Consider the following 920,898-nt stretch of genomic DNA (forward strand, 5'->3'; position numbering starts at 1 on the left):
GAGACAATTTGTTGTCTGCTTTCCCAAGCACAGGCAGGAGCTTAGCTGGGTTGCAGTGTCTAATTTAGAATATAAAGATGTCTTCCCAGCTCTCAGCATCCTCTTTCTCATGAAACTGTGTGGGCGCTCTGGAGGGAGTGTCAGCCTTGAAAGGAGCGGCGCCAGTCTGCTGTCCAAGATGGATTAAAAACACAACTTCTGGCTGTGACTTACTGGCAGCCATGCAGATTTTATTAAGTGCCTGCAGGGAGGTTTGGTGGAAAGGATGCCTTAAAGTCAGAATTACCAAGGAGCGCTCCCAAAACCCCAGAGAATGTTTGCCTCCAGCACTCATAGCAACCTCCCCTATTTCGTTAAGTGTCAGGGTTCTTGCATCCTATATGTTCGCCGTATAACCTGCCTGGCCAGTCACACGTATTCAATCATTATGATCACGTTTGCAGAGGATTGTGTAAACAAACCTCCGTGCACTTATTTTGACGTGCACTCACACACGACACTTTGGGCCCGATGTAGGTAGCAAAATACCAGTCGGTAACGTCCGAAAATCGGTGAATTTCCCGTTACCGACCGGTATTTAGCCTTTTTCAATGAAGGAGGGTGTAAATAAGGATTCGGTAATTTACTGATTCGTTATTTTAAGGAATTGGTAAAATACTGAATCCTTATTTTCAGGAATCGGTAAATTACCGAATCCTTAAAACCTATGTAGGTAGCACTTAAGTGAGTGCATTTTTGCTTTAAGGGTTCGTTATTTACCACCAACTACAAGTTGGTGGTAAATACCGACTACCTTTAAAAAAGCAGTTATTTGCTTTTTTCAAAGTGCCATGTGGCAGACATACATGCGCGCCACAAGTGCACACATGCACGATTCAGGGGTGACACCCTGCCACCCTTGAATATGCTCCCGCTATTACCGATTCGGTAATACCGAATCAGTAATAGTGAATGGCCTCAGGCCCATAGGAATGAATGGGAAGGTATTCCTGATTACCGAATCTGTATTACCAAATCGGTAATAAGGAATATTACAGAATCGGTACATTTTAGAGATTTTTTTACCTACATCATAATTACCGATTCCTAAATACCGAATCTGTAAAATTCAGTATTTAAGAATGGGTAAATTGAGATTACCTACACCTAGCCCTTTGTGTTTAAGGAGCGAGATTAATTTTTTATTTTTTTACATCTGTTTGTAAGAGGGTGACATTTCACATGCCATGCACATTCTATTGGGTGGGGGGCACAGCTCATTTGTATGGCCATAAAGACCCCGTAAAAAAGCCCTGCGCACCCTTCTCGTGGCCCGCTGTGACTCCCATGGGAGATGCCTACTAGTGATAACTAATTGGTGGACGGTGGTGGGCCGGGCTGCTGGCAGGGGCCCCTTCATTGTGCCTTGCAGGGCGGCCCCCTCAAGTTTCGTTACGCCACTGAGAAGCAGGGCTTACGTAACAGTGTGCTCATAGCTGTTCCTCTACCGGCTAATAGCCCATGAGGAAATTCACGGGCAAAAAAAATACCATCAGAAATGCTTCCATTGCATGCCAGGATTCTGCCATCAATATATCTAGTTACTTCCAAATGACTTTTAAAATATTTCTGCTTCCTGCTAGTAGTGTCGGGTGATCTCAAATATCCTAGGCTGTTTCTAATCTGATATTCTACTGGCTAGCATGCCAAGAATAACTCTCCAGGAAAGTGATAAACTAGGCGAGGAAATCAAACCTGGTTTATTGTTGATTAATTAAAATCTTACAATATAAAATCATTAAACAGGCATATTATACAATCAAGAATAATAAAATACTCGGCCCTCACTTTATACGATTAGATAAAAGAATTCAGAATTGCAGTTTAAAACCAGTTTTTTTTATTCCTAAAATACCAGCAGCTCTCAGGGTTTCCACATTTAGCAAACGGGTTCTCGCTAGTCCTTTTGATATACCTTTCAGAGTTGCAGTTTAAAACCAGTTTTTTTATTTTTAAATTCCTAAAATACCAGCAGATCTCAGGGTTTCCACAATTAACAGACAGGTGCACACTAGTTCTCTTTTGTTATACCAGCTAAACCGCGCCTCATATCCAAGTCTTAATAACTAAAACAAAGTGCAAAATAAGCATCTCATTAGTACGAATATTAGCAACTCATTTAAAAAGTTCACCAAATCTGTGAATGTACAATAAAATACCGTAAATCTGTAATATTATACTACAAGTTAAATAAAATTCAGTAACTAAAGAAATCAAACTAGAATGGCATCATGAGTTGCCAGTTTTCTACCCACAAGGTTCAGGAACTTTGTCAAAATACAGTTTAACGATGTATCGGAAAGTTTAAAACATGCCACAACTGCCTCCCTTCACGTACAAATTTCCTGCTTGTTAAAAGCTATCCTTAACAGCACCCTTCTTTATTCCAGTTGAGCAGGATAGAGACGGGTTAAGTGAATGATGTTTTCCTCTCCATTCTTGCACAATCTGCAATATGTGTTTTTTGTTATCCGCAGCCAAGGCATTGCCTGGGTGAGGCCTGGGAGACGGCCAAATCAAGCTCTAAAAAAATCATGTTCAAGGCATATGAGCTGCAGATCACACACTTTGCATTAGATCGCCATCTGGTGTTGGGCTCGGATGGTTGCACATTGTTGTTATCTTGGAAGAAGTATTTGTAGTCACGAGATAGGTGACTCCTCCCTTGGATGATAGTGTGCATGGGCATCGACTCCATCCGTAGATAGTTTTTGTCCGCCATTGAATTCGGATGCAACTTTTGAACACCGGTTCGAAACTTCATTTTCAAACTGTTTCGACGTGCAAAACTTTCTCTAACTCTTCGAATTGACTTCAAACATCCAAATCTTCGACACGCCTTTCATCGGCTCGATTCCGGTCGTCGAAGCGGGCCGCTGAGACTATCAACGCCGCTAAGGCCTACGGCTCATGGAAAGGACGCCGTCCAAAAAATGCCCCCAGTGTGGAGCGAAGTTCCCACACAGTGACCATCATAAGGTCTGTAACCTGTGCCTCTCGCCAGAACACGACGAGTCCAGCTGCCAAGTCTGCGCCTCTTTTCGATCGAAAAAGACTATCCAAGATCATCGGGCTCGACGACACATCATGGCGCAGAGATCAGCTCCTGAACCAGTGAACATCTTCGACGAAGGCCCAGATGTCCCAGACGAAGATTCCGAAGATCTGGAAATCGGGTCAGAGGCAGAAGACTCAGACTACCCCATCACTCCTGGCCAACGAGTGAGTACTACTGTCCCTACCCCAACCCCACCACCAAAACAGAAGGCACTGGTCAAGACTTTGCCTGTTGGCCCCAGTCGCGACCGAAAGCACACTTCTCCGAAGAAGAAATACAAGCCTTCCGGTAGCTCAGGACCGAGCAAACCACATGTAATAGTCCCACCGGGTGCTTCAGGCACCGAAGCCAAAAGAGCCATCTGCTCCGAAATCGGTTCCGACTCCTTCCACCCCAAAAGAGAAACCGGCCCCGAACACCTCGGGCCGATGGATAAAACGGCTTCGAACACTTCCAAGCCTAAAGATCATGCTTCGGCTCCGAAACCCAAGCCTTCGGAACCGAAAAACATCCAAAGGATTCTACCACGCCTCCTAAGGCAAAAGAGCACAAAACTCAATTTCACTCGGAACCGAGAAAAAAACGGCGCCGAAAGCGGTTATCGAGGAAGAGGATCTTTTTCATCCGCATCCTGTCGATCCCAAACAGAAAAACATTTACATTAATCCCAAAACAGGACTTGTCAAGCTGTGCCATCCAACAAGAGGAACTCAGACACAGCACACACCCCTCCAGTGCCTGTCAAGAAGGACTGTACCACTTCACCTATGCCTCCTTCTTCTCCTGTCCTTCCTTCCAATCCCCTTCCTCTACCTAAACCTGTTACACCACCTCAACCTGTAACTTCTCCAACGCATACACCACCACAAGATGATGATAATGATGACTTAGGGGGAGGGGGACAACCTAATGACCCGTTCATGGATCCAGACTATATACCACAAAACGATTGGGATTACAATGACCCAATAGATCCAACAGACTTCCCACGCCCCCAGCCATACCCAACAAAACCATCTCCTCCAGACGAAAATATTGGTTTTGGTCAACTCATTAATAGGGCTGCTGTTTATCACGGTGTGCACATGCACTCAGACACAACAGAGGAGGATTTCCTTTTAGATACATTTGAACAGTCCCAAAAAACTATACAAATATTACCAGTGATCAAAGGGGTCTTTAAACATGTCCCTGACATATTCAAAGATCCTGTACAAGCCAGGATTCTTAATCCCAGAATCAATAAAAAATATAGACCTGCCTCTGACGATCCTGTGTATATCAAAGGACAGCTGCCTTTGGATTCACTAGAATTTTCCAGCGCTAGGAAGTGCGCCAATTCACAAACCTCCAGGGATGCACCACCCCCCAATAAAGAATCCAAATTACTAGATGCATCTGGCAAAAGGGTAGCTGCGCAGGCGACCAATCACTGGCGCATAGCCAACACTCAAGCACTGGCTATATATGATAGGGCCCACTATGACCAGCTGGAGACCCTATTACAGCATTTGCCGAACCAATAAAAACTCTAGCAAATGACCTGATTCAAGAGGGAAAATTGATAACAAACGCCTCAATTAAATGAGCCCTTGATGCAGCAGACACTGCCTCTAGGTCCATTAATACTAGTGTACTGTTCAGACGACATGCCTGGCTACGCATTTCAAGCTTTAAGCAAGAGGTCCAGACAACCATTCTAAATCAGCCGTTCAATCAAGAACAACTTTTTGGACCAGCTGTGGACACTGCTCTTGAACAGATGAAGAAAGCCACAGAGACTGCGAAGTCCATGGGAGCACTGCAGTCTCCACACACCTTTCGTCGCTCCTTTTATGGAAGAGCCTCCAAAAACATAGGTACAGATACCTCATCTTCATTTACAAACACAACCCAAACATCCCCCAACAGAGGATATTTTAGAGGAGGATACAGAGGGAATAACAACAAAGGGAGAGGCCGCGGTAACAATAACACTCGCACCTCCCCTGCCACTAAACAGTGACTTCCCTCCACTCCCCCCCCCCCCCCCGGCCATTCCACTCCGGTCGGGGTAGTTCCTACCTGTCTGGAACTCCTTCACAACAGACAAGTGGGTAATACAAATTATCCAATATGGTTAATGCCTGGAACCTACAGCTCCCCCCCAAACATACCACCCAAGCAGCGTCCAATGTCCACAGAACATCTTACACTTTTAAAACAAGAAGTTCTCTCACTGCTTCAAAAGCAAGCCATAGAGCCAGTAACCTTACTACATCAGGAGACAGGAGTTTACTCCCTGTATCTCCTAATCTCCAAAAAGGACGGGACCCTAAGGCCAATACTCGACCTCAGACCCCTCAATCTGTATATACACTCGGATCACTTTCACATGATCACTCTCCAACAAGTGCTTCCACTGCTCCAACAAGGAGACTTCCTTGCCACACTAGATCTGAAGGACGCCTACTTCCACATTCCCATACATCCTTCTCACAGGAAGTATCTAAGGTTCGTAGTGGACAAACAACACTATCCGTTCAAAGTCCTTCCATTCGGGGTCACCACCGCACCCAGAGTGTTTACCAAGTGCCTTGCAGTGGTAGCAGCACACCTACGAAGACAACAAATCCATGTCTTCCCATATCTGGACGACTGGCTAATAAAAGCCAAGTCATTCAACCAATGTGTTCAACACACTCATCATTCACAATCAACTATACCAAGTCGCATCTCCAGCCCTCTCATGTACATCAATATCTAGGGGCCACAACACTTCCACAGCTCTAGCGTATCCCAGTCCAGCCACGATAGCCAGTATACAAGCTCTCATTACCAAATTTCAAACCCATCACTCTCTCCCAGCCAGAGTGTTCATGCAGCTCATAGGCATGTTGGCATCTTGCATATTTATTGTACCTTATGCAGGACTTCAAATGCGTCCCTTACAAGAATGTCTAGCACATTAGTGGAATCAGGCTCAAGGACAACTTACAGATCTGGTGTTGGTGGACAGCCGCGCACATCACTCTCTGCAGTGGTGGAACACAACAAACTAATCCAAGGGGCAGTCGATCCTTGGGCCAGTTCCACAGATAGTTCTAACAGATGCATCACTCACAGGATGGGGAGCTCATCTCCTCAATCACACGACTCAAGGCAAATGCACCACTCAACAGAAAGTGCTCCATATCAATCATCTGGAACTACTAGCAATATTCCTAACACTAAAATCATTCCAGCTCCATGTACAAAACAAGGCTGTCCTCATCCAAACGGACAACATGACAGCCATGTATTACATACAAAAACAAGGAGGCACACATTCTCTGCAGCTGTCCCAGCTCGCACAGAACATTTGGAGGTGGGCCATTCCACAAAACATATAGCTGCTTGCAGAACACCTTCCAGGAGTTCACAATCAGATAGTCGACAGACGCAACAGATTCACAAATGGGAACTACATCCACAAGTTCTACCATTTTTCCAAATGTGGGGCCAACCAGACATAGATCTGTTTGCACACACACAAAAACGCAAAATGCCCAACCTTCATCGCCAGGTTTCCACACCCGCTGTCCAAGGGCAATGCGATATGGAAGAACTGGTCATGCAGATTTGCGTACGCTTTTCCGACACTCCCACTGATTCCACTAGTGGTACGCAAGCTCTGACAACAGTCTCTAAAATTGATCCTAGTGGCTCCCACATGGGCACGTCAACCGTGGTTCACAACACTGTTGGAACTTTCACCAGTCCCACACCAAAAATACGCCTCTCCCCATCACTACTAACACAGAACCATGGAGAGATAAGGCACCTCGATCCAACTCAGCTGAATCTGGCTCCTGAAGTCCTAGAGTTCGGTTACCTTAACCTTCCACCGGACAGAATGACCATCATTAAAGAAGCCAGGTGCCCTACCACCAGAGTTTGCTATGCGGCAAAATGGAAGACATTTGCCAGTTACTGCACTAACAATGATATCGATCCACTGGATGCTTCCATCCAGAACATCATTTGCTACTTACTACATTTGCAAAGATGTAATTTAGAATACTCATCCATATGTCTACATCTTGCAGCACTTGCCGCTTACTTACAAAAAAGACAGCACTTGTCCATTTTTAGGGTCCCAGCAATTAAAGCCTTTATGGAGGGCCTTAAAAGAATCATTCCTCCCAGATTACCACCCTCTCTGGTGTGAAATCTCAACATTGTACTTACTAGGCTCATGGGACCCCCATTTGAACCTTTACATAAATGTGAACTTCAGTTCCTTACATGAAAAGTAGCTTTCTTATTGCAATCACCTCTCTCAGAAGAGTAAGTGAGGTCCAGGCTTTAACCATACAAGAACCCTTCTTACAAATACATCATAACAAGGTGGTTCTCAGAACAAATCCAAAATTCCTTCCTAAAGTCATCTGTGCATTTCATCTTAACCAATCGGTAGAGTTACAGGTGTTTTTTCAAAACCCAGACTCCATAGCAGAGAAAGCTCTTCACACACTAGACGTCAAAAGAGCTCTACTTTATTACATTGACAGGACTAAATCCTTTTAAAAAACAAAACAATTGTTTGTAGCTTTCTCCCCACCGCACAAAGGTAATCCCATCTCTAAGGCTGGGATTGTAAGGTGGATTGTTAAATGTATCCAAATATGCTACCAAAAAGCCAAACACACATTGACAATTCCCCCTAGAGCGCATTCAACATGCAAACTAGGGGCTTCCATGGCATTCTTAGGGAACATCCCCCTAGAAGACATTTGTAAGGCAGCGACATGGTCTACAACACACCTTCACTAAACACTATAGTGTTGACATACAGGCCAAGCAACAAGCTTCTGTGGGCCACTCTTTCAAACTACTGCAACAGATACAGGTGACCACCTCTAGGGGAGATACTGCTGTACAGTCTATGCAAAGTGTGTGATCTGCAGCTCATATGCCTCGAACGGAAAATGCTACTTACCAGTATGCATCTGTTCTTGGCATGTAGAGCTGCAGATCCACACACGCCCACCCACCTCCCCGGGACCTGTATCTATTCCAGTACTATCTTACTTAGATATACACACATGGACATCTTTTTCTTTTCTACTAACTCCATCATTTCCCATCATGGCGAAAAACAATCTAAGGATGGAGTCGATGCCCATGTGCACTATCGTCCAAGGGAGGAGTCACCTATCTCGTGACTACAAAGACTTCTTCCAAGACAACAACAAGGTGTAACCATCCGAGCCCAACACCAGATGGCGATCTAATGCAAAGTGTGTGAATCTGCAGCTCTACATGCCAAGAACAGATGCATACTGGTAAGTAGCATTTTCCTTTTTAGCTGTGATGACCAACTAGTCTCTGTGATTTAGGAATTTTATACTCCTTCAATATCATCTAGACATGTGATCTTTGTGCAAGGGATTTTTTATCTTCCAACATTGAGATTGTTTTCATTAATCTGTTGATGACTTATATACAGGGCTCTGGGGGTAAAGACATTTCCCATAGAGTGCAAGCTGACAACTCATATATCACCGCCTCCAGATACTTCCAAGATGGAGAGTTTACATGTGTTTGGACTTCTTGCCAAAGAGTTTCACACAGTTGGTTTGACGTGTTTTGAGGTGTTTTATTTTGTTCTCTTCCAAATTTTAATATAGGCTCCTTTCCTTGCGATGGTTTGATTTATTAATCCAAATCCAAGGCATTGCAGGGGAGATGGAAAAGTGTTCTAAATGTTTTCACAATGATTGTGTTTAAAGTTACAGAGTCTCTTCCACACAGTGCCTTGCTTCCATAGGAGATACTAGGTAATCATTTTGCAGTTATTACTTTTAACAGTGGGAGATAGCATTCGACCACCCAATGACCTCTGTAAAGTGCAGAATGCTTTCCTTTGCAAGTCCGTCTTATGCTGCTGAAAGGAACCCTTATCGGCATCTATATGTTTTAACCTGCTCCAGTTGGCGGCCTTGTAACTACCACGTATATTTTTTCTGTATCCTGTTACTTACTTCCATAACTTTTGTCATTTTCTCATTTATAACCACCACTAGCTAATGAATAATTTTATATTGGATTGATAGCCATTGCAAACAAATCTTAGTTTGACCTAACAAGATCACATAGTCGGCGTATAAAATGTTTGACATATGCTTGTCTCCCAACTTGGGGGGAATATGCATTTACTTGATCCAGTGCTTGTGGTAAATCAGACAAAAATAGGTTAAATAGGTATGGAGCAAAAACGCACCCTTGATTCAGTCCCTGGGAGGTTTCAATTTTCTTGGATAGATAAGAACGTAGCTTAGTGTCCAAGACTTGATTAAAATGTTTTGTTGAAAAACAACCAAGCTGTTTTCTGTTAAGGTAGACATTATAATTGCCATTGGGCCCTATCCAAGCTGTTAATCATCTTTCAAAAGTCTCTTGAGTTTTTCTTTTTACTATTAAATTGCGCTTTTGCCGAAAGGGTTTCTTTTGTTGTTAAGTTTCTCCTCCCACATTATTCTCAAAAGTCGCTATTCATAATCTTTATTTTAATTTGGAGCTCTTGATTCCATGGCCACTTTCCTACTTGCCTCAGGATTCTATTACGGTTCCTCTTCAGAATACGGTATGAGGCCGATGCTCTGATCCTATTTAGATTTTGTAATCGGCCTTTGAATTGCCTAATAGTTGTATTACTTTCCGATAGCTACATTTCCATTAGTTTTTCAGAGAAGAGAGCCTTTTGTGCCCATGCTATAAGGGAAATCAACACAAAAACAATGCTTGACCAGATTGAAGCAGTTGACCTAATTGAATCTATTGTTCCTACTGACCAATGCAATCTCCTATAATTTGTTGTTACTAATTCACCCGGGAGAGAATTTGCCTTTTGATGTGATGTACATTGGACCTGGATCTTAATGATTTGTTGCCCATGGCCACTTTTGTATGTTTTCCTGATCTGAAATGAAGATATTACTCAAAATAAGGGGTAGAATTATTGCTGTAAAGTGAATTCTAGAATGGAAGCCTGCTGCCTGATAAGTCCAAGGAGGTGGTGAGTCTTGTTGATACCTCCCATTCAACACCCTTAAACCAAGGATTCAAGATGTTTACCTAGACCCACTCTCCTAGTATCTCTAGGCCCGATGCTCTCAGGGGTGATGGACTGCTTGGGGATAGCCCGTAGATGATCTTGCGGTGTTCTATTTACCGCTCTGGTAAATGGCCGCAACAAATTCATATTGAAATCTCCTGAGATTATAATTTCCGAGTGTGTTGCATCTTGTGATAGGTTTAGTAAAATATTTATTATTTATTGAACATTGACTTCCTTGTCTTTCAATCCAGATATATGTAAATATTTATTATTTAAAAGAAAGGTTGTGGTATTTGTGTACAAGTACCTCAGCGTTACTATTAGGATGTTATTGTCATCTATGACCACCTGTTTGCTTTCCATCTTTAGACTGATTGCTATACAGGTTGCCAGGCCCCATCTTGGGCGTCCATGTCTCAATTTTATCAGCCGGAATAAAGTAGCCAATAAATCCATCCAGCACAAATGGCTGAGTTGCCCATCTTTCTTTGTAGTAGAACAATATGAATTTTTCTGGTGAAGGTATTCAAGTAAGTATTCTGAATTTTGGCGTGCACACCATTTATGTTCCATGAACATAACTTTATGGTTTCCTTTGGATGTTCAGGCAAAATATGCTGAGAGTCTTGTGTTTTTAACTGTCAGGCTTGAGATCCATTGTGTAAGGCTGCTTTTAACCAGCCTAGATTGGGTTGGATTAACTTCTGTGTTCCTAGCTTAGAATGTAAGGGGTGGTGATAACAAACCATTTTGCCAATGGAACTTTTAAGAATAGAATATACAATGTGATTATCATCTTTACTTTGTGGCCAAGAAAACTACTGATCTTAATTCCCTATTTTGAAAAGGACTCTCTTACTTGAAAGACTTTCTTGGCTAGAGGAGTAGAGGCCCAAGTCACGAAAAGTGGATTCTTGTCTCTTACCCTCTTTATTGGATAAAAATGCGATAGATTCAATATCTTCCATTGTAATTTTATCAAGCAATGGAACTGCCATTACAAGTTTTAACATGAACCCATGATTCAGAATAGTGTTTTCCTCTAGAGTAATATTCTGGTGTAAAAATAGTTTGACTGCCTAATTCAGTAGAAGCATGAGAAGTGATTGTCTTGCCTGATCCAAAATTAGCGAGACCATTTTTAGGTAGTTGTTGGCCCAAAGCAGGTCTTCTGGTTCTATCACTTGATCTAGTTCCATTGGATTAAGAGCTTGGTTTTTTAACCTCTCATTAGTCATGACTTCTCAATTTCTTTGTGTGAGTGGAGGATGAGCCGTGACTACCGTTGATTTAGAGCTATCTGTATTGTTAACCACTGGCTCTTGATGCAACCAGGCATCATCCTTTGATGTTGTTTCAAGATAGATACTTGGTGGTGTTGACAACCTCTGCTACAATATCCTCTTGAGATGCGAAAAAGCTGTGGTGACTGCTGCAAAGATTGCGAGGGGTTTCTCTAGCTGTAAGCAGCCTCACGAGTACCCTCTGAGCTTCCAGTATTCCTGGAGGAACTGTTGCGGTAGAGAGGTCAGACCTGAGTGTGCTGTAGCACAGGTGTCCTTGAAGCATTCCAATGCAGAATCAGCGCTGTCATCTAAGCCAAATGACATGTCCGTCAGGAATGTCTGTGACTCCTGTGGCACTCGAGTAGTGACTTTATTTCGATTCAAAGAACCATAAAAGTTCACAGTGCTAAAATATACAATTCATTAAAAAAATAAGTTCAACAAACATAATGATATTCCATACAGATATATTTTTTTTCTCCAGTTTTCCTGTGGCACTCATCCATGCATGATGCCGGATCACCACAGTGGTGCCCATGGCACATCCTTGGTTGGAAGTCCAGCTATGTCTCAGGCGAAGTGTCCATTGGAATTTGCAGAAGTAGGTAAAGGCAAGCATCAGTACAGTGAGGAGGGAGAGTATGTTATCCACTTCCTTACCAAAACTAAGCCACAGGATGACAATGCCCATGCAAAGCATGTTGTATGAATATTGCACACAATCTGAAATTACAGTCAAATGTTTCTTGGAATTTCTTATCTGCGTAGGTAGTCTAGAATGGTGTCAAGGTCCTCCATGCACTCTAAAAGAGAAATGACGGGTTTCATTGCAAACCAGTTCTCCAGGCCTTTAGTCACAAGATGGCCGCACTAAGCCTCCTTGTCTCTTAAAGTAGATGTGGATGAGCAGTGAGAGTGCAGTTTAAGGGATCAGGTGTAGGGCGAATCTAGGTACAGTGTTAACCACTATCAAAGTTACACTAAAGATGCCAGTCCTCATGAAATAACAAAGGCGTGGAACATACACAATCCACAGTAAACATGGTAGTGCAATAATAATGCAGCAAACTAAGGCCCGTGACGATTCAACTGTTTAATGGTCCTAGAAAGATCACGGCACCCCCAAAATCAACAGTCAGTGTACAAATAAACTATTTTCAGAAATTGGCAATGTTTGTGAACTGTAGTATTCGCAATCAAGATGTAGTACCTAAGGAGGCTACCACCCTCCAACTAAAACAAGTCACTTTGACCGTTAATGTTCGTCTTTAAAACAGCACAGAAACCAGTAAAAGCAACTGCAGTCAAATTACAATGTATCTTGTAACCTGCATGGAAAGGATGCAGAGTCTCAGAATCTGTGTTTACTGGGTTAAGGAAGACACACAGAACGCCTGGTTTCAAGTTAATAGTGTCTGTTGCCGGAAAAAAAGGATAGCTCACTGGCTTTCCCCCGTAGGCCGGTATAGAAAGAAAGGGTCCCAGACAATACACAACAAATTACACAATTCAAGGTTTGATGCGTTGAATTATTTCACAAAAGATCGAATCAAGGTGCAAAGTGTTTTAATTTTCACCACACCTGTGCTAAACATTCATTAGATCATTACTCAAAACATGAATATACACACATTAAACACAATTTCAATAAGCCCAAAGGGGGGAGGGGAAAGTGCAGGGGAGAGAAATATGCATTTCTTGATAGTTCAACAACACTATTCAAAAATTTCAATTGCGTGTGACCATATTTAAGAATCACAGGAGAAAATTACACAGATCCCCAGGCGTGGGGTCAACAGCAGTGTTTGAAAATCAACATCATATTTTTGTACAGAATCTCCTATTTAGCTATATACATTAAACTGTTCTGTAGGAGTTCAAATTAGTAGAGAAAGTCTACGTTTCGACCATTAGAATGTAGGACAGTATATCCTTACTACGCGGGTCTTCGTCAGGACGTGAGGGAAGGGAAGGAATGTGGGGCTGTTCCTAAGGGTAAAACAATGAGAAGAGACTTTAAAAAGGTCTCCGAACGGAGTCCCTACACGATAAGTCCAAACAGAAAAAAATAATAAAGACAGAAAATTCATAGAACTAGTGATTGACAAGGAGGTATGTAAACTATGTTACCTGCTCAGGAGTCAGAAAAAGGCCTGGTAACACATAGTTCTGGCCGTAGTCGAGCGGAATAGTAGAATTAGCTGTACCTGGGGGCCAATTAGTGAAAAGGCTAATCAATGAATGTGCTCACCACACACGTTTGTATTAAAAATAAGGAAACACTTAACCAATATTCCTACCTCTACAGCGGTGCTGTGTAGGATCATGGAAAGGGTGTCAATGCAGTTGGTAAATTAGATCCAAACGCGTCAAAGTTCATCAGTGAATCTGTGTTTTTTTTTAGGGAGCCAGCCAGGTTAGTATTAGCGTCATAGCAAGTCTGGAAAAACGGGTTCTTATTACTATTCTGTTGCCTGTACCACAGGCGTCTAAACACAAATGGCACTTAATTATCAACTCACCCGGGGTGAAATTGTAGAGATAAACAGCGTGCCGGCGTCTGTCACGGTCAAAGGCACAGTCACAATGTGCTGATAGAGAGGTGTAGAGGTGCAGTATCTAAGGACCAAATAATGGAAGCATTCAAAGGGACATTTAGCCCGATATCGTACCTCTGCTTAGGTAGGAATCCTTCAGCACGCTGTCAATGCGGTCGGACGGTTTTTTAAAAAGTTAAATGGGTCCATGCTCCACCATTTGATCTGTGGATTAATATAGACCAGATTTAGTGAAAGCGTTACACTAACGCGAGAGATGAGGCAGTCATAAAACGCTGCTCGATTTAAAAACAAACGCCGCGCAAAGCTGGACTCACCCGAAGTATTTTCTGTAGGCGCGCGTACGAGGCAGCGTCTAGTCCAAGCCTGGAAAAATCAGGAAGTGCTGCCTTGGAAACGGAGGCCAATTTGTAACCTCGCAAAGAGCGAGACTGGTGTTACCAGGGTAACCCAGGACGCCAGCAATCGTCAAGATTGGAGCATGGACCCATTTAACTTTTTAAAAGACCGTCCGACCGCATTGACAGCGTGCTGAAGGATTCCTACCTAAGCAGAGGTACGATATCGGGCTAAATGTCCCTTTGATGTACAAACGGTATGTCTGGCGCTCTTATCCACTGATTGCCGCTTCCATTATTTGGTCCTTAGATACTGCACCTCTACACCTCTCTATCAGCACATTGTGACTGTGCCTTTGACCGTGACAGACGCCGGCACGCTGTTTATCTCTACAATTTCACCCCGGGTGAGTTGATAATTAAGTGCCATTTGTGTTTAGACGCCTGTGGTACAGGCAACAGAATAGTAATAAGAACCCGTTTTTCCAGACTTGCTATGACGCTAATACTAACCTGGCTCCCTAAAAAAAAAACTGTTGCCGCGGCGGCTACCCAGGCAACAGAAAGGCACCCTTACCGGGCGGACCCTCGAGACAACGACCAATGGGACGCCCGCGTGTAGAGACGCCTACGTGACGTCTTACCACGCCACCAGGCCACGCCCACCCGGAAGTATTCGCCGCCCTGCCTCGCTGCATTAAAAACAACATACGGAACCCACTCATTCATCGTCGGGGTCCGGTAGAAGGGCGACGTAGGTACACTACGGGTGCCGAGCGTCGAGGGCGTAAGTAGGAACAACTTGCCTGCAATGAGCTAAGTATTGATCGCGCACGGCCAACCATTTGAGACAATCATGATTCCAATGCCGGTTTTTGTTTTTCTTGTGTTATGTCATGATATAGGGTGTGCCAAATACGCTCCCACCCCCCTCCTGAGACCTATGGTGTTTATTCTTAACACCTCAAAAGTGAGACCATTTTAACTTGATGATCATGTGTACATATTTTAATTTGATCGCAAAAATGTCGATCTTTTTTGGAAGATCTTCACTTGTTTTTATCCCTTAGTCACTACTAGCTCGTACCACAAATAGTACACAACACCTCTTATAGCCCTTGCGAACCCGTGGCTACTAGGCGGTGTTAAACATAGCGCTATTTTTCCACAGCTAGAGTGTCTTTCACGTTTGGAGCACCAATTTCACCATAAACCATTGTTGGCAACAAGGAGTAATTCTAAATGTTTGTCCTGTCCTATCTGTGTCTCTGTCCCTTACCTTTCAGGTGCAGAAACGATCAGTTGAAGCCTCCTAAACCAGGAGTAAATTAGGAATTAATCCTTTATTCCTAATTTGTTTGCACTTTTTCACATTTTTTATAATTTTCACATCTCACGTCCCTAGGTAAGGGTGGGCCTTAGAGTGCCCATACCGCCAGGGTTTATCACACCCAGTCCTGAAGAATTGCCGGGTAAATTGACACCGTTTCGATGGCAAGAAACATGTTGACTACTCTTTAGGATCCCACCATTCAATTAAAAGTGGACTGGATCCTTTAATACATTTTAAATTTTCTGTCTTTAGTGATCATTAATAAAAATTGCTTCAGATACACTACTGACAATTTTTTAAATACCCTCATCACTCACTAATTTTTTCATTTTCACTCAACACGCCCTATATTCACCATCCAGCTCCGCAGTAATCCTGGCGTTGCAGCACACCAAAGAGACACTCGGTCTCTTTGGTGGGGCCCGATGATGAAGCATGTCATCACTAGGTGGTGAGTGAGGGCCTTCTAAAACATCCTAGTGTGGTTGTTACTGAGCTCCAAGCGTAGTTCTTCTTCCCTATTCTCTCCCAGACACTCTTCTTTTTGTTTATTGATTATTGACCGGGGAACAAGAGTGTCAGATATTCTCCCTACCTCTCTTTTTGATATTTCATACTTAGCAGCGCAGAGCTGTGAGAGTTGATTTTACTGAGCACCCTGTTGGCTCTTTTATTTTTTCTCACTGTCTGGTCTCAACCGTTAACACCTCAAGCCTATCATGGCAAACCTCGGATTGACATTCTCCGAATCTGAAATAGCTAGTATCCTTTCTGACTCTGACCAATTTGCTGACCCTGTCATTTCCCAGGTAATAGCCCACACCACTGAGTGGGACAAACTCACAGAAATCAAAAGAGATAGAATACGCACCATCCTACACGGGACTATACTCAAACAATATCTGCTCAAAAACATAGCTCCGCGCGGACTACTTGTCACGAACGCCCCACGAATCTTTCTGAATGATGCCACATTCAGAAAAGAATGGGCAATGATCGCGTGGCATTGCACCCGCGACTGGCTTGCTTTGATTATTAAAACAGCCCTGCGACTCTCAGAGACCCTCCAAATTGAAATACAAGAAACTGAGTCCAAATTTAAAGCCACAATAACGGGTTACAAAAAGAAACTCGATGAAATAAATAAGGAGCTAAATGAGTACAAGGATAATTTAACCCAAGCAAAAGTGAATAAATTTCAAAAAGATTTGAAAAAATTCGAATACGAAAAAGTGTATCCGTACTCAGTTCCAACATTTACACCATCTTCCAGTAACCCTTCTAATGATGACATGTCCGATGACAATTCATCTAACAGCAGTGGATCTAGTTCTGGATCATTCAAGCAAGGAAGAAGACGAGGCAACCGAGGCAACAGAAACAATCGTGGCCAACAAGGCTACCACAACCAACCACCCCGGTGGCCAGGACCACCCCAAATGCCTACCATGGATCACCAATTCCCATTTCATCAACCACCATACCCAATGATGGGCTGGAACCCAGGTTTCTTTCCACCTCCCAACTTCCAACCTCATTATCGCCAGCCTTTTTTAGAACAGGGCCGGAGAGGAAGGGGAAAGAGAAGAGGTGCGGGTCAACCAACGAACCATGTATCGTGGGAGACCGACGACGCGGTGAGCAATCACACCCGCAACAGGGATCAACAACCGGGGTCGAGCGGAATCTAAGTCTGATAAATAACTTGTCTGACAAAGTGCTGACCACGACAGAGACTGCCGTCCTCGAAAAAGGTCTAGGCTTTGTGCCAACAGCCCGCCCAGACAAGTTTAAACAATATTGTGAGCTCTCAGCTTTCTTTAGAAAACTGAAGCTGAAAGCATTCTTTGAGGGTAAGGAAGACCCAAATGAAGCGCAACGTAAAGGTGACACTGGACTAAGGCTGAACTCCACCTTCAATCCCCCAATTCAAACAATACCGGCTGCCATCACAGCCTTTGAACAGGCAGTATTCTTGGATCTTGAGACCTACCAGGCTGCTCCAACCTATTGCAATTTCAGTACAGAGGAGTACCAAGCACTAAAATCTCTACAAAGTGATCCCAAAATCACGATAAAACCGGCGGACAAAGGTGGGGGTCTGGTAATTCAAAACACCACTGATTATGAAAAGGCCTGTGAAGTCCTTCTAGCAGATAGGCGGAATTACACCCCCCTAACAAAAGACCCTACCCCAGAGCTTAGAGCACGGATCACCACTCTAGTAAAAAGAGCAGAAGAAAACGGAGAAATCTCCAAGAATGAGGCTGACTTCCTGAGCACTAATGAAAGTGTAGTACCATATTTTTACACTCTCCCGAAGACACACAAAAACCGGCTACCACCACCTGGGAGACCGATTGTGTCAGGCATTGGGTCTCTTTTAGAGCCCCTTTCGCGGTTCTGTGACCACTACTTGAAACCTCTAGTTCAAAATACTCCAACCTACCTCAAGGACACAAAAAGTCTTCTGCAACTACTCCAGAACATAGACTTCCCAGAAAACACAGTCACCCTGGTGACACTGGATATTGAAAGTCTATATACCAGTATCCCCCAGGACGACACCATCAAGGTCCTGGGTATGGCTTTGGATTCTGAAAACTGGGATTACCAAACCTCCAAGGCCTTCATCCTAGACTGTGCCACTATAGCTCTCAAAGAAAATTTCTTTGCCTACGGAAACAAGCTCTACCTTCAAACAACGGGGACTTCAATGGGCAGTACATTTGCCCCCAGCGTAGCGGGGTTATATGTCGCCGATTTTGAAGCTAGACACATTACACATCCAAACTGCCCCTGGACGGCCTCTATAAAAATATGGAGGCGGTACATTGATGATGTCCTAATGATATGGACAGGCAGTGATGAGCTACTACAAACCTTTCTGGGTTGGATAAATACACTAGACACCAACCTCAAATTCACCTCTGAACAAAGCAAAAATGAGATCACCTTCCTGGACGTCAAGATCCAGGTTTTTGGCACCAAACTATTAACAAAAACTTACCAAAAACCGACTGCTCGTAACAACCTTCTCGAATTCACAAGCTTCCACCCGAGGCCCCTAAAAGAAAACCTCCCATATGGACAATATTTGCGAATCAGACGCAACTGTTCAGAACTCCAAGACTTCAGAACCCAGTCGGCAGAACTAACAGAAAAGCTAAAATATCGAGGGTACCCTATCCAGATACTAAATAAAGGGTACAAGAGGGCACGTAATCAACCACGTGAGTCCCTCCTGGAAGATAATATCATCAGCAATGAAACCATACCACTGACCTGCGTAACGACATACAATGCCATGTCCAACTACATGAAGAAATCAATTAACAGAAACTGGCGCATTGTATCCAGCATCAAAACTGACTGGGAGAAACCATTGTTCTCTTTCAGAAAAGGGCGCAGTCTGAGGGACAGCCTTGTACATACGCGACCCAGGATTGAAACACCAACCTCGGTAAGATCTGTCACAGAAACATGGGGTCTACCGAAAATCACTGGACACTTCCCTTGTGCCAACTGCAGTGTGTGCCACCTTACGACACACACAAAAACCCTAGAACTAGAACCAGGGAAAACGTGGACCCAAAGATGTCAGACCAACTGTAACACGGATAATGTTATCTATCTAATCACGTGTTCCTGCGACCTACGTTATGTAGGAATGACCACCCGCAAAGTCAAGCAAAGAATAGGAGAACACCGTTCCAATATCAGGTGTAAAAAACTAACAACAAAACTGAGTCGCCATTTCCTGGATAAAAACCACACCCCCAACGACATGCGGTGGACCATTATTGAGCATGTAAGGGGCACAAAAAACATCACAAACCTTCTTTTTGAAAAAGAACAGAGATGGGTCTACCGATTGGGCACCCATCTTCTTGGTTTAAATGATGATATTCCTTGGAATACAGTAATCAAATGAATCAGAGTCCTGTGATATTAGTGTTTCATTCATTGATTTGTCTGAGCCTCTTTTCATTCATTGATTTGTCTGAGCCTCTGAATATAAAAATAACTCCCCTGACCCTCATGTGAAGGTCATTATTTATCAGCTATACCTCCCTCTTTTTACCTCAACACAACCAGTCAGGCTTAATAACCATGACGGTAATACGTCTGTATCTCTAGGAGCACTGTTATCCCGGTAATACGTCTGTATCTCTAGGAGCACTGTTACCCTGGTAACCACAGACGCCTTTCCTCGGACGAGGAGAGCTTTACAGCACGTTACCGCAAAACCAATGGACTATTGCCGCCTAGCGACGCCTCCATGATGAGGTTACGTGACCACACCCACCCGGAAGCGTCCTTTCACTGTTGCCGCGGCGGCTACCCAGGCAACAGAAAGGCACCCTTACCGGGCGGACCCACGAGACAACGACCAATGGGACGCCCGCGTGTAGAGACGCCTACGTGACGTCTTACCACGCCACGCCCACCCGGAAGTATTCGCCGCCCTGCCTCGCTGCATTAAAAACAACATACGGAACCCACTCATTCATCGTCGGGGTCCGGTAGAAGGGCGACGTAGGTACACTACGGGTGCCGAGCGTCGAGGGCGTAAGTAGGAACAACTTGCCTGCAATGAGCTAAGTATTGATCGCGATTGATTTGAGACAATCATGATTCCAATGCCGGTTTTTGTTTTTCTTGTGTTATGTCATGATATAGGGTGTGCCAAATACGCTCCCACCCCCCTCCTGAGACCTATGGTGTTTATTCTTAACACCTCAAAAGTGAGACCATTTTAACTTGATGATCATGTGTACATATTTTAATTTGATCGCAAAAATGTCGATCTTTTTTGGAAGATCTTCACTTGTTTTTATCCCTTAGTCACTACTAGCTCGTACCACAAATAGTACACAACACCTCTTATAGCCCTTGCGAACCCGTGGCTACTAGGCGGTGTTAAACATAGCGCTATTTTTCCACAGCTAGAGTGTCTTTCACGTTTGGAGCACCAATTTCACCATAAACCATTGTTGGCAACAAGGAGTAATTCTAAATGTTTGTCCTGTCCTATCTGTGTCTCTGTCCCTTACCTTTCAGGTGCAGAAACGATCAGTTGAAGCCTCCTAAACCAGGAGTAAATTAGGAATTAATCCTTTATTCCTAATTTTTTTGCACTTTTTCACATTTTTTATAATTTTCACATCTCACGTCCCTAGGTAAGGGTGGGCCTTAGAGTGCCCATACCGCCAGGGTTTATCACACCCAGTCCTGAAGAATTGCCGGGTAAATTGACACCGTTTCGATGGCAAGAAACATGTTGACTACTCTTTAGGATCCCACCATTCAATTAAAAGTGGACTGGATCCTTTAATACATTTTAAATTTTCTGTCTTTAGTGATCATTAATAAAAATTGCTTCAGATACACTACTGACAATTTTTTAAATACCCTCATCACTCACTAATTTTTTCATTTTCACTCAACACGCCCTATATTCACCATCCAGCTCCGCAGTAATCATGGCGTTGCAGCACACCAAAGAGACACTCGGTCTCTTTGGTGGGGCCCGATGATGAAGCATGTCATCACTAGGTGGTGAGTGAGGGCCTTCTAAAACATCCTAGTGTGGTTGTTACTGAGCTCCAAGCGTAGTTCTTCTTCCCTATTCTCTCCCAGACACTCTTCTTTTTGTTTATTCCCTAAAAAAAACCACAGATTCACTGATGAACTTTGACGCGTTTGGATCTAATTTACCAACTGCATTGACACCCTTTCCATGATCCTACACAGCACCGCTGTAGAGGTAGGAATATTGGTTAAGTGTTTCCTTATTTTTAATACAAACGTGTGTGGTGAGCACATTCATTGATTGGCCTTTTCACTAATTGGCCCCCAGGTACAGCTAATTCTACTATTCCGCTCGACTACGGCCAGAACTATGTGTTACCAGGCCTTTTTCTGACTCCTGAGCAGGTAACATAGTTTACATACCTCCTTGTCAATCACTAGTTCTATGAATTTTCTGTCTTTATTATTTTTTTCTGTTTGGACTTATCGTGTAGGGACTCCGTTCGGAGACCTTTTTAAAGTCTCTTCTCATTGTTTTACCCTTAGGAACAGCCCCACATTCCTTCCCTTCCCTCACGTCCTGACGAAGACCCGCGTAGTAAGGATATACTGTCCTACATTCTATGGGTCGAAACGTAGACTTTCTCTACTAATTTGAACTCCTACAGAACAGTTTAATGTATATAGCTAAATAGGAGATTCTGTACAAAAATATGATGTTGATTTTCAAACACTGCTGTTGACCCCACGCCTGGGGATCTGTGTAATTTTCTCCTGTGATTCTTAAATATGGTCACACGCAATTGAAATTTTTGAATAGTGTTGTTGAACTATCAAGAAATGCATATTTCTCTCCCCTGCACTTTCCCCTCCCCCCTTTGGGCTTATTGAAATTGTGTTTAATGTGTGTATATTCATGTTTTGAGTAATGATCTAATGAATGTTTAGCACAGGTGTGGTGAAAATTAAAACACTTTGCACCTTGATTCGATCTTTTGTGAAATAATTCAACGCATCAAACCTTGAATTGTGTAATTTGTTGTGTATTGTCTGGGACCCTTTCTTTCTATACCGAGCAATTACCCAGGTCCTACTGACTATATGGGTTCAACCCCAAAATTTACAATATACAATATTCCCCCGTAGGCCATCAGCTCTTCACACCAGGTGGAACAACATCGATGTCAAAGAGGGAGAACAAGAGGCCCGACCGCAGAAATCGCAGGTTTCTTGGTCAAACTCGTTTATCAATACAACAATGACCCAGACCAAGGGCATTCAATTTATTTTGTACGACTTGGGTACCTCATGTCATATTCTTTTAACAATAACCACCCATTTCATGCTGTGTAGGGTTGGGGGTACACCAGTCAATAGCCCATCTTAAAAAAAGCCTGTCTCCTTCTATACAACAGTCCTACCACCCACACCATAATGTGTAGAAAAAATGTGTGAAAAACGTGATAACACCTCACGGGCGCACCACCAATGGGACCCCTGGCTGGTACTCACCAGGATGGCCCTGTTATCATCATCGGTGTTATCACGCTGAACGGAAACGTGTCCAACCAAACAAATGTTAATAGTGATGAGTGCAGTGGAACAAACAGACAACACACACATATAGTGAAACAATACCACATATATAAAACCCGCAAAAAGCATGAACAGACAACTTTATTCTTGTTCTAATATGCTTGATGCTCTCAAGTTAAAAAGGTGAAAATGGCTACTCCCTATAGAGCCACTATCAACTTGCCGACATGTTTCATTGCCTTAATGATTTTAGGCAATTTCTTCAGGGCATATCTTTAGTCGCCACTGCTTAGGACACCAGGGTTGTAGATACTGTTGTAAAGACAAACCACAGAAAAGTGTCTCACTCATATGTCCTTTACGTGTGCAATTCTATTGACACACCGCACCACACACACAATCATCTATCATATTTACCCTCGATCAGCCAATGTGTCTCCTACCAGCCAAGAGGTCTTTTTAAAACAAACTCCAATCGTGAGTTCACGAGGTTTCTCCTTGCGCGATGAATCACTGTAAAAACATCGCAGTCATGTTCAAATATGCCTTAAACAATTCATTGTTACAGACCTGTATTTCTCCAGCTCTTCCCTACGTTTGTTTCAAGGAAAAATTACCGCTATACGGAGAGTCGCCGGCTTTCTCTCATCCCTCGAGCAACTTTCTGGTTGTTCCTTCCCTGTTTACATATTACGCTCTCTGATAGGTTCCCATGGTCTCGCGATAGTACGCGGCCATATTGGTTTGGGGCAGTTCCCATTGTTTGTTATACCAAAGGATGTAACTCCCGTCTACTCACGCGAGATGACGGAGTCCGTTTCCTTGGTTACGTGGATACTATTTCGGATTGCTATCACCTTGTTTACAGATTGAGCAAGCCGACCTGCATATCATAAATGCACTAATGCAATCGGAGCCCCGATTGCTGGTTATTAGATGTTTGACTGAAATTTATGCTGCCATGTGTCTGATCTCATGATACTGGACAATGCAGCCATAGCTCCATTATTTTTTCAATTGTTTCAAAATCAAATTGGGTTTACATAATCAAATCGTCATCACCCAGAGTTTTACCATAGATAGGCGATAATAATTTTCGTGTGTTGGATGATTCTATGTATCCCTCCCTTGTTTTCTGTATTTGTTTTTATATTTTTTATAATAAAAAATAATAAAAAATAAATAATAAAGATTGTAAAGGATCGTGTAGTTTTATCCCTGTAGTTGTGTCTAGTATGTCCAGATGTGCACCATACACTAGGGGCAGCATTCTTTTACCATTATAATCATTTACAGTACTGACGGATGGACATGCACATAAGAACATGCTGCTTGATATATTGTGCGTGCAAAACCCTCACAAGACGCAGAGCACCACAGGGGAGATTAACGTAGTTTATTCCATTCGAGGAGTTCATTCAGCCCTCTTTCTTCACTTTTCTCCTTGTAAATCCATCTTGCTTCTTTTGTTGTAAGTAATCTTTCGATTGTTTGTGGATCTCCTTTCACTTTCTCCAATACCACCCATGTAAAAGTGTGTTTGTTTCTGTGGCAATGTTGGACAAGTTTTGTCGTTAATCTGCCCGTTCTAATTGTGCTCAGATGCTCCTGTATTCGCAGTTTTATTTTTCTTGTGGTAAGGCCAATGTATTGCAGGCCACATTCACATTGAAGTCTATATACCACGTTAGTGGTATTACAATTGCTGAATTGCCCCAACCACCATGTTTTGCCAGATTGAAGTGTTATACTCAATGTTTTTTCAGTCAAGGCACATACAGAACACGTTCCGCATGGATAGTGGCCCTTGGGGATGTTGCTTTCATTTCCTTCAGTGTGTTGTTTTTCCCTAGTGTGTACCAGTTTGTCTTTCAAGTTGCAGGCTCTTTTAAAGGAAAAGCGTGGAGGAGGCATCTTAAAGTCATTGTTCGACAATAGTGCCCAGTGTTTCCTGATCGATTGGCGCACTTTAGTCGCAAGAGGGTCAAATGTCATAATGACCGGAATACACTCTTCTCTTTCCCTCTTATTGGACTCCAACAGCACACTCCTTGGTGTGTTAAGGGCTCTTTTTCTCGCCTGCTTAATCACTCTCGATGGATAGTCTCTAGCTTTCAATTTTTCACTCAGAGTCATAGATAGTTCATTGTAGTCTGCAGTGGATGAACAGTTTCTACGGTATCTAAGAAACTGTCCCACCGGAAGATTATCCCTCAAAGCCCTTGGGTGGTATGACTTGTATGATAGTAGGGAATTTCTGTCGGTGGGTTTTTGATGTACGCGGGTTTCCAAGATGTTATCTATAGCTTCAATATCTAAATCCAGATACACAGCTGTACTATTGCTGTACGTCCAGGTGAACCGCAGGCTCTGATCTTGGGTGTTAAGCCAATTTAGAAACTCAAGCAGGGCTCTTTCATCACCAGTCCAGATGCAGAGCACGTCATCGATATATCTCTTCCAAAGGCGGATGTGGCCATTGAAAGGATTGATGTTAGAATCGATGACGTGCTCTTCAAACTGGCCCACATAGATGCAGGCCAGACTTGGCGCCATGGTTGCGCCCATAGAGGTGCCAGTCGTTTGAAGGAACAAATCTTCTTTATAACAGAAAAAATTCCTGGTTAATGCCAGTTCTATGCATTGGAGAACAAATGTTTGGGGGGCATCGTAAAACCATTCTTGTTTAGCCAATGCTCGTGCAGCAGCCACAAGGGCGGCATCTTGAGGGATGCACGAGTATAAAGACTCGATATCGATAGTCACTAACATTTCTGTTAGTGGATCAAACGTCATATTATCCAGTACGTTGAGGATGTCCGTCGTATCTTTAACAAAAGATCTCTGTGTAATAACAGACTCCCGGAGAAAATAGTCGGCATATTGAGACAGTGGTTCTAATACCGATTGTATTCCTGAAACAATTGGCCGACCCGGCGGTGGTCGGGTCGGCTTGTGTATTTTCGGTAAAATGTAGAAGGCAGGAGTCCTGGGGTTGGTATTCACAAGAAACTCCGCCTCCTTAGATGTTATCCATTTTTGTTCTTTGGCTTTACTGACTAGATCTTTAATTATATCCAGTAATTCTGGAGTTGGGTCTCTTCTAAGTGGTTGGTAATTGGCACGTACATTTAGTAGTCGGAGCACTTCAATTTCGTAGTCAAACTCGCCAAAAGGGTGCTGGACCACTGCAATGGGCAGGTTAAAAAAAAGAGGAAAATAAAATGACAAAAGGCAGAGCAGCTGGGAAGTGTATTTGAGGCACCAATGAAGCTCCCCTGTAATTTGTAGCAGTTGATTTCTTGGGCAGTCCTATTGTCTGTGGTGAGAGGTAGACGGGGCTTCTTGGACAAGGTGCCAAGCTTCTACTCAGGCACCTTAGGCAAGCAGCATGGTCTTAAGGCTTGTTCCACGCCAAGGGAAGTTGCAGCACTCAACTTCACACTTTGGAATCACCACAAGCAGAAGGGACCACACAGGCCTGGGTCCAAAATGACAAGTTACTTACCTTTGTTAATGCCTTATCTGGTAGAGGCGTGATCTAGCGGCAGATTCCTTACCTGTGAATGTCCAGGTATCAGACTGGATCTGGAAGATTTTTCTTAGCAGTAGCTCTGCGTGCCGGTAGGTGGCGTCGGTCAACTTCATGTGACATCGAGTTAATCATTGTGATGTCCGCCTCTACACAGGCGCCACCTCGGCACGCTGACGTCAGTACATTTCACGACTTTCCACGCCAGAAGCGCAGAGCCATGAAGTTAACTGACAGTGGTGTGTTTAAACAACTAGGGCCCTGTAGGGAACATCCTGACATGAACAACTGATCCACAGTGCGGGAAGGATGGATGGGTGGGTCAGTAAAGAATCAATGGATAGATCATGTCTCTACCAGTTAAGGCGTTACCGAAGGTATGTAACTTGCCCCTCTGCTAGAGAGACCTAGCTGCAGATTCCTTGCCTGTGAACAGATACCAAACAATACCTTCCGCTGGAGGTGGAACAGCAGAAAAGTTTAAATCAGAAGGTTCTGTAGGACTGAACGGCCAAACAGGCCCTCCCTAAGGACCTGATTGTCCAGGCAATAATTATTGGCAAACTTGTGCAGGGATGCCCATGTAGCCACCTGGCAGATGTCAAGAACACAGACAACACGCGGAAGAGCCATGGTGGCTGCCTTAGCTGTGCTGGAATGAGCTCTGAGGCCTTCAGGAGGCTGTTTCTTTGCCAGAGTGTAAAAAATCTTAATGCAGAGGATAACCCATCATGAGATTGTCCTCTTCTGTACAGCATGTCCCTTCTTTGCTCCAACGTACCCCACAAAGAGTTGGTCATCCACCCAGAACTCTCTAGTGCTGTCAAGGTAGAACGAGGACACTCTTTTTGAGTCCAGACGATGGAGACATTCTTCTTCCTTAGAAGGATGCAGAGGAGCATAGAAGGTGGGCAAGGTGACATATTGCCCTAGGTGAATAGATCTTACAACTTTAGGTAAAAAAACGAAGCCCTAGTGCAAAAAGATGGTCAGGTAAGGAGGCTGATAGGAGAGCGCATGCAGCTCGCTACCCTCTATCAATCAATCAATCAATCATGGCATTTATATAGCGCACTACTCACCCGGAGGGTCTCAAGGCGCTGGGGGGGGGGGTCCGCTACTGCTCGAACAGCCAGGTCTTGAGCTGCTTCCTGAAGGCGAGGTGGTCCTGGGTCAGGCGGAGGTGGGTCGGAAGGGAGTTCCAAGTCTTGGCAGCCAGGTAGGAGAAGGACCTTCCTCCTGTGGTGGCTCTTCGGATGCGGGGGATGGTGGCGAGGGCGTGGCTGGTCAATCGAAGCTGGCGTTTGGGAGCGTAGAAGTTGAGGCGGCTGTTGAGGTATCCTGGTCCTTGGTTTTGTAGGGCTTTGTGTGCGTGGGTGAGGAGCCGGAAGGTGATTCTCTTGTTGACCGGGAGCCAGTGCAGGTCTCTCAGGTGTCCGGAGATGTGGCTGCGGCGGGGGATGTCCAGGATGAGTCGTGCTGAGGTGTTCTGGATCCGCTGGAGTCTTTTCTGGAGTTTGGCGGTGGTTCCAGCGTAGAGGGAGTTGCCGTAGTCCAGACAGCTGGTGACGAGGGCCTGGGTGACCGTCTTCCTGGTCTCGGTGGGGATCCATCGGAAGATCTTTCGTAGCATGCGCAGGATGTTGAAGCATGACGAGGAGACGGCGTTGACTTGTCTGGTCATGGAGAGGGAGGAGTCCAGGATGAAGCCCAGGTTGCGTGCGTGGTCTGTTGGTTTGGGTGCGCTGCCCAGGGCGGGGGGCCACCAGGAGTCATCCCAGGCGGAGGGTGAGGATCCCAGGATGAGGACTTCCGTCTTGTCCGAGTTCAGTTTCAGGCGGCTTTCCGACATCCATTTGGCTACGTCTGTCATCCCTTCGTGCAGGTTGGCTCTGGCGGTGGCGGGGTCGTTAGTGAGGGAGAGGATCAGCTGGGTGTCGTCGGCGTAGGAGATGATGTTCAGGTTGTGTTGGCGTGCGATGGCTGCGAGGGGGCTCATGTAGACGTTGAAGAGTGTTGGGCTGAGCGAGGAGCCTTGAGGGACGCCGCAGATGACTTCGGTGGCTTCCGATCTGAACGGGGGGAGGCGGACTCTCTGTGTCCTTCCGGCGAGGAAGGAGGTGATCCACTCCAGTGCCTTCTCCTGGATTCCGACGTTACCGAGGCGCTGTACTAGGGTGCGGTGGCAGACAGTGTCGAAGGCCGCGGAGAGGTCCAGGAGGATGAGGGCCGCTGTTTCTCCGTTGTCGAGCAGGGCTCGGATGTCATCGGTGGAAGGCGGCCAGTTGCTTGTTGACGGTCTTCTCGATGACTTTGGCTGGAAACGGGAGCAGCGAGATGGGGCGGTAGTTCTTGAGGTCGGTTGGGTCTGCTGATGGTTTCTTGAGTAGAGCGCTGAGTTCGGCGTGCTTCCAGCTTTCCGGGAAGGTGGCGGTGTCGAAGGAGGTGTTGATGATGTCCCGCAGGTGGGGTGCGATGACAGCGTCGGCCTTGTTGAAGACGTGGTGAGGGCAGGGGTCTGTCGGAGATCCGGAGTGGATGGAGTTCATCGTGCGGATGGTGTCTTCGGTGCTGATCGGGGTCCAGGCGCGGAGGGTGGTGGTGGGGGGCGGTGGTTTGGTCGTGGCGTGCGTCGGTTGGGTGCTGAAGCTGTTGTGTATATCTGCGATCTTGTTGTGGAAGTAGGAGGCGAGGGAGTTGCAGAGGTCTTGCGAAGGGGTGATGTCGTTGTTTCCGGCGTTGGGGTTGGAGAGCTCTTTCACGATGTTGAAGAGTTCCTTGCTGTTGTGTGCGTTGTTGTCCAGTCGTTCCTTGAATGCGGTTTTCTTGGTGGCGTGGATCAGCTGGTGGTGTTTTCGGGTGGCGAGCTTGAGGGCAGTCATGTTGTCCGGTGTTGGGTCTCTGCGCCAGGTTTTCTCGAGTGCTCTGCAGTTCTTCTTGGAGCTCTTGAGGTCGTCGTTAAACCATGGGGCTTTCTTGCTGCCGGGTCTGCTCGGCGGGGTCTTCAGCGGGGCGAGGTCGTCTGCGCAGTCGCTGATCCATTTCGTGAGGTTGGTGGCTGCTTGGCTGGGGTTCGTTGTGCTGGTGGGAGGGTTCTTGTTCAGGGAAGTGGCGAGCTGGTCCACAGTGATCTTGTTCCAGCTTCTGCGGGGAGACTGTTGCTGGTGGACCTTGGTCCTTCTGAAGCTGAAGTGGACGCAGCTGTGGTCCGTCCAGTGGAGCCCCGTGGCGTGGCTGAAGGCGATGTCCTTGCTGGAGGAGAAAATCGGGTTGAGAGTGTGTCCGGCGTAGTGGGTGGGGGTGGTCACCAGTTGCTTGAGTCCGAGGTTGGCGAGGTTGTCCAGCAGGGTGGTGGTGTTGCGGTCGTTGTTGTTCTCCAGGTGGAAGTTGAGGTCCCCGAGGAGGATGTAGTCGGCGGAGGGGAGGGCGTGTGGGCTGATGAAGTCGGCGATGTCCTCGCTGAATTGTGTGCGTTGTCCCGGGGGTCTGTAGATGAGGGTGCCTCTGAGGGTGGTCTTGGGGTTGACGTGGATCTGGAAGTGCAGGTGTTCGGCGGGTGCGAGGGTGTCGTCAGCGTCGTCAGCGTTGGTCGTGATGCGGATGGTGTTCCTGTGGATGATGGCGATGCCTCCTCCTGTTTGGTTGACGCGGTCCCTCCGGATGATCTTGTATCCGTCTGGAATGGCGATGGCGATGTCGGGCGCTGAGGAGTCGTTCATCCAGGTTTCCGTGAGGAAGGCGACATCTGGGGCTGTGGTGTCGAGCAGGTTCCAGAGCTCGACGGCGTGTCTGTGGACGGATCGGGTGTTGAGCAGGATGCACTTCAGGTGGGTGCTGCTGGAGGTCGGCTTGGTGGGTGCTGGTGTGGCGTGGGTCCGGTTGCAGGTGAACTTGCAGGTGTGGCAGCTGAAGGGTCCGTGGGTGCGTCTCGGTGTGGCTCGGTAGCAGCCCGGGGTTCGGCCGGTGTTGAGTGCGTTGAGCTCGGTGGCGTCGTAGGTCTGTCGGGTCGGTTTCCGTCGGTGGGGGCCAGGGGTCCTGGCACTGGGCGCGGGCCAGGCGCGGACGGGCGCAGACGGGATTACCTTTGGCGCACCTTCGGCGCTCATTCGGTGCTCCCGCTGCGCGCGTCCGCTGCGTGGTCGCTCTGAGGGCGTCATAAGTAAGGAGCCGGGTGGGCGGGTCAGCTGGGTGGCGGGAGCGGGGCGGCCAATGGGCTGGATGTGGGCGGGGCCGCAGGGAGGCAGCGGCGGGAACCTCTGGGCGTCCGGCGGCGGCTCTGAGTCCCTGGGTCCAGCGAGGTGGGCAGGGGGAGATCCGGGCGGCCCAGCGGCGGCTGGGGCGTTCAGCAGCGGAGAAGCAGGAGGCAGGCAGCGGCAGCGGCAGGAAGCATGGGGGTGACCCGGCCTAGTTAAAGGCGCAGTGGTCACTCTAGGCAGAAGTTATTGCCAAAACAAAAGGCAGTCTTGATGGTGAGCAGCTGGACGGGGCAGTTATGCAGCAGGTCGAATGGTGCACACATTAGATAAGTGAGGACCAAGTTAAGGTCTCAGTGGGGCACGATGAAAGGTGAAGAGAGGAACAAATGAATAAGCCCCTTCAGAAATCTTTGTGCAATAGGGGACTTGAATAGTGATGGTAGATCTGGCAACCATAGAAGAGCAGAAAGGGCCGAAAGATAGCCCTTCAGAGTGCCCAGAGCAGAGCCCTGCTGGGCAAGAGACAGTAGGAAAAGTAGATAGTCAGAAAGGAAGTTAGAGAAAGGGTCAATAGACTGCTCTATACAGTATTTACAATTTGTTTGCCATCAGCAGGCCTATATCGACTTAGTGGAGGGAGACCTGGCTGCCAGAATAACATTGCAAACTTTGGGAGGAAGGTCGAATGCTATCAACTGTCGGCGCTCCATCTCCACGCAAGGAGGGTTGACAGGTTCGGGCAGAGGACCCTTCTCTGCTGCTGCGACAGAAGATCCTACCCAAGGGGCAACCTGAACGGAGGATGAACCCTTAGGGTATAGCAGTTCATGCATAATAAATGAGTTCTCGGAGAAATCAATAATCCAAGCAAGGAATGTCCCAATGGCTTAAGGGTCTGGTTTCTAAGAACTTGTTGTGACGTGGGATGGACGGATGTAGGTGACCATGCCTGTATTTGGATTGCATGGCCAATGCCTAAATAGGGGCAATGCGAATTATGCCTATATAAGGACATGATTCAGTAAACCTATGTACAGGTATCTAAATCGACACACAATACTAACATCCAGTTTCCTGGGCCCAGGGCAGACAGCACCTAAGCAAGAGTGAGCATCTTGAACTTCTCTTTTTTGAGGAAGTAGTTGAGCGCTCGGAGGTCGAGAATAGGACTAAGGTTTCCGTCCTTGGGGACCACAGAATAGCAGGAATACCAATCACAGCCAATTTCTGGCCCGTGAACCCTCGCTACAGCTCTTTCGGCCAAGAGAGTCTTGACTTCCTCTCGAAGCAATGCAATGTGATCCTCCGCCAGCTGATAATTTGTTGGGGGCATGGAGTGAGGGATAGTCTTGAAGGGGAGGGAGTAACCCTGCTACACTTTTTGCAAAACCCAACTGTCTGAGGTGATGTCTCGCCAATGGTGGAGGTGATGGCGTATCCTGCCACCAAATGGACGCCCATGATCTGGGATGATCGGACTATTAAGGTTTGGAGGCGGAGGGGGGAGAGGAGATTGAGGCCTGACCTGACTTCTGGTCGCCCAACCCATGGGGTCGGGGTGAACCGCGCAGAGGTTGGGGAACATGCAGGTCCTTTGGCTAGGGTTGGGCTGGCGCGGTGGGAAGCCCCTTCTGTAGCCACGAAAGGAGCGAAAGCCAGACACAGGACTGGATGAGACTGAGAGGCCCAAGGACCTGGCCGTAGCCCGTGACTCCTTGAAGTGCTCTAGTGCTGCGTCCGCCCGGTCTCAGAAGAGATGAGACATCAAAGGGCATGTCCATTAGGTTTGTTTGGACATCCCTGAGCATCCAGACGTTCTCAGCCAGGCGTGGCGTCCAACTGCCACCGTTGAGGAAATTGCTCTGCCCAGCGAGTCTGTAGTGTCAAGGCCACAGCGGATAGTAAACTTTGCTGCATCCCTCCCATCTACAACAGCTTGGGAAGAGGACTGCCTGGGCCTCCTCCAGGACTTGCATCAGTACTTGGGCAACAGTCCCCCACAGGGAATGGGAGTAACGGCCCAATAGGCATGCAGTGTTTACTGGCCGTAATGCTAGGTTGAGGAAAGAAAAAATGTCATCCCAAAGCTATCCAGCCTCCCGGATTCCCTATCCAAAGGTGCGGAAGGTAACGCCCCACAGGAAGTAGAGGCTTGGACCACCAAGCTCTCGGGGTTGGGTGAGAGGTGAGGAAAGCTGCGTCGCTCGGTGCAGGGCGGTGATGGTGCGCGATTGTTCTATTCACAGGAGCCCCTGTGCTGGGCTTGGACCATGTACCCAGAAGAACATCAGTTAAGGCCTCATTAAATTGCAGCAAAGGTTCGGTGGTGGAAACACCAAGCTGCAGGACCTGTCAAGACTTTGGTCTTGACTGCCACAGGTGGAAGCTGCAGGTTCAAGATCTCCGCAGCCCTACGCAACACCATGGCGAGGGAAGCTCCCTCCTCTGTAGCCAGGTTAGGAGGGGAAAGCATGCCAGGCTCTGGAGAGGTATCCAAACCACTGGCATCACCCAGTTCCTATACCAGTCCATTTCTTGTTCTGTAAGGCGGGACTTCTTAGAAGTCCTGCTTCCCCTCCCAATCTTCCTCCAATGCTAGCCCTTCGGAATAAGGCTGAGGATACCACAAAGAGCCCTTAGGCTCCGTCGGCGCCGGTCTCAGCATCAGTGGACGCCTGACCGGCCTTGTCGTCTGGGATAGGAATGGGGCTGGCACGCAGCCAATTAGTGTTACCACATCAGATGCAGCGTCTGGGGAAGTTTGAATGGGTGCAACTGCTGCCGGTCCAGATTCATGAGGAGCCTTGGGCGCCAAGGCGGGAGCCGCCGGTGCGGAAACCCAGAGGAGCTCCTTCAGCTGAGCCTGCGGGGCTGAAGGCACACCAGCAGGGTCAGGCTGCCCAAATATGGCACACATGGTGTCCTAAAATTCTTTTAACTGAGAGGGGGTCACCCGCAGCCCCGGAAAGGAAGGGAAACGCGGCACGTACCCAGGCACCCGCTCCGTGGAGCGGGCCTCAAACGCCTAGATTCTTCCAACTCATTGGGTGACGAACGGGGCGAAGCAGTCGGAGCAATACTTCGGGTCGTGGCCATGCTCCTGGCACCAAAGGCACACGAGGTAGGGGTCCGTAACCTACATGGCACGGAGACAGGGGCCACCCGGTTTGAACCCAAGGTCTGTTTGACATCCTACACACCGGAATTATTTTTTTTTAAAGTCGAAAAAAGTGTCAAAAAAATAACAGGGGGTAGATCTCGTCGACAGATCTGTGCTGGTTGGCGCGGAAAGAAAAAAAACTGACACCAGCATGCCGAGGTGGGGCCTATATAGATGGCTAAGACGTCACAACGACGAACTCAACGTCACGTGAAGTCGATAGATGTTAGTCAGTGCACTAGCACAATTTGGGAATATAGACTGGGCACAGTTTTCTCCTGAGAGAGATGTCTGGGAAGGTCGGCTAAGAATGCAATTCTGAGGTCTCTTCCTCAAATCAGAAACCCAGGTAAATATGCTTGGGGCTGTTCTGGTCACAAACCTTGTTTATTCAGTTCAGATATCCCAGGAAACAAAGGGATAGCACAGTAAGAATTGGCACTCTGGGATGCCCTCTGTAGGCAGCATTCAACCTTCATCTTGCAACCATTAGTCTTACAAAATATAAATGCTGGAGACCGGCTCCAGGAACCCCAATGACAAGTTTATCTATAGAGTTTGTATGAGGTAAGGGGTTCACAAACTTTGTCAAAAAGCAAAAATTTTAGAGAACTTTTTGGAAAAAAGTGGAAGGAGTGACATCGCTTCTGGACTTCAGTCCTTATAAGCAGCAGTTGATGTGTGTAGTTTTTTAGGAAATTTTTGGGCTAGGGTTTATATTTGTAATAGTGGGCAATGCGTCCTCTTGTGCCTCCATTAATAAAATATATTGTGAGACGCAAGGCATCCTTGGGGAACAATTAGTCATCCAAATTTTGTCTTTTAGCTTGCCTGGGCTCTTGGGTGTCTTTATCCACCAGAATTTCAGAGACCCCTGGTCCCTGCATGCCAGGTACTGGACAGACTTGTTTTTTTCTAGATTTCCTTATTTATGCCCATTTAGAACTTATATTACGCACCCTTATACGTCTCCAGGACTTGACCAAATTATAAAACCCTTCTTTGAACACATGCACAGTTGCTTTTCCCATACTTGTAGTTGGCCCATTCTGTCTGGCACTTATTTCCCTTACTTCAAAACATCAGTTACCGACGGGTTGACTTTTCTTTCTGTCCTCCCCTCCTTTTCCAACAATCTAAGAGAGTGAATATGCTACTTACCAGTATGCATCTGTTCTTGGCATGTAGGGCTGCTAACATTCATATCTGTAGCATAGATCGCCGCCTAGTGTTGGGTCCGGATGATTGCACATTGTTGTCCTGGAAGAGTCTTCGAAGTATCACGAGATAGGTGGCTCCTCCCCTGGACTACAGTGCGCATGGGCATCGACTCCATCCCCAGATTGTTTTTAGCCATTGTGGCAAAGATGGAGTTTAACAGTGAAAGTGATTGCCATGCTAGAGATTAAATGCAAGAAAAGTCTGCAGCCGCTACGGGCGCCGGGGAGGAGGGCCGGCGATATGAATGTTAGCAGCCCCACATGCCAAGAACAGAGGCATACTGGTAAGTAGCATATTCAGTTCGAGGCATGTGGGCTGCTAAATTCATATCTGTAGCATAGCAGTCCCTCCATTAACGGCGGCCGCCCGTGCCAGCTGCAGAAGTCTGAAAAAGTGTTTTAAGAACAGCCTGTCTTACAGCTGCCTGCTGTTTGGAATGCACATCTACACAGTAATGTTTGGTAAACGTATGTGGTGTAGACCATGTGGCTGCCCTACAAATGTCTTCCAAAGGAATGTTACCCAGGAATGCCATGGAGGCCCCCAACTTGCGTGTGGAGTGTGCTCTGGGGAGGACCGTTAAAGTGCGCTTAGCCTTCTGATAGCAAATCTGAATACACTTAACGATCCACCTGGCTATTCCTGCTTTGGAAATGGGGTTGCCTTTATGCTGGGCTGCGAAGGCAACAAAGAGTTGCTGTGTCTTTCTAAAAGGTTGTGTTCTGTCAATGTAGTACATAAGCGCCCTTTTGACATCAAGCGTATGGAGCATCCTTTCTGCTACCGTTTCCGGGTTGGGAAAGAATGCGGGCAGTTCTATTGTTTGATTGACATGAAACTGCGACACCACCTTAGGGAGAAATTTGGGGTTAGTGCGCAGGACCACCCTGTTTGAATGAATTTGTATAAACGGCTCTTGAATGGTGAGCGCCTGCAGCTCACTAACACGTCTTAGAGACGCTATGGCAATGAGAAAAGCCACTTTCCATGTGAGGAACTGAAGCTCACATGAATGCAGAGGTTCAAATGGGGGACCCATCAATCTGGTGAGCACCACATTGAGGTTCCACACAGGAGCTGGCGGGGTCCTGGGAGGGATGACCCGCTTCAGCCCTTCCAGGAATGCTTTAAAGGCAGGCACCCTGAAGACAGAGAGATGCTGCCTGTTTTGGAGATAAGCCGCTATGGCGGATAAGTGTATCCGAATGGAAGCGTATGCTAGATTGCATTTGTAAAGATGCAACAGATAGCAGATGATATTAGGAATGGATGCATCGAGCGGGTTGATAGCGTGCTCGGTACAGTAGATGACAAACCGCTTCCATTTTGCTGCATAGCAAGCTCTGGTAGTGGGCTTCCTTGCCTCCCGGATGATGTCCATGCATTCAGGGGGCAAATCAAGGTAGCCAAACTCTAAGACCTCAGGAGCCAGATCGCCAGATTGAGCTGCTGCGGATCCGGGTGCTGAATGTCGCCACGGTTCTGCGTTAAGAGCCGGGGTGTGAGGTGCAGTCTTTGATGCGGTACCACGGAGAGTTCGAGGAACGTGGTGTACCACGGTTGTCGTGCCCACGTTGGAGCAACTAGAATGAGCGTCAGCGAGTGTTGCTTTAGCTTTCTTGCCACCAGCGGAATGAGAGGCGCTGGGGGAAAAGCGTATGTAAATCTGCCTGACCAGTTCATCCATATCGCATTGCCCTGCGATAGCGGGTGAGGGAACCTGGCGGCAAAGCTTTGGCATTTTACGTTTTCCTCCGTGGCAAACAGGTCTATCTCTGGATGACCCCACTGCTGGAAGTACGGGCGGAGTACTGATGGATGTAACTCCCACTCGTGCATCTGGTGGCTGTACCTGCTGAGCAGATCCGCCACCCGATTGTCCGTGCCCGGGAGGTGTTCCGCCATGAGGAAGATGTTCCTCTGAATGGCCCACTTCCACATGCTCTGAGCCAGATGAGACAACTGTGGAGAGTGCGTACCTCCCTGCTTTTGAATGTAGTACATGGCTGTCATGTTGTCCGTCCGGATCAACACGACTTTGTTGCACAGATGTACTTTGAAGGACTTGAGTGCCATGAAGATTGCCATCAGCTCCAAGTAGTTGATGTGCATCTTCCTTTGTTGCGTTGTCCATAGTCCCTGCACCGTATAGTGGAGCACATGAGCCCCCCATCCCTGGAGAGATGCGTCCGTTGTTAGTGTAATCTGTGGCACAGGCTCCTGGAACGGTCGGCCCTGGCAAAGGTTGTGTGGATTCCACCAATGCAGAGAGCTGTATGCCCGACCCGTCACCAACACTAGGTTGTTTAGCTGTCCTTGAGCCTGAGTCCACTGATGCGCTAAGCATTCTTGGAGCGGACGCATATGGAGTCTCGCGTGCGGGACTATGAAGATGCAGGAGGCCATCATGCCTATCAACTGCATGAACACTCTCGCTGGGAGTGAGTGTTGCAGTCTGAACTTTTGGATCAGCGCTTGGATGTTGTCGATCCTCGCTGGGTTTGGATGAGCTGTGGCAGCCAGAGTATTGATCGTCGCGCCCAAATACTGCCGCACATGGGCCGGCTGAAGGTGTGACTTCGGGTAGTTCAGTGTAAATCCTAGACTGTGAAGGAGGTGAATGGTGTGGGACATGTCTGCGGCGCACTGCTGGGCTGACTTTGCCTGCACGAGCCAGTCGTCCAGATAAGGGTAGACATGTATACCCCGTCTCCGGAGGTGCGCCGCCACTGTCGCCAGACATTTTGTGAACACTCTGGGAGCAGTGGTCACTCCGAAGGGGAGTACATTGAACTGGTAATGCCTGTTTTGGATGGTGAACCTGAGGTACTTTCTGTGGGATGGGTGGAGTGGTATGTGAAAGTAAGCATCCTTGAGGTCCAAGGTTGCGAGGAAGTCTCCCTGTTGTAACAAGGGAAGAACCTGCTGCAGTGTCAACATGTGGAAGTGTTCTGAAAGAATGTACTGGTTCAAGGGGCGTAGGTCTAGAGTCGGTCTGAGTGAGCCGTCCTTTTTTGGGATTAAGAAGTACAGGGAATAAACCCCTGTGCCTTCTTCCTCCACTGGCACGAGCTCTATTGCGCCTTTTTGCAGCATCACCAGAACCTCCTGCTGCAATAAGTGCAAGTGCTCTGCTGACATAGGACGGTGTTTTGGGGGCATGGGTGGTGGGGTGGATGTCAGTTCTAAACAATAGCCGAACTGGATAAGTTTCCTGACCCACCTGTCTGTGGTGATGGACTTCCAGACGGGCAGTAACTGTTGGAGTCTCCCCCCGACAGGTGTTGGATGGTCGGGGGGCAGTGACAGGGAGTCACTGTTTGTTGGCGGCAGAGGAACGGGAACTGTTGTTGCCTCTGCCTCTACCCTTGGCACTGTTTCCCCTGTATCCACCTCTGCCCTGCTTGCTGTAGGAGGATTGCGCATCACTTTTATTGAATGGCGTCTGCTGCGACATGTGCCCTCTGTTAACACCTCGATTGCCTGAGCGACGAAAAGTGTTCCCTCTAAATTGTTGTGACTGGAGAGCTCCCATGGACTTGGCAGTCTCAGTATCTTTTTTGATCTTCTCCAGGGTGGTGTCCACCTCTGGGCCAAACAACCTGTCTGGATTAACGGGCTGGTTAAGGATAGTAGTTTGTATTTCTGGCTTGAATCCCGAGATGCGGAGCCATGCCTGACGCCTCAACATCACACTAGTGTTGATCGCTCTCGCTGCCGTGTCCGCAACATCTAGCGCACACTTTATAGCAACGTTGGAGATGAGCTTCCCCTCCTGGATAAGCATTTCAGCTCCCTCTTTAAACTGGTCTGGGAGGTGTTGTAACAGCTGCTCTAGGGTGTCGTAGTGTGCCCTATCGTATCTGGCCAACAGAGCCTGCGTGTTTGAGATGCGCCATATGTTGGCCGCCTGAGCTGCCACCCTCTTCCCAGATGCCTCCAGCACTTTTGACTCCTTGTCTGGGGGAGGAGCTTCACCCGTGGTTTGGGAGTTTGCCCTCTTGCGGGCAATAGAGACCACCAAGGAGTCCAAAGGCAACTGGCCCCTGATGTAGGTCGGGTCTCCAGGTGCCGGTCTGTACTTCTTCTCAATGCGTGGGTTGACAACCCGTGATCTTGTGGGTTCCTTGAAAATGTCTGCCGCATGCTTAAGGACCCCTTTCAACATTGGGAGTCTTGACAGTTTTTTCAGCAGTAGAGAAAGTGTCAAAAAGGAAGTCCACCTCCACGGGGTCAGCATGCATTTCCACTTTATGGTTTGTAGCTGCCCTTTCAATTAAGGCATTAAATGCCGAAGAGTCCTCAGTGGGAGACGGCTTCACGTTATAAACCTGGGGATCCTGGACCGTCTGCTGGTCCCCTTGATCACCAGTGTCCATCCATGAGTCCTGCTGCTCATCAGGCTCTGTATGAGCAGGAAAATTGTACTCCTCATCTTGCTCCCCTCCATCCCCATCAGAGTATGTGGGTGAAGGTGTTGCACTCCGCCCATGCTGAGGAAGAATCTGCTCCATCAGAACTGGTGTTTCTGCTGCAGGCTTTTTACGTTTCAGAGGAATGGTAAAGGACTGCAAAGGTTGTGAAGTAATCTTCCTCTTGTATAGCGTGAGTTTCCCGGTGTCAGCATCGATGAAATGCTCCGACCGTTCTTCAACCAAAGGGCGTCGATGACCCACAGTCCCAGCCGGTGAAGTTGACGTCGACACAGTGTCCTTGGGCACCGACCGCGGTGCAAAGGCCTTCGGCGCCACCTTAGGCGGCAACGTGTAGAGGAGCAGTGCCGACGTGGTCTTCGGTGCGTCTGCCGGCCTCGGTGCGGAAGGAGTCTTCGGTTCCGATGCCAAAGCCTTGTCCTTAAGGCGCTTGAGGGAGTCCGAGACCTGCTTCGTAAAGGAAGCGGACGGTTTCGTCGATCCGACCGATGTCCTTGGTCCGCCCCCCGGGGAAGACCCGAGCGTGGCTGACTTGTGTTTGTCCGGTCGAGGCGCAGGAGCACTCTTGACTGGTGCGCTTCGATCACTGTCCACTGCCGCAGACGTCGATGCCGATTGCTTCGGATCGATAGGTTTTCCTTTAGGAGTCACGGCCCCAGACCTTGGCTCTGCGCCCTTCACCGACTTCGCGTCAACGGGCCCCATGGTCTTCGGCGCGACAGACTGTCCCGATGTAGGCTCGACAGTCTTCTTGGGCGTCGGCTTGTCTACCTTGGTGGACACCGGCCCGACGGGCTTCTTCGAGCTTGGCTCCTTAACAACCTTCGGCACCTTAGCCTGGTCGGCAGCTTGCATCTGTTTGGGGGCCCCCGAAGACGTCGGCACCGGAGCAGACGTCGATACCGAGGGTTTCGGTTTCGATTTCAGTAATGGCGGCTCCGCGGAGGTGTCCGTAGCCGGGCCGGAAGGCGGGGCCGTGGATCGAGGTGTAAGGTCTTGGGTAAGGCCGCGTGGCGATCCCATGACCTGAGCCTTTGTAAGAGTACGAACGGGGCATAGCTCTTCCTCCGAGCTATCTTCCATGGCCCCATATGCTTCGTCGTCGTCCCCTACCTTCTCGACGATTTCTTCAATGTCGGGACTGTGGACGTCTGCTCCGTCGTCGGACTCGACCTCCACCGGGGTAGGGGAAATCTGCAGGTGACGCACTTGCTAGTCTTCCGCGGGGTCGTCAAAGATGTCCACCGGTGCCGGAGCCGATCGCTGGGCCTCAAGGCGCGCCACGCGCCGAAGCTTGATCGTCTTCTTCGATCGAAATCTGGAACAGGCCATACAGTTGGCCTCGTCGTGGTCCGGCGACAGGCACTTGTTGCACACAGGATGGACGTCGATGTGTGGGTACTTGGATCCACACACGGGACATTTCTTGAATGGACTCCGCTCCATGCCGTCAAAGTCTTGCTGCGTCGACTAGGCCCCGATCACCGAAGAGTCTCACGACCCCCCGGATATCCGACTCTACGAGCTGGAAGATAGACGGGACCGAACGCGAACAATACCGACGGTGCAAAGAAGGCCTTTTGGCCTTGAAAAAGTTCTATCACGATTCCGAACAGGAGATGTCGAAATCACATCCGAACCCAATGGCGGAAAAAAACAATCTGGGGATGGAGTCGATGCCCATGCGCACTGTAGTCCAGGGGAGGAGCCACCTATCTCGTGATACTTCGAAGACTCTTCCAGGACAACAATGTGCAATCATCCGGACCCAACACTAGGCGGCGATCTATGCTACAGATATGAATTTAGCAGCCCACATGCCTCGAACACTAATCTTTCCAAGGACCACTGAGAATCTCACCTAGAATTTGGATTCCACAAAATGTCTCCAACTTCATTAATGGTGGGGACCACACCAGTCTCTTCTATACCCTCATCCTCCTAGTCCTCCCAGCTGCTTTTGACTCAACAATATAATTCTAATAAATATGTGCAGGTTTTTCTTCAGCAGTACCCCTGCACGTCAGTAGGGTGCGTCTGTCGGCTCCACGTTTGTTGTTGGCGTCGTGATCACTGGAATGACCTTGCGGTATCTACTTGGACGCCGCCCCGCATGCTAATGTCAGTTCTTTACACAACATTCCACGCCAAAAGCGCAGAGCCATGCACGACACTGACCACTGTGCGAAAAACTAGGGCCCTGAAAGGGAGTCCCTTACTCTAGAAATCAGTTCGCAGAACGGGGACGATGGGTGGGGCGGTAAGGAATCCATAACTAATATATGTCCCTTACCGAAGGTAAGTAACTTGTTCATCTGAAACAGACTATTAGTTATGGATTCCTTACCTTAGAATAGATACCTCAGCAATACCACACCAGGAAGTCCTAAAGAACAGAGCGGCCAAAGACGCCATCTCTCCGGATTTGGCTAACTAGGCAGTAATGTTTAGTTAACATGTGCAATGAAGCCCACATGGCTGCCTGGCAGATGTCATGAAGGGGGACTCCACATCCCAAAGCAGTAGTGGCTGCCATTGCCCTGGTGGAATGGGCACTCAAACCTACTGGAGGTTCCTTTTTTCGCCAAAGAATAACACATTTTAATGCAAAGAACGACCCATCGAGAGATGGTTAGTTTTTGCACGGCCCAACCTTTCCTTGGCGCTCACATAGCCAACAAAGAGCTGATCTTCCACCCCAAATTGTTTTGTGCGATCCAGATAAAATGAAAGTGCACGTTTTGGATCCAGACAGTCTCCTCCTCTTTAGAAGGATGCAGGGCGGGAAGAAGGTGGGCAAAGTGATGGTCTGTCCTATGTGGAAAGAGGTAACCACTTTGGGAAGAAAAGATGGTTGAATTCGAAGGACAACCTTGTTCGGATGAACAGCCAGGAAAGGAGGCTTAGAAGAAAGAGCCTGAAGCTCAATCACTCTGCAAGCAGAGGTGATGGCAACCAGAAAAGCAGTCTTTAAGGTCAAGTGTCTGAGAGGACAATAATGTAGCGACCCGAAGGGAGCGCACATAAGTTAAGTCCAAACAAGGTTCAAGTCCCACTGGGACAATACGAAAGGAATAGGAAGAAACAGTAATTCCCTTAAGGAAGCGATTTAAAATAGAGGACTTGAAAAGAGAAGGTTGATCAGGAAGGTGAAGAAAGGCCAAAATGGCCAAAAGATAGCCCCTGAGGGTGCCCAGAGCGGAGTCCTGTTGGGCCAAAGAAAGCAGGAAGAGGAGAACGTCAGAAAGGGGGGCAGGAAGGGGATCCACAGCCTTTGCTGCGCACCATGCCACAAATTTATTCCATCTACAGGCATATACTGTTTTGGTAGAGGGACGCCTGGCTGCCAAGATAACATTACAGACTTCAGGAGGAAGGTCGAAGGCTAACAACTGTCGCAGCTCAATCTCCACGCAAGGAGGTGGAAGCTGGACAGGTTCAGGTGGATGAACGTTCCCTGCTGCTGCGACAGAAGATGCTCCCGAAGGGGGCAGTCTGATTGGAGGATCGATGGCCATGTTCAAGAGCTCGGGATACCAGACACTTCGGGCACAGTCCTGAGCCATAAGAATTACTTGAGCCCGGTCGCACTTGATCTTCTTCAGCACTCTGGGCAGAAGTGGTACAGGCGGAAAGGTGTATAGAAGACCGCAACTCCACTTGCAACGAAAAGTGTCACGAGCGAGTACCGCCTTGGAAATTCCAACACGCAGAAGTACTGACATTGCACGTTCTCTTCGGTGGCGAATAGATCTAACCAAGGCTCTCCCCACTGCTGAAAGAGAGCTTGCACCACCTCGGAGTGCAGACACCATTCGTGATCCATCAAGCACCAGTGGCTGAGTTCATCCGTCCTGGCATTCAGGGAACCTGCAGGTGTTGAACCACCAAGGACATGCCCTGATGTTCCAGCCACTTCCAGAGACGAAGGGCCTCCAGACAGAGGGTCCATGACCCCACTCCGCCCTGTTTGTTGCAATACGGTGCATGGCGGAAGTGTTGTCTGTGAACACCTGCACTACTCTTCCTTTGACAGAAGGAAGGAATGCATTCAGTGCTAGACGAATCACCCGAAGCTCCAGAAGGTTGATGTGGAGCCCAGACTCCGCCGGAGACCAGAGGCCTCTGATCTCCGCATCTGTCACCACTGTGAAATCTGGTTGGAGAAGGGAGGGGGATCTGCCGTTCACCCAATCCTGGTTCATGAGCCACCACTGCAACTGGTGTGCAGTCCCCACCGAGAACTGGATGACATCTGACAGATTCCCCTGATGCTGCGCTCACTGGAACGTTAGGTCCCACTGCAGAGCCTGCATATGCCACCTGGCATGATCCACCAGCAGGATGCAGGAGGGCATGAGGCCCAGAGCCTCAGGGCCATTCTCACCGAAATCCGGGATAGTCTGGAACATCAGTATCATAGCCCGAATATCCTGGACTTGCTGTGTGGGAGGATAGGCCCAGAACGGCGCTGTGTCAACAACCTCTCAGATGAAAAGGTGGCCCTGAGAAGGGTTCAGGTGCTACTTTGGTACGTTGACTGTGAATCCCAGTGAATGCAGGATGTCCGCCGTAGTCTGGAGGTGGGCGACGACAGCCTGGGGCGAGCTCGCCTTCAACAACCAGTCATCAAGATAGGGGAAGACCTGAAACTCTGATCTGCGCAGATGAGCTGCGACCACCGCCATCACTTTCGTGAACACGAGGGGGGCTGGTAAGGGCAAAGGGGTGCACTGTAAACTGAAAATGCTCGTGGCCTACCAGGAACCGTAGGTAATGCCAGTGGGCCGGCAGGACGGGGATGTGGAAATAAGCGTCCTGCAAGTCCAACCTCACCGTCCAGTCTCCAGGGTCGCGGGCTGACAGGATCTGAGCCAATGTCAACATTTTGAACTTCTCCTTCTGGAGAAAGCGGTTGACGTCCCTGAGGTCCACGACAGGACGCAGGCCTATGTCCTTCTTGGGCAACAGGAAGTAGCTGCCACAACCTACTTCTGGCACAGGGACTTGCTCGAGGGCTCCCTTGGACAAGAGAGCCGCAACTTCTTGACAGAGAAGGGCCAGGTGAACCTCTGATATGCGATGAAATGCAGGTGGCATGGAGGGAGGGGAAGTCTCGAAGCGGGGGGAGGAGCCCCTTCGGACTATCTGCAAAACCCAGCTGCCCAACGTGATGTTGTGTCAGTGGGGGAGGCGATGGCGGATCCTGCCACTCACTGGCAACTTGTGGCCCTGAAAGGTTGGACTAGAAAGGTTTGGAGGCTGCTACAGAGGGGGCACTGATGAACTGGCCCGCCCGCTGACCTCAGACCCACGGCGGTGGGTCTGACGTCCCCCTGCAGAGGCTGGACAGCCTGTGTGGGCCTGTGGCTCTGGGCAGAACGTGGTGGGCACACCTCCCGTAGCCATGAAAGGGGCGAAAAGCAGACTGCACAGGGTGAGAAGTGGTAACGAGGCCCTGTTGTATAGCGACGTAGGACCCTAGTGTAATTCTCCCGATTCATGCCCTTATATAGGTATAAAGTACTGTTTCCTTATAGAGGCATAGAAATCATAACCATATTAAGACATAGCTCAAGTAGTCCTAATACGGCTTGGCTACTTCCACTAGTTCCGAAAATCTACAACGATTTCTTGGAAAAACCCGCCTTCAGCAGTCAGGGACTTCCCCTGCATAAATATTAAGTTATCCAAGAACTCATGGAGTTTTCAGAGAATTAAGTCTCTAATGATGTTATTATGTCCAATCTTGCGGCAAACACGGCAATTTCAAGGTATAAATATGCCCACACTTGTCCAAACGAACACACAGTGGTTTGGAGTAGTTCGACTATCTACTTGCCCGACGCGCCCTGCTGCAGCAAGTGCCAAAGGAAGCCGACCCTCCAGCTGACACACTGAGAGACGCTGTACTTTCTCCTGCCGAGAAATCCAGCTCTGGTGTTTCCAGGCTACCCTTGCGGGTTGCTGGGAAATCGAGTCCTGAGAGAGAGATACAAGACCTCCTTCATTCTAAACCAAGGTACGGAGCTGATTAGACCCTAAGAGAATTCTTGGAATAGATTCTTGGCAAAGAATACTAAAACTAGGCTACACCTTACTTACTTCTTCCCTTGTACTAGACCTAGGTTAGGTACACCGGGGTAGGCATACTTTAGAAGCACCAGTTGAGTACTTTTAGTCATTATTTATCACTGTATGTATTTTATGCATTTTAGGTATTTTATGGCTTAGAAACCATATCATGCTTTACAATATTATTTTATAATACTCTTCGAACTGTACGCTTCGTACTTTACCACAAGTATTACGATTGCAGCAGTTCATTTCTTATGCTTAAGAAAGAAGACTGTTCAATAAATACCTTTTATTGAAAACGGCCGCCTCTCTATTTCTCTGCACTTCTGGTGAAGCGAAGCATGCACGATTGACTGAGTGAAATAGCTATCTATTGTTTCCGCGGCTCTAGAGATATATTTCTTATTCTTGGGAAACAAAGTTGTCATGTTTTAAGCGATTGTCAGAAACTAATCCCTTCTTGTTCATTCGAGAAAGTTTCTAGTAACCTCTGAGCTAGCTGGCACACACACAATTAAGTCTAGTATATTCGGTAGAGAACTAGTCGACTTCAGTCCTATGTCTAAACTACAGGATACACAATTCCAATGCGCAGAGCCTATTGGGAATATAGGAACTACACTCCAGCCCAAGATTCTGACCGTAGCCCTAGAGTCCTTGAAGCGCTCACGCACATTGTCTGCCTTGTCGCCAAACAAGCGACGGCCATCAAAGGGCATGTCCAAAATAGTTGATTGGACATCGCTCGAGAAGCCAGTGGACCTCAGCCAGGAGTAGCGTCTTAGGGCTACCGACGATGAAATCGTCCTTCCTACAGCAAATGGCAAACTTTGCTGCATCCCTCGCTTCAGCGACCGCACGGGAAAGTACTGCCCAGGCCTCCGCCAGGCACTGAGGCAGTACCTGTGCAACTGCGTCTCTCACAGAGTGCGTGTAACGGCCAAAGAGACATGCAGTGTTCACCGACCACAGTCCCAAGCAGGTGGAAGAAAACATCTTCTTCCCAAAATGATCTAGCTTCTTGGATTCCCTATTTGGGGGAGCAGTAGGGAACGCGCCTTTGGATGCTGAGGCTTGGACCACCAAGCTTCAGGGGTAGGGTGTTGGGTGAGGAAAATGGGGTTGCCCAGGGCCCCGTGGTGGCGGCGGCGGCGGGTAATCATCCTATGGACAGGAGCCCCTGTGCTGGGCTTGGACCAGGTGCCCAGAAGGATGTCTGTGAGGGCCTCCGAAGAGACTGCTACTGGTTGAAGCACCTCAGTCAGGAGATTAGTCCTGACTGCCACCGTAGGTAGCTCAAGGCCCAACGTCTCAGCCGTTCTACGCAACACCACAGTATAGGAGGCTCCCTCCTCCATAGCCATGGTAGGGGGAGAAAGCATACCAAGGTCTGGGGATCTATCCAGACCACTGGCCTCACCCAGTTCCTCTCTCAAGTTGGTCTGCTAGAGGGTCAATAGACGCTTTCGAGTCCTCCTCACCCTCCTCTAGCTGCCACTCATGGCGATAAGGAACACCAGGATAGAAAAGAGGTACAAAAGTACTAGTCAACTCCGGTCTGGCTCCGTGTCCATGTCGAGGGGGAGGCCGGGGTCAGCGCCGGCTGTGGCGCTGCAGCCGAAGCCACCAGGCAACAAAGGCCTAGAACCCCAGCCAATTTCGCGGGGCCCGAAGGCACGCCAGTGGAGTCGGGCTGCCCAAAGATGGAGTGGAGGGCTTCGTAAAAGCTAAGAAGTTGGGCAGGGGTCGCCCCAGCTCCTGGGAAGGGAGGAAGTTCGGACCGACCCAACAGGCTCTGCGGAAGGAGCCGGACAACTACCTTTCGCATTGCGTTGGCTGACGGACGGGGAGAAGGCTAAGAGCGACGGTGCTTCTTTGCCTTCTTGTTGTGCATCGATTCACCCGAAGACGAAGACTTCGAAGAGGAGTGATGGTGGTGATTCCGCGACTGATCCTGCGACCTCCCTCTCGACCGGGACCTCGAGCGGCACGGAGCTCATTACCGGGTCTCAAGAAGCTTTCGGGACCACTCCCACAAAGACTCCAGGTTCATGTCCCGGAAGTTGGAGCACGACTTCGGGTCGTAGTTGTGCTCCAAGCACCAGAAGCGGTCCGTGACCGACATCAACTTGTGTCAGGAGTCACAAGGTTTGATGCCGGTCCATCAATATGACATCCCTTACACCAGGAGTCGAACGAGTCACAAAGACTTTTGTCAAAACAGACTAAGGGTACCTTTCTCTCCAGATCTGCACTGGCTGGCGCTGAAAAAGAAAGAACTGACGTCAGCACGCAAGGGCAATGTCTAAGTAGATACCGCTACGTCATTCCGGCGTTCACGACAACAACGCGGAGTCGACGACACACCTACCGATGCACAGGGGTACTGCTAAAGAAAAATTCTACGGATGCAGTCTGACACCTGGGGGTAATTCGAAGGTAAGGAATTCTAAGGAAAAAAATCCATACCTAATAGTCTCTTTCAGATTTGGCAACATATCTAGGCAACCTTAACAGCTTAAAGAATTGTCGAAAAATTACCTGTTTGCCAGCGTATTACAAAATATTCTCTCTTACCTCAAGAGAAATTCCTCTCTGTGTTCCAAGAAACAGTAATCAACATTAAATTCAGTGAGAAGTGAATTAAACAAAAAAACACTATACAGCAATTATGATTGCACCATAACCGGGTTTCACTATCATGAGGTAGTTACTAGAGTTTTATTTATTTATTTAAAAAAATATCCAGTTGTGTGACAACTTGGACAAAAAAGTTACTTGTAATGTTTGTGGATTCTGTATGCCACCCTATCTACCACTGGTGTGGCCTAGTAATTCTTGGCAGGCCCGGTGACTTTCCAACATGGTCCTCGAGTTTTCCTTGCAGACCAGTTACTGATTAGGCTTGTGAACATGTGTTAGAGTCTGTTTCTTGGTAAGGACGTTCTGTTGGATGGTATGTAAGGAGTACAGCCTAATGTGTCCCATTGGGTGTTAGTATGTGGAGTATCACGGTGAGGAGGGCTGCTGAGAGCAATGAGAGACACAAGTAAGACCTCATTAAAAGAGGCCTTAACAGGTCTGGAAATTCCGCTATGGAGAGATATTGTTACTGGATGGTATGAAGTCTCTGGGGGGCTGCAAAAATGGGCTCCTCCCGGGATGGACCCTGTGGCTTCATCTACGAAAGGAGAATGACCAATGTTATTCATCATTCTGGACACATTTGCGTCTGGATATTTGAGCTGTTTTGAGAAACCGGTGTCCCCCGGGAAACTAAACAAGTCTGCATTACTCTTATCCTCCATGGGCTGTTCACTCAGGTTACCTGGTACATCAAAATTAAGAGTTACTTGCAATGTGGAGCCACAAGGACATGAATGGTCGAACCACGGCATGGGGGGAGGGAATTGGGCAGTGAGGGAAACGTCTCGGGCTGCCACCTGGGATGTCGGGAAGTACTTTGTTACTAGTCCATAGTACACCCTCCATCTGTCCCATATTGTCATATAGCTACTGTATATCTTTATAATGTGTTAAGTTAGCATAGGCTCATTAAATGTTTAAACGCCATTTTTCCTTTTGCTGCTTCTGCACATGACACTTAATTGTTGATTTAGCTTTCAACCTAGTAGTTCGTTGTGGTTTACATGAGAATAATATGTTATTACTCTGATATCAGCTTTGCTTAATAAACTATGTCTGTACAGAGAGTGCTGAAGCTTCAGGAACAACACGATACAGAATTGTTATGAGGTCTGATCTTCGCGCCTTCATAGACATAACATAAGTGCAGCTTCTGCCAACTTTGGGCTTGAGGCGGGTTTTTATATTGCTTTGCTTGAGGCACAAAAACACACTTGATGCTGTTCGCATGCAGAGAGAGCTGGTGTATGCTGATGTGATCCCTTCATTCTAGGACACTGAGGTATGGGCCCGCCCTAATTCAACCCAAAGAGACCTTCTTAGCTATTAATATAATATGCGAGTTAGGGAGGGTGAGAAATAAGTGTTGTTAACCCTTATTAATTTACAGCATGGTAACATGCTGTCACCGTTCGCTTTCTATGGACTAGTCACTATGCTTGTAGCTTTGTTGTTGATAATATGTTTACTTGTATTATCTAAGATACTGCGCCTGAGAAGACGGCATTAGTAAATAAACATTTCAAATGCTCACGTGTTCTTCTTTACTCCATGTTCTGGTTTGTAATGATTGTATAACGAAAGAGTGCTCATGTGTTCCACGTAACCTGAGGTTGGTGAGTTCATGTTCTGCTTTGTCTAAACATTGGGAGTTTGTTATGACCAATGAGACACTGTAGCTAGCTCGGTAAGGGGTTTGTTGGGTACTAAGGTGAGTTTTGGGTCACCCTAATTCGCTGAGGTTCCAATCTTCTGTGCACAGTTCTGTGGGAGAACAGAAACCCTGCTACATGGCGCCCATACGTTGGTGGTCTTATATCATGGCACTCGAGTAGTATATCGTTCAAACCTTAACCCCTTCACTGTCGTTTCCGGAAAACGGTGGTGTCGGTGAAACCTACCTGTTTTTTTAAATAGGTCTTTATTCAAGCTTGATTCTTTCTAAACGGTTTCCTTGAATTACTACCCAGTTGTGCTACAAAGTTCCCTTTGTTTTTCAGTAGTTCCGGTGGAATCATGGCTGTAGCCATTGCGCAGCATAGTCGCATTGCGGTGCGCAACCATTTACAAACTTACCAAGTCCCTTTGGAAGGCATGGCTGTGATTTTGGTGGTGTGTGCGGATCCGGCGTACCCTTTCGAGCTCTTTTACTCGTGGGTCACATTTCCGGAGGTGGACGCGAATTCTCAAGTGTTCCTCCACTACACACCCTCCCCTGTACCGGCTGAATATACACCGTACAGGGCACTGGAAATACCTATTGATCATTGGCAGCATCGCGTTTGGTTTGATGGCGCCCTCCCCCACTCTTTGTCAGCTGCGAGGTTAGGTCCACTTTCCATTCCAGGTACAAATTGGCCTGCTTTGGGTGGATTCACCCCGCACCCGAATCACGGCGCTTGTCCCCTTGCTGATATTCGCAGACTACATGTTGTCTCGATTGCTGTGATTCGTGCATTAGTGCAATACATAGGTCGTCATCTCCCGGGTGGCCGTTCAAATGGTATATTCGGTTTTTGGTCAACGCCCTGATAATAAAGATGATTTTCCTTTTTGGCTGGCCGAGAAATTTGACCAACTGGAAGCCGTGTTTCCAAATTCTACTCCTGCTGATAAACATAGAATGTTGACGATTACTTTACCTAAGGATATCACTCCCGAACTCGTTGACTGTGAAAGTTGGGGTAAAACTTTTGCGGCTGTTTATGCGAGGTGTTTCGGCACCCCATCTATGGCTGTACTGCCTACGATCATAAAACGTGTTCAGGATGATCACGGTCCAGAGGCAGCGGTTGAATTGGGTATGCGCCTGTGTGGTTCTTTTGAGATTGTAAGTGATCTCATACTCTCCAACATCAAGGGAGATGCTGTGAACTTCCAGGTTTTTAATGCATTGGCGGCGTTACCCGATGCCGAAAAGTCCCGCCAGTTGGCGAAGATTGTGGTGGCCGCTTATAAAACTATCGGTCGCACAAGTAAGGGTTTGAAGTACTTCGCGGTTAAGGAGAAGAAACAACCACAAGTGCAATCTGCTGCGGCAGATGTACAACCAAAGTCCAAAAAACAGAATTGGCCTCAGAAACAGAAACAGGGGAAGCAACAACAGCAGACTCAGGAATCATATCCTGCGTCACAGGTCCCTGCGCCGGCTGAGAAAGTTTATGATTTGCGCGATCGCGCGATGATTAAATCACCTGATCGATTTCAGGTTTCTGATCAACGCTCTCCTCGTTCCTTTCAGGACTCATCGGCCCCGAAGACCGGTGGAGGAGGAGGCGGACGGGGACGTGGTGGCCAACAAGGACGTGGCCAGCCCCGCCAGACAGAAGGCGCTTGGAAGCAGGAGGATTCTACGCCAAAGAGACCGCAGTTTGCGAAAAAGAAAGTCGCAGCCTTAACAGCGCATCGATATGCCACAGATAGTGAGAACGCGGCTTCGGAATCTGACGTGGGCTCTGACCTTGCTGGACAGCGCGGCGGAGATAACCATAGTCAGAGAGACGCTGCGTCCACTACTGAGGGTGACAGCGACTGATGTCTACGTTGTAATAGAAACAGCAGATACGAGACTTGCTCCCCCTGAAAGACTTTATGAAATTGTCCTGTTAATTGAAGGTGACATACAGCGTACCGTAAAAGGGGTATTTTGGGAAAATCTGTCTTCTACGTATGATATTTTGCTTTCGGAGGCTGACTGGCCCCCACCTTTTGTGCTCGCGGCGCCGCGAGGGGAGGAGGTAATCCTCCCCAGTTTTGCAAACACTGTCTCGAAAGAGCATGCGCAGCATTTTGCAGAAGAGTGGGCTCGGGCTCTCGCACCGGCTCTGTACCGTAACCAATGTGGTTGGGATAAATTGTCGCCTTGCCACGAAATTCCGTTGCGGTCTCAGCCGCAGCCTCAACCTCAATATCCCATTAGGCGTGAAGCCAAAGCTTCCGTCGCGGAAATCCTTGAACAATTAGAATATCAGGGAGTTATTGAAACTTGTGTGTCACCGATGAATAATCCTCTTTTTACTGTGACCAAGCCTGACGGATCATATCGTTTGGTATTGGATTACCGGCATTTGAACTCGCATTGCCGTAACTGCGCAGTACAGAATACTCACGGCTCTGCCCTTGTGGATAGTCTCGTGCGTAAGCGTTTTACGACAACGCTTGACATATCCAACGGTTTCTATGCCCACAGATTGGACAGCTTTAGCTCCCAATGGACCAGTTTTACGTGCGCTGGGGTCCAAAAACAATTCCGTCGTCTCCCAATGGGCTATAAGAATAGTCCTGGTATATTTACCGCTCGCATTGTCTCTATTCTGGAGGCACTCGACCCAGATGCTTGTTCGTATGTGGATGACATATCTCACAGACGACGAGATTTGGGAGCATCTGTGTCGTGTAAATTCTGTTATTTGTAACTTTGCAGACATGGGTTACAAATTTATCTTTGCAAAATCGCACATTGCTGAGCACACAGTGTTGTTTTTGGGCTATGAGCTCAACAATGAAGGTAGAGGTTTGGCTCCTCACTTCTTGGAGAAGTGCGCACAGTTGCGCGCTCCTACTACACTGAAAAAATTACAGTCTTTGCTGGGTTTTTTAAATTTCGGGAGGACAGACATTCCGGAATATGCCCAGCGTATCAAGCCTTTGTATGCTTTGATACAACCAAATTTTTCGAAATCATGCTGGCTGCCTGAGCATTCAGCCATTTTGCAATCCTTGCAGGCTGATTTGCTCGCTTCTAAGTTCTTACTGACTCGTGACAACCATACCAACCTGGTGATAAGAATAATACCAGGGACAGTGGGTTTCACGTACCTCACTTTTAATGAAGGAGACACAGTACCTATTGCTTACAAGTCACACTTGTACACTTCGGCTGAGATGCGGTTTCCCACTGTGGAAAAGGTTTTAACAGCTGTACAGATGGCTATTCTTAAAGAACGGGCTCTGTCACAAGGGAAACGCATGTTGGTTGTAACACCCTGTCCTCATTTGGAGGCAGTCACGAATTCAGTGTACCAAATTCAAAAGCTTTGCACCCTCGGTGGATTCAGTGGGCTGCGTCCTTGACGTCCACGGATGTCACGTTTATTTTTGACGCCTCGTTGCGGTCGCAGGAGTACTTGCAGTATGAGTTTGCTCACCCTGCTCCTCTAGCTATGCGACCTTTGGAGGACTTCCATTGCATCATTTACACTGATGGTTCGGCGCAGGTTGCGCATGGCTCTAAACATGCCTACGTTTCCGCATGCGCCATTGTGGTAGGTGCTATGTTGAACGATGATTTCATATCCAGGGAAGTGCACACGTTGCCGCTTGGAGATTGCACCGCACAATTGGCAGAGCTTCGTGCGCTCTTACTTGCGTTGGAGTACGCAGATCCTAGTGTTACTACTCTTATTGTAAGTGATTCTTTCTACTGTGTCCAGTCTTACAATGAAATCAGCAGTGTCTACATACTTAGTTGCAGCAGTTACACGGTCCAAAAGTAAGATTGATAGTGACATCTTGGCAGCTGTTGCTGCCACTGAGAAGGGAGGTAAACATCCTTCGGGGTTCCCTTCGAAGTACACATACCACTTAAGTCCCGAAAAGGTTCCTTTTGTGAAAATACCTGATGTTGGTGAACGTTTGATTCCCAACGCGGATCGCAGGGCAGACTTGATTACTGCGGCTCATGAAGGTGTGGCGTCTGCGCATGCGGGCGTCTCAGCCACTGTAACTCAATTACAACAACGTTTCTGGTGGCGGGGACTGTACAAACAGACGCGTGATTATGTCCTTCTTTGTGAGATATATCAGCAGATTAAACCTTCGACTGCTGCGCGTCCGCCACAGACTCAGTTGTACATTTCTAATACACCACTAGGTTGTGTTTATTTAGATCACTGCGGTCCTTTTTCCTCTGATACTGCGTATAAGTACATCTTAGTTGCAGTGGATTCATGCACACGCTTTGTGTGGGTCTGGCCCCATCGCAGCGCTGATTCACGGACTGTCATTAGAGATTTGCGCATCTTTGTAGGGATTTTTGCCTGTGGTACCTTCCATTCGGATCAGGGTCCGGCTTTCGCCTCTAAGGCGTATAAGGATGCCATGCATTCGATGGGGGTCCAAGTCAAGTTTTCGTCTCCCTACAGACCTGAGGGTAACAGTGTAGTGGAGCGAATGAACCGTGATTTAAAGCAATCTTTGACAGCTCGAGTTATAGGCACTGGCAGAAACTGGCTAGCCCACCTCTATGGCGTGCAGCGTGCTCTTAATAATCTCCCTAGAAGGTCTCTGGGTGGGCGGACCCCATACGAAATGCTCTTTGGCATCAAGATGTACGTCCCTGACCTTGACGGTCTAGACTGTGTGGTTCGCGCCACTTCCTTTGACGCAGATGAACATTGCAATGTTTTACAGAATCTACAAAAGACCAGAGACGGTCTTGCAAAGGAACATTTGCCCTCCACGTCGGATGTTGCATTGCAGATCCCGGTAGTCGGCTGGCTACCCCAAGTTGGAGAACTGGTTCGTGAGAAGATCGATAACAAAAAAGAATTTGGTCCGTCCTATCGAGCTCCAGTTCCAGTCCTTGGAGTGAAGGGCACGAGAACAGTCATTTTGCCACCGCTTCCTGGTCGTAAGGAAAACAGGTTTATTTCAATTGACAATGTCAAGATACACAGAGTGGCCGATTCTTCTTAGTATGACACCAGCAGTTTCCTGTCCTTCCGTTGTGAGAAATTCGGTTGTGCCCACTGCTTTTTTTTTTTTTTGTAAAAATGCCCACTGCTTTTAATCATGAATCAGAAGTGGCCATTGAATTACCTGCAATTTCCAGTCCTTTATTGAGTACTTTGCCAGGTGCTGATCAAAATGAAATAGACTATACATATCCCACTGATTTGTCCATGCCTGACCTGCAAGCACGTTTAGCCACGGAATCCAGATTTTCATTTGACTCTGTTTCCCTTGCCTCGAAGAAACCCTCTCGTTTTGCAGTTTATGCTACCTTATTCAAAAAACATTTTTTGATTCCCCCTTGGACATATATCTGGCTGGTGCTTTTTTCGATATATCTTTTTATGTCAATTGGTTTTGTGTTTTATTTTTTCCGGTTGGTAAATGGACACTATGTCGAGGAAAGAACATGCATTCGCCATCTCAATGGAACTTTGGCTCCCCTTTCCTCATCACATTCTGCACATAGACTGAGAAGAGACTTAACATTTGTTAACATCACTGCTTGGCCTGTCCTGATGGGATCGTGTGGGATGCCGTTCGATTTCAAATTCATGGCCCTACGGAAGTTGTTAATGTCCCTAACGTGCTTAGAGTTAATATGGGGGATGTGGTGAAACAAAACATACGTTCTGATGATTGGGATGTTCAGGCCGTAGAGTCTTTATTTTCTGATTTGAAATACTATGCTGCCTTTGATGCTGAAGATTTATATTTAGAATCTGCTAATTATGGTGATTTATTTTGCTTTCAACATTTTGTCAATCACTTCTTACATAAAACGACATCCAGAAGGAATTCTGTGAATTATGCACAATTGGAGCATTGCGCAGCTCCTATACAAGGCAGTTCTAGTACTTTTTTGAAAAAGTACACTTATTTTACTGACTTCATTCAGTCTAATCCCGAGTCCTTTTATTTTAAAATGACACAGAAGCCTATGTCCAAGGTTAGACTTACCAATACCAAACTATTGTATTCGACGTCCTTTCTAGATCAGCTGGCTATTGGCGGTTATGAAGTATGGAAGGAAATAATTGACCTAAAATCAGTTTGGGGTTCTAAGGACTGGCAGGTACAAGGCGCTGAGGCTTTGCACCGTGCATGTCTCATCCCTAATCAGATTTTGTTTTTGAATTCTACTATTTCACAAACGACATGCTTTGGATTGGCTACTGCTAAAAACTAAATTTTCCTTCTATCCCCGAGTTAGAGGAATATTCAGGCTGGAGTAATCATACTCAATTTTCGATTAGAGATTTACAGACCCTGTTGTTGAATTCTTCCTTTAACATATCCAGTATAGACCCTAAAGGTTGGCTAGTATGGCACAAGAGTGCTGATTCGTGCCAGCGCCGTTTTCTGGGTTTGTCTGACGGCTTTGCTCAGGTTAAACCAGATTCACGTTTTGAAACTGGGCATTCTGTCACAACTTACTCTGTGGGTAAATTATGTCAAACTTGGCTGAAGCATTCTAAGTTATCTGCAGTTAAGTTACATCTTGCAAAACTGAATGATGATGTAGATTTAAATGATTTCATAAAAGGCCCGGCTAGTGGTAGGTCGAAAAGATGGATATATGCTGTGTCCAATGAAATTTGGAAAACATCGCAGATTGAGGCTGCAACACGACTTAGGGCTATAGATCAGGCAAATCTAGAGAAAGTCCTTGCAGTGGTAGACAATAGTATTAACATGCTTTCTTCACGCATTTACACTTTAGATAACATTGTGTCTTCTGTAGTGGATATTGTGCATGATGAGGTATCTGTTTTGTACCATGGTCAGAATCAATTACGTTCTATCATGCAATTTGCATGGACCCTGCAAACGCTCAAATCTGGCAAGGTGCCATGGGGCTACATGAACGTGTCCTCTCTCTTTGCACCCTTTAATTTGACTGACAAACAACGCTTGCTTTCTATGCGAGATGCTTCTTTTTCTATGTTACATATTGAGAAATTGGAATCCTTGCCTTTTTCTGTGGCAGAAGCCTCAGCTGCAACGTGGCTTATCCACGGTCTGTTAACATTACCTTTTGCTTTGTATAAATTTACTAACTGTATGAAATATGTTGCCATAGGTCGCTATGAGCCTTTGGGTAGTGGTTTTCTCCATGAAGTATGGTCCCTTCCTTTCACTTATAGATGTTTGAGGGACGGCCAAGAAGTTTATCTAAATGGGGAGGAATGTACAGAAACTCCAGATCATTCGTTAATGTGTAGACACATACAATTACACGGTTCTTGCAATCAGGACCGACCAAACTTGGCCTGTGTTTTAAAAGGCACTCCTGTACCGGCAATTACCCCGACTTTTACCTTGTTGGGGAATGGAAGTTATTTACTTTTGAATAATGAAGATTGTTGCGGGTTAATTAAAGGTGTAGCTTATGTGGTAACAGTAAGTGAACGTGTCGTTTGCTGCAGAAATGTCTTGTACCCACCCACACATGAAAATAGGGAGGTTTCCATTTGGCCATGCATACCAACCTTGAAGTCAGAGTTCAACGGCATGACTAGACTGAGGGCTCTATTGTCCCAGAAAGAAGTGGCCTTGAGTTCGGCTCGGGAAACTTTCGTGCTTCACATAGCTAACACCCGGACCGAGGTTCAGGCCCTTTTAAATACTGATTTACCGTTGCATTTTGGCGAAATGATACATTCTATCTTTAACGCGTCCTCGACATCTGGGCTAGCGCATTTTTTTAAAGCAGTTAGCAGCGGACTTGTGACTTCATTTGAAAAAATATTTGGAGTAATCCCTAGTTTTTTTCATTCCATTTTCTCGAGTCTGTTTGGTGGATTCCCGGTTTTACTAGCACTAGCGGCAGGCGTCCTAGTTGTTCTCTGCTTCCTTAAATATGGATGCCCCACATGTGGAAGAAGCGGCCCAGCCTCTGCTGCCGCTGTTTCGCAACCGAATGCTTGAATATTTTGGCACGCTGCCGCTTGCGATTTTAAGCATGGCATATGGATTATCGTTTCGATTTTCCTACTTCACCTGTGTCCAGCCTGTGTTTCACTGCCAGAGCTGTGATTTTGATTGGGCCATTGATTTGTGTCTCTGCGGGCCGGTTTCTCCTGGCGTCGATTTTAATCAGCTGATGAGTCCTAGCACTACTCACGAGTTGGTTTGTTCTGACGAGAGGATTATGGCAATAGCAGCGGTGCATGGACTAATGGGTCCCTGGGATATATTCACGGCAGCGCAGGATTTCTTGGAACTGAGCTTTCTGGAGAACCCACCGAGTTGTCCTCTGATGGTAATAGAGGCTCCGATACTTGGGGAACACGTATGTTCTTTTCCACTTTTGAATTGGATGGCTGAACTGTTTTCTGATGAAGACGGTGATTTCATGCTAGAGGCTGTTGCTGCATATTTTGCTTATACGGTCTTGTCCTAAAAACTTTTCCATGATTTCTTTCCGGACATTTGACTTTCAGCTTGAATATTTTGCGATTTTTCGTACATTGATCAATTTCCCAGACCTATTGACTTGAGCAAAATATTTAAATTTTTTTACAGTTCATTCATGGCTCACAGTTCTTGAACTCTGCTTTCATGAAGTTGCCCTTATCTTATCTTATCCGTCCTCGGATCATGGGGGGGGGGGGGAGTGTCATATAGCTACTGTATATCTTTATAATGTGTTAAGTTAGCATAGGCTCATTAAATGTTTAAACGCCATTTTTCCTTTTGCTGCTTCTGCACACGACACTTAATTGTTGATTTAGCTTTCAACCTAGTAGTTCGTTGTGGTTTACATGAGAATAATATGTTATTACTCTGATATCAGCTTTGCTTAATAAACTATGTCTGTACAGAGAGTGCTGAAGCTTCAGGAACAACACGATACAGAATTGTTATGAGGTCTGATCTTCGCGCCTTCATAGACATAACATAAGTGCAGCTTCTGCCAACTTTGGGCTTGAGGCGGGTTTTTATATTGCTTTGCTTGAGGCACAAAAACACACTTGATGCTGTTCGCATGCAGAGAGAGCTGGTGTATGCTGATGTGATCCCTTCATTCTAGGACACTGAGGTATGGGCCCGCCCTAATTCAACCAAAAGAGACCTTCTTAGCTATTAATATAATATGCGAGTTAGGGAGGGTGAGAAATAAGTGTTGTTAACCCTTATTAATTTACAGCATGGTAACATGCTGTCAACGTTCGCTTTCTATGGACTAGTCACTATGCTTGTAGCTTTGTTGTTGATAATATGTTTACTTGTATTATCTAAGATACTGCGCCTGAGAAGACGGCATTAGTAAATAAACATTTCAAATGCTCACGTGTTCTTCTTTACTCCATGTTCTGGTTTGTAATGATTGTATAACGAAAGAGTGCTCATGTGTTCCACGTAACCTGAGGTTGGTGAGTTCATGTTCTGGTTTGTCTAAACATTGGGAGTTTGTTATGACCAATGAGACACTGTAGCTAGCTCGGTAAGGGGTTTGTTGGGTACTAAGGTGAGTTTTGGGTCACCCTAATTCGCTGAGGTTCCAATCCTCTGTGCACAGTTCTGTGGGAGAACAGAAACCCTGCTACAATATCTCAGTGAATTTTTGAGGATAGCACATAACAGTGTACACCCCTTTTTCAGCCTCCATGCACATGTCTATCCCTGCTAACTATCTGGCTTTTGTGGGCAGCACCCCCACCTCCCCCCAAACCTGTGCTATATCTCTTTCAGCCGCAAGGCCCAGGGGAAAAAAACACAATTTTTTGCAGGGTAAATCTACATCTACCGGGACCCTCATAAGTATGAAATGAGGTGTAAGAGGAATCTCCTCTTCCAATATGTTGCCCCACTCCCTTAGTATATCCTCCCAGTAGGTGCGTATTTCAGGGAACCCCCAGATTGTGTGAAAATAGGTCCCTTCGTGGGCCAAACATCGTAAGCAGTACTGTCTGGGGATTTTCACCATTTTATGCAGTCTATCTCTGGCTATATATACTCTTTGACTGAATTAAGCGGCATAGTGTTCTTACGGCCACCTCACGGGGATGCATTAAAGCCCCCTCCCAATCCACCTCCTTCATGTCATCCACAAAATCAGTCTTGACCCTGCTCCAATAGGAGCCATCCAGCCCGAACTGCCAGGCCAGGTTGTCTCCGAACACAAACACAATATACCCTGAACAAGTTTTGCCCTGATTGAGCATCTTCAGTTGGGTACAGCTTGGGCTCAGTGACACAATGAGCTACAGACCAACATTCCACATCTGGGCATACCACTGTCCACTTAGGGCGGCACATCAAACACACAAAAAGTGATGAATGGATGCTTGCACTAAGTAATAACTTGGGGGAGAATTCCAACCCATCGTCATTATGCCCACCATGTCATCTCAAATTAGACCTAGCCATATGCAAGCCAGTCGTGACCCTGCTCCAACAGAAGCAGTACAGCCTGTAATGCCAAGCCAGGTCCTTTCCGAACTGGAACACAAGCAACTCAAGTCCTGTTTTGCCCTGATTGGGGCTCTTCAGTCGGGTGTAGCTTGTTTACAATGGCACAGTGAGCAAGGGACCCACGGATTAAGGAGGACGTGGCCTGGCAGTTCGGGCTGGACTGTTCCCATTGGAGCAGGGTCAAAACTGATTTGCATATGCCAGGGTCTAAACTGAGGTGACATGGTGTGCAAAATAACAATGGACTGGGATGTGGTTGAGATTAATTTAAGCCTTCCATTCATAACTTTTTTGTATACTCTACTGTGTCGCCCTGAATGGAAAGCGTATACACAGACGGAGGGTCCCATTCAAACTGTCACTGGAATCAAGCTATACTTGACTGATGAGCCTTACCCAGGGCGAAACCGGTTCAGGATTGACTGTTCCCACTGGAGGAAGGTCCAGACTGATTTGAATATATGCTTGGTGAGCAAAATAATGATGGACTGGGATATGGCCCGAGTAATTACCTGTGAATGTTATTAATTCAAGCATTCCATTCATCACATTTTTGCGTACTTGAAAGGTAGATCATAGAAAAGGTATAAATGAGCAACACTGGATGAACATGATTTTTCTGTCTAATGTGTCCTCTTGAACGTCTTGTAGAATACACAGCACAACATATTATTATGGTAAAACAAAAGTGAATACAAATTAATTGCAAAAAACTAATATTTTATTAAGCACAAGCATTTTCTTAAGATCTTTCTAATGCTATTAAATGTGAGTTATATATGCAGGGAACTTGAATTATGACATCACATGCTCCAAGACTCCCTGTCTGATCAGTTGTTCACATTTTCCTCTCGGTAGAAAATGCTGCGGGAGAAAAAGAAAAAGAAAAAATATTTAGAAAAAAAATTGTTTCCTTATAAACCTAACTCTGACATGAAAACATATTGTGACATTCTTTACTTGCTTTTGTTTGTGACTTGTTTGCCAAATGCATATGCTTTGGAATTCTTAGGCTCACACTTACTGAAGTTTACATGGGCACCTGATCAATGCAATTTAGCTCTGCACAGGTGAACACTGGCAGTAAATTATTATACCATCCTTTGCGTCGCGCAATAGTAAAACTTTAGCATATGTGATCCAAAATGCTTTAAAAGCTGAAAATGATATTAAATAAAGAAAACGTTACTTACCTTCAGTAACGCCTTATCTGATAGAGACTATCTAGCCACAGATTCCTTACCTTAGAAGTGTCCCAGATGTCAGACTGGATCCGGAAATTCTTCATCACAAGTACCCCTGCACGCCGTTAGATGGGGTCATTTGGCTCTGCGTGGCATCGTCTGCGCTGGAAATGATGTCTGCAGTGTCTATATAGGCACCACGCACTTTTTGCAACTTTTCACCCCAGAAGCGAAGAGCTACGAAGTACACTGACCACTGGTGTGGAAAATAAGGGCCCTGAAAGGGGAAAGCCCTGTCCCTAGAAATCTGTTCGCAGAGTGGGAAGGATGAGTGGGTCGGTAAGGAATCTGTGGCTAGATAGACGTGTTACAGAAGGAAGTAACTTATTCATCTGATAGAGACTTCTAGCTGCAGATTCCTTACTTTAGAATAGATATCCAAGCAATACCTACCCCGAGTTGGGTCAGCGAACCAATTTCCCAGGACGAAGTACTGCAGGCCGAATGGGCAAAGTGCCTATCCTGGTGGACCTTTCTGTTCAGGCAGTAGTGTTTGGTAAATGTGTGCATTGAAGCCCACGTTGTGGGCTGGCAGATGTCGAGTACCGGACCTCTGTGAGTTAATGCAGTTGTGGCAGTTTAAGCTCTGGTGGAATGAGCACGAAAATCCTCAGGGGATTGCTTCTTAACCAAAGTGTTGCAGATTTTGATATAGAGAACGATCCATTGTGAGACGGTCCTCTTCTGAGCAGACCGTCCTTTCTTCGCTCCGACACACCCCATGAAGAGTTGGTCATCCACCCAGAACCCTGGTCTGTGGTCAAGGTAGAACGATAACGCTCTTTTTGGGTCTAGACGGTGAAGTCATTTTTCTTCCTTTGAGGGATGAGGCGGAGCGTAAAAAGTAGCTAGAATGATGGTTTGGACTACGTAAAATGGAGTGACCACTTTCGGAAGAAAGGAAGCTCTCGTACAAAGCACCAGTTTTTCTGGGTAGATGTTAAGATAAGGAGGCTTGGCTAACAAGACCTGAAGCTCACTTACCCTCAGGGCAGATGTTATTGCTACCAGGTAGGCGGTCTTGATGGTAGGGAGCCTGAGAAGACAGTTATGTAAAGGCTCAAACGGAGAGCACATCAGGAACCTCAGGACCAGATTAAAGTCCCACTGTGGCATAATGTAAGGAGAGTAAGGAAACATATGTTGCAAACCATTCAAAAACCTATGTACAATAGGGGATTGGAAAAGGGAAGGTTGGCCAGGCAACTAAAAAGCAGAGATTGCAGAAATATATCCCTTAACAGTGCCCAGACCAGAGCTCTGCTGGGCAAGAGAAAGAACGAACAGGAGAACCTGAGAAAGGGGGAAAAGGGAATCAGTTTGAGTTGCCCTACACCATGCCACACATTTTGCCCAATAGCTGGCGTAAACCATCCTGGCGAGGGAACACCTGGCTGCCAAGATAAGCATAATAGACTTCAGGCGGAAGGTCTAGAGCTGTCAACTGTCGTCGCTTAATATTCACACAGGAAGGGGGAGCGTTGACAGTTTCAGGTGGAGTACACTGCACTGCTGCTGCGACAGAAGACCCTCCCGAAGGGACAGCTGATCGGAGAACCTATAGCCATGCTCAACTGCTCGGGATACTAAACTCTCTGCACCCAATCAGGAGCCACAAGGATGACTTGCGCCTGGTCATTCCTAATCTTCTTGAAAACTCTGTGCAGGAGTGTTATGGACGGAAAGGCGTACAGAAGGCTTGAGCTCCACTCAAGAAAAAAGGGGGCTGGGGGATCGAGGGAATGAAAAAAAGAAATAAACAAAAAAATCAACATAACTGGATCGGCCAGTCGCACCTCTCCTTCATCCTCTTCTGTCTTCCTATCTCTGGTCCCAGCCGACAGCAGGAAGCACCCGGACACACAGCTCCCCATTGCCAATCACAACACTGTAATGCAGAGTTGTGATCGGTCATGAGCACTTAGGGAGCGCAAACCACTTCTTCCCCTGCTCTGGCCAGCCCTGCCCACCACTGACTGTAATAGGAAAAATAAAATGATAATAACGTTATGTTATTATCAGCTTATTTTTCCTTTTGAGCATTGGAACGACACTCCTCCGCCTTAGCGGAGGAGCCGTCCCTGCATGTTGGCTTTCTTTGCCTTTTTACGTTTGCCTGAGCAACCTTCTTTATCCCCCGTTGGGCACAAATTTCCCTACAGCCGATTCTGGGCTACAGAACAACAGCCAGGTGTCCTAGTTCGGACCTAGCTTTGGGAAAGTAAAGCAACATGGACTGTTCTGGCAACACCCGTTTCTCAGAGCTGGGCTTCAAATGTCCTTCTGACTTCAAAGTGAATACAAGGAACTTTTTTTAAAAGGCCAATACTGAGGAGCACTGTCTATAGAACTATTCCACCTTCAGAAATAACTTTGTCCTGTCCGTGCTGGGTAAACTTTATATGGCAGTTCCAAGAAGGAGGTGGCAGGTATCACATGGCTTTGGAATGTTCTTTGAAAAACATTCCAAAATGGCCTTGGGGGGCTTTCATCTATCTTCAGGCAACAAAAAGCTGAAAGTCACAGATGGTTTTGGGAGAAATGTATTAAACCCCCTACAACAGACATCCTTAGCTATACCCTAGCAGATCTGAAAGACTATTTTCCCAGGTGTTGTAGGTCAGGCTTCTATTCAGGCAGTGCTCTGGCCTGGATGTTGACTGTCTACAGAAAACAGACAAGAGTGAACCTACTTGAGCCTCCCAAGTGGTTGCTCCAAGGAAAGGGAGCAAAAATGTCCCTCATCCTGGATTGCCATGAAGTGCGTTCCTGCAAATTACACCATTCATGCCTTCATCTTCATGAACAAATCACACAATGATATATATATTTGCAGCGTGCCCTGCCATCTGTTGTGTTAAGAAGAGTTTTTTCTTCAACTAAGTCCTTTCAGTTTCAAGATGCTGCGTTATTTCTCCTCAGAAACCCATAATTCACCTCAGTCATTTTTATGTTCCAAATTCCCCCAGTGTGCTCTGTAATTAGGCAAACATTTCACGAAAATTACGTAAAATTACATGAAATCCAAATCCATCATACAGAGCTATATTTTATCGTGAAATGCGTCCATGTGTAAATTTTTGCCATGTGGACAAATTTAGCGCAAAAACTGCACAATACACACAATTTCCACAACCAACAGTTTGCACATTTTGTTTGGGTTGTGCCCACATCATTTTGTCACGAACTGAAGCGTAATTCAGCAATATGGTGTAATTTCAGGAATTTCGTATACCAGGCGTAAAAACTAAATTCCCAAAATTAAATTGAATTAAATTGGTGTACTTTAAATTTTGCCTGGGCCTAGTTTTCATCTGCCATTAGGTTTGTATGAATTTTGAGCGCTCCATTAAAGCAGTGCATCATGAGAAATTTTAAAACCAGAGGACAGGGGAACCAAAGACATCCACCATGGCACCGAGCACCCCATTCAGCTCCCATTGAGTTGGAATCACGCTTAAGACCCAGGACAGGTCGTATGAAAATAACTAGTGTTGGGAAGGTTATGGAAAACATTCCATTTAAATTATGTCTCAGTTGCATGAGCAATTCCAGCATCATGTCTGTAACTGTTGTTAACAGAGGGACGACAAAAAAGCGCCTGTTCAAAGTGGACACCTTTAGTTCCAAAAAGACTAACTATCTAGCACTGAAGAGAGATTAGGTGGTCATGCAGTTCCAAGATTCTGCTGAGTCTGCACTTTATGTGAGCAGTAAAGATGTTAAACGAATCTAATTTAGCAAACACTTTTGGGAAGTTGGGAAGTTGGTAAGTAGCGGTGTATGGAAGCTTGACAGGAACAGTGTCTGATAACTCTCTCTCCTTAGGACTTTGACTCCAGAGACCAAGGTTGTCCCCCCTGTTCCTGCGAAGCAAGCACCCAGAACTAAGATCACATTGTAAATGCAGGAATTGACTGACGGACAGACAGATACAAGAGTCCCAAACTTGAAAGGAAACTGTCCGCATAATGCAGAGAACTATCCCTGTGGGCATCAGGCTGAAAAGAAATACCTGAAGTGTTAGATTTGGGGTCTCTAGTTGGCACAGGTAGGTACGTGTGACAAATAGGGACCCTCTCCTCTAGTCAGGACAAGGGGATTACACTCCTAAAATAACCCCTGCTCACCCCCTTGGTAGCTTGGCACGAGCAGAAGGGCTTTACTTCAGAGGCGTTGTAAGTTAAGCAGTTGTGACCACATACAGAAACCCAGTGACAAATGGACACCACACAGGTTTTATATAAAAAATAAGTAGACTTTATATAGTTACCACAAGACCATAAACGACAAAAATACACACTATAATTACTTTAAAATGGTAGATTTAAGCTTAGTTCAGTTCAGTTCTTAGATGCGACACTCTGCATCAATGTACTTTAGGTTGCGTTGCGCTTCACGACAAGCAATGTCGCAGCGAGGGAAATGCGGAAAAGTTCAGGTGCAAAGAAATAAAGACGTGAAGATCTTCCAAATGCTGCACGCTTCTCGAGGATGCGAGAAGTCCTCGGTTCGATGCGTGGACTGCAGCGGCAACACCCTTACGATGCAACGGCAGCAGATCTAGCGGCGACGCTCTTCTCCCACGATGCGTGAAGCATCCGCTCGATGTGACAACTACAGCGGCGACATCCAAGATGTGGAGGCAGCAGCTCCGACGGCGGCGCGCTTCTCGGGGATGCGAGGTGCTCTTGGTCGATGCGGTGCAATGCGACCGTTCCAGCGTCGACACCCTCCTTTGGAGTTGCGACGGCAGGCACAGCGACGGCGACAAGGTCCGACCTCGTTGTGAGATTCTTCTCCTGATGCGGTGCAGTGCCACAACTACAGTGGCGACACCCTCCTTCGGAGTTGCGACGGCAGCAGGAGCGACGGCGACATGGTTCCTCTTGGTTGCAACACGCTTCTCTCAGATGCGGTGCAGTGCGACAGTTCCAGCGGCGACACCCTCCTTCGGAGTTGCGACGGCAGGCACATCGATGGTGACACACTTCTTCTTTAGTCGCGCTTCCATATCCTCAGAATGCCCAAAACAGCAGCAGGCCCTCCCAAAGAACTCTGGGGAGCTGGGGGGGTGAAGTATGTTGTCCCTGAGACTTCAGCAGGAGGCAAGCTCTTTTCCAAGCCCTTGGAGATCCTTCGCAAGTTGAAAGCAAAGTACACAAAGTTCCTTTCTCCTTCCTTTGGCAGTAAGGCAACCACTGCAGGCCAATCCCCCAAGCAGCACTTCAGCTTGGGAATAGTCTCTCCTCAGTTTCTTCAGGTTCCTCTCCTCCGTAAAGGTTTTTTCTTGTAGTCCAAAAGTGATCTAATTTCATAGGATCAGTGTCCCAATATTTATACCCCAAAATCCTTTGTTCTCTGAGGGAGAGGGGCCTTTGCCCAGTCCAAACCAGTTCTGAAGCACTCGGTTTACCAGACTTCTCCTTTCCTTTCACAGTGCAGGGCATGCACATCAGACGCCCCACAGGAGGTGGAGCCAGCATTGTGGAAGGCAAGTACAGTCCTGGAGCACTTTGTTTACGGGACTCCTCTTCTTTCAGTGTGCAGGGCAGAGACATCAGCCGCTCCCCAGGGGGTGGAGCCAGCATTGTGGAAGGCAGGCACAGCCCTATTCAAGGTTCAGGTGCAACTCCTCCCTCCCATCTAGATGCAGATCTCTCTATTCACCACTCAGCCTGTCTCCTGGAATTCCCCAGCCCTGTCACTCACAAAACCAGACATAGGAATACACAACCTAGCAGAAGCAGGTTTGAATGGTTAGACAAGCAAGTACCTACTTTCTAAAAGTGGTATTTTCAAACACAAAATATTAAAATAAACTTTCCTAAAGATGTATTTTATTATTCTGTCCAGGCATACTAAACTCAAATTTCAACCATGTTCTCTGAGACAGTTAGGATTATAAAATGTAATAACTCTAACAGTCCATTCTGGCCTAGGGAGAACAGGTAGCCTTGCAATAGTGAAAAACGAAAATGGCTGTAATTCACTATTAGGACATGCCACACACACCAGGGCTTGTCCTACCTTATACTCACAATGCACCCTGCCCTTTGGGCGTACCATAGGGGTGATTGATATGAATAAAAGGGAAGGTTTAGGGACTGGCACGTGGGTGCACTTGCCCAGTCAGCATGACAGTACCAGACTGCACGTAGGCTCTGCAATGTCAGACCTTAAACACATTGTACAAGGCTGCTTCTGTGGGTGGCACAACCAGTGCTGTAGGCCCACCAGCAGCATTTGGATTTACACACCCTAGGCACACGCAGTGCACTAGACTAAGGTCTGACAAGTAAACCAAATAGCCAAACATGGAACCACTGATTAATACATCAATTTACAATAGGGAGCACTTGCACTGTGGCACTGGATAGCAGTGGCACAGTGCCCAAAGCATCTAACACCAGCAAAAATACATGAGGCAATAGCAAAAATGGAAGGAAGACCCACGCCAATGGTGCCAGGTCTAACATGAAGTAACTATCTTCCAGGTGAATACTCGATCAACCTGCAAATTCCTTACCTATAGAACAACTCCAGACATCAGACTGAATCGTAAAGCTTCAAAGCCCTCATGTCACCGGTAGAGGTGCTGACTTCGTTAGGACGCTGGAAGTGGTTTCACATTAGATCACTGAAGCCATATAGCACCCGCCCAATCTGTTGTTCCAAACCTTTGAGGGGAGTGGACGGGTTAACATCGATAAAGTATTGCAGTATCAAAATATAAACTGGGATCTTATTAACTTTACCTCTAAAACATTCATCAAAAGGGGAGGTGGTTCAGGTAAATAGAGTATGCACTAGAATGACCGTTACTGCAGGCATGTGACTTTTTCTTCTGATGAATACTTCTGTTCTACAGGTGAGGAATCTGCAGATAGGTCCCAGAGCAGTACCCAGAACCTGGAGGAGGTTTGATGTATGGTTAGACGAGAAAATCCTACAAGACAGATCTAGCCAAGTGGCCACCTTACACACTATGGAATCCAGGCAATAATGTTTGGAGAAGGTGCATAGGGACACCCATGTCGCTGCCCTGCACATCTCTACAATGGGAACAAATCTTGTTAGGGCAGACGTGGTGACTTGAGCCATGGTATAAAGTGCTCTGATCCCTTCCAGAGGTTCCTTCATGGCCAAAGCGTACCAGGACTTGATGCAGAGGATAATCCATCTTGAAAAGGTTTGTGTCTGCAATGCTTTGCCTTTTGTGGCACCACAGTATCTGACGAAGAGCTATGTTTTATGTTTCTGGTTGGGCCCACTTAGTAATTGACCACCAGCTAGGATACAACCGTTGTAACAGCTCCTCCTCCTCAGTGTGGTTGGAGGGGGTATGTAGTTGGATGGGTGATGGACTGACCCAGATGGAAAGGGTTCATCACTTTTGGCAGGAACGCAGCTCTGGTTTGTAACACCAATTTGTCTGGGTGAAAAGGTAACTAAGAGCCTGCAACTGGCTCACTTGTATGGCTTGTTGTGTAGCTCCTATAAAACCTATACAGGATCGGCGCCCTCGGACAGCATACACTGTAGGATTGGTGTCAGACTGATTCTGAACACCCCCACCGGGTATGTTAGCCTTTTGTACCAGCTAGCATCTCCTCTTACCAAGGGAGAGAATAGTTCTTGGCAACCAACGAACATGACAACCCTGATCCCTCAGTACCATGGAAACAATATACTACTTTTCACTCAGTCACTCGTGATTACTTAGTTGTCTCCGAGAGATACACAGAATAAACAGTCTGGGCGTTTTCAATAATTATTTATTGAACATTTGTTATTCTGGTGTAAAATAGATGAGCTGCAAAAACTGTTAGATAATAACATATATGTAGGATTAGAAGCACGTATATAAAATATGTGATAATAAAAAGATGCGTACTCCTACAATGCCCCCTAACTAGATGTACCCGAGTGTACCTAGCATGTGTGTAGGTGTTCCGCCAAGAATCCCTCTAGGATAAAGTCAACCCCATTACCTGAAGTGAGAGACTGTGGCACCCCGTCCTAGTCTCGAGTTGGACACCCTGCGAGGTATGTGTTTAGACCACAGCGAGCTGGAATGTCTGCAGGCAGGAACATCAGCATCTCTGGTCACTGTGTCGGCCGAGAAGTCCTGGTCTCCTCTCTCTCTATCTTGGCAAGATGTGATGTATATATACCCATAGGTCTCCCCAGGGGTCCTACCTCACTGTATTACTGTGTTGTACTAAGGATGACGTCGGGCATGAACTTTATACACATATTATACAGGAGATGGTAGTCCTGCTGTGCTTCCAAGAATCCTCATGCATAATGTATGAGATTTCGAACTAGGGAAAACCCGCATTCTGAATGCAGTGTCGTATCTAGGTAAAAGGTCAGTCCCTGTGAAGCGTTAGAAGTGCAATGTAGGGAATAATATAGGTGAAGGGTTATGAAGTTACCTGGGCCCATATCAGGGTACTATATGGAATATAACACCCATGCCTCTTCCGAATGGACAACATAGTTAAATTCTAAACATACTACTAGGCTGACTAGATACTGGTATGCTAATAGCTACAAAAACATTAGTTTTCGCTTGAAAATTATGAAAAGTTCTAAAAAATCTTTTAAAAGTTTAAAAACAAAATTGTCACTCAAGCCATAGCTATAATGTGTCTGTAGGTATCGTTCAAACTACTACAAGCATTTGAAGGCTATGCATGCCCAAAAAGAATGTTAATTTTGTTTTGGAGTTCTCATTTTTGTTTGTTTTTGAAAAAAGTTGAATTTCTCCCAGCACACAATGGGCCAAATTAGTCAAATGTTTGTGTGTCCTGGCTGGTAGACGCAACATTATCATTGCCTGCCTCCGCAGACCACCGTCCCTGTAGCACCTCGCAGATTATGTCAATTGAGCACAGATGATCTTCCGTACTGTCCACAGCCATTGCTGGGGCAGCCTGTGCACCATCCAAGGCCTAGGTGTCAGAGGAGGAGCCAATGTCCATACCAACAGGAGCCGATCCTACCAGTGGTGGCTCTAGGAATGCCACTATCAACATTGGAATACATTGGGGACACTGCAGAACATGGCCTGTTATCGGATCCAGTAAAGCATCAATGTCCGGTTGTGCACATGATGGGAGTGTCAGACAGAGATCCAACACGCATTCTTCTCCGCAAAACAGTCATCGGAAGACAGATAAGATGCAGTCCATCCAGACTGGTCTAAATGACAGGAACCAAGACACACTTAGTTCTCTCAGACGTGGTGTGCCTAGATGTTGTACCATGTGATCACGGTATTTACGCTCCAGGAGTGCCTTTTCCATCTCCTTGGTGATTGGGATGTCCATTGCGTAGCAGAAAAATAACAAACAGGATACCTGGTATTAGAAACGGGATCAACAGCAGTCCTCCAAAAATGCTTCCCAATACGGAGTGTATAAAGTTTGGTATAACTCCAAGGGCCGTCTGAAAGGTGCTTAATAAACCAGAAGCTATGGTCTTAAATAGGTGGACAATGCCTGTTGTATCAGACATATTAAAGATGCAATTTACCATTTCTGCGAAAAGGAAGTGGCAGTTTGTACGTATGAGCGCCTGTATCTCTGCTGAAGACCGTGCAATCTGGAGATCAAAAGTCTCTCGAGCGGAGGCTAAGAGCACGGACTTCTGTAAAAGCATGGCTTTCATTCTGATTAAAGCATCAAACCGTATTAATGAAACGTTTAGTGAAGACCATAACGACGCTGCCCTAACTGTATGTGTCGGTGAAAACAATACTTGCATACAGCAAGTAACCCTGGAACTGACTGTTACCAGATATGCGATGCCCGGAAGCACCCCACAGCAACCTTGATTGTTCAGCATCAAGTAACTCCCATCCGAAAGTAGCCTGAACACTGGGGTGATCACGGCAGCTGGGGCACCCCTCAAGTGACAAGATAAGTTTACTACTGAACCGTTACAGGCACCATGCAGCATTGTATCCTGACATATGAGTGATCCACTTAAAGTGTTCTCACTGTATGTACCACTCAAAAACAATTCTCTATCTCCAGTCTGGCATCGAAATCTGTACGTAATTCCCAAGATTCCTTGATGAATTCCCTACCCATTTCTTCATATCTGCCTTCCTGCTTTTGTTCAAGGCAATATTGAAATTGGAAGGTGGAGTTATGTGGCCATGGATTAACCATTCTGTGGACAGTGATTCTGCCACTATAAAGGATAATCTATCCAGTATATTTTGCTCCCCTTTGTGGCATTCCTATCTGTTTTTCTGTATGAAGAAAACAGATATACTGTTGCTGAAACGCCAAGGCACATAGCCTGCATGCAAAAAATTGCAGCGTCCAGCTTAACAACTTAATAGAACGCAATTGTGATTGCCCGTGCTGTAATAGGGACAAATCCTGTTCTAATATATCTATTGCAGAAGTTACAATGTTGCCCAGTGAATATATCCTGGAGGTTAGTGCAGTTAAACCATGATCAACCACGGCTAGAGCTTTCTCTAGGTTTATACGATCTATTTCACATAATCTCTCTGTGGCCTCTTGTTGTGATATTTTCCAGATTTCAATATAGACAGCATAATAGAAACATTTGTGACATGGCTTTCTATGACCTAATAAAAATCCTGTAGATCCACATCCTTTGTAAGTAAGGATAAGTGTTGTTTCACCTATGACAGTGACGAGGTTTTTAGCTAATTGAGGCATAACTTCCCAACACTATATGATGTCACTACCCCTGGATGTTCTTCCTGTACACAGCGTGGATCTGGCCTGTGGATATTAAAGCCTATGGTTTTACCCATGAATCTTTTCTGACATCGTTTGGGGTCTGTAGACCAAATCAACCATCCCTTCCAATCGGGGTCTGATCTATTGTATTGCATGATCTCATCTAACGTAATCCCTTCTTGTGATGTTAGGTTACCCTCGGTGAGTGATGGTGTGGGCATCCGAGGTGTATTCAATTCTTTGTTCTTGGCTATTGCATGACAGGACGTTTATTGCACCGTGTCATTCAAAAACATGATTTGCTGAGGAATGAGGCATGCTCTAAATAGCGCCTCTGTTCCCTGGGCCTGCCAGTCTTTAGTACCCCAGACAGATTTTAAGTCTATAGTGTCTTTCCATAAGTCAAAACCTTGTTCAGACAACTGGGCAATAAAGGAATCAGAATAAATCTGTTTGGTGTTTGTCAACATATGTTTCTGTGCTAGCGTTTGTGCAACTGTATAATAATATGAGGCTGGGTCCGACGTTTTAAACCCTGAAAAAATACGGAAATTTCTGTGCGAATGTCCTTGAACTGCTTTTCGGCGGTGTTGGGCAATGTTTCCATTGGTGGAATGTGAAAACATTTCTGGGATTAGCAGACTTTTGCAGAACATGAGGACCATAATGTTGATAGCAATACATTGTTTACAAATCTGACATTTCCTCTAACATTGCACTATTAGAAAACGCAGCAGATTTTTCGAAATCAGACAACATAATCATTCACAGTTTCACAATCCCAATCATCGGAAAATGTACTGGAGGTAATTATATCACTCAATGATATCTTAAATAAATGTGGAATTTTTAAAAGTTCTTTCGGACCATATATATCATAATCAATCTTGTCCCACACTATACCATCAGGTATAGGGACTGCTGTAATGTTCACTGATAAGTCTCTTTGTTCTCGATTTGATGATAGGTGAGGTTTCAGAATCAGATTCACTTTTTGAGCTGCAGAGCTTTGTCGAAGGTAAGTTTAATTCACAAGCATGTTAAAAACAGTTACTAAGCCTATCCAGAAAAGAAAGAAAAGTATCCCGTTAATTACCCAGAGTTCTATCCAAGTCTTGTTCAGAAAGTCTTTAATTTGCTGGTTGCATGATTCTTGGGCTGGCATCGTTTCAGGTTCATTTGGATCCAATGAAAAGGTATGAAAGTCGATGAAATAGCCAGATCAATTTTCGGTATTTTCGCAGGTCTTGTTGAAACTGTAGCTTGCTCTTGTTGAGGCATGTTGATATAGACATCTGTGTTCAGTCAGATAGAAATTTGTCTTCCATTTTGGTGTTGATTCTGATTATGAACTTCAGTTTCAAGAGGAACGAGTTCCATGGAATTATTGCATAGTCCATCATTTATGCAGGGAACTCTTCAAACGTGATGAGTCTTTCTGTTAGAACTTCTTGTGTAGTAGCGAGGGGAGGGTGTTGGCTACTCAGGAGTCCATGAGGCCTACTATTCAGTATCTGCCACATAGTCTGGGTTGATTAGGTCGAGTGAGACAAATCTTTACTCCTTTTTCCCGGCAAGAGGCGGCAGAAGTACAGTTCTTGTTACTTCAACGGCCAGGACAGGTACAGGCTTTCTGTATGATGGCCCAAATTCTTTTTTACCTGCTATTTTCTCTCTGACAAGATTTACGACTTTAGGGACCCAGATAGGTCTTGCCGTGACTGTCTTGACTTCCCAAGTGGCGGTCCACTTTACTTGGATATTGCTTTGTAGTGCCCTGGATTCATTTAGAGCCTGTAAAACAGCCAAACGTTTATGGATGTCAAAAAGATTTTCATCCGCCACTGTGCCTTCACAATCAAGATCAGGCACCCACATTCTTGTCCCAAATAGACCTCATAAGGAGTGACACCCCCTAGAAAGCTTCTTGTCATATTATTTAAGGCTTTTTGAACTCCATACATATGTTTTACCTACCTTCCTTCTGAGCCTAATACTCTAACTGTTAAATATTGCTTTAAGTCCTGTTTTTTCCTTTCCACTACCAAATTTCCATCAGGATGGTACGGAGAGGAGTACCGCAATGCTACACCCAAACCTCCCATGGCTTCCATGTAAGCCCGCGAGCTAAACGCGGGGCCACGGTCAGAATGTAATGTGCCAATTGCGTATGTCCCTATAAAGACTTGCAAATCTTTTATAACAGTTTGAGCATCAGCAGAGCGCTGGTGCCACACCCAAAGGAATCTAGAGGAGGAATCCACTGCAACCATGATATACCTGTAAGCCCCATCTGTTGGTAAGGAGTCGCAGTGGTCCAAATAAACACACGCGAGTGGCTTGTCTGATATCAATAATGGTGTCTGCGCTGGACGTGTTATGGTGGAGCCTTTCATCTGCTGGTAGATGTCGCATTTCAATACATAGTCCTTAGTCTGCTTTGTTAGTCCTGGCCCAGAAAAGGGGGTGGTGATGAACAGAGTGCCTGAATTAAACAGACCACTCTTACCCAGTCCAAAGATCAGGGCTTGATCCATCACCGTTTTTTAGCTCACTGCACCATCCCAGCTCAGAACTTGGCTATATGCAAATTAGTATGTTCCTGTCCCAGTGCATGATGGGAACAGGGCAAACCAAACTACCAAGCCAATTCTTGTACTGGGAAGGAAACAAGCTTCCGGGTACCGGTTTCTGCCATTTCAGGCGTCGTCGGCCCGGCTTGCTTGAATCCTGATGGTGCAATGAGCAAGGGACTCACATCTGAGTATACCCTTCCACGCTTATGGTGGACAAAATGATTCAGAAAAGGGGGTGGTGATGAACAGAGTGCCTGAATTAAACAGACCACTCTTACCCAGTCCAAAGATCAGGGCTTGATCCATCACCGTTTTTTAGCTCACTGCACCATCCCAGCTCAGAACTTGGCTATATGCAAATTAGTATGTTCCTGTCCCAGTGCATGATGGGAACAGGGCAAACCAAACTACCAAGCCAATTCTTGTACTGGGTAGGAAACAAGCTTCCGGGGACCGGTTTCTGCCATTTCAGGCGTCGTCGGCCCGGCTTGCTTGAATCCTGATGGTGCAATGAGCAAGGGACTCACATCTGAGTATACCCTTCCACGCTTATGGTGGACAAAATGATTCAGAAAAGGGGGGTGGTGATGAACAGAGTGCCTGAATTAAACAGACCACTCTTACCCAGTCCAAAGATCAGGGCTTGATCCATCACCGTTTTTTAGCTCACTGCACCATCCCAGCTCAGAACTTGGCTATATGCAAATTAGTATGTTCCTGTCCCAGTGCATGATGGGAACAGGTCAAACCAAACTACCAAGCCAATTCTTGTACTGGGAAGGAAACAAGCTTCCGGGGACCGGTTTCTGCCATTTCAGGCGTCGTCGGCCCGGCTTGCTTGAATCCTGATGGTGCAATGAGCAAGGGACTCACATCTGAGTATACCCTTCCACGCTTATGGTGGACAAAATGATTCAGAAAAGGGGGTGGTGATGAACAGAGTGCCTGAATTAAACAGACCACTCTTACCCAGTCCAAAGATCAGGGCTTGATCCATCACCGTTTTTTAGCTCACTGCACCATCCCAGCTCAGAACTTGGCTATATGCAAATTAGTATGTTCCTGTCCCAGTGCATGATGGGAACAGGGCAAACCAAACTACCAAGCCAATTCTTGTACTGGGAAGGAAACAAGCTTCCGGGGACCGGTTTCTGCCATTTCAGGCGTCGTCGGCCCGGCTTGCTTGAATCCTGATGGTGCAATGAGCAAGGGACTCACATCTGAGTATACCCTTCCACGCTTATGGTGGACAAAATGATTCAGAAAAGGGGGTGGTGATGAACAGAGTGCCTGAATTAAACAGACCACTCTTACCCAGTCCAAAGATCAGGGCTTGAAATGCCAGAAACCGGTCCCCGGTAGCTTGTCTCCTTTCTGGTTAAGAATTGGCTTGGTAGTTTGGTCTGCCCTGTTCCCATGATGCACTGGGCCAGGGACAGACTAATTTGCATATAGCCAGGTTCTGAGCTGGGATGGGGCAGTGAGCTAAATAACGGTGATGGATCAAGCCCTGATCTTTGGACTGGGTAAGAGTGGTCTGCTTAATTCAGACACTCTGTTCATCACCACCCCTTTTCTGAATCGTTTTTGGCCACTATAGGTATGGCAGGGTATACTCAGACATGAGTCCCTTGCTCACTGCTCCATCAGGATTCAAGCAAGCCGGGCCGACGAGGCTGAAATGCCAGAAACCGGTCCCCGGTAGCTTGTCTCCTTTCTGGTGAAGAATTGGCTTGGTAGTGTGGTCTGCCCTGTTCCCATGATGCACTGGGCCAGGGACAGACTAATTTGCATATAGCCAGGTTCTGAGCTGGGATGGGGCAGTGAGCTAAATAACGGTGATGGATCAAGCCCTGATCTTTGGACTGGGTAAGAGAGGTCTGCTTAATTCAGACACTCTGTTCATCACCACCCCTTTTCTGAATCGTTTTTGGCCACTATAGGTGTGGCAGGGTATACTCAGACATGAGTCCCTTGCTCACTGCTCCATCAGGATTCAAGCAAGCCGGGCCGACAAGGCTGAAATGCCAGAAACCGGTCCCCGGTAGCTTGTCTCCTTTCTGTTGAAGAATGGGCTTGGTAGTTTGGTCTGCCCTGTTCCCATGATGCACTGGGCCAGGGACAGACTAATTTGCATATAGCCAGGTTCTGAGCTGGGATGGGGCAGTGAGCTAAATAACGGTGATGGATCAAGCCCTGATCTTTGGACTGGGTAAGAGTGGTCTGCTTAATTCAGACACTCTGTTCATCACCACCCCTTTTCTGAATCGTTTTTGGCCACTATAGGTGTGGCAGGGTATACTCAGACATGAGTCCCTTGCTCACTGCTCCATCAGGATTCAAGCAAGCCGGGCCGACGAGGCTGAAATGCCAGAAACCGGTCCCCGGTAGCTTGTCTCCTTTCTGTTGAAGAATGGGCTTGGTAGTTTGGTCTGCCCTGTTCCCATGATGCACTGGGCCAGGGACAGACTAATTTGCATATAGCCAGGTTCTGAGCTGGGATGGGGCAGTGAGCTGAATAACGGTGATGGATCAAGCCCTGATCTTTGGACTGGGTAAGAGTGGTCTGCTTAATTCAGACACTCTGTTCATCACCACCCCTTTTCTGAATCGTTTTTGGCCACTATAGGTGTGGCAGGGTATACTCAGACATGAGTCCCTTGCTCACTGCTCCATCAGGATTCAAGCAAGCCGGGCCGACGAGGCTGAAATGCCAGAAACCGGTCCCCGGTAGCTTGTCTCCTTTCTGGTGAAGAATTGGCTTGGTAGTTTGGTCTGCCCTGTTCCCATGATGCACTGGGCCAGGGACAGACTAATTTGCATATAGCCAGGTTCTGAGCTGGGATGGGGCAGTGAGCTGAATAACGGTGATGGATCAAGCCCTGATCTTTGGACTGGGTAAGAGTGGTCTGCTTAATTCAGACACTCTGTTCATCACCACCCCTTTTCTGAATCGTTTTTGGCCACTATAGGTGTGGCAGGGTATACTCAGACATGAGTCCCTTGCTCACTGCTCCATCAGGATTCAAGCAAGCCGGGCCGACGAGGCTGAAATGCCAGAAACCGGTCCCCGGTAGCTTGTCTCCTTTCTGGTGAAGAATTGGCTTGGTAGTTTGGTCTGCCCTGTTCCCATGATGCACTGGGCCAGGGACAGACTAATTTGCATATAGCCAGGTTCTGAGCTGGGATGGGGCAGTGAGCTAAATAACGGTGATGGATCAAGCCCTGATCTTTGGACTGGGTAAGAGTGGTCTGCTTAATTCAGACACTCTGTTCATCACCACCCCTTTTCTGAATCGTTTTTGGCCACTATAGGTGTGGCAGGGTATACTCAGACATGAGTCCCTTGCTCACTGCTCCATCAGGATTCAAGCAAGCCGGGCCGACGAGGCTGAAATGCCAGAAACCGGTCCCCGGTAGCTTGTCTCCTTTCTGGTGAAGAATTGGCTTGGTAGTTTGGTCTGCCCTGTTCCCATGATGCACTAGGCCAGGGACAGACTCATTTGCATATAGCCAGGTTCTGAGCTGGGATGGGGCAGTGAGCTAAATAACGGTGATGGATCAAGCCCTGATCTTTGGACTGGGTAAGAGTGGTCTGCTTAATTCAGACACTCTGTTCATCACCACCCCTTTTCTGAATCGTTTTTGGCCACTATAGGTGTGGCAGGGTATACTCAGACATGAGTCCCTTGCTCACTGCTCCATCAGGATTCAAGCAAGCCGGGCCGACGAGGCTGAAATGCCAGAAACCGGTCCCCGGTAGCTTGTCTCCTTTCTGGTGAAGAATTGGCTTGGTAGTTTGGTCTGCCCTGTTCCCATGATGCACTGGGCCAGGGACAGACTAATTTGCATATAGCCAGGTTCTGAGCTGGGATGGGGCAGTGAGCTAAATAACGGTGATGGATCAAGCCCTGATCTTTGGACTGGGTAAGAGTGGTCTGCTTAATTCAGACACTCTGTTCATCACCACCCCTTTTCTGAATTGTTAATCCTGGCCAGCAGTAGTGTTGTTTCAGTAAGGAAACAGTCGCCGCAACTCCTGCGTGTGCAGAACCTATACCCTGGTGTGGTGCTAGAATTAAACAAAACCTGCGATCCATATTTGGTATTAATCTATCCCCCACTCCAGAAATCTGAGCAAGCGCAACGTTATTTGCATCTCACTTGTAGGAGTACTTGAGTGGAAATCTTGTCGGTAGTGCCAATTTGTTGCATGTAGCAATAATTGCAACCATAATCTCACCGTCTATTCTTGTTTTTGAACGAGTGATTGCAGCTACTGAAGCCATGCATACAGCCCCCTTTGCGGCCTCGTCAGCCACTGAAATCCCTTCAACGTGAACGCCATCACGTTGATGACTCAGTGTGTGTATATGACATGAGCCCTTGGTAGTTCGTTTTTCAACTTCCCTACCTGTTCCCATAGCGTTTTATGCTTAATTGTGCCACCTTTCGTATCTTTGAACCCATTTTGTCCCCAGTGGTGTAAGATTTCATTGTATGACTGTACAAAGTAAGAGGAATCACACACGATTACTGTGGGGAATTCTCAATACGTATTTACCAGTGTCAGTAACAGAGCTTTTAATTCTGCGCCGTGCAGTCTCCTAGAGACTGGGTATTTGTACAACTCGAATGAAAATTTCAATCCTGCAAGCATCCTTTAACGATTGCGCAAGCGGCGCTGTATTGCTGTTTACTCCCAATGCCCGGCTGAGCAGATCTGTCAGTGTAAATTATATATTCATACTGATCTAGAGGCAATATTTCATTAGGAAGACAATATTCTTATTTGTATTGCAGGAATGCTTGTGTTTTTAGGCTTGGGTCGTACCTGTATTCTACATCTGTTGCAGTGAGAGAATTAGCCCATAGTGTCAATCTCAGATGTAAGGCTTTAGCTTTAGGAACGCTAGAGTTTGTAGCAGGCTCTAAGGCCGGTACCGGGGTTACGACAATTATTAGTTTCCCCTGAGCCAGTGCTCTCTCTCTCACTACAGCAGTCTGTACCGCAGAAAGAATCTTTTCTGTAGATGCAAAGCGCATCTCAGCATTCGTGTACAAAGGTGATTTGTATGCTATTGGTACTGTTTCACCTTCATTATATGTTAGGTAGGTGTATCCTGATTGACCCGCAACTACACCAATCACCAGGTTACGTACGTTTACGCGTGTCTGTAAGTACTTTAAAGCGATCATGTCAGCTGGTAGGGAACAAAGAATATCTGTGTGTTCCTGTGTCCATTTTCTTACTGAAAAATCAAGTTTTATCATATCGTAGAAAGTTTTAACCCTTTCTGCGTAATCCAAAATGTATGTTCTGCCAAAGTTCAGGAATTCCAGTATTGATTGTAAATTTTTTAATGATTGCGGAGGTTGCAGCAGTGCACACTTTTCTAAAAAGTTAGCTGTTAGGCTTTTCCCTTCACTTGAAAGCTCATATCCAAGAAAAAGGACATTGAGGTGGGCTATCTTTGATTTTTTTAAATTAAATTTGTATCCCTCAGAGGCAAATCCCAATTTTCTGGTATTTACTCTGTGCAAGTGTTCCTCCAGGTCATCATCCGTTAGATAAATATCCTCCTCGTAGGACAATGCCCCTTCATCCAGATTTTGAAGTAATTCAGTTACACTGAAAATAACCCTGGGCTGTTCTTATACCCCCGGGGAGTCTACAAAATTGCTGCTGGGAGCCTAATGTGGAAAATGCGGTCAATACCTGCTTTCAGGCGCTATATTTTGGCAAAAAAAATCTATTTGAGATATCGAGTGTCGTTTTGTATTTTTTCCGCACAATGATATTCATTAGTGCGGCATTGTGTGCATTTTGTACTGCAAATGTCTTTGTGCAAGTGTTTAAATGTCTGTAATCTAAAACTAGATGATGAGTTGTCCGGTTTCATCACAGGAAAAAAAGGATTATTCAATTGAGAGGTGCAAGTTTCAATCACCCCTTGGTATTCAAGTTGATCTAAGATCTCCCTGACCTGTTTTTTAGCTTCTTTCTTTTTTTGCTACTGCCTCTGTGGAGTCGGAGTATTTTTTAATGGAATGATGTGGTGGGTTGAATCCTCATCCCATCCAACATGGTTTTTATATAATGCTGGGGCTAGGGCTACCGCCCACTCCCGTGCATATGTGTGTTTTAGATATTTGGCAATAGGGTTAGAAAAGGCAGGTAAAATTACTGTTTCTCCCCTAGGGCAGTCCATGACAAATGCTGGTGGACAATCTTGTTCAGCTAATCGAATGTTATAACCAAAACGTCAGGTTCTCCCAAAAGAGACCTCTAACTTTCCTGGGCTTGTCCCCCTCCATTTGGAGTGTTATTTTATACAATTTATGTGGGATACTTACTCTAGTATCAGGTGTTTCCACCGCAATATAATCATTCAAGTCCGCTGTCACCAGAAATTCCATCAGATTCTGGCGAGCTATTGTTACTTCTGCCGCACTGTCTAGCATCATCAGAGTCCATTCCCCGTTTATTAGTTGAGTCCTCAAAATTCTGGGCATTTCTGATCTTTAGACCTGCAACCTTCTTCTTTTTAAACTGAGGTTTTGGTTTGGTTTGGTTTCATCTTCTTTTTTGAAAGTATAGTCTTGAGCGTGCAGCTTGTCTCTGGACTTTGTACGCTCTTCTTGTCTGTCTGACCGTCCTTCCTTCTCTGAGTTTTTTGTTGAACCCTGAAAGGAACGAGAGGAACGTATATCAGTCTCCCGATACCGGTCAGGTTTCCCAATTTTGTCCCTATTCCTAAGGTTGTACCTCCTTTCGGAGGGCTCCTTCTGGATTGAGATCCGTTTTCTTTATTTTGCTGTTTTTTTGTTATTGTCCCACTTCTTCTTAGAAGAAGCAGGTGCCGGGCTTAAAGGTGTCCTTCTCAGGACTACTCATCAGTTGTGGTTATAATGCTTTCTCATCCACATTGTCTCTGCCTAACTAATGCTGGTGGACAATCTTGTTCAGCTAATCGAATGTTATAACCAAAACGTCAGGTTCTCCCAAAAGAGACCTCTAACTTTCCTGGGCTTGTCCCCCTCCATTTGGAGTGTTATTTTATACAATTTATGTGGGATACTTACTCTAGTATCAGGTGTTTCCACCGCAATATAATCATTCAAGTCCGCTGTCACCAGAAATTCCATCAGATTCTGGGGAGCTATTGTTACTTCTGCCGCACTGTCTAGCATCATCAGAGTCCATTCCCCGTTTATTAGTGGAGTCCTCAAAATTCTGGGCATTTCTGATCTTTAGACCTGCAACCTTCTTCTTTTTAAACTGAGGTTTTGGTTTGGTTTGGTTTCATCTTCTTTTTTGAAAGTATAGTCTTGAGCGTGCAGCTTGTCTCTGGACTTTGTACGCTCTTCTTGTCTGTCTGACCGTCCTTCCTTCTCTGAGTTTTTTGTTGAACCCTGAAAGGAACGCGAGGAACGTATATCAGTCTCCTGATACCGGTCAGGGTTCCCAATTTTGTCCCTATTCCTAAGGTTGTACCTCCTTTCGGAGGGCTCCTTCTGGATTGAGATCCGTTTTCTTTATTTTTCTGTTTTTTTGTTATTGTCCCACTTCTTCTTAGAAGAAGCAGGTGCCGGGCTTAAAGGTGTCCTTCTCAGGACTACTCATCAGTTGTGGTTATAATGCTTTCTCATCCACATTGTCTCTGCCTAACTCTGCATACGCAGTCTCAATTCTTGAAGGTAATCCATGCTCCTGGTGTAAAGGACCCAACTCCCTTAGTCATTGATGGATTGCCACTGATGCTGCTTCCCCTTTAATATTTGCTAATATTATAGCTGATACCTGGGCATAATTACCTAGTAATTTCATCCCTAAGTTCAGAGCGGGTTCTGCTCCATACTCATTTTGTATTTGTCTTAATACATCTGATATTACTGCAATTGACAGGATACCATGTGTTCTGGTATATATGGCAGCAAACACTGTACCCTAAGAGGTACAATCCTCTATCTGTGGTTGTTATCTCCATGGGCAAGCAGATTGTCAGCATTCTGTGTTTTTCATAAGGGCTAGTATGTGGAATACTGCTTCTAGCTGTGTTCCTTTTTGAGCTATCTAGAATGGCATTTGTTCACGTGTTGCGGGCTTTTTACCCGTTACTGCGTGTAAAGTTTGTGGTGTGATTTTAGTTGCTGTATTTTGAACTGTATTTGTGTTTGTTGCAGCCGTTGCTGGCTGGACTGTAAGTGTCCTCATGACGAACTGTGTCATGTTTCTGTAAAGTTTTATCAGTTCTTTGTGAAGTATAAGTAAGTCTCCTCGTGGCATTGTTTCAATGTCAGTATGTGGTGTGTAGGCCGCTAATACTGGCCATTATCGTTCCTTCTCTTCCGAGCGGACTGAGTCTTACTTTATTTCTTGTAAGGGGGAGGGCGCCTTTAAACCAGTATAAATGTTCCTGGTAAGTTAGTGGAACTTCAATGTCCTCATAGGGACAATATTCGCCTGGTATTCCACTTTCTGTGTAGAAATGAGATGGTTTTGTTTTTGCATTTGCAACTGGGAATGAGACTAATGAATAGACTACCTCTGTTCTATATGATTTGTATGCCTCAATCACGAAAGCTACCATTCCACCCCTGGATGTTAGACCGTTTGCACCTAGTTTTATGGTAACGGCATTCCTAACATTTTCTGCAATGTGAATTGCATCTGCATCTTCTTCGTCATCTTAGAGGTGCAGATTTTGCACAACTCTATCCACATTTTCTGTTTCTTCAGTCATTGGTTTAGAGAAGAAGAGCTTTTCAAGGGAACTAAAATAAGGTGTTTGGCACAGTAAAGGAACAAAGTGTCCTTCAAGCTTAATTAACCAACAGCCAATAAATAGGAATTTTGCCTACTCAGCCGTGGCGGAGTTTGTACCTACCCACTCCAGACGTCTCTGGGAATTGTGAGAAGGGGCTCCTGAGACTAGCATGACTGAACTACTAAGATTGGCAGTACCATGTTGTGTAGTTCCTATAAAACCTATATGGATCTGCACGTTCGGATAGCATACACTGTAGGATTGGTGTCAGACTGATTATGAACACCCCCACCGGATATGTTGGCCTTTTTGTACCAGCTAGCTTACAATGTCACTAGAATCTCATCTTACCAAGGAGAGAATAGTTCTTGGCAACCATCGAACATGACAACCCTGATCCCTCAGGACCGTGGAAACAACATGCTACTTTTCACTCAGTCACTCGTGCTTACTTAGTCTCCGAGAGATATACAGAAATAAACAGTCTGGGTGTTTTCAATAAGTATTTATTGAACAGTTGTTATTCTGGTGAAAAATAGATAAGCTGCAACAACCGTTAGACAATAACATATATATAGGATTAGAAGCACTATTAAAGTAAACGGATGGTAAAGTTCTACCATCTTGCAGCAATCATGAATACATACAAGTATATAAAATATATGATATTAAAAAGATGCGTACTCCTACGATGCCTCCCTAACTAGATGTACCCGAGTGTACCCAGCATGTGTGTAGGTGTTACGCCAAGAATCCCTCTGGGATAATGTCATTCCCATTACCTGAAGTGAGAGACTATGGGACCCCGTCCAGGTCTCGAGTTGGACACACTGCAAAGGATGTGTTTAGACCACTGCAAGCTGGAGTGTCTGCATGAAGGAACCTCAGAGTCTATGGTCAGTGTGTCGGCTGGGAAGTCCTGGTCTCCTCTCTTTATCTTAGCAAAATGTGATATATATGTATATACCCATAGGTCTCCCCACAGGTCCTACCTCATTGTATTACTGTGGCGAACTAAGGATGACGGCGGGCATGACCTTTATACAAAGATATTATACAGGAGATGGTAGTCCTGCTGTGCTTACAAGAATCCTCATGCATAATGTATGAGATTTCGAACTAGGGAAAACCCGCGTTCTGAATGCAGTATCGTATCTAGGTAAAAGGTCAGTCCCTTTAAACTGTTATAAGTGTAATGTAGGGAAGAATATAGGTGAAGGGTTATGAAGTTACCTGGGCCTATATCAGGGTACCTATATGGAATATAACAGGCTGAAGTGATAGCCATTAAAAATACAGTTTTTTGAGACAACATCCTTAAGGAACAACTATGAAGGGGATCAACAGGAGTCCCCATAAGAAAAGTCAAAACCAAAATAAGGTCCCACTGGGGTAGAACAAAAGGGGTTGGAGGGCACGTGTTCTTCAACCCCTTCAGAAAATGCATACCAATGGGGGATTAAAAAAAGGATGACTGGTCTGGCTGACCGAGGAATACTAGCAACACAGCTAAATACCTTTTGGCAGTGCCATTCGCAAAACCCCTTTCGGCAAGTAAAAGTACATATTGCAAGACCAGCGACAGCCTGGCCTTCCAGGTGTCCACCTTGCTGTCCGTACACCATGCAATAAAGTTGCTCCATATGCCAAGAGTAAGCAGATTTCATGGAGGGGTGACACACTGACAAGATGACATCTACCACCTCTGGTGGCAACTGAAAAGATGGATTAGTTACTTACCTGTAATCCTAGTTCTCGTCCAGGGGTATCCTCATCAAAGTCATAAGCATTAGAATATTCCCGCCCATGCGCGGGACCCCGGAAACACTATATTATATGTGGCCCACACACATATATATATATATATATAAAACCATATATATATATACATTATATATATATATATATGGTTTTATATCAAAATAAGCTATTGCAGCCTACTAAACACCAGAGCTGAATCATGCTGTAAAGAATTTCCACCATACATGAATAGTATGCATTAGAAACATGAGAAACAACAATAAAGTTTGTTTTGGAACTGTTTTAATGCTCAGAAAGCAGTAGAAATTCTTATAACACACTGAAAGCATAGGAAGCTCCCAGGCTGCATTGCAAACACAGTCTAAAAAGACTGAAAAGCTAACCTGTAGCTGCATTAAATAAACTGACACCGTGCCTTCAAGGCACTCCTGACCCCCAGCTTCCCATCATGCCTCAGGGGTGACAGTTAGGTCAGTTGTTCTTTGCGGAGACTGAAAAAAACATGAAACTAAGAGGTTAACAATATCTCCAACTTAAAATAGTCCTTTGCCCGGGGAGGCGGAAGGGTTGCTTATGACTTTGATGAGGATATCCCTGGAAGAGAACTAGGATTACAGGTAAGTAACTAATCCTTCTCTTCCAGGGGATCCTCATCAATATTCATAAGCATTAGAATAGAATAGCGAGCCTCACCTCATCTTCCTGCGGGCAAAGGAGAACACAGAAACGTGATCACGAAGCTTAGAAAAACCAAGCTAGGATAGAACAAAAAACTATCCAAACAGATTCCTCAAGGAGGCTTGGCCTACTTGAGCATCTCGCTACAGACTTTGCCGTTGTTGTTGTCCCTCGCTGGAGCCCTGAATCACCGCCTAAAGCTACAGGAGTAGCCAACTGACTCACCTGCTGTTGCTGGAGCGGCGGGGACGCCGGAAAACACCGCGTGGCCGCAGAGGAGAGAGAGGCGCCGCCCCCGGGACTGCGAGGACCAGCATGCACCATCTCTAGCTGGTCCTCTTCCCGTGAGAGGCGCGCCCCCTCCCAGTGCCACACCCCCAGCCAAGTCCTTAACATCTCGCGGCACCCGCTTCGCGGGTGCCACTCGCTACAGACTTTGCCGTTGTTGTTGTCCCTCGCTGGAGCCCTGAATCACCGCCTAAAGCTACAGGAGTAGCCAACTGACTCTCACCTGCTGTTGCTGGAGCGGCGGGGACGCCGGAAAACACCGCGTGGCCGCAGAGGAGAGAGAGGCGCCGCCCCTGGGACTGCGAGGACCAGCATGCACCATCTCTAGCTGGTCCTCTTCCCGTGAGAGGCGCGCCCCCTCCCAGTGCCACACCCCCAGCCAAGTCCTTAACATCTCGCGGCACCCGCTTCGCGGGTGCCACTCGCTACAGACTTTGCCGTTGTTGTTGTCCCTCGCTGGAGCCCTGAATCACCGCCTAAAGCTACAGGAGTAGCCAACTGACTCTCACCTGCTGTTGCTGGAGCGGCGGGGACGCCGGAAAACACCGCGTGGCCGCAGAGGAGAGAGAGGCGCCGCCCCCGGGACTGCGAGGACCAGCATGCACCATCTCTAGCTGGTCCTCTTCCCGTGAGAGGCGCGCCCCCTCCCAGTGCCACACCCCCAGCCAAGTCCTTAACATCTCGCGGCACCCGCTTCGCGGGTGCCACTCGCTACAGACTTTGCCGTTGTTGTTGTCCCTCGCTGGAGCCCTGAATCACCGCCTAAAGCTACAGGAGTAGCCAACTGACTCTCACCTGCTGTTGCTGGAGCGGCGGGGACGCCGGAAAACACCGCGTGGCCGCAGAGGAGAGAGAGGCGCCGCCCCCGGGACTGCGAGGACCAGCATGCACCATCTCTAGCTGGTCCTCTTCCCGTGAGAGGCGCGCCCCCTCCCAGTGCCACACCCCCAGCCAAGTCCTTAACATCTCGCGGCACCCGCTACGCGGGTGCCACTCGCTACAGACTTTGCCGTTGTTGTTGTCCCTCGCTGGAGCCCTGAATCACCGCCTAAAGCTACAGGAGTAGCCAACTGACTCTCACCTGCTGTTGCTGGAGCGGCGGGGACGCCGGAAAACAGCGCGTGGCCGCAGAGGAGAGAGAGGCGCCGCCCCCGGGACTGCGAGGACCAGCATGCACCATCTCTAGCTGGTCCTCTTCCCGTGAGAGGCGCGCCCCCTCCCAGTGCCACACCCCCAGCCAAGTCCTTAACATCTCGCGGCACCCGCTTTGCGGGTGCCACTCGCTACAGACTTTGCCGTTGTTGTTGTCCCTCGCTGGAGCCCTGAATCACCGCCTAAAGCTACAGGAGTAGCCAACTGACTCTCACCTGCTGTTGCTGGAGCGGCGGGGACGCCGGAAAACACCGCGTGGCCGCAGAGGAGAGAGAGGCGCCGCCCCCGGGACTGCGAGGACCAGCATGCACCATCTCTAGCTGGTCCTCTTCCCGTGAGAGGCGCGCCCCCTCCCAGTGCCACACCCCCAGCCAAGTCCTTAACATCTCGCGGCACCCGCTTCGCGGGTGCCACTCGCTACAGACTTTGCCGTTGTTGTTGTCCCTCGCTGGAGCCCTGAATCACCGCCTAAAGCTACAGGAGTAGCCAACTGACTCTCACCTGCTGTTGCTGGAGCGGCGGGGACGCCGGAAAACACCGCGTGGCCGCAGAGGAGAGAGAGGCGCCGCCCCCGGGACTGCGAGGACCAGCATGCACCATCTCTAGCTGGTCCTCTTCCCGTGAGAGGCGCGCCCCCTCCCAGTGCCACACCCCCAGCCAAGTCCTTAACATCTCGCGGCACCCGCTACGCGGGTGCCACTCGCTACAGACTTTGCCGTTGTTGTTGTCCCTCGCTGGAGCCCTGAATCACCGCCTAAAGCTACAGGAGTAGCCAACTGACTCTCACCTGCTGTTGCTGGAGCGGCGGGGACGCCGGAAAACAGCGCGTGGCCGCAGAGGAGAGAGAGGCGCCGCCCCCGGGACTGCGAGGACCAGCATGCACCATCTCTAGCTGGTCCTCTTCCCGTGAGAGGCGCGCCCCCTCCCAGTGCCACACCCCCAGCCAAGTCCTTAACATCTCGCGGCACCCGCTTTGCGGGTGCCACTCGCTACAGACTTTGCCGTTGTTGTTGTCCCTCGCTGGAGCCCTGAATCACCGCCTAAAGCTACAGGAGTAGCCAACTGACTCTCACCTGCTGTTGCTGGAGCGGCGGGGACGCCGGAAAACACCGCGTGGCCGCAGAGGAGAGAGAGGCGCCGCCCCCGGGACTGCGAGGACCAGCATGCACCATCTCTAGCTGGTCCTCTTCCCGTGAGAGGCGCGCCCCCTCCCAGTGCCACACCCCCACAACTTCCCACTTCCTATAAAACACCCAGGGAACGCGCGTCGCGGGACGCGCGCGGGACGTAGCCCGGGACGTAGCCCGGGGCGAAGACCGGGCAAAGAGCGGGCCGTTTGAGGCCGTTCGAGTACGAGAGAGTCCGGTCCGGCCCACCCCCCTAACGTTACCTCCACGGCCATCTTCACATAGGCATTTATTACGCTCTGATCCCCCCAAATTCACCCATTGGAAAATGAATACGCGATCTAACAAACAGAAAAAAGCCAAAAAAAATGGGATAGGAGATAAATTGCTTGGTCCTATGGATGATTTCCTCGCCCAAGCAAACACATTCATCGATCAGAGCATAAGCTTAATTGAGGGGAGAGTTTCAACTGAACTCGCTATTGCACGCCGATCCTCAATGGGACTACTAGCTACCGCAAGAACCCCAGATGCCCAGCCAACGCCAACTCCCACGACTGTGTCTGCGAACAGACTCAGTCTCCCAAACAATGTAGACCTTTCTGCCACCCAACTCTCAGTAGCTTTCTCGGACAGTGACCTAGAAAAAACCCCAGACATCTTCCCTGACCCAACCCCTGAAGAAATAAGGCAAACGAGAGGGAGGAGGGAGGGAGCTATTAAAAAAAGAAATGTTAGCAAACAACCAGACCATATCGAAAACATCGAAACGGCTGACCTTATAGTCCTGGTAGGCGACACAAATCCAGTAGTATTTCCCCTTCACTCTGCCCCCCCGCCCAGTAATATAGCAACGATACATCACCTACCACACGATCCTCAAGATTTCCCACTCCCGGAACCTAAAAGCCCACGACATCTAGGAAAAGAAAGAGAATCAGCCAGATTAATCAAGGAGATAGCTTCTCTGCTGAACTCTTATATTCGTCCCTTAGAATCTAGACTCAGTAACATCGAGAGTCTAATTTTAAAAATTTCCAGCCCTCCCAAAACCACACCCCCACAAGTCCCTTTAAAGCCTCCTTCAGATTCCTCGACCATAACTCACCCAAACAAGAAATCGGTAACGTTGCCTCCTCCACAGACCAAAGAACAACCTACAGTAAAGGTCTCAACAGTACCAAATCCTCCCACTGTTCAAAAAACCACTCCCAAGTCCTTGACCATCCCTCTACCACCCGTCCCACTTACCTCACCAATAGTAAATACCCCAAGCATAAATACCCCTTCCTTTAAGACCCCCGCTACGACAAACCCCCCCCCCCCCCATAACCCCTGCCATAACCAATATAAAACAAACAATAACAAAAGGAACCCCGAGAGAGATTACTGACCAAAGACCCCCTGTAAACCTGCCCCCCGCGGCATGTCCATACATAGTGGTCATGACAGGGGTCCCCGAACTTACTGGGGAGGGGGCTGAACCCAACTGGTCACTGAAGAACAAAGTACAGTATTGGCTGAACACTAATCGCCCTGTTCCCCAACACTGGAAAAGCACAATAGCCTCAGTCTCCCGGACCTCGTGGGTGGGACACAGAAAAAAAACCATCCGGGGTGATTGTGTAGTAATCACGTTCGAGGATCCAACCATAGCAGAATATATCTGCTCCCGGGAGTTTAACACCTCTGGGGGAATTGCCACAAGACCCCTGTCATACTTCTACCCAAAACGATATCACAACAATAACTATTCCCGTGATATCGATAGCATTTGGAGGAAACCAATATTACAACCATGGGAGCTAGACGTCGCGGGTCCAAAATTAAGGCCGCGACATAACGAGCTAGACCACCCTTGGTGGCCATCAAACCAAAACCACCAGCAAAGAGAAGCACCATGGCAGATCATGGGCCCACATAATAGATCTAGAAATTGGGAGCAGTGGGAGAGACCACCGCAGAATCCATATGGCACCAGCTACAGAGAGCCCACCAATGGGCAAAACTGGCAAGGGATACCGTTAATGAATCGTTTTAGCGGCCTGGAAATGGTCGATTGACAAAGAAGTAATTCCCCGGAGTCAGTACTAACAACTGTGGACCTGACTAACCCTACAATAGAATTTCCTCAAATGGAAAAACCACCTCTAGACAACGCACTCTCATCGTTATCCATTACCTTCTGGAATGTGGCAGGCCTCCGAAACAAAATAGAGGATGGTTCGGCCGCTGGTTTCTTGAAGGACTCACAAATCATTTGTTTACAAGAGACCTGGACATTGATCCCTTTACATCTTGCGGGCTATAGGACATTTTCATCCCCCGCTCTTCCCAGCATCGCAGGTAGACCGAAAGGGGGTCTGGTAACATACCTGGCTAACACAATTTCTGATTTGAAGATTACTAAGGTAGACTTAACTGCACACTTCCAGATCCTCACACTTACAATTGGGAAAAAACTTTGTTTCACAATAATAAACCTCTATAACAACTTAGAGGATGACATCTTTTTGAATGTTCTTTCATTAATTCAATCAAAAATAACCGATCATTGGCACGCCAAACAGAAAAAGGAAACACCGCAGATAATCTGGGGAGGAGACTTTAATATACACCCTTGTCCCTTGAATGACATATGTGGGATGAAGGACGAAAACGATAACCCATTGGTACACTTTTCCCACTCAGGAGTGGGGGCTGTCATGAACAGAACATTAGCTGATCTGGATCTACAAATTCTGAACCCTATACAACAGCGTCATAGCAAACTAGAACCTACCTATAGGGGAAGGGGCCACGCGACCACCGTAGACTTTGTATTTGTAACAGAAGGCTTAAAAGACCATATCAAAAATTTTAAAATTCTGGAAAATAATCTTAGTGATCATTCTGCCTTAAACCTGACCTTCTATATCTATCAACCAAGGTCACTGATGGCATCGATAGCAAACACGCTGGCCCAGAACAGATTGGAACTGGGGAAAAACAATGGTTATACCATAAAATGGGAAAAGGTGGACCCAAACACAATAACAAAGCGGCTAGTAGAATCCTCCTACAACAGCTTTCTGATCTGCCTTGACCCTTACGCAGAGCCAAAACAAATTCTGGAAAACTTCGGCATAATAATAGAGCAAGTTAAAAAACAGCTGACGAAAACATCCAGTCAAACAAAAACAAATCCCACAGGTTGGTTTAACCGAGACTGCACAAAAGCACAAACCAAATTAAGGAAAGCTCTCGGAAAACCAATTAGAGATGCAACAGAGATCCAAGCCCTCCGACGAGCGTACATCATTTCCAGAAAAGAGAGGAAAAAAGAACTGAAACTATCCCTGTGGAATGCCCTACATAAGAGCGCACTCCTGAAAGACAGTAAGACCTTCTGGAAGATTGTTAAATCACCCGCGCTGGCTGATTCTGCCGGCCCAAAAATAGATGTGGCCATTGACGAGGAGACGTGGGTGAACCATTTCACAGAAATGTTTAAATTGTCACCAAACAGCGAAGAAAATCACTCCAATATCCCTTCAGTCGCCTATCCTATAACCATGGACCTTGATATGCAGGACCTAGCATTGGCACTATCTTCAAGCAAAAGCGGGAAAGCTCCTGGCCCTGACGGGGTTCCAGTCGACTTGTTCAAACATCAGCCGGACTTATGGGTTCCAATACTGACAAGAGTCTGTCTAGCCACAATGGAACTCGGTCTGTTAGAGTCATGGTCCTCTTCAATTATGGTTCCAATTTTTAAGAAGGGGGACCGTCAGGACACAAAGTGCTATCGACCGATTTCGCTTCTAGACTCTCTGGGAAAAGTAGTTGGAAGAGTCCTCCTTGAAAAACTACAGCAATGGGTAGAAGATAAAACCATTCTTTCGGACTTACAGTTCGGGTTTAGGGAGGGCTTTGGGACAGTTGAGCAGGCCCTAAACTTGAGTCTGCTAACTTCAAAATATACCCATGCTAAACCTGGCTCCATCTACATGGTCTACGTGGACTTGTCCTCCGCATTCGACTGCGTATCGCATGCGAAGCTTTGGTCACTGCTGAGCGTAATGGGGGTCGACCCTCCCCTTCTGAACTTTCTGAGGGAACTATACAGTGAAGCCACGGCGAGAGTAAGATACGGAATAAACGGAGAATTGACAGCACCATTCAGGGTAGAGCGGGGAGTAAGGCAAGGGTGTGTCCTTGCTCCCTTTCTCTTTTCACTGTACACAAACGGCCTAGAAGAGTCTATGCTGCGAGGGGCGAGGGACCTCCCCAGTGTAAAAGGTCGCTTGATCCCCGCGCTCCTATATGCGGACGACGCAGTCATTCTAGCCCGCACCCCCAACGAACTGCAGAAATCACTAACTAAATATGCAGACTTCATGGGGGCTTTGGATCTGCGCATCAACATCAAAAAAACGTTCGTTATGGTGGCTGGCGGATCAAGAAAAGCAACCAACTCAACCAAGTCGATCTATCTGAACGGTGAAAAAATTGAAAAGACCTCACAATACCCGTACCTAGGCATCATGATCGATAATACCCTAAATTGGAAAGCGGCGGTTGAGACCAGGAGGCATCTCTTCAAAAGAGCAATCATGGCGCTGATAAAATTCTCGAATAAACTGGGAAAAAGAGCACCAGTAGAATTGCTTCAAATCTACGCCGCAAAATGCCAATCTATTGCATTATATGGAGCAGGGATTTGGGGCCATGTTTCCTCCAGCCCAATACAAAAAGAAGAGAACATTTTCATCAGTTTCCTTCTCTCAATTCCTAGAGGCACCTCCACCTATGCCTCACATTTAGAGCTGGGAATCCCCCACATTGAAGACTTAATAAAAATTCAACCTCTCCTGCTCTGGAGGCGAGCCTGGCTGTCGGAAAAAAACACTCTGACTAAAAGTATCCTACAGGACACTATGGATTTGGACCACTCTCATAAAATCGCATGGCTCTCGTACGTCAGACATTTTTTTACTGATTTGGGCCAACAAAAGTACTTTTACACCCCAGAAACCTTGAGAGAAACTTCCAAAGAAGAACTGAAACGACTTGCGCTGGGTCATTTGGAATCATTGAGACTGACTACGCAGATCACAAAAAAATCTGTTACGCACGCAATCATGACCCAGCAGTCCTTGAGAATTCAGTCATATCTGACCATGGAGCTAACAGTCTACGAGAAAATGCTCATAACAAGATTCAGAATGAATCTTTTTTTCAGGTTAGTGACTTTCCCTGATAAAAACAGCTGGAATGTACAGTTAGACCCATGCCCGTGCGACGACTTTTCCAAACAGTCCACCATACATACAGTACTGTTCTGTAAGTTTTATCATCCCCATCGGAAAATTTGGTCCTTTACTTAAAAAATGGGGCCACAGACAATGTCGTCCAGCCATGCTGGCACTCCAAACCTTGGACTCTGAGTGTACTGTCTATTATGTTTTAAACTTCTTAAAGTGTATTATGAGGCATCGAAACAACTTGTAAAACAGTGGACTAATTTCTATTAATATTTGAAAATGCAACACTTTTTTAAAAAACGTCTATTTTAAATTGTACTTTTTAAACAATTCTAATTATTAATTCTGTATTATGTGATATCTTTTATGGTTTTGCAAATGCTAAAAAACCGAATAAAGATTATTATTATTATTACTTGAGCATCAGCCCTGGAATCAGATTCTAGGCAGTAGTGCCTCGTAAAGGTATGAACTGATTTCCAGGTGGCAGCCTTGCAAATTTCTGACACAGGGACATCATGCAAGAAAGCAACAGTGGCCGCTTTCCCCCTCGTGGAATGTGCCTTGGGAGGTAAAGGTAAGGGCCTTTTTGCTAGCTGGTAAGCTAAGGTAATGCATGAAACAATCCATCTCGAAATGGATCTCTTAGCTGCTGGGAAGCCCGTTCTCATGGCACCATAATTAACAAACAATTGATCTGTCTTCCTTATTTGCTTGGTACTTTGTAAGTAGAACTTAAGCACCCTCTTGAGGTCTAAGGAATGAAGCGACCGCTCAGCTGGGGTCGCTGGATCAGGGAAAAAAGATGGTAGGGAAATGGACTGATTGATGTGAAAATCAGACACCACCTTAGGGAGAAAAGAAGTATGTGTCCTTAACCCCTTCGATGCTCATGACGGAACGGTTCCGTCATGAGCTACGGTTGAGCTGTGCTCATGACGGAACCGTTCCGTCATGACCACGCCCGTTTTTATTAGGGCCCAGCACCGGAGGGGGAATCGCGGTCGCGCTGAAAAGGTTAAGACTACTCTGTTATGGTGGAAAACAGTGTAAGGCTCATTGGTACACAGTGATTGGATCTCGCTCACTCTGCGCGCTGATGTAATTGCTACCAGAAAAGCGGCCTTCCAAGACAAATGCTGCAAGGAAGCTCTGTGGATTGGCTCAAAAGGAGGGCCCATCAACTTTGATAACACCAGGTTCAACTCCCATGGAGGAGAAGGGTTTCGAACAGGGGGATACACTTTCTTTAACCCCTGCAAGAAATCCTTGACCACTTGCATCTGGAAAAAGGAGGACTGGCTAGGCGACTTCCTGTACGCCGTAATGGCAGATAAATGCACCCTGATGGAAGCATACTTCAGACCAGATCTTGCTAGATACAGAAGGTAAGGGAGAATGACATCCTCCTGCCCCTTCTTAGGATCAAAGTGATGTTTCCTACACCAAAGAAAAAACCTCTTCCACTTAAACGCATATGACGTTCTTGTTGAGGGTCTTTTTGCTTCTTTTAAATTATGCATACAATCAGGAGGCAGATTTAAATGTCCGTATTGCAGGACCTCAGGAGCCATGCTGCCAAGTTCAGTGAGGGAAGGTTGGGATGAAGAATCCTCCCTCCCATCTTGGTCAGCAGGTCCTGCCTGCAAGGTAGTCTCCTGTGTGGAAGTACCGACAGATGTAGAAGGTCCGGGTACCACCACTGCCGTAGCCAGTCTGGAGCTATCAGAATCATGGTCATGCTGGATCTGAGTAGCTTGGACACCACCTTCGGGATCAGGGCAGAGGAGGAAAGGCGTAGACAAATGTCTCTGACCAGTCCATCAAAAGAGCATTCCCTCTTGTCCCTGGACGGTGGAATCTGGATGCGAAGGCGTGACATTTTGTGTTTTCGTCGTCCGCAAATAGATCTATTTCCGGACGACCCCAACGATGGAAAAGGTCCGCCACCACCTCGTCGTGTAGCACCCAGTCTGGCTGATCTTCGAAGTGCCTGCTGAGTGCGTCTGCCTTGACATTTAGCTCTCCTGGAAGATGCACCGCCACCACCGAGAGGTTCCGGGCAAGCAGCCAGTGCCAGATCGCTTGTGACTCCAGGGAGAGAGGACGCGACCGAGTTCCACCCTGCTTGTTCAGGTAGAACATGGTCGTCGTGTTGTCGGTCTGGACCAGGACTGAATCGGACTCGATTGCAGGCAGGAAAGCTTTCAGAGCCAGATGGACCGCTCGTAGCTCCAGCATGTTGATGTGGTAGGACTGTTCTTTTGCCGACCACCGTCCCTGAATCTGAAGGCACCCCATGTGTGCCCCCCAGCCTTGCAGAGACGCACAAGTTACTATTTGTGTAATGATATATCTGTAAGAGACATTAGTTAGTATTAGATTCCTTACCTTAGAATATCCCCAGGCGTCAGACTGGATCCGGAAACTTTTGCGTAGCAGTACCCTTGCGCGTCGGTAGGCGTCGTCTGCGGCTCCGCGTCCATCTTCGAGATGACGCCGTCGGAGTATTTAGACGCCGCCTCCGCGTGCTGACGTCAGTTCTTAGACACAGCTTTTCCGCGCCAGAAACGCAGAGCCATGTTAAAAACCAACACTGGTGCCATTGAAACTCGGGCCCTGAAAGGGGGTAACCCTAACCCTAGATATCGGTTCGCAGAACGGGGAGGATGGGTGGGTCGGTAAGGAATCTAAAACTAACTAATGTCTCTTACAGATATATCGTTACACAAGTAGTAACTTGTGCATCTGAAAGAGACACGTTAGTATTAGATTCCTTACCTTAGAATAGATACCCCAGCAATACCAACCCCGGTGGTGGGTCTGCGAACCAATAATCACACCAGAAAGTCCTGGAGGACAGAACGGCCAAAGAAGCCATCCCTCCGGACTTGGCTGTCGAGGCAGTAGTGTCTTGCAAACATGTGCAGCGATGCCCACGTAGCTGCCTGACAGATGTCTTGTAAGGGCACACCCCGGCCCAGGGCAGTTGTAGTCGCCGTGGCGCGGGTAGAATGAGCCCATAATCCAACAGGGGGCTCCTTTTTAGCCAAGGAGTAGCATGCCTGGATACACAAGATGATCCACCGGGAGATGGTCCTCTTGTGCACTGCTTTCCCCTTCTTAGCGCCCACGTAACCAACAAAGAGTTGGTCATCCACCCAGAACTGTCGTGTGCGATCCAAGTAAAATGAGAGCGCACGTTTTGGGTCCAGACGGTGGAGCCGCTCTTCCTCTTTAGAGGGATGCGGTGGCGGGAAGAAGGTTGGCAAAGTGATAGACTGCCCGATGTGGAAGGCCGAGACAACCCTGGGCAGGAAAGATGGCTTAGTACGTAACACCACTTTGTCCGGATGGACAGAAAGGAAAGGCGGAGTACAAGAAAGGGCCTGGAGCTCACTCACTCTCCTGGCAGAGGTGATGGCAACCAGGAAAGCAGTCTTCAGAGTAAGAAGGCGGAGAGGACAGTTGTGAAGTGGCTCAAAAGGAGCGCACACCAGAAACGTAAGAACCAGGTTCAAGTTCCACTGAGGCATCACAAACGGAACAGGAGGGAATGTGTGTGTGATCCCTTTTAGAAATCTATTTACAATAGGGGACTTGAACAAAGAAGGTTGATCAGGCAGCCTCAGAAAGGCTGAAAGGGCAGAAAGGTAGCCCTTGATAGTGCCCAGAGCAGAGCCCTGCTGGGCAAGAGAAAGAAGGAAGAGAAGAACCTCAGAGAGAGGGGCAGCAAGAGGATCCACAGCCTTTGCTGTGCACCATGCCACAAATCTGTTCCACCTGCAGGCGTATACCGACTTTGTGGAGGGACGCCTGGCTGCCAGAATGATGTTACAGACTTCAGGAGGCAAGCCTCAACTGTCGCCGCTCAATCTCCAAGCATGGAGGTGGAGACTGGACAGGTTTGAGTGGAGGACCGTCCCCTGCTGCTGCGACAAAAGGTCCTCCTGAAGAGGCAGAGGAACCGGGGGATCGACTGACATACTGCGTAGCTCTGGATACCAGTACCTTCGTGCCCAGTCCGGAGCCACAAGGATGACTTGGCCCCGGTCGCGCTTGATGTTCTTCAGTACTCTGGGCAGAAGTGGTATAGGCGGAAAGGCGTACAACAGACCGCAACTCCACTCGCGACGAAAAGCGTCTCCGAGCGAGTTCCGCCTTGGAAATTCCAACGCGCAGAAAAGATGACATTGCGCGTTCTCTTCGGTGGCGAATAGATCTAACCAAGGCTCTCCCCATTGATGAAAGAGGCCTTGCGCCACGTCCGAGTTCAGACGACATTCGTGATCCATCATGCACCGACGGCCGAGCTCGTCCGCCCTGGCTTTCAGAGAACCTGCCAGGTGTTGAGCCACCAGGGTCACGCCCTGGCGTTTCAGCCATTGCCAGAGGCGCAGAGCCACCTGGCAAAGGGTCCACGACCCCGCTCCGCCCTGTTTGTTGCAGTACCACATGGCGGTGGTGTTGCCCGTGAACACCTGCACTACACTCCCCCAGACAGAGGGGAGGAATGCCTTCAGTGCTAGACGAATCGCCCGTAACTCCAACAGGTTGATGTGGAGCCGGGCCTCCGCCGGAGACCAGAGGCCTCTGATCTCCGCCTCTCCCATGTGACCTCCCCAGCCCTGGAGGGACGCGTCCGTCACAACTACGTGCTCCGTTTGGGGAAGGGAGAGGGATCTGCTGCTGACCCAATCGCGGTCCGTGAGCCACCACTGCAGCTGTCTCGCAGTGCCCTCCGAGATCAGGACGTGGTCAGACAGGTTGCCCTGATGCTGGGCCCACTGAAACTTCAGGTCCCACTGCAGAGCCCGCATCCGCCACCTGGCGTGATGCACCAGTAGAATGCAGGAGGCCATCAGCCCCAGAAGCCGCAGCGTCAACCTGACCAAGACCCAGGATAACGGCTGAAAGATGGGAATCAGAGCCTGAATATCCCGGACCCACTGTTCGGGTGGATAAACCCGAAACGGTGCCGAGTCGAGAACCGCGCCGATGAAAAGGAGCTTCTGAGAGGGACACAGGTGTGACTTCGGCACATTGATGGAGAACCCCAGCCGGTGCAGGAGATCTGCCGTAGTCTGGAGGTGGCTGACGACTGTCTGGGGCGAGCCCGCCTTCAACAACCAGTCGTCGAGGTAAGGGAAGACTGAAACCCCTAACCTGCGCAGATGAGCTGCGACCACCGCCATCACCTTTGTGAACACCCGTGGGGCGCTGGTAAGGCCGAAGGGGAGCACGGTATACTGAAAGTGCTCGTGGCCAACTGTGAACCGCAGGTAGCGCCGGTGGGCCGGCAGGACGGGGAAATAAGCGTCCTGCAAGTCCAACGCTACCATCCAGTCTCCTGGGTCCAGGGCAGCTAGGACCTGAGCCAGTGTCAGCATTTTGAACTTCTCCTTCCGGAGGAAGCCGTTGACGTTCCTTAGGTCCAAGATAGGGCGTAGGCCCCCTTTGCCCTTCTTGGGTACCAGAAAGTAGTGGGAGTAGCAACCACACCCTACTTCTGGCCCTGGTTCGCGCTCAATGGCCCCCTTGGCCAAGAGGGCCGTAACTTCCTCCTGCAGAAGTCGCAAATGATCCCCCAATACACGGTGGGTCTGCGGTGGCATGGCTGGAGGAGTCGCCTCGAAGGAGGGGGAGTAGCCCCTTCGGACGATTTGCAGCACCCACCTGTCCGAAGTGACAGTGCGCCAGTGGAGGTGGTGATGCGAACCCTGCCCCCCACTGGCGTCACATGGGCCTGAAAGCATGGACTAGGAGGATTTAGAGGCGGATGCTGCGGGGGAAGGTGTGGACTGACCTCGCCGTTGACCCCGACCGCCGGGACGACGGTTCCCACGGCCGCCACCGCGTTGGGTATTACCTTGCGGAGCGTGGCTGGCAGCACGTGTGGGTACACCCCTTCCGTGGCCACGAAAGGAGTGAAAGGCAGCCGATTGCTGGCGCGGGGCCGAGAGGCCCAAGGACTTGGCCGTAGCCCTGGAGACCTTAAAGCGCTCAAGCGCATGGTCTGCCTTGTCGCCAAAGAGGCGACGGCCATCAAACGGCATGTCCAACAGTGTGTTTTGGACATCGGCCGAAAATTTGGCGGACCTCAACCAGGCGTGGCGTCTGACCGCCACCGTCGTTGCCATCGCTCTACCTAGTGAGTCGGTAGTATCCAGCCCACACCGGATAGAATATTTGGCTGCATCTCGGCCCTCCACAAGGGCTTGGCAGTCGGAGCAGGCCTTGTCGTCGTGGTCGACGCCTAGACAAGTTAGGCACAGGTGGTGAGGATCCAGAGAAATGATCAAAAGTGATCCAAAAAGTTAGTCAAAAACTCCGAAGGATACGCTCTTCCCACGCTTGTGTCCAGAACGGAGCCGAGGTAGTGGATGGACTGGGTGGGCTGTTGCACTGACTTTTCCATGTTGACATGCAGCCCGAGGTCGTGCAGCTGTTGCAGACAAAACTGGAAGTCGTGCCTCACTTGCAGTGGGGATGGACCTTTCAGCAGCCAGTCGTCCAAGTATGGATAGACGAAGAGACCTTCTCTGTGAGGAAAAGCTGCCACCACTGACATGCATTTGGTGAAGACTCGCGGAGCGGACTTCAGTCCAAAGGGCAGGACCTTGTACTGATAATGCTTGTGGCCGACCACAAACCGCAAGTACTTCCGATGACGTTTTGCGATGGAAATGTGGAAGTACGCATCTTGGAGGTCCACCGAACACATCCAATCCCCTACTTGCAGATGTGGACATATTTGGTGAAGGGCCAACATGCGAAACTTCTCCTTGATTATGACTTTATTCAGAATTCGAAGGTCGAGGATTGGCCAAAACTTGCCCTCCTGATCGTTTTTGGGGACAAGAAAATATCTGGAGTAAACTCCTCTTCCTCTTTGAGAGGGCGGAACCTCTTCTATAGCCTGCTTCTGGAGAAGAGCTCTCACCTCTTTTCGAAGCAGCTGTAACTGATGAGGACGAGACTTCATTGGTGGAATGTCCTTTGGAAGCGCACGGAAACGTAGCGCATATCCATTGCGTAATATATTCAGCACCCAGCGATCTTCTGTGATGCTGGCCCACTCTGCTAGATGTTGAGAAGCACTTCCTCCCACTGGAGTGGGCAACGGAGGCGGAGGAAGCCACTGTTCATGACTTTCCTCCTCTCGTCGTGGTAGAGGACTGCTGCTGGTGACCACTGTGAGAAGTTGGCCTGATATATGATACTCACTAGCTCTAGTGATCACCTTGTATCAGTCCAAACAACCCTTATGGTGATTGGTTGTAAGTCAACCTTATAGACCAGCTATCCTAATGGTAGCATGGACAAAGCAGTCTTAGGCTAAACTCTTTTGGCATGTGAAGCCAGCTGTTTTACCACAATATACCCCTTGAATACCAGATGAAAGGACACCACACAGGTTGTTATGAAAATAAACAGTATATTTATTAATAACAACACCTCTGAACTCTTTATGAGGTCAGAGGGCTAAGCACATGACAATCTCTTACGAAAAATACTACAAGTTGCACAAAATTACAATGGTGCCCTAGGGGCACGACAAACCATATACTAAGTAAGTGGAATGTGAGAGTCGATAAAAGGAATGGAGCTGTCCAGAGGCTGTAGGATCGATGGGACCACGCTACACTAACCTCAGGTAAGTAATAGGAGGCCCACGGAACGCGTGTGCAGAGTGTGAACTCACACGCGAGATGCGTAACAACGTCTATGGATAGTACAGTTCAAGTAAAAGGTAACTACGGACAATCCTGACTAGGTAGGACAACAACGACTGTGGAATTGGACACTAGGACAGTTAGACTACCCTTGAGCACCGAAATGCTCTCGTTACCTCACCCACGGGCTGCGGGTGCATAGGTGCCAAAGTGTGTCGGGTTCTCGCGTTGAAGTCAATGGAGCCTGAAAGAAAAGATGCTGCAGGCGACCAGGAGGAAGATGTCCGGTGCAATCCAAGGGTGGATTGGTGAAGAAGAGGACCTGAAAGCAGAGGGGACAGTGTTCAAAGTCACTAGCCAGTGACCGGTGTGGAACCAGGAAGGAACCAGGTGCTGTCGTCGCGATCAGGTGAAGAGTGGACGCTTGACTCTGCAGCCACGTGGACCAGGAGGTGTCTTCGACGACCAGGATGGAGGCACGAGCTGTCCCACGCAGGCTCTCGCTGTCGGCGGTGTCGGATCCGGGATTGGACTCAACAGGCCTTGGCAAAGGCAACCCACGCGGTGAAGGGAAAAGACGTCTGGTGCGGACAAGGAGAGTCCGGGGTGCCCCTCTTTTGGAAGGGAGCAAGGGCCAGTCTGGAGCAACTAGACCAGCAGTGAAGATTCAAAGGTTCGTCGTCTAGGAGGCCACTAGCCAGCCGGCAAGTGACCAGACAACGCGTCGAGCAGCAAACAAGCAGAAGGGCCCCACGCAGATCTCATGGAAGCTGGAGGGCTGATCTTCGGTGCAGGGGCTGCTCGGGGCTGGGGCTTCTCAGTCCCCAAAGCACTTGGTCGAGTTTACCTCGGGAGTCGTGCTGGAAGCGAAGTGCAGATTCGTTCAAGATGGCCGGTCCCACGTGTCTCGTCTCACCCACGGGTCTCAGCTTTGCTGCAGATGTGAGTTGAGGTCGGAGAGGTCTGGGAATCCGGGTCTCGTCGGGCTCTGAAGTCTGGATCCTCGAGGGAAGACGACAAAGTGAAGCCACCAGACGCTTGATGGTGCCTGCAGTTGCAGGGTGGACACTCCTTGTCCACAAGGGAGATTCTTCAGTCTTCTGTGGAGCAGAATGTCGAAGGCCAGAGTTTCTTCTTGTTGAATAGTTCAGGATAATCTAATCTGGAATAGGACCAGCTCCTACCTTTATTTTTCTAAAGGGGGCTGCACTACTGACTAGGTCCCTCCCCTGGGTGGGACCAGGAAGGGGGGTGGCTACACCCCCGATCCTTTGTCCGGATTCCCGCCAGAGCTGGGGCAGGGATGCCCCAGCAACTGGTTTGAACCGGTGTATGCACAGGGCACCTTGTGTGTCCCAGGCATGTCTCATTCCTTTCAGGCCTATCCTCCCCAATACACAAAGTCCTGTCTGGGGTGGTGCTAGCATCTCCCAAGGCAGGAAATCCTTTGTCCAAGCCATCCTCGCTGGAAGGACTCCCGGCAGCAGGAGGTCAGACTTGTGTCTGTGGTGGCAGCATCCATTTTGTGATGCTGAGGCTCGAGTTAACTTTAACCGGGGTTTACAGTTACATACATGTCGTGTCCCTCTAGAAGGGTGGAATGCTACCCCCGTCGCCAGAATTGGCGAGGGGGTAGTATTCCAAATCGTATGACACCTTACTCGACATGTTTTGATAATGTTATACCAGAGTTAGCATTTAACCGTGAGGTTGATAATGCACTTAAGAGTATATGGTATAGCGTTATCATGGAACAGCTATTAGGACTTGGTTCCGCAAGCTGCAAACGGGCTCAGCTCATGCCAGAGCACCATCTCACATATTTCCAAGCACTCTGCCTTCAGGATCGATAAGGCCTTCCATAGGAGTGACTGATAGGAATATATGTGTCCATTTTAGGGTTAGATATAGGTATACTATATCTACAGCAAAGGGTGTTTACACCACCTTGCCCCAGCTGTCATGCAGCCAGTTGTGTCAGATTTAGATGGCCAGCCAGGGGTGGCATAATACATGCTTCAGCCCCTGGTAGGCCCTGGGTACACCTATGCCCTGGATACCTAAGGTACACTGTACAGGGACTGATAAGGTGACTCAGTATCTAATTAGATATGTACCTAGGGTACATGGAGTCCATTTTAACAGAGAGCAGGAAGCCTGGGGTCCTGAATAGCAGGATCCCAGGCCAACTAAGTCAAAAACCAGCAAAACACCAGGCAAAAAAGTTGGGGGTAACCATAGTCAGATATCCACCTTCCTACAACCACCTCTACCTCTGTTAGATTTTCCTCCTTGACACTGGGACTTGCCCTGATTCTTGTTTTGGGACCACTGAGGGGGTTGAACCCTCTGTTGAGCCCCCTTGCGCTGGTTGGTTTTGTATCTGCGCTTGAACTCCTTTTTCTTCTCCAAGCCGACCGCTTTGAGAGTGTCCAGCTAGGTTTTCATTCTACTCATCTCATCGTCAGTGTTGGAGCCGAAGAGAGAGGAACCGGAGAATGGAAGGTTTAAGATGCGTTGTTGTGCATCAGGTTTGAGGCCTGTCAAGCGCAACCAAGACGACCTTCTGGCGCATATTCCATGCGCATACAAATGCGCCGAAAGCACTGCGCCGTCCGACGTCGTGTTAATCATCTGGTTAGCCACCAGACAGCCTTCTGTCAGTGTCTCTTCAAAGTCTTTCTGATCTTCTTTTGGCAGTTTGGACTTGAAGCGCTCCATGGAATCCCATAAGGCTCTATCATATCTGCCTAAAAGCGCTGCTGCACTGGAGACCTTCAGAGTAGAAGCGGCATAGTTGCAGACCTTGCGACCCCACGAGTCCTGGGATCTGCTGTCCTTATCTCGAGGAACTGAAGAGGTAGCAGTGACTGCATGTGTCTTACGTGCTGCTGCTACGATCACCGAATCTGAAGGAGGATCAGTCTTAACGAAGACCGGGTCAGAGGTAGCTGGCTTGTATTTCTTTTGGATGCGAGCCGGCACCGCCTTAATGGTCGCTGGAGACAAGAATATGTCCATGACAGGCTCCACAATTCCTGGAACCAATGGAAGCAAGGGGCGAGACCCAGACTTCTGGTGAAGCGTCTCAAAAATCACCGTCGTGGTGACCTGGGGGACAGACATTGCAATGTTGAGCTTCTGAGCTCCCCTCTGCAGGACATCATGGTACATGTTAATGTCATCAATCCGCGAGACCCTAGAGATACAGCTATCCGAAAGCGTGGGGGAGTAGTCCCTCTTTGAATAGTGGGTAGAGGAGGAAGAAGAAGTAGACGGTGGTCTTCTACTCCTGCGATGAGCACTGCGTCTCCTATCTCTTGATCTGCTCGAGCGATGCTCCCTTCTGGGGGAACGAGATCTAGAAGGCCTCCTCACAGGTGATCTCTCAGCTTGGACCCTGTGCCTGGGAGGGCGGCGTCTGTCCGCTTCTTCAACCAGTCTTTGAAGAGGAGACCTGTGCATAGGACTGGCGTACTCCTGCATCCGCCTCGTAGCCCCTGAATCTCGCCAGTGATGTAATGGCAGATTCCAGCTCGGGGACAACCGCACCTCAGTAGGAGAAGGCTCCGTCTGTCGCAAAGGCGACTTGCGTGCAGGGTTTCTGGCCTCTGGAGAGGCTGACCTTGAGGAAGCTCGCCTGGACGAATGCGAGGAGGAGTGGCGGGACGCTGACTTCGTCACCAGAATCACCGATCCGTCTCTGGATCTCTCTGAAGCAGGTCTCGACGTCGGTCGGGAGTCTCTCGACGTCGATCCTGCATGCTTCCGTGATTCTTGTCGCCTCGACGTCGAGTGGTCTTTCGATGTCGAATGCCTCGCCGGCGCGCGATGCCGGCGAGATGCTGGTGAAGATCGGGGATGTCTCGACGTCGAACGGCGATGTGCAGCCGACGACGGAACAGGTCTCTCTCTCGACGCCGAACGTCTCTGGGACGACGGCGGAGCAGCCAATCTCGACGTCGAGGGTCTACGCGACGACGGCGGAGGGGTATTTTGCACCCTCGACGCCGAACCCCGAGGAGACGACGACGGAGATTTCATTCTCGACGCCGATCGACGCCTGGTTGTCAACGGCGGAGGACTCTGGGCTCTCGGCATCGATCGCTGTATCTGCGACGACGGAGGTGAGCCTGTTCTCGACGCCGAACGTCGTGTCGACGACGGCGAAGGTCTGCTCCTCGACTCTGATCGTCGCCGGGTTGACGACGGCGGAGGTGTCACACTTCTCGACGCCGATCGTCGCCTAGTTGAGGACGACGGAGGTGTGATGCTCCTCGACGCCGATCGTCGTCAGGGTGACATCGGCGGAGGGCTCTTGTTCCTCGACGCCGAACGTCGCCGGGTTGACGTCGGCGGAGGGGTCGTAGTCCTTGACGCCGTAGTCCTCGACGCCGATCGTCACCGAGTTGACGACGGTGGAGGGTCTTTAATTCTCGACGTCAACGACGTACCTGAATCTCTTCTCGACGGCGAGCCCGCCGTCGAAGGTCGTTTTTTAGATAAATGACACACCGGTAGATCTTTTTCTCAGCGCCGACGCTGAAGGGCGTGAAGTCTTGTCCTTAGAAGGTGTTCTAGACCTCTTGGAGCCCTTCTTTACCGGAGACCTTCCTCTGGATGACCTATGAGCCAGGCCATATACGCGAATCCTCTCCCTGTCCTTCAGAGTTCTTCCTGACAGGGTTTTGCAGTGAGGACAGGTCCTTGGATCATGTTCTTCAGGCAGACAAAGTATACAGACTTCATGTTTGTCTGTCTTGGCCTTCTTTTTACCACAAGAAGGGCAGGTATAAAAAAGAGAAGGCATTTTAAGGAGAAAATGCCCAAAAAACAGTTGATAAAAGACAGATTCTTACTTGACAAGATGTAAAACGTCGAAGTAAGCCAAAAAAGTTGTGAAAATGAAGTGAATTTCTGACAGAAATCAGAAATGAGTGGAGCTGTGTCACCAGGATCCTTCCTGAAGGAGCCGGAAAGAACAACTGACCTAACTGTCACCCCTGAGGCATGATGGGAAGCTGGGGTCAGGAGTGCCTTAAAGGCACAGTGTCAGTTTATTGCATGCAGCTACAGGTTAGCTTTTCAGTCTTTTTAGACTGTGTATTTGCAATGCAACCTGGAAGCTTCCTATGCTTTCAGTGTTTTATAAGAATTTCTACTGCGTTCTGAGCATTAAAACAGTTCCAAAACAAACTATTGTTGTTTCTCATGTTTCTAATGCATACTATTCTTGTATGGTGGAAATTCTTTACAGCATGATTCAGCTCTGGTGTTTAGTAGGCTGCAATTGGTTATACATATATATATATATATATATATATATATATATATGAACAGTCCCTGCTTACTCTCGCCTGGAGCCCAATCCTGGATACCGCAGCGCAGAAGAAGAGAGGAGACCCAAGTGCAGGTGAACAGTGTATTTTATTTCGTCGGGGAGACGGCACACCTCAGCATGACGTTTCGGCCTTCACAGAGGCCTTGATCACATGACGCATGCTCGGGAGGAGGCAATTTTTAAAGTGCTAGTGCTAGTTTCAGTGTACACCTATTGGTGGAACATGGTCACATGTATAATGACTGATATCATAGACATAGACAACATATCAATGCATAATTCTTCACGGGAAAATCCCGGATACCAGCCTATGTGGAAATGTGCAAACAACATTGAATAAAGTGCTAATGCCATATTTATACTTTTTAGCAATACACTAAAAAAATCCCACTGGATAATCCAAATTTAAAGGATTCAAAGTACAGTGCAAATTTGGCAATGTGCAAAACGTCATTAAAGTGCAAATAGTGTCTTGTAAACAAACGTCATAGTAAAAAATATATCAGTAATACATTCAATCTACAATATCCTGTTAAAATCAGATGTAGAAAAATATATAGACTATGAGTTATTCATATATAAATATATGTATAAAAACACAAATGCACAAGCATATTCACAATAAATATATATACACCAGTTTTACACTGTTTGAACTGGATGAGACCTCAGGTGATCTGGAAACTTAGCTGCATAAATGCATTTTAAGCCTATACACCGAGGTCGCAGCATCCTGACTAAATTCAACGCACTAGCCAATCATGTGTCTATGTATTGCAAGAGGTTTAGTAGGAGAGGAGATGCTAACCAACTGCTAGGTTTGGAGAGCATCGCAGCCTCCCTCCCAAACCACCATTCTTAAACAAGTGACCATGAATTAAATAACACCATTCCAGTGATAAGCATAACAGTGAACAGTGAAGAAAGAAGCTTAAGTGCTCATATTTTTGGGTTTTTATAAAGTTTTCTTATCTAAAGATCTTCTTATTTTTCATACAAACATGCTTTATCATTATCGATGTTATACTTGGCATTTGATACATCATACAGCCTAAGCCTAGGCTGCACTGCACTCTGTAACCTTCCGCAAATCTAGACATGTACTGGTCAATGGATGGAAATTATCAGAAAAACCACTGCCAGTTAGGTAACTAGACAGAAATCCTGGGTAGATGAATTACTACTGGATAGGGTAGAGCTTCAAGTTACACTTCTGTAGATCACTCAAAGACAAGTGTAAAAATCTTCTGTGGAATTTAATCCCCCTGGGGCTCGACTGTCCATTTCCAGTATGTACCTAGTCTCCAATTTTCTAAGGGCACCATCCCTGTCACCTCCTCTTCTTAACGGACCCACACAATCTACAGCATAATAACGTAGAAGGGTGCTATCATTGTTGTGGTGCTCCTTAAAATGGCGGGCCACCGGGTATGCCGGGTCGTTGGTGTTTATGGCCCTTATGTGCTGGAGTATCCTATTGTGCACCTGCAGCTTGGTACTGCCCACATACCGCAGGGCACACGGACACTCCAGCACATAAACCACAAATTCACTCTTGCAAGTCAGCTGTTTTTTGATCTTGCGCGCACTGGGGGTGAATGGTATTGCATATTCGGTTTTGTTTAACCCGTGCTGGCATGCCTTGCAGGCAGAGCACTTCCTGAAGCCTTTACTTTTATCCAGCCAATTCTTCCGTGTCGAGACTTCTGGGCTGGATTTCACTAAGGCATTTTGCATAGAATATGCTCTCCTATAGGTGATTGATGGCGTAGTTGGAATTTTGTCACCTATCACGGGGTCACATTTAATTAGTCCCCAGTGTTTAGAGATGATCTTTATATATATGGTTATATATATCTATATATGTGGGGCACATATAATATAGTGTTTCCGGGGTCCCACGCATGGGCGGGACTATTCTAATGCTTATGACTATTGATGAGTGTAGGAGAGTGGGGTCTGCAATCCTATGGTCACCCCAGATTTTTGCTTTTTGCTTCACTCGTTTACGACTTTCCCTGGCTGTGGGCCTGCTAATCAGACCCACAGCCTAGCTGTTCTCTCTCTAAATTGACAACCATGTACTTTAGGTGCATTTACCAATTGGTACTGGGCCACCTTATCAGTCCCTGTACCCAGGGCATAGGTGTACCCAGGGCCTACCAGGGGCTGAAGCATGTATTATGCCACCCCTGGCTGGCCATCTAAATCTGACACAACTGGCTGCATGACAGCTGGGGCAAGGTGGTGTAAACACCCTTTGCTGTAGATATAGTACACCTATATCTAACCCTAAAATGGACACATATATTCCTATCAGTCACTCCTATGGAAGGCCTTATCAATCCTGAAGGCAGAGTGCTTGGAATTATGTGAGATGGTGCTCTGGCATGAGCTGAGCCCGTTTGCAGCTTGCGGAACCAAGTCCTAACAGCTGTTCCATGATAACGCTATACCATATACTCTTAAGTGCATTATCAACCTCGCGGTTAAATGCTAACTCTGGTATAACATTATCAAAACATGTCGAGTAAGGTGTCATACGATTTGGTATACTACCCCCTCGCCAATTCTGGCTACGGGGGTAGCATTCCACCCTTCTAGAGGGACACGACATGTATGTAACTGTGAACCCTGGTTAAAGTTAACTCGAGCCTCAGCATCACAAAATGGATGCTGCCACCACAGACACAAGTCTGACCTCCTGCTGCTGGGAGTCCTTCCAGCGAGGATGGCTTGGACAAAGGGTTTCCTGCCTTGGGAGGTGCTAGCACCACCCCAGACAGGACGTTGTGTATTGGGGAGGATAGGCCTGAAAGGAATGAGACATGCCTGGGGCACACAAGGTGCCCTGTGCATACACCGGTTCAAACCAGTTGCTGGGGCATCCCAGCCCCAGCTCTGGCGGGAAACCGGACAAAGGATAGGGGGTGTAACCACCCCCCTTCCTGGTCCCACCTAGGGGAGGGACCTAGTCAGTAGTGCAGCCCCCTTTAGGAGAATAGGTAGGAGCTGGTCCCATTCCAAATTAGATTATCCTGAACTATTCAACAAGAAGAAACTCTGGCCTTCGACGTTCTGCTCCACAGAAGACTGAAGAATCTCCCTTGTGGACAAGGAGTGTCCACCCTGCAACTGCAGGCACCATCAAGCGTCCAGCGGCTTCACTTTGTCGTCTTCCCTCGAGGATCCAGACGTCAGAGCCCGACGAGACCCGGATTCCCAGACCTCTCCGACCTCAACTCACATCTGCAGCAAAGCTGAGACCCGTGGGTGCGACGAGACACGTGGGACCGGCCATCTTGAACGAACCTGCACTTCGCTTCCAGCACGACTCCCGAGGTAAACTCGACCAAGTGCTTTGGGGACTGAGAAGCCCCAGCCCCAAGCAGCCCCTGCACCGAAGATCAGCCCTCCAGCATCCACGAGATCTGTGTGGGGCCCTTCTGCTTGTTTGCTGCTCGACGCGTTGTCTGGTCACTTGCCGGCTGGCTAGTGGCCTCCTAGACGACGAACCTTTGAATCTTTGCTGCTGGTCTGGTTGCTCCAGACTGGCCCTTGCTCCCTTCCAAAAGAGGGGCACCCCGGACTCTCCTAGTCCGCACCAGACGTCTTTTCCCTTCACCGCGTGGGTTGCCTTTGCCAAGGCCTGTTGAGTCCAATCCTGGATCCGACACCGCCCACAGCGAGAGCCTGCGTGGGACAGCTCGTGCCTCCATCCTGGTCGTCGAAGACACCTCCTGGTCCACGTGGCTGCAGAGTCCAGCGTCCACTCTTCACCTGATCGCGACGACAGCACCTGGTTCCTTCCTGGTTCCACACCGGTCACTGGCTAGTGACTTTGAACACTGTCCCCTCTGCTTTCAGGTCCTCTTCTTCACCAATCCACCCTTGGATTGCACCGGACATCTTCCTCCGGGTCGCCTGCAGTATCTTTTCTTTCAGGCTCCATTGACTTCAACGCGAGAACCCGACACACTTTGGCACCTATGCACCCGCAGCCCGTGGGTGAGGTAACGAGAGCATTTCGGTGCTCAAGGGTAGTTTAACTGTCCTAGTGTCCAATTCCACAGTCGTTGTTGTCCTAACTAGTCAGGATTGTCCGTACTCACCTTTAACTTGAACTGCACTGTCCATAGACGTTGTTACGCATCTCGCGTGTGAGTTCACACTCTGCACACGCGTTCCGTGGGCCTCCTATTACTTACCTGAAGTTAGTGTAGCGTGGTCCCATCGATCCTACAGCCTCTGGACATCTCCATTCCTTTTATCGACTTTCACATTCCACTTACTTAGTATATGGTTTGTCGTGCCCCTAGGGCACCATTGTAATTTTGTGCAACTTGTAGTATTTTTCGTAAGAGATTGTCATGTGCTTAGCCCTCTGACCTCATAAAGAGTTCAGAGGTGTTGTTATTAATAAATATACTGTTTATTTTCATAACAACCTGTGTGGTGTCCTTTCATCTGGTATTCAAGGGGTTATATTGTGGTAAAACAGCTGGCTTCACATGCCAAAAGAGTTTAGCCTAAGACTGCTTTGTCCATGCTACCATTAGGATAGCTGGTCTATAAGGTTGACTTACAACCAATCACCATAAGGGTTGTTTGGACTGATACAAGGTGATCACTAGAACTAGTGAGCATCATATATCAGGCCAACTTCTCACATTGGTGGCAGCGGTGGGATTTGAGCTTGCTGTTATTTTTACCACATATAATCTTGAAATATCATTTGAAAGATCACATAAGGTACCTAGGTACATATAACAAGCTTAAAAAATTATCTCAGAGTTCTACTGAACCAGCTGTTGTAGTAGAAAGGGCCTAGCACACCCTGACTACAACTCTTAGCAAGGGATCAGTAGGAAACCCCATAGTGTAGGTAAGTGCATCACTTGCACCTCACTAGAAAGCATGTCTACCCATGGAGAGTCTTCAGAGACTCCCCTTGTGGTTAGTGACCCTCCACAGGTCCTTTCCAGATATGCAGCTCTCAGTTTCCAGGAGATGAGACAATTGTGTACCTCCAGGAAATTGAAACAGGGTTCTAACCCTACCACTCCCTTTCTGCTAGGTCTCTTAGAGACATATGATGCTAGAAAGGCTTCTAACACAGATGGGAGCATGCCAGCCTTAGAAGGTACTCTTGGAGATCCAGACCTCCCTGAAACAGAGAATGTAGAAGAGGAGGAGGAAGAAGAAGAACCATCTGGGGATGAGGCAGACAATGGTTCTGTGATAGTCAGCAGACTAACCAGGGCCAACTTAGACCTACATAGGGAAGGATCTGGGGGACCCCCAGTACTGACCCTGAGCAGGCCTAACCTTGGAGCTAGAAGGGATAGGTCTCATTCTAGGGACTCCAATAGATCTGTGCACTCTCATGCCTCTGCTCAGAGGAGAATGACTTCCCCTCAGAGGAGAGAGCATGAAGCAAGGATGAGACAGGCTAATCTGAGGATCCAGAGGGAAGAACTTGCCCTTGCCAAAGAGAAGCTTGCCTTTGCTAGAGAGCAACAGTTGAGTGGGGTAGTCCCCACTGGTGGCAGCACTATCCCTAGGGATGGAGACAGGAGGTTTGATAATAGACACCCGAGTAAAATAGTGCCCTCCTATAAGACAGGAGATGATATCCACAAGTGGATAACTGCTTTGGAGAGAGCCTGCAAAGTACAGCAGGTACCCCAGAGTCAGTGGGCAGCTATATTGTGGCTCTCCTTTGAAGGTAAAGGTAGAGACAAACTCCTCACTGTTAGAGATGAGGATGCTAATGATTACCAAGTCTTGAAAACTGCTCTGATTGATGGGTTTGGCTTAACCACTGAACAGTACAGGTTGATGTTCAGGGATACCCAGAAAACTCAGGCTCAAGATTGGACTGACTTTGTTGATTGTGCCACTAAGGCTCTGGAGGGCTGGCTACTGGGAAGCAAAGTTACTGATTACACAGGATTGTATAATCTAATTATGAGAGAGCAAATCTTAAATAATTGTCAGAACCAGTTGTTGCATCAGCACTGGATTGACTCAGATCTGACCTCTCCCCAAGAATTGGGAAAGAAGGCAGACAGATGGGTCAGGACAAGGGTCAAGCAGCAGAACCAGAACCAGGGTGGTGGCCAGAAGAAAGCAGACCAGAAGGGTAATAATGAGAATAAGCAAAATGACCAGAAGTCTTCAACAGGGCCCCAACAACCTAAGGAGGGTGGGTCCCAAACTTCCCAAAAGAAGAAGAATGATGGTCCTAAGAAACCATGGTGCCAATACTGTAAAAGTAAGACTCACTGGTTTAGTGAGTGCACCAAGAAAGGCCAAACTCCTACCACTACTGTCCCTAAGACACCTGCACCCCCTAGTACAGCTAGTAGTGGTAGTGTACCTCCCAAGGCTATAGTTGGGTTAACCCTGGGTACTGAGGTGGGTTCTGACTTAGTTAGAATTCCTACTCAGGCAGTTCTTGTTTGTACTGGGGACATGGATATGACCCCTACTGTAAGTCCTAGTACTCTGGGCAAATACAGGCAAACGCCTTTAATTAATGGAAAGATGGCTCAGGCCTACAGGGACACATGTGCAACATTTGTGGACCCTGACCAGATCATGCTAGGTTCAGATTACCTAGTGACCAATGCTAGCAATGTCACTACCAATCACAGTATGGTAGTTGTTAATTTCTCCTGGGGAGGGGTAACTGGCCTCAAAAGGGTTGTAGTTAGTTCAGACCTCCCAGTAGATTGTCTTTTGGGCAATGATTTGGAATCCTCACTGTGGTCAGATGTGGAGTACAAGCCTCATGTAGAAATGCTAGGTCTCTCCTCACATGTCCTTGCTGTGACTAGGTCACAGGCCAAGAAATGCCCAGCTGAACAAGTGCTGGATCCTGGAAGAATGGACTAGACACTACCCAAGAGAAGGAATGGTAGGGTTAAGGCAGGGCCTTCCCCCCTGCCTCAGGTTGAGGATCAGCCCTCTCAGGAGGCTGACCCAGAGACCCCAGAAGGAACTGTCCTAGAAGGGCTTGAACCTAATCAGGTTGAGTTTCTTGGGACAGGGGGACCTTCCAGGGCAGACTTGAGGCAGGCCCAATTAGACTGCTCCTCTCTTGAACCTCTCAGACAGCAGGCTGCTGCTGAGGTTGCAGGGAATGCTACAGGTGCCCATAAGGTATATTGGGAAGATGGACTCCTATACTTTGAGGCAAGAGACCCCAAGCCTGGTGCTACCAGGAGGCTGGTCATCCCCTTGTCTCTTAGAGGTTTCCTTCTCACCTTAGCCCATGAGATTCCCCTTGCAGGTCACTTAGGCCAGAACAAGACTTGGGACAGGCTTGCCTCACACTTTCACTGGCCTCATATGTCTGAAGACACTAAAGAGTTTTGTCGCTCATGTGTCACCTGCCAAGCCAGTGGCAAATCAGGTGGCACAACAAAGACCCCCCTTATACCACTACCTGTGGTGGGGGTTCCCTTTGAAAGAGTGGGGATGGACATTGTTGGACCAATGGACCCCCCAACAGCATCTGGGCACAGATTTATACTGGTGGTAGTGGATCATGCCACCAGGTATCCAGAAGCTATTCCCCTTAGGACCACTACAGCTCCTGTGGTGGCCAGGGCCCTACTTGGAGTTTTCTCCAGAGTGGTATTTCCTAAGGAGGTTGTCTCTGACAGAGGTGCAAACTTCATGTCAGGATACTTGACTGCAATGTGGAAGGAATGTGGTGTCAATTATAAATTCACCACACCCTATCACCCACAGTGCAATGGGCTTGTTGAGAGATTCAACAAGACCCTAAAAGGGATGATAAAAGGGTTACCTGAAAAGCTCAGGCGAAGATGGGACATCCTTTTACCCTGCCTCCTGTTTGCTTACAGAGAGGTCCCACAGAAGGGGGTTGGTTACAGCCCTTTTGAGCTTCTGTTTGGGCATCCTGTAAGAGGACCCCTATGTCTGGTGAAGGAAGGATGGGAGTTACCTCTCAAAAAGCCTAAACTTGACATAGTGGACTATGTACTTGGTCTCCGCTCCAGGATGGCAGAGTACATGGAGAAGGCATCTAAAAACCTTGAGGCCAGCCAGGAACTTCAAAAAGCTTGGCATGACCAAAAGGCTGTCCTAACTGTGTATCATACAGGACAGAAGGTGTGGGTGTTGGAGCCAGTGGCCCCAGCAGCTCTCCAAGACAAATGGTCTGGACCCCATACCATCATTGAGCAAAAGGGAGAGGTCACCTACTTGGTGGACATGGGAACTCCCAGGAGCCCCCACAGGGTGCTTCATGTAAACAGGCTCAAAGCATTTGTCAACAGGGAGGACATGGGCTTGCTCATGGCCACAGATGAGGAGCAGGAGGAAGAGAGTGACCCTCTCCCAGACCTGCTCACTCAGAACCCTGATGATGGGTCAGTAGATGGTGTAGTCTTTTCTGACAGCCTCTCTGCTCATCAACAAGAGGATTGTAAACAGGTTCTTCAATCCTTCAGGCAAATGTTTTCACTGACCCCCAGTCAGACAAACTGGTGCACCCATGAGGTGGACACTGGTGACAGTCTGCCTGTCTAGAGTAAAATCTACAGGCAACCTGACCACGTCAGGGACTGCATTAAGAAAGAAGTCCAAAAGATGTTGGAATTGGGAGTCATTGAACCCTCAGAGAGCCCTTGGGCTAGTCCTGTAGTTCTAGTGCCTAAACCTCACACCCAGGATGGTAAGAGAGAGATGAGGTTTTGTGTAGACTACAGGGGTCTCAATGCTGTCACTAAGACAGGTGCCCATCCAATACCTAGGGCAGATGAACTGATAGACAAGTTGGCTTCTGCAACTTTCTTAAGTACATTTGACCTAACAGCTGGTTATTGGCAGATCAGGTTAGCTGAGGATGCCAAGGCCAAAACAGCATTTTCTACCCCAGGAGGTCATTACCAATTTGTGGTGATGCCCTTTGGTTTGAAAAATGCACCTGCCACTTTTCAAAGGTTGGTGAACCAAGTTCTCACTGGGTTGGATGACTTCTGTGCAGCATATCTACATGATATTGCTGTCTTTAGCTCCACCTGGGAGGATCACCTGATCCACCTGAGGAAAGTTTTGGAGGCCCTGCAAAAGGCAGGCCTCACTATCAAGGCTACTAAGTGCCAGATAGGGCAGAGTCAGGTTGTGTACCTGGGCCACCTTGTGGGTGGAGGCCAGGTTCAACCATCGGAGAGCAAGATACAGGCCATAAAGGGCTGGGCTCCTCCAACCACCCAGACACAGGTCAGAGCTTTCTTGGGCCTGTCTGGTTACTATAGGAAGTTTGTCAAAAATGATGGCTCCATTGTGACACCACTTAATGACTTGACAAGCAAGAAAATGCCAAAGAAAGTTCAGTAGACAGTTAGCTGTCAGAAGGCATTTGATGACCTAAAGCAGGCCATGTGTACTGCACCTATTCTCAAGAGTCCTGACTACTCCAAAACCTTCAATGTCCAAACAGATGCATCTGAGTTGGGTGTGGGAGCTGTTCTTTCTCAACTGAATATTGATGGTCATGACCAGCCCATTGCTTTTATAAGCAGAAGGCTGACCCCTAGAGAGAAACGTTGGTCAGCTATAGAGAGGGAGGCCTTTGCTGTGGTTTGGGCCCTGAAGAAGTTGAGGCCATACTTGTTTGGAACTCACTTCAAGATTCAGACCGACCATAAGCCCCTCTTATGGCTAAATCAGATGAAGGGTGAAAACCCCAAACTTCTTAGGTGGTCCATTTCCATACAGGGGATGGACTTTACAGTGGTGCACAGACCAGGGACTGACCATGGCAATGCAGATGGTCTCTCCAGGTATTTCCACTTAGAACAGTAAGACTCACCTGGTCAAGGTTAGTTTAATGTCCCTAAGTTGGGGGGGGGGGTTATGTAGGAGAGTGGGGTCTGCAATCCTATGGTCACCCCAGATTTTTGCTTTTTGCTTCACTGGTTTACGACTTTCCCTGGCTGTAGGCCTGCAAATCCGACCCACAGCCTAGCTGTTCTCTCTCTAAATTAACAACCATGTACTTTAGGTGCATTTACCAATTGGTACTGGGCCACCTTATCAGTCCCTGTACCCAGGGCATAGGTGTACCCAGGGCCTACCAGGGACTGAAGCATGTATTATGCCACCCCTGGCTGGCCATCTAAATCTGACACAACTGGCTGCATGACAGCTGGGGCAAGGTGGTGTAAACACCCTTTGCTGTAGATATAGTACACCTATATCTAACCCTAAAATGGACACATATATTCCTATCAGTCACTCCTATGGAAGGCCTTATCAATCCTGAAGGCAGAGTGCTTGGAATTATGTGAGATGGTGCTCTGGCATGAGCTGAGCCCGTTTGCAGCTTGCGGAACCAAGTCCTAACAGCTGTTCCATGATAACGCTATACCATATACTCTTAAGTGCATTATCAACCTGGCGGTTAAATGCTAACTCTGGTATAACATTATCAAAACATGTCGAGTAAGGTGTCATACGATTTGGAATACTACCCCCCTCGCCAATTCTGGCGACGGGGGTAGCATTCCACCCTTCTAGAGGGACACAACATGTATGTAACTGTGAACCCCGGTTAAAGTTAACTCGAGCCTCAGCATCACAAAATGGATGCTGCCACCACAGACACAAGTCTGACCTCCTGCTGCTGGGAGTCCTTCCAGCGAGGATGGCTTGGACAAAGGGTTTCCTGCCTTGGGAGGTGCTAGCACCACCCCAGACAGGACTTTGTGTATTGGGGAGGATAGGCCTGAAAGGAATGAGACATGCCTGGGGCACACAAGGTGCCCTGTGCATACACCGGTTCAAACCAGTTGCTGGGGCATCCAAGCCCCAGCTCTGGCGGGAAACCGGACAAAGGATAGGGGGTGTAACCACCCCCCTTCCTGGTCCCACCCAGGGGAGGGACCTAGTCAGTAGTGCAGCCCCCTTTAGGAGAATAAAGGTAGGAGTTGGTCCCATTCCAAATTAGATTATCCTGAACTATTCAACAAGAAGAAACTCTGGCCTTCGACGTTCTGCTCCACAGAAGACTGAAGAATCTCCCTTGTGGACAAGGAGTGTCCACCCTGCAACTGCAGGCACCATCAAGCGTCCAGCGGCTTCACTTTGTCGTCTTCCCTCGAGGATCCAGACTTCAGAGCCCGATGAGACCCGGATTCCCAGACCTCTCCGACCTCAACTCACATCTGCAGCAAAGCTGAGACCCGTGGGTGCGACGAGACACGTGGGACCGGCCATCTTGAACGAACCTGCACTTCGCTTCCAGCACGACTCCCGAGGTAAACTCGACCAAGTGCTTTGGGGACTGAGAAGCCCCAGCCCCGAGCAGCCCCTGCACCGAAGATCAGCCCTCCAGCATCCACGAGATCTGCGTGGGGCCCTTCTGCTTGTTTGCTGCTCGACGCGTTGTCTGGTCACTTGCCGGCTGACTAGTGGCCTCCTAGACGACGAACCTTTGAATCTTTGCTGCTGGTCTGGTTGCTCCAGACTGGCCCTTGCTCCCTTCCAAAAGAGGGGCACCCGGACTCTCCTAGTCCGCACCAGACGTCTTTTCCCTTCACCGCATGGGTTGCCTTTGCCAAGGCCTGTTGAGTCCAATCCCGGATCCGACACCGCCGACAGCGAGAGCCTGCGTGGGACATCTCGTGCCTCCATCCTGGTCGTCGAAGACACCTCCTGGTCCACGTGGCTGCAGAGTCAAGCGTCCACTCCACCTGATCGCGACGACAGCACCTGGTTCCTTCCTGGTTCCACACCGGTCACTGGCTAGTGACTTTGAACACTGTCCCCTCTGCTTAAAGGTCCTCTCCTTCACCAATCCACCCTTGGATTGCACCGGACATCTTCCTCCTGGTCGCCTGCAGCATCTTTTCTTTCAGGCTCCATTGACTTCAACGCAAGAACCCGACACACTTTGGCACCTATGCACCCGCAGCCCGTGGGTGAGGTAACGAGAGCATTTCGGTGCTCAAGGGTAGTCTAACTGTCCTAGTGTCCAATTCCACAGTCGTCGTTGTCCTAACTAGTCAGGATTGTCCGTACTCACCTTTAACTTGAACTGTACTGTTCATAGACGTTGTTACGCATCTCGCGTGTGAGTTCACACTCTGCACACGCGTTCCGTGGGCCTCCTATTACTTACCTGAAGTTAGTGTAGCGTGGTTCCATCGATCCTACAGCCTCTGGACAGCTCCATTCCTTTTATCGACTTTCACATTCCACTTACTTAGTATATGGTTTGTCGTGCCCCTAGGGCACCATTGTAATTTTGTGCAACTTGTAGTATTTTTCGTAAGAGATTGTCATGTGCTTAGCCCTCTGACCTCATAAAGAGTTCAGAGGTGTTGTTATTAATAAATATACTGTTTATTTTCATAACAACCTGTGTGGTGTCCTTTCATCTGGTATTCAAGGGGTTATATTGTGGTAAAACAGCTGGCTTCACATGCCAAAAGAGTTTAGCCTAAGACTGCTTTGTCCATGCTACCATTAGGATAGCTGGTCTATAAGGTTGACTTACAACCAATCACCATAAGGGTTGTTTGGACTGATACAAGGTGATCACTAGAACTAGTGAGCATCATATATCAGGCCAACTTCTCACATATGAGGATCCCCTGGAAGAGAATGTAGATGTCCTCGCTAAATCTCCAGGCATGTAGGGGGAGGCCTCTAACACTGAGGTGGCGAAACCGCCCTCACCATCCCCCACCCCTTCTGACTGGGAAAGAAGACCCAGCCTGAATAGAAGTCCCAGCGGGGCACATGTGAAGAAGAGCACAAGATCTCCATACCACACCTCTTGGGCCAATCCATGACGATGAGAATGACCTGGACCCAGATCTTCCTCAGAACTCGAGGAATCGAGGGTATGGGGGAAAAGCTTAATGCAGCAGAAAGTTCCACCACTGAAAAAAAAAACAAGGCTCCCCTAAACGTATACTTGAGGGTGCAGAACTGCTGGCATTGAAGATTTTTAAAGGAGGGGAACAAGTCCACTTGTGGAGTGCCCCACTGGGTGAAGATGTTCTGTACTACCTCCAGTAGAGGTTGCCACTCGTCATAGGCAAGATAAAACCCCTCAGGCTATTGACGCGGACATTCAGAGATCTCTACCAGGTGACTGGCAGTGAGCCAGATCCCTTGGTGGTGAGTCCAAGGCCATAATCTCAACACTTCCAGGCAAATGAAGCGAGTCTCCACTATCCCTTGCTTGTTGACATATTTCATCACTGTTGTTGTGTTTGTCAAGATCTGGCCGTACTGACCTCGGAGAGAGGGGATGAAGACCTTAAGTGCCAGTCGAATCGCCCACAATTCCAACACGTTGATGTGAAGAACCTGGTCTTCCAGAGACCTCTAATCTTCAGATCCTCTAGTTGTGTGCACCATCCTAAGGTGTAGGCATCAGTCACTACTGTAGCAGTGGGTGTGAAGCCCATTCCCCAATTCCGGTTCTCCTCGTTCCTCTACCAAACCACTACCACCATAGTGCTGGTTGAGATCACTATGGAATTCAACAGATCTTCCCCAAACTGTAGTCACGGCCTGTAGAAGTATCACTGTAAGGTTCTCATTTGCCAACGTGTGCGCGTGACTAGGAGAATGCAGGAATCTAGCAGGCCTAAGACTCTTAGGCCCCTTAGGACTGAAACTCGCTCGCCTTGCTGAAAGGATAAGACCATTTCCTGCATGTCCATAATAGAGGTGAGAAAAAGGATGGTGTCTGGTAACGATTTTATGAACTGGATTCGCTGGGAGGGCCGCAGTTGAGATTTAGGCTTGTAGACTGAAAAACCCAGGTCGAACAACAGGGATGTAGTCGACTGCAGATGGCGCACCACCACCTTTTGAGAATGGGCTTTCATTAGCCAGTCATCCTAGTACACGAAAATTGGGAAGCCCGACCTTTTGAGATGGGCTACGTCCACTGCCATCATCTGTGAAGACTAAGGCACCGTTGTCAAGCCAAAAGGAGGTATTGCAAATTGGTAGTGCACAGAACCCACCATAAATCCTCTGCTGCTACCACGCTGCACTCAGTCTTGTCAGGATAGGATCTCCAGTCCCTTCTCTCTACTTGGTCTTACTTACACTCGCTCTCCACCACATTACATTTGGCTTGCTCCTCCTCGTTGCTCTTGCTGTCCTCCTTCCTCTTCCTCCCCATCTTTTGTGTTTGAAGCTCCTTCCTTCTCCAGCTAGAATGAGTCCTTCTTCAGTTTCTCCCCTCCTCTGTGTTTTTGTTATCATCCCCTTTGGTTTGCAATTCACTTGTTTATTTTTTATTTTCAGGTCGCCTCTTTGCTCGGGGAACAGTGTTAAGTGACTGCGGGCATTTTTACTAGATATGTTTTGTTTCACTCCTCCTTGTCGTTCCTCACAAGGACACCACCTTTGGAGTTGGTGGTGCAGATGGAAACTCCATGTCTAGTTTTGGGGAAGTGTCTGGACCGCTAGCTGAAGAAAGGCCTTGAAGCTCATGGCTTTGATCACCATTGTCAAACCCAAGTGGGTAAAAATCCAGTGGAACAGCATCAGTTCCAAACAGGTCATGTATCCTGTTCAAGCATTCCTCCTCCTCGAGTAGTTGTTTGGTATCTGTGTGTGACCTATTCTGTGGCGAAACCTTCAGGGACTGAAGCCAACGGCAGAGTCAGTGGTGGGAACAGTGGGAGTGGAACAATTCAGGGCCTGGTCGGTTGCGGCCTTGTATAGTGAAGAGCCAGGGTAAATGGATGCATGGCCGACAGCGAGTCAGATGGCTACTGCCATAGGGTATTGGAGCCATGGGCAGGAACATATGGAGGACCAATTGCTCTTGCAAAAAGATGCTGTACATCGCATTCAAGAACGCAACAGGATCTGAGCCTGGAGCCAGAAATTCAGGGAAGGCAGGAGACAGAGTCAGAAACTCAGGGTATTATGGCCATGACGCTGAAGGATCCACGAAGGAAGATGATTGAGCAGGAGGAGGTTGATGTGGATCCGGGGCCGGGTCCAGTGAGGACACCGGGACCAGGGCCTCTCGGAGGGCCTACATGCTGTGTTTTGACCAGCTCCAGCTATGAAGATCCTGCGTGAGTCGGAGGTAAAAACATGCCTTTCAAATGTTTCATGTGTTTCTCTTGTTTTCCCCCAAAGAATGTCAGGATGGTGACGTGAGACGTAACTTGACATACTTCTCCTCACTGACCCTGGTCATGAAGAGTTTTGACTCCTGTCCTTTGATGGATTTTGGGTGCATACTCCGGCAGTAGTCGCAGATATGTGGTCTGATCGGAGACACCAAAGACAAGTGGAGTGGGGATCCGTAATGCATATCTGTCCCTCATAGTTCCCACAGTATTTAAACTCTGAATTCTTAGGAGGGAGAGATAATACTTCATGTATAAAGTGATTCTGTGAGGATAAAGTCTCAGCGAGAGAGCGAACTCCGGCTCTGCGTCGAAGGGGCAGAGAAAATAAACTGACATCATTGCACCAGGACAGGAACTATATGGCATCGATGATGTCACCTGATGCCACAAGCCCTGCTGTTGACCGGACTCCACACACTTCACAATTAAACCATAAGAAAAAAGTTTGCATTCAACAGAGCAATTTCAGGGGAAATCACGGCCTTACCTTTCCCTAACAAAAGTTGACAATATTACACCACCAACCGCAAAAGTGTTGCCACCTTGACAATCAAAATACTTAGCGAAAGCTACTGATCCACTACATTTCGACCCAGTAACTGCAAGTCAAGGACAGGATTATTATATGACTGCATGGTGGACACCCCTGCCAACAAACCATCAAAGCCATATCATGTAAATGCTTCTTCAAATGATGACACTTCAACATTCTATGCATTTGTAATACGAGATACACAGCAACAAAAAGTTCTATTGCAGCTGGGAGAGAAGTATTTATCGAAACACTCTCTCATACCTAAACAAATCAGTACTTACATATGCTTAAACTGTGCTTAATGGCTTAGTTGACAACTTCAAAATACCCAAAAGTAATGGCTGTTACACAAAGGGTAGAGAAGACATTCAAACCTACTCTACAAGCTCCTCTTTTTACCCTGGGCTCCCACATCTGGTGGTACACTCAGCCAGAAAAAAACACTTTCATGCAGGTCAAGGGGGACTGATGTATACTTGGGTACACCCCGCTACATTATGCTGAAGAGAAATGCACATTGCACAGGACTCACAGTACACTTGACGTACTGGAAAGAAGCCAGAATTGCTTTCTTGGGCAACATCACATTAGCAGAAATATGTAAAGTTGCTCATTGGTCTTCAAATCACACACTCACCGAGCATTATTTGTGGGGATCTTCAAGCCTACTAGAAAGCGCAATTGAAAGACTATACTTGGGACTTTGTTTTAGGCATCTTCCGTCTCTGTTAGGAGGTCACCCCTTGAGAGGTCAGTGTACTGCATTTGAACCTATAGACAGCCTGTGATCTATAGCAGCACATGCTACAGACACTTTTCCTTACCGGTAACAGTTGGTTTACAGTGTTGTAAATTCATATATGCCATAAGGAGTAGTTTCTTACCTGTAACTCCAGTTCTGTAGTAGGGGTATCTCTGTTATAGTCATAATCTTGTGAATAGTCCCGCCCATGTGCGTGGACCCCGGAGCAATCGAAATAGTCTCTTAAGTTGTCTTCTTCTGCAGTCCTGCTTAGACACTTGAGAGAAAATCAAAGACAAATAATGCAGCCTAAAACTACAAGGCTACATTGGCCAGCACTTCATCTCGAAGTGAAAAAGATAGCCAAATAATATTAAATTTGACATATTTGGAGAAACTCCCCTTCACAAAAATCCTTTGTCATGATAGAGAGGAAGGGTTGTACAGACAAGCCCCATAAGCTGCCATTATGCGTCTAGAAAAGGGATACCGTGCCTTTAAGGAACTTTCCAGAGACCCTCGGTATCCCAGGATGCACAGCCAAAGGTCTTTTATTTTCAGTTCTTTTTGAAGGTGTATAAAGCCAGGCCTGTAGCATTCAGTACATTATCGTTTCATCCACCGGGGAGAAGGGCGGGCGCTTATGACTATAACAGAGATACCCCTACTACAGAACTAGAGTTACAGGTAAGAAACTACTCCTTCTGTAGTAGGGGAGCTCTGTGTATAGTCATAATCTTGTGAATAGAATGGCAAACCCATCCCAACAAACCAAACGAGCGGTGGAGGAAACAGATAAAACCACTACTGTGCAAACAAATTCCTCAAAGAAGCCTGCCCAACCTGAGCATCTACCCTGGCATCAGAATCCAGGCAATAGTGTTTGGCAAAGGTATGGACCGACTTCCACGTGGCAGCCCTACAGATATCTGCAATGGGAACATTACGTAGCAAAGCTGTTGTAGTCGCTTTGCCCCTGGTGGAATGAGCCTTAGGCTTACCCTCTAAGGTCTTGTTAGCCTTTTGGTAACATAACTGGATACAGGACACAATCCACCTAGACATGGACTGTTTTGAGGTGGCAAGACCAGTCCTGATCGATCCGTAATTGACAAACAATTGGTCTGACCTACGAATGTCCTTGGTCTTATCCAAGTAGAACTTCAACACCCTTCTTACATCCAGGGAATGAAGAGACCTCTCCGCCGGAGAAGAAGGATGTTGGAAAAACGTAGGTAAAGTTATCGTCTGATTAATATGGAAATCAGAAATGACTTTAGGATGGAACTTAGGGTAAGTCCTGATGACAACCTTTGAAGCATGAAAAACAGTATATGGCTCTTGGCAACACAAAGCCTGGATTTCACTCACCCTACGGGCCGATGTTATAGCCACAAGGAAGGCCGCCTTCCAAGATAAATGCTGTAGCGCAGCCTAAGGAATAGGCTCAAAAGGCTCCTTCATCAATCTGGACAGCAGCACATTCAGTTCCCATGAAGGCGAAGGACGCCTAACAGCGGGAAATACCTTCTTCAATCCTTCCAAAAAATCATTTATGACAGGAATCTGGAAAAAGGATGTTTGTGAAGGGCATTTCCTATACGCGGTTAATGCTGCGACGTGGACCTTAATAGAATAAAAATTAAGGCCAGATTGAGCCAAATGCAAGAGGTATGGAAGGATGACATCTTCCTTGCAGGAGGTAGGATCAGCGTTCTTGGATGCGCACCAGATGCAGAACCTCTTCCACTTGTAGGCATAGGAAGTCCTTGTGGATGGCCTTTTAGCCTCCTTCAGTATGTCCATACAATCTTCTGGTAGATTCAAATGGCCATATTGCACTATCTCAGGAGCCATGCCACCAAACTCAACTATGAGAGGTTGGGGTGCACCATCTGCCCCCTGAACTTCGTTAGAAGGTCCGACCGACATGGCAGCCGCAGGTGGGGTTGGAGAGACCGGTCGAGCAGGTCTGTGAACCACCACTGTCGAGGCCACTCCGGAGCAAAGAGGATCATTCGTGCTCTGGATTGAGACAGCTTAGTGAGTACTGCCGGAATCAGGGGAATGGGCGGAAAAGCGTACAGAAAGCTGTTCGACCAGCTGATCCATAGCGCATTCCCCAGAGTCCCCGGTTGGTAAAACCTGGAGGCGAAGTCTCGGCATTTTCTGTTTTCGGCAGTGGCGAACAGATCTATTTCTGGAGTTCCCAATCTTTTGAAGATGTTTCCTAGCACCTCGTCGTATAGAACCCACTCGTGGTTTTCCTGGACGAGCCTGCTGAGTGCGTCCGCCTGAGCATTCTGCACACCTGGTAGATGGGTAGCCGTTATCGTCAGTCCTCTGGCTAGCAGCCAGTGCCAGATCGCCTGCGCTTCCTGGGACAGTGTGCGCGATCTCGAGCCCCCCTGCTTGTTGAGATATTACACTGTGGTCGAATTGTCCATCTGTACAAGCAAGGAGTTGGTCTGGAAGGACGGATGAAAGGCTTTCAGCGCCAAATGAACAGCTCTGAGTTCCAGAAAGTTTATGTGGTACGTGGATTCCGTCTGGGACCACGTTCCTTGGATCTGTAGACGGTCTGAATGCGCTCCCCAGCTGTGGAGAGAAGCATCCATCACAATAGTCTGTATGGGAATGTCCTTGTGGAACGGAACCCCCTTGAGGAGATTCTCTGCTGAACACCACCATCTCAGGGACTATTGAGCGTGTAGAGACAGGTGGATCCTGTTGTCCCAGCTCCCTCGTTTCTGGTCCCATTGATCCTCCAGACATTCCTGCAGTGGTCTCATGTGGAGGCGTGTATGTGGTGTGAGGAAGATGCAAGAGGCCATTGACCCCAGAAGAGAAGACACCATCCTAACTGTCGTTGATGGAACGGACATGAGAGCCTGAGCCTTCCGAAGGATCGATAGTATTGATGGAGGCTCCCAAGTACTGCAGGCACTGAACCGGAGTCGGAACGGACTTGGACATGTTGATGTGCAAACCCAGCTGATTCAACAGAACGGCCGTCCTGTTGAAATGCAATTGCGCTTCCTGGAAGGTGAAGGCTTTGATCAACCAGTCGTCCAGGTATGGGTAGACAAATACCTTTCTCTTTCTCAGGTGCGCTGCCACCACTGCCATGCATTTTGAAAAAATCCTGGGTGCAGACTTCAGACCAAACTGTAGTACGGTGTATTGATAGTGGTTGGTGCCGACCAAGAAGCGCAGGAACTTCCGGTGTTTCCGTGCAATGGGCACATGGCAGTACGCATCCTGCAGATCCATCGCACAAAGCCAGTCTCCTCGATGCAGCTGAGGATAGATCTGGTGCAAGGACAGCATGCGAAATTTCCCCCTGCGAATCCATTTGTTTGCTTGTCGCAAATCCAGAATGGGCCTGAACTCGTTTTTGTCCTTTTTGCGTACCAGAAAGAACCTGGTGTATAGACCCTTTCTCCTGTGAGACAGAGGGACGTCTTCTATCGCCCTTTTTCTTAACAGGGTATCAGCCTTTGCTTGAAGTTCGCGCAGCTGGTATTGCGAACGAACCGGTGGAATAGCTGGCGGAGGGCTGACAAAGCGAAGACTCTATCCATTGCAAACAATATTCAGCACCCACTTTTCCTGAGTAATTTTTCTCCACTCTGCCAAGTAATTCTGTATGCTTCCCCCCACCGGAGGGTGTAACGGACGAGGGGGAAGTAACTCCTCAGGGCTTAGACCCGGCCGGGCCCTTATTCGCCGAGGAGGCCTGCAGGCCGTATCTGCCCCTCTGATGCTTCTGGAACGGCTGACGCTGGTATTGTTGTTGTTGCTGCTGCTGTTGGCCAGCCTGGCGACCTTGCCCTTGTTGATATCTCTGGGAAGAGTAACGCCTCTGGAAAGGGCAGAAGGACTTCCGTTGTTCCTTTGGTTTCTCCAAACCAACAGCTTTTAGCGTTTCCACTTCCGCCTTCATGCTGGCCATCTCCTCGTCCGCATGAGTTCCGAAGAGGGTAGATCCAGAAAAGGGCAAGTTAGCAATCCGCTGTTGCGCTTCTGGTCTAAGCGATGTCAGGCGCAACCAGGAGTGGCGTCTCAAGTTTATGCCATGGCAGTAGCCATGAGCAGCCAGGAGAGAGGCGTCTGCCGCCGAACTGATGACCTGATTCGAGACCATCATGCCCTCATTCAATATCTCCTGGAAGTCTTCTCTCTTGTCCCTCGGAAGGAGCTCAATGAACTGCTGCAGGGACTCCCACAAGGAACGGTCATACCGACCCAAAAGCGCTGATGAACTTGCAGCTTTCATCGAGGTGGCAGCTGTACAGCAGACTTTCCTCCCTGCCGAATCCATATGCCGGCTCTCCTTGTCGGGAGGGACCGTAGACAAAGGGGAAGTAAAGTGCTGCTTCTTGGTCGCTGTCACAATGACAGAATCCGGGACAGGATCTGTTCTTCAGAACGCTGGATCCGAATCCGGGGGTCTATACTTCTTCTGAAGTCGAGACGGCGCCGACTTCACCGAGGCCGGCGTCAAAAACAGCTCCATGGCCGGTTCTTCCAGTCCTGGCACCAAAGGCAGCAAAGGGCGAGAGAGGTGCCTGCGTTACAACGTTTCAAAAGTCACAGAGATGGAAGGGGTGGGCACTATCAGTGTGATCCCCAACTTCGCTCCCCCCCGCAGCAGCACATCCTGGAACGTCACAATGTCATCCACTGGCGACACTCTTGTAGGAGGAGAGTCCGACAAAGTGGGAGAATACCTCCTGTCACTAGATGAGTCCGTGTACCTGGACCGCCGACGAGGACGTGACCTCGTAGAAGATCTACGCTCACTGCGAGAGCGATGCCTCCCTCTGGATCTTGACCTTGGCTTTCTGGGCCTTCCAGGAGCCAACAAAGGCCTCGGTTGCGGAGGCCGAGGCGGTGGTGGAGGAGGAGGGGGAGGTGGTTGCGGAAGAGGAGGCGTAGGCGTCCTAGGCCTTGAGGGAGAATAGGTCCGGGAATAATCAGAGTCCGGTGACCTAAGAACTCTCCTCTTCTTACGAGCGAGCCTCTGAGAGGATGCTCTAGAGGTGGATCTCTTTGAGGATGAGCCCCGGGGCCGCCGCAACCAGTGACTCGAGCCGGTTCGACGGGGAACAGATGGTAGTCATACCTCTCGACGCAGACATCAAAGTCATCGACGGGGACCGGTGCCTTTTCTGGGCCTTTTCTTGACTGGGGAGCCCCCCAGAGGCCGATGCACGGGCAGAGGATGATGACAGAGTCCCTCCATGCCCAGAAGTCCCACCTGGCTCTTGATGTCTCCTCTGCTCCAGGCCTTGGAGACGAATCTTCTCCCTGTCACGCAGGGTCCTCCCGGAGAAAGATTGACAGATATCACAGGAGTCAGGGACATGGGTAGAAGGGAGACAGAGTATGCACACTCTGTGGGGTCAGATTTAGCCTTCTTCCTACCACACTCCGGGCACTTGTCGAATAAAGCTGGCATTTCAACAATAAAAAGGTGGCAAAAATGGTCAAAAAAGACAGCAACTGGAAGAGGAAGACCTCAGACGTCGAGTGAAACACTCTGACTGGAAAAGCTCCAAAAATTGAAGAAATACCCAAAAAGGTAGAGCTCAATGCTCCAGGGTCCTGCTAGCAGGAGCCGGAAAAAAGAACTGAAAGTAAAAGGTCTTTGGCTGTGCATCCTGGGATACTGAGGGTCTCTGGAGAGTTCCTCAAAGGCACGGTATCCCTTTTCCAGACACATAATGGCCGCCTATGGGGTTTGTCTGTCCAACCCTTCCTCTCTATCATGACAAAAGATTTTTGTGAAGGGGAGTTTCTCTAGGTGTGAAACTTTACAAAATGTGTAAAATTTAATATTATTTGGCTATCTTTTTCACTTCGAGATGAAGTGCTGGCCAATGTAGCCTTGTAGTTTTAGGCTGCATTATTTGTCTTTGATTTTCTCTTAAGTGTCTATGCAGGACTGCAGAAGAAGACAACTTAAGAGACTATTTTGATTGCTCCGGGGTCCACGCACATGGGCGGGACTATTCACAAGATTATGACTATACACAGAGATCCCCTACTACAGAGGCACATCCCAATATGCAAGCCAAAAGAAAATTACTTATAAGATAACAGTTGTCACACTTACTTCGGCCTGCACAGCATTTCTTTCCCAACACAAGTAATGTGTAATCCTTGCATCTCTGCACTTATACTCGCCCTCAAGAAAAAACACAATCTATTGTAGAATATGTTTCCTGGTGCATTGCGGTTTTGGGAGTAAGAATCATAAGTCACCTGAAAACTGAACCACTACTACGGTGGTTGAAGTGATAGCGAAGACGACATCTTCTTCTCGTTTTGATGATTTTGTTCCAGTATCCCTGGAGGAAACTGCTAAAGTGATTTCAGCCAGCAAATCGGGATCCCCCTTTGATCCCTGTCCCCCTCCGGTGTTGCATCTTTTAATTGAGATGGTGAACCCAATGATCAATCAGATCATCAACTCCTCCTTAGAGACGGCAACTATCCCTAACGATTGGAAACTTGCCGCTGTTAAGCCACTCCAAAAAAAGGCCATTGCCGATCCTACTACTCTTGCCAACCTTAGCCCGATCTCCCTGTTACCCATCTTATCCAAACTGACTGAAAAGTTGGTTAATAGCCAGCTTACCAACTTTTTGGAGAAGAATAACGTTCTCCATCCTAATCAGTCAGGATTTCGGTCAGAACACTCCACCGAATCTGCCCTACTTTTTACTGCAGAAACATTAAGGGCAGCAATGGATCAGGGAAACAAGGCTGTCCTTATCCTATTAGACCTGTCGGCAGCCTTTGATACGGTCTCACATACCATCTTAGTGGACCGTCTGGCTGCCGCAGGGATAGGAGGACAGGTTTTGGCATGGTGTAGGAACTTCCTTACCAACAGACGCCAAACAACAGTGCTAGGCCCATATCAATCGGAGGTAAAAGAAGTCAGGTCAGGGGTTCCTCAGGGCTCTAGCTTGAGCCCGGTTCTTTTCAATCTTTATATGGTGCCCCTGATGAAGCTGATCGCGTCATTCAAGATCAGCTCTATTTCATACGCTGACGATACCCAATTGATATTGGTGTTGGATAGGGAGCGGCCTGGTGCCGAGGAAGATCTCAAGGACTGTCTTACAGCAATCTTTAAGTGGATGACTAATAACCATTTAAAGTGCAACACCGGAAAAACTGAAATCCTTCCTGTAGGCAAGAATAACCTTTTTTCCCCAATTGCATGCTGGCCAGCAGAGGCTGAAGTGCCCCCCAATACAATTACATCTGCTCGTAATTTGGGCATTAAATTTGACCATCAGTTGTCTTTTAAACCCCAGGCCGTGGCAGTAGCAGGTATGTGCTTTCAGATCATCAAAGCACTAAGGAAGTTTTTTGATCTCCTTCCACTACCAGCGAGGAAAACAGTCGCAGTGGCCTTAATTAGTTCTAGGCTAGACTATTGCAATGGACTATATGCTGGAGCAAATAAATCTGTTCTCCACAAACTGCAAATGGTCCAAAATGCGACAGCCCGCTTGGCACTGCGTCTGCCGCGTAGGTCATCTGCCTCGGCAGCCTTAAATACTCTTCACTGGCTGCCAATAGGGAAAAGAATTTTGTTTAAGATTCTCCTAATTACCTTTAGGGCATTTTACCAACGTGACCCAACATATTTATATAATGGGTTTAAAAGTTATCAACCAACTCGCTGTTTGAGATCTGCTCATCAGAACTTACTCACCCCCCCTCACTTTAAGTTGATGACAAAAGGTGGTAAATCCCTTTTTGTTCTAGGAACAAAGGCCTGGAATAAACTTCCTCCTCAGCTGCGATTAATCTCCCAGGAAGCCCCATTCAGAAAAGCACTGAAAACCTGGATCTTCTCCCTGCCTGATGCCACCAGTAGAACTCTAGTGTAATGTGTGTGTAGAACTTAGTGACATCTTTCTCCCTTCTTCACAACTCCTCCATTTGAGTTGTCTGTGCGCCAAGATACTCCTTGGAGTGAAAGCTGCGCGGTAGAAATGTCTCTTACATTACATTACATTACTTTGTAGAAAAACAACTTATAATTTTCCAAACCCAACACAAGCTGGCAGGAGTGTACAACAGCAGTTACATATAAGTAAAATTTACTATTTGTGGAGATGTAAGTTCCACTTATGAAAAAGTGCCCAGATTTGTTGAAAGGTTGAGACACCCCTCCAAGTTTGACAAGACACTCCTTTCTGTAAGTCAACAACTCTTACTTGAAGGTCATCTGCGTAGGATGGATACCAAAGTTCAACCTTAAAGATCATGGCATCTCGCCACTGAAATAAACATTTTGCAGACTTCTGTTTTTAGGTCTCTCCTAGTGTTGAAGCGCACGCGCTGCTCGCTTTGCAAGGCATGCTGTATTAGGGTATTTTTTAGATGTGGTATGGAAGCCCCGCCCAAATTTTTTCATTGGCTGTCGTCATTGTCCATGGTAAAACCTGGCTTCCGATTTATAAGGAGGCTTCTTAGTCCCTTCTCGTTACCGCCCTGTCTCCTTTTGTGACTGCCCATCAGGACTGGGTATTTTACTTGAGGCGTTACACGGTCTCCATAAGTAAGTGAGCACTCTTTTTTTTGTTATTTGCAGCGCGGTCCTCTTTCACTTTAGGGACCGCGCTTGTTTAATTAATTTTCTGCTTATTTAATTAATTTACCACGCAAGCCGCTTTACCTTTTGTGGCTGCGCTTGTTTATTTAATTAATTTGTAGCACGGTTCGCTCACTTTAGCGGCCGCGCTTGGTTTATTTACTTGTTTCCTGCAGTTTATCTCTTGCGGCGGCGTGCTTGTAACTGGCTGAGGTGCATACCCACTCTAATATAGTAGTCACTGCCTGGCAGAGGTAGTCGGCTGCAGAAAAGTGCAAGTAACGTCTCATTGGTAGTGCTGTAACCTTGGAAGCGAGACTGTGACGTAAGGACCCTGCAATGCTACTGCACTGCTGCTGGCAGGGAGTTTCAAAACATCCATGTCGTACAGTCTCCAGCGCCACCCCGGCCGTGCGCATGATGTCCTTGGCGCCTAAATCGAAAGTGGACTCCAGAGCTGTGTTTCCACTCAATAGTGGCCTCGTATTTTTAACATATGATTGAACATATTCATTTTTTCTTTTAACCCCCAAATATCTGTTCAATGTTGGTGCGGGGGTGGATTTACAGATTTCTAGTCGCTCTGCACTACCCCCTCACAGAGCCCCTCCCCGCGGCTACGTTTCCTCACAATTTTCGTATCTTTAGCTCCTCTTCAAAGCCTGAAGCACTGGAGCTAGACATGAGAAGAGGTGGGCACGGGCAGACCGCAGCATCCGCCCTCAGATGCACTGTCGGAAGAGGGCCAAGGAAGCATGGGTCCAGAGGACAGCAGGGGTGCCAGCGTGAGGCCATGCCACGGGCTGCTGCCTAGGCTGCGGCTTGCTCTGTGACCTATTGCTGCAGGCACAGGGTGATAATCCCCAGGAAATTCCTCAACACAGCACACAGCTGGTAAGCTGGCATCAGTGGGCAGGTCGGTACAAACATCATATGGCGTGTCTTCTTTGTCTTGAGTGGAGGGAGGGAGCTGGTCAGAGTAGGAAAGAATCGAACGTCTGGAAGCTACCCTCTAGCCGCACAATAATGAGAGGATGTAGCCTCACGGCTAGAGCGGTTGACTTCGAAGCTGGGGAAACGGGTTCTAGTCTAGGCAACAAAGCTCTACATCTTTTGATTCTGGGCAAATCACTTAATCTCCCCATGCCTAACAAACACAAGCATTTGCAATGTAATAGGTCTCGCATTTAGGCGAGTTTAAGCTATTGGCATTGTAAATGACAATGCCTTTTATTTATGTTATAAAATTGAAAACAAAAATAAAAGGCATTATTTGCAGTGTCAATAGCGCAAACTCGCTTAAATGCGAGACCTATTGCATTGCAAATGCTTGTTATACAAAAGTCAATTCGTGAAAGCTGCCTTCAGCTGAATGTCTAACCAGACGCGGTCTTACTCCGGTCCTACATGAGCAGATGGAAGACAATACATTTTGTCTCCTTTCCATTGAGTCCTCCAAAGTCAAATATCTGGAGACCATCTATATTTCACATCTAGACTTGAGTCTGTTCGATTATTACATTTATGGTCAGGGCTTTTAGACGGCGTTCTTTTTCCACCCGCCTAGAGAGAGAGGTGTAAACACTAAATGAAGGGTGAAATAGCCCCGGTCACTTCTGTAACCGTTAAACTTCGTGAGAATCAATTATCGCCCATCTCAGTAGTGATCTGAAAAATGCAAGTCGCCTCAATTTACAAGTTTACAAACAGGCAAACCGAGATATGCAAACTATTTTTCTAGCTCTCTGAAAAAGTCCTTCCCAAACACAACTGAGCAAACTACTTGTAGAACTAGACACTTGTAGATACTGCAGAAATATTTATTCCATCCCGTCGGTATTTAGGGGACGAAAGGAAATAATGTACCTTTTGACTGTAGACTATAGGTCCCATTCTATGTAACTCGGTGAATAAAGACACTAATGATCGCTATGCATATAGTACATAGCAAAGCTATTTATTTCTTGGCATATAACTGGTGCTAAACACGACTCAAATTAACAGCACCAAATATACTGCTCACAGAAGAATGAACATTTGAATTAGTCATCAGGGATTGAAACGTATGTCCTGTGCATTGCACACAAGATTTGTAGGGTAAGGAACAACCCACAGTGCGCGTTAAACCTAGATCAATGTACCAAAGTAATGAACCCACTGAACTCTCGTGATAGGATTCAAGCCTGTGAGTGCACTGGAGTAGACACATTAACCCCCTAAGCCATGTTATTACATTTAGAAGCTTAGAAATACACACATTTATGGAGTGGACCCCTTAACCACTTTACTATCAATTGGCCAGTGGGTTTAGTTGTTAAGATGGTTGACTGGTTTAATGTTCATACTGAGGAATCTAAGACAACCCGAAGGTCACAGGTACATATCTTGTGACCACGTTAACATATACGTTTTTTATTAGAACAATATGGCCGGCCCCTACTAGACTTGCGTGAAGTGCTCACCGCTCCCCGAGGAACTGCATTCAAGTGCCTTTCGTGCATCAGTCCCTTCATTGGTGCCCTTTCTCAGCGGACTGCCTCTTGGACAACGCCTTCTGAAGTTGTGCATGAAACTCAACAATACCAATAATCAATTCAGAATCTAGCACCAAATCTTTTTGTTAGCACTTTGAGTTTATAAGCTTGCAAAAGAAGCACATACATACATAAACAAATAATGAATAAAACATTACTTAACTGTCTGCAACCAGTCCTACTTCACACCAGTCTTTCAGCAACTGTTACGCATTTCATCTAAATGTTTGTGAAACCATCTGCACTGCAAAAGCACACTTTACATGGTTAACTGTTTGGGATCGAAACTAGGGAAACCCCTGTCGTCTTGAATGAGGTATAGCCATCGTTATTACAACTGCTTTCTGGGCTTTGAAGTGGGATTCCAAAACCATACCTGCAGGGGGCGATCTTATTCAGTGAGATTTAGCAGGTGGGAGTCCTCGGCACTCCTCCAAAGAATAATGGTCCACTGTGCCCGCGCGTGACAGAACGCAGGCCCTAGTACCAGGACTAGGAAGGACTGCCAGGACGAGGGAGGGCAATATTCAAATCATTTCTGAAGTTCTTCCAATGTGGCCAAGAACTGAATGCGATTTGTATAAAATGCTTAGGAAAATGTGGGTGAAAATGAATTGGTGAGCTCAGCCATGACAGGGAAACTGTTAGACATTCTGATAAAAGGCCTAAAATCCAATAAACAAGCTTAGGAGGTCGAGTCATTACAGTGCATAAATTTAAAAAAAAGAAAAAAAGATAGAGGGAGACGGACCACAATTACCCACCTGAAACTATATTTCTAACTGTATATACTAGATTATAATAACCTATAACTTGAGGTTCCGATGTCTTCAATTCATTTTTTGTGTGTGTGTGTGGAGTTGTATATAGCACGAACTTGATCTGAAGATATCTCTCCCCTTCTGAAGGTATCTCTCCCTAATTCTTCTATAGTGGCAAATAGGGTGTAAGAGCGTATGTAGAGTTAATATTTTAGCTGTTTAATGCAATTAATCCTGGTTTTAGCAAGACGAAGGATAGCCATAGTATGGATGAGCAAAAGCTCCTCCTCAGTGGACAATTGGTTAAAGGACGCGCCTGAGTGGTCGCTTGCGGAGGAGGTCCACATGAAAGTGGAAGAGGACATTAGCATGTGGAGAGAAGCATGTAGGGATCTCTTAACCTCAGACACGAATGCGAGGGACCTCAGTGACTCAAATGCTGACGAGCGTGGGTCAGTCAGTGAAGAGAGCGATAGCTCATAATACTGCTATGTATATGCACCCCTAACATATATATGTATATGCAACTGAATGGATATGATTACTGGCATCTGCAGTTTTTTTAATCCCATGTGTCAATGGTTTTTATTAAATCAAGTGTGCGATGAGCGCACTACCACGTTGAAAGAGTAGTTGTATGGCTGTGTCGTGCACCAGGGAATCACTCTCTGAGCTTAAGTGTGGTAAATATCAATCTTGGTGCATCCCCATAAGAGTGGGGTATGCCCCCCAGGTGCTGACGCTAAAGTCCTTACTGCGAATGTTTCTTAATGAATCATTGGCGTAAACATGAAAAAGTTCTTTGTATTCAAGAGTGAAATTTTATTAGAACTGTTGCTTCACAATTCCGTTGAAATTTTTCAAACAATGGTATACTTCATATCCCAGAATGCAATATGTTATTCACATGGGTTTCAGTCATCCCAATGCATTTTGGCAAAGAAGCCTTCGTCTGGGGATAATCTGTGGACGGTAACATACTACAATACTGCTATGTATAAGCCCCCCTAACATATATATATGTATATGTAACTGTATGACTATGATTACTAGTATCTGCAGTTTTTTTAATCCCATGTGTCAATGGTTTTTATGGCATATTTTGCTTGCATTGGTGAGAAGATGCTGCCCGCACATATCCACCCACTGTGTTATCACAAAATGGAAAAATAAAGTATTTAAAAAAGTATATTTTAGCTGTTCCTCTGCTCCACTCTTGAATAGTAGAATAAACTGCCTTTCAACAATTGCAGGATTGATTTTAAGAATTACAGCGACTGGAATTATACACAGAGTGAGAGGCAAAACTGGGAAACATTGAAGGCTCTGTGCACATTCTCTAGTTCCCTCTATACAATCTTGCTTTTACACTCCCCTCCCATTTCCCCAAAACAAAAACAATCAATCTGCTGATCAGGGGAACATTGTTCTCCCCTTGCCTCCAGAAAAAATATATTTTAAGATTATGCTCTTAAGAGGATGCTAAAATATCAAGGTGCAACCAATTCACAGGTCATTATAAACCTATCAAGACTCAAAGATGTCAATCAAAGCTCTCTGTCTGTTTGGGTTTCGGGTGTGGTGAGAGGAGGGCATTTTTGTAAACAATGAATGAAAGGTATATGCCTCTGTGCTTACAGAGCTTCTGCCTAAAGAAACCCAACATAGACACTAGTAAATCTGCCTGCAAGCCCCCAGGCCGAACTACCACCCCGAGAACGTACATACTTGAGGGGCCCTATACACCAGTCCTGCATAGCTGCCACCCCACTAACATAATACCACACAGCAAATTAGCTAGTTGATCAGGCATCACACTGTTTGGCCGCATCCACTCATCAGCAGTAGCACAGAGCATGGTCGAGAAGGCCTCAAGACCTGATAAATCAAATGAAGAGCAGAATACAGACTTGGAAAGGCAAAGGTCAACTAAATGACACGGTCTGTGTGATTCGGCGGCAAAACTTATGAGGAGAGAGCATGAGGGAATAAAATGTCTATGAATGTGAGAGAGTAGGGTGAAAAATGAAGTGAGTGTAGAGAAACCCTCTAGCTTCTGGTAAAACAAAGCCCAGACGCCCACCCATTGCCTCTTTCAACCTAACCTGGGGTCATTTCCCAGTACCGTCCACAAAATGGAGATTTTCTCCCGTTAATTTCAGAGAAGGAATGTGCACGCGTTCCAATCATTTTGGCAGTGACCTACAGACTTAATATGCGTTCACGAAACAGCTATGCAAAATAAACCATAAACATAAACCAATAACTGGATCTTCATTGTCTCTTCAACTAACTTTGATGCGATACAGATTAAGGCGTGATCTGTCACTGCCACATACTTAATTAATATTCAACGTTAATATTCGAGGTTGATGTTTTTTTCTGTACCTGGCTGTTCTTCTTTAGCAGGACGGTGGTACCATCGTCAATCTCAAACTCCCCGTAGTCCCTTAAGCACCGCACCTAAAGGATGAACAGAGAGAAGGGCTATATATTTGAACTCCATACATGCTAAAGGACGGTGAGTAAAAGAAATGATATTACATATTATACATTATATGTATTTAATGTATTCATTTAGGCTTCTAATTCTGCACCTCCTGCCTCTGATGGTGCGTAAGAAGGTCGCAGCCAACAAATGTTAATCACTGGAAAAAACAAAATGGACGCCTCAATGGACTATGATAGTTACAGAACGTCACGACAAGTCATTGTCACCACCACCAGGTCTCACCCTACGAGATAAATTACCTTCCCCAGGCTCAACAACAGACTCACCTGCTCCCAAGTTTGCCCCTCTCAGGAATACCCACACCGCAGCACACAACTCTGGAGTCACTGCAATTTAACTGCACAAAACAACACTGCACAGCCCACAGGCCACTAGAAATAATCCTGACAATAAAGGAAAACAAGCATTGGCATAGCCAATAGGTCTCGCTTTTGGGACCCTGTATGTAAGTATAAGACTTCACGTTTACATTTACTTCGTATTTAGGATGCAGTAAATGTAAACGTGAAGTCTTACACTTCAGTTTTTTTTTTACTTACAAGGTCCCAAAGGCGAGACCTATTGGCTATGCCAATGCTTGTTTCATTTGTTTGGAGAGGTAGGAGGGAAGGGGTTAATTATCAGGGGCGTTTGCTAGTGCTTTATACCTGGGCTGTGAGGAGCTTCTTGCGAGCAGGAATGCAAAATATATTTGTAGTCTGTTGGAAGGTTTTATATAGCGCCCTTGGGGGAAGCTGTAAAGAATGAAAGTAATCCCTGTTGCCCTCCCCGGGAAGGTGGCTGGCATAAACCCACATCATTTTTTTTGTTTTGTTTGATTTTATGATTTAACTTGAAGTATAAACTGCTTTACTATCTGTTTTTGCACGTGTGAGTGGATATTTAATTTCGCTCTGGGTGATCAAGCACTTGGTCAACGAGGTTGGCTCTTGTGTGGCTGACCCCTGGGCTCAGTTCGATACCAACGCAGCCAGTCCTGGACCTAGAGAAACCAAAGAGCCACCTCCTCAGAGGGGCTCATGCAGTAACAGGTGTGAACATCTTAGCAGCAGTTTGGTGATCATGTATGATACTGAAAACATGCGTGAAGGTGAACTACCCGATGACTAAAATTTCTATATTTTGCCTGGTTTAGTAGCTCAACCAAAGGGGATGATGGACGGAGTGTTGAACAATGCATGGACTAACCCCCAGTCAACTGATCTGGGTTTAATCCATCATAATTCTTTAGCTCACTCCGCCACCCCAGTTCAGACATGGCCATATGCAAATCAGTCTGACCCTGTGCCTCATGGGAACAGTCCAGCCCGAAATGCCAAGCCATGTCTTCCCTGGATCGGAAACAAGCATCCAGGGACCGGTTTCTGGCTAATCAGCCATCATCAGCCAGGCTAGCTTGAATCCAGTGGCAAAGTGAACAAGTAACCCACGTCTGGGCATACCCTGCCAACTTTGGGCGAACAAAGCAAAACCAAAGGGGATGATGGACGGAGTGTTGAACATTGCAAGTCATCTGATCTGGGATTAATCCATCATCATTCTTTAGCTCACGGGGGCGTGGCTTGCCGCTTGAAGATGGTGGTCGCAGCTTGAGCGAGCTCCGGCCGGCCCGCTACTTCTCCTGTGATTATCCTGCCTCTGCCCTGCTTTCAGGCGCCCGTTGCCAGTGTACGGGGTCTGGGGCTGCCTGTCGGCGATCCGGTGCCCTGAGCGGAGCTCCCAGAGCCGGGGACGCGACGCGAGCCGACGTGCCATCTGGAGGCCTGCACCAGTGAGGTGGAGCCGGGGACCTAGAGTTTCGCGCCCCCGGACCTGGACACCTACCGGGCGGCCTGGGGTCGCGGACGACAACCGGCGACCGGGACCCGCCGGAGGCGCCCGCTGCCGAGCGCTCACCTGTACCCCTGCCTGGGTTTAGGAGGGCCATCGCTGGCCCCAATTCTGCGGAGAGTGGCGCGCTGACCGAGGAGGCCTTGACACAGCGCCAGCCATTGTGGGCGGCCTGGGCGCCCAGCGGGATCCCCGGCCTCGCGTGTGCGAGCGGCTGACCTGCGGTGCGGGCTGCTCGGCCTCTGCCGCCCGCGCAGGCCGGCTTGGCGGCAAAACCGCAGGGACCTTGTCGGACGGACGCGGTGGTGCAGGGGCGGCGGCAGCTGGTGGGACCCCCCCCCGGAGAACTGATCGGACCAGCGCTGGTGCTGGCGGGGGCTCTCAGATCCGCGGCCTACCCCCAGGAGGGGGCATTTGCTGGTTGGTGACGTTCCCCCCACTCCTCCTGCCTGCCTTACTCGGTAGATGCTCCGGGGCTCCGACACTGGGGGGGGCCACTGAGGTATCTCGACCGGGAACGCTCTGCTGGGAGCTGTAGACCTGGGGGCTGATCTACTGGGGAATCCTCTGCACTGGGAGCCTTAACTCCCGGGACTGGTGCTGGCTGACTATATACTGGGACTGGCCCCCCTTTTGCTTTGCTTTGAGACACGGCTTGCCCGCCTGGAGGGGATACACATGCTTTGATCGCCTGAACCCCTGGCTGAAAAGTGCTGGGCTGCGGTGAGGAACTACCGGGAATCCTTCTGCGCACTCTGTGCCCTCCGGGAGGAGGGGAGTAGTGGGGCCTTGTGAACCATGGGGCGCCCTCGGAAGCCCCCGACGGACGTGGAGGAGGGGGCGGCGAGCAGCCAGAGCTCTGCCGTGAGTGAGGGGCCGCCGTCGGGCCTGCCTCAAGGCCAACTGGAGCAGATTCTACAGGCCATCGCAGACACCAGGGAGGCCCTGCGTCTGGATATCGGCCAAGTGTCCACGGGCCTGGGACTTTTGAGAGCGGACCACGGCAAGCTAGCGGACCGGGTCAAGCAGACTGAAGGCCGTCTGGACGTGCTGGAACCGACGACCAAGGCGAACGAGGTTGCCATAGGGGAGCTGCAGCGCAGGGTACACCTCCTGGAGCGGAGAGCGGAGGACGCGGAAGGGCGCAATCGCCGCAACAACATCCGCGTGGTTGGCCTGCCGGAGAAAATCGAGGGGACTGACATGGTAGGCTACCTGGAGCCCTGGCTGCGCAGCGTGGTGGCGCCGGAGGGCCTGACCCAGTTTTACACGTTGGAGCGCGCCCATCGGGTGCCAGCTCGACCCCCAGCGGAGGGCAGGCCACCACGCCCAGTGGTAGCGCGCTTGTTGCACTTCAGGGACCGTGATCTTATCCTGCAGAGGGCGAGAGCACTGGGGCCCTACCGGGTGGACAACGCTCAGGTCTCTATTTACCCGGATTACTCCCTAGAGGTGCAGAGGCAACGCTCCACATTTCTGGCAGTCAAGAGAGCATTACGGGAGGAGGGCATCCGCTACTCGCTTCTGTTTCCTGCGCGTCTGAGGATTATGATGGATGGTAAATCTTCTTTCTATGACTCTCCAGATGAAGTGTGGGACTGGTTGGAGCTCTATAAAGCTGGGACGGATGGTCCCCCTGCATCTGACGAACAACGGAGGAAGCCGCAACAATCCAGGCGATCCCGGAGACCCAGGAGGAGACCGCCGAAGGCTGGAACACCTTCTGTCTCGCAAACCGAGTTAGAACGCAGGGAGGCCCTTCAGGCGGTTTCAAACATCTCCAAGGCGGTGGCGGTGCTCTCTGCAGCGGAGACGGGCTCCAAAATGGGCTCGGAGGAAGCAGTGTCGGAGGAATCGAGTGTTGGTGATAAGGGACTACCTTCGGTCACGCCTGGGACGGCTGATGATTTATTGGATGAGTGACCTTCGGGACCTGTCCTGCTGGTATCGTATTTGCTGTGGGACAATTGGGTTGGGACTGGGGCGGAGGCACGTGGCTGGGAGTGTTGGGTTGTTACGGGGTGCTGGGGGGATTCCCTCCCGCTGCTGGCGATCTAGACCACTACGGTAGCGGGGATATGGGGCATCGAGGACACGATAGGGAGGGCTGGCCAGGGGACACGATTCGCTCACGCCCTATTGGAGGTAGCGACAAGCCGCCCCTCCTCCTCACACCTATTGTGGGACTCTGGTAGTTACCGGAGACGTTGCAACTGAGGTTATTGACATTTGGATGGGACTCTGCTGTTTAGGGCCTGTTCTGGGGATGGGTGGGTCAGGGGGTTGTTGGGTGATGTTCTGGGGTTGGATTGGGGGTGATGTCAGTGTGTCCAGACTCTGGGTTATCGACGGAGCTACTTTTACTGTTGTGAATGGGGACCATACCTGACCTCAAATGTGTGACCTGGAATGTACGGGGACTGAACTCCATGCTGAAACGCCACAAGGTGCATGCCTATCTTGTCCGTAGGGGGGTACACATAGCCTTTCTGCAAGAGACGCATGTTGACCACTGCGAAGGGCGGGCTTTACAGCGCAGGTGGCGGGGTCAGCTGTTTCACACGAGCTACTCGGCATTTGCGAGAGGGGTCCTGATCTGGGTGCGGGCGGGGGTCCCCTTTCAGCCGCTGCAGACGGTGCTTGACCCTGCGGGGAGGTTCGTGGCTGTACAGGGCCGATTGGACGGGAGGGATGTCACACTCTGTTGTATATACGCCCCCAATGTAGACCAACCTGCCTTTTTTGCGCGTCTTTCAGGGAAGCTGGCGTCTGTATTAGCCAATGCAGTCATATTAGGGGGGGACTTTAATTCGGTCCTTGATGTGGGGATGGACAGGTCTCACCCTCCACTGGCGCAGGCAGCGGCGCACAGGCTAGCGCAGAGTAGGCGAGCATGGCAGAGTGGCTGGGGCCTGGTTGATGCGTGGCGTACCCAACACCCAACGGAGAAAGACTTCTCGTTCTATTCCCCTCCGCACGAGCTTCATGTTCGCCTTGACAGCATTCTCTGCACGCCAGATGTTCAGTGCCTGGTCCGTCATAGTGAGTACCTGGCCAAGACAATTTCTGACCATAACCCTTGTCTGGTAACGTTCCACTGGACGCGGCAACGCCAAGCTATACCGACGTGGCGATTGAACCCGCTGGCGCTTGAGGACCCGGTATTTCGAACAGAAGTAGGTATCGGGGTGGAGGGCTACTTTGGCGATAACGCGGGCACGGCTTCTAGTAGAGCGCTGGAATGGGACGCTTTTAAGGCGGTGGTTCGGGGTCTATGCATATCGGCCACGGCGGGAGTCCGGAAAACTCTCTTGCGGGACCTCACGAAGAGCGAGGATCGCTTGCGTGAGGAGGAGAGGCGCTTCCACGCAGCCCCGGAAGCTCGCGAGGCGGTTTCATCGGCGCGGGAGGCCGTGGCGGCAGTGATGGAAAAGCTGCGCTGCTTTGATTATAAAGAGTTCCTGATTCGAGCTCATGCTGAGCGCGACAAAGTGGGTTCGCTCCTGGCTTGGCTGGCCTCTCCAGGAACTCGTGGCACCCCGATTGTGGCTATCGCTACACCGGAAGGGACTGAGGTTTACTCCCAATCGGAGATTAATGACCAGTTTTTCACATACTACGCGCACCTTTATAAGAGTGCGACACCGTGTATGCTAGAGGACTTGGACGAGTTCCTCCGGGTGGCGCAGCTCCCCCGACTAGACCCTGACCATGTGGCCACACTGGGCGGTGACATCTCTGAAGGTGAGATTCGGGTGGCCATTAAACAGATGGCTCGCCGGAAGACTCCCGGTACAGATGGGATACCGATCGAGTTTTATGCAGCTTATGCTGACGTGTTGGTGCCGCGCTTGCTTGTGGTGTACCGAGAGGCGTGGGACACGGGGACTCTCCCCTCGTCGACCCGGGAAGCTTTGGTGATTCCCTTACTGAAGCGGGACGGCGACGCCACCTCACGCTCGGCCTACAGACCCTTGTCCATGCTCACAACGGACTATAAAATATTGAGCAGGGTTCTTGCGACGCGATTGCTGCCCCACATGCGAGCATTGGTACACCGGGACCAGGCAGGGTTTATCCCCCAGCGCACTACCGCTACCTGTGTGCGACGACTGCTTCGGGTCATGGAGGGCTATGTTGACGGCCTGCCAGGACCCGCTGTTCTGTCAACTGATATTGAGAAAGCATTTGACAGCGTCGAATGGCCGTACTTGCTTCGCGTACTGGAGACCTTCGGCCTGGGTGAGCGATATGTGAAATGGACCTCCTTGCTCTATGCTGCGGCCACAGCCCGAGTCAAGACTGGGGCCACTATTTCGGCCCCTTACAGGGTAGAACGTGGAACTAGACAGGGCTGTTCCTTGTCCCCTCTCCTGTTTGCGTTAGCTATAGAGCCATTGGCAGCTCACGCCCGTCTGGGTCAGGCATATGAGGGCTTACAGCTAAGAGGCGATACGCACTATATCTCCCTTTACGCTGACGATTGCCTACTGTTTCTGGCCGATGCGGACGCCGCCCTACGCGGGGCTAGACGCCTGTTATCAGATTTCGGCCACCTTTCGGGACTAAGGGTCAATTGGAAGAAGTCATGCCTCTTCCCGCTAGGGTCAGGAGCGGACGACTCCCAACCAGAGGATGAGCTGCGGTGGGAATTTCACTGCCTCCCTTATCTGGGTACGCGTATATACCGGTCCCAATTGGACCTCTTGGAGGGTAACATCGAGAGAGCGATCCGGAACCTGCGAGGCTGTATGGGGTTTTGGCGGACGCTACCGCTGGCGATCGCGGGGCGAGTGGCGTTACTCAAAATGGTGGCGCTGCCCCGCCTCTTATATTTGTTTCGCACTCTACCAGTCTGGATCCCGGCTTCCGTGTTCGCCAGATTGCGATCCTTGGTCACCGAGTTCCTTTGGGGTGCGGGCAGGAGGCGAGTAGCGCTGACCACACTGATGCGCCCTAGGTCGGACGGGGGACTAGCCGCCCCTGACTTTGAATGGTACTACTTAGCGGCCCAGCTGCAATGGCTTACTCAGGAAGTGGCTCTTGAATTCAGAGGCCCGGAGGGGGCTGCAGGCGGCTTCCTTCCGAGACATGTCATGTCCTTCGTTATACTGGCCCAGAAGCTGGACCTTTCCCTACTCTCCAGCGAGGAACGGACGATCCGCAATTGCTGGCTGCGATGCCATAGACGAGCCGGCGTCGCTCGCCCATATGCCCCGGAAATCCCACTGGGGATGTGCACTGCCTTCCCGCATGGAGGGGATTGGTCAGCTTTGGCGACCTGGGAGGACCTAGGCCTGCAAATGGTCGGTGATCTGTACAAGGAGGGATCGCTGCTGTCATTCCAGGAGCTGCGTGATGTCTACGACCTCCCGAGGGGGGATTACCTGTTGCACGCCTCGCTCGTGGCTAGCATCCAGCGCCACTGGAGGAAGGGCCTCTCTGAACCGCCCACGTCTGAGAGTTGTCAGTATGTGGTTATGGCGGCTGGTACTTACAAGGCCGTCACCTGTCTATACCGGAGGCTGTCGTCGGCGACGCTGCAGCCCCTGGACGGACTGAGAGCCAAATGGGAAGCGGATATTGGTCGACCGATTCCCGACACGACTTGGCCGCAGCTTTTGCGGCGTGCATGGAAAGGCACGAGGAATGCCAGGTTCCAGATGATCCAATTCTTCTCTCTTCACCGAGCTTACCTGACACCGGTCAAGATCTCGCAGTACTTTGAGGGCGCGCCTTCGCTCTGCCCTAGATGTGGAATGGAGGAGGCGGATTTCGCCCATATGTTCTGGGCGTGTGTGAAGCTGACCGATTACTGGGAGGCGGTGATGGCCTGCCTGAATGCTGTCACGGATCGGAATATTGGAGCAGATATGGGCGTGTGCTTGCTGTTGTGGTTCCCTCATACCCCCCGCACCCGCGTCACCAGCAAATTCATCGATTTGGGCCTGATATTGGCCAAACGGGAAATTACCATGCACTGGAAATCCAGCCAGGGCCCCAGCTACTTGCGCTGGCGATCTACACTGGAGAGGTGGGCTACGGCAGAGGGCGCACTGCAGCTGCGACAGGCCAGGCGACTAGATACTGACAGGGCACTGGACACAGCCAGAGCGTGGGAGGCCCTTGTGGCCGAGCTGCGACTCCCTGAGGGCGACCGGGAGGAGGATAGTGAGGCGCCGACGCCATAGGGGGCTGTAGGGGTGAGGTTCCCTGTTCCGGATACGACACACACCTGCCATGAATAAAGACAAAGTTTGTGAGGGTTCAGGCCCCCCACTGGGAAGCATCATCTACCTCCCCTTCAATTGCCCGGAAGGAGGGAGGGATTGTGGAGCATTAACTGTTGGACGGAGGACACTGGCACACTGACTAGGGGGGTGGGATCCAGGGAGGGACCGGTTGTGGGATTGTTTTTCTAAATGGTATGTTCTCAGAAAAGACTCATCTTCCTACACTCTTCAGTGTGCATGTAAACAATGACCAGTATCTTGAATGTCTTTCTCTGAAACGCCAATAAAAATTGTTTTTGCAAAAAAAAATCATTCTTTAGCTCACTCCGCCACCCCAGTTTGGTGAGCAAAAAAACTATGGATTTAGGCCAAGATCTCTGTACTGGGGTGAATGTATGACATTGTTCTGCATTCTGTCCATCAACTGTTGTTTAGGTCTCGCCTGTCGATGCGCATGCGCATCGAGCTTGCGAGCCTATTGCGGCTTAAACAGTCTTTAACCAAGTTGCAAGGAATCGTGGCGATTCCTTGCAGTGCCCGTGACTTTTAAGCTCAATGCGCATGTGCATTGAGCTTAAAAGCGCGTGCACATCAGTTCCCTCAGCCGCAATCGCCGTCTGTTCCCTCAGCCGCATTCCTCCGACACCTTTTGAAGTGAAGCTTAGCTTCACTTCAAAGGCCCCGGCTTCTTCACACCCACATGCCGCTCTCCCCGCTCCGCCCCCTCCCGCCGTGTCCACTTCACTTTGACGGCCGCAGGCCGTCTCTCGTGTTTCTGCTTGTTTTTTAAACCTCCCATCTGGGATACACACTGACCTCGCACTGAGGGGTGTTGCGCATGCTGGTTTTGAAAACCTTTCCACAGTTAGCAACAGGCCACTTAAATGAGGGGCAACACTGATCTGTCTCGCCAGGAAATACAAGCTTTAAACAAAAACATTTAAAATTATGTTTTGCTGCACAGCGCTCAGAAAATGTGTAACCTCATGGGAAACCACTTCTTTCAACTTGCGCATCTCCCGGCTCCAAAATTCAAATAGATGCGTTATTTTTCCAAAAACATGAACACGTGAACTAAGAATACCGTGCTCTGCAGTCCCCAGGTTCGGCCGGCAGTTATAGCTCCGGTGAATTTCATTCTCCATATTTGGCACGACCCAATAAAATTGCTTCCTCTCCGCTAGCAAATTCGGGATCGAAGTTCCCATATGTTTCCACGTATGTAAATCCAGGTCTGTCTGCCCCAGAGACGGGCTGCCCGGCGTGCTCTATAAAACATGGAAGTAAATAGGCTTTCCTAAAGCCGTGGCTTTAAGCAGATTTGTAAAGCATTAGTACTAAACATTCCAGCCTTGTCATCTGGTTGTTTATGCTTCTTTTCAGCAATCACAGTATGTTAGCTTGGTGAAGATAATGCCTCTTTTTTTATATCTATGGCACACAGATGCAATGGACCTATTGCCGCCTGACACCACTGCAGCTCACCCCTCTCTGACCCTTTCTCATATTCTTTCTATTTGTGTCTGCCGCTCATTCTCTCTATGTCTTGCTGTCTCTATATGTCTCTCCCGCATCACCTCCCTCCCATCTTTCAGGCCGTGCGACAGAACTTTTTAAATTATTTCCAGGCTCCTCACAACTTGTTTATATAGCGCAGACTTTACCCGAAGGTGTCAGAGCGCTTCACAAACCCACTTCACTACCCACTACCCAACCCCTGCCGCCGGACAGCGGCACTCACAGCGGCTAACACGTCACTCACCCCACTGAAAATGTCACACTTAGCAAACCAAAACCTTGGCTGCTATGTGCATTTCTTAAACTGTATTCTCCTTATGTTTGTAACATTAAATTAGTCTGTGTATTGTCGGAATGGTGCCAACCCCGTAACGCACAGATCCGATGTGAGGGACCGCCTACTGGATTATAGTCATCACCCACCCTGTTCTCCTTATCTGGAAAAAATTCCTTCATTTAGATGGCCTCGCCCCCCCATTCACCCTTTAACCAGACCCCTCGCTATCTCTTCTTTAGCTGCCTAAATTACTGCCCACGCTCCCCCTCCCGCTTTTTTGCCTCAGTCTAAACCCAATCAGTTCCCTCTATCCTGCCTTCTGATCCTCCCTCCAAGCGCTCCCCGTGACAACACAGTTCAGCAAACAGAAATTAGCTTCCCTGCATCCCCCATGGGATGCAGGGAAGGTCTCGCCCCCTCCCTTCTCCAACCCCTCCCCACTCTCTCTCCCAGCACAGCACCATCAAAAAACCCCAGCCGACAGTGCAATAGGTCTCGCAGCATTTGAGTTAGAGCTTTTAGAAATGTTTATGGCTTTTTTTATTTGTAATTCTTTAGCATTGGCTACAGGAAACAAAAATGCTAAAGATTTAAAAAAAAACCCCATAAACAATTCTAAAAGCACTAACTCTAATGATGCGAGACCTATTGCATTTCCAATGCTTGTTTTGCATTTGTCACCCCGAGTGGGACGGGGATGCTCAGACGTGAGTCCCATGCTCTCCATGCCACTGGAATCAAGCTATCCTGGCTGATGAGGGCCAAAACCGGTCCTAGGATGCTTGTTTCCAGTCCAGGGAGGACCTGGCTTGGCAGTTCGGGCTGGACTGTTCCCATGGGGCACAGGGTCAAACTGATTTGCATATGGCTGGGTTCAAACTAGAATGGCATGGTGAGCAAAAAAACGATGGATTTAGGCCCAGATCACTGTACTGGGGTGACTGTATGACATTGTTCTGCATTCTGTCCATCAACTGTTGTTTTTGGTTTAGTAGCTCAGCAGATGACCTGGAAAAAGGTACATATGTGCATGCTTTGGTTACAGGGAAACAAGCACTGCCCCTCACCGTAGTGTGACTATGAGCCATGCTTGCAATTCCTAAATGACAGTTTGCAAAGGGTATACTGTCGAAGTAACGTTAAACTAATTATCTCAAGCGGGTGTCTGAACTTGGCTGCTTAGCCCGTTCGTCTTGGTTTTCAAGCAGATTAAGAATTCACATCAAACTTTCTTAGACAGTTGAATACAAAAAAATCTTGCGGACATTATCTAGAAGCAGATAAAATCAGGGGCCGTGTTGCCTGCTGGAAATGTCAAACACAGGTACCTACAGTCGCATTCAATCATATCAGGGTAAAACATTATTATTATTATTATTATAATAATAATAACCTGGATATTGTAGTAGCCCTGCCCCCCAACTTTACTATCTGCAGGAAAGACCAAGAGACTGGCGGGGGTGGTGGTAGGGGGGGGGGGAGTCTATCATCTACAGAGATACATTCCAATGGAAGACTTTTAGCCTACACAAATTCAAGGGAGCAGAAAGTTTGGGTTTTCACTGTACTATAAACGGATCATCTTCACTCTCAGGAATATTAGTTTACCGCCCTCCTGGCAATAGTAATACCTTCCTGGATTCACTAGGGGACACCCTTAGTTAAGCCATACTCAGATATGCAAATCTTACTTTGTTGGGAGATATTAACCTACTTCTTGAATGTAGTAACAACCCGGGTGCAATCACCTTCCTGAAATCAACTACTTCATTGGGCATGAAGTAATTAGTGCAAGGGCCGACACACAGGGCAGGACATACCATAGATGTAGTCTTCTCTAATCTTACCTCGATTCAGGTAGAGGCCCCTATTCCGCAGGCCTGGTCAGATCACTATTAGATTCATCTGCCCATTCCAACGCCTACGTCGGAACATGTAGCCACAAACAGGACTACTGGGCCGCCTGGACGTATATGGCATCTGCTAGCCGCTAATCCCAGTTTACCAACTATTGCCCAAAATAAGATACCTATCCTAACTGGTGAGCCAGTAGAAGATTCTCACCGTTTCCATAACTGGATGACAACCATAAGTGAGTAATTAATTCCATTAAAGCATACCACCAGAAAGGGTCACAGGAAATTACATAATGACCCATGGTTTCCGAAAGAAAGATCTAGCACAGCAACATTTGTACTGCAAACAACTAGAACGAAAATGGAGAAGGGGATATGATGTGGCAAATTTACATATTTTCAAAACATATAGGAAACAATATCATCAGCCAAAAAAAGAGTACTTCGGTAACAGAATAGCCACAGCAAAACAAAAACAAAAAGAGATTTTTGAAATCGTAAAATCTTTTATTGACCCTAAAGCACTACATATAGAAACCCCGCCTCTCAAATTCTTTGCGATGATTTGCTTATTTCAATATTGAGGTTGTCCATTCTGGGGAGTTACGGACCCAAGCCTTGCTTGATCACACTAGTAGTAGAGCGTATTACAGACATGGGCGAAGAGGGAAAGAAGCTGGCCAGGGGCACACTGTCAATGTGCCCCTGATGGCAGTACTCTGGTGGGGGGAAAGGGGGTCCCATGGACCCCCCAGACATCCCCTTGCATGCGGGTGCAGTCACTGACTGCACCCACCTGCTAATGGATCTCTAATCCCCTTTAAAAGTGCAGGCGGGTTGCTACCTGCTATGTGAAAACACAGAGCGGCTTTAAAGCAGCTGCTCCATTTTTCACATGAATGCACTACCCAGGGCAGGGCAAGTACGCGGCTGCCCTGGGGCAGTGCATTCTCCTGAACCTGGCACATTTTCCTGGATTGCGCTGGGCAAACTTTCTGAAAGGTGCGTCCAGCACAAATGCGCCTCTTGTATAATATGGCCCCAGGAGCTATGAAACAACTTGAATAATTGTGATGCGAGTGAAGTCAATGAAATACAATCATCATCACCAAACGTAGTCTCATTTCTTCAACTCACATTGCAATCCAAGACAACATCAACAAAAGTGCCATCCCCATCACTCACAGTTCTCCAGTAATGCTGGATCGTGACCATGCTTCTCTTGTGCTCGAGCAACACCCCCCCTCCAATGTACCCAGCTGTATCACACCTGCCTTGGCTGTTCCTGATCTGACCTCAAACAGTCCCATGTTATGGTCTGTACCAGCAGCCTTCAGATACGTAGCATTCAACCCACTCTGAATCAAGCATTGGCAAAGCCAATAGGTCTGGTTCTATTCATGAGTTATTGGCTTTGCCAATGTGTTTTAGCCATGCTGTACACCTTGGCTGCAGTTCAGTGGTGCAAAAACGAGTGGCGTGGCATGGAGTGGAGTGTCGTAGAGTGGAGCAATGAATAGTGGAGTGGAGTGCCGCAGAGTGGAATAGTTTGGAGTGGTAGAGTGGACTGGAGGAGAATGGCGTACAGTTGAGTGGGGTAGAGTGGAGGGGGTAGAGAGTGATGCAGAGTATCGTAGAGTAGAGTAGCAGAGTGTGTCGTTGAGTGGCATAGAGTTGCGCACAGTGGAGTTGAGTAAAAAGTGGCTTAGAGGGAGTTGTGTAGAGTAGAGTGTGCCGGCATAGAGTGAAGCATTAGAGTAGAGGGGCATAGAGTGGAGTAAAGCGTCAGCTTGGAGTGGTGTATAGTGAAGCAGAGTTGAGTGGAGGAAAGTGGCATAGAGGGAGTTGTGTAGAATGACGTAGAGTGAAGAGTCAGAGTGGTCTAAATTGGAGTATCGCAAAGTGTAGTAGAGTGAAGTACAGTGTCAGAGTTGAGCGGCTTAGAGTGAGGGGACGTGGAGTGTGATAGAGTGGCGTATAGTGGAATAAAGTGTTGTGGAGTGGCGTAGCGTGGAGTGTCAGAGAGTGGAGTAAATTGGAGTGTGGTAGAGTGGAGTGTCACGTGGAAAATCGTAGGGTCGAGTGGCCTACAGTGAAGTGCCATAGTTAGGCATGCAGTAGAGTAGAGTGAAGTGGAGCGGGATAGAGTGGAGAGGGTTAGAATGGAGTGGCGTGAAGTGTTGTGGAGTGGCATACAGTGGAGTGGTATGGCGTAGTAGAGTGGAGTGGCGTAGAGTGAGTGGCGTAGAATGGAGTGGCATAAAGTGGAGTATGCATGGTGTGGTAGCGCACTGCCATTACAGACAACACATTTTCAAATAAAATGACCATTACATTTGCACATACGGTTTTACTGATAAAACTATACCGTGCATACAATGTGGAAATGGCATCACCTAGTGTACTGATTTCTTTTATTGTATTAAAATATTTGTTTCCATCTCACCTCAGAATTACAAAAATGTGCTACAATTGTGCTTTCCTAATTCTGATATATTCTGAAATATTTGCAGTTAATTTCCAGACATTTATTTTTTTGTTTGCTAGAAAAAACTATCCTTTCCCACTCCCAGTATCTAGTAGTAATAGTAAACATTATTTGCAAAGTTAATTAAAACCAGTGCAATACAGCCAGTGGAAAAAGTAATAAAAAAATAGTATAAAAAAGCGTTTTAAAAGATAGACAAGAAGCACAACTGCATAGAAGTTAAAATTATATTGAGCAGAATTTTGCAGTAGCACTAAAAATTGAAGTTGGTCCGTCAGTGAATGAACCTGTATGTGGGCAGAGTCTTGCAGTATACTTAGGCTTTCTTGTTTTCAGTTTCTATTTTTGGTAAATTCTGGTGGGGTTCTTTCAGTTTTTTCAATACCTTAAAAAACAGTGGTTATCAGTGGTTACACATTTTCGCGCCATTAAAAACAACAGAAACAGTGTTTTTCCGGTGTTTATGGAATTTGATTTAATTTTAATTATTGCTTGCTTTCTGCACTGATGAGGTATATGATGTCCAAATACATTTTTACAGCACCAGAATAGACTACAAAGTCAATCTTCATTAACTCTGAAGATTGTAAAGATGCTTTCAGCATACCTTCTAGCAAGTGACAAGGATGTCTTACAGGGAAGCACTTCAGCTCAGGTATCGATTTTGACGGACCATCATACAACTTTTTCACATACGTAGCTGAATTACTGCAAATACGAACAATATCACTCCAATCTTTATTGAACTTGGTAGGAACTTTTTTCAGCAGCATTCCATTTTTACCAAACGTCTGGTGTCATGTTTTCACCACTATCTCAGATGCTTGGTGACAACATTATTTTCACATATACCTGTCACTACATCTTGCATTGAATGTTTAAAGATTGAGGTGTTTGGCAATTCACTTGCAATCAACACTGACTCACTAGAAAAGGGGGCTGATGTATCAAAGGATTTCACCCATTCTCTGTCTGTGGGTTAATGTGACAGTACATATTAGGAAAGATTCTTATGAAACCAGCCATTTTACCTATCAGTGAAATCAAATGTAGCCAAAATATCAAATATGATTTTGATGTTTCCGGATTCTCTACAGTTTATAAAATAACTAAATATGACCTAAAACATGCTGCTAAACACTGCATCTTTAGACCAAAGACCGCAAAACTGAAAAAAGCTGAAGGAAGAAGAGATAATGTTTTTGTGACATCCTTAAACAACAATAACTCAAGCAGAATAATGTTAGCAGTCTTTCATGATGCTATCTTGTATAACAAAGTTACATTGTACTGGGCCCTTCAGGAAGAAATAAAAATGTCACTTTCACTCATCTTTTCCTTTCTTTGAATGGCACTTAGTTTGTGGTTGCAAAGGTGTTTTTTCAGTGTTTATATGTTTACACCGGTGATGGCTATTTTCTTTTCGGTGGGGTTTTATCAGTTATAATAGGTTTAAACCTAAAACCAGATAGCCTAAGTATACTCTTGTAAACCAGGAATACCGATTCACCAGTGTTCTGACTCTTCCTTATGTTATAAACCTAGAAAAGTCTAAAGTGCGGTGCGTCCATAAAATAAGGGGGAATATCCTGTCACTGTGTCCATGGGGAGTTGTGTTTTATGAACCAGAACATGGAGGACAAACTACTGTGCTTAGGAACCAGGTTCAAGGATTGTGGGTTGAAGGCCACTTGCTTCCGTGATGGCTGGGTTGCAGAGGGGACAGACTGGCTCTTGGCACTTTCTTTTCTACCACTGCAAGAAACTTTATGAGCCTGCAGTTAAGCAGCAAATCCTGTGGCTTGAAGCAGGGCAGCACTGCCTGTCTCGGTGTGCGACTCCCTGTGCTTAGGAACCAGGTTCAAGGATTGTGGGTTGAAGGCCACTTGCTTCCGTGATGGCTGGGTTGCAGAGGGGACAGACTGGCTCTTGGCACTTTCTTTTCTACCACTGCAAGAAACTTTATGAGCCTGCAGTTAAGCAGCAAATCCTCTGGCTTGAAGCAGGGCAGCACTGCCTGTCTCGGTGTGCGACTCCCTCTTAAATTCAACTGAGTTTTGAGCAGTGTAGTCCTTTCTTCCTCAGTTCATTGCAGATGCAGAGCAAGTGAGGCAGATCCTCCTTGCCTTAGCCACACAAGTGGCAACAGGTCGAGTTTCGCTCCCTCTGCCAAGGTGGAAGATGCAGTGCAGACAGGAGTATGCACAAATGATGTTTCAAGAATTTTTCTTTCGTGTTCCAAGAGTACCGTAGGCCAAAGTATTTTTGAGAGCAAGTGTGCGATAGCTGTTGATGATCATCCAGGCATGGCTTCGGCATGAAAATGTGGCCATGTCTCCTACCAGTGAGAGACTTTTGATTGATTTCCGAACCAATTTTGTAAAAGCTGCGTGGCTGGTTGGGATGCCCCAGAGCTGGGACAGCCCATTACTTGCAATGGATTCCTGAAGACAACTTCTCATAGGCGATGTATTTCTGTGCTGCAGCTCTTGCCAGAGCAGGTGGTTCAGAGTGTTAGGAACTGCGTTTTTGATCTTGTGCCAGCAGACAATAAATTCTCCTTGCCTTGTCAAGGACTGTTTAGTTAGGCCGAACTCCAACCGGGTTTGTGATGCCGAGGAGTAGTTCGCAACGTTGAACATGATTCTGTAGGCCTTGACTAAAGTGCTGTCCAGGATTTTAGAATCTCTTCCTTTCATGGCTTCGCTTCCGTAAGCGATCGTTAGTATTATTTTAGATTGAGCTACCGGGAGGAGTGGCAGCAGCATCTGGCCTGTCCTTTTCGATTTTTGGTACTGCAGCATCACTGCCAAAGCCAGCCCTTTCCTCCTTATCGATTCTTGCTGTTTGGCGAATTGGCCTCCATTATCAATGATTGTGCCTAGCTTTTTTGTTCCCCAGATGTCAGACTGGGTTTTTTTACTGCCCCAGTTGATGACCATTGTTTTTGTCTTCTGGAGATTTACTTCCAGGCAGTTCTCTGGTGCGTATGCCTGCATTGTGTTGAGAAGTTGTGGCCGGCCCACCTTTGTGTGGCTGACCAGGACCACATCATCGGCATAGAGAATGCTGGATAGTGCTGTGCCCAGTGCCTGGGGTCATGCAAATTGCAGGAATTGAGTATCTGCGTCAGATCCGCCATGTAAAGGTTGAATAGCGTGGGAGCGAACACACACCCGTTTGCACCCTGTGGTAGTTGGAATTCACCTGAAGAGGTGTGTGCCCTCACCCAACTTCACCTGCACCTAGGTGTCTGTGTTGAGTAGGAGTAGCATGTCCAGCAGAGGCTACGAGATTTTCCAGTGGGCCAGTTTCCTCCATAGTCTAGCATGGTCTATGTTATCGAATGCTGCCCTGAAATCTATGAAGCAAATATGGAGACACTTCTTAGAGGAACTCGTCATGTCTATAAGCATTGCCATGGACTAGATGTTGGTTGTTGTACCTGTGGACTTGGAGAATCCGGTTTGGTTGAATGAGATGATTTCATTTGCTGAAGCCCAAGCTTGGCAATCATCCAGCAAAGAGCCTGCAAAGTATTTAGCTACGTTGTCGATCAGAGCGATCAGGCGGTAGTTGTTTGGTGAGTATTCGTCTCCGCTTTTGTGTATTGGAGAGATGACAGCCTTTTCAGGAGGCTGATAGTTCCCCCAGTGATCTAATTTCGCAGAAGAGAGGGTCCAGGGTCTTTTCCCAGTAATCCAGATCTTTGTAGAAAAGGGCTGGTAGGATACCATTGGGTCCTGGGGCCCCTTCTCTCCTGTCTTTAATGATTTGACACTTGATTATGGTTATGTGGGATGGCTTGGGATCGAGCTGGTAATTTGCCAGTTGTTGCGATGGTACCGCTGCACTGTAGATCCTTGATTGGGATACCTTCTGTTGCTGTACTTGCGGGCTGACTCCTAAACCGACGATTGAAGTACGCGCTCAAAGTCTGCCCAGGGCTCTTCAGAGATGAGCGTAGCCACCCCCCATGGTATGGACGCATTATCTTGTTCACAGTGCCCCAGAAGCGGGTGCTGTTTTTTTATTTGATATAGAAGAATAGTTTTGCCCGGAACTAGTCTTGAGTTCTGTTGATGTTCCATTTTCATTTTTTGAGTGTGCTTCTTTGTTGGCTGAGTAGTGGTTGAAGGTAGGAATCCCCTGGATTGTGTCTCAGTGATATCAGCGTGCTGTTTATCATTGTTTTGAGCTGCTTCAGTTGTTTTCGGTGGGCGTTTGGAACCCATCCTGCTTCCGTAGCAGTTTGGTGCGGTCTTGTTTGGACTGGCAAGGAAAAAGCTTGCTAGGTTTCAGGGAATCTTTCCCATCTGTTGGCGAAGCTGCTTGTGGATGTTTATTGTATTTGTAATAAATCCTTTGCCGATTGATACACCTCCTCAGTGATTGCAAGTGTAGTTTCGATTCTCTTGAAATTGATCGTGTCGCTGGAATATGGTACTTCTGCCGAGTGTTTCAATGAAGGTGCAGCTACTAGAAGAGTCTCCTGCGGCCGGGGTCAAGAACATTTATGTCCACCATGATTAAATCCAACTATTTCATAGAGAAGTGTGGTTACTATCACAGGCTGATAAATGGATGTACTGACCCGTACAGGTTTGTGAGGTAAATAAAATCATGAGCGACACGATCCCTGGTTTTCCTCTGGAAGTCCTCCGAATCTCCCTAATACAATACAGGTATCCAGAACAGTAGCGGCTGCTACCGGACGGGGGTGGTGAGGAATGTTAATTAACAAAAACACTTACATTAGAATGGCCTGCGGCCTCTTCCTTCTTCCTGTCGGCAGTCCGGCCGGCAGCAGGAAGCACACAAGCTTCTCTGAGCCAATCACAACGCTGAAATGCAGCGTTGTGATTGGTCTGAGTGCCGTGGATAACGACGAATGGTGCGGAAGTGATTGGAGTGGGGGAGGAACTGCCCCTGGACGTGGTGTGTAGCGGAGGGCCTGGCGAGGCTCTCCTGCCCCAGACTCTGCACGACTGCCCGTAAATGGGGAATTGAAAGTGGACCTGATTGGGGGGCTCCCTGCCCAGGAGACATTGTACTGGGGGACCGGCGGGGGTGGGAACGCAGTGGGCGGTTGTTGTGGCCCCTCTGGGAACAGATACATGGGAGGTGACTTTCCTATTTCTCAGTGAGCCCAGGCTGGGGGGAGAAACCCCGTATTGCTGTTACCCATGGACGCAGACAATAGGACAGACTATGAGGTGAGGGCTTCTCTCAAATGGATACTAGGCCGTGATGGATAGCCCCCAGAGGGAGGCTTGATCAGCATTCTTTGGCTGGTGAGCAACGTGGGCTACAGGAAAGGGGGCACCTGCCTGGGGAATATTGCGGAAGAGCCAGGAACAAGAGGTGCTGTTGTGTGGCTGGACCTGGCGAGAGCGTTGTGGGCTGGATGGTTTCCCTGGGGCGACAAAGTGCAACTGCAGCTGATTCGGATTTGTAGAGAGTTACATCAAGGGAGCTCCTGGGGGCACGCATTGCGCGGGGTGAGTCACCCTGTACCTCGAGGCTGCTTGTGATAGAGCACCGTACTACCCAGCAGGTGGTGCTAGTGGCTGGGAACCTAATGGGACATGGGGAAGCCACGGGGGGCGCCTCCATGGACTCTGAAGATTCAACACAGGACCAGGGGAAGCAGGATGCCACGGAATCTCAGCCTGAGACACTGATGCAACAGCAAGTGGATCAAATATTGAAAGCTATCACAGATACAAGGGCACTGCAACAGGATATTGCCCAGGTGGCATCATGCCTGGGACTCCTCCGGGCGGAGCACGCAAAGCTATCTGATTGGGTGAAACAGACTGAATCAAAACTAGAAGTCATGGAGCCGGCTCAGAGGAAGCTGGAAGCTACGATGGGGGAAGCTGTGGATCGGTTGCTGGCCCTGGAACGGAGAGCCGAGGACGCTGAAGGCCGAAATCGTAGGAACAACATCAGGTTGGTGGGGCTGCCAGAAGGAGCGGAAGGGGCCAAAATGGTGGACTATCTAGAGAATTGGCTGCAAACCGAGGTGGCACCAGAGGGACTATCTTCATTTTACACCTTAGAGAGGGCTCATAGAGTGCCAGCTGGACCATTGGTGCCTGGAAGGCTTCCCAGACCAGTGGTGGGGCGCCTGCTTCACTACAAGGACAGGGATCTATTGTTGCCATTAAGGTGGGTAATGGTAGTGTAACATTGTTCCCATATTACACCTTTGAGGTGCAGCGACGTCGTGCTTCCTTCTCGGGGGTCAAGAAAGCACTGCGAGATGAGGGGCTGCAATATTCATTGATGTTCCCTGCGCGACTGAGGATAATTCTGGATGGGAAAACGCACTTTCGTAATAGCCCAGAGGAGGTGTGGTCCTGGTTGGAGTCTTATCGAGCAGATGCGGGGGAAGCGGGCTAAACCATGAGACCGCCTACTGAGTGACAATGCCCCCGTATCGCAGCGTATCCGGCGGCGCCGTCCAGGTGCATGAGGACCCACGGGGTCCTGGACAGAAACGGAGAGGTCGGCGGCATTGAAGGTTGTTTCCGAAATCTCCCAAGAACAGCTCTCCCAGTCGGTTGTGGACACAGAATCGGAGAAAGGCTCGGAGGGGACTGACTCGGATGGGCAAGGGACAGGAAGTCCTACGATGCCGCACGTTACCCCTGGGACAGCAGATGATCTTGTTGATGCTTAATACTAGGTGCAAATGCTTAGTTGATATTTGAGTAGGCTTGTGGGAAGTTTGTGCCTTGCTCTTTCTTGGAGCAGTTTATAGTTACTGCACAGGGGTGATAGCGGTTGATAGGACCTGGGTATATTAGCTCTATTGTAATGAGGCGGCAATCACTGAGATGCGAATCCCCTGAATATTCAGGGGTATGTAATTGATGGGGTTGGGCGCTAAACAATGACGGCATTGCAAGTCGGGTCCTCTTGGCTCTAGGCCGCCTCCCCAACCTTTTTGGGTAGTGAGTCCTCAGTGGCTACTGAAGGACGCAAGTTGGCGTTTGTAGTTTGGATGGGAACTAGAATCTTAGCACCTATTCTGGTGGGGGGGGGGGGGGGGGGGGTTGGGGGTTTCTGGAGTGAGGATGTTGGGGGATGTTGAGGTTTTTGTTCGGGAACTTTGGACCACCAGTGACTCAAACGGGAGTGAGCAGCTGCGTAAGAGTTCTCACATGCAATATGGGGACGTTACCTGAAGTAAAATGCATAACTTGGAATGTGCGGGGGTTACACACAATGCAGCGACGCCACGAGGTGCATGCCTATTTGGTGTGCAGGGGGACCCAAATTGCGTTCCTCCAGGAAACACACATTAACCGCACTGAAGGCTTGGCGTTGCAGCGCAGATGGCGAGGGCAACTTTTTTATACAACTTACTCAGCTTTTGCTAGGGGGGCATTGATATGGATTAGAGCGTGGGTCCCCTTCCATTCGACAGGTCAGTTGATAGATCCAGAAGGGAGATTTGGGGTAGTGGCTGGGTGCCTTAACGGGAAAGATGTGACTTTATGTAGCGTATATGCTCCCAACGTGGATCAGGCCGCTTATTTTTACCCATATGTCAGAGACGCTGGCATCATATTTGACTGGCCCGGTACTCATGGGGGCGATTTTCACACTTTAGCAGACATTGACCTGGACAGATCTCACCCTCCATTGCCTGATCCACCTATTCATAGGCATTCCGGAACCAGGCGGGATTGGCAGGACAGGTGGGGGCTCATTGACGTATGGCGCGCACAACACCCGGGAGAGCGATATTATTCTTTCTTTTTAAGAATTGTAATTTTCGTTCTCAGGGAATACTTACTAATATAACAAAGAACTTGGCACAGAAGCTGTAATATGAAAAGACATCTTTATTAAACTTTAACATAGTGAGGCCACGTCACACAGAAGCCGTAGCAACTGAATGAGGTGGTCTGAGGAATACAGAGGACAGAGGCTTTTTATATGTTTTAGGGTTACATGACTCAACACATAAGTAAGGGGCAGTCCTAGCTTTTGCAAGCATGCAAAAACAAATCCAACATTCCTTCCTTACAGTTTGACCATTCACATGTTTCCACGACAAAAGCAGGATCATGATGACAAGCCCATTTTTCAGTTTGTCCAGCCCTTAATCAATCATTGGTTAAACTTAACATTTTTCATCAGACAGGTCGATCGGACCCATAATAAAACCGGGCACATCCCCATCGTAAATAGGCCATAAAGAAAGGAGCAGAGACAGGTGTGAGTAAGATAAGACATAGTTGTATGCAATAAAGGTTTATGATGTCCTGTGCCTTGATGCTTAATCTTGATCAGCTACTGGGAAAAGAACTGGCCTAACAGGTTTGGCTTTAGGCAACGGAGTCAGCTTGCCCAGGTCACACAGGAGTCAGCAAAAGGTGTACGTGTCCATGGGCCCGGTCGGCCTTAGTCATCGGCCTATGTGAGGGCAACCACAAAATGGCTGCCGTACACAAAATGGAACCCGAGGGTTCAGAACGGAATCCCTGATTTCATGGTGATCTCGCCACTCAAACATGACGAAAATACTAGCACATCTTACAGTCGTTATTTTCGGTCTGATGTTACCAAAATCGTCATGATACGACGACTTTTATGACACTGTGCAGAATTTCAGTACCACAGACCCTCCTTTTGCCTTTACATAGGCAATAACCTACACTCATGTCAGTCTGAGTCCAGGTCTATACTCATCAGGTCATCAAGATGTTGCTGTAGCATCATCCTATTACTTAGCACGTCTCTTGATACAGGGTTCCTTACACACGATGTAGCATAGAGGCCACATATTTGGCAGGACCAAATAGGGAATACCTCTATCTGTAGTATGTGGCATAAGACCACACCCAACAATTAGTGATGTTCACTACTAACTGGTGTTGATGTAGAAACTGTACAAAAGGAATTATCAGTAAACTCTGACCTCCTAACTAGTCCATGTTCAGGTAAAATATGGAAAGAATGCAAAGAAGTAGCAGTAGGAAGAGACATAGGTTGGGAGGTGGGTACAGTTGCCAATTGAGTAGAAAAAAACAATCCCACCCATAAAAGACGTCATGTTTTTTTTAAAAAAACACACTACAAAACACGTTATTAAGAACATATAGACAACAGGAGAAAGTAGTGACCACTATTACAAACTAAATTATAATTTTTCACAACCTTAGGCAAAAAAGTAAATCCTAAAATTATCTAGTAACATTTCTTTAGGGCTTCCTATGCATTTCAGTAATTTATTGTATGTTCAAGTGAAACAGTGGTGACCCTCATTAATGCTCTGAGGTGAAAAGGGAATACTCTTCCACAGAGAATGGACTTTATTCTGCTTTTACTAAACAGAATAGTACTTTAAAACAATGCCAGCAAAACAATCAAAAGCTCGTCCCCTAACACCTATTATATGCAATCACACGGAAACCACTTGTGAAACCAACTATGCCCAGAGTCCGTTCAAAAAGCCTCTCTGGCAGGCTTCTATTGTCCATCAAATCTTCTTTTGTTGTTGCATGGGCCTCTTCATCCAGGCCTTTCATGATCTGTTGGAGTGCCCTCCTGGCAAGCACTCATAGCTCATTCAAAAGTCTCAATGTCTCAATGCAGTGCACCAGTATCTCTCCTGTGCGGCAGACACTACAGATATTGTGCTCTTCATAGGTCATGGGCACAGATCATCTCGTGCAGACCCAGGACCATTCTCAGGCTCCAACACTCATCATTCAGTGTCAGAGGACGCTCAGGCTGCTCTTTCATGGGCATCAGAATGTAGTGCCTTTTGCCAGTCTTGGATCCTCCGGTGCACTGCACTTCCGTTGGAGCAAAGGAAAGAAAGGGGTGCGTGGCCAAAACTCAGGTCAAGGGGCTCAAGGGACTGCACACTGTCAGAGGTTAACCAGCACATGACAGGTGCTCGGTGCGTGGCCAAAACTCAGGCCAAGGGGCTCAAGGGAATGCACACTGTCAGAGGTTAACCAGCACATGACAGACGCTCTTTTGCACTGAAATTCTGGTTCTGTGGCAAAAACCAGCTCCTCCTTTTCTGATGTTGAACGCCTTCTGATGAAGCAAGTGCGATGCTTTTAAACAGTTCATTGTATAACAAAAGGACTGAAAACAGGTGGCCTGCAATCTTCAAAGGAGTGGCCATACGCCATGGGACAATTGTGGTCTAGAATACACTGTCATTCTCAAAAAGCAATACAAATATAAAGGCAGTAGGCAAAACAGTGTCTCTAGGCTTTTTAATTGGGTTTCCGCGTGAGAGCATATCCTCCATCATATAGTGACATGGGAATTCAATCTGAATGGATGTCCTCACACATAGTGGCATCGTCTAATGGAGCAAACACATTTTATCTCAATGATTACATATAGGTGTTCCTAAATTCCTCATCTAGAACATCTCAAAAGAAAAATCGCATAATGCAGATTATCGGGGAAAACAGTCTGGTTATGCAAAAGGGAATTATACATAAGATGGGGGTCCATGGTACATTACTGCAATCTGAAAGTGTGAACCTGAACAATACACTAATAATAATAAAAGCTGACTGGTGAAAGGAATACGGAAAAGAGAAATGGGACTAGGACACAGCTAAAATCCCCAATAACTAGGCACGATGCGCTTGGGTGATAGTCAGGCATGTGACACAATACCAAGAGTATGGGTGATGCACAAAAAAAATGACAATAGTTTACGAATTTAACTCTACCGCTGGCCGCTACACCATATACGGTAATCTCAGCTAATGTTCCAGTTCCTTCTTCAGGAAAAAAATTAAACCTGGTTTCTTTTATGGTACAACGCCATATACTACTTAGGAAGCAGAATAAAACTGACTAATGTAATATAGAAATTAGGTCACCATGTACAAGAGTCACAGATCTTATAATTTATCCTTGCGTCCAATCAGGATACATAATTTAGGGCTGCCTGTTCCTTACAGGAAAGGGCAGTATCGTGACTACAGGTGACACAATTTGCTGTTTATTTTTCTTTAATACTTATAGCCAAATTTGACATACACTGGTGAAGTGTTGTCTGTCTGGTTCACAATATGAAAAAAATCATACCTGTGAATTTTAGTATCAGCGAAAATTTTACCCAACTGTTGTACAGCGACACGTATCGTCATACATGTCCCCTCACAACAACACAGGTGAACTTGTAATAATTTCTTAAGCAGCAACATAAAACATAAAACATGCAAAAACGCACAAAACGGACGTCAAGCCATCAGATATACTCGCTGTAAAGCAATAGCATATATAAATGAGCGGTGACGCATAATACCGTGTCAGGTTTAAAATCCTTACCCTCCTTTTTGACACAATTAGTGGGTATCTGCTGTCAAATACAACTTTCAGACACACAGATAGAACCAAATACACAAACATGAAAAACGCATGGACATTTCTTTCCAAAGGAGTTGCGCAAAAAAAACCCCATCTCATTTCAACCAACCAAACTCACGTGTCTTGTTAGGCTTAAAATCCCTCAGAGCAATCCATGAATGATCTGTGAGCAGAAGCGAAAAGAAAAAATACACAGCACACAAAAGAGAGACATTTCTCATAATAAACAGACATCAATTATAACTTTTAAGCAGAAGACATGATACACATTAACAAACACAAAAATAAATTTCCATTACTTAACTGTTACCATCTTGTCAGTCACCTTGCAACATGAAGCCCTTTTAACTTTCCAAAAGTACAATTGTTTCACTGACACTCCGTTAGCTTTGTGCCACGATTTTCACTTAGAAAAATACTTCTCAATTGGCAAATCGTTCTTACTTATTCATGTAGGCTTCAAGATTTTAGTAAAAGGCTGCATCTCATTTTTTTTGTCTAAGACTTAATGCAACACTTCGTTTTCTGTCAAATAAAAGCGACTAGCAGACATTATTTTTTAGAGCAGAAATACAAATGTCATGATGTTGGGACTTTTAAAGAAACATTTTTTATATATTTCCCTTTGGAATTAAGTTCTTTAATTTTATTGATGTTCCTATGGAGAAACCAGAAATCCCACCTTTCAGAGGCTGTTTATTTAGCAAGGTCATTCTGCATTTCACAGAGACAAGACTCAAATTTAAAAGGTCACAAATGTCAATATGACAGCTTCCTCCACTGTTTACAGGAAAACTAAAGATAGCATCTTAGCGCAACTTGAGCAGCCTGTTCTCCTAGCCCACAGTTTCTGCTCATTCCGAGGCTGGCAAAGACAGAAGGCCTACTACATTTACTGTGAATGATTCACACATACCAGTTCTTAGAACAAATGTTTGTTGCCACCCTATACAATGGTACTCATTATAGCAACCTAACATGGATGAACGTCTAAATGGGCCCCGCTAAAGTTAGAACCTTCAACCCTGATATTAAACACAAACCTCTGCACCGCGCACATTGGCTCACTGAGCTATGAAAAACAACCTCAATAACAACTCGCAAGTTTGTATTTTACTGAAGCCAGAGACACTTTCAAGCTATGGTAAATGACAAGAATGCTATGTAAAAGATCCATTTAACTCAATTTCGACTTTTATCTTTGGGGCACTTAAAAATAAAAATCCTACAATTATATTACTTATTAATCATCCTCAGAATGTGCTTTACAGATTGCAAAGATTGGACATTAAGCATATCACATCTAATTCCTTTGAAAAAATGATGTTTTACGCCTACGCCAAGTGAAAACCAACATGCAAATTACCTAATTATACAGTAACACATAACCTAAATCAAATTTTAATACTAGGAGGTCATAGTATGAGTATTAAGCTTTATAAATATCAAAAAACGATTTTAAAAAGCACTTATTTTTTTTCAAAATAATTTTTCCATAATTAATAATTTTTCGTTCAATGAAACCAATTATCTGTTTTTATGATAATTCCACATATAAAGGTAAGCTGCATCCCTTGCCTATCATTTTTAGATGCATTCATTTATGCGCCTAAGCACAAAAGCCTAACTTAAAGCATGACATTTTTCGCGCCATTTTTTAAAGGACAATCAGTATTTAGCAACAGAACCAGAAATATACTTTTGAAAAAAATGCTTAAAGAGAGGAAAACCGCAATTGGAATGTCTTCCAGTGATACAAAGTGATGAACCTTATTTTTGTAACCCTCTAAAATACTATTCCGAAATGAAAAAGTCCAACTGTGCTAAATAAACATTCCGATGCCATTCATGGCCTTCGAAAAACAACATCTGCTGCCTTAACGGCAGGAAAGGCAGTGCTGAAACCTGAGCACGCTTTCAGTCTTACTGAAAACAGACATTTCAAGTTTTAAAAATGCGTGTGCAATAAGATGCATTTAAATCTAGCAAAAATTCACTTTAGCTGAAGTGTTTGCCTTTTACATGTACTACAATGCATGTAAGTAAAAAAATGCTATAAATTCGTTTTGCTACAAAACACACAATTATTTTTGAGGCCCTTCATATTCTTAGTGAATGTGGATTTTAACTTTATCTATTTTAAGCATTTAACAGTTTGCACATATGCGTTTTTGCTTAGTCTGTAAATTGAATAGCAACATATATTTGATTTGATTTGATTTGAAAAGAATTTGTTAAGCGCGGCTAACACCATTAGGTTTCTTGGCGCTGTGCTGGGGCGTGGTGAAAATAGATAGAAAGGAAACAAGATCTAAGGATACGAGATAGTAAAGAGGAAAGTTTTGAGAAGTGATCTAAAGCCAGAGTATGAGGGTGCTAGTCTAAGAGAAAGAGGAAGAGAGTTCCAGAAGGATGGGGCTAAAAGAGAGAACCTCAAGCCCCCGTGTTTTTTCCTCTTGAACCTGGGGGTGGATAGCAGGGCCATTTGGGATGAACGTAAGGTGCGGGACGGAGTATAAGAGTGAAGGAGAGAAGAGATAAAGGAGGGACCTGAACCAGAGAGAGACTTATGGATGGTGCAGCCTAGCTTGAATTGGCAGCGGGCAGAAACCGGCAGCCAATGAAGTCTCTTTAAGAGTGGGCGAACGTGCTGATCTCTGGGCTGGTGAAAGATCAGGCGAGCAGCCTGATTTTGTATCAGCTGGAGTCTTCTCTGTTGGTACTCAGGAATACCGACGTATAGCACGTTGGCATAGTCGAGTCGACTGATCACTAATGCCAAGAGTGCCAACGTAAGCGCTTCGGTGGTAAGAAGGCGAGATATTTTCCGGAGTTTCCTGAGTTGGAAGTGGCTGGCGGACACCAGTGCGCTGATCTGGGGGGTCATTGAGAGATCATTGCTGATAATGACACCCAGACTTTTGGCAGAGTGGACTGGAGAGGGAGGGCTACCAAGACTGGCAGGCCAGATGGACGGTTGCCATGGGTTGGAGGCTCCCCGACAAGAATTAGTTCAGTCTTGTCGGGGTTGAGCTTCAGATGATTTAAGCTCATCCAGTCACTGATAAGGCAGATTGTATTTTGAAAAGTGGAAATGGAATCCTCAGAAGAATCAATGTTAAAAATCAGTTGAATATCATCCGCGTAGTTGAACGCAATAACGTTCAACCCGCGGAGGGCACGGAGTAACGGGGCCAAATACAAATTAAAAAGAAGAGGGGATATTGAAGAGCCCTGAGGGACACCATATAGCCATTTTAGCATGTGCCATAGTAAATTGCTGGAGTGTTATTTAATTTCTACTTAATATTAATTAATCTGACATTTTACTTAACAGACTGAAAACATCAAGAAACCCACAAACACACATTGAGCTCATTGCAGACATAAAGAGAAAGAATTCAAACACTCAGGACACACAATACAGCGCTGTAGCTATTGTTTCATAAATTGCGCCATCGCAATTCACATACTGAAGTTACACTACTGAGAAAAACCACATAGACATTGAAACACACATTGAACCCACAAATCAACACTCAGGACGAAAACAAAGGACAGCCCAGAGAGACTGTACCCAAACCAAACCATTTGTAAATACTAGCTGTAAGTCATATTTACAAGAAACACGTCTCAATAGGGTTCCAAAAGACTGCAAAAAACACAGCCCAACAGACTGCTGTATGTGCACAAAGCTACAATACACTTAATTCACTAGCTTTGGTTGGCAGAACACCAAAAATCGTTCTGCATATCTCCATTCATAAAATTGCACAGAACAAAGGATCCTTGTTTTGTATTATGTCATATTTTAATTCCCTGGGGATACAAAATCACCAAGGAAGAAATATGTTTTTAAATCTAAACCTATTTAGATATTCCCTTTAGGGGAAACCGGCTAATCCAAACGTATACAAAGTTGGCCAATACAAAGCTCCAAATTTGCTAAGATCAGGCATCTTATAGCTCACTAATCTAGCTTCAAACTTCAAGGGGCTATCGATACACTCGTAAATATACAAGACCCTCGGTTTTTGAAAATTGCAATTTTCAAATAAAAACTAAGGACAAATCAAACTAAGAACCAAACTAAGGAACCAAAGAACAAAGGACTGGGAGCGACCCACTTATACTTAACTCTTACTTTTACTAATCAAAAGGTTATACAAATTCTAACTGTCAAGTTCTACATGACCTAACGGTCTTTTTAGAATACTCACGCCAAAAAGGTTCTCAGTCAGGAGTGACATCATGTGGAGGATCAAAATCAGGAAGATCAGAAATGTACTGTGCTGCAGAATCAAAGAATCTCCAGAATCCCTGTGCACAGAGTACCTTCTTAGTAGAATCCTGTTCTGTCCTCCTCAGTAGACTTCAGTCTCCTGACAAGATCACTCCCACAGAAAGCCACTTCTCTGATGAGCCCCGCGTTGGCTGCGCCATTTGAAGTATTGTAATTTTCGTTCTCAGGGAATACTTACTAATATAACAAAGAACTTGGCACAGAAGCTGTAATATGAAAAGACATCTTTATTAAACTTAACATAGGGAGGCCACGTCACACAGAAGCCGTAGCAACTGAATGAGGTGGTCTGAGGAATACAGAGGACAGAGGCTTTTTATATGTTTTAGGGTTACATGACTCAACACATAAGTAAGGGGCAGTCCTAGCTTTTGCAAGCATGCAAAAACAAATCCAACATTTCTTCCTTACAGTTTGACCATTCACATGTTTCCACGACAAAAGCAGGATCATGATGACAAGCCCATTTTTCAGTTTGTCCAGCCCTTAATCAATCATTGGTTAAACTTAACATTTTTCATAAAACAGGTCGATCGGACCCATAATAAAACCGGGCACATCCCTATCGTAAATAGGCCATAAAGAAAGGAGCAGAGACAGGCGTGAGTAAGATAAGACATAGTTGTATGCAATAAAAGGTTTATGATGTCCTGTGCCTTGATGCTTAATCTTGATCAGCTACTGGGAAAAGAACTGGCCTAACAGGTTTGGCTTTAGGCAACGGAGTCAGCTTGCCCAGGTCACACAGGAGTCAGCAAAAGGTGTACGTGTCCATGGGCCCGGTCGGCCTTAGTCATCGGCCTATGTGAGGGCAACCACAAAATGGCTGCCGTACACAAAATGGAACCCGAGGGTTCAGAACGGAATCCCTGATTTCATGGTGATCTCGCCACTCAAACATGACGAAAATACTCGCACATCTTACACTCGTTATTTCCGGTCTGATGTTACCAAAATCGTCATGATATGACGACTTTTATGACACTGTGCAGAATTTCAGTACCACACTTTTCTGTGATGCACGAATTGCATGTGCGGTTGGACGTGTTTTTATGCTCCCCGGATATATATCCCATGATAGGTCTTAGTGAATATCTGGCTAGAACCCTTTCAGATCGTAATCCGTTATTGTTGTGGGTGTAGTGGGCGCCGGGGAGACCTGTGATCCCGGCGTGCTGAAGTAGAGACCGGAATCACGCAATATTTTCTTGAGAATGAGGGCACGGCGTCGACTCTGGCAATGGAATGGAATGCTTTTAAGGTGGTGATAAAGGGACTGTGTATAACTAAAATGGTGGGAGTACGGAAGACACTGCTATGGGCTATAGAGGTGGCAGAACAACGCTTACGGTTAGCTGAGGGCCCGTTCTGAGAACCCAGATGAGCAGGAGGAAGTTTTGGGCGCTAGGGAGGCAATGGCAGTACATCTAGAGAGGTTGCGCTATTTTGGCCATAAGAATTATTTAGAGCGAGCACATGCGGAACGCGATGAGGCAAGTACGTTGCTTGCCTGGTTGGCTAACCCGACTCCCAGAGGAAATCCCATATTACACTCGACGTCCCCGGAGGGCACTCTGATATACATGCAACAGGGGATTATTAGGTTGTTCTTAGCCTACTATACTGAGTTATACCGAAGTAAATTAAGGGTTACTGGGGATGATATAGGGAATTTCCTGTCCGACAGTGCGCTCCCACAACTAGAAAAGACTCAAGCGGAATTGCTTGGACAAGAGATTACATTGGGAGAAATTAGGAGCGCAGTTAAGCAGATGGCCTGTAATAAAACACCAGGTACGGACGGGTTGCCCATTGAGTTTTACTCGGCTTATATTGATATCTTGGCACCTAGGTTGTTGGCGGTTTTTAAGGAGGCAAGGGAGACAGGACTACTGCCAGTCTCAACTCGTGAGCGGGTTATTGTCCCGCTGCTTAAACCTGGGAAGGACTCCTCAGATAAGACGGCTTATCGCCCCTTATCCATGCTTACGTCCGTTTACAAAATACTGAGCCGGATACTTGCGACCCGGCTCTTACCATATATGGTACACTTGGTCCATCGGGATCTAGCAGGGTTCATAACTACCAGGAATACGGCCACCAATGTGCGAAGGTTACTTCATGTATTAGGGGAGGATTTTGCTGCGGTTCCAACTGCGGCTGTCCTCTCGGTGGATATCGAAAAGGCGTTTGACAGCCTTGAATGACCCTACCCGTTTCAGGTCATGCAGACATTTGGGCTTGGAGAAGCCTTTGTGGGATGGACTGACATTTTTTATAGGTCTTCAACGGCTCGGGTTCGAACGGGGACTATGATTTTCCCCTTGTGTCCAGTGGGGCGGGGTACGAGGCAGGGATGTCCATTATACCTGTTATACCTGTTCTTGTTTACACTGGCCATTGAGGCTCTAGCATCATACACCAGGTCAGGCGGAATTATCATGGGTTAGAAGTGGGAGGGGCAGTGCAGTATATCTCACTCTATGCCGATGATTTGCTCATGTTTCTGGCTAATATGGACGAGGCCTTGGATGGAGCGACGTTGTTGCTCCGCGACTTGGGCGGGGTCTCAGGACTTGGGGAGAATTGGGCGAAGACTTGCTTGTTTCCGGTGACCCCTCGGCGACTGACCCCACTGTTGTCATGGGCATCCGGTGGGAGTCCAGTTGTTTCCCTTACCTCGGAACCAACATGTATCATGCACCTGACGACCTGTTAGCGGGGAATATAGACAGAGCTGTTCGTGGACTTAAGGGTAACTTGGCATTTTGGAGCACCTTGCCGGTTTCGGTGGCCAGTCCTGTAGCCCTATTGAAGATGGTGGCTCTCCCCCGGTTAGTGTATTATTTTAGGACGTTACCGGTTTGGATACCGGGATCCACCTTTAGGCGATTTCGTTGATCGGGGGATTTATATGGGGGACTGGACGATGGTGGGTGGCGCTGGGTACAATGATGTGCCCGAGGGCTGAGGCGGGATTGGCTGTACCGGACCTTGAGCTCTATTATTTGGCAGCGCAACTGCAGTGGCTCACCCAAGCGCTGGCAGTGGAATTTAGGGGCCCTGGTGACCTAGAGGGACGTTGGATACCGCGCCACGTGTTGTCCTTTATAGTTCTTCATCCGGGGACGCTAACTAATGAGGAGCGGACATTGAGGTTATGTTGGAATCGGAGACAACGCAGGGCTGGGATTGCTCTACCCTATGCTCCAGAGATACCACTGGGAATGTGTACAGCTCTCCCACACGGGGGGACTGGGATGCTTTAGCTGAATGGGAGGCACTGGGAGTTCAGGTGCTGGGTGATTTGTACGAGGATGGAGCCCTGTTGCCCTATCGGGCTCTGCAGGGTATGTATGGTCTCCCCAGGGGGATTATTTATGGCACTCCGCCCTGGTTTCTGCGGTGCAACGCCATTGGAGGGAGGGCCTCTCGGAACCGCGAATTGCCATGGCATGTCAATTTGTGGTGATGGTGGCAGGGACCTTTAAGGCAATCACATGCTTATACAGGCGCATGCTGGTGGAGGGAATGGAGCCTCTGCGGGGCTTGCAGCGGAAATGGGAAGCGGACTTAGCCAAGGAGATCCCTGAGAAGACATGGACTCACATAGTCAGGAAAGCTTGGAAAAGTACTAGAAACGCTAGATTCCAGATGGTCCATTTTTTATACTGCTTAGAGCATATCTTACTTCTGCTAAGATAAATATTTTAAAATTCAGCTCAGTGCCCAAGATGTAATTTAAAGGGTGCGGATTTCACCACATGATGTGGGGTTGCCCACATCTGGGGACATATTGGGAGGAGGTGGTGAGATTGGCTTTGCGAAATCACAGACCGGGGAATTGACTCGGACGTGGGGACTTGTTTATTACACAGGTTTCCTCATACATCCAAAACAAAGGTGACAAGCAAGTTTTTGGACCTGGGATTGTTGTTAGCTAAACGTGATATAGCAGTGCACTGGAAGTCAAAGGGAGGGCCCAATATTGCAAGGTGGAAGGCAGACCTAGTTAAGTGGGCGACGAGCGAGAGTACAGTCCGGCTTCAGAATGCCAAACGAACTACCAACAAAAAGGCACTGGAGACCTTAGTTGAGGCATTGAGGACACCAGTGGTAGGGTCAGACGCAGACTCGGATTTGGAAGCACAAACGGGATCACCCTTAACTATAAGGTTAGTAGGTAACCCCCTAAAACAGATATGCATTACGGATGTATGACGTTACAACGCATACTATTACCACGCATACTTTTACAATGCATTTTTTACAACGCAAATACTATTACAACGCAGTATTTTACAACGAATACTATTACAACGCAATATAATGTATTTATTGAAAAACTACCATTACAACGATATCTTTTAAAACGCATACCATTACAACGCAAATATATAATATTTTTTATCAATTTGTCAAATAAAACCTGGCACGAGATCCAGGGAAAATAGGGGTTTTGGGTGGGGTAGTGTTTTAAAATGTTGTAAAAAACTAAACGTTATATTACGAAATACTACCGATTTATAAAAATTAATACTAGAGTATTAAAATTAATACTCGAGTATTAAAATTAATACTAATATTAGTACAAAATTTACATATTTTACCAAGTCGACGAATAAATAAAAATGTTTTTTACAAATATAACAATATATTTACGATAAAACTAACATTATACAAACACACAGCTGCCATTTTAAACCATTTTAACCTATTCAGTTACTTTATTTGTTCTTCAACTCTTTCCATGAAATCAAACCACAACAATACATTCAAAATGGATGCCAAAACGGAACGAAAGTCATGAAATATCACTAAACAACACTTTTTCACACGAGAAATTAAATTATTAGTTTCCACATTATTAAAAAGATATTTAAAATAGTTTACTAACGAGGTATTTCTTATAAATTAACGATATACCTGTAAAAAACTTAAAAATACAAGCCAGACACCATTTTATATTCAGTTGGTTGACAACTCCCAGAGTAACCAGACGTCAAAAGCTGACCCTCTGACCCTTCAACTTGATAATAGCAGTAGCGTATTTTGGAGCATTTTTCACACATATACAAGTAAGTTTCAAAAACGATTAACCGAAATATTAACTTATTGCTCTTTTAACGGTTAAAATTAAAAATTAACCTTTTAACAAGAAACCTACATATATCAGTAACAATGCCAAAAACATTTTTACCCGTAAAATATTTAATTAAATATTTTTAACGTTTCAATTGAAATCTGAACAATATTTTAAAGCTATTTTCGGTGAGACTCAGTAATTATTTTCTTTTTAAGAATAACTCCTACAAACTCTGTCGATAAAACAACGTCTCCAAATAAAGGATTTTTTAAAATAGCCACACTCCTCTTCAACATTTATTTACAGGTACTTTTATACTTTTTTTGAAAAATAATATAATATTATTTAAACCATGAAAACATGTAATAATGCATAAATTTTGTATCGTATTTATCAACAGATTAAAAGGAGGATTGATGAAACAATTTACTATATTGAAAAACAAACATCTAGTTAAAAACACGGTAAATATTTTTTTGCATTACATAAATAGATACGTAATAAGTGAAACTATTTTTAAAAAATGGTAATCTATTACTGTTCTAACTCCATAATTTTCAGCAGTAAGTAAAGTGTGAAACGATATACAAATATCAGATATAATTCTTACACCAACAAAGTTCACATAACGCAAAACGGTGTAATTTAGTAGATTTTCAAATACTTGCTTCACAAACATTCAAATAAATAATGACTTTACATATTTTTTTTAATATTTTAGCAGCCCTCTGACCAAAACATACATCCAAACAGAGCTGACAACAAAGAAAGCCATCTAAATACCAGAAAATCGTCCTGATTCAATAAAAAACAGAATACATCAACATTAAAAAGGTATTTGAAAGTAATATTATTCCCAATTAGCATACCTCACTAGTCTGCTAGGAAGGTGCATTTGGTTATTAATTACTAGAAAATGTAGAATTCTCATTTAGTATTTCAAAAGCAGAAAATGCATCATTTTTCGAAAAGTATTGGAGAGTTATAGAAATATCAATCACTATATTAAATCCAGGAAAGTGCTGCAATAAGATAAGTGTTGGATAGTGTAGGGGTAACAATTACTAATCTAACTCCAGGTAAGTACTGCATTAGGGAAAGTGCTGGATAGTGTATGGGTATTAATTACTATTTTAACTCCAGGTAAGTGCTGCATTAGGGAAAGTGCTGGATAGTGTAGGGCTATCAATTACTATTCTTACTCCAGGAAAGTGCTGCAGTAGGAAAAGTGCTGGATAGTGTAGGGGTATCAGTTACTATTCTAACTTCTGGAAAGTGCTGTAGTAGTGAACATGTGGGTTGGTGTAAAGGCACAATTTTTGAAACATTAAACTTTTCAACTGAAATGTAGACATTTTCCACTTTTCATAAAACATTTAAATCCAAAATCATACAAAATCATATTTTTTTCTGTTTATAGATTATCAAACAACTCTTCAAATACCAAAAGAAAATCAAATCCAAGGGAATCCAACAACTAAACAAGGAAAACACACCAAAATAAGAAGGTAATTCAAATAAAAAGTACAAGTACAGTGATCAAATTTTTTAATTTTACTCCAGGAAAGTGCTGCAGTAGAGAAAGTGCTGGATAGTGTATGGGTATTAATTACTATTCTAACTCCAGGTAAGTGCTGCATTAGGGAAAGTGCTGGATAGTGTAGGGGTATCAATTACTAATCTAACTCCAGGTAAGTGCTGCATTAGGGAAAGTGCTGGATAGTGTAGGGGTATCAATTACTAATCTAATTCCAGGTAAGTGCTGCATTAGGGAAAGTGCTGGATAGTGTAGGGGTATCAATTACTAATCTAACTCCAGGTAAGTGCTGCATTAGGGAAAGTGCTGGATAGTGTAGGAGTATCAATTACTATTCTAACTCCAGGTAAGTGCTGCATTAGGGAAAGTGCTGGATCGTGTATGGGTATTAATTACTATTTTAACTCCAGGTAAGTGCTGCATTAGGGAAAGTGGTGGATAGTGTAGGGGTATCACTTACTATTCTTACTCCAGGAAAGTGCAGCAGTAGGATAAGTGCTGGATAGTGTGTGGGTATTAATTACTATTTTAACTCCAGGTAAGTGCTTCATTAGGGAAAGTGCTGGATAGTGTAGGGCTATCAATTACTATTCTTACTCCAGGAAAGTGCTGCATTAGGGAAAGTGCTGGATAGTGTAGGGGTATCAATTACTATTCTTACTCCAGGAAAGTGCTGCAGTAGGATAAATGCTGGATAGTGTAGGAAAATGAATTAGTAATGTAAATGCAGAGAGGTTCAAAATTAGTAAATGTGTTGAATTCTTTGTTAAAACTGAAAGTAAACAAAAAACACAAACCTAATCACATTTTTTTTTTACAGATAATGTCTACTCAACCCACAGCAAAGTACATTAAATCCAGAAAAGGAAACAATCTTTTAAATCATATGGGATACATATATTGTAAGGAAAGGATAAGTTTCCCAAGAAATCATTGGAGGTGCGTGCAATACTTCTCAACCCGTTGCAGTGGCAGAGCGGTTACGGTTGATGATATCATTATAAAAACAACTGACCATAACCACTCTGCCTCTGCAATGGAGGTTGATGTGAGAGAAACTGTGAATGACATGAAGGTACTAGCAAGCACCTCCAATGATTCCACAGGGTCCATTTTACGAGAGGTTGCTCAGCATGTCCCTGATCATATATCTAGTAATATGCCAACCATACATAATTTGAGAAGAATTATTCAACGTCAAAAGCAGGCAAGTAATACTCAAACAAATACACCTCATACCTTTTCAGATATAGTTATTCCTCACGAACTCACTATTTCTTTTTCTGATGAACCTTTTCTTCTGCATGATAATGAAAACCCTCAGAAACGTATATTAATTTTTAGTACACCAAGAAACCTTGTTAAACTTGAAACTAGTGAAATTTGGATGATGGATGGGACGTTTAAAAGTACACCCCATCCATTCACCCAAATTTATACTATACACGCAAAAATTAATAATAATGTTATTCCCCTAGAATATAGTTTGCTGCCTGATAAGACTTCTGCAACCTACACTGAACTTTTATCAGTTATAAAATCAACCACAAACCAAAGCCCTAGGAAAATTATCATTGATTTTGAATTGAGCATGATTAATGTAATCACTAAAACGTACACGGATACCCAAATTCACGGGTGTTTTTTTCCATTTTTCCCAGGCATTCTGGCGTAAATTACAAAAAACACCCCTGGTTACAGAATACTCCTCAGACAGCAAACTACAAGTAGAATTAAAAAAACTAACAGCTCTTTGTTTTGGCCCTCCGGAAGTGTAGATGAGTACTACACTGCCACTACAGAGTCTGATTATTACATTGCAAATGAAGAAAAATTGGCACCCATTCTAAATGATATGGAAGACACATGGATTGGACACCTAAGCAGATCGGGTCGCAGGAGGAAGCCACGTTTCCATGTGGAGTGGTGGAACTGTTATTCGACTTGCTTACAGGGAGAGGCGGAAACAAATAATGCCATTGAGGGATGGCATAACTCCTTCAATCATACAATTGGAAAACCCCACCCTAATTTCTACTCTTTTTTGGAAACTTTGAAGAAGGAGCAAAGTTTTCAGGAAATGAGAATTTCACAAACTCTTACAGGTAGTCTAAACCCACGAATAACCCATAGAACAAAGGAAATGTCCGAGTGACTATTGGCACTTTTGCAACAGTTTTCTTTGTGTGTGGCTCTAGATTACCTGGAAAATATAGCTAACATTTTAAGTTTTTAAATAACTTTTTCACATTACTTTCCTGCTTTGCTCAACATTTTTTTACTCTCTCAATTTAATTGGCTTTTTCATTTTTCTAAATTTATACACAAAATTAAAAAATGTCGGGTCTTTTTACCTTTTTGTAAAAATTATTTTTTTAAATTAAATTTTGGTAGTTTCAAAAATCCTTACATCCAAACCAATTCAAAAATTTTAATTTTCTTAATTATTAATTATTTCCCTTTATATAAAAAATTCTTCAACTCTTCCACTGTAATTTTTTCATTTAGAAAAATATAGATAAATGCATTTTTGAAAAATTTAAAAAATAAATGTTTCTACTCTTTTCTTTAAATTGTGAAAAAAAGCTCCTTGAAAACATTAACGATTTTATATTAAAATATTTTCTTTATTGAAAATATATTTACCAAAAGTAAGTGACCCATCATTTTTCTGATTGGTATATTTTAAATTCACCCATCAAAACATATTTTTTGAATTGATAAATATTTTTTATAATATTTCACAATCTATTTCTATTTTCCAGCAAATAATTTCTATTATAAGTAAATTTAAACAGAAGCAGAGAAATAAACAATCACTATTTGGTTTGAAATATTAATTCAAATACACAATACCATATGCATCTTCCTTAATTCGACGACAATGTTATATTGTCAAAAGTATATTTTGAAACACAAACAACAATATTATTAAGTCTTGTTCCAAAATCACCAAAGATAACACTCCAAAATATGTTTCGTAAAATACCAACTCTATTTCTTTGCAAACCATAACGTGAAGAAACCTACAAATCACTTTAAAATCACGTAATCAATTGGAATGTTTAACTACCAGACATCACTCCAAAAAAAATAATTTCCATATCTAACAAACTTTGTAAAACACCTATTTACTTTCATTGAAGCTTTTTTCAACAATTTTCTAACCTCTTTTTCCTCTAAAGTAATGCTAAAACAATCGATATATTCAAAAATGCATTTCTTACATTTCTTTCGTACCGATACAATAAATACAAATTATACACATCTTATGGATATTTCATATTACAAAACAACTTTTATAAAACAAGATAAACAAATCTATATTTTCCCCCCTCCGACCCGACATTGGCATATTCAAGCTATACGATCGGCGACATACTTTTTTACATACTTAACATCATTTACGTATTAAGCAACCTCTCCTTATCCTTTCCTTACAATATATCTATACTTCTTTTTATTTAAGTAATTTTAATAAAGTTTAAATTGTTTCCTACCTGGACGCAGATCAGCTTCCAGCTGCTTCCTCCTTGGATACTCTTCAAAATGGCCGCTTAAGTTCACGTTTACGTCGTTACGTAATTGAAAGCTGCAACAATAAAAAAGGGACTATTTAACTTATTATGATTTAATAAAAGTAATTTGATTTAATTGAAAATGTTTCATGTACATTAAAAATATGTAAAAATATATATTAAATTAAAATAAATGTAATCTTTTTTGGGATATATTTATATTGAAAAATATTTTTTTTTTACAAAGTTATCTGTTTTATTTGATTCAATTTTACATACATTACTTCTAAATAATATTATTTATATGCTTAATTAATTTTTTTATCTCCTTACCTGTTTTCTAATTCCTTTTCCCTTTTTTCAATCTTCTTTCATCTTCTTTTTATCATCCTTTTTATGTACCGCGGGACTCATAGCATCTATCATAAAAATAAAAGAAGGACAACGTTTGCCATTTGATTCAATGTAAAACCGTGGGAACTAAAAGTTTCATTATTTTTTTCTTAATAAATCATAAATTAAAAAACTTATATTTAATTATTTTTTACTTATTTGATCCTAATTCATGTATATATATTTATTTTTCCTAACTAATATTTATATTAATTGTATTAAAATCAAAATAATCAATTTACTTAAAAATAAATGTTATCTAAAAAATATATTATAATAATTAATTACTGTAAAATTAATTTATAATATTTAATTACTATAAAAATAACAATTCTTAATATTAACATTTAATTTGATTTAATTATTATTTATGTAATATAATATATTATTTAATTATTATTTATATAATATAAAATAATTCTTAAAAAATACTTCAATTACATAAATTACCTAATTCTCAATTTTAAAACTACAATAAATAAATATACATTTTTTATTAATAAACATTACTACTATTAAAAATATACAAATACTCTAGTAATAATTTAAATAATTAAATAATAAATTATCAATTTAGCCAAAAAATGATTCTTACTATTAACATTAAATTTTATTTAATTATTATTTATGTAATATAATATATTATTTAATTATTATTTATATAATATATAATTCTTAAATAATACTTCAATTACATAAATGACCTTATTATATTTTATTAAACAACTACAATAAATAAATATGATTTTTTTATTATTAAACATTACTACTATTATTAAAAATAATACAAATAATACTCTAGTAATAATTTAAATAATTAAATAATAAATTATCAATTTAGCCAAAAAATGATTCTTACTATTAACATTAAATTTTATTTAATTATTATTTATGTAATATAATATATTATTTAATTATTATTTAAATATATAATTCTTAAATAATACTTCAATTACATAAATGACCTTATTATATTTTATTAAACAACTACAATAAATAAATATGATTTTTTTATTATTAAACATTACTAATATTATTAAAAATAATACAAATAATACTCTAGTAATAATTTAAATAATTAATTAATATTTTACACAATTATAAAAATGTTTAATAACAAATAATACTCTAGTAATAATTTAAATAATTAATTAATAAATTAGCAAATTAGCAAAAAAAAAATTAAAACAATTAATACTCTAGTATTCTTTTTATACCAAAAACAAAAGTTAAATTATTTCCTTATTTTACATTTAACATACTTATAAATATAATGCGTTGTAAAAATATATGCGTTGTAAAGGTACTTGCGTGGTAAAAGTATGCGTGGTAAAAGTATTTACGTTGTAATAGATGCGTGGTAATGGTATTGCGTGGTAAAAAATGCGTGGTAAAGGTTGTATACCCAGCATTACAGATTTTGTATTGGAATAGTTAGGGATTGAAGATATATTGCATAGATATTATTGTGTCAATCACTGCCATGGGGACAGTTGAACTGGATTCTATAGGCAATAAATAGTTGGGACGCACCAGTGGAAGAGGGTGAGGTGGGAGGGGGGAGCGAGGGAAGTTTGTTTCGGCTGTATTATAATATTCGGATCCTGTGGAATGGGCGCACCTCAAACGCTAGCAAGGAAGGAGCCTCTGTCAGTCTGCTGCATGTCACATAGAGATTAGGCTAGCGGGAGCTGGCCTATTGATTGTTAGCTTAAAAATTCTCCAGATATGGCGATGGGGAGCTTTTTTTGGAGACTCCTTAGTGGGAGGGGGCAGTTAACATGATGACCATTGGGCAGGAATAATGGTGTATTACTTGTCAGTTTTAGTGTGGAAAAATCTATAAAAAAAAACATTAAAAAAATAAAAATGAAGCTACTCTCAGTGCGGATGAAGCTACTCTCCGTGCAGATGAAGTGCCTGTTTTAGAGGAGGACACTGATGTGTCGATAGTGCAGCAAGAGGCATCTGGATTGCAGCCTGGGGCTGCACGGCTTCCCATTGGAAGTGCTGGACTTGGGACTGATCCAAACATGGTGCAGCCGGTGTTGCCTGCCTTTAGTGCTGTTGCAGGGTGTCGATTGAATTGTGAAAACATTTTGCCTATACATTTTTTTCAGTTGTTTATGGACGATGTATTTTTGGCTGAGATTGTTGAGCAGACTAATTTGTTTGCTGAACAGTATTTGAGGGACAACAGTTCGAGACTTAGTCCCCGTTCTAGAGCTACCCGGTGGACGCCCACAAATATGGAAGAGATGAAGACGTTTTTGGGTTTACCTTTTTTGATAGGCTTGATAAAGAAGCCGTCCCTGTCTTTATATTGGTCTACCAGTCCCTTGATGGCAACAACCATATTTCATGCAATTATGAGTCGTGATCAGTATTTACTTTTGCTTCGGATGCTGCAATTTGTTGATAATGCTTCAGCACTGCCACAAGATCACCCTGATTGTGACCGCCTTTTTAAGATTCGGCCTGTCCTTGATCACTTTGTAGATCGATTTTCAGAGATCTATGATCCAGGGAAAGAAATAGCTGCTGATGAGTCTTTGGTCCTGTTCAAGGGTTGTATGGTTTTTAGGCAGTACATTCATAGCAAGAGGGCACATTCTGGAATTGAAATGTAAATGTTGTCTGAGAGTAGGAAAGGATAGGTCTTTAATTTGCTGGTGTACACTGGTAGGGATTCCACTATTGACCACCCTGGTTGTCCGTCCACTTTTGGAGTTGGTGAGAAAGTTGTAGGTGAACTTGGTAGAGGACTTTTTAACAAAGGTCACTATTCGTACCTGGATAACTTCAACACTGCTGTGCAATTGTTTAGGGAGTGGACACTGTTGCTTGTGGGACAATCCGCTCTAACAGGTAAGGTTAGCCAAAAGAGCTTGTTTGCAAAAAACTTGAGGGGACAATGGAGTGTCTCGCGTAGTGATGAACTTCTAGCTGTGAAATTTGTGGACAGGAGGGATGTCTACATGCTAACTGCCACCCATAATGAAAGTACTACACCTGTGATTGTTTGGGGTCAGGCTGCTGAAGTGCGCAAACCTGTGTGAATTTTAGACTACAATAGGCACGTGGGTGGTGTAGATAGAGTAGATCAGAGTTTGGAACCTTATGCTGTCGTTCGTAAGGCTTGCATTTGGAATAAGAAATTGGCCATTCATCTCTTCAACTTAGCAACTTTTAATACTTTTGTTGTGTTCAAGGATTGTTCTTCTGAGTCAAGGATGACTTTTGTTCAGTTTCAGGAGTCTGGGATAGGCAGCTTTGTTGAAGTGGAACAGGCAACTATTCCTAGAGTTGGAGTGGTGGAGGATGTGGCTAGATTGAAAGATTGCCACATTTCTGAATACATTCCTCCAACGCCCCAAAAAAGACAATCCCTGTAAGAAATGTAAAGTCTGTTTGCGGAGAGGTATGTGGAAGGAGAGGCCTATGCACTGCGTTAATTGTCCTTCTCATCCTGGTATGTGTGTGCCCACATGTATATTTAGTTACAAGTGTTAGGTTTGTAGTTATAGTTTTGTATCTACTTCCAATTATTTGGGTTTTCTTTTCTGTTAAAAAAGAATTGTGGTGGCGGCGTGCGTGGACTGACGTTTGGCTGGCGGTTTACATGGACTGGAGTTTGGCTGGCGGTGTGCATTGACTGGCGCTTGGCTAGCAGTGTGCAGGGACTGGCGCTTGGCTGGCAGTGTGCAAGGACTGGCGCTTGGCTGGGAGTGTGCGTGGACTGGGGCTTGGCTGGCGGTTTGCGCGGACTGGGGCTTGGATGGCGGTATGCATGGACTGGGGCTTGGCTCGCAGTGTGCGTGGACTGGGGCTTGTGAAGTAATATTTGTCTTTTCTATCTTTCTCTGTCAGGGTGTACATTGTCTCTCCATTGTCTGCTAATGTGAGTGTTGTAATGTGCTGGGCCTGCGGCTGTCAGTGTGAATGTGTGTGTCAAGTAAGAAAGGTGTGTGAATGGCCTGCAAAGAGTTTGGTACCTTGATGTGGCTTTACAGCTCACAAGCTGTGAGTCATTGGTTCTGGTTTTTAACCTTTAATTATTAACAGTGTATTTCATTTTTGTGAAATCTCTTGTTAATAAAATGTACATATTGAACCTTTCACTCACCCTCGTGCCAAATCCAACCAGTATGTGTGTGTACTTGAGGAACAGATGGATGGGCAGTAATATTTGTATTTTCTGTCTTTCTCTGCCAAGGTGTAGATCTAGGTAAAATCTATCAACTCTAGATATTTCTGTAAACTAAAAACCAAGGCAAGTACTGGGTCTTGTTCCCCTCATGGATCTCAACAAGTTTTCTTCCCACAATGCCATGCAAACCTCAAAATGTGACCATAGTCAAACATTTTCCTTGCATTACTGTGCCATATCTTTCAGAATCAGAAAACAATTTTCCTACCACCAAGCGTTCCCCCAAGTCTCCCAATTAAAATGGTACCTCACTTGTGTGGGCGGGCCATTGACTTGCGATAGGGACGTGCCTAAAATGTATTGTGGAGACATCAGAATATGTCTCCACAATTAACAAATCAGAATCCCAAAACATTGCAGAATACTCTCATAGAATTAATAGAGACCATTATCACATGGGAAGATTTGACATAGTTTTTAGAAGATTAGACAGATCTGACCAATAAGCCTGAAGAGATAAAAAAGAAAAAAAAAAATCAAAGGAAAGTGCAAGTGATTACGAAGTGTTGTTGAAAAACGTTTCGGTTGAGAAGAGTGCGCAGAGGAGCATGTGTGAATGTGTCCTAGTCAAGAACTGATTTCTATACAATTTCTAAGAATTTCTCAAAGCTCAGAGAGGAGCCCAAGCAGTGGTGTACAGAGGTGGAAAGGATTGTAACTATTTCAAAAGTACTTTGGACAGATTTGGCTGCTTTATTATCCTTTGTGGCCTCGAGATTTGTGGATTGAATGTAAGACCATAGTACAGAGGCCATAGCTCCTCACAATAAGCCTTCTCCAGTTGTTATGGAGAACTATAGACAAGTTATTGAGCATTTAAAGGCAAATGTTCCTCAGAAACAAGTAAATTGGTCAAAGATTATGAGAGCGAAACAAGTTCCAGTTTAATCAGTACATGCATATTATGAGAGACTGATGCAGATTTACAGAGTATAGTGGTGTCGAAGATTTATGGAAAAAGGTATTTCTGGATTAATTTCAGCTTTTGTGTTGGAATTACGTCCGGTGCTTAGTTAGCATGTTCTGCAAAGTGTAATGTTTTGACCGGCCAAATCTTTAGATGAGATTCTGGCCTATACAAAGTACTATAGAGACTGTTGTGATATTAAAATGAAAATAATGAAGGAGAAATTCAGCTGGCTTTCAGATGCCTGGATCTACTTTTGGTCCGAGTGTTAGACAGAATGTTAATAATGCACAGATTAGAAATGTCCCATGCCACATTAATGGAAAGACTGGCCACTGGAAACAATTGTAGATTTAATCCAAATAGATGTCAGAATGACTCTCCAATGGTCCTGCAAATGTAGCAAAATACAAATAAAAATGCAACAAAACAAGATACCGTTAGTTTCCCCAGCCCTGCCAAGTTGTGTGCAGAACATACAAAATCCAAGCAGTTCAATGGGAATGTGCCTAAAGCTCAACTTATGCAACAGCCCATGCAAAATTATAAACAGAATTTTTGAAAATCTTTAGTGATTAATTATGATTTAAGTATTTGCAGGTACAGAGTTCCTACAGGACAAAGTTCAGAATATTGACGGGCCTGTGGGGAGAGGAGGATTGCATGAATGGCACACACCTGGAGATAGATCAGAAAGGCCCTTTGTGAAAGAAGAGGTGAATGGCCATCTGTGAGAAGTTGGGCTGATGTATGATGTCCACAGTTCTGTGGGCACCTTGTGTCAGTACAAACAATCCCTTATGGTGGTGGTTGTACGTCAACCTTGTAGACAAGCTATCCTAGGGGTAGCATAGACCTAAGCAGTCTTAGGCTTAACTCAAGAGGGCATGTGAAGCCAGCTGTTTTACCATATCCAATCCTGTAATATCAAATGAAAGGACACCACACAAGTTATATATTATAAAAATATATGGATTTATTACTAGAATAATCCTCTGTACTCTTTATGAGTCCAGAGGCACAAGCGTTTAAACAAAAGCACAGTTAAACATACAAAAGTTGCACAATTATAGATAGGCCCGGTGGCCACTCAAACCATATATTAAATAAGTGGTATAAGAACCGCTTTACGAACAATGGTAAGGCCTAGGGCCTTGGGAATCACTAGGACTACACTGGACTAACAGTAGTTAGGACGGGAGTAGCCCACGGGACTCGGGTGCAGCGTTAAAAGCACAGGCATGCACCAATGCAAAGTCAATGGTGCGTAAAAGTTGCAAAGTTACTGTTTTAGAAATCTTCCGACTGGACTAGAACTTAGCCACTTAAAACTAGGACACTAGAGGTGTTAACCACTACAGGAGCACCGGCGTTCAATTATTCCCTCACCCACAGGAAGCGGGTGCATAGGTGCCAAAGTGTGTCGGGTTTCGTCGTGGAGTTCTATCGAGCCTGGAGATGAAGATGCTGCAGCGGCCAGAAGAGAAGAGTCCGGTTGGATCCAAGGGTGGATCGAAGATGTAGAGTACCTGAAAGCAGAGGGGACATAGTCTGGGTCACTAGGCAGTGACCAGGATGGAACCAGGAAGGAACCAGGCAATGTCGGGCGCAATCAGGTGGTTGTCGAGAAGCTTGTCTCCCCTGCCACGTGGACTCTGGGGCACCGAGGATAACCAGGAGTGAATCACGAGCTGTCCCACGAAGGCTCTCGCTGTCGGCGGTGTCGGCTTCTGGATGGGAGTTAACAGGCCTTGGCAAATGCAACCCCCGCAGGATTTGAAGATCGCTTCTTACTCCGACCAGCAAGGTCAGAGAGGTTGCTCCTTTTCAGGGGAGCGAGGGCCAGTCTGGAGCAACCAGACTAGAAAAGTAGTTTCGTCGTCGTAGTGGCCACTAGCCAACGGGCAAGTGACCGGACAGACGCGTTGACCAGGAAAAGGCAAAAGGGCCCCACGCAGTACTCGGTGAGTGTGGAGGGGTGATCTTCGGTGCACGAACTGCTCAGGGCTGGGGCTTCTCAAACCCCATTGCACAGCTTCGAGGATGCCTCGGGAGCTGCACGGTCAGCACTTCGCAGTCTTTTCAAGATGGCCGGCCCTACGCTTCACGTCGCCTCCACGGGTCTCAGATTTGCTGGGACTGTGGATCGGGCTGTTAGAAGTCAGGGAAGCTGGGTCTTGTCGATCTCTGTCGCTCGAGCTCCGGATGGAGCTGCAACAAAGCAAACCGCTGGGCGCTGGATGGTGCCTGTTTGCACAGGGTGGTCACTCCTTGACCACAAGGGAGATTCTTCAGTCCTCCACGTCGAGTGGGATGTCGAAGGGTTCAGAGTTGTGTATCAAAGTTTCAGTCAGGATTATCTGCCTTCCATGGGCACAGCTTCTACCTTTATTCCAAATCAAGGGGCTGGATATCCTGCTAGGTCCCTCCTATGGGTGGGACCAGGGAAGGGGGTGGTTACACCCCTTTCCCTTTGTCCAGTTTCGCGCCAGAGCTGGGGCTTGAGTGCCCAGAACCGGTTTGACTGGATTTTGCATGGGACACCTTGTGTGCCCCAGGCAGTGTCTAGTTTCATTCAGCCCTCCCTGCCCCAATCCACTATCTCCTGTCTGGGGTGGTGTAACACCTCCCTGTGACAGGAAACCTTTTGTCCAAGCCTCCCCTGCCAAGTTTCGGTCAGCAGCAGGAGGCCAGACTTGGGTCTGTGACAGCAGCATCCATTTGGTGATGCTGAGGCTCTGGTTAGTTTTAACCGCATTTACTGTTACCCACATGTCTTAGCCCTCTAGAAGGGTGGAATGCTAACCCCGTCGCCAGAACTGGCGAGGGGGTAGTATTCCAAAGTGTATGACACCTTACATGACATGTTTTGATAAAGCCAAACCAAAGTTAGCAATAACCGCAAGGATTATAATGCACTTAAGAGTATATGGTATGGCAATATCCCAGAACAACTATAAGGACATGGTTCCGAAAGCTGCAGACAGGCTCAGCTCATGCTAGAGCACCATCTCACATAAAACCAAGCACTCTGCCTCCAGGATTGTTAAGACCTGCCATAGGAGTGACTTATAGGTATATATGTGTCCAGATATAGGTTTAGACATAGGTATACTATATCTAAGCAAGGGGTGATTACACAACCTTGCCCCAGCTGAGTGATCAGCCAGTTGTGTCCGTTTGGATGGCCAGCCAGGGGTGGCAAAAGATATGCTGCAGCCCCTGGTAGGCCTTGGATGCACCTATGCCCTGGGTACCTATAGTACACTGTACAGGGGCTCATAAGGTGACCCAATCCAATTAGTTATGCACCTAGGGTACATGGAGTCCATTTTAAAGATAGAGCAGATAGTCTGGGACCCTGATTAGCAGGATCCCAGGCCAACTAATTCGAAAATCAGCTAAACACAAGGCATAAAAATCTGGGGTAACCATAGTCAGGTATCCACCTTCCTACACCATCCAGTATAGGTTTTGATTGATACAAGTGCTACCCGCTCAACAATTAGACCATAGGACATTCCTAACGTACTACTTGTTGCAGGGTAACTTAAACATGAAGAAAAGACAGAATCCTCCTTGGCAATGTAAAAACAGCTCTTTACTGTCACGACAGGGAAAATGGCAAGTCCCCACCAGTAAACAGTCGGTCTCACTCTGCTTCTTCACAGGTAGCTTCTTATATACAGAGTTAAACAATGGGGGTTACAAAAATTCCGAAAATAGATTACTAGACAGTTACACATTGGTACAAATTGATTATAACAAACATGAGGTCACCTGTGACCCTAGACTTTAATCTATTTCTCTACACATGATTTATTGCAGTTTCTAACAATGTTCAACAAACTAAGCATTCTTCTACTTTTGAATGTGTGTGCATTTTGGGTGGAATGCATGCTTGTTTGTTAGTGTGTTTTACCATTCTGCCCTTACCAGCTCTTATTAGATTTTGTGTGTTCTCGGCTAATTAGCTCTCCTGTTCCTATTGTCTAATCAGTTTCCAATCTATTTGAAAACACAGAATAGAACTGGTATGCTTGTGTGCGGACGCCAGCTTGCTAAACATGAGTTTTCCGTTAACTATGACCTTACAGGTCATGTACGCTGTTCTAAAGTAAACTCTTCACCTTTTTCTCATCAGCACAAGCTTTTGGCCTGCACTGTTTTTTTTTACCACGTATAGCTGGGTGACAGCTCTACTGATGTTTGCTGATGCGCCATGTTTTCACATTACATATAACACACTCTCAAGAAAAAAAAGTCCAAGTTGTAGCAGGCCTCGAGAAATCACTCACTTTGGCGAGTCAGATTTAATCAAGTCAAGCTACTTGTAGGGCTTACTGGCCCTGTGAGCTGGCAAATAACAGGTGTTTTGTTCATTGACAAAATGAATGAGCAATAAAGATGCCTTTAAATCTTGTTTTTATCTTGTGTCATTTTCTGTGTGTTTAAAGACAGGTTAAATGTCAGGCTATGTCTTCTAACAAATCACGGTTTAGTTTATCCCGGAGACTGATGTTTACTTTTATATCTCTGAATATAAAAGTTAGAGGATTTTGTAAAGGGAACAGTCTGACAGTCGTGCTGGGCGCATTACATTTGAATAGCTTGTAACTGAGCAGCAAAAAATGTCTTTAAATACATTTCAGAAGTTACACTTTTTTGTAATTCTAAAGTGAAATTGAAACAAGATCAAAACAAATCAGAATACTTTACTTGGTGATGTGCAAATTATAAATATTTTCTGAAACCAGATTTCCACACACTGTATCCGTAAAACTGCATGGTAGTGGGAAAGTTTGTGACCATTTCATTGGAAATGTCTGTCTGTAAATGGCAGTGCTCTACTGCATCATGCTTTTGTGATATATATATATATTTTTTAAGTTTTTAAATATGAACCGAGAAATATTCCTGCCCTTGCCCGGATGATAATTCTATTAGTGAAAAAAAGCAACTCAGGGGTAATGTGTACCATATATGTGGACTACATTTTTATTATACATGCAGCAGACGGATGACAGACAGTTTTTTGTGCAACACACATGCTAAACTCACATATTTCAAGGTATTCTCGTAGATGGTAATGAAGAAAAAGGTGACTGAAATAAAATATTTGCCAAGGATCACACAATTTGAGACGAGTTTATGGGTGAAGCACATTACGGTTAGGTTGAGTAGATTATTCAAAGTACTGGAGGTAATATTTTTCTGATTTTGTGAGGCCTGTGTAGGCATTTCAAATACACAAGTCACTAAGACGTCATCAGCTAATGTCCACGTAAAAATTGGTCCAATCATGAATCATATCGTCATAAATTCAAAATCAGTAGGAGGAGTTCAGTTAATTTGCTAGGAAGGGACTTACTTTGTGAAATGAATTGTGCAATTTATTTTACACCAGATGGTGTTACATTTTAGACAAAAGATGAAACCTCAGATTTAATAATAAAATCCTGAGAGTCGAGAGTTAAAATGTTCCCAGTTTTTACAGAGGAAAATTTACCTCCAGGTTTAAAACATACTGTAAATAAGGAGGTTTGGGTTTTTCAGGAAAGGAGATTGGGCTGATTAAAAGTGCAGTCCAATATTTGTAACACATCAAGGACCTTTCCTGTTCCTTTGGATGATTCTGAAGAGAACAATGTAGTTAAGTGCAAAGATGTAATGTCATGCTCTTGCTATTAGGTTAAAGGGTAGTATTAACTATGCATACTGAAAGCGTTTCTAGAAGATGTAGTTAATGTATCATGTGTTTATGAAAATCTATTGGTTGTCGTCGTCATAACTTTATTGCACACCATGGCATGAGCGTGTTTTTTACTAACTGAAAACCTATAACGAGTGCTCTTTTGGGACGTGTGCCAGACCATTCATTGATTTCTTTTGGAACGCATACTCTGTCAGTCCTGTTTTGACTTTTAATTCAGAATATTTTGACACATTACTAAGCATGTCCCTATGTTGATCTGTTTTCTGATTGATTTTTTGCATATAACTACTCTTTTTGCTTCCTGCAATGAGTCTAATTTTGAATAAACCGGTGTGGTTTTGACTTTAAATATTGAGTTGTGAAGGTTTGTTTCATTTGCCAGGGGCCGCTGTCCTTTGGGACTCACATGGCCACACTACATCATATAGCCCCTTTGGTAATTTTAGAATTGAAAAGGCTGACTGGGGAGAGTCCTCAAGAACACCTGGGGCCATATTATATATGCAGCGCATTTTCCTGGATTGCACTGGGCGCACCTTTCAAAAGGTGCGCCCAGTGCAATCCAGGAAAATTACCCGCATTATGGTGAATGCACGGCCCAAGGCAGCAGCGAACTCGCGTTGCCTTGGACAGCAAATTCATCTGAACAACGGAGCGGCTGCTTTAAAGCTGCTCCGTGTTTTCACATTGCAGGCAGCAACCTGTCTGCACTTTTAAAAAGGATTAGAGATCCCTTTGCAGGCGGGTGCAGTCACTGACTGCACCCGCCTGAAAGGGGATGTTTCGGGGGTCCTTGGGACCCCCTTGTACCCCTGCAAGAGGGCTGCCATTAGGGGCGCATTGACAGTGCGCCGCCTTTTATGTGGCGTGCTGTCAGTGCGCCCCCTACAGCTTCTTTGCCTCTGCACCTCGTCTGTAATACAGCGCGGGCACAGCGGTAAAGGAATTCCCATGCAAATGAGGGAACACCCCCTGAAGACAGCGCTGGTGCTTTGTGTGTGCCAGCGCTATCGGTATTACAGAAGGGGCCGCACAAGCGTATGCAGCCCCTCCGGGGGTGCGCAACGTGGGCAAAAACGCCAGCTGCACACCGAAGCACCTTGCGTAATACGGTCCCTGATGTTAGAAAGAACGGAGTATTGAAGGGACCAACTACTTCTCCTACCTATAGAACACACTCTTGCAGCTTAAAGAGAGAGAAATTACCCAATAGGTGGGTTTCAAGAAGGATTTCCTATAAAAACGTAGTCATAACACCACACTTGTGGGAAATAGGTGGCAGAAAGGTGCTCTTCTTAAAGGCAAGCAGGGACACTGATAAAAGGAGGAAGGTGTCACGAGTTATATGAGGGGAAGCTTCGGGGGAAGGAGGAAATCTCTAAACCGTAATGCACTTTCTTTAGGGTAAATGGTAGGACCAATGGAAAGACCCTGACACCCCAATTCAGGGTTACTAATACAACTTTCATCTGCAGGAAGGACAGTAAATGTAATGAACTCTAAGAGAAACATCTGTCTAGTAAGAGTTTGTGGACTAGGGTATAAGGAGTAATTGTCTGTAGCTATTCACTAACACAAATCAGTACTGAAAACTCCTCATATTGGGACGGTGTGTGTATGTTTACAAGCATCCTTACCACAGTTGCCAAAACATCCTATCTACAGAGAGCACCACCGGCAGTTTTGTGATATCCTAACTGGGCAACACAAATGCCTCGCTTCGACCTACAAACAGACTCCTTAGACAACTGAAGATAGGTTCAAATATAAAAAAAGACTGCCATAGCTCATGGCTGCCCATGAGAGAGAATATTCACTTTTAAGTTCTCTGCCTGAATTACAAATGAACAATTCTGCAAGAACATCCTGTGTCTCCCACTAAGTTCAGACATCCACAAACTCCTATACATTGCCAGCTGCTGACACACCAGAAACATTTCCACACTCGGCTCTTGGTGCTGAAACAGACTTCGCTAACCTCACTGTTACCTCTACTATTTCACAGAGGACCATACTCAATCCTCTCTCTTCACACAGGGAAACCATGGAGATTCTCCACTTCTCCATGCTCTCACACTAATGTATCTCAGCTCTATTTCTATGCAGCAGTATGCCTGAGCACTATCTGAAACGGCCATGAGATGATTCAGTTTGTAGCATGCTCTATACAAACATTATCAATACATTTATTGCAACAAGAGACTGAGTGTTTGTGCTGAATGAGATTGAAACTGTAAACCCTGAAAGTAAAGTTGGAAAACAGGCCTGGAAGCCTGGTGTGGTTCACTGCTGCACTACAGATTCTGCAAAAAGAGTATGCTCAATAAAGAGGTTACAAGTGGAAATGCTTGAATCCACCTGACTTGCCGATAATTCTAGGCAGCCTTCATCCCTTTACCTAATGCCTGCCATTATACACATGCAAATCAGTTTTGAGTATTTTGTAAAAGGGAAAGGCAAGGTTATGTCACCTCTGAATGGGAAGAGAAGCATCACACAACATGTTTTGACTTTGTTAGGTCTTATCAGCGAAGTGAGAAAAGGTTAAGCCCTGTGATGCAGTGAACCCAAAACCCATACAGAGGCATACCAGTATCGCTTAGGGCTACTCAGACAGCAACACAACGATGGATGAAAGCTACTGGCTACCAGTAACAGCAGGATTCCAATTCCTTTGGAACTGAAATCTGGACATAAATTAATGGAATGGATGTGCATTCCTTAGCACCCCATATCTCCTAAACCGCTCGGTTGCAGTAACCACTGACTAGCCATTTTTGGTGTACCATCTTTCCAAATAATATGCAAAGTTTGTTGCTGAGGTGCTATGTTCATTGATAACAAATGTGATACACCCAAGCTTGAAGTGGCAATACATATTATACAATCAGTGAAGGGTATAGAACAGAGATAACTAATCTTATGGCAAAGACTACACAAATCCATTCCATCATGTATAATTGCTTTAAAAAATGGTACCTCCAAGCAAGAAGAGGGATAGGTGTGAATAGTGCTCCCCGACAACAAAAGGCGATGGGAGGAATGCCTGCAAAAAGGCGATTAGAAATCGCTCGGGCTGGTATTCCAACCCATCGTTGTTTGGTCTATAATGCAACCTCAATTTGGACCCAGCTATATACAAATTAGTCTTGACCCTGCTTGAACAGGAACATTCCAGCCTGAACTGACAGGTCAGGTCCTCCCTGAACTGGAACACAAGCAACTTAAGAATGGGTTCGCCCTAAATGGGGCATGTCTGTCAGGTGTAGATTGGTTCCAGTGCCACAGTGAGCAAGGGACCCACGCCTGGGCATACCCATGCCACGTAGGGCATTACATCAAATGTAGGTCTCGTGCTCACTGTGCCACTGGAACCAAGCTACATACAACTGACGAGCCCCGAACAGACCGAAACATGTCTTTGGGTTCTTGTATTCCGGTTCAAGAAAGACCTGGCAGTTTGTGCTGGACCGTTCCTATTGGAGCAGAGTTAAGACTGAGCTGTGTATGGCGGGACCAAACTGAGGTGGCACAATGGGCAAAACAACAACAGGTGGGAATGCTACCCCGCGTGAGTGCCAGTGATTAGACTTATTGCAAGCATTCCTTCCAACACCTTTTGTGTGTTTAATACAGGTTTAACTCCTTATAGTGTGTGTGTGTGTGTGTGTGTGTGTGTATATATGTGTATGTGTATGTGTATATATATATATATATATATATATATATATATACTTACACACACACCCCAGCCTATCATACCATTATCTTTAAAGACGTGCATACGTAATAACCACATCTAAAGGATGTATCAAAGCTCTATTAAAACTATGGATATAAATATAATGAACGAAAAGACTCAGTCAGAGGCAAATGATGCAAATATTACACATGGCACAACTGCTGGCGGAGTGAGTTATAAGGGTCAGTGAGCTGAACTCCACTGATGAAATCTGTGCGACTGGCATGTCTGAATTATGGTAGTGCGAAATTCCAGTAACTTACATTTGCATAATTACACAAAATTCAACAAAAATTAAGAAACATCACATGAAATGCAAAAATGATATTTAACACTATATTTTAGCGTGAAACGCATCCTCACATTGACTTTGGATGCAAGGATGCATCTTGCACACAAAAAAGTACATAGAACACAAGTGCTGTGAATAATAGATACATATTTTGTGGTCGTTCATGTAGGTCCTGGGCTAAAATTCTGCAGTATAAATACACCATGTGGTGTAATTTCACAACTGTAAAGCGAAATTAAGCCAGTGTAACAGAACCGTTGCCTTTGCCTAATCTGAATCATGGAGTCCAACTCAACTTTTCTTCCTTTCAAGGCTGATATACTTGTCATGTACAGCTCTTTAAAATGGAGAAACCTTAATCGCAAGCAAGCACAACATGAAATAAAGTTCTAACAAATCAACTTTCTGAATTTCTAATGTACATACTTCAATGTAAAGATTCTTTGGAGGTTTCATGTCTTGTGTGATGTCCAGGCCCTCTTCGCCCCCTAATGACCTCATATAGGTAGCAAGTGACTTCTTATATTGGCTGAACCAGTCTGTCTGTTGGAAAAACATTAAAAAAACAAGGGTATTTAACAACATTGTATTACTGATTTCTTTCTTCAGTGTCCACCATAGCAAAGGAATTCATAATGTGGATAATTCAACGAAATTCTATATCACTTTTCATAGGGTGAATATAATTAACTCAACTGAAAAGGACACATTACATAATACAGTTAAAAATGGAATAATTAGTGTATGGCTGATCACACCCACCAAAGGTTGGTAATTATAGATAATACCTCAGCTTCAATGTTGAGCAGAAGTTCGGATCACTGTGCGTTTTGTTTCCGTCTGTTTTGTCTTACCTACTGTAGGACTGATGCAATGGTGAAAATGAATGTGGCCACGTATGGTGACAAGAAACTTGAGACTCCCCAACGCACACACTACGTAGTGGGATGGGAAAGGTTCCTATCAATGTCCTTCAATCTCCCTACCTCAAAAACATCAGCTTGCATCCATCTTTATTTCCCGATAGTAAGTTCTGTAGGTTTTTACATGTTTTTGCCTCAGCAAACAAAACATCACACTTGAGGGTTTTCTGAGACAGGAATGAGACACAGAAATTGACTTTTGGTCTGGAGGGGGCACACCACATGCACCAATCTTTTTAGTTGTGGGACTACCTTCAGCTCACTGGCTGTAAAGGACTAGCAGAGGTGGCAGCCACAGATTATATATGCAGGGGAGGCCTTTGTACCTATTGTCAGAGGAGAAAGATTGCCTTTTGGCCCTCTCCTGTGTTTACATTGGTTTATGAATGCCAAATAACCCCGCTAAGTAATTAACTGAAGTTAATTACCTTTGGTAACATTCTTTATGGTAGACACTATCCAGGCGCAGATTCCTCACCTTATGAATATTCCTCAGGCATCAGACTGGACCCAGAATTTTTTTTAGTAGTACCTCCGCACGCTGGAAGGTGGCGCAGTGCACCTCTGCACTGACTCCCTTCCGCTTCTGAAAGGAAGTGGAAGGAGTATGGAGGCGCTACTCCTGGGCACTGATGTCAGTTGCTTTCGAGACTGCCTGTGCCTCCAAAAGTGGGGCCCGAAAAGCAAGTGGGACAACGGTGTGCAGATTCCTAGATGTGGGATCCTAACCACAGAAACGGGAGGATGAGGGGTTATGCGAGGAATCTGTGGCTAGATAGACTCTCTACCAGAAAGAGCATCACAAAGCAGTACCTAAGGGAGGTGGGCTGTGGATGGACTCAAACCAGAGAGTCCTGCAGGACCGTGCGGGCAAAGTGCCCTTCTCTTTGGACTTAGCTGTCGAAACAATAGTGCTTTGTGGCGGCAAGGAGGGACGCCCAAGCAGCTGCCTGGCAGATGTCCAGGACAGAGATGCTGCAAGCTAACGCAGTGGTAGCAATCGTGTTCTTGGTGGAATGGGCACACAGTCCTTCCGGAGGCTGGCTCTAAGCCAGTGTCTAAGAGATCTTAATGAAGACCACAGTCAAGCAAGAGATGGTATGCTTCTGCACAGCCTTGCCTTTTTTCGATCTGCTGAACCCCACAAAGAGCTAACCTGGTGGTCCTTGGTGCGATCAATGTAGAATCTGAGCACTCTCTTAGGGTCCAAAAGATGAGCTGTCCCTCTTTCTCAGAGAGATGAAGTGGAGCATAGAACGCCAGCAGACTGATGGATTGGCCAATCGGGAGTGGCTTCAAAACATTTGGTTGAAGGGGTGCCCTAGTATGCAGAACCAACTTGTCGGGGAAGAAGGTGGTGTGTGAACACACAATGACTGAAGCTCACTCACACGCAGAGCTGAAGTGATGGTGACTAGGAATTCAGTTTTGATGGTGAGAAGTCATAAAGGATAACTGTGAAGAGGCTTGATTGGAGTGCAAATCAGATACATAAGGACACAATTGAGGTCCCACTGGGGCATCACAAAAGGAGATGGGGAAACCTATGTGGCAGCCATTTCAAAAAACGCATTACAACAGGTGATTTAAATAAAAATGACTGATTAGGCAACTATAAGGCAGAGAGGGACAAAGGATTACCTTTATCTGTGCCGAGAGCAAGGCCTTGGCAGGAAAGAGAAAAAACAAATGATAAAACATCAGACAGTTTGGCCCAGAGAGGGTCAATCTGACAAGCTCTGCACCAAACCTCAAATTTGTCCCAAAGACAGGCACATTCTTTTTCTGCTGATAGACATCTGGCTGCCAAGATGTCATCAACCACCTCTGGAGGAAGGTCGAAGGTGTTTAGCTATCCTGACTCAATCTTCACGCATGTAGGTGGGTATTGTGAAGGCTGGGGTGGAGACCCCGACCATTTATTTGTGACAGCAGATCCTCTCAGAAGGGCAGTCTGGGCAGATGCTTACGCTCAGCAGTTCTGGATACCATACTCTTGGTGCCCAGTCCGGAGCCACTCAGATAACTTGGGCTTCATCTGTGCTGATCTTCTTGAGAACTCAATGCAGGGGTGGTATCAGCAGAGAGGCATACAGAACTTCCACTTGAAGTGGAACGCTTCTCCAAGTGAGAGACGCCTTGGAAACTTCAAGGTGCAGAAGGGCTGACAATGCGTGTTCTTGGAAGTGGGGCAACAGATCGAGCGTTTCCCATTCGCAGAACCGACCTTGTGCCACCTCTGGCTGAAGGTTCCATTCATGATAGACCAGGCGCTGACTGCTGAGTTTGTCCGCCCTGGTATTCAAACAGCCTGCCAGGGGGTTCACAACCAGGAAAATTCCTTGGTGGGCCATCCATTTCCATATCCTGACACAGGATTTGTGACCCCATCCCATCCTATTTGTTGCAGAACCACACGGAGGTGGTGTTGTCCGTGAGAACCTGTACCTGCGTCCCCTTGATGGATAGCAGGAAGGCTTTTAGCACCGAACGGATTGCCCTCCAGGAAGTTGATATGGAAGCGGGACTCAGCAGAGAAGGCTGAAACCTCTGATCTCCATCTCTCCCAGATGGCCGCCCCAATCCAGAGTCCATGCATCGGTCACCACTGCTGGGCCTGGGAGAGAGGTGTGCTGCTGCCCCATTTGTGGTACCTTAGCAACGGCCGCAGATCTTTTGTCGTCTCTTCCGAGAACTGGACGTAGTTGGAAACGTCCATGATATTGGGCCCACTAGGACTTCAGATCCCACTGTAGTGCCCTCTATATATACTACCTAGGATGCTCGATCAGCAGTATGAAGGAGGCCATCAGTCTCAGCAGACTCAAAGTCAGCCTCACTGAAATGCAGGTTTGAGACTGAAAGATCAGGATCATAGCTTGTGTATTTAGGAATGCCATTGGGTCTTGTCTATTCAGACATGAATGTTCAAGTAATTTAATGGCATACGTATTGTTCATACTCAAAAGATTTGGAGGTATCCTAATTCTGGGAAAAGGATGGGTATAGACACTAAAACAAAAAACAAAGTTCCCTTCTCCTTCTATTCTGAAAGCAGGAGGATTGAATCCTCTAACCAGATTGGTTACTTTGATTAGACAAAGGCCATACTCTAATGAAATATTGAGACAAATGTACCAGGTTGCTAAATTTACATATTAATATACAAAATAAGACACAATATAATACATTTCCAATTAGAAATACAGATTCAAAGAAATGTTCTATCAATGAAGTTTTTATTCAGAAAACATGTATTTTGATTGAGGACATCATGGTCATAATATCACAAAAATAGAAGCTATTCACAGAACAAGTGGATTATTTGAGTCATCAGCCAACGCTATCACGGATGTTCAAAATCCTAATATTGAACAAGTTAAATGTTTCCTTGGTTTACATGAGTATTAACAACGATTTGTGAGAATGTTGCACCAGAAAAAACTAAGGGGTTGATTGTTATGACTTCAGCTCTCAAGCCTCATCATGAAGGTAAAATGTGCACTGTCACAGTGGATGCCAGAGCCATTGGAGCGGTTTTAAGCCTAAGAGTTGGCTCAAAGGGGAATATGGTGGCCTTTGCCTAGAGGACATCAGTGCTCAGTTAAGCTACAGCACCACTGAATGTGAAGCACTAGCTTTTCTTTGAGCTATAGAACATTTTGCCACACTTTTTGAGAAATAAGTTTGTCCGAAGCAGGTATATTATTATTAGGTGATGTAACCTACTGCACATACAGTAAAGAAATTTTTGGTGAATACTGTTAGTGTAGAAGGCTACCATAAATTCTTAGACTTCGCATATAGGAGTCCAATTTGTCTTGCATGCGATGATATAATATTTGCTTGGTGTTGGGATTCATCAAATTACTGTTGCATTATACATCCCACAAAGCAATGGTATGGTGGAAAGAGTAAACAGGCTTTTGAAAAGACACTATTCAATTAGCATGTCAAGCTGGAATTGATAAGGAAGTGGTGTTAAGAGGTAGATTCTTAAACGATCATCTAACTCCACACTCTTCTATAGGTGTTAGTCCATCTAAGCTGTTGCGTCCCAAGGAGACAGTCACCAACTGGTTCCTGGGTATGTTCAAGATTGGATTGGGGAGGAACATGCACTTCTGTTGGAAGTCTGTAATAGAGTGAAGGATGTTTAGAAGATCAGTATGACTATTTACAATAAATCCCACCATCATATCAAAGTTGATGATTTAATGATTGGTGATATTGGTGATATGGTCTGTTTTTGCAAACCATTTGAAGTTGCCAAATCTAAATCCAAATGTTTCCATATGACCAGGATCATCAAAACGAGAAATTGTTCTGTTCAGGTTACCAATGGATCAAGTTGGAGCAAACAAAATGAGGCTAAATGTAAAAGTCAATTGTCTTGTAGCAAATCCCCTCATTATAACTGTTTTAATGTGCCATATGGATTATTGGAGAATATTGATTGTCCCTCTGTGAATGTAGACAGTTCCGATTCAAATTGTCATGCTTCTGAATGTGTGGATATGGACACACACAGGTCGTTCAGTAATATTTCCAATGAGAAAATATTCCAAATATTAATTCTGGTTGCAATGAAAGACGAATGGCAGGAGGCTCTGGCCTCTCCTAAAGAAGTGGCAATTTCTTCAAATCTTAGACCGGTGCAACTCAAAATACTAAACTGAATATACCTCTCAGGCCCGGCACTGGTCAAGATGGGCTACACAGTGGATCCTGGGTGTGGGACGCAATGTAGCCAGGAGGGCATGTTTATACACATAATTTGGAAATGTGGCCACATTAGAAGTGCTCAATTGCATGGAAGACACACTCGGAACAACTTGGAACCTGAGGCTAGAAGGGGCCTGCTAAATATTTGGGAACCTACGGATCTGAGTAGTACAGAGAAAACTTGGGCGACTCTGTGTATGATGGTAGCCAAGCACAATATAGCAAGAGCACGGGGGCACAAGAGGCACCAATGGTGAAGGCATGAAAGAAAGACATGGACTGGTGCATGTTAAGGGAAAAAACAGTGTATGAATTTCTGGGCTGCCCTAAGAAATGGACGCAAATATGGGACAAGTGGAACGTATATAAAGGGAATATTTGCTCTTGCGCCTCCCTTCCACCTTTTTGATGAGTGAATGGCACTGGAAGAAACTAGTAGTAGACCAGTGTAGCATGTAACCAAGTGAAGGGATGAAAGAAACGTTCATTGTATTAAAGTTAATCTCTGAATGAAGCAATTACCTGACGTTTGTACTGTATCAACACCGTCAACAATACAAAAGTAATGTTAGAAAAAAAATCTGGTTGCAATGAGGATATTTTTGTAAACAACTTAACAAATATAAAGCCCAAATACAAAAGCATTGTGAACAATTCCGATGACTTCACTGATCGTATTCCGCAGCAGTACCATAATGAAATGATTCCCAATATGATGGATTGTCAACTGGCATTGGCTGATGATCGTTATGTCGCTCTTTAGGCTATTTCACCAGTAACTGTGACCAAGAGATCTAGTAGTATTTTGAAACTTTCATCATATCTAAAGGAGTCTGTCTGTTATTGATCTATTCGTTTTTTGTTTACAATTTCAGTTAATTTGATTGTTTAGTTTTCCGCTGGTGTTACGTTTGTATTGTGTTGCATTCTCGTTTATGTTTATATCTGCAGCCTTCTATTTCTTTTATGGAATGTGGATGATGAGAACAGAATGTTCATCTTGGTTTATGGAACATTCTAAGACAGCTGGAAAAGGCCCCTTGCCTGAGACGGAGCACACACCTATAGCTGGCATTTATGGTTTGAACCTGGAATAAAGACAACACATATTTATAACAGTGGCAGTCGCAACAGTGTAGTTATAGTTAGGTCCATGGGAAGAGTGTTTTTTGCTCCGCTAATAACTTTGGCTAATAACTATGGTTTTAAGAAACAAAGCTATTGTGCTGACAGTTTACCATTTTTTAAAATATCCTGCAGGTTTTGCTCCAATGATCAGGTAGGAGATAATTATGCCTCCCTTAGCACATACACCCCAATAGTTAAAAGAGGATAGGTAGGGAGGTCTAGAAACCCTGAAGAAGGCCAAGTGACCCAGTGGACAGTTTTGAATTCGTCCGAAACATGTTGACATACGAGATATGTAAGAATCACTGGATTTCCATTTTAGCATCCTGTAAAATTGTTTTTCATCATGGTGTGGGACCAGTTGAATTAAGAAATTAAGGGTACTCCCATAAACATGTTTAGCCTGAACTGGACCTCTGTAATAGTCCAGAGAGGTAGGGGCGGTGTGTGTGTTTGTGAGTGTCTATATATATATATCTATATCTCTAACCTATTACAAGATTATATCACCAATGCATGCCACCAGTGGGTTGGTGAGGTGTCTCTTATTATTATCTATAATGATCCTTAAGGGTAGATCTTTTGACACAGACACAATTAGCCCCTCAGTTTTCGTATTTAGTGGTGCAGAGTTTAGATTGAGTTGAAGGGTATGTGGAAGCAAGATAACGGAACCTCGCAAGCTCTCCTTGAGTAAAGAATGAACATGTGCGTGTGCATGGGTGTGTGAGAGTGAAAGTGTGAGAGTCAGTGAAGGAGCGAATCAGAATGAATAAGAATAAATGAAAGTCTGATAATGACAGTGTAACTGAGTGTGAGACTGAGTGACTCAGGGAATGAGTGAGTCAGAGTGAAAACCAGTGAGATTAATTGAGTCAGACTGATTGATATTGAAAAAGTCAGTGAGACTGAATGATTAAGTAAGTCAGCGTGGGAATGATTGAGATTGAATGAGACTGCAGAGAGTGGGACTGAGTGGGTCTTAGTGAAACTGAATGGATCACTGTGGGACTGAGTGGGTCACAGTGGGAAAATGTGGATCATAGTGGGACTGAGCGTGTCACAGTGGGAATGAGTGTGTCACAGTGGGAATGAGTGTGTCACAGTGGGACTGAGTGGGTCACAGAGGGACTGAGTGGGTCACAGAGGGACTGAGTGGGTCACAGTGGGACTGAGTGGGTCACAGTGGGACTGAGTGGGTCACAGTGGGACTGAATGGGGCTGTGTACGTCAGTGGGACTGGGTGGGTCAGAGCGCTACTTAGTGGGTCAGAGTGAGACTGAGTGACTCATTTAGATGTCAGCGGACGGGTTGCTCCGTCACAACGGTGACGAATATCCCTTCATACCGAAATATAAATCCCATAGGATTTAATGGGATTCATATTTCGGTGGACGGGATATCTGTCACCGCTGTAATGGAGTAACCCGTCCGCCGACATCTAAATCAGGCCCTGAGTAAGAAAGTGAAACTGAGTTAGTCAGAGTGGGAATGAGTGAGACCGCACAAGTCAGTGCGACTGAGTGGGTCAGAGTGGGAATGGAAAGACAGCATATGTCAGTAAGACTGAGCAGGTCTGGGTGGATTTGAGTTAGTCAGAGAGGGACTGAGTGAAACTGCGTACATCAGTGGGGCTGAGTGGGTAGGAATGAGTGAGGGTAATTCAGTGACACTGAATGGGTAGGAATGGGAATGAGTATGAATGTGTTGGTCAGAGTGGGAATAAGTGAGACTGCGTAAGCCAATGAGACTGAGAGGGTTATAGTGGGACTGAGTCGATAGAAATGGGAAGGAGTAAGACTGCACAAGTCAGTGAGGCAGTGAGACCCAGTGAACCAGAGTAAGCAAAAGTGAGTGCAAATGTGAATGAAAGTAAATGAATGAGACTAAGTGACAGGGATGTGGAATTCCTATAGCCTGACGCCCAGGACATATTGTTTGGGGTCAAGGGCAACAAGTTTTCATGTGTATTCTGTCCTTGGGACCAGTAGGCCCAACCCCCTGCAGCACAAACCCTTTGGCTTCCAGTTTGCAGTACCACATTATGAATAAGGGAAGGACTATATTTGCAGTTAAGGTAATATGTGTGTCCATGTATTAATGCTGTTCAAACTTGTATTTATGCTTGATTAATGTAAAGCCTTTATTATTAGGGCGTGCACTAAAAGTAAATGTTGTAAGCTCGGCCTGCACTACTGAAGGTGGTTCCAGTATAAATGTGTACACACGTTTTCAAAGTTTAGTAATATGAGGCTATGTATAATGCTCTCAGAATGCTCTCTAATTATATGCAAATATTTGCAGAAGCTTGAAAGCAAGAGTGATCCTTCTTTGCTTTCAAAATAAAACGTTCACTAAAAATGCAAGTAAGAAAAAAAACGTTTTGCTAAACGTCTATGAGTTTAGGTTCCATATCTTTGTAGCATCATTTAGTAACATGTTGACATATGCTTGTATTTTCCAAAAATATTCATAATGGAAAATCAATGTAACAAGTTTAAATAACATTATGGGAAACAAAAATAAACAAGCATTGGGAGAGCCAGTAGGTCTGAAATTGGTAGTCAGCCTTTGGTTTTGTCAATGCGTGACTTGTTTCAGCATGGTTTTTGTAAAACCTTATTGGTGTGGGAGTTGCTCCACCCGCACAATTCTAAGAAGCATTGGCAAAAGCAAAAAAATCTTTTTGGTCTCAAAAAGCACATTGCCACAGTATTTCCTGGCACTGATCAAAACTACATTGTGTTCCAATATGCTCCTTGTAAAAGAGCGGAATTCTCTAAATCACAGTGAAGCCAGATGGTAGACAGACAGTGCGCGAGAGAGAGGCAGAATGTTATTAAATCCGTGAATTCACAAGAATTTACAGAAGTAGGCCAAGAAATAGTACTCCACGAAAATATTTGTGAACTACATTTTAGCATGAGCAAATGTGCATGTGTAGATTTGCTCATGCGAAAATCTGAATGTTTCAAGTTCACTTTTCCTCCAACCACATTTTTCCCAACCCTGGAAAAAGATTTACGCCTTCCACTGTCAAGAATACATTCTAACCTTTTTCAGTATGGGAAAAGATAAGAAAAGACTTGGTTATACCCCCTTAAAACATGCACGTTAATAGGTTTGGACAGACTCAAAAGGGCATTCCAACCCTTGAACTATTGTCAACATGCAACTGACCCGCCACCTCGAGGACAAGAACATCTTAGACCCGTCCCAGTCTGGATTCAGAAAAAAACCACAGCACCGAGACAGCCCTCTTCGCCGCCACAGACGACATCAGGCGTCAACTAGACAACGGCAATACATGAACCCTCATCCTCCTGGACCTATCAGCCGCCTTCGACACGGTCTGCCACGGCACACTAAAGACACGCCTCCAAGAAGCCGGAATCCAAGAGAAGGCCCTCGACTGGACCACGTCCTTCCTCCAGGGCAGAACCCAGAGCGTCCGCCTCCCACCCTTCCGATCCGAAGCCACCAACATCATATGCGCGTACCCCAGGGCTTATCCCTCAGCCCGACGCTGTTCAACGTCTACATGGCCCCCCTCGCACAAGTGGCCCGCCAGCACGACCTCAAGATCATCTCCTACGCCGACGACACCCAGCTCATCCTCTCCCTCACCAAGGGCTCGCATACCACCAAAATCAACCTCCACGTGGGAATGAAGGCCGTCGCCGAATGGATGAGGAGCAGCCGACTGAAACTGAACTCCGATAAGACAGAGGTCATCATCCTCGGACCGACCCCCTCAGCCTGGGACGACTCCTAGTGGCCGACCACGCTGGGAACAGCACCAACACCCACTGACTACGCAGCAACCTCGGGATCATCCTCGACTCCTCCCTCTCCATGACGAAGCAGGTCAACGCCATCTCCTCATTCTGCTACAACACCCTGCGCATGCTACGCAGGATTAACAATTGGATCCCTACCGAAACGAGAAGAATGGTAACACAGGCCCTTGTCAGCAGTAGGCTGGACTACGGCAACGCACTCTACGCAGGAATCCCAGCCAAACACCTGCAACGACTACAACGCATCCAATACGCCTCCGCCCAACTGATCCTCAACGTCCCTCGCCGGAGCCGCAGTCTCCCCACCTGAGAGACCTACACTGGCTCCCCGTAGTCAAGAGGATCACCTTCAAGCTCCTCACCCACGCACACAAGGCACTCCATAACACCGGACCAGCCTACCTGAACAGCAGACTCAACTTCTACACCTCTCCGATCCGCCAGCCTCGCCCTCGCCGATGTCCCCCGCATCCAACGAACGACCTCCGGCGGCAGATCCTTCTCCTTCCTCGCGGCCAAGACCTAGAACACCCTCCCTACCCACCTCCGGCAGACACAAGACCTGCTCACCTTCAGAAGACTCCTCAAGACCTGGCTCTTCGAACAGTAGCAGAACCCCCCCATCTCCCCTCAGCGCCTTGAGACCCACACGGGTAAGTAGTGCGCTTTACAAGTTGCTTGCTTGATTGATTGATTGCTTACCACTACCTTCAGCCCCAGTATGTAGACCTGCTGAAACGTAGCAACAGAAGGGAATTGCTAGTATTCAAACCCTACTATGGTACGAGCCCTGGCATAATTAGAGAGGCTATACCGGAACTCTTATATAATTAGATTGCTGCCGTAATTTATCACCGTATTACATGCCACAAAAGGGGCAAGTGGATTTTGTTACAGGACAAGTAGGTTTATGAAGCAACCTGCCCCATGGACAAGTAGATATTTTATTAAATTCCACACCCCTGAAGTGAGAATGGGTGAGAAAGTAAGACTGAGTGCAAGCGAACCCATCTCCGAGCCCTCTGAGAAGTCATCCACCTTGCTCACTGAAATTCGTGCAGAGGAGTACGCCCCACCACCTTTAAAGGTCACTAACTGATGCAATCATAACAGCATGAAGTGCAAAATACCTTGTTCTCCTGAGGCACTGTCCCGCGTGAATCGAAAGATTCTGAGCAACCTGCCCCACTGAAAACATCAGATGTATGACAAAAACACTAATCTCTAGCCTGAAGCATGACACTTGCATTCCTCTCTCATCAACCAATCGTAAAGCCATCAATGTCACATACAGCAGCCACTCTTATTCTTGTAGCAGCAAACAAATTTGGCACATGAAAGCTGAAAGATCTACTGACATACCTATCCTAAAAAAAATCACTGGTATGTTGCGTTAGAATGACTATATTTGAATGATTTCGCAAAAAATTACATTCAACTGCATACAGCACAGATTTTCACTCTTTTACACCAGTGCTGAAAAACACATAATTCAATGGTCCTCATTTTTAAACTCAATACAACAATAGAGTATCCCACCAAGGGTTACAGGGATAGTAGTGTATAATACACCAGTCACTAACTGGGAGGGGGGATAGGGGAGGGGTGGTTCAACCCTAGTGGATGTGCTGGCTCCGCATGACTAGTGCGGGGAAGGAAAAAAAATCATTTTTTATATATAACCCTCACACACTCTAGCAGTGTCATGCTTCATGATCGGGTTTACCCTGACTCCTAAAGGTCAGGGTGGGCTCGACCATATTTTAGGGAGCACTTAAGGATAGAGGGTGACCAGGGGCTTAACTAGAGAATACAAATCCCTCACATTCTCCTAGGTATCCCTTTATTAGTGGAGAGTGTGGGAAAGGTTAAAATAAGGAAAGGGTAATGGGAACCTTATTTGTTTACCATCAAATTATTATACCACACTGATGTAGTGCAATGCCTATGCAGGGAAAACATCCTGCCCTTTTGAAAACACCACTGCTCCCTATGTACCTAGCGTGCCAAATTTATTTAAATTAAAGATAAAGATTTAGCAGGTTTAACAAAGAAAATGTCCTGTCCTAGTCATATCCTGGGAGAGCCTGTTGAGGAGGCCCAAACGCATGAATAGTGTCTGTGACTGCAGTTTCTTCTCTGGAATCTGGTCTTTCAAGAGTTGAGAGTTTGGGCTTTCTCAAAAAAAAAATCTTGAAGCACAAATATGGTGTTCACCTGTTAAAATATATAGTCAGGTGATACAGGTTCCGTTCTCAAATTCAAAGCAACACAAACCCTTGATGTAGCAACATTATCAAGTAAGATGTAAAATATGTCATAAGCTTGAACTGAACATGCTAGCAGGGCATGGACGGGGAAATGATGCGCAGGTAACTCCGCAGCATTGGGCTAGCACTAGGCCTGGGCAGTAAACTTCGCTCCGTTCGCTAAGTTTTCTGCACTTTGCGGAGTGCAGAAAACTCCGCTTCGCGAGGTGCATCTGAGTTTTTTCCCCACTCGCGAACGGTAAGTTCGCAAGCGTGAGCTGCAGCTCGGGTAGAATTTCTACCCGAGCAGCAGGAGTACCAGCACAAACTGCCGTTTACACTGCACTCCGCCACTCACTGAACTTTGCGAAGTTTTTTTGTAACATCGCGGAGTTCCGCATAGCAAAACTCTGCAAACTTCTCCCAGGCCTGGCTTGTACCAACTGGATTATTACAGTTGTGTTTTCTAAATTCACAAGTGACAGCAAATCACCCTGTGTATTGGCACATTCAGATAGATTTGTCTATTACTCTTTGGTTTCATCTCATAGACTTTAGACAGGATACCTTCATATGTAGCTTGAGGCCCTCCAAGCTGCAGAAGAGGGTGATCCATCCTGGATGCTGCTTTTAGATCCAACTACATGGTCCTAAATTGTGGAACACCATGTTCTTCAAAAGCATCTCTGAGGTGGCCAGGTTGTTGGACTCGTACTTTACCTGGCTTTCCTGCTTGCTGGATCACAAGCAACAGACAAACAGACAATGAAACTGGAAAACTTTCCTTAGTCAGATATCATGTGGAATGCGCCAACAGTCTCCAGTGCCGGAACTTAGGGCCTGATTTAGAATTTGGCAGGCGGGTTAATCCATCACAAACGAGAAGGATACACCGCCCGCTGTATTACAAGTGCAGTATATCCAATGGCATTTGTAATACGGCAAATGGGATATTCATCACATTTGTGACAGAGTAACCCATCTGCCGAACTCTAATTCAGGTCCCTACCCTTTTAAAATTCCTGGTTATCTGCTCAAGCTGATCATTGGTCAACAAGACCTATGATACCGGCTTGAAAATATAAATAGTTGCATCCATGAGTCAGAACACCAGTAACATGATTGGTTACCTCGCTTGACGCAGCCTTTTAATACCTTAAATGCTGAAGTGGCAGAGAACTTTTTTTAAACAAATGATTAAAAAAAACAGAGACATTAAAAGATAAGAACCCCAAATTGTACAAAAGCAATCACAAGTCCACAGATTACATTTTAAATTTGAATGGAATAAAGACATAGCTCCTTGCACTTAGATTAAAAACTGCTTGGCTTGATTCCTTCAGTAATCAGTTTTCGGTCAATGCATTCAAGCAGCATTTGAGTAAGAGTTTGGAGGAGATGTCAGATTCAGGCATCAATCAAGGTTTTGTATACTTATTGTATCGCCCTAAGTGAGAATGGGTATGCCCAGACGTGGGTTCTGTGCACACTGTCACTGGGAACCAGGATGTACACAGCTAGCGAGCCCGTAACTAGGGCAAAACCGGTCCTGGGTTGCATGTGTTCCAGTTCAGGGAGGTCCTGTCTTGACAGTTCAGGCTGGAATGTTCCTATTGGAGCAGGATCAAAATTGATTTGCATATAGCTGGGTCCAAACGGAGGTGGCATAATGTGCAAAAATAACAATGGAGTGGGACCCGGCCTGCGTGATTACCCAGTGGCTGAGATTAATTCAAGCATTCCATCCATCACGGATTTGTATACTTAGGGATTCATGCATGATAAATGTCCAACCGACCTTTTCAATTGTTAGTGTTAGCTCTTTTCATCTTATTGCAGTGTTAGCTGGTCTTTGCATTTATCTGGTGGCATCTTTCCGGGGTATTCTAGGCCTTCGTCATAGGATAACTTCTCCGGAGACAATAACTCATCAATATACATGACCCAGCTTCCAGCCTTCTACATCAGAGCCTTCATCCTGAGCAATATCCATCACTTTATGCCTTTAAGCTGCTGTTGTGTAGGAGAAAATCAGGGCAACCATGGTACAAACTACACAAGGTCACAGTTTAAAAAACTGATACATTCTTTCAACTTAATTTTGACAATCGATAGGCAGACGCGTGGGTTATTACATTGTAAGGTGGCTTTATATGCGCAGTCTCAAAATGTTCTCAATCAACGAGGTACAGAGGAGTCGTTGGATGAGTTGTTATGGGTTTGATCTGTTGGAGGACGCCCTGGGTCCCATCGCGATTGCATAAACAAGCCCTATCACACCCTTTGGAGATGGTGGTGAATTAGTATGAGTATACATCACTGTTGCTAATGCTACGTTGGTGTACTGAAATGTCTTGCGTTCTTCTTTTTATTTGTGCTACTTGTCCTATGTGGAATCACTGTTGCCTTTATAACAATGTAGTCTGTAAAAGTTCTGCACGCCCTGCAATGATTACAGTTTGTTATGATAACTGAAAACAATAAAAGATATTTAAAAAAGGTACTGAAAGTGGCACTTTAAAGTTATTTTAAATTCACCTGTAATATAAACCAAAAAGAGCTCGGATCCACATCTGAACAAAAAAAAGGAGCAGGGGCTCGGAAAAAATCTCTACACCCTAGCGATGATGACCCCAATGTATAAGAGATCTTCCTTATATCTTAAAAAGAAAGATGTTGTCTTGTTCTAGTAATATATGTTGGTGTGCACTTGCACCAATGTCAAGTACATGCTGCCCTTTTGTTGCTAATTAAGGTGACTCCATCGATTCTCCTATAAAGGTTTCCATAATGTACTGGATTTCGACAAAGCGAAAACATAGCAGTGATATAAGAGCCTTAGGGAGCCTTAACACTTCGAATTTTTATTTTCCAATGTATTACTTCTAGATTCTAGGGAAAAAAATGTATATTCAAAATATGGGCAAAATAATTATCGAGAAATTAGGGGAGGAAACATCAAGAAAACTGGAAAAACATGGAAAAAAGAAGAGAGGGAGGAAGACGGAAAATTGGAGAACTGAGTTTCCTCTAGCAAGTAAAAAAATAACTGGGATTGGTATAGTCGTACAAATCTGGCTCGCAAAATTAACATATGACTCTAGACAAAAAGTGATACCAGAGTTGCATGCACTAAAACTGTAAAATCAAACATGATATAACCGGATCACCCGCTACATGACACAGTGCAACCAACAGCAATACACAGCGGGGGGTGCCTCCATGAGAGTGGAGGAGGAGCGTCACCCCTCCGCTGGAGAGCAGAAACATGAAAAATAAAATGGTAATAAAAAAGATTTATTACCATTGTATTTTTCGTGCTGGAAGCAACCACGTCTGGGGGCAGGGCAGCAGGGAGGAATGCTATTTAAAGTGCGCACGTCACTTTGGCCGGCCATCTTGCAATGGCCAGCCTGACATGCGCATTTTAAACACTCCAGGCCAAGTTGTCTCAGACAGCTGGGTGGAGAGCAAGGACAGAACTCCAGTGCTTTAGGGAGCGTCACACCAGGATGCTCCTGCCAATTCTTGTGCTTCTCTCAGGCTGCTGAGAGAGGCATCTGGATTGGTAGAGGGTAGTTGCTTGCAGCTGGAGTCACAGGAGGCCGGTAGCCTGTGCTGCTGAGAAGAGCAGCGAGATCGAGGCAGGAGGTAAGTTAATCTTTTTATTTTTTTCAAAAGTTGTTTGACTTACTGACAGGCTCTGTGAGAAACTCACAGTGCCTTCAGCCTCAACTCCATCACTCTCAATCATGGCCTCTTATAAACACTATTTAAAACGGACCACGATTGAGAGCTTTGGCTTTGAGACTAAGGGCTCTGCTGGTTTTTATTAGTGCCTGTCAGTGGTTATATATTTGCCCATCGCCCCACCTGTTTTACCGGATGCTGGCTGCCACTGGCAGTACACTGAAGCTGTGGCTCTGTACTAGTCTCATTAGCACTGCTGCACAGCAAAAGCAGTCTGCAGACAGACGCTAAAAAGGAAGGAAAAAGAAGAAAAAAAAACCAAAGTAAATGGAGTACTGATAATGTGGATGGTGGTGGTAATGTGTGTAATGGGGTCATCCCAGCCACTACAGGTAATAGTGGTTGGGAGTGGGGTCTGCTGGGAGGGTGGGGGGATATAGAGAGACGACCACAAGGGAAATAAATAATTAATGTTCCTTTGTGGTCGTCTCTCGAAATCCCCCCCCTTTACCTGTAGCGGCCGTGGCTGGTGGGGGTAGCCCAACAGGTGGCGAATAAAAGGAGGAAAAGGCAAAAAAAAATATGGGGGTTACCATGAGAAGGGGAAGAAGACCAAATAAATAGCTGAGGTAAAAAAGTGGCAAAGGAAGAAAAAAGGAAATGTTAAACGAAGTAAACAATTGAAAAGTAAAAAAACCTCAAACTAATACTATTGAGAAGTAAAGATTTTGAATGTATGTGAAATGTTCAAAGTTGGCTTGCATGACAGCAGCAGAAATGTGTTTCAGTTACGATAATTAGATTCCTGCCGGACTGCATTCTTTAAATTCGGGGTTGCATGCTTACGGCAGGCATAAGAGACCTTCTGTGGAGCCTTGTGACTTAAAAAGATAGATAACCTTTACCAGCCAGTCACACGATCGCTCAGTGGTGGCCAGCAGCCAACAAAACAGGTTGGGCGACGGGCAAATATATAACCACTGACAGGCTCTAATAAAAACCAGCAGTGCCCTTACTCTCAAAGACAAAGCTCTCAATCGTGGTCTGTTTTAAATAGTGTTTATAACAGGCCATGATTGGGAGTTCTGGATTTGAAGGCACCGCGAGTTTCTCACAGTGCCCGTCAGAGAGTTAAACAACTTTTGGGGATAGAAAACCCCAAAAGATTGACTTATCTCCTGCTTGCTGCTCGATGCTCTTCTCGGCAGCACAGGCTCCAGCCTCCCGGAACTCCAGCCAGCAACTTCCCTCTACCAATCCAGATGCTTCTTTCGGCAGCATGAGAGAAGCACTAAGATTGGCCGGAGCGTCCTGGTGTGACGCTCCGCTTGCTCTCCACCCAGCTGTCTGAGACCTATACAGATTTCTCTATCACTATTGAGGTGAAGAATCATCATGGATGGGTTACTAAGTATATGTGGTGGACATAGAGGCTTTCATCAACTATTTGCGATTAATCTTTTCCCCACTTACTAAGGCCTGTGTGTAGACTTTTCTATAAATCTCAGTCCTAATCTTTCTTCTAATACACCTTTTCCTATCAGTGGTTGTCTTTTTCTTTTATTCTGCCGCGGATTATCTTAACTTTTAACCATTATAAAGAGAAGACTTTTGTATCAGTTTTTTATAAAAATTAATTTTTCAACTACATATTAATATATGTGTATATATGTAATGTGGTGATTTGTTGTGTTTATATTTTGTATTAGGTTTGTACTATACAGTGTTGTGTCCCTTGTATTTGTGAAGTTTTTAGTTTTGTATAAGGCAGTTTCTTTCAATTATGTTTTATATATTGATTTGGGTTTTGTCTGTCACTTTATAGTGTCTTTTATTTTTTTTCCGTGTTATTTCACAGCCTTGATGAAGTTCCAAGAACTTTTGTGTTTCTTTGTGAAACAGTATTGAATCTGAAATAAAAGACGAAAAGAAAGAAAAAAATGTGGACTCTTTTTCATTATGTTTGGTGCACCTCCATTTGTTTAAATCGTAGGGAAAATCTGTCATCAGAGGCACAAAAAAGGTGACAGGTGCCGGATCATTGTGCACAACCAGCCTGATAAGGCAGCAAAGAAAAAGTGAAGTGCAAACCGATTGGTCCGTCACCTTGTATCTAATAGGCTTATTGTGATCTGGGTAACTGTTGAAGAATCAACTGAGCCATTATATTATATGCCTCAAGTGGTTGAGTAAAATCTGGCTTTCTGATTGCCCCGCATCAAGCCAGTCTCAGTTCCTCTCCTTCGACTGAAACCAGATTGTCAGTCATGGAAAGTGTTGTTTGCGTCTATGAATTCTTGAACATGATCATTCTTCCATTTTTCTGCTGATGAATAGAAGGGGAAGTTGGTAGTTTTCTGGATCAAAGTATTTGTTGATGTTTTTTTAACAAAAGATTGATAATTGTGTACTTTAAGGCATTTATTAACTACTTCTGTGGGGAACAGTCTCATTCGGGGTCTCCCAGGATACCCTCTGTTACTTTGAGCCCTTAACATTCACATGCAGCACATGCCCAGATTTCATCACGATACCACCTCCAATTCCAAAGGCATTTACACAACTTCCAGCTAAATACCTGGGTGAGTATTTCAGAAAAACATAACAAAAAGAACAAAAACATCAGTACATGCCTAAACAGGTAAACTGTTAGTTTACTTATTTATTTGTCCTCATATATAACTATATATGCTCCCATCAATCAGGTAAAGTGTTTTAACAACTGAGATTTTAAAATAAAACGCTGCCAATCTTACATATAACGTCCTACTTATATAAGGGCATTCATCCGAAGATCTATGGTTTCTCATGTACCTTATTAAAGTTGACAAATCCATTTAACAAGTCTCCATGTTTGACAGGATTCAATGACCCATTGACTCAAATGTCATAAACAGGTAACAAACACAAAAAGTACACAATGAGGCGGTGCAGCATCAGACTCGTGATCCTCCTGGATAGGAACATCACAATGCTGCCTACTTTACAGTCAAGAATTATGGAAGCCTGTTCGTGAGATCGGTACAATATAGGTACAACATAGTTAGCATCAACCTACCTAGACACTTCAACCCATAGCATTCTGGACAAGACCTAGTATACAGTCGAGAAGCTTATTTTAATATACATGTTGGAACTAACTCCTCCTGCATGTCTAAATCCTTCAAGTACCAATGTCCAGCATAGTTTTTTTTTTCTTCATTTAGCAGATACCCGAAATGGACCAACTCCTAATCAGGTCTCATATTTTATTATACATTATGAAAACTTAAATATCGCTTAATTACACTGCATTATTCTAGAAGTGACACACGAGTTCCATAGTTTTCTTCTGCAATAGCTCGCTACATTCAAATCCATCTTCCCAGTAGAGTCAGAAGAGTGTTTTGAGGAAATTTTCTTCATATGCATTTGACTGACTGACCTGTGTAATGTGTGATTGGAGCGCTTCATATCTTTGTATTTATATTGCTGGCGATTGCCCACTATATTACTTCAAATCATTTTTGCCTAATTCTGATTAAATGTGTTTGATAAATAGTGAATATTATGTGTTTTCCACCTTCTGTGCCTTAACTTGTGCCACTTTCTTACTTAGCTTTAGGGTGTTTCCCCTGATGCGACTCATCTGTTACGGTTAAATTCTACTTAATTCAATCAGATTTATGCCTTGATTTTGCTGTGCCATATGTACTATGTATCCCATGCATTACCTCTCCTTATGCACCTCCTTTCCATAAAAGAAAAATATAAATATATAGGGGATCATGTCTGTTGGCATTAAAGAACAAGTTACTTGCCTTCGGTAATGATATATCTGTAAGAGACATAGGTTAGTTATAGATTCCTTATCTTGTGAATTACCCCCAGGCGTCAGATTGGATCAGGAGAATTTTTTTGTTAACAGTTTCCCTGCGCGTTGAAAGATGGTGTAGGTCAGCTCCACATTCGTCATCGGCGTCGTTGTCGCCGGAATGACGTCGCAGCAGCTACTTAGACGCCGCCCTCGTGCGCTGACGTCAGTTCTGTACACGACTTTCCACACCAGAAGCGCAGAGCCATGCAAGACACTGACCACTGGGGAGTAAAACTAGGGCCCTGAAATGAAATTCCTAACCCTAGAAGCCAATTCGCATAACGGGGAAGATGGGAGGGGCAGTAAGAAATCTATAACTAATCTATGTCTCGTACAGATATATCGTTACCAAAGGTAAGTAACTTGTTCATCTGAAAGAGACAATTAGTTATAGATTCCTTACCTTGTGAATATATAGCCCAGCAATATCAACCCCGGAGGTGGGTCTGCGAACCAAGTTCACACCATAAAGTCCTGGAGAACAGAACGGCCAAAAAAGCGGTCTCTCCGGACTAGGCTGTCGAGGCAGTAGAGTTTTATGAACGTGTGAAAAGATGCCCATGTAGCTGCCTGACAGATGTCGTTGAGGGAGACTCCCCGTCCCAAAGCAGTGGTAGCTGCCGTCGCCCTGGTGGAATCGGCACGTAGCCCCACAAGAGGCTCCTTCTTTGACAAAGAATTGCAAGCTTTCATACACAAAACAACCTATCTAGAGATGGTCCGTTTGTGTACGGCCCAACCTTTTTTAGAGCCCACGTAGCCAACAAAGAGCTGGTCATCCACCCAGAATTGTTTTGTGCGATCCAAGTAAAAGGAAAGCGCACATTTTAGATCCAGACGGTGGAGCCTCTCTTCCTCTTTAGAAGGATGTGGAGGCGGAAAGAAGGTGGGCAAAGTGATGGTTTGACCAATGTAGAAAGAATTAATCACTTTGGGAAGAAAGGATGGACGAGTTCGAAGGACAACATTGGCAGGATGAACAGCCAGAAAAGGAGGTTTTGAAGAAAGAGCTTGGAGCTCACTCACCCTGCGCGCAGAGGTGATGGCAACCAGAAAAGCAGTCTATAAAGTCAGAAGCCTAAGAGAACAGTTATGTAGTGGCTCAAAGGGTACGCACATACATTAAGTTAGAACTAGGTCAAGTCCCACTGGGGCATTACGAAGGGAACAGGAGGAAAAAGGTGAGTAATCCCCTTAAGAAAGCGGTTTACAACAGGGGACTTGAAAAGATAAGGCTGATCAGGAAGCCTATGGAAGGCTGAAATGGGCGAGAGGTAGCCCTTTAGAGTGCCCAGAGCAGAGCCCTGCTGGGCCAAAGACAGGAGGAACAAAAGAACCACAGAAAGGGGGGCAGAAAGGGGATCCACAGCCTTTGCGGTGCACCATGCAACAAATTTGTTCCATCTGCAGGTGTATACCGTCTTAGTGGAGGGATGCTTGGCTGCCAAGATAACATCACAGACTTCGGGAGGAAGGTTTAAGTCTGTCAACTGTCGCCGCTCAAACTCCACGCAAGGAGGTGGAGACTGGACAGGTTTGGGTGGAGGACCGTCCCCTGCTGCCGTGACAGAAAATCCTCCCGAAGAGGCAGTCAGATCGGAGGTTCGATGGCCATGTATAACAGCTCTGGTTACCAAACTCTTCGTGCCCAATCCGGTGCCAGCAGGATGACTTGGGCCCGGTCGTGCTTAATCTTCTTCAGCACTCTGGGTAGAAGTGGTATAGGCGGAAAGGCGTATAGAAGAACGCAACCCCACTTGCGACGAAAAACGTGGCCTAGCGAATGCCGCTTTGGAAATTCCAACACGCAGAATTGCTGACATTGCGCTTTCTCTTCTGTGGCGAATAGATCTAACTAAGGATCTCCCCACAGCTGAAAGAGACCTTGCACCACCTCCGAGTGAAGACGCCATTCATGATCCATCATGCACCTGCGGCTGAGTTCTCCTGCCCTGGCGATCAGAGGACCTGGTAGGTGTTGAACCAGCAGGGATATGCTCTGATGTTCCAGCCATGTCCAGAGACGGAGAGCCTCTTGATATAGGGTTCACGACCAGGGCCGGACTGGGAACCAAAACTGGCCCTGGCAAAGAGCTCAGCCGGCCCCCCTGGGAGTAGCCGAGTTGTTTGCCAGGACCGTTTTCGGACGATTTTGTTACGATGGCCGATTTTGCTGCAAAAATGGCCCTATAAGAAAAACGGCCCCCAGGGGCCCAAAATCGGCTCCTACCCTAGCGGCCCACCTGGGAAACGCCCGGTGCCCGCTACGGCCAGTCCGGCCCTGTTGCACAAGTTACTACTTGTGTAACGATATACTTGTAAGAGACATTAGTTAGTGATAGATTCCTTACCTTAGAATATCCCCAGGCGTCAGACTGGATCCGGAAATTTTTGCGTAGCAATACCCCTGGGCGTCGGTAGGCGTCGTCCGCGGCTCCGCGTCCGTCGTCGGCGTCGTAAGCGCTGGAATTACGTCGCCGGAGTACTTAGACGCCGCCCTCGCGCGCTGACGTCAGTTCTGTTACACAGCTTGTCCGCGCCAGATACGCAGAGCCATGATAGAACCAACACTGGTGCCATGAAACTAGGGCCCTGAAAGGGGATGACCTTAACCCTAGATATCGGTTCGCAGAACGGGGAGGATGGGTGGGTCGGTAAGGAATCTATCACTAACTAATTTCTCTTACAGATATATGGTTACACAAGTAGTAACTTGTGCATCTGAAAGAGACATGTTAGTGATAGATTCCTTACCTTAGAATAGATACCCCAGCAATACCAACCCCGGTGGAGGGTCTGCGAACAAATAATCACACCAGAAAGTCCTGGAGGACGGAATGGCCAAAGAAGCCATCCCTCCGGACTTGGCTGTCCAGGCAGTAGTGTCTTGCGAACGTGTGCAGCGAGGCCCACGTAGCTGCCTGACAAATGTTCTGCAAGGGGACTCCCCGGCCCAGGGCAGTAGTAGTCGCCGTGGCTCGAGTGGAATGGGCCCTCAGCCCAACAGGAGGTTCCTTTTTAGCCAATGAGTAGCATGCCTGGATGCACAACACGATCCACCGAGAGATGGTCCGCTTGTGCACCGCCCGTCCTTTCTTAGCGCCCACGTAACCAACAAAGAGTTGGTCATCCACCCGGAACTGGCGTGTGCGATCTAGATAGTAAGAGAGCGCACGTTTTAGGTCCAGACGGTGGAGCCTCTCTTCCTCTTTCGAGGGAAGCGGAGGCGGAAAGTAGGTGGGCAAGGTGATGGACTGCCCGATGTGGAAGGCTGTAACTACCTTGGGCAGGAAAGAGGGTCTTGTCCGCAACACAACCTTGTCCGGATGGACCGAAAGGAAAGGAGGTTTGGAAGAAAGAGCCTGGAGCTCACTCACTCTCCTGGCAGAGGTGATGGCAACCAGGAAAGCAGTCTTCAGAGTAAGAAGACGGAGAGGACAGTTATGAAGCGGCTCAAAGGGAGCGCACATCAGAAAAGTAAGAACAAGGTTCAAGTCCCACTGAGGCATCACGAATGGAACAGGAGGGAACATGTGTGTGATGCCCTTCAAAAACCTATTTACAATTGGGACCAATTTTTGACGTTAATCCGCAGTGGGCCTGGTGGAATGAGCAGCCCATTTGCAGGCTTTGCAATTACATACATGAGTCCTGGCTCCACCTGTTATGCTGCTGCCCTTTTTTTGCTTCCAACCGACGCCGCTTACTGATTCCTGTTTTCCGGGAACAGTCACTGAGACATTGCAGGGAAGCATTGGCTTTGTGCTTTAGCAACAATTCAGCCCAGGCCCTAGCAAGAGCTGGGAAGTTTGTTAATATTATTTTAACCGCACTGCATTATGCTCAGAATTAAGAATCTGACCATGATTTTATATATTTTTAAATTTTTATTTTATCATGTATTGCTATGCTTGTATATTACGGTTTTTATTAACTGTACAATAAAGTTAAAATTGGGGACTTGAACAAAGATGGCTGATCAGGTAGCCTTAAGAAGGCGGAAAGGGCAGAAAGGTAGCCCTTGATAGTGCCCAGAGCAGAGCCCTGCTGGGCAAGAGAAAGAAGGAAGAGAAGAACCTCAGAAAGAGGGGCAGAGAGTGGATCCACAGCCTTTGCTGTGCACCATGCCACAAATCTGTTCCACCTGCAGGCGTATACTGACTTTGTGGAGGGACGCCTGGCTGCCAGAATGACATTACAGACTTCAGGAGGCAAGTCAAATGGCCTCAACTATCACCGCTCAATCTCCAAGCTTGTAGGTGGAGACTGGACAGGTTCGGGTGGAGGACCGTCCCCTGCTGCTGCGACAGAAGGTCCTCCTGAAGAGGCAGACGAATCGGGGGACCAACAGACATGCTGAGTAGCTCTGGATACCAATATCTTCGTGCCCAGTCCGGAGCCACAAGGATAACCTGGGCCCGGTCGCGCCTGATCTTCTTCAGTACTCTGGGCAGAAGTGGTATAGGCGGAAAGGCGTACAATAGACCGCAACTCCACTCGCGACAAAAAGCATCTTCGAGCGAGTGCCGCCTTGGAAATTCCAACGCGCAGAACTGATGACATTGCGCGTTCTCTTCTGTGGCGAACCAAGGCTCTCCCCACTGCTGAAAGAGGCCTTGCGCCACGTCCAATTTCAGACGCCATTCGTGATCCATCATGCACCTACGGCTGAGTTCGTCCACCCTGGCGTTCAGAGAACCTGCCAGCTGTTGAACCACCAGGGACACGCCCTGATGTTCCAGCCACTGCCAGAGGCACAGAGCCTCCTGGCAGAGGGTCCACGACCCGACCCCGCCCTGTTTGTTGCAGTACCACATGGTGGTGGTGTTGTCCGTGAACACCTGCACTACACTCCCCCGGACAGAGGGGAGGAATGCCTTCAGTGCAAGTCGGATCGCTCGCCGCTCCAGAATGTTGATGTGGAGCTGGGACTCCGCCGGAGACCAGAGGCCTCTGATCTCCGCTTCTCCCATGTGGCCCCCCCAGCCCTGGAGGGACGCGTCCGTCAAAACTACGTGCTCCGGTTGGGGTAGGGAGAGGGATCTGCCGCTGACCCAATCGCGGTCCGTGAGCCACCACTGCAACTGTCTTGCAGTGCCCTCCGAGATCAAGACATGGTCGGACAAGTTGCCCTGATGCTGGGCCCACTGAAACTTCAGGTCCCACTGCAGAGCCCGCATCCGCCACCGGGCGTGATGCACCAGAAGGATGCAGGAGGCCATCAGCCCCAGAAACCGCAGCGTCAACCTGACCGAGACTCGGGATAAAGGCTGAAAGATTGGAATCCGAGCCTGAATATCCAGAACCCGCTGTTCGGGAGGATGAACCCGAAACTGCGCCGAGTCTAGAACCGTTCTGATGAAGAGGAGCTTCTGAGAGGGACACAGGTGTGACTTCGGGACATTGATGGAGAACCCCAGCAGGTGCAGGAGGTCGGCCGTAGTCTGGAGGTGGCTGACGACTGTCTGGGGCGAGCCCGCCTTCAACAACCAGTCGTCTAGGTAGGGGAAGACTGAAACCCCTAACCTGCGCAGATGAGCTGCGACCACCGCCATCACTTTCATGAACACCCGTGGGGCACTGGTAAGGCCGAAGGGGAGCACGGTAAACTGAAAGTGCTCGTGGCCTACCGTGAACCGCAGGTAACGCCGGTGGGCCGGCAGGACGGCAGGACGGGGATGTGGAAATAGGCGTCCTGCAAGTCCGCTACCATCCAGTCTCCTGGGACTAGGGCAGCTAAGACCTGAGCCAAAGTCAGAATCTTGAACTTCTCCTTCCGGAGGAAGCCGTTGACGCTCCGTAGGTCCAAGATAGGGAGTAGGCCCCCTTTGCCCTTCTTGGGTACCAGAAATTAGTGGGAGTAACAACCACACCCTACTTCTGGCCCAGGAACGCTCTCGATGGCCCCCTTGGCCAAGAGGGCCGTACCTTCCTCTTGCAGAAGTCGCAAGTGATCCCCCGACACGCGGTGGTATTGCGGTGGCATGGCTGGAGGGGTTGTCTCGAAGGGGAGGGAGCAGCCCCTTCGGACGATTTGCAGCACCCACATGTCTGACGTGACAGTGCGCCAGTGGAAGTGGTGATGGCGAACCCTGCCACCCACTGGCGTCACATGGGCCTGAAAGCACGGACTAGGAGGGTTTTGAGGCGGATGCTGCAGGGGGAGGTGTGGAATGGCCTCGCCGTTGTCCCCGACCGCCGCCACAGTGGTTTCCACGGCCGCCACCGCGCTGTGTATTAGTCTGCGGTGCGTGGCTGGCAGCACGTGTGGGGGCGCCCCTTCCTTGGCCACGAAAGGAGCGAAAGGCACCCGTTTGCTGGTGTGGGGCCGAGAGGCCCAAGGACTTGTCCGTAGCCCTGGAGTCTTTAAAACGCTCAAGCGCCTGGTCTGCTTTGTCACCAAAGAGGCGACGGCCATCAAACGGGATGTCCAGAAGGGTGGCCTGGACATCAGCCGAAAAGTTGGTGGTCCTCAACCAGGCGTGGCGTCGCACAGCCACCGTCGTTGCCATCGCTCTGCCCAGTGAGTCCGTGGTATCCAGCCCACACCGGATGGAATAGCGTGCCGCATCTCGACCCTCCGCAAGGGCTTGGGCGAGTTTAGTCCAGGCCTCCTCCGGACATTGTGGCAGCACGTCCGCGACTGTGTCCCACAGAGTGTGGGTGTAGCGGCCCAAGAGGCAAGCGGTATTGACTGACCGCAGTCCCAAACTCAGGGACGAGAACACCTTCTTACCAAATTGTTTGTACCTCTTGGATTCCCGATCGGGCGGAGCCGTTGGGAATGCGGTCTGGGAAGTAGAGGCCGAAATAACCAGGCTCTCGGGGTGTGGTGGGTAGACAAAAAGCAAGGGTCACCTGGAGCAGGGCGGTAGCGTCTGGCCACGTTCCTATCTACAGGCTGACCTGTAGCGGGCTTGGACCAAGTGCCCAAAAGAACGTCACACAAGGCCTCATTAAACAGCAACAGAGGCTCAGTCGAGCTTGCCTGCGGTTTAAGGACCTCAGTGAGGAGGTTAGTCCTCACGGCCGCGACGGGGAGCTCTAGGCCCAATGCCTTGGCCGCCCGCGTCAACACTACACTGTAGGCGGCCCCCTCCTCCGTAGCCACGGTTGGAAGGGAGACAAAACCAGTGTCTGGCGAAGTGTCCAGTCCACTGGCATCCCCAAGCTCATATGTCCAGTCCTGTTGAGACTGGCACTCCTGTGCCAGAGGGTCCACAGACCCCTCCCGATCTCCCTCGTCTCCCATCACCTGAAATTCAGGTTCAACGGATGGGGCCGGTTCGTGTAAGTAAAAATCTGCATATGACGTCGAGAGCGGAGCCGGTAGGTATGGGGCAGGGTGCGACGCCCGCGACTCCGACGGACCCGCGTGGGTGGTGTTACCCGAATCCCCGGCCGCGTCCCGCGAGCGCCGGGGTGAGTCGGAAGAGCGATGACGCCTTTCCGACCTGTCATGCCTCTTACCTGAGGACCGGGATCCTGAAGACCTATGTCGACTGTCGGAGCTACGAGGGCTCCGACCCCGCGACCGGTCCCTCGACCTCCTGTGGGACCGGGACCTTGAACGGCACGGGGCCGATTGCCGGAGCTCAAGCCGCTTGCGGGACCGCTCCCGCCTAGCCTTAGACGTCAGAGCCCGGCAGTCGGAGCAGGTTCGGTCGTCGTGGTCGAGGCCTAGACACTGAAGAGGAGCTTCTGAGAGGGAATCAGGTGTGACTTTGGCACGTTGATAGAAAACCCCAGCAAATGCAGGAGGTCCACAGTAGTCTGGAGGTGGGAGACAACAGCCTGGGGCGAGCCCGTCTTCAACAGCCAGTCGTCGACATAGGGGAAGACTGGAACCCCTGATCTGCCCAGATGAGCAGCGACCACCACCATCCCCTTTGTGAACACACGAGGGGTACTGGTAAGGCAAAAGGGGAGCACGGTAAACTGAAAGTGCTCGTGGCCTACCGTGAACCGCAAGTAGCGCTGGTGGGCCGGCAGGACGGGGATGTGAAAATAGGCGTCCTGCAAGTCCAACGCTACCAACCAGTCTCCAGGGTCAAGGGCATCAAGGACCCGAGCTAGCGTCAACAATTTGAACTTCTCCTTCCAGAGGAAGCGGTTGATGTTCCTGAGATCCAAGATAGGACGCAGGCCTTTGTCCTTCTTGGGCACCAGAAAGTAGTGGGAATAGCAACCACGACCTACTTCTGGGGCAGGAACTTGCTCGATAGCTCACTTGGCCAAGAGAGCTGTAACTTCCTGTTGGAGAAGGGCCAGATGATCCTCCGACATGCGATGGTACTGAGGTGGAATGGCTGGGGGGGGGGGTAGTCTCGAAGGAGAGGAAGTAGCCCCTTTGGACTATTTGAAAAACCCACCTGTCTGACGTGATGGTGCCCCAGTGGGGGAGGTGATGGCGAATCCTGCTGCCCACTGGCGATTGGTGGCCCTGAAAGGTCGTACTAGGAGGGTTTGGAGGCGGCTGCAGAGGGGGCGGTGGTGGACTGGCCCGCTCGCTGGCCCCAGGCCCACGACGGTGCGTCCCACGTCCCCGGCTGCGCAGAGGCTTAACAGCTTGCGCCGGCCTGTGGCTCCGAGTGGTACGTGGCGGGGCACCCTTTCCATAGCCATGTAATGGACGAAAAGCAGACTGCACAGAGCTGGTGGTGGAGAGGCCCAGGGACTTGGCCGTAGCCCAAGAGTCCTTGAAGCGATCTAGCACGCTGTCTGCTTTGTCGCCGAACAGGTGATGGCCATCAAAGGGCATGTCCATAAGGGTAGCTTGGACATCCCCAGAAAAGCCAGCCGACCTCAGCCAGGCGTAGCGTCGAAGGGCTACCGTTGTTGAAATCGCCCTGCCTGGGGAGTCAGCTGTGTCCAGCCCACATCGGATGGTAAACTTGGCTGCGTCTCTCCAATCGGCGACTGCACGGGAGAGCACGGCCTTGGCCTCTTTCGGGTACTGGGGCAGCACATACGCTACTGTATCCCACACAGAGTGGGTGTAACGGCCCAACAGACATGCAGTGTTTACCGACCGCAGTCCCAAGCTGGAGGAAGAAAACCTCTTCTTTTTGGATTCCCTATCAGGTGGTGCATTAGGGAATGCGCCTTTGGACATTGAGGCTTGGACCACCAAGCTCTCAGGGGTGGGGTGTTAGGAGAGGAAAGTAGGGTTGCCCGGGGCCGGGCGGTGGCGTAGGGCAATCATCCTATCCACAGGAGCCCCTATTTTGGGCCTGGACCATGTGCCCAAAAGGATGTCGGTGAGGGCTCCGTTAAACTGCAGCAGGGGCTCCAAAGAGCTCGCTGCCAGCTGAAGCACCTCTGTCAGGAGGTTCGTCCTGACTGCCACCGTAGGTAGGCATCCACACCACTGGCTTCTCCACGCTCCTTTCTCCAGTCGGCTCATACTCCAACTGGTCAGTCAAAGGGTCTCCAGACCCCTTATTTATTTTTTATTTTTTTTTATTTTAATTTCTTATATCGCGCTGGAATCAATCCCATGGGGTATCTCCGCGCTTTGTCTGCCAGCGTGTGTTAGGGGGACAGATGCTTTAGAGGGACTGAAATGCTTCCTGAAAGAGGAATGTTTCCTCACCCTCCTCTGGTTGCCAATCTGGCCTTAAAGATCCAGGGTAGAACAGGGGCACAAAAGTACCTCTCCACGCTGGATCTAGCGTTGGTCCGGCTCCACGTCTACGTCGAGGTGGAGGGGGGGGGTCGACGCCGGCTGAGGACACAACCGGCGTCGGCTGCGGACATGGTGCCTGTCGAATCGGCGCCGGTGGATGTGTTATGAGGTCGACCAGTTCCAATCCGGATCTAGGCCTGGATCCAAGGGGTCCCGCCGAAGCCGCTGGCATCGAAGGCCCAAGGACCCAGTCGAGTCTGCGGGGCCTGAACGCGTGCTGGCGGAGTCAGGCTGCCAAGGATGGCATGCATCGCTTCGTAGAAACTCTGAATCTGAGCAGGGGTCGCTCCGGAACCCGGAAAGGGAGGGAAACTTGCAGTCGACCCTTCAGGCTTCGCATGCGGAGCTGCGGGAGGGGCACCACCTTCATCCTTCGTCGCGTCTGCCGACGGACGGGGAGAAGAGCCACAATGCTTCTTCTACTTCTTCTTGTGATTCGACTTACCTGAGGAGTGCAAAGACTTCGAAGAGGACTGGTGGTGGTGGCTCCGCGACCGGTCCCTCGACCTCCCCCCGACTGGGACCTTGAACTGCCCAGAGCGGACTGTCAGGCCTCGAGAAGCTTTCAGGACCGCTCCCGCAAAGACTTTGGAATCATGGTCCAGCAGTCGGAACACAAGTTGTGGTCGTGTTCCAGTAAAATAGGCACACGCGGCGCGGAACCATCCCCGACATCAACCGTCAGCAGGAGCCGCAAGCCTTGAAACCGGGTATCCCTACGCGCACCAGGAGTCGAGGACTCAAAACGGTGTTGACCAAAGTCAGTCAAAAAGTGACTGGAGGTACCGCTCTCTCTGGATGTGCGCTGGCTGGCGCGGAAAAAGAAAGAACTGACATCAGCATGCGAGGGCGGCATTTAAAATCTGCGGCGAAGTCATACTGGTGACCACGACGACTAACGTGGAGCCAACCAACGCCACCTTTCGAAGCGCAGGGGCACTGCTGACGAATAAATTCTCCTGAGCCAGTCTGACGCCTGGGGGTGATTCACAAGGTAAGGAATCTATAACTAATTGTCTCTTTTCAGATATAAAAAACTGTTAATTACTATAGGACCTATCGCCTATAAAAACAAGCATTTGCAATGCAACAGGTCTCGCATTTGCGAGAATTTGAGCTATTGGCATTGTAAATGATAATGCCATTTATTTATATGTTGGTTTTCAAAACAGATAAAACAGGCATTATCATTAACAATGCCAATAGCTTAAACTTTTGCAAATGCGAGACCTATTGCATTTTCAATGCTTGTTCTAAAAATATCTCTCGCAGAGGAGTGGCAGCTTCACTGCTCTACCTATGCGAGACCTAAAAAGCGGTGTTAGGCAGCGGCGGTGCCATTTGTCACCGGAGTCTTTAAACTTATACTGCGGAGAGACGCAAAGGTGATGATACGGCTTCTAGGCGCCTCGACTGTGCTTGGAAACACCTCGCTCTGCACATTATACTGTAAGAGACGCTAAGGTTGCTTATACTGCGGAAAGATGCTACATAGAAGTGTGAGGGCTTCTAGGCTCTGCACCTTATATTGAGCAAAGATGCTAAGGTGATGATGGGGTTTCTAGGCGCCCGGATTGTGCTTGAAAACACCTCGGCACCTTATACTGCGCAGAGATGCTCAGGAGGAGTGTGGGGGTTTCTAGGCACCCGGGCTGTGACCCGAAATAACTCACTCTGCTCCTTATACTAGGGGAGATGTTAAAGAGGAGTGTAGGGACTTCTAGGCGCTTGTATTGTGATCGGGAACACCTGCTGAGGCAATCTGTCCCTTTGCGGTCATTAAAAGGGAGAGTTCCAAACAGGACATGAAAAACACTTGGAGTGAGCTCTCATTTTTCATTTAATTTTTATGTTTATTTTATTCTATTCTATTTATTTAAAGTGTATTTTGCGTCCTTTTGTACCTAGCACGACCCTAGCGATGGGGCACCATCGCCCCTCACCTCAAAGAGGATGCCTCGGGACAGACTGGGCGATGTCGCAACAAGAACATGGTAACCAGAGACAAACGGCAACTTGGTGGGTGGTGGCCAGGAGGGAACCCCAGGATTATTCATCTGTCAACCTCTGTTTCACGCTAATAATCAATGCATCCGCTGCCGCTGTGCTGTCCGCAGTCTGCCCCCACTTGCTCAGGTCTCGGTCGCCACCGGGGCCACTACACCGGGCTGCAGCTCGCCTCATTGTTGCCTCGTTACATGCCCTAGTCTGGTGGTCACAGGGCTGCTGGGGCGCTTCATTCTTGCTTCTGTAAAATAAATATTAGACGACGCCATCGCTCTGGGGAATTAAAATGTGGAAATGAGCAGCAACGTGTACCCCTTCCCCAGGTCTGTGTCACCTCATTCTGCACCTCAAATAAAAGCCAACGAGGCGGCTTCTGCGGGGGCACGGCGTGCATGCCCAGGAGCACACGTGGCGCAGCAACTGGTAAACCGATGCACATACATGTTTGCACAATCTGTAAACAAATGGACTTTGCACATCTTTAAATGACTTTCTCCACTTTATGATATATCACCACCTTCATCACACATTGACCCTATTCCACGAGCACATCACACGATAGATAAAGGATGCAATTCGCAGTCAGTAGTACAGAGAACGTGTAAAACCAGCACCGCCTCTTCCCTACCTCCTCCACCGCCGAGGAACGCGCAGGAATGCCTGCAAAAATACGGAAGAAAAAAAAAATTTGGCCGGAAACGCGATAATTAATCCCGCCCCTCCTGGACTGGTGACCTGACTCATGTTACCATGGTGAAATTTCAGAGAATACGCTTGCGACACCGTAAGTCACGTCACAGAGTCCTCAAAAGGCGGGATCACAGCCGGACAAATCATCCAAACAGGGGCATTGTCCAATGGCAGGCCTTCATTTCGCGAGGCTGGACAATGGCAGAAGGGGCGTGGTTTCATGCCCCTTCTTGTTTACAAGAACTCTCGCCTGCAGCAGCGCATGCGTTGCAACCCAGGCTTCGACCTAAAAACTGGAGAAGCACTGGAGGAATTAAACTGAAACAAATTTATCATCTATTAAGGATAATGACACTGTGGTGTATTGTGAAGGCTGAATACCTGGGAGCTTCCTGTTTTACATTTTACGGATAAACTAGCAGGAAACACACTATCTTCTTATCAGTACTGAGTACAAATAAATAAAATAAACAATCGAGCAATTACCAAGCTAATGCGCCACGCCCATGAAGCTAATTGGCTTTGCGAATGCTTGTTTAGCCCTAGATGGTCGGGGCAGCTGTGGCCGTCTTTGAATGGCTTTCCTTAAAGCATAAGAACATGTATTCAAAGATGCCTGCAGTACATGCACACACATGCTCCATGAGCAGCAGGCAGCACTTGAGTGCGGGTACAGGTTAAGAGCCGGTACAGGTAAAGAGCGGGCAGGGGAAGATAGAAAGGAAGAGGAAATAGTTCCTCATGCGCACTGCAGTGTAGTGTCTGACGCAAGCCGCGGTAGGATAGATGCCATCCAATCAAAACACCGTAAGACCAAAATAACCTTTGGGTAGGAAAAAACACGATATTAGGGAGGAAAGTCATCAATTAAGGTGCAGGGAAGTAAGATAGACAAGAAAGCTGTCCAATCAAGAGTAAGGACCCCATGCTAATACATATGGAACAGTTCACAGCAGGTCTATGACACAATATAGGTTTGCATGTTTTGGGGCAGATGGGACAGACGAACTCACACTGACAAAAGAGGAACTCATAGTAAAGGTCAAAATAGGCTATGTGATGTAAATCTCCTCATAAGTATTTGTACATGAACATTTTCTTGTAGGAACATTTTGCTTGTCAAAAACGATACTCAATATACAAGTATATAATAAAATCTTCAAGAACAGACAATTATTACACATACATTTCCTCCTTCTAGAACTTTCCATATTTTGCAGATATTGATAAGGCCTGCAAAACGTATAGGGATTGGGGTTACAGGTTTAACGCAGGTACACATATGTTTCTTATAGTTTCAAAACCTATGTGGCCTAAGAAACCCCATCTAAATTCTCCAGGTATGCAAGACCAGGTCTCCGTTTACTCTTTAAAGCTGAAACCAGTTACTTTGCACCAATCAGAGGCATAGCGGATTACACAACGAGCCAACAGCGGTCACCAGCGGAAAAAAGACCCTCACCTCGCCGCACCCGCTCCGCGGGTGCCGCAGCGTCCTGGTGTGTTTTGGAGCGTCTACTGCGGAGGTCCTGCGAGGCGAGGTAGGCGAGAGGCTCGGCGGGGCTGCGAGCGTGCAGGGAACTCCAAGAACCAGGAGTCCCTGCCAGACCGTGTACCAGCATCCGGTCCGCTCTCCCTGCCGGCCCGCCCCTCGCTTCCTCCTGAACATTTAAGGCACTCTCCTACTCCCCTTCTTGGGACACAGTTACTTTGCAGCAATCAGAGGCATAGCGGATTACACAACGAGCCAACAGCGGAAAAAAGACCCTCACCTCGCCGCACCCGCTCCGCGGGTGCCGCAGCGTCCTGGTGTGTTTTGGAGCGTCTACTGCGGAGGTCCTGCGAGGCGAGGTAGGCGAGAGGCTCGGCGGGGCTGCGAGCGTGCAGGGAACTCCAAGAACCAGGAGTCCCTGCCAGACCGTGTACCAGCATCCGGTCCGCTCTCCCTGCCGGCCCGCCCCTCGCTTCCTCCTGAACATTTAAGGCACTCTCCTACTCCCCTTCTTGGGACACAGTTACTTTGCAGCAATCAGAGGCATAGCGGATTACACAATGAGCCAACAGCGGTCACCAGCGGAAAAAAGACCCTCACCTCGCGGCACCCGCTCCGCGGGTGCCGCAGCGTCCTGGTGTGTTTTGGAGCGTCTACTGCGGAGGTCCTGCGAGGCGAAGTAGGCGAGAGGCTCGGCGGAGCTGCGAGCGTGCAGGGAACTCCAAGAACCAGGAGTCCCTGCCAGACCGTGTACCAGCATCCGGTCCGCTCTCCCTGCCGGCCCCGCCCCCCCCGCCTGACCAGCCCCTATATCATAACCTCAAACTCCCGCAGCGCGGGACGCAGCTCGGGGCGAAGACCGGGCTAAGAGCGGGCCGTTTGAGGCCGTTTGAGGACGGAAAGGACTGGACTGGCCCTCCCCATTTACGTCAGGTAGGGACCATATTCAACAACCTAAAGCAGCATTTCTCATTGTACCCCCTTTTCAGCCCTAACTCCAAATATGAGTCACATGGAGACCAGGAGTAAAGTCAACCATGCAGCCATCGCCAATACACCAACTGCCCCAACTCAGGGTACAATTGATAACTATTTCCTGAAAGCTGGCTCCCTCTTAATAGACGATATCCACTTACTAGAACGCCGCATCTCACAGGAGATAGAGTGGGTCAAGCGCTCTTCGATGGGTACTATAGCTATGGCCAAAACCCCTGAAGATAGACGTCTCGGAAATTTCCAACAAGAAGGTTCCCAGGGGGGGGCACAGCAACTTGACGGCTTAGATCTTACTGAGGACACACTAGGGGACTTAGAGGATATGAGTCTTCTGCAACTGCCCTCAAAAGAAACTGCCCAATTGCCTAAGGACATAAATCTGGGGGAGGCTACTGCAGCACCGAATAGGGAGGAATCGAACGTAGCAAGCATTAATCCAATTTTGCCAGGGCCACCTAGTACTAATCGAGGAATACGAGAAGGAGCCATTCAAAAAAGGGCACAGGGGAAACACTCAAACAGGGGTAAAAAATCCAAAAATTCTATACAACAAACAGGGAATACCCCCACTTTACCAACCTTTACCAACAACATTCAGGAGAAACTTTCACCAGTGATAGTAACTGACCATTCCCCGCAGCAGCTACAGTCTAATATCCCAACTGATCATACACCATCTATAGCAGATCATAATCAGGAGTTACCTGAAGAGGATATAACTTTAGCAGACATAGGCCACCTCCTTAAGACAATTATAGGCCCCCTAGAAGCACGCCTAATAAAAATGGAGGCAAGATTAATAAAAATAGAGAAAACTGCCATGCAGATTATGGATTCTTGGAAACCTGGGGCTCTAGGTCTTACTCCAACCATCACTGACACACAACATAACAGTAGCCCGGTTATCCATAATTCTGCAACACCTAATGCAGTCACATCCAATAAGCCAGCAGCCAAATGCAGACAAGCCCAAAATGCTTCCAACCCCACAAACAATGATCTCCCTAACGCCTTCCTCTAATGTCATACCGAATAAGGACAACCACAAAAAGCCAAAGGCACCCAGAACGGTCACTGTAAATCTACCACCTGAGGTTGCCCCGTACACAGTCATCCTAGTTGGGGCACCAGAATTAAAAGCAGATTCGCACGAAACGGAAGAATCTCTGAAAAATAAGGTCATCAACTGGCTGTCGACGCATAGACCACTCCCTCGAGGCATGACCAGCGATATTCGCATGGTCAGAAGGGTCTCCTGGGTAGGCAAGAGTCCCAAAACAATCAGCGGCGATTGCCTACTGGTGAGCTTTGGCGACCCAGGAACAGCCGCCTTTGTCTGCAATCCATCATTGGAAGACGAAGGTAGCAACATCCAGCCTGTCCCCCTATCCTTCTTTTATCCGTCCAATGACCACATGGCTAAGCCTCCTAGTAGAGGATACCAGCAGAACTTTAGGGGGAACTGGCAGGGTAACCAAGAAAGAAGGAGGACACCCTTCATCCAACCACAGATACCCCCTTTCCGCCCAAACATATTTAGTGACTCCTACGGATGGGAAACTGTCCCAAGAAGGAGGATGGGAGGGGGTGGATTTGCAAGAGATGATCCATGGCCCCAAGGAGTCTATCATCCACCACCTCTACCGCTGTACAATCATTACGACTGCCTCGAACTGGTCGATTGACAGCTGGCCTCCACACCCCGAAAGTATGTAGAAGGAATTAACCCCCAGATTCAGTTCATCTCAGTCTGTAACCAGAAGATGGGTACTTCTGGGGCCATAGAAATCTGTGATGTTCAACATCAATTGGACACCATTAGAGATTCCCTGCGGGCAGATGAGAGGGAAACAGCTAGACTTCACTCCCCTGAAAATACAATCTCTATGTCAACGCACCTACCCACCCAAAAATCGCCACAATCTTTAAACATTCTCTCATGGAATGTTGCAGGTCTGGCAAATAAAGTTGACACAGATGAATGGGTGAAACTAACTCAATCAAACAGTGTCTGCCTCTTCCAAGAAACTTGGTCAAGGGAAGAGTCCCACCGTCGGGGCTTCCACATATTCTCAATTCCTGCAGTATGGGGCGGGAAAGGTAGACCATCTGGAGGCTTGGAAACCTGGGTGGCCTCGGATATAGGATGCCGAGCCTCAAGATATCTAGTAGACTCTCCAGATATATTGGCTGTTGTCCTTGAATGGCCAGGCAAATTGAAGTTGATGGTCATTAATATCTATTCAAGGCCTGTCAAAAATGGGTCTACCTCTAAAACTATAGAGCTCCTTTCTGGTACTTTGGAAACTATCCCAAAGAATCTGTCCTATTTAATTGGTGGTGACTTAAACTCTCATTTCGAGCCTTTACCCGGTCTTCTCGATGGACCCTCCCTTGAGGAGGATTCGAGTTGGCAGGTTCCTCGGACGGAAGCACCTCCCCCCAGAGCATGGACAACCCTGGCTGTGCAGATTAATACCCTCAATCTGACACATGGGCTGAGGGCTTGCAATGGTCGTACTCGGTCCGACATCCCCTCACAATGTACTTTTAATAGACAAGGGAGGGAATCTAGGACTGACTACTTCCTTGTACAGTTAAAATCATGGAAATGGGTGGTTGATTTTAAAATATCAACAAGACAGGATAGTGACCATAACACCCTGGAGCTAGAATATATGATCCCTTGCGAGAAAGCGCTTGGCGAGGAGAAACTGACAGGGGGACTCCTTCTAGAGAACAACAGGAGGCGGATAAAATAGGACACTCTCGCCTCCAGTGAAGAAAGGCTCACCTCTCTTTACGCTGGGATCATCCCTTTTCTTGAGGAGGCTTTCGAACTAGGGGGTCTACCGTCCAACATGGAAAGAAATGAGGTCTTAGTCCAGAATCATCTCCATCTGATCCAGAAGCTTGAACTAGCTTTTTTTACCAAGGCACGCCCGAAAACACAAGGGCAGTCTAACAACTCCTGGTACAATCGTTCATGCCGTCTGGCAAAACTAGATCTTATTAAGACCATAAAAGAGGGAGGTAGTGCAGTGCAGATCCAATCCAAAAGGCGTGCCTATAAGTTACTCTTGGACAACGCAAGATTGGAGTGGGATATACACCACTGGGAGAACCTGGCCGAGTCTCTAGCTAGCAGGGATTCTCGTAGATTCTGGAGAATCATTAATCATGGCTGCGCAGACCTTCCATCTGCAAGTGAACCAAACATTGCAGCCAATGCTTGGCAAGATCACTATCAGGGGCTATACGCCCCCGAGGCAGAGGAGCCACAACCACCCGAAGTTAGTTCTTCCAACACACGTAATTCACTCCCCTTCACCTTGAAAGACGTCGAGATGGCCATAGCGGGCTTGTCACCTGGAAAAGCCCCGGGATTAGATGGGATCCCTGGCGATCTCTTTAGGCAGGAACCTGGGATCTGGGCTCCATATTTGATGGTCTTGTTTAATGCAGTCTTGGAGGGTATGAGGCTACCGGATACTTGGCTGGGAGCAGAGGTGGTACCGATATATAAAAAGGGCTTGCCTCTGCTCCCCGCCAACTACCGTCCGATCAGCCTCATCGATGTCAGCCAAAAGCTATTTGGAAGGCTGATTCTGGACAGACTCCAATGCTGGATGGAACAGACTGAGATCCTGAGCCCTCTTCAAGCAGGCTTTAGGAAGGGCGTCTCCACAGTAGACCAAATACTGAGACTAAACATTATATTCTGGAAAACTGCATACGTAGAAGGGGGGTCACTGTATGCAGTCTTTGTGGATCTCCGTGCCGCCTTCGACCTGGTCCCTCGGGCCAGGTTGTGGGCAGTGTTGGAGGACATGGGCGTCCCTGAAGATATCCTACAGATTCTCGTTAGGCTCCACACTAACAACTATGCGCGGGTAAGGTATGGTAAGGGAGGGAGGCTTACAGATAGGTTCCCTGTTCAACGTGGCGTAAGACAGGGGTGTGTGTTGGCGCCGACCCTGTTCTGCCTGTTTACAAATGGGGTGATAGAGCATCTCTGCAAAATCGCTAACATCGACGCGCCACTATTGAACAACAGCAGGGTGCCTGCGATTATGTTTGCAGATGACACCCTGCTGCTGTCAAAAACGCCAATGGGCCTGCAAAGGATCCTGGATGGATTTTTGGACTTTTGCAATAAAAGGGGCTTAGAAATAAATCCAACAAAAACAAAATTCATGATTCTAAGCCGCAAATATAAAAATTGCCCAAATCCACGTCTAGGGCATACACCTCTGGAGCGAGTTAATGTTATTGAGTATCTGGGCATAACACTTAATCACAATTTAACTTGGCTGCCGCATAAAACAAAAGCAACCACTAAACTGATCCAGAGGGCGGGTGCAATCACTAGAATCGCTAAAAAGTCCCCCTTTCGCCCACTGGCCCCCGCAATACAAATCTATAGGGCCCAAGCGCGGGGCGGCATTATCTATGGGGCTGAACTTTGGGGCCACACACCCCTTCATTCCATCCAAGTTGCTGAGAACAATTTTATTAGGCAGCTGACGGCTCTTCCCTTAAGCACACCACTACTCCCGCTGAGAATGGACTTGGCACTATGCCCAATTAGCGAAGAAGTGAGCCTCAAACCGTTGACCTATTGGAGGCGCCTGTGGAGTAGTCAAGATTTGAGCCATTATAGAAGCGAATTGCAAGAGCTTCTTAGATCGATTTCTGTATCCAAAATTCAATGGCTCAAGTACATTAGAGATATGTGTCTGACTCTTGGAGTCCCAGAGCTATGGAATGATCCACAAGCAACATCGCTAAGGCTTCCCAGGAAAGCACTCTCCAAACTCTTCTATGGTTTCATGCTCCAGAGAACTATTACCTCAATTCGAGAGGGTTCGTTAACTGACACATTCATCAAAATAAAGGACATCTACAGTTTTGAATACGTCCTTGATGCAATGTCCCCTGTACATGTTAGGAAAATTTATTTGCAATGGAGATACGGCTCTCTTCCCTTGAGGTCGCTCACTAAAAATTGGGACGAAAAGCAGGCTTCACCCAAATGCCCTGCTTGCAATTATAAACTAGAAAACGATGTTCATGTAGTTTTATTCTGCAAAGCCTACCGCAACATTAGAAAATGTTGGCTCAAGCCACATCTAAGGAACATGGGCTTTCGAAATTATGCCCCAGCCTATAGAGTCCTTAAAACTGATCTTTCATCTCCGACAGTATTTGTAATGGCTAAATTTTTGGCAGCTATGTGGAGAGTACGCGCAAGAATTATAAGTGACTGCATTTTGTTGTGATTAAATTCTCCCTAATATATTTATGAATTAACCTGTAAAATTGGAAACGAATGTGTTTTAAAAATGTACTTTTTCACGCTATGGTTTTTAAACAGATTAATTGTTTCTACAGTTTTAAACATTGTGATGTTGTTTGTTTGTATATCTTTTATGATCGCATAGATCGAAATAAAGATTCTTGAAATGAAACCATCAGTCATTTGCAAGGCAACAGATCTGGCCTTAATGTGCCTGAGTATGTAAACAATGTAAATTCCGGCGTTCCCAGTTGGCGTTTTAATGCACGCACAAATGCATGTATGACATCAAAAACTGACCTCTTGCGAAAATCCACCAAAAATGATTGTTTTCAGCAAACAATGAATGTAGGAGGTTGATTTGAATGAATGAATGAGTGAATGCAACTTTCAGGTGTAAAGCAGTTCCTCCTACATTTTCATGGAAGGATTTAAAATGATAGCCAAGCGCACTGCGCTCCTCTGGGAGAAGCCCTAGCCCACTATACGTACTTTGCAAATAACTGAAACTTATATGTAATGCAGACAGCTGTGCTGCCAAGCCAAACCTAAGAATTGTGTAAAATTACGATGCAGAACGTGCACGAAATGCTTGTATTTTCCTTCAACAGAGTTAAAACGGGTAACTTTGCATAGAAATCAATATATAACCCGGTCCCAGTCCCTTCGCTAACGTCGTCTCAGGAATAAACACCTGAATGGATGGAAAAGCGTGTGTATCTTCGTTTTATTTTGTTTTGTTCTTTGCAGTTTTATATAGCGCGAACTTGACCCGCAACCGAATCGGGTATCAGAGCGCTTTACATAGCACCAGTTACGTTACATGAGGACACACATTCATTTCTGTTAGGCACGGGGAGATTGAGTGATTTGCCCAGAATCACAGGATTTTTAGCGTCGTTACCGAGACTCGAACCCAGTTCCCCAGGTCCGAGGTCGAGCGCCCTAGCCGTTAGGCCAACTCCTAGTAGTTTGATGATGGTTGCCCTACAGATGCTTGTACTTTCCCGTTAGTTGGTGCCGGCTTATGGGAACAAGTCCGAGGCCTGGCTGACTCTCGGCTAACGCTTTCAAGGACTCTCGGCCTCAAGCGTTTGCAATGATTTAATATCGGCAACTGTTACCGATTCCCTGCAACAGCAAACCTTGCACGCTGCAAGGAACATCGAGCGTAGATCTGCTATCATTAGCAGAAATGCGCCAGGAATGTCTTCAAGTTGCACAAACAAACAAACAAACAATAAACAAGTACATCGTGGTTGCTGGTCTCTAGCTGCATGGTGTTTCGCACCTTGGAGTATTTACGCTGACTGTAGTATAATGTAAAATGCTCCTGCATCATGTGCAAATAATATAGAAGGATGTCTTTAACAAACAAACATTGAAAATATTCCGTTGGCTTCAAAACTAAAGTGCATTAAAACAACTTGCGTAGTCTCCATTAGAGATTAAAGTATCAACAAATTCAGTGCTGAGTGAATAAATACCAACCTATGGTGAAAAGGCATTAGAAAGAAAGAAGGGCTGCCGAAAACTGCAATTAAACTAATAACAGATAAACTCTATGAAAGAGACACAATGTCTACTTATAGTATATTTCCAACATGACTTTCCCAAGCAAAGTACTAAAATAATTTTTTGAAAAATTAAAAAGAAGTGGAATGGTTACCTGGACCATGTTCGCAACTTGGTTTTCTCTACAGAGTGAATTTAATTGTAGTGTTGTGATGCTTCTTTAACCACATCGCTGCGGCGGCTATTCCGCCGCAGCGCTAAGGGGGCGGGGCGGCCGCAAGCTGGTGACGGAACCGCTCCGTCATCAGCCGCGGTTGGGCTGTGCTCATGATGGAGCGGTTCCGCTCAATAGAACGCCCAGCGCAGGTGCGGAATCCACGCAGCGCAGGCGCGGCGGCCGGGCCATGACGGAACCGCTCCGTCATCAGCATAGCGCCACCGCAGCTGATGACGGAGCGGTTCCGTCATCAGCATAGAAAGGGTTAAGCGTGGAAGATGGCATCATGATTAGGCTGTAGTACTTAATTTGAGCCTGTGCTCGGCACCGGCCCTTAATTGTCAACACCTGCACTTTTGACAGATGCAACATGGTGGCGCTGTTCTGTGCAATTAAAAGATGAGCAGAAGAGCACTTGTTTCTAAATTCAACATACTTAAAAAACAACTAATACCAGCCGCCCAAATGTCACACTTGCAGTAGTGTGATGGTTACTAGTTGTGTAGGTACCGTCATTGGCAGCTGCAAGCTGTGGTGGCCTCCTGACGAGGGCCCTGCCACTTAAGTTTAAAAAAAAAAAAATTACCAATGCTGCTAAATGAAGACAGACTTAAGCTGGTAACAATAGCAGTGGGCTGTCCAGCCGCTGCAGAGATCACAGTAGAGTATTGCCAACATTTCGCTTAACATCTTTTGGAATGTGGGGGTGGAGGGGTGTGTGTGAGATTCAACCCTTTGGAGAAAAGTAATGATCCTTACCAATGGCATTATACACATTTTCTTCATTTCTAGTCACAACGGCGATTGACTTTAATGTCACCACACAGGTCTGCCCTACCTTTTCTGCACTGAAGACCAAGGAATGGCCAAGGACTTCTTGAAAGGGAAAGAGCAGCAGATTTCCTGAATATTCCTGTCTCTCCACTGAGGCACAGACAATGTTCATAATAAGCTGAACTGGTAGAGAGGGTTTGCTGGTGGAGTGTGCACCGGTATCAAACATGCACGGTCCATATACTGAGGGTCAAGGAGACAACCAAACTCAATTCTCATGTGCACGCGCTACAATTCCTGGAGGAGGACAGAGCAAGCTGGTGTGCCTGGAGGAAAAAAGATCACACCAATAACAATCTAGTTTTAGCCACTGCCATTCCCCTTGAGCAACAACCTGAGTTTTAAACACCTGCTACTCAAGGGGCAAGAGCAGATCAGAAAAACTGTTCAATTCATGGCATTATACAATATGATATGAGGTAAAAACCTTTGACCTTGGTCCTTTAATGCCTCCAAAACTTTGATTCAGATAAGAGTTGATTGTTCGCTTTTTATGATTTATATTCTAAATCGAAATAAAGCTCAATTGACTTGACTTGACTTGAGTTGAGTTGATAGTCAGGTCTGATCTGCAATGTCAGCTCCAGCTGTATAAGAGGAAGCGGTCGAACTCTGATCAGAAGAGATTCCAAGGCCCTTCCCCATAACAATGAAATACGGCCTGCAGGAAGTGTGCAGAACATGTTTGTGCATTTGGCTTAGGCCGTGATGTTCAGTTTTTACTTGTGTGTTTTGGGATGGTCAAAGTGTTACGTCCCAGGCGCAACCAGTACTATGCAAAAAGGAACGTAAATTCCATCCAACTACCAGCCAAGCATTAGCTGGTATTACAAAATATATATTTTTTTAATTTCCAGAAGTGTGTATTTAGAAAATGAGAAAAGCAACGTATGTCCTAAGGGACAAACAGTAATGTACTGTTTTTGTTAACATCATAGTGTTAGAAAATAGGATGAAATGTCCCGTTTGATGTTACCTTGTATAATAAAATTTGACTTCCAGGACTTTTAAAAACTTTATATCTGGTGTTAGTCCAGACCTTTGATTTTACTAAAATATGAATATCACTTTGTGGTGGTCACAATGGGTAGTTATAGTTAGGATCGAGTTTCCATAGGAAAGGCCTTTTTTGTGTTACCAATAACTTTGGCGCCGTTTGACACATTTTCACAAAGCTTTCCAAAAAAGTGCTCTTTCTTGCCTAGCTTGTGTATTAAAAATTTGGGGTGATACGTCAAGTGCGGGGGCCGAGAAAAAGGGGGTCCCAAAATATGTTTTCCCCTTTAATTTTTACATAGGAACTTTAGATACAGCTTTTGGTCCAGAAAGATGTTTCTTGTGATTTGATGTACATCCGTTCAGTCGTTTTGAGTAATTAAGGCTAAAAAAATTATATATTATGCTACAGAGGCTTTGCGGACATGACAGATCTCATGCAGAAATCTGACTAGCTGACACATCAATAAGGATCTGGCGGAAGCCATCTTAGGACTTGGGATTCAATCCAGAGTCCTTCAAAAAAGCTTTAAAAAAAGGCATAAGGGGGCAGGGTTAGGATAGCCTAACCTCAATTTAGTTTCTTTTTTGTTTTTTTTAGGTCGAGCCTAGAGTCCGCACATATGCGCTGCTCTGCGAGACTTGTTGTAGTGTAGTAGGGAATAGAAGCCCTGCTCACTCTCTGCCCATATTTGCCATTAGCTTGTGTCATTGTCCTTCCTAAATGCTGGCTTCTGATTCGTAAATAGGCTTGTTAGTCCCTCCTTAGTACCGCCTTGTCTTCATTTATAACCTCTCATGGCGACTGGCCCTTTTACTTCGGTTGTTACACGGTACCCATTATTTAGTCTGTAAGCACTATTTTCTTTATCGAGTTTCTCTAACTGCAGGCACGACGTGCTTCCATTCAGTCCGTGGTGCCTTCTTTACAACCCCGTCTGCCCTTCCATTGTCCGCGTCTCTGCTGAGCACAGTCACTAAAATAAGTAAGCCACGTCTGCTTGATCGACGCCTTATAAAAACAATCAAACCGTAGCCAAATCGCACCAGGTGTATAAAGTTTTGTTCTGACAAAGAACTATATTAAGTGACACTGGATACCGTTCACTGTTCTATATCGAATATTGCGCTATATAAAAATGCATAAAGCAATAATAAATAAATAAAACTCGAGGCTGCTTGTCATGCAGGCCTTGGCCCGCCCATCAGAAGGCTTGCCCCACCCTGCTCCAGGCACTGGTGTTCTCTTGGGTGCCATGTTGACTCGAGGGAATATGATGAAGCAGGCACTTGGTATGTTTATCTTTCTGAGTTGGGGAGAAAAGGGATGCTCACCGGCCCAGCCCAGCGGAGACCTGTAGGGTGTACATACAGAGGTATATAAAGGAGGCATTGTGTAATTTGTGTGTCCTGGGTCTCTACCCCCATAGTAACATGGCTTTCTGCCCACTTGTTGCAACTGTCCCTTTATAGTTTGAGTAAATAGATAGTAAGGGCTGTTAGACACTCCAGTTATGGTTAAGTTGTATAATTATTGACATTTGTATAGCGCCCAGTTGGTGATTAGGTTGGCTTTGCAGCACTTTCCAGGGTACCTTGTACTAGTATGTATTTAACTCTAACCACTAGTATCAGTAATAGATTTTGTACTTACTACCATTCTTATGTGAGTTTAGAGGGTATCTGTTTGTATCTTTTATGTAATTCACTCTCACTTCGAAATGAAACAGTTTATGGGAATTTTCAAAAGGGTTTAAAAACTTGGCTATTTAATCAATAGATATTCTATCTTCCTTCTGTTCCTGTCAGGCGGCGCCGGGAAACCTTTGGGTAGCTGTGCGCCTCATAAGATTAAAATAACATGACATACATGTACTCTGAAATCTTTATGTAATGTATATATTGTAATATGCTCTGACACCTTCGGGTAAAGTCCGCGCTGCATAAAAACGCATAAATAAATAAATCGAGAAAGCATGCTGGCACTTTTTAAATGATTCAAAAACAGGGTGCCTCACAAGGCCATGAAGTTCAGCGTCTTCAGATCAACTCTGAAACTGAAGCCTTTGTCTGGCCGGACCTTGGCTCCTGGGGTCCTGCGATTCAACATGATGAGTGATAGGTGCTATGCGTGCAACAGTGCCGGAATCTTTTGTAAGCATTTGCTAAATCTTATTAAGTTTCACTTTAAAATGGGATCGTTCCAAAAATCAATATCTCGTGTTAAAATTGTTACATTACATTGAAAAAAAAAAAGATGTAATCATTTATTAACTACAGTTTTTTCCGGAGCACTGCCATGTTCTCTGATGAGATTAAATAATGAAGTTTATCACCAAAGTACGGCAATTTCTTACTGGCAACGCTCGGAACAGGTAAACCGATCAGATAATGTGGCGTAAGGTAAAAGTTTAATTCCCTACACACAAGTGACAACATTCGAGCCAAATGCATCTCTTGTACCACAAGTCATCCTTTAGTCTGAGACAGAGAAACAGTCTTTCAAACAAGCATTTGCAATGCAATAGGTCTCACACTTGCGAGAGTTAGAGCTATTGCCATTGTAAATGGCAATGCCTTTTATTTATGTGTTGGTTTTCGAAACAGATAAATAAAAGGCAGTGATTCACAATGCCAATAGCTTAAACTCTCTCACATGCAATAACTTTTTTATTGCAAATGCTTGTTTTACATGCTCCATAAATTCACAGAGGAGTCACAAATCCGCAGCACAAATAATTGTTTTTTAAAGAAAAAGGAAAAACACAGTGTGGGCTCCCTATACTATATAAATACATTTTTAAAAAACTGGAGTAGGCCAGGGCCCAGGGTTGGGAGGCGCAAAAATTCTTTAGGGTGGTTTTGTGGTCCTCGCCACTGAGAGACCCCAGAGACCCCATTCCCTGCGGCCATCAGGAATAGTAAGGGGAGTGGGTGCATGACTCCCTCTCTTGAGCCTCAATAGGCACGGGTTCCCAATTTCCCAGGGCAGATGTAACATTAAAGGGGGGGGTCTGGCCCCACCTCAATAGGCTCTAGGGCCCCTATATCCTGGGGCCGAATTACATTAGAAAGAGGAAGTGGCGCCCAGCCACCTTTCCAGGCCTGTTAAAGCCCAGGTGACCCATCCCCCGGGCACGACTCAATTACTATGTCCCGGGGAGCCCACGCTCCGGGCACAGTAGTTTCCCTGCCGGCAATAGCGGGGGCAGGGAAACATATGTCTGCTCCCACCTGGCATGAACATTTTTAAAACTCCCGCCGGGTGGGAGCAGACATGTCTTCCCTGCTCGCGGGAAGGTAAGGCACGTCTGCCTGACTCAGCTGGGGCTGAAAAATGCTCCCGCCAAGTGGGAGCAGACTTCTGTTTCCCTGCCCATACTCTTGAGAACAGGGAAACTCACACTGCTCGTGCTAAGAGGGTGCAAACAATAACACCCGCTCCCGCCAGGTGGGAACGATGACGGCTCACGCAGAACCCAGGATAGGTGCATGAGGGGAGCTGGCTGGGGCACTCAACGTAGTGTTTGACGGGTACCCAGTGTGGGCAACACAGTACCCACCCAGAAGCACCGCACTATAGGTTCAGGGAGGGGGGCAGCGAGAACCCCTCCACTTCATAAAAAAAAGAAGCCCCCTGGGGCATGGGGTTTCTGAGCTGCCACGGTCGGCAGTGGGAGTACCTGCAGGGCGGTGACGTGGGGAGGGGGAGGGGCAGGGTGGGGGGTAGTAATGTATGGATTAAGGAGTTTTACAGGTAAGTAAACATTTAAATAAAACGAATTTCGTTGCGCGCACTGCATTGCATTTGGGGATGCAGTGCACTCAACTGAATTTATTTAATTTATTTAAATGTTTACTTACCTGGGAAGCTCCATAATTCATACATTACTACCCCCCACCCTGCCCTGTCCTATGGGCCACTATTGGAATGGGGAGGGGGGTTATGCGCCCTCTCCCCTTTATAAACAAAAATGGCTAGGGGGATGGGATCCACGGACCTTTAGTAGCTCATGGAGGGGGGGCATGCGCCCGCTGCCCATAATATAAAAAAACAAAGGCCCGGAGGGGATGGGGTCCCCAGGAGTCTGATGTGGCTTGGGAAGGGTGGTGCAGCGTGGGGTTGAGTGGAGTGGCATACAATGGATTACCATATAGTGGAGTGACAGTGTTGTATAGTGTAATAACGTAGAAAGGAGTGGCACAGAGTGTAGTGGCGTACAGTGGAGTGTGGTAATTGAAACAGCTGCAGCATGAAAGTATGTTAACGTACGTAGATGTAATGTGGCAGGATAATATACTATTTCGTGTAACTGGTAATTTTTGGTAGTGTGTGTGAATAGTGTTAGTATTTTAAAGTTATAATTTTTAAAATAGTTAGTTATATATTATACCGCGGGATACAACGGTAATTACACAGTATACTATGGTAAATGTGCATGAGAAGGCAGTATGTGAATGGCTATTGGCCGTGTTTATCGAATTTAAAAGCATGCCATGTCGTCTGAAGCATTTCCGGTCTGCGTTAGGGTCTTAGATGTAGGTAAATAGTAGGCTTTATTGTTATTCCCTATCAATTACCACCTCATTAAAGTGCTAATAGGGAGAGGAATGTATTTATTATTTTTTATATATTTTTACAGCAGTTTAAGAAGAACCGTACATTCTTTAAAATAATTTTAAGTAGCGTGGTAATTTGTCAATATTACTGCAGTACTCCGTGGCTTTTTACAGAAGATTTAAATATGTTGAAAATGGAAAATACACTGTAGTACCCAATATTTCCAAAATATAGGATACTACAGTGTATTTTTAATTGTTTTACATAGTTTTTTTATTGTTAGTACTGCTGTACTCCTAAGACAATATTGCGATACTCTGAACATTTTTAATAAGATATAGAGAAACATATATTTTTACCCCACCTGTTACCAGGTTAATGAAGTGGCAACAGGTAAGGGAAACAATATCAAACCTAATACCAACATCTAACGGCAATACGCAGAATACAGGCAAACTGTTCCTAAAAACGACATGGATGTGTTTAACTTTTGTAAACGCAGTCATTAGCCAATCACATAATAACTTGTCATTGAAGTGTACCGCAATACTACAGCAACAGCAGACATCACTATGTTTTTGAACTTATAACTCCAGAACCACTTCATAACATTACTTGCAATAGCAAAAAGGATCATCTAGACACTATAATGTATATTCATGGAAAATTTGATTAAAATCCATTCAGTTGTTTCTGCGCCAAGTCAAATACAAAAGTCTATGGAAAATAGATTAGGGAAACATTTGTTTGGGACCCCCTCCTTTTATCTTTGCACACCCTTAATGATTCAGCACAAAAATTTCCATAATCATAAAATGTACAAAATGCTATAGGTCTGTAACTTTTTGTGAAGCTTCGTCAAACAGGCGGAAAGTGATCAGCGGGCAAAGTATCACTACAAACATCCTACAAAAAGCAGAAAATTATAAAATTTTACTAGTATTTCTTGTTTTATATAGCACCCATGCAGCTTTATTACCGCTTCAAAGAACATTCATGGAGAGTGGTATAAGCGATGGCCAAGAAGAAGGTTTATCAGCTGACAAGAAGAGATCAGTGATGGCAGTATAGTGCTGCCCAACCATCGATGTCGTCACGTTCCTGGCCACCATGCCTTTCTCGTCAACTCAAGACACAGAATGAGATTGACAGAATACCTAATAATCTGCTTTGATAAAGGAACAACCCTCTCTTGCACTATTTTGATAATGACAGCTCTATGAGTCCTGAAGAAGTCTCATTCTTGAGACGAAACGCGTTGGCTAAAAGGAAAAATTCACATGTAATTTTGGATTTTTAATCTGTTTTGGACCATCATAATAAAGAATTGAAAAAGAAGCATCATTCAAGCCTGGACCTGTTTATTATGGGATTCATCTCTTGATTTACTGAAAAACATTAGAGACTGCTTGAGATATTTCTTTGATGGGTGCGGATTCCATATCTTCTGTATGGCAGTTTAGTACTAAGAGCTAGGATTCACATTTTGTTATAGTCCAAACGCCTGTCTCAGAATGTGCGTCTTCAGGGACTACCTGAATCTTCGAAAAATGCTTCTGGAAGAGTGGGGAAAGGGAGCTCCACAAGGGGCTTTGAGCATGCAGCCTTCCAATATAAAAAAAACTTGTGTATGTGGCTGGATGAATGGAGTCTGTTCACATACCTTAAGTTTACCTGTGGCTGTAAATGAATGCCCTTGCCCCTAAAGAGAGAGCTGACAGTACAGAATCTACTAAGTGTAATAGCAGGGCAAGAAGGAATCTTAAACAAACAGCACAATTAAACAAAATTGCAGTGGTACAAGGACAGTTTTCAAAATGTAATGATCGATCATGCCTCTCAACATTTTGGGTATTCAAGGTGAATGAGACCCAAAGGGTTTGGAAGATTTGCTTGTAGGGGTGTCCATGGAGGGTGGTTCCTTCAAAAGGAGGCCTTGTTAAGGCACACAGCAAAGATGTTAACTATAAAGAAAGAATACTGCACCCGAAATGGACGAGGAATCGTAGAATATTTAACCAAGCTCTGGTAAATCCAATTGGTCTGGCCCGACAGGGCTAGTTTTTTTAGTTTTTTTACGACATGTAATAAAAATTAAACGTATAAATGTAATTGAAAAGTCAAAGTGCTGCTGTCTGAAGCTGTCGTCCGTATGCTGAAGAATAGAAAAGTACAGAAAAAATGTCCCATCGCAGAGATGAATAAAAAGAAACATGACATGAAAGCAGAGCATGGTCTACTAGTCCTGGCACTGAAGAGGACTACATTTTAGGCGGATGTGTACATGTGCAAGAGCAAACTACCATCACTAAGAGTTAAGAGAGTCAATGACTGGAGATGACTAACCCACTTCCACAGGCCGCAGGCTGCATTCAAACTGTGGTAGACCGAAACCAAATGGGAATGATACAAACAGACTAATAGTTGAAGAGCACTGACCGAAAGCACATAGGTACATTATGATTTATTCATGTTTTTAAACAAGTCGGGAAGCTATATGTTGGGCAAACTCAAAAAAACGATAAATAACAAGCAAAAAGGGAAGTTGAAAATTATTTTAGGAATAAAAATCACCTGGTAGAGGCAGACTACCAACATCAGTGTTTCAAAGCAGCCTTAGAGCTGCATAAGGGCGTTGGTCAAAATACCCACAAAACATCAACATACAGGCAGTTTACTTTGTCTATTAAACTGTACAGCTGTGTGCACAACGTGAAGATGTATCCGAGTTTGTTGCTCTCAGAGAAAGACCAGGTGAGAAAATGTGAGATTGGCTTTGTTCATCCAGGAACTATCAAGAGCTCACTTTCAGAACTTTATTACATTTATTGGGCACCTCACAAGGCTTGTACAGTTAAGTGCTTTAAACAAGGAAAAATACACTGTGTAGAGTAAAAAACAATAGTATCGCAATCACAAATCATGCTCGAAGAGCGGGCATGCCACGCAACCAGAAATATATGTACACATTGCACATTCATCTTGTGCCCCATATGCAGTTCGAAGGCTGCCTTTATTAACAATATGATTTTTATGAAAGCGCATAATTCTGGAAGAAAAAAAGTTATATTTTGATTAATGTCCCTCTCTACTCGTCTTCAGTATCTATGTATCAGTGCATGGCTCAGGAATTGATCCAGTGATGCTCCCTGTAGAAAGCAGACAAGAAACATTGATATTTTTCTACCTTTTTACATTTTTCTTGCCTCATCTTGATGTAGCTCAATTGGCAAACACAAGTCTTGGTCTATGTGCAACAAAATCTGAAAATCTGAGAGGAAGGGGGTTGTAGACCTTGGTTTGAGTGCCAGGCTTGATTGGAGATGAGATTTAAGCCACCAAATCACCCACTCAATCACTATTATATCATGCAGGCAAATACCAGAACGCAGAGAAGGCCATACACGGTTGAAACGAGAGCCTATGTGACTTCCGATTGAAAATATATAGGAGAAACCACTGAGCCAACAAATCGATGTTTAGAGCATTTGCCACTCATAGGTACTGCAGTATGTGCTATCTAGATGTCCAGCGCATGCTACTGTACAGATGTGAGCTATACTGCATACTCACAGGTCACTTTCAGCTACCTCAGGAAGACCAACTGAAGAAGACTAATTCACATTTGTACGCTCCGCCAGTGCCTAAAACTGGTATATATGCTCACAGAGAGGTATCTTGTGGCTCAGCATCCTGCTGCAGGCACGGCTTGGGAGACAGTGTTCAGGATCACAGCTGCTACTCTGCTCCATCCTGAAGGCAGTCCTTTCCTTCAGCACATCTACATACACCTCAAAGTTTCAAAGCAGACGCTTGCGTACATGTATTACAGGGGTACATGATCCATTCTCGTGGAGGCATGGTAGAGTTCAACATCCCATTCCTGTCTCAGTGGTGGGGAGGGACCGTGGCAGAAAGAACTGGTCTCGCTCTTTCCCTTCATATGTAAAACGTTTCCGACTCTCAACATAGCAACTGTTAACTGCTTTGTCTAATGTTCTGAAAAAGAATTAAACCTTAGATTTAAAAAATGCTACTTGTGGCACTAACATAAAAGAGGAAGAGTGGGTTGCATATGCGACTAAAAGGGGATAAAAGCCAATTTACAGCTACCTGCACTTTGCTATTGTTGCCCAGATTCTTGTACAGGCCCCTTCTGTGTGTGCATGCTTACATAGTTTTCAAAACATGTAATTTCTGCTAGTGAGAGCACTGGGGGTTGAAAAATAAAATAACAGACTGGGAAGTAGAAGCAAAGGATGAATTGGGGCAGGGACAAGAGGTGACCAACACAAGAGCAGAGATCGGTTTGTTTGGGGAAGTAGCGCACAAGAAAGCAAGCAGAAAAACACATGTTTCAATGGAGTGTTAAAAGCAAAATAAAGAAGTTGTTCCAGCAAAATTTAGGAGTTGAAGGATACAAGATATCCTATCGAAAGGACGGTAAATGAGCTATATTCCAGGGGAGGGGATAAAAACAAGAAAAAGAAGGAACACCACTGAATAAGAAGCAGTCAATTGAGAGGGACAAGAATTCCAGCCAAAGATAAGCACTGGGCTTACCAAAAGGCCACAGGAAAAAGCAGTCTGTAGGCAAGGCCTAAAAACTAGATTCACAGAGGCTCTCTCAGCTCTATTAGAGAAATGTTTGCTTTTAAATCCCATAGATAATGATCTAGCACTGTGTATAAGACATGTGTATGGGCTATTTCAAAGTCTAACTTCATTAGCAGGAAATTCACATTTGACATGCCAGGTTGAGGCACACCGTGTGTCAGTAATTTAGCTGAATCAACCGGAGGCGCATGGAGATGGTCAGCATGCGTGGAGCTAGCCTCGCCTCTCTCCAATCTACCTCACTTAGTTCACCAACCCAGCGGTGTTGAAGTGTGTCAAATATATGTGGGGCATTCGCAATGGGCGATCAATAGGTTTTGAAGATTGCGCCTTTGCCAATGCGGTCCATTAGCAGTTGGTCTAAATTCAGGGACTTCAGTGTCAGGTAGGATTTTGGCAATTAGGTCGTGGTGTAGTTGCAGATATTAGTGAAATTGTGTTTGGTTAAGTTTATAGCAGTCCTGTAGGTCACAGAAGCTCGAAATGTGCTTCCCTATATAGACATCCCCAAAGACTGTGATGCCTATCATGTCCCAATTATGGACACATTCTAAGCCGGCCGAGTGGTGGTGGAGCCACCACCCCCACCCCCGGGGGGAGGGGGTGTGGGGGGGAGCGGGAGAGTATTCATCCCCATCAATTTATGGTTCCAGCCTAGGAGTCTTAACATGCAAAGGAAAACCACACAAGTAATGTCAGGTAGGCTATGGGGTACTGGAGTGCCATACAGCATGTCTAGGATGTGGTCAAATCCCAGGGAAGAGAGCTCTCCTTGGTAAGTTGGATCGTCCCACCCACCACTGAGCCAGTTATTTATTACTATTAGTTGAGAGGCCAAGTAATAGCATTGGAGGTCCACCATCCCCAGCCCACCATCATACAGGGATCGCCTACCATTGGGAAACAAGATTCAAGAGCAACTGCCTGTCCAAAGAAAGGAGCGGAGAATGGAGTGTGTGAAACCCACCTGGGGGAATTGGGAGTCGGAAGTGTTGGAATATGTTCAGAAAGCACGGGCGAATCATCATTTTGAAGAGTGCAATACAGCTCATCACGAGCAGAGGAAGTTGCTACCACTTCTGGATGTCATTTTTCATCTTGGACACTAGAGGGGTCAAGTTAAGGTGTCTTGTGAGATCATGAGGCAGGGAGGTGTGAAACCCAAGATATTTTAAGGAGAGACGTCTCACTGGGATATCGGATTGCCAAGCGTAAAAACAGGTGTCACCTCTGATTCGGACCAGAATTGATTTGGATGTATTCACCTGGAGGCCGGATGCCTCACTGAATAATGCGAGGATTTCAAGACATCCTGGCCTGAAGCCTGGGGGTTCAGCCAGAAACAATAAGATGTTGTCCACGTAGAGAGCAATCCCCTCTTCTGGCCCTCCATCCAATAACCACCCTCTGAGTTGGGCGTTGCAACAGATGAGCCGGGCTAGGGGTTCAATTGCAATGGCAAATAGTAATGGAGAAATGGGACAGTCCTGACGCGTGCCCCTTCAAAGAGTGGAGTAATAGTGAACCACTGACTCGGACCTGTGCAAGGGGCTGGTGACAGAGGGCTCTGATAAGACGCCTCATGTACTTCGCCAGGCCGTCACATTTGAGGACAGACTCAAGACAAGAACAGTCCATGTATCAAATGCTTTTTCAAAATCTACAAGAAGTAGCGTGGCTGGGGGATGAGATGCATTAAATTTACAGAGTGAAATCTGAACTCTTCTAATACAGTATCTTGTGCTGCTTCAGGGCAAAAGCTGCACTGATCACGGTGAATTAAATATGGTAATGCGGTTTGCAATCAATTAGCCAGGATTTTAGCATAGATCTTAATTTCCGTGTTGATTAAGAAAATGGACCGGTACGATGAGCAATTTTTGGGAGGGTGTACTGGTTTAGGGATAACCACTATTGAGGCTAGGTCTAGCCTGGTGGGAATGCTCCCTGTTTAGCCACTACGGTTTAAAGCTTGAACAGGAATGGAGACCACTCAGCGAGAGTAGTACAGGATGGGAAAGTCATCAGGAATAGGTATCTTGCCAGAGGACATATCAGATAGGGCAGAGATAATTTTGTCTTCAGTGATGGGCTGCTCCAACTCATGGGCCAAGAACAAAGGCATCGTAAGTAGCGGGACAACCTGTAATAATGGGTGTTCTACCTCCAAAGGGGGGGGGGGAGGGGGGTCTTGGTCTGCTGACATAGAGGTCCTGGTAGAAGGCTGCAAAAATCTGTAGTATATTGGGGGTTTGTGACAGGTGATGGCCGTTCACATCCATCACTTGGACTACGATTCGTGAGATTGTGTCATGGGTTGGCAAGCAAATAGAGAAGTTTCCCTGATTTGTCTCCATGTTTGTAAATGTTACGCGTTCTTGTCTGCCAGTACTGACGGGCATCCTCAAGTGCGAGTTGTTGCAGCTGGCTCCTGGCTATCGAGAGCCACCGTGCCTGATCTGGGGTGTGGTGGCTGGCCATTCTGCTCTCTAGGACATGAACTTGGGCTTTGAGGGGAGTAATTTGCACTACTTTCTGCCATTTACGTCTGCACACAAGCCCCTTTGTCAAACCATGGATCACTGCTTTACTGGCCTCCCACAGGGTGGCCGCCAAGTCAACTTATCCTTGGGTGGTTTTAAAGTAAGCATGGCTTTCATGTTCCAAGCAAGCCTCAAATTGGGGGTCAGTGAGGTACCAAGCGTTAAGACACCAGAAGGCATCTGGGTCCGGTCAGCGGTGTAAATTGCCATAGTAAGGGGCACATGGCCGGATATCCCCCTCGGAAGGATGGCCACGCAGTCCACCTGGTATACATCTGTAGCCGGTAATAAGAAAAGGTTGATTCAAGATTTCGTTTTGTGGGCTGCAGAGGTGTGAGCAGATACCCATTCTCGGGGTGCCAAACTCTACATACATCATTCACAGAGCCTCAGTGCGTCCATCCAGGTCGAGAGTTGGCACGCACTGGAGAGGTGCAATGAATCACCGCTCTTTATAGTTCCAACCCTGAAGCATCTCTCACCCAAACTGGACCTTAACAGAGGTTGGAACAATGAAAAAATAAGTAGAAAAGAAAGAAGGAAGTATATAGTAAGTACAGGGCGCCATGTGAACCTCCTTGAAGTAGGACACAATACCGGAGAAAGTCAGAATAAGTGTGTGACATAGAGTTACCAAGGAGTGCACGAAATCTCCGCGGGGCATAACCACCACCTCTTTATTCTCAGAAACAATGGAAACGGGCCCAGACAGGATCAAGCTGGGGAGTTTCTCCCTTGGAGGTCTGCGGCAGTGAGGCCTCGTTCGGCCATCCATTAGTCTCTGCAACCCCAAGTGTAGGGGGCTCCGAGCCCGAAGAACCTCTCTGTCCATCATTACAGGTGTGGTGCTTATAGGAGCGGGGCAGCCTCTGAAGCCTCCAACAACGATTTGTGGCACCTTGGCGCAGCCGTTACTGGTTTGAGGGGCTGCGTAGGTCTCTTCTCTCCTCAACCTACTCCCGACTTAGAATTGAAGAGGACTTTGAGTTTTGCTAGGAAAAGGAGTATATATTGGAGGTTAAATGCCCAGGGCTTCTGTTTGACCTCAGTGAAGTAGCGGCGGCGTTTCTGAACCGGCTTTGTATAGTCAGGGAATAGAATGATGCACGTGTTTTGAAAACAGAGCTCTGACTGTCCACTGACTTCTCAGAGGATTGCATCACAGTCCTTAAAGTTGAGAATTTTGGCAATCAAGGGGGGTGCCTGGGAACCAGGTGGGGGATGCTGGGCCATCAATCTGAGGGCCGTTCCACTACCAATCAAGGTGAGAGGTCTCTGTCCGGAACCAATGAGCGAAATCAGTGTTCCTGAAACTTTGCAGCATCTGGTGCCTACAGGTCCACCGGGAATCCCACTATCCGCCGGTTATTGTGGCGGAAGCAATTCTCAGATTCTTCTGCCCGCTCATCCAGGGCAGCTGCCAAGGTCAGTAGTCCGCGTACCTGCCATTTCAGGATGGAAACATCAACCTCCACTGAGGAACCCGGCATTCATCCATGGTGACTTGGGTGACAACATTTAGGAGATCTTTGCGGAGTAGCGCCACGCCTACCCTGTTTTCTAGGCCAGTTTTTGAGTCTTGTATGGCCTTGAGGATGGTGGCTAGTTCGGTTTGGGCATGTCCTAATGAGTCTGCTACACAAGAGGAGCTCCCTAGTCCAGTTGGTGCAGTTATGTAGCTGTCCACTTTTTTCTGTGGTGGGTGGCAGACCCTGTCTTTGCCTAAGATGAATGTTAGTGAGTCGAATTCAGGAGGCCGTGGAGCATAGAAGACTTTCACCTGGCCCACTTACCGTTGGGCATCATGGGAGGCCAGGGCGTGGCAGGCGACAGAGTCTGCAGGGATTTGCCACATGCAGGATGAAGATGGCATACAAGGATATCTCTTACTGGCCTGCTTGCCCCTCAGCAGCACGAGCAGCCGTGGGGATGGGGGGGGTCTCAGTCACCCCACAAGGAGGGCCGATGCAGGTCAGTAGCACAGTGGGTCTCCGGATATGCAGAGAGGCCCCATCGTGTGCCTCAGGAGTGGGTTGAAGACAGGGATAGTGTGTTTTTCACTCCAGCCCCAGGGTGGCAGCAAAGTAGCACCTCACAGAACGAGGGGGAAGGAGGGGGCCCCAAGATGGCCACCTCATTGCGACAGTGAGTAGGCTGAAGTTCAAAGGGGGAGGGCCCAATTGCGGCCGTGTTGCTCCTTCGCAAGTCATTTCAACTGTTTAAATCGTCCCAGGGGACCATGTGAAGCCGGGCGGGCGCCTCCCTAGGGACTTGCCCGCCCCACTCCCTCCACGCCCGGACCTCGGCTCACCAGAGTAGATATGGTAGACTTGTTGGCAGCATACTGGGCTGCGCGGCAGCACAGTGTTCTCTCGCTATGGCAGCCCAGGTTCTCAGCACCGACCATAGTCTTGGTTGGGGCGTGGGTAAGATAGTGGGTCCTTGGCTGCATCTTCTAACCGGTCCGGATCGTGGTGGATGGTGAAGGAGGTCGGAAGCAGACTCAAGCTGCGACCATCATCTTGGCTGTCCGAGCCACATGCCAGATTTCCCCTTTTTAAACAATTACTCCAAAGCCCTTCAACTCACACACACACATCAAAATTCAGAATTTCGCACCAGGTCTGTATATAGTGCACCAATCCTTTTAATTTCACATTCACTTCCTCTCTTCCTCTGCTGTGCTATTGAATGATCTAATGCAGGGCACTGGACACCATTTGAGGATAAGAAATGCACTCTGTTCTGTTGCCCAAACGTCCCTCTGATTTAAACTATGATGCTTCATCTGCTCCAGTATACTAACCAGTGCACCTCTCGATCTGTTGAAGTTATTGTGTGCCGCATTCCTCACTTTGCTGTGATGGCCAGCGCTGCATTCTAACCTCCAGTGCACCCAATGTTTCAGGGCAGTTATCTCAGTAAATGCAGATAGGATTCTGTCACTGAATAAGCACTTGAAGAGCTTTGAAGCTGCTTCCACACTCCTAGACCAGTGCTGTAGCCAGGACGCCATGGACCCTGCCTGGTGTAAGCAAGCAAATGGCCCTCAACCCCCCCCCCCCAACAGCCAACCGGCTGCTATTTGCGTAGTAAAATACAGTAATATTTAGGGTTCAGTAGTACCTGGTGCCACTGCTGCACCATTGACAGCTATGGCCCTATCCTATACCACAACGCTGCCCAGAAGTCGGTCATTAAGTGTCACACATTAGCATTAAAATTCACACATAATAACACTCAAACATTGACATGTCACTTATAAGCAAGATAAAATCGTGGCAGCTAGGGAACAACTTTCAAATAAGGTATGATGGACGTGAAAATGAACAGGGCAACATATATCCAACATGTAAAGCTGACTCTTACAACAGAATGGTTCGATTCAATAATGGGAAAAACGATCTTATAAAAATTGACATTTTCTACATTTAGCGTGGTTTACTAAATTAAGGTTTAACCAAGTGAGCCTGGAATCTGGGTAGGGTTTTGGAAGAGAAAAGCATTATTTTGGATAACGCAGTTCTGTCAATGATATAGCCTGATGCTCAGTTCTGATAGTGTCTCCTTACAAAGCAAAGGTTAATAGGATCTGCCAATTAGATTAGAAAATTAAGTGTTTTAAACCATCAAATGGACTACAATAGGGTTAAAAGAAGTGAAGATGCATAGCTAACCGTGTAACTGTGTATAGGAAACTAGCTTTTGGATACACATGGAGTACGTAAGAATGTATGTTTTGGAACTTTATAGAGCATTCGCTTTATTATTTGTGGGCTGTCCATACTGGCAGCATTTGAAAGATGTGTAAACAACAGGAGGGGACTAAAAAGGGACAATATTTATTGGGGTCCAGTGTACCTGTCCGAAGAACATGTAACCAAGAAGTTGTACAAAGTTCCCCTAAGAATAATAACAATTAAATGGCAGAGTCTCTCTCTTTGCAATGACTTGTGAGATTGATAGGGAACCAAGCTGAAAGATACCTTCATTCTTTCATTCGGCTTTGATCAATTTTCAATGACATTTTACACAGTACAAATTTGAGCCAGTACTAACCTCTTCTGCCGACATGTGGAACCGGAGTGTATTTGGTAGCACACTGCCATATTCCCAGCGGAGTGCCCGGATCCGCAGCAGACGGTCATACCTGTCGAAGAAAGAGCAAGAGATTGATCAAACTGGCATTGCCTGCATTCACACAAGACAAATCAACGACAACCAACTATACTTGTACAGCGCACTTTGAAAAAGTAGAGGAATCTAACCTTCTTTCTACTTAGCCCAATAAACCTATAAGATTGCTATGTGGGTGCTGGATATGGCTAGAAATAATACTTGCATGTATTTTTGGCAATTAATCAAATAATGTATTCATTAAAATTAATTATTTCATTTTCTACTATGATGACGTATCTCGATTAACAGTATAATAAGACACTGCTGGTTGGGTATACTGTTTGAACTGGCACCAGTAAACAGCTTTGATACATGCTAGCCTCCGTGATTCCGATTGAAAATCACATCTAAACGTTTATTTCCTGAATTCGTAGTCTCCAAGCTTAGAGACATAGGTAAAAAGCAAGAAAATACTCAGTTTGCAAACGTGTAATCTTGAAAATTGCCGAAGGTACTGAAGAACAACTTTCCTAGGCTTTAGAAAGCACGAATACGTAATAAAATAACCGCCTCTTAATTTTTTTACTCAATGCAAAAACGCTACCAAGCAATAACAAACAATCATTCTCCAGAAGAAAAAACATAAATCTTCACTATTACGCCTGGTCCAAGAATCTTGTTTTTAATCATCACAAAATACTGAGTCCTCTCACAGTGACTAACAGCAAACTGCTATGATAACGTACACTTTCCTTGTTAAATATCCCAAGAACAAACATCATACAGAAAGTCAATTGTATCACTAAACCCCGCAGCTGAATTCTGGTCTGTTATAAATCATATATCCATCATAACTGATGTGTTGTTTTCTAGTTCCTTGTAGATGATGAATAGAAAATAAAAACAAGTACGGGAAAAGAAAGTTGGTCTGGATTTGATATGATACTGCATACAATGCTAGCACATTGGAGCGAGACGCACAGGAAGTGGCAAGTAGGAGCGGACGAAGCGGGCTATAGCTGTGTAGTAGTTCCTTTAGTCAGAGCACTGCAAGCACTCAAAGGGGGCGGAAGAATACACCTAAACAGTTAATAGCATTGGGTGAGAGATGAATACGCCACTGGGCTGGGCCAAGACCTGTTTGACAAAGTTGCTAGCCAATATCTAGGCCAGATCCAAAGTGCTATCTTGGTATATTGTTAGTAATAGGTCAGTTTGACAGCTGTGCTGTTAAAACACAGCCTGAGAAAATCATTCAACCTAATATATAATGTGGACACCAACCTATTAAGGCAAAGCTGATTATTCAAAACTATACTTTCTGAATTTAGAATAACAGCAATTAGTTAGGATTGCGTAGGGAACTGAGTTATTTTTGGGGATGGATAACCACCCACTTCCAGGAATCACAAAAACTGAACCTTCAAAGTCACTTAATTGAACGGAGTTCAACTCCCTGGCAGCTATGGCACAGAGCAGACAGGCAACGTGCAAAATATTTATGCTGTACCAAAACAGTAATATAGTCAAAATGCAAATTTATAAAAATCTCAAGCCAAATTAGGAAAATAGATAAAAATGTAATAAGGAAAATGACACCAAAATGACAAAAATCAAATAATTTGAAAATTATCGAAAAACTTTTTTGAGTATGACTAGCGCCAAGAAGCACAAAGTGGCAATGATCGTCAATGGACACAGTAGACCGGTACCTAGGTGCAGTTTGAGCCTGGCCGCAATAAAGGGTACCAAAGCCAAAAAAATTAGGACTATCCAGGTCTCTTTCGGATCCACTACCCAGGATCCCCCTCCCTGTGCAGGATCCTCTGACCCTCCTCAGTCACCGACCACTCCCTCCCTTTGGAACTTCCCTCCACTATCCCTTCAGTCCTCCCTTGACCTGCTTTCCAAATTAAAATCTGGTTCCCCTTTGGACCCGTGCCCTGCTAAATTCTTGGCACTCATGGCCCCTACCCTTAATCATCTTATTAACCCTATTCTTAATCTTTCGCTCAATACTGGTGTAGTACCCCAAGCTTGGAAGCAGGCCCTCATTTTGCCCCTTCTGAAGAAAGCTAATTTGAACCCGGATCTTCATCTCAACTACCGACCCATCTCCCTTTTGCCAGCGTTGTCGAAAGTGGCCGAAAAACATGTCCACTCCACCCTGTCCCATTTTTTGGAGTCCCATGACATCTTGCATAGATCCCAATCTGGTTTCCGCTCAAATTTGAGCACTGAAACAGCATTGCTTGAGATCACTGAGGTGATCAGAGAGACCCTGGCAGGGGAGGAAAGGCTATGCTGGTGATGCTTGACCTATCGGCGGCCTTCGACACCGTCCCCCACGACCGCCTCCTATCTAGACTCTGGGAGATAGGTCTAAGGGGGACGGTGTTCAGATGGTTCAGGTCTTTCCTCACTGGCCGTCAGCAAACGATCTGGGCTCCACCTTTTTGTGCCGTAATGCCGCCTCTGGAGGTCGGAGTGCCGCAGGGCTCAATTCTGAGCCCCTCACTCTTTAATATCTACATGACCCCTCTGGCGGCACTTGCGGAGAATTTTGGGGCTCAGATTGTGTCGTACGCTGACGACACTCAACTCCTGTTCACTTGCGACAGGGGACAGGACTTCGACGGGGCATCTATCCGGGGTTGCCTTGGGGCTGTGTTTGACTGGTTTAGTCGGCACTGCCTCAAGTGCAACTCCGATAAATCCGAGGTTCTTTTCTTCGGCTGCCCCGCTAACACTAAATGGAAAGATTGGTGGCCGGCAGCCATGTTCCCTCCTACTGGCGATTCAGGGACCGCAAAAAACCTGGGCATTCAGGTTGACAACTGTCTCTCCTTTGGGGCCCAAGTGTCAGGATTAGTCGGCAAATGTTTTGCCACATTAAAGATGCTGAGGAAGTTCCTGCCGTTTCTATCCTTGGAACACAGGAAGATCACAGTCCAGGCCCTGATCGGTTCCAGGCTGGACTATTCTAACGTTCTCTACCTTGGTCTACCCGACTACCTCCTATCGCGTCTTCAGGTGGTTCAGAACTCGGCAGCTCGTGCCATCTTTGGCCTCCCCAGAAGAGCAAGGGCCAGTGAGCTTCTCAAGACTCTCCACTGGCTCCCTATGAAGAAGCGTATCATCTTTAAGGCCCTGACCATTGCATTCAAAGCTTTGCATGGTATAGGTGCCCGCTATCTTCAGAAATGGGTCTGCTTCTACTCTCCATCCAGATCCTTGCGCTCTTCTTCCCAGGCCAAGGCAGCTACTCCTATGATCCGTCGTGCTCGCTGTGGTGGGCGCTCTTTTAAATATCTCGCCCCGCAGCTATGGAATGATCTCCCATTCTCTCTGAGATCTAGCCCCAATCTTTTGGCTTTCAGGAAAGATCTGAAGACCTTCCTCTTCCTGCAATAACATCACCTGCTGAGCTACGTTTCTGTCATTCGTCCGTCTTTCACCCTCTCTGGACTTGCTGAGGCTCTGACAGCGCCGGGACACTTGTCGGAGTAGCCGTGCGCTATAGAAGCACCCCCTTAACATATAACATAACATATAACAAGGGTGGGTCCTGGTCAAAGATTTTACCTTCAGACTTAGTCTTTTAGGTCCCAATCCACAACAGAATTACACTTTTGAATCCTTAGGGGCGGCACTTAAGAGTTTCATGGGGTGTCAGGCAGAGGCAAACAGCAAAGTCCAGTCATGGTCGAGTTGCCTCTGGACAGATGGGCCAGTTGCAGGAGTGGCGGCTCGTACCTTGGTTTATTTCTGTAGCTTGACTAGGCAGTCAACCTTACGGCCCTTGCAGTCCCCTTCTTTTTACTGGGTACAAGAGGGATCTGGTCCAATCCTTCTATGCTCCTCAGGTCACAGACGGTAGGTCCAGTCCTCTTGTGTTCCTACTCGGCTCCATCAGTGTTTTAAGCTGGGCGCCTGGAGGTGCCACATTTATTCCTAAAACTGGCTAATGGACGAGATTGATTCCTGGGAATGCTCTAACCAATGGGGTAAAAGTTCCCGGGTCCAACCCTACCCACTGTTGGTACTTTCAAGATTAAGAAAGTCTTTGTTCCACATAAAACATGGGTAGCAGTGTATGTGTCATGCCCCGATGTCCCTACAACACTGTACCTTTAAATGTTACCACTATTTTAGACACCAAGACCCACAGAACGACGCTTTACGTTCTTGCGTCTAGCTCCTTCCGCTTTGGTGTTCCGTCCTGTTCCTGAATTGCCTGACTTCCTGTTTGGTGAATCTGTTTCCGATTACGCTGTTGGAGTGTTCCCGGCCCTCACGTCCTTTGTGCGGGTTTCGGCTTTCCTTCTTCCTTCAGTGTTACTTTGGTTAGCTGGCGTCTCTTTTCCTGACGTCCGCTTTCGTGTTGTTACAGTTTATGCTGTAACGTGTACTTTCCCCCTTCCTTGAGTCCCGCCCGGCGGCCGGGTTCTTCCCCGCCATCCGGCTGGGCTCAGCCTCTGTTCTCCTTACTACCTGGGTCGTTCCGCCCGGCGGCCGGGCTTGGTCTCCGCCGTCCGGCTGGGTTGTACTTAGGTCTCCATAGTTAGTTAGGTTCCCTTCCTCCTCCTTCCGATTACTTTCTGGTGCTTCGCCCGGCAGCCGGGTTTTTCCCCGCCATCCGGCTGGGCACTTACCCTGTAATTATTATCCCTCACTATTTGCTGGATTCCTATTGGGCACATCTTCATTTTTACCCATTCCTTGGCCAGCTTCACATGTGTTCTGGGGTTCTTGCGTGGACCTAAGTGGAGTGCAGATTTCAGCCATCTCGACATAGAATCACGGTAACAGCGCTGTGCGCTGCATATATATGTATGTTTGTTGATGTTGTGGCTATAATGGAAAATCTGAATGTATGTCTTATTTAATAGATTTCCACGCAACGATCAGTGGTGTTGGCACCAGCTCACTCCCATATCCATCAGAATAGTGGATGTCTACCAGTAGCCTTCTACAACATACAGAGTGAGAGTCTTACACGTTAGATTCTTGACACTTACTTGCGCAGGGTTAGAAGAAGGTATTTACTATTGTTTTTCTGTCATCTTTGTAACAGCTCAAGACGAACCCCTTATCTTATCCTACATATCAGTTCTGCGATACAAACAAATAAATGTGGTATGTAGTGATCATATACATAAGATAAACAGGGTGTATATGTATATTGTGTTTAAACTACATAGTCTGTATACTTACCTTTCTTTTCAGCCTACCTGTTGCCAAGTGTCCATTCTGAATTGCCACGTATCCACTCTGAAGACCACCATCAAGCTCTATTATTTTTCCCCCAACCTTTCCTTGTTTTTTCTCCCTGTTTTCCCCTGGCGAGCCTTTCGATACTCTAGTGTTTGATAGAGTCGGAAGGCCGTAGGGGAAGGCTGTGGATTATTCTTCGGATTCCTGACGCTCCTGCGGAACCTGCTTGGAATTCCTTACAGTATGTGGGGAATGTACTATAATAATCCTAGTGTCTTCCTCCAGCTAACACGAAAATCTACTTTGAAGTAACAACTCATAATATACCCAGAGACAGAAGTGTGGTAGGACAAAATCAGGATTTGTTTTAGCAACCAAACGGTGAATACACAAGAATTGTCTTTGCCGGTTACCTTTTTTTTAAGTGCATCCCAAGGCGTTTGTGTGAACCAAGCACACCTGTCAAGCAGGATTTGACACTGGAATTTAAAAAAAGATGCTGACAGCCCTTACCTGTCTACTAAGCTCAAAGGAGTCATCCCTGCCCATTCCGGTAGACCTGCCACCATAGTGATCTACTGCACAGATCCAGGGAGGAAATTCATTCCTATTCTAATGCTAATCACTGGCTATGAGAAGTTGGAAAGTAAATACAAATTAGCCTCCAAGAACTCCAGGCTGAGAAAAGGTAACTTTTTTAAAATATACTTTTCCTTACTATTTAATAAGAATATGACTGTATCACAGAATTGGACATTTAATAACTATTTAACAGTTATTTTTCTAGCTAGTCCCATTTTTAAGATACAGTATCAGGATTTTAATTGGTACTCTGGTTTTGAACATAGGACAGCCAGGTCTGCTACAGTGAAAAATAGATTTTGGGTGGTATTCACTGTAAGGACATGTTAACATTACATTTCTACATTCCCTAGATTTAAACACAATGCACCCTGCCTTGTGGGCAAAAGGCGTATATATAGGTGACTTATTAATATTTAAAACTGAGCTACTGCCCTGTCAAAAGGGTTTAATTTGACAGGTCAAATTGCAGTGTTTATATTGCTACAGTTAGGCTACACAGGGCAGGCTTGAAACCACGTCTGCACTGAGAAAACAACGAATAACTGTGGGTCTCAAACAAAACTATGTGTGTAAAAACTGGCCGAATATCTGCTTCAAGAATTACTTTGGAGGCAAACTATTGGACAAAAATCCACTGTGAAAAATGTCCATCAGTTACACGATTCGTACCGCCCAGTACATCATTTGGTCTACTTCACAGTAGGTAGTCCATTGTCTATCTCCATAAACAAAGAGAGGAGACAGATGTCTGGTGATTGTTGTTATAGTTGTAACTGAAAGCAGTGCATAGGTGATTTAGTGAAAAACAGTGAGAGTGTTCAGAATAAAATTGGATAGAGCATGCAATATAACTTTATTCTGGAGCCATGCCCTTCCAAATATAAAATCAATAGAGTGCAATAAAGTCAGATGTTTCAAACAAATACCTTCTGACTGGGTAATCTGGTCGACATGTTTCTGCGGACTTACACGGTCGAAATATGTACCTGCCGCTTCCTCAGGACCCATAAACTAAATTGCTACTGCTTATATGTGAAAAAGAAATGGAAATAGGACTTAAGTGAACACTAATGCTGAAAGTCACTTGTTCACTTACAGTTTTCCTCCTTTGGTATAGAAGTCCATTTATAGATTCGCCAGGATATCCACACATAGACAAAAAATAAAATGTAATAACACAATTATTAGTAAGGTTTATTTCTTAGACATTGCTATCATGTAAGTGTTAGCATAGAAGGTATGATAACCTTAGTATGCCCTCCAGTATTCATACGTAACATGGGACTCACCTCAATTTGTGAGGGGAAAGGCCTCGCCTCACCTGGCAAACAGCTCAGGGATATGAAGCACCGCTCTGCGTTGTAAAAAAATATATTCAAGAGGTTATGAAGAAAACACATGACCACTCATCAATGTAGAACTCATTCCCAATAAAACACCTGTCTACTCAATACGTATATTTAAGGGAGACTATCTTGTATCAAGTTATTAAACTTCTGAAGTCCTGACGTTGTTCGTCAGCCATGCGGAACTCTCAGTTCAATAGTATGATCATCGCGTAAAATATAGAGGTGCACAAAATTACAACCAGGGGCAATTTACTCCTTGGTGGCCACCTAACCCTTGGATGCAAGGTCCACCACAGTTCCCTCAGAACATGGGACCTTATGGACCAGGACTTTTCCCACCAGGCCTGAATGTGCCTTTTTTAGGGTTTGGCAGAGGGAGGTCACGCGGAAGACGCCGGACACAGGGACAAGTACAATGGAATGTTCCCCAACAAGGAATGGGACTTCGGAGCGGAAAACAGATCCCGCAGGAACAAGCAGGAACGAGTGTGGGACCAGCCTCATAGTGAATCTTAGTTCACGAACTCTGACACCTTTAGAAGAGAAGGTACTTAACAAAGGCCTCGGCTTCGTAGGGACAAATGTGGGTGATCCGTTCCAGACACAGATCCTGTCCTAGTGTTAATTTCCATTTCTTTTTCACATATAAGCAGTAGCAATTTAGTTTATGGGTCCTGAGGAAGCGGCAGGTACATATTTCGACCGTGTAAGTCCGCAGAAACATGTCGACCAGATTACCCAGTCAGAAGGTATTTGTTTGAAACATCTGACTTTATTGCACTCTATTGATTTTATATTTGGAAGGGCATGGCTCCAGAATAAAGTTATATTGCATGCTCTATCCAATTTTATTCTGAACACTCTCACTGTTTTTCACTAAATCACCTATGCACTGCTTTCAGTTACAACTATAACAACAATCACCAGACAGATGTCTCCTCTCTTTGTTTATGGAGATAGACAATGGACTACCTACTGTGAAGTAGACCAAATGATGTACTGGGCGGTACGAATCGTGTAACTGATGGACATTTTTCACAGTGGATTTTTGTCCAATAGTTTGCCTCCAAAGTAATTCTTGAAGCAGATATTCGGCCAGTTTTTACACACATAGTTTTGTTTGAGACCCACAGTTATTCGTTGTTTTCTCAGTGCAGACGTGGTTTCAAGCCTGCCCTGTGTAGCCTAACTGTAGCAATATAAACACTGCAATTTGACCTGTCAAATTAAACCCTTTTGACAGGGCAGTAGCTCAGTTTTAAATATTAATAAGTCACCTCTATATACGCCTTTTGCCCACAAGGCAGGGTGCATTGTGTTTAAATCTAGGGAATGTAGAAATGTAATGTTAACATGTCTTTACAGTGAATACCACCCAAAATCTATTTTTCACTGTAGCAGACCTGGCTGTCCTATGTTCAAAACCAGAGTACCAATTAAAATCCTGATACTGTATCTTAAAAATGGGACTAGCTAGAAAAATAACTGTTAAATAGTTATTAAATGGCCTTTCCTGGGGCCTGGACTACTATAGTACTAAAACTGGACGCAAGGTACACACTTTCCACACTTGATTCTCAGATTAGTGAGCAGTCCAAGATTACTCAGGGAAGTAGCAAGGGGTATAGCCTCAGAACTGAAAAAGTCAAACAACAATCTCAATAAGTACAGTCTAGCACAGTAAAAGTCTTTGGCTTGCAAACGCCCAAAAGTAATAATACACATGAGTAATACTAATTAGCTTCTAAGACAAGGCTACACCCTCTAGCTCAAGAATGCAAGCAGAAAACTTTCACTGTCTTGGGAGGCTTTAGCTCAGCCTCCAACTCGTGTTATGTTTTAGAAAGGGTATCCAAAATGGATCTCACTGGTTTCTGCAGGCGCACACTCACAAACAATATTGAGTCCAGTTACCGGTCTCCAATCATACCATGCACTCATGTATGTCACTGCAGGGCCTAGGCATTACATTCAAGCAGAACTTTATAAGAGTAGGTCCTGTAGACATCACTTATCACTGAAAAGGAAAAAAGGTATGGTCAGTACCTTCAATCAGAACAAGCATTGGCAAAGCCAATAGGTCTCGCCTTTGGGACCTTTTAAGTGTTTAGCCATGCAACAGTTGATGTTGTTGCACCAAGGATATTCTGCTGCATAACTAAATACTTATTAAGTCCCAAAAGCGAGACCTATTGGCTATGCCAATGCTTGTCCTATATGAAAACCAGATTAAGGAGCCAGAATATTGCAAGTTACATATCAACCAAACAAGCAGAGTAATGTGAGGAAAAACACAAATTCATAGTTTCTAAATTAGCAAAGTAAAACGATTATAAAGATTCCGTACAGTGGTTAAAAAATTGCAGAAAAGAGATGGTTAGAGATAAATCTTCAGGGACAAGGTGATAAACTGGCTAGAGTGTCTCTTATAGATATGAATGAAAGCTGTGGAGTTACAAAAACTCCGACCCCCAACACACCCGAAGAATTTTGTTGTAAAGTATTTTCAATTCAAATGTATTGCAAGCAAAATATGTGTAGAATTTCTGAAACATTATTTAGAAGGTTAACAGTCACATCTCAAAAATTGCAAAGTAGTCTGTGTGTTAGAAAAAATAACCTTATAAACTTTAAAAAAACAACCACAGCAAGAATGGTCTACTGTAGTGGCCATATCACCCTCAAGAAACCGTTAGGTAATACTCCTGTCTTTCCCGGGTGCTGTGTCCTGTACTCATCCCCATCTACCCGATGGATCACAAGTGTTGCCCACAGAAAGTCAGGGGCATGATCCCTTTCCCCAGAAATGAGACCAACAACTCTGGCTCATACATGAGAAAACGTATTTTTTATTACTATTCAATGTCTATAAAATTGCATTGTTAAAAAAGCAAAAGGGAACAATAGAATGCTACTATTTCAACTATCAAACCTGTCTCCTTCAGTACAACCCAAATAGACAAAAGCACCATACACCAAATACACTCTTCGGAGCCAACATATAGTTCGCTATACAAATAAGTAGTGGAGAAAGAAGAGCTACGTAGGAGTGAGTACTCAAGTGTAGTGAGTCATGGAAGTATGTTATGGTCAAAGAAACAAGAAGCACATTCACTTTTAGCAACTATTCAAATGCTCATCTGTACTTCTGAAGCCTTCGAGTCACCAGACAGCACAAAATCATTTCTGGCAGCCTATGAGTGGCCCTGAAGTAAATCTTCTATTCAGTGATAGCTGGAATTGATCTGGTGACATGGAGATGATGCAACAAAGAATTGCTTGTGATCCAACACTCAAATACAACTTGTTAGAGGAGGCCGGATTTTGCAAAGAACAAACATGGAGATTCACTCTTGTCAAGGAGTCCCAGCATGCTCATGCAAAGCCTCGGAAATTCACTTACCAAACCGCACACCACTGAAAAATGACCTGTTAGTATCCGATCCACCGGTAACTGAAAGTAACCAAGTGACAACAGGGTGAAACCGGATTGCTTTCAGATCGAGAAGCACGTCTACCAACATTACCACATAAGAAACCCCTGTGAAAGACTCCTGTCTCTTTTCGCTACTCGTAATCCGCTACCATTACTTTAAGAGCACTAGCAATCTGTTACTATTTCAAAATTGCTTGACCTTGGCTCGTGAGGACCATACGTTGTAAATCCTGTATAGTTAAAAATATTAGTTATCAAACAATATCCCCCTGTTGTGGTCGTCTTCCACAAAAAGATCCCCAAGTTTGGCTGTCTGTCTCTTTGAGACCGCACACCCTTAAACACACGTACCTCTCTTGAGAGGATGATTTGCCATCTGATTATGCACATTCAGAGACACTCTACTGTGCTTGTTCGGAAGCACTCTCAGCTGCCTCATTTCACCATGCTCGACCATTAATACTCGTTGTAAAAACACATAGTTTTCCACCAACCTATACACACTTAGAAAAACTCACTGTCGAAGTACAGATGTTTATAAACTGTCAGTAACAAAATTCAATGCTTGTCCCAGTGCACTCACTCATCGTCCAGACCACGCAGTTTAAGTGTGCCATCCCTCGCCCCTTTAAGACCAGCCACTAATGACGTTTGTCCTTTCACCAGAAACAGCTGTTGCTCCTTGCCTTATGGGGAGCAATCATTCTCAGCTGAGAGTCAATATCAACTTGAGCCAGTGGGGGCCCACCTGCGCTCTGGGGCGGCTCTTATTTTACCTCATCAGACTGAGTCAGAGCAGGAGAGAGAAAATCAAACAAGCATTTGCAATGCAATAGGTCTCGCATTAGGAAAGTTTGAGCTATTGGTATTGTAAATGACACATTTTTTATTTATGTGTTGGTTTTGAAAATAGCGAAATTAATAGCTTTGTCATTTACAATGCCAATAGTTATAACTTTCGCAAATGTGACACCTATAGCATTTGTAATGCAATATGTGTTGTATTTACGTGACTTAGATGTATTGATATTACAAATAACAATGGCTTTTAATTTTTTTAATAATTAATACTTAAATAAAAGTTATTGTAATTTATAATGGCAATAGCATAAACTTTTGCAAATAACTTTTGTGAAGATTATGTTCAGTGTATTTTATTGTGACGAAAATCCAAGAACGGAAGTGAAATATTAACATCTTCTTGTGACATTTCTAATAAAGCTTGCAACATTGAGAGAACATATTTGAACCAGTTGTTGTTGAATGGTTGCACAGATTGATGCTGTGGTGGCGCTGAGTGATGTTATGGTGGCGACGAGTGATGCTGTGGCGTTCAGTGATGCTGTGGCGTTCAGTGATGCTGTGGTACCGCATAGTAATGTTGTGGTTCCTCTGAGTGATGCTGTGGTGGTGCTGAGTGATGCTGTGGTGATGCGATAGATACATAGAGTGAGTGCGATAGATAGATAGATAGATAGTGAGTGCGATAGATAGAGTGAGTGGGATAGATAGATAGTTAGAGTGAGGGCAACAGATAGAATGAGTGTGATAGATAGAGTGAGGGCAATAGATAGAGTGAGTGCGATAGATAGAGGGCAATAGATAGAGTGAGTGCGATAGATAAATAGAGTGAGAGCGATAAGAGTGAGGGCGATAGATAAGAGTGAGGGCGATAGTGAGTGCGATAGATAGAGTGAGTGCGATAGATAGAGTGAGTGCGATAGATAGAGTGAGTGCGATAGATAGAGTGAGTGCGATAAATAGATAGAGTGCGATAAATAGATAGAGTGCGATAAATAGATAGAGTGCGATAAATAGATAGAGTGCGATAAATAGATAGAGTGCGATAAATAGATAGAGTGCGATAAATAGATAGAGTGAGTGCGATAGAGTGAGTGAGATAGATAGTTAGAGTGAGGACAATAGATAGAGTGAGTGCGATAGATAGATAGATAGAGTGAGGGAGATAGATATAGTGAGGGTGATAGATAGATAGATAGAGTGAGGGTGATAGATAGAGTGAGGGCGATAGATAGATAGAGTGAGGGCGATAGATAGATAGAGTGAGGGCGATAGAGTGAGTGAGGGCGATAGATAGAGTGAGGGTGATAGATAGAGTGAGGGCGATAGATAGAGTGAGGATGATAGATATACAGATAGATAGAGTGAGGGCGATAAATAGATAGAGTGATGGCGATAGAAAGAGTGAGGGCGTTGTGTGTGGGGTTGTGTGTGTGAGAAGTTGTGTGTGTGGGGTTGTGTGTGTGGAGATGTGTGTGTGGGGTTGTGTGTGTGAGGGGGTTGTGTGTGTGTGGGGTTGTGTGTGTGTGGGGTTGTGTGTGTGTGGGGTTGTGTGTGTGTGGGGTTGTGTGTGTGGGTGGTTGTGTGTGTGGGGGGTTGTGTGTGTGCGGGGGTTGTGTGTATTGGGTTTGAATAACTAACCTGAAGACATATTTCAAACACACAAGGGCGACTGAAATACAAAAAGAGGATGAATAGAAAAAGTATTGCAAAGTAAAGTATTGCTTTCCCAGCCCTGGATATCTCGGCAGACTGACAGGTTTTAAGCAGACCTTAAGCTTTTCCAGTAGAAAGTGCAGACTTCAGGTGATTTCCGCTTACCATTGGGAGAATAGCTGTGATGCAGACACCAGGTCTGGTCATGGAGCAGCCCTTGGAATACGTTGCGGAGCATTTCTTTCTGTCATGAAGAAATCTGAACTACAACATAGTGGTGTGGATCACACTTGTATACGCATTTTCCAGCCAGGAGATGAGGATCCACTTTCTAAGTTTTCAAAATTGGTTTGGGTTGACTCTCTTAAAAAGATAATTTTCTGGTTGATGCTGAGACACAGCCTTTGTGCAAGCAGATTGCTCCCATAACAGGTAGCATTCATGCTGGGTCCAAGAAAAGCAAGGACATGATGAATTGTGAGATCTCTGAACCTGGCTGTCATTACCTTTCCTGAAGCAGTGACCAGGGAACGACAAAAGGGCAGGCCCTCTCTAAAAACATCCATCCCTCACACGTACCATCTATTAAATCACAGTGCGTAAGAATAACTAATAAGAAACTTTCTGCTTAACAGAGGACTCACTGAATTTCTAAAGGGAGTCATTTCTCCATTCCGCTACGTTTCAGTGTCAGATCCCCATCCTCAACTTACAGGAATGAAATTAACAAAACAGTGGAACTTTATTTACATGAAAGGGAGACAAGAGAATGTACTTTTTGTGACACAGAGAAAATGTGATTCGTCCAGGTTCAGACTTCACTTTACAGGTGATAAACCTAAGCTTCCGCTCACAAGCTACTTTAGCGTGATACTAAGACCAAACAAGAGGTCAGGATGCCAGTTTCATATGTAGACGGGCACTCAAGGTAGGGGTACACATATGGTCATCCTGAAGCGGTCATTCCCATCCCGACATCAACAGTTCAAGATGTGCATAAACTGCATAGACAATAATAGTCTTGTTTTCAAATTGCATTCCAACAGTGTGCTACTAGTTGGCAGATGTCACTTGCAAACCACTTGTCACGGTGCTGTCTTTACTTAATATGTTCATGCATTTCTGTATTACGTTGTAGTAGTCATTTCGTTGGGTGTCTAGGCATACAGACCCTCTGATTTGAGTGGCATGGCTTAGACGTTATTTCCCATTAAAGTATCAGTGATAATTACATAGTTTTCCTTAAGGATCTTTGGAGATCCAGATGCAAGGTATGTGGTGTGGGAAGACCAGAAGGCAACAGCAGAAATCTAACAGTGTTTAGAGTTAGGTACAAGGATGCACACAATTTACTGCACGTGTATTAAACTGTGACCCTGGCTGTCTCAAGGCAATTTGGGATACCAGATGCCTGATGAAAACAAAGAACACAGTTGCATTACAATAAGGTTAAACTTGAAATTGGGGATTCGGTGCCTGCAGAAAGCTTTGCCGAGGCTGGAATACTTCTTGACGTTTCTTAGGTGCTGATTTTTGCACCTAGAAAGTATTTTTGACCCTCAAATTAATGAGTACATTTTGCTAAACCAGAAGCACCATCGTTCTAACCTGGTAAAAAACAGAAAGTAGGACTCCCTGCTCACTAGTCCCACCGAAGGTGCACGCTGACAAATTGAAAGAAAGGAGGTTTGTTTGAGTGCGGTCACACACCTACCTTCAGATGATGAAAGTCTGTCTTGGATTTGTGTCAGACGGACTCTTGGCCGAGGCATAGTTGCTTGCATTTTATAAGCTGTGGGAGGAACGAATCAGAGGTAAGGCCTGGGGTGTGGCGCTGTGGATGGGGCGGCTCCATGAGCGACTTCTACGTTTGGTTGATGTGTGTCTGTGTGTCTAAGGGGAGGGGAGTGGGGCGATTTCTGAAATTATCCAAGCAACGTTTATGCTCATGTCTGAATCAGGTCTTGAAATCAATGCTCTCCGGCTTAGATCTATACAGAATTTGAATGAGAAAGTCGAAACTGTGGCTCTCAGTTATTCCAAAAGCTGAAAACGTCAGCGCTCTAGTATAAAATAACGTTAAGCAGACATGTAGCACTATATAAATCATCTAAATAAATACAAGAGTAACAAGATAGAAAGGGAGGCCCACGGGGGGGGCTTAAAAAAAGCTGAGCTGGAGTAAATTAACCTGGGGGCAATACAGAGAGCAAGGGAAAGGGATGAGTGCTGAAAGCAAAAGAAAAAAAAGCCACAAAAGTGAAAGTGATCAGAGAGGCAGAGGGGAAAGCACGGGAAAGCTCTCTGCATTGCTGTGGCGGGGGAGCACATTCCTTTGAAGTCTGATGTGGGGGGCGTCAAAGCGGATTCCTTTGAAGTCTGATGCCGAGGCTCAGACAAATGGTGTTGTGCGATGTGGCTGGCGATGTGCACGTGCCTGGCTCATTTGAACTGTACCCGATCCACAGTTTGGGTAGACTTTTGAAAGCCTTACTATAATCTCGACAAACAAGCATTGCTAAAGCAATGCTGTAGTCGAGACCTAAAAAGGGGGAAAGAAGGAGGACAAGAAAGATGGAAAAACAGTGACAAAGGGAGTGGAAAAGTACACACAGGAGTGAAATAAAGGAGCAGGGAGTGGTTAAACTTGGATGAAAAAGGCGACTATGCCCTTTCCATATTCAGTGCCCCCACATTCGATTGCCCCAGCTGCAGGCTTCTGTGCAAAACTTTGGGCCTCTGCCCTTATTAACTTCAAAATTAAGCACTGGAGAGAACTGTGTTAGTCAGAATCCGGTAAAAGAGCTCAGTGGAGTGGTCTGGAGCTCTATGTGCAGACTTCTGAAAGCACATTGGCCTGTATCGAGAGAAGGTTTTGACACAGTTGAACATGTTTGTCAGACTATGTTGCTCTAGGACCCCCGACTGTCAGTATGTTTCTATGAGAGCTCAGCTGCAGTGACTTGCCTTTTAAAAGCATTTGGGGTCAGTACCTGTTACTTTATTATCACTCTTTGCTGGTTCACTGGCCCTTTAAGAGCAGTAAATGTTGGACCCTGATCCTTTACGCTCCAGCAAATACGGTCCCTATCTACTTTTTACACACAGTGTTGGATGCGGCTTGTTTAACAGAACTCAGTGGCCTTGATAACAAGCACAACATGAAGACACTTCTCAGATAGGATCAAAAACAAAGACAAAACCTTCGGACCCCACACCCTACACTGTCTAGTTTGCTGTCCAAGCAGGCAACCACTTCAGTGCCACACAGAGGAGTAGCAAGCGATGTGTAAACAATGCAATACAATAGTACCTAAAAGAAGTTTACAGACACCTCATTTAGTAAAGAGAATCAAAACTTCACCCCTTGGTGGATCGAACTCCAAATTTCACAATAGCAGTAAATTTTAACAGCCAGGAGGGTTGGGGCTGAGCCACTTTCATTCCCACAGTTGTCCTACCGAACCAGTAGACAGTAAACCTAAGAGAATCAGTGGACTGGCCTCTATTGTGAGCTGGATTTCTCAAAAAAGCTCTACCTGCGTTTGCCATCTGCCCCAGGATGCGCCAAGAAGCAGCGCTGACAACCATTATTGTGAGTGTACGATTCGTACGATCATATTTAATATGGGAATCGGGAAACATTCTGCTCTGGTCCAGTCACTGCACCCTGCACTTAATGCACACTGCCAGGATTTCGTGAATCTGAGTGAAATCATGATTCCAGCCGACCGGGGTTCCCCCCCAGCAACACAGAAGCATTAATTATTCCTGCGGGATGGGGCAAAATCAAGAAGTGATGGTTCCGATGACATTCACTGGGAATCCAGGCCTCTAAAATTAGCCTGCCAGTGAAATAGTTATAATCAGTGCTAAAACGTGATAGTGGTTTTGTAAAGCTCAAGAATCAACCGACCTAGACCTATAAGAGAATATTTTTCCAAAATGGTTGGAAAACTATTCAACCAACCACGTTCGCTTTATCTACAACCATTCTAGAATAGCTCTTCTAGCCAATTCTAATGATCCAGCCCTGAGAATGTAAAATATCTGTGGAATCCTCAATCCCCAACCTGTGACCTCAAACCAATATGAAATAATCCATCTAAGCCCTTGTATGCAAAACAGTGCCAAAACGAGTCTACTTTTATGATCTACTCCACAATGAAAGCGCCACTGCACAGCCTGTGAGCTAGAAGCAGTCTGCGATCATGAGTCCACACTCTGGAGCCCTTGGGCCCCTGTGATCTAATACGAAGAGGAATAACCCAGACCATGTGATCTAAAACCACTGTGGAATAATACAGCAACTCTAAAAACTGCTGAATTGTGCATCAGCAGACACGTTTAATCCGCCACAATTATGGCCTCAACCTCCCAGCGCAATCGTGGCACAAGCCTTCTACAGCTACCACGTTGAAGCAGAGCGGCCTTGGCCCCCCAGTCACCTCGGACCTAGAATTTGCGGGGTCAGAATCACCCATAGTGCTGTGCGCCCAAAGCTGCGCCATGCAGGCCTTGAGCTGGCTCTTTTCTAGCGCCACTGTACTCCACGCCATGCAGCTCCTGCGCGACCTGGGTCCAGTGACATCCACCCCCGTGTCCAGTGGCCCCAGCCCTTGTGACTTCTAGAACCGGCGCAAGCCCCACTGTCCACTCCCCAGTGCTCTGCAATTTTGTGATTGGTTTCTGCCCAGGCGCCCACGACCCCTCAAGGACGTGAATTCTAAGCACCGACCAGAGCGACAAACAACCACTCTGCCATTCACGGCATCTCCGAGCACATCTAAAAGTAAGACAAGGAGAGCCAGGGCGACAATAATTAAAGGACAGAATGATAAGGAATTAGCATTTACGCAGGAGGAGGCGCGCGCGGCAGCAGGGGGGAGGAGGGCGGCCTGCGCGATTCCATGGCGGGAGCGATCACTGGTACCATATGGTGCCGCTTGCTCCCGCAAGTGAATCGCCACACGTGCTGCCATTGAAGGCAATGGAACACGTGCACGTGTTTGGCTGAAAAGCCAAAGCGATTACTAAAGGTCTCTTTTGCCTCTGCAGTGCATGCACACTGCGTAGGCAAGACCTAAAAAGGGCCCTCTGTCTCCACAGCTTATTGTATAAGATGTAAGATGTGAACAACAGTGCCATGTTGACTAGAAAGCATGCTTGCTGCATCCCACCAAGCCTTCAGGCTCTCGGTCTGAGAACGATGATGACAAGCTTATGCTTCAGAGTGCATGCACAATGGTTGTGTGCATTGAATCAGGATAGCAGATAACCTAAAACTAGCCAAGTTCCTAATGGCAATGTGGATTAGGTGTGCCAAGTATTCTCTTGGTATTCTACAGGCTGCCACCCATTGAAGGGCCCCTTCATACTGTATCATGCCACTCGGACGAGTTCCTGCAGAACTATGTCTTAACATTGTCTTTGTTTTTAAAAGAAAAGCATTTTTATTGTGAGTTTCTGTGGTCTTTTTAAATGAAATTTTATGTTTTTCATTGTGCTGCTATTGCAATGGACTGACAAATGAGCATTTTAAATGTCCTAAGTCGTTATTTGTGAGTGTAAGCGTTTTGTTCTATGTAGTACTTTTTTAGGTCTCGCCCTGCGATTGCAGGCCAAAGGCCTGCAGTCGCAGAGCGAGACTATTGTCATCATTCCGGCTTTCAAGGACTCAAGGGGAGCCGGAGAGGACAACAGACTGTCACGCGCACGCAGCAGCAAGCACGCAGCAGCAGCCTGCCAGGATCAGGTCACGCGCTCCGATTCCGGCAGGCTCTTCACAACACACATACAGCCCCCCCCATACACACACACATACATACATACAGAACCCCCTCCCCTCCCGCATACACACACGCCCGCATACACACACGCACGCACACACATAGCAGAGAACCCCCGGCACTTACACACACATCCCCTACCTCGTCTCGGCGTCTTCGCGCTCCCTTGCCCCGCTCCTCTGGTGTGCGCGCGCACCACTAGTTTCGATTCCCGCGTCGGCTCCTCACCACAGGTTTCTATTTAAACAGCCAATCAGGAGGCAGAACTCCTTGCAGACATGCTCCCTCTCTGGTCCGTTGTCATTTTTAACTGCGTCATGTTTACCTTTGTCTAGTCCTTCTTTTATGTCTTTGTCTCTACACCCTTCCACCAGTTAATCTTTAGAGTAGAGCTTTTCTTGTCTGTGTTGCTATTATGATGTATCGCAAAAAAAAACAAGCGTCGGCGGCCGCAGAGGCATTGCTAAGTGCAGTGGGGAGACAGCGTCCCGGATACCAGCACGTCGGAGCCCAGGTAAAGTCCGCGCTATATAAAAGACTGGCCCGTTGCTCATTCGGTTCATGTTTGTTTTTGAAAAGGAAAGCTAGAAGCTGGTTTTGCCCCTCAGTAGAGACGACGACAGGCCAGGCACCTGAGTACTGTGTGCGTTTCTCCCCTGTGCCAGATTCCAACTTGTAATAGAGAGCCCTGGCATCGCCTGACCTTTGTGTGAAGCACGAGGGTAAAAACAATAAGTGTGGGAACTCACCCCTGATTGGTTGATTGAGGTTTTAACGAGGTCTGCTGAGAAGATTGTTCACAAATCAAGAAATGTTTAGTGAGTGAGCCATTTAGTGATACGTGAGCGAATCATTTCTACTCTCTTGCTACTAGCAAACCCTGCCAACATTTTTTTTGTACCCCTCTGACTGAAGTATCTGACAGCTGACTTGAGTATGTGCTTTGGTGGATGATTGTTCATGTTTTCATTGTGATTATGCAATTGCTCCGGCATCAACTTTGAAAACAAGCATTTGCAATGCAATAGGTCTCGCATTTACGTGAGTTTACACTATTAGCATTGTAAATTACAATGCCTTTTATTTATGTTTTAAAAACAAAAACAAAAATAAAAGGTATTGTCATTTACAATGTCAATAGCTCAAACTCGTGTAAATGCGAGACCTATTGCATTGTAAATGCTTGTGTTCTATCCCCTTTCCTGTCTCCCCTCCCCTGCCACCTGAGTCACGGACAATTGGAATCGCTGGACGAGGATCAGGAAGCAGAAGACCAAGGCCTCCTACATTACCCCGGAATCTCCAAATTGAGATAGAAGAACTTTTGTGTTTCCCATCTGTTTTCCAGTCTACAGTTTATTTAGAAAACCCCTCCAAAGAGAAACAAAGAACCTTTGCATAACTCAAACCTCTGTCTCCTGGGCTCCTTCTTCTATGCGCCACATGACCATTTAAATGTAACGCATGTTGTCCGTAAATTACAGTGTGCTACCACTGCACGCTTTATTAATATGTTTGTTAGTGTGCTCCAAAATGCACCACTGGCTACATACTACACCTTTGCTACTCTTTTGCAGAATATGCGTGAAACGCTTTGCTTTTGCACAATCCCTATGATTTCAATGATGTGACATCGGTGGCAGCACCCCAGTCAGAAAATTGTTCCAGCACCAATGAGGGTGCCCCACCAGTGTCAGCTGGTGGGATTTTAAAGTGGTGAGGCGCCTTGAAATACAGGAGATCCGAATGCACTCTATACAACAAGCATTTACAATACAATAGGTCTCCCAATGATGCAAGTTTGAGCTATTGTCATTGCAAATAACAATGCCTTTTATTTTTATTTTATTTTTAAAAACATAAATAAAAGGCATTATAATTTACAATGCCAATAGCTTTAACTCGCGTAACTGCGAGACCTATTGCATTGCAAATGCTTGTTTATCTATAGTGATCGAAATAAAGTTTACTGACTGGCTGACAAGATTGTAACTTGGTATATATGATATTCCTTCTATTCACTGGAAACAATTAAGCAAACGCCTTGGCTTCATTAAAAAAAGCTTCCAGAGTTGCTCTCTAGGGTGTTTTGTGCGATGCATAAAGTTACTGATTAGCAAGATCCCTCTTACACTAGCTAGAACAGAATGACTTAAGTCAGGAAACGGTTTCTGGTGTCTCAGCAGCTTAAAATGTTGCCATGTTAATCCAAATTGGGACTACTGAAGCACAATAATTATTAATCCATCTCAGTCAAACATATCATTTAATTGTATTCCAAAAATTTGACAAAGTTCCCAAGACATGCAGACATCACTATCATTCCTGAAAAACTGATGAATGTCTCTCATTTCTTTTTTCTCCAACATTATTTTATTGGTTTTCCTTTTCATAAACACTTAGATTTCCAATCCGGGTAACACCTCCTCCCTCCTTTGACACCTGGGTGGACCACATAACTTTGGAAATGCTGACTATGACTTAGAGTTACACCTAGTACAAGTAATGGAGTTACGCTAAATCAAGTCATTATTATTAGTCAAGTTTTGACAAGCATAGTGACCAGGGACATCTTAGTAATAAACTTCCCTCCAACAGATGGTCTACCAGTGGATGCCAGATGGCATTATATTTACTTCTCATGTCATTTAGCTCCCAGTCTAGTTTTTCCATTGGCAACATTGTCCATAGCTTCGCTGCCCAATCCTGTAGTGTATCTGCTGATTTCCATCTGTGGGCGATAGTCAGTCACTTTCTGAATAGGCCTTGTGCTTTAAAGCAAGAAATGTCGGCAAACGACCAAAACAAGTCAGATTTAAACAAAATACCATGCAGCACATCATATGGATTCTTTAGAAATCATTTCTAAGTGGGCTTCATCAGGCGGAATAATCAGAAATAGTAGAAAGATCAGTGCCAAGTACTGAAGATATGGAAAACACATGAAGCAGACTGTACATCTCATCTTTTGTTTGCCAATTTATTGTTTCCCATTTCTTGTTATTAGAAAGGCTGCATATCTAACACTTAAGAGGGTAGTTTGTACTGCAAATTGGGTAGCTTTATAACTTTCACGGAGCTATCCTCGAGGATCCGTGGAGCAGCGGTGAGGTTTACCGGCTATTTTGGCTTCTGGTCGCAACAGACTCGGAAGTCCAGCCTGTCCCCGGTTATCCTATGAGGCACAGTCGACTCGTTCCACAAGTTTTTTCCTATTGACTCCAGACCCTGGAAGTCTACATTCCTGACTGTGATTTTACAGCCAGTGCCGGAGTTCCTAGGGTTGGGTGCACCTTAGCGCGTGCATACCGCCCAGGCTCCTTTTCTTTTAACATCCTTTTGGTCCTGACGAAAACCTGGAAATCCCTCGAACAGGTTGAAACATGTAGACCCAAGCACTTTACACATAGATATAGTCGGTCAATTTAACCTACTCCTATATCTTGTCTTTGTTTTTAATATTGTCCAGTACCTTCAGATTAAAGTTTTATTGAAGGTATACTGCGCCAATTTTTAACATCATTTTTTGTACCACACTAAAAAACTACCCGCTCCACTGTAATTCAGGTGTCGCAGGACACCCGGACGGCATTCGGCTTTCCGGGTGGGACCCCCATGATGAAGCATGTCACCAACCAGGTTGGTGATTGAGGGGTCTTTTAAAACAAGGAACATCTTCCTTGTGCCTTTATCCTTTCCCCGGTCTCCATTGGAACCACTACCGGGTCCATTGGTGATACTCCTCCCTCTTTTGTTTACATAGCTTTATAACTAGCAATTAATGCTACTGAAATGCAAGTACCCTAATGTGTGTATGTAGCACGCATATACAGGCTATCCATAATAGCAGATAAAGCCCCACCGATAAGCCCCATCAAAAGGATAACAGTCCTCACCAGTGTAAACATATAAACACAACTAGAAACTGAAATTCCATTCAAAGAAAGGAAAGTGAGAGAGAATAAATCACTTTTATTTCTTTCTGAAAGGGTCCACACAATGTGACCCAAATACAAATAAGGTAGCAGCAAGAAAGAGTGGTCTAAGATTATTCTGCTTGAGTTTTGTACTGTAAGGATGTCTCTAAAATATTTTCTCTTCTTCCTTTCGCTCCCTGTAGGTTGGTGTGCTTGGATTAAAGTTGCAGGGATCAGAATCATGTTTTAGGTCCGATCTAATTATTTTTTGCATTGCAGAGAATCTGGAAATTATTAAAAATCACAGTAAATATTTAGGCAGTGTTTAATACTTTCCTTGACTGATGAAATGGCTGGTTCATAAGAATCTTGGCCAATATGTACTATGACACAGATACAGAATAGGTAAAATCCGTTGATACACCAGTCCTGTTTCTAACAAGTCAGTAATGAAAGTGGGTCACCTGCCAAACAACCCAGGACTCAAATGAATGGTGTAGTGACAGGTACCTCTGAAAAGAGTGCTATCACCATACACATGGGATAGTGGTTGAAAAAATGACAAGACACTTCTCTTATCAACAAAATTCATAACTGCAAGGTATTCAATTGTTGTGTGTGATACCTTCAGCTAGTCCTGGCTTTTTCCACAACTGTACTTTACTGCTGAGGGTTTGAGCACATAGTTACTTTGTTAACAGCAAAATTTAAAGTCACAGAATACAATGTAATTGCTTTTAAAAGTCAGGACTGATGTTTTGAAACATTTGCCATGGAGACACTTGACAGTTATGAATATCTACACAATAGCAGCACCACCTAATGAAGTCAGGGAAAGAGTGCAAAAAAGTAGTGGCATGATGGTCTAATGCATCAAGTTTCAGGTCCCTTAGAAAGTAGGGCTACAAATTAATCTAAATTAATTCAACATTTTGAAGGTTTCACAAGTTACAATGTCATAATATTCACCAAGGATCAGGTGAATGACCCCCAGCGGTGTTCAGCAATTTTTTAATTAAGACATTTGAATATAGCACTCTTGCTTTTTTAATCCATTAATAGTCCTGTAAACCAGAAAGAATCACTACAGTGTGTGAGAGGTAATGAGATAAGAGAGAGGGTAATAAGATGTATGTGTGAGTGAGCGTGCAATACACATACTTTCTATGCTAACAGTCTAACATAAGTCCAGTGGTCACTCTGGTGATGGTAAGACACTGCACACCCTGCATTACGTATCCTTTAAACTAAATATGTGCTTTATAACAATCTTTGGGGTGGAGGGGTAGGTATATGAATACATTCTAATGAGCTCGGATTTCTAAAGGTTTGGAAACCACTGAGAAACCACCCCCGAAATCCACACAAAACACTTACACTGGAAAAAGGATAGCCTGCATAATGATTAGCTTCTTTTACTGTTGAGGGAAGCAATATTTTTCATGTAAACACAAAAGATCTTCTCAAATTTCAGTTATAGGCACCTCTTTCTAATGCACTGGCAGAAAAGACTGCAAAGTGTATGCACCCAGACATACTGAAATGTTTTGCTCCAATAAATTTTGGATGCATTAACTCTCTCAATCCCATTTTAGATAAAGTCATGTCTAAGCAAATTTCATTGAGTTTCCCCGTCTCAAGAAAAAGGTCCCTACTACTTAAGATCCTTGGTGCTACCATACACTCCCAGCTGTTCCGATGCTCAAGTAACTTGGAACTTGCAGTAGTTCCTAGAGTTAAGAGAGCTAGGCAAGATGGCGGAGCCTTTTCTTTTTGAGGCCCAAAGTTATGGAATTGTGTCCAGGCTGAGCTTAGATCGTGTTATTCGCTTTTAGTGTTCAGCAAGAATCTCAAAACCTGGCTCTTTTTAAAACGCTGCTTCCTAAATCAGTCTCTACTGTGCTCCTTGGTACCATATTGTAGCATAGCACTGGGAAACCCTTGGTTGGGTATCCATGCGCTCTATTAATAATAATAATAATAATAATAATAAAGGAAGGAGAAAAGTAACTTGAAAACAATATACATGTTTCACAGTGTAAATCCTGCATTTATAGCACTATTCCAGGAATACTCTAGTGTCTAAAAGATAGGTACTATTTCAAGTTACGCTTCTAGACAGGGAGCACAATATTGGGTTACCCTTTTAAAACAGCTGTTGCCATACTAATCAATAATTGTCAAATAAAGGCCTCTACAGCAATCTCATTACCATTTATTGGGTACTCTGACATCTGGTGTCCTGATGAGAACTACATCTTAGCAGTTTTAAAGTACTCTGAGCTAATGCCATCCATCCCATTCGTCGTCTCTCCTGCTACCACTCCTTGAATCTGGCAATAATGAATTCCAAATTCAGTGATTTGTTCAAAAGTAGCATTATGGAACAAGCTAAATGGCAACGATAGGTATGAGTTGATAACTAACGGACTGCAAGTTAGAGGGCGAAATGCTCATTAAGAACCACCTCACCGTATTTTTTTGTAAGCACTGAAACTCTTATTGATGACAGATAATTGATGTACGAATAACTGCGCTAAAATAGTTTTAACAATGATAGATGCATGAATTACAACCAACACTATTCCACCGAATAAACCAGATCCCGAATAAAGGGTAATAATCCAGAAAAGGAAAAATACAAAGGTTCTACATACTTTTGAGATAGAAAGACATAATTAGCCTAATCGACTATAAATTAAAGACCAAAATAAATTTAAAAAAAAAAGAAGCATAAAAATCTTCTGCAACAAACGTAAACATTTCCAGTCGATAAAATTTCTTAACTTAAAAATACAGAAAACCCCTAAAAGGAATCGGCTGCAAGTATGCATGACAAAAAAAAGGCAAAAGAGGCACTCAAAGCTGTTCTGCTAAATATAAGTCATGATAGGTGGGAAACAATCCTGAGAATGAACAGGTTTGACAAACACAGAGGCCCTGCAGAAATTTTAACTATGAAGAGTATGCTCTGTCTAAGTCAACAACAAATTAGTCCAGACCCCCCAGGATATTGCGGCATAGATTTGCAAATTTAGCGGCACAAAAATGGAAATTTTGCGGCATTATTGCGGCACTTTATTTTCCTCTTAATTATTCCTTTTCAGCCTTAAATCATTGTAAACTGATTTAGCAGAGTATTTAACTTTGAAAAATATATTTTTAACTGTATGAGAGTTCCTTTCCTCTATTATTCATGAATTGCGAAATTGCAAAATGCTGGAGGGTCGGCTCAGTGTTTCCCCTCCTCATTGCCTTCCCTCTCTTTCTATTCTTCTTCATCCACCCCTTCCTCTTGCTTCCCTCACTTCTGGGATATTCCCAAACAATAAAGTTTTGTAAAAACCCATAACAAAACAAGAATTGCCAAAAGACTGGTGGCCAACGCCTGACCTATTGGTTTTGCCAATGTTCTAGATTCTGTCAGTTAAAGTCTGTACTTGGTTCCAAGCAGCCTTTAGATCATTAACTAATTGCACAAATGAATATTTCTATCAGCTAGTAGCTACCTCTAACTTCACTTTCAACCTGCAACAACTCATCTGTCAGGAACGGCCACTTTTTTTTTTTTTTTAAATAAAAAGAATGGTTACTTCGATCAAATTAATAAACGCTTGCTATGGTCGTTCTCCCGTCCCCCTCCCCACTTCGACCTCTGATTCAGTCCCTCTCTTTTTTCTCCCTTAATTTCCTAGATCCGTTCGCCATGTTGCTCTACCTGCATCCTTGGAATTTGTAACTCGGCACACTGCCTACACAACTTTGTGCTAAAAAAATCAATTCTTTTTTCTGAAGTGTTCATTCTGTACATAATTATTATGTGTAGCAGAGCACGTACACGTCCTTCATTGCAGGGGCGGTGGGTGACATTTGAAAGTGGTGGGCGCAAAGTGATTTGCATACAGCACCGTAGTGAGCGAGCGAGCCCGAACCCCCAAAAGGGGGACTTGGGGGGGTTACACCCGCCAAGAACATTTTGAAAAAAAAAGAAGAAAAATCGGGCATTTTCAAGCAAATTTGAGAAAGCAGGAAGGTTAATAAAGCAATTGTGAAAGTGCAGTTATTACATTAATAGATGGCATAACATAGGTAGCTGCTTATTCAGTATAACCACAGAGCTTCATACATTCCGTCCTATTATGCTCAGGTGCTGAATTCAGACTATAAGACTTTAAATAAATGCCAGCTTGAAATACCATGTTTTAACAGTGTGGCTCACGCTCGCACCATGCACAGCTTGAGGAAATTAAATAAAGGCATGTCAGTCGCAATGATTTAGATTATCAGCTTTCACAAAGTGCTAAAACAAATGCCGTCCTGAACAGTGCCGTCCTGCCGTCCTTAGCAGTGCCCACCACATATAGTGCCCAGTAACCACCTAATGTCCCAGGTCCAAAAGAAAAGGTCTCACTATCTACTACCGCCATGTTCGAGTTGTATTGAAATATGTAGGCAGCTTCAAAAAGACTCAATATAGGTAGCATGCGCTATTAAACAAATAAAACACTTTCACAAAATACCTAAGAAGGTGTACAATTCACAGGGACTGGGCAGACACAATCACTATGCGTGGCAATTTGGGTATATTTTAGTCCGAGGGAGGGGCAGACAGCTAAACAAGTCTGGTGGCCTAAAACAAATGTAAATGTGCTCAACTGGTCAAATTGCGTTTACGCCGGTTTTGGCTGTAATTGATAGCATCACTTCAAACTTTCTGACAAAGCAACCTATCTTATACTGTCAGTGATGGAACTTTCAAATATTTACGTACATATTCACATTGTTTTCTGGCACAGACTTGGACCTCCTAGCACTAAACATACATAAATCATGGGGAATTAAAAAACAGGATGAGATTTCCTTAAATAGGCATATGTTAACATATTTTTGTAGTATAACACTAATATGTACTTATGAGTGTAGTGTTTAGTTATACATGGCATGCTTAATTTGCTAAATTGTGACAGGCATCCATGTATGCATGTTCAAGAGTTAAATAAACACAGAAATATACAATTTTATGGCTCAATTTATTCTCCAAGCACAAAATAAACATTGAAATATATACCAGTTATATAGCCAAAAAATAAATATGGATAAATACAGACGGAAATGTTAATAAAATAAATACCATAAAACCAGGAGCCCTAATCATGATGGATGATCAGGGGGATATGTCCACACCACGGGAGAGTCAGTTTGGTGGCCTTACTCCAGCCACTAGACAGTGGTTGGGGGAAGCTAGTCTAAGGAATATATGGAGGTACATGCATCCCACGTCCACTGGATATAAAAGGTGGTTGAGTGTGCCACTCTATTGCAATAGCCACAGGCTAAAATAGGGATCGACACACTAAGCGGCTTAAATTAGAAACCTAGGTTAAGGAACTGGAAGTCTCTCACACCCAATACGGTTCAGATGCAGTTTTCGCTGACAGTTAACGGCAGCACGGAAGCCACTACAAGCACTAGATATCGGTTGGGCAGAAGAAACATTGCTTAGGGTACAACAGAAATATTAAGCTGGGGTCAAAAAGGCAGAGCGCATGCTGGCACATCTTCTCAGAGCTCGAGCAGTGGACCGGAGGATCACTGAACTGCAGGCACCTGGCGCGGGTAACCTATCTGTCACAGGACCCCTCTCCCCAATCGCCGCAACCAGTCCGGCCTGGAGTCAAAGTTCCACTTGCTAGCTGAAAGAAATGTCTCTCTTCTGTGTCTGAAAGGCCTTCTGAAAGGTGCGATTGGGGGTTGTTTTGAGCCCACCAACCCTTGCTTTATTTTTTCTAATTAGTATCTGGCGGCCATACTAGACATATTTTCCTATTTGAGAGGGATTCACCCCATAACCAGACTGTTTTTGTCATTTTTGGAAGATAGATGCCAAGATTGCGCTTTTATCCAACCCAACAGGGCAATGCAACATGTGTGAGCCATCCTTGAGAGCAACAGAAATGCATTAGTCCAGCTGCATCAGGTAAAGGAGGCATCATGGTCACAGGCTGCAGTATTTCGTGCCGCCTGCTGTGGTAGAGCATCTGTGGTTGGCAGAGCGACTGCGGAATCCAGGGAGACTGACCATGTGTGGGCTGTCACGCGCTGGGAGTGGCCATTGTAACTGTATTTGGGCTGTACTGTCCTTTGGTTGTTGAGAGCATGATTGTGGATGTTCTGTGCCAACTGACGTGTCACCTTATACATCAGCGCGTTAATGCATGTATTCCACTTTTTAATTTAGATGCTGCATCTCTCTACCTTTCCCATTGCTGCCAGGTCCTCGTTTGCCTTTATCTTTTGAGAGCAACATGTCAGCTACTCTTTGGCAATCTAAATCACCATCATTTATAACCCCATCAATATTGGCAAACATGCTTGTCCTCCAGGAGCCTATGCACATTTTCTCAGTATTCATAGTGTTGTGGCATGGAGGAGGAGTTAGCAAAATAATTGTTGCTATTTCTACTCGCTCTTTTATAGACAGCCAGACTGATCAGAGTATCACTTTACTATGTCGTTTGGTCTGTATGAGGATCCTGTTCCCAGTACTGGATGAATTACATCTTCCAGGCTGCATCTCAGAGGAACACTTTGATGTCAGAACAGTGTAAAAGGAAGGCGCATAATGTAAGGTTGAGGCTGAAATAAGCATGGTGGAATCAATGCCCAGTCACTTGATTAGGGAGAGGTTAATGTTCAAAGGACATTTCCAGCACCCCAGCTATATAGAGATTACCACCCCCCCCGACCATTCACAGGCATTCATTCAAATCATCCTCCCCCTGCTTGCACCCTCTTCTTTAGTGTGAAAGTGCACTCTAAAAAAAGGGAGGCTGGACCGTGAGGGAGAGAGTACCCTCTGTGCATGCTCCAATTGAATGTATTATGTGTCAGTGGCAGTGCTAGTCACAGCCAAGAAGAAGAAGTGACATAACGGTGGCATCTGGCATCTGCAGACAGGGCCTGTCAGCATGATTGACTTGAGAATGGGATTGGCAGAATGTAAAAAAGAAGTGTGTGTAGAGTGCCTGCTGAGAGAAGGTTCGAGCTTCTAAGTCAGTGATAAGTGAGTCTTCAGGTAGTAAGTCTGGTCGATGATGTCTCTTTTCGGCACTGTGAAGAGATGCGCCTGATAATAAGGGCGTTGTGGGCGCCCCCTCGATACACGCTGGTGTCATCCGAAGCAGGGCGCCTACCAGTAAGAGGTATATATAGCGATTTATGGTTCAAAGGCCCAAAAACAAATACTTTTTGACGACACCGGAACTGTCCTGCAGCCCTGAACTTTTCACTTAGCTCACACTAAGAATTAAACTGGTTTAATTCTCAGCATGTTACCCCCCACTTCAGATAAGCGCAACAAGTACTGGAATTTAACCCTTGCTCCCCCGTACCTTGCCCACCAAAACCCAGAGAGCTATTTTGAGATTTGCTAGCTCAAACCAGCGATAAATGGAGTGCCTCTCAGGCAAGGGTAGGAAGCGCTATATAAATGCAATTACAATAAAATACAATGATAAATAAAGTGATTTGCAGACGAGATTCAGGGCGCTTTTTAAGTGCCGGATAAACCGCTTCTGTATCGATAGACCGAGCCTCCGCTGTTCCATATACCATTGAAGCCATGGATACTGGAATGTAAAGCGGCTTATTTCCCTGTTTGTATCCCTGTCTACTGATACGAAATGCCTCATGCGTCCGGTTTATCAGTCTCAACCCTTGAATCCAGCCTAAGGGAATGGAGACCCCCCGGAGTTTAACAAGCGACCCCAAAATTACGAAGCAGAAGCGATCTACATATGCAATATTTCAGTACATGCTTCTTGGGGTTTTAGAAAGTAGTGAACACAAAACGAAACAGTGTTTTAGAGACACCCCCACCCCCTCCGGAAAACACCGAGAACGCCCTCTTAGACCTTACTGCCTTCCTACTATATGTAATGCAATGTCCTTCTGTTTTACAGTGGGTATGTAAAGCGCTCTGATACCTACGGGTCAAGCTAGCGCTATATAAAACTTTAAAAAATAAAATACAATTAAAATAAATTGCCGTTGTACGAGTCCCCCAGCACCCCAGCCTTGCACCCCACAGCGCCCCCCTTAAAGGTCCCGAACTGGAATAAATCACTTACAGCCACTGGATAGCTCCACAGATCGCGATGCAGTGCAGGAGGAGGGCAGCGGTGATAAGCAGGGGGGCTCTGGTTCCGGGGGCCATAGTCCGGTGTGCAGGATCCGGGGGGGGTTCAGGGGTGCTCAGGGAGCAGGGAAGATAGATAAGTCCGGCAGGGGAGACGGCCCGCTGCAGTCCCGGGAGACACAGAATCCGCTTCCAAAAAGTTCCAAAAATCCCTTCTCCTGGGCACTGCTTGCTGGGTGCTGTGGCTCCGCTGCCCTGCTCTGTGCTGGCTCTGCCGTCTGTCCTTGCACTGCTGACCGGCCGGGGCTGGGGGGCTCTCGCCGGGTCTGCTTCTTGCTTCTCCTCCTGCCAGCCCGGGGTCGCGCCACTCTGCCCCCGCCCACCCACGCGCGGCATCCAATAATGGATGCCGCGCGGTGGACCAGCCAATCCTGGCGCTGCATGCAGCACCAGGATTGGCTAGGGGGTCACACTGTGTGCTCGCCCTGTGCAGCCTTTGAAAACCCGGCCAGGCTGAAGCCGCACCCCCGGCCCCTTCTCTATGCTTGCTGGCATCGGCGCATGCGCGTTCAAGTCTCAGCCCGGCAGTCTCATGCGCACAGTGCTGGCCTGCTGCAGACTGTCACTCAAGCAGCTGCAGCAGACCAGCAGCCCCGCCCTCCCCACCCCCTGCGCACTCCGACCGCACCACCTGCCATTGACTGTATTGACATGATCCGACGTGTCACTCCCGCGCTGCGCTTTATGCTGTAACTTAATTTATGCTTTAACTTAAGCTTAGCTGCAGACTAGTGCCACGGTGCGTCCAGGGCTTAGTGGGGCTACGCCCCTACGCCCCAATGGACGCACCGCGGCTGCTTCATTGGTGAAACCCTCTAGACGGGTGGGTATTTCATTCATTCCGCTCCCTCATTCAGCTCCTCGGGCCTCTGAAGCAAGCAACATTTACAGTTTGCTTCTGCGGCCTATTCCCCCGCCAAATTCAACTTGAGAGGGACTCCTAGCAGTTCAGCGCAAAGGCCAATCTCTCAAGGCTGCGCCGTAGAGTCTACAGCCATCACTGAAGTCGAGTTTCCTCCAACAAGCGGTAATCCACACACTAGAAATGTATGAGATGTGCTTTTTCGACCACATTTCAAAGTCTTAATAAAAGTGCTACGTTTTATCTCATGGATTTCTGGCTCACATCGTAAAGAAAAATACCCACCACGTCTGCTCACTAACAGAGACACTGTAACACAGCTGCTCATAAAAACCAACACGAATCTGGCACCTGCTTTTTTACTACCCCCTTAGAATATATGTGCTTAGGTTGGAAATCTTGACCGTATTATTGACACTCAAACGATAGGTAAAATTTAAGCTGCCCTTGTTCAGGAACGAATGAAGGAGAGGAAAGAAAGGTAAGAACTGCTTCTGAAGTCACCGTCTTCCTTCAGCAAGCTTGGACGAGGGAAGACATGGGGCGCCACCGACCACTGCGCCATGCAGACACACTCATCCCAGCTCTTTACCCCCTACCAGGAAGAAAGATCAACAACGGAACGGACCGCAGGTTACGTGTGTGCGTGCAGCAAATTGGAAGTCCCCAAAAATCTGCAGGGAGACCATTTTTCACGGTAATAATGGAAAATATTGCGGTCATCGCGCTCCTTAGCCGATTTCGCGGCAATTTCGTGAATCGCGAAATCGCGAAATGCTGGAGGGTCTGTATAGAGCAGCGTTTCCCAAACTGTGGGTCGCAATCCAGCGGTGGGTCACGACCCATTAGTGGGTTAAGAGACCATTTTTGGTGGGCCCTGGACGTCCAAGCAATAAAAAAAGATCCCTTTAAATTCTGTATTTATCGTGTCACATTTCCTGCGCTTTAAAGACAGAGGTCAAATGTCAGGCTGCGTCTTCTAAAAAAATTGGTGCTTATTGCTTTTACCATGGGAATGGTGTTTACAAAGTCATCTTACTTTGCAGTCAGAGAAAGAATAGTAAAGTGAAATATGTGGCAATCTTGCTGGGATAAAAGGTATGTGAAAGGAAAGGCTACAGGATGTAAGTTTTTGTAACACACAGCAAAATATAAATACCTCTAGGCGAACTTTACACATTCAGCAGTTAAGAAAGCAAAAATGAAGCACTTTTTTGTCATTGTGAAGTGCGAGAGAAACAAAAATATTAATAGGAGCAAGACAAATTAAGACACTTTACTTAATGATGCACAAATGATAAATATTTACTGAAAACCAAATTCTGTGTATTCACATTTGTGTGAAATTTATTAGTAAAACTGTATCAAACTTAGTGGTCAATTCAATGGGAAATGCGGTGTCTGTAAATGACGGTGCGCTACCACAGGATGCTTTAAATGCATTACAAAACCGTCCGCCTCTTGTCTATTAAAGCTCGGTGAGTCGCAAACGTTTGTCATTCTAAAATTTGGAATATGGTTCTAAAACGTTTAGGAAACACTGCTGAAGAGTGAATCTTTCAGCAGGATTTTTTTTGTGCAGCGTAAAGAAAACAAGCATTAGCATAGCCAATAGGTCTCGCCTTTGCAGCTTTATAATTGTTTATCCAGAGCTATTGGCTGTGCCAATGTTTTTAAGCTATGTTGCAGAGCAGTGTAGGTGCTGTGCAGCATGTTGAAAAGTTATTAAAAAAAGTTTATAAGCATTTTTGTTACCTTATAAATAACTAATAAGACATTATTGTCTAGGCGAGACCTAAAGCATTTGCAATGCAATCGGTCTAGCGTTGGTCTAGAGGACTAAGAATGAGGAATTACCACTGGGAAGAGAGACAGCTGCAGTACTGTCTAGAGAACTTAGAATGAGGAATTACCCGTGGGAACAAAGACGCAGCTGCAGCACTGTCTTGAGGACTTAGAAGGAATATGCTACTTACCAGTATGCATCTGTTCTTGGCATGTAGGGCTGCTGACATTCATATCTGTGCATAGATCGCCGCCTAGTGTTGGGTCCGGATGATTGCACATTGTTGTCCTGGAAGAGTCTTCGAAGTATCACAAGATAGGTGGCTCCTCCCTCGGACTACAGTGCGCATGGGCATCCTCTCCATCCTCAGATTGTTTTTTGCCATTGTGGCAGAGATGGAGTATAGTACAGTAAGAGATGTCCATGCAAAGAGTGAATGCTGCAGCCGCGACAGGCACCGGGGAGGTGGGTGGGCGATATGAATGTCAGCAGCCCTACATGCCAAGAACAGATGCATACTGTAAGTAGCATATTCCGTTCGAGGCATGTGGGCTGCTGAATTCATATCTGTGCATAGAATGTATAGCAGTATCTCCCTTAGCGGTGGCCACCTGTGTCAGCTGCAGCAGTCTGGAAAAGAGTTTTGAGAACAGCCTGTCCTACAGCAGCTTGCTGTTTTGAATGTACATCTACACAATAGTGTTTTGTAAATGTATGTGTGGTTGACCATGTGGCTGCTCTACAAATTTCGTGTAAAGGAATATTTCCCAGGAAAGCCATGGATGCCCCTAGCTTACGTGTGGAATGCGCTCTAGGGGGGACTGTTAAGGTGCGTTTTGCCTTTAAATAACATATTTGGATGCACTTAACTATCCATCTGGCTATACCTGATTTTGAAATAGGGTTAACCTTGTGTTGTGGTGAGAAGGCAACAAACATTTGTTGTGTTTTTCGAAATGTTTTAGTTCTGTCTATGTAATATAGCAGAGCTCTTTTGACATCAAGGGTATGCAAGGCCCTTTCAGCTACGGTTTGTGGGTTCTGAAAGAACACTGGCAGTTCTATAGTTTGATTTATATGGAAATGGGATACCACCTTTGGCATGAATTTAGGGTTTGTTCTAAGAACTACTCTATTTGCATGCACTTGAATGAATGGCTCTTGAATAGTTAGGGCTTGCAGCTCGCTAACTCTTCGAAGCGAAGTAATGGCAATAAGGAAAGCCACTTTCCAAGTAAGAAATTGTAGTTCGCATGAGTGCAGTGGTTCAAAGGGTGGTCCCATTAGTCTGGTTAACACAACGTTTAGATTCCAGACTGGTGAAGGTGGGTGTCTTGGAGGAATTACGCGTTTAAGTCCTTCCATAAACGCTTTGATTGCTGGCACCCGAAATAGTGAAAGGTGTTGCCTGTTTTGCAGATATGCGTCTAACGCAGCTAGGTGTATTCTGATGGAAGAAAATGCTAAGTTGCACCGTTGGAGGTGCAATAGGTAGCAAATGATGTTTTGAGTGGAAGCATCAAGTGGGTTAATGTCATTGTTATTACAGTAAATGACGAAACGTTTCCACTTTGCTGCATAGCATGCTCTGGTAGTGGGTTTCCTTGCCTCTTTGATAATATTCATGCAGTCTGGAGGCAAGTTGAGGTATCCAAATTCTAGGATTTCAGGAGCCAGATCGCTAGGTTCAGCTGTTGGGGATCTGGGTGTTGGATTTCGCCATGGTTCTGCGTGAGAAGACTGGGTGTTAGTCGCAGTCTTTGATGAGGCACTACTGACAGTTCTAGGAACGTTGTGTACCATGGTTGCCTCGCCCACGTGGGAGCAACTAGAATTAGCGTTAGAGAATGTTGGTGCAGTTTGCGTGCCACCAGCGGTATTAATGGTGCTGGGGGAAAAGCGTACGCAAATTTGCCTGACCAGTTCATCCATATCACATTGCCCTGCAACTGCGGATGTGGGAACATGGTGGCAAAGTACTGGCATTTTGCGTTTTCGCTTGTGGCAAACAGATCTATTTCCGGGTGTCCTCATTTCCGGAAGAATGGTTGGAGCACTTTGGGGTGAATTTCCCATTTGTGCATGTGTTGGCTGTGCCTGCTTAGCAGGTCGGCAACCTGGTTGTCCTTGCCTGGGAGGTGTTCTGCCATGAGAAAAATGTTCCTGTGAATGGCCCATTTCCACATTGCTTAAGCTAGGTGCGACAGCTGTGGCGAGTGTGTTCCTTCCTGTTTTTGAATGTAATACATAGCTGTCATGTTGTCCGTCCGGATCAACACAGCTTTGTGGCTTAAGTGTGTTGCGAAAGCTTTTAGGGCTAGAAAGATGGCCATCCAGAAGGTTGATATGCATTTTCCTTTGCTGTACAGTCCGGAGTCCCTGTACTGTGTAGTGTAGGACATGGGCTCCCCATCCTAGTAGGGATGCATCCGCTGTTAACACTATTTGTGGGACAGGCTCTTGGAACAGTCGTCCCTTGCAAAGGTTTTGTGGATTCCACCAATGCAGAGAGTTGTATGCCCGACGGGTCACCAACACTAGGTCTTTTAATTGCCCGTGAGCCTGGTTCCACTGCCTTGCTAGGCATTCTTGTAGAGGACGCATATGTAGTCTTGCGTGAGGGACTATGAAGATGCACGAGGCCATCATGCCTATTAGCTGCATAAACACTCGAGCTGGTAGTGAGTGTTGGGGTCTGAACTTTTGTATTAACGTTTGCATTCCCTGGACCCGTGCTGTGTTGGGATATGCTTTTTCTGCCAGTGTATCTATTGTTGCTCCCAGGTACTGTTGGACGTGGGAGGGTTGTAGATGTGACTTTGGGTAGTTTAGTGAGAATCCTAAACTGTGCAGTAGGTGTATGGTCTTTGACATATGGTCGGTACATTGCTGGGCTGTTGGCGCGTGTATTAGCCAGTCGTCCAGATAAGGGTACACATGGATGTGTTGCCTTCCGAGATGTGCTGCCACTGTAGCTAGACATTTGGTGAACACTCTTGGAGCTGTCGTCACCCCAAATGGTAGGACCTTGAACTGGTAGTGTTGTGCTTGAATTTTGAACCTTAAATACTTTCTGTGAGCAGGGTGTATTGGTATATGAAAGTATGCGTCTTTGAGGTCTAGAGTTGCTAGGAAGTCTCCCTGGCGAAGCAACGGTAAAACTTGCTGGAGAGTGAGCATGTGAAAATGTTCTGACAAAATGTACTGGTTGAGGGGCCGGAGGTCCAATATTGGTCTGAGAGACCCATCCTTCTTTGGAATAAGGAAGTATAGGGAGTATACTCCTGTTCCCTGATGTTGCAGTGGGACTGGTTCTATGGCCCCCTTTTGCAGCATACTGATGACCTCTTGCTGAAGTACGGTGCACGGGTGGTATATTGGGTGGAGTGGAGGTGAGCTCTAGGCAATAGCCATGTTGGATAATTTGCCTGACCCACTTGTCTATGGTGATATTTAACCAGACTGCCAGAAATTGTTGTATTCTTCCCCCGACTGGTGTTATGTGGTCTGGGGGTAGTGCCAAGAAGTCACTGCTTTGTGTTAGTGGAGGATCGATTTGCATTGCCTCCAAGACCTCTTCCCTTGGTATTGTTTCCTCTATAACCACCCCTGCTGGTGTTTTTGTTATATGTGGATTGTGTGTTACTCTTGTAGTTCGAGGATTGCTGTGATGTACCTCGTGCTCCTCCTCTATAATTGGAGCGACGAAAGGAGCCCCGGTGTTGTTGGGACTGAAGAGCTCCCATAGACTTAGCAGTTTCTGCATCCTTTTTTTATTTTGTCCAGAATTGAATCAACTGCTGGACCAAATAAAAAGTCTGGGTTGATTGGCTGATTAAGAATTGTAGATTGTACTTCATTCTTAAAGCCTGATATACGAAGCCATGCGTGGCGCCTTAGCAGTACGCTTGTATTAATGGATCTGGCAGCTGTGTCTGCCGCGTCCAGGGCACATTTGATGGATGCATTGGTGATGAGCTTTCCCTCTTGTATAAGTTCATCTGCCTGCTGTTTGTAGGGATCAGGTAAGTGTTGGAGAATTTCTTCCAAACTGTCGTAGTGGGCTCTATCATATCTGGCTAGCAAGGCCTGTGTATTGGCTATTCTCCAGGAGTTTGCTGCCTGAGCCGCCACTCTCTTGCCTGATGCCTCAAAGATTTTAGACTCCTTGTCTGGAGGTGCGGCCTCACCAGTAGTCTGAGTTTGCACGCTTACGTGCGTTGGATACCACTAAGGAATCTAGGGGTAGCTGTCCTTTGATGTATGTAGGATCTATAGGTGCAGCCCTGTATTTTTTCTCAATTCTAGGGTTTATGACCCGTGCTCTAGCAGTGTCCTTGAAAATGTCACTTGCATGTTTTATTACCCCTTTGAACATTGGGAGTGTTTTAACGTGTCTCTCAGATGTTGTCAGTGTATCAAAGAGGAAGTCTTCCTCAATAGCATCAGAGTGCATCTCTACATTGTGGTAGGTTGCTGCTCTATCTAGCAGTGAATTAAATGCTACTGTACCCTCTGTGGGTGATGGCTTAGTAGGGTATACTGCAGGGTCTGTAATGGGCAGAGTCCCTTCAGTGTCTGGTTCCCCTCCTTCACCCCATGGCTGTGTGTTTGGCTCTGAAAGTGGGTTTTGTGGATACCCAAAACCTACATCTGTGTCCTGATCTTCATCAGGGTTGTAGTCAGAGCGTGCCGGTGATGCTGGTGCATAAGGATGAGTAGGCATAGCAGGAGTGATAGGTTCAAAGAATATAGGAGAGGTAGCACAGTCTCTCTTTTTCTTTAGGGGTATCTTGGAAAGGTCTTCAGGTGGTAGAGGTCTTTTCTTATTGGTATAAACAGTCACTTTACCAGTTTTTGGGTCAATGTAGAGTTTTGACTGGTCCTCTGTGGAGGGATCTGGGTGAATACGTTCCTCTTCCACAGTCTTTGGTTTTGGTGCTGTAACCCTTGGTTTTTGTCTCTTCGGGTCAACGCTTTTTGGGGCTTCGACCGTTTTAGGTGGTTGGATCGGTTTTGGATGTTTTTCAACAGGCTTTGTAGGTTGAACTTCCTTGGCTGGCTTCACGACCTGTTTCGGACCGAGCGGTTTTGTCGGTTCGACAGTGTCCTTATGGTGTTTCGGAGCCTGCTGTTTTGGCTCGACGCCCTTTTTCGGTTTGATGGGCTTCGGCTCGACCGATTTCCTTTCGCCCACCTTCGGTTTCGGTTCGACTGTAGTTTTGGGCGTAGGCCTTGTTCTGTCGTCGACCGCTTTTTTTCCTTTGACGATACCCGAGGTTGATTTGCTCGATTCGACGTGCTTTTTGGGGGTTGATTCGACGTGCTTTTGCTTTTGTGTCGAATCGACGTGTTTTGGCTTCGAGGTTGACTCGACGGCCTTTGACTTCGAGGTCGACTCGACTGCTTTGCTTTTCGATGTCGACTCGACGGTCTTTGGTTTCGAAGGTTGCAGTGGTACTGTGGCCTTCGGTTCGACGCCTTGCAGCTTCGATACCTTCGGTTCGACGTAATTCGGTCCGAAGAATGTATTGTCGATTAGTTTCGGTTTCGATTGAACCGATGCTGCGTAATGTGTCTCAGAGGGCTCTTTTGATGTGTTCTTAGCCGGGCGGTATGGCGGGGCTGTAGAACGAGGATGTTGATCTCGGCTAAGGCCTGCTGGCGATGCCTCGACCTGAGTCTCTGATAGAGGTGTAGTGTCTATATGGGACGGTGTACTCACGGTTCGCCCCTCGCCGTCATCGGAGTCGTCTTCAACTGCTACGATGTCCTGATCATAGTCCTCGAGATCGACGATTAGTTCTCCCTCTTCGGGGTAATATTCGGAGTCGTGCTCAGAGTATTGTCTGTCGTCTTGATCAGATTCTTCGGCGCTCGCTAGATCTTCTTCATCATTGGAGATGTTATCGGGCTCTGGCGCCGATCGTTGCATTTCTTGCCTCGCCGCCCGTCGATTTCGAATAGTCTTTTTCGATCTGAACTGGGCACAGGCTAGGCAACTATCTTCATTGTGATCCGGAGATAGGCATTTATTGCACACTGGATGCTTGTCTGTGTGCGGGAACTTCGAGTTGCACTGCGGGCAGTACTTGAATGGACTTCGTTCCATCGACGGTCGGTCCACGTGGGGTCGAGAAGGCCTCACGGCCCGATACGACGACTGGAGTGTAACAAAGTTGTAAAAGTGTATCGGCACCGAGCGCTAAACAATAACGACGGATCCGAAGGCCTTTTGAAGAGTTTTTCTTGATTCCGAACCTGGAGATTAGGAAAGTACATCCGAACCAAATGGCGGAGAAAAACAATCTGAGGATGGAGAGGATGCCCATGCGCACTGTAGTCCAAGGGAGGAGCCACCTATCTCGTGATACTTCGAAGACTCTTCCAGGACAACAATGTGCAATCATCCGGACCCAACACTAGGCGGCGATCTTTGCACAGATATGAATTCAGCAGCCCACATGCCTCGAACTGAGGAATTACCACTGGGACAAGAGAAGCAGCTGCAGCACTGTCTAGAGGACTAAGAATGAGGAATTACCACTGGGAAGAGAGACAGCTGCAGCACTGCCTAGAGGACTTAGAATGAGGAATTTTCACTGGGGCCAGAGAAGCAGCTGCAGCACTGTATAGAGGACTTAGATTGAGGAATTACCACTGAGACCAGAGAAGCAGCTGCCGCACTGTCTAGAGGACTAAGAATGAGGAATCACCACTGGGAAGAGACACAGCTGCAGCACTGCCTAGAGGACTTAGAATGAGGAATTACCCCTCGGACCAGAGAAGCAGCTGCAGGACTGGCTTTAGGACTTAGAATGAGGAATTACCAACTGAACCAGAGAAGCAGGTGCAGCACTGCCTATTGGTCTTAAAATGTGGAAATTACCAACGGGAACAAAGACACAGTGCAGCAGCACTGTCTAGAGCAGTTAGAATATGAGAAATTCTGCAAATGCTTTGTCACTTAAAACCAAGAAAAAACTTTTGAACAATGTTTAAAATACAGTTCAGATGCAAGAAAAGTTATTCACTAACAAAAAGGTGTGTATGGTATTTTGGAGCACTGGAAAAGGCATTGCTCCATTTAAAGCTTACACGGACTAATTCAACATGTACCGCATAAAACAACTGAAAGCATAAACTGGCCTTAACAAAAAGGTTTTACAAAATGATGTAATGCAAGGCGTGTACATTACACTGTATGAAACAGCGCACCCTTTGAAAGTTCAAAAGAACATAATGCCCTGGAATTAATATTTACTCACATATGAAAAGGAAATTTAAAGTGGTGGGAAAAGAATGGGTAAAAAGCAGGATCACTTCAGAGAGGTATCCGAGGGGTGGATGAATTAATAAGGATCATCATTTCATAGCATATAGAACCACCAGGTAAGGTTCGAGAACAAATTACAATAATCAGTGTCAATAATCTAATACATCTACATGCACAGTAGATATCAAACGGGCCTGAAATACTTACTGCAGGGTTGAAATAAAAAATATATATATACTAACTGTGTACATAGAAGCGATAATGAAATACAAGTAGGAGATATAAAAAGGTTTAAACCTGTGAAATGTGTATGACTAGCACATATTCTTAGGTGGTCTAATCACAAAAATGTCATGAGACGAAAAGGTACAGAAGTTCATACGGGTGCTTGAAACCAGCACGGTAACCTACCTTCGACAAGTTAGCCGGGGTGTATGTAACAGACCTTGTCCAACGGTACTCTCCCAAACCGCCCCTCCCCCCCCCCACGTGTAGGTCAACGTCAAGGGCGAGATACAAGTGTTCTAAAACACCGTACATACATTTTCATATTTTCTCAATATTTCATGTGATGCAAAACCGAGTGGGTATTGTGTGGCAGAAGTGATTACTGTGAAACTAGGAATATAGCACGCCAGAGAGGTGGCAAACTACACTAAACATGCAGCTAGATTCATCAAACTCCCGTTTTGCGAGTCTGTAATAGCGATTCATAAGGAATCGCTATTACAGACTCGCAAAACGGGATTCATGTAGGAATCGCAAATGAATTTGCGATTCCCACTGATTCCTTATTTGCGATTAGCTAATTGCTAATCGCAAATAAGGAATAACTCCCCATTCATTCCTATGGGCCTAAAGGCCCATAGGAATGCATGGGGAGTCATTCCTTATTTGCGATTAGCAATTAGCTAATCGCAAATAAGATTGCGATTTTAAGGGTGCCTTGGTGTCCAAAGGACACCCTGTAGCACCCCTGATATGCAAATTTACACAGGTGTTGCGCACACACATGTCCAAAGGACATGTGTGTGTGTAACAAGCAATTGAGAAAAATGCACTAAAGTGCTTTTTCTATTTTTTCGCTATTTACCACGAGGTTTGACCTCGCGGTAAATAGCGGCCCAAAATTGCGATTTCGCAATTTCAAAATCGTTCATGAATTGCATTTAAGGAATCTCAAATAGAGATTCCTTAAATGCTATTCCTCGCAAATGTGCGAATTCTTTAATAGCGAATTTTGCATTTGGGATGATGAATCCCAAATGCAAAAGTTGCACTCGCAAAGGGGAAGATTCAGAGAATCTTGCCCTTTGCGAGTGCAATTTAGCTTGATGAATCTGGCTGTTGTTCTTTTATCCAACAAAAGTCGTATTTATAATTTACAATTTCCTAGCAGGTTTGACTTCTTAAATCACAGGACCTGAACAGGAGGCAGCCTGTACGAATTGGTATAGTTATGTACAGAAATGTAGTAGCAAATTGTGTCAGAGCGTACTGCGGAGTCAAATACTGTTTCTACTGCTGTAAATTGAAAATTCTGCTAGCTTTGATCTCAAAAGGTGTGTTTATTTAGACCAGATTTGTGATCAACTCCAGGAGTGTTGTGTCATGCGCTTGATGCATGTTTACCAATACATATATTAAATAAAGAACATTTGTGTGTGGTCGCGTTCCGCTGCAATCAGTGCTAGAAAAAATAAAAACCAATAGAGAGAAGTGGACAAATCTAATTCGCTAGGGCTATAAGCCTCAAAGAAAAGTTCACATCAACCCAGTAACAGCACCGAGAGTCAGTTTCCTTTGGAAGCTGTCCAACTCTCAACTTCGGCCTGGGTGCAATTGACTTCTTTTCTTTCTACATTTACAGTAGATACATTCCTACAGACAGATTTATGTTTTTTGGGTTCTACATGCAGGCACGGTGGACTCGGACAATAAAGCTGCAGTTTATTAAAAGAAGGACCAACTCAAATTTGGAGGAGCACAAACTCAGCCATGATTTGTTACCTTCTTCGAATGGTAGCAGACATAACACATGTTCCTAGTATACCAAAATGGCTGGTCTGTACTGGTGAATTTTGCCTTGCATATTTTTTCTCTTAATTTGCTGGGCTAAATTTGAAATTGGTTTTAAAGTATATTTCTCAGTACTTGTATAAACTCGGAGGCATCGAGTACACTCTGGTATACTAGATGAGAACGTGTGTTTTTTTTTCTAAGAGCAACATATAAGTTCTGCACAATACAAAATTAAGACGGAAGCCACTTAGTGCAACAGATGCACAACCCAATTTAGCAAATGCATTTGCAAATGCTGTCCAGTGGAAAAACTACATTTACAGCACTAGAGTGGAGGAAACACACATTTGGCACTGATTGGCAATTGCAAATTTTGTTGAAAAAAATACTCTACACCATTTATACACTAAACAGTTTGGCTCCAGGAATGGGCCAGTTTAACAGAAAAGATTCAAGACCGAGAACAGTCAGAACGTTCTAAAACTAGACAAACTGCTTTCAATGTGAGGACACCAGCAGGTTACCGGAAGTTACTGGGAAGTTTACAGTGGTTTTTAGTCTCGCCTAGCAGCGCGCATGTGCAGCTCTGCGAGACTTATTGTAAGGGCTTCAAAAAGCACACGACACACGCTTGTGCGTGTGTAAATTTAAATGTAAATGTGGGATACTTGTAAAGCGCACTGTTACTCTACCCGAGTGTCCTGGCGCTGTAGACCGCTGGGGAACCCGTCCTGGTTTTCCCTGTGAGATGGTCCCTTTCTGGGTATCTCCAAGGTGAAACCAGGCATCCCCGGCGTCTGTGGGGGGCCGTTGTAGAGATGAGGCAAGCTTAATGCCCAGAGTTACCGAGTGTGTTCCCTGGTTAGAGTAGGCACTGAGGCGAGAATTATCGAGTCCGTTAACCCTGGTCCAAGACCCTGCCGCGTCGGGAATTGAACCCTGGTCCCGGGCCGTTTTCTGCTTACAGGTCTGCCGCCTCTAACCAGTGAGCCACATCTCTCCTATTGCTTGCGGTTACCCGCACAGTGCCATATGTTTAGAATTACCGTGCCCGGACACAGGCGCGATAATTCAAAACATATGGCCTGGTGCTCGCTCTCGCGCGCACCACTCGCGGGACGTTGCATTCCTTGAATTCCTTGTTAGATCTTTGTGAACGTGATAGCCACATTTTACGTTTGCTGACGGCGAGCGGTTGCTTAATGTATTCGTTGGGTTTATTTTATAGCTAAGGGCAGCGTTTTGCTGGTACTCTGTGTTCGACGTGCTTGCCTTGAGGAAGTTGGGTACTTTTAATCGCGGTGGGAAAAGCCGAGCCACATAAAGCCGATGACACGGACTTCACCATGAACAAACTATGGAGCGTGTGCGCCTTGTCAAGGAGGATTTGCCTTTTGTTCCTTCGGTGGAATTAAGATAAAACGGCTGTATCTTTAAGCTAGGTTTCCCGACTCCTGCTGCGGATTACTTAACGCTCTTAAGCGTCTAATCAGAGGAAGAGTAACTTCGGTAAAGCACTAGTTTGGTGTTATACAGCCAGATTCATCAACGGAAAATCGGCTCGCAAAGGGCCAGATTCTGAGAATCTGGCCCGTTGCGAGCGCAATTTTTGCATTTGGGATTCATCATCCCAAATGCAAAAAGCGCAAATTGCGAAATCGCTAAATTGCAAGGAATTGCATTTAAGGAATCTCTATTTGAGATTCCTTAAATGCAATTCATGAACCATTTTAGAATTGCGAAATCGCAATTTTTGGCCGCTATTTACCGCGAAGTTTGACTTCGTGGTAAATAGCGAAAACTTAGAAAAATGCACATTAGTGCATTTTTCTAAGTTGTATGTTACACACACACATGTCCTTTGGACATGTGTGTGCGCAACATCAGTCTACATTTTCATTTCAGGGGTGCTACAGGGTGTCCTTTGGACACCCCTGAAATCGCATCCTTATGGAAGCTGTAGAAATCGCAAATAATATTGCGATTTCTACATGAATCCCGTTTTGCGAGTCTTTAATTGCGATTCCTTAATAATCGCTATTAAGGACTCGCAAAACAGGACAATGATGAATCTGGGGGTTAGTTTTTTATGCCACTCGTGCCGCCTAGTGGTTAGATCTGGAATAGTTTTCACAGGTCTGATGAATAATCCTGCGGTCGGACACTTTTGTTTCTGGTCTCTAATAATAGTAGCTCTGTAGAGTGTGGTATACATAGTGTTTCTGACTTCATAAAATATTTTCGAACAATAGAGTTTAGCAAACCGTTGTGCCCGACTCCAATTTGTGTGCTAAGCTTTTCTTACGTGCTCGTACTTTTGTGCACTTCTCCATGCAGTTTCTAATGTTTCATACGCCTATCTATGTATGCACTATGCCGACGTATAACTTTGTCTTGATTATTAGGTGCCAGCCAATCACTTTTTAAACAAGTCTTTGTGATCTGGATTCTGACTTCAGTACATTTTGCCCCTTCAATTTGTATTTTTTATTTCTTTCAACAGTAACTTGGAGAATGGGATAGCGCCTACTTGTATTTCATGTTGTTGAGGCGTTGCACATTTTCAGTTCCTCTTGGTTTTCTATTATAAAGGTTTTGATATGGAAGCTTGCGGTTTCTTGTTAAATATGTAATAATAAAAGCGTGACACTAAAAACCGTAATGGAAAACACCAGTAAGCGTTTGCTGGCGAAATAGAAGTAAGATACTGCCATCACAACAGTATTCTGAGTTCTTTTGCATTAATATGATAAGCAATGATGCTCACATTATATGAGAGCAGGTCCTTCTCAGCCGCCCCCCCCCCCCATTGCCTGGTTTACTTTGTCTGCATTCTTGCCTTCTAATGGTGTATTTATGGGGCCGGGTCAAGCCATCTAATATCTATGGCTGTTGCCAAGGGAAATCTAAATACTTGTGGTATGTGTTTTCTCCGTGTGTGCCTCCCCACACCTGCTGTTGCATTAAGGAGTTTGTGGGTGTGAGAGAGATTATTCTTATTTTAAACAGTCTTTTACTCAAACTATGTGCTTCTTGAGATAACATTTCACTTGTTAAATTTAACAATAGCTTTAGCTAAACACTTATAAAGTCCCAAAGGCGAGACCTATTGGCTATGCCAATGCTTGTTATTGGAAGCAATCTGTAGGTCGGCCCTCCCAAATGAGACCGGTTGTTCTTGGAAATGGGCCCTTAGGGAGATGGGTGGGCATACTGACCTGGAGAGAAGTATCTTCTATGGTATTCTCTAATCTGTTTTAGCACCAAACAGTGTTCTCGAATCCCCTGGAGCAGTCACCTAATGCACTTAAGTACTCACAGATTCACAAGACATACATAGATACTAAGGTGCACCAGTTGCTATTTTCATCGTTGATCAACTTTTGCTTCTTGCCCGGCAACTTGGGGTTTCCGGCCAGAGCCGCCCCACTCTCAGACATGCTCTGATTTTAAGACTGCAGCCCATGCTCTGTTCAACCAATGGAGGCCCTGCAGCGTTGGTTGAAAAAGCAAGTCTATCGACACAGAAATACGTTTTTTTCTTAAACGAAAGATCGTCATGTTGTAAAAAATGCAGCGGCTGTACAGAACTGGGCTGCTCTTCGCTGGGAGGCTTCAAGGGAGCACCGGAGGAGGCTTGTTTATAGGGCCGACATGGAGACTGTGGGAGCCGCCATCTTAGGAGAGAAGAGCTGCCTGCCTTCTGCTGTCCCCGCTGCCTCCGCTTGTCCGTCAGCAACAGGAGTAAAACTGACAATGGGAGGGGGCGGAAGGAGCAGCAACATAAATATAGTAAAGGAATACGAGAGCGGTGAAAAACAGTATAATTTAAAAGTGCTTGCACGCGAGCGCAAAGGGAACAACCTATGCAAGCGCTCCCGTACAAGTAGTGGATGTCCAACTAGCGGTCAGACCAACACGCGCGTATTAATAAGCCTGGGCCAGAGAAGCATCAAGATACGTCAGGGAACCACTCAATAAAAAAAAGTGCTCAGAATAAACAAATAAATCAAAAAGTAAGGGCACGCTTAACACAGCCGGACTCCAGGAGAGTAAACACACACCCAAAGGCGGGACAAAAACCAGCATTTCATCAATAACATTAAAGCATTTTTGAAAGGCACATAAAACAACAAATGGAAAGTGGTGGCATGGTCTAACCTCAGAGAGGGATAACAGCATGCCTCACAGAGCAGCGCACATGCGTTGCCTCTAAGCTCGACCTAAAAATCAAGTCAGCAATCATCAGCAAGACGCTTCATGGTCATCATGGGTAACTAAAATTGTATCTATTAAAAATTGTACAGTGGAAGCAGCAATTTCCATAAGATGAAGTTTACCGGTGGTAACATAACAGATATATCAAATCAAGTTTCTAAAGGCACCATTAAATTACAATATAACCACATCAGTGCACCTCAGACAGCACCCTTTTCCCATGCTCATCACCCAAGATAGCACAGACTAAAAAAGCGCTTCTCATTAAATACTTACAGATAGGCAACAATGCACCGTCTGTTTCGCAGCAAGCAACAGTGACGAAATTTAATTGTTGGAATCAGGTCACTTCGCCCTTCCGACTTGGCTTCATTGCTGGAAGAGGGATAAGTTGTTCATGTTAACGGAATAAGATACTTTCAAATAACACTACAATAGCCTCTAGATTCCTTGATTGTACCACAGAGAAAGGAAAAGCCAACTTTTAAGAACAGGCTCAGGCTATACAATGTCTCCATTTTTAGGTGTAATCCTACCAGTCAGCTGTAAAGACATATTAAGGACATGCTGAAAGCTTATCTAGGAATGCATTCCGCCCATTGCTTACAATTGGCTTTCTGTTTTGTCATTCACAGTTGCTTGCTTTCTATTTGCTGGCTCTATCTGTTTTTGCTTGTCCAAAATGTCTTTGTCCCTCCCATGCAGCATAGACTCTTTACCACTTCTCTGATTGGCTCCTTCTATTCTACCACGAGTGCTTGCTTTTCAAATTCTTTTTTCTCTTTCCTAAAGCATTCTGTGAGAGGGCATGTTTTGTCCAGCTGTCTCCCATATATGTTTCTCAATGCCACCCCAACACAGTTAAGCAACATACAGAACATAAATTGAGAATATTTTGTAATGTATACTTCTGCAATACTGAGTGAGCAAATAATGTATTTGAACTCTTTAGAAAGTACTAAGTTGCTCCTCTGTACCCGCCCTTTAGTGCCCAGTCAGAGCACCGTTTGCTATTTTAAGATTGTCATCATGCTTCACTGGCCTTGGAGGGTTTGTCTCACAGAGTCCTACCCTCTTGGCATACCCTTAAGTTCGCAGCCTAAGAGCTGAAGTAAAAGTATGGGTCTGAGCCACCTCTCTAAAGATCAGAACAAGAAACCTAAGCCCTTTTTAGGTCTCGCCTAGCGATGCAGCGCATGCGCTGCCCGCCTTAGCGAGACGTATTGTCGTCGGTTTTGCTAGAGAAGGGGGACAGGAGATGTGCACGCGCCCGGACAGGCGATTTGCACACTTTCACTTTCCCAATTACATTCAATGCCCTTCTATTTGCTTTCCTGGCCCACCCTGGGACACGCGTTTGCGCTTTCACTTTCCCACTTTCATTCAATGCCGCTCACACTCGTGCCCATCTTCTGTCCCTCCATGTCTCCTGCTCACTGTGCCTGCGCGGACAGGAGACGTGCACGCGGACGCAGCTTGTTTAAGGCGCTACGCATCGCTGCAGCGTGATCTCCGATGATCTGCACAGTGACACATTCTGCTAGCGCCCCCAGTGTTTCCCAAACGTCCATTCCGCAAGTCTCTGCAGGGCAGGGCATGTCACAGAGGAAATCCAGGGTGCCCTGGTGCTAGGAGGTACAGCTCGACTAAGAGCATCTGTAATGTGCCACATTTTCCAGCCTCCGCGGGTACAGGTCTCAAAGCCCTTTCCCTGCTGGAGAGAAGTCTGTGTTGGGGGATGTCACACCTATGACCTCTCACAGGGGATGTCTCAGTTCTCGTGTTCTTACAAGCCCTTGGTGCAGAGAGAGAGAGAGAGCTGGGCTGTGAGACTACGGGCCAGAGCGCTGTGCAGGCCCAGAGGGCTTTTCCAGTCAAACCGTCTCGGGAATCCTTCTCTCATGCAGTGAGCGGACCTGCCCATAAGTATAACTCCAGACTGGCGCTCCTGGTGCATGGGGACAGAGCTGAGCTCCGAAGTGGGAGGACTGAGCTCAGCCTGGCAGTGCCTATTTGAGCTCTGTAGCTAACCGCACTTTGTATGCTGGGACTTCACCCCGTACTTTGAACCCGAAAGGGTAAACTACATGTCCCATAATCAGGAGCTCTAGAATTATGCGATTGTGAGGCCACTGCGTTTTTTGCGTAATTTTCGATTTGCAGCAGTTGCCAGATAATCCATCATCTGCTACATAATATGTAGATTCTAACCCCAAAAAATTGTTTCCAGCTCAAACTGCTCAACGATTGCTAAATCACAATGACATACGTTGTTATGTAGTGGAAGGCCCTTGGCAAAGGATGCCTTGTCACCTTTCTGTTGCTTTTTACAATAGTTGGGTGTTTAATTGGTACTAATGAGGTGCAACCTATGCACAGACCATGTTAGCAACTGTAACAAGCATTTGAAATGCAATAGGTCTTGCATTTACGCGAGTTTGAGCTATGGACATTGCAAATAACAATGCCTTCTATTTTTGTTTTCGTTTTAAAAACATAAATAAAAGGCATTGTCATTTTCAATGCCAATAGCTTACACTCGCGTCACTGCGAGACCTATTGCATTGCAAATGCTTGTTTACTTCCTCACCAGCTGATACACAGGAGAAGAGGCAGTAGCCTTTAGTTTGTTATATAAATGAGATCTGGATCGAGGGGGTGTCACCTATGGAGACCTCCATGGGAGTAAAGCACCTGCGATGGGAAGGGTAACTACTGTCACATTACCATTATAGCAAACCTGCTGATATGTGTCTGCGGTGTAACATTACCACTATAGCTATCCTTACGTGAGAGGACAGTAAAATAAGACAAGCAATGCATTTATTTGTTTCAAGCATAAATATAAAGAATGTAAATGTTATCAAAATGTCATATAAAGACTATAATAGTATCCTCTAGACAGAAGTCATACTTAAAAAACAATTATTTACTGTAATAGTAAACATTAGCTGAGCGTTGGCAGAGGTGCAGAGTGCCATGACACTCCTAGGAGTATTAGAGCACTATATAAATGTGCTTACATTCATTAAACTGGTTATATGTTACACTAATAACCATTTTAAATGTAATGATACTCAATTTAACTACCTCGGAACCATGGAAGGATCAATTTGTTTTACTCATGATCTCCTGATCACAGCACGTCTCAGCACAAGCGTTTAAGCTATTAGGGCATCATGCTTGCTTTAATTATTATTATTATTATTTTAATAAGAACCAAGCCATGTGTAGTGTTGGTGCATGACAACCAGGACTCACTGCAGGGCATTCGATCTGTTTACACTTGGCTGATACTGTGAGTGTATCATTTATAAGAAACTTCAGGTAAATTAAGTTTATTCAAACATAAATCACAGCAATACAATTGGCGGGTATTAAGTCACCCATGGTACATAATTGGAGAACAGAAACAGTTGTATTGCTTGGGCCACTTCTGTTTTACTTTATGATGCAACTATGAACATTTTGTGTATACCCACAGAATGAGAGCCTTATTCTTACATCTAAAATAGGCGAATTTTCATTATACTCATAACAGCAGATGGCAGGCATTAAAAGGACATTAAATAGCACTTTCACTTCGTTAGCTAACACAATACATTATAAACACTTCGGACATGCTGGAAGTGTTGCGTAAACAAAGGCTTTGGCTTAGCTCTACAAGATTTGACTTTCCCAAGCATGGGTGCCTGAAATTAGTTCAGTGTATCAGCGCTTGAGCGTGAAAGTACAAGTTGTTGTAGGTCCACATAACTCCACTCAACACATAGTTGATGTGGTGTCTGAGACTTTCTGGGTTACTAACAGTTCCTCAGTAAATAAGTAGTCAGGGACGCAATGGTAATTGAAACCCAATTTCGTTCTTTAGAATATCACACACCAGATCTGCACTAAGACACTTTATATTTACAGTCTCAAATAACCACAGAGAAATATTATTAGAACATTGGAATGTTGGGAGCTCCATTGCAGACAATGGAGTGCTCCCTGCTTCTACGGTCCGGTAAAGGCCCGCAGAGCAACATTCCAATGTTCTACAAAGGCTTCTCGAAGTTCGAGGGGATTTATATCCCCTCGAGCTTCGAGAACCCTTTGTTTAATTTGTTAGAATATTCTGCCCTCTAGTGGCAGAATGTTCTAATAGCCTTATAGCCCTTCGTAGCAGGGCTTTACCGGCTATTAAAGTCCCGCTGTTTCGTTAAAGTCCCTCGCCTTCGGCTCGGGCCTTTAACGATTCAGCGGGCCTTTAATAGCCGGTATAGCCCGCTACGGCGGGCTATAAGGCTATATTAAAACAGTGCTGATTCATGTCTCTAACGACAATAATATGAACGTTTCTAAAAGAGTTGAAACGTCATTTGACAATCTAACACTCTAAAGGCTGCTTCTATGTGCTATACTACGAGCATGGATTAGCTTAACTTGGATATATAGTTTCTTAGGATTCAACACACTGCATACCGTTTGCAGCGAGAAGCTATAATTATCAGTAGCCGGTGCTCCCTCGAAACAGAAACAAACATTAGCTGGAACCAGCTCCTCTCCTCCTTGGCTAAGTAACAGCTCTCAGCGTAGGACGGGATGCTGCATCAGTAGGGCAAATATGGCAAAAATGACAATTCAGACTAAGTTATTGCCATTATCTGACCATCATAGAGTACAAGGCACTTGTCCCAGACTGATGTTTCATTAGGGGTCTTATCAATGTTATGGTGTAGATGACTTGACACCTTCACAGGTTCTTACAAAGATAAGGACAGGCATCATTTATGTCAATGGTAAACATGGAGAAAATGGATTGCTGGCCTGCTCAAATAGGAGGCCGACCTTAATGTCATTACGTCATAAACAGCTTCTATAAACTGCATTGGCAGTCAATAAGTTTGGGCCTGGCAAACGTGCCAGTTTTTAGGTATTTTTCTTTTTTTTTTTTAAATCTTTTTATTGATTTGAAAACAGGTAAGTCACATTTAGGTTATATTCAGTGCAGTACAGTTACATGCTTCAAACATTTAATAGGGACTCAGTAATAAATCAGTCATTCATTCCCATAACATCTCCAATATTTTTCCTCATGTCCATCTCCTTGGTAGGGGAGATACACAGTTCACCATGGTACTCATCCCATTTAGTCCACTTTTTGTCCCATTTCTTAGGACAACCTCTGGATTTGAACACCTCTTTTTCTGCTATCATGCATTTGTATAATTCCCTAGCCCAACCCTTTGGGGATGGCGGCTCTTCCACTCCCCACTTCATTGCAATTGCGCGTTTCACTAGTGTATATCCCAGGGTAGTCATTTGTTGCTCTACTTCTGTAAGGTCTGTAGCCTCTCATATATTAAGGAGTCCCGATCGTCGTGTTAATGTAATCTCCTTCCCTAGTGCTCTCTGCTTGTGTGTTGTAGCCTTCTCCCATAGAGTTTGTACGTGGGGACATTCCCATATTGTGTGATAGAATGTGGCTTCATCGCTGCATTTTCAGAGACACTGCGCATCTTGTCTCTTCCCTGTCTTTGCTAACATAGCCCCTGTGAAATAAGTTCTATGTAGGATTTTCAATTGGATCCGGCGAAGCCTAAGGGGTATAGCTGCTTCCCTTGGGGATATCAGTGCTATTTGCCAGTCATCATCTTCAAGTTGCCCTACATCGGCCTGCCATCTCTCTTGCAGAGTGTGAAACAGTTCTGGCAGGTTGTTACATAGTTTCTTATATGTTAAAGATACTGTCTTTTCCAGTACAGGTTCCGAGAGCAATCGGTCTTCCAGAGGGGATGATTACGGTATATTTGTCATGTTAGAGATTGCAGCCTGAAGGGCATGCTGTATCTGCAGGTAACGGAAGGCCTCTCACTGAGCTAGTTCATATTGCTCTCTCAGTTCTGTGAATGTGAGTATCTTCCTCTTTTTCACCAGGTAGCCTATTGTAGAGATTCCTATAGTGTCTCACCTATCAAAGGCAGGCTGGTTACAGAGTAATCCAAGCTTTTGGGTGGACCATAGTGGGGCGGCTTGTGTCTGTACGCCCGACTAGGCAAGACGTCCGTTAGCCTGGCACGAAATCTCCACCGTATGGGCTATTGGGCCCAGGTATCGACTTTTCAGGGCTTCAGAATAGAGGGCTCCCAGGAATCCCTCCCTACCCATTTGATAATCATCAAGCAGATATGCCTGGTCCAGAGAGGAGCGATAGATCCAACGATTCATCACTATCAACTGTGACCTCAGTAGTATAGACGCATATCTGGGACAGCTATACCACCATCGTACCAACCCTTTGTTAATTTATGTAGCGCCATACGGGGCACCCTCTCATCCCATAGCAGCATTCGCACCTCCCTCTATATATTTCTGAAGTAGGACTCGGGGACCTTATGTGGGCAATTCTGAAGGATGTAGAGAAACCGGGGGAGAACAAGCATCTTAAAAAGGGCAGCTTGGCCCAACAAGGAGCGAGGCAGTGATCTCCAGTGCTTGGCATCATTCGGCAATCTCTCCAGAGGGAAGGCCAGGTTTCTGTTGTGGAAGATCTGAGGATCCGGAGTAATATAAATACCAAGGTATCGGAATCCATCAGTGGCTATTTCTACTTCACAGCCTAAAGCAGTCTAGAAATCGGCCCCTGTATCGCGAAAATCACTAATTTGGACCAATTGATTGAATACCCAGAATACTTACCGAAGTTTGTGAAGATATTTAGGATTCTGCTCACCGATTAATAGGGGGTCGCCAGATATAGCAGGATATCATCTGCGTAAAGACATATCCAATCTTCATGTCCTTCTGTCCACTTCAACCCTCTAATCAATGGATCCGATCTCACCCACGAGGCCAGTGGTTCTAGTACTAACGAGAAAATCAGGCGGGGACAGAGGGCATCCCAGTCTTGTGCCCCTTTTCAGTGCGAAAATCCTGGAGAGGCAGTTATTGACCCTGACCTGGCCTTTTAAGCCTGTGTAAAGAAGCTGTATCCAGTTCATAAATTTAGGGCCGAACCTTAGGTGCCAAAGAACTTCCAGTTTTTCGGTCTTGCCTAAGGTAGGGCATGTGCTGTCTGTTATGAGGAATGTTCTTAGTTTACAGCAGGTGTAAAGCCCGCCCACTGCTTACCATTATTTGGGTTCATTGTCATTCTCCTGTGCTTGCTTCTTATTCGTCATCTTTTTGTGCATGTCTCTCCCCATGAGCATGAACGCATTACATACCTGCTTCCACTGCTCATTTTTTAGAGATTACTTTCTAAGAAAGCATGCATTTTACAGAGGTCCACCAAGTGTACTTCTTCCCAAATGGTGTTCCACTTTTTTCCCCACCTTCAGCTGCCATTCTGGTTTCCTTCCTGCCAAACTTTTTTTGCTGTTCCCGCTTCCGCACAACTCAGTTGTCCGTTTGGTACCAAGCCCTGCTAGCCTGCTCTCCATTGTTTGTTAGCTTCTCTTGCCCTCCCTCTGTGTTCCATTTGTTTCCCCATCCCTTTCTGCCTGTTGCCCGTATGCATCCCCATTCCCTCTAGTCTGCTCTCCAAATATCTGGGTGCTGTCCCAGACCACTCTGTGTTGTCAGCTTGCTTTACCACCCACCTGTCCCCGCTGTCAGCTTGCTTCCCCATCAGCTCCCGCACACCCTCCATTGTCAGCTCGCTTAACCAGCCTCTCCCGCCTTCCCTCCACTGTCGGCCTGCTGCCCTATCCCCTCTCACCTGCCCTCTGTTGTCAACTTGCTGCTTTTGCCCCTCCCAACCGCCATGTTGTCAGCTTGCTGCCCCCGGCCCCTCCCACTCATTCTGTTGTCAGGATGCCCCTCCCACACGCTCTCAGTTGTCACGTGTTCCCACACCCCTTCCCAGAGGCATAATGAAACTTTAGGGGGGGGGGCTGCAAAGTTCAAGAAGTGGGCTTCCACGCTCCGGACCCAGTCAGGAGCTTTAAGGCCAGGGTCCCTACAACCCGTACACAGTGCCCGAGGGGGCTCAGTGGAGCTGTAGGCCCTTACGCACTGCGGGGGCTATTGTTACACCACTGCCCTCCCCCCCTGCCCTCCATTATAATTTACTCATCATCCTTTCCTGCCTGCTGTTTCCAGCTTGCCCCCCCCATCACTGCAGTCAGCTTGCTGTCCCAGCTGTTGTCAGTTTGATGGCCCATCCCCTACAACCCCCCCTCTGTTGTCCATTGGCATCCCTATGCTATACAGAATGGTTCTCCAAAGTCTGCCCTGGAGGGGTGGCTCCATGCCAGATTTTTTAGACTACTACATTTATCTAAACGGGGATATGCTCAAAATCTGGCATGGATCCGGTCCTCCAGGACTGACTTTGGAGAACCCTGCTACACAGCATGGCTGAAATCATTAGTAAAGCCAATAGTTCTCATAGGTGAGACCTATCGGCTTTGCTAATGCTTGTAAATATTACCCTTCTTATGTATTCACAGGTTAAATTAACATAGGAAGTCACTCAAAGGACTCTTACTTACTTTGGGACCAAAGGTACTGTCTGTTGCCCTCGTAACCTATCTTTTCTCTTGCACCATTTTGAAGACGACAAAAGAGATTAAGGGAGAAGTAATTCTAGTAGAATTGGGGCTTGAAATTGAGGGTAGGAAGCTTGGCTGATTCGCAGTGAATGAGAACCCTGGTTTCCCCTACTGGATTCTCATTGCTGAATTCATGAAGAAAAAAAAACACATTAGCCATCCTCAAGATCAAAGGCTGAACGATTTTTATATTACGGGGGCACTGAAAGTGTAGAAAAAACACACGACTGTAAAGATATTAGAGCCTAAATGAGCAGTTACGCTATAAAGGCCATCATTATTAGACTTGCTATGGAGTTGTATAGTATCCTGCACGCAAAGTACAGATAATGGAAATCTGTATTTCCGGGATGAATATTATTGATCCAGTAAAGTTCTGGCCAGTGGGTAGGCATAGATTTCCGCAAACTTTTCCACCAGGTCAGCTATTTTTCCTGTGTAAATTTCACCAGATTTTTCAAGGCAAAACATGCAAAAAGAACAAAAAACGAGCATGGCAAGGTCAATAGGTCTCGTCTTTAGGACCTATTGGGTTTTCCAATTGTTTTTGGTGATGCTGTGCAGCATGGCTAAAAAAATTACAAATGTCTGTGGGATTTTGTTGGCGAGCATATGCATGCCTTTTTGTTTCTTTTCATTTACTGATCCAGGTTGGATCTGGAAATAAAAACAAACAAAAAAAAGTAGAGCAAAGTGTTTTTTTGTTTTTAATCTTGCAGAGGAGTGGGTTGGGGAAGCAGGTGGCAGTAAACAGCAAAGAGGGTGGGATAGGGTAGTAACGCAAAGGGAGCACTATGCAGGGATGTTGCTCCGGGTGGGGGTGTTTTGGGTGTTACACCTCCCCCTAGAAAATGTATTCTGTAATAATAAGTTGGGTACAAGTACTTTTAGTCGGGTATTGTTAACCGTCTGTTGAATTTCACCTGAGATTTTTACATGGCCACGCTGACAAAAAGACACACACACGCTGGTTGTATGATATTACAACGAACTCCGTTGTAACGCATGCCTTTACCACGCATGCGTTACAACGGAACACTATTTTCACGCTTTTCCTTCTCCACGTTTTTTCCGTGGTGACGTCATACGTAAAAAAAAAAACGGCCGTTTCCTTCCCCTGCGCCGCCGATTTCCTGCACATCTTCTCTAAAGGTTAGTGTTTTTTTGGGGGGGGGGCTAGCCCCCCCAACCCCCCCTTTTTTTATTTGTACCCTTTACCACACATGCCTTTACTACGTACTTCGTAGTAAAAGTGTGCGTGGTAAAGGCTGTCGTTGTAACCACGCATGCGTAGTAATGCATGCGTGGTTATGGTTTTAGTTGAAACGGCCTCGTTGTAGTGGCCGTTTCCCACACACGCTCTTGTCTATATTTTGAAGGCCTTAAAAATGTTTATTAGTTTGCGTGTTATGTACCCCTAACAATCTGCACGCCTCTCTTTCCACTGTTCCTTAGGCCCCCCTCATGTCCCGCTTCACATATAATGTGCTCTAACAAGACGCATGATTGATGGGAAATCTGAAGCTCACACTCCCCCAATCATACTGCCCAAGCTACACCCCAGGCAATATGAGGGAGAATGTCAGGGCAAAGGGAGAAGCACATGTGAGAGAGCAACATAAAAGCAGAGAGGGAAAGAGAACCAGTGGGCGATGAAGAGCAACGTAGAGAGCGGAAAGAGAAGCCCACCTACGACAGCAGTTGGTGCACGGAAGGGGGTACAGAAGTAAACCGATAAGACACGGCAACACAGAGTGCGGGGCAGAGGAGCACATGGGGAAGAGAGAAATAGGAAACATGAACCTGGGTGGGAGAAAGAAGCATACTGGAGAGAGAGTAACGTGGAGCCCCAAGAAAGAGAAGCACAGGAGGGAGATCGCTAGAAAACACCAGCACTCATGGAGTGCTGATGCTAAAAGAAATATTTTGCTAAATGTCAGCAGTGAAAGGAATAGAAGCCAACCAATTGGAGAGAAGATAAAAAGGCTATGCAGGAAAGCTATCAAATAAGAAGCAAGCAAACTAAAGTGGCAATAAAGCCAGCCAATGGTAAGCCATGGGCAGGCTATAAGCCCATGCACGCTCTCAGTAAGACCACAATAGGTCTTCTACAACTGTCTGGCAGGCTTGACCTTAAAAATAGCAATGCAATTTTAACACACAACTTCTACTTACGATATGGGTGGAAACTTCGGTTTCAAACAGCATGAAAATAAAAACAGCCTGTTTTGGGGGCATTACTGTACTGTTTACTACTTAACTAAATAGTGCAGTACAAACAAGGAGATTTCTAAATTTTGATGTAATACCTGTGGAAGAAAGCCAGAATTTTGGTCTGAAAAGGCTTTCGTTGGTAACTTCAGTAGCACCTTTTCCCAGCTAAGAGTGCCAGATTGTTTAGTAGGCTCTTGGAGCCCAGTTCAAGATCAATTTTCCTTCTTCTACGAGGTCTCTGACTCGCAATTAAATAACAGCCAAGTGACTATACTTAATTTCTAAAAATTAAGAAAGTGCTTGATCAAAAAGGCTTTCTTAGGGGCGTGCAGGGAGTGCAGCCAAATGTCAGGGTTGCTGAAGAGTACCATGTTTGAATAGTTTCAATTCCTCTTCTTGCTGCTTTCTGACACCATTCTAAAGTTTATTTCTCTTTATCTCTCTCTCTTGCTCTGACCCAAAGTCTGATGGTGAAAAATATGCTTTGTTACCCCAAAAACTACTACCTGGACAAATTAAGGGCTAGACAGGGATGGAAAGCAACGATGGGGTAAACCTCCAGATTATCAAATGAAAAACACTCCTTAGGCTTGGCAAGAAAACAGAAAGGCTCTTTGAGTGCCTCTCTGAATGAGGCCATGAAGTACCAAAATGGTTATTTGCTGGAAAGACTGTGTGAAAGAGAAAATAATGCTCGCAAGATGAACAGGGTCTGTAATCTTCCTCAGTTGACTTGCATTAAGATCAGGTTGTGGCCTATTGTTCCAAAATGTCGTCACGGCGCTCTGCAAAAAATGATGGAAGCGTTTCAGTCGAAGGTTTTTTATTTTTTTTATCTTACTTGCCACTACTCCGCACCAAAGGCTACATCATCGTGTCTAAAACAGGTGATGTGACTTACTTTCAAGAGCCTCTCAGGCTTACGAAAAGGGTGAAGAATAGTCCAAGAGCCCCATCTTTCAAATGCAAGCTCATCCAAGGTGGAGAGGTGGTGGTAGTGTGGGGAGATGTGACATTAAACTCTGTGGTTTCAGGTGCACAAGGAGTACAATTTCATTACATCCGTATCAGAGAAATTATCTCATAATCAGAGCTTAGAAGAAACCTCAAACAGTAAGGTAAAGACAAAAAAAGAAGAAACATCACTAACCAAATCACTCTCCATTAGAAGACAGATTAAGGAGTATGAAGCCAATCTGTCCCAGCCAGTGAGGACACTTTTCTTCTGACATGTTCAAGAGAAAGACAAATCAGAATTGCCTTGGTAAGCTAGAACAATCAATTTCTAAAGAGGTTAAACACATATGTAGTACTTTTCAACAGTGCTGTTCAATTTGTCATTGTCATACAAAATATCTTCCATTAGATAGAATGCATTGACAACACTGCTAAATATTTCAGCCTCCAGCATGTTCTCGTCTTACAGCCCATTGGACAACAATAGCAAGTCAGGCACATTTTTTTCTTTATAAATTGAAAGGTTGGAGGGGTTGGGCACATTCTACTGCATAAAGGGAAAGGTTGGAGGGATCCACAGGTATCGGACTGACAAGGTTAGATTTTCTTCGTTAAAGTATACCATTGGTAATGCATCTTCTTCCTCCTACCCCTTTGGCTCTAATACCGTGTCACATCTCATAAATTCAATATCCTGGTTGCTACGGTTTCATTTTTCTTTGATATTTGTATTAATCTCCCTCAACAGCAGAAGTTTTACATACATTTGTGGCAAAACATAAAAAACTATTTGAAGGAAACTAAAACATCCTGGACAACATTTGCAGTATCACATTTCATTTAATTTGAAACAAAAAATGTAAGCAAGGAAATGAAGTTTAAACATTACAAAAAGGTGACAAAACCGATTTCCTTTCTCTTACAGATTGAACAACCTAATAGACGGACAGACAGTATAGAAAGGTACTACTGCATTGGCCAGCAACTTCTTTCTGGTGATATTTGACGAGGTCACAGGCAGTGACCAAAGCATTATAAGTGATGTTTGTAAAACTGTCTGTGTCAAAATGTTGCTCTCTCTGGCCGTCTCTAATACGCAAACAGCAAATCAATGTTTAAAAGTTTAGTTTTTATATGCCAAAGAGCAAGGAAGAGACTGTGAACTTGAAAGGAATGTGTAAATTGCATGGTAATTTGACCGATAGGCTTTAAATACCTACTCTTATGAACCTGGCAAACTGTTTTGTTGTCCGATTAACCCATTAATATTAGCCTTGGATAGATGTTGAGATGGCAGCCATGTATAAGGCCACCTAATAGCCATACTACAAATTATGGATTGCTCCTCTTCTAACAGAATGATCCTGAAAGGACTACACCACTTGGTGGAGGATACTTAAATACACTAGATAACCAATGAGGCAAAGGTTTCTTTAGTGTCCGCCTTCCAACTGATATACCTCCAAAGCATACAAACAACTAGCTTGTGTACCACCAAGTGACACTTTCTTGGCTTTCTCGTCCTCCTGAGGGGACAAGGTCTGGGCGGTGCAGGAAAGACTGAGGAGAGATCATCTAAAGAGTGAAATACTCAATGTGCAAGTCTCCTTTGGGAAATATGAGTGTGCCGTGCATTGAGAATCCCAAATGAAAAACATTCCGCGATTAAGCAGATTCGTGTCCTTGTACCTTTCGCTAACATCTATTCACGCTCTCATCACCCAATGGTCATCCATACCCCAAACCACTATTAACATTGGCACTAAACAAGCAGTATCTTTGCTGCCACTACTGAAATGACCCAGACATTACATGCTATCTCAATCACCACTTTCACTCACAAGGTACAGGTATGAGGTATAAATAAAATTGGTCATATTTCACCCCACCAGTCACAGAGGTTTTTCAATCTTGGTAATCAAATCGCTATCATATTCTGCAAATCCCAAATCAGTGCGGGTTACACAGTTAATTTCACTGAGGTGTGTAACTGAGTAATGGGGACAAAATCATCCTTGGGAGCCAAATGTTTAAAAGGCATCCATCCATCAGTGGGCTCCAAACACGCATACAATAGCACACAACATCTGGTTAAAATGTTAGGTAAGGACATACACCCTAACAGACAGTAACAACATTGTATGACTTTTCATACAGCTTTCACAAATCAAAGGAGCTATGGAGAATGCTTCAACATTTTCAATACCTAGATATAATACGGAAGCAAACAAACTCATTAAAACAAGGGTTTAGAGGAGGGGTGTGTGCAGCGATACTAGAGAAAAGAAGTAAACTGTGTGTCCAAACATCATATAGAAGTAATGTCCCATCTATAGCATTGCTTCTTGTCAGACCCTTCTCCTGCTTTGTGAAAATAAATACTTATATAGCAGGAAAACTACCAGGGGCTCCAAAGCTAACTGGTCGAAATAAGTGGATTGGAACTTGGGAGAAGTATTTGGGGATAAAGATCACAGTTTCCAGCCTTCCATCTTATGGATCAATGGAATTGGCGGGAATACATTCAGTAAATACCCAAACCTCAATTTGCTAGTCACCTTGTCGCAGCCCTTACCTGGGGCAACAGACAACCTTTTTATGAAGCCCAGTTTGATACTCTTCATGTTGCGAAAGAATATCATGCTGTAGAAATTGGCTTCCTTGGGGTACATGGGAGGCTGACGTTTACTCTTCATTTACTCGTAGTTCATAGTTAAAAGAACAACAAGTCCTTTAATAAATTCAAAGGGAAATAACTCACAGAGCTAGCCTGTCTGCTATGAGTAACATTGTGCTAACGTTCTCACCTCCTCCATAGCTGCCAGCCTAGTGTGCTCGCCAGATATAACCGGATGAGTCTTAACCTGCCCTACAAGCTGGGCATACAGAAAGGATTAAACAAATACCTTGCTCAACCATGTCCGAGATTGCAGAAAAGGAGGTGACATTTTCACCATGGCATGATATGGATCTCATTGTTATGGTTGAGCTCTTCTTTTCCGAAATCATTAACCCTGCCATGGGTCCAATTTAGCAAATGGCATTAGAGGAAGATATGGTACCAGGAGACCTATACGTTCTAGATTTGTTCTTGTGGGGAAGGACTTTTCTAGCTTGAACATAACCATTGCTTAAAGGATGAAGGAAAACTACACTGGCTTTGTGTCTAGATCTGCCTTGCACCAGTATCCATCTGAACAGGGGACAAATGGGAAACATTGTAAATGACACCATTGCCCCTAAACACACCTCGCTTGACGGAGTTTTGGTTACCCATTCTTCCTAAAACAGTAACATCTGCATTCTTGGCTTCCAGAGGTGCTCAGGGACTAATCTCACACTCTATGTGAACACGATGGCAGTAAAACAGAGCAACAAAAGTATAACTCAACTAATTTCAGTGTGCTGTGAGCTGCAACATGAACATGCTTCTGTGAGTAGCCTTCAGAATATATCTGCGATACGGTTACTATGCTGACCTCCTTTCTTATATTTATCTGCTGATGGACGTTAAAGTGTGGAGAAGATGTGACTGAGAGGTCATTACACAGTGGGCAAAAAGGGAACTCACTAGATCTGCCAGGTGCTTATAATTGTTCTCTTCTTGTGCATCGTTGCTGAGGGCCTTGCTGTTGAGTCCAGGGATGTGTGCATTTCTCAAAGCCTCCACAGATATTGCGCTTGCTAAACCTGTTTTGTGATCTTGACATAATATCTAACCATTACAATTTCAAGTTGTAGACTCTTGCTATCCCTGCTCCGCAAAAGAACTTGCCTGCAAAGCAAACAGGTGGCAGATATGGGGCATCAACTTAGCTTCTGACCACTGGCGTTTTCAGTCAGGGAAACAAAGTGAGCTCACCGTTCCCAAATGGAGGCTTTGGCGAGATCCATCTCTTTCGATTATGATCATTCAAAAGGGAGACAGAGAAATACTTTCATGCTGATAACCAACCTACTGATGAGGGAGAGATAGATGATTTTCTAGAACTATCCTGTCCAAGCTCTTTTGCTATTGTTTATCAAGACACTACTGTAGGTGTTTGTGCAGGTGAGCATTGCAGATTAGGAATATGGAAGATGCCTGCAGACCAAGAAAGGACTTCACTATCTTCACTAATAGAACCCAACTTGCCCTCGACAGGTAAGATTAGGAGAGAATGGACTCAGTCAGTCTTCCGAAAGAAGCATTTTTGGGGATTACTGTCCGACAAATTGATTCTCCTGTTGTACTGCTGAATTAGAGGGGGAGTTAAAGGAATGGTGACAGATGCACGAAAAGAAGAGGAATAAGGAAAGATGTTTCACTAGAAGTTATATATTGAAAGAACTACACAAAAGATGTGGAATTGAAGAGATGGCGAAAAGCTCCCTGTATAGCCCCAGGTTTCAGAAACAAAGCATATCCCCAAAACTCCCTAAATACACCGAGAGCACTGATGTGAAATAATAGTAATGATTCATACATAACTGCTTCAACACAGATCTCTTTTGCCACAATGGTATTAAAAACTGCACCCAGGAACCTCATATTCTTGGAATCAGATATTGATGTCTCCTAGTTGATTGAAAGCTGAAAACTATGGTATAGTCTCACTTTCTTTAAATGTTTTGTCAAGTTTTTCAGTTTACTTTCACAATGCAGTTGTCCAGATAATGTTAGTTTCTGGTTTTTGAAGAGGTACATCAATTGCAGAGAGGAGTTGCAAACTAACGTCCAATTGGCAGAACCAGCAAGGCTATATGCATACTACCACAGAAAAGGTAGCTCATAATGTATCTTTTGTGTAGCTGCAATTCCTTTGAGCTTCCCAGATAGCCATATGTTAGGTGAAGCATGAAGATTTGCCTCCTAAATTTGGCTTTAATATGGCTGGAAGTATTGTTCATACTTTTTAAATATCAATTGTATTCTCATTTTTATAATTGTATAACCAAACAAGTCAGTACTACAGGCCTTAGCAGCATTATAAAGTATGTTTATAAATAGTATTGCAATCATATTTCAGGTGGACAGCAACTTCATAGTTTACCTACAATTTGTAATGGTTGCAAAATGTGCATTTTCAATACATATCTTCAGGGAGATAAATGGACAGTCTTTGTCAGTTATATCTATAAGCACTTGTGAGACTTCTAAAATGAAAATTCTAAATAACCAGCATTAGTAAAGGCAATACATGTACCTTTTCCAACCTAATTGCATCAAAAACATTTTTTTTTTTGCTTATGCTGTGCAGCATCGGCCAAAAGAAAAAAAGAACACAACGGCTATCATTTCATAGGTGCGTGCATGCGTCACCATGAATGCAAGTGCTTACAAAATAAAGTGGGAAGCATTTATTTTTTATTTACCGCTACAAGTTGGATCGATAAATTAAAAAAATGTAGTGCAAAAGCTCTTTTTGTATGGTGTAGGGTAGCAATTTGCTGCCTGCCCCCCCCCCCCCCCAAAAAAAAAACTGAAACAAAAAAAAAGGACTGTGGGGTGAAAGAACGAAATAGCACACGAGGGAGAAAGCAGCATGGAAGTGGGGAAGAAGCACACAAGAGTGAGCAACAAGGAGCACAGAGAGGTGTTTGGCGGGAAGAAGCACACGAGAGAGAGCAAGCAGCACACAAGGTAGAGAGAAAGAGCGCAGGGAAAGGTATTTGACAGGAGAAAAGATCACAAGGGGAGAGCTGGAAAACACGTCCACTTTGACTGAATTTTGCAACAAAAAAGAAAAAAAGTAGTTCCCTAAAAGAGGTACAAATTAGCCAATCGAAAGGACTGTTAAGAGGATGCGCTCCATAGGATTTGAATTTACAAATATTCAGGCAAAATGTATGAACTTGGGGAGGCGTGGCCAGCAACATGGCCGAGTAGCTGTGTTTCTCGGCGGCTCTGGCAGCCCGATATAAATCCTGCATTTAATCCTGGCCGTAGACACCCACTGAAAGCTTTCAAGGAACGGAACGGCTTCCCACAGTTACTAGCGCTGCGAAAAGGCCCACAAAGACTGAGGGAAGGCGTAATTTCGTCCCTTCAAGACCAAGACGGAAGAACAGCGAGGCCCGAGACCCAAGGACGCAAGATGGCGGCGATCTGCCTGGAGACGCTCAAGCGACGGGGGTGGTTAGGAGAGTGCGGAGGAAAAATACTTCAGGGCTACCATCCCCTTCCCTACGAACATAATGGCGGTCCAGGAGAGAGCCACAGAAGACGAGAGAGGGATTATTCCCGGAAGCTGGTGGTGATGGATTGAGCAGAGGGAGCGGAGGACAAGAAATACCTCGGGCTGGAGAGCTTACCAGGAGGCGAGAGAAGCAAAGCTGGACAGTGAAAACCCTACTCTCCCACACGGCTGTGACAGGAAAAAGGCAGTGACAAAGGCCTACCTACATGCAGCAAGAGAGGTGAGCACTGACTGGCGGAAGGGGCCCAAACCTGGAGGCGAAGGCCCGCTCCTAGGTAACCCGCTCAGGGTGGAAGACTTGCCAGACTGTATCAGGGAGTGCCTCTCCCCATTTTCTCTCTCGCCCCTTGTCGTCGCCCCCCCCGCCCAACAGAGAAACCAGAGGATGGAGGGAAGTAGGGATCGACCCAGAGGAGCGACTACGCCGCCATCCACAACAAGGTCGTTGGCGAGGGCAGGGAGGCCAACACCCCACTACAGGTCGGTGTGTGACACCGGAGAGCTGAGGCATTGCATATTGCAGATGCAACCGGAGATGAAGACGTGGTGAGAGGAGGCGGAGGGGCCTGAGATTGAGAACAACAAAGGCCGAGGCCCGTACCACACCCAGCAGAAAGCTGGCCCCCTCCCTGAGGCGATCGATCTAAGGGCACAAGAGCCTGGCCATACCTTTCCTGTCAAGCCTAGAGGGATACGCTGGTGAAAAGGGATCTGCATGTGAAAGAAGGGAGACACGCCTGGAGAGAAAAGAAGGGGGCACCCGCAGCAGGCACAGCCACACTGGTGACACAGAAGGAAAGGCGACTCCCCCCACATTCGATCTCAGCACACTTACAGATTGCAGGAAATCACATCCAAGAGACCAGGGGGTAGGCCTGACCGGTGACGCTCTGACGCCTGAGGGCAACAAGGTCAAGAAAATTGACGAGGCGGTCCAGAGCTGCAATACTATAACTGAAGCTGTGCGGGAGCCATATACTCTTCACTCCCCATACAGATAGCCGCGAGTGGTGCCCTTCATCTGAGAAAGACGGAATAGCGGACAAGGGACCCAGAAAGACCCGGAAGACACATGAGTAAGGCCTGACAGGGCTGGAGAAGTAACCGGTGAGCGGCCCGCAGGAGCTATCATGAATAACTCAGTGTGGTATCTTTCTGCACCACCCAGGAGAATCAGTCTTAGTGGGTCAGGGAACAGAAATCCGAACCTTACGTATAGCACTCAAACACTCTTGCTATAGAGGCATCCATGACACACGACAAGGAACCGAAACCCACGAGGCAAGGCAAGTTGGATAAATATACCAAAGTGGTGCAGCAGCCACGGGAAGCTGAGGGTGAGGTTGTAGTTGCGCCAGACAGTGTGGCCATACTACAGGCCATACGTGCCTCAAGCGAAGCTTTGGAGTGGAAGATGGCAGAGGTGCGTATGGAGGTGTGCCTGCTGCGCCAGGACCTGAGTAAAGTCACGGAAAGAGTAACTTAGGTAGAAACGCGCATATCTGAAGTGGAGTATAGATCCCACACCATGAGAAAAGAAGTCACGGGAATGGCGGCCCTATTGAAAGAAGTGGCCTGGAGAGTTGATGACGCAGAAAACAGGACCCGCAGAAATAACCTACGATTTGTTGGATTCCCTGAGGGATTCCCTGAGGGATTGAAAGGAAAGGACACAGGACCTTTCCTCATGACGTGGCTCAAAGACTCTCTCCCAAACACACAATATTCAACCTGCTTCGTAACTGAGAGAGCGCACAGGATGCCGAACTTCCAGCCACCCCCGGAAGCCCCACCAAGACCCCTGATAGCTTGTTTCCTTAACTTTCAGCATCAAGACCTTATCCTCTGAGAAATGCGACAAAAAGGGAATATTAATTGTGCAAATATGCAAATAATGTTGATCAGAGATTACTCCTGGGAAGTAAAGAAAGAGTGAAGAACCTTCGACTCAGTTAAGGCCAAACTGAGAAGTCTCAAGATCCAGTATATGCTACTATTCCCGCCGAAACTCAAGGGGCTGTTCCAGGGCGCCTGGCATTTCTTTCAAATGCCGGAGGAGGCCTGGACCTGGCTGGAAGAGCGACCGCCCGAGAGGCGTAAGCAGGAACTGACAGAAACCCTGATTTGTGGAATAACAAGAAGCACAGGCTCAGGGGCACGGAGGGAGAAGAGACAGTGCAGGCTGACTGCCTCACGTAAGACGTACTCTAAAACACCATCCAGAGCAAGAGGACGCATACACAAAAAGACCCAGATATCTGACTCAGATGGCGAGAAGACACGAGATAAAGAGAACTGACAGTGGGACGAGTCACGAGACCGGATCACCTCAGATACTTCCGATTAGGAGTACTCCTCGGATCCAGACAGTGCACACCCAATCCTACAGACCATTCACCACCTTGAAGACCATGAGCAGCAGACCGCTACCACAGAGACTCAGCACCAGCACTATCAAAAAACGGTGAAGAAGGCTGAAATACTGGGGCTGAGCAGTCGCCGATAGACAGTAAGACACTAAGTACATGTAGACATTGTACGTTACGCCCAAGAGGCAATAGACTCTAGCTCAAACTAACGAGTTTCCTAGGGTTGAGATAGGGGTTCAGGGAGGGGGGAGGAGACACTCCTCTCAAGCTTTGCCTGAGCTACAGTTGTCATGTTTACCAGTTGGGGAATGGCATGGGTGGAGGGAGAGTGTAGGGAGGGAGCTGGGGAAGACCAACCACAGAGAAATCAATGGTTAGAGTTGGGGTTTGTTTTTGATTTCTTAAGTTTCATGACATGCAAAGACGTATATAGATTAGAGGCGCAGTTTACAGAAGGCATAGAAATAGAAAAAAATAAGGACTCAGAAGAGACAAAACATAAAATCCGCGGAGAGTATAGATGCAAGCAAAGGGCGAAGGAAACGATTTGATTATGACAAGGCACCTCAATGGACTAGGCAGTAAATTTGTCAAACGATTCAAACCAGATATTATTTTCCTACAAGAGACGCACCTAATGGGCTCCCACTGCTCCTTCCTGGGGAGGGGTATGTTCACTACACTGATACATGCGGGTTTCTCATCGGCATCGAGGGGAGTAGCGATACTAATTAAAAAGACAACCCCCTTCCATGCATCCAAAACGTGGACAGACCCTAGTGGAACGCTTGTGGCAGTGCAGGGAAATGGGGCTGGAGAGAACTTACTTTGATCAGTGCATATGCCCCACCAAGACTGCAGCAGCATATATTAGACAATGTATCACGGATACTTATAGATTCAGGCCCCTCCACGCATATCATAGGTGGGGATTTTAACGACGTGCTAAAACCACAATTAGATCTAACGCAGAAAGAATTAGAACATATCCTCCCACACACCTCAAACAGTTTCAAAATACAATGGGGCTGAATGATCTCTGGCGACGCCAGCAGACTGTACATATTCATATTTCTCTGGTGCTCACAGGGTCTTCTCCAGACTAGATTACCTGTTCGCCCCAGCAGGAGAAATGGAGGTGATAAGAGAAGCTGGAATAGCTGGCAAGGGGCATGTCAGACCAAGCACCTCTATGGTTGACAGTGGGGGGAAGAGGGTAGGAAGATAGGGGGGAGTGGAAACTGCAAACTTGGGCCCTCCAAGAAAAGAAAGTTACCAACGAAATCCATACAGATTCAGAACAGTTTTTCTGAAAAACACGAGGGCACAGTGTCTTTGTCGTGACTTTATAGGAGGCATATAAAACGGTGATAAGAGATAGAGCACAAATTATCATAGCTCATAAAAAAAAACAGACCCGAGATAGAGACCCTCGAGCACAGACTCCTACAACTAGAGAAGCATTTAGCCACACGTACAGACCACCACACGCTGCAACAGCTAGAGGTAACCCGGAGGGAATACAAAAGCCTAATCACCCAGGAAGTGAAAACCCAACTCTTGGCCACACAACACCGGCTATATGAGACAGGGGATAGGGCGGAAAAGTTAATGGCTTAGTTGAACAGAGTGAGGTAGGTTGCCTCCACAAAAGAATAGTGCAAGATATACACTACATTCCCAGATATAGAAAACGTCTTTGCCCATTATTATACAAAGCTATACAGAGCCAGACCACTTTCAGGCGCCGCTCAAATATACTCATACCTGCAAACAGTAGAGACCCCCACCCTGTCCCAGGAGGATAGAATGTTTTTGGAGGGAGATTTAACCCTGGAAGAAGTATGGGCTTCCGGCAGAATTCTTTAAACGCAAGGCCAGCCTATTGGCCCCACACCTCCTGAACATGTTTCAAGCATCCTTGGAAGAAAAGACACTCCCGCCAGACCCGCGAAGGGCCACAGTGGTGGCGATCCATAAACCAGGAAGACCCCCAATGCAATGTGGGTCCTATCGGCCCATATCTTTGCTGAATGTGGAAAGAAAAATACAGGCCACTGTGTTAGCGACACGCATCCTGACCGTAATATCATCTCTTATCCACTGGAACCAGTCTGGCTTCATGCCATGGCGTGCCACAAGACTTAATCTCCGCCAATTTGCTAAATGGCTGGACACCATTAAAAATAGATCCACAGCACAAGTGTTTCTCTCCCTAGACACAGCAAAGGCCTTTGATATGGTACACTGGCCATTTCTGAGGCAAACTCTGGTGAGGTTGGGATTCGGCCCAGCCTTGATAGCTTGGGTGGAGCTACTCTACTCCGAGTTAATGGAATAACCTTGGAGAACTTCTGAGTCTAGAGAGGCACCTGACAGGGCTGTCCCCACTACTATTTGCGCTGGTCTTGGATACGTCGGGCTGCATAATTAGGAAACGCACAGAAATTACTGGTTTTAAAGATAGTGAGGATGCCCCTTCAGATGAGCGCATATCGGTCTATGCTGACGAGGGAATATGGTCAGCACGCGGGATACAGTATCCATTGGGGCAATTCAAGTATTACACGGAAGGAGAACTTATGAGCAGAAAGCAGGTCCCGGGATGCTTTCAGGTGGATCAAGAGGGATTTAAATACCTAGGTTTGTATATTACCACCAATTATAGGACTAATCTTAATCAGAATATTAGGAGGGTACTCCCGGAATTCCACGTGGACGTTGAGCGGTGGAGGCGACTCCTGCGAATGATAATGGGAAGAGCTGCATTATATAAAATGATTACACTTCGGAAAGTATTATATGCGTTCCAAAACACATACTGCAAAATACCCGAAGACATATTTAACAAGATAAATGCAGACGAGCCCATGGTACTGTGGGACGGAAGACACCTAAGAGTTGCACTGCAGACACTGCAACGAAACCAATATAGCGGGGGGGCTTGCTCTAGCGGACATAAGAGCATGCGATAGGGCCGCTCACCTCACAGTGATTAACGACTGGGTACATGCAGCGGGAGACCACCCCACATAGGCCCTAGAACGGCTACAATTTAGAAACCATACACATCTCCACTACATATATGGAGGCAAGGGAGTTCGTCGACTTCTGCCGGCCACCCAAAGAGGCCTGGAAAGGGGCGGAAAGATAGATTAGGTGGGACAAACGGTTATAACAAAGGTACACATGTACCTGTAGTGCATACGTTTACACAAAAGGCACTAGCTACAGATGACAGATGTTTATTTATTATCGAAATCAGTAGCACTCATTTTATCAGCCTGGGCTGGGTGAAATGCTGGGCGGATTTGAAGGAATTTACAATCATTTACACTTTATCTTGATTTTAGAAACACGACTCATGCACATGCGTACATGTCTACATTAGTAAAGATGCAACTTATACAGTAGGTGCTAGAGCTTACAGTAAATCATTTTTCATCTTGTCAACTAAAAAAACTGGTCATGAGATCTGAAATAGATACTCTCAAAAGAATGAACTTGTCAAGGGTAAATGTTAAGAAAGTGGTATGCCACATTTTGAAACTTCTTCACTTCGAAACAGTTGCTAGAGAGACAAGGGGCAGTATTACGGAAGTGCCCCAGGGCCGCAACGGGTGTTAGCGCCTGCCTTGCGGCCCGTGGCACTTTTGCATAACAGAAGGGGGGACAGATGCTTGTGCGGCTCCCTTCTGTAATACAGATGGCCCCACACAAATAGGGAATCCTTTGCCTCTGCACCTGCGCCGAATTATGTACGCAGGAGCAGAGGCGAAGAAGCTGTGAGGAGGCGCACCGACAGTGCGCCATCATAAAGGTGGCGCACTGTCAGTGTGCCCCCAGATGGCAGTCCTCTGGAGGGTCCCCCAGACTGCCCCTTGCAGGCAACTGCCTGTAAGGGGATAGATATCTACCCCCTCTTAAAAGGGCAGGCGGGTGAAGCCTGCGCAGTGAAATACGGAGCGGCTGCTCTGTTTTTTACTTGAATGCGCTGCCCCAGGGCAAAGCGATTTTGTGGCTGACCGCCAGCCAACTCATTCAATGTAATAGGGCTCACTTTCCCTGTTTGCACCAGTCGTACCCTTTTAAGGTGCGCCGTGGCGCAAATAGGGCAAGTGCGCCATATTCATAATACAGCCCCAGGAGCTGTCATCTAGGGCGCAAGGTTACACTTCTAAAGCTTTGTATTTTTTTCCTTTCACCAACTTCGGAAATTAACTTGCAATGTTAAGCCTACTGGAAAAAAAAAAGCAGCGTGTGAAAAATGGACTTACACATCCCCCTGGTTCTGTTCATACAAAGCTTTCATCTCTTCGAGAACCTGTCGCACTCCATCTTCCTGGAATAGAAATGAATAAGAAAATGTAAGAAAAAATGCAAGCCTTCTAAACTAGTTATTTTACAGATTGCTTTAACAAGCGTTGCTGCAAGCATCAGTTCAGTCAGTGTGTCTGAGTTCCCTACTTCTACATTCATTTACCAGGGATATATATTTTCCATGTCCCTTTGTAATATTGGGACTCGGTGTTACTGATACTTCTGACATTGGGTGAAATTACTTCCCCAATAACACAGAGCCAATTATAACGAGGGCCTAAACTGGTTGGCAATTCGTGCTGGACTGCTCATAGTGGAGCAGGGTGAAGACTGATTTGCATGTGGCTGGGTTCAAACTTGGGTGGCATGGTGAACAAAAGAACAATGGGTTGGGATGCCACCCCGAGTCATTGCCAGCGGTTAGGCTTATTTCAAGCTTTCCTCCCATCACCTTTTGTGTTTAAACTGATCAACAGTTTCCCTGGGTAACACGACTATGCTAATGCAGCATATGTATGTACAGTATGTACTTCTATGTGTTATCTTATACTTGCAAAGTTGTTCCCTGATTGTTACAAGTGATCGAGAGAGCTGTCCATCTACTCAGACGGTTATATGCAGAACACTTTACTTAATGATTTTTCGCTCTATATAGAAGTCCTGTTTCCTGAAACAAGTAAATAGCCCTTTTCCATCTCCATATCCAGGATATGGAACAACATCCCCTTACCCAAGCCGCTCAACTCTCCTTTAAGTCAAGAAAGAGCTGAAACGACTCCTCCTCAAGGAACACTACATCTTCAAACCGTGCTGTAGCACTTTCCAGGTCCAAAAACCCCTACCTGTTATTCGAAATTGCTCTCCGATTACATTTTTTGCCTCTGGCATTCTAAAGCCTTCTGCTGCCTTGGGCTAGATTCCGATAGAAAAAAAACACATACAAAAATGCATACTACGTATTGCACTGTACAGAAAAATGTATAGAACTCAGCTCGTAATTCATATGTAAAGGGCACATAGCTGACCAAAGGAGGGCAAAAAAGACCACGATTTCCATCAATTAAAATACGTGTTTAACATTATCGCTAGGTTTTGTTAATTGTTTTGTGTTACGTAGCACATGTTTAGCCCCTTCTGTCATCTCATCCCGGGAATTTACTCATGTCAAGGTGTGTACCCTGTCCCCATGGAGTTAATGGAGTGCCCCATACTTTGTATAAGATGTTCCCAACAGGTTGGTGTAGCTAGCAAAGTCCCCCATTCCTGGTGAGCTGTCCTGCTGGAACTGGAGTTTGGATTTTCAAGGATGTTCTTCACCATATTAATGCTGATTTCTGCAGCAATCTTTTGTGGAAAGGACAGAAAACCACGAATGTGTTGGTACTTTAATCAATACAATGCCAGATTTAAAGGTTGCCAACACTGTATGTACTAATAAATTGTAAATCCGATTATCATTGCTCAATGTAATGCACCAATTTGTTACCATATTAATAAGATCAACACGAATTTGTTTTCGAAAAATAAAAGTGTTGGTGCGTTAATAAGCCGGCCACTGCATTGTCCCTTGATTCTGAAATCTCAGTTTAAAAATTCTAGGTCTTTAAATACAGCAACCACTGAAGGATGAATGGCCACCTAAAAACTTATGATATTCAAACCTCTGGCCTGCTGGTTGCTCACATATTTCTGCCCTAGAGGCATTAACCAACTGTCCATCCTACAAGATAGGTCACTTTAGTTTTTCTTTCTCAGTGCCATAAAACTGTTCATAAATAAAGTAAACCTTTGTCCAGGCTCACGCGAACACATGACAAAACTCCTTTATGTAAGTCCAGGCTTACCAAAATTGAAGCTGTGGACAGTTTCTTTCCGGTACACAAAAATTAACCATACAGTGGTCACTGTTATACAAAGGCTCCTTTTTTTTTAACCCCTTCCGGGCTGATGACGAGCTCAGCTCGTCATGAGCGTAACCTGCCGTACGCTCATGACGAGCTGAGCTCGTCATGTAACGCGGTAATTTTCAAATTGCAGCGTACAGCGGGAAAATGCACCGCATCGATGCGGTTAAAATAAAAACAAAATTATTTGAAAAAGACCTGGTATAGACAGCAATAAATAAATACATATTATCCAATCATATGAATTATTTAAAAACTATCCGATTTCATATAAAAGATGCATGCAACATTTCTTTACAAAAAAACGAGTACCATAATACAGATAATAATTTTTCAAGAGAAAAAAAACAATAATAGCATAGAGCAGCAATTACTTCATAAATAGTGAATCACAATTTCAATTTCCGTTCATATTATCCTGCATACAGTTAGACACTAGGCTATACCCTATATGTGCGAGGTCAGCCAGCTAGTGACAGATCCCCAGATGGCCTGCCCCCAAACTCTCATTTTAATGCCCCTGTGAGAGTATAGAGCAGATTCTATGTTATAGATCCCTAAAAGTCTAGCCAACCACATCTGATAAGACGGTGGAGCTACATCTTCCCAACCAGCAGCTAGCAAAAACCGAAGCACAGCTACACTAATAAATATAAAGGCTTCATTCTCCTTATTAAGATTCAGATTATTATCCGTTCCTATTAACATTAGGGTAGGGGATAGGTAGATCTTAAAATCTAGCAGCCCCTCCCACAATTTCTCAATCTGTCCCCTAATTAAGATTAATTTATCACAGTGAAAAAACATATGCAACAAGTTGGCTGGACCTTCATGGCATCTAGGGCACTTATCGTCCTCTCTTTTCCCCCAATTAAATAACTTAGCAGGAGTAAAAAACAAGTTAAAAATCGTTTTGTAGTGTTGAGCTTTCAAGTTTGATGAACGGAATACTCTATCGGCCAGCTGCAAGGATTTGTATATATCGACATCTGGGTCAGACAATTTAGACACCCAAGCCATCTCAAATTTTTCAAGGTCATCCTGTATACTTGCCAATAATGAGCCATAGATCATTTTAATTTTTATACCACCTCTTAACAAATATTCCATCATGTTAATCTGACCTCCTGGAACAAAACTAGGCCTAATTCCATTCAAAGGTCCCAAGATTTGTATAAACCTAAAGCTCTGACTCGAAGGTATTTCAAATTTCTGCTGCAATTCATTAAAACCCATAAGATTATCATTTTCATATATATATCACCTATTCTTCTAATCCCTTGTTGCTCCCATATTGTACCCATGCTATCATAGCTGAGTTGCGGGAAGATGCTAGAGTGCCATAGGGGTGTATAATAATGAATCTTAGGAATTCCCAACACCTTCCGTACATGTTTCCAGACTATCCAAAGGCTATCGATGACCTTATAACGCATCTTCTTGTAGTATCGCCTAGTATTTTTCCTTAACAGGACTCGGAGGGCCTCTCTACCGAGCAGTAATTCATAAATAGAAGGCATTTCCTGGTTAACGTATCGGGTATCTGATATTTTCGTGGCAGGATCATATGCTATAGCCATCTGGCTCAGGAGACAGGCCAGTTGATAGAATCTGATGTTAGGCATTGCCAGCCCTCCCCTTTGTTGTAGAAGTGACATATATTTCAACGACCGCCTATTTTTACCATAGCACCAAATAAAATGTATAAAAGTAGACTCAATTGATTTCAATATTGCTTCGTCGATCAGATAGGGGATTGAACGGAAAAGATATAGTACCTTAGGGAGCATGGTCATCTTGAGTACATTTACTCTTCCTATTATGGATAGATGAAGCACATCTATTCTCCTAAGGTCTGTATCAATTGATTTTATCAGCGGAATAAAATGTTCTTTTACAACTTCGCTCATCACAGAATTTATCTTAACTCCCAGATAAACCACTGAATCTTAATACCTCATATCCGCTTTAAAAATATTACTTGTACATATTATCTGTGTTTTACTCTCATTTAGGAGATATCCCGAGTTACGCCCAAACTTCTTCGCCATGTCCACAATCGCTAGCATAGCTTCCTCTGGTTTTGGAGTGATAATAGCCAATTCGTCCGCATACGCTAGCAATTTTGTTTCATAGCCATTACAGACCACTGATTCGACTTCTGTACATTCCAATATATATCACACCAATGGATCTATATACATGGCGAAAGGAATGGGCAAACAGGGGCACCCCTGACGTGTGCCCCTAGAGATAAAAAATGGCTCTGACGAGCCTCTCATTAATTGAATACAGTCAGGCCCCGATGCCTTCCCAGATGAGAGTTCCTGCATGGCTATCAGAACCTCTTCTATATCCATATCCCTATCCAGCCTCATACTCTCTATAGCAGCCAGTTGGGGGCCTTCGTCCTTAAAAGCCAGATCAGGACTAGCACGTGTCTCTTCCATGTACAATTTCTGATAGAAGTTTTTAAATACCTTTAGGATATCTTCCGGCTTCGTGAAATCTTGAGTGCCCTCTTCTAACTTTAATATCATATTCCTGCTAGACTCCTGCCTGATTCTTAGAGCTAAGAGTTTCCCTGCCTGCTCCCCTGTGTCATATAGACCAGTTTTATGAGTCTGATAATCATCTGCAGCTTTCTCGGCTATCAGTTTAGACAAATTTGTTTTTATAGCCAGAATCCTCTGCTGCGTCTCAGTAGCATCCTTGCCCCGGACTATATCCTGTATATGATGTTCCTCCGCAGTTGCAAGTTGGATAATTAGTTTCTCATTATCCTCTTGCTCTTTTTTTCTGATTCTATCGGAGAAACGTATAGTTTCTCCCCTCAGGGCCGCTTTAAATGCCTCCCATACACTATTTCTATTGGCACTATAGCGATTCATATCAAAATATTAAATTGACCATTTCCTTAGGTGTTTTACAAAAGATGGATTAGCATGTAGCCTCTTTTCAAACATCCACCTGGAACGACTAGTAGTGGAGATACCTGTATCAAACTGTAGAATTAGCGGGTTATGATCTGAAATAAGTTTGGGCAACTTTTTAATCCCAACCTTATTCAATTCAGTAGAGGAAACAAGGAAGTAACCAAGTTTAGTATATTTTTTATAGGGACTCGAGAAATATGTAAAACCGTCTCTATTCGTTTCCTTGTTCCCCCAAACATCCGCTAGCCCATGTGACTTCATTAACGAACTAAGAGCCCGAAAGACCCTGGGTTTGCGGCCTGTATAAACTGAACTGTTAGTCAGGTCGGCTGAGAGATTAAAGTCCCCGCATATTATCATTGGACTAGGCCAATTCGTTAGTTCTGTCTCCAAGAAATTGAACACCTGCGGATCGTCCTGGTTAGAACCATAAACTGTACAAATCGTACAACCCATTTCTAACTCCACCAGAGCCCATCTCCCTAACGCGTCCGCCATCTGGTGTTTAGCTTTTCCACCTATAGATTTTACCAAAATTGCTACACCTCTAACTGTGGATGTTTGGGAGGAGCAGGCCAGAAGGTCATACCCCCTTAGGCTCAATAGATGTTTCTTTGACCAGGGGAGATGGGTCTCCTGTAGACAGATCATATCAATCCTGTTTGACTTAATAAAATAACCCAGCTTTTGTCTCTTTCTCCAGTCATTCAACCCCCAATATTCATTGTGCAGATATTAAACATCTTCGGATTCCAATACATTACCTATTAATTTCTCCCTCCATACCAGAGTTAAAATAGTACATTGAATACATACTGCAGCCTCTCTACATAAACAAGACATACCCATGCATGCTCGTGGCAGGAATTTTTCTTTTTCTTTTTTCTGTTTTTCCTCCCCGCCCCACCACCTCAACCCCCCCTGTGTTACCCCCTCTCCACACAGTACCCCCCCTCTAACCCCTCTCCCATCCCTTACTCTAATGAGGCGCTCAGACCTTAATCTGGGCATGTGATGTGCAAAGCAGCAGTGAACTGGAGAGCGAAAATCAAATTCCCACATTTAATTCATGAACCCTCCAAGATAGAATAGCTTCAATTGATTCATAATGAGCAAATGATAAGCAAATCACCTTAATACTGTGTCCCATCTATTACCCACCTACTAACCACATTCCCTTCTCAACTTTCTACCCTGCTCAAATTCCTCTAGCACAGGGTAGAAAGAACACAAAAATCAGCAAATAGAGTGAGGTGAAACAGAACACAGCTCCATAAAAACCCTTACTCACAGAACCACCCTGATACAAACTTTTCCTGATCATTCCTGGGAATTCATACTGTCACAATTGGTTTGCTTACTTTCTTATTTTCCCAAAATATCAAGGTACTCCTTGGCCCTGATTTCGGAGGAGAAATAGCGCATCTGCCCCTCATGAATAATCTTCAACTGTGCTGGGTTAATGAGGAAAACCTGAATGTTCCTATCTTGGAATGGTTTAATTAATTGCCGGAGTCTCCATCGCCTCTCTACTGTTGAGTGGCAAAAGTCGGGGCGTACGAAGAATGAGACCCCCTCACTGGACCTCTTCGCTTCTGGCCTGGCTTTTTCAGATATGGCCTGTCTTAGAAGAAAGTTGCCTAGAAATATCAGGATAGCCCTGGGTTTGTCTCCTTCCTTTGCTTGCACTCTAGGCTTGAACGGGATACGATGAGCTCTTTGGACTTCAATCGCCCAGTTCGAATCAGACAGTTCCGGAAAGGCAGAGCTAAACAGGGTAATTATGAATGCTTTTGTGTCCTGCCCCTCCACTTCTTCAGGGACACCCAGTACCCCAAGGTTATTCCTCCGCTGCCTGTTCTCGGACTCCTCTAACTTCCATTGGATGTCCCTGATCTGCGAGGTATGACTCTCAACCTGGGCGGCAGCACTGTCTCTGTTGTTACTATTCTCTCTTCAAGATTTGTCACTCTATCCGCGATGTTTGAGCATGCTTTGGAGAGTTTCCTAACCGTACCTTGCATTTTCCTCATCGCCGCTTGCCCTTTACGGCTATCCTGGCGTGTTTCCTCCCTATGAGAGAGGATAGCCTGATGAATTATTTCAAGCGTCGATGGAGTGGTACTGATTTGGGGACGGGAGACATACATTTCTTGGGCTGATAGTGGAGTAGTAGAGGAATAATCCCACTTAAGGACTTTCCCTCGATTCTTCCCGGTTGTTAGATTATGTTTCTTTATCATTATAGGAGGATCTGGCTCTATCTCTTCAGCAGAATCGGAGTCCAGGTTACTACTACCAGGTGAAGAGCTCTGCTCCGACCATTCACCCCCGTCTGAGACTGAAAAAAAACAGTCACTGGGCTCCTTATCTTTGTCTTTATCCCATTCAGGCAAAGAATCCTGCGCATGAGTTAACTTCGGTCCCGGGCTAATAAACCCTATTTCATTTCCACCAAGGAGCTCCTGAGACCCCAAAATAAGTGCAAGTCGATTAGGTTCCAGCGTTTCTACTAGAACACCTTGGCCTTGAACTTGGCCATTGTCTAAAATATTGACTTTGTATAACAATGGAACCTTCAGGGAGTCCTCTTTTCCCTTATTTCTGCCCTCAGCCTCTATACTCAGTCCAGGGCTTGTAATTGCACTTGCACTTGCATTTTTATCCCCGTGCCCAGCACTACTGCTGCCGCTGCTACCATCGTTTTTTCAGCCAGAGACCCCGGGGATTCGAGTACATTCGGGCTCACCTGATGGAGCTCTCCTTCTGCCGCTCTTTTCTCCGCTTCTTTCCCTCCCTGCAGGGGCATTCCCTTCTGAATTTGCTGCCGCGGCTATTTCCCTCGAGTCAGCATCTCCGCGATAGACGCTGACGGCAACGGTTTACTCTTCAGCAGAGCCCCGCCTTTCGCTCCTCTTGCTGGGCCGGGGGAGGGGTACTGCCCCGAAGCTCCCAGCCTCTGAGCAGTCTGCTCAGATGATTTGCGTCCTGAAGGTGTCTGCATCTCCCCCGGACCTTACGTGCAGCGGCGGCGCCCTTGTCACCAACGGAGCCCGTGGCATTCTTTGGCACCATTCCTCCTTCACAGCAGAGTCCCCCTACAGTCAGGTGAGTCAGATATTTCAGCAGCCGTAATCACACGATCTCGATCAACCGAGGTCCGAGTATCCACCGTAGCCGCCGCAACCACAAAAAACTCTTATCAGGGCCCCGCGACATCAGCAGAAGGTGGACAACAATGCTCGTGGGTGATTCGCCTTTAATCTTACAGAGGGGTTCCCCAATCTACCAGCTCATAGTGCACTGCTGCTAACGGCCTCTACTCTGCCGCCATCTTGCCCCCGCGGAGTGCGATGCCTGCCAAGTTTCAGCGCTGTGACGTTATACAAAGGCTCCTTTTGCACAAGGAACCGACGGCTCCAAAGTTAAGCATTTAGGGCCTCATGTAGGTAAATAGTATTTACCGATTCGTAAATACTGAATTTTACCGATTCGGTATTTACAAATCGGTAAATGCTATGTAGGTAAATATTCGGTAAAAATTACCGAATCGTTAAGATTCGGTAATTACCGAATCGGTATTTACCGATTCGGTAATTGCCATTGATTCCTATGGGCCTGAGGCCCATAGGAATCAATGGCAATTACCGAATCGGTAAATACCGATTCGGTAAAATTACTGAATAGTCAAGGGTGGCAGGGTGTCACTTTGATACCCTATTGCACCCCTGATAAGTGCTTGTGTGCCATGTGACACATACATGCCCTTAGGGCGTATATGTGTGCCACATGGCACAGGTGTACATGCACAGATTTGCATATATACAGGTATTCGTTATTTACCACCAACTAATAGTTGGTGGTAAATAACGAATCCTTAAGGCCCTGTGGCACTGTTTACAGTGCCACCTACATCTCAAATTACAGATTCGGTAAATTTACCGATTCGGTAATTTACCGAATCGGTAAATTTACCAAATCGGTTATTTTTAAGGTCCCTACATCTCAAACTCCAAATACCGGTCGGTAACTGCCGAAATCGGCCGTTACCGACCGGTATTTGGCCACCTACATATGGCCCTTAGACACCAGATCACATTCTTAGGAACCACATGTGTAAATGTATTTATTTATAACGTTTTATATAGTGCGAACAAGATCCCGAGGGATATCAGAGCAGTTAAAACTTAAAAATTAAGCAGCTAAAAAAAAAACCGAGAACAATCCTTTACTTCTATTTAGAGCTATCGAAACAAGTCAATGGTTATCATTCTCCGGAAGAAAAGTGTGATTCCTGGGTGGTGCCAGGACCCAAATAGTAAATATGTTTGCTTACAATGTTCTTAGATGTTTAGCAAATGTGTTCTACAACAATTATCATTCTGGGCCAAAAAAACATTGGAACTATATTATAGACAGAAACTCCTTTGGCACATATGAGCCAGCTATATTGAGTTTAAATTACAAGATCCAACCGTCAAAATGTTAGCATATTTAGATCAGGAAATTTAATTTGCCATTTTACTTGAGGAAAATGAATGCTTGACAGGCCGTCGTAGTGTGCCCCATAAGTCAACTGGGCAAGATTTGAACTATATACAATATTGGTTCAAAATTTTAGAAAAATAAGGTTCTAGATTAAGCTTTTCCATGGGATGACCCACTCCCTTAACGCATAAAATACTGTTAGCTGTAAATGATTTGCTTTTTAATTTACATTTTTCCAGTTTATTGAACATTTTCATAAGAAAACATTACAGAAATGGAATAAAAATAGGCATGAGAAGTAAAAAAGGACAGTGGTATTTCACATGATACATGAGAAGCCAATGAAACACAGTTGTAGATCAAATACGTTACAATGAGAAGGCACTGAAGATAAAATCAGCGAAATTCATTGGTTAAACTAGCAGCCACGGTTAGCTTCCATGATTTAGTGGTGATTTACTTCCCACATGAAAGGAGAATAGAGTGGAGAGGAAAGTGTTAAGTTGGAAAGAGAGGTAGCAGTAGAGAGTAGGAATGGGGGGGGGGGGGGGGTGGGGGGTGGGGTAATACCAAGATCCTTATTGTGGGGAGAAGGTAGTTAAGTCCATGGGTAACCAAAGTTGTCTGGATCTGGTGTGGTTATAGTTTTGATTGAGAATAATGTTGTCTGTCAGTCTGAGAAAGAATACCCAGGCCCACCAAGTGTGACAGGAGTTTGACATGACCTTCCAATCAAAAAGGATCGTTTTGACCCCTAATGTGAGTAGTAAGCCGAATATTAGGAGTTCTGCTTTGTTAAGTGAGACGGGGTAGGAATAATCCAGGGACCTAAGCATGTGTAGACTGGGTTCAGAGTTACCTTACAGGGGAAAATGTAGTTGATGGTTTCATTGATATCTTCTCTGTGTGAGTGGAGCATAGGACAAGAAAATAGCATGTGTTTGAGGTCTCTTGCTCCAGCTAAGCAGTTCCAGAATTTGGCTAAATTTATAAGGCATAGTTTGAAGAGTTTGCCCAGGGTCCAGAGGATCTATGTAACAGCCAATATTTTGAGATGATGGGGGAAATGTTAAGCGTATTTAGATGTGACCATATACAAGACCAGTTTTTCTCAACTAGATGGATGTATCCTTCTTTGAGGCAAGGGCTAGACCAGTTGTTATGAGATTTTTGTATGGTATTGGGAGTGTGTGAATGCATACAATTTTACAGTCAAGCACTGTAAAGAGTTAGTCATTTAATCTAACAAGGGTTTTTGGTGTTCACTAATTCATAGAGCTCCGTATATTTTTGGAGAGGTCCTAAACTAATTTGACTATTACCCAGGATAGTAATTGCTGTTACAGTTACGTTATAAACAATAAAACTAAGAACAGTGATAATACGAAAGACGAAAGGAGAAATGGTTGCGGACATATATTAATTGACTTCAAAATACGGCAGAATGTCAGCATGCGTCAACATAAAACTTATCATAGATTGACATGTGGTGACACAGTGACATAGTTAATGTGGTAAATGTGACCACTGGGAAGGATCATGGTAGTGGCATTTATTAAGCTCATGTTAGTGCAGAGTGAGAATTGTCTCCGGGGGTTTTGTGTTAGCCATAAAGTTGTCTAACGTGGACCAAATTGCTCTTATCCTCTCTTTTCAGGGAGAGGTCTGAAGGGAAATGCTTTCAGCCCCCCCCCCCCCCCCCCGATGAAAAAGATGCAGTTTTCCCAGGTTTTAGAGGAAATTGCAGCTGTGTTTTTTCCAGTTGTTGAGGATGTGTTTGCACGCTAGTGTAAGGAGGAGGTCCAATAAGTTTGGTTCGAGTCTCGTGAGCCTGTGAGCAGAAAGGTGAATTCTCTGAGAGGGTGGAAGAGGAACAGTTCGCTAATAAAATCAAAAATATTTGTCCCAGTATTTTTTTAGGGATGAGCAGTAGAAGAACATGTGAGCGAGGCTGCCAGTCCCTTGATTGCAATTCCTGCATGTGGTTGTATCCCCTATTTTAGTTTGTATAGACGGACAGGGGTCAAGCAGGTTCTATGTATCAACATGCATTTAGTATGAGCCAGGACTGGGCTAATCTTGTACACAAATGGGGATTGTAACCCTTTCCATGCTCTGGAAGGCGGGGAGCCGTCCTGAGACATGGTGGGTGTGTGTGTGCAGGACGACGCCCGGCCGTCCTCGCACATGCCAATTGAAATCTCCCTGGTCTGGGCACCAGAGGAATTTCTTTCCCCCCCCCTCCCACCAGCCTCAGAAGCAGGGGAAGAGCTTCCCTCCCCAGCTCCCGAGGCTGTTTGTTTGGTTTCCCTGAAATGACGATCAGCGGGCATGTTGAGCTGACGTCATTTCAGTGAAACTGAAATGACCCGAGAGGCTCATTTCAGTTTTGCTTTTTTACATGCTCAGGGGGCTGTCTCAGCCCCCTAAGCACTAGAAAGTCAGGAAATGTATCGTTGGAAAGGGGAGAATCCCTAGTGGATCCCTTGCTTGCAAGTAAGGTATAATTTTTAACGAGAGACTGAGGGGAATGCTGGGTAGCAGGAAAGATGTGCCATGCGGTGATCCCACAACTTTCCCACACAGATATTAGAGGAAAATGTGGCTTATGTTTTTGGCTCTTCCTAGTCACAGGCCCTTGCCTCACTGTAGGAGGGTGGATACCTGACTATGGTTACCCCAGATTTTTTGCCTTGTGTTTAGCTAGTTTTCGACTTAGTTGGCCTGGGATCCTGCTAATCAGGGCACCAGGCTATCTGCTCTCTCCTTAAAATGGACTCCATGTACCCTAGGTGCATAACTAATTGGATATTGGGTCACCTTATCAGCCCCTGTACAGTGTACTATAGGTACCCAGGGCATAGGTGCATCAAAGGCCTACCAGGGGCTGCAGCATATCTTTTGCCACCCCTGGCTGGCCATCCAAACTGACACAACTGGCTGATCACTCAGCTGGGGTAAGGTCGTGTAATCACCCCTTGCTTAGATATAGTATACCTATATCTAAACCTATATCTGGACACATATATACCTATAAGTCACTCCTATGGCAGGCCTTAACAATCCTGGAGGCAGAGTGCTTGGTTTTATGTGAGATGGTGCTCTAGCATGAGCTGAGCCTGTCTGCAGCTTTCAGAACCATTTCCTTATAGCTGTTCTGGGATACTGCCATACCATATACTCTTAAGTGCATTATAATCCTTGCGGTTATTGCTAACTTTGGTTAGGCTTTATCAAAACATGTCGTGTAAGGTGTCATACACTTTGGAATACTACCCCCTCGCCAGTTCTGGCGACGGGGGTAGCATTCCACCCTTCTAGAGGGAGAAGACATGTGGGTAACAGTAAATGCGGTTAAAACTAACCAGAGCCTCAGCATCACAAAATGGATGCTGCTGCCACCGACACAAGTCTGGCCTCCTGCTGCTGACCGAAACCTGGCAGGGGAGGCTTGGACAAAGGGTTTCCTGTCACAGGGAGGTGTCACACCACCCCAGACAGGAGATAGTGGATTGGAGCAGGGAGGGCTGAATGAAACTAGACACTGCCTGGGGCACACAAGGTGTCCCATGCAAAATCCAGTCAAACCGGTTCTGGGGCACTCCAGCCCCAGCTCTGGCGCGAAACTGGACAAAGGGAAAGGTGTGTAACCACCCCCTTCCCTGGTCCCACCCATAGGAGGGACCTAGCAGGTAAACCAGCCCCTTGATTTGGAATAAAGGTAGGAGCTGTGCCCAGGAGCATTAGATTTATCCTGACTGAAACTTTGATACAGAACTCTGGACCCTTCGACATCCCACTCGACGTGGAAGACTGAAGAATTTCCCTTGTGGTCAAGGAGTGACCACCCTGTGCAAACAGGCACCATCCAGCGCCCAACGGTTTGCTTTGTTGAAGTTCCCGCCGGAACTCGAGCGACAGAGATCGACAAGACCCAGCTTCCCTGACTTCCAACAGCCCGATCCACAGTCCCAGCGAATCTGAGACCCGTGGAGGCGACGTGAAGCGTGGGGCCGGCCATCTTGAAAAGACTGCGAAGTGCTGACCGTGCAGCTCTAGAGGCACCGTCGAAGCTGTGCATTGGGGTTTGAGAAGCCCCAGCCCCGAGCAGCTCGTGCACCGAAGATCACCCCTCCACACTCACAGAGTGCTGCGTGGGGCCCTTTTGCATTTTCCTGCTCGACGCGTTGGTCCGGTCGCTTGCCCGTTGGCTAGTGGCCCCAGTACCGACGAACCTTTGAAACTACTCTGCTGGTCTGGTTGCTCCAGACTGGCCCTCGCTCCCCTGAAAAGGAGCCACCGCTCTGACCTTGCTGGTCCGAGTAAGAAGCGATCTTCCAATCCTGCGTGGGTTGCCTTTGCCAAGGCCTGTTGACTCCGATCCGGAAACTGACACCGCCGACAGCGAGAGCCTTCGTGGGACAGCTCGTGATCCACTCCTGGTCATCCTCGATGCCCCAGAGTCCACGTGGCAGCGGAGTCAAGCTTCCCGTCAACCATCTGATTGCTCCCGACATCGCCTGGTTCCTTCCTGGTTCTATCCTGGTCACTGGCTAGTGACCCAGACTCTGTCCCCTCTGCTTTCAGGTACTCTACATCTTCGATCCACCCTTGGATCCAACCGGACTCTTCTCTCCTGGCCGCCTGCAGCATCTTCATCTCCAGGCTCCATAAAACTCCACGACGAAACCCGACACACTTTGGCACCTATGCACCCGCTCTTGTAGTGGTTCACACCTCTAGTGTCCTAGTTTAAAGTGGCATAATTCTATTCCAGTCGGAAGACTTCCAAAACAGTAACTTTGTAACTTTTACGCACCATTGACTTTGCATTGGTGCATGCGTGTGCTTTTAGCGCTGCACCCGAATCCCGCGGGCTACTCCCGTCCTAACTGCCGTTAGTCCAGTGTAGTCCAAGCAATTCCCAAGGCCCTAGGTCTTACCACTGTTCGTAAAGTGATACTTATACCACTTATTTAGTATATGGTTTGAGTGGCCATCGGCCCTATCCATAATTGTGCAACTTGTGCATGTTTAACTGTGCTTGTGTTTAAACGCTTGTGCCTCTGGACTCGTAAAAAGTACAGAGGATTATTCTAGTAATAAATACATATATTTTTTATAATATATAACTTGTGTGGTGTCCTTTCATTTGATATTACAGGATTGCATATGGTAAAACAGCTGGCTTCACATGCCCTCTTGAGTTAAGCCTAAGACTGCTTAGTCCATGCTACCATTAGGCTAGCTTGTCTATAAGGTTGACTTACAACCACCACTATAAAAGATTGTTTGGACTGATACAAGGTGCTCACTAGAATAGTGAACATCATACATCAGGCCAACTTCTCACATTCACCCACACACGTTTTACTAATGAGACTGAGGGGAACGCTGTGTGGTAGGACATTTGTGCCGGCAAGGTGATCCAACACAATAATATGTGGAAAATTTGGTTTTTTTCAGCTAAATATGAGGTTTGCAGGGGATTCTGGGTAGGAAAACATTGGGGGATCCACACAAGCCATATTTCCCTGGACTCCCCAGGGTGTCTAGTTTTCAGAAATGTGTGAGTTTGGTGGGTTTCCCAAGATGGCTGCTGAGCCCGGGGCCAAAAACCCACGTGGTCCCCTTGCAAAACCAGGTTGTTTTGTGATAGGTAATTTTGAAGTCTCTCAATACGTTTTGGGCCCTTGCCTGCAGCGGGTACTTGGGCCACCCACATGAGTGAGGTACAATTTTTATCGGGAGACCTGGTTGAACGCTGGGTGGTAGGAAATTTTATTAGCCTGGTGATCCCACAACTTTCCCACACAGAAATTTGAGAAAATTTGATTTTTTTCAGCTAAATTTGGGTAGGAAAACGTTGGGGGCGTCCACGCAAGCCATACCTCCCTGGACTTCCCCCAGGTGTCTAGTTTTCAGAAATGTGTGGGTTTGGTAGGTTTTCCTAGATGGCCGCCGAGCCCAGGGCCAAAAACCCAGCACTACCAGGTCGTTTTGTGATAGGTAATTGTGATGTCTCCACAATATGTTTTGGGCCCTTCCCTGCGAGTACCATTTTTATTGGAAGACTTTGGAGAGTGCTGGGTGGGTGGAATTTTGTGTATCCACCCAGATTCCAGAACTTCCCATCGCAGAAATGTTGGGAAAATGTGTTTTTGTTTTTTTTTACAAAGTTTGAGGTTTGCAAGGGATTCTGGTAACATAACCTGGTGAGAGCCACTCAAGTCACCCCATCCTAGATTCCTCTGGGTGTCTTGTTTTAAAAAAATGTATAGGTTTGCTAGGTTTCCTTAGGTGCCGGCAGAGCTAGGGTTCAAAATCTACAGCAAGGCACTTTGCAAAAAAGGGGTCTGTTTTCACTGTAAAATGTGGAGTGTCCACGTAGCGTTACGGGCAGTTTCCTGTCGCGAGCACTAGGCCTACCCATACAAGTGAGGTACCATTTTTATCGGGAGACATAGGGGAACGCAGAATTGTTATTACCAACTGACTTTCTATGCGTTTCTGCATTCCAAATGTAAGATAATGTGTAAAAAAAAGTCACTTTGAAAAATGTCCTACAATTCACATGCTAGTATGGGTACCCACAATTTCGAAGATGTGCAAATAGCTACTGTTTCTAAACTCTATATTTTGTTTCCATTTCAGAAATACATGTGTGTTTCATACTGATTTTTCGCTGTTTATATTTTCCCAAAGGAATTGCTATATACCCGGTACACAATAAAAAACATTGCAAGACCCTGCTCAGTTACTGGCTCGGGGTTCTTCGGGTTCTTGGTGAACCTACAAGTCCTATATATCCCCACAACCAGAAGGGTCCAGCGGATGTAACGGTATATTGCTTTCCAAAATCTGTCATAATTAGAAGAATTTACATGTGAAAACGTTGGCACAAATGGCTGTTTTTTAAACTCATTTTCAATTTTCCCCATTTTCAATTGTTAGTTTCTATAAAATAACCTTGCAGGATCTGCACAAATGACCCCTTGCTGAATTCAGAATGTAGTCTACTTTTCTGAAATGTATAGCTTTTCCAGGATCCATTATTGCTTTCATACCCATTTCTACCACTAACTGGAAGGCGGTTGAAAGCAGAAAAAATAGCAAAAATAGGTTATGTCCCAGTAAAATGCCAAAACTGTGTAAAGAATTTTGGTTTTCAGACAACAGTCTGTAAGTCCCTGAAAGCTGGTGAGATGGTGATTGATTTCAGCTCCACAAACCCTTTGTTGATACCATTTGCAGAGAAAAACCAGATGCTTTAATCTGCAGCACTTTTTTCCCATTTCCCCCCCAAAAAACAACATTTAGCTGTATTTTGGCTAATTTCTGGGTCCCCTCCAGGGGAATCAACAAACCCTGGGTACCTTTAAAATCCCCATGATGTTGGAAGAAAAGGATGCAAATTTGGCGTGGACTCCCTATGTGGTCAAAAAGTAACAGGGGCGTAAGCGCGATATACCCGAAATACAGGGAGAAAGGACTAGCAGCGAAGGGATTAATATTTTGGCCCATTGTTTATTATTTTTGAATGTTAACCCATCTTCCCTCCATTTGACTTGTATAGTGTCCATGAGTTTAAAGGATGTCTGGGAAAGAGATTTACAGATATTTGAGACATTGTGCCAAATTGTGCCCCATTTCGGTTAGTTTATTGAAGAATTCGGCAAGCAAAGGCACAATAGTTTCCGGATGCAGGATTTAAGTTTTAAGAATTTGTACGAATCTAAATTGGTTAGGGAGTATGTGTGATGAAGGTTCGCAATTGTTAGCGGACGTTTGTTTGATCCTAGTTGATAGATGGTGAAGATGCCTCGCGAAGCCCACTCCTCCCATTCAATCGGGGAGCCTTCTAGTTTGATCCTCGGGTTGTTTCATAAGGAGGGTTGGTTGGAAGCACGTAAACTGTTTTCTAGCCTAGCGTCAATTTTTAGGATTGCTTCTTTTGTGTTGTTTAAAATATATGTTAACTGGGGAAGGGATAATTTACCCATCGAGATGAATGATGTTAGGTTCCCACTACATATAATGGATGTTGCAAGATCTAGCCATATTGGTGTGCAGCTCATTCTTTTGGTTAGCTAATAGGTACCTTGTTTGAATAGGAAAGCGGTTTGCAATGTTTTGAAATTGGGTAGATTGACTGTCCCCATGTCCTTGGAAAGACTGAGCTTTCTCAGTGATATTCTAGGCCTCTTTCCCTGCCATAGGAATTGGTTAATGAGGTTGTCAGTTTTTCTAAAAAATTCTTACGAGAGGGACAGTGGGAGCATGCTAATTAGATAATTTACGATTGGGGTGATCATCTTTGTCACTGTTTTTATCCTTCCTAACCATGTTAGGAACGTTGGGGTCCAGATCTCCAATAGATCACATACTTTTTTAGGGTCAGGGATTCATTGTGTTTGACCGAGTTGAGTTGGAGAATTCCATGCCAAAATATTTAATATGGTTTGGTTGTCAAGCCAGACTAGAGGCTCCAAAAAGATCTCTAGAACCTATATTATTTAACAACAATACCTCAGATTTATCTTTGTTGAGGGTATAGCAAGAGGCTTTGGCAAATTTGCATATGGTTTTAATTTTTTTTTGGGGTGGGGAAATAGTATAATTTGCTTCCTCTGTTACTATCAAAATATCATCTGCGTAAGCGGCTTCTTGACAGTTGTTTCACCAAATCTAACTCCCCTTACGTCATTATTGTGCCTGATATTTAAAAGGAGTGGTTGCAGCACCAGGAGGAATAGAGAGGGAGATAGTGTGAATCATGGTGGTCTACCTTGGCTCAGTAGGAAAGTTTGTGAAAGGAATCCACTGGCCCGGACTCTTGAGGTGGGGTTAGTATATAGTGCCATGACCATTTGGATAAAGTGGTGTCAAGAATACATTTCTGTAGTACTGCAGTCAGGGGCCTCCAGTTCACTTTATCAAACACCTGTTCAGCGTCGAATGTGATAGCAACTGTTGGTGTAGGTGTTGCTATTGTTTGAGCTTTGTCTATCAAATGACAAAGTAGTCTTGTGTTGTCACTAGAAAGGCGATTTTTTAGAAAACCCACTTGAGTGTATGAGTTTCAGCATGTGTTGTTCGATTCTGTTTGTGAGTATATTGGCATACATTTTGCAGTTGATATTGATCAATGTTATTAGTCTATAGATCTTGGTCAACAGTGGGACTTTCACATCTTTTGGTAGGACATTGATTATGGCCTCAGCAGGCGGTCCCCATACAGTACGTGTTTAGGCAAATTGCATGTATATCTTAAGCAGGGGATCATTAAGCAGGTCTCCAAATGTTTTGGAAAACATTGCTGAAAAGCCATCCAGCCCTGGAGGTTTACCTGTTTTCAGATGGTTGATTACTTTTTGATTTCGTGCCTAGAGATGGGAGAATTCAGTTCCTTTATCATCTTCTCATTGAGTGAAGGGAAAGGCAGGTTTTTTTAAGTACTGGTCACATTCTTGATCCAAGATTCCCATGTTTGGCGAGTATAGCGCTTCATAATATTCCTTGAAGGTGTTAGATATTTTTTCTGGGTTTATTAGACTCTTGTCAGATTTGTCTTTAATGGCTGTGACATTGTTTTTTTTGCTGCTTGTATTTAAGATAGGCTGCCAGCATCTTTCCTGCCTTATTGACTTCACAGAGCCTTAAACTCTTGTTTGTTTATCCATAGTCCCGTCTGCTTACTTAGGAGTTAGTTGTAGTCATATTGGTTTGTTGACAAGGATTCGAGACAGGCTTTGTCTTTAGAGTATATATGCTGATGTTCTAGTCTTTTTATCTTTTTTTCACGAGCTAATAGTTTAGCATTAGCCTCTTTGTTCATTTTTGATCTTATAGGCAACAGTGAGACTTGTATTGTTGCTTTTAGAGCCTCCCACCTAGTTAAAGGGGAACAGTTAGATTCAGGGTTGTAGTTAAGGAAGTTTCTTATCGCTCACCTTGTCTGCTCGATGTGTTTGGGGTGCGATAGAACTTCGATGTTCAGTCTCCACAGTGGATTTGTATTCCTAACTTCAAACCCTGTTATTGCTAGAGTTATGTTAGTATGGTCTGAAACCAGTCTCGACTCAATAGTTCTTTGGTTGATATTGAAGTGAATAGTCTCCTGAGAGCAATATGTAGTCGATACGTGAATACGATAAAAGGGCTGGGGGAGAAGAATGTGTATTCACTTTCAGAGGGTTGTTGCAGTCTCCAAGAATCTGTCAGATAAAGTTTACCACAAAGTTGTTTTAGGAATTGGTGCGTGTTCGGGGGTCTGTATTTGCACACTGAATCCCTATCAATGATGGGGTCTAAAGGCAGATTGAGATCTCCCGCTAGTATGATTAAGGCGTCTTTGGGGATTGCGGAGGGGCTTGCGTAAGTTTCGCCTGGAAGTCTTGCTCATCTATAGTCACAGCATATACATTAACGACATATAAATTAACCCAGTTTTTGGACATTTTAGATACTATCCATCTCCTTTCCGTAACTACCTTGGATGATAGCATATTGATTTTGGACGCATGGAAGGTCAAGGTTATCACCTCGTTCTTTTTCCCTAATGCGGGAGAGCAAGCGACTTCTGTATAACCACTATGTCTGAGAATGAGCAAATTGTTGATCGAGTTTGCATTCTTGTAAGAGAAGTATGTCTCCTTTGAATTTGCATGTAGTGTAGTGTTTTCTCTCTCTTCGCCAGGTGATTTAAGCCTTTGGTGTTTTAGCACTGGAGGCAATTTAAGCCTTTGGTATTTAGTGATATGACTAGCGCTGGAGGTTTATGCGACATGTCTGAGCGCTGTTATTGTGCAGTGTCCTGATATGACAGTGTAATGTTTGAAGCAACTTATTTGGTCATTTGTCCACCAAGGCAGTAGTGGCGCACCCGTTGTACTGTTCTCTGCTGTGATCTTACTATCTCTACTATCACAGTGTGTAATAAGCTTCATGTTAGTAGTAGATCCTTCCTGTAAGCTTGTGATTGCTGTTCGAGCAGTCACAATATTATCGAACAATTGGATTTTACAAACTAAACTCTAAAACTTATTTGGTCATTGGTCCACCAAGGCAGTAGTGGCGCACCCGTTGTACTGTTATCTGCTGTGATCTTACTATCCCTCCAATCACAGTGTGTAATAAGCTTCATGTTAGTAGTAGATCCTTCCTGTAAGCCTGTGATTGCTGTTCGAGCAGTCACAATATTATCGAACAATTGGATTTTACAAACTAAAATCTAAAACAAATACCAATACCAATAAAATAAACTATGTTGACTTAGTCAGAAACCCTCCCCTTCTCTCCTCCTCCCCCCACCATTTGTCACTGTAGAATGTGGGGATCAGGGGGATTGCAGATTACTCCGAGGTATAGTAAAGTTGGAAGGCACATGTGTTTGCCATTGCTTATGCAATATTGTGTGAGAACCTTTATTTGATGTACAGACATTTCATCTCACATTCGAGGTGTATTGCGGGTTACGTCTTCAATGGGAGGACGCAATGATGGGCAGGATGATTTAGGACCATAGGATACAACGGTAAGATGCGACTATTTAATGCAAAAATCCATGGCAGTTTTTTAAAAATAGATTTGTTTTTCGACAGCTAGTGTAAAACCATTACGGGCAACATGAAAATAATTGAGGCCTCCCAGTAAATTCCCAATCAGACGGTAAAGACACACCATATGAAAAATTCCAGTTAGAGATGGGCAGTGAGGACAGGGTCTAGCCCCCGCATATATCTCACTTACTTTATTTGGGAGATAGTATGTCTGACAGAGATAATTAAACTGTGCAGACCTGAGCAGAGCGTTCCTGGAAACTCTGAGTATGTGCTAATATTCTCTCCCACACTTTATCTTATAAAGTTGTTGCTGTTGTTTTATCCATTCAGTCATGTTCGACTCTTGGTTATTCGATGGATAAAATCCCTCTAATTGTTTCGGTTGATAACAGAATTCTTTAAGTCTTGGAGATTCTGGTTTGTATTGTTCTTGACTGTGTCTAACCACTGTGATCTTGGTCTTCCTCTTTTAAGTTTTCCTTTCATCATTCCCAAGGAGTCTTCGCTTATTATGTGGTCTAAATATTTGAGCTTAATTTTTATCATCAACAATTCTAGTGAAAGTTCGGCTTGATCTGGTCAACTATTGATTCACTCTACTAGCAGTCCATGGGATATGAGCAGCCTTAGCCAGCACCAGAGTTAAAAAGTGTCAGTTGTTCAACGATCATTTTTATTATTTATCCAGCTTTCACATCCGTACATTGTCATAGAAAAGACCATTGTTTTGACGATTCAAATTCTTGGTTGGCAGATAGATGCCTTTGCTGTTTATCACTCTGTCCAGGCTCGTCATTGCTTTAACCAGTCGATTTCTGACTTTAGGGCTGCAATAGCCATCTCAAGGTAGCTGCAATCCGAGGAAAATGAAGTCTTTGACCAGCTCTATTTCTTCATTGGCAATTCAGAGACTTTGTAAGATTCTTGTTGACATGATTTTAGTATTTTTAAAATTTAGCTTTGGTCCAGCTGCAGCGTTATTTTCTTTGATCTTGACAATCAATGCGTTGAGGTCTTCTGCACATTGTGCAATCAGTGTTGTGCCATCAGCATATCAGTGTTGTGCAATCTTTATTCCTCCAATTTTGATTTCAGACTGAATATCGAGCCAACGCAATATGCTCAGCGTAGTGACTGAACAAATAGACCCCATATTTAATTCCAATCTTAACCTGACTTTATCAATATTGTTTCGCACCATCTTTTGAGTACCTTTTAAACCCAGGTTACAAATTTGCGACCTGCACCCATCTTCAGGGGAAGCTGGAACAGGCCATTTTGCAGGGGCTCAGTTGCACTCACACTACACTAACTCCCAAAGGGCCAATTCAAGTAGTCATAGTTCCAAAATTGCCCAGGAGCTAGACCACACACCTCTTTAAACATCTCCAGAGGTGCTACTGTGTGCTCATAAGTTAGGTATTGTCAACGGAAAAATGTCATACTTAGGAATATATTGTATCTTCTTTGAGGTACCTTTATGCCCATTATATTTTCAGTTTTTGAAACATGTGTTGGCTGTTATTGGATGAATTGAAGAACATTGAATAAACTCTTACATTATCACGAACTGGCTTTCTACTACTTTTTCTTTTTCTACGCAGTCTGATGAATAATGTACATGCGGGCACATAGTCTTGTGTACCGACGACAAGCGAGCAACGCCCATTGGGCTAAAAGGGACTTCGTCCCCCCACCGTCATGGGTCATCTTCGAGGGTACATGTCTCAGTGCAAGCCCGACCATGCAGAGCTCTGCTCGGGGCTCCGCTTGGAAAGTGGCGTCGGAGAAGGCATTTCATTTTCTTAAAGAGAGGCAGGTCTATGCTTTCTTGCTGCTACAAAATGTTCTCTCAGGAAGGAGTCGAGGTTACTGGTGATTCACAATATTCTAGGGTGAGACCTGATGATTCGGGCTAGAGCTGTGCAAGGCAAAGTATTTGACCCTTCACTATTTAGTCATGGATTAGTGATTCCATGGTCGATTATTTGATTTACTTGTCAGTCCCTAGTACAGTGCACCATGTGTGCCCAGGGCCTGTAAATCAAATGCTGCTGGTGGGCTTGCAGCACGGATTGTGCCACCCACAGAAGCAGCTTGTAAAATGTGACTCAGGCCTGCCATTGCGGAGACTGTCTGCATTCTGGGACTGCCATGTCGACTTGGCAAGTGCACACACTTTCCAGTCCCTAAACCTTCCCTTTTCTACATGTTAGTCACCCCTAAGGTAGGCCCAAGGTACCCCTGTGGGTAGGGTGCATTGTATGTAAAAGGTAGGACATGGCCTGATGTGTGTGGCATGCCCTGATCGTGAAATACTGCCAATTTCGTTTTTCACTATTGCAAGGCTATCTGCTCCCGTAGGCCCGAATGGGCAGTTTGATTATAACATCTTATAAACATAACTGACTCAGGGAACAAGATAGGAAAATATAGTTTAGTATGCCTGCACTCAGAATGTTAAAGTGCATCTTTCGGTGTGGGTGATTTTAACATTCAGTCTTTGAAAATACCACTTTTAGAAAGTAGGTATTTTCTTGCCTAACCATCTAGTATGCCTCTGCTAGGTTTGTGTATTGCATGTCTGGCTTGTGAGTGACAGGAGCTGGGAGAGGGCTGCGGCTCCAGCAGTCTGATGAGTCAGGGCTGGGCTGAATGGGACCTAGGTTGAATTTTGAGTAGGGGGAGGAGATTTCCTTTCACATGCCTGGGCCAGATCCGCTTTCAACAATGTTGTCTGGACCTCCTGCCAAGAAGCTGCACCAGTGAGGACAGAACTGTTTTTTGCTGGGTACTGACACTCTCTGCTTTCAGAGACAAATGGTTTGTGTGTATAAAAAGGGGGACCCAGACTGCAGCATTTTAGATCACTTCTTGTAATTCAAGAGGAACCCTTGCCAAGGAGAAGAACCGGAGAAGTTGAAGGAAGATTACTGCCCCTGTGCTGTTTGCTATTTGGGGTTGGCCTGAGGTGGTTACTTGTTGCCCGGGAAAGGAGAACAAGCATTTGCAATGCAATAGGTCTCGCATTGGGAAAGTTTGAGCTATTGGTATTGTAAATGACAATTTTTTTATTTATGTGTTGGTTTTGAAAATAGCGAAATGAATAGCTTTGTCATTTACAATGCCAATAGTTTAACTTTCGCAAATGTGACACCTATAGCATTTGTAATGCAATATGTGTTGTATTTACGTGACTTAGATGTATTGATATTACAAATAACAATGGCTTTTATTTTTTTAATAATTAATACTTAAATAAAAGTTCATGTAATTTATAATGGCAATAGCTTAAACTTTTGTAAATAACTTTTATGAAGATTATGTTCAGTGTATTTTATTGTGACGACAATCCAAGAACAGAAGTGAAATATTAACATCTTTTTGTGACATTTGTAATAAAGCTAGAAACATTGAGAGAACATATTAGAACCAGCTGTTGTTGAATGGTTGCACAGATTGATGCTGTGGTGGCGCTGAGTGATGTGGTGGCGACGAGTGATGCTGTGGTAGCGCATAGTGACGTTGTGGTGGTGCTGACAATGTGATAGATAGAGTGAGGGCGATAGATAGAGTGAGGGTGATAGATAGAGTGAGGGCGACTGATAGATAGAGTGAGGGCGACTGATAGATAGAGTGGGGGTGACTGATAGAGTGAGAGCGACAGATAGATAGAGTGAGGGCGACAGATAGATAGAGTGAGGGCGACAGATAGATAGAGTGAGGGCGATAGATAGAGTGAGGGTGATAGATAGATAGAGTGAGGGCGACAGATAGATAGAGTGGGGGTGACTGATAGAGTGAGGGCGACAGATAGATAGAGTGAGGGCGACAGATAGATAGAGTGAGGGCGACAGATAGATAGAGTGAGGGTGATAGATAGATAGAGTGAGGGCGACAGATAGATAGAGTGGGGGTGACTGATAGAGTGAGGGCGACAGCTAGATAGAGTGAGGGCGACAGATAGATAGAGTGAGGGCGACAGATAGATAGAGTGAGGGCGACAGATAGATAGAGTGAGGGCGATAGATAGAGTGAGGGTGATAGATAGATAGAGTGAGGGCGACAGATAGATAGAGTGAGGGCGACAGATAGATAGAGTGAGGGCGACAGATAGATAGAGTGAGGGCGACAGATAGATAGAGTGAGGGCGACAGATAGATAGAGTGAGGGTGATAGATAGATAGAGTGAGGGCGACAGATAGATAGAGTGAGGGCGACAGATAGATAGAGTGAGGGCGACAGATAGATAGAGTGAGGGCGACAGATAGATAGAGTGAGGGCGATAGAGTGAGGGCGATAGAGTGAGGGCGATAGAGTGAGGGCGATAGAGTGAGGGCGATAGAGTGAGGGCGATAGAGTGAGGGCGATAGAGTGAGGGCGATAGAGTGAGGGCGATAGAGTGAGGGCGATAGAGTGAGGGCGATAGAGTGAGGGCGATAGAGTGAGGGCGATAGAGTGAGGGCGATAGATAGATAAGAGTGAGGACGATAGATAGAGTGAGGGCGATAGATAGATAGAGTGAGGGCGATAGATAGATAGAGTGAGGGCGATAGATAGGCAGAAAAAACGGTTGCCCACAAGATAATGTAATGTAATGTAATAAAAATAAGGAGAATTATTCTTACTTGTTTTGAGACAGCGCTTCATGCCGGCCCTTTTTAGGTCTCGCCTCTCAATGCGCATGCGCATTGAGCGAGACTATAGGGGCTTAAACAAGGTTTACCTAGACTGGCGATTTGATGCTGTGCCCGTGCGCTTTTAGGTCAATGCGCAAGCGCATTGACCTAAAATGCGCGTGCACATCATCAAATCGCCATCTGTTCCCCAGCAGCACTCCTCCCACTCCTTTGAAGTGAAGCTTAGCTTCACTTCAAAGGCCCCTGCTGCTTCACACTCGCCGCTCTCCCTGCTCCGCCCCGTGTCGCATTTCTCCTCCCCCCTCCCCACAGCAATGCCCTCCGTCTTGTTCTCTGTTACTTCCTTCTGTCTTTGTATTTCTGTCTCTCGCTCCTCAAACTGTCTCTCTGTGCCTCTCTGTTACTTCCTTCTGTCTTTCTATACCTGTCTCTCGCTCCTCCAACCCTGTCTCTCAAGTCTCGATGCCTCTCTGTTACTTCCTTCTGTCTTTCTATTTCTGTCTCTCGCTCCTCAAACTCTCTCTCTGTGCCTCTCTCTGTTACTTCCTTCTGTCTTTCTATCCCTGTCTCTCGCTCCTCCAACCCTGTCTCTCGAGTCTCGATGCCTCTCTGTTACTTCCTTCTGTCTTTCTATTTGTCTCTCGCTCCTCCAACTCTGTCTCTCGATGCCTCTCTCTGTTACTTCCTTCTGTCTTTCTATCCCTGTCTCTCGCTCCTCCAACTCTGTCTCTCGATGCCTCTCTCCGTTACTTCCTTCTGTCTTTCTAACCCTGTCTCTCCGACCGCCTCACTTTCCTTATATGCGCCCTGGCGTGTCAATATCACATAATGTAATTATATGAAACAACGCGATAGGTTTTGCTGACGCGCTTATCCGAACGAAGTAGAAACAGAATGCATCTCCTTCTTGTCTTTTATTTTAGATCGCTTAATTTTTTGCCCCGCATGGTATTTAGGGAACACATGAAATTAGAGTGCTGTAATGGACAAGAAGCACACACGTCACCTGATTTCATACCGTAGACTGGGCGAATATATAAAATAAATATAGCCACAAAATTTAACGTGTTCTGAAAAGTATACACTTTTTCTTTAGTGGAACAGAAATGTAGGTATATTAAGTAAAATGATGTTATGTCTACAGAGTCGCTATTGCTTGTTCTTCCTGCTTCTCATTCTGAGCCCTACAAGGCCACCAGCCGCCTGCCTGCCTCGCATTACCAAATCAAAGGCAGCCCAGCCTCCCTCCCACAAGCTTATCAGCGTGCGCTCACACATCAAAGCCATCAGCCTCCCTCCCACCTCCCCCCTAATTGCTTTGCTTTCACTTTCACGGCCGCGAGGCCATGAGCTACTTTAAAGGGATCCGCACCCCGCCCACCCCGCAGCTTGCATTTCCCGTACTTGTTTCTCTTTGCTCATATTTCACTTTCTCCTGTGTGTGTCTTCTTCTTCCCTCTTTCTCTCTGTTTCACCCTCCCTCTTCTCCCTCCCACTTCCCTCTCTTCCCTCTATCTCCCACTCTTTCTACCACCCCTCTCTCTCCTTCCCTCCCTCTCTGCTCTCTTCCCACCCTCTCCCTCCTCTTCTCTCTCTCCCCTCTTCACACTCCCTCTCTCTCCCTCTTCCAGCGCTCTCCTCATCTTCTTTCTCTCCCACTCCCCTCTCCCTCTTGCACTCCTCTCGCCCCCTGTCTCTTGCACTCCCCTCTCTCTCCCCCTTCCCTCTCTCTTGCACTCCCCTCTCTCTCTCCTTCCCCCTCTCTCTCTCCCCCTTCCCTCTCTCTCTCTTGCACTCTCCTCTCTCTCTCTCTCCCTTCCCTCTCCGTCTTGCACCCCCTCTCTCTCCCCTTCCCTCTCTCGCTTGCACTCCCCTCTCTCTCCCTTCCTTCTCTCTCTTGCACTCCCCTCTCTTTCCCCCTTCCCTCTCTCTCCCCCTTCCCTCTCTCTCCCCCTTCCCTCTCTCTCTTTCACTCCCCTCTCTCTCCCTCTTCCCTCTTTCTTGCACGCCCTCTCTCTTGTACTCCCCTCTCTCTTGCACTCCCCTCTCTCTCTCTCTCTCTCCCCCTCTTGCACTCCCCTCTCTCTCCCTCTCTTGCACCCCCTCTCTCTCCCTCTCCCCCTTGCACTCCCCTCTCTCTTGCACCCCCCTCTCGCCCCTGCACCCCCTCTCTCCCCCTTCCCTTTCTCTCTTGCACCCCCCTCTCTCTACCCTTCCCTCTCTCTCTTGAACTCTGCTCTCTCTCCCCCTTCCCTCTCTCTCTTGCACTCCCCTATCTCTCCCTTCCCCCTCTCTCTTGCACTCCCCTCTCTCTCCCTCTCGCCCTCTCTCTCTTGTTTGAAGTGTCACTCACATTCTAATCACCCCACAATATATATCGAGAGGGGCAGTGTTTCTGCCTTCTTCAGCCATTGCCTTACTTAATGTCAATGAACCCACACCACACAATTACACTCTACTGAACACAACATACAGTCCACACAATACCACTCAGTGCCACATAATTATATTGTACATAATTACACTGCGCTCAACGCAACATACACTCCAAATACCACTGAGTGCCACATAATTACACACCACATAATTACACTCTACTGAATGCAACACACACTCCACACAATACCACTCAGTGCCACATACTTATATGCTACATAATTACAATGCAACATACACTCCAAACAATACCACTCAGTGCCACATAATTACACGCCACACAATTAAACTCTACTGAATACAACATACACTCCTCATAATACCACTCAGTGCCACATAATTACACGCAACATAATTACACTCTACTCAATGCAACATACGCTCCAAATACCACTCAGTGCCACATAATTACACGCCACATAATTACACTGCACTCAATGCAACATACACTCCAAATACCACTCAGTGCCACATAATTACACACCACATAATTACACTTGACTGAATGCAACACACTCCACAAAATACCACTCCGTACCACATAATTACAAGCCACACAATTAAACTCTACTGAATACAACATACACTCCTCATAATACCACTCAGTGCCACATAATTACACGCAACATAATTACACTCTACTCAATGCAACATACACTCCAAATACCACTCAGTGCCACATAATTACACCCCACATAATTACACAGCACTCAATGCAACATACACTCCAAATCCCACTCAGTGCCACATAATTACAATCCACATAATTACACTGCACTCAATGCAACATACACTCCAAATACCACTCAGTGCCATATAATTGCACGCCACATAATTACACTGCACTCAATGCAACATACACTCCAAATCCCACTCAGTGCCACATAATTACAATCCACATAATTACACTGCACTCAATGCAACATACACTCCAAATACCACTCAGTGCCATATAATTGCACGCCACATAATTACACTGCACTCAATGCAACATACACTCCAAATACCACTCAGTGCTACAACGCATATTGTGTTACAATAGGTGTCACATTTGCGAAAGATAAAACTATTGGCATTGTAAATAACAAAGCTATTAAATTTTGAAACATTGTGATTTGTCAGATCAATACATGTAAGACAGGGGAAAACTAAACATGTACCTTTACTTTTTTTTTTTTTTTTTTTTTTTTGAAAATCTGTTTATTAGCATAGTATGGGAAGCAGTTACACACATTTCAGGTTCAGTACATCAAGGTACACCATGCATATGTCCGCTTAAAACAAATATGTTGCTTTGTCATTTCGATTTTACATTTTGTGGCGATCAGAACTGTCGCAGTTAAACAAACCCCTGTTTTCAGAAACCCTCCCACCACCCTCGAACAACCCTCCCGACACTCTCTGTGCAGCTATCTAATGAAGTGAATAGAACGAACATTTATCTGGGTCACCCTTAATAGTTCAACATGTAGCCTCTTTTTCAGTACACTTAGTCGGTGCGAGGCAGCAAGCCAGTGATTGGATGTTCCTCAACCCATAATCATGCATCACAGCCGGTGACCGTGTATGAGATGAAATTCCGGTTCCGGACATTTTCATTCCACACTCGGTGCGTCACTGTTATCCCCGTCTTCCCCATCATCTCCCGTTTCAAACTCCCCCAACGTGACAAACCAGTCCAGTGAGATCGGCCTTTTCCGTAGTCCTCTGTATTCTTCGCGCTGTAGCGCTTCTCCCTCTGCCCTGCCCCAGCGCACTACCTCTGCCTTCCATAATTCAGGGTTGGGTGGTTTAGTTGACTTCCACCTCATCGTGATAGCTCGCTTCGCCAATAATAGGGCCAGATCTGCAAAGCGGGACGCCACTGTCCTGCTGCGCTGGGAGGGCCCCAGCCCCAACAACGTGCCTTCTAATGTAGGAGATCGGGACAGGGCCCCTGCGCTCTCAAGTGATGCATGGACCGTGGTCCAGTAGTATCCTAACTTGGGGCATTGCCACATCATGTGTATCAGTGATGCATCTTCAGTGTCGCAACGGGGGCAATTGCTTTTAGCATCAGGAAACATCGTATGTATGCGGTGTGGGGTCAGGTAGGCTCTATGCAACAGCATTAATTGAATGAATTTGAACTTGGGGTTCCTGGCTACCTTTCTGGGAAATTGCAGTATTCGGTCCCATTCCTTGTCTCTCAGGGGCCTACCAATATCCTCCTCCCATGTCTCCCTGAGAAACGAGAGAGGGAATGTCCTCCCTTCTCTGATGCCAGCAGCAAGCCATCTCGTCAGATGTGCCCCCGATCCCATTAGATAGTGCATCTTAGTGAGGGGGTTTGTGTCAGGTTCCTGTCCCTCAGGTGACCATGTATGTGTGATATAATTGCGAAGACCGGCGTACAGAAGGAATGAGCCCCCAGGTATGCCTTGTGTGGTTCTGAAGTCTTCGAAGGACAACAAGTGGCCGTCTGTAAACAGGTCGCCCACATGCGATACTCCCACGTTATGCCATGTGGTTAGTGCGGTCATCGTGAGAGCTCCTGTGCCCAATGGAATGCCCAGAAGTGGGATAGTGGGGGCATAGGATGACGTAGGCGAAGTGTATTTCAGAGCCTTCCTCCAGTAAAGGATCGCTAGTCTAAGAAGTGGTGGGGCATCCCTCGGCATGTCCGAATTGGGTAGGAGTAGCATGTGTAATCTCCCTCTACCGTAGTCCTCCTCCGACATGCCGATCTCTTGGAGATTGCGGCCAGCTACCCAGTAAGCCAGCCATTGAAGCTGACACGCATAGGTGTAAGCTCTAAAGTCCGGCAGGCCCATACCTCCGGCGCCAGAGGGGAGTTGTAATTTAGACAAACTTATACGCCTGCGGCCGTGCCCCCATATGAGCTCTGTAAGGAGAGTGTCAAGGGTCTTAAATGTCGCTGCTGGGATCAGGTAGGGTAAGTTGGTGAAATAATAGAGAAGACGGGGAAGCATCACCATCTTTGAAATCGCTACTCTGCCGGGTATGGAAAGTGGAAGTGTCAACCAGAATTGAATCTGTGATTTCAGTGCTCTGATGGCCCTCCCAAGGTTTCCGTCAATCATCAGGTCAGACTCCCTATAGATTTGCATCCCCAAGTATCTAAAGGTGGTTTCCGCCATCTGGAATGCATGAGGGGCGAAGGGTAAGGGAGTAATCAAGCCTGTTGCCGCAAACGTGTAGCCATAGGACTTGGATTCGCTTATGGTCAGACCAGAGATCGCCCTAAAGTCCTCGAAGACCTGGGAAACAGAGCTCAGGTCTCCCCTCAGGTCTCGGAGATACAATATAATATCATCCGCGTAAGCAGATACAATATGTGCAGTCCCGTGTCTGCGTATTCCATAGTGGGGAGCCATCGATCGAAGCCGACAAAGCATAGGCTCAAGGGCAAGGACAAAAAGGAGGGGGGATAGCGGGCAGCCCTGCCTGGTGCCCCTTGCTATGGCTATAGGAGCCGATATAAGTCCAGAGGTGCGTACTCTCGCCGTGGGGACGGTATACAGCAATCTGACCCAGGCAAGGAATTCAGAGGGTATCCCGAATTTGGACAGGGTGGCGAACATAAAGTCCCACCTAAGGGAGTCAAACGCTTGTTTCAAGTCCAGAGATATGCAGCCCTCTGAGTGCACGTCTCCACCGCCTCCAAGCATCAGTTGTGCTAAACGTCTAAGGTTCATGGCCGTGCTACGACCCGGAATAAAACCACATTGATCCGGGTGGATCAGTTGCGGTACGTATTGCACAAGCCTCGCTGCCAGTACCTTGCTCAATATCTTGGAGTCAGTATTGAGGAGGGAAAGTGGCCTATAATCTGCCATTTGCAGCCCTTCCTTGGCAGGCTTTAATATGGATGTGATCAATGCCTGCATTGATGACTGTGGAAGGGACGACGTCCGTAAGGCCTCAAGATAAATAGTGTGCAAGCGCGGTGCCAGGAGGTCTACGAATGTCGCATAAAAGTCGGCCGGTAGGCCATCCGTACCAGGGGTTTTGCCCTTGGGGAGAGCTCTTATCGCCTGCCTAATTTCAGCGATCGTAATGGTGCGCTTCAGGTCTTTGGCCTGACTCTCAGTGAGTTGAGGTAGAGTCAGGTCCCTCATGAAGGTCTCGAATGCATCTTCGGATAGGGGCTGCGGAGGGCTGTAAAGTGTTATGTAGTAGTCCCTGAACGCCGTATTAATCCCGAGTTGGGTGTTAGTTGGGTTGCCCGCCTGATCCAGAATATTCAGGATGGGATGATGAATTGGGGAGTCACGTAGAATGCGAGCTAGCAGGGGGCCGGCCCTATCCGCCTGTGTATGCTGCCTGTTCGTGTACTCTTTGTAGTCTAGGAGCCTCAGGTCTTCCAGTAGTTCCGCATGTCTAATGTGAGCCTCCTGTAGTGGCGTGAAGGGTGCATTGGTGCCAGCTGCCTCATTCTCTAAGGGCGCAAGTGAGTTCTCCACTTCCTTCAATTGGGCAATTACCTCACGTTTCCTACCCGTCCCAGCAGCCATTGCCGCCCCCCTTAGGCAAACTTTAAAGGCGTCCCACTCTACTAGCCGGGAGCTGGCCGTGTTAGTATTTGTGGAAAAGTATGTAACTATAGTGTCAGACAGGGAGGCCCGAAATACAGAGTCCTCAAGTAGATCTGGAGATAGTCTCCAAGTTGGAATGGGGGTCAGACGTCTACCCCACTGCCAGGTGAGTTCTACAGGACTGTGGTCAGACAGAGTTTTCCCCATGTGTTGGGTCTGGACTATGGAAGCCGCTAGGGAACGGGAACAGAAAATGTGGTCGATTCTGGTGTGGAGTTGGTGGGGCGGTGAAAAAAAGGTATATTCCCTGTCTCGTGGATGTGCGCTACGCCACACGTCTGTCAGATCCCAGCCCTCGGACCATCTCGCTAGAGCCTCCGCCTGTTTTTTACTCTCAGCTGCCTGCAGAGGGGGATGTGACCTATCCAAAGCAACATCAAGTACAGCATTAAAGCCCCCCCCAATCAACCAGTGATGATCCGCCCAGTCTGCAATTACCCCGTTCACCTTCAACAAGAACTCCGCCTGATTCGAGTTCGGCGAGTACACACACCCAAACACAAGAGCCTCCCCGTCCAGCAGCCCCCGCACAAATACATATCGCCCCTCATTATCGATTCTGTGTTCCAGTAACTGGAAAGGAACAGAGCCGCGGAACCAGATCGCCGCCCCCCTGGAGAACGCAGAATAGGAGGTAGCAAAGAGCTGTCCCCTCCATTTCTTGCGGAGTTTCATATTCTCAGCAGCATTCAAATGCGTCTCTTGTAGGCAAGCAATCTGTGTCCCCCTGCGGTTAAGGTGGGCTAATATCCTATGGCGTTTATGAACTGCCCCCATGCCACGCACGTTCCAAGTGCACATTTGGTATTTATTAAGCGGCCCCATTTCCATCTATGAGATGCAGCCAGGTGAAAAACCCGGGTACCCATGGTAGTCCGGTTCCGCGAAAGGATGAGAGTGTCGTACAACCCTGAATTCCCTGAACAAAAGGGTCCCCAGGCAAACGTGCCCGAGATCCAAACCATGGTGCCCAACGTGGGCACAAGTCAGTTAAGTTTGTATGCATTCCGGGGGTGACAGGCCTCTGTCAGTAGTCTCTCTCTCTGCGGCCTGCATTAGTTCAATAGCCCACCCTTGAATAGGCCCCCCATGCAACCCACCGCTTACCATATAAGTGGGGGGAGACAGTCATACGTTACCGCCCGGAGGGGAGCATACTTGCAGCAGTTCAGAACTCCTCCGCCATCTGGGCTGTGACCTTCGGGAAGAGCGGCAAGCTGTCAACCGAACCAGACACTTCAGTATGGGTGTCAGTGGTGATGGTGTGTCTGTCTTCAGCTGCTACCGCATCATGTGCTGCCAAGGCCTCCTCCGTTAGCCGTTGTCGCTGTAATGAAGATGGGTGTCCGTCTGTGAGGGCACTAGAATGGTGCGGCTGCGCTGGTACACCATGGGAAGAGTGTTGTCCCGGGCTGGGGTCTTTGTCCTGTTGAGCCGGAGGGTTCCCGTGGTGTTCGCCCTGGCGATCTTCAAACGGGTCCCGTGAGGCCGGCGGTGTTAGGGTGACTTCCATCCATTCTTCTGCCTCTTCTGGCGAATCAAAGAAGTGGGATCTGTTGTCGTGTAGAATTTTGAGCCGTGCAGGGAACAGGAGCGCATATTTCATGTTTCTGTCTCTTAGTTTGCGTTTTACATTCATGAAGGTGGACCTGGCACGCTGCACAGTGGGAGTGAAATCAGGGTAGACCGAGATGTTCTTGTCCTCAAAACGTATCGGCGCCTTCTCCCTGGCTGCCCGCAGGACAGTGTCACGATCCTTGTAGTGAAGGAGACGTGCGATCAGAGGACGAGGGGGTGCTCCAGGTTTGGGGGGCCGCGGCGGCATCCTGTGTGCCCGTTCCACACTATAGAGGGCAGTGAGGTCTTCCTGGCCCACTAACTGCCGTAGCCAGTCCTCCACAAACTGGGTAGGGTTCCTCCCTTCGCTTCTTTCCGGAATGCCTAGGATGCGGACGTTGTTGCGACGGGCCCGCCCTTCGGCATCGTCCACTCTATCCCACAGTTGTTTAAGTTGTTTCTCCACACCCTCCAACTTAGTGGAGTGTTCCGTCTGTTGCGGCACAAGGTCATTCAGTGTGATCTTATGTTCCGCTACCCGTTCTGCCAGCTTGTTATGGTCAGCCCTCAATAGCGATAGTCCCGTCGCCATATTGTCTATTCGTGATTCCAGGGCTTCGCGCGTCGCGCGTATCTCATTCAGGATGAGGTCCAACTTTGCATCCTGGGAGCCCCTTCCGGTCGGTGGGATGATGTCCACATTGGAGGAGGCCAGTGGGTCCTCAGAGCCCGTGGACTGCACGTCCATTGCGGCTCCCCGGTCATGGGTCTTGCCCCTGGGCTTGCCCATGGATCTCGTGTGCAGGGTGGCGCTGCAATGGGCACCTCCGGGCGTCGTTTCTTACTCCGGAGACCAACCAAAACGTAGTCCACGGCCACCGGGGATACAGGGTGTAGTGGTCAAAGAGGGCAGAGCTTATATAGGGTCTATGCGCGCTGCACTGCAGTTGGGGAGCCTGTACGGCCACTGGGGCCAGCAGGCAGTCGTGATCCCTGCTTCCAGGGAGTAGATGAAGATAGACCGTGTGGCCCCAGGTGTTGTCAGTCTCGACGTGGAATCCTGAACAGGAGCGCGATGGGCATCTATGCTGGGAGTATACGGCCAGGCGGCAATGCACACGTCGTACGTCTGCGCAATGGGCCGGTGCAGTTTCCCGGGCCCTCGGGGGTGTGTCCCACACTGCAAAATGTTCGGTCTGAGGGAAGCAACACCTCGATTCAAGGCCCCGTCTCACATTCAGGGCGCCGCTGTCCCGGAACTGAGGGTACTGCCCGGCTGTGCTGGCAAGATGGCGCCGGTGAGAGACAATACACCACAGCTCCGGTGCACTCAGAAAAGTTCGGTCGGAGTCGGCCACTCCGGTCCGATGATTCAGGGAGCGGCAGCACTGTACCTGCAGTCCCAACCAGTGCTGCCGAGGGCAGACGCCGCAATGCAGAAGGGTGAGCAGGCAATCCGATCCGGGAAGGTTCCCGCGTGCCTCGCGGGTCTCACAGCAGGGCAGCCGGATAGTGCGCAGTGTTGGAAGGCAGTCAGCAGGGCCACGGACATGAGAGGGTGTTTGTACGTGCTCCGGAGCCTCCGCTGGAGTCCACAAATACTTCTGTTCGGGGGCCCCGTTTGGACCGCGCTGATGATGCAGTGCAAGCCGGGTAGGTCACCTAATTGAGCCCGGGGCTTCGCTTCGTCCCGAAGGCCGCTGCAAGGTCCGGTGACGTAGCGCTCATGTGCTGCTGGCCGAGGGGAAAGACACCGCTCCGCTGCTTCCAGCACCCCCCCGGGGGCTTCCGGTGTAGAAATCAGGTGGGTTGCCGTATGGGGCTGCAGGATATATTGCTAGTGTTTTCAGGCTATGGACGGAGCTCTAGAACTACGCGTCCACCATCTTCGGCTCCAGGCCACGCCCCCCAACATGTACCTTTACTAATGCTATAGATGTCACATTTGATAATTTTATAACTAAGCATTTATAATAACAAAATTTACGACACCAAAAACTCAAACTTGTCTATTGCGAGACCTGTTGCATTTCCAATGCTTGTTAAGTGGTGTAAATATCCAGCGTTACTATTACCCAATTCAATCATAAAATGCATATTTATTCTAAGTGCAAGTAAACAGTTCCACTTCCTTTATTAGGAATGTTTAGGATTCACTGTGCTTCAGTGCAGCCCTATATACTAATAAGAACAGTCTGCGGATGTTTAGTGGGGGATCTTTGGCTGAATTATTTATTTTGTTGTGTACTTCCCGAGTATTCCCTGCTTAGTGACAGGTCAAAAAGTGTACTAGCGATCTCTGTGTTTTTTTGTAAAGCGCTCGAACGCCGTTGGGTAACGTCCGCGCTATATAAAAACAAGTTCTCGGCATTGCGTGGCGCGGGGGTGGTGACGGAGCGGATTCCTTTGAAGTCTGATGGGGGGCGGGGGAGAGGATTCCTTTGAGCTCTGATGCCGAGGCTCAGACAAATGGTGTGCGATGTGGCTGGCGGTGTAAGAGCGCGGGGTAGGCCACTGCCCCCAAAACTCCTGCTGCCCAGGGCGGAAAGCCACCACTCACCACCCCCTTGCTAAGCCACTGGAGACAAAAATACTCCTGTGGATTAATTTAAGTTGTGATTGGGACACTTTTTTGTGGCTAACTGAGCAACACTTCGAGCCCCTACCTGAGCTGCCAACTTTGCTGGGGCCATTGCACTGATACTGCGGGACTGCTAAAGCGGACCTGAGACCGCAGATACTTTGCGACCAACGGAGGCCCCGGGAACTACATTTCCCAGTGTGCATTGGGGCCGCGCACTGCAACGGTGTCATCGTCAAGCGCCCGGAGGCCCTTAAATTAGTGCGGCGCCTACCGCGGCGCAGGACACTTTTCTGTGGCTAACTGAGCACCACTTCGAGCCCCTACCTGAGCTGCCAACTTTGCTGGGGCCATTGCGCTGATACTGCGGGACTGCTAAAGCGGACTTGAGACCGCAGATACTTTTCGACCAACGGAGGCCCCGGGAACTACATTTCCCAGTGTGCATTGGGGTCGCGCACTGCAACGGTGTCATCGTCAAGCGCCCGGAAACCCTTAAATTAGTGCAGCAATTACCACGGCGCGGGACGCACCCGGGCGCTGCCCTGGCCAAGGGCGGGCCCGTCCGCGCCCGTCGGAGCTTGAAGGAGGCTGGGCCCACCCTCTAATATTGCCCCTCAAGTAAGATCTTTGCCGTAACTGACTTAACTTACTTAGCCTGGGAAAGACACTATATTTTTGTTCCCATCCTGGTTGGAGAAATTAGTGTGTTATCAAATGGCATTAAGATCAGGAAAAGGGAGGAAGGGCATCCCCGGGGTCACAGGTGGGTCGGTCACTGGCACATTAGATATGTTTATAAAAAGGGCAACTACAGTGTTGGAGCATGAAATTGCTCTCACAGAACGTCGCTTGTCATTAGAACCTTTATATAACAAGCGTTCGTCATTGGGCCCAATAATATTAGCAGTAACGCCAGAGAATTTAGCCTCTCAAACACATAACCGTGGCCCATCAGAGGGGGCCACGAACCACCATTATTCTAATTCTCAAATATCGACGTGTGGGCCTATTAACGAGCACAGTTCCACGGTGGAGATTAACTAATCCCCTTTATTTGATACAACAACGGGACTCACTCCACAGATTCAAACAAGGACAGGTTCAAAGGATAAACCAAAGCCAGGACCAAGTATACAGGCAAAACTCCAGGCGTCAGGTTTAGGTCCTAATGGCAAGAGGAAGCGTGGGGGTACTCACCAGAAGGGTAGATGTCCAAAACAAATTAAAACTACCAAAAAAGCTGGAAATCCTGTTATACTGCCCCAGCCCCCCAGCCATTATTAATCAGTACTGTTCAAACTTCCACTGATCCTACATTAATCTCCCCGTTACCGCCATCTCAGCAGGTCCTGGAGTTAGCGCCTCCAAACCCTGAAGGTTTTATGGGCCAATTGGAGCAATTAGTAAAGTCATTCATTTTACCTTTACTAGAAAGAATTAAAAACTTAACTGAAAAATAGGGAGCCTGGAAAAGACGGCATTAGCTAACACCGACTTATTGAGAACATTTGAGGCTAATTGTCAGAATAGCAGCCAAGTAGCTAATGGTTTGGGAACATCTATTATGGCTAACAATCCAGTAGCATCCCGTAGTCCGGCCAATTCCTTAACAGGGAGTCATAATTGCCATACTCAAGTTGTGGTGCTACCAGGCGTCAGGTCACAGCCCCCGAATAGAACAGGAAGAAATGAAGCCGAGAGTGTGGCAGTAAAAGAAATGGTTACGGGGGAGCAGGTCAGTAAAACTAGACACCAAGATGTAGGAAGGATTTCTAGTGACAAAAAGAAGATTGTATACCCACGTATCGATCTGCCCCCGCAATCTGTACCATATACTGTGGTTCTGACTGGGGTGCCTGAGCTGAATAGTGACAAAAGGAAAACCTATTCAGATCTGAAAAATAAAGTAACTTCTCGGCTTAACACTAATAGACCTCTTCCAGACCATCTACACGCCGAAATATTATATGTTCGGAGAGTAGGTTGGTCGGACATAAACCAAAAGACCTCCCCGGGTATTGTATAATAGTCAATTTCAGGGACAAACGGGCAGTAAGGTTTATTTGTAATTGGAGCCATTGTAGAGTTAATGACGGAATACAACGCCTGGATTTAAATTACTTCTATCTGCCTACACACATAGATCAAACAATAATAAACCAATGGCAGCAACGGGGATCCTTTGACGGAAATAGAGACAGGTTTAATATCCCGATGTCTAATCGTTATGAAATACTGCAGGGGTTGGAGGATGTTGACTGACTCGACACTGGTATTTCCCCTGTTAACTTCGGCCCAACTGTAGGAAATGCTAGTCTAAAGCCATTGTGTGTGAAAAAAGGAACAAATATGACACAGATAGAGGTTGGGGATATACATAACGATACCAACAGGGATGAAGAGGGGATACTAATGGAGATAATCGAAGATGTAAACCCTGTGATTACTTTGGAGCCCCATGGCCTCACGGGCATGATGGATAGTGAGACTATTAGGGGTACCTGGTCATTATTGTATTGGAATATTGCAGGCTTAAAGTCAAAATTGGGAAATGAGAACTGGGTCAATTTAGTGAATATGTATGATATTGTGAGCTTGCATGAAACCTGGTCCACTGTGCCATATCATGTATGTGGATTTAAAACGTTCTTTTCTCCAGCTATTGGTTCTGTACACGGGAGGGCCAAAGGGGGGTTATGCACATACGTGTCCAATTTGTTTCATTGTATGAAAAATGAGATTCTTTTTAACAACATGTATTATCATATAATCAGGATAATTATAGATAAAGTGTTAACATTGATTTTGGTAAACTTTTACAATAACGTCCCTGCAGAGGAGGTGGAAGATATTTTTAAAACCTTAGGAAATGATATAAAATCGACGTTGGGTGGGAGATTTAAAGATGTTTGTGTTATTTGGGGCGGGTATTTTAACTGTTCTATATGCCAAAGTGGAGAGAGAGGAACCTGTGGCATAATGCTGGACAATGATGTTAGCTTAAGTCATTGTGAGCACACTAAGTGTGGGGACCTTTTAAATGAGATCATCTTTGGCTGTGATATGGGATTTGTGAATAGAATGGTTAGACCCGAGATCCCTTTTGATCCCACCTTTAATGGCAGAGGGGTAACCTTAACAATCAACTTTATATTGATGACGGCTAGATATGGGGGAAAGACTCAGGCATTTAACATCCTGGATAACCCGTTGAGCGACCACTTCCCCCTTAGCCTAGAAATTTTAGGCAGACCTAAAGATCCCCACGGAAACGCCATCATAAAACCGTGTGGGGATAACAATGCGATGGTTAGGAAAAATGGGTATGCTCTAAAGTGGACCACTGTGGTTCCTGAAGATTTCCTCCATAATCTGATTAAGAAATGTGAGCCTCAATTCCACACCTGTACGGACGGGAACATTGATGATTCAGATTTTATAAAAAATGTTTTAGATATCGCTTCTCAAATAAAGAAAAGCCTATGGGTTGAATCGAAAAATTCTAAAAAAACTTTAATAAGTTGGTTTGACTAGGCCTGCACTAAGGCTTATTCTAAGCTAAAACACGCTTTAAAAGCTCCCGACAAGGATCGCACTTTAATCAAAGCCTTGAGAAATGATTATAAGAAGACTTTGAAAAAGAGAAAGAATACTTTAAAAAAGGAAGCGTGGGACACATTGTGCGAGGCATCTTTAAACAGAGATACTGCAGCTTTTTGGCAAGCAGTAAATGCCCCACTTTTAAATGATAATGTTTCGGCAAGGATAGAAGTAGCTATTACTGAGAGGGAATGGGTGAAGCATTATTCAGAATTATATACTGTGACGAGCATTGAGGAAGATCCTTAATGGAAAAAATAATGGAGGATCCCCATCACACACTGGTTACTCTGGATCCAGGTATATCCTTAATGGAGGTAACCGCAAGTATAAATGCTTGCCTGGCAGGGAAAGCCCCCGGACCCAATGGGGTCCCGGTGGATTTATATAAAAACAACACCGGTTTGTGGGCCCCGATTCTCACCCAGCTTTTTAATGTTACATCTCGTATAGGTCTTCTATCTTCTTGGTGTGAGTCTATAATAGTGCCGATATTTAAGAAAGGGGATAGAGCAAGTTGTCATTGCTATCGCCCAATATCGCTCCTGGACTCCACTATTAAGATATTTGGCCGTGTGATTTTAAATAGACTTCAGTCCTGGGCCGAAGAAAATATAATAATTAGCAATCTTCAATACGGTTTTAGGAAAGGGTTGAGTACTATTGATCAGTGCCTGAATTTGCATGTCCTTATTGAAAAATATACTAAAGCTAAGGATGGCTGCATGTTTTTAACCTTTGTTGACCTGACGTCAGCATTTGATTGTGTTACCCATTGCACACTATGGCTGATCCTAGAGAACTTAGGAGTAGAGAAATCTATAGTTCACTTTCTCAGGGAACTCTAATCGGGGGCATCAGCCAGAGTCAGGTATGGGAAGAATGGTGAATGTACAGAGACATTTGGTATTGCTAGGGGAGTACGACAAGGTTGTGTCCTTGCCCCCTTTCTCTTTACACTTTATATTAATGATGTAGAGAGGATATTATTACAGGAGGGCAGGGACATGCCGATGATGGGCAAAAGACCAATCCCAGCATTGTTATATGCTGATGACGCTGTCCTAATGGCCAGGACACCGATGGCCATGCAAAGCATAGTCACTTCCTTTACTGACTTTATGACCAGTTTGGATTTAAGGATAAATTGCTCTAAAACCTTTAGCATGACTTGTGGCCATGGGGCATCTAGAAAGAGAAAGATATTTTTTGTCTCCTCTAGCCCAGTTGATTTTACCTTAACCTTTCCATACCTAGGTGTTTTATTCGACCACACTGGTCTATGGAACAATGCAATCAAGACAAGAAGGTTACTGTTCTGCAAATCATTAATGGCCCTAAAATGTTTTAGCCAAAGAATGGGTAGAAAACCCATTGGGGAGATGCTTACAGTGTATAGAGCGACCTGTGTAGCACTGGTCACATATGGCACTGGACTGTGGGGATACGCTAATGTGAGATCATTACAGGTGGTGGAAAACTCCTTAATGAAATATCTTTTAGCTGTTCCAGAAAGTGTATCTACATACGTTTGCCATACTGAACTTGGGGAACCATATTTAGAAGACACTATAAAGGTTGCGCCGGTTTTGTTATGGCATAGGGCCTGGACCACCGAAGAATGTAAATTAAACCGCTCCATATTGTACGATGTGATGAGGCTAGACAATGGTGGCAGGGTTGGATAGCTAAGCTACGCGAGGAAGTTTCTCACCGACTTAGGTCTGGAAAATTATTATGATGAACCTTCATCCATGTGTGATATTTCCAGAAAAGCACGGAAGGAAAAATGTATGAGTTATCTGGAAAAGCGTAGATCCACTACCGAGATGTTGAAACAAACTGTGGTAGCACACCAGTTGATAACAACTACCCTAAAAATGCAGCCATATGTTAAATTGCAAATGAGTGATTACGAGAGGTTTTTACTAACTCGTTTTAGATTAAATATTTTATTCAGGTCGCTTAGCTTCCCTAATATGAACGATTGGACAAAAGTTTTATCTAAATGCCCATGCGACGAAACTTCTGACCAATCAGATATTCATATCCTCTTCTTTTGTAAATTTTATTCGACCCCAAGACGAAGATGGATTGTTCCGATACTGAAGACCATGGAAATAAATCGCTGTCATCCTGCTTTTTTAGCTGTTCAATGTTTAGATAATATTTTAATTGTTGCATCTATTTCAGCGTTTTTTAAAAATGTTTTTAGATCGCGGAAATCTATTATATCCAGATTGGTGATGAATTAACTGTATTTTATGATGAAAGTATGTAAATTGCGATTTTACTGTACTTTTATGGTTGTTTTGTTTTAATAACCGAATAAAGACTCAATGATGATGATGATGATGAAGTTGTGATTGAATTAAGTGTTTGTATGACCAATAAATCAGCAGCAAACAGCAATTTTTTAATCACAGGTCATTTTCCAGTGCACCACTGATTATCATGGCTGATCGTATATAAATGTTCCTGTTGCCTATTATCATCTAAACACACAAGATGATGGACGGAATGTTGCACAATGGCAAAACATTCACCCCCAGTCACAGATCTGGGTTTAATCCATCGTTATTTTGCTCACCAAGCCAACCCAGTTCAGACATGGCCATATGCAAATCAGTCTTGACCCTGTGCCTCATGGGAACAGTCCAGCCCGAACTGCCAAGCCATGTCCTCCCTGGACCGGAAACACGTGATGAAGGAGGGGAGGATGGTAATGGGGAAGAAGGGCATGGCCTAAAGAGTAAATAGTGGTGTGGGAGGAGAGAATGATTATGCGCTCCACATGCAACGCAGCTACAGAAGCGATGATTCGCAGCAATAAAAATGTACTCCTTTGTAAACTCGAGCACGCCACCGCTAACGCAGAAGCCGTGCTGATACACAAGCCCAAGGTAGACTCCAAAAATAACCAGCCGGCAGCCAAGCATTGTGAAAGCGACCCGGAGCCGAGCGGGTGCCTGTGCCTCTTGTTGCCTCATTCCAAGCACAAGGAAAGGGAGGGGATGGGTAACGGAAACGCTGCCTTTGTTCTCGGAGGGTGAGAGGAGGGCTCCAAATGTGAAGCGGGAGGGAGATAACCTAAAATACTAGTGACGCGCATGAAATTAAGTGATCTAAAAGGGTTGTGAAAGTGTCATTCAAAACATGCAGTTTCACTGTAAGTTACGAGAACAGAATTTTGTCAGCATCCAATGCAAACAAGAATAAATGGCATGAAGCGGGCGCCTCAAGAGGTTAGGAGGTAGCAGATGCCATTTTGCAGAAACACCAGCTGCAATTAAACACAAGAGCTGGGGAGGGGGTGTCAGGAGCTGGGGAGGGGGTGTCAGATGCGGGGGAGCGGACTCCTTTGACGTCTGATGCCGAGGCTCACAGGCATGCGATGTGCACGCGCCCGGCTTCGCTGCGAAGATCAAAGGAAAGGCAAGCGAGCATATGGAGAGTGAGGGGGTGTGCAGCCTGGTGAGCTGAATGCGTGTGGCAGCAGAGGTGGAGCGCGCAGCTGTTCACAATGCGCGTGGTTGTGCTCACATGCACTGTACCCGATCCGCAGTTTGGGTACACTTTTGAAAGCCTTACTATAATCTCGCCAGCATCCCTAACGGGATTGCTTAGGCGAGACCTAAAAAGTACTTTGCTGTTTGCTTTGTCATCTTGAAGAAAAGATATCCAAGGGCTGAAACTGAGCTTGCCTCCTGTCTGAAGTCTCAGGGACACAAAAGACTTCAACCTCAGCTCCCCTGAATTTCCTTGCTGGGAATTCCAACCTCCATAGAGGTGCCTGCCTGCTGCTGTTTGGGACCTCTAGAGACTGTTTGTTATTGGGAGCTGGAAGATCAACTCAACGAGGAAGAAGCGTGTCGCATCCGCACCGTTTCCCGACGCATTGCCGAGTCACAGAGAAGACGCGTGCCGCTTCAGCACCTAGTCACAACGCATTGCCCAGCCCCGGAAAAGAAGTGCGCCGCATCCACACAGAGTCCCGCCGCCGCCATTTTGTTGCATCGCACCAGATCGTTGCCACGCATTGAGGCGCCATATTGTCGCATCGTAACCGGAACGCAGTAAAAAACTGATGCATCTCCTCCTCTGAGCTCTAGTAAGGAATAGGTGCGCTGCCTCCCCGAAGCAAGGAATTGACACATCGCCTTCCCTGCGACCCTTTTGTTTGTTTTGTATTACACATCTAAGGTACTTTGTTTGAAAAGTGTTGCATTTACAATTTGCATTGAACTGAACTATTTCTACCATTTAAGAGCCTTATTTTTGATACTGTATTGTGGGTTTTTGCCGTTTGGTCTTGTTTAGATAAAGAATACTTATTTTTTTAAACTGGTGTGGTGTCCATTTGTAGTGTTTTCACTGTGTTACTGTGTGTGTTCACAAATTCTTTACACACTGCCTCTGTGATAAGCCTATCTGATCGTGCCAAGCTACCAAGGGGGAGCAGGGGTTATTTTAGAAGTGTATCCCCTTTACCCTGACTAGAAGCAAGGGTCCCTATTTGGACAAAGGTACCTGTAGGAAGGTGGATACCTGACTATGGTTACCCCAGATTGTTTGCCTTGTGTTTAGCTGGTTTTCAACTTAGTTGGCTTGGGATCCTGCTAATCAGGGTCCCAGGCTATCTGCTCTCTCTTTAAAATGGACTCCATGTCCCCTAGGTGCATAACTAATTGGATTGGGTCACCTTATGAGCCCCTGTACAGTGTTCTATAGGTACCCAGGGCATAGGTGCATCCAAGGCCTACCAGGGGCTGCAGCATATCTTTTGCCACCCCTGGCTGGCCATCCAAACTGACACAACTGGCTGATCACTCAGCTGGGGCAAGATCATGTAATCACCCCTTGCTTAGATATAGTATACCCAGATCTAAACCTATATCTGGACACATATATACCTATAAGTCACTCCTATGGCAGGCCTTAACAATCCTGGAGACAGAGTGCTTGGTTTTATGTGAGATGGTGCTCTAGCATGAGCTGAACCTGTCTGCAGCTTTCAGAACCATGTCCTTATAGCTGTTCTGGGATATTGCCATACCATATACTCTTAAGTGCATTATAATCCTCGCGGTTATTGCTAACTTTGGTTTGGCTTTATCGAAACATGTCGTGTAAGGTGTCATACACTTTGGAATACTACCCCCTCGCCAGTTCTGGCGACAGGGGTAGCATTCCACCCTTCTAGAGGGAGAAGACATGTAACTTTACTTGAATGCGGTTAAATCTAACCAGAGCCTCAGCATCACAAAATGGATGCTGCTGCCACAGACACAAGTCTGGCCTCCTGCTGCTGACCGAAACTTGGCAGGGGAGGCTTGGACAAAAGGTTTCCTGTCACAGGGAGGTGTTACACCCCCCCCCCATACAGGAGATAGTGGATTGGGGCAGGGAGGGCTGAATGAAACTAGACACTGCCTGGGGCACACAAGGTGTCCCATGCAAAATCCAGTCAAACCGGTTCTGGGGCACCAGCCCCAGCTCTGGCGCGAAACTAGACAAAGGGAAAGGGGTGTAACCACCCCCTTCCTGGGTCTCACCCATAGGAGGGACCTAGCAGGATATCCAGCCCCTTGATTTGGAATAAAGGTAGGAGCTGTGCCAGTGCACATCAGATAATCCCGACTGAAACTTTGATACAGAACTCTGGACCCTTCGACATCCCACTCGACGTGGAAGACTGAAGAATCTCCCTTGTGGTCAAGGAGTGACCACCCTGTGCAAACAGGCACCATCCAGCGCCCAACGGTTTGCTTTGTTGCAGCTCCAGCCAGAGCTCGAGCGACAGAGATCGACAAGACCCAGCTTCCCTGACTTCTAACAGCCCGATCCACAGTCCCAGCGAATCTGAGACCCGTGGAGGCGACGTGAAGCGTGGGGCCGGCCATCTTGAAAAGACTGCGAAGTGCGGACCGTGCGGCTCCCGAGGCACCCTCAAAGCTGTGCATTGAGCTTTGAGAAGCAGCTCGTGCACCGAAGATCACCCCTTCACACTCACCGAGTGCTGCGTGGGGCCTTTTGCATTTTCATGCTCGACGTGTCTGTCCGGTCACTTGCCCGTTGGCTAGAGGTCACTACGACGACGAAACTATGAAACTACTCTGCTAGTCTGGTTGCTCCAGACTGGCCCTCGCTCCCCTGAAAAGGAGCAACCTCTCTGACCTTGCTGGTCCGAGTAAGAAGCGATCTTCAAATCCTGCGTGGGTTGCATTTGCCAAGGCCTGTTAACTCCGATCCGGAAGCAGACACCGCCGACAGCGAGAGCCTTCGTGAGACAGCTCGTGATTCACTCCTGGTCATCCTCGGTGCCCCAGAGTCCACGTGGCAGCGGGACAAGCTTCTCGACAACCACCTGATTGCGCCCGACGTCGCCTGGTTCCTTCCTGGTTCCATCCTGGTCACTGGCTAGTGACCCAGACTTTGTCCCCTCTGCTTTCAGGTACTCTACATCTTCGATCCACCCTTGGATCCAACCGGACTCTTCTCTCCTAGCCGCCTGCAGAATCTTCATCTCCAGGCTCCATAGAACTCCACGACGAAACCCGACACACTTTGGCACCTATGCACCCGCTTCCTGTGGGTGAGGTAACGATTGAATGCCGGTGCTCCTGTAGTGATTAACACCTCTAGTGTCCTAGTTTTAAGTGGCTAAGTTCTAATCCAGTCGGAAGACTTCTAAAACAGTAACTTTGTAACTTTTAAGCACCATTGACTTTGCATTGGTGCATGCTTGTGCTTTTAGCGCTGTACCCGAATCCCGCGGGCTACTCCCGTCCTAACTACAGTTAGTCCAGTGTAGTCCCAGCGATTCCCAAGGCCCTAGGCCTTACCACTGTTCGAAAAGCGGTTCTTATACCACTTATTTAATATATGGTTTGAGTGGCCACCGGGCCTATCCATAATTGTGCAACTTTTGTATGTTTAACTGTGCTTTTGTTTAAACGCTTGTGCCTCTGCACTCGGAGTACAGAGGATTATTCTAGTAATAAATACATATATTTTTATAATATATAACTTGTGTGGTGTCCTTTCATTTGCTAATACAGGACTCCATATGGTAAAACAGCTGGCTTCACATGCCCTCTTGAGTTAAGCCTAAGACTGCTTAGGTCCAGGCTACCCCTAGGATAGCTTGTCTATAAGGTTGACTTACAACCACCACCATAAGGGATTGTTTGGACTGATACAAGGTGCTCACTAGAATAGTGAACATCATACATCAGGCCAACTTCTCACAGTACCTACCTCTGCAAACTAGAGCCCCTCCATTTCTAACAGTGTGCAATTGTATTTATATATAGTGCTTAGTACTCTTGAGGAGCGGTGGCACGCACTATACAAATGCAATGAAAGGGTTTTTTTTTCCTTTTAAAATGGGCTGGCAGAGGTTCAGTGCCCACCAGACAATCCAGGCTTTTCTGTCAATAACATTGCATCTAGCATTCTGTTGTGGTGGAGGAGGCTTGTGGTTTTTCTAGTAAAAAAAAAAACAAGTAGTGGCTAAAAAAAATAAGAACCTGCAAAATAGTATTGGCAAATAGGGTTATGGGCAGTACTTTGCTTCTGTGGTTGCTGGCACTTAAGGATGACTGGAATTATGCAAAAGGGAATGACCAAATTATGTGGCTGGGGTGACTAAATTATGCGGCAAGAATTTGGCACATTGAGTGATAGTATTACTTCATTAGTTTGTCATTTTTACGCATCTGAGATAAGATTTGACTTCACTAGAACTAACTTACCACCCAAACACCGAAATAAGCAACTAATAATGGGCAGTCAACCTTTGCGTAAGGCTTTTTTCCACTTTGCAGCAACACGTGTCACTGCATTTTCAGTAACCATTGATCCATTCGAGCTGGAAATACATTTTGCGGCTAAAATCTGTGATATGTGGCAAATGCAAATCCATAATAATGCAAATAAAGGTTGGGGCTGCAGAAATACGTAATTCCAGTGGCACAATTTATTAATATGGACAGGGTAAATTAAAAAATGGTCCCACAGGCAGCAGTCCAGATCCTCTGAGGAAAATATCTCCGACTTTCTGTTCTATCTCAGAAGCAAGGCCAGCTGAGGTCCAAGCACGGATGTTGTGAGAATGGCATGCAGTATTGGTTTCAGGGCGATAGATTAACAATAACGTTATGCCCCACAGTTACTCTAACAGTCAATACACAGGCAGTGGTGAAGAGCAGTCCATCACTGTGCTTTTCTGCCTCATGCTTGCTCTTTGGGTACGTTTAGCTAGAGCAGGGCATGTACATTGCAGAAGGGGCACTTGTGAGGTGCAATATTCCCTTACGCAACGACGCCACCCACCACCACCCTCCGCACCTGGACCCCGATCAGCACCGAAGACACCATCCGCACCATGAACTCCATCCATTCCGGATCTCCGACTGACCCCTGCCCTCACCACGTCTTCAACAAAGCCGACGCTGTCCTCGCACCCCACCTGCGGGACATCATCAACACCTCCTTCGACTCCGCCACCTTCCCTGAGAGCTGGAAGCACGCCGAACTCAGCGCTCTCCTCAAGAAACCCACAGCAGACCCCACCGACCTCAAGAACTACCGTCCCATCTCGCTCCTCCCGTTCCCGGCCAAAGTCATCGAGAAGACCGTCAACAAACAGCTGGCCGCCTTCCTCGAGACGAATGGATCCCTCGACCCATCACAGTCCGGCTTCCGAGCGAACCACAGCACCGAGACCGCCCTCATCGCCGCCACCGACGACCTTCGAACTCTGATGGACAACGGAGAAACAGCGGCCCTCATCCTCCTGGACCTCTCCGCGGCTTTCGACACTGTCTGCCACCGCACCCTAGTACAGCGCCTCAGCAACATCGGAATCCAGGAGAAGGCACTGGACTGGATCACCTCCTTCCTCGACGGAAGAACACAAAGAGTCCGCCTACCACCGTACAAGTCAGAGGCCACCAAAGTCATCTGCGGCGTACCCCAAGGATCCTCGCTGAGCCCAACCCTCTTCAACATCTACATGAGCCCCCTCGCGGCCATCGCACGCCAACACAACCTGAACATCATCTCCTACGCCGACGACACCCAGCTGATCCTCTCCCTGACCAACGACCCCGCCACCGCCAGAGCCAACCTGCACGAAGGGATGAGAGACGTAGCCGAATGGATGACGACCAGCCGCCTGAAACTGAACTCAGACAAGACGGAGGTCCTCATCCTGGGCTCCACGCCCTCCGCCTGGGACGACTCCTGGTGGCCCCCCGCCCTGGGCACCGCACCCAAACCAACAGACCACGCACGCAACCTGGGCTTCATCCTGGACTCCTCCCTCTCCATGACCAGACAAGTCAACGCCGTCTCCTCGTCATGCTTCAACATCCTGCGCATGCTACGTAAGATCTTCCGGTGGATCCCCACCGAGACGAGGAAGACGGTCACCCAAGCCCTCGTCACCAGCCGACTGGACTACGGCAACGCCCTCTACGCCGGAACCACTGCCAAACTACAGAAGAGACTCCAGCGGATCCAGAACGCCTCGGCGAGACTCATCCTCGACATCCCCCGACGCAGCCACATCTCCGGACACCTGAGAGACCTGCACTGGCTCCCGGTCAACAAGAGAATCACCTTCCGGCTCCTCACCCACGCGCACAAAGCCCTACACGACCAAGGCCCGAGCTACCTCAACAACCGGATCAACTTCTACACTCCCAAGCGCCTCCTCAGATCAACCAACCACGCCCTCGCCGCCGTCCCCCGCATCCGAAGAGCGACAACAGGAGGAAGATCCTTCTCCTACCTGGCCGCCAAGACCTGGAACTCACTTCCGACCAATCTGCGCCTGACCCAAGACCACCTCCCCTTCAGGAAGAAGCTCAAGACCTGGCTGTTCGAGCAGTAGCGGCACCCCCCCCCCTCCCAGCGCCTTGAGACCCTACGGGTGAGTAGTGCGCTCTACAAATGACCTGATTGATTGATTGATTGATTGATTACGCCTTGTCGAGGACTACTGGGTGCTAACCTATCATAGTGCACTTCACTTCCCATGTGTGCCTGTAAACCTGTGTGTTTGGTGGACAGACACATTATAGATTGAAGAGATGGATCAGCTTGGCACTATGCATGACCAGGACCCGGCACAGCACCTACTGAAGCTGTATGCTTCAGCAGCATGGTATGCCCCAGAGAGCTCAGCAATCATGAGTCTACCTTTTGGCCATCTTTCCCATCTCTGCAAGTGACGGACAGTGTTTGGAAAATCTTGAGATGAAGGGAAAATTAGAGTGCCATGCTCTAGCTCTGAGATACACATACATTTCAAAGGCTCTCTTGAAATGCATATTGGCTGTGCAGTTGTTTTGCCTTGCTGCTGTTCCTCAAGCTGATCTATTTTTGCAGTCAGCTGGTGCCTGCTTCACCTTCTACAACTCTATGCCAATTTCAAACAAGCAAGTGTCATCCTGTGGGTTAACATTTGCTGTTGTGACACATACCAGGTACCTTGCCTTTTTTAATAGCTGCATGAAGAGTGGATTTTAAAGTTCATGCTTGGTGTGCACACAAAACTGGAAATTTGACACATTTATTAGTTGCCCTTTGCTTTGGCTTTTCTGCCCAAGCCCGCTTTTAGTAGACACAACTGAGCTCCTGTGCTGAAAAAACGAGTTACTGCACATTTGGAAAGAGTGGGACTGTCACAAACCGGTCACATCTTCTTGTTCATCTGAGCTGCAACAAAGGTACAGCTGAACCCCTGTACAGATAGAGTCGAGTGCAAGCACAGATGGTGCAGAGGCCTTATAAAGATATGTTGAGCTCATTTACAGAGGGATTCTTTTCTTGCACTGAACAATAGCAGATTCCCTGGTACACACAGAAAGCCAGTTCACAGGCCGAGTTGAGCTAATTCAGTGCCCCTTCCAACAAAGTAAAAGCTGATCTCGGTAGGGATTGAGACACTTGCCACCAGCGCATATTCAGTGGAAGTACCACAGACCTCTCTCCCAGGTTATTCTCCAACATGACCTGTGTCTGATAGGAAGTGAGGAGATGTTGGGAAGGAGGATGAAAGTGAGAGAGAAGGGGTTGACGGAAGAAAGTGTGGTGCGAGATAGATAAGAGATAGAGTATAGTGAGAAAGAAGAAAGTCAAAGTGTGAGAGAATTTGGAGGGAAAAGAGCAGCAAGAAATGAGAGGAGTATGAAATAAGAGATGGCAGAGTGAGTGATTTGTGACAAGCACCACAATGATGCTAAGGCAAATTATACAGCACATTTCACCAATTCTTTTTGCTCCCTTCTTCACCAGAAGTCTGGATGTCACCTTGTAAATAGGTGAGTCCAGCCATGGTAGTGGATGCCGCATGTACCGATCTCCAACCAAACATTTTGAACATCAACACTTTGACAGCTGTGGACCTGGGTTTGAATCCAGCTTGGCACTTAAATGAGAATTGTGCAGTTCTGGGCAAATCATTTTCTCTCACTGTGCCTAAACTTTAAATATGCAAGATGCTAGTGTAAATGTGTGTAATTAGAAGAGTTAAGCACCCAGTTGAGATCACTTCCCATAATGTACAGTGCTCTGTAACTAACCAGCTAGATCTGTGCAATATAAATATGAACACATACTGGATTAGGTCTTGCCTAGGCATCACAAGCGTGGTCTCTTCGAGACATGCTGCATCAACTCTGTAAGCTTTGAGCACACCCCTCACTTGCCATTTGTTCCTGGGTGTGCTTTTAAAAATTCCTTTACTTTCTATGGCTAATTGTTCACATTTGTGTCTCCTTTCCGGGGGTGGGTCTTGCCCCTGCTGACTTGCCCTGTTACATGTATTAGTGCTTGTTTGTCTATTTCAGTTTGTTTCGCTGCACTCCTTTTTCGTTAGCGTTGGACTTTGTTTTTGGTTGGCAAGGGGAGAACCAATGCAGAGGCTCGAACCCGGTTCCCAAGTTGGTAGCTCTACATGTTACACCACATCCTCTGGCCGAACAATGCTGGTTTTCTTTCTAAATGCCTCCTCTGGTAATCGGACTGCTTGGTTATGTATTTATTCTCTGACTAGTATTACCACACCTCCTGTCGTGTGCAGTTTTTTTCCATGTACTTTGCTCGTACTGACGAAAAAGAAGCCTCTAGTCTTGCTATAAAACTGTCATATGTCTAGTTTTAAGGACGTATTCGCCATAGCTTCTCACATTCAGTAATCAACTAAAGTCCTTATGTGGGCTGGAACATGTTTCAAGCGTTTTTCCAGAAGCATTGGTCTTGTTTTTTACATGGTGCCTTGAACACTGACGACAGCTCTAGAAAGCATAGGTAATGGGCTGCGGCGAAAGTTGGCCATGAAGAGTGAGGTTGGATTTGAACTTTATCCATTTTCAACATACATTCAGATGCGACTACGTTTCACGTATGATGGAAATCAAGTCCTCTGCGATTCAACATTAACGCAGAGAGGGGCCAGAAGCTATATGATGGCATCACCCCCCCCCCCCCACAAAGATTGTACATACTGAGTAGCGCCAGCCTTCCACACAGAACAAATAATGGATCACATCTTCAGAAGTAACCCTACGGTGGGCTCTTCTGATCACGGTCCCCCTCCACAGAAGAAACAAGGTACTCTATATTCCTATAGTCTCACTCTCCTCTTTCTCGAAATACCATGCAGCAATGGAATCCCCAGGAGTCTTTTATCTTAGATGCGCTACGTGTGGATGGCTCCAGGATGGGCCACAGCTCGGATGTTGCCAAGAGGTCTTTGGCAAGAGATTTTAGACTAAACCCAGAACGCAGTGGGGGATCCAGATGAGGGAAAGTAATCCTTAATTGCCTTGCTCATCTTGTATGCAGTGGTTGTTTCTGTGTATCTATGCTTGCACGCACGGAATGCAAGACGCCTGCAGCTTCCTTCTGGCAGAACTACCAATAAAACTGATAGCTGTAATGCAACAACAAAAAAAAGTTTAGCCAAGTTATCATTCAAACCAAGAGAAGAGCCTGTTGGGGCAGTTCATGGAATAAATAAAAACACAACCTGAATACACGTGTCTTTTAAAGAAAATTTAACTCCTCTATATGTTTTTTCAAGCTGAAGCATGGCTCTGTGTAACAGCTGCCTGTCATATGCTCCTTATACAGAACCTTCTCTACCCCCACCCCAACACCAACTGTTCATTTCGGTTCTAAACACGAAACCAATGATCAATGAGTTGAATACAAATACTACGGTGTCACATTCTGATGGACCAGAGCATATGATTTGGAGTTTCTTAACCACCTTAACAAAGAAACATCATTGTGCCGGGTAAGATGACTGTAGGAAGCTTGCTCTGTATATACTATACCAAAGTAAGGTATAGTGTGCATAGAGTCCAGTGGAACCCCAAAAGGTAGGCAGAGGTAAAAGTATATAATTCCTTACTCTCCATTTGTGGTAGTGTGGGCAAGCAGTAAGGCTTTATCAGAGGGTAGTGTTAAGCATTTATTGTATACACTCAGGCAAGAAATGATGTCACACACTCAAAGACTGTACTCAGACCAATTTTGTTTTTATAAAAATATTATTTAGTTATTTTATTTCTAGACCCAAGCCAGGCCTGGTTCAAGTAAGCAAAATATTACTTTGCAGGTATATTGCAGTTGAAATACAATTGATATGCAGTTGGATGCCATTGGTTTGTTTACAGGTAAGTCAACAGTCAAAATTACTTTAGTTACTTTTGAGGTTAATTAGCACTGTACTTTTTAGATTACTTTTTAAGTTACTTTTTGTACTCTATGTGATATGCCAAGAAATCACACTGGGACATTTCCTAGATAAAAGGCAAGTAATTCAGTTTTTGTGCATTTGCAGTTTTTCAAGGTTTCATACAAACCAACTCCACACTTAGAAGAATTTTCAAAGAAAAGCAGCCAATTCAATCATATGGGAGGAAATTAAGTTATCGGTTTACAGTAAGTACTTGGTGTGGGAGTTGTGTTTCTGGGGTTAGAACCAGGGTTCCCACAGGGTCAAGGATGCACTCTCAAAGCACCTTCAGTGGCACTAGGGCGGCTGGGGGACTCTGGTTGGTGGCTGCTCACGAGCAGGCCACGAGGTTGTGGGAGCAAAGCTCCTGGACTTAAGCTTAGGGCAAAGGGGGATCCGAGTTAGCATGTGAACACGTAGAGGGGTGGGGAGGACTAAACCCAATAAAGACGAAAGAAAAGGCTATGACAAAATTATACGTTTTGAAAAACTGCCCTCACTCACACACAAATGTGTGTGACATGCTTCATCATCGGGTCTGCTTACAAAACGCCCCTGCGTAGCCACACAGGGGGCGGAGCATAGGGAGGGGGAAACACAAAACACAAAAAAAAAAAAGGACAAGGACAAACACAAATGTGACTGACCGTGATCACAATAAAGTGTGTTACCCTTCAAGACTGGGTAAGTGATAGACGAAAAGTGCAGTTAGGTAGTGCTCATTAAAACTGGCTTGTGGATACCTGTTAGCCCTTTATTCATAGGTTCCATGGTCAGGGTTAAAATGTGTGAAGGATAGAAAGTGTTTCGGCAGGAAATCAAGATCCTGAAACACTCCTCCTTAGACTGCGGTGGTCAACATGTTTCGACTGTGTTAAGGTGCCCTCTGAAGCCTGAAAGACGGTCACCCACGCACTCATCAGCAGGAGACTAGACAAAGGCAACGCACTCTACACAGGTGTCACCCAGAAGCTCCTCCGGAAACTACAGAACGCCGCAGCCAGACTGGTCCTCAACAACCCCTACCGCAGCCGCATCTCCGAACACATGCGAGAACTCCACTGGCTCCCAATCAACAATAGTCAAGTTCAAGCTCCTCACACATGCATACAAAGCCCGCCACAACGCCAGACCAGCATACCTGAACCACCGTCTCTCATTCCACGTACCCACCATATACCTCTGATCCGCCAAACTGGCCCTTGCCACTGTCCTTCGGATCCACAAGACCAGGACCGGAGGAAATCTTCTTCACCTATCTTGCCACCAAAAACCTGGAACACCCTGCCTCTCCACCTCAGGCTACCCCCGCCACTGGCCCAATTCAGGAAGGATCTCAAGACCTGGCTCTTCGACTTAACCTCAGCGCCCATCAGGACCTGCAGCACCCCCACACCAGCACCTTGAGACCCTCATGGGTGAGTAGTCACACTTAACAAAGACTGATTGATTGAAACACATCCTTTTGGTATACTCTTATTTTAAGAAATATGCCTGACAATAAATAAAACAACAACAATGAAATATTTATAATGTAGGTAAGTGACATAGCTGCTCAGTAGCATTTTGCTTGTAGGAGCCAGAAGTTTTGATGTTCCTATTATAAGTATGGACCTGTAAGTTCCGGAATGCAAAGCGCAGTTGGGTAAATCATCAGAACTGGCTGAAGGTGTGAAACAATGCCACAACACACAAATCCATTCCACATAAATCCACTACACAAAACACATTTAAACATTGCATAATAACATGCCACACAATCCAACTATGCACACTTTCACTCCACATCATTTACCTCCATGCCACATAATTACAAACCAATAAAATAAACTAATTCCACTTCCCTCCATGCCACAAAATTCCACTTCACATAATACCACTCTGCTACATAATTCCACTCCAAACCATATAATTAGCCTCCAAGCAACTCAACTCAAGATAATTACACTACTCATAATTACACGCCAACCAACATTTCATGCCATATTTAAACTCCACATATATCCACTCAATTACAAAACACATAATTACACTCAACAAAATTAATTCAACTTTGCAACATGCCACAAAATTCCACACCATATAATACTACTCCACACCATGCCATATAATACCACTCCAAACCATGACACATAGTTCTACACAATTCTACACCACACAGCTTAATTACTCCACATACCACCCAGTGCGACATAAGTACACTCTACTCAATACCACATAAATACACCCCAATAAACTCACTATATGGCACATTACCAGCAAACCACATAAATTCACTCCGCACCATGTCACATAATTACATTCAGCATAAATTCACAATGCCACACAGTTCCACCCCATACAATTCAACTACACACCACATAATTCCACAAACCAGATGATTCAACTCCACAACACACCACATACCTCCAAGCCACACCACAGATTTCCACATAATTCAACTCCACTACATGCCACTCAACAACAGACAATACTATACCACCTAATTAAGTCCATGGCAGACAACCTCACTCTAAATAATTCCAGTACACAATACCATATAATTACTATCCACATAATTCCACCGCACACCATGCCACATATTTTCACTACACAACTCCACTCTACAAAATTCCACAGCACATAATTAAACAACAAACATTTCCAATCCAACCCACATAATTTCACTCCACACTACATACATCTACTCCATAACAAATGGGTAAAATCAATGTCATTTACAAACGCTAATAGCTCTCAGATTGCCTAGACCTATTCGCTTTCTTGTTTTTACATTGTTAACAGGAATTCCACATATTCCGCTTTGTGAATGCCAATACCATTCGAGCTCTTGATGACCCATCCTCATTTTGTGACAGCCAAATATAAATTCCCCATAATTGTATTAATCCCAGTGCATGCTCCACATCATTAATTGGATTCATATAAGTATACTTCTTGGTGTTTGTGGGAGTACATTCACGTGCTCATTGGGGGATCATCCCACAAACATCTTTGTGTTTCTTTGAACCATGTGTTTATTATGTGGCTTATGTTGCGTTTAATAAGAAAGACACCTTGCAATAGGGTTTCAGTGCTTTCTTTTATGTGTGTCAGACAGGAAGACCGGACACAGGACTCACTTTTTACCATCTTATTAGCATCTGATGCTCGTGGATCTGGTGGACACTCAAGACCCAGCTCCAGCAGTGCTAATTGTCTCAGGGGAAAGCACTGGCAAAGCCAGTGGGGAACTGCCTATAAAATATAGACATGAATAAATGCGGTTTGCATGCATCAGCACAATAAAAGAACACATGCTGACTTTGCAAATACTGGCTCAGAGGATACCTCCGACCCTATTGCATGAAGTGGTAGCCCCACCACTGTTGCATGAACTACTTAACCCCCCCCCCCCCCACACACACACACACACACACAAATTTAAATTATATGTGCGCCCTTAAACACAGACATATGTAAAATGTTTTACACATCGCCGTGAGGGCCTCTGCAGGGTGGTGCCCTGGGCAGGTGTCCAGCTCGCCCTTGCCCATTGTCGGCCCTTCCTCCAAGGTTCCGAAGCCTATACATAACTCGTAAACACGTTCCACCTGCATGCCTTTGGTTTGAGATACGTCACCGCACAAAAGTGTGGTAGAAGCGACGTCATGACGCGCGCCAAACCTCCCAGAGATGTGCTTGTGACGGAGGCGCGTGCTACGAGGGTGAGGGGACAAGCTGGCGCGCGCACTCACATTAAAGGCTGGCAGCTGCCCGTCCGAGGCTCGCTGCAACTCCCGGATCAGCTCGATCGCCTTTTCACAGAACATCTTGGGACCGGGACGTTCACTACGGCGCACAGCGGGACAACAATCCAAAGGAGAACGTATGACGCGCCAAATTCTCCCCAGCCAATCGGACGGCAATGGGTCACAATTCGGCCCCGCCTCATACCGGAAGTAGGCTTATGGTTGGGCGCAGTTTCAACGTCTTCCTTCTGGCAACAATGCTCAAAGATCTTCGCGTGAGTACCTAGTCTGAGAGGGAGGTGACGCGGTGTTGTTCCCTGGGCAGTAGTATAACCGCCGGTTTTGATAGGAACTCAGTTACTTATCCCTAAGCGGTGCCTGATACCCGTGTGATCTTAAACCCTCCTCGCAGTACCAGTGGTCTAACAACTTGAGGGTGCTCCCCTGTAAAGTACATAGAGGGGGCTCCCCCTCCTCCGGCCCACCACCTACTACTTTTGCTGCGGGGGGCCAATGGAGCTCAATCTCCCCCATTTGAAACTTCGCTTGCGGGGGAGGAGAGAACCTGCAAATCGAACCAAACCTTCATGTTAAAGTTAAAACAATAAAGCCCAAAAGATTAACTTAAGTAAATTGTGATCCCGACATTCAGAGATAGAGATATATATATGTGCTGAAGCAATCACAAAATCAATGCAATTATAAAAGGTAACTAAGTTAAAAAGCATGGTTACACGTGTTGCAATTTCGAATAAATGTGGAAACTGTAAAGGGCGGGCCTTAGGCCCTCATTCTGGGACGCAGGACACACTGCTTACTCGGTGTAACTGGCCCAGAGCACGTGCGCTCGGCCTCTTTTATTGGTACTGTGTCACATGACCAGTGACATCAGTGGTGGGTGGGTGTTAAGTGTAAATACAGAGTTAGCACTAGAATGCTAACAGATTCTAGGGCACTACATCCCTTCCCAAATTGGTTACAAATTAAACCAACCGGAAAAAGTCCAAAATCTGTGGGGCAAAGAAGACACAGAAAATAACATTGGACTTGCGCTTTCAAAATGAGTCTCTTTGGCTGCTTTCAAGCCGCAGGCAGTATAGTTCTTACGTTCAGGACTAATAGTTCTCGGTGGCACGGTTCGTAGTTGTTCGGCAGGTTCACTCTTTGTCGGTGCTGTCTGTCCGGTGTTCTCAGCTCTTCCTTTGCTTCGCTCTGTAGGTGATGAGAGATAGATGGATGACATGGGTATCAACAGTCTTCTGGTTTTGTTCTCTCTTCTGGCTTTGTGATGTTTCCGGGCAGGCTTTAGTGTTGACTCTTGTTATAAACAGAGGGGTCCCACACTTGTATGGAGTTGGTAAGAAAAAAGGAAAATCAACAAATATTTCAAAAGGTTTAGAGAGAAAAAAGAATCAAAAAAGGTTCTGGAAATGCATTGTTTTATTCACTATGCATCCATATCGTCACAGTCACGTAATTCATTTGTGAATATCAGAATACACACTTAATTGTCATGAGTTTATGTGCCCATAGGGAGAAGGAAAAGGGAAAGGAAGGTAGTAAAGTTAGCATAGAATTGTGACTCACTATACATTTAATAGAAACAAAATTACATTGAAATTCATGTATGAGTTCTAAATGATCCCTATCCACAACAGGGTCATATATAATGTCCACAATGTCTGGTACTTGTTCAGAAAAGTTCAAGCTCCTATAAAGCCGTGTATATCATGCTGGTACTAGGAGTTGAACATGGGTAGAGGAACAGTCTACGTTTCGACCCAGGAATCGATGTAGGATAGTTGGTCCTTACAGAGAGGGTCTTCTTCAGGACATACGGGGGTGGGGGGATGGGCAAACCTCCTAGGGTTAAAGGAGAACAGAGTCAGACTTTACTTTATGTAGGGCAAAATGTCCCTAAGATAACCGTAGCGGGGAAAGTGACAGGCCGCCCGGGAACAGCGTTAAAAACATACTGAGGACTATAGAGGTTGTCTGTAAGGACTGTTACCTGCTGTGTATTGCAGGTCAGAGTATGACCAGCACGGTCATAAACAAGTCGTAGGGTTACGGATTGTGGGTATCAGAATTAAATCGGTATAGTAAGATCCATATCTGAAGAGGAACATAAGAATTTTTTAAAAAAATGATCACCACTTAGAGCAACACACCATGCTATTCACTCTTATCCAATTATATCCGGTCATACCTTAGTTAGAAGTTTCAAGTAGTGCAGAGAGGAACTATCTTTGTGTATCAAAAACGGCTCAACTAATTTCCGAGTCCGTAAGACGAAGGACCGTATCTAAAATAAAGAGAACAAGGGGGACTGATTTGATAAATGAACTGCCCCACCGTGAATACTATAATGGTGGCAGATGTCCAAAGAGAGGGGGGGGGGTTCTTACCCATGAGAACCGGTCCTTCAACGTGGGACGGGTGTCTCAGAAGAGCGGCTCCAAAGTGCTCGTGCCTGGAGGGGGCGGGGGTGGGGCGAGCTTGAATGACTTCGCCGTCGTATCTGAGTCAATAGAGTGAATCGGCGGTTAATATTAAAGTAAACAGGGTTTTTTTGGGGGAGAGCGTGATAGTTTTAAAGCATTTACCTCTCAGTGCGTCTCCAAAATGTTCGAGCCCGGAGGGGGCGGGGGTGGGGCGGTCTCGAGTAACTTCGCCGTTGTATCTGAATCGGTAAAGTGAATCAGCGGTTAGATTTAATTACATTAACCAAGGGGCTCCTCATGGAAGCGTGATTGTTAAGAGCATTTACCTCTTAGTGCAATTCTCTCTGCAGTGACCGGGATACCTCGCGGACAAGTGGAGTAGTGTGGCTCACTGGTTAGAGGCGGCAGGCCTGAAAACAGAAGTCAGCCCGGGACCAGGGTTCAATTCCCAACGCGGCAGGGTTGTGGACCTTGGTCAGCGGACTCGATAATTCTCGCTTCAGTGCTTACTCTAATCAGGGGTTCCACTCGGCAACTCTGGGCATTAGCTTGCCTAATCTCCACAACGGCCCCACCAATTCTGGGGATGCCTGGCTCCACCTTGGGGACTCCCAGCAAGGGACCATCCCACAGGGAAAGCCAGGACGGGTTCCCCAGAGTTATACAGCGCCGGGACGCCCCGTTGCTGGGGCAGCTGTGCGCTTTACAAGTATACTACATTTACATTTACATTTACATTTACAAGCACAGCTCCGTAACCAGGAAGTGTCCTGGCGGGGGGCGTGGCAACTCAATATATATGGAGTTAGCAAGGTAAAGGAAGGACTTAAAATAAGTAACCTAGCAACCGTCTTAGTGTAAACAAATATATGGAGTCAGCAAGTTAAGGGAAGGACTTAAAATAAGTAACCTAGCAACCGTCTTAATGTGAACAAATAGCGGACCAACGCACTGAACATTGTATGGATGATGATAATATGTGTATTCTCAACATAATGTATATAAACGAAGTCCATGATTTAGCCTGCCATACAGCGAAAGTATTAATCTCAGACACCATGTATATTCATAATGTACATTGTATTCGCTAAAGCGAGTAGGACATATGACTCAATTACCCCTTATTGGCATGGACCTGCCGACAAGGCGGTCAAATGCATGATCAAAGGTTGGGTCACTTCATTGTATTGGATTTGATGGTAAAGTCAAATAAAATACGATAACACACTGATGGTCGAATATCTGACAGATATATAAGTTATTACATTGGACATTCCGACAGTTTAGAAGTTGAATTGAGATAATTGGCATGAACCTGCCAACATGGCGGTTAAATGCTATGGAACAGATCTGAAATCAGTAAGGGTCTCGTAGGTTGGTTGATGTGCATGTACCTACCAACATGGTGGTAAAAATGCACATTAATAACCAAAGTTCTTAAGGGTATCATAAATTGGCCAGTTGAGCAAAGGTATTCTCAGATTCATTTAACCCATTGTTTACTGAGTTGAAAAAAGTAATCCATTTCAATTCCCTGACGTTCAGGATCGGGGCTATACTACCTCCCCTAGGACCCAGTTTGACCTGTTCTAGGATGACCCATCTCAGGCTTTCTGGTAAGTGGTTCTTTGCAGTACAGTGTTCTACCATCGGGGCCCCCTGTACCTTGCATTTGATCCTACTGCAGTGTTGGAGAAACCTCACTTTTGCACGTTGTTGTGTCTGTCCAACGTAGGGTAAATCACATGGACATATAATGCAGTATATCACATTGGTTGTGTTACAGTTAGTATGAGATTTGAGAGTTACTCGTAATTGTTTGTGAATGAATTCTTTTGTTTGAATGGTCGCGGGGCATGCTTTACAGGAGCCACATCTGAAGTGTCCCATGATTGGAGGGAGATTCCACATTGCGGTGATTGTGGGTTCTGCAATGGTGTCCAGGAGTGAACAGACCACATGGTCACGAATGTTCTTCGCCTTCTTAAAGGAATGTAATGGCAGATCTTTACAGTCAAGGTCCTCCGAAATCAAATTCCAGTGTTTATTAATCACCTTCTTTATGGAATTACTCTGGGTAGAAAAAGTCGTCACACAAATTAAGCGCAACGCTTAATTTGTGTGACGACTTTTTCTACCCAGAGTAATTCCATAAAGAAGGTGATTAATAAACACTGGAATTTGATTTCGGAGGACCTTGACTGTAAAGATCTGCCATTACATTCCTTTAAGAAGGCGAAGAACATTCGTGACCATGTGGTCTGTTCACTCCTGGACACCATTGCAGAACCCACAATCACCGCAATGTGGAATCTCCCTCCAATCATGGGACACTTCAGATGTGGCTCCTGTAAAGCATGCCCCGCGACCATTCAAACAAAAGAATTCATTCACAAACAATTACGAGTAACTCTCAAATCTCATACTAACTGTAACACAACCAATGTGATATACTGCATTATATGTCCATGTGATTTACCCTACGTTGGACAGACACAACAACGTGCAAAAGTGAGGTTTCTCCAACACTGCAGTAGGATCAAATGCAAGGTACAGGGGGCCCCGATGGTAGAACACTGTACTGCAAAGAACCACTTACCAGAAAGCCTGAGATGGGTCATCCTAGAACAGGTCAAACTGGGTCCTAGGGGAGGTAGTATAGCCCCGATCCTGAACGTCAGGGAATTGAAATGGATTACTTTTTTCAACTCAGTAAACAATGGGTTAAATGAATCTGAGAATACCTTTGCTCAACTGGCCAATTTATGATACCCTTAAGAACTTTGGTTATTAATGTGCATTTTTACCACCATGTTGGTAGGTACATGCACATCAACCAACCTACGAGACCCTTACTGATTTCAGATCTGTTCCATAGCATTTAACCGCCATGTTGGCAGGTTCATGCCAATTATCTCAATTCAACTTCTAAACTGTCGGAATGTCCAATGTAATAACTTATATATCTGTCAGATATTCGACCATCAGTGTGTTATCGTATTTTATTTGACTTTACCATCAAATCCAATACAATGAAGTGACCCAACCTTTGATCATGCATTTGACCGCCTTGTCGGCAGGTCCATGCCAATAAGGGGTAATTGAGTCATATGTCCTACTCGCTTTAGCGAATACAATGTACATTATGAATATACATGGTGTCTGAGATTAATACTTTCGCTGTATGGCAGGCTAAATCATGGACTTCGTTTATATACATTATGTTGAGAATACACATATTATCATCATCCATACAATGTTCAGTGCGTTGGTCCGCTATTTGTTCACATTAAGACGGTTGCTAGGTTACTTATTTTAAGTCCTTCCCTTAACTTGCTGACTCCATATATTTGTTTACACTAAGACGGTTGCTAGGTTACTTATTTTAAGTCCTTCCTTTACCTTGCTAACTCCATATATATTGAGTTGCCACGCCCCCCGCCAGGACACTTCCTGGTTACGGAGCTGTGCTTGTCCGCGAGGTATCCCGGTCACTGCAGAGAGAATTGCACTAAGAGGTAAATGCTCTTAACAATCACGCTTCCATGAGGAGCCCCTTGGTTAATGTAATTAAATCTAACCGCTGATTCACTTTACCGATTCAGATACAACGGCGAAGTTACTCGAGACCGCCCCACCCCCGCCCCCTCCGGGCTCGAACATTTTGGAGACGCACTGAGAGGTAAATGCTTTAAAACTATCACGCTCTCCCCCAAAAAAACCCTGTTTACTTTAATATTAACCGCCGATTCACTCTATTGACTCAGATACGACGGCGAAGTCATTCAAGCTCGCCCCACCCCCGCCCCCTCCAGGCACGAGCACTTTGGAGCCGCTCTTCTGAGACACCCGTCCCACGTTGAAGGACCGGTTCTCATGGGTAAGAACCCCCCCCCCTCTCTTTGGACATCTGCCACCATTATAGTATTCACGGTGGGGCAGTTCATTTATCAAATCAGTCCCCCTTGTTCTCTTTATTTTAGATACGGTCCTTCGTCTTACGGACTCGGAAATTAGTTGAGCCGTTTTTGATACACAAAGATAGTTCCTCTCTGCACTACTTGAAACTTCTAACTAAGGTATGACCGGATATAATTGGATAAGAGTGAATAGCATGGTGTGTTGCTCTAAGTGGTGATCATTTTTAAAAAAAATTCTTATGTTCCTCTTCAGATATGGATCTTACTATACCGATTTAATTCTGATACCCACAATCCGTAACCCTACGACTTGTTTATGACCGTGCTGGTCATACTCTGACCTGCAATACACAGCAGGTAACAGTCCTTACAGACAACCTCTATAGTCCTCAGTATGTTTTTAACGCTGTTCCCGGGCGGCCTGTCACTTTCCCCGCTACGGTTATCTTAGGGACATTTTGCCCTACATAAAGTAAAGTCTGACTCTGTTCTCCTTTAACCCTAGGAGGTTTGCCCATCCCCCCACCCCCGTATGTCCTGAAGAAGACCCTCTCTGTAAGGACCAACTATCCTACATCGATTCCTGGGTCGAAACGTAGACTGTTCCTCTACCCATCTTCAACTCCTAGTACCAGCATGATATACACGGCTTTATAGGAGCTTGAACTTTTCTGAACAAGTACCAGACATTGTGGACATTATATATGACCCTGTTGTGGATAGGGATCATTTAGAACTCATACATGAATTTCAATGTAATTTTGTTTCTATTAAATGTATAGTGAGTCACAATTCTATGCTAACTTTACTACCTTCCTTTCCCTTTTCCTTCTCCCTATGGGCACATAAACTCATGACAATTAAGTGTGTATTCTGATATTCACAAATGAATTACGTGACTGTGACGATATGGATGCATAGTGAATAAAACAATGCATTTCCAGAACCTTTTTTGATTCTTTTTTCTCTCTAAACCTTTTGAAATATTTGTTGATTTTCCTTTTTTCTTACCAACTCCATATAAGTGTGGGACCCCTCTGTTTATAACAATTAACTACCCAGGTCCCTTTGACTTCTGGGTTTAACCCTGTTTTATAATACATTAGTGTTGACTCTTGGCAGGTGAATAGAGTAGGTGCAAACATCCCTCTCACTAGGATGCCCCTCTCGCCGGTTTTCCTCTGCCACAGGATGTCCGGGAGGACCTCTTTGCCAGGTTTCCACTGGACTGGTGTTTTTGGTCGCGTTGCTCTACCATAGCCTTCGGGCCGTGAGCAGGGCGCTCCACGAACCTCACCGTCGGGTCCTAGTTCCACCCGAAGGTTGAGTTGTCGACTCTCTTCATTGCTCTCGAGGCTTTCATCCTCTTGGGTCCTGCAGGCGTGCTTCTGTAGATCTGTCTCCCGTGTGGGACTTGCTGCCACCAGAGTTCCTTGAGGCCTCTGCTTCTTGGGTTGCCACGGGTCGGTGTGGAGTGGTCAGTTCATCAGCTGGATGTGTGAGCACTCTCGCCATTCGATCTTCCGCTCAACCCCAGAGGTAGATGTCGCCAACAGTCTATCTTGCTCTCTTCTGCGTTCGCCATGTGGATGGATGACTCGTAGGTGGTTGTCTTTGGTCTGCTCTGCCGGTGCTCTTACCAGGCTTGTTCTCCATTGCACTCCAGTGTTCCAGTGCCTGTCACCTTTCTTCTTTTCTTAGTGGCGGTGGCCACTCTGTTCTTTCTTCCTTCTTCTTAACCTGACAGTCGTGCCACTCTGATTACTTCTTCCTTCTTTTCTTCTTAGTGGCAGTGGCCACTCTGTTCTTTCTCCTTTCTTCTTGAAGTGACTGGGTGTCACTCTGACTTCTCTTTTCTTCCTTTCTTCTGTGGCGGCGTGCCGCTCCGATCTTTCTTTTCTCTTCTCCTCTTTTCGCGACGTACCCTGTTCTTTTTCCTTTCATCTTCTCTGGCCAGGCTTCCCCATGCAGCGCGCGCACTCTGCACGTGTCTTCCTGGTCTTGTCCTAGTCCTAGGACACTATCTTCTTTTACTCACTTCCCAGGGTTAGCGTCGCGACCTTCACATCTTCTTCCTGTTGCTTTCGTTAATTTGTCTGGTTGAAGTTCGTGGGTCTAGGTCGTCGGACCGTGCCTTGTCTCAACTTCTTGGACGTCGTGCTGGTCCCTTCTGCCGAGGTCTGGCAGGTAGGATTTGTGGTGCTGAGCTTCTTGGACCTCGTGCTGGTCCCTTCTGCCGATGTCCGGCAGGTAGGCTTCTTGGTGCGACCATCTGGCTGGTCCACTTCGTTCTTTGTAACCAGGCTGAGTGGTCAGGTTGCTTCTGTGTTGAATCTTCACTGCTGCGGGTTGTCAGCGCAACCATTTTCTTTTCATCGCAGTTGAGTTGTGAGGTGCCGGGTTTTTAGGAACCCGGTGGTGCCAGGGGATAACACCCGAAGACCGCTGAGTTCTCCCTGTTCCGGACCACAGAAACACAGAGTCTTCCAGTTGAAGTCAGAGATCGAGTTTTATTGGGTGCAACCAAGTAACATGTGTCCTAGAAGCACGACAACACGGGTCGTGTATTCTCAGGAGACTGTTCCTTTTTACAGAACCAGCCTTCTCCTTATATACAGAAATAATAGCTGCAGTCAAGAATTCTTGAGTTTATGATATGGCGATACACATATTTCTACAATAATACAAAGAGCGAAGTCATGTAGGCCAACCCATATTTTAGACGTCCAGTTCGTGATAGATTACCCGGCCAGGCCCGGAACTCCCATCAGATATCGATGAAACCCCAATAAAGCAGGGCACCTCCTAGTCATAAAACTGGCCATAAACAAGGAACATGGACAGGTGTGTGTGTGTGTAGAAAACATGGTCGGTACGTAGTGAATGGTTTGTGGCATGTTATGCATTGATGCTATCTTATTCGGCCACTGGGCGAGGAGCTGCCCAAACAGGTTCGGCTGGAGGCAATGGAGTCGGTTGGGACAGGTCAGGGGGAAGTCAGGGAAGGTGGACGTGTCCTTTTAGATCAAGCTCGACCTTACTCAATTGACTTATATGAGGGCAAGACACAAGATGGATGCTGTTCACAAAATGGAGTCTAAGGGTTCGGAACGGAAACTACGATTTAAGGGTGTTGGCATCCCTCAATCATGACGCAAATGCATAGAGATGATGTCCTAATCATTACCGGTCCGTCGACACCAAATTCGTCATGGTACGTTGATATTTTGTGGCACGGGTATTGGACCTCGATACCGGGATAACAGCAGGGTCCAGAATTTCAGAACCACAGACCCTCCTTTTGCCCTCATATTAGGCAATAACTCATGTTAATCTGAGTCCAAATCTGTATAAATGAATTCGTGGAGATGCTGCTGTAGCATCATTCTGTTGCTCAGTTCGTCCCTTGACACAGCCTTCCTTACACATGGAGTAGCACAGAGGCCACATAGTGCAGGAGCGCACTGTACACACAGGCAGAACATAAACAGAAGCGCTAAAATCATCCCAATTGTGGTAAATAAATAAATAATACCCTATTTTTGACTAGACATATATCATAACAGATAGCTCAATAAATAAGAGTCAAGATTCGAGGTAGTGGGAGTTTTGCAGGTTTATTACAGCATAAAGGACAGGAACAGGACAACCTGCATAGGAATAGGATGACAGGGCCCAGCAGCTGCTGGGGCTGGGTCTGGGATGAGCGCGCTGACTTTTAATAACAATACATGAGCATATATACATAACGCAAACACATAGCATTACATTGCAGTAGGCGTAGCAGTGGGTGGAGCAGAAGGCGTGACGCGTAGCAGTCGCGAAAGATAAGAGTAAAAAGGTGTAACTCAGACATGTGATGCAAACGTAACAGAATATGTCATGAATGGGCGGAAACATAGGAGGGGGCTACCTAAGGAGCCGGGGCCTCTAACCTGGTGGTGCGCGAAAACTGGCAATGACGTGTTACGAGGAGAAGCTGGGGGCTATGAACTCTGTGCTAGGAGCAGAGACTAAAGTCTGGAGGGTCGGAGCGACATGTACCTAAACCCTATCTAGTATCTGATGTTTAGGGAACATGTTGATATAAACTAGAAGTCAAGAGGGAAAAGGCTAACTCGATTCTAAGACTGGACCATGCATTTATTCTACATGTAGTGCGTGATGAAGAATATTAAATGACCATTAAATACAGTATTTCTCTTAACATGGAGCCGCATAGGCTAGACAATGACGGAAACTATTGATGTAGTTCAGTAGCTTAGGAATGCAGAGAAGGAGGACTAAACTGATAACTGGAATCATAACATAGTCTTGGCAGACTCAGAGGCAGAGCCAAGCTGTACCGGGCACTGCGAGGCAGGAAGTAAGTGAAAGGTCGAGGATACAGGTGGGGGCTGGATCGCTCCTCAGCAAGGGTTCAGGAGACAGGAGCTGAATCTGATGTCCGGGCCCTGTTGAGGCCTGGAAACGGGGACTTTATAATGAAATAACGTGCACACTGAGAAACGTGGCAACGTAGCTTTACATAGGCCTGATATTCGTAGTATTCACGAGGACTGGAAACTGACATACTAGAGGTGGACACAACTGTAATTGCGTCTTGAATCGGACATGGGGAATAACATATGCATATTGGTCATGCACACATAACATATGATGGATGACACGTAGAGACACAGAACATGGCAAAATTTACTTTTCCACATTCCCTCCTTGTCACTACGTTTCCATCAGGAAACATCAATATTCATGATACCATCTATCATTTCATACAGTACCATTTGTTCATCTCGAATTGTCTTGGAACGGGATTTAGAACGGGGCTTGGGACTAGGAATACAAGAGGTAGCACACATGCCGCAAATCGCAGGGCCACATTGTATACAGAGGCAGCAGCTGAATATGATCGCTACTGCAATACCTAGAAAGGACAGGACTTTCCATCCCCAGGCGGAAATTATATTCCAGAACCAACCGGACCATGTCCAGGTGCCTGGATCCTGGTGTAATAGATGGGCAATTTTATGAAGTCTGGTTATAGCTGAATAAACAGACGGCGCGTTATTTGGAATGAAAATGCAACAACTGGATCCGATGACTCTACAGGCCCCGCCCCTATCGGCCAGTATGACGTCAAGGACGAGACGATTCTGGAGCACAACAATTCTCATAAAGGATTGCTCTTCGGTTAAGTTACCTAGAGCGGAGGCAGTCTCATCTACTACAGCTTCAAGGGTTCTTGTTAACCTACGGATTAGCTTACTGTTTACAACTGTACCTAAATAAGGGAACACACCTTTATCAATATCAATGAATTGCTCTGCAGTAGTTTCAGTATAATCGACAATCGGGAGGTTTCTCTTGTGTCTAGTATGTACTAGGAAGGAATGCCTATGGTAGTCAGGTGGGGCTAGGAAAACAGGTGGCAGTAGGAAGGCAATGTAACAGGTTCCCTCCCAATCGAGGGGCAGACGAACATATGCGGTTTGACCACAAACAAAATAAGAATGACGTGAAGCTTTAAAAATAGATTTCCCACTGTCACTATACTGGATAATAGTAGTACAATCACTATGTCCTACGTGTACAGAACCATAATTACGAACACATAATTCGCCTTTGACTGGTAATACTGAAATAGCAGGTGAGTCTGGAGTAGTATCAGACTGAACATTCAGGACCATGAAATTCGAAGAATAGTTACCTAAATTATACACTTCATTTTCTAGATCTAAACCTGTTCTGTGGGGGAGACCTTGCTTGTCTGGGAAACATGTGCTGTTAAGAAAAGACATATCTGTTAAGGAGGACGTTAACGTGGACCATGCTCCACACGAACCATTATGTGAAAAAGGATAAGGAAAAAGTGGCAGAACTCCCTTTGACGTCTGGAAAGGGGGGAGTCGACCACACACCCAACAATTAGTGGCATTGCTGGTCTGGTGTGAGTAATGTAACATGCGGATAAATGTATTGTTACGCATAGCGAGGCGGTATGAATATTCGTGAGGAGGCAGATCACTAAACGTGTGCTCTACTGTAACATTAGAAGGCTTATTTACATGAGGAACTGGAAAACACAGGAAAAATGCGTAACTAGTGCAGGAAATCAAAAGGCTGAGAAATAATATGAAACTTAGAAAAACGATACATCGGATTGAGTTTTGACTAACTCTCTCACTATGGGGGTCTATTTTATACATGTCAGAAACAGTCTAACCGTTTCACCTAGGGGAGGACTTAGACAATCAAACTGGCTGACTTAATTTACTAGACCGTAGTTTCTGTTTATACTCCTGCTGCGGAGTTTTCTCTAACAGGGGGGGTTTTGAATCAATGTCATTTGCGGGACAGTCCTTAGAAACAATGTTTTGACAAGTCTTGATATCCTGGGAAATGTTCTTGGAGACCGGTTTCAATCCGTAGAATTTCTTGACGTGCGAAAGGTGCACCCAGCCGCGGCGTCCTTCCAATTTCACAGCTGTACGGGTGGTGAGGAGGACCTGACGGGGCTCCTTCCAACGTGGCTCCAGCGGACTTGATCTGTCGAAGTTACGTACGAGCACCATCGAACCTGGAACGATTTCATGCGGTGCCACCTCGGTATTGTCTGGAAATGTGGCGGCAACCTGTGAACGACATGAGTTGAGGGCAGACATCAAGGAAGCTAGGTAATCTGTCAGCATATTACATGAAACATCAGTAATACTTCGGGGTCTAGGAGTACCCCACATGTTAGGGGGGCGGCCGAATACGACCTCATACGGGGACAGACCTGATCTGGAATGTGCGACCATGCGCATATAAAACAAAGCAACTGGCAGAGCTACTAGCCAGTCCACACCCTTATCTTTACATATTTTGGCAATTCGAATTTTCAGAGTCTGATTATGTCTCTCGACTAGACCAGCTGCTTCAGGATGGCGTACACAATGAAACTTCCACTGGTACCCCAACAACAGGGAAACGTGCTTCATGAGTTCAGATGAGAATGGCTGACCGTTATCAGAATATACGACTCTAGGGAGTCCATATCGAGGGAAAAACTCACGAACCAACTGCTTGGCAGTGGTCGCGGCTGTGTAATCTGGGACTGGATATGCTTCTGTCCATCTGGACAAAGCGCATACAACTACAAGGACATACTTGAAACCTCGACATCGCTCCATCTGAATATAATCCATCTGGAGGACCTCAAAAGGGTGGTCAGGGGGCTGGAAACCACCTTGTTCCACCGGGACACTTTTACCTGGATTAAACTGACAACATATCATACAGGTACGGACTTTCTGCTTGGCTGCAGCTCGTAAATGCTTGTTGAACCAAATGTTCTGGATACTGTCTAACATCGCTTTTTCTCCTAAATGTGCTGGACTATGTGCGGTATTAATGATGACTTGAACCATAGAGTCGGGGAGAAACCATGCGGTCCTACCCTTTGTCACCCATCCTTGATCTGTCTGGACCCCTCCTTGTTCAGACCACTTCTTGGTTTCATCGGGAGTAGCATGTAACTGGATATCTATGACATCTTGAGTAGGGTCCTTAACTGTCATACATGTAGTCAGATCTGGAGTGTGTGTCATGTTAACTGGACTGTCTAGAGTCTGTGCTGTAAGCTTGGCTGTGCGATCTGCTAGATCATTACCTTGAGAAATAATGTCAGTGACTTTCGTATGTGCTTTGCATTTCATGATAGCGATAGATGTCGGTAAATGTATTGCATCTAACAGAGCTTGGATAAGGAAACCATGCTGAATCTTGGTTCCATGAGAAGTCATGAAACCTCTCTCCTGCCAGAGCACTCCAAAGTCGTGTACAACTCCAAATGCGTAACGTGAATCTGTGTAAACATTAACTTTCAGGTTCTTGGCGTGTATACAGGCTTGTGTCAGAGCAACTAGCTCTGCTGCTTGAGCGGACAGGGTATCAATACGGTGTGTTTCAATAACTTCGGTGTCAGTAGTCACTGCATACGCGGCGACTAGTTCTCCTGTACTAGTTCTCATACATGAACCATCCACATAAAGTGTCAGGTCAGGATCTGGTAACGGAATGTCTGTCAGGTCTTGTCTTGGCTTTGTCGTAATGTTGACTACTTCCACACAGTCGTGTGCGGCAGGATTTGAACTAACTGATGGTAACAGTGTAGCAGGATTCAGGATGTTGCAGCGTCTAATATCTATGTGTGGCTGGAACAGTGTCAATTCATAACCTGTTAAACGTGCAATTGTCAAGTGCTGAGTTTGTGTTCGGTTTAAAAGAACTTCCACGGAGTGTGGGACTTGTACTGTCAAGGTATGTCCTAAGACTATGGAATCACTTTGTCTGATAGCTAGTGCTGTGGCTGCAACTGACTTGAGGCACGCAGGCAGAGCCTGGGCTACAGGATCTAGTGTGCTCGAAAAATAAGCACAGGGCTTGTATTGTCCTGCTTGATCTTGTGTAAGAACAGATAAAGCTGTACCTTCACGTTCAGTAACGAAAAGTGTAAAAGGCTTACTGTAGTTCGGTGTAGCTAGGACTGGAGCTTGGCATAGGGCTTTCTTTAACTCATTGAAACTAAGTGTATGTTCAGATGTCCAAGGGAGAACAGTCGATACGGCTGCCTCCTGTGTCGTTAACTGTATCAGTGGCTTGGCTAGAAATGCATACTGGGGAATCCATTGTCTACAATAAGAAGTAAGGCCGATAAAGGCACGTACCTCCTTCTGGGTCCTGGGCTGAGGAAGACTCACTATTAACTGGATACGGTCTGGTGTCAACTGCCTACCCCTCTTGGACAGTAAGTGTCCTAAGTAGACCACTTGCTGGACACAGAATTGAAGCTTCGAAGGGGACACCTTGTGCCCCATCTCGGCTAGGAAATACAGAACCGTCAGTGACGCTCGCTCGCAGTCACGTTCAGAACGAGCTGTGATCAGTAGATCATCGACATACTGGAGCAGGGCAGTGTCAGTTGGCATGTGAATATTGTCTAGTTGTCTCTTAAGTGCTTGACTGTAAATACTAGGACTTTCTGTGAAACCTTGAGGAGCGCGTGTGAACATATAGCTCCTTCCATTTAAACAAAATCCGAAAAGAAACTGGCTGTCTGGATGGATGGGAACACTAAAAAATGCGTTCTTGAGGTCGATTACTGTAAAGAACATGGCTTCGGAATCAATGGCTGTCAATAGGGAAGAGATATCTGGGACAACTGGGTACTGAGGAATAATACATTTGTTAAGTTCCCGTAAATCAATCACTAATCGATATACTGGGGGTGCATTTGGATCAGTACGTTTCATGACTGGAATGATCGGAGAGTTACATACATTGGAGTCAGTTTCTACAACTACTCCTTGAGCCATGAGCTCGTCAATAATTTTGGATAAGGCTGCTACAGCCTCAGGTGGCAATCTATACTGCCTGATTCGTGGTAACACTACACCTGGTTTGAGAGTCACACGATGGGGTGTGATTTGCATATAACCTACATCAGTTGGACCTTGCGCCCATAAATGCTGCGGGACATTAGACAGTCTTGAATCAAAATCTCGTAATACATAGTGACCCTTAAAGTCACGTAGGAACAGACGTATTCCCTCTGGGGAACAACATATAACTGCACCTAACTCTTTCAATGTCTTAATGCCTAATAGATTTTCTGGACATGACTTAGTAAGTAACAGATCAGTAGTGCGGGACAATGGACCTACTTCTAGAGTGACTGGCTTTGAAATCTCATTAACGATAGGCTTTCCTGAAAATCCAAGGGAAACATTTCTTGAGCCTGAGAGCGGAGCCCCTGGAACTTCGGCATGACTAATTGTGGTCCTACTTGCCCCTGTATCAATCAAAAACTTTCTGTCTTTCCCTAATACTTGACTGTGAACATAGGGACCTTCTTGATCTACAGGTATCTCGATGAGAGGCAAGCCTACCTCCCTCTCTAGGCTGTTTCATGAATATGGCTGGTACTCTGGATACTCAGACTGTGCATACTGGTACATCTGCGATGTAACATGCTGTGTTGCAGCAATAGGCTGCGGTACTGTAACTGTCTGTTGTGCATTCTGTGGCTGAGGAATCTGTGAAACTTGTTCCTGTCTAGGCGGACGTGGTCTTTCTTTAGTCTTACCAGTAGCTATGTTGTGTTTCAGAACTGCACACTCATTTATAAAATGACCTGGCTGTTTACAATAATTGCAGTTCCCTTTAACGGGTGCTGCAGGATGACTGGCTTGATTCGGACCCCTCTTCTGGCTGTCTTGGGGAACAGATTGTGCAACTAGCACTTTCATTTTCGTGTCTTTTATACGTTTTCTTTCGTGTTCTTGTTCTTCTCTGATTCTATTCTGGTGATACTGGAGCATCTGGAGCATCTGGGACGGAGTATTTGCTTGCCAGGTGCTTTCGACTTTCAAAACTCGGTTTTTAATTGGTGGACTTGAATTCTCGACTAATTTGGTAACGAAAAGGTGAGGGTATGACTCACTACTTGTCTTGAGGCCACTGTTGATACTAAAGCACTTTTCAAACCTAGAATAAAAATCACTAATATCTTCATCTTGTTTCTGTTTACAGGCTGAGATTGCATCCCAGTCTTCTTTTCTCGTTGTTAATAATCTGGGTAAAACTTGAATTAATAATTCTGGTAATTCTTTACATTTCTCTCCAAGACCAGTACCTGGTACACGTATCTTATCTTCTGCTTCTAGGACTGCCCAATCTATCTTTTTCTCTCCCACCTCCCATTCTTTTTCCTTTAGCTTTTCATACACCCCTGCGGGTAGCAGAACCTTTAACATTTTAATGATATCTGGGTAAGTGTATTCTCCCATACGGAGCATGTCTTTTAATTCTCTATGGAACCCTGCTGGATCTTTGTCATGACAGGGAATTAATTTCTTCATTTCGAGGAGTTCCATCTTTGTGATTGGAGTGTATACAAACACTCGCTGCATTTCGCCACCCGCTCCTCTGACTGGGTGGACTTCTCGTAACGGATTCTGTCTGTCTATGTAGAATGATTTACTTTCTGGGGGTGAGACATGAACAAAATGCGGGTTCAAGAATGTTCTATATTTGTGGCGCTGTTCTAGAATGACACTAATTAAATCGGTACCTAGACCTCTCCATTTGTACTGGAGTAACTCGTTCAGGATATCATGTAACGGGCCTGGATCAGAATGTTGACCCTCATACAGAGTAATGAGGTGCTGAATCATATACATACCCACCAGTCGCTGCTCGGCTGGGGGCATTTTCAGAAACATTTGTGCCACTATTTCGTCTGGAAAAGTGGTAGAATCAGTAATCCATCTGACTGCTGATCGGACTAGTTCCTGTTCATGCATAGTACTTAACTCACTATAACCGATTCGTGATTTCAGAATGTGATCGGTAGCTTGAAATACTTGTTCTAGGGAACCTTGTTCTGGTGCTGAATGATGGAAAGTAGACTTGTGTTCTAGACGTAAATGGCGATCTGGAAATCTAGATTTTCCTACATACGCTATTCTGGCGGTATTCTCGTCGTCTTCCTCTTCAGGATCAGAGGTACTTTCTTTCTCGCTTACTTGTGCTGCTTTACGCTGTTCGTGTATCTTTATTATCTCTCTACGGATTTTCTTGTACATACTTTCCATGGCACCAATGGTATTGTGCTTTCCTTCGGCTATATTATCACTCCACTTTGTCAGAGTTTTCATTTCTTCCGGGTCTTTAGACGGGTAATCCTGTTCTCTTATTAGACAGTTAATTAAGAACTTTAATATCATGCGCTGAATCTCGGCTTTCCTTTGAGACATGGCATCACTAATACTTTGTGGGTCATCCCCTGTACGGATGAAACGATATATCCTGTCTAGATCTTCTTTCATATTCGGCAGGGTGACTAGATACTCGGTCACTCTCCTTACGCGTACAGAATATAAAACCATATTAAACTCGCCTGGAACTGGGTCATAGACACATTCGCCAAGGGTTTGCCTGATCTCTGCAACAGACTTATTACTTTTAGGAGTACGCTGTGATGCTTGAGCATGTAATTCGAGTGCTGATAAACGCTTGTATGGCGGCGGGGTTTGAGGAAGACCTCCTCCTGCGGCCCCTAAACTAGAATCATCAACTGATGCTTTTCGTCCTGGCAGGGTCGGTAATTGTAACATGGGCTGGACTTGTATGGCGGGCTGACCCGGGGGGGCTGTTAAGGGCACCCCGGTGTCTGGAGGAGCAGGAATTACCTGATTTACAGGGACTGGCGGAGCGCGAACAGGATTTGCATATTCGGGGACTGTGTCGTCCAGATAGGACGAAATAAAAATATCAGCTGCGGTCGGTTTGTGACGTAGCTTGGTCGGAACTAACGGTGGCGGGAAATTACTGGATGCCTCTGGGGTCGCTTTTGGCAAGCCCTCAGCAAGAAGAGGATACATACCCTTAATGAGGGCATTCCTCTGTCTGTCTGATTGCTCAGTTCTAACTCGTTCACCTATCTCGATTAATTCTTTTTCTTGGGCTCGTTCTTGGGATTCTCTACTTAGTTCTGTCTTTCTGATTTCTTTTTCGGTTCTTTTATGAGCTTCTTTACGCCATAACTCGATGGCGTCTTTCTGTGATTGTCTGGCTTTCTTTTTCCATAATGCTTCTTCTACTCGCATGATGCATTCGGCATCCCATGTACCCGATACGGGCCATCTATACTTTTCTTCTAACTGTTTGGTATACTCTACCCATAAATCTAGATACAATATGGCGCTTATGCCATGCTTCTGATACATAAAGTGACCTGGACTGTCCCTGGGCGGGACGGGAACTGCTGCTTCCAGCAGACCCTTTCTAGTTTTTAACTGACGTAATTTTGAGAAGAGCGGCATGACTGGACTATAATCTGGACATAATACAATACACAATGAAAACACGAAATCACGTCGCACTCATACCACAACATTAAAATACATGAAGAACATTATGAATAACAGTTCGAACAGAATACCACCTGAAAATACTTGAAATTTCTCGAGAACAGAACTGACTAGAACAGAAACTAGATGCACTGCTGAAACAGTACGAAACTTACCGGTCTCTTAAAGAGACACGTCAGGACCCGCATCCACCGAAGTGGACACTTCGTTTGTGGGACTGTGTACCACCAACCCACAGACCAGAGTCAATTAAATTGACCCTGTCTAGATACCACCCCAGTAACGGTACTCACCGGGCAGCAAGAACGGAAAGCCTCGGACTGGACTGGACTGCTACGACGACGAACTTCGGACTTCAGTTACGGGTGGACCTCCGGATACCTCGGACCTTGGACTCTTGGCTTGGGCTCTGGTCGGGACTCGCCGCGTTCCTCCACCGTCTCGTCTGGATGCTGGACCGCCTCCTCCGTCTCCTCCGTGGGCCTGAGGGATACTTGAGCAGAAATATCTGCCACTGCGCAGAAGAGTTCCGTCACGACTGCAGAGGGTCAGGGGGTCGGCGTGGCTTCACCGACGCGTGGGGAAAGGGCAAGTCCCTGTTCGGGCGCCATTATGTGGTAAATAAATAAATAATACCCTATTTTTGACTAGACATATATCATAACAGATAGCTCAATAAATAAGAGTCAAGATTCGAGGTAGTGGGAGTTTTGCAGGTTTATTACAGCATAAAGGACAGGAACAGGACAACCTGCATAGGAATAGGATGACAGGGCCCAGCAGCTGCTGGGGCTGGGTCTGGGATGAGCGCGCTGACTTTTAATAACAATACATGAGCATATATACATAACGCAAACACATAGCATTACATTGCAGTAGGCGTAGCAGTGGGTGGAGCAGAAGGCGTGACTCGTAGCAGTCGCGAAAGATAAGAGTAAAAAGAAGGTGTAACTCAGACATGTGATGCAAACGTAACAGAATATGTCATGAATGGGCGGAAACATAGGAGGGGGCTACCTAAGGAGCCGGGGCCTCTAACCTGGTGGTGCGCGAAAACTGGCAATGACGTGTTACGAGGAGAAGCTGGGGGCTATGAACTCTGTGCTAGGAGCAGAGACTAAAGTCTGGAGGGTCGGAGCGACATGTACCTAAACCCTATCTAGTATCTGATGTTTAGGGAACATGTTGATATAAACTAGAAGTCAAGAGGGAAAAGGCTAACTCGATTCTAAGACTGGACCATGCATTTATTCTACATGTAGTGCGTGATGAAGAATATTAAATGACCATTAAATACAGTATTTCTCTTAACATGGAGCCGCATAGGCTAGACAATGACGGAAACTATTGATGTAGTTCAGTAGCTTAGGAATGCAGAGAAGGAGGACTAAACTGATAACTGGAATCATAACATAGTCTTGGCAGACTCAGAGGCAGAGCCAAGCTGTACCGGGCACTGCGAGGCAGGAAGTAAGTGAAAGGTCGAGGATACAGGTGGGGGCTGGATCGCTCCTCAGCAAGGGTTCAGGAGACAGGAGCTGAATCTGATGTCCGGGCCCTGTTGAGGCCTGGAAACGGGGACTTTATAATGAAATAACGTGCACACTGAGAAACGTGGCAACGTAGCTTTACATAGGCCTGATATTCGTAGTATTCACGAGGACTGGAAACTGACATACTAGAGGTGGACACAACTGTAATTGCGTCTTGAATCGGACATGGGGAATAACATATGCATATTGGTCATGCACACATAACATATGATGGATGACACGTAGAGACACAGAACATGGCAAAATTTACTTTTCCACACAATGAAGATCAGTGTTTTCCATCCCCAGGCAGTGATCAGTTCCCAGAACCACCCTAGCAGGGACCAATCCCCTTTTTCTACGTGAAGGGAACCAGATATTTCGTGTAGTTTGGAGATGGCTTGGTACACTGTTGGTGCATTATCAGGGATGAAAATGCAGCAACTGGATTGGATCACTCTACATACACCACCACGGTCTGCAAGTATGATATCTAGGGCAACCCGGTTCTGAAGGGTCATAAGTCGTCCGACTGAAGCTCAGCTGTTAAGTTGCCAAGGGCTCCGGCCGTTTCGGTCACGGCGGATTCAACTACCCTCGATAACTGGCGAATGTTCCTGCTGTTCACCATAGGCCCCCAAAATGGCAGAAAACCCTTTGCGAAGTCTGCAAATTCCTGACCCGCAGTGTCGTCTTGACTCACGACACCCCTAGCTGTTCTTGTCCGATGGTAATCTGCCCTGGCCGTGTAGGTGGGTGGCAGCAGAAATGAGATGAAACACGTGCCCGAGAAGTCAGGGGGCAACCATGTATAGGCTTTGTCATGGCAGACGAAATAGGTGCCTTTAGCTGCCAAGAATAGAGGGGAAGTTCGGGAAGCGAATACATACGTTTCCGTGCATACGCTCTTACCTATTTGTGCTTTGGGATCCCTGCCGATACCTTGCAGACATAAGTGACCTCGGTGGGGCACTATCCAAACTGGGCGGGAGTTCTTTGCTGTCTGGCCCTTACTCAAGGAAACCCCATATTTAGTTACGCTCCGACGACTGTATGGAGTGAGTTCATCTTTAGGAATCACCTGATATGTGTCCATATCCCTACTCATATTTCTTATCCCTGCCACTAGTGCCTTGTTGCTGGAATCGCTCTCAGTGGAACGGGGCGGGTATGGTTCTAGGGCGAACAGGAACATGGTTTGGAAAGCCCACAGAGAACCATAATAACTGAATGGCAGGATGAAGTATGGGATACCCTTATCAGTTGCGTGCGGCATGAGTTCGCATATCCAACAGTTCGATGTGTTCATTATGGACTGGTGTTGGTGTAGGAGTTGGACGAATGAGTTATTTATAAATTCGAGTCTTCTGGCAGACTCGTGTTCAGGTAGAGGGTGAAAGGAGTGCGGAGAGATAGTAGGAGGAGGTGTGGGCCGAGTGTCGTTTGCAAAGGTAACTTGAAATGTGAATAGAGTATAGCCAATCAAGAACATCGTTATGCTACACAACATTAAAATACATATTATCAGAAACCTTTTTCTGGCCAGTATTGTGCATAATTGCCGTTCAAAGTTCGTGAATCTAGCAGGTCTCTCTACCCTCGGAAACTCCATCCTCTAGTTGCTGCCCGCGGTGGAAGATTGATTCTGCCAGGGAGTGCGCTCTGTTCAGTCCGGGGAAACTCCCTTGGACCAACCAGAACCGTTGACCTAAACGTCCCCAGCTGCACTCCCCAGACTTCAACAGCGACCCTAGCAGCAGAACCGGATGGCGGTTCGAAAATCAAAAATGAGCAAGTTCCCTGGGCGAGAGAGCTGGAAAATCAAAAATAGTTCTTGGGGGAAAGGAAAATCGCATTAATTTGCTTTTTTTTATTAGTCTCTTTGTCTCGACCTTAGATTATATCGTTGTTTCCCAGGTACGGTGTGGTCTTCAAACAATGTCTCAGGTTCTGTAGTGTCCAGCTGCATTGACGGTGGCACAAGTCCTTGTAAAATACGATCACTCTCCTTTTCGGTACCAGTTCCTTTCAAACGTGCATCGCTGAAAGGGACGAAGCGAGATATGGACTCTGTCTCAGAGTCGGCGATTCCTTCCTTGACCCACCGGTCGTATGGAAGGGGCAGAGGGACCCGTTTACAATGGGTCCTGTGGATCCAGTTCTTCTTTCCTTCCACCCGAACGGCTGATCTTGTGGAAAGAAGGACAAGGTATGGTCCGGTCCACCTGGGCTGTCCGTTGTTCGTGCGCTGAAAATTCCGCACCAGCACCCAGGTGCCGGGTTCGATGGAGTGACCTGGATCATCAGAGGCTGGTGGAGAGGAACTGTGAACCTGTTGGTGTAAAACACGCAATTTAGTTGTTAATTCGCACAAATAGTCAAGCAGTACAGGGTGCTCTATTTCGCTGAGTTTCTTTGGCCTTGGCACGCCCCAGACGTTGGCTGGGCGGCCAAACACTATTTCATGGGGGCTAAGTCCTAATCTGGAATGGACAGTCATTCTGGTAGACAGGAGTGCTAGAGGCAAGGCGTCAGGCCATTTAAGACCTGTACTGGCTTGGATCTTGGCTAGTTTGAGTTTTAGCGTGCCATTGTAGCATTCCACTAATCCAGCTGATTGGGGGTGATTTGCAGCGTGGAATTTCTGGTGTATGCCTGGACACTCACACACTCTCCTCATCACTCGTCCCACGAACTCACTTCCATTATTACTCCAGACGATTCTAGGCATACCGAACCTAGGGAAGAATTCCTTGACAAGGGCTTTGGCAGTTGACAAGGCGGTGTTGTCCTTAAGGGGATACGCTTCCACCCACCTGGAGAAAGCGCAAACAACAACGAGCACATATTTCATATTGTTGCACCTCTCCATGTGGATGAAATCGAGCTGCAAAACCTCGAACGGATATGTTGGAGGCGCAAAATGACCAGCTGGAGTTGGGGTTCCCCTACCGGGATTGTGCTTCAAACACACCATACAGTTTCTGACCATATTCTCTGCACATTTTGGGATATTACTATTCTGCCATACTGGGGCCAATAGTTTACAGATTCCTTTCGTACTGATGTGCGCAATTCCATGGGCCATTGTTACCACTGCAAGTACATATGCGTTAGGTAATAGCCATCGCTGGTGTTCTGACAATTCGACCCAACAACCATTCGCATCTAATCTACCCTTGCTTTCTCTCCATTCATTCACCTCTTTCTCAGTGGCCTCAGCTTGCATAGTTTTCACGCTTTCAATGGTGTCCTCACACATACCCACATCGGTAATCCATCTAGCGGGACCTACAACATACATCCGACTCATTGTGTTCCTTGCAGTCTCTTTCGCAACCTCGTCTGCAAATGCATTCCCACGGCCAACATCATCTTGAATCTTTCTGTGTGCACTGCATTTCACAATTGCAACTTGTAGTGGCAAGGTCAGTGACTCGAGGAGCTCATTAATTAGCTGACCATGTTGTATCTTTGCACCATGCGACGTCAAGAACCCACGTTCACGCCACAATCTCCCAAAGCTGTGGGCCACGCCAAAGGCGTATTGGCTGTCAGTGTACACATTCACTCGCTTTCCTTTCGCCAACACACATGCTCTTGTAAGTGCGATTAGCTCTGCGGCTTGCGCGGAATTGTGGGAAATGCGCGCGGTCTCTATAATGGTGTGTAATGTCGTTACGGCATATGCTGCAGTCGTATCACCATTCGGCAACTTGAAACAGGAACCATCAACCCATAAAGTATCATTGCATTCAGGAAGGGGAGTGTCCTGTAAGTCTACTCTCCCTTTGGTTTCTTCTTCTGTCCTAAAGCAGCAGTCATGTTTTTCAACCTCGTCTGTCTCTGCCGGGATGGGTAGTAGCGTAGCGGGGTTGAGTGTATCACACCTCTTTATGTGAATGTGACTCGCTAACAGTGTTAGTTCGTCACTGGACAGTCGAGCGCTAGTAAGATGTTGTGTCTTCGTCCTGTTTAGCAAAATGTCTACTGCATGCGGGACCATAACGATCAGAGTGTTATTCATGACTAACCCAGCGGACTGCCGAATGCAGACAGCCGCTGCGGCGGTGGCCCTCAGACAACTTGGTAGTGCCTTAGCCACAGGATCTAGAGTCGCTGAAAAATACGCGCATGGGCGCTGTTTGTCCCCAAAGTATTGTGTTAGGACTGATAATGCACAACCTTCCTTCTCATGGACATATAATGTAAAAGGCTTACTGTAGTTGGGGTTTCCCAACACAGGAGCCGAGCACAATGCATCACGCAACTCGTGGAAACTTGTCTGACAATCTTCAGACCAGGGCATAGGATTGGGCGTGTCTTTACAGAGTAGTGCCAGCAAGGGTTTAGCCAGTAGTGAGAAATTCGGTATCCATTGTCTACAGTACAATGTAATGCCCAAGAAGGCCCGAACCTCTCTCTGTGTCCTCGGGGCACTCAGTTCTGCAATTGCCTGTATTCTTTCTGGTGTCAGTCTCCTTCCCTCCTTCGATAAGATGTGACCTAGGTAGGTCACTTCTTGTTGACAGAATTGTAGTTTTGAAAGAGAGACTTTGTGCTTCATGTCGCATAAGCGACTCAATAACGACAATGTAGCTCGCTTGCAAATTTCTTCAGTGTCTGCAGCGATCAGCAGATCGTCGACATACTGAATCAGAGTTGAACCATCAGGTAGAACAATCGTGTCTAGTTGTGTTTTCAGGGCCTGACTGAATATTGATGGGCTTTCGCAGTAGCCTTGAGGAGCGCGCTTGAAGCGGAAACTTCGTCCTCCTAAATTGAAGCCAAAAATATCTCTACTCTCCTCAGCAATCGGGATGCTGAAGAAAGCGTTCTTCAGGTCAATCACTGAAAACCAAGTGGCAGAGGCTGGAACCATTGTCAATAAGGCAGTAATGTCGGGGACAACTGGAAACTGTGGGATAACCACCTTATTCACTTCTCTAAGGTCAATCACAAACCTGTACACAGGCGGCTGTGAAGGATCGGTACGCTTTAAGACGGGCAAAAGAGGACTGTTACAAACGTTGCCTGTTGTTTCTTCGATGACATCTTTCTCGATCAGATCATAAATAATCGTCAACAACGCCTTTTCGCATTCGCTAGATATTTTGTATTGGGGAATACGTGGCAACCTAACGTTGGCTTTCAATGTTATGACATACGGTGCTATCTCCAAACGGCCTACATCATTGGAACCATTAGCCCATAGTATATCCGGAAGAGATGACAATTCAGTTGGAATATTTTCCTTTGACAAATACATTGGAGAATTGACTTTCTTACCTAAGGTGAGTTGTACTCCCAAGGGAGAACAGTACAAAGTCGCATATAACCTCTTTAGTAAATCCAAACCTAACAAATTTTCACCGCAACCTGTTGTAAGAATGAGGGGTGCTTCTAATTCGCATGGACCAACAGAAAGGGACATGGGACTAGAGATCGGGTTTCTAACAGGGGCGCCAGAGAAACCTACTGAAACATTCATTTCGCCAGACAAAGGTGCGCCAGGAAGTTTCGAGTGCATAATAGAACTTTTTGTAGCACCAGTATCCAGCAGAAATGGCTCTGACACTCCTGAGGTAATCACCTCGACATAAGGTCCATTCTGATCTACTGGAACTGAAACGACTCCCTCTCTTTGTCCGTGGCTGTCCTAGCAATTATTACCCTCATTCTCGTTTTCGGTGTAATAGTCTTCAGAATAGTACTGAGCTGACCTAGACGATGCATTATTCTGTTGGTCAAAGCTGTTCATGGAATTCCGAGGCAGAAAAGAAGTTGTATTCTGGGGGAAATTTCCACGGCCCCTACCCCTAGGAGCATGTTGAACACCTCTACCCCTTATACCTGAAACACCGTTTAAACGTCGCGCAAGAGCCGGGCAATTACCTTTAAAGTGACCCTCTTCCTTGCAATATGCACACTGATTCGGGCCATACGGAAGACGCTGATGGGAAAACTCGTTTCCTTGCGCGTTTCTCGAATACTGCTGTGGTTGTTGATAATTGGGCTGACTAGCCGTGCGAGGCGGATATGCTTGCTGGAGAAGAACTTTAGTTTTTAAGTCTTTCGTCTTTTTGTCTACCTTATCTAGCTCGTCTTTGTACCTATTTTCATAGTGTGTGTGTGTGTGTGTGTGTGTGTGTGTGTGTGTGTGTTTCGATTTATATAGCGCACTAATCACCCAGGGGTCTCAAGGCGCTTGCTTAGGGAACCCGTCCTGGTATTCCCCTGTGAGATACCCCGGCAGGGTATTCACAAGGTGAAAGCCAGGCATCCCGCCGCGAGGGGCCGTAGTGGAGATTAAGCAAGCTATTGCCCAGAGTCGCAGAGTGTGACCCCGTGAGTCGAGTAGGCACCGGAGCGAGAATTGTCGAGTCCGTGGAATTTTTGAGCCCAAGACCCGCCGAGGTGGGGAATCGAACCCTGGTCCACGGCTGATCTCAGCTTCCGGGTCTGCCGCCTCTAACCACTGAGCCACGCTTCTCCACTGGGCTGTAGCTAAAATCTGCGCTAACGTAGAGACAGCCCAAGCACTTTCTGAATCTTTCAGTTTATTACACAGTTCAGGAAGCATATTATGTACAAATTTGTCTACAAACCATCTTTGACCACCCTCGGTAGCCATATCCTGACCGCTATGATCGGTGAAAGTCTCCTCAAATCTCGTGAAAAAGTCAGACACATTCTCATCTTTCTTCTGCTTGCACGCAGACAGCTTGTCCCAATTTACGCGTAATTCAGGCATTAATGTTTTCATGTACGCGATAATCCTACCGGGAAGTTCGGCTATTAACGGCTCAGGTTTAGAACCACCGACTTGTCTAGCATCTGTAGTGGTAATATTAGCCCATGAGTCACCTAGTTCTTGATCATGCTCTGTATGACGAATTTTACTCCATAAAGGATGCGGAACAACATTCCCAAACAACATGTCTACGTCCGCTAAGCTCATTATACATGAGCTGGCAGTCTGCGATAACTCCTTATAATACCCAGTCGGATTTTTACGGGGATCAGGTAGTGTCTGCTTGAGTGCTAAAACTTCGGATCTTTTCCAGGGGACATGTACCCATACACGCTGAAAATGTGGCAGAATTGGTGGATTTACATTCGCATCCCCTTCCCTCCAAACTGGAGGAACCTCTCTCATGGGGTACTGTCTCGCTTTTTTTTTACTTGATACGTCGTCTTCGTACAATGATCTAGAGACGTTTCCCTTACTCCTATAGGAAAACAATAAATCTATCGCTTTCTCAACATCGGCACCTATAATCATACCTTCATGGAACTTAAAACGCATATGCCATAATTCGTTCATTTTGCGTTTGGGATCATTTGTCTCCAAATCTTCACACAGATATACACACATCTCTTCGAATACGTATCTCTGAGTGGGTGCATCCCATTGACGGAAAACTTCCATAACAGACTGAACATCATATCTAACAATGTCCGTAATCCATTTGCGTGCTAGCTCATTCAGCACTTCTCTTTCCTCGTAATCAGGCAGCTGACTACGTAACTGTCTACGTTCTGTTTTAGGGGTCGTTCTAGGCGACCCAAAGAAAGGTGAAAACAGACCAGTGACAGTACTTGCCACTCTCTGACTAATAGAAGGAGAAGCTTGCGGAGGGGCAGATGCGTCAGAAAAGACAGGCTGATGCAAAGAAGAAGTCGAAGCAATAGCAGAGGAAGTTGAAGCAGTGGCAGACGTAGTATCATAGGGAACAGTTCGAGCTGTAGGCAAAGTTGTAGAAGTAGATGGAGTATGTAGCAAAGTCGGCGGCCCTTGAGAAGGCTGCGCCGGAGACGTAGAAACAAGCTGAAGAGGAGCTGGCGTTTGTGCAAGAGCTGTGTTTCGTGCGCCGGGGCGCGGTATAATAAAATGATTTGGGGTTGCGGTAGCGTCTAACGCATACGGTGGCGGTGAGCTTAATAAGTGGGGCATTAATGGATCTTTCTCGGATGTTCCTTTTGGACCTTGTCCCTTATCTGGTAACATTGGGTAGCATTTATCCACTGCTAGTTTCTTGCTCCTAAGCACTTGTTCGCTTTCCTGCTCTTCCTCGTTATCCCTGTATGCAACGGCACCTTGTACCATCGACATCCCTCTTTTATTCCTTTTTGCGAATTTTATTTCTTTCTGTTTGGCTTCTTTGCGCCATAAGCGAAAAGAGTCAAACATCGCCGGCCGGGCTTTTTTCTTGAACAATTTGACCTCGAGGTTATCTAAGATTTCTGAGTCAAAACTACCATGTTGGGGCCATTTTAGAACACCATCCTTGCGGGTGTATTTTATCCACACTTCATTATATGTGATAGGACCTACGCCATGTTTTACGTACAATTCATATGTTGGAGTTCCGATCGGAGGAACCGGACAGGAATCCTCCACTCGGGAGTCCTTACTACAACCAAGACAAAACAAGTTTCCAAGTCTGCTAAAACCAGGCATCTTTGCTCACTAGTCTAGCTTCAAACTTCAAAGGGTTTATCGATTACGATATTTCTCGTGAATACACGAGTCCTTCGGCTTTGGGGCTTGCAAGTACCAAATCAAAAGCGTATCTCAAGGATACCAAAAAACTAAGGATCAAAGTAAAGTCTGGGAGACGCTCCACTTATACTTAACTGAAGTATTTGAAGATCGGTGACATCACTAGAAGACTCGTCTATCGTTTCGCTCTACCAAGGATCACTGGGTCCAAAACAGGGCGATAGTCAGGGCAGCAGTCCTTCGTAGCCGTCGGGACGCGGGGAACCTCGCAGCAAAGACCTTCGGAACCACGTCGACATACAGGGGTCGCTGAAGTGGCTGGCCGTCCTCTGGAATTTTCACACGAAGCTCCTCACGAACATCTGGCTTGGACCGTCGCCGCTTGATACCGCCCCGAGTTGGGCGCCAACTGAGGTGCCGGGTTTTTAGGAACCCGGTGGTGCCAGGGGATAACACCCGAAGACCTCTGAGTTCTCCCTGTTCCGGACCACAGAAACACAGAGTCTTCCAGTTGAAGTCAGAGATCGAGTTTTATTGGGTGCAACCAAGTAACATGTGTCCTAGAAGCACGACAACACGGGTCGTGTATTCTCAGGAGACTGTTCCTTTTTACAGAACCAGCCTTCTCCTTATATACAGAAATAATAGCTGCAGGCAAGAATTCTTGAGTTTATGATATGGCGATACACATATTTCTACAATAATACAAAGAGCGAAGTCATGTAGGCCAACCCATATTTTAGGCGTCCAGTTCGTGATAGATTACCCGGCCAGGCCCGGAACTCCCATCAGATATCGATGAAACCCCAATAAAGCAGGGCACCTCCTAGTCATAAAACTGGCCATAAACAAGGAACATGGACAGGTGTGTGTGTGTAGAAAACATGGTCGGTACGTAGTGAATGGTTTGTGGCATGTTATGCATTGATGCTATCTTATTCGGCCACTGGGCGAGGAGCTGCCCAAACAGGTTCGGCTGGAGGCAATGGAGTCGGTTGGGACAGGTCAGGGGGAAGTCAGGGAAGGTGGACGTGTCCTTTTAGATCAAGCTCGACCTTACTCAATTGACTTATATGAGGGCAAGACACAAGATGGATGCTGTTCACAAAATGGAGTCTAAGGGTTCGGAACGGAAACTACGATTTAAGGGTGTTGGCATCCCTCAATCATGACGCAAATGCATAGAGATGATGTCCTAATCATTACCGGTCCGTCGACACCAAATTCGTCATGGTACGTTGATATTTTGTGGCACGGGTATTGGACCTCGATACCGGGATAACAGCAGGGTCCAGAATTTCAGAACCACAGTTGCTTTGGTGCGCATCTGGGTGTGCTCTTCATGTCTTCACTTGTGACTTGCTGCTTTGGGCTAGTGCTGTCCGCACTGCTGCACATTTGCGTCATGCGCTTTCGCACATCCTGGTGCTGGGTTCCAGAACCATCGTTGGTTCGTGTGGGGGTGTTCCTACTTACAGGCCATTCTGCTGCAGCGATGGCCTGTGGCCACTAGGCATCGCTGTCTTCTCTTATGGCGTGGTGTAGATGCTTCTTGGGTGTTTGCTTCAGGAGGGTTGCGTCACCACTCCGTTGACGTTCTTCTGGTCTTGCTTCTTCTGTTTGGTGATGGTTGCGATTCTTGTGAACTTCTTCGCGTGGGCGCACTTGTCGCGCGTTCTCTTGGATATCCTGTGAGGAGTCGCTGCACTCCTGGCGCGCTTCTGGGGCTTCAGGCGCAATTCTTAAGTTCTGTCGCGTTCTTGTGCTTCCGGCGCGTTCCTGCGCCGTTTCCTCCCAGTGCCTTAAGTGTAGGTCTTGTATCTAGTTTCGCGGACTGTCTCTTGCGTGCTCTTTAGTTCCTTTCTGCTTGAGAGTAGCCACCTGCCAGCAGGTGGTTCTGTATCAGTCTCTAGGCAACGCTTGTGTGGGGGTCATGCAGTCTTGGCAGCGTGTCTGCTTGGTGTGGCAGTGTTCTTGCCCTTGGTCCTTGTGACCAGTTACAGTCTTCCTTTGTCGTGGCCGCAGGCGGGTTGCTGCTCTTTGTAACCTTTTGTTTTATTGCTGCTGTGGCATTTCTTTCCTTCTCTTAGTTGTGGGTGTAATTCAGTATTTTGGCAACTAGATGGCACTGCAGAGTGGAGTTCTGACAGTTCTCGGCTGTTTTTTTTTTTCTCTTCCTTCTGGAACCTTGTTCGATTCCGTGGTTGTTCCTTTGCCCAGTGTACGAAACTCTTCGGAGTGTGGGGAGAAGGACGATCCAGATGTGGTGAGTGTTTTGCTTTGGTTCTCTCTGGCTTGTGCACAAATATGGCTGGGGTGCTTCACTGCTGTCACACTTTCCTTATTGCTCCACAGCATTGGCAATCACTGGGGAGTGTAGATTTAGAATATCCTCGAGCCGGGTGCTGCCTTCGTTCTTTCACACCCCGCCGCCGCAGCTTCCCTTGTTACACGCTGCGCGGCGGGGGAGGGGTGTCGGCGTTGTTCTCCGCTCTCCGCCTTCGGCTACACACACACGGAGCAGCGGTGGGCGAGGCAGGCGGTCATCGCTGGACTGCTTCCTTTTTTGCGGTGAGTTTGTTTTTGGGCTGAGCTGTGCCGGGAGTGCTGGCGCTTTGCGGGTGGGCTCCGCTTACTTCAATTAATGGCCCGGCAGCTCTCCTCACGCTGCGGGCTCCTTTCCCCGTCGCCGCGGCAGCTTTAGTCAGACGCTGCGCGGCGGGGCGAAGATGGTTGCAAGCAGGCCACGGGTGGGCTCCGTGAGCCTTGCTTTGTCATCGGGTGCATTTGCGGCCGACGCCGCGTCGCAGCAGGCAGGCCGCGGGTGGGCTCCGCGAGCCTTGTCTTGATTGCGGGGGCCAGTAGTCAGCGCCGCTCGCACTTTTAGGGCACGAATAGTGTTTATAGTTTATGGCGGGTGGGCTCCGCTTTTCGTGGTGTACAGTCTGGGCTCACCTTCGGCCGACGGGCCTGTTCTTCCGCGGGTGGGCACCGCGAGGGCTCCGCTTGTCTTTTCAGGGCACTGCCACGGCAGGGCGGACCACGGCAGGCTGGAGAGGTGCGGGGTGAGCTCCCGGTCACCTCCTCCTTCTTCTCTAGGCTCGGGGCTCGACACACGCCCCACGGGCCTCTCGGCGGCCAGCTCGATTCTTCGCAGGGGGTGCTCTCAGGCGAGCAGCATTCTCTTCCCCTTTTCCTTGATGATGTTGAGAGCTGTGGCACGCATGGACACAGCTACCCTCGTCGCCATTGTAAAGGACGGGCCCTAGGCCCTCATACTGGAAATGACTGAGACGCAGGACACACTGCTTACTCGGTGCAACTGGCCCAGAGCACGTGCGCTCGGCCTCTTTTATTGCTACTGTGTCACATGACCAGTGACATCAGTGGTGGGTGGGTGTTAAGTGTAAATACAGAGTTAGCACTAGAATGCTAACAGATTCTAGGGCACTACAGAAACATACGTGTAATTATATTTGAGAACAAAATTGTCATTAACCGAAACAATAATGTGCACGTTTATAAATCATTAACACTCTACAATGAAACATTTGAGAAGTACAGTTGAATACTCCATTTTCATTCATGTCGTTAGGACACATTGAACATCTAGAATGAGAAATGCACATGAGTATATTACTTTTCTGTGACGTGTAAGGGTAAAGTTTTGGTTTGGACCCAGCTTTATGCAAATCATTCTTGATCTTGTTCCAGCAGGACAGTCCAGCTCAGACTGCCAGGCCAGGTCCTGAACCGGAACACAAGCAGCCATGGTCAGATTGGGATCACAATTTGGCCAGGGCATTCTCAAACAAGTATTGGCATAGCCAATAGGTCTCACCTTTGGGACCTTTATAAGTGTTTAGCCATGCAACAGTTGATGTTGTTGCACCAAGGATATTGTACTGCATAACTAAATACTTATAAGGTCCCAAAGGCGAGACCTATTGGCTATGCCAATGCTTGTTTCTGCATGAGTGAGGTTTGTGGGGGATCGTATATCTTAAGAGAATGCTAGCAGGAGCGGGTTGCAGTCAGGGTGCCTCATTCAAATGCATCTCCGTGCAGTCTGCGGCAAGATGTAGGGCTCGTGGCTGTAAAGAGACTAGACACTAGACATATTTATTATGTTCCCTCTAGTTAACAGTCTGAATAAATAAGGCGTGCTCTGAATAAAGAGGGAAGAAGACCTCTGCGCTGCTGCTATGCAGAATGTTGTTATAGAGAACAGTGGTCCCTATTCTAAAAGAATAAACAAGGGGAGATAATCATACACTAGATAGAAAGTATGTCTTTTGTCCAGCCGGACAAGAATTTATTTTCATAATAGTTTTCAAATAGTAGCATTTAAGAAACAGTCAATAACAAGTGGGCACAGCCGTGACCCACAAAACACAAGACAAAACAACGAAAAGGATTGGCCAAAAGGCAAGCCAAAATGGGTCTGTATACTTGTACTCAGTTTACACAGACATAGATTAACTTATAAACACCATTGCACACTCTAATACAGCTCAATCTTAGTGCATAAGGTGTATTGGTGTCGACGACATTTCACAATTTAATTATAAAAGGTTGCTCGGCCAACAGCCAGGGTACCAGTTCCACTTAATAAGTCTCAGAGCGTCCCTGCGCAATAGCGTGTGTTTGGACGTCAGCCGGTGGAAAATGCACAATCGCAATTATTGTGGTAGTGGTGAGCCTGATTGCTTCATCTACTTCCGTGTTTCCTGAGAGTCTCTCAGGAAACCCGGAACATGTTGGCCGAGCAACCTTTTATAATTAAATTGTGAAGGCCCGCGCGCCTCACAGAATTACGTGATACTCAATTATAACTCCTGCCATAGTAAATGTAAAAAGGCGCAGCATATTACTGTCAAGACTACAATGTATAATTCTATTGTCCTGAAGATGATGCCTTGTATTTAATAGTTGCAAAAAACACAGTTGATGGACAGAATGTAGAACAATGTCATACATTCACCCCAGTACAAGGATCTGGGCCTAAATCCATCGTTTTTTTGCACTCCACACCACCCTGGGTTAGACACTGGCTATATGCAAATCAGCTCTGACCCTGTGCCTCATGGGAACAGTCCAGTCCGAACTACCAAGCCATGTCTTTCCCAGACCGGAATCAAGCATCCAAGGACCGGTTTCTGGCTATCAGCCTTCATCAGCCTGGATAGCTTGACTCCAGTGGTGTGGAGAGCCTGGGACTCACGTCTGAGCATACCCAGCCCACTCGGGGTGAAAATTGCAAAAAACACAGTTGATGGACAGAATGTAGAACAATGTCATACATGCACCCCAGTACAAGGATCTGGGCCTAAATCCATCGTTTTTTTGCACTCCACACCACCCTGGGTTAGACACTGGCTATATGCAAATCAGCTCTGACCCTGTGCCTCATGGGAACAGTCCAGTCCGAACTACCAAGCCATGTCTTTCCCAGACCGGAATCAAGCATCCAAGGACTGGTTTCTGCGCTGTCAGAGCGAGGAATCACGAACTCTTTGTGCTCCGTGCTGCTGCCTCCCCGGGGACTCGCTGGTGTGAGCGAGAGCTGCTGTCGGCACGCTCTGACCTTCGCTCCCAGCTTGAGTCTCCAGGGTCGAGGCCAGGGCAAAAGTAAGACCTGCACCTAGCCCGGGGGACTGCGAGGACCAGCAACCCCTGCCTGGAGCAGCTGGTGCCTCTTCCCCCAGGCGACACGCCCACGGACACGCCCACCGGCTACACGTATAAAGCAACAAGTAGTCTCACGCGACGCGGGACGCGCGCGGGACCAAGCGCGGAGCTAAGCCCGGGCAAAGGGCGGGCCGTCTGTGGCCGTCCGGGGACGACCGAGGACGGGACGGGCCACCCCGCTAACACCTAATCTAGGAGAATAGGTCCATCGGATTACCTGGAATCTAATACTTCCTTATGATGGCCTTAAAAAAACTTCGTTCAAGAACAATTTATATGAAGCGCATGGGTACTGACGCAGCTATCAGAAAATCTGTTGATAAATCTATGAAACCAGGTCAAATTTCTAGCACACCGGCAATAACGAAATACTTTTCCACTCTTTCTGTGAAAAATCACTCATCTCTTCTTACATCAGAAGAAGAAAAAAAAGCAAAATCTCTCAATTAATAATTTTGAACATCAGTTACTATTACACTCTGAACTAAGCAATCATAACCAAGGACCATCAAACACAGAGATTAATCTGGCAAAGATCTCCCTCTTGGAAGAGTATCATCAATCTATCTTAGAGATGTCTCAAATAACACCTATTAAACACCAGGATAATGAACTAGCCATGGAGGTCTCTGCAAGTAATATTACTAAGATCGAAGAACAAAAATCAGTAACTCCGCTAAGACTAAACCAGCCACTTACCAGTTCCCCAGAAAAATCACCCCAATTGTACACTAACCAAACTAATCACACTGATCTCTACTTTTCTAATTTAATTCAGGCAGATACCGTTCCACCCCTGTCAAAAGCTCTTTTTTCCCTACAGGACATCTTGGAATCAGTTCTCACCCACCTTGGTCAAATGTTATCTAATTCAGATGACACCCTGGATGTCCAAATAGGAATTCTTAAGTTCTTGGTGGAAGAAAAAAAGAAAAAAGAATTACCTAATGACTTATCTGACAAACATGTAACGGTTAACCGATTACAATTTGAAGATGGCTGCAAAAAAGGAACAAGGTCTCTAAAAATGCAAGATGCAAGTACACAAACATCAGATGTGATAATAATTGAGACTAAAATCAAGGAAATAAGAAAAAAGAAAAAAACTCCCATAATTTATTCTCTTAAGAAACTCTTCAGAGAAGAAAAGGAAAATATCACCGAAAAAAACATCAAACACTATCCCATTTTTACCAACAAAGAAATTGAGAAAGGTCCAGATCCGATAGCTCTTGATAATAAAATACATTCAACAAAGGTTATCAATCTACAGGAAACAAAACAGACGGGAAATACCATAAAAAACAAAGACCTGAAGGAAAAAATGGGAAAGAAAAAGCGAAGAAGACCTCAGAGAAGAATTCAAAAGAAAAAAGGGAACAAACTCAAATTCCAAAGACACATTTTCACTAATTCGGTGAACTCCTCAGCGACTCAAATAACTCCACTGGTGAAACCTTTGAACCCAAAAGCAGAAGAATACTGCCCGACCTCAGTAAAAAAACCAATAGAGCAAAAAAGTAACGATACAAAAGAACTACAAGATTACAAAATATGGCAGTGGGATGGAAATCAATCAAAACACTTAACAATAGAAGAACTTTTTCCCACTGACAATATGCCGCTCAATCGTGGAAGAATAATTAATCTATTACAAGAAATACCTTCTCTGAACTCTCTGACAAGTAACGAAATTGACCTAGTACGCTTTCCGAAAAAAGAAAATAACAAATTTGTACAAGTGTCATTCTTTTCCCCAGTTCTCCCTGGAATAATTATAAGAGAGAAGGAAATTCTACACAAGAATGGCTACGATGTAATCTCAATACCAGAAATCAAAACCAATTTACAAAATACAGCGGCAATTAGACAATCTCATACTAAAAATAACCTCAGCTCAGATTGGGGAGAATATGCATCAAACAATATGAGAAAAGATATATTAAAAATACAAATAATGCACGGCGAAAGGTCGGTTTGGTCCCGGAACACTAACCCAAAAGATAAAGAGAACAACCTACAATCTTGGGCGTGGTTATCAGAAGCATTAAACAGCAAAAAAATGGATAATCCACAACAACATCAGGTTTAGCAAAGGTCTGAAGCTTTCGTCATGGAATCTGGCCGGGAAAACCACCAACAAAATGAAAGATGCAACGAAAGATTATCCAGATATCCTTGCTCTGCAGGAAACGGTTAACCACTCCCTTCACACAAAAAGGATATTATGTTTATGAAATCTCAGCAAAAAAATCCAAAAGGGGTCATGCGAAAGGAGGTTTGGCAATCCTGCTGAAAGAAGATTATTCTTGGTCACAAGAAATAATTGATACATATTCACACAACCTACAATGTATCAAAGTACAATTTAAATTACAATCATCAGATATTCATAAGAAAATATTACTTTTCAATAGCTACGCTCACCAAGTAAAAAATACGACCCTTTATTTGATCATCTACTAGAGACCATAACTAACATCCTTGAAGATCAACATCATCTATCATATATCATTATGGGCGACTTAAACGCTAAAATATCAAATAGTGAAATAAAGAAATGGTCTATACTATTTAAGGAGGAATCACTGGAAATATCACTCCCGCAATTTCCAATAGGAGTAAAGTCGGATAAAAGAGGAAGCTCATTATTATCATTCCTTCCAAGCATAAATGGGACAATATTAAATGGAAACATCAACGGAGATAAGCCAGCTTCATTTACTAGGCAGGGAAATGGAGTCCCTTCTATTCTTGATTACTTCATATGTGGGAATGAAGTAAAAGAACAAATTACCCAACTGTCTATTAAATTTAAAGAGGAAAGTGATCATGCACTCCTACGTTTAACAACACTCTGGACGCCAAAAACTACTTTCCAGAATGAACCAATATTCTATAAACCCAAAATGGAAGTAAATACAGTCCAGCGTCGGATCTATTGGGGTGCGGAAAATTTGGATTATTTGAATGCATTAATAACACAAACTCAATTGCTAACTGCCACTTACTCTGATGACCCCATAAAGAATTATGAAACTGTATTGAACGAACTTAAACACGCAATACAAAGTAAATCAAAAGAGGACAGACCAACACAAAGAAAATGTGCCAGCAAGAACAAAAATTGTAATCAAACAACTATAAAAAAACTCAATAGGTTGATTCGAGCTCAGTACTTGAGTTACTCGTCAGTAAATAAAGTCGAAATAAACAGACTAAAAAATCAAATTCGAAGACAAAGGGCTAAACAGGAAAAGTTGAAACAGGACCGTAATTGGATTGATATCCAACTAGCAGCAAAACAATGCAATCAACGAAAATATTGGTCTTTGATAGCAAAGATGACGGGAACTAAAAAGAAGTTAGAAGCAATCCCTGTCTCAGAAGAAGACTGGGGTATATTCCTAAAAGATCTATACAAACCCAACCCGAAAGTAATGGTGAGAAAGGACATTGAACAAGAAATGGTAACCAAAGATATAAAACTCACCAAGACCTCGGCTGTGTCAATCGCCCTGAATATCAAAAAGGCAAGAAGTACGGGCGCATCCGGCCCTGATCAGATCCCTATCAAGGTTTATCAAGCTGACCAAAAAGCATGGGGCCAGATGCTCGCACCATTATTCAATTATATATTTGACTCCGGGAATATCCCAAACTCGTGGAAAGGAAGCACAATAATTCCAATATATAAAAAAGGAAAAAGGAGTATAGCTGGAAATTATAGACAAATCGCTCTAATGGATGCTGGCGGTAAGATCTTTGCTGCAGAAATACTTGACCGGTTGAAATCTTGGGCATTTTCGAAGGGATTAATTCCCATGTTTCAGGCTGGGTTCCGACCGAACCATTCAGTTACGGACAATATAGCTACCCTTCAATTTTTACTAGACAAATACGTAACTGGAAAATCTCAACCAATATATGCAGCTTTTATAGACTATTCTACTGCCTTTGACAGGGTGGATAGGCCGACACTATGGATAAAATTGAGAAAAATGGGTATCCCTGAACCACTATTACAACTAATTGTGAACCTACATAGTAACACCTGGTGCCAAGTCCAAATGGGGAGTGACAGGGGCCTGTCAAAGATTATACAAACATCCAATGGCCTAAAGCAAGGGTGTCTTTTGGCCCCGATTTTATTTTCTCTATATCTGAGTGACCTACCATCGCATCTACAACAAGGGCTATGTACTCCACCGAAAATGGCCGCTCAGCGCATACATGCTTTGCTGTATGCGGACGATATAGTCATGTTCGACCTGACACCTTTTGGTCTTCAAAGTCTTTTAGATATCTTAAACAACTACTCGAAAGAACATTTCTTAACTCCAAATATAAGTAAAACTAAAGTAGTTGCATTTTCAAACAAGAAAAGAGATGTGAAGTACCAATGGAAACTGGGAGGAGAGATTTTGGAACAGACAAAGGAATATACCTATCTTGGTAGAATTTTTTCGCATAATATGAGCAACAGCAAACAAATTAACCATTTAAAAAGGAAAAGTGATCTACATGCCGGGGCCATGTCACGCCTGTATACGACTACTGGAAGCAGGCATTTTTCAGCACTAATAAAAATTTATAGAGCCAAAATCCCCCCGGTTCTATCTTACGCCTCTGAACATATTCCCCTAAAACAATGGAGTTATATGGACCTAAATGAAGGCAAAATATTAAAAAAGTTACTGAAAGTTTCCAATTCGACACCAGTACAGGCATTAAGATTGGAATGTACGATCACAAGCGCATATGCGACATCAGTAGCCAGCCTCATTAGGTGGGCCTATAACCTTCTCCATTCCAAAGAGGGTACCCTACGACATTTGTTAAAAATTGAGACTTTTAGTAAGGATACTATTAACTCTACATTTCTTAAAAACTTGGGAGAGGCTTTTCGTCTAGCAAAAATTAGTGCAGAAATGTTATTATTTTGGACACCTGCACAACTCAAACTATTTTAAAAAAACTTTTCTCCCAAACTGAGTTACGAGCTTGATCACTCCCACTGTACTAAATTATCTATGTACAAGACTTATGCTGACTCCCAAGAATATAAGCAAAAACCGCTATATCTGGAATATACTCTTACCCATGGTGCAAGGCGCACGATCATGATGCTACGTCTGGGTATACTCCCCTTATTATCCTTTACCTCTTCCTGGAGACGAAACAGTACCTCGCAATGTAACCTGTGTCAGGGGGGCAAACAGAATTTAGAGCATCTGCTCTTTATATGTCCAAATAAAAATGTTGTCATTGCAAGGTTATCATGCTTAGAGCCCATATATCGGTCTTGCAGGATTGTCAATGCAAGGGATTTTATTTCTGTTTGCGTTAAGCCACCAAATGAACATGTTTGTTATAAGATTTTTAAATTTTTGAAAATTACATTGAAAATGTATTAAGCTGTACGTAAAATCAAATGTATTTTCTTTTAAATAATTTTGTGGTCCTCGAAAGAGTACCGAAACAAAAAAACTTTTTGACTTTTTGACTTTGACATACTTTCTATCTAGTGTATGATTATCTCCCCTTGTTTATTCTTTTAGAATAGGGACCACTGTTCTCTATAACATGATACTACCCAATGTCCCTACCGAATTACTTTGGGTTCCCTTGTCCTTGTATAATAGCTATGCAGAATGTTGTCAAATAACTGAGCCATGAAACGAGGAGCAGTCGCCTAGCACAAACGGTAGATAGGATTATATTGATGACCTTTAATAACGCCTTAAACTGAGACATTTTAAGGTTTGGGCATCGTGGGCCCTGCCCCTTGCCATAGCCTTTCAGGGGCCCCCTGACAGAGCCAGCACTGTTGCAGAGTTTTGCCCTGAGGACTTTAAATGATCCGTAAACCGATTGTTTAGATACGTTTCATTGAATGTATTTTAATGCGGGTGACTCTATTAATGAGAATTTGCAGAGAAATTATGTGTTTATGTTTCATACAACATTCAAATAGAAGCAACACGGGACCTCACAGATGAGAAATGGGGGGGGGGGTCACAGAGATGGTTTGCTGTAATATTAGTGAGGTGCTGCTGTGTTAAAAGATTTGTAACACGCATCACTATCCCTGAATATTAAATATTAGCACAGTTAAAAGTTGGGATAAGTGTGCCGGTGCACGGCATTGACCTTGCCAAAGAGGGCACAAAACAGCTTAGACTAACTCCTAAATCAAAGCTGTTCAGGACAGGGGCCCCGGAAAAGGTGCCTTGGGGAGTGCTGGCAGGGGTCGGCGTCGGTAATTGGTAAGAAGAGCTTGATAATGCATTGTATAACAACTAATTTAGATGGAATGGAGTTCTGTGAGATGATGTGTAGGCATATCAGCCTTTGTAAAGGCAGGATTGGGTGAAGAGAGTTGCCTGGCTCCTCTGCTTTGGGAGAGATTGTGGAAAGTCTTGTGGGCTGGACTCTTTCCTAAGCCGGTATTACTCGACGTACCAGCCAAATGGCTAAGGAAGTTAATTGCTCGATGGCGACATCGGCTGTTGAGCAAGAAGGCCACAGGTTTAACATTTGTTTCTCACCTCCCCCCTTTTTGGCCCACTGCTCACTAAACAAATAAGGCAAACGTGTCGTGTAAGAACCAGTGTAGGCAAGCTGGAATTAGAGCCCATGGGAGTAAGTAGTAGGATGGAGGATAGGTCAGCAAAATCTGCCTCGAAGAGGCTTCATTCAGGAAGCACAAGAGTTAAGCGTTTACCGCTAAAAATGTATTTTTCCCCGATGCAGTTTATGTCGGCACGCAGGAGAGGCCGCGTGGGAGGGTTGAGGGGAGTGCGACCGAGAATCAACAAAGCGTTTCCCTTCCGGGAGCGAGCCAGGGGCACCATGTGTTTGCAAGTTAATTACAAACATATGGTGTCAAAGCTCGCTCCCGCAAGGGAATCGCCAAACGTGCCCACGTTGCCATTGAAAGCAATGCAAGGCGTGTACGTTTTTAGGGCGAAAAGTGAATCGATTCCAAAAGGTCTTTTTCTTGTGCAGCGCATGCGCTGCGTGGGCTAGACCGAAAAAGTGACCCACATTCCCTGATCATCCCTTTCGTGGATCACCATCTGTTTAGTCTCACTGGAATCTGTCCAGTTATTTTTTAGTTATAATTTTGTATAGTGTGAAGTCGGCCCAAAGTCATTGGAGCAATGTACACGAGCACCCGTCACATTACACAAGATTAAATTCATTTTCATTTTTGGTATAGAGAATACTGATTTGCCCAGAATCACAGGATGGTAAGCTGACGCTGGGACTCAAACCTAGTTTCAACATCTGCAACTCTGATCATAGCGCAATTTTATGCAACCCCTCGCCTCTCCGCAACAGTTCGTAATAGACATTGGAGATGAGGTCTCAACACCTGGCTGCTACGAAGGCCACTTCTCTTACGCACTCCCTACCCAGCTCATTATAGCCTCAGGGTATATAGCTAGCAAGGAAGGGGTCAAAAAGCACATTGCAGCTGCACAAGGGGGGGATACGTGAGAATGGCCCAATAAAACCTGCTCCTCTGTGAAGCCCCTGCATACAACCCACCCACCATGGCCTAAATGTGATGGCCCGGCGGTGATAACACTGCTTCTGGAAATGCATGCAAGGAAGGGCACCAAGGTGAGAATGCCCCAAAGGCTAAAGTTACACCTGGCCCCCATCCTCAGTTTACAGCACGGGAGGGGAGGGGCCAGGATACCGGTGCCAAATTAAGGACTGGGAAAGAAGGTGAATTTCTTGTGCTGGTTTTTCGAGGCCCCATAAACGGGCCAAATGGGACACTGGGGCAACGGCCCATCGCCTGATTACCCGCTTTCCCAATCCGAGCCTGCAAGCAGCCCAAGACCAGTATTTGCCCTCATTGGGCTCTTCGGTCAGCTATAAATTGGTTCCCGGGGGGCACCCGGCACACTTGGAGCAAGAAAACAATAGACACAGAGATGATGGACAGAATCCAGAGCAAATCAAACATTCACCCCCAGTCAAGAGATCTGTGTTATATCCATTGTTCTTTTGCTCACTATGCTACCCCAGTTTAGAGCAACCCATATATAAATCAGTCTTGAACCGGCACCTCATGGGAACAGTCCATCCCGAACTGCCAAGCCAGGTCCTCCCTGGCCTGGAAACGAGCATCCTGGAACCGGTTTCGGGGCATCAGCCAGGCTAGCTTGAATCCAGTCGCACAGTAAGCCCGGGACCCATGTCGGGGCATGACTAGAGCACTTAGGGCGAGAAAGCAAGAGACATACAATACAGATGATTGACGGAATGCAGAGCAAATCAAACATTCACTGTGAAAAGCTGGCCTGGTATATGATGTCCACTAATGTAAGTGGGCACCTTGCACCAGTCCAGACAACCCTTATGGTGATTTAAGTGGTTTCAGACAACCTTAGAAAGCTATCCAAGTGGTAGTTGTGGAGAGCAGCCTTAAGGCTTAGTCTTGAAGGAGTGTAAAGCAGCTTGTTTCATCAGAATGCAATTTTATAGTATAGAGTAAATGAGAAAAAAAAACACAAACTATTTATAAAAATATGTATTTATTATATAACACTATCTAGTGCGTTATAGTATCTCCCACATGGAGATAGACACGAAGCACACAATACTTACACAGAGAAATCACAGTAAATAGCACTAATAAGCAGTGGGCCCCAGTGGGGGACCAAGCCATAAACTAAGAAAGTGGTATAAGAACCACAACTTGAGTCAGGACGATATTGAGAGGACGTAGAATTGCTGTGGACCCACAGAACCACCCAAGGTAAGTAGATAGGGACTCCACTGAGAGTGTGTGCAGTGTGTGAACATGACAGCGTGGTCTGCTATGTGCAAGTCACTGATGCTGTTTTAAAGTATAGGGACCCTTCCAAGTGAACCCTGAAGAAACCCAGTTGAAGACAGAAGGTTGGAGAGCCACCTCACCCGTGGATACCGGGGTACCCAAGTTTCCTAGCCCTGGCAAGCCGGGTGCATAGTTGTGAAGTGGCGTCAGAAACCGCAGTCAAACCCAATGGAGGACTGAGGAAAGTGCAGCTGCTGGAAGAGGAGAAAGTGCCGGAGGAATCCAAACGTGGATTTTTGAAGAGGAGCACTTGAAAGCAGAGGGGACAGAGCCTATGTCACTCGGGAGTGACTAGGAGCCCTGTAAGTCGAATGTCCTCCGATGTCTGGTGCTTCAGGAATATGACGATGACCAGTGACTCTTCAGCTGTGAGGACCAGGCGACGCTGAGGGTGACCCGGACCCGTATACGAGCTGTCCCACGAAGGATGTCGAGTGCTATGGGGACGGTGTCCGGCGGGAGCACCAACAAGCCTTGGCAAATGAAGCACAGACCGGAAGTCAAGAAGGTGCACGGTTGGGACCATCAAGGTCTAGGAGACTCACCACAAGCAGGGGAGTCCGGGCAGGCCCGAGCAAACGGGAACCCAAGAAAAACAAATATGACCCTCAAGTGGACCCACAGGCCTGAGGCATTGGAGTCACGAGATGACCTCAAGCAGCTCACCAAAAGATGCAGGCCACGATGCAGTGTGGCCAAAGATTCTGATCACTGGAGGTGCTCAAGGTTGGGGCTACTTGGAGCCAGAAGATCTTCTTGCAAAGACGACAAAAGCATTTGCAACTGCAAAGGGGACGAGGTACTTAGGGTTCGGTTATTGAAACCCCCACGAGGACTACTAGCCTCAAACTTGGAGAGAGGGTAGAGCAGGTCTCGGGAGCTGTGGAAAACCACCACCTGTGATGCAGAGCCCAGAGTCTGGAGGAGCTCAGGATCTGCAGACCGGTTGATTAAGTTTCAGTGCCTGCGAATGCAGGAGAGTGACTCATGCACTCCAGGGGAGATTACCTAGGTTGTCCTTGATGCTTCACAGGCCGTGGAAGGTTCCTGTATGATGCACAGGCACAGACGATGCAGCAGACTGGAAGGGAGGCCAAGTCAGGCCCAAGCGAAGTCCAGAGTGCCCAGACGGTAGAAGTGCAATGGTGTCTGATCTGAATCTTATCCCACAGACAGCGAATACTAAGATCTACATCCAGGTAATCCCTTAAGTACCCTAGGGAAAGGGTTGGGAAGATTCAGGGGACCCTCCCAGCTGAGGGTCTGGACAGGGGGGAGTTTACTCCCATGTCCTTTGTCCAGTTTCGTGCTAGAGCGAGTGCCAACGACTCCCAGGACTTGTTTGAACTGGACTATGCACAGGGACACACAATGTGCCCCTCAGGAAGACTTTCTGGCACTGGCAAGTGCACCCACCCAGCCCTAATACACTAAATCCTGTCTGGGAGGGGGTCACACCACCCTGTGACAGGATGCCTATTGTTCTACCTTCCCCTGCTCGATCTTGGCTCAGCAGCAGGAGGGCAGAAATGTATCTCTGGTCTGCAGCAACCATTTTGTGCTGTCCGGAACCAGAAGGCTGGTATCGGGAACACTGAGAGCCTAACGGAGGGCTTTTCCAGTGCTTGGAATCATACCTCCCATACCGTTTACGGTATGGAGGTATGATTCCAACATGTTTGATACCACACATGATAGGATTCGTTACAGCTATTTTTCAAGATGGTCATTGCGCGATTACGCAGTGCCCCTCTATATAGTATATGGCTGCTACACTGACAACTCGGGAGAATGGACTCCGTAGGCTGCAGGGGTGTCCTGCTCATGCAGGGGCACCCTCTCACTTAGAACCAAGCACCCTGCCTCAGGATTGTTAAGGCCTGCTATAGGGGTGACTTATAGGTTTTAAGTGCAGTGACCCTTCGATATAGTAAGCCTATATCTTTAGTAAGTGGTGCATGCACCAACTTACACAGGCTGCAATGGCAGGCCTGTAGTTCCATTTTGAATGGTCTCTCACGGGTGCATAATACATGCTTCAGCCCATGGGAGACTTCTGGAATACCTATGCCCTGGATACATGGGTACCATGTACTAGGGACTTATAAGGGTACCCCAGTATCCAATCTGGGATGTACCTAAATACTGAACACAACTATTTAGGGAGAAAGAAGATAGACTAGGGTCCTGATTACACAGGCTGCAATGGCAGGCCTGCAGTTCCATTTTGAATGGTCTCTCACGGGTGCATAATACATGCTTCAGCCCATGGGAGACTTCTGGAATACCTATGCCCTGGATACATGGGTACCATGTACTAGGGACTTATAAGGGTACCCCAGTATCCAATCTGGGATGTACCTAAATACTGAACACAACTATTTAGGGAGAAAGCAGATAGACTGGGGTCCTTATTAGCAGGATCCCAGTCAGACTAATCAAAAACAGTATCGCATCAAGCAAAAAGTGGGGGTAACCATAAGAAGCAGATCCTACATTCACTCCCAGTCGAGAGATCTGGGTTAAATCCATTGTTCTTTTGCTCACCATGCCACCCCAATGTAGACCCAGCCATATGCAAATCCGCCTTGACCCTGTGCCTCATGGGAATAGTCCAGCCTGAACTGCCAAGCTTAGTCTTTTATCAACATAATCAGAACAGAATGTTTGAGCTCAAACTACCCACTGTTTTTTGGACAAGGGAACACCTTTCTTTATTATCTCTTTTTAACCACCTTTCATTAGACGACTTAACATTGGATGAATTCAAGCTTCAATGATGCCCACAACTGTTGCAAGCTAAGGGGCTCAAGGGTAGAGAAAAATCCCTGTTGAAGCCCTTATTGGCCCTCCTGAGGAAGAATCAAATATTACTTCTAAATTTGTCCATGATGTCAAACAAGTTGGAGATAATATCCTGAAAGTTCCCTGTGACACAGAGCCAGCTTACGGTTGAGCCCTAGTGGTAGAGATTTGTAAAGACAGAAATTTTGAAACATTTTCTAGCAGGGGTCTCCAACCTTTTCTGTAATGAGAGGAACATCTTATTAATGAAAATCATTGTGAGCTACTGAAGGCCAAACAACTCATGCATTGCTACCGGATACCCCCCTCACCCAGCTTCGTTGACTTTAAACCTAATGTCCATGGAGCCTGATACGTTTGAACAAAATATTGTGACTAGGGGTATTATGATGGGGCTGCCATGTGCACCAGTGAGTGCATGGTCTGTGGGGATGTTTGAACGTGTGTGAATGAATGGGTTATATGTATATGGGTGACTGAGAACCTGTGTCATATGTATTTGTGGCACAGGACATACCTTTCGCTATATGTAGCACTTTCACATGTACAACACAGACATAGAAGCATTTTGCGTTTAAATGGGTGAAATTTAAAGTGCAAAAAAAGTTCTGCAAAATTGTTCATAATAAGAAACATTATTCTACCATTTTTTAAAAATGGCTGTATTTTTTAGTTATAAATAGGGCAGCGTGTCTACCAAACAATGAGAGCAAGATCCCGGCAGTGTGTAAATGTGACACTTTGAAATGGGAGAAAATTCAACTGAGGAGTTAACTTTATGTATAAATGCATTACATAAAACGTGTCATTTTAATTTTCTGCCATGTCAAAGAGTCTTTACAAACAGCAGGCATTTGACTCCTATGGGCCTGTTGACATGGTGGCATATTTATAACAGGAAATACAGTTATTTTTTTAAATGTGAGGTATTTAAAGTGAAGAAACAAGCTTCCTAAAACATTAGGACTCAATTGGCTTAATTTAAGTAGAGAAAAACATTAAATCTTATTCTTTCATAGAAACACTTTTCTTCACTTTAAATTTCTCACATTTAAAAGAAAATTATGACAGTATTTTTACGATTATAAATAAGGCACTGTATACCAGCCATTGGTAGCAAGATGCCTGCTGTTTGTAAATGCCACACTTTGAAAAGTAAGAAAATTAAAATGAAGAGTCAACTTAATCATTGGGTTAAGTCTTCCTTTTAATTTTCTCTCATTTAAAAGCATTCAGAAACATAATTTTGTTCTCATGTTCCATTACAGAGTTAACAATGACTTTTATTTAAGAGCTAAATACCTCAGTGCTTCAGTTCTGAACTTCTGTGACCGGCATGAGTCTTAAATCTGTGTGGAGCACTGCTTATTATCAGGCTCTACTATCTGCAGCCTGATAATAAAAAAAATAAACACTGCCTTTCCTTAAATTTAAAAGGAAAAGGCAACAATATTTTTTGTAGTTCTTAGATAAAAGTTAACTCAAGCCTGGAAGCTACTCTGAAGGTTTCTGCGAGCTACTGGTAGCTCGCTATCGATTGTTTGGTGACACCTGGTTTATAGTAAGAGAAAATTGTGGAAAATACATAAGTTAAAGAAAATAGGAGAATAGCATAATAATGGTAAAGAACATTACTGACGATAGGAGTGTCGGAGGTAGGAGGAACAGAGGATATTACTGTAATGTATATAAATGACCCAGTATAATGAGAAACACATGGACGGTTTGCTTAAGTGCAAGGGAAGTTGCGGGAGGGGGGTTTAAGAATTATAAGGGATGTTATGAAAAAGAAAACTGCAATGTTATGTATACTCAGATTTCTGTGCACAGTACAGACTATATTGCACGACGTAATGAAAACAAATGCTGTAATGTTGAGATAATCACTGCAGAAAATAAAAATATGTTTAAATCATAATGGTAAAGAACATAATTTTGAGTAGACATTGTGTTGGGTTTGGATGCGGAGGATGGGTCCTCCAACCCTCTCCCGTCTACAGCACATTAGCACATAACGTAAGCGGGACAGGAGAGGGGCAGTTGTTGCCCTTTATTCTTCTTTCTTCTTCTCACCATAGGATAGCGAGCTAGCACTGGGTCCTCCTATCTAGAGATTGCACACACCCCAATGAAACTGGAATACTTTTACCTTTGCTGCAATTTTATTACTCTGTATTGCTTATGTTGAAAAACATATTAAGAAAATACATTTTAAAAAGAACATCATTTTTGCCAGGTCACTGGAACCGCCAAATGAAGTGAACGTTTTTTCTATTTTTCAAAAAAGGTCAACTGGCATGGTGAGTCTGTTCGCACCAAAATCCAGTTGGGTGCACAAAGCAATGTCATGGAGATCGAAAGATTACCATACCTTTTCTAGCTTACCAGGTCTCCAGACCTTGACACATGTGGATTTCTTCCTAAAATGTTCCCACATAGACAAAGCCCTTCATCTGACAAACACTGCTAATGTGGATGTGCAAGTAGCAAATCACTAATTAATTATTTCAACTATACTTTAAGTAATGTTGACTCAAAATCCCGGCCGTTGTGAACATGAATTTGGCCGAAATATATCAAATTTGCCATATTTTGCATTCTTTGCGTAAAACTTATTGTCCATGTTTGTTGCTTCTCCCCAGCAAAAGTGACCTGAAAACAATCACACTTTCCATGAAGGGTGGGGGCCCTTTGATGTAAATAAATTAGATCACATCCTCCTATACACTTCTGAAGGTGCTATAATTTCTTAAAAGGGGATAATCTATTACACTTACTCAGACATTTCAACAGACTCAATTCCGTCAACTCCAAGGATACAGACTCAGTTGAATTAGTATCCCATCTTGGCTGTGGCATAAGGCAGTTAACGATTGGTTGGGAGAAGGACTGTTGCAAAATGGGTTCTGTCCATTTTTTATGCTTGGACCTTTTGCTTTTTTGGTCACCTGCTCTTTATTGTGTTGGCTATCTGCCCCTACCTATCCTGTATGTGTTAAGTTCCTTCTGCTATTGTCACCAGTCCTTTACTTATTTTTTGTATTAGGAAGGGTTATTCTGCCGCTGTCCATGTTGCACCCTTATGGAGTTGTGAATTTTTTTGTAATACCTTCCATTGCACAAAAAACTGACGATTTGCATAACCAATGCTTGCTTTAATGCATGATGTGAGCAAACCCTTGTAAAATACGTGAGCAGAAATTACTTTTGGTTTTCGTGTAAAACCAGCAGTTTTTAATGGACAAGACAGCTCTGTAAATTGTTAACCCCTTCGCTATAGGTTGTTTTCCCCCCGCTGTGTGGGGGGAGGGGGGCCGCATGCGGCGCCGCCGTGCTGGTGACTAGCTCAGCTCGTCATGAGGCGCAGCGGAGCCCTCACGGCCACACCCGTTTTTAGAATGTTCAGCACAGCGGGGAAATTAGCCCAGCGTGCGAACGTTCCAACGGCCGTGACGAGCTCAGCTCGTCATGAGGGCAGCTCCACTGCGCCTCATGACGAGCTGAGCTCGTCAGCAGCACCCATGTGGTTAAAACATAGCTGACAAGTGGGTCAATATAATATGTTGCATTTTCAAACAGTTCTGGCATTTTAGCCAACAGCCCTTTGCATGCTGGGATTTTCAGCCCATAATGAAAGTGTTGAAAGCAACACCACCATCCACACAAATCAACTTTCTCTTGGCTGCAGAGCTCGGAAAAATCATTATCATATGTCCTAGTACCACTAGGGAGACTTGTGAAATGCAAAATACAATTTAGCTTCTGACTTCCTGCCTTTTTGTTCTTATGGGCAATCACAGGTTTACTTCCGGATGTGGTGAAAGCAGATAAAGCATTTCAAGTACAAATAGGAGTATTGCGGTACTATTGTCTCCCATGGAAACCTGACATATGGTTGAGTGGTATAGAATGGAGTAAAGTGATCTGAAGTGACGCTGAGTGGAGAAGAGTAGAGTGTGGTGTGGTGGATTACAATTTTGTGGAGTGTCATAGATTAGAGTAGTGTGGCATGGGGTTGGTGGCTTAGTGTCGTGGAGTAGAATGTAGCACGCCCTAGAGTGGCTTAAAGTGGACTGCAGTGGAATAGAGTGTTGAAGACTCATAGAGTAGAATATTGTAGAATGGAGTAGAGTTTCATGGAGTAGAGTGGAGTAGAATGTTATAGAGTAGATTTTTGTAGAGCGGAGTGTCGTGGAGTACAGTACTGAGGAGTGGCGTAATTGGACTGAAGTGGAATAGTGTGTCATAGACTGAAGTAGAGTGTTGTGGAGTTGCGGAGAATGGAGTAAAGTGGTGTAGAGTGGCATGAAGTGTTATGGAGTTGAAAGGCATAGAGTGGAGTACAGTTTCGGAGTGGAGTAGAAGTGGCGTGTGGTGGAGTGGAGTATCGTAGATTGGAGTGGAGTGGAATGGAATGGCACAGAGTGTCATAGAGTGCCGTAGAGTGTTGTCGAGTCGAAGGGTGTAGTGGTGAGTAAAATGTCATAGAGTGGAGTGGCTTGGCTTAGAGTAGAGTGGATTGGGGGTGTCTTAGAGTGGCGTGGAGTGTCATAAGTGCTACAGGGTGTCCTAGAGTAGAGCGGTGTAGGGTAGAGTGGAGTATATTGGAGTAGAGTGTTGTAGGCTGCATTGAAGTGGCATAGGGTGGAGTGGCCTAGTGTGGAATAGAGTGTCGTAGAGAGGAGGAGCGTAGAGAGGCATTGAGTAGTTGTGTAGAGTGGAGTGACACAGAGTGGTGGTGTTTAGTAGGGTCATACAGTGAAGTATGCATGGTGTGGTAGCACACTGCCATTATAGGCAACACACTTTTAATTGAAATTACCATTACATTTGCACAGACATATAGTTTACTGAAAACACTATACTGCGCACAAATGATAATGTGTCAAAATCTGGATCTGGATCTGTTTTGACCATATAAAAATATTTGTTACCACCACACTTCAGAATTACAAAAAAATTGCTTTGTTTGTGCTTTCTTAATTATGATATATTCTGAAATATTTGTACAGTTCATTTACTGGTATTTAAATGTTGTTGTACTAGAAAATGATAACATCCTACAGCCTTTCCCACCACCAATACTTAGCATGATTGTCACATATATCCTCTCACTTTGCAGTCTGAGACATTAAAGTAAACACCAATTTTCCTCACAAAACAGAGCCTTACATTTGATATCTGTCTTTGCACAGCAAATTGAAAAGATATAAACAAAATGTAAATGTTTGTTTATTGCTCATACACTTCTGAACTCCAGCATGGTAACTTTGAGGGTGCTTCAGCAACCCCCACTGTCCCACTTCCAGCGCCTATGGCATGGGCGTGAAATTAAGGAAGTTTAATTTGTGCTATTAGTAAAGAGCACCGGCCAAAATAAACAAGCTTGTAGACAGAACATTGTTCTTCACAGGCATGCACGGTTGATGATCAAAATGGCAAACATAAGTAGAATCAGTAAAGCAGAAAGATAGGAGACCGGAAACCTCTTCCAAGAAATACAGCACGTCAAGTGCCTCAAGAAAGCGACAGAAAGAGTTCCCAGAAAGCGAGCACTCATGGTGGAATGCAAGGAGCCATTCAGGGAGGTGATAAACAAGCTGTGCTCCACACGAGAGACAAAGACATGCTGGACAGCCTAAAACAAACAAGCAGAATTGTGAAGTTATTTCTATGGCTATGAGCACGTTGGTGTCCTAAGCATACATAGCCAGACACGTTGATAAAGGACAAATACTGCTGAACCACAGGCGAATACATGTGCTAGGCATCCTAGAATGGTAATCGCCTACATGGTATAAATAATTGTGTACACAACAAAGGGATAAACGGGTTTCATGAAAAACAGACTCAAAATGGAATAATAGTTGCTGAATGTTTTAAATCACTAAAAATCAAATGCTATTGTGAATAAAACAAAAATAATATCCTCTACTAATATTTAAACATCTTTACAAAAACAATGACGCGTCCAGTACATCAAAACATCTAAAGAGCCAGCAGTAAACAGCTAGCAGTGTTGTGAGGGTGCATTACCACAGGCTATCACTAGGTGTTTTGTGGGACCTCTTTTTCCACATATAGTACTGCACCCTGCAGCATGATCAGGCAAAGGATATGGAGCATCGGAGAGAGCTCCCGACTGGGGAGCTGTGGATCCCAGTTCAAGTCTGGTGTCTGCCGGATTGTTTCATTTACCAAGAGCACATAGATAGGTGTGCTATACGCTAGAAATGTAAGAATTCAGTGCTTGGGGGTGGGCAAGCAATGTCCATGAGCAAAACAGCAGTGTCTTCAAGTGGGATGGTGGGGGCCTGGAGCAGTGTTGTGGGAGGGGTGAGGGGGAGGCACGGGCAAGCAGTGTTGGGAGCAAAACCGCAGTATCCTCAGTGGAGTAGTGGGGGAGACTAGGGGAGGTAAGAGACTGAAGCAGTGTTGTGGGAGGGGTGAGGGGTAGGCTCATGGCAAGCAAATGAAGCGCCCTTTTCATTGCACAAGTAAATAGAACAGTTAACAAATAAAGAGGCAGGCCAACTAAAAAAGTTATTTCTAAGTATAAATAACCTTAACAGTAATAATACATGTCAGAGAGCCAGTCCTCATAGGAGGATACAAAATTCCAAAAAGAGGGACTACTAAGTGTTTTCACCAATGAAAAGCCAGCATTTCTAAAGAACAGGAATCAATGAAAAGATGGGTGTTTTTTCGAGCCCATGGCCTAGATACAGCATGTTTGAAAGAGACAGTGCAAGTGCTTCCTAGGCGAGACCTAAAAAAGCCAGCAAATAGAAAGCAAGCAAATGTGAGTTACAAAACACAAACAAATGATAAGCGCACTGCATTTCCAAAGAAGCTTTCAGAATGTCCCCACGAAGTCTTTCACAACCATGGTAGGCTTCGATCTAATGAGAAAGAGATGAGAGGATAAAGAGGAAGGTATTGGGGGTTAAACATATTCGCCAGTGCCACTTATGGGTTCCAAATCGGCCCTAGGGCTGGACTGGCCGTGGTGGGCACCGGGCGTTTTCCCCAGTAGGCCGCCAGAGTGGGGCCGGTTTTGTTACATGGGCGTTTTGGCAGCATAGCTGCAATATCGGCTCCTGTACCGGCCCTGGCAAACAGCTCGGCCGCAAAGCCCCACCCAGGGGGCCTGCTGAGCACTTTGCCAGGGCCGGTTTGGGTTCCCAGTCTGGCCCTGATTGGCCCTGTCATTGTTGGGCTCACTTTACATCTAATATTTGGTGCGGTGGCACGCTTAAACGACTGAATATGATTTCACTTTGTTATATTTGGATTTAACCCAGGCAAACACCACTTAACTTAATGTATAGTAATCATATTATGTCACGATTTGTTTTTTTCTTCCGGAGATATCGATATAAATAAGTTTGACGGCCACAGTTTTATGGGCACTGCAAGTAGATAAATATTCATGTTATTTGTCTTCTATTTTATTGGGGGTTCACTTTGTTATAAATAGCCAGTTTTCAGGCACCGTTGATAGCTTGCTCAAGGAACTGTTAAGACCAAGAGTGTCATATTTTGTTACTTCACTCTGCCTCGTTAGTGTTCAGTTGCCAGAAAACACATGTATAAACCCTGCAACTTTCACTCATCAGCGCAGCTTGTGCCATTTCAAGATGTCCGCAATGGTGCCAACCTGTGGTGGTGGTTTCACTTCTTTTAGATTCGTGTGTATTCTCTCTCCATGTACGTTACCTCTGGGTTTACTGACGCTCCTCATTCTGCAAGGGTGATATGGTGCTTATCGAAGCAGGGTCTGAGAGCAAGGTTGTGCTGTTGCCTTTATTAGTCTGTCCTCTAAGCTCTGCTTGCATGTCTTCCCCTCGGCCTGCTTAGCTGCACGCGAAAGCGTTGGGCGGAGCCTGTAACTAAGGTTTCTGTGTCCTGCCCCGCCCATCTAGTGACCTATCATTGGTGTTTTGTAACAGCGAGCCAGTGCGGAACCATTGTTAGTCGTTGATTGGCTAGCGCTGACAGCGGTAGGCGTAACTTAAGTTTTGGGAACGGTGCGCCGCCTTCCGGGCCGCCTCTGGCTTGTGATTGGTGGGCGGTGACAGCGGTGGGCGGGGCCTGCGGTGCAGTTTTGCTGGCCGGGTATCTTAGTGCTGAATGTCAGCTGAGGAGGGAGCAGAGCCCGCAGGTTTCCAAATGCCCCTGATTACCCTGACTTGAGCTGCCTGTCTTTTTGTGTTTTTTTGTGTGTGTTTTGACCGGGACAGTGATGAAAAGAAGGCAGGAGCCTGCCGCAGTCACCAGCCGCCGAAGCCCCGCGGGACATGAGAGCTTCAGCCCTCTGGACAAGGACTGCCGCCTGAACCATAACCTGCGGCTGGCTGGCAGCACCAAGGGGGCCCCGGAGCACCACCATTCCGAGGGCGCGGGAGTCATGAAGAGGTTCACCAGGTGAGCGAAGGGGGCGGAGGAGCATGCTGCCCGGCAGGGGGCGCCGTCTGCTGGGGGCACTGGGAGGCTTGGCCACTCTGCTGCGGGCACTGCATTTGAGACAGTCTCTTAATCACAGGAACCCGTCCAGTGCATCTCTTGGGATGGGAGCATGGGTGTATAAGCATTAATTGTAGGCTAGGCTCACTCCTATCCAGGGCTAGGATACCCTCCCTGGGGATAGTGCGCTGCACAGATCAGATGAATATAACATAGCAAAGGGGGTCTGTTGCATCGCCTCGCGTCTGCATCCCTGGAGCGGTCCATCCATCTCTCAGGCGGCCCCCGCATCGCGCAAGGACCGCAGATCGAGGAGCGATGCTTCCCCTAATAGTGCTGCGAGGACCTGCCAAACGCTTCACGACCTGTCCACGCTGCTATGCATGATGCACTATCTAACTGGGGTACGTTTGCCTTAGGTAGGCACAGTATCATGTGTGGCACTGCGTCTCCTATGGACGCGTCTTTTCTGTAGGCACGACGTTCTTTTGGTATTTCAAATAACACCTTTTCACAAACACATGCAGCCACCGCGTTTCTTTGACCTTTGGGTACCAGAACATTGCATCTTTTGAGGACACCGCCACTTGTGAGCAGCGCATCCCAGCTGTGGTCTGCATCAAGCCTTCGACGGTGTCACGTGGGCCTCATGTCAGCTGTGGGTTGCATCACGGAAGCACTGCACTCGGGGGCCAGGGTGGTAATGCAGTGCTGACCCAGGACGGTGGTGGCCACAAGAATGGAACGGTGACTGTGTGTTTCGGTGCTCAATCTGCAGCGTCAGCAGGGTGCTCTTTGTAGCGAGACATAATGGAGTGTCCCTCACTAGTCTCGATTTTGCACGTGATTTGGTGAGCCATGACGGGGAAACTACCCTCCCCGAAAAGGATGCCGATATTGAAAACAAGGTGTACTACTTGGTTTTAATAACTGATGTAAAACAAATAGGTAATGTTATTCTTCCTGTGCTGTGGCCTTCTTAAGTAGCGTCCACACCTGGGCCTCTAGGGTTCCTGGCTCCAAAACCCAGTGGTATGCAGTAGTGTACGTGGTTGTTTTTCCTCCACTATAGTTGTATGCCGTATTCTTCCCAGCTCAGTGGTATTAGTCCCTCGCAGTTACAATTGCAGCCTCTCTCGTGTAGTCTGGACATAATGTTTCTACTTCTGAGGTTTAATTTAGTGATATAAAATATTCTGGAAGTTGTTTTCGTTTGAGTGGCAGGCCGGATGCCAATGGTCTGTTCAGAATAGCCAAGCACTGGAAACACGGTGTTCTGATGACGCGAGGGTACATGGCCGCCCAACTGGCAGTGGCTTACAGCTCCCTGTTTTTTATTTCTCACCGAGGTGTGCAGTGTTGGGTAGTTGTGTGCTCTGCTCCACACTGTTCCTGCACTTGTTCTTACTGTGGTATACAGTGCGATCCACCGATCCACCATGGTGTTCTCTTCGTCAAGGTAGTGTACAGTGCTGGGTGTGCTGTACTTCTCGCATCCCTGTGTGTGTGTGTGTGTGTGAGTGTTTGTGTCTCACTCTCTTCCGGTGGTATGCAGTGCTATTCAGGGCGGCGGTGGTGGTATGTTGTGCTCGTAACAGCTGTGTATGTCTCACAGTGGTGTGTAGCATGGTGGTGTACTGTGCTCTGCATGACTCTGTGTTTCATAGTGATATGTAGTGCTGTGCAAAATGACGTGGGTGTGTGTGTCCGGCCCATATTTGTGAAGTGCTATGCAAAGTGGTGGTTTTTGTTTTGTTCCTCACAATAGAGTGCAAGACAGAGAACCAAATGCCCGACAATGACTTATAAACAGTGGTTTCCATAACTTTTTTTTCGACCTGTGACTCCCTTGACCTATTGACTGCAGCTCCCAATTATGTTACATTATTTTTATTTGGGGGGGGGGGGGGCATTTAATCCTGGCTTCAGGAGTACTTCCATTTTTCTCCCTGAAAATAATTGGGAACATGCAATTGAAGGTATTATAATCATAGATGTAACAAAATGAAAATATAACAGTTGTTCAATAAAAGACCTTTTTTTTTAGTTTTTTTTTTACTTAACCTTTAATTGGTTAAGTCAGAAACAATACAAGGGAAACTCTTCCGCACTCTCGTCTGCATCTGGAATCATGGGTGTACAACATACTAAATAAATTCCACTGGTGGACTCTCCTCCAGAGTTAGCACTTGCTTCATAAATAAGGGTATTTTTCTTTACTATCCACCTCTAAATTAGCTCCCTAGACTGCTGGACTGCAAGGGAATTTAGATAGTGTGTGTGATCCACTATCCATCCTTCCCTGCAGACACCCTCTCTCCTTCCTTAAGTCTTCACTTTGTCATTTACAGAACAAGGATCTTTATTCAGTTAAAACCCAATAAAATAAATTTAATTGTAACAATTCCATTAAAATTACAATTAAACATTTCCATATCTTAAAATATCCATGTCATTTTAAATAACCATACCATATAAAAACAACTTGCCATTAAACAATATCTGCAAAAAACAACTGCAGCTGTTATCATCCTATGGTTTTAGCAAAGATATCTCGATATTAAATGTGCAAACTTTACAAGAGAAACTAACAGTAGCAGTATACACATGAGAAGTCTCATTTCGTAACATAACATATTGTTTGCATAATGCAATTCCCTGTATGTCCTACCATCAATAGACCATTGGAAAATACAGAAAGAGACAACTTTATTCTTATATGCAGCTAGTATAGATATTTAAATAAAGTTATTTGCACACTACTTTACACAGCCTTGCTGCATCTGCAATAAATCTAACCTTCCCTTTATCGGCACAAGGCCATAAAAGTACATAAAACATATGATTAGTTCAATCAGTTGATACTTGGTTAAATGACTACAAAAATCATCCCAGCTAGAACAACAGTTTGCATCCAGAATGTGTGCAAGTCAAACTGCAATGGAACCAGGATCGCTGGACTGTAGATATTTGGACCTTCGTCTCCACATGCATAGCAGATAAGCTCGTATGCCCAGGAGCCGGCAAAGTGGAAGTATCCATTTTCCCTGATATTCCCTATAAGCTGGACAAAAAAGCAGAATATGTTCAATGGTTTCATTGGATCCAGCACAAAGAGGTAAAGTTCCTTCCAGATCCCTGGGAACTCGTCGCCATTTAGAAGTAAAAGAACACAAAGGAAGCGTCCCATAACAACTTTTCAAATATACTGTCTTTGCTGATAGGGGCTCAACCTCATCAAAAAAGGGCTCCAGTTTAAAATCTACTTTAAATTCAAGAAATACAGTGGGTATAGACAGTCTCGGTCGGTATGACTCGCGGGTGGGGGGGGGGGGGTCGTGGGGTTAATAAAAAAAAAAAACTTCAGTTAACTTACCTTTGCATTTGCTGGCCTGTCGTCCATCTGAACAGGAAGCAGCCACAGGCAGCCTCCCTCCCCTCCCCTCCCCAAAGCCAATCACAAGGCTGCAATGGCAGCGTTGTGATTGGTTGGGATGCCACCAATTCAGGCGTCTATGGGGAGGTCATTTTCTTTATGTAGGCTGCATGCAGCCTACATAGAGAAAAATCAAAGTGCGTATGACTAGTTTGGTCGGCCCTGGGGCTGACCTAACAGTCAGCGCACTCAAGAGTGGGCAAGCCACTCCGCCCCTAGACTCCAGCAGACCTTCTCATCCCCAACCAGGCATACCCTTCTGCTTTCTCAAAGTGCGAGAAGCAGAAACATAAAATGGTATTTAAAATACTATTTTATGTTTCGCTTCTCGCACTGTGAGAAAGCATTGGGGCGATGCTCCTCCTCCCACTTGGAGGAGCCGCCCCTGGCTAGAGAACCTGTTCCCGCTTGCCCAATGTAGGTGTGTGTCTTATGCTGCCAGTACGAGCTCTTAACTGAAGCCTTAGTGACCCCGCTGAGGTCTGTTGTAGTGGTCCAATGATTCGCACAGCCTATTTGGGTAAAGGTTTGTTGGATGTACGTGACCCATGGTTTTTTAGGGCACCAGGTAATCTAAAGACCTACTCTAGGCCCTGCCGATAAGCTAATAGTTCCGGTGTCAGCCAAATTCTGCGCGAATACAATAAATGTCCAAGCCCTTTTTTTGAACTTTGCAATTTACCCTTCTATCCCTTCTTTGGCTCCCATGTCTAGAATTTTACTTCTCACTCTGCTCTCTTTCGCTTTACCAATCCATTGCTCGCTTCAACCGCCCCATTCATTCTTTCTCCATCGTTCTTTTTTCCCTGCCTTGATCAACCTGCTTCTCTAGTTTTCTTTTAATTAATTTTGTGCTCTTTTCTTGCTTCTTTTCCACATATTGTCTCTCTCTCCTTTCCTCTTCTCATCTCGTCATGACGCTGTGTGTGGCAGTACGATTGTGAAGTATTAGTTTGTTTGCAGTGCGCATCACTGTTGTGTGTCAGCCCAAGTCCATCTAAATTGAAATTTTAAAATCCCAAATGAAAAGCCATTTATGAGCCATAAGCTGCATTGATTTTTAGGCTGCATCTTCCATCCTTTGGGCGAAGACACATATTTGGTGAATATGGAGGATTGTCCACAACTGTGTCTCATTGCACACCAGCATGCACCACCTGGCCATCTCAGCCCTTTTATCTGAGATGGTGCCTCTGGACTCTAAGTGACATTGTTAGTGTGCCCAAAGTGTCGCATGGGGTTTGGCAACGATGTGGGTGCCCTGTCAATCAGTGCTTTGGAACTCATGGCGATTGTAATGTAGCATAAAGTATAGTTAGCAGCTGAAGCTGTGCTAGGGCAAGCAGAGAGGCGGGGTTGGAGGGCCATGGATATATAGTGAATGCATAATGCAAATTTAGTGCCCATATCAGCAGGCCATTTCAATGGAAAATATGCTATCTGTAAATGTAGCACACTACCCACCACACAATGCTTCAGCCATATTTGGGACAACATACTCCCAACGGCACCATTGGACACAAGCTGCTCGCCTTCCACTCTCAAGCCCTAGCCACGGCTCTTTTCACTTGTTCTTTGTGTAGCTAGCACCTGGGTTTTTCACAACCCCCCAAGACTTGAGTGAAATAACACAGATGACTGACCCCGCCCTCACTCTGAAAATTGCTTTGGCGTCATTGTGTGTGTAGCCCTACAGGGTGGTGCTGGTGCACTGTGCTTCGCACGGCAGTGGTGCGTTACCATCACAGTCGTACTGTCTGCTCTTACCGTTCTTCGCAGGCGGAGTGGCATTCATCGGGCCTGTGGCTGCACTGCGGGTAGAGCCCGGGCAGGGCAGACTCCGGATCCTGTCAGGGAACAGGTGCGCCGGGCTTTGCGCGCCGTTCCACAGTGCACCTGCACAAACCAAGGGTACAAATCCGTGTCCACACAACCTAAACAATTTTCTCAAGCGTTGCTCCACGTTTTACCTTTTCCAAATCTGCTTTGATCAACGAGTGTAGCAAATATGAGATATTTGGGGTGAACTGCTTTACCTCCATTGGCACACACGAAGACCCTCAGGCTGCCCAAAGCACAATATGTATTTTAAAATGTAAAAAAATCTGATACTAGGTACCTTTCACAGAGTAACTGCATCTGAGTTGATCGAGGCTATAGTTCGATTATCCGAGTTTCTAAGTAATCTGCAGGACTGCAAAACGCAGTGTGGCCACACTGGGTTATAAACTGTTAAGCATGCATACAACTTTTAACTGCTGGCTGTCAGTTGGTGTTTTTAATGAGGATATATATTTTACTGTTTTTCTTAAGTATTAGGCAATGTGCACAATTTTAAATGGGAATATATATATGCGATTGCACTATTTTTGGAATATTGCAAATGATTTAAAGTAATCGCGCAATAAAATGTTCATTCATTCATTCTTTTAAGCATGTTTCTTTCCAGAAAGGGCAGAGCCCTGCTTCCTATTTACATAGACCTACTCCCCACACGGTTGCTACATGTGTGGCTTTAAGTTTGAAAATGTGTTCTTGATCACACTGCAAACCCGTTCGCTCATTTCAGGCTGGCATCGCACTTCGTGCACTCCAGGGTCATGCTAATAGTGCTCTAGCATTGCAGGGCGTCTTCTTCATGCTCCTTCATTATTAATTGAGCAGGCACTTAGGTGAAAAGTCTCAAGTAAACCCTTTTATACATCGTGGTTTTACTTGACTTCATTTCTCGACTCGAGGCTTTAAACGTGCTTGCCAGACCAATAGGATTATGAAATCTCGTACATTTTAAACCCCATTCCGTAACCTGTAGTAGACATTTTTGAACCATTCAAAAATAGCTGCTGGTTAGCCTCTGCACTTTTTTTTATTTTTTTTTTTAGATATTTGTAGTTTAAAGATGACGCAGTAAAAAGTACACTAGTATCCGGCAAATCTAATATAAGATCTGGCTACTTAAATACAAGGATACAGCTAAACACCCCAGTGCGTGAAATCTATTTAATGTTGGAATGCTTTTTCCAGTATAAGTTGGTTTATATTCAGTTTTACAACACATCGATGGGCATTACTTTCTATCACAGTGAACATTTCAACTGCTTTATTTCCTCCCCACCGACATCACCCATCTTTTCTCTTTCCCCTGGTCCGGACCCCCTTCTTCAAACCAGGCACTGGCGACAGACAGTTTGTCTTTTCAAGAGTTGCAGCTGCTCTGGGTGGCCCGTAGTTGTCTTGGCCAGGACAAGTTGGCAACATTAGATCAACTCCTACCACTAGATCAGATGGGGAGCCTCCAGGATATTGTAGACATGCAACATTGTGGAGCAATGGAGTTCATTACAGTGCTTAGCCAAGTATTAGGATGTTGCTTGGTTCTGAAAGTGAGCTACTTTGGACATATTCTCTATCCCAGAGATCCGCCATGTTTGTTGTAACAGGCTTCCCTGAATGGAAGCATTACTGAGCCTTCATCTCACCAGTGTTACTTGCTTCTCCACCAAAAGCAGATGCAATATAATCTTCCCTTTCCTGATGTGCAATGAGTAAATTGTTTCCAAAGGACACCCCAACAATATGACACAATGATATGCTGCAAATCGAGACCCTACAATGTCACCAATAACATCCAGTTCCAACTTCTAGAAGCCCTCCAGGCAGGAGGTGACAACATTACATGGGTTAATGTCACTATCTCTCCTTAGACCCTTCAGAAAGCATTACTTATGGCTTTGTCCATAATGTAGAGCTTTTTAGAAGTATAATACCATTGATAGAGGTTTTGGTACAGTCTTCTTTCTTCCTTCATGTGTAGCAAAATTATTTGCCCTTTTCGCTATCATCTCCCACTGATCTGTAATATTATCCTCAACTTTCTCTCTCTCTCTCTCTCTCTGTCATTTTGGAATGGTAGCCTCGCCTCTGCTTTACTGGTGTGTAATATCCTGCAGATGCTCCAATGCATCTGCTTAAATGGGTGACATTTCATTGTTGCTTCTGCTTTCACCTGAGGATTCTGCCCCCAGTGTCTGATTTTCAAGTATCTTAACCTCCAGACAGCAAGGGCAAAGTCCTTCTTAGCCTCTTCTAACAATTTCACCTGTCCCTCTCTGAACATATACTACAGAGGCAAGAAACCCCTTTCTTTTTAAGTAGAGCACCTTTCCCTCTTCAGACCTGGGTAAAGGGTCCGTTTACCCATAATGGCCTGAAAGATGTAGAGAAAGATGTAAAGTTGTGAGTGTGGATCCAATTCCTCACACAGTCATTCTTGTGGTCGTAGATGTGTGTAACTTTGGATGTCATTGAGTCTTATATTGCCAAGGTACATCTGACTGTGGCCTCGTGCTGAGGGTGTGGCATATCATACCCCACCCTTTATCTGTGTCATGGCATTTCAAGTCGTTAAGCAAAAGTGCTGCTTGGTGGTATTTAGTTAAGTCAGAATCTCCCAGTTTCCCTATGCCTAGGCCGATACACACTGTGGGGTAGCCGCACCCTTTTCCCATGCCAAATGAGCAAAGAAAGGTAGCATAGGAGCTTTGCTTGGACCGCCCTCCAGAACCTCAGCAGGGTTGCCTAGAAGACATACAGACCCTAAGTAATGCAGACATTTTGAACTCCGCTGTTCTCCTCACATACAAGAAAGTCGCATGCTTCCAGCCTGACAACTCTGGTTAAACTATCTTCTGTAGAGCCGAAACTTAATTGTCTTTAATTGCTGGCAACATTGGAGTCCGATTGATCTCTGTATATGTTTTCATCTCAGAGATCCCTCTGAAGCAGGGTTGCTCCAGCAAGTAAGCACATCCATCTCCTTAGGGCCCAATTATTAGGTTCAGCTCTTTCGTTAGGCCAACATTTATGGTAAAGCCCAAGATGCCGTGATAAGTCTGCAACTCCTCCAATATCGCCAGTATGGAGGTCGCTGGATCCATGACTGTCAGTAAAATATAATCTGTAACAGGATGAGATTGATTTAATCGACTTCTAATTTTGTACACTTAACGCGCACATTGAGACTAAGGCTTTGGGATAGTGTTTTTTTGTGTTTGGGCAAATAAAGGATAGATAGCAGCATCCTTGTCTGGTTCTTCTTTATGTTGGTCTCCAGCCAAATAAATGACTGTTCACTCATACCCAGGCCGTAGGTGTTTGGTAATCTGCCAGCACTGGGTTCAGGGAGCACTGTTTAAACTCCATCATCACAAACACATCTAGCGGGAAACTTCAATCCACGCCTTCAGATACCTTTCTGCGATCAAGGGGCACTGACTTCTGTCCCCTCCCTCTCCTCCGCATGTCAATCGGATGCAGCTCTTTATTTATATTGTCTCCATTTTACCTACCGCATATGAACCACACCTGATTCAAGGACTGTTTGTGTTTTCGATGTCAAAATGGACCCCCTGATAGAGGCTTTAACCACAGATTCCTCACCTTGGGAATTTTTTCCAGGCGTTAGACTGGATCCGGAAACTTTCAAGTAATTCTCTCGCACATCGACAGATGGAGCGATGCGACATCGCGTCTGGTCCATTGATTCCAGATGTGGCATAAGAGCACCACCTGCATGCGCCATCAGTTTATTTCCTTTCTTGTCTACAGAAGCCGTACCAGAGCTCTTCATCTTGTCATTCTGACAGAGATTTCCCTCCACATTTTCGAACAGTGTGCAATATGTCTCCACCTCAAACAACAGGGTTCAATGTAGCCATGTAGGTTCAGTAACCCACAGATGTCAGTTACTGACGCCCATGAGGATGTTCTCTGGTACCTTGACACGAAACTCACTTCCATGTCAAGGGAGTCTTGAGCGCCCCTGCTTTAGCAGCAACAGCGGGTGGAATTCTTTTGATTTCTACTCTGCAGATACAGAGCCATATTTAGCTTGAAAGTGTGGACGGATGAGTGAAAGGGTGGATGAATGGATGAGTGAAAAGATGGGTGGATAGATGGATGGTGGAGATGGATGGATCGAAGAATAGGTGAAAAGATGGATGGATGAGTGAAAGGGTATATGGATGGGTGGATGGCTGAGTGAAAGGATGGATGGCTGAGTAAAAGGGAGGATGGATGGATAAGTGAAAGGGAGGATGGGTGGATGATGGATGGATGGATGATGAGTAAATGGGTGAACTGATTGACGGGTGAGTGAAAGGATGTTGGATGATGGGTGGGTGGATGGATGGATGAATGGTTGAGTGAAAGGATGGGTGGATGAATGGAGTGAAATAGGGGATGGATGGAGTGAAAGGGTAGATGAATAGGAAAGTGAACGGATGAATTGATAGATGCTTGGATGAAAGAACAAGAAAGCAGTTCTGGGGAGGGACATGGTGGCTTGCTTCGCTTGCTTGGTGCCGTAAGAGCTTTGGTTGAGAGTGGGAAGTATTTTATTTACCTGGCTTCTCCCTTTCTCTAAGTCGTGTGACTTTTGCGAAAAAATGAATAAAATGGGCACCTAGACTGTGAAGCCAAGTTAGCAGTCGCTGAAAGTTGAAGAAGTGGTCCTGATTGAAGTCACAGGCAAGAACTAGTCCACAATCTTGATCTTGAGTTTGCTCCCACAAATGGTCCTTGAAGTCATGTGGCTCACATACATTCAAGATGTTGCACAAAAAAACATAAAAAGGCAAAACGTGGCTCCCCATCATGCCAGTCCCACTATTTGGAGTTGTGCGACTGACCAGGCACCTATAAGCAGTGGAGCTTGTTTCTTGGGCAGTCCTTGCTGGCGTTGATCACAACAGATGGCTGAACTAAAGCTGGCCTGTGAAAAAATCTGTGGTGCCTTGCCTGATCCCCCTGGCGTGCCTTCAGGCCCCAAAGATCAGAGGTGGCCTACAGTCAGGTGGCCGTCGGCGGATCCCTCCCTGATGCCCGCTATGCCACATGACTCCCACACGAATTGGAACCCTTACTCGAACCCTACTCCCCTGACTTTGGGCTTGGCTCCTCGCCTTACGCTACCCAGCCTCCCTCATCCCCCTTGAGAGCAGGTACCACAGTTGTCAGTTCTGGTGTCATGACCAATGCTACAGATTCAAGCGACTCAGGGTCCAACATCACTGACGCCGGTAGCGGATATGATTGGTTTATTAGATTCCAACAGTCAAGCTTCGGCCCTCAGACCTCAACAGTAAGCCTGCTTGGAACCTGATACCTATCACTTTTTTGAAGAGGACAAGTAAGGTGGTTTTCATGGAAACCTATGGCCATGGGAACCTGTTTATTGATCTTCAAGAGGCAAGTGGCCTGGCCGCTTTCTCTGATACTGGTCCCGCCTAACCCATCCTGGCACTGGCCTCTGAGGAATCCACATCCTTTGCCACTGTCTTAAGGAGAGCAGCAGAAGCCCTTGACTTAACTGTGCCTGCCCAGGAAGTAAACTGTAACATGCTTGCTGATGTTCTGAACCTAGGACAGCCAAGCCAGGAACCCTTGTTACATTCAGTGACTCCCTCACTGATATCCTGATAGGCAACTGGGCCAAACCAGGATCTTGCCCAACTGTTAATAGACAGGTGTCAAGGTGATATAGACGTGCCACTGGAGATCCACGCCTTATTCTCCAGCATCCCACCTTGGGGAGTTTAGTGGTTCAAGCCTCTAACAGTTGGTTGAACCCCAATGCATTTCCTACCAAACCACCTGATAGTGATTTGAATGTAGATGGACACATTTACCAAGAAAGTTTTCTGCTCAACTAGCCTTGCCCTTAGGTCTGTTGAGACATCATGCCTCCTGGTGAGATATTCGCATGCATTATGGGATAAGGTGGCGGACATCTTGCCTGCTGTCCATGAAGAACTTTGTCCAACTCTCCAAGGCCTCATTTTCGGCAGACCAGATGCGGCAAAATATTTGATTCGGTCTCGTCTGGACACTACTGACTGTCTGGGTAGAGCAGTCAGAATGCCATGCCTGGATATCCTCCTATGTCCAACAATCTTGAATGGATATTGTAGGAAGCTGGCTCTGTATATACTATACCAAAATTAGGTATAGTGTGCACAGAGTCTAGTGGAACCCCAAAGGTAGGCAGAGGTAAAAGTAGATGGCACCTTGCTCTCTATTTGTGGTAGTGTGGGCGAGCAGTAAGGTTTTATTAGAGGGTAGTGTTAAGCATTTGTTGTACACACTCAGGCAGCAAATGATGTCACACACTCAAAGATTGAACTCAGACCAATTTTGTTTGTATCAAAAATATTATTAAGTTATTTTATTTCTTAGAACCAAGCCAAGCCTGGTGCAGGTAAGTGAAATAAATACTTTGCAAAATCTTATGAAATATTGTACAATTGAATTTCAGGTTCAAATGCAGTTGAGTGAATTACAGGTAAGTTACTGTTTCAAAATTACTTTTAATTTACTTTGTAAATTACTTTGTGCATTACTTATTGGATTACTGTTGAGATTACTCTTGCTAATCAATGAGATATGCCTAGATATCACACTGAGACATCTCCTAGACAAAAGGTAAGTAAATCACTTTTAGTACATTTGCAGTTTTGTCAATGTTCCATACAAACCAACTCCACACTTAGAATTTTTTTTTAGGAAAAAGCAGTCAATGATATCCGATGGAGAAAAATAGAGTTATCGGTTTACAGGTAAATAGTTATTTGTGGGAGTTGGTACTCTGGGGTTAGAACCAGGGTTCCCCGAGGATCAAATATGCACTCTTGAAACACCCTCAGCGGCACTAGGGTGGCCGGGTGCAGAGCGCTGCGGCCCAATTGAATCTAATGGGGGACAGGGAGCCTCCGGTTGGTGGCTGCCCAGGAGCAGGCCACAAGGTTGTGGGAGCAAAGCTCGTGGAGTTTAGCTCCGGGTGAAGGAGGATCCAATTTAGCCCCCAAATTACACCGGCAGCGGCTAGGTGCAGGGTGCTGTTTTGGCGTCGGGTGCCCTATTTTCAATGGGGATTCTCTGGTTGCAACAAAGACTGCAGGTTCGGGGATGGAGATCTTCTGGAGGTGACCACTGGTTGGAGAGGTAAGTTGGGATGCCTGGGGATGCTGGGGCACAGTTGATTGGGCCACCCAAGGCCGCAGGACTTCGGGTGCAGGGTTGTCTTTAGGAGTCTGGTTTTTCTTACCAGCTCCGGTCGCGGATGGGGGGATCCTCCAGAATGAGGCTGCAGGCTTCGCTAGGAGATTCGAGGCAGGTTGGAGATCACCAGATCTCGGGTCTGGATCATCGGGGACACCTCCTCATAGTGTTGGGCCACTCAAACTCGGGTCGAGGGCGTGGTGCAGACTCGCAGATTTGGCCAGAGCCAGAGTCTGTGGGTGAGCAAATCCGGTGCTCACAGGAGACCAAGTCTTTTCTGTGGAAGGCAGGGCAGGTCCTTGGGATTCTTGAGGTTGCTGGCAGCAGGACACAGCGGGATTTCGCTGGAGCAGGTTCGAGGTGGGGACAGGCCTGTAGGGTTGGGGCCAAGTCACTGGGCGTCCTCCTCTTCTTAGTTTCAGCATGGCTCTTTGGTCCTTCTTCTTTGTCGGTTCTTGTCTGAGGAGGCAAGGTTCAGGGCTGCCCCTAAATACAAGATTTAGGGGCGTAACAGGTAGGTAAAGGTTGGGACCAAAGAGGGTGGGTTAGGCACTGTAGTTGTACAGGTCTCATACACATGTACCCACATCACTTGTATAGTGCACCCAGCTGGAGGTGTGGCTGACCTATGCCAGGGCAGTGGGTTGAGGCATGGCACACAGGGATGTGTGCCATGTCAACTCTTCACTTTGTTCTGCACCAAACCGCACTGCCTGCCTAGGCAGTGTGTGTGTGTGTATATAAAGTTACATGGCCTCTAAGGGTGGCACAGTAAGTGCTTCAGCCCGTAGAGGCCTTCCCTGGCCACAGTGCCCATGGTACCTGTGGTACAATTTACAAAGGACTGACCTGTGGCCAAAGAGTGCCAATTTGATTTTGTTTTCAATGCATTTTAGGGAAAGAACATAGGCCCTGGGTACCTGGTTGGCTGGAACCCAGGGCACAAACAGTTGAAGTACATCAGTAGTTTAGCAAGAAGTGGGGGCAACCATGCAAAACGAGGTCACTGTCTGACAGATATGCCCTTCAATGTCTCTCGGCTGTTTAGAGCGAAGGCTGACTCGGCCTTCGAACACTTCAAGGAGAGCAAAAGCCACTGCCTGCTCTCTAGGCCTAGCTCTGCCGGTTCGGCTGTTTCATGAAAAGTAGAGTCTCTTTTGAGGCTTCTGGAGGGATTATCACTGGATGCCACACCAATACTGGCCTCAGCAGAAACGGCCCACTCTGTCCTTCCGAGGGGGAGGCCGGTGTACTAGCCAGCACCTTCTAGGCCCCCTGGGCAAAGTTCTACCCAGACCTCAACTCTCCCTGCCCCCTTCTCTTCACCCCCACCCAGCTGCTGCAAAGCTGCGTTAATTTGACCTTGGTGGCACACAATTGTCCGTTGGGAGCACGGATCACCTTTTACCTCCCCAGTTAGATGATTATCACTACGGATAAATGGGTGCTCCTGAATGTAGAGCATGGATACTCATTCCCTTTCCTGTCTTACCCCCATGACATGCCACCCACACCTCAAAACCTCCGGGAAGATCACTTGTCCATACTCCATGGAAAAGTTATTGCTCTCTTGGCCATGAGAGCAATAGATATTCTGTTAATTGTTATATTAAATAAACTTGATATAATGCAGCCAATCCCCTCTGCAGGGGCATCTAGGCACTGGAGCATAAAGCCAGATTTTAAGGAGTTTTTTGAAGCGGACAAAGTCAGAGTAGTCACGGATATGCTGAGGAAGTTTGTTCCACAGTTGCGGGCCTAGATGATAATAGAAAGTTTGGCCCCCATATTTGACTATGCAAATGCTATGAGGCAGAGCAAATGCTGATCTTTTGTTCTCATATTTCTTGTGGGGAGATATCCTTGAAGATTTTTATGGAGGTAAATGGGGCCCTTGCCTGATGGGGAGTTGTGCAGCAGTGTTCTGAACTGCCTGAAGTTTCGATAGAAGTGTTTTATTGGCTTCGACCAGTAAGGCATTACTGTACTCTAGGCAGATGCCACCAAAACTTGAGTGAGAGCATTCTTTGTGTGGATAGGTAGGCACTGAAATGCTTTCCTAAGCATTCACATGATTCCAAAACAGGTGCCGCAAGTGGACCCAACCTGCTCTTTCTTGATGAGGTTGTCCTCTATTAGAGTGCCCATTCTTTACTGTGTTTTTAGGTTGAGGGGTGGTGCTCAATTCGGATGGCCACCAGTCATCTGACCAGAATGCATGGGCTTTGCCAAACAGCAAGCTCTCAGTGTTGTCACTGTTAAGCTGCTGATAGTTTTGGTACATCCAGGAAGCAATTTTCCTCATGCATTCTTTGAATTTGGATTTTGTGGATGCAGGGTTAGGACCCATTGATACAATTAACTGTGTTCTATCTGCATATGAGATGACCTTTATGCACCAGGGTCTAACTACGTTGACCAAAGGGGCAACAGGGTGTGGAGCTTAAAGATGAAACCTGTGGTACCCCTTTGTCGATGGACATTGCCTGCAAATTAAAAAGTCCTAGGTTTATTTGTCTGATTATAGTCATTTAGGAAGTTTGGTAACCACTCTGGTGCTTTGCTAGTGACTCCAATCTCAGAGAGTCTGTGGACCATGATGGTATGTGAGATGGTGTCAAAGGCAGCAGACAGGTCAAGTAGCACCCGTATGGCAGGAGAGCTGTCATCAAAGGAGAGTGTGATGTCGTCTAGCACAGCCATCAGTGCATTTTCAACCAGACTGGGAAGTGTTGAGAATGGAATTGGATTCCAAATAGCGGGATAGTTGTTGGTTTACTAGATTTCCCAACATTTTGCTGAGGTGAGGCAAAAGTGATATGGGTCTATACTTTGCAAAATTTAGTGGATCTGTGTTAGGTTTTTTCAGAGTCTGCATCACCTTGGTAGTTTTACTGACCAGGGTACGGTCGTCGTGTTTAAAGAGAGGTTGACCAATTTAGTGATATTTGGGAGCAGAGCGTTGGCTAAAGTCACCAAAACATGGGGGGGGGGGGCGAGTTGGGGGGGGGTCGGGGATCCTGATTTGAGTTTGTTGAATGATTCTAAAGCAAGTTCTGGTGTGATGGGTTCAAACAGCTCTAAAGTGAAAGAAGGGGGTAGAATGGGGCCGCGACAGCCAGAGAATAGGAAAGTGAGGGGTAAATATAGAGGTTTGTAGACGATTGCTATTTTTCTTCGAAATGGTCTGACAGGGCGTTACAAAGTTTCTGGGAGGTCGGAATTGATGAGCTGCAGTCAGTGGGCTTCATAAACTCATTTAGAACATTGAATAGTTATTTGGATGAGTTGCCTGCAGTGTCAATTGTGTTGATGAAATGTATCTTTCAAGCAGCTTTTTATCATTTTCATTTATGATATTTATGTAGGGCCAGTTTGTAAGACATTTTGTCAGGGAGAGATTTGGAGGTGCTCCACCTTCTGTCCAATTTTCTGCAGGCTGTTTTCTCTCGTTTTGGATCTTCCGAAAATCAGGAGGAATGTGGTTTAGTAGAATTGCAGCAGTTAAGTTTGAGGGGCTCAATTGTAACCAAGTCCTGAGAAAAAGATTCCTGGAAATTCGTGAGAACGCAATTAAGATCAGAAAACCTTTTGTGTAGGGAAGACTGACGAGAAGGAAGTATCAGAGATTTTCTCTTCTAGGGTCTAGTTTTTTTGTAGGACACATTCTTCCTATTGGGCTGTTTCCCTATCAGGGGTAGTTGAAAGGGTATTATGGAGTGGTCTGACCAGGTTTAAAGAGAGGGGGGAGTTCACCTGAGGGCCGGGGTGTTCAGGAATATAAGGTCTAATGGTGTGCCCAGCCAAAGGGAGTGGGGCCAGTTGTTTTCTGGGTGAGCCCCAAAATCTCCACACTGGAGAGTTAGTTGCTTCGTTTTGGGATCAGTACCCAATTCTATATGGAAGTTAAAACCCCCCACTAAGAGCAATATTTTGAAGGCATGCACATGGGGGGGGGGTAAAGAATTCCATTAGCTTATGACTGAACTCTTTTTTTTGTTTTTGTTTTTTGTTTTGTTTTTTGGGCCGGTGGCAGTAGACTAGGGCATCTCTCCATAGATCCTCAGGAAAGGTCTCCAAGTAGAACATGTATAGCTCTATTAAATCTTTACAAAGGGTGTCAATTAATGTGACTATAATGGGGGCAATAGTCTCTATTAAGAGTAAGTAAATTATAGTTTTCAGTAATGGCTATGAGAATGCATGGAGTCCCAAAAGAATGAAGCCAAGTTTCAGTAAAGAAACATATCTGGCTGGCGATTGGTCCCAAATCTTAATAGCATGTTTTGGGAGAGAGCTTACGTTGCAATATAGGCTCTTTATTGGTGGATGAGCCTTGCTTGAATTAGTTTGCTACTGTATGCTATGGGTGCTGCTCTCTTGGTGCCTGGATGCCATCTGAGGAAGATCACCTGTAAGTGTAGAGTTGCAAAGTTCACATGTGATAGATGAATGAGGTTCCAGTAAGATGGGTGTATGACATGACATGGCCTTCCTCTAAGGAGTGGCCTAGGCATTGATCTCTTTGAGATAGTCAATGGAATAAAGGATTCTAGTAGTTAATACCCCTGAAGTGCAAGATGCATGGTCCCTGGTGGTGGTGTGATGCAGACAGGCTTGCCTTTGACGGCTCCGCACCAGGCTGCTATTTAAATAGGCTAGTGGATGTGAAAAAATGAACACTAGACTGCTGACAAATCAAATATGACAACTGAAGTCGTCTCAATGGGTATTGTGATTCCCTCCTCAACAAACTATCAAGGTCAGGGCAGACCGGGGAATCCCAACAGCAAAAGCGTGGCTTCAAGCAGATTAACACATTTCAGCAAGTGGTTCCTTTGTGCAAAGTAATACTAATCATTGAAAGTAGTCAAGCGGGCATTTCCATTATTGCTGGATTGTTAAGAGAAAACAAGTGCACGTTCAAAAGTAATGCAGGTTCTCCATCAAAAAAATAAAACATTTTAAATGATGGGCTGTACCTGGAGGTGCTGCTCGTCTGCGTCAGATTGCAGTTTAAATAGACTAGTAAAAGTGAAAAAATGGGGACTAGACTGATGATCGACGAACAATGGCAGCTGCATTTGTCTCAATGGGCGTGGTGATTCCTTCCGTAACAAGCAACCGATGTCGAGGCGCGCCGGGGAATTCCAACAGCAAAAGTTGTGGCGTGCAAGCAGGTAAAACAAATGTCATCAAGCGGTTCCTATGTGCAAAATAATACTTATCTTTAAAAGCAGTCAAGTGAGCATTTCCAGTATGGCTGCAGTGTTATAAGAAAACAAGCACACGTTCAAAAGTAATGCAGAATCTCCATCAAACATCTTGACAGGCTGCAATGTAAATAGGCTGGGGGAGGTTAAAAAATGGAGACTGGACTGTAGACCGACCAAAAATGGCAGCCCCGGTTGTCTCAATGGGCCTGGTGATTCCCTCTGCAGCAAACAACGGAGCTTGGGGCAGAATGGGTAATACAAATAACAAAATGGTGATGACAAGCTGTTTCAAGGCTAAGTTGTTGTTCAGGCAAGTCGTTGTTTGGCTTGCGTGACACCTGAACTCGTTGTTCTGGAGTCGTTGTTCCCGATGTTTCCCTGTTCAAGAGTAATGCAGGATCTCCATCAAACAAATTAAAATTTTAAAATTACGGGTTGTACCCGGAGGCGCTGGTATCGGGTTAGGCTAGGGTGCCTGTATCAGATCGGGCGTTATAGATTTTGTGCCCCACTGAACAGTGCGAGTGGTTAATTTTCAGTGGATGCCTGTGCCTTCACTTATGTTTCATTCTCAATTCTTCCAGCCACTCTTTCTCATCCCCAAAGCCTATTCTGTGCCTTATCTTCTGTACCACTTATAACCATGTTCAAATCCTTCCCCACTAAAGGGGGACCCAGTGTCCACTCTGCCAGTGTGTGTAGATTGCTTCGCAGGGGGGCTTCTACATCCTGGTTAGGGTATAGTTAGATTCCAGGGTTGGGGGGGACCCTTGTCTGATCTTAGTTTTGCCATCCTCATCCCCTCCTTGTTTTATCGTCAATTGGAGACACTGAAGTCCATATTTCTACATATTAGGATCCCCACACCTGACACTTTCTTACAAGCTGAGGAGAAGAATTACACAGAATATCCCTGGAATGAATCCTCCTCTGATTTATCTCAATAGTGGGATCTCCTACAGCAGGCAGCTGTCCGCTCCTAGCATCGTGAGTCCGTGCAGAACACCATGTAGCTAGGGAACTCCAGCATAATGTATACATTTACGCTACATAATATAATATAGGGTTTCATAAAGTGTTATATATCTGCATTACCTAAGTGAGGCTCTTACTTGAATATATTTTTTTTAACCCAGGGGAGATTTAAAAACATTTTGAAAGTTCAGGCTTGTAGCAGTATAAATAAAGTGGGGTTTTTAACTAACAAAAGAGTGTAATTTCTATGCATGGTGTCTGAAATGTAATGCTCTGCTGATTTTTCTACAGCATACAACAGTGATTCTTGTTTTTGTTTTGGCTCTTACCCAACAGGTTTTGACATCCTCAAATAAAATTCATGTGATTTTCATCATCTTTCGTATTTCATCGAATTTACTTTCATAAATCTTTTTGTATATACCAGGGGAAAAACACCCTACACCTCTACCAGTCTCACCCCTCTTTCACCCCACCTATCGTCAGTGTTCTGCCTCAGCATTATAATTTAGTTTTCTTCCTGTTTCCTTTCGTTGCTTTACTTTCTTTCCTCTTTGCACCCAGGTCCATGGTTTTCTCTGTGCCTTCTACACCATCTTGGACCTTTCATGCTGTGCGCATGTGCCTTTGCCTGTAGGGTAGCACTTTTCTAATGTAGGGCAGGCGTTTCGCTGCTGTCCGGTGCATCATGAAATGCAGGACAATCAATGATGTTATTTTTGGTGATGCTTGCTGCCCTGTATAATTGTTCCACTGTGTTAATTTGATCTAGCTTGACCCAGGGCAGCTGTTGCGTGATCTTATGTGACCAACAGAAACATAACTTTCAGACTTTCTAATGGGCCAGGGGCTTTAGCCCTGCCACCTGTCGATTCTTTTGAGCACTTTATTTGATTGGACAGCATGTGTGTGCTGCCACTGAAAAGGGGTGCTTCTATTGCACTTTTTGTCTTCTGGAGAAGCTTGTGCTCTATGTATCAGGACTATGTTAGTTATGATGACAAGCCAATGACCAAAGCTATAGGCCAGATCTGTTTATTAAGAAAACTTACGACAAAGGCAGTAAGCCTGATGTATTTATTGTGAAAAGTAGATTTTAAAGTCTATAGACATTTAATGATAGATTGCTGTTACTCTGTATAAAAGACCATAGAGTTCTATGTCGGGTACATATAATTGCACAGATTATTGTGGTAGGCAAGGGGTTTAATATTGCATTCTCCCTCCCCCTTTAGACTCTTGGGATAGAACATTTTCATTTTGATAATCCTTGTTAGGCCCTCGTAGGGGAGAAAGGATTTTATGTAGTTGATTGTAATTTTGTATATATTTGTAATTTTGTGACTGTAACCTTGATGTTGCCTTGTTGGACAGCCTGTATTTCATACTGCTGTTTTGAGTTGATTGTGGTGACATGGCGGTGATAAACGATGGTGGGTTGGTTGATTCACTGGAAAGGAAAAGTCATGTCCAATGTCATAGGTCTGATCTATTTATTATGAAAATTTATGACGAATTCCGTAGGTGTTGCGTATTTGTTATGCAAAGCATCTTTCAGCCTGTACAGATTAATAATGAATTGAACAGACCTTCAGATGATGTCGGGGACAAGCAGTCCACTGCTGGAAGCAGCAGACCTTTAATGCGGTCTCATTCCCACCCGGTCTATCTGCCTCTGATATTACATGGAGGCGTCAAGCATAAGGCTGACATTCTAAAGGTAGCACGGAGTCCTGCAGACATAGCTGCTTGACATTTTTTTGGAATATTCTAGTAGAGATGTTTCCAACCTGGTCGGATTCTGTTTTATGAAAGTTGTTTGATTATTATGACTGATTGCATCTGACCAAGGGCTTTGTGCTGTAATACAGAACCAAGGTTAGAGAACTAAGAAAGAGGCGTACACAGCCCTCTCTGTAATTGCATCCAAAAATGACAATCAGTAATGCTTTTTGTCAAAGCTGTGTCCTGATTGTTGGTGGTTACTTACAACCCCTCATCTTTCCCTTGTGACTGAGCATGACATCAAGGGAAACAAATGTATAATGTCCCATCTTCACACCACAAGTTCATGTGAAGGTGAAATGGCTTCCTACGTAATGTATTAAAGTGGAGTACTCCCCTTCGCTCTTAATTCAAAAATACCTTTATGGACGTTTTTGTTGTCCTGTAGAACCCAATTATGACGGTGGAAGGAAGCTCCGCCTCTCCCATAGTGTGTTCAGTTTGAAGGGTGGAGGGGGTGTGAATTCATCAATTATTCCATCCATATTTCTTTGCTCAACTGTCCAGTCATCTTCCAAATCACAGGTATTTCTATTTTTTTCCACGTATTGTGTACCCTCATGCAGCAGCGGCTGGAACCAAGTGGTGCACAACGTTTCACAATTTGGACAGTAATTTGCAATAATGTAATCTTACACTGTAGCCAAAATATTCTAGGATTTGAGCTTGAATAGTGAATTAGCATCCTATACTACTTTTAGTATAATTGTTCTTTTTCCAACTATTCAAAGACCGAAGTAACAAAAGTAACTTAGCCTACTGATACATTGCAGCCCTATTTCCCTAGAGGGCACATGTAAAAGCCAGAGCTGATGACAGGCCAAAAGTAAGTGTTAATAAGTGGACAGTAGGTCAGTGGTCCGTGTTTACCTCAAAAGTATTCCATGGTACCACAGACATTTAAAAAAAGTTGACAAAGGCAGTAGCTTTAGCATTTGTATTGTGAAAAAAGTGTTGATTTTTGTCCAACTACGCTTTATTCTAGCGTCATGGACACTGTATAGTCAGCACAAGGTTTGTTGTTGACATTAGCTCTCACATTGTCAAATTGTGTGTTTATTGACAATGAAATGCTGACTAAAGTAAATCACTCTGTGCTTGGACGTGGCTAGATGATTATTTAGTCAGGGGAATTGTCACTTTTGTAAGGGGTCCAAAAGTGTTTAAAATAAAGACAAAGTCCTTCCTTGCTCTTTCTGATGAGTTTTTCTTACACAGACTCGTGAACTGCAGGTTCTGGTGGCTGTGTGATGATCACTCCCTCACTGCATGCCCGCTTCACAGCTCTCACACCTAACTAATGGCAGGGGTAGCCCCTTTAAAGAGGGTGGAGAGCAAAGGAAAGGGAGGAACAGATCAGGTAAACGAATTAAAGATTGGAAAAAATGTATAGGTGGAAACTGTGGTTAATTTGAGCAGGGGCATGGGTTCACCGGAACTCCTTTTAGAGCACCGCTACTTAATTGGGGTGCCTTCATTCATGATTGTATTGAATGTGACATGTCCTGGCAGTCGTGCATTTTTCATGAAAGAACCACTGTTGCTCCGGAAACACTGCTAACTGTAACACACACATGTTTTTATTTCATGAGTGACATGCGTAACATCTAAGAGGGTCAGCGGCACCATTTCAAGTGCAAGACCTCTCCGAGGCTTGGACACTCCCTTAAGCAGCGAGCCCCACTGATTTGCTTCCCTCTGGATCGTCTGAGCACGGATAGGCCAGACCAGAATTCTGCTTATTGCACGCTTTCCGCACAGTCATGTAGTAGCTGCTAGCTAACCTGGCATTGAGGAGGCGGTCTCTAAATGTAAAACCTCAACAATGTAAAAAACATTCAAGTTGACCCCTGGCAGACAGGTAACCTATTCAGTCATATTTTTCCATTGAACTCTGGTACTGGCAGTTGGATTTCATTGTGCATTCTGGACTGTAGTCCCAGATTTCAAAGTTAAACACTTCTTAACAATATCCACACACAATATGGAACAATTGGGGATCAGCGTATCTTTGTATAACTATAAACAGCAGTTTATTTGAATTAAGTAGAAAAATGAGGTATTTGTAGTGGTATTTTTGGAGGTCTGTGCAAACCGAGTAGTGTATTATACTTAAGTATAATTTAATTTTCTGCCAAACTCCTACATATACATAAAAACACACAATTTGTTAGTATCTTTGCCACTTTCTGTCGAATCTTCACAAAACTTTCTAAAAGAAAAGTTCATCCACCCTAGCTCCTTCTTGGAAAGTTTCAGGGTGATCCATCAAGCAGAGGTAGAGAAAAAAAGGAAGGTCCTAAAATGCAGTTTCCCCCTTGCAATTACCATTGGGAATTTTGAACAGTGCTACAGCCCAAATGGCTGAATAGAAGTACACCAAATTTAGCAGAAAGCTAGATGATTCGTTACTCATAAAGCATCCCTTTTGTAATTTGGTGTAATTGTGTTTAGTAGTTTTGGAGAAATTATGTTTCATATTTTATATATATCCAGACAATTGAGCTGAAATTCCAAAATGCAAACCTCCTGGTTGGTTGAGGGGCTCATTTATTATTCACTGTTTCCGGACAGGAGCATTCCAAAATGCCCTTCATGATCTAATTAGCATTTTTCCCTGTTTTGTGGTGACCCATTCAGGAGCACCACCAACATATTGCAAAAGTGTTGTGGGCGCTGCAGAGAGATCAGTAGCTTCCCAAAATTAATCTACTAAAAGTAACCTTATGTTTCAGGGGGGGAATACAACTTGACCCCTGGAAGAAATAGTGGTGTTTCTTACCATTTCTTCAGCAGGGCATTTGCTTTTCAGCTGAGAATTGCAGGGTCACTTTGTGTTTGGTTTTATGGCTGCATTATATGACCTGAGGAGAGTAAAATAAATAATCTGTGTGTTTTATATTGTTGACAAAGCCATAAGACTGCCTTCATTTAACAATGTGGTGGCTTCTTGACAGACAGTAAGCTTATATTGTATATTAATGTGGTCGCTCTTTCACAGAGCCAATAGGCTTGTCTTGTATAATGATGACAGAGCTAGTAGGGTTGCCATTTTATTGCTGATGTCACCCCTTCTTAAAGTTAATAGATTTGACTTTATATAATGATGTGGTGGCCTCTTGACAAAGGCAATTGTTTTGCCTTGTCTGTTCCTCTGATGTCCCTTGAAGAAAACCAGTTGGCTTCTCTTGCTTATTGATGTGGTCACCTCTCGACAAAGGCAATAGGTTTGCCTTTGTATAATGATGAGGTGACCTCTTGACAAAGAATGTAAATTACTATAATTGAGCTCAATCATGTCCTGGATGTCATTTGGAGGCAGTCGGGGGTCGCAGCTGTGACCTCCTATTTGCTCACTGTTACTCCTGGCACTTCCTTTGCAACACCTGGCCTCAGAGTAGGCAAAACATTTGGAGGGAGGGTACAGTGTCATGGACTTGGACAAATGAGGGCTGGGAGGAAATGTATACCCATACACCATCTCCTTTCAAGTTAAGAGTGCCACATAAATTATGCAAAGCAGGCGTAGGATACACTATTGTGGAGAGCTGCTCCTTTATATGGAGAGCATTTACAACACCACCTATGTTCTCAATCCATTCACTTCAAATATCTGGTTTTTGCTAGAATATTTCTGCATATATTAAGCATATATTAAGCCCTATCCCATCCATGTTGAACTAAAAAAATATTACAACAAACACCTGTACGTAGCCGGGGTTGGCAGCCTGCATTGGCAGCTTTCGGCCAAACCCTGAGGTGCACTCTAGGAAACTGGGTCCTTGTTGCAGTAATCCCCCCACTTTTTGTCTGGTATTTGATGCAACTTTAATTGAAGTGCTCTGGGTTCCAGTTGACCAGGTCCCCACTGCCAGGTTTCTTTCCCCAAAACAAGACAGCTGGTCACTTGATCCCCAAGTGACCAGACCTATAGCACCTCTGTAAGTCCCTAGTAAGTGGCACCTGTACCTTAGGCTTAGTTTCTAAAGAGTGTCCCTAAGAGCTGCAGTCTATCTTGTGTCACTCTAAGGGACACATCACCAAACTCATACAGACTGCCACTGCAGGCTGCGTGACAAGGTGACCTAAAAAGTGAAAAGTTGACATGTCACACATCTGTATGCCATGTCCCCAAACACTGCATGTCATTTTATAAGTCATCCCTACCGCAGGCCTTACAGCCCTAAGGCAGGGTGCATTATATTACATGTGTGGACATATATACGTGAAGATATTCCCCTGTGCTCGGCAGTTCAATTACTGCCAGTACAAGTGAACAGGAAAGCCATTTTAAATAGATGTGCTGGACACTTGTTCAACAAGCATTTACAATGCAAAGGGTCTCGCATTATTAAAGTTTGAGCTATTGGCATTGTAAATGACAATGCCTTTTATTCATTTGCATCGGTGCGTAAACAAGCACTTTGTACTTATAGTCCATCCTTATGAGAAGCAAGGCTGGAAGTCTCTTTTACTGCCAGCCTTGCTCATTGTAAGCAAGGACTATACTTTCAAAGTGCGTGTTTATGCACCGATTGCAGGTTTAATAAAACAAATGAATAAAAGGCATTGTCATTTACAATGTCAATAGCTCAAACTTTAATAATGCGAGACCAATTGCGTACAGTGTGGCCTGGAGTGAATGGGATATGAGCATACATGTGCAGGAGCGCAGAATACATAGACCAGGACTGGCTGATATATGTGCATACATGTGCAGTGGTGGAGAGTACAAAGGACTAGAGTGGATGTATGTGCATACATATGCAGCACTACAGAGTACACTGATGCCTGTAGTGACTGGTACATGTGCATAACTGCATACACGTGTAGTACTGCAGAGTACACAGAGGCCTGGAGTGGATTGTATTTGATGACAGAAGGTCATGGGTGATGCAACGAGCTCTGAAGAAAAACACACTATACGGGCCACAGGGGCCCTGTTGGGCTTCGCGAAAAGGCTAGGTTGCAAACCACTACCGGCACTCATGAAAATCTACAATGCCAAATGTGTGCCCATGGTGTCGTATGGGAGCGAGGTATGGGGCTATACCGAAGTGAGTGAGATTCAAACAGCAGAAAATGTCTTTTTTAGAAAAGTCTTGTTGCTTCCGCAATCCGCAGCCACTTTTAATATACATGAAGATCTGGGGGCTGGTTACATTTCCGATCAAATTGCGGTGGTACCGATTCTATGGTGGTTAAGAATTTGGGCACAACAAGCTCTGAATCTAAATCAACTAATCATCCAAGATTGTCTGTCCCTAGATAAGGCCTTGGCGATACCTTGGATCCGCTATATTAAAACACAACTGGATTCAATGGGTTGTCCTGATTTGTTTACAAATCCTAGTGCTTTAAGCAAAACCGCTATTAGGGCGGTTAAATCTCAATTTTTAAACAGGGCGATGTTACAAAGGGAAGAAGATGAATTGGCTAAACCCTCGGTTAGAAATGTTGTTATGCTAAGCATAGGGAGAGGGATGCAGCCGTATTTAACCTACATAAGCAAACCATTCCATCTGTTTGTCTTATTAAGGTTTAAGCATAATATGTTACCATGGCTGCTATCTTTCCCTAGAGGGTTTGCTAAAAGTGGGACCTTGGGGCTGTGCCCATGTGACAATAACTCCGAGCAAAATGTGCTCCACATGATCTTTTTTTTGTTAATTTTATGTATTGCCACGTAAAAAATTCATCTTGACACTGTTAAGAGGTTATAACTTAAAGCAGGTCAGACCGGCCCTGGCCTATTTACAAATGCTGGGGACCACTGTGGTATGTTTTGGGGTCTCGAGTTACATCATCGGGGCGTTGAGATGTAGAAAGAAATTACCGTTCTCCTAAACCGCCTGTCTCAACCCCATTTGGAATGCTGCCCTCAGTATTTTTAAGAAATTGTTATGCTGTGACGTCTATTAAATGAATTTTGGATTTTTTAGCAATTTATATTTTTAAAAGGGTGACAAACTTTTTATCTTATTTTGTTCTTGTTCATGTGTTCGCCAAATGTAAAGTGCTCTTCATTCTCAGAATGTATCCTTTTGATGTGTCAGCTGTAATATGTCAACATGATTGTTTGTGAAATGCTTTGATGGTTTTAAACTTTTTACCCGAATAAAGTAAAAAATTTTACCTTTGGATGGTATATGTGCATACATGTGCAGTACTGCAGATTATACTGAGGCTAGAAGTGAGTGGTATATCTGCATACATGTTCAGTACTGTAGAGTACCTTGAGGCGTGGAGTGGGTGATATGTACATACATGTGCAGAAGTGCAGAGTACACTAGGCCTGGAGTAGATAGTGTATGTGTACATGTGTAGTAGTAATACATACACTAAGGCGTGGTATGGAGGGTGTATGCATGCATGTGCAGGAATGCATTGTACACAGGCCAGAAGTGGGTGGTGTATGTGTACATGTGCAGTACTGCAGAGTAGATTGAGGCCTGGAGTGGCTGGTGTATGTGTATACATGTGCAACGCAAAATGAATGCGTGTCCTCATGTAACGTAACTGGTGCTATGTAAAGTGCTCTGATACCCGATTCAGTTTGGGTCTTGTTCGCGCTATATAAAACTCTGTGTAAAAAAAAAAAAATGCTTCAGAGTACACCGAGGCCTGGAATGGATGGTGTATGTGTACATGTGCAGTACTGCAGAGTAGATTTAGGCCTGGAGTGGCTGGTGTATGTGTATACATGTGCAATGCTTCAGAGTACACCGAGGCCTGGAATGGATGGTGTATGTGTACATGTGCAGTAGTGATACGTACACGAAGGTGTGGTATGAAGGGTATATACACACAGGTGCATTGGTAAAGGGGGTGTGCATACATGTGCAGTACTCTGAGGCCTGGAGTGGCTGATGTATGTATGTATGTATGTATATACATGTGCAATGCTTCAGAGTACACAGAGGGATTATTATTACTTCTTAAAGAGACATGCACACAATTCATTATGGCCCCTTTCAAAGTCAATTTACTTAGTCTACGTATGAAAGGGCGATTAGGCATCCAACCAAAACACAGCAATCAAATCAGACAGATCTTCAACACCTAAAAGTAGACACATGTCGCCCGATACTAAAATTACAAGATGTTTATGTATGTAAATTTCTAGTTTGCGAAACCACTTTGACCCCATTCTGGGACTGTAAAAAACAGTTTTCCCCACTTCCACCACATTGGGATTCTTAGATATGAGATACTGCCACACTCTTTACGACATGCTGGCATCGCCTACAGCACTCTTCTTAGTCAAAAACATGCACCATCTATTAAAGTCCTCTTTCTGGAATGCAAGCACACTCTTGCGGTTTCCTCTCCAATATTGAAAGTCACTGTCAAGCAACGCACCCTCTAATATGCAGGCAGTACCTTTGACAGTGCCTTTTGTGAAGTATACAGTATACTGCAGTTTCGCCCTCTAAAATGCAAGCATGATTTATTGCACGTCTCAAAAATGCAGGCGCAATCTATTAGAGTTCTCTCTCTCTCTGAACTGCAATCGCAGATCATTGCAGTGATTTGTCTGAAATACAAGCATAAACTATTGCAGTTCTGTGACTCTCTTTAAAATGCTAGAACAATCTACTCATGTTCTCTTACTATGGCAGGCAGGCTCTACACGGCCGTCCTCTTAGAAATGCAGACACCAGCTATGCCATTTTTAAAAAAAATACTTGTTTTCTTTTTACAGTCACGCCCCTGCTCCGACTTCTGTCTTGAATAGTCATCACACAGGGTAGTTAAGTTTTAATTGCTATGAAGACTTCCTAATGACCAGTCACGGCCTGTTTTAATAGCCATGGCTCTCTTCGTGACCCCAGAAAGGCCAGACTGGTCTGGAACTTCCTTTAAAGAAAGAGACCTAGAAAGGACACTTGTCGAGTCGGGGCAAAACATTGAAACCTAGGGTTCATGGATATCCGATGTTTACAGCATACGTCACCTATCCACACAAAACACAATTCTCTGCATTCTGCTTCCGGGGTCAAAAGCTTCTCTGGGTAAACTGAGAGCACTTCACAGTGTACCCGGAGCAGATAATTGGCCATTTCGGCATGCGGCACCCTGCTCGCCCCCACTCTATTAAAGCTGGCCTCATGAAAACAAGATGTGTGGCTTGGCAGGACTGCAAGAAAGGCATTTACACTTCTGATGACCCGGGGCCTCTATCTTCATCCACCGAGGTAGCTGGCGTAATCTATTTGCTCGGAATCTAAAAGGTCAGACCATCCTGCTGATTCCCTCAAAGGGGTTTAAGGTGAGATAACTCAGTGGGTCTACAGGTTTCTGCAGAGGACAATTCGTTCTCCCGACTGACTGTTTGAAATGTTGAGGATTTGCTGGGCATCTAGTATGTAAACACGGGCCTGTGGGGACTCCAATCTGCGAAGATAAAACCAAACGTTGGTATTTGAATTTGCTGAACCTGTCGAGTTCTTTACTGATGGATGACAGGGAAGCAACACCAGACCTCAACCGGTCCGCCAACTTTCCTGCAAAGCACACCCAGGCCTTTCACGGGCTCCTTCTTTTTGTCACTTTCCCAGACACAGGGGATGGTCTACCGCCCTAATAAAATATGCAAATGTCGAACGGTACGTGCGATGAGTCGAGAAATTACAACTTTAGGGTTTACCTGCCTGACCCCAACAACACTGCAGACCACAAAAAGAAAGCGAGCCGGTGGGTACCACCCTTCCCAACATGCACAAGAAGGGGTGTAGTACAGGTTTGCTAAAAGACTCCTTGTCACAAGGGATTGACCCCGAGTGGCCAACCCTGGCCTCTCTTTTCACAAACCACTGCCATCTGGTAAAGTTGCTTCATTGCCACTGGGCCAGCACCACAAGCCCCAGAATGCAGCTTGTTATACGTCAGTTCTGGACTGGAAACATGGTGCCCTCTTTGGCATGGTGACACCTGATAATCTGAACACAAAATAAGCAACTTTTGATAGCACTAGAATTTTTAAACAAACCAAGTAGTAATGCAGTGTATTTATACAACAAGCTACTCCTACACACAGGAACATGCTCATATATTGGTGAATAATTCTAGAGCCGCATGATTCATCTTTCAGACTTGAACACTTTCTTCGCAGGCCCGACCCACCTGTTCTCTGCGGGTAGCACACATGTATAGGTGTACTTAGTCCTTAATTGCTCTGCAGCCCCCCTTAATAGCCAAAACACGGCCCACTTTAGTAGCCTTAGACCCTTCCGTGACCCCAGAAAGACCAAACTGATTTTGTGTGTCTTGAAAGATAGGAAACAAACCTTTGGCCGCAGAGCTAAGTGTTCCAGAGACAATTTTGCAAGTAGGAGCTCTTGCCAGAAAGAAAGGGTAGTTCCGGTTGGGACTTAAAGGGGAGATCTGTATTTAAAAGCACGTGGAGACAACTTCTAGTCATCTATAAACCAGCCGTCTGCTTCCTTGGAGCGTGAGACCTGAGATGCGCATTAGACAAAAAAGCCATTGTGGCTAAGAAACAGAACGATAAAAAGCCAGGGACAGACAGGAAGATAAAGGTCAATTAACCTGTGGCGTAGAGAACTGTTGTCCAGCTCATAACTTTCACAAGTAATTCTAATTGTAATTGCATTTATATGTTCTAGTCACAATACTGCCTGGAACAAATGTTAATGCTGGAGACCTAGTAGGATTTTCAGGCCTGGTGGCAGCCATTTGCAAGCGTCTACGAGATGTTTCAGGGGACTAGACAACAGGCAAGTACAAGTATATATATTCGTGGATAACCAAGTTGGATGCATTCACTGTCCTCATCATGCCAAAGTAAGTTTCAAGAGTGTTCCATATAGATACTGGAGCTCATTGGCTTTCCAGATCACATGATCCCTGGATGGCTGCAACAGAGCTCTGTATACAATGAGCTCCTGTGAAGCCTGTGCCACAATCCCCTCCCCCTCCCCCTTTGTTTAAATGTGTGAAGCATATGTCTGGATGGGAAGGGAGTTTGCGGATGGGAGGTGGGGGCGGGGCGGAATAACATCTCACCCCAAAGTCAAAGATAAGTGTCAGGCAACACCTAAGCACAGACCCTGAGCGCTGAGTTTTTATTACCTCCACTTCACAGTAGGGTGCTGAAACCACCTCCAAGTTCAACATTTCCTTCTGTGGGCAGATAAGATAGACTTTGCCAGGGAGGACTGGTTTATTTTTTTTTACACGCCAGAAGTCACAATGTCATCAGCCTCTACCGCGCCAGGGAATGTATTTTTTCCTTCTCGTCTTCTGCGTTTCCAGATATATACACATCCTGTGCGGTTATCGCCTCCAAGGCTGTCACTGTAATGAGCTACATTGCTGTCTCTCATAAATCCGCTTGGGGCAAAGCAGTGAATTCTTTGCACAAATGGAATTCCTGCTAAGTTAGAAACAGCTCTGATTGTAACAGAACAATGAAAATCGCCATTACAGTACATTCAAATCTTAAAATGGTAGCGTTTGCACATCTACAGGAATAGGAGGTAAACGTGGAACTCCACAGCAAGCCCACTAGCAGACTAGGGACTGAACTAAAGCATCCCCCTTTTCGTAAAACCGGACAAGCGAACAGACACCTATTCCCTGATTGCGAAACCGAAAGCGATCGCGTTTAGGAAAAAACAAAGCAGCGAGTGGTGCGCGCGCGCTGCCATATGCTTTAAATTAACGCGCCCGTGTCTGGGCGTGATAATTGAAACCATATGAAAATAAATGCTCGTAATAGACACCAGTAGGCCAGGGGCAGAGTTATGCTCCCGCCTCTGGCCTATTGGTGTCTATGTTACAAAAAAACACGCATGGAAAGACGAATAGCAGGCCGTAAATGGAAAATCACACGAACAAGCGTGTGGAATTTCCAGATCCATCTGCAAAACCCTGCCAAAAGGACTCTGACTGCGCGAACACTGCTGCGCAGTGTATCGCTAGGCCGAGACCTAAAAACGGGTTACCCAGCTACATGATGGCTTCACTGAAACTACAGATGTTTGGTATCAAACATCTTGTATTAATAAACCCACACTGGTTCCAGTGATAGATTTATTAATACATGCACCCAGAGGGCACCTTAGAGGTGCCCCTAGAAAACCTACCAAGTACTAGTGTGCTTACTGATTGGTCCCAGCCAGCCTTCCACCACAGACGAGTTTATGACCCACAAGGGTTAGGGCCATTGCTCTTAGGAGGTCAGAAACAAAGCCTCCTTGGGCAGATGGTGTTTACACCCCCTCTCACAGGATGACCTGCAAATTAGCTTTCCAAGGCAGGGAGCTTCAAAAAGCCCACCACCTTTGCTATGAGAATCTGGCATCCCTCACAGGAGAGAATGCTGCACCCCTCCTTACCCCCTGTCCAGGGCCCATTTGGCACCTTGACAGGCAGTAAATTTAGCAGTCAATGAGGTGTGTTCACCTTCAGGCTAGTTTGACCCCTAAGGTGGGCTACCTTAAGTGAAGATGAAAATCAGAAGTCTATCATCTTTGTGATGGCAAACTTAGGAACTCTGGAACAGAGTTATGCCTACTTCCCACAGGAAGTGGTCATGTAAGGGGCATAGTGACCCCAAGGGTCAGTGCCCATTGGCTACTACCCTACACTCCCCTAACACTCCTAAATCTAGTATTTAGGGGAGCCCCTGGCACCAGGAAATCAGATCCTGCCGACCTAAAAGAAGCAGAAGGTCTGAAGAGCCGCAAAAAGCAAGAACTGTGGAAGAAGCAACTGACATGGCACCAACCCAGCCTGCTTGTTTGCTGTTCCCATCGATTGTGCCAAATTTGACTCATCCTGTAAGCTGCTGTGCCCCCACAAGTCTGGGTGGATTACCAACATGTCTGCCTAGAGTCCGAGACTCCCGTGGAGCAGCAGCGTTGCTTCCCTGTACCCTGCAGGTACCAAAGAAAGAACTGTAAGGACTCTGGACAGCGTTACCCACTACCGGTCAGCACCACTGCACTCATCGTTCAAAAACTGAGTTGAAGTGGGCCAATGGAGCCAGCGAGGTCCCCCCCCCCCAGTCCTCCAGAGAAGAAACCCACCATGGGTCTGCCAGGAGGGGACTCCTTAATGCCTCAAGACACCTCTGCACCTGTCACCCCTGGCCCTAGTGGAAGTGGATCAAAGGTGTCCCCAACTCCCTGAACATCGTGAGACCTGAGCCCGCTTGTTGGTTCAGCCTGACTGTTTCCCAGTCCAAACCTGCACCCTCTTTCCGACCAGGCCAATCCCCATTGACTAACATTTGGCACCCAACGCTGTAACCCACCTCTGCACCCGGAAGCCCCAGAACCTCCTGAGGTGACTTGTTGGTGTGGCCTTGGACCTTGCCCCATACTCACCTTAAGTCCAGGAGATTGGTCCTGTAAGTCAGCATGAAGTGTCCAAATGCAGTACATGTTTTTCCCCCATAGGAATACATTGGGAACCCGAAGCTGAAACACACCTCTGCACCCAGTGACTTACCCTAAGCCCCTGCAGCCCTCCCCAGAGCCTTCCAAGGTGATCTGTTGGTGTTGCCTTGGATCTTGACCCATACTCACCTTAAGTCCAGGAGATTGGTCCCGTAAGTTGCCGGGAAGTGCCCGAATGCAGTACATATTTTTCCCCCATAGGATAACATTGGGCACCCAAAACTGAAAAGCGCCTCTGCACTCAGCTGCCCCAATTCTGTCCGAGGTGACCTGTTGGTGCTGCCTTGGACCTTGCCCTTTGCTGACTTTAAGTCCAGGAGATTGGTCCTGTAAGTCGCTGTTAAGTACCGTTATGCAGTGTATGTTTTTCCTCCATAGTATTAACATTGCCTTCTATGAAAATTGCACTAAATGTCGACGTTTGAAACCTAAAAGTCTTTCTATCTCAAAATGTACCTGATTTTGATGATCTTGGTGCCAAAACCTCTATAAAGATCAAATGTATTTTTATAGTTGGTATGGCTCTCCTAATTGAGTTGTTTGTGTGCATTATCAGTATCAGTATCAATAAACTTTATTTCGGTTAGTTTTAACCATAAAAGTACATAAAATATACGTTTTCACTTTTCCACAGTTCATTTGTAGATATAAAATTAAAATAGATCATATGCAATCGGAGGGGCGAAGACAAGTTGTTTAAAACAGTAAAAAAATTTAAATAGTTTAAAATTCTTCTTTTTTTAAAGTTAAGATAACATTTGTTGATCCAAAATAATTGTCACATCTCAGCATATAAAAACATAAAGTGCCATGTTATTTAAGTAATTTCCTTCGTATGGACCACATAGAAAACAGAAATTTGATAATGGCAGACACTATCAAAGGATTCGTGTCGGACTTCAAAATCCTAAAGAAGACTTGGTAGTCCCTTATGCCCAGATTATTACATAATTGTATTAACCACTTTCTACGTATGTGTGACTAGGCTGGACAGAAAAGAGTAACATGCAGGGTGGTTTCATTTTCGATTCCACAGCCAGGCCATAAGTGGATTGGGCCCCCCATCCACCTATCAATTGTAGAATAGAGGGGCAGCGTTCCAAATCTAAACTGTAAGTAAAGCTTCTTCGCTAAAGTAGGTTGGATTACGTCTATTTCTTGTTCAAATTGAGTTGTTTGTGTGCATTATGCATTGACTGCGTGTGTATTGCAATGTCGAACACTCCTCTTTGATAAGCCTAAGTCTGCTCGACCACACTACTCCCTTGAATAGCGCCTTGGAATTGCTAGAGCAAGCACATGTCGCTTTGTAAGGGAATACCTGGACTCTTTCACAGTATAACTCTTTTTGGTATGCTATATTAAGAGCCAGCTTCCTACATGCAGGACTAAAGGCCTTGCGCAGCACAGTATGGCAAACCATACCCAAGGTAATTCCCTGCTGTCTTTGTCCAACCTGTAGACTCGGTCTGGCCATGCACACAGTTTCATGTGATTAATAGATCTCCTGATGAGTACTTTGCCAGTACTTGCATCATGGAAAAGAAGAGGAAGGCCAAAGCAGCCTTGATCCAGTTTGTCACTTCCTGCCTTCGACCCACTCATCTCATAATATAACACTGTAGTTTTCCCAAAACAAATTAGAACACAGGGACACTACTAGTAAAAACAAAAATCCCAATGAGGGAGGGGGAGCAGAGGAATGGATTTTTTTTTCTTCTGTCCCTTTAACATGCTGCATTTTTCTCAGGTTTACGATGAGAATATCAGCCGTGGAAACATGTTTCCATTTGGACAACATTTGGTGACCAGTTTTTTCTAATGAGAATAGCGCCTAGTTGGATAGTGCACTTTCAGCCAGATTCATCAAGCTTAATTGCGCTCGCAAAGGGCCAGATTCTGAGAATCTGGCCCTTTGCGAGTGCAATTTTTGCATTTGGGATTCATCACTCCAAATGCAAAATTCGCTAATAAAGAATTCGCACATTTGCGAGGAATTGCATTTAAGGAATCTCTATTTGAGATTCCTTAAATGCAAATCATTAACCATTTTAAAATTGCGAAATAGCAATTTTGGGCCGCTATTTACCGCGAGGTCAAACCTCGTGGTAAATAGCGAAAACTTAGAAAAATGCATTTAAATGCATTTTTCTAAGTTGCATGTTACACACACACACATGTCCTTTGGACATGTGTGTGCGCAACACTAATGTAGTTTACATTTCAGGGGTGCTACAGGGTGTCCTTTGGACACCCCTGGCACCCTTGAAATCGCAATCTTATTTGCGATTAGCAAATTGCTAATCGCAAATAAGAAATAACTCCCCATTCATTCCTATGGGCCTCTAGGCCCATAGGAATGAATGGGGAGTTATTCTTTATTTGCGATTAGCAATTTGCTAATCGCAAATAAGGAAGATGTAGGAATCGCAATATTTTTTGCAATTCCTACATGAATCCCGTTTTGCAAGTCCTTCATAGCGAATCCTTATGAATCGCTATTAAAGACTCACAAAACGGGTCTTTGATGAATCTAGCTGTTTATGTCATACCATTCCAGCTAGAACATCTATTGCATTGAATCATGTATGTGGTAGACAAATAGCTTTTACTGGTGCCTGCAATGGGGACATTTTACTGAACTGACTAGGTTGTGAATCAAATATATTCCGAATCTGCCCTTTCGCCTACTGATGTTTGCATGCTGGCTACCAAAATGTGTGGACTGTCAGTAAAAAAAGTCCTAGGGCAGGATGGCATTGCTGTCCCAGCGATAAGGTTCACGTGTGTATAGCTTCTGAGAGACTCGTGCTAAATTGATATGAAAACTCTGTGTCTGCGGGTTTCAATTTTTAGACATTTGAGGGTAAGAAGTTATGTGCACCATTACAGTAACTTTTCTCTATAAATCAGGAATGGGTTCACGTTGTTTTGCTCTGTGATGCCATACATGCATGTGTTCCGTGTTCATGCTCAGTTTGGCAATGGATTCTGCTTTGGGTCATTCAAGCCGATTGCTTGCCCCTTGCTTGACTTGAATTCTGTATCCAAAGGCGGTTTGCCCAATCTCGTGCCCTAACTAACAAGCATTTGCAATGCAATAGGTCTCGCATTATTTAAGTTTGAGCTATTATTATTGTAAATGGCAATGTTTTTTGCTTTATGCTATAGTTTTCTTATGTACATAAAAAGCTACATATAAAGTATTTGTTGTTAAAATTATTTATGCAGTATTTAAATTTGTTTGCATAAAAGATTACAAGAATATCTTAGCAAAAAAGTTAAACTTTTTAATGGTAATTGACTAAATGTCCATTTGTACATTTTAATTTCAAATAGGTAAGTGTAAACATCACAAATATATTGTGCAAACAGTGCAAAATATTTTAGCCATAAATATTTTTGTTTTACGAGGTAGTTTGTAAGAAAATGATTGTAAAAGGCAAACACTGTAATTAAAATGTAACATATAACAGTACAGTTATGGCTAGTAAACATACATTAGTAGTATAGTATAATTGTAAACAAGATGTAAATAAGACTACAGAAATTAGCATGAATTATCACTTTAATATCAACTTTACAAACATTTTGAAAACCCGATCACAGCTGGTAATCATGCATTGGCTTGTTATTACAAGCATTTCATTTTAATAAATATTTCTGATTCCCAAAAACAAATATGACAGTCTCTCAAAATAATGGCTTTTCAGTTTTAGTTGTATCTTTGATCTCCATGTCATCAAGTACTCATGAATATTACTGCCCCATGGACAGAGTCTGGCTTTACATGTCTACATATCAACATCCAATTCCATGAACACCCATCGCATGCCAGGGATGACCATCACCGCTGGTGAAGAGAAGCACAATTGGGTCAAGAATGCCCACAATACGTTGTGGTCCCATTATACCAGGGATGGGCTCAATAATGCCAAAGATGCCAACATCATGCCAAGCATTGCTAGACTAAAAGTGGGAATAATTCTAACAGGGACACCACCAATAAATTAAGAAGGAACACCATTACGCTAAGGCAAGCATTACCGCCTTCGGGTAAAGTCCGCGCTATATAAAAATGCATAAATACATGAATAAAGAAATACCGCCTTCGGGTAAAGTCCGCGCTATATAAAAATGCATAAATACATAAATAAATAAATACCGCCTTCGGGTAAAGTCTGCGCTATATAAAAATGCATAATTAAATAAATAAATACATACCGCAAAACATCCTCGTTACTCTGCCGGCCTGCGACCAGGAAGTCAGGCAGGCCGGCGCGACACCCGGAAACAGGAAGTAGGAGGGCGGGAGCCTACCCCGCCTCCCACGGAAGAGCCGCGATTGGAGCCGTGTTGGGAGCAGGGAGCACCGGAGCAGGCAGGAGCCTACCCTGCGCCCCGGTGCCGAAGGAGGGAAGAAGAGTCCTGCTGCCGGGCCTTGCAGCTGAGGAGAGGAAGCCGGTGAGTGCGTTGCTGAGCGGCGGGCGGGCGGAGGGAGAGGAGCATGTAGGCGCGGGGGGGGGGCGGCCTGTGTATGTGTGTGTATGTGTGTGCGTGCGTGTGTGTATGTGTCTTGGAGTGCGTGTGTGTGACTGTGGGGGAGGGGGTGTGTGTGTGAGCGAGTGTCTGTCTGCGACGTGTGTGTGTGTGTGTCTGTGTCTGTGTGCGTGCATGCATGCGCGGTAGGCTGGGAGGGCGGCGCATGCGCAGTAGGCTGGGAGGGCGGCGCAGGACGGAACGTGCGCGTTCGCGCAGCCAAATCCGAATGCTAAAAATGGTGCCAGTTTTGTGTCCCTCATTCCCCGGCATCAGCCGACTATAAGTCTCCGTCCCTGTTCCAGGGCGAGACCTAAAAAGTGATCACAGAAAATTGACACCATCGTTTATACTTATGAGAGGGACTCTTAATTTGCATGCTCGTGTAAAAGTAATCTTCTGAGAATGCTAGTCAGACATGCAGTTGCTTGTCTCCTTCTCCAAGAAGTCTAGATCTTTCTAAACGCTCTCCTTGCATCCAGCGCTATGTCTGGTGATGTTCCAGTTTAGAAGCATAACTCGTTAAGTGGTTATTTTACATGATTGTGTTTCTGATGAGCAATTTTCCCTTTGAGCACATTTAAAAAAAAATGAAAACCGAAGTGAAACTTCTGCACTTTACATGGCCTGAAGTGCGATTTTTTTTTTTTAATGGCGAAATCGGTCCGATGCTGTTGGTGAATGTATGTTGCCTTAAGTCACCCGTGCGATTCTGTCTACTCCTCTAAATTGAGAGTGGTGAACCCGTTCTGCTGTCCACCTACAGGAATGCGTTTCAGTTTAACTGGTTTTGCTCTGTTATCTTTCTCTCTCCGTCTGCATCTCTATGGAGATGATTTCATTTTTATTTAATACGCAGAGCTTAACACACTCCTTTCCCCGCCCTCAAAGAAGCATCTCCTTGTTAGACTTTAAAGGCAGGCAGCTCGGAGTGTTTCATCAGTAATTGCAGTGTTTAATAATCTTTACCAGGACCAGTTGTTCTTGTCTTGGCGCAGTTGGCATTTTATTGCGATGTGCAAGTAACACGAAGTCATTTGCCTTTAATATTTAAATAGGTACCCCACGCAAACCTAATTTTGTTCTGCATTGTGGTAATTTCATTGTTTAGAGAAAAATGCGCGCCTTTAAGGTCTCTTCAGTTTTCCACGTGGATCAACGTCCCAGAATGACATTGTACCAATCATACACTCAGACAGATCGGATTGACCTGCTGATTCTCATTGCCGGGGATTACAGCGGATCCGTCGTACTGCACGCGACCTCAGTCATGTAATCAACTGCACTCGTCTTTTCTTAATAGTCACGGTTAGAGGAGTTGAGGGCCACGGGGTAATGTGACCGTCTTAGAAATGGGAACTTGTTACCCCCATTCATAAATGTCTCATCAATTATTGTTCGATGACAAGTTTGGATTTGCTTTAAACTTTCTAAATTGAATTTTCATTATTATCAAAGTATTCTTTGGAGCCTGGCTGGTGTCGTGATGTGTGCTGAGTGGTCGCTTGTGGTCAGGATGGACCGGAGGCCTTGCGCGGGGGCAGGGTGCGCAGCAGTGAGTCACACACTCAGACACTGGTGCTGGGCTCGGAAGTGACGTGCTCGAGCGCAACGTCCTCCTTTTATTGACGCCGCAGGCCACGCCTGGCCTGTGGGTGTAGGGATGCGTGTGCGTGCGTACACTAGACTGCTTACGGTCATTACATCCCTATCCAACTATGCAATTTGTTTTCTTTTAAATCAATGAAATCAAAGTCAGTCTTACAATACTTCACATCAAAATGCCTGGGTACTTGCGTGTCCCTTGTTGACCGATTCAGGGTCTCAGCAGGCAGGCATAGTCTTTTAATTTCTGGCTCGGTGGTGGGTTGGGTCTCAGGTTGTATCTTCGGGCGCTTCCCCTGCCACCATCATCATTCTGATGAGTGTCTCTGATTGCAACCGCCGATGTTTGGGATAATGCTGTGGATTCCAGATCTTCCACTTGGCATTCTGGGGGGTTTGTATTTTCTCCTCTAGAGGTCGCTGCCTCACTTGGCTGGCTTTCTCCCTCTGCTGCCTCCGATCGTTGCCTACACTCCGGCTGGAGGGCTTTGAACCACGATGTGTTTCGTGATACCTCTTCTCCTCCCTTTTGGGCTGTGACCATGGTCCCTTTCGTTGCCGTCACTGTCCACGTGCCCGGCTCGTAGCGAGTTTGGAACTTCCCTCCAGGACGTCTGTTCCTGATGATCACTCGAGTCCCCGGACTTAGGTCTCTTGGAGTGGCCCTCCTCTGCATGCTGATGCGCTGATTCCCTTGCCGTCTCTGTGCCTGGGCTTCTTCTGCATCAGCCAGGGGTGGTGTCCAGCCCGGGGCTGTGGGGAGGAGGTCTCTCCGGGGTCCTTGAAACATGAGGGTCCATGGGCTTCTTTGGGTTATGCAGTGGGGAGTGCTCCGATACTCTCGCAGGAATTCGTGCAGTCTTTGTTCGGGGTCGGCCTGTTCCACTAAGGCGATTCGAAATACTTTGTTCAGGGTCCGCATAAACCTCTCCACATCCCCATTCGCCTGGGGCCACTGAGGTGTGACGCGGCGATGTTGAATTCCTATCGTTGTGAGGAATGTGGCGAATTCAGCCCCCTGGAACGGTGGTCCGTTGTCGCTCCGTATTTCCACTGGGTAGCCAAACATGGAGAAGATCCTTTCCAACGCCGGTCCTACATGTGTGAAGGCAGTGGAGACTACTCTCTCCACTATCGGGTACTTGGAGTATGAGTCGATGACCACTAGTGTGTGTCCTTCCCCGGGGAAGCTTCCAAAGTCTATGCTCACTTTGGTCCAGGGAGATGTACAGGCGTCTTCCGTGATTATTGGCACAGGTCTCTCCGGGTCGCTCGTTAGCTGGCAGCTCATACAATTCCTCACGTATTCTTCTACCCTGGTTTCCAGATCCGGGAACCATACCTTCTCCCTCATGCGTGCCTTCATCTTGGTCGTGCCTTGGTGCCCTCCATGGGCGAGCTGCACCGCACGGTGTCTTAGGCTTTGTTGTATGACCAGCCGTGTTCCTCGTAGCAATACTCCGTCGTCCGTGGCACTCAGCTCGTGTCGTATTCGCCAGAATTTCGTGAGTGATTCTTTGTCTTCCGCGGCCCAGGAAGTGGGTGGGCGCAGGTAGTCCATCCATGATCCATCTTGGACAGCCTGAAGCGATCTCCGGTATGTATTGTCGGTGGCCGCGGCTTCCTTGATGTCTTCGATGGTCATGCTGTTCGGGCATGATGTGATGGCCACCCACTGAGCATACTCCTCACAGCCGTCGTCCGCTGGTTCAGGATCTTGCTGTGAGGGATGGCGTGACAAGTAGTCCGCAGGATTTTTTGGACCCTGGGCGATAGGTGACCTCCATCTCGTATGATTGTAATTGGATCACCCACCGTTCGATGCGAGGTGGCGGATGAGGTGCGGTTCCCTTGAAGAGGGGTACTAGTGGTTGATGGTCAGTGACCATTACAAACGGGTGACCTTGTAGATATAAGTGGAAGTGGCTGCAGGCCCACTTGATAGCGAGGGCTTCCCGCTCGATCTGGGCATACCTCGTCTCAGTCGGGGTTAAGGCCTTACTGGCAAACGCCAATGCCGTCCACTGGCCGGGTTCATGTTCTTGGGTCAGGACCGCGCCGAGACCCACCGGGCTGGCCTCAACGACCACCTCTGTGCATTTCGTGGGGTCGAAGTAGGAGAGTGTGGCTTTCTCCAGGAGTGCATCCTTGATCCCTTGGAATGCTTCGTCTTCTCTCGAGCCCCACTGCCATGGGGCGTCGGCTTTAGTCAGTGCTCGTAGCGGCTCACTCCTGGTGGCCAGGCCCGGTATGAATCGGCCACAGTAAGTGGCCATACCGAGGAAGCTTCTCACTTCTGTCGGGGACTTCGGTGCTAACGCGTCCTTGATGGCCTTCGACTTTCTCGGGTCAATTTGGATGCCCTCCTGGTTGAAGACATAACCAAAGAATTCTATTGAGGGTTGAAAGAACTGGCATTTCTCTTTATGGAGGGTTGCTCCATGGGTGCTCAGTCTCTTCAGGACATCTCTCAGGTGCTTGTGGTGTTCCGAGGCAGTGGCAGAGTGTATCAGGATGTCGTCGCTGACATTTATGACTCCCGGCAGTCCCGAGAGCAGTTCTCGGATGGTGTTCTGGAACACCGCTGCCGCGGAGGAAATGCCGAAGTTCAGCCGTTTGTAGCGTCGGAGCCCCATGTGGGTGCTAAAGGTGGTGATGAAACGACTTTCCTCCGCTAGGGGCAGCTGATGGTATCCGGCGTTTAGGTCTATCTTTGAAAACCACTTCGACCCATTTACATCAGCGACAATGTCATCCATGGTAGGGGTCAAATGTCTCTCCCTGCGGATTGCGGCATTTGGAAGCCGCATGTCAATGCATAATCTTATTGCACCCGGCTGCTTGGGTTTCTCCACAATGACCATGGGCGACACCCATGGGGTGGGCCCTGTGACTTTCTCGATGACGCCCAGTGATTCTAGTTTCTCCAGTTCCTTCTCCACCAACGGGCGTAGGTGGAAGGGTATCCGGCGGTGGCGCAGTGCAGTGGGGGTGATTGATCTGTCAATATGCAGTTTGACGGGTTCACATTTGATGCAGCCCAAGCCCTTGAACAATTCGGGGCAACGTGCCAACAGCTCATCTACCTGATGGGCCCTTATGCTGTTTGCAAAAGCTATAAGTTTCAAGTCCTCTGCTGTGTGGCTGCTTATCAGAGTGTCGGCCTCCCGGTTGATGATGTGGATCGTTGCCATCACTTGTGATTCATCGGTCTGGATTGGTATCGTGATTTTTCCTTTGAGGGGTAGCGGTGTGTCCGCTCCGTAGGCGAAGATCCGCGTCTTGGATGGTATTACCTCGGGCCGTGGTCGTAGTTTGTTGAATTGTTGTAGGCCCATCACATTTACCGTGGCGCCAGTATCGATTATGGCCTTGACCTCATTTCCCGCCATCTGTACGATGCATGTGGATTGTGGCCGTCGTCGTTGTTTAAGCTCTCGTGCAAATGAGACGATGTATGCCTCCTCATCGTCCGACTCAGAGTCATCATACACAGTGGGTAGGAGTTTCTCCGCCCTTGTTGGCGGTGAGTCGTTTAGTGACAGCTGGCGGACAGCTTTTGTGGGCATCTGTGGCTTTCTGAACGTCTTTGGCGTGTTTCTCTTGCGGCACACCGATGCAAAATGGTTTGGTATTCCACAATTTGCGCATGTCTTCCCTTGGGCCGGGCAGTCCTTGGCCGCGTGGGGTTCATGCCCGCAGTAACCACATCGTGTTCGAGTTGGGTCCCTTCGGTATTCCTTTTGCGGTTGTCCGCGTGGTTGGGACCGTACTGCATCCGCCCGTTCCACTTTGATAGTCTCTACCTTGGTTTGTGGCTTATGTAGTGCCTGTTCCATGGCGGTGGCTCTGACGCTTGAGAGTTCGTGGGACCTAGCGAGGATTAGGATGTCCTCTAGTGAAATGCCCGGTTTGCGCAGAATCGTCCCTCTCAGTGTCTTGTCTCGGCATCCCTGAATTATCTGCCTTCTTATGGCTTTCGGTTGGTCCTCGTCAGTAGAGCTGGCCAGCTCCCTGAAACGGGCGTGGAATTGGTCCATCGTCTCGCCTTCCCTTTGGCGTGCTTGCCCCAGCTTGAAGACCTCGAAGTCCACATTCAGTTGGGGGTCGAAATGGCCATTCAGAGCGGCGACTGCTGCGTCATAGTCATTCGGAGGCCCAGTGTTGGGAAGGTGCTTGAACAGTCTAAATATTTCATCGCCTGCGTAGTGCAGCAAGAGCGACCGCTTCACTGCATTGTCTGTCTCTCTAGTCACCACAAAGTAGTTCTCCAACCTTTCAAGCCATATTTTCCACCTTGGGGAGGCTGTAGGTGGGTCGGTCGCTTCACTGAATGGCGGTAGTACCCCAGTGGCGCATGCTGGAATGGGATGGTGATGATAGGAGCGGGCGTGTCTTCGTCCCCCATGCTGACGGTGCGTTGGGGTAGTGTCTGTGGGTCCCTTCCGGCCTTGTTCCCCTCCTGTGCTGGTTCCGCAACGCTGCGTGGGCGCTGTGCAGCTCACCTCGGAAACCTCGCGATGGTCGTCGACCTCAGGGACGCCACGTGGTGTTCACGCCGTAGGCCGTGCTCCTCTCTTGGTGACGTCAGTCTTCAGGCAGCGTGTATGCGCCGCGCGCTGGTCCAGAGTCTTCCCCACCCCTTGACGCGGGCAGAGCGTGCTCTGGGGTGCAGCAGGTACACCCCCCCCCCAGCGAGTTCCACGGCTCACCCTCAGTGTGGGAGCCTACAGCGGTGTGATTCCCTATCTCACGCGCGATGCGTGAGCAATAGCAGGTACAGCGCCGTTCCGCGGCTCACGCGAGATGCGTGGGAAACGGCAGGGAGTCGCAGAAAAGCGGGCCAGCTTCGCGCTCTCCGGCGCCGATGACTTCTGCGAGCCTCGTGGTTGTAGTCGAGGCCCTGGATGGAGGGCAGGGGTCCAGGCATGCAGGCCCCAACGTGGTAGGGGCGCCGACCAGGATATTCGCGGTAGGCACCGCGGGACGGAGCAGGACGCTCCGACGAGGCACAGGTGTGCGAGCGAGGGTTGGGCCCCCTCCGCTCGTCGCCAATGTCGTGATGTGTGCAGAGTGGTCGCTTGTGGTCAGGATGGACCGGAGGCCTTGCGCGGGGGCAGGGTGCGCAGCAGTGAGTCACACACTCAGACACTGGTGGTGGGCTCGGAAGTGACGTGCTCGAGCGCAACGTCCTCCTTTTATTGACGCCGCAGGCCACGCCTGGCCTGCGGGTGTAGGGATGCGTGTGCGTGCGTACACTGGACCGCTTACGGTCATTACATCTGGTAGGCCCACTTCACTTTCCTCAGGAAACCCAAGCTTTCTGGTCTCAGGAGATCCAGGGCCTACACATGGCTTTGAGAGAGAGGCCTTCTTCCTTGCTGAGTACCCGTGCTTCCTGGATCGTTTGTATTTTGATTCGGATCGACCACCCCGTGTTTCCAGTGGCCCGTATGTTATGTTATGAGCAAGTGGGCTGTATGTTATGGGCATTTGTGCAGCAGCAGTGCTTTCAGAGTCTGGGCGCACATTACGGTTATGGGATTTCTACTAGCAAGAGTTAATGTGATCTTTAGACACTGTGTTTAAATGTGTTAAGTGTTTTATTATGAATCATATTAGGTATCATTAAGTGATGGTACATGCGGAGTAGTAGATTGCTGGGCCCCCTCATAACATGACTCGGTGCTGTGAATTGAGCATATGGATGTGTGTGTGCACCAAAGGTCTTTGCCATTTATATCATTCTTCTGGCGGGTTCAGTTGCTTAGTTTGCAGTTTTTGTTCAAATTGGTGGTATCATAGCTGATTATGTGGTTTGGTGCAACATCATGCCTAAGTGTACTTTGTGCATTTAAGTTGATTTCTTTCTGAATGGTTGATATGGTTATTCTTAATGGTTATTGGCAGGAAATGGACGTGCTTTTGCGATGGCGATGCTCAACCTACTATGCAGTGGCTTTGGTGCCGTGTTCTTGTGATGGTGTCAGGTGATGTGTCTGATGTGTTTTGTTGGTTCAGGCACAGTGTAAATATATTGTCATGAAGATGTTCTGTTCAGCCAACTGCGTGTGTTTCATTGCTGTTTTGCATATAATTGTGCACTGTTGATGTACTGCAACCTAGAAATGTATCTGCGTTAGATATATAGGCTAGAAAGAAGATGTATGTACGTATGCTGTCGATGTGACAATACAATGCTTTTCTTGCTTTTATGTATCTGATTGTGCTGATTACGTGTGTGTATATAATGTGTTCTGTTGATGTTGACGAATTATAAATCTGTTGTGATATGGATATGCTATTATGTTGGTTTTTTACACTGTTATAACCATTGTGCAATTTTCTACACCACGCAACTTAACTGTGTACTGCTCAATTGTCTGGCTACTAATCAATTGAATAACTGTCATAAGTGTGAGGACTGTATACACCTTATAAAAACCAATAAAGATTCTGGGGGAAAAATTGTGTACATTGTTGTAAAGCATATACTTGAAGTAGTTTTAAAAACATTTTTATATATCACCTGTTGTGATTAGATCCTTATAGAGAAAGCCACTTTTCTCCTTGAGTTTGCTAAAAAAAAGCTCTACCTCCTCATCTTTCTTTTAGGGAACGTACTGAAGGTTCCACTTGTACCCAGCAGGCGCTCATTTGTGGAACAGCTGAAAATCACCCTAAATGCACATTTCAGATGCTAAGCTCCATGGAACCTGATTTGTTTGTTCCTTTAACTAGATTTGTTATCTGTATTTCTCTGTGATGGAACTTAATGTTAAGGGACTTCATGTTAGAGAGAAATGTTGGATATTCTTTCACAATTCTTCTCTGTATGCATCATTTCAAGCGTTTTCCTTTCCCAGAGTACATTTTGCTGATGCATGCTGTAACTGACGCTTTCCTGGGTCATGTTACACCGTTAGGATTGTGTACATTAGTGCACCCAACGTGGCAAGGCCACTAGAGGCACATAAGGAAAGCTATTTTTGAAGGTTGTCCAGTGTGTGATCATCCCAAAAAGTGTGTGTGCTGTTTTCTGATAACTTGCTGTTTAGTGAACTTGACATGTTGTTACCCTTCCAGAATAGGGTGATACCTTTTTAACAATCTCAGCTTTTAACTCATTTTTGGAACACACCAGAACAATCTACAGCATCCATACCATATATCCGCCCTCCCACACCTTACACTATGGAGAAATACATTGTTCTTTTATTGGTCAGACTTATAATTATAGGGAATGTAATCTAATATTGTATTACATTGTACTGTGCCAAATAGAACCGAATTTATTTTAAGACCAATGTGATGTTGTAATGGGCCTGAAGAGTATATGCTGTTTGGTATATGGAACTGAAAAGACTAATAACGCTTTAAAAAAAATGGTAAGTGTAAGAGAAGAGTTGGTCTCGGTTTACCCACCAATTTTGTTGCCTGAAATAATTGGCATGTGAAAGGTGTATCGCAGACCAGTCAATGCCTACATCTGTAGTAAGACCTCTTACAACGAGAAAATGTTTAGCCACTACCCCAGTTGTGAAATTCTTTAGGCTCAGAACTGGTGCTATATCTTCTGAAACATCTAAAACGGTTATCTCCTGCAGTCATACTCTAATGTATTTCTAAACTGAAATATTCTCACTTTATGAGTATTAATGACAATTTGCCACCTCTTTCCACCCTTTCTGACAGTGCTGAGATTGAAAATGGAGTAGCCTTTCTTCAGAAGGTGTGAAAAAGCCCATATATTGTTTTGGTGGCTGGGTTCTTGCTCTAAGTGTGCAGATGCAAAAGGTGCTATGCATGCTGTGCTGAGGTAGTGCATGACCTAGGATAGGGTGATCTGCAGCCTTCATGGTATGGACCTACTGGATTTCTTCAGTTCACATCATTCGTCGCAACGAGGGAGCACAATACAGTGTGCCGGGTCCAAGCAAATATGTGGATATCAGAGCATAGGTTATCTCTCCGGGGTGCGTGTAGTTGCTTCAGCCCACCAGGCTAGCTTTTGTTGTTTCATCATTTTGCTGTTTTTATTGAGAGATTAGGGATGGACTTTCTTCTGCCTGCAAGTACACCACTTATTGTGGTCAGTCATGGTAGAGTAGTCAATAAACATGCAGTGTCCCAGGTGTTAGTAATTTCTCTTCTTTCTTACCATTCCTTATTTGTCTCCTTATCTTTCATTTGCAATTTTTCATGATCTCTTGTCTTCCCTCTTTAGTCCGAACTGTCCCGATTAATTTCCTCTTTTCGAGGGGTGTACCCACATTTATGGTGCACCCTTTTCAGCTCAAAACTGCAGCTACCTGCTTGGCAGTATTGAAAAACTTAGGATAGGCTCTAGAAGCTATGAAAAAGAAGTTTAAAAGAAGGCTTGTTGTACAACAACCCTGCAGTTAGGGCCATACATTCTGAAGACCTTCAGAAACAAAGCGCACAAACAAGGTTGAAGAATGGCTATTGTAATGTTGTGTGTGGGTTGCTGAAATATTTATCTTGGTCATCCTGTAGTCTAGTGCACCTGAAAGGCCCTGTCCAGTCTCACTTGCTTCCCTTAGAGCATCTGCTTTGTTTATTTTTGTGATTGCGCTGGACTGTAATTTTCATTGGTCACGGAAATGCTTTTTGGGAACCCTATGAATGCTACACATTTTCTGTTAATGAGAATCACAGGTGCTCTTTTGTAAGGTTTGTCAACATTGCTTCCATCAAGGACCCTGTGGCTGGATTATTTCCCAAAATATCTTTTCAACAGTGCAAACAAGCATTGGCCAAGCCAGTCGATATATCTTTAATGTGTCAAAGCATGTAAACGCCGGCATTCACAAATGCTCTATACATGCTTTGCATGTACAACTGATGTTTATGATTTCTGATCACGACTTCTAACCACAGATTCCTTATTTTAGAGCATTCTCCAAGCGTCGGACTGGATTTGAAAATCTTGAGCAGTAAATCTACGTGCCAGTAGGTGGCACAGATGGCTCCACGTCAATATCGTATGCGCCGGTTGTGAAGTGTGCCATACCAATATAGGTGGTCTCCCAGCAAGCTGACATCAGTTCCTTTTTTCCACACCAACGGTCTCCGATCTGAAGAGCTACCTCGGTTACTTTTTGACCAACTTTTTCTCGACCTTTGAGTCATTTGTCCAAAATTGTTTCCAGTGTGCTAGGGACATGTCCCCATGGAAACGTCAGATTTTTACCCTTACAGGGAAAGTCACAAGAAGATGTCTGTGACTTGGTTTGCCTTTGGTGCTTTGGGTTGGACCACGACTCCAAGGCCTGTTTAGACTACCTTCTGATGCACTCAAAGGAAATTCTTGGGAGAACATTGAAGCTTCACGCAGCAACTCAAGACCCTACGTCATTCCCGCTCTCAAGGACGATCTCGATGCGAGCCATTCATCCAGAGGGGTTGGCCTAATGGCTAAGGCGCTCTACCTCGGACCTGGGGATCTGGGTTCGAGTCTCGGTAACGACGCCAAAAACCCCCTGTGATTCTGGGCAAATCACTTAATCTCCCCGTGCCTAAAAAATGAAAGTGTGTCCTCATGTAACGTAACTGGTGCTATGTAAAGCGCTCTGATAACTGATTCGGTTTGGTTCTAGTTCGCGCTATATAAAACTCCGGAAGAAAAAAAAAAAGTTGAAGTTGTTCTTTCCAAAGCAAAAAAGAAGTTGTTGAACAATCGTTTGACATCACCACTCCCTTCCAAATTCTGGGAAGGAGCGTAGGGCTGTCCTTATGCCTCCAGGCCTGCTCCTGCACACCACCTGCTGAGCCAGCGCAGACTCCTTCTCCGCCCCTTCCGAAGTTTCCACGAGGCAGAGCTACTCCTGCCCATCTTCAGGAGTTCTGAGGCCCGTATCTTTGGACTACTGACATCCTCTTGAGTGCCTTGAGGTACCAAAGAGTCGGAAGGTGTCACCCAGATTACTTTCAGTAGGCACTCCTCCTGGTGCCAGTTGGAACATGTATCTGCTCCTGGATCGAGACCAACTCCGGTCCCGAGCCCCATTTTAGCTCCACTATCCTCACTCGGTGTCTTGGTCCCTCAAAACCTTTGCCCGTTATCCCCAAGCCTCACAATGTGTTGAACCTATTGTACTTTCTGACTCAGAGATTGTAGCGCATCTGCGTCGTCCAGTAACAAGGCGGGCACTGCTTGGGACAAGAAAGACGTAAAGCTCAGATACAATGCCTCTGCCCATTGGAAAGTTTGACAAAGACACTGAGTACTGGGACTTTGACAACATCCCCCAAACTTTCCCAAAGGAGAACTAGTTTGAGGAATTGGGTGATGCCAGCAGGCTGGACACCTCGTCAGACTCCAGGTTAGTCTTCCCACCTTGGCCAGTGTCATTGACAATGGTAATGAGGGTGGCTGCTTAGGTCTTTGAACTCTAGCTCCCATCAGTGGACGTTAGGACTTAAAGGAGGTACTTCAGTCAAGCCACTTAGTGCAGAGTCCCTGCCTCCTTTTAACAGAGCCCTCAGGGACGCCTTTCAGAGGGCCTGGGCCAAGCCCAGATCCAGATTCCCAATTAACCGTCAGGTTGCACGTCCGCATCGCCAGGGTACATTTCTCCACAGCACCCCACCCCAACTCCCCAGTTGGAGACCTTTGTGAAGAAGATTTTTCACCAGCCTGACCATGTGGTCAGTTACCAAAGCTTGTCTTTTGGGCAGATATTCCAATGCTGTGTGGCACTTGGTGTCACAAGTGCTGCCCATGTTCTCGGGCTATGCTTGAGGGATCCGGACGCAAGCCATGCATCATACCTTGGATGTCGATTGAACTCCCTCTTCAGTGCAATTGGTTCCATGGTGGCTCTTAGGTGGCACATGTTTTTGGGGTCAATGAGCTTTTCGGGGGATGTCCAGGCTAACCTCATAGACATGCAATTCTTTGGCTCTCACGTGTTGGGCTAAAAAGCAGATACAGCGCTGGAGTGCTTTAAGGATAGTAGGGTCACAGTTTGCTCCTTGGGGCTTACTGTTGCCCCTCACCAACCACATTCCTCCTTTTGGCCCTCCTGTGGCTACAGTAGGGAACTCCAGACACTCCAATACCAACCGTACTCACAAAGCCAGCAGGCTTCTCAGCACTTTCGTGGCCTCAGCAGAGGCTCCCACAAACTTTGCAGGCAGCATTGGCACCGTGGCACCGTACTGCCCAGACCTCCATCCCTCCCACTGCCACCCCTCTCAGAGTTCTATAGAACGCCTTCCTTGACACACTGCCACCCGGTGGATGGCAGAATGCGGCACTTTCTATCTAAATGGCAGCCTGTTACCTCCGATAAGTGGGTGCTACATATCGTTCAGCGGTGTCCCGCCATTGATTTTCTCTTAACCTTGCCCGCCTTACCACCATCTGTACAATGGCTGTTGGAGAACCACCTCCTAGTGCCAGGAGGTGCAGGCTCTTTTGAGCTAGGGAGCCATCAAGAGGGTTCTGACACCAGAACTAGGTTATGCATGTTACTTCCGCTACTATCTGGTGCTAGAAAAGGATGGAGGCTTCCACCCTATTCTAGACCTGCGCTCTCTCAATGCCTTCCTGAGAAAAGACAGATTGAGGATGCTCCCCCTTGCACAAGTCCTGTCTGCCTTGGATCCTACAGACTGGAGGTAGCGTTGGACTTGCAGGAGCTTATTTTCATGTCCCTGTCTTGGAGTGCCACAGATGTTACCTGCATTTCACGGTGGGGGAGGGTCATTTCCAGTTTGCTGTGCTCTCCTTTAGCTTCACCAATGCCGCTCGGGTGTTCATAAAATTGATGGCGGTGTCGGCTGCTCAGCTTCAGATGTTGGGGTTCCAGCTTTCTTCTGCCTCTACAAATGACTGCTGAAGGCAGGCTCACCACAGGCAGCTGTCACCCACCTCCAGACTATGGCGAACCATCATTCGTTGGTCATTGACTTCTCAGAGGCTTTCTTTCATCTGCGCTATTATGTAGTTTTGTGGCTTTCCTCCAGCGTGAAGTCCAGGACATTCTGGCTATGATCTCATTGTTTCAGCCTCAGTTCTCGATTCCAGTGAGACAGACTCTGATGCTGCTCAGTCTGATGGCCTCCTGCATCCTGCTGGTGAAGCACACCAGATGGCACATCCTTGATCATGTCCAGATATCGGAGGAGACTGCAAGAGATCTGCAGTGGTGACTACTGAATTGTGATATGGTTAGTGGCAAACCCCTCTCCCTTCATCTCCAAGAGCTGACAGTGGTGACCGATGCGTCGGTTCTGGAATGGTGTTGCCATCTGGGGGAGGTGGTGAACAGAAGTCTCAAGATTTCAGGTGAGACCCGGCTCCACATCAACCTGTTGGAGTTCTGTGCCCTCTGTTTGATGTTGAAAGACTTCCTACCATCTATCAAAGGTAGGCTGGTGCATGTGTTCATGGACAACACCACTGTCATATGATACTGCAGACAAGCGCGTTGACCCACTTCATGCCAAACTGCCTGGTGTATTCTTGTTTGTGTTCTCACTGGAGCAGCAAGAACTTGCTCTTGGCACTGTTAAATTATATTTTTTAGCTATATTGGCTTATTTTTGCATTTGATGGATTAGCCTTCTCTCTTTGTCACTTTTTGTGACTCGTTGTTTAATAGGTTTGCAGCACATATTTCCACCTTCTCCTTTAATTGTGCTCTAGTGGACTTGCATTTGTTTTTGACCTACCTGATATGTTCTCCCTCAGAAACCAGAATAATTGCCCTCTTAGAAATGTGACTTTTAAAACGGGTATTTTGGTGGCCATTACATTGGCCTGGACGTTGAGCAAGCTTCAGGATCTCTTGGTTCACTCCCACCCACACCTCCACCCCCACACTTACACTACCTTTTACCAGGACCAACTGATTCTTGGAATACATCACTCCTTTCTCCCTAAGGGGTCAACCCTGTAATCCGGCCCACGTAGTCCACGGAACTTCAAAGATGGCCGCCACTACTGCTGACGTCCAAGTCGACACTCCAGTCGCCGAGGTGACCGCCTCAGTTGCATCAAGCAGGTACCCAATAAGAATGCCTAAGGAAATGACACTGGGCCCTTCTGACCGTTTCACCAGAGAGGATGAAGCGGATCAAAAAGATGCCTAGAAATCTAACCAGAGAGAGAGAGAAAAACCCGGAACACCCCAGGAATAGGACAGGCGAGACGAGAGACTGGGGGATGAGGAAGTTCTCCACGAGCACCGTACCGATCTTACCATTGAGTTCAGTGGTCCCGGGGGAAAGACGAATGCTGTGACAACCTCTGCAACAACCCCGGGGGGCTGTGGCCTCAGGCAAGTACCAATATTTCAGTACTTCTCACTAAGAAGGTGGTGGAAGGGAAAAGCTTGGGGTCACTGACACAATCACAGTTTGAAAAGTCACTTTACATCACATGTGTTGTGACGGCACTATAAAAGAAGTTAGGTTCCTAACGAATAGTCTCAACATTTGCACTTCTCGTTTATTTTGAGGAAATAACGCACTGCCCACCGCAGGACTACGAAAAGAGCCCTGGAAGAACCCCCAGCCCGAATAGCTGACAAGACTGCTGAACCAATTATACTGTTATTCTCTTTGTTTTTTGTTTTTTTATCTTACCAACTGACGGTGTTAAGAATAAACTACACCGGGGGAGGAGCCAAGCTCGCGATCGTAATGGTCGCTCTGTAGCTCGGTTCCGTCAGCCTTCCGGCCTGACTCGCAAATCCTGCCATATATCCTGCCCCGGGACGATGCACTCGAGCAGAGATTGAAACGCAACGTGTTGCTCTTACTCACCGTCTGACCTGGAGGCTCCTACGTGCCGCAACTCCGAAGTTGTGCCCCCTGAGGAACCAGGGCCTCCGCGGTGATGAAGCCGGGGCCTCGCCTATTGGACCCAGCCTGGCATTGTTGTACGCGTCGGCCCCGGCCGAGAGCGTGAGCCGCTGGCGGGAGACCGTTGTGCGAACATTCCGGTGGTCCTGATCCGGACTTGCCTTGGCGGCCGTGGAGCTGGTGTGGGTCACGGTGCACCGAGGGCTGCTCGTGTGAAGGGGGCCCCCCGTCCATCCATCCTGGAGCCTCGCGCCCGGGATCTGCTCTTCGAACACGCCAAAGGTATTGCGGGCTGCAACCCGACTTCGGCGGCTCTCCTTTCTGCACCAAGGCTGCCATTGCGGGACCCCCTTGGTTTCTGTGGAGCTCCGCATCTGAGGCCCTGATCCGGGAGTCGTGGGAGGTGGTGACGAGCCTGACTCCACAAAATGGCGGCCATCGAGATAGACCGTGGATATCCTCCGGACGGCGGACCTGGACTACTGGACTGCACGGGGGCCTGGACATGTGTGCGCGAGCCTACAATCGGCGACGTTCTGGAAGCACTGCGGTCCTTGCATGCGGCCTTGACCCCCATTGCCTCTGGGGTATCGGTGCGGTCCGCCGCCATCTTAGAGGGCCGGTCTCTCACGGTCCCATCTCGTCTCGGTGATGCTTCTGCCTCACCCCCCTCGGCCGCGCTGAGAACTACTGCCACTGGCCGTCGACAGGTATGCGAACGATTGGCTTCTGAACCTCCTGCGCTTCACTGTTTGGAGTTTGGGGGCCCGGATGTCGTTCTGGGGTCGGATCCTACTCGAGTGTCCGAGAACCATGATGGCTTGCTACGTCAATTTGCCTTGCTGAGGTCGTGTTTCTGCTCTGCAGGGGAACCCCCGCTTTCCCGAGCGGCGAGACTGAACTCCTGTCTTTTCCTGCACCTGTTAACATTGTTGGGACACTTGCACTGTATACCCGGACTTTTGATCTTTTGCTTATGGATTGCCCTCCCTGGCCTACGTCTTCATCGGACTATTTTTTGTTCGTGTGATTGCCCTGCACCGAGTTGTTCGCTTCTCGCTGTCATATGGTGGGAGTTGCATGTAGCTAAGGAAGGCCTGGGGTGAGATACATTGCTTCCGGTGGATAGCTGGTATACATATCCATGGCGAGCTTTCCCGTGTGCATAGTGCGGTGGGTGACCCCCTTGTACGTTTTATGATGCTCGAGTTGTATCGCTTTCGTCTCAACGTATTACGATTGTCAGGTTGGGCGGAGGGCTGAGGCCGACCATTTTGTTTTTACTTCTTCACTCCTCCCTCACATCTTTTTTGTCTTCTTATTCTTCTTTTTGTCTCCTCATTCTTTTTCTCTTTCGTGTTTCCTACATTTCGGGTTCGGGATTAGGGCGACAGGCACGCTGCTGGGGGGGTAGGCCGTAGCCTTCTGCAGGGGTGCTGGGTGGGATGGGTTTTCTTTCCCGGTTTATTTTCCTTTGTTCTATGGCCCTTTTGTATCCCTTTATAGGAGCGCCGCGGCTGTCCCTGCCTCCCGTGGTATTGTAGGGATGGGGTCTGGATTGCTGCTTCTCTCCTTTTGTGGCTATGCTGCGTTTCAGTGCCGACTCCCATCCCCTCCTTGTTGCTAATACTCCTGCTCTTTATGTGTCCTTACTACGGGATGCTTGTCTCGGCGCAGCGCTCTTCTCTTTCAGTCTGTATTTTTTCTTTTTCCCCCTTTTCTTTCCCCTCCCCTTCTCTTTCTCTCTCTCCCTGGGGTTAGTATGACGGGTTAGCTTAAGTGATGTTAATGTTCCGGTTCCATCGTCCTATCTCTGCTGTGCTATTGGGTGGTAGAGGTGCACACGATGAGTCTACTTGTATGTTGATTTGAATTAACCGCATCTGCTTTCGTACTGATGTAGACTGTAGTGATAATTTTCCGCATTGCTGCCCCTTTAGTTTTCTTATGGCCAATAGTTTGCTCTGGGAACCTGGATTCATTTATACGGTATCCGAGCCTGTTATACTCCTTATTGTAATATTATAAAAATTAACCTTCCTTCTTCCTGTTTGTGGGCCGTCCAGATTCTCCCCCCCCCTTCCCTTTTTTGAACTGTATTGACTGCATATTATCCTGATTGTATCTGTATATTTTTCTTCTGTATTTTTTGGATTGCTCTATTGTATCGTGGCCGGCCGGTCTGGTTGTAGGCCCAGATTTGTATTTCCTTTTTGTACAAATTAAGGTTTACAAAAAAAAATAATAAACTACACCTAACTCTGAACTTCCAAAAGTCTGACGTATCATTGCGTTACCACAGACCAAGGGTTTTATGTCGACAGACGATCATCCTTCTGACGTTCTTTGCTGCTCCACCTCTCCCCTCTAAAGAGATGAAGAGGCTCCAACTTTTGAATCTAAAGAGGGCTCTTAGGTTTTATAGTGACCGTATCAAGGACCACCAACTGGAAAGGACCACCCAAGAGAAAGGCTGTGCAGGAGAGGACCATATCTCTGTAGGGATTGTACTCTGCTATAAAATGTGCTACACACTTGCGAAGAAGCATTTTCCAGAAGGCTTGCATTATCACGCCATCAGAGCAAAGGCCAGACCTACTTCGCACCCAGGGTGCCTGTCCTTACAATTTGTCAGGTGGTTACCTGGGCTTTGCTCCTCACATCCATAAAGCACTATTTCCTGGACAGGTCAGGTCCATCGAGAGTGACATTTTGCCTCCTCCAGTCCTGCAGGACTTTCTGGTTGTCAGTTTTCAGCCGCTCCTTCTGGGAGGTGATCACCGAGGTGTCTGTTCTGAGGTAAGGAATCTGCGGTTAAAAGTCTCTATCAGAAGAACAAATTACTTACCTTTGGCAACACCTTTTCTGGTAGAGGCTCTATCTAACCACAGATTCCCTTCCAACCCTCTTTCCTTCCTGCTCTGCAAACTGCATTCTTTCCTTCGGAAGGTCTTCATTTGCTTTAGCACACTGGTCACAACCATTCTGACGTGGCTTCCGGTCTATAAGCGTGGAATGTGTCACGAAAGAAACTGATGTCAGCTCGCTGAAATGGCACCCACATAGGCACTGTGCTCCTTACATCTGGCGCATCCGACTTTGAATCCGAACCCCCTGTGCCACCTACCAGGGTGCAGAGGTTCTGCTCAAGATTTTCTGGATCTAGTCTGACACCTGTGGGATATTCTAAGGTAAGGAATCTGCTGTTAAATAGAGTGTCTACAAGAAAAGTCGTTACTGAACCTAAGTAATTTGTTCACTAAGGCCTGTGCTCTTGGCTTTGCCGGTGCTGAGAAAAAAGTTGTATAAAATTATTGATTGGTTTTCTGTATAGAATCTATATAGGAGATCAAAAATTTAATGTGATACACAAGTGAGGATTAAGTGTGCCTTTTACATGTAAATTAGTCCACCCTGCATACCAGACAGCCAATAGCATATGGTGAGAGAATAATACTCCTGGATGAAGCCAGCATTTTAAAGACTTGTTAAGAATATGTCTTTCAGACTTCTGCACAGTGAAGCCAGACATTAAAAAAAAACCTGACTCACCAATGCACCATACCCGTCTATTTCATAGGAAACAAGGGAAGTCATCTATTTGTCCTTAGCTTTCAACAGTCAAGTGCTTCAACCAGGAATTTCAATTGAATTAGAGTTGTAGCTTTGAAGTAGTCCTCATAGGATTTCTTGCCTGTTTCTGGCATACTTTTTCTATGTTATATTGTGGATCTGAGAGGATTCATACAGTTGTTGGAACTAGCTTACATTTTACATTCTCCTGAAGGGATGCATTCCAGCAGATCTTCTGATATCGTGGTGTGATTGGATGTAAATATATTTATACATATATATATTCTGCAAAAATGAAAGGAAGATACTCTGCGTAGTTCCCAAGTTTAGGTGGAGAGCAGCTTCAATATAGAGTCCCAAACAACACCAGCGACACTCTTAATCTGTTCACTTCAAATGTCTATTTTTCTATCAAAGGTTTTAGGCATAGCATTAGCACAATGACATCCACGCCAAGCTAGAAAGTGACAAAGGGCCTAATTACGACTACTGCAGTGGTCCGTGAACCACCAGACTGGCGGTCCATCTGCCGTATTACGAGTACGGTGGTTGGACCACCGCTGGACCGCCGCAACCACCGGCATCCTTAATCACGCGGCGGTGGCTCCATAGTCTGAGGCAATAATGTGCTGGTGGTGCAGCAGCAACACCGGCAAGCATATTACGTTCAGTAGTTTTGGAAAATTATGGTTGCAAATTTATATATAGCCATGCTGTCCTTCAGCGGAGGATCTGCGAATCCACAAGGCCAAAATTGGCAATTTTATTAGTTGGCCACATCCTAGGGAAAATGCTACAGCCTTCATCTTGGAACTCTGGGACGTAGAATTAATTAAAAAACAACACATGAGTAAGTATGTAGTGGTACTCTGACCCCCTGGGCCATTTAGGGAGAGGGGCCCAAACTTAGGTATAGTAATAAAATAGTGCTTTACCTTAAAAAAAAGAAGGAAATTCACTGAAAAAAATCAAAGGTTAACGTGATATTATAGTTAGATATGGTAATATATTGCTTTATTAAAAAAAGAAAATATTTAAGAATTCACTGAAAAAAACAAAAAAAACAAAGGTCAAGGAGACATTATATTTAGGTGAATGCATCAGTTAACAATTCCATTTTCAACTTAAAAAACAGTGAAAGTCACCAGTTATAGTTATCTGATGTAAATATAACTCATGATAAACTGACTGGGCCAACTTAGCCACCGTGAAGAAAACACTTGGCTCCTCAGGCTTTCTGCACGTGGGTGAAATACAAAGCCTGTCACAAACTCTTTTAATCTACAGAGAAGGGTATTTTATTCACTTTCCAGCTTGTGGCTGCTGGGACGGATTTCAGAGTGGTAAGTTTAGGAGCATGCCTTCAAGTTCACGAAGCGCCAGATAGCAAGTCCTTTTGCAATGGAAAGTGTTTAATTTTTTAACAGGGTTGAAGGTAGAAAGCAGTTCACCCACCAGCTGAATATGGACTCTATTACCATCTTCATGACACAGCTAAGAAAGATGATCTCTGGTGTCTGCTTAGAACCAATGGCTGATTTTGTCATGCAGAAGTTGAGAGAGCTTGTATTTTACTTATGTTTGAGACTTTATTCTTCATGTCATGGGATGGTCAATTACAGTTATTTTCTTGAGCCCACACTGTGCTAGAATTATGCTGGTGAAAGTCTTACTTATGGCTAAATCTTATAGGCACTTAATGATCTTGTATGCCCTTCTGATTCACATTTGGCACAGCTAAGCCTGGTGGCCTCTTATCATTGTACCCATTTCTAACACTTTGTCCCTCTTCCAACAAATTCCAAACAATCTGCTTGCCTAAGGTTTTCCCAGCACTCTTTTTTTATGTTCACTAGTCGGGGACCCGGAGTGTACAATACATTTTATGTAAAAGTCTTCACACTGATCTCTGCGTACGGCTGACGGTTCGGGAACCAATGTTTTTATTTAGAAGTATGAAAGAGTATGAATGTGTACAAAATGGATTCAGTGGTTAGGGGAATTATGCAGTAAATTAAGTTTTGATATTTATTTTGATAAGGACTTATACAATTTACCTGATGAAAAATATTTAATAAATACAATATCATGCTATGTCTGTATGAATTAAGACAAAATAATTTTGAGATCTGTTTGTCTTGTATCCACGCATCTCTAAAAAAAAGAATGATGATATGTAAGTTGTTTTTATAAGACTCTTCCTATTGCAGATTGGGTATTTCACATCGTTACAATTGCAGGTGTTACTGCAGTTCTACTTAATGGATCTCCATGTATAAACCTTGGAAGGGTGAAGGACTGAGACTTCCTTATTTGAATTCTAGACTATGGTTTGCAGGTTGCATACAACGAACACTTAACTTACTGCTATATTTAAATGACTGCAATGTGCTCAAAGCCTCCAAGATAGCCCCCCTCCCTCTATCGCACACAATACATATCTCCTTGCTCCAAGATGAGTTAACCCTTTCTTCAAGCCACAGAATTGATGTCTCTGTCAGTGAAATCACAGCTTCTATCTCCAGAACTGCTCCTACAGCTCCTGGGTGTTCGTTAACCAAAATGCCAAGAGTTGTGGAGGTGAAATCGTGCCCTCTTTGATCTCCACAACATCACAGTGTTGACCACTTATTCCATACTTAGCCCCTCAGTAGCCACCTATTTTCTGCTTCATGGTAAGGCCAAAGCAAGGAGTAAGGAAATTGCATGAAGGAATGTAATATATATTTTTTTGTACATGCTCATCCTTAATAGGGTAGAGTTTTCAATCCACAAGCAAAGCGGCTTATATAATCCTTATAAGAGTTTGAAAACATCACACAATTGTATGGAAAAGAGACCACACCTCAAATCAAACTAGGTAATATGGAGCGCTCTTCTAGGTATGAAATTACTTGCAAAGGAACAACCACTTTAACAAAGAACACTGACTAATCCTGTTCTCCAGAGCCTTAAGGCAGAAGTAATCAAATGAGATCCAGTCAGATGGGGCAATGTGCCTACATCTTTGTTTGATACTGTGCTGGCAAATAGACAAATACTGCTTTTTTGGAAGAGATCAATTTTGATGCCAATTCATAAATGTAGCCCAAAAACAGTTCAAAGTAATTACCATGAGATAGCGCTACTAGATGCCAGAAGAAAATATTTTTTCAAGCATTTCTTGGCTCTCATGTCAGAATAGGTTAAAAAGTCTATAAAACAATTTTGTTAAACATGATTTAGATCTCAGTGTTCATTTATTCAGAATATCTTGGCAATAACAACATTAGGAAACAAGAACTTAAATACCCAGGGTTATAAATTGTTTGTTTGCTATATTGACTTTACTACTGCTTTTGATTGGATTGATAGAAAATAACTTCGGTCTAAATTACTGAAGTGGGAGAATCGATAACACCTTGCTACAACTCATAATTGTTTTACATATATGCACTTCAAGTGAAATTATCAGATGAAAAGGTCTTATCCCAAAAATTAAGATGATCAACAGACTGAAGTAAAGTTGTTTCAGATACCATTTATTTTTTCAGCTACATTATCCCAAAAATTAAGATGATCAACAGACTGAAGCAAAGTTGTTTCAGGTACCACTTATTTTTTCAGCTACATTGTACAGCTCAGACACATTATAATATAGTGTTGCAGATTTCTCTAAGCTTGGTCAAACCCCACTAATACATGTTGCGTATGCATACGATCTTGTACTTTTATCCTTCACACAAATGGTCTATAGCGCCAATGACATTATTTTCAGGCTTACAACAATTTGAATGCATTAATTAAAAAATAAATCGTGCGGGCTGAGGAGTCAAGATGGCGGCCGCGGGGTCGGCTGTGTGAGTCGCCAGCTCCCCTGCTCCTGGCTGGGGAAGGAGAATTAAAATAAGGGATCGTGTTCACAGCGCCAACTTCATGCATTTCTTTGGTCGACGTATTTAATCTTGAATTGCTGTTTAAAAAACTCGTAAAGATCATACTTTGGACTCACCGCTGCAAAGAGTCGGAGCGACGCATGGTTCATCTCCTCCTGTTTTCCGGCGCACTGCGGGTGCCGGTCTGGCGTCTACCACCTCTCCTGTTTGGCGCACACCTGAGAGCGATCCGAGGTCTCGGGGAGCCGGGTACTGAGACGGAAATGGCTCCAAAACCCCCAGCTACGAGGTGTGCAAAAACGAGAGTTCAGCCCGTTCAGCCCGAGGGAATTAACATCGACAGTCCAGGAGCTGTGGGTGAGTCGGGGGAGAAGGGAGAAAGCGCTAGAATGGCCGCGCAAGATTCTTTGCTGCCAAACCAGAGGAAAGGCGGGGATCGCTTGAATAAAACCGGCTCAGCTACTCGTGTTACAACTCAGGGTCTGCAGACTTTACCGGCGCTGTTTGAGAAACAGCTTGCTAAAAATTTTCAGATTCCACCCTTAGAACAGCTCGGCAAAGGGTGCTCTTAACAGAATAAATAACGAGACCTCAGCAAACTATACCGATCAGGAGGGACACCTGTTTCAAGAACCCCTTATCGTGGATTTACCTTTTGAAACAGCTAAACGCTTTCATGATAAAACCCTGGATCAAGATCATCTCAGCGGCATTATGGGAGGTGGAGTCCGCTCGCATTTATCAGCAGCAGACACCGATGGTAGCTTGGAATTTCTGCCGGATGAAATGAACTCACTGGCTCTAACCGAGGGCTCTCAAGAAATTGCTGATAATTTTTTTTCTATGTCTGACCACTCATCAGATGAAAGTGTTACCAAAGATTGGGCTGATTATACGGATGAGTGTAGTAGTGTGGAAGACGAGGCAAGAACATGCGAGACATCCCCAGGAACTGCTACTAATCTTACAACTGTCAAAAAACATAGAGTCAGAAAAACCCAGGGTGCTAGAAATAAATCTCTGGACACTGCCGCGGCCTCACCCGAATTAACTACCCAACCGGCTCCTCTCCAAGAAGATACACGGTTTGAAGAAAATGATGTGGAAACAGAGGTAACATTATCTATGATATATCAAACCATGATGGAGCATAGGGCAGAAATAAAGAGTGAGAATTCCCGCACACAAGCTACTTGCCGTAAGGTTCAGAATGCAGTTAGACGGGTCACTAAAATCTGCTCTGATACATCTGCGAGCGTAACTGAAACAGAATCTAGAATATCGACGCTGGAGGATGAGTTGGCCGCACAGAAACTGGAGATAAATTCTATAAAAGCTCAACGAGATGATATAAGCTTTAAACTCTCAGAAATGGAAAACCAAGCACGTAGAAAAAACTTACGTATTTTGGGGATTTCAGAGGGTTTGGAGGAGACCGATGCTCGAAAATTCATGTGGGAACTTTTCTGGGAGGCATTCCCAGATCTGACTCTCTGGGATTGGTCTATTGAAATTCAGAGGGCGCATCGGTTTCCGTTTACTGTAAAAAAAGGTAGACAACGAGAAGATGACCACCCAAGAGCGATCTTGGTGAGATTTAATAACTTTTTGGCCAGAGAAGCTGTATTTGGTCTTGCTAGACCAGACAAAAAAAGACTAGCAAAGGGTTGTAGTTTCTTTGTTCGGCCGGATTTCTGCCAAGCTACTGTATCTAAGCGATGGCATCTGCATCAACTGATTCCTGGCTTTCAAGAAAAAGGTGCAGCCGTTTATTTGCAGAATCCGGCCAAGTTGAAGGTTATTGTTAAAGGACAAACTAGGTTCTTTTTTTCCGAAATGGTGGCCAAAGAGCATTTACTGTCGTTATGAAAATGCTTGACTTATCAAATCTGATTCTTTCTGTGAACACTAACCCTTAAGGTCCTCTAATTTAATTAAGTTTACTGAAAGTAACTGTTTTTTTTCTTCTCCAACCAAGAAAAGGGGGTGGGGGCTGCACTCTGAGTTCTCAGGGACTGATAGTCCTTGTGCCTCATATGGTGGGTTGGGAGGGTAGGGTGGGCCAAAGGGGGAAGGGTAAGGGGAAGGGGTCAGGGTGGTGGTGGGGGAGGGGGGGTGTAAGTCGGCAACAGTCATCTTCGCTTGGAAATTTACACTGTTTTTCTTTAAGTTATTTTTGAAGATGTGCTTCTTTATAAAGTATCAGAACTGCTATATTATGTCTGTGGTACCCATGATTTATTTAAATGGATAAGAAAATAAGGATTTGTACGCTGAATATTAACGGGCTTAATGATTTTAAGAAAAGGGGTATTTTGTCTAAAATGATTCAATTATTACAAATTGATATATTATCTCTACAGGAGACACATATTGCGTGGGAAAAGAGAGCTTTGCTGAAAAATTTAGGTTTAGATTTGGTGGTTTGCTCAAAACAAACAGGGATTAAAAGAGGGGTTGCCATTCTTATGAAACGAGGCTTGGGGGTTCATCTAAGGAAAACAGCTGACAAAAGGGGAGAGGTGGGGCATGGCGGAGTTTAAGGTTGAACAGAACAGGTTTACTATATGTACTTTGTATGGTCCGAACCTGGACGATTCTGAACTTATGAATTTCATTAGCCCTCAATTAGCTTTATGGACTCAACCGATAATTATGTGTGGAGATTTAAATATTCATTTGGACGCGAGTTATGATTTGAGGAAAAATGGGAGCTATCAGGGCAGGAAATATCGGACCTTTAATGCTCTTCGTCAACTAGTCCTGGAAAATGGGCTAATTGATGTTTGGAACATGCTCCGTCCAAATGAATCAGGGTTTAGCTTTTTCTCTGCCCCACATGAAAAGTTTGTTCGTTTGGATTATTTTTTTATTTCTTCACAATTTATAGGGAAAGCCAATATTGAGCTCTTACCCAAACTCATATCAGATCATAATCCGCTCATACTTAGTTTAAATTTGTTTTTAAAGGGTAGTGAAAGAAGAGAAAACTGGTCTTTCCAAAGAAATCTGTTATTGGAGGATGATTATTGTCAATTTATGGCCAAAATAATTGAGGAATATTTTAGGATTAATAAAGGTACTGCTTCCACGAAAACCGTCTGGGATGCTTTTAAGTCAATAGTTAGGGGTGGAACTTTAAGCTACTCGCATTATCAACGAAGAATTAGACAGTCGAAATTTAAGAAGGAAATGGAGATGGTCATGTTGGCTGAAATCAACCTAGCTAGAAATATTAGACAGGGCCAGGATATTGAAGCCGCACAACGGGATCTAACAGTCAAAAAGGCCTTAGTCTATTCTAACATAGCTGACCAAGTTTCACTCAAATATAGACAATATAAGGCCGAAAGCTATGAATTTAGTGAACAAACTGGAAGGGTTTTGGCAAAAAGATTGCGGGAAAAAGCTGTATCTAATGACATCACTAAGGTACGTGATCTGAATGGTGTGCCGCAAGAATCTAAATCTGGGGTATTAAAAGCATTTACATTTTTTTATCAATTATTATATAGGGAATCTATAGATGTTGATGGTGGTGAGCCTGACGTGTCAGAGTATTTCGAGAATCTGGACACAGTAGAGCATACAGAACTTCAAAAAACTCTCCTTGCTGCCCCTATTACTTGGGATGAAATTGAAATTGCAATATTAGGATTAGCTACAGGAAAAGCCATGGGGCCGGACAATATACTCCTTGAATTTTACCGTATGTTTCGAAGAATGCTTAAAATAGAATTGACGGAATTATTTAATCAAGCTTTTCTGGGTCATCCCCCTGATTCTTGGTCTATGGCAAAAATTGTAGTCTTTAAAAAAAAAAGGGAAACCTGATATCGAACTGGGCTCATATAGACCTATTTTGCTTATCAACGCGGATAGTAAGATTTTTTCAAAAATTTTGGCCAATCGTCTTAATGAATTTATGCCTTTTCTAGTTTCAGTCAGACAGCATGGATTTATCTTGAATAGGGACACAACTGACCACGTTAAAAGAATCATTTCATTATTGGATTGGGCACAAGCTACGGGATCCCCTGTTGCGGTAGCCCTGTTAGATGCTGAGAAAGCGTTTGACAGGGTTTCCTGGAGGTTTCTTTGGTTTATTTTAATTTGGATGGGATTCCCTAAAGAGTATATTACTGTATTACTGCAGTACAGGCACTATATAATTGCCCGCAGGCTACAATTCGGATTTCTGGGGATTATTCAGATAGTTTGGAAATCACAAGGGGGACGAGACAAGGTTGTCCCTGTTCCCCTTTGTTATTTGCATTATACATCGAGCCTTTTTTTTAAAAGACTGGAAAGAGAAAGGGAAATCAATCCTGTTAGGATACATCGATTCGACTATAAAGTGTTTGCTTACGCAGACGATATTCCCATTACAACTTCAGATATTTAGCGGGCTTTACCAAAGATAGTTGAATTGGCGCAAGAGTATGGGAGATATTCGGGCTACAAACTGAACGCCTCTAAAACCCAGCTGATTCATTCAGAAAATGGTCGCCCAGCTGATTTAGTTTTTTCTTCAGATGCTCTCTATCTTGGCATCACAATATCTGCTAAAATGGATGATATAGTGCGGCTCAATGTAGAACCTATACTGGAATCAGCAAACATAACACTACAGAGGTTAAATAATCTCCATTTGTCTCTTTACGGTCGAAGCAATGTATTAAAAATGCTAATATTCCCAAAATTCTTGTATTTATTTTGCACTATTCCCTTACTTTTTCCTACCTCTTTCAAGATAGATGTCTTCAAGATAGACAGAATATGTTCCAGGTTTTTCTGAGGGTATCACAGATGTAGGAGAGCAACGAAGTGGTGTGTTCTTCCTAGAGGGAGAGGAGGATGGGGGATCCCAAATTTCAAGCTATACTATTGGGCCGTTTGGCTAAAATATATGGGTATCTTAATTTTTCAGGATATAGGTATAAGAGAATTTGCAAGCCCTACAATTTACGAAATGACTCTAGGCGAGGGAGCTAGGCAATGCTTAGTGAGAGAAATCGAGCCTAGTTATTATAAAAAACGAAATTTAAAATTGTAATGACAGCTTTCCATATTTGGAAGCAATTAAAAAAAAAAATTGGTTTGAGCTCTGATTTCAATTATTATACACCTGTAACTAAATGTAGTGCTCTTCCGGGAGTCTTTAGAGAAATCGAGTGATGACGAGATGGCACTTGGCCGGGGTTCGTACTTTAGGAGATCTATACCAGGGTGACCAAATACTCTCTTTTATCTCTTTGCAGGGTAAATATAGTTTGCCGAGGACAGATTTCTTTAAATATCTTCAAATACGAAGCTTTCTGCATCATAAAGGTCTTCAAAGCTCATCTGCAATGAGTAGGATTGATATATTGGAAGCTATCAGACTAGAAAGGAAAATTGGTTTAGTCTATCAAGCTATGTTAAATAGATTGCAAGATGATCTATGTAATGTTGAATGTAAATGGCAGATTAAATTTGAAACGGATAAAATAGATATGATCAGAGTTCTAGACCTGTCAATTAAAGTTTTGTTTAATGGGTCACTGAAAAGCCAACATTTTATGTATATTTTTGATCTTTATTATACCCCTGCCAAACTAGCAAAATGGAATCCTGCAGGTGGTTCTAAGTGTAATCGATGTGGGTGTATAGCGGCTGACGCCGTGCACATGTTTTTTAATTGTACCGAATTGTCTCAATTCATTATGGATATTCAGTTTTTCTTAAATTCTAGGCTTGGCATTCGTGTGCAATTATCAGCAGAAATGGTAATTTTAGGAATGCAGACTAATCAAGTTGTAAATAGAATGGTAGCAGAGGAAGGCTATATATTCATATGTATGTCAATTTATCGATTGTGCATTACCTCGCAATGGTTAGACCCCGATCCGCCACTTTTTAGTAATTGGCTATCAAGCTTATTATCTATATATTATTTGGAGCTCGCTGTATATAAATCGAAGGGGGCTAATAAGAAGAAATTTGGTTTAAAAATCAGGGCTCCTCTACAAAAACGGATTTGAAGATCACTATTTGAATTTTGAGATGATAATGTTGAATTATAATGAAATTATTTATGTATTGATTTGTTGCATTGTTTAATATAAATCAATTTTGTGTTTAGCTGTAATAAAGACTGTTTGCTGACGATAAAACAATAAAAATAAAATTAAAATAAATCGTAGGAAAAATATGTTCTTTGAGTGCACCAATTAAAGCTAGATGATGAAATGATTCAACAGGTAATATATTACCCAAACATCTGTGTCAAAATAGATAACAAATGACATTGGAACTATCCTAAGCAATATAACTGCCCAAGTTTCAAGTATTACTGGAGCCATAAAATGGTTCTCTAAGAAATACTTGGAGCAACCATACCATCACAACTAAATTAATTTTACTTATGCTATATGATGTTGTTGCCCTGAACCAGAAAACAATACACAAGCTAGATACTTTATTTGTAAGTAGAATTAGGAATATCTTAAATTTCAGGTCATCAAGACTGCACCCCCTGACTAAGAGTAGTATTGGGTATCTTATCAGTTATGGCCAATTATAAAAATGTATAAATGTTGTGGGATTGTTATTTAGCTAATTTGAATACTTTTAAAGCATTGGTCCGAAGGAAAGATGTAATGGTAGTGAAAAGTCCCTTGCTCTCTGATAAATCAGTAACTAACAAGAACATTGGCAGATCACCAGTTACCAGCTATAGATTCAGTTTCCCTTAAGTAAAATCAAGAACACAAGTTATTAGTAAAGAAGAGAACGCAGTATAGACAAACCAGGACGTGACTAACATGTAATGTTTTCCCATTAATGAAAGATGTAACATAACTACGCAAACATGTACTGAATGTGAAGTAAAACGCCATGACTGCAAATTTCCCTATTTGTATTTATTATTTCGCGTTGATTTCAATTTGTTTTTGGATTTTGCTTTTCTTTTTATCTTTAAAATGTCTGTCCCGTATTAATCATTTCAAAATGCTCAATAAAAATATAATTAAAAATGTTATTAGTAAAGAAGACAAATACAATTAATAATGTATTGGCTTGCTTGGGATGCTTATCTAAATAGGATACAAAATACCTGCCGAGCACTTACACCATGAAAATGTAACCTTACTTAGATTCCAACATTAATTCGGACATTAAAAAAAAAACAGTTGTAAAGTTTATATTGCTCTGCATTCCCCTCCTGCAATTTGAGGGTTCGTGACGTTAGACAGATAAGAAACACACATTATGCTGGCTCTGTGACCTAGACGTGCAGACAATTGAGCACCTGTTCTACATATGTCCTATATTACTTCAATTTCTGAAGAAACCCCTAAAACCAGTTTTCATACTTAGTGGGACAAGACCTATTAAAAATGCAACAGTATTGTGGATCAAAGATCTGACATATAGTCATTGGTTGTACGACGAGCGTTTCTGACTCACAGACTTAGAGTGTAATGAATGTTAAAAATGGGTTTGTATTTATTCCATGTTTTTCTTTTTCTTTTAAATGTACTGTGCACTTTAATGAGAAATCTGTTATATACTAATATGTATTTAATGTTTTAGGCTGACTAGGGGAACATTAATTGCACTGCGCTAATGTTATAATTATATAGAGCTAGTAAACTGATACAATAAAGAATATTCAATTCGGAGCCAGGCTGTGGAGAACAGGGGCACATAATGGATGTAGAAAGAATCCTGGAGTAGAATTACATGGGAATGAGGAGACTGGACCTGTTTCATGTATCCAGTCATCACAAAAAGGGCACTTTTTGATTTCAATTAGAGTTGCCCACCTTTTCAAATGGCAGAGGCTTTGTTGTGGTGGCTCGGCAGCTCTGTATATATGGCCTCACTACCTAAGCAACACACACCACCTATATTGTGAGCACCAACTGCTGTACACCGTACCAGACCATTTCAGTGATGCACTTTGTTCAGTGCGCCATCTGCATCCCTGAACAGGCACATTCTGCCCAAAATGTGTGGCTACATGTCTACAGATGCAGACTGAAGACTTTAGTGAAGCAATCCATGACTCACATTAAAAACCCAAAAGATGGTTCAGTAGAACATTTTGCCACAATAGGTGTTCTAATGAAATTTGGAAGATATTAATATAAAAAGAGCAAGAAAAAAGGATGTGACTTAAGCTTGGTAACTAGCACAATATGTATGGCTTGCCTCTGCCATCATTCACCAATGGAAGAAACCAGGATGAATGCACATTATTCGCTCCTGTCCACAAGTAACTAGCCCCATCAACTCCAACAACCCCCCCCCCTCCACACCCCCAATTCAAACACCTTCCGGACAGTCGGTTTTGTGTATTGTTCACCTATGTTGGGCATTAGTGTCTAAACCCTATTTCTGTCAGTTGGTCAAAACACAGGTGTCAGTCCATTTCTCAGGTATGACATATATCCTCAAGTGTCTGTTCCGGACCCACCTCATTGGGCCTGGCATCCTGGGGTGGCTGGTACCCTAAATATCGCGTCGGGCAAACACTGACCAGCAATGCCGGGTCAACGCCAAAGCTGGCAGTCCTAGCTCGTTATAAACAAGAGTTTATAATGAACCACGACTGAGAGCTCTGGTGTTGAGGCTGAAGACAATGCAAGTCTTGCTGTGCATCAGTGGGATAAGAACAAAAAAAATAGAATTTACTCGCCCACTGCAGGCACTGACTCGCCTCTGGTCCTCCTGCTTCTGTTCCTCGTCGCTGGTTTGATCTGAAGGCCGCAGCAGTTCTCCCCTCTAATCCGATTGCTGCTGTCATGCTACTGATCATGTTAGCAGCATGTGAGCAGCCCCAGGATTGGATGGAGTGGGCTGCCTCTACGCTCCCTTAGACTCTAAGGGCCTTTGCCTACTCTTCACCTAGCTGTCTTAGACAGCTGGGTGGAGAGGTTTACACTGTGCATGTCAGGCTGGCCGTCGCAAGACAGCCGGCCCAAGTGACACGCGCAGTGTCAATGAGCACAACTCCCCTGCCGCCAGTCAGCAGCAGTGGCCCCGCCCCGAAACACAGCTTGGGCTGGGGAAAGGGAAAAATAAAATGGTAATAAATTATTTTTATTACACTTTATTTTTCATCTTTTGCGGCGCTAACAGCAAGAGGGGGCTCTCCTCTGCCCTAATGAAGGGGCCGCCACTGCTGGCATCATCTCTATGCTTTTGGGCCCCCTCCCACTCGTGCTAATGTGGTCCATACTAGTTACCCCTTCTAGCTCCCACTCATGAGCAGCGGTTGTCAGTAGCAGGCCCCCTCAGTCCTCCAGCAAGTCTATATTTTCTCAAATTTGTGGGGAAATCCCAGGCTTTATTCATCTTTTCCTCCGCCCTCATACAACAGCCAAGGTTCAATTCAATAACCCACCGTTTGGCTATATCCCGCCTATATCCCGCCTTGAAATGAAATGAAATGAAATGAAAAATTACATTTCTATAGCGCATAACTACCCGGAGGCCTCGCAGCGCCTTGTAAGTGCTAGGGCTACATTGCAGACGAGAGGCCTGTATCTCTCTAGCGCTTGCTCCCACTATATGCCCAGTGTAATCAGTTGGGTCGTGAGTTGTATCTGTACCTCCTTTACCTCGGATATTCGCGCTCCAACTCTCTTCCAGTACCCCCCCCCCCCCCACACTGGTGGGCACCCGCAAATAGTATGCAGTGGGGAGTCTCTTTAGCCACAACCCCTCAGGGGGAGGTCGTTTGCACTGCATCCCATTTTTTGTGTTATGTCTCGCTTATGCAATACGCTCTGTGCAGCAATTTTAGCTGCACTCCTTATGCAGTATCTTTATGCTTTATTTCCCACGTCAATTGCAGGCCTGCATTACTTCCCGGGCACTGACTGCAGTTACAGTACTGGCTTTCTAATTGAAATAATACCATTCTTGTAGCATTTGAAATCGTGGAAAAACATTGTAAAATCCAAACCTTGTGCCTGCCTCTGGCACCTCAGCTGCCCCTACCCTCCACACAGTCCAGTGCGCTGCACTGAAACTCCTTTAATGCCAAAATGCAGACGGTAGATTTGCTCCTTTTTTATCAAATTGCCAGATGCTGCTATTCTATAACCAAGTTACTATCCTCCATCTTACAGTTAGAAGTCTGTAGTACATGTAAGGAAAGACTGTCTATTGACTATTGCAAAAACATGTATATTCATTGTGCCACCCTGGAATGGTGCTTCGCTGAAATAATGGACATATTACATTTGTTTCATTTTTGTAAGTGGTTACGTGAGAGTTTGCACGATGAGCATGAGACAGATCTGCAGTGATAGCCAGTGCAGGTGTATTTTTTAAATGTATTTTTGTGTTATGTAGAGAATAGGATTGTTTTATGATGACATTTTCCAACTGCATAGTTGTTTTTCTAAGATGCTCGGAAAGAGCAGTGTTTTTATGGCTGGAAAACTCAAGAAAAGAGAAGAAAAAATTGCTATAAATAAAATATTTTGCTGCCACAACAGTTTGGTCACTGGTTTCAAAGTATGCCGTGCGTAATGTCCCTCTTCTCTTGTACAACAGAGTACACAAGTTAATGTAACTGCCATTCCCTTTAAACATATTGTGCTTTCCTTTAAATTCAGAGCCCTAAATGAAGACCTCTGCACAGAACTGAAACCTCATAAGCCCTCTACAGCATATGATATTGTATTGTAATTGCATTCATATAGCGCTTACTACCCCTGACTAGGCGCCAAAGCGCTTTTTTCGGCAAGTGTCACGCTACTCCAGGACCCATAAAGGATTAGTGTTGAATCAGTATAGTGAAATATGAAAGTAATTTAAGTGGTGGATAGGTTAGTCAGTTATCTGGATTCGGAAGGATAGCAGAAGGATAGAAGAGGAAAAAAGTTTGTATTTACATAGCGCTTGTTACCCCTGATGGGGTGTTGAAGCTCTTTTTTTTGGCGAGTAGCACGCTTTTCTGGAAACCCATAAAGGATTAGTGGGGAATTAGTATGGTGAAATATGAAAGTAATTTGAGTGGTGGATATTAGTCAGTAATTTGGAGTGAGAAGGATAGCGGAGGCATAGAAGGGAAAGAAAGGTTTGCATTCATATAGCGCCTGTTACCCCTGATGGGTGTTGAATCGCTTTTCTGGCGAGTAGCACACTACTCCGGAACTCATAAAGGATTAATGTTGAAAATTAGCATAGTTAAAATCTGAAGTAATTTGAGTGGTGGATATGTTCTGTAGAACGTGGCATATTACTCAATGTGGGAGGGCGGGCTTGATGAACAGGCGTGGAGGCTTGATACTGCTCCGCTCGGTATCTGTCTCACACTCAAACAACCGAGAGAGATTATAGGGATCCCCAGGTGCTGCCCTTGGTTAGATTCAGTCGTTCTTCCCTCACTGAGGCCAATAGATCAGACCGTGACACCTCATAGTACCATGCACCCACGTCTTCAGCTGAAAGAGGTGTAGCTGACCGCAGAACCAGGCCCCTCACTGAAAAGTAACCTTCCATCCAAAAACCATCTACCAGTGAAAATTCAAGTGACAAGAACACTTAAACATGTCGTTCATATACAGAACCGACCCCACTGTAATATTCTTAAACCATCTTCAAGAGAGCTGCCAGATGACCTGAAATATTTGACAACATTCATTTAACAAGCATTTGACTATTGAGTACTACTCTAGTGCCCTGGTAAAACAGAGAGGCCCATTTTGTATGCTAGGTGGGCTGAATGCCCCTTTCTACCCCAGATCCCTGGCATATACTTTGGATTGTTTCCTTACAAGTTAGCTCAGCCTTCTAAATTACCTCCGAGGATCAAAGCTCCAATATGCCATATTTCTGCCTCAGTTGTATGCGTAAGCACATATCTCTAAATGTGTACCTACGGTAAGATCAAGTAAGCTAGCACATATCGTGTCACACATTATACTCACTAAAACCATGTTTATTTTTATAAATGATATTCATTTATATCCCTGAAGTAGCGCCCGGGCAGTTTGATGCTACGTGAAATAGGACAAACAATAAATACCACAGATAAGGTTCTTTAGAAGAATGCAACAGTAATGTCAATGGATAAATGACTTGACCATATGTAGATGTTTTCTCCAAATCATTTGGGATTGCAATCAGCCATACATTTAAGGCTTGCAAAGCTTGCCAGAAGACCAGATTAAAACTCAAAACATGGCCCTTTCCCGATATCTAGGCATATCTAACAATAAGCATAGATTATTCATGAGTTGCCTGTCTTTTTAAGAGGCGTGGGGCAGCATCACTTCTTTAACACTTGAAACATGGGGAGAGGAAGTGGCCTAACAGCTAGGGCGGTCGACCTCGAAGCTGGAGAACCGGGTTCGAGTCTCGGCAGGGATGCTTAACATCCTGTGATTCTGGGCAAATCACTTAATCTCCCCATGCCCAACACAAAATAAAGAAAAATGAATGTGTTTGTATTAAAGTGCTCTGATACGTTCATGTCTAGTTTGCGCTATATAAAACTCCCCAAAAAACAAAACATTCCTCTTTAGTCTGTATGAGAGTGTCCACTTTCTTTTGCCAGTGGAAAATTCTGAACCAGGGTACTCTATGGTTTGAGTACAGTAGCCGAGTGCAGGCATTATTCCACCCAGGTTTACAGCCATGACTTCAATGAGAACCCATCTTATATCCAGGAAGAGCAGCACTAAAAAAGATCGGCACATTTAAATCTATTCTGGACCACTACCTTCTGAATCAGATTCTCACATTGAATAAATGAAGAATGCTCCCCCCCTTACACTATGGTAGCAGTACAGACTGTGACTTGTCAGTGCTCATTGGACGAGTGGAATGTGCATAATTCCAAATCTCTGCTTTGGGGGGCCATCAGAGAGTTCTCTGACTTATAGTAAGCAAGGCTCTAAAGGTGGAGACCCTTCTTTTCAATTTTTGTGACTTAAACCAGCAGTGTACTCACGGACTTACCAGCCATGGGATATCACCCCTATGACGTCAGGGTGTTGTTCTGTACAGTAACATGAAAGATTGGATTTTTATAGCCTTTTAACCTAATCAGGTGGATAAAGCTTCCAACTGGTGTTCATAATCCACTTAATGCTCAGATTTTGTATGAAACAACCACGGTCAGCTTTGCACCCTACTGAAAGTGTTGTTGAATATTGTGCCAGTATTTACAAATACAAAAAAGATATCAACCAGTTGGAGGGATTGGCCACATTTGCAAATTTAGAGTCGTAGGTATGTGAGGATTTCTGACTTTTTGTCCTTTGCCCATCTGTGAATTGGAACAGCTTGTGCTGTTTAATAGTAGCTTGCATTTTGCTACAAGACTAATAAACATTATTTAGAATCTAAACGTTCAAAACAATGCCAGACAAAATGGTCAAGAAAACTATTACAAAATATATTCAAAGTGGAACTCTATCATTTTTATGTTCAAAGCAGGATATGAAAACCAATGCTAGTTGCTCACTACATGATTGCCACTGTAGAACTATGCTGAGGATTAAGTGGAGAGCTCACCTAAACGTCAACTAGGAGGCTTCTACATACACATTCTTATGGATATAGGCAAACCCTCCTTAACCATGATGTGTACATGGTCATCCATGTTTTAACCTTGTTTTTGATGGAGCATGTGGCCATGGGTAGAAAGCCCTCCCCCTGTAGTAATATCAAACACAGGAAGGCAACGTACATTATTTTTCTTTAACCATGAAGTCTTATGACATGCAGGCTTCAAGTTACAAAGAAATAAATCCAAGATGGAATTTCTTCTTCCATGCCTGCCTTTACCCGAGGTCTGGGGATTGTTGCACGCTCAGTCAAGGGAACAAAATCACACAACTAAACAGTATAATCAATTGATTGTTCTGTTTCTGAAATTGTTATTGAGAGTGGAGAGTAATGCAACAGTTGCTTGACTGAGCCAGCAGAACATTCTTTTCTTCCTGCCAAATCATTCCGTGATCTGCCAAAAACCTACACGACTGTGATGGTGTATTTGCAGAACAAGAGAGTAAGCTAATTCCCAGTGTTTTCAGATTTGGAACTGCTGACGTTTCTCAGGACTTGTAACTTAGTTTAGATTTTAGCCAGATTTATGTAACAAAACTTAGAGGACTTGACTCGAGTTTTGCTTATCACTTAATGAAGCCTTCCTTCCCACTTCCTCATATAACCATCCTCTCCAGTCTCACTACAGTGCCTCACTCCAGCCCCTCCACACCTACCTCCTGCTTTTATGCATTGTACATATCCCTTCATATTTCCTCCTCATGTAACCTTCATTTGCACTGTAACCCCACACCACCTTCTTGCCCTCTCCAAATGCTAATTTCATTCCTCCTCTCCACTCTACCTTAACCCATAAATACATAGATCTAATATTGCTCTATCTGTATCTATTACTTCACAATTTTCCTCCCCACTCTTCCCCCTGTAATCTTACATTCCACTCAAAATCCTTTCACCCTCTTTGCTCACGACCACTTCTTTGGTTACCTCACCCCCCCCCCCCCCAATTCTCCAGCACTCTCTTCAGGCAGTCCTTCTCTATAGTTCTTTCAGGCACTTGAAACCCCATCGTTTCCCCTTTATCCCTGATGCACATCCCACATGATCTAACATATGTAGGTGGCTGTGCCACTCTTCCCCCCCAACCTACACTTCCAGGCCATTTCAGGCTACTTCTATCCTTTATTTCCTCCACTCCTTTTCCAATACTGTCTACCCTATGCTGCCCACATCTGCTAGCTGTTCTTCTCTCCTCCCCAGTTCACTGCCTTTCTCATGTCAGTTAACCATGTTAAGTCCTTACTTGACCTCTCGGACCAAGATGACAGGCTCTCGAATCCTAACACATCAATGGCTTTGGCACTTCTCCCCTCTCTACCCCTATTGCTTCTATCCAGCACCCTTTGCTGCTTACAAATACCTCAGATTAACCCATGGTCCCTCTCCATACTAATGCTTGATCATTGTATAAAAACTGACTATCTACCATAAGATCTCCGACTCTAAACTAGACCAGCTGTTCATCACAAAATGTCATTAGGAAACAATGCACCTGCAGTCCTGCCTGACGCAATTCCATCCGGGTATAGATTCTAACATAAAACTGACTGCAGATGTGTGGGTTGTGAGAGGCGGGCTCGCTGTAAAGTGTACCTATAGTCCTGTCTGTAACTTTACCTATACCTTAATTTGTGTTCCTCTGACACTCACTGGAAGTGGGAATCATCAGATGGTTGAAGGGAGGGGGGGTCTAAGTGCACTGTTGTTGTTGCAGTTATGTCAATGTATACATTTGAAGAAAAATACAATAAAAATGTATTTTTTAAAAACTGACTGCAGATGACGAGGTAGACTCCTTATAGATTGCAGACCTTCAAAACTTTGTCACAGCTAGGTTCAAATCACTACAGCCCCTATCCCCTCTCGCTCATTCCTCCTGATTTACAAACCTCTGGCGAACAACACAGCATTTACAGATTCCTTCCTAGATGCTATCTTGAACATCACTAGAAAACCACCACACTCGCTCTGTCCCGGGTAACTTGAACTTCTGATTCAACTGATCTCCAGTCTGATCATATCACAGGGATGGGAAACTTCCTTGTCATCTGGAGTAACCACAAACTCATCTCCTTCTTAGGAACGGAATGCTTAGCATGTCTGTTTAGTTCATTCTTGACTGACCAAGGAAAGTGTGACTCTTCTCATTAGCCACAATACAATCCTGCACAGAATCGTATAAGTCAAAGGTGTCAAGTGTCTCCTTAACAAGTTCCCGTTCAGAAGCAAAAAACTATAAAGGGTAACCTTTCTCCATGGCAATAGCTGCTGATTGAAGATAAAGTAATACTGGAGTGAATAACAAGGCACCAAACTTCCTCTAGCATCAGGAGTAAGAAAAGAGCCAAGCGAGGAAATCCAATGGAAGTTGTAGCTGCAAGAAACAAACATCAGGGACAAAGTGTAGTAGCAAGGGTGTGAAGAATGCTGTGAAAAATAACGGAACAAATGTGTTGTAATTCATCCTTCACTTAAAAAATACCTCCTTACATATGATTCAGACTGGAGCTTACATCACAAAAAAGTGGATACAAATCACGTGCCTTTCATCGTGAGGATGAAAGGCACGTGTGACTACATCGTGACCCTGCACAAACTCAAACCCACCAGGACAGACACCCCAACTCTGGCCTATTCATGAAACAGGGAATTATGATAAATATCTAGAGGATAACTATGGTTAGGTAGTGTGTATTAAAAATCTTTTTATAATGTGATCATATAGTTATCTCTGAATACATTCACTGTAATCTAGATGTGATTTACCAATTCAGTTTATTGCAAAATAGTTTTCAAATCAGTTTACACCACATACATGTTTCATTAGAAAATAAATTATTGTACAAGAACACATTTTTGTTTATAATCCTTTTTGCTTGGGGATGTAAATCTTGTGAAAATTCTCTCTAACATCTAACAGGTGTTTTGTGGCATGTGGATGCTTCTTTCAGGCTGTACATATCCCACAACATAAAAACAAAAACGCTAAAAGTACAATATAGAATACACCTTAATAGTTTGAAGATATAGAATACACCTTAATGGTTTGAAGATACACAGGATGTATATATATCCTATAAGACAAATGGTACATCATCATATTAAAATGTTTGTGTTGTATGACAACATGCTCTTAACCACAAAAGTTTCCCAAAAATATCTTCATCTTAGAGTTATTCTAGAGACTGTCTTTGAAATGCGCTCAAGTTTTCTTTTGAGTATATATATTTGCTATGAATTGTCTAATGATTAAGCGGCAATATTAGCAAAACTAATAAGAATTCTGAATGTTATTATGTTTATAATAAAAAAGCTATAGCATTTGCTATTCTTATTAACTTAGATAAACATTTTTTTCAGTGATATAATTATTAGGAGCTGTTAACTAAGTAGAGATTCAAACCAGCATCATCCTATAAAGTTGAACAAACCAGTGGATAAGTATGAAGGGATCTCATAGCGTTTCTACGCTTCCAGGGTCAGGGAGTAAGCACTAAATAGGGACTAGGATCAAAAACATGGAATTTTACTTAGTATTGCATTCAGAAAAGATCCCATGGTTATGATTAATAAACAAATTAAAGGTTAGATTTACAATGGCAAATATAAAATTTAAAACATTTCCGTGACATAAAAGAACCAAAACAATTACATCGGCGGGTGACCATTGGGAGTTGCTAAGAGTGCATTCTTTCAACAAAGAAACAGAATTAAGCGCTAGAACCTAATATGTTCAGTGCATTCTAATATGGCCCTTCTTGACACCACGATAACAAGGTACATTGATTATTTGTAATTTTCAAAGTTTTCAAAAAATATCTAATCTTAACAATTTCATAAACGATTCACTAGGGAGTTACTCCAAATGTAGCATTTATATTCATGGTTTATGTTAGCTTTATTACAACACTTTTATTTAAAAATCAGTCCATATATTGATCTGTTGTAGACAATGGAAGCAAGTAATCCCAAGGATGTGTTAATAAACAAATTGATTGCTAGATTTTCAACAGCAAAATATTTAAGTAAAAAGGAGTTTCCCCCACATAAAACAATAGAAACAGTTACATCAGGAATTGGATTGGTAGATAACTATTAAAAGTTGTTAACATAGCATTCTGTATAAACTGAAACCAATTAAACGCCTAGAATCTCTTAATGTTACTTACTTTGAACCATTTTGACATCACAAGAAGAGGGTAATTGACTCTTAATAAATATTATTGAAAGTTTATAAAACATGTAAGAGATAAAATCTAAACTGTATCAAAAGAATGAAATATAGGTGTTCGCCTTTCCCATTTATTTTCACTGGGGAATTGCTTCAAATGTATCGCTGATATTCACAGCATTCGTTGCTTCTTTACAACACCTATTTCAAAATAATCCCATATTACGGCTGATCTAAACGATGGAAGCAAGAGAAGAATTTAACAAAAAGATGCAATTGGGACATAACAAAATTTAACTAGTTGACCAAAAACAATTTAAAAGGATACATAAACACGTTCTAAAGAGCATACAGTATGTGAGCCTAATGACCTACAGTTACTACTCAAATTGCTAAGCAGTTACCACATCCATTACATGTGGCTTATTTCCACCTACATATGCTTGGAGATAGCGTATGGTATCACAATAAAATGATTGTAGATTGAGCAGCTTGAGAGGTAATTAGGACAAATAAATAAAATACAAAGTGTATTAACTCATAGTTTAAAGTGAATGGAAAATAAAGCAAACATATGAGTATGACCTCAGTTGTAAGTCTTATATAATATTCTGATAAGTAAATTAAATTATATAAGCAGTCATTTTGCAAAACAAAAAAACTAAACCAAGACAATGAAAGAAGAGAATTTGTTTCACTATAATATGAAAAGAATTTAAACGAATGTTTGTTACTGTTACACAATACTTTATTTTCTAATGTTAAATGTATCTGATGGAAACCGATTTGAAATCTATTTTGTAATAAACTGCATTGTTACACCACACCTATATTCTAGAGTGAATGTATTGCTAGACAACTATGTAATGAAATTGTAACGAAATCTTTACCACTCCCCAACTAATTATAGGCATCCTCTCAATATTTATTTTATTTCTCCAACACAGAAAAAAGGCTCTACTTCATCTTGGATTAGAAACCTCTCATATCATCTTAAGGGCAGACCATCCTGTTGGCAGTATTATCGGTACACTTAAAGAAGTCCAGGTTTGACATCCTTCATTGAGAGCTCGATTTGACAGTTCCACTACCACACTTTATGCTTGGTCTCCATGCAGCTAATCGAAGTCCTCTTCGAATGACCGCAAGCACAAAGAGGCCAGAGCGGTCCAGGTGGCATGAATGCTCAGTCATGCTCTGGGCTCCATGTCCAACTACTTGTGCATGTGCATCTCTGGTAAGTTTGCAGAGCTTAAAGGAGGGGATGCAAGGGAGGCAGCAAAATGATACTAGATCTATTAGAGCGAAGGGTAGGGGAGATCCAGTCAAGGATGGTTCTTTTGATGCTAAAATCCTTTTATCCCAGTAAAAGATAGTACAAGCTTTGGTGGACTGTCATGAGCGGTAGATAAGTCCAATAGCAGAAGTGATGCAACTTCATCACTTTTGGACGAGATTTTTAAGTCATCCCAGTTGGAAATGAGGTCGGATTCGCTACTTCTCCAGGAACAAAACCTAGTTTGATGGTCAGGTCTGAAAGAAGGTTATTTTCTTACCAGAAATTGCAGTTCTGGGTAAAAGTCATTCTTTCAGTTATATTAAAGAGCCATTGTTTTGGATCTGGCCGGGCACTCAAGTAAAGCTATAAGAATATTCTTGGAAGATAACCCTCATTTCAAGATTGGCACCTCGGTTGATAACTTCTTTCTACAAAAATACTTGCGTCAGTGTAACTTCTTTCTTCGAACAGACAGCAAAACATTAGAATGCTCTGTTACTAACCTGAAATTTAAGAAGTAAATAAAAAATTGTCTCTTCCCAAACAGATGATGAAGGGATGCACAACCAATAGAAAGACCCACATGACATCCAAAACTAGAAGAAATCTCCCCAAGGATGGTCACACAAACGCATATGCATCTACTACTCAATCGCCTTTACTTTACTCCACTCCACTTTACATGTGCAGCTACAAGTTTTCAGCAATATAATATTAACCACCTTTGCCATTTAGTCACAACACCAAATATTTCCCTTATAGCCCTCCCTGCATATCCACTCTTTTCCAAACATACCCTAACACTATGTTATGTATTCATACTATTTCTTACTCCTTTTGTTCTCCTGCATGCCAAGGCACTGCTATAGAAATACAGTAGGACAGCCAAGGTCACAATGCCTAACATTGAATCACTTGCCACATAAGCCACAGTAAAAACTCACACACTTCAATACAACGTAACCAGAGTGTTGTGCTACCTGGCCACACATGAATGCATGAATATAAAATGTATAAAGCGTTAGCTTAGCGTCAAGGCGCTGTAGCAGAATGATGTACAGACAGGAATGGACATGCTCAAGCAGGGGTATATGTAAAAAGCCAGGTCTTTAAGGCCTTCCGGAAGAGGGAGTGTGACACCTGCCCAGAGAAATCCTCCGGGAGGGAGTTCCACAGCTTAGCCGCAGCAGTAGAGAAAGCTCTACCTCCCCATTTCGCCTTTTTAAACCTTGGCACTGTAAGTAGCTTTTTGTTTGTGGACCTAAGCTTCCTAGTAGGAACATAATGCTGGAATATTGTTTTCATACCATCAGGGCCTAAGCCATAGTAGGCATTATGGGTCAGGCAGAAGGTTTTAAAAAGAATTCTAGGGTCCAAAGGAAGCCAATGCATTGCTTCTGTGTCTCCTCTGGAATATGAAGTGCTAGGTAAATGCAAATGCAATACAATGTGATAATTTAGGGAGTCCTTTAGGCTATGGCGCACCAGGTCAACATAGGTTATTGCCTCCTCCCATCTGTAGGAGGACCACCCGTCATATTTCAGTTGGGTGGATGTATTTTCATTATGGTTGAATGCCAGGCAGTAGGGCTAGGCAAGCAGTGATTTGACTTGGTGGATGGGTTGCCAGTTCAGGGGTTTCTGCCAATTGTGCGGTCTAAGCGTTGGTGCAGAGAAACCAAGTGGTTCTATCACCCATAAATTGGAGAGGGTATTCACAAGGTTTACATTGACTGTGGCAGAGCGTTGCTTCTGACAACAGGTAACAAATCACCTTTTATTTTTTAGGTCGAGCTTTCGAGCCCTCTTGGATATACTTTAGTATATACCTCTCTTTTTGGTTTAAAGCCCTCCCACTGCTTTTCATTTGTTTGTTTCAGTATTCTTAAAAAATCCTTGCTTGCGGTCAGTCCTCCCTCTTTGTCCCACCTGTTTGGCTTTTGTTTCCTCCTTTGGAGCAGGAACCAAGCTTTGGTTGTTTGTCTGTTGTTTGGGGGACTATTTTTTTTATTTATTTCCTGCTCATGTTACACTGTGAGTGCTGTTAAACTCCAATGCCCGTATTTTATTGCATCTTCCCTCCCTCTCGCTCCCTCCTTCTCCTGTTGTTGCTTCCATCCTTCCTGCACCTCTCTCTCCATTGCTTCTTTAAGCAAGGTGTGATTTCAGTGCAAGAAGCATTCAAGTTAGGGTAATGGGCTTTCTCTCCAGTGCACGCCTAACGGTCTACGCGGATGCCGTGCTTCATCTTTCAGCACGGCCCTTGCTTTTATATTTTGCAAACATCTGTCTATTTTATATCACGCTTAAAAATGAAGTTGATTTTCTTGGTTGTATCCCTTTCGTTCTCATTATGTGGGCTTGACTTGCTTCAGCGTTTTTTTCACATGTCTTGTTCTTGTTCACTCTTCGTCTTCATCGTTTGCCTTTGTCCCCTACTGCTTTCCACTTACCTCTGTCTCCCATGTTGTGTTGTTTGTCCCTTCACCTATCCTTTCAGCTTTTTCCCACGCAACTCTCCCATTTTGTGGACTGTGCATTACATGGTAGGCATTTAGTTTGTAAATTGCAGGCAGTATTTAATTGTTGCAGTAAAGGTTTGCTAGCGCTGCATGTTTCCCTAGGAGAATATTTTTGTTTAATAGGAAAAGCGATCACTTTTCTAGTTCTGTGATTAAAAATATGAATGTGTTCTTGGTTGGCTTACACGGTCACCTCATGTGCCCTTATATGAGTTATCATGCATTGTTTTTCTCTGGAAGCGTGAAGAGGCTTCTGTTGGTTGGGGGCTCCTATTTTTAAGGGTGTCCGGTTTCTAGGGGTTACTGCACATGAATGTTTAAAGGCAACTGCAAGCTCTCTTCAAAGTTGTGCTTCGGGTTACTAAATGACAGAACCCATGTATTTGTAAAATACATGTTCACGGCTGGAGTCTCTTGGAATTGATAACGTGTTTGCTGTTGCTTAAACCCATGGTACTGATTTGTTTACCTTACAAGGAAGAATGGTGGGTACCATGGGCCCGCTGGGATCGAACCGTGGCAATATACACGGGCACAGATTTATCCCTGATGTATGGATCTGGCTTTTGTTACACTCGAAGGTCCTGTCTTCAGTCAGCTATCTTTGTGTTGCTCCTGTTACTAACTCAAAACCTGCGAGTCAGACACTTCAGTACTGTGAAAGAGAAAAGTAAGCTAATTGATTTTGAAATTAGCAACCAAAACTCCTCCAAGTCAGCCTGCTTCTCTGTAAAATATCCTGAATCCGGGCCTAGAGCTCGCGTGAATGTTCACCGCTCCGTCGCATTGAAATGCGTGCACACCCATACATACGGGTAAATACGAGGGAACACTCCAGCGCTCACACACGCACCCCCAGATCTTACATTAGTCAATCCAGCACAGAAGGTTGTGTTGAGGTCAAGCTGGCTTTGAGTCGCCAGTGTTGAGTTTGAATTTATAATTTTATTATTGTAATCTTTCAAAATAAGAACACAGATATACTGGGATAACCGGGTGCCAGTTTATACTGTCTCTGAGCACAGTGGAAAACCGCAACCGTTGCTGACTATTGACGTATCACTCCGATTTAAATTATGAGTCAATACCATGATGTCCAAACCAAGGCATACTCACCGCTCTCTTGACGTTTTTTTGTTTAACATGCCCTTGATGTACAGGTTTGGTGTTAAGATTTTTAACAGTTTTGACAATCACATTTTACTGCCCTCCTCCTCTCCTCTTGCATTAGGGAAATATTTCAAACATTTAGGGGCAATCAGGCAAGATGGCGGTTTGTGTCCTACTCGTCTGACTGGTAACGCCTTTCTCTAGACCCAGCACTGATGTCCATGGTATAAAGTATTCTTTACACATGTTGACAACTTGCACAGATAGCAATTTGTTGAACGCATATTTGATTTGCCCCCTTGCAAATTTGAAGGTACCTTGTGGCACACCTGGATGCTTAGTGTGACATACAACAACACACAATTCACAGCCACATAATTCGACAACCCCCAACTTAATTACTCTCCACACAGTACCACTCAACACAACATGATTCAACTTCAGATAATTACACTCTACTCAGTACTTCAGTAATACATCCAGCATAAAACCACTCTATGACACATAGCAACAAATACACATAAATACATTCCACACCATTCAACATAATTCCAGTCCATCAATATCAATGGGGTTACCCAGTTATGGTACAGAACCTGTGGATTGGTATGATAAAAGAACAGAGGCTCTGCTGCCTACCTTTCTAAAGAATTTTAAAAATAACTCTGTCAACCCACCATTCAGGGGAAACACATTCAATGAAAAAACAGAAAACTCTTTTCTAACTCCCTATTACATTAAATAAACTTCAATAATCAAAGAAGCAAATTCAAATGTATTTGAAAACATAGTGTCAAAACACACATAAACACATATATATTTACACAATTCATACAAAAACACAATACAAATACAGTGCAAATAAAGAATTATGTATTCAACACAAACTAGGACGTTTTCTTTAAGTATACTTAAAGAAAACGTCCTAGTTTGTGTTGAACACGAATCAGTGAAGTGTAATCAGGTATCCAACAGAAAACTGTGATTTGTTGTGTCGTCAATTGCAAAGTATTGTGATTTATATATGTAATTTTTTATTTGCACTGTATTTGTATTGTGTTTTTGTATGAATGTTTTGACACTATGTTTTCAAATACATTTGAATTTGCTTCTTTGATTATTGAAGTTTATTTAATGTAATAGGGAGTTAGAAAAGAGTTTTCTGTTTTTTCATTGAATGTGTTTCCCCTGAATGATGGGTTAACAGAATTATTTTTAGAATTCTTTAGAAAGGTAGGCAGCAGAACCTCTGTTCCCTTATCGTACATAATTCCAGTCAGTATAATTTCACTCAATGCCACACAGTTCCAAGCCACACAATTCAACTCCACACATTTCTATTCTACACCACATAATTCAACAACAAACCACATCATTCAACTCAATAACCCAATAACACAATTACACAACAAACCACATGCATCCAATCCACACCACAGAATTCCACATCATGCCACAAAATTTAACAGCACACCACTAAATTAAACTCCACCATGTACATACCACTCCGCATATTTATATTCCATGACGCCCAATCCCACTCCACATAATTCCAGTACACTCAATACCACTTAATTACTATCCACATAATACCACTGCACACCATGCCACATAAATAATTCCACTACACAACCCCACTCCACACCACACTATTCCACAACTAACAATTACAATCAGACCCACATATTCCACTCTGCACCACTTACATCCACTCCATAACTCATGGGTATATAAATTGTCATTTGCAACACCAACAGCTCTAGCTCTCACAAAAGCTAGGCCTATTGGCTTTGTCAATGCTTGTTAAGATTATTTTACTTGACCAGTGAACAGCAGTATTTACTGCCACCTACAGGAGGCATATGTCTTTTGATGCCAGACCATTTGACTTCAACATGTTATGACTGACTATTCTATATCTTAATGATGCTCCATTATTCATCCTTTCTAAGGCGATATGCTATTACTGCTAGCTGCCACCTCAAGTCAATATTTATTATCCCACAAACATTATTGTAGTTTTATGCCAGAAAATCATTTTTTTCTGATGCTTTATAGTACATATCCATCAGCCATAGGTCTGTTAAATTATCGTTCGAGTAGTGGAATTCTACAGAAAAAATATGCTACCATTCATTGTCCCTTTAATTGTTCCACCTTAGGTAAGGCTCAACAGAGGTTTATTATGTTTAACTTTTAAAAAAATTATTTGCACACCACCCCCCAGCATTTGCACAAAAAACACTGTGCATCCCCACAGAGCACACAGTACATAGAGAATCTTAGTTTCAGGTGAGTACATAGAGATGGGAGCTGGATAGAGTAGATGATGAATAATAAACAGTGCAGGACTGCCCGCAGGCACATGGCCTTGGCCACAGGGAGCTGCCCACCGATCATAGAGGGCTTGATGTCCCCGGTTTTGAAAAGTATTTTTGGGTATCCTAATTCACTGGGCAGCCCACTGGCTTGCGGGGCTTTCTCTCTCTGGAACTGGAGTGACCTGGTGGAGGGGTGGAAAGCAGATATTGGAAGAAATTTTACACAAAAGGAATGGAAGAAAACATTAGTTTACCCTCAGAGAATTCACAGATTTGTCTCCCAAGCGATTACACAAAATGTATCCAGCCACTAGGTGTGATTGCCCTCAGATGCTGATCTCCAACATATAATGTGAGTTTGTCCCCTGGTGTTCATTTAGTGGAAGGAGATCCACGCCACATTGACTATATTCAATCATGCAGGAATAGACATTTTGGAAGGATCCTTGCTGGACCTGTATTGAGACCCCGAGTCTGGTAGAGCGGACAGTAGAGGTTTAGGACCTTGCCCTCATGTTGGCCAAGTAACTATGAAGACTATGAAGTGGTTTACTTCCGCCCCACCAGACTTACATCCTGTCACACAGCGGTAAGATAATAGGCTGAAGCTGATCTCATTTTGTTGCATATGGAGGAGGGCAAGGGCCTTCAAACATATCCTATAGCAAGCATTTTTAGATGATCTATTTTTCTCCTTCAAGGAAGCCGCCAAAGACGATACAAGACCCCTTTGATATCCCTCCTCTTTTCCCATGGATTACTAGAGGAATTGTCTTTGGTATACTTGACCAGTAAACACCAGTCTGTTATTCTCTGTCCTCAGCCTTTTGCTTTCTCTCTTCTGATCGTGCTATTTCTCTGTAATGTGGAACACTGCCCTAGATCCCCCACGAACATGGTTATGGGAGCATAACAGATATTTTCAATTTACTTGACCTTGCGCATTGCCTTGGTGTTCAGACACAGATTTTGGACTTGCCCTGTCTAAGTTTAGAGATTATTTATTTTACTTGACTCTACCTTCATTTTCCACTGCTTATTATGGGGAGAGGATGTTGCCTTACGGCTAGAGCAGTCGACCTCGTAGCTGGGGAACCGGGTTTGAGCCTCAGCAACGACGCTCAATATCCTGTGATTCTGGGCAAATCACTTAATCTCCCAGTGCCTAACAAAAATTAATGTGAACAAAACTGGTGCTCCTGTAAAGCGATCTGATACCCGATATCTTCGGGTCTAGTTCGCGCTATATTAAACTCTAAAAATAAAAAAATTATTCGGACAGTTGCCTAATGCGCAAGAAGGTGTATTTCTTACAACCACTTCAATTGCACTTTACATTTATGATGCTAATGTTCCTATGATTGCATTGTAGGGCATTGCTTGCCCAATGTTGAATGCTTGTTAAATCAAGACAGTTGGTAAAAAAAATAACAGTACTGAACAGTACAAACATTCATAAATATATATAAAATTACTGTGAGACACTAGAGTGTGTAAATTTGGCAGTCTGATCTCTAGCCTCATGACTCAACATGCAGGCCTCATGTCCATTTCCTATGGATACTTAAGCTGCCACCATGGGACACTAACAGGACTCATGCAGGGCCTGCCAACACTGCGTTCCCTCAGGTGTCAACTCCTTTTTGTTTTTTTGGGGCGTTTTGAGGTGAGAACACTGCTCATCCGACCGCAAATTACAGTCAATACAGGATCTGCAGTTTTTCTCCACTATGCTAGTAAGATACACTAACTGCTCCTGGTATGACTTCTGTAGTTGAGTTCTCGGAGGCAATAGGCAGGTAAACTAGTTGCCCAATATTGGGTACAGAAAACACACATACCAGCAGAGACAGCATTACGGGCTCCTAGAAACTTAAGGCTTTCATCACTGTTTTCAGGAGAATCTTATTTCCCTGCCTAAGAGTGGATGTGGTTGAGTCAGCGAAGGCGCTGCGTCTTATAGTGTGTACCTGCTTTGCGGAACTGCAGCACCAGCGTAAGTGTGTACTGGACTTCTGCTGAAGCGAATTGTCATATAATGGGGTACCTCTCCTAGACTGCCTTGTGCATTCACAGGTTTGGCTCATGTTATGTAACGCAGGTCTTATTGTGTTATGTTCTGTCACATTCTGGTCCAAGTCTTGCGCCCCAGTTCTGTCAAGTCACTGGCTAACCTTTTGGCTGGTGTGGTGCAGAAAAGTGCTGGAGAGCAACCATTGGGCTCTGTAGGAAATCGGTCGACTCTGGAAAGCATTAATCTTGGTATTGTATGTGTTAATGTAACTTATTGAAGAGGTCATATACCTGTATATAGTCTTCAAACTTATTGAGTGCACCTGGCAGCATGTGGATAATATTTTTTTTTACCATTGGTATCGTGGATGGTATTCAAATCCACTCATGCAAAGTGTAAACAACCAGGGATTGGCAGTTGCAGTTTGTTCTTGAAGCATAGGCTCGGAGTTTTACTTGCGTCATTGTGAGGCCCACATATGCGGCTTCCAAGAAGTCTGTGTCCTGTTCAAGATATTGGCATCATCGGCTAGTGAATGTGTGCCTGGTGTAGGAACATAGCTTGGAATACACCCAGAAGGAAGTGTGGGGTAGCAGAGTAGACCATCCTCCTCACTTGGTTGGCAACTGCGCTCATCTCTGTTCAAGCAGCCAAACTATGGAATTCATTAGGCACAAAACATAAGATCCACATATAACTATCTTGCCTTTAGAAAACTACTCGAGTTGGCTCTTTCCTAAATTAACCACCATACTCAACCTTGATGTACAGCATATCCCTGTACTTGTAAACATTTATAATTTGATTACATGTATATATCTAGATATGTGTATTTCTTTGTACAAATATGTATAATAACTATGATTTTAAAATGTAGAGATATTCTTTAGGTCTGCTAAAGAAATGTATTTATTACTTATATTTAAATATATATATTTCTTATTCTAGGCTTAAAATGTGTATAGGTCACTGCATAGTTTTGATATAAGTTATTTGATTAGATGCTTATGGGTCCCTGTTGTATTCACCTATCACAATATATAAATATTATCATAACTATTTTATCTACAAATGCTTCACTATTGAAATATTGAGGAGAAGATTAAAAAAGAAAGTAATTAAAAAGGTTTTTGCTTCAAGTACAGCAAAACGTGAAAGCCTGAGTTTGTACAATGCAACTTTTTATCTCGATATATTATCTTCCTTGTACGTGTATACCCTTTCAATGTAGTTATGTATCTATATATTTTTTTACTTTACTCCTGCTGTAGAAGAAAACAAATGTACATGTATACCCTTTTGTATGTCGTCATGTATTTATATATTTATTACTTTACTTATACTGTGGAAACAGAAGAAACACCATTGACTCGCTCCGATGCATTACTCTGTCTCACTCTATGCCCCTCTCAATATATCCTCTACCGCCACTCTCTGACTCATCCCAAACCTCATTCTACTACTATAATCTCCAAAATAAACCTTTTTAGACTCTTCCCCCCCTCTATTCCTCCTTGGCTGCCCTGAAACCTCATTTTACTACTATGATCTCCCAAGCAACTGTTTCTGAATTCTTCCCACACGTATCCCTCCCTTGACTCAGTCCAAACCTTGTTTTACTACTATGATTTCCCTGATGCCTTTATAGTGACTCTTCCCTCCTCCATCTCTCCATTTGCTCATCCCAAACCTCATCTTACCACTATGATCTCCCAAATAACACTTTATAGCTCTTCCCTCTTCTGTCCCTCCATTATCCTATTCAATCCAACTGACAGACTTGCATGTCCATCGCTCACATGAACACATATTTCTCTATACTAAACAACCACTAATCCTTTTGGGTTCTGAAGAAGCATGCTACTCGCCGAAAAGCGCTTTAGCGCCTCGTCATGGGTAATACGCGCTATATAAATGCAATTACAGTTACATCAGGAAGATGCCATTCTCTTTCCTTCCTGATAGCACGGGATTGGGGGTGGTCCAAACCTAAAATCGGAACAATACTCAAACCAACCACACTGAGAGGTTGATCCAGAAGGTACCCAGAGAGTTCTATCTAAAGATACTGTGGTCAAGCTGTCCGGGACAAATGTACTGGGGAGGGAGGCTGGTGTCAAGGTAGTGGCAGCATACATTATTTCTTCTTTTGTCAAATCATTTGCAAACCCCTGTGCGGTGGTGGCGGATGGTACAAAGGCAGTTTGTGATCTGTATCTGCGAGGAGTGAAAGTTGGAAAGGAGACAAACATTTGGTTTTATCTGATCACAAATGTGTTTCTGACTACTTTAAAGCAGAGTTGAAATGTGTGTACTGCAGATTGGTATAACCAGAAGTTAAAGCTTTTCTTGTGTTCTGGGTAGCCCTGTTATAATACACCCATTATTTAAACACACCTTGTAATTCGTAACCTTTTCCCTACTTAGGGAGAGGTCTGCTTGAGAAATAGCAAGCACATAGTTTAACTGTTCAGATAACAAAAAACATATCAAAGTCAACAAAGGGATATCAGTTTCAAACAATGGTACCTTGAGGAATGATACCTCTGACTTGGAGTAGTATTTCTGTTGTTGCTGATGCAATTCATTATTATTAGTCACCTGAGATTCTGTGCGGAAAGATTGTTAACTTTTGTCACTGTAAGCATCAAATGCGAAATGTGTTTTGCCAGCATACAATTATTTTAGGGAACCCAACTAAGGTCTGCAATTCATTATGGACTTCTGTCACCTTGGGTTTTACAAAAAGACAGTGGCTGGTAATGTCAGCCGGTGCAAGCAGCTGCAATAAAGCAGTTTTCTGAAGTGTTATTCGCCAAGTTTGTGACAACTCTTGTTAGGTCAGTTATTGCTTTTAATGGAGCAAAAAATATCTTTGATTTTGCAATCACCTTCAGAACTTGTAAAGTACTCTTAAACTAAGTTTTGAATACTCATTGTCTCCAGCTATGTCAGACGTGGTTTAAGTCTCAACCGCGGTGGTTGACCTTGTTTGCCACTGGTGTTATAGAGTCTGTCTTTTTATGGTTCTGCAAACTGGGACGAGTACACCCTTCCTGCACTTGACTCTCAGAGTAGTGAGGGTAAGAAGTCTGAGGCTTCTCAGGGAAGTAGTGTGGGGTGTAAGAACTCAGATGTCAACAGTCAGCCAATAGATACAGTAATATATATCTAATATATTAATTACCCAGCAACATCACCCCCCACCCCTCAAGTAAAAGAGTTTTCCAGCATCTGTAATCCCTGGTGTATAACTTGACAATGCACAGAGGCAGTTGACTCCAGTCACCTCCAAGGTGTAGATGTGCCCAACTTTCAGTTTGCTTTCACCTCTTTGCGGTTATTAAGTAAAAGTCTTAAGCTTGTTCCTTAGACCTTCGAATGTTACTCATCTCATGCACTCAGTTCTCATTATGTCATTGGATTCTCGGATGGTTTTGAACGGATGAATGCATGTAGCGATCTTGCTCCTGCAATGGCAGTTTGTGAGCTGTAGGGGTTGTGGCTGCTGCTTTGCTTGGAAACTGATGTTCAGTGGCTCCTACAGCAGCTCTCATCTTTGCCAGTTGTGCCATCCCTGGACTGCAAATGGAATGCTTGTACAGCAGGTGCAGACTCTGAGCCTATCTCGACCTGTGTGTGTCTATGGCATTTACGGCCTTTAGGCTGATCAGAGCTACCACCTTGGTGGGGGTGGAGCATTCCGACTCAGAAGTCAGCACCATTGTTCTCTCAGTCACAGCGGACCATCGATTACACACAATGCTTGATACTTGCAGAAGTCTTGCTGAAGCTCATATCAAAAACCAATGAGGCAGACCAGAGGAACTCTTCAACACCCAGGTCACTCTTGGCCTCGCTTCCCTGTAGTCACCCGCTTCCTCTTGCTATTCCCAACTCTAGGAACATGCTGGTCTTCTCCTCTTGGGTGATCGCTCCTCCTGCAGCATAATGCACACTCGTTTTTTTTCATCAGGCAGGCTTCTAGACTCTAGCCAGATCCACAGCTTCTCAGCAGAATTTGCAGAATTTGCAGACTTGTGTTAGAGACTTCTAACCACGGATTCCTCACCTTAGAATATTGCCCAGGCGTCGGACTGGATCTTGAAAATCTTGAGCAGCACCCCTGTGCTCAGGTAGGTGGCACTGTTTGGCTCCATGTGATGTTGCTGTGCCCAAAGCACCACCCTGGTGCACTGAAATCAGTTCCTTTCTTTCCCCGCTAAGAGCACGGATCGGGAGAGCGAACACGTTCATTTAGCTTTACAGCCCCAGCGTTTTAGGGCCATCCCTTGGACTTTCTAGCCATTGACAGGTCGTACCATCCCGAGGAGTAGGGGCGATCAGAAGGAAGTGTATGGTCCCCTTGAGGCGGACACTGCAGAGGAAAACTGGTATGAGTAGCTGGTTGACGCCAGTGGCCCAGACTCTGGCATGCTTTCCCTTCTCAGCCAGGTTTTGGAGGAAGGTGCATCTTTTGCCACTGTGATGCGCAGGGCAGCCGATGTCCTCGACCTCCCGCTGTTGAGGGCAAGTCCAGTGTCTTGATAGAGGTGCTTCAAACTGGGGCAGGCTTACTTTAACCCCTGCTTTTCTTTAATGAAGCTCTTGGGGGCCTGGACAAAACCCTGCACAGGGGCGCTTGAGCATCAAATAATTGCCCTTTCTTTGGCTTTGTCCCACCACGGGGTCCCTAGCATTCCCCTCCTCTTTTCCTACCACTCCACTGGATAGGGAATACAAGAGGCTGGGTACCTTTAGGAAGCACATATTCTCATCCACCAGCCTTTCCTGTGGTCGATAAACTCTGCTTGCTCTTGGGCTGATATTCCCATGCATTGTTGCGCTGCTGCTTACCATACTGCCTGAGGAGGGCTGCACCATCCTCAACCAAATGTTGGTAGATAGCAGGGATGTGGCGAAATTTGTCATCAAATGGGCTGGACATAAGACTCCCTAGGTAGAGCCATGGCTTCTATGGTGGAGCTGGAGGTGGGTTGCCACGCCAGGTTAGGGTCCACTGGGTTCTTGGGTAACATCAAGACATCACTGATCCTCATGCACTTCATGACTCCTGCTTGTTTGGTGACAGTTTGGCTCAAGCTCTTTTGCGAGAGCAGGGTCACTGTCGGATCCCTTGGGATTTTCTTATCAACCCGGCCTGCAAAAGCAGTCCTTCAGCCCCTACGCAGATGTGGAACTTTGGGCATCCACAGTATCAGCCATACCCAGTCAATTATCGTGCTCAGTCCTATCGAGGGTGGGGCCTCTGAGCTCAATAAGGACACAGGAGCCAGTCCCATGGTGCCTTACAGTCCCCCACCCTTCTGGTTGCTGCGGCCTCCAAGCCCCTTTAGGTTGCCCTCCATCCAGCATAACCTCCATCTGTACTACATCTGCGCTCTCTCAACCTCTTCTTGATGACAAAGAAATTCAAGATGCTCCCTCTGACTAAGCTATGTTCTGCCCTGGATCCCAGAGACTGGATGGTCGTGCTGGAGTAGCAAGATTCATATTTCCAAATCCCTATCATGACGGCTCACAGGCGCTACCTGCAGTTCATGGTGGACCGTGAGCATTTTCAGTTTGCTGTGTTTCCCGTTCGCCTCACCTGTACCCCTTGGATGTTCACGAAAGTGATGCCGATGGTTTCAACATATCTGCGGAGGTCAGGAGTGCCAATCTTCCCCTACCTCAAGAACTGGCTGTTGAAGGCAGGCTCGCCCCAGGCAGTCATTTCCCACCTCCGACTACAACGAACCTTCTGTTTGCACTGCGGTCACTATCAACGTGCTAAAGTCACACCTGACCCCCTTCTCACTGCTCATGTGATGTATCCACACCTCTGCCAAACTGACTGTCAGGCAGACACCAGCCCTGGTCGTACAGTAGTCAGTTTCCCACTGGTCCCAGTTTTCAGACTTTCACCATAGAGAGTCCTATTACCATATATGTGCCACATACCACACACGCATTCGAGATACAAACAATGCCAGCGCAGAGTTCTGGGATTCACATAATAGCAAATTTTATGTGGGATTGAGGGCTCAGTAGAGTAATTTCTCCTTGACCTAGAAATAAAAAGGTCTGGTGACACTACTGATTTTCAAGACTCAATATGCTACCATATCTGCTTTATGCAGACAATCGTTTTAGGTCTACTGTGAAAGCATGATTGGTGTTCTCTTCTTGGTCACCGACATGCTTTAGGACCTCGCATTACCTTTTGAGTTTGTAAGTAAAATGCAAGAGAGATTCAAAATGTAGATTTTCCATTTTGTTATGATTTGATTTCATTGCATCCTTGACCCTTGTTTCATGTTGGAGTCCAACCTGGGAACTTTTGATTTTTCCTCACGCTTAAATTGTTGGATGTTAAGTCCTTCTATTGAAATTGATATATAAATACTTGATTAAGTGGAAGCGTTTTATCACCACTCATCCCCAGATAATTGTAACCCACGCCACAAAATCTGAGTTTATGGTTAATATGCTGTTCCCATTAAACACTCTAGGAGGTTTGCAGAGGTCAGTAAAGACACTAGTTTGATACAGTTCTACTCTAGGCGAGCCTAAGAAAATTCAGAATTCGAAAATGTTTGAGATTTTATTTTAAATATCTGGGCCAATTCTTGAAGAATATAAAGTTTGATTGTTGTCAAGGACCCTAAAGTGAATGCAGATGAATGTCGTGACACTTTGAAGTAATCTCTTTTTTCAAAATAAAAACAGAATGTAGGGGATTTCTTACAGTTGTGTCTGGTGACCATTTGACGTATTCAAATAAACTAGACAAGCAAATGGAGGATTGAAGAGCCTTAATCATGTGTGAGAGACTCGTAGAGTGGTTCGATCAAGATGGTGGTGCACCAAAGAGTTCTTTGTCTTTTCTAAATGTTGCGAATCCTCATACTTAACATGTTTTTAAAGACTTTTAAAAGACATTTTTAATTTTTGGGGGCAAATGAAGAAACAATTCAAAGGTTTTACTTTTGTTAACTTTGTAGAGCATTTACTCATAAGGTTGGTCACTCATTCTCAATCTTTGCGGATTATATGGGCCAAGATTGGCCTGTGATGCCATAGCAGATGTAGTTTTCCAGACGAAATCATTTGGGTCGTCTTGTGGGCACAGACTTCGTTACTTGGAATCTGAACCTCCCTGTTAGGAGTATGAGGACAAGCAATCCTCAAACCTGCTGATCACATATGAATGTTCTAAGAGCCCTCAGTCCAGGGGAATGAACAATGGTCTACAATACAACGCCTTCGCTATTTGCGACTCATCCATTTACACACATATTTAGAGGCAGGATTTAAGGCAAGCACAGAGCCTTGGGGTATTTCAATTGGTGCCAATGTATGCGCTTTAGATTCTGCACAGGGAATACATACCTCTAGGCAGATGACCAATTGAGCTAACAGCAATTTCTTAAGCTGAAGGGAATGCAGCCAGCAGAGGACCTTCTTGGTATGGTTGCCAAGTTTTAAACCAGTTGTCGCAGAGAGTTGATGAATTGTTTTCGAATCGTGCCTAGGGTGGTAGAGTAAACATCTAGTTGTCTGCTGTGTCAGTCTCACAAACTCATATTATTAAAAGGATTGTGTAAGTGCTGCAAACCAGTGCTTAATTTGAGCAGGTGGTTTCTGGTGCTCGGCGCTGGCACATAATCGGGGCTGGACTGGGAAGAGAAACGGCCCTGGCAAACTGCTCAGCCGACCCCCCCTGGGGTGAGGGGAGTGCAGCCGAGCAGTTTGCGAGGGCTGGTTTCGGCCGATTATGTTACAGGGGGCCGAGATTGCTGACCATTGGTGACAGAAACTGCCACCAGGGGCCCAAAACCGACCCCCACCCTAGCGGCCTACCGGGGAAGTGCCCGGTGTCCGCTATGGCCAGTCCGGCCCTGCACATAATTGTCAACACTGGCACTTATGACAGTCTGCCACATGGTAGCACTGTTTGTCTAATTTTGGGTTGAGCATAACAATAGTTGTTTATTAATTCAATATTCATTGACATCGGCTGTCACCTGCCACCCAAGCCATTCTTACAGCTTTGAGGGCCTGGAATACTCACAGTTTTCACTCTTATAAGAGATGGTTAGTATTTGTTTCTGTACCGACTTTGGCAGTGCTGGCAGCGGCAATGCGTAGTGCAAGCTGCAGTGCCCCCCCCCCCCAATTAGGGCCCTGGGAAGTATTTTTTATTTTTTTTTACAAATTAAGCACTGCTGCAAACGTGCAGCATTTCAAAACATCCAATGAGTTTGTTATATTCAGTATCTTTTCCCAGTGCATCTAAGAGTTTGAACTTCTTTAAGAAAACACTATCCTTGCATGTTGCTGGAACATGCAATGCTGCTGAATGGTCTTTAAAGGAAAAATATACCTGAGCGTTAGTCCTGCAGTGAAATAAAAATCTCACAGAATTTACAGGCACATCTATGAGGAAAGTGGATATTCTGAAGCCTTAAGTATATGAAGCACTAAGCCTGTCAACATTGTGCAGATTCACATGCATTCTCATCAGATACTTTTTTTAAAGAAGGTTTGCTCCTGACTATCATTTTTTTCTGTCAAAAAAGTTGACGTTTTGTACAGTGACCTTCAAATTTTTTGTTTATCCCAGCGCCATTTACGGTACAAATTCTCATATGGCAGCATGTTTGTGTCAAAGAATACTGGTCACACCTGAAAGTTCTGGCATCCTACAGTGGACAGAGTAAATTTCTAGCAAGTTGATTTAAGATAATGTATATGCAGACAGAAACTTGTTTTGCACATTACAGCTACTCCAAATAAAGACTCACTGTTTGGGTTTGGCCCTTTCTGCATGGTTATCCCCAAACTTTTTGCCATCACCGTCCTATTTTTTTAAAACGTTTTTTTGACTTTTAGGACTCTGCACAATTCAACACTGCTAACCAGTGTTGAAGTGCTTGTGCTCTCTCCTTAAAACATGATAGAATTGGCTTATATCCAATTGGCCTATTTAATTTACTTGTACGTTCCTAGTAACTACCTGTGTCCAGGGCCTGTAAAATCAATTCTACTTTTGAGCCTGCAGCACTGATTGTGCCACCTACTGACGTAGCCCTTTAAACATGCCTCAGGCCTGCCTGTGTACAGTTTTGAACTGCCATTTCGACCTGGCAAAATAAAACTTTTGCTAGGCCCAAACCTTTTTCTAATGCCTATAAGATACCCCTCTTGTAGGCCCTGAACAGCCCAGAAGGCAGGGTGCAGTGTATTTAAAAAGCAGGACATGTAATTTTAGGTTTTGCATATCCTGGTAATGAAAAACTCCTCAATTTGTTTTTCACTGCTGTAAGGCTTACCTCTCCCATAGGATAACATAGAGGTTACCTTATTACATTTAATAGGCTGTAACTTACAATTGGGAACAAGTAGGCAGGTCGAGTTTGGTGTCTAAAAAGTTGTAATCACGCACAATTCTGAAAATGCCACTTTGGGAAAGTTGGCATTTTCTTGTCTTAACCATGTGGTGCTTGATCCTGGGTCACATGACTAGTTTTAGCTGGCAGCTGGTCTTTGTGTATTGTTCCCAGACAGTGAGACAAAGGGAAGATAGGTGTTGGCAGATTCGGCCATTCTGAGTTAACGAGGGTGAGAAGCTGTCATCGAACACACTTGCACATCACAGGCTCTGCCTGAGCACTCTCACAAAAGGTTTGGCCCTAGTCTATTGTGACTCCAGGTGAGCAGGGTCCAGGACAGGGAAGAAGGGGATGCCTGACACCTCAGGGCTGTTGAAACCTGTTGAAGCTTCCTCCACTTCAAAGTGTGCACCAGCTATAAATGTTGGACCTCAGACCCCAACTCTTCAGTGCACTTCTAAACCTGTGGACTCGTGAAGAAGGACTGACACTCTGCTGGACCGCTGATCTGTAGGACTGCTGCCCTCATGCCTGGTTTAGAAGGACTAGACCTGCATTTGTTGAACCCAGGACCACAGGAGTGACTCCAAACGCTAGTTGACTGGCCTCCTGACTACAGCCGCAAGGACAGAAGGATCCAACAACCTTGAACCCAGCACCTAGACTCTGAGTCTGTGAGTCCTACCCTGCCAAGTGGTGCCACCCCTAGTTTTGGACCCTTAGAGGTTGGCCTGAAGATGCTCTGCAAGCCCATATGTGGATCAAGCAGAACTAACCCATCTCCTCTGCGGCACAACCACGAGCAGAGTTGACACATATCCTCTGCTGCATGGACTTTCCCGACACAAGGACTCGCAGCCCGATCGAAGCCGCTACTGCGCGATGCATCACCGATGAAGACCTTTGCATGTCAAGCCTCTAGTCGGCTGTAGCCTCAACAATGATGCAGGACTACACATCGCATGCCCCTCAGCTTGTTTGTAACCAGCCGGTGCACGACGCATCCTCGATGCTGAACTTTGCGTCTCAAGCCCCCTTGTCAATGGCTGTCTTGACAACGACTCATTATATCGCATCATAGCCCCCTCGGAATCGATGCTGTGCAACGCATCTTCAACGAGTACCTTGCATCGCCTTGGCTGCTGTTTTTGTATTGATTTCTTAACTAAAATTTACTCTGTTTTTGTCTAAATTGGTGTGAGATATTTCTTGTGTTGTATTTTCACTTTTTTACTGTTTGAAGTGCTCAATAAATACTTAATACATTGTCTCTGAGCTAAGCCTTACAGCCTTACTGCTCTGTCTCAAGCTCCCAGAAGTTTGAGCACAGGTTAGTTTAGGATTTGCTTGTGACTTCATGCTAAAAAGGTTTGTGGTTGCTACTTGAGTAGTGTTTCGCCCCCCTTAACCTGTAACCTAATTTTTTCAGTCAAAGACCAAGGTTAAGAAGCAGATGAATCAAGAAGCTGTAGGAGAAGTTATCACAAACTGTGACCAGGAGAGGTGAAACCATGGGGTTTATTTGAATACATATTGTCTTGATTGGGTACCTGTAAACTCTAACGTTGTGAGGCTTTCTTCTTCCAAAAGACTAGTGTTTAAAAAGATTCAGCGCAAATGTATTTTGACATGGTACTTTCAGAGTGAGATGGATTTTTAGTATATTTTAAATCATATTCTTGGCTTGTTGGCAGAGACACAATTTGAGGGCATGGCTTGGCTTCAGTTTTAGAGTGGGGGAAATAAAACTATACAGTGCCCATCAACTCCTGCTATAGAGTCCTTGCATTCTAGTCTCTGGCTACTTTTACACCTAATGCATTTTATTCAAAGAGACAAGAGCATTCCTTGCTTCATACATCATTTTTTTTGTTGCTTTTGCATGGTTTACCATGTTATTTCTTGGTCTATTTTTTCCTGGGCACTTATGTTTATGTATCATACACTTGTAAGCCAAGTACTTCACCAATGGATGAACTATGATGAAGATATGAAGAACGTCAGCGCAGCCTCTTCTGTAGCCTTGTGTTGAAGGACACATACAGCTTTGATCGAGAAACATCTAAATTGTGAATTTCAGACGTGGAAAGGAAAATCTGGTACAATATGCCGATTGTTGAACCAGTGAAGGAGGTGAGAGACGAGAGAAAAAAAATGATTACATTTCCATTGTCCCTGCAGGAGTCTGGCCTCAGCAGTTTTTGTCCTCTGGTTCCTAAAAATTAGAGGAAATAGAAGACTGAAATTGAAGCTTTTGCCATACTCGAGCATGGCTGTCAGGGTAACTGTGACAAGGCAGGATATTTCACAGCAAGTGTAGTTGAAAGAATCGAGGGCTGACTATTTGGTTGACCATGCAAAATAGCATGGTGTTTTTATTGAAAAAGAAACAAACGTTTTTCTCAGTAAAGGATGAATTGGCTGATCGAGGTTAGTGGGACCAAGAATAAAGAGTTCCAGAGGTCAGAGTGATTCTTAAGGAACACAGTTTTATGGTTGTAGCGAGAGAGAATGTCAACATTGGCCTAAGAAAGATGGCAGATTGGCAAGATACATTCTTAAGAAAAGATTTTAATTCTTTGGGGGAAAAAAGGGATGCGTCAAGACTAATGGCAGAGGTCAGTGACAAGTTCTGTAAGTGGAGCCCAATGTAAAGGTAATACACCAAAGGACTGAAGTAGAAGACAGGGCTGTGGAATTTAATCAAATATCTACTTGTCCATGGGCAGGTTGCTTCATAAATCTACTTAACCTGTAACAGAATCCACTTGTCTCTTTCGTGCCATTGAGTGTAGTGACAAATTATGGCAGCAATCTCATTATATAAGAGCTTTGATATAGCCTCTCTGATTATGGCTCATACCATAGTAGGGTTTGAATACTAACAATTCCCTTTTATTGCATCCTTTCCAGTGATCTACATAATGGGGTTAAAGATAGCGGTAAGCAATAGTTCCAGGATTGAAATGCCCTTTTGAGTCTGTGCAACCCTTTTAACTTGCATGTCTTAAGGGGTTTCACCAGCTCTTTAATCATTTCCCATACTGAGAAAGGTTGAAAATTTACTGCTGGCATTGGCAGATGTAAAACTTCTTCCAGGGTTGGGAAAAAAGTTGTTGGAGGTTAACTGAACTTGCTAACGCTCAACAGATTTTTGCATGAGCAAATTTACACATGCATATTTGCTCACGCTAGAATGCAGTTTACAGATATTTTCTAGGACTATGATTCTAGACCTACCTCTGTAAGTCTGCACTAATGCAAAGACATATACCATGAGCGCACTTTGAGATTTCTTTAATAATCGGGCGCCTAATTCATTCTGGCGTTAACCAAGACTTTTTGTGTATATTAAAATTCTATCTCTCTGTCTATCGGCCGGCTTCACTATGAGTGACAGCATTCTGCTCTTTCACAAGGAGCATGTTGGCACACAAAGTAGTTTTTTCCATTGCCAGGAACTAATGTGTGCTTTTTGAGACCAAAAGTTCGTTTTTTGCTTTTTGTCAATGCTTTTTATATTGGAGTGGGAGCTTCTGGGCCCTCTCCATTTTACAAAAACCATGCCAAAACAAGATACACATTGACAAAACCAAAAGGCTGACCACTAATTTCAGACCTACTGACTTTGCCAATGCTTGTTCATTTTTTATGTTTCCCATAATCTTGTTGAAACTGGTTACACCTATTTAACATTAGAAATATTTTTGGGAAATACTAACATCCATCAACACATTTTATAAATGAATCTTCAGAGAAATGGCACCTAAAATTTGACAGTAGTTTAGCAAAACGTTTTTTTTCCTAGTTGCATTTTTTTGTGAACATGTTGTTTTGAATGCAAATTATCATCTTTCTGGCTTTCAAGCTTCTGCAAATATTTGCATCCAATCAGAGAGCATTCTCGGAGGATTATACATAGCCTCATACTGCTAAAATGTGAAATCTTGTGTACACATGTTTATACTGGAACCGCTATATTTCCTTGGAAATCTCACCCAAATAATAAAGGCTTTGTATCAAAGAACCAGTTCAGTAGATCTTTATTTCGACAATTAAAAAACCATCATAAAAAATACAATACACAATACATTACACAATAAGAATTCATTAAATTACATTTCTGAACTTATAGCAAGTTAAAAAGTATAGGGAGAAGAAGATGCAATTCATAAGGAGAATAATTATTATCTACAAGGTTGGTTAATTTCAAAGAACCATAAATACACGTTCGAACAGCATTAACCTATGAACACAAACATTACCTAAACTGCAGACAGTGCACTTCCCTGATCCATAATTTGGTACTGTGAACTGGCAGCCGAAGGGTTTGTACTGCAGGGGGTTTGACCCACTACTTCCATGGACAAAATACTCATGAAAACTTGTCCTTGACCCCAAACAATATTTCCTGGACGTGGGACTCACCCCAGAGAAATAGGTCTCACCTACCGAGAGCTGTTGGCTTTGGCAGTGTTTTGTAGCCATGCTGTAAAGCAGCGCAGATGCTTTGCATTGTGGCTAAAGATTATTTAACAAACAGCCATGGCTAATGCGCTCTTATTATTTTTAGTTTTAAGTGCATTAGTGCTGGGTGCTTCATAGTCTCTTTCTTTAATATTATTTTTAGCCATGCAGCTATACAGCATGGCTACAAATCATCGCCAAAATCAGCAATGCCCATACTGTACAGCGTGAATGAAAGGCAATGGGAGAATCAGTAGTGTCAAAGGCAAGACCTATCAGCTTTGCCAATCCTCGTTAGTTCTTGGCACAACACCCCTGTGATTCTAAGCAAATTCATGAATCTTCCTATGCTTGAAAAAGAAAAAAAATGTACGTTTGGCAAAAAATCCTATCACACTAAGATAGCAATTATTTCCATGCCCCTGTCTTAATGAACATACATTTAGAAGCAGGCAACATCTGTTGTCACAGTAAACATCCATTTCAAAAGAGAAAAGGGCTTCTTTGAAGTGCGTATGGCACAGGAAAACATAGCTACAAATGGCAAGATGTTGAACAAGGACAACAGGGAAGAAGAAAAAATAAAAGTAGTACCTCAAACAGCGCAATCAGTGGAAGGACAGCAGTCAAGCTGAAGCAATAAGTACTTGGTCTATGCTGAAGCCAAAAGAAGAGGAAGTCAAGCCAGCACACCCTGGCCAATTAGAAGGCAGCGAATATAAGTGACAATGAAGCCAAGAAATGTTATGCAGGGTGTGGGCTGCCAAGCCCTTGTTATATATACAATATCTCTTAGAAGCAATAGCGCATGCACTGTTGCAGGCAAGACCTAAAAAACAGTAGCTCAGACAGCGCGAGTAGTGGAAGGCCACTGAGAAAAGAAGCAGAACTTGCTCTAGGGCCAGCTGACACACGTTGACCAAAGAGGTGCAAACAAATAAGAGTGGTGATCAAATCAACCAGTGGAAGGAAATGGCCGGGCTCCAAGCCCCCTGAAAGTGAACAAACTTCTTTCAAGCGAAAGTGTATGTGCTCAATCAGCGGAGACTCAAAAACGTGCACCTTGAGAGAACACTAACCCTTAAATTTACGGCATTCTTTTCTGCACCAACTTTTTATAATGGCTATCGCTTGTATCTTTGGCATGTTAAATAAAACTTATATTGTATTTTACAACAATGTTCGCTGGTATGTATTGCTAGGGTGGCTCTGGAGATCTGAGGATAATTCTGGATAGTTAACTGATGTCCAAGATATTCTGTGGTTTCTACCCAAAGACTAGGATTTCTAAATGTAACCACTATGGGTTATCCACAAAGGTTTGTATAAAGAACCCTGCACTTTGAGGCGCTTGTCCCATATTCCAGAGAGTCTGGTACAATCATTTTGGGATTAGAATAAACTTTTCAAGGCATTCAAGTGGATGATAATAAATAATAAAATGCGCACGTTTACAAATGAAACAATATTTTATTAATCGTGTCACCACTGATCAAAATCATAACGGAATGATTTGCTTCTTGTGAAAACAAGGGGAAGCAGTTGTTTCTGAGATAGTATACAAGGTTTCAAAAGAAGATAAAAATTACCTGTTACAACATGGATGCATACATTCTGTTGTAAGGTAAATAACATAGCAAGAATAAGCATTTTGTGGTAAATAAGAACTGTAGAGTGTGTAAGACAATAAGTGAACCAACCTTTATAGATAAAAAAAATAAATACATTGTACAGTTAGATATTGGTTTGGTATGTTTCAAATCAGGGTGGTTGTGCTGTTGTTTTTTCCCTGTTTCTCTCTGTCTGGGGAAACAAGGAAATGAAACGAGAGGTGGTATTCGTGACTTAATCATAAAGAGAATTCAAGCCAAAGTAAAGGAGCTAGGAGAATAAGGGTGGAGGTTAGTGGTTTTGAGTGGCAGATTATGGAGGTAAGAGTTATTGGACCGAACATATGCAATACCAACATTAGTGGAGTAGACCGAGCTGTCTTTTGTATGCAGAGTCTGCCAGCCTCTTGTCAGAAAAGCGTGGTAGGTATAGTGGAGGGAGGCTATAGAGTGCCAGTGCAGCTAGTTTGATAACTTCGTCAAGCTTTGTGAATGCATAAGTAAGTATGACAGCTAGCAAGCTGTTATTTTACGCGGTTTTGTAAACTGAAGGTGAGGGTGGGTCAACATATCATGTCTTGCGCCTTTAGCAGTGGCTATGATGGAAATTTCCAAACTCATGGTTTGGCTAAACAGGGCTAGGAAATTCATTGTAGAAAACGATGGAGTGAACAATTTGTGGTTGGGTGGAGAATGTAGCGCAGTGACGGCAGGGAAATGTAGTACTTCATTTGGCAAAGAGATCTATATTAGCCGGTTGCGTCATCTAGTGATTAGACATTCTTAAAAGGATAGAAGGAAATGTTGTGAAGCATGGACAAGACAAGGTGACATGGGTGTTGCTGGCATAGAAGTTGCAGGAGAGCTAAACTTTATAATTATCACCTAAGGCAGTTACATGTGCAGATGAAAAGAGTATGAGAAGGATGAGCACTAGAAGACCGGTGAGAATTGATTAGATAGGAAGGAAAACCAGTATAGTGCTGTCAGCATAGCCTGGTGGGGCAGGTGCTGTCAGGAATGCTGAATGGTATAAAATTCTATCTAGAGATGGAACAAAATGAGGGCTGAGAGCGGGGATGTGGAAAGGTGCTTCGTTCATGGAATGGAAGGAAGTGGATTCCAGACTGCTTGATTTTGTTTGGTAAAGGTTGAACAGTCATTTGGAAGCTGAGCTGAACTATACCACCTGTAAGAGAAATGTTGAGCTGAGGGAGCAGGCACAAATGAATCCTGGAGCTAACGGCGAAATGGGGACCAAATAGATCAGACGGTGCACAAGATGGATTTGTAGACAACAATATGCGGATCAGATTTGCTGGGTAAGTGGGGGTAAAAAGTGAAAGCTTAGCTGCGGGAAAAAATGAACTTGGTGATGTGTAGGAATGGAAGATAAGTTAAGAAAAAAAGTAAGTGTATTGCAAAAGTAATTTTGAAGGAAAAGTGTGTGACAAAGTCAGATACGATGAATAAGAGTGCTGCGGTGAAGAGAAAGCAAGATGAAAATGTTTGGGACAGGCGCTGACGGTGTAAGCATTGGGGAATATAGAGTTAGGGCAACAGAGCAGGGTCAAATCTTGAGGAGAGATTGGAAAGGGCTGATTTTGTATTCTGTAGGGTTTTGGTGTTGTGTGTCTTTCTTCACTTTTAAAGTCAGCTGCACGTTGCATATGGGAGTGCTAATTCGGCATGGGCTACATGGGATTTTAGGAGTAAATGTACCTGGAGAATAGTGAGAGTTGAAGGCTTTTAAAGATTTGTTCACTTTGAATATTATGTTTCAAAATGTAGTGGGGAGTGTCCCATAAGAATTTCTGAGTAGAGTTTTTAAGGAGTTGTGGACTAAGAAATGATTGAGTTGCTTCTGTCATAAAACAAACAGAAACAGTAAATTGTTGGCTATATAAGGGTAACTAAAACGCACTGCACTTAGGATATCGAAATGAGTATTTGAGAGCACGAAATTGCAAGGTAAGAGAGGTGTGGTAGGAACACCCATCGCTTCTCACCTACATTTAACCACACCAAGTGCAATGCTAAAGAGCGATAATGCGCCTTCACACCCTCTGGCACGAATCAAACCTGCACTGCATGTTTCAGTGACCTTTCTGCAAGTTCTTTTTCCCCGTGCGTTTCATTTGTAAACAGTTTTTATATCTTCAGTTCCTGCTCACAGCCGAGAAACTACTTTCACTGTATTTTTTTAAAAACGTAACCTTTACAACCGAAGTCTTCTATGTAGCATGCAACACATAATATTTATCTATGGACTACGAACTGCTGTGATTCCACCGGCGTGTAAGGACCCACCTTGGAGGCCGAGCCTGTTCGTTTGTGGCGGGCACGCCCTCTCCTTCTCAGCATGTGCACTCACTCAGTTCTGGAGACAGATAAATACAGGACAGGCTACACATCCTTCTTAATCAGATCCATACTGCATCCAGGAAAGGGTCATTCTTCCTCGGCTCACCATGAAGTAATTCAGTATTTCGTCAATACCCTGACAGAATCTATTGACACATTTTTGGGGACGATTGTGCTGGAAAATGAACGATTTGCCCCATTTTTTTCCAAACATTTCTTCCTGGGAAATCACCCCCTGAGCTGCCCTTGTGGTAGGCGAGCATGCTTGCCGCGTTATGTCCCAACACTTACAAAAGCCAACAGCATCACTGCCCAAGCCACTTGCCAACAAGTTCTCCTCAGCATCCGCAAATAGTTAACACCTCTTGAAACCCCAGTGCTACCTGGCCTTCTTTTTGTGAAAGCTTTTACCATGAAAGGGTATTTTATTCAAGGGAGCTGAAAATGCCAGCTTGTGATTTTCCATAAAGGTTTTCATTAGTGACAGTTAATCTAGTGTGAGCTGTGTTGTCGATAAGGGTTATGTATTCCGTCTTCTGAGTATCATCAATATGCTCCTGATATTCATTTGTTCAAAGCACTCATTGCATAGAGCGCAGTCACAATACCAAGAGTCGATGCATTATCATCTGTATATGAGCTGTGCAGCAGCTCCGCCAACGCAGCAGGGTTCGGCCCAGAACTGCCCGTGGGTTTTGGCTGCTGATGTGAGAAACGCCGTCTGTGACTGCGCATTATAATGTTCTGTTCTGAAGCTAAACATGCCACGAATGGTCTGTTAACCATGATCGCCGAGCAGCAGAAGCTGCAAAGAGTCCTCAACAGAAACAGGACCAAGCTATTGAAAATTAATAAAGAGCGTTGCGCACACACAAACCCTAAAATGATGGCAGAGCTGTTTGGCTAATACCAAGTGGAGTGGTAGATCGCGTAGACCAGGGTGAAACCGGTCCTGTGTTGCTTGTGTTCCGGGTCAGGGCCGACCGGGCTGAACAGTTCGGACTGGACTATTCCCATTGGAGAAGGGTTAAGACTGATTTTCGTATGGTGATATGCAAAATTATGAAGGACTGACATGTGGTCCGAGCAGTTACCAATGGCTGAGATTAATTTAAGCATTTGATCGATCCCTTTTTATATAGTTCAGCAGAGCGAGCCACATGGAAGCTCCCGGTCCAGCTCATCCTTCGAGTGAGCCAGCCTTATCGTTGTCTACAAGCACTAAAGGATCCTGTACTGAATCACCTTTGATTTGCTAGTGATTGCTCTTGTTTCACTCAACTTTGTCTTGTCCATTTTGTTGTGTATTCTGCCTCCAACTCTGAAGGAAGTGTAATTTTCAGCCATGTCGCAAGCTTCTTAATGTTGGTAGTATTACACTTCGCTGCATTGGCAAATCTTTTTTTTTTCTGTTGGCCTTCCACTGATTTTTTTTTTCTTTTGACCTTCCACTGACTTTTTTTTTCTGTTGACCTTCCACCGACTTGTACTGCTAAATAATACCCTGGTGCGGGAGCCATTATCACACATAGTCTGATTCTTCTAGCTCACAATGTGGAGCACTCGGTGTGACTGGATTGCACAGTACTGCAAGCGGGTCAACTCAAAGATCATTGCATTTCTGTGTATTGGTGCCACTTGTTAAAAGTAGGTAACCAGCCTACAATGTCACACATACATATATATATATATATATGGCGTGGGAGCAGGATGATTAAACACTGCCGTAATGTAAGCAGATGCATTTCGTGCTTTCGATTTGCTGCAGTGAAGAAACATAGCATGGTCAGCGACTAGCTGCCGCCTCCCCCCCAATCCGGCACCCAACACCCAGGAACGTGGACACGAGACGTGTTTTACTTTTTGGAAGGCGGGCGCTAGTCGCCCGGCCGTATTTATTAAAGTATGAAATTAAAAAAGGTTTTAATTGCATAATCAACAATGAATACAAAAATCAGCAGGACATTCAGTTATACAATTGTTATCAACAAGTTTGAGAGCCTGACCTTAACAAAACTCTAATACAAGTTGTTCCTAGCTTAAACTAAACATCCTACCTTGATTTTTGTACATTTCTGGCCATATGGCAGGGTCACTACCGGTGTCAGGTCCTACAAGCTGCGCCTTCCCCCTAGAAGTGCGCATGCGCAGTGTTACCCCGGGAATTGCCCGGTCTACGCCCCAAACTCCATTTACCCACTAAAGGAGGGCCCTTACTCTGCGCCGGTGGCGTCATGAGTCCACGCGCGCGGGGTGGCTACCAGCCTAAGGAAAGCGTGAACTACTCCTACCCGCGCTCCTTTGCATATTACCTTGCCCCTGGAGTACTGGGAGTGGCCCGCAGGCCCCTCCCCCCGGGCGGGAACCTCCATAGGATGATGCCCGCCCCCTCAGACCTCAAATATGTGCTCACCGATAATGACCTTACCGCATGTCCCATACCTAATAAATACGACGACCTATGGAGAAATTCTAAAGGACAACTACACTGGCTAATAAATAACAGTATCGACGCATAGCTAAAAGGGGAAAAAAGGCCTAACGACACATGGCATAACATTACAGTTTGGTTCACTCATGTTACTCAAAATTACAATATCAACGTATAGCTACAAAGGGAAAAAAGGCCTAAAGACACATATCTTCAAATACAGTTCACTTCACACATCACTTTTCTACAAAGGGGAAAAAGTCCTAACAACAGATCACAAAATACAACAACAGCCTACTCTCTACCGCGGTCCATACCTTTGAAACTTACCATTAAACCGGACCTAATGCTGCTTAAACTTTGTACCAAGGGATGGTGGGTGGGAAACAAAGAAGCCCCGAACGCGGGGCACAGCGTTCAGCGAGGGAGCGTCCAGGGACAAGGGGGTCTCCTGGGCGCTCCCCACCTCTTATTCCCGAGGGGCTGGGTGGCCCCTCCTATCGCCCGCCCCCCCCGACCCGGAACCAGTCCATTGAATCCGGGTCAGGAGGGGCGCCGGCCAATCGGCGGTGGGCCGCGCCCCAGGGCACGCCCCCACCGTCGAAGGACCCGAGGGGGAGAGGAGGTGAGGCGGTCGCCGCGCCGCCATGCGTGCGGGGGGGCCGAGGGCCCCCCCTTTTCACATGGTCAGCGACTAGCTGCCGCCTCCCCCCCAATCCGGCACCCAACACCCAGGAACGTGGACACGAGACGTGTTTTACTTTTTGGAAGGCGGGCGCTAGTCGCCCGGCCGTATTTATTAAAGTATGAAATTAAAAAAGGTTTTAATTGCATAATCAACAATGAATACAAAAATCAGCAGGACATTCAGTTATACAATTGTTATCAACAAGTTTGAGAGCCTGACCTTAACAAAACTCTAATACAAGTTGTTCCTAGCTTAAACTAAACATCCTACCTTGATTTTTGTACATTTCTGGCCATATGGCAGGGTCACTACCGGTGTCAGGTCCTACAAGCTGCGCCTTCCCCCTAGAAGTGCGCATGCGCAGTGTTACCCCGGGAATTGCCCGGTCTACGCCCCAAACTCCATTTACCCACTAAAGGAGGGCCCTTACTCTGCGCCGGTGGCGTCATGAGTCCACGCGCGCGGGGTGGCTACCAGCCTAAGGAAAGCGTGAACTACTCCTACCCGCGCTCCTTTGCATATTACCTTGCCCCTGGAGTACTGGGAGTGGCCCGCAGGCCCCTCCCCCCGGGCGGGAACCTCCATAGGATGATGCCCGCCCCCTCAGACCTCAAATATGTGCTCACCGATAATGACCTTACCGCCACAGGCCAGTATTGTTAACTTACGATCTGGCCTCCCCCTCTATCCCCTGCCTAAGGACACACTCCTCCTATCCCAGCCCTCTAGCCAAGCCCAGATATTGTCAGACCATAGGACATTACCCTCTTCTGTCAAATGAACCCCGTCCTTCAAGTAATACTTGTGACCCCAGATGCACCCATGAGGTATTGACTGTAACACGGGGGTTCGAAACAACCTATCCAACCGTGTGTTGATCCTCTTTACCGAGTGATTCAACGCCCTGACCGAATGACCCCCCCGCCACTGAAGTCGAGGTATGAGTTGTGACCATACTAGCGTGCACCCGGGGCAGGTCCTAGCTATCCAACCCGCTGTTGAGATAATCTCTTCAATCAAGATGCGCCTGCCCAGTGTTGCCAAGTCGTTCTCCCCAAGGTGAAGTATCACCACTGACGGTGGAGACCGCTGGCGTGCTAACAGCCCTTGGAAGAAACCCCTAAACTCGTGAAGACACAACCCACCTCTGCCAAAGAACGTGATATTCAACCCTAATTGTGCCGCCCTTTCTTTCTTATCACCTGACAGGAATACACATTCCGCTCGCTTCACATATGAATGACCGACAATCCAGACATTGTTCTTTGTTGTTTCCTGTTCGCCGCTCCGTGCCGATGAATCTTGGCGGTGCCCGACGACAAATTCCTCCCCTGCGTAACAGGTCTGAGAAACTGTAAGAGAGCGGAAAGAGACCAAGCGTGAGTGACAAGTAATCATAGCATGTCAATCCGAACATAACGTTTATAGCAGTCTGATGACCACCTTCCAATTGTCTTCACTCTTTCCACCGGGAGGCCCCCCGCCACCGCCTCAGTTGCTGCCCCAATCCTGAAGGAATGAGATCCAAAATTTCTAGGATCAAGACCTGCTTTTGTAACCCCTATTTCGAACACTCTCCTGAATTGATACCTGGTCAAGGGGCTCCCGTCGGCGTGACAGAGCAACGCCCTGCCTGCTGAACCGACCATCCGTCCCATGAGTGCTTCTACGTGCCTCACCGGGCAGCACGGGTTGGCGGGTGCCCGTTGCAGAACTATGGTGTAACCCCTAGCTTCTTGATCGGTCTTTGATTTCTGGATAATCACCCACATGGTGTCACCCCTTATCGTCACCCCAGCCTTCTGCAAGCCACCTAATATGTCAGACTTGGATCCTGCCACAAGTTCACTAATTCTCAGCGCCCCATAAAATGCCAGGGAGAATGCCGCCTTAAAAAGAAGCACTTCCCACTCCGAGTTACAAACAACCTCCAGCGTGCCCAGTAAGGCTGTTAGCCGGGCCAACCCCATGGGCTTCCTCTTATCCTTCTGGTGTCCCCGAATACGGCGCCATCCCCTTAAAGCCTTGCGTATCATAAAGGTATTAGTGGGATCCCTGAAGCCCCTAGCTTGAGCGAAGAATGACACTGCTGCCCTATGTCTGGTCGCCGCTGCCACTGAGCGCCCCTCTTTGTGCATCCATTCTAAATAGGCTGCAAACCCATCCTCCTTCGCCCAAAGCACTTCCCACTGTGGCCCCAAGAAAGAACAATAAGACAGAAACGCCCCTTCGTAAGCCGTCTTGGTCCTGGGGGCTAGGCTAGCGACCACGAGGTCCTGTAATCTGGGGCACCAATCTGCCAAAGTACTGCTGGGAAGTGTGCTGGCGAGGGGTCTGCTGTGGGGAGATGCTCCCTGAAAACCTGCATTTTGAAGCGAGAAAGGGAGTCAGCAGCATTGTTTAAAACACCAGGGACATGTTTGGCTCTAAAATTAGCATTCAGTTTAAGGCACCGCAGAACAATTTCTTTGATCAGACGAAGTATGAAAGGACACCGCGCCCCCTGCTGATTGATACATTCCACCACTGTCATGTTATCTGACCAAAACACCACTGATTGGTTACATAGGTGTTCGGGCCAAACCATCAGTGCCACCCATATTGGAAAAAGTTCCAGGAAGCCAATGTTGCTGAGCAAGCCCCATGTGTTCCATTCTTCTGGCCATTGTTGAGCGACCCACCTATTCCCTAGGATGGCACCAAAGCCCACACTACCGGCCGCATCAGTCCATAATCCCAACTCCGCCGATGTCGTGAGCGGGCCGGGCCAGACCACCCTACCGTTAAAATCTTCCAGGAATGCCATCCAAATGAGCATATCCTGGCGAATTTCAGACGATAGGCGCGTGCGGTGGTGCTTTTCCTTCAGCCCCCCCATCGCATGCGCGATGGAGCGAGAGAAGGGGCGAGCCATTGGGATGATTCTTAGTGCGAAATTCAATTGCCCTACCACCTCCTGTAATTGCTGCAAAGTGACCTTCTCCTTCCGGAGGCATAACTGTAGCGATGCCTTGAATTTGCACACCTTGTCCCTGGGTAGTCTACAACATCTCTCCATTGAGTCAATCTCGATGCCCAGAAATTCCAAGCAGGTGGTCGGGCCCACCGTCTTCCCAGGCGCAAGCGGGACCCCAAAAGCCCGCATGAGCACGCAAAATTCCTGCAATGCCAGTGCGCACTCCTGAGAACCCGCTGTACCGAGGAAGAGGAAATCATCTAAGTAATGCATGACCCTTTGATGGCCCGTCACTTGTCTCATGGCCCATTCAAGAAATGAACTAAACATCTCAAAGTAGGCGCAAGAAATAGAACAACCCATAGGCATGCATTTGTCCATGTAGAACCTATCCCTAAAGGTGAAACCTAAAAGATGCTGGTCCGCCGGGTGGACTGGGAGGAGGCGGAAGGCGGATTCTATGTCTGATTTCGCCATCAGCGCCCCGGGTCCAGTGGCCTGCAATAAGGTAACAGCCTGATCAAAAGAGGCGTACTTAACACTACAGATACCTTCGTCAATGGCATCATTCAGTGACGCCCCCTTTGGCGCTGACAGGTTATGAATCAATCTGAATTGCCCCTTCTCTTTCTTGGGGACAACTCCCAGTGGGGAACACACAAAATTGGGTACTGGCACTGCGGGAAAAGGGCCAGTTATCCTGCCTAAGGAAAGCTCTTTGTCAATTTTGGCGGCCACAACAGCCGGATTGTGTTTGACTGATAATTGATTTCTACAGTGCGCACTGCCTGTGTATCCCCCGGCCGGGATCCTAAAACCTTTAGAAAAACCTTCCTGGAGTAGGGTGGCCGCTTTGTGGTCAGGGTATCTGTTCAACAATGGAATCATTGCCACCACATCCACTGGAGTGGGGGGGCGTAACCTGTCTGACTTATAGTGGCTTTCCCCTACCCCTCTGTCCTGTGTTACCTTGCTTGGACCTACAGGTAGTTTCTGGATGAGAGGGGTGCCCACAGGAGGAACATGCATGCCTAAACTTACACGCGGCCCTTGCGCAGGTACGCCTATTAAAATCCCAGCACACCCCTTTCTTCTCTGGCCCACCTGCCCTAAATCTCCCAGGTATTTCACTCGTTTGGGTGGGCCGAAAGGGCTGCTGCGGTCTAGTGAACGCCTTGACCGCACCGAACTGAGGGGGCGGTGCAGTGTCAGAGAACTGTTTGTGCCAAGCCATGGAATCTACCGAGTCCCATGGCAATGATCTATTGAATTCCAATGCCTTCCTAAAGTTGACATCATAACCCTTCCATGCTTCCCCAGAATACTGTTGACTCCACCCCACAATCCTGCTCGAGTAGCAAGCCAATGCAGCCTGCAGATCTGGAGGACGCTCAGCCTTAACTGCAGTGAAAACAGCCCATGCTTGCATCCAATTATTGAGATTTTCCTCAACCCTGAATCTAGTACACTGCGCCCTCCATTCACTTGGGAGCATCCACTCTTTCAGTGCTTTTGCCTGCTCCATTTCCCTATTATCCAACAATAAAGAGTAAATGTACACGTATTTATCAGCCCAAATCATTTCTTTCACAGCTAAAGACACATGCTGAGCTAGATTTTCGCTCCTGGAAGGTATCACACCGTCCCCCAAGAGCGGCAATGCCACTTCCTTACCAAGTGCGGGCACCGGGGGCGGCTGCCCTTTTACTCCGTCCAGCTGGGGAACACTTGGACCTGCAAGGGGAGAAGAAATTGGCAATGCAACACTGTCGGCGACCGGTGCCGATCTGATTTTTTCTACAAACCTTGCCGCCTCTGCCGCATGGTCTGCAGAATTCGGGAAGGCTCCCCCTTTTTGGAGCCATGGCATCATGGCCGTTAACTGAGTCAACAATTCGGGTGGCATTGAATCTACATTACCCCCCGGGACAACAGGTACCACTGGGGTTATGCCCAGTGGTCCTGGTCCAGCTGGCAGGGCGGGCGCCGGGTGTGGCCCGCCTGTACCCGGGATTGTGGGCACCGGTGCGGGAGCAGACCCAGCGTCTACTGGTTGACCTGCCGGCACCGGCACCACAGGGGCAATGGGTGTAGGCACATGCGGGGGTGGGACCACCGCGGGCGGTAACGGGTCCACTGGGCCTGGGGTGGGGACCGCCTCCTTGGGTCGTTTGGACCTAGGTTTCCCTTGCGGGGTGACAAATTCCCCCCTTGGCACTGGTGCCACCCTCTTGCGGATCGGTCTCCCGGACGGGCCCGGTGCCTCGCCCTCTCTATCCTCCAACCGAGCTTCCCGCTCCTTAATTTGTCCTAGCTGTTGCTTAATGTCGCTCATCTCCCGCATCATAGCCCGCATCATAGCCTCCATGTTGGACCCCCTTTTTCCACCCCTTGGACCTGGCATGACGCTTACCCCAAAAAACACCCGCTGCCTACTTAGTTCCCAACAGGTCAACCGTGTGTACCTTTCAGATGGAGAGTCACCAGGGGGCTTTCAGCACCATGCAACTGCGACCGCAACACTAGCGGCTTGTCCGCTTATGTAAGGGGTGAGTAAACCTAATGTAGACCCACCCGGCGGCCACCAGGAGCGATGAATGCTAGCCCCCCGTACCCCTCTTACCGACCAGTCCCTTGTCCTCGCCTGCGATAGCAGTCCACGGCTCTGGTCCACACCCCCTTTGCGTGCTGGATGCTCTTACGTCCTGTCCGCTAGTGAGTGGCCCAAAATTGTCGTTAAATTGCCTGGAATTAAAAAGTATGTTATCACCGTGTACATGCGATATTGAAAATCACACTCGTTCGAATAATATCAGCACAATCAGCCCAAATCACCACAATATCCCTTTAAATGTCTGAAATATAGCTACGTATCATCAGCATGTAATAAAGAGGTGGGTTGATTGTAGGGAAAACAGAACCCTCGTTTTTTCAAAACAATGGAACCGTCTTAAATTCTCAGTTCCCTATCCCTCCTTATTAATAAACAGAGCAGTATGAAGCCTCCAATACTTTCTTTCAGCAACACAATCTTATACCAATTCCCCCAATCAAGGTACCACTTACTGAATTTTGAAACAGTCCCTGAATACTAATTATCACAGGGCACTTAACTTTATCGTTTATAAACAATCATGAAAGGAGAACAGTTGTCCAGTATCACTTGGTAAACTTCACAAGACAATTTAAATGGTTCACTTGTATGATATTGCACTTTTAGGTTTGTTTTTATAATTGTACCCTTTCACACGGGGTCTCCCATCCAGGTGCTGCCCTGGTCGACCCTGCTTCGCTTCCTTCCGCAGAATGTGCAAAATGGGCTCCAAATCTTATTCCGCTTATTTCAATTAGCCCTCCCCGGCCTGATTTGCCGTTTCAAACGAGTGCGCGCCAAAAAACGCTTTTCAACTAAGCGTCTATTTCCTGTGCTTACAATGCCAATCCAGCGCACAATCACCCGTAAGTCCGTCAAGAAGTTCAATTAAGCTATTGCCCAGCCGCTCAGGTATATCACCGCGGCGTATATGCACCCGGCTGGTCTACTTTAACTTACACCGGTCCACTCGTTTCTGGACCCCCTCCCGCCCCGCACAATACCTCACAGAGCCTCACGCCGGCCCTTACAACGCCCTCCGCTTCTGCGCACTCGCCGATCGGTGACTCGTGAAGGGCTGATTCCCTCGTCCCTCCGCTCTCACAATGCGGGAAGCCCAACGCGCCTGGGGCTGCGATCAGCTTGCGTCCGAAGCCTGCGAAGAAACGAACAAGGTTACCAGTTCCTCCGCATCGATCCTCCAACCAGGATCCACGTCGAACGCTCTCTCCCGCCTGTATTCTTTCCGCCTGAAATACAAACAAGATGATTAAGAAAAAAAAACAAAGAAGCCCCGAACGCGGGGCACAGCGTTCAGCGAGGGAGCGTCCAGGGACAAGGGGGTCTCCTGGGCGCTCCCCACCTCTTATTCCCGAGGGGCCGGGTGGCCCCTCCTATCGCCCGCCCCCCCCGACCCGGAACCAGTCCATTGAATCCGGGTCAGGAGGGGCGCCGGCCAATCGGCGGTGGGCCGCGCCCCAGGGCACGCCCCCACCGTCGAAGGACCCGAGGGGGAGAGGAGGTGAGGCGGTCGCCGCGCCGCCATGCGTGCGGGGGGGCCGAGGGCCCCCCCTTTTCAAGTGAGTCAATCGGTTGACAGCAGCAGATTTTTCTGTGCTCGTGCCACTTATTTTTGCAGACTTGCAGCCTTGCCAGTGTTTCACAGACACCAGAAAAAGCCTTCTCTGCTACTTTCACTTCCGAGTTTTTTTCTTATGTAATGATTGGTTTTTCAGGGTTACTGGGACTCAAACCCTCCCTCGGGCACCAGAAGGTACAGTTGTCATTATGGACACGTGCAGCGTCGTGCTTCCCTCACATATTTATTGAAGGGCAAGTTAGCAATAATTGGTCACTGTTTTGTTTTTTGTTCTTTAATTCATTTTCCTGCTGCAATGAATGTGACCTAGCAGTCTCAATTTGCTCTGAAATAAACAGCCCGTTTTGTCACCATCATGCTAGAGAAAGTCCATGTAGGGCCTGGGGTCTGCCCAGCTTCCTGCGACAAAGTTGTGTAATGGTTTGTCCCAGTCGCCTTTTAGTCTTGCCTGTTACCACGCCCCCTCTTTCTGGATTGGGCCCTTCTAACCCAAACACCATTACTCACTCGCTGACCTTTTTCCTGGCTGGCTTTTGCGTGCTGCTGCTGCTGTGCCCTTTTTCTGCTGCCCGCAGGGCGTAGGGTAGGTTTAGCCGCCCTCCCTCTATGGTCGGCTGTGCCTTCCGGTCATTGGTAAAAGCCGTGCTTAGTTAGCATTTCACAGCAGCGCCATTATCCCCACCCGCTGCAGAGTCCGTATCCCATGATCTGTTATGGCGACCCCTGTCCAAGTCCACCAGACGTAACTCATTGAGGGAGGATCGAATGGAGAGTGTGGGCCTTGTCCAAACTACGGTCCCCCATCTGCTTCCTTGACTGATTTCATGGCAACCTGTTTTGAGTTGATCTCGTTATGTTCGCCAGTAAACTATGGCAACTTGTTTGACTCTTGAAGAAGGGCCTCCTGCACCAAAGAATACTAGCCTTTTCCGGTTCATGGTAACGGAAACATTCTGCCATCTGGTCGCGCTTTTAAATTGTGACCAAAGGGGGCAAATGGCCCTACTTCTCGCAGCAGTGTGAATTACAGATTGAAAGGATGGTAGTACAGGATAGCATTCCGTGTGGTGTTATCCTGTTTAAGCTCCGTTCAGGGTTTCATTCCAGGTCCTGGTCTTTTTTCCTATATTACCGACTGCATCAAGGAATCCTTGTGATTTCAAAGGACTGAACGTTCTCATAATTTGTATTTCTTGAGACGTTAAACGGAAATCAAATGCAAATGTATAAAGTTTATTTTGGAAAATTGATTCCTTAAAACTTACAGAAAATAAACAATCATTAGAATCCTATATTTCGAAATTAAGACCAATTAAAATCTCATAAAACCGCTTAAAAAAATATAAAACAATTCTCGTAACACAGCATGGAGTAAAACAACGTGGACATGTGCAAAGGAAACAACCCGTGCAAGCAACCCATTTCTCCTGGTCTAGAATTTCTCTTAGCTTTCCTTATAAGCCCTGCCGTGAATAGAAACTTGCTTATAGAAAAAAGTGGAAATGGATGTGTTACCCCTCAAGATTCTAATTGCCTCCAGGTATCTCCGAGAGCCATAATACTTGCACAGTGGTCGTATCCATTTCCCTTTAGGTTTTACATATGCTGGACTGAAAAATAGAACATGGTGTATGGTTTGATTGGCAGACAGCAGACACAAAGTGCATACAGATAAATGGACAGCTTTCCTATTGGAGCTAGTGCAGTGAATTACCCCAATTTCAGAGTATCTTAGCGAAATTTTAGATATAAAGTTTTTGATAATTGTTGGAGCGGGAGGTCAAAAAAAGATTCATAAGAGGGACGACCCTCAGTGAGCAGGATTTGCTCTGTCAGCCTACCAGAAATCAAAAGGCATTTTTTACTACGGGTGGTTAAAACCTGGCCGAACATGCCAGTAGTCTATCAGCACGAATCTTGCCATCATACATGATACATGCATACTTTTTCCCCAGTTGCAATGTTAGACAATAAAAAAGACACTGGGAACCATTCAATTCTTTATTGAGAAAAAAGGTGATGCAGTGGATTAGGTTGCCAAACTTGTTTACCCACCAAATATTGTTTCTGCCATGATTTCCATTTCAGTGTGGTATAACCAACCCCAGATTCCAGAATAAAAGTTAAATAAAAAAGAGATTATTCCGAAAAAGTCTAATCAAAAAGTATTCTCCCAGGTAGCCTGTATTGAGACGATATAAGTACATAATAATAGAGTGAATATGCTGTATAGAGCTTGGAGGAACAAATGGTAACCTTTGCCATAATGTGATTGCAGTGTTTGACCACACAGAACTTCACCCTGCAGTCATTATGCAGTTATGTTCAAAGAGTACGCTTTCTATTGTGTAGTCTTTGAAGGCTGATGATATATCGAGTAACCTGCTTCCTGAGACTTGTTAACCCTTAGATTCCGTTTCCATGCCACTGGGCGTAATTTAATTTACGTAGGTGGTTGCAGATGATTTATTTTTGATCGACAGCCTTTGTCCAGGGCAATAGAGAGGAAGTAGAAGGATGAAGAAGATATGAAATAGTGACAAAGTGAGACAGCAGGCTAGCAAGAGCCTTCAAGATTGAGTTCAAAAGAAAGGAAGTGTAGGGTGATGTAAGTAAAACCAGGCAGCGTTGGTATTTGATATTCCCCAGCACCCACCAGCGGGCTCCTGGAAAAAACGTTTGCCCCCTTTTTTTTATTTTTATAAATTCAGCATCAGAGCACTCGAATACTAGATGATTATCACCAGTTTATTAAAAGAATGTGGCGGAGAAGCTCACACTTTTTAAGCGATATTCACCTGAAAAGCAGAAGAGACTTGATGTGTGCACACAAACATCCTCATAGGTTGAATCTGTGGTCCATAGAGTGAGGTTGTCTAGTCCCATTGTAAGGAACTCTCATCTGTAACCTGCTTCTGTCACGGCATCTCGTCATTCTCACACAAATGTGTCCATATATTTCCAGCAGTTCTTTCCAATCACTTCAATCCACCATAAAACCATATTTTGGTTCTCTGCCTTCCTGTGTTCTCTATAGAGTGTATTGACACCCAAGATGAATAAGAAATGTGCTATATAAAAAAATTCTTGCATAAAGAAAACCTACCAGACTTAGGTTACTAACCAGCTCAAGGTAAAATTAATTCTTTATTTAATTTTACCTCTGCTTTTTGGCCTTTTTTTACAGACCTATGCAAAAAATTGGTAAAAATGTAAAGGAGCAGCCCTGAATCCCAGCTCACTAGCCCCATCACTAAAGTCTACTCCTGTTCAGGCGTCTGTGCAAAGCATCCAGCGGATAAAGAGGGTTGACCTATTACCCCATGTTATATGCTGTGATGGGCCGAAGGAAAATATGATTAACGCATTAACAGACCAGTGGATTCAGGGGACTAGCAGAAAGAGAGGGAGATGGGGGGCCTGTGCGTGTGTGTTAGTTACTTAGTTTAAATCTCAATTCAGAAAATCTCCCACCATCTGCACCAGCCAAAGGAGCAAAAAAGGTGATGCATGAAGAGACAGTCCCTGGTTGACTGTTATAGTATCTCACAAATTGCTACTCTAGAACGTAAGAGCCCACGCAATCCAATGACATTGTTGATGCATCTTTATTTTAGAGAGTCCGGCGGACACTATGCATTTTGGCTCCAAAGCAGAGGTTTACTCACCAAGACCAGGCCTACAAATGAGCTTCCAAGCATCCAGACATCTGGTCATGGAGATCCCCCATTTTGCCCCTGCTCCATCATTGCTCATCACACAATGAAATGAAATTAATATTTTGGCCAATCTCTTGAAATCTGCCTTATCTGTCCATCTCACCTGTAAGAGTATGTGCGTGCCTCTACTGTAACTGGTTTGTGTTGCTGTACATTTTACAATCTACCAGTTAGTACAATCTGTTAGATCACTGTAGTTGGGTTTTGGTTGTTGAAAGGGTTTAGAACAAACCTTTTTTTTTTTTGCGTTTGAAGCACATTGATTTTAGAGCTACTAACAAGCACACTATTTTCGTTATGCTTTCCTAGAGTAGTTGGTACCTTCTGTTCCCAGCCTCCAAAAGAAAATAAGCTCGAGTGGCAATAACAACGCGCCACCTTCACTTTAAAGGAAAATAATTCAGCTAATAGCAATGAAAACCTTATTATTTTGTAGCAATCATGCAGTGCAGAAAGCACCAGGCAACAGATGCCTCATTGTAGTCATTAGGTGTACAGAAAAGGAATTAAATGGACCTTTTCTGGAGGAGACGAGCTATCAGAGCATTCCTCCTACGGTAGCAATGTCCTTGAGCAGCAGCGTCATGTAACCACGCAGCCTCTCTAGTAACTAATTATCAGTTTGCACAATAACGAATGGCTGTTGCTGTATCGCCTAAGCAACCCTTTTTTAATCCCTGGTGACTAATGCGTTGGGTTGTCAAATGCTGAAGCAAGAACCCTGCAAACACTGGATGCTGATTTGATTTTTGATACTCCACCAAATGGTTTAATTTGTTTAGTACTGTTAATCTAGCTCAGAACAGATTCTGTCCGAGAGGATGATTGGGGCTCTAACATTCCTAATTAAGCATGGGGAGTTCACCCAGTACATGGATTGTGTTGTATCTTATTTATTTATTTATTTATTTATTTATTCAAAGTTTTGTATAGCGCGAACAAGATCCTTACAGATATCAGAGCGCTTCACAAAGACAGGGTAGGGGCAGTAGGAATGAACAGAGAAAATGGGAGCAGTATAATAGTCACTAACATGGTAGGATAATAATAACATACATAAAACATATCAGTATACAATCAGGTAAACGAGTAATATCTTAATATTTATTTATGCAGCGCCTGTTTACCACCGGGCAGAGCACTTTAGGGCAGTGCTACTGGTGCGGCTGCATTGGGCGTTGACCTGTGGAGGGGGCGCTAACCTCAGGGGGGAGGTGCTGTGTTTAGCAATAACTAATGATTGGAGAGATAAGGGGCACTTTGCCTGTGGTAGTGAGAGAATCTGATGAGGCGGTCATGGGGGCGCCAAAAATGATTGTCGCACCGGGCGCCACCAGTTCTAAAGCTAGCCCTGCCACTGGGGCTTCTTCTGTGAATGAACTGGAAGGCTAACGTGTTTCTGAGGAACGGAAAAAGGCAGGCCCACATCAGTCAGAATTAGGGGTGGGCGGAACTCGTGGAGTTTCACTCCTTGGAATTCCACAGAGTTACATAAAAACTCTACGAGATTCCACAGAGTTCCGCCAACGGGCAGAGAATCTGCACGTCGGACTGTAATTTAACACTGGTAGCAAGAGCAGCGCTAAAAATTCGGCGCAAATGACTCTGTGCGGTGCCCAAGAGTGCGCGACCATTCAATTTAATTTTGCTGTCGCTTGAGTGGAAAAGTGATGGCAAATCCCGCTCGCAATTCCGGAGCCTCCTGGGATAAAAAAATTCCACCACGCTGTGATTGGTGGACTTTGGGCGGAGCTATGCATTACAGGAGTAACGTGGAGGCGCCACATTCCACCGGCGAAATGAAGCATTCTGCTCACCCGTAGTGAGAATAACCATGTTTAGGTATGTTCCTGAAACTGCTAATGATAATAAATAACACGTAACCATAAATCTGAGAATAAAAAAAAAACGGGGTCCTAAAGTGAGAAAGAGTAGCCAGCCACCCTTTAGGTCTTATTTATAGACTACTTTTACCGAAAGCCTATTGTGTAAAATGCCTTTACTTAAAATGGGCTTTGGTGAGACCATTGCTTATCATTGATTATTTTTCCTATCAATCTTATTTGTTTGATACTTAGTTGAAGGTTTTCCTTCTTCTCTTCCTGAAACATTGCATCTCTACCATCCTTTTGAACTGATGACTTGTATCTTTCTACGGCTTACATCAGAGAGCTATTCTTTTCTTTTCCTTTGACTGCTCTATGGCAGTGCATGTGTTTCTTTGCTCTCTTTCCATGTGTGTTGCTTTCACCTCACTCCCCACGTCACACTCCTAGCTCTCCATAAAAGCACTACAAAAGGTATGTTTTAACTGGGTTTCACTAAAAAACAGACTTTACAGGGATGCTTTTATTTTATTTCCTGTGTTCTACACTTTGCATGAAAGCCTAGGCCTTGTCACACAAAGGCAGCATTGGGGAAGGGTCAGGCTCTTACAGATCTTCACAGGATCCTACAGACCACCGATGAGATGGAGAATGTGTTTCTCTTCCGATTCCAGTGGAAAATAAATTAGAACTTGGCAAACGTTTTCCTTCAAATTCCGAAAATTACCTATGCTTTTGAAATTTTGTTCAGAATTTTTTGTTTGACAAAAAGAAAGCTTAGAAGTCATTTATAAAAAGGGAAAACGTATTCAAATTTACAGTTTCAATATACCTTAAGATATGTGTTTGCTTTTAATGCAGTATTTAAAATACAATTCTTGTAACTTTTTCTAACAACTGCTTTGCAGAAAACCACTGGCAAAGCCAATACCTCAACTCTCGCATTATAAAGACGAGACTTTGCCAACGCTTGTTGTTCCTTGTAATAGCGTGTCTCCTAAGATGAAAGAATGTAGATTGAGGTGGTTGCGCAGTGACATACAGAATAATTATGTCTCAGATGAACTTCTTACCAGAAGCACAGAGACCAACTTTAATTTGATTAGTGTTTATAATGCGCTCTGTTACCCAGATACTTGGTGTCCTGTTAATGGTAAGACTGACCTGTGGTGAGAGCTGGTGATTGTTTAGGCAGCGGATAGCAAGAATGTTGCAAAAGTTTACAAATATTGGTTTGAAGGAAAAGAGAGAGGCTATTTGAGGCATTGGCTGTGACCCACAAAAGCACCTGGCCTCCAAGCTGAGAAAGGTCAAATCCGTGGATGGTGTGAAGCTGAACACCAGCCGAGCACAGGCCTCTATTTTGGGTATAAAAAGGAGTAAGAGCTCTGCTAAATAAGATGTGCTGGATAATAGAAAATTGCTTCGCAGGCAAATGATGACCGGAATGCTGAACAAATCAAATATTCACCCCAGTCATGAGATCTGGGTTGAATCCAATGTTCTTTTGCTCACCATGCCACCCCAGTTTGGACCCTGCCATATGCAAATCAGTCTTGACCCTGCTCCTCATGGGAACAGTCCAGCCAGAATTGCCAGTTTTAAGCTCGTCTGGCTGATGAGGGATGATACCCCAAAAACTGTCCCAGGAAGCTTGCTTTCCTGTCCAGAGATGACCTGGCCTGGCAGTTCGGGCAGGACTGTTCCTATGGGGAAGCACGGTCAAGGCTGATTTGCATACGGCTGGGTCAAAACTGGAATGTCATGGATCACTTTCGAACGGGTAGTAAGTACAAAGAGTGTAACTGTGTGGAGATTAAGGCTTTGATACCAAAGTCCAGTAGGTGGCAGCATTCTAGTTCCACTGCTCTTGATGACTTAACTATTGAGGAGTGATGAGTAACAGGGCTTTGCAATAGTCCAGGTGGGAAAAAACTACGGCCCGAATTTTGTTTTTAACTTTGAGCAGAAGTAAGCAAGTGGATGACCTCTTAGCAATTACTGTTGGAAATGGCCCTTTCTAGTGTGCTTTCCCTCAGTTTTTTGCTTTTCTCCTTCCCAGTTTTCTGCAGCTCTACAAGCTAGCCTTAGGACATGAGCACATTTGGCACTGCCATGCAGTGTCAAAGCTATGTGCTCATCATATACATGTAGTGGATCGATGTATACGATTGTCGGCTGATTCGAGTTAGCTGTAAGTTCCGTGATATGGGGGTAAGACTTATACCAGGGGCATGTATAGTGATGTGCCTCTGTGGGTCTGCAGCACTGGTGGTGCCATCCAGAGAGGTAGCTCGTCAATTGTACCACATGTTTGCCTTGGTGTGGCCTGTGTGCATGGGTTACTGTTAATCAACTTGGTAGTTACAAAGCTGTGTGCCAAGGTCCTGCATGTCTCCTGCTATATCTGAGTTCTCTCTGGTGCCAGGGTGCGGTGTTGGGAAGATGTTGTGTAGGTGTGTGCATGTGTTACCTGCAAAAGTTGTGAATGACACCGGATGGGGTGTTTGGTACAATGGGGCTTGCGTATCACATTGAATTAGCATGAGGAGATGCAGGGAAAGGCTGCCTGTCGTTATTTCTTATGGGCAGAAAAGTAACAGTATGGTGTTCGGTATTGACGAGTTCATAATGGTGAACCCCTCTCTGGTAGTGGGTTTGAAATTACGGTGATGGAAATGTCACTTTGGGAAAGTGGGCATTTCGATGTGCGTCGCTCTGTGTGCCTGCCGGCCTGTCTCCTAATTCACACTTGGATACTAGGGGAACAGCCACATCTGTGCATTCCTGATAGAGGGGCACAATTATAGGTTCATAGAAAACTGCTGACCTCTCAATCTCAAGGGTCTTTCTGGGAAGGTTATATGGGGGTGGAATTGGCACCGGCATTTCAAGAAGCAGGGTTTTGGCCCCACTAAAGATTGTGATCAAACCTCCCAGGGTAGGATGGCAGACAGGACAACATTTAGAGCGAGCCTATGCATTTCAAAGGTGCCCTTTTGAACTGATTGTATATTCAAAGCCCATGGTGGGTATAACTATTGGGGCTTAGGCCGGTGAAATTAGAGAGACTTCGATTTGGAACCATACTATGGTGGTTCGATACTGGGACATCAACACAAGGAATCATTCGGGTAGGAGGGACTGCAACTGGACGATCTGCAGAGTTGTGGTGGCTTGGCGCTTGTAGGGCTCCAAAAAGGGGGCTATCACTTGGTGGATTTTGCCTGTACGTCGCTGGCCTGCAAGTAGTGCCATCTGTCATGGCCTGGGTTTTGAAGTACTCTCTAAGGGCTGGTGAGCTGGCCTCCTCTCCACGAGATCCCAGGGACACAAAGGATCTCACTGTCTCCATCAGATCATAAGGATCACACTGGGTACGGCAGAGATAGGTGAAAGTGATCGTGGTTGGGACAAAGACCGTCCTGACACACCATCTTATCGCTGTGTAAGAGGAGTTTGTGCGCACACTGATCAGCAGCCATCTGAAGTGTCGGGACGTGAGGAGTTTGAGGAGTGCGGGGGAGCTTGCAGAGTCCGATGGACCAGTACTTTCAAACAAGGGGACCTGTGCTTGCTTGTACTCTGGAGCATGTGGTGTTTGAGGAATGTTGGGGTACCTGAGCCAGGAGCTGAGACTGTCTTCCACCTCCACATTGGGAGGACGGCAGTGCCTGACATTGCGGCCTCTGTCCGAGGTCATTGGCTCCCTCTCCCTGGACCCACGCCACGGGGTGCTTGGTTTTGGAAAGCATCGAATGAGACCCGAGGGGTTTCATGTGCCTTGTGGGCATCTGCAGCTGAATGTCGGGGGTCTGTGGCAGGTCACACCTTTGCTTGAGAGATAAACATTTCTCCAGACAGGGAGTGCACCAGCGTTCTGAATCACAACCTTTTGTCTACAGTAGATAGCAATCTCGCACTCGTTCAGGTGCCGTTGAGTGCCTGGAGGTCTAATTCAGATGAAGGAAACTAAGAAACTGTTTCTTCCATGTCCGGTTGTCTAGTCAACAGGGGCCAGCAGAGGCAATGTGTACATAAATACATGTGTTTTCATACAGTTTTTATATGGTTGATAGTTGTGGAGTTAGCTGGGGTCTGCCAATGGTTTCTCTAGTAGGGTGTTGACGCCTGCGTGTTTCTAGTCCTTGGGGGAAGGTGGCCATGTCAATTGAGGTATTGAAAAAGGTGGTGAGTATGTGGCTGATTCTGGCTTTGCCTAGGTTGAAGATGCGGTGAGGTCATGGGTCAGTTGGGCCCCCTTAGTGGGCCGAGTTCATGATGAATGCAGTGTCCTTTTGAGGCTAGCTGGCCCCCTTTGTTTAGTCGCATGTCTGTGATGGTTGAGGGCGTTCACTGTGTTGACTGATGAAGTTGGTGGCCTTTGGCTAGGGTTTGAAGTTTCTGTAGATGTTGGCTTCACACTCGGTATAGAAGTCTGAAAATGCACCTCAACGTCACACATAGCTCTGTAAATGCACTGCTGCCATGCTCCGCATCAGTACCACTGCAGCAGAAACGCTGGCATAGCTCATGTAGTGTACCTCAAAAACCCAAGTTGCATCCAGTGGTACTGAGACCCAAGCAAAGCTCAAGCAATTTATCTAAGTTTTGGCCAGTAGCACCCTTAGAATTCAGATTTGAGGTTCATGGTAAATACAGTAGAAAGACAATTGAAATTACAAAGGGAAAAGTAGAAGAAGATAAGAAAGGAAATACAAAAGGTATTGAATTTAGAAAGAATTTCTTTGATAATGTTGCAAGAGTGGTAGGTCTGTTGTCTTCAACGATCCAGGATATTTTTCGAGGTCCTTTATATTATCCAGCGCTTCAGAAATTGAAAGCAAATCATGTAAGAGATGGGATCAAGTATTAGAAGAGATTATGCTTACAGTGGAAGCGAATGAGGAACTTGGTCGGTGGGTAAGGAATATGGAGGTGTGCAATGGAAAAGCTATTTTGAGGGAGAAGCTAGAAATATAGTATCAGAGGCACTTTTGGCAGGTTCGGGGGCACATTGTGGTGCAGTATCAAGAGGAAAAATCTGGTCGGAAGAGGACAGCAGGTTACACACAAACTGTTTGGAACTATAGGCAGGGTCCTTTGCGATAAATTTCACGAAAGACAATGTGAGGTGTTCAGTTCTTTTAAGGATGGACAACATCTCAGCAGTGAGATTTGTGAACAAGTTAGGAGGTCTGAGGTCAAATGATCTGGCGAAGGAATTCTGGTAGTATTGTTTGAGACAGATTGGTTCTGGAGGAATTACAGGGATTTAAGCGATTGTATTCTGAAGCGATCAGTTTTCCTGATGTTAATGGAGTTTTGGTGTCCCTGTCAGGTGGATCTATTTCTAGGTTGAATGCCCAGCTAAGGAGATTTTCAGCTTGCATCCAGACCAGGAGTCAGCTGGAATAGATGCATTCCGACAGGATTTGAGGGGCCTCAGACCATATGCTTTTCTTCCCTTCTCAATGATTACTCAAGTAACTTTGATGGACGGCAAGTGGAAGGAGCTGGTGGTGCTTATAACACCTCTTTGGAAATCTCCGGTTTGTTATCCAATACTTCTAGAAATGTTGGTGGATTTCCAATTTTGTTGCCAGTATTTCAGGAAATGTTAGTAGGTCCAACAGTAGAGATGCACAATATGGTACTAACAGAACAGCTGAGGCTAGTAGCTTGGAGAATTTCTGGCGAATCTGGGGGGTGCCAGGGATTTTACAAGGAGCTAATGCTCTCATTAAAGAGTCCCGGGCACCAGGTAGTAGGAAAATGTATAGATTGGCTTGGCAGAAATGGTTTTGCTTGTGTGTGGAGAGGGATTTTGATCCAGTTTTTATGGATGTTGTAGAAGTGGTGAATTATTTATCTGAAATGTTTGAGAAGGGATTATTTAACAGGATGATCAATGTACAACGATCGGCAATTGCTGCAGGCCATGTTTTGTTTCATTTCATTACAGTGGGACTGGGGATTTTTGTTAAGAGATTAATGTGGAGTATAAGGATTTCGAAACCACCGGTCTTTAGGTATAATTCTGTTTGGGATGAAAATAAAGTGCTGCTTTATCTGGAGGGATTAGGTGATAATTAAGTTGTGAGTTTGAAGATATTATCACAGAAGTTAACAATAATATGTCTAATTTCATTTAGGAGAGAATCTCATGTTCGGGCCCTTGATAATTTAAAGATTTTCTTTTATCAGAAGGGGTGTGTTTTTATTTAAATAAAAGGACAATAACGAATTCAGTGTCAATATTTTTTTAATTTTTTGATAAGCATGATAATCTGTGTGTGGTTTGTTGTGTCAAAGAGTATGAGAGGAGAGCATTACAGTTAATATCTGTGGCTGCGAATAAGCTTATTGCTTATTTTATTTAGGCATCATTACTTGGGCGTGGGGAGGGCTTGCCTACTAGCTTCCTCCTGGGAAAGCCATGCAGTATCCCTTACATAGGTTCATTTTGCCTCTATATTTAGTTAACATTCCTCTCTAGGTGTACAGTTATAAAAGAAGGGGGGGTAATAGTTTTGAAATTACGCTGACTAATAGTGAACTGTTGACAGTAGTGATTGCATACCCTATGAGGGAAATACCCTATGCTCACAACTATGACATATATTTACGTAAGGGAGAGTAAGCAATTATCAATAATAAAAAAAAAATGTGGTTTGATATTCTTTGAATAAAATAGTGTGTTTGGATTACGTACTAATCATCCCATACGTGCAGTTAAAAACAAATAATGGCCTCTATTAAATTGCGAGGCAGCAGAGAACTTAGACCAACCAACGCATGTTTTGCCCCTCAATGGTATGCAGGCCTGGGGATTTTTCAAGGCTAAGATGGTTTGTAAGTCAAAAATAGCGCTGATGGTCTCACATCAATTGTAGGTAAACCATATTAGTATATCCTTGCAGTCCTAATCCAATCTTCAGGTAGTAGATATTCGTGCTTGTTTAATAGCAAAGTGACCTTCACAATACTTTTGTAAGAGTTCTCAATATCCGTTTGGTCCCTGCGGTCCAGTCAAGAGTGTACCATACAGTCTTGGAACACTAGACTGTGGCCGGTGGGCTCTGTGGTATAGGCCACCTACCCTTTTTTGTGTCATCTGAAAGTATTAGGGTGTACCAGCATTGTGACCAGTCCCTGCCCTCCTACAGCTAACCCAGTGGCTACTGGGCCTGTCAGACTCCAGTAACTGTGCATAGACAGCAGGCACCACTAAACAGACTCCCGATACCACCACAGTGGTGTCCTCTCCAAGGAAGGATGGGCACTTCTGTTTCTTTTTTTTTTTTTGCAGAGTTTTACATAGCGCGAACTAGACCCGAACTGAATCAGGTATCAGAGCGCTTTACATAGCACCAGTTATGTTACATGAGGACACACATTCAATTTAGGCACGGGGAGATTAAGTGATTTGCCCAGAATCACAGGAGGTTTTTGGCGTTGTTACCGAGACTCGAACCCAGATCCGAGGTCGAGCGCCCTAGCCGTTAGATCAGAATCATATGACTTCATATCAACTGCCAAAACCAAATTGCTGCAATAAAAGCATTTGTACTGTTGCTTAACTTCGACGTGTAGCCATGTGCAATAAGGTCTATATATTCAGATGATAACTGTTTTTATCATATTAGAGACTGGGCTCTAAATTACAGTTTGGGTCATACCTCTCGCCCAGAGGGTCACAGTGTATCTACACTTTATATATCTATATTTATATAGTGAGAGAGCAAGTATATTTTTTCTTCGTGAGTGAATTAAAGTGCTATTTTTAAAGACGTAAAGCACTGCCTGTACATTCATCTTATTAGCAGGTATTGCGGTTAAATTGTATTCTGAATATTTAACTTACTTCACATCCTTGAATAAGCCTTGGACTGCTGTGTTTCACTACCCAGAGAGACTCAAGTGCTGGAAAGGAGTACTTGGTTATCGAGTTACGACTTCATTAGTATTGTTGCCCCAGTGGTGAAAGACTTGATTGAGGCAACTGGAGCACACTAACCCCTGACTTCCTTGGTGCCCCAGTAAACAAGTCTTTAACCCCTCTGTGCTAGAGGAACCATACTCAAATAAGGAAAATGCAACTTAGGCACAGATCTCTATGAAAAGTGCTCAAACCCTATGTGTCATCTTAAGGACTGAAAAATGTCATCTGCGTGTCACACAAATATATTTGCACTAGAAACATTGACCCTCAGAGCTATATTACCGGGATTGGACTGGAACTAGTGATCTGCAAGTTATTCACAGATCACAAAAGGATTTCCAAAAATAGATTTATTTTTTAACAAGTGAAAGCTTGTCTTCTTAGATTGTTGATTTTGCACTTGTGATTCTGTGAATGGGTTATTGAGAGAATCTATCAATCAATGGTTGGTAGAATGGACCTGCCCATTCAAGCTCCTATTCAACTACATACATGCCACCCGTCCAATGAATATTCGTCACATTAATTTATTCACCCATCCATGCAAATTCAACCAGTGAAGCACCTCCTGATAACATTTTTTGTTTTTAATGTCAGACCCATTGGTTTTGGCAATGCTTGCTTAATTAGTTATGGTGTCCCACTGATTACATTTTAGAATAAGAAACTCACTTAATAATAAATATATATTTACTCGATTTTCATTATGAAAAACCATAAAAGCACATCATTTACAGAACATTTAGGCAATACATTTTCAAACAGGTAGTGGGGAGGGAAGAGAAGCAAGTTCCACAACTGGTGCTCCTAGAGATATATGGTGTTAAGTACATTATGATTGACATCTATCTATCATTCATGATAACAATCCCCAGTGGCTATTTCTTTTTGTATGTAGCTGTAGGCCATACAATAGCACTCTATTTGCTACACTACTTGCAGAAGTATTTATTAAAGTGCCTAGTTCCTATACATTCAAAACAACTATGAGCAAGTCATATTAAATTAGAACATGTACAATAAAATTGCAGTTAATCTTACCGTCACAAGTACTTAAAATATCAAGTTAATCATAAAAATAGCAGCATAATTATTTGAGCCTTCGCATGCTAAAATCATATTATAGGCATTTTGTGGGGATACATTAAGAGGAACAGAATTGTCTGGGATATTTTAAGCAGGATGGTAGGAAAAAAATACAAAACACCAACAACTATAAATATGTGCATTATTATGACACAAATGTGCGCTCCGAGCAGAATTGGAATGTATGAACACTGGAGGGTAGTCATGTTGTCACTGCTGTGGGAATGTGCATGTCAGCCTTACAAAATCCTCACCTGGTACCTAAATGAAATTACGTTTTATAATGGTTAGGCACAAAAATGCAAACTGGTTGCAGAGGGAGACCAAGGAACATTTAGATCTTCCCCAGCTTTGATGGACAGAAAATCTATTTTTTATTTAAGACACAGAAACTAAAATGATTGCAATCCCCTTTATTGCCACCACTCTCAACAGCCCCTCTAAAGAACTTAGAGCACTAACAAAATTTCCAACATATAAAAGCCTAGAACCCCTGGCCATCATCCCTCTTTTTAGATCACTGCAACAAGTCATATAGCATATATAAAATAAATACATTCTCAATTTATCTCAGGAACAATTAAAAAGTCAGTAAATAACCAAGTACATATTCCTGATCCAAGTGAGAAAATCAAAATTTCAAAATATGTCCAACGTCATCTGTGGATTCCACTCCCTCCGTCTGCTTCCTCCATTGCTGTCCACAAGCTATAAGATAAATACAATAAAAATGAAAGCAGGGTTGGGATTACAGGTGGGATAATATTAGCCTCCGTGTCTTTAACAAAATCTATATTTTCTGTCCATCAAAGCTCGGGAAATCTACATTTTATGGAAAGACTGAAGGCTAACTTTATTTCAACTTTAAAGCTTCTTTACCAAACAACAAGCCACATTCTCAAACGGCTTAAAATAAAATCTTCTAATAATGGCATCATTTGGCCAACTTGCACATCTCAAAAACCCTTTTAATGCTCCACCCTAACATAAATGCTTCTGAAGCAGACACGCCCCTCAGAGAATGTGCTCCAAACAAGTTAACATCCAGGCCTGAACTTTTCATCACCTCCTTCACCCATCTAGCAAGAGTTGGAGATGATACAGCTCTATGTGGTTGCCTAACAAGGGATTCAACCCAGATCTGTGACTGGGGGTGAGTGGTTGAAAAGTTTCAGCGCTCCGTCCATCATATTGTTGTGTTTGCTACGTTCGCCCAAAGTGGCCAAGGGTATATCCACTTGATTCAAGCTAGCTTGTCTGATTAGGGGTAATACCCCCAAAACTGGTCCCAGGATGCTTGTTTCCGGTCCAGGTGGGACCTGGCATAGCAGTTCGAGCTGGACTGTTCCCATGAGGAGCAGGGTCAAGACTGATTGGCATATGGGTGGGGCTAAACTGGGGTGGCATGTTGAGCAAAGGAACTATGGATTTAACCCAGATATTTTGACTGATTGTGAATGTATGATTCAGTCAGCATTCCGTCCATCATTTGTTTGCATAGCACTCCAAAATACCAGAGGCCTCCTTTTATGAATTCGATAACTAAAAAGTGGTTAACATTCTGCAAATCAAGGCAGTTTTAAACAACCTGTAAAGAAATGCTGTATAGTTTTTTTTGCAGAATACTTGAAACTGAATCCATTTGTGCTTGCTCCAGGCAATGTTGGTGTCATTACCAAGGAAACCAACAGTAAAAACCTGCCAACCAGAGAATAAACTAGACCCACAAACAGCCCAAACAAAGTTCCACCCACTATCCTGTCAGACCAGGACTTCTGTCTCTGCCAGATTGCTCTTTAGAGCAGTCAGACCCTGAAGAATGAGACATGCAGAAGACTTGCGATCGCAAAAGAGGATTGATGTACGTTCTGTAGAGATCTTTATGCACGCTGTATGCCGTTTGTTTGGACCATAGCGAATTACATCAAAGGGTGGTGCGTCTATGAGCCATTAACATCCACAATTTCAGTAGTGCCCAATGTGGCCATCCGCTGCTAAAAGAGAACTTTCTATCATTTTGGTTGGCACCGGAGGGCCAGAAGCAATGCAGGCTTTTCTGTCTCTGAGGAAGACACAGTACAAGCAGTAGGAGGAGGTGGTAAAATTTACCTTTTTTCATTTTATACAGGTAAAGGATCTCCTATATTGAAATATCAAAATATTTTTTTTAAACCTATTTCTTTGTGAAACTGTGCATTGTATTATCACAATTTTAAATTGTAATGTTCCTGCACGTTTCGGAAATACTCCTAAAATACTGAGTATTTGTTTTGAAGGGTTATAAATACCCCTGAAATTCCAGACATTTCACCCTACATTTTACCCTAACTTACAATTGGTCTTGCCCACCAGATTACATATTTTGCATTTGTATTTCAGATGGGCAAAATGGTTGATTCTGCTCCTGCTATTTGCAGGGTGTTAACTTGCCAATACTGAGAACAGCAGTCAAACTGATAAGGGTAGTTTGTGACCTTGGTTCAAATAATGATGACCTGCCTGTTATTTTGCCACTTGTACTGGAGCCGACACACTGATTTGCCGCTAAAATTGTGGTTAGAGAGTTATAGACTCTTCTCAAGTGAGTCCTCTGTTCTACCAGAACATGGGCAGAGGGGAGGGACATAAAGGAAAGTCAGTCAACTGGGCGGATCGCAACAGTGAGTTAATTTAAGGTTTCACGAGGCTCTACGCAGCTTTCCCCTTCTAGCATTTCTTTCACTTGATGCTCTAGTCCCAACCAGACGGCTCTTTCGAGGCAAGAATGTAATCCATAGATTGTTTACTCTGAAATCAAGTTCTCTTAATGTGATCTGCCGTTGACAACGATCGCATGCAGAGCATGGTTGTGCCACAGGACAGTAGATTACCCGCTCTATGATGCCATGACGATTCTTTTGACTACTAACATAGAGATAACACTAGGTTAGATTAAAGTAAGAAAAAAGTAGTGTGCTGTACTATTTATTAAACTCTAACTTTGTCCTGTCCTCTTAACGTTCCTTCCTACAGGAGGGTCTTTTTGTTGCCCAGGTTTCATAAATCGCTGTTCTGCTAGTGCAGTGTGTGCATGTGTGTTTTTCAGTTTATTAAAAAATGGGGATACTGAAAAGGATTATTTTCTTTTACAGTTGTATCTTATTGATTGATTGATATTTTGTTTATGAAACTAATTGGAGTGAGAGTTAGTGCAGGTACTGGCTGTTGATCACAACATGTTTTTAATGTGCTGTGGCTACTCATTATCTTTGTCCCCTTTGCTCATAATTTGCTAGCTGCCTCTTTTCCCTCCATGGTCTCTGTTTTCTGGGCATTGGCAAGATGGTGATGCAGCTAAACTGGGTGGGTGTGAGTGTCCATAGAGGACCATAGTACCTTGACGCGCCCATGCCGTGTCATGCAAGCTTTTCGTAATGCTTACAATTAGAGTGCAGTTAATACCAGTTTACGGACAGCTACATGGACCTGCTCTTTCCCAGCAGCAGGAACTGGTGCTCCTGCCCAAATTGCACATTTGTTAGACAACGGTTAAGTAGGACCCACCTCCTCTCTCACTCTTCTTGACAATCTCTTGAGTGACTAGACTCCTGCCCCTTCAGCACAACAAGGGGCTGTATTGGTGGGACTGGCCTTCGGATTCAAGGCTGATGCATCAGGATCTTATTCAGGATTCAGGTTGCAACAGATCAACCACATTTTAAGGTTTTACTGTCACCTAAACTTCCATTGACACCACACCAGATGGCCCTGGTGCAACATCAAGCAGTCTTATATCGGAGCTTAGTCCTGGATCTCCTGGCCCAAAACCATGACTAAGGAAGTCCGCAAGTGAAGTCTACCACATAGGGCTCCTCACTTCCCACTTCATCATAGGCAGACTCCTTCAATTGAAGTCAATTTCTTTAAATGTTGAGTGAACCTTTTTGCATCGACCATCTGATGTATTGTGCCAGCTTGTGGCGTTTACACTTATTGTCTGGGGCAAATAGATAATTACTAGCTTAGAATAAAAAGTGAAACCTCACATTTTCTCAAGGAAGATGATCAGCATGGCTTCCTGTTTGAGCTTAATTGTATTATACTCCTGATCTTCAGGAAAGTGGATTGCCCTGAACTGACTCTTGCGGGTAAAGTAGCAGCCCCAGGCAAAGATGACCCACAAATGTTGATCTTCATATCCAGATATTCCTGAGATCCATATAAGGTGTAGCTGGGTCTTGGAAATCTGAGTTACTGGACTTGACTAATCTGCTGACAAAAAATATTGATCTGGTTTTAGAAGCCATGCAATCAACTACAGAAAGAGAGCTGAATATCCTTGCTGAATGGGCCTCAGTGGTCTGTTGCTTCCCAGCTAGCTATACCATATAAGTACATTTGCTTATGTACATACACAGTGAAGCACATGTTGGGTAAAATGAATTGTGCAATTTGAGCTAATTAGCACATGGGTTTAATTGTAAAGACTGACATCAATTTGGAGTAATTAATTTCCAAGGTGTTGGACCCAAGAGCCTAGAGTTTCTTCATCTTTTGTGAATAAAATGGGTGTGTTTGTCCGCTATTATGCAGATCTTGATGTAACTGTCAACCAGCAAAAATGGTGTTCCTTCCTGAACTTTTGCAGGGACTGGCAGAGATGGAGCCACTTATTCCCCTCCCAGAGTTCAATCTGACTCTGATATGCATGCCCCTTTGTCTCCTTCATGTGGTGAAGAGGAGTTTCTCCTGTTTGTTCACAATTGGTGGAATTCTACAAGAGTTTTATAAGCATTATAGAAGATGTTGGGACGAATATGTCCCTGGAATGGTAAGCATGCGTGTACCCGTACCCTAAATGGCCAGACTGCATATGAAACTGGCACCTTGACTTATGTTGGCCCAGCTGACATGCAAGTCTAGAGTGTCCACTGAGGCCTACGCTTGTTCGTGGTATTTCGAATACCAGAAACTTGTTCTGTGACCCAAAGGGATGCACCATGTGTGGCCCTCTTTGCTGACATGGTACTTAGATCCATGTTGGAGGTTCTTAACATGAAGCATTGCTAGCAGCATTCCGAGTTTTGTGAATTGATAGAACTGAACAGATCTTTTTCTCTGTTTCAGGGAGAGTGTTCTGCTTTAATGTGACGCCCAGACTCTTGCACCTACATCTTGTGTGTGTCGAGCGCGTGTATGTATGGTATGGTTGATAGCAGAACTTTGTGCTATGGTAAAAGTCTGTTTGTAGGACCAGTGAGGTCCATTTGGGGTAGCCCCTTGTTTGATGGAACAAGAGTGAGGAAGGATACAGCTTCCCTAAAGAGTGGAAGTATATTGCCTTCTTTCTTGAAGTTAAAAGGAAGAGACTCAGACACTGAAGTCAGGGTGAATGAAAACGAGACAGGGTTGCCTTTAAAAGTCTAGGAGGACCTTTTAGCGGGGAGTTCGTGATTGATGATTTCTGATTAGTCTTTCCTGAACACTGCTATTTGGTAGATGGTAAGGCAAGTTGGTGAGGTAGCAGATTCTGTTCTTCAGATTGAGGTATTTTCTAGGGACGGTCTGACCCTTTATCTTTTCCCGATCTCGGTTTCAAGAAGGCTGATGACACCAAGCTGCAGATTATTTGCTCTTCAGTATTTCCTTTGGATCTCCTGCTTGAAGCCAGCATCGTCATTAGCTGTTGTGAGAGCCATCACCTTGCACAAAGACTTTGTGTGTGTACTCCTTCCCGAAATTGACATTTGAAAGGAAACGTCTTCAAACTGGCTCCAGGAATTAAGACAGTGAAACAATTCGCCTTATCTGGAACATGAGTATGAAGGTGGGATCCAAACCATCCCACTTTGTTGCAGTCACAATTTCTTCTCGACTTTAGAAGGCAGTGCCCGACAGAGTACTCAAAGAGCTGCTGTGATTCAGGACTAGTGTCTGCCTGACAGTCACTCTCCCAGATGTATGGGTACATGGCCTGAACTCTGGCAATTTGCTGGAAAGATGTTGGTTTGCCTAGAGCATACAAGCCTGGTTGCCTTCTCAGGGAGAGGGGAGTGCTTGGGCCTGCAAGAGGAGACACTGTCTTTATGTAGAATCCCAGACATGTTCCCTGTGACCCAGAAGAAGCTGACTTGTGTTCAGGAAGGGGTCCAGTGCAAACAAAGCTGAGGGTGCAGGGGTTTGTGATCACGGTAGCTTTCGTTGTGGTTCATTTGGTGAACAGCATGAAGCATCCGTGACTTTTGAAGTATCACTGTGCCATTGTCATCTGAAGGGAATGCTTGCAACTGCTGATGATCTGTGAATTCAGACATTATGACGCTATAGCCAGAGCAATCCCCAAACCCGGAGGCTTCAGCTGCCGAAGAAGGATGACCATAGACTCAGGCCTGTTGTGCCATATCTGCAGAGATTTGATATTAAATTTGGGGCCACAACCATGATCCTGCAGCCACCAGCATTGCTGTGTGACCACGAATGGTGCATCACCATCTTTGCGGAGCAGAGACACATGGACAGGTAAACACAAGACCCTGTTTCAGAGACGGTCTCTTTTACTAGAACTGTTAGTTGAAAGGAGGCACAAGTGCTGCTATGAACTCTATAGAAAGATGCATATTAAAGTGGCCTGCGGGTCTCCTCAAGGGGCAGAACACTTGCAAAAACCAAGTGGGGACTTGTCGTAATTGTCCTTGCATTATTAAGTCCCCATAGACAAGGGGGAGGAACTACAGCCACAGTCCCTTTCCCACTTTAGCGGGAGGGATCTACCACTCCTGAACAAAGACTTTGGGGTCAGTCTGGGAGCAACACAATGTGTTCCTAGTTTGAAGGTTTGGAGAACCCAGGAACTGAGCCGCATTTCTTTGTGAATTATCTCATTTTGCTGTGCTATTAAAGTATTTCTCATTTTGTAAGACTAACTGTGGACTGTTCTGTATATTATTGTGTCTGTTGGTTGACTTGAGTTCTGATCTCTTGTCCCCACGCTATGCCCCTGAGAAGCTTTTGACTACTCACCCTTGCTACTGTTAAGCGTCAAGTGCTGAAACGTTGTACTTGGCCCATTTTTTAGCACCATAGTAGGACAGACCCCAGAACGTCAATGGCAAATGACCCCAACCACCTAGGTTGTGGCCCTGTAGCCCTGCCTGCTATGTGAAACCTTCAAACCATCTTCCCCCTCTTTTCGGGCCCTCCAAAAGGGGGCCTCACAGACAGCTAGTCAAACTATTTGGGACTGTCTTTCATGCAAACGCCCAGCTTCTGAGGGGAGGAGATGGAGAGCTTCTCCAGACAGATGAAATTATACTTATTTTATTTTTTTTTTAAACAAATTTTATTGACAGATCGCACATCAGGCGCAGCCCTCCGCACTCCGGAGAAACTGCAAACAAGTAGACATCAGCAAATGAGAAGCAATCTATACATTATTTTAAACAAAACATGTACCCCACCCCTCACCCCACCTCCCACTCCCCCCGCCCGGATCCCACCCTAGCCCCCTGCACAATTTCGTCTCATTCTTGAAAGAAATCACGTGAATAGAACAATGTACACAATGCCGCACCCATGGCCCCTTCACACCAGTCCCGTGTGAGCCTCCTGTTGCACTGGTGGCTCTAACCACAGAACCCTGTAATCTCCCCGAAATTATACTTCTGTTCGCCATCCCACTAGCTTTCTGAGCAATCTCTTTCTGGGGAAGAAGACTGTATCACTAGATTCTAGACAATGGTAAACCATTTTTAGTTCAAACTCTACCACTGGCCGTTCAATATGTAATGCTCAAATCATTTGCGCACTCTGCAGTAACCATCCTGCCCCCTCACTGTAAATTCTTCTAATTACAACATGAAATTTAAGATTTAGAAGATTTTTAGTGGCATTCGGCATCTTGGAGCTTCAGCAAGATACTCAAACCACACCAATAGCAGCAGCCCTTAGGGAGAGATAGGTTTGGGTCATTATTCATATAAACGTTACAATATATTTTTTAATAGTGTCTTTTGATTGGTTTTCACAAGATTGTTACAGTTGGTGCTTAATTTGTAAACGAAATAGTTCCAGTGCCAAAAGCTCTTCTCAGAAGATCAGTGGCTGGTGCTGTTAAAATATGTCAGCGCGCCTCTTAATTTCACCTCAGGCTTCTTTAATCCACTGCCAGGCACTACCTTCCCCCTTCATCTCACTCCTGCAGGTCCCTGCTTTCTCCCTTTGTGACCGGGTTTCATCTTCCTCTTCCTCATTCCTTCTCCTTTGTACGTTTTCCCTCTCTTGTTTTGGGGAAATGTCTGATGAGGAAAAATAAGTGCTGGTTCCCACAAATGATTGCCAGTGGCCCCTACAAGCAACAACCCACTCAAAATAAGCACTGGTTACAGTGCACATCAATTTCTCAGACTTTACAAGATTCATGTAATTTCTTTTTCTTGGAGTCTTCAGGGCTATTTAAATCTTCTAGCAAGTACCAAGTTATTGAATGGCCAGTACATTCCCTATTATTTGTACCTCTCTTTTCTTTTACTCCTCCTCCAGGGGTCCAAAGTGTGCTCTCTTGGGCATTCTCTTCCTTCTTCTATTAACTTTTAGGCCTCCATGTGAATAGCCATCCCTCTTTGACATTTCTGTATCATAGGTATTGCTTAGGCTCCCTAATGTCATGGAGTGGTGTGGCTCACTGGTTAGAGGCGGCAGACCCGGAAGCAGAAGTCGGCCCAGGACCAGGGTTCGATTCCCGACGCGGCAGGGTTGTGGACCAGGGTCAGCGGACTCGATAATTCTCGCCTCGGTGCCTACTCTAACCAGGGGTCACACTCGGCAACTCTGGGCATTAGCTTGCCTAATCTCCACAACGGCCCCATCAATGCCGGGGATGCCTGGTTCCACCTTGGGGATTCCCAGCAGGGACCATCCCACAGGGAAACCCAGGACGGGTTCCCCAGCGGTATACAGCGCCAGGACGCCGGCTGGCAACAGTGCGCTTTACAAGTATACACATTACATTACATTTATAATGTCCCCTTTGCCAACCATAATACCCTGGAGTCAGACTGTTGTTTTTATACCTTGTTAATTATTTTTCTCCCTGGATTCCAAGTATCAATTTTCAGGATGTTAGTTTTACTTCTTCCCCTGCCCTTCCTCCACCTCTGATATTTCTCCTCTTGACTCTCAGAAGTGTTTATTGCTTGTGCTGCGATAATCCATGCATGAGAGCTTCTGTTTTAAATTTGAGGCACATAGTTATGTGGGTAGACCCATCTTCTGGAGCCTATCTTTATGAGAATATGCTTGGTCGAGGATCTTTACTTGGTGTAATCGAAAGTCGTATCTAATTACTACCTCTCTCCGATGTCTAAGTGCATCGTCCGGGTCATCGTTCTCCAGGTTTCCTAAGTCTTTTTTGTCGTCTTTCCCACAGGCATGTCAAGCTGTCTGGGGTGTTGTTTCATCTTGGATTTGCATCCAGTCCTCCTCTAACGTGGAAGAGTGTGCTTCAGTTGTATGTATCTCTATTGTTTTGAGGGGTAACAGGCTGAAGACAAGACGAGACAAGCAATACGTGCAAATGACCATACCTTTCATAGGATTTAGGCTTTCTGATCCACTGGGTAGATTTAGAACTGATCTCAACCTATCAGATGGACTTAGAAAATCCATGGAGAAGGTGTGGGCCTTCAAGATAGAAACTGCAGAGATTTTGAAGGAAATAACTACAACTTAATGCAAGCCCTCGGGCACCAGCTGAGTGCGTAATGTAGTGGACTTGAGTCACTGCAGCAGGTTTCGCAAGCTGCACTGGCCTTTATTTCTGAGTCCACAGATCAAGCATGAATGGTCTCAATTAATGGATATTTTACCACCTTAGCCCAGAAGGGTTCTGTCAATCACAGCCAGCACGACAAAAAGATTATGCATGAGGACAATAGGCCTATCAAACATCAAGGCCCGGCCCTACATCTTCCACCTGAGGCTTGTCCCTATGTTCTAGTTCTGGCTGGAATCCCACCGCTTAAGGAAGGTCAAGGAGAATCATGGGTTCAACTTCACAACAAGTGTATAGATTGGCTAACAAAGCATAAGGGGGTGGGTTATGATATTGGAAAAGAAATCATAACCACAAGGCGAGTAACCTGGGTCGGTCCTCTTTATAAAAACATCAATGGGGACTGCATTGTAATTAATTTTAGAAATCCGGGTACAGCGAAATATCTGCTGAACAATAATTCTGGTCGTTACGGCCCGTCTACTGTGGTGACCCCACTTCCCTTAAAATATTTTTACCGTCCTCCTAACAAGTTGATGCAACCGCCACCAGTTTTACCGTTACAGAATAGGTTTGGAATATTCCAGGACCTGGACTCTTTGGACTGACTGCCCACTGAAACCACTAAACCACTTCCTGTGTGTTCTGAGGCAGCACAGCCAGAGGAATTACCCCTAGAGGCGACCCTGCTAACACTGGAGATCTCTCCACCTAGTTTACTAAGTGTTCAACAAAGCGTTGTTATACCTAAAACCGCCCCAAGCACTAACCAGGGTGCATGTTTGAGGGATAATAAAAATAATAATCTAACAATTCTTAGTTGGAACATTGCGGGCCTGAAGTCCAAAATGGGAATTCCTTCATGGAGGGATTGCGTCAATTGTTATGACATAATGATGTTCCAAGAAACTTGGTGTGTTGAGGACTTATTGCTTGAGGGGTATAGTTGCCATAATAGGACAGCTTTGGCCCCTCTGGTTGGTCGTCCAAGTGGTGGATTGTCCATTTGGATAAAAATTACTGCTGAAGTGAAAATTGACGAACTACAAACAAATTGTCCTAGTTTCATGGCACTTTCGTATACTCAGAGGATAAAACTGTGTTTAATCAATTTCTATAACAATGATTTTTTGTCCCAACCCAACCCTAATTTTATTTCTTTATTTAATTTTATTAATGTAATCATGGATGGACAGGTGTATGGAAAATTTGATGGCATATGTTTAGGGGGAGATTTTAACGCACATGTACATTCAAGAAATCCCCCATGTAAAAAAGGTATAGAACTGTTAGATTTTCTCTCTTCTAATGAACTTGTTAATTGCATGGAGTATGCAGGTATGGAAAACCATGCATCCCCATTCCCCACCTTTATTGGTCACGGGGGTGGTACAACGATTGATTATGTTTTTGTTTCACACTCCATTGCAAAGGCATTAATAAGGGCAGAAGTAGTGTGTGAAATTTACAGTGATCATTACCCAATTGCCATCCATTTATCAATACCGAAGGGTAAGTGTCCAAATCGCGAAATGGGCGCAAGGGGTCTGGAAGTCTCGACAGACAAGTTGAGGGTAATCTGGAAGGGTGCAGACAATAAGGGAATCCTGGCTGAAGTATGTAAGAAGCATCCATCTTTGATTAAAGATTGTCTTACCACAGAGGACCACGGGATAAATGTGGTTAAAGCATTTTCTGAACTCTGCAAGGTAATTAAAGGTGAAATTTCTAGACCAGCCTCTAGTAAGGCTGAGGAAAGGCCTAGGTGGTTCGATGCCCCATGCTCAAAAGCGAATAGGATGCTTAGAGCTGCCTTAAAAGCTGAACCAAGGGATACACTGCGGGTAAGGCTGCTTAGAGCAGAGTATAAGCTTGCTTTACGTACCAGATCAAACGATTTATTGAAAACCCACTGGGATTCCCTGGCACGATCTGCTGACCTAAAAGATACCACTGGGTTTTGGAAGGAGGTAAAGGAAATAAGATCTATCGGCACAAATTTGACGGAAATTAACTGTAACATCACCGGTCCGATCTGGGTTGCGCACTTTGGCAAAATTTACGCTACACCAGATAATACTCCTTTGTTGCTACCCCCTCCACACCCAATGTCTATTTCCACGCTTGAGGTTTTTGATGCAATTTTAGAAAGCGCCGGGAACAAAGCACCCGGATCTGATGGGCTCTCCATAGACCAATTAAAATGTGAACCAGAGTTTTGGGCTCCTTTGCTATGCAATGTTTTCAATAATTTAACTGAAGGAGAGATTCCGGAAACATGGTCACGTAGCATTATTGTTCCCATTTTTAAAAAGGGCGATAGGCTGGATCCTGGGTGTTATCGCCCAATTTCTTTAATAGATAACACCTTAAAAGTTTTAGGACGGATCTTATTTAAAAGGATAAGAACTTGGACAGATGAAAACAACATCCTACATCCTAGCCAGTTTGGGTTCCGCAGTAGTGTCGGAACGGTGGAACAATGCTTGAATCTGAATTTGATCATGGGAAAATATAATATTGCAAAGAAATCCCCTTTATATTTTGGTTTTATGGATCTGAGCTCGGCTTTTGATTATGTTAATCGCTCCCGGCTTTGGTCTACCCTTCTCGAATATGGTTTGGATGACCATCTGGTACATTTTTTAGCTTTTTTACACCGTGATCTTAAAGCTTGTGTACGTGTGAATCAAATGGGTGAAGTTTCCAATGATATTAACATCGGTAGGGGGGTGAGACAAGGGTGTGTGCTGGCCCCTCTCCTTTTTATTTTGTATATTAATAAATTAAGCGGCACTTTGAGCACCCTAACTAGTGATGTGCCCTACATTAACGGAGCCCCCATACCCACCCTTCTTTACGCAGATGATGCGGTCCTGATGGGCCGTACTCCGAAGGCACTGCGTATTTTAATTTCAGGGTTTGTCCTTTTTATGGCCGATTTAGGCTTAACAACCAATTTTAAAAAATCACTGATTATGAGCTGTGGGCCAAAAAGTCACAAAATTCCCCAGATTATTTCAGGGTCAAATGTTTTAAAAAGTACCAACACCTTTCCCTATTTAGGGCTCTTATTCTCAAATAGTGGTACGTGGCATGCCCATGTTTCTTATGCCAGGAATAAGCTGGGCAAGGCCATCAATTGTGTAACCTCTTTGAGGCAACCCACCCAAGCTGATGTGATAACTCCCCTGGTGAAGATATACCAAACCCAATGCATGCCAACCGGCACTTACGGCGCTGAGGTTTGGGGTTACACTAAGTGCTCCTCCATTCAAACAGAAGAAAATAGATTCTGTCGTAAGGTATTGGGGGGGGTTATCTGTTCTCCAACCTATGTATGTCATAATGAACTAAATATTTCCTACATAGAGGATTTTGTGAGATCAAGACCAGCATTGTTCTGGATAAAATTATGGAACAATACGGCTGCTACATTGACCCGTGACATTATTTTGGATTGTCTAAAGTGCGACAGGGGACACCATATTCCATGGCTGAAATCAGTAAAAGAGTGCCTCGTAAGCGTGGGTTTGGCTTCCTTGTTCACATCACCACACCTAATAAATCGCTCCCATAAGACTATTATCATAAGGGCATTGTATGATATATATAGTGAAGAGCGGGACAGTAAGAACCAGATTAAATGCACGGTTGTAAAATATATGGCCTATTCTGAACCACACATTAAAAAACCTGGCCTACCGTACAGATATTTGCGTTTGCATCTTGGTAGATGGGTAAGGGGTTTATTGTTTCGTTTCCGAGAGGGGAGTATAGTTAATTTACTGAACTTCCCTCTGGGATACAATAAACATCTTGAAAGTTTAAACTGCCCCTGTAACCCTTACATGAAGCAAAGTCTCATGCATTTCCTGTTCTTCTGTGGTTTTTATAAAAAATTCACTGTACATTATCTATTGCCTTATTGCAAGAAAAATGAACTGACTAATTTTAAATTGGCACTCCGGTCCCTCCAGGTATTGGGATCAGACGAAGTTATTTTTAGGATGAGCTGTTTTCTCAAAGCTGCTGTTAGATCAAGAGCCACCCTTAATATTGACGCATAACTATAGCACACTGCACTTTCTATTTCTCACTTTTATGATAAAGAATTTTTTAAACTTACCATTTTTATCCTTGGTAATTATGTGTAAATAGATAATATTATAATAATGTGATGTCTGTCTTTTTTAAACAAAGGTTTTAAAATTGTGTATTTTTAACATTTTCTCTTCATAATAATTTTTAATTCTATCATTAGGGAAGGACAAATTTGGTATAGTTGTGAAATTATAATAGATTTTGATTCGATTGTGCTTGTTTTTTCTCGTAATATTCTCCAATTGTAATCATTGAATTGAATGTTTTTGAAATGTTTTTTGTTTGTACTTTTATGGATGTTTTCTTATTCCGAATAAAGATCTTTTGACTTTGACTTGACTTGATATCGACCAATTAAGGCTGCATATGTTATGAAAAAGTAATTTGTCATTTTTTTATTTCTATGGTGTTTCTTGTTTCTCGGATTTTGGTTCCCAACCATTTTATTTTTCTTCCTTGCATTTTTTCTCTTCCAAGCACCCCATCGCAAGCTCACTTTCAGTAAGGGCCAGATTCATCAAGCTTAAATCCACTCGCAAATGCAAGCGGTATTTTTGCATTTGGGATGCATCATCCCAAATGCAAAAATCGCTAATTAAGAATTCGCTAAATTGCAATTCTTTGCATTTAAGGAATCTCAAATTGAGATTCCTTAAATGCAATGCATGAAAGTGAAAAAATAGCGAATTCGCTATTAGGGCACGCAAATTACCATGAAGTACATCTTCGTGGTAATTTGCAAAAACTTTGAAAAATGCACTAAAGTGCATTTTTCAAAGTTTCATGTTGCGCACACACATGCCCTAAGGGCATGTGTGTGCGCAACATATGTGCACACATCAATTTCAGGGGTGCTACAAGGTGTCCTTTGGACACCCCTGCACCCTTGAAATCGCAATCTCAATTTGCGAATCGCAGCCACTTAAGCAGTTCACTAAGGCAGACACCCCGGAAGTTGAAGAAATAATTGAGGCAGTCACTCACACAATGGGTACTGTTTACTTGAGAAAGCCTCAAATCTTCGAACTTCAGAAAGTAAGACAAAGATAGGAGTGACCCCTGCTCCCGGAGTTGACTCGTAGTGCCTGGATGCTGATTCACGCTCCATGTTGTGCCTGTTATGCGCCACCTTTTGTTCTTTCGAGCCTGTCGAAGGCTCTCGCATTCAGCAAGTCTCCTATCGCTAAAAAATTGCCTACCCCGCTAAAATAACTGCTTAATGAGACAGGAAATTGGACTGCGCGAACAGTCCGATTTTATTTCACACTGGCTTTAAATAGTCGAGTCAGGAAACGGACTGTGTTTTTTTCCAGCTGATTCAATTTCATCCTCAGCATGAAAAGTGTACTGGTGTACTACAGAGCACCTGCATTGTATGCAGCCCTTCTGGAACTAAAATATTGATCTCGATACAGAGCTGTAACACGAACACTTGTCTTATGTCTAACTTACATCCGCCATGACATAAAATCATTTATATGCCATGTGATATCCTGAGAAAAATAGATACTTTTATTAAATATAAATCTATAAATACAGTCTGTTTCATATAAAAGGACCAAACTGTGGAACGTGGTTTCCATTGACTTTCAAGTGGCTAAAACAAGAACCTTGTGCCTTTGTTTCTGTGAATCCATTTTAGCACAAAAAGATATCTTATAAAATCCTAAAACCCTTGTGGACTCAAGAAGGTAATTCCACACTTTGCTTTGATCTATTCAAGTGTTTTTAATGTGGGAAGACTAGCAAGGAACCAGACAGATGAGACACACACAATGCTCAACCTATTTTTTATATAAAAGCAAAACGCTTGCAAAAAAAACTAGTCAATTTAATGTAGAGTTATTCTGAATAAAACATCAATGTAAGCATATGGCTATGTGGATATAAGGAGGCAGATTACCTATCAGAGCCTTTGTGTCTTCAAAATAGAACCCCTCAATTATAGAAATCCGTACCTACGCCTGTGCTATTTGCCGGGCATCAATCTATTGATGAACCTCCGACTCACAACTTCACTTTAAATTAATGCGCACCCAACAAACACGATCTATTGAATCAGACTGAAAAAGGTGACACATATGTTGCCATGCATGGCGCATGCGTGCTCATCTGCCCTTTGGCAATCTCATGCCTTATTTATTGCCTTAATTATTGCTGCTGGGTCTTGCTATTCCGAATCTTCGGTTTCAAGCCAAAAAACCACATCTAACCTACTCTTCCACCGTAGTCTGACTTCCTCTTAGTAGACAATTGGAAACATAGGGCCATATGTATCAAGAAACTATTTTGCATTTCCTAAATAGCGAATTTTAAGGAATCGCTGTTTAGGAATTGCAAAATGGTATGTATGAAAAAAATCGCTATTTTTTAGCGATTCCTTAATATTCCTTATTTGCGAATTCGCATTTTGCGAATTCGCAATTAAGGAATAATTTCCAATGCATTCCTATGGGCCAGGAGGCCCATAGGAATGAATGCAAAATAATTCTCAAATTGCGAATTCGCAATTTGCTAATCGCAATTTGAGAATTATTGCAAGGGTGCAGGGGTGTCTCAAAGACACCCTGCTGCACCCCTGAAAAGAACATGTGTGTGCATATGGCGCACATACATGCCCTATGGGCATGTGTGTGCATCACATGCCACCTTTAAAAATGCCAAATTGTGCATTTTTGGAAGAATTCGCAAGTTACCATCAACTACAGGTTGGTGGTAATTTGCGAATTCTTAACCACAATTCGCAAGCCAAAAAAGTTACATACATAGCATTTAAGGAATCGCAAAATTGCGATTCCCTAAATGCTATGGAAAAATAAGGAATCGCACAACTTTGCAATTCCTTATTTTGGGAATGTTTCATACATTCCAAAAAATGCAAAACGGTCGTTTGCGAGTCGCAAAGGCTGAAATTCTGCGAATTTCGGCCTTTGCGATTCAAAAACGGCTTGATACATATGGCCCATAATCCTTGCAACCGAATCCTTAGTAGAATCTAAACTTTCCTTCAGGTGAATTAGGAAATTTGGTGTTCAAAACTGCCTCTTTCATCCATAATGCACGGGCCAGACACACCTTTGCGGCAGGATCTTTTAACAAGATATGGTTCCACAAGAAACCATACATTCCTCCTCTGGCTGCCCTTGGACATGCTGCAAAGAAAGAAATTGCAATCCGAAGAGCAATATTTCCATGTTTCTCAGTTAAATGCTCAGGAACACTTCACCAGTGAAAGAAAGTATCTCACTTTAAGAGGAGTCGTGAGAGTGCACCTCTGTCATCAGTCCTTCTAACTTCTTACATCACTATAATCTTCTGGCTAGTTCAGCAACTTTGAATGATACTGTCCAATACTTGGTAGTGAACCAGCTGTAATGATGATGATAATGGTGAAGTCATCTGGTTCATAACCTATGGTATATATGTTAGGCAATGTATAGTGGGAGAAATTGAGCAGTCTGGTACACATTTCTAGTTTAATTAGGACCCATGTGGCAATAACCCATGGTAATAAGATGCCAGTGGCCCGTAAGTAAAAAAGATTAGTTGCAACTGGAACTACTCACAATAAATTAACATTGAGTTTGTTAATTTCTTTCCACTTTTGAAAGTAATCTTAGGACTTATTGTGTCAGCGATGTTACTGGTCCCTGTTGGGATTTGTAACCTTTAAGCAGACAGTGGATGGGAGGAAGTGACTGCGCTTGAAGAAAGCAGCCAGAGTCCCCAATCAGAAGGAAGAAAGGCTATTTAAAGTAAGGTTGCCAGCTGAACCCATGCCATCCAATTTTCCTTTTCTGGACTTTCATTTAACAACCCATCGCATTGAGGGAGTTGTATTCTGGTGCATTTCAAATGCACACATTGGGCTAAATGTCTTGATTGCAATGCTTTTTAGAAATAAATATGGATGGAATATAGTGGCCCCAATGTCATGGCACCATCGAGTAACATTTGCAGAAGAAATGATTCATCTAGACAGCAATCACATTGTAATTGCCCTAGGGAACAGAAATGTAGCTAATATTCCTATTGAACGAGACCACTTTCTGTTGAAGACTAACTTTAAAAAGTGTAATGGTGCTGAGGTAACTGAATGGAGATAAAAATGAATTAATTAGTGTAGAAAGCCGGCTCTTTATAGGTAATAGCTGCCCGTCCCGACGTTGTCCGGGTATAAAAAAGATTTACCTGAAGGACGACAAACTTTACCGAATGCTACCCCACCGCTTTCCAATGCAGGAGGCGTCTTAGAATGCATACGCCCACACACAACAACGCTGAAGGGCACGCACACCTCACGACGTGCACAAACGCTAATCTCATCACAGTGATATTAGCGTTTGTGCACGTCGTGAGGTGTGCGGGCTGTTCAGCGTTGTTGTGTGTGGGCGTGTGCATTCTGAGACGAGTGGGCGTGTGCATTCTGAGACGCCTGCGTTTATCCCCGGTTGAGATCGGTAACGCTTATGCCCACAAAGGTTGCTTCGCAACATATGTTAACGCCGCCTGAATGGCAATGTGCGTGAATGTGGCGCACCTTGTGTCTTCTATACGGACGTGTGAGAAGTGATTATAACTTGTGAATGGAGAGGCGCGCTACTGAATGACGCGGCCATTTTTTTGTTATAACATTTGTGGCACGCCCCTCGGAGAACGCTGTTGTGGTACGCACCTTTCACAAAGTATAATGTGTGTACTTTGACACGGCTACGACCACGCCCCCGACACACCCACGGCCCTCTGAGTGTGTAGTTTGACACGCCCACGCCCCTCGGACAACGGTTACGGCCAAAAAGTAAAATGTGTGTAGTTTGACACGCCCACGAACACGCCCCCGACATGCCCACGCCCACAAGGGACTACTTTACCCCTAAGGTGCTTTGACGTTTCTAATGTATATGGTGGCCACCTGTATAGCCTATGTCCATCTGCTGCAACTCCCCTTTCCAATGCTGTATTGGGTGTTGTGATTGGTGCTGTACTTCTTGAGTTTACCCGCCTCAAAGGTTTCAGCTCTCTCTATATAATAGTAAGTATGGATACCAAAAAGAAGTATACCGTGCAGAGTCCAAGTATTCACTTACTAGTGGACAGGGGCTTGGTCTCGCAATCCCAAAGTGCTCTTCTAGGAGGTAGTGTAGTCAAGGAGCCTTAGGCTTATCAGAGAGGAGTGTTAGACATCCGCTGCACACACAGCCAATAAATTGCACATTCGACTCAATAAAGGGATCCACACCAATTTATAAAAATAACACTTTTCTTAATATAAGTTCAGGAACCAAGATCATCAAAATCAGGTAAGTAGGGGGGCGTGGCTAGCAGCCGAATGTAATGGCTGCTTAGTTGAGGAGCTCTGGTGAAACCGCGGCCCTCTAAACTATCTGTATACTCATCCATTACCATATCGGCCTTTGGGGGCTGGGACCGCGATCTGTGGCCGGACGGCAGCAGCTGAACAAAATCCGAAGCCGATCTGAAGCCGGACAGCGGAGATCCGACTGAGTGAGCGGGAACGGCCTGTTCAACAGCCGGAGGCCGGGGACTAAATTGCAGTGGCGTAGCTGACTACGGACTCGAGGGTGCCGGACACGCAGCGGCGGTGGGCCGGAGAGCAACCGAACCGCTGTTGGTTTGCTACACCGCAGCGCAGCGGTAGTGATCCCCGAGAGCTGTACCAGCGGGAAGGAATCGGGAGCCGATAGGACGCCGAGCGGCGGTGACCCGACCAAGTGAGCCGGAGCGGCCTGTGCGACAACTGGAAGCCGGGGACTATCGTGCAGTGGTCGAGCCGGCGGCGGACTCGTGGGCGCCAGAGCACTGTGGTGACTGGCCGGTGAGGAAGGGCAGCAGAAGCCAACTCGTAGGTAACTCGAGGCGCCGCTATACAGTGACAACGATCCTCGAGAGGGCCCCCCCCCCACACTGAAGGAACTGGGAGATTCGGGAAGCGTCTGCAGGGACCGGCCACAATTGTGTCTGGGGGCTGAGAACAGCGATACAGACCTCCCCAAAACCCTGTGTGAGGTCCCTGGATCCCCATACACGGCGCACAGGCACAGAGCCATAAAAGCGACGGAACGCCATTGGGGCACTATTGCCTCCCAACAACGGTCCGAATTGAAACATATTTTACTGTGCGGGCTGAGGTCACGTCCACTGCACTCGGAACCGCTAACAAGCAGCGACGGACTCGCACCTTATGAACCGCAATTGAAGCGGGGCCAGCGTAGCACTTTCACAAGGTCAGCGCTTGGGCGACCCACCACACAACAACATAAACCCTCTCACCAAGGATGTGTCTGTGACGGCACCGAGGGAGCAGGACACACCTCGGCATTGCCGTCTTCGATAGGGAAGGATATACAGCCAAGAAGGAGCCCGGGAAAGGGGCCGAGGGGGGAAAAAAGGACTGGTGGGACGCAGGAAGCGTGATGCTCATGAGCATAGGAGGGACGGACTACCAAAGCCAGTACTGACATCCGAAACACGCACAGCGATAGTAAGGTGTTGCCAGCAATAAAGGATCAGGAATCCAGCGCAAAGTCCGTCATGGCGGGTAGAGGCCCCAAACACAGTGCCATGCAGGCTAAACTGGACAAATTCGCCTTTGAGAAGAATGCGACAGCCAACCCAGACGGGCGCACGTCTATAGGGAAAAACCCGGAAGGGGACGGACCAGGGGGGAAAAAAATCACCCTTGAAGACATCATGAAGGCGCTGACTGGTGTACAAACCACGGTGGGGAGCATCTCAACAGACGTGGCACTGCTTGGGGCCGACCTGCACAAGATGACAGACAGGGTGAAAGAAGTAGAGATCGTAACAAAATCACTTGTAACGGACACATCTGAATTACAAGCCACAGTCTCTCAGCTGCAAAAAGAAAACAAATTACTAGCGGAAAAGCTGGATGATCAAGAGGGGCGTGATAGACGGAGCAATATACGGATCATTGGCATTCCGGAAACAGACGGTAAGCAAGCAATGGATCATTATGTGGAAGAGCTAGTAAAAAGCAGGCTACAACCCAAGGGACTCTCGAACTTCTTCTCGGTCGAACGAGCACACCGAGTACCAGGTGGCAGGGCGAAGTCAGGAGCCCCCCCCCCAAGGCCAGTCCTCGCAAAACTATTTAATTTCAGAGACAGGGACGCCATTCTTCAAGCAGCGCGAATATCTCCACAAATAAGGGTGCAAATCTCGGCGATCTCCTTCTTTCCAGACTATACTGCAGCAGTAGCTAAACGCAGGCGGAGCTTTCAGGATGTAAAGCAACAGCTTAGAGCCCGGGAACTGCAGTACTCCATGATCTTCCCTGCAAAGCTGCGAGTGGTTGCAGATGACCGAACATGGTTTTTTGAAACGCCGGACGCAGTTCACGATTGGCTTGAGGGCTGGCGGACGGTGGGACAGCCGAATCACGGAAACAGACAAAGTAGGCGCCGAAGGGAGGAGGAGGGCCTAGGATCACAAGGGACAAGACACTCCGACTCTGAACATACCCCGAGCCAAGGAAAAGAGTAACGAGATGGGCCAGCCACAGACTGCTCGACTCCTGTGATCCCGGATTGGTCAACAAGGATGAACACTATGTAAAACTTGTAAGGCTGGGCCGGCCGGTCCGGCGGACTATGGTGGGCCCCCGAAGGAGACGGAGGGCTGAGGCCGCCACTTGACCTCTTACCCCGGACAAGCAAGTACCATGTTACGGGATGGGAAGAAGCACTCTGCTGAGTTAGGGTGGCGGGTAGTTCAGAGTCCGCTAAGCTGGGAGGCAGGGAGGGTGGGGAAGGGAAGGAGAGGTACAACTGGTCGGCAGGATCTGATTTCCTGGTGCCAGGGCTCTCCTAAATACTGAATTTAGGGGTGTTAGGGGAGTTACCGTAGTAGCTAATGGGCTACTTACTCCTGGGGTCACTACGCCCCCTAACCCTATCCCAGAAGTCTAAATTTGCTATCACCAAGATGGTCACTTCTGAAAAGTTGCATCCACTTCAGGTAGCCCAGTTCAGGTGTGGTACTCGGCTGAGGGTGAACGCACCTGTCTTGCTTAGCTAATTTTCCCACCTTTTCAGGTACCATAGGGCTCTGGACAAAGGGGTTCAGTTTCCACTCTTGTGAGAGAAGCCAGAATCTCATACCAAAGGTGGTGGGCCTCTTTGAAGCTCCTCCACCCTGGAATGCTGATCCACATGTCATCCTGTGGACAGGGGTGCAAAACACCCTCTGCTTGAGCATTCTTGGTTTATAGCCCCCTGAGAGCAAAGGCAGTCATTCTTGGGGGCTCCGAAACCCACCTCCGGTGGCAGGCTGAGGAAAACCAGTCAGTCAGCACACAAGTAACTGGTTGGTTTTCAAGGGGCACCTCTAAGGTGCCCTCTGAGTGCATGTAATACTAAATCAGATACTGGCATCAGTGTGAGTTTATTAATAAGAGGTGTTTGATACCAAACATCCCTATTTTCAGTGAAGCCATCATGTAGCTGGGGAACTTGTTTTCACTAGTGTCTAGCACATGCTTTTAGAATGGCTTCCCTGATCACTTGTACTGGCAGTAATGGAACTGCCCAGTACGGGGGCATTTATGCTCATACAATTATGCCCTCACATGCAGAGTAGTAACCCTGCCTTAGGGCGTTACGGCCTGCTGTAGGGGTGACTTATACTGCATGCATTGTCGGCAGGCAGGGTACACATGTTGTGTGCTATGTCGTGTTTTTGCTTTTGTCTGCACCAGGACACGCAGCTGAAGTAGCAGTTTGCATACGTTCGGTGAGGGGTCCCTTTGAGTGACATAATTCATGCTGCAACCCTTGCGGACCCTCTTCAGTATCTCAGGCTTTAGGTACCAGGGGTACCATTTACTAGGGGATTACAGAGGATACTAAAGGTATTGACAATTGGGTAAACAATTGCACATTGTTGGGGAAGAGTTCTGGCACAGTTCTGGGAAAGAGATCTGGCACTGGGGACCTGGTTAGCAAGAACCCAGTGCACTTCCAGTCAAATACCAGGCAAAAAGTGGGGATGATGAAGTAAAAAAAGACACTTTCCCACAATTGGCTTACAATATAATGCCTTTAAAAAACAAAATCATATTTAACTTTTAGCACTGGTCAGAACAGTCTTATAGTTCAATCTCTGCATATTTCTTTTTTTTTTTTACACTGGTTTCATTGAAATTTTTCGAGAAGCACATTGGGGCTCACATATACAGGTACATCGCGGTGCGTGAAGCAAGAGCATTAGGAAATAGCAATGGTGAAAAGCAAGTACAATAACCAGTAATCAACAACTCCGCAATAATCCCACAAGTTGGGTCTGCGCTTCTTAGGAGGTGATGGTATAGAGAGTACTTGCATGTCTAATGGTCACAAGGTAAGGTGGAAACTAGGGGACTATCCCGTGAAAGTGAACTAGTGGAGACCTGGGAGAAGGTATGTGGGGGGCCAGGCATGTCAGAGGAAAAGCTGGTGTTTGTGGAGTGGTTTTAGTTGGGTAAGAAATTGTAGTGTCATTAGGGTCCAGCTGCTGGGTCAGGAGCAGTGAGGAACGTAGCATATTTGACCCTGAGTGTGAGAGGTAGGAGGCATGCGGCCGGTGAGTATGACGTAGGGGCTGGGATCCCCAGGGGAGCAGAAGTGGGGTCAAGGTGTCTGCAGCTGGGGTCCCCTCTGGAGTCGGGAGATATGGGTTCCCAGTGCAGGGAGACAGCCCCCACCCCTCCCTTCCAGACAGGGTCAGCTGGCATGTGTCCCTGGCTTCGGAGATGGGGGTTTTGTGCAGGCTTTTTCGTAAAGAAGGGCCTCAGCCTTCCCCCCACTTACAGCCCGCCCTGCATCATATCACCGCCGGCAGTGCCACAGTCTCCCTCCAGTGCATAGTCAAAGTCCTTTTTGCCAACAGGGGGGCTAGGCTAGGGAAGCGTGTGTGTATCTTGTGCCTCTTCCTGCGTTTTAAAATGCCCAAGGCACCGGCTTCCCATGAGATATCGGGGAGTTCCATGACTTTGTGGAGAGTCGTGTGTATGAAAGACCAAATTGAGGAGAAGTTGGGACCGGACCAGAGCATGCAATGCAGGTTGGGAGATGCCTATTAGAATTGTGGGCAGCACAAATGTTCATAAGGGAAATAATGGTTGAGTTGGTCAGATGTAAGGTAGGCCTGGTGGCGGATGGAAAACAGAATGTTTTTAAAACCATAATTTCGGGAGACTATCTGAGGGGACTCAGAGGCTGATTCCTACTCTCTGTCATGTAGCACTCTCTCAATATTATCCTCCCACTTGTCACACAATGTTGTGAGTGGGGGTTGGGGGTGTTCCCTGATTGCCTTATATATTCAGGTGATGAGGTGCCGCCCGGTACCCATTTGGAGCAGCGCTTCTAGAACTGCGTGGGTTAGGTGGTCATCATCCACTTTGTACCAGAGAGCTCGACAGTTGTTGCAGAGTTGTCCATACAGGGGGAATTGGCCTGGAGGCACACCAAGTTTTGCTATGAGTTGGTCAAAAGTGAGCAGTCTACTATCTGAAAAGAGTCGCCTAGCTGATCCAAGGAGTGCTGGTGCCAATTTCGGAGGTCAAGAGCAGTGTATATTCTTTTGGACCGCGGGAGACCTTGTAGCGGGAGCGCTAAGGTGTATGGTGCAATCTGGCGCGAGATGGAGTAACATGGCCATGCATTGACTGGCTATCTTTATTTGGAGGGACCACGGTGACGAGAGTGTGTGCTGTGGGAACAGAAAGCCCCTAATAGTGGTCCTTGTGAGGGTATGTGTCCCTTGACCCATCTCGCCAAGGTTCCGCCCCGCCAACCAGTGGGACAGCCACTGCAGTTAAGCTGATGCAAACTGCATCAAGGCCAGCACCAACCAGACTAAGGAACTCTTCATCATCATCAGTGAGATCAACTGCCCATCAGTTACTGAAAACTCAATACCCTCCTCACAGGAACTCTGCGACGCTCTAGCAGACCACTTCCACATCAAGATAGCCACCATATAAAGAAGCTTCGATCTCCAACCCTCAGACCTCTCCAGCCTTCCCACCCCACGAAGATCTCCACCGACCACCTGCTCACCAAATGGTAACATCTCAGCACACCAAACACTACCACCTTTAATGAACTCCATCCACTCAGGAGCACCCTCCAACCCATGTCCCCATCAACTCATCAACCTTGGAAGCGAAGAGATCAACCATCAGCTCACCACTATCCTCAACGCCTCTATCACCACATCCACCTTTCCCGATGCCTGGAAACACTTGGAGGTCAGACCCCTCCTCAAGAAATCCTCTGCACACCCCAGCAATCTCTAGAACCACAGCCCAATTTTGCTACTCCCGTTTCCCTCCAAGGGCCTGGAGAAAGCCATCAACCTCCATCTCACCGAACACTTGGAGAGAAATGACTTGCTGGACCCCTCCAAATCAGGATTCAGAACTAAGCATCGAGACGCCCCTGATCACTGGGACAGACAATACCTGCACCCTATTCAACCGAGGAGATTCGGCCACTGTGATCCTCCTCGACCTCTCAGCAGCCTTCAACACAGTCTTCCCCCACTCTCATTAAACTGCTACATCAGATCGGAATCGAAGAGGACTCTCTTAGATGGATGGCTTTATTCCTTACGGTGCGCACCTAGAGAATCCGCCTCCCTCCCTTCACCTCACAACCCAAGCACACCGTCTGTGACGTCCCTCAAGGTTCGTCCCTCACTCCAACCCTCTTCAACAGCTACATGACGCCGCTAGCAGACATCCTAATGACCGACAACATCAACATCATCTTCTACGCCGACGACACCCAGCGCGTCCTCTCACTCTCAGCGGACCCCACCACCATGGAATCCAACGTCCACAACTACTTGAAGAATGTCTCAGCCTGGATGAAGGACAACTGTCTTAAAATCAACACAGATAAGACTGAGGAACTGATTTTCAGCTGCCACACCACCTTCTAGAACGACTCGATCCACCTCCACACCAAAACACCACACTCGCAACCTCAGCATCATTCTGGACAGCAAACTCTTCATGAAACAACAGGTCAACACTGTCTCCTCAGCCTGCTTCCACACACTCTGCATGCTCTACAGAATCTTCAAATGGCTCCCCATCAGCACCAGAAAAACAGTGACACAGCTCCTCATCACCCACTGTCTGGAATACGGTAGCGCACTCTACACAGCCACCACCAGCGAACTCATGAGAAGACTTCAGACTATACAGAACACAGCAACAAGACTGACCCTCAACTTGCCCAAAAGGACCCACATTATCGAGCAACTGAGAGACCTCCACTGGCTCCCCACCCACTAAAGATGCCTTTTCAAACTTCTGACCCACGCCTACCAAGCCCACCACAACCTAGGACCTGCATACATGAACCACTGCTTGATCTTCCACCAACCTTCAAGGAACCTCCGTCTGCCCACGTCCCCTCACACAGACACCGCGCATCCACCACTGCCGCACTGGAGGACGCTCCATCTCCCATCTTGCGGCCAAGTCTTGGAATGACCTCCCCTACACCCCTAACATCATCCTCACTGACAGACATGAGGAAGAATCTCAAAACCTGGCTATTCGGCTGAAAACTGCAGCCCAGTGCCTGTACCCTCACGGGTGATAAGTCATACTCTACAAATACAGCATGATTGGTTGATTCTGGTGGGGCCTGCAGGGACTCGGTGGGACCTCTCCAAGGAGTATGTTATGTTATGTTATGTTATGTTATGTGGTTTTTATTAGGCGCACAGATGCTCCAGCTAAGGAGCGTCCTGGCGAGTAGAAAGGAGTAAGATTAGAGGGAATGAGGAAGGAGCGGAACCAGTTCTCTAGGAACGACAGTGGATCCCGGATCTTAATACCTTCGGGCAGTCTGAGGATTCAGACATTGCTCTTATGGAGCGGCCCTCTGCGCCGTTTGTCCATTCTTCGAGGATCTGGACATGTATCTGGAGGTCTTGGATGGAGTACTGATGTTCTGTTGCTTACGGTTGCGGTGAGGCCACTGCCTTTTCCCCATCCACCACTCTATCTGCTAATTTTCGGTGGTCGTCCCGGAGGAACCCCATCTCGGTCTCGATCGCTGCCAGGACAGTGTCCAATGTAACTTCAGTTGGAGGCGTGGGGTGTTGTGGGGCCTCCAAAGCCAGAGTATCAGGTACTGCAGTTGGGGGAATAGCGGATTGTAGCAGCAACGGGGTGTGGCCCTTCACAGGTCTTGGTGCCAGGTCCATCAGGCAGGAACGAGGTAATCTCTAGCCCGTGTGGTTGCTCAAGCTAAGACCCCACCACCGTAGGGGCCCGCAGCCTAGTCGGTAAAAATGAGGTAGGGGGGCTTCCGTCTCCACCCCCTTGTGCTATAGCGGAGGTCAGCCTGTTCTATGAGATTGCAGGATGTTGCCTGCGAGGAAAACCACATCCGGGGCCTGGGTATCTTGCACCCCAGGGGCGCTGGGTAAGGAGGGAGGAGTAGAGCCATTATCTAGTCACCAAAGCACACTAGATGGGGCGATATTGTCAGGAGTCAACCGTCAACCCTCTGCTCGAACGACCGCGTCAGCTCCGATGCGTTTGACCAGCGCCTTCTGAAGGGGTCTGGGAGAGGCCTCACAGCTGGTATTGTTATACGCCTGAACTCAAGTTACTGCCTCCAAGCTCAGCTTCGCCGGTCCACTTGCCGCAGGTACTTCATCTATGGCCTCGAGGCTGACTCCCTTGCTTCTGCTCGTGATTACCTTGGCCCGCGGCTCCACAAGCCTCTGGATCGCATGGCACTGTGTGCAGGCCCCTCCGAGTTCGTGGTCCTCTTATAGTGATGCAGATGGGACAGCGGCGCAGGCAAGTTGTCATGGCCCCGGCACGGGACCGTTGCTGGTCTCACTTTGAGGGCTCAATCTGCAGGAGTGAGGCCTATATTGGCCAGTGCGTACTTATGACGGGTGCTTTGCTAAGATGTTAGATTTCTGATGTGCACTCTTTATTAATTTTTAAATTAAGCTCTTTGAACTGAACTTTTCACATATGCAATTTTCATTCTAATTTTCTCTGGTTTAATTATTTCTTTTATACCTTTTTTCTTTCTTCACATTTGCAGTGTTTGAGGCCCTGATGAGAATCCCTGGCGAATAGAAGGGGATTTGAAACGCGTAGGCCATTCTGAACTGGTCTGCTTGAGTATCTAGGAGCCATTATTTCTCCTATACTCTGTATCACCTATTGTACTTTTTCCTATCATTGTATTAATTTCTAAAGAATGATGTAAAACTTATAAATTTATTGGAATGTACTAGTTTCTAAAAATAATCTCGTACAAAAAGTTCTGTAGAATTTGTGCAGACCTAGTTTGTATCTTCTTTGTATTTGCATTTGTATGATGAGTTATGTTTGAGTTTGGTATGAAAGTGGTGAATGTCTTTTTGACTGTGATATGATTGGGGTGCTTGGATGTATGAAGTGTCTATTTGAATGTAGTTTGATGTGTCTTGAATTGTCCTAATTTCTCTTTATGCTTTTCTTTTTTTAAGAACAGATAAAGTTTGTAGTAATGATTGAAATTTTTATAAAATAAAATTGCGACTAAGTAGCGATACCCAATCTTGAATTATTTTTCTTGATGTGGATGATGAGTTCTATCATTGAATAAATGTAGCAGCATTGGCACTTTCTCTTGTTATTTGATATATTGGCTGGTGGCAATTAATAGCGCTTTCGGTGTCCGCTGACCTGATCCGAGATTGTGCCAGCTCGTTCCCTCTGAGAGTCTGCAGAGGCACCTAAGCAGTTCCGGAATGGCAGGCGGGCCAAGCCCGCAGATGTTGGCAATATCAGAGACCTGTGGTGCCGAACTCTACCCTGAGCAGCCGCCATCACTACTGGCCAGGCCCCCGTTTATGTTTATTTTCAATAGGTTATCATGTGCTTGGTCAAAATGAGTGTGGTTATGTATCCATAGGCACCTGTTTATAACTGTTGTGCCTTAATGCATAGGTTGTACTCGCTAATAGACATGTGGGAGGTTTGGCGTTCTTAGACACTAGCTACTGCAATGTATCTAGGACATCTTGCACAACTTCTTTCATTTTTAGATCACATTATAATTACCCCAAGTCAGACTGTCTACAGTGACATTTTATTGGACGTGTTCGCCAGTCCCAACAAGTGTGTATCCCAGGCAGGATGGGTATCTGTTTTCCTGTTCTTCTGGCACTGCATGGCGATCAGTGTGGTTTCTTCCTTGGCCAATTTTGACAGTTAGCTAAACATTTGGATACCAATAGGGGTCAGGAGGACTTCCACAACATTACTTTTTTAGGTCTCGCCAGCGGGACTTATTGTTAGCGTGATGCCTCCCAAGGGAGACAGACCGGGGCACGCGCAGATTCTGGTGTGTGAACGCGCTTCCCATGAACAGCTTGTGCGCTTTAATTAGATTTGAGTGCTCCTCTCCGGAAGACGTGCTGCACGTGAATTACAGTTAAGTGGTCCTTCCGGGAGACTTCCTATCATTTAGCGGCATGGGGCGCCTGTGGGCATGCTTGTTTAAAAAGTCCCCCAGTCCCTACACCCATGGACCCACTTATGCAGCCTTCGTGTGAAGCACCATGCTCACCACACCCCGACCTGGCCAACCAAACACACGGGAGCGTGCTATCACAGCCAGGAATAGGAGCAAAACCTTCCAGCCAGGCACACGGGGGCCTTGTCCCTCACTCCCCATTTGCATAGACATCGCGCCCCTCACCATGCTCGCGGCGCCTCTGCTTTCAGCGGTGCACAAACCAAGCAGCGGCAAACCGTTTAAGACGACCTGGTGTCCACAGAGCCCGCCCCCCCTCCCCAGGGGCAGGCAAGGACCAATCACAGATCCCAAGTGCGTGCTTAAACGGGAGTGTGTGGGCGGAGTGCCGCGAGCCTTGTGGAAGCCAGGTGCCAGGAGCTAACCAGAAATAGAAAATAAGGTCGGACTACACTTTTTTGAAGTTTTATATAGCGTGTACTTGACTTGAAGGTAACAAAGCGCTTTACGTGAGCACCAGTTGCATTACAAACGGACATTCATTTTTAGGCACAGGGAAATTGAGTGGTTTTCCCAGAATCACAGGATGTTTGAGCCTCCCGCCAGACCCGAACTTTGCAGAGAAGGCTCGGCGTTCCTGGCAGTTCGGGACGGGCGTGGTGGGCAGAGAAGGAGACCAGGGCAGTGTCCACTTCTGCTCTGCCGCTGGTAGCTGCCCCTCTCTTTCTTCCTCGTATTCACTCTCTTTATGACGAGCTCTACCTCACTTACTCACTGAAAACTGTGACTTCAAGGAATAGTTCTCACCCTCGCTTTCCCCCTTTCCTTTATTTTTTGTTCCCCTGTGAAATGGATCCAAAATTTAACAAGCATTTGCAATGCACTAGGTCTCGCATTTACGCGAGTTTGAGCTATTGGTATTATAAATGACAATGCCTTTTATGTATGTGTTAAAAAACCAAAACAAAAAAAAGGCATTTTCATTTACAATGTCAATATCTCAAACTAGCGTAAATGCGAGACCTATTGCATTGCAAATGCTTGTTTCCTTTTAGCTAGGTTCAAGCCCAAGCCCAAGCCTTAAATTTGTTTTTCCCCTCGAATCTAATAATTGACCCTAGCTACAAAATTTCGGGTTTCACATGTCAGTTTTCCGTGTGAGCTTGATAGTGTGTCGGTACCTGATCTCCTACATGCCACAAATATTGGAGCAGGTCTGTGTTATGTGGTGGACGTCAGCCTCCTCTATTCTGCAACTATCCAGTGCTCTGAGCAGATATTTTTAATATGGTTTGAAGTTAGATATGTATGGTGAATGTAAATTAAGTGTAAATGAATCTCACATTTTATGAGACCTCCTTCTTATTTATTTTATTTTATAGTCTTATAAAGTGCTACAGCTACTTACAAAGGGTTTCACAGTGCTAACCAAGTGGGTAAGTTGGCCTAGCCGCTGTTTAAAATAACCAAGTCTTCAGACCTTTACGAAATGCAAGAAGCGAGGTACAGTTTTTCAAAGACTCTGTAGGAGCGTTCCACAGACTAGGACCCAGAAAAGTGAAAGAGAGGCTACCCACGCAAGCCAGTCTGAACCTAGGTACAGTGCACAGGGCTTGGTGCATTGATTTTAGCATATGTGTGGGCTGATGGGGCACCACCAGCTCCTGGATATATATCGCGGACCCAAACGAATTTCACCTTTGTACATATAGCACAAGGCTTTGAATTGAAGGAGCTTTGTGATCGTAAGCCAGTGGTGCTCACGGAAAAGATGCGAAACCAAAGCGTGTTTTGGTAGCCGAAACAAAAGCCTGGCGGCTGAATTCTGGACAAGCTGTAGTCGTCGAATCGAATCTAAATACAACTCTTTGCCATCATCTAGCCTAGATAGAATGAGGGCTTGAATCCGTCATTTGAGCTGGTAGGGGAAGTATCCAGATAATTTTAATCACCCTCTTGAGCACCGCAAAACAGGTGGAGGTAACTTTGGTTCCCTGAGGCTTCAAAGATAGATTATCATCCAGCAAAAATCCCAGATTTTTTACTTTGGATGATGGATTGGGGGAAAGCCCTCAGGATGCTGACCAATGCTGAGGACCCCAAAGAGAGGGATTCTTACCAAGGACCATGACCTCTGTCTTATCACATTTGAGCTTGAGCAGGTTATTATTCATCCATAAGGAGATTTGGCTCAAGCCCTCGTTGAGAGCGGAGGATCCAGTATCCTGTGCAGGTGACGAACAAAAGATAACCTGGGTGTCATCAGCATAGGACACTAAAGTTAGGCCATTGTTCAGTTCTCCACTACATAGTCTAGAAGGCCAACGTAGATGTTAAACAACATAGGGCTTACAACAGAGCCCTGAGGTACATTGGAAATGAGAGCCCTTGATACCGACCTCTCATTAGCTGAAAAAGCCTGAAACATCCGATCTTTAAGGAATGATGTAAACCAGTCCAGTCCCAGTTCAAGTACCAATGTTCTCCGTTTTTTAGCTAAAATAGAGTGAGACACAGTATCGAAGGGCGCGCTAAGAACAAGTAAAATAAGCGCAACCATTTCCCTCTCATCTAAATCTAAGCTGTTCAGTGACGCCCAGGAGGGCAGATTCAGTGCTCTGGCCCGCCATAAAGCCAGACCGTAAGAGGTGTATAAATGTTTGGGCCTCCACAACTGACATAAGCCAGTTGATACCATGTTTCTCCAACATTTTGGAGAAAATGGGCAGTAAAGAAATCGGACGGAAGTCTGACCAGTTGGTTGAGTCAAGATTTGTTTTTTTTTTAAGTGTGAGGACCATACCATACCATGCTTCCAGCTCTGGGACACCCTTCCCTTTAACAGAGCAGATTTAAGAAGGTCCATCACCACCTGCAAATTTTTGGGGTCAAGGAGCCCAAGCATGTTTGGTGGTAGAGGATCCAATGGCAGGCCCGATTTAATCGAGTGCAAGATGGCCAAGAAGGTCGAGAAATACAATAGGGGCAATGACTCAATTTTTGATGTTGTACCAGAGGTAAATAAGATATTATCATCTGCTTCTCGAATGACATGCGAGATGTCATTACATGCAGCAGAATCAGTGATTGAGTATCATCCTCATTATCCTTTGAAAAATGAAGATGAACAGCGTCCACATTTTTAATTAAAAAATGGCAGGCTCTTCGCGCATTGAGGCTGCAACAGCAAAAGGGGAGGAGACAATTTACGCGGGTCTGAGAGTTCTCAAACCATTTTGAAGAGCACATTGGGACAATTTTGGACATTGGCGATTTTGTCTGAGTAATTCTGTGTTCGAGCAGTTTTACAGAACCCATGATAGTTTCTTATTGCTTTTTTGGAAATACCTTTTGACTCCTCTCCATAAAACCTCCTCCAGCATTTTTCTAGACCCTTGCAACGTTTCTTTTCAAGAAGTGTTTCACTAAACCAAGGTGCCTGGAAGTGAATTCTTCCTGAACCTTTTGCTGTAGGTGGTAAAACTGTCTCTTCAGCATTAAAAATCCACCTAACAACTAGATCCTGATCATCTTCAACTGTATGTTTTAGAGCAGGCATAGTGCTCTGAAGTTGCACATTCCGGGGCAGAACGTCCAGTTTGAACTAGTTCCTGGTCTTATTTACAGGGTACAACTGTTCTAGGTAAGAAGAGACCGGGATTCTAATGTGAAAAGGTACTGCTAGATGGTCCAACCAGATTAATGGTATAGGCGAATCTGATACCTCACATTAGAAAAGACCGGGTCTAAAAGGTGACCGCTTCATGTGTGAGTGCGGAAGTCAGATTCAGAATATACATATCTTTGATAGAAGTAGTGACATAACTACATTTGGAAACATCCACGTGGATATTAATATCACTGAGCAGCGTCAAATTGGGAGATTTATAAAATATAGGGGACTACTAAGTCAGGGATAGAGGCACCCCAATACCCATCAAACCCTGGAGGTAGGAAGATCAGGGATCCTAACTGTGTAAATGTATGTTTAAGAGACAGCAACTTGTGGCCGATCTTCAATTTGACATTTGTATTCTTTTTTAAACACAATTGCGATCCCTGCGCCTGTCTTATATTGTCTATCTTTCTTAACTATAGTGTAGTTGGGGTTAGGTGGAGGAGGTCCGCCATCCTGCCTGGCGATGATCCATCAGGAAGCTATGTCTCAGTTAAAAATAGGGCATCCGGATTATTTTCCCACAAAAAATCAAAAATGTGGTGCCTGAAACGACTCCAGTGCATTCTAAACGCTTCTAATCGCCTGACCCTCGACATTCCTTGCCGCAGCCACATCACACCCCACCTGAGAGACCTGCACTGGCTCCCCATCAACAAGAGGATCACCTTCAAGCTCCTCACCCACGCACATAAGGTGCTACACGACACCGGACCAGCATACCTCAACAGACAACTCAGCTTCTACACCCCCAACCGCCAGCTCCTCTCCGCTGACCTCGCCCTCGCCACAGTCCCCCGTATCCGAAGAGCGACCTCCAGCGGCAGATCGTTCTCCCACCTCGCTGCCAAGACCTGGAACACCCTCCCCATTCTCCTACGGCAGACCGAGGACCTGCTAACCTTCAGAAGACTCCTCAAGACCTGGTTATACCAGCAGTAGCAGCATCCCCCCACCCCCCCCGTGCCTTGCGACTCTCACGGGTAAGTACTGCGCTTTACAAATGTCCTGATTGATTGATTGATTGATTGTGTCCAGGGGAGGGAGCTCTATGCTCCAGATCTTTGGTCCACATTGTGTCTGTGATATCCCTATGAATATTTGTCGGCCAGTAGGCTTTCAGTTATTACAGACAGTTTCTTTTTACATATCTTACATTCCTTGGTGCAGTGGGTTACCTGCCCTCGTTCCATTTCCATGTTTGACTGTTAGTAGAAACTGGTATGTATTGGAGGGTCTTTTGTATCGCAAACCCGGACTAGTCATGCTGCAAATGTGATTTAGGTACAAGTCAGAAATTGACCCACTCAGATATTAAATGCCTGTCTTTGACGAATAACGGAGTGCATTGCACCTGTCTCATACAAACTGCTTTCTAAATATCGATTTAAAACAAAAATGGATAGAATATGTTGGGAAAAAATGAATGATGAGGAACACGCAACAATGTATGTAGCAGGAGTATCCAGAATTATTCTCTTTAAGATATTCAGATTAACTGACATGCCTTACTCGTTTCAGGCTGCAGAGAATATGTGGCTTACATTTGTGATGGTGTACTCGTTGCCATGCTGAGGAAGCAGGTTGGCATCCACTGTGGGAGCAACAGCTACCAACCATCTGTTGGCTGCATCCTAGGCGACCTTGCTGGTACTATTTGGATATCCTAGCTGCTTAGGCAGGAAAGCCTTTTTGTGGACCTCTCTCAACTGCTGGCAACATTCACCTGGAAGTTTACTAATAATTCCTGAATACATTCATCCATTCCCTCAATTTTAGAGTGGTGCAGGGATGTAAATAGATAGAAATTGACCTTAGGTAAGGTCTTTGCCTTCTGCAGCCTCTGAGGTAGGGGCATGGGATAAGATAACAGGCTGGGAAGCCGCTGCACTAGCATTTAAAAATCTTTTGGACTAACCCCCAGGAAGTGTCCGGTAAGGGTTCCGCAATATTTGATGTACTTGAGGCGCTAGTGTGAGGACAGGCAAAAGATGAAATGGAGAATCTATTTTAGTTAATTTATCCATCACTTCACGTCTCTTGAGAACTGGGTTAGAATCAAGTTTCTGAAGCGACTCTGACAGTTACATGTTGATTAGCCACTTGCAGGGTAATCAAATGCAGGAGCAGACAACTGGACAATGTCAGTTTTTTGGCTCACAAGCATAATAAGGGTGCGAGTTAAAGGGCATAGATAGATGACACGCCATGGGATTGTATGGCGCATGTTAATTGTGAACAAGCATCAAGCTACATTATGTCCAGGTCGCCACAACTTAATAAAATGATTGTAAGTTTAATGTATGTTTATATACTGGAAAACTCACTTAGTGTTGTTGCAGTTAAGGCACCTTTGACGGCAAAGGCTCTCAGTTTTAACAAATTTGGGGTGGGAGGACCATAGTATCCTCCCTCAGAGTCTCTGCAATGGAGATCGGACAGAAGTCCACTTTTAAGCAGTTACTTTTTTCAGACCTGCCACCTGCCTAACTTCTAGTCTTTCACTACATCTGGGACCGCAGATGGTACAATTCGTAAATGTGAGCCTCCAGTCCCCCCATCGAAGCTAAGGTTTAAGTACTATACTTCGCCTACTAGTATGCCAAATTGCCTTGAATAATCACGGAGTGTAAGTCCTTACAGATACAGTGGTGGCTGGTAGGGAATGGGGGTTGCCGGGCGGGGAGACGGAGAGAGGATTGAAAAATATATTTCTTTAAACACTTACCTTTTCCTTTTTTAAACACTTACCTTTTCCGCCGGCTCTCCTCCATCTCCGCTTCTCTTCCTGACTCCAGTCGAGAAGAAGCTGCAGGAAGCACCCGGGCACACAGGCTCCCCTGAGCCAATCACAACTCTGCAATGCAGGGGTGTGATTGTTCTGAATGCCGTGGATCGGCGCTCAGATGGCAACATGGAGCATGTGCATATTCCCCACCAGGCTGTGCATTACACCCTGGTGGGGAATGTGCAAAATGTGCAAAATGCGCATGAATATTTGTCCGGGCCAAGAACGCTGGCCAAACAGTCCTACACACTTAAGTGTACACAAAGCACTCCTCCTCCCTGAGCCACAAGCCCCGCCCTAACACAGCCTCACAGTAACTATAAATCAATTATTATAATTTTATGTTTCTGTAACCTGGAGCGAGGGGCTGGGGACACTTGCTAGAGGTGGAACAGGCGCCGCAACAGGAAGAGGCTGACCAGAGTATCGGATTAGACTGGGCTTTATTTTGATTGTGCGTCTTGTCCTGTAAGTAAGTCTTTCTTTAGCGAACTCCCGGTTATCCGTGTTTAGGCCTTCTTTCTCCAGAGTTCCGGACACGTGATGTTCTCTCGGGACCGCCTTCCCCGGTGTAGCGATGGTGGAGCCAAGATGGGGAAGAAAACGGACAAGAGGGAGGCCGTTAGTTGCCAATCTGATACAGAGTCTCCCCAGGGGAACCCCGTGATAGTGATGGGACACCGGTGTGAACGTGCAGTCGAACAGGCACACTCGTGACTAGTGCTTCAGGGAACAGGAGCGAGGTGAGGAAGGAAGGAAGGAAGGGTAGAAGGAGGGGTTGCGGGTAACAGGTATCGGGAAAACACACCAAGGAGAGGCACGAACGGGGAACTTATACTAGGTACTGGGAGCACTCTTTCTCCCCACCCAAGCCGCCCAACGCCGCCGTACCTGAGCAAGCCACACTCCTCCCTCGGGAGTGTGGCACGGCGGAATACAGGGTCGTTGGCCTCCTGGCTCTCCTCCGCAATCCGGTAAACCGGTCCTGTCGTCCTCTTCGTTCTCCTTCGTAGGATTCTCCTCGCCTTCTCCTCTCGAGCCGTCGGTGACGTCACACGCCGCATACAGGGCTTCCCCTGTTTTCAACCATCCCGATGCGTCCACGTCAGTGGTAGGCGTGGCCTCGTCTCCGTCGATGTCCGCCCAGTTAACCCCTTCGACGCTCATGACGAGCCCAGCTCGTCATGGAGTTTCCATTGATTTCAATGGAAATTACATTGAAGTCATAAAATAGCCTTAGCATCCAAGTGGTTAAAGGAACCTGCAGATGTTTCCTCGTATTTTCCTTGGCGTGGTTTCCATTCATCCCTCGGTGACTCCGACTGTAGGGTAGAAGGGGAGGCATCATCAGGTGTCAACCAGTCGACCCGGCCACCCGTCCCAACCCTGTTACAGTTTCCCTCTTTCATGGCAGTGGGGCGACACTCCTCCGCCTTTGCGGAGGAGCCACCACTTTACAGATCTAATGGGAAAGATTATGGATGTTAATGAAAATGTTTAGGAGACTTGTGAGCATAATCATTTTTATAACACCTATTTGTCTATTACTAATAATGGAATTCGCTTTAAGGCCCAGAGGAGACCAATATTTCAATATGGTTCTGGGTAGAACTCCCCCCCGTATTTAAATATTGTTTTCTCCCAGTGTAGGCAAGTTTGTGGTACCCAAACATTCAGAGGTGTTCGGGTGAAGAGACAGAATTGATCCTATTATGCTCTAGGCTCATATTAAGCTGACTCCATTCAGATTTCTAGGTTGTCTCTATTGAATCATGACGGAACCTCGCTGATCCTTCCTTGAGACCACCAACACACAAGAAATGGCTGGTGGTTGTCCCTCACCAGAATTTTGGCAGCCAGCATGCATGAGAATATGCACTTACTTGCTAGGGCCCTGTCCACACTGAGACCCTGCCTCCCCGCTCCCCCGCCCCCCCCCCCCCCTTGGAGACCAAGGCCAATGGTGCTATGTGGTACTCCTAGACTAAAGTTGTTACACTACATAGAGCTTTAGGCCTTCAAGCATGTGCGTGCACAGGACATAATGAAAATGTTCCGCTGAGCGTCTGATGACTCAAATGTTGGACTTCCATGGGTGACACTATATTTGTTAAGAGACACACTCTTCTCTTGCTGCTGCGTCTGCTGTGTTGGCAGTTTCCATGAAGCTGTAAGAAGCCAAAGGTTGGAAGAGCTATACTGCCCAACAAATTTAAGAAGACTAACATTTATTCTCAGCATTGGCAAATGAGTGGCTAAGGTGAAATTGCTGATCACAATTTACGGCACATAAACCACTATGCCTTCCTTACACTCAACTAAAATATATGCTCTTTCCCATAGCATCCTATTCAGTACATCCCCCACTGAGCACATTCCTGTACTCCGATGTACTGAACGCACTGGCATCCTGTCTGACCATTTTGGTTCTTAAATCCTTACATTTCTAGTACTCTCCTCTTGCATGCTTTTCTCCACTAGTAATCTGTTAAATGTGTCTCTGCCTAATGGTTTCAGCCAGCAATGGTACTACCATTTCTAAAATGATGGTGGCTGATTGTTTTCATCCTCTACTAACTACCACCCTGTCCCTCAGCTTTCTTTCTTTTCTGTGAATCTTGAACACCTCCTGACTAATAGAATCACTCAGTACCTGCTGAGCAATAACTTGCAGTGTACCATTATCATACGTCTCCATGTAAGTGGGCCTTTCATATTACACGCTACCAACTTCTTCACTTCAGCAAAACATGATCAGAAATCCTTCAAGCTATTTCTACTTAATCTGGCTGCCTTGTTTGCTACTGTCAATCACTCATGTAGGAGAATGCTTTTCTCAGTGGATTTGTCATCACTTTATAGTTCTTTGCATACTTAAGTGATAGCTCATTTTCTGTATCTTGGTGTTCATTTCTATCATTGTCCACTCTTCCATGATGGTGTTCTCCGAAGTTAAGTCTGTGGTCTTCTACTTTTCTTGCTTGATATCTCTTGACTGGGTGCTGCCATTTTCTCTTGCTCCTTTTACGAAATATATGTTAATTCCACCTGCCTCTATTTCTCCTTCAATGTTTCCGCATATCATTTCTCTGGTCTCTGCCTGTCTCCCCGCCAACAAGTATTGGATGTTCCTATTTTTTTATACTCGTCTCTTCCAAAACGGAGATCATTTACATCACTGTTTCCTCCATTCATTCTTTCTCAACTAGGCTCATCATCTTCCCACATGACGCATTCTCCTTCCCCAACTTCTAGCAACTTTGGAGCACTGTTCGCCACACAAATATGATTAGACTGCTTTATCAACAACACAACCATGGCAGGCAGATAATAGTTACTAGGAGGATCATAAGAACGTGTTCACATCTCCAGTTTATACCTTTACGTCCATGATCAAGTCTCTAGTCATGTTCAGGGTTTGACTACTGCAGCAGTCTGCTAGTAAGCCTTGCAAAACACACATGTCACCCTCTGACAAGACTTTGACACTTACATACTCTTCTCTCTTGCTGGCCGCCATTTAGTGTCTTTTCACGGTGAATAATCTGGCTGTTAGGCTGGATGCAAGCCATTGAGCTCACATCAAACTCCTCACTATTGTGTTAAGGGTCCTGTATGGACCAGCGCAACAAGCTCTTCCAAATTTGCACCCAGAGTATGCCGCAGGGACCTTTCCATACGTCCTTGGGGGAAATATGCAATATATCCATCTACCAAAATCAATAATAGCTAGCAGGAGTATTCCTGGCCAAAGGAGTCCTTGCAATGGTCATGTCTCAGGGAGTGATGATACACACTGATTATCTATAATTCTCGTCTATATCCAAAAACTGAGGCTCACCTGTCGGTGGGAATCCACTAGTTCATACTTGCATTGTTGCTTGGCAGTTGTATATCCACTACATCTGCCTTACATTGTAGGTTGAGTATAGGATTGCTATTTGCAGTTCCTCCTATACTTACCTCCCAAACCAACCAAGGGTGATGTTAAGAATGGTGATCATATACTTACTTTATAATACATGGGATTCTGTAATCCCTGTATAAACGTCAGTATGTAATATCTTTATAGTAGGCGACTTGTGACGCACCAAGTCGTCTTTTGACTGGGTGTGAATGTTTGATTGATTCAGATGCTCCGTCCATCACCACCCCCTTTTGTACCGCTTTTGGCCGCCATAAGTGTGGCAGGGTATGCTCAGATGTGAGTCCCTTGCTCACTTTGCCACTGGATTCAAGCAAGCCGGGCTGAAGACTGCTGGAATGCCAGAAACCGGTCCTCGGAAGCTTGTTTCCGGTCCAGGGAAGACCTGGCTTGGCAGTTCGGGCTGGACTGTTCCCATGAGGCACAGGGTCAGACTGATTTGCATATAGCCATGTCAGAACTGGGGTGGCAGAGTGGGCTAAAGAACGGTGATGGATTAAACCCAGGTCTTTTGACTGGGTGTGAGTGTTTGATTGATTCAGATGCTCCGTCCATCACCACCCCCTTTTGTACCGCTTTTGGCCGCCATAAGTGTGGCAGGGTATGGTCAGACGTGAGTCCCTTGCTCACTTTGCCACTGGATTCAAGCAAGCCGGGCTGAAGACGGCTGGAATGCCAGAAACCGGTCCTCGGAAGCTTGTTTCCGGTCCAGGGAAGACATGGCTTGGCAGTGCGGGCTGGACTGTTCCCATGAGGCACAGGGTCAGACTGATTTGCATATTGCCATGTCAGAACTGGGGTGGCAGAGTGGGCTAAAGAACGGTGATGGATTAAACCCAGGTCTTTTGACTGGGTGTGAGTGTTTGATTGATTCAGATGCTCCGTCCATCACCACCCAGTTCAGTTCATTTAGTCTTTATTTCGAATGTAAATTCATAAAAGACGACATACAATATGATTAAAAGAGCACTAACAATCCACATTTGGCTAACAAAACATAGTACAAACAAAAATATGTGTTCATAACAATCAGTTTAAAAATATGTTCAATTTCTTTGTGCGGATCAACCACGCCCAGCCCAGAAATTTAGCTATACAAACCACAAACATTTCAGATCTAATCTCTCGTAGTTTCAGCAGGGCTTCTCGATGTCCCCCACAATCCAAAGTTGCACATAAAGGTTTCAACCATTTAATTCGAGGGGAACGATATGCAGGGCAAGCAAAAAATAAATGGCCAATGCTTTCTACCTGGTCGGGACACCAAAAACATTTATTGCTTGCATTCATCTCCCACTTTGCAGTAAAGGAATTGATAGGCAATGTACCAATGCGAAACTGATGATACAGTTTACGATCTAGCGTTTTGCAGATCAAATCCCAGTAGAGCTCAAGGGACGGAGTAACCTTATGTGTTAAAAATAGACCAGTTAAATATTTGTCCGAGGATTGGATCACCAGTATAGATTTTTTCCAGGCCCAGAAAAGGGCCTTAAACTCGGATTTTGATGGGAAGCTGTAGCCCCCAGGATTTGACCATAGCTCGGGCAGGCTCATTTTATACAAGATATGTTTGACTTCCCTGAGCCAAGGGATTTTTTGCGCACCCCACAATGATTTTACCCCATCTAACTCATGAGCAAAAAGGCTAAGCTCTGGAGTCGTCCAAAGCCGATGCCATAATGCCACTAGACGAAACTGAGCCAGCTCATCTAGAGGTCTACATCCAAGATCTAATAGCAGAGGTTTTATGGGTGAGGATTGCGGGAGTCCTACCAGGTTCTTGCAATAGACAACCTGCGAGGCGAGTAAATTTGAGTTTTATTGTCTCCAGCTGGGGGTTCCAGCTAAGTTGGTGATCAAGGGTCACACCCAAATACGTCATGACCTTGACCTGCTCAATTGGGACACCATTCAAAGTAACCAAACTTTTAGGAGGGGTTTTCTTACAAAAGACCATAAATTTAGTTTTGTCAACATTAATCTGCAAGTTGTTACTTTTGCAGAACTCTGAAAATCTATTCAGGGCTACCTGTAACCCGCTCCGAGTTTTCGAAAGGAGCAGGGTGTCGTCGGCAAAGATTAACATGGGATATTTTGAACCGCCCAGGGAGGGTGCGTCAGTCTGTATGTTATTAAAAAATTGGACTACCTGATTAATGAATAGGAGAAACAAGGTAGGAGCCAAAACACAGCCCTGGCGCACCCCTCGTTGGACTGGGAAACTGTTGGTCACCTGACCCTGTCGCCCCCACCTTACCTGAGCGAAATTATCCTCATGTAGTCGCCGGACTAATCCCAGGAGTTCTGGGGGGAGGCCCATTAGTCTAAGAGCCTCCCAAAGTTTCGCCCTTGGGACTAAGTCAATAGCCGACTTAAGGTCGACAAATGCGGCATAGATAACTCCACCGCCCAAAAAAACCACCTTCCAAAAAAGCATGGAAAAACGAAACACCTGATCTATAGTGCTGGTACCAAATCTAAATCCTGCCTGCATAGGGGAAAGTATATTGTTCTGCTCTATCCACCCCTGAATTCTTACTAGGACCATCCTTGATACTATTTTTTGGATCGAATCTATCAGGCTTATGGGCCGATAGTTATTTGGCATTGAACGATCACCTTTTTTGTATACTGGCAGTATCTCGGCCCCTTTCCAAGATCGCGGGATCTTTGCCCCTGCTGCGATGTTGTTTGCCAATAGCGTAATGTAAGGGACCCATAGGTCAAGGTTTAGTTTAAAAAGGTCCGCTGGTATAGCATCTAAACCTGGGGCTTTACCAGACTGGACAGACTCAAGGGCGTGTACAGTATCAGATACAGAAAATGTGAGTCTGTCCCCCAAAATTAGGGGTGTTGCCTTCAACTCAAGTACGGTTAATGGTTCTTGCATGACACTAGTGTCTTTGAATTGAGCTGAGAAAAATTCCACCCAGTCCTGAGCTGAGACATAGTTAACCGATGTTTGGGAGTCCGGGTCCCTGCCCCATCTAACTGTCGTCCAAAATTTCATTTGATTTGATGACTCACAGGCTTTGAGGAGATCTAGCCAATAAGAATCATCCCAATCCCGCTTAGCTGCCCAAAGTACTTGTTTATAGAGCTGCCTGGCTTTCCTTATGTCGTCAGTGATCCTTGATTTCACAGCTACTATTAATTTGCTGTGAGCATCTCTACAGCTCTTATTATACCATTTTTTATGCACTTTAACATTCTTATTATTTGAAGGCTTAGTGAGAACATTTTTAAGATCCATAAAGCACTTCTCATGAAGATCAATGATTGTCGGATCAACCCCACCAGAAGGGGATAGTGAGGACATCCTACCCCATACATCAAGAACCAACTCCTCTATTTTACAAATAACCACAGGGTCGTCTATAACTCTAGACCATTTGACTCGCCGTCTATTGTCACACAGGACTACGTCAGACGTTAAGTGACTAGTTTCCATTTGGCGAGCACCCAGGCCAGGAACCCTGAGTCCCAAGGAAAGAGGGTTGTGATCACTCTCTGGCCTAGTCTCTACCACCATATCTATTACGTGTGACCAGGATTCGATATTGACCAATATGTAGTCAATTCGACTAGTACTCAGTCCATTATCAAAGGTTTGTGTCACTGAGCTGTCAGAGGGAGTGCTTCCATTTACTGCCCGAAGACCCCACTCCAAACAGAAACCCAACCAGTGCAATGCTGCCTCTGTACCCCTCACACCCTTGCTAATAGTTAACGGGGGAATATTCCAGGCGGTATCCTCTTCAATTCCCACATCTTCTGCCAAGGTGAGGATGGGCTCAAATGAGCTATTCAGGTCGCCTGCTATTATGACAAACTGATCGCCTTTGAAGTTCTTCAGGAAGTGATCAAGATCATTCAGGACTGTTTGCTTCCTCCCACCCTGACAGCCTCGGGCGTAGATATCAATTAGAAGAAAATCCTTAGTGTTAACTTTGCTCAGGCTGATACATAGGAGGTCGACATTTTCTACCAGAATTTCTTTAACGCAAAATCCCAAGTTATTTCTAATCCACACCGTGAGACCTCCTGAGGCCCTACCCCTAGGACCCTGTGTGGCGGGTTTATGAAAATTCAGGTAGCCTACTCTAAATAGGGGGACTGTTGACCATCTTTCCTGGAAAACGATGATGTCATATGAGTCGATAAAATCGACCCAGTCATCGTTGTCCAGGCGACCCCTTAGCCCTGCGATATTCCATGAGGCCACCCTGATTGAATCATCTGTACTGTTGGAAGGAAATATCTGCGATAAGCCCAGCTCCCCTGTCCTGGTCTTGGCGGGGATATCAACAGAGTCCAAATATAGACCTGCGCCTTTAGGAGAGGTTAAACAATCTGTACATGTTACCAATGTGGTAGATGTAACAATCACCTGTGGGGAAGAGGGTTCCACAATGGGCATTATGCCATCAATTCCCCCGAGTCAATCAACCTCCTCCAAACAGCCAAACATATTGGAAGTAGGCACGCCTTGCCACCAGTTATGTTGGCTTTGTCCACCATCCCTTCGGCCTTTCCATCTGATGTTTTGAACTGTTGACCAGGATCCCTCCATCGCAGAATGCTGCCGTGGTGGATAAAAAAAAGTAAGGGGTCTGACAACAATTGAGGGGTTGACATCATGTGACGACCATACACAGAGGTGCTGTGCTGTGTGAGGGTCTGCAAAAGATACTACTATACAATCCCCAGCAATAGATTTGTGAGTAGGGCCTACCCAAGGTACTCTACGTACCATTAGTACTCGAATTCTTTGGTGATTAGGGAGCTGTTTGTTTTCGTTGAGCCAGTGAATAACTTTATATTTCAGGGAGTGGTGGTTCTCTTGTATTTGCGGACCCAGTACTGGTACTCCAGCTAGTATAATAACATAGGGCCCAGCTTCTGGTGGCAAATCAATAAACCCCCCACGAAAATTTGGGCGACTGGCCTGCCGAGGTAGATTATTCACAGATTCTGGCCGTTTGAGGTGGTGTGGGACAGTTTGTGAACTTTGTTTGGGATGGACTATACTTGGGGGGGGGGGGGGGAAGAGTGCTTGGTGCTGTGAAACTTGGAGTGGTAACAGTTTGGTTTGCAACTGTGGTGCGGGGCTTTGGTATAGGTTTGGGTATTAAAGGGGGCTCAGGAAGGGGTTTGAGTATTGGAGGGGGCACAGGCAGGAGTTCTGACGCCTGGGCCTGTGGGGTAAGATCCTCACCCTTTGGAAACTTTGCTTCCATTTCTTTTAGGCTAAGACTAGCCAAAGTGACTATTGTCCTGTCCATTTCAAGTAAGTTATTCTCTATACGGGAAAGCCTAAGTTCCAAAGGGGTGAGTAGTTGTTTTAATGTACCCCAAACAATTTTGAGGAATTCTTCATCACCCCCCCTCTCTTTCTCTATTCAACTCGACCTACCCTCAGATTGTCTCTCTACATTCATAACTGGAGAGGCTCCCATTGTAAGATCTACCACAGAACTACGTAAACCAGAGTCAACTTCCCCACCCAAAGTGCAAGAATTTGTTTCAGAGACTTCTTCCTTAACCCCATAAGTGACCAGCGGTCTTCTACTATTAAAAAACTGGGACCTGGCAATTTTAGCCTTTTTGCGGGCATAGATGGATCTAGCAAGACATTTCTTTTTGTAAATGGCAGCCTTCTTAGCACTAACTGATGACTTAGACAGATTAGGTTTAGTGGGAAAGCCTATGCCTGCCTCGCGGGCGTGTGGTACAGGACCCTTGGTGGAATTTAAAGGGGTAAGTGATGGAATATGAAGGGACTCAGGTAAAGATGAGGTTGGGACAGGGTGAATGTCTGCCGACGTTAACAATGGGCGAGGACCTATTTTACGCTCGGGGGTTAAAGCTGAGGCAATATTGCCCAGGGATGATTTCTTGGAGCTCACTAGGTTCTCAGAGAGCCTTCGTGCAGCTTCTAATTCCAGCGAAACCCTGTGCTGCATTTTACTGATTTCCACGTCAATTGCCAAATTGGTCTTGGTGAGGAAATCATCCAAGGTTCTGTTGGAATTACTCGCTACCATAGCGGTTTTACTACGGCTACCCCGTGTGCACATAGTAAAAATTACAGTAAACAACAACGGCAGGAGGAATATATCTAGCGCCGGGCAGGGGGACTGGCCCAGCCCAGACCTCTCTGACCTCAAACGGCCCGCTCTTAGCCCGGTCTTTGCCCCGGGCTGCGTCCCGCGCTGCGGGAGAACTGGACCTAATTATAATAAACGTTGAGGGCGTTGGGCGGGCCAACAGGGAGAGCGGACCGGAAGCTGTTAAACGGTCTCGCAGGGACTCCTGGGTAATGGAGTCCCTGACGCTCGCAGCCCTGCAGCCCTCTGCCAAAGTCAGTTCTGCCCCCAGTAAAAGAGCCAATCAGCCGCCCCTCTCAAACTGCAGCGATGCGGCACCCGCGGAGCGGGTGCGGCGAGGTCCGGTGTCCGTTCAAGGTGTGGGCAAACAGAAGTAAGCGCCTCCTGGCAATGCGCTCTGTGATAAAAATGGTGTCCCAGAGATACAAGGGCAGAAAGGGGTTTAAAAAGCCCTCCAGTGGGCGTTGGGCGGGCCAACAGGGAGAGCGGACCAGAAGCTGTTAAACGGTCTCGCAGGGACTCCTGGGTAATGGAGTCCCTGACGCTCGCAGCCCTCTGCCAAAGTCAGTTCTGCCCCCAGTAAAAGAGCCAATCAGCCGCCCCTCTCAAACTGCAGCGATGCGGCACCCGCGGAGCGGGTGCGGCGAGGTCCGGTGTCCGTTCAAGGTGTGGGCAAACAGAAGTAAGCGCCTCCTGGCAATGCGCTCTGTGATAAAAATGGTGTCCATCACCACCCCCTTTTGTACCGCTTTTGGCCGCCATAAGTGTGGCAGGGTATGCTCAGACGTGAGTCCCTTGCTCACTTTGCCACTGGATTCAAGCAAGCCGGGCTGGAGACGGCTGGAATGCCAGAAACCGGTCCTCGGAAGCTTGTTTCCGGTCCAGGGAAGACATGGCTTGGCAGTTCGGGCTGGACTGTTCCCATGAGGCACAGGGTCAGACTGATTTGCATATAGCCATGTCAGAACTGGGGTGGCAGAGTGGACTTAAGAACGGTGATGGATTAAACCCAGATCTTTTGACTGGGTGTGAGTGTTTGATTGATTCAGATGCTCCGTCCATCACCACCCCCTTTTGTACCGCTATAAAGAAAAAATGTCAGAACTCCACTATTATAAGTTATTACAGTTGAGTTCTGAAGCCACAATGCGTGCTGCCAGAGCTGGCAGCCGGGCTGAAAGGCAGGTCAGGTCACTTTGTTTTTCTTTCTTCTGCTCTATTTTGAATTGCTTACAATGACAAGCAGAGAGAATATGTATATTTTTTGCACTCTTTAGAGAGAGAAAAGCTATGATCTTACTGCATGTTTCTACATATTCCGCGCTATTAAATTTTTTTCTTAATAAAAATGACTTGTATTGAACTGTTTCTAATATATGTTTGCAACAAATATAGAACAAGCATTTTTGATGTGTTCAGATTTGCATTAGAGGTTTTATTTCTATTCTTGATTTTTTGCAAACATGCTCGCTCTTTCATATTAAAGAGCTGCGCACTAAGGTTTTAAGTGGTTTGTGGGTTAGGTAATTGTGTGACCATGTATTTTATGGGATAAAGTGCCCCTGACTAACATGAGAAGGATATTGGAAATCACCTCGGAGCTTCATGACCTTGTAAATGAGCTGGGCCTTCAGTCTTGTTCCTCTATATGGTTTTGGAACTCCTTAGTGACTTGCAGTATCCTTAACCCCTTCAGCGCTAATGACAAGGGTAACTCGTCATGGACTTTCCATTGATTTCAATGGAAAGTCAATGGACCTCGCACACACCCCTTAGCAGCCAAGTGGTTAAAATGTATGGCAGGAGGTACTTTATCACTTATATAATACAGCGGTAGGTGATGTATTGGATATATTATTGTAGGTCGATATTGTCGATCTTCATATGAGCGACCTACATCCATTCCATAATTGTCCACTCTGTCGGCGGTGTTAGACGTGGAGAATGAGATAGGATATTCTTTGGTTTGGTTAAGCACCCCACCCTGATTTGCTGCATTGCCGGACTGCTCAACCTGAAGTATGACTGCTTGAGCAGGCATCTCATTTCTCCCCACTGCAAGATAAGTAGGAGGTCCTCCTCTTCATCTTTAAGGTTTGGTGTCGACTAGACACATTTGCTGAAATCAACATGCAGCAACTTTGCCTTCTGGGTGAACAGTAGTTTGTGTTCTCTGGGTGATGCTATATCTTTTGAGTGTTGAGGATGGGTCCTATATTCCGTATCTCTAACTGTCATTGTTCCGAGGTTCCTTCAAAGCTCAACAACGGTCCTCTGTGATCAGTCATTTAAGTGGCTCCAGCCTGGCCCTGCCTGAAGATATTCCCGAACATCCTTCGCTTCTGTTGGGATTGGCCATCTCCCTGTTTCTGAGACAAGACCTCCTGACATTGGATGAATAGAGAATCCACCTCATCCTACAGTCGCCTAACCAGAGTGCTTAGGTCCACATTACTGAATAACTGGTTGTTATACAAGTGGGTTCCATTCCAGCCAATCCGTGTAAAGAATAAACTGGCATAGGCATATAGACGTGTGGCACCAGCCCAGCAGGGTTTCTGTTGCAATTGCTTTGAAAAACAGTTTTCTGTCTTGAAAATTGGTGTCGGGTCAAGCACAGTATAGGAATAGGACAGATGGTATTGCCGAAGGGGTGGCCTAGGAGTAAGAGTTTAGTCATCTCAAAGGCAACTTCATTGTTTTTGACACAGAAAATGGTTTATAACGTGGTACACAGCCTAACGTGTAAAACAGACCTATGTTGAAGGAAACCATGACCCCTTCCTCTCCCTTTGGTGTCGTAACATTCTATGATTCAATTTCTTTCTAATGCGGATGGACATTTTTTGCTTTGAGCTCTGTTAAACGTACCCTATTTTCACGTGGTGTTATTAGCATGTGTTAGTTTGCCTATTCATACGTGTCCTTCATTCTCTGTATTTATAAGTGTGGCTGGTTTTGCTGAGCTTGATCGCTCCATCTCCACCTGCTTCTGTTGATATTTCAGAAATCCCACTTGGTACCAATGGAGTAAGGACTCTGCTGTTCATCACAGTCACAGGAAAGAAAACAATTTGCCCATTTGCCAATCGCAGTGCAAGCTCATGAAGGCCATTGTAAAAGTAATACACAGAGGTGTTGCTATCAATGGTGCAGCAGGTGCTGTGGCACCAGGGCTTTGTAGGGCTGTCTACAAAGATTTTCCGTTACTCGGCAGCTAACTGGAGGCTGGAGTGGGGTTAGTTTTCCACTATTGCATTAGGCCTCTTTGCACCCTTGCTACACCACTGACAAGGTATATTTTCTGAGGGCTTGGCCTCCTCACTTCTCCATCCTGCCTGGGTAGCGTGTGATTTGGAGATATTGCCACCAGTATTTCCTACTGTTTGTTGCTTCAGAACATGTGTGCAACACGTGATTTCCATAGCTGCTTGCTCGCAGTTCAGGTCTCAGTTCCTTCTAGCTTGTAATATTCCTGAACTGTTATTCAGTCTACTATAAATTTATACATTTAAGGTTCTTCTCCATATGGGACTTTTAGACCCAGAGGTTCACATGAATTCAGCTCTAGGTTGGATTTGCATAGTTCATTATTAATCGTTTCCTTTACTGGGAAGTTTAGATCCTTAATCTATGTCTTTGAGAATGTGTAATATCACGTACATGAAGCAGAGATGGGCAAAGTGAGCAGTTGCCTTGGGCTCCTACATTCCAAGGAACCCCAGGGAAAGGGAACTTTCTGTATGACCCCTGTCTTTTCCATTCTTCAATCTAAACCTCTCTCCCTATTCATTACTTCTACCTTTGTCTCTCTACCCAGAGTCATCTTAAGGATTTTTGGGGTTCCGCACAAGACATAGTCCAACTGTTTTTGTGTGCCATGGTAAAAGTTCAACATATAATTTAGTATTTCTTGGTATCATGCTGGCTTGAATTAGCATGAAATGGGTAATGAAGCTCAAATTTGTTCCGTACAGGAGCGGCTAACATGTCTTGCCTGGAGCCCTCCAAAATCTCATGGAGGACACTGATAAGGTATTCCAGTTCCATGCTTTGCTTTGGGTGAGGTGGTGATGTGCTGACTTTTTCAGAGTGGAAAAAAGAGTCGCAAAATGAGTTTGCTGCTCTTCTCGGTCCCATTACGAGTGCACTGATATAAACAAATCCAGATTACAACTTTGCCAGGTGAAATTTGTTTGGAAAAATACAGACCACCGCATTCAGAGTTTTTTTTAGCTTAAAAGGAAGGAGACGCCCATCATGCTATCCCCGTTAAGATATGTGAAACTGATAATGGCGAATTAATAGCCCACCTTTTCTGTACCAAAAAATGTCAAGAATGGTCTTTGCAGTGTGATATTGCCAGCCCAAATACTGGAGCACTCATAAAGCCCTTTTTAGACAGAAATCCATCCAGTTGCTTTTCATTCCAGCCAGAATCTGGGCTGGGCTTCAGTAGTGGCTGCCGAGGAACGGGGGTGGCCGGGGTTGGAAAAAAAAATCTCTTACCTGGTTATAGCCGCCACCTCTCCTCTGACCTCATCTCTTCCTCCTGATTCCTGGAAGCAGGAAGCTCCCAGGCTCCCCAAAGCCAATCACGAGGCTACTGTCACAAGTATGCCAGCAGCGTCGTGAGTGGTCTGAGCGGCCTGTTTGGCCACTCAGGCAATGCGTGGGAGCCTTGAAACAGTTCTCCACCCGACTGTGCAACACAGCCGGGTGGAGAAATTCTAAGTGCGCGTGACGGTTTGGCTGGCACAAGTCGGCTGGCCAAACCGCCATGCGTACTTAGTAGTGCCCATACTACTCCTCCTCCATAAGCCCAGCCCTGCCCCAACCTGGCTCTGAACAGAAAAATAAAATGATAATAACAATGTGTTATTATCATTTTATTTTTCCTTGTTGCCCTGCTCTGAGAGCAGTGGGGCGACGGTCCTCCGCCTTAGCGGAGGAACCACCGCTGCTGGTCTTCGCCAAAGATTTTGATGCCAGAGAGCTTATGTGAGGCAGAGTCTATGACATTCACTATCCTTTATATGTGGGCGGTCACGGAAGCTTTGATATTCAAAGTATATTTTGAGAATACGTGCCAGAATGGTGATGTCGTGTGATTGATTCCTAATAGTCGCTACTAGTCATTACAAGGGATGCCATTAAACTCGTCAAACGTAATGCATCTACTAGTATGTTCCCCTTTGCGCAGTCCCTTCACTTCGTCATTTGACCAACAAATACTCTGCTCACAGCACATGGCTGCTTGTGTAATTCCACATGGACTCTTTCTAAAAATAAAAGCCTTTTCATTAGAAGCTGCCAGGGAGTGCGCGTGTCGCAGAAGTTCTCATGGGACCACCTCATCGCTCTCCATCTGGCACAAGTTCTTCGTTGTGGATTTTTTATAGAAAAACTGAATTAAGGCTATACTTTAAATAGATATGCAAGTACGCAACATTGGGCACTCATAATACTTGTGCCTTATAGATCTTTTAAAAAGCGTAAAAGGCTTCTACCTGAAAGATCTTTGGAAACATTTACTTTTGTTTAGCTTATATGACCAGACCACTTTTTCTATTTTGCTGGGATCTCCAATGACGAACATATTAGAATTTAGTGGTGCAGTTTTGCGAAATTAGGAGCTATTCATTTATTATCAAAGATATTCATGGATCCATTAAACTGTTGTATGAAACACCACATGTGCATCTACCTCTGAGATGTCACACTCTCCTCTGCCCCCCTAATTCAAGTCTTTAAAAAAGAACACGGTCGATTTGCTCTTTTTCCTTCCAGATACGCCGAGAGTGGCTGTCTAGGTTGATCCCAAGATTGGAAAATGAGAAGACCTCAATTTAGTCAGGTTCACAATAGAGGCTAATAATACTGTTGCCTGACCGTTTGCTAGCCTCCCACTCCTCCAAACCTCACTTTCAAGGCTTCTACAAGCATTTGAGGTACGGACAGAGCATAAAGAAAGACTTGGTGGGCAACGCCTACCAAATAGATGTAAAACATTAGTAATGTAAAGGATGCACGAAGAAACCAAATAATTCTGGATGAACCTATTGCACTTAGTAGAAACATCATTCACAACCAGTTGTTGCACAAGAAACACATTTGTATCTAAAACTAGGCCCATGATCTTGGAACCATGTAGTGGCATGTACTTTAAGCTACAGAACGGGAAGTCCCACTTGGGACAAGAGGCAACTTCTAGTGCCGTGGTGAACTTATCTTTTACAGTCGTTTCATCTTGGAGACCATAATAAGAATCACAGAGAAGGTACAAAAAAATGAAGTGGGATTTTCCGTTCCTTATAAACGTGGTGCCCTCAAAGAACTGTCTATGTCTCAGGGATACAGTCCATCAAGTAAAGGATAGCAAATGATGGTTCTCCAACTTGTGCCTTCTAAATGTACCTTCTCAGGGTGATAAATGAAGATCCAGTTACTTTTTGGTGGCAGACATTTTTCTGTGCAAGAGATTCCAAAGCTGTGCCTTTGGGAAATAACCACTTATTTCATTGGTGCAGGTTTAGTGTAAAATTAGCTGTACAGTGAGTGGATTTTACAAACATTAGTTACTAAAAGCAAAAATATTTTTGTTACAAAAAGCACACATTGCCATTGTAGTCTCTGACACTGTAGGAAATACTTTGGAGGTGGGTGTGCTCCTTGTGAAAGAGCATGAATGCCTGTCGTCCCCAATTAAGTTGGCAAGTGACTGGAGTGGGCTTACCAATTGCCCCATGCTGTATGTAGCAGTCGGCAGAATTAAATTGTGACTGACAGAAAAAAAATAATTAAATGGAAGAAGTCGTCTAGCTGAAACCACCTACACACCTGAGTGTATGTTATAGGTAATTTTAGAAAACTCATAGAGTCTTGGCTTCCGCTAGACCTAAACGTGTCTGCTCAGTATATATAGTCAGTCTGTATTAGTTCATCCATGGAAGGCTCTGATGCTTTGTGGCTTACAGTAGGTTCTGCGGCTGCCATCAGAAACTTAAATAGTCAGTCGCCATGGTCTTAGGAGCGGACACTGCTTTTTCAAATTACCCATACAGTTAGCATGTTGTGCTCTTTGCAGATGTGCCATAAGTGTACACGACAGAGCATTTCTGGGAGTTGCTTGGAATCACCTTGTCCATCGTCAGGGGTAACTGTCGTCATCAGCGGGGGTGCTATGTTTGGCTTAGGGACTGCGTTTGGTAACATACAACGCCTTCCGCTTTTACACATTCACACAACTAAACCTCGTTTTAAAAGAGTTTGACTGATTCAAACAGTGTGCACTGCAGGGGCATCTTAAGAATGTTGGGGTCCCAGGGCAGATCATATTTTGGGGGCCCCTGTTTGGAACAGCTTTGAGTTTATAATCCTATTTCAGCTCTTTCATGCCCTCTTTGCTCAGGTCATTGACAATGCACAGATGCCCTCGTTCAAATTCTGAAGTTATTACATCTAATATTCAGGGATAGTGACTTGTGTTTTCAATATTTTAATACAATACCAGCCCACCAATATAATTGCAAATAATCTCTGACATCCTCCCATTTCTCATATGTGAGGTCCTGCTTTGCTCTAAAAGAAACTTTTTTATGGATGTTGCATGAAACATAAACACAACTTTCTCTGCAAAATGTCTGTAATAGACTTTCACAACACCTACATTAACGATACATTAAAAAGAAACAGTATTTTTTACAATCTTTTTAAGAATTACCCGAAGTCATCAGGGCAGGCTCATGTGCAGAACAGAGCTGGCTCTATAGGGCCCCCTGAAAGTCTGGGGCCCTGGCCCAGAGCCCACTTTGCCCTAAAACGTCACTGTTGCACTGCCATCTTTTGAGAGACCACCAAACCGTGACCATGTACCTCCGAGGTCACAGATCAATACATTTGAGTCAGGAGTCCAAAAAGTGTAAAGCAGATACAAATGCTATCAGTCAACAACTAACCTCTGTCTTGTTGCAGCGCCATCATACCCTGCACCCAGGAGTGCAACGCTCATGGGGCTGAAAGGGCTTCAGGCCCCATTCACCCCCCCCCTCCTTGTTGTGTCTCAGCCCGGGCTACTGCAGCTGAGCTGCTATGGGCTCGGCTGGACAGTGTCTGAAGTCTTATCTCTGGCACGCCCGAGTTCTTCACAGGTCTTTAAAGACATTTGCATATTTACATAACTTTGTAAACTGTTTGCCGAGACTGGTTTTTTTTTCTGGTTATAGTACCCCCTGCCCCCCACTCTACCTATTCCTTTCATTTGTATTTTACATTTACTGCGTTAGTGTGAGAATGCATTTCATGAAAAGGAATGTAAAGTAGGGTTACCAAAAAAAACAATTCCAGCCCTTTGTTGTTTAAAAACGTCCACGCTGAACAAGAAAGTGATGGGCACGTGGGAAGCACTGACAGAACGACAACTGAGCGACGAAGAAAAAAGCAAACTGTGGAGGTCAGCCACAACCAACAAAGTCACACCACAATTGGCGCGATCGAAATTCTGGCTCCTCCACCGAGCCTACTGGACACCAGCGAGACTACACAAAGCAGGCGTAAGAGACACCGGAACATGCTGGAACTGCGACAAAGAGAGTGGCAGTCTGGAGCACCTCATTCTCGAGTGCCATAAAGTCAGGACCTTCTGGAAAAAAGTGCACAACTTCATCACCGCCGTCACAGGCAAAGCGATACCAATCACCTTCGTCGGCCTCGTCACAGGTTTCATGACCGACAGCCTAGTAAACAAGGAGGAAAGAGACCTAGTAGGCATCCTACTAACCGCGGCAGTGAAAATCATACTAACAAATTGGAAGGACACGGCCAAAGCCACTTTCAAGAACTGGATGAACTGGGTCACCTTCCTCAGAGGCGCAGACAACATCACTGGCAAATCCTCGAAGGAACATAATGCCAAAAACGACATGTGGGAAGCCCTCGACACACACTTGGAAAGACGCCGGACGTAACCCCCCCCCCCCCCCCTACCTCCACTTCTGCTCTCTTTCCAGGGGGGGGTAATGTTTGCACATTCAAGGACAAGCCAAGAACTATGAATACAGCGCACAAAAAGCCCAATCTACCCCGAATGTATACCCCCCCACCTGCACTGCTCTGTACTGTCTGTATCTTCTGATATGCAAAGTATATTTTAATTAAAAAAAATGTACATTAAAAAAAAAAAAAGAGCCTGCAAAGGCCTTGTCTTGACCCTAAATAGTGTTATAAGTAAAATAGTATGTATGCGTTTGGAATGTGACTTTTTAATCTTTGTTCTTTTTAATTATCAGTCATGGATCAATCAGGCAACCCTAGAACACAATTACAATGCTTTCTATTTATATTTGCTGTTCCAAGTATGCACAGATCAGTGCTGAAAATAGGCTTTAGGTGACTGCTTATTTTTGTACCATCTGGGCATCAATATAATGAGCTGCCAACCCTAATCACAAGACTGGAAGTTTGTTGCAGGATGAGCACAATATTTATTTCCTCCACCCTCGATCCCGAGACCCTGAATAATGCCATAATAGCAATAGTTTAACTTAGATCTGAAACCCTACACCAGCCCTCAATAACATGCAGAGTTTCTTCAAATGACTGGGAATGCACCCTACATTCAGACAACTCACTCCTCATTCTCGCCCTTCACTTTCACACTCACCCTGCACTCACAGCAATCACAATGTACTCACACTGATCACCTTGCACTACACCACCCGCTCACCCTGCACTCACAGGGACCACACTGCCCTTATGCCACTCGACATCAACTCGCACCGTTCTCCCTCCACTATCCCTGGGGTCACATGTGCACACCGCTCACTCTGCACTCACAGTGATCACTCCGCACTCACGATGCTCTTGCGCCGTTCACCCTGTACCTCACCCTGCAGTCATATAGCAGACTACTCACCCTGCTCTCATGTGACACTCACTCACCTGCCCCCTCACTGCTCACTCTGCAATCTCACTCAAACAAGCCCATCACTAACCATGCATTCATCCGTCCCACTCTGCACTTACATCCGTACCCAAATTCATATGGTCACCTCACTCACCCTGCAGTCACTCCTCTCACCCTACTCTAACACTGTTGCATCGCTCACCGTGCACTCCAGTCACCCACACAGCGCAGAGGGCTAATGTGCCTGCTACAAAGAACGTGTACCATGCAGATCACAGAACTGAGTGTGAGTAAAGTACAGGTAGCCCTATATAAAAGTGAAATGTTGGTCAGAAAGGGGCTCTAAAGATGAGGTGCATTGTTGGCGAGTGGTAATGAGGGAATTCATGGGGAAGGAGAGGGGTGCCAAGAAGTGTTAGGGCCAGCCTTGGCTGGGAGATTTAGCGACACCCCCACCCCACCACCGGAAGTTCGGGTCTAGTTGCCCCCCTACCTGCATCCCGTAGATAAAAGCATCATGTCTGTTCATATGAAATTTGGTTAGGCTTCTGTCCCCGGCAAGCCGGCTTTTTGAATCATTACGGAGTGTAATTTAAAGTGAAGTATGCTGTCCGGCGCATGAATTTAATTTTCAACCCACGCGAGCGCAGTCCCTGTCAGTGGGGAGAAAAGGCCAGCGCCGGAAAATCCTGTTTCACCACATGCCGTTATCGACTTTTTGTTGGGGGAAAAATATTCTCGCTTACATTGTGACCAAAACCTGCAACAGTATACAACAAAATTGTTGCTAAAATTCAGTAACCCTTGCAGATGGTCCTTGAGTGAACGAGCGGCTCGGAAATGGAGAACCATTAAGTTTCAACTTGATTTAATCTTGTTAACCGACCTTGAATACTTGCGCCCAAGCTCCTTTGAAACAGATATGGTGCACAATGTATTCTGTTCTCTTTATGAATTGGAACGGAAGCATGGGAACATTTACAGGAGCAATTTACGTTGTGATGTTCCTGCACTTTTCCTTGTCACTAAATGTTTTCTCTTCCTCAAAGCAAAGCTGCTGCGGTGGCTACCATGTTGGCAACAACTTGTCTGACAAGAATAAAAAGACACTGTTATACGTCATGGAGCTTTCAGTTACAATATGCGTTCAAAATAACTTTTATGTGTCTTACAAAAGTCATAATGACGCAGGATTTCGAAAATGCAGCTGAAGTATCCATGGAGGTTCTTTGCATGATTCGAGCATTTTCAACGTTGAAAAAAATATTGAAGTGTAGGCTGTAGCAGAAGTATGAATACTTTTGAAAAGAGTTTCTAACTGTTTCTATTCTATTTTATTTTTTTAAGTTTTGACAATCATGTTCGGGTTGTAGAGATCAGTGTGACTTTACTGGTTACTTGAATTGTGCAACAAACCATGGGACCCGTTTTTGTCTGCTTTGAAATCAGATGTATTGTGTCAACTTCAATTACTGTATTTATGTTTTTTTTGTTTATTTTTTTTTAAGATTGGCATTTGGTTGTTTTACTCAATTATTATTTGAGTGTACTCTCTCTTACCCGTTGCCACCAAATTAACAGTGAGGCTGTAAGACCCCGTGTACGAGCCGAGCCATGCCATGAAAATATTTGGCACGCAAATCATGCATCAAAAATCATGTTAGAATATGATGAGGTGTCTTTAAAATTCAAAAGCGTGTTTTTATTTAACACATGGAGGCATTTCGCCTTAGTATAAGTGCGTTGTGAACCCCCCCTCCCACTTTAGCAGCTACAGCTGGGGGGGGATTTTTTATGGGCCTCTTCTGTAGTTAATGACACAGAAGGATGGGTTGATTGAAAATGGAAAGAAGGATGGAAGATTAAAAGGAGGGATGGGTGAAAGGGTGGGTTGGAGAAAGGGTGGGTGGATGGGCGAAAGGATGTGTGGCTGGCGCGAAAAGATGGGTGAAAGGGTGAGTGGGTTGGAGAAAGGGTGGGTGAAAGGATGGCTGAAAGACTGGGTGGGTCAAAGGATGGATGAAGGGTTGATTGGTCAAAGGCTGCATGGGGAATGGATCGGTTAATGAAAGAATGCATAAAAGGTTAGATTGGCGATAACATATGCGAGTAAGTTAAAGGATGGGTAAAAGACTAAAAGGGGAAAAGGATGCATGGGAGGATGAAAGGGTGAGTGGATGGTGAATCTGTGAAAGAATGCATGGATGAGTGAATGGGTGAAAGGATAGATGAAATGGCGAAAGACTGATTGATGATAAAAGAATGAATGGATGACAAAATGTAAAGATGAAATGGTGGATATGAGTGGATGGATGGAAGAGTTACAGGATGACTGGATAGATGCTTGAATGGAAGAGATGAGGGAGCTATTCTGGGGCAGGTCGGGCTCACTTGCTTTTCTTGATTGGTGTCATCAGAGCCTTAGTTCAAAGTGATGGGTATTTTGGACTCCCGGCTACTCCCTTCCCTTAGTATATCAGATGTAATCACTGCATTGAGAGTATTTGTTAAAAGTGAGAGTTTTTAAACATAAACTAAGAAATATTCCTGCCCCCTCCCTGATGACAATACTGAGCTAAGAGGCAAGTCATTTGTAATGTGTATCTTTTATGTGGCCTAGATTCATGTTCTAGATGGAGCATTTTCATAGACTATTAAGTCAAACAAAAGAAGTTTTTGTACAGTGACCCGAAATCACCTATTTGAAGGTGCTCTCAAGTGTGGTAATGAGCTAATAGGAGGTTTGGTGAAATTAACTATTTGCCTAGTTTTACACAATTTGGCCACACAGGGAACCTGAGATTGATCGCAGGTTTACCTGTTTCATACTGTGCAATTCACTCATTAGTCGGATATCTCAAGCTCAGAGCAAAGGTTAATACTTGGTTGTTAATTCTTGGCGCATGAGATTAGAGCTTGTGTGACCGGCAGAATCCTCATTTTGTTTTTGGGGGGTTTATATAGCGCAAGGACATAAGGGAGAGTGCAACAACAGACACGGACCAAGTTACGCTTTTTTTTTGTCAAAAGGAGATTTGCAGGGATTCGACTCTGGTTCCCCGTGTTACATGGTTGGTATTTATAACCTCTAAGCCACATGGCCTCCAGTGAAAGCTCGGCTCGATTTGGCCTCGAGTTTCCAAGAAGACCTCGAACTGAGCCCGAACAAGCTTCTGGCTTGAGCTTTCAGTTGCCATCCAACCTCAGCCACACAGATCACCTATCAGTACACAGCATTTCAGCCATATGAAGTTCCCTCCCCCTCACATTCTTCCAGCACTCATTTTACACTTTGCACACTCGTCAAACTCTAAGATAGATAGGTTGTATTTTGACCAGCGTCTTCCGTAGAAGCACATGATGCAGCTTCATGATGGTTAACAGTCAAAGATGAGTGTGGTGGCCATGGGCATCTGCAAACAATGTATAAGAGTGCAATTATAAGAGGTTTTCACTACTTTCTGTATCCTATTTTAAAGCAAGAGCTTGACGGCCTCATAAATCAAATCTCATCTCATAAAAGTGTGTAAATGTAAGTGGAATTCTACCCCACTTTGACTGAGAAGCTCACCCAGCGTGTTCATATTCCGTAAGCCACTAAAAACCTGGTTCTTTTCTAATTAATTTACTTTATACCACGGTAGTTCTGTTGAGTCTTCACCTTCAAGTAATTGTGTGTCCAACAAATACATGTAAATAATAATTTAAAAAAAGCATACACTGTTTCAGGGTAGCCCAAGCAGCAGTGGTATATGCATGCCCTCTTGCTGCAGTGGTTGAAATTTGGTTCTCCTACTCTATCATTGGCCAAGGTAGCGATTTCTCATACTGTCCCTGTGAAATAGGTTACTAATCTCTTCTGTTCTATTCTTAAACTCAACTCCTTTTCCTAGAAACCGTTACAAAGTTGTAGTTCGGTGACACCAAAGACATCCTTGTCTCCTATGTTCCCAGGGACCTCCTCTATGCATCGCCTCTGCGTATCAGAGTTTGGTTTCCTAACAACCATCAACTAGTACTACTTCTAAATTACTAGTACTACTTCAACTGACTGCAGAGCTGTATGGGTTTATCAGAACAGATGACCGGGGTTAACTCAAAATGGCCTAAGCATATCTCACATATACCATGATACAGGGTATACATCGGGGCAGTCCATTGCTTCGCGGGAGCACTGCACCGATGTCTTTGTTCTGAGTATATTCTGTCTTTGACATTGTTTCTGACATTTTTCACTGTGTACCACAGTTCTCACCTTCTTTGACATGGAGGGAGTGAGATATAAGTAGAAACAATGATTACATAAGAATAATCACCGATTGTGCTGCAACCTCAGTCTTAAATTGCTAACCATTACTTTTGTGACATTGTTTTCTTTTTCTTCCTTTTTTAGGCGGTATGGCCTCTGGTTTCGATTACGAATGGTGCTAGTCTGGTTGCTGGGACTCTACATTGCCATTCCAATACTTGTGAAAGTGTGTCCGGCTATCCAGGCAAAGTTGGTGTTTTTAAATTTTGGTAAGTTTGACATTGCATTTATTGCCTTGTTTAAACTCAGTCGACCATTTTCTTCGTTTGTTGCTGAACATTTGAAATGGGATCCCTACCTCTCCTTTCCTATGGGTAACTTGTGCGGCATTATGCCAATGACCATAATGTAATTGCTTGCAGTGTTGCAACAGACGTATTACAAACAGGATTCAAGTCATCACTTCTTAATTATCTTCCCTAGTATCCTGTATTTTCAGTATAAATCTCTGAAACCTTATTGTATCTTTTACAATACTATCTTGAGGCCTTAGTGATTGATATTGTTAATACCCATCCTTTACACCTACTAATTATTTTTATGCAGCTGCTTCCAGTCCACAATCGACCCATATATGTCACTGCCAAAAGAAGTCACTGATTGCCAAACTGTTTTTTTTTTTTAACTTCATGGGTTGCGTCTTAACCATCTCCGGGGACGCCTGGTGGTCCATGACTCCTACTTAGTGGGTCTGCACCTGCTTAGAAAATGATATAATATGAACCGATTAATTAGATGTATATAAATACAGAGGCAAAATGTAAAATAGAAAATTAAAAAACTTTCTGTAAACGTGAAGGAATTTGAAAGCATCGGCTAAAATTTATGTTGGTGTTCTCCTATTGATTCGTGCGAGCAGTAAAAGTTACATCAAACAGAATATAGTATAGACGATGGATTGGCTTCAATTGAAATTCAGAAAAATTGATTAATTTATATTTGTAAATGAAATAAAATATTTCACCATTTGTGTATTTGTTTGGTGAATGCTTGTTTCCTTATTTTTGTGATCGGAATTGCTTAGGCTTGGATCCCCATTTGCAATTATAACACATTTGGGGTTCCTGGGTTCCAGTAATGATTCAGTGGTGGTTGCTTATTCCAATAATGATTACTTAGGGTTCAACAAAAGTCAAAAGATTAGGAACTTCTTTTCATGGGGTGTTTGTGAACTCACGTTATCCCTTTTTCATGCTTTGTCAACAAAACAGTTCTCCCCTTCTTTGTGTGGCGAGCCTGCTTTGGTTCTTTTTTCCCAGTTCGTGCTTGTTTTGTCTTTTCCACTTTTTTGTTTCTATCTCATGCGATCCTGGCAAATAAGCAGTGAACGGAGAAAAGGCATTCCAAGGGATCGAGGAAGTATTCTGCTTGGACCAAAGTAAAAGTTTACAAACACGAAAAGTCATTTCGCTTGTGTATTGGTGTGTAAAGTTGTGAACATTTTCAGCAGTTTACTTTCCATGGGCGGAAAGCGAACAGCACGCAGGGATATCATCCTCTTCACATCTTACAGTGTTAGGGTAAGATGATGCAAATGCCACTGGTTTTAGGTTCAGCTGTGGCAAGTAGACAATGTTGTCTTTTACGTCAACTATGACCGCTGTCATCTGCCCATTTTAAGTCTGTGGTATTGAAGGCAAAAGTTATTGCATCAGATCCCCGAAATACACATCTGTAATATCTTCTATGGCGGCTTATGCTTTTACTAATGTTAGTCATGCTCTTGAGCCTGTTTAATTCCTAAGCTGCATGGGATTGTGGAAGCAGGCTTAGGAAGGAGACCAGGTTCCTTGCAACTCAGACAGGAAGCTTGCTTGGGGCCCATGTAATCACCATCTGTGGATCTGCTTATGGAAGAGTTTACCACAGGAGCCGTCATCCTGGTCTACGTTTTAGGAGCCATAAACTAAACCTCTTTAACAAGCACTGTCAGTTTCTCCTGCTTTGGTTGAGAGTGGCCCATCAGCTATTGATAAGTCTATCTCATCTTTAATCAGGTGACATCCTATGCAAACCTCTGACGACGGTGGCACAGCAAGCTATTTGATAGTTTGGCAAAAACGAGGAGAGGGTGCTGGGAAGGAACTTTTGCTTAAGGGTGTCTACAGTGGATCCCAACATTGAGTATAATAAAGTTGACTTTCTCCCTTTACAGTTGGCTTGATTTGTTCCTGAGACATACCCTTCTCTTCCTGAGTGTGAAAAAGAAACGGTAATACCGCATTTGGGAGACCATTGGGCAAACGGGCTACGGGGCGTCAACCATTGGGGTTGAGGTAATTTGCATCTGATGTGCAGGGTTCCATTCTTCTACGGCTGTGCAAACTGGGCCAAGAACAACCACCATCTGCACTTAGCTTTCTTTGGCAGCGATGGCAACAGGTCACAGGCTCGAAGAAGGAGCATGGTGTTGCTTGCGCTCAGCCTAAATGAACACATCTCAGTATAATAAAATATTGTCCATCTCACAGGTTAACTTTCAAGAAGAAAAGTAACATAGTGTCCTCTAGAACTAATATTACTCAAAGGAAAATTTACTTCGAAATGTTTACAAAGCAATTTAGGGACAGATATGGGTGGCTAAATACCGAGCGGTAACATAGAAATTCGCTAGCGACCGGTATTTGGCTGAGAGCAATGTAGGTGAGTTCAAACCTACTAGCAAAATAAGGAATCGCAAAATTTGCGATTCCTTATTTTGCTCTTGCATTTAAGGAATCGCTAATTGCGATTCCTTAAATGCAGTGTAGGTAGCAAAAAAGAAAGTGCACTTTAGGCTTAAGGAATCGCTAATTACCACCAACTTGAAGTTGGTGGTAATTAGCGATTTCCTGTAAAAAACACTTTTTTGCTTTTTTTAAAGTGCCATGTGGCACACATTCATGCCCTTGGGGCATGTATGTGTGCCACATGTACACACATGCACATTTCAGGGGTGCAACAGGGTGTCCTTTTGACACCCTAGCACCCTTGAAATAGCTCCCGCTATTTGCGATTCTTTAATACTGAATCACAAATAGTGACTATCTTCCCATTCATTCCTATGGGCGTCCTAGCCTATAGGAATGAATGGGTAGGTATTCCTTATTTTTGAATCTCAATTTGCGATTCGTTATTAAGGAATTTTAAGGAATCGCTAATATTTTAGAGATTCCTACCTACAGTCAATTTAGCGAGTCCTTAATAGCGATTCGGTAAAAATCGAAATTAAGGACTCGCTAAATTGAATTTACCTACATCTGGCCCTTAGTGTCTTGGCGCAAGAGTAGGTGGTGGCCTCTTCCTGCTCTTCGTCTTGGCCCCGTTTCCCTTATGGTCCACTTGGTTCCATCCCCAGCTCTGATTTAGCTTGATTAGCCTCAGATGCATTTACCCCGCACTCTTGAGTTAGCACACACTCTTTTTAACTCAGTCAGTGAATGGCTGTCACTTCTTGGGTGGTTGCCCAGCTCCTCCGATTCTCGCTTGCTCACCCTCTTCCAGGCTGAACATGAGTCTGCAGTTAACGTTTACTCTGTTTCTAATTAGGTTTAGGATTTTTATTGTTTATTACTGTTTTAGTAGTGCATAAATACTTTGCCCATTGCCCTAAGTTCAGCCGGTCTGCTCTGTGTCATAGATACCAGGTAATTGAGCTCAGGTTAATTTAGTGACCTCTGGTATATTTAGTCACCTTTACAAGGGTTGTGATTATTTCTTGAGGTGGGTAGTTACCTTCCCAAAATAATAATCACATTTCTTACATGGATCTAGTGTTTGCACTTTGAGAACCAGTTTTGGGTAGTTCTCCTTTCAAGTTTCTTCTCCACACTGCTTTCCGGACACACCCTTTGTGTAGAGTGGTGATCCTCTCAGTAGGGTAGTCTCCATCCTGGAGCACACACACCAGAGGCACAAACAGGTCTCAGCTTTCTGAACCAGGCTGTCAGTAGGCCACGCCAAACAGTGAACAGAGTAAAGACAAAAGCCTGGCCTCACTTAAGGATTCTCTTTCCCCACGAAAAAACAGAGACTGGAGACTCACCATTCATTCCACTACCTAGCAAATTGAAGAGCGTCAGGAATACTGATCAGCAGCTCCTGTCAGTGGAAGGATTAATCACATTTTAAAAGGTGCTTGTCTCCATCTCCTCTTTCCCCACTCCACTGTCATGTCTCTCTCCAGCTTCAGGAACGTCAGTGATACACTTCCATTATCTGGGAAGACAACTTTACTTCCACCTTGTGCAAAGAGTCAGGCCAGGGACATTCACAATGGATCACATAGGCATCCATTACTCTGGTTCACTTATACTCATCACATATACAAGCATGCACAGCATACTTTTGCGATGTTAGTGCTAGGATGTAGCTTAGTGAAGGGAAACTTTACTCAAGTGAGGCAGTATGCCTCAACTCCAGTGACACAGATAAAAAGTTCTGGTCACAACAGTGGATTCATAAAGCACAGACAATTTCTACCATTACTCTATGAGCTAAACCCACATCAGGGATAGTATTCCACTCTGTATGCAATGAGGGCATGCCTGGTGCACCCCTCTGAGTCACGGGACAGGTCTAGAGCCAAAACGAAAAAGCATGATACCAGATGCATGCAGTCTTGCACTCAAGGTGGGGAAACAACTGCAAAATATGGAGGGGAAATTCCTGTCCCAACAAATCGTGAAAAACCAGACTCCCCTCCCCCTGCTCTAACAAAGCAACTATTCATGAAATGAGAGCTCTGAGAGCTTTGGCAGCCTCCTGAAATAAGGCCTGTACTACATCTCTACCAGTAAAGTATCCTCAAATATGGTTCCACCATGTTTAAACTGGATTCAAGCAAGTCACTAGTCAGCAAAATTTCCTTCTACTTGGACAGAGATTTCCACCCGACTGCTGAGTCTCGCTATGGTAAAGTATATAGAAAAGTGAAAAGTTTCGAGGCATGTGTGGCTGTAGATACACTGCCTGTGCATACACCTGCTATCTAGCGTTAGTTCCTGATGTGCGCAAGTTGTTCTTCTTCAAAGAAGTCTTTCAAGTCACTTCTTATAATAACTCCTCCTCTTGCTGGTACTGCGCATTGGCATTGGCTCCATTGTTAGATTGTTTTCTTCCCGCCATGGGGTTTGGACATGTGCTCGGTTCAACACCATCACAGTGCACTTTTTCGGTTTCGCGTTGTCTGAATTGTATTTCTAACGCATCTCCCTTAGTCTCAATCTAGGGTCGGCGTTTGGTTAGTTCACTCAAGCAAGGTCATGGTCAACTGCGTCCCCTCCTGGGCCTCGCCCTTCGGGGCCTACTCCAGTTTCTCAGTCGTATCTTCACCTTGCCTCATTGGTGATGGAATAGACATCATTCCAATATTGTCCTTGCTGCCATGCGAACTATCCTCAGACTGACCTCCATCAGGTTTGCAATTAGTGCCTGCTGCGACGCCTGCTGTTCCTTCCCTTCCAAGAAGACACATTGCAACTGCTGGGCATGCCGTCTCGAGATGTCCCGCAGGAGCGGTGATGACACCCAAGACTTCTTTGATCAAGGATATCGAGGGGCAACATCATCCACATCCATCGGCTGCAGATGAAGAGACTTTCTCTCCTGAGGAAAGCGCCAGCTCCAATCTGGAGCTTGAGGATCTTCCGCCAGCCCAGCAGTCCATGAGTACGACAGCCCCTCCCCCTCAACACCGTTCTCAATCTGAGCAGCCCTCTGGCAAAAGCGCACACAGCCACAGCCAGAGACAGTGCTTCGGATCATCACTGCCTTCGGGCCAACGTAGGCACCAATGAACCACTTTGGACACTCCGCCCATTCCTGATTCGTCGTCGAAGAAACCTTAAGACTGGCTGCTTCAGTGCTGTCTACTCCAACACCAAGCTGACCTTCAGCACCAACCACTTCTACGTTGGTGCTGATCAAAATGTTCGACCGAAACCACCCTCAGAGCTGAACACTTCAGCATTGACCAGCAGGACCTACTGCACCGGTGTAGTCAAACTAATTCTACACAAACTGCAGGAGGAGATCAACAAAGGCAGAAACATTTGGTCATCCACCCCGATAAGGCCCGGATCTTGGATAACCTGATTACACCAATGCAGCGGAACAAGGCAGATAAACCTACTAGCTGTAACTGCATGCACAACCATTCCCTCCTCCTGTTTCTCAGCCTTCCCCACCTGCTTCTCAAGGGGACCCCCCATGACATCAGACGCCTGGCAACGTATCTCTGGCTTCAAGGCAGAAGTTCAGCAGAACCTTTTTAAAATGCCATTTGATGGCCAGCATCTCTTTGGCCAGCAGGTGGACCAAATGTTAGAAAAGATCAAGAAAGGTACAGAGACAGCTAAGGCAACGGGCGCACTTCAAACACCTACACCTGCGGCTCCTTTCCCCGCACACCCTATTGTGGAGGCTCGAAGACCACCTCCCCAAGAGCCTCCACTTTCAACCAGCACACCCAGGAACACAAATCCCCCAATCCTCTCCCAGGGGTTACTTTACAGGGGGCTAAAGGTTCAACTATTCTAAAGGCAGAGAAAAGATGGATTCCCAAAAGGAGCTTCAGCCACCACCAGACCCTGACATGCCTCTTCCCCCCAGCTACTCCACACCGTGTGGGGGTAGCCTCCAAGGTTTCTTTTCCACATGGCCGATTGTCACCTCAGGTCAATGGGTGTTGGGCATGGGTATTGTCTGGAGCTCACTTCTTTGCCTCCCACCATTCCACCTGGCAAATCCAGACTCTTCCCCAGAACACCAAAGGCTTCTCGGGAAGAGGTCCAAGCGCTCCTTCTCAAGTGGACTATTAAACCTGTCCCCTCACAGCAGCAAAGCATGTGAGTATACCCTCTGTACTTCCTATTACCCAAAAAGGAGGGGCCCTTCAAATGCATTCTGGACCTCAGGCCCCTAAACAAATACACCCTTTCAGAACACTGCAATATGGTTACTCTCCAGGATGTAATTCTGCTTCTCCAGCAAGGCAAATTCATGATGGCGCTCATCCGGAAGAACACCTTTTTCCACATACGATACATCCGGCCCATTGCCAATATCTCAGGTTTATAGTCAGCGGAAAACATTACCAATTCAAAGTGCTTCCCTTTGGGGTTGCTACTGCATCTCAAGTGTTCTCCAACTGCCTTGCAGTGGTGGCTGCACGCCTGCACAGACAGGGCGCCCATGTCTTCCTTTATCTGGAACAGTGGCTGATCAAGAGTGCCACTACAAGCAATGCTGCAATTTCATTCAGGTCACAATAGGCCTTGTGATAGGGTTTATAATTTTTTTTATTTATTTATTTATATATTTATATATATATATATATATATATATATATATATATATATATATATATATATATATATATATATATATATATATATATATATATATATATTTATATATATATATATATATATATATATATAAAAAATATATTTATAACGAGATAGGGTTCATCATCAATGTCATAAAATCCCACATTGAACCCCTCCAGTTTATACACTTCCTGGGGGCTATTCTTGACTACGGTCGGCATGGCCCACAGGGCTACCATGAGCCGACCTGAGGGGTGCCTTACATGTAAGAAAAGGGAATATTAGGGCTTGGCAAGTGGGTGCACTTGCCAGGTCGACATGGCAGTGAAAAACTGAGCGTGCAGACACTGCAGTGGCAGGTCTGAAACCCATTTACAGGCTACTCGTGTGGGTGGCACAACCAGTGCAGCAAGCCCATTAGTAGCATTTGATTTACAGGCCCTGGCGCATTCAGTGCACTTTACTAGGGACTTAACTGTAAAACAAATGTGCCAATCATGGGTAACCAATCATCACCACAATTTACACAGGGAGAATAAGCACTTTAGCACTGATGAGCGGTGGTAAAGTGTCCAGAGTCCTATAGCCAACAAAAACAGGGTCAGAAAAATAGGTGGCAAAAGGCAAAAAGTTGGTGATAAACCTGCAAAAAGGGCCAGGTCTAACAATGCCTCCGGATGATAATCAAAGAAAATGTATTCAGTAACCAGTTGAAAGATTCAGGTCACTGGCTCCTCCATGGGGTTCCCTGCAAGTGAGATGCAGAGACCAGGAGTATAAAGAGTGGGCCATGCTGCCCCACAATGATGACACTGGAACCACTAGGAGGGCCTGTTTGCACAGATGTGCACTGGCCTGTGGATAAGAAAGTATCTCAAACAGATGCTTATATCTATTTGCCTCAGGCGTCTTTGCCTTCTGAGGACACTGTTTCTTACATTACCCTGATGGACAGGTTTCGCTTTGGATTTAACATGGACATGCATATTCAGATTAAGGACTTGCGCATCCTCTTTGCTCTCCAGCGTGAGCCAAAATGGTCTTCCATGACTCCAACCCTTCTGGACCATATAATGAAAGGCAAGATACTCTTCAAGACTTAAGCCTCTGTTTCCTTTTAATACTTTTCAGCAGGTCTACACCTATAGTGGCCAAGACTTTGTTTTCACTTGTCTGTAATCTGTCATGCGGCCAGATATCAGGGTGGCTGCTGTGGCCCACAGATGGTCACTGACCTTTTTTACCCTGTGTGTCATTCCACCCAGAGAATGAAAGTAGGAAATGGAAGGCATGCTGCAGAGTACTAAATGTCAGTAGCCCTTTCCGGTATTAATGTTATCTCATATCATGATAGTGCCGCGGTGGCGGCTCAGAATGTGCACCGTAAAGAGGCGCTTCACCTAGTGAATTTCGACCCTGTACAGTGCCCTCCTTCTTTTAGCTAAGCTCACGCTATACAAATACTACATGTTTAGCATGTATGTACACAAATATACATGCATGGAATGGAGTTATGCATCCAGAAGCTGACAGGGTGGCATTCATTTAACTCACTGGTGGATCCATTATACACATTTGATGACAGACATGCCATTTCACGAGTAAAATCCAGAAGTCACCAATCTTTATCTGAATGGTAGGAGAGTTCAATAGTGCTCTCACTCAACCAGTGGCCTTTGGTTCGATACCGAACGACCATTACACATCAGAATCTGGGATAGTGGGCAAGTCCCCCTCAAAGCACAGGTCATGCGAAGAGTGGTCCTGGTGATAGCAGATAATATGACAATCATTCTACATCTTCAGTCAGGACAGCACCTGGTAGTTGACCCTGTCTACGAAGCCCAGAACATATGATTGTGGCCTGCCAAATTCCAGATCTAGCTGATGATGAAACTCCTGATGGGTGTCAAGACGACTGTTGCAGATGTCCTCAACAGAGCAGACTCTGAGTTGCAGGAGTGCAACCTGGACCACGTGGTGTGGACAACTTGTTCAACTTCTGGCACATACTCAGAGTTAACCTATTCGCATTTGGCGGAACAGCAACTGCTCAGTTTTTGCCTTTATGTTTTTGGCATTCTAATGTGGGGACATGTTCTCTGTGAAATGGAATGGGGCAAAGAGAATCAAACGCCACTACCACTCTGTTGGAAGCTGTCTTTGTTCATCAATTCTGTTGTTTTTATTTTTTTTTATCCCATCATGTTAGCAGTATTCCATCATGTTACAGCCTGGGGTCTATAATCCTACTTCTGTCCCACAGTGCTCTTCTGTTGCCTCGCTGTTTCTGGAATGGTGCCCCAATTAACTGTGTATACATTTTTGAGTGAATCTATTTGTTTAGGAACTCAGTTTATTTCTTTAGCTTATCAATTATTTCAGATAAAAGATGCAATTGTTTTGAGCTGCTGGCCTCATTACTTTGATCGCCCTGGCTTCTTAAATTATTTTTCACAATCTCATGAGGCATAACAGGTTATCTTCTTATGTATCACCTTTCCATTAGTGGCTTTTCCATCTGTATGCATTTTTTGCGGGGTTTCTTGTTGAGCCATGATTTAGTGGTTATAGAGAAGTGTGTCCGCTTTGGTGCCAGCTGTTGAGACTTTGGCCCGGGCGACAATAAAATGATAATGAACCTGTTTGGTGTCAGCCGCACAGACATTCGTCTCAACAGTTGGCTAGCTTTGAAGCGTCATGACTGAAGACTTTTTTTCAGACTGCAACCTAGCACCTTTACTGATGATTGGAATCAATGACACCTTCAAGAATGCAGGTTGTATGTAGAGAATGAATGTGGGGATTGTTATAGAGAAAGCATCCTTCTAGTTCTGCCATATGTGCAGCACAAAATTCCTCTAGTCAGGCTGTACATCGCGTATTTTTCTCCTGGACACAACAAGGCCATCAGCACTGCTTGCAAAGTATTCTGGTGCAAAAAGACCCCTCAACAAAGTACTGAATGCAATACAAGGTGCTGCTTCAAGAATTGCCTGAGACGCCATCTTCGTTCTGGAAGATATTTTCCATACTGCAGAAGAAAAAGCAGGCCCGTTGGATCTTCTTGCAGCTCAGGTGCTGAAGGGTCCTGCACTGCCGCCCTCCAAAGCCTTGGAGGTGGTGCCCAAAGGGGAAGTGCAAATGCCTCCAGGCACATGGGTCCAAAGAACAAGACCACAGTAAAGGCCCTCTTTGGCTCCACAAACACATGAAGGTCAAACTAAGATGGTTGGACCATGAAAGTACATGCAGGACGAGGCAGAGCATGGCTCCAAAGGGTGTCTGTCAGCGAGCCCGGAGTCAAGTCTCAAGAAGAACCGAACTTCAGGTCCGTCAGCTGCAACTGGTCAAGTCCGACAACCACCTTTGATTCCAAGCAAGCCACCAGCGAAGGGCACTTAGTCTCAGCAACCATCACCTCCTCTCAAACCTGAGGCACCAACACACAACCTCAAAATCAAACATGATGCCTAGGCTGTCAGCCTGAGTAGTCTAAGGCCCGACACAAGTGAGGGCTCAATCAGACTCCATTTCTTGGAGTTCTTGGACGAGAGACATAAGAAAATATTCACCCTTCCATGGGGAAACTTCTCACCAGGCTGTCTCACAGGAGCACCCACACATGCCTTTCCAGATCCCCAAAAAGCGTGGCTAATTTTTGAGGAGGAACTCTTTTGAGGTTCTTTCTCCTCCATTTACATAGATGGTTAGAGATGGGGCTACTAGTCCACCAACACTATGCCTTCCACCTAGAATTCCTTCACTTCACCACCTCTTCCTCCATCACAAGCTCTTGTACATCTCAATAGTCACAGTCTCCATAATATGCTTCACAGTCAGTTCACACTGACTGCAACCAGGAAGGCCAATATCACCTATGGGCCCCTCATTATGAGCCTTTAGCGCCTGGGAAGTTAGACAGCACTAGAAGAACTACCATATATATCCACTGGATGACCCAGACCAAGACCCATTCCCCATTAATTCTTCCCAACCATACAGCACTACTGTAATTCAGAGGGTTGCACAGCACCACAAATTAAAAATGCATGTGTTGCAGGAGGAGGCCTTCATCAAGACCAAGAGGTTCATGCAGTACCTCATGGTGCTTCGGGTTATACCCAAATCTGCTTCTGAGAACTTAAACCACCCGGGGAAGGCAGGGTTTTCACCACTCCGGTAGAAAAGAAATTCAAGCACCCCAGATATTCATCTAGATATTAAGGGTCAGTACCTGCCTGACTCGCTGGTAGTCCACACAATAAGAAAACGAGCCTTGGCACAGACCACAAAAGATGTTCCTCCTCTGGGAAAGAAGAGCAATAGTAAATGCAGCTGGGAAGCATGTGGTGGTAGGGTCTGCTAAACAATGAGAATTGCAAACTGTAGGAAACTGGATTATTATGTTGTGTGGTTGTGAGACCTTACCATGTAATAATTCCACAATCTTTATCAGGCCTGGTTACATTTCTTTTTAAAAATTCCTTAGCTGAGACCTGGGTAGCTATGCGCAGAGCAGTGAGGCTTAGTCAAGGAAAAAGTGCAAAGCATTTAGAAGCACCAAAACAGTTAAAAACCCAATAAAAATCAGACACTAATTTATAAATAAATATAGTGTAGTTTTACCTTAAAATAGGCACCAAAATGACAAAAACCTATCCCAGGGCACCAGAGATATGATTTTTCAAAGGTAAGTAAATTCTTTAAAGAAAATGTAATCAATTGCTGTAGGCTGTTAAGCAGTTGGTAGCCAACTGCTTAGAATGGCTACTCCTCTTCATTTGGACGTACCACAGTGGATAAGGGGCCAGTCACAGGGATCACTCAGGTGCAGGGGGATACTTTCCTGTTACTCCCAGCGAGTTTTAGCGCCCTCAGTGTCTTTTACGCTTAATGCAGTCCAGCCAAGAAGTGGTCTAGATGCTGGGGATGCAGAATGCTGAGGATGCTGAAGATATTCTGAAGAGATATGTTTAATATTCCTAGGGTCCCCTGGTATCGACGTGCATCAGGGGTTGTCTCCAGCCTCAGGACTCAAATTTCCTACGATGCAGGAGGGTATTCCTTAGCAGGTCTAGTCACTACTGATCAACTGGTCTCCTCGATACAGCGGCTGCTTGTAGGTACGTTTTTCCTTTTTGCAGGGTGACCAGAGCCCACATTGATATAAGCCACTATTCCCACGGGCTCGGTGACACCTCGGCAAGACCAGTACTCAGTCGCCCAGCAGGCCCTTCGGGATCCCGTGGCGGGCAGTTGGGCTCTCGAGAGTGCAGGCTTCGTCCAGCTTTTGTGTCTCTGGTGCTGAAAAGGGGCTAGCTAACTAACCCTTGGAGACACTTCTTCTGTCCTGGCACAATGGAGACCTTTTTCAATGAGTGGCCACAGCAGGGGATCTTTACAGGTCTTCGGGTTCAGCAGGTACAGTAATTCTTGCGTGCAGCTGCTTTTTGCTGGCTCCAAGTAGCAGCAGGGCAGTCCATCTTCTGCCAGGTCGTCTATCTCTTTTGTATACAGGGAGATAGGTCCTGGGGAGTAAGGACAGCTGGACCATATGTAAATTCTAAGAGAAAAATAGTGCTGACCATACAGAAATTATAATAACTCCGTATTTAGAGTAACAAATCAACTTTAATTAAAGATTTGTTTGGTATTATTTATTTATACTCTTTTAGTTCATTTGTTTTTTAGTTAGAAAATAGTTTAGACAAAAAGACATACCTTATACATACAATTATTCAAAAAAAGAGAAGGGGGGAAAAAAAGAAGAACAAACTTCAAATGACTGTACTTAATCACAACAACATTTACATAAAACATAAATCCACAACTATGTACATTTGCACAATTATTTGTGTACCAACACAAATACTCATTAACAGTTGATTTCCAATCCAAAGAATCAAGGAAAATCAAGAAGAAATCAGATGGAGAAAAGATAAATCAATATCATGCACAGTATAAATAAGGCTGAAATGCTTAATCAAACTTTCAGTCATTAAGGGAACAATTTAATCCCAGATCTTTAAACGGTGCTTGTCTCCATTTGGCCGACGCGTTTCGAACTCGCTAAGGTAATTTGCGTGTTCTCATCAGGGCTTATTGAATTTTCCTGCATAATTTTGTGCAAAAAATAAATGAAAACGAAAATTTGTATTACTTCCTCTAAAATAGTGAATAGCCTCATTTTATCGCTCAAATATATACATTGAGAGCAAGGGGATTACCTTACTGGGGTAGTTGCAATTAGCTGGGGTTCAATTATTTTGTGACGTTCCCGCCGTGGTGTCTGGAAGAGGAAAGACCTCATCAATACAGTGTTCCAAAGGAGAGCGGGTTGTCTGATGCCAACTTAATATGCACCCCTACCTTGAATCTTGTCTGTATGCTCCCTTCTTAAAATCCAAACTCGGTAGACATTCAATGTAATTTAGTGAAGATTTCCCAAATGCCCAAGGGTCCCGTTTGTGAGCCTAGAAAAATTGGTAAAGGAGAGCTGTTACTCGTCCTCGTTGTATAATGAGGAGCTGCTAGCATCCTTGACTGGCAATAATATATACCTGTGCTCCGGGGCTCAGCGGAAATATTCTCACTGCTGCAGGCGTCGTCAAGCAGGGACGGCTCAATACAAGTTAGAGCGGTCCGGGTGCTGTAACAAAGACGAGCACTCAATTACTAGCTGCTTGCCATCTATGACAGTTCAAATTCAGCGCGACCGGACAGACATCACTTACCCGTTGTCTTCAGTTTTTGGCTGTGCTTCCAACTCCTGGCGACCTAGCATCAAAGCGCCATGTTGGAAGGAGGCGGTGGTATTTTATCAAATCACATGACATTTGGGAATTGTGGGATATGTAGTCCCCTACAATGCCTATACTCGTGGGGCTTTAGGTGAAATTAAATGCCTGTTTTGCTCTAAATGACATCAATTCCCGTTTTAACGCGGGTTTTTTTACAATCTTGAAATCTCAGACATGGAATTTAACCCAGTCTGAAAGCTATTAAATCTCAGTATCAGATAGGCTTCCTTTTTGAGAAGGACATCATCAACATCTTGTACTCTTTTGTTATGCCCAATTGTGTACAAAACAGTCCATCTAAAGTCCATTTCTGAATGGCCTTGTTCAATAAAATGTTGGACCATGGGAGCAGACGCAACTTTATTTTTGATGCGTGATCTGTGTTGTGTAACACGAGTGTTAATTTGCTGGTTCGTTTTGCCTATGTACAGTTTGTCGCAACTGCACGTGATTGCATAAACCACATTTTTGGTTCTGCAATTACTAAAATTCTCATTCTTCCATCTTATGTTCCTGTGTAGAAATTCACTGCCCTCAATTGTTGTGTCACATGACACACAGTTCCCACATCTGTGGTGGCCCGTGATCTGTTTTAGACCCCATACTGATAATAAATCATGTTTAGGTTTCTCTATCATTACATCAGCACGAACAATTTGTTGGCCTATGCTTCTGTTTTTTTTTAAAGCAAAAATGGTTTTTGGAAATGGGCATTCAAGTTCTTCTAACAAATGCCAATTTTTAAGAATGGTTTGTCGTATCTGATGGGCATGGGGGCCAAATGTTGTGACACAAACCATCTTATCCAGTTCCTGTTTGATTCTCCGTTCAAGAAGGCACTCACGTGGAGTGTGGCGTGCCCTCTTGCAGGCATGTTTCAACAATTTTTTGGGGTATCCTCTGGTGATCATTTCTTCACAAATTTTTTTTGAGTGCAAATCATAATCTTTCATATCTGAGCAGTTTCTCCTGATACGGAGTAGCTGCCCGTACGGTAAGTTAGTCCTCAAATTTCTGGGATGTGCGCTCTGATGGTGGAGGATGGTATTTCTGTCCGTCTCTTTTCTGAAAAGGGACGATTTTAGGCAACCGTCACTACATCTTATTTCGACATCTAAAAATGTCATTTTTGAGTTACTCTGTTCCAGTGAAAATTTGATGTCCTGATGCTTATTATTCAGCCACTGATGGAATTCTGTCAATTCAGTGTGGCTCCCCTGCCACAGGAGCCACACGTCATCAATATATCTGAGCCACTGTTTTATATGCTTCTTGTAGGGATTGTTGTTCTCCACAAACTTGTTCTCGTATTCTGCCATAAACAGTATGGCCATCTCCGGCGCATAAGGACAGCCCATGGCTGTCCCCTTGGTTTGTAAAAAGAACTCGTCATTGAAGCGAAAATAATTTTTCTTCAGTGTTAATTCAGCGAGTTCTAAGATGAAGGACGTAGGGACCCTGTGGGGTCTTGTTCTTTTGTCAAGGTATAACTCCATGACCTCTAGTGCTTCGCTTTGTGGGATTTGCGTATATAGTGATGTCACGTCCATCGTGACCATGATCTCAGTAGAAGGATTGAACTCCATGTTTTCAATTTTGACCAAAAAGTCAGTGGTATCTTGTAAATACGACTTTACAGTATTCACAAAAGGCTTCAAGAAATAGTCAACGTACTTCGAGAGAGGTTCCAAGCACGAGTCACATCCCGAGACAATCGGTCTTCCAGGTTGCTCGGCAGGATTTTTGCGTATCTTGGGAAGCAGATACAACAATGGTATGCGGGGGAATTTCTTCACAAGAAAGTCCCTTTCTTTCACGCCTACATACCCACTGTCGCATCCCTTTTGTATCAAGTCAGCTATTTTTGATTGAATTTCTTTTGTTGGGTCCACAGTTAATTTTCTGTACCAGGTATGGTTGTTTACCTGGGATTCACCTTCTTTCAGATATTTATCCCTGGGCCACAAAACAGTGGCTCCGCCCTTATCGGCAGGTTTAACTATAATTGTGCGGTCCTCACTGAGACCTTTTAGTGCTGCCAACTGGCCTCTGCTTAGATTTGGCTTGACGTACATATTCTTTTTCTCAAGCTTGTTTATTGAGGATAGTACTACCTGCTCAAAAGCATAAATCTGTTTCGGGATATTCTGATTAGGGATAAATGTGGACTTATTCTTCAGCCCAAAGGGTATAAATAAATAATACCAAACAAATCTTTAATTAAAGTTGATTTGTTACTCTAAATACGGAGTTATTATAATTTCTGTATGGTCAGCACTATTTTTCTCTAAGGTCGTCTATCTCAGCATTAGAATCTGCTCAGCCATTTAGTCCCTAGACAACTCAATGGAGCAATTTTACCTCTAGCTTCTGGAAGAACGCAGGCAAGTCCTACGTGAGACGCAAAAACCCAGCAGTCAGGCCTGCTACACTGCCAGGTGGAAAAGGTTTGTTGACTATTGCATCTGTGCAGGACATCATCTGTTACTTCATACATTTTCAGAAAGCAGGATTAGCATAGCCATGTAGCAATTTACATCAGGCAACAGGCACAACATGCATGTAAAATAGGGAACATTTGTCCTGTTTAAGATCCCTGTGATTAAGACGTTCATGGAAGGCCACAAAAGAGTAATCCTGCCAAGAACTCCTCCAGCACTTGCTTGAAACTTGAATATAGTTCTCAATAGCTTTTATGGACTCACTCTGTGAACCATTACATTCTTGTAGCATGTAGTTCTTGTCATCAAAGATGGCCTTTTTCGTGTCCATTCAAAGTTTTTTTATTCGGTTAAAAAGTTTAAAACCATCAAAGCACAGTACAGTATTTCATTCAACAATTTTTTAGTGTCCACTACTTCACTAAGATCGATTGGTGGGTTGCATCTTTAAGTATAGAAGAATCTTTTATCCAGGTTCATAAATATCTAGGGTGGTTCTAAAGACCTATCCAAAATGTCTACCAAAGTTGGTTTCCCCATTCGATGCCAACCAAATAATGAAATGCCCATTATCTTCTCACATCTAGGCACTGTAACAGACAGAGCATTTTATACATTAGATATTAAGGCAGCTCTCATGTACTAAATTGACAGACCCTAATCCATTCGTAAGATAAAGCAACTTTAGCTTTAGCAAAACCATACATAGGAAATCATATTTCCAAGAGAGAAATTGCTAGATGGATTGATAAATGCATACAAACGTGTTATGTAAAGGCCAAGTGTACGCTGCTTGTACCGCCTAAGGTGCATTCCACACATAAGAAAGAAGCCACTATGGCTTTCTTGGGAAACACACTTTTAACTAACATTTATAAAGTGGCTGCATGTCAACACCACACACATTCACCAAACACTGCTGTATGGCCATGCAAGCCCAGCAGCAGGATTTAGTTGACACACCTGTGTAAGGACTTTATTTCAGACTTTGCATCATTGCTCGCTGGTCAACGCTTAACCCCTTCAGTGCTGCGCGAATTCCCCTGCAGTGCTGAAAGTTCTAAAGAACCTATGGACTCATGACGGAACTGTTCCGTCATGAGCACAGGCCAACCGACGCTCATGACGGAACCGTTCCGTCATGAGCACCGAAGGGGTTAAGGAAAGAGCTGTTTTACAGTTATGTAGCACTTGTATATTTACATCTACACATTCTACCATTGACAACTTTTACTTTCCTTCTAATTTTCTGGTCGTAGTATGTAGTCCTGTATATTCACAGGCACCCACTTTACTCCAAGCAAGCAGTGATCACAGATGCTCCCAGCCCTTTCTTTTTTCACAATGCACAGTACTTACTAATTTGTCTTCAACACTGCACTCACACTACTCACCTTCTCAGGAAAAAACAATTTAGGGTGAAGCCTTTGTCCTGGTGAGTTGTGGACTAAAGGTGGGAGTCATAACAGATTTTAACAAAATCAATCTGCAAATGTCCGCACTCAACACCAGATGGCAGGAGTATGCAGAACACGTGATTCTACAGTACTACACAGCAAACAAAAGGTTAGAGGTCAAATATCATTTTCCTTCTCTTGCATTGTCGTACAGTCTTTATTTTCTTATCTTGTACCCAGGTACATTAATGTTGTGCTTTATTTCATCCGTGCTGGAAAAATAACTTATGTAGTGTTATATTATTAATGCCAAGTATTCTTATATCTTCATACATTCGCATAATTATATGCACCAATGCATTCTTTAATTTAAACATTCTTGCAGGGATGTAGTGCCATCATACATGGATTAATAGTCTTTGTTGTTTAGCATGGAGGTTTCAAGATCTTCCTTATGGACTTCTTTCAGTCGCATGGCCTAACCTAACCCTCTCTTTATATGCTGATGATACACAAACTATTGTGTCCCTGCACACGAATGATGGATCGATTCAACCCAATCTCACCCTTTGCCTTACTGACGTTGCTGGCTGGAAGATGATCAACCACCTTAAACTGAACAGAAACAAGACCGAAGTTCTGGTGGGGGACAATCGACCTCAGTTATGTGGTCCACAGTGGTGGCCAGCAGACCTAGAGCCACTGCCCATTCCAAGCTCGGTGGTCAGGAATTTGGGCTTCTGGCCGGATACCAGACTTACTATGGATCGTTACATTAATAAAAAAGGGGCATGATGCTTTTGTCTTCTCAAATGTATAAGGAAAATTCTTTGGCTCCTTCTTCTCTTCGTAAAGAACCATAGTACACTCCTTGATTATCACTAAGCTGGGTGTTGGTAATGTTCTATACTTAGGGTCCAGTAAAAGTTGGTTAACAGGCTTCAGATCGTGCAAAATGCACCCTCTCGTCTACTCTGCCATGTTCCTAAATTGGCTCTGGGCTCCTCTCAGCTACGCGTTCTTCATTGGCTGCTTATGGCCAAGCTTATTTAGTTCAAAGTGCTGTGCTGTATGCACAAGGATTGGCGGAGGTGTGGTCCAAACTATTTGAGCTCATTGGTGCATTTTTATTCACCTAATCGCACCCTCCACTCTAGCAGGTTGCATCTTGCCACCTTAAAACATGTGACAGGATCCAGGCTTCGTGGTAAGTCTTTATCCTTGCTTCGCCCCACTTTATGGAACATTTAGCTTTGAAAATTGAATCAGTATACTTCCTTTTTGGAGTTTCGTAAGCTGCTGAAGACCAGGCTGATCTAACTGTGTTATCTGCCACCGTGTCCTTTACTTAGCGCTTTTAAATCCTGTTGGGGTAGCCTTGCACTTCACAAATTTATAGATGGTTAGATAGATAGATGTTACTTTGTTACATTGTCTATTATTCATTCCTTTTGCATTTCCCTTTTTATTCTTATGTTCTTATTTCTTACATTGCCCTTTTAATAGACTGCACATTTTTAACTGTGGCTCCTGCCACTCTGTTAGTAATTCTATTCGGAATGTTATAGAAACTGTTATTGGATTCTGAAGGTTGTACTGGACCTGGTTGTACTCTGCCTCTTCCATTAAAGATCTTTTTAATATTTTGGATTTTTACTTCATTTACATCCTTAAACTTTACAAATTTGGCGACGAGGACAAGGAAGTACCTGCAACACCCTGAGGCACAGGAGCGGTACATACTTTATTTAAAAAATATATATATAATAATAATAAGAAAACTAACTCCTTTATTGTTGGTGGAGCATGGACCTTTTGAACTATTTTCACGCAAATTATTTTCGAAAATCTGAAGTTCTTACTGTTTTTTGCTGGAGTTTGAGGAATTGAATACATTTTGCCAAGATTGGATTTGGTTATACTTTTCTGCGAGTGGAGTATTTCATCGTCCTGACATCTAACCGGATCTGGGAAGTGCTTTCCTGAAAATTTGGATTTAATATCTACTTATATGAAGTAATTATACAACTTTGTACACTTTATCATTTTTCGCCATTGTATACTTTTAAATTGCTTCCAAATCTCTACGTGCGAGGATCGTTCACAAGTGAACCTGAAGCAGCTCCGTCATCAGGACAGCGCAAGGCTTCCATGGAAATGTGTTCAGCCCAGTGACACTCCTCACTACTCGACGGATACGCTTAACGCTCCGACATGTCTGTGTTGTCATGCAGACATTAGAGTGTAGCGCAACGTCATGACGTCAGAGGGAGCCATTTTCTTCAAGTAAGGAAATATACCGGAAGCTTTAAGGATTGCCAGTATTTTGGATTTCACTGTATCTCTACCGTCAAGGTAATTGAATCTTGCCTGTACTTTCACCACAATTCTTACAATATTTGAAACTAAGGAACAAGACATTTATATATTATCTACTGTCTTCGAGTGTATTTAAATCACTTGTTGGAATCCATTCTCCGGTGCATTTCACGCTGATGTGCACAGCTTTTCAAGAACTTACTTTTTTGGAGACTATACATCATGATTAGTTTTATTTTTGTTGTGTGCACAAACTTTTGAAAGTACATCTATTTGCATACTGCTGAGTGATATATATTTATTGTACAATATTTTTACATAACAATACTATTTCTCTGCTTAGCGTTATTTGTTTAAGTTAATAAGATGCAGTTTGATTCACCAAGTAAGTTTCTTCAGAATAAAGGTGATCCACCTATACCATGGACTAGGTGGAAAGAGGAGTTTTTAACTTATTTAAAGGAGATGGATGGAGACAGGATGGGTAATGAGAGAAAAAAAATATATTTTTCTTCATTGCTTGGGGTAGGAAGGACAGGCAGTGTTTAGGACTCTTCCTGTTATGTCAGGAGATTTGGGAGTATTTGATGAGGCGATGTTACTTGTTGAAACTAGGTTCAAGCCTATGACAAGCATAGCTCTTAACCGATACAAATTTTACACCCGTGTGCAAAAGAGTCTGAATCTTTTGATGACTTCTTGACTGCACTTGGATCACTGGTTATCTCATGTAATTTTGGAGCTATAACAGATGAGATGATTAGAGATCAAATCATAGTGAATGTTAGGAGCAAGAAAACACAAGAACAGTTACGGATTTTAGGTAATCCCAGTTTGCACGATACTATTTCCACTGCTAAAGCTTTTGAACAATCAGACAAATGGATGAAAACTGTGCAAGAGGTTAGCACTAAAGGTGAGAAAAATAATAACGTTTGTGATGAAATATGCGCTATGAACAATGTTGTAAAACACTCCCAGTCAACAAAGGTTTCTAGTGGGAGCGTGATTTGTTACAGGTGTGGAAGTAATCCTTACGTTGCTTCATTCAAATTCTGTCCTGCCATAGGAAAACAATGTAATAAATGTGGTAGAATAGGTCATTTTTCTAAAGCTTGTAGAGATGACAAGAGAAAGATGTTTGACAAAAAAAAGAGTTATTATAACAAGAACAATGATGTGTCTTGTGTGAGGCATGATCAAGGAAGTGAGGGTACATGCACCAAGTGTGAACATTCTTCTGGTGTTGGTTCGCATAAAGAAAAAGGAATTGTAGTTTCACTTATGAATATAAATGCAAGTGAAGGTGAAACGTTGAGTTCTCCTAAGTGCATAGTAAAACTTTTGGATGAAGATCTTGAGCTCATGGCAGATTCTGGTTCTCCTTGGACCATTGTAACAGAGAGTTATTTCCATGAGAAGCTTGGTAAGAAAAAATCTATTCATGATATGTGTCCACCAGATATTGTTGCTCAAGGGTTTGATGGCTCTGCCATCGATTTTATTGGGTACATTGCTTCTCTAGTACTCTTCAAAAGAAGGTCTGCTTTCATCAAATTATATGTTGCTAAGAAAGGAGTCAACTTGTTAGGGTGGAGAGACCAGTGGAAGTTGGAAATCATCTTAAATCCGTGGAGCAGGGAACCGGTAATGGTTGTTGAAGATGGTGTAGAAAAAACTGACTTAGGGAACAATTTCCAAATGTTTTTCTGAAAAACTAGGAAGACTTAAGGGGTTCATAAATGTCATTAAACTTAAGCAAAATGTTTCACCTGTTAAACAAAAGCTTAGGAATGTTCCCATCAATGTCAGAGAAGAGTTGGGTGAAGCATTGAAGGAAATGTTAGACACTGGAGTTATTGAGGAAATAGAATCCTCGGAATGGGCTTCTCCGGTGGTTCTTGCACATAAACCGGATAAATCTTTGAGACTGTGCATTGATTTGAGAGCTTTAAATGCTAATATACTGGTTGATTGTCATCCACTACCCAATATAAACGAAGTGGTGAGTATGTTGGGGGGTTCCACAGTGTTTTCCACACTAGATCTTAGATCGGCATATCACCAAGTGGAGTTGGCAGAGGAATCAAGACATTTGACAGCTTTTATTACACCTCAAGGGCTGTTCCAATTTAAGAGAATGCCGTTTGGACTGGCATCAGCGGCATCCGTCTTTTCCAGAGGTCAATGTGCCATATCTTTAAGGACATGCAACACTATGTCAAGTGTTTCCAAGACGATATACTAATTTTTTCTGGTAATAATGAGATTCATTCTGAACATCTTAAAAATGTATGTAAAGTTTTGAATGAGTATGGGCTTACTCTTAAAAGTAAGAAATGCAAGTTATATAAAGATTCTGTTGAATATTTAGGCCACACAGTGTCCAAGGATGGAGTGTTTCCTAAAAAATCACTTGTAGATGCAATGTTAAAAGCACCTGCTCCAGATTGTAAGGATAAATTACTTTCCTTTTCAGGACATTGCGAGTACTATAGCAAGTTTATCCAAAACTTTGCTACAAAAATGGAACCTTTGAGGGAGCTATCTAGGAAAAATTTAGAATTTGTGTGGGGAAGTAAACAACAAGAAGCTTTTGACAACATTAAAGCTGAGATGATAGCCGCACCTACACTTAAACCATATTGTTTGAACAAGTTATGCATTCTTACAGTTGATGCGAGTCTTTATGGATTGGGGTGTGTGCTGTCACAGCGTACGGGACAGGAAGAATGGAATGTCGCGTTTGCATCCCAAACTCTCAGTGTAACTGAGAGATGTTATGCAGTAATTGAAAAGGAGTTGTGTGGGGAGTCGAGCATTTCCGCAATTAATTCAATTCAAAAACTTTATTCGATCATTTTTGACAATAATCATAAAAGTACATATAAACATGATACAATAAAAATACATTTTTAAAAATCGATTGGTTTGTAAATACTCATGTTGCAAGGGACATATTTTTCCTCAGCTGGACCGACTTTAAAATAAATACAGCGGTGAAGAAACAAATGTCCTGTGAATCAAGCGCAAATAAAAGGCTCATGGCAGATTTAATAGTGGATACATTATATCTTTTAAAAAGTGGTTTCAAATAGGTTTTACGAAGTTAAAGATAAAACGGGCATAACAATAAAAAATGTTCCGGGCTTTGCTTTGAAGTCCCATCACATGGGCATGGAGAAATAGTGTGAGTCTTAATGTGCGGGTATGCTACAAGCGTATGAACGGTCCCCATCCGCAGTCTTGTCAAGACATATTGGTGAGAGCGGATGGTAACCGTTTTGAGGTATCCTGCAAAACCCGAATCCAACATGTTATACTTTTCATAAAAAATATGTGTAGAATGCAGAGAAATGGCAACAATACGCTTTGAAATCCTGGCCCTCATAAAAACTTGTTTGAGTTCTTTCTTAGGGATGTCTATGACTCTGGAGGGGTTATCACAAACATGTAGGTTAAAGACATCCTTAAATACACGGATAATGTAATTGAGCCAGGGGATACGGGAGCACTTGTCCATATGGAGACAGTCTGAAATGATCTTTCTAGTGAACCCTGTCTGCTCCTTAGACCAAATGGATCTCCACACCAGAAGTGGTTTTAGGTTTATTAGATCAGTAAGGTATTCCAGGCCAACCTCCTGGTGGATCAGGTTGGTTGAAGCGGAGGATGGTAAACAAAGAAGTTTTTTCACAAATTTATTTTCCTCCACCTGGAGCATATTGTGGTTACAGTGGACCCATACCCCTGAACCATAAAGGGCCAGGGCTACACATTTATGACGATATAAATACAACATATCGGGTATACGCCTGGATCCTAACTTGGAGGCAAACTTAAAAATACCAAAGGCACACCTGCCCATTTTAGGTCTTACATTGGTCACTTCAGACGCCCATATGGCCCTACTATTAAAAGTAATACCTAGGTAGCAAAATGTATCCACTACTTGTATTATTTGATCCCTGACTGTAAAGGGTCTTAAATTTTTAATTTTCTTGCCACAGGCCATAATAAAAGTTTTTGAATTGTTGATCTTTAATTTCCTCCCATTAATATAATCTACAAATTTATCCATGAGTCTCTGCAACCCGACAGGGGTTCTCGAGAACAAGACTGTGTCATCGGCATAAAGCAATACTGGGATAGGTATGCCGTCAACAGTCGGTGCATCAGCACTAATATCACGTAATTCAGACTCAATGGAATTGATAAAAAGAGAAAAAAGAAGAGGGGCAAGGACACATCCCTGCCTAATACCAGAGCCTACAGGGATATTAGGAGAACACTCGCCCAGTTGCCCGTAACGTATCTTTGCAGATAACTTCCTATACATTTGTGCCAGGAAATAAATAATTTCCCGTGGGGCGCCCATATCCAGCAAAGTTGACCACAGAAGACCATGGTCAACCAGATCGAAGGCACTAGAAAGGTCCGCGAAACAAAGAAACAGTGAGCCTTGCTTAGCGCGGGTATATTTGCCAATTAAGAGGTCCAGGTTTATGCACTGTTCTATTGTGCCTAACCCCTTGCGGAATCCAAACTGGGAGTCCGCAAGGATACCCTTTTCTTCGACCCAGTCCTCCAGACGGTTCAATAACACCCTGCTCATGATTTTAAGGGAGGCAGTAAGGAGAGAGATAGGGCGATAATTTTTTGCCTCTCCTCTCTCTCCTTTTTTATAGATAGGGATGATAATGGACTCCCCCCAGTCCTGGGGGGCCGAGGTCAAAGCTACTGCATTAAATACCTTGGGCAGTAATGGACTCCAAAGGGATACCTCGGATTTATAGAGGTCCACCGGTACCCCGTCGGGGCCCGGTGCCTTCCCCCCCCTTACTACACCGAATGGCCATGTCCACCTCAGTAACTGTAATATTAAGGGGTAAGGGGGTGTCAATCACAACGTCCCTATCGCTCCTTGCATCTAATCCATCAGGGTTAAAGATGCTAGAAAAATGTGCCACCCACTGTTCCTCGCTCACCTGTGCAGACAGTGCCGGGGATTCATCCTTCTGAAGGAATGGGCTGTTGACCGTGGCCCAAAATAGCTTGGTATCCCTAAGATCGACGATCTTAGTCAGGTTGTCCCAAGCTTCTTCTCTAAGTTCCTGTTTCCTGGCCTTCAGCTGGAGTGTATAGTCCCTCCTTAGGGTCCTAACTGCTTCCCTATCCCTGGGTTTACAATTGAGAGCAGCTTTCAGGTTTTGTAGGGATTTAGTACATTCCCTATTAAACCACCCGCAAGTTGTCCCCATACCTTTTTTCTTTGTACCAGTTAGGATTTTAACTATATTTTTATTAATGGTATCAAAACTACCTAATATACCGGCACTATCAGTATCAGACTCAAGACAATACTCTACCTCATCTAAACAGGCTGACACTATGGTACTTAATAGACGTTCCTCATTGTGCCTACCCCATTTGATTCTAGGACCATTGGGTCTATGTGGAACAACATCTGACACTGTATCATGCAACGCCTTTATCTTATCCCCCCACAGAGATAAATTCATTGTTAAGCAATTGTGGTCACTAAGGGCTAGGTCAACAACTTGGGGGGTGGTACACAAAGCAGTAATACTGGTGGAGACAATGAGGTAATCAATAACCGTCGCACAGTTCCTACCTATAAAGGTTGGTACCGGATTTCCCTCAGTATCTTCCCCCGGTAACATAATACATAGGTCCAATTTAAGCATGAGAGTATTGAGAGAATCGCCATAGGCTGTGTGTAGAAAATGGGCCTGGTCTTCTCCGTCCTCCCCACCATAACCACATACCCTCCTGCCAACAAAAGGACACATATGAATGTTGAAATCACCTCCCCACAAAATTTCAAACGGTACCCTAATTCGACCACACAACTTTTCAATCTCCATATCGAGTTCATCCACTATAACAGTGTTTGAGTGGTTAAAGACATTGTTATAATGATTTATTACTAGGACATTTTGCCCATCCCTATGTTGTAACCATAACAACTGCGAATGCAGGCCAACAGTAAGATGAGTTTTCACTCGCACCGGCAACCCAACGGACAGCAGTATCACCAAACCTCCACTAGCTCTACCCCTATTAGAGGGCTGGGCTGGGCAGTTATAGGCAACATAACCATCAAGGCGGACATCTTCAGTTACCCAGGTCTCCTGGAGACATAGGATATCAAATTGGGTTACAAACTCTAGCCACCCTAAACATATCGCCTTATTATTCCACCCGGCAATATTCCAACTTCCCCACCCAATCCTTCCCACAGAGGATCTTGAAGGTCTTGAGGCAACAATGGGCGAAGGGCCCATATAAGGGGGGGGTACGTCCATAATCAAGGGGTCATCTGGTAGCCGGGGGATAATACCACTCACCGGCGGGCCCGTAGGGGGTGTGGTGACATCTTCCAGGGTAAGGAGGTTCAGGTTGCCTTGAGGCTGCCCAATTCTCCCTTTGTTGCAACTGATGGTACAAGCAGCATTTGACCCGGTAGGCAGATTATCCTTAATAGGCCCTCTCTCCACCAAACTTCTGTCCATATCCCCCCCGCCATCTCCACATGTTCCCTCACCCACCTCCCCGGTGACCTGCTGGCTTCAGTCACACTCCTCCAAATCGTTAAACAGGTCGAACCTGTTGGTGGTCTCCAAAGGCGTAAATGGTTTAAGATGGTCCATTCTCCTATAAGAGGAGGAATTATGCCTTGGGGCCACGATGTTCCACCCATATGGGTCTACTGCTGCTGCAGCATAGTGCCCTGATAATGGGTATACATTATTATACACTGGAGGGCCGTAGGAGTTTGAATACATATGCCTGGGTAAAGGTGGTGGGGCTGGCGGAAATGGGTAACGAGGGGGAAACACCACTGAGCGTGGATAAAAGTATGTAAGTGGGCGAGGGGTGATATGATTGCTATCTTGATCGGGGGACCAGTTAAGTATGAAATGGACAGCGTTCTGGTCTCTAAAATTTATGACCACCACGTCACCCTCTACATCCTTGGGTCTTCCTCCCAGCCAGGGGAGGCGACGAACATGGACAATATCGCCATTGATGTTATTTGGGATCGGCCTATACATGCTCAACCAATGCGTTATTTTATTCTTTAGTTGAGCAAAACCCTCGCGTCGGTTCACCTCCAACTCTGGCACCCCGGTAAGGACTACCACGAAAGGCACTGCTTCCGGTGGAAGTTCTGGGAGGGGGGCCTTACTATGGTTCCCCTGTATGGGCCTCCCCGGCCCCCTATCCCTCCTCTGGTCCCCAGGAGCTTGTCCTGTGCTCCTCATTGACCCACTAGAAGGTACAGCAGGGGGCAATGTAGTTTTACTCTTTGGCAATACAGATGTAACTTTAGATATGCTTTCACTAGGGATATGTGGTATAACCACAGTCTGTGCAGGGGCAAGTGCAGGGGTTACAACAGGGGTGCTTGAAGGGGTTGGTAAAAGGATAGTTTGTAGAACAGGGTTAGGAAGGACCTTAGTGGTGGCTGACTTGTTACCCATATCCCGCTCTATCTTCCCTAGCCTATCATCCATTTTATTAAGTCTTTCTACAATAGCAAGAGTGTATGTCCTTATTATACACTCTATACTATCCAGCAAGGCGAGGTTTGGGGATTCCTGTAGTATCACACCCGTAGATGTATTGTCGATGCTGGCCTCCAGTACTTTGGGCGTGGGGCTTATGTGTATAGGTGATATTACCATGGTCCCCTGTGCCGGTGCTGGTGCCCGCTCCCCCCCTGATTTAATATTGGCTTTATTAGCTTTAATCCCAAAATCGGCATGATTTAATTTGCGCTGCGCTATATCGATCTTTTTCCGCCTTTTTTTATTTGGTGGGGGGCCATAAGTTTTAGTAGGCATAACTTTTTTGGCCCTACTCCTAGCTGGTATATTTGGCCTCTGAATAGGGGTTATCTGTGCCTTAGTAACAATTGTAGTTTTAGTTACATTGGGATTAATAGGATCAGTAGGGGCATTCACAGTATTCTGTGGCTCAATAACATTTATAGGCGTACACTCTCTAAATATTAATGGAACATTATCCTGGGAAAAAATACCGTCAGTCTCTGTTAAAGTCCCCTCAGAGGTATTGATGGTCAGTAAAGGCGAATCAGGTAGTGTCCTATTTTTCATACTTTCCACCGAGCGTCGACGCTCGGCCCGTCGTTCCGCTAGACTCGAGGTGCTAGGGGTATCCATAACAGTTTTCTTAAAATAATTGTCTAATGACCCATTTATCAAGCTCACTGGCTTATCTTGAACGACAAGTTCCGGAGTTAGGGCTTCAATAGACATTTTAGACAGCAAAAAGATACCCCTGTGGGCTTACAGTAATAATCCTACCCGCGTTAATATTCGGTCAGGGAATGTGGCCCCGCCCAGCCTTTTCCGGCCTCTGAGGGCCTCAGAGGGCCCGCTCTTTGCCCGGTCTTCGCCCCGGTTAGCGTCCCGCTGTCCGCGGGAGAAGGCGGGATTAAGTAGGGAGTGTTGGGGGCGGGAAGAGACACCAGCTGCGCTCTGATCTTGAATGCGCTGTGGATGCTGGGTCTCGCAGTCCCGTCCCGGCCCCCGCAGGCGGCAATCCCTTGTAGATAGCTCCTGAAGCGGAGCTCCTCCGGTGGACGGCAGGCAAGGAAAACAGGCAAGTGGCAGGCAGGCAAGGTTGAACAGGCGGCACCCATAGAGCAGGGTCCGCAAACCGCTTTATGCCTGCGGGAGTGCTGGGGGCGGGAAGAGACACCAGCTGCGCTCTGATCTTGAATGCGCTGTGGATGCTGGGTCTCGTCTTGTTGTTACACAAGACGGCAAGATATGGAATGTCAGACGTGTTGCAAAATGTGTGATTAATTGTTCTTAGTTTTCCTTAGGGAAGAAATGTGTTACATTGTCAATTATTCATTCCTTTTGCATTTACCTTTTTATTCTTATGTTCTTATGTCTTACATTGCACTTTTAATAGACTGTATAGTTTTAATTGTGGCTCCTGCCACTCTGTTAGTAATTCTATTTGAAATGTTATGGAAACTGTTATTGGATTCTGCAGGTTGTACTGGACCTGGTTGTACTGTGCCTCTTCCATTAAAGATCTTTATATTTTGGATTTTTACTTCATTTACATCCTTAAACTTTACAGACTTCTCCACAATCCTTCTTCCCTATTTCATTCCCAATTTCTTTAGCCATTTATTAAGCATTTCTTCCTTATCTATGATATTTTTAATAGTTCTCAGGCTGTAGTATTGAGAAACATAGGTTCTAGTTTTACCATGTGAGTTTAAATGTGCCCCTATTATGTTTTCATGTTGCATAATGTTTCTTAAAACTTAGTGACACAAATATAGTGTCTTGTGAGTTAGAGATGATAGGACACTTTTGGTTCCTGATGGACTCCGTAGACCAGTGACGTAAGTTCTTAGAAGTGGTTGATAGAATTCATGATGTAGAATGTTCGGTTAACGTTTACACAGTGAGGAAGAAAGACGTGTAATACCAAGCTCTTTGTGTGGTGTAGTCATTTACATGCTCTGAGGCTATGGATGACACTACAACTGGTGATAAGATAGTGGATACATAACCCGAAGAACTGCCAGTGCTCTACCAGAGAGTTTGCTGTGGTCCAGCAAACTGCTTGTGCGTGCTACATGTGCCTCAGTTGAAGTGAAGATCGCTTGTTGGCGTATGTGGAGTCAAAGCGTCACTCCAGCCAGTGCAAAGCTTTTGAAGAAGACAAAGATCTTACATAGAAATGTGTGTCTTATCGTCCAGGAACCTCCTGCAGAGGGTGTGTAAGAGGTACTGCGCCACAGCGCAACACAGAGCCATAACCCATAAAGAACGGTAACGCTAAAGGCAGCTACAGCCAGGTACAGAGAAATGCGAAAGGCAGCAAAATTCAGGTGCCACAAATAGAGAAACTCTAAAGGCAGTGGAAACCAGATCCAGTGCAGAAGATTGAAAATGGTGATGAGCACATGCAAGAGACAAAACCTGTACTTACCATAAAAGAGGAAGAAAGTGCTGCGTGGCTAGTGACTGGGCCAGATTACCTAAGTTCATGTACTGAGCCAGTACTTCCAGAAGGTACGGAATTAGGTGCTTATCAAGCACATACTCTTAATGTTGGTAAGTTCCTCAACTGGTTATAACACCGCTGTTTTCCTGATACCACGACTTCCATTTGAAACCGTCAAAAAGCAGAATATTGGTGCCAGATGTACTGCCTAGATCGAAACTGTTGGATGTTTATGAATGCACTGGAAGAAGCAGATAACAAAAAGATCATCAAATATCTCAAGAATCTTGCAGGTGAAGGAGTAAAGGAAGTAATAAAGAAAATTCCTCATTCTGATGAAGTCTCATACTGTCAAATCAAAGAGGTGTTAAATATCAATTTAAATCCAATGCCGAAAGTCGATTACGAACGATACATTTTCAACCAAGAAAGGCAGTAAGCTGGTGAAACAATCGACGAGTTTGTCGAAAGACTTGATATGCTCTTCAAACATTGTAAGTTCTATGAATTTAATGTAAAGAAGCCATACTTCTCAGAGTCATAAATGGTTGCCTTTCCGATTTATTCAGACGGCGAATGCTGAAAGAAATGCTGAGTCTGGAGTAACTTATCATGGCTGCAAGAGCCAAGGAATGTGCAGAACGACAAGGTGCTGACATAGAAGCTGGAGGAGCCCAGAGTGAGTTAGCACTGAACATGAAAAGTTAGCAGACACACAAGGTCGAGGGCCACAAAATGATGTCTCTAAAGAAAAAGAAACTGCGCTTCAGATGTGGATTTTGTTTTCCACATGAAGGTTAATGTCCTACCATTGGACAAATATGCAAGGGTTGTGGGAAAGACAACCATTTTGTGACATTTTTCAACGCAAAGTAAATACTAAGTGCATCACGTTGAGAAAACAATATGAAAGTCCGAATGTTCAGAAGCAACGTTCTAATACCACCCACAAGGCCAAGCAGACACTTCAGGTGAGGCAAATAAACTCAACAAAGTCGATCGTCGTTTAAATCTTCGTCCAAAAGTTCTTTGTTAAGTGAGAGTGAAGAAGATGGCTGTGCGATGTTGATCTCAACTATAGAGAAATGTGGGCAGGTAGGATTGGCCACAAGCAAGGAAGAATGCAAGTCTAAGAAAGATCGCCCACGGCGCTCTTTGCGCTCCTCGTCCTTATCACTAGTAAGCACCCCAGGGTTCCTCCGCTCTCGTACAGGGGGTCGATCTTTCCAGGTACAAGTTGCCAAACTTTGGAAAGGCATGCCACTTACTAAAAGACAGATGCACAATCACCTCCCCTTCAGGAAGGCCCTTAAAACTTGGTTGTTCCAGCAATAGCCCCACGTTCTTCTATTGAGTCAGCCTGCCACACTCACTCAATGCCGGACACTCAGTCGAGTAGCTGCGCACTCTACAAATACCCTGGTAACATAACATTACATCGATAGGTGGTCACGAAATTCATTTAGACAGTGTCCTAAAAATCACATTAAAGGTTGAATGGTTTTTCCACACCTTGTATCATAAACAGTGGTGCGTCGATAAACATCATGCCTGAGGAGAAGGACAACAAACTGTCTTCAATGCCCCGTCCCTCCCCATTGAAGACAACGCGTATTCATGGGCTGCACCGACGACATTAAAAAGTCAATGTTCATTTGTAGCAACAATGAAGCACAAAAAGACAAAAGCGCTAACACGAATTCATGTACTTCAAGTTACGTCGGCACATGCTTGTTTACTTAATTTCAGTACGGCTGCTGAAATGGGACTGAAATCTGGTAATTACAACGCAACTGCTCATCACAAAATAGTGAGTCAGTTTCTATCATTGTTTCATAGATTAGGGAAACTTAAGACAATGATGTGCAACTGCATATTAATGAGGACACTCGTTCTGTTGCTCAGCGATGTCATCAAATTGCATTTCATATACAGGAAGCTGTTGAAAAAGAGCTTGAGACATTACTAAAGCTTGATATCATTCAGCAATCTACTGGTCCAACACCATGGGTTTTGCCCGTAGTGGCAGTGCATAAAAAGGGCAGTGAAGGAGCTGTACGCATCTATGTTAACATGTGTTAAGCTAACTGGGCAATTGAAATAGAACAACATTTAGGTCCACGCATTGCCGATATGATCATACAGCTGAATGGTGCATCTCTCGCCTTGATCTGAACAAAGGATATTATCAATTGGAACTAGCAGAAAATTGCATGTACCTTACTACCTTTTCTACCCATATTAGTTTGTTCAAACATAAAAGATACATTTTCGAAGCTGCAGAATTTTTTCAAGATTTAATTAATCGCATAATACAGCATGTCACGCATGCTTTCAATTACAGGGATGATGTATTGGTCTTTGGGACCACACGAAAGGAACATGATAAAGCTCTCACACAAGTGTTCCATTTATTTGCTATGCCAAAGTGTCACCTTGGGTCAAAGACCTAGGGATACCAACCCAGGGCCCGAATCTTACCGTCTCCTTCCCCCTAAGGGGAACTAATACCCAATGCCGATAAGCAGAGCTCATGGGCGCGACGTCCTCGCTGCTCCCTGTGAAGACTAGATCGCTATTCAGTATGCAAGATGGCATAGTAAGTACGGCATAGCCACCACAACTACTGCATTACTGTTTCCTCTTAAGGAGTGAACATTCACGATCATGACACGCTGATCTGGTTTTTGGTATATAGAGTGTGACTACAAGCTCTCTTTTCCACCGGAGGACCCAGGATGCAAGAGATTTGTATTATTTATGTATGTTTTGTGCGTTTAAATGTATAGTGTGCTCTGTGTTGTGTGTCACAAGAATCACTAGTTTCACTAAATGTGCTCACCTCAGCCAACAATATATTATATTTCACCAGATCTTTCACAATGAGGTGGTGTTTTGATATATTTATAAGCTCTATACAAACCTCTTAATTTTGTGCTTTACCCATAATACTGCCAAGATTTTGGCGGGCTAACTCTTCCGTTATATATTACTCATTACTGAGCAGTAACACCAAGTAGGTGCCATAGTTTTGAATTATTAGCATGCAGAGTGTGTGCAATCATTCAGTACTATAATAGTAGTGAAATAAGGGAGTTAGATCATTGGTCCTAAAGAAAAGCCATAGGGTTTGGCTTGAAACATGTAGACCATTAGAAAGGTACATTATCACCTATGCTTTCTACCTTTTCCCTGTTTTTTAAGAGGGTAGATTAAAGTAGCACTTACCTCCCACTCCTATTTTCATCATTTAGAATATATCTATAAGTGCTCCGACATATCTCGTAGCACGCCTGCTCCGCAGCGGAACAGGATGAATCCTAAGATGGAGCATGATACCAAGGGGTAACTCTGGTGGATAACGATTATATAAGAAAACCAAGCATTTTCTTTGTCTTATGGAGGGTTAGCTCATTAAACATGGAAGGGCTCTTTTGTTTGTTGGTACATGTCAGTGGGTGGGCAAGCCCTTTTGAGACTTTCCTCTCATCACCACCTTTTATATTGAGATGATTAAAGTCACCAGCTATATTGATATTGGAGTGATGAATATTAGCAAGTGCTAACTTAATTGAATGCCAGAACTCAGAGTCAGATCTGACAGGGTCATAAACAATAAATAAAGTAAGGTGCTTGTTGTCAAAAATAACGTTGACCAACACACATCTACCATCTGAATTACATTCAGTTGAAGCAACTTGCATTCTCAAGGTTTTATGGCAATAACCACATCATTCTTTCGATCTACTGCTAGAAAGAAAAAAACATGACCAAACAGTAATCTCTTCAGTTAGCAGATTCCGAGGCGTTACAAGGTGTTACTTGTAAAAAAGGCAATTTTAGAATCAAGTTTACATAGGTGAGATAGTACTTTTTGTTTTTTGATAGGATGTCCAAGTTCACAAAAGTTCCACGAGACAACGTTAAACTTATTGGATACATGAAGGCAGAAATACAGGAACAAGGATGGCAAGCTGCAAGGAAGGGAGACAAAATGGCCACATTAGTTGTACAAAACACAAGAGAAGAAAAAAAGGATGAGAAATTGAATATCAGATAGTCACCCAAAAAAAACAGGAAGGAAAAGAAGGGTAGAGACAAAAAAAGGAAATCGATAAGGAAGCAAATGAAAAGCAGATCAAGGATAAGCATCCAGACCTGGGGGATACAACAAATAACAATGGGTATGAGACATGTTTAGTCAATAACGAGATCAAACGCTGAGCATGAATTAATAAAATGGAAAGAATAATAAAGGCATATTCGAAAAAAGACAAAAGCATTAAACATCTTAATTCTTTGGAGCAACATTGTCCATAGCAAGTGATGTGATACTTTAAACGAACATCCTCAATTTGACGGGGTCATCAAATGGTTTAATAGTACCCTCATAGGTTATCTGCATAAACATGGATGGAGAATGGCATAGCACATATTCAGTTGTTTCATTTAATGGCTCAGGGTGAGAAATTCCTTACATCGAGCATTGGTTGTGTTAGAAACATCTGGGCAATGAAAATATTATGACCAAACAGACAAGACGCCACTTGTCTTTGGCAGCTTTCAGAACTGGAAGAAGGTCAGGAAATTACAGAACAGCGTAATGATGCCGTGAGGCTCGGATGAATGAAGATTGAGTCTACCAAGTCTGTTGCAAGTTGAGAGGAAGTGAAGTAGGAAGTCCGAGTAGTTCTGAAAGAAATTTCTTTTAGAAGTCAAGGAGGTTGGGTCCCTCAAGAGCTTCAGGCAAACCATACAAACAAAGGATGTTACGACAATTCCTGTTTCCTAAATCTTCAGTGTGAAGTTTGAATTTCAGGATCTCTTGTTCAAGTAGAGGAATTTTAATAGATATATCCTGAAGAGAACTGACACTTTGTTCCTTCTCCTCCATAACAATCCATCTGCCTTCGGTCTTCTGCTATTTCTCATTAGTGGCATTCTTTAAAGGCTGCACCTCACCTCATCAAGAATGATGTCCAGAACTGGATTACTGGATGAAAAAATGGGTGATGGTGGATCATTTTGCAAGGATTTTAATCTGCCCATAAACTAAGGGCAGGAATAGAGGACAGCTTTGAAGCAAGTACAAAAAGTAAACAGTTCAGGAAAATATGAAAAACGTTGTTAGGATGTGGCAAGAAGATTCTGTCATAGGTTCAGCTTTTCAAAATGCCAGTAAAAGTAATGTTTCATAGTGAAACTAAAGAAATAAGTGTCAAATAAATGGCAGAAAAGACCAAGTGGTAACTTGCCAAGCAAAGAAGAGAGTAACAAAAATAACTGAGCACACCAAATAAATTAATGTGCAATGATTGTGCCGTCCTTCAAGTAGGAAACTCGAGCTGGTGCCATTTTGAGGAGCTCAGCACTCAAAAAACCCTTCACCGGTGCATGAAAAGGAAGATGGGCCAAATCATGAAAGGGCGCTCCTGAGGAACAGAAACATGTCAGGAGGTCGAGCAGGGGCCAAGGAGAACTTCAAATTCCGGAGAATAGGCTTTTATTTCCTGAATTAACTCAGAAGCTCACGAAAACACCACCAACTTGATCAGCACTGAAGCCACGCCACCTCCGATGTTAGACTTTTAATTTTGCCAGCTGTTCTGCGTCACCAGGGTTTTAAGTTTGAAGAAACAATGTAGTCCCTGTCTCTTGTAGTGAGATCCTTATTGAATGATACTATGGAAAAGTTGACAGCAGAATTTCACAATCATCTCAACAAAGTTTTGAGGTATGCGCCCAATTGTCATATACTTAAAAAACGATCCTTTGCCAGATGCAGTAGCCTTCTTTGTTCCCTAAGTAATAGGGCGGTCAATATTATTGAGACTGTCTCCCGCGTATTATTCTTGAGAGCATAAAACGGGGCTCACAAAGTACTGTTATCGATAGCAGTGTACTCCTATTCAGATTATATCAATTTACCTCTTTATTCTAGTTCCATGTATTGTGACGCTATACCATCAAAAGCCCAATAAGTAAATTTGTTAAAAAATATTTTTGGGACTCCGACAAAATACCAAACATGAGAAACTTCGGTAGTAATTCAAGGTTTTGATTACACTGTCTGGCTTTCATCTGCAGGGAGCAAGGCTTATACAGATGTATGATTCATAGCATCGAAATTATGTATGCCTGTGCAATTTATTGTCCTTGCTAGATCACCCTCGAAGGAGTTCGATTTGGTAGATCTTCAGGAATTCTCACCTAAATACGGTTGTTTGGAGTTCATTTCTTAAGTCTTGTAAAAAACTATATTTCTCATGGGTTTTCTTCAACTGCTGTTAATTTCTGTAACAGCTGTCTCCCCTTCCCTTAGTTTAGTCTATGTTGCAAATGACTATGTTCCCGGAGAAAGGTAAGTTGTGACTAAGACATTGTTTATGACTCAACCCTGAAGCTTTTTATATCAGCAGCTTGGTGTTCTAATTCCTGTCTTCATCTAGTGCTGTCTTTGTAGAATAAAGTGCAAAACATCATATATTCGTCTGACGGCTGGCGTAAAATGGGGGTTTCTTGCTGCTTCACACTATGATGAACCCACACCTACATTTATGAGAGAAGATGCTAAGATAGAAACATGTAGTGTTTATTACATGATCTGGCAAGCCCATGCTTTTTAGTTAGGAATGTAGGGGAAATGACAGCATCACTTACACCTCACTACCCCTTATGAACAAGAGGCACACCTGCTTTATTTTTTCTTGATTTTTGAGCATATAAAAGTCCGTGCATGTACAACAATTTGAAAGATGTAACAATCAATCCTTGGACTTCCTTATTTTCAACTGTTGTGCAAATGTCATATCTGATGGAGACTTTTAGTCGCAGATTCCTTACCTTAGAATTATCCCCAGGTGGCAGACTGGGTCTGGAAATTCTTTCATTGACAGTACCCCTGCCTACCGGTAGGTGTGATTGTTCTGCTCTGCGTGGCATCGTCCAGGCCGTAAGTGACCTGCGTGGTGCCTATATTAGCACCACCCAAGCATGCTGATGACAGTTCTTTATGCGCCAGTCAATGCAGATCTGGAGAAGAGCTACCACAAGTCACTTTTTGAATGACCTTTTTAACCTTTTGTCAAAGATATTTTGAGACATTGTCTCCTGGTGTGACTGGGATGACCACAAGGAAGGCTGCTTTTAAACCCTGTGGCTCCTTTCACCGGCAAATGTCTGTGACTGACCCACACCTTGTCTGCTTCTGGTGGTGTCTAGAGCATGACGCCAGTACCTGTGTTGATTGTCGTGACCCACCATGCCACCACGGCATAAAGCTTTCCAGCCCCTGAGTGGCCGAGGACGTAGTACCCACAGACTCCATGGGTCAGGTAGCCTGAGGTCAGGCCAATCTATCACTCCCCCAGCAGATGCGGCCTCCAAGCCTCTTTAGTTTGCCCTTCGACCATCATAGGCAACTAGTGGGAGGCAGGCAGGATACACCACCACCTGCTCCACTGGATGTCAGTAACATAAGACTGCTGGGTTCTCCAGAGTGTCCGAAGAGGCAACTCCCTACCCTTCGTAACTGCCACTTCACCCATGCAATCCACTTATGACAGGCTAACGGAGGCCCATATCACCTTATTCTGCCAGGAATTGTTAGCTTTAGTTGCGAAGGGAGCCATAGCGAGGGGGCCAACATCAGAGGTAGGCTGTGGTTTCTATTCCCACTACTTGCTACTGCCCGAGAAGGACGGAGACCTTTGTCCTATCCTGGACCTGAAAAAGGGGAAATTCTCCCTCCTCACGACTTGCAATGAAAGCCTTTCTACCCTCCATCAAGGGAAGGCTCGTGCACGTTTTTGCTGACAACACTACCACCATGTGATACTGCAACAAACCGGGCAGGATGGGGTCATGGACCCTTTGTCAAGAGGCCCTGCATCTCTGGACATGGCTGGAACATCAGGAAATTTCCCTGGTGGCTCAACACAGAGCGGGATATCTGAACGCCAGTGCGGACAAACTCAGTCAAAGATGCTTAACAGATCACGAATGGCATCTCCATCTAAAGGTGGTGCAAGGTCTCTTTCAGTAGTGGAGAGAACCTTAGTTAGATCTGTTCGCCACTGCCAAGAGCGCACAATTTCAGAAGTTCTGCGTGCTGGAGTTTCCAATGCGGTACAATGCGGCACTCGCTCAGAGACACTTTTTGTCTCGAGTAAAGCTCAGGTCTCCTGTATGTTTTCAACCCATACCACTCTTGCGCAGAGTTCTCAAAAAGATCAGGAACAACCGGGCCCAGGCCATCCTTGTGGCTCCGGACAGGGCTTGGAAAGTCTGGTATCCTGAGCTGTTGGGCATAGCCATCGGTCCTCCAATAAAGTTGCCCCTTCGGGAGGATCTTTTATTGCGGCAGCAGGGGAAGGCTTTCCACCTGAACCTGTCAACACTCCTCCTCTATGTGTGGAGATTGAGCAGCAATAGTTAACAGCTTTCGACCTTCTGCCCAAACCCTGTAATGTCATCCTGACAACCAGGCGTCCCTCCACTAAGACAGTATACACCTACCTTTGGGGCAGGTTTGTGGCATGGTGTGCAAAAAAACAGGTTGACCCCCTTTCTGCTCCACTTTCTCAGGCTCTTCTTTAGTCTTTCTCTTGCCCAGCAGTGCTCTGCTTTGTGCACCTTAAAAGGCTTTCTTTCTGACATCTCTGCATTTCTGCATTTGCCAGATCAGCCATCCCTTTTCAAGTCACCTATTGTACATTGGTTTCTGAAAGGTCCCCAACATTTGTTGCCACCTTCATTATGCTTCAGTGGGACCTAAACTTAGTCTTAACTTTTCTGATGTGGACTCCCTTTAAGCCATTACACAACTGTCCTATCAGGCTCCTTACTATCAAGACAGCCTTTCTGGTGGCATTAACATCTGCCCAGAGGGTCCGTGAGCTCCAGACTTTGTCATCTAGGCCTTCGTTCCTCTATATTTTCCCAGACAAGCTGGTCCTTCGCAATAGAGTTTCCTTCCTACTGAAGGTGGTCACTCCCTTTCTTGTTGGCCAGTCCATCAACCTGTCTACCTTTTATGCTCTGCTTCATCCCTTTAAGGAAGAGGAGGGACTCCACCGGCTAGACTCAAAAAGTGCGTTGTTGTTCCACCTTGACAGCACAAAAGTGTTCCTGTTGGACAACCAACTCTTTGTGGTGTATGTCAGAGACCAGAAAGGGAAATGGACCATCCTCCGATGGATCGTGCTCTGTATAAAAATATGCTACGCATTGGCCAAGAAGCAACCCCCTGAAGGTTTGCGTGCTCATTCCACCAGAGCTAAGGCTGTGACCACTGCATTAGCACCAGAAGTCCGGGTCCTGGACATCTGCTAGGCAGTAATGTGGGCATCTCTGCACATTTTTACCAAGCAGTACTGCCTGGACAGTCCCGTCCGTAGAGACGGGCACTTTGTCCGCTCTGTACTGCAGCACTTTTTAGTGTGAATCGTTTTACAGATCCTCCTCTGGATCTGCAAAAGGAGGTATTGCTTTAGTGTTTATTCTAAGGTAAGCAATCTGTGGCTAGAAGTCTCTATCAGATCAACAAGTTAATTACCTTTGGTAACGCCTTATCTAGTATAGACTCTATCTAGCAGCAGATTCGTTACCAACCCACCCTTGCTCCCTGCTCTGTGAACGGATATATAGACTGATGTTTTTTTTCCCTTTTTAGGGCCATACTTTTCACAAACCAGTGGTCAATACTCTTCATGGCTCTGTACTTCTGGCATATAAAGTCACGAAAAGAAACTGAGGTCAGTGCTCTAGGGTGCCCTTATATAGGCACCGTGCATGTCTCGTCTGGCTCGAATGATGCCGACAATGCCATGCTGAGCCGGATGACACCGCCTACCAGCACACACGGGTGTCTAATGCCTGGGGATAATTCTAAGGTAAGGAATGTGCAGCTAGATAGGGTTTCTACCAGATAAGGTTTTACTGAAGGTTAGTAACTTGTTCTTTACAGCAGTTATCATGTAGATACTCTATTTCTCTAAATAAGTAGTCTAACTCTTGTGCATTCTATTCCTTGCAGTGAGAGTGCCCTATTTCATTGACCTTAAGAAGCCACTGGACCAAGGCTTAAACCATACTTGCAATTTCTACCTGCAGCCAGAGGAGGATGTAACCATTGGCGTCTGGTAAGCAAGCCTCTGGTTACCAATCTTATTAGCCCCCTTTGTGCTTCCCCTTTCTTCCAGATACTCTTTTATTTGCCTCCTTTTCTTGCCTCCTTGCCCGACACTCCCACCTACTCCCCCCTCCCCAAAAGTTGATGGATGGACTCTCAACCAAACCTCTTTTCCGGGAGCGGCGATCAGGGAGCAGCATTCTGCCTTGTGAAGGTGAGTGAGGCAGCACGAGCATCAGTGGAAGGTAAGTAAGCAAATGTCTTGAGAGACTGTGTATTCATACGGCTTATACTTTCTCAGAAAAACTGCGCATTTGTTGGTTAGCATAGACGTCAGCACTGTGCAAGACTGATTCTATGCACACCATTAGGATATGTTGGCCTTAGTCCTGCTAGCTCACTGTGCGCCATCTGTACCCCTAACTAGGTAAGGTGACAGGTGGAATGTGCCACCTCAGAGGCTGATAACCCTGACCCCTTAAGGAAATTGTGGTAAAAGATCTAGAACCTTTATTTTGGTTACTCATACATACCCTAAGAGATACACAAAAAATGCACAGCATGACTTTTCAATATTTTTTGAAGCATTGTGATTCTTGAGTAAAATATATGCACTGCAATAATGTAGGAAGCTGGGTTTCTGTTGCAGTAACCCACCCCCACTTTTTAAAAGTGAGAGAATGGTTTTGAAGAGTGTCAGGAAGATTGGCGCTAAGCAAGTTCCCAGTATGTAGGGGGTGGTGTGGCACTTTTATGTTCGGTGCGAGCATGTCAGGGGAACAAAACCAGCAGAAAACAACCCCTGCGTAGACAGAGATACGTATCCCTTGTCAAGTGAAAAGCAACTAGGTTCCTGTGCACACAAAATTCTCATGTAGTTCTCAGGTGAGAACCAAAGTAAATTAAGCCTTAGAGAAATGTTTTCACAAACTAATCAGTGTGGAATGAAAGAAATGTAATAGTTCCGCATAAATCAGTACAAACAAGAGCAAAAAGGTGACACGTGTTTCGTCACACCGTGTGCGGGTAATGACTCGTCAGGGCGCCAAGCGTGGTAGGAGTAAGGGTAATGGTGGTAACGATGGAAGCTGTTACCTCGGTGAGGAAAAGAAATAATATGAATAATACACGGGCACGTCTCAGGACAGGTCTGTCCTAGTAAGCGTGCTGAAGTGCAACGCGGGCACGGATAAGTGCAGTGGCCAATCTCATCATCCGGGTAGTGGACTATTAAATTTCTTTCACTCCACCCCCACTTTTTGCCTGACTACTGATGCACTTTGACTTGATGTGCCCTGGGTCCCTGCCTATCAGGTTCCCAGGGCCTGTGTTATTTCCCAAAACTGTACCTTGTACCCCCAATTGGCACCTCTTTGGCCCCACGTCAGTCCCTTGTAAAAGGTACCTTGGGTACCAAGGGCACTGTGGCCAAGTAAGGCTCTAAGGGCTGCAGCACTTATTGTGCCACCCTTTGAAGCCCTGTACCTTAACACACACACTGTCATTGCAGGCTGCATGTTTTGGTGCAGAGTCGACATGGCACACATCCCTGTGTGCCATGCCTACAACGCACTACCCTGGCATTGATGAGCCACCGCTCAGGTGGGGGAGGTGAGGTGAAGGCCACTCTTCAGTGCCATCCATCTTGCAGATGGCAGGTACTCTCCAATCAAGATTAGGGAATGCGCCCACTCCCTCACGTGGGGTGAGCACACTAAGGGTGTAGTCACCCTAAGGTCAGTAGCCCCTAAAACGCCCCCATCAACACAGTATTTAGGGGGTAGCCCTGAACCAAGTAGAAAGATTCCCGCAACATACAAAGAAGAAGGACAAAAGAAGACGCCCAGCAGAGGAGACTGCAGAGAAGAACTGACTTGGCCCCAGCCCTACCGGCCGTCTGCAGTTTCCAGAGATCCTGGGCCAAACGTTGCCTTGTCCTGCAGCCAGCGACCTCCAGAACCCCTGGTAGGAATGACTGCTTTCAACAAAAACCGAATCTCCTCTAAACAGCAGCTCTGTTCAAAAGAAACTCCCAAGACAGACTCTGAGCCTGCTGAGGACAAAGAAACCTGATGCCTGGAACCACCACTGCACATGACGCCTACAGCCAGCGTCCAAGTAGCCCACCAGTCCCAGTGAGGTCCCCCAGTGCTCCAGAGTCCGAGTCCACTGTAGGTTCACCCCTCCACGATTCCCGACGTCACCTGCAGCCTCCCAACCGCGAGTGGCCCGTAAGGTGAAATCCAACCTCAAAAGACACCCCTGCATCCAGCCGCCCTGCGCCCTTGAGAAGGGGACCCGAGGTGCACCGGCATCCCTGAGCCCTCTGACCTACCTGCCCAGCTTCCTGGTCTCAGCCTGCAGCTAAAATCCAAAACGGCAACTCTTATTGAAAACAACAGGGCACCCGATGCCAAAACAGCACCCTGCAACCAGCCACCCCTGTGCCACTGCGGGTGCACCTTGTGTGCTAACTCGGATCCCCCCTTGCCCTGAGCCTAACACCAGGAGCTTTGCTCACGCAACCTTGCGGCCTGCTCATGAGCAGCCACCAACTGGAGGCCCCTATCCCCTATTGGATAACAATGGGTAGGCACTCTGCACCCGGCCGCCCTAGTGCTGCTGAGGGTGCTTTGAGAGTGCATCCTTGAACCAGAGGGAACCCTGGTTCTAACCCCAGAATACCAACTCCCACAACCAAGTACTTACCTGTTTACCGATAACCATATTTTCTCCAAAGGAATACATTGACTGTTTTTCCTTGAAATTGTTTCATGTGGAAGTGGTTTTGTATGAGAACTTCAAAAACTGCAAATAACTAAAAACTACTTTACTTACCTTTTCTCTAGGAAATGTCCCAGTGTTCTATCTAGGCATTTCTCACTGAGTAGAAAAAGTAATCCATACAGTATTCTGTAAAGTAATCAAAACTAATCTAACAGTAATTTCCACTGTAGTGAAAAGATTGACAAACATGTACACATATGGCCACAAATTGCTTTACTTGTTGTGGAAGATGCAGTGCTGTATTATTTCTTTTCTTAAATTGTTTTAAAACACATTTTATTGACACCATCAGGATATCTAGCAAAGCAGCAACCCATCAGTTCAAGAATTTATTTTCCATCACATAAGATAAACAACGAACAGCTGTCAGACATTTTGCCCCCACCCTGACCCTGATCCTCCCATTTCGACCTCCATGAGTCCACCCCCTTAAATAGTTCAGTTCTGGCTGGAACCTCATGAAGTTCTCCAATGTTAGTACGCTCTCCATAGTTCCTAATTTCCATCTCTAGATGTTAAACCCCATAGTGTATGGGCTCTAAACATCGACCCTGTAATCAGTCCACATCTGTATTTCTGGGGACAACCCTGGGCCATGTACACTGATTTCTTCATACCCATACATTGGTCTATTCCCTCTTTCCACTCCCCAACTTACGGGGGAGCCACATCTTTCCAGTGTTGAACTATATCTTGTTTGGTAACTAACAGCCCTAGTTGAAGTAGTGCCCATTTGTATTTATTATTATCTAAGTTGTTGCTTGTGTGCAGTAGGAACAGTTTAGGGTCCATCAGGAGGAGACACTCATCCAGAATGGGACCAGAATGTCACATACCCAGACCGTATGAATGAAGACACCCTCATCAGCATGGCATCGAAGGCAAGAGGGGGACTCGATCACTCACAAATTCCACAACCTCCACCTGGTGAGGTACACTCTGTGGAGGTAGTTTAGTTGCATTAAATGGAATCTGGCTGCTTTTACTGAGCCCCGAGGGGATGCCCTAGCCCGGCCAACTCCTCCTCTGTAAGTTCCCCTAAGCCTGTCTCCCAAGTGTTGCACCGTACACTGAAGGGATCGAGTTGATTGAGAGGCAGTGAGTGGTAAATCTTCGTCGGTTTAGGGTCCCCCAATTCTCACATAAGCAATTACCCTCCAGCGGTTTGAATTTGGGGAGATCCTCTAACTCTGCAATGTAAGGCATTAACAGTATGTTTTAGTAGGAGAAATCGATACAATTGTGCCTGTCTGTAGGGTTTGGAATGATTCCCTTCCATTACGTCTTCGAGAGTAGTGATCTCAATGAGCTGCCATTGTCTGAACTCCAGCGCTGCCACCTGTCGTAGCTAGGTTACACCCCCCACCACACACACACACAGGTGTCTGTTCCGTAAGTCTACCTTGCCACCCCATCTGTTTCAGGGTGGACTTCCATAGCTTCAATACCACCACTGTCGCCTGTGGGAGCATCAAACCTCTCTCCCCTCTGTATAGAAGGAAATTAAATGGGATGCCTTCCAGGATGTGTTTTTCCAATACATACGCTTGGTTACCTTCGGACTCACTCCACCATTCATTGAAAACCAATAAGTGTGATGCTCTGTAACATGCTTAGATCTTTGCAGTAGCTATTCCCTCAAGATATGTAGTTTGATAGCATTTAGCAAGAGCAGAGAAGGGGAATCACTGATTCCACAGGAAGCTGCGCAACATGGATTTTAGGTTGTGGAAGAGGGAACGGGGGACTTTACCTCATATGGATAGTTCTATAGTTGATGTATGATGTATGAATCTCAGCAGAGTTACCATTTTGAAAATGGCATACGTTCCCAGCTGCAACAGGGGCAATGGGGACAATGTTTTAACATCTAAGGTTAGCCTCTGTGAGTGGTTGAATTACACTGTGTACAATGTAATAAGCACCCCTAGGTAGCTAAACCGTTGGCGAACCACCTGTAGGTCTGCTGCACATCTAAGGTCTTGTGGTTAGGAATTAGCTGGGTACACTGAGGATTTTGCTTCATTAAGATGCAGACCTCAGGTGTCGCTGAATATCTCAAGGATTTGCAATGCTCTCAGGCCTTTGACGTCAGACATGAAAATCAGGATGTCATCCGCATACAGCGCCACTCTATCTGAGAGTCCCTCCCTCCACTCAAATGTCCTACATCTGGGCATCCATCCGGAGCCAGGAGGCCCTTTGGGCCGCTGTCTTTTCTGATTGGAGTGGAGCTAGGACTCGGGACTGCTCCTCTGCTGTGAGGTCCCCCTCCAGGGAGGCCCTTTCACTTGCCGAGGGATGGTCAGACACAAACTCCTCTATAAGCTCCGTCAATATAGTGGTCTGCTGGGCATAGAGCCCCTGGTAATATGATGAGAATTGTTGGACAATCATCCCGGGGTCAGTAATTTTTCAGTTGGCGTGATCTGTGAGGTATAGGATCGATATGTGATGTTGAATGTTGGCACACAGTCTATGAAGTAATTTCCTTGATTTGTCCCCCCACTGGTAAATACAACTCCGCGAAGCGAGCCATATGCCCCTTGCCTTGTCCGTCTGAACCGGTCGGAGGGGCTGTTCTGTGTGTTTCAGTTTCCTGCAGGCCAACTGGTCCGAAGCGAGGGCTGAAATATGAGCTCCTAGTATGATAAGGGGCTGTACCCCCTACTTATTTTCCCCCTTATGAATTGCTTATGGCTACCCCACTGAGGGTGGCTTTAAAGGCTTCCCATTGGTTACCCTGGTAATCGATTTGAGGCGAAGTAGCAATTAACTGATCTGCGTGGTGCATGTAGTGTGTGTCTTGTAGGGACCATGTGGCCATGCTCTATCGCAATAGGGAACGGCAGTGTTGCTGTCTCATGCGGAGGCTAACTGGTGTGTTTTCTGACAGATCCCTGGCAAGTATACATGTCTATGTGACATTATGAGTCTGTAACTTTAGTATGAGGAAGTAGTCTAACCGGGAAAAGGAGTGATGTGGTTGAGAAGAAAAGGTGTAACCCTCTTCACCTGGGTGTTGTAGTCTCCATATGTCTGACCGACGCAAGGCTTATACGAATTGGGCCATCAAGGAGCACTTGTCCCGGCTCCGGGGTCTCCCTCGTCATCTATATTCCGACACGTCCATCTCCCTGTTCCAAAGGATACCAAACACCATGAGCCCTCCGGCACCACCTCAACTAATCTTTTGACAGCCTCCAGAAATGTCTCTCCCAGCGGGGGATGGGCGTAAATAGTGAACAGTGTTAGGGTTTCTCCATAGAGGAGACCTCTGACCCCCTTGTAGCGTCCCTCGGGATCAGACTAAGTTTTCCTTATTATAAATTGTACCTGTTTGTTGATCATTAAGCAGTCCCCCTGCCTTCCCTGGCAAACCCAGAATTGGCTACTTGTCTGAAACCATATCTGGCAAGGCAAGGAGCTGTATTACCTCTTAGGTGTGTCTCTTGTAGGAGCAATATGTTGGTGCCTATCCTCTTAGCTTGTTTAAGGACCTTTTGTTTCAGTCAGTAATAATTATATATATATATATAATATACCTACTGGGTCTGGTGTAAGCCATGGCCTTTTGCTTTTAGTAAAAATGATATTAGTAATATACTTACACATAGGGACTGTCAGCCAGCCCTCTTCACTCAGTGGTCTGTTGTTGTGTCATTCACAGTTTCTTCCGCCCACTGCAGCATACTGCATGGGTCAATGTTCACCTGAACTTTGAGTGACGTAATTGTCCCCTTTAACTCATCCGAGTCCACAAGACTAAAAAAAGAGCATTATTTGTGAACCAGCCCTCCCAGCCCTTACTACTGGGTAAGCACTTGGAATTTACAAAAGTGTGATGGCACTACCATTGTGCAGGCATGCACAATCTCATAACACTGAAATTTAACCCAGTGGGTTCTGGTCTGGCACACTAGTCAGAGCTTCCTTTCTCCTCACCTCTCCTGCCTGGTCAGCTCTCCATTGTTGTATCCTTAAATCTAAACTGCTTTCTTCCTTCCTTTTTAGGTCTGCTTAACAGTGTTCATGTGCTGTTGCTGCGAGGTGTATTGTATAGAGTAAATAGCTTGGAGCTGACCCATTACTTACCATTTGCTGGAATAATTGTCATTCTTTTTAGCTGCCTCCTAATGGCCCACCATATGCCTTACGTCACTTCCTTTTATTTCTCCATAGCATGAACCTAGTTCTAATTCATTTCATTTGATCAGTGTCCTTCCACTGTCCTTCAGCTGGCCATGCTGTGATTCAGGGTACTTAGTTTTTAATTTTTGTGTCCATCATTTCCACTTCTATGTGGCACCTTTGGGCTGCGTTTAACTTCTTTCCTACACGTTTGTTTGTTGTTGTCTTAAACTGTTTTGGAATTCGAGCACCAAACAAATGGCACAGACTATTAAAGCAGTTTGTGACTTTGTTTTATAGTTTGGCACTTCCTTTTATAGCACCAATCAAATTGACTGCATGTGTTTGTGGGCTCCACCTCTTCTCTGCGCATACAAAGTATGTGTCTGTTTAAAGCATATACAAGTCTGAAATTGGACTCCCATGGGCTTTACAGACAAACAGTCCAGTCACGTGCTTCAAGCCAAGTTGCCACTAAGCAGCATAATCTTTTTGGACAGATTTGTGCCTTTGCAACCACAAAGTATGTGGCTCTTTAAAGTGCCTCAGTTTTGGGCAGCGTTGTAGCTAATCCATTTCTCCTTAAATCCTGTGTCCTCAGTCTTGTATGTATGTCACCACTTCTCTGCACATACGGAGTATGTGTCGGTTTAAAATGCTTCAGTTTTGTACGGCAAAGCAACTACTCCATCTCTCCTTAAAACCTATGCCTAAATGGCAGGTATGGTACATTGGATCGCGGAGGGCAGGAGGAATGGGGTAGGGACATGGACTCAGATATCAGAGGGCAGGATTAAGATGGGTAGGGGCACCAAACTTAACTTACTGGGCAGGTGTCCGGGGTTGTAGCAGCACACTACACCATACAGGGCAAGCAGGGTGAGTGCAACACAACGGACCATGGATAGCGATAGGGAGGGGACAGGGCCATGCACATGGACAACATAGAGCAGACGGGAAAGAGGCAAGGGCAGCAATCTGACCATACTGGACAGACAGGAGGGGTATTTGCAGCATAACTGACCATGAAGGGCTGGAGGGAGGGGGGGAGCAGGGGCACGACAACAGACCAAGGAAGGCAGGAGGGAGGAGATAGGGGTCTGCACATGGACAATGGAGTACACGGGCAAGGAGGAAGGGCTGGAGAAGCAAGTTGACCATGGAAGGCAGACGGGATTGGCACTGGAAGCACAACACACAATGGAGGGCAGCAGTGAGACTATAATGGCATTCACCTAGACAACAGAGGGAAGGTGGGATGGGGTCAGGGACCCTAAGCCGACCACACAGGACAGGTGGGTGGGGTCTGTGGCAGAAGACCATGCATGGCAAATGGAAGGGTTATTGGCAACACAATGGCTATGGTGGGCCAGAGGGAGTGGGCAGGGGCATTCACAAAGGACCATGGAGGACAAAAGGGAGGGGTAGTGGCTGGACACACACAAAAGGGGCAGGGGGAGGAGGCTCACAACAGACCAGGCAGGGCATACAGGAGGAGTGGTTGCAGCACAGAGCATGGAGGGCAGAAGAGGGTGGCAACAAAATGGAACATGGAATAAAGGAGGGAAGGTAGGGGCTGGACATAGACAAAAAAGGGCATGTGAAGATGTGATCAATAATGTCATGAGTGATGTCACTGACCATGCCATGAGTGATGTAATATGTGAGGTAAGAAGCAATGCATATATATATATTCACTGAAAAAACCAAAGGTTACAGGGACGTTATAGTTAGGCTTAGAGTTCACTTGTAAAAAAACTGTGAAATTCAGCAGTTATAGTTACCTGAGCTAACTATAACGTATGCCCCCACAATGCATTGCTTCTGACCCCACATATTACATCACTCATGGCATGGTAAGTGACATCACTCATGACATCATATATACTGTCCCACCCAGTCCACTGAACACAAAGCTGAAGTCTCCCCATCACAATTCAAGTTTACCTCTCCAGTCATGAGGACTCAATGGCTGACCCACCCTTGGGATTTCCCTTATGCCCAACAGTTAGCCTTCATTTACTTTTTTACAGTTATCCCACCAGTTTATGTACCTCCAACTGCCAGTGTTCTAATTCAAGGTCTTGTTGATGTGTATTTTGGTTCTAGTAGAAGAGCGTTATCTATTGCCAATCACGCCAGTAGAACGTAAATCAAAGCATCTTTTCTCAGTTTTGGAAACATTGTCTTCATTGATTCAAACTTAGACCTATTGTATTGGGGCTTTTTGTTTGAAATACACTCTCTTAGCCTACTGTATCCTGCATACTTTCAAGGAGGCTGAAAATAACAAGGCCACAGCTCAGTACTTACGTCTTTTATGTGTTTTAATTCATAGGCACACACTCCCTGCAACTTTATGGAAAAAAGCCCAAGAAAAGGACCAAATGTGGTATGAGGAAACATTGGCTCTAAACCATCCTGTGATTCTTTACTTGCATGGAAATTCTGGCACTCGGTAAGCCCATATCAAAGTGTCTGTTGATGACACACATTTTTATTTTCACTATTTCATGTCCTTTAAGATATATTATGCATTTTTACAGTGCGATACATATTGCTCCCTTTAAGTATTAATACAATTTACATAAAAATATGGGTATGCCTCTTAATGTAATTTTTTTTAACATGTTTGATGGAAAGAGGTTATAACACAAATGCATTTGTATGGGATTAGTCGCCGTGGAGAACTTGAAGCACCGAACTTGCACAATAGCTTACATACTGTTTTCCCTGATTCAAATCCCTTCCTAATGATTTTATTGCATGAATTAAAATGAAATACAGGTCAACCAATACCCGCAGGTGTCAATGCACCAGTAAACCCCCACACAATTCAGAGCACTGAAAAGAGAGAACCGAGAAAAAAACAATAAAATCTGATTACTAGGGACAAAAAATACAAGTTTTAAGATGTCTTCGAAAAGAGGAAAACATTTCTATTTCCTATTTGTGTTGATGGGTAACTTGTTCCAGAGCTTGGCCACAGTGTAGGCAAAGGATCTAACACCCCACCTAGCTATGCAGATTTTCGGTACTACTACATCTCTTAAATGCAGAACAAAGCAGACCCACTACTTTGCTCAATTCACTGGGGATGAAAAGAAATACATTTTTCAAAGATATAATGCTTTGCAAACAGGAGCTGGTTGTAAAGCTCACTTTCATTGACATTAGCCCCAAATGTTTTGCCGAGCTGATCGGAAAAACAGGTGATCACAAGAATCATGTTACCAAGTGGTGGACAAGATAGAATGTTGTGCTCTGAAAACCAGGGCCATGGTTTTGGCAGCATTAACTTCAATAAATGTTCTTCATCCACCAGCTAATTCTAGACATGCATTCCTTAAAGCTTGCCGACACAGATTAGGATATTATCCATAATGGAAACAATTTACGTGTCATCCGCATTGGACAGTACCTGGAATCCGAAAGATCTTATTGTTGTTGCCAGGGAAGAAACATACAAATTGAAGTGAGTTGGGCTCAATGAAGAGCGCTGAGGCACTCCATAAGGGAGGCTAAAAAGGTTTGGCTAAAGACTGTCCGTATTCCAGTATCTGGAACCAGGTGTACAAAAAGGGTTGCAACCATCCGAGCGCTTTACCCTCAGTGCTCAGTTGCAAGAGAACACAGCTTTATAAGCAAAGGACAGACCGTGTCCAAGGCTAGGATTGCGGCCTCCCTTCGGTCCACCAAGCTTCTGATGCTATCGAAAGCCTTCACCAATACTGATTCAGTGATGTGCTCACTTCTAAAGCCAGCTTGTGATGGATCGACAAGTTCATACATATCGATGAACTCCTCAAGTTACTGGTTGAGATGCTCCTCCATTGTTTTCGATGGGGTAGGCATCAGTGAGATAGGCCAATAGTTTTTAAATTCCTCAAAGTTTAAATTAGGTTTCTTAAGCAATGGAATAACAACCGCTTCCTTTCAGCAGCTAGGAAAAAGTGCTGTTTCTATGACCGAAATAATCGTCTGAGTAAAATATTTCGTCACTATGAGAGGAACTAAATGCAGAATTTTAGAGGGGCATGGATCTAAAGGAAATCCAGATTTAGTGGTCAGCAGATACTTTTTAACTTGTGTCACAGGTACCTGCGGAAAACAAACGAGCACAGGAGAATTCTTAATGAAAGATGTGGTGTAATGAAGCTTGAGGCCCCCCCGCACAGTAAATGGAGGGCCATCCCGACCCATTCAGGAACTCTCAAGCCAGGAGCCCGGTGTCCGTGTACATTGCCGGAGGGGGCCCATTGGAGCTTGGGGCCTGCCCGCAAGGGATGCTAAACTCAACATAAATATTCATTTATTTCTGAATGTCACTGCTAAGTCATCACAAAAAGATTGGGAGAAGGCTTAACCTAGGCTAAACGTAACATTGTAAGGCAGTGGAAAGATATGCTACTGCCCACAGTGGGCACCTGGATGCAAGGTATGGATCATTGTATGGGCATGGAAATAGCTGTGTACCGAGTTAGGGGTGCCCATAGAAACACGCAAAGATATGGCAGCGGTGCGTGCCCCACTGAGGTATAGTCTTAGCACCAGTGCCTACGATGGACTCCCTTCTGGACACAGAGATACGACATTATGGTGGCGGTCTATAGGGCCTCCTGCCCCCTACAACATACCTGTATCCCTCATAAAGAGAACTTTAATGTGTTGTTCATGGGAAGGAAGGATGGTGGATTTGATTTATGTAATTTCTGAATTGTTTCATCTGGGGTTGGCGGCGGGTTGTTACTGCACTGCAAGTTTAGATGGGCCATGTTGGCCACAAAGAAATGTTAAATTGAAAATCAATCAAATCTGTTAAAAATAAAAAAATAAAAGATTGGGTGATGTCTGAGTTTTGCAAAGACAGAGAGTTTAGCTAGACAGTTAACAATTTTAAAAAGCTCCTTAGGGGCATTTGCATCGTGAAAAACTCCACTTTAGACTAAAAAATGGCTCCTTAATAGACTTTCAAAAGAGATCTGTGTTTTCTCTTTTTAGCATGATCCAAATTTAAATGCCATTTGCCTTCCTGCCTGCTACAGTTTCGCCTCAACTCTTTTATCTGTAAACCAAGGGGCTTACGATGATGTCCTTTTAAAGGACCTGCATGCTTTCAGTGGAACTGTTTACCTCTAAAGCAGACCTAATTCCACTGGAAAATTCCTCCTCGATATTATCGAGTCTCCATCTTGGCAGGGCCTAAATGGAGCAACAGCGAGCGCTTCCTGCAGATAAGTACTCATAACATTTTTCCAGTTTCTCCTCATATTAAATGAACCCAAAGGCCCTAACTGACACAGAGAAGGGGTGGTGACAACCAAGAACTCTACTGCCCAGTGATCCGACCTACTTAACTTCGTGACTTCCCCTAGCCGAATTCCGGCAAAGTTAGTAAAAAATCCCATCTAGAATTTGCCCCACCAAATGTGTTGGGGACTGAGCAAGCTGCATGACAACCATGCTAAATATAAACTTGATAAATACAAGGTCTCCCGACAAGCAGAGGCATCTATATGACAATTACAATCACCAAGAATAGTCAAATTTGATTTGAAAAGAAAAGGTTCAATAAAGTGTGCCCAGGAGGACAAGAAGCTAGCTCTAGAGCCAGGTGGACGAGAAAAAAAAAGGCATGTAAAAGTAAAAGCATAATCTACTTTTAGTTTAAACAGAACATCCTCAGAGTATGACGGGGATTGAGAAGAGTGTGGCTCAAGCATACGATACAAGGTGTCCCTAAAAATAATAGCGAGTCCACCTCCCAGCCTGGTAGGGCGATCCAACCTAACAATAGCATATCGGGTTTGGCCGCCTCAGCAAGATCAGGTCCAGAGTGTTCACAGGCCCAAGATTCAGTAATGAAGAGACAGTCTTAGTTAAGTGATTGAATAAAGTCCATTACTTCCATTTAATTTTTAATTAACAACCATCTGTTAATTAATGCACAAGTTACGTTGTGGCCCACCTCCCCAGTATCCTTTGTTGAAAGCCCGGGGATCCCGCAGCCATTGTTTTCAAATGACACTTTAGTCCCATCGACATCAGAGAAAAGTTGCAATCAGGACAAATGCCCGAGTTAGAGCAGTCTCTATTAAATACTGGGCGTCCGATCGACTTACCTTGAATGCGAAGGCCTAGCCGTTGAGACCTCATAAAAACTAGGCTGGAACAAGCACTAAGTTCTAACTAGAAACTGCCTTCATCCCTGGTGCAAGGCGCAGTCTGGGCGCTAATTGATGCAGACAGGCTTGCCTTTGCTGCCCCTTTGGCGCATCAGCAGCGCGGACACCATACGATTGAATTAGCTCGGCTTAATAAGGGGTAGTGGATGGCTATGGCGTGGAGTGTTCAGCCGGAAAACAATAGGAAAGAAATCAATTAAAGTTACTCAGAGTCCTGCAACTCCTACCTACTAGCAAAGGCTCTCTTTTGCTGCAGGCATATGTGGACATAAAATAAATAATTAAATAAAAAGTGTGACAGAACAACACATAAGCATAAAGAAAACTACTAAAACATACTGAAAGTATGCCCAAGATGGTGTGTTTCACTTTTGTTGGCGATCTGAGTAAAATCCACATTAGTATTAGTGTATCTGTGCAAAGTGTATTTGCATATTATTATGCATTTAGTCATATAAATGCTTATATTCATCATTCTAAGATGAACGCTGCAGTTCGCACCCTTCACCAATTTTCCGTGCACTGCATTTGCTGTTGTGGCAGCCCATCTTATGTGTAGGCAGGTGAGTATATATCATGGAAACATGCTAAGGTCACACCATTGTTGAAGAAACCTACGGCTGACCCTAAAGTTCTGGGTAACTTTCGCCCGATCTCCTTGTTACCCGCATTTTCCAAACTTTTGGAAAAACACGTTTATTACCATCTGGCCCACTACTTAGAGATAAATGACATCTTCCACTCCTCTCAGTCGGGCTTCCGACCCGGTTACTCAACCGAGACTACCTTGCTGGGGGTCGTAGAACATCTGCGGAGCTTAGTTGACAAGGGACTCACTGCTGCACTGATATTACTTGATCTCAGTGCAGCATTTGATACCATCTCGCACAGTATCCTGCTCAACTCCCTTTTTGATGTTGGCATAAGGGGAATTACTCTTGAGTGGCTAACCTCTTTTTTAGATCAGCGCTCTTTCCAAATTAATTCTAACACGGGCACCTCTGGTGTCTATCAGTCCCCTTATGGTGTCCCCCAGGGCTCGGTGCTTAGCCCCCTGCTTTTTAACTTATACGTGGCCCCTCTTGCCCGTATCGCGGAAAATGAAGGCCTAACCATGTTTAGTTACGCTGACGATTCGCAAATAATCTTCTCTTTGTCTAGTACAAAGAAGGACTTACCTTCGCCCCTGAAATCTGGCCTTGCCAAAATCGCAACCTGGATGCGGACCAATCTGTTGAAACTTAACGGAGAAAAAACAGAGGTTCTAATCTTTGGCCCCAGCCATGATCTATGGAATGCCTCCCACTGGCCATCCAGCATGGGCCCTCTTCCCATCCCATGTGACCAAGTCCGGAACCTAGGTATAACTATCGATAAAGGACTTACGATGCAGCCTCAAGTTGGAAAACCTACTGCCATGTGTTTTGTAATCCTGAGATGGCTCCGTAAGATTATATGGATGCTCCCGGAAGACACCAAGAAATCTGTAGTCAATGCCCTAATTACCTCTAGGCTTGACTACGGGAATGTCCTTTACCTAGGGGCAACCCAAGCTGTAATGAAACGACTGCAGCGCGTACAATATGCTGCGGCCCGTCTATTGCGCAAGTGCCATAGAAGAGAACACATGTCGGAACACCTAAATATTTTGCATTGGCTTAAAATTGAGAGCAGAGTAAAATTTAAGACTCTCTGTTTCATGCATAAGGTAAAATTTGGTTCTGCCCCAAGATACCTAAAATACCTAGTTCATGTCTATCTTCCCACTCGGCATCTCAGATCCTTTTCTCAGGGCCTCTTTAACGTGCCTAAGGTCCGGCTTTCCAGAATGGGAGGCAGGTCCTTTTCCTACCTAGATCCTAAGTTATGGAATTCCCTCCCCCTAAAATTGCGCACTGAAACTAATCTCGTTACTTTCCGTAGATCCCTGAAAACCTGGCTGTTCAACCAGTAAACCTGGCCTGGCTATCATCTCCCTTCCCTCCTTTCCTGCACTCAATCTCTCTACCAGCGCCGGGAAACCCTTCTTGGGTAGCTGTTGCGCTTTACAAATCAAATAAATAAATATTCCTTCTGCTCTTTGTGTTTTTCAGTGCCCCATCTTACAGTGGATAAGCTAGTGTTTGTGTTTCCAGAGAAAAATCACTACCTGTATCAGCAGCAGTTACTTTAAAGCCAATAAATCACTGCAACATAACTAAGCAAAAACATTTATGGCTATTATAACATCTGCTTTACTGTTTTATGGCTGGAGATTAAATCTGGTCGGTGTAATTCAACCGGCCAACATCTGACATATTTGGAAAGGCTGGAGACTCAAAATCTTCCTTGAAGGACGTAAAGATTTAAGTAATCTGTAGTGATGATACTGCATGGCATGCCTTCAAGGAATATGACCTAGAAGCATAAAGTTTATGTTAAATTACAATTATGTTTAAACAGTCTCCTGAAGCAGACCTTAGGACAATGAGCAACCAGAGAAACATGGAAACTTGACCCTTTCTCCAACTCCCATAAAACAGTCTAGATGTCAACACTAAATGATTCATTAAATATAATCCAGCCAGTAAATCTAACATGGCATGAACTCATGAATAGCACCTTATAAGGCTAATAGAGGACCATCAGTTCTACAGGTTAGGGTTTGTGAGAAAGTAAGACCATTAGGCAATAGAATTAGTATAAGCTCTGTCTTTTCCTCTTTCTCCGAGTTTCAGTGTTCTAGTTCTCTGTAGTCTTTGTTCCCTCCTTGTTGTTAGGACCTCTAGATGATTGCTTCTCAAATCAAAACACAAAGTGTGTGGTCTTTTGATAATTATATCTCTTATAGTCATTAATCCCCGTGTCCAGCATCTGAGTCAGCTGCCCTTTGGTACCTGGGCTAGTAGACATAGGGCTGTGTGGCTGGTTCATTTCACCTCCTAGTATGATCTCAATCTTTATTATGCAGATTTAGTTGCTGTTTTCCATATACTGACTTCTGTCCTCCTCATGCTGCGCAACTTATGCACGTCCAGTGGTGATGGGACATTAACTCCACCATTCCCACAAAGATTTTTCTGCGATCACAGCCCTCTCCACGGATCATTGCAAGTGGGTATTCAGCTTCATTCTCTCAAAGGTATCTGGATCTGTAATCATTAGATTGGGTGTTCTCTGCCTGATGTGCTGTCCTCCTCGGTTCCCGTTATCCTTCAGCACCAGCGTCTCTCACTGGTCCACCGTCGTCCCCATAATTACACTGCTCCAGAAACGAATGCATGTCTCTGTATCTCTACTACTTCCAGGGACACCATTCCTCCTCTCCATTCAAGGAAGTACTTTCTGGTCTGGCCTCCTTTTACGTATTTCCCAACCAACACAAGCCAGTTTGAGACATGATTGATGTGGATAATAAAACCGAAAATCCATATTATTTTGCAGCCATCCCTCTCTGTGAACAGTGTCAAATGAAAACCTTTGAAGGGCTGAAACCCATCTCAAAACGTGGATTAGTGTTCTTGTGCCAGGCTAACTAAACTAAAGGGGCATGATCCGTGTGCAATGTAGAACAACAACCTAGTAAATAATATTGCAATGTTTCAGATGCAGACATTCTTTCTCATTCTATTGGCAACATTTCCTGCCTAATATACACAATTGGTTTAATAGTATTGCTCTATTTTGACTGAAATAAAACTGCCTCAGTCAAATAGCAGATGCTCAACAAAAATTATTTATCAAAATTGGCCCAGCTTTACTCTTGAGCCTAACATAAGTTTAATTTCGACATCTTGTTCTCTGACATTGTTAGTTAAATGGGTTCAATTTATTAGGTTATTTCTTCCTTAGTAGGTTGGTAACAGATTCGGCTATTTTTACAAAATGGGTTATATACATTTCCTGTAATAATCAGCGAAGCCTAAGAAAGCCCTTACTTTCTTCTTTGTGGGGAATATCTTGTGTGACTTGGATCTTCGTTATTTGGAGCCTAGTCTTCCCATCACCCAGAGCATATCCTAGATAACAAACTTCCTGACTTGCCAGTCATATTTGTTTGGTTTGCTCATTAACCGGATTAATCTAAGCCTCTAAAACTATGTTCATGGTGGCGCAATTGTGACTCTCAATTTGGTCTAAAAAGCAATATCTTCCCAAAAAGCTGAAGTCTCTATCTAGTTTCAACATTTAATCCATTAATGTCTGAAATGTATCCTGAATCCCATTTAGCCCAAATGGAAGAATCGTGAACTAGTATAATTCTCCATGGGTCAAAAATGCAGGTTTTTAGGCCTCGGCTAGCGTTGCAGCGCTTGCGCTGCTCGTTTCTCAGTCTGATGCTATTGCTGTCCTTGCTGTATGTCACTATTAATGCAATTCAAGGTAGAGCTGTATTATGCTGCTCCTTGTCATCCTTATGATCATTTCATTTCAAAACTTTCAACAGAAATTGATTTGTCTTTAAAAAAGAAAGATTTTGTTTCAATACTGCTGCAGCAGTTCTGCGCTTGGATAATATCAAAGTTGCAAGTAGATTCTTTCACACATCAAGCAGTGTAATGGTTCAGTTTTTGATTCAAACTCAATGCTGGCCAAAAATGTGTTATGACCTTACCACTGGAGATCATGATCAGTGAGACACGCCAGGCAAAAGGAAGATGATTGTAAGGGCTAGAGTCTAGGAGTGAGATCTGTGTATTACCTAAATCTGTTCAGTGCCAATTATCTTTCATCTGAGGCTATATTGGTCATAAATATCCCATGTTCTAATGCCAACCTCACTCTGAAGTATCCTATAGATTGAGGACCGTTTGGGTGTTGTCGGTGCAGAATGGAATTCTGTAACTTTTGATGATTTGAGTAAGTGGGAAAACATACATGTTCGGCAGGAGCGCAAGGAAGGAGGATCCTTGCACAACAATTCTGTTCTTCTCAGTTGTTTCAAATGCAAAGACTCCCTTCTTCTCTTTTCACCTCAGATATACAATGTTACGAAGAACATCTTTTATCATCTTTCCTGCCTGGGGAAATTCACGCAACTTAACTGCTGTAGTAGTGTAACTCCTGGTCTGCTCCAGACTAGATTGTCAAAACCCTCTACTTGACAATCTCAAAAGTGCTGATTGGGACATTTCAGGTGACACGGTACTCAGAGGTTCAACTCATCAATGGTTTAAAGAAACATGGCCATGCATCAAGAAGCTAGGAAAATATTACTCGGATTCCACATGGAAAGCAGAATGAAATCCAAATGCTTATGTCTGCTACCGAAGTATATCAATGGTATTGCCCTTGAATATACACAACTGAACATGTGCTGTCCATAGGGAGTAACACTCAGATCTTGAATAATGTCTTCTAAGTACTATTCCCTACCGACTGGAGACCCTAAAAAGCCCTACCCTATTGATAAAGGTTGTTCGTTTTTGGAGTGACTTTGTTAATCAAACAGAGAATGGAACCTTCAAATCCCTCATTAAAATGCATTTGTTACTAAAACACATGTATTTATGAATTTCTACACTGATTTTGTTATGTTTAAGCAATAGAATGTATGTCTGAATAAGCCTGCTTGGATACAAATGTAGCCATCAGCAGAACTAGCCTTCTGTCATGAGGTTGGAGTTGCTGATGCTTTTATTAGGCCCGCTTGCATACATATTTTAGCTGCTTGTTGTTGAAGATCTATTGTGGACTATACCAGTAATTACAGTAGGCTTTTGGTCAGCCCATTGCTTACCATTGGTTGGAGCTCATGTCAATCTCATTTGCTTGCATCTTATTCGATGTCCATGAGATGGAATAGAAGTGTCCTTGCTGTAACCACTTCGTGAAAATCTAATACTGTGTATTAATTGACAGCCTTAAATTGTAACGCCAAACACTTCAGTAGAAAGGTGAAGGCGTATGTAAATAAAGTTTAGGATTGTATGAGTTCCCCATCTCTATCTCCCATATAGAGTAGTAGTCACTCCCCAATGCAGGCTATTGAATGCTGCATCCGTCTCTTTCACCGTCTCCCGTTTTGGCTAATGCGTGCAGTGTGGTTGTGTAATAATTATAGGTATCTGCCTCTTTTGTTTGGTTGCCAAATATTATGTTTAAGTGGCTTATAGAGTGCTCCACCACTCCTGAAGAGGTCTCTTGGTGCAGTCTACTCTCAGCTAGATGCGTACGTCATTATTCTGGCTTGTGACTAGAAAGAGCCAGGTCTTTAAGACTTTTTCAAACTTTAGTTGCATGGTTGCACTTTCTAGAACTCTAGTGGTCTGGTTGGGGCTGAAGGCAACACTTTAATTTTAAAACCAGGGGAGTAGTGCATGGGCAAATGTGCACCACAGATGGGAGATTGCTAAACTGTTCTTTATTAAGGCCGGCTGTGAATCTGCTTATGTGACTGCATGATTGCATGTAACTATGCAACTTTATACCCAAAGTGGCTGCTCTGGCATAGTTTCTGTATGTAATTTTGTAGGCGAATCATGGTGGCCAGAATAGTTTGGCTGATAATCTTGTTGAGACTGGAGGGGCACAAGTAATATAGATGAGTCAGTCGTTTTGATTCTGTTAGAGGTGATGCACCTATCATAAGCATGCTTGCCAATTACTTGATTGGCTGCAGTGGAGAGATGAAAAGAGTTTGGTCCCTTGTCCAGTGTCGACTTGCATGGTTCCAGGAAAGGTTTCAAAATACTTGGGGGTAGATTCGTGAAAGTTTTTTGGGATATTCAATGGTGTAGCTCGTGGGCTGGTGGGAGAGCTTGGGCTAACTCACAAAATAAATTGGCACTTGGGGAGTAAAAAATACAGGGTGTGCACTAAAATACCTTGCTTGCTCACGTGATCCCACTGGGAGGACTGTGGGTGGGGCCAAACATATGACATGCACCAATTTACAGTGGGACCTCTACCCGGTGCGCCTGGCCCACCTCCTGTTCCGGTGCTGTGGCGTACATAATTAAATATCTACGCTTACATTAGGGTCAAAATTAAATGCATTAGCATCTATGGGACCTTTAAAGCCTGTATATGTCTCATTGCTCACTTGAGGACCATGGGTGAAAGAGTGAGACATTGCAGGCAGCAGCTGCCTTGTCTCTCCACCCACCTGTTTAATGGAGCCAATGCACATTAGGTCAGAAGGCCCACTGAATGCAGGCGCGGTACTGGCCCCAGGGCCAACCCCAGTCTGTGAACGCGACCTGCAGCCAAAGGAAATGTGGCCGCAGATTTCTTTTTTTTTTTTTTAGTTTAAAAGCTTTATTGAATCAACAAGATATAAAAACAACAAGTTGACATCAGGAGGAAAAAATATGAGTAATAGACATTCAACTATTGATGTCACCAAGATAAAACCAAGCATTTTCTAATTCTGAGGGGGGGGAAAGGGAAGAAGGGAAGGAAAGAAGGGGGAGAGATAAACTATGCTAAAACAACAATCATATATATAAGTAAGTATAAAATAAACAAATATCGGCATAGAAAAGCAAAAACGATTGCACAATAATTAAAAACATAATGGTAATTATAATATATGTGAAAAACCTAAACTGTGAAATTTAAGGAACGAAACTGCGGACAGAAGTACACATGTTCAAGGGGGCTTAAAGTTGTCAGAGGAGAGTGGAGTATATCGTTTGTTGACAGAGTGATCCAAATACAAAGTAAGGGGTAGCCAATAAAGCTCTACATTGCGAGGAGGTTTGTAAGAGGCAGCAAAAAGCAACATCAAGTCTGTGGGAATTACAAAGAAGATTCCACCAACCATGCATGGAGAGATTGGTAAGGGACTTCCAATTGGAGGCAATGTGTTGAAAAGCATAGGCTAGCATGAGATCAAGGAGACCCAATGAGTGTGGAGAAATAGCCAAAGAGTCTGAAAGACTTCCTAAAAATATAAGGGAATTGGAAAAAGGAACAGAGAGTGTAAAGATACGTGAAATGCGGGACCAAACTTGTTTCCAGAAGACTTGAACAGGGGGACAAAGGAAGAAAAGATGAAAGAGATCAGCTTCAGGAGTATTACATGTCCAACAGTTAGAGGTAGAAGAAGAAAGAAATCGAGATAGGGAAAGAGGAGAAAGATAGAGTCTATGATAGAAGAAAAAGATGGACTGAGTAAGGGAAGCAGAACGAGAGGTCTTCAAAGTTTTAGTCCATAGTCTATCCCAGAGAGAGATAGGCCAAGAACAAGCCAACTCTTTCTCCCAGGATAATTCTATCTTAGATTTGGGGCGGTCAGGATTAGGAGCAGAAAAGAAACGGTAGATAAGAGAGGCCTTAGGAACAGTAGGAAGTATGGAGAGAAGAGATGAAGAGGGGGGAGGGACCTCGGAAGAAGGGAGAGAATAATAGCGATCCAGGACAATTTCCATAAGTGTATAATATTTCTGTGCGAATGAACGAGGGCAATGAAACTTCAACTGGAATTGAGGAAAGGAGCAAGGTGAAGAGCCATCAAAGAGATGATGAACCCAAATAATACCTTTTGATCTCCAAGAGGACCAGGAGATGGGTCGATTATGAAAAAGGATAAGCGAGTTGTACCAAATAGGTAAAAGTAGAAAAGATTCACGAGAAATGATTAGTGGGGAAAGTAAGGGTGTCAGAAGAGAGGAAGTATATTTGAACAGAGGAGGGATAGTATAAGGAGAATTGGAAGTAAAGCGAGGAACCTCTTGAAATGAAAAAGGTAATAATAAAGAGCGTTCAACATGAAGCCAAAGAGGAGAAAAAGGGGATAATTCTGAGGAGAGCCATCGGGAAGCTTGACGAAGAGAGAAGGATTTATGATAAGGTTGAAAATTTGGAAAATTAAGTCCTCCATTTGATTTGGGTTTGCGAAGGTTCGCCAAAGATATACGAGGCTTTTTCTGTTTCCACAGAAATTTGGAAATAATAGAATCAATGCGATGAAAGTAAGTGGCTGGGATGTGGACAGGAAGCATAGAAAGTAAATAGGTCAAAATAGGTGCAATCATCATCTTGACAGAGTCAAGACGACCCCACCAGGAAAGGAAGAGGGGGTTCCAAGAAGAGAGTAAACGTTCAACTCTGGAAAAGACTGCATTCATATTGAGTTTGACAGAAGAGAAAATAGAGTTAGTAAAAAGAACCCCAAGATACTTTATCTTATGACTATTCCAAGCGAAGCCTGTGGAGGTAAAGAAGTGTGGGAGACAATATTTATTTAAGGGAAGAATTTCGGAGTTGATTTTATATCCTGAGACAAGAGAGAACTTCTCAAACTCAGCTAATAAAGAGGGGACGGAAGAAATTGGATCGGAAATAAATAAAAGAATATCATCTGCATAAGCAGATAACTTGAGTTGATGTTCTCCATATGGAAAACCAGAAATCAAGGAATTGTTACGAATAGAGGAGAGAAAGGGTTCAAGAGCTAAAATAAAAAGAAGTGGGGAAAGAGGACACCCTTGACGGACTCCACGTTGTAGTGTGAAAGAGGAAGTGAGCTGACCATTCACTAAAACTGAAGCCTTGGGAGTAGAGTAGATTAAAGAAATAAATGAGATGAACTTGGGACCAAAACCATGCCATTTTAGGGAAGCAAGTAGGAAAGACCAATCAACTCTGTCGAAGGCTTTTTCAGCGTTCACAGAGATGGCGGCCAGGGGGATAGAAAGAGAAGAAGCTTTATTTAAAACATTGAGAAACAATCTGGAATTATCCGACGTGAGACGACCTTTAACAAATCCACATTGTTCTTTCCCAATAAGGGATGCCATAAAGGGGTCAAGACGGAGGGCTAACAATTTAGCATACAATTTATAATCTACATTAACCAAAGAGATAGGGCGGTAATTTTTACAGAATTTCGGATCACGACCTTCCTTAGGGATAAGACAAATAGTGGCATCTTGAAAGGAACCTTGGGCAAGACAAGTAGAGCAGAAAGACTGAAATAGAGAGAGAAGTCGGGGCAAAAGAAGGTCAGAGAAGTGTAAATAAAATTCAACCGGAAAACCATCGGGACCTGGAGTTTTCCCTTTGGTGAGGAAAGATAATGCAGTGGAAAGTTCCTGTAGAGTAAAAATTGTTTCTATGTCTGAGAAGTGAAGGTGGGACGTATCAGGTTTAGGTAAATTATCAAAGTAGGATTGAAGAAGATTAGGTGAAGGGGGATTTTCAGGAGTATACAAGGATTCATAAAAAGACTGAAATTGGTTCAAAATATCCTTATCGGTGTGCAGGAGAACATTACAAGGGGAATAGATGGAATCAATGAATGTACGTTCTTTACGTGACTTGAGATAGTTAGCAAGTAATTTACCAGATTTGTTACGGTTCCCATAGTAGAGAGCGCTGCTACGAAGAAGAAAGGAAGAAGCTGAATCAGTGGTGAGTTTGTTGAAGGCGATTTTAGCTTGAAGGAGTTCCAGGGGCATATGCTTGGTGGAGGAAGTATAAAACCGATGCTCTAAGGATTTAATGTTTGCCAAGGCAACAGTACGTTTCTGGAAATATGTCTTTTTTTTCTTTGAAACAAAGTCGATGATGAAACCCCAGGCTGTAGCCTTGAAAGAATCCCATAAAATGTGTGGAGGAAGGACAGGGTCAAAGTTAAGTTGAAAGAATTCAGTAGTAAGAAAGCGGAAAGAGGTGGAGAAATTAGGGTCACTCAGTAAGGAAGAATTAAAACGCCAACGAGATGATTTAGGAGGGGGGGGAAGGAGATCAACGACTGTAATAATAGGAGAATGATCAGAGATAACAATCGGATCAATAGAAGAAGATAAAAGATTTAGAGATAGAGAAGAGGAGAGAAAAATATAGTCTAGGCGAGAGAAGGAGGCATGTGGGGGGGAGAAGAAAGAGAAGTCTAGGGTGTCAGGATGAGTGAGTCTTCAGGAGTCAATAAGATGGGCCTGTGTAATAGTATCCAAGAACTGTTTATGAGGTTTATGTGGGGTGAAGCGTACAGAGGATTTACGGTCTAAGAAGGGATCAACGATTTGATTACAATCACCACCAAGAAGGAAGCAATCATCTTTATATTGAATGCATTTGGAAGTGATTGTGGGCCAAAAGGAAGAATCAGAGAGTGTGGGGCCATAAACATTAAACAGGGTAATAGGGATAGCATTGATAAGTAATTTAGCCAATACCCAACGACCTGCATCATCTTTTTCTTCTAGTACAACCTTGCTTTGAAGTCGTTTGTGTATCAAAATGGCAACTCCATTCTTTTTATGTGTAGCCGGGGAAAATAACACAGTACCAACCCATTGTCGTTTTAACTTTAAGGATTCAACATCAGAGAGGTGGGTCTCTTGGATAAGAGCAATGTCAGGGTTATAGGAGGAGAGGTGAGATAATACTTTCTGCCGCTTAATAGGATTGTTAAAACCTTTCACATTCCATGAAACAACTTTAAATCTTAAAACAGAATAAACAGTTCAAATGCAAAAAGTGCAAATACATAATAATAATGGAAAGACTAAATATAAGAAAGCCGGAAATGAGAAAGTATGAAAAAGGAATTCGGGAAAGGGAGAAAAGAAAGGAGAAAGGAAAGGAAGAAAAACCAGAACGAGAAAAGGAAGAGAGAAAAAAGAGAAGACAGCACAAATCCATAAGGATGACTGCAAAAAACATACCTGAAGAAGAATACAAAAAGGGGATATGGGGAAGTGGTGACGCGTAACAAGACGAATCAGACCAGAAGCAGAAACAAGACCGCATCGAGACGTCACAGAACTAGGAAGGGATGACATATGACGGAGGAGATATTCAGACGGTACAAGTCTGCAATGAAAGGAAACAAAAACAGTTAATAAGAAAGTCAAATTGAACACAAGGATATAAAATACAAGATATAAAGGCCATAAAAGAACAGAGAATACAAAGAAACGGAATGACAGTATTATAAGAAATAGAAGTAAAGACTACAGTAAACCAGAGGAAATAAAGAAAAGGAGAAATAGGAAAAAACATAACATGCATGAAATATATAAGCACACGAAAGAGCAGATCAATGAGAAAATAGAAGCAGGAGAATATGAAACCAGTTAGCCACTATTCGAAGGGGAGGACTCCATTCCTTCACCATTCTGCAGGAGGAGAAAATTGCGAAGTTCACCAGGCTCTTGAAAGGTCCAAGTCTTATTTTGATGAGTGACTCTGAAGGTGCAGGGATGAAACAGACCGTACCTTGCTCCCATGGAGCGCAAAGAGGGACGAAGTGAAAGAAATTCCTTGCGTCTAGCGGCAGTTGCATTAGATACATCTTGGGTTAGAAAAATACGTTGACCTTGCCAGGATATTTGTCTTTTGGCTCTAGCAGCAGAAAGAATGGATAGTAGATCCGTAAATTTCAAAAACAGGATGATGACACCCCGAGGTTTTGTAGATGTAGATGTACGTGGTCCGAGTCTATGGGCCCTTTGGATGCTGATATTTGTAGAGGATGGCATGTCCAAAAGTTTTGGGAGGAAAGAGGTGAAAAAAGTGACTCGGTCTTTCCCCTCAAGAGATTCCGGCAGGCCATAAACACGAAGGTTATTCCTTCTATTTCGATTTTCCAAATCTTCCGTGTGGTGTTGAAGGGAGAGTACAGTCTTTTCCAAGGAAGCGATGCGTTGAGTGTTAGATTGGACCTCAGGGAGTTGTTGTTCAATTGAGGAAATGCGAGCATCCATGGTCTCCCACTTATCTTTTAAAAGTTGCATGTCTTTACTGGTTTCCTCCACAAATGGTCGTAGCGCCCGGATTTCTTCTAAAATCAAATCCATGGAGGATGAGGAGGAAGATTTATCCGGTGAAAGCGGATCATGTTTTAGTCGTTTGGAAGAAGACGCTGGAGGTGAGGATTTAGTTGAAGAGGTCTGCAACTGTGAAGCTCGCTGAGAAGCAGAAGTCGCCATCTTGAGAGTCTGTGAGGGAGCGAGCAAATCAGTGGGAGGATTCTTCACAGAGGAAGGAAAAATAAATGTAGGGTTGCGTAACTTGACCATACGAAAAAGTTCAGCATTAATGATAATGCAAAAAGACGGTGTGTAGAGAACACGTCACGTATGAAAAATTAGTCACAGAAAATGTGCTCATGGACTTACGAAAAATCACTGAGAGACACAACAATCCTGTAAAACATGTTAGAGTTCAGAGCGTCATGATATGAAACATGGCAAAAAGGTGCCAAAAAGGCTGGAACGCAGTTGAGAAGGTGTCTTAGAACACAACATAGAATGACCAGTGGTCTAACACAACGCAAATGATGGGAAGCTTCTAATACTGTATAAAGCGTAAAGGCGCCAAAGTAGAGAAACTGTCATATCCAAAGGAAAGTTCATCAGAAGGAAAGTTCATATATGAAACAGAGAAGCACAAGTTGTACAGTGCAGAGTGTAACAAACATTCCGTAGGTCAGGAAGAAAAAACGTTGTTGAAAAAGGTGCAGCGCGAACTAACGCGCTCAAAATGGCGGCTTCCTGACAGGAGACAAGCGCATTTTGAGGAAAGAGTGGAAATTAGGACATAGTACAGGCAGCAGGAATCTCTTCGGCGCTTACCGCGAAGTCCGCAAAAGTAATGAAGAAGGAGGCGGAGCGTCAACTTTGAGGAGGTTAGGCATACACAGGAGACCTCTGGAGCCGCGGTAGTGCGAAATGGCGGCTTCCCAAAGCGCGCGCTTCCCAGTACGCAACAGGCGCGTTGCGAATTACACCGGAAAAACGGTGTATCAGGGGTCGCAAAAGAGATGTGAATGCTCACCACTGATTCCGGTGCTAGATGGTGTATGCTGCTGCGAGAACAGGTCCCTTCACATCGGGAAAACTGTTCAGAAAGTCCTTGATGCGGCGGAGCTCCGCAACTAGCCGGCCATCTTGCACGGCGTCCAAGCCACGCCCCGTGGCCGCAGATTTCTAAAGGCCAATTTGCCACTGGTATATGGACCGCCCTGCTTGCCGGAATCTGGCCCTCTGTATATATTTATCAATTCAATTGATACACTTACACAGCAGTAGACTCCTCAGCAGCACAACTTCAGACCACTAATGGCATTTCCAACAACTTTGATGAAATGAGTGTTACCGAGATAGAAAATGTGTTTATTCCAAGATTTTAAATCTGCTGGGGACTTAGTTTTATGAGAGCGACTAAGCAATTTCAAAATTACTGAGCATGTTAAGATGTACATAATATTATTCAGTAAACGATATGCTTATTAGTGTTTTTGGGGCACTATGAATAATTATGCTTAGTTGTAGATTATTCATTTCTATGCCTTGGCGCATTTGGATCTCAGATAAAATGAAAAATGCGGTGGACACGCCATGCATCTTGTATTTTGTATTCATAATTCATTTGTCTCCAAAAAACAACAGAAAAAAAATTAGGCCAAGGCAATGGTAAGCATCTCATCAGAATGCCATCTGAGGGGAATTCTCAACGCGGGTTAGAGGACGCTACGGGTAGCAGCTGTGTCACCTAGGCGTGTTACCCAGTGCACGTCACCTACTGCCCTTGGCGAACAGAGAACCGGGAATCTACTGGTAGGAAGAGAAAGAGTCCTCTTTACTTTTTCTAGTTCCCATTCTTTGCTCCTCAACTAGCCTCTAAGCAGCAGATAGATTGTCAAGGAGGTGAGGCATGTGATGCCATTGGGTCAAAGTGTGCATCAAATAATTTCTACTACCCCTAGTGCTTTGTTGAATCGGCGTCCAGCGCAGGGTCTGCCCAGGTAACTGAACTTCACAGGGTAGTTTCTCTGACCAAGAGGTGTAATTAAGAGTTGTGGGAGGCAAAGAAAACGTGGCTTTGAAGCCGAAATCTGCTCTTTTAATTAGTCACTGATATGCGAAAACTGTTTTTAGTTGTCACCTAAAACAGTGTATGTGCTGTTTGTTGAGAGACATGTTGTTAGCTCACAGTGGGCTAAGAGCCTGCTCATTGCTTACCACTGGTTGACTGTATTGTCACTCTCTTATTCTTGCTTCTTATTAGTTAGCTTTTGTGGGTATCCGTTCCTCTTCTTGTGTTTACCTCTCCCCTGGAGCATGGCCAAAGTACTTGTGCCTTTACACTGTTTACGTTTTAGGAGCTACTTTTTTCTTTTTTTTAAGCACTCATGAGTGCACGTGTTTTACAGTTGTCTCCCTCATGTGCTTCTCTGCCCCTGCGTTGCGTGTTGCTTTCTCCCCCCCCCTTGGTGCTACTGTCCCCCACCTGTGCTCATTTTGCACTCTCTGGCCTGTGAACTTATCTGCCCCTCTGCGTCTCTGTCTCAACCACTTATGTTCTCTCTTTCATGTGTTTCTGTGCCCCACCAGGTTGCTCTTGTTCAGAACTTGTTCAACTGCATGTTTCTGTGCCCCCTCACTTCCTACGACCTCTCCACTCTCATTCATTCATGTGATTCTCCCCTTCTCCTGCATCACATTGCTTTCTCTGGCCTGTGTTCTTCTCTGTGAAGTCCCTAAGGTTTCAACCTGATTATATGTAAACATGGACCTGTCAACCAAAACTATTTTTCTTTTTATCACAATCAAAAACATTTATTAGTAGACGAGATTCATATAATATATTTACTGTCTGAAGCATTGATACACTGTTTAAATGATCATGTTTGATTAAATATCTGTATTGCGAATCGCTTGCATGCCTACAAATGTAACCTGCATATGTAAATGCTGTTATAATAACCTGTGCTCTACTTAATAAAATGTTTTTTTTAAAAAACCTTTATTAGATCAACACATTAAATGAATAACACAAACAATTTTCAATGCGTATGACTCCATTCAAAATTAATCTACTTGCTATGCATGTGTAAGTATATATACAGTTAAAAAATTGCTCAGTTTCTACATTGTTGAAAAGCGTAACACAAATCACTGAAAGCCCAATGCATTTCGGGTGTGACCCTTCCTCAGGGGCCTGATTTTCACATCTCTTCTGTGTGCTCCTCGTAACCACCAACTGGAACAGCAAATAATACAGTGTATCAAAAATATGGGATATGAACAAAAGACAACGCATGTATTATGAATACAAACTATTGTGCTTGTGCTTGCCACCACTGTCGTTGATGAGAAATGTGTGAGCGTGAGTGGAAATAAGTGAAAATACAACCTTGAACCCAAGGCAGACCCAAATTCATTTAGTGTGTTGATCTAATAAATGTTATTGATTGTGATAAAAAGAAAAATAGTTTTGGTTTACAGGTCCATATTGACCTATAATCAGGTTGAAACCTTAGGGACTTCACAGTAATGCGTTGAGTGATAGGCGCGGACTTCTTCCGCACCTCTTTCTCACAATGTAGTAATACAGGTCTTTAGGCTGGACCGCAAGCACTCAACAGCACATTTTGAATCAATTGTTTAATCAAATATTTCAGGATTAAATACAGTTAGAACAGGAGTGCAGGTTGGCACCCTCATTCTTGTCATCCGTGTTCTTCTCTGCCGTCTCACCTTCCCCAACTCCAGCCTCCAGCCCCATTAACATTGAAAAGAAAAAAACAGTGCAATAATGAGACCGGTGGGCTGTGTCCTTTTTATAGGCCCACAAATGTGTGTTTAACACCTGTATGCATCTACAGAATAAACGGTCCCAGTGGCTGAGTCATTGTGCTTATTTTTCATTTATTTTTACTCTTTCCTTTATGTTGTACAGCATCTGCTTTGATGCAGTACAGCATAAACAAAATACATTGGCAGAACCAATAGATCTCTTAGGGAAAAACGAATGGCTTTGCCAATGCTTTTTTTTTGGTTTTAATACACATTTCTAATGAAAAAAATGAAACCTCGACAGTGTTTCAAATTAAAAGTGGAAGTTTTTAATTTACTCCTTCAGTTATAAAGAAGAATGACATTGAGTCACTGTTAACCTGTCTTTGTTTTGTTCACCTGTATTTCATTCAGGGGTGGAGATCACCGCGTGGAACTATACAAGGTATGTCAAGGCCACTTGCACTGTAAGCCTGCAGAAATGCGATAAAGAACTACTCTCTGGCATGTGAATTATGCTCCCATAACTTTATTATTTTTGTAAAGGGTGCTCTCTGAGTGACAAACCATGTAACGCCTTGAAATGGAATGTGAACTTCTGCCTCTGACTACATTATGCTCTTGCTTTTAGCAGAAATTTTTGGCCATGACTGGGTTTTTTAACAACTGAACCACTGAGGGTGTGATCAAACTTTCTACGGAACAAATTTCTGGAGGCTGTTGACTTCTAATTTTGCAGTTTGAAAGGAAATTATAACCGGCAGGCGTTTGGGATATGGGTTACATGGATTTCTAGGCAAGAGCATTGTAACCTCATTCACGCAGTAAATGCACCACTGCAGAACTTTATATTTTACACACACAAGTGTTGCAGGCCCTGGTTATTTTATTCCGACAGAGGGATCTTGTGGATAGTGCAAGTTATTTTGTAGTTCAATACATGTTGAATTTGTATTAAAATTAACCCTGAGCATAGTTCGCGTAGTAGCACTACGCGTAGCTACGCGAGGTGCACTTCGCGAGCTATGCGAACTGCGTAGTGCACGGTGCAAAATGCTGTTCACACTGATTGCACAGTGCCGGATGCTTGTCCGCACTGTGCAATCAGTGCAAACCGCATCTTGCACAGTGCAAGCGGTCGTTTTCTGCCGCTCAAGTAGATTTCTACTCGAGCTGCGGCTTTATCAACGTGGACTGGTAGTTTCTCATCGCGGGTGGTCGCGAGCATTCGTGACCACTCGCAATGAGAAACCTGACCTCCCCGCATTGAGAATCTCGCCGGGAGGTTTATTTTCCACGCTAGCGATCGGCAACTTGATGTTGCTGATCGCGAACGAGGAAAAAGTCTTGCCGGGATATCATTTTGCTCGCTCGCGGTCGCCAACTTGCCGTTGAGGACCACAAGCAAGCAAAAAATGACCGCTACTCTACGCGTGTTTGCACTGTGCTACGTGCAATTTGCGTAGTGAGAAGTAGCGCAAACTTTGCAAACTACGCGAGCTTAGTGTAGTGCATCGCCCAGGGTTAATTAAAATATATTTTCAAACTTTCTGTAAGTGAGTTAATTTTTATGCACTGATCTACAGTATTTATTATGCAAGTCCTGAGTTTTGTGGGTGTTTTGCTCTGGGTATGTGCGAGAGATCTGAGAGATTATAGCCAGGGTCCTTCGGGTATATGCACCATAGATGTGGTGAATATAAACCACTACCCTTCATGGGCTCTTCTGCTTATATGGCACCGATCGTTTGGGCTTATGCACATGACCTTGTGACTATATGTCAGGGTACTTTTGGGTGTTTGCCAGGGTAATCTTGAGGATCTACTATGGTTCTTTTTGTTATGTGCTAAGATTCCTTCAGTTATATGACAGAGTCCTTTAGGGTATTTAACAGGATTCTATTGGCTAAATGCCAGGGTCTTGGTGAATATTTGAAAAAGATTATTTTGGTAGCATGCTGAAGTACAATTAAATATTTGCCAAGGTTCTTTTGTTTACATGCTAGATTTTCTTAGTTATATGCCAGGGTTTTTTGGTTACCTGTTAGAGCTCTTTTTTGGGGTGTGTAACAGGATTCTTTTTGGTATGTGCAGTGCTTTTATATGTGTAAATTAGGGCTCCTAGTCTTTAAAGGTTATTTATGTGGTATCTTTTAAGTATAAGCCTGGTTCTTTAGGGTATTTGTAATATTCTATAGGATATTTGCTAGGGTACATGTTAGCATTTGGCAGGGCATGTTTGGGTATTTGCGAAGTCACTTCGGAGTATTCGCCTGGGGCCTTTCAGAAATTTGTAAAGAAGGGTTCATGTGATGGAACGGATGCAATCATTTTTCCAGCTGGATGATTTTTCTGTCATCCATCACCAGAGGAAGTGACATCACTGGATTTTCCATCATCCATCTGCACAGGAATTACATCACTGGTTTTCTGACGAAACTGTCTTAAAAAGAAACCAAGCAAGAGGACTTATTTCCATTATCCATCTGCGCAGAAAGTAACATCACTGGATTTACCATCATCCATCTGCACAGAAAGTAACATCACTGATTTCCCACCAAAGTTGTCTATAAACACACATTCAACACCGACAGACCAGCCTGCCAAAACTGGAACAGCTTTATGCACAAGGACTGGAACACTGCTTTTAATATTCACCGACTCTGAGGCAGCAACAGCCTCCCCAAAGCAAACAAGAGTTCCAAAATTGGATCACCTCCTCCATTGACTTTCTGACTCCCCTCAAACACAGCAATACAACAAAATCTAGACACCAGACCAATTGGTACACAGTAGAGCTCAGACTGACGAAACACCACTGCAAACAATTGGAGCTCTAATGGATAATGAGCCAGGACAATGCAAACAGGAACATGTTTAAATAAGCCCTGATACACTACCACCAAATGAACCAGACCACCTAGCACTCTGCTCTGGTGAAGCGCATCGATACCAGCACCAACAGAAGCAAAATAATCATTGCCATTGTGAAGGATTTCCCCTCGCTAGCGTCACTTCCAACTCATTTACCCCCTCACAGGACATCTGCAACAATCTGTCTCAATTCTTAAGCAACGAAATTACAGCAATTTCAACTTGCAGCCAAAACCGAAAGAGCTTACTAAACACCTCCCAAACATATACAAAGAGCCAATGCTAACCACATGGCTCCTCATTACCCTGCCACCATGAAGGCCAAATCACTCAGGGGCCTCATCAGAACCTTACCGGCACCACGCCTACTCCAGAGGACTGCAACCCTTCAGTGCCATGCTTATTCTACTTCTGAATTCCGGCCCCTCTTCTTGGACGTCCCCAGATGCTTGGAAACACAAAGCTATTCCTATTACTGAAGAAACCCTTTGCAGACTCTTCAACACTTGCGAATTACAGATCAACCTTTTTGCTACTATTCCTGGCCAAAGTCTTAGAGGAAATCATCAATAGACACCTCACTAAATATACTTCAACGACCATAAACTCCTCAGTACCACTCAGTCTGGCTTTAGACCCAATCACAGCACAGCAACTGCCCTTATCCTGCCACTTATTTCATTCACATGACTCTGGATGACGTGACTCAGCAGCGCTCATTTTCCTCTTCCTCTCCACAGCATTTGACACAGTCTTCCACCCCCTTCCTCATCCAACGCCTACACGACATCGTAATCCAAAGATATGCACTCCGATGGGTCTGCCCTTTCGTGGCTGGAAAGACCCAGTCATTCAACCTGGCAGCGTTCACCTAAGTCGCATGTGACCTCATCTGTGAAGTTATGCAAGGATCCTCCCTACCCTATGCAATGCATATAAGATCCCTCCAGCCAGCATCATCCGCACCAAAGACATTAACGTCCTCTCCTACCCCAAAAACAAGCAACTCATTCTCCCTTTCAGGAACAAGATGGGCAGTACCCGGATTAAGTACAATGCATACATGACTTAAATTGCCACTGGATGAAGACCAGCTATCTGAAGCCAAACACCATCAAGTCCAAAACTGTGATCTACAGGAAGAGCACTTCATTTAGGACTCCACCTGGTGGCCAGTAGGGGTAGGACCAACCACCACCATCCATGCCAAGACCCTCAGGATAGTCAACAGCAAATGCTACATGACCGCTCAAGTCAATGCCGTCACCGCATCATGCTTCCATACTCTGAAGATGCTAAGGAAGATTTATAAATGGCTCCCAATTCCAACCCGGAAACCTTCACACATGTTGCTCATCACAAGTAAGCTGGACTTTGGGAACACCATTAATGCTGGTATCAACAGAATGCCGCAGCCCATTTAGAATTTGGCGGCCAGAATCACTCTCAACCTCCCACTCCACAGGCACATCACAATACACATGAAGAAACTTCACTTACTTACTATACACAAATGACCACAATTCAAATTCCTTGCCCACACTTTCAAGGCACCACATACCAATGACCCAGCAAACCTTAACAATCGCATCTGCTTTCACAAAACTTTCAGACACCTCTGCTCATGCGAACATCCCCAGATGCACATAAGGAGTACCAGATCTGGCGTCAGGCCTTTTTCTAAATCACACATAAAGTGCAGGACGACCTGCTGCTACACATAAGAACCTCCTCCTCACTTCTTGAATTCCTGAAGATGCTGAAAACCTAGCTTTTCGAGTAGTCCCACTGGTCCCTAGGTTTGGCTAGACTCTCACCTGCTCAGCGCCAGGATACCCTCACGGTTGATAGTGTGCGCTACATATCTGTATAACCGAACACATTTTGCTTCTGCTTATGGCATTTATGTGATTGTCATGATTCTGGTTATGGGGGGGGGGGGTTATTACATGGCCCTGAAAATATAGTTACCAGGTAAAGGATTGTTTTGTGAAACTGGATATTCCATTAGGAAAAAGGTTCTATGCATCTTGTGAGCGGTCTACGGTGTACTCAGTAGGTATCAGTTTGCAGATTTGGTTTCAGATTCAAAATGATGGGTGTTTAGGCATCATGTAATTTGACGTGATTTTAACAAATTTTGCATGCTTTGTGCTAGAGCAGAGGATCTTGTTTCAACTTAGGAGGAGGTAATGTTTTTATTTGCAATCGAACATAGTACTTACCTGGTATTCTAAAGATAATCTGAGTGATTGCTTGAGTATTTGACATATGTTCCAAATCACTGGCCACAGTTCTGAGACCTTAGCTCAGATACGAATGCAACCACAAGCGCAGCACTCTTGGGATTCCCAATCTGTTTAGGTCTCGCCTAGGCAGCACTTGCGCTGTCTTTCGAGACATGCTGTATGGACATTAGTGTAAGGATCCGGTTGCGGTTTCCTCAGGAGTGCCAGGAGCCGACGAGAACCCCAACTCTTCCCCCCTACACCACCTGTGCCTATCAAACACTAGGACACAAGGGGGATATGGAGGGAAAGGAGGGAACAAAACAAGGAAAGTAGGGGGAGACAAAACACTGGACTCTTCGGACACTGCTCTCTTCTGCTTCTTTCGGAAGATGAAGCTATAAGGAATAATGGGTTAATACAACAACAGTCAACCCACAAACCCCCAATGTTAATTCATAAACCACCTTTTACCTGAGAGCACAAGGGTGTGTCAATGAAAGCAACTAGGACACTTACCTAACCAGAACCACCTCTCGGCTAAAAGGTTTTGTATGGTAACAGATCAGGATTATAGAAGTAGTTGCCTGGAAAGTAATAAATACATACATAAACACCAATAGAATGTTTGAAAAGAACACGATGTAAATATAGTGCGCTACAAGCGCTTTACCGGTTCTTCTTGTCCCTGTACTGTGATGAATGCCAGAATCCGGGAAGTCCAGAGAACGAACAAATAATATGGCAATAAAAAGGGAAGGAGGAAACTCGCCAGGCGGACCAAAAATCCCACAATACCACTTAAACCCCTCGTACCACTGCTTCTGCAAATACCGGCCGTTCGGCGGGACCTTAGTCCGGCCAAATGACGGGTCCGCAAGAAACAGGGCGAAGTAAATCACTGTGACACAAGGGTATGACAGCCGGCACTGAGCGAGGGAAGGAATGAGAAGTAGAACCCACGTTAATCAGGACACGAGGGTCTACCGGGAATGTGGCAGGGATATACTGCACTACCCCTGAGGAGAAATCACAGAAGAACTCTCGGCATGAGGTAATCAGCAAGGACGGAGCTTCGGCAAAGGAATCAAGTAAGCGGCAACAGATTCAGGGCTGGCCGCTCTGTAGTCCGGGCGAGGTTAGGTCGGTAATACCGTGACCCCAAGCCAGAACCAAACGAAATAAACAAAAGAGCACGGCAATGGAAAGCTGTGCCTCGAAATCAGGAACGAGTGCCCACGAACAAACATGGGCTAGTGACTGAAAGCGGAAGTGACGACTCAGCAGAGAAGAAACTAGAGCGCAAAGCGCTGAGCGCCTGGGGAAACGAGCTTAAGTTCCGGCTTGGACCCCTCGCGCATGCGCAGAACTGCGAGGCCATCTTGGATGGGTCTCGGTAGTTCGTCTTCAAGTTCCGCGGCGGCTAGGCAGGCGTGACAATTAGGCTCTGCCCATTTTCTGCCCATCTTTACAATTGGCTCCCCTTCCTGTCCTTTGTAAATGATGGCTTTTGATTCGTCAATAGGTTTAGTAGTCCTTCCTTAGTACCTCCCTCTCTCCTGTTGTTTCCTTCCATGAGGACAGCCCCTCTTACATGTTCCTTTCTAGCTTTCATTAGCAGTTAGGGAGAACTGTTTACTTAATGTCTTGCTGAAGCAGACACAACATGCTGTCCGAGTGCATAGCAACGGCGGCCGCTTCTTTTATATCCAGCCTCACACAGCACTGCCTCGTAACCACCACCTACGTACATACATATATGCTGCTCTTTATACATAATTGCGTCTTAGGGCTGGTAGTCTCATAGGCATTTGCCATGACGTAATAACATTTAGAATGTCCGCCTCAAAATCCCTTGCATTATTATTTTTCTCCTAGTAGCGTGTCGTTAATGTACTTTAGAACTGAGAGTGGATAACATGGAATATTGTAAGAGAACTCCACATGTATCTTCATTCTACCTGCTCCCAGGCCTTCCACATGCAGGAGCTCCAGTGAGACACTTGAATCTCCCCTAGAGCCCATTAGGTTCTGTGCCATATATTCGCTACAAATCTGTCCACTGTTTGACTTAACACCGGGCAGTAAGTGCCTACTTGTTTGTCGGTCCAACGCTGCTCAATCTCTTTTCTAGGTGAAGTGCGTCACCCTGGCACATTTCTTCCCTGTGGTACCTCCTTTGCAAATGACTTGAAAGGGCAACCAACTGCGGCTACCCAGGTTTCAAGCACGAGGCATCGAATGCTAGAATCAGGCGAAACCTGCTTGTTAGGTCCGGGATACCTGGTTGGCTGAGGTAGGTACATTAGGCCAAATAAGGACCCTTGTTTCCACATCAGAGAAAGGAAGGACACCTTCTCAGATAGCCCCCGCTCACCCCCTTGGTAGCTTGGCACGAGCAGCCAGGCTTATCTTCAAGGCAAATGTGTAAAGAATTTGCAACCCGCTCACAGCAACCCAACGATGACACCACAAATGGACTCCACACTAGTTTCATAAAAACGAGTATAAATTTATATAAAAAGATATACGATAAGACCACACGATTTAAATCCAATATATGCGTATTTGTGATATTCCTCCTGGCTGATTGTTAGGCCAGACAGTCCTTGTAAGTTCTGGGGATATTAATGAGCATTTCTAAATGTACCACTGTAGTCCTAATATAATGTTATGCAGTTCATAATGCTAGAATCAGGCACTTTGCAAGGTAAAAACAATGCAATGCGTAATGCAACAATCAGGCACTCTGCAATGTAAGAATATTGCAATGCGTCATACAACAATCAGGTAGTTAGTTATGCAGAAATAATGCCATGCGTAATACACTTATCAGGTAGTTCGTTATGCAGGAATAATGCAATGCGTAATACTCTAATCAGGTAGTTCGTTATGCAGAAACGATGCAATGTGTAATACGACAATCAGGTACTTCATTATGCAGAAATAATGCAATGCGTATTACACTCCAGCACCGATCACGGTGCCTTTGGCGGTCTCTCCACTACTCCTGCTGACCACAGTCAGCCTCTGTCAACAGTTGCCCCCATCACGGGTATGGTGTAACAAAAAGTGCAGCTCCAAACTCCGGCTCCGGTACCGCCACTCTCTTGGCAAGTACGGGCCGCGATACAAGCCGAAGCAGAGGCTCGTGCTGCCGGAATGAGAGAGGCCGAGAGCGTCTCCCTCCGAGCCCGCACCCCGCCCCAGGCGTCGAAACACATTGCCTGAGGGGTGTGACCTCACTCTCCTCTCCTCTTCCAGCGACTGGGCCTCCGATGCAATATTTGTGAATTCTGGGCAGTGAGACTCGGGCACTCCCTCGACGAGGTTGGCTCAAGGTCTCTCTCTTGCAACGGCAAGCTCGGGCTGGCGGCTCAGCTCCTCCGGGGCTGCCGGTCCGGGCCGCTACTGCTACGTAGATCTCAGGCTGCCACAGGGCACACGCACACAGTGTCGCTGAGGCTCATTTGAGCTTTGGGTGCACGCTCATGGGGCACTCCTCAAGAAGGTCTCAGGCTGCACGAAGCACACGCACAAGGCGTTGCTGAGACTCATTTGTACTCCGGGTGCACGATAACAAGGCAATCTTCATGAAGGTCTCAGGCTGCACAAAGCACACTCACACAGCGCCGCTGAGACTCACTTGGACTCCGGTGCACAGGATCACAGGACAATCCTCGTGAAGGTCTCAGGCTGCAAAAAGCACAAGCACACAGCGTCGCTGAGACTCACTTGGTCTCTGGTGCACACGATCCCAGGACAATCCTCACGAAGGACTCGGGCTGCAAAAAGCACACGCACACAGCGTCGCTGAGACTCGCTTGGACTCCAGGTGCCCATGATCACAGGGCACTCCTTACGAGTGTCTCAGGCTGCACAAAGCACACGCACACAGCATCGCTGAGACTCTCCTGGAAACTTTTGTGTTCCTGAGTTTCCACAAATGGGAGCCAGCTCACCTCAGGCCCTTGGGGATAAGTTACTTCAGGACACAGCACAGCAAAGTCCTGTCAAGCAGGGGGACACAGCACACAGCAAAGTCCCTTTAGCCTCTCCTTGGTTAGAACAGCCAAATGCAGGCCAGCCCCAGAACACACAGCAAGGGCCAGTCCTTTCCTTCAGTTACTTCAGTTGTTTCTTCCTTGGCAAAGGTTCCTCTTGACCACGAAGTAGCTTCAGTCTTGTCCAGTCTTGATCAATCCATTTCTCCAAAGTTCAGGGGCTTCAGCTCTCATAGTTGTACCCCTAAATGTCTTTGAAGTCTTTGTGTTCAGGGGGCACTGACCCCTGTTCAAACCAGTTCTGGGTGCCTCCCTGCCAGTGACACCTTCTTCCTTTGATTAGTTGGGTCTGGATTCTCAATCACTCAGCAGGAGATGAGACAAATGTTTCATGGCAGCAACCCAGGCCTCTTCACCTCTAGGGGCTATTCCTCTCCCTACACTCCAGATGCAGGTCAGCCGGTTGCCTGTAGCCCCACCTCCTCCCCTGGGCCAAGACATTCCCCCGATCCTATTGCTTTCAAATCCAGATAGTCAATCCACAACCAAGCAGAGACGCACATACATGTTAGAGCACAAAAACCTAACCACTTCTAAAAGAGTGGCTTCTAAACACACAATGCAAAAAACACCTTCATAAAAAGATGTGTTATTACATTGTGAGTTCAGGCACACTAAAATTCCCCTCTCCATCTTAAGCCTTTGGGAAGATAGGCTGGAAAACATGTTACACAGCCGCCCCATTCTATCCTACGGGCAAGATGGCCTTTCAACAGTGAAAAACAAAATGGAGATTATTTCACTGTCAGGACATGGTACGAACCTTAGTACATGGCCTTCCTTTCACATACACTGCACCCTGCCCAGGGGGTACCTTGGACCTACCATTGGGGTGTCTGATGTGCATAGAAAGGGAAGGGTAAGGTCTGGCATGTGGGTGCACTTGTCAGAACAACATGGCAGCTTAACCAACTGCGCGCTGGCCCTGCAGTGGCAGGTCTGAGTTCTCTCTTTTAAGGCTACTTGTGTGGGTGGCACAATTAGGGCTGCAGGCCCACTAGTAGCATTTGCATTACCAGCCCTGGCACACATAGCACACTCTACTAGGGACTTTACTAGTAAGGCAAACATACCAATCATGGACAACCAATTACCATTATACTTTACACATGGAGCACTTGCACTTTGACACTGATCAGCAGTGGCAAAGTGACCAAAGCATCTAAGTTGGCAACACCATGTCAGAAAAAAAGGTCTAGGTGGAAAGCAAAAAGTTTAGGGAACTTTAGCCAAAAAGAGCCAAGTCCTACACAGCTGAAACATTAGCAAGATGCAGGGAGCTATACCTAGAGCTCACACGCATGAATCATAGTGCGTGTACCCAATGTGCTACCAGCCATTTTGTGTCTATGCTGTTTCACTGTTAAAATCGCTTGTGACTTTGGGTAGATGCCAGTGCCAGGTTTCACTTGACCAGCCATCAGTTTGCATGATGTGTAAATTGTCTCCTGTCACTCAGAGTCATGGATCGACATTGCATAACTATAATTGGTTGCTATTACCATGTTCAAAAGTGTCCAGAAATACCTGTTGTATAGAGAACGTAGCACTGAAATGTCAATCATTATTGCATATAATCACATTCATCAATGTGTATATATGTTACGAAAAGTGAATCATTGCACTCATTGTTGCTGTGATGTAAATGTTGACCCAGTGTCATTGATAAAAAGTTTCATTAAAAAAAAGTGTCCAGAAATGTCAGGGAGATCTTTTCAATTTGTGGCATTGTGGTTGATGACGGGGTGCCACAGTGTTGTTACTGCAAATATTCTAATAATTTATTTCTTTTGAGAATCTACCAGAGCATTACTATTTTAAACTAGTATTGTGTACAATGAAACTGTACAGTATCAGTTTTCAATAATATAATTGCATTACAGTGTTTGGAAAGCTACACATTTCCATCTTCTTTTGTTTCCCCCATACACCCCACAACTGCCTCATAAACATTTAAGTCTTACTTTTTTCCCTGGGATCACCTCTTTCTTCTTCTTTTCTCCTCCTGGGTATCATTGTTTTTCTGCTCCTGAAGTACACAGCCCCTCATTCTCTTCGCGGCTTTCACTAGGCGCCTTGAAATGTCTTCCTGCCCACACATGGGGTCCGCCAAAACAGTTGGCAGTCTTCGAAGGATAGAGAGGAAAATGGCACATAACCCCTCCAACCCCTACATAAAAACAAACGAAACCTGTGAAAGGGAAATAACTCAGAGCATAGAGGACTTACAAAAATAAACAGACAACGCCCTAACGTATGCTGACCAGTAGATGTGCTGACTCTAGTAACCACCATGATGGCAAACCAACTACAGACATAATGGCCATTTAATAACTGATACACATAGCCACTGTTACAACAAATGCTTGCCTAAAAAACCCCAGGGCCTCCTTTTTAACTGCACCATGAATGAAACCACCAGATGTCACTGTAGGAGGGTGCAGCATCTACACTGTGCATGTCATGCACGAGGTATGGAGACTTTCCTTGTGGCTACAGTCTCGAAGCCTACATTTCTACATACCTACCTTAAGCACCCTTTTCTTTGAACTCAGAGGATTTGGCTTGAATAAGGGCACATTTATTATTCAATCCTAAAAGAATAATGCTAAAAAAATTAAAACTAGTAGAGACATCCAAGAATTATGTAGCTGTGAACATTGGTAAAATGCTGAAATGAGGAGTAAGAGTGCCAAAAATGAGTGTGGCTCTGTACTGTGCTTCATGGGTGTACCTCTGGGCATTTGTGTTCAAAGGGTGGGCACTGGTAAGTGAAGAGTAAAGGTGTATCCATAGTGAATGTCCCCTAATGTGCAAGAACATGGTGCGTAGTTATAGAACCTTTGTCGTTGAAGGAGAGGAGGTAGGAGAGTCAAGAAGACATATTTTAAGGTTGTTGGTATCTTGTTGCTCTACATCAGTGTGTCCCCATTCCAAAAGAAGCCTCTAGGTGTACATTCCTCACCTTTTGAATATTCCCCAGGCGTCAGCCTGGATCCCCAAACCTTTCAGCATACTTCTGTGCTCCAGAAGGTGGCATCTTGCTGCTCCACACTGACCACTGTTCATCTCCGGTAATGACTTGCATGCTCTATATGAGTGGCAATTCTGTGTGCTGAATGTCAGTTCCGCACTACTAGAAGTGGATCTGGAACTCCCTCTTGTCTCTCCTAGACTATTACCTTAAAATTTCTTCCAGTGTGCAAGGGATGTCACCCCTTAAAACAACAAGTTTCAAGCCCTGTAGGGACTGTCGCAAACAAATGTCTGTGACGGATTCCCATCTTGCATGCCTGAGGTGGAACCATGGCACCAAGGCCTGTGGCGACTGCGCCAATGAATCTGAAGGCCACCAGAGAACATGGGACAAAACTCTGTTGCCAAGCATAAGAAACATCCACACTGGACTGTTTGAAGTCCCATCCCGTGTCCGAGGCCCCCTCTCGGTCCGGTTCCCGCTCCCTTAGTCGACAGAGCCCATCCACAAATCGAGCTTCGTCTGCTCCAAGTCCTCATGTAAGAAACACAACAAATGAAAACAGAATTCCACTCCCTTGTGCCTCTCGCATTTGCCTGACCAAGCGTTGGAGGGGTGCCACCCTCCTCAGTCCTGCTCCTCCTCCTGTAGTTGGGCGATTTCGGTGCCGATCCTTCAGCTGGTCCTGGCACAATCGTTCTAGGGCCTTCAGCCACGCTGCATTACATCGAAGACATCCATCTTTGGATGCTTGCCAACTCCCCCTGGTGTGCCTTTCGAGCTCCAAGGAGCTGAGAGATCTTCCACCTGGTGAGTTACCCCTGCCTGCCAACTAGACCGTGTGCACTTGTCTTACTTCCGTCTCCTCTGCCAGGGCCACTACCCAAGCTTGCCCCAAACACTTTGACTCTGATGCTGATTTAACCACTTGAAGAAGACGCCCCGATTTTTCTCTCTGACACCGAGTCACTGATGGTCTGACCTTGACCAGCACCATGCCCCAATCCACCCGAGACGCTCTATCCCTTACTTGATTTACCACACACTCAAGACCACTCTTTGCAGTCCCTTTTGGGGATTGATTCCGATAATGTCTGTTACCTGGGTGATGAATTCACTCAGCCCTATCTAGTTGACAAATGGTACGAGAACTTGCAGGACGCTAGTGGTCTCTATACCTCCATGTACACACAAGTCTTTTTTCTCCCCCTGGACCAGCCACACCGGAATCAGCTTCCTACACCATGGTAATGTGTAGGATGGCTGAATTGTGTGCACTTCAGCTCTCCACCTTGGAGGTTAAGACCAATGTCTTGGCAGAAGTACTCCAGCCGGGGCAAACATTTTCTAAGCCTCTTCTTGCCTTTAAATATGCTTGGAAGGATACCTTATTGGGGGCATGGGCCAAACCATGCTTTAGCCCCCCATCAATAGACAGATTGCCAGGTGCCAAAGGAATACTCATAAGGTGAAAAATCTGCGACTAGATAGTCTCTACCAGAAGAGCGTTATCAAAAGTTAGTAGCTCTTTCTTTTGTTCAAAACGTTGATGCAGCACTTATTCACAGGCTTCAGGTAAAAAAATGTCAGTTCTGCTATTTTAAGAACCGTCAATGATTGTGCAAGTGAGGTCTTTACTTTTTTTGTTTGTTATTTTTTGCAGGTACTGAGTACACTTGGTTACCATGTCATCGCTTTTGATTATCGAGGTAAGATCCACACCGGTGGTAATATGAAAGCGAGCTTCGGTTGCTGTTTGCCTGTTAACCTTCTTTTTAAAAATGCTTATGTAGTGTAGCTCCTATTTTCCCAATAGGCTCTGCGCATTGGAATAGTACCTACAGCAGTAAAGGCCTAGGCCAGACGTTAACTAGGTCTACTACTGTCGATACTAGACTTAATTTTTGGGTTTGCCAGCTAAGCTCAGAGTTCGCTAGAAACTTTCTCGAATGTTCAAGGAAGGATTAACTCCCCTGATTAGACAAGAAGGGATTTAGTTTCTGACAACCATAGAACATGACAACTTTGCTCTCCCCTAATCAAGAGTCAATCTCAAGAGTCGTGTGAGCACAAGGCAATTATTTTACTCAGTCAGTACGTGCATTCTTAGTCTCATCAGAATGTAGAGAAAAGGAAGAGACGGGCGTGTTCAATAAAAGATGTTATTTATTGATCAGTCTCTTTTCTCGTACAAGAGAAATGGATCGATATTATTGCGATACTTATAGTTAAGTAAAGTGCATACATTAGAAGCAATAGTATAAAATAATACTGTAAAAACATTGATATGGTTTCTGAGCCATATGATGTTTAAAATGATTAAAATATATTTACATACACATATACATTTGACTAAACGTACTCAACTGGTGTTTCTAAATACGCCTACCCCGTGTACCTGACCTAAGTCTAATACGTGGGCGGGAATAGAAAGTTACAGTTTAAGTTAAGTTTGTTTTTGCCAAGTGAATAACTAAAGAATTCTCTAGGAGGGGTTATTCAGTTCTGTACCTGGAATTTAGGATGAATGAGGAATGGTATCTCTTTCTCTGCTCTCGATATTCCAGGCTGCCTGCGAGGGCTGCCCAGAAGCGCCGGTGCTGGGTCTCTCGGCTTGAGATAGCAGCGCGTCTCTCAGCGCGTCAGGAAGGCGGGGCTGCTGCCTGCGGGGTCTGCTTCGGCTCTCTGCTTCGGCAAGTATGGCTGCTCCGTCTTGTCACCACGCGTGTGTTTTGCATAGGGCAAGGTCGGCAATATTTATACCTTAAAGGTGCCGGGATTGACGTAAGGATGGACATAGGTACGTCAATAAAGATGTCATACGACTTGCTCGTTAGCACATTCTTTACTAAAGTTCTCTGTGAAATCAAAACAATGGCCGCACGGATTATCCAGGTTGTCATAGGTTTGATTTGTTATGAGAACGTCGTATGCCTTATCAGGGGCTGGAGGAATATCGCTTGTCTAATTAGATCTCAAGCGTTATGACCTAATCAGATAACACGTTCCTGTGCCGTAGTGTGACTGCGTCAGATAACGGTATCTGCATCATGGGGGATTTCTTGCCTCATGGGCTGACTGTTAGTTAACTAGCTAGTAAGTTTAACCAGAATAGGGTCAGGAATAGGGGGATCGATTCAGAACCTATAGAAATACACGACACTTACTTTTATTAGGACTTAGTCACAAAGCTGTTGACAGTTCTTTTCTTCTGTTTCTAAAGATTCTGCTGGTTTTCCATTAACAGTCTATTTGATGGACATAACGGGGCGCTTTGCACCAGTGCAAACACACGCCCTTGTTTTCTAGTGTTGATCCGCCATTATCCAGCTGGCAACATGTTCCCCATCGACTTTCATAAACCAAACTTCTAACATACTACAATATTTATTTATAAAGTTTTATATAGCGCTGGCTAGACCCGGAGGTATCAGAGCTATTTACATAAGGATCAGTGCTTTACAGGCTACATAGTTACAGGATCAATAGATTAAATACTCCAAATAATGGATAGTGCTTCTGACACTTGGAATTCTAGAAAATGAAACATTAATCCCCCTCCTAAAGCAATTCATGGGAAGTCAAAACCTGAAGTGTAAAGCTAAGCCAGAGGAAATGTTAAAATATATTTCGTGCATGTATTAGGACAAGCCAACCACAGTGGGAAATCAACACACAAGTTGTGCGCTGTCTGAGGTGTAAACCTTTTCGAAAATGTTTGAAGGACTTGGTAGTTCTTCTCCAGAAGGTGTCTCTGCAATACGGAGTCATCAAAACGTGTGCTAGAGTCCCAAGATTTTGTTGGATAAGAAAGGTATAGTCTACCCAGGTAAGCTCCTGACCTTTCACTGTTTTCTAGCCTCTCTCATGCGCAGTCAGTGTTAGTTCCGCATAGCACACACGAAGAGAGAAGGTTTGTCAAACCAAGGTTGTCTGACACTGGCTGCCAGCATATTGGTTTTAGTACTGTTTTTGTAAAGCGTTCCTACAAAAACATTTGTAGGAAGCATTGGCAAAGTCATTCGGTTTCACCTATGAGATAGCTATTGACTTTGCCAGTGATGTTGTAGCCATGTTGTACAGCAGCGCGGATGCTGTGCAACATGGCTGAGGAAAAAATGACATGATGGTACCAGCGCTGCCCGCGTCATATCGCTTTAAAAAATATTTTTTTATTGCTGGGGGGGGGGGGGCAGGAAGCAGCACTGAGGGATGGAGTGTGGGTGGAGCAGTACGACAGAAGGTGTGGGGAAAATGCTATGGGAGGGAGGTGCTTGGGGAGAGCTGACAACAATGGAAGGTAGGTGGGAGGGGCTTGGGACAAGCTGATGGAACTAATAGTAGCAGGGAGTGGCTGGGGCAAAGCTAACGACAACAGAGGGAGGAGAGTATGGGCTGGGGGTAAGCAGATGGAGAGCGGAGGGTCGGTTGGCAAATTGGTAATGCATCAGTTTCGACTATGTAATAAATAAAGAGCTGTTTTCATCAATCATCGTCCGAGAGAAGGAAAGAGCTCCCTGACAGATCACACAGGAGTGGAGAGGATGTGGTGCAGCGACCAGAGATGCTGACTCGAGAGCTGGGGATTCCCGTTCGAGTCTTGGCGGTGCCACGCAACATCCTGTGATTCTATGCAAATCACGTAATCTCTCAGGGTAATAACTTGTTATATAAATATGCTGCAATAGTAAAAGGCAAAACTTTATGAAAATATAGTTCAGCCAAAGCGGATGTTAACAGTATTTCGGCAGCAGGAAACTGATAAGAGAAGCAGATGAGAAACCAGCATTGGTACTTGCAGGAAAATACACCACAGCCAATAGAAATGGAGAAAAAGTGTTACGCATAGGAGCCAAAGAGAAGCCAGGAAAGAGAGGAGGTGGGGTGCAAGTCCCTTTTAATTTTAGATGAAAAACAATAGATTTCTCAAGCACAGCTCAAGCGCTGTGTAGGCAAAACTTATAACGGGTAGGTACACTAGGGAGACAGTACAAAAAAACACTCACTGGCAGAGTTCTTAAACACAAATACAGTAGCGCCTAAAACATTAGCAGTGGAAGGACACAGTAAGTAATGCATCTATGCGCCAGGGGATGGACAAGCACATGAAGAGGAAGGAAGCCAACTGCAGTTGACCAATAGGAAGCAAGAAATTAGAGTGATAATGAAGCCTGGCAATGGTAAGAAATGAGTGACTTCCAAGCCCACAGTCAAGTAACACTATATGTTATGTTATGTTATGTTAATTGGGAATTTATTAAAGCGCACGTCCACCGACAGGTCTCTTGGTGCTAAGGAGTCTGAGCAGAGAAAAGGGCAAACAGGATGCAACTAGTTGTACGCTAGGGAGAACAGCCAGGTTTTAAGTTGTCTCCTAAACCGCACATAATCAACCTCAAGCCTGAGTGAGATAGGAAGTGAGTTCCAGAACATCGGGCCCAGAACATCGGGCCCATAAAAGAAAACTGGGTCCCCTACGATGTGCTTGCGTCTGATTCTAGGCACCTTCAGAAGATTCTGATGCATAGATCTCAGAGCGCGCAGAGGTACATGCTTACTTATTTGCGAAGAGATGAAACTTACACCAGTGTCTTGAATGGCTTTAAAAAGAATGCAGCCAGTTTGTAACTTAGCTCGTTGCTCCACTGGAAGCCAGTGGAGATCTTTAAGCAGTGGGGTGATCTGACAACGTATATCTTTAAGGTAGATGATTCTAGCTGCTTGGTTCTGAATCATTTGAAGACGCTGTCTCTGATTCTGTGGAAGGCCAAGGTAAAGGGCATTTCCATAGTCAATCTTTGACAGAATAAGAGCAATCACAATTTGAATACTGGCCTCTTTACTGAAGAACTGCCTAATCTTGCGCAACTTACGAAGTTGAACAAAGTAAGCGGATGTAACTGGGCTAATTTGGGCACGCATAGAGAGATACAAAGCAATATAGAGCCCCAAACTCTTTATCACTGGCTTGGGAAGTGGAGCAGCACCTAACTCAGGCGGCCAGTGGGAGGGTGTCCAGTGGATAAGTTTATTGCTTGGAATGATCATCTCTGTCGTTTCTGAGTTCAATTTTAGTTGGTTATTGTTCACCCATGTTTTCACATGCATCATCGAGCTCCTGACAAAATCTGCATATCAGCAGCATAATTGAAAATTTTCACCCCGTCTGCCTAAGACTAGAGATCAAAGGACGTTTATATGTATATTAAAAAAGATTGGTGAAAGAGAGGAATCCTGTGGGACACCACATCTCATTTCAACCTTATTGGATTTGTATGGCGTAAGCCACACTGATTGTTTATGGTCCTTTAAAATAGAGCTGAACCAATCCAGTACTAATCCCCCGAGACCCGCTGCGGCAATGCGCTCCAATAAAATAGTGTGGTTCACAGTATCAAATGCTGCAGACAGGTCCAGGAGGATCAGGGCCTGAGAGCAGTCAATATCAGCCTGTCCTTTAAGATCATCCATGACTGATAAGATCACAGATTTGGTGGAGTGCGCTGGATGAAAGCCTGCCTGATGAGTATCCAAAAACTTACTAGTTTCTAGGAAGAAGCTAAGACAGGTGGCTACATTGGCCTCTAGCAGTTTAGCTGGAAACGGAAGGAGTGAAATTGGTCTGTGATTCTCCTGCTTTCTGAAATCCAAGCCCTGTTTTTTTTTGGATAGGGATGACCACAGCTTCCTTAAAAGCTGGTGATACAATACTATGTGACAGAGAACGATTAAGGAATTCCAGAAAGGTGTCAGGGAAAGATTGCTTTCAGTATGTTAATAGGACAGTCCTCCTTAGGGGAGCCCGATTTGACCTTCACTACTAAATCCAAAAAATGTTGCATGTCCAACTTGGGAAAGGTGTTAAGAGAGTGAGGGTTGGAATAGGTCATACTATCTTGATTAGTACTATTATTAGGATCAGTGGAATTTTTAATTTTTTTACTTTTTTCCACAAAGAAGGAATTCAGGTTGTTACAAAGTTCCTGGGTAGCCATGAGGGGCGGGGTCACTCGACTGTGATTGGATAATTCTTTCACAATCCTAAAGATTGCTTTGGAGCTATTGTCAGATAGAAGTACCATATTAGTAAAGTAGGCTCTTTTGACCTCCAATATGGCTATTTTGTGCACATGTAAGGTAGCAATGAATTTCTCTTTATCCTCCGCTGAGTACAATTTTCGCCATTTCCGTTCCGCTTGGCATGCATAAAGTTTTAAGATCTTTAAATCCTTTGTGAACCATTTAGATGCTTCATGGTGCCTAAGGCGAGAAGTTTTAGACTGTAAAGGGGCATGGGTATTGAAGGCCTTCCTTTGCCAATCGGTAATCTCTCTTTCCCAGTTGTCTAGATTTCCCTCTAAGACAGGCTGCTCATAGTATAAAGTGGCCAGGAGCGCAGGCAGATTAATACGATTCCAGTTTCTAAAGGTGCTACTTGAGTGAGGTAGATGTTTCGGCAATGACAAGTTATTCAAGTTGAAACTAATAATAGAGTGATCTGACCATACACATGGCAGAGTTACCAAATTATGCAGAATGAAATTAGTGGACCACACTTGGTCAAGAGTATGGCCTTTAATATGCGTGGGAGAGTGAACATGTTGAGTAAGATTCAGGCTGGTGAGGGACTCCGTAAGTTCTCTGGATAGTGTTCCCTCGTCTGTCTCATTAGCCCAATAGTTCAGGTCTCCCACGACCAGGACTTTATCGAAGTCAGTAGTCAAGGAAGCAATATTATTTGCTAATGCTTTGGGAAAATCAGGCATCATATTAGGAGGTCTAGATAGTACTACACATATGAGTGTGCTATTTTTCAGATCCAGCTTAATTATATCTCGAAGAGGCAGCACATGTGCTGTGATGGCGAGACCTAGAAAATGGCTACCTGTTCTTGCATAAAGATGCAAGCACACAGGTGGCCATCTTTGAAAGTGTTTGTAGTAAAGCTTTCCAAAAACATTCAAAAATATCTGCACTTGCACGCCCGCATAAGCACAAGGACAGCCATTTTGAAATTGGTTCATAGCCCATTTCAAAACATGGTGGCCGCAAGCGGTAAATGTGGTACGGGGCACATGACAAACACCTAGTGTCTGGGGAGCTGCTGAGCCTCTGCCAAGTGGAAATTAAGTACACAAATAAATATGATTTTTTTTTAAAAACCCTATGGCCAAGAGTTGTGCACTGAAAGGAGCTACTTTCTGTGTTGGAGATGATAATGTGCTTGGGCAGTAAGCCATCGCTCACAGAGTAAGGAACTAATGACACAAGTAGAATGACCCATTGTCTATGTTGTATGCTATGGAGGGCGAAAGCAAAATATAAATTGCAAGTTAACAGACTAATGGATTAAAAGGGCTGGCTGAAGGCCCCTTTATGTAAGTATATTTCATAATTTTACATAAATCTGAAAGGTCTTTGCTAACAGCAAGCCTAAAACTTGTGTCAATATGGTTATGTTAGTAGCATGTTTTTGTGCAATTTCCAACTGGCCATAATCTGTGTTTGTGGGGTGGAGCTTTAGGTGGTTACTCATCATCCATGTTTTTAATGCACAAGGCAGTTGCCAGGTCTTGACCTGTAGAAGTCTCCCTGGCTCTGCATTTTTAAGAATGATTTGCATATTGGCTGCATAGTTCTAATATGTCCGGTTAAGCAATCTGCTCATGGGGGTTCGATAAATGCCGTACAGAGAGCTGGTTGACTCCTGGTGCAGGTGAGTTGAGTAATAGTTAAACCTTACAGTGCAGTAAAGCACTTAAAGCATTTTGTTGTGCGCTATGAAAATAATTATTATATTTTGCCGCTATTTAGAGAACAAGATTGTTCCTTGACCATTCATGAACAACACTGTGCAGAACTGTAGAAGCCAGACTGGTGATCTTGAGTTTGATTTGAAATTAACTGTGCATACACCGGTGCGGATTGTTGAAAACTGCTGTTAATACGTTGTAAAATACGCGCAGTCACATTGCGAATCAGCCCTAGTAGGAGTTTTGCAAATGTATTTCTGTAGTCACATTGCGTCTTCTTGATGAATAGCAGCTTTTGCCTCTGTTACCCTTTGCTTTAGCTTTTCCCATCAATTTTCCACTGTTTGCGTCTGACTGTACCAATGACAGCCAACATCTCCTTGTTCCCTGGTACAGGAGCGAGCAGAGCTGGTTGTAGTAGCCTCTTTGATGTGGTGTCCTGTGATCGAAGGCCTTTTAGGGCGTACCGGGATGCGGAATATGTTGTTGCAAATGTTTATCAATCTGCATACAGTACACTCACTCTTTTGGATCCTATGATTCAGATAGCAGCAGCTTCTGGGTTTTACTTTGCCACATATTTATTTCCGTTGATGTGGGACTGACTGTCTCCCATGAACCTGCGAAGTAGAAAGTGAAATGCCACGAGCAAAATCCTTTAATCTCGTAGATGGCTTCTTGTCGATTGTAATCGCTTTGAGGATTTGCTGTGCTTTGAAGGGTGAAGGGATTTTTATTTAAACACGGTGCTGCCTTTTAAAACCTGAAGCCATATAAATAGGCCAAACTTGTTTTTTTAACACATTAAATCCCCATGTAAGGTGTGCGCCATTAGCGTTTGTCCTGGGCGCAGAGAAGTCAGCAGTTGTTTTCGTTAAAGGGTAGGTAAAATAATAGCGCTTAGCACGAGTACTTAGAACCGTAGATAAATGAGCCTGTAGAGGTTGTTTAAGACACGTTCAGTGAATTGCGAATGATGACACAAAACACTGTTGGATGTCATGCAGAATACATAATACTATGCTAATTGTAGGGTAGGAGAATAGTAAGGGTAAGGAAAAGAGTTTCATTCTGTTGAGTGATGAAATGTAACATTTCTTTTAAAAAGTCTGATAAATATGTTCTAAATAGGAATACGCGGTCCAAAACCACTTATTCCACAAGCCTTCCTTCATCCATTGCCATGTAATGCCTGTTTTCCTATCTTTAGTTCCCTAAAGTTCAGAGCAGCTTCAACCAGATCTTGCCTCTGATCCCAGTTGAGAAAGACTTGTGGTTATTGGAGGGGAGAGTGTGAAAGATTGTGAACAGGCATAATTTCTCGGTCTTGCAGTTAGCTCTCTACAAACTCTGGTTTGTGGAAACAAAGTAGGAAGCAGAGAAAAAAAACCTTAGCTGGTCAGTGTAAGCACAAGCAATATTTTGTGAAGAAATTCTCAGCCATACTTTCACAGAGTTTACATCTATGTAGTCTTACGAAAGACTGGGGAACTGCTTATATGGTTGCCCAGCAGATTTGCTGAATGGGGCATTGCGCGCACATTTCTATTTAGTCTCAGTTCTGCTTATACCTCATGACACATTTCACCCCCAAATTTAGATCTGCTCAGTAGTTCTTGATTCTCTACACTGGTGTGATTTTGATGTCCATCTCAGAAAGTACAAGATGACTGACAGACGAAACGTGGAATCACCATCTCAGTTTCTGCATTACTCCCTGAAACAGCCTAATCTAACACAAAACAATCTTCTTCCCCATTGCATTGCTTTTCTGAACCCATGATCATCCCTTTGTCCTATAAAGTAGCATCCTTGCTACACTATATTCTGGGATTTTATGTACAGCTTCCCATCTCTAGAACCCCAAGTGTTCATGAAGCACCTGGTTATATTAGTTTCTAGGAGGCAATTCTTTAGGGTTCTTCAGATTGGAGAAGAAAATGGGTAGTGTGTGAGGACTTCTTCATCTGCAGTTTGCCTTCACAACCCCTCTCGTGTAGTTCTGCTCTTCTTCTTATCTGCCTGTCCCTCTACTCTCTGTCTGTCCTTCTATGCCCTGCTTTGCTATTGAGGTTTGTCATTGAAGTAAGGACACAGGGGCCTGCTACCACAGGTTTCTTTTCTTTCCTGTTCCACCTCATGCAGCCCAGCCAAACGGCTCAGATTCTAGTTCACCACAGTCCTACTTACACTCTAACATAACCGACTTAGCCACGGGCCACAACAAAACTGTCACTGGATACACCTGGGCTTTGGCTCTCATTTCACTGCTCATGGGCTGAGCTGGGCCACTGATTCACTTTGCCTCACTTGCCAAACCCTCTCTTGTCAGATGTTCAGGGGGACATCTAGGGGTTGTTTTTTTTAAAGTGTATAAATAAAATGCCATACTGACCAGACTGCTACCTTGATCTCTTGCTCTTCTGAAAAAGTGTCCTTCACTCCGTACCAAGAGGGAAACAGCAAATACCATGCCCACCGAACAGCGCATTGCCTTTGCAAATACGTCTGAACCACGTGTTCCATTTACAAAGCAAGTTGTTACAATGACATGCTTTAAGTAAAGCGGCGTTGGACTTTAAAGCCCAATGCTTTCGCTACTGTTGCCGGGACTGGAGTTGGAATAGTAAATTATACTATTTCGAAGTCCAGCGCCTACAGGAGGCAAGTCGTTGCAACAACATGCGCTGTAAACGGAATGCTTGGTTCAGATGCATTTGTTGTCCCACCTGCATTGTTAAGGAACATGTGGGAAAGGAAAGCGTGGCTGTGTCATACAACCGTAGCAAGACTTATTAAGATGATCTCAAATTTAATCACATCACACCTGCTTCAATCATCTTCACCGGTTGCCTGGTGGTTTGATGCATATACCATAAGGTGCTTGTGCTTGGATAGCCTGCTTACGTGGCGGAAAAGAAGCAGACCACTGGATCACAGAACCACCAGGTGTTTGGATATTAAAGGTAATCCAAACTTGCCAATCCCTACTTTTGTTGTTACAATTATTCATCTGTGTCATTTTCTATAGCCTTTCTTAGAACAAACTTTCAATCCATTTCTTTTTCAGCTCCACTTTAATACAGTTTCAGTAATTTTTACAAAACTCATCGTTTCACACTTGCTATTTCTTCCATTGAATGCCAATCCTTGATCATTTGTTCTTTCTTCTGTTAGGTTGTGTTGTAATTTCTTTTTGATTGGGGCTTGCATTTTTATTCTCCATATGGTATATCTGTTGTACAGTGTCCTACGTTCGGGGTGACAAAAGGGGTTATGTATCAAATACTAGAAATAAAAAATATAGTTTGCATAAAAAAAGCAGAGTAACAAAAATGTAAAGACAATAAAAAAAAATAGAAAATTAGATTACTAAAAGTAGAGTGTACAGAAATGTTCCTAAAAGATGTAAAAATATATTTAGGTTAGAGTTAACTAAGGGTTGGGCTTAAAGCTAGAGTATGGCATAATGTAAAGGATGGTGTAACATAATTTGCATGGGTTAGGTGAGGTGTATGGATTATGATTGGGATAAGTGGGTTGGGGCTAAGGACCAGGCCAAGTTAAGTCTAGGGACTGGGTTTAGATTAGAGTAAGGGATTGTGGAAGCGCAGTGTGAAGGAAATATGTTCTGGTTAAAGCCGAAGTAAGGAACTGGGTTAAGATTGCTTTAGGAGTTGTGTTAGCGTTAAGGTCAGAGTAATGGAATGCACTAGGATGGCAAAAGAAGAAGGTACAGGAGAAGGGTGGCGTGGGCCCCATGAGTCTGATTAAATGGGGTAATTCTCCACTACGTTTGTAGTACTCAGGATACCTTTCCAAAAAAAACGGTAGTCTTGTACCGGATCACCACACACGTAGAAAGCCTTTCTCTTTCTCCCTGCATCGCAGTAGGTATCAAAGTGACCAGGGAACACACATCTAAGCTTTTCAGATAGCAGGCCCCATTGAAATATTATTTTACATTATTTTATCTATATTGAAACACTAATAAACGTGAAGAATGTTACTCCAAAGTTCAGCCCTTCCTTCATTTGCAATTTGTCTATTCAAGCCTATGTCCCATTGTTGCTGATGTGTCCACTGCCCCTGGGCTCTGCACACATGTTTACTTTTTCCATGAGGTCAGGTTTCTGTTGGTAGCTTGACAATTGGTAGGGTGCATCACAAAGTATCAGTCTGTCCCTCTAACTCTGTTTGTACTCTTTATATGGATCCACTGGATGGACCCCTTTAGAAAGAGATATCCAATTATCCTGCTGTTCCCTGCACTCCACCTCTGAAAGGTTCCCTATTTCAAGCCTTTGTGAAGTTGAGATTTAAATGTATCCCAGTGAACAGTGAAGTAATTACCAACTGTTGAGCTATCAGCTCACCTCATATCCCAAAATCCTCTCTAGTCACTTTACAAAGTAAAGTTTATGTGCTCTAGCCCTTTCGGTAGTCGCACTAAGTCGAAGAAGGCCCTACCAGCAGGAGCACGTACCATATTGAGCAACTGCTTTCTATATTCTTAGCTAGTCCATTACCCAGTATATGCAGAAAAGCTCCTCAATTAAATTGCAAAATTTCAGACATGCATGCATGCGTGCTGCCATAGTTTTGCCTTGGTAGTCTATATATCTACATTGTTCATTCATACATGACTATCATGTCCTGTTCCTGTCGAAGAATGATGGTTGATACAGACTTCGACAAATAGAGTAATCTGGGGAGCATGTTAATTTTGACTATAAAACGAGTACCTATCCAGTACATACAGTGTGAACTCCATTTCCCCTGGTCACATATAATTTCCTTCTTTAGTCGTGGACAATTAACCCAGTGACTGAATCCATTGTTTTGGTTTAGTAAATACCCAAGTATTTGATTGAAATCGGTGTCCATTTAAAATGGGTGAGCTCTTCCAGTTTGGCTGTCTTTCCAAAAACTAGGGATACATCAAGAACTCCGATTTATTATTATTTACCTTAACTACAGACGATATTTTAAACTTCTCCAGTTCAGACATAAGAGCCAAAGGGATTTCTCTGGAATATCTGCAGATAAACAGAAAGGTTTCATTGGATTCTGATCATAAAGTATTTATTCATTTTTCGTAACATGGAGAGGGGACATTTATGGCATGTCCTACTATGGAGGGGGAAGATATTAGAACTCCCCCTGTTACGTAGAATTGTAGCTTTACGCTTTTATATTTGTCTCCAATCCAATAAAAGAATCCCACACGTGTTATTTTAAAGATCCTCTTAAAGATCTTTTTTTGTTCTACAATTTGATTGCTGCACAGTCTGAGATTCATCAGTGAGTGGTTGGCTTAATTATCAAAGACCATCTTAGACGCGGAGAGGGGGTGAAATCAAGACAAATACTTAATTGCTCAGATTAATTAAAATCATTGCAATATTTAAAACAGCCACACAAAAAGCACTCCGTCACTGGTATGAAAAATCTCAAAAGTTTTAATTATGGAATTCTTCAAATGTACAATAATAGTCACAATATGAACCCATTGAAACACATTCAAATAACTTATCAAATTCAATATAAACACAGTTTAAGATTGATTGAGACTGACAATCTCAGTATCCAACAGATCCATGTAGTGTCTTCTTTCATACGTGAATAGCCTTCAGTAAACAGAGGCTTGGGACCCTCAATCAAAGTCAACTTTTCCAACCTGGGCACTAATATCTTAATGCATCTCTCCATTTCTCCAAGTCCTCCCCCACTTTGGGGTCGGTTCGGCCAGGTGTTGAGCAAAACTCTTTCACTAGCATTTAGCAATCTGTGTCTATATGCCATGATTGGAACAGTGGGTTTCTGTCATGTTTCCAGTGGATTTCCCCGCCAAAATGAGCCCCACTGTCACAAGTCGGAACTGCATGGGTTTCCTCTTCTGGCACGCGTGAAGCCCCAGCATACAATGTTTAAGCTCCAATTTAACCATATTAGTTACTGCTTTAAGTGGTGCAGTGATAGTGATAGTCTTTTGTCCAGAATATTTTATAACAATCCACAACCAGGTCATGTGTAGGATATCAGCCTTGTCCAATTCACATCTAGGGCAATCCACAGACACAGTGAAGTATTCAGGTGAAAGGTCTATTCTATGGAAATATTTAAAATGAATGAGTAAAACAACTTGGTGCTTTCTGGACATATGCCTTCACTCTGTTAATCATCTGTAGGTGGAGTACCACAGTCACGGTTTAATTTTGCCCTGCCCTGTAACTTCTGGCTTGGACAGATTGCCCCATACCATGCTTACAGCGGGAGGCATCCCTGGGTTATTTCTAGCATTTCCATTAGGTTTCCAGCTAACACCGGCCTGCCCAGAAACCCTTCCTTTGTAGTGTACATGGCTCTAGTAAATCTCGCATAAAGAGGGAAGTGTCCTGCGTTTTCCTTCACGTGTGTCCTAACTTCTGTGCATAGGTATCCCCCTTATATTTATTTATGTATTTATTTTTACCATTTATTAAGCGCACTGTTACCGGGCAGGTGTCCTGGCGCTGAAATGATATACTTTCTCCATATGATGTAATCCCTATAGGTCAAAAAGCCATGTTTTGATGTTTTTCCTAAATGTCATCAGGTCAGTGCTTTGTTTTAGGGGGAGGGGCATTTTATTCCAGATGGCGGATGCTCCGGAGATAAAGCTGCGACCTCCCCATCGAACTTTCCTGATGCGATCAGTCTTAACAAGCCTTTTGTTGGATGATCTTAGATGTCGACCTGGTTTATACAATTGAAAATGGTGTTGAAGGAAGGACGGACCTAGTCCATTCACAGCCTTGAACACTATGCACAGTGCTTTGAACATCATACGTTTCCGTATTGGGAGCCAGTGCAATTTTCTCAGTTCCCCAGTGACTGATGCAAACTTGGGTAGACCCATAATTAATCGGGCAGCCGCATTTTGCAGCGTCTGTAATTTGTTCAGAATCCCTTGCTGTGCTTGCAAATACAGGCTATTGCAGTAGTCAAGGCGTGACAGCACAAGTGCTATATAAAGAACTCCCTTTGTTGAATATCTGTAATCAATCCTTCCTGTCACTTTTGCCTTCGGATATCATTTACAAAACTAACAGGGAGCCTAGTAGGGTGTCTTATTAATGATACATATGAATATCCAGGCCTCAAACCAGTGGCATAAGAGAAACTATGTAGCAGAGCACACATTGCAGCAAGAAACTGCTTACAAGACACCTGTCTCCCTGACATTCGTTTAATAATGTTGCTATTTATTGTGTGTGTTAGTTGGCCAATCTGGGAGATACTGTTGCTTAGATGGCAGGGAGCAGCATTCCATATCTGTCGCTCTCATCCCCCCCTCGTACAGGAGTTTCCAAGTGCCTAATTTAAATCCAACTCACACAGTGGTTATTATTATACTATGTAGTTCTCGGAAAACATCCAGAGTTAACAAACAAAACGCTCTGTGGAAATATAAAGGGCATCTGGCTACACCGCCATGTTTTTTAAACCTACTCTGCTTTGCATGAAGAGGAGCAACCTCTATCAGAATGACAAATATTCTCGTGTTCCAGTTACCACTCGACCCATGTTTAATTTAATGTAGTTTTCTTGGTTATGTTTAGTCTAATACCCAAATATTTAAAATAAGCAGTGTGCCGCTGAAGTCTCAAATCATGAAGGGCCACCTCTGCCCAATAGGCCCTAGTTCCCCATCCCAAAAGGTAGCAATCTAGACTGGACCAGTTAGTTGATAACTGACCAGACAATTTGGCATCTTCTTCTAGTATTCAGAACACCTGAGGAACCGAGTCAGCAGGCCTCTCTAGGGCACCATACTGTGCTTTTACATGCAGGGTATACCGTATCATCGTCCTTCCACCCCAGCTCCATTGGGAGTGTTTGAGCCAGAGACTCCATCAATAGAGCCGTGATGCTGACCAGTGCTTGTAATTCTCCATAGAGAAGATGTTTCCATCCTACTGTGTGAAATGGCTTCTCAGTATTCAAGAAGGCCACTGCATATTCACTTTTTAGTCATGTTTAGGAAATAATTTACACTTGTCATTCTCTTCAAGTTATTTATGGTATTACATCTCAATACATCCAGGTTTATCCAGAAGCATGACCTCTGTTATGACAACCGGTATGCTCTTTGCCATAGCTCCATTAAGGATGTTAGGGCCAGATGTAGGTGGGTCGGTAACGGCCGAAAATCGGTATTTTCGGCCGTTACCGACCGGTATTTCAGGAATGGTATGTAGGGCCCTTAATTTTACAGAATCGGTAAATTTACCGATCGGTAAATTTACCGAATCTGTAAAATACCGAATCGGTATTTTTACCGATTCGGTAAATTTGAGATGTAGATGGGACTCTTCTGAGTCCCACAAGCCTTACAAAATCGGTATTTTACCATCAAATCCAATTTGATGGTAAAATACCGATTCTGGTGTGCATGCACATGTGTGCATGCACACCTCTGCCATATGACAGGCAGACCTGCCCTTGGGGCATGTATGCCTGCCACATGGCACCCGAGCCTGTTTTGGGGGGGCCAGAGGGTGTCAAAGTGACACCCCCTGCACCCTTGAGAAAATCGGTATTTACCGATTCTGTAATTACAGAATCGGTATTGCCCATTGATTCCTATGGGCTTCACAGCCCATAGGAATCAATAGGAAATACCGATTCGGTATTTCCAGATTCGGTAAATACCGAATCTTAAAGATTCGGTATCTACACATCTGGAAATACCTACATCTCCCCCCTTCATATTTACCACTTCTTAAATACCGAATCGGTAAAATTCGGTATTTAAGAAGTGGTAAATAAGAATTACCTACATCGGATCATAGATTAAAGTCATCTGGGCTTTTCCCGGATTTCTACTACAAAACACAACGGGATCCACTTTTAGTAGTCTCTTCAGCACACCTTCTAATCCCACACAGCTTATTTGTTTTTAATCAAGGTAGAAAATATATCAGCTGCGCTGAATAGCTGGGTGAAACGGTCGCTTGTGCTAGCACAAACCAGGCTCTACAAAGCAAAACACGCCTTCTCTCTCATTGCGCGTATACAGCAAGTGATTTCTGTTTTTACCACCTTCAATCTGAAGACGAGACCCATATTACTTAAAGCAACTGAGTCTTTATTTGTTCTTACTTGTGCTAATGTTAGAGCAGAAGTGTCCTGTGAGATTACAAGGTACCAAGATGCTATGGAGTTTGGGGATGCTATGTGAGGGAGAACGGTATGCACTCTTTTACATACACCGCTGATGGGAAACCTCCTTTAGGATGAAGCCCCACTCAGGTTGTGCCTTCACAGCACCTGCATCAGAACCAACGCGTCTTTAGCATGCATTCGTTCTGCACGCAAGTCACTATAAGGACTTGCTTTAGGGGGGTGCATTGGTGGAATGGTGTTGGATTTAAAAGTCAACATCTTCCCTGCAGTTGCACAGACTGAAGTCAGAATAGTAAATTAAACTATTCCAAAAGCCAGCACCTCCCTAAGGCAAGTCAGTATAACAACTTGCATGCGGAACAAATGTGTGCTAAAGACGTGTTTGTTATAATCACACCATGCAATTGGTCTGATCATCACATAATTACATTTGAAATTCCCCTGAGAAAATCTAAATCGAACTCACAAGCTATTAAGCCAAAAAAAAAGACAAGGGACACCAAAGGAATCAATATGGAAAACATAGCAGCTCGCTGTGAAAACAAGTTGCAGCCACCCATGAACATGGTTGACGTCAATGACCTCACTCTGCATTATAATAAGGCAATATCAATCATTATCGAGGAAATAGCCCCTCTAAAACTTAAAAGGATCGCTGACAAAGACAAAAATCCGTGGTTCAATAGTTCCCTAAATGAGGAAAGACGATCACTCAGACTCTCAGAGCTCAAATGGCGTCAATACCCTACCTCACCCCACTTATGCCAACTGAGACAATCCAGGAAAGCTTATAATAAAAGCATTCTTACATCAAAAAAAGACTTTTTTAGGAAAGAATTGGACAATGCAGTAAATAGGCCAAGGAAACTATTCGATATACTCAAAGAACAGTCGAATAAATCTGCCAAATCAGCACCGATCATCGCCAAAACAAGCTTAACCCCTTCACTGCGGCGGCTATTCCGCCGCAGTGCTAAGGGGGCGGGCGGAAATACGGCGGGCGCATGCTGGTGACGAAACCGCTCCGTCACCAGCGTCGGTTGCGCTGTGCTTGTGACGGAGCGGTTCCGTCATGGCCCGCCCCGCTCAATAGAACGCTCAGCGAAGGCGCGGAATTCGCGCCGCGCAGGCGTGCCGGGCGGGCCATGACGGAACCGCTCCGTCATCAGCACAGCGCACCCACAGCTGATGACGGAGCGGTTCCGTCATCAGCATGCAACGGGTTAAATAGCGAGGATTTCTCCGTCTTCTTTACCGACAAAGCAAACGCACTGGAGAGGGAACTCAAAAAATCAGCTGAAGACTTGGAAAGGGAGAAGGGTTCCTCAGATGAACCACAGTTCCAGAAAGAACATGACAAACCAAAAAACAACGCTCGATGGACAGGATTTTTTCTAATCAGTGAATTAGAATTATCTCAGATCATGTCATCAACCAAACCTAACAACCACTATAACGATCCCCTACCAGCAAAGTGCTGGTCTTCTCTTAACCACCTGTTAATCCCGCCGTGGACTAAGATCATTAATGCTTCGTTATCACAAGGCCAAATTCCAGACTGCCTAAAAACAGGGCAAGTCATTCCTCTTCTAAAAAAAACAACTGAAAACCCTTCTGATCCAAACAACTTCAGACCTGTTGCAAACATTCCCATGCTTGCTAAGGTTCTGGAAAAATGTGTCCAACAACAACTGAGTCATCACATTTCGGATTTCAATTTATTAAACGATTGCCAATCTCGGTTCAGACCGAACCATAGTACAGAAATTGCAATACTGCAAATAGTAGATCACGCTCTACTGACTCTTGACCACAACGACACATGTCTCCTAATATTGTTGGACTTTTCGTCTGCGTTCAACACTGTAAACCATGACAAAATTCTGGATAGGCTGAAAAACAGAATGGGGCTAGATGGTATAGTACTAAAGTAGTTCAGCTCCTTCCTAGAGAATAGATCACAAAAATTCATTGTCAACCAAACCCTGTCAGGTTCTACCAGAAATACAATTGGAGTTCCATAAGGTTCAACGTTATCCCCGGCGCTTTTCAATCTTTATGTAGAACCACTAACGGTTATACTACAAAAAGCGGACATCTCATTTCATATGTACGCGGATGACACGCAGCTGTATATCAAGGTGTCATCGACAGAAGATATAAAAACTATGAATCAAGCCCTTAAGAGAACCCTCCAAAGGCTAACCCTGAATCACCTGAAGCTAAATCCACAGAAAACTGAATTCCTACTGATTACACCTCAGAAAAGTAAACTCAAGATAGCGGTTTGGTCCAACATTATCACTGATTTAAAATGTACCCCGAAGATTGTCGACGCCACTAAATCTTTGGGAATTACTCTTAACAAAAATCTGAACATGATTGCACATATCAACACAATGGCAAAGAACGCCCATTTCCATCTAAGCTACCTGCGGAAACTAAAACCATTCCTAAATAAAACGGATCTTAAAACAGCAGTCCAGGCTAGAATATGGGTGCACTACTCTGGCTGGGGGTCCCAAAGTCACAACAGCCCCTTTGAAAGCATGTCTCAATGCAGCCACAAGACTGTTAACAGGATCCAAAAAATTCGACCACATCTCCCCTCACTTGAAAGTGCTCAACTGGCTACCCTTCCAAGCAAGAATTCACTTCAAAGTAGCATGCATGACCCATAACGCATTGCACCATAAAACGCCAGTTTACTTGCACAGAAAATCACGCTTTCAGGAGGAAACAGATGCACCAGGAGCAAAGACAATCTACTTCTGAAGCCAGCTCGTTTTTGTAAGAAAAGAACTTATGACCAAGCGTTCTCTGGAGCAGCATCACGAATTTGGAACGCACTCCCCCCTAGCATTAGAAGAATTCCATCCATCGCAGCATTCAAAAAAGAAGCGAAATTATTCTATATGAGAACATTTCTTCAATAAGACCTTGCAGCAGTACCTATGGATCAAATCTTTCCATGTTTGCTTCCAGTCATCCGCCAGCCCCTCGCATGTGGTGGTGTGAATTAATGCGATTGTTACTAATTCAATTGCTGATTCAATTGCTGATTCATTATTTTGTTTATACACTTCCCTGAAGTGTACTGTTGTAAAGAGTTTGTAAATTGCAATCTATACTTCTAAATGGTGTTAATGTTGATATACGGCTGTAAAGCGCTCTGATACCCCTCGCAGGGTCATGTTCGCGCTATAGAAAACACTAAATAAATAAATAACCACAGTCAACCTCTCATAACGTATTCGCAGTTTGTTTACATGATTGCAGTGTCCACTTGTTGCATCAATTTTCCAGGGATGGACAAAGAAGAACCTTTCCATGTTTTACTATAATTAATGCAAGGCACAATTAAAGGATAGAGCATCCAGCCGAAGTATACTTTTTTTTCGGTCCTGTGCGGGTGCTAAACAGTTGGTTTAAATCTTATAAGAAATTATGCCTCGAATTTAAAACATATTTTCTGTTCTTAGACATTATCTAGTGTGCTATTTATTAAAAACCGTTTGTTTTGTCAATATGAAATTGCTCCAACTTTCAAAAGTGAATATTTTGCTCTTGTTCAAGGATCAGGTAAATTGATAAATGTTACCAGTTATTTTGTTTCCCTCTCAGTCCATACAAAGTATTTAAACTTCGACTTTGTTTCCAAAACTAACAACACGTCATACATGGTAAAACGTAAGGGATTAGCTGAAATCTTCAATGGTGGAAGGGATAAAGGCGTATGGCCAGATGCTAAAGTCTCCCTCCAAATACCGGTGTTAGTGATTGTGGTGTCGGTGTGACCATAATGGGACAAATACTTCTTTTCAGATCTTCATTGAAAGTTTTACCTACTTGACAGTTTGTTTTCCATGTACCTTGCATGTCAAACTCAAATTACATGTTTCTTTATTTCAGGCTGGGGAGATTCACTAGGTACGCCATCAGAAAGAGGCATGACCTACGACGCCCTCCATGTTTTTGACTGGATAAAGGCACGCAGTGGAGACAACCCTGTGTATGTTTGGGGACACTCACTGGGCACTGGGTAAGAAAAGACAGATGGAGCACATGTGTCTGTTAAGATCAGAACAGCCTACAGATATAGTTTTCTTGACCTACATTTCGTTAACCTAGATGTCTCTGCACACAATATCCTAGGAGAATTTCATGTATTAAAAGTGTTTCTTGTGAAATGATTTTTATTTTTAAAACAAAAATTAGCTTAACAGCGAATAGGTTTTAATAAAGCCCGAATGTACAAGTAACAATCCTTCTTGTGTAGCTGCAACCCAAAATGCATTGCTTTTCTCCAGGCAAACATTTTATAGAGGCATGAATGGATCCAACACCAGTTCTCCACGGATAAGTTAACAACTCGACCCTTTATACAGATAGGGCGCATTATCCTTGTTTACACCATGGTGAACCTTTAAACAATTAACATGCCGCATTCAGGGCGGTCACGAACCCGCGGATGCACTAGGGGTTGCGTTTTCAGTGAAATACAGAGCAGCTGTTTACAAGCCATTTCATTTTTCACATTGCAGGTTGCAGTCCGCCCGCACTTTAAAGAGGGAAGAGAAATCCTTTAGCAGGCTGGTGTAGTGAGTGCCTGCCACCTGCCTTCAGGAAATGTCGGGGGGAGCACAGGAACCCCCTGTCCTTCTGCCAGATCACTGGCAGTGCGCCTCCTAAGACCCTGTTTGCCTCTGCACCAATAATATGGCACTTGCCAGAGGCAAAGTCATTACCTCAATTGTGTGGGCCAGGCCCCCATGCTAATGAGGGAACAACCTCTGGATAGAGCTTGTGCTAAATGTCCTCTAGCGTGATCAGTATTGATTGCGCTAAATTTAGTCCTTGCCTTCCCTTCCTAATTTAGCACTGATGATCTTTTATTTGCCTGCTGAAAGTGGTTGAGGGGAGTAAACACTTCAAAATGATACTTACAAATTAGTCATGTTTAAAAGACCACATACTTCGAATTCCAATTTATGGATTTTATTATAAGACCAAAAATAATTGAATATACACGCACCTTAAGATCAGAGAATATAGGTACATAAAAATCAATACAGAGCCGAACCTACATATATAATTAATTCAGCATAGAAGACACAATGTGATGAACTCCAGAATCAAAATGCAACCCAAGATTGAGGCTGAATCTAATTCTTTTTTCATTAGGAAGGAAAGCATAAATTATATTTCCCTACATTACTCTTATTAATGTTCCTGGCTATTTCCCCTATCTCATTTCCTAAACGTGTCAGCATGTGTAGACTTCCTAAGAAGTACTCACGTCAAAAAGGTCAAAGTAGCTTAAGGCTATGGAGCTCGCTCTTAGGATGCTCCTTCTCCGACGAAAATGTAGAAATCTGATTTTCTGTCCCTGCGCATCATACAAAAAGATAAAATTGAGCCGCCCCCCCCCCCCCAAATGTATCTCATAATGATTTGTTTCACTTGCAATATTCCCCAGTGGCTTTCCATGCACTCTTTAATTAAGTTCTTCTTGTCTTCCTGTGGCCTGAGGTTCAGATAGGCCAGGCATGGAAGTTATCCTCCTGCTTCTCAGTTTCTTCAAAGACATTCCGGTTATCTCCGTAAACTAAGAATTACGAGGTTGAATTCTTGCACCTGGAGTGGGACGAGAACATACTGTCCTGGCGCACAAAAAGGATTAATTTTATTATCTCTTTAGCAACTAAGAATTTTAAACCGACAGCATCCTGCAGTTCTGGGCCTTCAAAGCAGGTAACTTAAACAACATACAGTTATATTTGCGTGAATATATTGTCATCCTGCACATTATGCATACAGGAATAATACTATCTCTTATACATATAAATCCTACTTAAAGGTACACATTACATTTCTATGCTTAGGATGTTGGATAAATGCATTTGATAAACAAAATACAGTGCAAACGATAAATATACATGTGAGTGCGTTGAATCATGACTATAATGCACCCATACAATTTAGAGTGCTGTAAGGGCTCTATCAGTATTACAAAACAGGCTGCACAAGCGTTTGATGCCTCGTCTGTAATACTATAGTGCGCTGACGGTGCAAAAAGCAGATGCACTTTCTTGTTGCTCCCCCACAGCAATATGTCTAAGATTGCTCCCAGTTTTTAGGTCTTGTGGCGTTTACAGCGAGAAGCGCTGTCTCGCCAGAGACCTATTGTCAGCGACTCAGCTTTCCAGGAGACAGGACCTGGCCGCGCGCATCTCCTCCCCAAGAAAGCAATTTGAACGGGCCACGCGCACGAGAACGCGCGCTCCATTGAGCAGGCCACAATTCCCTTGCAATGCGCGCTTACAGACACAGTAAACTTTGAACGTCATCGGATCGGAGCAGGTGGTGCGCACAACCACGCGCTCTGATTCCGGCAGGCTGGTCACAGACACACCCACACAGAGACACGCGCACACACACACAGGCACACATGCAGAGACATACACGTACGCACACACACACTAGCGCACACATACAGAGACCACCCCCCACCCCCCCGCTGCACACACACAACAGCGCGCGCACACACATACCAGCGCACACACACACACACCAGCACACAGAGACACCCCCCCTCCCCCACCACCACCCCCACTACAACTAAGCCCCACTCACGTCATCGGCGCAACTCCGGACTTCAGCTGCCACCGCGGGGCTCTCCCTCGGGCATGGGAGCCCCGCGTCACCACTGCTCCTCTGGCCGGGCAGAAAACGGAAGTCCCGCCCCACGGCAGGTTTCGGCAGTGCAAGTGCATGTCTATTCCTGTTTCCGACGTGGCCATGCTTCTGAATGCTGCGCGCCTTGTAGGTTTCGGTTTCTTCAAGGAACTCAACCAATGCATGACAGTCCGGGCCTGCAGACACCCTGCCTAGGTCCATGACGGCAGAGCACCCCCATCCTGCCCCGCAGCACACTGTCGCCGTCCTCAGTGCGCAGATGCCTCAGCACATGCACCTCTGACACCGCTTTCAGATCCCAGGGTTGCCCACAATGGTATTAATGCCCACTCCTGACCCCGTGCCCGAGCACTGCCCTTCGGCTCTCACCAGCTGAATGTGCGCCTTCCTTCAGATCTTCCCGCGATGGGTCCGCTAACTCCGGGGCGACGCTGACCCTTTGTGTGGCAGCAGAACTACAGCTCCCAGCCTGCTTATTGGCGAGCTCAGCTGGCAGGAGCCAGAGGGAAGGATTTGGAGAGTGGCAAAGAAACTCCACCTCCCCCCTGACCCCTCCCGCCCCCTCATGCTCTTCCCAGCACAGGCATCCCTGCCCACCCCGGGCCTGCAGACAACAAACCGGTCTCCCAGGACAACAGCACTCTGTCCTCCGTGAATGCGATCCCTGGGAGGGCTGGGGGTCCGACCGGCGGGGTGCAGGGGTGGGCTAGAGCCGGGGGTCAGTGGCAGCGGGAGGCCTGAGAGAGGCCAGTGACAGTAGGAAGGACAGGGACGGCAGACTAGACTGGAGGGCAGTGCCTGTACACAGGACAGGGAGGGGTGCCAGTGACGGCCTGCAGGACAGTGGTAGTGACATCAGACAAGACTGTAACAAAAGGCAGGGTTGGGAGGGGCGCAGATAGGACAAGACGGGAATACAGACAGGAGGGAGGACGGGGGCCAGTGACAGTGGGCATGACTGAGGGGGCAGCGACAGGACCAAAGGCGCCAAGTTGGCGCTTTAAAACCCCCCTCAATAATTACCCACTCATTCATTTATGCCCCGAAGCCGGATGTCTGTCCACCCCTCTGCATTTCTCCTCCATCCGACAGGGCCATCACTCAGCCCGGGTTACAGACCCACGGGAAGCCCACTCTCCCCCTCCCCCGTTAATGGTCACACATGTTATTGCTTCCAAGAACGCCCCCCCTCAGCGCCCCCATGTCTTCACTTCTGCACTACGTGCCTCACGGAGTTGTGGGTATACCCACTTCTGCCACAGGAGCTGGCAGGGCAGTAACCACTCTCCACATATACAGAATATCACCGACATGTACATTTGCCTGGCGTGCACACGGGCATGATGGCTTGCTCGAGCACCCCCGCCCTCCTTGGCGCTGCAGGCATGAGTGTTCTCTGCCTGTTGTGTGTACTGCACAGAAAGATGGGGTGCGGGTAGCGTTGGCAACGGACCACTCTCACAGTATATTTGGGGGCTCCATCCCCGTTCTCTCTCTCTGCTTGTAGCGAGACCCCCTTAATTTAAGCCTTCCCGGTCTGTTCGATGTTCTAAATATTTTGTCTACTTGGCTACCATCAAACACACAATCGTCATGCTAATCAGGACTAAATTGTTACTCAGGATTATTATTGTAAAATTGTATGTCTCGCTCCATCTACCCCAAACCTTTTGGTATTTTTATGCCTAACCCATTATTTTATATCGTTTGTGTTCCACCCCGAAGTTTTTATATTTTTTATTGCCTGCTGGGGGTTTCAGTATGGGATCATAGTGGGCAGCCCCATTCCTAGAAGGAGATGGTGAATGGTCTTTTCTTTTTGCACGTTATTTATGGTCTGGTGGACGTGGTACAGGTAGGTTTTTTAAAATGTATTTATTAGTTTTCACTTTAATATGGCGCAAACTTTACCCACAGGTATCAGAGTGCTTTAAATCAGCATGCTTATAACAAGCAAGACTAGCACTCTATATCACTGCCAACTTTGCTTAGCATAAGCAACAGCTAACCATTCACAAACAATGTTTATATACCAATTGCAAATTAAAGAAAAAAAATTAATGCAACGCATTGTCATTTACAATGCCAGTAACTCAAACTTTAATGCTGCGAGACCTATTGCATTGCAAATGCTTGTTAATATTACTAAAGACTATATAATGCTTCCCATATAGTTCCTTTATGTCGAAATGTGAAAGTGTTGTATGTTGACAACATGAAAATCGAGCATGGCCCTAGCCCTTGAGGGCCGGAGCCAGTCCACCAGTTTTTCAGAAATAATCTAGTAGCTAGAGTGTATACATGCTGACAATTCCTGTTTATAGTTTCACAGTTATTAACTTTTTAGTGCACAATATTTCTCAAAGTAATATATGGATGCATCTGCCTCGCATAAAGGGTGAACCTGTGTGTAGAGCAATATTAAAAATAGTTGAAGGCTACCCCATTACAAATCTCATTGAAGAATGCAACATTTATTGGAAGTATCCATGCAAAGAAGTCTATACAGACCAATTTATTTCAATGCAAGACATCAAAAGGAAATAAGCCATGGCCAAATCAACATGTTTTCTTAACAGGAAAAATAGTTGTTCTCTTGCACACGGTTCTGTGCATGGTCACACACTGCAAAAATATCCCCGTTTTACAGGGGAACTCGGCTTTTTTAACACATTGGTATGCGCATATTCAATTCCACTTCCACAAGCCAAATAAAGGTTTAAATCTTGAAGCTCTGGCTTCCACTTGGATGTGGTGTGTTAGTTCACCCTCCATACACAAACCCACCATGTTCCATGTACTCAAGCCGTGTCTCAGTGCAGTTGCTGACATTGGTTGTTTTCTCAGCTCTTGCACTCTCACATGCTTTAACACCTTAGGAGCTAGTAAACAAACCTCCCCAGTGCTGCGCTGTCCATTATCCAGTGCTGAACTGGACGTCCAGCGGTCGCACGCAGCACTGGGGAGGTAGTGCCCGTGACGACCGTTGGCCGACGGCAGCACCTAAAGGGTTAATGTCACTGCTAAAGGTTGTTCATTCCATAGCTTAGTGCCGGCCCTCTGCAATTGGCAAAATTTGGTGAACCACCGCTGGACGGAAGCTTTGGGCTACTGCCTTGTATTGCCACAGTGTGTAACCCTTTCCAATCTTAATGTAGTAGCAAGTGTACATTTTCTACCTGACAGTCTGGGCCCCTGTTGAAGTTGAGTCCTTGCTCTGCGTTTGTAGCCACAGGCCTGGAGAGTCTTGATATCATGTCTGTGACCTGAGGAGACTTGTGCTAAAGGCCAGACTGGAGGCCTGCTGAAGAGCTGGAGACAATGGTCTCCTTTTAAGGTTTAGGGCCTGATTTAGATCTCGGCAGAAGGGTTACTCACATTGTGAATTTCAGCAACTATATGGCTATTACTTTCTCCTGTTTTACATCACAGATTAATGCTTTGCTGCATTAGGTTAGAGTGTGGGTGGCAGTGAAAAGCCTCATGCGAGCTTGGCTTGTTTTGGGCATATGGGGATAATATGAGCTCGAGCTGACCCAGAGCAAGCCACCTGTCTTTAGCCTGGCTTGAAACTTCAGTCTTTCAACCAACTCTACTTTAACAGAGACCTAAAGCATGCCGGATATTTATTTGAATTCAAATTCCAACAAGGGCATTATACCCTTTCATCCTTCTGAAACTGATAAAATATCTAGCACCTCAGAACATTTACAATCCTGCAAAACTATAAAATATCCTGTAGCCTGTTTAATGTAGAACACAAATGTATATATTTAAATTAAACAGTTTGCAAGCATGGGTCTAGACTTATTATACTCACCGGCTTTGCCGCTCCCAAATCCTTCATGGCTCCCCACCACAGGAGAAACACTGGTACAATGCAAGTTGAACAAATTTGATATTAAAAAAAATAGGCGATCTATTCCAGGATGATCATGTCTTCTCTATGACTGAGGATGCCCGGTTTCATAGATGCCTTTGTGATGAGACGCATGCACTCCATATTGCGAGCCGCGATCCCTACATATCCAATTGCGCCGGAGCCAGCGGCCACATTAACGCTGATAATTGAGAGCGAGACGGGTACTCCCTCATTTCTAAAATGTACAATGCATTCACTAGTGCTCGTCTACTTCTTGATGTTAAGGTACACACTGCTTGGGAACATGATCTCGGCCGGCACATATCGGATGACCAGTGGGAAAAATGTTGCATGGTTACAAAAGAAGTATCATTAAACAGCAGACACAAACTAATTCATTTTAAATTCCTACGCAGACTATTTCAGACTGGTCGCACAAAATAGACCCTCCCAGGCCACACCATTGTTAAAAATGTTTTGCCCCTCCTGCGGACTTTGCCCATCTTACATGGACTTGTCCTAAACTACAGCCGTATTGGGAACAGGTGCACGCTACATTAGGTGAATGACTTCACTATCGCTGATCCCCACTCTGGAAATCGCTCACATGGGATACACGGTCAACTTTCCCAAAAAAGTCAGGGGGTTTGCTGCACTTGGGCTCCTGTTAGCTAAGCGGGAGATAGCGCTGGTATGGGGTAAGAGAACTGCTCCCACCTTACAGGCCTGGCTGCGTGGCCTGGCATATTGTATTGTTAATTGCGAAACTTGCGCTTCCCTAATGCCTAGCTCCTCGCGCCCCAAAGATATATGGAGCCCGTACGGGGCATATATTGCTGAGAGGTGTCGGGATTCCGCTACACAGATTGAGAGCGGCATAGTACCAGAGGGGGTGGGGTGAGGGGCTGTAGTATTGTCATGAGAGTCCTGTTATTTAATTTGCCCTCAACTTACCTTGCTATTGTGTGTACGCATCATTGGTTTGAACGTACAATGTAGTGAGTAAAACTGCATAACATGCATACTTGACCTGCTGGTAGATCTCAGATAGGACGAGCCAGGGCCGTGCAGTCGGCTAAATTCTATTACTATTTGGGCCAGTCTTCCAATTGTGTTGCCTAATATTGTGATTTGCATATTATAGTTTATTATTGCCTGACAATGTACCGCATTGATATTGTTTGCCATTATCCCCTTGGGCACGGCCGCGATTCTGCGCCTGTGCGGCCGTTTTGAAGAGTGGCGGGTTCATGACGGCCCCCAGCCGTCATCAGCACACGCCCACCGTGATGCATGACGGCCGGGGGCCTTCATCAGCATGGAAGGGGTTATTGTACAGTGAAACTGGAAAATAAAGTCTAAAAAAACAGTTTTCAAGCCATGCTAAGATTACAATGTGTTGCATTCTAGAACCCCATAAATAAGTCTCAAAAATACAGAATGGCATCAGTTATGTTGCTATTTTTTTTTAAATCACAGCACTTGACAGTCATGTTCATTATGTTGTGCGCTATGGAGTAATGGTTAGTAATTTAGATTTATGGCTTTAAAAGCACCATCAGTGATGCGTTTCGAAATCTTTTGAGAAATCTTTTTTAAGTTTTGTCATTTATAGTGCACACCTTTGTACTATCCTTAAAGCTTTGTGTTATGAGAACTTGAGTAGTTTAATCCCCCAATTTTGAAATGTATGGTAACTCCAGGTACAGGACATATCCAAATTGCAAGCCCCACAACATTTTTCCCTGGTATATTCAAACAGATTTGCCTTGCCAAAAAGTACCTGGGAAAGTCTTTGATTTTTTGGAAGGCTTGAAGAAAGTGTTCCCTCCTGTCCGGCTTCCTTCGCCTTCATGGGAATTGAATGTGGTGCTGTCCAGATTGATGAAGGAGCCTTTTGAACCTATTCATAAGGCTTCGTTGCAGCACCTATCCTGGAAGGCGGCGTTCCTCGTGGCCATTACATCGGCCCGCAGGGTGAGTGAAATTCAGGCGTTGTGTTGCCAAGAACCTTATACTGTATTTCATGCTGCTAAGGTTGTTATGCGTACTCACCCTAAATTTCTTCCAAAGGTTATATCTGATTTCCATGTTAACCAGACCATAACTTTACCTACGTTTTTTCAGAATCCTTCATCTCCAGCGGAAAGGTCCCTGCATTCCCTGGAAGTTAGGAGGGTGTTGAAATTTTATCTGGATAAAACCAAAGATATTCGTAGGTCAGACCAATTGTTTATCAATTATGGATCAGTCAGGACTGGTCTTGCTACCTCTAAGCAGTCCATCTCGAGGTGGATTGTGTCCTGTATACAATTGTGTTACCAAAAGGCTAATAAGACCTTAGGGGTAAACCTAAGGCTCATTCCACCAGGGGCAAAGCTGCCACGACTGCTTTGCTACGTAATGTTCCGATTGCAGGAATCTGCAAGGCGGCCACTTGGAAGTCGGTCCATACCTTTGCTAAGCATTACTGTCTGGACACTGATGCCAAGGCAGATGCTCAAGTTGGGCAGGCTTCGCTGCGAAATCTGTTCGCACAGTAGTGATGTTATTTCTTTTTTCTCCACCGCCGCTTTGGTGTGGGGATGGGCTTGCTATTCTATTCACTAGATTATGACTATACACAGAGATCTCCTACTACAAAAGGAGTAGTTTCTGTCCTGTAACTCCAGTTCTGTAGTAGGGGTATCTCTGTTATAGTCATAAGCGCCTGCCCTCCTCCCCGGTGGAGAGAGATATTCATGTAAGGAATGCTACAGGTCTGGCGTGTTACGCCTTCAAAAAGAACTGAAAGTAAAAGGGACCTGCAGTGCATTCTGGGATACTGTGAGACTTCTGGAAAGTTCTCTTAAAGGCACAGTATCCTGTTCTGAGCCACATAATGGCAGCCTATGGGGTTTGTCTGTCCACTTCTTCCTCTCTATCATTCCAGAGGGTTTTCCTGTTAAAGGCAAGGTTTTTCTCTGTGGAAGAAACCTGGGCAGGCTGTGCTGTTGGTGGTTGTTTGGTGGAATTTCTAGTTGAAGTACTGGACAGTGTAGCCTGTGGATATAGGCTGCATTATCTGTCTTTAAATTCTCTCTTAAGTGTCTGTGCAGTTCTGCATGTTTTGACAACTTAGAGATTATTTTTGATTGCTCCGGGGTCCACGCACATGGGCGGGACTATTCACTAGATTATGACTATAACAGAGATACCCCTACTACAGAACTGGAGTTACAGGACAGAAACTACTCCTTCTCCAGGTGACCCCATTCTAATAATTGTTCAACATCCTGACTATTATAGAAGCCGGGAATCGCCTCATGCGTGGTGCCTCAATATCAAGGTAACTAGTCTACTGGTCCTCCTCAATAGTTAGCGCGCTTGCCTCTGAGTCCGTTTGTAGGTCTGTTGCTTTTAACTCTATTACGATAGCCTCCCAAGCTCGCGCCGCCTCCAACGCCTTGTCATTGTGAGACCTATGGGCTTGCTGCAGCCGAACTGAACTCTCACTGTTTGCCCACTGAAGTAGTGCAGTCTTTCACCTAAGGTAACTAGGACCCGCTGCTGCTTTCCAGTGGGATGTAATTTCTCGCTTAGCAAGCAACAATCCTAAATCTATACATTTGCTAGTCAGCTTTGTTTTATTAGTGTGTGGTACCAATGTAGCAAGCAAGTCTCCCGATCTGTTGCCCCGTTACACTACAGAGTAAAATGGTTATCTCTTCCCAATACGTGCCCAGCTGCGGGCAGTCCCACAGCATGTGTAAAAGGTCAGCACCCTCCAGTCTACAACAGGGACAGAGTGCCGTATTAACATGGAAATATTGGTTTATTTTAGCCGGCGTACGTTATGCCCTGTGCAGGATAAAAAATTGGATCAACTGGAATCTAGCATTTCTGGTGCTCTTCCATGCCCTTTCCAGTATTTGCGACCAGGCCGCGTCAGGTATTTCTTTGGCTACATCCACCACCCATTGCTCTCGCAGCCTCCGCAGCAGCGCCAGTCCCTCTCCCAGCATACGTTTATACAGGCAAGTGACCGCCTTGTACGTGCCCGCCGCCATCACTTCGTATTGACACGCCTCGCTTGTCGGCGGTTCCGAGAGGCCAGTGCCCCAGTGTTTCTGGATGGCGGCAACCAAGGCCGCATGCAGTAAAAAGTGACCCCGCGGGAGGCCAAAAGTGTCCTGTAATGCGCCAAAGGGCAGTAATGCACCATCCCCGAATACATCTCCCACCATCTGAAGTCCCAGTGTCTCCCACTCCACAAGGGCAGACCAATCCCAACCATGCGGCAAGGCCGTGCACATGCCCAACGGTATTTCTGGGGCATAGGGGCGTTGCACCCCGATTCTGTTATGGTAACGTTTCCAGCAATGCCTCAGAGCGCATTCCACAGACAACAGACCAACAGCCCGCAACCTTTGCTGCAGGACCACACATGATAGGACGTGCCGCGGGACATCAGGCTCAGATTCCCGCTCCGGCCCTCGAAACTCCTGCGCCACCGCCTGGGTGAGGTGCTGAAACTGTGCAGCTATATAATATAGCTCAAAATCAGGGACAGCGAGGCCTCCCTCAGCCCTTGGGCGCATCAGAGTATCCAACGCTACTCGGCGCCTCCCCACTCCCCAAATGAAGCCCCCCATCATAGAGCGGAGTTGCCGAAATAGTGCTACAGGTATTCGCACAGGTAAGGTCCGGAAGAAATATAAAAGTCGAGGAAGCGCCACCATTTTCAACAGTGCTACTCGGCCCGCCACCGACAATGGTAGGGTCCCCCAGAAGTGCATGCTGCCCTTAAGACCCCTTAGCGCTCTACCTATGTTACCTTCCAGAAGATCTTCCTGCGTATGATAGACGTGCGTCCCCAAGTAGGGGAGGCACCTAGGTTCCCACACCAAGTCCGGCGGCAGAGCAGGTTGTACACATGCCCTAGCCACTGGAAACACACAGGTCTTTGCCCAATTGACTCGCAGGCCAGAGATGTCCCCGAATCGGCCAAGCAAGGAGCGCGCTCCCTCCAGTGCGCCTCCTGCATCTATCAAAAACAGCAGAAGATCGTCCGCATATAACGAGATATAATGTGACTGACTACCAAGCCGCGGAACGCCCTCCCCATCCTAGCCCTCGCCGCCAGTGGTTCCATCGCTAGGGCAAAGAGCAACGGGGAGAGTGGGCAACCTTGTCTAGTACCACGCCCTACTGGATATGAAGAGGAGAGAATTTTACCAATCCTCACTCTGGTGCTGGCCGATGAATGTAGTATTTCAGTCCAGCGTGTATAGCCCTCACCAATCTCGAAGGCTTTCATGGTTGAGAACAAGTAGGGCCATTCCAGGCTGTCAAACGCCTTAGCAATGTCCACCGAAAGGACGATTGCCTGCCCCTCCGCTCCATAATCCCCATCCAATATTCGTATTAGTCTGCGTATGTTGCCAGCAGTGTTGCGAGTCGGGATGAAGCCGGCCTGGTCAGGGTGCACCAGCCGCGTCATATAGGGGAGGAGTCGAGTAGCCAGTACACGACTCAATATTTTATAATCAGTGGTGAGCATAGACAGAGGTCGATATGCGGACGGGTCGGTCGGGCACTTCCCCGGTTTAAGGAGGGGAATGATGACGGCCTCCCTAGTGGAGGTCGGTAGTACGCCCCGCAGCTTGGCCTCTTTATATACCGCCAGCAGTCTGGGAGCTAGAAGGTCGATATATGTTAAATAAAATTCTATGGGCAACCCATCGCTGCCCGGTGTCTTGTTGCGCGCCAGTTGTTTAATGACACAACGAATTTCAGTGAGCGTGATGTCCTGACAAAGGGACTCCGCCTCCTCCACCACAACGGAGGGCAGTTCCAGGTCCTCCAAAAATGTCTGCACATCCATCTCCCCGGTTTGTAAGTGGCTTGTATATAAGTACGCGTAGAAGGACCTAAATCGATCGTTTATTTGATGTTGCGTATGTTCCAGACGTCCCGACAATTAAGTCAATGCCAATATGGGCACACATCTAGGGGTGGGATCGGCTAACCATGCCAATAGTGTACCTACCTTATCTCTTTTAGCATGTGCGCGGGCCAAGTAAGCTCTGTGGTAAAGCACCTTAAACGCTCCACTACCACTGCCACTGCTTCCTTCCGAGCCTGGACCGAGTCCCGTGTCTCAGTACCACCAGAATGAGCTTTTTCAGCCTCTCTAAGGGCCCTTCCCTCAGTTTCAATTTATTGCAGCAACACCTTCCGCACACCCACCCACTTAGTAATACAAATCCCGCGGACCACTACTTTAAAAGCGTCCCATTCCAGGACAGTCGTTGTGGCCAAGCCTTCATTCTCCGCAAAGTACCGTTCAACGCCAACACCTAGTTCAGTACGGAAGGCCGGGTCCTCCAATAACTCCGGACGCAGCTTCCAGGTCGGGGCCATAGGGCGCTCCGCAACCCAACAGAAACACACCAATAATGGATTATGGTCTGAAATGGTGCGCGATAAGTATTCGCTACTAAGCGCCATAGTCGCCAGTCCGGGGCTGCATAAAACCGCATTGAGTCGTACATGCAAATCATGTAGAGCCGAGAAATACGAATAATCTCTGTCATCCGGGTGCTGCGCTCGCCATACATCCACAAAGCCCCAGTGAGCCTGCCACTGGGCCCTGCTTTTCGCTAGTTTATGAATCGGGCCGTAGGTAGCGGAGGGTGCGATCTGTCCATGGTCACATCTGCCACAGAGTTAAAATCCCCGCCCATCAGGACCGGGCGTCGTATAATAATCAGCTAGGGCGACAGATAAACTCTCTAAGAAGGGCGCCTGTTCTACATTAGGGGCATATATACTGCAAAGAGTCACCTCCCGCCCATAAAGGCGTCCCCGTACCACAACATAGCGGCCCTTAGGGTCTACCAGGTGATTAGTCATTTGGAAGGGGACCCCAGCCCTAATCCAGATCAACTCCCCTCGCGCAAAAGCTGAATAAGTGGTGTAGTAGAGTTGCCCTCGCCATCTGCGCTGCAGTGCCAGCCCCTCTGTTCTAGTCAAGTGTGTCTCCTGTAGGAAGTCTATCTGCGTACCTCTACGCACCAAATAAGAGTGGACTATGCCTGCGCTGCATAGAGTGCAATCCCCGCATATTCCAATTCACACATTTCACATCAGGTAACGGACCCCTAGTATTGAAGCAGGAAACACAGGAACCTCACATTTCTTCCTAGCCACGCCGGCGGGCACCATTCCCCATCCAAACCTTTCCATCCCCCAACAACACCGCCCCACCCTCAGCGCCACCCTCCCCCCCAAGAACAGGCACTAACGTAGTGAATCCCATCCAAACTAACCCAACGATTGCCTTAAGCTAAATCAAGGCCAACTAACTGGGGACCATCCGGTGGGGACTGGACAGAGCCTAGCAAGCAATCAGTAATAAGTCAGTGCAACACCCCGCTTCCGCCCCTAGAACCCCCCACTAACCCAACCCTCCCAGCTCCCCCCAAGCATATTTCCCCGCTCCACAGTGATCCAAGCTTCAGTCTGTGCTGACCACCTTGAGCGAAGCCCAGGCCTCCCCTCGCTGTAGTGCCAATTAGTCCTCTAATGGAGCACACATCATTCACTGGTCCCCCCCATACATTTGATCCACTCCAGAGCATAGCAGGCTTCCCTCCCCATACAATACACAAAGTCTACTCATCCAGCAGGCCGTCCACCGTTCCCGGTGTAACCAGTGGTAAATGCACACTGTCCGATGCTGAAGTGTCTGCTTCCAAAGCGTCCGAACCTCTTGGGGAAGCCAGCAACAGTTCTCCAGAGATCGCCGACACTGCCGCTAACGCCCCCTTGCGCTCCAACTCAGTTTGGGAATTCGATGGCTTCCGCAGACCTCGCCGCCGACGTCTTATACGCTGTAACCTTCGGCGAAGCGAGTCATCAGTCATTGCCCTTGCCTCGCGTTCCGGGCCATCTTTCCCAGCACAATAGAATTCTAGCCATGTCCACGCATCCTCCGGCGTATCATGAAAACTGGTCTTCCCATCCCGTATTGTGCGAACCTTAGCCGAGAATAACAGGGAATATTGTATTCCTTCTGCGCGCAGTTCTTTCTTGACAGCTAGGAAGGTCGCCCGACGCCTCTGAGTCTCAAATGAATGATCTGGACTTTGCTATTGCCGACCTGGTAGGGACCATCCGTGCGAGCTTTTTGAAGGAGCAAGTCTCTGTCTCTGAAATGTAACAGCCGTGCCACCACTGGTCGAGGAGGGCGTCCCTGCTGCGGGGGTCTAGCAGGGACCCGGTGCGCCCGCTCAAGAGTGTAGAAGGGGGATAATCCCTCAGGAGCCACCTCTGTTCGCAACCAGTCTTCCAGATACCGCACTATGTCTGCACCCTCCGTTTTCTCCGGCAGGCCCACAACTCGAATGTTGTTTCGCCTATTCCTTCCTTCTGCATCCTCTGCACGCTTCTCCAGGGCTGCGATCCGGTCCAAAGCGCTTGTCATCGTTGTGCCAGGACACTCTGCACAGGTGCTACATCTTGGATCGCGTCTTCCACCTTTTTCACCCGGTCTGATAGTTTCGAGTGGTCCGCCCGCAGTAGGCCCAGCCCCGTCACCACTTGTGCAATGTCCTGCTGCAGGGCAGTACGTGAGTCCGCGATTGCGGCTTATACCCTATCCAGCTGCTGCTGCAATCCGGGCTCCTGCGCCAGGTCGTGCGCATCTTGCATGACTTGAGATGGGAACTCAGCGTCAGAGGGCTGGGGGTCTTCATCCTTTTTCCCTCGGGGCTTGCCCATTGTGTCAGCAGGCCGAGTTCAGGTAAAGAGCCCGTGGAGCCCGAACACAGCGTGGGCTCCGGGTGGGCACGGGGGCCAGGCCTCAGTCCGGGGATTCTTCCAGGGTTCCCAGCAGGTGCTCAGCTCCTCCTCCGCTGGTTTGCCCCTATCAGCCCCGCCATCCAGCGCCCACCATGCGTCATGCCAACTGCGTAGTCCCAGAGAGGCCGCCAGAACAGGATTGTCTATTCCGGCGCGTGCGCAAACTTGATGGTCACCCCGCAGCGCAATACTTGGTAGTGCCCAGGCACACGCCAGGTCCCGTGCGTCCCAGCGATCGTAGCCCCCGCGTCGCTGCACAGGTAAAGCGCTTCTTCCCGGCACCTCGTAGGGCTGCTCAGTCGTTTAGGCCCGCCACTATTACAAGCCCACGCTATGCAGGAACAACCAGTAATTCTGGGCAGTGGGCCTCCCCTCTATGCTTTTCGCAGTTCCGTCTCCATGATGGCAGTCCCCCATGGGTCCAGGGCAGATCGACTTGAGCGCCCCACCGCGACCAGTCAGCGTTGCAAGTCGCCATTGCTTAACAGTGCTGCTGGTCGCACTCCAGGGCCATAAAGATGCCCCTCCGCCATCCAAGGTCCCAGCGACCGCCTCACTTCACGTTCCGACGCAGCCCGACAGCTACGCAGGCCCCAGTGAGCCCCGGATCTCGGCCTCCTCCTCAAAGGCCTCCGGTCCGCAGCACAGGCCAAGGGCAGGCCATGGCCCCACTCTCCCGCCTCCTTGGCGCTCCCGGGCGTGGCAATATCACCAGCGTCTCAGCCGCAGCTATCAGTCACCCCCGGCCTCGGCGCTGATAATGAGGGGCCACCACCACCAGTGCTCCTCACTCAGGGGCGCTCCGCTCCTCCGTCACAGGGCCCAGCCGCCGGCAGAACTCTCGCCATGCAGCTCAGCCGATCCGCCTCAGGGACCCCCAGCCGATGTCATGCAGATTCGCGCCCCAGGCCGTCCGCCCTTTTCAGCCCCCGGCGCCGCTCCAACGCTGAAGGCAGTGCGCTCCGCGATGCGACGTCTAGCAGCCGTCCACGATACTCTTGGCGCTCCACGGGCTCCTCTCAGCGCAGAGGAGCCGCTATTTCAAATGCGCCGATCACGATCAGCTCCGTCCTGGAAACCCCTCAGTGCGGCCGGGTTCCGCCGCCGGGCGAGTCCAGAGCTCCCCGGGCCAGCTCCTCTCCTTCTCGACGCCCCCAGGTGGTGCTTGGGGGGGCCTAATGGGGTCGATTAACAGCATAAAAGCAGGGTTCGCGAGCGGAGCCCAGCGCTCACACCGCTGCCTGCATCGGCGTCCAGGCCACGCCCCATTACTTCCTTCTCATATGAGCCAATATGTCCCCTCAGATGAGGTTGAGATAAGGTTTGCAGGGCCTATCGATTGTGCCCAATTTCCTGCATGCCACAACAAAGTAGAGACTAATTTGTCTTCAGCCCAGTCTTTTTCTCTCGCTATGAAACGTTTTGTAATTGTTCTAATGTAGCCCCACCATTCTTATTAGAAGGCAGTCTTATGCATCCAAAGTTCTTTCTTTGATTACTTCGTCACGTACTAAGCTTCCATCCATGAAGTGTTATTTCTTACGTCATTTGCTTCACACAAGAATTCAATACAAATATGCAAACATTATTATCAGTAAACACATTGTCATTCTTCAAACACTGTTGCAAAATATTTTCAAGAATGTTATTACTATTTAATTATCTGCTCCCATATGTGTTCAGGACATGTAGCAGGTTTGGATATTAGCCCCGAGGTGCCATGGCATGTATTCCCTAAACTGCCAGAAATAGTTGAAGGGGCATCACATGTTGATCCCTTGACCCATACTTAGCTCCACAACAGCTACTTATTTGCTGCACAGTGACTAGGTACAGGGACTGAAATGTAGTTTAAAGAAAATAAATAGGTCTTTGAAAGCTCTATTTAACACCAATTTAACATCTGATTAACACATGTTCAGCATCTGTTTAAGCTCTGTTTAACACCTTTTAACATCTGTTTAAGCTCTGTTTAACCCTTTCGATGCTCATGACGGAACGGTTCAGTCATGAGCATCGGTCGCGCTGTGCTCATGTCGGAACCGTTCCGTCATTACCACACCCGCGAAAGGAATGTTCAGCACCGGGGGAGAATCGGGGCCGCACGCAAGGTGTTAACACCTTGATGCCTCAGTCCCAGCCAACTTTCAGGGTTGCCTCTCTGCAGTTGCAGGTTGGATGCACAAAAGCTGCGTTAGCTTAAACTGGGATAAATACGAAATCCTGATTTTCGACTCCCCTTTCATACAAGATCTGTCCCACCTGTTGCCTCCTGAGAGGGGACTCACCATCCACTACTGCAAAACTCTTGGTGGTCAAGTTAGACAATTCCCTCTCTTTTAAGAATCTTGCCAGAACACACAGGAAAGATCATTGTTCATGCATTAATCATGTTGAGATTTGATTATGCCAATGTGGTGCTCCTGGGACCTCCTCAAGTATTGTTAAACAGACTACAAAACGAGTCCGGAAGGTGGCAGCCAGATTAGTTCCTAACATTCCAAAAGACATTCCTTTCCGAATAATTTAAAAAGACTCTACTGGCTTCCTGTCAAGCAAAGAAACGAATTCAAAGCCTTGACATTAACTTTCAGGGCCACCCAATTGAAAGGCCCGGTCTATATCTGTGGCAAAATCAAAAGATACCTGCCTCCCAGAGCTCTGTGCTCAGCCAACCATAACCTGCTCAACATTCCTAAGATTAAAAAGACCAGAGCAGGTGGGCGATTCTTCTCCTTCTTGGTGCCAAAGCTCTGGAATCTTCTGCTGGATCGTACTAGAGGGGCTACATCAGAGAACTCATTCAGGAGCCTCTTAAAAAACACCTCTTTGGAAAGACCTAATGTTGACTGGTCCCTCCTCTGTTTATTTCTGCAACTGTGCCTTAACCTCACCTACTGCCAGGGCGCTCCTTTTGGAGCAGCTGTTTTGCACTTTACAAACCTATTTCACTCATTCATTCATCCTTCCACTTAGGCAAGGCGTAATGAGTGCAGTGTGATGAGAATCAAATGGTAAACTAGGTCAACATCTCATACGCTTGGTAAGCCTAGATTGACACCTATGTGTGATATGGAGCTATGATGGACAATCAAAGGTGTGTGCTCAGTTTCTATCTTTAATGTATATTAGAGCAAATCTTATCAAACAGGGGTTGTGTTTCACGCTAATAGACTACTCAAGCATTTCAAATCCACAAATATTTGGTGGGAATTGTCTCAAAGTGCCAAAGAATATTTATTCAACATTCTATGTGCTATAGAGCTAAGATATTTGACAGCCTCCCCCAAACCACAACACATTTGTTTGCTACACTAAAATCATATTCAGAAAAGAACATAATACTATTGTGTACAGGTAAGTGAAGCATGAACAGAGCTGTAACTATATAAATGTGCATAAACTGCATTATTTTCCCAAACCTTCTTTTGGGGGAAGGATGCTGAATTATGTTATAAAAGATTTTTATAGGACTAGTTAGGTTGACACAACTGGCCCAGAGTGTTTGGAGTGTACGATTTGCCAGAGATTGTTATGTAAAATAGAATCTGGTGTTTCACATTGCACCAGGTTTACTGGCCTAATATGTATTGAAATAGAACATTTGTAATTCACTGTGCTAAAATTCCTTAAGGGAGAGCCCCAACAATGTTACTGACCCAATGTGCTTTGAAATACACTATTTTCCGCATGTAGTCTCACAGAATAACTCAGTGTTTTATGCACGGTATCAGAAAAAGGAAGGGAGCCCCCCATAAGTATTTTTGATTTGGCTCTTATGATGTCTCCACCTCCACTAATGGACGTATTAGCCCCCCACACCCCCTGAAGTTTGAGTCTAGTTGTGCCCCTGTTTCAGTGTAGCTGTGTATCTTAACTGTGCAAGCAAAGTGTAATACACCTGCTTTGTTTTCTTCTAGAGTTGCAACAAACTTAGTGAGACGTCTTTGTGAAAGAGGTAAGCGCGTAATCTGAAAGCTATTTTCTTCACTTGTAAGATGTTTTTTACAAAGTTTTATGCATGCAACATGAGCAATATTATGAGAGTGCAATGAAGATTACTCCCATGTTCCGACTCTCCCTTTCTCCATGTGTGCGTACCAGTGGAGAAGCGTGGCTCAATGTTTAGAGCGGCAGACCCTGATACGGAGGTCTGGCCCGGGACCAGGGTTTAATTCCCGCCTCGGCGGTTCTTGGACTCAATTTCCCCGGACCTGATAATTCTCGCCTCGGTGCCTAATCTAATCATGGGTCCCACTCTGTGACTCTGGGCAATAGCTTCCTTAAACTCCACAACGGCCCCAGCAGCTCTTGGATGCCTGGCTTCACCTTGGGGGTGCCCAGGAGTGGACATTTCACAGGAAAGCCAGGAAGGGTTCCACAGCGGTATGAATGCAGTGCTACGAGACCTCTGGGTAGAAGTGCGCTATATAAATACAAATACAAACACACCACCCTATGGCAGAACTGGAAGCTGCTCTGCTTAGCTTTATAACCAAAGCGCTGCAGTTCCACCATGCATTTTAGTTTACCCTTTTCTGCCTTCTGGGTTTTCTTCTCCCATGTTCAGCAAAGCCTAAGAGCTATTTTGTTCATGTTTACTTTCTTTGCCTTTGAATCTTTCTCCCAGGCTTGGCAGCTTGTGTGGCGGGCTTCTCATTTAAATCAATCATGTTGTGTCTCCAAATCATTACAGCAGCTGTATTACATGCATGTTCTGCAGCCTGTGTGTTGGGCATTGTCCTCGCTGCACACCTGCAATCTGTATCCCATACCGACACATGGTCTTCTCAGTACGCTTGATGTGCATGCAGAGCAGGCCTTATGTGTTTGTTTATGCACGTACACCAAGAAAGGTGTAATTACAAGGGTCATTAATCCATATGGCTTCACTCGCAAGGCAATAAGTGTAATTGTAATTCCAGTTATATAGCTCTTACTACCCCTGACGAGGCGTCAAAGTGCTTTTTGTCGAGTAGCACGCTACTCTGAGACTCAAAAAGGATTAGTGGTGAATTAGTATAGGGAAATATGAAATACCTTTGAGTGGTGGACATGTGAGTCTGTTATTTGGATTGAAAAAGGATAGTGGAGGGATAGGTTTGCATTTACATAGCTCTTGTTACCGCCGATGAGGCAGGGAGTAGCACGCTTCTCCGAAACTTACAAACCGGATTAGTGGTGAATTAGTGTAAGGAAATATGAAATTAATTTGAGCTGTGGACATTCGAGTCTGTTAGTTGGATTGAAAGGGATAGTTAACGGATAGAAGAGGGAAGGGTCTAGACAGTGTTTTTGGAGATCATAGCAGTAGGAGAAGTTTTGGGATGAGTAAAGGGGATGTGGAGAGGGAAGAGCCAGAGAGAAGGGTTTAGAAAGGCTTGTTTGGGGATCTCAATAGTAAAAGAGGTTTGAGATGATGCAAGGAGGCATAAAAAAAGTGAAGGGTCTAGAAAGGGTTATTCTGGGGATCCTAGTAAAAGAATGGGGTTTGAAATGAGTAAGAAAATGAAGGTAGAGGATGTATTGAGAGAGGTATACGGTGAGATATAGAGTAGTGCATTGGAAATGCTGAATTAGGATTAAAGTGATAAATATAAAGACACACAAGTACATGGAAGGTATATATGTATAAGGAAGGTAATATATCTAGATTTAACTTGTATTTAATAAACTCAGAATTTCAAGTGTTGCTGTACTTAAACTAATTTATTTGTTTTCATGATTTATAAATATATATATATATATATATATATATATATATATATATATATATATATATATATATTAATCCAATAGTGAAGCAATTCTAGATAGTTATGATAAAAATGTTCTTATTTATGCAGAGACCTATATACATGTTCAACATAGTATAATATACCCATAAGTAGTATGTACACTTATTAAGCTGAACTAAACATTTCTTAAGCAAAACTAATATGATGATAAATGATGTTCAAATTAGTAAATTTATGTCACGTGGGTAAGAACGGGAGTTGCTGACCCTATTTGTTTGTTCACATTAAATAAGTTTATACTTTGAAAAATTCACATCCGTTCCGAGATTATCTGTTGTTGATTTACCATGAAATAAACAGACCAATTTAGGTTTTGATTGTTCAATTGTGAGTCAGAGGCGGGGGTTCAACAACGAGTTATTTAGTTCAAATTGTTTAACTTAGTTCATTGAATGAAATCCCTTCCAGGCACAGTTCCCTACTAATAGGCACATATTTAGAAGCACACTTAAGGTTTGTAACCTGGGCACAATATTTAAAACGCCCAAATTCTACTTTGTAGGACAAAGAAGGGCACACTTTGAGCGGGGTTTCCCACCCAAAACGCCTCTCATGCTCTCACTGGCTTCCAAAGGCAGGTGAGTACCAACTGGGCGAGCCCTAGTAAGGTCATGGCTCAGTTCCTATCCAGACTCGCGCTTTGCACGTGCGACCGTGAGAAGCAAATTAGGTAGGGTGCTGCATAAGAACAAATCATTCTGTCCCGTGTTACCCTTCTGTGCTCCCCACCTTCATGCGAGTCCAATGCTATTCAAGTCATGACAAATACCACGCACCAGGCGTTATACTAACCTCGACACATGTTGCTGCCCTTATTAGAGCCAAGAGAACCTTGCTCCTTCTTATTTAAATGAGGAGTCATCCTTCTGCCCTTCAAGAATTTCATCAAGCCTTTGTTTTATAAATCATTATTTTCCGGGCTACAGTTTTCAGAATTCATCAATTTGGTCATTAGTAGCGCATTATTCGAAACAAAGTGTCTCCATAACATCTAGAAACCCGACTCACACATCAAAGTTACTTATTTGTATCAGTTTCACCCCCGTCAAACTGAACAGCTTGTCATGCATTACTTTTTAAGTATGCTGTATATCTCACAGAATTATAAAAATATGTTCCGAGGGATAACCATATTCGGGTGTGCTGCGTATAGTTTAAAAATGCAAACACTTAGTAAATTATATATTGATTTATTTGTAATGTTCGATTTTCAGCTCACGCGCTATATACTTTACTTTAAAGAAAATATTAATACATATGCCAAGATACATAGCTCATTGTCAACAATAATATATTCAGACGTATTTAAAATATCAAGTTTCAAAATAGCCATATCATTTGAGCAGTATGCAAACTGCCTGGAATAATGGTTCACCTAGAGCACATGACTAATCCTTAATCAATAACAGTATTCAATAACCTATGGATTAGCCGCTAATCCTGGGTTCTAGGGTAGAATGCTACTGTCCGTAAAGCGCTTCAATGCCTCATCATTGGTAGAAAGCACTATATAAATACTATCACAAAACATTGCAGTAGTAAATGCATAGCGTCATAAACCTCCTTGGCCACATTCTTTATGCCGAGCGTCCTGAAATTCTGAACCTTGCACATAAGGCAGACGCCTCCACTGATAGAATAATTGCAAGTGACGAAATCAGAAACTTAGAAAGAGGTTGACGTAGGGATTTATCAGACTGCTCAAGCTCACACCTGAACAAATCAATCAATCAATCAATCATGCCATTTGTATAGCGCACTACTCATCCGGGAGGGTCTCAAGGCGCTTGGGGGGAGGGGTATGCTACTGCTCGAATAGCCAGGTCTTGAGTTGTTTCCTGAATGCGAGATCGTCCTGGGTCAGCCGAAGGTGGATGGGGAGGGAGTTCCAAGTCTTGGCAGCCAGGAATCTCCACAGCAGAACGGTTACATTTACAAAATATTTCTTAAGTTGTAAATTAGATTTTCAAGTCTGTAAGTTCGTGTTTTGTGCAAAGCATGAACTGCACAACAATAAGGAGTTTTCCTTCTGTATCCTTTCAAAGGTGTAGTTGGTGCAAATTAGGGTGACCATTTTTCTTGGGTTTTTATTTTGCCCGACTCTTTGTGCGCATGTAGACACTTTGGGTGCACGGACGCTAACATTGGTTGGGGAGTGGGTCAATTATAAATCGCAAAACGCATTTGAAGTTTAATTCTGTAGCCCCCTCCTCTAAATCAAGTCCTTTTACAATATATCACTCGGCCAGATATTGAGTTTATCGAATCTGACTACTGCCTCGTACTTACTATAGTTGAGTTATAACCCCTTATTCACATTCTGGAGTAAGCACTGAATACTTGGGATTGCTACTTTTAAAGAGACACGTTTACAAAAGAAATACTTCCATCATGCAACTGGTGTGAAATAGTGTTAAAACATGAAACACCAATGGTAAACAACACTGTCCACCATGGATCCTGCCCAGTAGCCCCTATTGCCCCATGACCTAAAGAAATGGTTTCTACTTCTGGCTTTTCCTCTTTAAATGACAATACTGGCTGCCTGTGTCCTGACAGGAAGCTAACTTTGGGCTGTACCAAGCAGGATATTTGGAGTGCCTCACTAGCCAAGTGCAGCCAATTGGACAGACCACCCGAATGGGGGACAAACCTGGAAACTGGAAGCTTGTCCACCACATCCTCTCTCATTCGAAACTAATCTTAGTCTAGGAACATCATGGGCCCGATTCAGGGCCGGACTGAGAACCAAAACCGGCCCTGGCAAAGTGCTCGGCCGCCCCCCTGGGGGTGCGACTGAGCTCTTTGCCGGGCCCGGTGTTCGCCCGTTTTTGTTACAGGGACGATTTTGCAGCTATGCTGCAAAAACGGCCCTGTAACAAAAACGGCCCCCAGGGCCCAAAACCGGCCCACACCCATGCGGCGCACCGGGGATTGCCCGGTGCCCGCAACGGCCAGTCCGGGCCTGGCCCGATTGACAGGCTGCAGCACATAAAGTACTAAGGGCCATATGTATCAAAGGGTTTTACCCATTCTGTGTCTATGGGGAAATGTGTTCATACATATGGCCCTAACTTACTACAAAATGCAAATCACAAATCTACAACCAGAGACCTTTGCTCCTATCTTTTCTGCTCAGAGATCTTTGCCATGTATGTGGAGATCTCCAAACACTTATGTATGGATTTTAGTAGTAAATGTGGGAGGAACATGGATTAATGAATGGGAACTACTAACCTATGGGAAGGGTTTAAGGAATTTCAGGAGGGTTTATGGAGGGACATGCTAATTCAAAACACACATGACAACTGCAATTCACAAAATACTTTTATGGTCATTACAGCCCTAAAGCTGTCACAACAGGTGTAAATGTACACCAGCCCAGCCTTGGAGTAAGTTGAGCCCCACACATGGCCAACCACTAGTACTGCAACACACAATCCCATAGAAAGCAACAGAGATGGAGAGTAGTTAAAATGACTCTCTTTAGGAAATAATTTTAATTTAATTAAATTAGTTCAACATTTAAACTCATAAAGGTAACTATATTTTAAATGCATTACAAATAATGTATAAGCATTACATTTTTTTCACACCTACTAAACTTTAAAAACACACACTAAAATGGTAAGCTTTTTTTTAAAGTGAAATGTTCTTAATTAAATATGTAATGTTTAACCTAGTTTATTAAATATTGAATATTATTTATAAAATTAATCAATATATTAATTGAATTATTCAATAAACATTACATTTGAAGAGTTAATATGCTGTAAAATATTATTTAATTCATTCCAGGTTAATAATAAATATCTCTAATTAATCTGCATGCATATTATGCATTACAATAAATATAACTATATTAAAAATGCAACCTTATCGAATTTCCATATGCTTCCCCATTTTTTTTTGCAAATATTTTTTTTATTGCAGCAAGATCAGAGAAGCATATAGTACTTTCAACCCTCTCTCCATGGTTCTCAGTTGATGTGTCGCCCCTCACCCCAGTATCACACAGCCATTCAGCTCACATCCCGGAGGTTGAGCGGCAATATCACGGTGTGAATAGAAACTGCGCTGGAGCATTCTGCTTATGTCCATAGCCACCAAGCGGGGGAGGAATGACAGGGCTGCTTTTGGTCCTAACCTTCCCTTCTCCCTGTCCCAAGTCCAGTTAAACCAGGAGTCACTTTTCACCCAACTTGAACAAACCCCCCCCTTCCCCCGCAACACCCTCATCCCCAACTACCCCTCCACCCTCGTCCAGGACCCCCCCTATCCGCCCTCCCGCCCCCGCCCAGGCCCCCCTCCCCCCCAGGCGTGCCAGAGTATCACCTAATCAAATTCTCAATCCCATCAACAAGATCAGATCCTCCGGAACTTAGCACCAGGAATTATCAGCGACCATTCGTAAGTCCTCACAATGGAACTCAAAGGTAGGGAAGCAGCAAATCAGGCCTAAGCCGTCCCCCCGTCTGGTGGGCGCTCCGCCGGAGCCAGACTATGTACCGGGGAGTCCTCCTCCTCCATGTCCACGAGCGTGAGTCCCAGGACCATCCCCTCCCACGCCCTGGCTCTCTCCAGTGCTGTGTCGTTGCCTGTCCTAAGCGCGGCCCGCAGACGAAACTCACCCTCGCATCTAGCCCATTTATGCAGCTCAGCCCTCCAGCGCCCTACCACGGGGCCCCGGGACGCCTTCCATTGGGACGTGATGGCCCGCTTCGCCAGGATGAGCCCCAAGTCCAGAAACTTGCTAGTGACTTTGTTTTTTGATGTGTGTGGGAACCAGTGTAATATGCAATGCGCCATGGTGAGTTGCAGGTCCCTCTCCGTCACCTCCCTTAGAACCTCCACTACTTCCTCCCAAAAGGGCCCCAGCTCGGGACAGGACCAGAACATGTGTTGGAAGTCGGCGGGATCTGCCGGGCAACGCGGACAGGACGCCGGTTGGGCCGGGAAGTACTTATTCAATTTATCAGGGGTCAGGTAGGCCCTATGCAGGACATAAAAGTGCACCAGCTGGAACCTCGCGTTGCGCGTGCCATTCCGGGCCCCCTCCAGTATGCCCTTCCATGCCTCCTCGGGGATCTCAGTCGCCAAATCAGCCTCCCATTTCGCCTTCAAGGCCATCAGTGGAGCGACGGATTCCGAGACCATGCGACGAGACAGGCACGTGACAGCCTTGACCGTCCCCGTCATCATCACGTTGTACTGGCAGCCCAGCGACAATGGTGGCTCCGACATGCCCGTTCCCCAGTGTTTGCGGATCGCCGCCGTTAAAGCCGCATGAAGGAGGAAGTCCCCGCCTGCCAACTCAAAGCGGTCCTGGAGGAGATCGAAGGGCAACATCGCCCCGTTTTCGTACAGGTCACCCATGGATGACAGCCCCTGCTGATCCCATCCGTCTAGCCCGCGCCACGAGCCCCCGTGCGGAAGTGCCCCGCAGAGTCCAAGAGGGATCTCAGGTGCGTACGGAACCACAATACCGCATCTCCGGCGATATCTGTTCCAGCATTTTCGGGCCGTCGCAAACTCCTGAGTGAGGTGGAAATCCCCCATCGGTAGACCCAGGACGATCCGGGACAACACCTGGACCGGACCCGCCGGTTCTCCCGATCCGTCCATCCCTCTCCTGGCCCGTGCTACCCATTGCGTCAGCCACTGCAGCTGCGCCGCCAAGTAGTAGAGCTCGTAGTCCGGCACTGCCAGTCCGCCATCCGTTCTAGGGCGGAGAAATGTGGCGTGGGCCACTCTGCGTCTGCCCGCCCCCCACAGAAAGCCGATGACCATCGATCGCAGCCGCCGAAAGTAGCTCGCCGGGATCCAGATCGGGAGGGTCCCGAAGAAGTAAAGCAAACGCAGTAGGGTCACCATCTTGAGTAGCGCCACCCTCCCCATGAGTGATAACGGGAGCGTGCCCCAAAAGTCGAAGTTCCCTTTAGTATGCCTGATCGCCGACCCGATATTCCCCTCAAGGATATCGGCCCTGTCATGGAAGATCGTGGTGCCAAGGTATCGTAGGCCTCTCTCTACCCAAGTCACGCCCTCCGTTTCTTGCGGGCACGCTCTCCGCGGGCGAGTCGGGAATAGGTGGGACTTCGCCCAGTTCACACGGAGGCCCGAGATACTGGCCAGCGATTGTAGGAGAGTCTTAGCACCACGCAGGGAGTCCGCCGAGTCCGCCAGGAACATCAGCAGATCATCTGCGTATAATGCGATGTGGTGTACTTGGCCATAGACGTCCAGTCCCTGATACGCCCGGCCCAGCCGGGCTCGCGGTGCAAGGGGTTCGACAGCCAGGGCAAATAGCAAGGGGGAAAGAGGGCATCCCTGACGGGTGCCCCTGCCCACCCTGCACATCTCAGAGATAACCCTCCCTGTCCTGACTCTCGCCGTCGCGTTCTGGTAGAGCAGTCTCGTCCAATCTACGAAGCCTTCACCAAGGCCCAACGCTCGTAAAACATGGAAGAGATAAGGCCATTCCAGGCTGTCAAATGCCTTCTCCATATCGACAGCAAACACCACCGCCTTGTCACCGTCATAGGTGTCGGCCTCTAGTATATGCAAGAGTCGACGCACATTAAGCGCCGTATTGCGGGCCGGGATGATACCAGACTGGTCCGCATGTACCAGCATGGGCATGTGAGGGAGCAATCGCGTCGCCAAGATCTTGCTTAGAATCTTGTAGTCCAGGTTAAGCATGGACAGTGGGCGGTACGCCGATCTGTCCCATGGTTGCTTGCCCGGCTTCAGAAGGGGGACAATCAACGCCTCCCTCGTGGTCTCGGGTAGACAGCCCAATCGCTTCGACTCATTGTACAGCCACGTCAGCCGGGGCGCAAGGAGATCCACGTAGGTGAGATAGAATTCCATAGGGAATCCATCAGTGCCCGGCGTCTTATTCCTTGCCATACTCTTGATGGCGACCCGTACCTCTCTCTCCGCGATCTTGTCCCCGAGTCGTTTCGCGTCCTCCTCACCCAGTTCCGGCAGGTCGAGACCCTCCATAAAGGTCTGGAACTCCACCAACGAAGGGAGGACCCTGCTGCGGTAGAGTTCCGTGTAGTAGTCGTAGAACAACGCGTTGATCCCCTGCTGATCGAATCTCGCCGCCCCCGCGTGGTCCCTGAGCTCAAGGATGACCGAGCTCCGACGGGCTGGGTTGGCCAGCCAGGCCAGGAGGGCCCCCGATTTGTCGCGTTCCGAGTGCGCTCGCGTGAGGTAGGCTTTGTAGTCAAAGCACCGGAGGCGCACCACCGATGCTGCCACCGCCTCTCGCGCCCTCAGCAGGTCCCCGTGAGTGTCCGGCCGCTCAGGCCTCACCCTCTCCAGTCTCCGCAGGGTCTCGTCCTCCTTCCCAATTTCGTCCAGTAGCGTTTTCCGCACTCCCGATGACGTCGAAATGCACTGGCCTCGCAACACCGATTTGAACGCGTCCCATTCCGTCGCAGCTGAACCCGCCGTGCCCGCATTCACCTGGAAATACTCATCAATGCCTGATGCAATTGTGGTCCGGAAGAGCTGATCGTCTAGTGCCTCAGGGCGTAGTTTCCAAGCCGGAATCCTCGGGCGGATTTGCGACCAGCGCAGCCGCACGAGGAGCGGGTTGTGGTCAGAGATCGAGCGCGTGAGATACTCACTGTGGCTCACTTCCGCGTGCACGTCCTGGGAGCTCAGGAAGGCGTCAATGCGGACGTGTAACTCGTGGAGACCGGAGAAGAAGGAGTAGTCCCTGTCCGATGGGTGGTAAGCCCTCCAAGAGTCAACCAGTCCCCATTGGCGCTGCAAGGCGGAGCGCGCAAGTGCAAGTCTACCAGCTGGTGCAAGCTGTAGGGGGGGGTGGGATCTGTCCAGGGTCACGTCGGCCACACTGTTAAAGTCGCCGCCCAGGAGCAAGGGCTCCACTAAGAACTGAGCTAGTTTTTTGGACAGAAGTGAGAGGAAAGCAGGTTGGTCCACATTCGGGGCGTACAAACAACCCAGGTTAAGGTCCCTCCCGTCCAGCTTGCCTCGCACCATTATGTATCTCCCCTCTGGGTCAATTACCTGTTGTGTGCACAGGAAGGGTACCCCCGCCCGTATCCAAATGGCCACCCCCCTAGCATAGGCAGAGTAGCCAGTGTGAAAGACCTGCCCCCTCCAGCGCCGCTGCAGAGCCCTCCCCTCTTTATCCAACAGATGTGTTTCTTGAAGGAAGGCGATGTGAATGCCCCGCCTGACCAGATAGGAGTGGATCTTATGACGCCTATGCATCGAGTGCATCCCTCTTACGTTCCATGTGAGACATTTATAGCCTAAGTCGGATCCCATGGTAGAGTCCACCATACCCTAATCACCCTCTCAGCAACGCCTCCAGCACGCCTAGGCCCCACCCTCGTCCCCCCCCCAACTTGTATGATCAACCTACCCCAACTCCCACTCCCCCGGACAGACAACCAACATGGAAACCCCATCCAAACTCAAGTATCAAAAAAGCGTATCACTACAAAATAGGGCTGGAGAGGCGGCAATGCCGCTCCAGACAGGCCCGAAGTCCCCCGCCCCCGCCCCACCACCCCCAGCAACAAACAGGAGAGGTCCCCCGACTCTCCCCGTCCCCAAGGTCTCAGTAAGAAGTCCCAGGGGGCAGCCGCACACCACCGCACAGCGTCCTGAAGCAGCCCCCCTCCGCCCGTGTATCCCAGTACCTTACTTATGTGATCAGTGTCCCACGAACCATCTCAGCCCAGGATACCATCCGCAGTCTGGGGAGTCACAACCGGCAGGTCTGTCTCTGATAACTCGTGCCCACTGCTGGAGCCAGGGCTGGGAGCGCTGGCCTTCGTCAGCTCCGATGCGCTACTGGAGGGGCTGGCGTCTCCCTGGCTGATGGTCGCCACTGCCTGCACCGCCTTGGCGCGTTCCTGTTGCCAATCCGATGGGGAGCCAGATCGTCTCATCGGCGGCGTCTCCGTGGCGTGTCTCCTGGGAGGGGTCTGCGGCGCGTGGTCCGTGCCCGACTCCCCTCTTGTATCCAGCCAGCTCCAAGCCTCCTGTGGTGTCAGGAAAAAGTGGGTGCGCTCTCCTGCGATCACCCGCAGCCGTGCCGGGAACATCATAGCGTAGGGCAGTTGTAACGATCTCAGTTTCCTCTTGACCGCCAGGAAGGAGGCCCGTTGCTTTTGCACAATCCATATGCTTCCCCATAAGTTGCTTTTTATGTCCTGGTGGAGGTCTCCGTCCCAGTAGCAGATATGTGTGCCTACTGGGTGTAACATACAGTACAGTCATAGGTGCTTGTACTACCTTTACAGTCGTAAATACCATTGTGGGAGGCTCCACCCCCTCATTGGAGTGGGGTGAAGACATGCAAGTCTGCACCTATGTGTAAATCCATTGAAAAGCGTGAATAGCGAAAAAGTGGAGAGTTATACATAGGTTTAGTGGTAGATATACAGGAGAAAATATGGACCTAAATATTTAGCTTTGTGAATCGGGACCATTGTATGTAACACTTTCTTTTGCATGCATATTTCCTCTGTAGTATAATTAAAAGTATTTTAGATAGTTCGGAGATTATAATGATAATGGCCTTTTCAAGCAACGTGGTACTACGTCTGCAGGAGCAAGCAAGGCTGACCATTCTGGCTGTCCGGTCCATCCCGGTGCGCTGCAAGGTATATGGCTGCTTCTTCGGCTAGATGAGCTGCCCTGGCCCTGGCCAGAAAGCAACCAAAGTAATTTTAATAGACTGTTAACTGGCACACAAACAGTGATGGGCATCCTATCCTCGCACAAAATTTAAAACTGATCATATTTGTTTTTTCATATGATTTAATATGAACATTTGCTTATTGGGCAACACTGTATCTGATTGGCATGGCATCTTGTGCGGTACAAATATTGGTCTGCAGTGCAACCAGTTTTTTAGGTCTAGCCTACAAACTGCTCTAGCCTCATCTGATAAAAAAATATATAATAAAAGTACATATTTTTCTACATAATAGGCTTTTAGTCAGCCCTCTTCCTCCATTGGTCTTCTCAGCTGTCAATTGCATGTTTCGCATATCTGCCTAAAAATAAGTTAGCACACCTCACTGCGAGGGTGGTGGGCCAGTATTTTACCATGTTAGTGCACTTTTACTTTCTATTTTTTATCCTTTTTCTTCTAAGCCATCCTTATGTGTTTAAACTTTTTTACATGTTACCATAATTCAGAGTCAATAGTACCTTTTCTTTGCTCCAGTAAGAATCTTGTTTTCCTGTGGTTTTTTCATTAAGTGAGATTTCTGTAAAGTATACCTCACTGCTAGGAAGCATTCATGCTTTTCTATAAAAACTATATGTCTTGATTAATTTTCTAAATTTCTGGTTTACATTGATGGCTACCATCTTTAGGTAGAGGCATGTGTGAATCTTTTTCTTTTAATTTTATGGTATACGCTTGGAATAAACAATTAGAAATAATGTAACCATCACACTCCCTTGTCACAGTCAGACCAATTGGCTTTGCAAATGTTTGTTATTTTTGGTGGCACACAATTTCTTTATACGTACCTTCATGATTTTATAGTTCAGGGAAAATATTGCTCCTGACAACTACGACATACCATGAAGTAACGAAAAAATTCAAAAGTATCCCATTAAATCCTGTACAATTTCTGGTTTTAAGCTATTCCACATCCATTTACAACAAAGAAACAAGCATTTACAATGCAACGGTTTCGCCCTTGGAAAAGTTTGAGCTATTGGCATTGTGAATGACAAACTTTTTATTTATGTGTTGGTTTTGAAAACAGATAAATAAATGGCATTGTCATTTACAATGGCAATAGCTTAATCTCTCGCAAATGCGATTTCAACGTTCCAAGCACATCAGCCAGCGTAGTGAGGCCAAGCTGTGATAGAAGACTGTCCCGGGAAATATGGACCCCTCAGGACTAAAGGCCTGCATTATTAACTGGACTCTTCCCAGGAGCGACTCGGAAAATAGTTGTTCTTGTTGAAAGAGATAACAACTACAGCACTAATACTCTGAAAAGTGGTCACCATGGAGAGAAAGCAGACAGAAAAAGTGGTAAACAGAGATTAAGCACCGCACCGAGTCTTGTCCAAAGACACCGCTTGTTTTTTTCCTTTCATTTAAAAAAAAAAAAAGTGAATTTATTATCCATGCTTTCTTTTACAAAGTAGAAAAAAGAGCGATGCAAGAAGGGTCTGGAGAAATTTGGAGCAAATATACTGGCATCTGACCAATAATATATTGTATACATAAAACTGTCAGCTAGCCAGAGATATTTCCTCAAGCCTTATGAAGCATACTCGACTTTCTTTGGAAATCAAGGACCTGCCTGCAAATGAACAACTGGTCTGGCAACACTGATCAACCAAACCAGACCACCTTCCAAGTAGATAAACACTTTTGGGTGAGGCACAGAGAACAGAAAATGGGAAACTGCTTGAGGACATAAGGCTGGTCCAGACCCTATACTCTTAAATGAGCTGTGTGACAGAGATGCTGCGGATTCCTTCTAAGGCGCAAAAAATCCAGATGATTGTTATAGATGTGAATATTAGCTCCTGAAAGGCTACGTAGACGATGATGTAAACTCATAAACCATTAAATGAAAATGCTGTCAGGCTCTCTAACCCCTCCTTCATGCTGATATGAGATATTAACAGAATATACATATTTAGTTCAGTAATATTTCTCTATTGCAAGTAAAAGTGAGCAGTAGAAATAGAAAGCTTGTGGAAAGGTTAATATAGAAAAAAGGGATATGGGGATATGAAAAACAGTAAATAGGACAAAGTGATATAAATGTGACTTTAGAAATAGATGAAAGAGAGAGGGCGAAAGAAAGGGGTAGTGTGCTGGGGAGCATACATTTAGGAATAGCAAAAGATAATGAGTTTGAGGAAATTAGAGACAAGAAATAGATGTAATAGTGATATAAAGAACAGAGGGAGTGTTGCAAAGGATTAATAGGAAAAGGGATGGAAGATAAACAGACGAGAGGGTGCAGGGAAAAGTGCAAAGGAGTGAGTGGCAGAAAGAGGGATCTAACAAGAAAGACAGGAAGAGGATTTGTGAAGAGGCTGATAGCCGGAGTGGGATGTCAGGACTGCAGTACGCCTTTGCCCTTGATGAATGAAGCTTACTTACTTGAGTTTTACATTTAAAATATACATTTATTTTCTCTTATTGATTTTGAATAAATTCTCCTGACGGAGATAAGGAAGTGGATCTATTATTCTGCAAGTAGATGGTATAAATAAGACATAGATCAAGGGCAAGTTCTAATCTCCAAGCGCTACTCAGGTCCACCAACAGCAGGCAACAGAAACTGCAAATGTCACACAATTAACATCACGTTGACTCGTGGCAACACTGTCAAACACACACATGAAGCTACACACCCATTCGTCGCACATGCAACCATACACACACATTGCTGCATGTTAACTCTCACACATACACATACAGCAAACACCAGCAATCTCATGCCCACCTGTCATTAAACTATCAATCACACACACATGGTCACACGTCCATTCATTAGACACCTGTCCCTCACACACAGTCACATATTCACTCTCAGACATACAGATTTCCATATAGGGTGACCTAAAGTCGTCTATGGAGGCATGGTACTTTCAGATGGATACATTTTAGGGAAATGAGTGTAACTCGATTCGTATGTTAGTTATTCCTGTCACTTTTTCTGAAGGAATCCATACTTTTTTGCACACTGTAAACCATTTATTTTAACATACCGAACTTGTCTTTCCTTAATGTACGAGGCCCATAATTTCCCACCCATACACTTTGTATTAGTCAGCGACTGCCAGGCAGGGTGTCCCCTCGTGCGATGCGCTCGCCGCAGGCCTTGCAGACGGAGATCCAAAAGCCTTTAAAGTCTGGGTAATAAAAAAAGGTCCCCACTTAAAGGAAAACCATAAAAGCACGCATGTCAGAGCATAAAAATAGAAATTTGGGAAACGAGAGCAGGTCATGGGATGAACAGGAGCGAAATGCAGCTGGTGGAGAGCAAGGGAAGGAGGGACGAAAGGAGGAGCAGAGGGTGAAAGGAGAAGGAGGAGAGGGTGAAAGGAGGAGGGGAAGAGAGGAGTGGAAGAGAGGGTGAAAGGAAGAAGGAAGGTGGGACGAAAGGAAGAGGGGAGGAGAGGACGAAAGGAAGAGGGGAGGGACGAAAGGAGGATGTGGAAAAGTAAATTTTGTCATGTTCTGTGTCCCTACGTGTCATCCATCATATGTTATGTGTGCATGATTAAATATGCATATGCATTCCCCATGTCTGATTAATGACGCAATTACAGTTGTGTCCCCCTCTAGTATGCTAGTTTCCAGTCCTCGTGAATACTACGAATATCAGGCCTATGTAAAGCTACGTTGCCACGTTTCTCAGTGTGCACGTTATTCCATTATAAAGTCCCCGTTTCTAGGCCTCAAAAGGGCCCGGACACCAGATTCAGCTCCTGTCTCCTGAAGCCTCGCTGAGGAGGGATACAGCCCCCACCTGTATCCTCGACCCTTCACTTACTTCCTGCCTCGCAGTGCCCGGCCCAGCCTGGCTCAGTCTCTGAGTCTGCCAAGAATATGTTATGATTCCAGTTATCAGTTCAGTCATCCTTCTCTGCATTCCTAAGCTACTGAACTGCATCAATAGTTTCCGTCATTGTCTAGCCTTCACGTCTCCACGCTAGAGAAATACTGCATTTAATGGTCATTTCATATTCTTCATATTCTTCATCACGCACTACATGTAGAATAATGCATGGTCCAGTCTTAGAATCAAGTTAGCCTTTCCCCTCCTAACTTCTAGTTCATATCAACATGTTCCCTAAACATCAGATACTAGATAGGGTTTAGGTACATGTCGCTCCGACCCTCCAGACTTCAGTCTCTGCTCCTAGCACAGAGTTCATAGCCCCCAGCTTCTCCTAGTGATACGTCATTGCCAGTTTGCGCGCACCATCAGGTTAGAGGTTCCGGCTCCTTAGGTAGCCCCCTCCATGGTTTCCGCCCCATTCATGACATATCCTGTTACGTCTACACCACATGTCTATGTATACGCCCAGTTACACCTACTTTCGCCCTTATCTTTCGCGACTGCTACGCGTCACACCTTCTGCTCCACCCACTGCTACGCCTACTACAATGTAATGCTATGTGTTTGCGTTATGTATATATGCTCATGTATTGTTATTGAAAGTCAGCGCGCTCATCCCAGATCCAGCCCCAGCAGCTGCTGGGCCCTGTCACCCTGTCATCCTATTCCTATGCAGGTTGTCCTGTTCCTGTCCTTATGCTGTAATAAACCTGCAAAACTCCTACTACCTCGAATCTTGACTCTTATTTATTGAGCTATCTGTTATGATATATGTCTAGTCAAAAATAGGGTATTATTTATTTATTTACCACATAATGGCGCCCGAACAGGGACTTGCCCTTTCCCCACGCGTCGGTGAAGCCACGCCGACCCCCTGACCCTCTGCAGTCGTGACGGAACTCTTCTGCGCAGTGGCAGATATTTCTGCTCAAGTATCCCTCAGGCCCACGGAGGAGACGGAGGAGGCGGTCCAGCATCCAGACGAGACGGTGGAGGAACGCGGCGAGTCCCGACCAGAGCCCAAGCCAAGAGTCCAAGGTCCGAGGTATCCGGAGGTCCACCCGTAACTGAAGTCCGAAGTCCGAAGTACGTCGTCCGTCGTCGTAGCAGTCCAGTCCAGTCCGAGGCCTTCCGTTCTTGCTGCCCGGTGAGTACCGTTACTGGGGTGGTATCTAGACAGGGTCAATTTCATTGACTCTGGTCTGTGGGTTGGTGGTACACAGTCCCACAAACGAAGTGTCCACTTCGGTGGATGCGGGTCCTGACGTGTCTCTTTATGAGACCGGTAAGTTTCGTACTGTTTCAGCAGTGCATCTAGTTTCTGTTCTAGTCAGTTTCTGTTCTCGAGAAAATTTATGTGTTCTGTTCTCAGTATTCCAGGTAGTATTCTGTTCGAACTGATTATTTTAAATGTTTTTCATGTATTTTAATGTCGTGGTATGAATGGGGAATAAGTATCGTGTTCATTGTGTATTGTATTGTGTCTAGATTACAGTTCAGTCATGCCCATATTTTCCAAGTTACGTCAGTTAAAAACTAGAAAGGGTCTGCTGGAAGCAGCAGTTCCCGTCCTGCCCAGGGACAGTCCAGGTCACTTTATGTATCAGAAACATGGCATAAGTGCCATATTGTATCTAGATTTATGGGTAGAGTATACCAAACAGTTAGAAGAAAAGTATAGATGGCCCGTATCGGGTACATGGGATGCCGAATGCATCATGCGAGTAGAAGAAGCATTATGGAAAAAGAAAGCCAGACAATCACAGAAAGATGCCATTGAGTTATGGCGCAAAGAAGCTCATAAAAGAACCGAAAAAGAAATCAGAAAGTCAGAATTAAGTAGAGAATCCTTAGAGCGAGCCCAAGAAAAAGAATTAATCGAGATAGGTGAACAAGTCAAAACTGAACAGAGAGACAGACAGAGGAATGCCCTTATAAAGGGTATGTACCCTCTTCTTGCCGAGGGCTTGCCAAAAGCGACCCCGGAGGCATCCAGTAATTTCCCGCCACCACTAGTTCCGACCAAACTACGTCACAAACCGACCGCAGCTGATATTTTTATTTCGTCCTATCTGGACGACACAGTCCCTGAATATGCAGATCCTGTTCGCGCTCCGCCAGTCCCTGTAAATCAGGCACATCCTGCTCCTCCAGACACCGGGGCACCCCATGCAGTACCTGCTACGGTACCCCCGGTCCAGCCAGCATTTCAATCTCCCGCTCCGCCACGAAGAATATCAGTCGACGATTCTAGTCTAGGGGCCGCAGGAGGAGGTCCTCCTCAAACCCCGCCGCCACGCAAGCGTTTATCAGCACTCGAATTACATGCTCAAGCATCACAGCGTACTCCCAAGAGTAATAAGTCTGTTGCAGAAATCAGGCAAGCCCTTGGCGAATGTGCCTATGACCCAGTCCCAGGCGAGAATAATATGGTTTTATATTCAGTACGCGTAAGGAGGGTGACCGAGTATCTAGTCACCCTACCCAATATGAAAGAAGATCTAGACAGAATATATCGTTTCATCCGTACAGGGGATGATCCAGAAAGTATTAGTGATGCCATGTCTCAAAGGAAAGCTGAGATCCAGCGTATGATATTAAAGTTTTTAATTAACTGTCTAATAAGAGAACAAGATTATCCGTCTAAAGATCAGGCCGAAATGAAAATCCTGACAAAGTGGAGTGATAATATAGCCGAGGGTAAGCACAATACCATTAGTGCCATGGAGAGTATGTACAAGAAAATCCGTAGAGAAATAATAAAGATACACGAACAACGTAAAGCAGCACAAGTAAGCGAGAAAGAAAGTAACTCGGATCCTGAAGAGGAAGACGACGAGAATACCGCCAGAATAGCGTATGTAGGAAAATCTAGATTTCCAGATCGCCATTTACGCCTAGAACACAAGTCAATTTTCCATCATTCAGCACCAGAACAAGGTTCCCTAGAACAAGTATTCCAAGCTACCGATCACATTCTGAAATCACGAATCGGTTACAGTAAGTTAAGTACCATGCATGAACAGGAACTAGCCCGATCAGCAGTCCGATGGATTACTGATTCTACCACTTTTCCAGACGAAATAGTGGCACAAATGTTTCTGAAATTGCCCCCAGCCGAGCAGCGACTGGTGGGTATGTATATGATCCAGCACCTCATTACTCTGTATGAGGGTCAGCACTCTGATCCAGGTCCGTTACACGATATCCTGAACGAGTTACTCCAGTATAGATGGAGAGGTCTAGGTACCGATTTAATTAGTGTCATTCTAGAGCAGCGCCACAAATATAGAACGTTTCTGAACCCACATTTTGTTCATGTCTCACCCCCAGAAAGTAAACCATTTTACATGGAAAGACAGAACCCGTTACGAGAAGTGCATCCAGTTAAGACAGAGGACGGTGAAATGCAACGAGTGTTTGTTTACACTCCAATTACAAAGATGGAACTCCTCGAAATGAAGAAATTAATTCCCTGTCATGACAAAGATCCAGCAGGGTTCCATAGAGAATTAAAAGACATGCTCCGTATGGGAGAATACACTTACCCAGATATCATTAAAATGTTAAAGGTCCTGTTGCCCGCAGGGGTGTATGAAAAGCTAAAGGAAAAAGAATGGGAGGTGGGAGAGAAAAAGATAGATTGGGCAGTTCTAGAAGCTGAAGACAAGGCACGAGTACCAGGTACCGGTCTTGGAGATAAATGTAAAGAATTACCAGAATTATTGATTCAAGTTTTACCCAGATTATTGACAACTAGAAAAGAAGACTGGGATGCAATCTCAGCCTGTAAACAGAAACAAGAGGAAGATATTAGTGATTTTTATTCTAGGTTTGAAAAATGCTTCAGCATCAATAGTGGCCTCAAGACAAGTAGTGAGTCATACCCTCACCTTTTTGTTACTAAATTAGTCGAGAATTCAAGCCCACAAGTTAAAAATCGAGTTTTGAAAGTCGAAAGCACCTGGCAAGCTAATACCCCGTCCCAGATGTTGCAAATGCTTCAGTACCACCAGAATAGAATCAGGGAAGAGCAAGAACACGAGAGAAAACGTATGAAAGACACGAAAATGAAAGTACTAGTTGCACAATCCGTTCCTCAAGACAGTCAGAAGAGGGGTCCGAATCAAGTCAGTCATCCTGCAGCTCCCGTAAAAGGGAATTGCAATTATTGTAAACAGCCAGGTCATTTTATAAATGAGTGTGCAGTTCTGAAACACAACATAGCTACCGGTAAAACAAAAGAAAGACCACGTCCGCCTAGACAAGAGCAAGTTTCACAGACTCCTCAGCCACAGAATGCACAACAGACAGTTACAGCACCGCAGCCTATTGCTGCAACACAGCACGTTACATCGCAGATGTACCAGTATGCACAGTCTGAGTATCCAGAGTACCAGCAGTATTCATGAAACAGCCTAGAGAGGGAGGTAGGCTTGCCTCTCATCGAGATACCTGTAGATCAAGAAGGTCCCTATGTTCACAGTCAAGTATTAGGGAAAGACAGAAAGTTTTTGATTGATACAGGGGCAAGTAGGACCACAATTAGTCATGCCGAAGTTCCAGGGGCTCTGCTCTCAGGCTCAAGAAATGTTTCCCTTGGATTTTCAGGAAAACCCATTATAAATGAAATATCAAAGCCAGTTACTCTAGAAGTAGGTCCATTGTCCCGTACTACTGATCTGTTACTTACTAAGTCATGTCCAGAAAATCTATTAGGCATTAAGACACTGAAAGAGTTAGGTGCAGTTATATGTTGTTCCCCAGAGGGAATACGTCTGTTCCTACGTGACTTTAAGGGTCACTATGTATTACGAGATTTTGATCCAAGATTGTCTAATGTTCCGCAGCATTTATGGGCGCAAGGTCCAACCGATGTAGGTTACATGCAAATCACACCCTATCGTGTGACTCTCAAACCAGGTGTAGTGTTACCACGAATCAGACAGTACAGATTGCCACCCGAGGCTGTAGCAGCCTTATCCAAAATTATTGACGAGCTCATCGCTCAAGGAGTGGTTGTAGAAACTGACTCCAATGTATGTAATTCTCCGATCATTTCAGTTATGAAACGTACTGATCCAAATGCACCCCCAGTATATCGATTAGTGATTGACCTACGAGAGCTTAATAAATGTATTATTCCGCAGTACCCAGTTGTCCCAGATATCTCTTCCCTATTGACAGCCATTGATTCCGAAGCCACGTTCTTCACTGTCATAGACCTCAAGAACGCATTTTTCAGTGTCCCTATTCATCCAGACAGCCAGTTTCTTTTCGGATTCTGTTTAAATGGAAGGAGCTATATGTTCACACGCGCTCCTCAAGGTTTCACAGAAAGTCCTAGTATTTACAGTCAAGCACTTAAGAGACAACTAGACAACATTCACATGCCAACTGACACTGCCCTGCTCCAGTATGTCGATGATCTACTGATCACAGCCCGTTCTGAACGTGCTTGCGAGCAAGCATCCCTTACAGTCTTGTATTTCCTAGCCGAGATGGGGCACAAGGTGTCCCCTTCTAAGCTTCAATTCTGTGTCCAGCAAGTGGTCTACTTAGGACACTTGCTGTCCAAGAGGGGTAGGCAGTTGACACCAGACCGTATCCAGTTAATAGCGAGTCTTCCTCAGCCCAAGACCCAGAAGGAGGTACGTGCCTTTATCGGCCTTACTTCTTATTGTAGACAATGGATTCCTCAGTATGCATTTCTAGCCAAGCCACTGATACAGTTAACGACACAGGAGGCAGCCGCATCGACTGTTCTCCCTTGGACATCTGAACATACACTTAGTTTCAACGAGTTAAAGAAAGCTTTATGCCAAGCTCCAGTTCTAGCCACACCGAACTACAGTAAGCCTTTTATACTTTTCGTTACTGAACGCGAAGGTACAGCATTATCTGTTCTCACACAAGATCAAGCAGGACAATACAAGCCCTGTGCTTATTTTTCGAGCACATTAGATCCTGTAGCCCAGGCGCTGCCTGCGTGCCTCAAGTCAGTTGCAGCCACAGCACTAGCTATCAGACAAAGTGATTCCATAGTCTTAGGACATACCTTGACAGTACAAGTTCCACACTCTGTGGAAGTTCTTCTGAATCGAACGCAAACTCAGCACTTGACAATTGCACGTTTAACAGGTTATGAATTGACACTGTTCCAGCCACACATAGAAATCAGACGCTGCAACGTTTTAAATCCTGCTACACTGTTACCATCAGTTACTTCGAATCCTGACACACATGATTGTGTGGAAGTAGTTAACATTACGACAAAGCCAAGGCAAGATCTGACAGATATTCCGTTACCAGACCCCGACCTGACACTTTATGTGGATGGTTCATGTATGAGAACTAGTACAGGAGAACTAGTAGCCGCGTATGCAGTGACTACTGACACCGAAGTTATTGAGACACACCGTATTGACACCCTGTCCGCTCAAGCAGCAGAGCTAGTTGCTCTGACACAAGCCTGCATACACGCCAAGAACCTGAAAGTTAATGTTTACACAGATTCACGCTACGCATTCGGAGTTGTACACGACTTCGGAGTGCTCTGGCAGGAGAGAGGTTTCATGACTTCTCATGGAACCAAGATTCAGCATGGTCTCCTTATTCAAGCTCTGTTAGATGCCATACATTTACCGACATCTATCGCTATCATGAAGTGCAAAGCACATACGAAGGTCACTGACATTATTTCCCAGGGTAACGATCTAGCAGATCGCACAGCCAAGCTTACAGCACAGACTCCTGACATTCAAGTTAATCAGACACATACTCCAGATCCGACTACATGCATGACAGTTAAGGACCCTACTCAAGATGTCATAGATATCCAGTTACATGCTACTCCCGATGAAATCAAGAAATGGTCCGAACAAGGAGGGGTCCAGACAGATCAAGGATGGTTAACGAAGGGTAGAGCCACATGGTTTCTCCCCGACTCTATGGTTCAAGTCATTATTAATACCGCACATAGTCCAGCACATTTAGGGGAAAAAGCTATGTTAGACAGTATCCAGAACATTTGGTTCAACAAGCATTTACGAGCTGCAGCTAAGCAGAAAGTCCGTACCTGTATGATATGTTGTCAGTTTAATCCAGGTAGAAGTGTCCCGGTGGAACAAGGTGGTTTCCAGCCCCCTGACCACCCTTTTGAAGTCCTCCAGATGGATTATATTCAGATGGAGCGATGTCGAGGTTTCAAGTATGTCCTTGTAGTTGTATGCGCTTTGTCCAGGTGGACAGAAGCATATCCAGTCCCAGATTACACCGCCGCGACCACTGCCAAGCAGTTGGTTCGTGAGTTCTTCCCTCGTTATGGACTCCCTAGAGTCGTATATTCTGACAACGGCCAGCCATTCTCCTCAGAATTAATGAAGCACGTTTCCCTTTTGCTAGGGTACCAGTGGAAGTTCCATTGTGTACGCCATCCTGAAGCAGCCGGTCTCGTTGAGAGACATAACCAGACTCTGAAAATCCGTATTGCAAAAGTGTGTAAAGAGAAAGGTGTGGACTGGCTAGTAGCTCTGCCAGTCGCTTTATTTTATATGCGCATGGTCGCACATTCCAGATCAGGTCTGTCCCCGTATGAGGTCGTTTTCGGCCGCCCCCCTAACATGTGGGGTACTCCTAGACCCCGAAGTATTACCGATGTTTCAAGTAATATGCTGACAGATTACCTAGCTTCCTTGATGTCTGCCCTCAACTCATGTCGTTCACAGGTTGCCGCCGCATTTCCAGACAATACCGAGGTGGCACCGCATGAAATCGTTCCAGGATCCATGGTGATGGTCCGCAACTTTGACAGATCAAGTCCGCTGGAGCCTCGATGGAAAGAGCCCCGACAGGTCCTCCTCACTACCCGTACAGCCGTGAAGTTGGAAGGACGCAAAGGCTGGGTACACCTTTCTCATGTCAAACTTTTTAATGGACTGAAACCCGCCTTAAAGAACATTTCCCAGGATTCAAAGGATTGCCAGAATATTGTTCTCAAGGACTGTCCCGCAAATGACATTGTTACAACCCCTCCCCTGTTAGAGAAAACTCCGCAGCAGGAGTATAAACAGAAACTACGGTCTAGTAAATTAAGTCAGCCAGTTTGATTGTCTAAGTCCTCCCCTAGGTGAAACGGTTAGACTGTTTCTGACATGTATAAAATAGACCCCCATAGTGAGAGAGTTAGTCAAAACTCAATCCGATGTATCATTTTTCTATGTTTTATATTGTTTTCCAGCCTTATGATTTCCTGCACCAGTTATGCATTTTACCTATGTTTCCCAGTTTCACATGTAAATAAGTCTGCTAATACTACAGTAGAGCACACGTTTAGTGATCTGCCCCCTCATGAACTCTCTTACCGCCTCGCTATGCGAAATAACTCATTTATCCGCATGTTACATTACTCACACCAGACCAGCAATACCACTAATTGTTGGGTGTGTGGTCGACTCCCCCCTTTCCAGACACCGAAGGGAGTTCTGCCACTCTTTCCTTATCCTTTCTCACATAATGGTTCGTGTGGAGCATGGTCCACGTTAACGTCATCCTCAACAGATATGTTTTTTCTTAACAGTACATGTTTCCCAGACAAGCAAGGTCTCCCTCACAGAACAGGTTTAGATCTAGAAAATGAAGTGTATAATTTAGGTAATTATTCGTCGAATTTTATGGTCCTGAATGTTCAGTCTGATACTACTCCAGACTTACCTGCTATTTCAGTACTACCAGTCAAAGGCGAATTATGTGTCCGAAATAAGGGTTCCGTACATGTAGGACATAGTGATTGTACTACTATTGTCAAGTATAGTGACAGTGGGAAATCTATTTTCAAAGCTTCACGTCATTCATATTTTATTTGTGGTCAAACCGCATATGTTCGTCTGCCCCTCGATTGGGAGGGAACCTGTTACATTGCCTTCCTACTGCCACCAGTTTTCCTAGCCCCACCTGATTATCATAGAAACACACATCTAGTACACATTAGACATAGAAGGGAGTCCCCAATTGTCGATTATACTGAAACTACTCTAGAACAATATACCGATTTCAATAAAGGTTTCTTCTTCTTTATAGGACCTATCCAGAATAGTAAGTTAATCCGTAGATTAACCAGAACCCTTGAAGCTGTGGTAAATGAGACTGCCTCTGCTCTAGGTAACTTAACCGAAGAGCAATCTGCTATGAGATTTGTCGTTTTACAGAATCGTCTCGTCCTTGACGTCATGCTGGCCGATAGGGGCGGGGCCTGTAGAGTCATCGGATCTAGTTGCTGCATTTTCATTCCAAATAACGCGCCGTCTGTTTATTCAGCTATAACCAGACTCCATAAAATTGCCCATCTGATACACCAAGATCCAGGCACCTGGACATGGTCCGGTTGGTTCTGGAATATAATTTCCGCATGGGGATGGAAAATATTGTCCTTTCTAGGTATTGCAGTAGCGATCATATTCAGCTGCTGCCTCTGTATACAATGTGGCCCTGCGATTTGCGGCATTTGTGCTACCTCTTGTATCCCTAGTCCCAAGCCCAGTTCTAAATCCCGTTCCAGGATAATTCGAGACGAGCAAATGATACTGTATGAAATGATAGATGGTATCATGAATATTGATGTTTCCTGATGGAAACGTAGTGACAAGGAGGGAATGTGGAAAAGTAAATTTTGTCATGTTCTGTGTCCCTACGTGTCATCCATCATATGTTATGTGTGCATGATTAAATATGCATATGCATTCCCCATGTCTGATTAATGACGCAATTACAGTTGTGTCCCCCTCTAGTATGCTAGTTTCCAGTCCTCGTGAATACTACGAATATCAGGCCTATGTAAAGCTACGTTGCCACGTTTCTCAGTGTGCACGTTATTCCATTATAAAGTCCCCGTTTCTAGGCCTCAAAAGGGCCCGGACACCAGATTCAGCTCCTGTCTCCTGAAGCCTCGCTGAGGAGGGATACAGCCCCCACCTGTATCCTCGACCCTTCACTTACTTCCTGCCTCGCAGTGCCCGGCCCAGCCTGGCTCAGTCTCTGAGTCTGCCAAGAATATGTTATGATTCCAGTTATCAGTTCAGTCCTCCTTCTCTGCATTCCTAAGCTACTGAACTGCATCAATAGTTTCCGTCATTGTCTAGCCTTCACGTCTCCACGCTAGAGAAATACTGCATTTAATGGTCATTTCATATTCTTCATATTCTTCATCACGCACTACATGTAGAATAATGCATGGTCCAGTCTTAGAATCAAGTTAGCCTTTCCCCTCCTAACTTCTAGTTCATATCAACATGTTCCCTAAACATCAGATACTAGATAGGGTTTAGGTACATGTCGCTCCGACCCTCCAGACTTCAGTCTCTGCTCCTAGCACAGAGTTCATAGCCCCCAGCTTCTCCTAGTGATACGTCATTGCCAGTTTGCGCGCACCATCAGGTTAGAGGTTCCGGCTCCTTAGGTAGCCCCCTCCATGGTTTCCGCCCCATTCATGACATATCCTGTTACGTCTACACCACATGTCTATGTATACGCCCAGTTACACCTACTTTCGCCCTTATCTTTCGCGACTGCTACGCGTCACACCTTCTGCTCCACCCACTGCTACGCCTACTACAATGTAATGCTATGTGTTTGCGTTATGTATATATGCTCATGTATTGTTATTGAAAGTCAGCGCGCTCATCCCAGATCCAGCCCCAGCAGCTGCTGGGCCCTGTCACCCTGTCATCCTATTCCTATGCAGGTTGTCCTGTTCCTGTCCTTATGCTGTAATAAACCTGCAAAACTCCTACTACCTCGAATCTTGACTCTTATTTATTGAGCTATCTGTTATGATATATGTCTAGTCAAAAATAGGGTATTATTTATTTATTTACCACAAGGAGAGGGCCAAAGGAAGAGAGAAGGAGCGGGCAAAAGGAGGAGGGAAAGTGGGCGAAAGGAGGGGAGGAGAGGGCGCAAGAAAGAGGGTGAAAGGAGGAGGGGAAGAGGGCGAAAGGAAGAGGGGCGGGGAAGGACGAAAGGAGGAGGAGAGGGCAAAAGGAAGAGGGAAAATGAGGACGAAAGGAAGAGGGAAAGAGGGCGAAAGGAGGAGGGTGAAAGGAGGAGGGGAGGAGAGGGCAAAAGGAGGAGGGTAGGAGAGGAAGAGGGAAGGAGAGGAAAAGAGAAGAGGGCGAAAGGAGGGGGGAGGGTGAGAGGAAGCGAGAGGAGAGGAGAAGAAGGGACACAGCGTCCAGCAGCGGGGTGTGTTTAGTCCGAGCAGAGAAGACCCTGGATTGTCCCGAAGCTTATTCTCCGCTTCCACAACCAGCCTGAGGAGTTTGCTGGGTACAGTTGGCGGTTTGATGTGGCACCGTCAGGGAGAAGCTGGCACTGGCGGGCAGTGTGGAAAGAGTGGGGCTGGCAGGCAGAGGCACTCTGAGGAAGGAGAGCCGCTGAGGGCAGAGGGAGAAGCCCGCAGCGCTTCGTTTGTGAAATAACAAGTGCTGGGGACTAAAGCGCTGCTCAGACACCTGTGTTTGGCGCTATAAAATGTCAGCCTGTCGAATACCAAGGGTGCGGAGCCTTAAATCCACTGCTGCCCTCTTTAATTCGCTGCCAGTCACTCCCTGCCCCCTTATCTCAGTTTTACCGGTTCCTGCTTTCTCCGTTTATGGCGGGGTTTCCGTCTTTCTCTTCCGCCGTCTTTCTGTTTTGTGTTCGTTTCCTTCTCTTGCTCTCGGAAAAAGTCTAATGAGGAGAATTAATTGTTGGTGCCCACACAGGCTCAAATTAAGCACTAGAAGCATGTACCAGTGATCAGTGCTTTAAGTGGCACCAGCAGACAGTGTAAGAAGCATCTACTAGTGAACAAGCGCATAACTACCGAGCCGGGGGGGGGGGGAAGGCTTCCTCCGTTGGCGGTGGGGGGGGGGGGACAGCGGGAGGGGGGTCGGGAAGGCTTCCTCCGTTGGCGGTGGAGAGGGGGGGGCGGGAGCGGGATGTAAACAAAAGCAGACAGAAAAAATACATGAAGAGCGAAAACGTGCGGGAGCGGGATGCAAATTCCTCCGTTACCTTCTTCATGTTCTGTGCCATGTCATCGTATCTCTCGGCCTGTTCTGCCAGTTGGCTTTCTGCACCAGCTCGTTTTTATCCATGACTGCACATTGTTGGTGCCCACACAGGCTCAAATTAAGCACTAGAAGCATGTACCAGTGATCAGTGCTTTAAGTGGCACCAGCAGACAGTGTAAGAAGCATCTACTAGTGAACAAGCGCATAACTACCGAGCCGGGGGGGGGGGGGAAGGCTTCCTCCGTTGGCGGTGGGGGGGGGGCGGACAGCGGGAGGGGGGTCGGGAAGGCTTCCTCCGTTGGCGGTGGAGGGGGGGGGGGCGGGAGCGGGATGTAAACAAAAGCAGACAGAAAAAATACACGAAGAGCGAAAACGTGCGGGAGCGGGATGTAAATTCCTCCGTTACCTTCTTCATGTTCTGTGCCATGTCATCGTATCTCTCGGCCTGTTCTGCCAGTTTGGCTTTCTGCACCAGCTCGTTTTTAGCCATGACTGCACTAGCTAAGTAAGACAAGCACTCACCTGGGCTCGTGGTCGGCATGAAATGACACAAAAACAACCCCCCCCCCCCAAAAAACCGAAACTCCGCCCACCGCCGTGATGACGTCATCGCAGAGGCGGAGAGGGAAAAAATCACGGGAAAGCCCCCGAATCTGGTCCGGCCTTGACGGACAGATCCGGCTCCCAATGGCTAGCCTCCATTTATGGAGCTAGCCAATGGGAGGAGGGCGCGAGGAGGGGGCGGATACCCGACTCCACAGAGGAAAACATTAGATTTTGCTGGCGCATGCGTACTTCGTACGCATTGCCGAGGCAAAACCTAAAAACATGTACACCTGAGGTAGCACAGTCCTAATGGCTTTACTAATGGTTCTCTTAATTTAAATGTATGCCGCTCTATCTGTTAGCTAAATTGATCTTTCTGCTGCAAATGTAAAGCCACCTTTGTGAAATCCACAAACCTTTCCATCGCCCAGGTAACCAACAGATGTTCTGCAGTGGTGGAGAATGCACATCGCCCTTTGTTTCTCCTCGCACCATTAAACCTCTAGAAATCTTCTCCCTTCCCCCATTGGGGTAATGGTGCAGGGAAGCAAGAGCGTGTATGCAGCATGAGTGCCTCAAGCATGGAGTAGGCCGTTCCATGTATAGTAACCGTGCCTGGTGTCACTCATCTTGGGTTAGACTATCTTACAGGGTCTTTTGCATGCTTGTAATGATAGTCATGCAGATTTGCAGGTAGGGCTCTAGTTCCTTGAGCCTCATGCTTCTTGGCAGCTAGAGGTATAACGATGCACCTGGTCCCTAATTAAAACTGCCCGTAAACTTGGAGTCTTTCAATGAGACAAACCGCCTTTTCTGGGGGAGTCAAGGCTTCTCGTGCCTACAGGTATGTTTACATTTTCTATGTTACGGTTTGTTGGGGACAAAGGGACTCAAATGTTAGATTCTTTCAACGATCTAAAAACACAACAAAGCACCTTCATTAGCAAACCCAGTAATTGTGCTCTCTAGACAACTCTTGAAATCTGTAAAGGATTGGAGAGCGCCCTAATCTCCTCTGTGCTTTACCCTCGTCTGAGGTGGTGGAAATCAAATGACCATTTAACATATACTGTGAAGCAAAGCCGACCCAATAACGCCAGCGAGGATGAAATATAAAAGTACCATTAGTCCTTCTATCATGGGTACTTCCTTGACGCCCCCAATAAAATGTCATGACCGATGAGGCTGGGAAATGTCAGCGGGGAAAGCGAGGCAGTGGAGTACGTGAAGAAGAATAGAAGAGAAGGAGTACACAAAGCGGCTGTGGAGCAGAGTGTGGCTAATGGAAATGTACAATAGAGGTTTGGAGAGGATGGAGGAAAACTCCTAGAAAAGGGAACCCCCTCTAATGATTCAATTTCAATTCATAAGCTTTTATTCGATTTGAAAATACAAATCATACAAGCACATTGAAATACAAAACCTTATATATAAAAAATAATGCACAATATTTACAGGAATAGTATGAAAAAGGGGAATAGGAGACATGCACAAAAGCTAGTGGGCAACAGTTAATAGTTTAAAATATAAGCAATGCGAGGATATATACAAAACGTTCATATGTGTACAGACAGGAAATCAATAAATTTGTCATAACAAGTGAAGTTTCCTGGCAGCTGTACATTAAAACTAAAAAAAATCCGGACCACTCAAATGGGCATAAAAGGGTAAATTTGGAGTATAAAAAACGGACCATACCATACATACTGTGGACATCAAACATGAAAGATTATTCAATATTACAGAACTATTAAAACATTTATGTACAGACAGGAATGTATAAAATAATAGCAGCACTATACATTTCCTGGCAGCTGTACATCTCAAGTACAGACAGGTAAGTATAAGAGGGTTACAACACTATACCTTTCCTGGCAGCTGTACATTTCAAAATATAAGTAGCCAAAAAGAAGCAAATATCCTCATTTTCCAATGAGGATAGTAATATCAATGCAGTCTTTGTGGATCGGATGTTATACTTTATAAAAATGGGCTTAAGGTATTTTACCCTAAGAAAGTGAAAAAATTTACAAAAAAGTAAAAAGTGGCAACAGCTCTGACGTGAAGTACTGTCGCACGGGCAGGGTGTCTCGGATCTAACTTTCTGGTTTGGGAACGCAACAAGGTGGTGGACAATACCCAATCTGACGCGAGTTAATACAAATTGGTGAGATGGACGGGTCACGTACACAAGGTAAGATTGGAGCCCCGGAGGTAATTTCAGGTCCTTATAGAACTTCACGGTGGCTAGCTTACCGTGTACTTTGTCTCGCTCTGTCTTTTTAAAGTTTAAGAACGTTGACTTAATTTCTTTTTTAGGGATGGCGACTGCCTGCTCTGGATCAAGTAACACATCAATATTGAATAAAAAGTTATACCAGAAATGAATGTATCTCATCCACTGTATACGTGATGAGTGGTCCAAACCTATACAATCAAGAATTATTTCTTGAGTGAATCGAGTCTCTGGCTTAGCCCAAATAGAACGCCACAATAAGAGTGGCCGAACGGCTGCTAAGTCAGATATAAACTCGATCCCTACCTCATCATGGATCAATTGAACAGAGGCGGAAGGAGGAACACATAACAGTTTCTTTAAAAACTTATTTTCATCAGTTTGGAGGGATGGACCTTCGCTGTGGCCCCATACACCTGCCCCATACAGTGCAGAAGAGACACAGCGAACATTATATATGTTGATCATGTCTGGGATGCTTCTAGATCCAAGTTTAGTGGCAAATCGAAATATGCTGCTAGTAGTCCGCAGCATTTTCAGTCTAATATTATCAAATTCAGAAGTCCAAGACCCACTATTGTTATAGGTGATTCCCAAATAACAGAAAGTTTTAACGTGTGTCATTTTGTCTTTATCCAGAAAGAAGCTATGCTTCGTCTTGTTTGCTGCCTGCCCGCATGACATAACATACGTCTTGGATTTGTTCACACAGAGCCTCCTATTTTGGATAAACAACATGAAACTATCAATTAAGCGCTGGAGGCCAATCTGTGTGCGGGATAAAAGAACAGCGTCGTCCGCATAAAGTAAAAGTGGGACAGGTTTTCCTCCAATCATAGGGGCATCCGCGGGAATATCAACCAGGGTACGGTCAACGCCATTAATAAATAAGGAAAATAAAAGAGGGGCCAAAACACACCCCTGGCGAATTCCCCGTGAAACTTTAAAAAATGGGGTACATTCGCCTAGGGTGCCATAACGGACCTTACAAGAGAGTTTTTCGTAAAGCCTGGCTAAAAAGTGGACAATTTCCTTCGGTGCCCCAGACTCTAGCAAAACCTCCCAAAGAATAACATGATTAACTAAATCAAACGCGCTGCTCAAATCAGCAAAACATAAAAAAAGTTGCCATTTTTGGCCACAGTGTATTTATTAATTATAAGGTCCAAATTTACACATTGTTCCAGAGTGCCCATACCTTTCCGGAAACCATATTGGACTTTAGTTAAAATATTCGAATCGGTTGCCCAGGTTTCTAACCTTTTAAGCAGAATCCTACTCATAACCTTTACTGAGGCATCCAGCAGAGAAATCGGGCGGTAGTTGGAGGCCTCAGATTTACCGCCTTTCTTGTATAAGGGAATTATAACTGATTGGCCCCAAGAAGGAGGAAAGTTATCTTCTGCCGCACAATTAAAGATCCTCACCAGGATGGGGACCCACAAGTGCGGTTCAGCTTTTAACAGGTCAAGCGGAACCCCATCCGGGCCTGGGGCTTTTCCTCCTTTACTATTGGAAAGCCCTTCATAGCCTTCTTCCAATGTTACTCCCATGGGTAGAGGTAACCAAGATGTAGCCTCAATAATCGATGCATCAAGGGGTATCCCTTCCGGGTTGAAGATGTTGGTAAAGTGGGTAATCCAATCATTACATGCAACATAAGAAGTTAATTCCGGAATGCCGTCTTTATTGAGAAAAGGGCTGTTAATTGTTTCCCAATATAGTTTGCAATTTTTGGTCTCTGCTGCTTCCTTTAGCTTATCCCATGCCTCGCTCTGTAAGAGCTTTTTTCTGTTGGTAATTGCCATTTTATAGTTGGCCCTAAGATGTTTTATTCCCTCGCTGTCTCGTGGTTTGGTGCCTAATGCCTTCTTTAGTTCCCGGAGGGCAAGCATGCAAGGTTTATCAGACCAACCCTGCTTCATACCTCTGTTAGATGTCAGAGCCCTAGTAAAGATACCTTTGATAGTAGCATTGATGGTGATAAAATGTGACAGTAGGGAATCAGGGTTGATTACATTGTTTAAACAATAACTGATTTGGGTTTTACAGCTAGTTATAACCTCCTTCTGTTTGACCTTGGAATTAGTTCCAGACCATCTGATCCTTAGACCATTTGGTCTGATGGGTACTAAGTCAGTAGAGCACTTTTCTCCTGGCACAGGTAGTGTACCATGACCCAGGAGGGTGATACAAATACTGTTGTGGTCACTGAGACTTTCTTCTTTAATATATAGGTTGGAGAAGTCTCCGGTACTAGACAGCAAGATATGATCTATAAATGACCCAGCATCCCTTCCAGTGAAGGTAGGACACGTAACTGCCTGGATGTTTTTGTTACAGTTCAACAGGTACAGATCTAGCTTAGTTAACATTTTGTTAAGTATTGAACCATAATTACAGTGTGGGAAGTGGAGGAAATCCTCCCTCTCTCCCAGTCCCCCCCATTGGTTATACATTACTGTTCCAAGACCACAGGGATTCCCATTGGACAAATAGCATGGCTGTAGGTTAAAGTCCCCTGCCCATATAACCTCTGCCTTTCTGTTCGAAATGCCCATAACCCTTACAATTTCTTTTTCAAGGGGGAATAAAATATTCCCTCTGGAGGCATCAAAGATATTGTTATAGAAATTTACTATAACCAAATCGATTCCCTTTCTGCACTCAACCCTCACTACCTGGCTGTGGGTTCCCACTGTCGAACTACTTCTAACTACACAGTTACTCAACTTGTTAGACAAGAGCAACAGAAGACCCCCCTTGGCCCTACCTGAACTGGATTTGGTAGCTTTAAGGCAGTGCGATGAATAACCTTCGATATTAATATGTTCCTGGCACCAGGTTTCCTGGAGGAGGATTAAATCAAATCCTTCCCCAATAAACCTGGACCAAAAGGGTGAGTCTAATTTACCTGCAATGCCAGCAATATTCCAGGAGATAAGGGTAAGCCCGGCAGACTTGATAGTATCAGGAATGGCCGTCGCTGGCTGAGTAACGCAAGATATAGTTGAACTGACTTCCTGGGTACTCCCCACTAAGCCTGGTCTAGGGGCATCAGAAAATATATTCACATCAGGACTGATACAATGGGCACCTTTACAAGAATGGGTAGTTGGATTAATACTGGCAGTATTATAAAATGGGGAAGGTTCTGTGGAACTTCCCTCTTTTAACGTATCATATCGTCTGCCCATCAGGTCAACGGTAGGTACACGGTCCGACGTACGGGATACCCTAACTCTATCATAGGCAGATACCTTGCGAGCATAAAGTGATCCAAGCTGCTTGGTGGCAGGCTGACTAGAGGGTACTGGGGCACTATGTCAGTCGACCATCTCCAGACAGTCAAATCTGTTACTAGTATGAATTCCTTGCCATCCGTTCCCCATAGGTTGACCTTTATTGGGGTACCAGGGACGGGATGGCCAATCCCTATTCCTGCTCTTTTGTGTCATCCAGGGGCCTCCATAATTCCAGGGTTGTTCTTGGGGGATAACCCAATTGGGAGCTAATATTGGAGCATGGAAATTAAATACTGGTGGATAGAAAAACGAGAGCCGCTGGGTATCGATTCCCCCTTTCTTCTCCAGCTCTGGCCATGAACAGATATGATTCACCGAGGATGCGTCTTCGCAGGTGACAATGACGCAGTCCCCCTGAATACTCTTAGGACTCGCCCCCACCCATGGAACCCTACGGACAGAAGATATTCTACAAGTATTAGCAGGCTGTAATGGCCTGTTGATGCTAAGCCATTGAAGGATTTTATTCAGAAGGGACCAGGAGGGTTCGTCGGTACCTGCTGGAAGTTCCGGGACTCCCGTTAAAATTACCGTGAATGGGGAGACCTCCGGTGGAAGATGAACTGGACGTTTAGGCCTAGGCCCCCTCTTAGCATCAGTATGATGTGGTTTTTGAGTGACCGGGGGTTTATCTTGGTGTGGCTGCAGCGACCCCTGTGCTGTGATGACATTAGCAGCTGGGGGTAAAACTGCAGGGGAGAGTTGAATAGAGTTTTGTTGGATAGTTAGATGTGACTGAGGTGTAGGTTGTGACATGGGTTTTGAATTGGGTTTGGACGATACACTCTTATTTGAGACAGGTACAAAGGTGGTTAAGGGCTCTTTAGTTTTTACCTGTACTATGGGTGTAACCAGTGGTCTAGATAAATTAACCGGAGTGGTCCCCGAATTGATTGTTACTGGTGCCCCACCAGTTTTAATAGTACCCGCCCCAGTCTGATTAGGTATTTTAGTGAGGAGTGTGGCGAGTTGCTTTTCTATTGCCATGATACTCTTCTCCAAGGGTTGGAGGTGGAGTTTTAATAGGTCCCTGAAACTAGCAAGGAGTTGTGTAGTGTCACTGTCTGGCGGGCTGGGGCCGCCTTCTAAAGTGTTGACCAAAGTAGAACATTGAAGGCTAGATGGATCTGGTACAACGGAGTTATTACTGGAAGGGACATTTTTGGGTAATGGGACACTTGGCCCTTTTATTGTGCTGGTAATACGGGGGTTTGATTTAATATTCCCCTTTTTATGCTCGTCAGGCTGCTTTGGGACAGCGCCTTCTCTGACCCCCCTAAGCTTGTTAGCCTGTGCTAGATCCTGGACCGGATCTTCAGATAGAATATGCTCAAGGTCAGGGGTTGTCTCAAGGTTCTCCGTTAAATCCAATTCCAGTGACAAATTAGTGGCTGATAAATCCACAGCACTAGGGATGGAATGAACTTGTGCTGTGGTGCCAGATTGTATTAGGATGGGAATTGGGGTGACTGATGGCAATGGGGTTAAGGCAGTCGCTATGGGGCCCAGAGAGGATCTCCGGGCAATCGCAAGGTCCTGAGAGACCCTACGCTCTAAAACAGCAATATTTTGATTAATGGCCTCAGTTGTTTTAGAGATAAATAAATCAATAGGACCAGTAAATGAGGCAGCTTTAGAAGCAGTTTTACTTCTTGAACCCCTAGTCATAATTTTAACAGTTTATGATCTCACAGTTGAATTATCAAATGTTCAAAGTCAATAGGTGGAAGACAGTACCTTTAGGGCAAAGCCCGAGAAAAAGGGGCAAGGGGGGTGGCCCAGCCCAGCCTGGTTCGGTCTGGAACGGGCTGAAACGGCCCCGCCCTTGGCCCGGGCTTCGCCCGGCGTCCTGCGAGACGGGGGTGACTGGAGATTTAAGCGCCTCCTGGCGCGCGATTGACGCAGGTTGCGCCGCAAAGGATGATGGGCAGTGTAGTTTTTCAGTCCCAACACCGCGCTCCGCTCGGCGGCCTCACCCCGAGGTGGGACAGGGGTCAGGCGGCGGGAGGCGGGTGGGCAAGTAACACAGCAATTTGGCACAATGAAAACTGGGTTTCTGGCTTGCCGAAGGGTCCTGGCAGCAGCAAATCTCCTCGCAGTAATTCCCCCACTCGACCGGGGTGACTGGAGATTTAAGCGCCTCCTGGCGCGCGATTGACGCAGGTTGCGCCGCAAAGGATGATGGGCAGTGTAGTTTTTCAGTCCCAACACCGCGCTCCGCTCGGCGGCCTCACCCCGAGATGGGACAGGGGTCAGGAGGCGGGAGGCGGGTGGGCAAGTAACACAGCAATTTGGCACAATGAAAACTGGGTTTCTGGCTTGCCGAAGGGTCCTGGCAGCAGCAAATCTCCTCGCAGTAATTCCCCCACTCGACCGGGGTGACTGGAGATTTAAGCGCCTCCTGGCGCGCCATTGACGCAGGTTGCGCCGCAAAGGATGATGGGCAGTGTAGTTTTTCAGTCCCAACACCGCGCTCCGCTCGGCGGCCTCACCCCGAGATGGGACAGGGGTCAGGCGGCGGGAGGCGGGTGGGCAAGTAACACAGCAATTTGGCACAATGAAAACTGGGTTTCTGGCTTGCCGAAGGGTCCTGGCAGCAGCAAATCTCCTCGCAGTAATTCCCCCACTCGACCGGGGTGACTGGAGATTTAAGCGCCTCCTGGCGCGCGATTGACGCAGGTTGCGCCGCAAAGGATGATGGGCAGTGTAGTTTTTCAGTCCCAACACCGCGCTCCGCTCGGCGGCCTCACCCCGAGATGGGACAGGGGTCAGGCGGCGGGAGGCGGGTGGGCAAGTAACACAGCAATTTGGCACAATGAAAACTGGGTTTCTGGCTTGCCGAAGGGTCCTGGCAGCAGCAAATCTCCTCGCAGTAATTCAATTTTAGGTCTGGGAGAAAAGGGGGTCAATCAAACTAAACACTAGATCAAAAACCTCCCTCTTGACCTCTATTTCTTTAATTTTAGGTCTAAATCTGCTCCAATGGGCTATTGATTTACATTTTTACACACCGAGTACCATTTTCTCAAAGAGACCCCTGTCACATACATTTGTGTATGCACCCTGCCCACTACACAGTCATGGAGACTTAAAACACCTCTGTCCCTCTTTCGACCAGGATGTGTATGTGCCCTTGGGTGGGTTGTTAGTGTGGATGGTCTGGAAGAGTATGAATGTGGATGTGATAGGTCGTACGATTGTGTGTTAAATTGACAGGGGTCTCTTTGAGAAAACTGTACTCTGTGTGCAAAAATGTACATGACTTTTGTTCACTTATAAAATGTATAAAGAAAGAAAAAACTGAAAAAATTATCAATAATATGAATGGTTTTTACCTCTTTTCTAGATCAATGATGAAAAAAATTGAAATCTAAAAAAACGAATAAAAATGTTTTGATAAAGTGATAATGTTGTGCTGATCATCTCTCAGAGTGTACATCAATAGCCCAGTGGAGCAGATTTAGCCCTAAAACTAAAGAAATAGAGGTCAAGAGGGAGGTTTTTGATAGAGGGGGTGGAGGAAAACACATTTCAGCTGGAAATGAGCAAATAGCTCATAAATATGGCATTGGAAATAGCAAATGATGTGGCTGTAGGAGATACAGTGAAGTGTGCCTGATGGCTCGGAGACAATGACTAGTAGTGGTGGAGAGAGAGCTCCAGGAAAGAATGGAGGCAAGAGTTTGTCTGAAGAGGGAGGGAAATTAACATACATTTCCAATGGAGATTTTAATGCAGCAAGAGTGAGGTAGTTGTTGCACCTTTACATCCTAGATCATTTTGAAGTGTGGAATTCTGTAAAAAAGGGTTTACACAAAAGCAAAAACGATACCTTACTTCTGCGCACAATAAATTGTCACAAGTGTCATACATAGATCATGAAAATGTCTGACATAACCACACTGCACATGTAGGAGTGTCACACATAAGCAGTTTGAACAATTGACAGACCTGGTGTGGGCGTTGTCCTCTCTTCCCTTTCTCTGGTGTCTCAGTAACACATTGCATTAGCAAAAGGGTCATTTTGCTTTTCCTTGACTGGAGTTTTTTGATGGCTGATCACTGTATCCTTAAGATGTGCTGCCGTTGGGGACATCCTGTTAGGCAGGTAGAGTAAGTAAGTAAAAACATTTCCAAAGCGTAACGCGTGCTGAGGCGTCTTGACGCTAAAAAGCAAGGCTTCAGCTAAGTTGGGAGATAAAGTACTGAGACTTAAGGGAAAAGAACCAGGTTTTAAGCAACTTCAAAAAAGAACGTCTGTTAGATTTAGATCTAATCGAGGAAGGCAAGGCATATGTCCGGTAGGTAAGGCTCCTGCCACCCCACTTAGCCTTTCTGAGGGACTTCTTTGAACTTTAAGTTGTTTCTGGTTAATTCAAACCTGCCTAAACCACAGTGAACGCGTTAAGAAAAGAATATGTTTATTAATAAATGCCAGAAGCTTTCCTACCCAGCTATATTGTGCACGCTGATAAAACATTGAAAACACACTTGTTTAAAACATTTAACACAAAATGTTAAAACATTTATTTGTTCTTTCGGCACCCTATTCTCAACAGTATATTCTTTTGAGTCCCCCTGGTTTTTAAATCTGGTTTCTGACATGATGCAGAGTTTCTATGCATCATGTTGCTCAAATATATTAAACTGTCATCCTTCATAGTTTACTTGATTGTTTAGAAGGATGTTCTGTTTTCTCAATTATGGCTGTTCATTTTTTCCAGAAACGCCTCCAGAAGCTCTGATACTGGAATCTCCATTCACCAATATACGCGAAGAGGCTAAAAGTCACCCTTTTTCAGTGGTAGGTACAGTTAGTTTTTTTTTATCTCTGCAGCAGCTATGTAGGTGGTGATGGGTATGTATTTTCTTTTAAATCCACTTTCAAATTTCTTATTTAAAGATCTGTAAAGATTTTATGGCATACGGTCTTCTGGTATTTTTGTCCCTTTCCCAGGCAGACTGTCAAATGTATTAACATTGTAACGGGTTGCACACCTCTTGTTTCACCTGATATTTATTAATAACACTTTTTTAATTCTAGTTTCATGATTCGGCGTGCTCACTGCTTGACATGCCAAGCCCACTCCACATGTGACGAACATAAACATCCAAACTGTGGGGCTGCGTTTAAGCCCCACTCCAGTGGCAACAGCCTCTTTTTTCAATTGCATTTGCATCCATTTCTTTAACTCTATTCTCTTTCCTTCGTGTTTTAAACCCGTCCATTTTTCACAGTTATACTCCTTGATCTTGTGTAAATAATCCTTCTTAATTCGACCTCAAGCAGGGGTTCGCTATTTTTCAAAGTTTCTCATGCTTTGGTGGGCCCGAAAAACCTCTCTCCCCAAAACACGAACAGAAGCATGGTTCTTTGTTTAAGCAGTTAATTTATTATCCAATGCATTTCGGACCTATGCATAGGTCCTTCGTCAGGGAAACACTGTCAACAAACAATAGGAAAACATTTACTACCATTTACATTTTATTTCAAACAACATGTTATTTTAAAATATACATTCACTTTAATGCAATCTGCTTCCTAGTAGAAATACTCCTCCTCTTTCAGAGTAATTAGCTTACAACTCCCCTATTCCTCACCATTAAATTCCTATCTACCCCTTAAATTTAAGAACTTCTTTCCCCGGCGGGTCAAAACCACCCCTCTGACTACTGTACCACACCTCTCATTCTTCACCCTCTCCTCCCGCTAACAACTTCATCCTGATACTATCCACCCCAGTCTAATCCTCCCTCACTGTGTTCCTTCTTTGAAACACTTGGTTCCTCCCTTGTTTCCCTCGTTCTCCTGATACTTCGCTTTACCCGTACCTGCCAAACATATTGTCTGCCTTACTTTTCGTGATGCTGGAAACATTACCTTCTGTTCTACTCCCCGTTCATTTTAAAGAAACACTTTCTTAATTGCTTCCTGTGACCCGCCCCCTCATTCACCAATCAAATATCCGCTTTCTTTTAAGCTAGCCATCAACTACCATAATCCATCATACTAACGGTGGAATAACCGTAAATGTTCATACCACGGCCCTCACTGAGCTGAACCAATTTGTGCTACATACAGAATGCTTAAACATTATTAAAACATTATTAAGACACGTCGTTAATCATGTTCTTCATCTATTGAGTTTCAAAACGTTTTCCTCTTGACTCTTTTATGAATTAACTGACACGCTGAACCGGATGTTTTTCCCTTGCTTGAAGCGTCCAATACATTCTCAGTTATATACTTTATACTTTGCTTTTGGTGGGTGCTAACTCCTTGGGGGCTGAAAAATTGACGTATTAACATTGTAACGGGTTGCACACCTCTTGTTTCACCTGATATTTATTAATAACACTTTTTTAATTCTAGTTTCATGATTCGGCGTGCTCACTGCTTGACATGCCAAGCCCACTCCACATGTGACGAACATAAACATCCAAACTGTGGGGCTGCGTTTAAGCCCCACTCCAGTGGCAACAGCCTCTTTTTTCATTTGCATTTGCATCCATTTCTTTAACTCTATTCTCTTTCCTTCGTGTTTTAAATGTAAATGGTAGTAAATGTTTTCCTATTGTTTGTTGACAGTGTTTCCCTGACGAAGGACCTATGCATAGGTCCGAAATGCATTGGATAATAAATTAACTGCTAAAACAAAGAACCATGCTTCTGTTCGTGTTTTGGGGAGAGGGGTTCTTCGGGCCCACCAAAGCATGAGAAACTTTGAAAAATAGCGAACCCCTGCTTGAGGTCGAATTAAGAAGGATTATTTACTCAAGATCAAGGAGTATAACTGTGAAAAATGGACGGGTTTAAAACACGAAGGAAAGAGAATAGAGTTAAAGAAATGGATGCAAATGCAATTGAAAAAAGAGGCTGTTGCCACTGGAGTGGGGCTTAAACGCAGCCCCACAGTTTGGATGAGACTGTCAAATGTACCTAGGAGATGATGAGGCACTGAAGCCTTATAGTGTTGGGGTGATGAAAGTAGATGTTCCTAAATGCTTAGCTTTTTGTAGACTTTGATTATAGATGTGCTCTTTTCTAATACCAGTTTATCTCAAGTGGTCAACAAAAGCTTCCCAAGTGCTTATACCCTGATAGGTAGGAGGCACTGTTGTTTTTGGTTGAGGTTGGTTGTGTTTGTTTCTGTACCAGTGGGATCAGAACCTATGCTTTACTTGGGTGAATTGCCTGCCTAGTTTCCATGATCAAGGAGCTCTAGGCAAGGTTCCTTTTTTCTTTCTCAAGGATTTTTCGCTTTATGTAATGGACTCTTCAATAATATCAGTTCGAAGCGCTGCACATATAATTACAACAATGCATATAGAGGGTGGAGAGCATGATATACTGTTAAAGGAGATATCATCTTACTTAGGCCCCCATAAAACTTTATGCACCTAGATATATTTGATAAATATAAAATGTGCAGAGTGTAATATTGAATTTATTACTGTTGTTGAGTGTGTGGATGAAATAGTATCTGTAGAGGGGAGGGAGTAGAAAGCACTGACCCCCCCCCCCTATCTTAAGTCCAAAACAGAAGTATTAAGGCCACTGAGAGGATGTGACCTAATGGCTGGAGTGGTCAACCTTAAATCTGGGGAACCGGGATCAAGTCTCGGCAGGAACGTCCAACATCCTGTGATTCTGGGCAAATCACTTAATCTCCCTGTGCCTAACAAAATTAATGTATCCGTCTGTAGCGTAACTGGTGCTCGTGTAAAGTGCTCTGATACCTTCGGGTCTAGTTTGTGCTATATAAAACTCACCCACCCCAAAACAAAATGAAGTGTGGAAAGGAATGTCCTTCTTTTATTGCGAACTCTTGAACAAAGGAAAACCCTAGTAAGTGTTTTTCGTTGAAAAGTATGGAAACACCATTCCCACGTAGGTAGTATGCCTCATCTTACAACAAAAAAACCTATGGTTTTTTCAGTGAATTTCAAAGGTTTTTTAAATGCTAATTCCTAACTATAACGAGTGTGAAACCTATGGTTTTTTTAGTGAATTTCAAAGGTTTTTTAAATGCTAATTCCTAACTATAACGATTGTGAAACCTATGGTTTTTTAAGTGAATTTCAAAGGTTTTTTAAATGCTAATTCCCAACTATAACGTTTGTGAAACCTATGGTTTTTTCAGTGAATTCCATAGTTTTTTTAAAAGTTAATTCCTTTGTATATAGACTTTGTTACCTACGATTTAATTTTTATTAGCTGTTTTTTATAACTATTAATTATAAAAAAAATCTTTTTTAATTATTTGTTCACTGTATTTTTCTTTTTTTTCACATTTTCTCCTGGTGCGCTCAGGGTGCGCGCACCGGTAAGCTTACCCATATCATTTTGACTTGGAGCGCTCAGGGTGCGCGCACCGGTAAGCTCTCCCGAGAGCGCAGCGAGAGCGCTATTTCTGCGTTCGTAAAAAAAAATATGTATGAAAACTAAATAATAATGCGACATTCCGTACCATGCTTATAAAAGTAGTTTTTTTGATTTTCCGAATGAAAATGATTTTGCATTTCCGTAAAGCTACCAAAACGTCACTCAGACGCGCCGCGTAAGCGCCCCCGGAAGAGCCTACGTTCGCGCCGCGTAAGCGCCCCCGGAAGCGCTCCGGTGCGCGCAGCGTAAGCGTGTCAAGTCATGTGACCTAAAAATAACTCTTTTCATTGGTTGTTAACAGTTTTTTTTTACAACTAATGACAACCCCACCCTTTTCCTTCACTTCTTCTTTCACTTTGGTGAGAGCAAGACCTCTTTTTTTCTGTGCTAACAATTTGTGGATAGAATGGCTGCCAGACCATCCAGCAGCAGTGAGGATTCAGATGGTTTTATTCATGAAGAGCCTCCTCAGCCGAAGGTGAAAGAACATTTTATTTGGAAAAAAAATTCTATACCTGAGGGACATAAAAAAGTAAATGCTCCAAAGGTGGAGTGCCAAATTTGTCACACTGTCCTGTCACGGGGTGACCCTACCAGAAAATATTCATTCGGAAATTCGACCATGATTCGGCACGTCCAGTGGAGGCACCCCCAGAACTATGCCCGGGAGAGTGTCAGGGCTCTGGCACAAGAGGCACCAAGGGATGGTGCTTCTACTTCAACTGGAGGAGCAACTGTATCGGTGAGGGGGCGACCAGAACTGCTGATCCCAAATATTCAGCCTGTTTTTAATGAAGCCTCAGTCAAATGCAAACATTGTGATCAACTACTTTGTTATGGGGAACAAAGTGTTATGAACATGGTTCGAGCAATAGAGAACCACCGCTGCCGTCCCCAGCCCTAATTTTGATTATTTTTTTTTGCTCCTGTTGAGCAGTTTGCCATTCCCTGTTTTTGATTTTTGTTGGAAAAAACGAAAAAAGAAGAAATAAAAAGCTCTTTTTAGAACTACCTCCAATTCTCAAAAAAGAGCTGTATTCTTAAAAAATGAAAAAGAGTAACTGAAGTGGAGTGCAGTGAGAGAGGAGAGGAAAATTTGTGAGAAAGCAAAGAAAGGGACGAGAGGGGAAGGGAAGTGAAGTAGGGGAACTGAAAGAAGGTGAGTGTGGGGAAGGAGAGTGAGGAGAAGGGGAGTGAACATGGGGAATGAGAATAAGTGAAGAAAATGTAGTAAAGGAACGGGGTGTGGAAGGGTAAGAAAAGAGCAGTGATGTTTAGGAAAGAGTGGAGATACAGACTGGATAAAGACAAGTGAGTGTGAGACAAGGTGAGTAAGGGAGTGAAGAGACAGAGAAAGTGAAAGAAAAAGTGAGAGTAGAAGACTGAAGGCCTCATTTATGAGGCCATGCGTCACTTTTACGCCGCCGGTGCGTCACTTTTTGTGACGCACCAGTGCTGTAAAAAATGCACCGTGTTGAGTCATATTTACAAAGTGACGCATCTAGGTAGATGCGTCACTTTGTAAACCCCTGCGCCACATTATACCTGCGCCAGGTGTAATGTATGCAAAGGGGGCGTATTGACGCAAGGAAGGGTCGTAGAAGTGACGCAGTGAAATCTGAGATTTCACTGCGTCACTTTTAGGACGCCGTTGCGTCAAAATCTTGCGCCTGCCTCACAGCAGGCGTAAGACTGACGCAGGCCCTTTCACATAATTTTACTATAATTTTTTACACTGTTTTTCCCTGTGGTGCGCTCAGGGTGCGCGTACCGGAGCGCGCACCTGGGAACGCACCCAGCGCTTACCCCACGAATTTTTTTTAAAAAAAAACGTTTTTTTGCCCTTCAGGGTCCTTCTAGACCCCCCTTAGAAACCCTAGGGGGTCAGGGGGTGTCTACTCTGCCCCCTTTTAATTATTTCCTCCTTTCTTTTTCACCTCTTGTGTCTCGATTCTACCAAGACACAAGATGGTGGACTCTCCGGACTGTTTAGAATGTTGACAGACACCCGACAGCCAATCAGCTTTCCGCTCGCGCACTCCCGTAGCGCTTATAGATATATATGTGTTTTTGAAGTTAATTAAAAAAAAAACACTGGAGCAATTTTCACCAAATATAGCAAAGGCACATCTGCGTACCAGTCCCTACAATTTTGCCAAGTTTGGCGTAATTCCGTTCAGCGGTTCGGGCTGTAGACTTGTCAGACCGTCCTATGGAAATTAACATGGGGAAAACACATTTTGGGACCCCCCTTTTTTCTCAGCCCCCACTCCACGAATCCCCCCGAAACTTCCAGGGAAGGAGCGGAGCGGAGCTGGCCAAAAGTTTGGAAAATTACACGCAAATTCCTCAACCGGGGCCAGAGTTGTTCCTAATAGAATGTTGCGGATTTCCTATGGTAGCCAATCCTAACTATAACTACCTACTGGCGACCACCAGTAGGTAATATACACATATATATATATATATATATATATACACATATACATACACTGAGGTTTGATTGCGATAATAAAGAGCAGAATACTCACGTCAGTCGCTGTATTTCTCATCCTTTGCATTGCTTGTGAACAAGGAGTAGTATCCGAAACGCATAGAGCCAAAGCAGATACGAGCAATTGTGAAGTGGCTGCAAACTCCGTTTTTAAGAGACTTCTAGCATCCAGTGTGGAGTCAGTCTCTCTCTCTCTCTCTCTCTCTCTCTCTCTCTCTCTCTCGCTCTCGCTCTCTCTCTCTCTCGCTCTTTACCGTAAGCCCTGCTGCCACCCGTCCTGACTGAGTGCAAGTGTGTGGTGGGCCTACACTTCTTGTAGATGAAGCCTCAGATGGGTCATGATGCCCCTAGCCTCACTCAGCAGTGACAATAAATAGCTTATTAATCTGCACGTCTGCCTATATGGTTTATGCCATGGTGTGATGTCATGTGTAGCAATCAGAAACAAAGGTATTTAACCAGAACAAGGATCATTTGCAATGTACTTATAAATGCAATTATTTTACCATGTGATGTCATGCCCATGCCATCTTTTCCATAATTCATCACAATGCATTATCGCGGCTGATTTTGGATTTTATCTTTTGGGGTGGGTAGAGTAGTGCCAGCCTTATTTCCTTCCTGCGAGCTAAACAGAATATCGGCATCTCACTGCATTTAAATTAAGAAACCACCAAAACGCTTTCCTTACCTTCTTAACCCCTGCTCCTTGTTTATTAGTGCCACCCTCCTGAAAAGCAGATAAAACCTAAACATACTAATTGCAACCAGGGCCTAGTGTACGCTGAAACATCACTTTTACCTCTACAGACAGAATGTGTTTTAACACAAGGCATGGGTTTAAAAAACCCAAATATTATTAAATATCTTTCTCTTAATTTTTATACTGCAGATAATCCAACAGTATAGTCCGTTATTCAGATGTATCGTTTTCAATAAACATTTTCCTTTTTCTTGCTAGCTGTATTAAAGGAAACGTAATTTAAAACAAGCATTTGCAATGCAATAGGTCTCGCATTATGAAAGTTTGAGTTATTGGTCTTGTAAATGACAATTTTTTTATTTATGTGTTGATTTTGAAAATAGCTAAATTAATAGCTTTGTCATTTTCAATGCCAATAGTTATAACTTTCGCACATGTGACGACTATAGCATTTGTAATGCAACATGTTTTGTATTTACGTGACTTAGATGTATTGATATTACAAATAGCAACGGCTTTTAATTTTTTTAAATAATTAATACTTAAATAAAAGTGATTGTAATTTATATTGGCAATAGCTTAAACTTTTGTAAATAACGTTTGTGACGATTATGTTCAGTGTATTTTATTGTGATGAAAATCCAAGAACAGAAGTGAAATAACATCTTTTTGTGACATTTGTAATAAAGCTTGAAACATTGAGAGAACATAATTGAACCAGTTGTTGTTGAATGGTTGCACAGATTGATGCTGTGATGTCGCGGAGTGATGTTGTGATGGCACGGAGTGATGTTGTGGTGGCACGGAGTGATGTTGTGGTGGCGCTGAGTGATGTTGTGGTGGCGCTGAGTGATGCTGTGGTGGTGCTGAGTGATGCTGGGATTGCGCTGAGTGATGTTGTGGTGGCGCTGAGTGATGTTGTGGTGGCGCTGAGTGATGTTGTGGTGGCGCTGAGTGATGCTGTGGTGGTGCTGAGTGATGCTGGGCTTGCGCTGAGTGATGTTGTGGTGGCGCTGAGTGATGTTGTGGTGGCGCTGAGTGATGTTGTGGTGGCGCTGAGTGATGCTGTGGTGGTGCTGACTGATGCTGGGATTGCGCTGAGTGATGTTGTGGTGGCGCTGAGTGATGCTGTGGTGGTGCTGAGTGATGCTGTGGTGGTGCTGAGTGATGCTGGGATTGCGCTGAGTGATCCTGTGGTGGTGCTGAGTGATGCTGTGGTGGTGCTGAGTGATGCTGTGGTGGTGCTGAGTGATGCTGTGGTGGTGCTGAGTGATGCTGTGGTGGTGCTGAGTGATGCTGTGGTGGTGCTGAGTGATGCTGTGGTGGTGCTGAGTGATGCTGGGATTGCGCTGAGTGATGCTGTGGTGGTGCTGAGTGATCCTGTGGTGGTGCTGAGTGATGCTGCGGTGGTGCTGAGTGATGCTGTGGTGGTGCTGAGTGATGCTGTGGTGGTGCTGAGTGATGCTGTGGTGGTGCTGAGTGATGCTGTGGTGGTGCTGCTGAGTTCTCTCTGCAACTGCACTCTGAATCTGCACTCTGAATCTGATATCTGCACTCTGAATCTGCACTCTGAATCTGAAATCTGCACTCTGAATCTGCACTTTGAATCTGCACTCTGCACTCTGAATCTGCACTCTGAATCTGCACTCTGAATCTGCACTCTGCACTCTGAATCTGCACTCTGAATCTGCACTCTGCACTCTGAATCTGCACTCTGAATCTGCACTCTGAATCTGCACTCTGCACCTGCACTCTGAATCGGCACTCTGCACTCTGAATCTGCACTCTGCACTCTGAATCTGCACTCTGAATCTGCACTCTGAATCGGCACTCTGAATCTGCACTCTGCACTCTGAATCTGCACTCTGAATCTGCACTCGGCACTCTGAATCTGCACTCTGCACTCTGAATCTGCCCTCTGAATCTGCACTCTGCACTCTGAATCTGCCCTCTGAATCTGCACTCTGCACTCTGAATCTGCACTCTGAATCTGCACTCCGAATCTGCACTATGCACTCTGAATCTGCACTCTTCACTCTGAATCTGCACTCTGAATCTGCACTCTGCACTCTGAATCTGCACTCTGAATCTGCCCTCTGCACTCTGAATCTGCCCTCTGCACTCTGAATCTGCACTCTGAATCTGCACTCTGCACTCTGAATCTGCACTCTGAATCTGCACTCTGCACTCTGAATCTGCACTCTGAATCTGCACTCTGCACTCTGAATCTGCACTCTGAATCTGCCCTCTGAATCTGCCCTCTGAATCTGCCCTCTGAATCTGCCCTCTGAATCTGCCCTCTGAATCTGCACTCTGAATCTGCACTCTGAATCTGCACTCTGAATCTGCACTCTGAATCTGCACTCTGAATCTGCACTCTGAATCTGCACTCTGCACTCTGAATCTGCACTCTGAATCTGCACTCTGAATCTGCACTCTGCACTCTGAATCTGCACTCTGAATCTGCACTCTGAATCTGCACTCTGCACTCTGAATCTGCACTCTGAATCTGCACTATGCACTCTGAATCTGCACTCTGAATCTGCACTCTGAATCTGCACTCTGAATCTGCACTATGCACTCTGAATCTGCACTCTGAATCTGCACTCTGAATCTGCACTCTGAATCTGCACTCTGAATCTGCACTCTGAATCTGCACTCTGAATCTGCACTCTGAATCTGCACTCTGCATCTGCACTCTGAATCTGCACTCTGCATCTGCACTCTGCATCTGCACTCTGCATCTGCACTCTGAATCTGCACTCTGAATCTGCACTCTGCACTCTGAATCTGCACTCTGAATCTGCACTCTGCACTCTGAATCTGCACTCTGCACTCTGAATCTGCACTCTGAATCTGCACTCTGAATCTGCACTCTGCATTCTGAATCTGCACTCTGAATCTGCACTCTGCACTCTGAATCTGCACTCTGCACTCTGAATCTGCACTCTGCACTCTGAATCTGCACTCTGAATCTGCACTCTGAATCTGCACTCTGAATCTGCACTCTGAATCTGCACTCTGAATCTGCACTATGCACTCTGAATCTGCACTCTGCACTCTGAATCTGCACTCTGCACTCTGAATCTGCACTCTGAATCTGCACTCTGCACTCTGAATCTGCACTCTGAATCTGCCCTCTGAATCTGCCCTCTGAATCTGCACTATGAATCTGCCCTCTGAATCTGCACTCTGAATCTGCACTCTGAATCTGCACTCTGAATCTGCACTCTGAATCTGCACTCTGCACTCTGAATCTGCACTCTGTATCTGCACTCTGAATCTGCACTCTGAATCTGCACTCTGAATCTGCATCTGCACTCTGAATCTGCATCTGCACTCTGAATCTGCACTCTGAATCTGCACTCTGAATCTGCACTCTGAATCTGCACTCTGAATCTGCACTCTGAATCTGCACTCTGCACTCTGAATCTGCACTCTGAATCTGCACTCTGCACTCTGAATCTGCACTCTGAATCTGCCCTCTGAATCTGCACTCTGAATCTGCACTATGCACTCTGAATCTGCACTCTGAATCTGCACTCTGAATCTGCACTCTGAATCTGCACTCTGAATCTGCACTCTGAATCTGCACTCTGCATCTGCACTCTGCACTCTGAATCTGCCCTCTGAATCTGCACTCTGAATCTGCACTCTGAATCTGCACTCTGAATCTGCACTCTGAATCTGCACTCTGCATCTGCACTCTGCACTCTGCACTCTGAATCTGCACTCTGCACTCTGAATCTGCACTCTGCACTCTGAATCTGCACTCTGCACTCTGAATCTGCACTCTGAATCTGCACTCTGCACTCTGAATCTGCACTCTGCACTCTGAATCTGCACTCTGAATCTGCACTCTGAATCTGCACTCTGAATCTGCCCTCTGCACTCTGAATCTGCACTCTGAATCTGCACTCTGCACTCTGAATCTGCACTCTGAATCTGCACTCTGAATCTGCACTCTGAATCTGCACTCTGAATCTGCACTCTGAATCTGCACTCTGAATCTGCACTCTGAATCTGCACTCTGCACTCTGAATCTGCACTCTGAATCTGCACTCTGAATCTGCACTCTGCACTCTGAATCTGCACTCTGCACTCTGAATCTGCCCTCTGAATCTGCCCTCTGAATCTGCACTCTGAATCTGCACTCTGAATCTGCACTCTGAATCTGCACTCTGAATCTGCACTCTGCACTCTGAATCTGCACTCTGAATCTGCACTCTGCACTCTGAATCTGCACTCTGAATATGCACTCTGAATCTGCACTCTGAATCTGCACTCTGAATCTGCACTCTGAATCTGCATCTGCACTCTGAATCTGCACTCTGTATCTGCACTCTGTATCTGCACTCTGTATCTGCACTCTGAATCTGCACTCTGAATCTGCACTCTGAATCTGCACTCTGAATCTGCACTCTGCATCTGCACTCTGAATCTGCACTCTGCACTCTGCATCTGCACTCTGAATCTGCACTCTGAATCTGCACTCTGCACTCTGCATCTGCACTCTGAATCTGCACTCTGCACTCTGAATCTGCACTCTGAATCTGCACTCTGAATCTGCACTCTAAATCTGCACTCTGCACTCTGAATCTGCCCTCTGAATCTGCACTCTGAATCTGCCCTCTGAATCTGCCCTCTGAATCTGCACTCTGAATCTGCACTCTGAATCTGCACTCTGAATCTGCACTCTGAATCTGCACTCTGAATCTGCACTCTGCACTCTGAATCTGCACTCTGCACTCTGAATCTGCACTCTGCACTCTGAATCTGCACTCTGCACTCTGAATCTGCACTCTGCACTCTGAATCTGCACTCTGCACTCTGAATCTGCACTCTGAATCTGCACTCTGAATCTGCACTCTGAATCTGCACTCTGCACTCTGAATCTGCACTCTGAATCTGCACTCTGAATCTGCACTCTGAATCTGCACTCTGCACTCTGAATCTGCACTCTGCACTCTGAATCTGCACTCTGAATCTGCACTCTGCACTCTGAATCTGCACTCTGAATCTGCACTCTGAATCTGCACTCTGAATCTGCACTCTGAATCTGCACTCTGCACTCTGAATCTGCACTCTGAATCTGCACTCTGAATCTGCACTCTGAATCTGCACTCTGCACTCTGAATCTGCACTCTGAATCTGCACTCTGTATCTGCACTCTGTATCTGCACTCTGTATCTGCACTCTGAATCTGCACTCTGAATCTGCACTCTGAATCTGCACTCTGAATCTGCACTCTGAATCTGCACTCTGCATCTGCACTCTGAATCTGCACTCTGAATCTGCACTCTGAATCTGCACTCTGCACTCTGAATCTGCACTCTGCACTCTGCATCTGCACTCTGAATCTGCACTCTGCACTCTGAATCTGCACTCTGAATCTGCACTCTAAATCTGCACTCTGCACTCTGAATCTGCCCTCTGAATCTGCACTCTGAATCTGCCCTCTGAATCTGCACTCTGAATCTGCACTCTGAATCTGCACTCTGAATCTGCACTCTGCACTCTGAATCTGCACTCTGCACTCTGAATCTGCACTCTGCACTCTGAATCTGCACTCTGAATCTGCACTCTGCACTCTGAATCTGCACTCTGCACTCTGAATCTGCACTCTGAATCTGCACTCTGAATCTGCACTCTGAATCTGCACTCTGAATCTGCACTCTGCACTCTGAATCTGCACTCTGAATCTGCACTCTGAATCTGCACTCTGCACTCTGAATCTGCACTCTGAATCTGCACTCTGAATCTGCACTCTGAATCTGCACTCTGAATCTGCACTCTGAATCTGCACTCTGCACTCTGCACTCTGAATCTGCACTCTGCACTCTGAATCTGCCCTCTGAATCTGCCCTCTGAATCTGCCCTCTGAATCTGCACTCTGAATCTGCACTCTGAATCTGCCCTCTGAATCTGCACTCTGAATCTGCACTCTGAATCTGCACTCTGCACTCTTAATCTGCACTCTGCACTCTGCACTCTGAATCTGCACTCTGCACTCTGAATCTGCACTCTGCACTCTGCACTCTGAATCTGCACTCTGCACTCTGAATCTGCACTCTGAATCTGCCCTCTGAATCTGCACTCTGAATCTGCCCTCTGAATCTGCACTCTGAATCTGCACTCTGAATCTGCACTCTGAATCTGCACTCTGAATCTGCACTCTGAATCTGCACTCTGAATCTGCACTCTGAATCTGCACTCTGAATCTGCACTCTGAATCTGCACTCTGCACTCTGAATCTGCACTCTGAATCTGCACTCTAAACTCTGAATCTGCACTCTGAATCTGCACTCTGAATCTGCACTCTGAATCTGCACTCTGAATCTGCACTCTGCACTCTGAATCTGCACTCTGCACTCTGAATCTGCACTCTGCACTCTGAATCTGCACTCTGAATCTGCACTCTGAATCTGCACTCTGAATCTGCACTCTGCACTCTGAATCTGCACTCTGAATCTGCACTCTGAATCTGCACTCTGAATCTGCACTCTGCACTCTGAATCTGCCCTCTGCACTCTGAATCTGCCCTCTGAATCTGCACTCTGCACTCTGAATCTGCACTCTGCACTTTGAATCTGCACTCTGAATCTGCACTTTGAATCTGCACTCTGTACTCTGAATCTGCACTCTGAATCTGCACTCTGAATCTGCACTCTGAATCTGCACTCTGCACTCTGAATCTGCCCTCTGAATCTGCACTCTGAATCTGCACTCTGAATCTGCACTCTGAATCTGCACTCTGCACTCTGAATCTGCACTCTGAATCTGCACTCTGCACTCTGAATCTGCACTCTGAATCTGCACTCTGAATCTGCACTCTGCACTCTGAATCTGCACTCTGAATCTGCACTCTGCACTCTGAATCTGCACTCTGAATCTGCACTCTGCACTCTGAATCTGCACTCTGCACTCTGAATCTGCACTCTGCACTCTGAATCTGCACTCTGAATCTGCACTCTGAATCTGCACTCTGCATCTGCACTCTGCATCTGCACTCTGCATCTGCACTCTGAATCTGCACTCTGAATCTGCACTCTGCATCTGCACTCTGCATCTGCACTCTGAATCTGCACTCTGAATCTGCACTCTGCACTCGGAATCTGCACTCGGAATCTGCACTCGGAATCTGCACTCTGAATCTGCACTCTGCACTCGGAATCTGCACTCTGCAGTCTGAATCTGCACTCTGCATCTGCACTCTGAATCTGCACTCTGAATCTGCACTCTGAACTGCACTCTGCACTCTGAATCTGCACTCTGCACTCTGAATCTGCACTCTGCACTCTGAATCTGCACTCTGCACTCTGAATCTGCACTCTGAATCTGCACTCTGAATCTGCACTCTAAATCTGCACTCTGAATCTGCCCTCTGAATCTGCACTCTGAATCTGCCCTCTGAATCTGCCCTCTGAATCTGCACTCTGAATCTGCACTCTGAATCTGCACTCTGCACTCTGAATCTGCACTCTGCACTCTGGATCTGCACTCTGCACTCTGAATCTGCACTCTGCACTCTGAATCTGCACTCTGAATCTGCACTCTGCACTCTGAATCTGCACTCTGCACTCTGAATCTGCACTCTGAATCTGCCCTCTGAATCTGCACTCTGAATCTGCACTCTGAATCTGCACTCTGCACTCTTAATCTGCACTCTGCACTCTGAATCTGCACTCTGCACTCTGAATCTGCACTCTGCACTCTGCACTCTGAATCTGCACTCTGCACTCTGAATCTGCACTCTGAATCTGCCCTCTGAATCTGCACTCTGAATCTGCACTCTGCACTCTGAATCTGCACTCTGCACTCTGAATCTGCACTCTGAATCTGCACTCTGAATCTGCACTCTGCATCTGCACTCTGCATCTGCACTCTGCATCTGCACTCTGAATCTGCACTCTGAATCTGCACTCTGCACTCGGAATCTGCACTCGGAATCTGCACTCTGAATCTGCACTCTGAATCTGCACTCTGCACTCGGAATCTGCACTCTGCACTCTGAATCTGCACTCTGCATCTGCACTCTGAATCTGCACTCTGAATCTGCACTCTGAACTGCACTCTGCACTCTGAATCTGCACTCTGCACTCTGAATCTGCACTCTGCACTCTGAATCTGCACTCTGCACTCTGAATCTGCACTCTGAATCTGCACTCTGAATCTGCACTCTAAATCTGCACTCTGCACTCTGAATCTGCCCTCTGAATCTGCACTCTGAATCTGCCCTCTGAATCTGCACTCTGAATCTGCACTCTGAATCTGCACTCTGAATCTGCACTCTGAATCTGCACTCTGCACTCTGAATCTGCACTCTGCACTCTGAATCTGCACTCTGCACTCTGAATCTGCACTCTGAATCTGCACTCTGCACTCTGAATCTGCACTCTGAATCTGCACTCTGAATCTGCCCTCTGAATCTGCACTCTGAATCTGCACTCTGAATCTGCACTCTGCACTCTTAATCTGCACTCTGCACTCTGCACTCTGAATCTGCACTCTGCACTCTGAATCTGCACTCTGCACTCTGCACTCTGAATCTGCACTCTGCACTCTGAATCTGCACTCTGAATCTGCCCTCTGAATCTGCACTCTGAATCTGCCCTCTGAATCTGCACTCTGAATCTGCACTCTGAATCTGCACTCTGAATCTGCACTCTGAATCTGCACTCTGAATCTGCACTATGCACTCTGAATCTGCACTCTGAATCTGCACTCTGAATCTGCACTCTGAATCTGCACTCTGAATCTGCACTCTGAATCTGCACTCTGAATCTGCACTCTGAATCTGCACTCTGCACTCTGAATCTGCACTCTGCACTCTGAATCTGCACTCTGAATCTGCACTCTGAATCTGCACTCTGCACTCTGAATCTGCACTCTGCACTCTGAATCTGCACTCTGAATCTGCACTCTGAATCTGCACTCTGAATCTGCACTCTGAATCTGCACTCTGCACTCTGAATCTGGACTCTGCACTCTGCACTCTGAATCTGCACTCTGAATCTGCACTCTGAATCTGCACTCTGAATCTGCACTCTGAATCTGCACTCTGCACTCTGAATCTGCCCTCTGAATCTGCACTCTGCACTCTGAATCTGCACTCTGCACTCTGAATCTGCACTCTGAATCTGCACTCTGAATCTGCACTCTGTACTCTGAATCTGCACTCTGAATCTGCACTCTGCACTCTGAATCTGCACTCTGAATCTGCACTCTGCACTCTGAATCTGCACTCTGAATCTGCACTCTGAATCTGCACTCTGAATCTGCACTCTGAATCTGCACTCTGAATCTGCACTCTGAATCTGCACTCTGCACTCTGCACTCTGAATCTGCACTCTGCACTCTGAATCTGCACTCTGCACTCTGAATCTGCACTCTGAATCTGCACTCTGCACTCTGAATCTGCACTCTGAATCTGCACTCTGCACTCTGAATCTGCACTCTGAATCTGCACTCTGCACTCTGAATCTGCACTCTGCACTCTGAATCTGCACTCTGCACTCTGAATCTGCACTCTGAATCTGCACTCTGAATCTGCACTCTGAATCTGCACTCTGCATCTGCACTCTGCATCTGCACTCTGCATCTGCACTCTGAATCTGCACTCTGAATCTGCACTCTGCACTCGGAATCTGCACTCGGAATCTGCACTCTGAATCTGCACTCTGAATCTGCACTCTGCACTCGGAATCTGCACTCTGCACTCTGAATCTGCACTCTGCATCTGCACTCTGAATCTGCACTCTGAATCTGCACTCTGAACTGCACTCTGCACTCTGAATCTGCACTCTGCACTCTGAATCTGCACTCTGCACTCTGAATCTGCACTCTGCACTCTGAATCTGCACTCTGAATCTGCACTCTAAATCTGCACTCTGCACTCTGAATCTGCCCTCTGAATCTGCACTCTGAATCTGCCCTCTGAATCTGCACTCTGAATCTGCACTCTGAATCTGCACTCTGAATCTGCACTCTGAATCTGCACTCTGAATCTGCACTCTGCACTCTGAATCTGCACTCTGCACTCTGAATCTGCACTCTGCACTCTGAATCTGCACTCTGCACTCTGAATCTGCACTCTGAATCTGCACTCTGCACTCTGAATCTGCACTCTGCACTCTGAATCTGCACTCTGAATCTGCACTCTGAATCTGCACTCTGAATCTGCACTCCGAATCTGCACTCTGCACTCTGAATCTGCACTCTGCACTCTGAATCTGCACTCTGAATCTGCACTCTGCACTCTGAATCTGCACTCTGCACTCTGAATCTGCACTCTGAATCTGCACTCTGCACTCTGAATCTGCACTCTGAATCTGCACTCTGCACTCTGCACTCTGAATCTGCACTCTTAATCTGCACTCTGCATCTGCACTCTGCACTCTGAATCTGCACTCTGAATCTGCCCTCTGAATCTGCACTCTGAATCTGCACTCTGAATCTGCACTCTGAATCTGCACTCTGAATCTGCCCTCTGAATCTGCCCTCTGAATCTGCCCTCTGAATCTGCACTCTGAATCTGCACTCTGAATCTGCACTATGCACTCTGAATCTGCACTCTGAATCTGCACTCTGAATCTGCACTCTGAATCTGCACTCTGCACTCTGAATCTGCACTCTGAATCTGCACTCTGAATCTGCACTCTGAATCTGCACTCTGAATCTGCACTCTGAATCTGCACTCTGCACTCTGAATCTGCACTCTGAATCTGCACTCTGAATCTGCACTCTGAACTCTGAATCTGCACTCTGAATCTGCACTCTGCACTCTGAATCTGCACTCTGAATCTGCACTCTGAATCTGCACTCTGAATCTGCACTCTGCACTCTGAATCTGCACTCTGCACTCTGAATCTGCACTCTGAATCTGCACTCTGAATCTGCACTCTGAATCTTCACTCTGCACTCTGAATCTGCACTCTGCACTCTGAATCTGCACTCTGAATCTGCACTCTGAATCTGCACTCTGAATCTGCACTCTGAATCTGCACTCTGCACTCTGAATCTGCCCTCTGAATCTGCACTCTGCACTCTGAATCTGCACTCTGAATCTGCACTCTGAATCTGCACTCTGAATCTGCACTCTGCACTCTGAATCTGCACTCTGCACTCTGAATCTGCACTCTGAATCTGCACTCTGAATCTGCCCTCTGAATCTGCACTCTGAATCTGCACTCTGAATCTGCACTCTGCACTCTGAATCTGCACTCTGAATCTGCACTCTGCACTCTGCACTCTGAATCTGCACTCTGCACTCTGAATCTGCACTCTGAATCTGCACTCTGCACTCTGCACTCTGAATCTGCACTCTGCACTCTGAATCTGCACTCTACACTCTGAATCTGCACTCTGAATCTGCACTCTGAATCTGCACTCTGAATCTGCACTCTGAATCTGCACTCTGAATCTGCACTCTGAATCTGCACTCTGCACTCTGAATCTGCACTCTGCACTCTGAATCTGCACTCTGCACTCTGAATCTGCACTCTGAATCTGCACTCTGAATCTGCACTCTGAATCTGCACTCTGAATCTGCACTCTGCATCTGCACTCTGCATCTGCACTCTGCATCTGCACTCTGCATCTGCACTCTGCATCTGCACTCTGAATCTGCACTCTGAATCTGCACTCTGCATCTGCACTCTGAATCTGCACTCTGAATCTGCACTCTGCACTCTGAATCTGCACTCTGAATCTGCACTCTGCATCTGCACTCTGAATCTGCACTCTGAATCTGCACTCTGAACTGCACTCTGCACTCTGAATCTGCACTCTGCACTCTGAATCTGCACTCTGCACTCTGAATCTGCACTCTGCACTCTGAATCTGCACTCTGCACTCTGAATCTGCACTCTGAATCTGCACTCGGAATCTGCACTCTGCACTCTGAATCTGCACTCTGAATCTGCACTCTGAATCTGCACTCTGCACTCTTAATCTGCACTCTGCACTCTGAATCTGCCCTCTGAATCTGCACTCTGAATCTGCACTCTGCACTCTGAATCTGCACTCTGAATCTGCACTCTGCATCTGCACTCTGCACTCTGAATCTGCACTCTGAATCTGCACTCTGCACTCACAATCTGCACTCTGCACTCACAATCTGCACTCTGCACCCACAATCTGCACTCTGCACCCACAATCTGCACTCTGCACCCACAATATGCACTCTGCACCCACAATATGCACTCTGCACCCTGAATCTGCACTGACAATCTGCACTCTGCACTCACAATATGCACTCTGCACCCACAATCTGCACTCTGAATCTGCACCCACAATCTGCACTCTGAATCTGCACCCACAATCTGCACCCACAATCTGCACTCTGAATCTGCACTCTGAATCTGCACTCTGAATCTGCACTCTGCACTCTGAATCTGCACTCTGCACTCTGAATCTGCACTCTGCACCCTGAATCTGCACTCTGCACTCTGAATCTGCACTCTGAATCTGCACTCTGAATCTGCACTCTGCACCCTGAATCTGCACTCTGCACCCTGAATCTGCACCCTGAATCTGCACTCTGCACTCTGAATCTGCACTCTGAATCTGCACTCTGCACTCTGAATCTGCACTCTGAATCTGCACTCTGAATCTGCACTCTGAATCTGCACTCTGCATCTGCACTCTGAATCTGCACTCTGCACTCTGAATCTGCACTCTGCACTCTGAATCTGCACTCTGCACTCTGAATCTGCACTCTGAATCTGCACTCTGCACTCTGAATCTGCACTCTGAATCTGCACTCTGCACTCTGAATCTGCACTCTGCACTCTGAATCTGCACTCTGCACTCTGAATCTGCACTCTGAATCTGCACTCTGAATCTGCACTCTGAATCTGCACTCTGCACTCTGAATCTGCACTCTGAATCTGCACTCTGCACTCTGAATCTGCACTCTGCACTCTGAATCTGCACTCTGCACTCTGAATCTGCACTCTGCACTCTGAATCTGCACTCTGAATCTGCACTCTGCACTCTGAATCTGCACTCTGCACTCTGAATCTGCACTCTGAATCTGCACTCTGAATCTGCACTCTGCACTCTGAATCTGCACTCTGCACTCTGCACTCTGAATCTGCCCTCTGAATCTGCACTCTGAATCTGCACTCTGAATCTGCACTCTGAATCTGCACTCTGAATCTGCACTCTGAATCTGCACTCTGAATCTGCACTCTGCACTCTGCACTCTGCACTCTGCACTCTGCACTCTGAATCTGCACTCTGCACTCTGAATCTGCCCTCTGAATCTGCCCTCTGAATCTGCACTCTGAATCTGCACTCTGAATCTGAATCTGCACTCTGAATCTGCACTCTGAATCTGCACTCTGAATCTGCACTCTGAATCTGCACTCTGCACTCTGAATCTGCACTCTGCACTCTGAATCTGCACTCTGAATCTGCACTCTGAATCTGCCCTCTGAATCTGCACTCTGAATCTGCACTCTGAATCTGCACTATGCACTCTGAATCTGCACTCTGCATCTGCACTCTGAATCTGCACTCTGCACTCTGAATCTGCACTCTGAATCTGCACTCTGAATCTGCACTCTGCACTCTGCACTCTGAATCTGCACTCTGCACTCTGAATCTGCACTCTGAATCTGCACTCTGAATCTGCACTCTGCACTCTGAATCTGCACTCTGAATCTGCACTCTGCACTCTGAATCTGCACTCTGAATCTGCACTCTGAATCTGCACTCTGAATCTGCACTCTGAATCTGCACTCTGAATCTGCACTCTGAATCTGCCCTCTGAATCTGCACTCTGAATCTGCACTCTGCACTCTGAATCTGCACTCTGAATCTGCACTCTGAATCTGCACTCTGAATCTGCACTCTGAATCTGCACTCTGAATCTGCACTCTGAATCTGAATCTGCCCTCTGAATCTGCACTCTGAATCTGCACTCTGAATCTGCACTCTGCACTCTGAATCTGCACTCTGAATCTGCACTCTGCACTCTGAATCTGCACTCTGCACTCTGAATCTGCACTCTGCACTCTGAATCTGCACTCTGCACTCTGAATCTGCACTCTGAATCTGCACTCTGAATCTGCACTCTGCACTCTGAATCTGCACTCTGAATCTGCACTCTGAATCTGCACTTTGCATCTGCACTCTGCATCTGCACTCTGCATCTGCACTCTGAATCTGCACTCTGAATCTGCACTATGCACTCTGAATCTGCACTCTGAATCTGCACTCTGAATCTGCACTCTGAATCTGCACTCTGAATCTGCACTCTGAATCTGCACTCTGAATCTGCACTCTGCATCTGCACTCTGAATCTGCCCTCTGAATCTGCCCTCTGAATCTGCCCTCTGAATCTGCCCTCTGAATCTGCACTCTGAATCTGCACTCTGAATCTGCACTCTGCACTCTGAATCTGCACTCTGAATCTGCACTCTGCACTCTGAATCTGCACTCTGAATCTGCACTCTGCACTCTGAATCTGCACTCTGCACTCTGCATCTGCACTCTGAATCTGCACTCTGCACTCTGAATCTGCACTCTGAATCTGCCCTCTGCACTCTGAATCTGCACTCTGAATCTGCACTCTGCACTCTGAATCTGCACTCTGAATCTGCCCTCTGAATCTGCACTCTGAATCTGCCCTCTGAATCTGCACTCTGAATCTGCACTCTGAATCTGCACTCTGCACTCTGAATCTGCACTCTGCACTCTGAATCTGCACTCTGAATCTGCACTCTGCACTCTGAATCTGCACTCTGCACTCTGAATCTGCACTCTGAATCTGCACTCTGCACTCTGAATCTGCACTCTGCACTCTGAATCTGCACTCTGAATCTGCACTCTGCACTCTGCACTCTGAATCTGCACTCTGAATCTGCACTCTGAATATGCACTCTGAATATGCACTATGAATCTGCACTCTGCACTCTGCACTCTGAATCTGCACTCTGAATCTGCACTCTGAATCTGCACTCTGAATCTGCACTCTGAATCTGCACTCTGCACTCTGAATCTGCACTCTGAATCTGCACTCTGCACTCTGAATCTGCACTCTGAATCTGCACTCTGAATCTGCACTCTGAATCTGCACTCTGAATCTGCACTCTGCACTCTGAATCTGCACTCTGCACTCTGAATCTGCACTCTGAATCTGCACTCTGTATCTGCACTCTGTATCTGCACTCTGAATCTGCACTCTGAATCTGCACTCTGCATCTGCACTCTGAATCTGCACTCTGCATCTGCACTCTGAATCTGCACTCTGCATCTGCACTCTGAATCTGCACTCTGAATCTGCACTCTGCACTCTGCATCTGCACTCTGAATCTGCACTCTGAATCTGCACTCTGCACTCTGAATCTGCACTCTGAATCTGCACTCTGAATCTGCACTCTGCACTCTGAATCTGCACTCTGAATCTGCCCTCTGAATCTGCCCTCTGAATCTGCCCTCTGAATCTGCCCTCTGAATCTGCCCTCTGAATCTGCACTCTGAATCTGCACTCTGAATCTGCACTCTGAATCTGCACTCTGAATCTGCACTCTGCATCTGCACTCTGAATCTGCACTCTGCACTCTGAATCTGCACTCTGAATCTGCACTCTGCACTCTGAATCTGCACTCTGAATCTGCACTCTGAATCTGCACTCTGAATCTGCACTCTGAATCTGCACTCTGAATCTGCACTCTGAATCTGCACTCTGAATCTGCACTCTGAATCTGCACTCTGAATCTGCACTCTGAATCTGCACTCTGAATCTGCACTCTGAATCTGCACTCTGCACTCTGAATCTGCACTCTGAATCTGCACTCTGAATCTGCACTCTGAATCTGCACTCTGAATCTGCACTCTGAATCTGCACTCTGCATCTGCACTCTGAATCTGCACTCTGCACTCTGAATCTGCACTCTGAATCTGCACTCTGCACTCTGAATCTGCCCTCTGAATCTGCACTCTGAATCTGCCCTCTGAATCTGCACTCTGAATCTGCACTCTGAATCTGCACTCTGAATCTGCACTCTGAATCTGCACTCTGAATCTGCACTCTGCACTCTGAATCTGCACTCTGAATCTGCACTCTGCACTCTGAATCTGCACTCTGCACTCTGAATCTGCACTCTGAATCTGCACTCTGAATCTGCACTCTGAATCTGCACTCTGCACTCTGAATCTGCACTCTGCACTCTGCACTCTGAATCTGCACTCTGAATCTGCCCTCTGAATCTGCCCTCTGAATCTGCCCTCTGAATCTGCACTCTGAATCTGCACTCTGAATCTGCACTCTGCACTCTTAATCTGCACTCTGCACTCTGCACTCTGAATCTGCACTCTGCACTCTGAATCTGCACTCTGCACTCTGAATCTGCACTCTGCACTCTGAATCTGCACTCTGAATCTGCCCTCTGAATCTGCACTCTGAATCTGCACTCTGCACTCTGAATCTGCACTCTGAATCTGCCCTCTGAATCTGCACTCTGAATCTGCACTCTGAATCTGCACTCTGAATCTGCACTATGCACTCTGAATCTGCACTCTGAATCTGCACTCTGAATCTGCACTCTGCACTCTGAATCTGTACTCTGCACTCTGAATCTGCACTCTGAATCTGCACTCTGAATCTGCACTCTGCACTCTGAATCTGCACTCTGAACTCTGAATCTGCACTCTGAATCTGCACTCTGAATCTGCACTCTGCACTCTGAATCTGCACTCTGAATCTGCACTCTGCACTCTGAATCTGCACTCTGAATCTGCACTCTGAATCTGCACTCTGCACTCTGCACTCTGAATCTGCCCTCTGAATCTGCACTCTGAATCTGCACTCTGAATCTGCCCTCTGAAGCTGCCCTCTGAAGCTGCCCTCTGAAGCTGCACTCTGAATCTGCACTCTGAATCTGCCCTCTGAATCTGCACTCTGAATCTGCACTCTGAATCTGCACTCTGAATCTGCCCTCTGAATCTGCACTCTGAATCTGCACTCTGCACTCTGAATCTGCACTCTGAATCTGCACTCTGCACTCTGAATCTGCACTCTGCACTCTGAATCTGCACTCTGAATCTGCACTCTACACTCTGAATCTGCACTCTGAATCTGCACTCTGCACTCTGAATCTGCACTCTGCACTCTGAATCTGCACTCTGAATCTGCACTCTGAATCTGCACTCTGAATCTGCACTCTGAATATGCACTCTGAATCTGCACTCTGAATCTGCACTCTGAATCTGCACTCTGAATCTGCACTCTGAATCTGCACTCTGCATCTGCACTCTGCATCTGCACTCTGAATCTGCACTCTGAATCTGCACTCTGAATCTGCACTCTGCATCTGCACTCGGAATCTGCACTCTGAATCTGCACTCTGAATCTGCACTCTGAATCTGCACTCTGCATCTGCACTCTGCATCTGCACTCTGAATCTGCACTCTGAATCTGCACTCTGAACTGCACTCTGCACTCTGAATCTGCACTCTGCACTCTGAATCTGCACTCTGCACTCTGAATCTGCACTCTGCACTCTGAATCTGCACTCTGCACTCTGAATCTGCACTCTGCACTCTGAATCTGCACTCTGAATCTGCACTCGGAATCTGCACTCTGCACTCTGAATCTGCACTCTGAATCTGCACTCTGAATCTGCACTCTGCACTCTGCACTCTGAATCTGCACTCTGCACTCTGAATCTGCCCTCTGAATCTGCCCTCTGAATCTGCCCTCTGAATCTGCACTCTGAACTGCACTCTGCACTCTGAATCTGCACTCTGCACTCTGAATCTGCACTCTGCACTCTGAATCTGCACTCTGCACTCTGAATCTGCACTCTGCACTCACAATCTGCACTCTGCACTCACAATCTGCACTCTGCACCCACAATCTGCACTCTGCACTCACAATCTGCACTCTGCACCCACAATCTGCACTCTGCACTCACAATATGCACTCTGCACCCTGAATCTGCACTGACAATCTGCACTCTGCACTCACAATATGCACTCTGCACCCACAATCTGCACTCTGAATCTGCACCCACAATCTGCACTCTGAATCTGCACCCACAATCTGCACCCACAATCTGCACTCTGAATCTGCACTCTGAATCTGCACTCTGAATCTGCACTCTGAATCTGCACTCTGAATCTGCACTCTGAATCTGCACTCTGAATCTGCACTCTGCATCTGCACTCTGCATCTGCACTCTGAATCTGCACTCTGAATCTGCACTCTGAATCTGCACTCTGCATCTGCACTCGGAATCTGCACTCGGAATCTGCACTCTGAATCTGCACTCTGCATCTGCACTCTGCATCTGCACTCTGAATCTGCACTCTGAATCTGCACTCTGAACTGCACTCTGCACTCTGAATCTGCACTCTGCACTCTGAATCTGCACTCTGCACTCTGAATCTGCACTCTGCACTCTGAATCTGCACTCTGCACTCTGAATCTGCACTCTGCACTCTGAATCTGCACTCTGCACTCTGAATCTGCACTCTGAATCTGCACTCTGAATCTGCACTCGGAATCTGCACTCTGAATCTGCACTCGGAATCTGCACTCTGCACTCTGAATCTGCACTCTGAATCTGCACTCTGAATCTGCACTCTGCACTCTGCACTCTGAATCTGCACTCTGCACTCTGCACTCTGAATCTGCCCTCTGAATCTGCCCTCTGAATCTGCCCTCTGAATCTGCACTCTGAACTGCACTCTGCACTCTGAATCTGCACTCTGCACTCTGAATCTGCACTCTGCACTCTGCACTCTGAATCTGCACTCTGCACTCTGAATCTGCACTCTGCACTCACAATCTGCACTCTGCACTCACAATCTGCACTCTGCACCCACAATCTGCACTCTGCACTCACAATCTGCACTCTGCACTCACAATCTGCACTCTGCACCCACAATCTGCACTCTGCACCCACAATATGCACTCTGCACCCTGAATCTGCACTGACAATCTGCACTCTGCACTCACAATATGCACTCTGCACCCACAATCTGCACTCTGAATCTGCACCCACAATCTGCACTCTGAATCTGCACCCACAATCTGCACCCACAATCTGCACTCTGAATCTGCACTCTGAATCTGCACTCTGAATCTGCACTCTGAATCTGCACTCTGAATCTGCACTCTGCACTCTGAATCTGCACTCTGCACTCTGAATCTGCACTCTGCACCCTGAATCTGCACTCTGCACTCTGAATCTGCACTCTGAATCTGCACTCTGCACCCTGAATCTGCACTCTGCACCCTGAATCTGCACCCTGAATCTGCACCCTGAATCTGCACTCTGAATCTGCACTCTGAATCTGCACTCTGAATCTGCACTCTGCACTCTGAATCTGCACTATGAATCTGCCCTCTGAATCTGCACTCTGCACTCTGAATCTGCACTATGCACTCTGAATCTGCACTCTGAATCTGCACTCTGAATCTGCACTCTGAATCTGCACTCTGCATCTGCACTCTGAATCTGCACTCTGCACTCTGAATCTGCACTCTGCACTCTGAATCTGCACTCTGAATCTGCACTCTGAATCTGCACTCTGCACTCTGAATCTGCACTCTGAATCTGCACTCTGCACTCTGAATCTGCACTCTGAATCTGCACTCTGCACTCTGAATCTGCACTCTGCACTCTGAATCTGCACTCTGCACTCTGAATCTGCACTCTGAATCTGCACTCTGAATCTGCACTCTGAATCTGCACTCTGCACTCTGAATCTGCACTCTGCACTCTGAATCTGCCCTCTGAATCTGCACTCTGAATCTGCACTCTGAATCTGCACTCTGCACTCTGAATCTGCACTCTGAACCTGCACTCTGCACTCTGCACTCTGCACTCTGAATCTGCACTCTGCACTCTGAATCTGCCCTCTGAATCTGCCCTCTGAATCTGCCCTCTGAATCTGCACTCTGAATCTGCCCTCTGAATCTGCACTCTGAATCTGCACTCTGAATCTGCACTCTGAATCTGCACTCTGCACTCTGAATCTGCACTCTGAATCTGCACTCTGAATCTGCCCTCTGAATCTGCCCTCTGAATCTGCACTCTGAATCTGCACTATGCACTCTGAATCTGCACTCTGCATCTGCACTCTGCACTCTGAATCTGCACTCTGCACTCTGAATCTGCACTCTGCACTCTGAATCTGCACTCTGAATCTGCACTCTGAATCTGCCCTCTGAATCTGCCCTCTGAATCTGCACTCTGAATCTGCACTATGCACTCTGAATCTGCACTCTGCATCTGCACTCTGCACTCTGAATCTGCACTCTGCACTCTGAATCTGCACTCTGAATCTGCACTCTGAATCTGCACTCTGCACTCTGAATCTGCACTCTGCACTCTGAATCTGCACTCTGCACTCTGCACTCTGCACTCCGAATCTGCACTCTGAATCTGCACTCTGCACCTGCACTCTGAATCTGCACTCTGCACTCTGAATCTGCACTCTGAATCTGCACTCTGAATCTGCACTCTGCACTCTGAATCTGCACTCTGAATCTGCACTCTGAATCTGCACTCTGCACTCTGAATCTGCACTCTGAATCTGCACTCTGAATCTGCACTCTGAATCTGCACTCTGCACTCTGAATCTGCACTCTGAATCTGCACTCTGAATCTGCACTCGGAATCTGCACTCTGCACTCTGAATCTGCACTCTGAATCTGCACTCTGAATCTGCACTCTGCACTCTGCACTCTGAATCTGCACTCTGCACTCTGAATCTGCCCTCTGAATCTGCCCTCTGAATCTGCCCTCTGAATCTGCACTCTGAACTGCACTCTGCACTCTGAATCTGCACTCTGCACTCTGAATCTGCACTCTGCACTCTGAATCTGCACTCTGCACTCTGAATCTGCACTCTGCACTCTGCACTCTGAATCTGCACTCTGCACTCTGAATCTGCACTCTGCACTCACAATCTGCACTCTGCACTCACAATCTGCACTCTGCACCCACAATCTGCACTCTGCACTCACAATCTGCACTCTGCACCCACAATCTGCACTCTGCACCCACAATATGCACTCTGCACCCTGAATCTGCACTGACAATCTGCACTCTGCACTCACAATATGCACTCTGCACCCACAATCTGCACTCTGAATCTGCACCCACAATCTGCACTCTGAATCTGCACCCACAATCTGCACCCACAATCTGTACTCTGAATCTGCACTCTGAATCTGCACTCTGAATCTGCACTCTGAATCTGCACTCTGCACTCTGAATCTGCACTCTGCACCCTGAATCTGCACTCTGCACTCTGAATCTGCACTCTGAATCTGCACTCTGCACCCTGAATCTGCACTCTGCACCCTGAATCTGCACCCTGAATCTGCACCCTGAATCTGCACTCTGAATCTGCACTCTGAATCTGCACTCTGAATCTGCACTCTGCACTCTGAATCTGCACTATGAATCTGCCCTCTGAATCTGCACTCTGCACTCTGAATCTGCACTATGCACTCTGAATCTGCACTCTGAATCTGCACTCTGCACTCTGAATCTGCACTCTGAATCTGCACTCTGAATCTGCACTCTGCATCTGCACTCTGCATCTGCACTCTGAATCTGCACTCTGAATCTGCACTCTGCACTCTGAATCTGCACTCTGAATCTGCACTCTGCACTCTGAATCTGCACTCTGCACTCTGCACTCTGAATCTGCACTCTGCACTCTGAATCTGCACTCTGAATCTGCACTCTGCACTCTGAATCTGCACTCTGAATCTGCACTCTGCACTCTGAATCTGCACTCTGCACTCTGAATCTGCCCTCTGAATCTGCACTCTGAATCTGCACTCTGCACTCTGAATCTGCACTCTGAACCTGCACTCTGCACTCTGCACTCTGAATCTGCACTCTGCACTCTGAATCTGCCCTCTGAATCTGCCCTCTGAATCTGCCCTCTGAATCTGCACTCTGAATCTGCCCTCTGAATCTGCACTCTGAATCTGCACTCTGAATCTGCACTCTGAATCTGCACTCTGCACTCTGAATCTGCACTCTGAATCTGCACTCTGAATCTGCACTCTGAATCTGCACTCTGCACTCTGAATCTGCACTCTGCACTCTGAATCTGCACTCTGAATCTGCCCTCTGAATCTGCCCTCTGAATCTGCCCTCTGAATCTGCCCTCTGAATCTGCACTCTGAATCTGCACTATGCACTCTGAATCTGCACTCTGCATCTGCACTCTGCACTCTGAATCTGCACTCTGAATCTGCACTCTGCACTCTGAATCTGCACTCTGCACTCTGAATCTGCACTCTGAATCTGCACTCTGCACTCTGAATCTGCACTCTGCACTCTGCACTCTGAATCTGCACTCTGAATCTGCACTCTGCACCTGCACTCTGAATCTGCACTCTGCACTCTGAATCTGCACTCTGAATCTGCACTCTGAATCTGCACTCTGCACTCTGAATCTGCACTCTGAATCTGCACTCTGAATCTGCACTCTGCACTCTGAATCTGCACTCTGAATCTGCACTCTGAATCTGCACTCTGCACTCTGAATCTGCACTCTGCACTCTGAATCTGAATCTGCACTCTGCACTCTGAATCTGCCCTCTGAATCTGCACTCTGAATCTGCACTCTGAATCTGCACTCTGAATCTGCACTCTGAATCTGCACTCTGAATCTGCACTCTGCACTCTGAATCTGCACTCTGAATCTGCACTCTGAATCTGCACTCTGAATCTGCACTCTGCACTCTGACTCTGCACTCTGAATCTGCACTCTACACTCTGAATCTGCACTCTGCACTCTGAATCTGCACTCTGAATCTGCACTCTGAATCTGCACTCTGCACTCTGAATCTGCACTCTGAATCTGCACTCTGAATCTGCACTTTGCATCTGCACTCTGCATCTGCACTCTGAATCTGCACTCTGAATCTGCACTCTGAATCTGCACTCTGAATCTGCACTCTGCACTCTGAATCTGCACTCTGCATCTGCACTCTGAATCTGCACTCTGCATCTGCACTCTGAACTCTGAATCTGCACTCTGAATCTGCACTCTGCACTCTGAATCTGCACTCTGCACTCACAATCTGCACTCTGCACTCACAATCTGCACTCTGCACTCACAATCTGCACTCTGCACTCACAATCTGCACTCTGCACCCACAATCTGCACTCTGCACCCACAATCTGCACTCTGCACCCACAATCTGCACTCTGCACCCACAATCTGCACTCTGCACCCTGAATCTGCACTCTGCACCCACAATATGCACTCTGCACCCTGAATCTGCACTGACAATCTGCACTCTGCACTCACAATATGCACTCTGCACCCACAATCTGCACTCTGAATCTGCACCCACAATCTGCACTCTGAATCTGCACCCACAATCTGCACCCACAATCTGCACCCACAATCTGCACCCACAATCTGCACTCTGAATCTGCACTCTGAATCTGCACTCTGAATCTGCACTCTGCACTCTGAATCTGCACTCTGCACCCTGAATCTGCACTCTGCACTCTGAATCTGCACTCTGAATCTGCATTCTGCACTCTGAATCTGCACTCTGCACCCTGAATCTGCACTCTGCACCCTGAATCTGCACTCTGAATCTGCACCTTGAATCTGCACCCTGAATCTGCACCCTGAATCTGCACTCTGAATCTGCACTCTGAATCTGCACTCTGAATCTGCACTCTGAATCTGCACTCTGAATCTGCACTCTGAATCTGCACTCTGAATCTGCCCTCTGAATCTGCCCTCTGAATCTGCCCTCTGAATCTGCACTCTGCACTCTGAATCTGCACTCTGCACTCTGAATCTGAATCTGCACTCTGCACTCTGAATCTGCCCTCTGAATCTGCCCTCTGAATCTGCACTCTGAATCTGCACTCTGAATCTGCACTCTGAATCTGCACTCTGAATCTGCACTCTGAATCTGCACTCTGCACTCTGAATCTGCACTCTGCACTCTGAATCTGCACTCTGAATCTGCACTCTGCACTCTGAATCTGCACTCTGCACTCTGACTCTGCACTCTGAATCTGCACTCTACACTCTGAATCTGCACTCTGCACTCTGAATCTGCACTCTGAATCTGCACTCTGAATCTGCACTCTGAATCTGCACTCTGCACTCTGAATCTGCACTCTGAATCTGCACTCTGAATCTGCACTTTGCATCTGCACTCTGCATCTGCACTCTGAATCTGCACTCTGAATCTGCACTCTGAATCTGCACTCTGAATCTGCACTCTGAATCTGCACTCTGAATCTGCACTCTGCACTCTGAATCTGCACTCTGCATCTGCACTCTGAATCTGCACTCTGCATCTGCACTCTGAACTCTGAATCTGCACTCTGAATCTGCACTCTGCACTCTGAATCTGCACTCTGCACTCACAATCTGCACTCTGCACTCACAATCTGCACTCTGCACTCACAATCTGCACTCTGCACTCACAATCTGCACTCTGCACCCACAATCTGCACTCTGCACCCACAATCTGCACTCTGCACCCACAATCTGCACTCTGCACCCACAATCTGCACTCTGCACCCTGAATCTGCACTCTGCACCCACAATATGCACTCTGCACCCTGAATCTGCACTGACAATCTGCACTCTGCACTCACAATATGCACTCTGCACCCACAATCTGCACTCTGAATCTGCACCCACAATCTGCACTCTGAATCTGCACCCACAATCTGCACCCACAATCTGCACCCACAATCTGCACCCACAATCTGCACTCTGAATCTGCACTCTGAATCTGCACTCTGAATCTGCACTCTGCACTCTGAATCTGCACTCTGCACCCTGAATCTGCACTCTGCACTCTGAATCTGCACTCTGAATCTGCATTCTGCACTCTGAATCTGCACTCTGCACCCTGAATCTGCACTCTGCACCCTGAATCTGCACTCTGAATCTGCACCTTGAATCTGCACCCTGAATCTGCACCCTGAATCTGCACTCTGAATCTGCACTCTGAATCTGCACTCTGAATCTGCACTCTGAATCTGCACTCTGAATCTGCACTCTGAATCTGCACTCTGAATCTGCACTCTGAATCTGCACTCTGCCCTCTGAATCTGCCCTCTGAATCTGCCCTCTGAATCTGCACTCTGAATCTGCACTCTGCACTCTGAATCTGCACTCTGAATCTGCACTCTGCACTCTGAATCTGCACTCTGCACTCTGAATCTGCACTCTGCACTCTGAATCTGCACTCTGCATTCTGAATCTGCACTCTGAATCTGCACTCTGCACTCTGAATCTGCACTCTGAATCTGCACTCTGCACTCTGAATCTGCACTCTGAATCTGCACTCTGAATCTGCACTCTGCAGATTAAGAGCGCAGAGTGCAGATTCAGAGTGCAGATTCAGAGTGCAGATTCAGAGTGCAGAGTGCAGATTCAGAGTGCAGAGTGCAGATTCAGAGTGCAGATTCGGAGTGCAGATTCGGAGTGCAGATTCGGAGTGCAGATTCGGAGGGCAGATTCAGAGTGCAGAGGGCAGATTCAGAGTGCAGAGTGCAGATTCAGAGTGCAGAGTGTAGATTCAGAGTGCAGAGTGTAGATGCAGAGTGCAGATTCAGAGTGCAGATTCAGAGTGCAGAGTGCAGATTCAGAGTGCAGAGTGCAGATTCAGAGTGCAGAGTGCAGATTCAGAGTGCAGATTCAGAGTGCAGATTCAGAGTGCAGAGTGCAGATTCAGAGTGCAGATTCAGAGTGCAGATTCAGAGTGCAGAGTGCAGATTCAGAGTGCAGATTCACTCTGCACTCTGCACTCTGAATCGGCACTCTGAATCGGCACTCTGAATCTGCACTCTGAATCTGCACTCTGAATCTGCACTCTGAATCTGCACTCTGCACTCTGAATCTGCACTCTGCATTCTGAATCTGCACTCTGAATCTGCACTCTGAATCTGCACTCTGAATCTGCACTCTGCACTCTGAATCTGCACTCTGAATCTGCACTCTGCACTCTGAATCTGCACTCTGATTCTGCACTCTGAATCTGCACTCTGAATCTGCACTCTGAATCTGCCCTCTGAATCTGCACTCTGAATCTGCACTATGCACTCTGAATCTGCACTCTGCACTCTGAATCTGCACTCTCCACTCTGAATCTCCACTCTGAATCTGCACTCTGAATCTGCACTCTGCATCTGCACTCTGAATCTGCACTCTGAATCTGCACTCTGAATCTGCACTCTGCACCTGCACTCTGCATCTGCACTCTGAATCTGCACTCTGAATCTGCACTCTGAATCTGCACTCTGAATCTGCACCTGCACTCTGAATCTGCACTCTGCACTCTGAATCTGCACTCTGCACTCTGAATCTGCACTCTGCACTCTGAATCGGCACTCTGCACTCTGAATCTGCACTCTGAATCTGCCCTCTGAATCTGCCCTCTGAATCTGCACTCTGAATCTGCACTCTGCACTCTGAATCTGCACTCTGAATCTGCACTCTGAATCTGCACTCTGAATCTGCACTCTGAATCTGCACTCTGCACTCTGAATCTGCACTCTGAATCTGCACTCTGAATCTGCACTCTGAATCTGCACTCTGAATCTGCACTCTGAATCTGCACTCTGCACTCTGCACTCTGAATCTGCACTCTGAATCCTCACTCTGCACTCTGCATCTGCACTCTGCATCTGCACTCTGAATCTGCACTCTGAATCTGCACTCTGCATCTGCACTCTGCATCTGCCCTCTGCATCTGCACTCTGAATCTGCACTCTGCACTCTGAATCTGCACTCTGAATCTGCACTCTGCACTCTGAATCTCCACTCTGAATCTGCACTCTGAATCTGCACTCTGAATCTGCACTCTGCACTCTGAATCTGCACTCTGAATCTGCACTCTGAATCTGCACTCTGAATCTGCACTCTGCACTCTGCACTCTGAATCTGCACTCTGAATCCTCACTCTGCACTCTGCATCTGCACTCTGCATCTGCACTCTGAATCTGCACTCTGAATCAGCACTCTGCATCTGCACTCTGCATCTGCACTCTGCATCTGCACTCTGAATCTGCACTCTGCACTCTGAATCTGCACTCTGAATCTGCGCTCTGAATCTGCACTCTGAATCTGCACTCTGCACTCTGAATCTGCCCTCTGAATCTGCCCTCTGAATCTGCACTCTGAATCTGCACTCTGAATCTGCACTCTGAATCTGCACTCTGAATCTGCACTCTGCACTCTGAATCTGCACTCTGCACTCTGAATCTGCACTCTGCACTCTGAATCTGCACTCTGAATCTGCACTCTGCACTCTGAATCTGCACTCTGAATCTGCACTCTGCACTCACAATCTGCACTCTGCACTCACAATCTGCACTCTGCACTCACAATCTGCACTCTGCACTCACAATCTGCACTCACAATCTGCACTCTGCACTCACAATCTGCACTCTGCACTCACAATCTGCACTCTGTACTCACAAGCTGCACTCTAAATCTACACTCTGCACTCTGAATCTGCACTCTGAATCTGCACTCTGAATCTGCACTCTGAATCTGCACTCTGCACTCTGAATCTGCACTCTGAATCTGCACTCTGAATCTGCACTCTGAATCTGCACTCTGAATCTGCACTCTGAATCTGCACTCTGCACTCACAATCTGCACTCTGAATCTGCACTCTGAATCTGCACTCTGAATCTGCACTCTGAATCTGCACTCACAATCTGCACTCTGAATCTGCACTCTGAATCTGCACTCTGAATCTGCACTCACAATCTGCACTCACAATCTGCACTCTGCACACTGCACTCTACATATGGTATGTTATGCTTACATACGTTCCATATATTATCCATGTATATGCCACATTTAGTTAAGAATATATGTTCTGTTTAGTTACATTACTTTGTTTGTATACCCTTTTATGCTGCTCTAAAGTTATTTCAATGGGTGAAATGCGGAGCCTGGGTAGCAGGAAGGAGAAGATAAGAGAGTGCATCGAGTGCGGACTTGTGAGCAAGCGCCTTCAGCCATCAGGATGCTACTTCAAGGCACGTAGACAGGGTCGTAATACCCAATAATACTCGTGAAGGTAGCTACAAAAAATGGCGTTAGGTTGTGCACACACCCTGCAAAGATGCGTGTAGCGCCTGAAGTCACAAGTTGAACCTGGTGTTGTTCGCTACGATAGTTATCAGTGAGGTTTGTTCCACCATGAAACGAAAGTTGGCTGCCGAGAGTAACAAGGCAGTGCTGGGAGGGGGGCTGCGCACCAACTGAAGTGCTCTGGTTGCACGGCCTGCGGCCGTGTGAAGTGATAAGACTTTGAAGTATGTCACGGCGCCTGAGGGGAGAGCAGAGAGAAGAGAGGGCTCGTGCGGGCAGAAAGGACGGCCGTGGGAGGTGGGAGGAGAATTCGGCATGGCTGGGGAGGGGAGGAGAAATGAAAGTAAAGGCTGTGTTTGCGGGTAGAGAGAGGGGAGGTGCTGGTGTGGGAGGAGTGCTGCTACGGCCTGGGGGAAGCTGGCTGGGGAGGAGAAATGAATGTAAGGCTGTGGGGAGCAGAGTTTATGGCCCAAAAGCGCGTGCCTGTGGCCACGTGAACTTCAAGAAAACCGCAAGGAACGAAGCCCTTGGTTTGAGGAGGATTTCGAGCACTTGAATTCTCGCTCCCTCAATGCGCTTGCGCGCATTGTAGGTCACGAGACCTAAAAACATAAAGGGCAAAGTGCTTTGTGGACCAGCAAGGCTATTTCATGGTTCTTGCGATATTTACCAATCACCCTGCCTTTGGCTTTGTGGTTTATTAAGTAAACACTGCTCCTTGTTGGCATTATTGAACCATAACATGCTTTTTAAATGTATGCATTTATTCATAAGTGTTTTTCCCATCATAGCTTCATCAACAAACTAGCTTAAACTACCCTAACTTAGCAATGAATAGCTAATTGTACCTTTACAATACAAGGCCACGTTATATATAACCATAGTTAAAACAGTGGTAAACTATTACAAAATGTAAAACTACAGTAGCAAAAAGCTGCAACAGATGGTGAAATAATGAGTTCATGTACACCCGCCAAGGATTTAATGCATCTGAGAAACTGTACGCGCAATCTTTTCGATTTGGACCCTGACAGAACAGAGCAAGCAACAATAACACAATTTAGATTTGGATGTCAGCTTGCAAATCTGACTGATAGAATCAACTGTGGGGAGACCCTCCCATATGCCAAGAAAATATCTCAGCTGTAAACAACTCATTCTCATTAAGACATAGATATTATCACCCTGTGTTTGTGGATCATGGTGTGTTTTCTCCAAGAGTACAGAGTCTACTAGTGGCAAATATGTTTTTAATCTGGTACAATACGATATCTCGATTTTAACTTGTGTTCTGATGGATACTTCTATCCGCATATTCTTCAACGTATAATAGGCCCCAGGCACCAAACTGTTGTATTTTTTGCAGCAGTGCTTCAGTACTGCTAGGGAGCATCTTGTGGCTCTTCCCCAGATGTGACGTAGCAGAGCCGCTTAGAAGTGCTTTAGTAGCACGCTGATGTCAGTTCCTTTCTCTCCACACCTTCCAATGCTGACCCAGAGCTCAGCTCCCAACTTTTTCGGCTTTCAGGTGACTGCAAAACGTTTCTTTGGTATGGTAGAGAATTATGTCTGCACCCACAAATGTCAGAGAATCAAGCCATGCAGCAACTGCAGGTGTTTTTCACAGATATACAAGAGGTGTGCCACTGGTACCTGGCCTTATGACACAGTATCATGTGGTAAGTGCCCCAACATACACCCAAAGTCAATTCAAGATGAAGAGGCAAAGTTGTGTGATGCTGAACACAAGAAAAGATGCGGCTTTTGCGTAGATCCTTCTCCAAGTTGCAGTCCCGATCATGGAACCTTTCCCATGACCAATCCACTTCCTGCTCAAAGTCTACTGGTAAATCCAAAGCCAAATGCAAGCATAAAAAAGCGAAATGGGACACAAACCCATCCCCCTACTCTGAATCTAAAAAGAAGGCGTAAGGGTGTCAAGATGTAATTCCCACGTTCATAAAGTTGAACGTTTTTTTTTTTATTCCTTAGTTGTTCCAGAAGCTCCCCGAGATTCCTTGGCCATCATCGATCCTGAAGTAGATCAAGGCCTTTAACTAAGCCATAATGCACATTTTTAGTGTGCTTCAGGTTCCCTCTGGCAAAAGCTATATATGTTATGTAATCAAATTCCATGTGGTGCACATGAGTCCGCCCGTGTAATAAATGGAAGAATAACCATGGTAGCGAATCCAATGATAAAAGGACAGTGAGTCATAAGTTAGATGACATCCCACCACGCAGCGATGGTAGGTATGTGAATCCCTTGTTCCCAGTGTGCATGCCACAAGAGGCTTATCATCCCCTACAACGAGCACTGCATTTGGTGCCGTGATGCGATGAATGGAGTCCCCTCCTTCCGAATCCCCTCTAGATTCTTAGTGTTGCTTTTTCTTTGTCCCGAAAAAAAGGGCCTTCCGCCTATCTTGGATTCCAACTCCTAAACACGCCTTCTTGTGGAAGAGCAAATTCAAAATGCTCACATTGGCCCAGATCCTAACTTGTGTTCCTAGCTTTGTGTAACCTCCATGTCAACCACACCAGGTGACAAGTGAGAGCCCTGCAGCGGAACCCGAAACATCAGTGACCTCAGCATTGAAGTTGCCATTTTAACACAATCCAGGTCTTGAAAGAGATGGTTCAAGATCTGCAGTGGTGGCAGACCAATCAGACTGGGCAGTCAGTTGTAACAGATGCATCACTACTGGGTTGGTTCTGAAGAACAACTGGGCCCAAGTCATCGTGGTGGCCCTGCATTGGGCTAAAAGTGTGTGGTACCGAGAGCTGCTGAGTATTTGCATTAGACCACCGATCAGGCTACCATTTCAGGAGGACCCTCTGTCCTAGCAGCGGGGCAGAGTCCTCAGTCTGAATCTGTAGAACTTTCACTTTCATGTGTGTAAATTGAGTGGTGGCATTTGAGTGCTTTCGATCTGCCACTTGAGGTGTTAGTTGTCATTCTCCACAGCAGACGCCCCTCCACGAAACCCATCTACACCGGGACAAGTTTGTAGCCTGGTTTGTTGCCTGGGACAGTGACCCCTTACAAAGCGAAACTGTCAGATGTATTTTGTTTGTTTTATCCTTAGCCCAGGAAGGCATTACAGTGCGCACTGTAAAAGGTTATTTGTCAGTCCTTTCGACCTTTTGCCGGGGCCAATCATACTTGTGGAAATCACCTGTTGATTGATGAGATGTATTCAATGCTTGAAGGATATATTACCTCTCAAATCATTTGTGAAGCACTAATAGGACCTCAATTTGGGCTTGACATTTCTCATGTGTATGCCTTTTGAGCATTTGCATTGTTGTTTGCTGTGTCTCTTGACCTTGAAGACTGTTTTCTCCTGTTTGATTACATTAGCTTGTTGCGTAAGGGAATTGCAGTCACTGTCAGTGCAATTGTCCTACACCATATAATTTTTGTTCAAATTGCTGTGAGGACTCGGGTGGCCTTCCTATCAAATGTCATGACTCCTGTTCACACTGGGCAATCCATCAATTCCAGCATTCTTTGCTACCGCTCATCCACTTAAAGAGGGGGGAAAAGGTCCATCGGTTGAACCCCAAAAGGACTTTAAGCTTTTACATAGATTGTACCAAGGACCATCAAAGAAAGATCAACTTTGTGAGGGGTTTTCCAGAGCAAAGAAAGAGAATCCTGTGCAAAAGAGAACTTTATTAAGGTGGATAGTACTCTGTATTAAGATCTGTTTTGTGTTGGCGAAGAAGCAGCCACAAAATGTCTGAGGGCCTATTCCACAAATACCAGGGTCACTACTACTGAATTGGCGCGGGAGTGTCTGTCCTTAATACCTGCCAGGCAACAACCTAGACATGGGTGCATACTTTCAGGAAGTACTACTGCCTTGACCGCCAAGTTTGGCGGGAAGGAGACTTCACCCACTCAGTTTTGCAACCCTTTTTTGGTCTAACCCCAGCCCACAGACCCACCACCTGGGGGAGGTACTGCTTTTGTGTCAATTCTAAGGTGAGGAATCTGTGGTTAGAATTATCAGTAGAACAAGTTACTTACCTTCCATAACGCTCTTTCTGAAGGATGCTCTTACCAACAACATATTTCTTATTGCCTGCCCTCCTCGTTTTGCGGAATGATCTATTTTTAACTTCTAAAAGGGATCCTTGTTAGTGATCAGCACACTTTTGCCAACAATTGCTCACGCTCTATGTCTGAGGACACAGAAGGGGAAAAGACAAAAAGAAACTGATATCAGCCTGCAAGTGTGGCGCTTATAAAGCTGCTCTCCAAAGTCACTTCCGGTGCAGTGTGGAGTCAACACGGAGATGCACAATACCTCCAAGTTGGGCACAGGAGCACTGCTACAAAAAAATTCTGGTTCCAGTCTGTGCTTGGTAGATATAAGAATGAATCTGCAGCTAGTTTGAGTATCCACCAGAAAGAGTGACATTGAAAGTAACATGTTCTTCAGAATGTTATCCTTTAATACACATTTCGTTTGAGTTACTATTGTTGACCCAGCTAAATCTTCTTGAGAAATTGAGAAGATTCTAAGGGCTCCATATAAATTAGATTGCAGTTGTCACTTTTGATAAAAAATTATGGTTTTCTATTTTTACAGGCTCTCTCGAGGTGTCAGACATAGTGGAAGAAACTGTATAATCCCTTCTAAATTTTCCTGGTAATCAGGTTCCTGTATTGACACAAAGTTCCAAAAATGCATAAAACGTTACCCTACACCTTTTCTAAAAAATCCTGTGAGAGAGATATTCAACTGATAAAGAAGAGTTAGATGTATATTCTTGTATATTGGCATGATTCTACCACTCCCCCAACTGCTAGGAATAAAGCTGAACTGTAGCAGTATTCAAAAACTAACTGCAGGAATTCTTCCAGTAGGTTTGTGTCTCTTTCCATAACTGTAGATTGATCAGGGCAATAGTACTGGGCCTGGAAGTCGTCGGCTCCTACTTGTCTGATACTGATGACGAGGAAGAAGTGGGGGCTCAATCTACCACAGCTGACACTGGCCCCCCACACCCAGACTCATGAGTATGGTCAACGCCAAAGTGCTCCATAAGTCTCAAAAGAGATTCCACATGTAGTCAGAGCGCTGCATTTGAGAGAGAACGAGTCAGGAATCAAGCCTTCCATATAGGAAGCAGCCAACCACAGGGCCTCTGCTACCTTCGGGCTGAGGTCTGTACCTAAGTAAGGCATCAGAGCTGAAACAGGATCCACCAAAAAGTGTCGACCCCCATCAGCTTTCGAATCCAAAAGTAGCTTCCGACACCGAGCCTTGGCACTCTTAGAGGCCATAAATATCGTGCATGCCTGCAACTTCTTCGGCGCAGCAGTCGGCATCTGTCGAGACCTCCTTCCACAGTTGACTCCAAACAAACAGTCTTTGAAGAGCTCCAGGAAGAGCTTGATTAGAGACAAAAGTGGATATTTATTCACCCCCTGCAAAGAAAAGATTTCCACTAAAGTGTTCCCCTACCCCAAACGCTGTGGGCATCCTACTAACGAAAGGAGGCTTAGCTTTGAAGAGAAACCTGCTTTGCACATCCCCTCATAGGTTACACCAATCCAATTCCCAAGAGGTTCAAGCACACAGCTTCTTCCCTTCAGTGCTCGTCACCTCCTTCTTTCACGTCCCTCCCCTCAGCATATTCCCCTCAGGGGTCACCAGAATCCTGCTTAGATGAGGGTAGTCCCTACACCCCTCCAGAGGACTTTGGGGGTCCATTCTATCCTCAGCCTAGAATGACTCTTGGGAAGAAACATCGGTCCATCAGGGGATCCAGACTTAGATTACGTCCAAAAAAGGCTTCCCTCCGGACCATACTCCATCTTATCATGGGGCAATACAACGAGTGGCTGCCAATGACAAGGTAAATATGCATGTCACACCTGAGGAGAAGGACTTTTATTTCAGACTCTCTCCCGATCAGAGCGCTCAATGCAGTTCCTATGTATACTCAAGTGAATGCTTAAGGCGGCCCCCGATATCTTTGCTCTACATGGCTATTCGAGAAGTAAACACTTCCATCATTCTCAGCCATCACTTTTAGCTTGATATGCCCAGCTACAAGCCAGAGGTCCAGCAGCATCCCATCTATCTTCCATTGATCGAGACCACCTCTTGGAAACCCAAATTGATGCAATAGTAGAAAAAAACAAAAGGGACACTGATTTTTGTGAAATCCATGGGTGCCATGCATATCTCATCCGCAAAAAATACAGTTGATGGACAGAATGTAGAACAATGTCATACATTCACCCCAGTACAAGGATCTGGGCCTAAATCCATCGTTTCTTTGCACTCCACACCACCCTGGGTTAGACACTGGCTATATGCAAATCAGCTCTGACCCTGTGCCTCATGGGAACAGTCCAGTCCGAACTACCAAGCCATGTCTTTCCCAGACCGGAATCAAGCATCCAAGGACCGGTTTCTGGCTATCAGCCTGGATAGCATGACTCCAGTGGTGTGGAGAGCCTGGGACTCACGTCTGAGCATCCCCCAGCCCACTCGGGGTGAAATTGCAAAAAACACAGTTGATGGACAGAATGTAGAACAATGTCATACATTCACCCCAGTACAAGGATCTGGGCCTAAATCCATCGTTTTTTTGCACTCCACACCACCCTGGGTTAGACACTGGCTATATGCAAATCAGCTCTGACCCTGTGCCTCATGGGAACAGTCCATCCGAACTACCAAGCCATGTCTTTCCCAGACCGGAATCAAGCATCCAAGGACCGGTTTCTGGCTATCAGCCTGGATAGCATGACTCCAGTGGTGTGGAGAGCCTGGGACTCACGTCTGAGCATCCCCAGCCCACTCGGGGTGAAATTGCAAAGAACACAGTTGATGGACAGAATGTAGAACAATGTCATACATTCACCCCAGTACAAGGATCTGGGCCTAAATCCATCGTTTTTTTGCACTCCACACCACCCTGGGTTAGACACTGGCTATATGCAAATCAGCTCTGACCCTGTGCCTCATGGGAACAGTCCAGTCCGAACTACCAAGCCATGTCTTTCCCAGACCGGAATCAAGCATCCAAGGACCGGTTTCTGGCTATCAGCCTGGATAGCATGACTCCAGTGGTGTGGAGAGCCTGGGACTCACGTCTGAGCATCCCCCAGCCCACTCGGGGTGAAATTGCAAAAAACACAGTTGATGGACAGAATGTAGAACAATGTCATACATTCACCCCAGTACAAGGATCTGGGCCTAAATCCATCGTTTTTTTGCACTCCACACCACCCTGGGTTAGACACTGGCTATATGCAAATCAGCTCTGACCCTGTGCCTCATGGGAACAGTCCATCCGAACTACCAAGCCATGTCTTTCCCAGACCGGAATCAAGCATCCAAGGACCGGTTTCTGGCTATCAGCCTGGATAGCATGACTCCAGTGGTGTGGAGAGCCTGGGACTCACGTCTGAGCATCCCCAGCCCACTCGGGGTGAAATTGCAAAAAACACAGTTGATGGACAGAATGTAGAACAATGTCATACATTCACCCCAGTACAAGGATCTGGGCATATCTCATCCAGCAGTGGGTGCTTTAATTTCAAAGCACCAATATAGGGCAGGAGCCAAGACCACTTCTATGAGCTGAAACACACGTAACAGAGGCGGTAGCAGTCATACCACCAGGCCAGTAAGGGCTGCCGGTATGGAGTGCACAGGGGTAACACTTCAACAAGGTTAGGGGTAAAGGGGTAGCTAGTAAGGGACCCTCTTTCTTCAGAGATTGCCTCCCCCACCCCATCCCCACTGATCACACAACACCTGTTGGGGGTGGGGGGAATAGCAAGATTCCTGTTCATACTGGGAGGAAATCACTTCAGACCAGTAGGTTCTCCCAGTCATCTGCAATAAGTATTGCCTAGAATATCTTTCAGCCCCACCTAATATCCTATACACCATAAGTTCGGAATCCCTTCACTTTCCCTTCACGAGGAGGTAGAAGCCCTTATCCTAAAAGGAGCAATAGAGCTGGGGCCTCAATATCACCAGCGCAAGATGGTTTACTCCCAATATTTCCCTATCCTGAGAAAGGATGGCTCTCTCTGGCCTACCCTCCATCTCAGGCCCCTCAACAAGTATATAATCTCGGAACACTTCCAGATGACAACCCTGCAAGATGTCATTGCTCTGCTGCAGCAAGCAGTGTCATCTTACGTATTTTGGGAGCTCCGGCATGACATTTTTTTAGGGGCTTCTTTACGTAAGAAATTTGAATTTTATTACCCATTTCCTGTTAATTCAAGAATGCAGGATGCCAAATAACACTCAATGATATGTTAAACCTTACAGGGTCATGCAAAAATAACTAAAATATGTCTTGCATTGGACCCCACAAATATGTAAAATTACAGAGGTAAATGTAAGAAGAGATATAGAGACATTTAGTTAGAGAAATAGAAGATACAGAAGTAAAACAGAAAGTTCACTTTCCCTGGGGGGCTTCCATGGAAGGTGGGGGCCCTGGTCAATTACCCACTTTGCCCATGCCTTAAAACATCTCTGCCAGCAAGGCAACTTCATGACGGCACTAGACCTCAAGGTCAACTACTTTCATCTACCCATCCACCCTGTCATCAGCGCTATCTCCACTTTATGGTAAGAGGTCAACACTAACTATTCAAAGTGCTGCCTTTCATGGGTCACCAGAGCCCCAAGGGTCTTCGCAAAATGTTTATCTCTGGTAGCCCCTCCACCCCAGAAGAAGAGGCACCCACGTGTTCCATTATATACACGATTGGCTGTACAAAAGTAAAGGCAGGAAACAGTGCCTATCCCACACTTAAACTGCCCATCTCCTTCCTCTACAGCGTGGGGTTTACCATAAATACCACCTTGTCTACAGCCCCAACAGGTGCAACTTTTTCTTGGGTCCATCCTAAATTATGGTAACTGCAAGTCGTACCCAAACCAACAAAGAACGCTGCTTTTTAGCAGCTGCTGCCTCCCTTTCAGCCACATTGTCAACTCAGTCAGAACAGTAATGTGCCTCGCGGGCATGATGGCCTCTGGTATTACCATAATTCACCATGCCAAGGTCCACATGCGCCTGCTACAGGAGTGTCTCTCCACACAGTGGTCACAAGCACAGGGTCACTGAGCAGAGCTAGTGTTGATAATGGCCAATACCCATCGCTCTTTGCAGTAGTGGAACAGTAAGAACCTGTTGTAGTGCAGGCCCTTCATAGATGCCGTTCCGCAGGTGACCATCACCATAGACGGCTCCCTCTCATGGTGGACGGTGCGTCTCTAAAGCATGACAATCCTGTGGTTGTGGTCCTCTCACCAGAGGGGTCTGCACATCAGTCATCATGAGCTTCCAGCTATTCATCTAGGTCCTAAACCATTCTTTCAGGAAATATAGGACAAGGTAGTACTTGTCAAAATAGAGAACGACTGCCCTGGATTACCTACAGAAGCTGAGGGGCATCCACTGTCTTCGCTCTCCGCGCTAGCACTGTGAAATGTGGCACGGAACCAAATACCATCAAATATACCTCCTAGCAGAGTATCTTCTAAGAATGGACAATGGCTTTGCAGACCTCTTCAGCAGAATACATCATCAAGACCATGAGTGGGAAGTCCACCCATAAGTCCTGCTTCCGGACTTCCATCGTTCCATAAGTAGACCTGGTTGCCACACATGATAATGTAAAATGTCAAAGCTTAGCCTCCAGGTTCTTACACCTGCAGTCCAAATGCAGTACTGTATGTTTGAGCTGGTCGGAGTTATTTGCCTATGCTTTTTCTCCTCTCCCATTTCACGTATATGTGTTGAGGAAGCTCTGAGAAACGTCCCTCACACTCATTCTGGTAGCTCCCAACTGGGCCAGACAGTCCTGGTTCTCAATATTTTTCAAGATATTCATCTCTCGCAACGAGAAGCTCACCAACAATGCTTGACCTTCTCGTGTAAAACCATGGCAGAATCCGACACCCTGTTCCCAGACAGCTTAACTTGGCAATCTGGCACCTAAGGTCTTAAAGTGTGGTTATCTCAGATTGCCACTAAAGTGCATACCTCAGTTTGCCACTAGAGTGCAAGGACATCCTCAAAGAAGCTTACAAACCTATAACGCATCCTGTTATGCCGCTAAGTTAAAAAGGTTTGTCCTGTATAGTACTCCAAAACAAATTGATCCTCTTAAACCCAGTGTCCAGAACGTGGAAGCTACCTACTTCGCATTCAGAAGTCAGGGTTACCTTCCACCTCTATATACCTAAACTTAGTTGCTGTGGCTGCTTCATTCTTCACTATTTGAAATTGGTGTCATTAAGGCTTAATTGAAGGCCTTCAATGAGTTATTACATCCAATGATCTCACCTGCTCCCATCTGGAACTTCCTTATCGTTCTTACAAGGTTAATGGGATCTCCTTTCAAACATTCGAACAAATTGACCTTCCTTATGCCTTTTTACACATTTAATGCTTATTGGTGAGGTTCAAGCACTTGCCTTATAAGAGCCTTTCTTTCAGGTGTGTAATGATCGTCTCATCCTTGGAACTAACCCTCAAGTTCGTTCAACATCAACCAAAGAATTGAACTCCAGGTATTTTTCCTTCACCCCAACTCGGTAGCTGAAAGAGCTCTTCATACATTACATGTGAACCTCACTCGAATATATTACATTGCCAGAACTAAACATTTTTGTAAAATCCAGCATCTGTTTGTCACTTTTGTTAACCCCCATAAGGGTCAGGCAATATTTAAACTGTCTTTGGTAGGTGGATTGTCAAATGTATCCAGATCTGCTGCCATAAAGCCTAAAGACCACTGCATATCCCTCCTAGGGTACACTCTACCTGTAAAAAAGTGCAAGAATGACTTTCTTAGGAAGTATTCCCATAGCTGATATCTGCAAGGTAGCTACATGTTTGGCCTGCCACCAGGCTAGAGTCAGCCAAACAGTATTGAGAACCTTGTTTCAGACATCTGCATCCTCAACTGGTTAACCACCACTTTCAGGTGTACTGCTTTACAGTATGTGCAGAGCATGTGTATGGAAAGCCATAAATGCAACAAATGGAAAATGTTATTGTTATTAACCTTTTAAGCATTCATGTGTAGCATGTAGTGCTGTAGATTTGTATGCGTCCACCCACCTCCCCGGAAGCCAGTGTTGATGGCACATGCCCTTATCCTTAACATTTAATCATCACACATATATTACCCTCCACTCCATACTTACTCTCCACTGCTGTGCGAAATACAATCTCATATTGAAGTTGATGGATATATGCAACACCCGCTAAAGGAGAAGTCACTAAAACACCCCATGACTCGAAAGACATCTGAAAAAAATAACTTGATCGTCTGAACCCAATAGTAGATGGCTGGAGAATGCAGAGCATGTCTATCTATAGCACTGCTCACTACAAACTAATGCATACAAGAGAAATACGCCTTTTCATTTCTGTTCCCCATTCTCATTCATTCCCTTTTTGTTTGACTTTTTCAGTTGGCAAGGTGCCTGGTGTGTACATAAATAAAGGAAAAAGGTTTTTTGACCACATTTTATCCTAACTTTAGTCCTCCTTTTAGTCTGTTTTTTATCAGACCAGGTTGTATTGTAAGGGTATTCAGAGACCAGAGAAATTAATGCCTCATCAGTAATTTCTGAAATAGATGCATTAAAATTACGACCTGCGTTTGTTGCATCAAGAGTACATATGTTCTGGATTTTCTGGGAGTGAAGTAGAAATGTTCAGACCTTCCAGCTTGAATGGCTTTATGTGCCTTAGATTGTAATATCAGTATTTTGCAAAACACAGTTTGTGACGTGGAGTGTTGGCCACAGACTCTGGTTCCCGCATATAAATAGGAGATCATTACTGTGTGTCTGAAGAGTTTCCACAGCTTTGTATATTGTCTACACCTGGACTACACCTATTTAGACCAATGAAAATATTTTAGCTGGAAGAAGTGATTTTAAGAACAATATGCATTGGCTGTATCACTTTTAAAGATAGGTTCAAATAATTAAGACCTAAGAACTAAATTATTGTTCTCATTGTGTGAGACCTTGAAGCTTTGGACTTTTGTTTGAACGCCTCTCGATTTATCCTGGTTAGATTTACAGAGTTACACTAAGTGTATCTTTTATTACTTCAGACAAGTAGAGCAGAGCAAAAAGGAAGAAGACGGCTCAGCTAAGCCAGCTCTTAAAATCCAGACCAAGGCACCATGGCAAAATAGCCATAGGACAGCGGTGTTCTGTTACGCTCTGCGTCATTCAGGCCGTTTTATTCCTGCATCACAAGTTACAGCTGTTGCTGTGTGTTCTTGAATGATACACATAACGTTGGAAGTTCCAGCACCTCAGTCGTGAAAAATGACAATTCACGAATTAGGCTTGCGGTGGTGAAATCGGCAGTAGATCACCGCTGCTCTCTCCAACCCGAAGTGTGCACAAGATCAGCACACTAACGTTGAAGGCATATGAGCCATACTGGAGAGCAGTGAGAGCTCTATGCAAGTGGGAGATGTGAAAGACTAGTGCTTGTAGATTGTGCCACCACAACAGACGGAGAGTCTCAGGGAGGCTTCCTAGCTCATGTGAGGCTTTCACAGGGGCCTTCTAGCGCCTTCTCCTGATTCGCACCGCGAAGTGTGATTTCCTCACTCACTTTACCGAGTGAGTACTACCAGGCTAATACCTGCTTGTGGATGAAGGGTGCTCTGGATCCCACAGAGCACAGCTGAGTATTGCTGAGCCAGCCTGCAGAGACTGTATGGCCTCCAGTGATGGGTGGAAGGAGCCGCACTACAGACGAGTTAGTAATGGGCAAAAAGCATAAGGAGGACCCTCTTAACATACAGGCTGCAAGGAATTGTTGCAGTAGCATTTTAATTTCAGGCCTCAGTAGGCGGATGGTGCAAATATCAGGGGCTCTTGTGAACCGGTTGACAGTAACTCAATTACATGCTTGTCCCAAAGGGAGAAACCTTTGACAGTAACTCTAAAGAGACTCCACACGAAGAATGATGTGATGGAGTCGAAATTGATGGATGTGATGTTTAGATCGGAAACCAGGGCTGTAAAGATTACTTCAAATGAAACAGTGGGTAAAATAATAGAGGCTAGAGAAACAGTCATGGAGGACTTTTATCACAGAAAAAGATGAATAGGGGGCTGGCTGCGTTCCAGCAGAATGTTATGAAGTCAGTTCTGATCCTTCAATATAAATCAGAGGAGCTGGAGGATGCAAAGAGGACCCTGAAGCTGATTGACTGGCCAATTGGGGGTGGGGGAAGGGCACCACACACTTAAATTCCTGCTATTGAGGACTTCCCCTTTAGGGAAGTGAACTCCATGGAATCTCTCTTTCGCTCTCTTCTCTCGCTCTCTCATTTTCCCAGATGTCACTAAGCTTATTTTATTTATTTAAAGGGTTTTATATAGCGCTGGCTAGACCCGGAGGTATCGGAGCGCTTTACATGAGCATCAGATCATAGTTACAGGTTACATCGTTACAAAGGTTACACAGTTATTAGAGAATGGCAACATTTGAATCCACACCCAAGGAGCAGGGCCCCTGTTGCACATGTATCAGTAACCTCTACCCTGAGAGAAAGGTGCATATGAATACCATTTCGTGCTGTGGTTCACCTTCACTGTCTTTAACTAAGCATTCTACTATGAAATGAAAGAGGTTGAATAAAAGAGTAAATGTAAATGTACAGGAATTTATATAGCGCAAATCACCAAGCGGTTTCTAAGCGCTTGCTTAGGGTACCCGTCCTGGTATTCCCCTGTGAGATAACCCCGGCAGGGTATCCGCAAGGTGAAAGCCAGGCATCCCGCCGCGAGGGGCCGTTGTGGAGATTAAGCAAGCTATTGCCCAGAGTCGCAGAGTGTGAACCCATGAATCGAGTAGGCACCGGAGCGAGAATTGTCGAGTCCATGGACATTTTTTAGGACTCAAGACCCCGCCGAGCCGGGAATTGAACCCTGGTCCAGGGCTGACCTCTGCTTCCAGGACTGCCTCCTCTAACCAGTGAGCCACACTTCTCCGCAAAGAGTACACTTAGGTATGCTTTATGTTGCTCTTTCCACGTTAGAGGTACCTGCTGTACAAAACAGATGTCACTTTCTAGCCTTCCCAATATTTGAAAGACACACCACCTGTTAATCTGGGAATAAAAGTCCCACACCTTAATTGTTTTGGGGAGTTCCGAAGCAGACCTTTATCATCTGACCTGAAAGTGCCCTACAGTGGAGAGGTCCTGGGGAAGAGTCACAAAGTGACGTTAAAACTGGACTACTGGCGTTAGAGTGGAAAATAAAACATAATTAGCATCCCCCAGCTTGCTGCTAGCTAATTGACACTCAATGGTCAATTGGTTGAACCTGAGAACACTTACATTAAGGTACTGGCTAACTGTGTTTGATCTGTAAAAAAATAAATAGATGCTAGGGCCCTTCTCGGAAGGCCACTGCAGCCTGCACCACACAATGCCCAAGCCAGTGCTGCCAATGACAGTACCAACATAACACCTAACCATTACACTCCTGCAAGTGTGACAATGCGGACTATTTCAGGACACACAAAGCTATAATAATGTCATGAGAGGCTGGTATTATTCATGTTCAATGTATATTAACTTAATAAACATAGTTGGTTTGTTCACATCAAAATTAAAAAGACAGCACCACCATGTGGTGGATTGTTACTAGAGCCGGTGCTGACAATAGAGCCGGTGCTGACAATTAAGTGCTGGTGCCGAACACCAGAAATCACTGGCTCAAATTAAGCACCGTTAAGGAATATACAGGAATGGATGCCAGTAGAGGCTATTCATATGTCGAGAACTAGCAAGGTTGAAAGGCTGTCAGAAGACCTCAGTGACTGGAGGAAATGTGTACAGGAGCTACTTTTATCACCTGATAAACCCTCGTGGGTAATTATGCTATGTTTAAGATTAAATGTTTTAGTACTTACTGTTATGTGATCTGGTAATGTTCAGCAATTAACACTGAATTATGGTTGTTAATATTATTTGGCAATTATATTTCTCACAATCGACATTAGTATGTTGGCTTTGGTTGTGTGCAGACACCACACGATTGCCTTTGTACAATATGCAGGGTTTAGAACCATTCGGCCCATTTCCAGAACGTCTGTTTGAAAATTAATGAATGTTTATTAAAAACAAAAAACCTTAAACCTCTGTCCTGGAAACCTATTTGCATGTGTACAACATGTTCCCTTTTATATGTTGTTTCTTTGGCGTCCTAGTGGGTTAATACACTCCCTATGCCCTTCCACCCTTACCCAGAACCCCTGTCTATCAATCCTCCAGGATTGTTCACCTTTTCCACTAAGGCAATTTCTATATAAAGGGCGATGCCCTGCCTCTCTGCAATCTTTGCCTCCTTCGTCCTGAGATAGGCATAAACCTTGCTATGTTATTCATGCTTGGTATGTCTTGAGTGTGGAATGCAACAGATGATCCTTAAAGTTTAAGCTCTTTGTTTTAAAGCTTGGGCGATCCCTCTTTTTAGCCACTCTGCCAGCCAGCCAGTGATTAAAGCTTTAGTGTCCCCCAAAGATATTGCCCATTTGGAAGAAAAAAACCAGTTGCACAAATAACCTCTAATAGGGATGTGCAGATGACAGGAGAATTCTTATGACTAGTCGAAGCCATTCCACCCAATGGGTTAGTCAACAGTGCTCCGGTTAGAAGAAAAAGGAACTCACGGAAACCTAAAATAAGGTCCATAGAAAAAGCTGGAACTGAAAAAGGGGAAAATAGAATGCAAGGCAGGAAAAAGCTTGAATCAAAACAACACTGGAAAAACGATCTGATAGCGCTGCAACGTAAATGTTGGTGATCACAGCGCCTTACTTACAATACTCACAGAAAATGAACCACTATCCAAACCGAAAGCAATAAAGAAACCATAATGGATTGAGAAACCCTCTATTGTAAGGCATCAGGTGGCAGCTATGAGGGATCACGAAAAAGGAGCCTAAAGCCTCACCCCCTCATGGTGTCCGCTGACTCCAAATAAGGAAATGTTCCCTATGGCGTTCTATCTTGTTTAACTGCCGTATGCATATACATGCCCACTCATACATCCACTACATACAGACTAAAGGCCTTGTTTGAGTAAAAAAGTATCTCCTCCTTGTTGAAAAATTGGAGTGTATACAAAAAAAATTCAATAAAGGAGGAGACACTTTTTACTAAAACAAGGCCTTTAGTCTGTATGTAGTGGATGTATGAGTGGGCATGTGTATGCATAAGGCAGTAAAACAAGATAGAACGTCATAGGGAACATATCCTTGTTATTAGGGGTTTTAACCCAGTTCCCTTTGTGCTAGAAGGGTTTCTCTCTTTATTTGTTTCTTGATCCACTGACTCCAAACAAAAACCTGCGTATGATGCTGTGTTTTACAACCAACATTCGCCATTTGAGAAGAGGCAATTCCCTATTGGCTGCACTGAGGATGGCAGCAAGAAATCCACATTCTGACCCTCTTGAGTTTCTTCTTGTTCCCACTACCCCCACGGAGGTCCTGTACAAGATCTAAGTTGCATCAGACTGTAATCTTCGTGATGATGGAGTACACTACACCAGCATGCAAGTTTTATTGCGCCTGATCACCATTCAGCCCAGGTGCCTACAGAAGTTAGGGAGATTGCTGTGCACTTATTCGTCAGTGATTTCACCCAAGCCCTTTTTCTCTGCTTGTCAACTGTGTCGGCCAGACCAGTTCTGTAACACAGCACTGTGGAGTTGAAAGTGTAGGAGCCCCTCAAATGTATTTACTTTATTATTAGACCGAGAGTAAGATCTCAGGAAAACAGTCAAACTCCATCATCTTCCTGGCCATGCACCCCATGCCTCAATTATAGTTGGTAAGTGTTGATTAATTGCCTGCCAATCATATTGTGCAGTTAGATAAGAGTGAGAAGAGTGTAGGAAAACAATTGAATACAGGGTTCAATGTAGAAAAGGTAGGAGAGGTCTCACCTGAGAAGGGGAAAGCCAGCTTTTACTGCTTTCCGGAATTCATGTTAGCTTTTTAATTCTGATTAGTAGGGTATTACAACGCTTGGCTCTCTGAGTCTAGAAAGCAGCATCACCCATTTATCATTTGATGAACCTAATGAAGGCTATTTGTAGAGCTAATGTATATCTCAGTTACTCTTTGGTTGGCAGGTGAGGTTAGGGACATTTTAACAGTGTCTTCAATGAGTTGCGTCTGGGTACTGGAAGCCATTGCAGAACCCATAAGGTCAATATGAAGTGGGTCCTATATTGGGAGGTGGAAAAGTAGTTTACCTTCTGTCTTCTGAACTCAGTGGAACTGACTTGGGATGTGTTGCTTTGATTAACTTGCACGGTTTATTACACTTTGCCGTACATGAGGATGCACAGGACAATCCTCTTGCTGAAAGAGGTCATTGGGTCTACAAGTTCTTTTGTCCATTAGACACACGGCTGGGACGGTCTACCTGTTCCTACCTGTGAGAACTTCACTTTTTGCTGTGTTAAGTTTCAGGTGATTGTCGTCCATTTACTTTACAGCTTCACATTGGAGTGGAGGCTGCAATGGCGTGTGTCTATTAGTTTTTCTTAGCTTCAGAGTAGTATGTGTACTAGTTTTACCAGCACAGGCCTTGTTGCTGATGAAAAGTATAGAATTCATAAAGATGTCCATATTTTTCTGATCTTATTGTTATAAAACAAAACCTGGAATGAAAATTCTTAAATGAATCCTTGCAAATAACGGACGTCTTCAGACAACATTTCTATTATTTTCTAAATTCAGCTGTGCTTTAAAAGAAAGGGAACAACATCCTTATGCAAATTTGCCCAGTAATCAATCCAAACAGAGCAGTCTTACCTGATCTGCTATGCCATGTCCCCCCATGCAAGAAACAAAACGTAGCCCCACAAAATTCGGGCTTATTGATCATTGTCACTGATGTTGATTGATGTAAGAGGTCTACATTTGAATAAGCATCTCCACTTTGGGAGAGTCAACAAACAGCAAGATATTTGATAGAAATTCTTCAAACCAGTGCCTCTGAGTGCTTTACAGAGAACAATCGTCTTGAAGGTCAGGGGATAGAGTTTTAATTGTACGCGGCATTAAAAATTGTAATTTCTAATAAAAAATATCGATTTAGAGTGGGTTAGAAGTAGTGGGAGGGGTTGACTCAAGGGCAGGAGGTGGGGTGACGAGGCAGACGGGTGACATGGTTCACCAGGAGAAGAAAAACACTTCCATATTGAAAAAGACATCGATAATCCCTTTCCGGAGCATTATTTGCAAAGAGAGGGTGGAAAGATTTTTGTGGAAGCAGAGGAAGGGGAATTAAAATTGTGGAACAGATATGGGAGATCCTGGTGGAGGAGGTTCAGCCTGAAAGAGTGTCGAGGGCAAGTTTAAACGTTCTTGCGTTACAAAAGACAAACAGTAAAGCCCATTTACTAGAGTGGTGAGTTCTGGTGTTCTTGAACTGGAAGTGAGGTGATCTCTGAAGTTTTTTTGTTTTTAAATAAAGATTAGGTTATGTGGTATCTTGGAAGGCTGTAAGTACAGGCTTTCCAGAGTGTATCTAAGAGCCTACAAGAATATGCCGCTGCTGATAAGTCATTAGCGGGTAGCTGAAGCTTCAGTTTTCTGCACAGGTGTAAATAGATGTTTGCAGATTTATCTGTTTGTGTGACATGAGTTGTGAGAAAGATGGTAGTATGCAGGACACCCGAGGACTCGGGTTCCGATATTGTGTGAGGCCAGCCATGGAGGGCTAAGCCACCTAGAATTGTGAAATTCATTGAAGTGTTTAGCCTGAGAAGGATTTTTTTTCTGTCCCTTGAAGTTTGAGCATATGAAATGTGTATGCCATTGAGAGTTGTGTTTTAACTCCTTCCATGCTTGTGACGGTACCACTCAGTCACACGAGCCACGGGTGGCGTGTGCTCATGACGGAGTGGTTCCGTCATGCCGCGGCCGCTCCGCCCACGAGTCACTGATTCCCCACCTGTGCGGGCGAATACGTGAGTGGGCGGAGAGTCGTGACGGACCCACTCCGTCATAATCACAGCCCGCTCGTGACGGAGTGGTCCCGTCACAAGCATGGCGGCGCCGTGTGACCTCCCCCCCCCCCCCCCCCCCCCCCCGCCCCCGTGCTGCGGCAGAATTACCGCTGCGGCCAAGGGGTTAAATCAATAGGTATATATATGCAGTTATATCTTTGATGCTTATGGGCCACTTCTATGGCTGATGTCTTCCAAATATTGGTCAATAGTGGCATCAGTTTTTTTAATCTGTTTCTACCAGCTCCATGTACAGATGGAAATAGGGAGAATGGGGCTAATGGAATGTGTATCAGATAGACTCAGAGGTTACTTTTTCAATTTTCTCTCCTGAATAGTTGTTCAGGATTAAGGTGACTCAGTTAAAGTACATTTTGTAAAAGCCCATGATCAAGTGCAGGGTTAAGACTAATCTTTCCTCCCACGGTTTATGGATATTATGTGATTCCTTATACAAAATTTTTCTTTTCCCGAACTGTCCTGCTCCTACGCCGATGTAATTCCTTTCCTTGGAATTGGAATGCATTGTATTGTATCCTTGCAAATGAGTGTTAGAGAAATCTGCAGTCGCCATCCTATGCTATTGTATTGTTTCTTATCGTCTGAAAATGTTAATAAAGACATACTTAAATAAAGACTAATTTTTAATGTCCATGAACTAGGAGAACCTATGCTTAAAATATGGCGGCCTGTGTCAATTATTTTCAGTGACTGTTTTAGCTGAATCCCAATTGATAGGGCAGGGAAGTGTTCTTCAGTAATATGTTTTGAGAGTTGAATTGTAAAGGCTTTTCAGTGGTCTTGCTTTCACAATGGTTTGTGATGGGGTTCTCGTGGATTTCCATTTCATGATTGAGGTAGAGTTTTATTAGAACTAGGTTATTTGTCCTGTTTTTAATGTATCGAGGCAATGTAAAACCTGAAGAGCTTAAATGTAAATTCACCTAGGTCACTTGTACGATCTTGTGTTGGCGAGGCGTACACAACAGGGGGGTGATCTTTTATTTAGATGTGCGCTTGCTATAGAATGTTTATTTGTTCAACCTGAGATTTGAGTGGGAGCAAAGAGATGATTGGCAGGCATATTTTGTGTCATTTTTTATTTAAATTGTATCAATGGTATAGGAGTATGATTCTTCCAAGATGGCAACTGGGGGATTTTTTATTATAAATCTTTAATTATTGCTTGTCCATGCGAACATGGATGCCTATCCCGAACTAAGCTTTACAGGGCTGCCAAAGGAACAAGCACAACTAAGAGATGAAATGAGGGCAGGCAAAGAGGAGGCAAATCAGCAACACCGACATCTATGGAACAGAGCAGCTATGCTTGTGGGACAGCAAGATTGTTAATTTCATTCCCTAGTTCTCAGCCCAGCAAAGTAGAGCCTTCCTTTTAGCCAACAAAATCAAATGCTTTAGGGTTGGGGGTTGGATGAGGACAATAAAACAAATATTTGCATTTTTATCTGCTGTGCCTGGCTCGTTACAAATTGGTAATGCCTCTTGTTGATGCACATTTATTATTTGTACACATTTTGTTTCATTCTCAATAAAGTATTCATGCATTTCAATAACTTTTAGCTGTAATCGTTAAATAATGTAGATGCATGGTACCACACGTGGTGTATTGAGTGCAGGCGCTCTATTACCGTCTTTATACTGAATCTTTTTTTCCTCTGCTTTGTTAAACTTCCATTGCGTTTCTTGTGTAATGTGTTAACTTGCGCTTAGTTATAGTTTTTAAAACACTTACATTTTGTTTCAGATATACAGATACTTCCCTGGGTTTGATTGGTTCTTCCTTGATCCCATCACAGAGAGTGGAATTAAATTCGCAAGCGATGAGAAGTAAGTGCTGCTGAAAGGAATGAAACCTAAATTATTGTCTGGCTCTGTAGCCTCATTTCAGATAGACTGCCCACATAATATTGCATTGAAATATATCCAATAAAAACCCTGCCACTCTGGATTAGATTACATAAAGCGCTGAGCCTCTTTTTTAAACAGGTGAGTGTTATTTTTCAACAAAGGTGTCTCATTTAGTTGTGACACCAGTTGTAGGATCTTTGCTTCCCTTAGGTCACAAATTGTAACCCTTGCATAGACTTATTTGCCTTTAGCTGTAAATAATGACAGTTATGTGCGCTGTTGTTTGCTTTTTAGAATGACTTTTGAAACTCAACGCAAGAAAGCAATTGAGAGATCCATTTCCCAGTGTCTTGTCATTCTTATGCCACTCATACATAGATTGTTTACTGTAGCCATAGCAAGGAAAGTGATTTCACTTAGAAAGAAAGAAGTAAATTCGTTTTTACCAATTTCTGTTTTGAGGTGTGGTTTTTGGAAACAGTAATGTGACTGAAATGTAACCCGGGCAACTTCTTTATTTTTGGCAGCATCAATGCCCATAATCTTCATAACAAGACTGAGAAAGGAGGAGAGAGAGGTAGCGAGTGAGTTGCATTTAGTTCCAGTTCTTTATTTCCTGAGTCTGTTTTTAGCCTTTGTCTAATCAGTTGCGGCTGGTTACTGATATTACCGATTCTTAATCTGGAGAAGACATATAGGGAGAGGGTAAGCTAGAATGATTTTGCACTTTGGCTTCACCCTGAACTTCTTTCTAAGCAGTATCACAACACAAAACCCAGTGGCCATTTTCTGGCCGCCATAAGTGTGTTCCACTGTCTGAGAGCACAGTTTTACTCTAGTTTATCATACCTACTGTTCATCCAGTAATCTATCTTTTTGCCTGTGTGCTTCTATACACTGTAGATACCTCGTATGAATGTAAAATGGTGTTCTAGGAATAGTCTGTTCAGTAGACAACTGGTAGAGGGAATTTACAACAGAAGCAGATATTTTCCACATAAAAGACCATCTTCTAAGAGTGTTGTCATGTGGCCCAGATGGCCTCGTGACAACCCCTGCAACAGTGTGGGGCTGCTTTCTAATCCCTTTATATATAACCATCAAGGAAAAGTCATTATGTATGGCATACTGTACCCCTAACTGTACATTATAACAATATTGCAAGACACAGAGAAGTCTAATTTCCATATGGAGGCACTAGTGTGTTGGCCGGAACAAAACTCATGGTGACTTGCAATATCATTTTTAATGCACGATTAGATGTATATCATTCAATGTATGATGTTATTAAATGTGAGGTGTGTGTGGCTTATTTAGTCTTGGGTTTTTCTTTTCATTTTGCAGCTTGTAGTTTAATTTGTTAAGTATAAATGCAGAATGCAATGCCTTTCCGACCTTTTGAGGAGAATTCTGAAAGTGTCAGTTACTCCTGTGTGAACTGTGGCTAATGTGCAATAAAGCATGCCTGCTCCCGAATTTGTGCTCCTGTGTGCTTCATTACATTGGTGACAAGTGACGGGATCAAGGAGCTAGTATCTACACCTCAACAGGTTCCTTTGCTTCTGGAAGGTGCCGAGGAGCAAAGTGGTATGCACATGGTGCGATATGTATGTGAGTGATTGCTTCAGGAAAGTCTGAAACTAAAGGCCTTTAGCATGTACGGCAGCAAAGCAAACTGGTTTTTCGAACATAAAATGCAGGAGCCAGCTATTGGGACCATGAGCCAGCCGACATCTGTCCAAGGTAAGGAGTGTAAGCACCGGCAGGCGGAAAACATATGAAGATGCCATGGACCCAAGCCCTCCATTCACTGGATTGCAAGAGTGCATTTCAGAGGAGGTGGACATCATTGTCACAAGCCAGTCAGTCATTGGAACGCAATGGTGCATTCCATAGGAGCTTTATGAGCTGTGATGTCATAGTGCAGGTATGCTTGACCAGTATAGACTGAACGGGTGGTGGTACACTAGCTGTGCGTTTTACTGCAGTACTTGTGTGCAGCCTGTAAGTGGTTGCGTCACAACGGCATGCAAAAGTTCCTAAGTGAGTGTCTCATCTACAATCAGGGCACCTAGCACTGATGAGCGCACCAATGTTGTTATCATTTTGAGTCCTACACATTCCCACTTTGGCAGGTGCAACAGTATTTAAATCTATATGGGCACTGGCTGGTCACTGGTTTGTTTAGTGTTCTGAACCATTTGCGTATGTTTTCAGCTAGGATTATAAGTGGAAAGCATGTGTGTCTGTTTACAACAAGGGAGAAAACTTTAGCAGGACGTCAATCTAATAGCTTTGTATATTTTTTGCTTTAGAGTTTATGAACATGTTGGGTGTAAGAAGAGGTATTCATTAGGCCATATTGCATTTCTTTGAACAACAGTATCTGGTATATTCTTGCTGCATTGGATGAATCTGTCATCCATGGCATTCGATTTAACATTTGATGGTTTGCGGTTGTGATTGTTCTTTGTGGAGTAGTTCTATACTCTTGCTAATGAGTTTGTAAGAAATTGGGTTACTAGTTGAGAGGGTTGGAAGCCCGACTCAATTACTAAACCCAATCCTTGTCAGGATGAACCACAAAAGTCACTAAATAAACCTGTGCTTAGCCCTCTGATAGCTTGGCACAGAAGGAGTCAGGCTTAAATTGGAGGCAATTACTAAAGTATTTATGCAGCATTCAAATAGCAATAAAGTGAAAACCCATCACAAGAAAAATCATAAAACTATTTAGAATAGTAATGAATAAAATGACACCAAAACAACAAACATCTAATTAGTAGAACTGTAGATGAGTTTTAAAAATTTAGGTGAAAATAGCACAAAAAAACTAAAAGCACCACTTGCGGTTAAATGGTTGTGCTGGACCGTGGGAATGTCACAAGACCACTGCGATGGAGCATAGCTCAATTACAGGGACCAGATTCATCCCCCTGAAGAGTTACCTTATCAAGTCCATGCCAGGAGCTGCTGTTCTCGTTGGTGGGGGACGCAAGGAGGTCATTGTTTGCATGAGGAGCAGGTCGGGCGTAGATGGAGCTTTGTGTTGGCAGTTGACGTGGGCTCCCATGGTTTGTAGAGGTTTGTCAACTTAGAAAGAAATATTGAGGAACAATATTGTTCCTTTTCATATCTGTTTGTAGTTATGGATCTCTTTCTGAAAAAAAAGTGGCTCTATTTTTGGAGGCTGTCCAGAAATCTTCAGCTTCAGCTTTACTTCAGAGTAACTACAGTGGTTCATAATTTGATGTTATGTTTTTGTTTATGCCTTCCTTTTAATATGTATATGTAGCAGGAGGTTTTTTATGCAGATATGAAATGAAATTAAATGCTTTGTTGCAAAGCCCCTTTTTTTTTAACTATAAATCTTTTTATGTGTATTCTTTCGGGAATATCTCAGAAATTTTAAATGCTTTGATAAAGAACGTTTTGTACTGATAAATAAAAACATTGTGAGCGCTACATTTTAGTCTGAATATATTGGGAACAGAAGGTGACTAAATAAGAGTCTGGGGAGAAAGAATGAGAGAGTGGTGTGAGGACTGATATAGTTTGTTTCCAGGGATTTTCCCTTAGGCTTAAATTGTCGTGAGTACCCTGTTCCCTGGAACTAGTGGGGTCATCTCTCTTTCCTCCACTTAATTGTAAGTATCTTCTTTAATATGTGCTGTTTGCCACGTCACTGATCTGACATCCACTTATGCCCATTTTCACTGTTTCGAGAATGTAAGAATGCTAAGAATGTCAGCGTCTGTCTTTTTTTTCCTCAGTGTGAACTATATTTCGTGCCCACTTCTTATACTTCATGCCGAAGATGATCCTGTTGTACCATTCCATCTTGGTCGAAAGGTAATTTTATAGCACATGTTATGAAATATGATCATTGAAGAGTACCGATTTTTCGTTTTCTAATTCATCAAGTTTAATAGTTATGTGTCACATTGTCACAGCACAAACTGTTTTAATTAATCTTCTGTAGGTTCTTTTCTCTTAGCTTGGGTAGTGCATTCAATTGCACCAATCAAGCTAAAAGTAGGACATAAAGAGATCTGTCACTATGAGAAGCATTTTGCATCTGCTCATAGCTGAATGGTGGGGGTGTAATTGGATACTGCTTCAAGTGCTTATTTTAGGCTGTAATTTGCTTTTCCTTTTTATGCTTTATAAAACTTGCAAACTGAAAATGATATGTATGTAAGACTTCTTTACTGTCCATAGTGTTCTTGCTAAGGTTATTTTACTTTTTGGCACACTTCACTTCTTGAGGGATCCGAGGTGTCAGAGAATACTTGTGTCCTTCCACTGCTCAATTTCAGGCACTACTTTTTTCTTTTTAGTTAAGCACTCTATGAAAGTGCATGTTTTTGCACGCTGTCTCCCTTGTGTATGTCTCTGCCCCTTCTGCGTCTCCATCGTGCTCTCGCTCACCTGTGTGCTTCTCTACCACCCCTACCCTTGTGTCCTTCTGCCCCGCGTCGCTTTCTCTCCCGTGTGCAACTCCCCCAGCTCCACATTGCTGTCTCTCACTTGTATGCTTCTCTCCCCCCATCGCTCCACGTTGCCCATTTCTTGTACTTCTCCCCACCCTCCAATTTTCATCTAACTCCCGCCCTTTGTGCTGCTTCCGCCCCTTGCCCTCTGTGTTGATTTTGTCCCATGCCCTTCATGATGCTTCCTTCCCCTGCCCTCTGTGTTGCTTCAGTCCCCTGTCCTTCATGGTGCTTCCTTCCTCTGCCCTCCATGTTGCTTCAGTTCCTTGCCCTCCATGTTGCTTCAGTTCCCTGCCCTCCGTATTGCTTCTGTCCCCCACTGTCCATGTTGCTTTCAACACCCCTTCCATGTTGCTTCTGCATCCTGCCCTCCGTTTTGCTGCCACTCTCCCCCACCCTTTGTGTTGCTTCCACTGCTGCCTTTCATCATGAGTCCTCCCACCTACGCCATCTGTGTGCTTCTGCAAACCCAGTTTAGAGAGAATAAAACACCATTTTGTAAGTGCACACATGCGTGGTCTGCATGCCTCAAAAATGACAGTCAGTAGCATTATACATTATTTTTCCGCTCTTCTCTAGCCATAAGGTGGAGCATCTGGGATGCTGTACAGCATTACTAAAACCCATTGGCAAAGCCAGTTGGTCTAAAAGGTAAGACCTATTGGCTTTGACAGTGCTTGTTCCTTTTTGCTTGCCGCTGATGGGTCTTTTGCCTTCATTGACCCAATTCGAAATTCTAAACTTGTGGACCCTACAAATATGCATTCTGTAAGATATATGGGTTATAGTTCAAACTCCCAATCTGATATTGAATTTAAATTGTGTTTGGATACAAAAAGTTATGAGATGTACAAGTTTTTTTTAGTTTATCCAGTCTGAGCCTATTACCGGCTCAATGATACCTTCGGGCTAGAAGAATGTTTTGAAAATAAATGCAGTGGGCCTGCTGGTAACCAACTTGACTCTCAGCTTCAAAAACCCCATGTGCCGTAGAGGGAGTGAGTAGCTGAAGTTGTCCTCGCCTTTGCCAGGAAACCTTAATCAAGGAATGAGCATACACTTAACACTTCATCTTTTGTCCCCGGGGTACTCATCGAAAGGTGTGACTTCATGAAGCACTGGAGGTATCTTGTCAGTTGTGCAGCAGACAACCGGGGAATACTATTAAAGTTTGGGCATCAAAGTAGGATCTGTGTCTTGGCCTTGAAGAAATGTCTCTGCTGTGTTAACTGGAAGAGGCTAAGGAATGTGATACTTTCATTAATGCAAGGCAAGTCTTGCAGCCCAGGCTGCAAAATAGGAGTGATCCACACGAGTAACAACTAGAGATTTAGGGGTACCTGTCCATGACCTACCAGCCTGTCTTCTTTAACAACCCATACTTCACACTGATCTGAAGTTTAAGTCTAAAAAAGAAAGAATACACAAGAATAATTGTTTTACTTGCTGGCAAAATAAAAATACAGCTGCCCTGACCTCTACTGATTCTCTACCTGAAAGGACCTTTTCAAAAGGACATTTATTAGTACCGCTGAAGACAGCCACCTGAACAGACTCCCGGAGATGTTATAGTCTCTGACCTCTTGAGGTCTGCACTCTACTGTGGAGCTTGAATTCTGAACTTGAAAACTGTCTAGAACGTGAAGGAGTTTCCCATGTAGGAGTCTGAGATGCACCTGTAGAACTCCCTTTCCTGTCTGACTTCATGATCTGAAGTACTTCGAAACCATTACTGCAGCTTTTGATAATACCATTGAGACTGCTCCAGTGGACCTAATTGGAACAAGTTCTGAAGAAGTGTAAGAAATCTGTAATATTCTACTGCTGCTATCCTACATCGCCACAGAAATATAGTGTGCATTAATTAAAGTAATGGACTCCCATTTCATTTACTTCAGCATTGATGTGCTCTCGAAAATAATCTTGCGTTGGAAAGTTTTTATAAGTTCTGATTTGGTGGTTTTCTCTCCTGCTTATATTTAAGCAAATGCTTATGCAATGCTTTCCTCGAATCCTCTTTAGTGTTGGTTTTGGACAGTTCGTTTTTCATTTAACAATTTTTTAAACCCCTGAATAAGGAATATTAATTTTCTAAACAATATTTTTGGGGTGTTTTCCCTTAACTAATTGTATTATTTTTGGTGGTATTTACTCAATCTGTGTGATCTAGACATTTGATTTGTTTAACTGTATTCTTGTTTGATTGCATTGTTACACAATCTTCCATATGCACATTTCTCCAAAGTTTTGCCATGTACCTCAGCTGTGGCTATCAATCATGCTTCCAGCATTGACACCCTTAGCACGACTGGTTTACACTTGTTGAGCATTCTTCTTAAGACGTGTAGGATCTCACTCAAGGATCTCATGAAGTCAGTGATATTCCTTTCCTATTGCCTACCATTTGGATTCCAACAATGTCAGAATGAAATGTAAACTGCACTCCCTTGTGTATTCTGGGCAGCGGCAGAGGTGCAGTGTGGGTTAAAAAAACAGTGCCATCAGCTTAATTGCCGATATTGGGCTTGCAGTTCTTTTCCCAGAGAGGCCTCTTACATCCAGGCCACTTGCTAGTAGTAGCTGCTATGAAGATTGACCTATTCTGCACCTGTATTCAGTAATCCTTCAATGGTGAATTTAGTAAGGTAATATAGTGATGAGGGAATCATAGGATGGTGTAAACGAAAATAATGGTGCAAGTAACATTAATTTATGATGAGGCAATGAGCTATATGCTGGGCAACCCAATTACTTGTACAGGGAAATTAATTTAAGTCCATGAGAAAATGATTCTGCTCTGATCAGGCAACACATTATCTGCATTTGGGTCAGTAGTTATCCATACGTGGATAATTGCAAATATTTGTTCAAAAATCTGTGCCGGGTACATTCCTTTAATGGATTCATTTATGATGTGTATGGGAGTAATGTTTGACCTATGAGTGGGAACGAATCATCTGTACTGAGATAGGAAAAGTAACTTGGCTTGATGGAGCAGTCGCTGAGCTGTACTAGGGCAATGACTGAACAACATTGGAAAAGCAACAATTCAGCTAGATGACATTGAAGACACGTAGATGTGTCCTGGAGTAAATAGTAGGCCGATGACTGCCTACATCTGAGCAGGAAACGAGTAATCATCGAGCTCAAAATGAGCAGTAAGTAAGCTGCTGATGGCAATGAATGAACTGTACTGAGGCAAAAATAGAATAGAAGGGAGTCTGATATTTTTCACTCTATCTGATGAGTGGTGTTTGTTTTTTAAAACTTCCAAAATTCACTTAGCAGACAGACTTGAAACTTTCTGTACTAGATCTTAAAAAGAAACATGTTGCAGGAGCAGAAAGTGAATTGTTTGCTTCAAAGTCTCAGTGATGTTATGTTGTCTACCTGTGCAGACCATCATTTAAGATTCTTTGTTGGTACAGCTTTTTAATTATATTTGGAATGAGAACGAAAAGATATTAATAACATTGAGTAGTTTAAGCAAATGTGTATGGTTATTCCCAAACCACGTTCTCGTGTTAGTTCCACATTTTGCTTTTGCACATCAAATGACCTATATTTATTATTGCTGTACCATAATTGCTCTCTTACATACTAATTACAGTAGAAGTCGTTTGCTGTATACTTTCCGTCTTCTAGACCACCTATGCAGATTCAGATTTTTTATTGAAGAATGTTATATTTAACATCATGATCCAATAATATTTGTTTAGCATGGTCAGGAACATATTAGTTTAGAGGTTATGGTATTAACAAGACTAAAACTGGAGTATTATTATTTTACACTTCAAAGGAACCCCCCTCTCCCTATAATTTGAAGTCAGTCCATTTTGTAGCCTAAAAGGTGTTTGGGAGTAATTTATAAGGAAGATTGTACTGCTGTCTACGATAATTATGTTTCACTCATAGCTATGATTAGAAAGTTTTTCTCCAAATGGGGAATCTGCCACAATTGGTCATACTTGTCTCATGAAAATGTTGGCTCTACCTCTATTCTTGTTTCTTTTTCTGACCTTTTGATGTTATTTAACAAATGTTTTTCTCCCAAACCAGTGGCATTTTTTCCAGCTAAAATAATTCTCAAACTTTTTAGGGAATCTGGGAGGAATTGCCTTCTCTGATCACCGCTCATAGTATGTGGCCTCTCTTGCAATCTAAATTGGAAGATTCATGACCAATATTGATTTATTTGGTAATGCAAAACTAACACATATGCTTAGAGAAATCAATATATTTAAAATATCCTTTTGTCTCCAGTTACAGAAAATATCCAGAAAAGTATGATATAAGACCCTTAACATTCATAGTAAGAATATAACTCTGCTTCATACATTGCTCCACATTCTTGATATTCATGCTTCAACTCCTCTATGTTTACTGTCTCAATTTGTTCCGGTCGCAACACCTGATCCAATTGAGCATTGTTAAAATTGGTAATCTGTTTTTTTTAAGTTTGCCTTAAACAGATCTTGTTTTTTCAACAGCCTGAAATGGTGTTGGCTGACTGGATTCATTTTGCTTATTTGCAATTAAATTAATTGATTACATGATTTCTATTTCCATTAATGATACAAATTAAAGAAATAACTTAACAGATATATATGCTAGAACAGGTAATTCTGGATGGACCATTTATATAAGGTATTGTGACCAGATACCACTGCAGAATTTAAAGGAAATGGTTTAATGCAACTGGAATAATCCTCAATGATAGCCAATTGGTCCAAAATTAATAGCTTTTCCTATTGTACAGTTTGAAATTCCAATTTCCAATGCGTGGTATTTTCCAAAAATAGATGTTATAATACACTCCTCAGAAACATAATACATTTTCTTCCCAAATTTCTACCTCTTGCAAGCGATGTGCTAACAACTCCCTAGGTGATGGGAAGCATATGTTCTTTGACTACCTATACATTGCTAAATCATGAGACATTTTTTAGTTTCTTAAACAAATAGGCGTTAAACTTGCATCATCCCCAAAAGCCATCTTTCACTGACTCAATGAAAATGTGTTAATAAAACGTGTAACCACTCCGTGGATATCCCCTATCCCCTCCTCACTCAACAAATGGTACAATAAAATGGTTAAGTTTAGGAAACTGGAATAGGCTCTGTTTTGCTGCAATCAACGATATACGATAAAATGTGGTGTATTTTCCACTAAAATTCTATCTTCATTGTTATATGTCATGTTGTTGCAAGCATCACGATAAATTTACATTTTGATTGTACTTTCCATGTAATCTTTTATGATTAAATATTCTGTATGATATGATTTTCTGAATTCACCATCTTAAAAATAAAATAAAAAAAGAAGCAATAAGATGTTAAAGAAATGATCTGGTGGCGATCGTTATAGACTTCTTCCAACAAGAAGCAGCAAGTCTTTAAGTGTTTTTGTTGTCAGAATTCCTCTTTCTGTTCTGTTGTGCAGCCTCATTTGGGTAAAGTCTCAAATGTTGTCTCTCCAGTATCAATACTGTTCCTGTTTGAGTCATTGTCTTATGAACTAGAGTTGCAGTTTTTGAGAAAGTTTGTTGGGAAGTTATTACATCAGCAAAGAGTTAGTGAACTCGCATCACCCTGCTTCAAAGCCACCACATTAACTGAATTTGTTCTTCATTTTTATTCCCCTAAACTGCATGCTTGTCTTTTATTCATCATTGCAATGTACCCTTCATCTCTGATTGTCACGAGGGTCCGGGTTTTTCTTCCCGAAGAGGAGTCAAGCTCCTTTTACATCAACTATGGCAGCATACATAGATATTCAACAGTGCGCACCTATTAGGAGTTAACGATATTTCTGTCTCACAAATTCTGTCGCCATTACTTTCTGCGTGCCAGTTCCAGATTTCAAATGAAGTTGTAGGTCTTCACAGCTTGTTTTCATTGAGCCTCCCTTTTACTTTGAATGTCACAGGGCAGTACAATGATGACATCTTAGGAGGGGAGAAATGTGTGTGAAGTGAACAGGTTAGTGAGCACCATTGGAATACAAATGTTGAACAGATTGAAATGAGAAGTGGGGAGGCTGCCACTTGGATACCCAGAGTCAGCACGACACCCGGCTGGTCAGCATTATAAAAACTAGCATTTGCAAAGCCATTACATCTGGCCCTGGAAATCTAGTGACATGCTTCATTTAAAAAGAAATGATCACACGCATATGCCACAAAAATATAAGGAAAAAAAATGCCACTACTTAAACATGGATACCATAAAAAATATGAACAAAAATAACCCTTACACATTTATTTTTTAAATAGAAAGATTGTATTTACGTTTTATAGGTTATCAATAAACCATTTGCCTTGTACAGTGGAAAAGGCTATATTAATTGCACCATTAACATCAAATACAGTTGGAGCGAGTCGCACAAAATAACCTCCACACTTAGACTAACAGTAGTGCAGATGGTGGCTAGATCGCCAATCCACGATCGTCCCACAGTTTCTTCCATACTTGGTCATATTTACGAGGGCATCCTATAGCCCATCACACGTGATTTTAACTGTACACATGCATTCTAACAGGACGGTATACCTAGAACAGGTATAGAAAACAGTTTTAGTTTTAATGCACATCACAGGAAAATAGCAATTTTATTGGTTCAAAGAGAAGGTACTAACGTCTTTAAATTATTGTAACCTCAAGACGTCTGACCTAAGTTAGAGATTGTCAGACAGGTTACTTTGTCACAAACTTGACTGATATCTCGTCCGGCTCACTAGAAGCTTATTATATCGTATGGCACTTATAATAATGAGGACAGGCTTTCCATCAGAGCATCCCATCCACCGAATTCAAAATCAGCCCCATAGCTTAAACACACAAGGATGCTTTTTTTTTTTAATGATAAAAGATAGAAAAAAGCATTACTAAAGTAAAGTATCACCCTTACAGCCCTGGCCTGAAGTGCACTTCTTTTAAATGGATGTGATCAGGTGAAATCCTGTAACAATGCTATATAGGGCAATTAACTGAAGTGGACTAACCTATGCCCAATGCTGTCTGTTGTGGTGGTGGGAAACAAAATTTGAGTGATAGTTAAACAGACCAGTGGTAAAGAGGGCTGAACCAGATCCCCTCTATGTATCTATATACGTATTCATTTTTATGCATTCATTTTGTGTGAGGCTGGTGAGACAGGTAAACATTGTGTCTAGGATAAATCCATTAACTGGTGAATGGATCAATTGTATTCTGGCATGAAATTCATATTAAAGCATGTGATTGGGTGACTCTTCGGATGTGAAAAGTGACAGACAGAATACAATTCAATCCGAAACAGGGAAGCAGCTACGGTTATATTTCTAACAATGGTATTGAAATCGGTCTGTTGAAACTGCTGGGTAAATGCTGGGTTTTGTTGTGCACTGAGAAGTCCTGATATGCCTAATACCGTTCCTTAGAAGATAACGGTGATATAGTCTGGGCTTTAACTTGTACTGAAGGTGATGCATTTAAAGTGGATGAATTAACTGGTCTGACTTTTCCCATCCGCTCCTGCATCCACCATGGATTCAGTGGGTCTTTTATAGGCTTTTTGATGACAGAACATGACAAATTCTAAATGTATTTTCTTCATTCATTTTTATTAAAAATCAGGATGGACATCTTTACTTTGCGTGACCATTTTTACAAAATTTCGAGACTGTAGAGCTACAGCTGGATTGAAAGTCACTTTAAATCTTTTTTTGAGCTGCTTTTAAACCAAAAACGAATTTTCTAATTGAGAAAAAAAAATCTGACATACAACCACCAGGCACATTTCAAAGGCGGCCGATAGAAAAAGGCATCAACTCACCCGCCATGTCATCTACAATGCCCCTCACCCAAGAAAAGAACACAACCTCCTCTATTTCAGAAAAAGGCTCAAGACCTGCCTTTCTTCACCCTTCCCTAACTAATTCACGTATTCCTCAGCTAAGCTGTGCTTGCCAAGTCCATTACATCTTGGTCCTTCTCCCCACTTCCCTTTCCTCTACCCACCCTATCTTAGCCCCTTCTTCTCCTTGTTGTAAGTACTCTGAAGAAAGTCTCCTGTTCTGTATGCCGCGCATAACAAATGGTCTATAAATTAACCAAATCTGTTGTTTTATATTTATTCAGCATGCAGTGTTCATAGTGAATTATCCTCAGTTCTTTGAAGTCATATTCTGAAGCAGTTATCAAGATTTTAAAAAAATGACAGCTTGTTTTCAGTAGCACAACATGTGTTCATTATTGTTTCATTGTTACAGCTTTACAACATCGCTGCCCCTTCACGCAGCCTGCGGGACTACAAAGTCCAGTTTGTTCCCTTTCACAAGGACCTTGGCTACAAGCACAAGTTCATTTACCGGAGTCCAGAGCTTCATCAGATCCTGAGGTACGGTGTGTGACATTCTATGGATAATCTGCTCAACCTCATACAGTAAATTCAGCAGATAGCTGGCACACAATTGGCAAATTTACAGGAGTCTTAACTAAATGCATTATGTTAGATGTTTGGCAGACCTGTGTGTTTGCTCACATTTTCATGGTGTTCGCTATTGAGTCAAAGTGCAGCCGGTGACAGCCATTTTAGTACTCGTCAAAAACCAGCAGCGTAAGGAGGCTGAGTGCACAACTTGCTGCTTCAGTGCATGTGGGAACACATCAAACGGTGCTCAGACAACTAATCCCGGCTCTACCAGCGAGAGGGAGCACATACTCAATTTTAACAAATGAGTTCCACATCATGGTAGACTTAGTGCAGAGCGGTCTCTACACCCACATTTTTCATAGTACGCGATAATTGCACATCTTTGAAGTTAGGAGCCAGAATATTAACCATTAAGAAAGCTGTGTTTCGTTTTATCACATACAGCTTATTGACTTCATACACAGCATGGTCAAATCTGGCATACTGTTTCATAAATATTATGAAAATATGTCCCGAAAAACAGGAACATGAAAGATGCCTGTTTCCTGGAATGCTCTGTAGATTTCAAAATGTCACTCCCAGTGAACAAAGTGCCCTTTCCATCCTTGCTGAGTTTTGGTTGCTTGCCGCTAGAGGTGACTATTTGTACCGTGGTGAGTATGAATTGCAGGTTAATTGAATTAATTATTAAAACACAGTACCAATCCCCATAAGGTGTGCTACATACATTTGGTTGAGTGAGCGAAGAGTGGAAGCTCAGAATGAATGGACATATAATTCCGAATATTCAAAATGCATCTCTGTGACAGTGCAAGCTTTCTCACATAGCTTGCTCATATGCCTAATTCAGAGAAAAACAAAAAAACAGAAACACGTGATGTTTGGTAATAACTCTAGGTTGCACTTCAGTCTGTTTTTTTCCCAATGCAGACAGTCACAACATTTCCAACTCAATCTTGATCCTTCTTTGAGAGAAACAAGGCAGCCAGCACTGGTAAATTCCCCACTCCCCAATAGGATTACAAGCAACCCGTAGATGGGATATAATGGAGTTCACGCATCTTGTTTGGAAAAATCTTGGCTTTTTGCACGGCTGCTAACACTATTGCTTTTTTATTTTTAGATGTTATGCTCTTTTTAGTAAATAAATGCAAATGTCAAGATGGATACCCCTTGCAAAGGTTCTACTTTGTACGCTCTTACATTTATATTTTTTTCTTGAATTGAATCTCACATGAAACATCAGCAGGCGTCCTCTAGCTTGGGCTAGCCACTGTCACATGCCCAGTACTTAAGACTGCGTGGCCAGGCACTTCACAGCAAAGACCACTACATTCCTCTCTTCTAGGGCTTTTAACACCCTGCAATATCATACCGCTTGTGCCACATTAGTTTGTGACACATTTTGGAACATGCATTCCTCAGCCTTTTGGCCTGATTGTGGCATGAGTATAGCAGGGCATTTGTCCTCCCGAGACCCTGAACAACCTTTCTCAATTTCCATGTAAGTTACTTGCTAGTTGTGGGACACCAGCTTGCATGTCTCAAATTATGACATTTTCATTCAAGTCTGTGGGTGAGCTTGTCCTTTACGGAGTCTACGACTTTTAGAGTTTTCTATCATTTACCGAGAGGGAATTAGTTTGTTTTTCACAGTAAATGTCATTTATTTTTTGTGAAATGCCCTATATGTGTCAGAAAGAACGCACACTAAAACCCTCAGGGTTTCTTCCTTGCATGCGCTGTAGGTAGTGCTGGCCATTTTTTAAAATGTCTGATTTTTAGGAACCAACTTAAGACTCGGCTTTTCCGATCCCAGCTAGAGGAGGCCGATCCATACCCTATCCGGTATGCACCGACTTTTTTTGACGTTTCCTGCTGTTTAGCGCCAAAACACTTCCGTATTAGTGTGCTTTATAAACCTTTTACTTACTTACTGTAATAAACAGAACCGAATTTCAACCAATTTTGCTTCACTCTACAAGAGAAGGAAACAACGCTCACAAACGTAGAACTAATCTGTTTAGGGAGTTGTGGGTAATTTGTGTGCTTCTGCCCAGCAGATGAGGTTCAGTGAAAACCACAATAACCACACAAAATGATTGGTTTGTGGACATGTCTGCCACTTCTTCTGTTTCTTTCTGGATACTTCCATGTCTATGACATCTTTAGTCATCATATTTTAAACTTTGTATCTCGGTTCAATAGCTGGAACCCTCTTGTTCATATTTCCTGGTTTGCTGAAGCAGGCAATGCAGCTTTTCTCGGCACCCTCTACCAGGGCGGCTCCCTCACACCTTAAGACAAAATATGGACCTCAGGAGCAAAATCTTTTGTGCCTTTGGAGGTCCAACCCCCTTTTCGATTCCGTTATTGTTTACGATGCTTATAAGAGTCATGCTATTGCACCATCTTCTATAGTTGCACCTGATAAGGATAGCACAGGAATATGCACAGAGGGAAAGCTGCTAGTGCTTTTGCTGCACACAGCAGATACAACATGTCTCAAATAAATTCTCTGCAATGTTTTGCAGAAGAGGTGGCATACAAGTGCAGGGAAAATTGTAAGCAGAACCTGAATTAGGTTATGTTGTAATCAGATCATAAGTGCTGCTGCTGATTCAGTTGATCTATCAGACCAATGCTAATGTCATGGTCTTGCCATGAGGTGCTCTTCCAGGCTCAATTTCACTTGTCGCAAGCAAGGGTCTCAATCAAAGGTCCTCAACCTCACCTTCTCAGGCATTACATTTTTTGCCTCTGACTGACCTGAAGAAGAGGAAAAGGCATAAAAACATAATGACAGGCCTTTCCATTCAGGCTACCTTTAGCAAAGGTTTCAAGCCTCTCAGTGACTTAATCAGCAAGAATAGCAGCCAGCAGTCCTATCACCAAACATGCATTCCTACAAGGGGAACAGATAGCCACCAACCTTTAGCGGCTGCTGGAAACCTTATTATGACGAGCAAGCAGTAACTTTTCCTCTCCCTCCTGTGATATCCACTCTGTTAGGGGAAGCATCAGCAAACATCAAGAAGAGTGTCAAGAAAACCCCAGAGGCAGATGGGTTCTGAAGATTGTGCAAAATAGCTATTGGCTCAGGTTCAAGTCTCCTCCACTAGCAGCAAGTCAAAGGAAGTTAGCCTGCCAGCAACAGGAAGTCAACACCCTTCTTCAGTAGCAAGCCAAAGAGAAGTGCCCTCCTTCCAAAAGCAAATAGAACTAATTCAACTTACTTTCCTGTGTGAAAGAAATGACCTAAACCTGAATTAAAACCAATTTTCAACCTCAATGCAGAAAACAGGTGGATAATAAAAAGATTCAGGATTTTAGCCCTTCACCAATTTGACTGTCCACTTCTGTGAGGAATTGTCCTGTTTGATGTCCTTTTCAATTCTTAGTTCCACATCCCACTTGTGAAGAAACATCTGAAGTTGTTTAGGTCTCTAGTAGGAAACAACTATTACCAATACGAAGTGCTTTCCTTCGGCCTCAAGTCAGGACCAGAAACTTTTTGTAACATCTTAGTACAAGCAGCAGCACTCCTGAGAATACTAAATATTTCCACTTGTCCTATCTCAACGACTGGCTTATGACAGACTCAATCCCTCATCAAGCTCTTTAGCACTACCAGTTAACAGGTTTTACTCATCACCATCCCAAACTGCCTGTCAATGAGAAAACAACATTAACTGTGGTCCAATCTAGCCATTATCTGGTAATAGTTTCGGACACACACAAGGTAAATGTTTATCCTTTGGAGGATAGACTGTTACAAACCATTTTGAACTGTTTAAAACTACCAAAGACAAATCACCCAGCACCAAGACAGATAACATTGCTCTTGGGGTTGATGGCATCATGTATTGGTCTGCCCTGCAGACTTGTGCTCATATGAGATCATTGTGCAATAGTGCCTAAAGGATCACCATTGTCAATATTGTCACAGCAGCTGCCATATCTTATACCTGGTGAAGCCATTCAAAGACCCTAATAAGAGAAGTTCTATTTAATCAATACCTACCAATGCAGACCATTGTAACTGGTGTTTGCCTAGTGGAAACAGGAGCCCATATGGATCATCTGCAAGGAGCATGAGTTCGTAGAATTATGACCTGTCATGGAGCTGACAATTCAGCTCTCATTTATGTCTTGAAATGTATTCAGGATGCACTCTTTGCTTGTTAGATTGACAACGCAACAGCAATGTTCTGTGTGAACAGGCAGAGGGGAGAAACCCCTAATTCCTATCACAAGAAGACAAGCCTAATTGATTTGGAAGGAACTCTTCGCCAGAACTCTGCAAATGACTGCAGTACATCTTCTTCACATGTTTCCTGCATAACTCCATTGATCCAACGTGCAATGGTAACCAAAATCATGGTACTAAAACGTTTAACATAAGAAATCAACAACTGATTGACCCCTGTGCATCTGTTCTTTCTTACCTAAAACAAACATGTTCTCAGTTTGAACCACACAAAGATTTGAATGATTATCAATGCTTGGCTAAAACTTTGAATCTGATATATTCTTCCACTGCCATATCTCAAAAACGCACCAATGCGGTTGACAATATCTATTAGACAACTCCTAATGCCCACACATCTAAAAGTCTCTTGAACGAATTTAAACTAAGTAAGGCTACTTCAATGTCAGCTGTTGAATAGGTAAGAATCTATTTAATGGCCAACTCTCAAACAATTTGAAAATCAAATTAACATTCCATAAAGTATTACCTCTGTCACAAGTAGGTCCTTTCAGTCTCGTGCCCTTCATGACTCTGCAAATCTTAGAACTTCTACCAATAGAAAATCCATCACTCAAGAAGTGCCCAGCACCAGTAGCTGACCTATAACAAATCACAGTCCCGTAACACTAACCTTTCGTGACAATTCTGCAAAAAAAAGCTATCATAAATTAATGTGCCAAAGTCCTCTCTATGCACCAACAAGACCGTACATTCCATGCCCCTCTGTACCACTTCCTTTCGTCTGGAGCCTAAGACTCATCAAGGAGTTCAGCAGCATTCACTGAACATCTCTTGTATCCCCTGGACCCCTGCAATTCTCCAAATAAGTGTTGAGAATGCCCAACTGTACCAAAGGATGCACATTGCCTTCCACCCCTAGCAACCACCCATTGGATGCTGGAATTACAAAAGGTTGTTCCACAGCCTGCTCCAGCAGTGATGGAAACCAAGCCTGTATGTTCCAAAAATGAGTCACCAGAACTACCCAACACACTTGCTTTTTCACTAAGATTAACAACCTCTGAATCATAAGGAACGGGTTAAAAGCATAACCCCTGAAGTCTCTCCAACCCTGATTGAATGTAGTCTAGTGCTGCTACTTCTGGATCCTGGATGAAATATATCTGCAGGAAACAAATTAGACACAAAGCAAAGAGTTCCACCTCAGAAGGACCTCACACTTCCTGAATCTTTAGAAAATAATCCTGACTCAACTTCATATCACTGAAATTGAACAAACAACACTAATTTAATCTGCTATTTCATTCCTTCTTCCAGGTAATACTGTGCTGAAATCTCTCTTTATGCTTAAGACCTGCTGTCCCTTACCTTGTTAAAGTAGGTCACTGCCGTCAGTGTCCGTCTCAGCAACACTGAACAATGTCACATCTGTTCTTTAAAACTTTACAGAGCAAAATGGCTAGCAGTCATCTCCAGAACATGGATGTCTTCTCTCTCTCTCTCTCCATTTCCCTCCAGGCGCAACAGCCTTGCACTGCAACCCAAAAGGCTACCATCTGTCCCGAACACAAAGTCTGGGGCTGTTCCAAAAATAGCTCACCCCTACAGACCTCCAGATCTCCCAATCAATACTGCAGCTCTTTGCCTCCTGTTACTGAAACGTTGTCCTTATGCTACAGAGCATTTGCTAAACTTGCATTCTTCACCTTTTGTAAAGCCCTGCAACTGCAACAGAGACTTTATCATATCTACATTGAATTCCAAGAAATCCAAACACTGTGAAGTAACCAGACCTGATTTTTCTACATTCAGAAGGAAACCTAGACCCTCAACTGGCATTATCAATGTTAGGTGAAACTCCACCATCTCTCTCTCCTGACACATCGAGAACATGTTGTCTAAATAAATTATTATACATACTCCTCTCTCCTTCAAATAATCAGTTACAGGGCTCAAGGCCTTGATAAAAACTCAGAGAGCCAAGGAATTGTGAAAAGGTAAACAATGGCACTGGTAGAGCTGACCTCTCCGCCTGTACGGAGACTTTCCTGGATGACTGGACTTGGAAAAAACGAACTCTAGTCTGACCAGCCAATCTCCTGCCTAAAGTAAATCTCTCAGGAGGTGAGCTCCCTCCACTTTGAAATGTCCATAAACCACAGATTTCTTCAACTGAGTTACATTTAAACATGTGTCTTTTTTCCCCTAGAAATAAAGTACTTACACAAATAGTAGATTGTTTCCCACCTCCATGGTTGGCCCCTTCTGTAGCATTTGCTTTATTAAGATATCCCCAAAAAGTCATAATTCTTGGCTCTTTCAGTTGAACCCAGTTTGCCTTATACTATACCTTGTACCCTTGAACTCCTTAAAGGACCCATGGATCCTGCGTGATTATGTACCAATTTCCCAAAAAGAACTTCCAACATTTCTATTGTATGAACCAGTAAAAAACAAACATATTCACCTTGAGTTGTACTTGACTGTTGCATCACCCTCTCAAGTTCCTACTCCTTTGTCTTTCTGGGAAAAAAGCCCTGTGCTCCCTGTACACCTCAATATGCGCTTTTTCTTTAAGTATCCAGGATTTCAAAGAAACCTTAGCCTGGCCCTGCCATTTAAATTATCACCAAATATCTTCATCATGGAGGACTGCAGTAAGTATGCCAACATTTTTACCTAGGATTTAACAATTCCTACACCACAGAGAATCCCTTTCGCTCCTTGTTAGATTCTCTTTTAGCTAAGTTCCCCTGCTTGGGTCTGACTGTCATTCAAACCACTTGTCGTCTCTCAGAAATGAGCTCAGCATTTTCATTACCCCACAAAATGTATTGCCTGTTGGTACCATCCTCTCAAAAGAGCTAGATCCTTGTATTCACCCTTCAAATAGGTCTCCTTCACCTTGTCAAATACATAGGCCAAGGGATCTAGCACATCCAGGAGCTTACCCTGGCACTGTTTTAGAGATTGTTCTATGCCCTTCACATGCTCCCTTCAATATTTAAATAAATAAGTGACTAATTCTGGATCCACAGTGGTGGTCTTACACTGTTTGACCCGGACGTGAAGATTCCCCCCTTATGACCCCTCTCTTTGCTTTCCCTAACCCCTCTTTCTGCTTTCCCTAACTGCCTTCTAACACAATGGCAAATTTAATTCAACGTATGTTTGAGTGGCTACCCGTCAGAGCTCCTATGAGGTCTAATGTCACTCGGATTAAAACAAAGGCTCTCCCAATGGTTCTTTGAGCACTGATGATCACTGAGATTTCAAGATATCATCATCTTTAAAATCATTCCAGTTAAATTCATTGCCAATCAAATCTAAGATATTCTCATCCACATCTGCATTCAAGTTGTCTTGTAAGTAAGCTTGTTGAAAGGCATCTTCGATTTGAGGGATATCCTGCTTTTTGTGAAGGCCCCTAGGGACAAGTTCCCTTGTCTGCCACTTTGGACATCCGTCCAATTGGTGTCTGTTATAACAGAATCTTCCAAATGTGTTCTCTTTTTTTTTGGCACGTACCACAAGTCACCTTGCATATCTTTTCACCATCCTCGGGCAATGACCGAAATTCGTCCTTTCGTGCATTTCCTTCCTACTGTTAGCCAACGCTGACTGTAATATATAATATACTGACTCTCTCAACTCCTCCATCAGAAGCATCCTAATCAAATTCTCCTGGACATCAGAAGAAATTACAATTTTTCCCTCCACTGGCATCCTCACAATAATTGCTTCAACACAGGTTAAAAACAAAATCAGCAGATTTAACTTACCAATAAATTCAAATTTCCAAAAGCCACAACAAATATTTTCAAATAACAGTCGCTATCAACTGCCAATGAAACATTTCACTTCTTAAATAGGCACTGCAATAAAGGAGTCACCCTGGCTCCTAATGGTGCTCATTGAAATCATTCCCAGACCTCATATGAAAAACTCTCCGTCAACAGAGTGAACATCTCAGAAGGCACCTACCAGTTAAGGCCGACGATCACTCTGAGAGAACGATTCACTCGATTGCTTGTAAACAGAAGAGTATCTCCTTGTTGAGGTTTGTGATGTTGTGCCCTCAATCAAGATGGCGAACTTGGCAACAAGCCGCCAAAACACAATGTGTTTGCTTGACATGCTGCACCCGAAGCGTGTGGTGGCTTACGGATGGTGCAATAAGGTGAAATACTATAAAACCTTAATATGCCCCCAACACCCTCTCTCTAGATATGTGTGGTGCAGCGGCCAGAGCGGCTGACTCCAGAGCTTGGGGGCAAACGGTTCGATCCCTGGCGCCGGTGGTAGCCCAGCTCAGCACCATGTGACTCTGAGCAATTGCTCATTTAATCTCCCTGACAGCCCCTTGAGAACCTTACTGGTGATTAGTTTGCACTTTACAAATACCGGATTTATTTATTTACTAGTATAGTTCAGAAAATAGCTCTTAAAACAAAACACTTAATGAAACTAGCAGATCAGATAAAAAAAGCAAGAAACACACTCCCATAAATTAAGATATTTTGTACTATCAAAATAACTACATTAAAAAACAATTATAGTTAGACACAGAATACTTATCTGCCACATAGTAGCAAACAAAAGAGAAAGAGGATGGTGTGCTTATATGGGACTGATGGGTTTTGTTTCTAATTGTGACTTTATCACTAAAGAAGAACTAAAGTTATTGTGGTGCTTTTAAAGTGTTTTCTGCAGAGTAGTAAATAAAGGATATGTATTTACGCTTAATGCAAGTCTCCTGTCTTTTCATAAATTCAAAAAAAGCCCTGACATCTACTTCAGGTATAATGGACCAGAAGCAAAAGGAGAATGCCCTTTAGATCGACTGGTAAGGGACATTACTGTACTCATTTCCACTGATACCCGTGATGGCAATATTTATCATTAAGCTGGGATACTTCTAAGTCACGATGATTCTCGTAGCACCAGAATCACCCAGGCAGTGCTTTACCTTTAAGGGAAACCACTAAATAGGCTGTTGTGCTGGCCAGCTCTTCTTATAAGTTTGGGGGCCATAGCCTGTCCACCAGTCGTCATCATAGAACTCGGCTGGTCAGCCTCTGAACTCACAAAATAATGACACCTGAATTTCTCTCAGGGCTGTATGAACAATTTGAAGGAAGTCACAGGTCCATTCATCAGGACATCCTAGGCATTACAAGTGAACTAGATTCTGCATCTGATATGTACAGAAAACCACTGTCCCTATCAAGTTTAAGAACAAGCGAGACTCCTTTATCTTCTCTTTCGGCACTGTCAGGATTGCAGTTTGTTTCAATAAATATACACCTTGCACCTATTACATCTCCTGGAAAATGTCCTTCACAGACCTCTTTTTTCAGAGTCCCAATCCTGAAGGACTTAATAGAGGGGATTAAAAAGGCGTTTTTCTTTGCCACTAGACAGTCTTTATCTTTGGAACTGATCATAGTTATGTTGAAACTCCTTGCTCCTCCTTTTGAGCCTGACGACAAGGCGTCTGTACAACATTTGCCTAGGAAGACTGCGTTCAGGTTAATTAAATCCAAGCTTTATGATTCCAAGACCTCTTGTGGACACATCCGGGGGACTTTCTAATTCTTCAGTGCCCATGCCGATTTCATTGCCAATCTTCGCATAGAACCCAGCCTCTTGATATGCTGGACATTTGGAGGGTATTCATATTTGATGTAATTAGACCAAAGAGCAAAGAAAGAGTAATTTTCATCAACCAAATGCCCATCTGTACTTCTTTAATTTCTTCAAAGCAGCCTATCTCTAGCTGAATAGTTTCTTGCATGTAATGCTACTAGAAAGTTAATAACTCTTTGGTAGACCAAAAGTATATTCTTTTAGAGTTAAACCAACATATACCATTTTATTGAGAAACATCTTTTGTGGTGGAAATCTGCAAGGCAACTACCCAGATATATTTACACTTTCATAAGGCACTACTGTCTTTAGTCAGAGTCTAGAACATATGCCCAAATGGGTCAAGCATCACTGAGCTTCATTGCTTTTACCATCTTTCAAAGGATAGCCTTTCTATTCTTTTTAAAGTTTCTGACTATCAATAAACATCCCATGATGTGGAAAGACAATTTATAATCCTAGCTCTCTTTCATGGGAGTTTACTTTCATGTCAAATGCCACCCTTTCACCTTCCCACTTAAAGTGAGGAATTTCATTGATTCTAGGCAGGATCCAAAGTTTCCGTGCAGAAAGACTTAGTTAATTACGACTGATGCACAAGATGGGATACAGGTACAGTGTGCTTTCTTAAATGAGAGGTGTCAGTTTTCCAATCTCTGAAGAATGCAGATTATTTATCTACTTTGCATTTGCTCTCTCCCATTTTCAATCACAAAACAGATTTGTGAGATTTTTTCCAGATCACTTTTATTATCTAGTTACAGTTTTAAATGCTATTTGTCTTTTTTTTATTTAAAGAATACTAAATAAAGGTTGGTCATTATAGGCTGAAGATAGGCTATCAGTTACTTATATATTTATTTTTCAAACGAACTTTTTAAAAGAAGTTATACTTCACAAAAAATGCTCCAGGATAATACACATGGACAGGACTGGTCAGTGCTTGTGACTTATTTTGAGTTTCCTTGAAGAAGAACTAGGATCACGGGTTCGCAACTTTTTCTTTTATGTCCTACATAAATCCTCCAATCTGTTTCGCCACTGACAGCCAAGGCCCTGGATTCAGGTTTTGCTTTTTTCACCATTTACGCTGGCCGACAAATCCTTGCCACTCTATTACTTTCAGTCAACCCCCTATTATCAGTTGAAGACCTCTTCAGTCTCCTCCTTTGCCGCAAAGCTGCGTGGTCCCCCTTTTTCCCTTTTCCTGGATTTTCTGGCATATTTTGACTGGGCACCTGGAGACTGCTAGCCTGTAATTTGATCTTTTACACATAGCTAATAATTGGCTAGACACACGTGGCATAACAGTTACCTATCACATGTATATCTTTCTACCATCCATGTGGAGACTTTAAAAACATGGCATCATGACTGCAGTGGGCTAAAACTGCAGCAGACACACTTCAAAAGAGAAATGTTGACATGTTTAAAGCCCTGCTTGTAACATTGGCTATGTCGCCTCTAAAATGTGCCTTTAAAGCTCCAAAGGCATAGGTGCAAAATGTGTGGAAGTGGGACAGTGTTTGCAGCATTGTCTAAGTAACTTGTAAAGGATGCCTTGGGGCTCTCAGGGCATAGATGCAAAAGGTGTAGGAGTGAGACATGCTAAGTAAGAAACCTATAAGGTCTCTACATTAACAGAATTCCACAGTACTATTTACACACAAGCTGATGCAACCTTTCCATTTGCAAAGGCCTGTTTTATTTATACAATCCATATTCCTGTAACTTGGATTGGAAATGCTTTAGTACAGGCGTCTCCAGAAGTAGCTTGTGAGCTACCAGTAGTTCTCCAGGTACCTGCGAATAGCTCATCGTGGTGCAGCCCAGCCTACTACTATAGAAGCTTTTGCATGATTGAATTATTATATGTACACCAAAAGTACAAAAGCATGTATTCAAGACGAAAATGTGTGTATTTTCATAAATCATAAGCTGTTTGGAGATAAATGGTTGAATTTTCAACATGTATTTAAAGCTGTTATTTGAGTTGGAGAGATTTCTTACTCATATTATTACCTTGGTGCCAGGGGGATTGCAGCTGTGGCTTTTATGCATTACCCATATAGAGGCAATCCAGTTTAATAATGTATTTTTTAACTTTACTGCTGCAACCCTGCTCAATGCACTGATGTTATCACTGCTGACAATCTTAGAATGGGTGGGCACCATCACATCACTACTATTAGTAGCCGGGGATGATTTCAATTGAACAAAAGGAAACTTAATACAGAAAAGGTTGGAGACCCCTGCCTTCTGGGAAGTTAATCTTCAAAGCATTTTGCTGATTTTTAAAAAGCAGATTCCTTGGTGAACTCAGAATTTCAGGATCATGGTCACAGAGATGATTTATATAAAGATTGGCCATGTCTGTCTGGGTCTTGGCAGCCCCATATGCCAGGATCTCACCACCGGAGAGTAGAATTAGGTCCTGACCCCAGCAGGGACTGCCTGGAGAACGAAGGGCCTCTTAGGGCACGTGTTCTGCAGGAGGATACCTGCCAGTTGGTGAGGGTGATTAATCGCAGACAAATTGTACAAGTATTTGAAGACTGGGATGGGAAAGAAGATGATGCCCAATGCCCATACGAAGTACAGACAGAAGCTCAAGAAAAGTTCTTGTTTATGTGGAAGCGAAATATGAGGTGAGACTACCATTGTAGTCGGCGGTTCCAAACTAGGCTAGCCTCCCTCACCTAGTGAGGTGGTGGGAAAACCAAATCAGTTGGAGTAGGTTTTCCACTGGTGGGATGCATGAGGCGTCTTATTTTAACCGGAAAGTCCATGGATGGGCTGAAGAGCTTCAACTACTGAAACGGTGTCTGTGGCTTACAAAACTCACAAAATAGAGCTTTCTGGGATTGTTTGGGCCATAGTTCAAGAGATCGGCTAAAAAGTTGGAAATGTCCTAGTGTGGGACTTTGTGAGGATAGGTTTTAAACCCTCCAACAGCCACTGTTGAGTTGCTACTATATCTTGGAGGTCGTACTATCTGAGAATGAGAACAATCCTGGATTAGAAGGGGGCAAAAAGAAAGAGGGGAAGTTTGCATACTGTCTGCCTTGGGAGAAGACTAAGGTCTTGTACCCTGCTCTCCTTTGTGTCCGAATTCTAGAGGTGGTTTAAGCCTGCTCCTGATGCAGTTAAATGTGCTGCCTTTGCCATCTGCAATTAAATTCCTGCCAAGAGAAGGTCTTTACTCCTGCTTGATCACAGCAGCATGTCTATGCGGCATTGTGTGATAATAACAATAGCAGACATTACTCGTTTTGCAAGAAACATGAAAACATTTCCAACCTTCTCCTCATGCCACACCCATTATCACCTTGTACAGTTTCATAGGATGCCTAAGCATGCTTGTAAGTCCATGCTGTCCTCCGATTTGCTAGCTTCGCCCTGATGCCTCCACCATTCATACCTTGTGCTACTGGCATTTAGGTAAATTTGAGGTGTTGCAGCAGTGGCAGCCATTGCTGATCGGGGGTGGCGCGACAGGGGCAGGAGCAAAGGGGATGCAAAAAAGAAAAATAACTTACCTTATCGCCACAGCGTCTGTACTCCGCATCAGGACTCCGCGTCAGGACTCCGCCAAACAGGAACCAGGAAGCATTTAGGTTTCCCGTGACCAATCACAATGCTGCAATGCAACATTGTGATTGGTCTGAGCGCCTTGGTCCGGCACTCAAACAGGGACTGGGGGCCTGGGTATGATCTCCACGCAGGCTGTAATGCAGCCTGTATGGAGAACATGTGAAGTGTGCATGACTGTTTGGCCGGCCTCAGAGGGCTGGCCAAACAGTCATTGCGCACTTGAAGTGGGCAAACCACTCCTCCCCTGCCCTGCTTTGAGAGCAGAGCAGCCCCGCCTGTCTGCAAAGCACCATGGAAACATAACATCAGTGGCAGCTCCTCTGCTAATGTGGAGGAGCGTCGTCCCACTACCAGAAAGCAGCAAAAGAAAGGAACAAAAATGATAATAACAGAATGTTATTATCATTTTATTTTGTTCTCTTGCTGCAGCAGTGCATGAGGGGGCGGGGAGGAGCTGCAGAGGAGTGGTAGAATACTCCTGTGCGCAATGACTGTTTGTTCGGCCCTCTCGGGCCCAGGAAAATAGTCATGCACACATTCTCCCTTCTCCATGCTGGCTGCATTACAGCTTGCATTGAGAACATGCCCACCCTTACAGCCCCTGGCTGAGCACCACGCTGCATTGCAGCGTGGTGATTGGCTTAGGGGTGGGAGACTGGCTGCCTGCTTCCTGCTCCGACTTGGAGTCAGACACAGGCGAATAGCAGAGAAGACGCAGGACCGAGGGGCAACAAGGTAAGTGTTAATATTTTGTTATTTTTTTCAATGCATCCCATGTCCCCACCCCCCACGTGGGTACCCGCACTCCCCGCCCATGAGCTGTGCCGGCCGCCCCTGCATAAAATGTTTATAACTTTGAGTTATTATCATTTTATCTTTCCTTTATTTACACTGCTTAAAAGCAGTGGGGCAGCGCTCCTCTGCTTTAGTGGAGTAGCCGCCACTGTGTTGCCGCCTTCTTGAGTAGAAGATTTTCAGTTAAGTGTCATTGAAGTGTTCAAGCTATGGTGGCCACTTCACTTCATGTCAATGTAAACACTTGACATGTCGACGCAAGTACAGACATCACCACCGACACCACCTGTGCCAGAGGAGAATTTGGCGCTGGTTCACATGTCTGACTCCGAACTAACTTCAGCACAATAATGACTGGTGTCACACTACGAAATTACTAGAGCGCCATTAATCACCATATAGGCTGGTTCTAATCATAGGATGTTGATGAGGCAGGCCATCAAGGGCACTAGTCCTTCCAGTCCCCTTTTCCTGCGGCAGTAGCCCCCACCCCACTTTAGCTTACCTTTAGTTGCGCACAACCAGCCTGTAGGAGGCAATCCATCCCGTCCAACAGATGAGTCCTTCACATCATTCAACATGGCAATGCGCTACCCTTTCTTTCCACTTTTCGAGATCTTCCCCCACATCAGAGCGAATTTCAGAGGAACGTCTGTCCACTCTCTTGCAAGAGTTGTGACTTTTATCCAAAGGAGCCATCAAGTGGGTCCTAAACTCATAAATACAGGAGGGTTACTACTCTTAATATTTCCTCCTGCAGAAGAATGATGGGGCCCTGAAACCCATCTTTGATCTTCCCCCTCTGAATTCCTTCCTGTGGAAAGACAAATTCAAAATGTTGACACTGGCCTGGGTTCTGTATGCCCCGTTCAGGACCAACTGGATGATGTCCTTGGACCTGCAGGATGCAAATTTTTATATACCTATTCTGCAAGTCCCATAGACATTACCTGTGTTTCAAAGTTGCCAGAAGCATTTTTAGTTTGCCATGCTCTCCTTTGGCCTTTCCAATGCCCCTCAGGTGTGGCAATGGTTGCTACCCATCTTCGAAGGTTATTGATACCTGTTTTCCCCTACCTCGATTACCAGTTATTGAAGGTGGGCCTGCCGCAGTGAGTCATAGATCACTACCATATGACAGCGAAAATCTTCACATCTTTGGAGTTCCCGATCAGTGATCTGAAGTCACACCTGACTCCTTTGAAATCTGTGGTGAAGGCCAGGGCCTGCCTTGATTAAATGTTAGTAACGGTTAGGGTTTAACTCTACTTTGATGATATACATGTATTAAACAAGGCCTCTGGCCCCATCCCTTCATTGGTTTAAACTTGTACTCTAAGTTTAAGGGAATATGTATTTAACTTTGTATTTTCGGCTTCGGATTATCATAGACTTCTGTGGAACCTGGATTATTGTGTGATGAATTGTGTAACTATTTTATGAATTTTTATGTATTTGTAACTTGTATGGTTTTATATGCTAAAACCGAATACAATTGATTGATTGACTCCTTTGAAGAGGCTTCCTTTAATTGGAGCTGTTCTGGATAGATTACAGTTAAGGCCTTTCTCCAATGCAACAAGTCCAGGACATTTAGGGCATGATCTTGCTGTTTCAGCGCAGTTCTGGATCTTGTTGAGAGCAGCTCTGAACCATCTTGGCTCTTTAGCATCCTCCATCTTGACAATGCCAGGAGGCATATGCAGGCTCTACAATGTAGTCTGAAGTTGCAGTGGGCCCAGCACCAACGAAATCTGTCAGATACATTCAGATTTCGGAGGAGAGTGCACACTAGTTGTTTGGCCGCAATTGGAGTGGAGGCAGGCCCCTTTCTCTTCCACACCCAGAGCAGATGGTGGTGATAAATGCATCGCCGCTGAGTTGGGGAGGTCATCTTGGCGAGGTGAAGATCAAGGGACTCTGATCTCCTGTGGAAAACTGCTTCTATATCAGTCTGTTGCAGTTCATTCATCTGCCGGTAAATGCCTTGCTGTTGTATATCAGGTGGAGGCTGGTGTAGGTTCTCATGGACACTACCACTGCTATGTGGTACTGCAAAAAGCAGGGTGGAGTGAAGTTCTGGGTCATGTGCTGAGAGACTGCACCTCTGGAGGTGGCTGGAGCATAAGGGCATTTCCTTGATCCCGAACCACCTACTGTGATCCTGGAATACCAGGGCAGACAAGGTCAGCCTGTGGGTCTGGCAGACCTCCAAATGGGATCTACATCCTGAGTTGATGCAGGGCATCTTCTAGCAGAGGGAAGAACCCTGTCTAGATCGCGTCACCACTGTTAAGAACACGCCGTGTCAAAGGTTTACTTGTTGAAGCTTCTGTGAGGACAATCACTAGGAAGCTGTGATGAATTTGTGGCCTAATGTAGAGTCCATAAGACAGACCCTTCACAAGCCAAACTGTCAGATGTTTTATTGTTTATTTTGTCATTGTCCCAGCAAGGCCTTGCGGTGGGCACTATTAAAGGTCATTAGTCCACCTTTTCGCATTTTTGCCGTTGCCGGACCAACCGTCCTTGTTTAAATCACCTGATGCTGTTTATTAAAGGTTTCACACACATTCATGTTCCCTCTCAAACAATTTTAAATGCCACAGTGGAACCTTAACCTTGGTCGACACTTCTCTTGTGTACACCCTTCGAGCCATTGCACAGCTGCTCATTGCATCTTCTGGCTTGAAGTTGTCTATATTTTAAACATTAACAGGCATAAACTGCTTTGCTTTTGTGGTAGGATGATTGTGGTCGCCCTCAGGCAATACTTCGCATGAGAGCTCATGTGCGCCACCTTTGCACTTGGTTGCCTGCATGAAGCCAGGGACCCTGTACAATGCCTTTTTGCCGCAGCTAGACAGCAAGTCCACACGAGGTTCAGGGTCTTGTGCGAGAAGGCCACAGCAGTCTCACAGCAATTTATAGTGTTCGTGGCACCGTCACTCAGTCACCTTCATGTCACCTTGACTGATGAGTGGTCATGGGGTAGCCCTGAGGTGAAAAGGAACAGGATCTGCAGCTAGGTGGAGTTAAGTGGAAGGGATGGGTTGCCATAGGAAGATGAGGTTGTTGGAAGCAGGCTTCTGCCTCCTTTCACAAAACTTAAACTAGGAGCAATGATGAGTAAGTTGGCTGCTGGAATGTGGATTGTGTAGTGGCAGCCAGTTGAGGGGGAAGATAAATGTTGTATATGTGGGCAAGATGGAGAAAAGTGTGGTCATTTGGTAACATAACACTACAAGTCTCTTTTTCCTGTTTGTCTAGGGACTTCTTGAGTACGACAGACCAGCAATGAAAGTAATGAACACGAACATCTTGACTGAAAATGCGGTTGCTTGCAAGCATGAAGAATTAAGGTTGATGGACTGATCTGCTGCACCATAACCCCTTCACCCCTTGATGTTCTGGGAAATTCCATGCTATATTACCAAGATGTATCACTTGGGGAAAATCCCCCCCCCATATCTGCTTCCAAGAGTGAACTTCAAACATGAGATCGGATTACTTTAAGTCCTCAATTAGTATTTGGAGAGGATAGGAGCAGCAGACAAACATGTACAAGAAAATGAATAAAACTTGAGCACAAGGACTTTTAAATATAATGTATCAGTCTTGTTGCTCCCACCGATTTGAAGGGCGTAGACGTTCTTTGGACAGTGTGCAGTCGGGAATGCCCCCACTTGTGGTTTTTATGAATGTGCTACAAATTGCGTTCTCAAAGCTGGCTTTGCGTTCTCAAACCAAACTTGCCACTAATGGCCATTAGCAGTTATGCTCCTGTCCCTGTTACATGACATCTTGCCCTGTCAGACTTTGAGTTGAGTAGCTAGAGATCAAATGCTGCCTGTATAATTGTATACTAACCTCTGATTGTGTTGGGTTTGCAAAGATCCAGTTGTATCTGCAGAGATGTGTCGGACCTGCCCAGACTGACGATCAATGGGAAGGCGAACAGGAAACAAGTCTTGAAAGTGAACCACTCTGCTGATAAAGCAGGAGGCTTAACATTGCGTTTGTCTTAATTTGGAATCTCTTCTGAGATCTGGGCCCACCCCACCACGTTGATTAGAACAGCTTTTGTGTTTATCAATAGGTTGTGGTAATATTGCATGCCTTCTTCCATTAAACTAAGGACCTCAAATGCATTAGCACTTTGTTGGCCAGCCATTCATGGAGCGATTTGGTGTTTGGTCTCTTCTTTTAATTTAATAATGATAACTTTCCGTGTAACTTCAAAAAGCATTTTATATTAATATTGAGTCCTGGAGCAGTGATTTGCTCTGTGGCAATTAACAAGTCTTGTTTGTAAACAGGCCATGTAGTCCACGGCGTGGAACTATATGACTGGTGGGTTAACTTTATGTCCCCAGAAAGGAACCTCCGAGAGCTTCTCAGCTGGTCAGGTAGCTGGCCAAGTAGCCGGTGAGGCTGGAAGTAGCTGGAGTATAAAACTACTTTTCACACGGCATAACAAATCACCTTGAATAGGGTCAACCTTATGTTTTTATTTTACTTGTATCTTTTTTTAGGTTGCTGCAATTTCTTGGTGCTACTAAATTCTCCCGCCAGGTATCCTAATGCTAATTCTTTTGTGTCCAGGACTGAAACACCGGGTTTTTAAGTACTGTGATAATAGATATCACTGTTGCCTCCACTCAACAGCACTCCCTCCCGAGACCCGAATAGGATGAAACGTTGACTCACCCTGACCTGGATTTAAACTTAGAACTTTGAGATTGCACGAACCTAGCTTACAAAACATCTAATGAACATTCATTTCTCACGGTACGGACCTTTCAGTAATCCGTCGGTCGGTTACACAGTGGTTTACTCCATGCAGAACCAGGTGTGTAGTAATCGACCGCTTGTTCAGCCAAAGCCCAAATTCAGGTTCTTTGGTCTAGAAGTTGCTTTCTTCAACTTGTGAAGAAGCAAACACACTAAGATTAGACATGGAACTATTTGTTTTTCTACAAATTACATTTGTGTTCCTTGTGGGCTCTCTGAAGGAGTTAGCGAATCCAGCTGGTACTCGTGATACTGGCTCTTGGTCCCAGTGACATGGTTGCCATACGTCAGGCATCACACTTTCCCAGCCTTAAGGTCTGAGGGCATTCTTCACTAACACAATGCAGTTTAGGTACTGGGGTGTCAGGGTAGTGCATGCATCACCTTTCTGCATAGAGACTTCAGAGAACTAAAATAGCTGTTGTCTATCTTTTTTTTTTTACTGCTTTTGTGCCCCAGTCAAATGCTGGTGTACTAGTGTTTTGGACCTTCACAGAACAGTAGTAGCATTGACATCAGTGGCGGCTGGCACAGGTGAACGCGGTGAGGTGCGGGGAGTTGACAGGCGACCGAATAGGTATAATTAAATAAAAATAAATAATACCTATTCCGTCTTATGTCGGCTTCCCCCCGCCGTGCCCTGCCTCGCCCCACAGCACTTTCCTGAGCCGGCCGCTGCTGATTGACATACCATGCACTTAGTGACAATTTTTATTGCACCAAATGAAAGGATTACCTATTTGGATTTTTTTTTTAAGCCAATTGTTTATGCACATGTTCAGTATACATTCCAGCGGTTGTGTATGTCCTGGGATATGTGAAAAATTGACATTGCAATTCCCCAAAACTGGATTTTGTTTTGAGACAATGTAGCTGAGATCGGAGTTTCAAAAGCATGACCCGGCACTGTTATTTATTATAATAATATCTTTGTCCCATTTATCAGACCAGTTATGTGAATTTAAATGAAAATGTTAATATACAGGTGTGTAGTTTTAATAAAAGGAGTGACTGGTGATTGTATTTTGATCTGTGTTGTTTTATTAAGTCCTTAACATGTATTTTTATTTAGTTTGTGACCTTTCACGTTCATTTAACCTTTACCCTATGCTTCAGGCCACAAGAGGGCCTATCGCCAAATGTTGCGCTGGATTAATCTGAAAATTCATATATGGTTGATGAGCAAAGTCCATAATAATGAAGCTTTCCTGTTGAAAACTGGGGGCCTAAATCACAAAGGGCCTTGGCACTCGTGGCGGGATCTCCGCAATGGGCATCTGCTGTACAGAGGTCACGCCTGGAGTGCCGGACAGAGGTTCCGCCTGGAGTGCGGGACCCCCACCACTAGTGCAGCGCCTCTGCCATGCGCGTGGAGGCCCTTTCTGAAACGGGCCCTGGATGTTCAGATGTAAACTTGTGTTAACAGTTACTTTACTTCTTTAATGGATGTGTCACTTTCCCCTCTCCGTTTTGCCCCGCCTTTGGCTTGCACCTAATTTTAGTTGAAAGCAGCAGCACAGCTTTGTGTTTTCCACCCTACGCCATTTCTGTCTTGTCAACTTCCAGAAGTATTTTCCATTAGTCCTTTTTAGGTCTTGCCTGAGCCAGCTCATACGCTGCTCGGAGAGACATTTTGTAAGCAGGTTTTCTCAGTGCTACCACATGCTTTTAGTGGCCTCAAGCTTGCGTGCACGCGCGCAGCCGCCATCTGTCTTGCTCGCGATCACTTTTGCTCGCACCATTTGCTTGTTCTTTACTTTTGCTACAATCGCGGCACCAGCACTTTACCTTTAAGTAAAGCGCTGGTGCCGCGATTGTAGCAAAAGTAAAGAAATAGATGTTTTTTTCTATTTCTCTACTTTTGCTATAATCGCGCGGCACCCGCGCTTTACTTTTAACATTAAAAGTAAAGCGCAGGTGCCGTGATTATAGCAAAAGTAGAGAAATAGGAAAAAACATCTATTTCTTTACTTTTACTATAATCCCGGCACCCGTGCTTCACTTTTAATGTAAAAGTAAAGCGCGGGTGCGGCGATTATAGCAAAAGTAAAGAAATAGATGTTTTTTTCTATTTCTTTACTTTTGCTATAATCGCGGTACCCACGCTTTACTTTTTTTTTTTTTAATTTTTATTGAGAGAAAATTAGGGCATTTTGAAATTACATGGCTTCTGGATTGTTCATTACATATCAAAACAAATGACAACAATACTACACACATTTCTATTACATGTGGCATTTTAGTTGTTACTGTTGGCATATTGCTGTTGGCATATTGCTTAATCCCACCTCCCCCCCTCACTCAGACATGTCGTCCATTTCTTGCATAGGCGGGTCATAGATTGAGCCCTGAATGTGTTCCATGCTCCCCATACCTTATCCCATTTCCGGGGGCATCCTCGATGAGTGTATCCACCCTTTCCGCCAATATAGCCTCGTCCATATCTTTGCACCAGTCTCCGAGCGTCGGTGACTCCTCGAACCCCCATTTCCTGGCAGTATTACGTTTGGCAAACATCATCCCCAACGTTACTGTTAGACCTGACACCTTTTGGCGTGATTCTTCCCCCATATTTTGCCTCTGACTCATGTGTGTGATGCTGTGCTGGATTTCGTTTTTGCTGATTTAGATGCTTTGGACACTCTGCCACTGCTGATCAGTGTCAGAGTGTAAGTGCTCCTTCTGTAAATTGTGATATTGATTGAGTATACCTAATTGGCATATTTGTATCACCACGAAGTCCCTAGTAGAGGGCACTGTGTGTGCCAGGGCTGGTGATGACAAATGCTACTAGTGGGCCTGCAGCGCAGATTGCGCCACCCACATGAGTAGCTTTAAAATGGTGACTCAGGCCTGCCAGCGCAGAGCCTGTGTGCAGTCAGTGACTGCCATGTCAGCCTGGCCAGTGTCCCCACTGGCTAGGCCTAACCCTTCCCTGTCTGTGCACATCAGTCACCCCTATGGAAGGCTCAAGGTACCCCCCTGGGCAGGGTGCAGTGTATGGATAAGGTAGAGCATGTGCTAGTGCAGGTACTATGCTCTGGTAGTGGGCTGCAGCCATTTTATGTGCTCACTGCTGTAAGGCTATCTTGCTCCATAGAGTAACATGGAGGAGGCTAGGCCCATGTGATACCAGCCTATCTTCCCCTAGGAACAAGATGGGACATAAGTGAAAGATATCCCTGGACTCAGAATTTAATGACACATCTTTTAGTGAAGGGTGTTTTTAAATCCTGTGTTGGAGAATAGCACTTTTAGAAAGTGGCTGTTCTCTTGTCTAAACCTTTCTGTGTGCCTGGGTTTGTGGAATGCCTGCCTGGTCTGGATGTGACAGGGAGGGGCTGCAGAGCCCCAGAGGAGAGGGTCGGAGCCATCCCGGGGATGAAAGGGCACATCTGCCTGCCTGGGAGGAGGGAGGAAGGAATGCCTGATAAGTGCTGAGCTGCGCCTGCCTACCTCCCCCACGTTAGCTCTCTCCTGGTGGTCAACTGACACCCCTGGCCCTGAAGCTGACAGGAAGAAGAAAACCAGAGACACCTCAGTGCTCCGCAACCCCCAGAACTGGTTTAGACTGGACCAAGGGCCTCCATGCACAAAGACTTCAAAGACATTGAGGGGTATAAGGGAAGGACCCCTGACTACAGAAGATTAGATTCTGAAATTCTGCAACCAAGAAGGAACCTCTGCTGGAAGGAGGACAGCTAGGGAACTAAAGGAAGACTGCCTTGCTGTGTGCTCTAAGGGCTGACCTGTTCTACTGTCTACCTGGAAGCTGAGGAGAAGAAAAGGGGCTTTGCTGTGTGCTGTGACCCTGCCTACTTGAAACTGCCAAGACTCTGCTGTGTGCTGTGTCTACAACTGAATCTCCAAGGGCCTGAGAAGAGCTGGCCTCCTGTTGGGAACCCAGGACTAAAGGTTCCTAAAGCTATCCCAGAAAACGGCTGGAAAATCGTGCTGTTGGGACCCGAGACGCGTGGTGCTGACCTGCGGAGCGTGAGGAAGGGATCGGTGTGCTCATCGGCACATTAACCGCGAGGGTTGGAGGCTTGTGGAGCCTCCCCTCGTGAAATCTGCTCCCAGGTGGTGGCAAGGTCGAGAGGGGGGTCTAGTCGAGACCAGCGCCCTTGAAAACCCTTTGCCGCCAAATCACCACCGCGGCCCGGGGCCAGGAAACCCCCCCGCGACTTGCTCCGAGGTCCAGGAGCTGCCGCGGCGAAGAACGAAGCCGCCGCGACCCCATTGGCTGAGGGAGCCGAGCCCCCTCACTAACGCCGCGACGGGATTGGCCCGCGCGGCGCAGCGTCATCAGCTGTGGTGTGCCGTGATTGGCTGAGCCTGCGGACCGTCATCGGCGAGGCCGCGCTGCCATTGGTTGGCGGCCTCGCAATCAGAGGGGCTCGACTGAGGGCCGCGACAGGATTGGCTGCCTCCGCTGAAGCTGCGGGAGGTGCCGAAGAATTGCCGAAATCACCGCTGGGACCGGGGAAGAGCTCTGACCCCGCCGAGGGACTTGGGAGCGTCCCGCACCCCTGGCCAGCCGTCCCTCCATCAGGTGAGCTTCACCGCCTCCCCCGCCGCTTGTTGGATTGTCGAGAGCGGGCGGGAGAGGAAAGGGGACCGGCCGGGGCGGGGACGCGTGCAGTCTGCACGGCTGGTGCGCAGTGGTGCGCCTGAGTCCCAGGAAGACGCGAGGCTGCCCCGGGGACGAGAAAGAGTCCCTGGGCCTCGCGAGGGAGTTGAATCAGCGCTTGAAGCCCATGGTTATAAGTACACGTGGGCCTTGTGTCTACTGCTCGTCTGGAGAGCGGTGGGAATAGAAATCAGTGGCCATATTTTCTTAAGTGCTGATTTAAGAGACTAGAGACTATTTTTGATTTGGAACCTGAGACTATTGTTTTGAATGACCAGAACTGCCTATTTACAAGTACCATCCTAGAAAATTAAGTGCAACCTTTAAGCTAAAATGCTATGTGTTCTAAAGGAGTGATTATCATGCAACTGCTTCATTTACATGCTGAAACTAGATAAAGTTATATTTTATATATACTTACCTGTGTGGTCTCAGTTTGTGGTGGATTGGGAATTATTGTTGTGTTAAGTGCAAATGTTATCCAAATTGCTTTCGAGTTTAGCCTAGACTGCTCGCGCCATGCTACCTAGAGGGTGAGCAGGGGTTATCTCAGAGGGTTATTCCGTCGCCCTGACCGGAGCTAGGGGTCCCTACTTGGGCCAAGGTACTTACCTTTGCCAACCAGAGACTCCCGGTTCTAACATTGGTGGCTCGCGGTGCGGATTTTGAACTAATGATTGCACTTGACCTGCAGTGATTTCTTGTACATCACTAGTCTAGTTTAGCGGAACAGGTTGCGCAGGATTTTTTCTTTTTGGTGAAACCTTTTTAGTTGAAAAAGGGTAGGAGGTAACATGTCTCAGAACGCGCAAAGCATGAATGCAGAAGGGGAAGTGGAATTTGAAAGCCAGGAGTTGCTCACCTATAACAAGGAGCAACTGAGAAAATTCTGCAGACAGCTTGAATGCCCAGTAAGGGGCGGCGCAAATAAGGAAGAGCTACGGACAGCTCTGAGGGCCTGGTGGGAGGCCAAACATGGTGCCCCGGAAGCTGCTACTGGAGGGGGAGACACACAGGAGAATGGGTTTTTGCCCAGTGAATTGCCAGTGGCGAAGCCAGCGTCTAGGGCCGGCAGCACCCACTCCAGTAGGATTATTTCTCCAGAGGAGGTGGAGGAGAATCAGAGAGCTAGGGCCCATGAGATTGAGCTTTTGAAGCTCAAAGCGGAAGCCGACGAGAAGAGACTGCGCCTAGAAGTTGAGAAAGAGGCGCAGGAGAGAGCGGCGCAGGAGAGAAGGCATGCTCTCGCTTTGGAGGAAAAGAAGCTCCAATTGGCTCATGAGGAGCATGAAGGAATTGGATTTCAAATATAAAGAGAGGGGGTCCAGTTCTAATGGTGGCAGCGCACAACCAGTACAGGCGGGTAAGGTATACATACCAAAGGATCTGGTACAGAATTATCAGAGGGGTGAGGATATTTATGCGTGGTTCAGAGCGTATGAACTTGCCTTGAAGATGAATGAGGTGCCTGAAAAGAATTGGGGAGCAGGATTGTGGAAGCATTTTGAGGCCTCAGGGAGGGATGTATTGGCACCCTTAGACGCAAAGAATGCTTTAGCCTACTCCGCCATGAAGGAGGCTTTGTGCCTCAGGTATGGGCTCACTGCTGAACAGTACCGCCAGAAGTTTAGGAACTTCAAGAAGCTTGATTCAAGTACTTGGGTGGAGTGTGTGAGTATGTACACGCGTGCACTGGAAGGTTGGATGAAGGGCAGCAAGGTTACTGATTATGTGGGGTTGTGTCACTTGATTAGTAGGGAGCACTTAAGTAGTTTATGTGTCCCAGAGCTGCGCCAGCATCTTTTGGATAGTAAGTTAACTGATCCCAGTGAGCTTGCTAAAGAGGCGGACCGGTGGACTAGCACCAGGGTCCACAAGGGGGTGGTAAGTACCCCAGCCAAAGGTGGACAGGGTCCCCAGCAGAAGAGTGGGGGGGACACGGGTAATCAAAAGGAGTCTTCTAAAGGGCCCCAAAGTAGTTCCCAAGAGAAGGTGTCTCAACCCCCCAAGTCTAAGAAGTCCTGGCCCCATAAGGGCCCGCAGGACAAGAAGACCCTCACTTGCTATGCATGTAGGGAGGTGGGGCACATTGCTCCAAACTGTCCAAAGAAGAAATCTGCACCCACTGGTGCTCCAGCTCCAGCTCCGGCGATAGCCAGTGTAGCTTTGGGAGGGGATTTGATTTCTAGTGGGGAGGAGGGGTTAGCATTGATGACCCTTGTCTCTCTAGGACACCAAGAGATGGCCCAGGAAACCTTGCTGCCCCAAAACACTAAGAAATACGGGCAGAAGGTGACCATCAATGGACAGGTGGTGGAGGCTCTGAGAGACACAGGGGCCAGCGTGACATCTGTTAGGTGTCAGTGGGTGTCTGAAGAGCAAATTGTTCCCCAGGTACTCCGGCCTGTGGTGGCAGCTGACAGTTCAGTGCGCTACTGCAGGCTGGCGAAAGTTCCATTTGAGTGGGGAGGAGTCTCCGGTATTTTGGAGATTGTTGTAAGTGATGCCTTGCCTGTAGATTGTCTATTAGGTAATGACCTGGAGAGCTCCCCATGGAAGGAGGTGGAGCACAGGACTCACTTGGAGATGTTGGGTTTGCCTGCGTGGATCTGTGTGTCCACCCGTGCAATGACAGCCAGAGAGGGCGGTCTAGCAAAACTGGAGCCTGGAACAGTGGCCCAGGGACCTGCCAAGAGAGGAAGGGGTAGAGGGCGCGGGAAACCGGCCCCCACTGTTCCCACGGTCCAGGAGGAGGCAGACCCAGAGGGGGATGCCCTGGAACCTACAGGGGAGCAGGTGGCCGAACTAGGGGAATTGCCTGAGCTGTCCCAGTGGCAGCAAGAGGGTGGTCCCTCCAGGGAGGAATTCTGCCAGGCTCAGAAGGAGTGCCCTTCTCTCATTGGTGTGCGGCAGCAGGCTGCAGACCAGGCCGCCGGCCTGGGGTCCAAGGAGCATTTGATCTATTGGGAGGATGACTTACTTTATAGTGAGCCTAAGTTCGCTGAGCCCGGCGCAGCCCGTGTGCTGGTGGTACCGGAGCGCTTCAGGAACTTCCTACTGGGTCTGGCTCATGACGTGCCTCTCGCAGGACATCTGGGGCAAGACAAGACCTATCACAGGCTTGTCACCCATTTCTACTGGCCCCAGATGAAGACGCACGTCTCTGCCTTTTGTAAGTCTTGTCAGACTTGTCAGGCCAGTGGCAAGAGTGGAGGGAAGCGCGTGGCACCCCTCCAACCCTTTCCCGTGGTGAGCACCCCTTTTGAGCGGGTGGGCATTGACATCGTGGGGCCCCTGGATCCCAAGACGGCCCTAGGCAACAGGTTTATCCTGGTCTTGGTGTACCATGCCACTCGGTACCCGGAAGCCCTTCTGCTCAGGACAGTCACCGCCCCAGTGGTGGGCCGTGCCCTGATGGGGATCTTTTCCCGGGTGGGATTTCCGAAGGAGGTCGTTTCGGACCGCGGGACAAACTTCATTTCTAAATATATGAAGTCCCTGTGGAGTGAGTGTGGGGTGACATACAAATTCACCACTCCTTACCACCCTCAAGGAAATGGTTTGGTTGAGAGATTCAACCGCACATTGAAGGGCATGATCATGGGCCTGGAGGAGCCCATGAGGCGGAAATGGGATGTCTTGTTGCCATGCCTGTTGTTTGCCTACAGGGAGGTGCCTCAGAAATCCTTAGGGTTCAGTCCCTTTGAGTTGCTGTATGGCCACCCTGTCAGAGGGCCTCTGGCGCTGGTGAAAGAGGGGTGGGAGAAATCCCGTGGGAAAACCCCTCAGGATGTGTTCAGCTATGTGCTGGCCATCCGCAACCAGACCAAGCGCTTCAGGAAGCTCGCTCAAGAGAACCTGGAGGCTAGCCAGGAGGAAATGAAGAGGTGGTATGACCAGAACACTTCTCTGGTTGAGTTTCAACCTGGTCAGAAGGTGTGGGTGATGGCGCCAGTGGAGCCTTGTGCGCTCCGTGACAAGTGGTCTGGCCCATATGAGGTGGTGGAGCGCAAGAGCGAGGTTACCTATTTGGTTAACCTGAAGACTCCCAGGCAGCCCCTGAGAGTGCTACATGTGAACCGCCTCAAACCCCACTTTGAAAGAACTGAAGTGACTATGCTCATGGCTACAGATGTTGGAGGGGAGGAGGATAGTGATCCTTTCCCTGACCTCCTGGCAGTCAAGGAGCAAGATGGGTCAGTGGATGGTGTGGTCCTCTCCCCCACCCTGACCCCAGAACAGCAGGAGGACTGTCGCCAAGTGTTGGGTCAGTTCGCCCCACTGTTCTCCCTGACCCCAGGTGTCACCAAATGGTGCGTCCACGACGTGGACACTGGAGACAGCATGCCTGTGAAACAGAAGTTTTACAGGGTGGCTGACAAGGTCAGAGCTAGCATCAAGGAAGAAGTTTCCAAGATGTTGGCGCTTGGGGTTATTGAGCCCTCCAGCAGCCCCTGGGCTAGCCCAGTGGTCTTAGTGCCTAAGAAAGCTGCTACCCCCGGTGGCACCCCAGAACTTCGGTTCTGCGTGGACTACCGTGGGCTCAATGCGGTCACCAAAACTGACGCGCACCCATCCCCAGAGCTGATGAATTGGTGGATCGGTTGGGAGCTGCCCAGTAACTGAGTACTTTTGATTTGACTTCAGGGTACTGGCAGATTGCCTTAACTGAAGGGGCAAAGGAGAGGTCAGCATTTTCAACGCCAGAAGGACACTTCCAGTTTCGTGTCATGCCCTTTGGGTTGAAAAATGTTCCCGCCACATTCCAGAGATTGGTCAACCAGGTACTGGCAGGGCTGGAGCAATTCAGCGCAGCCTACCTGGATGACATTGCTGTGTTCAGCTCCACTTGGGAGGAACACCTGCAACACCTCACTGAAGTGTTGAAGGCTCTGCAGAAGGCAGGCCTCACTATCAAGGCCAGTAAATGCCAGATAGGGCAGGGATCTGTGGTGTACTTGGGACACCAGGTGGGGAGCGGCAAGGTGGCGCCCCTACAGGCAAAAATTGATACCATTCTGGCTTGGGAACCCCCCAAGACTCAGACTGAGGTGAGAGCCTTTCTCGGTCTCACTGGGTATTACAGACGGTTTGTCAAAGGCTATGGCACCATTGTGGCCCCTTTGACAGAGCTGACATCTAGGAATCAGCCCAGGAAAGTGAATTGGACTGAGGCCTGTCAAACTGCTTTTGACACCCTCAAAACTGCCATGTGCACAGCACCGGTGCTTAAGGCACCCGACTTTTCCAGTGAGTTCATTGTGCAAACTGACGCTTCAGAGCAAGGCGTGGGAGCAGTACTCTCACAGATCAATGATGAGGGAGGAGACCAACCTGTGGCTTTCATTAGCCGGAGGCTGATCCCCCGGGAACAAAAATGGAGTGCCATTGAAAGAGAAGCTTTCGCTGTGGTCTGGGCTCTGAAGAAGCTGAGGCCCTACCTGTTTGGGACTCACTTCCGCGTTCAGACCGACCACAGGCCCCTCAGATGGTTAATGCAGATGAGGGGTGAGAATCCAAAATTGTTGAGGTGGTCCATTTCCCTACAGGGGATGGATTTTACGGTGGAGCACCGCCCTGGTACAGAACACGCCAATGCTGACGGTCTGTCCAGATTCTTCCGCCTTAGTGATGAGGACTCCCAAGAGGTTGGGTAGTTCTCCCCACTTTCAGCTGGAGGGGACACGTGTTAGACCTGACACCTTTTGGCGTGATTCTTCCCCCATATTTTGCCTCTGACTCATGTGTGTGATGCTGTGCTGGATTTCGTTTTTGCTGATTTAGATGCTTTGGACACTCTGCCACTGCTGATCAGTGTCAGAGTGTAAGTGCTCCTTCTGTAAATTGTGATATTGATTGAGTATACCTAATTGGCATATTTGTATCACCACGAAGTCCCTAGTAGAGGGCACTGTGTGTGCCAGGGCTGGTGATGACAAATGCTACTAGTGGGCCTGCAGCGCAGATTGCGCCACCCACATGAGTAGCTTTAAAATGGTGACTCAGGCCTGCCAGCGCAGAGCCTGTGTGCAGTCAGTGACTGCCATGTCAGCCTGGCCAGTGTCCCCACTGGCTAGGCCTAACCCTTCCCTGTCTGTGCACATCAGTCACCCCTATGGAAGGCTCAAGGTACCCCCCTGGGCAGGGTGCAGTGTATGGATAAGGCAGAGCATGTGCTAGTGCAGGTACTATGCTCTGGTAGTGGGCTGCAGCCATTTTATGTGCTCACTGCTGTAAGGCTATCTTGCTCCATAGAGTAACATGGAGGAGGCTAGGCCCATGTGATACCAGCCTATCTTCCCCTAGGAACAAGATGGGACATAAGTGAAAGATATCCCTGGACTCAGAATTTAATGACACATCTTTTAGTGAAGGGTGTTTTTAAATCCTGTGTTGGAGAATAGCACTTTTAGAAAGTGGCTGTTCTCTTGTCTAAACCTTTCTGTGTGCCTGGGTTTGTGGAATGCCTGCCTGGTCTGGATGTGACAGGGAGGGGCTGCAGAGCCCCAGAGGAGAGGGTCGGAGCCATCCCGGGGATGAAAGGGCACATCTGCCTGCCTGGGAGGAGGGAGGAAGGAATGCCTGATAAGTGCTGAGCTGCGCCTGCCTACCTCCCCCACGTTAGCTCTCTCCTGGTGGTCAACTGACACCCCTGGCCCTGAAGCTGACAGGAAGAAGAAAACCAGAGACACCTCAGTGCTCCGCAACCCCCAGAACTGGTTTAGACTGGACCAAGGGCCTCCATGCACAAAGACTTCAAAGACATTGAGGGGTATAAGGGAAGGACCCCTGACTACAGAAGATTAGATTCTGAAATTCTGCAACCAAGAAGGAACCTCTGCTGGAAGGAGGACAGCTAGGGAACTAAAGGAAGACTGCCTTGCTGTGTGCTCTAAGGGCTGACCTGTTCTACTGTCTACCTGGAAGCTGAGGAGAAGAAAAGGGGCTTTGCTGTGTGCTGTGACCCTGCCTACTTGAAACTGCCAAGACTCTGCTGTGTGCTGTGTCTACAACTGAATCTCCAAGGGCCTGAGAAGAGCTGGCCTCCTGTTGGGAACCCAGGACTAAAGGTTCCTAAAGCTATCCCAGAAAACGGCTGGAAAATCGTGCTGTTGGGACCCGAGACGCGTGGAGCTGACCTGCTGAGCGTGAGGAAGGGATCGGTGTGCTCATCGGCACATTAACTGCGAGGGTTGGAGGCTTGTGGAGCCTCCCTCGTGAAATCTGCTCCCAGGTGGTGGCAAGGTCGAGAGGGGGGTCTAGTCGAGACCAGCGCCCTTGAAAACCCTTTGCCGCCAAATCACCACCGCGGCCCGGGGCCAGGAAACCCCCCCGCGACTTGCTCCGAGGTCCAGGAGCTGCCGCGGCGAAGAACGAAGCCGCCGCGACCCCATTGGCTGAGGGAGCCGAGCCCCCTCACTAACGCCGCGACGGGATTGGCCCGCGCGGCGCAGCGTCATCAGCTGTGGTGTGCCGTGATTGGCTGAGCCTGCGGAGCGTCATCGGCGAGGCCGCGCTGCCATTGGTTGGCGGCCTCGCACTCAGAGGGGCTCGACTGAGGGCCGCAACAGGATTGGCTGCCTCCGCTGAAGCTGCGGGAGGTGCGAAGAATTGCCGAAATCACCGCTGGGACCGGGGAAGAGCTCTGACCCCGCCGAGGGACTTGGGAGCGTCCCGCACCCCTGGCCAGCCGTCCCTCCATCAGGTGAGCTTCACCGCCTCCCCCGCCGCTCGTTGGATTGTCGAGAGCGGGCGGGAGAGGAAAGGGGACCGGCCGGGGCGGGGACGCGTGCAGTCTGCACGGCTGGTGCGCAGTGGTGCGCCTGAGTCCCAGGAAGACGCGAGGCTGCCCCGGGGACGAGAAAGAGTCCCTGGGCCTCGCGAGGGAGTTGAATCAGCGCTTGAAGCCCATGGTTATAAGTACACGTGGGCCTTGTGTCTACTGCTCGTCTGGAGAGCGGTGGGAATAGAAATCAGTGGCCATATTTTCTTAAGTGCTGATTTAAGAGACTAGAGACTATTTTTGATTTGGAACCTGAGACTATTGTTTTGAATGACCAGAACTGCCTATTTACAAGTACCATCCTAGAAAATTAAGTGCAACCTTTAAGCTAAAATGCTATGTGTTCTAAAGGAGTGATTATCATGCAACTGCTTCATTTACATGCTGAAACTAGATAAAGTTATATTTTATATATACTTACCTGTGTGGTCTCAGTTTGTGGTGGATTGGGAATTATTGTTGTGTTAAGTGCAAATGTTATCCACATTGCCTCCGAGTTTAGCCTAGACTGCTCGCGCCATGCTACCTAGAGGGTGAGCAGGGGTTATCTCAGAGGGTTATTCCGTCGCCCTGACCGGAGCTAGGGGTCCCTACTTGGGCCAAGGTACTTACCTTTACCAACCAGAGACTCCCGGTTCTAACAGTTACCCAATCTTGAGCTGGGTGGGAAAGATCATTTGGTTCCCACGGATTTAGGAGACAGAGCCTCGGTTCCGGTACAAGTGACACCCCCGCAACCTGCGACATTGTTCGCATCACCTGGACCCAGTAGGCTGCAATTTGGGGGTGCTGCCATATGCAGTGATAAAAGGTCCCCTCCTCCATGCATTTGTGTAAGCAAAACTGATGTGTGGCCCTCCCTATTGTAAAGAGGGTTACTCTGGTGTAGTATGTACGGTGTAGTATCTTTAAATGCACTAAGCGAAGTCTTGATGGTATGGCTACTTCCTGTGGGGACGACAGTGCTGTTTGCCAATCTGCATCGTCGACCATTTATGTCTGAGTGTCATCATCGGGTCCGGCATGTTGTTGATTAGCTTGCGATAGGTGAAGGAGGTAGCCTTTTTGGACATATGTTCAGTCAGCAACCTGAACTCTAAGGGGGTGGCCTCTGGGATGTCAGTATCAGGCGTAAGTGTAATGCGTGCCTAATTTGCATATATCGAAACTGCTCAGTGGGTGATAGCTCATATTGGATCCTAAGCTGTTCGAACGGAACCATTTCACCCCTCTTCCATTGATCTCCCACCATGGAAATACCTATCAGATCCCAAGCCTGTAATCCCTTGCTGTTTTTAAGCCACCCAAGCTGCTGTGCCGACCAGAGCGGTGTCATCTGGGTGATAACACCCTTGCATTTTAGTCTCACCTGCGCTGTGTACCATATGTGGACTGTGTGCGCCGTCGGTCCAATAAGGGAGGGTGATCTACTTCTCTAGCGCTTTACTTTTAACATTAAAAGTACAGCGCGTGTGCAGTGACAGTTGTTGCTTATTTATTTTATGCAACTAACAACCATTGACAAAGCTAATAGTCCTCGCTTGTTGTAGGTATAATGTTACGCGTGTTATCATATATCTGGATGCAATGACAGAAACAGCAAAATACCAGTCGGGCAGCACACTAATGGTAAACACAGAGTTTTAGCTTATGTGTTTTAAGCCATGCCCTTAATTACACCGGCCACGCCCCTTTGAAACACTACTAGTTTTTTCATCCCAATTATACATCTCTGTACCTAGGCTCTGGCAAATGGCAGAATGCTGTACCACGAAGGTACGAGTTCAAGAGGTTATGTGACCTTTTGAACAATAGCTGGTTGAAGGGGAGGGTATGAGTCGATGGCTGCTTTGATACATTATCATTTCACTAAGCAGGGGCGTGCGGCAGCTAGCTTCTGTGCACTCTTCTCTCTGAAATGAAAAAGAAGGGGGGACGTCGCAGCATGGTAGTTTACAATTGTGTGGGCAGCCGACCATTTTAAAGGCAGTACTAAAATGTGTACCTCTGCATCTCCACAGAACAGCACTTTAGTATGCAGATTCCTTCTTATTAGCGCCAAGAAACTACATGGCTTTGACCACTACTCTTTACACCGCTTCCCCAAAAAACAATAATTGTTCTTCCCCAGCACTGCTGGTTTGGTAGATGGGAAGTGTGGTAGGGGCTGTAGTTTCTATTGCTCAGTTAAAGTAGTTTTTAGACAGGGCTTTTCCTTTTGTGTGTCACACTATGACTGCTTTTGGATTTTCTTTTTGAGGTATTAAGACATGCTTAAACTCCCCACTCCCTCTCAAAACATCTTAATACTCATTGCGAGTCCCAGTTTTTAGGTGTGACTAGAGTAAGCTTCAGCTGTTTGCCAATAGGTCTGGCAAAACACTTATAAGGTCCCAAAGGCGAGACATATTGGCTATGCCAATGCTTGTTCTATTTTGTCACCTGAAATGGTAGAGGAATCTGCAGTGTGCAGTCTGGTGATGCTTTGTACAACACTGACCATCCTACCTGAACCTCACCGAACTCCACTTCACAGATAATGACCTCTGTGTTTATTATTAAAGTAATTTGTTTTATATTTTTATTGTTACTTCATTTTTAGGTCTCGTCTGGAGACTGCTGCGGATGTGATGCAGCCTAATGTAAACTTTTGAAATAATACATCATACTGATGATTCTAAAAGCGGCTCACACTGGGCTTTAGGTCACACTCCCTAGGCCCCTGGATCTAGAAGATGTTGGATAGCAGTACCCCTACACGCTGTTTAACTCCACGTGACATTTTAGGCGTCGTGTTTGTCGTCGTTGTGACATCTGCATCATCAATACAAACGCCACTCCGGCGTGCTGACATTAGTTCTTTTCTTTCCGCACCAGCCAGCGCCGATCTGTTGAAGAGAGCTACCCCTGTCACTTTTTGACAGTTTTATTCAACCCTTTGCCGACTCCTTTTGGTGTTAGGAATATCCTGTAGGAAGACTTCGGGGTTCAAGCTGTGTGGAGCCTGTCACCATGCCATGTCGGTAACAAACCCGCATCTCATGTGTCTCTGGTGCCTTAAGCATGACCACGACACAGAGTCATGCTCCAATTGCAGGGCCATGGCGCCGGGCTTTGCAGGAGTGGTCCCTGAAGCTGCTCGCAGCTTGGCATGCACCGCAGAAGTTGCCTGGTTGATCTTGCTCCTGGTCTCAGTCGAGAGGAAGGTTCGAGCATCGTTCCGGGGGCTTGAAGTACTCTTTGTTGAAGTCGTCAGGTAAGAAGCACCACAAGAAGCACAAGAAGTCTAAGGGTGCTTCGACTTTACCCCGTCCACCATGCGACATGACGGAGGAACCATGGCGTTCTAGGCCCTGTTCTGCAGAGCGGGCACCTGGGTCGACTCTGCGTCTTTCACCCTTTACGGGAGCAGAGCGACCCCCGTTAAACGTAAGGAATTTTACGATGCCATGTGCGCCGTGTTTGGGCGGCCTGACCCTGTCGGCGTGCTTTTGGGCCCTGCAGGTCCAGGTGAATGAGATCTTATGGAACCCGTGCCTTCGGCTCCAGTGCCGCAACCTCCTGTCGGACCCTTTCCTGGGTCTGGACCGGCACCGGTCGCGCCTCCACAGTGACCTTCTTTGGCGCTGCGTCCAATGCCGAGGGCTCTGGCACTGGTGGCACCTCCCTCATCCTCATTCCAGATGATACTGAGCCGGTCTGGCGTTCACCAATGCCAAGGCTGGCGCCAACGCAGCCATACAGCTTGATATCATCTAACCAGCACCTTTCGGAAGGTTTACGGTTTGAAGAAGAGGATTGGGAGGGGGAGCGGGATCCATTAGAAATCCCACAGCCCCAGCACATGGACTGGTATGAGAAGCTGGGTGATGCCAGTGCCTGGACACCTCCCCAGATTCTGGCAAGCTGTCTCCCACTAACCTTGCGACGGAGGAGGGAGTGTCGTTTTCTATGACGGTGCGTAGGGCTGCGGAGGTCCTGGACCTGCAGCTTTCTGCAGTAGCGGTCAAGACAAATGTCTTGACGGAGGTCCTGCAGCCTGGTGTCTCTTCATCGGAACCCTTGTTGCCTTTTAAAGAGGCCTTAATGGATGTTCTTCTGGGCACCTGGTCCAAACCCACACAGGGGCTCCTGTGAAAAGAACGATTGCCTGCCGCCAACGCCCTGCACCATGCGACCAAGTTTTCTTCACTGCCCACCCCACCCCGCAAAACTTGGTGGTCCAGGTTTCCACTTTTTGTGGTGCGTTACCTTCCGCCCCTCTGGACAGGGAATCCAAACAGCTGGGGACATTTGGGAAGAAAATGTTGTCTTACACCAGCCTTTTGGGCTATTATTTCCATTCCAAGTGGGATACGAATGCGCAGGTGCTGTCTAGGGTCTCGAGAGAGGACTGGATCCTGCTCTCCCAAGCAATTTCAGAAAGGAGAAATGCAGTAAAGCTCGCCATTTTCTGTGGCTTGGACATGATGGACCTGCTGGGCAGAGTGATTTTTTTCGACGGTGATAGTACCCGGCCAGAAATAGGCTGTGGTTGCTATTCCCACTATTTCCTGGTTCCAAAAAAGGACGGAGGCCTTCGTCTTATCCTCGACCTAAGAGCCCTCAACTACTTCCTCAAGAAAGAAAAATGTAAGATGCTCACTCTGGCTCAGGTACTGTCTGGCCTGGACCCAGCAGTTTTGGGCTTGTTCTCCTGAGTGGATGTCCAGGACATTCAGGCTATAATACCAATATTTCAGCCTCTATTCTGGATTTCGGTGAAAAATTACTCTGAGGCTGCTGGGCCTCATGGCCTCTTGCATTCTTGTTGTGAACCATGCCAGATGGTACATGTGGGCTCTGCAATGGTACGTTAAGTTCCAATGGGCCCAGCATCGGGGAAATCTCACTGACATGGTCCAGATCTCGGAGGGCATTGCGAAAGACCTGCAGTGGTGGCTATCAAACCACAATTGGATCAGAGGCAGATCCCTCTCCCTTCCCCATCCAGACCTCACAGTAGTGACGGATGCTTCCCTTCTGGGATAGGGCAGCCATCAGGGAGAGGTGGAGAACAGAGTACTCTGGTCTCCGGCAGGGCCCGGCTCCATTTGAACCTGTTGGAGTATCAGGCGATCCGGCTAGCACTAAAAGCCTTCTTGCCGTCCATCAAGGGGGGCTAGTTCAGGTGTTCACGGACAACATGACCGCCATGTGGTACTGCAACAAGCAAGGCTGGGTGGGGTCGTGGACCCTGTGTCAAGAGGGCTTTGCGTCTCTGGACTTGGCTGGAACAGCAGGGCATTACCCTGGTGATTCAGCATCTGGTTGGTTCTTCGAACACCCGAGTGGACTACCTCAGCCGAAGGTGCCTAGTAGATCATGAGAGGCATCTCCATCCGGAGGTAGGACAAGGACTCTTTCAGCGGTGGGGAGAGCCTTGGTTAGATCTGTTCACCTCAGTAAAGAACGCGCAATGTCAGCAGATTTGCGCACTGGAGTTTCCAAGGCAACTCTCGCTTGGCGACGCTTTTCATCACAATTAGGGCTCCAGCCTCTTGTATGCCTTTCCACCCATACCACTCCTACTCAAAGCGATCAAGAAGATGCGGAACGACCGGGCACAAGTCATTTTTGTGGCTTCTGACTGGACAGGGAGAGTCTGGTATTCCGAGCTTCTGGCAATGAGCATCAATCCTCCGATAAGGCTGCCCCCATCGGGAAGATTTCCTGTCACAGGGGAGGGTTCTCCACCCGAACCTGTCTACTCCCTGCCTCCTTGCGTGATAATTGAGCGGTGACGGCTGACAGGTGTTGTCCTTTCTCCCGAAGACTGTGAGGTTATTCTTGCAGCCAGACGTCCCTCCATGAAGTCGGTATACGCCTGCTGATGGTCCAAATTTTGTACACAGGTGTTGTCCTTTCTCCCGAAGACTGTGAGGTTATTCCTGCAGCCAGACGTCCCTCCATGAAGTCACTATACGCCTGATGATGGTCCAAATTTTGTAAATATTGTACAGACCGGCCTATTGACCTCTTTATCTGATATCCTCCTGTTCATACTTTCATTGGCCCAGCAAAGATCTCCTCTGGGCACCTTGACGGGCTGTTTTTTGGCCCTTCCCCATTTCTTCTGATGCCTGATCAGCCTTCTCTTTTCAAATCCCTTCTGGTAGAGAGATTCTTGAAGGGGTTAACCCACTTATTTCCCCCTTCATCCTGAATTATGCCACAGTGGGACTTTAATTCGGTTCTTACTTTTCTGATGTGTGCACCGTTAGAGCCGCTGCACAACTGCCCTTTATGGCTGCTCACCATTAAAAGAGCTTTCCTATTGGCAATAACCTCTGCGAGGAGGGTGAGCGAACTTCAGGCACTGTCATCACAGCTTCCTTACCTGACGGTCTTCCAGGATAAAGTGGTGCTCCGCACAATGGCATCCTTTCTACCTAAGGTGGTAACACCCTTTGATATGGGGCAGTTGGTTACTCTACCCACCTTCTATGTTACCTACGCATCCTTCTAAGGAAGAGGAGCGTCTCCATCGTGTGGACCTAAAAAGAGCATTATCGTTCCACCTCGATCAAACCAAACAGTTCCGGGTGGATGACCAACTCTTTATAGGGTACATGGGTGCAAAGAAAGGGCGTGCTGTCCAAAAGAAGACAATATACTGCTGGGTTATCCTCTGTATTAAAATCTGTCTAAGCCCTTTAGAAGAAAGATCCTCCTGAAGGGCTTAGAGCCCATTCCACCAGGGCAAAAGCGGCCACCAGGGCCCTCCAGCGTGGCGTTCCTGTTTCTGATATCTGCCAAGCAGCCACGTGGGCATCGTTGCACACTTTTGCCAGACACTACTGCCTGGATTCACAGGTTCACAGAGAAGGCCTGTTTGGTCCCTCTGTCTTACAGGACTTCCTGGTCTAAACCTTTCCGCAGTCCCTCTTCCGGGGATGGTATTGCTTGGATTTCTGTTCAAAGGTAAAGAATCTGCAGCTAGATGTCTCTTTTGGATGGACAAGTTACTTACCTTTGGTAATGCCATATCTGGTAGAGACATGATCTAGCCACAGAGTCCTTACCGACCCACCCTTCCTCCCTGCACAGCGGATTGGTTCTAGTGTTGAGGGCTTTTTCCTTTCAGGGCCCTAGCTGCCTTTTTCAACACACCATGATCAGTTACTTCATGGCTCAGTATTTCTGGTGTGGAATGTCGTGAAAAGTACTGACATCAGCGCGCCAGAGTGGCGGTTATATTGACGACGCGGTCATCACAACGACGATGAACACGATGCCTACGACGTCACGCGGAGTAGACCAACACCACCTACCGGCGCACAGAGGTACTGCTATCAAAAATCTACCGGATCCAGCCTGATGCCTGGAAGTTCAAAGGTAAGAAATCTGCGGCTAGATCCTTTCTCTACCAAATAAGGCGTTACCGAAGGTAAGTTACTTGTCCATCTGGGAACATTTTATCATATCATTGCCTGATTTATATCCTGGCGGTATGGATACTCCATCACCATGTCGAGAGGAACATTGTCTTTTTTTATCCAAAAAGAAAATACTGTTACTTTTATATTTTCAAATAGAAAATCCTGACAAACAGTTTGCCATATGGCTCTGTCATACTTGATGGACCTGTGCGTCAAACAGTAAAAAGCATTGACAGGATCCGCCATGAAGGTGGTTCCTGGACATGCTTTAAGACTTGACCACTGGCTTGGCGGTCATTTCACAATTTGACAGGCGGCGGTGCAGAGTAAAGTGCTCTGGTTACCTTGACTAACAAATCTCCTTCTGCCAAATTATAAATTGTTTCATTAGTCATTTCAAACCTTTGCCCTTTACACAGGAGGCAAAAAGTCATAAAACCTCTCTATTTCTTAGTACAGTTTCAAATCATTCTCTTATGTGCCTTTTCTAAAACCACACCATTCTCTGATCACTGTTATTTCCTCAAGCGCTTTAAATGCACCATGCCTTTTTGTAAGTAATTCTTCAAGAGAAACTACAAGTCTATTGAAGAATTGTGTTTAACTCCTACTGTATTAAGCTACGTTGCCAGCCCAGTATGCATTAGAATGCACCATTCACTGTTTTTCCCAAAATTTCTTAAGGAGAACATATTGTCCTACTAACTATAAATTATCTTATGTTCTTATCAATGTTACTTGCCCACATTGTTTAGAAAAATGCAATTGTTAGACATCCCTGATGCCCCAAAAGTTGAGATCTTGATCTGCTTGATGCATGAATCTATGAATGAACTCTGATAACTGATGTCTCCCTTACATGGTTCGATTCCCGACCTTGGAGCTAGTCTTAATTTGTGATTCTGGAAAATATATGTATATTTTTTTTATGTTCCTTGTTTTATATAGTGCAAACTTAACCTAAAGGTTTCCGGTAGCACAGCGCTTTACATGAACACCAGTTTAATTACATAAGGACCCATTCATTTTTGTTAGGCACGGGGAGATTAAGTGATTTCTCCAGAATCACAGGATGTTAAGCATCTTTGACGAGACTCGAACACGGTTCCCCAGATTTGAGTTCTACCGCCCTGGCCGTTAGGCTGCATCCTCTCCATATTTCTAAGTTTGTAGGAAATGTATTCTAAAATCCCACTTGATGTACACCATCAATGTAAGAAATGTAATTAATATTTGGGGAGGTGTTAGACCTGGCACCTTGGCGTGAGTTTCCCTTCCACTTTTTGCTGTTGTGCCTCCAATGTTTTGATGGTGTCTGCTACTCAGGGCACTGCGCCACGGCCAACCCGTGCCGCAGTGCAAGTGCTCCCTACTGTAAAGTGTACATGTGATTGATGTCCATGATTGGTTCATTGGATTTACTGTTAGTCCCTAGTAAGGTGCACTAGGAGTGCCAGGGCTTGTGAATGCCAATACTGCTAGTGGGCCTGCAGCGCTGGTTGCGCCACCCACAGAAGCAGCCTTAAAATGTGTCTAGGGTCTGCCATTGCAGAACCTGCGTGCAGTCTGGTACTGTCACCCTGGCTGGGCAAGTGCACACACTTGCCAGCCCCTGAACCTTCCCTTAACTTCATATTAGTCACCCCTATAGTAGGCCTGAGGGCAGGGTGCATTGTAGTGTAAGGTAGAACATGCCCTGATGTGTGTGGCATGTTCTAATAGTGAATTACTACCAAATTCGTTTTTCACTATTGTAAGGCTACCTGTTCCCTTCTAGGCCAGATGGGCTGCTGGAATTATTACACTCTATAATCCCAGCAGGCTCAGGGAACCTGGTAGGAATTTGTGTTTAGTATGCCTGGACTCAGAATAATAAAATACTTCTTTTAGTAAAGTTTATTTTAATATCCTGTGTTTGCAAATGCTACTTTTAGAAAGTTAGCATTTGCTTGCCTAACCATTTCAGCCCGCCTCTGCTTGGATGTGGATCTGACTGTCTGGTGTGTGTGAGTGACAGGGCTGGGAGTTGACAGGTAGTGATTAGCAGGAGGACCCCTTAATGGGTGGTGGGAGTTTCCCCTGAATGATGCATCAGGCTGTGCCCCTGCCACCACAATGCTGGCTCCGCCCTCCTGGGGAGCGACTGATGACTCAGCCTGCACCTGGCCCAGGAAGGACCGAAGCTTGTAAACAAAGTGCTCAGGCCACTCCTGCCCTCTCAATGCCGGCTCCGCCCCCCTGGGGAGCGGCTGATGTGCCTGCCCTCACACTGAATGCAGAAGTCATAAGTACCCACAACAAGTACTCAGAGACTGGAGCAGTTATGCAGAGGCCCCCCTGGCTTGCTAGAACAAAAGAAACTGGGTATAAAAGTAGGAGCCCTGCTCCTTGTAAATTAGATCCTGTTTGTGCTACAAGAGAAACTCTGCCCGAAGAGAAGGACCTGGAAGGACTACAAGGAGGAGTGCTGACTCTGGCCTGTGTCTGGTGCCTTGCTGCCAAAGGAGAGGAAAGAAAAGACTACCAAAGACTTTTGCTTATTTGAACTTTGTGCCAAACTCTGCTGAAAGATCTCCAAGGGCTTGCCTGTGAACTTGCCCCCTGACCAGCGCTCCAGGAACAGTGAGCGCTACCCCCCTGAAGAAAAGCTGCTGCTGGCGTGTGCTGTGTGTCTCTACAGCGCCAAGGAAAGGAGAGTCGAGAGCGCTGTGCCTGCCGCCACGCTCTCTAAACAATTTGTGCAGCTGTGCCCCTTCCCCGACCACCGTGACTGTGGCCTGTTCGTGTGCCAGCCGCAAAGTAAGGATCAGCCCCGCGCTGGTTCGAGCGCCGTGACTGTCCGCGCTGAGCCGCCCTTGCAACGGAAAGGGAGGACCTGCCCGGTCCAAGCATCGCCGCCTGTGTGACCCCCGAGGTACAGGCTGCTCCGCAAAGACCGGCACTGCCAAGATTGTGCCCCTCGTGACTTGGGCGCTGAGACCCCCTGGCCCCCGCAGCTGGAAGTGACTCGCTGCGGAGCCGTGCCTGAATTGTGCCCCGCGCTCCGTGGAGTGCACCCCCCTCAGCCCCGCCTGCCTGCAGCTTCCCCCCTTCAGTGCGAGTGAGCCGGACTCCGGAGACTCCTGCCCCGCATCTGCACCGTCATCCCGGGTGCCCTGTTACCTGCGCTGAGACTCGCAGGCCGCCGCACCCTCCAGGAAGACAACGCGACGCGGGACAGATCCCCGGACAGCCGTCCGCTCCAAGACTTACCAGCAAGCCAAGGTACTGTGTTCTTTGACCTCGCGGTGTGAGCATCCTACGTCCTGAGCTCGCACCGCGCTCCCTGCTTCCCAGCGCGAGCCGCCCCTGAAACCAAGGCTCGCACTGTGCCAGATCGACGAGGCCCACGCGGGAAGCGTGAGCTTTAGCCGGCCGGGCCCGTTCTCCTCTCTGAGACGAGCGGAGACAGCGGAACGCGCATTGAGGCGCTACAAGACACTGAACCTTGCTGGAACCTGGGCAGAAGGCCCAAAAGATTGCTTATTGCTGAGAAAGAACTGTGACATTGATAAAAGAGTAACTGGAACCTGCTTTCAAAAAGTAACCAAGACTGTATTTACAAGCCTGCTTGAGATTTATATAAAGAGATATATTTTCACAAATACAGTTTGGTGTCATTGTGTGGTGGGTTGGTTGTGATGGTGTAATATTGCAAATGTTTAACCCTACATGCCCCAGAGATTAGCCTAAGACTGCTTAAGCCACACTACCTAGAGGGTAAGCAGAGGTTGTCTTGAAGGTAACCCTCAGCCCTGACGAGGAAGAGAGAGGCCCTGCTTGTCGCCAGCGTTGCACTGCGCCAACCAGAGACTCCCCCTTCCTACATTGGACGCAGCGGTGAGGATTCGCGAATTTACATTTGCAGTGTTTTACCTTAGCTACTGACCATTGCATAGTGATTACAGTCCAGTAACTTAGCCACAGACTTTTGATTTTTTGATTTTGCTAAAGAAGAAGATCCCTAGTGTTGCAAACATGCCTGGCACAAACAGCATTGATGGAGGAGAGTCCATAGCCTCTAGTGCGCAGGGGCTAGAATGGGACGCATCAAAGCTGGATGACTACACAAAGAAGCAGTTGAGTTATTTTTGCAGGAAACTCAAGGTTCCACACGCAGGATGCAGAAACAAACCTGAGTTCTACAAGGCCATGAGAGCCTGGATTGAATCTAGGAAGGCACCTGAGGATCAGAATGCACCTGTGGATCCAGTGGGTCTGGAAAAACCAGACAGCGTTCTTAGCTTTGGCAGAGGCCTGTCGCCAGAGGAGCTGGCAGACAGACAGGCAACCAGGGATCATGAGATCAAGATGGCAGAATTGAATTTGAAGGGCCAAATGGAGCTTGAAAGCAAAAAAATGGCTCTGGAAGAAAGAAAACTCCAGTTTGAGTTTGATATGAAAATGAGGGAGATGAGTCTAAAAGAGAAAGCCTTGGATCGTCCTCCCTCTGGTGGCAGCACAACGCCGGTGCAGGTAGAGTCAAGAGTGCACATCCCCAAAGATGTAGTTAAAGAGTTCTTTAAGGGGGATGACATAGGACAGTGGTTTAGGGCATATGAGGTAGCCATGCTTTCCCACCGGGTCCCTGAGAAGGATTGGGGAGCGGGGTTATGGGGAAGGTTCCTTAGCGAAGGAAGGGACACCCTGCTAGATTTGCCCACTGAAGACCAGAGATCCTATCCCCATATGAAAGAAGCTTTAATGACCAGGTATGGGCTTACCCCTGAAATGTATAGGCAGAAGTTTAGGGGGTGTAATAAGCGGCCTGGGAATACGTATGTGGAGTTTGTGACTTTTTTTTGCAGAGCACTGGATGGTTGGGTGAAGGGTAACAAAGTGAATGATTTTCAAGGTCTCTTTGATTTAATTGCATGGGAGCACTTGTCTGATCAATGTTTTCCTGAGTTACGCCAGCACCTGATTGATAGCAAGTTGTCCAACCCGAGGAAACTTGCTGAGGAGGCGGACCGCTGGCTCAGCACCAGGGTCCACAAGGGTCCAGTGGGAGACTCCGCCAAGGGTGGGCAGGGTCCCCAGCAGAAGAGTGGGGGGGACAAGGGAAAACAGAAAGGGTTCCAAAAAGGCCCCCAAAGTAATCCCCAAGGGGACCAGCAGAAAGGTTCTCAGCCTCCCCCACCCCCTAAGCAGAATGGGGCCCCGACAGGTCGACCTGTTCCAAAGGGGCCCTTCAATTGTTACAAATGTGGTGACCCGGGGCACATAGCCAGTGACCCCAAGTGTCGCCTGTTTGGAAAACCAGCACCCACTGGTGCTCCGCCCCGACAAGTGACCAGTGTTCACTTAGGAGAAGAAGTGATGGTCCCGGGGGGTGGAGATCCTGTTCAGATGACCCTAGTCTCACTAGGAGACAGTGAGATGGTCCCTACAAGCTACCTGCCCTCTAACACTAAAAAATATGGGCAGGTGGTTACCATCAATGGTAAGAAAGCTGAGGCTCTTAGAGACACAGGAGCCAGTGTGACTGCAGTGAGGCATCACCTGGTGTCTCAAGAGCAGGTTGTACCCCATGCCTACTGTAGGGTTGTCAACGCTGACAATTCAGAGAGTCAGTGTCCGATGGCTCAAGTTCCCTTCGAGTGGGGGGGGGTCTCTGGTACTCTGCAGGTCTGTGTGAGGAAAACCATGCCTGTTGACTGTTTGCTAGGGAATGACTTGGAGGACTCCCCTTGGGAAAAGGTGGAGAAGACGACTCACCTGAAGATGGTGGGTCTACCTGACTGGGCGTGCGTGACCACCCGGTCAATGGCAGCCAGTAGGGGTGATCAAGAGATCCTGGGGCCTGACGGAGAGGCCCAGGAACCGGCCTTAGGGAGAAGGCGCAGGGTGCGCGGGAAACCGGCCCCTGAAGTTCCCACGGTCCAGGAGGAAGCAGACCTTGAGGGGGATGCCCTGGAGCCTACTGGGGAACAGATTGCCGAACTGGGGGACCTGCCTGAGCTGACCCATTGGCAGCAAGAAGGAGGCCCCTCCAGGGAGGAATTCTGCAGGGAGCAGAAAGAATGCCCTTCTCTCATGGGTATGCGGCAGCAGGCTGCAGACCAGGCCAATGGTGTTCAGGCCAAAACACATTATGTGTACTGGGAGAATGACCTCCTGTACTCAGAGCCTAAGGCTGCTGAACCTGGGTCAGCCCGTGTGCTGGTGGTACCCCAGAAGTTCAGAGCCTTCCTACTGGGACTGGCTCATGATGTGCCTTTAGCAGGACATTTGGGGATGGACAAGACCTATGACAGGCTTGTCACCCACTTCTACTGGCCCCAAATGCACAAGAGCTCAGATGCTCATTGTAGGACCTGTCCAACTTGCCAGGCAAGTGGGAAGAGCGGAGGGAAGAACAAGGCTCCCCTCCAACCCTTCCCTGTGGTCAGTACGCCATTCCAACGAGTGGGTATTGATATTGTTGGGCCTCTGGACCCCAAGACAGCCATGGGCAACAGGTTCATCCTGGTCTTGGTGGATCATGCCACCCGGTACCCTGAAGCCATCCCTCTGAGGACAGTGACGGCCCCCGTGGTGGGGCGTGCACTAATGGGAATTTTCTCCAGAGTGGGGTTCCCTCTAGAGGTGGTGAGCGACAGGGGGACCAACTTTATATCCAAGTATATGAAGTCCCTTTGGCAAGAGTGTGGTGTAACCTACAAGTTCACCACACCTTACCATCCACAAGGAAATGGGTTGGTTGAAAGATTCAACCGAACCCTGAAGGGCATGATCATGGGCCTGGAAGGTCCAATGAGGCGTAAGTGGGACGTCCTCTTACCATGCCTGCTCTTTGCATACCGCGAGGTGCCACAGAAGTCTCTAGGGTTCAGCCCCTTTGAGCTGCTGTATGGCCACCCCGTGAGAGGACCACTGAGTTTGGTAAAGGAAGGCTGGGAGCAATCTCCCAGGAAACCTCCCCAGAATGTATATAGCTACATGCTGGCCTTCAGAAACCAAACCAGGCGCTTCAGACAACTTGCTGAGGCAAATCTGGAAGCAAGCCAGGAGGAGATGAAGCGGTGGTACGACCAGAATGCCACTCTGGTAGAGCTTCAGCCTGGACAGGAGGTGTATGTCTTGGCCCCAGTGGAACCCTGTGCACTTCAGGATAAGTGGACAGGCCCATTTGAGGTTGTGGAGCGCAAGAGCTCAGTGACATACTTGGTGGACATGAAGACGCCCAGGAATCCTTTAAGGGTCTTACATGTCAACCGCCTCAAGCCCCACTTGAAAAGGTCCGAAGTGGGCATGCTGTTGGCCACTGATGATGGAATGGAAGAGGAGTCTGAGCCTCTTCCTGACCTCTTAGTGGCCTGTGAGAAAGATGGGTCAGTGGATGGAGTTAACCTCTCACCCACCCTGACCCCTGAGCAACAGGAAGACTGCCGCCAGTTGCTGGGGCAGTTTCCAGACCTGTTCTCCCTGGTTCCTAGTGTCACAGATTGGTGCGTCCATGATGTGGACACAGGAGACAGCTTACCTGTGAAGCATAAGGCTTACAGGGTAACTGACAGGGTCCGGGCCTGCATCAAGGAGGAGGTCTCCAAGATGCTTGCTCTTAGGGTGGTTGAGTCTTCCAGCAGTCCTTGGTCCAGCCCCGTGGTCTTGGTCCCAAAGGCTGCTGCGCCGGGAGCCACACCTGAACTCCGGTTCTGTGTGGACTACAGAGGACTCAATTCAGTCACCAAGACTGACGCGCACCCTATCCCCAGAGCTGATGAGCTCATTGATCGGCTAGGGGCTGCCCGGTTCCTCAGCACGTTTGATTTAACGTCTGGGTACTGGCAGATCGCCTTGACCGATGGGGCAAAGGAGAGGTCAGCATTCTCCACCCCAGATGGGCATTTCCAGTTCCGGGTTATGCCATTTGGGATGAAGAATGCCCCTGCCACCTTTCAGAGGTTGGTCAACCAGGTGTTGGTCGGGCTGGATGAGTTCAGTGCCGCCTACCTGGATGACATCGCAGTGTTCAGTGGCACCTGGCCAGAACACCTGCGGCACCTCTGGGAAGTGTTGATGGCGCTGCGCAAGGCAGGCCTCACAATCAAGGCAAGCAAGTGCCAGATTGGGCAGGGTTCAGTGGTGTACTTGGGACACCAAGTGGGGAGTGGCAAGGTGGCACCCTTGCAACCCAAAATTGAGACCATCCTGGCTTGGGAACCCCCCAAGACCCAGACTGCAGTGAGAGCCTTCCTGGGGCTCACTGGGTATTACAGGAGGTTTGTCAAGGGCTATGGCACTATTGTGACCCCCTTGACAGAACTGACTTCTAAGAAGCAGCCCAGGAATGTGATTTGGACTGACACCTGTCAGAAGGCTTTTGACACCCTGAAGACTGCCATGTGCACGGCGCCCGTGCTCCTGGCTCCTGATTTCTCCAAGGAATTCATAGTGCAAACAGACGCTTCAGAGCATGGTGTAGGGGCTGTTCTCTCACAGATGACTGAGGAGGGCTGGGACCAACCCGTAGCCTTCATCAGTAGGAGGTTACTTCCACGGGAAAGTAGGTGGAGTGCAATAGAGCGAGAAGCATTTGCTGTGGTCTGGGCGCTGAAGAAGCTAAGACCCTACTTGTTTGGGTCTCACTTCCGGGTTCAGACGGACCACAGGCCCCTCAGATGGTTGATGCAAATGAGGGGTGAGAACCCAAAACTGTTGAGGTGGTCCATCTCCCTACAGGGTATGGACTTCACGGTGGAACACCGCCCTGGCACAGATCACGCCAACGCTGATGGTCTGTCCAGATTTTTCCGCCTTAGTGATGAGGAACTCCCTGGGGAAGGGTAGTTCTCCCCACATTTCAGCTGGAGGGGACACGTGTTAGACCTGGCACCTTGGCGTGAGTTTCCCTTCCACTTTTTGCTGTTGTGCCTCCAATGTTTTGATGGTGTCTGCTACTCAGGGCACTGCGCCACGGCCAACCCGTGCCGCAGTGCAAGTGCTCCCTACTGTAAAGTGTACATGTGATTGATGTCCATGATTGGTTCATTGGATTTACTGTTAGTCCCTAGTAAGGTGCACTAGGAGTGCCAGGGCTTGTGAATGCCAATACTGCTAGTGGGCCTGCAGCGCTGGTTGCGCCACCCACAGAAGCAGCCTTAAAATGTGTCTAGGGTCTGCCATTGCAGAACCTGCGTGCAGTCTGGTACTGTCACCCTGGCTGGGCAAGTGCACACACTTGCCAGCCCCTGAACCTTCCCTTAACTTCATATTAGTCACCCCTATAGTAGGCCTGAGGGCAGGGTGCATTGTAGTGTAAGGTAGAACATGCCCTGATGTGTGTGGCATGTTCTAATAGTGAATTACTACCAAATTCGTTTTTCACTATTGTAAGGCTACCTGTTCCCTTCTAGGCCAGATGGGCTGCTGGAATTATTACACTCTATAATCCCAGCAGGCTCAGGGAACCTGGTAGGAATTCGTGTTTAGTATGCCTGGACTCAGAATAATAAAATACTTCTTTTAGTAAAGTTTATTTTAATATCCTGTGTTTGCAAATGCTACTTTTAGAAAGTTAGCATTTGCTTGCCTAACCATTTCAGCCCGCCTCTGCTTGGATGTGGATCTGACTGTCTGGTGTGTGTGAGTGACAGGGCTGGGAGTTGACAGGTAGTGATTAGCAGGAGGACCCTTTAATGGGTGGTGGGAGTTTCCCCTGAATGATGCATCAGGCTGTGCCCCTGCCACCACAATGCTGGCTCCGCCCTCCTGGGGAGCGACTGATGACTCAGCCTGCACCTGGCCCAGGAAGGACCGAAGCTTGTAAACAAAGTGCTCAGGCCACTCCTGCCCTCTCAATGCCGGCTCCGCCCCCCTGGGGAGCGGCTGATGTGCCTGCCCTCACACTGAATGCAGAAGTCATAAGTACCCACAACAAGTACTCAGAGACTGGAGCAGTTATGCAGAGGCCCCCCTGGCTTGCTAGAACAAAAGAAACTGGGTATAAAAGTAGGAGCCCTGCTCCTTGTAAATTAGATCCTGTTTGTGCTACAAGAGAAACTCTGCCCGAAGAGAAGGACCTGGAAGGACTACAAGGAGGAGTGCTGACTCTGGCCTGTGTCTGGTGCCTTGCTGCCAAAGGAGAGGAAAGAAAAGACTACCAAAGACTTTTGCTTATTTGAACTTTGTGCCAAACTCTGCTGAAAGATCTCCAAGGGCTTGCCTGTGAACTTGCCCCCTGACCAGCGCTCCAGGAACAGTGAGCGCTACCCCCCTGAAGAAAAGCTGCTGCTGGCGTGTGCTGTGTGTCTCTACAGCGCCAAGGAAAGGAGAGTCGAGAGCGCTGTGCCTGCCGCCACGCTCTCTAAACAATTTGTGCAGCTGTGCCCCTTCCCCGACCACCGTGACTGTGGCCTGTTCGTGTGCCAGCCGCAAAGTAAGGATCAGCCCCGCGCTGGTTCGAGCGCCGTGACTGTCCGCGCTGAGCCGCCCTTGCAACGGAAAGGGAGGACCTGCCCGGTCCAAGCATCGCCGCCTGTGTGACCCCCGAGGTACAGGCTGCTCCGCAAAGACCGGCACTGCCAAGATTGTGCCCCTCGTGACTTGGGCGCTGAGACCCCCTGGCCCCCGCAGCTGGAAGTGACTCGCTGCGGAGCCGTGCCTGAATTGTGCCCCGCGCTCCGTGGAGTGCACCCCCCTCAGCCCCGCCTGCCTGCAGCTTCCCCCCTTCAGTGCGAGTGAGCCGGACTCCGGAGACTCCTGCCCCGCATCTGCACCGTCATCCCGGGTGCCCTGTTACCTGCGCTGAGACTCGCAGGCCGCCGCACCCTCCAGGAAGACAACGCGACGCGGGACAGATCCCCGGACAGCCGTCCGCTCCAAGACTTACCAGCAAGCCAAGGTACTGTGTTCTTTGACCTCGCGGTGTGAGCATCCTACGTCCTGAGCTCGCACCGCGCTCCCTGCTTCCCAGCGCGAGCCGCCCCTGAAACCAAGGCTCGCACTGTGCCAGATCGACGAGGCCCACGCGGGAAGCGTGAGCTTTAGCCGGCCGGGCCCGTTCTCCTCTCTGAGACGAGCGGAGACAGCGGAACGCGCATTGAGGCGCTACAAGACACTGAACCTTGCTGGAACCTGGGCAGAAGGCCCAAAAGATTGCTTATTGCTGAGAAAGAACTGTGACATTGATAAAAGAGTAACTGGAACCTGCTTTCAAAAAGTAACCAAGACTGTATTTACAAGCCTGCTTGAGATTTATATAAAGAGATATATTTTCACAAATACAGTTTGGTGTCATTGTGTGGTGGGTTGGTTGTGATGGTGTAATATTGCAAATGTTTAACCCTACATGCCCCAGAGATTAGCCTAAGACTGCTTAAGCCACACTACCTAGAGGGTAAGCAGAGGTTGTCTTGAAGGTAACCCTCAGCCCTGACGAGGAAGAGAGAGGCCCTGCTTGTCGCCAGCGTTGCACTGCGCCAACCAGAGACTCCCCCTTCCTACAGGAGGGAACTGCTCACATTGTGTCATAATCACAAGTCTTGTCAGAGTGAGCCATTAATGTCACTAAACAAACCTGAGCTTGACCCACTTGTGGCTATGGCTCGGAGCAGACCTGTTTAACTTACGGGAAAGTGTAAAGTATTTATTCATTATCAAAACAGTAATGAAGTCAAAACAGCAAGTAATAAAAATATCAAATCGAATTAGAAAAATAGAGTACATTTTTATAAATAAAATGACACTAACACAACAAAAATCAAATGAGGGGAACTGGAGATATGAACTTTTGAAGATTTAGTAAACAAATGTGCAAAGCACCAGTGGTAGTCAATTGTCATAGTAGACCGGAACCCAGTTGTGATTTCAGGCAGCTCACAATAGAGCGTGGGTGGGGGATACACCAACCAACTTGGTCGGATGTTTTTACCTTGGGTCCCAAAAATGAAAGTCAAAATCCTTCAGTAGGGCAAGGCAGCAGGCTCTATCCAAAGAAGTCTTCACAAAGTCAGATAGGCCTTGGCCGAAGTCCTGCTAAAGCCGTTGGTTTTGGCAGGAAAATCTTAGAGCGAATAAATCCAAAATGGGTGTCCAGGGAAGTCCTCTAACTGGGTAGATACTTCTGAAACCTTTTGCCCACTCGAGATTTCTATCTTTAGACTTGGGGCCTGATTAGATGGTGCCGGGGGGCTTACTCCATCATAATGATGACGGATATCACGTCTGCCGCAATATGAATCCCATTATATCCTATAGGATTTCTATTTCGGCGAACGGGATATCCATCACTGGTGTGATGGAGTAACCCATCTGCCAAGATCTAAATCAGGCCCTTAGTCTCTTTTTCGGAGTTTGGAATCCTCCAGCAAGGCAATGCAGCAGACTGTTTCCAGCGACCGGTACCATGAGGCTGGATACCTTATCACAGAAGGCAGCTGAATCAGATTTGTTCCTGCTGGGAAATTGAGAGGGAGAAAAATAATTTTGTAGCTCATCGAGGTTGCACCTTGGGAGGATAGGTTTGGGTGATTTATCTTGGTTGTCTGGAGGTCTTGGACTCACACATGTTAAAGGGTGGTTGAAATTGAAATAGACACAGCCACGGTCAAGAGTCACTCCAGCAGAGGCCACCATCAAGTTCTAATTAAGGTCCAGTTTGTACTGGTCATCCGGGCACTTAAGTGAAAAGGCCTCTTGCACCTTGTTGTGCCCCTGTAGCCACACGGGAGATCATCTAACTGACCCTTGGAGTCCACTTCATTGTCCTCGGTGCAAGAGGGAGCACGTTCAGTCCTTTAGGGCTACTCTCAGGTCACAGACAACAGGTCCAGTCATATTTTGTTCTTCCACAGGTCCAGAAAGTGTTCTGAAGTGGGTGCCAAAGGGTTGGCACATTTATGCCTGGCACTAGCTAAAGCATTATATATATTTTCAAGATGACCCAAAATTAAAAACACATTTTCAAGATACAAAACAGCTTAGTATGATTTTTTTATATAAATAAAATATGGTCCTCAGGATGGTCTCATGTACTATTGACATGAGATCAAAATGTCGATGTCTGCTCCGATTCTCGCACCAAAAATTTTGGATTTTCTGATTTTTTTGATGCATACAGAGGACTGATTCTCTATAATAATGCAGTGGACTTAACATACATTAGTCTATGGTGTGAAAATAAGACTAACTGTTTGCATTTAAACATGATTAATGTATGTCGGGTAACCCTGGGCGTAGTTCGCGTAGTTTCGCGAAGCGCGGTAGGGAAAATGCTGTAAGCACTGAGTGGGATGCTTGTCCGCACTGTGCAATCATTGCAAACGGCATCTTGCACAGTGCAAGTGGTCGTTTTCTGCTGCTCGATTTAATGCCCGCTGAGCATTTTTGCACTGTGCTACGTGCAATTCGCGTAGCATGTAGTTGCGCAAACTATGCACACTCTGCTAGCGTAATGTCCCGCCCAGGGTTAATGTCTGGTTGTATATATCTTTTATGTACCCTATAATCTTGTTCATTTAACTCAAACAATACAGAATCATTCATTAGAATTTGCGTGTGCATGACTGTGTTCCTCGTTTCTCATCAATTTAGATGTTTAATTTGTGACTTTTTTGCCTTGAGTTTTACTCCAATTTCCTTCAGTTAATGACATTAAGCTTTTGTTTCACTCTTTTCCTGAATGACTCTCTAAATAATCCCCTTGTCAGCACTTTACCTGTCACAGAGTTCTAAAGAAAGCACAGCAGATAGGGCAAAAATCTGGGGGACATCACGCAAAAGATGGTAATTTCCTGCAATCATAGATCGTTTCTCAACCCCTCAGTGATGCACTGCGCTCTGTTGCTACCTAGCTAGGATCATGCTGTATAATAAATCCATACATACATACCTGGGGTGCTTGGCTGGACCATCACGAAAAATGGTACAACAATTGTGGAAACTGGTTCTAGTGTTGTTTCACCTTCATTCGAAACCTGTCTTCACTGGTTTTAGCAGAGATGCACAAGAAGAAAAGCAGGGCCTACACAACTGGGGTAGGAATTTGCTCAACTAAGTACAGAGGCAGTGCTATGTTGCTTAACAGTACAATACAGAAAAGGAAAACAGGAAGATTAAAGGTTTCAACCTCATTCAATTAAATATATGATTGTGAGCAATATATGTTCTAAGCCAGTGTTTCCCAAACTGGGTTGCAAGCCGATTTTTGATGGGTCGCAAAAGTCCGATCAATTGATAAAGATGCCTCTTAAATTATGCATTTATCTTGTCACATTCGCTGTGCTTCAAAGACGGCGGTCAAAGGTCAGGCTGTCTTTTGCTGCTCATGTTTTTTAATGTGTGGACTGGTATTTACAAACTCCTCTCACTTTACAGTAAGAGAAATAAAGGTTAAGTGAATTATGTAACAATCTCGCTAGTGTGAAAGGAAAGGCTGTAGGATGCCATATTTTCGTAACACACAACAAAATGTAAATACCTATAGATGAACTGTACGCAGTTAGGAAAGCAAAAATGAAGCTCATTTTTTGTAATTCCGAAGTGTGAGGTAAACAAAGTATTGAAATGGCTCAAAACAATCAAGACACTTTACTAGGTGATACACAAATAATAAATATACAATGAAATCTGATTTATAGTGATAATTTCTGTGCAATATATTGTTTTTAATATGTAAGTCTGCAAATTTAGCGACCATTTCAATGGAAAATGCGCTGTCTGTAAATGACAAAGCGCTAATACTCTATGCTTTAGTGATATTGAAAAACTGCCCACCTCAAGTCAATTAAACTACATGGGTCGCTAAAGTTTGTCATAATAAAAAGTGGGCCGTGGTTCTAAACAGTTTTGGAAGCACTCTTCTAAGCAATAAATATTCACAGTTATAAATAAAGTTTGGCAGTACCCAGCCTGACCAAAGAAACTAAAATTAATTGTTAGTCCTGGGTAATCTCCAGGACATATTAAAAGGAAATATTATACAACTCAATGGGCTTCCATTTCCATCCTGGATTTCATAGCATCAGTATATTTCACAAACCCACCTTTTGGTTGATGGTCTTGCCCACCTAATCAAGGAATTACCACAGAAGCTCAGTTTTGTGTGCCCATTCTCGAAAGGGGAGATTTTAGATACCTTCTTAATTTTGTATTTGTTTTGCAGCTTGAGGAAACAATAACTTACATGCATAAGAAACACTGTGTTATTGTAGAATCTACAGCAACTTGTGAGGTTTGGGTTTAAACACACTGGCATTGTTCTTCAATAAGAAAAGCCCAAACCTTAATCCTAAAAACAAAAGATAGGAAGAAGATCTAACAGCTAATTCTACAGCTTATTGCATGAATAGGTATACATAGGGGAATACATAGCGCAACATGTTTCCTTTCAGCAAACTAGTTAGTTCTACTCAGTATGACTTGTCTCTTAGATGTTTTGTCTATATCCTTCTGCATATCCAATGATGTTAGCATGTGTGTATGAATGTAAACCATGGGAATATGGGGGAAGTCCTTAAGCCAAGAAACTGCAACAAAAGGGGATATTTTTTGGGGCCTCTCTATGAACTTCATTCCCACGTGGTACTTGGTTAGACAAAACTCCAGCCTAATTTGCTCTTGTGCGATGGAGTTGGGTAACCTGAACAATCTGAGTAAGCTCCATGGTTCAATGCCCAACCTCTTTGAGAGTTTTCTTAGATATTCCTCTGCAACACAGGCCAAGGTACAAGGACATATGGCCCTTACTGCATCTAGGATTGGCTTTGCTGTTGGGCCTGCAAGGTAAATAAATATTTTGTGCAACACATATTTAAGAAGCAGCTTTCAGTTAGCGATGCTCACTGATCATGGTGACAGCACTCAATTGATGTGGCAGGCCGATATTAATTCCGTTGAATGTGATTGTGTTCACTGTGTACTGTAATATTGATGCCAAGCTCCACTCCTGTTTTGCGGATCAAGGTTTATCAGCCAAAAGAGCCCCTAAGTTTGCTACATAGAGGCTGAACAAGGAAAGTGTGAGCACACATTTTTGTTTCAACCCCTATTACTATAGATCTTGGTGAATAAAGCAGGGAAACTGCTAAGCTTTATTTGAATCGAGGTTCTGCTGTATAGCTGCTGTATAGCTTGTAACAGTAGGGAATTGCCCAGTTATTGGATTTCTTCAATAATTAGTTCCTTTCAACTCCAACAAATGTTGTTTCAAATTCCATGAAGCAAGCATAAAGTAGTTCCCGAGGATTAAAATATTTGCGACCATTGGCAGTGCTAAACTTTTGTCTGATGTGCTATCAAGGGAGCCTACAGGATGGCAAACTATTTTAGTGTGTACCCAAGTTTTTAGTTCATGTAATAACTTCAATATCAAGTAGAGTCAGTAGTTTGATGGGTCTGTGCCTGAGGCTGTTTTATATAGCGGGCACAGAAATGCCTGCTTCCGCCATGCATATGTGTGGCCCATCCAGGAGTTTTCATGACCCTCCCAGGCATCCTGGAGCCGGGCCTGCTGCAGTTCTTTGTAGAGAGGGAATTGTGCCAAAGGCCATGAATGGTTGCATGAGAATCCAGTGTACATCGCGATTTGTGTTGGATTGTAAATGCTATAACAACACTTGGTATCGGGACTGCGGTACAAAAGTAACTCAAACCTGATACAAAATCTTCGTAAATCTGGGCCTCTGTGAGCAATGTTCTCTTCCAGCCTTTTACTTGTTGCCTGCGTGATTCAATTTTGTGGTCGTCGTTCACAGGACTTCCATTTGGTGTTCACAGTGTATGTCTGTGTGAGTAAAGCATTTTACCTATTTACGTTGTGACTGATGAGTCCGCATGTCAATGAACATGCATCAAGGAGTCCCTTCCAGTGTAATCCAATATGTGGTGCAGGCAGCAGGGACATTGTATTGCGGCAGCGAACAGGGTGGAACGTGCATATAGAATTTAATGTACACAGTCCTGGAGCAGCTTTTGAAGTGCATGCTGGTCCCAAGCGCCCCGCCCCCATTGCTGCACTGAACATCACTGGTAGCAAGCTAGGTGTTTGTTTGTTTTCGCTCGGGATTGGTGTCCTTTCTTGCTCACTGCACCACTAACTGCCTGGCATCTCCCAGCAGCAGTGCTCACTGCACATTTAACTTCTTGTTGTCCCCACTAGTCGTCATTACTAAACCTTTTTCTGCTAATGAACAGGTTTCGCTTTAATACTGTACATGCTCTTGCTGCTAATGTGCACCTACTGCCCTAAGAAGATGGTGGTTCCAGCATTTCATCTTTCTCGTGCTGCCAATAGTTACTGCAGTTCAATGCCTGCTCATGGCGCCTGCAGGATGAGCTCCGCGAGCACTGTACTGTCATCCGGCCGATTGAATCTCCTCACCCAGCAACCGTACCCAAGCACACTAGGCAGGCAGCGGGGCCGGCCTTTGGCATGGTCGAGCTGGGCCCAGAGTGCCAATTTTCAGAGGGGCATAAGCAGCTGTCTGTATTAAAGTCACACAGACAGCAGAGTCCCCGTCACCTCGCTCCAGTCCTACACAGGGTCGGATTTGTAACGCGGGCAGTCGGGCAATGCCCGAGGGGCCGGTATCTGAATTCCAGCTGTGGGCTGCTTTTTTGAGCAGTCTGGGGGCCGATTTGGGTGGTTTCCACATTGTTCGATCCCGCCAGTGGCCCAGTGGGAACCAGAGTGGCCTTTCTGGAGGTAGATGGGCGTCTATTAACTCCCTTTTATCAAAGGCAGAGGTGTCACTTCCTTTCTCTCCCTGGTACAGGCCCATTAATATACGCATATTGAGTGGGGACAGGGGACCTGAGCAAAAGTGGTCTCACTTGTTTTCAGGTGTGTTTCACCAGTGTAAACTAATCTGGGCATTTTTTTTAAATCCCCCCCGCCCAATTTTTTTTTAAAGTGCGCCAAAGCAGTGTTGTGTGGAAAGGCAATATGCAAATGTGGCCCACTTTTTTTTAGCGTGCTCAGGCCGATTTGTAATCCAATCCAACCCTGGTCCTGCAGGCTCTGTTTTTAACACCCCACCAGTCTGCTTTCTTGCACTCAGTCTCCTCTAACCCCCTACTGCCACACACTATTAACCTCCTCCAACAAACTTTACCGAACGCTACCCCACCGCTTTCCAATGCAGCAGGCGTCTTAGAATGCACACGGCCACACACAACAACGCTGAAGGGCACACACACCTCACGACGTACACAAACGCTAATCTCATCACAGTGAGATTAGCGTTCGTGCACGTCGTGAGGTGTGCGTGCTCTTCAGCATTGTTGTGTGTGGGCGTGTGCATTCTGAGACGTGTGGGCGTGTGCATTCTGAGACGCCTGCGTTTATCCCCGGTTGAGATCGGTAACGCTTATGCCCACAAAGGTTGCTTCGCAACATATGTTATTAACGCCGCCTGAATGGCAATGTGCGTGAATGCGGCACACCTTGTGTCTTCTATACGGACATGTGAGAAGTGATTATAACTCGTGAATGGAAAGGCGCGCTACTGAAAGACGCGGCCATTTTTTTGTTATAAAATTTGTGGCACGCCCCTCTGAGAATGCTGTTGTGGTACGCCCCTCTCACAAAGTATAATGTGTGTTCTATGACACGGCTGCGACCACGCCCCCAACACGCCCACGGCCCTCTGAGTGTGTAGTTTGACACGCCCACGCCCCTCTGACAACGGCTACGGCCACAAAGTAAAATGTGTGTAGGTTGACACGCCCATGAACACGCCCCCAACACGCCCACACCTACGCCCACAAGGGACTACTTTACCCCTAAGGTTCTTTGACGTTTCTAATGTATATGGTGGCCACCTGTATAGCCTATGTCCATCTGCTGCAACTCCCCTTTCCAATGCTGTATTGGGTGTTGTGATTGGTGCTGTACTTCTTGAGTTTACCCGCCTCAAAGGTTTCAGCTCTCTCTTTATAATAGTAGTATGGATACCAGAGTCGTGCAAAAGTTAGTTGAATAATAAAATGATTTCAGGCCAGACCCTCTGGCTTTGCCAATACTTCATTTATTTTTGGCTTACTGTAACTGGACCTACGTGGACATGCAGTTGTACCTGCCTGAGCCCTGCTAGCCATTACTAGAGAGAATCCCTGATTCCCAATAGGTGCCTTCTCAGGTCATGGACCCTGTGCTGACATCCGAGTGCATTATGGAAGAAAAGGAACAAACCTGAAGTTTTTGGCTCTTTGCAACCGTGAACACACCAAAACTCTGCTGCTTGCAGCGACTGGCTTTCAAAGCTCTGGTGAACCTTGACTCTTCTATGACTCCTGTGTTTAAGACATTTTGGGTTGCTTTAATGATATGTTACCCTATCACTTCCTCTGGAATGTGGTTCCATATATTTAACACCCTTGCTGTGAGAATGGTCCTGATGTTTCTACTGATGTTCCCCTGAGGTCTTATCATGATCCACTTGTATAAGAACCAGGCATCTGAAAAATTATTTTAGTCTTCTTTTTAGTTGTTTTTAAATTATGTATTTTTCCATATAGCAAGTTCACTCTCACTGCTATCCTTCAGATGGTACAGTGCTCCAGTGTTCTGGCACATCCTCCCCTCCAGCATGTTGAGAACAGTTGCAATGCAGATATGACCACAAAAAGCTTTTTCAACAACATGAAAATGATCTCCACTAAAATCCATTACCTGTAAGTTGGACTTCTACAGAGTCATTTTGACACATCAAAACATAAACACTACCACAACATACCAGATGCAGGGAGGCTGACGTCCTGGCCAATAAACTTGTTCTGAGCAACAAAACTCTGAGCAAGGCAAGAGTTTGCAGAAGAAATCACCTTCAGAAAACCCTCTTAAGATTTGCCTTTGTTATCCAATGCCAACAAAAGTAGATTCTGAACATTTTATGGAATAATGTCCGTACATAATGAACCATTGTTTATAGGATTTCAGAGGTCAGCTATGTGCAGGGGCAAAATGGTTACATCTGTTGTTCTCTTATCTCATAGATGAATTAATCACCCCTCAACTGCTAAGAACAATTTAGCAGTTGCTTAGCAATGAGGCTGCTTACGCAGGTCAGAAGGACAGCTACATGTTTTAGAATTCTAGATTCCACCTTGGTCTCTGGATTTCAAAACATTCAGTTTCCTGTTCGTTTTGTGTTGCTCTTATCCGGACTTCATTGAACATTGATAGTAGAGTTCAAATTCATTCCCCCAACATATAAAAGATGCAGATATTTTGAGAATTGTGACAACTTTTATTAAGACATGAAATAACAAGAGACAGAAACAGATACATTGATAATCGTGCTATAACAAACTTTCTAATCCCTGACTGCACTTGTGCGATATACCCAGGCACTTGGACAAAACTCGAGTGAGGCTGGTCCCAGTGACCAGTAACAGGCAAGTAACAGCTGCTGGGTGGCAAGGTAGAGTGCCAGTAGTTAGTATTCTAATATCTGATACAACTGTTACAAGACATATACACTTTATAAAATAAGGAGAACATTTTCAATTCCTTCAGCAAACATCAGTCTAGGAATGCATGTGTAACTCCAGATCAATATCACAGTGCTCAAATACAGGCTCACACACATAAACCACACACAAAAACAATCTGCCGTAGCTGTGGAATAGGCTTGTCTTAACAATGACATTCATCCTACATTTAATAGCTAAGCCTTTCATACATTGCAGTGTTCACTATAAAAATAACATTTCTCTCTTTGTAACAACGACACATATTGCACCTGCGTACGGGAGTAATTCTATTTGGAGTGCCTAGGTTTCGCCCTATAGTACATGAGGGCGGAAACCCTCAAATGCTGCAAGAATCTTGTCTACCTTCCCTACTTTTCTGGTGTGCAGGTATGTCTACCCCACATATTAACTCAAAATCCCCTACTTTTCAGGTGTGCAGGTATGTCCAACCCACATATTAAATCAACCTTCCCTACTTTTCAAGTGTGCGGGTATGTCCACCCCACATATTAACTCAACATTCCCTACTTTTCAGGTGTGCAGGTATGTCCAACCCACATATTAAATCAACCTTCCTTACTTTTCAAGTGTGCAGGTATGTCCACCCCACATATTAACTCAAAATTCCCTACTTTTCAGGTGTGCAGGTATGTCCAACCCACATATTAAATCAACCTTCCCTACTTTTCAAGTGTGCGGGTATGTCCACCCTACATATTAAAAACTCATCCCGGAAGAAATTATTAAATCATGGAAGTATTTAATTGAGCATATAGCATCTGGAGAACCCAACTCAATGTTATCAAGATAAAGATTCAGAGGATAGTGACAAGCTGTGCCTCTTATTGTAAACTGTTTAATCATATTGTGCTAAAATTGTACTTCTCAATATCGCTCCTAATGTAACTGAAAGCAAAATCTGAGTGACTAGAGTATCAGTCATTCAAATTTCAACAACTTTAAAACTTCTGTGTTATTTATGAGCACATAGCACTTGACTGTCATCAAATTTCATGTTGAACTAATGCCTTAAATAAAAGTATTTCTATTCATAGGCTGAATTGATTTATGACATTTAAATAATGTCGCTTGCATGGTGAGCAAGCAGCATAGCAGTTGTCTGTAGCATACAAATAACGAAGTTTCCGGAGCTAGTTTTCTGATCATGTATTATCCTTAACCTAACCAGAGATGAGGAATATGTTTATGATAGCAGAGATGCAAGGCCCTGTTGTGCTGTAATACTATTGAGACTGCAGATGGGAGCTCACAAGAGGCCTCAGGCGAGCCTAAGCATGGCTCACATTGATGGGTGGCGTATCTACTCTACAGACACCACGTCCAGCGCGTTGTCGAGTGCTTGTGCCACCTGAGCTGCCCTAGATTCCATGAGACAGTTTGAGCACTGGGCGAGGATGCGGAAGTGGAAGTCCCAAACACTATGCTGGCTGAAGGATGCCAAACTTGTGCTTCTTCTTCATCTACCTGGTGAATGCCAGGCATTCCAGAAAGGGGGTATGGAAAAGTTCTATATATCCCAGGTCAAACGGAGATTGGTGGTTAGCCCATGGCAGGTTACCACTCCAAGATGAGGCTGTATCCCTCCTGTGCTATTGGTTCCTGTCATGTCAATATCATCTATAAGGAGCCATTTCCAAGTGCTGGATGTTTCGTAACACATGCATCCCCTGCTTCAAGCTTTTTGATTAATTCTTTGCCTAGTTTATAATATGCGTGGCTCTCTTCCCCTTCCTGATATCAAAAGGTGTTTGGTGCCTTAATGTCAGGGCCACTGGAATTATGCAACTCTGTGGCTGCAGTTATTTTCACGTAATTATGGATTTTCTGAATTTACCACATGATGCACAATCTGCTGCATAATATGCAAATGTTAGCAAAAAAAATTGTTTTTAGTTCAAACGGATCAAAAGTTATAAATATTATGACGACTCGGATTCCTGCCCCCTGGGAGGCTTTTCGCAAAGGTTGACTGGTCCTCCTTCTGTTATTTACTGCTATATTTGGGTGTTAAATTGATACTTAATTAAGGTGAACACTTTTCTCATACACTGTTACAAGGTGAGAAAATGAAAAAATAATGAAGTGTTACTATCACAAATTGTGCCGCATTCTGCTGCATAATTTGCCTTTTCTTGCCACATAATTCAGTCAACATTGCTGCATAAACTGGTCCTCTTGTGACACATAATTCTAGTGGCTCTCCTTACTGCCACTCTTTAATCTAATGTTCTTCTTCCATCAAGCACTATATGATTGACAAGCGGCGTTTTTCCCATTGATGTTTTTACAATGTCTCTTACGAGATACTTGCCACTGTTCATTTACACTATTTTGTCTTGACAGGCAGATTGGAGAAGGAGAATTTTTAGTGCCAGATTAGCAAATAAAATAATGCCACGTTTTCATTTTCGGTTCCATGTTTGTCACTTATCAGGAAGTGCAAGCTTCCTCGAGACTTGCCATTTTTGGTATAATTACAAGGGTGCTAGGAGACATTAGTGCAGCCTTTAGTTTAACCAAAATACAATATGATGTAAGTTTTTGCTGCCACTTATTATTTTTCAGTCACGTAAAGGCCACTGCACACAGAGATCTCGCCATTCAGACCCTAAGAGTTAGCAATTGTTTTTCAGTGCTTAATTTGTAAAAAAAAAATAAGTTTCGGGGCCCTAGTCAGGAGGCCACTGCAGTGTGCACCATACAATGACACTGTACTTACACAACTACTAACCATCACACTGCCACAAGTGTGACAATTCAGACTGTTTGAGGCCGCTTAAAGCTTTAAGAATGGCTTAGGTGGCAAGTATTAGTTGTTTTTAATGTATATTGAATTAAAAAACAACAGTTTTTCTGCTCATCTTTAAATTACACACACAGCGCCACCATGTGCAAGTTCCAGCAATTAAGTGTAAGTACCAAGCACTGGAAACCACCAGCTCAAACTAAGCACTGGTTTTCATAGCTGAAAATGGCACTTCTGTGAAAGAAGTTGTACGCTAAAATGCTTTTGGGTGTAGTGGAGGTGCCGCAGTGGCAGGTATTGTAGTACAGGACATAGTAAGTTAATAGCTAGCAGTTTTAAGGTCCAAAGAAGTGACCCACCTCTTTTCAATGAATCTGAGCACTTGAGTGAAAACTTTTAAGACTCCTCCTCTAAAATGGATCAACAATTTTATCCTTGTAAGAGTTTGGCGGGTGAGATTTTCCATCAAAATGTGACATATCCCCCATCTGCTGTCTTGCAAGTGCCATAGGATATATGCACGTGTTGCAATATGGCGGAAGCGCCTTGTGGAGAATCTCGCTTGCCAAACTCTAAGGCCCTAAGACCCTCATTCTGACTGTCATAGACTTACCTTGCATCAGAACCGCTCTGGGTTAATCTGTTGCCGCACCTTGTGGTATTACCTTCGGTCGCATTTA

General features: G+C 45.4%; 2 protein-coding genes and 1 non-coding gene across 5 annotated transcripts; 2 read left to right on the top strand and 1 right to left on the bottom strand.

The window, feature by feature from the left end:
• Positions 1 to 60,886: 60,886 nt before the first annotated feature.
• GINS1 (GINS complex subunit 1) lies at positions 60,887 to 436,852 on the bottom strand. 2 transcript variants are annotated; one of them, XM_078649031.1, is made up of 7 exons: positions 436,732 to 436,852; positions 324,504 to 324,568; positions 300,247 to 300,345; positions 252,800 to 252,890; positions 193,341 to 193,457; positions 137,518 to 137,592; positions 60,887 to 61,047 (listed from the first exon to the last, which is right to left on the bottom strand). In XM_078649031.1, exons 2-7 carry the CDS (start codon positions 324,536 to 324,538, stop codon positions 60,979 to 60,981), a joined length of 486 nt encoding a protein of 161 aa, XP_078505157.1. In that variant the 5' UTR covers positions 324,539 to 324,568; positions 436,732 to 436,852; the 3' UTR covers positions 60,887 to 60,978. The 2 variants fall into 2 exon arrangements, with proteins under 2 accessions (XP_078505157.1, XP_078505156.1); XM_078649030.1 differs by lacking the exon at positions 436,732 to 436,852 and adding an exon at positions 382,347 to 382,476.
• On the top strand, positions 138,551 to 138,725 carry LOC144765451 (small Cajal body-specific RNA 16). Its single transcript, XR_013597439.1, has one exon.
• On the top strand, positions 382,482 to 878,183 carry ABHD12 (abhydrolase domain containing 12, lysophospholipase). Of its 2 annotated transcripts, XM_078649029.1 has the most exons (14): positions 382,482 to 382,615; positions 437,256 to 437,439; positions 627,666 to 627,790; positions 667,911 to 668,016; positions 677,263 to 677,382; positions 697,978 to 698,008; positions 711,370 to 711,415; positions 731,543 to 731,672; positions 750,959 to 750,996; positions 789,311 to 789,390; positions 845,103 to 845,185; positions 848,980 to 849,058; positions 857,952 to 858,079; positions 875,637 to 876,548. In XM_078649029.1, exons 2-14 carry the CDS (start codon positions 437,258 to 437,260, stop codon positions 875,665 to 875,667), a joined length of 1,179 nt encoding a protein of 392 aa, XP_078505155.1. In that variant the 5' UTR covers positions 382,482 to 382,615; positions 437,256 to 437,257; the 3' UTR covers positions 875,668 to 876,548. The 2 variants fall into 2 exon arrangements, with proteins under 2 accessions (XP_078505155.1, XP_078505154.1); XM_078649028.1 differs by lacking the exon at positions 382,482 to 382,615 and having other exon boundaries at positions 437,073 to 437,439; positions 875,637 to 878,183.
• The last annotated feature ends 42,715 nt before the right edge of the window (positions 878,184 to 920,898 follow it).

The sequence above is a fragment of the Lissotriton helveticus genome, chromosome 6 (assembly GCF_964261635.1).
Source record: "Lissotriton helveticus chromosome 6, aLisHel1.1, whole genome shotgun sequence".
Classification (NCBI taxonomy): domain Eukaryota; kingdom Metazoa; phylum Chordata; class Amphibia; order Caudata; family Salamandridae; genus Lissotriton; species Lissotriton helveticus.

Bases quoted from the DNA above. Each gene is read 5' to 3' on its own strand.
- GINS1 (XM_078649030.1), bottom strand. From the start codon at position 382,421: ATGTTCTGTGAAAAGGCGATCGAGCTGATCCGGGAGTTGCAGCGAGCC. The intron at 252,891-300,246 runs GTAAGTATTTAA...TTTCTTCGACAG, and splicing joins CGGTGCATTGTTGCCTATCT to GTATGACCGTCTGCTGCGGA. The intron at 61,048-137,517 runs GTACAGAAAAAA...TTTCTCCCGCAG, and splicing joins TGCTAAAGAAGAACAGCCAG to CATTTTCTACCGAGAGGAAA.
- ABHD12 (XM_078649029.1), top strand. From the start codon at position 437,258: ATGAAAAGAAGGCAGGAGCCTGCCGCAGTCACCAGCCGCCGAAGCCCC. The intron at 711,416-731,542 runs GTAAGATCCACA...TCTTTATTTCAG, and splicing joins CATCGCTTTTGATTATCGAG to GCTGGGGAGATTCACTAGGT. The intron at 731,673-750,958 runs GTAAGAAAAGAC...GTTTTCTTCTAG, and splicing joins GGACACTCACTGGGCACTGG to AGTTGCAACAAACTTAGTGA.